We start from the raw sequence: 1,143,015 nt of genomic DNA, 5'->3' as shown, positions 1-1,143,015 counted from the left end.
AATAACCTTCCCTTAGTGACTATATGCAAATATCAGTAGCAAACAACAGCAGGGACTGTGTATTTTCTGTTTGTTGGATATCGAGTGAAGTGGGACACAAAAACTGGTTCACAAGGATGATGCAATATCCTGTATTGACTTGAAAATGAGCATCTTCAAACCAGAGTATGAAAAATTAATTTAGATAATAAAAGCAGATTAACAGCAGGAAAACTGGTCTGTGTTCCGGAGTTGGACTTGGAAAAAAGTGGTGGGTGGATGTTGGTTTGTTTTAAAATATATATATAGATAGATATATGCATATACACATATAAGCTACTCTAGCATTGGTCCATTGCAGTATTTAAGCATATTGTTAATTTAAACCAGGTGACTAGGTTTGGTCTGCTTAAAGCTAAACGTGTTCAGGTGCTCAGATGAAATAGCTGCTATGAAGAGACCTTTAGAAATCTGTGCTTCCGGATACTGTTCTTTAGAACAGTAGATAAAGTGGCTGATTTAGAAAAATACCCGACACTCTCAAGAGAAAAAGGAGAGGTGAGCTTTCAGGCATATGAGTCTTGGAGAAAATCTTCAAGGTTATGCTTTAAATATTCTCAAGCTTTCTGGCTGTATCAGCTGGTTTAATGAAAGCTATTAGTCTTCTGTATCTCCCTTTCTAAGGTGAGGGAAACATTGCAAGTGAACCTTTGCTGACTAGCTAAGGCAGACTATCTTGGGATGCTTTGTGGATCATGACCCAAATTCAGTACTCTGTTTGATCTATTCTAGGGCTGTATGATTTCTCATCTGTAGATATAAGGAAATTAAATGAGGCCATGTGTAGTAAAGAATGAAGCGGGTAAGTTGAAAATGACAGGAGCCTGAATGAGATAAATTCTCCCAGACTGGTATAAATGTATTGCTATATGAAATGCACGGTGCTTAATATATGATTATGAGAAGTGACTCTGGGGCCTCAGCACCTGGCTATCTTCCAAATCCTGCAAGGGGATTTGCTAATGCCCTACTTTATCCCGGATGAGCTCCACTGAAATCAAGTGACATGGCACTTACACGTGTAAGAGTTTGTGAGGTCGTGCTCTAAAGGCTGCATGACCTTATGCCTTGTCATATGAAAGCAGGCCGAGTTTGGAGGGGGACAGAAACGGAAAGGCAGGGAGAAAACTGCAGACTCTAGAGAAGCTCAGGCTGCAGTTCAACTCAGCACTTGAATTTCTTCCCTGAGTAAGAATCTGCTGTGGCACAGGCTGAATGTTATGGTTGTGTTTAAAGATATGGCTCTGCTGAAGTTGGCGTATGTGTCATGACGTTATCTCTAACTGCATTCATTAGTAATGGTACTTGGGAACCGAGGCGCGCTCCTCAGGGTGGAGAGGTGACGGCAACACACTCCGTGCGTGCAAAACGGGAGACGCTGGGGAGAAGGTGAAGCACAAAGGGCAATGTGAGGATCAGTGGCCATCAAAAAAGGTGTGTGTGGAAAAAGAAGAATAGAGTTAGAAACAATAGGAATAAAGGAAGAAGGCCCTAGAGGAGATGATAAAGAAGGTGGAAAAGAACACTGGAAAAAATGGTACCTCTGGTACCGCGGTTCTGTAATCCATTTTCTCTGCTTTGTTTAGAAGGAAATTGCTTATTTATGTGTACAAGTATAAAAAAAAGTGTTTTATACAGTTCATCTCTCCCTCACCTTGCAGACTGGACAACTTTCCAGCAACTTCTGTGGAAAGCTCCTAAAAACTGAAAAATACCTCATTCATAGGAGGAGTATACCTCATTCAAAGGGGGAGTAGCATCTAGAAAATACACAGGTATGAAATAACCCTTAGGAACACTGAAAGTAAAATTATGAAGTAGATTTTATAAGGGAAAACCATTCAACTGTCCACAAATAATGACAGTAGTGAATTGCTTTCAGGTAAGAATAATGCCAAAATAAGTGATATTGCAATGAGAATCAAGCCAGTGAGCTACAGAACAATCAGTGAATGATCTATTTGGAAATAGTTTACAAATCTAAACATTTTAAGTTTTCTGAGAAAAAGGATGTTTTTCATTAATATAAGAAAATATTGAGGAATGTGGTGAACCTGAAATATGAGTGAATGTCTTGCTTCCCATCTGTTCACAATTTAAGTTGAATTGAGCATGTGTGTGAAGCAGACAGAGTGTATTTGTCTTTGGTCTCATGAATAACTTAATTGTTTCTTTCTTTCTTTGTCTAAAAAGGATCAATTGCCAATAGATCGTTACTGCTCTATGCCTTACAGTGTACAAGGTGTACAGGGTAGAGGGAAATACACATTTAGGTGTGGAAGCATAGTTTTATTTGATTTGTTCTGGTGAGGACTGTGTGTAGGGACTGAAACTATCTTTTTATGTGAGAAGGGTTTTATGATGTTCATGTTTTGCCTGATAATCCACTGAATTCACTTGACAGACTTCTGAGTAAGTAAAAAATTGCAAGAATGTGTTAAAGAAACACTGCAGTATCTTAAATGGGAAACATTACTGTAGAGCTGCTGAAGAGCTTTTAGCGGACTGGAACTCTGAAAACCCAACTGCCCTTAGTATCTGTGAGAAACTAGGCAAGTAAGTTTTTTTTCTGTTGTATGGAAACAGCATATTGAAGAAAGATACTTACATATGCAAGGTTACACCTTAGTTTCAGTCCCTTTCACCATCATCTTAATAGACACTTTGCACCATTTAGTATGTGTATGAAATTCAGTACTTTGTGAAACCCTCTAAATCCCTAACCCCTCCTTAAGGAAATCTGGTTTTAATTATTACCTTGATTGGTGATAATAAGGTACTTTTGAGTTGCAGGCTACATCTTTTATAACCTTCACATCTGATTGCAAGGTTCTTTCTTGGTGACAAAGCGAACACTTCATTATAAAATAGTGCCATTACTTTGTACAAGCAGATTTAGTTTTGCTTCAGTAATCAAGTACAGTAGGACATCATATTTCTGTAGGGCATTCATGAAATCAAGGGTTATACTCTGAAAAGCATTTGCTTGCAAATATCATATCTTTAAATGACTTTGCCCAAGGAGAAAAGGAATTCCAGGCTAGCAACAAAATAGGTAAATATTGTTAGCATTTTATCACAAGCTTCAAGAACTCCTCAAGGCATGAAGTTCAGGAAAAAAAAGAGAGAGATTATGAGGAGGATATTTATTATTACAAACTGCAAAGTCAACAGGGACTGCTAAATGTTCTTACAGTCATAATAGCCTATCTCATGTTAATTCTAGCCCAAAGCTCTGTGACTCTTTATGTGCAGAGATAATGGGGGGTAAAACTACTTTTAGTTTAGCAGCAGATTCCTCCCAACCATGGAAAATAAATTAGAGAGGTCTGCAAACTAAAAATGATTTGGGCTTTGCAGGAATTCCCAGCAATAATATACAAGACTTATTACCCTGGGTAGTTAGAAAGTCCCGTATGTTTATGGCTGATAGTAGTCATTTTGATTGAATATTGCATCAGTAACCTGTTTTCAAATAATTTGCCCTTAACCCAAATCTGTTGGTCCTAAACGGAAGACCTTTTTGGTAATGTTCTTACTGGTTTTACTTCCAATGTGTATCTTAGGTAAATTTTAGTGTATGTTGCCCAGGGAAAATGGTGCATTAATTGTAAAGTTATATTTAACGTAGCTGGAATTCACTACACATCAAGGTTTAAAACATCAAGACCTGTGTTAACTAGGTTCAGATTCGAGAATGTGTGTACATTTTTTTTTTCCCCAAGTAAAAGATACTACAAGTAGTTCTAAGGCAATGCATTACAAAGTAAGGAAATTCAGTTTAAGGTTATTACTGTTCATTATTTGTTTTACATTATTATCTAGAAACATGACTGCTTTGGGTTGGGAATGCTGTGAATGTGGAGGGGAAAAAACCCAACCGAAAAACAAAACACTCCATCCCCCAGAGAACATATTGTCCAAATGGAATAAGAAATAATATGTGGATGCCAACAGATTGGACAGTGCAAAGAAACCAGAAGTTTCCTTATGTAGCCTCGCTTACTGTCTGTGCATAGATGTCAAGGTAAAGAGAAGTTAAGTGCTTGAGAAAAGACCTTTGTGTCAGTTTGTGAAGCAGTCTTTCTAACAGCTATAAGCAGGTAAGGAGATGGTTGTCAGAAGCAAAAGTAATCAGAGGTTGCTGTAAAGCTAGAGTTAATGAGAACTGAAGGAGGGAGTCAGTGTGGACTGTGAATGCGTGGTGGTACAGAGATCGGGGAAGGCCTTGAAGAGAGATGCATTCTGTGTGGCAAATAACCAAAGGAACCACTTGGGAGAAGGCAATGAAAATGGCAATGTGATCGAAGCAATGATCTAAGAAGATGGTCTTTTGCAAAACATTTTGAAGGAGCGGGGTTGGATTCATCAGAGATGTGAAGAAAGATGTTGCACTCTTGCGCTGCCAGAATGAGTATCTGGACTAAAGCTTCAGCTTTGTGCCTCGCTAGGAAAGGCTGGTCTAGCAGAGCTGCTCTGCAGGAGGGAGTGGTAAGATTTTTATACAGCTAAGGCAGTGTGGATCTGGAGATGATGCTCAGCTGACCACCCTCAATAATGGAGATTGAGGTGGTGGTGATCATATTGATTAGGAAAGGGAGAAGGCTGGAAGCACGGCGCAGGTGAAAGATTGGAAACATTGCCCTGCAGAGCTGAATATTTGTAAGCTAATGTAGACCAAGAGTGACGTTTCATTTGGATTCTTCAAAAAGAAGCCTGGAGTAGAGGTGTAGAGCTATAAGCTATTCTAATAAGTGGGGTAGTGGAGGTTTTGTACTAATGAAAGAGACTGTTCAGAAACAGAATAGAGAAAAAGGAAACCAAGGACTGGGCCTTATGAAAATAGAAGTGTGCATCCTTAATATATGTGATAAGTTGGGGTTTTTTTCAGCATTTTTGTAATCATTTTTATGGAAGGGATTCTTTTTAAACTTCGATAAAGTGGAAATATTTAGTTCAGTATTCTTTTCTAAATAATGTGAATGATGTTTTTCATCTCTTAAGAAGGTAAGATTTTTGTTTAGTTTATGATGATTTTACAATACCTTAAAACATTTATTATTTAGTCTTTTGATAGCCGTGAGAAGCAAACATTTATTTAGTTGAGTGGTAATGCTGTTCTTGCATTCATATGAAGACAATGTAACTTTATTATTTTTAGAAAACTTATTGTTTCTTTTAAGTATAAAAGGAATAGAGAAGTATGTCTTAATACTGGAAATGTCAAATCAATGATTTCTTATCTTGGTCTTTTTATTAATGATTTATATTTTCACTGGGGTTCAGAATGCTTGTCACTTACACTGTCCTTTGAGAATAGCTATAGCTACCTAATGGTCCAATCCAACAAAAAATATGTTCAGTCCCTGTATTGCAAAAGTGTATATAAAACTCAAAGTCACTAGAATCTGCTCCCAAAGCATATACTGCCAGAAAGCCAGATATATTTTATATTGCATTGGACCCTAAAGCGTTATAAAAAATAGCATATCTCTTTTTTTCATAGCTTTATGACCAGCAAGACAGCAGCAAGCAGTTTATTGCAGACTCTGTTTATGCCTTGCAAGAGTGCAGCGTAGTAGACCCTTGTGCATGCTTTGTTTTCAGCACCAACTCTGGAAGCAATTTTGAATCTCATTTGATTTTAGTTGAGTCTATGTTCTCTTTGTTGTCTGTGTGTGAATCAGTATTGAAAAATTTAGATCAATGTTGTTTTCACTGTTTAAAAAGGCATTCCATTTATTTTAGATTGGTTCAAACTGTATTTTTACATCATGCTTAACATTCTTAACCCTTTAATGCCATCATAACTTTATACAGTTAGGGTAAAACATGTACCGTTTCTAGGGATGGGGTGTGGGGGGAAGCTCAGCCACATGTAAATGAGGATTCAATTCTATAAAGCCAGGAAAGACATTTGGTCACATTAATTTCAATGAGATTTCATATGGATAAGCCCTTTATAAGTTAATTGGGATGTTTCATTGGTAAATGAGGTAGCCAGGATCCGCACGCGAGTGTCTGTAGCCGCCTGGGAGACTCAGCTGTCGCTGTTGAGCAGCCTCTCCTTTGGTCCTCTAACACCAAGTCCCCTGAGCTGAGCTTTTGGATCTAATTAGATCCCTGTTCAGGGGACTTGTCTGGCTTAACCTTTACATTGTATCTGAAAAAACGTGTCTCTCTGGCAGCTCTTTTTTTCTTAATTTGTTATCAAGTTGTTGAAGTGACTAAGGAAGCAACCGTTTGCTTGTAAAATAGTATCACTGTGTTAACTTATTCCTTGATTCTGGTATGTCTGTAATAGCCAAAAACGTGTATGTGACACTTATGGATCCTGGTCCAAGGTTTGAGGGAGAGCGTGAACCACAGTGGTTTTGATGTTCCGGTTCAGCAAAGTTCTTCTGAACCTGCATATGAGCAAGCTTGATCCTCAGGACTTGCTCCAGTTCTGCAAATGAATCAGAGATACGGTTATCCTGCTGGGAAGAAAGACTTGATCCCTGCCTCTGTGTTTGCTGTTTTGTGTAGTGTGCACCAAACTCTAGTATGTCAAAAACTTCCTCTGTGGAGTAGAGGGGAAAGAAACTCAGCTGCATTCTTCTCCCTGCTGCCCAGGAGAGCTGAGTCCCTCCAGGTAGGAGGGGGTCCCTTGAACTGGGGGAGCTACAGCTGGCTGGGAAGTCAGGGAAGAGCAACTCTGTGAGATGTGCCTTTTTGGCAATAGTGGTTTCTGGTTGTAGCTGCTTCTGGGAATTACAGATATTTTGCTTTTAGGAGTAGTCCCTGTACAACAGGTATTTTACATGATGGGTGACAGAGTTCTGAAATGGGCTCTTTTATTCAGAGTTCTGCTGACTACATGACTCAATCAATGGGGTATTTTGTTAAGTGCCTGATCAGAACAACTGAAATTTGTAGTGTTAGCCAAATCCACCAATTTGCATTTTAACTCTCACTGCAGTATCAATTACAGTTGGTTCTTGTGCTCGTTGTTCCCATTTGTGTTCACAGAATGCCTGAATAAAGGGAAGAGAAAGAGGATTATCATGTGCTTTCCTTTTGTACAGAAATAGATGATACAAACACACCAATTTTGTTTCACTTATAAATAGCTTCTGGAAATAGTGGTCTGTGAGGGAATAGGGCTGATTGACTCATTCGTTGTGAATAATTTAGCTTGAAAAATTAGCATTTTTGTACGTGTATTATCCATGGAGAAATGAATTTACATTCATCTATTTGTTATTCATAATCTCCCCATTTAATAGTTTATGAATTGCAGTCTAAATTTTTTTGAGACATGCTTAATTCACTGCTTTGGTACATGTGAAGTGTGACAGTCCTTCGAGTCATCTTGATAGTTTCTGGGTCCTCATTGGAGGACTGAAACTTTCAGCTGGAGAACAATTACAGCCATCCATGATCATCTGTGGTCACCTGAGAAGATGGCTCTCCTCTATGAAGAGGACTCATGTGCCAGCATTTTTTTAGGCAATGGATGTGGTCAAGCTGGGCAGCTATTGAGACTTGTGGTGGTTGTGAAATCTGTTTCACAGTGATTTTTAATTCAAATTTGTGCAAATTTGTAATCTGGCTTTTTCTTCTCAGAGCAAATTCCCCTTTCTTTTGTGAGAAGGCAGTGTAGTACAGAGTCAGTGTGCGACTGGGAAGTGTGATACCCATAGCTACAGCTCCCAAGCATGAAGCAGTGCGTATAGAGATGACAGAGAGCTGCTGAGTAAGGTAGTGCAATGTGTACATTAGCATGGTAGCCTACCTATTTAAAATACATATATATGTATATATCAGGCCTCTAGTTCAGGCATTTCTTGGATATCTACTGAACTGTTTTGTGTGTGTATGTGTACTTACGTATGTGTATGTCTATTGTACGTATACATACATGATTTATACTTGCCTCATTTTCACTCTTTATTCACTTCTGCTTTGTGTGCAAGAGGCCTTGCACAGGCCTGTTTCTCATCATCAAATAGGAATAACAATAATTTTCCACTTCTCAGGATTGTTGTATTTTATTAGACCATGTTCTTGAGGCACTGTGAGCATGCTGACCATTTGTATAGAAAACCCAATAGTGCTGGATTGCCAGGGTGCACTAATGAGTACCAGGAGGAATTAATGTTATAATCACACAAGCAAATATACAAAGTCACTGAGCGTTAGTTTTATGCATGGTTACAATCGATGTCAAAACTATAGGATGTGGTATAATCAAATAATTTATTAGGCACAGCTGGTTAACTGCTTACAGCAACACAACCTGTAGCTTAATTGCTCCTTCTTACTGCACTGGTTTTATGCATGGTCTTTCTGGCCCCAATACCCAAAGCAGAAAACCCTGCCTTGGGCTTCTTGAGAGTTGTGCAACAAACAGTGGGTCATAACTCATCTATGTCAAATTAATGTTGTTGTCATGGGACGTGGATGGCATAATGGAGGGAGAATAAGGGCATTAAGGAGAGTTAGTCCTTCAATAGGACTTCCCTTCTGATTTCATTAATATGCTAAACAGAAACATATCTTCTTTTTTTTTTTTTTTCCTTAGAAGTAATGATAATGTCTTTAAATAATTACTGTGAAGAAGAAATATGAACCTCCTTGGTTTTAAGTATTAATAATTTTGTTTTCATTCAAAATGGAATTGTTTAACACATTTAGGAATACAAGGGAAGCTGCCATATATCATCAACCCTAAAATGTCTTCTCCTCTGAGGTAGTTTTTGAGTGGTTCAACTATTTTACTCTATAAAGCAAAAAGTTAAATGCCCTGCCCTCATGCATGTTCTAGAATGGTAGTTCACTATTTTATTTTCAGTATATATAGCCAGGTAGGTGGACGGTACTGATTCTTAGTTACTTGCATGTTTGGGGGTCAGTTTGAAGAAAACCGAGAAGGTTTTTGTGAGTCATTAATTGTAAATAAAAGAATATGAGAAAGAGTGCTTCATTTAATAATTTAAGTCCTTTACATGAACTGCTGGATTTTCAAAACAATTGCCTTCATTGAGGGGCGTGAGTCAGCTGGGCGGACAGGTGGTGTTCAGTCACACAAGTCTTGCCTGTGTTCAACTTTTTCATTTACTGTATCAACACAAATAGCTGTTAGATCCTATGGTGTAGTGGTACATATTTACTTATTCCTGTTTTAAAGAGGAAACGGGCACTTTTTGCTGCTTTAATTATGTCCATTACATCAGTTTAACCATCACTGTTAAATACTTCAGATTTTATTAATATCTCTGGTGCTAGATACTGTTGAAAATGTATTTGCATATCTTCATGCTTTCTATCTTCGTGTTTAGAAACAGCGATTTCTTAAATACATAAATACACGGGTATAGAAATAAAGCTTATGAAGTTAGTGTATCAGGTAAAACTCTACTTTCCATTGTTGTTTTGTTTTTTATTTATGCAGTGCTCAGTCCAATTAATCCATAATAATTCAATGAGATTGCAGAGGTCCTACTGCTTTGCAAATAAAGAAATGTACAAATTGGCATGGGAATTTCTTCTGCTACTGAATCTTGGCGTTGGGCAAGAGCAGTTCTCCACCTTTTTTTGCCTGTACTGTATTCCCTACCCCTCCCTGTATGTCTTTTGTAGGCATCTTAACTATATGGAAGTTCACCATCTGTGTAGACCATTTAGCTGAACGTGTGTCGTTCAGCTAGCACCTGTGTCATGGCAGGTGTTCCAGTGTAATTTTTAAGTCACATCAGTTATCACTATCTTCTTGTCTCTGTAGATCTGGAGGTGGGAAGCTATGAACTCTACTGTATCTCAGCACTTGTGCAAAAAAACTCCGAAATTCCATGTCATACCTACTGCTCTGACAGAGGTCTCTACCTTGGCAGAACTTGGATGTCTCCTTGAACTTCTGATGGATTCCTAGTTTTCACAAATGCGTTTGAAGGGAAGGAAAAAACAAGTTGAAAATTCGGTTTTCCACTTGTAGTTTTGGCCATCAGGTTTTACTTAAACTGTTGAATATGGCTAATGTACTTTGTCTTTTGTTTCTCTCTGCTGATTTCTTCCAGGATAGAGTAACCAGAGTCACTTCTTTTATTCCTGTTAGTTTTGTTTGGTTGGTTTAATCAAGGGTAATGGGAAGCTGGAAAAAAATCTTTCTGTTCACTCTCATGGTGAGCTGTCACAGGAGTGATTTTGTGGAAAAACCCTAAATATTCTTATGTAACAAATTCCAATTTGTTCTACAGAGCCCTCAACAAACTTAAGGCCTGTTTCTAGCAGGTCCTTGCAAAGTCAGAAGAATAAGCTCTGCAGTGGGCTTAAACTGGTTTTGCAGGTATTCAGCACTTCCATGGTAAAATTGTTAGTGACTTCCAAACAAAAGATGGTTGCAATGGACTGCTATAGGGTGGTGATGCACACAAAAGGCTGTATGCATATTATTTATCTGTATATTTTCTGCAGCTGACTGAATGGCAAGATCCAACAGGAATACTGTTCCTTCATAGCATTCTTCTTTAACCTTGAACCTCTCTCAGTTGGAGACTCAGTTTCCCAGTTTTTCTACTGGGAAAATCTACAGATTTCAAGGAAATCAAACCATATGTTTCTCAAAACACTTGGCCATTGTTCCCATTTTCTAAAAAGGTAGATTGTTTATAAAGCGCTAAACTCAGGGAGCCACCAATGCAGTTCAACAAACTTGCGCTAAAAACCACCTGAAAGGGGAATCAAGCCTACCCACTGTATGCTGGGAAGGAGAGACAAGACTAACAAATACTATAACCAGTCCTGAACAACAATCTCTGTGCTTAACGACATTTAAAGCCAGATTACAGAAACCACAGAGAAGTAAACAAGAGCTAAAGGGAGCAATCTGCTGCGGAGGGAGGATGGGGCCACATGATTCTTCCCCTCCCTGGCATGAATGAGTGTAGGAACAGTGCGATATATTCAGTGTGCTAACATTTGCATTACAAATGCTTGTGCTGGGTTTAGAAAAGAGCTAACAGATTGCCATTGCCCAGAGCACTGGCATTACAATGATTGCTCCAATATAACATGGCTGTTAAACTTTTCTTAACCCTTGTGCTACCTTCACCCAGCTTGAAAGAGTTATTTGCCTAGAGTTAGCCTTCCTAGACAAATGCATGCTTTAATGCCCACAGAGATCTAGGCAAAACAGTTATCTGTTTTAATCACTAGCATCTGAGATACTGCATATTTCAAGATGTATGGATTTTCTAAAATGCTGGGGTAATAGATGATGCACAGCTCGTTCCTCAGAGCACTGCTGAGATTGTACCCTTGGCTGGTGGAGAGATGAAATATTATGCAAGGCTTTTCACACATTCTGTTTTTCTTGTATTCTCTACAGTTTTCTGAAAGCTGTAGGCAAAAAAATTAATGCCCCTTTGTCATTTATGCCGTTGTCACAATTATGCTGTTCAGTTTAATTTCAGTCGATTGGTGGAGGTTGGAATAGAATCTTGTCCTCTGGTTACTTGGTGGATCCTCTAGAAATGAGTACATCTGGAAAATTGTGTTTGTTTTGTGAATATTTTCTTTAAAAAAAACCCTATAAATGAAAAAAACCCTAAATTTAATATATTTTGAAGTTCCACAACTAACTGAAAAACAGTGAATCCCACAAATTTATGAACTTGGCTCTTTGGATCTAAGTTTTCATATCAAAGCTATCAGTGCCTCTAAAAGGGTGTTAACATTGCAGTAGGAATAATGGGAACTCTTGCAGAAAAAAAGCTGGAGGATTCTTGGCATTCTGCTAGATAAAGTCACAAAACCTATTTGTATGACATTTGAGTTTTATTGTATCCTTGTCTGCTTATTCTTACTTGCTCATGGTGATCTATTTTTATGCAGTCAATGCTTCAAAGCTTTTTACTGGGTAATTCTTAGTGTTTTCCATCCCTAAAGAAGAAGAGATCTGTGCAGACATCTATTGGCCCCAGGCGTGGTTGTAAAAGTTATTAATCACCTCAGCAAAGCATAGCTGACAAATGCTAAAATGTTCCTGTTCATATTAGTGCAAAAAGCAAGTATCTGAAGGAATACTCTTACTGAAGTAAAACGAGACTGAGCTGTTTTCTACTTTGTAGGAGTATATTACATGTAACTAAATCAGCTTATGAGTAGCCAAATGAATTTCTATTAAGCGTTAGTGAATCCATTTCTATCAGTAATGGACTGCATCAATGGGAAAAGCTAGTGATCTTAATTACAGCCTGCAAACCTAAAAAAAGTATTTAAACCTTGCTGTTTAAAAACAGCTCCTCAGAGTCTCGCATTGAACAAACCAAATAGTATTAATACACTTGCATTCAAATTAAATTCCACTATTTTTTGCCTTTAACAAGGTCAAATCACACCTCTCTTTCAGGAAACAGCCTCAACAATCTCATCTGTGCCAGGACAATGTGCTAGCATTTTAATTTTTAACAGAACTTCAGTTTGCTTAAAACAAATAAAAATTGCTAATAAATAAATATCATGTGCTCTTAGAAACTCCATCTCACAATTGTCCCTGGATTATTAGTCATATTGCAGAAATATCGGTGTTTAGATGAATATATCATCTTCTGATTCAAGATCTCTTAGGAGGTGGAAGACCATTTCTTTCAGTACTACTTCAGTGTCATGGGATGGTTTTCCTGGTGGTTCCTACTCAAGAATATGTAGGAAGTTCACAACATTTCAGCTTTCTTGTTCCTTTGCTTTTTGTCTTCTGGTCAGGAAGATGTAAGAACATCTTCAGATTTTTGCCTCACCTCAGGCATTAACTTGCCTCCAGAAAAGTTTTAATATGAAGTTTTAAAACAAACAAAAAAACCCCCCAAACCAACCCCCAACACCTTTTTTGCGATACTTATTCAATAACATAAAACAAACATTTCATATCTGAGCAAATATTAGTCTTTAAACTTAAATAGTTCTAAATTTAACCAGTTAATGAGCGTTTTGTATTGTGATGTCATCTCATCACAATTTATTTACATCTCATCTATTTACAATGATCCAATTACCAAAAGACCCTTTCTCACTAACATACAAAGTGTCCTTGATGTTGCTATAAGTTACAGTGATTGTTATATGACAGCCTGCAACTAGATGTAAATTTTCTTAATTATCTGAAAGAAGAGTGTATCACTTTAACATTTAGCAAACAACAAAAATGTGTACTTTGAAGTAGAGACATAAAATAGCCAATATTATCTGGAAAGTATTGCCCTTTTATATAGCATCTGTATGGCATTTGAGGAATAAGAATTTATGAAAATTTGCAAACTAAAACTATTTCAATGCAAATATATGAATCTGAAATGAAGTTTCTCTTTTCTATAAAGAAAGGCACGAGGTCCAGTTTTACGACTGGGTAACTCATCCAAAATAATTTCTTATTTTATTCAGATATCCTGTACAGAGTATATCATCACATTATGGAAGCTGAATGTGTTAAAAAAAAGGCAAAACAACAAAACCAAACAAAACCCCAAACCCACAGGTATTCCAGGCAATTTTTTTCAGGATAAAAATTATCATCTCTGATAGGCTGATGTCTTGTATAGAAGGGTATCGTTAACTTCTTTGAGAAGATAGTATTTTGTGGGGGCTGGTTTTTGGCTTTTGGTGTTACAGTCTACCATTATTAATTAATTTATGACTTGCAGTTAAAATCTTCCATGAATATTCTATGTAGAGCACAGAAGTGTCAGATGTGCATATGCTTCAAAACGCTGCATGAAAGAGGATCTAATGGCATGGTCAAAAAAATAGCATCATAAAGCTGCATGTAAGAATCTGTACAAATATCCTAAGAAATAATTAATGGGATTTTGTGGTTGAGGGATGGTCATTTTATCATTGTTTTTTTTATTTTTTTTTTCCCATCTGTTAGAGAAACGAGCCATTTCTGCAATTATCTTGACTATTTCATTAACCTAAAAAACCCTATCATTCTGAATTTTAGGGATGGGTTTTGGCTGAAAGAAAAGGGCAGATTTGTGATTATCTAAATTGTGAAGAGACATAATATTTTATTAGCAGTCTTGGCAGCAGTGCTCATGTATGCATGCTGTAGCACAATCTATGGTATTTGTTACAGTAAAATCTAATTAAATTTTAAACTAAGCTGATGGCATTCAAACTGCCATTGGAGAGCAAGGATTGCATTCTATGGGTCTCTTTTTATATACATGTGCATTTGCTGTTTTGTGCATTTGGTGTTAGTCTGCAGTTGTTTTGTGAGCTGTTGGCAGAAAGCAAATACATAGCCTGTTATTTGCCACAGTTTTGTGTGGCCGATGATAACTTCTGTGGTCCTTGGTAATTTCTCTGGCCAGTCATTTTCAGTTACCAAACACTGGAGACCTCTTTTGGTCTGCAATTTTACTCAGCACTAGTGTAATGAAGATTTAGATAGACGAAATAGGGTTTATGCGAGTTTATTAGATAACAGCTAATTCCAAATAGTTAACTACTCAATTGTGTTTGCTTTTCTAGTTCGCTGAGGATGGCAGTAGTAAATCCTGTGTGTGGGGGTGTTGGTTTGGTTTGTTCATGTTTTTTTTTTAATCTGAAGAATGACAAGTTAGTCCAATGTTTTACTGTACAGCGTGTCAGCCTAGCATCTAAATGTGCTCTTCTTGTTGTGCACCAAAGGCTTGAGACAGGATTACAGAAGCTGAATAAAGAGCAGTATGTGCCACGTCTTGCTTTTACTGATGAATGCAGCTTGGGCTAACTGTCAGTAAGGCTTAGAGAAAACTATCATTTAAGTCAGGACTGTGCTACGTACCTAGTAAGCCACTTGCTTTTCTGAAAATTAGCAGTTTTCCTAAGCGAGTTTCTACATTGCCATTTTACTGGTTTCAACTCCTACTGTTTGAGCTGGATGCAAGTTACTGGTTTCCTTCCCTGTTTTGTATAATATGTTTTGGAAAACATACCAGTAATGGTGGAAAGTCTGTTTCTTTGTGATGTTTATTCCTTCTCTTTGGTATTTAGCCAGAGAAGACTAATCCAAATGTATCAGCTGGTGAATTCCAAATAGTAAGTGAAGGCAAACCAGCTGGCAAAAGCAGTGAATCTATAAAAGATCGATTGCTTGATCATTTTATGTAGGCATACAGCAGACTTTTTTTTTTTTTGTAATTCAAACCATTATTATTTTTTTTTATTCTGTGAAGGAAAAAGATGCCTCTTAAAATTTCCAGGATTCTTAGTCAATACAAAATACTGTGATAATGTCCGTAACATCATCTGACTCTCATATCCCTGGTTTCAGTATATGCAGACATGCAAGAAAAGGTAGTGTTTTTGTAGTTGTGACAAAGTGTCCTATAGACACTGGAAAAGTGAACACTGAACAAAGATTTGAAACACTTTTACACCACAGATCTAAGACAAAATTTGTAAAGGAATAGTGAAATAATACAGCCATCTCTTACTACTGATTTTTTTTGAGTGCTGTGGTGGTTTGCCTGCACCTCGGGGAAGTTTTCACACTGCAAAATTCTTAAAGTGCTTTTATTCAGAGGGAGGTTGTGTTTGAGTTTTAGTGTTTTCCTGTGCAATCGAAGAAAAAAAGTTTGTTCTGTAATAATTAGTAGATACAGTAGAGTGAGTGGGAGCACACATGGAATCTAATTGGGTTTTAATGAAATTATGGTGTAGCCTGAAATTTCTTTCCGATGGAAACTTCTTATCAAATACAGTGAAGCTCTCTTCTGGTGTCCCTCAGGAGCACCTCCATCTCTCTGGAAGTATATAAGATTTTTGCATCTGTTAAGGTGATTGGCAGCATTTTCAATACATTTGCCAATTAACTCTGCAAACACTGGAAAACTCAATTGCCTAAAGCTCCTTCCTGCCCCCCACCCCCTAGTTATGCTACTCCTTATTTAAATAAGTTAAAAAAAGGAAAAATGTTTAGTAACAGAGCAGGTCTGTTATGGCAAATGTAAAAGGTCAGGTCCTTATGGAGAGCAAGCTGAATCTGGGGAAAATATGCAAATACTTTTACAGTCATTTATGTCCTCTGACAAAAAGCTGTTATGGAGTGTAACATGCTGCTGTATTCTCTTGCACTGTCTGGAATAAACACTTGGTCACAATAGAGTACACTGACAGTTTCATGTACAAGAGGTCATGTATGTATGGAGTAAATAATCCTGAGATACAACAGTACTATCAGTTCTCAACTTAAAATATATGCAGTGAAGAGAAAGTTTTGTAGAGTGATTTCCTTCCCTTCTCCCTGCAAGGACTTCATTATATATAAAGTGTGCTAATAGTCACCAAAACATTATTGTTCTGAAGCAAAAATCTGGTTTTTTGTTAGTGGACATGAAATTCATCATCTGCTAATGTCTTTACCTCCCTCTACTCTCTCCCCATCTCCCCCTTGTTCAATGGCTAAGCTCCAAAATTAGCTGTGAATGGGAAAAGAAAGCAGAGACCAAAGGTAAATCTGAATATGTAAATATATTTCAAAAGTCATGTCCTTGGTATTAAATCTTTCAAAGAACCTCACTCTGTCTTCGTATCATGCTGTTACCCAGCATCCTGTCTAAGCCTATTACTGGCTTGCCATTACTATTGCTGCCAGCATATTTATTAGCTATTCAATCTTTTAATTCCTATGTGAGGATCCATAGCGAAATGATGTTTGCCTCTAAGTGTGTACGTGCGTGTGGGTTGCATGCCCATGCAAAACAAGTTTTGTTTCTGTTCCTCCTTGTGTTCTTTCTGTACTTCTATCCCTGCATCTTCACAAATGGCACCATGGTGCCTACTACTCAACCATGCTCTCGTGCCGAGTCTTGTCACTGGGCGAACAGATGTGCTGTTTGGAGAAAAGTTTCTTCCTTCTGAAGCTTTGGCAGCTATTCTAGGAAGGCTTCCTCCCTGAGAAATTATTTGCTCCATCCTAGATGCCCTGTTGTCTGGTGGACACTGACAGTCTGGAAGTCCTTGTCAGGAGACTACCGTGTCCTCATTTGGCAGGAAGCTGTGGGCCTGAGCGATGCACTGAGTCCTGGGGAGGTGGGGAAAACAGCAGCGTGTGCAGACCTTAAAGGCAGAAGGGCACACTCAATGCTGTCTACTGTGAGCTGGTGCCGGAGCTGGAGCATCATCAAATGCAATTTCAGGAATCTGTTTCTATATTTGAAAGACTGGTCCTGTGGAATATTGTGAGCCACCAGTCCCAGTGGTCAGTAGCTAACCAGTTTGTGGTGGGCAAGTGTATTGTGGGAGAAGTCTGATCGAAATCTCTGAAGATGTCCACAAGTGCACTGTGTTCAGATAGTGTGTTGGGGAAGTGCTGCTTAGACTTTCACTCCTCATGGTTTCCTGAGTTGTGTAGGATTTTCTGAAATTGTCCACAGTTCTGTTCTATAGCCAGCTCAGGGTACCTATGGTGATGTAAGCATCAAGGGCTGCCATGTGAGATTGTCCTGCAGGCCCTGGTATACCAATAAGGCAAGGTCATGGGTATCTCAGGAATATAAAATTCTCTAATGGCTGTGTTTTAGAACTGAAAAGGGCTTCCTGCATCTTTATTTCAAGTAGGGACAGGGTCACTTGCATCATTTGGGTGCTTGGAAAGCTGTTGGAGATATTACATAACTCCTGGCCCACTGGATTAATGAGTCTGTGCATGGACAGTGACTTATGCTCTTATGGCCAATTAAATGGGCTTTCTTGTGCGTCATTCTGAAATGCGATCAGATTGTGGTTGCCTGTCTCTGAGATGTGATGTCTATGACGATGTGCCAACAGCCTATATGGATGGCTGGATGTGAATGTTCCTTTACTGGCCAAGCTCTTCACACCCTTCTCCCATGCAAAGATTAAAAGCATCTATTTGGAAAGTGAATGTGCCCTGCCAGCCTCATGACAGCTCATTCCATTACCCAAAATCCAAACTACTTCATTACAAAGAAAACACCTGCTTGGTAGGGATCAAAGGCCAAAAATGTGATTGGGAGAAACTGGTCAGCAAAACTGTTCAAAGGAAAAGAAAACTTTATTTCCTGCAAGAGCCACCATGATTTATAACGTGTGGAAATGAACAGAGATGGGGCACAGGAGGTAATAGGATGTGTGAAGAGAGAGACAGGAAAATGGTGTGTGAAGCAAACAGCCAAAACACAAACATTTCCATATGTGCTACCATCAGAGGCCAACTGTAATGACCCAGGTGCCATCTGACGTTTTACAAGCATAGGAAGTATTTTGGGATGTCACACGAGCTCTCAGTAGTTTGAGAGCAGTCTGTTGCATCATGCAAGCTGGGAACAGGCTGGAGGACTTCATAGTTGTGTGGACTGCTCATTAGTTCAGATTTTTTTTGCCCCATTAGCCACTGGAGTGTGTTAGGTGTGCACCTGGAGCACATCACCACCAGCAATCTAGCTCTTGTGCACCATTCAACTGCCTGAACCTGTGTGCAGTTAGCAGGGAAGATTGGAGGATTTGCTTCAAGTGCCCTTCTGCTCTGCACTGAAACAGTAACGAAGCCCCACTCTGAAAAGCTGTCTTCCAGTATGTACTGTACATGGTATGTCAACCGAAACCGATCCGCTGTTAAAAGTCTCTCGAGGTCAGCTGTGCGTGTTTGGGCAGAACTTCCCTTCCCCAGCTCTGTGTTGGGGTGTTGGGGCACACGCTGCTGTGAACAGAGTAAAGGGTGGTTGGATACTAAGACCTTTGGGGCGGTTAACCCTGCCGGTGTTACATTACGTGTAACAGATAGTACTTTGGACCACAAACCTCCATTAAATTATGTCCATTTTAAATTGACCAACAGATGGCACCATCAGTCTCCTTTTCTCTTGTGGTTTAGCAACAAATCTTAAGCGAACTATTGTCCGGATCTCTCTGCTGCTGAATTCAGTAATTTCTTTCTAATTAATATTTCATTTAAATTCCTAATGTCTTATAATAGCACTTAAAATCTGTGCATGCCTACACGTGCAATGACACAAATTATAAGGATACATATTCATAAATTTAACCTATAATGTTCCTGCTAGTGTATTAAACGACTCTTGATTTTCAAGGGGTTTATAATTCAGTCCTGAATTTGAATAATTTAAGTACAAAAGGCAGCACATATGATCCTCTTACTTTAACAGAGGCATACAACAGTGGAGAGCTAAGAAGCAGTTTCAAAATTGATGGAACAAGCTAAATCGCAGAGAAAGTATACTGGACCAATTTCTGGAAACTCGACCTTTCTATTTTCCCAAATTTATAATAAGTTTTGATTGTATTCTGTAACTTTAAGATGTATCTTCAGGATCCATAGAAAAAACATCATAAACTGATAACAGCGATGACATAGCAGCTATGTTCTTTTATATTATCTGAATTGCTAATGAGATTTTTAGAGTGAGACATTACTGAGAAAACATCAGGCATGAGACCTGCCTGGACACAGAGAAAAGAAAAATAAAGTCACAAGGAAAGAAAGCAACATAGTGTCTAAAGGATAACCATTATATAGTTTTGAAGGGATAAACGCTGTGCGATGTAGAATCTAGTTTTGATTTGCTACTGTGGAAGAGAGACACTGCTGAGGCTACACTGTGTGTGCTACCACCCTCACCCTAAAGAAGGGGGGTTTTTTCTTATGTTTCAATGGATTTTCTTGTATTTCAGCTTGTGCCAATTGTCCCTTATCCTTTCACCAGGCACCACTGAGAAGTGTCTGCCTCCATCATCTCAGTTCTGCCCCCCTCTCCCCTTTATTTATACACATTGATAAGATCCCCCTTAAGCCTTCTCCGGGCTGAGCAGTCCTAGCTCTCTCAGCCTTTCCTCATATGAGAGATGCTCCAGTCCCTAAGTCATCTTCCTGGCCCTTTGCTGGACTTGCTGCAGTGTGTGGGGAGCCCAGAGCTGGACACAGTGCTCCTGATGTGCTCTTGCCAGGGCTGAGTGGAAGCATCACCTCCCTGGTGCTCACAGATAGCGTGCCACCCTTCTTTCACGGTAGTGCCAGCTCCCTTGACAAGATGATGTCACTTTAGGAAGGTATAAAGTTGGTTTTGAGCTTTAGTATTTATTATTTTATCCTGAAATGTGGTAAGAGGCCAGCCATGGTGTAAAGATGTTTATCATTTGGACAGCCCTATGCAAGCTTTTGCACCATTTACCTCCTTGGATGATCAGTATGTAATTTTTGCAAAGCATCTCTAAAACACTGCTACTCTGAATTGCTTGGTTTCACCAGCTGTTGACTGATTTTGCACAAATATATGTGACTAAAAATGTGAGTAAGGTTTGGAACCAGGTTTTACTTTCTAATAAGAGAATAGCAGTATTACTGCAGATTCATTGTGATGACTGAGTACAAATATATGCTTGACTTGCAGAGCACCAAGGCAAACTCTGCTGTGAGAGTGCAAGAAGGCAGATGCAGGATATAGAAGGAAATTTAAAGTGAGCTTTCATTATACGCAAGGCTTTCCCCCCACCCCCCCACCCCCCAATGTATTTTTATCACCACGAGTATTTCAGTTACATTTTAATCAGGCTGTATGATTATAGGTGCTTGTCAACAGAGGACATCTACCTGGGTAATTAGAATGATAGTGTAAGGGATAATTATAGAATATAGTAAGTAGCTAAAAATGAGTCTGTTGCGGTGCAGTTAAATCCTGCATAGCTGCTCTGCTTCCCTTGTCCCACCTCACTGGGTGCTTAAATCACTGGCTTGCTGTCCACTCACATTACATCACTTTAAACTGGATTAGTGAACTGTTTAATATGAATACATGGTAAGATGGAAATCCAGCAGGGATGTGAATGGGTGGAAAGCAACCAACACACCATCCAAAGCCTCCCCTGTATCATAATACAGTATGTTTCATGACAGACAGCAATCCTTCTTCAGCAGATGCTAAATAAAAGCATTGTTCCACAATAAATCCTGTTTAGCTGTCCCCAAGGCCCGTGTCAGCACTCTACTTAAGCACACCATCAAATCCAGTCAGGTTTCATGAAGTACTTAAGCTGTAGTCAGCCTGGGTTATGTGCAGGGAAAGGTTGCAAAACACAACGTGTTAATAAATATCTACTTTATTAAACTAGGGTTTCTTAGCCCTTTTCCATCAATGCTTTGCTTAGGTAGGGTTTAATTTATAAGTATAGGTCTTTTTTCTCTTTTTGATTGGCTTCAAGCTGCTGGAAATTGGTAGTAATATGTGAACATATAGTTCTTCATTTTAGGTCTGATTTCAAAGACACAATGGCAGTTAATGGAATTTTTCCTTAAAGTCGACAGGGAGCAGCATCAGGCCTTTACATTCTTAAAAGTTTTCCAGAAAGCCTTGGATTTCCTTCAGTGCATACATCTTTTTATTTCGCAGTCCCAGAGAACACCTATAAAGAAGTCCAAAAGGAGTGAATGTGAATCCAAATTTTTATGCTGAATTCTTAATTAAATTCTTAATATGCTGAGTTTCTTAATTATGCTATTAATGGAATAAAATCCTGTGTGTTAGAGTGAAAGCTTCAGAAAAAGAAACGCCATTTCTAAATTCTAAAGAAAAGCCCAGTCCTATGCAGCTTCCAGCATAGTTTGTAGATTTTTGAGGTGTCCTTGCTTTTTATGTCATAGCTCTTTTCTTTAACCTGACTTTTTGAAAAGGGAAGAAACCAGCGGTTCTCATATGCACTCCTTTATTATTTGAGAATATGGTAGAAGAAGAAAAGGAGCAGCTATTTGTTTTCCTGTAAATCTAAAGGAAAGTTTCTGAGTTAAGGACTTGCTACTGCTGCCTTCCTGGGGTTACAAAGCCTTCTGTTTCGCTTTGCTGGGCCTTGCATGAGCTTCATCTTCTGTTGATTTATGGTGAGTAGGGATAATTCTATAAGATACAAAGTACTGTGTCTTAATTTGTGTGCTGGAACCTCACTGTAAATTTGTTGTCCAAGATGTTTCCCTTTCATAATTAAATTGCAGTAGCTAGTTTTATTGCTGTTCCCAGAGATAAATCTTGGATCTGAGAGCTTTCACGCTCTATATCTCTCTTGCTCACCTTTTTATTACAGGTAAGGGATTATTTTTTATGATCTTCCTGACAGCCTTGACAGAAACTTAACTTATACTGGTCTGTGCCTTCTAATTTATTCATTGACTGGAGAAACCATGTATTAATAAGCTTTTTACATATTGCCCCATACTGTTATGTTCTCTTCAGCTTATGTGCAAATACCTTCCAATTTCCTATAGAATTTTTACCCTCATTGGTTTCTGTTCTTTAGGACATCTATCACGCTGTCCTCAGGCAGCGTGCATAACTGCTAGCACTATTAAAGGCATTAGTGTAACCTCTTATATAGTAACAAAACCAAAAATTCTGGAAAGCAGAAGATCAAGCTTGGTGTTTAGTTATAGCAGCAAACCCAGAAACCCCCTTGTGGAATTACTGTCTAGTACATATGGGGTTTTCTTGGAAGGCAGAGAAAACAACAATAAACTCATAATTGCTATTTGGTATAGGGCTTTTCTAGAGAAGAGCTTGAATGACTGAAACATTTGTGAAAATGCAACGGATAGCCTTCTCTGTAAAAATAAAATGAAGCTCCAGTACAAGAATTAAAACAGGAAACTAAAGCAATACACAAGAATTACAAACAGCATAAAATGTAATTGCAGCATTTAACATTTGTGCTGTAGTGCCATAAACATCAGCCAGTAGTGCCTTCAGCGGAGATTAAACTGCCTCGCTGCACCAACGGGATGGGCACGTGTAGTAATCATTCCAGTTGCTTCTTGTGCACAGATGTCCCAAGATGTCTCTTGGCAAAGAGGATGCTCTTCACTATCTTGGAGTGTTTCTTCTCCCTTCTTGGGATTTGTCAGAATTTTGCCCAGGATTTATGTTAACTGGGGAGCCAAGATGTTGCCACAGCAATTTCAGTTTTTTACTTGATAGCTTTGTGATATATAAGCACCATTCATCGAAGTGCTGCTAAAAATTTTAAGAGGTGTGTTAGTAAAAGATAAACATGTGATGAAATGCGCTGTCTTTCTGCTTTTACAGGAAAAAAAAAAGGAAATGAATTCTGATTTCTCTACACACACCTTACATTATGTATACAAAGGTCAGAGTGAAACCTGGATTGCACTTTGAATCCTGCAACTGTCAGCATTAGATTATCTTAATGTTCAAGTGTATTCCTCTTAGGCAGTCTTTGGGTTGCATTGTATTTCTGAATACATATATATGAATACCTTTCTAAATTTTTCTGTTTTTTAAAAGTTCATCTGTGTGTAGTCTGGTGGATAAAATACTGGCAAGAACAGAGTTGGTTCAAATGCTGTTGGAAATGTAGCAATGTTTTTCAGTTTACGTTCAGCAAAGAGTGATTGATGGGTACTAATAGAGGTGGTTTGTTAAGCATGCACAAACTTTATTATGAATTTACCTGCATATCTCAAACATGACCTTTGATGCCTGAAAAATTAGTTTGGTCATCTCTTGACAGAAGTTGCTAGCATTGCTGAAGTTTAGGAAAGCTGTAGGATATGCTAAATTCCAAGACCATCTTGCTCAGCCTAAAGGCATTGTATTTATTATGTATGTTTTATCATCTTTTAGCAAAAAGAAAGTGCTATGTTTACATTATGTTGTGAAAGAAAGGGAGAAGAGGCTGTATATCTTTTTAATGGGAATATTTTTTATCACATCTTGTGATGGGGAAAAAAATATTGTTTCAAGAAGGAAACAAAACGCCTAGATTTCAGCAGTAAGGGTTCTTAACATTATATGGATTAGACAGCTTTGCAGCTGGGGGTCCCTGCCAGGCAAGATCTTTTTACCAACTGGCTGCCTACAATAGGGACTGAGCATTTAGCAATATATAGGGTCTGCAAGGAGATTTTTCAATCTTTTGAACTGGCAATAGCCATTTTCCTTTCCCTATTCCAAACACTTGGATTCAAGGTAATTAATATACTGGCTTTATGAAGTGTAACTTTAAGAAGAAAGTGTTAACAGCTTAGAGAACTCATATAGAAGAGATATTTTCAAGGATGTTTGAGTTACTTTGACAGAAGCCTTAATTTCATATACAAATGCAGGTGTTTTGGAAAAAGTTTCAATGATCAATTTTCTCTAATAAGTGATATAAACACAATATCCAATGCTGTCCAGCTTTTGGGATATATTGCCTTTGTAATCAGTTCAGCCTGCCACTTGTGATTTCATTGAGATGCTGTTAAAACTTCGATGGTGTTACCTTGTACTCACTCTTTCATTGTGGAAGCATTTATAAAACCAAATATTTTTTTTTTAAAAAAAACAACCACTATAAAAGTTCTTTTCAGCTTTGATGACAACTTGCATAAGTTTTCTGATTTGGATGTTTTCCCAAAAGGTTCAACTACTGGAATCAATAAATCATACTGAGAACATTGGCTTTCGTTAAAATTAAATACCATAAGAAAGTCTGCAGTCTGCCTTTGCAGAGGAATTCTTTAAATACTGAACTGATTGTAGGCCATTCATTCAAAAGTGAAAAGCCAAACCTAAATAATCACAAATTTCCTGACATTGAAACTTGTCTGAGAGTTTTGGAAGCTAGGTTGCTGTTTTTCCTAGATTTTTCAAAACAGTGAGATTTGGAACAATTAAACGACATCTGCTGAAAATAAAAACGTGTTATTATTACAGTGAGCAAGAAAAGAACTGCTCCAGCTAGTTAAGAAACACTGTTGACCAAAGAATTAATTAATTTCATGTCTTCTACGCAATTCCATGACTTTGCTTTCAGTCTTAATGAATGTATGTTTTTCCTTTATCTGTCAGGCAATTGATAGTATTCCAAATGTAGGCTTTTTGTGTGCTCAGTATGGCTGACTACAGTCTCACAGCATATGGTCGGGGTGGGAAGGCACCTCTGGAGATCATCTAGTCCAACCCCCTGCCAAAGCAAGTTCACCCAGAGCAGGCTGCACAGTCACAGCCTGGCGGGTTTTGAATGTCCCCAGAGAAGGAGACCCCACAGCCTCCCTGGGCAGCCTGTGCCAGGGTCTGTCACCCTCCGGGTAAAGATGTTCTTCCTCATGTTCAGATGGAGCTTCCTGGGCTGCAGTCTGTGCCCGTTGCCCCTCGGCCTGTCACTGGGCACCACTGAAAAGAGCCTGGCCCCAGCCTCCTGACACTCGCCCCCGAGATGTTTGTGGCCATTGGTAAGATCCCCCTCAGCCTTCTCTGCCCCAGGCTGAACAGCCCCAGCTCCCCCAGCCTTTCCTCATAAGGGAGACGGGCCAGTCCCCTCATCACCTCGGTAGCCCCCGCTGGCCCCTCTCCAGCAGCTCCCCGTCTCTCTCGACCTGGGGAGCCCAGAACCAGACACCGCACTCAACCCCCAGCCCGTGCTGGTGCCTGGGGCTGCTCCTCCCCAGGGGCAGGACCCTGCGCTGGCCTGGGCTGAACTCCATGAGGTTCCTCTCCGCCCGACGCCCCGGCCTGCCCAGGTCTCCCTGAATGGCAGCGCAGCCTCTGGGGTATCGGCCGCTCCTCCCAGCCTGTCCCACCAGCAAAGGTGCTGAGGGTGCCCTCTGCCCCTCCACCCAGGTCGCTGGTGAGTAAGTGGAACAGGACTGGAGCCAGCACTGGCCCTGGGGAACCCCGCGAGCTACAGGCCTCCAGCTGGGCTCTGCGCCGCCGGTCACAGCCCCCTCAGCTCTGCCGTTCAGCCCGTTCTCAGCCCACCTCACTGTCCCCTCAGCCCACCCGCACTGCCTGGGCTGGCCTCTGGGGATGTCATGGGAGACGCTGTGAAGGGCCTTGCTGAGGCCAAGGCAGACAGCACCCACCGCTCGCCCCTCATCTACCCAGCCAGTCGCTCCATCACACAAGGCTATCGGGTTGGTCAGGCAGGGTTTGCCCTTGGTGAACCCATGCTTACCGCTCCTGATCACCTTCCTTTCTTCCACGTGCTTTGAGATGACTTCCAGGATGAGCTGTTCCCTCAGCTTTCCAGGGGTGGGACGTGAGGCTGACAGGCCTGTAGTTACATGGGTCCTCCTTCTTGCCCTTTGTGCCCCTTAAAACCTTTCAAAAATCAGATCTTGCTCCTGCCCTCTTTCCTGAGGGAAATCAATCACTTTGTCATAGTAATATGACTTGAGAAGCTAAAGGAATCTATTACTCTTTAAAAGATAGTTTATTTTCTTTGCATTTCTTAGTGCTAGAAACTTCCTTTTCAGACAGCACGAAACCCAAATTTCCTATGGTAGCTTCTAATTTAAACAGCTAAGTAATAACAAGTAATTTTAATCTTGTTAGATTTATTTAAAAAGTCATGCCAGCTAGCAGTGATGTGCAGTTTCAGTCTGTAGTCAGATTTCCCCATTGTCCTGGGACAGCAGAATAAACTTTTATATCTTTTTTGCACGTAACATTTTTAGCCTGATGCAACCTCAGCAATCCAAATGTTTGTATGCACCTTCATGCCTGAGGCTTCCACACCATGTTGTCAGTCTGCTGGACGTTAACAGATTTTGACAAAAGGTCAGAGGTTTCAGACATATTTACAGTTTCAGGCTTAGCTTAACCTCAAGAAAATAGTGGTCCGTCCCTGGGAAGAACAGCCCATGCATTGCTGCTTCCTCCCTTATTTTTCTCTAGCAGTCTTGTGGCTGTGTGGTCACCAAAGCCATTTGCTAATCTGGGTCAAAACGAATCATTTCAAGGTCAGGCCAACACACAGGTGGATAAGCAAGCTGACTGTGTGGCCACAGGTTTGCTGTCGCTAGCCAAATGGCGATAGCAAGCAAGCAAGGTTGTGGGGGGTGGCAGGGAGGCGGACAGAGGGTTTGGGATTACCTAGCTCCTTAGCAGCCGCTTTTTAGATTGAGCCACAAATCTTTAGAGACTCAGGCCTCTTTGGTTCTGATTTACACATGGATCTACTTGTTTTTCAGAGCTTTATGCACTGTAGTAGGAGCAAAGATTAAGAGAAGGCTGGGGAAGCATCTCCAAGTGCAAACTTGTCCCTAGTGGACTGTAATAAAGAGATTCATTTTTATTGTTCTTTCTTCCATTATCTTCACATCCTCACATGGGGACAGCTCAGTGAGGCTCTGTGGCAAAGCAGTAAATTGTGGTGAACTGGTGGCCTGTTGTGTTTCGAGGAGGAAGCACAGGGTGGAGGAGGGATGAGGAAGGGAAAGATATGCCTCTGTCTTGTCCGAAATTTCCTTTAAGCATGCTGTAGGCAGACTAGAATAGAAACATTTCCTTATTGCTTAGTATTTAACTACGACCATGGAAGCAGCCTAATTAATTAAACAGGTTAACAGATTAAGTCAGACTAACAGTTGATGATTTAAGCTTTTAGCTTGCTTTTCCACAAGACTGTCAGAACACTTGTGGAAATGGAGCATTCTCTGTAGTCTTGCAGATTTTAGAGACTTCAGGTTCGATTCTAATAAATCATTCAGCAAAACAATAGCAGCAGAGCAGCAGCAGGATAGCCTTACAAGATGCCCTTCACTGATAACAAAGCATAAGTAGTTCTCAGGTGCCTTATATAGGGACATTTTCAGTTATTTAAATTTCCTTGTCCTATAAAGTGATTCAGATCTGCAACCTGCATAGGGATGAATGTGTACTTCCAGTGACTGAGTACTCCTGTGAAGGGAGACTTAAGGGTGTTCTAAAGAAAAAAAAAAAAGTTTCCTATTACACAATTGTTCCTTATGTTTAAGCACCCAGAATCCACCTCAGAGCATTACCAGATGCTTCTCAGGATAATAACAAGTCCAAACTGATCCATTGTGGAAACCTCCAGGCTAGAAGAACGTATCTCTTCAGAGGTGGGTTGGTATTTTTAATTGTGCTTTATATTCCTTCATTCCCCACCCCCCACCCCTCCTTTTTTTTAAAGCAAAACAAAACAAATAATCACAATAATTGAAGTGTTAGCATTCGTGGAGGTCACTGGAAGAATCCTGCTGAGTCACTCGTATCTGTGGCATTTTGAATTTCATGGTTTTATACTTCTTGTGGGAAATTTAGATGTATTTACATGAAGGTCCCCAAGCACATAGCTAGTAGCCTTGCCCATGATACCTTTGTTGTTTTGCTTTTTTTAACTACATCTGAGCCTGCTGGGAACAGCTGCCTAAAGGTACAGGGCATCTCCTGCGAAGACAAAGATTATTTCAATTCTATTTATTAGTTGTAGTTGAAGATGAGCTTGATAAATTCAGCTTTAGCAAGCAGACTTCTTTGCTTATACACAACTGATAAGTATCCACACTAAACTGCCCCAATGAAACCAAATATTTCTATATATGCGGACATTGATTGCTGTTAACAAGTGCCACATACAGCTCCTGTTTCTTGTAATCTTGGTCACAAATCACCTGTACTCTCTTGTTCCCACGGTGCTTAACACTGTTTCAGAACTTTCCTAGGGAGTTTATTGTGCTCATGGATATTTGTGTATAACTTTGAAATCTATTTATGGCTATGTGATGCTCTTAAAGTATTTGGAATTAGTATCTGCTGTTTCTTAAATAGTGACTAACTCCAAAGACATGTTTACTGTTACACATCTAAATGTTGCAAAGCAAATGAGAAGTTTACGTGTGTTGCCTAAAAGACAAATACGAGAATTTCAAAAATTCTTTCCTACTACTGTGAGTAGTAGAAACAGTTCTGTGATTTCAGACCCCAGCACTTCAGAAAACTAAGAGATCCCTGTCTTCTAAAATTCATGTGCCTTGATTTAATGAATAAGTAGAATACATGCACAAATCAGTGAAGACCCCTGTGCTGAGAGAACAAGCAAGGTGGTGAAATCATGTCTGTATAAGACTTGCACATTTGGTAAAAGTTAGGGGCTGCATCCAGTAATTTATTGAGACTCTTCTTCCATACCTAACATCTGAAAACAACAGGTTGAGTTGGGTCCTTGTGTAAAATGTGGAACTGTGCACATGCGAAGTTACAGAGGGCCTTTTTGTTGGGTCTAGACATGCGCTTATGCATTTTTGCTGGATTTTGGGTTTGGTTTGTGGAAGTTCAGAAGTAACTGATTTTGTCTTCAATAAGCTGTGTGAGGAGACACAGAATGAAGTCTAAAAGAAGAACATGACAAATGTCTCTAGAAGTTAAATAATTATTCTTCGTAATTGTGAATATATGCCGAAAGTGCTCTTCCACTGCTTCCAAGGCTTATCTGTTACTATTGTGAAAAGACATTTTACAGGGCACCTGTTACAGTAAATGTTGCCATTTGACTTTGGATAACCTTGTTGTCTGAAAGGACAGGCTGTGCTAGGAGGCAGGATTGGTTTGCCAAAGCTTAAAAAACTGGGGTCTCTCGCCTTCTCAACGTACTCTGAGTTGCTCCCAGCAGGGATTAGAAAATTAAGACTGTCACCATCGTGAACTTCTTATCTGTGCCCTTGTTACAGAGGCAGGAGGTTTTCTGGTAAAATGGGATGTACATGAAGGATTTGCAGGCTGTGAATCAGAAGTTGGTGTTATGATGGTCCACTGAAGGTTATAAACTATGAAACCAATCAAATAAAAAGGAAGAAGATATGATAATGGAAGTGACTGGATCACTGTCTTGAATTCAGAATATGTTATTCAGAGGCTGATTTAAAAATTTAACTCTTCCTCTAAGGCTGTTCATCCAAAATTAGGATTAGAAATTGCCTTTTTGTTTTGTTTTGGTTTTGATCAAACTTACTGCTTGCATCATGTTTCATGTTCCTGTACTTTTTCCAGTACAAAAGAGACAGAGCTACTGGAAAAAGTCCAGCAAAAGACCACTAAAATGATTAAGAGACTGGAGCATCTCTCGTGTGAGGAGAGGCTGAGGGAGCTGGGGCCTGGAGAAGAGAAGGCATGGGGGGGATCTCATCCAGGTTTTATACACTGATATTTATCATCTGAAGGGAGGCTGCAAAAAAGGTGGAGTCAAGCTCTTTCCAGTGGTGACCAGTGACAGAAAAGATGCAATGGGCACAAACTGAAACACAGGAGATTCCTTTTGAACATCAGGTCATGTTTATTTACAGTAAGGTGACAGAGCACTGGCACAGATTGCCCGGAGAGGTTGTGCTGTCTCCATTCTTGGGGGTATTCAAAAGCTGCCTGGGTGGGGTTCTGGGAAACTGAGTCTAGGTGGCCCTGCTTGAGCAGGGGGCTTGGACCAGATGAACTCCAGAGGGCCCTTCCGACCTCAACCATTCTGTGATGCTTCTGTAACTGTATTTTTATGCCCTAGTTACGCTGTGAATTAAACTTAATCCCGCAGAAATTCACATTTCAGCAGGGGCAGTTATGCAATTCCTTTGACTTCCTGCACAGTAACAAGCACGCTGATAACAAAACCTTTTATTTTTGTGGCATCTCTTGGACATATGTGGCATAACCTTGAAGATACTAATAAGCTACATAATAACAGCTTTTGGGACAGATCTCTGAAACTTGGTCACCTAGATTTAAGTACTTGATTGAAAATGCAACAAGTAATAGGACAATTGATAGTTCTAAAATGGGCCTGAAAATGATTGCTGAGTACAGCAAAACTATGCCTGCAATTACCTGTGCATGTAAAACTGTGTATCAGAAAATATCCGTGCTGAAAGTCAGACCTTTTAAAAAAAAAAAATACCGTGACTTGGAAGGCTGTTACACTAGAAATGAGCGGTCCTTAATGCAGTGTTGTATGGGGAAGAGGAAGTATAACTCACTCTGTCAAGTATTCTAATTTGCAGGTTTCTCTTTTATTATAATTTAGGCATAGGAGTAATAAATGGAAGGATAGCATTCCATGAAGCAAATAAGATGGAAGAAGGAATATATATCACTTTTACCTCTTCTGTAACTTCTTGATTTATTTGCGTGTCATCTTTTTTGAGTCATTGTTAGTGTTGATTGCTCCTGGCCCAGAGCTGTTAAAATAAAAAAGATAATATTGTTCCCATAGGTGCTATTACTATTTCTTTATCACAGATATCACCGAAGAATTCCACTTCTTCCCCCCCATCCCATAAATCATGGTGAAGTTACAGGGATTTTGGAGAGAAGGGAGAAGAGACAGAGGAGGGGAAGTTGGCCAATGACTTAAAAATTAGGCATTTAGTACATCTGTAAAAGACTGTCCTGTTTACATGTTTTAGGTATAATTGAAGGAACTATGGTCACTTGCAAAGAATGTTAGATTCTGGCTTCAGTTTGGGGTTGAGGATTCATTTCCCAGTCACACTTATTTGCCCTTTTTCTGGAATGCTGTATTGAGTGAAGGGTCAGGGGCTCTGTAATAAGATTTGTTGCTTCTATTGAGAAGTATAAACTGTAAATCCTCCAAGTAACAACGGTAAAGAATATATTTTCTGCAATGACTCTATACTTGCATTTGTGCTATTTTGGCATCAGGTAAAAAGCAATATAGTCAGTAAAACTGGTTTTCATCTAAAATAAGTGAGAATCCTCTGGTCAGGTTTCATTGGCTTTTGGATTTGGCAAACTGTGTATGTGCAAATTCATAATGTGTTTAGTGCTTTGGTTTTTTGGGGTTTTATATTTATATAACCTGAAAAATGTAACTTGATAGGGTATTCCATTGCTTTATGCTTTATAGCTTTTTGGGAGTAAAATGTTACCTTAATTTTGTTTAAGAATTTTGTATACATCCAGTTTGCTCAGAGATAATTGAGAGGAAAAGATGTGAGGGAATGATTGGGAGAGGAAGCATAAAGAAAGATAAAATTTTCAGATGGAGTGTGAGAAGGCAGGGCAGGGATCATCTTCGAGTGCCTAAGATTTTTCATAAAGAAATCTGGGGCATCAAGGCTGATATTGAGTTATCTAAACATGCAGTGTATACAAGGATTTCACTATGTATTATGGAAACATAATCTTAATAGAAACAAAAGGTGAAAAACTTCAGGATCATTGTTTGTACTTAGTATCTTTGATCTACTGACATCATTCACTAAGTCCACTCTTTTTTCGCTAACATCTTAACACACTGCAAGTCACATCATTACTTCCAGTTTGCAGCCTTAGGTTTATCGTGATGACAACTGTCTCAAACTAATCAGGTATTGCACATACTAAAAACAGTGGGCTGTATTGGTAGTTACTCTCTCCCAGATGAACAGACAGAATAACAAGCTGATAGCTACCTACTTCTCTTAAGTGAGTAAGTTGAAAGAATTATATGCAAAATATGTTTATTGCCCTCTGCTGCTGCTGAAACGTTTACCTTGTTACTCAGCATATCAAGCTGGCAACCATATGGATGCCATTCAGCCATTTTTGCTTCTCAGCAGAGTGTTGAACCGGGCCCACACAACCAAATGTCCACGCGTTGTGCAATCCAGTGTGAGTCAATAAAGACTACAATTTTCTCAAGTGGCATCAGGCACCTGTGTCTTTGCTTTAGTCATCTTCCTATCAAAAAAACCCAACAAACAAACAACCATTATGCACATCAAATTGAGTTCTGTCCACTAGGCTGCAAAGTTGCATAGCTGTCTGCTTTACTGACGTTGCTTTGCAGCTGTAACATATGAGCAATATTAGATCAGATGGATTTTTTTAAAAAAATGCAAGTATAGCAGTTTGCGGTAACTTTGGTCAGGTTGCGACAGAAAGGGGGAAAAAACATGTGATAGCTGTCTACTGGTGTGGAGACGCTGTTATTAAAATAGTAATACTACAGAAAAAAACATGGCTCAGATGAGCTAATAAGCTATTTCCAAGCAGCAATAAAAACTTACACTTATATTACACTAACTGTTAGTTTACCATTACACTTCGTAATAGTCACAGCTGCTAACTTGCAGAATCTTCCTAGAACAGTTTCCCAAGTGTGTCATATCATTGGCTTAGTTAGGTAGAAACTCCCAGGAAGCCAGCAGGTTGCCAGTGACAGCTGTCTGGGGCACAGGGACCTCTACAGTGTCCCTTTTGCTTCAATTCCATGGTCGTTCGTCATTTGTCATTCCTAACGGCTGGTTAGAGTGTTAGACCGTGGTGGATAAAGGGAAAGGAGTCTTTACTAAAAATTAAATATAATTTTGGATTTCCTTATTAGATTGAAATTTTCTGACAAGGTCCAATGCAAACAGAGATACCAAGCCCAGTTTGGTTGGTAAACCTGAAGCCCATAGTTGGTCTAAACCCTGTTTGGCCATCAGCTGGCCTCTCTAATGACAATAAGAATATTTTAAGCCATTCGAAATGATCACAGTTTTGTTTAGCTGCCTACACTTTGCCATGGTTACGTGAAGAAGTAACTTCATGACACATGGTTGGCATTTCTTACATTTGTTTGTTCAAGCTCCAGGAGGGTATCAGTGATATACATCTGAGAGAGGAGGCTTGAGTTTACATCCCTCTAGCCCCCAGGCTGTTAATTTTAACAAGATGACTAAACTTGCCAGAGTTTCCACAGTCAGAGCGTTTGGGGCATGCCAGGGTGGGGGTGGTACAAGGGGGGACACAGTACAAAACAGCAGATGAGGGTGGTTGCATTGCCATGGGAACTGGGCCACCTGTGGGGATGGGAGCAGATCTGGTGAGCTGGGGAGGGGGCACAGAAGAGACATGTTATTATGTAGCTGTATTTATTTTTAAAATTGTTTGTGGCATGGAAATGTCACTGATGCAGGCTCTAACTCAGAGAGGCCTAGCAGTGACCTTGCTTTAGTGTACAGCTCTGCACTTGCTGGGATTATCCTCACAAAGTTCCTGGCTGAAATGCTTTCCTCGAATACATCAGTATATTAAAATTGGCGATATATGTTCCTATAACTGACAGATGTTTGATCCATCAGGCATTTCATTGTGTGGCTCCTGCCTGAAAAAGCAAGCAAATGGTTTTGGTTCTCGTAAAAATTAAGATCACATAGAAAGCTCACCATCTTTGGCACCCCCAGACATTGCTTGTGTCATCTGTGTAGCTCCAAAACCAAAATGCCCTTCTGTCCATCTTTCTTAGGACCCTCTCAGTTTCTTGAACATTGAGATCTGGGATAGATAACTTATAAATATGACATCTTCACAGTGCAGTATCAGTTGTGACTCAATCAACAATGCTTTCATTGCAATAAAACCTGCAAAGATTAAACTTCAGTGATTATGTCACCAATATTATTTATGATTCTAATCCAAAATCAGGAAGACTAAAATCAAAGAATAGCTCTTAACTAGCCTTGCATTTGTGCTGATTTAGTCAGTTTTCTAAATGGAAGTTGATTTCTTCTCTTTGGCAGCCATTAAAGATGTCGATTGTAACGGAGTACAAAGCTCATATTTATTATGGAAATATGCTATGGGAAATATTATGAATATTTATTTAAGAGATTATGTAATACAGTAAATGCATTTGGACATTTTTGTTTCCACTTTATTTTATTAGACAATGGTGAACCACAGAATCACCAAAAAGAACATGTAACATTTAAAAGGTATGAATTTACTTAGTTTCCACGCGGTTGGATCTTGATGGACAGCCAGTTGCCCATGGGCCAGCAGTGTGCCTGCATGGCCAGGAAGGCCAACGGGACCCTGGGGGGCATGAGGAGGAGCATGGCCAGCAGGTCGAGGGAGGTGATCCTCCCCCTCTGCTCTGCCCTGGTGGGGCCGCATCTGGAGCGCTGGGTCCAGCTCTGGGCTCCCCAGGTCGAGAGAGACGGGGAGCTGCTGGAGAGGGGCCAGCGGGGGCTACCGAGGTGATGAGGGGACTGGCCCGTCTCCCTTATGAGGAAAGGCTGGGGGAGCTGGGGCTGTTCAGCCTGGGGCAGAGAAGGCTGAGGGGGATCTTACCAATGGCCACAAACATCTCGGGGGCGAGTGTCAGGAGGCTGAGGCCAGGCTCTTTTCAGTGGTGCCCAGTGACAGGACAAGGGGCAACGGGCACAGACTGCAGCCCAGGAAGCTCCGTCTGAACATGAGGAAGAACGTCTTTACCCTGAGGGTGACAGACCCTGGCACAGGCTGCCCGGGGAGGCTGTGGGGTCTCCTTCTCTGGGGACATTCAAAACTCACCGGGATGTGACTCTGTGCAACCTGCTCCAGGTGCCCCTGCTTCGGCAGGGGGTTGGACTAGATGATCTCCAGAGGTGCCTTCCCACCCCGACCAGTCTGTGATGCTGTGATGCAAAATAAGATTCAAGTAAAATGTACAAAAACATTTAAAAAAATATCAAATCAATAGAACTTTAAAACTGTTCTTGAATTGCAACTTCTTTTCTATGCTTCAAAGCCAAAGGAAACATTACGTATGATCAGTAAACACACATGTTGTGGTTATCATATTTTTTAGAATTACAAGATCTTACTGCAGTTCTTAGAGTAAAAAAGAGAAGTAAGTTCTGCTGAACTAATTTACCAATTAGTTCATAATGTTGCGTGAGCTAGGTATTGAAATAATTTCATTGAATGAATATTCTTTACACCTGCAAGGGGAGTTAATGCTGCCAAAAACTGAAATATCACTTCAATAAACTTTCAGTCTACTTCATGACTTCTTCCATTGATCCTGTGGTTTGGCCTACTTTAAAATTTCAGTACAAACACGAACTGCTTAAGACATTAAATGTTATATGACTTTTTGAGAATTTTAATCTTTTGTAGTAAACTTAGAGCTTAATGTGCATTGTCTTGCTTTAAATTTAGTTTTAAATAGACTTGTGTTATAAGACATATAAAAAACCATAGCATTTTTCAAAACGAATTTATACACCTTTTGGAATGATGATTTATCTGTTTTTTTCATTTTATGATGTCCACAGATTTCAAACAGCACTAGACTGGGCCCTGTGTATTCTCTAAAACAGACTTCTCAGTGAATATTGTATTAATTCTATCTATTACAATACAAAGAAAGTCCTTGCTAATAGAAAGAAATTATTTTCAGGTTTTCAGTGGGGCTAATAAAACCACACTATTGCTTTCCAAGTTACATGAAGGAAATTTTCAGCCAATGACACAACTCAAAGCTAAGGACCTATGTCAAAGTTACCTGATTTTACTTGGCATTTGTTTAACAGGTATGTGTATTGCTGAAGGCCATTTAGTCTGACAAGAAATATAAAATAAACCAGTAATAAATCAAAATAGGCAATAGGATACAGTTCTCTTTCCTTTTTTGATTCTCTGGCAAGGCAAGGAGTGTTTTGTAGACTACTGAAATTTAGAGGGCTGGAGACATATGGAAAAATATTTTTTCATTAGGAAAACTCTGTAAGTTTAAGCATCTCAATGTATTATGGAATTTGTTCTTAATTACATATGTTTTATGGTACTAACAAGTAGTATGTACAGTCTGTTGCGTATATTCAGCATTAATTGTTCCTTTTCAAGTGAACTTTTTTTTCCCCCTTCCTTAGTTCTATAATACAGTAAAACATCTGGCACAAGGATATATATGTCTGTTGCATACGCCTTTTATAATATAGTGCACTTCCTTACTATAGACTGACATTTACAATGAAATACTGGTCAGTTAGTATACTTCCATTTATAAACCCTGAAGGTTATTGTTAGCTGCACTGGATTATGGACACTTTAGATCAAGGAAAATGAATTTTTTTTTCTAAAACAGATTTTTTTTATTTGTTTACTGATTACATTTTGTTTCTCTGCTTTTCTTTAGGAAAATAAGTCAGTTTATTAAATGACTGGAAAAACTACGTAGATGTTGACATTGTTTCAGAAGAGATGGGTCAATGCTGGATAACCCCTTCCAACCCTCTTCTGAAATAGCAAAGTTTTTGTTACCAGCAGACCATTTGGTGACCAATTCATAGAAGACAAAGCAGGAAAGTCCTCTGCTGCTTTGCACTTAATTGCACTCCCAGTTTTAAATAGGATGTAGTCCACCAGATAACAAAAAACTGACAGGCTTTGATAATAGTAAATGGCTTTTGGTACAGCGGAATGCATCTACAGAAGCTTCAGCGAAGTTTTGTCTTTTAGATCAGCAGAGAAGTTAACCTATGATTTATAGCAATTCTAATTTTTAAAAGTGTCAGTACTTCCATTTATAAATTTAGTTGTAAAAATAATTTGGTAGACTGAAATCATGTGAAAAATATTTTTCACGTGCTTTTTACTGCCTTGGATTTTTATAAGTAATCCCTCTTTACCAGGGTGGCTGTGTGGCTGAGCACAGGATAATTTACTGGTTTCACAGGGTTTTTTTTCGAAAAACGTAACTTCCATATCAAATTAAAAAAGATGAAGGAAAATGTATGCCATAGTTTTCACAGCTGCTTAAACATCACCAGAATTTTTAATCTGCTAATGAGATATGAAATATTTTAAAATGACAGAGGAAGGATTAATACTGGTGGAATAGTTTAAAGAGAGGTAAGAAGTTTTGTAATGTGTAAAGTCTTCCTAATCTCTAAGCAGAGCAAAACCACAACTTGATTTAAAATGCAAGACTAAAGATAATTCTTTAAAATGTATTGATGAAATAAATCTCTGTGGGAGCTTTGACTCATTTGTGTGTGCATTTTAATGGTATTCATTATTTTTTTGTGCCAAAAAAAAAAAAGGAGAATGCACAGTAGTGTAATATACCATTTGAATGTTGGAAGAAATAGAAAAATGTAGTTGTTTTTAGGTGAGTGTAGAATAATAGACTCTAGAAATGCTACTTGACAATATTGTGTAGATTTTTATATGGTGGTTTGTTTCATTCTTTTGACACTTACGCTTCACTAAGCAGATCATATGTTTTTACCTCAACTATGTTATCTATTTTCATGTAAATTAATTCACGTAGTCATCTAAATAATATTAAAAGTAAGTAATTTTGGTTTACAACTGCTAGTGAATAGTGGAAAAAAAACCCCACCCAGGATAACATTTTCCTTCTAGATAGCCAGTTCTGTTAATACATTTTCATCATATCTTTCCATTTGTTTTTAATTACTAAATACATTTTCCTGAAAATTACGATCTTTTGTGGGTTCAGGGTTCCTCTGCTCCTGCTGCTTATTTTTTTCCATGCAGACATACTTCACTGCTTCTGGCAACCAGATTATCTTTAAAGCAGCACATGGTAACGTTGCGAACTGTGAACACTGACTTCAAGTGAGAAACAAGCAAGCTTTTGAGCAACACCAACCTGGATCAAATCTTGAGGTGGTGTAAACTAACACAGTTCTGACTTGAGCCAGGCTTTCAGTTTTCCACTACCTGAGGATCTTATCTGTATATATATATCCTCATGTAAATGTCTTCAGTAACCATCAAGAGAGGTGAAAACTGAAATTATGTAGTGGCAGAACCTCTGTAAATAATAAAATTCCAAGCCTGCCATACAGCATTCCTTTGGCTTTTGTGGTTGACTTTGTACATATACTATAAATATAATGAGCATATGAGATGGGTTTCAATGAGACCAATATCTGTATTGCATGAATTAACAGTAGCTGTATCGGGGTGGATGAAGTTTTGATCTAAATGGGAATGCTGCTCAGCTGCACAGTTTTGACCACATCATATGTGAGGGGAAAGTGCATTTTGCTCAACAGTGCTAGTAAAGCTGGAAGGGAGAATTCAAGCATCTTCATTCATCTGTAAGTAATATTTTCCACATAACTTTATTCATCGTGTATCTTCTGTTTCAGACTTTAAGATGGCAATGTTGCAGACCAAGCTTTCTACCCAAACTGAAAAAAAAAAAAAAAAAAAAGCAGCAAAGGATAGTCTCCCCAAAAGTCTTTCTAAGGTATTCCTTCCTTAGAAATTGTGCTAATGTAGACGTAATTTTTCGGCCCAAAATGTTATGCAGCATTAGGCAATATTAGGCAGCTGTCTTCACTAGGTCACTTCAGCTACTGTGGCACAGACTTTGTCCCTGTCTTCCAAGCTCTTCTGGCACAGCTGTTTGTGGGACAATCTGTGAACTAGATTGGGGTGCTGTCTGCATTAAAATATTGCAAAAGGTGTGATTTGAAAGTCACCTCTCCAGATATTACCAGTGCCACAGACTGACCATGCTTCAACAGATATGGGAATCTCTCATAGCAAAATAGTCCTAGAAAGGATAATTCAGGTGAGACCAGTCACATCAAGCTGTTTTATTCTTTATCAGCATCTAATGCAGTTGTGTTACAAGCTGGCTAGATAGCTGGGAATGTTAGAAAGCCTGTATGCTAATTGCCTTTAAAAATAAGTGCATCAGAGCCACTGGGGCATTTCTGGTGTGTTTCTAGATTATTCATATAAATTATGAGGTTATCAAATGTGAATGTGAAATTGTCAGGCATATGCTCAGATATCATCTTCCTAAGCTGTGCAATTACTCAGGATGTCATCTCAGTCTTCAAGCAACCAGAAACTTCTGTTTCTGCATAAAACATCATCAAGGTATTAGAAAGCCTTTGGCAATAGAACACAATTAAAATACCTCAAGCAGTGAAATCCATTAATATAAAAGAGGCTAAGTTCAAGAGGAATAGTTAGGGCATGCCTACTTGACAGTGACAGCAGCACAGAGCCCTTGCAGATTAAATCACCCTGCTGAGAAGCTGGCGTCTCTGCATTGTAATGGCTGCAATACAGTGCCCGAGCTGCTATGCTGAAAGCTGATGTGGACATCTCTGCGCTACCCTCCAATGGCTACAGGCAGCAATGGTCCTTCTTCTGTGAGTGGAAATCGTACCAAGACAGGAATAGTGCAACACAATCCAGGTGTTTATGGTACCAGCTTCAAACTCCGCTGTATTAGTTTGAGTGTCCTGTTCTACTGCCGACTCCCTCTGGTACCGTGGCTGAGTCCTTACAGCACACCTGTATGGACACATACAGTTTGAGCAGCTTGGATGCAAGCCACCTCTGTTTGGGAAGTCAATGAAGCTCTGGTTATTATGGGGCCAAACCTGCTCTAATATGTTCTACAGGACCAATAAAATGAAGGAAATATTCCCCCAACTCACAATTAACTGTATCCTTTGAGATCAAGAATTCTCTGTCAACATGCTGAGTTATAAAAACAAATTATACAGGCTGCTTCTTAGCATTCATTCATTACTTTTACAGCAGACCTATAGAGATAATGAAGTTTTCATCTTTTCAGCATGAAAAGGATGAGATACACTGCACTGTAGTGGAACAGCTTTAGTTGTAGATGCTTTGCTAAGCTATCTGAGATTATTTTTGAAAACAATAGTTAAACATTCAGAATGCTATCCAGGCACTTGAAATTTGCATACAAAAATTATGTGCTGGAAACTTCCACCTCACTGTTACTGCATTTATACTAACGAGAGTTTACATAAAGAAAACATCTGCATTTTCTAATCATAGAAACTTTAATAAACACCAGCTTCAGACCACGACTTTCTCTGTATCCAGAGAAGCACAGAATACACAACTGCAAGACATTTCCGCATGCTGCCTTTCTGATGTGTATGAGACCTGACCCCAAACAAGTATCTCTGTGCAGATACACGTGGGGTCTGTATACCCTTTGTTCTTGAACTCTGCTGAAATGGCCAGCTGGGAGGATTTCTGGAATGGCACTATCCCATCATTGGAAAGGGAACAATTTATTTCATGGAAACGTGTAAAGAGCTTACAGATTAAAATCACTTTCAGTTGTTACTTGCATGGCCTGGCCTTGAAAAGATCATAAATTTTCATTTCTTTCTATATCATAACTGTTTTTTCTCGTCTCTCAATTAACGTACTGCAACCTTAAAAAAATGGTGGACCAGATCTTTCACTGCCATCCTGCCTCATGAGGCTGTGCTTTTCAAGAGGGCAACATCTCTTCCCATCCCAACAGCTATGAAAGAGTAGAGCTACCAATGGTGCTGTTCGGGTGTACCTTTTACAGTTTTGTCCAGACAAACCAGAGCTATATATCCCTTTCTAGTGAAATCGTATCTTCTACCTTAGCATCTTGCCTTTCATTTTTCTGCCAGAGGGTCTATTTGCTGCAGGCAATCAATTTATTGTTGAAAATGATCAATTTAGCAATAATAATTATCCATAAAGCTTCCCCATGTTGGCCTCTGTCATTAACTGAAAAATATGTTTTTATACATAAAAGTTAAGAATCTGTGTACCAGATACTTTGATGAAATCTGCATATAGTATGTGCTATACTTCAGTTTCATAAGTTTTTTTGATTTGATCAAGTACCTAATCAGAGCCTCTGGTATGATTTATTAGCTAGTTAATATTCATAACTATAGTTTCTTTCAAGTACTTACAAACTTTCCCATTAATACCTGTACAACTATCACAATAGATATTATACACCAGAAGACACTTGCCCCCTGTAACGTAGCCTGGCGTTCTGCAGGTCTCCGTGCTCTCATGGAGCTCTGAGAGCTGCCTCTTCCATCACGATTCCTGGTGCCTGTATCACCGATCATACTCTGCAAACTGCTTTTCAGTGGTCAACACACAGGTTTTAGCACTCTGAAATTTGTCAATTAATTCCCACCCATCCATTTTCATTACAGCTAAACAGAAGCTTTTAATTTGCAAACTATGAAGGCTGACTTGCTAAACAAGCAGTGTTATAAATAAATGCTTGGTACAATGTGAAAATGATTTGAACGGCTCAAAACTTCTTTCATTATTTATGTGTGATCTATGCATGAAATGGCATCTTTAGCTTCAGTTGAAGCAGGTTTGTGTTTGCTCAGAGGCTCTCACTCTTTGTCCTGAAATAAACCTCAGGAAAATTTCAGCTTTCAGCATGTTTCTAGAAATCTGCATTTGTCACGCTTCTGCAGCTTCTTTATGCTGTACCTTTTCTTTATGCTGTACCACTTCTTTATAGAGCCATTTTACAGAGCCATTTTCTTGCAGGTTTCCCTTTCAAATCTGGAGACCAGACTACCTGCAGGAATGGAATTCCTTTCTTCCCAAACTGAGCAGTGGCAGGAGTAAAGAGAAGGGGGGGTGGAGGGGTGAGAAATCTGCTAGTTAATCTCTGTGCATTATGACTTCATTAGTAAACATTCTGGTTTTGGATTGGCTGAAATCTGTTGCTTTGGTTGGAATTTGTTTTAACTGTAGAAAAAACAATTACCATGATTCTTGGATTGGTGAAAGTGAATAGGAAACTACACATGGTTTAAAGTGTGTCACCTTAATTTTATGCTTGGATAATTTCAATTTGGTAAGAAGACTGATGCTTAGCAAGTATGGACAGTGAACAGAGTGTGAGTGTTTTGTCATTACATCCGTGAATCTATAGGGAGGGTGACAGTGAGCCCTGAATCACAGTTAGCTGGACAGTAACTGGTTGGAAACATGCTGATGGCCAAACAGCTAATGCATGGCGGGGCAGCATTAAACATGTTATCGCTAGAGAGCATGAAACACATACAGGACTTCTGCTCTAGGAGCCCTCAGGCTGGAGGAATGTTTGGGGAAAACAACCCCTTCCCAGCTTCTTTTGCGGTGCTCTTCACGCAGGCAGGGAGCAGGCTAGCAGCAGGACTGCTGCACATATGAAGCAAGTCGTTGCTTCAGTTGTAAGTCGGGCATATTCCAATAGACCCATGGAGGTATTACGTGCACTGTGTATATCCACGATAAATCAGGATTTGCTATGTCTGTGTGGTAGGCGTGGATGTATTTAATGAAAGAAGCCACTTAAGGCCCTAAGTGGCCCTGTGTTTGCAAAAGCCAGTCCATAGAGGGCTGTATGTGAGATGTATTGGTTACTTTATACTTCTTCCCATATAAAAAGGCAGCTGTGGTGTTGCGTTCCCAAAGGACAGCTGAGTTCTTATGGATTGGAAAAATCAGCTGTGAAACGACTAAGAAAAATGTAGTTGAATTTCCCAAAGCCAAAAATAGAAGCATGCTTATATAGTAAAGATAGACTGAGTCCAGCACTTGTTTCTGCTAGCCGTAACTAGCAGCAGAGTTGCATTTTGATGTGGAATTCTGTTGTCTGACTTCAGCATCCCGTTGTGGGGAACCATTGTTTTCTTTAAAGGAATGTTTTTTTTTCAATTAGGTTATCATTGATTAGGTAATGATTAGCTGTATCAAAATGCAGCTTGCTATATGGCAAGGTAGACTCTTGCACTTTCCTCCTCACAAAACAAGCAACCTATGTTACTGGGTAAATAAGGCGCATGCACACCACAGTGGGGCAAGATTCCTGCATTAATCTTGAATCTGCAATTGATATTCTGGCTGACTTTTTTACAAGCTTCTTCGCATTTCTTGGATTCTGTAAAACTGAGAGTGGTAACATGATAGACTTTGATCTTGAGGATTTAAATGCTGTTTTTCCCCCCAAATCCTTTGATATCGTCTTTGTTTTCATGCCGTAGATGTATTAGCTAATTTCTTTAAAACCACAGCCAGCTGACTGGTTATATTGCTGTCAATGTTAGTCACTTGCTTGACTTTTGACATGACTTATTACTCTTATAACTGTTCTCCTATTATGTGCCACTTTGCCTGAATTCCTTTTCTGAAATTGCCATTAGTGCTTAGGTAATAAAAGCACAGCAACCCGTATGTACTTCACATCACCCAAGAATCTAGCTGTCAGGGTTATTATTCTTCTTAGTAGCTTTTCTACAGGTAAAAACAGCAACATCTTAGAGGCTTTTATCAATGATTAGCCTGTTGTAGAACATATTTCATATACTGAGAAATGTGCTGTATACCATTTTGGAATGGTATGGTGGTTTCATAACATCCCATCAGCATGTAAATGCTGCAGTAAGAAGCACCTGATGATGACTTTGCTCTAACTTTGTGCTGGCCTAACTCCAGTGCTTCAAGTGGACAGAAGTGAAATCAGCCAGGTCAAGTAGAGTTGCACAGATAAGCTGGGGGGCTAAGCAGAAACTTTTGGACTTGGAAGCTATAAACATTCTTAATTTTGCAAGTAAATGTTAATTCGTCTTTCTCAGCTTGCCCATAAGTGTATTGCACCAGGGAAGTAATGAGTAGAGTGGTACCAAATATCATTCATAGTGGGTCTCTGATACTTTCATGATGTCACTGTTCCTCATGTAGGTTTTCCCAAATTAGCTTTAAACTAGCTGCTTGGGTCACTGTAAGAAAACAGCTGCAACTGCACAGAATATAGTGCAGCTGCCAGAGAGGTTTAGTACCTCTCCAGCCCATCACTCTGTGCTGAGATCCATGTTGCTGTAGCTACTCAACTGTCAGCACCCGACCTACTTAAATTAAAATCAGTATGAGCAGAGTTACTCAAGCTGCAGTCAACCCTTTTTGTTCAGGGTAGATGAAGTCTCAGGTCCAAGTGGCTGTCATTGCCGTGCAAAGCACAATATTATCCATATGCTCGTACATTTCTATGCAATTATTTGCATAATTTCTTGTCTATATTACCACTAGTGTAAGTCTTAGTTAATGAGATGATTATATGTTGGCAGCTGTTTACAGGTATTAATTTTTTAGAAATATAAAAGTTTGCTTCCCTAAACAAAGAAAGTTTTTTATTGTGTAAAGTTCAGTTAGCTCCGATATAATAAGTTTTTAGATACTGTTTCTTCTTTGTGGTGGCTATGTGTTTGTATTATCTGATATGGGTGCCTATTTTACACCTTGTGGAGTCTTACAGCTGATCAAAATTACAGTATACAGATCATTCTCAGAAAGCTAGAGTCAAAAAGATGCATCTGTAACTATTTCCCCTGGAAGTGTTTTGCACACCCATCTTTAGATCTTTTTTTCCTCTTTTTCTACAGTCGCAAATCTTTGCTGGCCCATATCAGGGAACTGTTGTACTGTATTTGTGCTGTGCTGTACTTCAGCTGCTGTTTCTGCGCTGGATGTCCTGATGATGACTTCCATCATTATCCTTAATTGGAAGCGCTGCCAGTTTAATCAGTTTCCTGCTGGCTTGTGTTGGCCTACCAATCTACCCTCCTCCTTGTAGCTCCAGTGCTCATGACTCTGTCCTCAACAGAACAAACAAATGCTGCACCCGTAAGGGTTTTGAACTGTTGGAGAAACTCTCCCCTCTCTGCTGTTACGACCAGTAACAGATCCTTGACCGAACCAGCACAGCGGTACCCACAGCGTGACATCTGCGGCTGAGATTGCTGGCTCGCTTCCATGTTAATTTCTTTGATCACGTTCACTTTACTCAGCATTTGAGGCATATTACAGAAAGTAGCAATAGCTTATGTAGCCAAGTCCCCTTCTTGTAATTGTGATAAGAATTTAAGAAATTGCCTGCTGGCTTGGACTAGCTGTGTGTTGTTATGGTGGGCTGACCGTGGCTGGACAGCAGGCGCCCACCAAAGCGGCTCTGTCACTGCCCTCCTCAGCTGGGCAGGGGACGGAGTATGTGAAAGGCTCGTGGGCTGAGAAAAGGCAGAGAGAGCACCCACCAAATACCCTCATGGGCAGCAGAGACTTGACTTGGGGAAATTAATTTATTACCATTCAGATCAGAGTATGATAATGAGAAATAACACCAAAACTTAAACCCCCTCCCCCCGCCCGTCCCTTCTCCCCGGCTCAGCTCCACTCCCGGTGTCTCTACCTCCTGCCCCCCCAGCAGCGCCGGGCCGGGCCGGGGCCGGGGTCAGTCCCTCACAGCTGTCCCTGCCGCCCCTGCCCCCCATGGGGAGGCTCCTCGCCCCCTGCCCCTGCCCCAGCCCGGGGCCCTGCCAGGGCGCAGCCCCCCAGGCCCAGCCGGCCCCAGGGGGGTCCCCGCGGGGTCCCCAGCCCGGGCTCCTCTCCCCGCGGGGCCACGGGCCCTGCCAGGAGCTGCCCCAGCGCCGCTGCCCGCGGGTCACAGCCCCCTGCGGGCACCCCCTGCCCCGGGGGGGTCCTGCCCGGGCTGCGGGGGGAGCTGCTCCCCCGGGGGCTCCATGGGCTGGGGGCACGGCCCGCCTGGCCGGGGGCTTCTCCAGGGGCTGCCGGGGGGTCTCTGCTGCGGCGCCTGGAGCCCCCCGGCCTCCTCCTGCCCCGGCCTGGGGGGCTGCGGGGCTGGGGCGTTCATGTACTCCCACTCCTCTCTCTGGCTGCAGTTTTGTTGTGCAGGTGTTTCCCCCCTTCTTAAATACGCCGTCCCAGAGGCTCTGCTGCTGTTGCTGATGGGCTCAGCCTTGCCCAGCGGTGGGTCTGTCTTGGATCCAGCTGGCGTTGGCTCCATCAGACATGGGGGCAGCTTCTGGCATCTTCTCACAGAAGCCGCCCCTGTAGCCCCCCACTACCAAAACCTTGCTACGCAAGCCCAACACCGTTATGGCTGGGGCTGGGGCAATCACAGCAGCTTTTGGGGAAGAACATATGAGCCTGTCCACATCCTGCAGTTCATTCCCTTCCTGCTGTCTCAGAGTCAAAATTTTTGGATTGGAGATATCAAGGGAACATTACTGTTTGTTCCTCTTAGCATCCACTTACAGACCTGTTGTCCACAAATGTGTGCGGCTGCTTCTTGAATCTGTTGATACTCTGCTTCCACAAACTCCCATGTTTGGGAGTCTGGAAGGGAAAAATTCAGCTTAAAATACTGTGGTTACACAAAGATAAGGAAGATTTTTGAGTGTTTTATGAAAGGTAATTTCTACCATAAATATAATCTGTCAAGACTTTGACTTTTTACTGCAGCAGATAGCTGCATAAACTATGAAATCAGCAAAGCAGAGCGATACTTTTATCTATGTCAGAAGACACTGAAACACAAGAAAGGCAGTGGTGGGTGAGATAAAGGTATGGCCAGTTGTGGGTTTCATCCAGTCTCTTCTTTCCCACACTGGCCTTGATGCTTAAGGTAGATCAAAAGCAGAGGGAATACCTATAATACTACTTTCCCAGCACTTTTCCCAAGCTTCCAGGGATTTGCAGCTCAAAGACATCCTGATCCAAAAGTGGTTTTAGGTTTAATAGCAGCTTGCTGGATGTTTCTTTCATGAAATTTCCTAGTTGCTTTTTAAAACCCTACAGCCTGGGCATCCAAAAAACTTTGTGAGAGTCTGTTCCCTGCATAGGAATTCTGGGGCTCTAGTATCTGCCTTGAGTTTTTCTGAGCACTCTGTGTGTGTGTGTGTGTGTGTGTAATTGTATAGATAAACTCCTGATTATTTTGAATAGCAAATTCAAAGTGTGTTTACAAGCTGTGAACAGAAAGAGGGAATGATTTGATTTATTAATTTGAACTTTTTCATAATGCTATTTACATGACATGCATGGACCTACTGCCTGATTCCTGACTATAATAATAATGAAAGAGAAACAGATGAAAGTATGGTGTATGGTTGCAAGTATGTATGCAAGTTATATCAATTATACAGCTACAAGCATACATAGTTTTACATATATGTAGCATGGAATCAACAGTCCTTTTTACAGATACAGCAGCCTGTTTGTGTGGATCCAAAGGTGGAGTAGCAGATTCAGCTTCTGAAAACAACAGTCTTAATTCTGCTAGACCCTTGAGAATACACTGTTGGAAATGAGGGTTTCTACCTGCTGCAGCCCATGGTGGTGCTTATGCAAGAAAGCCAGGCTTGAGCCTTCAGCCCCAGTGCTGAACTGGAGCCTGTCAACAAAGCTGGGATGATGGAGGCATGTGGGGAAGGTTTGTAAACAGCTGAAGTGGAGCCTTCTGGGTTTAATGTGTTCCATAACCAGTTCAAACAGGGCAGCGACTGAAAACCCCAGATGTCAGTTACACAACAGCTCCTTTAGAAAAGCAGCTTTAAGTTTTCAGTGGGCTTTGTAACAAAGAGCATGCACGAAATGTTCACCCACAGATAGTGAAGTGTTTGCTTCGCTAGCAGTACTCACCCACCATCAGCTCTCAGCTCATCTTTTCATAGGGGGAGAGATTCTTCCTCATCCCTAATGCATGTTTTAACATTACCCTTATGTTATTGTGCGTGGGTTGTGTATAGCAGACTTAATGCAGCAATTTGTAGACCTGCATCAATTTAGTGCCTTTTTTGTTTTTAAAGAAATGCTATATTGAGTGCAAAGTTTGAGGCTTTTTTTCCACCTGGGCTAAGGTTGAGGCCTTTGAATGAAAGGAATGCTTATTTTGAAACTAACAGAAGTTTGGTATTTTCTATTCATACCTGTAGCTTTGTATGCCAGCAGTGTTCAATTGGATCTGATCTATTTCAGCCACCAACCATGGGATGTGATAAACTCCATCCTATAAGCACCCATTTCTGCCCTTTTTTGAAGGGATTCAGGACTGTGAGCTCAAACATCAACTCTTGTACTGAAGCTGTTTAGAGAATCTCACACCAGCTAACCTGGTTTTAAATTTTCAGCATTTCTAAAATTTTCCTAGGAAGTTCTGCAAATTTAGTGTTTCTGGTGGACTGCGAGGTCAGGATAATTCAACACAGATCTGGTATTTTGCAGGGTGTTCTTTTCTACCATGTTATGGGGATAGAACAGCACTGCTACTTTTTTTACTGTCTTGCAATGACTGATTTTAAACCCCCCAGTCTTTTTAAGTAGAAGGTTGTTTTGATCCTGAGGAATGATTTAAAAGGACCAATATTGATCTGTATGTTCTTAGTTTAGTTAAGACTAGTCCTTTGGCTTTGTTAAGAATTTAAAAAACAATGAACTCTCATTAACATGGACTCACATAGTCTCTGTCATCCATGTTGTTAACTAGCTGTACTGTAATGCACCCTGCTCAAACAAGATAAAAAGGCGGCTGTAGCTCTGCCATCCTTTGAAATCCAAGCTGCCACCTCCTCAAATCTCACAGTGCTGGGCCTGCTTAAAAGTGGAGTACTCCTGGTTCTGGATGCTGTAGGGCAAAGATCTTCACCCAGTAGTGATTGGAAGGCTCCATGTGCCTTTGCTGCATCATACATCATCTCATTACCATGCACAAGACCTTTCAGATTTGACGCTTCCCATCTGCTTAGACCACTTTCAGACTGCCTGGAAGATTTTGGCACAGTCAGGACTCAGCTGAGCACTGCCTGACCTCTTTCGCTTTGTATTCCTCATTGTTTTTTCCCTCTCCCTCTTTGATTCTTTATGTCATTTATCATCACTACACTGATCTATACCTATGTGTGCTAATGACTTTACCTCAGTGTTTTTATGTGACTTTTAGTAAAAAGACTAAAAAAGTAGTAAAAAGTAAAAAAATTAGCCAGTGTGTTATATCTCTCCTTGTCACAGCTCAGTATTTCCCTTACCTTACCTCTGCCTCACTAAAATAAATACTAATTCTACCCTCTAAAAACCTATCCAGCAGTAAAAACCTTCTGCTGAGATCTGTCTGTAATTGCTGACTGTTCTCCACTGGAGCACTATAAGAGGATTTTAATAAGTTTTTTTTCCTATCAAGTCCTATCAGTAAGGCTTGACGCAATATTTTTATTAATGAAGTGTCTGACTGTTTCATGGACTGTTTGTTTTTCATATTGTACTCATTGAGCAGTGGAATATTTTAAAAAATGAGGGGACACATCAGATGCTGATTTGAATTTATTGTAAATCAGCAATTGGTAGTCATATCATCTTACCTTATTCTGGCAGAGAACATGAAAAATGTAATAGGAATACAAATTCTGTTTCCATAAGTGTGATGAAACACTTAAATACATGACAATTTCCTAGGTGACTTTTTCACCTTGTGTATTTGATCAGTTGTACCACGCATTGCTTTCTCTTAAACGCCCCAGATCCATGGAAGTAAGAACAGAAGAATCAAACAGCTGTCCGTAGCTGGCCGTAAACCTGGATGTGACCGAACATAGGAAAAATAATTGGCTGGGTACTTTTTCTGCAGTGTTCAAGCAAGTAAGGTGCCCACAGTAATTCCTTCAGAGGCTTTCTGCATGCAGGGTCTTGAACCGCTTTGTTGATGTGTGTTGGTGTGAGGCTACTGTGTCTGGCTCTTCTCACAGATTACTGGGTCCTACTCCATGCCCATACATCAGAAGAAGACATATACTGGAGTGAAACCTACCCTGCAGACTTCATGGCACAAAGTCAGAACGAGCCTCTGTAGCCCATTTAAGCTTCACATTTTTAATATATGGAAGGGCTTCCATGTATTACAGGGTCAAAATCTTCTTCTACTGCATTATCAACACAGTCCTACCCATTGAACTGCATATGTCACTCATCTGGGGACTGAATTTGGGCTTGAATTGAATTTGTCAGTCATCTGGGGGTGATGCAGAGGTTGGGAACAATTAGTTGCAGGGCATGTGATGCTCTTCCACATGTAAATTGTCTCAATATGTTGTGTACTTAGAACAAAATCGACATTTCGTACTAGCAGAGATGAAAAGGCATTTATCAGTATTTAGCACAGCTCAAAATTTGAGCCTGGGTGAGGGGTATGTAAGCTATCCTGGCTACTACCAGGCAAACCACAAACCCTTTATCTATTTTCAACAAACCTTCAGTTATTCCATCATCTCTGTTTCCTACTTCAAATTGGAGCTAATATACCGTAGGTGCTAATTTAAAAGCAAGCTCATTTTTCTTCATAATAAGACCAGCCTTGTTTCGGTATACAGTTCTCTTCAGTGCCCTTGGTGCAGGAGTGTGAAATGTTTTTTTAAACAGATAGATTTAGCTCAGCACTGTAGTATACTGAGGGCTGCTGCTTTAGCCAGGTGGCCAGGACCCTCTTCTCTGGAGAGTTATGACAGCAGATGATGCTGGTAAAAGCCCAGAAGGATCAAGAAACACAAAGGATTGCTCATTCTGCTCCCTCCCATATTATGCCTTTTTCCTTGGACTCTTTTGATGGGGGAAAGGCTGTAGTTAGGAAGGAATAGGCTAATTTATCACTTTTTTTTTCAACATATTCTGTTGGCAAGGTTCAAAAGGTCACTGCTTGAAAACCAACAAGATATTCTTGCTCTAACTGAGCGGGCAGAAGTCCTTTGCTGAAGTGAAGATGCTTGTAGGGTCTAATTCACTTTCATTCTTAGACAGTGAGTGCTTCTTCATGCTGGGGCAATGCAAATGTTGCTGCCTGTTTTGAGCACACAGTCGTTCTACTGAGTGTATCCCCTTCCATTTCCCTTTCAAATGGAAGGGCCTTACACCAGGGCAGGTGAACTGAGTTTGTTACTATTACTTAGCTTTCTGTTGACTACATGATTTATCATGACCTTTCCTTCGTAGTATTTCTCTTCTGAGAGAGCAGTTCAGTATAATTCCAGGAGTGAAAGGATTGCAGTAAGGAGCATGTAGAGCTGAAGGATATTTTGAAGGTGCTATCTTTTCCAAGAGCTCCTAAAGGTAGTGAAAAATTACTTGACTTTGACTCCAAATAATGTAATTCTTTTCCTTTTAAATAATTTTCTAATAAGCTACAGTATCTTTCCATTAGAATGAAGCAGTCCTATTTTGTGACCTGTGTTTTATTTTGAAGGTTCAGCTCTCATCTGTATTATGAGAAATACATGAACATAACATCATCTACCTATCAGCATGTAGATTTTTTTTCCATAATTCCCGTAAAATAAAAATAGAAGTAAGGTACAAGATATGACAGAATTAACGTAGTACATAACTCTGGAGGCATCGTTATCTGACAGAACAAGTCCTAATGAAATCATCATTCAAAGGAAACCTTGCTTCAAGTTGCAGAATGAATGTGAAAATGACAGATTAAAACACTTAAAAGAAAAGTAGATAAATAGACAGAAGGCATGAATGAATAAAATTCAGCTAACCTGGGTAGTTTGCATTTCATTTTGTGTCTGTAAATCCATGTTATAGATGCCTAGCAAAGAACTGGTGTTTTCCTATGGCTTTCCATCAGTAAGTCATCATTGTGGATTTCTCTGCTGATTGATATCATATCACTGACTATCTTGTGGCAACTACTCCCCAGCAATTTAGCACATCCATATTACTCACTTTTAATCAGATAAGATATTTTCTTCAGCACCTGCTGTCATCCTCAGTAGGCTTTCTTTAAACTTACATGAATTTTACTAAGAACTGATTTAAGCCCAGTGTGGTAATAAATGTACCCCCATTAAAAAAAAACAAGCAAACCAACAACAAAGTAATTTTATTGGAATGTAGAATAAAACTTAGAGTTTTGATACTTTGAGGGACTGTTTTATGATCACATTTGATGGGTTTTATCAGGAAGTTAAACCTACTTCACTTGAAGTGGCTTTATCTACCCATGGGCATGAAGGCAAAGCCTCATTCTTGTATTCTGGCTGCTCCTGCAATTCAGGCCATCCCATCGAGACTGAAATCAGACAGTGTTCCATAGTTGTTCAGAGAGGACTACTTTACGAGCTTCCTTTTCTGTGATGCTTGTGGTTCCTGTGCTCCCAGAAAAGTGCAGGTTTCACTTAGGAGACTGCTGGTGTGGTGCCTGAGGAGTCAGCGTCAATTGCTCCACAGCTCTACTGAACTCCATGGGTTAGGGTCACCATCTGAATTTCTTCTCCCATGATGAGGAACTTCCTCTCACCAAGCACAGGAAGGCATCATTCGGTATGACTCTGGACTACAGTCAGGAGCAGAATTTTTATTTCCCTTGAGGAACAATGGTCGTATAACCCAGTTAAAATAGTCCAGGTTTATTCATGGCTAGCCTGAGTTATGACAGATTTTCTTTGAAGAACAATACAAAACTGCTGATGCAATTAAAATTAAAATATTATTCAGTGGTAAGGCTATAGGAAGAACAAGGATATATAAAAGCAATTTAATTTCATGGGTTTTGGAAGCATTGCCCTTCATCTATTTAAGATCTATTTTTATTAAAATTTTGCAGCCTGGAGGTTAATTCATTTTTTAATGTATGTTTGTCTTTCAGAAGCTTATTGATTTAAGCAGTGGTTTGTATGGCAGTTGTCTAGAAATACTAATCTACATGCACCATATCTGTATTTCCTCTGCAAGCAACACAAACGGCTTTTTATCAAAGCTTCTTTCACTTGGTCGCTTTTTTTGAAAACTATGCTAAATGCAGATGGGTCCACTAATGAGTTATTCCCTGATCCTTAGGATAATGAAGTTTGTCTGTATAGGTCTGTGCCCTGTCTCCTTTACCCTTCCCACTAGGATCTTTCCTGTTGCCTCCCAGGTCATCCCTGAGATTGCTGGCTCCTCCGCTGTGCTCTCACTTCCCTCTCGTCCCCCAAACCCAACAGGTCTCCCTACCGGCCTTACCTTCCTTCTCTGGCTTGCTGGCTGAACCAGAGGCAGAAATACCCACAGGCTGGCCGGCTGGCTAGCACCAGACTGCCTTCCTAGAAACAATAACTTCTGGAGTAAGTAGTGCTCTGTAGTGTTAATTAACAGGGTATTAATGTAATTCATACACAGTGGCGGCTCATACTGCAAGGCAGATCTTTGATTGACAAAATCTTGTGTGCTCTGGCTAAACCAAGCACTTTGCCAATTTAAACCAGAACCTAATCCTGAAAGTGGAAGTGGTAGTCATGTAAGAAACTGGGTGATCTCATAAACTGAATTTATCCCCTGTTTGATCCTGCAGTTTTCTACAGGTTATGATACTAATTCATTCTTACTTCAAGCCCGCTCTGCATTTCCATGCAGCTGTTGCAAAATGCCTCTTTCAGAGGTTCAGTGTGTTCCAGAACTTCTTGGAGAAATCCATTGATGAGTTTAGTTCTGTTTTTGAAGCCAGGTGGCATTCAGATCAAGAAGAAGCTAGGTTTATTTTGCAGGGTATTCAAAATGGGCTTTTATAACTCAAGTCTCAGTTTAAAAACATGTATGGTGTCAAGCAAAGCCATGTGTTTACATGTGTTTACCAAAATGCCTGAATGTATAATGCAAAATATGAGCCTAAAACAGTAAGAAAGGAAATTTGTTTCTGTTTTGCCAAAACTTGTTATTCCTGTCGCAAACTACACAATAGTTGCTGGGTTTGCGTATCTATTCTTTGAGTCACGTGATTACTGTTTTTTACATTCCTTACCTTTCATCTAAAATGCAAACCAAATTTTGTTCTTAGAATTGCTGAGAAAACACAAGAGTGTTTTCCAAACAATCCAAACCAACTAAAACCCAAGGCATGGTAAAACCAGAACAAACCCAAAAGCTCACAAGCTCAAAGTCTTAACAAGAAATCCAGATGGGCTCATTCTTACAGTAATTTCTTTTTTGTTTTGATTGTAAGTTATGACTTTAGGGGTACACTGATTTGTGAGTTTTGATTGCAATAGTCCAAAAATAGCACCTTATTGTAATTGGGCTATTAAAACAGGGAAAAAAATCAACAGTTTTTACCTCTGACCTTCCGGAAACAGTCACAGTCGATACTTGTGTTTGCTAAGACAACGGCAGTGTGGGCATGGACGTATGAGATCATCAGTGGAGATGATTCTATTCAGCTATCGCTACTCAAGTCCCTGTTAAGTGTTAACCAGAAAAGAGAGCGCATAATAAAAAATAGCGGCTGGGGCTATGAGAGTGAGCCCCGGAGCCCGGAGCAGACCCAAACCTTTCAACTTCTGGAAAATGACATCCATCTAGTGGGCACAGGGCGATATTGCAGCAGCAAACCCCAACGCCTTCATAAAAGGGATGTTAGCATTGTCCACATGTGTAAAAGCGGTTTATTTTATTTTTTTTTTTTTAAGGAAATAGGTTTATTTGCAAATTCTTGGAGCCTGCGAGAGAGTTTCTCTGATGGGCTGCTTTCCTCAATAAGCCTATCGTTCTTGACAGAGATATAGGCTCCCTTTTTTTTTTTTTTTTCAGATTCTTGCCTACATCCTGATTAAGTTGCTGGTGTTTTCTTCAAGTTCAAAATCTGGACTTTGTCTCGTTCCCTGCTGATCAATTTATCACCAGAGAGCAAGTGGAAATTTTGGAGAAGAATGATGGATCACTGTCTGAGAGATCTAAACGGCATGAATGAATTAAAGGTGCTGTTCTGCAATCCCTCTCCATTTGCTTCAGCAGACATGATGCCAGGAAGACTCCTGAAAGACTTAAATGAATCCTCCTACTGGTGTGCACTAGATCTTGCTGCCTAGGAGATGTACAGCTGGCATATGTAACAGCACAGTGTACCCGAACTGTGTTCAAAACCAGGAACCCTGTGAAACGGAAAGGTAAAATCTTGAATTAGCATGATTAACAAACAGGTTTTCCTATCAATTACATTTATATGAATATTTGGGAGTATCCCAAGTCCCTCATCATTTTGACTGCCATAATCCATGAAAATAATCAAGGAAGAAATCACAGAACCCTTTTAAAAATGTCATGTGATTTTGAGACCATCTAATCAAAATTGTCCAAAAGTAAAGTGTTTTGCAGCGCTAGACCAAAGTGCTGGCCTGCCAGAAATGGGAATCCTGCTGCTCTCCACACCTTCCCCTCATGTCAACATGGAAGGGTAGCACTCTTGCTGCCTATATGCTGCAGTCACCTACTCCCCCGGAGCCTCTTTTTACCCGTGCTGCCTGAGTGAAGTGAGCAACTGAGAGATGCGTGGTGGCTCTGAATCCCAGCCAACACAGTGATCATTTACTTCAGTTGTTTAACAGAAGGGCCGTAACCGCAGTGTAACTGGAAAGTGGTTGCAAGTCTTGCTTTGATGGGCTCTGAGCTCCCGGTGTCCTGCTGTGTGCTTTTTTTCCCCCCTTCAAATATCCCTATCAGGCTAATTAATTACCCAGTGAGCTGTGCTGTCCCTAATGCTTTGCAGAATGAGTAGGGCAGCATTCCTGACCATTAACTTCTCTTAAAAATTGATGTTTGCAATTTGACAAGACATTTGCTTCTTGTGATGTGTTTTGCACGCTTGTTACAGCAAAGAAGCTCGGCTGAAATGGAATACCTCTGGTGGGAAGCTCCAGGGTTACAACTCAGCAATTCTGTATGAAACACACTTAAGAATTCTCAACAAATTTTAATTCTAACAGCCTTTTAAGACTGCTCTAAACAGAGAAGGTCAATAAAACCCTACTCAAGTTGTCATTTGGGCAATTCAAAACCATAATAAATGGTTTGACAATTGGGAAGTGATGGTTTGATGTGTGTTGGTACTTAACTATGGCTAACAATGGTTCACTTTCTGATTTAACTCACTTAAAATTCGCTGTATGCACTCACCTTTCTTTTTGAGAGGGAAAATCGTGAATGAATATAACAATTTCATTCCCTTGCACATCAAAAATGTTAGTTATGCTGTCAATACTAGTATTTGTAGCACCCAATTCTATTCCTTGCATATAGCAATACAAAACACTATTATACTATCTAAGGACCTTCCAGCTGTGCACGGTAATGTTTACATCCTCTTCAGAGAGGTACTGGTGTGAAGGGAAAGAGTCGGTTCCGTTACTAAAATGGCTATAGTTGCTGCTGTGTATGTTTTGCAGAAAGCAATCCCTTATATCTGATGGAAACAGTGCTGAGGTTTGCAAGGACTCTGGGGGAGGCTGTCCCCTTTTTGTCTGCAGAAAGGTCTGTCATCTGTAGACATTTTTGTCGCCTTCACTCTAGAAGCTCTGCCCTCACCCTGGAGAGGCAGAAACCTCATGCCAAACAGGCTTTGTTTCCAACTAGTTCCCAGTATGGAGCATCAGGCAGCCTTTCAGTATGGAGCCATCTCCAGGCACTGACCATGACAACAAGTGGGACATAGATCAAAACTACTCCCGCACCTTAAGACCTATTTTGATACTGGTTTGCTACATAGATGCTATTCAGAATAAGGTGAATATTTCTGCCAAGGTTAAATATTCTGAGGAAAGAGCAATTACCTTTATAAATATTGCAATATGCCTAAGGGACATTTTTTTCTTACACAGCATTAATTTTAAAAGTAATCAAATCTCCTAGGAGTCCCATGTCACATGAAGTCATTTAAAGTGTCAGAAGGTGAACAGAAAAGTTAACACTACCTTTTCATCTTTGCCATTTTCTCCATTATGCCCAAACTTCAGAAAACACAATAATGCAGGTAAGAGATCTGGCAGTCTGATGTCTGTCCATCCTGAGGCACAATGGAGGGAATTAAGAATAGAGCAGCTGTCTGATTTCTGAACCATCTTGTTTTTACAGGCTCTTACATAAGCCTTTTTTCTTCTGACTTTCTGTTTACCAAGTCAAGGGTCTATCTCATTGTTCCATTAGTGGAACTTGAATTCACAGCAAACTAATGAAATATGGCAATAAGTCTTATTAGATGTTGTATGTGGAACATAGCTCAGTCCCAAATGCTCTCCTGAGAGTGCCCCATCCCTCTCAAGCAGATATCAATGAGAGCAAGACTATATGCGGAAAAAGAGAACAAACAAACTTTCTCAAAATGGTGATATCTAAATTGCATGGCACAAATGCCATTCTTTGGGAAAGCGAGGTTTTTCAAATGGTCTATATATAAAACCACTGATGGGATGTGTGAGTAGAGGGGACAAAGTGCTCCCACTCTCATTCCTGTCTCCCCCTCCATGTTCCTGACAGGACTCTAAGTGGGGAAAGGCTACAGAGGCTTTCAGATGCTACAGCAGATGAGCTTCAAATGTTAGTCTGACCTGGGTCCCACAGAACTTAAAGGACCAATCTTCACACTTTGGCCTGAAGGGAGACAGTGCAGGGCTCTAAAAAGCATGTTTCTTGCCTTGCTATGGGCGAGGTACCCAGCTCATTCATCCTTCATAATTTGCAGATCTGAATGTTTTGGAGAGCATTGGGACTGACTCTCTGCTGTATTGCTTCCTGTCATGTAACTGCTGGATGCCTAACATGCCCTTAAGCAGTCCTTAAGTTTGCTCACCAGATTATCATTTATAATTAGGATGACCTTATTTAGAACCCCGTTCAAGAGATATAGGCAGGCTTTCAGATGCTTCTGTCCACCAGACATTTATCGTTCATCGTGGCTGAAACCTCTCAGGTTTCCCCCAGCTCTCGAGAGGCTCAGCACTGGGCCGGCACGAGCTTCCTCGGCACTGTCAGGAATGAAGTGTTTCTTGGCACGTGCAGAAGCTGAATGCTAGGCACCTGGAGAACTTTAAAACTGAAATAGGTACCTACTTAGGTTTAAGAGCCTTCAGAGCTGGGCAACAGCTGAGCAGAGGTTTTTAGTGTCACTGTTTGTAATTGCAGCTAAATTCTGCCTAGCTGCCTGCTTAGATACCTAAATACCTTTTTGGGATCTGGCCCTAAGGATATTTTTTTTTTTAGCCTTCTTATACATTAAATAATAAAGAGCAGGCAATTAAGAAGCCTTGCTTAACTGGGTTAGCCTATTGAAGGGAGCTACAAATCAGCCTCATTTCCTCCTCCTGAGAATCGTTAGATCATTTGTTACAAGGGCGAAGGGAGCCTCTGCAGCATTTTGTGGTAGGAGTGTGTAGGGCTGCTCTATGGAGTGCTCTGTTCGGTTGTTTACAAACCATGTGTGCTAGATTGAGCATCCCAGTTGGATGTTTAGTTTGAAAAGCGATATGTCAGTTGCTGTTTAATTAGGACTCTACAGCCCACCTTTCTCAGATGCTGCTGCTTATTACAAGTGTTCCCTGATTGGGAATATGCAGATGCTGTTAGTGGAAGAAATAGTCGCCTTTAGACGAAGTGAAAGGGCTTTGCCACCTCTGACTTGGAGTTATGGCAGCAGACCTGGACCCCAGGGCTTAGGTGTGGAAGGACAGAGGAGACAAACGTGCTTCTATTCTCCTTTCAAGGAAAACGCTGTCAGCGAGGGGTGTTGCTGTGCTCTCTGGCCCCAGAGAGGAAATGTTTCTCCATCGCTGCCTGTGTATCCTGCTCATGTTGTTTCTTGGGGTTTCTCTGCAAGAGTTTCAAGAACAGGTGAGCAACTTCTCTTTGCTGCTCGCTTGCTTGTTGGGATTGGGATGCGAGTGCAATAGCAATCAAAAATGTAGCTGTTTAATACTTCAGAGAGAGGCCTGCAAAGAAGAAGCTGCTTGCAGTGAAAGGGCATGGCTTCTTCTCCAGTGGTGCAGCCTTCTCTTATTTGGAAGGCAATTAGTACTTCACAAAATTAAAGGCTTTGAGACTACGTTTCTGCAAAGAGACCCCCCAGTATGCTTAACTGAAATTATAGATGCCTCTGAAATAAACTCTAGTGTACCATTCAAACGCTCTGGTTTAGTCTTAATGTTGTTAACTCCTTTCTATCTTTCTAATTTATTGCTGCAAGCTTAAAAAAAAAAACCAAACAAACAAGAAAATCTCAACCCCTCATCAAAACTAATGGTTTTCATGGGAACTATGGTGCTGATACACTTCGAAAAGTAATTTTTTTTTTATTCATAGCAAGCTATAGTAGCTATGCTGCTGTTGTTAGCCTGTGGGGCTTGTTTGACAGAAATGTACCTAGCCAGAGGTGACAATTTTCTGTCTCACTTTGAAATATGAAAGATGAGTTTAGAAGAAAGCATTTATTTTTTTTTTTTCAGAAAAGCTAACATGAATGAAATACAACACTGAGCACTGTTGTGTTGGACCCACCTCCTCCAAAAAACTGAAATGCATTATACATTGTATGTACTTTTAAAGCAGAAGCACAGTATTTCTTTTAGATACTAAGGATAATGCACGGGTGTGTATATGGGTAACAACTGTTTACTGGGTGAGAAAATTCTGTTATGGGAGAAAAAGATGGAGCTTAATCTTCAGCTCTCTTATCCCTGACTTTGGGAATATTACCTCTGTTCAGTAGTTTGCTTTAGTTTTGGTGCAAGCAAAAGCTATTCTACTGAATTTCTGCCATCCTCTGGCTTTCTGGGAAGTGAAGAATCATCACTGTGAGCAGTATACTTTAAGTTGCTTTTTCCAGACTTTCCAGGATGCTTGTTCTGCTCATTTAAAGACCTCCTTTTTCATTAAGGCAATCGCATCCAATAGCACAGAGATGCCCATGGAGAGCGGAATAACCATGTCAATGAATTTTGCTCCCTGGAGAAGACTAAACAAGCTGCATGACTTAAGTCCATGTCTGAATGGCAAAATTTCTGGCCATCATCTTGAGCTGATTAAGCCCACAACCTCTGTATCTCCAGCTCTAAAAGAAATAGCAGTGATTGCTCACACTGTCATTGTGGAAATTAGTACATGTATATATAAATATTTTATGCATTTTACTATACAAATATTAATCCACTAAGAACTAACGACTTGCTTTCCCACTCATACAGAGTATTCTGCTTTTGTGTTGGGGAAGGAATGATGCCATAGACAACTGGGAAGAGCTGGCTAAGTGTTATTGATAGCTGCATTTTTATTTTATTTTATTTTTTTTACCAAGAGACTGATGATAATCTGGAAATTTTTTTTCTAGCCATTTCCTTTACCACAGGTTCTTTTGATAAGCGAATAACAGCTAATGAAAAGCCTATGATAATGATATCACAAGAGCAATAGGAAAAGAAACTTGGAAATGCTGACAGACTTTACTGTTGTGATAATCTAGTATAGGAGAAAGTTACATTGTTACTCTAATATACATTCTTGGCAAAAGGAGTAAAAAAAACCCCAAGCAATTGTTAGATTAATAACTTTTCACTGCCATTTAACATATATATTTAGAGTTGGGAAATGGTGTATAGTGTTAAAAATATGGCAGTTTTTCTCGTAGTTAATGCTTTCTGTCATTTAAGTCAAAGAAAGGACTTGCATTGCCCCGTTTCTGCAAGCAAGAGTCTTCATCAAACGCTCCTATAGTCACTAATCACACCTAATAAAACATAAGGAGTGTTAATTAGCTAAATTAATAGAGAAATCACTTCTGACAAGCAGAGTGAAAGGAGGAATTAAAGTGAGTGCAGTTCAACTGCATGCAGTACTGCAATTCCTTTGTTTCACAAGAAGATAGCTGACATTCCCTTCCTGGGAAACATGGATTTGCCATGTTTGGTGACAAAACTGTATGACTGTGATAGAAGTCTGAGGGTGAAGCAGGAGAGTAAAATTATTCCTGTTTTTCTGCAGATTGCAACATCTAAATTGCAAGACTCGGGGCAGGGGGAGGCAAACATTAGCTATGCCGGCAGGGATGGCTGTAGAAAATCTAGACATCGTTTGGCTGTGGAGAAGTCAGATTGCAAGATTGCGGTGGTGTTTTTTTTTTTAAACTAAGAATTAATCCAAGATAAAACTGATCATTATTTTACTGAGTTAGACCTAGCTCACACTGGTGCCTCTGTCCTATTAACCTTACAGATGTACATGTCTGCACTGACACAAGGGAAAGCGAAGGTAAGCAAAGAGATTATTTTGTCTTTAATAGCAGTTATGGCTTAAGTGTCATCAGAAGTCTGAGCCCTACCTTAGGATTTGTTACACTGGATCAAACCCTTGGCAGTTAGCTGATGCAAACATAGTCTGCTACAAACTCACTTTGCTGGTTCAGATTTGATCTAAATGAACTGCTGGGGTAATGTTTTGCTACGGGCTTCATGCCAGACCAGGCATTGTCAGCTTTGCCCCCAGCTGCATAAAACTGGCAGATGCTGTATATCATGTTCTGGCTAATTCATCAAAAAAGGTGTTCGTATGCGTGCCGTCCAGCAGTTACAGGTGGCATATCAGACTGGAAGACCACTGTCATGTTCTGTGAGCAGCTATGCTGATGACAACAAGACTGATTTCAGAGCGAAGTGTCAGTCAGTGCTCACGAACCAGTCACTGGTCCCCAGTCTGCAGAACAACAATTCCATATTGTCCCAGGTTTTCCAGTTGCCAGGAGCTGCTGGGCTTCATCCTGAATCGCTCCATGCTCACTGCTTTGGCTGCAGCCCCAGTGATTCACAGGGGGACCAGGGAGTGAGTCTGTGCTCAAACTGTGGCCAGTTAGGGACCAAGGAAACCTTTGGGGTAACTGGGAACAGCATTGAAGATACCCTGTGTTGGGCCAGCTGCTGCTTCTCTACCAACTAGAAGTTTGAAAGAGCACCCCAATGCACTTTTTTTTTCCATGAGGGGGATGATGGAGAAGAAAGGCATCCTCCAACATCTGAATGTTTCAATTGGTTTTCTGCTGCTTCTTTACAGTTACTCCCCAGCTGCTTTGCACTTCCCTCTCAGATGCAACAGGGCCCCAAAATTCAACTGCTGAGATGGAAACATGTTTAATAATATGTTATGAAAAAGACATGGTGAAAAATTCCAATATAGATGGAGGATTTTAGTGCCAGACTGTGCCCTTGGATTCCAACGCATATCTTCCATTAAAGCTATTAAAAATGTTTGCGTTTCAAGGAAGAATTTAGATTTTTGACAACATTCCCTCTTTTTCTCTGGGAGCCAAACATTTTCTGTGGTAACAGAAAACATTATAACAAGAATAAATATAATGCATTTAGGCATTAAAATGAATAACAGTCCTTGATCTATTTGCTGAAGATTATAGGCATGAGATGTGAAAGCTGTTAGTGGCTTGAAGAAAGGTCCTTGCTGCAATCGGCACTACGGCTTTGCTTGTATTACAAAATATGAAGGAGATGACTAGAGAGGAATCCAGATCCTTGCATCATATGGAGAAGTTGCTGAGCATCTCGTGATCTTAACTTTGGCCACTGTTTTGCTGTATTTCATCGCATTTTCATCGAGATCCTAAAATCTAAGGGTAACATACTTGCCACAGGTGAGCTGCTGCCTCCTCTTTCAGAGGGGTCAAAACCTCCGTGGCGAGTGTGTAATTGCTGTGTGTATAAGGGAAACGTTGAGCCTGTTTCCTTTACCCCCAAGGTGCTGTATGAATGAAAACGGCATTGTAAAAGGGAATGCTGCTTTCCTTCCCAAACACCCAACCCTTCAATTTCTGTATTGTTTCAAATTAGAGCAATTTAAGTCTGTATAGAGAGAAACTCTTATCTTGTCCTCAGGAAAGGAAATAGCTCTCATCTTTTTCCCCCTCCTCAGATGTTTGGGGTGGTCTGTGAATGTTTCCGTTCCTTTTCTTCAGGAATGAAGGAAGGCTGCCTGTCTCTGTCTTGTGCATCTTCCCTGAGGAGTGGGGAGAGCCTGAGCTCAATGCAGGAGTTGGAGCTCTCTGTTGCCTGCTGCGTTTCTGGAACTTGCACTGTACCAGCTGGAAGCGTAGATCATGGTGGTGATGGCACTGCAGCTTTACAAGAACGCGCTTAGCAGCCCTTCGGTCCCCAGGTCAAGCTGAACTCCCTAGTGAGGCTACCCAGCATCATGTAAGTTAGCGAGAAATCTTTAGACATTTGTGTGGCAAATTCCACCAGAAACCTAATTTGCTTTAAAGGGTGTTCGTCATCTCCACAAAAATGCTGTTTCATTAAAACTGACTACTTAAAAATTTATTTTTTTTGTCCATCTCATCAGAGAATTCCCAAGGCAGTTGTGAGCAAACGTTATTTTTACCCTTCCTATTCCTTTATATATAAGGCATAGATAACGCCTGGTGTTTATTTCCTTGGGATGCCGTGCATATCTTCAGATTTGGTCTCCTTGTTTAGGAAAAACTAATGTGTTGCATTTTTGGCTGTTGAGCAGACCGTAACAGCAAAGCCAAGGGGCTTTGCCTGTAAATATTAGCCACAGCTAGCTAGGGTGTGGTTTCCAATGATTTAAATACTTATAGAATGCCATCAGAGAGTGAAACAAGGAGGCAGGGGGAGGGAGGGGATGGGTAAAGGAGAGGACTTGTTTGTTTTAATCTCTGTGGAACTGTTAACTGTACAGAGTTGTCTCCCCAAAGAAATATTTGGAAGCAGTTGCATAGTGGTGAGAAGGGAGGGGGAGGACCCTGACTTCTTGTTGTTATTGTTCAAAAGGTTTGGAAGGCTTGCAACTGTTTTCCAGCATTTATTCAGACCTCTACGTAAATTTTCTGATCTGTGGAAGTGGCAAGCACCCCAAACTCCATCAGGAAAAGTTCATCTCAAAACAAACAAATGAATTCTTGAAGAGCCTGTGCAGGCAGTTTCCACCCCGTTGTTACCTCTCTCCTCCAGAACACACAAGTCACGTTCCCTTGATGTTATAACCCACAAAACTGCTGTACCAAGTCACGTTTGGCTGTGGTGCTCACCTAGTGCTCTCTCAGGGTTTTCTGGTCTTATTTCCTACGGTTGCCCTTAGCATCGCTGAAGCTAAGCTCGTCTAAGAATCAGTGTAGCCTGATGGATTTAAGAAGCTAGAATACACAGCAAAGATGAATGAACTTTAATTAAAATGCAGCCCGTTGGTTCTTTTCCTCATTAAAGAAACAGACTGTCACAGAAAGCTGGGGTGTTTCTCTTCTGTAAAGACCTCGTACCAGTCATACCTTAGCCTGTTCCCCTCCTTTCCTTTTGTCAGTGTGAGGCATCTGCCTTAGCAAGCTGTGCTCTTCATTCCGGAGTGATGAAAGAGGACAACAATAAATTACAGTGCCTTTTAAGAAATCTCCAAATCTTATCAGATCTCATATTTCATCCTGGCTGTTTTCTATGCCATTCTTTTACTCTAATTGCCACTGAAAATTTACAGTTTGCTGCTGTCCTTGTGCACCTAGTACTTGAAGCTACTGCTGTGAAATGGTATGGAGGCAGAAAGCAGAGATTCTCTCTCCTCCTTTTCTTTTTCTTTTTTTTTTTTTTTTTAATTCCTGTTCCTTGTGAAATCCCCAAATTCACATTTTCCCATGCTTCTGGGAAGAGTGACACTTTATGTACTCTGAGGTATCGTTACGCTGCTAAAAATGGAAACTTGATGCTGCTTCTTGTGGGGTGGAGGGGAAAGAATTGAGAAAGGTGGCAGTTTTACCCCAACTGTCTTATGATGCTTGAATGCTGGGAATAGAAAGCAATATAACAAATGTCTGAAAACCCAGCCACTTACCACTTTTTTATATAAATTCCAGATTACGGGCCAAACTCACTGTTGACATAAGCAGATGCAAATCTAGTGAAGTCACTGCAGTTACTTCTGCTTATGCCAGAGGTGAATTTGTCCTTATTTTTGGAACGTGCTGGGTTTGTGCTACAACATTGGCACACTGTATCGCGTCAGAATGCTTCTGAGCGATGGCTGCCTGCCGCTGGCAGCCTGACATGATGCATCACGTCAAACATCTGCCTGATAATGATCCTGTTCTGCTTTTTGACATGAGGTATCATGCCACTGTATCATGCCCAAAGGCACCTCTTGGGAATCGTGGCAGGACGTGTTAATAAGGAATGTGTGCTAAATGAGTACCGGCGCGTTTTGGCACCCTGTGGAAAACAGTGGTATCTATGTTAGCGCATCTATGCATCTCCTGCAAGTGCCTCACGTACTTGAGTGTAAAATGATTGCTAATGTACTCCCACCTCAGTGTATTGTATTAGCGTAGTAGATGATAAATCATTTTCTACTTTGATCTGGTTCTGCTTTAAGGCCCGATAGTGGATTTTCTCCTAAAATCCATCAATATTGAAAGAACTTGTTCCTATTTGTGATTTTACAGACTTGTTTTGTTACTGTTATTAAGTATAGGAGGGTGTTGTGTTGCCCTTGTGTTTTATTCCTTTTTAATAAACTACCATCAGGCTGCATCGCCGTTGCATCTGAAAGCATTTTACCTCTGACAGAACGGTGCTAAACAACATCTCCCCTGAAACAGGAAACATGTTTCACAATCCTCTGCAGCGAGCAGCACTGCTTCCCTGAGAGGATCTGCGCGGGTGGATAGCAGCCAGTTGTCCAAATGTGAGGAGGCCGGGTGCCAGCAGACGGGGCGGCCAGAGGAATGCCTGAAGGCAGCCCAGCCGTACGCTAGCGGTAAAAACCTCCAGGTCAGGATCAGGCGCGTGTCCAGGAACAGCGAACTTCAGAAGGTGGTGCTTGTTATTGCCGACCGACGGCCTCTGGCTCCCGCGGACGTCGCTGTCGGGATAACGTTCCTGCCTTAGGCTTCTTGTTGCAGTAGGAAATGAGGGGAAAGAGATTTCTGAAATTAATAGGGCCCAGATCGAGCAGAGATTTGTAGATAGCAATCAGCACTCGGATTTTCTGTTTCCCTGAAGAAACTGTTCAGAAGCCCATACGTTTGGTTTAGCAAAGTGTGTGCTGTATGTGTGCAGTGCCCCCGTGGAAACTTCTGAGTGGCTGCGGAGGTTAACACTTCAGGCTGAATGCATTTAGGTAGATACATAAAATGCAACAGGAACAAATTACCAGAGTGCTATTAAAAAAGTATATAGCTGCCTTAAAATCTGTATACCCAAAACTTTTTTTTTTAAAAAATCAAAACCAAAAACCCTAACCAAAACAAACAACAACAAAAAAACCAACCAAAAACGTGCCTGCAGGAAATTGGATCTTTTTTCAAAGTATTGCAGTTGAATGTTTTGGAGAAATGCTTTCTATAAACAGGGAATCCTACTGGGGTCAGACAGAGCTATTTTAACCTTATGTATTCATCTAACTGTTCTGGCCAAGGAGATGCCTGTGTGTGTATATATACAGAGAAAGAGAGAGGATAAATTTAGAGTTTTTGATTGAAGGCTTCAATTTTTGGCCACTATTAAATGTCGATAACCTTCAAATTTTGTGAAAAAGAAAGTTGAAAAAATTCATTTTAGGCCAAGCAAAAGCAAACAAGAGCAAACGAATGTAGGAATCCCCAGGCTGGTGAGCTGGGGTGATGCTGACGAGCCATATATCCAGTCCTTTTCCATGTGTGGAATGGTATTGAAAGCCTGCGGGTCCGGGGCTGCAGCAGGGCAGCTCGCTGGCAAAAATGCGCACCCAGAGCTAGGCCACAAGCGTGTTTGAGTGGGACTGGAGCCATTACAACCAGACCCTGGTTTTCCATGTGCTTTTCAAATAGAGCAGTGCACTTAATTGATTTGGGGGTGTGTGTATATATATTTTTTATTATTATTATTTTTTCTTCAGCATTGTGGATTGAATGTGGGGAGGGAAGCAAACCTTCCCAGCCTGTCTGGTGGAGAATGCATCCAACCTGCCAGCTCCTGTGGGACCAGCGGGTTTCTCCTCCCTCTCAGATGAATTCCCAGGGTGAGTCCCCGCCGCTGCAGGTGACACTGGCGGCCTCACTGCTGGAGCCTGGCCGCGCTCCCCGCCGACCGACCCCCGCCCCCCGGCAGCGAGCGGGGGGGACTCGCACCAAAAGCGAATAAATACATAAACGCGTCGGGGGGGGGGAGGCTGCCCGGGAGCGCAGCGCAGCGCCGGGCGGGCTGGGGGCAGGTGCTGCGCGGCCGCGGAGCCGCCGGGCGGGGAGGTGGGGGGGGGGCGGGCGGGGCGCGGTCCCGGTCCCCGCCCCCCCCCCCGGCCCCGCTGCTGCCGCCGCCGCCGGGGCGCCCCGCGCTGCCGCCGCCGCGCTATAAGTGCGGGCGCGGGGCGCGGCGGCCGCTGAAGATGCGCTGGCAGCCGGTGCTGCGCGGCGCCCCGCCGCGGCCGCCCTGCGCGGAGGAGGAGGAGGAGAAGGAAGAAGAAGAAGAAGGAGAAGAAGAAGCAGCAGCAGCAGGGGGAGGCGGCGGTGGCGGCGCGGGGCGGCCGCGGCCATGAGCTGCTCGGACGTGGCCATGCAGCAGCCCGCCCCGGCGGCGTGCGGGGCGCCCCGCTATCTGGCCGGCGCTGCGGCCGCGCCCGCGGCGGGATGCCCGCAGGTGAGCCGCGGGGAGGGAAGGGGTGCGCGGGGGACCGCGCAAGGCGGGGCGGTGGGGCGGGCTGGGAGGTGAGGGCGCTTTTGGGGGACACCCCCCCCCCCCCCCTCCCTTAGCGGGCTGCACGGCGCATCGCTGGCCAGCGCACCGCCCCGGCCAGCCAGCGATGCGCCGTGCAGCCCCCGGCCTGATTTGGAAATGCGGGGAGCTGCTGAGGGTGCCCCAGGCCAGCGGAGCCTGGTAAGACCTTATTTTTTTAAAAAAGAAATATATTTCCCCCCCAAACGCATGTACTTGTGGGGTGGATCTTGGCTTGCTGGGCTGGAGAGGGGACGGGGGAGAAAGTTCTTTCTTGCTTTCTTCCCCCCTTCCCTCTGCGCCGTCGCTCCGTACTTGACCGAGCTCCCCCGCTTTGTCGCCCGCCGGTGCGGTGCGCTCCGCGGGCGCGCACAGGGGCGCAACCTCCGCCCGCCGGCGGGGGGGGACCCCCGCTGCTCCCCACGGACGGGTGGCGCACCGCACCGCGCACCCCGGCTCTCCTGCAAGATCGGCTCCGGCGAGTATCCAGCTGAATTTGGTGATCAGATGTTTGTTGGTTGTGGTTGTGTTTTTTTTTTTAAAAAAAAAAAAAAGTGAATCAGGAAATTCTTATCAGGCTGACAGCATTTTTAGACTATGCAGTGCGTGGGTGAAGTGGGACTAATATTGACTTGGCCCTAATGTAGTCATCTGAGAATACATTTTTTGGTTGTTGCTGCATTCCATAAGGTTTTATCATTATTATCCATGAAGATTGTTTTCTCCGTACATGGGAAGTGACCCCTAATATCAGCTTGCCTGGGAGACACGAATATGGGCTAAAACATTAAAATTCCTGTCGCGTGTTACTGTGACTTTTCTTTATTGTTGAGAGAGGGAGCCCGCTGCAGAAACGATACCCCAGCGAACTTGTCCAGGTTGCTCACGTTGTTCAGCGTAAATGCGAGCTCTGGAAAACTTGTGGGTTTCGTCTGTCGCAGCATGCCTTCGTTATTACTCCTTCTCTAATCTAGGTCACAGCTTGCAGAACCTTCCATCTATTCAGTAATTTTAGCTACAAACTTTTGTGTTTGAATATCTGGAGCTCCAGTTGTTAGCCTGCGTGACTTGGAGGGAAAGTCAATAAATAATCCCAAATATCTTGACTCTTTGACTAAGAGACCTAGAAGTAGAAAACTGTACTTGAAACTTCAGTGAACTTTTTGGCATTTAACTTGGTAGGTGATCAGCTGTATTTGTCTTCCAGATCTGGAGTGTAGAACACATCCTATGTGAAAAATCTATTAAACGCGTTAGCAGCTGTGTCACGCTCAAGTGCAATTGCTTTTTATTTTTAAACAGAATCATGAAGTTTCTCCATCAGCTGAAAGCAGCACCGTATATGAAATGTCCCAGAGGCACCCTAACGAGCGCCAAAGTTTCTTGAAATTTTATTTTAAATAAACTGAGTTCTTGTGGGCTGTGCTGCTTGAGAAAAGTGGAGGTAGATAGCAAGGCAGGGAACATAGGTAGCTCTGTTGAGCCAATACAGCTTGTGAGTTGTGGCCAGCACCGTATATCCCCTGTCCACCAAAAAACATTCTAAACCTTGCTGTATCCAACATGTTACTGACAATTTCTTTCAGTTCATCCTGCTTGCACCAGTTCTCCTGAAATATAATGGAGCTGGCAGGTCTTTGCAAACTAGTGAAATGTCAGACTGAAAAACGGAGCTGTTGTTGCCGAACTAAGAACGTTGCACCCTCTAGTTCCAACAGCTGCGAACTTCAGAGCAGTGCATGTATTTTCTCTGAATCCAATGTTTTTTAAATAACAATAAAAAAGTAAACAGAATTAACTCCTCATGCATCTGTAGTGGTAGTGGAAAGATTTATTTTTTTTGCGTAAAGCATGACATTGGGCAAGTGTCTGTTTCTTTAGAATTATCCTGTCAAGGGACATTTAATCGTCTGGTGCAGAAGGTAAGAAAGAAGGGTGAAGAAACTGTTGCCAGGTTTTTGTTTCTTCTTACACATGCGTTCAACATGTAAAATGCTCCTGCGCTCTTTGTGAGGATCATGACCGTTTTAAAGTATGTTCTTCTTTGCCAGAATTAAAAACTGTGGTTTAAAAATAACAGCGAGGGAAGATGAATTAGTGGGATATCTTAAAACTAAAGCTCTGTATTGGATCTGATGAAGTGGAGCTCACCCTTAAAATATCCAAGGACTCCATGGAAGCTTTTTTCAGTATCAGTGTGCTACGCTGTTGTCTTTTCGGTACCCAGTTTGTTTTCTGAGAGAGAAAGCTCCTCTGTGCTGTGCTCCTGTTGGCTTTCCTTCTCTCCTCAGTACGAGGAGATGAAGGTCTGTGACTCTTGCTAAAGCTTGTGCATCTTTGTAGGTATTTTTAATAAATCTGCAACAACTGTGTTGTTGTTATGCCGGTTTTTGGTATCAGTTTTGTCCCTTTTAAAGAGCAGAGCAAGCTCCTTAGCTGTGGAGCTGCCGTTGCAGATGTATAGGCTCAAATTCTGGGCCATGGTGTCTATCTGGAGAGCTAACCTCATCGTGTTTCTATAGGTTACGTACTGCATACGTGGGTCAGGAGAAGCATCTCCAGCACACAGCTGATATTATGCCACTGCAGTGAAAGGGTTGAATGGTCTTCTCCGTATTTATTTTATTTTTTTAAATAACAGGTCTCGGATTGCTTTTAAATGGTGGACTAGCATGCACCTGGGTTTTGCAGGAGTGACACTTATTAATATTAATTAATATATTTTTTTATAGGGGCTGGTCCATCATGCCTTTTTAAGTTACCCCGCTCTAAAGTTACTCCTACATTTCTGTATCTGTAGTTTTCAGCGCAGGACTGATTTTTGCCTTGCACAGAAATGCAGGATTTCTGGAAGCTTAGCTTTCACCAATCCTTAGCCAAGAAAGGACTTGCTGGCAAATTAATTTCGGTGGGATTTTTTTTAAAAGCACTTAATGGACTGAAGCCTGAATTCCTATTGAATGTTAATGGGAGTGGAGGCTTAGCACCTTAGATCTTTGAGATTGCTGCAGTCTAGGGTGTTTGCTGGAGGGCAGTGAGCGGAGTATGTATATACACATGCTCGTACAATGCCAGAAGGCGCTGATGAAAATGGGGTGTGGCCCTAATTCTACAGATAAATCGGGGTTTCCATATTCCTTTGCCAAAAGACATAGCGAGCGTGTGCCGGTGTTGCAACACAAATGTGTTGCTGTGCGTGGTGAGGAGCCGTGCCGGCGTGAGGGCAGAGCACTGCAGAATGGTGAAACTCAGCCGCTTTGCATCGTACGCTTTCCTGAGGGGCTTTGCAGGAGTTTGGCTTTCCCGTGGGCTGGGTGAGAGGAATGGGTGTAACGGAGCTGCTCATTTGAAGAGACTCTGGAAACACCTAATTGCTGAAGAATCCCACTGTATTCCTGGCGTGCACGGAACACTGTGATGGCTTGCCGTGCCCTGGCAGCCTAGGTATAGCAAGCGGCAGAGCTGAGGTTAAGGTAGGATTCACCCTGGCTCACTAACAGCTGAGCTTAAGACCTTTGAGATGGGAAGTTACAGTAAATGGTAGTTTTGGAATTTCTTCATGGTATGTAGAGGTAGAGAGCTAAGCCAACACCATCCTTGCTAAATCAAGTCTTGCATGAAGAGTTGTGATGTGCTCAAGGCAGACTTTCTGCTGGCAGTGCTGTAGACAGACTTTTTCCAGATAAGGGCTTGTCTTCATTAGAAAATTAGGTCACTAACTCAACTCTTCCTTCCAGACTAACAACATTGCAGACAAGGGCAAGTCATGTTTAACGTTGTGTCAGCTGGCTGTAGCTAAACCCTAATTCACGTGCTGTAACTTAGTTTTTCAGTACAATTCTGTGTATCACATGCTCACAACTTTGAGGACGAGTTTATTATCCTGCTTTTACTGTGTGGCAGTCCACGTAGCTAACGCAGCAGAAGAGAGCTTCGCATTCACTTTCTGTAGTTCAGATGCTTTCCCAAGACTTCTTCTGAAGCCTGACGTTTGCCTTACTGCCGACTTTGCTGGAAGCTGAATCAGACCTACGTAACTCGCCTTTAAAGGCTACTCTCAGAATTACAGGATGCAAAACCTAGATTAAGTCTTGCCTTGTGTGGGGGGCTTTTGTTGGTTTGTTTTGTTTAATCCCATGAGATGCTGCTGATTTAAAAAAATTGGCTTGCTTTACTTTGTCGTTCTGACTGGGACAAAACTCTTTATTTGATCATCATCTGCATAAAAATAGAGCTTTGGACTTGAATGGTACACCTCTGTTTAGATGTACAGCAAAAGAAGTAGAAATTCATTCTTTTTCCACTGCTTCCCTCCATCGGCAGCGCATAGCAGGAGCCCCAGGCTCTGCTGCTGCAAATCCAGTGGCTTACCTGAAAGCGAGCGTGTGGCTTTGCTCTTGCCTTGCTCATTTGCGAGGGGAGCAGTGAGCATTTCATGCTTTCAGGCCATGCCGTCAATACTGCTTTCAGGCCCAGCGTTCGGTGCCCTGATTGCTTGAAATTGTCTCCTTCCTTGAATACGTTCTGTGTTATCAGTGGGAGCCTGCTTGGCAGACAGCTCCACAAATGGAGGACTGTCCGTGATTTGCCTCGAGTTTGTTGCTGAAATTCCTTCGCAGAAGCTTATGTCAAATGACAGCCTTTTTCTCAGGATAGGGTCATATAGCGTTTCCTCAGCGTAGTTATTCTTTCTTTTTTGTTCCTGTTCTTTCCCTCATAATGGAAAATCTGTAACAGGTGGCCACAGGCACACCACACTTTCATGCTTGGGAGCATAAAGGACCATGTGCTGTGTAATGGCATGTGTGGAGATGGGGAGCTGTAGGAATAGGCAACCAGCTTATATGAAAAATCAGAGCTGGCCTGAATTTTCTATTCAAACTTGGTGAAACTGAAACTTTTTCTGTTCTCAGCTCTGCTTGGTTGTTTTTCTGTTTTGCTGCCTACTAGCTGGTTTCAGCTGGAAGTGAATTTTTTTCAATTTGTGAAGAGGAATGTTCTGACATTTTTACCAGACACCCTGGGTGAGATCCGGGACCCTTGAAGTCAGTTGGACTTTTGCCATTGGCTTTAATGTGGCCAGAATTTCACTGCATGGGAACCGTTTTGCTTGGTTCTGGATAGGCTATGTAAGAAAATAACAGGAATCTTTGAGAGGGGGGGTTGTGTGAGATTTTGGACCACATGCTTTCTTGGTCTAGAAGTGGTCAGATTTTCTCCAGAGGACAGGATGATGCTTAGCCAGCGTAAACCTTCTCTTTAATATTCCCGTATTAGTGGTGATTTGCTATTGACCTTTAGTTTCCTTTTGTTAGACAGCTTGTGGTTAAGAGTTTAAATTCTCTTTGCAAGACCCTGTTTGTGAATATATGAAATAACAAAAGTAGCGTTGGTTTAAGCCGAATTCAACCCATGGTGTGCAGCACTATTTACTCAGAGGTTGTACCGTTCATCCTTCAGCCGTGAACTGAAGTCTGTTCTCTTAAGCTGGCATCAGGTGCTATAGACGCTGAATTTCCCTATTTCCCAGTACACTAAGCTGACTATTAATTCTGTATTCTGGGTCTTGGCCAAAATGAGCTTTTGGGTGTTTGTTTTGTTTTCTGGAGGCTGCTTAATGTCAGTCTCTAGTTTGTAAGGAAGGGAGAGGTGGATTTCATGAATATATTAAAGTATTGGTGATCTGAACATAGGCACGAAATCACACTGTGTTTGGTCAGGAAATACTCTTCATAAGATCTTACAGGTGCTTTGGCTACTTCAATATATGCCAGAACTATTCTTATGAAAAACAAAGTGAAACTGGGCTAGCCCAGGTTATTTATCAGAGACCTAACCAGGGTTTTTCTGGGAGGTGGGGGGTGGGAGTAGGTTGTTCAAGCCACCCCCCCCACACCCCCACCCCTTACGGTGGGACAAATTCATTTAGACCTTGATCTTTCATTTAGCACTTGATGATCTCGTGTACTTTTCCACTCACGCAAGTGCAGTCAGAAATGCTATGAAAAGTAAGGTCAGAACAAGTAACACGGAATTTGGGTGCAGACAGGGTGTTTAAGGCAGTGGAGGGGGAGAAAAACGTCAAAGGATGTATACAGTGGAAGGGATGTATATACATTGCATACAGGGAAAACTTACTGAGTCACTCTGTCTTGCTGTAGTCTCTTATTTAAAGAGTTCTGTAATTACAGGCTGATAATTTCACCCTGAAATACAAGTTTATTAGAACTGTGTCTGATCACAGGCTTGAAGCTGGTTTTGTTGGTTTTTTTAAAAGAGATAATTTAGAACTGTCATCCTTTGCAAAAAACTGTCCTCAAAACACATCTTTTCACTATAAATAACTTCAGTCCATACGCGAGGCCTTGTATGTATCCATCAGTACTGTCATGTTTTTTTACATTAAAAAAAAATAATCAGATTTGGGGTTCTCAAAAGCAGCAGTTGCTCAGAGTATCTTGTAATGACTACCCATGGACTGGAGGAGAGGGAAGAGAGTTGAAATGGAAAATGAATTAGATTCTTAGGCTGTGGAAGGGGGGACATTCCTGCACTGAGAAGCGACTCTGGAGATAAGTTTTAATTTCCTGAGCTCCCAATCTTTGTATAGGAACATTGAAAGACTTCCTTCCTGATAACAAAGTCAAGCCAGGGGCTGTATTAAACGGTGTGTTTCTGTATATAATTGCATGCTTGTATATCTGTTTGCATATTTGCAGTAGAAATGCAAGTAGTGTACCTGTGATCGAAGTCAACTTTTAAAGTGTTGCATGTGTTCAAGCGCGTACACTGCGCCTGAGATGTGGTAGATCAATGTATATTTAGACTTCTGTAAAGGATCTCTTTCATACTTTGTCTCTACTTAAAAGAACAAAATCCAACCAAAAGCAAAAATGAAAAAAACCCTCACCCTCCTCAGGCACTGGTCTTGCATTTTTAAGAGGGACTGGGTTATGGTGTACCTTTAAGAATGAGCGAGGCACTAAGGTAGATGTGTCACAGATTTCTAATGCATGTCTTCTGTATATGCAGTGTTGTTACAACCATTTCTGTCTTGAGGTCTCATCGTTCTGTGAAGTTCACTGTGAGTGCTATCTTAGTAAGCATTTCGGAAGAGCTGTAAGGCGACTTTTTGTTTGCTGCTTTGGTCATAGAAGGCAAAAGGCATTTACCAAAAAAGTATAGGTCAGCCAGAATTCTGTGTTTGTGAAAATGTGTTTCAGAGCCTCAGACTATGTTTCTTCAGACTAAAATTTTGGCAATTTTAGTTTCTATTAAACTGTGTTAATTTGCTGTTTCCGTCTTTGGTTCTTTGCTTTTTTCTTTAAAATGAATCTCACAGTTTTTCTTTATATTTTATAGGATCTTGGGATAAACCCGTAAGTAAATAAGTAAGACTGTGCTAAGCAAAGCCATGCTTTGTGAAGCACAGGTTCACCTGAATTCCAGACTATTGTCTGGATATCCCAGATTGTAAAATAAAATTACTTACATCCCTCATTGCAGTTCATGCAACAGCATCGGAATTAAAGGTGTTACTGAGCTGTTTTATGTTTATCAACCTACTGCAATATTGCTTAGTTGCTATGAGCATTTAGTATTATAGGTTTTAATTCCACTTGCCAATAGTTATTTTTTACGGGTTGTATTTATTAAATAATCATAATTAAGTTTTAGCCCCAGAGTATCATTTTTGTGTTACAATGAGAGAATTTGTATCGGCTTATACAATTTTAGAAAGCACTAGATGGAAATACATTGATGATATACAAGATCTGAAAAAGACTTCAAATTATTTCTAAATTGGACAAGTGTATTTAGTGGATAAATGGAACGTTATAGACTGTGTAGTTGTTTAACTTTTTCTATAGAACAACTTTGGAGAAAGGGAAAAAAGCCATAAACCTAAAGAGAATCTGATGGCGCTAAAGTGTTGCTAAGCCAACCGTAAAAGATAAGTCAAACTTCAGTAATAAGTTGTGTAAGATAAGTAATTCTATAGAAAAGCTATGAAATACTTCGACATATGTGCTGTAGTTGTTTCAGGGTTCCTGAAGCTGCTTATGCATAAAGTCAGCTGTGGAAGTGGCTAGTGAGCTAAAAACAAGGATTCCTGCAGCTTGACTGTTGCGGGGAGATTTTTTTTTTCTGTGAAAACAGTTGTAAAGTGGAACATCTGAAAAATATGTTCCATGCAAAATGGATCTTCACACACATTTATTTTGACATTCAGGTTTGATTTGAGAGAGAGAGAGATGATTTTGAAATAGCCATTCACAGATGGCTTGTGCGGGTTTTATTTTTTTATATGCTTCTCTGTTTTTGGTTTGGGGTGGATTTTTTTGCATATGTTTGCAGACTTGTCAATTCCCCTCTTCCCCCAGATCACATGTTTACTTTTTTATGACTTGAATTTTTGTCCTTTTTTTCCAGAAGCTCTTGTTTAGAAAATCTAAAGAAAAAGGAAAAGGGGAAAAAAATAAAAGAAAACCACCCCAAAACAACAACAAAACACCCCAAACCAACCAAACAAAAAAAACCCCTCAACACCCCCCACTCCACCCCTAACTGCAGTCGCCACCCTAAGGTGTAGCTTCCTATGATACAAGTTTTCTTGGCAGGGAATGAGAATGTATGGATTTTGCGAATGTTGATAATACAGTGGAAAATTTTTCAGGAAGCACCAGATTCTCCCATCTTTACGCCTTCAGCAGCAAGTGGATATGTGGGGTGGGGAGGGCTGTGTGCTCTCGGTGGGGGGAGTGCAGCTGGCAAAGCCTGGTGCACGTACAGCTACACGGGTGAAATGCAGGCGTTGCATATCTGGCCACCTTTCCACAGGGCTGGACTCGACCCCTGTAGGCTTTACTAGCGGGAGTATCCTTTCCAGTTGGGAGTCAGGAGTGAATTGTTAGAGCTTGTCTGTTTTCTTTTGAAGGTATTGAATGGAAGCTGTTGCCGGTAAATTGTGATTGTGAAACGTGGCAGAGAAGCAGGTCCATCTGTATGTGAGGAATAAAAACTCTGTGGGGGGCTGGTAATCTCTTCTTTGTGAAATGGCGGTGCAGAATATCCCTGGGTTCTAGCTATCGTTACGAAATGAATATTTAATGTATTCAGTTATTTTTCTTTAAGGAAACCAGATGTTGAGCTTGCACCGAATGCCATCAGTGATACATCTCTTGTTTGTTTTGTTTTTAATCCCAGAAGAAGTTAGCTGTATACAACAAGATGCAGGAGTCTCTGGAAGTGACCCTTCCCAGCAAGCAAGAGGAGGATGAGAAAGACCAGCCTGCTGAGATGGAGTACCTTAACTCTCGCTGCGTCCTTTTCACTTACTTCCAGGGAGACATTGGTTCGGTAGTGGATGAACACTTCTCAAGAGCTTTGAGCCAAGCCAGTAGCTTCAATCCAGAAACTGCCCTTACCAAGAGCAAGGCAGGGCTAAGTCCTCTGTGGAGAGGTAAGAGGAGCAGTAACTCGCCTTCTGTGGTGTGGCTTACTCTGTCCGTGTCACGGTAACGCACATTGCATTGCAGCTGAAATTTTCCTCCTCTGTGGAGGTGGAAAAATCCCCCTCAAATTTGAAAGAACCGAGGAGCTTCTTGGGGTTGAGCGAGCTGAAGTGTTAAAGGGGGAGAAAGGTCCCAAAGGCATGGAAGAAGCAGGCGTCTCCCTCTCTTGCCATAGCCCGCGGCCCTGCCAAGGTCTGGAAGGAACGGGGCAGAGCTCACATGGCTTCGCAAACGCCTGCTGCAAGGTTGGAGGCTTATTTTTAAGCTCCAAGTGTGAAACTTGGCCTGTGAGGCAAGAGCAAAGCTGTTTGGGATGCTGGCCTTGGACGTGAGGAGACCCATGCAGCCTTCTCGAGTGACTCTGCCAGGTGATTAAGATTCATCTAAGGCTGCTTTCCAGGTGGGGAGGAGCCAGCACAGGCTGGAAGAGGCTGGGGTGCAAGCCCTGGTCCACGTGGCTGCAGCCGCATGGCGTGGCGCGTTGCAGCCCGCCCATGGGCAGAGCTCACGGGGGAGAAGCGGCTGGTTACTGGCTTCCCACGTGTGAAATGGGGATGGTGTTACTCTGCTTCCGAGCAGAGAGTAGAAACGTGGTAGGTACTGCGAGGCATTTGCGTACTGCCGTAACGCTTGTGTCTTCTTACACATCTAACCAACGTAATGAAGAGCAGATCTTGGCAGACGTGCTAGGCAGACCTTACAGATAAAATTTCAGAATCGGTGACGAGAAAGCCTGCTGGTAGGATGCTATTTCCATTTTGTTGAATGTGGCAGTCCGGGTCATTCTTCAGATCCACAGCTGCATTGTTTCTTTGTGTGGACTGGCAAAGGGACAGAAACTAAGTGTCATGAGCAGTGACATTGCATCGGGTTGAGTGAGAGGGATACCGCGGGGATCCTTGTAGGGTCGGATCCTTGGGGGGTGGGGTGGGGGGTGGGGGTGGTGTCATAGTCAGCGATGCTGCGGTGAGAGTGTGTTGATGAAAGCCACAGATAAGAGACAGGCAGGATTTTTGGAAACTACTGTGAAGCGAAAAATAGCACAGAAGGACTTGCTTTCCAGAAGGATGATGACAAATCCGAGGAAGTTTAAGCAAAGGTCAGCACAAGTGGCTAGGGAGCTAGAGGAATTTATGGCTTGAGCCGGGACCATTAATGTTAATAGGAAATTTTCCGTTGACTCGACTGAGAGCAGGATTGAACCTATGCTTACTAAAAAGGAGACTGGGGCATTTATAAACGGTCCAGACAGGCTATAAATGTTTCAGAGATGGGATCAAGGCGGTCCCCAGAGACCTCATGCCTACAGCGAGCGCTCCTCACCGAGCCCAGAGACGTACCGTGGGTGGGGTGGGGTGTCTCCTCTTTGGCCTCCGACATTCCCTGCCGCTTGTCCCCTGGCTCCCCACAGGATTGCACAGCCCTCCCCAGGGGCTCTGCTGGGGACACGGTGGCCTGGCGTAAGGGTTGTTCAGCCATGCTGCCTCCTGACCCGCCGTGGCCCGTACCCTCGGCAGGGAACGGAGGTCTGCATGTCCCGAACATCTTCTGGGAATAAAGTAAGGGGATATGCCCTCTGCCGTCACTGCACCTGCTGAAGCAGTGTGAAAACCCTTGGGGAGGCTGCTGGGCAGGGCCGCTTGGTTCTGCACTGTGGATGCTGAGAAAGCTGAAGGTGTTTGCTTCTCCAGAGAGGAGAAGCTGACGAGAGTTTTATCAGGCCCAAACGAGTTTCTGAAACGTGCCTGCTTGGAAAAAGTGGGGAAGGGACGATGCTAACACCTTGGTCTTCTGGTTCATGTACAGTGGTCAAAGATGCTCGGTTACAGCAAATGGATATGAATTTATATCCCATTACCTAAAGAAGTTAAAATAGCATGAGCTTGAAGATCTTTTGTAAATAACCTTCATGGGCAGTTGGAATTTATGTCAATAAATTACTCAAAGATAAATTAAAAAAAATAAAAAAAAAGTTGTTGCGTTTGCAGTAGCTGTTTTGCAAGATACAGATTTAAACGGAAAGTGTGTGGGCAGGACTGGCTACTCAGCTCACTGTTATTTCTCCTTTACCTGAAAGGAGGGGTTAGTAATGGTTTTGGCTTTTTTTGTTGTTGTTGTAGGGGTTTTTAGTGTGCTGATGGAAGAGCAAACTGTAATTTCATCATTAAGGTGATATTGTGGGGTTTTTTTGTTTTGAAGGGGGATTTTGTTTACAGAAAATAATAGAAATACAGAAAATAGAACCTGTTGTCCTGAGAAGAGCAAGTTTTTGTCTTTTCTGTGTTGAAATAAAATTAACTTTGAAACTGACTTTTTATAAAATACAGCTCCCTGCAACGTGTTGCAGTAACACGGACTTTGAATATTGAATTGTAGGTGTAGCTACTCGAAATCTTTACCTGAAATCTCTTGCAAGGGCTAATGAAACTAATGATATCTTGAAACTGATGTTACCTTAACAGTATTTTTATCAGCATGTGTTTCCTAGCTGAAAGTGTTGGGGCTTTTTCTTTCCTAGATTTTGCGGTTTTTCTTTCTTTTTTTTTTCCTTTTCTTTTTCCTCCTGCCTTAACTGAGAAGTAATGTTGCACTACAGAAAATTCCATACATTGTCTTCTTTACAGCATGCGGGCTTTGGCATGGTTTCAGTGCGTGTTGGCCAGCCACCATGAACATTCGCATTAGTCACCACTTCGTGGTATTTGAGATGCTGCCATTTCCCTGCCTCCCTGCACTTAGAATAGGAAATCGTGGTAACTGTAGTGTCTTTCTTGGCAGACAATTTTTGTTAAATTCCTCCTTCCCCCCTCCTGAAAGCTGGTGGAAGCTACTCAGGTTTTTTTATTGGTTTTTTTTTTTACTTAAGCACAGTGCTGAAATGGCTGTTTCTCCGTTGCCGTCTCCCACGGAGGCCAGGTGTCTGACATGATGCCGTCTGTAAAGATAATTGGTTGTGCTTGCTGTTTGAAAGGTGGGAAGGAGAGGAGACCCTTCAAACACCGTGGAAATATGTGGTGGTCGAGGGCTGTGGTTCAACATGGGGATGGTTCTTGTTGGGATTGCTGCATACTTGGTAGCATCCTCTGTGAGCATTCAGGGTGGATGAACTTTTCTTGCATGTTCACATAACTTGGATAGACCCTGTCCCTCCAGTGACATGACTTGACCTTGACCGGTGAGGCTGGCCTCTGCAGTTACTCCGTAGTGTCTCATTGGCAGTTTCTGGCGGTGGTAATGGCTTTGGGGAATGTGCACAGGTTTGAAAAACAGAGGTGACCAAACAACATGCTCTCTGTGGCCTAGACCTTCTGCATGATAGGCAAAGCCAAGCTGTTCTGCAGTCTGGGACGAATTCATATTGGCACATCCAGTGGTTTGAAGTGCTCTCTCCTTGTATAAAAGTTGTCCTGCAGATGCTTTGTGGTTTTCTGTGCTTTTTTGAAGTGACATGGTTTGGATTTAGGGCTTTGCCATGCAGATAACAGCCGGATAGGTTCCAAAGACTCCCGATTACAGAGGTTCATTTTCCAGAATACTGGCAGTGCACTGTCAAGCTGTGCTCCTCTGTTAAGCAACGAAGAAAACAACAGGCTGCACACGAAGCAGGTTGGTTTTGCTTTTTTTTGCCAGCCCCGCAGCCAACACTGTAAGACATGTGCGCTCTCCATCTTGGCCTAATCCTTTTGAACAAGGAACAATACTAATTTTGGAGGGGTGCTCAGGCTTCTGTAATATGCTTGAAGCTCTGTCCAGTCTTCTAGCATGAATTGCAATAGAAATATGTTGCTAAAAAAGCGCAGCCTTTTGATGAAGATAGGCGTATTGGAGTACAGTTTGCTAGATAAGCTTGCAGCCTCTGAAGCAGTTCTCTATGTTTCTCCGTAGTGTGTTTGTGAAGTTTATTTCCAATATCAGAATTTAATCAGGCTCAATAAACTGCCTAAACCAAATCTAATTGAGGCAAGGAAAAATTTCTGTGATTTTAATGGATTTTAAAACAGATACATGAGTGTGCTTGTGATGCAGTCAGAAAATTCTTTTACAGTTCTTGTTTCCAAAATATTTTTGTGTAAACAAAGTTCAGAGGCAGGACCGTTTGAAGAATCAGTTCATTCTCAATGGTGTCTTCACCCAAGTCTTATTCCAGCTGCTTATTCAACAAAGTAAAACAAAAGGTCATTTAGAAAAAAATAAAAATGGTAAATGTTATATGAGGAAGAGAGGATTCCTTGCCTCATCAAATATTAAACTTCCCTGGCTTTATTTCTCTGTAGGCTATTATTATGACTGTTCTTTAATCAGAGGTGAAGTCCTGTATTTTTGTGTTTCCATCTTTGACAAAAAAAACCAACCCTTTTTGAGCTGAGACATACTGCATGAAGCAGTACTTTCAAACATGAGCTGGCAAGAGGATTGGGAGAATGGAGGTGCTAGTACTTCCCTACACATCAAGAACACTTAACTGCTCCTTCAAAAGAGGAATTTTTAGAATGTGATTTTGTAATGTAGAGGTAGAATCCATTATAATGTAAGTTGAGCCCTAGCTGTAAGGAGCAGCGAGTCTTTTACTTGGACAAAAACCTCTTTCAGTTATGTAGAAATTTCTGCTTGTCTGATCCTCCTGGGTACAGGGCAACATGATATATTTTATAAGTGATTAACATAAGATGCATTAGATACGACCTTTATCCCATCAAAGCATGCAGTTGGTTTGAGAAGATCTGGTATTCTTCCTTTAGCAAAATGTCTCCTGTTCTGCATTGTGATCTGCTTCTCTGTCCTCAGAAGCATTGACAGCCACAACAGCTGCCTTCCCAAATGGTGCGGTCTGCTCTGGTCAGGAGTTAGCTTCTCCTCATGATTCCTGTACCAAGGTCCTGAGAGACCTGTGACGACTCAGCCTGAAGAAGTCTTCTTGGGGAGGATCTTACCAATATGTGTAAATACCTGATGGGAGGGAATGAAGATGTGGGAGCCAGGCTCTCCTCAGCAATGCTTGCTGACAGGAGAGGCAACAGGCATGAATTAGAAGAGAGGAAATTCTGCCCGAACACAAGAAAACGCTTTTCTTTCTTTTAATCTAAATTGTTGAGGGTTGCTAAACGCTGGAACAGGTTGCCCAGAGAGGTTGTGGGGATTGGATCTCAGCCAAAATCTACTGGTCCTGGACAACCTGCTCCAGCTGATCCCGCTTGAGCACAAGGGTTGGACTAGATGATCTCAAGAGGTTCCCTCCTACCTCAGCTGCTCTGTCAGTCTGTAATTGCTGAGGAAGCTTGAGTTCAGTGTTACAAATTTCAGAGAGTAGAAAACCATTATGGTTTTTTTGTCATTACATTTGTTGTTCAGCTTCAGTCATACTTCGTTTCTCTCCTCTCTACAGAAAGCTCAACAATTTCAAGCCAAAGGAGCAGTTTCCCAGCTTCGTTTTGGACCAGCTCTTACCAGCCTCCCCCTCCACCATGCTTAAGTGGAGTACACCCCGATTTCCCCGTTACTGCACCAGGCACCTTCCCAACACCAGATCCCAGCAGCTGGCCAGGACACGGCCTTCATCAGACTGCCCCACCTCCTCCCCCTGCTGCATCTGAATCCTGGCATTATCCTTTAGCATCTCAGGTGAGCCCTTCGTATGCACACATGCATGACGTGTACATGCATCGCCATCACCCTCATCCACACATGCACCATCACCATCCCAGCTCACACCGTGACCCCCGGTATGGGTCCCTGCTGATGCCTTCAGTCCGCGCAGCCAGGATTCCTGCTCCCCAGTGTGACGTGACAAAGACGGATCCCGCTGCTGTCACCAGCGCTACCTCAGCATGGGCTGGAGCCTTTCATGGAACGGTGGACATTGTACCAAGTTTTGGGTTTGACACAGGTAAGGTGGTTCGATTTTGTCTGTGACTTGTTTTAGCAGGAAGGATTTGAGCAAAGAAGTGGACTCCCCACAGCTGAAGCAGGGCTTGTTCTCAGAGCCTTCTACAAATACATTTCCAGGTGGGAATCTCTCCTAAAATTGCTGTCAGGGCAGATGAGCTGTGAAACATCCAGCTCTCGCTGCCTTTTGCTGAGAGACCTTTGTCTGCCTTGGTCCCATTCAAGCCAAATGAGTTGTGACATGATAGATTTTTTTTTGGTTTAAATCTTGTGGGAAATGGCTAATTAAACTTCCATGTGGAAGCTTCCAGCTTGTCCAGCTAGTTCATGCGTGCATTCACCAAAATACAGCTCCAATGAGGACTGAACTAATAACTTGTCAGTGCATGAGGATCGCATCCTACTCATCTAAATTGGAACAGATCGGCATTTCCTTCCTGTGCAGTATCCAGGTGTCACAGAGAGAGCAGAGATGCCGGTTGAGCTGTGCTCGCCATCAAACCAAACTTCTTTCTGTAGGGTATAGGCAAAGGGCTGTGAATTAGATCCATTTTGCTGCAGGGTCTGTAGGCGTAGGACAGCTTCCACGAACTACATCTGCATCTGCGAGCTTTGCCTGGCAAGCTCCCATCTCAGTGTTAGGAGCAGTCAAGCAGCCCTCGCTGCTCGTAGTTGCTTGCAATCAGGTGATGATGGGTGACAAACAGTTTCCAGCGCATCCGTCCTGGAGCTCATATGCACTATTGAGTCTGCTTGGTATTTATCTCGCCAGCAGCGATCCTTGCAGATTAGTACTTCTGAAACACGTTATGTTATTTATTAAGGAAATACTAGGTTTGCATCTCTGTTCCCTTTTCTTTAAAGTATCTGTCTCTCTTCTTGATAGCTCTAGCTAACTGATTCAATGTGCGAGAAGCACTTCCTTGCTTTGATTAGTGTGCAGGGGAACAAAGAATTGGTAAAGAAAAAAACATGCTATTTCTTAAATATGAAATACTATGAACCTAATGCAAATCTCTCTCTCCCCTTGATAGCAGCTGGGAACCAATAATCTCTTCTAAATACCGTGCCACTTGCTGCCTCAAGAAATTAAGAGAAAGCATGATAGGAGTCTTAGCACTGGACAGTTTTGTATCTATTAATAACATTTCCAGCCATGCCAGTGATACAAGAGGAATTGCATTTTATGCTTTTGGGTATAAAATGACAATCTGACAAGACTGGGATCTCAAGTTTTGCCCTTCTGACAGATTCCATAATGAGCTGCCTTCTCTGAAGGGTGAGCGAAGTGTCGCTGCCCCTGGTAGAGGTGACGAGCCCCCTGGTGTGGCAGTAGCCCCAGCAGTCCAGCTCCGGAGCTCTGCTATTTGACTTACCTTTGGGGACGGAGCCGAGAGCTGTGTAAGGGGTGCTAGTCAGGAGAAACTTCTACCCGGCTTAGGTATAACTTCAGCCTAGACCATGAGCTGTTTCAGTACTGAGCAAGTTGGGTTTGCTTATTGCAATTTTGTTGGTAGTAGTACATCTAATAAACCAGGTGCTTTTTTCCTGTAACACCGCAGTACCTCAGAAAGGACTATGGGTCCTAGCGCTGCCGTAGAGGACTAATACAGCCTTTGCTTGGTGCTGCCTGCTCCTTGTGACGATCCCTGTGGAAGGGGACAGTTGGATGCTAATTTTGTCAGGATCCTGCTTTGGCAGCGCTCAAAAATGGCTGGCAGGTATTGCAGTTTGTATACTCGGCAGGGGAGGCAGTGGAAAAGGCTTGAACTGTTAATTTCTGGCCCGTGCCTGATGTGTGGGTTTTAGTCCTTGAGTTCCAGTGGTGGAATGGAAAGAGGGGGCAGAAGCAGAGGACCTCGGCAGACCGATGTCTCACTTGTTTGCGGCTATTCAAAACAGCCATGCACTGAAACGCAACAGCAAAAACTTATCAGGCAGCCCCAGTTTGGCACATAAAGCTTTGGAAGCAAGGGAGCAAGCAACGGAACACAGCAGGTAGTGGTGGCCTGTGACATTACAATTATTTGCTTTCTTACCCTGCACGCTCATCTCTCCCGTGCTTTCCAAGCAGAGGCTTGCTGGGAAGGGCAGGCAGGCTCTGAGCTCCCTTTGCAGGATTGCCCACAGCTTGTACATTTGAGACAAATGCTTTGGTGACAGGCATTCCAAGCGTGATCAGGGTGAAAAGAGGGAGCTTAATTGCCCCAGTGTTTTGCATGCACATCAAATGGTATCATCCCAGGGAAGGTGTGTTGTGCTGGTGGGGAGAGGAGGGAGCTGCTGAAGCACCGCACTGAGTTGCATCCAGCCCTCACCAGCACAGATGAAGCTTTTCTTGCTGCACATCCACTCCAGGGGAGGATTATACTGGATAAGTCTTCACATCACACGGAATTTCATTACATTAATGTGAGGCAGCAATCTCAACAGAGAGGCTAAAAACTGAAGGGCCTGGAGAAGTGTACTGGCTTTCTGCAGCACAGAAGTCGTTTCTGCAGAGTAGGATAAAGCCATAGTGGCAAGAAGAGACTTTGATTCTGGAAGTCTTTGCTCATATGTCCCTGGAGAATAAGACGTCAACCTGTGGAGCTGTCAATATATCAGATTCCATGAGCTTCAGATGATTTGTGTAAAAAAAAAAAAAAAACCAACAAAAAAACCAAAAAAACCAAGCTCATTTGGTGTATATACCTAGACGCTGCTTTTCAGAGCCCTTCCGATATGAAAATGATTCCCCCCCTGCTTACTATGGGTCACATTTCTTGTGCTGCTGTCGCATGCGATTATAGAAACATTTGCAAAATTCCTCACGCTGTCTTATATGGAATGATAGTGTTGGGATCAGGGTAGGCTGGCTGTAATTTTACCCTCTTCCAGCTACATTGTTGCATCTCTGCCATACTAAGCCAAATATTCGATCTCATGAATGGATGGTGCTGAATCACTTCAAAGATGAAGAGGGGGTTCCCCTGGCATGCATGGTATAATTTGGGAATTTATGTTTGAGAACAGATTGTGTGGGACATCATCATATCGCCATTCATAGAGCTAAGTATTGATCTGTCTTGCACATCTGTTTGAACTTACATGGTCCTGCTTTAGGGGATGAATAGGGATTTAGCTACCTGATTCCCATTAAATGTGGCTCAATCCTCATGTAGTGTGTTGCAAATTAACCCTTTTAGAAGCTTCTTTATTGGTACAGGTGGGATTAAGGAAAATGCTGGTCTGCATCAAAATCTATTAAAACCTGTGATGTTTGTGGCTGCTGTTATGCAAGTGTCTTTCCAAAGCTGAAGTGCCCAAGCTCTGATGCTCAGTCTAAAAGTATGTTTTATATCGGGTATTGATACAAACACATCGATAGAAGTGCAGCATGTTTGTGCTTTAGGCCACGATTCCCTGCCCCGCTGATGTCAAGCAAAGCAAGGTCAGCCTCCAACAGCGCTGGCTGCAGTTCACAGCCCTTGTACAGGGAGAATGGCTGCAGCTGTAATCCCACGGCGCTGGGGCTGAACCCTCGTGTTTACATTAAGGGTATGCAGGCTGAGTTGAGCACTTAAGACCACGGGCAAGGGGAGGCGAATTGCTCTCTTGCAGCAGAGCTGATGGTTCCAGCCATCAGTGTTACCCTCAGGAGCAGGGCAGGAGGCTGCCCTGCATACCGGGCACTTCAGGTGGTCAGTCAGATCCAGCTGTGCTGGCAGCTGCCAGGCCTTTGGGCAGCCCCGTGGGGAGGAGAGCAGAGCAATTTACTGTGCTGCTGCAGAGCCCCGGAGGATATCCTGTCCTGCTGTTGGACAGATGTGCTGGAGGAGGCTTCCTGTAGCCCCAGCACGCTGAAAGCAGAGCAGGATTTTGGCATATCTGGAGGCTGTAAGTCTGCCTTAAAATTGAGGTGTACACCCTTTATCATGCAAAGTTATGCACGTTGATGTGCATAACTTTAATTTTTGGTGAATTAATTGACATCCGCTAGTCCTGGCCAAGTATGGAAAGTCCGCTTTTGGAATTGCCTGTATGTCAGTGTGTCACGTTCAATACGGAATTGGGCTGGTCAGTCTGCTGCCTGCTGTAGAGTTACCGCTGTTCACACGCACCACAAGCTTGTCACAGCTCTTAACATTTGTTTAGATGTTCCCACAGACCATGGGTTCTGCTTGCATGGCACTTAGCTGTAACGTTGGTATCCCAGCGGCAGGGAGCTGTGCTGGGGTGGCAATACTGACTCATGCAGGGTGTCCGTGCGAAAAGGAAAATGTTCTCGCAGCAGGCTGCAAGTGGAAGCTCTCCGTTAGTGGCAGGGTTGCACTTGGATGATGTATGAGGACTGCAGACAGCCTTGCCATGAAGGAGATGGGAATATAATGAGGAAAAGGCATGAGCAGTGTTCCACATTCAGTTCTGTAACTAAGGCAACTTTGGTTTTTTGGATTGTTTTCTCTGGCTGTTCGTAAGAGTTATTGGCTATACCTTAAACCTTTGTACAGTTACTTCTTTTTGTTGCAAAGACACCTAACTAGGAAGGTGCGTGTTCAGCTGGTTATTCCCCTTCTACCAGTTGCTGCTATCAGGGGGACACCCTCGTAAAGAGGGGCGGTGTGCGTGTGGTTTTTTAAAGCTGCTAGGAGCCATGTAACCTGTTTTCTTCTCAGGGGCTTCCATTGCCTCTGGTGGCCTTTAGTGCTCCACTGGTGAACTTAAATGACTTCCTTACACTCTGAAAGGTTTCTGCTGCCTGACTCTCTCTTGTTGTCATCGTTGTTGTCATCTTTATTTAAAAAAAGTTGTAAACAGCAGGGGAAGAATAACACAAAATTGTCATCACTAACTTTGAGGGAGCTTTGAAGGAAACTAACAGCAGTTTATGCTGACTCTGCCTGGGAACGATGCTGCCAGGAAAACAAGTAATTCTTAAGCAGGAAGAAGACGTCTTCAGTGACCAGAGAGCCCCTGAACATGTTTTTGTAGGCATGTTTTAGTTGAGGGATATCCCAGTTTTTCCAGTCTAAAGAAGTAGGTGCAAGTGCATGTGGAATGGAGCAGAAAGCCACTGAACAGGTTCTGGCATGCTCTGCCTGTGTGCTTTCCTTGTCTGTGTCACTGCTGGACCCACAACCGTTTGGATGCTGCTTAGGAATCCTCACATGGATAGAGCCATGCGCTGTCATCTTTTGTATGACTGTTAAATGCTTTGAAGCTCAACTCTGAAATTATGTTGATCATCATTAACTATTTAGCTGTTTATACTCTTATAACACAGAGGTAGTGGTCAGATGTGAACTGTCATGGCTATTAGGCTTTCTAAAAACATACGGGTCTTCCTTTGCGTTTCACTATATCATCAGATACGGAAACGAGAAATCCATGCTTAGCGCATGGGTCCGTCACTTTTCACAGGTTAAAGATCAAATCAACGTGGAGCTCCAATGGTTACAACATCATTGAAGTCTAGAGTTGCACCTACTTACGTTAGTGGTGAGATTGCCCCTAAATTCCTGGCAGATCAGGTAGTTGATGCATTGGTCTTGGTACTCTATGTAGCAGGGCACTACACAGTATGACACAGAGTGGAGCGTTGCTGTCTATATAGCAATGTGATTTATAGTGGGAAGTGCACCTTCATCTCACGAAATGTGATTTACTTGGCTCAAAACATCAAGGGGCAGGTTTTAAACTGATGAGTCCAAAGTGCTTTACTGCCTCTGAAAATATGTGCCTGCACCTCTCTCCTTTTTACTTTTCCTATAAATGAGCAAGAATGTATCTTCTTTGGGAAGTTTCATCCGCGCCTCCCCCTCAATTGTCTGGATTTTAGGTATACGCCCTGCTGGGTGTAAATCTAGCGAAGATTGAATCCCTCTGGGGCAGAGAAATCCCAGATTACAACACAGGTTCCAAGTCAATAATGCTAAAGCCACAACATAGCACCACATTTATTAGATAGTCCTCACTTTTTATAAAGGAAAATGTTAGAGGAACTCATAACAAATGCAAGCTGAAAATCATTAATTTTTCCCATGTGGAAGCACTAGCCGTTCTTGGCTAAAAATCTGACACTCTGTAGGTGAAATTATTTGGGTTTTTTACATGCTGCAGGAATATTTTCCCTCTCTCTTCTGTAAAGTGAAATGCCACAGAAACTGTGAGATCCTGAAGTGTCACAGGCCTTTTCTAAAAGAGGTAGGGTCTTTGGCTGACCCCTTGTCAGGAAAAATTATTCTCTTGCATACTGGATCATCTCTGCAGACCTGCAGGATTTTACCACATTATGCCATGCTCCAAATGAGGTCGAACCAAGGAAGTGCACCCAGGATTTTATCAGTGTTCCTGAACTGCTTGAGCCAGTGTAAAACTTAAGTATGGTTTAAGCTTATCCCACATATACGCAACAATAGGGAACAATAGCAATGTCACTAACAAGTCCACTAGGCTGGTAAGTTGTGAGGGGTTTTTGTTTGGTTTTTTGTATGTTTGGTTGGTTGGTTGGTTTTTTTAGATCAAAATGTGTTTATTCTTACTTCAGTTGCTTGGGGAGGGGGAGGAAAAAGCTGTATCAAATTTTAATTTTGTTTTGTTTTCTGAAATGTAGGTCTACAGCATCAGGACAAGAGCAAGGAAACTTCTTGGTTCTGAAGTTCAGATAAATTAAGACCAGCTAGAGCTGGAGTCAGAGCAGCTGGGCGGGCGATAGAACAGTCGTTGACTCCTCCTGCATGGGGCAAAGGACACACATGAAGATGAAGAGCCAACCACTCTGGTTCTGCTATTGAGCCTTTTGTTTGTAAGGCCGTTTATAGGTCCCACAGTGTTGGAAAAAAACCAAAAACCTAACTTTTCTTTCTCTCCTCATCTGAGCCTGCTGCAGCTGGGCAACCTAACTCCTTTCTGCTCCTTTAACAGTGTTTTGTTTTGTTCAGCTTGATATTTTTATGAACAGTCTCAATTGTCAGGAAAAAGACTCTCCCTTGACTACAGTGCGCCTCCTTTCAGGAATACAGTATTTTGTAGCTCTTTGTGCATCTATTTTTGTAGAAATACAGAAAGTTTGGGTAAGGATTGATGGGCTATTTTAGGATGACATATTTTTTTAAAAAAAATGTAAAATTGTTAAGTTCTGTTTAAAGAACTTGCTCTCAGAGAAGCACTGGCAAAAAAAATGTATAAAATGCTATTTTTAGATGTCTGTGATGTGTTTTGTGCATTTTGGGTTTTTTGTTTGTTACCTCAAATGTCTATCTTTCCTTTCTTTTTAAAGAGCTAAACCTTCCTTGTTTCCACATTACTAGATTTTGATGTTTTTGTCCTTTTGTTCTAGCTTAAGCAGTATAATTCGCACCTAAAGTGTCAGCCAAATATTTTTCCTGGTGTTAGATTGTAGTAAGAGTGTTTTTATTTTCTTGCTTCTAAAGGTGGCTTCAGGCTATGCTGCTTGTCAGAATCTTGCAAACACCTTTAGCATGGAGCAAAGCTTGGGGTTACAGGAACTGCATTTCCAACCCATCCATCCTTTCAAAATGGACCAAATACTCTCATGGATTTAAATAAAACATGATTTTGGGCCTCATCTGGCGTACATTGAAGCTGTTGAACACAGTTCCCCTATGGGTTATCTTTCAGGCCCTCATAGTGGTCATAAATATCAGTATAATCTTATTTTAACTCACGGGGCAGGATTTTCACCTAAGCCATTTCAAGGGTGGTAAATTAGAACACTGATATTCAGGAAAGAAATGTCAGTTTTATAAAAAGATGTGTGACTTGTGGAAACAAAATGTTTTCAACTGGCCTGATCTGTCTGCTGAGCATCTCATGGAAAGCACTGAAATTTTCAACTCCTCTTGACTTCAAACTCTGTTTATCTGACCTAAGATTTGCTATGGGCCTTACGAGACCGCAGCTGCAGCTTTTGAGTTTTGTAAGAAGTTGCACGTGCTCCGCGTGCACAGATTCAGGCTTGGCTGCTGTCTGGATAAGCATCTGAACTTGGAAACGACGTGGCCACATCTAGCCACAGCGCTCTGCAAGGTGCTTGGGGAACCCCATTTCTGGCCTGGCCCTTGGATCTGATTTGCATGATAAGGACGTTAGCTGAAGCCAAGGTGAGCCCGGTCCTGTGCTGATAAAAGGGCTGCAAGGTTGCCCTTGACAGCCCCAGCCCTGCGACGGGCTGGAGCTGGGTCAGCCTCTGTGTCCAGCCCTTAGCGATGCCAGCCGGTGTCACCATGTGTCTGCTCAGGTGGGACTGAGCGCAGGATCAGGGCCGGGGGTGCCAGATCCTTGCTATTGCTTAGAAATGTTGCCTTTCTGCTCCGTGCACCCAGGGTCCCTCTGTAGTATTTCCTAAGGCCCTTATAACCTGTTATATTTCAGTCACCGCTGTTTTCAGACACCCCCGTCTGAAAGACGAACCAGGTAAATGCAAACCAAGACATAAACACATGGCTGAGATAAGAAACAGTTTAATTTTCAGGCAACGAGCGTTGTAAATGTAGGTTTGTCAGGTGGAGACCACATGGGTCCGCGTGTGAAAGGGGAGGAGGAGTGCTGGGATGTGCATGCTGCTCCGAGATCCAGGCCTCCCTCCCTGCGCTGCTGCTTCTTTCCAGGCTTTTTGAACTTGATCCTATGAGGTGTTGAGCGTTCTCCCTTGACACGTGAGAAGGCTTGACACGCTGGCACTGGAGGCATTAGGATTATGTCACCATTTGGCAAGACCCTTGAGTGTGTACCTTGCTGATCTGAAGTTTGAGACAGCGTGTAAGTGCCGAGTGGACTATGCTTAAATATTACTTTGAAATAGTAGGGTTGTAGTTTCTGTGTTGGGATGCTGAATTAAATGTAGGGGTTTTTTTTCCCCTCATCTTTATAGTCCATCGGCATTTCTTTCTCTTAATAAATTTTACTCTCATGACAGTTCTACATGTTATTGCCGCTTTGGTGGAGCGAGCTCCTCAATTTGTCAACGAATTCGTATTGCAGTGGGAAAAGTGTACGGGAGGGAATGTAGTAACGGCTACCATGGTTCGCTTTCTTATCAGGACAGTATAGCTCAGGAGATATCTCAAAAGAAAGAGGTCTGACTTGGACATTCTGACAGCGTTAGAAATACTGGGAGGAAAAAAAATACAAGGTTATTTTATATATATATATATTTTAACTTTTTTCTGGCCTTGGCAAAGCTGGAAGGCTAAGCGGCAGTGTATTCTCTTTGAACTTCAGAGCTGGGGAGTTTGGGGGTGGGGTGGGGGGGCAAAAGAAAATGCAGCATTTATTTTTGGGGTGTAGTGTGTTTGATGCCCTGAAATAGTATAAAGTCTAGCAAAAACAGTCAGCTCATTGCCTTCCTCTTTGCAAGTTCAGATGATGAGAGACCTCCTGCCGTTCCCTATAGATGTCAAAGCAGAATGGGACAGGGAAAAACAGGCCCACAGTTTGCACTGGAATCCCTTTCTGGATTGTTTTATGGAGTTGATGGGTGGTGGGGAGGATTATGTGGTGAAACTAGTGCCTCTTCCACCTCTAGGACTACTATCACGTGCCCATTTTCTTTCCACTGCTGAAGCCGTGAGTGTGCCGAAGGAACTTCTGTCGCTCTGCAGGCTCTGGGAGACAAGTGGCAATAAAAACCTGCTATCATCTGTATCTGTATCCATCCACGCACTGGTCAATTGACTTTGGAAGTCAAATAAATTCATTTTTTTTCCTCAGGCACTAACCGTCCCTCGCACTAACAATTAAATTGAAAGTAAAAGTGCCAGTGCATAGCGTTACCCCTACTTCTGTGTTCTGCAATTTCAAGGATGGGAAAGACAAATTCCTTCCTTGTGGCAAACTTTAAAGTTAAATTCAGCAGATTTACTTCTCTCTCTCTCTCTCTTTCTCTCATACACGCACACTTACACACGCACAAACGTGCTTATGAGAAGCAGATGCTGTGATGGTTTTATTCTTGAAAGAGGAGGGGAGCGCTTGCTCGCAGCGTTGCAGTTACGGAGAATGGATGGCAGTGAGAAAGAAACGGAGATGTTAAGACTGCTCATGTTTCTGCAAATAGGAAAAAAAAAAGGCCATTAAAATCAGGTCGCAGACAAGTTATGCATCTTAACACATTACTAAAGGAGTTGTTTCATTCTTTTTATGTGTGATGAGGTCTGATGCTGTCCCAAGAACGTGGATGATTCATCTTGCGAGGACTTATGAAACATGATGTACTCTGTCACTGTTTCTGGGAGAACATAGGGGAAATCATTGTTTTATTTCAAGAAAATCTACATACTAAACTCCTTAAAGTTGTCCAGGCTTTTATTTTATTCCTATTAACGTTGAGAAATCTGCTGTTATTTTTTGTTTGTTCCTTTTAAGACTGGGAAGGTTCAAGCTGCTCACCAGTTTTTGAAAAGCATATACCAGTTTGTTTCAACTGGACGTTTCCATCCCCAAAAGATGATGGAACAGTGCAGCTACTGACCGCCCAGCAGGTTTGAGTTCTGGAGAGCTGAAGGAGCTATACTTGGCTGCAGTAAAATTGCACTTTGTTCCGATTCCTCCCCTCAGCAGACACACAAAATCAGTTATCAGTTTATCTGATACCTTTTTCCTAGTGTGAAGATATTCAGTGAGTGGCAGTTTTCTCTCTGTTGTCTACTTCTGCCTCAGGACTCGCTTTCGAGAATGAATCTCTGGTCACAGCTTTCAGAGAAAGCAGAGGTTGCGGGGGGAGGCGGGGGGGGGGGGGGGGAAATGTGTCACGTTTCCCTCCCCCTGCACTAGGATTGCCTTGCCTGTACCCAGTCTTTCTACTTCCAGGCAGTCTTTCTCCTCCCAGAATTCCTTATGTGTGCGTATATATCTACATACATATACATATATATACACACACTCACTGTAGCTATACCTGTTTCCCTCCATGCCACCCTCAAGCTTCAAATGCACATCTTTTGGAAATGAAAGACATCACTAAATCTCATCTGAGACTGAGAAAATGTAGGCATTTTATTGTGTTCTCTGTTAACTCAGGAGTGAATGGAATTTTCCTATACTTGTAAAAAACCAAACCCAAATAACAGTAACAAAAACTCAGAAAAAAACCCCCCTTTTCTGACATGCCTGATTTGTTGTATCTGTAAAGGTGACCATGGAGTCAGCAGAATTATATAGAGGTGCAATATATTGCCTTTTAGCAGACAAGCATATCTTTTTGAATATGGTTCTTTTAAATAACTTCAGGTACAAGCTTTTTCTCTGTATCAATGGACCAGCAACATATATTTCTTATAAACAATTTAGAAATATATATATTTTTAAAATCGACTTCTTGGCTTTAGCATATCAACCTTTGAGCTTTTAAAGGGTATTTGGATGATAAATATTGATTGTGTGCGGATCTTTTAAAAAAAAAAAAAGTTGATGCATGTTGTTTGGAACTGAAATCTCACGTAAAGCAGGAATGTATGCAGAACTAAATACTTCTTTTACGTATTAGCCCTATGGGCAGGATCTGATAGCTGTGATGCAGGAAGATGTCCCTTTAAAGACTAATGGACTCTTGGCTGAGCAAGGTCAAAATGCAGTCCTTGTGACAGGAGAGCAGGAGCAGGTGTCTTGCAGGGGTTGAGGGGTTGAGCTGGTAGAGCTGTGATCCTCTCCAGCGTTGTATGTAGGCGTTTGGGCAGCCACTGCTCAACATACTAAAATCAGACTGTATTGGCAGGTTTCTACACTTGTGGGGTGAACCGTTTGCTAAGGGGAATTAGAATGTCCTTGGAAACCTGTGTTTTAGCTGCCCTTGGTCTGCACAGTGCCCAGTAACTCTTTCCCTGTTCTTGCTCGGCAGTCTCCATGACACCATGGTGGCACCTATGAAAGCGGAGCTGGGGATCCATGTGAAGTGCAGAATGTTCTTAGCTCCCAATAAAGATACTTGAGGAATGGGGGTGATTAAAACATCACAGTTAACTCATGCATCTGCTCAAAGGCTCAAGCCTTCAAGATGGATCAGCTGTGCATCATTGACGGTGGCCATTTGCATACAGGAGCCCAAATACTGCTTCCTCCCCGGACCCCCCCCGGTGTCTTTGGAAATCTTTGATGGCATTGAGGTTGTTGGGACCAGCCTCAAATGCCTGAGTTGCAGTCCGGTGTTGGCTGGCACAGCATGGGGGCCTGGGATCTGGTCCCACATTGGTGGACATCAGCTGGAATCGGCATTGATTCCAGTGAGCTTGGGCTCAGGTAGCTAGTACCTATAGGCAACCGATATTTATAGCAGTTGAGGTTTACAGTAATTAGTAAAATATCTGCAGAACTACGCTGCACTTTCCCTGCTAGCTGTTTGTAGCTGTTGTTTAAAACCATCAGTCAAATCAGGGTCCCTCTCCTCTTCCCACCTGTTTTCCAACCCCGCTTCCCTCAAAACTCCATTGAACTTTTTTTGCCCCTCTCATCAAAACTGGTGGTGGGGCTGTGTATAAAGAAAAATGTCACTGTTTTAATTACTGAATAAATAATTTAATGTGAATTTTATTGTTATATTTTTTATGTAGCATTTTCGGTTTGGTCTGTATTTCTCAACAATTACCTAATGCTTTCTTTTCTTCTTATGCAACTGAAGAACTCATAAATCTCTTTGTAAATTACAGCATCCTGAGTTTCTTTTCCTTTTTTTTTTTTTCCCCCATGAGATTGAGTTTTTAGAGCCAAGGGTTTGTCTTCTCTTGTAAAACAAGTGTTATAAACTCTTTCTCTACTAAAATTGGATGGAGTGAAAGTCTAGCATCAAAGGAGTTTCAGGCAGGGTTCTCATGATGGCACTAGGTTTCCATTTCAGTTACTGTCAATTGTTTCTGCTACAATTGTCGTCGTTTTTTTTTTTTTTTTAATACCCCTTAAATAATTTTTTAAGCTGCATCAACACTAGAGGCTATTTTACACTCAGACCTAGTAGAATCACAACATGATACTTCTTAGCGTAAGACCCTTTTACGTTTTACTATTTTCTGGCAGTTTGGACAGTCATCAAGTAGAGACTTTCCATGCAAGGTATTTATCTCAAATCTACTTTTTTTTGGCAAAGCTCCGTGATTCCCTCTAAGGAGGTAACTTTGCCCTTGCTGAAATTATTTTAAAACTGTTTAATTAAGAAATGTTTGCATGTCTACGTTCTGGCTCAAGGGCTGAAGGTTTGGTGTTTTGGTAACAGATTCATCATTAACTGTTCCAACAGAGGGGAAAAAAAAAAAGCCCTCCAACTTTGGCCAAGCACTCAGCTGTTGAAAAATTGCCACTTGCACGCAATCAGCAGGGAGCTGTTAAGAGTTTAGTTGCAAAATCCTCTGAAGATCCTGACCATATGGGATGTGCTGTTTCAGAGCATCAGGAGATGAGCAGGATTTTCCCCATACGTCCTGCTCCAGACGCGGTTTCTAGGACTAGGCAGCAAGCAGGGTGCTTTTTCTGTGTGCAAAATCACCGTGTCCTTCCTTCTTAGGCCATGAGGAAGAGATGGAGAGAGCTGCCAGCCAGAAACTCGGGGAGAGGAAGGCCAGAAAAGGAGGAGACTAGGTTCAAAATCTTCCTATAGGAGAGTGGGGTTAGGAGCTACCAGGAGAGACATGGTCTCCATGGGCAGTGGGGATGAAGATGGGATACAGACCACTGAAAAATAAGGAAATAATGCCTAATGATGGCTTGGCTAATACATGAAAGAGGTAGAGTGGGATGTGACAGCCATCAAAAAATACCAGAATAATGTGAGGACTTAGAAATTTGGTATAGACTAAAATGTAGAGGAAAACGTGGGATAAATATTGCAGGAAATTTCTTTCTCTGAAGTGAGCTGTGTACACTGTGATTTAGTCTGTGAGAAAAGATGTGGGAGCCCTGTTGCTTTAAGACAATCACAATTGTCCTCAGCAAAGCCAACGTACTTTAGGAAGCAAGAGTGCATTAAGCTGGGGGATGAGCTAGCTGAAGTGCTTTTTCTTCGCCCCATAACTTCTGCTCTCACAAGAGTAGGGCTCCAGCTGCCTTGCCCCACACCTGAGGTTCTAGGTGCTATCGGGAGTTATTTCTACACACTCTCATCGCATCAAGAAACGACAGCAGGGGAAGCAATGTTCAAGAGCAAGCATTATTTTGGGACTGTTAATGTAAATCGGCATCACTCAGTTGGCTTTAGTGACCTTAACACCCATGGAGAATCTCATCGGTTACATCCAGATAAACCTCGTTTCGAGTGTTATCAGCTGGAAACCAGGTCGCAGGCTGGTACCTGGGGGAGGTGCTTCCCTCAGAGCCAGGATCCAGCCGAGTGACCTCAGCGGTGCTCAGCCCACCTGGCATAGGGGAAACACCACGGAAAATGCGAGAAGCAGGGATGGCATCCTCTGTGCTGGTGGAGGAGGTGAGCGTGGCCAGGTGCCAGCTGCTGGGGCTGGCTGGCCCTGGTGGGATAGGGGTGCTGTCAGCCCTCCATGGAGATTCCAGGTGCAGTGGGGCTGGCCATCCCAGCAGGACCTCGGACTCCGAGGGGTTATGCTGCCTGCGTGACGTGGGAGGCCGGGTGGGGACCAAGACATCTGGTGAGAATTCCTCACGGCTGAGCTGTGCATTGGGCTGGGATGCCGATTAATTTAGCTGATTTCTTTTTTGGGGTTGTTGGGAGGAGGAGGGGGGGCTGGATGCCACAGCCTTCCAGTAATTGTCTCTCCTTCAGAATATCACTTTTGCTTTCTTTGAAGACAAGTACTTAACACAACCAAACCAAACAACAAACCAGTACCAAGAACTGCACCGATGTCTTTTCCTTGACAGTAACTGTACATCTGCAATGGTTTATCACTGTGGGAAAATGAGTGGGTAATAAAGTTTTGATGTTGGCCATTGCATGTACAGAGGTATCAGAGGCTTTGAAAATGATTTGTTATGTGAATGCCCATAGTAGTACTGAGGTTCAAAGGGAGGTGGTTTGTTTTTCGTGCCCATTTAGTTACGGATAACACCAGCTCTAATTTCCTCCTCCCACCAGCAAGCAGAGAGTCCTACATTGGAAGCCAAATATAGCAACAAAGCTTTCTAGCTCTGGCCAAAACCAAAAAAATCTGTTCCCTTTTAAGAATAACACTCTCTTCTGATGGAGATGGATAAAGAGAAAATTCAACTTTAAGGAAGCCAGTTTCTCAGTGGGAAACTCCCTAGTCTCTCTCAAATGTTCAGCGTAAAAGGTATGAGCCTACTTTTTGGCATCTGCGTAGAAGCCAGGGGGGAGAATTCTGCAGAGTCCCATCAGTAAAGCACTTTTGGGGTGGCAGTCTGGATAAATCTTCCCTACTTGCTGGTGTGTTTTTTCTGCTCTGCTTTGTCTGTCTCTTGAGCAACACAGCCAATGCTGAATGGGAACTCTGTGAGTTGCACAACTACCCCTGCTTTTTCTTCACCCTTTTCTTTCTGGTTTGCTTTTGTGAAGTTAATTACTTCACTCTGAGGGACAGACCCCAGCTCCACCTGAGGAGTAAGATCAACGAGACAACACGAAGCAGCAGCATCACCCCGTGCTCCCTGCCTCCTTGGCTTTCTCATGAGGGTAGCGTGTGGGAAACCATTCCTGTGCTCTTTCCCATGGCCAGACTTTCCAGTTGTGCGGTGCCCACAAAGGATGACCAGGGGCAGTGGGGCTGCCCAGTTCCCTGCCTGGCTGGATGGGCTGGAAGAGAAAGGATGTCAATGCCAAATATTAATGGTGAAAATGCTTCCTCGGGTGATCACTTGACTTTTTTTGAATGAGAGTTAATGCCTGTTGAGGATGAGCATGTACGTAGGTGTCACTACCTGTTTTTAAGCTAGAATGTGCTTTTAGAAGGAGGTGCGGGAACATCACCCCACCCACCCCCCTTTCTGATCTTCAGCAGTTTCTTTAACTTCTCTGCACCATCTGAGGAAGGCTATTCAGCCTTTCCTTCGAAGGATTTATTCCCATTCCATCCCACCCCCACCACCCACCCATAAGCAACTGGCATCTGTGACATGTGAGCAAAAAAATCCCTTTCTCTAATGCACCAGCTGTCCTTGTTTTAGAAGTGTTGCCTCGTTCATTTTCAGACTCTTTGGCCGAAGGCCTTTGCTGTAAGGTGAATACTTTGGTATTATGGAGTTAGTTCTTCCTCCTTTGGAAATTTGAGGGGTTTTTTTTGTTGACTTCAGTAGAAGTAGCCTTGGACCCCGATGCATTTTAAAACTGATGCAGGGAAGTGTCACACAGTGAATATATTTGCACTGGATCTGTTCTGCCAGACATGTTGCTGATGGAGTTTTAAATAAACACAGAGATGTTTGGAAATATTTTGTGTATGTAAATATGTAAAATATGCAAAACAAAGCTAACAGCTGTGGCGTGTACTTGTTGCTCACGTGAGGAGGCTTTGTGTAATGTGTTTTTCCATCATCCTCTCTTTTTTTAAGCATCTGTGTCTGTTCCAAGATAATCACTTCTCTGTGATTCCCACTGGAAAAAGAGGGAGGAGGCTGGATGGGCCTGTGTGATGCCCTAAAGTCTGCTTGAACTTCTGTGAAGAAGCTCCTACTGAATGGCAAGACCTGCTTTCCACAGAGCACAGAAGCACGTGCCCTGAGGGCAGGACACAGCAATCGCTTTTCGTTAGAGGTGGGATGGTGCCTGGGTCCAGTTGAACTTGGCCTTTCAAGAACGGTAGCGCAAGGCACAACACGTAGCACACAGGGTTCGTGGCCATCCGCGGGTGCTTCGTAACTAGCCTGACAAAAGCATTAGTCACCAGCGTATGAGTCTTAATTTCCTGAACTGAATCTGTTGCTTAGGAAAGGGCAACAGTTTTGTAGCCTCAAGTCCTTTATTTAGCCAGGGAGAGCTGAAGCCTACATACACGTGTAATCTTACTGGAGGCTTTGGGAGCATTGCAGTAAGAAGAGAAAGTCCCCCAAACTCAGTCCGTAGCACTACTAGACTCTTCACGTTACGTTTTTTAAAAAATGAACAGTGCTGCTTTTTAGGCAACCTTTCAGAGAGAGCAATGTCTTCTATGCACATAAGTCTCCACACCAGTTCTGAATTCTACAGGATATGTTGTGTGACTTGGCCACCTGTTGTTTTTAACAGTTTTTTTCCACCCTTATCCTTGGTCTTGTTTTCCAGTTCTCCTGCTTTAAGGGCAGTTTTCCAAACTCCTGGCTTTCTGGCACTGTGGATGTCCAGTGACATGGCACAAGCGACTCTGTGTCACACATAGCATCTGTGTGCATGGTGAGTTTGACCTGTCCATAAGCCATGACGCCTGGACATGTGGATGGATGTCAGAAGGTGCCACACAAATGCAAGCTCCATTTGTTTGTTTGGTGGTTTCAGTCACAGCAAATGGAAATGCTTGGCAGGAACAACAGCCCCGGGTGAAGGGCAAAGTGGAAGTGCAGCATTGTTCAGCAGGATCCCAGGAGATGTTCTGGCTCCCTCAGAAAAAGCCCCATTTACTTTGGCAAAGGAAATAGATTAAGTGTGTCCTACAGAGATTTGCTGCTGCTTACTCTCCTTGCTCCCAGTTAGTCTAGCTGGACTTTTTACCTTGCTGTCAATGACATGGAAATAATTTCTGTGTAAATAGGTTTGAGGGGATCTTTATGAGATCTAGTACTGTTAGGAACATCATCCTCACCTTACTTGCATCCTGATGCAAAAAAACAACGCTATGGGACAGGACACAAACGTTGTATAGCATTTTATAATGACTTAATGCTATATTCTCCTAGTTCAAAGAGTGACAGGTTCCTCAACTCTTGTTTCCTCAGTTCTTGCCCTGCATGACATCTTCCAGTGATTGCATGTATTCTACCACCAGTTTCCCCTTGCAGTGACTGGAAATTGCTACAAGCCTTGACCATGCAGTAAAGTCTTTGAGGCCACTGTTAAAAGCCCATGTCCTGAAAAAATTCTACTGTTTTGTGGTTCGTATATGGCCTGGTTGATTTTCTGTTGCTTTCTGTGATGGAGAAATAGTTGCTTTTTGTATGAAAGTAGATACCAAAAGACTAGAATGCCCTACTTGTGCAGCAGGGCCCAGGCTTGTGCCAGCCAGCACAAGAAACAGCTCAAGAATGCGACACTGAACTTCTCGCTTTCCCCTTCACTGCAATATCTGCCTGTTGTCCTGAAGAGACCACCACAATAGACGGCATTTCATTCTGCACCCCCAGATCACCAGGCAGAAGGTAATTTCTTCTAGTTGCTTTGTGTTTATGATATTTGCAGCATGTGCTGGTCTCATCAAACGTGAGGACAGCAAGCACTTGAAAGCAGCTGGCTAGGTGGTCTACCTGCCATACCTTGGTGTTCTTTATGAACAAACTCATCATACAGGCTTAGAGGAACATTGAAACCAAGTAGGATCCTCAAGCTTCAGATTTTTCAAAAAACCCTTCAGAAATATTTTTGACTGTATTTCAGTGAATCTTAAGGAAAGTTCTCCTTAGTAAAGGAGAAAAAGTAGCTGTCATCCATGGTAGACATTGCTGATTGGTTTTCATGTGGCTGGCTGCTAATTTGAAGAGGTCTGAGAGGAAGTACAGAGGATGCAGTTCAGCTGGTAAATGCACAGTTTAATTCATCATTGCCAGGATTCTTCTGCAAATCTCAAATCTGTTATTTTCTTCATATGAAATCAACAATCATTATAATTTCATCTCAGCTGGAATATTATTTTTCACTTTTTTTTTTTTTTTTCATTTTGATGGGTCAGATTTAAACCATCTGCAGGCAGATGGAAAGGAAAAGTAGAATTATTGTTTTCACCAAAAAATTTTGCAGCTGTCGGGGTGTGTTTGACACAAGCCTGATGGCTGAAAACAAAGACAGGACACATTGTCCCAGCTGGATATCAGAGAGCATAAGAACTCTTCATGGCCAGCTCTTACTTGGAGAACTTGGGGCTAAATGAGGTAAACAAGATCATTACTTTGCCATACTCCAGGTCTATTCAGAGGGAATTCTTCACTGAATTACGTACTGCTCTTGTTGGGCCTCAGTGAGACCCTGTCGGTTTCGGCACGAGGCGGGTGACTCTCTCAGTGATCGTCACCATATATCACACACACCACTGCTTTGTGACTGACGTACCACGTGGCAGAGGCTGCAGCCATCGCTTCCAGTACCTGTCATGACATATTGCTTTTATAATTCAGTTTAATTTATGGCCCTGTGATTAACAACTGCAGCCAATGCAAAAGGGCTTAAAGCAGAGCTTTCTAGGACGGACACCAGGAGCTATGACTCAAACCCTCCCAGCGTGGACCAGGAGATTACTTCACCACTTTGTATCCAAACACTAGTGGCTCCTTAGCGATACCAGTATTACTTCTTTTCAAAGCAGGCCTTTCCACAGGAGCTCGGGCTGTGTGGAAGCCAGATCCACCACTGGGACCTCATGCACCTTGCTGGTGGTGTTTTTGTTGTTCGTGTTTGTAAGACTAACACTTCCTTTTCCTTGCACCAAGCTAGGAATTGTCAAAAAGCACAAATTAATTCCCAAACTGGACTAAAACTCCAAATCTTCGTGCCAACTTGTAGGTGTCTTTCCATGTAGAAGTGTGATTCTTCACTGGCGGTGTGAAGTTTATAAAAGCAAGGCCTTCCTGACATAATTTTTTTCCATTTAATTGCAGACTTTTGCTGTGGTTTTGTGTGTTGATTTGTTGTTTTTTGTTGGTTTGGTTTTTTTTTAAACATTCAGTATTAACATCAGCAACAAGACAGGTAACAATAAAGTTTTTGTCCTTTCATCATGAGTTTTGAGAGGGATACACTATGAAGTCATTGGGAGGTGTATTTTTCTGCTCTGAAGTGACAACCATGTATCATTTCCATGTACCAGGGCTGACACTGTCATGTTGGTATTTATTCACGTTGTGTTTTTTCCCCCAAATAATTTGCCTGTATACGTCTGTAGACAGAATGTGCCTGAGCTAAGATAAAACTAAGTGAATAAGACATTCATGAACTGTGAGCTATTATCTATCATTAAGTCATCTGAACACTTGCAGTGCACAAGTTTTGAGCTGCACTCTTGTTATTCTGTGGTTACTGAACATGTTGTACAGCAGCTCAAACTGAAAGCAATTTTGGAAATAGTTCATCAGATAGCTTGTCTTCTGAAATAGCTCAGAAGACACAGCTTCGCAGCCTATCTTGGATGAAGGTAAAATGGGACAGTACTGTGCAGCTGTAATTTGGCTGTAATTCGGCTAGTGTGGGAGGAAGGGAAAGCCCTGAGGATGTTTCTTTTCTTTTTTCTTTTTTCTTTTTTTTTTTTTTTTTGGGGGGTGGGGGAAGGCATCCTACTTTCAACAAGAAAACCAGGACATTGGAGATCTATTGGCAATATCAACACAGGGAGCCCAGAAAAGGTAGATCACAGACTAGAGGTTAAATCCTATACATGTCACTCTCAGTAACCCTATGAGTGTACTCCTGTTGGAAAGGATAACAAGATTTACCTTTCAGTGCATCAGAACTGACTTTCACAAAGGGAATATTTTCTCCTACCTCTGTGCTTGCTATATAGTGCTTGGACATGTACTATTTGCAGCCTTAGCAGGAGCACATAAGGCACCGCGTTCCAGGCTATGTACTTTTGTACTTTGCATACCTGCACAAAGTGGGTGTGAAATGTTCCCCCTCAGCACTGGTTATGCTCATTCGCACCCACTTAACACTGATGTCAAGGAGCCCAGAAGTGGCCAAACAGCAGAAACCCATCCCCAGCATCCTGCTGTCTCTGCCTCAACAAGACTCCTCAGGACAAGCCCTGCCTTCTCTGTGGGTCGGATCTCCACCACCTCCCACAGTGAGCAATGTGGGAGCAAGGCAAAGGAGCCGCATCCAGCCAGCCCACCTCTGCTCCCCTGGCAGCCATGCTGCTGCTGGAGATCTGCTTTCTACATTGCTTGCTTTGAAGGTCTGGAAGAAGAAGCCAATATTCACTTGTACATTTATTCCTTTGCTGCCCATTGCTGTCTTTGGAAATGGAAAAGAGAGGATACAAAATGCTCTCAATTTGCTGAGGCTGTCCTGGTCTCCCAGAGCCGTTCGTTTTCATGTGGTTTGCTGCTGTCTGTAGGTTTAAGAGATGAATTCTCATATGGCAGATTCAGTTGCAAGTGCCTCACTGTGATCTCTGAGCAGGTGCATCTGTAGCAAACCCTGTCCCTCCTTGAGGGAAGGAGGATAACAGGCTCAAATAACAAGAGAACTTCCATAAAACTAAGAAAGAAAGTGGCTTAAGTGATGCTAACTTACTGAGCTCTGAACTGATCTGTGGGACATTTTAAGGCAGGGGTCCTCAAACTTTTTAAACAGGGGTCTGGCATGTGGATGAAGTGGCAGGGAGTCATCTGCAGCTGCTTGGTTCACCACCCCCCCCCCAGCCCCCAGCCCCCAGCGGGGGGTGGGGGGGTTCTGTAAATACTGGGGGCCGGATTGAGGACCCTGGGGGGCCATATCTGGCCCGCGGGCCGTAGTTTGAGGACCCCTGTTTTAAGGAGAGACCATCCATAAGCAGTTAGTAGAGAAAGCACTGTGGGATACAGATGCAACTTGTAGCTGCTAGGATCAGTGCTCAGCCTCTGGGGAAAAAGCCACAGCCCCTGCCAGCACAGATGGAGAGCTGTGCAGTTCTGCCAGCGGTGCAGCTCTGCTCCTTAGCCGTACGTTTACCTCCATACTGCTGCCCTAGCCGTGGGGTCTAAAAATTTAAATGCGAACACAAAACCAGTTTTTCAGATTATGTTTTTGCTCCTCTACCTTCAAGCTGCCCTGCTAAGGGGAAGCCTTCTGTGGCAGTTCTCCAAGAAGTTCAGCAAAACAGTTCCTCCACTTGGTTCTTTCTGTTCTGTTATGGAAGTATTTCAATAACAAGGTGCTATGCAAAAGCAGAGCCTCCCTTGAGTCTGGCTTTTTTGTGCACATCAGAGCCCTATAGCAGGTATTGCCTTTCTCAGGACACAGCTGAATATGGTCTGACTTAGCAGCAGTGACACAGCCTCTGGAGGGGGGAAACACTGATTAGAAAACACAGTATAATGGGTGCTGCTCTGTTTCTGTAGGTGTTGGTTTGCTAAAAGGGCATCAGGAAAGGAGACATCACTTCCAGGATGGGGACAAACATTATACTTTGCGATCAGCATGTTCCAATAGAAAGCAAAGTAGCTTGATTAACTAATTAAAGGTCAGGGTAATGGCATGGAAATTCACAGCTGAGCTGACCATGCTGCTGACCAAGCTGAAGGAAGAGATAAGAGCTTTTGTTGTATTTCATCAGACCATCACTAACAAAGGTGAAAACTCAGGTAGGCCATCATCTGTTTTTCAGCAGTAAAAGTGCCTTCTCTGTTTTTTGTAGGGACTGATTGGGAGCACTAAAATCAGCTAAGCAAATGATACCAGTCAGAGTGGATCTTAGATTTTCTGTGGTTCTGTTCCTGAAGTCAAGGTAGTTGCTTGGTTTCATCAATAACTATCCTACAACTGTTCACTTAGTAAAACTTAGTTCGTTGAGATTCTTAAGTAGGAGGAAGCTTAGAGACGTATCATGATACTATTATTGGTGTGTTTCCTGTGTTTTAAAGTATGGTTATTACTTATGTATTTAGTTTCTTCGCTGAAAGAATCATGCAGTCTTCTGCATTTGAAGTTACACCCCACACACACCTTCCCCTTTTTATTTTTTTTTCCCTCTAGGGGATTTTTAGAGAGGTGCCCTGGTTTCAGCTGGGATAGACTTAATTTTCTTCTTAGTAGCTGGCGCTAGCCACACAAGAGGCTTGCGTTTGAACTGAACCTTTTAAGGTGTCTTTTATTGTGCTGGATGCACAATAATAGGTGTGCTTCTGGGAATGGGTGGGACAGCACAAAATCTTCCGATGTCCAAGTCCCCGAGTAAAATTGTAGCCCAGCTGAAGGTAGATGGTGTTTTGACATTGACTTTGATAAGGTCTCTTTCTTTATCTGCTTTCTCAAACTGCTTGTATCTAATTATGAGAAGCATGAGCATTCTCCCCACCTGTTCAGAAAGAAACCCACACACAACTTAAGACTTTCAGATTGTTACAAGGGTAAATATTTTTCTCTAAGGAGAGCAGGTACCAGTTGCTTGGTTGTGGTTTTAGGCTGTTCATATAGACATTGTGCAGGCAGAAGGAGGTCTAAATATGTCAGTGGATAATATTATTAATATTGGTTCTTACTTTGTAATTTTACATTAGAGGTTCTAGTATGATCAGAGGCTTATTCTGTGTTAACTCTTGCATGTAAATACAATTCTTTACGTTGGAAAAATTGCCTTCTGTCTGTAAACCTAGCTGAGAGGAGCTTGAAGGACAGGGAGGTCCCCCTGCTGTCAGGAGGCAGGTGAATGCGGACAGGGATAGTATTGTGGAATCGCACGTTATAGTACCCTGAGAAGCAAACAGCTTGTTGACAAACATTGATGGCTAACATTAATTATGAAGGCAGGAGACTTAAACAAAGCAAGCAGATTGAAATACTGAGAAAGGATTATACGGAATTTACCTCTGTCAATTTTTGTGTGGATGGTTGTAATTGTAACCACTAGGTATGGCCGGTGCAACAGCTTGGCTGTTGCCATTTAGAAGCAATTATTAATAACACTGTTTAATTGCAAGCTGATTTCCTCTCGCTTGAAGCTTCTGTGATTTAAATGAGAAATGACCCCATTATTCCTTTATTTAATTGATACTAACTGAGACTAATTAACATACAAAAGTTAAATCAGCTTTAATTACAAAACCATTACTGGCACGTCTCTAATTAATGTTGGAGGCAGTAGCATTTTCAGTGGCACTGAACTGTTAATTTGAAAAGTAGCTGTATGAACCGTACTGAAAGCAAATGGCTTTGGACCAAGTATACCAACAGAGGTTTTGTTTTCATATTTTTAAGACAGAGATTCAAACCCTTAAAGACCTTGTACAGGCTCTCATATTTAGAAACTACTTTGAAGACACTTGTATATGCACTTAGCTTTTGTGGTGCACTATTACAGCAGGCTGCTTTTCTGTCCTTAACAGAGAAGTTAAGATTGAGCTAATTTTCCCTGGTTATACAAATGATGTCTCATTCACAGCAGGGTAGATTTCTCCAGCTGTTTATGGACAGGATATGAACAGCTGATCTCATCTAAAGAAGTCAAGCTGGGAAACAAGGGGAGAAAAAAAGCTGTTGAGCAGGAGGTGAAATGGGTAATGATGTAACAGTATGAAACTGGCCATTCAAGAGCGCTGTGTACTTTACCTGTACCTGCTTTTACGGTAATGTTTGGTTTACTTTTTGTTTTCAGTTTTGTTAACATACTCATGTTACTGCTGAAGAATAAATCTGTGCTATTATAATGACCTAATATACCAATAGAGGCACACAGTGTGGTCTCAGATGTAAGTTAAAAAGGAAAGTTTTTACACTGGTTAAAAATCTAGTGCATGTGCGGGAAGGGGAATGAAACAGGAACAAGAATGGAAGTTGTATAGCTTTAGAAGCAAGTAAAGAGCTTACAATATGGGAGAGCTTCTCTAAGCTAGACCTGTAGCACCAGGAAAGGTTATGTCCATAAGCAGTCTGTCCACAGCTGTCCGCCAAAAACCTCCCAGGTCTGCTGTTGGGGGAAGGCTCCCAGCAGAGGCAGGGCTGAGGACAAAGGCTAAAGCTGAGCCTGATGTTGTCATCGGTACCATCATTTTGGAGCTGTGGATCACAGACACCATCTCCTTCTGCTAGCGTTCAATGAGATGTCAGCCTTTCCTGGTGATGGTTTCACTGAATGCATTCCAGCCCTCCCTAAACTGTCATTTCTGTTAGCAGCATTGTTCATCACTACTGAGTATTTCTGTATAAAACTTTTTTTTTTTTGTGCTAGAAAGATCACATTTGAATCTTTTTTGAATGGCTGCAGCACTGTTAGAGAAAACTAGCAAACCAGAATTGCTCTCTGACAATTCTTCTTTGTGTGTGTGTATGTAGGCTAAATCTCTATGAAATAAATAGAAAACATAATTTAACTAGTTGCATGGAAATATCTGATGCATAAGTTCATCTCTAGGAGGTGTGGTGGAAAGATGCAGTCCTACATAGGTGTATGAAAAGAGGAAAAAGTAAGTTTTGCATATTTTTCTCTTTTTGTCCCTTGTATTTTGTCCAAGAGGTTACTCTCTAACATGAATAAGGGTTGGATATGAAGCTTATAAAAGGTGGATTGTCATTAAAAGGTGTATTGCTCTAGATATTTATTAGTAACTAAGAACAGGTAAACTGATGTGCACAGCTTGGTGGGTATGCTGGGCTGAGGCGCACAGCGCATCTCTGGTGACAGCCAGGCAGGCAGTGGCAAGCGGCAACCTGTTTAACTGCAGGATCTGAGTGGCCACGGGGTTCCACCCTGGACTTCCCAGTGGCTTTGTATCACAGACTGGTCGGGGTGGGAAGGCACCTCTGGAGATCATCTAGTCCAACCCCCTGCCAAAGCAGGGTCACCCAGAGCAGGCTGCACAGTCACATCCCGGTGAGTTTTGAATGTCCCCAGAGAAGGAGACCCCACAGCCTCCCTGGGCAGCCTGTGCCAGGGTCTGTCACCCTCCGGGTAAAGACGTTCTTCCTCATGTTCAGACGGAGCTTCCTGGGCTGCAGTCTGTGCCCGTTGCCCCTCGGCCTGTCGCTGGGCACCACTGAAAAGAGCCTGGCCCCAGCCTCCTGGCACTCGCCCCCGAGATGTTTGTGGCCATTGGTAAGATCCCCCTCAGCCTTCTCTGCCCCAGGCTGAACAGCCCCAGCTCCCCCAGCCTTTCCTCATAAGGGAGACGGGCCAGTCCCCTCATCACCTCGGTAGCCCCCGCTGGCCCCTCTCCAGCAGCTCCCCGTCTCTCTCGACCTGGGGAGCCCAGAACCAGACACCGCACTCAACCCCCAGCCCGTGCTGGTGCCTGGGGCTGCTCCTCCCCAGGGGCAGGACCCTGCGCTGGCCTGGGCTGAACTCCATGAGGTTCCTCTCCGCCCGACGCCCCGGCCTGCCCAGGTCTCCCTGAATGGCAGCGCAGCCTCTGGGGTATCGGCCGCTCCTCCCAGCCTGTCCCACCAGCAAAGGTGCTGAGGGTGCCCTCTGCCCCTCCACCCAGGTCGCTGGTGAGTAAGTGGAACAGGACTGGAGCCAGCACTGGCCCTGGGGAACCCCGCGAGCTACAGGCCTCCAGCTGGGCTCTGCGCCGCCGGTCACAGCCCCCTCAGCTCTGCCGTTCAGCCCGTTCTCAGCCCACCTCACTGTCCCCTCAGCCCACCCACACTGCCTGGGCTGGCCTCTGGGGATGTCATGGGAGACGCTGTGAAGGGCCTTGCTGAGGCCAAGGCAGACAGCACCCACCGCTCGCCCCTCATCTACCCAGCCAGTCGCTCCATCACACAAGGCTATCGGGTTGGTCAGGCAGGGTTTCCCCTTGGTAAATCCATGTTGACTACTACTGATCATCATCTTTTCTTCCACATGCTTAGAGTTATTTTGAAGCCACTCTCCGTCATCTTTGAAAGGTCATGGAGGACAGGAGAGGTGGCTGAGGACTGGAGGAAAGCCACTTTTACTCTCCAGTCTTCAAAATGGCAGGAAGTAGGACCCAGAAAACTACAGGCTGGTCACCCTCACCTCACGTTGTTGGCTCCTCCACCACCTGCATCTAAAAGTTATCTTCAATGCTCTGCAGGAACCTCCTGGACTGTGAGCACCCAGCTGTGTTGTCTTTCCAGCAGGCATCAGGGGGGTTGAGCTCCCCCATGAGAACCAGGGTCTGTGACTGTGAAGCTACCCCCAGCTGTCTGTAGAAGACCTCATTGACCTCCTCTTCCTGATCAGGTGGCCTGTAGCAAACACCCGCAGCCGTGTCACCCATGTGGGCCTGTCCCTTAATCTTTACCCATAAGCTCTTGACTTGTTCTTCATCCACCCCTGGGGAGAGCTCAACACGTTCCAGTTGCTCCCTCACATAAAGAGCAGCTCCCCCACCCTCCTTGCTGGCCTGTCTTTCCTAAGAAGTCACAGCCATCCATGACAGCATTCCAGTCGTGCGAGCTCCCACCGTGTCTCTAACTGCAAAGAGATCACGGCCCTGCAATGGCATGCAGATCTGTAATTCTTCCTGTTTGCTCCCCATGCTGCGTGTGTGGGCGTACAGGTGTTTTGGTGAGGTATGTTTGCCTTGTAGCTGTTGAGGGCTTACCTTTTTTTGTTTATACTCCATCACTTTTAAATTGAAATTGTTTATGTATTCTGAATATCAACTTCAGCAGCCAGGCCAGTGCAGCTGCCTTTGCAATCACTGCATTAATAAGACCAAGATATCTTTTGGTAAAGACAAGGGGGTTGTACTTGTGCCCTGCAAACTGCATCACGTCAATCACTGTTGCAGTGCTGCATGAGTGCAGAAAACAAGCTGAAGAGTATGGAAGAACACAATGTTAGTTTCTGAGAGCAATTTTAGTTAATTCCAGTGAAATCGTTAATGGAAAAAATGCAATAATTAATTAACTACATTCACAAACCAAGCTTGCAAAAGAAGATAGTCTTATTAACACTGAAAACTGGCAAGAATGTTATGGTGTAGGAACACCTCTGGATAAGCTTTAAGATTCTTGAAAAGTCTACTGAATTCCTGTTGCAAAATTGGAAATAATAGGAAATGCCTATTCAAACAATTTCCTCTAAATGCCTTTTTACTAGGGTGTTAAGAAAATATTCATAATCATTAAAAATTAATATCATATCAATCAAAATTATATCATATACCTTTTTAAAATTTCTGTCACTGCTCTCAGTAAATGCTTTCCATCGCTATAGTTACAGAAATAAATACAGGAATTTGGGTGACCAAAGGAATGCCACGAAGAGAAATGGAGCAACTGAACATGTTTCTGCTAATAACTGACAGGCTAACTGATAGTACAACTCTTGGAACTTTTACTGTATATTATAGATTGTAGCCAGTATTAAAGATGAGATTCTCATCTCTTGAATATGTTCTTTCTTTTAAAAACATGTATTGAAAGACAACAACTTTGTATACCTTTAAAAGGACATTACTTTCAGTTTTCATTGCAAGGCATTCAAAGATATGTGGTTGTTATCATATTTAGATAAAATGGAGAAGGAAATTCCTTGGAAAGTGAGAGCACTAAAGAATCAGTGGGTAGAAAACATTAATAGAAAAATCTCACTGAAAATGAGTTCAGTTACTCCTGTAAGCTGTACTCTTTGAGAAGTATTTGAGTATAAACTGTAAGTGCATTCTTATTTTTTCAATTTCACATTTTTTCACTGTCATCTCAACTTGGGGGAAGTGTAGCGCTAATATAAGTACTTTTATTTAGGCACAAGTCATTTGCTGAATCTGGATCTTTGCTCTTAACTAAGGTAGGGTTAAGCTAACTGAGCAACCAGCCACCCACCCAACTAAAAAAAGGAACCTCCCCTATCAACACTCGTCTTTGTAAATGCTAAAATTAAAAGGAGTCCTTTGAATACAGAGCCAAAATGACTTGTATGCCATGTGTGAACATGAATAAATGGCTCTTGCTTGAACCATCTCCCTTTGAAATGACAGACTTGTAATACCAAGCACAGCCCTTCTTCCAGCTGAGGCTCTGATTGTGCAGCTGTCATTGAGCAGAGCTTCTGGGTACAAACAACCTCAAGGCAGGGATTTAAAAACAATAATAAGAAAAAAAGTCTGTGCAAACTTGGTTTTCTTTGACTTTGAACTGAATTACCTAGGCAAGTCTTATCTGTGGAAAAACATTCTGTGCAATTTCAAACCAGAATATTGAGTTCCCAAATATCGTGGAATAGATTCAGACGAGCACCAGAAATGAGATCTGAGAACACTTGAAAAGCTTTATTTACCCTCACCTAAATGAGATTTGAATTCACATACTATTATGCTTGTACAGTGGAAACGTAGTTCTATTTTAAAATGTGAACAAGAGTGGTGGAAAAAACAAGATATGGATGTTACAGTGCAGTGGCAAAAGAAATGTGGCAGAGGCAAAAAGCTCATTTATTTTCATTACAGAGAAAACAGTTTAGGCCAAATCCAATTGCACTGGAGTGAAGGAAAAGATCCCCATTAACCTCTGTGCAGCTGGATTAAGCCTTCAACTTGTATAACTGACTTCCTTAGTGGATCATATTTTGCATCTCATCCTGTATGTTGTTAAGCTTTTTCAGCTGCATGCTGCTTTAAATAACATTAGTAGTGCTCAGCATTCTGCCTATTTTTTTTTTTTTTTTCTTATGGATGGGAGATGTCCCTGAGTCTGAGAGAAAAGAAAACCATCACTAGTGGCTAGTGCTTGGACAAGTGCATTGAAAAGCTGTCCTCTGAATGCTGTGGGAATTAAATCCTTTTGTGCAAGTGTATGTACAGCCACTAACTTAAACCCTTCAGGTTGATCACAAACTTCTGGAAATCAGAATATCTTCATTCATCATCAGGAGTTCATGTTAAGATTTATGGCAGGTTTTGCATATTTATAGAAACCAAGTGATAGAACCGGAAGAAACAGAAGTGCTGACTGACAAAAAGATTAATTTTGTTTATATCATGCATGTGACCTAAAGAAAGTTTCTTTAAAGTAGGCTAGATTTCTTGTTGAGGGGGGAAAAAAAAAAAAAAAAGTACTTTTGGACAAAAATAGGTCTATATCCTATTGCTGAGCAATCATTAGGTTTTACAAGTTCCTTCCTTTTTCCAGGTTCTAATTGGTGGCCTGTTGGGAATCCTCAGTGCAGAGCTGTCAAAGCAACCCTCTTTTTTACTTTTTTGTCACATTCCAATATAATTAGACAGATGATTATAGTAACAAACACAGTACCAGCTGTTTCGAGCTTAATACTATTTAAGTATTACCATGCCTTTATTTTAAAGTTACTGAAACATATGGGAACCATAAGCCATTTCTCTCTCTCCTTGCTCCACTAAGCTAGACTTCTGTATTCAGATGCTAAGCCTGTGCTTGAAGAGAGGGGGGAAAAAAAATAATGTTCCTGAAATACCCTGTAATAACTCCAACTCATCTGTCTCATTCGTGCAACTCCAATTCCCCTTTCTACTCCATCTCTTTACTGACATTATTTCTCTGGGCACACAAGAGTGACAATAATACAGAAACAGGCTGGTGCAGCTTTAGCAGCCTAAGACCCAATTAATGGCAATAAAAAGAGTAATAACAGTAATAAAGGGTCTTGGAATGCTCTTTTCCTTGAAAACTCCTTGAGGCAGCAGATGTATCCTTTCTATATGGGGCTGTGTCACTGCTTGGGTGGCTACTGAAACTCATTTCTCTCCCAGGATTCAAATTTTCTACAGTGGAAACTGCCGCCTGTTTTCAGATAGATACTTCTTTTTCTCACTTCTCACGTATGTTTTAAAAGGAAAGCTTATATAATATAAAAGACCAAAAAAGACAAGAAAGGAAAAATACAGCAGTAAGTAATTTAAAGATATCAAAAAATTACAGCCAAACTCACCCTGTGCAATATTACTCAGAAATCTGCCAAGCTGTTCCAGGGATTAAACTAACCACAGAGCTTGCATTCTGAGTTATACGGCGTTATCTTGCTGCCAAAGTACTTTAAGACTTTGGCATCCTTTGCTTTCATGTAACCGGGAACCAGGTCCTCTAGCTTTATCCCCTCCACTCCGAGCTCTGTTCAGTGAAATCCCTGGGCTTTGCATTCTGTCTTTATGATGGGTGGGAGCAATGTGCAGTGGGAAGCTTGAAGGAAGAGTGAAGCCAGGGATAACAGCGGACTTGGTATTGCAGTACCTAATCAGGTTCCTGTGCCGTGCCTGTCGCTGGGGCATCTCTGTGTCTCACAATACTGTAACAAAGGGGTGTACTTTGTGCCTGCCAGATACGAGTCCTGCTATTCCCATCATCTGTAGCAGCGCGTTTTCTGTTGCATGGAAAGACTGTGGGTCTTGGTCATTTTTTTTTCTTTTTAAATTCCATGTATGTTCACATATGTGCATTTACAAGCCAGCAAAACATCTCTGCGCTTAGAACTGAATGTCCAGGGTAGTCAGTGAGGGTTTTGTGGTGTAGGGAAAGCTGCTCCCTCCCCATCCCGGCTGGCAGCGCGGGGCTGCCCACGCTGAGAACGCGCAGCAGGTGCAGTTGCTCCGTGTCAGCCGGGTGTCCCGCTGGGGGGGCTCTGAAACAGCTTATGGTTGTGCTTGAACTGGAGATTAAAATCTCATTGAATGAGCTCTGTGTTTGGGTTTCTTTTAAAGGATTGTGAGGCTATGGCCAGCCTCCTTTTAAATATGGAATGAAAATAAGCATGAAACCTGCTGCTACCCTAGCCAGCCGCAGAAAGTAGCACCCGCTTATTCTCGGAGGTACCTGAGTTCAGATTGTATGATAGGGATCGCTTCCTGTAAGTTCTAATTAAGGATAATTGTATCACCAAATGCGTTGTAAATATTAGTAACAAAGCTGAAAGGAAAGAGAAATTTAAGATAGCAGAAAAATATTCTGGTTATTTTTGGGGATGAACGAATAAAACATTGTTGTGTGTGTCAATGTTTTCAACAGAGTATTATGAATGAGTACTGGGCTACATAAAAGATGAAGTGCTTTTCTCTTTTTATTTTTTTTTTTTTCTTTTCTTTTCTTCCTTTTTCCCCCCTCTCCTCACCTCCTTACTACTTCAGGTTTTGAAAATGAATCCTTTCCAACAAGCTGATCTTTTTTTGATGTTGGGTCAGTGGACAACTGAGCTATTTCACACTTGGAAAGCCAAATTTTGTCTGCTATTGCACATGTTAAAGCCTAAATTTGGGCCTCAGATGTTTCAACAGAGACAAGGTTACTGCAGGCACAGGGTGTAGAAATTTACACTGGAGCTCGTGTAGGTATGCTAGGGAGATAATACTTTCCAGGATAGGAAATCATCTCACCTTCAGTGAACAATGTTGGAGAAATAAATCAGCTTAAAAAAACCCCAAACAAACCAAACCAACAAAATTAGAGAAAAGAACATGTGGTTTAATTGTTCGAGGGAAAGCTGAAGCAAACTTTAAAGTCATCATCTTCCTTTTGCCAGGCCAACCAAGCCTCTGGCACACATCAGAGGAACTTAGAGAGTACTTGAGTTAGTGTTGTGGGTCACCACTGTCCCTATGGCACTCCTTTGCTCTGGCCTGACCCTTCTTCGTCCCCGGAGGAGGGTGATGCAATGATCTTAGTGCCATTTCAGGATGAAAAGTCCGACTCTTGCTCCACTAGGACAGAAGTGAGGGAAGACAGGGGGCTGACTGTGGCCAGAGCCAGGGCAGTACAGATTCTCCCAATACACTGGACATGTGAGCCCTGTGAGATTAAGATAGTTCTCTGAAAATAAATATGTATTTTATATATGTATATATGTGATTAGATATTAGTTGTGAACTGAATGCCTTTAACTTGTAGTTTGGCCCAAAGCAGTCTCTTTAATGGTGGTATTGCAGCGAGACTGTATAGACAAACACAGCTGTCACTTTGTGCCTAGCAGTTGCTCATGCACAGCCTTCAGCAAGCAAAAGCATTCTCTCGAGATGCTGGGAAGGATGCCGAGGTGACCCTTGTTCTCTCTCTGCATAAACTCAGACTCCCAGAAGACCACGTTCAGCAATGGATGAATAGATGGACCTCAGTGTAAAACTTTATCTGAATAATGGTGCCTTTGCCAGCTCAGTGTTTCTCATTTGTAAAAATTTTTTAGTATTTTTTTTGCTGAATCTTCCCTGCTAGGAGTAAGATCATGTCCTACTGGGATGATTAAAACCAGTTGGCTGACTCTGAAATGAGCACACTATATAGTACAGCACAAGACATGAGATGCTCTGAGAAAGCTTTTTCTCATCTATCTGCTCTACCATTGTACCAATTAAAAAGCAAGCAAACACAAAAAGAAATGCAGCTGCCCCTTCACATTCAGGTTTATCTTGAGAAAGCTGTATTGAATATTAAAGCACTTGAGTTGTTTTGACATCAGCCTTAAAGCTGAACTGTGGTTATTTTGGTTTGGTTTCTTTTAATTATGCTAGAGTATATACTGTGCATAGGGTTTTGTTATTGAAGATTAAAAATCTAAAGCAAAATGTAGATTGCTGAGAGAGGATTTTTTTTTACTCCAAGTGGGCTAGAAGGATGATGGTACCAGGAAGTACAAAATTTGATATTCAAGACTTTATTTACTTTCTTAAAGAAAAAAACATATCCTTATTCTGAGGATATGCAAATATGGTACCACACAAGTCCATGAAGGACAGTAATTGGAGTGTGTAATATCTGCCTATTAAACATAAGCAGACTGTGTACGTTCTCCCTAGTGCTTCCTTCTTAGAGCTGTATTCTGGCACCTTTTGGTGTGAAGTGGCATGAAAATCATAACCAGCTATTCAACACTATGAATGCAAGGAGGTGAGATGCCAGAACAGAAGCGTAAGGCCATATGATTTGTGGAACTACTTTAATTAAGCTGTCCAATGACTCCTTGTGAAGAAGTTTACAAAATAGGACCTGTTCATATGAGAGTGATAAAGCAAGCGGCTTGTGGCATACCTGACCCTCAGGGGAAAAATTATTTTCAGCTTGGTGCATGATACAAAAGTTATTTATACTGACTGAGCACTTAGCTGCATTTAGATTATTTTATGGAAGATACCTGGAAACTTAATGGTATCCAGGCCATTTTTGTAACAATGTTGTTATTTACCCATCTGAATTGCTTAGCATTTCTCTTACTGGAAGATAGCTGCTTTTATGTCTGGGTGATAAACCAAACAGATTGAGTTTAGATCATAAAGATGCACCTAAGGTGCCAAAACGTTCCTGTCCGGAGGCTGATCACAGGGAAGCCAGGGCACGAAGGACCCAACACGCAGGCTGGCGTCACTGGGGCTGAGTGGAAGGCACAGGTAGTTTTTGGCCTTCATTGAGCTCTGTGCTGTTTAAATATTTGTACCAGAAATAATCTGCTGAGGTTCAGTACTAACGCAACCTGCAGCTGCACTCATTTGGTGGTGGGTAACAGTTGGTTTGAGAGTAAAACTTGAACTTTTATTTTAACTTTTCTGACCACAGCACATTCCAAGCATTCAGAGGTGGTGTTTTCTTGTCTCCCTCTTTCTAAATGCTGTGAAAATGCTGTTATGATCTTGATGATAAAATCTAGTATGAGGCCATTGTCAGACTTCTGAAGAGAGGCAGCAATGTAACTCTTCCATTTCAAAGGTATTTGAATTTTCTGTGGATTAGCTTTGGTCCCACAACTGTCTATTTAAGAGACCAGCATGGTTCCTTCTCTGTGCTTCTTAGCATGAGACTGGCTCATAACACAATATATTTTAACCATGAGAGGAAAGAAAAAGACCACTTCTGCTAAGCCGCAAGCATTTTGTACAGAGATATGTTTTGATTCGGTTTCCTTCATCCACCCCAGACTATAATTTGTGTTGCTGCAAGCTCTGTACAGCTATGCACAACGTGTATAATCTTGGCTAGTTATTTCAAAACAATCTTTAAAGTTTATAGAAGGCGACTTTGAATTTTAGTGGGGGAGAGAGAAGGAGACAATGACTTTACTTGAAAATAATCGCGGTACACGCTCAGTTAATGTTTCTGTTCAAAGTATTAGGTGTGGCTAAGTTCAGCTCTAAAGGCGGGGGGGGGGGGGGGGGGATGTGTGTGGAGCATTGCTACTTCACTTTTGCACAGACTGGTTGAGGTTGGAAGGGACCTCTGGAGGTCATCTTGTCTAAGTCCCCTGCTCAGACAGTGTCACCATGACCTGGTTGCCCAGGACTATGTCCAGATAGCTTTTGAATATCCCCAAATGGGAGACTCTAAAACCTTTCTGGGCAACTTGTGCCAGTGCTCAGCCATATTCACAGTAAAAAAGCGTTTCCTCATTCACATCCATTTTGGCTTGTAATTATTCCATGAGGCATCAGTAAAAGTTTTGATTGACTTTAGTGACATCTATTAGGTGAACAGTAGGAGGGAGGCAGCCAAACTCAAGCAGCTGAAAGCAGCTGAGGGTGAGTGCTCCCCATAAGTGAACTGCTTACCCTTTTCCTAGGGCTGCTGCATGGGCTGGGAGCCAGCAGTGACCTCCTCCACGAGCAATCCTGGCTCCCTGCTTTTTCCCACCCATCTTCCTCTCCTGTTACCAGGAAACAATGCTGACATTTCTGCACGTGGATATGGTTGTCCACCTTGCCTAATCATCATGCATAGCCAGTGGTTATTACAAACTTCCAAAGCTTCCTTTTAGTTTGAAAACAAATTTGACATAAATCATGTGATGTGAGAGAAATGGTGTGTGGGTTTGACTGCCTTGGCAGGTAGAGAACAGAGGTAATGAGGGTCTCTCCTCCTTGTACCCAGTGCGTTCATTTCTCTCTGCGTGGAAAGAAGGTGGTGGGGAGAGAGAAGTGATTTATACTCTAGTTTCACAGGTATAAGTAGTTAGATGGAGAGCTTAAAGCTTATTAAAAGATGTCCACTGTTGCAAAGCAAGGGGAGCACCTGTAACAGTGGGCCACTTCACGTTTATACCTGCTTTAAGTCTCCGTGCAATTAAAACAAATGAAATGCTCTTGGTGTCAGAATGGGCTGGAGGTGTCAAGTAGCTGGGAATCAAGCTTTGATCCGAAGTCTGCTGGCCAAGGATTTTTTTTGTTGGTTGCTTTTGTGTTTTAAATTGTGTCCTTCTGTTATGCACTCAAACACTTCCTTGCTTTTAGGGAATCTGCCTGAGATGCCCATTGTAAAGCCTGCAGTGCATATTCAGAAGCAGCATCAGCAGTTCAAGTCTATGCGAAATATTTTGGCTACTTGTCATTTTTTTTTTTTTTTCTCATGTATTTAATGGCTTTCTTAATGTCCTGGCTTTCTGGATTAGCAGAGAGACCTAGCAAATGGAAGCCAAAGAGCTCTGTGTGCATGCTCATGGGTGATAGGCACAAATTAGAAGGGCTGTGGGAAAGAAGCCCCCTGACGAACAGCTGTTGTGCCATGTGCATGCCTGCGTTGGGAAGGGGGAAGGCAGGTGGTTTCTGATCAATAATATTATACAGGTCAGAACCGTCTTGTGGATGCAATTATGGATTATGTCCCTTTCACATAATATGGATTTATGCCTCTATCCCCATAGGAGGATTAGACTGCAGTGAATTATACTTGCATAGCTACAGTATGGTTCAAATTATGTGAGTAGACCAGACTTATTTCCAGTTTTTAGTGAAACAATAGGGACAGATCCAAAGACTGTCAAAATTAATGGCAGGATTCCTGTGGGCTGCTTTCCATTTATTCAAGAGCCACCTAAGAGGGCACTTTACCCTCTAGAAAGAATTTAAAATATAATTTTCTATGACTCATGGGCTTATTTTCCCTCCCAGGCTAGTGGAGAGGACCCCTATTATTGCTTTTGGGAGGTGGCTCAGAGTCCAGTATTGGATGTGAATTATTTGAGAACATAATTAGGAAATATATCACTTCAGCGTTTTTTATTGTAAACATACATCACTGTAATACACCATTGCTATGAAATAAATATCTGATATCCAGGATCTATGGAACGATCCCATTTGTTTTAAGAACAGAAAGAAGGTAAGTTTTCTTCAAGATCGCAAAATATGCCCCTTGCTGCTGAAAGCATGCTCTGCGCTAAATTCTGGAGTCGGCGGGTCTAAGCCACATATGTGTTGGCAAGAGTGTGCCTGACTGTTGGCTGTAGAGCACATGGAGATGGCAGCAATTCTGTGAGACTGATTAACAAAGACAGACACAACTTCTGTCTCTCCTTGAGGAGTAAACCCTTCCTTTTTCCTGCCAGTCTTGTACATTTTTTGAAAGGCACTTGTGGAGCTCACCTACATACAGTGTTTCAGGTCACTTGTGTGCGCCTTTGGAAACATCCTTCCTTGTTGTGTCCCAGTAGAAACAAGTACCTGATACTGTTGCTGGTGCACTGTTTTCCTTCCATAATCTGGTTTTCTGTTTCAAACCCTTCCAGTGCAAAAGAAACCATTGCCCCAGCTGGAAATCAATAACACTTTGCATAGGCATGAAGGCTTACTTATTTGAAAATCTCTGTACTCTCATGAGTTAGAAGCTGAAACTACTTATTGCCTGATCCAAGACACAGACTACTTGAACCTGGGTGTTTGTAGCAGTTTTACTTGACCTAGTGTTTCCTCCTTAGTCATCTGCCACCTTTGATTTTTCTGCTTTTTGCTCATTTCAGTGCTAGCTACTGATGTAGCTAGTATTTTTGAGCGGTGAGTCCCACGAACGTGGTTCTGCCTTACGCCAGCACAGCTGGTGGCTCACCTTCCCCTAGAAAATAGTCATTTGTCAAAATAAAAGCATTTAGTGGAGATGAGTTTGAGGCGTTGTTGTTTTTATAGCATTTTTTTTTAACTCTGTTTGCCAAAAATACATTTTCACAGTTTCTTCTTTCCTTCTACCTTTTATAAATCTGTATATACTTGAAAAAAATAGTCACAATTCAGGCAAAAGTGGACCTTGTTTTGTCTAACCAGGTATTTAAGTTGAGGCCAGAGGAATTATTTTTAGAATTTCCTTTTATGATAAATCAGATTTCTTTCAGTCTAAACCCACACAAATGGCCAATGTCAAAATGGTTGAATTGACACTTACGCCAACTTCTAGACGCTTTTCTCTGAAAGTCATTTGTCTGGTGCCATGGTGATCTAACTTTAAATGAGGCAACAGTCTAGCTGAGATTATTCAGAGCCCAATGTTTGAGGTAAACGGTACCCTCTGCATGCAGGTGTTACCATGACAATAGTTGACTTCCGCAGCTTTGACAAGGAGCACTCCAAAGATGCACTCCTGTCCAGCCTGGAGCAGGGCTATGTTTAGGGATGGCCATGGTCCTGGAAAGGTAATATTTCAGGCCATCCTACAAAAGCTGCTGTACCACTTTCTGATCTCCTCCATCCTCCTTTTGGGGAAGGCTGTGCTGCAAAACGGCAGCGTCAATGGAGCTCAAGACCCAGCTACAAACCCCATGTGGTGTCCTGTGGTAAAACGACGATCAGGACACAGTTCCCTGCTGTGCAACAGCAGAATACAGCGAAAAATGGATCTGCCCTGCCCTAGGCTGTACCCCAATGGGCTGTGGCCATGGCTCCTGTGTGATGTCTGAGTACCATCATTTCTGGCTTGACCCTGGGCCTGCCTCCATTACTCCCTCTGTGTTTTACATCACACGGCTCTACTGGAGGAGTAGGATGAAGCTCAAAAATGAGGAAAGGAGGCAAATTTATCCCTGCTTTAAACTGACTCCAGACATAGCCCCCTGGGGAAGGGCATACATGGTGGCAGTGGCCTTTGGCCATGAAAAGGATTTAAATGTAACCACGCTTTTGCCCATGCACTTTAAAATCACATTTGAAATGAGGTTTATCACTGACAGCATAAACAACTCACAGGCCCTCGTGGTGCCCTGTGTATCAGAAGTAAGCTCTGCAGTCTCTGTCCTCCTCCTCCCCTCCTTGCTGTGCAAACACTGGAGGATCACAGGGAACAGAAACAAGAACTAAATGTCCAAAATGATTCCTCCTTTGAGGGGTCACGTATTGAGGTACCACACTGAGATTTTTTTGGAGCAGGAGGAGTTCATCCGCACCCTACCGGGAAGCCGCTATGCTACTTGCTCTGTGGCAGACTTCGTGTTTGCCCAGAAACCTCACAGACAGACCCTTCTGCTGTCCCACTGCTTCCAGAGAGCAGTATGAAAAAAACACAGAAGGAAATACCCTCTCTGAAGTGACAGCTCGGAAATGAGCTGTACACCGCACCTCAGAATAGTATTTGGTTATAGCAGGAGTGGTTTATTTCTGTATCAGTCAGTCCCTCACTTGATCTATGTATATGCCTTCTCATTAGCTCAGCTTTTACAGGAAAAAGTAGTGCATAATTCCTTGTGTCCAATTAATTTTGGATATAATTTTCATACTGATTTTACCAATTTATAGTTAAGTTTTTTTGAAGTGTAGGCTTGGAGCTTCCTCATTGCTTTTTGTTGTTGTTTCCTTAGCGATCATATTTATTAAAGAGGTCCATTGGGAATGGGCTATTTATCTTTCAAATTTACAAACTCTTGGGATCACAAGGAAACTCTTTCCTGGAAGCATCCAAAGTACCTGGTTAACGTGTACTCTTATTTTCCTGAAGCCTGTGCTTTAGGGTGGGAGAAAAACCTGTGTTAAGACCATATATTATTATTTCACACACATTATACAAGTATATGTGCACCTTTACTGCATAAACATTATTTGCATTGTCTGGTGAGTCTGGCTTTCTGTAGCAGTTCCTTTGTGCTCTTCAATCTCAGAAAGTGAGTGTGCATCAAGTTAAGCACTGGAGTCTTCAGTTCCTTCCCCCACTTGTTACGGGCTTTAACTTCCTCAGAGTAACTACTTGGTGTTTAACAAAAAAATGAAATCCAACCTGACAGCCAAGCACCTGAAGTTGTTAAAAATCCTGTTCTGTGCAGTGTCTTGTCTTTAATCGTGGTAGCATCTGAGTGCTGTTCACAGCTAGAAGTGAATCGGGAGACTTCTGTAGTCAGTATAAAGTCAACAAGATCAATCAAGTTTTGTTACAATCTCTTTTCATAGAAAGGTTACTGAGATAGTTATTTACCTGGTTGGTTGGTTTTTTTTTAAGACCTGAGTGTGCATCTGTGCAGAACACTGGAAATTGAGTGCCTTTGGGTGGTTGTCAGTCTGGGTTCAGCTGATGCTGGGTTGCGTGGGTTTTGGCCTGAACCTGAGAAAGGTGAAGCACTTATATTCAGGAGGTATCGGTGCCGAATAGAGCTGATGATAGCAAATGAGAACACAGTGCAGGACTTAAATGCACAGTTAAACTCAAGCCTAACCTTGAAGGTTGTTTATGAAGGACAGACTTAAACCTCAGGAGGAGCAACTTGAGAGAATCTCGAGTTTTGCATCTTTTGTCGAGATTGCCTATTTCTGATTCATATTAATTCCAGATCTGTAATCATGTATGGAAAGGACAAGAGCTGGTGTAATTGGAGTCAGATCATTGGCAGTGAGGAGCTGGTGGAGTCTTTGACCTGCCATGGTCTATTACAGGCAGCACTGCCTGCAAGTCATTGAGGAATGCAGGTCTTGAACTTGTGGTCTCTCCTTGAGGATCTCTTTGGTGCATGCCCTTAACCATTGGAGACAGCTCTGTGGCAACTGCCTCCCAGAAATGATATTTTCTTTTGCTTGCAAATGTAACTCTTCTTGCGTGGGTTTAATTCTGGCCAACAGTTTCTGTGCCATGTGATGAGCTCAACCTGGCACCCGTGGGCAATGGTGATTAAACTCTGACCCAAGTTACTGAAGAATTCCAGTAATATCCTTGAATCACCATTCAACCTCTTCTCCAGTTTCCCCCCAGAGAGCAGTAAAATAGTTGAGGAAACCAAGAAGAGCTTGAGGTTTCATTCCATTGCTCTTTTGTGAAGCTGAACCAGAGTAAGGTGGGCATGCAGCCAACTGTGTCCTCCTCCTGCCAAGGGAGCAACATTGTCTATGCAATACTAAGCCATCCTCAGTGGTACAGGTGTAGTGGAGCGTAGGGATGCCAGAGTAGCCCAAAACTGCCACTTGGTTTAAACATTTTGGTGGCAGTCACTATCATTGCCCTTGGCAATTTGTTCCAGTGATTAATTACTGTTGGCTGCCCAAATTCTAGTCTAAATTTAGCTGATAACCCTACTGCTGCAGAGGTGAAGCTGGTTTCTGCCACCTTCCCTCATGTTGTCTTATGCTTTGTAACACCTAGGAGCTCAGGATGAGAAAATTCACAAAGAAAAAAAAAAAAAAAAAAAAAAGCCTGGCTGTATGTTCACAGTAATCTATGCAAGACATCTGGCTTCTGGTCTTCTATGTATCCCGGAAAAGTGAAGAAGATACTTGCTTTCATTAAAATGAAAAACATGTTTATTAATTACTGCAGTTTAAAGCAAGTCATTAACTTTCCCTGGGATCACAGAGGACTAACAGCTTTCCCTGGACTGGTTTGATGGTAATTATGAAAGTTGTATCCAGAGAGCAGAAAGCAAAAGGCAGGAAGCGGTTCTGCTCCTGGATGCTGACTTTATATACTCTTATTCTTGGGTGACATTGCTTTTTATTCAGGGATGTGTGAGATATTCATAAAGTACAGTAAATTATTCATATTACAATGATAATGAATCCCCTGTACATTTTGAGATTTTTAGGCTGAAGCACCTGGTACAACTCGCAAATGCTTAATAGAAACAATTTGTTTTACTAGCAGCCAGTCCTTGGTAGGTTCATCAAAGAATAACTTCTTTTTTCTTCTCTGATTCACTGTAACCACACAGGCAGAAAGATGGTTTGAAGTTCTGACAGTGCCATCTTGAAAAAATCACTGATCCTTCCCTACTCCATAAGGAAAGACCACAGGGGTATTAGTGACATACCACATGGACCAAACCCTGCTTTGACTAGATCTAAAGTTTCATGCATTTTGGCAAAGCAGACATCTGTCTGAATGAACTGCAGAAATTATCTGTGTTATCTGCTCCACTGGATAAGCGAAAAAGACTTTTGCAATGACTTTTCCTTTTTTGAGTCGTTTAAGAGAACTAAGGTAAATACTAGTTGGGGGATATTTATTAATATTGGAAAGAGTGTCCTTAACATCTTCAGGATATAGTATACGCTTGCACTTTGGTAACAGGTTCTTTCTCATCTGTGTAGAATAAGCATTGACTAAAACATGTGATTCTGAGTTTTGAGGCTAGTCTCATTATACCAGTTCAACAAAACGAAAAGTCTGCCTGGCGATCATTCATATTATACCAGACCACAAATCTATCAAATTAATATAGGATGCATAAGGTCATGTGAAATTTAAGGGGTTTTAGAAAAAAAGGAACTTCAGAAAGAAAGGAATACTTTATGGAATTATAAGTAAAGAACTTACTATCACTTTAATATTTTATGAAAATAACATCAAGATTTACAGCAGATGAAAAGTTAAATATTGGTGGTTTTTTTTTTTATAAAATGCCTGCAGATATATATAAAGAAAATGGAGAAATTAATGTTTGAAGTTTTTTAGTCAATGAATGCATGTTTAGGATTAATGTGGGATGGTGGTGTGGTTTAACCTCGGCCAGCGACTAAGCCCCACGCAGCCGCTGGCTCACTCCCCCCACAGTGGGATGGGGGAGAGGATCGGAAGAGTACAAGTGAGAAAACCCCTGGGCTGAGATAAAGGCAGTTTAATAGGGAAGGCGAAAGCTGCACATGCGAGCAAAGCAAAGCAAAGGACTCATTCCCCACTTCCCATGGGCAGGCAGGTGTCCAGCCACCCCCAGGAGAGCAGGGATCCAGCACGCGTAATGGTTACTTGGGAAAACAAATGCCATAATGTCCTATTTTCTCCTCCCTTCCTTCTTCTTCCCCCGGCTTATATACTCAGCATGATGCCCCTTCGTATGGAATACCCCTTTGGCCAGTTGGGGTCAGCTGTCCTGGCTGTGTCCCCTCCCAATTCCCTGTGCCCCCCCCAGCCCTCTCCCTGGCAGGGCCTGAGAAACCAAAAAGTCCTTGATTTAGTATAAACATCACCCAGCAACAACTAAAACCACCAGTGGCCAGTCAACATTGTTCTCACATCAGAACCAAAACACAGCCCTGCACCAGCTACTGAGAAGAAAATTAACTCTGTCCCAGCTGCAACCAGGACAGATGGGTGTGTGTGTGTGTATACATACATACATACATATATATATTTAAAAATTATTATCCTGAAAGGCATTTTTGAATCACAATGATATATTGACAACTGATTTTCTGACTTCAGGATTAGTTTTGATTGCATCATTGCCATGAGTTACAGAAGCCAGAAGTTGTGGAAACTTCTCTGAAAGAAAGCTAAAGATGTGCAAAGAATTAATAGTTTTATAATGCCACAAAATTACATATACAGGAAGCATAGAGTTAGAACAATAGTGTAGTATATAGTATTACTATATATAAGGACCTTCTTACAAGAATCTAATTCACCGTGATTTGATATATTGCTTCTTGACAAATAGAAAATCTGTAATTTTTATTCACCCAGACTTTAAGCACACTATTCTTTAATTAGTTTACTTTTAATAGATTTAACCTTTAGACTGTTTTGAGGTAAACTTAAACATTCATGCACCTAAGTTACTCTCTCAGATCAGAAGAACCCTTAAAATACCATATATATTCAGTCAGTTGAAGCATTTTAAGAAATACATATTAGGTACCCTCACAACATTTGAGAGGGTTTTTCTTTTTTCTTCAACCAGTAGGCCCACATCGTGTGGCAATATTGTTCTTGAACAACTTCTTCAGTACTTGCAAGAGTTTTGCTGAGCACAGGGGTTCCCTGATAACAGCTCTTATCTGCTTGCCAGCCCTGGAGGCTAGTAGCAAAACTCCCTGTAATCCAGTGCAGCAAATGGGTGCTGTGGATTGGAAAGGCTCTCGGAATAAAAAGGATGGATTTATTCTTGGTTTTGCCACACAACGCAAATGTCCTGCAGACTCCAGCAGTTATTCTCTTATTCATAATCTACAGGGACTTTATTTTTCATTCTTGCTTTATACTTATGGCCTCTACGATCACCTACTTAAAAAGTACAGTAGGTTCAGCGACACTTCTGGTTAAAATGATTCAAAACAGAAGGCAAGTAGGAAAATAAGAATTTGAAGTGGCTTCATTTGTGCCTATAAGGATCTGGGACTCGTATACATGGACGCTTGTGCGACTCAGAATAGGTCATTCCATGTTAACAGATGTGTTAAAATAACAATCTTGAAGATGTTTATTTAAGAATCAAAGTTAGTTCATTATTGTGGGTTTACTTTAGTAAGTAAGTAGGCCTTTAAGTAAGCCAGCCGGCTTATTTTGACTGAAGTATCCAACTTTCCCCTCTCCTGAGAGAACAGAGGGTAATCACGCCGCAGCAATGCCAAGCAAGGTCACCAATACACTTTCAGAAGGACTTTGCTATTTAGAATATTTTGGAATATGGGCTGAGCCAATGTTTATTTTCTACTTTAAAAGTGCCTGTCCTCAAACACCAGATACTCACACAGATGATTATAAATACAGGAAAAATATAAATAATGACAAAGCCTTTCAGATTAAGCCAGATTCTGAAACATAAGTAACTAGGAAGAAGACAAATGCCTTCCAGCAGTTGTATGATTTGCCTTGTTTCCACACGGTGCTCTCCTTACTGAGAATTTCAGCAGATAATGTTGGTTTATATGGTTCCTTGAAAGTTAACAGATTTTGGTGTGGGCCTGAGACGGCTGCGGAGGGGATGAGTAGTGGGTGACCCTGAATGGAAACATCACTTGAACCAGTCCCACCTCTGCAACAGGGACCTGATACCATCAGTAATCCTGCTGGTTTGAACTGTAGCAGTAACTCCAAGACAAATTCGCAGGCTACTCAGTTTCAGACTGCACAGCTCATGGAAAGCAAAACTGGCAAATTGCATGTTTGGAGTATGCTTTGGTCCCCTAGAATTTCTGCATGTGGCAACCCTGCTTTCCTGTGTGTTTAAAGGAGAAGAGTCCTCCAGATGTGACTTGAAGCATCTGTACTGGAAGGTTACCTCTTGCTCTTGTTGTAGAGGAGAGCTGATGCTCAGGGAACAAGGTTAGAAGATGCAACAGCCATCGGTATGAAGCACCAACCTCAGTGTGAACTACTTGATGTAAGCCATATGAAATATATCCCTCAGCACTGACTTTTTCTCCCAGTTTCTGTAGAGATGAATGATCTGGCTTCTCATTTTAACTACAACTTTTCTGGAGAGGAAGGAACACAAATGAAAATGCACAATAACTTTGTTAGATATATTTTTTACTTTGTAAGAGATATGCCCTGTCCTTGAGACAAATTCAAGAGATCACAGTGATGGTAAGCCAATTCTGGCAATGTTTGTTTTCCGTAATTCTGAAGTTGCACCAAAAGGCTGACTTTGTGTGTCTTTCTTTTCACAAAATAATGTCACCAATGAAGTCTGGCTCCGCTGAAGTCAATGGCATTGCCCGCAATGGAGTGGGCAAACTCTACTGGTATCAGAGCAACAGGTTTTGCCCAAACTGCAACCGAGGGGATTTTCTTACAGTGAACTGGAGGACAAAAATAAACATTGCTCTTGTGTGTCTTAGACCTCAAGCAAACAATAATAAAACCTATTTGAGTGAAGCTGGGTAAGCTGTGACAGAACAGTGAAAGCCCTCTCAGCTGTAGAAGGACTGAAATCAAAGTCTCTTACTCACTTCCTCAGCAGTTTCCTTGCTATGTATTAACGCACATATTGTTGCTATTCAGCAATAATGCAAAAATATCCTTTATGATCGTCAGGTGAATGAAATGGAGTTGTGCATCATAGTTAGTCTTTTGATTCCGCGTTTCTTGTTCCTTCTTAGTGTCCTCTGCCTTTCTGAACCAGGTAAGTCATGAAGAGTTTTTATCACTGCGCTTGGAGTGGGCATCATTTTGGACAGTGGTGAGTGCATAATCTAAGTCATGTCATACCATTGCCAGTAAGGCAATCTTAGTCTTTTGTGTGACTTGTGACAATCAAAAGGGTTTATTAAGCTCAGAGGTTTAGGATATAATGTTTTTGGATTATTTTTCTATTTCTCTAAAATCTGGTGTTTGTTTACCGCAAGTCTACTGGAGTTGCAGACATGAAAGCATACATGCTCCTGGCTTTTCTTACTATGCTGACAAAGTTGAGAAGCTTTATTAAAAATGGTGAGTTTCTGATGTGTGATCCTGGTCTTGGAATACAAGAATCAGACATGCAGAAAATGGATTAACAGGCTGAAGTCAGGTAAAAAACTAGCACAAAATTGAATTTCTTTTTTTATAAACTAAAGTTACAACTAAAACAAACTTGGGACAAGATGTGCACTTGGTTTTTGCCAAAATTTCTCCAAAAGACAAACCGGACAGTTTGACTTGTGAAATCTGGAGGGAAGTCAAGGCTCTGCAACCTTATTACATAGTACTACAATTTTTTCATGCTACCATTACCTATAGAAATGTGGCTTGTTCGTGCTTGCAAAGTTGGCAGAAGAGGTTGTCTATTTTTATACTTATGTAATATTGACCTAGATGTAAGCATCTTAACCTAACTTTTTCTGTTTTTCTGGTTCATTCTGTGCATGAATATGGGACTGTATCTTGAGGTGGAGGAAGGAGATCAAAACAGGGGAAGGGAAAGGGTGTTTTTAACTACATCAGGAAGAAGAGTTGGGGGGGGGGGACGCTCACTCCCCTGGGACAGGGTTAGAAATATTTTTCTTTGCCAGCCATTGAGATCATTTGTCTATTGTGAGCTTGTATCTGCTTGGAGGCATGCACCTTGCTCTGTTTCCATAAGGTCCAGGGAAAAAATAAAAACTAATTGCATACTTAATTTTCACTATTCCTGACACAGTATTCCTCTGTTCTCTGAAATTAATTTTTTTTCATTTGGGGCAAAGCATGAGTTCAGCATTCAGAAGTAGGTACCTGCCAAATCTGAAGCCTTAAAAAAAAGAGAGAGATGAGGAGAGAAGGGGAGTTGATTTATTCCAGCTCAATAAAGAATTTGACTGTATGTAACAGCTGGACAACCTATTATTTTTTACATGTGGACAGCCTCAGAAGTGTCCAGAAATAATAATACAGCTTGGGCATTCAATGAGTATGAGAAATTTTTACTCAAACAGTTAAGGAGGGAGGGGAAGCTACAAGTATTTTTAAATGAGGTTTCACATAAAAAGACTGTCACAAATAGCTACTGCATGGCAGCAGTCATAAACTAATGCTAGGGGGCAGTGATTATGAACATCACAGTAACCTCTGACAGGTGCCAAACGAAATCTCTAAATCAACATCTGCCTTCAGAGGTTGCATAGTCCCAAAAGGAATATTCACTCTTCTGCTCTTATCTCCTGCTCCATCCTCTTCTACCTGCCAACAGCTGTGAATGCTGGCAAGCTGCCTAGAAGGCTCTGTGTAGTCTAAATTAAAGAGGCATGTTAATTTGGGAAGACTTCTTCAAACCTCTAGTAGGTGGTGGATATGCCATGATTCTGCCCCATTCACACTCTTCTTTTGAAGAGATCCTCTTTCAAAACATACATATATTGAGACACATCTGATGGGCCACGGTTGACTTCTTGATTCCCCAGGTTAACTCTTTATTCTCTGATCAGATGTCGGCAATATGGCATCAACGATTGTACCCACACACTGATTTTATTGTATCTACTTTTCTGGTGCACGATTGTATTGACAATATTGGTATGAAGTAGTTTTACAAAGGCAGGGATAGGTGCTCCCATTTTGGGGAATATGTCTGGAGCCAAAAAAGGTGCAGCCAAGATAGGAATGACAGTCCTCAATGGGCAAGTCCTCTGGGCACAATTTAAAGCTGCCTTGACACTATTCTAACCTGTAGTATGGGAAGGTAAAATGTCTTCCAGCTGCCTGCTGGATCTGGAAGCAAGACACATCAGCAACCTTCCCCTGTGAGGCCCTGCAGAAACTATGTGCAGTAGCAGAGAGAGAGATGCTGAATTTTAAAGGAACAAAATCTGGGAATTTTTAGAAAAGTTTCAGAAATTAATCGCTTTGGGTTTTGAGGTTCAGAAGAAAGCAAGAGATGGAAATTCTATGGAAAAAAGGAAAAGGGATTGTGTGAGTTTAGCTTTCCAAAATTTCAGTCTGCCAGGGAGGTCTATGCAGGATTGCAGACCCAAGGGAACAACAAACCCAGTTGGCTTAAACTGGCTTTCCTGCCAGCTCACTACAACAAGTGGGAACTCCGAGGTTTGTAATCTCCTTTTAAGTTTTCTCTGGACTTAAGTTGCTTAGAGTTTGTTTGCTTGTTCCCTTCCCCCCACCTCCCTGCCATTTAATAGTAAAACCAAGGATAAAATGTTAAGTCTCTCCCCTCTCATTAAAAAAACCCAAAACAAGTACAGAACGGAGCAGGGAGAAATAACCCCAGTGACCATTAGCCAAAACTCACAAGTAGTATGTGCATATCTGAAATAGTTGGTGCACTCGCATAGGAAATCGCTGGATATTTTACACCTCTTGCAGCGGTTTAGTAACTGGCTGTGGAAGCTCATTCCCCACTTGAGAAAGCCATGAATTATACAGTTTTTACATCTGTTGAGCATGTTGTGCTTCTCAATCATCCAACTATACTGAGCCTTAAGTTTTCAGCCTTCACAATGAGATCACTGTTTTCAAGCACGTTCTAGTGGCATTTTGTCAAGCCATGTGTGTTTTCAGGATGGGGGCAGGGAGGGAGGAACAAAAGTATGCTGCCGTTACACAGGATTACAATCTACTTTTCAGCCTACATAAAACTGCAACTGACCCATCAACAAGAAATGTTCTTTGTTTACTACTTCTTCTTCCCCTTGAAAAGATCTGACTGTTGTTAGGAAGAAGAGCGTAAAAGGGAGGAATGTATGTTTTTCACTGTGGATTTCAATACCTGATAATCTAAAAAGAAAAAAAAATCCCAAAAACCCCAACCCCCACCTCCCCCAAACCCACAAAAAAAAGTAACGGAACCAAAAAAACCTGAAAACAACAAAACAACACCGCAAAACTTCAGTCATCCTTAATCTTCCTCTTAATGTATTTATTTCACTGTGTGAAGATTCATTTTTGCTTCAGCTGAACAGTGTTTTGAGCTAAACTCTGCTATTGAGCAAGGACTTGACCATGTGAACCCTATCAGAAAGATTAAGGGAGATAGAGTATTTTAATTTTGCTTAGGCACAGGCCTGAGGATATTGCATACACTAATTAGCAGATTTTAAATCAAAGTACTCCTGGTTCATAATAGCAGGAGGTAGATTCCATAGGGCTAAGAACAAACAACTTGGGAAGGGGCGAAGAGGGAAAAGCTTTGTAGAAATTATCCATGGATAATCTGTTGCAGTGGCAGTAGAGAAATTAATATGTTTATCTTGAGTCACCCAGGGCTCATTGAGATCCCTCCAGTCTGAACAATTCACAGGCAGATAAGTCTTTGCCCTGGTTTGGTCATTGCTGTGTAGAGGTTGTTGTTGTTTGGTTGGTTTTTTTTTCCTGGAGATAGCCATTCATCTCTTAAGTTACAGTCCACCATGGTAATACTTCCACTGGCCAAAATTCAGATGCAGAGAATACAAAAGCCATAGATGCAATGAATATTGACTACTCGATGCATAGGGGCAGCTTCAGGTTTTATGCATCTTTTTTGCTAGCTTTTTGGTTTTGGACTAAAATCCACTTTTATAGTTCACGTTATTTGAAAAAGAAGAATGAGCATTCCCAACTAAATAGATAACAAGCATGGCACTGATGGAAAGATACTGAAAATTATAGACCCGTGTAAAATAAGATGATCTAGCAGTTGGATCAAAAATACTTCTGTATTCTTGGTGAGAAGCAAAGCATGCAGAGAAAGCCCCTCTAAAGGCAATACTTTTCTAAAGCACTTAGACTCTCAGTGCTTAATTCAGGTAGTCTAAGTGACTGTAATTCATATGTTTTCCCAGCCCTGTGAGTGCGTAGGGCCAGCTGGGCCCAGCTGGGCTGTGGGTGTACAAGGAGGGAAAAGCTACACCACTCCCTCCTGTGTCCTGGGACAGATGTCAGACCTGGCTGCGGCACATGCTTTCCCCGCTGCCCAGAGCCATGAAGAGGAACGGGCAGGGAAGAAAGCGGGTCAAGCAGGAGCCAAGGACATTGCTGTGCAGCTCCTACTTGCCTGCCGAGCCACAATGCCAGCTTCTCGCTGGTCCCTGAGCATGCCCGAAGCCCCCTCCTGAAGTACCCAGATGGGCTGGGTTGGCATGCCCAGGGAAGCATCTTGGTTCAGGGACTAATCCTGACGGGGAGATCTGGCTTAAGTTTGACTGAGCAGAGTTCATGCCCACTAGCTAATCCTGAACAATTTCAGCAGTTTTCTCCATTAAGCTCAGGATAAGCCACATTGTGTGGACTGGAGAAACGGAACCAGCATCTCTTAGCCCCCATCTATTAATACACTTCTTTTCTAATTTTATCTGTCTATTTATTTATTTATTTTTCTTCCTCACTAGCATATTCTGGCTAAGCTCGGAAACATATCAGTGAAATTTTTAGGAGGATCAAAGACAAGTCCTTACCTTGCTCTGGGGCGTGATTATAGCACTTCTGGCGGTAATCAACACTGCACAGCTGACAGCCCCCTTCAGCAGGCTGGACGCCAGGTTTTGGCACAACTGGTAGCCCCTAGTAGGGGCTCTGGGCTCTAACGTGGCCCCCATGTGGGATTGGCTCTAACAAAGAGCAGAGCACCCCAATACACATAGGGTGCTAGTAACCATGTTGTTGATCCGTGGCTACCTAAACCTACCTCTGCCTACAGAGTGCGAGAGCCCACGGCAGTGGTTTCCACAGGTGCCCTGGAGAGTGGTGACTTGTTACTACCCAGTAATGTGACGGTAGAAACAAGAGCCAGGGTGTAGGAAAAATCCCTCTTTGGGCACAATACGATTGTGGTTAAAGTTCATAAAAATGCTTGCCTACCTGCAGCTAAATGCAAGCTGCATGTTGTTTGTATTCTAATTAAATAAGCAAATCCCTTTCCATATAGAATGAAACAGGCCTGAAGTCTCTCCTGGTTCCAACTGCTACAGCTAAGTGTCTTCATACTGTATTTAAGTTTTGGCTACATAAGCTCGCTATGGGATTCTGATTAAACTTTAACATCTGTGGTGCCTCTTCCTTTTCTGTTTAGATGGTAACATTCAGTGTTTCCAGTATATGTATGGACAATACCCTGATCCTGGTATGATTTCTTTATCCTATCACAAAACATACCATGTACCCAGTTTTTCCAGAATGCAGAAATACCATTGAAAATAGGGGAAAAAATAGTCTGTGACTGGTATTCTACTTGGCACGTAACAATTGAATGTGAAATGGCGTGTAAAAATCAAAGGCGGTTGGAAAAAAATATCTGAAAGGGGATGAAGCTCATCAAAAAAATTGTTCACTGTAAATAACTAAACTACACTGTAACTTTATGGTACTTAGGTTGCATTCTGCCACAACAGGAGTTAAGAAAAGGGATAATGGCTTGAGGTGGGGAGGGAGCCTACAGGCTAATATTAGCTGCACTGTTTTGTTTCAGGACACTGTCACAAAGAGGATGAGAAGCTAAAGCATCTTTGGTATTACCACTTGCATGTTAAATGGGATTCCCTCCTTGAAGATATTTTTTGCGTTGTCAGAGGAAGGAAGCAGCAGCTGTGAAGTTGGGCTCCTCTCATGCCGACCGCAGAGCCTGCCCCACCCCCCTGGAAATCTATGCCAGATGCAGGAAAGTATGAGCAAGGTTTTCAAAGTGGACGCTCAGCATATGGGAGGGAATATTTTAGCAACTAGAAAGCCTTGGGTAATTTCAACAGCTCTCCGTACTTGAAGCAGGTCTTTAAGAAAATCCACTCTGAGGCTCTCGGTGGTGTGAAACGGAGAGCTGTATGTCTTCCTCCTGTCTACGTGGAAACTGAGTTTAAAACCAGCCTGCTGAAAGCCTCTTTTTGTATGTTGTCTGCATGCTTACTGGGAAGCAGTGGTAGTAAATGCTGGTTTGGAGGAACAGTAAGCTGAGGTGATGAGGTATCTGTGAGAAAGCAAAGGGCTTTGACCAACCTCTGAGACAGCTGGGCTTTTTCTAGCTCTCTGCCTCCAGAAGGTACCCTGCCTCCTCAGCCCAAAGCCATAGCTACTGGAACTGGGGTTGATTAGAAAACGGTAAGCATTTTCCATGTAACAGAAAAAATCCAGAAATGTTTTGTTTAAAAATATTAACAGGAAGGTTCAACTCTAAAACAGCTGAGCACCCAGAAGTCCAGCTTTATTTTCCAGTTTTTTTGAAATGTTTTGATAAAATCTTGGCTTTTAGAAACAGATGAAATATTTCGGGCTCGCTTAGCTATATACAAAAAAGAAAAACACGTCTCAAAAAGTATCCATTTCAGGAGAGGCCTTTTCCTTCTTTTGTTGAAAAATGTTTTGATTGAAAAAATGTGACCATCCACATTATTGTCCTAAGTATAGAAAGTCAATACAGGACATCTCAGCTCTGCCATGAGCACTCCTAATAAACAGGCTTGCTCTGTCCCTCACTTCACAGCAAAACCATCAATTGAACATGCCTTTTGGTAGACCACGCAGCCAGAAGTAGATACAAGCTCAAGAGAAAGAAATGAAACGGGTGTGTAAGTAGCAGAAGCATGAAGGCAGACACTGGGACAAGGTTCAGTCTGCTGAGGAAGAAGATTATTCTTCAGCTAGGAAGTAAATTACAGGTAGAAAGGAGAGAGAGAAAACAAGGTCACATGCTTGAAGGAAAATGTGTGCTTGCTGGTTGCTGGGGTTCAGTAATAGACTTATGTTCTTTGGTCCTCCACCACAGCCATCTTTTTACTGCTCTAATTTCTTGACTCACTAACCGATAAACAATTTTAATGACATGGTACTAGGGCTGTTTTCTGAAGAGCTTTTCATATTTTCTATCTTCCAGTGTTGTAGAAAATTGCAGTTATTTAGGCACAGCTGCTGCCTACTCCAAGCATGCTTATGGTGTCAAGGTAGGCTGTATGCTTGAATCTGAAGGTTGGGTCACAGAGCCTCTGCCATCGGTAATACACTTGTTTTTCTCTTGTACAATGTGCACCTTATTCTTCTTCATGAACCGTGGATTGAAGCTACACCCTTATTTCAATTTACGTCAGCATTGGATGTAAGTGGAAATATTATATGTCATTGTTAAGTGGGGACAGTTATTCTTATACTTGTGTTGTCTGTCTACCATGGATATACTTAACATCTGAGCTGCACACAATATAGCAAATTATATTAGGAATAACTTTGGGGGTTCCAGCTGGAAGCAATAAATCTTTTTCTATAAGTTATACCCGGGAGTTCCTGGGCACTCAGGATCAGAATGGTGCTGCAGCTCTCTGATTGCAGAACGGGTATTGGTAGGAAAACTCTACTTTGCCTTTCATATTTACCAAGGACAAGGATTGCCTTTTTGAAAACTACCCCAGCTCAACTGTGTGTCAGAAACTCTTGCTCAAATAGTTCCCAACAGAGTTCAAATGCAGTGCTCAGTAAACGTTAGGTTTGGTGATGTAGTCTGCTGACTGAGAATTACACTTCCAACAGTCATTTAAACGCTAGGTAAACAGAGATAGTCTTTTAGTCTAATACAAAGACACCCAGATCATTATTATAATGATAGAAAATGATGTGCAGTCTGGGAAAAAATGTTATGATATAGGATATATGTTTAAATGCGTTAGCATTCAAACTGGTCTGTTAAGTCATATCCTTCCCTCTGTTGCTATAGGTAATTTCTAATTTGGGTTGTACTTAGTACAACACTTTTCAGCACCTTCTGGGATGTGGATCATTCTTGGTCTTCATTTGGGACAACATCGTGATGTCAGGTTGTCGAAGAACTTAACAATAGTACTCGTAACTAATCTGTAAACAAAGTATTCCTTAAAGGCTGAACTTTAAGGACATCACATGACAGATTCTGCTTTTAGCAATGTTTGCTTTGAGTTGACCCTGTTCTTTTTAAGTCTTGTTTCTTCCATATCTTTTGAAAGCTTTTGCCAAAGCAACTTTGTTGCCATAGAGTCATAAATGTGATAGAATACTGAATTAAAGGGAACAATGCAACTTTTTTTTCTGAGGAATTTTCAGCCTGCAAGGTCTAGACAGAGGAAGTAGACCTAGCAGATCTCTTTTGGATAGTGAAAATAGTACAGTAGCATAACAGTACAGTTTGTCATGTCTTAACAATATATTTCTCTGGGTCTTGTTTACTTGATCCTCAGATTTGGAGGACAAGACACTAATGGCATTACAATTTAAGCTAGGTGAGGTTTAGAAATAGAGTGTATTTTGAGCAATGACATCTAAATATAGATTATGCTATTTAAAAAGAAAAAAACCACACCACAAAACAGAGAAAGAGCTGTTTCTCTTTATTTTTAGTTCTTTGAGTTTTCTCTCTCTGCCCCCCCCCCCCCCCCCCCCTTAGTAGTTTTAAGTTCAAAAACTTAATACCTTTTGCAGAAAAAAATCCACAGTATTACAATAGCAAAAACACCATGTACTTTATAATGGAACACCTATTCAGGATATCAGTGGGTTAGATGAGCCTTCATAAAAGCATAACAAAAAAAAGAGAGAACTGTGCGTATCATTTATAGGAACACCTCCCAGATAAATTACAAATAAGGGCAGCTCTGATACTGCATTCCATTTCAGTCACTTCTACCAAATATATAGGAAAGGATGTTGAGCATGCTCATGATCTGGATTAAATCAGGAAGGTCATCTAAAGACAGATTTAGATCTAAGGAGAACTAGGACTTAGTAAATTCACTTTAATCTGGCCTGTGATACAGTAACAGCTTTATAAAGAAAGTCATTTGAGAGACTTCTGAATGCTGCTGCTCAGAAAATAAAGGCCTTTGGGCTTTCTTTTTCCTGCTGAGTGGAGTGCCCCCTTCTTTTTATCAGATGGTTGTAAAAAAAAAAATAAATTGTGTTGCAACCTGAAATATGTAGGAGTGGACTATTTCCATTAAAACTATTCATGGAAAAGCTACCATTTCCATATTCTTCCTCCATTCTTTTCTGCCTTCTAAAGGAAAACAAAATCCCACTAACACAATGTGATTAAAGTAATTCTGCAGGAAGAAAAAAAAAAACCAATAACTGCATGATATGTGACCTTGCATTGCTTTTAATATGAGATTGCACTGAGTCATGGCAGGGATGGAGGAAATGGTCAGTTCAGCAGATTTTACCCTTGATTTGGCCTGTAGTGTTGTTTGCCATGAAGTGAAAGAGCTGGAAGTTCTTGTGTGTGGTACTACAAAACTGAGAACAACATATTGAAGAGAAACCAAATCAGAACCAAAACTCAAACCCCCAAATAAACCAAAAGGGTTCTTTTAGTTATCAGTGGGAAGAAAGTTGAACATCAGGATATGGTTTGGGTTTTTACCCAATTTATGTATAACTTGTCCTCTCTGCACTTCCCTCTAAGTCTCTCTTCCCAGGATACTTGGAAGAATCAGGCCATGTAGAAGGCAGACCACTTCGCACTGTGCATACAGAGTTACCCCTGTGTGCAACTTCTTTGTGAGTTACAAAATAAACCCTCAGATCGTGAGCTGACCTCTCTGCAATCCCTTCATGGCACTGGAATCGTCCGGATGGAGCTGGGCAGGGACCAAGATCTTGGTATCAACTAGTTCCTCTTACTTCAAAATACTTCCAGCATTCCTATTTCTACATCTGTTTTAATGCCCCAGGTATAATTTCTGGGTGACGTCCAGTGCTCAGGTCTTTTGCTGTGAGAACTCCTCTTCAGTGCATGAGCTTTAGTACGACACAGGCATGAACTGAAGAACAGCTATGTTCTTCATAGAGGCCTTTCCCTAATAAGAGCCTTCCCTTAACACTCAGAATACACTTTCTAACTGGCCTCTGTAATTATTCTCTAAGAACAAATAGATTGCCTTATAAAATTGCCAAAATCATGGATATCATGAGGTTTTGTCACATACAATAACATTAAATCAGTCATGCAAGTAAAACTGAAGTTCTGCATCCAGATTTGTAGAAAGTTTGGAGCACAAACTGGATCAAGCTTGCTTACTTGGATTTAGGTTTTCTGTTCTTCCTATTCTTTTGGACTCACACATGTTCTCACGTATGCCATGTGAGTATGGTAAAGCAGAGCCAAAAATTAAAGTGGTATTATTGTACCATTTTTTTCTACCAAAATTAAAGCTGTTCAGTCATATACTTGCTTACACAAGATGTTACTGCTTTTAGTTTAGGCCCCTATTGTAGTAACACCTTAACTCTAATTCATCCTTGAGGGTATTGAAACTAAGGCTTGCCTACAGACGTGGTCTCAGTCAACAAAAAGTTACAGGGTTCGTTTAGGAATTAGGTGATGCAAATCTATATCCTCTGTCATTCAAAGCATGTGACAAGTTGCTCACTGTTCTCCTTCCTCAAGCAGCGGTGAATCTATGAACAGTAATAATAGTAAGTGTTCATTCTGCCTTCAGTTATATTTCCAACTTTGTCTGCAAGCAAACTCATCTACACTTACATTTCAGATGTGTCAGTCTGCGTTTTCCCTGCCTATAAGCTGTAGGCATCTGTACAGCTAAATGCTAACATTTTGTTGTTAGAAATGGAACATTGTCAATCTGCTGGCGTCCTCTGCTTTCACATTTAGCTTGTAATCACACTGATAGCTTTCCTGAGAAAGACCTCTCCAGTGAGAACAAGGGAACATCAATACTTCACAGAGTACTCACACATCCTCTCTGTTCAAGTCCTAAGAGATAATTACCAGGAAGAGCATCAAGTACTGGTAAGTAGTGACATTAAACCAAGCTGGTAGATCTACCCATTACTCAAAACCCTCTGAGGCTACCAGAGGATTTCCATGGGCTTCATCAGGCTCTAGATCATGCCTAAGTAGGCTTTGGTCTCAAAAAAGATTAATACCAATAAAAACTGTACTGTACCACCCAGCTATTCTTCAGCTAGCTATAGCAATATCCTTGTCAGATGAGCGTTGGTGGGCAAGGGGAGGGGCATTATAGCTCTCAGCTTCTGGGCCCAGTTGAAAGTCATAGTAGGAGAATTTTCTGAAGTCTACTGAAAAGATGTGCTGCTTAACACCATTGTTGACTCACTGTAACTAATATGTTTCAGTTAGGCACCAAAGAGGCTGCTGTTTGCTCCCAGTGTATTCATCTGTCAATAATATTTCCACAGCAGCAGCTGCATCAAGCTGATTTTGTTTTCATGGCAAAGGTGTATTGAAAAGGAGAAGAAAAGAACCCACCAAAAACCAGTCCTACCTTTGCTAAGGTTGGATTTGCTGAGGGGTGAAACACGATAATCAACAACAACAGCAAACACCGGGTGGGGGGAAGCATGACGCATATCCTGAGAGGAATAATAAAATATGCCCAGCTTATATGGTTAATCTTCTCTGTAGGCTTGCTCTGCAAATTTAAGGAAGATTAAATTTCAGATATGCTGTTTCTTGTTTTTTCTGGCAACAATAAACTTCAATTTGGGGGAGGTGGGGGAGGGACAGGCTGAGTGGGGAGAGAGAGCCACAGTAAAGTGTCTGCTGTCCATGTAGTTTTGCCAGACTGCTGTCTCAATTGAGAGCTGTGATCGAGATTTATTGGGCTTAAAATATGAAACAGAACTTTCATGTTGGAATTCTAAATATCTTCTTAAGCAGTAGTGAGTACCACCAAATGCTTAAAGGCAACACACCAGAGTTCAAACCCACACAATAGTTTCTTCTCTCTTGTGAACCAGCAGATTATAGGAAACTTGTTCCATCTTCTTATTTTTGAATTGGGGCAACAGTATGCTGGATGTTATCATCATCATCTGAAAATCACTTTGTTTTTTTATATTAGATTTTGGCTCAGATGGTCAAGATTGCTAGGATTTGAACATATGCATTGAATGGGCAGGTTTATCACTTAATATAGAAAATGCTTGAATGTGTGCAAGATGTTTGCATCTTGGTAGCACATTTTATTAAGCTCTTAGTTATGTAGTGGCAGGAGGAACAGCTTGGAAAAGATCTAGACTATTTGTTTCATGCCATTTTGCCAGCCTCCTGTTCCTCTGTTATGCCAACAACTGTGTTCTACAGGAATAATAAAGCTGTCTGCTGGAGAAATAAAACCAGAGCCAGAGTTTCTCTGTGGACCTCAGGGGTTAGAGAGCAAAAAGCAAAACCTGCATCCTTGCACTGCTTTTCCACCGTTGTGTTTTTAAAGTACATTTGGAAGAACTCATCTTCAACTTATTTAGGAGATGCAGCAATGTGAATATATTAGGACTGTTAGGCTGTACAGTACTGTTTATGCTGAAATCTGACAAGGCTGTAAGTCTGGTAGCAGTTACATTGAATTTTTTGTATCAAATCTGTAGATTTGATTATTGCAGATTTTAATTATTGAATGGACTTGCAATCAGTAATTTGAACCTGGATGATTGTTTTTCAGTGGGTTACATGAAATGTGTTTTCAGTACAGTTCTATCAACAATATGTGGACCAAGTGACCTATTGAATGCCCATTGCACATGTGCTCAAGGACTTTGTTTTCACCAGCACTAGGTAAGTGAGAAAACATAGGAGAGCAAGTACTACAAGCCATAGGAAAAAGAAGGAATATAAATTTCCATATTTTTCTTCCCTTCACAAAGAATGTCACTCACAAAGAATGAAAGAGATTGAGATGAGTAGAAAAGTCCCTTTCTCTGCTGACTGGTACGTACATAACAACATCTGATACACAAAATTAATCACCTGAGTTCACTGAAAAATCTTTGAAGATTCTGTATTTCAGATACACTTATAAGAATTTTACATCCCTCTTAATTGCCAGGTACACACTTTTCAGTTCTTCTGTCTAGGGAACTAGATTGTGTCTCTTTGATTAGTCCATGTTAGCATCCCATAGGAGACTAGCATGGATGCAGAATCGCAGTGGCTTTGTCACATGTAATTCTGTAGTGAGCTCCTGAAGCGAATGATGTTGATATGTCTCCTTGGGTTGAAAAAGATAGCAGGAAAATATTGGAGGTGTTACCCAGACCATTTCCAGCTTGAGCTTTGAGGATGCATGTGACCCAAGGACAATTCGGAAGCATTGTGCTCTTCTTATGCATTAGAATTTTGCACCAAGAATTTGCTCTGCCTGTGGAAAAATGGTGAGCTGAATTTAGATTTGCTTAAAATGGCTTGAGATGTTTTTAGCTGAGGGATGATGATACTTCTGAAGCTGACTAAAATCCTGTGAAGGATCGTTCACTCTGAAGATCACTTACCACCACTGCTCCAGAGCCCAGATTTGTTAACATTCCAGGCATGCTGCAGAGCTCATAATCTACACAGTCTTTTGACTTGGAGTGGGTTGAAGAGTGATGAAGATTGAATTGGTTCATTATAATTGTTGTTTATTTTAAGCAGTTATACATCTCTTCTAGTTTGGATAGTCTTCATTGGGCAGGTCATTTATGTTTCGCATTGTGAGCTTTATTCCTTTTCTTTTTTTTTGTGGTTGTTGGGCCAGATTTAGAGGAAAAAAACAACCGTTGCCCTTATTAATTGGACAAAATATTCTCCTTGCAGCACGTACTTCAGTTTTGTCGTAACTAGTATTTGAAGTCATATGATAAAATTATCAGGTTTCTCCAAAATGAGCATATGGTTTTCTTTATATCCTATTTTATATGCTGTTTCTCTCAGGCTACAAAAAACACTGTTTAATAGTTAGCAAATTTGATGTGAGTAAAGAGACCATGAAAGTCCAAAGACCCTAATGATTCTTCTGTGAATGCTATAAGAATGGAGAAATATGAGTTTTCCATGCATAATAAGTGCTGTAGATGTGCTGCATTATTCATGCACCGTCACTGGAGGAATGCTTAAGGTTTTCTGCAAAGTAAATAATAAGTAAATTGCAAGGAAAAGAAAAAAATATGAAAAAAGCTCCATGTGTGTTCGATTTCCTCTCAAATTTTATATGCACAACAGAATAGCTGGTGGTCCAATTATTGGTCCAAAATCTTAGGTCTGGAATAACGAACATACTTTGGAATCATTGCATTCCCCTATGCAATGACCCTGATCCACTTTTCATTTCTTATTTAATGTATGCTTCATGGCACTATAGCTCCACAGTGGTCTGACATTTGCATTGGCAGCAGTAGGATTCCTGGATATAGGAAGAATGACAATAGCCAGTGTGGGAAGGAATGGGTGACAGTCAAGACACTAAACAGATGTAAAATATATTGTCATTCTTCTTAACAGCTGTCAATCACAGGCTGTTACTAAACAAGACACCCCTGAGGGTGAGAGCTAGCTACTCTGTTGTTTTGCTATCTTCACAGAAGCTTCCCAGCAGGAAGCATGGTGGGACAGCTTACCTGGGAAACCCAGGCTTCTGCAACCTATATCTTTCAGACAAGTCTAAAACCAAACAAGCATGGAGAGTGGGAGCTCCTTTTCCTCGGAAGGCCACTTGGCACGGATGGCCTCGCTGAAGAACTAGACACAATGGAATTAGCATCCAATTTGTATCAATTCCCATTAGGGTTAGATCAACCCATGTTATCCTATTAGCTTGCAGCAGTTAGAGAAACACACAGATGTGTCTGTGTTCTGAAGACCAAGACAAAGCCTTGTTATGCTTTTTTTTCTCCCTTTTCCCTCCAATGGGATTACAATGGCCCCTGTTGTCTGTCTTTGTCTCGGTACTCCTTGATTGACAATACCCTGGGAGATGTCACTGTCCTTGCTCCATGCATTGTAATAGCCTAGCGTACCAAGGGTGCTTTAGGACCTCGTCCCCTCTTTTTTTCAGGTGTTGTAAACGTCTGTCACTGCACCACAATGACGACCTCTTGTTGAGCTTACATGTCTGACGCTCTATCAGTCAGTGTCTGAGGGAGATGCAAGAGAAAACTTTAGGTAGTGACATGAATAGAGGGCAAAGAAATCGGGCAACTTTATTATGGACTATCATCAGAAAGTAGCATGTGTGGAATGTCAATTTAATAATAGAATTGACAGCTTTTCTCTGGTTTCCGCAATGCCACAAGTGTTTCTTTGACAGTTTAAAAAATAGGCCCTTTGTAGCAGTCAGTGAGTGGCACTACATACATTTGTGAATGCCCTGCATAACTGAGATTCCCCCAAATGCCACTGTCCTAAGACCAGTCCCAAGAATCTTTCTGCATTGACTAAGGGTAGTGGTGTATGGAGACCTGGTGAACCTAGGCAGTGTAAAATATAGTGTACAGTAGGTGGGAGGTTGCAGGATAATTAAAAGGTGCTCAGTTATCATTCCGTCAGGAGAGAGTTTCTAAATCAAAGACGATGATTGTGTCATGATACAAGTTGCTACGTAACTGGCCATAGATTTTCAGATTTCCAATGAAAACTATTTTTCCATTTTTCATTCAAGAAACTTTCACAGAAAACTTCCACTTGCTCACCATTGAAAAAATACTAGCATTTAGTGAAAATCTAGAGTCCATACCTTTTCCATTTTTCAACTAAAACATGACAGAAATAAAAAAGAAGAAATTTACATTATTTTTGTTTAACTTATTTTTATCTGAGGAAGAAATTATAACTAGTTTCTCAGGGTTTGTGATCACACGTATAGCTATTTTAGAAAGCAAGGCACATAGTCTGGGGAATAGTATTGCTTCTCTACTAGCTGCAAACTCAAGAATAAATTAGAGATCTCTCTTTTTTAATGTGTCCTTTTCAATGTTGAATTTGACATGAATTATCTTAGCAGAGGGCAAGACATACTTCATAATCTGTTTGCAATTCTAAAACCATAAATGTCAATTATTTTTTTTTTTATTACAACTCTAAAATGACAAATAGATACCACACCCTTGTTTAGGTGTCAACAGAGTAATTTTTCTTCCTTTTGAGGAACAGAATCATTCTAGTAGGGAAAAGATGACTGAACAGAATGGAAAATAGAATAAAATTAAAACTGTATTGCCTGTATTTTGGAAAGTGGGGTTTATTCCTTTTTCAAACAATCATATGCTAAATCATTATTTTTAAACATTGGACTTTTCTACCAAGGCTAAAAATAAAAAAAATAAAAACCACACCTAACCCCAAGGATTTCCAAATGGAAGCAGGAAAACCACAACCATTGAGTACATATATATATGGAGAGAAAGCTGCGCTACTGGAGCAGACAATCTAGTCTAAAGGGCACAGAAACAATGGTGATGACAAAAGCTTACAGTGCACTATAAGCAGACATCTACATAGATGATGCCTCATAGCATAATTTACCTTTCTCCATAGGCACGGGCTTTTTAATTTATTTTGGATTATAAATTTGGACAGCTTATTTGCCTGGAAATCTAAGGAAAGAACCATCCAACTAGTTTTTCCTAATTTTCCTGTAATCGTTCTCTAATACATGCTGACAAATACAGAGTGAGCGTGTAACTAGAGGAAAAAGAAAAAACACATTTCCTTTCCATTTGTTGCTTGGAGTATAATTGGTTCTATTTCATAGATGCAATTGACAGTCACTGGTTTAAATCGAAACAAACCGAAGGAAAATGCACTGAGGTTGAGATCTCTTATACCTCCATATGACAAAGCTTAGCAAGCAATTTTTGTTTATTCCCTTTGATGTGTTCAGAAAAAGCAATAATTGAGTCTCAAAACATTTCTGTTTTTAATGAAAATTCATTTGTTGGCAGGATCTGCAAGATAGCATTAAGTTTTCCTCCTGTGGCTATTTCATGAGGAAAACAACTACTTGTCTCTGCTATGAGATAGTCCCATTTCTCAAATGCCAGACAGACATACTCTAAGTCAGACTATTTGGTAACTTTTTAAATTTTGAACTGGGTAGCATTTTAAGAATTTCTTCACTCTTTTGGAAGGAAGGAATCCTTCATGGCCTCTGTGGTGTCACAGGTTGCTAATAGGTACCGGCTCTCTTCCTTCGTGTATCAAGGTTTCATGCGTTACAACAGAGAAGTCATTCATTACCTGGTTCTCAGAAGCTAACATGAATGTTCTTCTTTCTCTGATTCATTATAGTTTAGAATTAGAACATTAGTACACTTGTCAAATGTAAACTACATCATTTGTTTCCCTTTTAAACATTCAGTATCTTTGAAGTGAAAGCTTAAGTCAGACAAGCTTAGCTCAGAAAAAAGGCATAGCATTACAGTGCTGTCACTACTAGGAGCTGAACCATGGCCAGTTTAGACAGTATTATATCATTGGAATTAAACTGGTTTCCTGTGCCCTTGAGAGAAAGTCTTTAAAAAAGAGAGAGAAGAAGAAAACAATATTCTTCTTGTTTGACTTTTCAAATTTATGGCCCTGTGCTGTCCCCCTGTCACTTACACTATGCAAAGAAGTATGTTTCTTTGTTTGGGCATACAGAGCTTCTAACTGGGTGTTGTCTCTAGTGCAGTCTTTATGGGCTACATTACAGGAGGTAGTTGTGTCATGTCCAACGAGAAACGCAGCCCCACAGTAGCTACAGGAGAGGTTCTGTTGCTGGGGGAAACAAACCCCCTCAGGACAAATTTTTGTTCTTCAAAGTCTGCAGTCAGAGTGGAGGAACACAGTATTAGATCCTTCAGAGCTGTGCCCCAGAAGCAAAAAGATACACCACCAGGAACCGACAGACCTTGACAGGCTTTTTGCTGGGCCATAAAAGTCAGTACGGTGTGTTTGTAAGTCCAGCCTGCACGTACTGCAATCTACTCTGGCCGAAGAGTTAAGATCAAAATTCCCTGGACTCTCTGGATGGATACAAATGCTCCCCAAATGCCTTTTATGTTTGTTTTCGGTTGGTTTTTCTTGTTTGTTTGTTTGTTTGTTTTGTTTTAACTGAGTCTAAAAAGACGGAGAAAGCATGAATTATCTTTTGGATCTGATCACACTTGGGTGGCTGACAGTACAAAGCAAAACAGATAGCCCAGCCCTTACACATGCCTCTGTGGTCACAAGCAGAAATGGTTCAATGAACAACTGAGAACCCATCTCTGAAAGTTTCAGTCTGCTTCCTGTGTGTAAACAGAAGAAAAAGAAGACTTTATCAGAAATATTTGCTCATATCTAACTTGGAGACAAGGTTTCAGTCAGCTTGACCTCACAGTTAAATAAGACTGGTGGTCTCAACCTGACACCTAATTAGTATTTCCCCACCTTGCCATTATACTCTCCGCAGTTTGGCATGATCTGCAATTTCTCCTCAGGAGACCCCAAGTTGTGCAACATTGAGGCTAACATGGGTTGGGAGAGGAACCTCAGCTGAGCTCCAAAGGGAAGTTTACAGAGACTGTCCACGATTAGTCACCATCATCAGTCCCATAGTTTCACCATTAAACTGAAAAATAACTAATGAAAGCCCAGAAACTGCAGCATCGCTTCAGTGACACAGTGCAGTATACAACATTGGTGCTGCCTTGTGGAGGCTGAACTCCAAATGAACTGTGAAAAGTTTCTAGGGTGTAGCTGTCCCCCACTGCCCATTTGCTCTGTGATTAGAAGGTTGCTGGATTCCTAACAACGTTCAATTGGTAATGGTAGTACAACAAGCGTAGTAGAGACTACGCATTTGCAAAGCTCTCTGTAAGTGCCAGTAAAGGCACTACGGGGTAAAGTGCAGAACATCCCAATTCACCAAATTAATTTTGCACATTTTATCTATGGGGACAAAGCAAGTTTTTTTCAGACTAAAAATAGTTTTAATGTCCTTATTCTTTTGGTTTTGGGTGTGGGGTTTTTTTCTTTTCTTTTCTTTTAACATTATCAGTGTACTTTAAACTCTCCAGGGTACAATCAGAGCTTTTGCTGAAGAGTAAAAATTCTTTCAAGTTGTTTAAAAGTGGTATGTGGCCAAAATGTTAGCAGTTGTTACTTCATGACATAAATTTCATATAATTGAAAGAAAGGAAAAAATTTGAATCTCTTTCAAATAGAGAAAGTTTTGTAATCTAACACTTAGTACATGTATAGTACATACTTTAGGCACAGGGTGAGCTGATGATGATTTAAAGAAATTTGAAAATAGGAGAAAGATTTGCCTGAACCAGCACAGTAAGCAAAACAGTCCACAAAAGGATGGCAATTCTAGGCGCTGACTAGTAGAAGAGGGACTGTTCCTGACACATCCAGTCTTAGTTCTTGCTTCCTAACAACAAGACCTAGGAATCACTGCTGCTGGCTGGAGTCAAACAGTCATCGATTTATCTTAGAGAGGAAAAAGCTTTTGGCCTTCTCTTTTACCCTCGAGGAAACTTCTACCGTCTAATTCTACATGCCCTTTGCCATGAGGAAAGCCATGTTCAATTCCTCCTTTATATTTCTAGGCCAACCAGTTCTTCCTAACCTCGCAAAATATACCCTTCCTCTGCAGATTCTGCCATTACATCTGTGACATCCTCATCCTCCTCTCCCATATACTGCATATTCTACTCTCTTGCAAAAATATAGAATCACAGAATCATTTAGATTGGAAAAGACATTTAAGGTCATTGAGTCCAACCCTTAACCCAGCACTGCCAAGTCCACCACTAAACCATGTCCCTAAATGCCACATCTACATGTCTTTTAAATACCTTCAGGGATGGTGACTCAACCACTTCTTAGGGCAGCCTCTACGAATGTTTGATAACCCTCTCAGTGAAGAAATTTTTCCTAACATCCAATGTAAATGTCCTTTGGTGCAACTAAGAGGCTGTTTCCTCTCATCATAACACTTGTTACTTGGGAAGAGACTGACATACACCTTGCTACAATCTCTTTTCAGGTAGTTGTAGAGAGCGATAAGGTCCCCCCTGAGCCTGCTCCTCTCCAGGCTGAGCACCCCCAGCTCCCTCAGCCGCTCCTCATCAGCCTTGTGCTCCAGACCCCTCCCCAGCTCCGTTGCCCGTCTCTGGACACGCTCCAGCGCCTCAACGTGCCTCCTGCAGTGAGGGGCCCAAAGCTGAACACAGGATCCCAGGTGCGGCCTCACCAGTGCCCAGCACAGGGGGACGGTCCCTGCCCTGGTCCTGCTGGCCACACTGTTTCTGATACCAGCCAGGATGCTGTCGGCCGCCTGGGCCACCTGGGCACATGCTGGCTCCTGCCCAGCCAGCTATTGACAACCACCCTCAGGTCCTTTTCTGCCAGGGAAAGATCAGTTCTAACAATATAGATCAGGTCTGACAATTTCTAGCAGATGTGATCTAGAGAGGCCTTATTTAAGGTCCAGCATGCCTACTAGGTCATTAAACCCTGTAGGCCTGACTTGTCACACAAGGTCTGTGAGAGAGGAGCTGGCTCGTTTCCTCACACTGGCTTGGCTAAGAGGGATCAGCTCTTGCAGAGAGGCTTCTCAAGCTTACAAACTCACCGGTCCTGTACTTGCACTCAATTCCTCTATACATTTCAAATCCCGCAGGTTAGAGTGTTTGAGCATTTGCAGATACAGGGTCCTGTTGGCAGTAGTAATCACCATGTGCAGGGCTCCTACTCTCATCAAAATCACTGCTCAGCCTGGCACTGACACTGGGGCTCCCACTGGCATGTATTGGGTTATTTCTGTCTGGTTTTCCATAGTCTTTGCAGAGCTCTCACATATTTTTACCCCTCTGCAATGGATACCCCGGGTACTCAAGCACACTGGGGGCACTACCAGCTGCACTGGAGGGGAGGATCTCCTTCGATATGAAGAAGGGCAGGCTTTGGTGCAGCCCTTGCCACAGACATGCTGCAGAGCCGTGTGCCTCCTCCCTAGAGCCCTCCTGCACCAGGAGCAGCTGGTGAGCAGATCACGGATGAGAGCAATCAGCATAACATATGAGGTTACAGAGCAGGAGAGTGTCTGCTTTGCTGCACCACAAATGCTAAATGCCAGGATGACTTTTGTGGGGAGGAGGGAGGATACACTTAAGGTGGTGCTAGGTGAGGAGGTCTCCAGCACAACACATGCAATTTGGCACAGACTTTCCTTGCACCAAATTCTTCAGTCAAGGGGTGGTTATCATCTCTCAAAATCAAACCCTGAGCCAGTGCTATATGTGCAAACTTCTTTGTTACAAATGCTAGTTCTTCTGGATCTTCCTAGCAAAACTACATGGAGACAGAACACCAGCTCTATCACAATAAGGTATTTAACCAAAGAGATGAGTTTCCATTTTAAGACACTTGCATACAAACTCTCCCTCTGTAGAATAAGACATATCACTGCAGTAAACAGATTTGCCCACTGCTTATGTAAGGCCCTTGTATTTGTAATGAGTGCCTTGTAACCCTTGGTGTGTTTATCCTCATAACATCCCCATGAAGTCATGAGTGCTGTCAGATTTATATCGACAGGGGGTGATATGAGACGTGGAGAGTCAAAATGGGGTTCCAGAGTTGGTCATTTAGTAGCTTGCTGATGATGAAAGATCATCTCTCCACTTCTCTTGGGCTAGCAGTAGCATTTATCTCACACCCTGATGAGTGTGGGTGGTTCTGCTCTCTAAACTGATGGAAACCTGCTCTTCTTGCTTGCTGATTAATTTTCTGCCAATGTAGAGGCTTCAAAAAATAGCAGATATGGGTGCAAGAGGAGTGGCATCTTTAAGCAAAACATTTGCACAAAGTGGGGTATTTCTGTTACAAAATGAGGTTTTTATTTAATAAGAGATAATTATTTTCTGAAGCTGACTTTAGTAACTATACAGCCACTTGTTGAAAAGCAAAAAGAAAGCATGTATGTTGTACAACACTTTAAGTGCCTTAATTCATATTACAGCACGGCACCAGTGGCTGAATAGGCTGGATTTTAGACTGAATTCAAGTCTTCAAGGGTGAGTATGGCACCGTACCTATGGGATCATCCTTCCTCCCTCTCCTAAGCTTTTGTTCTGTTTTGTTGTCCTGAAATCCATAAAAGGAGACTACAGGAAGAGAGAATTTTCTCGACTTGATTATAGTGCCATTAAATACACTCACAAACATGCTCCATTTCTTCTACAGTAATGACTCATCAAGCATTACAGTAGAAAATATTTCTGTATCACATAGGGCTGCTATGGAGAACAAGAAAGAATGTGATTGTGCAATTGAAGTCTGTGTATTAAAGCACTTAAGATGGAGAGCTAAGCTAAAATTACGTATAAAACATTAATTTATCCATTTCCTAACTGTAATTCTTTGGCCATCCAAGCAGATGGTTGCATTAACACAGGGTGGGTGGGTTTTTCTCATGTAAAATAGCAAGTTGCAAGTTCTTCCTAATAATTTAATTATTACTGTACCCGTAACCAGATATAATTTCATTCATTAACTTCGGTCCTGGCTTTCCCTAGGGTATGATTATTACTAAGTAGATCCCATTTTACTTTAAACAAATGTTCTGTACATTAAAAAAAAAAAAAAGACATTTGCAAATAATAAAAGTTATGGGCTTGAGTCAAGTTTAAAGCTACTTATCCAAAGCTTCACATTTGGGTGAAACAGCCGTATTTTGGGAAGGAGGGAGTCTGGTTTGAGGCCAGCTGTTTGGAAATAAACACCCTCAGATGTTGTCTTTATTAACTAATAATCAGATATTTCTGCTAGAAGAGAGGCTTCTTTCTTACTAAAAGAAAAATGTTGTCTGAAGTAGAATTCTTCTTAGCAATATTGCCATTTGTTAAAAAGCAGAACAAAAATATTTAAGTGATTTTAAATGAATCTCACGTTTACTTACAGAAAAACTTCAGCTCAACCATCTGCAGGAAAAGGCCATTATAATTCAAGTTTCTATAAACATGCTGTGATGACAGGACTTTTAATACTGCACCTGAAGGAAAAAGATAGTGTACAAATGTAATGCACCTGCTGGCTTGGGTGTTTATATGATCAGCTAAGCAGGAGCTCTTAATACTTCCCAGCAGATCTCTGCCAGTGGGTCTGCTATAAATCCCTCCACAGCCAGACAAGTTGGCCTTTATTTTTTCATATTGCTCTGGGCATCTCACATGACATTCCCAAATAAGGAATTGTACTACAAGCTTGCTCTGATTGCTAGTAATGACTTAACTGCAGAGGAATTATAACAGTATGAATAACAGTGGTTTGCACTGTGAATGCCTAAGCTACTCCAAAAATGCCAGAGCAACCAATATAATGTGCTTCTCGCTCATAACTTTGAAATGGCAGAGAAAGTCAGGGCACTTTACAACTGCTGCTAATCTGTAAACACTGATTGTTCATTCAACAGCAGGAAGCAAAAACAAATGGAAAGCAAATAATAGTATTAGCTGTTTCTGGGTATTGTGGAAGCAAAATTATGCAAAGCATCAAATTAAAAATATAGGAGGGGAAATAAGATTCCCTCTTGTTTAAAAGGGGTAATTTGAATGAATATTTTGTCAGCGAAAAATTCCTCTGTGTGTGCATGTCTTATTATACAGCATTAGATTTCTGACTCCTAGCTAGAAGTGAACCAACACTATTTGTACAAGAATTAGTCTGCAGGCTCCCTGGGGACAGAGTCTTCTTAATTGTCTTGCCTTACAGCTTGTTTAAACTGGCCTGTAAGTTTGGGCTATAGTTATAAACTGTTGGTAGAGAGAGCAGATACAGAACATCTATCTAACAGGTATCTAATAAAACATACCAATGAAAAGACTATAGGTTTGAAATATTTCAAAAGGCAACAATCAGATTAAAACAAAATTAATGCATAGGTATCTTCAGCAAGTTTATTGGATTACATATTGCACAGGGTGGCACTTACAAACGGACACTGACTCTTAGTGCCTGTTAATGGAAAAAGCTGCAAATTGCTAATGTATATACAGCGGACATGTGAGGAGGGGAAAGTAAGACCAAAAAGAAAGCTGCAAATCAAGAACAGGGAAGTAAGGAAAGCGTGGGCTTAAGCTTAGCAATTTGCAACCAATTTCAGCCACTCTCCAGGCATGATTTAAGCAAATTCTTTGGAAGTTTTTCACCTTGCAATTGCTACTGTGCTACTAATGAGTAAAGCAGTTTTCCTAGGTGTGGCTGGTGCTGCCTGGCAGCACGGGGGGAATGAGAGGCCAGTGCCTAGAAAGCCTGAGGACTGAGGGGAGAGAGTGGGATTGTTAGAAACAGTCTGTAGGAGTCTAAGGGAGTTCAGAGCTCGTTGCAGCAGTACTTGCTCTGAGCGCCCTGCTGAGTGGGAATTGCAATGGGCTTTGCCAGGCTCTGCTTCAAAAACAGACCCTTGAAGGATGAACTTGACCTTTTTGGCAGGGCACCCTGTGCAGGAACCTCCAGGGTGCTGCAGACGTTTCCCTGCAGCATAGTGCAGGGGTGCATCACTCAACCGAGCAACCTGGTGTTCTTGGGTGGGCAGCACCAGGCCTGAGAAGCAAGAATTCTGTAGCTGCGAGGTTAATGTACCCACAGGAAAGCTTCAGTGCTGCTATTTCTGTGGGTAGCTTGTGATGTTGCGGCACCCTGAATAGCCCTGATGGTGCCTACTGTGCCACCACGGAGCACGCTTTAGGGCAGACCCTTGCTACAGACAGCTTTGGTATTTGGAGCTACAGTGAGAGACCAAAAGCATTCCTCCTTCCATGCTATAAAAACCTGCATTCCTTCCTTTGGGCAAAGCAGGCTGGATTTCTCCTTGTCTGAATTCTCTGACTTAGTTGTGCAATTTGCCAAAAAGTCTGCCTCCCTGGAAAAGAGCAGTTACCACTAATTGTTTTGCCTGAGAATCACTCCTTTGAGTTGTCAACCAAAGCTGCCTTCTGGCAGCTGCCCAGGTTGCCATAGTTCTAGACAAAATGAAAATGTTATTCAGCAAGACATCTGCATCAAAGAGAGAAGCGATGGAAATATCAGTCAGCAAAACTTGTGATGTTCTGCCTAGGAGGAGCTGTGTCTCAGTACTTTGCACCATTGCAAGAATGGTGCTTGCAAAGAAGATGAAACTATGAGAGCTGGCCGTGGATTCATAATTCCATATAAGGAAGAATTCCATTTTTCAGATTTCATTTTCCTCAAGATAAAACATGCCTTGGGCTAGAATCACTGTTTTCTCATCTGCTTGGCTACCTGAGTAGTAACATAAGGAAAGAAAGATTAATGCTTCATAAGTTACACATTAGCCTTCAAAAATTATTTCTTTTGAATTCTCATCAAATCCAGTAAAACAAAGTTTACTGTTATGAGGAAAAAAACCCCCAAAGCTTGCAAATCTGGGACACCATCTTCTCCAGGGTGACAATGTGCCCCAGTGCTCAATACTCATTTGGACTGGAACAGTAGGAGAATACGCTGAGAGCCAGATGTACTGGCTTATCTTTGGATAGGAAAGGACTCGCATCCTTCAGGGCTGTTCGAGTCAACAGAAACGTGCACTCTTACTCTGCCTTTTTGGTTTGAGAAGAGATGGCCTTTTTCTGCTGTCCCTGTGTTTTTGAGGCAATAGTGAGGCACTGCTCACAAGGGACTTGTGACTGAAGAAGGGAAAGTCGAGAGATAGAATTTAGGAAATGGTATAACTGCAAAAAAAATAAAAAGGGGCTCGAATGAGAGTTCTGCATGGAGAGAAAGCTCTGTTAGTGTCGTCGGTGAGGACTCAGTCTATGGTAAACGGAGACGATATTGCAAATCTTTCTGTGTAACCTCCAGACCTGCACCATGAGAAAAATCTAGCTCACTGGTGACAGCTTGGTGTCTCACAAGTACAAAGAGAGATCCTGTTTTATGTATGTGTGGCTTTTCTAATGTGTATTTTTACATATATATCTAGATAAAAAGGTAAATCTTGATTTTACTGCGGGACCCCTTTAAACTGACTTTTTCCTATTTAGGTGTATCAGGCCCTATTTAATTGGAGATTGGTTTTGATAGCTGAGTTCAAATATAGTATGAAAATATCTCTTTGCCTGTGATACAGTGTACATACCAATAAATCAGCAACCTTTGTGTAAGAATTTAATAAGAGAGTTCTCTAATATATGGACACTCCAGATGTATGAGCTTGGACCTTGACTTCAGCAATTGCTGCTGCCTGGGGTGTAGGATTTTTAAAAATTCCCAATAAATTGCTAGGAATTTTTTGAAAGGTTTGCCATGGTATTGTATGGTATTTAGTAATTTGATAATTTTTCCTATAAGTAAAAAAGAAATGACTGAAAAAAATGGCTGAAACAATGGAAATATTATCAACATTAAAAAGTCATTGAGAAAGGAGAAGACGAGGTTGAACTTAAATTAAAAAAACCCATTATTTTTAATCACAAAGGGAGATCAGATGATGTTCCTGTTTTCCACTACGGTGATCCAGTTTCTAATGGCTCACATGCAAAGCATTTTCCCAAGTATTTTACTCCTAGAAAAAATACGGTGATGCAGTGTAGGTTAATTCTTGGTACAGAGCTGGTCATAACTGTAAGAGAGAAGGATGGGCTGGGCTCATCTCTGACTCATATCCACCCTTCTACAGCTCATATGTGGTCACATTTCTGAGTCTTCTGCAAGGCAGGCTTGGTGGTTGTAGTCACCTGCTCAACACTTTGGATTAAGGAATTCTAGACACCTATGATAGAGTCACAAACAGAGGTTAATTCTGAGGGGCATGGGAAAGAGAAGTGAGAGTTCTTGAAGTCATCAAGGAAAGGAAAGCAGTTTTTGCACTTACTGAGAGAGGTGGTTGTGTCTTACTGTGTAGCAGAGCACATCCCTGGTATGTCCCGGGGCAGGGATGTTCCTTAAGTGGCAGCACTGGCTAACTCTAGTAAAATCCTGGCCATGGTTCCAGGCTTCCTGCTGACTTGGCTGGACCTGAGTTTGAGGTGAGCTCAGATAACTCAGGGTCTCAGCCAGGTGAGTTGTGAATATCTTCAGTGTTGGAAGTCCTTCCGTATCTTTGGGCAACCAGTTCCTGTGTTTAATCAGCCTTGTTGGCCACTGTCAGTGTCAAGGTCTGTATTTGCAGAACACAAAGAAAACATGAAGATGGGTGTGTGAGCAGGTGAGTGTTGTTTGTACATTTGCTTTTAAAAAAAAAAACAACAGGTCTGGTACTTATTATTTTGATAGCTTCTTGATTCTTAGATCTTAGTCATGCCATCTCCCAAATATGAAGTAATTAAAAATTGACCTTGTGCCTCACAGATACATTTCACTACAGCTTCAACCCTGGGCTGGACTCTGTTCTTCTAGGGCCTATCATTTGAATCATGTGGAGATATCTCAGAATTTTTGACTAGAGGGCAGACTGTATAATGAATATCATGATGTGTAGTTGAATGCTTGCATTAATAGGTAAGCCTTCTAAATACAGTTCCTAGGGCCTGAGACAGCTCCACTGTGACTTTGCAGGCTATGAAGATAAAGTGATATAAATACTTTTGATCGTATCCAGTTATATAGAAAACTCAATTTTAAAAAGATATAATTGTACTATCCTGCCAGGGGTTTTTTGTGCATCACTCTCACTAATGTGATAAACATTTTTATATATCTCTGGAATTTTACTGATTGTTTTCTTTTAACAATAGCAATTGTGTGGAGTGCAGTCACAGATAATTTGCATTTGAGTTTTTCAGTGTGCATTCTTCAGAATCCCAGGACAATAGTGGGATGCAAAGTCTTGTTAGACTATTGGCTTTATTATCCAGCCCATGATTCACAGGAAAATGTTGTAACGACCTCTTGCACCAGCAACTAATTCTTTTTAAAAGATGAAAGTTATTTCTTCTCCTGGCACAGATATCAGAATCTGCCTTCAAAGAATGATATGGCATTAATAGTACAAGCTGCCCAACACTTCTAAAGGAGTAAAACCAGCAAGACTGTTTTTTTTCAAGTGTATACACAAGCCAGCTGTATTTTTTTTTATCCTGTGCTTCAGAGGCAGAACAGTTTCCTCCTGCTACTCAGACACAGCACATGTTAGCAATAAGTGAATCATATTTAAGATGGAGAAGAGAAGAAAAACAACTCTGACCAGAAGATTGACCCAACTCCCAAATCAAAATTAACCTACAAAACTTGGATTCATTCAGACAACTTTTCACAACTATGCTGGCTGCAAAAAAGTGCACAGGTTCTTGTTCTAATCTGGAGTCTGTACCTTAAGTGACCACCTAGATAAAGAGGTCCAGGTTTTGCTGCCATGAGTATTTGAGTCATTTATCTCTTTTCTGAACTATACTACTGTAATTTCTTGTGCTGGCTGCTTTTGAAAAATACCTGCTCCAAAATATTGCTCTCCTTATGTTTTGACCTTTTTCAAATTTCTGCTCAAAATGAATTGATCTACTAAAACTCATTGGGTGATGTTGTCCCTTAGCTTAAAGGAGTTTTCTACTTCACTGGGATAGAGAGCAACTACTTCATGTTACCAGGCCTAGTGAAACACTCTCTTTACAGATTTTCTGATTACAACGTTAGTAGTCTGAATGGTCTACAGCTGTGTTTTGTCTTCCATGAATTTGCTCATGGTTCAGGTGTTTTGTATCTCCAGTGAAGAGCTTACTAGTGTGTACTTTCCTATTTCTGTGGAAAAATGTAGCCTGCTATCGGTGATACATCAGTGGTGGATTCACCATTCTGTAGGGCACTGTGTCTTCCCTCTTCTTGATCTATTTTGATTCATGAACATGGATTTGTAGGAAATATTTATATCAAATAGTAACTGAATGATCTTTTGTTTCATATGCTATTTCATTTCACTTATGTCACTCCTCAATTTTCTCCAGACCTTTTTGCATGATGTTTCAATCCCTTTCAAGTTGCCAATGAATAACCGTTTCATCCATACCACTTATTCAGTATATTGTTGCATTTTTGAACCATCACCTTTAAATAAATACTTAGTACCCAAGCTTGTGGAGTTTCACTCAGGACTTTCCTCCACATCAATAGTCTCCCTGTCTGCAAATGCTGTTCTCATTTTTCCCTTAGCCAGTTCTTAACCTGCGTTACAAATTTCTTCTTTTACTAAGTGGTAGGTGAAATATATTCATTACACATTTTGTGCGTTAGATGACATCAAATGGGCTAAGTGTATTCTAGGTTAAAGCAATTCCTTTGGTGGTAAAACTTCTATCTTAATAAAAAGAAGTTGTTTATCTAAGATATCATTAGTGAAAGCATGTTGCATTTTCTCCCATTTTCTTGTTTATGTCTGTTTCTAATTACCTCCTACAAAACTTATTCATAGCTCTTTTACTGAATGCAGATTAATGGGTATCTCTTCTCTCCTTTTTATGGTCAAGTATCGTAGGTCCTTGCTAATCTGCAGCTACCTCAATTTGACATCTTTTAAAGTAAAAAAGAAAACCAAACCAAACCAAAACCAAACACAAAACCGAATCAACAACACAAAACAAACCTCAAACCCTTCTTACAGAACCTGTGATTTCGAGTATGAAATCTGCCAATGTTTTAGAAAAGAACCAACTCTTCTGATTTGAATGTATTGTGTGTACATTTTTGGCAGTGTGCTTTTATATTACATGTAGTGACTCCTCGTCTTGCTAGCTACTTCTCCGTTCTGCATTCAAAATAAGTTTCCTGAAAACAGAGCCAGAATATTAATCTAGCCTTAGAATTTGAACGGATTAATTTTTAAATTAATTGAATTAATAATAAATTGAAATTACTCCTTCTGGTACGTGATTAACTTCTATTCTTTTACATCCCCCCAATGTATGCCTACTGAGCCATATGTTATTTCCATTAATTTGCTTCATAAGTTCTGACTCCACTTTTAGCGATGTTTGTGTTATTCTCATGCTTGATGACCAATAACATGAAGCTTTCTCTAGTGATTAGTCCCTTTGTCAATCTCTGTGACTATACCCTTGTTTCTTCTATCTTGATCTTTTCCTCTTTTTGGAGGTAAGTATGTTTGGTCCTGTGTTATGTTCATACAAGAATGTGACAACATCACTGATCCCCTACCTCAGGGTGTACTTGGTTAAACTTTAATTCAGATATTTGAGTTTTCAGTCCAGGTGAATTCCCTGACTCTCTAGATTTGCCATTTTGAAATCATAAACTTGATTTGCAGGTCTCTTATGTTATAATCTTGTGGTAACTCTATTCAGGGCCATTTTTATGATCAGCTTTTCTCTAAGGCCCATGCTACGTTTCAAAATTGTGTCTAAACCAGTATTACCCTAACCTAAAACATTTTTGCCTTAGAAAGTTACCTTCAGGCACTAACTATTAAGCTTAAGTGCTTTGAGCATTTTATTACTTGTGTTTGCTTTCCATTCTATATAGAGGAAGCTAATGTCTTCTAATAACAGAATTTAAATTATTGTCTCTGAAGTTCATCTCTAATTGTGGAGGATGTTTGCAACAGACCCTTACATATATTGCAGTAGATGTCTAACACATTTCTGACCTAGCATAAAGGATCCATACTTTCCTGATTCTGTGTTCCCAGAATGCCTCACTGTGGCAAAATCACATTGCTAAAACCATTCTGTATCTGAAGACTTAATTAGCTGCTCATATGTGGAGAAGTAAGGAAAAGTGACAATCTCCATAAATCATGTATTATGTAATCATCAAAACTGTTCTTTATGATATCTCCGTTATTTTTTCTAAGTGTGATACTTAAAATTATGTATTCCAATACAAGCTCAGAGTAAAATGGAAGGGTTACTGTATGAGACTACCAGGCTTCCTGTTTACACAGCCCAGGGTTTGTTTGTTTTGTTTTGGGGGTTGTTTTGTTAGGTAATCTGCTCTAATCCCAGGTCATCTTCAGCAAAATTGCTTCCTGACCAGTTTCCCATCCTGTTTTCTGCATTTGCTTATCCTTGCCCATAAGCAAACCCCTGTGCTTTTCACTTGAAGGGATTTTTACACTGTATCTTCAAGCTTTTTCTGCCCTACCCCCCCCACCCCCAACTGCTTCCTACTGTGACTTGTATCTTCTTGCATTTGAAGCCCTTGCTAGGGTGGTCCAGCTGTCCCACCTTATTCAGGTCTTTCTAGAAAACTTGTAGTGGTACCAAATCTGACACAGTTTCCTGCACTACTCTCCCCCTTTTCCCTTTCATTTAGAAAAGAAATCACCAATAACTCCTTGAAGTGATTTTATTTTTTTTAATATACAATTCTGAACATGCCACATAGCCCTTTCTAATAAGAATGTGACTCAGAACACCACCAGGTCTTACTAAAATGAAGATACAATGTTTACTTCTCTCTTAGTCCCAAGGCTAGTTACCCTGTCTGACAGGGAAATTAAATGGGGTTGATACGGTTTGTTCCATATGGATCCAAGAAGCAACTGCAGAGAGGTTGCTAATGAACAGAGGAGCCAGGAGAACTTCAGATGAGGCCATCTGTCCTCTGCTGAACACAGGTTAATTTATAGCCTCTCTGCTGTGGTGGAGTACTAAAATTGCATGCTTTTGAAGTTAATGGCAAAGCAAAACAGTTTACCCTTTGGTACTGAATTCTGATGCAAGTGAAGGAAATCTTAAAAAGACAACATTTTCATGCTGTTTTTGAAAAATAAGTTACTATTTCCTGACCTTTCTTCTCTTTGGAACTGAATTTAGCCTACTAGTGTCCTTAGGAGACCAAAGCAGTATAGTATGAGGCTGAGCTCTCACCTTCCTAAGGATCCTCAGTAAATCCTTGAAAGGGAAAAACTCAGGGTCCCTACATATACAGAATTGATGGGTTTGCCTTTGGTTAGGATCGGAGGCCTGCCACCGTAAGCAGTCAGTAAACGGCAAACACATCTTTGTGCATTGCTCCGTAACTGCGAATCTGGCATAACAGTACTCATCAAAATAGTGCTAATGAGAGAATTAAATCCATGTGATCAGAAACAAAGTATGAATGATGTAACAAAATGCTGGTGAGCATCTGATGATCTGAAGACGGGGGTTGGCTAGGGAAGGAAACAGTTGCATCTTGTGCTCTGGGCGTGAGACTTGCCACCATGTCTGGCTTCTCTACTTCTGCTTTCTTTGTTCCTGCACAAGCTCAGCGCTGAGTTTTCTCTCTGGCTGTGGAACATTCACAGAGCTGAGGAATAGGGAAGATGCCTGGGCACTCTGCTTGGGTTAGAATTGTGCCTTCTGCCTTCATGACCTTGTCAATGTGTGCATGTATGATGGCCCTGACCCAGCAGGTCTTTTCTCCTGGTCCCAGTATGTATTGTCAGTATTGAATGAGATGAAGTCTGATTTCAGGGCTGTTGTGCTCGCTGCTGCCTTGATGTTGTTAAAGTTGCATTTTGCATACCGGCTTTCTGTTGTTTTATGGAGAAAACTGACTTTCTTCTGTTACTTATATTAGTATGGTCTTTAACATCGCATGCCATCTTATAGCCATTCTGCAATGACAGATACAAGTCTGAGAAAATGCAGTGCAGACTAACTCCCCATTGCACTTAGAACTGTCAATTAACTTGGGTGAAGGTTCCTAATTACTAAGACACACTCACTTAAGAGGTTTCCTATGAGCAGAGCACACATGAATCTGCAGCAGAGCTCAGTCACAGGCTGCCTGTGGTGTGGTTTGATCCGGTATCTTAGAAGCTTGATACTTGCTAAGGTTGTTTGCTTCCTAAACTGTTCACTGCATGTTGGGGGTAGCTATTTTCTGTGCTGCATATAACAAAAGAGAACTTGTTTATTTCATGCCTCTTCTCCAGATGTAACTTACGTACTGTGGTAGTTGTGCTTCTAGAAACAAAAAAAGAAAATCTGATCATTTAAACATCAGAATAAGTAATGGTATTAGACACTCTCACCCCAGGCTATCCATTTGCGTGAATTACCAACTTCTGAAAAACATTTTCCTGATTTTTTTCTCAAGGCTTGTATTTTGGCTGAATTGGAATAATTTCTCTAAATGTATTTTGTGTGCTGCTGAAGCAAAATTAAGTGATTTCCATTTAATAATTGCTACAAACCCAGAAAACTTCGATTAATTTTAATTAATGGCTGGTGCTTAACCAATATGTGATTCCTGAAAGACTGATCCTTTTTCCTCTTCACAGTAGTTATGAAAGAAGGGGAAAATGTACTGAGTGACAAATAGAGTTTGAAATAATTAGAAGAGGATGAACAAAGCTCCAATTCTAGGAAATATGGGCAGAGGCTGATTTTTTCATTACTCATTCTTTTTATTTTTAACTCAAATTAGGGACCGACTTTTTCTGTACAAAATCTAGTATTGTGGCCTGGGCTCTCTTGTTGTTGCAATATGGATAAATTTGAAAGTACTAATGAGATTTCTCAGTAAAAATACTTGGTGTTCCAGTTACAAAGTGTGAACATCAGCGATGGATGGTTTTTCAGTTGGGTCACAGCTTTTTAATTTTTTTTCTTTCTTTTTTTTGCCACTGGATTCCTTTAAATTGTTGCCTTTCAGATAAACTGAGTATTGCAAAACCACATTCTATAAAATGAAGCTGTAATGAAGTTGGAATAAAAATGAAATTGGACTCTAGATACTAATTACAATGTTGGAATGCTGTTGCTGATCAGATTTCCTTTTAAAAAGTGTGTTTTTAACTGCACGTATTACACAGGCACAGACATTAGATCCGAAAAACAATTATTCAGAAGAGGCTTTTCTATTTTTTAGTAATCCATGCGTGATCCAGACTTTGTCACCTTAGTTATGGTGACTTGTGCTCCCCAGCTCATGATGGGTTTGCTAATTAGTGGAAGCAGTGGCTGCCCCTGCATTACTTTGTCACGAAGGGGCCGGGGAAGCTCTCCTGAACTTCTCCTGCCACCTCGTGGACAATTACAGATGGCCTTTCCCACTCGACAGTCCTAAAACCTGAGGCGCTCACACCGTTATCAGCCACTGACTTGTGAAATTGCCTTAGCCTCCCTGCTAGCAACTTTTCAACATACACTAATAAGTAGAATGCCATCAATTACGTTTCTTCCACCGGAAGTTTCTCTCAAACCCCGGATTTAAATACCAAAAAGTTAAATGAAATGGTTTTACTCCTGTGAAAGTAAAATCCCTCAGCACAAAGCTTTCAAGTCCTAAATAGCAAATAACCTAGCTGAAATAGTGCTACCTTTCACTGATACCAGAGTATAACATAGATCTTGAATAGCCTCTGTAATAAAAATCTTAAATATGTGGATGGTTAGGTTTTGAAATGTCATGGGACATCCTTGTCCTAACATTACAACTGGTTTTAATGTCTAGTTTTTATGCTAAATTGCCCTAAAGTAAAGAGAAAATGCTGTGGCGGGGTAAATGATGGTGTGGCTTTAATGGCAGTCATTACAGACCTAGCCTCTGTGGCACTCACGTGCACTTGGATACGGAGATGCTTTCTGTTCTAAACCTGACCACCAAGTTTGAATGCTGGTTCCTAAAGTACCATTCAAGAAGAATGTTTTTAGTACTCTGCCAGTGGTAAAAAAGCAACTTAATTTCCCTCCTAAGCATCCTGAGTGGCTAGAAACGCTTCTGTTGACATTATTTATACTGACCTCATCAGAGATGCTCTATGTTCTGAAGTCACAACAGTAAATAAATGAGCGCTATACCACATACCTTCTGAATGCAGTCATCTTATTGTTGTTTGGAATCTACCGTAATGAATTTGTCTCCCTGGATTACTGTATATTTTATATCTTAAAATTTAAAATTACTTAGCATGATGGTTTAGTTTGATAGAATTTTTTGGTGTGTGTTTCCAGTGCTATTATGCTTCAGAAAGACAAGGTATTGGTTCATACCTGCCAAAGGGTTTTCATATTTGCCAGTATGCTGTCATGTCATTAAAAAATTGTACTTTCTAATACTTGCCTTCCTCCAGCTAGTGAAATGAAACCAGTGGCTTTCTTACAAACTTCTAGAATATTTCCGTGGCACAGATATTCCTCATTTTCATTGGTTATGGTATTGCCTTTTGTGAAAGACTCAAATAACAGGAAACTTTGAATTGGGAACACTCAAAGGAACCAATATAATTATGTTTAATCTCCTGTATAACTCTGGCCATAACATCTTGTAATTCCTTCATCGAGCCTGCAATTTGTATTTGAACAGTACTCTGTCTCTCAGAGAAAAATAGCCAGGCATGAGTGCGTACCTCCCTTCAGTCCTATGTCCCAGTGATTGACTAGCTTTTCTTCAGACTTACTGATGGAGCAGTTACCTCACTTTTAGTCCAAAGTATCTACTGCTGATGTGGAAATGGAGTGGTAGAAATGGAGGTACATAGAAATGGTAGATTTACCTCCTAAAATTGCTGCTCTTTGAAGAATTCAGTACTATGTCAACTCGGATTAAACTTGGTAAACTGTTCAATGCTAAAGAAAAGTTAGAAATTATGTGATATTGCCAAAGTGAAATGTTAAAGCTCTTCTTCTCAAAGATTTTTAAAGAGCTCGAATAAACCTGTGTCTGGTTTTGGAATAACCTAAAATTTTAATTTCTCTTTCTGTAAGCAGAGGAGGGAAATAACCTGGTTTTCATCTATTCCTCTTTAGGGATGTAACTTCACATTTTTCCAGTTTCTGTAGCATGTAACAGTTGTACACGTGGAACAACAGTCACCTGTATGATCAGCCAACTGGGAGGTATTTTGCAGTTTCAGAAACAGTACTTTAGTTAACATTCCACTTCTTATGCCTCAATGGATTGGTTAACAAGCTTTGGTGTCAAGGACTTTCAAGAAAGAGAGAGTTTGGCCCATACTTTTATAGCTCACGTAATGCAAATACACTTGGTGAAACACATGTGAGGAGTAGAAACTACACTCTTTATAAAGCACTTCTAAAAGAAAAACAATTTGGAAACACAAAACGGAAGTATCGAGTCTGTTTCTGTCATTAGGAGACAGAGATGGGTAGTGTGGCCCCCCCAAAAAAGGCATAGAAAAACTACTAGCTGTCACAATATCAGAAAGAGGTCTGACTGAGCTGAAAACCAATCTCAGATCTTGATTTCTAGCCTCATGGTTCAGCATCAGAATCTTCCTATGTGCCATGGGAAAGACCAAATACAGCATTATAATACATACCTTGCCATAGCATTCTTTAACAAGCTTTTCTTCTTCTTAAGGTTAGCATTTAGGTGAGCCAAGCCTTGACAGAGACAAGAGAAAAGGTAATTTTCTGGCTTTGATAGGGCTTTTAGCTCCCAAGTACACTGTTGAGAAACCTTCAATACTGTTATTTAAAATTTGAATTGTAGATTCAAAACATATCATTCTCTCTACACGAATACACTGAGGTTAAGAGTTTTAATATCATTGTAAGGGATTAATACCGCTGAGGACTTAACGGTATGTTGGAGGCAAGGATGTTCTTAGGAGTCCTTGTCAGACTGTGGAGTTACAGGGCCAGAAGTGCACCTGAGGAGCTGAGAGATACCTTGAATTGTTTGCAGTTTTTTTTAAAGATGCTTCTCAAACCTCACCCCCCTTCTGTAAGATACAATAATAGTATTTCTGTAAGAAATGGTATTACATTGTGCAGAAGAGTTCTTTTTATGTTCTGTTTATGTTAAGTCTTTTGTAGCAGTAATGCAGAAATAAATAGACCACGTATTTGAAACATGCTAGGTTACTGGACATTTTTGAGTGTTAAAACTTGGGGCAAGAAGGAAATAAACTAAAGAATTCTCAGTTTGAGGGTAGTTAATATTTTTATCTAGGGAAAGTTGCTTTTCTCTTTGGTAAAAAATATATATATATAATTTTTTTTTCGCTGGCTTCCTGCCAATCTGCAGAGACACGATGTGAAAATGGCACACAGCACCATTGTGCCTGGCTCTTCCTCTGAGTCCATAGTCCAAATATATGCAAACTTTATGCTTAAAACTTAAGTTACTGAGCTGCATTTAAGAAATCTGGATTTGAAAACTGATTCTAATTTCCACTGGGCCGGCATTCTTACTCACTTCCATCTTCCAGAATTTAAGTTTTCTCACCGCAGATGAAATGTATTGCTTTGGATGTTTACATCCCAAAAGCCTACAGGTGCAGGGCTCGAGTGTCGTGAGAGAGCACATGCACTCTTTTAGCACGTGGCGTACTGCCATAGTGTTTGTGGCATTATTCTGACACTACATAAAATTTGTATTAGTCTGTAAAGAGGGAAAGAGAGAAAATATTATGTGTAGTCAAGTGTCTAAAATATTTTAGTCAACAGGTTTAGAAGCTTTGTCTCCTAGCAAGAGCCACTTGAAATTAATGCTATGAGAAGTGAGATTTGCAGCTCTTCATTGATATTGAAAGCATAGAAAACAAGACCTATTTCTTTTCCCTTCACACATCAGAGTGTTTTTTAAAAGCAGTTAATGTTCAAATGAAACAGCATTCCAGATTAGGGTTTAGCTTGTGAATACTAGGTTGCTATCTACAGTTGCTTAAAGCAATTAAAAAAAATTACTGCAGTTTTCCATTTAAATATATAACTAGTATTGTCTACATCATCTTCTTCCTTGTGTTTTGCAAATATATTAGTAATGTTCTGTGTGTGTCACTGGGAAGGATATACATGAAAATCTTTCCATAGTTCATTAAACAGTATATTTGCATGTTTCCTGTGCTAATATGATATGTTGTATTGGTTACCAAAGTGTATAGCTTTGTTTAGAAGAATTTCAGAAGAGTTTGTGTATGGGTTAGTGCTGTCAGTCAATTACAGGGTTGGGTTTTTTTGCTAATACAGCTAAACCACCGCAATGTCAAAGGGATACTTAATTATACCAGTCTGGAAATGCCTATTATATCATTGCTGTTATTGCTTTCCTGTAGGGGACAAAGAGTATTGATAGAAAGATGCATTCATATCAGGATAACAACATTATATGTTCTGTATTGCTTTAGTGTAGTTAATTTTATTTGAGTATAAGCTCTAAGATATCTTGGCTGCCAAACCCCACTGCGTACAGGTGAAATAGCCGAATCTCTTACATTCCTTAGCATACCTTTTGCCCCAAGAGCATTAGAAGAGTAGTTACAATGAAGCTGAACGTTTTCATCACAAAGAGTATCAATGGATGGGAAAGAGAAAAAGCATCTCAGCTGAAAGGAGAGAAGAGTACAAGCTCAAACCACGCTACACCTTCCCTCCCTCCGCATTAGCGAGTGTGCAAGATCCTGTTGAGGAGATGGCTTGGGAAGAGGCCATAATGCTTTAGAAATTTTTTAGGAGTATATGTACAGGTGCACGAAACCACCCCATTCAAAAGACTCCTCTGATATATATAGAAGGAAGAGACTCATGGAAGCCAAAATTATTTTAGTTTATTTCTATTGTTCTTAAACATACAGGCTATATTCTACTGCTTCTTTTCCGTAAGTCATCCAGATCAGGTGCTGCCAAATGTAGTTTATCTGGGCACCACCAAAGCAGTTGGGTATCTTCCACAGCCCTGAGGCTGGCTTAGTCACAGCCTGCATCCGGGAGCGTGAGACAAGGCTTTTTCCCACTTTTTCCTCTTTTTCCTCCCCTGCCATTGGGTTTGTCCCCCTGCCCTCCCCAGCTGTGACAAAGTGACGGCCCTCCTCCTGGCAGAAGACTGGTAAAGGTAGCTTCCACGCCTAGCTATAAACATAATGCCTCCAGGGAACGTTTCTGAGGGAAATAAAAGGGAGCAATGTTGAATGAGAGGCAGTAAAAAGTGTTAGATTTGACTTTGAAATGCTGGCCTAGCATGGTGCGTGCTGAAACGCTGCGATGCAGGTTCTGCACCCGTGGGGCTGCCGCGCTCCCTGAGGGCCGCGAGCCATGGGTGGAGGAGGGGAGACCTGGTGCGTGGTTCCACCAGGCCGCAACCATGAAAGCCAAAGCACGTTCACAGGACTGGGGGGACACTGCAAGAAGAGGTTCACTGCTTTCAAGATGGTGCCCTGGGCCCTGCCCCAGCCCAGGGGCTGCCCTCCAGGCCCAGCCTGGGGCCTGTGGTAGTGCTGGGGGATGGCTGGGCTGTGACTGATCCTGGTGACCAGCCCTGGCCCAGCCTGGCTCACCGCTGTGCCCTCTGCCTGTGCTCTGGCGGTCATTTGGCCAATTCTTTTTGTGTAATAACTTATATTTTATTTAAAAGTGTGTTTTCCCTAGGGTCAGTAAGCATAAAAAAGAGTGGGGCTTGATTTGCTGTGGATGGTGGAAGAGCAAACCCCAATTTTGTTTGCTTTTCATCATTTGCTTAAATGTGTCTTTTTCCTAGTGTACTGACTATGAATTTAAAGTGTAATATGCCTGTCTTCCTTCCTCCCCATCCCCCCCCCCCCCCCCCCCAATTAAGGACAAAAGCAGTTTCTCTCCATTATTCTTAACAATAAGATCTGTAATAGAAATTATCAAGTTGTTGAGCAAACGGCCTCCAGCTTCATTTATTCTTTTATCCCCACCTGAGCCTGAGCAATACAAATATCCTGCCTTTTCAGTACAGTTTAATGAAAAATAATCTTGGTGTATTATGGATAGAGCCAAGAAATAAAACTTACAGAAGCAGAAGAGGGAGGGAAGGATAGATAAATGCGGAGAACCAGGAAAGCGAGAAAAGAGCCAGAGGACGAGAGCCACTTAGATTCAGCTCCCATATTTCTCCCTGATGGCCAGATAAAGCAACACAGCGGGCCGCAGCGGAGGGGCAGCAGCACCATGCCCCCTTAGCAGTTGCAGCTTAAATAGCCGAATGCTTTTGCACAGACCTTGTGTTTCATTTTTTGGCTATGGGGTGATCCAGCTGCTGCTTCCTTTTCCATCACTGACTCCACAGGCCATGATAGCAGGGAAGCCTTCCCCTTCTCTGAGCATTTCCAAATCCTGGCTCTACCACTCCCTTTCAGCCTCTTCATCTGAAGCACAGTTGTTATCCTCAGTGTTGCCACCTCCTTTTGCAGCAGGTTGACTTTATGCCTACATTTTTTAAATCCCCTTTAAGTACATGGCTCTCTTTCTGGGGTGTTGTTTGCATAGTGACCGGCAGAGCAAGAGGTCGGAATGCTTTGACCTTTTAAGCATGCACTTAGTTAGGGATCCCCGATTTGAATGGGTTGTAGCACAGATGCCTTGATTGCCAATGAGAATGTTCTTGGAATCATCCTTTCTGTCTAGTGAACTTATAAGTTGGTACATGCAGCATGGAGTTTTATTTTATTCATGTTTATGCCTCACAGAATCAAATGAGAGAGACAGATTTGCTAATGAAAAGAGAGGCTGTACATTAAGCTGTTGCCAGAATGATGCAGTTAGTCTCTTATCTCAGCAGAATTTGATGAATCCCAGTTTTCATTAGCAATCTTGAGTGAGGATGGATTATTGCACATTTCCTGTAAGCAGCTTAATTTTATTGTTATATGATATTCCTTACTTAGCATAAAACATGAATAACTGAATGGCATTAAAAAAGCTGAGAACTCTCCTCAGTAGCTGTGGGGGAGTATTTTCGATCCTAACATGACAAAGATGCCATATATATGAAATCATGTGTAAATGTTCAGATTTTTTTTCCATAAAGCAAACTTTCTTTAAACCACTAGCTTCCAGAGCCACTATAGTTCATTAAGGGAGAAAAATCCTAAAGGCACAGTGATTTCAGAGGCAGACAATGCATGACTTCTCTACTACTATAATGAGCCATTTACAAAAAGCAAATCATCAACAGCTTGCTGTTCTGCAGCAGAAGGAGGCATAACATAACCTTTGTGGTATTGATTTGCTGTTCTGGATCAGCCTAGAAGGCAAAATAATTCCTGTTAAAGCTGTTAAAAGTATCTGTCCTTGTCTTTAAAAGTCGATCTAAGATTACCGATGTCCCAGAAGTTTTCTAACTTGTAGCTACACATTAAACAAATAACTTACTTTGTGTGGTGTAATATTTAGCTAAAGAGAAACATCTGTAAATAATTTCATCCGTTGAAATAGTTTTAGATGTGACCAAATAATTTGGGATGAGTAATGACTAATTTTGGCTCTTATTTTTCTGCTTGTGGAATGCAAATGGCCAGATCACAGCTGAATTTAATTTTATTAACAGCATCTGATGAAGTTCATGAATTATTTTAACTGCCATTAGTTTGCTATTTTCTAAGGACAGTACAGGGGAAGGGTTACCTTGTGCGTTATCTGTACATAGCCCCTACTTGTTGCTATCAGAAACTGCACTCTGAGTAGATGGATCTTCAATATGACCTGTTATGACTGTTCTTCTGTTTTTCTGTGGCTGTAAACACTGCATTATACAGTGGTTAAATAAACACGCCATCATTTCTGATTCAAATACGCATGCATAAGACTTTACAGTTTTGTCGGCAGGAATTCTGCATGGGACATTGAAAGCTGCATTTAGTGAGTTCTAGTAGTAAAATTAAATGTAGAACTTTTTCTTGCTTTAAATTTCCTTTCTTTTAATAGCCAGGTCCATAGATCTGGTATACCCAGCAAAGAATTACAGGTCTTAAGGAGGCTTTAACTATAGGGTACCACTTCCTCTTCTATTTCTAAACGTTCTGGTCAAAAAAATTTAAAAAAAAGCTGTTTGGATGGATGTGGCAGTTTAAGCTTGTCTCAGAATGGTAATCCTCATGCCAAGTGAGCTGGATCTGTGGATTTTCCAACTCAAAGAAAATCCATTTTCAGATGAGATAAATTTTCTCACTCCTCTTTGCAGGGAGTGTCTGCAAAGCTATTAAATAAGGTGTCCAATAACAACTTGTCATCAGGGGAAAAGATGAATAAGAAATATGTTTGTGTTTAAAATATCTCAGTTCTTGGAAGAGCAGAATATGGAGATTCCACCTTTTAATGAGCAATCCCTTATACCCATGTTGATTTTACTGATGTTAATAAAGTTCTGCTTGGCATAAAAAAATCCATTTGCACATATCTCTTTCCAAGGAATCTGTTTTAGAGCTGATTATTTCTGTAGAAAAGGGAGAAGGAGGGAAAAAGAGTTATTGGTGGCTTTTGGACCAGGCCTGTTGTTCAGATAGTATCAAATTCACAAAGTCTAATTTGAACAGATGTTGTCTGGCTAAGGGTGTGAAGAAATTCTGTCAATTACTCCTTCTTCCATGACTCTCTTTTCTTTCTTTCTTTCTTTTTTCCTTTTTTTTTTTTTTTTTTTTTGTCAGACAAGTCCTCCAAGGGCCATATATTAACACATTACTCCAATTACTCTCACAGTCCCATTACTGGGGCATGTGGAGTAAGTCATTCTGCCATATGCAACTGTACAGATGAACATGTAATGAAATTCCTGGATTGTAATTCACAACTGAAGAAGGTTAAAAGACATTGGATAGAAGTGTCCTTGGAGGCTATATATTGCAAGCGGTGTGTCAAAGTAACTATCACAATCTGTACTCTTTTGCTGGCATATGCAATCTCTTATTGTCTCAAATTAACACTGAATTAAAGGCTGTCATTGTAGTAGCAATAAACAACAAGAACAACCAAATTATAGTCTGCCTTTTTAACAATACCTTTTTTTTTCCTTTTTTTTTTTTTTTTTGTGCCAATGAAGGGGAGATAGTGTGCATCTATTGCACTCACCTTGGTCTGTGACTCGTGTATCTGAGAATGCAATTTAGATAGTCAAAAGATGAAAAAAAAAATGCCTGAGTTCCACTCCTAGTTTTGGCTCTGGCCCCAGACCTGTCACATTGGCCCAGATCCACTAGTCAGTGTGAGAGTAATTGTGCTGAGCATTGCTACACTTAAATTTTAGGCAGATGCTTCCAGGAGTACAATTCACAAACCTCAGCTGGCTGCTGAAATTACCTGCGCAGTGCATGGGGGCAGGTACGTGCCCCAAAAGCTAACTGAGGGACACACTTCAGGCAGCCCATGGGCAATGCGGGAGAGTCCAGCCATGTGGTTTGTGACTGCAGGAAACATGGCCCTTGTGCAATATCTGTTTATGGATTTATTTTCATTAAACTCCCAAGATACGTTGCCTATACAGCATCTCAGGCAGGTGACCGGTGGGTGCCAGTGCTGGGGAATCCTGAGTTTGGTTTCTAATGCCAAGGAAGTTACTGTCTTCTGCTGCACGATGTATATGAAGTTACCTCCAGGCAGAGATCAGAGCTGTTGCTCAGGGAAGTGCCTTTACCATTTGGCTAGCATGTATGGTGGTGTGGCTATCCACTTGGTAAATATTTCAGCTCTTCCAAGCACCAGCACTTCAGGAGGACTTGTGGTTAAACCCTTCTCCAGGGAGGCAGCTGGCACAGCTGTGAACATGCCTGGGGCTGAGGATGACTGAGAACTTAATGCTGCAAGAGGTGAGGCCTCCAGTGCTTCTGAATGTTTCTTTCTAACAGGGAGATGCCTGCAGCTGTTGTGTTGTGTTTTAGGTGCCCTCAGCAAGTTGTAGGCCAAGAGGAGTAGATTTGCAGAGCAAAACAATTAGTGCAGAGAAGCTGGCAGTTGCACCATTTGAGGGGTTTTCCTCTGGACTAGTGCCAGTCTGGGCCGGTGTGCAGAGAGCTCGTTAGCAGCTGGAGAGCATCAGATGTACACCTCATCCTCATCTTTTGGGACAGGTTTACCTGAAAGCCACTGCATGTGTGTATGTGCGTGCGTGTGTTGTGACCAGTCCACAACGTGAACTAAAGTACTGTAAGTGGGGATCATTTCAAAAGTAATTCCTGGTCTGGGCTGAAACATGTTGTTGACACAGCTAGAAGCAAAGTGTTGCCCATCAGTATTCCCTGGGCAGGAGATAAGATAGATGCATGGTGCATGAAGATGCTTATAGTATCCCGGGTCCCTGAGCATTTAAACTACATATCTGGATTTCATACTGGAATTTCTTGGCATAAGTGACATTTTCAGTGCTTCTCTGGGATGTAGTCCTTACCTTCTTCATGGTTTGCTTCACTTGTTTATAAAGTGTAAATACAATGGTAATCTCCTCTCCAGGATCCCAGGAGCTCTCTGAGAGGGATATCTAGATAATATAGAGGAACATTTTTTTATTTGCCCAGTCTCCCCCCTCAGAGAAATACTAGGATTAGGGGAGTTATGTTTTTCTTAAAGTTCAATACAGGAGATGAGCATCCTTCCAGCAAGAAAAGCTGAACCACTGGTGTAACCAAACAGTTTTCAGCTGTGCAGTTTCTGTTGTGGCAGATTTCCAGTAAGTGATGACATTGGGTTGGCATGGTACTACTGGCTCTGGCCTTTTCCCAGACCTGAATGCATGCTGGGAATCCTGTTTCTTTGCTGAGAACTCAAAAATTAGGAGAGCATATCCTGCTTCACTCCAACAGCTCAAGAAAGGATGAAGGAACACTGCCAATATTTCTTCCATCACAGATTCCCTCTTCTGCATTGCACACCAAAGGTTTAGATCTAATTCCTACACAGCTAAAATGTAAACATCTTGAATCAGCAATTCAGGAAGGTAGGAGACCAGGAACTCTTTTCTTGTTACTGCAGAGGGCACTGAAGGCAAACGCCCTGTGCTGTACTATCTGTAAATGTAGTAGGAGGAACCCCTCTGCCTCCTTGTCCCCAGCTGTCCGGCAGCACGTTCCCCCTGCACTTACCTACATGAGAGGGACTTAAACTCTGTGACTATCAAGCCAAACTTTTCACCTCCACAGTCCAAAGCTTCCTGCACCATGCCCCGTCTGCCTGCCTCACCTTCATCTGCAGTACCTGCTCTTTACCAGCCCTGTGCTCCCTTGCTCCTGATCCAGTGTCTGGATTAGGAAGTGGATGGTCAATATTGGCTAGCTTACTTTAGCTTACTGTTGGAAAAACCTGGGGCACAAGGAACTCAGCTATCGACAAATATAGGTGGTACAGTATCTATTTATCTGGAGATACTGACCCCATGGCACAAGTACCAAGGAACTGACTGGGTGGAAGCATGCAAGCTGAGCTGGGAAGGGAAGTGCTTGAAGACAAACGCCTCCCATAACAGCAGCAGCTGTTGTTTAAGTAAGCACCTCCAAACAGTCAGGATTAGGACCCGTCACTATTACCTCCTATCACCCTGAAATCATGTATGCACCAGTCTGTCCATTGCATATTAAACAAACAGAGCTAGGGTAGAATTGTAGGACACCTCTAAAGCAGTGAATTAAAATAAACGCAAGAGTTGATGAAAATTCAAAGGACGTATTTCATAAATTCTTCAAAGTTTGAGTTATCACTTCTTTAAAGTAGACCCAGTCCTCCTTTATAATTTAAGCAACTGCTTAATTTAAGTGGGCCCTGCTTAATTTCCCCTCATCTGCCCTAACTCAGGATCCAGGAAGTAATTGCACCACTCATATGAGGAAGATGCAACTGCAGATACTTTATCCTATGAACACAAGTGCAGGTACCTCCTCCCCTCATGTTCATTTTGGCTCTGATATGGTAAAAAACTTGGCACAAGGACTGCGTTTCAATGGGGTGGATGTCAATATCTTTCTCAGAAGCTGACATGTGCACTGTTCTGTGGATTATTGCTCATGAGCTGCTGCAAAACTCAGTCTGCACTCTGAGCAAATAATTCCTTTTATTTGGCAGACTTTAAAAAATAGAGAGAGAAAGGGAAATAGAGGCCATCAGACTGTTCCCAAACAAGAACATCCAGAATGGTAACGAAAAATGTTGCTGCTGTGTTGCACAACCATTAGAATCCTTTACCATCAAAGGTCAAAAGCATTAACCACATGTTGGCAACATTTATAAATAGACTCTCTATGGAGCTTTACCTAAAGTGGAATGGATAAAACACTTTGGCTCAGGAAGACCAATCAGAACCAGCAGGATCTTTTAATTTAATAGCTGCATTAGAAAAGATGTATGAATGTTGGTACACACAGACATAGAACAGTAGACAGTTTCACTGCTTATGGAGTCCGAAATAGAATACAATTTCAGCTTGACTGACAGAAGGCCACAGTACAGCTGGCCCTGGTGTGGCGATGTAGGAGAAGGAAAGTTTTCTCTAGGCTCTGTAGAGCCGTGTGACAAGTAACGCACCCCTTGCGGTCGTTAATGTGTGGAGGCACGCTTTTTGTATCTGCAGGGTTAGTAGTTAGTTATGTTAGTAGTTAGGTTAGTAAGATCCTAGTATCTAAGACTAGGAGCTTAGACTCCCTGCACAAAATGGCAGCCATCGCTGGAGTCCAAACCACATTCTCCCAAGAGCTTAGGATGCAGGTATTTCTAATAAACCATTCATAATGTTTACAACAGCATACTGGTTAAAAATGTTTGCCAAATATTCAGAAACTAGGAAATGCTAGAATTAATTTGTTCCACTTTGTCCCTGCTTAGCATGCATTAATTATATGACTATATGCAATCTTTTTCACAAGCATATAAAATGGTCTGGGTTTGAACTGGCTGTTGCCTGGTGGGAAAAGGCTAACAAGTAAAAAGCTGGTCACTGGGATTAATTGCTTTCAAATCCAGATAGTGCAAGTCTCTCTTGACTGTCCAGACTAATTTGTTGTAATGGGAGCAGAGATGTCTTCTATTTCAGGAAACTAGATGCTGGCGGCTCTTTATTCAGAGCAGGCAGGAGGTGAATGGCTCTGTTCTGTGCTAGAAGGATCATCTGCTGGTTTACTGGGTTGTCAGGTGGAAGGCAAAGATCAGCTTTGTCTCTATAAAAGCATCACAACATTGGTTTCAGTTTCTTTATTTAGCAAGGAAAAGTAATATGACTTTATGCTCCTAAAAGTTTCTATTCTCAGTTCTCTTCCTCAAGGGTTTTGGTGAGAAGTCCTGTGATGAAGATGCATGGTCATTCCTGGTTCTGCATTCTCCCCATGACTATTAAATGCTGAGATTGTAGGAGGAAGCTGCTTAGAGAGTCGTGCTTGGAGGCACTGGAGTTTTTTGACAGTGTGGAGCATGGGAATTATGCCTGAAATACAAAGGTAAACTTGTAACAATTAAAATACTTGGAGTCAGATACTTTTAAAAGACAAGAAACTGGTTCAGAAATCATTGTTCCTCTACTTTTTCAGGTTTGGGGGAAGCTATGGGTTCCTCTTTTCAGCTTTTTTGCTAGCCAGAAGGCAAATTCCTGAGTAAGGCATGGCTGAGATCCTGTGCATGTTGAAATTAAGTGTCCTAGTACTTGACATTTTGAAATTTTCAGATTTTTTGTAACATGGGTCAGGTCAGTAAGAAGGATCAAAAATTAAGAGATGATTCTGGAATGCAGACATTGACTTGATGCCAGTATTTGATTTGCCTTAATTTGGTTAAACATTCCTCTTGTAGATAGGCAATTACAAAGAGAATTTAAAAATAATCCTAATCATGTCAGAAGCATAGTGATTACCTTTTGATTAGTGGAGAGGAAGCACAGTGGGTTATCAGGTGTGATACCTTTCAAGCTTATTCATGAAGCAGGTGTCTTCTATCCTATTTGTACACACGCCAGCATCTCCCCTTAGGGACTCTGATTTATACATAGCCATCAGCTGTCTCTCTGCTGTCTTCTCCTTTTCCATCCTTTTCTGTCTCCCTCTACACCCCAAGGACGTTAGTCCTCATAAGACTTTGTAGACCGCCAGTTATGTTTCACACCTTCTAGGCTGTGTGTGGCATTGGAAGCTCTGGTTGTGTCTGACTGCGTATTCATGGCAAGTCTACCTGCTGGCAGTGCACTCTCTTAGTTTTACCTCTTTCACTGAGTTCGCCCTAGCGCTCCATAACCTTGTAAATGAAACAAAGGCAAGAATAAATGCTTGAAGAAACAAGAGTTACGGGTAAATAAATACAAACGGTTTTAAGCACCAATGTGATACCTTAAATCATCTCAACAGAATCTCATATGCAGTACAGACTTTCAGATGTTAAGTAGCCTTGAAAGCTGATGATGAGTTTGTAAAAATGTCCCTGAAACTTCAAAATCTACTTCAGCTCAGGATAGCTTTATTGTATTTCTTCTTCTACTTTGTATCGTATTTCATCTGTCACCTTGATGGATACTAATTTTGCTATTCAGAATGTTTTCTGTTTTTTCACTGTCCTCCCTTTCCAGTCACCTTTCCTTCATACTCTCATTAATTTCTCTGAACTCCTTCCTGCCCAGGTGTCCTAATACATTTTTTTGGTGTTATTAAAAGTACCTCAGCTTTATAGTATTTTGCTTTTCTCATGTTAAGGAGGGTAAGTTCCCTTTTTCCTGCACTTCCTCCCTCCTTTGAAGGTTCCCTGGTCACTGGAGTGGTGCCATGTTCTTGTAGCCAAATCACATTCGTTTGTTCATCTGTTTTGATGCAACTGCAGAATTAAAATAGACAGGACACAACTGATCGTCCCTATTTATTTTTTCAGCCATAGGTTATAAACAGACTTTAAATGCAGATAATAGAGTACAGCCTAAAGCCAGTGTTTATAAGTATGTAAGCCATTTTAAGAAGGATAATCAGTTCTGAGAATTTCTGTTTTAATTACTTTTTAGCCTAAGCTTTCAAAACAGCTAATTATTTTGGCTGCTAGACATGACAAACCTAAGAGGACTGGTATTTTCTAGAAAAAGTGAAGCACCTCTATTCTGAAAATGAGGCTTGTTTACGTGTTTCTTAAGGCAGGTGTTTCAAGAACTGAACTGGGATTTGGACCACCAGTCCCTTTTAAAAATACAGACCCCACCACAGCATCCCGCAGTTGTTCAAATTTTAAAGTGACTCACTAAGAGTTACTTGGTTCCTTACATAGCCAAGACAGGCGACAAAATATTCAACCTAAATTGATGAGCCCAAACTTGTCTCCTAAACAACTGAGAGAATGAATTAGGGAGTGACATAATCTTCTAAATTACCTCTATTATGATATAATAATGCAACATGCCAGAAGGAGCATGAAACTCTCCTAAAGGCTCTTAATTTAAATTTGTTTTGAATTGGAAAAACACACACAAACCCAACATACTCGATTTAACTCATTTAAACAATGTCAGCATTTAATTAGAATATGAGGATAAAGTGATGGAATGTTACAATCCAGATTTCCATGAAATTTTATTAATCTAGGGGCAAGAACTTATAGCACTCAGTACATAAAATAAGATACTAAATTTAAAATATAACCCCATGCATATTAGCATAATTAAAATGCCAAATTTTAAAGTGCAATTATCAAGTAATAGGAATGTCATGAATCTGTAATGCTAGAATTTCCTTAAAGCACATTAAGGACATGCAACACTCAGCAGATTCCTAACTAGTACTTAATTACCCTTACCACTTATTGCTGCAGAGATGTAGAGTACAGAAAAGATACACATTTGCCTAACCAAAAGAAGCATTAAGAGATTTTCTTTTGTAGTTTTAGTACAGGTAGCCTTTTAAAATCTATTGTATACCTTGCTCAGTGAGAAACTAATGAAATAATATGTAAATCTAAATTTTAGAACTATTAATTTGAATACTTTGGTTAGCATCAATTGTACCTTATTGCATGAATCTCATTATACAAAGCTCAGTGGTATAAGGGTTTCAGAGTTCTCCTTAAAAGCTCCTTTGTCTTTGTAGTCACCAACCTGTTGCCTTTCAAAAGAAAGACTTACCTTTAATACTTTTGATGGCATCTCCTTTTAAATCAATTTTTCAGTTCTTAAGAAGACAGTTCAGGTTTTCAGAAGGGTTAGTCCCTTTAATGTAACTGTTGTAGGGCTTTGAGTTTATTTAGATGCTGACTCCCTTTCTCTTATGTAAAGCTTTTAAAAGTAGTTGTATGTTTAAGTCTTGTGTTTGTGTTTTTTTTTCTCTGACTTACTGTGAAAACAGTAAGAAATCTGATGCTTTGCTTGTATAGTCTTTAAGATTAGCAACAGCTACCTAAGCTTACCACAGATTAAGCAGTCTCTCTGGTCTGAGATGCTTTCCATTGTCAAATATTTATTTCATACAGAGTGACCATGCAACACTACTCTGGAAGTGGGGAGAAGGAAAAAAAATAAAAATTCCCTAGCAACTGCATTGCAAGTATTTCATGCAGTGGCTTCCCCTTTGGTCTGTCTGCTTGGACAGTTTATAGGCTACCTGTGGATAGCTCGCTTGAGTGTGCCTGGTGTTGTTACCTGACCAGAAAAGTTGGGTTGTATGGGTCTCATACACTGCACAAAGATCATCCTGCTCGAATTCAGGTGTGAGCTTTCAGGGTCACCTGGTGATGGTACCTGAGTCTTGTCTTGAGGGAAGCCTTTTAGCAACCACTGAAGACATAACATGGTTTCATGTTCTCTTGTTCTCAATTTGGATGTCTTCATATCTGTGTTGTTTATTAGGGAAACAAGGCCAATCTTGACATGATTAGGGAAGATTATGAAGCCCTTGTTCCAGGAAGATTAAAGAGAAATAAAAAATGTTAGGAAGGAAAGAAAAAAAGAAAGAGGAAAGTAAAAAAAAGAAAGAAAGAAAAGAAAAAAGTAAAACAAGGAAAGAAAGAAAGGAAGAAAGAAAAGAAAAAAGAAAAGAAGAAAAGAATCTTTGCAAAGGAACAACACACCAGAAACAGCAACAGAGGAATATTGCTGAGGGGAGATATTTTTCTTTTTTTTTAAAAAAAAGGATAATAGCATCTGGGGAATGGGGTGTACCACAAAATATGACTCCCTCTGAACACTTCTTAAACTAGCTGTGTGTCTTTTCTGTACTGTTCTCCTCTTCGAATAGAGAGAGGCGAGGGTAGGAGGCTGAGTTATTTCCTTCGGCACAAGCCCAGAGACTCTCTGAGTTGTGTTGGTCTCACCTTCTGGAGCACACTCTGTGCTCTTGGAGAAGGCATGAGGCATTACTTTCAAGAGACATGGGGCTTATATCTTGGTGCTGAATTTTTTTCCTTTATCACAAATCCTGTGGAGAAGAAGTACTGAAATGCTTATGCAGGTCCAAAAAGTAGTGACAGTATTAATGGCTCAGAGCCTGCAACAAGCATGCTATTTCAGTGCAGGCACCCAGAACCAGCACAGTGAATGAACATGGTAGAAAAAAATTCTCCAAAGAGCAGTCGGTCAGGAGTTCATTTCATTTTCCTCTACGTTCACTGGACTGATAAGCACAATTAACAGCTGCTTCACTGGAAAGAGTTTTCACGAAGTTATTTTCCTCATCTCAGACTTGGACTCATTGGCTAATTATTTTTACATGCCGACTTTCACATCATCGACCATTTTTCCCAACCTTCACAGTAGTGAAAAAGGAATTATAGTAAAGTCAAGTCATTGATTTTTACTCTTTCCTTGCTATACACCTTCTTTTCCTATAAGTGCAGTAATTTCTTCTGCCATGCTGAGATGTGTAATACATCTTTCTTAGGACAATGTATGTATCTGATCAAATACATCAGCAAAGTAAGCCAGATGACACATCTACTGCTGTTCAGAAAATAGATTCCGCATTGAATTAACTACTAGAAAAGCAAATCTCTGTTATTTCAGAGTGGTAAGATTGCCCTTAATACTCATTCCTATTGGTATGGGATGGAAAAAGCATTGAAGTGGAAGTCAGAAATCTATCAAGTGGCTTTTTGACCTTGAATAACATGGATTATTCCTCCTTGTGCTTCTTGACTGTGTGCCTACTTCTGTACCATATGAACTCTGTGCAGGAGAAACCATTCCTGTGCTTGTTTGTACAACCTCTGTTTTTCTTGACATCTCCAGATAACTTAAAATAGGTCTTATTTAAAAACAAAGCAGTGGAGCAGCGCGGTTCCTACCTACCTGTTTCTTTCCAAATTCCACAGGAGTAAATAGTTTCACCTAATAGCAAGTGCAGTCTTGCAGTTTGGATTAAAATGATGTGCAGTTCCAGTTGTTGTATCACGTGGCCTCAGGAGATATTTCCTTGGAAACTAGTGCTCTAAACCTTCTAAAGTAAGTGATGCTTCAGTTCAGCCAATGGACTGGAAGTCAACAAATATGAATGTGAATTAGTCTATCAAAATAGGCTAACCAAATGTGGTGATATCAAGGTGGGTAAACAACTGGCATATGGATAAAAAATAATGGAGTAATATCGATGTGCTGGGCATTCAATCCAATATTGACCAGAGCAATGAAAGCTTAAGCTATTCTGTCCATCGTCTCTTCCTCATATCCAGGAAACAACAGTGCTTCTGGAGAGTGTCAGGGGATAGTGAGCTCTTACATCAGAAATAAACCACCACCAGGGATAACATCCTCCTCTTCAACCATGTCCTTATTGCACTGAATAGCTGAAAGTGACCCATGTGTAACCGTAATCATAACCATCTCCATTGGCTTCAACAAAATCCTGGCCAGTGCTAGGCTACGAGACCTGAAGTTTTGCAGTCCTGCTCTCACTTTCCCCACCAACACCTTTCTTTCCTCGCCACCCCCCTCCCCGTTTTGCAGTGTATTGCGTATTTCTTCCCTTCTCTTCTTCTTGTTTTGCTTTTGTTCAAGAGTTGGGCTTTGCTGGCTAGGATTGCTTTGTAGCATGTCAGAGAGCCTGTGATCACAAAGGCTGCTCAAGCAAGGTTTTAAATAGCCTGACTTGTAGAGGTTTGTCAGATTGAAACACAGCACTTAAGACCTTGTGCTGGGGACCTGCCGCACTCTGATAGTAAGTGAGAGACAACTTCAGAAAGAGAAGCTGCATTTTTTTAATTTCCATAGTTCTTTTTTGTTTTCTGCCCTTTCCAATCTTGCTTTGTCTTTGAGGAAAGAGGATCAAGCTACAACAGAAACAGCAGTAGCAACAATAATTTCATCTCACTTCAGCATCTGTTTTTCTTTGCCATCAAAAGGACTGTTATTTCCCTTGTTAGCACCCTCTGATAGATTTGCCAAACAGCACGCTTTGTATGTCAAAACTCTGGTGGCAAAAGAGAAGAAGAATAACAAAGGCTGGAAAAAAAGAGAAATTTTTATTCAATTCTGTAACTTTTCCTTCTTTTGTTTTTTTTGCTATGCCCTTGTAATAATCAGTTGTGAAAATTATTATTCTATTATTGTTTTCCATGTGATTAAGGAGGCTATGGTCTTTGCCCTTGGAACCTCAGATCAATGCAAGAATTTAATTTTGTCCAAAACCAAGATGACACAAACACCTTTGACACCCTTGGCCTATTGCTATAGCTAAACACAGCAAAGCAGGGGTTAGATGCAGGTCTCATAAAAAAGTTTCTTCAGCGCAGCACTAGACAAATGGTAGAAAATAAGCTTTAAAATTAAAACCTCTGCATGTAATAGGGTTGTATCTTTGCGACAGAAACATGGCCCACTTCCCATCAGCAGGATTGTCATTACCAATAATATAAAAGTAGGAGTTTAAGAAGGGATAGGCAATTTTGGGGCCTGTTTAAATCATGCAGAGAATTTCATAATTTTTAGACTCCATCTCATGGTGTGGGTCTAGATCCATCAGGGCTTCTAAATGCATTTGAAAAGAGAAACCTGTTGAGATTAAAATGTCATCTTCTGGGTCTGTGGGAAAGAAATAAAAGGGATAATGTGGGCTTTATAAGCACTGCAAGTTTTATAATGAACCAAGATTAGCTCAGTTTTGATGTTTGTGAGTAAACCAGTGTCTTTTGCTAAAAGACAAGGCGAATTGACCCAAAAGTATTATTCATTGTGTGCTTGAGGTGTCCTGGTGCAGTGGAACCCACCTGGCTACGGCCTTTAGGGGTAACAGCCTCTGCCTTTGAGGTGCAGCTCCCCAGGGACCGGGTGCTTAGCCTAGGGCTGTCTTACCAAATGGAGGAGGCAGTTTTCTTCAGAAGCTGAAAGGGTTTGTTTTCTTCTGGACCTTTCAGCCCATTTCAGAGTGATGGTGAGCTCATCCTTCCATGAAGGCTCTTTATGGAAATTTTATATAGCAAGTTTAATTTGCATGTAAGAAGTAATTTGCACAGAAGAGTAAATGAATGTTTCTAGCATTCCTTGTTCTGAGCAGTAGGGTTGAATACAGAGCTGAGCAGAATTTGTTGCGTGTCTTTGCAGTACATGTTTGAAAATGTCACTGTCACTGGTGATTAGGGTAAGAGGTGATAAAAGTTTATGCCTTCCTCAGAGATAAAGGATTCCCTTGGGATTGGGGGGAATAAGTGAACCATCAATATATCTTGAAGATATGAATTCATGACGGATGCTAGCCACATTAGGGAAAATACAAATCTAGTGTAATGTGGGACAGCACGGTATCCCTGAAATAATTTAAGAACCAAATATATCATAGCAATGTTGTAGGCCTCTTTCTGAATGAAAATGATATAAAACAGTAACAAGCGGGTGTGTGAAGCTGTTTTCGCCTCATCTGCAATGTTTCCAGTTGCATATATTGGCAACAGTTTTAGTACCCATATTTTGAAAAGGCTGTTTGGAAGCCAGAGGGAATATGGAAAAAGCCAACAAAATAATTTGAAGGCTAGAGAAAAATGTCTTTGTTTAGTTTCCCAAGAAAAGCCAGCTGCATAGGGATGTGATTACAGTACCTGGAAGCCAAATGAGATCAAATGCCTGGAAGTGGGATCTAGGGAATGTCCAGGTAGAAATACACCATCGCAAGCAGCGTAACAGAGTCCATCCATCCTGGTTAAATGGATGGTTTTGGGGTGATGTGGATTCAAAACATCTCTTAATGGAAAAAACCCAGAGGGTGTGAGCATATAAGCTAGAAAACAACATAACTGAAGATCAACGTCATTAGGCATCATGCAAATCAAAGTGTTGAACAGACACGGTCCAGAGGTACAATTACCTATTAGCATCAGTCCACCACCCTCCAAACTCTCTCTCTCTCTCTTTTTTTTTTTTTTTTTCCTCTTTTAACTAACCAGATTTATTGAAGAAGTATGTAACTTTCTGATGGCAATCAGGGTTTCTAAATGGGGTCAGCATACAAGCTTAAAGTTACAATTTTTTAAGTGATGATAACAACCTTTCAGACACCTGACTATCCAAATTTTTGAAAGAACATAATTCCGAGTGTGAAGAAAAAAGCATTTTTTTACCCTTTTAATGTTGGGGGCTTTTTTATGTTTACGTCAATGCTGGAAATTATTATGACTATTGAGTGACATCTAGTGGATATGATGCTGAATATCAACATCTCAGAGTTATTTTTTAAAGTGAAATTAAAATACTATACATTATAGCAACATGTAGGTAACAAGCCAGGAAGATAGAATCTATCTCTTCAAGAAAACTGGAACTTTTGCGTATTTAAGTGTGTCAGGTTTCTCTTTTTTAGATCCCTCTAATTCTCATGTAAAAAAAATAAATACTGCTTGCTGCACATTTTGGATCATCTATTGTACTTTCATATAATCTACATACGTATGTATTATACATAGTCAGAATGTTAAGATAAATAATTTAATCTATTGTATCAATTCTGCAGATAAGATAAATGAAATCTAGATTAGACAGATATGGTCAGTAAAGAGTACACTAAAAGTAGAGAACAGGGTGCAATAAGGTCAGTGTTTTTACACTGATTTTTGTACTTGAGAGGGTTTTTGTGTTAATAAATTACATTTTAGAGACATATGCTGGTTTGGTGTATCTGTCATTTTGAGGATTGGCATGCTGTACTTCATCTGTACATCTGTACCCACTCTCTGATCTTTCTTTTTTCTTCTTCTTTTTCCTTTTTTCTTCCCCCCTCCCCCCAAGTCCACTAAGATGCTGGTTGCACAGACTACAGATATTCCAAGACATGTCCCTACTGGAGATGCCTCTCCATATCCTCCACCCTCCCATCTTTATCTGCAATCTCGCTCTCTCTTGGTGCAGTTAGAAGGGGAAGCTGAAGCTGCAGCAGTTGCTGCTCCTGCTCACGCCAGAGCCAGAATGGCTTGGTCTTGTGGCAGGTGGTTTGCAAAGCTGCAGCCATCTGGTAGCAAAATTTCAAATAACTGTTCACAAGCCACTGCGCATTCCTACCAATGAGCATGTCAGAGTGCAGCACTGCTTCATCCATAATGGTCTATTAAGACTGGGAAATCAATACCAGATACTCGTAAGAGGTAGAGGAGAGGACCGAAGGCTGCAAGGAAGGACTTAAAGGTTATTCAGATTTTAACTCTCTTCTCCCCCTTCTCCTCCACCCTCGTCCCCAGCTGGAATGCAGTGACAATTTATATTTAAAAGGGATTTTATTTGATTTATTTTGTCTTTCCATAAAATCTGCACTGTATGTGCATGCAGATATACCTCTTCATAATAATTGCTTGTCTTTCTGTGACATCTTGTACTTGCCCGTAGGCTGGGGCTAAGCTTTTATTTTAGAAGAAATGACGATTTGTAGATGCAAGACTGCTTTCTCTTTCATTGTATGCTATGTTCAGGTTCACTAAATAAATGAACTAGATAGCCTATTCTTTGTGAAAGTTATGTATTACAGATTAAGTCATTCCATCAGTGCCAAATTTACTTTCGTAACATAGGATCAACGTTGAAATAATAGCAATAATAACAATACTAAATAAATAAAATCCTGTTTCGGTGGATCTTGATTGTAAGTCAAAGTTTTCTTTCCACACACATTTTCAGGGAGCTGCTTCCTCGTTGAGAGATAAATTAGTGACATACTCTGTTTTATTCAAAATATGTACCAAAATCATATTCCAGTGCTGCCAGCTCTGAAAATTTTATCTTCTGTTTTGTGATGCCTTGTGTTTGGATTCATCCTACTTTACTTGTAGAGATAACATTTTCTCAGACTTTTTTTTTTTTTTTTTTTAAGAGGAAATTTGTAACTGTTTTAAAGGAAAGCTTGAAAAATGCGTGAGCCTCCTGATAGTCATAAATGAGAAAGCAAGCAAGCAGGACCCAAACTTCTGCTCTAGCCTGAGGAGAGCTGGGCAGACAGCGTATGACTCAGGAGTTAGGAGATGCTTTGCCTGACACCACTGAGACCCAAGGCTGCAGGAGGAGCCACCTGTGCCCCAGAAAAACAGGTTGAATGTTTCTTGCTGGTGCTGGACATCAGAGGGCTTTGCAGGAGCAGAAGAGTTCCCATCCAGTGCTTGCTGTTTCTGTAGCTGAAATACTCCTGCAGCCTTTTGGTGAAATAAATCTGGGAGAATTAATTTATCCTTTTGACCCTGCTATGCGATATGTCCCTCTCAAATTACTGAACATTGAACATTACGGGCAGTTTTTCCTTTTTTTTTTTTTTTTTGCATCCTAGCCCTCAAGTCTGATCTGAAAACTGACACCTATCTGGAGACATTCTGGAGACATTTCTGCAGATGTGCTTGGAGTTTGCTGAGCCCTTCGGGGGAGGTAGAAGGTAGTACTCTGCCTTGCAGAGCTGGGGCCAGATATGACCTACAGGACTGTTGCCTCGTGGGTGTCAAACCAGTGCTGCTGCTCCTGATTTCACATCACTGCTCAGCTGCAAGCAGAGCTAGTGCGTACAAATGGCATGGCCTCTGCACGAACAGTAGGACTTTACTGGGGAATAATAAAAAATGCTAATAAAAATGTTGCTGCCACGAGCCAGGGCAGCTGGATACTAACAGCTTCCTTTGAGTTCTCACAGCCCGAGAGCATGGAACTTGATATAAGATATAAAGTGCAGCTGAAAGGCAAGGTACACTGGTTAGGGCTTGGAGCCATGTTTATGTAGCTCGTGGACTGGAGCTGATTCACACCTGGAGAACTTGCAGCATTGTTTAGAACTGCTACTAGTCTGAAGATGTATCTTTTTGGCTCTGGTCAACTGTATGATGCAAAATTAACAGTATTCAGTTCCCAGGAACAACCCAGAGGAAAAAAATGAGCCTCCAAACCTGAATGAGCTTTGCTGGAGGGTTGGGAATTTTATTTTAAGAGCCAATCTGGGCACTGACTGTATTTTTTTATACAACTTTGTTTATGAAATTGGACTGGCCTGGACCACAAAGTACAGGAGCCACTCCTGAGGTTGTGCACTTTTCCTCCTGCTACACTAAAGTGTGGGCATGCTGTGGGCCTCAGAAAGGAAAGGTGAGAGAAGTCCTGTTTCATGGCAGTTTTTAGAAAGGGATTTTTTTTAAATCAGTTTTCTGAGTGTGAAGTTGTTAACTTTGCAGGTAATTGAAGTTTAAATGGTTTGGGCATTTGTATTTATTTATTTATTTTAGGGATCAATATCTCATCTACTTCAAATACTGTTACACTCATACTTACCAAAAAAGTTTCCACTCCAAATCTACTTTTTCTCTGCATGTACATAAAGAATTTCTACTTTCAGCTATCTAGCTATTGATGGTTCAGAGTAAAAATATATAAAAAAGGATTTATTTTTTTTTAACTGCTACTAACCTGCATTACCTGTGGTTTTAAGTGTTGTCTCAGACAGTATACGTGAAACGTTAGTTGGATACTCAATCACAGGGTGTAAATTTATGAAGGTAAAAGACTTTCAATGTCACAAGTTCTTGTATTCAGAATGGTAAATAAATGACATCTTTCTTTTCTTGTTAAGCATAGTTTAGCTAAAAAAAAACCCAGATGAGCTATAAAATAATTTACCCCTTTTGTGTTTTTTGTTTGTTTTTGTCAGGAAAAACTCTGATACTGCAGATTAACCCTTGCAGGAGAATTCCCTTTGCTGTGCCAGATCCTGCTATCATTAAAACTAGACTGTTTTTCTGTCAAGCTGTTGGTCATCCCTTTCTGATTTCAGCAAACCTACCTTTTGCTGAAAATGTCTTGTTAAAAGCCACTTTGCTAAAGCTCAGAAACACCACGACGTTGCTTTGCAATGCATTGCTAAGCTTTACTTTGCAGATATCCAGCTACACGCAAAAAGCATCCCATTGAGAAAAATGTTGCACACCAAAAATGCAACTGAGGTAGATGGTGCAATGCTGTGATTGTGTTGCAGTGCCACTTTCTTCATTAACATCATTTTGACCCACACCCTTGATTCTAAAAAGTCACCTGGAGGATGGGCCGTTCTTGAGAACTAGAAAACCTGAGTAATTGTTTGGAGGGGGTCACAGGGGATCAAACTCCTCCTCTCTTTCCTCCTTAGTGACCGTGGAAGTCTCCTGTTGTACAGGATGGAGAGTTCCTGCAAACGTTTGATACCAAAAGCCAAGTGAAAGCCACACTATTCACCAGCACAAGGGAATAATAAGAATCGTAAATATAATTTTCCTTGTGAAGGTCAGAAATATTTTTGTTATTAGATACTAAAAGGTATCTTCTAGAGCATATATATATATATATGTTTTATGGTGCATTTTGTCTGTCAGTGGTTGTCAGAGTGAAACCTTCCCCTTTAGCTATGTTTTACAATATAATGATCATTTTTATTTAGTGAAAGTAGGAGTGAAACAAGACAGGCCTATAAGACCTGAAAATGAGACAGAGATAGCAGTTAGCAGTGCTTATTAATTTGCACAAAAAACTTGGCAGCAAGCTTCTTTCTTTCATTTCAATATACTTTGTAAGGTCAGCACTCAAATACCCAAAACACAAAGCTGGATTTTTTGTTTATTCATTGTAAAGGACCCTTGCTGTCTCTCAGGGTTATACTAGAAATACAATTCAGGCAGGCTCAGACCCTCAGCTTTCACAATTATTAATAAAACCAGTGCTGAATTCTTTAAAATGTATACCATAAAGAAAAGAAGAGTAAAGGTGTTTCCAGCTGAGCTGTATACAAGTGTCATGGTCCTGAGCATCACAGTCCTGTGCACGTGAATTATCCCAGTGACTTCACTGGGATTTGCTTGTACGGGCAGAGCTGCTCACAAAGAAAGAACATTTGCACTTCTGGAGCCATAGCTATTTCTTCCCTGCAGAGAGAAATAGAAAAAGGTTGGTAACCTTAGCTGTGGCTGTACAATGTGCCAAAAGCAAAAATGTGTTATTCACAGACTGATCAATAATAATAAATCATAACAAGAAAATCAATTGTTTCTTTGAATCAGGATGAAGAACAGCTAGAATTACTTGCAAAAATGCCACAAGCAGGCAAGAAATGCCAACAGCATAAGCAGATGAACAAATTAACATCAACTACTATAATGCCCTTCCCATTTTCTGATGGGCAGCAAATAAAAATACAGAAACAACACGGCGACTAGTTTTTCTGTGTCAAGTCTCCCCAACGTTTAAATTAGGTTCATAAATTAAATTAGACATGTTATTCTATACTAGTTGCTGTTAAAATCGAATACTGTTTACTACTCCTATCAATATATTACCCAATTCCATTTGTGGCTTCACCAGTGGTCATTAGTTTGCCTTTGGCATACCCTGTGGGATTTTTACACAAAAGCTATTTAAAACATGTACCTTTCCCTATAAAGTCCAACTATGAAACTAGTGATTTGAAAGCATAACCTGCCAGAATTGCTTTTAAGAATAGTGTCCTGAAAATTTACAAGCTGTCAAGGTCAAATTACAGAGTTACAATCAATGAATATAAGACTAGATGAGACGTTATTGTGTGGTGGGAGAATACTCGTACATCTAAATCCTATCAGTCTATAGTGTTCTGGTATTCACTACAGCTCTCTGTGGCTCTGCTTTGTCTGAATGGCAGTTGGTTCCCACTGTGATCTCCAGAAGACTCTGTAAGAATTTATGGCAGTAGTACAAGATGATCGTGTGAAAAATCCCTGGGCAAACCTCTGGCTGCTGTCACAGCTTCCTCCTCCATACGCTTGCAATTTTCAGGATGATTGGAAAGGTTTTATTATTTATTTATAATCAGGATTTTAACAAACAACATAAATAAGCATTTTGCTTGCCTGGTTGTGTTTACCTTTCCTTGCTTTCCCCTTCCCTTCCCTTTCCCTTTCCTTTTATCTTCTTTCCTCTTTCTCTCTTTTTCCCCCTTTTCCCTCTTTCCCTTTATTCTTTTCCTGTGTCCCTTTCCCTTTTCCTTTTTTCCTTTTCCCTTTGCTTTTTTTTTTTTTTTTTTTTAACTTTGGGGCGGGGGGGGTTGTGTGTGTGTTTTTTGTTTTTGCTTTTACCACAGCAAAGGGCAAATCAGCTTTTGGGGGAGAAGTTGTAGGGTGTTTGGCTCTTGTGGCAATGATCATCATGGAAGCTCAGGGAATGTTTACCATAAGAACTCATGCTGTAATTGATGATGGTTGTTGAGCTATTGGCAAAGGCAATCTTTATCTTCAGCATTCATTATTCAGTGAAGTTAAACATGTTTTAACAAGGTCAAGCAAAAGGCTTTGTCTGAGATTAGAACATGAGCAAGGCATATTAAAGAGAACAGAGTCTACCTTAGCAAACCCACACCTATACCACAAGCACTTTCTTAGTCCAGGCAAAACGTGTAGTTTTAAACAAGCAGCATTTAATTTCATTTTATTTTATTTTAGCCTTCTTTTTTAAGGTTCTTGTAACGTCTACATCAGCATTGTTTCTAGAGTGCAATAAGTCACTGCACATCTGTTGCTGTGATTTTTTTCTTTCAATATTTCCCCACGGAACATAAACCCATGGTATTTATTCAAGTTCTTCTTTTGGAAAGGACTTGGGTTTATCATGTGTTTATTTTAAAACATATATGTGATTGTGTATTTACGTGAGAGAAGGCAGGGTCAAAGAAAATTGTGGCTTGCTTAAGTAGCACTAGATGGTGCTGTGAAGAAAAGTATCTGAGCTAGCTCTCAGCAGTCTAAACTTGGATACTGAAATTTGGATAGTCACATTCGTTAGCTGTATAAAGCAGGTATATGTTGCTGTTTAGGATTGCGTTAGATTACTTTCTTTCGGCTTAGAAAGTGGTGAGAAGCATCATCTGACCAGTACCCAGGAGAGGTCAGGTCTCCAAGCCAAATGTCAGAAAAATGTAGGTGTCATGTATGACCTTTACCTCAGAGTCACAGATGGCCACTGAAGCATGTGCTCAGACAAGAACCAAAAGGTAGGACAGGATTTTAAAATCTATTGAAAATCACCGTAGAGAGTGAAACAAAGGTCTTATGGATCTGTTGCAGCCAAAGAGATGCAGAGCACCCTTTTGAACTAAGGCATCAAGGTTTTTCTAGCCTGTTACAGATGCTATGAAAGCAGTACCTACAATTGCTGCTAAGACAGAGCTTCACATCAGCAGGAAAAATACTCCTCTACCCGTTATTTATCCTCTTTCTCAAAAAAAGATGATAATCTGCTCAGATGAGATGAAGAACTTATCCAGCCTCCAGGCTTTGCCTCCTTTTGGGATTTTTCCTTTGTTCCTGCTCTCGGCATGGAGCACAAGCAGAGGAAAAGGTCTGAAATCTCAACTGCGGTTTGTACGCCTACCTTGGCTGATCTGCCCCTGCAAGGCAGCGGTGCTGAGTGCGTGCCTTCCAGACTGGAGCAGCGTGGCAAAGCGCTCTAACTTACAGCTTCAAGCCATCTGTCTTGAAAATGGTCCAGTGCAGTGCTCACGATAAGATGGCCAGACACCCCGTTCGGCCACTTTGTGACTAGTTGAGTCCTGAGTTGACACCAATCAAACAGTTTTCCCCCAGGACAAAGGCAGGGCCAGCCTCACAAAGTACCTATGCTCAATCCCTCTGTAACCCTGCTAGACATTTCCAGTAGTGCTGTTATCTTCCTCGTTGCCTTCGATTCATTCGGAGCAAGCTCCTTCTACACTTCTCCCTACCTGCTTGGGTCTACTGCTTGAGTCTGGATCTATGAAAAATGGATTCATGCCATTTTATTTTATGTTGGTGTTATTCCTAAACTTCAAGAGGCATAATTTATTTTGCCATCTTTATGGTGTTCCCACTTACTCTTAAAACACTTCTAAACACAGAAGATATACAGAAAGACACTTAAATGACTGGTGAGTGGCGTTTTTAAGTTAAAAGAATAGTACTTTAATACTTCACACGCAGTGATCTCTTTGTAAAGTTTTCATAATGTCAGAGAAGTTCATAGAGTAAATTAGTTTGACTTCACTCAGAGTGCTAACATTTATAAGTCTACAGTGCTGCCTTTCTGAATATATTTACTGCTGCAGACAGGAAAGAGGGGATCAAAGGGCTCTAATACTTATTTCTGCCATCATTTCTCATCTTCAGCACAGTTTGAGTTTTGTATACATAGCAGTTTCCTGCTCCAGAGATGTCAGAAATTATCTGGAGCCTGTTTACAGGACATTATAATAGGATATGGACAAACTGCAAAAAAGTAGGTACCGCATATATTAAATATTAATGGCCCACGTAAGTCACGAATCCAGATTCACTCGCAGATTTATTGTATGCTGTATTTTGCAGTGTGGGCGTGGGAATAAAACTGGAATCTATCTTTTCTGAGTGCCTTTCTCCCCCACATACAGTTTTAGCTTTGACTGTAATAAAAGGAGAGAAATAAACAGTGCAATATTAGCAGTCAGAAGCATCAGAACACATGAGGAAAATGTTTAATTGTAAAAGATCACCAAAGTAACAGCAACAGTAATTTCTGGTTCTGCATGGCTTGATGCCTTGAGATGTTAAATGCCCAGACCTTGGGAAGAGTTTTGAGTGCTTAGCATATCACACCCATGAAATGCCAAACCAGCCAACAACGTGCCCTTTTTCCCCTCAGCAAGAAGAGCAGCAAGAAGAGAATCTATTGTTAATTTGTCAGCAGCATTGCCCACTCTAGGATACTACTACTTGAGAAGCTCCACCAGACTGTGTCATACCAGTCTCGGGAGAACTTCATGGTTTTGAGAAAAAAGTTGGTGTGATCCCTAGAAGTTCAAAACGCCCCAAAAACAAATAAAGAGAACCAACAATTTCTCAACCATTGTTTCTTGGCATGGACTTCATAGTTTTTGAGTATTTGGGGATACGAAGACTATATCCTGCCCTTACTGTCCAAGGAATTTTCTACGTGATTGAATGAGCCATGCTACAGCAATTTGAAGAATCAAAGCTGCTATATTTCTTAGGTCAATGGGGAGCGGAGTGAAGAACTTACACACACACACACACACCCTTGATGTCTGGTTTTGGGCAATATTAAGTACATCTGTAGTTAAACAATGAAGAAACAAATGGTGTGATATATATTACGTGAATTTAGAATTGTTGGGTATCATTGCAACCGTTGGGCTTGACATTTTCTGTAGGGCAAAGCAAAAATCTCCGCACTTGCTTCTTGGAGCCCAGCACAGCATTCCTTCTGAAAGTTACCTGAGCATGACTTAAGTACTTCCAGTGTTTGCAGAGAAAGGACAAGTCTATTAGTACAATTATTACTGGATCCTATTAATGATATTAGAAACCTAATGATGGGAGTGAGGTCTCCTGAGGTGGCTGACCTCTGGGCTGTTCCTTTGACCTCCAGATAGCACTGCCTAACCTGTTTTTTAAAAACTTCTATTGCTGGAGGCTCCAGAGCCTCCCTAGGAAGGCTGCACCTAGGACACAGTTGGGCCCTGGGGACCACATTAAGGCCAGGGCTACAAAGCAAGCCTTCCAATTCTTTTTTAAAACATGAGAAGACAGTTTCAGCTGGTGAACTGTGGGAAGTTTTAGACTGCTGCTTTTTCTACAGATGTCCATTTCTCTATTTTACAGCCTTGCCACTGTTGAAATTCCAGGGTGCACCAAATTGTCTGGTTGGCCATAATTTGAGAAAGATTTCTTTTGAGGAAGTCATTCACTGGCTGTGGACTTCTATGGGAATCAGAACTTCTCCATCATCTACCGTGCGGGCTTTGCTGTTCCTTCAAAGCCAGGGAAAGGGTGTTCTAAAGTGCTTTTAAAGCTCTTCTTCTTTTGTAAGAGTTATGAAATGGAAGCGGTATAATCACTTACCCACTTAACAGCTAAAATTTCACTACTCCTGATAGGTGTTAGATAAATGTTATATGCTTTCTTCTGATCTTCTCCTACCCTTATAGTTCTGAACTGCCAGTTTCATGCCTTCCGTCAAAAAAGGCCATTTAGAAAGCAAATGAACATACAACTGATTCTTGTTAAAGAATGTTTCAGAAAGTCACTGTGCATATATTTGGGGAGGTGGGAATTTCATTTTCAAACACAGCTCCCTAGCCAGCTAACTGCACAATCTGGCATTGTCAGAGAGCAAAAAGAGATTTTAGGGGCTGTCTCACACGACGGCTACATTTCTTTAGTCACAGAAGTATTGACAAATCAACAAAACCATGGCATTTACAAGCGTCCTACCACCTTCTGTAGTGCTGTCACTGTTAGCATAGAAGGCAGAAGTGAACTTGTTAATCCTCATAAAATTGGAAGGAAATGGCTTTGTAGCAGAAATTTGCAACATGTGAGGAAATAAGCAGACATAATTTTTAAACTATAGCACAGTGGGGTTTTGTTCCTTCCTCTTTTCAATTATTCTTTTTATTGTCTGAGTTAAATTTTAACAAGTAAATTAGTAGAGCATTGTGATATTTCACTCATTACTGAATTATGATACATTTGTTATTATTGTTATTACTATTATTATTCTATTCCTTTATCTTCATGACCACACAACACAGTTTCTGAAAAATAAGTGAACGTCGTCACTGCACCACCAGCAAAATGTATACACAGAAGTGTGACTAACATTCAAACATATTCACCTCTGTTCCACACAACACTTTAATATAATTTGCTTTTCTAATTTTATTTCCGTCCACCGATAATTTAGAATTGCTTTCTACTTAGATCATTAAACTTATTCTGAATTATGCAACTGGTGTCTGAGGTCACCTGCATTCTCTTTTTACGGTTTCACTGACTTTTCTTACATCAATATACTTCCAAGGAAGGAATGTAAAATATTTAGTTGTAAACTCACTTGGCATCTTATAGGAAAGGCAAGTAAGTAAAAAAAAGTGCACACCACATACAAAAGTCACCAAGAGTATTGCTGTAGCTGGATACTGATATAGAGGACAGGCTGAAACCACTAAAATGCAAACGTAGTATAAGAATTGGAATTTAGTTTTGAAAAAGTGCTTTTCAGTCTTCTGGTATCAGAAAATAGTTACCAAGCAACACTGTAGATATTGGTAATGCAGGCGGATCTATTCAAATACAAAACATTACAAACCATTGTCATTATCGGGCTAGCTACGTTATTGCTGGATTCATAATATTTGGTATCTGGACATATTCATATTCTACTCCTTCAGCAAAATTCTGCTTTTCCTGAAGAAGCTGCCCTTAATATTACTTCTGTCAGATTAAGCTTGCAAGGATATGCCACCATCTGCTGTAGTTCCACCTGTATTTTCTGAGCTGATATAGTAATGGATGCCAACCACTGAAGGGCAAATAGATGGTGAGTACATACACAAAATGTGTGAGAAGCAGCAAAGGGATAGCTTTTTCCAAAGAACACTTCTGTAACGATCAGGGTGGGATTCCAACAGAGCCTTTGTGCTGAAGTGTTCAGTTGTTCTTCAGGAAAATAGCAAATAAATGGGTTAGATCCATAATTCTCTCATTACCTAGAATCAGTCTATTTTAGAAGAATTTTAGAAGCAGAGTAGAGACACTAAGAGCATGCCTGGCAAGCTGGCTGCAGCACGGAAAAGGCTTGTGTCACAGAGCCAGAGACTGTTGTTCTCTTGCCTTGCAGATTGGGCCAAACTGGTGGGAAAAAATCATAGTCCTTCAAGCTGACTTCAAGAAGTTTCTAGAGCTCCTAAAAGCAGACAGCTGAAGTAATGCTCATCTCCAAACCCTAGAAAGTAGCCCTCCTCTCTGTTCAAGCCAAAGGTGTGTGCAAACGGAACCCCACTGGCCAGAACAACGGGCTTTCCTTTCAACACCATATTGAGCTGAAGCTGTAGGTGACGCTCACACACACACACTGCAGGCAGGTAGTGACGGTTGCTCCAGCACAACCCAAATCTTTAAGGTAAGTCTGGCCCAAAGAAAGGGCACGGGAGGTCCCTTTCAGGGAGGTTTGGTTCTTGTAGAGGAGTGAAGGCAGTGGGTTGATTGACATTGATAACATGCAGCTGTGGCCTTGCCACGAAGGCAGTGGGTTGATTGGCATGGATGATGTGCAGCTGTAGCTCGTTCCTGCCAAGTGCTTAAACAGCCCTGAGGAGGGTGGGAGAAGAGGCTGGATGAAGGAGGAGCCCAGAGAAGGAAGAACCCAGATGTAGGAGAGACAAGGAGTGGGGTGGTCTGGCCTCAGGAGGATGGAAAAACAGCATGGACAGTAGAATCTGCCCAACGGTAAAGCCTCGTTGCAGCTTGCTGGTTTTACATGTGCTGTGACAGATTCTGATAGCAATGGAATGAGTGTATGTTTTGCAATTCCTTGTGAAATAGTAAAAAGGGAGACTTTGCCTGTCCTTGAGAAAGGGCACAATTATCTACAACTTATCTGGTGTCCTCATCAAGTTCTCCTGGATGAAACAGACAGTGAGACCCTGCATCTTTTGTTTGACTGCTTGGGCCCAATGGGGAAATGGTCCTGAGACCTGTAAGAGAAGTAAGATAGAAATGGTAAGGATTCAGGGAAGAACTATTAAAAATGACAGCTCTTTTGGCAGGTCTGACTTAACTCCATAATACCCAATCCTCTTGACCTGTGCGTTGCACAAGTTGCTCTAAAGACTCCCTAAGCTACCCTCTGTGCTTCAAAGGAGGATCTTCTGTGCTGTGCTTTTTGCTGTATGAAACTGCGCTAGGAGAACATTTACTTGTGGTGTTTGGGGCAACCCATTTCTAGCTGGCATCTGACTCTATAACACAGTCAGTAGCTGGAGCAAGTTAAAAAAGCTTGAGCTTGGGCTGAATCAGCAAGTTGTAACTCATCTTCTGTGAACAGTTCTGGGGCTGGTAGTCGTGAAAGGCTGAGCAAGGCAGGAGGGGGGTCTGATTTTGCTCCTACCAGTCTCCTGGTTCAACCAGAACAAATAAAGCAGCCAGGGCTGCTCTGTTCACCTCAGTAGTGCAAAAAGCAGAAAACCGCCACAGGCAGGAGGGAAGTGATATTTGCCTTCTAGCTCCTCTCTCCTGTGCGGGCAAAGGAAGCTGGGGAAGCCAGCAACCTCTCTGTTCCTCTTTTACATTTGGGCTGAAGGAGGTGCATCCATTTCAACAGGCAGCTTTGAGAATGACTTTTGCAATGATAGCTACACCTTAATGCAAATGCTTGTGAGGGCCACAGTTTAGATCCTCCAGGGATGGATGCTGTGGGCAATTAAAAGGTTCCGATAAACATAAAGGTAATCTTTTATATCAGCCATCTCTCTTCATAGGCAGCGGTAAGAGTATCCCTCTTACAGGATGATAAACATACTAAGCTGATGATTACAATTTTTAAAGGCAAACCCTGTCACAGAAAGCCATGCTGCTGATCTTATCTTGTAAAGATGCTACATGCTGTGTCTGAACTTCTGTCTATGCCTATCTTATAATGTAGAGAGAAAATTATTTGTTACAGTATTTGTACCCAATTTAATTTAAGATGAAAAATCAGTGAGTAGGAGGAAAGTGTGTGGGGGGGGGGGGGGCAAGACCTGCTCCATTTACAGCTCTTAGAAATAGCATAAGAAGCCAGAAACTCATACAAAACTGAACTTGCCATCATCCACACGCAATGCATTTCCAAACAGAGGATATCTACAGTACTTCCCAATTATGTTCAGTTCACTGCAGCAGGTGACCCCAATTTCTTTGAAAAATCTTTATAACAGTTCTTTTTCAGAAAACCTGCATGGGGTCCTGAGAATAAAAGCCAAGGCCACAGACTGTTGCTTACTTGGGCTTCCTTCAAATAAAAGTGTGTGTATTACATGACCAGGGAGAGAGCTCGAGGACAAAGATGTGACACCTGTACATGGGCATTTAAAGCCAGTGGCAAGACGAGTTGAAGATTATCAAAATGAAATTTCATGACACCTGTTGTATTCACCACCTGGAAGGCCTATGCCCTGCCTCTACTTCTTTCTCTTATTGCTCCCATACACCGTGTGGCTACTGTGGTTTGGCCCTGCTCTTGGCAACCTTGCGGGGCTGATGCTGCCGGGGCCCTGGTGGTGATGGGTGATGATGCCCTGACAGCTGCTGCACACACAGGTACGTTGGGGCTCAGCAGCCCTGGTGCAGCAGGGAGGCCTGTGCTCGCCTCATGGCTCTTCTTCCAAGTGCTTTAGCTCCCGTCTGGCACGTCCATGCTGCCGTGGGCTGCTCCCTCAGAGTATGCCTCCAAAGGAGCTCTACGGTGAGGTCCCTAAGGGGGATGGAGCTGCAGTGGCATGGGAAGGGGCTCATAGGTATGGCTACTACTTGTCTAAGCACTTTTCTAGCTGTATATCTGTGCCCTTGTTAAAAGAACGGGCTCGCTTTAGTTTCATGGGTGTTTTCAGAGCAATGAGATAGAGAACATGACTGTGTTTACTTAATATTTATTTCAGAGGTGTTGGCAGGCGAAGGGCGCAAATGAAATTTGCTGATGGCACCATAAGGAGGCACCGGTGTAAAGAGCAACAGGCTGTCATGGGGGGAGAACTGGATGACCTCAGGGGAAAAAAGTAATAGAAGTGGAATTAAATTATATAGTACAGGGTGTAAATGGGCTTGGGCTTGGGGACTATTATCACTTTTTTGCTTTATACTGGGAGCTCATTAGCTAGGGATGACTGACACAGAGAAGGATCTGGGTGTATTGGCCATGGGACAACTGAGAACCACCAGTGCTGTGAAAAGGCAATGGCAATCCAAAAATGCCTGACAGGATATTTTCAGTAGAGATGAGGGAGAGTTCATGCCATTTTACAAGGTACTGCTGAGACCTCATCTGCAATACTATCTCCAGTTTTAATCAGCCATATCGAAGAAAGATGGATTCAAATGGGAGCAGTTTGCAATGAAAGGCTAGGAGGTGTCTGAAAATGGAGGGAAAAAAAGGTTGAAAACCATCACGCTGGAGGAAAATGTCAAACTGAGTTGGAATTTGTCTTATTCATTACTTTAGCTCTTTTTTTTGGTATTGCTTTACCACTGGACATTTAAATGCTAGATAAACAAAATACAATTTGTTTTACAACGGAGAATGTCTCCTCTATCAATTTGCAATAAAAAAATGTGTGTAGCTTTGTGCTAAAATGGCCAATTTAAATTGGATTCAAAAGTTATAGTTCAGCCATCAGCTTGAAGTTTGTTGCAACATGGGCCTGAATATCTAAAATAATTTCCAGGGGTCCATAAATCACTTCATGGAATTTGGAAGTGTGTACAGGAATGGCTCCCAAGCCAGCTGAAGTTAATGAAAATGAAAAAAAAATAAAAATAAAAAGGAGAATTTATGTGTTTTCATAGCAGCATTAATTCATTGTTATACCTACTAGAACATATAATATTCTTATGCAACCATGATTGTACTTCATCATCCTTGTTATGCCACCACACACTTTCTGGCTAATTTATCCTCTTTTCACTGCTTTTCACACAGATGCCATCTGCATGGCATGGCAGGCTCGTGCTCTGTGACCTGAAGCTGGAACAGGACATCTTGGTCATAAACCAAAACCAAGCAGGAGCCAAACCCCCACAGCTGCCGCCTCTCTCTCCCTTTGCCCTGGGTCTCTCTGGAGGCCTGGAGCCGAGGGGTGGTGGGATGGGGGCTCAGCAGTGCCCGAATCTCTCCCCAGCTGCCCTGTGGTCGGTGTGGGACCAGCAGCTTGTGATGGTGCCATCATCCATCTTGGGCTGATGGGGCTCAGCTCCTGCAGAGCCTGTCTGGAGACAGGTCTTGGTGGGTGACTCGCAGCTCTGGCCCTGTTCTCTCAGGGGCTGGAGGGAGTTGAATCATTGCTGTGAACTGAGTGCTATTTCCTGAAATTTCTGCCCATTTTCCATGGACTGGTTGAGGAGGGGAAGTCTCTGAGGATGGTCTCACAAGTTTTCTTCTCCATAGCTTTTCATGGGAAGAGTGACTTTGACTTTTTGCACAGTGACCCTGTTCCTCATTCTGAAAACTGATGCACTCCCTCAATTTTGGGACTGGACCGTCTGTTTACAAGAAGAAAGGTAACAGATGTCAAACTGTGTCTTTTCTTGGAAGCTGCTTGTCTTTCCCAGCTTCATGTCCACCCTCCCTCCTCATGAGCCTTCAGGATGAGTCAGGGTTCCTGTGAGATGCATCAAAGTTACCTGCTTTTTTCACCGGCTGCCAAAATACTCTGTGTTTAAAGGAATTCCAGGGAATTTTGATGTAAAGCTGGAATGACTGAAAGGCCTGAAATACTGTTTTATTAAATAAACCATGGGTGAGCAAACATTTTCTTAAAGGCAGGGCAGGGAGCAGGCTGCAGCCCGTGTGAGTAGCCCTGTGTCCTGCTCTCCTCTGCCCTTCTCCTGAGGGATCCTCACATCTCCTCCCTTCTCACATCACCTGTTGCACATCTGCTGCTTGACTAAAATCTGGGAATTCCAGTTGTGTGGTAAGTGAGAATATGGTCGTGTTAAAGGAGCACCTGTATGCTTTAGAGCACGTAACAGTGAGTTCCTTCCCTGTGTTGTCACTTGTCCAGATCCCTTACATCCAGTAATTTTGGGTATTTGGGGTGTCAGAGTACCTGCATTTGGACCAGCTAGCAGTCCTATAATAGTCCTAAAATAGAGGATGGGAATGGTTAGACAACCTTCCCATACCTTCATACTGGGTGCAAGCCATGTCTCAGTCCAAAGCTTGGACTCCACTGGCCAAACTCAACAGCACTGCTGTTTAAGACAGAAAGAAGTTTTGAGGCATTAGCTAGGTGATGCAGGGAAATATTTGCGTTGAGCATCACTCTGCACAGCCTAGAAACCACCTGCTGCAACATTTTGTAAAATATGTTTTGAGCCTGAAATGCCAAATGGTATACAGATGCTAATCAGCTAAAACCATCAATATCTGTTTTCTGAGCATGGATCAGAGAACAGTATCTTGGATACAGCACAAACCGACAGACAATATTATTGTCAAGCAGAGAAACTATCAGGTCATACTTTAATTCTTCTCAGCTGTCCAGGGAGTTTATTTAATCTCCAGCGCAAAGGGAGGATTCACAGATATATCTAGCTGAGGCAGAATGGATGTTGTAAAGGCATATTTAATGGCATGTTGTTAAGATTTTATCATACCCACATGTGAGCTTGGAAATGTGGAAGGTGCAACCGTTCTTTTGCCATAGGAAGGAAGATACTTCTTTTAACATAGTTTCTGATCTGCAATACATAATCTTTACTGCAGATAGCATCCAGAAGATTACAGGTTTTATCTATTTCTTGGTCAATTTGAACTCTTATTTTATAGCCTGTGAAAATGCCTGTATGTACTTTTGTGCATGTCAGCTGAGAGGTTTTCTAATGTGCAGGAGTACTCTATTGTTTTTGCGCCATTGCTTCAGGAGCATCAGGAACTTTCTGTACTAGAATATGAGCCTAGAATAGTTCTAGTCTGAAGCACCACTGAATAAACCAGCCTCAGATCATCTTCTGATATATGCCTTTCCCTCTCAGAGGTGTTCAGAGTTGATTTTGCATTGTGAACGGTTCAGCTGTCTTCTCCACCTTTGTGAAGTTCAGACATTATCCTGGAGACGAGCTGTGATATTTTGCAAGGTTCAGCCTCAAACCGCAAAACTTGTCTATTGGCATAAAGAAAAGTGAAGGTTCTTTTGAAGGATAGCACTGACTACTGAAATGCCAGTTACTTTTTACTATCAAGTTTTATAAAAATCCCCTGCAGGCACGCCACCCGTTCCTTGTCCTTAAGAATTCGCTCTCAGCATTAAAAAACGATGCCCTTTTTGTGCAGATCTGTTGCTCTGTACAGAAAGAGGGTTGTCTGGTGCAATTTCAAACTGCTTGGAAGTAGGCTTTTTACTGTTGCTGTTCAGTGTTATCCTGGTCTGTGGCTGAAGTTCATGGGCATCGCTGTACTAAAACTAAGGTAATAACAAATGTAAAAATACCCTTTGAAAACCCGCTTCTGCAGTGTTGTGTGCTGGCTCGACTGCTTCCACATCCTCAAATATCTTCCAGTCCTGCCGTGATGCTAAAAGAGGGTTGTTGGTTTTCTTTTTAGCTACAAGCTGTTTACATTTTTTTCTCTTATATCAGGCAGAGATATCTACCACCTCCTTCACAGTGAAAATAGTGATAATTTGGCAGGAACAAAAGAAGTACCAGGGTGTCTCTAGTTGGACGAAATGATGCATCAGTCGTGCAAGTTGCCACCAGTTTAATTCAGCTATGAGATGTGAGTGAAACTTGATGTTCAAACATGTTATAGATCTTCCATGGTTTCCCTTCTGCTTAAATGCCAATCATATTCTACTAGAGCTGGACAAATCCAGTGTGCCTTTGCTGTACTGTTTATTGCTCTTCTCATATGTCATCAACTCTTTTGAGACTGAGACTTTCAGTTTTGAACATTCCTGTTCTACTGATCCACTTCTGTCTTGCAAAAAACCCCCAACCCACCAAACCTCTGATGACAGCCAACCAAAATAAAACCCACTGATGACATTGGTGCATTGCCCATCATTTTCCTTTTGGATAAGCTACACAATGTAGGTATACGCTCTCCTCTGAATGAATGTGATGTATTAGTGCTTGATCTTTCCATCATCTCTGCCTAAGAAACTTCCAGCAAGTAAAAACCCTTGTGCAGTTGAATGGCACAGCTCATGTTTGTAGGATTAAGACCTTGAAGTTCATGGGTAACTTTCATTGACAGTGATTGCACTTTATTTATCTAAAACCTGTGGGCAACTGTGGGCAAAGGAAAAACAGCAGTACATTGAAAAAAAATGAATATTGGGTAAGTTTCTGATTAAAGTTACAGTTAATACACTATGAAACAATAAAACCCGCATAGAACCTGAACAGTTACTTTAAATTCAAATGGTTTCATTTGACCATGAAATATATCATTAAAACACTGGTGCTGGCTTTGTGACCATATGTGACCATAACACTTCTCACAGAAAAGGAAGTTTCCATCTAACTTTAAAAGACAAATGGGACGTTTGAGGCTTTTAAGAGAATTTGGCGGAACCAGAAAGCCAGTGTTACTGTCATTGCTTGGTTAATTATTTCAGGTACTGCTAAATGATACATTTTGAGTGAACCTTTTATTTTCTTAGGGGCTTTCCCTTAGAAATCTGCAAGTTCGCACACTCACACAAGAATTTTAACGTACAGCCCTTCAGATGTCAGCCTGATTGGGGCTTCTCGCTCCACCACCATCCAAACTATGGCAAGTGTTGCAAAAATCACAGTTCTAAAGGTGGTAAGTTAACATTTTTTTCTTTCAAAAATTCTGAAGGGCAAGCCTTGCTATGTATTTGTTTGTTCAGCTTGTCTAGGTTTGCATGTTTGTTTAAGCCTTTATTATGGCATTAAAGGTAGGACAGGCAAGCTGCTGTCGCTGCTCCTCACCCACATCAGCACAATGCCATTACAAACATTTCCTTATTATATTAACATCTCCTTCTAAGTCACTTGCATCAAGTCACATTTATAGCAGCACTTAACTCAGTAGCACAGTTACCACTTACTGCTAGTTAACCTTATAGGTGGCTAGCCAAAATTTCAACTACTAAACCCAGATGGATTGAAGAAACACGTTAGCCCATCTCATACTCTGTTGTCTAAATATCACAGTTTCTTCTTGGATAAAACAGAAGGGAAAAAAACACCAAAAAACAACCAACCCATATTCACCATGATTTTATCTATATGTCAAGTCTTCATCACAGGCATAAATTGCTTTGCTTGTATCTCTGACAAGTCACAAATCTCAAGGATCTGTATGTTAATCAGGTGAAAATTAAGTACCTGCAGACAGCTGCCTTGTGGGGAAGCCAAGTCCAACAAAAGCCATGCATATCTGAGGAGTAACTGCAGACTATCAGAGCAGCTTTAAAGCTGGTTGGGACAACAGTGTCTTTGGTTCCACATTTGTTGAGATATCTGCTGTGTAGAGAAAAATATAAGACCAGAACTGACAGTGCTATCATGCTGGCTTGTTTCTGAAAAGCACAGAGAATATTGCTAACAGTTCTGTTGCATAATACTGCAAATGTTGTCCCTTGCTTTTCTGTAATCACTTTTGCCTTTAAACATATGATTTAGCTATGAATTATCACCTTAGCCACGAGTACTCCCTTCATAAACTCACTGAAAAGCAAATTAACCTTTTCTCTCTAGAATGAACTTTCCTATTAATATGAAAATCAATTCAGTCCTTTCTGTTTTGGTTACCCCAGCCTGTTTGCACTTCCCAAGCCGAACAGTCACTGTTTACTTAGTCACTTAAGCAGAATTAATTTTAAGAGCCAATTAAAAAGCCCCCACCCAATAATATAGTAAGTGATGTTCTGGAAAGCTTTTAATTACTTCATCTGTGATTTCTAATTGCAAAACAAAATGTCTAATTATTGCCCTGATTCTTCCATCCTGACCTTGGACCAGATCCACAGGTGGTGAACACCAGTGCAGTTTAACAGCGGTCCATGTCACCTACACACTTTCCCATTGGCTGCAGACCTAACCCTTACATATTCCTGGGCATATCTTTAAGATAATTTTTCTAATTGATGCCTTTATCAGGATCAAACTCCCCTTTTAAGGTTGCAAACATTATTTAGTACCTGTTCAAGTGGCATGCATAAAATCTTCCTCTCCAAAACATGCGGATTTTTTATGATCCAAGGAAAAATTCATCCAAAGAACAGAAGTCCACCAAGATCAAAGGAACAAAGTCTGTGTGCAGTGAAGAAAGAGCTTTAATAGAATCCAAGTGTTGTGTGGGTATGGGCATACCGGGTAATGGGAAAGGTTATACAGGATTTTCCTTTGTTCCCACTTTCCTGCAGTCATAGCAGGTGCTAAGGAGTATTTTCTTCTCTGCTTGTCAGGCTTTCTGTCCCTATACAAAGAATTCATAACCCTGCTTTACACTATGATCTCTCTAACCAACAGGCAAATATGGTTAGTAAAAAGCACTTCTTTCTTTGCTCTCACCCTTTTTTCTAGACTAAGTGATATAGCTTTTGTTCTCCTACCCCCACTGCAATCAATGAATTCCTCTTTTGCAAGGAGGAATGCAGAGCAAGATGCAGCTATATCCAGTCTCACTAAGGAATGGGTCCCAAAAAAATTAAAATTCACATAGACTTCTGAAAGCAGCAAAATAATTAAATCTGCAGTAAAACACTGACTTATGTGGCACCTTAGCAAAATGTCAAATTTCATGGTCACACAGCATCAATTCTGTCCCCAGGTTCTCAGGAGTGTTGTTTTAGGCTCTTTGATGACTTAAAGAAGATTGAAGGCATATGTTTTTAGGACATTTTCAGATACATATAAAAGAAAAAAAGAAGGCGGCTGAGATACTGTGGCAAAGGCTGAAGGTTCCTGCAGTGAGAAACGCTTAGGAGAGCTCTGTCACACAACTCCTGCCTGCCTGCAGGCTCAGGGACAAGATCCAAAGCCACATCCAAAGCTACCACTGAAACCCTGGAACACCCCCACTGATTGGCATTCTAATTTTGGAGATGCCCAAACACCACATGCAACTTTCTTATGTCCCTGGAGGTATATGAAGAATTGCTCCATTTCTCAGAGGCTCATAGCAAAGCTCATGTCAGCTGGGACGAGGAAACAAAACCTTCCTCCAAATGGGGGCTGATCTGTAGGGGTTGTGGAGGATGTCTAAAGGATACAGAGGCAACAGATGTTTTCTTTTAAAATGTGGTCAAAGGAGGAGGGCCCACTTTTCACACAACAGCTTTGTTATCTGGGCAGTCAACCAACAGACAAGAAAACGAGAGTTGCTCCCTGGACTGTTTCAGTGTTTTATACACTTTGGAACAAGACAGCATTGGATAAACATCCTTGGAAGTGAGGGACCTTCTCTTTCTTTTCTGTCCCAGTGCATCTTGGGTTCATTTCTGCAGCACATTTGCTTTCTCTCTCTGACTCAGTAGATATTTAACTATTTCTCATAAATGGAAACATAAGATCTCTCCCATATCCCTGAAAATAATTTCCATATTGCAAACCCTGCAAAATCTCACACGCCACAAAAAAGGGAATTGTGAGAGCTCTCCCAGTTCCCAGGGGCAATTGTACCCCACAGTGTACGCGTGAGCTCACACTGGCTGCCAGTAAAGCTCCTCCTTCCAGGGACATACAGCATTTGTAAGGAGGGTCACGTATACGTGTAGGTCTGGACCAATTTACTCGGTGGTTGGGAAAAGGAGAGGGAACCCGGGTACAGAATGGAAAGTTGACAAACAGGTAGGGGGAGGGAAAAGGTAAGGATGTGCCTTCCTCCCATCTCTAATGCTTGTACACCTGCATGCTGCTGAATTTCAGACACAAATGCTACTAAAAAAAGTCCTTTTTATTATAGTTGTCTCCTGAAAAAAACAGCTCATCAATTCACTCCTTTAAAAGAAAACATTACCCTTTTGCTAAAATGTATGTTTATGAAGGGAACTCATAGCTCTTTCCAGACGTATAATTTTAGTATCTGTAAACATATTGCTGCCCCTTTATCTTCTTGTTCTACCACTTGTCATGTGCCCCAGGCCAATGTTGCTCTAACAGCCATATTGAGTGGTACAAGCTGAGCATGAGCTTTGATGTATTTTTATGTCTGTTCACTTGCTAAACGTGTACCCAGTTTTTTTCTAATGGCGTTAAACTGAACTCCATAGATTAAGCAGTTAGTATAGGTCAATGCCAGTCCTCCGGGGACGGGTCAGACTCTGCCCACTGTTCCTGGTACCTGCAGGGTTAAGCCGTGCTATTTGTCTCCTTGTTTGAATTCCGTGGTGGCATCAGGTACTTCCCAGCATTTTCAAATACCAGCAATAGCTTTGCAAAACTCAGCTCTCTCTAAATCTCCTTTTGAATATGCTGCTGCTGCTGCTTAATTTCTAACTTTTTTTGTGCTGATTCAGACCTACGTTATTAAGGAATGCCTACACATCACCTTTGCCCTCATAAATAGAAAGACCTCCTTAAAGCTTTCAAAGTACTTAGCTGCCCTGCATAGTGTGGTGAAGAGGGTGAAATGGAATCTATTATGAAATGTCATACCCAGTCCAAATTGGATGAGCAATTAGTGAACTAATAATAAGGTTGCAACACTGTTTCTTCAGAAACCTTTAATTTTGACATCAATAGGCATCATACATATCGCAGTGTGAAATAACTTTATAGCTTTGGTTGGTCTTGTGATAGCAATGCTTAGAAAACAAAATAAAGGCATTTATGGCACCGTTAATGGAACAATTAAAGCTGCAGAGGAAAATGCACAGAAGTCAGGATAAGAAATGTAACATTAGCTAATTTACTTTGTACTTTTTATATTGTCTCCTATGGGAGAGTGTTGAAACCTAGGTATGGTTACACAAGTCCTGAACAACTACAAGCTTGACACCAGTCGTATTAATCTCCTTAGGCTGCCTCTGTAGTCAGCAAAGAGGCAGAAGCCCTCTTTTGCCGCTCCGAATTGCCCTGTCTCACTAGGTAGAAGTCAGCTTTTGTGAATTAACCCTTCTGCCTCCCTGCATATTAGTGTACTAGCTAGGTTAAAGTTATCACAACTAATTCTCACTGTTTCAGTCCCTTCTATTTGCACGTGGGAAATGAAAAGCCTTGTTTTGCATGAGCATGAGCTCTTGCATATAACTTCCTAGGTTATACTTTTTGAAAGAAAAAGAAAAGGGACATTGTCCAAGTTTAATGGTGGTGTAGCTTTACAGACCTCAGTACAGGATCCATCATTAAAATTAAGCATGTGCTTAATTGGTTTTCTGAATATGGATGGATTTAAGCACATGCTTAAATGCCTTGCTCACTTGAGGCCCTAATGGACCATGCAAGCTTAAAAGTTCACATCTCATTGAGATAAATGGAGTGGATAATCATGAATTTATCAGAACAGAAGCTGCTGCTCGCTGTATACGTAGACAGCACCTTGTATATTGTCCCCTCTCTCCAGCTGGGATACCTAGATCTTACTGAAATGAAACAGCAGCAGCAGAATACGAACTGCTATTTCTCACTCAGATGAGTTCTGCATGAGTATCTGGTAGTGTGATGTCAGTGCATTTGCCACAGAGGAAAGAAATATTTCTCTATGAAATCTTATAATTTACCAAATTAGTAGGAATTAGGTGGAAGCAAAACCTCCAAGAAAACAGAAGGGATATTTTACAACCAAAGACTCTACCAGTTACTTTGTGGCTGTACACTTTCTTGGATAAAAATTCTAGACAGACTTTTTTCTTTCAAAGAGACAACTACTGTCTTACAAGACTTGTACTAAAAGACTGCAAAAATGTCATACTTGTGGTAGCAACAGCAATGTCCTGAAGATATTTCAACTGTAAACTGGGTTTGTGGTAATACTAGCATTTTCAGCATTAGTCCTTTGTATTCTGACCCGAACATTAAGTGGTATAAATCTCCACCTCCATTCCTATTCATGGTCCTGTTTTTGCAACTATCTCCATGCTTGTGCTACGTGCTGATGGTAGCAACAACTGGAAAATTAGAAGAAAGCTCCCAGTATGGATACCAGAGTGGACATAGCATCGATGCAGGTGGTTGAGGAGCACTACATTGCCTTCTTTTCCCTCATCCTGTTACGTTCTCTGTGTGACAGGGGCAGACTTGTAGTGTGGGGCTGCTGATGCAGAGGGGCCCATTCCAGCTGTTCTAGCCCCAGCTGTTATACACTGCAACAGCTCTGCTGCACCTCCCAGGTTGATACATGGGCAATCAGGGGGAAACTGTGGTCTTGCACTGGGAATGCAGTGGCAAGAACATTGAAGACAGAAACTTATAAAGACCCTTGTAAGTTTCTATCTTCAATGTTCTTGCCACAGCATTCTTAATCTTAAGGGTCTTAACACACACCCTCACCCACATCCCCCCATCTTATGTTTATTTATTCTCATTTATCTAGCAAAATTTTTTCAGCTGGACAAGAGTTGTCACAATGGCTAGCACTGAACACTGCCCAGGGAGCCACTAACTCGTCAGCAAGCTGTTCCATGAGCCGCAGCCCAGCGGAGACTGGTGAGACGCCGGCTTGTGTCTGGGTTGTCTATAGGGTTTTGCTGTATTTTATAATGATTGAACTCACGTTTCCCTCAGTAAGAAACCAGTATTTTCTGAGCTGACTTACCCTTTTTTTGAATTAGACAGCTGTTGGAAATGGTGTGAAAACTTTTTGGAAGGAAAGGGAAACAGATCAAAACAAAATATCAGTGTATGTACCATGATCTGAAATGGCAGTCCTTAGGAAATAAGACTGAGATTTCATTAAAACCAATTGTGGTGGACATGTGCTGGATTACCCAGTGATAGGGTCTGGACATGTGATGATTTTTAAAATAAAGCATACAGAACAGTCCCAACAGTTGCCTTTGCTTATAAAAGGCTCTGCGCCTACCAGCGTTTTCTTTTTATCTGTATGTTACAATTTCTAGGTTTGTTTTGAGCCATGTGGGTGACAGAATCAAAAATGCTGGAGCCTAAATGAGCATGAAGCACTGTCCGGGCAGCTGACAGCCAGAAAATTTGACACCTTGTCCTTTATGATGAATTTCACTAACCTATACATATTACATAATATAACTATTTTCTTATCACTTTCATAGAAACATTTTACCGAAGATCACCAAAGAAAGTAAGGTACTTAAAAGAACTACAGAATTACTTGGGGGGTGAAATTCATATTTTATGGTAAAAGCCTAAAGAAAATAAATCTGTTTCATGTCTCTAAGAGATATGAAAAGATATTATACAAGCACTTACTGTGATTATGTTGATCTGCAATACAGTATCGCCACAGCTAGTAACATGCCATAAGCTTTGCTCTGAGTTTGCAAGGTGTCAGGACAGGACTTGCTCTGTCTGAACTTTCCTTGACCTGCCTGCAGCCTTGTTTTTACTTGTTTAGTTATGACAGCGATTTCTCTAACTCTTGAGGACTTTATGGCTGATCTGCCTTATGTTTGTGTTTGTGTGGTGCCACCATGGCTTTACCAGCATTTTTACAAATACAGGCCAGGTAGCGATGACAGGGTGCATGTGGAGGGGTACAGGCTTGGGATGATAAGATATAGGGCACAGGCTTGAGACTGAAGACCCAATAACTAGAGAAATGCAGGCCTAGAGCTGGACAAAACTGGTTTTTAGGATAAGAAAGTGAGCAAAGAAATAGTATCCAACATATGTAAATCCACCATAAAAAATCTGTAACGTGGAGATGGAATAAAGGCTAGGTATAAAAACATGGTAGCATACATATAAAAATGACATCAAATGACTCCAAGACAGAAAAAAGAGGAAAATATCAGTGTGAAGATTATATTCCCCCTGGCAAAGAACTTCAGATGCTGACAGCTTGCTGCTAACACCACCAACACCAGAGTGAAACCCCTGACCTTAGGACTACACCAGAAAGGTGAGAATAACATCAGAAACAGAGGTAGACATTCAGTGCGTGTGTATATGTTACTATTATTGTTACCAAGTATTTTCTGCATTAGATATATTCTTTCTCTTTTCGTAATAATTATATCCGAATTAGTAATGATTCTTGGATTAGAGAGTTAGGATTTCAGTTGTACTAATGATAAATTTTGACTTTATGTATATGGTATGTTTCCTCTTTGCCTGTAAATAAGATTTTTAACTACCTAAAGGAAGACATTTTGGAAACGTACACCACTTTTACACTAGTAGAAAATAGTATAGTAAGAGCCAGTGGTCAGAAATTAATGTGGATGAAACAATATTTGTTATACGCTGCCAGCAATAATAAATACATATCAAAATAAAAAGCAAACTGTGCAAAACAGGAAGATGGTCTTATTAGGGAAATGTTAATCAGGAATGCACATTTCACCATGGGCGTTTGTTTTGGCTTTGTCTTTTCGCCAGTGGCAAGCTTTAGGCAAGAGGGAAATAATGTACTACTGCAGCTCATGGAAATAGTCTGCCCTCCCTTCTACACTTGCCGGGGTGCTGCTGTTGCACTGGCTGTTAGCGCTGACAGTCTCCTTGTTTATGCTCCCACAAGCTCTTCAAAAGAAGCGGCACTTGTTTAGGCTCATGGAGGTTTTCCATTAGGAGACCAGAGAGGGAGATCATCTACATGCTTCTTCACTCTCACTTGAGTTTAGAAAAAAATGTTGTGTGCAACATTCACTGAAAGACCTTGGCTTTTCAGGGGTTGTGAAAGCTGTACATAAAATTAATTTTTACTGCCAAAATGGATCTTATTATTTGGAGTGTTTTAGGCTACATTTGTAGAAAGGAGCACGTAACTGTTCTTTGGAGAGCTACGGTGAGGCTTTATAAGAACATGGAATGGAAGCAAAGAGGTCACATTAATTTATGCTTTCATAATATCTAGACTGTAAGGAAATATATTTTAAATAAGAATTGACATAGGAGACCTCCATGATAACAGCTTATATTGAAGGAAATCATTCTTACACAATATATTTCTCAAGGCTCATAAAAGATAGCAATAACAAACAACATTATGCAGTATCTGGGAAATTCTATTTACTTAAAATGCTTTCTGCTTTTATTATTATTCAGGCTCATTCCTTCAGTGGAAGTTCTGATTGCAGCTTGAGCAATGTGTGTGATCTCATTACAACAGGGCTGTATTAGAAAATCTGATCCTGATAGTTCCAACAATGGCACCTTTCTCTTATTATCTGTCACTTGGTTACAACAAGAGCCGTGCAAATTTCCTGCCGTCAAATTCTGGCAGGTGGCTGGAAACCAATCTAATACGCTGTACATATCCCATATATACCCTGTTGCACTGGGGAAAAAAGCACGTCCAATATCCTGGCTGTGGCTGGCTCGGAGCAGAGGCTGCCGCGCAGGCGGTGTTGGGTAGCGGACAGGTTTATGCTTTGCTGGGGAGCGTACACAAGAGCCATCGTGTAGTAGACTGTAATACAGATACACATCAGCATGAATCTTTTGGCCGTACACCCTCGAGTAAGTCACAGGCAGCTTTCAGGGTGGCCATTGATTGATTTCTAGCAACCAATTCCTTATTTCCTCATCGTCACTTTTCATGTGCAAGGCCAGCTATATATTGCCTTTGAAAGGTCCTAGAGGCTAGGTGGTGTCACTTTGCTCCAAGGGATCACAAATACTCAAGATATATGCTCCCCAGATTTTGGTGCCACGATGAAAGAGGGAAGGAGGAAGATCTACCTCTCTTTGTCTGTGTGCACCTCTCCTATGGTGTTTCAACATTATTCCTTAACTATCTGCTACTTTTGTAGGGTTTGTCAGTACTGACAGCTACAGGTGGTGGTGTAGGGTTGCCTGCTCACAAGCCCTGCACCAGAAGGGCCATGAAAGAGAAAGCGAATCCTTTCTGTCAACCTGGAATTAATGGTTTTGTAGCCTTTAAAATTAAGATTTATTAGGGGGAAAAAAAAATCCCCAAATCTCACACACATTAAAACAAGATAACCATCTAAGCAGGGAAAATTCAGAACCTACAAAGTGAGAAATAGAACATATGGAAAGCTGGAAAACCAATATCCATCTCGAGAAAGATGGGTCCTTTTCTCCAGGCTTTCATTCAGATTTAGCAGCTTTCAGTGTTTCTGTGGTTGAGAGAAAGTGTCCTCTCCCTTGACTGCAATTTGGGGTCTTTAAGAAGGTCACTTGCTGTCATTTCTGAGGCTTAGTGTCGGTCTGCCCTGCACCGCAGGTAGCCCCTTTCTCTCTTTGGAAGTCCTCTAGTCTCCACTCCAGGCTTTTCCCTGATTTGCTATTCTCCCACCACTTGTCCCACCCTGCTCTCCAGAAGGATCGGCAATCTAGCTTGCTTGGATGCTCTTCTGGAAGGTGTGATTTCCCTTCCTTCCATTCTTTCTAGGGTGCTCCCCTTCAAACCACAGTACAGTCACAAAGACCAGTCTTCCTCTCTGCTGCCCCTCTTCACAGCATTCCTGTAATGATATTGCATTATATAAATAGAATATGCCATCATGTAAATATCTGCTCAGGAGCTACAATCGCATTAACCAGCCTGGCCGGCTCTACAACCTGTTTGTCGCAAGGGCAGCACAGCTCCTGGCTGGCAGGAGTGCGCTGCCGGCTCCCCTGCTGCTTTCTTGCCTTTTTCTGAGACCGTAACATGGGGGCTTTCTGTTCCTCAGTCATGGATAGGACTTGGTGGAAGCCTCATGCTGGCCGTTTTGAAGAAATTGGCAGACAACCTGGTAGTTAGAGCTGCTGAAACTGAAAATTTCCATTTTGAGAATGTTTCATTTTGTTTCTGAAAGAATAAAGGTATCAGAGCAAAGCTGCTAAAGAAAAGCAAGTGCCTTCCCTTGTTCATGAATGCACATCTTGATGAAGTCCTCTGACTAGTTAGCTGTTAAAAACATTTAACTTTATGAATTAATAAAACCATTAATGTTGTATGAGATGTTTTCTGGAAGGTCTTTCATGTCGCTGATTGCCATCTTTCTTAGTGGAATAAATCCTTCTGTTTGGGGTTGTTTCAGTCTTCACAGCTGACAGCTCAAAGTAGCTCATTTATTCAGGCAGTAAAACAGATTTAATGAACCATGGGAAACACATGATTCTTCAGAAGTGACCATAATGACAGTGGTTCATAGATAATAACAGGCTATTTACCTGTGCCTGAATTGCTTCAAATTTATTTCCTTCAGACAATTTCCTAACCTTGGCTACAGTAACACTATGGTAGAGCTATAGGTCCACAAGCAATTTGTTAATTAAAATTAATGTTGCATATTGAGCTGTTGCATTAAGCACATAGGTCTTCTCAAACAAAGCATAATTAGCTAACCAAACAAATCTTTGAGTCTGACCAGCTTAAGAGATGAAGAATTTCTCTTTTCTGCTGCCTGCAACCCTCCTGGTGGTTGTATGCACTTATAATAGGCATAGCCTTAGGTTTATTGATTTTCCTCTGTAAAGTCTAAAGCCTGTTTCTGTTGACGTCTACGTTATTGGACTGATGTGCTTACCAAAGGGAGTAAGAAACTCTTTTACATTCTTATGTGAGCTAATCAGATTTACATATGATCTGGTCAAGTATGACGGATTAGATGGATGGGTGATTACTGGAGCCGGAATCAACACGAGAGTTTTTCCTGCCTGCCAAATGCTTCCTGTGTAGGGTTTACTGAACTCTGGGAGTGAAGAGGAATAGGGAGGGATTCAGTCTCACCTGTAAAATACTGGGAAACAAACACGATTCAGCAGAGGCAGATGTTCCAAATAGGTTTTCTGTGAGATTTAGACACTTGAATCCAAGAACGCAACTCATGAAACCCTTGCTTAACCTCCCAGCACCCAAAAGGCTAAGGATACTTGGAATTTCAACAGAAAATTCCCTGGTGTAGCCTATCTTGCACCTGATCCTGCTCAGAAGTGACAAAAAGCAGCATCACTTTCCTGATATCTCCTCCTTCCTTATGGAAGGACCAGGGCTTCTCCTTCTTGCTTTGGGGACTGTTTTGTAATTTCCTTTAATGCGCACAAATTCAAAACATCTGTCCTCACTGGACTACAGGACTGTGCTTCATCTTCTGTCCCTCCTTTTTGGCCTCAAAATCATATGCCTTTGTAAAAAAATAGAGAGAAATTGCCCACCCTCAGGTGGTAGATTTAGGTACCTAAATCTGTGGGGCCACTTGAGTGCTAAAAGCCTCTGATCATCTAAGAGCTGGAGGAGCCCAGTGTGGTTGTCTTTCATTGGGCAGGCAGGATTTGCTTTAATTGCTGTTTTAGAAGTAATTATGCACTTCAGCTTGGATTTACTTTATGTTAATACTTTTATGTAGCATAATTCCCAAACTACATACTATAGCTTTCACAGACAAGCTCACATTTGAAAATAAACTCCAGGATCTACATGATGGAGTATGAAGTTTAAATATTTTTAAGAGACAATTTTGTCATTTGTCTAAAGAAAAAAGAAGGGAGAGAAAAGAACTGCAGTGACAATTTCCAATGAGCCAAGTAATCCTGATACCTTTTTTCACATGCATCCCATATCTCTGAAAGGATATGTGCTGCATCTTCTGTAAGTGGAGAGTTTTGAGATGTGCAACATTTCCTGTGTAACAACATATCAGTTTTGGGTTGTGATGAGAAAAAATTGCTTTCAAATATCATGGGTTCAAAAGTGCAGCTGAAATTTTAAAGTATTAGTTTCACATTCTGCTTAAGAAAAACTGTGAAAAGAGAAGCAGAGAAGAGACTGAGGATAAAATTCCAATAAAAATAAGATATCTATATCTAGCCAGACAGTTGGTATTATATATATCTATATAATACCGTGTGCATGACGAATATGGTAACAGAGCATTAAGGCTGCGTGGTTAGGCAGTCAAAAGTTTGGAAACAGCCTAGTTAAGGTTGCTCACTGTGCTGCTCTGCTCCTTCGCATTGTGAACGCATTACGCCTTTTTTTTAAGTGCACTACTTCTCTGCATACTCTTTCTCGGGTAGAATAAATATTTATTCTATATAACCTCAGGAAACTTGAAATGTTGTTTATTCCTCTAAGCATTTGCGGATTTTCATTATCATAGTGGCACAGACAGTAACACAGATGCTCAAGCTGGTTTTTAGCCTTTTGTACCATTCGGATGGCGCAGAAGGGCCATAAACCAGACACCACCAGCCCACCTCTCCGCCCTCCTCCCGTATTTCCTTCTGCTGTGTCTGCTGTGGATGCTTTTCTCCTGCCTCCCTCCTTCTGCCATTTTTGTGTGGTGAAGTAAAATGAAACACAGCAGTACAGCTTTTCAAATGAGGAAGAAGAGCTGGCAAGACCCCTCCTCCATCATCACTCCTATGCATAACAAAAGGTGCAAGGCAGCATCTCCTGCAAGTCTTCATGTGATGTGACCTTGTTTGTCCCTCAGCCAGGATGAAGACCCTCCAAGCCTAGGGGATCTAGGTCTAATGTTTATTTTATGCCAGTCACAGTCATGTTTTGCCTCTCTCACCTGCCTCCCACAGACACACGGTGTCCTTAAGTGCTCTGCTTGGAAGGACTACTGAGCCTGCAGGGAGCAACCTTTTCCCACCTGACTTCTGGGGTGGCCTTCTCAGCTCAGTGTTGTCAGTCAACAGAAAAGCTCCCCAACTACACCGTAGCTGAGAGTCAGCTCACTTACAGACTCAAGTGCCTGAAAAATAAGCAAGCTGTAACTGTTACTCTCTGGAGTTTTTTCTTGACATAGAAAAGGCTCTCTAAATATGATTCCTTTAATTTTTGTGCTGGTCACTTGCATGGCTTATAACCTATCATTCCCGAAACAGTGCACAGCATTGCAAATCCTGCACCCACCGAGAAGGAGACCAGCCTATTGCTTCTTTATTGCTTCTTTTTTTTTTTTTTTTTTTTTTTTTTAATATGTTATTAAAACTACAGCATCTACTCCAATCCCTTTGACACTCATCCAAACCCACTGATACTGATGGTCTCACAACAGAGTTGTCCTGATGCAGACCTGGACAATGACTTATAATGACAACCTAACTCTGAGGGTCCAAATAATTGCTGGAGCATCTTATGGAGAGAGGAAAATACTTGTAATAAATTTAAAGATAACCAGTACATCCATGTTTTACATTGTCAGACAGTCTAGGGGGCAAAATCACAACTGCATGCATATCCCTTCCCTTCCCAGTTATGGAGCAGGCAAATACCCTGTTCTGGATGTGGTTAGTAACTTTACTATCTTCAGGTGATTATCAGCACTCACCTGATAGAGAGCACTGCCCTTATTTCTGAAACTGCAGAACATGGATGCTCTTTTATTCATTTTTTGTGTTAAATCTGCAAGGTTATCTTACATCACCTTCATCATCAGTTTAAGCTAAGCTGGAAGCCTTGGCACTGGGGCAGGTGAGGAGTAGACACCAGCAGCTTTCTACCACGGCTTCTGTACGTGCGTAACCCCCAGTGGAGAAGCAGGGACAAAGGGGGAGGGGTGCACACGCTTGCCCAGAAAAGGCATTTATATGCCATTACTGTGTCTGATGAAAGCTTCTTGTTCCCATATTTGCTTTCTCAGAGCCAGGTCTTCAGCATTGGCGTGATTCTTACATGTTCTCTGTAATGGGCGTGCAGGGGATTCAAACTTGCTTTACTGCATGGCTGGCTAAGAGACTAAGATAAAAGGGGCAAAATATAGACTGCCAGTATGAAGTGGAAGCAACACAGAAATTTTTCTCATATGGTATCTTTTCAGCTTCTATTTCATTTAGGAGGAGAGCATCAAATTCTTATCTGGAGCGATGGTTTTAAAGCTTAAGGAATGCAACATATTTCTGTAATGCAACTCCATGATAATATTCTTCTTATATTAACCTGAGCTGAACTTAAAAGATTTCTATTCTAAAGTTGCATTAGGACAAAGAAGAAAACATGGTGTGTTAAAAAATCAGAGCAAGATCAGCAGGCTGTACGAGAAAAAGAAAAAAAAGATTTAACTGGGAAGGTCAGCAACTCTTTAGCAATTTTATTATAAATAACTCAATTATATTGCATAATTCCCATGATTGCCAGACACCTCATTGATTACTCACAATGGTACTGCATTAGAATGCTGATAATGAGATGTTTATTTTAAAAACTATTCTCTATGTAGATGTACTAGTTTGCAGAAGCACTAGGTTAAGGATACTTCAGTTAAGTGACTCCTGAATGAATTTAACATAATAAGGAGGACAGATGGGCTTTCAACTCTGTAGCAACAGTAAAGAAAACAAGACAACACTGGAACATATATCCTTTCACGCTGCTCTTTTTGCAAATACAATGTATTACCTTTCAGCAGCATTAGCTGTTTCTGCTTAGCATGGTTCTATCATATAAAGAACTCAGAATTTGAATCAATAAAGGCTAGACACTTCTGACACTTATGTTAAGCAGCAGCTTACCCTGGGAAGAGCAATTTTCCTTGTTTCTTTGACACATACTGTAATAAATGGAATTGCACTGGAAACAAGGTAATGGGTACCTTCAGTAACGGTTGCAGATTCTGGCCTAAAATTAGTAATGAAAATAATGGGGTTTGATTTTTACCAGATCTTCCATGAGAAATTAGATTCTTCCTACCTGTCCCTGTTTCTCATGTCCACTTTGTAGGCAAATCTTGGTTCTCTTTACTGCCCCCACAATGCCTTTTCGATGAGCACATTTCAATATGTGAGCTATTACCCGGTGTAGAAAGCTCTCCTGAGAATCCAGCTGCAACTCCATTTCTGTGCTCAAAGCCATTATCACTCTGTCTGGATCCAAAGGCATTCATACAAACAATCAAGGAACGACTAAAGAAACAGTTGCAGCAATTGGAATTTAAAAATCCATTTCAAATACAGAAGTACTGTAATCTGTGCAAAATTATTGGATTTCATAGGACTACTAAACTATTTTGACAATTTAGTCCTTAAAAATCTGTACCAATAACTATATTGCAAAACACAGAGGCATCAGCACAGCATGATGCAAGTCTCTGATCTCAAGTTAATCTTTAAAAATAAAATGACCTAGAAAGAATTTATTTTGGTTTTTATGTAGCTGAGGGTTTTGTGTTATACTCTGCAGACAAGAAAGGCCTGGAGAGGATTTCATTTGCTCCTTCTCCTTGCCATTTCTGTTGAGCTGTCACTTACACTCATTAATCTTACAGCAGACTCTGCCCAGCATCTTCTCGTGTAAGCAACACTTCCCTGTTGGGAAGCCTGAGCAGAATGCTTGGTGTAGCTTCCAACATTTGGGCCAATACATCATATGTGACGTATGAAAATTTTTCTAGACAGCATTCAGAGGTGTAGCTGCAGCCATGCTCTCCCACCAAGGCTTTGCAAAAGCCTTTTGGAGAAAGCGCCCGTTCTCCCATTAACCTTGCTTAGTCTCTGCCAGGGTTTGAGGAAAGCCAAGAGTATCCCTCCCCAAAACTTCAAGTTCTTTCGGCATCAGTGCTGCTCCATGGACCCTCTGTTTTCTGTATTTGATTCAGCAGTGTATGGATGGACCCAAAGGGGGCCCTCAAAGGATGGGCCCATGAGCCCCCATCAGTATTAAGCAGTCTCAGTCATCACAGCCGCCCCTAGACAACACAACAACCCCACCTGCTCTGCAGAGATCTGCTTATAATCCAGATGTAATATTCTTCCCAGCAGCAAAATGAAACAAATTCATTGACATATATAAAAGGAAAAAGTTTGGCAGGGCCATAGAAAGGTCTTCTTGAAGTAAAATGCGTGCACATTGTTGGAGTTTAACCCCCGCCGGCAACCAAGCCCCACGCAGCCGCTGGCTCACTCCCCCCACAGTGGGATGGGGGAGAGGATCGGAAGAGTACAAGTGAGAAAACCCCTGGGCTGAGATAAAGGCAGTTTAATAGGGAAGGCGAAAGCTGCACATGCGAGCAAAGCAAAGCAAAGGACTCATTCCCCACTTCCCATGGGCAGGCAGGTGTCCAGCCACCCCCAGGAGAGCAGGGATCCAGCACGAGTAATGGTTACTTGGGAAGGCAAATGCCGTAATGTCCTATTTTCTCCTCCCTTCCTTCTTCTTCCCCGAGCTTATATACTCAGCATGATGCCCCTTCGTATGGAATACCCCTTTGGCCAGTTGGAGTCAGCTGTCCCGGCTGTGTCCCCTCCCAATTCCCTGTGCCCCCCCAGCCCTCTCCCTGGCAGGGCCCGAGAACCTGAGAAGTCCTTGACTCAGTATGAACATCACCCAGCACCAACCAACCCCATCCGTGTGCCATCAGCATTGCTCTCACATCACACCCAAAACACAGCCCTGCACCGGCTACTGAGAAGAGTTAACTCTGTCCCAGCTGAAACCAGGATACACATATACATGTATACAAGTATGTGTATAGATATGGATGTATAGAGGAAGGAATTAGAGAAGGTGCTGCTTCTATATATTCTCATGTCTGAAAAATAAAGGAACTGTCACACATATGCCTGCCCTTTTAATAGAAAAAGGCTTATAAGGGCTCTCTCCTGATTATTACAATTTGTCATGCTTTCACATAAAAAAAAAATTACACTGAACATAACAAAAATATTTTAGAGGATGCTCAGTTTACTTTGAACCCAGTTATCCATCATGCTTTGCAAATACAAGATATAATAGAGGGCAATTTTTTCATCTTTTCTCCAGAACGGAAAAAGAAGTATCAAACCAAAGTTTACGGTAGTTCATCTTATTACACAAAGGAATTAAACCGTACAAGGAACAATTCAGGTTCATGATATCTGTTTTAATATCCATGATCAAGGCTAGATTTTCAGTCACAGTTTTTTGCTTTGAATTTTAAACTCTAAGAGGTTCCCTGGAGATTCTGTTGACATGCCCTGTAGAATAAAAAATGTATATATAACACTGTTTCATTAATTTTAAGTAAAAATAATTGTCTGCATTTAAAATATTACCTCCTCTTATTATGTTAGATAAAAGCATTAACTCTAATTTCTGTATAATTCTTTTTTATCTCATCTGTTTTTTTACTTTCTAAGATTTAGAATCTTGTGGGAAGACTGGAACTCTTCTCTGATTTAATCCTATGCACAGATTTGTCTTTGACCATACTCAGATTTCTTTCTTGTTTTCCAGAGGACATTGTAATGATAATTTTTAGGCAAAGTCACTATCTGGAAAATAACGCCAGTTTTCAGTTCAAGTCTAAAGGGCAAGGTATCACAATACCTGCTCGTGTCATTTATTAAAAGATCAATTCTTTTAAAAAGGGGGTGAGACCAAACAAAATAACAACAGCAGAAGATCCATATATAAACCAGTGAAGAGAGAGTATTTAAAGAAAACTCATCATTCTTTCGCTTAATCCAACACTTTTACATTTGGTGCCCTAGCCCTTTTACCATGTTTCTACAGAAATGTAAGCTGATTATGTATCTCCACCTTCACTTAACTATTGGAGCTGTAGATCCCTTAACAGTGAAATGAGGACCACAACCCTTCTCTGCTTCTGCTTCACCAACCAGTCCAATTTTGAATTACTAAGGTACAGAAAAAGACTTTCTACCTTTATGCCCAGCGTAAGCCTCATCTTTTTAACCTGTAAGCATTTCTTACCCAAAGTTCCTCTTCACCTGAATAAAGCAGTTGCTTGCTCGAATGTTTTCCTCAGCCCTTCTTTTCCCCTGCCCTCTGTTTTGCGGTCTCTGCAGCCAGTATTTAAACAAACACTTTAACACAGAAAATTTGTCCTCCATGGGCACAAACATCTAAAACACAAAGGTGAATGAAATCTCTACTCGCTTCCCATCCTGCTTTCAGAATACCACAGTAAGTATGAGACGTGGATGAGTGTCTGCAAGGGAGGGTTGGAAGGGGAAGCAAAACCGCAAAGTTAAATGGCTCTTGCAAAGCAGGAAAAGATGCTGTTTGGTGTTCACAAAACATCAGAAAGCTAAATGCCAATTTGCCCTTGAAGAAAGGAATGCAAAGGAAAAAAGACACTGAAGGAATTCAGGAGGTGGTGTTCAAGTTTTCTTTTAAGTTTCAAGTTTGCCTGAAACAGAGACAGAGTTTGACTCTCAGTGCTGCTGACATTGCACAAAGCAAACCCACCAGTGAGGTTTAGATGAAACCTGGGTAAACAGCAGCAGATTTCATGCTGTTCTAATACAGACCCCTGTGAAAGCACAACTGTTCTGAAAAAATATGTAATATACTTCAAGTGTGTGGGCCTACAAACCTCAAGAGGCACCACTGCAATGGTTCTAGCTGAATGACTTCTAATTTGACACTGAAGAGGCAACCTACCAAGTAATAACTATGAAAACTGCACAGGGACAATAATTCAGCTTACCGGAGCTGCGTTTTAAGCACAAAGAGTTCTGCTAGATGTTAGTGCTAACCTTAACACAAAGCTTACCTTGCTATCAGGTGATTGCTCTGTTTTCTAATGTGTGTGATCCCAACAAAAATACAAACCGGAGAACGTGTTGTAAACACTGACATGTTTGACATGCCACATTGCATATGCTAAAAGAAAGAAATAGAAGTGTTCGTAGCAGAAGAACTACATGAAAAAAAGGAAATAATTCTCCCTCTGAGACAGTGGGTAAACACCCGCAATTTACTGGACAGGGCAGGTAAAGTGTCTCTAGGTCCTCATCTTAGCCGAGGATCATTACTGGAGCCCTGTTGCGTTACAGACATACACCTTCCTTCCCATATAGCACTATTGTATTTAAAGAAGCAGCAGCTGACCAGCACAGCAGCTCCGTGGTAAGTGCAAGTGCCATGTCCACTTTCCAGAGGCACAACAAAGTTCAGCAGCACCAATACAGGCCTGATCAGGAATTAAAAATAAATGAGTTTTGGCCTGGCACTAGTTCATTCTGGAATGAATAAATCTAAAAGCAAACATTAAGGAGGAGAATAGTCATTTATTGATGCTGTTCCGCGCTACTATGCATAAGACACATACTTAATTCCCAGGTCCTTGCTCTGCAGAGACCACAAGCACTTAAATCAGAATGTCTTGTCACTTCAGTAATGACATCTCCCGGGATCTCCAGTGTAGGGCAGATGGGCTACAAAGTCTGAGAAAGTGATTGATTCTGTCTTTCTTGATTCCCTAAAATAAAATAACAAAAACCTGCTGCAACACAGTGTTATTAAAATTCTTAAATATATGTTCATATGTTTATAGAGTTGTATTAATTAGCTAGACCTCTCTGGTTTTGAAATCCTATAAAAAAAGTGTGACACGGGGGTGGCAAATTCAGCTGCCGAAAATCTTTTGCATGCTTTGTGTAAAGCGCCAGGCATGGAGTACGGAACCACACCGCAGAGACGCAGCAAAAACCGTAGATACCTCGCTACCTAATCAGTTTACTAATCCAGTCATCAGTCAGGACTACTAGGAGCTGTACATTTTTATTCTGCGGTGCTTCAGAATCTGGGTCAGCCAAAAATCCGCCCGCAGCGCGTGTGGGAGCCCGGCGCGTGCCCGGCGGAGTGAAGCATTGCCAGCGCCGGCCGCTCCGAGGAGCCAGAAGGCAGCAAACTGCTGCCTAAAAAAATAAAAGTCCAACAGGCAGCGATGTCCATTTTGTGTATAACACCATCTCTTTGAGCATCACGAAGCATCAGAAATGCTTAACACCTTCTGGTAGTCAAGCAAGATTGTGTTCATCGCATCTCAGTAGTAAAATGTCTGACCTATGCTGAATGCAGGTAGGAAATTGTTACGGCGGTCAGAGAAGGTTTAAAAAATCTTGTGAAACATTAGCAAGCTCTTTGCAGGCTGTAGCGTGAGCACCTGTTACGGGAGTGCCATGCAGGTGGGGGACTGTGGGACACCAGCACCCGTACCCAGCTGGAGCCCAGGACCCCAGCCTCGCTGCATCCTTGGCATTAATTAGTTATTAATTAATCGGAAAAGCAGTGGGGTGTGCTGCTGCCTCCAGAGCTGAGGGCTGAGGAGGAGGCAAGAAAGGAGGCAAAGGATAGCAGATGGAGCAAGCGTTTCGAACAGGAGGTGATTCGTGGGGTCCCAGCCCTGCCACCTCCCTGTGCACCAGGCACAGGGGCCACCCCTCCCCCGGTGCTGCAGGGCCCTGGGTCAGGCGGCTGGGCCATTCAGCCCGAAGACAAAAGCATATACCTATGTATACACAAGAAACACGCACTGTCTGTGACTCTAAGAAGCACAGGCGGCGAAGCCTGCCCTCTCCTCGAGGAGAGGAGGAGGATGGGGAAGGGAGAAGGCGCAGCTGTGGCATTGCCCCGGGAGCTTGTGCAGCCCCTTCAGTGACTCCTGTGTCAAGATCCACGTAATGGTTGTGGGTTTCCTGGAAACAGCCTTTTGTCTGAGGAAGTTTGTTCCAGGTCATATTGAAGACTTTGCAGTTTCCCCAGATCTCTGAGATATTTAGCTGTGGCAGGGCTCTACCGCATGCCCGGTCCTCTCAGACACGTTACATCTCTGCTGTGGCTGTGGTCCAGGCATGCGCTGAGATGCTCAGGCGTTCTGTAGCTGTGCCATGTAGCTCTGCTCAGCAAGGCTGATGCTTCCAGGATGTGTTTGACGGATCTGCTGAGAATGAGCTCAGTGTATGAGACATCCCCGAAACATTATCTTTACTGCTTGTGCACAGAACAAGTGTTTGGCGCGTATGTACGTACTTCTGCCTGGGAAATCCCTTGCAGATATACATGTGTGGAAAGGAAAAAGTAAGCAGTGTAGCAGATGTAGCAGGGAAAAGAAGGCTTTGAAGGCAATTTGCCCCGGAGGAATGACTCATGTGCAGTGACTTCTTCATGTTTTCACATATACTGTGCTTAAAAACATAAACTGGGGCATTAAGTGCAAGACACTCTCCCACAGACACCTGCATATCTTTAGCACTGCATATTTCCTATTATAAATAACAGTAACACCTTGCTTTTGTGGCAGAATTGTGAGTAAAATCTCTTCTAAAATCAGCCAACACTGTGAAGACAGCTTCAGCCCCCTGCAATCAATACTTTATGGATAAATTGATGCATGCACTCTGAAGAAAATGAAACGAAATGTACCATGTCAGTTTACATAATCCAAGAGCCAATAGCCTTCATTTTCTGAGCCACCGAAACAAAGATATGAAATAAGAAGATTCAGAGGCTGGGGTTTAATCTCTATATACTTTGCATATTTTTTACAAAAAAAAGGTCTCAAAATCTTTTTAAAAGGGGACGAAACAACTGAGAGTATCAGCATTCAAGGCATAGGCTGAAAAACTGGTGTAGTTTGGGAAAAATGCTGCATAAACAAATACCCTTCTTCCTGCATTATGCTGGCTGCCTGACATAGGCAAAAGCTTTCAGTGTCTGTCATCTGCATTTATCTCAGGACTTCAGTTTTCAACCTTATTTATGTTCCTGTAGCACTCAAAAAGTTTACAAGGGGAATACTCCTGGGACTGTGGACATCCAGAGCCAAGCCCATGCTTTAAGAGCGTGGTCTCACAGTACCCTGCTCTCCTTGCCTTCGTGGCTTTGTGGCTATTAGATTCACGTGCATGTGCAACTGCAAAAGGTTGTTTCGAATCCCTTCTTTAGGCACCATGACTTTCACATGCAGGTGATGGCTTCCGTGCATCCTGTCAGCCTCAGGTACTGATTATTCATCCAAACATGCACGTGGGCACTGTTTTGTGTATGGCTGGATGTGCAGAAAATTGATGGCTAGGGTGCAAAATAGTGGTTTGTATTAAAGATGGAAACATTCCCTGCTTGTGTCCTTCCTCTTATTGTTTGAAACAGGTTCCCTGTAAGGGTCAGTTTCTTCCTATAGAATGGTTTTAGACAGTTATTCTGCTAATATGACTTATCAGGTGTAATTTATGCAGGAGAGACACTTGGCAATTACATGAAAACTAAAAAATACATATTTCCTACTATTTTTAACAAATATTGTGGCAATTGACATATAAATTAAAAAATGTTAAAAAATGGAAACACAACCTCATGTCTGGCATGTTGGCAGCTAGGTGCCCAAATACCCTTACAAGACTAGAACCCTATAGTGTTACAGCTTGTCCTACCTCTCCAAGTCACCCTTTCTTTATTTTCAGGTGGAAAAAACCCAGGACAGCTGAGGACTTTGACAAAGGAAGAAGAAATAGGTTGCCCTTTAGGTAGGCACTCATCCTTGTACTAGAATATTTACATATATACCTCTATGTTTGCAGATTTTTGCATTTACTTTTAACATTCCTGCACGGCTCTGTCAATTGACACGATTTACCAGATGAAATAAAAAGTTAAAAAGGTAAGGGTAAGTCAAACACTACAAAATCCCTCAGCTTGGACACTGATACAACCGATATGTGTTATTTGAATCTAGTACTTCTCGGGCAATATTTGTGTTCCATTTAATCGGGTAAGGTCTCAAGAGTAGCGGTTGCTGTCTAGTCCCTTTCTAACCCCAGGCATCAGCCAGGTTACTTTAAGTCCCCTAGGTTTTCCACAATGTGCTCTTAGAAACCACTTCATGGTGAGTACCCAAGACATTTAAGAGATGGACCTCACTATCTAGGGGACCTTGCGGTAAGGGCGGTGGCCCTGCCAGGAAAGCCGGGAAGGTCCACCTTTCTGATCAGTTGAACCAAGGGCTGAGGAAGAAGAAAGTGTTTGAGAGCAAATGGAGATGTCAAAACTGACAAGGAAATGTCCAAACAAAGCCATCCGCAGCAATCAATGCAGTACCAATTATTTAAGAAGAGAATCTGTTGCTAGGTGCTGGCCAGGAAGATAATACATGCGCTGTCTTCCCTGTTTTCATCTCCCCTGTCAGCTTGCCCCACTAAGTTATTTCTGTACTACTTTGTCTCCTCCCTTTAGTCTTCATTCTTGCGTTTTTCATCACAGTGCCTCCCTAGAGCCTTTTCCTCATCCTGGCTACTAATCTGTGGGATGATAAACCCAGGAGAGGAGATGAAGCTTTTTCATGCTGTTGCAGTCAGCCACTTTTTTTTTTTTTTTTTTTTTTGTTCTTGCTGTGTCTGTTCTCTCATTCTTACTGATCTCTGAAACGCAGAGGGCAGAGGACAGCAAAGCAGCAGAGAAAGAGGGGAGAAGTATAAGTGAAGTTATTGCCCAATGCAGAAGAAGGCTCAAGTTGCAACACCTTTAGATGGAAAAACTATCAGAAGTAAGGTTTTAGAAGAAGAAATGTCTTCCCTGCTGACAGCACCGTGAGGGATAGCTTCAGGGCAGAATTTCAAAAACAGAGGTTGTCTTGACCTCTCTCCAAACTTGCATGATGCTCAGCATGATAAAGCAGGGGGGAAAATATTATGCTGGGTCAGACACAAAGACGCATCGCATTGCAGCAGAGATGCAATAGCCCCCCTGATTTTTCTGCTGCACTGGATGGTAAGAACTGGGATAGTGCGTTCACTATGACCACAAGAAAGATTTGAAAACAGAGAGTTCGGAAGAGAGCAACAAAATAATTAAGGGGCTGGAGGGATTTACCTATGAGGAAGATTAAAAGAACTAAATAAACATGTATAGTTTGGCTAAGCGATAACTAAGGAGAGGCATGCTAACCATCTACAAATATTTGACTGACATACACACTAGGGAGGGAAAGGAATTACTTAGCATGAAACAAGCAGGTATATCAGGAGTAATGGGATGAAATTAAGAAATGGAAAATTGAGGCAGAATTTAAGGCAAATCCTCCTGACAATGAATTCTAATAGTCTGTGGAAAACATACCAGTATATGTGCAATGGGGAACAGCCCTGCATTGATAAGAAGGGGGACTTAAATGACTTGCTGGGCCTTTCCAATCTCAAATATTTATGATTCTATAATTAAGTATTATTAGATTTAATGACATGTGCCATTTTTTTTTCCCAGCAAATTCTGACTGTTGCCTCAGGTCAGAAGTATGCAATTATTTCCTAACTAAAGGTCTTATATTTTAGCTCATGAATTCTCCTAAAATTAACTAGGTAGGTCTCTCTCTCTCTTTTTTTTTTTTTAACTTAAATTGAATTTCTGTGAATGCATTTTCTCTTATTTTCAAATAACACCTGCCTGCTCCTAGTAGCAACTCATAAATCCCTTTTTATGCAAGGCAAGCATGCATACTTAAGACTGCACAGCTCCATGCCCGAACCCGGCCAGCCTCAGGTTGAACACCTGCTGTGTTCTAGAGAACTGATGTTCCAAAGCCCAGATGAGCACAGAGGCTCTTCTTACTCTGAGGACGAACTGCATGCAACAAAAAAAAAAAAAAAAAAAAAAAAAAAAAAATCACATGGTATTGCCAGCTAAGAGCTGCTTACGGAGCTTTAAACCTAGATTGTGTCCATGTGAAGAGCTTCACGTCACCGCTTGACCCTGTGCCACAGCACCGTTCGTTACATGCAAACAGGTGTTTAGGTGGGAGTTGCCCCAGCTCCCAGCTGGTGGATAGCAGGTTTCCTCTATTCTATGTTGGCAAACTCCTTCATTTTGGTGCATATGCCTGCTTATGCCAATATATACTCCGAAATGTCTCCTGATATGGGTACGGGTCTAGGAGGTGATGGAGGGATTGCACTCAGCTGTGAGCAGGCATTTGGGGCACGCAAGTGCTCTGTTCTGACCTGTCTCACATTGCATGTGCTGCCTTAGTAGTTGTAGAAAACAGTGTTGTCGGTTTTGCTGATATTCTACCATTGGATATGTTACATGTACAGACCCCCAAGAGAGTTTTTACAGCCTGATTCTCTGTGAATCATTATATAAAGATAACTTTTTTCCAGGTAACAGCGCTGTTCACTTCCCACTGTGGAAGGGCACTGGTGATGCTTAATGTTTTTGTGATACTTTCTTTTGGTTTCCCCATGTACTGCAGCTGTAGGCTGACTAATTTACCAACACTACATCAACAATTTGCAAAATTCATATTCATTCTCCACCACTTGCTTATAGCTCCTTTTTATTATATGTGCTGGACTTCAGCCTCACCCAAGGCAGAATATCACCTGGAATTAGGAAGCAGTGACAGAAATGCCTACAAACATGCAGGTACAGCACAGCCAGTGTGGGCTTCATCATGAGGGATGAAATTTCTCTCTCTCCAGCCCCGACACGTAGTCCCCTCTTCATTACCTGCCACAGGAGTGCCTCTGATCCGCAAGCGCTTGCCTGCCTGCGTGTCCCAGAGCTGGTCTGCTGCAGAGATCAGAGGATGTAAGGGGCTGAGTATTTCTTTCTAGTGTGAGTAAATCCCCGGCGAAGGATCCGGGGTGCTAGAATTACAGTATCTGAACACTAATTACTAGAAATGTATTTGCCAAATCTTTTCACTTTTAAGATAACGCTGTAGCCATCAAACCGAAGTAGGATAATTAAATAAAGGGCTCTCCCCTCTCCCTCCCCCCATAACTCTGCAGCCCTGCCTGTCGTTTCTCAGCCCTGAACTGCTGAGATGCGGGTGGCTGATACAAAGCTCAATTTGCTGTATGCATTTTGCAGGAGGTATGGCTTCGGCTTCAGTACAGCTTCCTCACAAGGAAAGAGCCACAGGGAGCCCTGGCTGCGCACGTGGGTAGTTCAGCACTGGACTGTGTCCAGCCAGAAGTAGGTGAAAAAGCTGTAGGCGAAGGAAGGGAAGAAAGAATTAAAAGATGTGCCCTCTTTCCAGAAGCAAGAACAGGCACAATCTTGCTCTTTTTCTTTTTTTTTTTTTTTTATTTTTGAAACAAAAGTATTGCAGAGCTGGTGTTGGCAGAATGCTAAAAGTTCTGAAGGATCTAGACATTTGGGGTGCAAGAACTAGATCACTGTTTGTCAGAACTTGTCTGTCTTTCTAATACTCTGTCCAAGGCAGTAAGCAATGCCATGCTAACGTGCTACTGACAGCTCTTCATTAAGGAGCATCAAGCCTTGGCCATGGCTTTAGTACACAGTCCTCTGTCTGCCTCCACAGCTTCTGTTAAAACAGCTTCTGGCACCCTTTATACATTGCCGTTTTGGTCTTAAACCCATGAGAAGACAAATTGTCCTTTCACTTCTAGCCACCAAATACAAAGTCCTTCTTCAGATGTGGACTTTTAAGGAACCTACAGTTTTCCATTCTGGAAAGTCTTTTAGAGTGCGTATTGCAGTGAAGACCAGTTTAACCTAGGTATTACTGAATAAGGGGGAGAAAAGATCTTACATTTTAAATTAAAAATAAAAAGCCAAGACTCATGTCTTCTGAAAATGCATTGTTCAGCGGTTTATAGAGAATCCACCTTAGTTTTGTGTGTGGTTTTGCCTTCGATAACTGGGTATTACTTTACTTCCCTAACAGCCTTCACTGTAACAAAATGCCTTCCACTAGGTAGTCCACATTTTTACCTTAATTTTAGGCCATAGTTGCTTCTTGCACATGTCCAGCCCCTGGGAAAACAAAACAAAACAAAATGCCCAAACCACATATTTTTATAGCATCCTGCTTTTCACTCACAGAAAATAAAGAGAGAAAAAAATAAAAGATTCCTTGTTGTATTTTCTGTAGGCTATTTGCTTAACTTTTTCACAAGTTAGATTTTCCTGAACTTTTCTGTGGTGACTGTTGCTAGTTGTCTCTTCAGTTTATTGATTATTTCCATAGCCCTCAGCATAGACACTGTTTGGGAAAAAATACTAATATAAAATGAAAAGGCTTCTTTCGCAAGCTTCTGAACTGTAAGTCAGGCACTCTGCATAGTTACCATACAGAGCTAGAAGTAATTTATATATTTCTTTTCACACAGAATTTCTGTTGAGCAGGAAACAAAATACATACTTCTGGAGATGCACAAAACAAAATAGCAGTTTACTCATGCATAGGAAGCAAATTACTCTTGGGTAGAATAAGAACGTTACAGTCCAGAATTGATGTGGTTTCCATCTAATCTTAAAGAATAATGTCAAGTCTTTCCCTACTGCATTTTTTTTTTTTTTTTTTAAATGAAAATGAGAAATAACTTTACACCACTGAGGTACTCTTGGATTCAGGACATTTCCAAACTCTAGGACTCCTAGCAGAGCTCCTGGCTTACTTCTGTGAAGGTAATTTCACTGTGACAGCTGTGAGATAGCATCTATAAATTGTTCTGCAAAATGTAACTTTCCATTAGGAGCCAGGGTGACTATTCTCTAGCAATCAGAACTCTTTGATATACATTTATTTTTGTCTTCTTCACTTAGACAAGACTCTGCCACAGTGTTTGGAACATCTGCTGGGGTAGATCTAGCTATATTTCTTGTAGCTACTGGAAATCCATATAGTGACATTTGCTAGCAGTGATAACAGTGGTCAGACAAGCAACACCATTTTTTAAAGCACCCTGTTTACTATATCCCATCTCACAGTGAAGATCTTGTCTCCTTACCACTCAGGCATAGCTGGGAAGAGGCTGGTGAAGGACAAGGGGACACGCTGCAATTACACTGAGAGCTGCGCCTTTGGGATGCTCCCGTGGATGTCAGAGCAATTCCTATCCACCGTGACTTTCTGATCTCTTCGACCTAACGGTGCTGGCAAGCTGAAATTTCAGCTTGCTTCCTCGACAGTAATCCCTCTCCTATGAGACACCAAAGGAGCTGCCTTTATCGTCTTCATTGGGTTCCTCTCAGTAAGCAGCTCACCTTGGCTGGGGGAAGTTCTGGGCCAGATATTTGCAACAACTTCAGATCCACACGGCACCACTTGGGCAACGCAAGAGTGAAACTGCTATTTACTACTTGTAATGAAATCCTCATTTGACATGAATGGATGTGCTTTTGTCATAACCAGCTTAACTCTTCTCCTTCTGCAAGAAAGGAGGCATCTCATTTCATCGAGCCAGCAGTTTGGTGTTTTGCATGACTTGTTAATCTTCAGGTTTGCCGTGGCAGCAGTACACTATTTAAAAATCACATATAGTCGTGAGGTTTTAAACACCATAATTTCTAGTCTTCCTCTGCTGTTGCTATGTGCAAAGCGGTTGATTTTCATTCCAGGGACGGTATACAGAGCAGCCCGCTAGTTAACACAGGAAGCGGCCATCTGACAAAGTCTGGGAAAGGACTCGGGCTTTCTGTTCTAATAATCACAAATGTCACTAACAGGACAGGAGGAGAGACTCAAACACAAATAAATTAATTAGCAAGGACATTATTTATATACTGGGAATTCCTAGTGTATGTGGTGTCTGCTCTAATAACCCATGGACAAATCACCTCCCCTTGCTATAACACCTTAGGGAGAGGGCCAGTAGAGAAAGACAATTGTAAGTTCCCATCTAAAGGGAACAGGATAAGAAGCAGCTTGAAAATCCACAGGGAAAGGCTATGGAGAAAGAGCAGAGTGATCCATATGCCCCTCACAACAGCTCCCCTTGCTCCTGGCTAGACGTGTTACAGTGATCTGCAGTTAATATCAACCGGATGGTGGCACGCGGGGATTTGAGCAGTCCAAGCTTGCTTTTCCTGATGCAGTGAAACACAGGGGAATGTGGAGTTTTTAGGAGAAAAGACAGCCTTCCGCAAAGGCTAAGTGAGACTAAGGATCTCTTCCTTGTTTATGTGTATCCTTTCTGAAAGCAATCTAGCTTTCATGCACCATGCGAAAATGAATGAAAATAAATCTATGGTGAGGACCCATTCCCCTTTATGACCTAGTGTATTTGGATCAGATTCTTAGCTAAGGAGAACAAAGCCAGTGTTGTCAGGGGAGCCCAAATTCTTATTTCTGGCCCTTAGTGACTGACCCTTTGTACTGGGCAGTTTAGTTGGCTGCTTTATAAAAGAAGAATGAGAAGGGTAAACTCTGATTTCCTTGCTATAAGTCTATACATCGTGGAGCAGAAGATTCTGACCTTTAGCCCTTGCTTAAGAAAAATACAAAAATAAGGTATCCATTTGACTTTTACAGCATCCTTACCTATGAACCATGTGTTCCTGCTGTATTGCTGAGTTACTCCAGTGTTCAGTACTATTCAGAACTATTCAGAATAGCATGTGAGTGTTTTTTAGGAGGCTAAATTCATCTGCTCTTTTGTAAAGAAATAAAAATGCTTTTTTTATGCACATTTTTGTTTTCTGTAATTGGCCACTGAACATCTAGGAGCTGGGTATTTAGTTGCATAATGTGATGTCACATTTGTTGCTGCAATAGTGATAGCCCAAGATGGTATGAAAAGCTTTGATATTTAAGATAGAAAAGGATGATGGTATTGAAATCCACAGTACTTTAAAACACCTGAAGTTTAAAAAAGGAAAGAAACAAAGAAAAACTTTTCATATCATTTTTTAAAGACCAACATGACTATAATTTATGGTACATGGTAATTACATCTCTGTTTGAGATGTTCACTGTTTTCTCCCATTGTAATTTCATGTACTGGATAATGAGTACCCTCTGCACAGAAACAACTGTAATGGCTGTGGGGCAGGAGAATGCTTACTTGATCGCTCTACAATAAAACATTGTCTCACTTTTTCTCAGTGCACGACTCAAACACAGGTGTGCAGAGAAGTAAAAATGAAAGGTCAGCATATTAAGTTAAAAAACAGGAAGATACTTTGTTGAACAGTCCAGCAGAGCAAAGCAAAGTCATACTGTATAAAATTGATATGAACATGAACATCAGTTCATGAACTGATATGAACATGAGCATGAAATTGGTGTTTTCAAACAATCCCCTGCAGATGACCCTTGGAACATGTCCATTGACTCCGTATGGAGGTAAAAGTCTGCCTCTTTTAGTTTCTGAAGGATCAGACACAACATTTGAAATAACAAATCCATGTAGAGTTTTGCCTGAAATACAGATTTTTAAAAATGGTCTGATGATTCGCTGCAAGAATATCACAGTTATATCCCAATTCCTTTTCGGTTCTATGAGAGCAGAGTATGATGTGCTAGGAAACAAACGTTCAGTTTGCTGTCCAATATAAATCAATTGATGCAGGATTATATCATGGAAAATGTAAACTGTGCAGGGAATACCTAGCTATTAAGTCAGCGCGGGCCTTTTTAAAGCATTTGGTAAACTATCCTTGGTATGAGGCTTTCAATATATCTCACCAAAGTTTGGACTTAAAGCTGTTATATATGTTTTTTGAAGCCATTGTAAGTTTTAGTTTGCAATAAGTTTGCTAATGAATCAGGAATTTACATTTATTACTGTACCACTACATAGCTGGGTTACAGAATTCATATAAATGTATCCAGTGTAAACATGGTAAATATTGCCAACACTAGGTAAAAATTTGATGCTTCAACAGGGCATGAGCTTACTATGATAGAACGATGGATGCCAAGATATGCTTGGGGGGGGGGGGAAATGTTTCCATAGCTTTTGTGTGATAAAGTTTGCATTTACAGATCTTCAAAAAGATCTGAATGGATGCTTCAATCCTTTAACAAAGATTCCTTTCACTTAGATTGTTACAGTGCTATCCTGTATTTTAAACAGGGACAAATGCTTTTCCTTGTGGAGATGATCTGTCTGCTGAAAAATGGAGGAGAAAATAGAAGGGAGGGGATTCCTAAACAACATTATTGGTAGGTAAAAAACTACCCTTACAGTCAGTTTTCCAAAGGTAAATACACAGCTCCAGGCACAGCGAGGCAGCAGCCCAGAACAGTAACTACAGCTGATCTCAGCCAAACCTGAAAAATAATTTCCTGCATAGAGCCAAGAGGAAATAAAAATCCCCCAACTCATACCAGCCCAAAAAGGGAATAATGCAGTCTCATAGGCTGTAGAATCCAAATAATAATATTTAAATACAACGCTATCATCCTATTTCTAGGAAAGCACAGTTTCTGTAATTCATTCCAACTACAAACTTTAATTCTCAATACAAAGATAAAACCTAAAGAGGAAAAGCAAATCTTACAGAATCCTCCCAGAATTAATACTGGATTTCTCCAAGTTCAAATTACAATAATACCATCATCAAGAGGGTCCTCAATTAACCTCATCTGGGTTTCCAAGCAGAATATTTTAATGGTTGTGAAGCATGCAAATAGAAACTTCAATTAAAGGCTGACTTCATCCATCCGGCAGCCTGCGAGAATAATGTGAAAAATTATGTAACCAGCACAGTACTTCAGTAAACACCCACAGATGATGGAGAGGAGACTGACAAAATTGAGGATCAGCATCCTAATTCCTTTCTCAGGTAGAGCCTAGAAAGATTAAGAACTTGTTTACACAGAGGAGCAGGGGCTCCCTGCACATTCGCTCGGCGCTCGGTTTCTGCACGTTCGGATGACCTGCATCCACACAGCGCAAATCTTACCGCACGTTAGCTGCTGAGATAAAATTTATTCTGTGCTCCTTCTGAAACCGCAGAAGATTTGGAGTGCATTTACTGCGAGTGTGCTCATATGTATCGGCTGCTGGTGGAGCACAGGTTCTCCCGGAGGGCTTCCAAGCCCCCCCTGCCTGGGCCAGCCCTGCCTGCCCCTCCTGCCCTTGCTTCCCTCCATCAGGTGCTGCTGCCTGGTTAGATGCTGGCAAGCAGCTGTGGCCAGCCCTTTGCTGGAGGCAAACGCAGCCCCGAGGTTGCAGGTTGCACTGGTGATGCACCCTGATTCATATAACCATGCCCTGGTGTAAGGGCATCGCCTGCTGAGTGTGGGACAGGCAGCCTGCAAGAGGAAAGGTGACGATGGGGGCTGCTGGGTGATGAAATGTGGCACCAAGGATGCCTCTGCGAGTGACTGGTTTGCTGATGGGTCAGTGCTGGGGTTTTCTGCTCTTCTGGACTGAAGTGAATGAATCTTTTTACACTGCTGGTGTAAACCTTTTCAGAACTTTGCACAGGCAGCTTGTTATTACCAAGGAAGTGATCTGGGCTCGTGATTATCAATTTCCTTGCCTTTCCTGGTTTTACCTTTTCTTTTGCTTCCATTAGATGCTACCAATATTATATATTTTGATACACCTCCAGGACCTGTTTTTTCCACGTATCTGCTGGAGACTTGTAGCTGTTTGAATTTTTCATCTTTCCTCATGTGCTGAATGCTGTGACTATGGCAGAGAAAAAGCTCCTTCGACCCACTGCTTGTTGAGTACATTTAAAATTCCCTGCTCCCAATCTGACTGTCAAACAGGTATTTGTATGTATTTGCACAAGACCCATTTTATTTCCAGCATGCTGATAACCCTTTCCCCTAGATGTTCAGAAGGGTAACTGTCACAGCACTCTCCAAACTACAAAGCTGCAACAAGGTCTTTTACCATCTCATACTAACATACTCATCATGCCAGTCCCTCTGCTGCCTTCTCCTTGTCTCTCCTCAGCCAGGGCATGTATTCACTCTCTCTTCTCTCTGCTTCTTCCTCCTCTCTCTTTCTCGGCTGCCCAACCCCTTAACAGAACCAGCCACAGCTGCACCTTGTCTACATCAGCCAACCCACCGCCCCTGAAGCCAGCCCACAGCTGTATGTTATCAATGATAATTAACCTGCCTTTATTCCTCTACAGGTAACGATTTTCCCTGTTGAACCCCAGAAATACTGGTTTAAAAAAAAGATGTCATGAGAAGGTAGTAGTTCACTGCATCTCAGCGATCCATTCTTAACCGTTCCCCATTTCCCTTCTGCCATCTGCCATATATTTTTTTCTTCCACTCTTCTTTGGCTTCTCCTGGCAGCAAAGCTCCTCTTCCCATAGCACTCTCAGAATGGTGACTGCTGGCTCCTGCCTTTGGATGCAAAAAAACCAAACAACCCCCCCAAAAAAAAACCCATATAAACACTGTCTCTCTCTCCCCCCCCCCCCCCCCAAAAAAAAGACTATTAATAGAATTGTACTTACTGTGCATAGTGCAAACTAAGAGTAGTGTTAACTACTATATCCTAATTAACAGGGTACAGTAATGCTCTCATTTTATTCACTGGGGTTTGAAGTTCCAGCTTTCATGGTACATAATGAAGCGCGTTTCAAAGTGCTGTATCATAGAGCCCTATAGCGTATTTTATAGTTGTTTTCTCCCCCAATTACAGAATTTCTGTAGCAGAAACATATTTTTGAGGCTTTTTCCCAGGATAAAACTTAGCAGTGCAGCTGTAAATCAGCTCTGTATAAGAAATGCATAGACTTAGTGTGCAGTGAGGCAGGAGGCTGTGGACGTCGTTAACCCCTGATGTTCTGGAGAGTTGTTTCAAAACACTGTTGCTGCCTCTGTGTACTTTGTGCCTGTCCTGAAGAGATGGGATGGGGAATTTACGGCATGGCAAATCCAAGGTGGGAAGCAGCAGGAAAAGAATTCATGGCAACACGAAGCTGAAGGGCTGCACGCTTTTCTTTCTTTTTGTGAACGAACAATGTCAAACCGTCCCACCCTTATGGCCCTTGCTGTTTCTTTCCTACCTTCAACTTGGCTGGTTTTCTGCAGAAATGAAGTTTATACAAGCAAGCTTTCTGTGCGCCTGTATGCCTGCCTTTCCTCCTTCCCTTGCAATAACTTGAACTGACAGGAGCGTTTCAGCTACGTTTGACCAAGAACATCAGGTTTTAAATACACGGTGCTCCAAGAAACTTTGGGAAAATGCAGGCTGGGTGGAAGACAGAAGTGCGCTAAAGGCCAGGGAGGGCTGGCACAGCCCACAGCCTGGCTGGGCAGGCTCCTCTTGCCTAGCTCCAAACTGTTGGTGGCATGTGCTGCTGCTTGCGTACCGTATGTGTGCAGAGGAGATGGCTGACTGCAGTCAGGAATACTGGGGGAACAGAGGGAAAGTTAGAATACAGTGTGTGAGTATGGACGGATATAGCTGTGATGTGCTATGTGCGGGAGGGGTAATTGTAGGAGGAGATACGGGGTTATTGCACATGCGGGGGCTGCAAGGGAAAGGGATGTAGGGCACAAATCTGTGGGAAACTTGGCTTCATTTCCACCCATGGATATGAAACAACATGTTGGTTGCAACATGTATAATTTTGCAGTTTCTTCAAGAAGTGTTTAAATAGTTATATCTTCTTTCTTGTATTTTGCAAAAATCAAGATTTGCTTTGTTCATCTGAGATATGTTTTTTTATGAAGCTTATAATACTAGCTACATAAAAGAAAAGTACATTTCTCATACTTAAGATTATTTCATGGTTCAATGGACTAAGTTTAAAATAAAATGGGATAACAGTAGGAATATAACCACACCATGTACACAATGAAAGCAGTGTTTCCCCACTTTAAAAGGTTTTTGTTCAATACCACTGCAATTCACAGCATAGTCTGTGAGCTCCCTAAGAAATAATGTACTAAATGTTCTTGAAATACACAAGAAAATGTTGCATACAAAAAAAGGGGGAAAATTATATAGCCCCTAAACTCTGAATTTTAAACCATCACTGTTTACCTTCCATATAGAACACAAAAGCCCTCTCTGATAAAGTGTCCAGGGCAAATGTGATTTTGGGGAGGGAGTTTCTCTTCATTTGGCCGCTCTCTTAGCTGCACAAATTGTCGCATGCCATTATGTGAGAGGAGTAGGTACTGCCCAGCAGCTGGTAGCCTACTTACAGTGCAATGTCATCTGCCCTCCGTTCCCAAAACCTTCTATCATCTTCCAGTAGCTTAAGTGATAGTCAAACTGCTCTTTCTTGTAATTTTTATTATTTAGAAAAAGGCAGGAGAGAGTTAGCGGAGTCTCCTAGGATAAATGTTCTGTCATCTCTATTAATGTGATCAAGGTGGCGGGAACAGTGTTATCTGTTTCACTAAAGAAAATAGGTATGGCTTACCAGCGAGCAGTGCATCTTGTGCTTTTGCTAATCATGCTACAGTGATATTGATAAAGTTGCCATAATAATGTATAAGGCCAAAAGCGTTACAGAAACCGGTCTGACTCAGAGCAGTGAATTGCAGAGCTGAGCCCCACAGACAGCAAGAGGTTGAATACATCCCACCTCCCAACCTGATACATGCTGGTAAAGACCAGCAATGCAACACTGAGCGCTTTTTATTCAAAGCAGTTTGCAAAGGTTCCAGCCTGTCAAAAGTGGCCAGATCTAGGAATGGGTATGTGTGAAATTGGTCCCAGAATTGCAGTTGCAGAGAGGCAAGGTCCACAGCACACCAAAAGAAAAAAAAAAAAAAAAAATCACAATGCTTATTGCCTACACACACAAAAAATAGAGCAGAGTGGGTAGGGAAGAGGAAGCAAGCTCACTGGGAGAGATATAGTGCGGTACTGAATAAGCAACTGCTAAAGGGGTCATGCTTTTGTGCAAACCAAACAGGTCACATAGGCAGGTCTGGGAGAAGCTATTTCTGCTGATGTTCAAAGCCAGCTGTCCCTTTCAGAGCATCATTCTCTTGCTCTTCCTTACAGCCATTTGTAGAGTGACTCTTCTCCCCATATTCTGTACTTGCAAATGTTTGTTGTTTGATATCATCACCTACTCACTAGAAATAATGATAAATAGAACACAGAGATTAAAAAAAAAAAAAAAAGTCAGACTCTTAAGCCTGCCAATGTAAATTAGTTTAAGAAAAAATGTTCAGGATAAGCTAAAAGCAAATTAGATGAAAGCCAAGCTCTGCCCAAGAGATTGCCTCTACATGCTAGAGAAAGGAGAGCCAATTCGCCTCCTCAAATGAGAAATCAGACCTTATGCAGTGGCCAATACCACAAAATTTCTTTTTGCTGTCTGCTTGTTAGGAAGATCCTCACCACATCCCACCAGGCACAGATATAATCAGAGAAGTTTTAATCTCTTCTCATAAGCCAGTCCCTTCAGCAAACACTAGCATTGCAGTTCCTTGAATTCCCTTCCAGCTGCTCTGCAGCATTATGGTAAGAGGTTGTCCAGCCCCGAGCGCTGCCTTCCGAGGGCCAGCTCCCTTCTGCGCCAGAGGCACCCAAGGGTATTGGGTAGGAAACATTAAGCACCTTGTGGGATCAACCAAGATTTTACATCTCACTATTTCCAAACAGAATGGGATTATTGTTCCTTCCTGAATAAGGGTATGATGGTTCTTCATCCTCAGACTGAAAAACGAAAAAGAAAATACAATATTAAAATGGCTCTTTTGCTGTGATACTGCATTGCAGATTCATATCTAGTTTTCTGCCAATATTATCCACTCAGTCTCTTTCAACATTGCTGTTTTCCAAATTTTTCCTCCCACTGAATCTGTATGTTTGATTAATGTTTTCCCAGATGTCTGAACTTGGGGGAAAAAAAGCATTTTCAGTCTCATTTTGTTAAGTGCTAGGAATCTCTTTGATGATCCATAACTAATTTTACTGTACTTGTCACAAAGCAGATGTGTGGCAACAGTCCCCTAAGCAGGCTGCATTCAATCATTGCAAACTCCAGAGTTCTCTCTCCTCTCTTCACCCCCTAACAGCCTCCGTTTTTGTGTTTATTTTTCATCAGTAATTAACCTTCACAGTTTATCATATTCTCTTCCGCTGGTCACAATTGACACATGAGTTACACAGTTGGTCCAACCACATTTTATCCCTCTCTTTTTAGTTTCATCCCTTTGTAGAATATCCGCTTAGGATGCAGTTTCAGGAATACAGCAAGTCTTCATTTGTCTCAATCACTTAGTGCATTAACTCTCCTTATTTCTAATTTACCTGAAAGATTTTTGCATTCAAAGAATGGGGAGTCTTTGAACATTAAAGAGAGGAACTATTAAAATTAAAGACTGTAAATAATTCCGACTTAAATGAGGTGTACTCTGTTATCTCTAACTCAGCATCCATAATTTGCAATAGCTTTAAAGCTCACCTTTGTTTCAGCACTCTCTTTGGGAAAGGTAGAAATCGCCTCGGAATTGTCCCTCATTTCTGATAAACTTCAGCTATTACAAAAACAGAGAGATGACTGATGCTATTGAATCTGACAACGGGAGGAATTCATGGAACTATCTAAAAAGAAACAACCCCTTTGTGACTGTACAGAAAGCACAACTATTTAGAATCACAGAGTAGCTGAAGCTGGAAGGCATCTCTGGAAGTGGTGTAGTCCAACCCTTCTGTTTCAAAGCAGTGTAACCTACAGCGGGTTGCTCAGGGCCATGCCCAGTCGGGGTCTGAATAGCTCAGGGACTTTACAGCCTCTCTGGGCAACCTGTGCCAGTGTTTAATCACCTTCACAGTAAAAACAGATTTCCCATTTTTTCCTTTTGTTTAGAAAGAATTTTTTATATTTCATTTCTGCCCATTTACTACTTTTGAAAGTCACATCTCATTACACTTACAAAACAGGTTCCTTGGCAAGGTATTTTCTGCAGAAAAAATAAATCAGCTACAAATGTGCATCTATTTTTCTGCAGAAGTTGTCAAAGTGCAATTGTAATATCAACCTAGATATTTGTGCTACTAGATATATGGAAGTCTTTATGAAACAAAAGTAATGTCTTATTCACTGTAATGCATATGACAAATATGCTGGCACTATACAAAAGTAAAGATTTTTTTCCCAGTGGATGTTGGAATAGAAGTCATAGAATAATTCTTGTTATAATAATATCAGTAGGTATGAAGACAGAAATTATAATTCTGTTCTTGTCCCCTCTTTAAAACTATAGGAGAATTAGCTTGTTTGGTTTTTACTATTAGCTTCTGTTTTGGTGTATGTGAGAGGTGTGCACGTGCATGTGTGTGGGTGCATGCGCATTAGGTCTCTGAAGAAAACATGAAATGCAAACTTAGATGTATTTTGTGTTTGAATCTCAAAACTGGATGTTGGATAATCCATTAGGAGTCTTTGGTATAGAGTTTCAGCAGAAGCACCGTGGTGACTATCAAAAATATTATCTGCATGACTCTTGAGCAATTTTAAAATCAAAAATTCATAAACTTCAGTGCTATAATAGCCATTTCTTCTGGTTCCCTCCTCAGAAAGTCATTAGTGCCCAGCTTGCTACTTACATAACTTGTATTCAAACTGATTTATGTAGGGGGGGTATCTCCTTCCTTTAAGGGAGACGGAACACAGAACACTGACCATCTGTCTGATGAAGTGAATTAAACCTGAATTTTTGTCAAGGATCATTCTGCTGAACTTCTGCCGGTGGGTTGCACTGGGCAGATCTTATGCAACAAATGCCCACAGATCCTCCCTGGTCAGTACCAAGTAACGTTTTTCTGTTTCAAGTCCACATGAGCTAATAACTCACTGGCCTCCCTGGGACCGAATACTAATTATATTCACTTTTATTGTCTACAAAATTTTCCTTACTATGGAAACTTGTAAAGCTATGTCTAACTTGGGGAGCACTGCAGTGTTCCAGCCCTTGGATGTGACTAGCCGTAGCCCCCTGTCTGGGTAGCCCAACAGCCTCATCCTCTACACAACAATACTTTGTAGGAAGGGAGCAAAGGAGTACGGACTGTGCTCCTCCATCTGGATAACAGGGCAGGAGCTGGACTTCGAAATATACTATCATGTATACATGTTACTCAGCCCAGACATGGCAAATAGCTGGAGATGAGCAACTGGTATAATGGGCGATTAAATTTTGGCAAATAAAGTTGGTGCTCTGAAAGGGACCCAGGTATCATCTTCAGTTTTGAGGCTTGTCAGGTGCAGGGTGCAATTTCTCTTCCTAACAGGAAAGGCAAGCCCAGGAAGAGGCAAGGGGCTGGCTAGAAGATGCCACCTTTTGCTAGAGAGAGGCTTGAGTTTTAGGTTTCTCAAACCACAAATCAGTTCCTTGACTCGGCTGTTCGTAGCCATGTTTATCCTTATTTCTGCCCTGGTTAATACCCTTTAACCTCCTGAGAGAAAATGGAATTCTTCATGGTATTTCAGAAACTATGGTCCAAACAGTGCAAAACAACTGTTTCCTGCACAGTTATGCTCTGAACCTTTTTGACAAAAAGCTTGAGGCCATGATACAAAAGGAAAGCATTACCACTTTTTGCTGGTTTTGTTTTGTTTTGTTTTGTTTTGTCTTGTTTTGGTTTTTTTTAAACATTGGGTTTGACAGTGGGTGGAAAGTGGTGGCTTAGACATTGTCACAATGTTGAAACTCATAAAGCTGGATGGGTGTTCTGCTGAGTGCTGTGGGAGAAGGGAATGGCATGAGGGAGGGAAAAGGAGAGAACAAGGTGCCATTTCTTGGATTAGAGCTTTTGTAAGCTTCCAGGAGAGAGGAAATTCAGATGTTTAGCTGGCAGCAGTTGGTGGTGAGGAAAGAGCCCTGGCTCAGTTCCCTGTCAGGCGCAGGGAGCAGTTTCCCTCCATCTGTTAGGAGCTTCTGATTAGATGAGGTAGGTTAAATCTTTTTTCCCCTCTGCTCCCCCTTCCCAACGGTTGTAAAATCACTTATTTGTGTTGCTGGGAGCGAAGAGAAGAGAAATGAAACCACAAAGCCAGTGCAGGGCTTTTTATGCTCTTTGCAGGCCGCAGAGGCTGGAAGGAGATGATTAGAGTGATTGAAGATTGATGGAAGTGATAAGATGGGTGAAAGGGTACTGAAGGGAGCAAGGAATGATGCATTTACTTAATAGGATATCTTACATTTCTCTGTCAGGCTGCCTTGTTTGCGATCTGTTTAATACTTGCTCTTACCTTATAAAGAATAACCGTGGCTTATTGTACGTTTTCTAAAATTGTTTTCAGAAAGGACAAATTCATATCTGCAAGAGTGTGAATTGGTACAGGGAAGGAGGAGTTACTGGTTTGTCTCAAGGCCATGCCGAAGTAAAATCAACTGCACCATGTTATAGTGATGTTTTCCACCTATAAGCACTTCTTAGCTGACTGCCATAGTGATTAAACTGAGATTGTACAGGATTGGAAATAGACGTCAGTACAAGCTCTTCAGGCAGCAACTCACCGACATCAAGCTCTGGCAGGTTTTAGGGCAACAAAACAGACATCATTGCAAAAATAATAATAATAAAAAAGTAATAAAAAAAACCAAAACAGAAATAGGCCCTAGGAAAAGTCTTCCAGCAAACCCCAAATACATATAGGCACACATACCAAATCTGAAAGAAAAAAAAAATAAAAAGAATATTAATTTATTAATTCTGGAAGAGAGGAGGAAACTTTCTTCTTCTTGTAGCCTCCTCTCTCTCTTCAGTCTTCAGTTTCTGTGACTAATCTCCTTGGATTCCTTAGCTCTCCTGCTGTGATATTGATCCAGCTCCTCTTAGGGCATTTAATTGCATAACACACCAATGTAACAGGCTGCTCTCTTTGTGTAGCAGCCCCCTGTTAATTCTCAATAGCTGGCTAGCCTGGCACAACCTAGTACAAAAAAGCAGCCACAAGCATTCCACAGCCTAGGGCAGCATCATTTCGCTGGTTGTTGCCTAACTGCTTCCCTCTGCTTTGCCAGCCCAGCAGTTCGTGTTGCTGGGTCTGCCTGCTTTACCCAGGCGTTATCGCAGGAGTGGAAATGGCAGCAGTCTCTTTTCAGTAAGAGGGAAAATGAATTTTGTGAAGTGGTTTTTACATCAACTACTAAAGCAGCAGCTTTCCCTTCAGGGGTTGACCAGAGGATTAGGCTGAGATTATACAAGGCCCAGTTAAAGGTGGTTGCTTTTGCTAAATTCAGATTTGGAAGGTTATTACAGAAAGTCACAAGTTTGCTTAACCAGAAATCAAAAGGCACGTATTTTTTTCCCTGTCTTGATGAGTGGAAAGAGGCACTTCTGCAAAGCCAGACACTGTTTTCATACAATCAGAGAATCACAGAATGGTTTGGGTTGGAAGGGACCTTAAAGAACATCTCATTTCCAGCCCCCTGCCAGGGCCAGGGACACCTTCCACCAGACCAGGTTGCTCCAAGCCCCATCCAACCTGACCTTGAACCCTTCCAGGGATGGGGCAGCCACAGCTGCTCTGGGCAACCTGTGCCAGTGCCTTGCCAACCTCACACTAAAGAAATTCTTCCTAATATCTAATCTAAATCTATCTTCTTTCAGTTTAAAATGGTTACCCTTCATGCTATCACTACACTCCCTGATAAAACATCCCTCCCCATCTTTTCTCTAGGTCCCTTTTAAGTACTGGAAGGCCACTGTAAAGTCTCATAAGGTTTTCATAGTTAAACACACTTCTCCCCCCAGGACTGGAAGAGCAAGATGGCCAAAAAAGCTCCCATGAATCATTTTTCAAACATGCTCATTTATAACCCAAACTAGCTAATTTACATCTCAATTTACATATATCCCACAGTACTTTATTCCATTGATTAGACACCAGTGCATTTCCATTTCCATCACTTCCACATTAACAGCAGCGGTAGGTCACAGTGACCTTACAAACATCTTGTCACAGCCTTTTGTGTCAAAACAGCCCAACCTCAGAAAAGCACCATCAAAACATCCCCATCATCCAATGTCAAAACAGCTTCATCACAGAGTCTAAGTACATTCAGATCCAACAAATTAACATATCAAGGCTTTATTGCTTTAATATCCAAGTAAAAAACAAAAACCTAATACCTTCCCTGTGAAAAGAAAATTGTTCTTACTCCCATTTCCCATTGCTAATTAACAACGTTCCTATCTACTAGGGTGTCTCAGGAGTGATTTTTTTTTTTTTTCTGACAGTGTCACTACAGTGACCGACATTTTAATTTAGTCAAAGTTGCAAAAGTGGCTGGAAGATGCTTCTGGGGACTTCGCTTCAGTGACGGTCAAGTCAGTAAAATTTCTAGCTAGATACAAGACTATTCCAGAAAGTGAACAGCACAACTGAAAAAAAATGTAAACAAAACCAATAAAAGGTTTTGGACCATCCCCCATTGCATTTTAATGATCTCGTCGTTCGATTTTCAGGCCAAACCTAGCTTAGTGCTTGTCTTCACTGCAAGTGACTAAATGAATGGGGAAGGGAAAAGCACACACTACACTTTCTTTTTTAATTTTTCTTATTTTTTTTCCCAGTTTAAAGGAAGTAAGGGAAATAATCCCCAAAGATGAAATCTAACTGTTTATAAATCACAGTCTCAGTGGTTCCCTTGCCCTCCTGCCCATCTGCATACCAGGCATGAAAAGAACCCAACTCATACACATAATTGCACAGTTTCACACCACTGCAACTGAATCCACATGAATCCCACAATCTGAACTGTAATGCCTCTCATTTCTGCCTTGTGAATGGGGTGTTTGTAAGGGAGGTTTTCAGGGACAGACCCCATCACCAGGCAGCCTACTTGATTGTAAGTGTATGGACATCCAAAGGCAGTCAGGACAGCAATCCTTGAATAAGGACATAAGCAATAAACCATCACCTGAAACCACAAAAATCTAGTAAACTATTCTGGAACATCAGCACTGCAAATATTCACGTTCAGGTAACACTCACAATTTCAGGCAATGACTTTCTTAATAGGTAAATATTAAATTATTAAATAATAACTTTCAAATATAGAATACATAAATATAGATCAGCTTGTTACTTTATTTCCTTTTCTTTTTTTTCCAGGATATTAGCTAACAACCAAAGCAATTAAATTTACAAGCAAGAAGAAGGTCATAGGCAGCCTGCTTTTAACTGACCTTGTAGTAATGACATTGTGTCACACCTGTTTGTACTAGGGCAGGATCCCTTTCATTTTGCTCTGTTTCCCACGAGTCATTTCTGTGGCAGCACAGGGTGATACCATGAATTCAGATTGATTGTATCAAGGTGGAACAAATCAGAAGCAGCAGTTGCAAATTTGTAGAAACAGACCTGACTAGTTCATTACTGTTATCCCCAGGAAAAGCAAGTGGGGACATGACCACATACCTTGATCCTGTATAAACGCTTTCTACTTAATTTTTCAGATTCAGTTCACTCTGAAACTCATTCTTTTAAAATTCCTTATTTTTTTCTAAAAGACATATAGCGGCTTCCATGTAAGCTCTCTTCTTAAAATGGTGTCTTAATATAGAGGATATTCCTTCTATTTTAAATGAAGTCTATTACAGAATTAATTAACTTCTTAAGTATGACTGATGTTAAGAGATAGAAAAACAATTCACTTTGCTATAATTGTAGCCTTTAGTTTATACTTAGCTATGCTTTAATGGGTTGTTACATTTACTCGTACTTTTCTTTCATTTTCTAAAAAATAAAATACTGTTTTCCGTTCTGCAGTCTGAGAACTAATCTCAAGATTTCAATGACCATCTTTGCAGTAGTGAAGTCTCTTAATGTTAGAGCTTCTTATTTTCATCTGCTTCTCCAAGTTCTTCACTGAAAACAAGATGAACAAAACCAGTTTAAAGTCAAGGGGGGAAGTACTTTAGATCCCTCTGGTAGAAACCGCTGCTGCCTGAGAGCTGGAAAGAGGAGCTGTTCTCATATGCTGATTAGGGGATTTAGATGAAGTTATACACACACGAAACAAAAATGCATGGAGAGAGAAGAGCACCGTGGGGCTACAATTATAGAAGGGAATAGAAAAAAAAAAAAAAAAAAGAAAAATTAAAAAAAAGGGGGTAAGGTAACGAGTCAGAAGAGAGACATATTATGAAGGAATAAAAAGACCTCATGAAATGGACAGTGGGGCAAATTTGTTCCTACATGTATTTGATTCCACCTGATTTCTGCTATCCAAAGCAAAAGGATGGCTGAGGGACCTGAGCAGGCTTGACATGAAGGACAAGAGGAGGGGCTGCTGCTGCTGTAGGGCTCCATCTGTAGAGGGACTCCCAGTGAAGGCAGCTGAAATGGTGGTTGATGGAGAAATGGTAAAAAGCTGCTGATCCTGTGGGATGTCCCAGAGGAGTACTGAGAGAAAGGCTGCTTCAACTGGACAAAAGCTTAATTATTAACAGGGCCAAGGGAGCAAGAACATTAGGGATGGCAGAGGAAGAAACTTGCTTAAAATTTACTCGAGCACCTAATTTCTTGGAACATTTACAGTAGGAGTGCCAGTTCTCCTCTATGGCTGCAGCCCTCGGGCAGAAGGTTTCAGCACTGTAGGAGTCATTCTGAAATAGCCTGGAGGCACCTGTAGAAACTCCAGCCTGACTCCTGAGATAGCCTGGAGGCACCCGTAGAAACTCCAGCCTCACCTGATGTGCCAGAGTGGAGAACCAGCCCTTGACATAAGAAACCTCCTTGGCAGCAAGGAGCCTGGCTAGTTGAAGAGACTTTTCCAACATTCTTGTAATTTGTGGTACAGATGACTTCTACCAGAATTTATTGCAAGTGGTTGGGGGGATCTATATGCAGGGCACCTGCGTGTCACCCGGTGCTTGTATTAACGCTGGCACAAAACACCTTAAGATTCACTTTGCAACCAGAGACCAGCTGCCTCTGGAGCCCAGTAATCATTATGGCCAAGAAAGTGGGAAATGACTCTCAGAATAAATGAGCTTTCAAGATCCAGTTTAGGTATGTCACTGCAAATTACAATTGCTTCTTGATTTGATTATTAAACTGATAACTGAACAACTTAGTGTCATCTTTCTGACTAGTTCCTCTGGATTGCCAATGAAGTGAAGCAGCAGCCAAAACCTTCTCAGTAATATAATCCTGTACCAAAGACTCCTCTGTCACGGGAAATAATTCCAGGTTTTTTTGGAAAAAAACCCCATGGGCAGTGTTTCAGATGATCAGCCTTATGGTAGGAAAATACAGTCCTCTTGCTTAAAGGTGTGGGGGGTCACACTTTATGTAGCTGTTTGCTACTGCTGCTAGTGAAACTCAGTTTGAAGCAGCAGGGGTATGATGTTATTTCCACACAGCAGTCCCAAGCAGAGGGAACCATGCCCCTGCATGCCACTCTGACAGCCAGCCACGCTGCCACCTCTTCACGGGGCCAGGTTATCCCTCAACGCTGGCAGTGACAGTGAGGCACAGGGATAAACGGCTCGGACTGAAGTAACAAGAAGCAAAGAACTCCACAAAAAACTTAAATACAAAATATGTTTCAGTAACATTCAGCCATCATAGCTTTTGCAGGCAATTTCTCCTTTTTAGTTCGACATTTTAGCTCAACCTGCTGAAGTCTTCAGAGGCTGCACTGACAAGCAAAAAGTCTAATTACCATGTTTAGTTTGCTCTTTTTAGCATGCTCTGCAGGCCTTGTCATCATTTCACTGAGAAAAGAAGTCTTTTTTTTTTTTTTTCCTTTTAGCAAATTTTTCACCAGTATTCTTATTAAAGTAGTACTGCAGCAGAGATTCCTTTGATTGTTTGGTTGTGTTAAAATTGCCATTAATCCTGTTCTCCTTTGAAACTTCTTCCTATGGGTTCACTTTTATACATCTGGTGAAGAACTTTATTTGCTCTTTGGTTTGTTTACTATCACAAACAGGAAAACATACATAAATCAAAATCTTTGTCCCTCCGGCTTCGCTTGTCTTTATGCTGTATCAAAAATTTCAATAAAACTTGTTAAGTAATAATCCTATAAAGACATGAAAGCAGAATGTGGCACACCGACAAATTGCTGGGGGTTGGATATACAAATAATCTCTCTGAAAAAGAGATGAATTCTCATTATAGTTAATTTCTTCCTTCTTTATTTATTTTTCCAACTTGAAGTTTAAATAGTTTTTATTTACAGAATCATATACTCGTGGAGCAAAATCTCTCAAACCACAGTAAAGATGAATAAAATCTGTGAGGAATATAAAAGCATCAGTTGTACTAACACACCCTTGGTTTTAATCTGATTTCAGTAATGATTTCTTCTTGTTACAAAAAACGTATCTTGGCAAACTCTGACACTTGCACTGGCAGCAGACAAAGATCATCACAAGACAGATGCCTTACTATAAAACATCACTTAATTGTATATTATTGCAGGTTGCACATCAGTGGGGTACAGAACTGCAGTATGCAAAAATATTGCTCATGGAGAAAGGTATGCTAAAGAGTATTGTGAAGGGAGGGAAGAAAAAAAATAATCCTAAACTTTTAAAGATATGGAGTGAGAGAGGTGGGAAATAAGAAGCATTGAAATAACTTTGCATTTTCTTCTGTGAAATCAAAAGACCAAAAGTCTAATCATGTTGTCAGGCATTAACCAGCCTAGTGCAACAAGGGAAAAGCTGAGATGAGAATGGAAATTGCAAATGTGGCACAATGTCTTATAATTTCATGGGTCCTTTCAATCCACCCAGCCTTCACCTGACTCTGTTCTTTCCAGACTCTACTTTTTTTGGGTGTTTTGTGTGTGTATGTGTGGCTTTTTCTCATCCTGAGCCTGTTTGCCTGAAATGCAACATCACTTTTCTGCTCCTGTTGCCTCCTCCATCCACTGCGTGTTCCCTGGCTGTACGGTCCCCAATTAATTCAGTTTCAACATTCTTGCCGTGCTGTGGCGGTGACAGCAAATGACCCTCAAATCGCAGGGCAGATATGGCAATAGTGACTCTACTTTTGCCATTTGGGATAAGAGTAACAAACCTTGCAGAGTTGCTACAGCTAAAATAGACTGTTTTCTGTAATATTAAACCCACACACGGTTGATCACCTCGTTTCTCTGTGCCTCCATGGCCGAAGTTTAAGAACCAGTGCAATTGCATTAAACCCTATACTGGAAATTATGGGACCAATTGCTTCTTTTCAGTTGAGCCATGCCTTTGATCAAAACACTTACATTTGCCTCATTGTAAAAGCTGATTACAGGCCACCACATCTCTTGCTTCACTGCCATGCTATACACTTTGTGAAAAGGGCTGCGATATCCAACCAAAAACCAGAAGTTTTGCATGAAAATATGTTGCAATGAATACATAAACAAGTCAAACGCAACGAGAAGCTTCTAATGGAAGTCAAAGCACTGAGTAAGCAGCATCCATAGCCAAAAAGTTCTTGCAAAGTTTCACTCAGACATTCACAATGAGTTTTCACTGCTTCGTGTGTGCTTCTTTTTTCTTCTTAATAACAGGCAGGCGATGTCTTGTTTGTTTGTTTGTTTGTTTTTAAACTAGTGGGGATGCCTGCAGGTAAGAGAAGTCCCAGTTCGTCTCTGCACTGTTTGGCACAGTTATTTATTGATATGCTGATACGGATGTTTGCGCTTGGGGCACTTGATTGGTCATCCAGTTGTCACCATCAGCACAGTATGAATAAGAACTGTCAAATTCTCAGAACGACTCATGCACATGTGTATTTATTTTTAAATGGCTGAAATCTTATTTGAAAACACTCAGCTTCAAAGATTCACTTACCATTCAATGGTTGCATTCATGTGAGCACAGTTTTAAGCAAAAGAGCTCATTCCTTATTTTGATGTAGGATCAGTCCTGCCGTTTCCTCTAAACCTTATCCCTTGTCATGTAGTAAAGCTGACAGGATGACAAAAAAGACTTTAGTGCTAACAAATTTTGTCTGTTCCCCCTTTTGAATTCCCAGAAAACATCTGGCAAGTGTCAGTGGTATTTATTGAAATGTGGAAGGAACCAAGCACATATAGGACATTTAAAAATAACAAGCACTTAGAAAAAAAAAAAAAAAAAAAAGAACAGAAAAACCACAAAACCCCAAAAGTAGTATTTACAGCACTGTTAAAGGACAGGGATTCAGTTGCAGTGACCCTGTGCTGTTTGCAAACACTTTTACTCCATGAGCTATACAAGACATAGCCTCAAAGGGAGCAGGAAATCATATTTTTGTAAACCATTTCACTCTCTGCCTTTGAGAAATGGAAAATTAAACGTTAAAGAAGCCAAGAAAGAAAAGCAATATGGAGAATGCTTCCCAGATCTTGTCCTTTTCTCCCTTCCCCTTCTGCTAGCTTGGACCCAGGAGAAGTAGCACTTGTGCACGGTGTGCTGCTGTGGCTGCAGCCCTGGCTTCGGCTGCGGTGATCCCACCTGCTCAGCCAGAAAGCAGCCCCCAGCAGCACCGGGGGTCCTTTGAAAAGCTCTTTCCCTTGGAAAGGAGACAAAAAAGTCAGGAGGCAAAGCAGCGTGGTCTGCCATAGAGAGCAGTGCAGACTCGCTGAGCCGAATGCCTGATCCTTGCTCTCAGGAGACTGGAGCTCAGAGGATGGTTGTGGAAAATTTAACGGTGTTTTACACGGTCCACCTAGACCAAGATAGTGAAATGGGAAAGTCGTAATACTCATCACATCAATTGTGTATTACATCTGCTGGATAGCTGTAAGCTCAGTGAAATGCAGTGCATCCGTCTAAAGCCGTGATGGCAAGTGTCCCCTGTATTTATTCACCAAGTAAAACAGGGAAAAAAGCTTCAAAATGTGACTGATAAAGTTCAAGGAGAAATTTCCTTCCCAGCACAAAGTATGGTGATGGTGACATATATGAAAAGAATTAATCCCCATTTCACTTCATCACTCATCACTGGAAACTGGTGGGTGACTTTGGGAGCATTCGCTTTACTCCATTGTAGGTTGTTTCTAGCTGTGCAGGCAGAGAGTACCAAGGCAGATGGTTTTAACAGAAGTACAGCATCGTTTGTAGTATCACCTGAGATCCTAGGTGCTGCTTTCAAACAGGAAGGTTGATGTTGGGAGCTAACGGATCCAAGCAACTGCCCTCTATACGGGAATGGGGGATATCCCAGCTGCTGGCTTGCTGTGTCTGGCTGGTGGAGCAGTTTCTCAGGCTCCATTTTTCTACACTCAGCACTATTTGAAAATAGAATAGAAAAACTGGCTTCTCCAAAGTTAGCAGAAGTTTTGCTGTTGACTTCAAGAGGGCCAAGATTTTCCTAAATATAATTTAGTTTCGTGTTTTGTGGGTTTTTGTGATATCTTTTTTTCTTTTGACTGAAGTGTTAGTATTGCTTTCAACACGGCACCTTAAGGTTGATGCCTGCACCCCATAAGATTAAATGGGCCTCTGCACCGCACAGAGTGTAACTTCTCTTTGCTTGCCATATCTGCTAGCCACTTCTGCTCTTTCTCATGTAGAGTAATCAGGGGAGTAAGTCCTGCTGTAGCAAGTTATTTTGCCCAGAATACAAATGCATTCAACATGGCAGGATCTTACGGGAGAGGGAACATGTTTTACTGGGCACACTGCCATGGGTGAAAAGTGACCAGCTTTTGAAGCATGCAAGCTCTTCTTGAAGCAGACACTTCTCACGTTCTTAGACTAACATCACAGGTGTGTATGAAATCATACCATGTAAGACCACGCTCAGGAAGGAGATGTTCCTATTAAAAAGTAACAAAATCAAATCAATGTAGATCTGTTGGAAGAACAGAGTGCAAAATAAGCTTAAGATTGTGCAATAGCTTTGCAGCCAAAGAAGTTTGACACTTCGGTCTGGGAGCTGAAATTTGGTGATCAACTGAGAGTGGCAACAGATGAGGGAGATTAACCATTAAATTATTGCTTTGTGGGAGGAGCAGCCTGCAAATCAAAGACTTCAAGTCATTGGAAAAGAACTTTCTTTTACGAACAGTCAGAGAATGAGACAGAGGTGAGCTGCTACTGGCCCTAGTTAGCTCCAATCCCCCAAGAAAATTGCCCAGAGTCCTAAGGACTGAGAGGCACTTGGCAGCAGCAATCAATATGATGCAGTGGTTCTTTGATTGCTAGACAAAAGTTCACCGATTAAACTTTAATGTGGAATCTCAGAGCAAATGTTTTAGAAATTTTGATCGCGTTAAAAAGGATTAACTAGAAATACTGTGTTACATTTAAAAAGCACATGGATATAGAAGTGGGCTGGAATGCTAAGTCAATTTTATTAAAACTGCACTTACAGGGAACTCATTTACTTGCAAAGACTTTTGTGGGGGGACTGTTTTAAGAGCCACAATTTAATTACTAAGCCACAATATGAGTTAAGTGTTCACTTTACTATATTACTCATATTGGATGCAGAACATGAATCCATTTGGCATCAGTATCAATTCCTGGAAAGGCTCAGATTCCCAAATGCATTCAAATTTGTTTAGTGGACAATTTATTACATTACCTATGCTAAACATTAATACTGTATTTGTACATTTCTGTCTAGGAAAGGATGTCTTTCATTCCTTGTACTTCACTGGAGTCTCAATTATTTTAATGTACATTCTTAACTTTTAATAAATCAAAAAGAATTGTCTACAACCAATAAACCCAGAACAAAGTAATTTAACTTGGCAGATTCATCACCTATACTGCACATTTCAGTTCCGTTTACTTCACATTTGTTTCCCTGGAACTCTCCCTAAGAAGAATGAAAATTTCAAGGAAGCAATAAAGAAATAATCTTATCAATAGTAAAAATTAAAATTTCCATCTGTAACGCTGTGCATGTCATAGATGCATTATAATCCCCAATAGTATGATTTGATTATATTATAAAGTATTTATAATTAAAGTTTTTCCTCTTTTTTACTATGCTAACACGCTGCTGGTATCTGTTCTCTTCATGACAAGGCATATATAATGAGATAAACGATGGCAGTGGTAACTGATAATGATTCCAGTACAAAATCAAACACGATTCCCTGCAAACTCAGGCTGAAGTCCACAACTGGACCTGTGCAAGTGCTTTTGCTGGCAGTTGATAGGAACTTCTTAGAATATACATAACCAAGGGCAGAGTTTAGCCCTGGTATCAGTAGCCGTGTTGTTTTCACTATCTAGAACCTAATTACAAGCCCGGCTTTTATTTTCAGCCAATCTTAAAGCTGCACAACACTTCGCATTTTAGTATTTTGTTCTCATACTCATCTACTTTAAAGCTTCCAGGCTTTTGTCACTTAATGTGAAATTTTCCAAGCTGCTTGTCTCTCTTTTGGACTAATTTTTGAGGCATGTCAGGGTCTTTGGGATCAGATTAATGATTTTAGCTGTTTCTAGGGGCAGGATAAGGTTTTCTTACCATTACATTGAGAATCTCTAACGTTCACTTGCTCTGCAGAAAACATTTAGCAAAGTGGCAGTAGCAGCAGATGGTATGGAGTGGGACAAGGGAGTCACCCTCATGTCACAGACATTTCCATGCTGTTCCCATAGAAAAGACTTATAACCAGGCAAGTTTTAATATCTGGCAAAACTTAATTTTATATGCTCAAGGAGCATTTTTTAAGGGGATACAAGGAACAGAGGTGGGCAAGGAAAAGAAGACAGCAATAGGGTTAGAAAGCCCAAAAAACCTTCAGAGGGGACAGCAGCTGAAGAGAGTGGAAGAGTCTAGCAGCATGCTACCCTGACATAACAAAATACACAGAAGCTTATTGGGGCAATCTAATAATTTCTGTTAAATTCTTAATTTCCTTTATTAGATTAGGTATATATATGTAATATTTAATATATAAATATATAATTAATAGCTTCCCTTAAAATCTCCTTCACAGATAATGAGAAAGAGGAAACCAGAAGGACAAGTCCTGAGAGGATCTGCTGGGTAAACTCTCTGATGGAGGGAGGCATGAGTGAGATCACGTTTTATGGTCAAAACCATTTTGTCCTTGACTGATAAACTAAGTGATGCGGAAGTTCTCAGCATGGCAAAAGTAATGATGCTAAACATTGCACAACATCTTATAAAAAAGCAATCTGACTGGTCTGAGTGGAAGGGAGTGTGTGCCTGACGACTGGCCTTGGCACACTCGATGAATCCTTATGCCTCCTGAAGCATGAGCCCATCTTTACTGATGCACAGAGGGGCTGCGAGCTCCTGAAAAGGAGCTGGGGGCCAGCTCAGATGTCTCTTTCCGGGCTGTGACCTTCCATCCAGTGAGCTCTCATCAGGAGCCCACACATCTTACCTGGGTTGAACACTCTCAGGAAGCGATCACTGATACAGGGGTCACTCACTCTGGCCCCTTGTGTCAAAAATATTGGAAACTAAAAAGGTTTTCCCAGTTTCCACAAGCAATGCAAGCTCTTGGTCATATGTTACCGAAAGTCATGGTGCAGGGACCTACCATGGCTGCCTGATAACGTGCTGTACAGCAGTGGAGTGTAGAGGAGTGAAGGCAGTGGGTTAACATTGATAATATGCTGCTGTGGCCTTGCTGAGAAGGCAGTGGGTTGATTGATGGGGATGATGTGCAACTGTAGCTCGTTCCTGCAAAGTGGTTAAATACCCCTGAGGAGTATGGGAAGAGAGGCTGGATGGATGAGGAGCAGTGTTGTCTGGCCTCTGGAGGAAAGAGAAACAGCACAGACAGTAGAATCTGAGTCTCAGTAAAAGCCTTGTTGAAGCTTGCTAGCTTGCTTGTGCTGCAACATAGCTTGCTTGTGCTGCAACAATTGGTGCCCCGTGTGAGGAAAACTGTTCTGGACCCCAACTACAACAGTGGCAAACTAACTATTGCCTGGGAAAATGGAACAACTCCTGCCAACATCTCATCAGCTTCTCTCTAAGCTGTCTGTGGCACTGGAAACCAAGCCTCTGAAAGACAGGCAGCAATGGAATGCTTTTTCTACTTTTTTTTTTCTCACTACTTCAGAAGACACCCTAGGATGCTCTCATGTGCCCAGACACCTGTGTCTCCCGGAGAAAGCTTGCTGAAGACACAGATGTAGCTACATGAGATCCAACGGCAGGGATGCTTGAAATCAGGTCCAAGGTTCTCCTGTAACTCTCCTTCTTGAAGGAAGAACTGTTAGTTCTGTTGGCAAGAGTACCTGGTGCACATTCATTATTGTATAGTCTTGAATTATATGATAACATTTGTTTTCCATCAGTTGTTGATGTGAGGGGTTTTGGGTTATGTAAATTACTAAGGTCAAGATAAAACTGGATATGTGACTAAAAATAATTTCTCTGTTGTCCCTTGAACTTGAGGTTTTCCATTGTTAATTTTTGCTGTTTCTTTTCTCTGTTTTGTTAATATCTCCAAAAGCCAGTTCCCTGTGAATTCTTTGAAAATGTACTTCTTTGAAGTTATTGGAGTGGGACTTGCCATTAGCAATATTACAGTTACAGGCCTTACAATAATTTCCAATATTATGGTTGTCACACTGACTCAAGTAGACTGAAAAGGCTCTGAAAGAGCCTAATTGGCTATCAAAAGGAGTTTAAACTATGCTTTAAAAGAATTATTTGTCATTTTATTTGTAGAACATAGCCATAAAACCCTACAATAAAAAAAGACAAACATTAAAATGGCATCATTTAATTGTGATATATGTCTAAAACATAGCTCTCTGCAATTCTTTAAATACACAAGAGGTCTGTGTCCCCATAGACTAGGATGGTCTACAATGAACTAAGGCAGTTTTTAAGATCATTGCACTAAATTTCTACCTTACTTTGAGCCCCAAACATGTCTCAGTGTCATAACTTTGATAACATATATCCATGATTTGACTGTCATTTTTTGATAAAATGTTAGTGCTGTATTGTCATTACTGCTCTGTGGCAAGCAATTACACATTGAAAGAAAGACTGAAATGGCATTATCAGGAGCCGCTATCTCAGAATCTGTTTCAAATTTGTATACAAAGCCATTTTGATACCCTGCTCTGACTGATGTGGTAACATTTTACAGTACAATTTCATCTACAGATGTTGCCAAAGGACAATATTCCACTACATTGACTAATGCATTTCTCTGGAAACAACCTCATTTTAGTGGGACTTGATGCTGCATAAGATGCTATTCAGCATGAATAAAGGTGTCAAAATATGGCCCGGAGTTATTTTCCATGTAACCTAAACCTCAGTAAAGCAATGAGATACCCAGATTAATGGCTAATGCCTGGGATGACATTCCTAATCTTAACCCATGCTGTCTGACCGAGGTTAATAATAACATGTGCACAGTATGTCATCAGCCTCTGAAATACAGTCACAATAGTATGAAATTTCAGAATAAATATCTGCCTTCATTCTCTTTTATTCCCCTTGTGGATTTAAGTCAGTTCCTTAAAATATTGTTTAATATGATTTTAGAGCTTTAATAACTATCTATTGACCAAGAGAGGACAAATGTCAGTCCTCTCCCCAGATTGTTCTCTGTGGCATGAGTTCGTTTGTGAATTTTTTTTTCTTTTTAATCCTACATTAAGAAACATATTCTCAATTATCTTTGAAGTCATCAAACAGCTTTTCCCAGTTAATGGGCGGTCTTTTATAATGCCTAACAACAACACGTTCTGTAAAGCATTTTGGGAAGCCTTGAATAAAAGCATTACGTCAAGCTGAATTCTATTTTTATGCTGTCTGGTATCATTTTGCACACTAGCTGAATCGCTAATAACAGCGCAGTCTCACTCACTTATGCAGAACCTGAAAAAAGTTACATAATAAATGATAATTATGTTATTATGTAACTTTGAATGCTATTTGGACATCAAATAAGACTGTGGTTTACTGATTCCATAAGGTACTCCAACACTATGAACTTTCACTTACAGCAGATTTATGAATATTTTAATGAAAAAGAGAATGAAATTAGTGATAATTCCTTTGGTAATTCCAAGTCTTTCACCATTGTCTCTATTGAAAATTTTCCATGCTTGCACCATTACTTAATACAACACAAGGAAGTCTGATAGAAATGATGGTCATCTCCATAGTTCAGAAATCTGGACTTAGTATATTTCCAGTACATGTGTACAAATAAAAGGCCAGAGCAACCTAGTGCTAAATTTTGTGTTAATAAATCCAGATTAGGTCCAAAATTTTCTCCTAAGTGGAGAGACACAACAAGATTTCCAGTTAAGAGTGAGCTTCATAACAACTCAAACAGCACAAATGTTCCCCAAAGAAATGCAAATTTGAAATGATGTCTTTGACTCAGGGCTATAATCTATATACGTCTGGGGTATATGTCCAGGAAATGTATTCCTGCATTTAGCACAAGCTGAGTTTTTGAGGACCATAACAGGACTTTAGGAGAGTAGGACAAGAAGGGGGCATATCGACGTTATCCTACAGTTACACCAAGATAAATTACCTGAGATTAGAAGTACAATTCTTGACCTTCCTTAGCCAGAAGTAGTTTAAATCCATAGCTTTGACCTTCCTGTCTGATGTCCTAAGCATATGGCCATCCACTAGATTCAGGAAGAGAAACACTTCATTGCCACCATACTGAAAAAAACCCCCAAAAACTAATAATCCAGGATTCAGAAGACCAAACAGATAATAGAGGGAGATGAACAAAATTGTAATTCCAATCATTAATGAGAATGCTCATCTGGTAGGAAAGTAATATAGGTTTGAACCTTCTGATACTTAAGAAGGCAAGTCTTCCATTTCCCAGAGGGGAGCCCATGTTATTAACTTGTTCAAAAATTCGAGAATGGCATCATCCTCTCCAGCTGCAGTTTTGATGGAAGTGCCCATCACTGCTGTGACTGCAAAGGCAATACACTGAGTTTGCCCGCCAGAACAGACTTCTCAAAGCATAGAAAATGGTCTTAAGGTATGAAATTGTTGCCATTAGCTCAGACATGATGGCTGTGCTACTAGGCATATACATTAGCAGAACTTGAACAGCTTAGAAAGTAAAAGTTTAGGTGCCAAGGGGATCTCACAGACCAAAACAGACATTTGGGGATTTATGGTTCAGGCTGTAGCTTGCAAGTGTCATTCTTACATTGTAGATGAGGGTGTCCAGCTGGGTACATGTCACACAGCTAAATATATTTTAAAAAATTGTGAAGAACTTAAGAGAGAAAAAAGTAAAATTAATTCAGCTTTGAAGAAACAGACATTGACACGTTTTCTTCTGCCATAACTTTATCACAGGGGCGTAGATCCTGAAAATACACTGAGATGTTTCCTTTACAGTGGCTTCAACTCTGGGACAGTTGCACTCAAGAACCAAAAAGTCATCCTCCTTTAAATGTGTCAAAATATGCACAGCAATGAACCAAGGTGTATCTTAATAAACACTTGGTTTTTATATAAGTGCATGTATGCACTTTACTATTCTTATACATACATTGTACGTGTACTGACACACAGTTAAAACCAAAATACAGTAAGCAAATCTGTATATCTAGTAAACAGATGTGTTGGCAGTAGTATTGCAAACCTCACAGATAAATAAATGTCCTCCATAATTACAACATATAAGCAAGTCCATAAAAAGGAGTTTAATTCCTGCTAAGCTATCTTTGAAATGAGATGTGAGTGTAATTTGCTGAATGCTTTTGATGTTGACAACAAACAATTGAAATCGCTCTTCAATTGAACATTGCAGTAGAAAAGAAACAAATCTCTTACGTTGCAGATTTCAGCTGCATCAGATATGATCTATAAAGCCTGAGGTATATTGACAACTTAATACCCTTAATTTGGTGGGAAAGTAACTGAAGGCAGTCCTCATTGACTTTTGCTGTAGCACATTAGTCACAGTAGTCACAGAAGGGAATATTTTGGATATCTGGGATCAAGCCTGATGACTAGTCCAACTACCTGGGATTACTGGTTTGTCAGGGTATATTTCAAGGTTTTGGCTTCTTTTTGTTTTGGATTTTTGATGTTCTTTTCAATTGACTGACTGATTGACAGGCTATTTCATACACTTGAGATACAGAATGAGCTTTTGATGTGCAGAACATGATCATGAAGCTCTAAGGTCTTGTTTTAAAAGTAATTATTTTGCTTTTCCTTGAATGGCACTCTGTGAGGGATTATGGAAGAAAATCATTATAAGGTTGCACATCAGCCAGGATAATTTTGCCCCTTCTCTTTGATTTAGATATACACTGCCAAACAAATCAAAGGTAACACTTGGGAATTGTGTTGCTGTGATGGATCTCTGAAGAGGAAGAGAGAAAAATTAAATTTAAAAAAATAAAAGGAGTGAGAAACACAAGGAGCCAGAAGAAGTTTCAGCCAGTGTTTGCTCTGCTGTCAGTCAAATGAAAGAGAAGGGACAATCTGATCTATTGCAAGCTCATAGTCAAGGACGAAGAAATAGAAGTTCTCCCTGACAGAAACAAACACACACACATTAATTTTGATTCACTCAATTGTTTGGCTGTTATTGTTCTTTTATCAGCAACAGCTTTCTCCCTGTTCTGGTGATTTGCCAATGCACCAGCATAGCCTCTTGATCACACGTAATGCACACATTCCCCGACAACAAACTGTGTCCTGAAATTGATAAAGCTAAGAAATGAGAAGGAAATAAGGATGTTTTCCATTCATTTCAGAGCTATTAAAGGATATAATCTCTTAGTGCCTCAAAAGACCCAACTACTGAACTTTGACTACGACTACCACTAATTAGAGGTCTGCAATGCTTGATATGCCTTCAGAGAAAAAACTTTTCCACACACCACCTTATTACAACTGTGATGCTAGCTCACTGCAACAGCTGCCAGCACAGGCAATTTGGGAGTACATGTGGAATGAGAGGGGAAAAGGCGCTGTAAATGCAGTCAAAGGAATGGGATGCATCAAAGCCAAGCACACTGATTTATGAGAGGGTGAGTTTATGGCAGAGTTTCTGAAACTTCCATAGCTGGAAATGTTAGAAGTAGGTAAGACACCTTGTTTTAGGAGTCACCTCTGATAATTACATGACATTTTCCCCTTGTGTAAAGTTCTCTACAGTGGCAGGACAAGCATTACTTCAAGCTGTGCTCTTGGAATTACCTGACTTAATTGCATAACGCTATTTATACTTGTGACTGTACACAGCCTACTTTGTACAAGCTTCATCACAAAATGTTTGATCTGTCCCAGTATGTGGGATAGACACACGTACAAGTTATTACAATAGAGTGCAGATCGAAAGCAAGATACCAAAATAAACTTTACAAGATCAAAAAATTGTCATCCAATTGCCCTCCAAAACCAATGCAAAACTAGAAGCGATGCTAAAAAAAGATATCTCAAACTTTACTTTGCCCTAGTAGAGCTGTAATGTTCTAGCATGCTCAGATTGATGGTGGAAGCATCTGAAATTCATTTTTAACAGGCTGCCTTATGGAAATCTGTATTTAAGTGAGAGAACTCATTAAAAAGTGTAGCAGAGAAAAGTGTTGAATTACTCTATGAACTTTTATTCATGACTATCTGGCCTTAGAAAATTATTTGACACTGTGTATGGATGTCAAATACTGGCAGACTGAACTCTATTGCATATAACTATCGCTCCCAGCTTGCAGCTATGACAGGCTTACACTTGAATACTTTCCTAAATATACATATAACTTAAGCATACCCTTATATGTGTAGACCCTGCATGTCAAAGTAACACGATGACACCTCTACAAAAGTGCATGTAAACTTTAATTGAGTACATTCTTTTCTGCATTTGAACATGTATCTCCTAAAAAGCAGAATATATGCTTTGAAGTTGAAAGTGGTGTTCTCCATGTGTCCAGTGATAGAATACATAAAATGCTAGCATTTTGTGTATGTGTGGAAGAAAGGAACCTAAGCTGATTTTTAGGTAAGATTATTAGAGCTGTCCTAATGAAATCCCAGATTTGTATTCAGTACAACAGTCCCTGGTAACTGCATAGTGCAAGTGCCTTTTTTTAAACCTATGAACCAAACGTGAGTATTAGATTCATCTCTCCTGACTGAAGCAAGATTAAAACTGATTGCACTGGTGTGGCCTGTTGAACTTTGAGGATTTTTTCATCTAATAATATTCATCTAATTTCCCTGAACAAGAATATATGCTCAAAATAATGTGTCTGCAAATCAAACCTTACCTGTAAGTGCTTTCCTTAACCTGGGAATTTCACTCCTTTAAGTGAGACCAGGGATCCATAGGATCCCTGTACATGCACCTGCAGGATTCTGTCCCTGTAAAACCTAGAAAGTAGAGAAGGATAAGCCCACCAGAGCTTATGAGACCTTCTGCACAGCTGCCTTCTTGTTCCTGCTCACTAGGGAAGTCTCCCACCACCTGTATGTAGTCCCTGACCAGTGGTGGGAACTCCTGCTGTTGTACCTCCTTGGAGATATGCATGAAGTGATGTTCTTACTAGTGTCATTATCACCCTAGAGCTGGATGCCTACTTAAATTTGACCAAACTTTATTTTCATGGACACAGAAATTTTATTTCTCCTTTTAAACTTAAAGTGAAATAAAATTTTAAAAGTTTCCCTTAACAAATATCAACTTGCAACAGTTTCCCATACATTCATTTTTTTTAGTTTAGAACAAGAAGAAATTAGGAACTTAGATGAATGTGCATTTTTGTCAGAAGAAAAAAAAAGTAAAACAACATTTTCTTCGATCTAGTCTCTGTTCCTTGTCTCCTGAGAAGCACTATATAGCAAAAGCACAAATCCACATCCTTCTTACATTATAATGATTTACAAAACTGAAATAAGGCTCTTAGGAGGCTTCTAGGAATTTGTCTGGGATTTTCAAAGGTGTTTTTTTTTTAATGGTTGGTGTTTTATTTACATTTTTGAAAAGTCGGGGGGGGGGGGGGGGGGGAATGCAACTCAAGGATTTTTCCTGCATCTAAAACATGGAGCTTTTTGGTACATGTGGACTTAACGTTCTATTTGTTCCAACTATATGTTAGTAATGTACAACCTGGGAATAACGTTTATTTATACATATGTAGTCTTATCTCTTAGAATATGTCTTTGTGTGAATGATCAGTCTTATTTTTTAAATCTAACTTGCATGAAATAAAAAAGGGCATAAGCTAACGATAAATAGAGATTCAATTCACATAAAGACTTCCTTTAAAAAAGCAGACATCTGGGAGCATTTTATTTACCTAACATCCCTATATGGCTTCACCAACAAAAGAAAACATATTTTTCTAAAGATATCGACATTGATTTTAATTATATGAGATCACCATAAACCAGCACATTTTCAATAGAAACTGACATTCCAATATTCCACAACCTATTGATTCTAAATTGCTGTTTGAGCAGTTATAAAGAGAAAAGAAAATGCAACAGAGGCATGCAATACAGTCTGCTCTACGGAACCAGGTAAATCACAGTTTGCAAAATCATTTTCCCCTCTAACAGAGTCAAAAAATGGTTATTATGCTTTAAGGTTGCTGCTCTTTATCTAATTTATTCTTCCATTCCTTAACTGCCTAAGCAGTTTTTTCAAACGTAGCACAGACCATCATAAGTTGCATCTATTTTCTGTATGAGGGAAATTGTCTTGATTTCCATAACAAAATATTAACACTTTGTGCTATTGTGATAATAATACTGCAACAATCAGATCTCCACCAGCATTTCCATCTCTGCCTTTGTGCCCCATAAACTGAGATTTCATCAGCACCACGCTAATCCAGTAAACGAGGGCTGAAAAACTGGTCAAACAGTATTTTACATATTGAAAATGCTATTCATATGCTAATAACTCCTCTGTGTAGAAGGACCTCTTCTCGCATCAATATTTTAGATCAGAAAGATCTGACAATTGATCTTGTAGAACGTGGCTACTGCTCCCCTAGCCATGAATTTGTTCAGATAGAAAGTTCAGGTGTCTTTCTCAGTATTGCAAAGAGGTCAGTACTGAAAGGAGTTAGTGGGCTAGCAAAGTATATTCCTAGTTTTAGTATTGCATTAAAGCTTGAGCTTTTTGTTGGGAGCTGTATCGCCTAAAATGGCCATCTCTGTCTGTCTGCCCACCCAGCCCTTTCCTTTGTACGCTGCCTGCCAACCAGACTTTTTCCCTCTTCTACTTTTATTTCTTTCTACTAAAACTTCCAGCCTCCAAAACTTCAGTACCTTCTTAGGAACATCAAGTCACTCGGCAGGCTAATTGCTTTTCTGCTAGAAGAAGTTATCAAGTGAATACACTATTTTCTATAGTAATTACAGAATGACCCTGGGGCAGAATGTGTACAATAAACCTCAGTAAGAAGGCAGATCCCTGCTATTGTAAATGGATAAAACGCCTCCAATGTCAATGGGGTCATATCTCTTTCTATGGGCAGATAATTTGGCTGGTATTAGTAGGCTGTTTGCAGATACTTCCCTTGTCTTTTTAGGAAGTATTCCTATATGAACTCCACCTGTCATTGCAGGAAGGCAATTACACCTTTCCTACCTCCAAGGTTACAATGACCAATACTCTCTTAGAACTAACAGTAGCAAATTTATTTCAAATCGTTCTCTCCTTTTCCAACACATGGATCAGTCTGCTCACTTTCATTCTGAGAATATTTCAAACTGATGCTCGATAAAATCCCCAGATGGCAGAGCATTTAGCTTTCCTCCCTCAGTCAATAACAAATGCATGCTCCTTTTATTGTCTCTATTAAAAAGCTCAGGTGCAATTACATTACAGAAAATTTTGTTCTCTTTTTTCACATATCCATTTAAAGATGAAATTTCTCTGTGCCCATTGCTACTAGGACAAGGAAGGATTTTAATGCTACGGGGGATGTATCAGTTTGCCAGTTGTTGAGACTTGACTGCTTGTGCCAGTGTGAAGCAGTAGCCATTACTGGTCATGTGAGGTCATGAACACAGAAGGATAAAAAAAAAAAAGCAACCAAGCACCAACCTGTTACCCTAATACAGTCCATAATTTATATATTACATAGTGATCAAAAAGTAACTGTTGCAAATTTTTTGAGATTACAACAGCCTTAAGAGCTTCTAAACATACCCTTCTGCTTTCTTTCCATTCTCCTTCTACAGTCAAACTGCAAATAACAATATTTTTTTTTTTTTTGAGGAAGAGGCTAGGGGAAAAGAATTTAAACAATTGTCCATCAGCTCAGGGCAGGACACATATCTGAAGACAAAGCAGGAATGTGTTTTTATCAAACAAGGTTTCAATTCTTTCCTACCTATTGCCTAGTATGTAGCATGCCTTGTTTAAAGACGTTTGTTTAATCATTTAGTTCATAGCTGCATTTTTTTCCTGCAGTTAATTTGTCTACAGGGAAAAAAATGCTGCGTTTTATGAAGGCTGCCATTAACTCTGTCAGTGCCCTGAGAGACAACAGCAACTGCAAATAATAAACTGAAGTCAGAGTTCTTAAGCTGATTATGGCAAGGGGCTTAATCCATAAACCCAGCTTCACAGCATGGGATGAAGGCTGAAGGGCTACAAAGGTGATGGCTGGTGGTCAGATGCCTGCTGAGATGCCTTGAAAGAAGCGCTGCAGGCTGTCAAAGGTAGAGTTAACCCTGAAAGTGCAAAAAGCTTTTCTTCTCTGAACTGGTCCTATTTTAAAAAATCCTAGGCAAAACATCACCTGGCCAGATAAATGATGATAGAGCTGGGTCTCAAAGTCTGTGTTATAGTAAATAATCAAATTAACCTACATGTATCTGTCTAGTGTATCTCCAGAGAAATGGGGAGCGTTCAAAAATCCCATAAGCAGAAACAGAGGAAGATCTGTTGTGTGAGCTTCTAGACAATCAAATCAACTCTTTGAAGAAATAGTAACCAATGTCCATAAAGGGAATCTGTGTTGACTGAGATATGTGACCTGGAGACACTATCACATATTTTTGTCAAGCATTTTTACAAAGATTTTAACACTGTCAAGGTACGTCCTGGTGTTCACCTTCAGAACCTTGACATATTTTGATGCTTTTTAAATTTTTTTTAAAGTAATAAAGGTACAAAATACTTCCAAGGAAGACTGATGGCAATACACTAAGGTTAAACCAAGAGGAAAACGAATCTTGGCTACAAGTATTAAAAGAAATATTGAAACTAAACCTGCACACATATGTTCAAAGCCACGTTCTTCCAAATTCTTGATTCAATAGTATAACTTCCACTGTTTAAATAAAAGTTTAAAGAAAATGAAATATTACTCCAGGGTGCTTCTTACTCCATCTCAATACTGGGAAAAAAATTGCAGTTGGTTCCAGATATCAATATTAATATTGGTAGCCAGTGTTTCTGAATACATTCGTTGCAGTCAGTGGTCTACATTTCTGCTTCCCTAACAACAGTCCAACAAAAACTCCCCATCAGATTCATTCCTTTATGTTCAAACAGCTTTTTTCTGTCCTTAAGTCACATGATGCTTGATTTTATCTGCATTATGTGATCCAATTGGAAAAATAACTTCAAGTATACCATGTCTTTATTTTAGTTTTGAATCTGGATTTTTGGTTTTAAGTGACAAAATTACTGTGTGCTTTATTGTGTTTTGTCTTGTTATTTTAAAGGTTTTCATGTCATTTCAGATACTGCAATAGCCATTTCCCTCAAAGAAAGATGGCATTTACTTGGAAAGGATTAAGTCACTGTCAGCTGCCTGGAAGACAACTACAAATCTGCCATGACTCTGACCAGACCTGTTTGTTTATTTGTTTACACTTCAATTTCTGTCAGTAGTTCTTGATAAATTTGCAGTGAAAACACTACCATGGTCACCAGAAAGGAAAGGGTGTTGATGAACACACCTAGCATTAGTGAATGCCAACAGCAGGCATGGCCACAACTTGGGGAAGAAAAAAAAATTAAAAACAAACAAACAAACAAACAAAATTGGCAGGTTACCCAGAGAGTTAAATCCATATAGGAAGAAAATTAGGACTAGAAGCCCTTGAGATCTCCGGAAGAATGACTGATTTCTTCCCTTGAAAAGATAAGTACATTCACCTCGAGGTCCCAGCTGCCAGTAGGTGTGAAGTTAAAACTTGGGGAATTATTTGGTTGCCAACAGAAAAGTTTAAGGCAGAAGAATGAAACCTGAAGAGGTGCTCACCAGGCATCCTGGCAAACCATCTTTAGGAAGTGTCTTTCCATCACTTCTACATTTCCAGAAGAGTAGTGTTTATAACATCTCAATCAAATTCATCTATTCAGCATATACTTAGGTTCATTGGTTGTAATACTGAGATCACCTGTCAATCTCCAAGTACTTCACAGCCCTGACTAGTCTGCAACCACAGTATGGTTTGAAAGACAGCAGAGTACTCACTATCTTCATTTTGATTTGTTAAGTGAATTAACTGATAAAGAATAACCCTTTTCTCTATGGTATAAATATATGACTATTAAAACATATGTTGAAGCAAGGAAACATTTCAGTCTTGCTAATAATCTTTGAAGTTTTCAAGCAGGCTAAGCAGCAGTTTTCTCAGATATTTCACCCCATAGTGTGTATCTGAATTTCTAAGCAGATTTTTTTTCCCTCCCAGGGCACTGAAGTTTCATTTTAAACAGCAATAAGTCCTTTAATCTTCATTAAAAAAATTTTAAAAAATCTAAATTGTTGCTTGCTGTTTACATTAGACCTTTTAAAAGGTCTTCTATTTTATTCAAGACAATTTTTACTCTGACCCTCTATCTGAAAAAATCAGATTGATACAAAACGCTGCATATTTCCAAAATGGTATTATGCCTCATAAGTTACCCTTTCCCACCAAAACAGCTGTGTTGAGAGAACTGAAATTACAGGAACCTTGCACTTACAGAAAAAAAAAAAAACAAAAACCAAACCATCAAAAGTGAAAATTAAATTGAGACATTATGGTTACCAGTATGTATATATCATCCCATTATAAATGACTTTTTGTCTGAACATCTGCATTTAAATTCAGAAGTTCCTAGCAGAAATCACCTTGGGCATCAACTGCTTTTAGACTTGTGGGTTTTAAAAGTGGCTGAGAGCAGATACTCTGGGGGATGGGTGTAAATTTCAGTTCAGTATAGTGTGGCATTTCTGAACCTGGAAATAAATGCTTTTGAAAATTTTATCTATATGTTTTTGTTTCCATGCTTTTGTGTCCATGCTTTTTTGTTAGATTCTTGTTTCATAGATTTCTTTCTCCTCATTTATATTTTTTCCTTTTATATATGCTTCCTGTTTTGTGTGGTTAGATTCAGTTTTCAGTAGAGGCTTTAGGAAGAGCTCCTTTAAATATCAGAAAAAACAGAATGTGGCCTTTGACAGTTCTTATGTGTATGTAAGATGATGCCTCAGAACAAGCACATAAAGTAATTAACATTGCCTCATTATTGATTAGCTTAAATGCTTCTCAGAGTGGACTCCTGACATAACAAAAACTTGTAAAGAATCTAATCTGTATTCTAGGGGTTTCCCAAGATGTCTAGAAGCAATTTCTACTTTTCCCCCCTATACCAAGAAAGAATTTCGAGCCAGTGTTCAGAGGGTCCTGAGTGTTCAGAGTATGAGGCATTACAGCCAGCATCACTTTAGAAACATTATGCATGCAGTGAAAATGCAGCTTAGAGACAGAATGCACACTTTGAGCAATGATAGCTGAGAGATTTTTTTCAGATAGCATATTATTTGTGATGTCTCATTAAACTGACAACTTCTTAGAGAAGAGAGAACAATTTGGATTAATACATTATGTGTTTATATATATTGCCATTTGGTTACTGTAAGTTTTAATGAACAAAAATTAGAAGCATGGGCTATTTGTGGGTATAACCAAAAGTGAATATCCAGAGAAATGACTATGCAGTGAATTGATTAAATTAATGAGACATTGTGTGCATGTGTGTGCCAGAAAGAAAACATATGTTACTAGTAATAGGAAATTTTTTGGTACACTAGTAATTAAATATTTTCATAGACTTCCAAGTGTCTTATGTATAGATTCTCTTTGAAATTTCGTTAACTTGTGCCTGTACTAGAGACTGATCAACTGCTAAGGATGCGGACTGAAGTAGTATAGCTCCACGATGACAGCAGAAGCATCTGCTCTAAAAAATTCAGATTTGCAGTGATTTAATTCATTGCTTCTGACTAGTGAAGTGGTAGGTGTGTCTACTTTACAAAATTCATCTCATTGCAGATTTCAAGTTAGTCATGAATGTGTGGTACATTACCAAAACCAGAATATGCACAGAAGAGGACTTACTGCTTTGTCTGAAGAGCTATGTCACAATTATTTTTTTTTTCCTCTTCAAGAACCCAAGTTGCATCTGTGACCAGCACAAAGCTGAGATATTTGAACACATCTTTCAAAACATTATAACTTAATTTATTTCTTCTTGATTTCCCTGTAGGCTGGATCCACAAACTTCAGAACAATGTCATACTGTTGTGCTAATGTCTTATCTGATATATGTTTATGCCCTCCTTTCTTTATTTACTTATTCTGAGCGTTTCCCATCTGTAATAAACTTTTGTGCAATGCAATAAATTCCTGAGAAAAATAGGAAGGTTAATTGTTACTTTAACTGCAGAAAAATAGGAAGGTTAATTGTTACTTTAACTGCAATGTTAACTGTTTTCATAGTACATCTGCCTCTCAGAATTAAGATTACATAGTTTTTATCTAGAAAACAAACAGTAGTTTGTTTATATTATAGGCTAGAGGAGGAAGTTTATATCTGAACAGGATGGATTCACTGATTCTGTCAGAGTACTGGGAAGAAATAAGCTTTTTTTACTTATTTAAGTGGTTTATTTAAAGCAACTTCAGTTATCCAGAAATGAAAGTTTACGAAATGGCCCAGAGGGGACAAGGGGATCACAAAATGATGATGCTTCCAAAAACCTGCATGGAAGTTGTCTTTTAGTCTCAGATGGCTGAGGTTTAGGCAGACATGAGCACACATTCATAATCAAGCTCAACTGTGTTATCCTTACATCCCTATACTCTCCTAACATGGAAATATTTTAAAATGTCTCATGAAAAGTCTAATATCCATTTGAGGGGGAAAAAGTTCATTGGTGGTTTTTCCTTTGTCAGTCGTGCTGGTTTTACCAGTGCTCTTTTTTACAAGACTGATTCCTCAGGAAAACATTGCAACTCACAGCTGAGTGGGCCCCACACATGAGGAATCCCCACAATTCGTATGGGAGGTCACAGAAATTTTTGAATAAGATCTTTCCCTTTTTCAAAGTACTGTTCTCTCCATCTGACCACTATTAAACTGTTTTCACTCTGGTCTTTCCTTGTCTCCTCAGTTCTTTTCTTTTCCACCTTTCCACCTCACTTTTCCGTGTTACGGCTCTGCTTTCTGCACTTCCCTCCCCGCATTCTTTCTTTGCTGCTCCCTCTTCCCATTTATTCCAAACCAAGGCAGGTGCTAAGTAACCCCACAGAAGTACATTTCTCACCCTCCCTGAGTAGTCTATTAGCGGTTTCTACCAATACCTTATTTCTGTGCGGAACTTTCCCTGAGTCACCCGTTCCACTGAGTTTCCTGCATCTACACACTCAAGTGAACTTACTGAAAAAAAATTTTGAAGCATTTGCTGGATAAGAACATACAACCAGCTCTAGCATTTTGTAGAAATACTCAGCATGTATTCTACTCATCTCTTAAATATCAGGAGAGCCCCTCACAACAGGGTTTGTTGGACTGCAGCGATGCACGGACCCATCTCTGCCCCTCTCTTGACTAAGAAAAATGACAAGGACGGGCTGAGCTCTGATCTGTGATCGACCTTGTTGGAGTGAAGCTGATAGTGAATCAAACATCCCCTGGGCAAAATTTGTGAAGGCTAATTTGGAAAATTGAACATTATTTATTAAAAATATGAAAAATACTGAAAATTATTGAAGTTACCTGGTATCTCTCCGTTCTATGCACTTCTGGCACATAGTATTCTAGCAGAAAAGTAAAATAGAGAGGAATATGTTTTGCCCTTGAGAGTAATAGTATGATTACAACAAGGCAGTTTCAGATCTATTGAATATTTTAAACCATTCACTTTAATGTGTGTTTCATTAATTTTGGGGTGGGAATGAGAAGAAGTCTCCTTCATGTTGTTTTTCATACTGTTCCACTTCATTATTAAGCAATGATGCCAAGCTGTTCACCAGGATTGCTGCTAGCAGGCTTGAACAGCTTCTGCCAAGTGTGATTAATGCAGATCAAACAGAGTTTATTCAGTGGAATAGATTGGCAGATAACATTTATCATCTCTTAAGAAAGCTGGGATTTCCAGCCTGATGTCAGGCTCATGATAAACTTAAGAGGCTGAAGGATGCTTGACCAGGTAGTTTGCATATCCTTTAGATGAAAGTTGCATCCATTTTTATTAGATTTGAAACCCGAAGACAATCTCATTGACATGCAAAGCCTCTTCCAGTGGTTAACTTTGTTTTTAAAAGGACAAGTCATATGGAGACTCTTTTCAGGTGTAATTTTTTTTCCTAAGTGTCAGAACTATGTGTTAGCCAATGTATCACTTGCTAGTACAGAGTAGCCTGTTTATTGGCCAAAAGAGCATCCTCAGGATATGTGCAGGGTGGGGGAATAAGGCAGCCTGGATTTATTTCCTGGATTTGCTTTGTTATCTTGGGCAATCGGGTCCTACCGGTTTTTACTCTTTCTGTCTGCTTGACAGTATAAACTTTTCAGAGGCCCAGGCTCAGAGGACAGCTGAAATACAAACCAGCAACTTGCCGTCCTAGGTGAACATCTTTTTAAATAACGAGAAGATTTTAATGAGGAAACCGAAAGATGTTTAGTCTCTACCTTTCTCAAAAGTCATTATGTTCAGGTCAGTTTCCCGGGTGCTGAGCAACACAAAACCTGTGTTGAGAAACTCATCAAGTTTCTAAGATCTATTGCTTGGCCTTGAACCTTTAACACAAACCTCTGCACAAAGATCTTCTTAGAATAATAGTTTTCCACTTCCTCCTCTTTCCTCAGCCAGGCACAGCCCTAATAGCAGTCAGCAGAATAAAAAATCTCCAATACATAAAAACAACTTGCTAACTGTAGTCAGCTAATCTCTGAGACACCCTGTGTTGTCTCACCTACTCTGAGGTAGCAAAAAGCTCATTAGTACCAGATGAATCATGTCTCCAGGTTCAGCCGGCTCATCCCGGGGTGGTTATTGCCCATCTAAAGCTGTCTTGGGCAGAAGGACCTTTGCTTCCCTCCCATTTTGGCAGCTCACTGATGTAACCCGTTCTGCCAGAGCACGTGTTTCCCTGCAATGACAAAAGTCCTTTTTGATATCCCTGTGACCGGCGACCTCTGCCTCTCACTGCTGATTTCCATAGACTTACTCTCTCAAAAGTGTCACAGTTCCCAAGGCTCCGAATGACAAAATTTGTTTGGTTTGTCGTTTTACAGAAAGGATACTTCAGAAATACAAAAATAATAGTTTAGAACAAGCACGGTTTCTTTTCTATATAGGAAAAGTAAACAGAAAGAAGCCTATTATCTCACTGTATAGGTGTTATTAGCTGTTGCAGGTATTTTTGGAATAGTAGTTTCCTCAGCATGGCTAGGCCTATGGCTTAGGTTTTCCATTCCTAAATGAATTCCTTTTAAAGGTGCCCTTTTATCTGCTTGTTTATTTTCTGAAGCATTCTGAACATCTCGGTACATAATAAGAAACACTTATCTGCTATTGATAACTCACTTTCATACTGATAATATGCAGATAACAGCTTTAGAAATACGGTCTCTCAGATACCTCGTGCTAGTCCTCATTGCTTTCTTTGGAGTCTCACCCTCAGCAGCAGCTTTGGCAAAGAGGCATCGTTTTATCTGAGACCAAACAATAATTTTAAAAGAAAATAACAACAAAACCCAACAGCCTAACACATATAATCTAACACTGGAATTTCTGCCATGGCTTATCTGGCAGATGTTCTGAAGCATGCGCCTCTATCAGAGCTCTGGTTTCAATTCTGTTCGCGAATAATCTTTTCTGCTCGTGGTGGTGGTTGGATGCCAGAACCGTCTGGGCAATGGCAGTACATTCCACTCAGTTTCAGCCTTCGGTAGCCCAATATATTTTTGAAGGAATAGCGATTTAGAGTTATGACCGGAGTGGTAATATGGCTGTATCCTATCTACCCTTGGGGTTGTTTGCAGACAGCTTAGTCCTGTGCTTAGCGCTGGAGAACCTCGGCTCTGAGGCCTCCTTAACATCTTCCCCTGTGCCATACTGGAGGATTTGTAATCCCTGTCCTTTCCCTGGCTGTGTACAGCAGCAACGTGGGGTTTCTGGCTCAGGCAGCACTAGCTGCACCAGCTCCAGTGCAGAGTTCCACATTCTGTTTTACTTCCTCGGATATCCTCCAGAGCCAGGAGGTGTGAAGCTGCTCTGCTTCAGGAGCTCAGAAGAGACTAACGCCAGCCAAGTGCAATACAACCCCTATTTCTGCTTCTCTCTTGCAAGGACCTGTAAAGCTTCCAGATTAAATTTTCTCCTCTTCAGCTCCCTGCAGAGTCACTCTGAGAACTGCTGCAACCCACCCCTCCCCTGGCGAATGTCGGCTGTTCCCCTGTATCACAGTCAGCTGCAATAAAGCACCTCTAGCATCTTCCAATGTACATTTCCAGATACAACTGGAATCAAAGCAGTTCAAGGCTTTCCAGCAGGACAGGCAGAGTCACTCCTGGCACGCAAGGAGTCAGGGGCATGAGCCACATCAAGTGGTCCCTGTTTTTGGTAAGGACAGCTCAGAAGCAATCATGAGGCTTGGACGGTGAGGTAGAACTTTTGTCCCTATCATCTCCAGAAGTGAGAGCATGCCTGTGCCCCAGTCACCACCCACACCCTGCCCACCACCCCACTGCAGCAGCTATGCTGGGAGCTACTGGAGCCCCCCCATCCTCCAAGGTGGCAGCTGAGACCACAGCCAACCATGTGCCCCTTCCCTGCACACACATACACACCCCTAGGGACCTGCCTGGTTTGCCTGTGACAACTAAGCCAAAGAATGAGTCCCTGAGGTTCATCACTAAGCCTGCCTTTAGCGAGGAACGGCTGCACCCCCTCCTAATGATAAACCAGCACTGAAACACAATTCAAATGTTCATAATCTCCTCTATCGGGTTCTCATACCATTAATGCTACCAGTGCTGTGACCTTTTAGCAAGATATCAGGTACTAGCAGCAGGCTCAGAATTGCAAACTTTAATTAAAAACTGTATTTTAAAATAAAACTCAGATGCACTGATAAGCGATTTTCACCATGTGAAATTTCAGAGTGCTTTACTGAGAAAAAAAAATAATCATTGCAAGCTTCCTATTAATTCCTGGTCTAGCTGGGTTTCAAGGACAATTTTAATAAAAATGAGAAGAGCTTATATAATAAACCCTTTGCAGTTGTTATGACCACCTGTACTACCTCCCACCCTGATCCACCACATGACACAGCACAGCTAATTTTCCCACTTCCTAGCAAGGAAATTGAGCTGCTAAAAGTTTAGACTATGGGGCTTACATACACATATTTTAGACTTTATTATTTTTCTGTACGTATAATATTTTCTGTATTTCTGGAGCTGGCAGAGGTTTTATCTAAACAGCTTTAAGAGCTCTTTCTTTGTGCAGAACAGTATAAAAGTTCAGTATAATCATTGAAGTTTCTGAATGGGTGTGAAAGCAAGAAACAACAAGAGGAAAATAAAACTGGGTTCCTAGCTGAAGTGCAAAACACTGACTGTACAGAAAAGGTCTCAAAGGAGACAATCTTAATGGATTACTGTTAATAAACATTACAGTTTATTAAACAGTTTATAAAACAAACAACAGGATGGCACTCATCTGAACTGAAACACAAACAGGGAAATTATGACTCCTGAGGCTTACCACAGATAAATTGCTTCCTGCTCTCTCCTCAGCCCTAGGTCTAAGTTTTATGAAAACACTAATTGCTCCCCACTGTTCTTAACCACCAATGACTCAGTGAAAAAGAAAGAAAAAAAAAATCAAACAAGCATACACCAGCTTGATTGCGTCCCCGTGGATCAGCCTTTTTGAGTTGTGTCCATCTCCTTTTAATTTCATGGGGAAAACCCCTTAATCTTAGCCATCACCAAACACCAGATGACTGCTCCTTTTCCATAAAGGAAGACCAGGACAATTCATTTAGGGGAGAAACCTGGCAAGCTGAAAAATGGAAGGTGGGGAAGGAGATTATAATTAATGCATACGGGTAGTTTACATGCTGTCTCCTCTCCATGGTGAGAATGTAGCAAGCTGTCTAATTGGAGCCTGGGTTTTGGCTCCTCTTAAATTCCTCAGAAAACATTGCACTTCACAATCTGCATAGTTAGATTTTGTAGGTTTTGGCCACAGGAGAAGCCTAAAAATACTGGGATGAAGAAGGCAAGCTGTTTCAGGCATAACATTCTGGAGCAATGCAAAGAGGTCACAACTGGTGAGGATCTGCTTGAAATTGCATTAGACACAGATGAAGTGTCCGGTCATCCTTCTGCCCAAACTCATAAATATATTAGCACAGACAACCGTCACAGTCACATCCTATTTTTATACCCAGCAACTGCCCTCTTCACTGGTCTCTGACAATTCTGATCGATTGTTGCTGCCCTTCAAAAGAATTTTTTATTTCACATGCTACCTTGGGTGTTGCCCGTGGATTTGTGTCTAAGAAGGTGGGGTGGCACTCTGGCAGGAGAGTGGATGGAGATCTTTCTTTCATTTGCTCAGAACCTGTGTGAGACCTACAAGTGAAAGCCTGGTTACCTAAATATTTGCAGTTCGATTCAGGTTTGAAAATATGGTTTGGGGAAAAAAAAAAAAAAAGAAGAACCAACCTTAAAATTTAATTCCTTATATGCAAAAACTAATGTTAAACCAGCAAAAAAGGCCACTCAATTTCCAAAACAAAGTAGATGCCTATACAGTAAATTATGCAGCAAATTGCAAGATTTTGGAGGCAGATCTTAGAGGTGAAAGACTGGAAGCCCTTAAAGTTTCATAGCTGACATTCAGGGGAGTGAATTGATTAAGTGAGAACAACACAGTCACCTGGCAGAGAAATGGAATGACTAGTCCGGAGTGTTAATGTGAGTTGTCTCGCTGTGGGCATCAGTGCCAGCTTCATGACTCTGTGCCTAGGTGCTCCTGTGACCTATAGCAAATGAATAGAAGAATTTAAGCAAAATATAGACTAGAAGAAACCTGCATCTTTTAGAAAAATGCAGTTACGTATATGACATTTCAGTTTCAACCTGGTATTTTAGCAAAGTGATGCGAGTGACTGCTTTTGAGTGAAGTTAGAAAGTGTAATGACTAATGAGGTTTAAGGAAAGACCACTCAAAGAAAATGATGCACACAGAAGGGCAAAGCTACAGCTTCAAACACTTATATGGAAGTATCCACTCTCTGAAACTGTTTACAGAAGTCACAACCTTTATTAACTGCATTCCTTTCCTCCTAAAAGACAGAATTCAACTATAAATTATCTGGAAAGGCCAGAATCTCCACATTAATTTACTCAGGCTTTCATCCTTCTGCACAGCAGTGTATTTTTTAATACTGCTCAAAAGATATCAAGTACCTTCTTTCCAGCCTATGCACCAGCTCTAAATGGGATTTGACATTACGAGGTCAGCTTTGCTTTGCCTCATAGATGACTAACAAATTTGCAGAGACACAGGTTCACTGTTCTCATATGGATCACTGCTCAACAGACCACCCGTTTTTGATGGCAAACATTTAACTTTCAGCCATTAAGCAGAAGAGGAAATTCAGGTTGTAGTAAATTACCTGGCACCTAAACAATGTTAAAGTTGCCCATCAGGAGTGCCTTTAGACAGTGGAACAGCACATCAGTTTTAAATTGCAAAATTCGGTCAGTGGAGTGATAGAGTTCAGATCTGAAACGTTTTACTGAGCTATTGAAAGGCCTGCACAGTGAAATGTCTTTGCAGTGAACAAGAGTAGAATGGAAATTCACTTCTATAGTCAGAATAATATTGCAACCCCCATGTTCTCTCCCCCTGCCTCCTACAAAAGCAAACAAAAAACCTGAAATGCACTGTAAAGTATAAAAGTAGTTACAACTGATTTGTCTACAAAGTCATCATATGAAACTGATTTCACTGTGCTTTAAACTGTGGGCATCCTGAACAGAGCATATCTTTACCATGATGATACTACACTGTATTTATTATTCCTATCTGTTATTAATTACTCTTTTCTCCTTCATAATCATGTCACCTATATGGCTGTTCACATCAGCTTCCCAGTAGGAGCGGTTTCCACTTTGAATAAGACTGGAAACCTGTATAAAGGAAAGGAACACAAAGAAGAAATATATAAAGAAGGAATCCAGATAGTGGTACTGTTTGGGACAGGGATGTAGAGATGAGATCATTTAACACTTACGCACTTCAAAAAAAACACCAACCTCCATTGAAAACTTTTTTAGAATATTTGGCAAATTTCATTTACCTGTTGCTTTTTACTACATCATGGGTGAGGCAGTACAAAATGTGTGTATCTCATGAAAAGTTGGTGCGGAGAAGGTTAAAGGTGTTGGTGAGCTTCCAGAGCAGATGGGAGGTGTGGGTTTGTTACTGAACTGTCTGGAAATGCAGTTTCGGGCATGATGTAGGCAGCTCTCAAACAGACCATTCACGAGTTTGTGGCCAACTCCTGGTGTTTTCCTCCTCAGCCTTACCCCTGCTTTGTATTTCTCTGCTCCACACTTTCTTGGCTCTCAACAGAAATCTCTTGTATTCGCCTCCATGTCTAACCTGTATTAGTTTCTTGAATAATCACATCCTTCTGCTGAGGATCATAAAAGGAAGAGACCTGAATGGAGAAGAATCTGAGCTTTTTAAAAAATAAATGTCAAGGTGAAAAAAGATTTTGTATTGCCTGCAGCAATAATGAGAGTAAATTATGCTTTTCTGTTTCCTAAAGCATGTGTTCAGAGTGTGTGCCTTGAAAGGAGGATGGCTAAACACAGGGAGGCTGTCTTTGGAGGAAACCTGTGAGATGCAAAGGAGAAGAGAGACTAATGGAGAAGGGGACAAATAAATTTAAGGAAAAAGAACACCAGGAATGATGTGGAAAGAACCTCAAGGAACTGGAAGGAGAGCATCAGCAGGAAGGGAAAAGAGATTAAGGAAATCTATGCAATTTATTATTTATACAGTTTATTTGGTGAGCCCATCTAAGCTCTCTTTTAAATAATTCCACTTTGTTCACAGTGATAGCTGGAAATTCACCAGTTTCACTGCACAATATTTGGCATAATAAAGTTCATTACAGAGTTGTTTATAAAGATATCAGAGGTGTTGGTTGTAAACGTATCAGAGACCTATGCATTTTTACTACTCAAGTAAATTGCATAATTTAGAAGTATTGCATTCAGCCATCAGTGAACGGATGAACAAATACCAGGCAGAAGACTCTGCCAACTTGGAAGTCTTGCCAACTTGGGTGAACTCCACATACATGACCACTGCTGCTTGCTAAGACTGTTACTTCTCCAGAATGCAGGAAGACATTGCCACTTGGAACTCAGTGAAGAAACTGGCTCAGCTTCACAAGTCTAAAAGCCAAGGGAAATGAGTACCATGAATACCATGTCTCGCTCTCCTAATTCTGTAAGGACGAGATAATTTATATACCACCTGATTGTTTTCTGCAAGGATTGTGGCAATCAATCCACTAACACTTTAGATATCCAGTATAAATGTTTATCTTTCCCGAGGTCACTTACAATAAAATTGCATTAAAAAAGAAATCTTAAAAAAAAACCCTGATGAGCAAAAACTACACTTGTAATAAAAATTCCAAATATTAAAATTCAGCACTGTATAACATTTTTTGAAATGAGCCAAAATAATTCCAAGAATTTTAAAAAAGTGCAGCTACTACTCGCCGTGGTCATTTGACCTATCATCTTGGAGTGTGAAACATTTCCCAGCTGAATGCCATAACGATGTTCTCAAAAGGATGTACTTTCCAGGAGGAGTTCTGGCTCCTCGCTGTTGTTTGTGTGGGAATGATTGCCACAGACAGTTCTGCTCTTTTCTTGTAACCACTGTGGCAGCCAATGCTGCTGAATTAGTGCTCTTGCTTTTATGAAAAGAAAAATACTGTTTCAACATTTCTTCAGGATGGAGGACACAATTTCAAATGTATGAGGTAGAAAATTGGCAGTTTAAACTTTGACCCCCAACTAACACTGAGTTAGAAGGAGAATATACACCCTAAAGAACACAGAATTTCATTGATATACATGCAGTCATTATTATTTTACTTCATTTTTGTTAAATTAAAAGAAGATTAAGTCATCTTTATTAACATTCTGTGCATTCGGGAACAAACCAATCTACCTTGAATGAGGCATTTCAAAGACTTTAGAATTATTATTACAATAATGGCTAAGTACAATGTAATCATAACATGGATCAAATCAATGATCTCTCTGTTTTTCTTTTCTATATACCAAATATTTTAAGTAAAGGCATATTTTTTTTTCCTCTCTTGAAGCATGAAGCCAAAAAGTTTTCATATATATTTCTTTTACTATAAGTAGAAAACAACAACATGCTATCTCAATGGAGAACTGCCTATTTCTTTTTATACTTGCTTCTACATCAATATCTCTCTGTTTATTCATCCTGTGGCAATGAAAGCCAAGGTCAGTTTAGCACTATGATAAAAAAACTAAACAAAACCACACCAAAAAAACAACCCTGTATAAATTTAGGATCTTGTACTTTACTGTGTGTGACACTTGTTTACTCCCCAATTAACCTGTTTTTTTCCACACCCATTTTTTAACACGTACCATGAAAACTACACTGTTTGAGGTGAATAGTCAGTATGAATTCAGAGCATTAAATACTTTTTTCTGTGTTACCGGTTCTGTTTTGCTTTCCATACTCCTGAAGCCTTGTCACTGACTGAGCTGTTCAAAACAGCACTGAGCCTTTTTTTCTCAGTAGCTACAGGGGCACAAGAAGGCTTTAAAAAGTTCTTGACAATATTAAGATGTTCAGCAGAAAAAAGCAGCTTGGCAAGATCTCTAGGAGTTCTTCCTCAACCGTTTCACCCTTGTCAAAGTCAAATCTTCAGATTCCTAGTTTTCAATGTCTTCTTATTTTTTTAAGTCTTCAGATTATACTTCTGCCTTCACAATCATGTCATGTTAGATAATTAAACCATTCTCTTAAAAAATACTCCAGCAAGGAATGGGAAAGCACCCAGTCTCATTACTTTGAGGTTTCTCTCCCTACTCTGCAAAGAGAATTTTCATTTGTTCTGTGCAGAGAGTGAGCAATGAAGTTCTGTGCTGTTTTCTTAAGTGATATCAGCGATGAAGAAGAATGATGGTAGCAGATGTGGCAGAGTGATATTCTTCCTATGCTGTTTTCCAGTAAACCTTACAATGGTTGCATAAATTAAAGTCATTTGACAGTGTGTTGTGTGGGGCCTGGATAGCTGAGAGCCTGGGTACTGGATCAGCTTTCATCCAGGGTTGTAATTCTAAACCCAGCCTACTGGAAAATGTTGCCCTAGTAGTAGATAAAGCACGGTTGATATAGGCATAAAAAAAAAAAAAAAAAAAAGAAGCAATTCCTGTATACATAAAATGATGAGGGGGAAAAAAAAGGCATCTAATAGTCAACCAACACCCAGGGTGAGTTAAAGAAATAGTATATTCTCAATATAACCTTGAGGGAATCTTATTTTTGGCACAGGCCAGGATGTCTCACCTAAGAACCCATCCCATTTAAAAAGTGTTGCCAATTAGGCTCAGAAGAAATAAGTGCTAAACTCACCTTTGGTGACCTTCATATTTACATTTTAAGATGAAAACTTGTGTCAAATAAGAAACTCATTATCTTCCTTTTTTTTTTTAAACTTTATTTCTCAGTGACAGCATTTCAACAAAATCCATTTTGACCAAAATTTTCCACAAATTGAAGATATTTCAGCAAAATATCAAACACCAAAATATTTTGGTGACAAGTGGCAAGGCATCAGTTTGCAAAAGCCAAGGCACAAGCAACTTTTTGAATAACAATGGTAAAACACAGATCTCTCCATGGCCCCAGAAAAAATGCCCCTACTCCAATTTCTTTGTGAGATTTCTGGTTTAAGCCAGTTCTTCATTTATTTCATCAGAGTTGCAGCGGTTTTTGTACAGTGCTAACTTTTACACATAACATGAAGCCATATGTCAACTGCTACAGCAGCCCAGTGGGAAATGCAACTTTTAAGAAACCTTCATTATAATACATGCATTTTCCATGGATTTAGAGTCGACTGACTAATATAAAGCACTGGAGAATGTAATTTACTGCATAGGTCTTTAGAGGTCAAAACTGACAACATTATTAATTGAACTACCAAAGAACCCAACTGTATAAGCAATATAAACATCACCAAGCACTAAGTAAGGAAGAAGAAGGTTTACAGCCAATATATTTCATCATGTGCCATCTTGATAGGACAGGTGATGCTTCCAGAAAAGCCTGCCAGGCTGTCACCTGTGTTTATAACACTCTTGGTTTCTTCACATATGCATTTTAGCATGGTGCATGGAAGTTTTGCTGTTCAGCTTTAGAGAAACTCATCTACTACACAGTGGTGCTGTCTCATCTGAGTTAAAGCCATATGGTGTTTTCTTACAGATAATAAGTTGTACTGTCAGGAAGGTAATCGTATGTAGAGTGGCGATATACATCCATTTTGTGAAGTCTTTTAAAACTTACTTGGATATCAATTTAAACCCACTGGGTTAAAACATCTGTGAGAAATTACAGTTGTAATTGACTGTCTTGGATAACGTGCTGTTGTCATGAAATCCTAATGCTACTTTCCAGTAGAGCATCACTTCCCAAAGAGAAGCAGAATGTTGACATGAAGGATGTGACAAAACTGTCAATGTTAAAAAAAACACATCCAGAAAATAATATTTTTTAAATTCCTCAAGTAGAAATGTGGTAAGTTAAACCTAGGTAATAGCAATATACTCAGAGAATATGTACAAAAGTAACATTTGACACGAATATCTAGTATTTAAACAGCATGCATTTTTGTCCTTTTGAAAAATGTCCGTGCTCAGAGCTACAGAGTAGTTTTATTTGTACCTAACGTTAATCCAATCAAAAATGTCAGGAAAAAATATAGCCTGCCTCCCACTCTTTAAACCAGGGACCTATACCTCACTGCGAAGTGAGCTGTAGTTTTAAATCCAATTCATAGAATAATGCATCTCCAAGTTTGAAATTTTTTAAGCTTCTGAATAAGTGTTTGAATAAATTACTCCTTAAACTGATTAAGTCCCTTGCCTAAGAAACATACATGCAGCTATTTTTATGTCAACTACTGTGCATGTTTGTATACCAACATATTTGCCTACCTTGAAATGTAATAGTGTAAAAATAACCTTTAAGAAACACTTAGATGAAATGTCCTATTTCAACCTGTAACAAAATAAATACTTTTCTACAATGTCTCACAGGTTTGTAAGAAAACTAGGCCAGGTATCGTATCTTTCCTTGGCTGCAGAAGGAGATGCCTAAAGAATGTGAAATGATACCGGTAAATGGTCTCCATAACCTTCCCAGGTTGTCAGATCTGAGGTTGCACAAGACTAACAGCTCTTTTGTAAAGTATCTCTCTTAGCAACACTCCTCCAGCCCAAAGGCTCAGAACACCAACTTTTAAGGGAAAAGTGATAAAGGTTCACTGACATTGGTAAGATGCATTTTGATCCAGAAGCAAGTCACAGAACTCATTAGTAGGCAGAATTATAAAGATAATGGTGGAGGACAAACTACAGTTTGGTCATGTGGAAGATTAAAGCATTTCAGTTCATTTTACTTTATTACAGGGTTCATGGTAATTTGCAGTCATCGTCTGCAGATTTCTTCCAAATGCTGTTTCTCTGAAAAAAAAAAAAATATATATAAAAAAAAACCCAAAGGGAGGTACAAAGAGCCACAGAATTTATTTTAGTTCTCTAAGTCTAAAGCAGGACTGACCACTCGATGACTCATGCACCACGAGGGATGCTGTACACTCTCAACTGTGACAGAACTCATACCTCAAAGAGAGAAAGAATTATAAACTAGTGTGGCACTCCCCGAAAACAAACCTGTAAAGCAACAACATTCAAGTAGCAAATAACCAAAGTGAACAATTTGCAGTCAGGAAGACACCCAGTGATGAAAAGTTCTGCATGTAGTCACAGCAGCGCAAATTCTTAACAGCTGCCTGCGGGTCTGGCATTGCACGGTACAAGCTTTGCCTCATCTGTGACTGATGATGCTTCAGAAAAAGAAAATGATAAAGGGCCAAAAGCCCTCAGAGAACGCAGCCAGTGTCTCACCTGCCTCGTTTTATGAAATAACTTCAAAAGTTACTCCAGATTTTCTTATAAGTGGGTATATTGTTATCAGGAACAGGCAGACCAAAACATCATGCAAAAAAAGGAAAACTGGATGATGACACAGCAAGGAGAAGAATTAATAATTATATGGGAAAGAGACATCTTATTTACGGACTGATTTTCAGCCTGTTTGGCTTGTAAGAATACACCCACATGTTCAATACAGTGTAGCATTTTACAGAAACCACAAAGAAATTATTCCACAGTATCCTGGCAAATGTTTTATGTGACCGTTTCTCATACTAGGAAGAACAACAACAACCCAGTCAAACATTCATTTGAAGCTCATTCATTCTGTACACACACACACACAGAGACATGTATTTATCTATCTATGCACTTTAACACACAAATTTACATGGATGTAGATATGTAATGGCATAGGATAAATGTACACAGACATACCTATAGATATAATATATAATAAAATCAAATATAATCTATGATGATGACATGAAATAACCCCAATTCCAATTTACAGGAAGCAGTAAAGAAGTGAAAGAATCAGCCAGCACTGATGTGCATAGCAGTGACCCAGAAAAAGCAGATACCATTTGATGGGATTGTAGTTTCATGTAATATAATGATGAAAAAGATTTGAAGAGGTCCCCAATGATATATCAACCCAAATTACTTTTTAAAAAGCTGTATATAAATAATTTTCACTTGCTAGACATGAGACTTGTGATTCTGTCACTATACAGCTGAGTGGTTTTGCTCGGTGTACTCCTGGAAACTTTGCTATAATTGAAGAACCGCCTTTGTTCACCTTCTTCTACCAGCACTGCACAAAGTTTATTCGAAGAGTCGAAAAAATGTCCTAGAAGTGTTACAGCTATTGGAAATGGTAGGCTTGATTAGACATGGCATGCTCAAATGGGTACATACTTTGACTGGTGAGGAGAATGGTTATGCTGTCTTGCTAGAACATGCAACAAGGAAGGTTTGTGCTGTCGGTGTAAATTTTTCAGATACTGTAACGCTATTCACCTAAAAACTCCACCTAAGTCAAGGACTTGACATCATTTGTTCATGGTAAAAATTCTGCTCTTTGCTGCACCAACGAGGTATCTGCTCATTAAATCAACAAAGCACTCATAACTTGTTCAATGAAGAAGCAAGAGACAATATTCTGTTGAAGTGCTTACTGGCTGCCAAACGGTAAAGCCTTTCAGAGCGTTGGAAACTGTCAGGCTAAAGTTTGTAAGAGGTGTGTGATGACTTGTTCATTAAGACCGCAACCCATTCAAAGACAAGACAAGGACTGGTTAAGTGATCTAGCTTTTCTTACAAACTCTTATTTAATCTCAACAGCTTCACACAGTTACTGCAGTTTAGATGTCACCAGAAACACTTACGAAAATCCTGTACTCCATCGTTTTGTACTGCAAAGTACTTACTTGAAGAATCCCTGAATACTTCTTACTTTCCTTTCTGTCTAATTTGGTAATTTATCTTCCATGGTGTTACTATGTCTTTGGAAAAATCATTGCTTTTCTTTCCATCACTGCACTGGATTTTTGGACAAAATTACTTTCATAGTTTGGTCTTTTCTTCACAGTATTAAAGAAAAGGAAAACCCTCAAATCACTGCATCTTTCCTTCCCTAAGGTAAGGGATGCTCAGACTTTGTAAAACAAAAAAGAGGGAAGACAATGAGAGTATTTTGGAAGGAATTCCAGACCTGTGTCATGGATTACTTCTCACCAATACACAGAAGTTAGGCTGTGTGATTCTGACATGAAACAAGATTGCTGAAAGATGAGGTTATCCAAACTCCTATCCAGGCTCCAAATGACTTTGAGCGTCTTACACAAAACACCTCTAGGATAACATTTCATTTCAGACCAGCAGTTAAATTTTGGTTGTCCCTATTCACCGTGCCTTGATCTGCATCACAAACCAGTCTCGGAGCCCACAAACTGTTTCCTTTCAGATGGAGCAAAACCAAAGGATGCACTTGATGAGCACTTGATGAACTGGGTGTTCAGCCCCTGGGAACAGCCTAGAGCCAGTCCAAAGGAAAACGCAGGAATGCCTACAGCGTCTGAAGGATCCTCAGCACCACCTGCTTTTCTGCCCTGAGCCTCTCCATTGTCTAGCATATCCTGCTATGATATACACAACTTTAGGAAGGCCAGTAATTTTCCTCTGTGCCTAAATATATCTGGAGAGAAATACAACCAGCTCACAGCTGTATCTTGAATACAATCCAGACTATAACTACAAGTAAGTTAGACTGCACTGGTTAGAATGGTTCAGCAACACCAAGGAAAAGATGAAATTAAAGATTTAATGTTGAAATAATATTTAATTCTGAAATAGTTGGTGGATTAAATAAGGGCAGCACAATAGAAATCAGTGGAGTTAAAGTTGACTGTGCCATCTGTGAACCTGGCGCGGATTCGCAGTGCTATTTGATGTTGGAAATAAAATTGCAATGTGCTAATTACTTCCTTCTTAGGATCCCTCTAAATTCACAGAATATAGCAACAATATGCTTAAGCACTTACTTAGTCCTTAGGTACTCTTAAGATAAACTGTTTTCAGTTAGCTCTGGCCCCTTATGTGTGTAAAATAATGGTCAACCCTGACAACCACACTACATTTAAAACTCCTGCCAAGCAGCATGTATTTTAACAATGTACAAAATTTCTTAATGTGACCTACTTCAGATTATTACTATTATCCAGAACCTTTTCAGAAGACCTAATAAAACCATTTAATCATTAAAGTTTGGGATTATCAAACTACTTCTTAATTTTTCCAGTGGATATTTTAATTTGTAAAATTTGTAATTTTAACTTGTAATCATGTAAGTTATAGAAAACAGCATATTTTTTTTGCCAAAAAGTTCCAAGACTGTTCGCTGTAGAGTTTAAAAAGAATAATATCCTGCTTCTTATTGTTGATAAATTGATAGTACAAAAGTATACTACAATTCTCATGACAATGCTTTCAAGGCCACTGAAAAATAATTAGTGCTACTTCAGCGTTCATGGAATTCCAGGCTCCTGAAGTTACATTAGTTGCTTGCATTGGAAAATGAAGAGCTTTGTGCAACCAAAGGGTCTCACATTATCTTGTGAACCCATCTAGCTCTTTCCTCCTTTCCTCATGGATTTCAAGCCAGAATGCTCACAGTCTTTTCCATATTCGGTCTCCAATCCTTTAAAGTGCCTGTGATGTTTCAAATGCATAGTTGCCATTCCATGGGGCCTGATTGCCCTGCCAGCCTGAAGGGCCAGGGTAAACACATTTCCAATTTCAAAGCTGTTTGTTTTGGTAATTCTAGATAGACAGGTTCTGAAATGGGTATGCACTCATTTTTGTGTTTACCAAAAGGCTGTTTCAGATCAGAATTATTCCCATAGCTCCCAGCTTGCTGGAGTCCACATGTGTTGCATAATGTCTAACAAAGAACCAGAATGAGAGACTCCAAATAGTTACTAAAAAAAAAAAAAAAAAAAAGCATCCCAAACTCAACATCTTTAAAACACCATAGGCTTCATTCCACTTAAGAAACAACTCCTCTATATCATCGTTTATTGAGGGGGAGGGGAAAGTGTTGTCCCAAAGGTAATTTTAACAAGAAAATTGAGAGGAAAATCAGCTTTTAAACTATGTAGAATGGTGATATCTTTGACTCTAATTATGTTCTACATGAAGAGAACCCTCAAACTGAAGGACATTTGAGAAACACAGTGGTTTCACATTACTGTGCTAAACTAAACTGCAATCGAGAAGATGCTTTGGATTAAATACTTCGGTTCCAAATTTGCAGTGCCTTGTTACAAGTTCTCTAAGGCTATTAACATCATTATCTTACCTGTATGAGCAGTGCCTAGCAGACTCAGATGAGATCAAATCTCTGTCATTGTAGGAATGTTACAAGTGGTCCTGGACTCACATTCACATAAATACCAATGAAATATAATGAATGCAAAAAAAATGGAAAATGGTAAATAATTGGAAACCCAGTTGCTCTGAGTCAAATAGGGCACGTCTATCCTGCCGTGCATTGGTCTAAGAGGGGACTTGGGCATACTGTACGCCCCCATACCCCACACACCCCACTGTCAGGAAGACCATGAGGCTAATTCAATGCTTGCCCATCTTCAACAACACAACGGCACACCATGGCTGTGCAGAGCAACTCAGTAGGAGATTTATTGAGTCTCCCAGCTGGTGGCAAACTTGCAGAGTTCACACCATTAGCATTCCAGTGGGTTTTACTTTGAGATAACTAATATAGCCCTGTGGGCAGAGTTCTTGATAACATGCTGGAGGTCTCCTTCCTGCTTAATTTCATGTCAGGGGAATCCAGTTTTGCTCTGAGGCTGCTTCATGGTACAAACCCAAGCTCAATCACATGAGAAAGTGAGGATAACTGATTCAAAAGCACTCTCCTGACCCAGACTGCAGTACTAACATACACACATACATTGTGTTGTGCCACTCCTTACTGGCTCTGTCGGTCAACCCCATGGCACTACAGGATGAGGAGAGGACACAGCCCACCCGTACTGCAAGAGGTGGCAGGCTTTGGGCAACCAATCAAGGTTCCCCATCACCAAGCTCTCGGATGCCAACAGGGTCTGCAGCTTAAAATGGGCTTGGATCCAAACACTGTGGATTTGAGTGTGCTCTGGGTCCACCATCTATTTCTGGGAGAACAGCCAAAATGAATAAACCCAGATCTCCTCTCAGCCCAATGGCTTACCATCCAGCACACATTTTTTCCCTCGGTCAATATATACTCCACAGAAATGGTTGCCATAGCTCAATAACTTTACTGTAATAAAGGAGTGCATTCACTTTCCTTCCAACATTTCTGTGTTGTCATAAGTTCATGTAAGTGGCTGTATTTTAGAGCTAGCAATATGAAATCTTCAGTGGGACCACTGTCTTTATAAAAGTTGTTATACAATAGAAGGAAATTTCATTCTCCAGGTAATTCATGTGTGACTTACAATTTCTATTTTCTCTTGGTAATTTTTTCTCTCATCAGGAAAATATGTTTCATGGGTATATCATGTATCGTATTTTAAATAACAAATATTAGTGCATGATATCCAATACCACATTCATTATATTAAATAAGACTAGGGAATCTAAAGCTATAGAAAAAAAAATAAGTGTCATATATGTCTACTTCATAAAAAGAAAGTTTATTAAGCACATAAATATTTTAAAATAAGTGCTATTTTTCAGTTTTGGGAAATGCTGGTTTCTTAAGGTAGTTCTTTAAAAGGAAGAGCATTGCTCCTAAATATATTAATAGCCAACAATCTGAAATATTGCTAAGTGTTCCAGAGGAAACTTAACATTATTTTTCAAATACTACAAATACTTCTATTTGTATGAGTGTTTATATATATGTGTACATGCATATTTATGTATACACATACATACATACATACCTGAAGTTACTTATTATGCATATACTGAATGTTACATATATGCATAAATGTGCAACACTGGGGCCAAAATGACAAACTGTTATTCAAATATTTTGTTTCAAAATGCATTATTTTAGGCTGTATTCTCTCTGCTGATTTGAGAAAGTCATGTCATCTTTAATTCATATGGGCCAAAGCAGCAGGAGATAAATGCTTTTTACTTTACTGAAAACTTTGTGACTTTTGTCATTTCTGCCCTAACTTTGACAACACTTAAGAAGCACTTATAATAATATTTGAAACATTTCATAAATTCACAAATATGACAACTCCTCAGACATGTGAAAAGCAATCAGGGAAAACAGAATGGAAATTAGAATATTTACCTGCTTTAACCCAAGCAAGTTCAGCGAGCAGTCAGGGATGGCAAAATGGCACATGCTGGGGTTCATCAACCTTGTGTTGCAGAGTAGGGTGGGGAGATGGTTTCTAGAACATAGCAATGGTTAGAGTAGTGAAAACCAGAAAACTAGAAAAAAAGTGTTTATGCATAAAGATACTATGTCACAGTGCATAAAATTGCCAAAACAATTTCTAATTTGCTCTTCAAAAATATAAATGGAACTCTTTCAAATTTGTAATAATAAGTATGCATTCAGACAAATGTTAATGAATTTTAAAAATGCATAACAGTTTAAAATGACTAATGAGAATACCTGGTCTTGTTTCCATCTGACCTCAGCACAACTCTGTTTAGATGGAAACAGCACCATTTGGTATGCAGAAATCAAGGGCACATATAAGAGCACACACATTAGCATGATGTACATGACTGCATACAATGTTGTCTAAAAATATTCACTTTTCTGAGGGTATCCAGTTCAGCCAGTACATACCTTTGCCATCATTGAGCTCTCCAACGGTGATGAACACATAGTACAAAACTTGAGGCTGCTGCACTCCATAATCCTAACACACTGTCTCATCTGAAATATTTTATCTAGTTTAGATAATCTCAGTAAATTTGTCTACAATAGTTATATTATCTCCATTACTGGAACACCTGTGCCCCTTACTGTCTTTTAGTGTGGGCATCCATTAAGAAGTCATTTTATCTTGCAGTTTATAGGCTGTGAACCTCAGCAGCGCTGCACACTTAGTGAGCTGCTCTGAAAGTCATCTCCTACCGAAAGAGGAAAGGCAGAGCACAACTTCCAAAAGCATCTGACGGGTACCAAAGTTCTGTATGAAGCTGAAAAAAGTGAATTTGCTTCCTTTTGAATGAAAGTCACAAGATCAGCCCAGACATCCATAAAACCAAAGTTTCCAACCCCATGCTGCAGTTCTCAACCTTTAGAGTGTTTACTACCTACTACCATCCTCCCTTGCTCAGGGTGAGGTGTGCGGCGTGTTAGAAAAAATGGGTACCTATGTACGGGTTTCCACCAACCTCAGCTTCCTGAAGGAGTCACCTAAGTAATCCAAGACGCAGAGTTACCCTTCTCCAAGATGTGCAGGTGCCTTACGATGAGCTGCAGAGAGGTACCCCTCTTTGATCTCCATTTGGGATTAAGACTCTCTCCACCATCTTGGGATTTAGGTGTCTAGGTCTGCTGTGGTGTCTAGGTCTAGCTGCTAGTCTAGCTACTACCGAGGATAGTAGCTGTGGTAATGGCTGCCCTGTACTTAATGACTGTGTGGTTAACTGCCAAAGTCCATCACACAGGCTTTCAGAGTCTTCTGCATACTTAACCCCTTGCATGGGCAAAGTCAGGCTTTTGGCATGCCCAAATACCTTTCCTTTTAAGCCAAACTACCTAGGTTTTCTTCAGAGAAATTATTTTTCCAGCCGACAGAACGTGAGGATTTTGACCATCTGAGCAGGAAGTCTGGATGCCCCAATGTGCCAGACAAATGCCACTGTAGATTCAGGATCAGCTTACAGCAAATGCGCTCCGAGTTCAGCATGTCTTGGATGCGCTGGATACCGCACAGATTAAATCTGACACATTCTGGGATTGCTGGGCTCAGCAGATGCACAGCCTGGTAGGTCTGCAGACATTTTAAAGTTTATAGGCAGAAATAGGGAGAATGTCATTTAAGATTATGTGAACTCGTATTCTTGATCTTCTGGGGAAGGTGTTCTAGCCATGAGTGACAGGTGTTCAGGGGTGATCAGAGGCTCTCACTTTCAATGCTGGAAATAGTTTGGTTCGTGTTAGATAATGAAGTCATAACTGTATAAGAAAGAGGAAGGGGGGAACCTGGAGGGGATGTTACTTTTTAGCATGGTAGTAAGGGAAAATAAAAAGGGTACAGTATGTCTGCCATGACCTGCCATCTTTTCTGTAAGAAAGCGTCGAGTAGTTTTGCTTTGACATGAAGTGGCCACATGGATGAGACAGGGGGGAAAATCTTTCTTTGTGGGTTGCAACACAGCTGATCAGAGCTAAGTCCTTCTCAGGATTAGATACCACAAGGCACACTCACAGCCAGATCTAATTTGAGCAGTTTTACACGTAATAGTATAGATCTCCAATGAGCTAAGCAATGTGTTTTGAGGAGCTGCCTAGGCATCTTGCTCTTACAAAACCAAATGTGAACATGGGATGCACACATCGTGGTGACTCTAGCCACTCACCTGAAAGCACAGATTTCTACATCTGGGACAGACCACTGAGCTTGACTGTCTTGAATATCACAGTGGCTTTTAACCAACAAAACTGAATTATGGACTGCCTTTATCTTTGTAGAAAGAGAAATAGAACCCCAGCAATAAGCAAGGACCATTCAGGTTATGTGTAAGAGAAATATAATATATAATATAATAAAATGACATAATTTATGTCAAGTGGCTGCTGTCTTATTAAATTACATATTAACGGAATTGGATAACTGTCTGGATTCCCTGCAGATATACTTTGAGCATTTAAAATCAAAATAAATTTGAATTAGGTACTTATTATAATCTTAGTCTCTGATCCATGCAAATGGTGAAGCACCTGCTCCAATGCATATTTATTTTACCATAAACATAAGTATTTGTCTAAATATGATACTAAATTAAGATATTTTCTTAGAATGAGGCACTGGCTTCCCAGGGACACTGAAGCTGGCCTTCCAACTGTATTTGCTTGTACATCACTTTTAGATCTTTTCAGTTGAATTCTATATTGAAAACAAATTACTGTTTAAGGAATATTAAAGACACCAACGGAAAAAAGGCAAGTCAAAGAGAAACAGGTTAGGCGAATTACCCTTCCAGTTTTCCACTGTCATGTGAAAGTTGAGATGCATACAGCTGCCCACCACACTCTGTGTGTGTAGCAAAACCAGAGCCTCCCAAGTCCTAAATCCAAGGAGGAAAATTATAATAAGGATAAAGGGTCTTTTTAGTCCCTTTTATCTGTCACACTGCTTCTCTGTGAACTGACCATAAATTTCTGCCACCATAAAAACAGTTTGGGGAGTAGGTTCCAGAGCATATTTCAGCCACCTGATGAGACATCTCTGTAATTGGAACAGGTAAGTAGTTGTCAGCAAGGGGATTTAACACGTCACGCCTTATTCTTTTGGCTTAGAGCTGTTAGCTGAGAACTCCAAGTTCTGTGCCATTGCCCATTTAAAACATTTCTGTGAAACTCATTTTACATATGAATCACTAAATGCTGGATTTGAATTGGACTCTTCCCCCACCTTCTTTTGTAGAAGAGAAGGCTCAAAACTTCTCAGCTACAAATTCGGTTTTGTCCTTCCTTTGATCCTTCAAGCAAATTCAACCGAGCAGCATAAGCGACAGACCAGATTTGAGAGTGGCCCGCCGGTATGCGCGCCGCATGGTACTGGGGGTGGCTGAAGGGTCGGGAGGGGCACAGGGAGCTGCAAGCTGGTATTTGTGTGGCAGCAGGAAGGTAGCAAGGTTCTGAGGCTCTCCATGTGGCAGAAAGGACTACAGGGGGATGAGACAGAGTTGCACTGTTACTGGGTAAATGGAAGGAATTTGGGGTCCACAGGAGAGGTAGAGCTGGGGTTCTTCGTGGAGGAAAGGGAGCAGAGTAGGAAAGGGATAGAGGGTCATTGGTGGAATAACCAGGTAAGTGAGGGGAGAAGAAAGCCCAGCTTGGGAATTTCACCTTCATTTTCTGCTGCTCTTCCTTCTGTTCTTTTGCACTTCTTTGCCCATGACACAAACAGACCTACCCCAGTCCCTTGCTTACTGCTTCTGTCGCCCCTGGGCCAGGGAGGATGTGCAGAGCAGAGGCCCCAGGGTAATAAAGCAATAGCTGTCCTCATGCCTCATGCATGACGATGCCACCAGAGACTGGGACTGTAGGAGTACATCCATGCTGACCTACATGTCCTCCAACAGAGGCCAAACAGCCTTTCCCTGCTGCAGCCTGCCTCCCTAAACTGGTGCCTATGTTTCCTATGCTGTTTGCTGGCTCTGCTCCCAGGCATAAGCTCCAGCTTCCACAAATAGATCCACTGCAATCAGTGTGACTACTCATGTGAGTAATGGCTCACAGCTGGATGCAAACCGAGTCATGAGCTCCCTACATTTTTAGTTTTTGAATTTTGGTATTCTTCTTGTGCCATTTTTTTTCCCTGAGAAATTGGATAAGTAAATTGCTTTTCCTAAGCTCCTCTATGTTTAGGATCGCAATGATCAACGCAGTAAGACAAATAAAAAGGAATCTTATTAAGTGAAGTTATCCCAATGCTGCTGCAACTCGTAGCATTTTTTCTTGTTCTATCAAGCTCTTTTGCTGATATGGTCTTAAAGAGCACTGAATGACTCCCCTGTGATTTCAAAGCATCCACAATTCTACCAAATCCAATTGAGGTATTCAGAGTTTATCAGTTCAGATGTCTTTTGTGAGATGACACTGAATTAATTTTTCACCAGCTATCCTGTTGATGGTAGTATGTGGATTTGGATATGCAGTATTAGCCCGTAATGAGAGTGCCCTTGTCAAAATTGACAAGAAGAAATTGATGATATATTATTAGATTCTTTTATTGGATAAAACTTTGAAGAAAAGGCAAAAAAAATTTACAGAAGTCTCTGGAGAAAAGAAGATTTTTCATTGAGGAGCTGATTTTTAAACGCTCGTGACTACAGTAGGACACACTTTCAAAAAATGTTCAGTGTCCAGCAATTACGTCTGCAAAAATGTCTGGATTTTTGGAGAATTCAAGCAGCATGCCACTGGCTACTTTACTGATGCCTTAAAATGCTTCGGGTTTTCTTGGAAGCTTAACTGTAAACAGGCAATACTATTTTCTGAAAATCCTTGCACTTCCTAGCAAATGCCACAAATGGTCCTTCCTCAGAAGGATGTTGCAAAGAACTTCCTCACCAATCCTTAAAAGAGCTAATATCTAAATTAAATCTATTTTAGCTGAAACCTAGCTGAAAGTGTATTAAAAAAATCTTATTCTTTACTGAATTTCTTCTTAAATCCTTTATACAGACATATTGCTTTGTGATTTACTTCTATGCAACTACCTCTCCGTCATCCTTTCCCTGTAGCTACCCCTGTACAGCCTCCTTTCCCTAACAGCTACCTCTGTCTCTGGGTTTTAGAGCTGATCATTCCTCATTATTCCTACTGCTAAACCTATTCTTTCCTTTGCAACGACTAGAATTCCTCCTCCCAATTTCTCTGCTCCTCTCCCTGCCTCCAGCACAAGTTCATCTGCCTTTCTTGCTGCAGCTACAGCAAGGTCATACTCTTTTTTTTTTTTTTTTTTTTTTCCCATGCTCTCCTTCTCACCCCACTCAGTTCATATACTCTGCCCTCACATCTCTATAAAACTCTTCCTCTGACCAGAACTGACCTTTTCTTTCCTTATAGTCTCTTTCTACACTTGAAGTTCAGTGAAGGCAAATCTCTCCCCAAAAGAAGATGAGATAAGAAAGCCAAAAGGGTTGCACAGGTAGTCCCACTCCAATTTTCAACATTATTGAGCATTTTTGCTAGTGTTTCCTACTTCAGTGATTCCCTAATTCTGCTCAAAATCTGTTTGCAACATCAGAACCTCTTATCTATAAAATCTTTAACACTGAAGCCTACAAGAAGAATTTCACGTGAAATTTTGTTTAAGCCAATAAAACTACAAAACCTGAGAAGCGTAGACACATTTTGTTCAGCTGTATTATCTTGCCCTAGATGTCTAAGCAAATGGGCTTTCTGGCAAAACATTTATAAGATGGTGACTTTAAGGCTAATAAGGCAGAAAGACGACCATTTGAAAGTCACATGCCTATCTGAAAAGGAAACAACTTCGAAGAGAATTATGCCCATCTGGCTGGAGGCAAAGTCATACCATGTGTTTTAAATCCACGTTTACCACACATAGCAGTCTTGCAACATAACAAATAGGTAAGGGTAGGTGCATTGGCAAGATAATATCTTCCTTCTTTCAGAGTTTGTCTGCATATATCAGGACTGTACTTCTGACAAAGTGATAAGGAAGTACAAGCTGCAAAGACCTGCCCACTGCCTCAGATGAAAATAACTTCATTTACCACTGTTGGGAGCACCTCAAAAAAACACACTGAGAATATTAACACACACATGCAAACATCAATTGTACTTGTAAACTTCAGTCATTTTCTCTAAGCTGTTGGGTTTTTCTTCATTTTATTCAGACACGGCAAATAGATGTGTCAGCTTTTTGTTGGTTCAGTAACAGAGAAAAATCTCTAGAATCCGATTATCCCAATTCGTATATAGTTTGCAGTTATTTAAAAATAAGTAGTTCAGAGATTTAGCTTTGCTTCAGAAACCAAAGTAATCTTATTGTCCCCCAATAAGTATGGCATGAGTCACTCCACTGCAATAGTCTCCGCATTCCAGTCTTAATTGTCTCCAAATTAAGAAAAGCGTTAGATGCATCTTACTGTGAGAAAATGAGTATTTCTGATCCCTGCTGCTAAATAACATAGCAGAGAATTCCTCTGAACATACACCAGATCAGTTTGCTAATATGAAAACTGTCCCTTGAATGCATTATTCAATCATTTTTCATTTCAGCAATTATTTATAATTTGTTAAACCCGTGGACTAATTTCACAAACAAAAAGTGAATGTTACTTCTTTATCAAGAGGGGTCCCTGTGAGCTCCCAGCCTTTCTTAGCTCTTGACAGAAACTTGATTGCAATAACGAAGCATTACAGCTACAGCTCTGTTAAAAAACACTGGGTTTGGTTTTGAACTAAGTTGTGACAATTGCCTCCCATTTGAATCTATTTGACGTTAGCCTTGCAACGATCTTTTTACTCTGTGATTATTTATTACACATTATTACCTGAGTGCTCAGAGGTTCCCGTCATTGCAGAGGACTCATCCTGCTGAGAGCGATACACAAATGGATGGGCAAACAGCCTTTGCTTCCAAGCATTTGTGGGCAAGGGGCTAGAACATGCCATGCGTGGTGACGAGAGGAGCTTCACCACCCACCTACCCAGCACCCAAGGGGGACATCAAGGGTGATGGCACAACCCTGCCAGTGGCACGTGCTCTGGTTTTGAGCCAGAAGAGTGCAGAGACGCAAGTGTTTACACTGAGTACCAAAGCAGCCCATTTACTAGCAGCTACAACTCACCTCACTGGGAGCTGGATCTTAACCTCCACATGTGCCAGATCAGACTGGGATGCATAAAGGTTTTCACTTGTTTTAATGGTTGCAGGAGGGAGACCTAGATCTTTATACAAATACTTCCCCCTTCAAAGAACCCTATTTTTGACAGGTTTTAAGGCAAATTCATGGTTGCCCTACATTAATGCATTTTCCACCCCAGTAAATCAAGGTAGTTTAGGAAACATCTTATTAAATACATAATATTTTATGGTTTTGAATATCTAAGAAACCTTGACAAACAAACTTGAGCTGTATATGATTTCTTGGGGTTTTTAGCTTATTCTGGGTTATCTAACCTACAAAACATTTCAGAAAGAATATTTTTGTGTAAAACCTGCCAACAAAAATCAATGCATAAGTGGTATAAAAATAATTTTGACTACTGCCTGTATTATCTCTAATACATGAAATTTAACCAGCAGAGCTGGAATTCAATGAAAAAATACATATTAAAAATTAAAAATAGCAAGTGCAGAAAATTCTATTGAATCAGGATTCTCCTACCACCTGGGAAAGCATGTGGAAAATGCTTTATTGCACAGGAGAGTCCAGATGATATTGACCAAGCCCCTCTTGACTTTCTCTAAAACATTTGTTGCATTAAAAACAACCCTTAGGAGCAGTGATTTATTTCTGAATTCCCTGGGTGTCCAGAGAGACACAAAGGTCCTAAATCTGCTGACTAAGACAAATTGCAGGTTGGAATGTATTTAACAAATGATAATGCAAAATGCAGGAAAATATACAGAGAAACAGCAGATAGCAGTGGAATGGAGTACATGACCTGCCTGAGAAGTTACTACACACAGCCAAAGAGCAGATATAACTGCAGACAAATTCCTTCATCTTTCAATCCCTACAGAAATAAACCACTATTAAGGGAACACATATTTCTCCCTGTGAGTGAATCCTTCAACTGCTTAGCAAAGATGATGGGGAAATTGCCATTGCAGTAGAAGTAATGAACTTTTTTTTTTTTTAAGTAGAGGAAAGGTTAGGAGAAAGGAATGTGCTGAAATTCTTTTAACGATTCAAGAAAACCCAAGCAGGCAATAAAAAAATATAAGCAAATGATTATTAATAGATACACCTCCTGCTACTTATGGCTGCCTGCTGCACAGTGCCTTGTTTCACACTTTGAAGCATCTGGCATTGGCCAGAATTTGAGTTAGGACACGAGACTCAATGGACCAGTGGTCTAATAGGGCATGGCAATTCCTGCAGTCTTGTTTTGTAGACAGGTGCAGTCAACCCTGGGTTTGGGTTGTTTGTTTTTTTAAATCCCATCCCCTGTTTCTCTCTGCACACAATGACTGAAGAAGCATCTCATCAAGCTGTCACTGCAAGACTCTGGCAGACCAGGTCTTACCTTGAGCCAGGGCTCAGCAGCTGAATAGCAAGTACAGAGCTACAAGAGCAGTTCATGGAGCAATGCTGGCAAGAGAAAAGAGAACCTGTCACCGTCCTGCACTCACCTGCCTTCAATCTTCCGACTTCCCCTGCTTCCAGGCACTCAAGAGAGGAGTGAGATCCACCTAAGCATTTCTCTGTCCACTTAGGAAAGCAGCTAAGCAAAGACCTTGGAGCTAAAATCAGAGAACTCCAAGCTGAAAATTGACATAGAGAATTAAGAAGGGATATTGGAAGGGGATCTTGTCATGCTTATAAATGAATCATCTTCTACTGAGACTCCTTCACATGCTTATTATCGCATTGTTTGTACAGCACTACCACTGTGTGGTGCACAAACACTAGACATGGAAATCATTCCACGGAGGATTTAAGGAATTGTTCTGGAATGCAGAGCTCAATTCAGCTCCACAGAATCCATGGTAAAGGTAGGGATAACACTATTTAAAAAAAAAAAAATAATAAAAAAAAGGCTGAAGAAGAAAAAAAGACATGAATATAATTTTACCTCCAGGTGAGAACTCACTTCACGAGCTGGTCTGAAAGGAAAAGGGAGAACACAACTAATTCCATCATAAGCAGATTTTTTAGAGACAGGTTATGGTATCCCTCTCTGTTACCAGAACACTCCTAATTCTGCGTATGACTTAAACCCTTATTCCCTGTGCCAACAGGGTTTTACCACTTTCCTTCTTCAGAAAGCCAGCCGTAGCACTCCTCCCAAGTTCTGGATTTATTTAGACTACAGGCCAGTGGGGCAATCAACTGTTGACCTGATGCTGTGAATTTTTCTTCATAGAAGCAAGGATTCCAGTTTTTCTCCTGGATGAGTTCTCATGAAATAGGACTTTCATCTTTGAGATCTCCTAATCCAAGTCTTGGCTGAACTGGGGAACAAGTACAGAAGTCAGTGGAAGCAGGACTGAGACACGACAGGTTCATATACTCTTGCTTGCCTGGAAAATCGGGCCTAAGTCATGAAACTTCAAGCAAAATAAGTATTCCGAAATAGAATTTTTTATCCAAATACAAATTTATCAGTTTCTTCATTCATTATTCTATTTTTATAACTTTAACAAAATATATAATCTGTTTTCTCACCTGGGGAAAGCCTACTTCTGAAATTGCAGATGAGGCGGGGCTTCCAGAGAGCTCATCAAGAAAAAAAAACAGTAAATAAACAAGAACCCCACCCTCTCTAACTAGCTGGATATTGTCACTGACTCATAGGAATGTTTTCCAATAGCCCTCCTCTTTTATCTTTCACCAGCTCATGTACTGTTTTATTGTGCTAAAAGAACAATTAATTTTAGCTAATTAAAGTTCAGCAAGGTCCCCGTTTAGACGTCTCTATCGTCAGATGGGAAGAGTCACTCCCACCACATGAAACGTATTTGCAAAGCTACCCACCCACCCACCCACCCAGGACACCACTATCCGCCAGCCGGGCAGCCTGCTGCAAAAACGTGCGTCACAACTCCTTACGCATTCTGTGCCGTGATGACCACCACAGGAACTCTCCTGGTACCCATCTCAGGACAACACTACCCCTGTGATATATAAGTATACAGAAACATGAAAAGGCAAACTTTATATATGCCTTGGTTCTGGCATGCAGCTGCGTTTAGCAGAGCGTTTAGTTATTTAGTCATGCTTATCTTTAAGCACTAAATGTTTTGTGGTATAGACCCCTCACATTACTCTGCTTGAGCTAGGTGTCATATCAGCAGTCACACCTTGGAAGTCAGAAGGGTATCCTGCCAGTGACATTAAGCTTTGCTTTTCAGGAGCTCGACTAACAGAAATGCCTACCAACTCTTGGTTGTGCAATGCGCAGCGATGACTCTGTAGCCCACCCGCAGCCTCCAAACAGATTTGTCAGGGTGCCTGACAAATACAGCAGACACAAACTGAGGTGTGTATGGGGAAAGTGAGGAAACTTGCAAGGATGCAGGGTCTGCTCTCAATCTACAGTAATTTTTTTCCAGAGCTGCCACTTGATGAGTCCTTTTTTTTTTTTTTTTCTGGGGGGGGTGTGTGTGTGTGTGTTAAAAATCCTGTATTTCAAATCATGTCTTGATTTTGGAAGAGGCAGAGAACCGGTCACTCATTGTTACTAGGGACAACCACAGAAGCACTATATGTTCAGATGTAATCTACAGAAAAGCAGCTGACCTGCTAAAGATGTGATACCTGAAAGTAACAAGTCAAAAAAAAAAGCAACTGCAACACTCCAGAAAATTCTGAGTAACGAGAAAAATGAGAGATCTGCAGTGAGATTACTCCTGATTATATATATTTTTTTAATTGAGCTGTACAACCAACCAGATTTCTTCGTTACCCATATCTTGTTTACAGATGAGTCATCTTTGTGCTGCTGCTGGTCTCAGCAACTTCCTTCCCTGTCTGTGACATTTCTTTCATCCTTGCCAATATCTGCTATAAGGTCTGACCAGTCCCAACAACTGATCAAATAACAGATTGTGAAAAATAATCTACAGCCAAAAGAAGATGCTAAAAACTTTTCCTGGTTTACTTTTTCCTCCTCTTTTCTTCAAGCATGTTAACTCAGCACCTACACCAAGGCTTCTTGTGCTTTATGCAAAAGACCAGATCCTAGCTACCTTTAGCAACACGCTAAAGAAATGCTCATTATTTATTGGATATGACATAGCATTTCCTACATTCCTGCTTCATTCTTTGATCTCTCCTGACAATTTATTTTAAAGGATTTTGCTCCTAAAGGGTTATAATTGGTACATGTTTTCCTTTCAAAAAAGATTTTTTTTTAAAAAAGAAAATAAATACCTGAAGCATCATTTATGTTCTTTCTACTTTTAAAAAGTTCAGCCAAGTTCACGTTTACCAGGCAGTTAAGAAATATTTATATTTGTTTTGTTTCTTTTTAACAGGGAAGTACTATGTCTTGCGACACCTTTATTATAACAGCCTCCTGTGAACTGCTCCTTTCAGTTCTTTGATCGTGAGCCAGCCATGGGCCTCAGTGTGTCACCTTGGTGTCACTACAAGTTGTGATTGCAGGGCGGGCTGGCGTTCTTTTGCTCTTAAGCACATTTAGTAACTTCTCCTCACTGAAAAAAAATATTTAAAAGCCTTGCCATCAGTTGGGTGGGTATTTAGATCTAAATCTCTGCCGAGATCAGCCAAATTTACTTCTGGAAGAAACTTACAGAAGCTTTATTAGTCAACGGTACTGCATTTTTAATTGTGCCTGTGAACTCTGGGTGCTCACACTAGCAGTCCTGTGTCATTACTGCCAGCTGATAAGCGTGGCAGTCAGTGCCCCATGGCCAGCATCTCTGTGCTCCCCATCTCTTGGGTGGCTCTATGTGCCAGGCTGCACAGAGATGCAGCTGCAGTGTACAATGAGATGGCGGCTGAATGTCAGATGCTTAACTAATTTTCTTCTATCCTACGAGGTTTTCTGAATATCCTAAAATACCCTTTTGAAAACATCCTAGCATTCCTTCCTACTTTTAGTCTTTCTTCCACCTGCATGGACACTGAACAGATCTGCAGCATTCTGATGTCTAATGCATATACATCCTAGGCAATTCTGCATATGCACAAATTCAACAAGTATAACTAAAAGAGCATTTGAAGAGATCAGGAAGAGGACATAGGGTTTACTGAACTGAACGAGCAAATAATGCTGGCTAGTGGAGGCATCTATCAGTTACACAAGGAAGAATGATACTTCAGGGACTAAGAAACAAACACTAACTGAGAGGACTACTCTTTCATGAAAATCTGGACCTACTGGGAATGGCTGCCGAACTTCTGGCCAGGAAGTGTTCAATCTAGACCACAACTCAACAGCTCAGAAGCAGAAAACAAGTTAACTTTGGCACTGGAAAAAGGAATGGTGAACATCATCAGGTTACAAGTCTAGCCTGTGCCAGGCAGATGTCAGTCACTGGGGAATCAGTTTCAGGTCAGAAGATACACAGAGAAAAGGGCTGTCAATCAAGTATGCAAAGCCACTACTTGCATTTTTCTGTACACAGTCAGAAAGAAATAGCTTCCTGAAGAGCAGTGTAGTCAGAGATAGGACCTATATCCTAATGAGATATTTTTCCTATGACCACATAAACAGGAAAGCTGTTCATTTTCTTCAGCTATATAAGCACCTGTCTCAAGTGGGAGCATTTCACTGAATATCTGTGCTGGCTGGTCAAAGGCAGTGTGCGGCATAACATTTACATTGTTAGGAACGTGTATCATGTTCAGAAGATGCAAGCAGGGACCTTTTTTCTTGACTAAGCCCTCCACATTTCTAGAATTACAATATCAGGGTAATTCTATCCTTTGCTTCCCTGATTTTTGGTGCCATAAGAGAGACATCTGACCAGTACTACAAAGATTCAACTAACCATTAAGAATATGCACAGTTTAAATTTAATATACTTTTCATTTCCTGAAAGAATTTGAAAATTTATCATGAATCAGCTTGATATTAACAAAGTTAATGTTTCCATTATTATTGCTATGTACAATGTACCGAACCACCTTTGTAAACTAAGGTGACTATTAGCAGCAGAGGTTAAAGGCACATTAAAACTATAAAATGTGCTTGCTAACTTTCAACATCCAGATACAAAGGCAGTTATGAAAATCTACCAAGACTCTGCTCGGATCAGAGAGGTCCTGCAAGATCTTAACAGTATGCCTGAGTACTGAATTGCCTGCCTTTTTTGCTGTGTGTTGGCAAGAATATTGCAATTAAGTGCCATATGAAGAAATTATAGAAACTTTTTGGAGAGAAGAGTACTGTTTGGTCATCTGTGTTCTAATGAATTTCATAATAAAGACATGCATTTCATTGAATGCAAGCATCAGAGAAGGAAGCACTGTAAACACTTCACAACAAACAAGAAAAGAGCAATACATTCTGCAGATGCTCGTTCATAACATCATTGGGGAGAACACAGTGCTTGTATAGCATGATTTAGGGATATAGGGAATGTCACAGGTCTTCCTGATTTATCACTGGCATCCATTTGAAATAGAGAAGGATGCTGGCCATGTGTCTGTCATAGTAGGGGTAGTAGATGGTCTCAAAAAATGGTGAGAGAATGTGTTTTGCTGATTCTAGTTCATAATAACCTATGGTACTACTGTCCAGTGCTTAAGAGTTAGTGTTCTGGTACCTTGCCATCCTTACCTCTCAGGCCTGCAAAACACTTTTTCATAAGCAACTCCTAGGCGGTACAGGACCTCTGACTCTTGGTGAGTCTTCCAGTAAAATAGGGAGGTTTACCCCACTGCCAGCCAAATCTACCAGAGGAAACACAAATTTTTAGATAGCTGTGGAAAGAAGAAAAGTCAATCCTAAATTTCCTGAAGTCTTTTCTAAGAAACTATTTGAAGAATAGAGAATGCGTTTCAAGGAACGTACCTCGGGAGCCCTGTCACATCACAGTGAGCCCACAGGAAGGCCAAATCTGCAGAGAAAAAGCAACCTTCTCAAGGGGTCCCAGGGTATCAGGGTGCAGCGCAAGAGTGGATGCCACTAAATTTCTCCAGATGCTGGTTATGGCTAACACGCTGCTCTGGAGGTTGCAAAGGGCTTGGGGAAGGCAGAAGCTACAAGCCGCTAATGGCATGAGGGCCTTCGTGCTGCTCAGTTATTTGCATGAAGGCCCACAAGAGCTAAGGGAAGGGTACAGCAAGGTATTCGGTCAGGATGGAAGAAATAAAACCTTTATGCCTAGAGACCTCAGGAAAAGGTTTTTGAGCTGTTCCTGGAAAATGCTGTTGTTTAACATGAAGCAGAAAAAGGCCATCTCTGCGCAGAGCAACACAGCTGCCTCACAAGGGAAGCTGGGTTGTCCTTGGTGCACAGCACTGTGAGATGAAAGAAAGCAGAAGTCACAGATCAAGCCCATTCCTATTGTAATTGCTCCTTTACCCTTGTACGATGCACGTCTGAGACACTTGGAAACTGGCAAAATTGGATTTTTGAGTGTGACTACAGCCTTCCATGATTTTTACATTTCCAGTGTGCTAGAGTTCTGTAAGAATTTATTCTTAAAAGCTCGGACCTTGGGCTGAATCACCACTGCTGTTTGTGAAGCGTGTCTTGATGCAGTCAGTTCTATTTTAGTTACACACCTGGTCTTGTAGATCTTTCTTTGCTGCCACGATGTGCATTTTCTGATGTTGCTTTATGACAGCTGAAATTCTACCACTGATACCAAGGCCCTAATATTCTCTTGGTTTATTGCTAGGTCTTTAAATAAAGAAGTTATTTTCAAAATGTGTTCTTATGTCTTTTGGCCATGAAATGAACGTTATTTTTTGAAAAGTATTTCCAATCTCTTTTGATTGGAAAGAATAATCATATGTATTATCTCTACCTTGACATCCTTCTTTACTGGGCTTTTTCTGGCTTCCCTATGTCTGATCCTGCTAAATTTCAGAGTACTACAAATACCTAACAGAGCCTGGATTGTATCCCATGTACCCCTTCTTCCTGGCCTCTGGTGGAGCTAGCTTTTTGTGGCACATTATTGTATTTACAGCTACATCCCAGTCAAAGCATGCTCCTCCTTTTGCATGTGCAAATATAGGTACAGTTGTATGTAACTTGCTCTACATACACAGACACCCTTGTTCACCTCTTCCTTCATATAAATGTATATATACTTTGGTAGGAGGGGACCAGTGGGGGAGTTAGCAGATGCTGTCCTGGTGTCCCCTACCTTTGGTAGCCTGCCAGGGATCTTTAACTTGCTGCTACATCTCATGTCTTTTTTGGCTCTTGACTAATGTCTCTGCAATGCCATTGACCTGAATACCCCTGTTTTCATTTCTGTCCCATGGAAACATTTGCTCAGCCCTTAAACCATGCAGGGAGTAGGGTTTTATTCAGGTTTCAGAAAGGCAGTAGGATTAAACTGCTTGAATGGGTGCATGTAAGCACTGACAACTTTTTGTAGAATAGAGGAGGGAATAGGAATTAGTTCTTGGATCATAATGCTTTCAGTGCAGGCGACTATAGACCTCACTACCATAAGAAAAGTATTTGATATTGGGCACCAACTGTGCATTCAAAATAGAAAAGGCAGCAGGCCTTCTCTTGATGAGTTTAAGCATTCAGGGCTACATTCTGTCTCCTTTTGTGCTCACCCTGATTAGCCTTTTACTCCCTTTATATTCCTGCTGTAACTGGGAGGGCAGAATGTGTGTTATACAGCAGTGACATGGATGGCGGAATGCACTCTGCAATAAGCCACAAAAAATATAAAACCCAGAAAAGAAAAGAAAATTACTAGTATGGCAGTGAAGAAAACTGACACTGCATAATCAAATGGCAGGATATAGGTAAAAAACCAAAACAACAACCCCCCCCCACGACACACACAACAAAAATCCCCAATGAGATTAGGTTATTATATTTATCACTTACTTGAACTCCATGCTGCACCTCCCTGGTATATGATTTATTTCTTAGGATCTGTGGCAAAAAGATTGGATAAATAATGTGGATTTTATCATTAAATGATAGAGTCCTGAATACTTCTTTCCTGGCTGCCGTGGTACAAACGGTTTCCAAAGCTCCTCTCCTCCACTCTTCCCAGTGCATTTTCAAAGCTAAATGTTTGTTTTAAGCATGCAGAGCTACATTGTCTGGCTCCTACACTAAGGGCTTTAATGTGCTTTAGCTTTTATGAGGAAAGAATTCTCCAGAATTACTTAAGCTGAAAAGCCACTTGCCTGAGCCTTCCCCAAATCTGTTATGATGTCATTAGATCCAAACGGATGGGCGTGACAAGAATGTGAATATTCAGGTTATGGGGTGAGTTCAAATAGTTTTTAAAGCTCACTCCAAAGTTGTAAGAGCAATCCTATTTAAAAGTGCGTGGAAAACTAGGTTACTCTTACAGTGACTAAAGCGATGAAATAATGCTATCTTTTTAAGCAGCACAGGGGCTGGATGCTAGCATGGCATCCCAAGGAATGGTAAATTCTTAATGTGAAGAATTGGATAACACAAGATTTCCAAAGGTTGGGGGCAGTGATATGAAAGATTGAAAAGCCTTAAAGGACACGGCTGCAAAGCCAGCTACTGCGTATCCTTGAGATGTTCATACAAGGACTCTGTGATGTACAATGCCAAAGGAAGAGAGATCTGTGGAGTCTGTTGAGACAAGGTACCTCTGTCAACGTTAATAAGAAGTGGGGTTATCTCACTGCTATGTTTGGGTCAGAAAAACACTGAAGTTTCTCAGAAGACACATGGCTAAAGAGATAATGAAGTAACTGAAGAGCTACCACTTTTCCCATAATCTTTCCCCAGTATGGGAAGATTAATGATAGAATGATAAATGGCCTCTTCATCTTAAGAAAGTGAGGGATTCTTTTCTTCTTTTTCCTTTCTCTGTTTTTCTTGCTTAGAATTCAGACACTATTTTAGGAGACCATATGTCTTTCTTGATTTCAGTGAGAATGCCATTTTTATGGATATGTTCAGTGTCCAGGAACTCTAAAGTACCATACTCTAAAAATCTAAGAAAGAACAAGGAAGTCATCCCAAAACCTGTGCGGCTATAGGGGTGAACTAAAATTTGCTCAGGACTGAGAACTCCGGTTGGGTCAGACCTGTTTAACTCACATCTCCATAAAATTAACATGTTGGTGTCTCTGCATGTTTTATTTTTGTTTCTACCCATCCTTACTCAGCCTGATTGTGATTTTTGTTTTCCTCTGAGCCATGGTGATAGCAGCCTGGGACACAGAACAGCAGTAGATTGCCACACTGGTGGTTGGATTTCCTCACAAAAGGAAGGCACTAGTGAAGGGACCTTGCAAGCGAGCATGCCTGTTACAGCAAAACAACCCCTTTCTGTAGCCATAGTCCAAGTTGTCTTACCTATCATCCTAGCCAAAACCCACGACAAATAGAAAAAGTATATCCCCTGCTCCATCTTCCAGCTCCCCTCCTGGCCCTTCTTTTTCATCTCTCTTCTGTACAGTTAGCCAAATATTCAGAAACGTTTTGTTGCATCAGTCAGATCCAGGTTTTTTTCTAGGTTTTTTTCCCCTCCTTTGTCCCTGAAGGATAGAATTTTTCTATATTCTTTTGACAGTGTAACCTGAGGTTTTGAGTTCACCTCCTGACTTACATATTTTCTTTAATATGAGCCAAGACACAGATGATGTTATTTGAATGGGATCTTAATTAAAGATGAAATTTCACTGGTCATCTCTCTCTGCCCCCTGAAAGTGACCTCATCCTGCAAAGCCCAACGGCACTCTATAAGACTTTTGCACTTTAGGGGACGTACAAAGCAGAACAATGGTGTAATTATACCTGTAAGTGTCAATATACTCCTTGCTAGTGTATTTGCCTAGCACACTGATAGTTACACAGCAATGACGATGTGCATTTCACCATGCAGTGGCAGCCAAAGGAGGTATAGAAAGTTTCTGGACCATTTACAAGCACGTATCATTGTACATTGACTACTTTTTTCGGTAGAGTAAGAGCTGTCAGAGACCCTCCTGAGTGTTTTCAATCTCCTAAAGCTTCAAAAGAAGCACTTTAATTTCTTGTCTTTTAAAACAGAAAAATACAAAGAAAGTTTGCATGTAAACCTTTGGTGTATGCAATATAGCAATATTATTTCCTTAGCAGAGTATCTTTTTCTTCTTCCTCCATAAATAATATGTCCTTTATTCTTGTTTTCCAGGTCAGTTTGACCTAGCAGGTTGTTCCTTGTCACACTTTCCTTCCTGTCACCTTGCCAGTACCTCTTTTCTACACGTCAGCAGAACTATATCTGGAACATTTATACACCTGGGAAAGACAAGATTAACTATCCCAGCTTCTTACTTGCCTACCAGTGACACTACACCACTTTTTGCCTGATAATCCAAACAATTCCTAATCCTTATTTACACAGTCAAGAAATTCCCGAACTCTTCCCTTTCCCAAAGCCTTCCTTATATTCATGCATCTTCCAGTAAATTGTATTTATCCTACTACAGTTGTAGCCCACTACAGACTGTGGGGTTTACCCCATCAGAAGGAAGGAGAGATCCATTTTTCCTTTCTTCCTTCCTTCCTTCCTTCCATAAATTTTTGTGGTTCTAAAAAATATCATATGCTCCTCTCCATCTTCTTTTTCTGTTTGTTTTTGTTTTGTTTTGTTTTGTTTTATTTTATTTTTTTATTTTTATTTTTTTGGCTATGCAATTCCAGTTTGTTCTCTGATCTCAGGTGATGGTTTCTAGGTATCTAATACTTCTTGTAACTTCCTTTTAAAGTGCCTCCATCTGATTCAGATCTTTCTTTAAGTGAGGGCCCCAAATTCAGTATAGCCCTTTAGCCTTGAGGCCCTTGAATCTTTATCAAAGTCGAGCGGAATGGAACTATTACCTCAGGTACCTTGCTGTCTCCCAGTATGGCATTTGGATTCACCACAGCAGTATGACATTTTTAACTCATGACTCATATGTATTAGCTTGTGGTTCAGTACAACCCCTGACCCTTTTCTGTATAACAGCTTCCTAGCCAGCTGCTCCTCATTCTTTATTTATGCAGTTGACTCAGCTTGCCCACGTGAAGTACCATGCACTTCCCGCTCTTCCATTTCAGCTCATCTTCCCCAGGTTGCCAGGATCATTTTGAATTCTGCTCTTGTTGCCCAGCGCATCTCGCTTCCTTCCTCTTAACTTGTTAACGCCTTGAGGGTACTGATCATTAATGAACAATGAGCAGTACAAGGCAGTTCCATATATCACTCTGTTTTGATAGGGAAACTGATAATTACCTTCTGTATAGAAGTTGCAGTTTTGCATACACATTGCCACAGATCTTTGCAGATCGTGCTTTCTTTACTTTTGAGAACGTCAGGAATGACAGGGTCAGAAGACTTCCCAAACTCAAACCACAAGGGATTCAGTGCTTCTTCTCTGGTATGCTGTAGAACAGAAGTAGGTTGGTTTGACACAGTTGTTCCCAGAAAAATTCCATTCTGGAACTATTTGTCTCTACATTAACTTCCAAGTGCTTAGAATGGTTGGAGGAACTTTTGTATAACATCTTTCTAAAACTGTTGATTATACAATACAGCCATACTTCACTGGCTCCTTCAGTTTTTAAAGAGAGGCATCGTAGTATCCCCCATGATAACCACCATCTCTGACACCCCCCCCCCCCCCCCCCCAACCTCACTTCCTACTACTGGATTAAGATCTGGGATACTCAATGTGTATTTATTAAGAGAGAGATTATTGACAACATTGAGTTGAATTATTTAGGGGAAAAAAATAAACAAGTCACTGACTTGTCAGTACTATCAGGAATTAGTGGGGAAAAAAATTCTATCCATGTTCCTTGATGATTTATAATATTTTTGAATAAAGAAGCTCAATTTCAGCTGTAGAAATCATCCCCATTTTTCTAAATTTGTCCCAAATGCATTATTATTTTCCCTGAAAAAAAGGTATTTTTTCAGAAAATCTGCCTTAGGGAAAGAAAAAGAAGTAGCTGCTTTTACTCCAGACTGCATAGTCCTGCTTTTCTGCTTTTACTCCAGACTGCATAGTCCTGCTTTTACTCTAGACTGCATAGTCTCAGCACACATATAACTTAATTCATCATGGATCCACAGTACATTCCAAGCCTATCAAGACAACTTTGTTCATAATATGATTTTCAGTGTTTGTGAGAATAGGTTATTGGTTAAGCAGATGGGGGAAAAGGGGAATGAAGACAGCCTTTGAAGTTATGAGATCATAGAAAATTTATTCTGATGTTCAAATCAAGGGACTTGAACGCTGGTGATAAAAAAAAAAGAAAGGATTTCGCAATTTCTCATGTCTAGCTAAATTTGTATCTGCTCAGGGCATTGCCCTTATACTGCAGCTGAAAAACCTGTAAGACATCCAAGGTTACTCCGCAGCAGGGCAACTTCCCTGGCTTCTAATAAATTCAAACCAAGAGGCCCGCTAAGATACTGAGACTAAAGCTGAAATAGTCTTCTGTCTGGCAGGTTAAGGAAAAGCCAATGATCCCACCCAAAGGGATGCATTTTGCTGAATAGGCACTCAGGAGTCACTCTGCTAAAATATGTCAAAAGTGATGTCAAAGCAAATATTCTTATTTATGCCTGCAATTATGATTTCTGCTCAGTATAAAACACCAGATACAATAGAAGAAAAGTGAACTTTCAAAGGCAGGGTGTTCAGAAACTGCAGCACCAAACGGTAACTAAAAGGTTCAAGTCAGTTATCAAATAGCTACAAAGAAATTAGTTAATTCTTTTGGTTTGACTCAGCCAGGTGGGATAATGATTTATGATGGGCTGTTACAGCTCCTTGCACCTAAAAGCCTTTGCAAAGGTCAGCCCTGAGCTCTGTGTCCTGGCAGAGGCAAAGTGCTCAGAGCAAGGGACAGGGGACATCACCACCTGCTCCCAAGACACTTTGCTTTCAGCTCTTCCCTTGGCTAGCAGCCCACGAGAAACAACAGCTCCCTCCCCCTAAAAGAGGTCTTTTCTCCCTCAAAAGCTGCAGTGGCAGACAAATTGCCTTCCCTTTCACTCCAAGGATTTCCCTTCCTCCCCCTGGCACAAGGGACATAATTCATATCATTCTGCATCTGCAGAACTGCTCATTAAAACTTGTGGACCCCTGTCCCTATGATTATCCTGCTTTCCTGAAATTGAGGGCACACTTAGAGGAAAAAAAAGACTGCTCATAGCTTTCCCAGGTACTAAATACATACGTAAATAGACAGACAAGGCTCCCTCAGTTTCCTTAGGGAATTTCCACACAGACTAAACAGGTATAAAACTGCTTGCTTGCTCACAATTAGAAGCAAAATACCCCTCTTTTGTCACAAGTTCAGCATGCTAAAGCCTGTCGTCATGACTGAAATGGAGATATTAAAAAATGGCTATAGTTTTGAAAGTGCGGGTATGTGTCAATAAATTTGCGTGCCAATAGCGACAAGTAAGGGGCTCTATAAGAGCTATAGAAGTTTAGTGATCAAATATCGCTACAGGTATTTAAATAACTAAATGTGGAGATAGATCTCTCCCTTTTATCAGTTCAACAGTTTTGATGTCAACTGTTTCACCCCACGTAAAGAAGTCAGACTTGCATACTTACTTAGCCTCACACATCACATATCCCCATCAACAGCATCATGGATGGATACATAGCCTGGGCATGTATCCTGTACAAAACCCACAGAGAAAATTCCTGCTACTGTCAAAGGGAGTTACACTTCTGTCAAGCTAGTGGAGGGTTGGGTTTGTTTTTGGGTTTTTTTTTTTTTTTAATAGACAAAGAACTCTCACTTCTAACCACAGCTTCACGAGGCCACGCTAATGGTAAAACAACAATAATAATAATGATAAAATTCAGCAACGCATAAAAACTTGTAGAACAGTAATCGTGATGCTTTTGCCATTTTTATGAGGCACTAATCTAGTTGCCTCATAAGGAAACAGATTATGGTCTCATAAAACAGCACAATGGAGCTACGGTATAATGACTTTAGTAGGTACAGCAGCAGCTTTACTACAGCTCCTTTCTCAACAAATTGTATGATGTAGGATGATAAGTATAAATATAAAATCAATCCAAATTTTATTTGATTGTGATTTCCACCTTATCAGGACAGAAAGAGATCACAGGAGAGCATGAAGTACCAAAGACAAATGCAAAAACCCAACCTATAATAAAAGACAAGCTAATGCTTTCAGCTGCCTAACTGTAAAAATGTTTCAACAGATGCCCAGAACAATAAAGGTATTTACACAATTCATACAAAGTAACAGCTTTAAAAGCAAGTCATCAGCTATACAATGGGAAAGAGTAAAAAGGCAGAATTAAGTAAATGGAAGCACCCCTTCAGAAGCTGTCATTTATATCACATCAGTTTGTTTCGTTTCTCTGTACGTGGAATATTAAAAATATACCTTTTAAATGACTGTATCACACAAATTTTGCTTGATTGTATATTTTTTCCTGCTTTTTGACACTGCAAAGGAATAATTATACATTATTCATACAAAATGACTACTAACAGAGTAAGACTCAGTATCCCAATTATTTACAGTACAAAGACTGATAAACAATATACAGTGGCTGTATGTATTTACCAAGGGCCTGATCCAGTGTTCAAAAAGGCAACTGGATGCCTTTTTGCATCAGCTACCAATATAATCTCATAGTATCGCCTCTATTTTTTTTGTGTGTGTGATTTTGAATTTAAAGATCAGACAAGGATGTAGCAGTGTGAAATCCAGGTCTGCAATTGCAGTGCCTCAGTTCTAAACACCACTGCACTTCTAAATAAAACCTGAATCTCTCTGATCATGCATGATAGGACTGTGAAAATTGAAGTTACTCCCAAATTTTTTAAACTTCTCATTGGACTTACAGTTCTATTTCAGAGCCATTAAAAAGCAGTTTGGAGGAATTGTAACAGAATAGTTATTACTGTGCAGTGCTTCAATAGCATTGCAATTTTTGACAGAGCCTTATGATGTACAATTCACAAGTATACGAATATCCTTGCAAAATCAGCCCTACCATTCAAAGGCTGCTTTGAGTCTTGGATTCTCCTGCAGCTTCCAAAACCCATTTCCCTTAAACATCTCCCATGGCTGTACGGCAGGCTGATCAGGTATACTGCTCCATCCCTCCACACTGCTAAATCACTGTTTGTGTTCTACAATTAAAACCTTTAGGTGCCAAGAGAACAAATGCCACTACCTGCTCCAAAGAGTCTAGAAATTGAAACCTAAGTTTTGCAAATGGCTAGCATCCCTTGTCCATACACAGCCCTGCCCTCTAAAAATGGCCTCTTCAAGTGGCCAGAAGCACTGCAATATGGCAGTTCAGGTAGATTTTAGCCAGGTTTTTATTTACTCAGCCTCGCAAAGATAGTCACCTGCTACAGGAATTTACCTCAAAGGTTTTTGTTTGATTTTTTTTTTTTTTTTTTTTTATCCAGCTGCCTCTGTTGCTGCAGGTTAGAGCCAAAGTGATCATAAAAATGATAGGTGACAGCTAGGAGGGGACCTGTCAGATATTTTGAGGGTCTTATACTGAGCAGAGTAACGTCAAATAACGTTGTCCCTGGTGAGACTGGGAAAAATAAGGCTCCTTAATTGCAGCTGGGCTTGCTAACAGCTGTACATGCAGAAGACCTGATGGAACAGGACAAAATGTGTCAGCAACGTGAGGACCAAACATATGGGATGTTAAAATGCATGTAGCCAGCAGAATCAGAAATGTGAATAATTAAATCTGTCTGTTAGCAAATAGAAATGCAGTTAAATATATATATGTCAGAAATGACTAAAAGAATACCTAAAGATCTTTGAGGTTTACCTGATGGATTGTCTATGCTCCTCATCCCTTCCTTACAGTTTCCTTCCCTTTTAGATAATCAGAAGTAAGGATATGTGGCCTGAACAGCATGTTATTGCTGTGGCTTGCAATAACCAGGCAGCTGTCTAGCAGCAGGATAAACTGACACAGAAGCAAAGTTATCTTACTTTTATGTAAACTCCATCTTTGACCTGCATGCAGCTGGCAGTGCATATTTTACTGTGTTCACTGGGTTTTCATTACACCCCTTGTCATTTGCTGAAAGGTATTTTAACTTCATTTAAATCTCCTTGTGCCTCAGAAATGTCAATAAATGTCATTGTTATCATCAGTTTTGTCCTGGGTTGGCTTTTCTGAGTTTTCTGTCTTTAGATTTGATTAAAATTGGGAAATAAATAGCAAATAACATATTGATTGCAGACTGGGAAAGGTTGCAGATAATTTATTATCTGGTGAGCATGATACCAAGGTTTTTTCTACCAGAATCTTCAGACTAACAAAATCCATTCTGATGGGAAAGCAGAGTTTATAACTATTCTTTAGTGGAAAGTAGTTTTGCAAGTCTTTGTTTGGTCATCTATAGACCATAAATCAAGTTAAGATCAATGGTAGTTACCCCATACTGTTAGTTTAGCAGACCTTAAAAAAGAAGCTATTAGAGATTATTAAATCTGAAATCAAAATGCTTTGCTTACAGGGGGAAAAACTAATAATCAACGGGCATTGTCTGTGAACACTAATCTAAACCATAACTCATTGTATTAGCAGTAATTTCATTATATTGCTTTATCCAGCCTTACAGAAGAGTGCATATTTGGAGCTCTATGTCGTAAACTGACATTTTTTCATTCTCCAATAGCCAAGAGAATGAAAAATTAACCCACCGGCATAAGCTTCTGCACTTTTCATCATAGCAATGAGCCCTCAAGAATCTTCCTGCCTTCGACTCTTTCCATGTCTGGGAAAATCTGAGCATAAAAGTGGTGATGATTTAGAGGAAACAAAATGAGACAAAACCAGATAAGACATCAGGCAGGTTCTTCAGTCTTTCCTTTTTACCTCTCAATGAGTACCTGATCTAATGCCCATTTAGTCTAAAGAAGCTCCTTTACAGAGGAGGTGGAGTTACTGAGTGCCTTCTCTGCTTCAGTCTTTACTGCCAAGGCCAGCCCTCAGGAATCCCAGACTCTGGAGGCAAGAAAGGAGGCCTGGAGAAAGGAAGACTTTCCCCTCGTTGAGGAGGATCAGGTTAGAGATCATTTAGATAAAGCTGACAGCTGCAAATCCATGGGCTCCAATGGGATCCACCCCCAAGTGCTGAGGGAGCTAGCAGATATTTCCAAGCCACACTTCATCATCTTGAAAGGTCATGAAGGACAGGAGAGGTGCCTGAGGACTGGAGAAAAGCCAAGGAAACCCAGGAAACTACAGGCCAGTCAGCCTCACATACCATCCCTGGAAAGCTGAGGGAACAGCTCATCCTGGAAGTCATCTCAAAGCACGTGGAAGAAAGGAAGGTGATCGAGAGCCGTAAGCATGGGTTCACCAAGGGGAAAACCCTGCCTGACCAACCCGATAGCCTTGTGTGATGGAGCGACTGGCTGGGTAGATGAGGGGCGAGCGGTGGGTGCTGTCTGCCTCGGCCTCAGCAAGGCCCTTCACAGCGTCTCCCATGACATCCCCAGAGGCCAGCCCAGGCAGTGCGGGTGGGCTGAGGGGACAGTGAGGTGGGCTGAGAACGGGCTGAACGGCAGAGCTGAGGGGGCTGTGACCGGCGGCGCAGAGCCCAGCTGGAGGCCTGTAGCTCGCGGGGTTCCCCAGGGCCAGTGCTGGCTCCAGTCCTGTTCCACTTACTCACCAGCGACCTGGGTGGAGGGGCAGAGGGCACCCTCAGCACCTTTGCTGGTGGGACAGGCTGGGAGGAGCGGCTGATACCCCAGAGGCTGCGCTGCCATTCAGGGAGACCTGGGCAGGCCGGGGCGTCGGGCGGAGAGGAACCTCATGGAGTTCAGCCCAGGCCAGCGCAGGGTCCTGCCCCTGGGGAGGAGCAGCCCCAGGCACCAGCACGGGCTGGGGGTTGAGTGCGGTGTCTGGTTCTGGGCTCCCCAGGTCGAGAGAGACGGGGAGCTGCTGGAGAGGGGCCAGCGGGGGCTACCGAGGTGATGAGGGGACTGGCCCGTCTCCCTTATGAGGAAAGGCTGGGGGAGCTGGGGCTGTTCAGCCCGGGGCAGAGAAGGCTGAGGGGGATCTTACCAATGGCCACAAACATCTCGGGGGCGAGTGTCAGGAGGCTGGGGCCAGGCTCTTTTCAGTGGTGCCCAGCGACAGGCCGAGGGGCAACGGGCACAGACTGCAGCCCAGGAAGCTCCATCTGAACATGAGGAAAGATGCCTTTACCCGGAGGGTGACAGACCCTGGCACAGGCTGCCCAGGGAGGCTGTGGGGTCTCCGTCTCTGGGGACATTCAAAACTCACTGGGATGTGACTCTGTGCAGCCTGCTGTAGGAGAAGAACCTGCTTTTGCGAGGGCTTGGACTAGATGATCTCCAGAGGTCCCTTCCCACCCTGACCATTCTGTGAATCTGTGATTTCTATTGTAATTACAGTTAGAGTCTTTGCTGTCACGAGAGTCCCTTCCCTCAAGTTAACCTTATGCCTTTTGCTACTAATGGCAGCGAGAACCAACTTCTGTGACAATCCTGCTCTGATGGCTGCAGGGCCAACATCTTCAGCACACAGTATCAGGCAGGAGGCTTGCCTTCCACTTGTGGCAGCTCAGAAAAATGCCTAATTTGCAAGTGGAGACTCCAGGTATTACTGCAACCCAAATAGTAATCAGAAAACATCTTAATGTGTCTGGTGGGCTGAAGAATTACCATTATCTTCTGATATCCCCTGAAATATCAGCAATGCTGCTGTTTATTATGAGTGCAGGATAGCTCAGGTAAGCAACTGTTCTACCATGCAATAGTAAATCACAGAATGCTAGCAAACCCAAGAGGAAAATTACCAGTAACAGAGCTGTAGATGCAAGCTGGACCCCAACCACAAGCTCTCACCCCACTTTTGCCCCCCCAGAATCACAGTGACTGTTCTGTGGCTCAAATGAACTTACAGACTGGATGCTAATGTGTGTCATTGATGCTAACCCCTAGTAGTACAGAAGAAATCTATGTCACTTTTCCAGAAAAAGCTGAGATACCCCATTTCCAGTATCTATGAGTACCTGGCAGTCTTTCATCTGCTCATTCTCACTTCACTGAAGGGAAGGAACAGTCACAATCCATATCTTCAGAAATAACATTTTGCATCATATGGGATTATTTCCTGAACAGGTTGAAAGAGGTTTTCTGATTACTATAGCATCAAATTCAAGACAGCCTGAATTATTCAGTTTTCCAGAGTGGATGGACCTGGCTTGCTGCATGGTAAGTCCAGAGTATCAGCAATACATATGCAAACAACATACTAAAAGGCACCAGTTTAGGCATGTTACTCCCTACAAAGCACACATATAGCATCTGTTGCTGCTGCATTGCTATTTGTAGAAGGTAGCAATAATACATATTGTTCATTCCATTTAAGAGACATAGATGAACAATACTTAGCAACACTGATATACCCATGTAATAACAGCTAATATGCAGTACTTGTCCCTAGCTTCTGATCAGGTATTGCATGCATCTCCACAGTCAGGAAGACTGCCACTCTAAAGTGGCACCATCAGTCAAACAATGCATTAACAAATTATTGGTAATTATACAACGTAAGCCAATGTATTGGAATGGCTGAATTCAGTATCTCTGGAGCATTTAGGACAAAACTATTATGTGGTAATATATGAAAGGATTAAACTTAATATTATCTTCCTGTCATTTATAAAGAATAAACTTGTTTTCATCTACAAACTTTGCATGCAGTTCAAGAACAGCGTTACCATCTATTATAGGAAAGGACTCTTGCAGAAAAGGACTAGCCAGAAGAACTGTCTCAATGGTAAGAAATGAATTGTCTAGAGATGAAGTGCCTTTATGCAAGATATTGAGCTACATGAAATTTGTTCTGAGTTTTATTCATTTGTAATATAAGGGGGTCATGGTGTATTTACTAAGAGACCAGGTGGTTGTATTGCTTTTGAGCTACTACTTTTTTGCCCATGAAAAAACAGAGGTATAGAGCATGTAGGAAAAATACCCAGATTTGAAGGTGAGCAAAATGGCAAACGGAACACAAAATCATCCCCGTGCTTCCATTTCAAGCTGAACCCTGGCATTAGCCTGTGAACCTCAGTTCCGAACCTCATTGCCTCTGTATCCAGATGCCTTCTTCCACCAGCAGGCTGCTAATGGCATTGCTGTTAAAGAAGAAACAGACTCTTACCTCAGCTGTGGTCCCTTTGGGGCAGATTCTATAAACATAAATGAAAGATAAACATTACTGAAGTTATTCTGTTTCTTTCCCCAAATTATTCAAACAGTGCCAATGACCCAAGCAACAAAAGACTACTCATTGTCAGTTGCAATCAACAGGGAAAGATAGACTCTAGAGTGTTATTTAGCATAGGAACATATCTCATATTTAATCTTCCAACATTTCTAACCAAGCTAAAAAGGGATTTTAAAAAATATCTAAGAGATTCCAGCAACACAAATTCCACTGAAACTAATGAGACTTTTGCTTCAAGTTGCTTTTCACTCTCCTTGTTAAGTCTAAGGCATTCTTTTCACCAGACTGGTACCCAGATTACAAATATCTGCAGCATTTCCCAAGGTACAATTAGATTTAGTAGCTTCCTTCACTGCCCAAATATTAACACAATTCTAGCAACTTGGGAAGATTAAGTCCAGATGCACCAGCTTCATGCCCTGACCACTACACTGCCCTCAAGCATTCATACATGGGGAAAGAATAATTCACGTCTATGAGAATGAAACCTCACTGGTGTGGGTAATATATTTGGCTCATAACAAATACAGAGAGTGATGAGTAGAACTTCATTTCCATGGAGTTCACACATATCTTGAACTGCTAGAAATTAGTGTAAGACATCTGACTGAAAAGGTAATCACAGGAAAATCCTGGAATCAGGTTTTTTTTCAGATGAATATTTTTCTTCTGTGTTTCCACTGCAGATTCCCATTCTTTCCATCCTTGTGTTTCAGGTAATGACAAACCTTTTCACCTTAAAAAAAAATCAATGAGATGTTTTAAATGGTATGTGGGGGAGGGGGATGCACGTATATAACTTTTTTTCTAATTTCCCAGGGCACCCACTTAGTAATGATTCCATGACACCCTATCTATGCACTGGCCAGCATCTGTATTTTAAACCGCAACATTGCACCACTTCAAACCTAGAATAGATTTGCTCCCTACACTCCTGGCTCTCCACTAATGCCTGCTGCTGACACAGAGGCAATGCCCAAACAACCAATGGAGCAAAGTGTTGATGGACCCCAGAGATGCTTCTCTGCCCCTGTGTGATAGGAGGGCAAAAGGAGAAGAAACAGAGTCCATTAAAAACTTGAGGGGGATGTCAAGGGATTAAATATTGTTCTGAGTTTCAGTATGAGATGTAGAATGAGTCACAGCTCCAGCTGATCCACTGGGAAGAGAGAAGCAGGCTGCAGAGATAGATAAGGAGGAAGAGGCTGCAGGGGGAAGGTGAGCAAATGATGTTGCAGAGAAAGAGGAAGCCTGGGTCAGCGCAAACCTTTAGGTACAAACCCTGTTGAGAAGAAATGTGTAGTTGTGTTGTCTCACACACACTCTCCTGTGGCCCTTGAAGGGTGTAATTTACACTTTTGCAGTCTCCCCTGTGCCCAGCATCAGGGAAGACTGACCAGGGATGCACAGGCTCCTTGCCCTGTTCCTCTTGGCTTTCCCTTTGCCCATTGCAGGTGGAAATACCCAGGGCATGGAGTGGCAGCACCTGCCCTGTATGCAAAAGCAGAGTCAGCAGGGAAGGAGAGCTGTACCACTCATCTCTCTGCTTTAATGAGTAACACAAAGTCACAATTTACTTCCTTGTGACTGTCTAGAGCTTGTTCATGTCAGAGAAGGGATCTGGAAAGTCGTCGTCAGGCAAACTGTCTTCTAAGGTCGAGATGTGGCAGTGTGCTTTCCTTACATGCTTTTTTACAGTTAAACATCTGTTTCTTAACCCATCTCTGCCTTCTCCAGACCCCTGTATCTTTTAATTGTTCATTTCACTAAATCACCTTCTTTTTTAGGTAAGTTGTAGTTCAGAAAACCCTTTTGCAACTCTGAGTATTGCAAAGTTTGCTGAAATGAATCCAACTCATTAATCAAGCAGAAAAAAATGCATCATATCTGCACTGTCTTAGTGAATGTCACAGAGAGTATAACAAAAGAAATGTTTAATTACACTGTCACTAAGGCTTATTCAGAACCCCACCATCCTACTCATCCCACTACGATGGCAATAATCAAGCTAATCAGGAAGTTGGTGTTTATAAATCAATTAATACATCAATTAATGCACTGCTTAATGTGCTGCCTAGAGCAACTATTATTGGCAGTACATGTCAGTTAATTGTTTCCTTCCTACCCTACTGGCTCTGTGGGAACATGTTGGCAGAAGGCATCTCTTATGTTCGTTTTGCCGGTAACGAGAAACAAGCTGGACTCTGGCATTCGTGGGTGGTGGGATGCACTAATCAGTATGCCTCCCTGTTTCACTGCCAGAAGAAAAAAACTTGCTCCCTGACACCCTACCATAAGTAGAGGGTGAAACACATTACTTTGCTACCTCAGGTAGGTAGCGAAGGTCGTTGCATTTCAGACTGCACCACCCCCAGCCCCTCCTGCCCGAGCAGCAGCGTCAAGGCCTGCTGAGGGACCGCATAAGTTACCATACCAGCCTAACAATTGATGCTGTAGGATGTATCTGACATATCAGTAGGGACCCTACACCTTTCAAAACCTGTTAAATGAGTCTTCTGTGAAGTAGCTGCGAATAATTGCAACCTGTTTTCTCTCAACACAGCATCACAGCACAAATCAGAAATTAGCCTCAGAGGTGTAGTCACAGAAGTCACAGAAGAGGTTAATGTCACAGCAAGGTAAAGGACCTTATGGACTCCTGTCCATCAGTCTCCTATTTTAGCCTTGCTGCTTTTCCTGAGCTTCACTTCCTTTAAATGTTGGTACCTAAACCACAGACTTACCCATCAAAAGCAAGCTTGATTGCTACTGAAAATTCACAAGACACCTTGTAAAAGTCTACCACTGGTGTAAGACGTTGTCTTTCCTTTTCTCCTCTGATGCCAGGTACAACAATGACATGCACAAGTTTTGCACAATAAAATTTTCACACCACCACACACTTGATTCTTCAGCATTAGTTAGTGCAGCTGCCAGTACCTATGAAGTACAGCCTTGCATTACAATGGCACATGGGGAGAATTATCCACGCAGGTTACAGCAGAGGGTTTGCGAGGGTCAAGGTTAGGATTTGGTTCCATCTTGGGCTTGAACCAGAATATTGTGAAAAAAGACTTTTTTTTTCTTGGGGGGGGATTTTTGCTTAAGTTTGGCTTTGTGATGTTTGCTTGGGTTTTTGGGTTATTTTTTTTTTTTAATCTGTGCAGAGAAAAGAAACACCACTATATAAAAACAGATACATTCGGTTCCAATCTCCACGTTGCTTTCATCTTTCCTTCTTCTGCCTTCTCTTCCTGAAGTTTGAAGACACCATCTTAAGTTTCATTACTGCAAAAAAAAGGATAAATAAGATTTTTTCTGCTGTGAGAGGTTACTATAGACTAGCAATCAAGTTCTAATTCTACTTAGCTACATAATTGTTCTAGTTAAATTATATTACATTGAGCATATGACATATCAATTTATGGGCTTTCTATACAATTAGAGTGTAATAAATCAAAGTAATTTTCTGCTATATTACATGCAGACACTTATGTGAGGGTTCATTATCTTCAACTTGCCACAAAAAAAAAAAAAAAGTTTTGTACCTTCGCACATGTGAAAAATACATAATAGTATATGGAAATAATTTGCCTGATTTTAAATTCTGGGATACCTGAGGTTTCACACACATCTTGCAAGAACCTGTGTCTTTATAAATGTCTCTTCAATAAAAACCAGCAAGCCAGAGACAAACAAGAGTAGCAACAAGATATTAATGCTGAGCATCCTCCACACAAAACCAAGAAAACCTCAAAATGAGCAAAACCAGATAGTGAAGTAAACCCAGTCAGCCCAGAGAGTCCTCAGACGTGGAAAAACTGACTCCAGCCATCATAAGATAAGTCATTAACTCTGAATATCATCTTTATCAAGTAAGGCACTGAAGAAGAGAACCACATACCACAATGTACTAGAAAACACAAATGGGAAGGAAGACGTTCTGGAGCTGTGAAATTGGTGGTGAATGTGGAATGGATGATACTTTCAAAGGCACTCTGTATTGACTGAGCACTGCTTCAAATGAATGGAAAGGAGCTCTCAGCAGCCGAGGGAGCTGAGCTAGTTCAGTGCTCAATACCTTTGAAAAGCTCTCTCTGTAGCATGCAAACCCCAGCAGTTTTCAAACTTGCAAAATACTGAATGATTACATGCACTCCCACTATCCAAAGTCCTGACTTTTCAGTACCGGTAGAGTTTGCAGCAGCACTCGTGTTTTTAATGAGAGCTACCTGCCAAAGAACCCTTCTTGTCTCAAGTTAGCTGCATAAATACAAAACTATTTGAAACCCATACAGCCTGTGCAATCTCAGCACTGGAAAGAGGGACAACAGTTCTATTCCCCAAGTATGCCATGCCCCAAGCCAAAATGAAAGCATACAGTCATGGTTTGAAGCACAATGGTTGGCTTCAGATTGCAATATGTGAAAATAGCTGTCAAGTCCCAACACCTACTCCCTGTTGGGGAAAACACCTTCTCCAGGATTATTTTTTTTCCAGCTGCAAAAACACAAGGTTGCTTTTAATCTTACAGGAAACTGTTTCACAGGAATGGACTGTTTTGTGTCATGTAGTTTACTCTGTTGTTTTCAAGGGATTTAAACCAAAAGAATCACCACCTTTCAGAAATACACCAGAGCATTAAACCACATCAAAACCACCCCCCTGCAGAAATTAAGGCACAGCTATCCACAGATGTTCTTCTTACAGGTAGAGGTGTAAAGTCTCAGGACTGATACTACCTGCTGTGCCCTGCCAATAATTCTGCTGAAACCTATACAAAGAGGAAATTTTACATCTGACTGACAAGGTCCAGAAAGAATTCATTGCTCTTAAGGCCACAATTCAAAAAGGAAACACAATCAGCTGGAGCGTGATAGCATACATAACCAGAAATACTCTGTCCTCTGTGAACTTTTCATTAATGGACTTCATGGAAAAGAGTTTCCCGCGTCTGGAGATGCAGCTGATATTCAAATACACTGAAGAAATATTGGAGGAGATACAGGGTATGATTCATTGATTGACTCTAAATCCAGGACATTGAGGGCACGTTTTGGGACAGGCATGTGGAATAGTGCTAGCTAGGCAATGCTGAAGAAGGAGCTAACAGAGGAGAAAAGGAATTTCCCATACACAATATTTAAAGATGAGAAGCTGGAAGAGGACAGGGAAGAAAAAGGCAAAGAGAAATAAAACTGATTCCAGCAAATGGAGAAAGAGACAACAGTAACCAAGGTTAAGGAAAGAAAAGAATGAAAGTAAACAAAGATTTGCCATACTTAGTGTGACTACAGGCACCTGTTAGTAAGCTTGTCATCCGTAGAAATGAAGGAAACAGCAGCATACATTTTGTCACTCTGGGGTTAAAATTGACACATAATGCAAGCATAAAGAATTATTCAAACAGGTTGTGGTCTTAAAAACACCAGTGAATGCTCATAATTTTATAAATAACAAAGTAGTAAGAGATGGGATATGCAGTAAAAAAGCAGCCTGATTTATATGCTCCACTGAGAAATCCTCTCAGTGCTGAGGACAAGAAAAGAAAGCACCAGACTGAAAATGGATGTGCCAGTTCTATACAGAAAAGATTTTCAGAGTCATGGACCATTACAGTGCCTCCTGTGAGGAGAAACTGAAGTTACACTTTCTTATCAAGCAGAAAAGGTACCAGTCTCCTGGCTGAACTAATAAATTACTTCTGAATAGCTCCAAATCTATCACATCACTCTTACCAAGCAGCTCCAAATTCATCACAAGTTGCTACTGAAATGTGAAACGGTGAGAGAAGTTTCTGGTAGAGCCCAGAATACAGTAAAAAAAAGAATGCCAGGCTGCACTTTTCATAAACAAGAACCAGTTGACATGTCTCCATAGATGACTACTCAGAGATGAGATCGTCAAAAAATCCTTCTTCTGCTAAAATGGATCAAGACAATTATGCAGTGTTGCCTGTTGAAGAGACCGTAACTTTGCAGAGGGAAAAATAAAACCAACCCCCCAAACAAAGCAAAACACAAGAAACGCAACAAAAGTAGCATGCTTCAACACTATCCAGAAAGCCCACGGGGAGCTAAACTCACTTTTATAAATACAGACTGTTCAGTCCTTAATGCTTTAAGCTTGTAAAGTGTTATATAAACACTAAGAATAGGTGACTGGTGGCTCTCCCTATGACACTACTGTCTCCATCAGTGTGCAGTTATGCCTAAACATTCATTACACAAAATAAGGTGGTTTTTTCTCCTACTCTCTCCTCTTGCACAGGTAATTATCTAGACATCCGCTTCAAGGGGATCATCACCATCTCTTATGAAACATCCATTTAGTGTGTTTAAGTCACTAAACACTCACAATTATTGCCACTGGGAAAAAGACCTATTTTTGTTGCTTTCATTCTTAATACTTTTATTTCTCTAAGTGTTACTTCATATGGAGAAAGATACAAATGGGAACTTCCTCTGTACTTTTGATTATCCGCTGTTGTAACAAGGGCTCTAGGGATGCTAATTAAAAGCCTTTGTAATGCCTTCTGTCCCTGACCAGAGGTAATAACCTAACAGAATAAACATTATCTTCTGCGTCTCAGAACTGGAAAAGCTGTGCTCATACAACTTTCACTCTTTCTCATTTGTTTAACACTATTTCTGTTCCCTAAGAAGTGAGTTATTGAAAGATTAAGGCCAATGACGATCACATGTCTATTTTGTGAAGTTGAGGAAAAACCTGCAAAGGATTCTTGAACTGCCTTTGACATCTTAATGCAACCTTTACTGTTAAGCTTCCTAGCTGATTTCCTATGCAATAGATGTAAGATTTTTATGCAATTCCTAACTTGTTTCCTACAACACATGAATGACAGCGTATCTTAAGTGCTGTCTGCAAAGCGTAAGCCACAAAGTGTTTTTCAAGTAATCATGCAATCTAAAGTGGATTGCTTACCATGACTGAGTAATGTATTCTAGAGATATGAGTCCTTTTGTATATTTAACATTGTGATTTTCTCTTTGATCTCAGCTATCACATTTAAAAGTATCCTAATCTTGGAGTTTTACAGCTCATCTTTAAAGTTTATCAAGCAAAGCTTTCGTGGAACATACACATACACTTGGATATACCACATATTCTTATTTCTTCCTTTTGGTAATCATCAGCCTTTTCCTCTCCTTCATGACATTTTCTATCAACTGCCACATCTCTTAACCGTGCTTCAGATAGCCCATTTTAACAACAGCGACTTTCTTCCTAAACTATTGTGAATTTTGAAGCTTCTTTAAGGTAATTTGTAAACAGCAATGGAAAAAAGCATCCCCAACAGTATCATACATATTGTAATATTTTTTTTAAGGTATATGCCACTACAGAACACAAGACATTTGCAACAGTTTCCAAATGAAATCAGCTCTGACAAAAGCAGATTAATTGCTTTTAACGAACAAGGAGCATGTCAAAAACACTGCAAATCCAGGGTAGCAGAATCCACACTTCAAACTTTCCTCTGTGCTTCTTTTTTTTAATGATAATGAGTTGATTGACATACTCCCCAGAGGGGCAGACTTCTGAACACATATTATATCACTAGCAGCTGAGCAGATTCTTTCACTAACTACTTGAAATTGCTGGAACATGTAGGGTATTCCTTTGCTAGTGCTGAAAGTAATGAATACCTGGTTTTGCACAGCTTCAACCACATGGGGGAATCACATTTTACTGTCTTCAATTTTCAGCTGGTAATCTCACACATGAGCTTATTTAATACCCTCCTGATTTGTACCAGAACACCCACTAGTATCTCCTCAAGCTCACATTTTGGAATTCTTGCACTTGAGGACTTCACAGATAGGGGGTAAATTGTGAGGATTTGACTTCTAAAGATTTATTAGAAGTACTTTTACCCCCTAAAGGTGTGTGTCTCTGCCCATGCAATATTATAGACCTAGACTTACAGGACCTACCATAAATCTGAATTTTCTGGGCTTCTTCATGGGAACAGATCTTGCATATGGAATCCAATACACAGCTTCCTGCAAAAAATGAACATCTTTTCCTCCCCCGCCCCCCCCCCCCCCCCATGTGTGTGGATGTGTGTGAGCATGTCTTTCTGTCCAAAGAAACACACCCCCCTCATAATATCTAGCTTTTTATGAAGTTTTCCTTGCTGTTACCAATGAGCTGCTAATCCAGGCTTGGTACCTTTCAGTAACAAACGCATCATTTCATAACACGGATGGATCACTGAAGCTGTAGGCGTGGCTTTGTCAGAAAGAACGGCACGGGCTCAAGGATCCTGATGACACTTTCAACTCCTGTCAAATCACCTTCAAAGAAGTCATGAGGTCTTATCCATTTCTTCAGACCTGTTTTGACAATAATGTGGCACTAATAGCTGATTGTTGCTCTAACTATCTACATAACATGTCATAACTTTGTTGGAACATCTGTTATTAATTTACATTGGGAAACAGCCAGCAGGAGCTGTTTTTTTTTTCTAGCACAGTATTTGCTGTGTGGATGCTTTGGAAAAATGATGCAAACACTGTTCACCTGGTGCACATTTAGGCCCTTTTCAGTGACTGAACTGAGAATGTGTAAAGCATCTAATATGAGAGGGCAGCTCTGCTGCTTTAATTGCAGTCAATATGTTAACCACATTATCTGTGGTAGCAGATGGGTTCTGACAATACTTTTCCAAGTCTTATTGAAACGCAGCACTAGTGAACACATGAGCGAAGTCGTGATCGTTCAGCTATCAGAGCCATCTGACTTGTTCAACTATCTCTTTTGCAACACAAAGTCATGATCTGATGTTAGCTGTTTCTGAAATATTTTGTTATTGTCACTCAAGACACTGCAGCCCCAGAGGTTATAGAAGATATATCCAAAGATTCTGATGTACTTTGGCCTTTGATTTCCACACAGGTTTATAAACACATTTCCAAATCGTTCGTCCTGGGAATGTAACACTTGGACTGAATTTTGTATATAAGCATTCAAATGCTTTCTTTCAACCACTGAACAGAGAAGCAAACACAATGAAGGGTTTGTCTTCTTTGTTATCAACACCACTCCACAGTTCAGGCCCAGGTTCTGGTACCTTGCTTTGTCCAAACCGTATATAAAGTCAATTCAATTCTAGGTTCTTTCCTGAAGTGAACCAACCAGTCTCCACCAAACCAAAACTGAGTTGTTCCAAATATTTTACTGCAGGGACAGTTGCCTATATTGCATTGTAAATAACACTGTTCTGGTTTGGTTCTCCTCACCAAGTGTCGTCCTCCAAGTGTCGTACCACAGAATCTTCTGCATCCTAAAATCTTTTTAAAGGAAAATAAATTTTCCCTCTGTGTTCCAAAGCATGCAATGCAGACACTTGGCTCTCATGCTAGAAAAATACTACTACTTTTATAGGTTTTTGTAATATTATTTCAGACATTTTGAATGAGGCAAGAAACCACACATATACAAATAAGCTTGTTTAGGGGGCAATGGTGGGGCCCAGGTGAGGTCTGGAACAAGTGTTAAGCAGTGCTGAAACACCCTGAGATAGCGCAGATGCAAGCCATTCTGCACCATTTTGTCTAGAACCAGAATTATTTTCTTGGATGGTGGACTGTAGCAGTGCCAATATAACCAAACACAGCAGTAGCTTCTGTTAATGTGGCCACATGATGATTTCAGTTTACCTCACACCAGCATTAGAAGAGCTGCCTATGTGGATTCGCTCTATCTTTTTACTTTGGGATTCACTAGCTGTCTCCAAATCTGCCTTCCAGAGCAATTCCACATTGTATTCTTCAGAGGCATCATTACTGTATTGCTGGCTTTTGAACTCATGTTGCCATAGCAAACACTGCATATTGTCTCGTTATTATTTGTGCTTTGAATGCTTCTGTATGCAATTATTTCAGAACTAAGGTATTTGCATTCTTGAGACTGAAATGATGTTGTGGATCTTGGAATTACGATCTCAGCACGTTTCAGCTAAATCAGTGTTTGCATTTGACCACTGCCGGGTTATAAATGGCTGGCTGAGATGCTCCTGGTGGCAAGATACTTGAGGGTCATTATGGTGGGAACTGGGGCCTCCCAGACTACTTTTGACAAAGAACATGGCAGCAGTTCTTGTCACCTGTGACAGACAGCAGGAAACCTTGGGATGCTGAAGTTCTCAGCTAGTAGAAAAAACCCATACAACAAAGGTATCCAGTTCAGCATGCACACAAGTCAACCCTCCTTAACTCAGCAAGAGTCAATGAATTTAACAGGAGGTTTAGTACCTAATCAAGTGCATTATCGTGTGCTGAATAAACTGTGAACAGTGAAAAGTTTCTCTGAAGCTAGTAAAGCTACACATATTTTAATAGCAGCAAACAAAGGAAAAAAGGGTTTCATGCTTTAGGATTTCCTAACTTTGTAACTCCGTAAAATTGCTTTTCACTTGTGCTGACTAGGAAAGGACCACATTACCTTGCACAGAGCCTCGGGTTCTGCCAATTCTTCGTAACAAAAACCACAGAAATGTATAAACGTCACGCATTTTCATCATCAGTGTGTTTCCCTCACTTCCCCCAAATAGCTCTACTAGGCATTTCTCCAGCTACTCACTCAATATGCAGTGTACAATGTACCACAGGACAAGTAGAGTGGTCTTATATAAATGAGAACAAAATCCTCACCCGTGCCTGGTGCGTGTTAACTGTGGCGTATTGAGGAGGAACACAACTGGGATCCAGCTTAGGTGTTACGTTCCAGGGTCAGGCAATATCTTGAAGATACACACAAGATTAGGACACAACATCTTTTTTCCAGTTCAGTATTTTTGAAGGTGTCGTGTCATCTACATCAGCTGTATGTAAATGCAACCAATAAATTCACCAAAGAAGTTAAAACAAAAATGTGTCAGCCTGTGCTTATGCCATGCATCACTAAAATCCTTTAGATGATCCTCATTTTTTTTTATTTTATTTCCAACTTCTTACTGTGGTGATTTTTCTACATGCATAGAGTACAAAACCTGTTTTTCATCACTGGCTGTGGCACCTTAAATTTGTATCTAACGTTGTTCAACTGATGATCCTAGCTATTTCTGGAGAGAAATTTGTTAACACAGCTTTGCAAGTGACCCATAAGAATTTGTGTGTCTATTAGGAGGTGACATGATCAAACAAAATTGCGTTGACAGCTACATACAAGTACCTTTCTTTGCCTGAGAACGGATATATAAATGCCTGGGAGAGGTCCTTAGTTTCACATTTATTAAAATTATCTAAATTCTTGTGGAACTCTTGCAGGGAAAAAGAAAAAAGCTGCTACTCACAATCACTTATCTGATTTCTGTGTAAGCTGAGAGTTTGATTTATTTTCTTATTGTATATAGTTTCTTTTTAATATTACAATTTTTTTTTTAAAAAAAAAAAAAGGTAGCCTTGCACTGGAAACACAGTAGCTGAGGATTTTTAAAGTACTGGAAAGGCTTTGATAGCACTGTAGTTACCTGAGTAGCCACAGAAAAATGGCCAAATTGAAGGATGGTAGCTAACAGGATTAATCAAAAGACGGACAAAATAAATTACTCGTTGGCACTGATTATTTGTTTGCAAAAGAGAAAACAAGTATATGGGGAGAAAATATAATTTTAACAGAAGGTTAGCTGAGTGCACTGCAGCAAGGAATTTGAGCGTAATGCAAAATTGCATATTGTTTCACTTGGCTTCCACATGCTTTCCTGCCATGCTAATGAGGAAAATGTCTTTGAAAGATCAACAGAGAAATATGAGTTTGTACCAGAGAATTAGATTTTGGATGCAAGGTCATAAAATTTAGGTCACACAGTCCAGTGCACAGAGCAGTGCTGATAAATTCTGACTGAGGTGGTAATCAGTTAGGATGAAAGGAAAATAAAGAATTAAGGAAAACAACACTTTTCACATGGCTGTAGTGCACTAAACTGCTTCTATACTCAGATGCATTATAAATAGTTTAAAAGAAAAGGCAGCCTGCAGTGTGATAGCCATTTAGCCAAATGCTCTGAAAGCTGAAGGGCAATGTTCAGACCCTTTCTGTTTTAATAAATATCACTGGTATGAGACCTAGGAAAAAGAGTATAACCAGGTAAGACCTATATATGCTTCAAACAAAGAGCTCAGATATAAACTAAGCCACCATATTACAGACTGCAGAGTTTTCAGAATTTAAAGTCTGCTATTTACCAATATCATGCCGGAGTCAAAATAAGACTACTAATGCCCAGAAAATGCATATGAATTAAAGTCCTTCGTGGAATCTAGTACAATCCATGTCCTGCTAATGTTGTCCTTTCTTGTACAAGTCTCCCTCTGTCTCACGGTCTTACAGCCTGGGTCCTACAAGCTTAAAAACAGTTTGAAATAGGAGGTATGACACAGCATTAGCTAAAGCTGTTGAAATTCTTTTCTGCAGGTAAGGCTTTTATCTAATAACAGAGCCTCAAACAAAACAAATACTAAAACTATGTCATTTTCAGAATTAAATAATCAAATATTCAAACCATCCTAGTCTTTTAAGGCAATTCTTGTTTAAAAATCCTTAAAACTGCTTGTTTCATCTTAAGGAAAAAATGTATGTATGAAGTGACTTTTTTTTTTTTTTTTTTTTTTTTTTAAGTCACATCGTGTAAGAAATTGCTGTATGCTCACCACTGGCCTGCTGGCATTGCAGACAAGCAGCGAGGCTGTGCTGAAGGCAGAGGAGCAGCACGTCTGCTAAATCCTGATGTGATGTGATATGAAAACTCAGCATTAAGATAAGACTTAGGAAGATAAATAACAAATGCTCTCAATCTGACTACAGGAGCTTGCTTATTTTAGGGCTGGGTAATGCATTGCCTCAGTTTCCCTCCTTGCCAAAAGTTGAGTTGACAGGCTGTATTAACTGTTTCTTCAAACTTCCTTTTTCCTTACAAAGACTAATTAATTTTTACTTACGCTTTTAAGCTTGGATGTGATTACTTATTATTTCCAGGGTCTACATTGTTTATACAAAATAGTAGCTTCTTTCAGAGTCAAAACCATTCGGCATATATTCCTATTTTTACCATCATCCAAGTCTCCCCCAGGGTTCAATAGCTCTTGTAGTCTTTATCAATTCCTCATAATGCCTTTGGGAACTCTTCTCAAAAACCTATAGCAAATGTGTCACTCAGAAAAAATTATGTGTAGGGGGTTTTTTTTGCCTGTATTTCACTGTGACCCTTCCAATTTTCATATGAGGATGGAATCTCCTATCTATGAATACTCTAGAGTCTCTTATTGTACCAATGACTGAGATATGATAAAAGTTTGTCTTATGTACCTATATGCAACACCATGAAACAGATCCCGTTCCTCTAGACATCCACACATTCCAGCCTCACTTTCTTTCACAAAACTCTAGTTTGGACCAGGCTGGCTGGTCTCCAACTCCCAGTATTCCTAAAATGGACAAGCTGGTTTGTAGCGACAATTTGGTAAACGTGCGGCAGATCAAGCTGCCAAAACCCCAGCACTAAAAGAAGTTTTGTCACTGTCCCCATGCAAAGACACCATGAAGTGAGTTAGAGTTTATGCATTGCCAGAGCACAGTAACAGGGCAAGGGAGGGCAGAAGTTTAAAGGTGTGTTGTAAGAGGCAGCCAGCACCGGCCAAAGCCACCAAAGCCGCTGCTGCCGCGCTCTGCCTCGCTTGCTGCTCGGGGAGTCGTTTTGACAGAAACAGTGCTGTGACTCATGGCAGAGGGTCCTATTTATCATAACTATGTGTAGGAGACTGAGGACCCAGTTTGAATAAAAAGTCTGATTTGCATGCTTAATGTACGATAGTTTATATTTTAAGTTATTAATGAGTATGCTGATCTGAGGAGAGAAATTTACTAAATATTTAATGTTAAACAAGCTTTGGTTAAACAAACTGGAACAGAAGAAATTTCTGAAGTTGCAACCGCAGCATTTTTAAGCCACCAGTTTATCAATATTCAAATATATGTAGGAGATGTTCAGGAATCTAAAACCACATAATGGTCTTACATTTCTATAACACCTTTAATTCAAAAGGATATCAAAGCGTTTCACAAACTGCAGGCAAGGATCATTTCACCCATTATTAAAATGCAGACATGGTTGCAATGAGTTTTGGAAGTGCTTTAGCAACACAGAGGATCACTGCACAACAATATAGGAAAAAAAAAAAAAAGACTACAGCAGCTTCAAAGCTGGTATCAATAGGGATTTAATCCTCAAGGTTTATGAACTCATACCAGCATGTCTGCATCTTTAGGTCTCCATGCAATTAAAGAAAATACAATCCATAATAAATTGAACCTATTGAAAGCAACCAATCAAATAGGCAAAACACTGTGGTTAGCCTATGACTATGTTTTGAAAAGCAGTATGAGACCAAGTTCAACATTTCCTTGTTGAATTACAGATTTTTCTCTCAGCTGAGAGACAGCATCTTGGTAACAGACATATTCTGTGGTTCTGGTCATGGTGTAAAGTCAATAATAAACCCCCAAAACAATGGTGTTTATCAAGTCATCAACAGTACTTGGATTTTCCTTGCTGGTCTCCCACCCATTTTCTCACCCCCCCAAAAAAGCTTCTTTAAATTATGAGTCCTGATGGAAAAACGTCCCTAGGATATTGATGCATAAACACTGTCATTGCTCAGTGGCACCCCTGGCCCTGAAGTGTTTGAGTACAGTCCTTACAGTCAGCTGGAAAACGAGGGACAGAAAGGGCAAAGTAGGGATGAATATTCACAAACAGAAACAGTTTTGCTGAATTCCATTGGATTTGGTTCAGTATCTAGTCTGGTTTGGCCTTTTGCTGTTTGAGGGAATTTTTGATCTTCATGGAATGGCACTACAGCTCTGTCTTTAAGGGTATATGGATTCCTGTCTAAACCCACACAAACAAACCAACAGCAACGGTGAAGTAAACGCACCCTCTGCTTCGATCCTGGCCTCAGGGAAGGCTGACGGGAAACTAAGTGGAAGGCAGTCCTTCATAATGCACCCCCAATTCAGTTTTGATTTTAGTCACCCTATTTTTACCTCGTTCAAAAGAGATTCATGCAGAGCTGTCCCCGCTTCTTAGCACTGCAATGTGATCAGCTTATACATTTCACTTAATGATGCTCAAATTGAAAAATTCCAGTGCAGTCCCTCGAGCACGGCGCACACTCTCAGACACATTTTTTTAAGGGACACCCACCCTCAGTAGGTCATAACGTCAGGTTAACATTTTCTTAATATCTTTTCCTATCATCCTGGATCTTTTACTCTGTGGTGCACCCTGTGCTGCCTCCCCCAAGGAAGTCAAAGTCCCTGCCCCTGTCTCAGCCCAGCTGCCCAGAGTGTGGCCTTTGCAGTACTCCCAGAGAAAATAGATGGTGAAAATTCAGCCTCTTCAGGCTGCATTTCCCATTCAAATGCTCTAACCACAACACTTCTGCATAAAAGGGCAGCCCTAGAAGAAATCTGTCAATATGCACACAGACAGAGCCTGGTTCTCAGCTCCTGTCAGTAAGATGCAGAGAACAGGGATGTTCCACGCTGCTGAGATTTGATGAAGGTAACTGCAGTAGACAAGAGGAATTGCTCAGACACCACAGTAATGGGAGGATCATATAGGTATATTAGAGAAATACAGGGTTGTCCTTTCTTTCCGACTGTCCGTCTTCCTATGGCAACTGGAAATGCTCAGGAAGTGTAACCCATGAGAAAGACAGAGAAAGTGGCCAGCCAAGCTGGATGTAGGCAGCCCCATCCTGCCCTCAGGTTTAAAATTTTATAATAAATTGGCAATCTGGCCAGTCAACCGAAGAACTGATGAGTCAGTACTGTCTCTTAAACATGCCCTCATACAAAGCCAGAGTGAAATATCCTGATCCAGTTTACATCTCAGAAAAGTTAGATAAGAATGAATCACCCTCTTACTCAGCCCTGCTGGGAAAGAAAACAAAAAGTGTTTACCAAACTGCTAAAATGGAAAATTCCTTCCCAGCTACAAATGTGACAATTATTTTGGTCTTTACGCAAGAAATGGGGGGCCATCTCTAAGTAGGTATTCCATGCCTTGTTGCCAGGTGGCAAAGGCCAGGTCCTTCCATATGCGAAGCTTTCTCAAGTGTGTGGGTGCAGGCACACGCACATTTCCAGGTGGTAGAACGGCATTTTTTGAGAACAAAAGAACCCCCAAATGAGACAATTAATTTAAACAGTTCATTTAGACAGCTACTACTGGAATTTCACTGGAGGACCTCTTTTTCATGAAATGAAGGTTTCTGATGCTGATAGACATTGGCCAGGCTGTTTGAATGTAGAATTTTTACATCTTTTACTTAGCTGAGTTGTTTATGAGAACTATTTTATACCAGTCATCTTCATTAATTCTGTATACTAAAATTAAAAACTATTAAGTAAAACAAACAGAACTGAAAAGATCAACATATTTCCAACTGCTACCTCAGTGGACTGCTTTTGGCTGTAGTGTTGAAAATCACAAGCTCACATAACTGACAGATCACAAACAAGTCCTCCTAGTTGAAAGTCTGCAGCTTCAACTTCAAAAAGTGCTTACTGATGTTTGGGCTTGATCTTTAAGCAACATTTCTTCAGCATGTCAGTGATACGGTACAATTAGTTCCTCATCAAAAAGAAATACAGCATCTCAGAATTCAAATTTTATTATTGCAAGGGTTTGATTTAACATCCTGCATACCTAAGCACTGTCAGGCAGCTGGGATGGAATACACTGCATCAAGATCTATCCTTTTTATTAAAAACATATTATACCTTAAGGGAAGTATGTTTTTCTATAGGGATTGCTCCACAATTTAATTACAGCAGACTATCCTCTCATTTTATGAGATTCATCGGAGCTCGGGAACCACAGTATGATTTATATCAGCATACCCGGCCCTGTCAGAACAGAATGGGTAGCTGCGCTCTGTTCAGAAAAATAGGATGGTTGGCAAAAATTCTTTGGACAAACTGTAGAAATGACAGTACACTGTTGCCTCCACTAGGTAACATACATCATCCCACTAACAAACTATTACCCACTAGAAACATCTCAGAAACATGTGCTGGCTGAGGGAATATAGCACCTCACTATATCTTTTTTTTCCTATACAAGTCAGGCAACGGTACTAAATTTCCAGGGTGTTTTTGTTCTTTTTTTGGTTTGTTGTTGCTGTTGGGTGGGTTTTTCTGAGACCATATTTTACAGAAACACTGCAGAAACCCTCCGGAGAACAAATCGTCCTTTTAACATCTTTAATACATTTCTTGTTTTAAAATTTCTTTAAGCACATGTAAGTAGTTGTATAACACGTTAATCTCATTCTCACACAAATACACATAAAAGGGATTTAAATATTGTTGAATAAACCAGCCCATTTGAGGAAGTATCATACTGTTGCTGTCCTCAGCTAAGGACAGAAAGTAGAGTAGTTAATCTGAGTAGGACAGCAAAAACTGGATCCAAGTCTGTCGTTGCAGAAAACATGCTTCTACTCAGCATGGCATCCCCATCTCATGAGAGGGAACTATGTACTTGTGGAAGTCACAAGCTCATACATAGAGTGGGAAAAAGGGGCTGGCTGAGAGTAGTAAGAAAGATTTCATTAGTGACATGCTATTTCCAAACACTTGCTAGCTAAAAAGTAGCCACTCTTCTTTTACTGCTGGGCAACACTCATTAAAACAGCTAAATATTCCAGAAATATAAGCCGAGGGAGCTCGATCAAGACTGCCAATCTTAGCACTTTGGTTGTCTCATGGAGGTCTGTTAGTCCTGGGTTTTTTTGTTTGCTTGGTTTGCTTTTTATTCCTCCAAGTAGTCCTTGGTGCCAGAATTATCAGAATGTATTAATATATCAACTACCTTGATTTTTCTTTCAAATGAATTTCCAGCCTACACGTTTTTGAGAGCAAGAATAAAAAAAATTACCATCATGCAAACTAGCAACACAGAAATAAAAAGCAAAGGTAACAGAAAAACAAACCTTGATGTATCATTTTTAAGAACTCTCTCATGTGTTCTAAGGTATTCTCAAGATTTTTTAAAACTTGGGGCATGTAAGAGCGTTCATTTATTATCTGCCTTAATGCCAGCTATTTTTAATGTCAAGCCTTCGTGTGGTAATCACGTGCCAAGAAAGAATCACACAACCTTCTTTAATACTCTCTAGCACATCACAACTGCCTTCCCAGCAAGAACACACAAAGAAATGCTCTCCGTTGCCCTTGCCTTCCTCAGCGGGGTGGCAGGCTTGCAGGACTGCCTTTACATGTCTTCCTTCTCCATACTGGACATCTCAGACAGCATTTTAAAGATGAACCAAAAGCAAGAAGAGTGAATGCTAGCTCTTCTGAAGCTGGCTTTCTGAAACAAGAAAGGATGTAATAGGCTGCTGTGCAGCATAGCCGCTGGATAAGTGCAGAAAAGCTGTTAGAGAAAGGTGGTGGGCTGGGGGGAAACCCCACTTATCCAGCCCCCCACGACCGCACAGAATGCATGAGGGGCATAAAGGGTCCTTTGGAAATGGGACACTGTGTGGATGGAAGAATTCCTGCTCTTTATCAAGCAGGGAGGTTGTGACTGTCCTGACTTGCACAATTTATCAGGCTAACGTTCCTTTCACCTGTATATACTTCTAAAAAGGTCCAGGGGCAATCTGGCAAACTTTTAAAGTGATCCCAAAGAGAAGGAATAATTCTTGTGAGAAGCTCCCACGACTTCCATTCCTGCAGCAATGGCATCGCTTCTCTATATTTGTCCATGGGGGCTATCTGATCTGGAATCTGTTCTCTAAGCAATTAAACTGACAGAGGGAAAAATGATGGGGAAATTGCACACACACACACACAAAAAAAAGGAAAGCTTGTATCTGAGCAGCTGTTTTGGCATCATAGGTGTTGAGCTACAGGCTACTATCAGTGAGGCCGGTGACATGGGATTTCTTTGGGCAAAGACTATGAAATGATTTATAATTTAGTCGAACTTGCATTATTAAAAAGGGACTCTGTCTCTTTTGAAAGGTATTTGCGTCTGTCAGTTATTCTCTTGATTTTACAAGGTACTGGCCTAGTTGGAGACCAAGTTATTAAAAAATAATCTTTTTTGTTGTTGTAGTTATTGAACTGATGCGATCAAAAGGACTCCATGATTTATAGCATGTGTCTCTAGGGAAGCTTTAGTCCATTTTTTTTTGGTGTGTCTCCTTTTGATGTACATTTAAATTTGCCACTCAGTGAGACATTCCATTTCTCTCTCTCCCTGTGTGAATGCAGATGTGGGGGGTACTCTATCATTCACCCTCTCTCAATTTAAGATGGGTTTAGGCTGTGGTATATCTTTCTTTCCTGTTTGGAAGTTTCTAAAATCATTCTCACAATCAGCACTTTGGTGACAATACTTCAACCTGGAAATACTTCCCAACCCTCCGCGCTCCCCCCCCCCCGCCCCCGCCCATGGCTGGTGACACAATCTTCTGTGTTTTCTGAAGCTTTGAAAGCAATATTTGCATGCTCAGGGCAGTTATTCTGCCTTGTTTCCTTTTGTCACTAACTGTGAAAAGGTCACACTGTGCATGGTGCATACATAGCTGTGTTTGCACTGACTGCTGCAAGGTCTGCAACTGGAACCAGTGCAACTCTAGCAGCACAGCACAGTTAACAGAACGATTCCTATGAAGAGGAAGGGTCTATTAGTCAGCATGCCTATCATAGCTGCTTGGGTTTTGGGAGCCCAGATTAATATCTTTGCATACTAGCATGCCATATAATAGTTTCTTAAAGCTAGCTCAGGACATGCAATGCAAGGCTGTCGAGCTGCCCAAGGAACCTCAAAACTTAATGAACGTACATACACCATATGTCCTCAGCCTACAGGCTAGACATGGAAGGGAATCAACCATTTGCAACCAAACATCCGTCTGCACTTGAGAGCACAGCAGGATTTTAAAAGTTAGATCAGGACCTAAAACGCCTGTAGCTTTGACTCTTGCAGACCTCCGTTTTGTTCAACACATTAAATGCCACTAGTTAATTTTTATTTAAAAAAAGGAAAAAAAAAAAAAACAGAAAAAAAAAAACCCAACCCCAAAAACGTTTTAAACCATTCCAGGACTACTGCATTTTAAGGAGGGGAGAAACTTCTGCAGAAACTGAGAGAGAACTGTTGTATCGCACAGAGATGGTCAGGTAAGAGTTAGAAGCCTCCTGAGCTCCTCTGGACACAGTGGAGCAGGCTGCCCAGAGAACTGCTGATTAACAGCATTTTGCTCCACAAGAGGCAGCCCCTCCTTGTTCCCAGACTCTGATGAGCTCCCATACCTGGGAGGCGGCTGCCTTTCCTAATGGAAGCTGGCATGCACTCCCGTGCAAGGCTGTGGTTCTCATTACATGGGTTACCATACCCTCTCCCCTTTCCCCAGACTGGAAGCACTGCTGGCTGACCACATACTTGGCAATCAAATGGGAAAACAAAAGAAAAGGTTCCAGAGGGAAATTAGTCACAAAGCTTCTAGTTTCATGCTCAATTCACAATCCTTTCACACAGTACTGGAAACACTGGTCTCCTCCCAGTGCCTTGCAAAGGAAGATACGTGAGGACCACCAAGAGTTAAAAGGAGATTCCCCATGTTTCTAGCAACCCAAATAAACAAATGTATGCCATAAGCAGTGACTATTTTTAGAAAGTCAAAGATGAAACTCAGCATTCAGCTTGTTTTTGTGCTACCATCCTACCAGCGGACATTACGTTAGATTTTGGAGTCAATAACCAGTGACCAACGGGCTGACTGGTAACTTTATGCACTGTATTAAACACACAGTGATATCTCATTAACTACTTCCCAAACCATGTACGTTGTTTTTCCACTGTGTTTTACATTTTAGAAGATCCTTGGAACTAATCAGTGCAACAGCAGGCATACAACAAAGCCTGCTATGCATGTGGTCAAACACAGCTATTTTGTAACGGACTAGGTACCTCAATATGTGTCTGTGTGCAGATGGAATATTCAGTCAGTGTAGAGAAGTATTTAGTTCTAGGCAGCCGCTCCTCTGACCCAGTCTCTGTCACTTTGAATGAATCAAATAATTTCTTGTACTGACATCTCTCTCCCTTGATGATAAGTGGAGTCTAGAAAACTAGCACAGATCTAGATATTGTAGAAATCTGAAATTAGACGACATGAAACCTTAATCTTCCCCAGCTTCCTACATAGTCAGTGGAGAAACTCATACATCTTAAAAGAATCTCTAAGTTAGGCTCCCATGCTGCCAAACACAGCTAAATATTTCTGTGGGAGGGAATAATTTAGGCCAGAGAGAAAAAAAAGTGAAAAAAGTCTTTTTGGAAGGAAAACAGAAAGAAGTATTACAGAAAGAAATACTGTAAAAATAACAGGGCACTGTGCCAAACCTTAGGCAGATCCTCAGGAAAAGTTTTTAAAAGAAGTCTCATGCCTTTGAGATAGTCCCATATCTCTGTAAGTGCTGCTGACTTAAAGGCAAGCCTCAGAGATTAACATGAAAATAAATCTCAGCAGTTCTTGCCACATCAACAATTAACCTTGTACATTACTAGGTTCAGACTTTCAAGGTCAGTTATCTTGACTGGAAACAAATAATTAATCTCCAATATTTGTTTTTTAATCTATTTTACAGTATAGGGAAATGCAGTAATACTGTGTGAAGTAGGGACTAAACCCTGTATCTCTTTTCAGTCATGGAATGCCTAACCAACAGGCTGTACAGAGATGCTCCTGTCGTTCTTTTTTTAATCTCTGGCCCAACAGATCGTACAATCTTTTCTGAAAACTGGAACAGCTTCACCATGAAGAGTGTAGCATGGTTTCTTTCCAGAGCATCCCATAATTGACTCTCCTCTATGAGATGGGAAATACAGAATTGAAGGTATTCAGGCTGAAAAGGAATTGAAAATCTTCCACATCTGGTGCAAAAGCTTGGAAAGTGGTTTCTCAGCTTTCTGTGCTTGGCTGCAGCAAGCATCACTACCCTTACCAGTGCTCACTCCCAGCTCTGTGTAGATCTTCAAAAAGGACCAAGAGAAGGACTTTTTTTCCTCTGTCCTCTCCTTCCTACCTCACTGCTTTGCAATTCCTGCCAGGATAACCCCTCTCCCTCCCTTTACACCTCAGACAGGGGCCTCAAGCTCCTGCTACCTCCTGCAGCTCAAGCTGGTGCCATCCTCCTGGGAGGGATGCCAAACCCAAACCAAAGCAGCCACCGAGCGAGGTGCCGGTGCAGCCCACCGCAGCAGCCAGCAGCCCACCAGCAAACCAAGGCGAGCGGCCACGCAGCTGCAGCTGCTCCCAGTGGCAGCCTTCTCCCCATAGCATGGGTGAGGAACGGCATGATGTGCCTGGGAGACAAGACCCTTTCTGAGTCGTGAGGGAAGTTTCTGCACCCAGGTAGGTGCTTCCACGGTCCCTAACGCAGCACAGAGAAAAAGAAACTACTTAATAACATCTACAATTTAGGAAAGACAGGAAATATTAAAGTAACAGGTGGGAGGCTGAGAAAGAAAACCTGACAAAACCTGAGTTTTGGCTTCATTGCTGAGAACCAGCCCTCTTACCCACAAAGTAAAATGGGCCCTGAGAGCTCTTCTGTTTGCAGGTTTAGGTAAGCACAAGGAGAGCGAGGGGCAGAGGGTGGGAATGTGAATGCTGCTGTCTTCCCTGCTGTGCTTTCTTCCACCCCATTCATACTTGAGGGAACACTTCCATTAACACACATCTATAGGAGTTACTGGAGGAAGCAAGCCAGACTGTTCCTCAGCAGGAACCGTCTTCAACAAAGGGACATCATTTCCTTGCAAAACTTTCGCTTCAGGGTTATTTTAATCTGAAGCGTAACAGAATATAGGAGCTGTTTTGGTTAAAAAAGGCCTCAGTGGACTAGAAACATGACAAAGAACCTGAGAAAGATTTTTGCCTCCTCACTTCCCCTAAAAACTAAGTCGTTTTTTGCACCTCAACATCCATTTTAGATACCGATGTTTATGTCTGAGCTATTAATAGCTGATAGGTTTGGGCTGGGACCAAAACCTGTATTCCTTCTCCTTGCCTAAGGTAACCAAGAATTGCTCTTCAATTTCAATCACTCCACAGCAACACCTTCAACAAGCTGATATCAAGATATAATTAATTTAAATTAATGAAATATTAATTTAAGAAAACCTAAAAGAGTGTATTAAGTATTCTTAGAAAATTCAGTAAGTTGTGCAGAGACAATCTGGAAGAAAGGCTGCTCGGATAATAAAAAATATGTGGTATATCTAAAGCACATTGTTTATGTTATCTGTCATTGTAGGGCTTGCAAAAATGAATCTGAGCCTGATCTGTGATCTCCTGTATGTTAGCACTGCTCCAATGACCTCCCTAAAGCATATGAGTGTGAACAGGATAAACATCAAGTCTCCTTTCCCAAATAATTCTTAAGTTTCACTTTACCCTGAATTACAACATCTACTCAATATTGTATAAATATATTTCCTCACCTTGACATTCAGAAAAGCAAACAGATATCACGTCAGCACCCACCCCAAACCATTATAATTCATTGTTTTGGTTGAACAGTCTGATTTCTCTGCCTTCACCCACTGTACGAGCATGGCTGAGTGCCAGCTGAACCACAACGATGCCCAAGACCCGGAGAGATTATGCGGGTAAAGCACGTACTGCAGCTGTGATGATATACAGGAAGGGGATGGATCATGCTGAGAGTCACTTCTGCCACACAGTAATTCAGTGGAATAAACAAATATCCTTTATCTTAAGCTCTGTATCTGTATGCCCAGTGCTTTCACAGAGACTGGGGGGACGGGGATTTGTGTTGTGTTAGTGGTGAAGTGGTGAGTGTTGTTTTTTTTTTCTTTTGGTGGTATGAGATGGTGTCTTTGGAAAAAAAAAAAAAAAAAAAAAAAAAGAGAGAGCTAAATCAGTTAATTTAAAAGGCCTGTCTGCATAATTCCGGGAAACGTTGTCTGCAACAAAGAAACAAATTGTACATTATCAGCACAAACCTGCAAAGCTATTTCATACAATCACTATATCTTCTAAAACTTCAAAACTTTCTGATTTCCATTGCCTGTTCTCTACCATTACCTTCAGCAACGCATTCTTACTCTGCTCTGAGCAGGCAGCTACTGCTGTACATCTGTAAGAAGCAATAGGAAGAGTGTGAACCCTATGGAACACGCACAATGCACCACAGCTAATAAATGAAAGCAAGGGGGTTCCGAGCACAACAGCTACAGCCTACGAAGGGGCTGATACGTTGCTTATCAGAATCCCAGGCAACCTTTCTACCGACTACAAGTGGCTGCCGGCGCTCCGGAGCCAGCAGGCAAGAAGGCAGCTATCTGCACAGCAACTACCACATCGGGAATCAGTGCAAGATACATTCACTAGCGTTTAGGCTGAAGAAAAGACCATAACTGGAAAAGATTTTCACACTATGACATTCATAAAAAAGTGAGACTACTTTCAGAATTAGCGCTCACTGCATTTGAATGAAATAAGACATTCTTCTGAAGAAAGCTGTGATGTTATAAGAATTATGTATTGATGAAGTGTCTAGTGCTGAGAAAAGGAAACTGCCTAATTTAACTAAAGTTAGCGATTATTTTGAGGAGAAACGAATGCAAAACAAAGAACTGAAAATACAACAAGACAAATATTTTTGAAACATAGAATAAATAAAAATTTATCTGGAAAAAAATTCAGTATTGGATGAACTGTGAGGTTCTGGAAAAAAGACATATCTGAATCTCTGTTTCCACTAAGGTTTGAAGAATATCTCATATGTGATCACCACCAATGCACTGGATTGAAGCGGCATCTCAGTAGCCACATACTTCTAAATCACAAACACAGAGAATATTTGAACTAATAATAAGTAGAGGAACTTTTGGGGACAGAACTCATGTCTGTGTTGTATCTACATTTTGAATGTCTCTGTACACCCAACTTTGAAGGCTGAAGTAACACGCTAGACAGGGATACAAGGTTCCTACATTACAATAAGAACTTAAATGGCTACAATTTTACAACGGTATTAATCACATCTATCCATGACATGGACAAGGGCATAAGCATATTCAAATCTGCAGAGCACAGGAGGGTTAATGGGTAGCAACCAGATGCAGCAGATCATTAAAGAGTGAAATGAAGCCCTTGGTTAAATAATAGTGGTCCATCACTATATATTTTAAGTCAGCCAAAAATTCAGGGTAATACCTGGAGATCTGGATCGCAGGATATATATTAGACATTGGGGGGGACAGCCTTGAAAACAGTGAGTCGGGTGAAGGTGAGGTCAGAGATTGCCTGTTGATGAACTGTGAGCAAAGTATCACTGTTAAAAGGCCTAATGAAGACTTTGGAGACAGGAGATGACTGGTCCCAGCATGGGTGAGACAGCTATTGGAATTTATGCACCTAGTTCCAGTGCATACTTCATGGCAGACGTAGGAATGCTAGAAATACCAAAACGAAGATGGGTGGGATGTGTGACTATCTTTCACATTAACTGGCTGATTTATTTTCAAAAATAATAAGCTCTTAGAACTTCTGTGAGAACAAGAAAGTAAGGAAAGGGATCCTACTGAAGCTCCTGCTGAAAGACTGCAGCATGGGTTCAAACCACAGCAAGCTCCCAAGAATCCATATCACAGGACCACCTTTTTTGGCAAATTGGTGAAATGCTAAAGCCAAGGGATATGCAGGTGGTCAGAGCAGATGATACAATGGAGTCTTGACTACTAGTGCAGACCCTGAAGAAGACAGTTCTAGTAAAGCTGAATAAACCATTTGCTATCCAAACCTGTCCTCTGCTAAATTAACTTATTGAAAAGTTACGAATTCCTACTCATACCTCAAGGATTTTCTACAGAGTTCAATGTCTGACACATCTGACAGAGATAAAAATGTGTTGGATTTATAGGCTACCTTGAACTGCATTTTAAGATAAAATAAAAGCTTTTCTTGTTCCCATTCAGCCAGAAAGTAACTGCTGCAAACAGTGGTTCTCCACTGCCTTTGTTATTTTATCACGAACAAAACATTGCTCTCCCAGTAACAATAATAATGGTAGCAAAAGTGATAATAATTATAGTCCAATAAGATTTAGTTCTCAGAATGATAGTCAAACTTTTTACTAATTGCAAAGATAATTTTTTTTTACTCCTCACTATTATCTATAACAACATAACATTGTTTAAAGCTTTTTCCTTAGCGATTTGCTCTCTCATATTGAATGCACACAATGGTTAGTTAACAAGGCTGCTGCTCATTAGTGCTGAACTATTGGCAATGATCACTAGACCATTTGTATTTTTACTAAAATAAATAATTAGCAACTGTGCAAAAGATATTGGATGTAGAGGAAAATGGAACAAAGAAGGATCAATATATTAAATCTTTGAGAAGCTCATAGGCTGATGAATGACCTCAGTGGTAGAACACCATTAATTGCCTTATATTATTAACTTAGATTGGGGTTTACTTGTTAGTGGAGAGAAGACCACACGAAATCATGGACGAGCACTGTTCAGCATTAGGCACGTCATTATTCTGAAAGTGCTTATTTTTGTGGTAAATATGTATGCCAAGTTTTCTGAGATTACAGTAGTGTGTTTGAATCACTGTTTTTAAGATTAGCAAAACTTGTTTCTTGGGTTCATTTTCAAGCCAAATATCTGAAGCAAGTCGAAAACAGTGCTGATCACCAGCACTGCTAAGCCCCAATCTGTGTTTTTTAGATCTCCTAGGTTGAAGTCCTTTTTCTAGACATGCAGAAATGTGGTGTCTTTTCTGCAGTTGAAGTTTAGACACTCTAACCTTTTATCCTTCTCTTTACAACTGATAAGGAACACAGTGTTCTTTAATCATATTCTAATCACCACGACGATTTCCATCCCCATCTCAGTTAAAGGAGGCTTAGAAGATTATGACTCAATGATTGCATGTATAATCTCCAGATGAAAAGGAACGGCAACATTTTTGGGATAAGCCAACCTTGTGCAATGGTTCTTTGCCATTTTAAAGGGGAAGGAGGAGAGCAGGTAAATAATCTGATATACAGAAGTAAAGAGGGCGAATTAAGTTAAAGTCCTCTTAAAGCAGCGCAACAAAACAGCTTAAAAAAAATAAATTAAAAAAAGAAAAGAAAGTCAAAGCACCTATGAAGCAGCTTTCAGTCCATTATCCAATGGAAAACCAGTATTTGAAAGCAAGTGAATTCATCCTTGGTTGGATTTAGGTTTCGTAAAATAAGATTCTAGTATTTTATGCGCAGCAGTAGTCACTGAATCATATACCAGGTACACTAAACCTAGTCAGATTTTAGGCAGGAAAGGTCAAAACAAGACAAGCAGGTGTTTTGACCCTATGTGAAAGGAGCACCTTCTAACTCTAATCTGTCTCTGAAGGTTAAAAAAAAAAAAAAAAAAAAAAAAAGAGAAAGAGAGAAAATGTGAGATGACATATAAATAGACAAGGTTTTCACGAAGTCATCCTCCAGGAGAGACCACTGAGGTTCCTTGGCCATGACCCTCCTGTCCTTATCAACAGTCTGCCTGAAGGTGACATGAGAACTTTCCCTCCCACCCCTCTTCCTCTGCCATGTCTCCAAAAATTTAGATTAGTATGAACGTGAAATTTGCCCTTTTTTTTTTTTTTTTTTTTTTCCGAAGAAATCAGCAAGCAGCTTCCTTTGAAGCTTATGAAGAGACTGGGCAGGAGACCTCTTTTGAGCACTGCGCCAAGACTGCCCGGGAAGCCTCAGAACTTGGTTTTCATAGCTGTGGGTCATCCCAAAAGCATGTGCATTCTGCCAGCCATGGGAGCAAGAGCCCCAGGCCGTGTTTCGGCAGAGTACCCCTTCCCCCCAAAGGAGTGCCGACTGCCAAGCTGCAGCGCCAGCAGAGAGCCGCCTCTAGAACTGTAGTGCTCTCTCTGTCAGCTGCCAATTCTCTGAATTCCTCATTATCCACGCATGAAATCCAATGGGTGCCTAACGCCAGCTTAAACTACAAATCAACACATTACTAGCAACAGGGTAAGTAGGTGTCTTGAATGTACACAAACATGGCATTATAGGCAGGCATCTGTTCACGCTAGCGTGCTGTTCTACTTTTGCAGTTACGTCTGTTACTTACAAAGAAAGTTAGAAATCCAGAGAAAATTATTTCACCAAGTAGAAATCGACAGCCTGCCTGCTGCTGCCCGTGCAGAAGCACCACCAGTTGCACTATTGTTTTCCAGACAGAAGCACCTTTCCCTAGTACTTTAATTAATTCTTATACTTCATATTCTTCAGGAGCTTTTGGAGTGCTGTGTTCACTGGAATAAATGTGATATGACCTCATTCTTTAGCATAACCTTGCAAGAGGACTTTCCATTGAAATGGGACTTGTTCTTGCTCCTGTACATAAAGTTCCAATGCACGTTACTCCCCTGAGTCTCTCTCCAAGCTGCATTTCAGCTCTTATCTCTTGAATAGCAGAAGAGTGGGGTAGAATTACTCCCGATGAAATATTTATATTTTTTCTGATTTTTCTATCATTTACAGATGCTCCCATTAATTATATGTCTTAAAAATACATGCCCCTAAGATTAACCTGCAGAAATGTAGTTTATGCACATACACAACGCTTTGCTTTACCGATAAAATAAAATAAAATCAATAAAGTGCTGTATCTTGTGCCGTGTTAGCACTTAACTAATGGACACTTCACTGACTAACTGTCTGGAGAGTGATTTTGCTCGTCTCTGCTTCTCTTGCTTCCCTCTATGTTTTACCTCATTTAAATTTTGCCTCTCTTTCTAAGCAGATTAAATTTAATCCGCTTCTATTATTTGTGCCAGTGTGTGCACGAAGAGAGGCCCATGAACTGTTTTGCTCTGGTATCCCCAGTTTTATCCCTTTTTTTTTTTTTTTTTTTTTTAACTGACAACTCTGGGCTACTTCTTAGGTTTCAAATAACAACATTGCAAATGGAGAAACCCAGGAACAATCTTTGCAGAGATACTTAAGAGAGCAGAAAATTCATGACCTTGTGACCTTAGCCAACAAATACCTATGCTTCTTGGGTCTTTTTCAATGCTAATTTCCAAGTTTGATACTAATGCTGCTTAGCTTTTCTTGTGAGAGTAGGAAAAAGATGCCCTGGTAGGAATTAGTTATGAGGCAGTTAAGGTTAATTGAAGCCTCTACAGCTCCATTTACAACGCTTATAATGCGGTAGCCACTACACACACACAAAAAAAAAAAAAAACCCCAAAAAAAACAGGGACAAAAATGGAGCATCATGCCACTGGTTTATTCCACAGCTGAGCTGTGTAGATAATCTTCAGCCTTTTTCCATGTTGCGCTGTGAGCGTGATGGCCACTGACAACCTCCAACATGGGAATCTAACTTAGTGCATGACAAAAAATAAGATAAATTAAGATAAATATATCTAGTTTTCAAGGTGAGATTTTCTCTGTGCTTAACAGCACAGACGTGTGAGTGCCTGCCTTTACCCAACAGCCAAGGTTTTTATTTGAGTGCTCACTAATCAACATATCCAAAATGAGTAATTGAGGAAAATGTCTAGTCAGTAAAAGTTTAGGAAGTCACTTCTCACTGAGTAAATTTCCTATTCACAGGCTTGTAAAGTATCTTTCTTCTATTCTGTTTAAGGGAACAAGCCAAGTAAATGAACAAACTAAGCAAATCTCAGGCTGTGGTTGTGGAAGCATCTGTATCTGGATTGAAGAAAACGTCTGGATTTCAGATTTAGCCTTTCAGATTAGGTAGGGCTCATGAGCTTGGTTCGGGGTCAGTCTGAACAACTAGCTCCTCTTTGATGAGCTTTTCTGAGAGACGGCTGTAGGCAAGGTGGGGTGGGTGCTGTTGCTACATCCACTCTTATCCCTTCCCTCATTAGCAATGTTGCTTTCAAGACCCTTGGCCCATTTCTCTCTCTCTTTTCCCAGAAGGGATAGGACAACCTTCCTAGTTCACTCTCTCCTAACCAACCCCCTACTCCAAAAGCCTTTCCAGACCCTTTGTTCACACAACCTCATCTCACCTCTGGACTCTAGGATTCCTTCTTATCGCCTTTCCTGGTCCCTCTCCTGGAATCAAAATCATAAAACAGAATTTCACATGTGCTTCTCGGAGATCTTGAATAATTTCTGTAACTGACAACATAATGTGGTATTCCACTTTACAATAGCTCCCCAAAACCATGGGAAAGACTGCCCACGGTATAACCTCAATAAACATTGCATAACTTAGAAAAGAAAGATTGTATGGAGCTGTTAGAGGTGTTCAGTAATTTTTCAGTCTATGACAAGACAGGAATTTAACCTTGACAGTACTTAACCTTTTTTTTTTTTTTTAAATATTTTCTTTTTTAATGTGCAATGAAATGGATAACCAACAGAGAAAAAACCTGCATCTTCACTATACTGATTTTTTACAGAATCTGCACAATGTTCAGGTTTCCATACGTTAGCTCCTGTGGGGGATCCCATCTGGAATCCCTCATGTTTATAGCAATCATAGAAGTCTCTGTGGGTCTCCCTTTCTCAACAATTTCCATATCCCTTTTCATTTAAAACTTGTTTATATACAGATTCAAATTAACAAGGAATCAGCTGATTAGAATTCTAGATACTTTTCGCTAGCTCTACTACAAATGGATTAATTTGAAAAAATACAGGAACAGCCGTTATAGGCTACTCTATATATCTGATTAAATGATTAACTGTGTGTTCAGAATTTATCCACAGATTACTGGAACAGTCATGGCAACTGGATATCAAAAAACCTGAATATCCCAAATATCGAAAGCTAATGGCAAAGTAAATACACAGAGTTTTCTGAAAAACACATAAACACGCCTAAGAAACACCTCTAAAACAGCAAGAAGCCACCTGAACCTTTAAACAATAGGGTTTGGGGTATTCTAAGCTGTCCTTCAAATAGACTAAGCCCTACTAATGAAAACACACACACAAATCAAACTGACAGACTCAATATAAACATGCAACAAAACCTAATAATAAATCCTTCCAACAGGGACAAGAAACCAACAAAAAATCTGTATGACGAATAAATGATAAGGCTACAAAAAGTATACCCAGAGAAGATGAAAATATGGCAGAGAAGCCATATTCATTTTTTTACACCACTGCTCACTATGGAAAGTACAATAGACTCCCATGTTGTAATCCTTTTGCCTGGGAGACCTGTCCGAGGATCCATATGAAAATGAAATTATTGTTGAAAAAGTCATGACACAAATGGACAAAATGAATGGTAGGAGTTCATCGGGACCAGATGGTGTCCACCCAGGAGTTTCAAGGGAGCTTGGGGGTGAAGCAGACAAACAGTGGGTTATAAATTCCTGCCTAAAACTGTGCTTGTACCTAGGAGATAAAAAAAATGGTGTCATTAAAAAATAAAATAAAATGAAGGCAGGAAAAAGATGCCAAAGGAGCAAGATGGACAACTGGTACCTGCACGGGGCCAGTTAGTAAAAGCCTTAATAAAAGAGAGGAAGAATAGAAACCTGGACAAACATGAAAAAGCCAACATGTCTTTTCAAAAAGGAAGCAATACTTTAAAAACCTGTGGGTCCTCAGTGTTGGATTTCAACATAAATCTTGATACAGATCATATGTAACCTATTTACTCTTCCAAGAAGTTTTCCACAAATGCTTTCACCAAAAACTTTTGGAGAACTAGACGGCCATATGCAAAAGAAAAAATCCTGGCAAGATAATTGGCTTAAGGATGGGATAAAGAAGATGTAATACGATGGGATCTCAAGCAGTGAAAGCAAACCATCAGTGGAGTTTCACTGGGACCCCTGCTGTTCTATATGGTCATAAATATAACCTCCCAAAGGGGGTGAGTGGCGAGCTGATGAAGTTTGCTGATGATACTGAGTTATTAAAGCAGGAAGGACGAGACTCATGAAAAATTGCAGAAAGATCTTATGAGACTAAAAGGCTGAGCAATAAAATGTCAGATCCTGTTCAATACAGGTGAAAGTACAGTTAGTCAGAGAAAAGAAAAATAATCTCAACTCCGCGTTTAAAGAGATGGCTGCTGAACTGGGTGTTACAGCTTCAGAGCGTGATCTTTTGATTATGATCGACAATTCCATGAAAATGGCTGCTCAGTGCTCGATAGCAGTCAAAAAAGACAAATCACATCTCAGAAACTATTTCAAAAGGAAGAGAGAATAAAATGGAGAACTTCATTATGCCATTGTATAAATCTATGGTACACCCATATCTTGAATGTTGTGTATTCCTTAGTCTCAGAACAGATAATGTGAAATACGTGCAGAAAAAAATCAGGAGCAAATCAAAGGTGTAGGACAGCTTTTGTACAGGGCACAACTATGCTAACAATCTGTGGCATGGAAATGAGGTGATTGAGGGAGGATATGAGAAAACTTTACAAAATCCTGACTAGTATGAAAAGAGTGGATAGAGATGAACTGTTTAATTTCTTCTCTACAGTATTGGAACCAGGGGGCATCAAATTAAGATAGCCGGAGCCAGGCTCCACATGCAAAAAAGGAACTGCTTGTCTGTGCAGTACCTGGGATCCTCATGATGCTGTGAGATGCAAAATCTGGATTCAAGGGGAGACAGAACATAGAAGAGAAATCCACTGATGACTACTAAACAGAAGGAGATCAAACTCAGCCTACAGAGTTCCCTGACTGAAGCAGCTCTAACTGAATACAGTTGGAGACCAGAAAAAATACCAAAGGGAAGCATCCTACATCCTTACTCTGCTTTTACTTTTTGCTAAACATTCACTTATAGACTGCTACAGAGTCAGAATACAGCATTAGATGAATCTTTAGTCTGATCCACTGTGACTGTATGTGCTTATAGCTTCAGGATATAAGACAAGTGTCACCTGCATCATATTAATCCTTGTGGATTAAAATATAACAACTGAAGAATGCAAAGTTGTTCGCAACTTCCTCTCATACTCTTGTTCCTGGGCTCTGCCCCATATCCAGTGCTCAACTAGAAGGAGCACTGGGCACATCTGCTGTGGTTGCTAATCTGCTGTCTTTCTGTCGCATATAGCCCAGAAACCTTAATGACAGATCTTTTCAGTTTTGACTGGCAGCAGGAGAAATATATGCATAATCTGTTATTTTTGCACGGAGTATGACACAACATTTCGCTTTGGTTTTGTTACATAACGCTATGGCCATTTGCTATACTGCAAAGAAAGAAAATGCTAGAGATTATGGGGGAACTAGTTTTCAAAACCAGTTGGACAAATAAAATATTTATATTGAATAGATTTTACATCGCAGAGCCTGAAATTTGGCAACAGACATTACAAATCATGAGCAATATAGAGGATACAGAATTTAATTAACAAAGCTAAAGATGGAAAAGAAAACACACTGATATATGTAATATGGCTCTCAGCTTCAATATTCAGCAATAAAATAACAAGCCAGTGCTTCTAAACCAATCTAAAATGAGTAAAAAACAGAAGCAACATAGTTGGAAGGTTATATTTCAAAATGTAATTAGTGTCAGAATATTTCAGAACCACTGAAAGCAAATAAGTCACCAAGTTCAATACAAAGGGAAGCACACATGACAAAGAAGTAATTTAGAGAAGGAAACATACCTAATTATTTTTATTATTTAAATCTAATCATCATCAGATTAATTTAGGGGAAATGAAATGAAGGTAAAACACTACATCTTCATATTGCCAAATAATTGGTGTCAAAAAAAATTTAATTTACTGGAAACAATCCCTTCTGTGCAATTAAAGAGAAAAAAAACCACCCTATTCTCTATGTTAAATAGCAGCTTTCACTGTAAAATATAGCTCTCCAAAGATTAGCCACGGTTTAAATGAATGGTCACAGAACAGCATTTCCTATGTTCTATCTTCATGAAATTAAAGGCGACATAAAAAAGGCCTATTTGAGTATATTCAATAAGAATAGTGGACTTTAATTTATTTATTACTGTATGTTAAGATATCTTTTGGACAACGCTAGTATTTTGTTGTGTAAAATACTGAGATGCGCTTTCAAAAAACAGATGTTCCAGCACAACTGCCAGGTGGATGCTTACTTTAAATCAGAATCCAGATATTTCCAAAATGTTCCCACAAAGCCACAACTCTGAACATAGCCAAGATGCCATTTACATGACTGAGCAAGAAGTACCGCCTCCCTTTGGCTGTGACATACAAAGCCGCCACACCACCGAGCTTACGCAGACATCTGAGCATGATGAGAAAACACTGGCAATAGCCCACGTGGCAATTTTCAGTGCTCCCAGACCAACCTCCTCTACAGAAACTTCACAGACACTTCAAAAAACCTTTCAGGGATAGTGATGTTACTGGCAGTTTTCTCTTAACTGCTACAGGTTGAATACTCTGAAATAGAGATGGGCAAACATTCGGATACGTGGCTAGAAATCTGTCTGATGGTAGAAAGAGAGACCGAGTGACCTCTGTTATTTCCAGTTAGCCAGGAAATGTGCCATCCTTGCACTGCCTTTCAGCTACTTTGCTACAACCAATAACTGCAGACAGATGTTAATGCGTAGGAGTGAAAATAATAATATAAGCTTTGTGTTGTTTAGCCCCTACCAAATTTAGGCTCAGTATGAGGTCTGTGCACAGTCAGACCAGTTGTTATTTTATCCAAACTAGCTCATCCATCCCTCATCAAGATGCTAGCAACCAGCTGTGTTGATCCTCTTGTATTCAGCGCACAGCCTTTCTGTGCTCCACAGAAAAAAAGATCTCACTTTAGACTATGCTCAGTCAAGAGTGTTTTCCCATCAGGAATCCACAGGTGCAAGCTCTCTGGCTTTGGCTTTGCTCCGCATGAAAGCTAATTGCATACTCCTTGGATGACCATTTAGACCTGTGCCTCTTAACCTCTGCACTGCTGAGAATAAGCACCATGTTCAGCACTACGGCACAGAAATGGAGCAAGCTCACCTAATTACCCTGCCACAAGTCCTCCTATAATGACATCTTCCCATGCACTGCTCCCTCCTTGGGGCTCCACCTGTGGTCTTCCTACATCCCCAGGGTATAGGAGGTACCTTTTGCCAGTCCAAAGGAGTCATTGCACACTCCTCTCTTCAGCCCTCTCTCTTTCTAAACCCTTGGGTGGCTTTTTTGGCACAATAGAGTACTTGTTCCTGTGCCAAGGCTTCAGTCAAGTTATCTAAAGGAAAGGCATTAGCAGCTGGGAAGAAGAGGAAGATACAACACCAGTAAGACTACACAGCCAGCGATGTGATTGTGTGAAGGGGTTCAGCCAAATGGGGCTTGGAACCTAGAGCAGAAACATGGAGTGTGGCAGGGCTGGGTGACAGCTACGCACCACGGCATGTGCCATGGTCCTGGTGATCTGTCATGCAGATGAAGACCTGAGCAGAGCACAGTGTGCCAACTGCTTGGTCCAGATAGGGTATTTCTCTATTGTAAACCAGGATTCAAGAGCTCAATGCACACAGACCCACAATGATGAAAAAACCCTCCCCTTCAGCCTTGATTTAGGCTTAGCTGAGGAGCCTGGCTTTAGTGGGCTACCTGGTTACACCTAGCAGTAGAAGTCCATCATAGATTCCTGGTCCCTTGGGTGGAGATATCAGGTCTTACTTTGTTGTTGCATGCAGGGAGTCCTCTACAGAAAAGGAAAATACATAGACTTTACATTGGAAGAGGCTGCCCAGGGAGGTGGTAGAATCACCATCCCTGGAAGCGTTGAAAAAAACTCATGAATGTGATGCTTAGGGACATGGTTTGGTGGTGGGCTTGGCAAGGCTGGGTTAACAGTTGTACTTGATCTTAAAGGGCTTTTCCAACCTAAATAAATCTATGATTCTATGATTAAACTACCACTAACAGGACTCTTCTCTGGTTCGTGTCAGCAGGTCTGACAGTGTAAAATGTACTGTGCCCTCGTCATCCTTTCAATTACAAAAACAGAGGAAAAGCTTCACTACCAGGCCTTTGCAGGGAGCCATGACACAAAAATTAAAATTTCTGCTTTGTATACTTACACTGTTGTTAAATTCACTAAAATAAGTGTACTCTTTCTTAGCACCTATTAAGAAAATTTGACTGACTGACAAGATGGTAACCCACAAGACGGAAATGAGGGAGCTGGCTCTGAGCATACGTATGACAAACATCTATAATACCGGCAAGATTGCCAAACAACAGTGGACTCAGTTCATCACAGTCTCCTTTTTGGGGTTTTGTTAGCTTGTTTTAATATTAAAAGCCAGCACAGATAGCCTTGCACAGGGGATTCACTGATGAAAGGGCTTCTCACAAATGTCACAGCGTGGTGGGCTCTTTATGAAACCCTTTGATAGCCCCAGCAAAAGGATGTATTGTATTAGTACAGTGAGGGTGGAGAGAATGGAAAACCAGGCAACCACAAAGCTGTCTCAGGGCTACAGACCCTAGAAAAGCAAAAGGCTCTTGTGTGGTTTGGTTTTGTTTGTTGGTTTTGGGTTTTTTTCCTGCAGCAGAGCGTGGAGTGGCCCTACATTTGTGTTTAATTTACCTGAGTTTCATTTAGATGTCACAAGCATCCACTGCCCTTGAAAAAGGGCCACGTCACACGCAGAACTGACAGCTTCCATGGGGGTGTCTGAAGCGTATCTTGGAGCTTGGGCTCCTCCAGCAATTACACTGTGATAAGAACTCATATCTTGTAAACTTCAGCCCCGAGTAGCTGAGCATAGTCCATTTGTGACAGTGTTTGTTTTCCCCACTGTGATCTTTTAGACAGTGTCATACTCTATTTACTCACATTCTGTAGCTGCTGGAAGACTTAATTTTAATTGATATTTTACTGTTCTAAGGTAATTCTACACCATTATTCAAATAATATACACGCACGTGGTTTTCTTGTAAATATATAATCAGATACATCTGTTATGTTATTGACTCCTCTGAAATTAAGTTTTAGGTATTTTTAACGGTAAGAATACCACTGATGTATTAATGGACAGAAAGGCATAGTACAGCCTCCATCCATCTGAAATAAACCATTATTTATTCCTTAAAACCATTATTCCCCCAAACTGCTGTTTAATTAATCACTCGGTGCCTGTGCTCTGGGGATACTTTTATTTCCTTTATTTTATTGACTAAGCTCTGATCTCTCAGTCAGTTTAGTGTAATACCAGTAGGTGGAGTAATGGTAAAGCAAATATCTGCTTCAGGTATTTATATTTATAACCAGCCATTTTTAATAGGTTTTGCCGAGATTTGAATAAACCAGTTGGACATATGTCAGAAATGTGTATACATATAAATATATATTACTTACATGTACACACTTAAAAACATACAGATTAAAAGGACATACTTAATACTTCAGTGATGAAGCACTTTCTCTTAAATCTGACATTCTATGCAGTTTCCTTCAATTTCTCTATATTGGGTAAAACATATTTTGCAAATTGTGCTTGAAGCCTGAAACCCTACGTCCCCATCTACTTCAAAAGGACTGATCAGCACTTGACGGGAGTAAGGACTTGCTGCAAGTTCCAGTTTGGTATTGAGGTCAGTTGAGATTTGAGAGACAGCTCTGGTTAATAGTGTCGTGCCCTTGCCAACCTGCAGTTGTGTAGCGTGCCCAAAGCCCTCAGTACGCTGGATAGGAGCAGCATTAGCAAGACCTTTGTCCTGTGTCAGGGTGGAGGATGGTTGTCGTGGATGAATGCACTCACATAAAGAAAAAGTTTCTACGAATGCAGCTGCTGTTCTTCCTCCTCTCCCTTGCACAAAATCCTCCTAGCTACTCACGTGGACTTCAGATAAACACTAGCAACTTCCGAGTGTTCAGGTAGGCAACAAAGCGGAGCCTTTACACATGAGTAAGAGCCCAACGCCACTGCAGCAGCTTAGTCTCCTAAAGCAGCAATTTTAAGCTCAAATTTAAGTCGCTCCCATATGTGCTAACAAAATATAGAAACTTTAGAAAATGAAACGGATACGCACTGAAAGGAATCTCATTTGGACTGCAGCCGCTAGTCTTTGTTCAGGCAGTATTCCTACCAAAGTCAGCTGCAGGTTATTTTTCTCTTTCTGATAAAACAAGAAGCACAAGCTCCTCGGTCACTGTAAGGAGAAAAAACCATCAGTTAGTATTAATGTATTTATTGTGTCACTGCATTCAGGTAAGAAGCACAACACACTTCCGTACAGTTATCTCAGACTGATATCTGAACCATGACAAAGACAATGCATTCCCTAATATTAGTGTTAATTTTATAAGATGGCTGAAACTGAGCTCTGATTGAGTGCAAAAATTAAAAACTTGGTCAGGTTATCACCATCATTCTTCAGCTATGAGATCTGCAGGAAAAAGCATATGTGCAGCAGCTTCGGTTTGCTCCTGGTTTTTAAAAATATTAAATTGCAAATACCAACACAAAAGGAGAAAAAAAGAGGACGAGATTTCCTCTGTAAAATTAATATAGGTCTAAAGAACTGTAAATATCAGTCTCATTATATGTACTACCGAGTATAGGTAAGGTTATTTCCCCTATCACCGTTTGTTCTATGCAGCTATGTGGAGATTATTAATATTAAAGAAACTCATTCTTCCCACCAAATCCACAAGTTCAAGAAAATATTTTAAAATACTGAATCTGCCTGCACTACCTTCTTTAGGATTGTTCAAGCTCGTAATAATTTTACTATGATTTTGTTTGTAAATTACTTCTGATTCATTTGGGATTTTTTTATTCTTTTTGTATGCAGTATTCAGTAAACCAAAAATATCTGTACTCTTTCCCCTGCCAATACAAGCATTGCAGTGCGATCATCTTCTACCTCCCTATTTTCCTCCAGAAGAAAGGGGGGGATGCACAGAATAACAGATATTTCAAACTAACCACCTATTTTCTGTCAGACAAAATATAGTCATATCCCTGAAAACAAACATAACCTCAACTTCTACCAGAGAAAGCAAGCAAGCAAAAGATGAAGATAAAATATAACACAATCATTCAATAAAAAGAGCTGTAAGATTAAGGGAGTCGTGAATTAGCGTGATCTCAAGAGATCGCGCTCATGATAACTGACATGTTTTGACACGTATGGAAAGGGTAAATGAGTTTTAAAGCTGAGGAAGAAAGGAACGTTTTACAGAGCTGTTGCCTAATTAGCGCTATGTTCTTGGAGCTGCTGTGCACCCCCGGCAGCCCCCCCAGCCTCGCTGGCAAGGGGAGCCGCAGCTGGGGTGGACCAAGCAGCCTCCAGCACCAGCCCTGACTGGCAACTGGGGGAGCAGAAGATGAGGGCGCCAACAAAATCCGAGGCAGCACAAGCAGGTGCGAGGCTGCGAGCTGGGGCCACAGCAGAGGTGGACGTGTCGCGCGTAGTCACCGTGCCCTTTTCTCCAAAGGTAACCCCCGTTCACCCCCTGCACTCCTCACTGCTAGGATGTCACTGGTTCATTTCTTCTTGCTTTGATGAAGTAAAAAGTATGGCTGTCTGGGGAAAAAAAAAAAAAATAACCATGCACCTTTTTTAGCAGCCGAGTGCATGAAATTCAGTTCACATCCAAGCCTCTGGAAAAAGGGCGTGTGTGTGGGAGCAAGCTCGTATCTCACACACTGGCACTCGTTCTTCTGCCGCCTCGCATCTCATACATCTGGCAGAGGGGGACCCGCTACCTGAATTTCAGACTTGTCTTTTCCAAAGGAGACAAAAATGGCTTTCTTCTTCTTTAGTCCTTGTTTCTACCTTAATTGAGATGAAAATTGTTTTCTGCAGGGGCTTTTATTCCCATCTCAGGAGGATTTAGACTGAATAGGAATTCCCCCAATTTTCAAAATGATTTCTTACTGTTACTCAAATGTCATGGGTCAAAAGCCCGAGAAACAGAGATAATATTTTGGCTAAATCAGATCCTCTGGCCTGATTTTCTAATTAGTCAACATACTAATGTACTTGTCCCTTTTAATATGCTTTTCTTCCCCCCCCCCCCCCCCCCCCTTTTTAAATTAGCACAGTTTAGATTTTTGCAGATTGTTTGGGGGAAGGGCGTTGACCCTTTACTGCAGTTTTCTTTCTGCTCACAAAGAAGCTTGCCCAAGGGAAAAAAAAAAAAAATAATCCTGTAACATTTATGACAAGGGCCTCTCCACTGATGACAAAAAAGATGAACCAGGTCAGTTTTGCACTCATCCTTAATCTGACTACACAGTTTTCAGATTAGGTGCTAGCTTGTCATTCACAGTTATCCACAGTATAAGGTTGGGAAGTCTGACATGAGGGGTTAGGGGATGATTTAGTGTATGAATTTGCCCTTTTGATATGTTTCTTGACGTTTCTGAGTCTAGAGAGCCCCTTTGCATAAATCTTAGCTGATGCTGCCTCAAAAAGTAAGTTTACAATATAGTGCTTTCTGCTGGTGTTATTTTGTAAAACTGCATCCCATTTCAGTGACTGCTAGGTGCTGTGTCTCTGGGTTATGGTTTGCAGCATTTTATACATTATTCTCTGGGCTCGGAGCCACCGAGAAGACAGACTTGGGAAAGCAAAAGCAGAACGGGAAGTGGGTCTTAGTCAGATTCGCTGTGAGGCAGAAATCAAGGGCAAGTCTGGAAGCTCTTGACAGAAAATGAGACAAGAGAAATAAAGTGGTGGCAGAGGGGCATGAATAAAAAGCAGACCACTTCTGAGATCTTGAATATACTGCAGGTGAAATCCAATATTTAGCTGAAATGTTTTGCTTCCTTAAAAGAACTGTAAAAAAAACTACCACAGAGATCTGCATGCAAATCTTAGACTTATAGATTAATTCAGGTTGGAAGTGACCTTGGGAGGTCATCTACTCCAACCTTCTGCTCAAAGCACGATCAGAGCAGAATCCGTTCCAACTATGCATTTGTGAACAGGCATGTAATGAATACTATATCCTCAACCAAGTGTCCAGGACTAAGAAAAAAAAAATAATAAATTGGGTATCACCTCCTAAAATAGCTTGACATTTGAAAGGTAAAGAACGTATCCAGCAGTAACTAACATAGGTATCCATTACACTAGCACTTCAAAGCACAGCTTTCACATGTTAGCAGCAGCCTTATTACAGCTTTACCTTATCTGCATTAGCACTAAATCTCAAGTAACATGCAGAAAAATGAACTACGGTAACGCTTCAGTGGTAGAAGGATCAGAGGAAACCTAAAGAAAGATGCGAGTAAAACGTCTTTAGAGTCTCCCTAAATTTTCTATATAGAACTGCAAAACACACTATAGCAAGAAATAAGATCCCCACAGAGTTCATGTAAATGAGGTACTAGAGGATTTGTTCATTATTAAACTTGTATTGTGTTTACCTGTGTAGTGCAAGATTGAGGAAGACTTAATTGCATACTATGTCCTTGCCCTCTGACCTTCCTGTTAATTACATTTTGCCACAGTAAGATTTAGATGCACCATTTTCTCTTATTTCCCTAGGACTGAGACAGTTATTAATTCCTAATAAGCTTGCTTTTTCCATCTGCAGAAGGCTATATTTTCTTTTCGTTGCATGCACAGTACTCCCAGAAGCTTTTAATTTGCATATATTGAAGATCACTTCACACATTTAACACTTCCAAAGTAAACTTGCTTAGAGCCACCATGTGGCTGTGCTCTGAGGTTTAATCTCCTCCTGATCTGTAATCATAACACCCACAGAAATTAGCAAATTGAGGAGGAGAGGTGTATATATACACACATATATATGTATATATCTCCTCACACATACATTGTGTGAGTGTGCACGGGGAGCATGGCTGCCTGGTAGCTTTGCTGAGGTTCATTTTTTGAAGTGTTAAATGTAAAGACTGAACTTCAACATACCACCTACTCTCTTTTCTATGGAGCTGTTATTGCCATGTCATATGGCTTAGTTTCCAACAAAGACGACGTTCTTTTCTGAATCAATGAAGATTTTTTTTTTTAATCTTTGAGAATGTTCTTTTTATTTCAGATGGGATATTAATTGAAATTATATTCTACTCCCATCCTCACCTACTAGCTTAATAGTCATCACATTGCACAAATTATTTTTAATACCTTGAAAAATTCATTAAGTGAACAAAAGATCCTGACACAAGTCATAAGATTTTTTTTTCCTCAAATGTGAAGTTAATAAAAAAGGACTCTAGGATATTAAGGTCTACTTTTTAGGCCACCTGTCTTCCCATTCTAAAGAAGCGCTTTTCTGCTTATTTTCAGCAAATTTAGACACTAAGCTCTGACCAAAGATAATCATTAAACCAGGGGATTTTTACATGCATGAACCTTCCAGCAAAAAAGGAGATTTTCACAATGAGACTTGTTTTCTTTGTTAAGAGACTGTGCACAGAAGGCAGCAGTTAAGCCTCTTCTCAGATTTCAAGCAGGGTAAAAACTGCCATTTATAAGAGGACTTGTGTCCACCGAAAAGTCTCTGCCACACAGGCAAATAAGGCTGGATGGAGAGGAAAAAGGAAGTATAGTCTACGTGGTGCCAGTGAAAGCATCGTGCCCTGTCGGAGCATGTAGAAGTGCTGGAAAGGCTAGAAATAAGTTGATGTCACAAGTGCAGCTCAATTTCTCTAGACTGTCAAGCATGAAGAAAGTATCTTGTCATCCTCAAAGTTCATGGCAGTTCTCCAGTCCTGGGGTATTCAGGTGGGGTTTTGTCCATATGAGCACCATCTCCTCACCCCAATGAACTGGAATTACAATCAGGCTCCCCTGTTGATGAGAAAAAACTTGCTGACTTTATTTTCAACTTCTGTCACTGTCCAACTCCAATGAGATTTGGAATGTGAAGGGATCAGTCCAGTGAAAGCCTGCAATAACGTGGATCTGGGGGGAGGGACAATTTCTATTTTGTGGTTATTGGGAACAAAGCAACAGAGTAATGGACAGATCCATTTATTCTCCCACAAACACATTTTGTCGAAGTCTTTCCCAACACGGAAAGCCATTTTAACATAGTTTTCCACTTCCTGGTCAGTGGCACTTCTCACACTGAAGAGGGTTTGGACTCAGAGGTGGACCATCACACTGTGCAGGTTCACACAGCCAGCAGGAGGTCATCTGCTACCCGGGATTATTTTGTCCTACAGGAAACAGCTGGAGCGATCCGCCTGTGCTCTGACACAGCGTAACCATGCAGCCTTGGAGAAGCCTTTGTAAAAAAATAGCTAAGCCAAGAGAAAGACAGGATAAGCCTCCCCTGGGTCCTCCATGCACATGATGCCCCTTGGCTCTGGGGCTGCATTTTCACTTGGCTCCAGTACCCCACTGAAGGATCACCATCTCCCTGGCCAGACACCAGCACCTGGGGGTGACCTGGCTGCAACGGACTCTGTCACCATCCCCTGCCCAGCACAGTTTGCCTTGCTGAGGACCACGGGACAGGGCTGAGGGAGGGAGGCCACTACCCCACCCCACCCCACCCCTCAGGCACCCTCAGCAGTGCGTCCAGCACCGTCACAGCTCTGTGCACTACTCAAACCCACCTTAGCTCAAAGCCATTTGTGAAGTTACCGACATCGGAAATTTAGTCCAGGTCAATATTTGACAGACTCGCAACAGCAAAAGAAAAAAATTACCTCTTATGCAAAAAACCTGTTTCCCTTTACAGTTACATCTGGTTTTGCCACAGTGTAAATACCTAAACCTGCATATACCTATTTACAAGCATACTTAGCTGAAATTTTCAAAGACTATTACATCGATCAGAAATCAACAGCAATCTCCACAGATAGACATAAATAAGTTATTATGTCATTATTCTTCTAATTACTTTTCATGCTAATTTTCTCAAGTTGTTTTAGATTCATCCAGTCTACTTGACTGGTATGTAAAATTATCCTTTCGACAAAGTCATGGGCAACTGCAATAGAAACTGCTCATCCTTCCCCCAAAAAAATGCTCTCAGTACATGCTTGACTTGAAGTCTAGAAGGATTGAACATATGTTTAAGTGCTGTTTTATGTGAACTGGCACCCTTGGTAGCTCTCAAAGTTTCACAGGCGTGCACTTGTCTGGCTGTGTAGAGCAGAAGCAGTGGGAAGGCTAAATAAACCAAGAACGTCTGAAACTTCTTTTCCTTTTTGTTGCATTTAACAACGACAAGAAAAAACTTCACTTATATGTAACCAAGCCTTTCATAAACAATCACTAGCTGGCTGATCCTTACACTGCCATGAAAATCCTTTTACAGATCATTTTATTGAAGGACCATCTGTATTCAAGGTCTTTGTCCAACTTTGCTAAACACCTTGTCTTGCCATAAATGATTGATTAACCAAAACTGTTAGTAGCACAGTAACATCCCAGACATGCACTAGAGTTAAGGCAACAAATAATGCATTGCTAGACCCCGTAGAAGAGTTAACAGCTGTTTCCAAGAGGCAGCAAAATAGGAAGTGTTGGCAGTGAAAACTTTTTAGATGTATAGGAAGAAGTGATGTAAAATATAGTGACTTCCCCAGGGATTCTACAGAGCTTACTGAGTGAAGTAATGTACTCCAATAAAGAATGATGCTTTTCTTCATTGACAACTGTCTTCCAGAAGTTTTCAAAGCATGTGTAGCTTTCCATTTAAATTTATGGTTCGACAATAAATTAAAAAAATAAATAAATCATTCTGCAAGGCTTTTTAAAACATATGATGAATGAACAGGGATTTTAAGCCCTACTTGACTGTTATATGTATATTTCACATCATAGAGGAGCATCTAGCAACCTCATGTGATAAGATCTTGAAAAAATAATTAAATTCCTGGCCTTTCTACTATTACTTCCAATTACTGTCTAATGTAGTAATGTAATTCTGATATGTGAATAAGGAATTCACTGTTGTTTTCCACTAAAACAAATTTCTGCATAGTTTTTCAAACCAGATATGCACAAAGTAGTTTGTCTCATTTAGCCTGCAGTCCATGATAACCTCTGAAAGTTTAGACTGAATAAATTTTCAATAATCTGAGACATTTCATCATGGAAAATCAAGCTGAAGCTTCCAGTTCAAATAGGCAAGTGAATACCACAAAGTTTGGTATTTGGTACAGCAGCATACCCATTAATGAACATATGAACACACCACAACCATTATCATCTAAGCCCTCCAGGTTTTGTGGTTTGGTTTGGGATGGTTCTTTTGTTGGTTTTTTTTTTTTGTTTGTTTGTTTGTGTTTTTAAATTCTTTCATGGGTGGCATCATAAACTTTGCAGCTGGAGGCCTCAGCACTAGGTTAATAATTGCATAATGTAACCAAAATTGTCTCTAGCTTTGGCATTTACTGCACACATTCTTAAATCCAAATAGGGTTGTTAAAGATTAAAAGCAAAACAAATGGTCTTTTAAAGCCAGATAAGCTAAATTATTACAAATTATACATGTCTCAGTTCAAAATCATTAATGGCTCTCAGAGTAAGAGATTAAAAGACAAAAATAACCTAATTAGAAAGGATTTACAGTGGGGAGTTAAATTATTTGTGCTCAGAGCAGGGCAGGATTGGATCTGAAGCATTAGACACAATGCATTGGCAGGGATGATGATGATCAGGAATGTTAACTAGTACAGCTCTGCCATAAACCAGACACACCTGTGCAAAGAATTGTTGCAGACAACTTGGATAAAATATCTGAAGACTTAGCCCACTTTGCATTCCCTAAACAAAAGGAATGGTTAATTATGAGCTTTCAGATATTGCTTTCACTATACCTGTAGTATGTTAAGCAGTGAATTTCAATAGCAATTTTAAAATAAAGCATGTAAATTTATAAGCAACCCTTACGTTACATTTGTCAAGGGAATACTGAATGAAAGGTAGATACGCTACTGGGTTTGGATGATTTCTTAGCCATCAGCAGGGAAGCTGCAAAATAATTTTAACTGAACTGAGCACTCAAGGGTAAATTCGGCTTTCAGTTACCCATGTGTAATGCCAGTGATTTGCATTCGAGAAACTGTAGGTAGAATTTGGCCTCAAGGAAGTAGCTTGTGTTAGTGCCATAACCTTTGTTTTACAGGGAGTACAACATCTGGCCCAGAGGACAAATATACCTCTTGTAAACCAGGTAAGCAAATGGGCACAAACCTGCTCAAGACATCACTAGCATAAATCAGAAATAATTTCGCTTCCACTTAAAAGGAAACTAACACTGTAGGAAACAGAAATCCTCACATTTGTTCTGATTCTGGTCTTACAGAGGGTCTTTGGATTGCACTTCTTGGATGGGTGACCCAGGTCTGTCTTCTTCATTTAAATTAATTTGTAATTTACCTATTAGATGCTGATGGTTGGAATCTAAATAAATTATTGCTAGATTTCTTTACAGATTAAATTCTCCAGTAACCTGCTTCACCTACACATAACAACAGCAATACTGCTCCATGCTAACAATCATCAATAACTCTGCCTTGGTTAGAAATCTGAGCGGTGCCAGAACCTGTTGCCTTCCTGATCTTTTTCAGCTCTCTTGACGAAGGACAAAAAATTGTATGTATTTCCAGCATGGTGTACCTGCATACTTGTTTGGAAAGTGTACCTTCTGAGCGGAGGACCTTGGTCCTAGTAGAGCTTACACCGCAGTATGGTACCTTGTGCTCCCATAAGCACCAGCATTCTTCATGCTTCCTCCACCTTCATTTCAGCAAAAGGGAAAACATTTTATATGCACCAGGGCTATGCACAGGGTACTGTATAACATTCAGCTGTGGATTTCAATTAAGTTTCATATTTAAAAAGAACTTGTCTTGCACACTAGACTGCTATAGTCAACCACAAAACAAACTTGTGCTTGATTAGGATAGGATTTCCATATGACTATCATCAGTCAGTAATGTCCTTGCCTAAACGTTATTTAAACGTGACACTGTCAAATAGAAAAATCTTGGGGAGTAGGTAATCATATCCTTAAGAATAACATAGTAAATTAAGAATGCCAAAAATGCGTTTACAAATACATTTCAAAATTCTATTTTAGTGCAAGATTGCTTACATTTCTGGTAACGTCTATACTTTCACCCTTATTATTCTGTTCTTCATTTTCATAGGTTCCGTGGGTCACTTGCAGCCCATCTTATGGCCACCCCATAACACTGGTAAAAAAAGACTTAAGAGTAAGGCTGAAGAAGCTCAGTGTACTCTTTGCCCCTGCCTATAGCCAACTGGCAGAATAACTTGCTGGTCAGAGGACAGCCAAGCCGCATTAAATCTATTGTGTATTTTTATTGCTAGTTCTAGCCAGAAGGCACTGTATGAAGATGACAACCGTTGCCTTATCTAAGTGAAGCTCCATTAGGAATGAATAACAGAAATATTCCTGGGGGCACACTTTCCCTTGCTTAGCTTGCTGCCCAAAATTCCAACTCAAAATTTAGCTGATATCACTGTGTTTATGACTGTTAGCTACACGTGAAACGCTTATCTAATTATGTTAGCACTTCCTCCTTATTTCCTCCGGTTAAATCACCTGAAAAAGTTTTAAAAAAAAAAAAAAAAAAATCACTTGCTAATGATTCTCTAGTTTTTCTCTAACACTGTCAATCTGTGCAAGCATATGATTCAACTGTCACAGGATTTTATGTAACCTTAAATGCCGCTGTGCATATTTGTCTTCTTTCCCAACTCCTACCTGATTTACAGGTAAGGCTTTAGGTACTAACACAAGGAATGAGTTCGTTACCCGTTGTAAATACAGGCAGAAGTGTAAATGTTCTAAAGAGGTGTTAATGTGCAGACAAGTTTGAAAACAGTGAAAATAGATCTACAGATATTACCTTTTTTGTTTTAGAAAATCTTTGGGCAACAAAATATGAACATTCTATTTAAACAGAGCTGAGCAGCCATAATATAGAAAAAAAAAAATATCAGAAACTTTGATCTTATTAGCATCTCTGGACTCCCTACTGCATTACAAAAAAATAACAATATTTCTGTCCTTCTACTGCCGTGCTGGAAAAATAACAACTGGGTATTTTCAGGTTACTCTAAAAAAGACCCCAAACAGACTCTATCACAATACCTTTAATACTTGCATCAATATGTTCATGAATGACTGAACTTAGGGTAAACAGAAATGAAGTCTGCATTTCAAATTCAAAAGCAAAACTCACAAAACAAATATTTTCATAAAGTTTCAGCCTTAGAGGCTAAGTGGATGCATATTCTCCTGCTAAGTTTCATTCCCAAGCCAAGGGCATATCTTGCTTTCAAACTTAAAGTACAAACAAAATGTGTTTTAATGAATTCAAATCATAACCATCCAGTCCCTGAGAACTGAGGAAGCATCAGTTTGTCTTGTTTAGTCAATTCCAAAGCCATAATATTCCCATTTGAAGGAGTTGCATCATCTGCAAAGAGACCATCTAGTCCCCATCTAGTTCATCATTCAACAACATCAACATCTTTCTGTTTTCACTAAGTTGCACGTTTCCTCACATATGCCATGTAATACACTTCTGTGAAAGAAAAATCTACCATCAAGAATCCTGTCCTACTGAAATGGTCATCTGCCTGCCTTCCACTAACAAATTATCTTTGTACTTACAGAGAAATACAATTTAGTAGGTTTTCCTCATTTGTAACTAATGCAATCCCACATTCTTCACCACCAAGACTGTGGAAAACACGGTTTCAGCTGGCAAGGGAGCTCCAGCTTGTCAGCTGGCTGGTTCGGTCAGCACACAGCACTGATCCCTGGGCAGTCAAGAAGTGTAAATTTGGCTAAAAAAGTTTCTTCACGTATGAGGCAGCAAAAGCATGGAGCCACCTTTGCAAAGCACGGTGAGCTAATCACGTACTGCTCAGCTCCTGCCTTGAAAGTCCAGCCTGGAGGGCATCGCTGCTGGGGGGCAGCCTGGGCACCTGCTGTCTATAGTGACATGAGGGGACACACTTCACCTCAGAAGCTTCAGAAGGCACGTTGGCTCAGACTGAGCTCTGGAAGGCTGTAGGTATTGGGGATGGCTAACTTACAGCTAGTGGGGGCACCTTTGACTTGCAGCCCACACACATGGTGCCTGCAGAGCAGAAGTTCTCTGAAGATGACTGTGTTTTTCAGGATGGCTGTTATTTTTCCATTCTGGTCATTGATACTTAAATGATAATTAAGCATGAGACAAATCACTTCAAGACCAAAAAAGAAAGCTGTATATCACTTTTATCCAATACAATAAATACAATTAAAAGGAACTATTGCTGTCTCTCTTAGTTTTCCCTCATATATATCAGCTGTCATTCCTTGAGCTTTAAAGTGCTTGAATAATAAACCTGCACAGAATTGAATTACTTCAGTAGCGAGTTGATTAGTTCCCACATCCAATAAAATGTCTGTGGTATCTCATATATTTGGCATTTAATGTTGTAATTAATAAGTCTTGATCATGTGCCTCTTACAGCCACAGGTCAGTGACAACAGTGACATTCCCTTTCTCAGCAGGAAATTGAGCCTCCAAGACATTTTCCTAAGACACTTTCAATTATGATAAATTGTCAGATTTGCTTCAGTCATTTTGAAAACTACTTCAAGTATATCTTCCCAGGTAAAAGCAGTACAAAGATATAAAGCAGATTATTATTTTTTTTTCCTTTGTGCAAATCACATTTTGGGGAGTATTTCAGATTTTTTAGGGTCATTATAGATTCCCAAGTGAAAGGCGTGCTTTGAAATGAACTGATCTCAAGTACATATCTTTCCAACTTAATCTAGCATTTCCAATAGAGGGCCAGATACCAAATTGCTTTAAATCTGCATAGCTCCATTGATTTCAATGGGTACATGTTCAATTTATTCCACATAGGGATTTGTCCCTTTAATTTAAACTGCTTAAGAAGCAATGTTGCAAAGGAATTTGTACTCCTTTTCTTTTTAATGATGTATGCAGGAGATTATTCCTTTTTTTAACCTTAGTTTATTACATATCATGATTCTTTTAACTCCGGTTTTTCATAGTCACATTGATAGTATGCAGGGCTGAGGATGAAAACACTGGTGGACATAAAAGTGTGGCACAGATAGAGGCATTTTTATGAGTTTATCACCTAAAACATAAGATCTAGTCTAGACAAAAGGTTGGGGAAAAACAGGAAAGCAAAATGTAGCAATGGCATGAAACCAACATTACTATAGCTACACCTTTGGCACCCGCAGTAAAGGTACACTGATTTTTCTTATTTGTGAGGTTACAAAGATCACCTTGTTTACTTAAATGTAATTTTAAAATAATCATCTTGCATATCAAAAATTCTAAATAGTGAAGGTAAACTAAGGCTATTAATTTCTAATTCTGGTAAGAGTGACAGGTTGCAATAAAAATGGGGAGAAAACTTTGCACCTAACTCCTCTGATGCAAGGTGCCAAGGGGAGAAGCAGAGGGAGAGGTGGAAATAGAGCATCCTTAATGTTTGCTTCCCTTGCCTGGAATTTTGTTCAGTTACACTCTCTGATCAACAAATGTTTCCTCTGAATTGAAGACAACTGGTTGATGACTCCCTAACTATCAACCTGTCTGCACATGCTCAACATTTACAGTCCTACCTTGCTGTTCATGTATGTAATCTGCCAGACTTGGCACTCACACACCATGGCTTAGGCTGTAAGATATTATTCATTTTAAGTAGCAGCATAGTTTGGGTCCTTTTTATTTCTGTCCTAATTTTTCTTTTAGTCTTCAAGAGTGACTTTATCAAGGTTTCCTTTCTTTACAACCACAAGAGCTAGAAACTTATTTCAGATAAAGCTGAAATTTTTATACAGTCATGTGCCTGCAAGAGCTGGGATGTTAAGAGAAAAATGAACATGAAATATCATGACACTTGCCATTACTGCAATAAAATCATAGAGTCATTTTGGTTGGAAAAGACCTTTGAGATTATCAAGTCCAACCGTTAACCCAGCACTGCCAAGTCCATTGCTAAACCATGTCCCTAAGCACCACATCCAAGTGTTTTTTTAAACACCTCCAGGGATGGCGACTTCACCACCTTCCTGGACAGCCTGTCTCAATAATTGAGCACCCTTTTCCATGAAGAAATCTTTCCTAATAGCCAATCTAAAACTACCCTGCTGCAACCTGAGGCTGTTTCCTCTTGTTCTGTTGCTTGTTACCTGGGAGAAGAGACCTACCTACCCCTGTCCACAGTAAGAACTTAATAAGACAGTATGAATAAGATACTCTTATTTTCCCCAAAAGTAAGAATCCCCCAAGATTCAGGAAACAGGTTATTGGTCTTCTAAGTTTTACAGGCTAAAACCTTATGATAGAGAGCTCAGTGCTTTGCCCAAAACCATAGAGTCAATTAAAAAAAAATTAAAATACTCGAAACTAAAAGTCTTCAGGTTTATCACCTGCTGACTGGGAGTGAAAAAGCTGTCTCTAGCTCTAAGCGTCTTGCTTTAGACATGGAGTTGATAACCCCCAACGAAATAATATGTTACTTGGTTTAGCAGGCAAGAGTAGGCGCTGAAGATACCAAGCATTGAGAAATGGCAAGTGAGGAAATCCAAGACTTTGTAGCAGAGACCGAGTTACTGCAATCCTGCACAGTTTTGAGGCACCTTCACTCACCTCTTCTTTCTTGTGTCAACATCACGCAGCAGGCTGCGGTGTGAAGACCTTTCAGTTAGCACCTGCTGATGCCAGTAGTCCTACATGGCACAAGCCAAGGCTGGGCGTACCAGTTCTGCTGCAACTGATTATTGTGCCTCAGGCACTGTGCCTAAGTGAAAAAAAAACATTCTGCTCCTGGACACTAGATGGGAGAGACAGTACCCACCTCTTCTGACCTGGGAGTTAGCTTGTGCAGAGCCAGTTCTGACAGTACAGTATGTCCTTGGTCTCGTATCTCAGAGGACACTAACATTTAACACACAAGCATGTGTACTGCAGCCAGGGTTCGTGGATTTCTGAGCAGAAAGTAAAAACCTATTTTAGGCCGAAGAGCATCACCACAGTTTCCTTATGTACTTAGTACGTACAAAACAGACATAAGTTCTTGTATATTTTGCTGGTCTCAGAACCTTCTCTACATTTTAAAATACTACACAGTGAAGTTTGTTTTGACATTGGTCTCTAGTGAAAAAATTTACTGGTTATGAGTGTCTAAGACCTCTCACCTCCTCCAGATTCTGCAGTATATTTACCATTGCTCCAGAGAGGTAGTGATCGCACTTTATAAATGTGAATCATAATTCATTTAGCAAATTTTAAATAAATAAATAAACCACTGAAACACTTTAAAAAGAATGATATTTGTATTACATATTACTAAGAAATATTCATAAAACTTGTAGGGGACCAAAACAAACATCTCCTTGGAAACAACCACTGAAAAACACAGACACCAACATTAAACAGTTCCAAAGACATTAAAACAACAAGAATATTTAGAAGGACAATTGCTCAAATGATTAAAAAGGAAATGAGATAAATATCATAGAGTGGATATAGACAGAGCATAAGGAGATAAAAAGCAAGTAAGGGAATGAAAACAATAGCACAGAAATAATTCACTGTAATAGCAGAAAAACACGAAGAAGCAGCAGCAGTGAAATCTCCTTTTCCACCCTGATTCTTGTACGTAAACCACCTGACTGTAATGCTAAGATCCCACAATTCAGATCAGGAATTAAAGAAATTCCTATCCTTTGATCTTCTAATTTATATGATTCTTATTAAATTCATATGATAATCGGAGTTGTTTAATATCTCATTTCTAATACACAGAACCTGGTAAATAATTTTTAATGTAGCTAATTTGGTTTTTAAAAGAAAAAACAAACAAACAAACAACCCACCCACAAATTAAATGGTTTCTTGAAAATGAGGAAAGCAGAGACCATATACAGGCTTCTCCTCTACCTAAACCAGAGATCTGGCTGTTGCATCCAGACAAGATCCTTAACTTAGAACTCATCGGATTTAAAAGAAATGTGGAAAGGAGCTACTTAAAAATGTGAGCAATAATAATCCTCACTAGCTGTGTGCAAGGACTGTCCTTTTTTATCTAAAAAGCCATTCCTAGTGTCAGTCAGACACATTGACTTCTCACAACAAACTTTGCCTTCACAAAGTCATTTCGCACCCGTTTCACCCACACCAGAGATACCTTCATCACATCAATCTTCACTCACTGCTTTGTCATAAAACCCCTGACTCACCCCTATTCATCTCACTTGTCTGACTCACTGACTAGCAGGGACTGGGAATCTTACTGTGACAAGCATATTTGATGGAAATCAAAGTGCCTTGCCTAACCCAGATGCTTTATACAGGAAAATCTCTATTATGCCAATGTTTTATGTTTTCTTTTTCAGGATGGAAGGAAGGAAGATTTACTTCGGAGACCACCTGATCTGAAACAGAACAGTGCCGTCTTTTTAAACCAATCTGTGCCTCTTCATTTTGGGCTGGATCTACCACTACTGTTTTCCAGAGCTGCTACAGAAGCAATAGTTTGCTCCTTCCAGAGCTCACCTTTTCCCTGTGGACACCTTTGTCGAACCACAGCTACGTTTACACACCACAGCATCCCCTCCATTTAAGCAGATAAACACACCATCTGAGTCACAAGACCACAGTGCCTGCTGGAGGATATATTTTGAGCCCAAATTTGAGACAAAGGAGACAAAGAGCTGTATTTCAGTTTTCATAAGGTGCTAGTCTCACTCAGGTGGACACAGTGTAACACCCAGCCTAACAAGTTCTGGAAGTTCAAGGTTTTTAGAATTTTCCATTCTAAGAAATATTTTATTTTCCTCCCAATCCAGGGAAAAATTAAATGTTGAAATTGCAGATTTTCAAGCTGTTTCACACCACTTCAAGTTGCCATCCAGCTTTCATGCTCCTACTGCCATTCACAATGTTCCTTAGCACACCCACCCATTTCTGTCCCTTCTGCCCCCTCCCCCAAATCCATCCATTCACTTCCCCCACCCACCTTCTCTCTCTTGCCAGCCAGGCTTCGTGGGGGCCGGAGCCACCACGGTCAGCAACTGCGGCTGCCCCTGAGCCTGAGTTAGGGCTCCGAGTCAAAATCAGAGTTAGAAATCTTGGTCCCAGCCTGCTGGGAACGAAGGGAAAGCTGTTCCCCCCCCCAGATGTGGGAAGACAACTAGAACAAAGAAGCCGGAGCACGAGGCAACCTATTAGAGGTACCGGCGCCACAGGGAAGCAGATGTCCTATGGGCCGAACCTCAGCTGGTTGTAGCACGAAGAGAAACCAGCACAAAGAAGAGGCAGGAAGGATGAAGTAATTGCTGATCTTTACAAGCCCTATGTAAAATACCATTCATAATGGTGATGACAGTCACTTTCTGCACACAGGCACAAAGGGCTTTTTCTTCCATGGCACTCTGACAGTTTAGGCAGGAAGAGAGGGGTGGCTAGTGGAAGTAAATTGTCAGCGATCTGTCACCGAAGAGCAGATTGCTTTTCCCCTCCTGAATTTTCCCTCCTGAGTTAAGATTAGTCTCTATTGAAACCTGGGGTTCTGTTCATCACCAGCCAGCACCCACAGAGATGAAATTTCTTTATCACATCTCTCTAAATAACTAGTTGAAGCTCAAATCATTCTGACCTTAGGAAGAGGAGGAACGGTTCTTGCCAAATAATAAAGAACAAAGCATGCTGTAAAATAAAGTTCCATAACGAAAAATCATTAAACCTATTTTTCTACATGCAGGCTGCTGTAGTACAAATTAAACCCAATGCAATCACAAGAGAATTAAGGCCAATAAAATTATCGTAAATAAATTACTAGTCTTAAAACTACTTCGATTAGTCTATATTTAGCCATGTGTACAATAACAAAAATTAATCTGAGAAGAAAAGATTCAGTTACACATGAAACACTGGAGAGTATCAGGAGTTTCTGAAAGCAAAGGAAAGTCTCCTTTGTTTTATTTGACTTTGTTTTGATAATCACTTTGCTGTTTACCCAGGTATAATGTCATCTTCTTTCCAGAATACTAAGATCCATGCGGAAAACAGAAATGTCTGCTAATTATTTCCTTCTAAGAGCAAACAAGAGGATGAAATATCTTGTATAATTGAATTTGAAAAATGCCGAGAAAGTTTGTTCTCTTTACAGCCAAAGTTAAAGCAAATTATTTAGGTGAGGGCTGAAAGAGGGAGCGGGGGGAGAGGAACCCAAGTTTCCAGTTAATTTCCAGGTGCACACACATTTTGTCTTTAGTTGTCAAAAGGCAGCCTTTCCACAACAGGCTACAAGAAATAGATGAAAAAAAGCAAAGCCTCTGTCACAGGGGCTCTGCCTTTGTTCTGTATTTGTGCAATGCCCAGAACACTGAAGCTCTGGCTTCTAAGTCAGATATAAATAAACATGGAAGGAAGTAAAAGAATAACGTGGAAAAATCAAATAGGTGGGTAACTTGAAAGATGAAATAAAACTATTTATGCTGTTTAACCCTTACTTGTCTAGCTCTTTATGCTGCCTTAGAAAAAAGCCATTTTATTACAAGTCAGCAATATTTGCAATAGCCTTCTTTACAGCACTTCAAAGATAACACCAATGGAACATTAAACACATATGTATTTCTATAGCAATCACACTCCATAACGTAATAGCTCAGTTTTTTCCCCATGGAGCATGGCCCACTTTCACACAGCGGAACCCATGAGAGCCCCAAGTTATATAGGTCAGTGTATTGAACTGCGGTAAGTATTGACAAGCAATCTTGTCGTTTGTTCTCGCTGGGTAGCGCGTAGAAGTCTTTGATAACAATTTATAGCCTCCAGAAACTCCACGTCTACTTGATCTCTAGGACAAGAATGAAAGCAGGGTGCCAGCCCACCCGGAGGAGAGGTCTGTGCTGGTCACTGACCAGATGCTGCTCCCCAGCTCATTGACCTCTACAAATACCCTGCCTGACTGGCTGGACTCTGCAGAGGTGAATCAGGCCCTTTTACGCGGCACAACTGGGATACACTTTTCCTCCAAAAGTTGCTGTTCTTATCCATTTCAATACAGCAACAACCACCAAAAGAATGTTGGCAATTTTCCTGAATTGGAAGACACCGATGTCTACAATAGCATTCTCTTGAAAATGATCCACCATCCATGGAAACAAGAGTTAACGAGTTTGCCTAGCTGGCTTCTTTGCAGAGGTATTTGCATGATACATAACAACATGTGTTAATTAGGTACCACGCTTAGGTATGGATCTGTGCAACCAACCAACCACAATGTATTGTAACAAAGGAGGGAAAAAGATGTTACAAATAAACTAACTAAATTTACATTCACCAGGGCATATTATGAGCTAATACATAAGAGAACAGAGAAGCAAATACTGTCCATCCACAGCAGAGTTTGTCCGACATAGTATGATCAAGGGATAGACATAAAATATATTGTATTTTTTGGATTAGCACTTTTCAATATGAGATAGTAGAAAGAATTAATGGGATAGCCATGGTCATCTGAATGTTTTGCATCACAATATCTTAAGCAAAAGTTTCAGATTTTGCTGTGCTTTAGCTGCTCTGCAAAAAAAAAAGTTAACATGAAAAAATAGACAAGAGAATGAAAGGTGGCTGCATTCAGAGAGGTGTAGAGATGTTTTTGTGAAAGTATGACAGGAAAACTTCACCAAGTAATTGTACCAGTATTGCTAAGACAGGACAGAGCTACGGGGTACAAACATTGATATAGTGGTTTTACAATATGATGTCCCCTGACTGAGAAATGCATTCATGACAACATGCAGGAAAGGTGGAACGAAGAGACAGTAATATCCCTGATTTCGCCAGATAACAGGAAATCTACAGAAAGGAAAGGTTAAAATGTCACAATGGCATTTTTTTCTGCAGAGGAACCTGGCAGAGGAACTTTTGCTGTTGGTGCAACTGCTGATGTGATCTGGAAAAACTGACATGAGGTTCCAATGGAGTTATTCCCAAATCATCCATGTGCAAAGAAAGCATCTGTGTTCTGTTTTCACCAGACCAGAGTGCTAGTAAGCTAGGCGCCAAAGAAAGGAAAAGCTGTAGCATCATCATGTTGCACTGAAGACAACAAGGCTATTTCAGAAGACAGCAAGCCTGATATTAGTTCATATTATAATCAAAACAAATCAAGCATGGACAATTTGGATCACCTAACCAGGCTTTATACACGCAAGAGGAAAATTTGGTGGTAGCCAGTGGTAATATGATTCTGATGTGCTGTGCTGAATGGCTACATTTGTCATTTAGTATTCAGAGTTCCCAGGCTCAAATTCTGCAATGTCCTGTGATTGCTGATTGTTTCTGTAGAAGTAGTCAACAACTTAGCTAAATAAAAAGATGATAATCCAGGAGCTTTTCAAGCTGCAGCTTGTATTCGATTTCAAGCATTTGGGATGGAAATACCAACCTGCTTGCAGCTGTTGCACTTGTTGAACAACAGAGATGAACGAAGAATTAACACTGTCACTTGTAACTGCACAGCAACAGCAGAAAAGTGAAGATGTCACAGTTCAGCATGCACAGTTACATAAATACAGCCACAAAATCTATTATATATATGCATATATAAAAAGACAGATACAAAATGTAGGTGTCTGCACTGATCCCAGATTAAAGCAAAGAGAATAAGACAATTATTTTGGCCCTATGGCTAAAGGGGAGCATAACAAATGACAATAAAATAATCTATACCAGAAAAAGAAATAGAACTAAGGAAAGAAATGAAGGTAGACACATTAGAGATGAGAGAAGGTGATTAAATCAAAAACCTACACACATATTTTAGCTTAGCAAATTCAATGAATGTCTTTGGGTTTTCTGTATTTACCAAGGCAACGCTGCTGAACATCTGAGATGAAAAGACTTCTAATTTGAGCATGGGAAGTACATTACAGGACTAAACAGTCTGACGGAAACAACAGAGGAAGCCAACAAAAATTCACCAAAATGCACACGGAGTCCTGGTAGGAGCTGCTAAATGGAGCTGGAAGCTTGATCTGATGGCTGCTGCACAAAGGCCTTAATCCACATTTATTGATGCAAGTCTTAAATTCTGAGTGGTGGAGGCTCAGATCATTTGTCTGGCTCTTTTGAAATTCACAGTGCCAGACTGTGGGCCTCTAATCAGTCAGGGAATGGCACTTTTCCCACTGAATCACTAAGCCAACAACCCGTCATCGTGTTGGGGACAGGGAGGGGCCGGTGCTGATGGAAGGCTTGTATGTTTGGATTAAGAAGCCCAGCAATTTCCCCTTAAAATAGATGCATTGGCCCAAATGCTCTGGCTAAGTGCAAGTACCATTGCATTCTGCCTACCTCGATTTTCCCCATGGTCTTAATTGAAAGCTATATCGCTTACTGCCCGTCCTAAAATTTTGACTAATTCTGCCCTGCCTTGCCGGACAGCTGCTGTGTTATGGCCCAGAGGTAAGTGATGAAGTGATCCCTCTGTACCCCACAGTAGCTCTTTCACTGGGGTACAGAATGTCTTACTTAATGCTTGTAAAGCACTTGGAGATCCTTAAATGAAAGGCATAACAGCACAAAATGCCATTATCATTAGCTATAAGGGCCACTGCAGAGCAATGGAAAATATTCCTTTTCCCTGCCCATCTGGGGTTTTGCACACTGCCTAAGCAGTGCTCCCATCCCCTGCCAGCTCAGAGAGCAAGAGATCAAATCTGTGCCTCTGGCATAATAGTGCAGAGTGCTAATTACAGAACTACCATAAAACATCTGCTGTAATGCATAACTATAATTCCTTGGCATGCACAAATACAGCACCTAGATGCTCAGAGCATAGTACTGTAAGCAAATCCTAGGAACCAGAGTGTAAGCAGCCCTCAGGTGGATCTCATCCCAATGAAAGGAGGCAGAAGAGCATGGAAAGGCACCAGCCCCTTGTGTGCTCCCTTCCTGCAAAGGAATTGCAGCTACAGGCTCTGCGCTCAGAGAAATGCAGGAGCAAAGCCATCAAAGCTGCCATCTATCTGCTCCCAGGGCAAGGTCGACCACCGAAACAGGAAGAATGGCTGTAAGCAACAGCATACAGGTAGGCACCTTCCTTTCACAGGCCAGGGTGGCCCAGAAATAATTGTTCACCAGATGCTGTGAAGCCTCGCCCCACCATGGGAGGCTTCAGAGAGGTTATGTCTGAGAATTAGTCATCCCCATGACACCTCTCCAAGGCTTCCCATGGCCAGGCACAGCTTTCTGGTACTTCCTCGCTGTCACTGCAGAGTCGTGTATAAATTGGATGTCTTTGCCCGAAGAAAATGCTGGCATACACAAACAGGACATTAATAATTTAAATAAAGCTTCTTTTCACAGTCATTTGGAAAGTGCTACTTCTCATTTATGCTTTGAGTCAGCAGCTACTGACTGCAGGAACCAAGAGTACTCATACACCAAATATTATGCTTTACTGTTCTTAGGACTGGAGGAATCGTAGACACTGTCCTTTCAACATGGTGCTCTGTCTTAAAGGGCTTGGGGCAGCCTCTCTAAAAACTCATTCAATATATCAGGCTTATAAACTGGATGATAAACACCATCAGGATGGAGTTTCAAGGAAAGTCATCAAATGTTCCCTCATTCCTAGCTGATGTGCATGGACATCACGGCTAGTGACACGGAAGGTGCCTGCACTCTGCACCAGGGTCACAGGGAGAAATTATCTGCTGGAAACCTTTTGTTAGTGTGAAGGTTCTTTATGCCATAGCCCTGATGTGTCAGAAAAGATGTGCTTCAGTGCCTGCAGGTAATACATATCCTAGCCTATTACATCTCTCATTTCATCAAAGAGGAAACACTTGTAGTAATCTTGGTATAATTTTAAAATATTACCACATTTTCAGCATTAAAGTAAAACTATAATAGGTACCACACCCAGACCTTGCTTTGCAAGAAAGTAAGGGACAAATGAAGCCATTAACTCCACAATAACAATTTATGTGCTAATGTAACTAGCCCTGAAGACAATCAGGCCAACATGTAAAACCAGAAAAGCACCACAGAATGGCTTTGCAGCAGTTCTGTGAGCAAGTCCTATGGAAATGCAAAAGTGCATTGAGCTGTTCTGCTAATATCTTTACAGTAAAACTGGAAATGTAGACATTTCATTTATTCATGCACAATGGTACTAGAGGAAACGTCTAAGAAAGACTTTTCAGCCTGAAATGGATAAATGGAGATGAAACACTGCTTTTGATGCAAGGCTAATCAGAGAAACCAGAGGCTTTTGTGCTGAGTTGCTTGGATTTGTTTTGTCTGCATAGAAGCACCTTTAGAAATGTCAATATAAAAATAAGAAGCTTTCACTATGCCAAAATTCTATATCAAACAAGACTGGCACATATTATTCTAATCTCTGTGCTGGCTGTATCGTATTCATCTGAAAACTCTAACTACAGAAATTCTACCTAAAAAATGTGAGGAGCATACTAGACATGTGAACAGACCCTTACCTGCATTACACCATCAGTGTGTCTAGAGGGGAGACACTGTGGGGAAGACAGGAAAACTTCAGTAATAAGTTGAAACTATATTTATAACTCAATGAATAAACTAAAAATGAGCTTTCTGTTGTTGCTACAGTATTTATTATTTTCATTCATGTCCCTGATAGCATTTATTAAGTGAAAATAAATTTATGTTCCCTTTCTTTTTGTATGCTGCAAAATAATATTCTTAAATAGGAGACATTCATCAAAAAAGAAATAAATGTGGTTCTTCAACACATTTCTACTGTCCAAATCAGAAGTGTCTAGGAGAAATTAGGAACTATCTTGGTAACACAAGAAAGCTGTAACAGTAATGAAGGGAAGTCAGGAGCAAGCACAGAGAGAAAATAGTAAAATATAAATGCATTTTTCTGCTTTCCTGAGAGAGAATTACTGGTGCTTCCTGAACACTTCTCAGTTTGTTCTGTTGACACAAAGGTCCTTCCCTTTCATCTTTTAATATTAGATTTTGGGAGATTCAATTGACCACAGTGCTCCATTGCCTAGATCAGTCAGCAACCTAGAATGAAAGAAGTCAAGAGAAAAAAATATTTTAAAAGCTGTTGCTTCCATAAAAGACAGAGATAAAGAGATTTATTGCTTCTGTCCTCACCACTGACTCGATTCTATCGAAGACTGGATATGACGGTACATGTGTATACATGAGAAAAGCAAGCAAGAAAAAAGATCTTATCTTAGATAAGCATACGTAGAAAATGTATTTGGAAATTGTCAGTTGGGACTGTATAGATTCACAGGTATCACTGTATATCTTATTATTTTTTAAATTAATCAGTGAAATCCAGTAAGTTTTTCCAAATGAAAGAATATACAGAAAAGAAATAAGCACAGCATGTAAGATGGCTGCGTTAGAATGCAAAAAAAAAAAAAAAAAAAAAAGGAAATCATTATTTAAATCATCTCGTAGGATCTCTGCTTGGTAATGTGATGTCAAACCGTTAAGGCCACGGACCATGCTTTGCTTGAGGTCTTTGGTATTCTTCCAGACACAAGGTATTTATCAAAGCCTGCAGAAACTGCATATGCGGCTTGACACTGAACCCTGTGAGCTGCTGAGTATTAAGGGAGATCAGTACATTTCTTAAAGTTACTTTTGTGAATTTTTTATTTTCTTTACAGAATACAGAGAAAACAACTAAAATAGCATGTGTTCTAAATACAACTTTATCCGGCAAGGGAAAATGGGTAAATGGAGAGTAATTTAGGACAGGAAAAAATGGCAGGATTAACTCTTCTTAGAAAAGGAAGGATTGAGAAGAATAAAATAAAAATAGTGAATCTCATGAATGAAGCTAATGTATTCAGAGAACTGGTAGACCATAGCTTTGTAGGGAAGAGATAAGCCTAAAGATTCTGGGGAGCTAAAAATTCCTTAAATTATAACAAGGGGGCAACAGCAACCTAACCCAGTGTAAAGGAGGGACAGAAAATTTAATTAGACCCCTGTTGGAAAAATCACAAGTCAGTTGACATTGCCTTCATTTTAGAGGAAGCCACACAAGATTACTAAGGATGGGAATAAAGAGTAGCACCAGTACGCAGGGGCAATATGAAACATAGTTTACTGGTGAAGAATATAAAAAATAACAAATCACCCTAGAAGTACACAAACATGAGGCCAAAAATTAAATAAAAAGTTGACCTCCTCTTCAGAGAGAGAGGATACCCACAAAGTTGAAGTACTGCATGCCACCTTTGTTGTCAGTCTTCACGAGAAAAATGATGCACAACTGATGTCAGCAGCAAAAGGCTAGGGCAAGGAATAAACGACTCAGAGACTTACAATTTGTTTTCAGACTCCATGAGCCTGATAAATTCTCCAAAATGAAGTTTTAAACATCTGAAAGTTCTTTCACACTGATGGCTGGTTGTGAGAACCTCTGGGACATGGGTAAAACTCCAGAAAATGGGAAGAGATCAAATATAGCATGTATTTCTGACACAGAAAAGAGTTGTAGAAATTATACATCAGTCGCCTTGACCTAGTACCTAAAAAGCTATCAGCACAATCAAATAACGTTTAAGAACTAGCAAGGAAACAAGGACATCATTAATTGTGAAAAGTTTTATCAAATCTATCCAGTGTCTATTTATGGTGGGATAATGGATCTTCTGACCTTAACCCTTGAGTGATAGGGAGACCAGCAAACATCATGCACTGACTCTGCTGCTTATGAGGAAGTCATGGGCGGCAATGCAGGGAACTGAAGTCTCGAATAATACCACATATAACTTTTCCTGGGCTGTCTTCTGAGTACCTATTAGGTGTTCACTCTCAAAAATCCAAACATGCATCAGGTTTAGTCCAATGGGTACCATTTTAATTTAATACTTCCATTAGTGGTTTGGGTGATGGAACAGAACTGATCTATTTGTTAAATACAAAGGTGACACCAGCATGTGAGAGGCAGCAAGCACAATACAAGAGACTGTGAGGTAAAATCACCTTAAAATTGTCTTGCATAGTGGAGGACCTCTTTTTTTTTTTTTTTTTAAATGGCATTCCACATAGCCAGCTAGTTAGGAAAAATAAAAAAAATATGGTTGCACAAATATAGACTGAAAAGCAAGCTGGTAAAACCAGACAAATACATGGTATTACAGTGGATCACAGAAAGAATGTCAATCAACAGTGTAATTCTCTGGCAAAAAAAAAAAAGGTGGACATTGAGGCAGGATTATAGACAACAGCACAAACTGTACTGCTTCTGTGTTTTTCAGCTTTCGTCCATTTTTTTGTAGTAATGGGTTCAGCTTTGGGTATTGCCCACAAAAAACATGTGCATTGCTTGCAAAGATTCCGGAAGATCTGAGATCTAAGATACACACCCTACAAGAAAAGGCTGAACAAATTGGGGTTGCTAACTTAAACAGTCTTCAAGTACATTAAAGGCTTTTGCAGAGACAGAGAAAGACTAATTTATCCTCCATGTCCACAAAGGAAAGAACAAGAAATAACGGGCTGAAACTGCAGCCAGGGAAATCCACTTTCCATCACCAGAATTTTTTAAGAACAGGCAAGATGAGCATTTTTCTGGAAATACAGACAAAGTTTGTCTCATCATTTTCTGCAGTGCCTTCCCTCAGGGCATCCTGAAATCCCTTTAAACCCTATAATCTATGATTTGAAGTCAGTTCCCTGCCCATTCAAAATATTTACTAAGCCACTATATTTCCTTTTGCTACCCTGAAAAAATGTGGTGGAAATATTTTTGAGAAGGTTATACTTTTTTATAACTAATCAGTATGATTGCCAGATATGAATAAGACACTAATTGCTACAAGCATGACTTAGGTCTATGGTCTGTTCATGATGAAGCTTTCTATTTCTACTGTGACTTTTTCCATCTGACAAAAAAACCACCCCAAACTTCAAAAAAAAAAAAGGAAAGAAAAGAAAAGGAATAAAAAAAACCCAAATAAGCAGTATTTTTCAAACATTGACCTTATTGGTGTCTGAACATTTTTTTTGCTCTTTACAAAGGTGAAAATATTGGGCCTTTCAACCTTTTGTAATCAAATATCTATTCTCTGTTGCAGAAAATGGTTTATAATCAACAGAATTTATACTTTTTTCTTATTATTTAACTAAATCCTCCTGTGTTCCATCCTGTTGTAGTCACCCCACAGTCCTGAGTATTTCATGTGGTCACAGAAGCATTGTCCAAACGGAAGCATATTTTTTTCCTATCATTTAGGTTGAAGCAATAGCTAACTGTTCACTTTTATTTGTTTATTTATTTTTAGGTTTCTGCATATCAATAACTTAAGACCAGTCCACCCTGAGCACACCACTAGTAGCTATCTAGAGATCTGGTAAACAAAACAAAATCAAATTTACAAGGAATGGAGAAAAAAGCCACACGCCATGCCAAATAGTTCGCTATATCACTTGCCACATGTCCTTGTTGGAAATTTTGCATTCATGGCTTCTAAATATTAATACTGTTTTTTATTACTAGCATACTGGTCTGTACCATTTTGTTCCCTTTCCCCTGGAGGTTGTCTCAATACACACTGGTAACATCTAAATGGGGTTTTATCCAAAATATTTCTCATAGAAAGAAGAAAAACTAAGGAGTTCTAAGAAGAACAGAGTTAGCTCTATGTTCAAGAGTGAGTGTCTTTCATACAAGAACAGATACTGTATACACATGCTTTAAATAATTATTGGATTGAAATGTTCTGGACAAACTTCTCACATGCAATTCTTTCTCAGAAGGTGAAGAGAATATATATAATCAGTCATATCAGCACAAAACTTCATGCAATTCCCTTCTGCCCTAAAATGTTCTGTTATAACAAGATGACCTCTTTACCACAGTTCACCTATGAGTACACACCATTCTTAAAAACATATCATATTTATGTACGTGCAAAACTTTATATAGTTCTGAAAATCTCCAAAACCACTTGAACAGCAAAAAGTTCTGTTTAATCGTAACAAAATATTTTGCTCAACCCAAAAGAAATGTACTATGATGGAACTGTCAGTTATTAAAAAGCTTTGGTTTAAAGCTGGAGCACGTGCTAAAGTACTGAAAGGAAAACTAAATGCACTCTTCAGATTCACAGCTACAAATGTAGTAGATGGCAGATTCGGCAAACCTACCGGTGTCAAGCAGCTCTCAGGCAAGTGTAACAGCTGCCTTGAGCTACATAAGATGACTCCGGGATGGTGCTCATTTGCAAAACTTCTTACCCTGCCCATCACTGAGATACAGGTACTTGGGGAAGAGGTCCTGAAAATGGTGCACTTCCACACTAAGAAGGGTTTCCACTCCTAGTCCTTAGCTGAGCAGCTCTTCAGCTTGCCATTCCAGCCAAGGCTAAAGAACCATCAGGATTCGGAGGTTGCACCTCCTGCCTATCAACTCCCGCAGTGGTACTGCACTGAGGATGTCTCCATGAGAAAGTCAACTTGGCTTTTTTGATGTTACCGAGCCTCATTGCACCTCGTGGCACATGAATGTTGCTGGAATGCAAAGACATGACAAAATCAGCAGGACAGCAAAGATGCTGACAACTGGACTGGGATGAGATAATGTGAAAATTTGTGAAACCAAGTGAGTGAGATGTGGTGGAACAACACTGGCAAATGCTGACAGAAGAATATATTTGCTGAAAGGATATGCTTACTGAAACAGTGAGTGACAGGATTGCCAAGGAGAATGAGATAGCTGGGTCACTGACCAAACAACAGGAAAGTTTCATGGATATAAGATTATGCATGACTAATGCTGAGACGGGAATGGAATTTGCTCGAGAGGAACAGCGTTAAACTAACAGGAAATTAGGGAAGACAGCAATGGCACACACCTGTTCCAGTTGCAGGCTCAGTAAAATATAAACCAGCAATTTATTACTTGTTTATATAAAAGATGAAGCCAAATAATAACCCAGAGGTACTCAGATTAAAATCAATTTGCAATGAGTTCCTAGTCTCAAGAAGCTGCAGACAAGAAGAAAGAGATGAAGATTAATCTGTCTGCTTTAAGAACGTAAAAGTATTAAACAGAAAAGGGAGATCAAGAAATATCAGACTGCAACTGAAATAGCCTACATCCATCTTTAGTATAAATGACTATTAGCTCCGACAGTGTCAGCATACACTGGCTATGGTGCGCCACCGAGTCTCACTGCCCTGTAAAGAGTCCATCAGTTGGGCTCTTCTGTTGGAGGCTTGATGTGAGGAAGAAGCAGAAGTTCTGGTTTAGCTGCAAAAATTAGGCATATAGATATATATAGAACAAGATATAGAGACAGCAAGTATGTAAAGAACCTATACTTGCTTTGAGACAGAGAAAACATATGAAATGCTTTGAGCCGGGGACCTAGAGGTGGTTTGCTTCATTAACCCTTCAATGACGGAAATGGTGGGTGATAGGAGGAAAAACGTAAGTTAAAACAGCTCAAGGAAAGATGACGAGAAATCAGAATGAAGATGAAATATGACGGAAGGTTTTAGAGGAAGGAAAAATCTTGGGAAGGAGAAGATGCAAATAGGAACTGACAGTGAGGAACTGCTTGGGATCGTAAATGAGCTCAGTGGAAAGCAGTGTGGCACTCGCTGGGCTGGAACCACTGAATTAAGGCATTACGCCCCCAGAACTCAGCATCGCAGCATCCTCCCCCAGCTCTAGATTTATTATATTGTACAGCTCCCTGCCTTTCTTAGCCTGTCCTTGTAAAAGGATTGAAGTCGATGCTGAATGGAAAATTAACCAACCCCTCTCTCGTTGTCTTTTTGTTTCTCATTAAATTAGCGAGAAAATGTAAATGTTATTTTCTCCTTCTCCGCCTCTCTCTTCACCAATTGTTGACATGTCAGGAGCTAACAGAGAGAAGATTTAATTCAGAGCTTTGTGCTCTTTCTTCAGAAGCCAGCAGCCTTCACAGGTGCTGGTGGGAACTATTCAAACGGCATCACTTTTACTTTCCACTAGTGTTGTGATCCACATCCAAAAACCACAAAGGATTTAAAATGAAAGGCAATGGGGTGCTTATGAAAGCATTTCTTTCCAGGGTTTAGTAGTATTCTATGCTAAGTTCATACAAGGGCAAACCTTTCCTAGGATAATTTTGTAAAACTCCAACATGGAATCTCTGGAAACACACAGAAAATTCACAAGGCTACAGATGGAGTTTTTTCCACATTATTGAAGAAAAACCTTGGTGAGCCCGTCTGTTTTTTCAAGGTAGTGGGAAGAAGGCAGGGAGTTTGGCTTACTCAGCCTTCAGTAGGTTTCTTTGTTTCAGATTTTTGTTACTGAGTGTTATTCTAAAAATACTGAGACTGCTCAAATACAGAAAGCAGTAGGATTTTAGTTCCAGATATTGAACAGAAAAGATGCAAGGGCAATGAATTTTGTGGAAGACAAAGACTGTGCTCAGCTTTCCTTCATCTTGTTTCTTTCTGCATTTTATCAGGTCTTTTCTCACAGAAATAAAACGTATGGACTCCACCCGTATGGCTCCTCTGTTTTAGTATATTATTGGGCCAGGAAAAAAATAAATGGCGTGAGACAGGACATTTCATTCAGCTGGCTACCTCCATTTTCACAGAGGTAAGATCATACATTTAGGCATATAATTTCAGAGCATTCTTACATCCATTTATTGTTTTAAGGAATCTAGGATTTATTCCAAGTCATTACACTCAGCCTCAGGACTGAGGTTTGTATGATTCCCTGACTCTTCCTTCTCCTTCCCCCAAAGGATCACACGCTACAAGATGTTTTAAAACAGAGGTAAAAACCTCATCTTGTCCAAAGCAAAATTCAACTCTTACAAAAAAAAAATGCCAGATTTGATTTATTAGTGTGCAGTCTGAGACAACCACAGGGCACAGATTTCTACAGCAGCCTGGCTTTTAGCAGATAGGGAACTTGGCTCTGCTGTTGTCTCTTTTTTGCTGTGCAGAGTGCTTGAAGTAGTGCCGTACAGGCTATGGCAAATTACGCTTTTTGTTTCACGGCTTTTCAGAATTCAGCAGGAGCTTTGGTTCCCACCAATGCCTGCAAACACAGCAGATCCAGAGCCACTGCGCCCCTGCAGTGGTCCCAGCCCCACCAGGGCAAAGCATGCTGCCTTGTGATGAAGCTCATGGTCCCAAGGGAGATGCCTGACACACTGCCTTTGTGTCCCAACTCATCACTGACTGCAAAACACTTTCCTTGGCAAGACACTACCAAGAAAACCCTGTTTTTTGTTAAAACTCTGAATGTGCATTATCTGGCATAGGGATGTGGTTCTTTGCTCTGTCAGGGTGCTGAAAAATACCACCTGGAAGAGGCTAAATCCTCCTGATCCAGCTCTCCAGCAGGGAGTTTCCCAAGGAAAGGGAGCTGGGAACGTCTAGGTGCTGCTCTGGTCTTGGCACCCTCCATAGGTATGGTTCCTATCCTTGCCTAGAAACCATGTGGTCTATTCCTCTCTTCTATATTTTCCTTAAATTTATAAAATTCCCTCTAGTTCATCCCCAGAGCTCTGGAAGTTCTGCCCCTCTGATGAACCACAGATTGACATTCTGGTACCATGAAAGTCAACAGCAAGACTCTTTGGTGGCTAATTAGAATCAGCATTTAACTTTAACATTCAGTAGAGAGCAACTCTGATTTTCAGGGGTGAGGACAGCAGGGCACACAAAATCCCATGCTACAGATACTTAACATTATCTACTTATTGTACAGTTTGGCAACAAGGAAAACCTAACTCCCAGTTCCTTCTGTTTGCATTCCCTTCAGGTTTATTTAATATTTTGGTGTTTTGGGGGTTTGTGGGGGGTTTTTTTGTTTGTTTGTTTATTTCCAGACTGCAACACTTTTTAAGCAATCCTAAGAGCTCTTGAAGAGTGATGCTCTTTATCTTTCCACAGAATTAGTATAGCACAGGTTGCCTTCCTGTGCAGCTGGAGGCAGCCACTTACAAGTGAAAGAGTGGCTCATTCTCCTCAGCCAGTCAGTTCTCAGCCAAGAATCTAACAAAGGCAAATAATTCTTGTATTTATTTGAAATGTTATTGCTCACATTGAATCACATATTCACATCGCTGTATAGGACCAATTGAAGACAAACCCTACCCTAGGGAAGTTAAAAATGACGCTTTCACAGTTCTCCTCCTCCCCCCCCAAGAACTGCACACTAGTTATTACAGAAAAATACATTAAGAGCTAAATATTACAAGTGGGAATCAGGTTGGGGAGCAATGCTCTTTCCTCTGCCCACACGTGCTTTTTCCACTTCAGGGCCCAGAACACTTACTGTCGCAATCCGAATCTCTGACCCTGTGTCTTGAAACGGATTGCATTAGGTTTCATGATTCCCCGTGGACAAATAAAGGTGAAGTCTACACCAAGCGACAGATAAATCCAATTAAACTTTTATTGACTACCCAAAAGGAATGACTAAGTGCAATCTTAACTATTTTGTAGCATGAAGCTATACTACACAAGCAAAGTGGAAGTTTCTATGCCATATATTATCAGCGAGTTAGAGCAGGTTAAAGAGAAAAGGAAAAAAAAGAAAGGAAGAGAAGCAGAAATGACAGGAAAAAGAGATAACACTACCCTTGGATTCTGTGGTGGGTGGGTCAGTCCTCTGGTGATGGGTGCACACTTGGCTCCTTGGAGTGGCACCTTTTGTAATCTAGTCCCTGCCTCCTGATTGCACCAGCTACATCCCTCAGGGGACACTTATGCTTTTATATATATATATATATATATACACATACACACACACATACTTATGTAACTCCTGATGTTCTGTGCAGGCACCATTGTGGGGGGTGGCTGCAAAGGGTCTTTTGGGGTCTTTGTGAGCCCCTTCCTCAAATAAACTCTGTGTGGTCACTGGCCATATAGGTGTGTTGTCATGCCGGACCCGTCAGAGCACAGAACTGCGCACACGCCGGCAAGCCCTCCACATCCCATGTTAACCAACTTCTTGTCATTGCTCCTTGCAACAATCTTTGGGACATCAATGCATGTTATTTCTTTCAGCCCCTTACACCATCTTCTGCCACTTCCCAGTTCTGCAGGTTTGCAAAAAGTTTAAGGCATACCTCATATGTCACATACTGTGTCCATGACACTTACTCCTATCTTGGGCTGGCCGTGAAGAGAAAAAAAGGGATATAGGAGGGAAACAGTGCTCGCGGGATGGACTGAGCCACTCTCGCTTCCCACCTAAGCTACCGAAGGGATGCTATGCTCAAGAGTTGGGAGGGAGGTGCAGAGAGAGCCCTTTGCCAGCAAGTGTCTGGTCCCTCTCTGCTCCCCCTCTCCCTCCACCTCTGAGTACACATACACTCATCACAGGAGCTGGTGCCTGCAGACACCCACATTACCTCATCATTTAGTGGGAACAGGGGTAGGAAATCTGCAAGGAGCAAAAGGGAAATTCTAAGAAAAAGAAAAGGTGAAGAAGAAATTGAGGGCAGGGGAAGGACAGTAAGTGGAAAGAGCATCAAGACTTTCAAGATAAACCCAGCAGGATGGAGTGTAAGAATAAGGCTCTTTAAGACAAAGGGTGAGATTTGGAAGAAGAAAATGAGACAAGGCGTACCAACAGATCATAAAAATGTTTCAGAGAGTTGAAGGCCTTTCCTCACTCTGCCTTCCGTCCTCTCCCCCCCTCACCCTTTCTTTTTTTGTTGTTTTTGTTTAAGAAGTTATTACAGGAGGAAAGAGACAACATTTGGGAGACTGAGTAGGAACAAACTAAAGTCCATCACATAAAAAAAGGAAAATAACTAGGAAGGGCCAAAACATGTCTTTCTTAAAGATGGTACTGAAAAATAAACTTGTGGACTGCACCAGTGGTCCAAGGCTCTTTTTACCTACTGACTGTGTATAACACATCCTACTTACTATTTAAAAGCATTCCAGCCAAAATCACTCCACTGATGCAAAGTGGTTTATGTGATAGTAGATGTTATCTGCACTAAGGTCCAACAACACTTTAACAGTAGCTAGCCAGCTGCAGTGATGCAATGGATAGGAATTTACGTGGTTGAAGCAGTGACTTGAAAATGTTGGAAGTACTATGATGGCCATCTTTATGCTTCTTTTCCTACAGGCTAAGCAGTTGCATATAGTTGCAGAAGGGGATTTTCTCTCTAATGGGGGCTGGGGGTGAAGAAAAGAAAGCAATGAACATAAAATCAGTAAGAAAAAAATAATCTGCTCTGCATTTTCAGCTCTTCTTGGGTTTGGATAAAGAGATAATAAAGTACAGTAAATAATTTCTGTATTTAAGAACATCTTTTAGTCAGATTCAGTTCTGTCTCAGGTCGTACAGTTACATAAGGGAAATCATCCTCGAGCTACCTGGCTTATCAGCATTTTTAAGAAGAGAAAAGGCTAGCTGCTGACTGTCCCCTTTGCTTTCCCCCTCCAACTCACTGATGGAAGCAGCTGAGCAAAGAAGAGTTGGAAAGAACTTTGCAATGTACTACAACAGGTTAGCAGGAAATTCTTGTCCCCTCCAAATAAGAAGGATGCGCAGTGATTCAGAGAACTGTCTAGATCACAGTGATTCCTGGACCTTCTTAGTCATACAGTGTTTGGGGTTACACCTAAAATGTAACCCTTGTTTGCTGAACATTTAGATCAATCCCATTGATACTTTCTTGAACCGAGATAGGTAGATATGCTCTTTGAGTTCTTGCATCAGGCTACTATATATAAAGAAACCCTATATATCTCAACAGGCAATGAATTTGAGATCCTTATTGAGATGCTAGAAGCAACTGTAGAGATTATTAGGTGGGCATGTACCTTTGCCTTATGTTGAAAATTTTAAGCAATTTTTTATGCTCATTTGCACAATAAGTGAAAACAAATATGAAATGCGGTAATGAGTCTCGTCTCTCTGCTAAAAGACATATTCACCCTCTTTTCCTTATTTATTCAATTTGTGATTAAGAATTCCGTCTCACATTTGTTTGTTTGTTTGTTGGTTTGTTTTTTTTTTTCCCCCTGGATGAAATTTACTACCAGTTGTATTAACAGAACATTCAGTCTTACCTGTTACCTGGTGGTATTAGGTTTTAAAAATATAATTATGGAGCTTTGGAGAGTAAACTGAGAATTTTCCTTTTAAAAACAAAAAGAAAAGAAAAATCCTGCAAATCAACAATCTACTGCAATTAGAAGTTTTAACTAGAACCAAGGTAATGAGTCTTCACAACTAGTTTGATGACTTTTTCCCAATATTTTTAATATGCAGTGCAATAGCTTGCTAACACTGCATGATACTTTTAATATGAAAATGTATATTGAGATGACAGATAAAAGTGTTACATGACGTTTGCCCTTGGATTAAAGGTTCCTTATTTGTTTGCAATGACATGAGAAATGATAATGGCTACTGAAAAACTGATATTGTTTGTCATGTCACAGGTCCATTGAGATTTTCCTCTTTTCTGTGACTTCTAATACAAAGGAGACATAAAATTGCATTAAATCAAACCTTAGAGGCTTAAAATCAAATAGTTGACATAATTCTTGATAAGTCTTTAGGTGTGGGCAGAGCAAAACATAACAAGCAACAGTTTGGATCTTGTATTCAGCTTACAAACAACTTCAAGGTACAGTCCCACATAGAGTATATTAACATTTAACCTTTAAGTAATAAAGGCTTGAAGGCTTATTATTCAAAATCAGCTTGGAGAGCAAACACGGCAGTTGTCATCTTGCAAGGCAAAACTGGAAAAATTGGTACACTTAGGATTCAGGATCTCCCATTCTTAACCAGTAAAAATATATGCTTAAATTTCCATTCACCTTTCCACGCTGGGAGAGAGCACTCCAACCACATTAATGCTGACAGGAAAGATGAAAGGCTCGTAGTGTCTCACCTGGAAGACATATACACTGCAAAAGTACTGGAGTCTGGTCTTTTCTTTTGGGTAGGAATATGACAATTCAAAAGGAAACATTAGACCACTGAATATGAAGCCAAAAGGACTGAATTCATCTAAACAAAAGGGTTTATTGATGTACCTGGAAGACCCTGTGAACATCGTATCCAGTAACGCAGAGAAATGTGAGACCAGAAGTTCTTAACCCAAATTTGGAACATTGCAAACACCGCCTTAATGGCAAGTCATTCTGACTTTCTGTCTTTTTCACTTCTTGTTGCTCACTCTTTCCTTTTCTAAACATCCATGAGACACAGGGCAGACACACAGACATGAAGGTCAGTGTGCTTTTTCTCAGTTCAGGAATTGTCTCCCCTGGTTGCAAGCTTCAGGAGCTGCCCAAAGTGCTACCACGGTCCACACAGACTAACATTTTCCTAATTAATAATCCCAGACCCTCATTTAGACATTGTTTGCTTCATTATACTAGTTTAACTAAGACAACAATTTGCATGCTTTCATTTCATGCCTGCTCCTGAATGCTCCTACAGTGTAGACAGTTAGCAAGAAAGATGTATTCTGCTGTAACACCTTGAGAGAGGATTTTGGGAGAGAGCGAAGAGTGAACCTTGCTCACAGCTGCTTTTGTGGTGTCCCAGGAAGATAAGAATACAAAGTATGAAGAGCTACCAGAAGAACATTCTTCTAACTCATCTGTTGCAAGATGTGTACTAACAGTTACATGCACTCAGTGGAAGAAAAAAACAAAACCAAAAAACTCACCTACAAGGTAGCCACAAATCTAAAGGAATTAGGAATTAGCTTTGCAGTTATGGAACAAAACTAAAATGTTTTGCTAACAGAACATTCATTCTCTACCAGATCTTTCCATGCATTTACAGGGGCTGGAAAATTAAAATAATTCACAAGATCCAATCTTTGTCCAGGCAAAACCTTCTTGGTGATATTCTACAGACACACACACACAAAAAAAAGGAAGTATGACAGTGGACAACAGTTTGTCATCTTATTAGCATTGAGGCCTGGACCTCATAACATTTTTTTAAAATCTATTGGTGTGCAGCACTCTGTGAGGAAAGACACCATTTCCCTATTGCCATTCCATGCTCAGAATAACAAGCAAAATCTAACCATACAGCCAAGGTAATGATAGCAAGGAGTTGCCCATCAACCTCTAGGAACAGATGTTAGGGTAAAAGCAGAAAAACATTTTTGTTTTTTGCACAGCCATGGCATATAATCTTTAAAAAGAATCTATATGTCACAGTTGGATGGAGTTGGCATGAGACCCCCATCACCGGCATTTTGCTTGAAATCAGTAACACAATGCCCGTGCCGAAAGACCAACCAAGACCAACCAAGTTTCTACTAGCGATTTATAAGGAAAAAAAAAAAACCACCAACAACAAACCACCAAAAAACCCCAACACACACACAAAAACCCCAACACACACACAAAGAAAGAAAGAAAGATAAACTGACTATAACGAAAAAAGGAAACATCAAAATAAAATTATTTGGCTTTTAACACTGTAAAGATCAATAATCAGACTATCATCGCTGAAGTAGGAAAAAACCCCAAACAAACCCTAACCAAAACAAACAAAAAACCCCACCAAACAAAAATCCAGGGGAAAGCATGTAACAGCACCTAACAGGGTTATTTGTATTGTTTCCTGCAAATCTTGTAATGCGGTCAGGCACAGAACTCCACAAGCAAAATCCCATATATTTTAGACATACTGGAGATGGTCTGAATTTTGTGTAACACGAGCATACACACAGTAATCTGAAAAGACTCTACACAACTAGAAAAATCGTTAAGTAAAAGCCAATCTGGAAATCAATTATAGCTAAAACAATATGTACTGCAGGAAAAACAGCAACATTGTACCTGGTAACATGGTAACAATTGTACCTGGATGAAAACCCTAGGAACAGGATTTCCTTAACCCATAATTCCACAATAATAAACTTGTCAAAATATGTTTTTCCATATTCTATGTTGTATTATACACTATAACGAAAAACCCCAAACACAACTCCAAATATCCAAGACAAGGTAGAAGAAGTCCTCTGTTATTTCAAATTCATTCTTAATTAAACAGACATTTTGGAGGTTCACTGTTTTTGTAATTACAATTGAGGTGGGTACTCCCAGCTTGTGTAAAAACATCTGTGCAATTACGTGTGTTCTTAGTATTCCCAAAGTTACATTCTTGGGGTTTAAAAGGTATGAAATTAAAGTCATACAGCCTGGAAAGATGAAAAAAGCCACAAAACCCCCAAACAAATACAACACAGACACACCACACACACACACACCCCCCAAATGCTTCATTTTGTTATTGCCTAAGTTGCGTGGGAATTATAGCACAGTTATATTCATTTGCATCTCTTAAAAATAACATTGCACGAGTTACCTCTGATTTCTTAAACAGAATGAAGAAATAAGGGGGAAAATGCCGACAAGAGGATTATGAGCATCTATTTATCAGCCTGACCTGAGATAATATCACTTTCATTTGCTCTCCTTGTTGAGAGTTGTTGGGAAGAGCCCTAGTTTGTGCCCAAGTGTCAATGACCCCTAACAGCTGTTTCAGTAACTGAGAACAGCAAGAGCACATTAACAAAGCAACCCAGTCATCTTCCCTACTGGGGATACTGATGAATGCTGATACAAAACTACTTTAGTCCCACTTCACCTGAGCAGCACAGAACAACAATACTCTACGGACTGATCTCACTCTTCTATTTCCTGAGCTCCTAATATCATTGCTATATTTTTCTGTGTTTTCCAAAAAGCAGGGATCTAACACCAGCTAAAAAAAAAAAGGGGGGGGGGGGGGGGGGGGGGGGGGGGAGAAGGGTGCATCAGTAACAGTGGGGAAAGAAAATTAAAGTATTACTCATCCAGACTCATGAAGGTCAGGAGGACACTTGAGGAGAAAAATCTTACTGATTGCTTGCTTGCTGTGGGGGTTTAAGTTGTGTGTGTTTCATACAAGGCACAAAAATTTCCCTGCCTAATCAATAAAGCAGACACAAGTAATGGAACAGAATTCCTTTGCTCAAATATTGCCAATCTTTGTCAGAAAGGATCTCGATAGGCTCGCTTTCAGGTTCAGTTTGCTAGGACCCTTCTGCCACCCCCAGCTATTTGCTGACTTCTTGACAATATTGGGGCTGTTGCACCGACTGCTCCACTGCACCCAAGGGCTGGCTCTGCTGCTGGTATTTGGCCTTCTGTGACAGCAGGATCCTCTTTGAAGGGTGAAGAGCTGCTGGGGACTGGCAGGATACCCCTGCCAAAGTGGGGCAGGCACACCCTGGATGATTGGGAAATCCTGACGGGGTCCAGAGGTGAAAGCATGCAGGGGGAAAGTGGCAGCAGGGAGAGGCTATGAAAGAGAGATCACTCATGTGCAAGGTTGGATTCAGGATGGACAAAGCTTGGCTGGAGCTGAAACAGCTGAGAGTTGAGCAGGGCAACAAAGAGGGAGACTACAGGTACCTTGGTAGCAAAATCGAGATGTAGGAAAATAGGAGCTTGCTGCTGAATGGGGAGTTGGCCTATATAAGAAAAAAATGGAAGAGGGCAGGGCACTTAATGCCTTCTTTGCATCAGTCTTTATTGAGGAGGTCTGCTGTGAGTCTGTGTCAGCAGGGGTAAAGAGGAACTACCAGACAGAGGAGAATCAAATCATGGGATGCTTGAGTAAACCAAGCGCATACCCATCCACAGAATAGGATAAAGCATACCAAAGCATGCTGGCATGATCACCATGAGGCCACTCTCCACCATCTTCAAAAGGCTGTACTGACTTGCATGGTCCCAAATGACTAGAAGGTGGCAAATGTTACCGCTATCTTAAAAAAACAAACAAACAACAACAAAAAAAAAACCTAAAAAAAAAAATCAGAACAGCAGGACTAGGATCCAGGGAACTATGAGCTACAAATGTACCCTTAAGTCAGTGGGAAATTTTTTTATTTGGCAAGTCCTTATGAAAGACACTTCTACGCATGTGAAGGACAGGAAGGTGATTGGGAACAGTCAGCACAGATTTACAAAATTGCACTTGAGCAGCATGATTACCTACTAGGATGAAACAACTGGCTCTGTGAACCATGAGACAGCAGAGAATGACATTTCAGTTTCTAAAGACTGTGTCACCTGGCAGCTAAGTTACAATGACTGGGACTGAAGGGGTCGTCTACGAGGTGGCTAGACTGGCTGGATTTTTAGGGTCAACAGTTTGAAGCCAGTCATAACTTTTGGGGTTTTTTAATATCTTAGGGTCTGATAGTGGAGCTGATAGTGTTAAATATCATCACCCGTGAGCTGGATGGCGGGGGCTCACCCCTCAAGGCAGTTTGTGGATGGCACCAGGTAACAGCAAAGGGCTGCCACCCTGACACAGCAGATAAAGGACCAGCAGGAAAACTCAGGAGGTTCAAGGAGGACAAAAGGAAACTTCCGCACCTGAGACAAGATAACCCCAAGCAACAGTACAGGCTGGGGACCGATAGGCTAGAAAGTGGCTTTGCAGTGGAGGCGACTTACATCATTTACAGCACAGCAAGTGCCTCTTCCATCTACTATCAATAAAGCAGGCCTACTTCATACACCAGCTTCAACTTTTCATTCAATTTCCCAGCCTAAAAATAAGTTGCAGTAATCTGATAAAGTGTCAGAAGGAAAATGAATATCAGAAAGCAAATCTGTCATAATACAGAATAGAAGCAACTAGAGAAATATATTTCCTAGGTTTTCTTCCTCTCAAATTCTGAAGCTGATCATCTGAACCAGTCAGAATGGGGGACAAACACCCACCCACCCCCACCCCCCCCGCCCAATACCAAACACGCACAACCCAAAAAACAACAATAAAAAAAAAATAATCTGATGACCCATGGCAACCACAGAGCTAGTGAACAAGAGGTGAATGAAAAATGTTTCAGGTTCGAAATGGTAGACATGCCAGATACTTATTTGAAAATAGGATTTTATCCTACTTTGTTCTGTTGACATCATCACTTTTATAACATCATTTCTCTTAGACAGTATATATCTGTCTTTTAGCTTTCACCTGAGAATGTTTAATCAACTTTAATATTTAAAGAAAAGAGACTGGGCTGACCAGTTTACAGTTCATAAGCTCTACTAGATTTCAGTAGACATTTTATACCCATATTGCACTGAATTTTGCATGTCAGACAGATTGAGTTCATGTTTTGTAAGTTTTCCAAAAAGCAGAACTAGCAACAAAGTGCCCAGCTTCCCGTTCAGTACATTTTTAGTAGATTTGAATTTTCAAATACAGTACATAAACAAAGGTAAAAAACCACAGATGTATTCAGCCAGAATTATTTTCACAAAACAGCAATTTATACATAGTTTCCACTGGAGGGAGGAGGGTGGGCACAGAATAAGAGAAAAGAATTACAGTCTTTCCTTATTTTGGAAAAGAGTACAGTATAAGACTTCTTAGAATTCAGCTCTACAAGATTTGAGGATATCTATGCTTGTCTTCTTGAAATGCATCTTAACAGGAAGAGAGAACAGATAAAGAGACTTGACTTGGAAGTGCTGGGAAACCACGAACAAAACAAGTGGACAAAATGCAAATCATAGGTTCTCTATTCCTGCAATTAAAAATATTAAGTGTTCCCTACAGCAAGTACCTGTGCTTTTCAATTGTTTACAAGCTAGTGATTTGAATCTTGGACACTATCTATGTTTGAATGAGTTTGTCTGCCCAGATGAAGCAGCAGAGCTCCAATAGAGCAAGAGCCAAATGAGTTTAGCACCACCAGGGACTTTGTCTCATGGTTTGACAATCAGGAAAAGATGGGGTTTCTCCTAGTTATCTTTGGAGGCTTGACCGTGCCATCCTTACAAGTACTTTTTCAGACTTGTTTGGTAACGTCACTTGCTCAAGTAGAAGCCACACAGTACAGAAGCCCACTGACATCCGTGGCCATGCACCTTGGGCATCACAGGTGCCAGCAGGGATCTCTTCTGCCTCCCTGACAGTGGCCAGCAGGCCAGGGAGCCAGGTTTGCCCATGGGCTTTGCAGGTGCCAGCAGAGGAGAGTGCAGAGGCAAGGGCTGCCAGCTTCCGTCAGGCGCGACTGACCAGCCATCCCCTTCCCTGCCTCCCCACTCTGTGGGCAGTGGCCATGTGGCATTTCACGCCCCATGGGGCATGGCAGAGGCACACTGTGGCACAGTGGTGCAGCTACAAGAGGAAGAGGTGGGAGAAGAGGGGAAGAGTAAGTTGCTTTTGCCCAGGACAGCCTCTCTACTCACCTGAGCCTGAAGCAATCCCCTGAGAACCTGGCATTCCCATTCCCACCTCTCCTCTCATGCATGGAGACTGCTCGCTTCCTGCCAGCACCTGGGGACCACCTGGGGACATGCCAGGGTGTTCTGCTTTGAGTCCTGAGTCTCCGCACGCCAACTGCCCGGCCCAGCACAGCAAGGGCAGCCATCCCCCAGGAGCATCAGCCCAGGCGCTGCCTGCTGCAGCTTCAGCTGCTGGGGCTCGAGAGGCAGCCATCTGGCCGCAGGCTGATCTTTACTGGAGCATCAGCTGTGGGATTTGGATATTTCCCCTGGGTAAATCCAGCAGGTTTCTTCCCCTTATCATAGGGGGCCTGTAGCTTCTCAGTCAGGTGCTCATATTTAACTTACCAGAGGAAAATTCTGTGGTTTTCCTTTTAGGAACAACTTATATCAAGCTGAAACTTTTAAATGCAACTCCCCACACACATTAGTCATTCTAAAGCAGGCACAGGTCTTAGAAACTTTCAGTATGACTCCTAAAGTCAGAAGTTATATGCAGGTGAAGGCAGGCTTTTCTAGCACAAAGCCATCCATCCAGTTGATGGGCAGCACTACTCTCCTCAGAAGTCCCATTCCTTTCAGTCTACTTATATTTCATTTCATATGTATTGGGCCAAGTCACATTATTTTAAGCTTCAATTACTCATGTCAATTCTTATTCACGTAGTCAAACAATCCTTTTAACAAAAGGAAGGCTTACAGTCCAGGACACACACTGAATATTTAATAATCAGGATCAACCCAAGCAAAAGCATGAAAACAGTTAAGGAAGCACTGCAGTCTCCTCACTATGCGTTCAGAACAGGAGTTAATAGAAAAGCAGCTAGAAATGCTCCCTGAGCACTGCAGTTATGAGCAAGCGCATAAGGCAGCAGAATGCCAATGCCATCAGGCAGCTGCTGCTGCAGAAGCTCCACCTGTGAAACACACCGCTCCGATCACAGGAGGTCAAGCTTTCACTAGGCGGCCGTTGTCTTTGGTCAGTGTATCTCCTAGTCCTCTGAGACTCAACTGCCGAGACCCAGGTCTACACTGCCCAGGTCATGTTTACGGTATGGTACGGCATCTTGGCCACTCTTGCCTCAGGCATGTTTAGCTCCGTTTCCTTTCTTGTCTAAGGAATCAGACCGAATGCTCTCTCAGTAATAGGACTTTTGAGAGCTTGCTTTCAAACAACTAATAAAATTCAACACAAGTCTTGCAGATTTGTTTCTTTGGTACAGTATTCCCACTTCAACTCCTGCCAAAGCTTCCCTTCCCAAGGCATGCAAAAGTTTCTTCCAAACTATCTTCCTCCCGTATATTAATACAGCATCACTCCCAGGTCTGTATTTGCAGCAGGCTTTTTTTCCCACTGACCACAAGGTAATTGTATACAGATTTCCAGCCAAGCACTGTTACTAACTTAATTTTTGTTTTCTCCACTTGGGGAGTTCAGATTCACAGAGGTTATGCCATGCCTACCACATTATAATACACGCAGTACACTACAATTATTCTGCTAAAAACTAAGCAATATTAGCATATATAATCAGCAAACCCTCACATTACCATGCAGTAGAATAAGTAAACTGTGTAATCTGAGAATTATTTTTTTTGGTCTGGTTCTTTTACCCCCTAGGTGTTACAATTAATTACACCACTTTTTTTTTTGTTTGTTTTGCAAATACTATTATAGTTAATGATGATTAGTGTAGATAATTTTGTTAGGTTCCCATTTTCTAGCTTAGGGGTATCACTTTCATTCTAAACCGTTGATTGTTTCTTATCTAACTTTGAAAATGAGATTAGATACATTTAAAATTATGTTTCTTATATTGTCTAACTATGTAGATTTATATGGTAATTTAAAATCTGATAAGCCATGAGTGGCATAAGACTGTAATAAAGCAATCACAGCAGTTGACACTTTGGAGAGAATTGAATTGAGTCTTGCTTCAAAAGAGTGTGACAAAAAATATGTACCACTACATGCTGGGGACCAAAGTGCTGGGGGAAACATTTAGGGCCAGAGAATCATTACTTAACTTACATGCAGTGCCCTCATTTTCTCTGCATGACTGGACAGGTGCATCTATTATGTGTTATTTCAGGAGGAAGAATAAAGGAAATTAATGGTCAAATACCAGAAGCTGCCTAGAATAAGATTGACTCGCTTAGGATTTCTGTGATGGGACTTGGATTACAGGCTTCTCCTAATGCAGTTCTCTTTATGTGCTTTTGCACGGGCATGGATGGGAGAATAATAAGGTAGGAGTGAACCCAATCCAGTGGATGCAGTTTCTTCTAGAAGAAATTCAAATTCTCCTCACAGGTGGGGCAAAGTAAAAGAAACACTTTTGCCTTCAGATTTTAAGGCAGCTTCTAAACCAAAATTGGAAATTTAATTACACATAAGAACTCTGCACAGAAATGCCCTTTTCAGCATATACAAAAGGGAACCAAGAAGTGAAATGGGTGTTTTTAGGGCAGGGTGATGCCCCTGTTAGGTGGCACGTGATTTTACAGGATGAGAAGCTGCACGCTAATTTTCTTCTTAAAAGAAGTCACCTTAGTATATGTTCTTAGATGTTAACTCAGGGCTGTCATGCTGCAGCAGAAAGGTGGTAGGACAGAGGGGGCTAAAAGTAGTGGCCTGAGGAGAAAAGTCCATTTGAACTATAGCTCTTGCACAATGGAAGCACAATCTTGAAGCCTCCAAAGACTATAGCGGGGGCTGCTTTAAATACACCTGGGCAGTCCGATGATGCCAGGCCATCACCACCCCCAGATACGCCACTCAGACACCTTCATCTCCCAGTGAAGGGCACAGAACCCTCTCCAGTCTGAGGGCTTCAGAGAAAGCTAGCTCTGATTACAAGCCCTCTTCATGAATTAGCCTATGGCACAGCCAAAGCACATCATTAGGAGGGCAGACTGGTGACTGGAGAAGACGACTGCAGTCACAATGTACAGCCTTCCTGGAATACATATTAGGGGGACTTCGAAAATCTGCATTATGATAGCAGAGGGAAAGAAGGGCTGTGCCTTACATAAATTATTCAGGTTTTAGCAAGACAAAAAAGAAACACAGATACATGTCAAGCCAATGCACATTTAAGAGCAGCTGAGTCTCCATCTGAAAAACAGAGCTGTGATCTACTTGTTTTAGTTATGCAATCCATATTTTATGACCGAATTGTGATCAAACACTGTTACAACCATTGTTCTTGCAGATTTTATATCTGAATGGTAGACACTGCTGTATCATCAGACAGCTGAGTCGCAACACAAGACACATCCCTTTCCTAGCTGCGCAGCGTAATTAGCTCTTTGAAATAAAGAGGATACATGCCCTGTGTGAAAGGTGGGGGAGATCTTTTGCTCTAGAACAGGATCATCCTGAGTCAGCAAGTAGAGCTCCCACTGGAACCAAGAATAAGATTTGACTTCTGTTTTAGAAGATAATTTTATGGCATTTCCCACTCTCCTTTTCTCTCCTAAAGTCCCATGTACAAATGGAATAATTTGGAACAGGGCCTGGAAAGTGTTGCTGAACTATGGAGTTCACGTGTTCTCCATTTGCTTTAACAGAAACAAAAATTAATCAAGCATCAAGGGATAAATTAATATTTAAAAAAAGATCAACAAAAAGAACTGTCTTTTCTATGTCTAAAAGCATTTAAATGCTTCTGTGCTGCTACCATTAGTTAACTAGAGTTCTGAGGTCTTAATGCCTCTTCTCAAAAGCAAGCACTAACACAATATTTTATCAGAGCAAACACTAACTCTTAACAGCTCAGATCTGCCAGTGAGACTGGTTGGCAAATCATCTTATTCTTGAATTCTCCTGAACACTGTGTCCTCTTAGGCTGGGCTGTTAGCACAACTGTGCTTCTGCTCCCCTAAGCAACCTCCTTGCCTTATTCTCCTTTCTTCCTTTGGCCACCTCTTGCTCTGCCTCCTACATGATCCGTCTCTCTCCAGGCAGCCCTGCTGCTCATTGGGGTGAAACTGCCTCACGCCCTCCCTCCAGAAACCATCCTGGTGACACAAAGCACTGCAGCCAGCCAAGAGCTAGCACCAGGCACACGCCTTCCACCCTAACTTCTTCCCCAAATACAAAGTAAAGAGCAAGCAAGTAAAAACTATCCTCCTTCATAGTCTCAAATCGGTTGTGAGCAAACAAAAGATAAAAGACTTCTAGCAGAAAACCCAGAATTAAGAAGTAAATGTTACCCAGAAAGGGATAAGCCTCAACTCTTAAATCACTTAATGCCTTCCCTGAAGTCACAGATCTACTGTGGACCAGAGAAGTCAAATCTAGTCTGCTCCGAGGGATGAAGGCAAGGAGGGGCACTACAGGCAGGACTCAACTACCTATCGTGCCCTTTCATCTTTAGCAATCCTTGTTTCTCATCTGTCACATCTCTGCTATGGACTGCAGTGCCTTTAATACCAGAGATTCATGCAGGATATTTTGGTGTCAAACCCACAGTGATGAAGAGCTCTAACCATTTGTGGGAAATCTTTTCCTATCCCCCCCTCCCCGCCATCAAACTCTTAGCAGTATCAGTTAAACAAAGCTGCATAAATCCAACATAAATCAGCTAGTTTGCTGTAATTCAGGCTTGGAACTCTTTAACTTTATTGTGCTTTCATACTGCCCTTAGCCAAGCAGCAAGTAGTATCTGCTAATAAAATGGCTTTTTTTGTGAGGTGCTTGTAGAATATCTCTGCATAACCAAGAGCAAAAACAGTTGCATCCCTTCTTTTGGCAAACAATCAGCTAGGCAAGATACTTAGACTAACCAAGCAACGTATACTAATACCACATGCTCAAGAGTATTCATAATCATGCAAATATCTTTGGCCCATTGACTGAGTTTCCGCAAGTGAACAATTAGTTTCTCCTCTATAAATTTTAATAAGCATAGGGCAAACCATCTATGCTGTAGCTGTTAGCTTTCTCCTCATCTCATTATTACAGAAAAATCCATTTGGCATTTGTCAGCTTTCTCTGTGTATCTTCAGAAGAAAATTGTTCTCAGTATTCAGCAGCTTCCTTTTTTAATACATTGTCATAAACAAAAGCATGTATTCATTGCTCCTCAGATTTCTCCGTAGGACTTGAGAAGAGAAAGTTTTGCTTGGCAGTTGTCATACTTCAGGATATTTTTCATAAGCAAATCACTCACCATTCATCAGCTTTATGTGGATCTCCTAAAAAAAGGAAGTGTTTGCTCCACTTTTCATCGACACACAGATGCAAGCTCATTATAGGTCTAAGGATGAGCAACTCTAGATGCATGAACTCATAACCAATTAGCTTTACAGGGAGATCTTCTTACTTTGAAAAAAAACGATTTGTGTGAGTAGCTGGGGAAAACTTCGCTGTGGTTATTAGTTAGAGTGGGTAATTAAGACTATTAATCTTACCAACATTTTTCTGCTAATTCACAGCAATTTACTTGGGAATAAATAACTATGATCTTTTGGACAATTCTTCCAGCCTTGAACAAGTTCATTTTCAGAAGAACAGTTAAGCATGGAAAGTACATTCTTTATAGCCAGTACAAACCACAAGTAGCAGAGGGAAACAAGCACCTCAACAGAAGTCAACTGAAGTAATTTAAACTGCACCTGCGGCAGGTCAGAAGGAACTTCTTCAGTGCCCTCACCTGCACACTTGTCCACTCATCTGATCCTAGGACAGACAAAAATGATGGGTAAAGAGGCATAAAGAGGAATTCCCAAACTTTGTTGGGGTGGGAAGGAATCTGATGCATAAATGCACTATACTACACCTTTAGGTCTGTAACTACTGCACTGGTATGAGGTTCCTGGTTACATGACACTGCCTGCCACAGAGCCCTGCTGTCAGTTTTTACAAGAGGCCCACCACTGATTTGCTGCATACATCCAAAGGACTATTGCAACACCAAAAGCAAAATTATTTTTGCTATCCGCATTTAACCAAAACTGTGCATCTGATTTTTGATGTTTTTCATAGAAGCCTTGTACCTCCTTAATGCTTAGCACCTTTCAGAGGCACACAAAGCACTATCTGTCACAGACAGCTGTTTCCTTCATACACCTTCCCAAGGGAGCCCTGAATGGGGATTTTATTAGCTACTCAAAAGGCAATAGGCCAGGTGTGGAAAGAATAAGACAGCAGACACTCACTAATTTAGAGAAACAAACAAACAAAAATTTCTGTGATAATGCAGACCTCTGAATAGAAGTTTATTGCTTCTACTGTACAAGCAGGGGGGGTGGCACAGAGAGACATGTAGCTATGGCTCTGTCATTCACTAAAAAAGGACCAGGAAATGAGTTTAGGCACTGGACCCTGACCACCCAGACTGGCTGTTTCCTGGCTGTTTTGACTCTTTCAACTATACCTTTCCATCACAGTACCCAAGTCCATCTAGAGATACAGCTCACTACAGAGGTGGTATAGTTGAGACTTCACAGGATCTGGATCCTTTTCTCTACACAGTTATTTATTTCTAACCCGAAAGGTTCCTGACAAAGGAAATCCACTCTTCTAGGCTGCTGCTAAATCTTTGATGCGATATGAGATGTTTCAAACTGAGAAAACCGCACAATCTATTTAATAATAAAGCAGTCTTGGGGACCCAGAGGAATCCCGGGTTCAAGGACCACATGAGTACAGAGTTGGTTAATCTGCTCATGCAGTCTGGACATGAACTGGTGGATGTCATACAGCCTTGGGGTGAGGGACTAGTTCCTCTTATTCAGAGCTGTAGATGTGGCATGTATGCTCATATGCCATCAGGGTGTATGGTGATTACTCACCTGTAGATACGCTCAGTGCTTTACGGACACATATTAAGCCTGAACTCCATTTCTAAGGGTTTACACTTTGAAAAGCATTTGAAGTTTGGAAATAGAATCCAAACAGCCCTGAGGCTATTTAATTTTCCTTCCAAGGTGCTGTGAATTTATACTTAGACCCCTTCTTAAAAGACCATTTTTGACCCAATGGCCCATGATGGCTTCTTCAAAGCAAGCTACAGTCTATCAGTCAACTTCTGTTCAGTTCACAGATCATTGATACAATGGAATTTAACAGCTGCTCTGGAGCTATTATAGTCTTTCATGTCAATCTGGTTGTCAAGGGTGTACAACAAATGTCAAAAATCTTCAAGAATAATTTTAATTGATATTTACTGACCATACACAAGAAGTAAGCCTTTATGCCCTAGCTTTTTCTCCAAAGGGTAAAGCCAAAATACCTTACAACCTGGGAATTAGAGCTGCCAGAACAAATTGGTCAACACAGTAAACATCAGATATATTCTTAAGCTGTAGGAGCTTAACAGCACATTTACTCAATAAATCCCTGCTCTTCATTTCACTCCTATAAAATGAAACTAGCTAAACTTCAAGAAGAAGTTAAAAAGGGAATACTTTTTATTAAGACTTCATGTCTGTTTTACTATAGGTCTGTTTTTTGCAGTCAGAACCTAAAACACTATCCTCAAAATGTCATGGATGTATGAAGACTCAAAAACTAAAAAATGTTGGGTTATGTAGAGGAACAATCTTTATAGGCAGAAAAAAATAGTTTCTGAGATCAGATATATCTGTCATTCAAAGCATGAAATATAAATACCTCTCCCAGTAACTACTTTATGGGTGTAAAACCCTTACGAGGCAAATGAAAATAAAGAAGTTGTGCTTGAAGATCTCAAATTGCAGACCTGAAATTCAGCCCTCAAATCACCTAAACTTGCAAACCCCTATATTGCATCAAAATCATACTTTTTAAACTGCCCAAACTATAATTTTGCACATGAATTAAAATATGGACAAAGCAACAACTCCTTTGGAGAATGCCCCTTGCCAAGCAGCTGAGCAAGCTCCTCAGCTCCAAAGTAAGCAGCCACAGTTCCATACATCCTGACTGCCTCTGCAGACAGAAAACTGTCTCTCCATTCTCTTCCATGGTTTTGCAGGTCCACCTTGCCACTACCCGGGGCAAAGGCAGATCACCCAGGATTCACCTGCTACTGGTGCAGAGAAAACCAAGCACTGCAGGTGCTGGGCAGATTGGAGTGAGGGTGTTTCTGAAAAAGCTGAGGGAGTGATGTAGTCCCAAGAAAGTGTCCAAACTAACAACTGAACATCAGCCTGAAGACACTTCACACAAAGACACATATAAAGAGAGGAAAAATAAAGTCTGCAAACTCCTGCTCAACATCAAGAGGTCAGTGGTGGTTAAGGAGCAGAGAAGGGCTGGAACATGAAAACATGAGACAACAGGCATCTTCCTCTTTTGGAATGGACCATACTCAGTTTTCTCCATGTTGGTAAGAAGCATTAAGGGGAAAAAGCCCAACAAGTAATCTCCATTTTCTCTACTAAAGCAAAAAAAAAAAAAAAAAAAAAAAAGGAGGGGGTGGCAGGAGAGGAGGAAGAGGGAGAGATGCATTAGACTAGCCACTAAAACATTCACAAAATAAATGCTTCTGCACCTTCCTTTCAAAAAACAAAACCAAAAAAAATCCTGCTGCTTCCCTAAAAAGTGTCCAAATCACTAGGCTTTTGGCCAGGAGTTTGCTGAATCTGCAATACCTGTTGGCAAATACTGTGAGGCAAGGGGCAAAAACCACAACTAAATAGTACTCTGGCCGGTAATGCTCTTAAGGGATGAGTTTACATGCATGTGCATGCATGGGTAAGCCCATTTGTACTCTGTATTGGAGGGAGAGGAAGACAGTGGGTAATCTGTGTGTTTCAATATTTTCTCAAAAGTTCAATATGATATATAATACATATTAAATAGCAAACAGCTTCTGACCAGGAACCTAGGTCTTTCTACTTCCAGGAAGCACTCTCCCATAGAATGACAGGGCTTTTTGATCCTGTTCCAATGGATTTTGGAGATCTGTGGGAAGGAATTCAAAAGGAAGAGTTGCTACTAAAGCAGCACTCAGGTAAAGGGTAGGCATCCATTTTTATTTCCTCAGACAGAGAATGACAATACATACTAAGTTACTAGATAGTAGGGAGTGATATCATCCACCTCCTCCCCACCTCTTCCAGTTAATGCCTGTTAAAAGTGAGAGCGGTCTCAGTCAAGAGCTGTAAACTCAACACTTTAGGAAGTGGGACTTGGTGGTTTCCATACAAATCATTACACCTGCTCCCTCAGGGGTGTATGTGGCACAGAAGGGCTGGGAGATAAGGGCTGATCACATCTTCCAAGGTTTTTATTTGCTAGTAAAAGGCAGCCCCATGTCCAGCATGCCAATTTTAAGTGGCTTTAAGATGCATAGCTGGCTCTGGGCACGCTACTTGGAAGAAGGCAATCTTGCCCATTCACCTGTCTGGGCACCCACCGCAGGGCTCTACACTATAAATTCAGAGCTGAAGAGAGCAACTTACACTTAATTTTCAGGTATATCAGTTATGTCTTCGATTTAGCCTTCAGTGTGGCAGGTTGACCCTGGCTGGACACCAGGTGCCCATCGAAGCCACTTTATCGCTCCCCCTCCGCAGCTGGGCAGGGGGGAGGGAAAATAGCCAAAGGCTGATGGGTGAAGATAAGGCCAGGGAGAGCGCTCGGCAGTTACCATCGCGGGCAGCACAGACCCGACTGGGGTAAAGTTAATTTATTAAGCCAGGATAGGGTAATGAGACAAAAAAGACCAAATCTTAAAACCACCCTTCCTTCTTCCTGGGCTTAATTTAATTCCTGATTCCTCTTCCTCCTCCTCCCCTGGAACGGCGCAGGGGCTGGGGTCAGTCCCTCACAGCTGTCCCTGCCGCCCCTGCCCCCCATGGGGAGGCTCCTCGCCCCCTGCCCCTGCCCCAGCCCGGGGCCCTGCCAGGGCGCAGCCCCCCAGGCCCAGCCGGCCCCAGGGGGGGTCCCCGCGGGGTCCCCAGCCCGGGCTCCTCTCCCCGCGGGGCCACGGGCCCTGCCAGGAGCTGCCCCAGCGCCGCTGCCCGCGGGTCACAGCCCCCTGCGGGCACCCCCTGCCCCGGGGGGGTCCTGCCCGGGCTGCGGGGGGGAGCTGCTCCCCCGGGGGCTCCATGGGCTGGGGGCACAGCCCGCCTGGCCGGGGGCTTCTCCAGGGGCTGCCGGGGGGTCTCTGCTGCGGCGCCTGGAGCCCCCCGGCCTCCTCCTGCCCCGGCCTGGGGGGCTGCGGGGCTGGGGCTCTCGCACGGCCTCAGGCCTCTCTGGCTGCTCTCGCTCCGGGTTTTGGGGTCCCCCCCCCTTAAACACCCCCCGAGGCGCTGCCCCCCGCGGCTGCCGGGCTCGGCCTCGGCCAGCGGCGGGTCCGTCTGAGAGCCCATGGGCACCATCGGACATGGGGGCAGCTGCTGGTGTCTTCTCACAGAAGCCACCCCTGTAGCCTCCTGCTACCAAAACCTTGCCATGCAAATCCAACACATTCAGTTTCTTCATGAAGAAAACAGAAGTATTGGAAATCCAAGTAATTGCTAAGAGAAAGTACCCCTTGCAGAGAAAATTAAGATTAATTAGGTAGCTAGGCCAATTTATTAGGAGGAAACTGCAAGCTCTGTCAGCATTGCCAAGAGGAGAACTTCGTCTCAGAAGAATGAGATGAATTTGAAGGAAAAGAAGAGAAAGGGAAACGTTTTCAGATTAGAAAGACCATATCCAGGAAGTCATTATGTACTCTTGACACAAAAAGAGTAACTGATAAATCAGATCTAAAATAAATTCTTAAAGCCAATGTTTTTGTAGTTCCAAGTTCTGAGTGAACTATCACTCACATTCAGGGAAAACCTGAGACAAAGTATCTAAACAGCTGTTTAGTACTAAGAAAGGATGTCAACCCACTTCAAAGTTACTTCAAATAAAATATGAGCTATTAAAAAATTAATTATGTAGGTTTCTATAAAAAGTTTCCAAAGTGTTTGTTCAAGTAGTTAGATTGCTATAGATTATTATAAGATGTTGATTAATGCTCTCCTTCCTAAGGTCAGAAGAATGGGAAGTTCTACACAAACTTTTTTTCTTTGCTATGCTGTTACATCTCTCTATCTAGGAGGCAAGAGAACACGTGTGCTTAAAAGCTTTTGACTGTTCTTCAAGCTTGTTCCTGCATAGAGAAGTTTCACCCATACCTAAACTATCTAGGCTCAAAAATAGAGATTCTTCTGAAACATAGAAATGAATGGAAGTTGACTGATCTTTTCAGTAGCAAACCACAATAAGGAACAACAGTTGAAAACCGAGTTAAAACTGTATTCACATGGCAGTGCACAGGTGGATTGAAGCACTGACTATCACCTAACTATCGGAGTAATCAGTAAGACATGTTAACAGAAATCACTCTAAGCAAGCTACAAAACATCCATTGCTTTCAATTCTATGAAATGTGGGTCTTCTAAAGAAGCCGGGCTCCCACTTTTTGGCGATAAACATTTGTCTCACTGAAAAATTAACCGGATGCTCTTGTCACATGTTTGCATCCCATTTTCCCTTAAAGGGGCGACCAGCTGGGAGGAATCCAGGGCTTGAGTGCCAGCCCTTTGTTCCACATTAGCCACTACACTCGGCAGGCAGGAAACAGCCCGGATTAAGTTATTTGTATTCCTTAGAGGTTTGCTACTGCCTGGGCTCACTCTGCAGTCCTCTAACCCCAATCAGGAACAGCTGAACAACTGAAAATAGTTCTGGCTGTTGTATGCCATTAAGATATAATGATTGCCTTATAAGCACAGAACAGCAGCACACATTTAACTTGAGCAGAAAAGCTTTGGCCTCACTTTTCATTACAGCAGTCTACCTGAAAAAGCCAGGTGGGTTTAGAGAGAGCGAGCTCTGTTGCACAGACAGAAATCCTCAATAGGACACCAAATCCTAAACTCTCATAGTTTCACGTGTCTCTGTTGCTCCTTTTTAACTCGCTCTTTACTTTCAGAGATGACAGAAAACATTTCATTAGGGTTTCATAGCACGAATCAATGCCCAAGTGTATAAAACCTGGGCTGAGGGAGGCAAGGCAGCAGCAAGAATAAGTTTCTTCCTGAACAAACAGGAGAGGTCTAGGCATCACGTACTACAAAAATACAGTGAGGCAGGGTCCATGCAGCCACCTAGGACTGACTGCAGCTTGTAAAGCTGCCTTCCCAGAACCTCACCCTTCTCTTATAAGGATTCCCTGTCCAATTTAACCAGGTTGGAAATATTTCTAGCTCACTTCTGATACTTCTGTTTTCTTTATCCTTGTGGGTAACACAGCTGAGGATCATTGTAAACACAAGTAAGTGCAACGGAGGAAGAGACTTTTAAAGTAAAGAATCAAGGGAACTGCTCAGTGCTCTAATATAAGAATGTAATAAAAATATAGTTTTCTCTCTATCTTGTTATTGAATTTACAAGCCCACCCTAAGAGAATGGAAGTTTAATAAGTAAAACAAGTAAATATGGTAATTCAATGAAGTGGATGAGTAAGAATGTGCCACTTTTATGCAGTCCTGTGTTTAACTATTTTGAAAACACAGATCTAAAATTATTTCCAGAATTCATCTACTTTTTCTTTTATTCCTTTCCTCTTTAAACAGAGAAAATATTGAACAAATATTATTTAAACTCCAAATACATTCAGGGCAATAGCTAATTCTGTAACCAATTAAAGGAAACTCTGGGGCAGAGTAGGTTTTAGAAACCACTAACCATGAAAAATACCTTGTTAGGTTTCCCTGCAACACTTTTCAAAAGAATTTTCACGTATGTCATTAGGCTCATTATTTCTTAAACACTGCAGATATTAGCATCAGTATAATACCACTGCTCATACATCTTCCTTTTTTCTGTCTATTCCTTCTCTAAACTTGCTATACTCTTCAAAGCAAAGTTCTCATACTTAAAAAAATCCTTCTCTCTTGTCAGCAAAGCACTCTCGTTCTCTTCCTTCAAATGCCTCCATATAACCTACATTTCACCAAGATTGACAGTAGTGCTCTAAATACTGTCAGTATCACACCTTATCTTACAATTTTACTCTTATCGTGTGTATCATATTCCTCCAAAATCAGATTCTAAATTGCTTGGAGCTTAAAGTTGCGCCTCTACTTTTCCTTATCTTGAATCATTCAAAGGACCAAGCACTTCCCACCTCAACTAGTTAATTTGTAGGAGCTATGGGACCACTTTAGGGCAGCTAGCAGAACAGCTGAGGTTACTCTACCCATGAACTAAGAGTCAGCTGAGCACATAATAATCCAGCTCCATGTTTTCCACTCCAATGGGCTACATCACTGGCATAGGACTGGTTACATGGTATTTGGAAAGTAGATCAGGGGTCAGCTTGTTTGTTTTCAGAAAGCTATCTTGTGAATCTGCTTTAATTTACTGCTGTTTTTGTAAGATAACTTTAAAAAAATCCAGTGACTTTTAATTATGAATCTTACATATACGATAATGTCCTTCAAATTATACAATAAACTGAAAAGTAAAAATGATAATTGTAAAGCCCCAACAGCAAAGGATCTAAGCATGGCAAGTGAACTGAGGCTGTGGAAAGTGAGATGCTCCGTGATAAATGGGGGGGGGTACATATTAACTTTATAACAGCAGAGTATGGCAAAAACTACACATTCAATGCTAAATATAAAATGGATGTGTTCAGATAAAAAAAGACAAAATTCAATCTTGATGATTAATGCAATAAAAATGTTAAGCTTTTTAATAAATAAATACCTTTCTTTGGTGCTAATTAAATGAAGTTAATGGAATGTCTCCCTGTCAAAATATGAAACCCAGCTCACCCCAGGAGTCCTGACTATCTTGAAACATACATCTTTCTCTACTGCTTTTGAAGTATCAGTATATACCAGTAAGCTTTCTAATTGACAATTATTTTAAATATAGAAAGTCTTCATAAACATAAAATGAGCCAATTTAAAACCTTGATGGTCTTTGTACTGAAGCGTTGAATGAGATAAAAAGGGTATCTGAAATACGGAAAGCATAGGCTTTTAGAGGAGATACCTCTAAGAAACTATTCAAAACATTTTTCCATAGTTATTTTCTATTTCAGGGACAGAAAAGCCATTTTACACTGGCTTATTGTTTCCACAAGCCAGGGTACCCCAAGGACCTTGGTCTGCTTTTGTAGCAAAATACCCACATTCAGCTGAGGCACAGTAGCACACAAAAGCAGCTTTTAAACACACTGCAGTGCTCTCGCCATTACAACATGGAGACATTCAGGGTTGTTGTAAGTGGCAACAGCCACATGGCTCCAAATATATCCTGGTGGAAGAACCACAGAGCTCTGTGGTGCATGAGTGAAGCTCCTTTTCCTTTGCCCTGCTCTTAACTAGGTGCCTCCCACCTTGGGGATTTGCAGGGAAGGGGGACTGGAGCCCTCACATCAGTGCTGCTGAGAGCTGGTGCCTCCCCCCGGGAGGACCCCAGGCCAGAGAGCTATGAGCATTGCACGACACTGAGGTCGCGTAGGTAAAATGGGACGCATGATCTGGCTTATACTTCTCATAACTTGGAAATCAGAAGAAAGAATTCATTGTTTGGCATCAAAGGAAAAATACACACTGAAGTACAAATGAAAAACTAAAAGGTCATAATTTCTTTCACTTAAAAGACACAACAGAGGCAATTAAAAAATAGAGACATATAATTGGGGCATGCTGTTGGAGAGTAGCTGGAATGCTATGCACAGCAGCAAGGAGTGCTGCCTCAAAGCAACTGGGCAGCACAAAGCACCAGCAGCTCATTGCCAGACAAGCAGAACATACACCCCCCAATTTCCAGCTCTGTGTTCAGCTCATACCCTGCTCACAGGGGAAGAGATTTAAAGCCTCAGCCCTCGAGAGCTGCAAGCTCTGAATCCCAAATCTACCCACAGCCACATTCTAACAAAGATTATCTGCCCTGTTGTGGCTAAGCATGCACCAGTATACCTTGAGTGCGAAAATACTGGGATATCTTGGAAGCTGGCTCAAAAATACAAGCTTGTTATCATTTTCCTACAGAACCCAACAGCTGTAAAGGATGCTTTAAGTAGTGTCTAAAACATGGATCGATATTTGAAGCTCGGTATGCCCTTGGGATTAGCTTGCTTTCCTGCACTCATCTGCCCTTTTTAATTATGTACTCCAAGCAAAGCTTCATTTCTACAACATGGAGGGTTCAGCTCCTTGCTGTATTGGGGAGTTATGAATCTGCAAAGCAATTTTAATAGAAATACTGTAGCATAGCATTGAGGTAAGAAAAAAGCTAATCAAACACTATATCTGAGATTAAAAGTTACTGATCCTAAAAGAGAAAGCGAGTCAAGAAAGTTACAGTTAACATTCTCTTTGATCTGTGTATGACTTCACCATTTAATTTGCTTAAGTTGAAAAAGGTGGACAAGGAAGAGAAGGTTTTATGAGGAATGGTTTCACAGCAATCCAACTTCGTTTGAGACTTCTGATAAAGCATTAACTTATACTATAAATCTGTCTCTTTCAGATACTTCCCTCCTTCCCCCCCCCCCCCCCCGAGTTTAACACAAAGTGAAAAAAGATATTTTATATTCATATAGCCCTTGAAGTGTCTAGATCATCATGTTGTACAGGAGATGAGTCTCACTAGAAGTGAGAACCTTTTAAATAAGATTACTAATTAAAACCTTACAACCGCAAAATTTACATTTAAAATTAGCTCTGTATTTATGACTTTTGAAACAAACAGCTAATGAATGCGAGATGAACTGATACGGAACAACAGTAACATGGACTCGACAAGACATACTGCAAACATTGTGTAATGGATCTGCATAGTACATAATGCTGTCCAGAGGATTTTCAATGACGTACCAAGGAAAAGAACAGACAGTAGCTTCACAAATAGCCTACACGTCAGAAAGATGTGGATATCTGTCTATGAAGGCACTGGGGTGACCCCATTTTATTGCTTGCACCCAAGCCTGTGCCACATAGCTTCAGGACTGGTAGAGGGATTAGAGAATGAGACCAAGGTCCTTCCAGCTTCTCCAGCACAGCACTCCTACCCACAGACCCTGGCAACAATTACCTGTCTCACTGCTTTGCCGCTCGCCCTGAGCACACAATGAGGTTGTTTTTCTGCCCTAGAGACTGAAAAGTCACCACGGGCAGAGTGCTTGTGCTTTCTTCCGAGCAGTTTCCTTCAATGTGTCTGACTTGTTCCTCAAGGCGGGTGGGATAGATGAGGTGTCATACAGGACCTGGCCACCACGCAGCTGTGGGGCAGTCCACTGACACTGTCCCAGCACCACGTACTAACCACCCCCAGTAGATTGCAGAAGCAATAACTAACTCTGCCGCTGGGGTGCTTTGCTCTGCTTTACCATACATCCTTACAGAGGAAATCACTAACCCGATCTCAACTGTTTCTTCGAATATCATTTCTACAGCCTAATGCCAGCACAAATGTTACTATGAACATTAGGGAGGTATAATTTGATTCCCAAAGCTCCTTGATCCATTTTCCTCCTTCAGCCTTCCAGATAAAGAGTGCATCATGAGGTGTATTGTATGCAGTTTTTTCACAGGAGCCAGTAAAAGCTGATCCCATGGTCACATTAAAGGTCCCAGGGTACCTCTTGTTAGAGGAGAATAAGGGGTTTTTTTTGTGCTTTCTTCAACCAAGCACTCTCCTCCCAGGGCAATGTACTAAGTACCTGCCTGCTGTCTTCCATCTAGCAGAGGGAGCGGAATGCTTTTTTGTAATGAAGGCCACTACATACATCTAAGCTATTAATTCAAAGACAAACAGGCAGTTCTTTGATGGAAAGATGTGAGTCTGTAAGGTAGAAATGGGTTAATAAATGTGAAAATGAATCTTCTAAGGATAATGTGCCAGTGTCAAGTAGCAAAACAGCTGAAGCACAGTTCTGACATCTCCTCAGGACACACAATATTCTCATAAAATCTGGGCAGGGGAGAGACATTTGATGTCTGGCCCTACCATTTATATTTTTAGAAGGCTACACAACAATACTCTGACACCCCCTGAGGTATCTAATGGTTCAACAGTCCTGTACAGCTAGGTTCTGCCTTCTTTCTAAGGCACACAAATCCATAAACCTTCACTGACCTGTAGTGTCGGTATGTTCCTGCCTGCAGCCCTTTTTTTTCCGCTGTGTTAGAAAGTCTGATGAGGCCGCTTATTGAATTTCTTCCTTTCAACATCAAAGATACTAGCCATGCTTTCCAATTATTTAATAGATTCTGCTACAGTGGAGATCACCGATTCATTTTCACTAGAGATATCCAGTCATTGTAAAGAGCAATTATATATAATAACAGCCTAGCAGTTCTCAAACGTTCTTTTATCAAACACACAGTCCAGTGGTTACAGAGATGGGCAATGATCTGATATTGATAATAAAACTTAATGTCTTTGGTGTTAGTTTTACCAAAATATCAGTGGCTTTGCTCTGCAGACCCCGACACTCAAAATGCAGCGGAACCATGCGAACTGCCTTTTGCTTTAACTGTTATATTTATTTCACAGTCATTCTTTTTAGGCCTCACAGAAAGGTGCCTCTGATTCGGGGTTTTTTTGCTGCTTGGCAGTGCTGTCTGGAGGAATGACACAGGAGACAGGAGATGCTGACTTCTGAAGCCAGTTCTGTCACCGGGCAGCCACAAGCAAGAGGTTTTGTCTCAGTCTTCCCATCTGTAAAACTTTCCCACTTAACTGAGCACAGGGGCTGAAGATCAATTTGTTAATGGCTGTGCATTAGCGCTGCGCACAGCCCTTTGAACATATAATATATCCTAAAAATACTAACCCTTTTTGCCCTTATTCACAGATTACTTTCCAGATCTGCAGATTAAAGTATTCTTTTTTCTAAAACTTTGCCTGAAATAAAACCTCAGCGACAGCTACTTACTTTGAGCCCTGTTTCTCAATGGCTCTGAGGTGGCAAGTCCTCTACGTCAGGTAAAAACTTTTCCTAACCCTTCCTTTTACAGCTGTGATAAAACTAGAAGCAAAATTAGAATGGCAAGGTTCACAGGGCTTGCTTGACCTTGAAGTGCAAGTTGTGAAGAGTGAAATGAGAGCACTCACCTTCTCCAGACTGGTTTTGAATCCAACCAGCTGCAGCGATGAAGATAATCAGTCTTGAGCAGGTTTTATATCCCCATCGATAGAAGGCAGCGGTATGTGTGTACACGTTTCCTGCTCTAGAAAGCTATTATGTCCCACAGGTAGTTTTCATGCATTTCAAATAATCCTTATTTTAGTTAGACAACACGGCCCTCTATCTTTTATACCCTGTCCTTTCTCATCAGTGTGGTGGCACTAGATACGTTTCCCTTGGCATATTCTCTTTTTCAGCCTTAAAAATCAGATCCAGGCAGACTACAGCCATTTGTCTGCTGCGCAGGAGAAGAGCATGGTTTTGGCCGAAAAGAAATTGCGACCATCGCAGATCCTGCCCACCACACGCACATAGGCGAATCCTAGGGGCCACACACCACAAGGATGGTGCTTGTGCATGAAAAGTTTACATAGGGCATGTCAGCTGCCTAAAGCGTGTACCGTTCATTCCCTGAATCTGGGAACTGCTGGACATGTCTCCAGGATTTCCCAGACAGAAGCTTTAAGGAGACAAGCCAAATGGAAGGTGCCAAGTACACATATTGCCAGGGAATGAAGAGCAAGAGCCCTCCTGGGAAGAATGGGTGGGTGCATTTATTGTGCCACATTAGTTTAAATCTTGCACTTAGACCAGAACCCCACTCAGCCTGTGTGCCAATTAACCTGGCTTTAGCCTGAAGCAGGATGTAGTGGGTTTACACAACAAAGTTTTAGTAGCAGGGGGACTACAGGGGCAGCTTCTGTGAGAAGATCCCAGCAGCTGCCCCCATGTCTGATGGAGCCAGTGCCAGCTGGATCCAAAACAGACCCACCGCTGGGCAAGGCCAAGCCCTTCAGCAACGGTGATAGCACCTCTGGGATAGCATATTAAGGGGTGTGTGTGTGTGTGGGTGGGTGGGTGTGGGGGTGTGTAACATGCACCATCAGAAGAGAGGTGTGAGACTATGTGAGCACCCCAGCCCCGCAGCCCCCCAGGCCGGGGCAGGAGGAGGCCGGGGGGCTCCAGGCGCCGCAGCAGAGACCCCCCGGCAGCCCCTGGAGAAGCCCCCGGCCAGGCGGGCTGTGCCCCCAGCCCATGGAGCCCCCGGGGGAGCAGCTCCCCCCCGCAGCCCGGGCAGGACCCCCCCGGGGCAGGGGGTGCCCGCAGGGGGCTGTGACCCGCGGGCAGCGGCGCTGGGGCAGCTCCTGGCAGGGCCCGTGGCCCCGCGGGGAGAGGAGCCCGGGCTGGGGACCCCGCGGGGACCCCCCTGGGGCCGGCTGGGCCTGGGGGGCTGCGCCCTGGCAGGGCCCCGGGCTGGGGCAGGGGCAGGGGGCGAGGAGCCTCCCCATGGGGGGCAGGGGCGGCAGGGACAGCTGTGAGGGACTGACCCCAGCCCCTGCGCCGTTCCAGGGGAGGAGGAAGAGGAATCAGGAATTAAATTAAGCCCAGGAAGAAGGAAGGGTGGTTTTAAGATTTGGTCTTTTTTGTCTCATTACCCTATCCTGGCTTAATAAATTAACTTTACCCCAGTCGGGTCTGTGCTGCCCGCGATGGTAACTGCCGAGCGCTCTCCCTGGCCTTATCTTCACCCATCAGCCTTTGGCTATTTTCCCTCCCCCCTGCCCAGCTGCGGAGGGCAGTGACAGAACATCTTTGGTGGGCACCTGGTGTCCAGCCAAGGTCAGCCCACCACACAGGTCCAATCTTTCACGAAGCCAGGTAACCTGGGCACAGTGCGGGGCCTGACTCGCACCATTCTACCTCTAATGTTGGCAAGGCTATGAAGGGGATTCAAGAACATGATATGACTCTACAAACTTTGTAGAAAATTCAGTCCCACAGACAAAAGAAACTATAGGTATGACCCCCAGACACCGGTCCCCATGAGGGGGCACTAAACCGGGCCATGGCCAGGAGTTCAGGGACTCTGCCCCACTTCCAGATGAAACACTCCTAGCTGCCATTTCAGCTCCATCACCCCTGGTTTCGGCAAAGTAACTGGCCTAGTTTACCTATTACTATTGACTGCTTCAGCTCTGCCTTTTAACTGGAATTCATATCCTGCAAAAGCTAGAGCCTGCAGCTAGCAGATACAGCAAGTTATTCAGTATTAACCAGCATAATCTGTGTTGGTTTTCATGGTGCCCGTTTCCCACTCCTCCCCAGTCATGCACAAGCTCTCTCTGTGGGCACGGTGGTGGGCACGTGGAGCAGCCACGGCAGCTGCGAAGGCAGCTGGGGCTGGGAAGGAATTTTGCTTGTCCACATGGTCTCTCTACTTCATATTCTAACTCCACAACCATTTATTTTTTTTCCCACGCCAGGCAGCTGTAAGGCTTTGTTAATACACCACCTGAAATCTATTTTCATCTAGCATTCAAAACATGACTGTAAATGGTTTACTGTTGTCATACTTTTAGATTACTTTAGAGGAGCACTGCCTTTCTCCTCTTCATTTTTCCTGGCAATACACACTGCTTCTCTTCCCTGTAAGGTGGAAGATGTATAGACTGCTAGTTGTCAGCGCTTGCAAGTAGCCATTTAAAAGCAGATATTTTTTGTCAGCATTTTTATTTGTGAAGCTTCTATGACAGATTTGGAAATTGAAGCCCTTGATTTATCTTCAGGCTGAAAACTAGACAGAAGCAAGGACACTGTGAGCCTTAGGAATGAAATTACAAACATGTCATTACCTCCTTTAATCTGCTCTTGTTTCTGTGAAATTGTTCCAGACAACCCCAAAAATCCATGCACTTTTACAACAAAAAGAATCCTCTTTTCAAGCTATTTTCTACCCATATTATTTGAGGCCACTCACTGTTCACTAATGTAAAAACAAAGTCTAGTAAATACACTACTAGATATATTTACTACTAGTATATACTAGTAGTATATTTACTACTAGTAAATATACTACTTTTTAACATGTGTAAAGAGCTAAGACAGCAGACCCAGCCAACATACAAAACAGTCATGCCTAAAATCTCCCCCACAGCCACTTTTTTTTTTTTTTGTTAAATCTTATTTAGCTCACAGGAGAAAACAGTTTGATAACAAGTCATGCTAGCACTCAGCTCAGGCCACATTTGGCATAACATAACATCACATCTGGCACAGTGAAACCATGACTGACAGACTCTGATCAAGATTCACGTGATGGGAGTAGCAGGGGTTATTGCAAAGCAGAAGTGAGAGGCATCAGAGGAGCTATCGTGAGAAAACAGCAAAAGCCCAACTCCCCTTCACCTGCTCAAGCATTGCTATTAGCTCTTATTTTTACACTGCATTATAATCCTACACAGATTTTAGAAGAATGACTACACGTATTAGTTTGTGTAGTTACCCATGTGACAACATCCATGGATGACTGAAAAGGATCTACTGTGACGACAAAGGCTTGAATGGGGGTGCAAATGGTTGTATAAAGTATAGCTTCTTTCTTGAACCAGTCCCTAAGTTGATGTTGGCACTAGTGGTAACTCCTAAGCAAGCTGTGCCAAGTGGAAAATTGCAGCTGCCTGAGCTGGACATATAAAACTCCCTTCTTGGCAGGCTGGTGTATTTCCCACGTGAGAAGCACCCTGGTCACCCTTAAGCTATTCACACCGGTCGACCAATGCCAAGAAAATGGATGGCCTTGTGCTTTGTACATTTTGCTGAGGTGGAGAACCACTAACAGATCTCATTTTGTCTCAAAAATCAGGCAGAAAACAGTACCAACAGTGCCTTCACACCTTACATCGGTCTAAGTGTGTAAAGAAGCCACATGCTTTGGAGATCTCATTTCACTTCAGAATTGAGGGAAGGTCAGTCCTCTTGGGGTAATTCACGCTCACATCTTCCAGCACCTGTGCAGCTACCACACAGCTAAAACAAAAAGCAATGCTGGGGAGGAGGAGGAATGTGTTCTTCCCCTCCTTTGCCAGGTGATCTGACTTTGCAGAAGAATGGGTTAGGTCCCTAGCTGTTAACCTCATGAGTTATTCCCATCATCATTGACCCAGTAAAGTCATAATTTTACTCTTTCAGGAGTGGCCAGTGGTGACTAACAAACCCCGAAGCAAATGTGGGTGTCTCTGCAGCTATATCACTTTACAGAAGAGCACTCGTGCCAGAACTGAGAATGCTGACACTGGGGACCATACAACCCCATTACCCTTCCTGGTAAATCTGCTGTTTGACCTGATTTCTGGAAGAGGTTCAGGTAAAAGGTTGCAGTACTGAGCCCAAATGAATAGCTGATTTATTACACTCTCAGCTAATCTGGCAAAGCTCCAGAGGAGGGTAGAAGTTCAGACACATCCCCCTTTTGTAAGCATCTCCTGCTGTCTAATACTCTGCATCAATTTTAAATGCATCTTTTCAGTGGGCTAAGGCTGAGGATCCACGTCCTAGGCCCCCAGATCCACCCACATAGATTTGATGCAGAGCTCTGGACTCTGTTCTAACAGGTAGACACCAGAGGTTAGATACCAAAACACATAACTTTCATCTTTAAACCCCTTTACCAGTTTACCTCTGTGTTCAGATTCCTCTCTGTGACATGAAACCACTACCCACCCTTTATCACAGGCCTCTTGTGAAAATAAAAGCAGTAATCGCCAAAAAAATATGGATGCTGTGCTGAATGCAGGTTTTATATACTCACTGCCATGCTGCTCAGCTGCCGTTGTCTGTCTTTAGATGTGCTATCACAGAGAGCTGGAAGTGGGGCAAAAGCCCATTAGTCAAGAAGGCAGACAATAAAAAGAAACTGGGGAAAAAAAAAAAAAAGGGGGAAAAAAAAAAAAGAAGGAAAAAACCCACAAACCCAAACCCTAAAAATCCAGTAATGATGTCAAAGCAAAACAAAGAGGAGAGAGGTCAGGTTTTTCATGTAGAAAGCTGTAGCAAACGGCATTTGAGGAGGAGTGGGCTGCAGGCAGAGGTAAGAAATAAGCAACTGCTACTCCTCCCTTTTCCCTCCTCTCCCATACCTATGAAAGAGTCAGTGGAAAGGCCAACAGCTGAGGCCACTGATAGCCAGGTGCCAGGTAACACCATGGCAAAGGCTTTGCCTTTGCCTCCTGGTCACAGAAATCAATCAGCCAATTGAGCAAGAGATGGGCAAAGCCTGTGTGGAGGGGAGAGAGAACTGGATGCTGCCAGAGAAGAGAAATGGTGCCCAAGCTGTGAATTAACCCCCATTTAAAAATATCATTGTTATCAGTAGGTCAAGCTTCTTTTGGGAATTCAAATCTTTGATGGAATAATCAGAGAAAAAAAATCATTAATCATCAAAGACTAAGACAAGCCACATTGTCCTTAGCCAATGGGGCCTCTTAATGATGTTTTCTGTTACTAGATACTTGGGCTGCTTGTTGCCTTCCCATATAAGATCTGTCTTTACAATAAATGTATAAATTTCTTTCGTAACTTGACCATATGAATGCAGAATTCTGGTTATAAATTGCTGTTTTCATCTTTCACTTATGGCATAAATACTTTATATTGCACAATATGCATAGTTTTGCATATTAACTATGCAGTGGCATTTTACATTGGGCACGCAATTTACCATATATATGGTATTTCATATTATTTGGGAAGAGGTAAATTTAAAACATGTTGCTACATTATCTCCATTTTGGAGGAGATCTTTTCAGATAAATACATCAGACTAATTTCAGCGCTTAGTGCTGAAATTAAATCTTTATCTGCTTTAGTGAGTGGGTTACGAGTGCAGCAGAAACATTCTCATGTCAGTGAGATGAGAATCAAGTCTGCAGTATGGAAAGATTACTTAATCTGAGATACTTTTTTTTTTCCTAGAACTTGTGATTGACAGACTACCTTATTACTCTTCCTTTTTTTCTTAACTTTAAGAATATCTAATGAAATTAATCATAGCCTGGAGGAGACAGTTTGAAACCTGCTAAGAATTACATATGTCAGTGCAAGCTTTACAACTCACTTGGACTAATTTGCTACTGGCAAATATATCACTGTCATACATTTCTGTAAAGTTTGCATTTGCAATCTTTTGAACTAACCATACAAGCTGAAGCACTAATGTCTAAGAGTCTGGTAGAAGTGTTGATGCAAGGTTTCTAACTCAGTGGTAGCTCCAGTAAAATGTACTGTTATACTGCCACGTCTTCTAGTAATACTTATTGTTTAGTCCATATTAGAGACACAGACAAAGTAGGAAAACATAATCTGACTACTTCTAAATACAGCTAGGAAAAGCTAAAGTGAAAAAAATGAACTGGTCTGTACAGGAACTCATAACTGTGTGCAATCAGGTTGTACAGTAGTATCAGGCAATATCTTTATATCATTAATATTAATTAAGTCACACATTAACTTATCTTTCTTGGGTGGACAAAGAAGGTTGCGTTAGCCAGACTATCCAAACCTTTTATAAAAGCAGCAAAAGTTAGAGGAAAGTCTCCAGTAGCTTTTGCCACTTCAATACCTGTCACTACTGTCAGTTCCCTGTAAGTTACTGATTTCTATTTGAAACGGATACCAGGAACAATACCTTAGTCTCAAAACTCCTGCACGAAAGCAAAACCTTAATTACAACCTCCTGTTCTCAAGAGTCAACATATTGACACATCTGACTGTCACACAGCCCATCTATTGCCAAAGATGTTTTGCTTTACATTGCTGAAGACGGCAGTGGGCATTACAGCAGGAGACAAGCTGCCCTGTGGTGGGGACACTTCCAGTGTCAGGATTCAGAGGTACCTGCTTATTCCCAGACTAGGTACTGCAGTTCCCGCTCTGTCAGATATCTGAATTGGGATTATTAGCAAATTCAGTAGATCCTGCTGAATTCAGTTGCTTTCTACATCAGTGGTTGTCACAGACATTTGCTTCCTGATACGATCTAACGCGAGTGCAAATCTAATGGGATTTTTAATAGGTGTTAGGCCAACATATTAGTAAGAGGCAAAGGCTAATTTTTAATATGACAATCTTCAAAGTACTTTTAAAAAGTGCCTTAAGGATTACCTCCATTTCATAGGTGGAAAACATGTAATGGATACCAGACTTGCTCAAAACCCAACAAAACCTAGGTATCCTGACACTGATTTTGTTCCTGTCAGTTAAAGGGCTTTGGGGAAGAAAACACCTCCTAAAATAAGTCTTTCCCCCCACAACACATTGACAACAAAACGTATTTGCACACATAGGCAGAGAGTCAGAGACAGAAGGATTTTTCAGACGCCTAGGGTTTTGAATAAATATATTTAGAGATATCAGTATACATATCTCAAATACATTTTGAGATCAGATCAGATATAGATCTGCCATACTGCTATGGGATTTCTGGTTAACAAGAGGCACGGCACATTAGTAAATCAGGCAATCCTTGGCCTCATTCATCACAGCTCAAGTCCCATCCGAGATGCTGTTTTGCAATATGTGTTTTGCCTGTGTGAATACACTTTCTAATTCATTACAGTAGGAAGCGATAAGAAACCCAGGTACTTCCAGATTGTATTTGTGTTTTAAAAACAAACAAACAAACAAGCAAACAAAAAAACACAGCAAAACTTTGCATACCATTTAAACCCTTCTTTCTTACCAGTTTTCTTGTTTTTTTTGAATATCAGATCTTTCCTAAAGAATGTTACCTGGTAAAAGTAAATTTAGAAAAGAATAGGGAACATCAGAAAGCTAAGGGATGACGTCAAGACTTTTTTAATGCTTTTATTAGTATTTTTTACCAGTTCATGGGAAAGTGACAGACCCCTGGTGGGAGAAGATATGCAAAAGGGACCTTTCACACAGGAGTCTTGCAGAGGCACTTTCAGTTTGAAGCCCGGTTCTCCACTAGGGAAATGCTGCTGTGACCCTGTACCAGCCAGATGAAGCTGTTAGATTGGTCCCATCATACAAGATTTAGCTGGTTCTTGGTGCCAGCTCTGCACCAGCAAAAGAGGGAGTTTTTCACAGCAAACTGAGCTTTAGAGTGGCTGTTGGGCCAGCAAGGAGCAAAGGGATCTGTGTTAGTCACACTGTACTGGGCTCTGCGTTCTTTAGAAATCAGTCATTTGCATTTCTTGGAACTTAGCGTAGCTACTGAAAGCAGCTGTGCCCAGTGAATTTTACGAGGACATTTAATTCCCAGACCTTTCCCTGCAGGCCCACAATTCACTCACATAACAACTTCTTCTTAGTAATATCTGCTTACGGTTTTCCTCTGTCATATTTGCCAAATGTTCCTGTAGCCTATCACAAAAAAGCCCCTGCTTTCCCATGACTTCCAATAAATATATAGGCTTTCAGATAAAACAAACAAACAAATACGCAGCCCCTCTATTATTTTCAGGTTTGTTTGTTTTGTTTTTTTTTTCCTGGTCCAGCTGTAATTGTGTATTTTCTAACCTGAAACACAGACAATTCACTACCAGCACATGACTGTGCCAAACACGCACCCTTTCCAATATCCTCCCACTCCCAATTTCTATGCGTTAGCTTAGAAACAAGCTCTATAGCTGTCTCTGCTTCTTGGAAGAGGTCAGTGCATTAATATGCTACTGAGTTTTTCAAGGCTACACGAGGTGTGGGGCAGAGTGAGCAGGAGTGTAACACTTCATGCTTTCTTTTTTTTTTTTTTTTTTTTTGGACATCTCTGATGCTGCCTAATAAGAACTTTGACAAAAGAGGTCATTCACGGGGGGAAAAAAAGACAAGGAAAAAGAAAAAGAAAAACCTGAACTAAACCTTTCTTCATTCCTTGCCCCAGGATGACACTACATCCAGCCCTCTGCAAAAGCAATAATTGGGTTCTATGCTTACTTGCATCCAGATGAATCAGGAGTAATTTCACAAAGTCTAGAGAGTGAGGCTGATTTTAAACTGAGATAGCTTTGGTATAATTCAGTCTTATTTCTGTGGTTCTTTGGTTCAGCTTGTTTCATACATATGTGATGTCTGCAAAATCGTTGCTGGTTATTAGAAAAAACTAAGTCAGACCATAAATTAGCTCAGTTAGGGCAGCAAGGGCTTTCCTTTATCCTCATATATAATGATCCCAGTTTCTGCAGAACACTTCATTTCCATTTGCAAGAGAACTTCATGATGTGCACAATGAACTCGGTGGCTCATGAAACTCTGACAATGGTCTTCACTCCTTTCTTTTGGTTAATTATAACAAATTTCATTGCCTTGTTATAAAGGGGATTATTTCTGGGAAGGAAATTCCTGCCTGAGGTATATAAGAAGGTGAGAGATTTCCAAGTTTTTTTCCCTTGAGCATATTAATAGTGCACCAAGGTTTAGCCTCTTTCAGTATGAATGTAACAGAGGGGGTTTAGAGTTCCTTTTAGCTATAAAGGAGTGAAAATGCCTCTGCCATTGTCAGAGAGTCACTGTTTGTCTTTCTTTTTGGCAAGCGCCCGAGTAAGTGGGTGGCAGCTGGGACAAAGGCTATGACTGCACTTGCCGTTTTTGTGTGATAGCTGAAGCAGAGCGTTGGCCTGAAGCAACTGCTGCTGAGTTCCTTATGTCTCCAGTATGGTTAGGAAGGGGAGTTATGCAGTTGTAAATATTTATATCAAATATGCTCATTCCAATTGAGGCTGGTAGCATACTTTTTACCCCAAAAGAATAAGGAATGCATTAGACAGTGTTATCATTTCCCATTAGTTATGGGGAGGGCCTCTCTTGTGGCTACAGGAACCTCAAGCAATTGCCTTCTGCTTTGTTGTCTGCTACATATTTTATGCTGAAGGTGTTGCTTGTAGGCAACCTGCTTTCTCCTGGAACTCCTGAGTTCAGTGTGTGTTTTTAGCAGTACCCTTTGATCAGTTCGAAGGCCGCCTGTGAGTGACAGTGGAAGTCCTTTCTGTCGGGAACCTGATGTGATGCCGCCTCAGTCCCAGCTCTGGGGACTTTAAGGCATATCAGCAGCACTGAGTGATGCTGTCAGTCTGCCGTCATCTTCTTTCAGGGGCCTTTTACTGTCTCTGTCTTTGCTTTGAATTTTCTTTCATTCCCTCTGTGAGCCCTCAACAGTTTCTGTCTTCTTATCCAAATCTTTAGCTTTGTCCCACTTCTTTAATTGTGAAACTCACATTCAGATTTTAATTGTGAGACTCGTGGTGCGGGGCAAGGTATTGCAGCATTTCCTCCTGCCAACACTTTTCTTTTTCACTTTTATTGTTTTTCTTGTTCTCCACCCCAACCAGCTTATATAATTCTCTTCCCTCTATTCCCAGTTCCTTACAAGAGCAGTTGTTTGTTATCTTTGTGTATTAAAGGGAAATACCATATTGTCTGGTTTTGCCCTACAGCAAGGCAGGATGACCATGATTCGTTTCCTGAATGAAAACATAGATTCAAAGCCCCAGGGGCACTGAAACAAGCCATGCTATTTCCCTCCCACTCTGAAAGAAATAAAGAATGATGTTGGCGGAGAAAAGTATGTGATTTGGTGGTCAAATAATGCTCTGGAGCTCCTGCTGACATGCACACTTTGCCAAGCTGCAGCAGAGCCAAAAAGCAGTGACACAACAAACAGCTTCCTTCCCATCCTGGGTGCAGCGATCTGCAACTTCAGGGACTGACATTGAATCTTTCCTACTTTGGTGACTACAGCCTAATACTCAACCATGTACTGAGTACAGTGGGAAAATTCAAAATGTTTCCCCTACTCCTCTTTTTATATATTAGGACCTTCTTTAGAAAGCCTGAATATGCTTTCTGGTAAAAAAAAACTTTCAACCAAAGTTGCTGATCAATGAGTAAACCTAGAGCTAGTTTACCTGTTCCACACAGACCATCACTGACAGTTGTGCAGTTATAAAAAAAAACAACAACCAACCACATGAAAAAGAGAAAGCCGTGTCCTGAGAGGCTATGGTAGTTGTAAAATCATCAGCTTGGTGTAGCAGAGCAAGTAGAAGATATCTAGTGGGGTAAGAACGCATAGGAAAATACACAAAGTGTGCTTATGTGTGTGTATGTTTCTGTGCATTTGTGCCTGCGTGTTTATGAGTTCATACAACCTGAAAAAAAGAAAACCCTAAATTATAGCCCACCGCTATATTCATACAGAACCAGAAGACCCTGCATTCATGTTTCAGTATCCTGTGACATTAAATGTGAACAGACTTATTACAGTCCCTAAACCACCCATCAGAGGAGAAGCTTATGATGTGTAAATGAGACTCTCTGTAATGACCTAGTAACCATCTTCCCTTCTACTCTGTGAAAATATGTAGCTCTCAAAAAGGTTTTTGTGTGCTGCACAAGGGTTGCTATACAAGGGGAAGGTACTGAGTTCAGCTTTTCTGGCACGAGGCACCCAAGGAGTAGTTATGGGAAACCTTACCTCCATCTTTCAGCTATCCAGTCCCATGAGATTAATCCTCTCCTACCATCAGCTGCAGGTTCCCCATGCAGACAGGAGGCTGGCTGGTCAGGTGCTCTGCAGTCATCTGCTAACTGCATGAAGAGGGCACCACTATGAATTGCATCCAGCAAATAACGTTTAGGGGTCAGTTTGCCTCTGGGTGATGCCAAAAACAAGCTCCAAACTGACACAGCAGCACTGCTACCCTACCAGCAAGGGTACTGCTACCCTTCTCTACTGCAACAGCCATGGCCATTGGTTTTTACCACCTTTAGGCAATAAATGAATTTGAAGGTGGTGGCAACAATTTATTTATGTCACCTCCCTGGCGGGCTGTAGCCGTGCAATATAGCTGACTGTGAAGAACATCCTCACGCGCCCTCAAAGGCGTGCAAAACTTGGATGCATCTTCCTAGTAACAACCAAGCTCAGCCTGCTCTCTGCAGCCTACATTGGCTTCTTACAGTTTTTGGAATTTAGTCCAAGGTTTTGAACTTTATTTTAAAGGCCAGATTTGAGCATAGCTGAAAGGCTTCCTAGAGCTCATAAATGTGGACCATCATCAATAAGTTTATTCCCCCATCACACTGAAGTTTGTACAGGGAGAATTTTCTAAAACTGCAACGCTGAATTCCACAGGAAGAAGGGACCATCACAAACTGCATTCGTTTCTTCTCTGAGTAGAAAGTGCATTTTCAATCTAAACTTTTTACATAAACATAGGGGAAATAAGAAAATAGGTAAATAAATGACAACACTTCATTGCAGACACACTCTTCCATGGGGAGTGGATGAGAAAATAAATATGGCAGCTCTTAGTCGTGTTGCTTACTGCTGTTATGGAAGGTGATCTCATACTGCATTAGTAAGTACAATATAATGATGTACATTTAACTGGATCTCATCATGGTATATGCACTTTTGTCTCTGAGGTTAGGATGTTAGGATTAGATGCTCCAGAAAGAATCAAAACGCACTTGGAAAACTTACAGAATTGTACAAAATATTTTCTTTGTCCTGAGACAGTGTTACAGATCTGCTAATAAGTTAGAATTAATTGACTTTATTTGATTTTATAAAATCATTTGGAATAAGAGATATATTTTAATGAAACATGTAGTTGCACAGCAAAAGCTGCTATGAAATCCTTTGTACAGCTCTGTACCGAGGCCAGAAGAATGGGCTAGAATCATTGTTTAAAACTTAGGTAACAAATTTGGGATTTTACAGATTTCTTTGTATTTGACTAGTCTTCTGTATGTAGAAAGCGTATTGAAATGTCCGAATATAGAATTAATGGGAACTGGGGAGAGTTGACTGGAACAACTTGTAGTTACCTGCCAAGAAACCGTGAACTTTAGTAAAAGGTAATTCCGGCAGGGGGGAGATCGCGACCACTGACTCATATACCACCTACCCAAATCGTACCCCAGACCCATTTCTGAACATATCTAACCTTTACTGCGCAGAACCGAATATGGGAGGAGAGTATGTTAATGAATTTCAGGAATTATTATGATTATGTGCAAATACTTAATGAATATGCATGGATAAGTTCTATATATGGTGTATGATTTTGAAACTTGGTGGGTGTTGATCGTGAGAGGACTCGCTCACGCACCCGGCCGTCAATAAAGAAGTGTCTGCTTATCTGCATCACATTGGTGTCGATAAGTTCTTCATTCCGAGATTTCGGTGACAACAGGGTTGGCTAATACTCTGATACCAGACTAAAAAAAGCCCTTGCAAAAGGTCTGTTTCCCATTTCAGTTACTTGACTTTCTATCTAATTTCATCTGTCAAAGTCCAAATTCTATTTTTTTTGCTTCTTCTTTTTACTTTCTTTGTATCTTATAAATTTCCAGCTCTCCAGAAGTTAAATAAACTCAAAGCCCTTAAAATGGAAAGCGCTGTCTGTTTGCCAGGTGTTGGCATCAGTGTTCTGGAGAACGTTTCTCGCTGTTCAGTAGCTCTGTGATTCTGCGGACTGGACCAGTTCCTTCTTTCACCCCTTTCAGGTGAAGCTCTAGAAGTGAATACAGACTGAGAAGAAGAGTAACAGGCTCCCTTTTGGTCCTACACCTACAGAAGGACAAACCTGCCTGCCATGCTTCTGGTATGCGCACAGCTTTGCCTCCTCTCTCCACTCCCTCCCCCTTCCATCCAGCCAGCTGGCATAACTCAGAGGATGTACTCCCCCACAATCCACCAAGCAGGGATGGTTACCATCCTTACCAGCTGACATTAGTGCTAATTTCCTGTAAGTTGCCACAGAATAAAGAAGAGGCCTCTTTCTAAAAAACCTTTCCGGCTTGCTTAAAAACACTCTCTGTCTTCTTTTCTTCCTGCATGCAGCTTGCAGAATCAATAAGGCCCTAGCCTCTCAGCCTTGAGCAGCAGAGAAGCTATTGCTACGAACTCAGCGGGAGCAAGAGCTACGGCAAGTAAGCAGCCCAGAGCTAATCAAAAGTGCCCTCCCATGGCTCAGTATGTTGCCAAGTGCTTGAAGCAGAACCAGAAGGCAATGTACTATGACTTTTCCGTCAAGCGAGGAGTCATCTTCATTATCCCCACTTGATTATCTCTGAATATCACTAATTGCACTTACCTTTACCTTACACTTACCAACGGAGCTTGGCCAAGTGTTGCTCTATAACAGTACTTTTGAAAAAGTGTGTGTATCTCCATAGAGGTGCCTGATGGCTATTAAAAGGGGTAAGTAGACTCTCTTTCACATCGGTGTATAATGAGAGTCTGGTACAGTGACCGTATTCAACAAAATTATTCTCAGTATTCAATGACATTTCAAGCAGCCTTTACGGTTTAAAAGAAGTCGTGTTTGTTTCCCCTTAGAGTATTCATATTGGGAAAAAGAAAACCAAACAGAAAAAAACAATCAAACCTAACCAAACCAAACCAATTCTATTTAAATACCCAGACAAAAAGGGACTTTTGTCTTTATTGCTACAGAGGGTGGGGAGAAGGGCAGGTATTTTGTTGGCTGTTGATGAAAGAGATCGCTTACTGGCATTTATAGATTTAGGACTCTTTTCTTTAAAAGGAATCATGTGAGGGACATACCAGGTTAGGGTGATCACTGTAAGAATCTACTATCGGCCATGGAAAGGCACAGAGCAAAGTGCGGTGATCTTTGGGGGAACTTTTGGCTGATGAAGGCAAACAGGACAGTACTCGAAGACTGATACAGCTTAAATGCAGAAAACTATAAATCCAATAGCGAATTGTATAATTTTCTGGACTGTGTTGTTTTTCTTGGGTACACTGTAGATTTCCAGCAGGCTTTGCCCGAAACCATGGGCATAGGACTTTTGAGGCTCACGTAGAAATCTGCATTGTTGCTGTATTTAAAATATATGTTACTGGACATTAAACGCTGCTTAAGGGGACATATTTTGGTTTAGTGAAAAGAAGTAAGATAAGAACAAATCTGCTGAATCTAACAGGGTTGTACATTCATCAAATGTATGCTCGGTTAAGACAATAGGAAAGCTCTGCCATCAGAGATGCGCAACTGCACTGGGATATCCTCTGCATGGAGGTACCAAACCCTATTTGTGTCTCTCTCTGTGATCGGGACTTGTTTCTTTTTCATAAACATGGACCCTTTAAGAATTTCCTCTTCCCTGTGACATTTGCCTCTCTCCCATTGAGACCAGTGGCCTTCTTGCCCTTTATAACATCAATTCAGGCATGGTAAGTGGTGCAGAAAACCTTGCATGAATTCTCTAGCTCCTTCAAGAGGGCTAAGCCACCATGTAAGTCCCAAAGGCTTAAATGCTTTCTCAGCACTCGACCTCTCCATAAGGATGAATTTCTCCTACAGTGAGGACAGCATCCAAAAGTTGTTACTTTGTCAGTCAGAAGAAAATATAAAGCAATACACAGTAAATGGTACATAAACATCAAATAAAATAAAATAATTTATAATTATCAGTAAAATACCAGTGTCTTACAGATTATTTTCTTGGATATCTGTTAAAAATCTCAGAATCAATATTTAGCGAAGTAAATGCTTATAACAATTCCACTAGAAACAGCAAAATCTGTTCAGTGAACAGTCTGTGTATACAGCCACTGGTCTAAATCAACTCCACTGCCAAGCGGGCAAGCACCAGGAAATATATTAAATGAATAGACAATTCAGAAATGTCCAACAGATAACTAAAATTGAAATTTTATTTTTTTCAATAATATTCATCAGACAATTTTCTGACAAGACTTCTCTGAAAGATGAAGTGCAAATGGGAACCCTGTAAGAATGTTTAAAGAATTGTACATGACATTTTTTAAGCGCCACTAAGTACACATTGAATACTTTGTAAGTATATAGGCATAGCAACATGCAAGTGTCATGTACCTAACATTACAATATGCATTTTGTCTGCTTAAAGTTATTAATGAGGAAATTAAATGAAGTAAATGTGTCTCATCTTCAGTGCAATATGTTTAATTCCCATGAATTTTGTTTACAGGTTAGTGGTTGTATTTCTGAACCATTCGCATATATCCTTCCCAAGGCCATAAAGTGCCAGTGTACAAGCAGAGTACACTGGAGCTCCTAGGAGAATACACTTACACTGACCATGAATAGATGAAGTTGTTATAGACCCTTCACTAATTACGCCTTATTACTTATTCTAGGAAACTTCCTGCTGAACTGAAGGTTTTTTGTAGTTATAAAATATCTAGGCTAAAAGTAAAGGATGCACAAGGATTGCTTTATAATTCTGTTGGAAAAGAGCTAAATAGCAACTCAAACATGTGCATTAAGGACTTGAGCCTTGTTCTTTTGAAATCAATAGGCGTATTGTACTCAACTTTTATGGAAGCAGGACATATATGAATCCAGTAATCTATGAGTTCACTCTCTTGGCTCACTGTTTAGGCAGAAGCAGATGATCGTAGGTCATATTTGCATATTTCTATGGAAGCTATATAGGGGTATAAGCAAATCTGCTTTCACTGAAAAAGGACATGTGCAACTGCATATTTACTAACATTAATCAATATGCATAGAACGGAGAGAAGGAGGAAGTGATAAAGAATTCAGTCCAGCAATTAAAGATTTTCCTCCTCTTCATAATCAACGTGAACAGTTGATGATCATCACTATTATTTTCTTTAGAAGTTATTACATTAAAACCCCTCCTTCTGAACCTATTATGAAAACCCTTCAATGATTTCATTGTAGAATAAGACTAAGAAAATGAATATGTTTAGAAGAAAATAGCATCAGTGATTTTCAGCACTATGCATAAGGGCAGGGTAAGGCTGTCTGTAGTTTGTGCTGAAATGTGAGATCAGAGCTCACACAAGAAACACTGCTGGCATGTGCTAAAGTGCTAAAGTGCTGACCCCAACAGGCTTGGCTTTGCACCTGAAATCTTAAAAAAAAAAAAAGGAAAAAAAAAAAAAAAGAAATGAAAATCCTTGAACTTTTCTTTAACAGGAACACAGACTGCTCCTTTTAGAGGACTTTTTTTCTCCCCTACCTCCTTTCCAATTAAGATTGCTGCTTTAGCCCAGCAGAGAATAAATGACTTTAGACACAGAACATGGAGGGCAGATCTCTAGTAAACACAGAAGCCATGAAGAATATATATATATATAGGGTTTTTTTGCCATCTACTGAGAGGCTCTGGAAGCCCCTAGTACTGTAGAGTCATCATGTTGGCTCCACATCTTCTTCCATCTGGTTCTGAGTACATTAAACGTTGCTGCAGAAAATTACCATGGCTTGCCAACAAGATGGTTCCTAGATGCTGGAAGAATTCCCTTAAGGGCTGCTGGAAGCGCACAAAGCTTGGAGCATCCTCAGGATGTGGAGTGATGCAGAAGTGTGCTGTTAAACCATGTTTGTACCCTTATTTCCTCCTGAGTTAAAACAAGTGCGGAGTGCTGGGTTAGATTCATCGATAGCAAGCAGGAACTGCTAGCTTTTGTTAACTCCAAGTAGACAGCTCCCATTTGCTTTAGAGTTATGAAGTCCACTGTGAAAAACCATGTAGGAAGTCCTACTCTCGATTAAGAGTTTCTACTCTGCTGACATCAAAGGCTGCTCTATCCATTTAATATTCTTTTATTGTTTGCAGTAGTCTTTCCCTGTCCCACATGCATTGACTGTTTTTAATGTAAACATGCTCTGGCAATATTATGTTTAAATAAGTAAGAGACATCAGAATATCTCAACAGTATTGGTATTGCATATTTAATTCAAAAGCTTGCATGTGCTTATAAAAGTTTCTCTCCAAACCTGCATGTCTTACTGGAAAGGTTTGTGTTTCAGTTGGATAGCACATCGTTATCTAGTGCTGACTAAATATTGATGTGTTATAGCAGTTTATTTTTAAGCCGTTTGGGATGAATCCCCAGCCAGTGTAAATTGGCCCACATTTAAGGCAATAGAGTGAAGCTGATTTATACCAGCTGAGGCTGTGTCCTTATGCCTTGTTAAAAGCTTAAACTATTCCTAAATTAGTAAAGAACAGGGCAAGAATTATGAACGCAGGCAATTTTTTTTTTCTATATTTAACAGAAAAAAACCCCAGTGACCTCAAGACTAGACCAAAGATTCAGTAATATTTAAAATGTATACAAACATCTCATAGCTAGTATTTAGACTAAGAGGTAGATGTCATATTCTAGGAACAGTACAGTGTGGAATGATGCTAATGGCAGTTGCTAAATACATCCTGTTACACAGGAACAAAGGAGGGTCATAGCAATGGCAACCACAAGAAGGTTTATGCTATTCTTTTCTTCTTTTGCTATTCTGTGTTATCTATCTTTTGGTGCATTCCTTCTGGAAGGGTGGGATGGAAAAGTGGCGAGAAGTAAAAAGATCAGTAATACAAAACTTCACGTTTACAAAATGTTAGCTTTATCATTAAAAGCATCCTTTGTACTTTGATGGAAGCATTTTGTACTTACAATTTAAGATTACCTGGCATTACTGAGCAAGTAGTGGAAATTCCAGGTGAGGTGATTCAGCAAAATAGGGGTCAGAAGAATGCAGCGCTCTCTCTCTCTCTCTCTTTCTCTGTTGTTCATGCTAAAAATACCGGGGCATATGGCAGCATATTTCAGCATCTTAACATACTAGGCTCCCTTGAGGACAGAAAAAAAGAGGAAACTTGTGCTGTTGAGCCAGAAATAGATTACAGAACAGTGTTGCCAGACATACAGAGTGCTGGCAGCAAAGCCATTAGTGGAGTCAGTGTCTTACTTTGCCTAAAGGTGTTTCAGTGGTATGTAATGGGCCTCAAAGAAATGGAAAGCAAAGCTAGTGAGAATGAGGAGTGGTATAAGCGTTTTTATAAATTAGTTGTCACTGCAAGTAGAGGAATTACACATATTGCATTAGGATATCCACTGCTTGTATATGTACCTTCCAGCTTTTCCTTGTGACTGTTAGGGATCATCCCCCTGCTTGAAATAATCAAAATGCATATTATAATTACACGGTTTTCCAATATCCATACACAGCAAGTACAAGATACTTACATGTAAGTACACTGTATTTACCTATATTTTTGCATAGTTTTTAGTGTGTACTTTGTGCCACTTAATAAAAAGCATTACTCGTTATTTTTGTTGTTGTTTGTTTTTCTCTGTTAGACAGCTTATTCAATTGAAGTTGAAGTAGCTGGATTTTTGGTATGTTCATCACAGATTAACCAGTTCCTAGGAGTGTAGAGATTAGACACTTGGAGGAGTCTGGGTAAGCGGTGTGGGAAGCTGCAGTGTGAACATGAAGTTTTCAATCACCTCCTTAATTAAGAAATGCAATATTAGATTTACGGTGCTAATTTAATAAACTTACCTTTAATTTTAATGGAATTGTAAAGGTAAGAACTCCATTTTCCTTTTGGTAACACTTTACAATAAGTGGCACTAAATTACACTATAACTGCTATGTTACAGGGAATTACATGTAACTACACTGTAACTGTTGAAATAGCTACTGTACATGTGCGTACATGGTAACTTCAGTGCTGTTACAATCATGAATTACATAATTACAGATGATTCTGTCCTTTCTTTTCATTGAAATAGTTATATATATATTATACTGTAATGAAAATACACAAGATGTTAACTTTCATGTCTTTTTTAGAAAAGTTGGTTTTCTTCATGTACTCCTTTACAGAGGGAGTCTCAGTGCAAGACGAACCATCCTTAAATAATGTGGAAACTTTTTAGAGTGTTTTAGCTTAAGTTCTGAGCCTCAAGTTAAACATCAGGTTCCTTACACTGTTTCTTGGTTTGTCAGATGACACTAAAAGAGTGGGATGATGTACCCCTTGTCTTCTGATGCACCGCTTTCTTGTTCAAATCATGAGAATGTCCGTGAAGCATTAAAAAAAACCCCAAAACCTACATCAGAAAGTTTAAAAATAATCAGCAATCGACACTGTAAACAGTACACTGGCAGAAACTAGGTACCTGGCCTTGAGAAAACTACTCTGCAAGTGCATGTGGGAGAGAATGTCACAGACATTTTAGTGAGGGCGGTTCCCATTCAGAGCCTCGATTTTACACACCTGCTGGATACCTCACACCATAATAAAAGCGGTATTTCAGAATGGGATCTTGGACAAAGAGAACGGAGGACTGGCTTTTAGCCTACTGAATGTCATTAGTGCTGAGCCATGGCTCTGCCTACAAAAAAAGAGGGATACCTTTTTACACCTAGTGTAGTAATTTAAACCCGTGAAGAGCAGACAGGCCTGCAAAGTGCTACCCAGGTAGAACGCTAGGTGTGGGGTTTTTCACACCTGCTTTGCACAGATGCAAGGGACATCACCAGGTGCAAGGTAACGGAAGATCAACTGCATTAAAAACAAGCACATGTGAGAAGTTTTAATTGAAAACCAATGAAATAACCTGTTTTAAGTGTACAAGTTGTATCTCTTGCAAAGTTTAAGTGCTGTTTCTACGCCACTGGAGAAAATGGTTTGAAATGGTTACCCCAAGGGCAATCCTGCTTTTGAAGGTCCTACCTGACCTTGGTTGGGTAATGGTTCAAGTAACAACCCTACAGTTCAAGCAAGCTGGAGTTCAGAAGAGTGAAAAAGGCATAAACACCCTGTTGGTGGAGAATTCCACTTGAGCAAGTAAGGCCCTCATCCAGGGAAGCACTTACTTTTAAGCATATGAATAGCGCCTTACAGTCCAATGGAAATCCTCTGAAGCCTGAAGCTGAGCATATGCTGAGTTGAACTGGGCCCCAGGTCTTGAAATAAAACCTTGTCATATGCCATACTCTACTGTAGCTAATGTAACTTGCTGTTGTGACAAGAACCCATATTTTTGGTATTAAACTGAATGACTTCCTTTGCCAGCCTTTTTTTACATGTGTATGTTTTGAAAGACATGAATATCTTGTAAACCTATACTAGTTTTCAATGTGTCTAGTAGCACCTACCTGGTTCTCTCAAACTACCATATTATATTAACATATTATTGCATTTTTCCACAGATGGGTATGGAGTGAACTGTAAAAACAAGCATGCAATCACATCAATGCAGACTTATTTCTTTAAAATGTCATACTGTATATGATTTATTATGTTAACACTCAACCACATCATATTATTTATGTCTGTATATTTTGAAAAAAAGTGCTGCTTTGATTGATGTCACCCTTTTTTCTTAGAAATTAACAAGATAAATGTCTCAAGAAAAACAATTAAAATACTCTAATATTGTCCTTAAAAGGATTATACTCTTCTGATAAATAATCTGACACAGCACCTTTATCTTCCATTTTACCATACTACATGATGTCATATTCCAAACTCTCCCTTCCCCACACAAAAATAAAATCCCAGGAGAAAGTCCTTTACAGCAGACCATCATGCTTTTAGGCTTCACAAGTACAGCAACCAGAGAGAAATACTCTTTTGCCAAAGGTGCAGAAGGTAGGAGCAAGAGAAGCTCCAACTAGACTAACTTGCATTCCCCATTGCAGAATTGTTTCCAAGAGCTGTTATGGCAACCTTTTTATTTCATTGGAAGAGGAAATAAGCCGAAGGGCTTACAGTGTTTTGTTGTCATATTTAAGAGCATGTGATTTTTCAGCTGTCAATTACACAAAAATTTTAGAAATAATCCAGAGACTTTCACTGTGGAGCTAAAAGCATGGCAGGAATTCTCTATCATTCACGGTGACATAAGTTTGTACCTCACAAAATGCATAGACAGGAATTTAATATAAAGAATTAGTCCATTTACTGTATACACAAAACATATATCTTTTGTTTTAACACTTCTATTTTTTTCTTTTTTTTTTTCTTTTTTCTTTTTTTTGGCAAACCAACATAGAGAAGCAGCTCTGGAACTGCCAAATTAAAATTTGATAATTTTAGCAACTCAATAGTACTTTTTAAGGATAGTAATCAAATGTGGTTGTAATTTAAAACCTGAGGCTGTGCACTGGTTGTTAGCTTAAAACTACCTTTCCATATAACATTGTGCTTCCATTGTATAACAAAGAAAAAATTAACAAGAACTAGAAAAGTTTGCTGCTGAACAGTGCTAGGACATACAGACAAAAAATACTAATACATGTTATCTACTCAGAATACTGATTTGAGTCATATCTAAAGGGATATAATGGACATTAGAAAATGCTTACTTGTGACTGACTTAGCTACTGCCAAAAAAGTTAAATATGTATCAAATAATGTTTAATTGAATTTATTATATGCACTATATACAGATACTAAAATGCCTTGCAGTTGTGCCCCATGAACACTTCAAATTTGAGTAGGCAGGTGAGTTCATGTGAAGCAAATAAATTATAAAAACAGAAATTACTCAGAAAGTTCTCTAATCTTTGCGATCCCAAAAAGCAATAAAAGGGCAGGACAAATTTATTTCAAATGAAGCACTATTATCTAACTTTGCAGAATCTGTATAGCTATTCAGCATGTTTTTACCATTGAAACATGGCACTGTTGTCAAGGTACCATTTAAAACATAACAAATCAAAGCAAAACAAAACAAAAAATTCAGTGGACTGAATTCAGTTTTCTTCCACCGAATCCAAGCATACAGGAAACTCTACTAAAAAGGTTTCAAATTGTGTTTCCTAGGGCATATGTTTCAAAACCAAGTTACTTTTTGAATTATAGATAGACATGTATAAAACATTCTTTGTAAACCTCTAATCTTAGACAACATTTTATGTAAGTAAATTAGGTCCTTACCTAATAGTATTTGTTATGAATATTGTTCTATGACACACTAGAAGGGACATGATAAAATAAAACTGAAAAAGAAAGCTGCGTAACATTTAAAAATGTAGAAAACTTGGATTAAGATGATGATTAACATTGTTAAGGCTGTATATTCAAGCACTGTATGTTAAGAGAGCAGTGGATATGAATTTTAGGCAATAAGAAATGTCCTGCTTTAAGCATGATACTGTAATTATAGAATGATGATGTCAACAGCTGATTGTTGGCATAAACTGGCTACTTATAGCAGGTATGCAAGTTAATAAAGATAGCAGAAGATGGCAGAAATGAATTCTGAGAAATGATAGCCAGTTTTCTCCAGCAGTCAGCCTGATAAGGAAAACTCCAAGATTCTAGCTCTGCATCTAAATGAAATACTCTTTTTTCTCCTCTGCATTGACTTGGCTGCCTTCTGCATTGATAATGGCTGTGTCGGCATCAGGTGCATCTTCAGCTCCTTTTGCTTCATTTGTTAAATATGTTCCTATAGGAATCAGTACAACAGAAAAAAAAAAAAAAAAAAGGAAAGATTAGGGATTTTTAACTTTACAGTGCATTACAGGAAGTACATTTCTAACAATGCTCCAATTGCTTGCTGAATAGACAAATATTTTTACACAGTTTCAGTATATATCATAAAGGTATGCTCAACTTTCTAATTTGCCTAAAAAATATTTATAGTATTAATACTGATAATGCACATACACAAATTCAAGTATATCCACAATAAATTAAGGAAATCTTCTAATAAAAACCTGCTTTATCTAACTGTAGTAATATGCAATATATTTTGCAATTATAAAATAAGTGATAAAATCTTGGTTATTTCATGGAACAGCTACCCACGGAAAATAAACCAACTCTGAACACTTAGATATTCATAAACAGCTGGGTTTTTTTTAAATGGCCACTGATTATTTTGGTATTTCTATTTTTTCTTGATCATATCTATATTTTAATTTTACAGAACTGTATCATAGTCACTTCCAAGAATTAAAAAATTGAGATAGTTTTATTAACTGAACCCACTCACATGATACTATCACAGATATTTTTATGCTAAGGAGAGGAACAAAAAGAATTGTGTGCAACAGTCAATTTTCCCATTGGGAAAAGCATTATTTATGTTGCCAAAAGATGTCTAACTGTTCATTCAGGAAAGTAAAACAAAAAGGACATACTTTCACTGGCTCACAAAAAAAATAAAATTGTTTCCCCCCACACACAGTACAATCAAATAAAAAATATGTTTTTATCAGCTTATGTGTGCTAGCCATATGATTATTGTATCTAAAATGAGATTTAATGAGTTGATACCAACACTAACTTGCTCTTCAGGTTTTTCTGGTGTGTTGGGTTTTTTTGGTTTTTTTTAGCGGTTCAGGTAGGGAATCAATCAAGTTTTAACAATAGGTAGGTCTACAAGCCATTTGGAGGTCAAATCTCAATAAATTATTTTGGATTTAACTAGGTCAAAATAGGATCATAAAGAAGCTTAGTTAGAAGTCAGTGTCACTCCATCCCTGTTATCTCTAATGGCAGGGGGGACTGAAAATGGAGTAAATTCTTAAGGTGAAATCTCTGCATAAATTAAAGCTTGGCCTAGGAAAGAACCCCTTATTCCAGTGGAATCATTGGTAAAAGAGTCACTCATCTGAAAATTCACCACTGGCTTCTAATATCACCGCTTATATACATACTTAAAGGATCAGCACAATTTATTAAAATGAAAAATCTTGTTCACTTAATATAGATACATATGCTGGTGAATTGATATACTAGTTAAAACTATGAGATTATGTAATGAAGTGTCTACAGCTACGTGCCAAAACCAAGGGGCAATCTTACCTCTTAGTCTCTAAATCCCTGACTTTTGAGATGACCTTGGGCACGTGGCTAGACATCCTTTGCCTTAGCCAGTCCACTGGAAAAGTGGGTAAAATTCACAGGGACTTCACTTGCAACTAGACTGGGAACCCAGCTTTCTTGGCCAAACCATTTAGCAGGTGGGGGAAGGTGAAAGGGCAACAGCACTCCCAGATGAAATTATGCCTCACTTCCAAAAGTTACTGAACTTCCACTTAATCTGTCCTACCTTTATGTCTTGCCAGGTATCGACCAAGGAGAATTATAGAACATAGTGTTACAAAGACAACTACAGCCACTATTCCTCCTATAAGAGCGTGGTCAGGTCCAGTCTGTCCAGCCAAAGCATTTGGATCTAGAGGGAGAAACAAAAAGCAAAAGTCGTCCTACACAGACAAAAATTGACAGGAAAACTCACAATACCAAGTTTTATACCAATCATCCTGAAAATAGGGCATTTCCCTCTTTAATATTCAGCATGGTTATTCCCACTTTTACTACCAGTATCTTATCAACAACATAGTGCTGCTTGTATTCCCAGATTGTTAAAGCCCTGAGGACATCAGGGTTATGAAAAATATTACCTTATTCTTCTTTGGCAGAGGTTATTAAATGGGAAAGGTTTCTGGTTTTGTCCTCATCATTTTACAATTGAAAACCTAGCCATAGCTATTTATAGAAAGAAAAACAAGGAACTGAGAATTGGGGATCAGATAGCATCAGCAGAATAGTGTCTGCATAATACATAATTTATAGAATTGATTCTCAGTGGGTAACCCTTATATATTCTCTTCCTCTCGTTCCTGTCCTATTGCACCAGAAATAAAAAGGCAGATAAAGTGCAGCCATGCCAAGTTCCTCTGCACACGGCTGAGTCTGCATGAATTTGGTCAGATAAAGGTATCAGGCAACCTGAAAGAACATCATTCAGTCTCAAGCATCAGTTTGTGAATTCACTATGAATACTCAATTAACACCCAACGTTAGCAGGCTGTAATAGACATAATAATGTATCAGCAGGTTCATTTTACTAACTGCAGAGCGCTAGGAGTACTGCTGGATTTGAAGCTTTCTGTGCTGGTCATTTGCCTGTTCTGTTGCCTGGTACTTCACAAAAGTTGCAAAGAGGCAATCATGGGAAATGGCACTGCTTAGGGGTGAGTAATTCTTTGGAGCTTTTGAACAATGAACCAGCAACCTGTGACTGTTGACTCACCTGAAATATGCAAAAGAAGGTAAAAATTCAATCTAAGGATCATGGTAAGATTTCTATTTTAATGAAAAAGCCTCTGCTATGAAGTAATAGTAATTCTCTGAAGATGCTATTAGCATGTACTGTATGTTGCAGTCAGTCTACTCTCACTGCTTCAAGGGCATTTCCCTTGTAGGAGCTGTTTATATTCTACAAATAGTTTGCAAACAACTTCTTTGCTTTGCTAAAGGGAAAGGCAGGAAAAATATTTATACAGAAAAGAGGGCAAGTCTGTAAAGATGATAGAAGGACCTCTGATAATGCCAAGGAGGTGTGATTCCATGATACCATAATTACATTCTGCTGACCAGGATCATCATATAAGAGTAAGATGTATAGATATATCTACACATATACAAGTGTACAAAACTATAATGTTATATAGATGAAATAAAAGAATTGTGTTTTCCCCTCCTTTTGTAAACTGTCAGGCATACAGAAACTACACTTTTAGGTTTGTTGGAGCACAGAGTGGCACGACCACTGTTGCAGTTCTGCTCTTAACAGTCACTGAAGCCATCAGGCATGGCTTTGTCACTTATTGCTGGCTTTCTGAGCTCCCTGTCTTTTTATTCTGGCTGCTAAGAGGGAAGCTGGCCACAGCACTTCTGTGAACATGATGGCAAATACTAGGTATGGGCCTCAAAAAAGCTAGAAACACCTTATAAAGTGAGCTGTGCCTGACCCTCCTCCGTCTCCATGAACCTCCTGGCATGATGCTACTGCTGGTGGCACTACGTCGAGCACACAGAATCAGTCCAAGGGGACATTGTCTCTATTTTGGTGATTTGAAATGACCCCAAGGAGTTCTGTGCACCAGCAGCCTCACAGAGAAAAGCCAGATTGCTGAAGTCTTGCCTCCCCAAAAGCAAGAGCTTGGAGCATGCAGCCACCCCTTCCCACACTTGCAGAGGCTCCGTTTTCCAATGGGAGTAGGAAGGAGGTGACTGCTTGCTTGAGAAAATGTAAGGTGACAGCTTGCTGCAGGATTGTCAGCCTGCTTGAGCCATCTAGCAAATTCCTCCCTTTGTAGTGCCTGTAGCAATGTTGCTGTGAACCTCCTGCCTGCAGCAAAAGGCAGCACCCATCTGGGCACTAAGGAGCACCAATGTCCCCAGGAGCTGCATGTGACCTGCAGGAGATGCTCTTCCCCAACACCGGGCCAGGCGCAGCATGACCGTGTTTTCCCACTAAAAGCTAACTCCTCCTGCAGGTATTTTAAGGGATAATATACTTCCTGATGCAGAGTATAATCCAAAGAGGGGTTTGCACAGTGCTTTATTTAGAGGCATTTTTTGAAAAGCTGATTGCAGCGTACAGCCTCAACTCAATACCCAGATTTACAACGTATCTCCTCTATGAGCTTTAATAAACATCATAGATAAAAAGTCCTCATAATACACTGAGATGAGTATGCATCTGTGTTTTCATCCCTAGGTGATTTCCTCCATGTCTACTCACTCCCCCTCTGACATACCTGATGTGACTACATGAAGTGACCTAAAGCCAGCAGAAATAAAAGGTTCCCACCTATTAGTGTGGATTAATGAGATTCTACTGCTGCTATAGGTTGAAAACTTTTACTTTTAAAATTAATTTAGGTATTCATTGGAATGCAAAGGTAGTATTCCATTTCTGATGTAATCTCTTAACCTTGGTATCAAAACCAGATTATGTTCATTAGTATTGCTAGACCAGTTTGTCCAGGAAAAAAACTTGAGCGTGACCTATTACCATTATATTACCAGTGAAGAATTGATTAATTAAAAAGAAAAAAGGAAAGGAAGGAGAGGAAGGAAGAGATGGAAAAGAAGGGAGTAAAGAAAGATCCTCAAAAGTGGACAAACATTTTCTTGAGAAACAAGCATTCTTTCATCTCAGAATGAAAATCTGTACAACATAAACAATATTCTGAACAGGAAGTGCACCTCATAGAAATACTCTCCTCATATAAAAATAATGTTAGCATTAAATATAAATATGCTCTACATTATGCATACAGAGTAATGCACTATACTTTTGCCTTTCATGAAATGACCTAAGCCCCATGAGTGAATTATAGATCTGGGGCTATCTATCATCAAATAAATAATTACTATGTCAAAATGTGCCTGAACAGTATTTGAAAGATAGAAATACAGGGGTTTGGAATTTTGTATTTTAGCTATTTATACAGTGAACTTGTATAATTATCCAAGCGTTCTGGGCATTTGTATTAGAAACTCTCATTAAAGTACCTGAAAGTGCTAAGTGTGTATTTGGGCACTGACCACTCCACAGTTTGCTTTCCAAAAAACAGAACAGTATTCAGATTATTTGTTGAATCCTATTATAAGCTTCATGGGCTTTACCAGGTAAGAACTACCCTGTCACACACATAACTCCAGCAAATGAAATCTTAGGTATGCAACTGTGCAATAAATACTTATAATCCAGCTGTTTCCATTAAAAAAAAAAATAGATTACTCTGTTCCTGTTTTAAATGTAGACTGTTTTTTTTACTGCATGAGCACAGCTACAGTAGTCATGGCCTGAAACAGTGAAATTAAATTTTTGTAATCAGACTAGAACTTCTTCAAAGATCAGGGGTTTTCTTCTCTTTATTTCATTCTTTGATGAGACTAAGGAAATCTTATAGCAAGATAATGACACAAAAGCTCATGATTCTCTTTTGTTTGTTTTTGTCCCCAATTTAGGAAGCCTCTTCGAAATACTGATTGCTGATGCCGTGAAGCTGCACCCATTTTGAACTTCTGGGTTTTGCCCATTACTGTTTGTTCAGAAACTTGCAGAATTAACACACTTAAAATGATAAGAAGAAAAAAATGTATCAAACAGTAAGAAATGAAACACAACAGATAAATCTTAGATGCGTTTAGTAAATAGGTATGTGGTTTTTATGACCTGCTGACAAAGTCTCAGCGTAGAATATTTTTATATGAATTCACCCGTTAGTTAAGCAGAGAAATTCTGGAACAGTTTTTCATGCTTTTGCATAAAGTATATGTTAATTATTCATCTAATTTCATTTTCTTGTGCATAAGTTTCCTCCTTATTTATGCATAGTTGACTTGACTGAGCAGGCTGCAGGAAAGGGTCAGATAACCCTTCCTTGAGCAAAGGGAACAAACACATTTCTGAATGCTGAAATGGCATATTTTTGGGAATATATGCTCAAGTAGCTCCCTCTGTTGCAGAACGTCGCTAACATGTATTTTTGGCTCAGATTATGAAGTTTTAAAAAAATCACTCTGAGCGTGAGAGGTACCCAGGTTTGAGGCATGCAAAATAACAATTTGTTTTGACCATTTCTGATAAAAGAAAAATAGGAAATAAAGTTCTTAATTTGTTGTAGAGCTTAAATAGCATTCACAAAATGAAGATGTATTATGCAGATGCATTATTCATAAAGTACTGTTCCTTAAGGCTGGGAAAAAACCAGGGATGTCCCACTTCTCAGAGAAGTGCACAAAACACCAGCCTACAGTCACTTTTACTGATTTAATGAATAATCAATCGCTGAGGCAAAGTAGAACCGCTCCAGTAAGGGAGCCTGGGGCATGGCTCCATGTTGTAATTTATGTGGAAGAAAAACCTCTTCCAGTGACTCATGCTTCTTTCCCCATATTCAGAGACCACAGGTGATAACTGTCCAACTTGCCAATACTTTGTAGATTTGCAAAAGCAATTGTTTGAAGGGCCTGGTTCAAAATCAGATTGGTAAAGCAATGAGCATTTCAGGGTGGGGAAACCCAAAAAGCACAAAAATTAAATAAATTGCTCTGCCATATTTGAAGGGTTGTTGAACTGTTGCAGATGAGGGCAGAGTGAAAATGTGTGGTGGGCTCCCACCCCACTCTCCCAGACAGAGTGAGTATCTCTGGAGAAAATCTAGCAAGGAACGAAAGGAACCACAAATCATGAGGCATCTAAACCTGTACGACTTTTCAGTGCCCCAGCCAGAGGAGACCAAACAACTATGGGAAGCAAGTAGTTCTGGATTTTGTTAAGTCCACCAGTGAATGTAAGTTAAATTAGAAATGTTACCCATTGAAATTTCTCAGCATTTCAAATTAATTTCCTAAGGAGGGATAGCTTGTGTGATCATGATTTCTCACTCTGTCCAAATTACTCACGGATTCATTACCACAAACTTCAAGAGACAGTATATACCTCAAGATTATTGTTTTCCTATAACTGGCCTGAGAGGACAAGTTGCTGCAAGAACTCAGACCTTATTAGATATCAGAAAACCTGTAGGAAGGATTCGTTTAGAAAAACCCTAGCAGAGACATGAGCTTCAGTCAAAATCTGTGCCCAAGAATCAAGTTTTCATTAGAGGTTTCTCGTCATTGCAAGTACTTTGCTGTCCAATATGGCACAGATCTTGCTGGAAGCTTTTCATGTGGTTAGGTGGCATTTATAACATCCGAGCCCTTCCAACCTCACCTTCTTCCCCTTTCCCCCATACTCACTCTTCCTGCTTCTCCTTGTCTCATAACGGGTCAGCGCACACTGCAGTATTTGCACAACTCCGTTAAAAAGGCAGTCAGCCATGAGGCACTATCTCATCGGAAATCAGAAAAGATTTCTCTCTACAGCTTATGGAACGAACTTGGTTTTAAAAATGTATTTAGGCTAATATAATTTGTCAGATTAATCATAGGGTCCATATCTTTTTTTTAACTGTTCCACAAATGTAACATTTGGAAAAAAATTAAAACCTAAAAAAAAATAATAAAAAAATACACCAACCAACCACCAAGCAAAAACCTCAATCATTTGTCTAGCAGCAGTAGGAAAAAAGAGTAAAATAAGAATTACTCACAATATGGATAGGAGGTAGGACTGAAGTGATAGCTGACAAGGTATTTGCTTTAGGAAAAGTGGCAGTAGTGCTGTCTGTGATAAATGCTGGGAAGTAGAATTTATCCATTTTAGCATCTTAATTTGGCCACCCCTGAGTTCAATTTCCCTTGCCTGGCCTGGAGTGCTGAAACAGGTACTTTTAATCTGCCTTTGTAATATACTGCTAACCACTAAAATACACGTATGTGAAACTTGTGAAAGTATTGTTAAGGGGGAAAAGAAAGTTTCTGCACCTTCATTTAAATTGCAAAGAGTAGCTGCCCAAAGGGGCTGGTTGTGACATTCATTGAAAATGTGTTTTATTATTAACCAATTCTGATCTTAAAATATGTGACAAGCTTCTTTTTCCTTCAGTGCCTGAAGCAAAGAAGAACAAAACAGTGTACTAATATACAGCATATATAAACTGCTATTTTAATAGTAGAACATCATCAACCATAGAGAAGACAGGCAGAAAGTTTACTTGTAAACCTTCAAAAGAATTGATAGCCTTTTCTTCCCGTGTTACTGCAGTAGCGCATTTGGCCCATTTTGCCTCTAAGTGTTTTTTTTTCACAGTGCTTACTGAATTATATATACATTCCCATTAAGAAGAGCTGACATCCCAGAAGGATAGAAGTCCCACACTAATGTTTCAGCAGCTGAACCTGCAGCTCCTTTTGAAGAGTTCATGTTGTTCTCGTGAATCTAAGACTTCTTTCAGTGGAGAGAAAAACCCAAATGTCTTTTGATGTGTATTTGTATGTAGGTGGCCCTTGTCAAAGGTAAATAAAAGCATTACCCATACTTATTTATTTTGTAAATGCATTTTTTGCAATGCTAATAAGAGAGCTGTATACCTACAATGTTAAGATGAATAGTATAACTATTTTTCAGGGCCCTTAGAGCCTTGTTCCAGATTTTGTGCCTTGTGTCACTGACACAGGTTTTTTTAATGGTGGTTTTTTTCTTTTCTTTCACCCTACCCCCACCTCCCCATAATACTGCTTTAAAAGCTCCAGTTTCCTAAGGGAACAGTTCCTCTAATTAGAGCACATAAAAGACTTTCCTTATTGACAACATTATGTTTTTGTCTGTCAATAAAATCATTAATCGCTTCAGACTTTGTCTTAAGAAAAAAAGAACTAAAATCTGCTAATTTTTGGCTTCTTCCTGTTCCCTGTAGAGGATAATTTGTTCAGGGTTTGGAGAAATACTTGCAGCCTGTCCAGCTATAACTTCTGACTGCTGTAGGGATTGAGACAACCGGCACACATGACTGTAGAATTTCCCTTTAAGTTTCTCCCTGAATGAGTTGACCGTGGGCTGCAGCAACTGGCAGGTGATGCCTTCACTCTGATTCCAGCATTTTAGGGTTTGTCTTGTGAAGTTCCAGAATGCTCAGTGCTTTCATTGCAGAAAATAAAAGAAAGCAGATTGAAGTTTGGAAAGTTCAGCCTATTAGATACTCAAAATATTATTAATAATAATAATAAAAAACCAAACAACCCAACATCAAAAAACAAAAACCCATCCCTACCTAGGAAATCCAGAAATCAAGATGCATGACCTCCTACTTTGTGAGAAAAAACACATTTCCTATTTGTCATCTTTCTTCTGACGATTTTCCATCCATAAATATAAGAGGATCCCTGCTCCTCTTGGTTTTCTTCATCAAAAAAAGGACAGACCAGCTGGAGTAGGTGTGTGTGTGTGCACACAACTCCTTTTCCTGTCATCAGAAGTTAATTATCTATATAAATAATGAACCATTCTCTAATTAACACAGAGACTGGAGAAGCCAATGTACTCTTCTGCTCTCTTCCTTGTAGTACCTCATAGTTGTGGCTTTTGGTCACTTCCTACAGATTTTGGTTCGCTAGAGGGAATATGAACATGATGTGGAAGGGAGCAGCACGGGCTCAGCACTTTTCTGGGCACGGGCATCTATTGCTGCCTGCCACCACGGGGGCTGGGGCCAGGCACCCAGGTGGTCTCTGGCAGCCTTATCTGTCACATACCACAAGAAAGCAACACATCACCACAAGTACGTATCATGGACTATGGAGAGAGTGCTAGGAGAGTAATGGCTCAAAGCACATAAGAAAGTTATTCTGCTAACCTTAAGGAAGTCCCAATAGCTTAACTCTACTAGAAAGTAGTATAAATGATTCCACTGTGATTTTTTTGCCACTTTGTTTTTATGCTATCTATTACACAAACTCCCTCACAGATTGCTTCTCAGACCTGATCAGTACCACTGCAGAGCTCAAACAATAAATACTGCCTCAAGTGAGCAGTGCAAGAAAGACATGCCTTCAGCTGAGAAATGATACGAAACAAACAGAGGTTCAGTGAAATGGAGAAGAGAGAGCCAAAGCTGTTCCCAGTGGTGGAAGCTAAGGAGGAGAAGGCTTTCTCACCAGTAAAGCAGAGCCACAGACATAAAATGTCAGCTGAGAACATGAATGGTTGTATAAGGATCAGAGAGGCATGAACAGATTCACAGTCACACAAGATACATTGCACTGGGTATGTTCACGAGAGTTTTAAACCCGAGAAGGGCAGCTTTGATTTAATTGAAGAACAGCTCTAATTAAAACTTACTCTGTGATGGAAGAAAACATATTGTTCAAATGAATTCTTTACGCTTGTCATACTAATTTTTTCTTACCAAATCAGATTAGAATAATTGTAAGCCTATTATGACATCAAAACACCCCAGTAAACCAGCCACTTACAGCCAGAATCTGACACCTTATTCACGCTGAATTGCAATTTAATCTGTCGTGGGACTACTCAGTATGAGTAATTGTAACAGAATTTCCACTTTGGCAGTTAATAGCATATTTTATCTGTCAATATATCTCTAGAAGATTAGCCAGGCATACTTGCGGTTAGGGTAACTGATCCAAAAGAGGCTGTTGACTGACCCAGCTCATCTCAGAAACAAAGATGTGAGAGACATTAGCAGAGACAGTCTGTTGTAATGCACAGAGTAATAGAAAAGTAAATTATTAATAGGAAGTTGAGCACTCCTGTTAATATGTAAGGCATCTTTTATAGCTGTTTTAATTTGGGCGTAAAATCTTGTGTAAATTCTTTGGGACAATGGCATTATCCATCAGTGAAGTTTCTGTCCAAGCAATAAAACCCCTTCAATTTGTTTGAATTTTTGCCCATAGTGTAATTGAATGCTATCCATTCTTTTTGCCAACTCTGTACTAATGGAAACAACAATATTTTCCCCATTTAATAATGACATGCTTGATGGAATTCAATATCTTAACCAAATTCTCCTCTGGGAACATTAAGACTTTGTTGTTTTCAGATGCATTAAAGTTAAATACCATCCAGCTATTAGTAAGAGACTGTTTGCTTTTAATGCCATTGATTGGTAATGGATTTGCTAAGAATAAGGTTGGTCTTTGCTTTCCTAAAGGCTTTTTGTATTCACAAAAAAATAAAGCTACACAGGTTTTGGTTTATGGGCCTATTTTTTTTTATCTCAACAGCATGCATTTATTTCCAACAGGACTCATGAACTCTATTGTCAGCACCGCTAGCTGCAATATATCTGGATTCTACCAAGTGGGTCAACTCCAAACCAGTTTGCAACTGACAGATTAATTTCCTACCTTCTCTTGAGACAGCAATGAGAACTGAAAAAATCAGAGGTCCACTGTAATTACTATGTATATTTCAGATTAAATAAATGTGATAAAAGGTTCCATCTGGCTGTTGATCAAACGTGCAGTGGCAGGCTGATTTTCAGTGACATATTATAATATGTCTCTTGTAACAGTCCCTAATGCCATCCTGTAAATTACTTACATTTGGGATTACTTGACTACGGCAGACAGAAATATTACTCACTGTTTAAGTGCTGCCTACTGGGAGTATGGGAGATGTGGTCTAATCTTAAAGTTGTTAAGCAAGGCATTAAGAAATAATGGGGCCATGTTTATTTAACTAAATGCCAATTGTGCTCACGCTATTTGAAGATGGCAAACCCAATTTAATAGTAGTTTGAGCCTGTTTCTGATGCTGGAAAGCTGTAAGAAGTCTAATGTTGGGGAAACAAGTATAAGTAAGCCATATGCTGGCGCAGTTATTGAGAGGAACTTTAAAAATCAGAAAAGTCCTGCAAAATATGTCAATAGTTTGAAACTATACTCTAACTGCTGAAAAATGAAGGCCTCTCTTGGAACAGAAATTCAGAGATTCAGGACCTTTCATTTAAGAAAAATTTAAACAGCTACCCAAAAAAGAAACAATAGAAATTTCAAGGGAAAAATAGAAAATGATGCTGCCATTTCTCCGTTTACTTTACAGCTCCCCTTGCAGTGGTGGTTGTGACATGTGGAGAGTCAAAATCTGCTACATTACTGAAGGTCTTTTAAAAACTTATAGTAAGAAAGAAAGGCTGGGGGAAAACGTGCGGGATATGCACAGAGCAACTAATTGTGGTGAGAAGGGCTGTTCTTTCTTATGATTTATAGCTTTTTGATGTTTACAACTCACAGAGCAACAAAAAAATTAATTCAACATTGAAAATACTAGTGCTTATTTTTTTAAAAAAAACATACTGATCTCCTTCCCAAGCCAAACCATGGATATTTCTGGTTTACTGTGCCACATATGTACTTGCTGTCGAGCACTCATTTTGCCAGGACACTGTTTAAAACAAGGTACTGCCCAGCAAGGAGAACCTTAGCCCTTTAATTATTGCTGTAAAGCTTAGCAGAAATCCCTTGTAGCAACAGGACTCTTCAGATTTTAATAGGACAGCATCTCTGTATCTCAGTGGTTAAAACTGGTTTCCTTCTAGTCATTGGTCTGGAAAAAGTTCTTGGAAGCATTCATGACCCTGGGAAACATCTCATGGCATTTTTTTTTTCTGTACAGATCTTCTGCTCATCTCATAATTGATCACTCCAACAAGTAACTTTCCAATATTTTCCCTATTCAATTCTTATTCTGTTTTAACTGCATGAGCTTTTCCATATAATCCCTTCACCCTAAATTGTCTCATTAGCCTACATCACTTGGCATCCACTCCTACTTAACTGAAGTGGTTCATTAAATGACACTTCCTCCTAAAAGGCCTCTAAAAACTTACTCATCTCTTTAGGAAACACAAAACGTGAAAGTAAAAACAACATTCCAAACAAAGCTGGAATTAACACAACTCTTCCAAATGCCACTGCTGAGCAACCTTTCTTATCTTTCTTCCCTTCCTTTCTAATAAGTCTGTTCCCTTTACATTTTAGCCATCTAAGGGACATGATGCTTCTCTCTGAAGTATTTTGTGTGCTTAAACTGATTAAAAATAAAGATGCACTCCAAAAATTCAGTTCTGATGATTATGACATTCCATTCAGTGCAGAGGCTTTTGTTGGTCAGCAAAATTTTGGTTATGACTAACTATGACCAACTCACTAACTGCTCTAATAGTATCATTCCCAAGATGAAGTTAGTGGACACTACATTCAGCTGAAAAGCAGAGATCATTTCTGAAAAGTTGAGCATATGAAGCCAAATGTGGATATTTCAAGCTTTCTGGTGTTAAAGCCCTTAATTCAGTAAAACAAGTAAGTACACAACAAATGGGACTTAAAACAAGACTAAGCGCTTTTGTTGAGTTCAAACTGGAGTGTTAGATCTCAGCTTTAGTTTAGAAGACACTGGCTACCAAAGGAGACAGAGATAAACTAAAGAAGAGGCTAGGATTCCTTTAGCTGTAAGAAGCAGTGTTCTTAGCCTTTCTTGCCCTCTGCAAATCTTTAGCAAGCTGCTCCTCCTCCTGCGGAGGTGAGATTCATGAATTCAGAGCCCACTGTGACAGTTTCTCTCTGACACCAGCATGTCTGGGTCTGGTGCCAGCAGCAGCGGTGAGCCTGCGGCGCTGGGCAGTGCATAATCAAAGAGTCCCCCTCGCTGGTAGCAGCCTCTCTTCAAAGCGCTGCTCTTGTCACTTGGACCAAGGAGGCAGCATGTGGCCTGTTCCTGCGAAATCTAGTTCAGTGCTTAAGGTGGAAGGGTTTTTTTACACTTTGCAGTCCAACATTACCATAAAAACGTATGTTTGCTCTGCCTAGTGATGACTTAGTCTGCTCAATCAACACATAAGGCCTGGATTTGGTGAGGTGTCCCTCCAGAACACCATGCTAGTGAAACCCCTTGAGAGAAAGGTTAGTTTTTTCCAAGGATAATCATGGAAAATCAGGTTTAAATGCTTGCCATGCAACAAATACCTGGGGGTGTGCTTTGGCAAAGTGTTTTCTTTATCTGTGCCTCAGTTCCCCTATAATAAACTGAGGCCCACAAACAATGTATGATCTTGACTCATAGAATGACTTACAAAACAATGAATGACTTTGAGATACCGTGGTAGTAGGAGTAAGGCAGGTACTTTGCCTGTCCCCTTACAACGTTCTATATAACAGTATTGGAAAACGTTTTAAACGGACTCACAAAAGTGAGTTTAATTTTTATTCAGCTTTTGTTGGATATTTTTTTTGTTCTTTGAATAAAAGGAAACCAAACATATATTATTATGTGTTTGCATAATGAAGAAATTAATAGTTGGATACCTTTATTTCCAAGAGATGAGACTGAACAAGATAGCCTTACACAGCCACATTACTGAAAGCCGTTAACACCAGGTAATTGGTGAAAATAAGAATAACCAGAAATATGGGAATGAGCCAGAAATAGGATGAATCTACTTCGATGAATCTACTTCCAGATTATAGGAACAGAGAAGTATTAGGAATGTTGTTAAATGTTGAACATTGTTAAACAGGTCGACATCAACCCTTGGGTTCATAAAAACCCTTGAATTTAACAGGAAAAGTTGTTCCATTTTAATAATTTAATCATTGGAGATGTATGTCAGCTGACACAGGAAGGCAGCAGAGAATTTATGTTTAAAAAATGAACAGCTATAGTTTCCTGGCTTCAGTTTACTTTTTCATCCCAGTAATGTCTACTTTCTCACAAGTACTAATAATTTATGAATTACAATTAAACTTAGAAAATTACAGTTAGAACTTCTTCATATTTTGTTACACTAACTTCCTAAAATCTCAGGGGAGCATTTAAAGGTTAGTTCCTTTATCTGTATGTTAATCAAATGCAATAACACAGTTTTGAACTGTGAAATTACATGAAGCACACAAACGCGCATTTAGCTGTCAAGGTTTCGGTGAATAGTATTACAAGGTAATCTTACCATTTTTGTGACAACTGAGCAACAAAAGCAATCACAACAATCACAATAGACCCATAAAATGTTTCTGTTTTAATATAATATGTGTACAGGTACAGTGATTTCTCTTAATAACTTTAGTAACTGTTCAAGCACAAGAACATGTTAGATATTTCAAGGGCATTTGTGCTTTTCATTGCTGCCATAGGGTATAAGCAGTTAAATCTTCGTGGTGCTATAAACTAGTATTGTTCCAAAAGTTACCATGGCTTTGCAAATATAAGCCATAATATAATATATTTCACATGTTAAGCATGACGATCCTGGTGAATGATAGACAAAAATAAAATAAACCAGCAAATTCACAGCCTGCATACGTCAGCTAGTTAGTGGCTGCCTGCACTGATAAGACAGTAAGGGTCAACAAGGTGGTTGGGGGCTGGAGCTTATAATGTATGAGGAGATGCTGAGAGAATTACATTTTTTCAGTCTTAAGTAGAGAGAGCTAAGGGAGGAAACATTGCTATTTTCAGCTACTACATGGGAAGGAGAAGAGATGATTGAGCCAGGGTCTTATTAGAGGTGTGCAGAGATGACCGAAAATGGACAGAAGCTGGAAAATTGTAAATTCAGACTACATGTTAATAAATTCTTTTTCACCACAAGTATGGTCAAACACTGGAACAACCTATCCAGAGATACTGTGGGTTGTCCATCCTTGGACAAATGTAAAACTCACCTGAGTGAGGCCCTGAGCAACCTGATGTACAGTGACCCTGCCCTAAGCTGGCCTTGGACCAGATGATCTCCAGAGGTCCCTTACTGCTTATACTATTCTACAATTGTAGGAAATGGGTCACAAGCTGACAAAACAAAAAATGCATGGAAAAAAATAAAGAGGTTTTCCAGATTTCTGCACCTTAAAATGAACAGAATTAATAATTAATTGCAATCCAGTAGATGGATGCTAAGATTCTACAATTGCTTTAAGATGTACTGTTCTTTCTATGTTGTCTTATTGCTGCCATCACTATTATATATATATACTGTTAAAAATTCACCAGGCTCTTCAATTACTTTTCTCTACCTTCTAGTAATGGACACACTTGAATCAAGGAGCAGGAGTTCACATAAAGCCTTAGAAATTATACCACAGAAAGCAGCTGCACATTGGCAGAGGAAAACTCTGTGTGATAAAAAGGGCCTTGTCTCGCTCTAATAATTTATTTTTTCTTGAAATACTTTTTTTCTTTATCTCAAAAACAGGGTCACAGCAGCCATTCTGAAAAAATAATAATTTTGTACTAGATTATTTCAGATAATGTTTTACAAAGCATTATACATAACATGAATGTCAAAGGTCAGCAAATTGTTCCAATGGACTTTCCATCAAATTATGTTTACAATTACTGAGAGGTTAGACTTGCAAAGAAATGAGCTGACATTTCAGCATTCTGTGACAATTGCAGTATTTTCAGTCTGAGGATTTCAGTTTTATGGCCAGCTTGAGAAAACTAGTGTAATTCTGTTTTTCTCAGGTACAGCTAGGTTTATTTATAGCAAGGTCAACTCATTTGAAATCTCTTGTATCTCTTTACTCACTAGAGAAATTGTGCAAGTAAAAATCCGGATGGTGGTGTTTCTCTGTAATAGCACCAAGTAAGAACCAGAAACCACAGAAATTGCTTCTCTGCCTGTCAGACTTGATATTCAATGCACAAAACATTCGTAGATAAAAATACACTGCAGCTTATCTCCATGTAATAACAGTGAGCACGCATCTTTCTAAGTACACTGTTGGCCCCAAACACGGTAGGGGCCCTGATGGGACTACCACACGGAAGCCCTCATCTAACAGTCTGACAACTAAATATATGGTCCAAATCTTCTCCACAAACCTGGGGAGATAAAATCCTGCTGCAAAAAGTCTGATCTGAAATTACCCTCTGCCCCCAAGTTCTGCGTGAAAACATTCTGGAGTGCCTCAGCCATCTCTCTTTTCCTCCTGCTGTCCCCAGTCCTTTCCTCTTTGGTAATTTGACTTCAAGGAGAGGAAAAATTCTCAGAAAACCTGCTAATGATATAGTAGCCCAACTATATTTAGGAGTGTGCTTCCACACAGTTTTCTGGGTCTCCTGCCTTCCACAGGTCTAGCACTGTTCTTTGTTACTTTTTCATGAAAGATGCTCATACGGCTTCAGCAAAACAGTAATTTAAAATTACTTCCCCAGTGTCACAAACGTCTACACAAATATTGTTATTGCCTTGCTATTGTGTTGTTATTACTTCCTGCTATTGCTTTGGAAATTAAGAAGTTCTCCTTGTCCCAAAAGTAGGTTCCACAAGACCAAGACCTCTTGCATTTTCTTCTATTCAATGTTCCTGTGTACTCAGGATGACAACCAAATGCACATTATAATACATTTAATACATCTTAGGTCAGATTTGAGCAACAAAGTTGTGAAGTGTGTTTACAAAGGGTGGTTTGAACCATTCAGCAGACAGGGAGACAAATGTGTCCCTGACAAATGCATCCTTGGATAACTAATATGCTGTACGGTGCATGCCTAGAGGCAGCATTGTTTTGGCTGAGTTGATCATCTGTGTGACCTCCTGCCCCATGAAGTTGTTTTAAATTCACAAAGTGGGTGTCTCTAGCCCCGAGTTGCCTGAGGGCCCAATTGCTTCCTTTTACCTCAGGAATGTTAAATACACACTTGAAAACACTGAATTAAATCCAAATTGCACTGGCCACAGACAATTTTATTCAAAATGCAACATGAAGAGGAGCAGAATCATTATGTTTCACTAGCCCTGTGGAAATTAACAGTGAATATTAGAATAAATACATTTCTGGCATGCATGAATGAGAATGAACCCCCCTGAAAATCGTAAGGTAATCACTACAACAAAACCACACGCCACAGCCATGATAAGCCCCTTTGCACGATGAGACAGAAACGAAGTCAAGCACCCAGAAGCCGATAGTCATGTTATCGGAGAGGTAAGGTTTTGTGACCTTAATTTAAGAAAACACCACTTTTGAATGGAACTGGATTGGAGTATAGGTAGAGTGAACACCTGAACTATTGTATCCAAAGAACTGCTTGAAATGCCTAAGCCTGCACGGACCTCCTCCCCTACCGATGCCTGCCTAACATCATGCACCGACTGTCAGACTGCCTCTTCTTTGGCCTGGTTCTCTGTTAACTAGGTGTCCCTAGAAAGGCAAATTCCTTCTGGGCAAATAACTCAGAAGATGGATGCAGTGACACATCTCTTGTCTCATCTCCCTTTCATGCACGAGCAAGTGTATGCTGACCAGCAACGGAACGGTTTGGCCTTGGGCGTGATCAAAAGGTTCCCAGCATTCCTAACAAGACATGAACTACCTTCAGCTGCACAGCTCCTCAACATCACCTATGGATGAACTGGAACACTGTCTTTGAATACAGCATATATGAAGGACATGGTGCCACTAACATGTTCTGTTACTTTCTGTAATGATCAGTTCGATTCCTGACTGTATGTTTAATCAGTTAAATTAATTTCTCTTTCTCTCTCCACCTTGCATCTCTTCAGAGGTGTGTACTGCTGACACAGCAGCTGTGATTTTAAAGCACGTTTACATTCAGTTGATAGGGTACATGACTCATTAATGTTCATGAATATTCACTTTAAACAATTCCATTTTAACATGGTATGACAGGAATTTTTAGTTCAGTCAATAATTTTCTAAACTGTTAATATTTTTATGGGACCATAGAAGAAAACAGTGTATGTGAAATCTTCTTGGAAAGTTTTCTTCCAAGCACTGCTTTTTTTTACAGAATTTATTTTCTAGTTATTAAAAGAAAATCTGTAGAGGTTAAGAAGCAGAGTTAAATGTATATTACATCGTCTAGCATTGCTTAAATGTGTTCTTTGAAACATCTGGGTTTCAAGCTTTATTTACCTGTCTGGTGGTAAACAAATTACTGCAAGATTTTCCTTTCCAGAAGAGATGTTTGTCATTTCACAGAACAGATGCAGAGAAAAAAAGTTGACTCGCCTTTTCCTGAAATATGCTGGAAACAAAACTTGCCCAAACAAAACAAATGCTTTGGTTTTCCATTATGTCCATGGAGAACTACACCAGCCAACACTTTAAAAAAATACTATCTTGCTGAGCTCCCCACCAGAGGCTTAACCATGAACAGTTTAACATTGTATATGCTTCATGCTTGTTTTATTTCAGTATCTAAGGATGTAGCCTTTCTCCCATCTGACTCAATGCACATTTCAGCTTTAAAATATTTTTAACAACTTAAAAATACTACTAAGTGTGGTTGGCTGATGGAGATGTTTCTCAGCCAATAAAGACTACTACACTTATTTGTGTGTAGTATGGTCAAAGTTGTGTTTCTTCTTAATATCAAGAATACAAAAAACATTCTGAAAAACACTGTACAGGTATTTATCTCATGCATATACTCATGTTGTGGCCTGCAATGTATTAACACTCAGAATCACCAAGAAGACTTCTTGAACCAGATTTATAATCTTTAATGGAAGTGCCCCAGCTGGCAACTAAGTACCATGCAGCTGCTTGCATAGTCTCCCCTGTGCCCTCAGAGTGATGGGGAGGAGATACCGGAAAAAGATAAAATTTGAGGGTTGAGATGAGGACTATTTAATTGAAATAAAATTTTAAAAAATATTCATAACAACAAATGTAATGAAAAGGAGGGAGAAAGGGAGCGGAATAAAATCCAAAGGGAAGGAGGGAGAAAAACCTAAGTGATGCACAATACAATTGCTCACCACCTGCTGACCAATGCCCAGCCAGTCCCTGAGCAGTGATTGGCATGCCCTGGCCATCTCCCCCCAGTTTATGTACTGAGCATGACGTCCCATGGTATGGAATATCCCTTTGTCCAGTTTGGGTCACCTGGCCTGGCTGTGTCCCCTCCCAGTTTCTTGTGCCCCTCCAGCCCTCTCCCTGGCAGGGCCTGAGAACCTGAGAAGTCCTTGACTTAGTATAAAGATTACCCAGCAACAACTAAAAATATCCGTATGTTATCAACATTATTCCCACACCAAATCCAAAACGTAGCACTGCATCAGCTACTAAGAAGAAAATTAACTGTATCCCAGTTGAAACCAGGACAAGCATTATCTCAGAGCAGAGATAAACTCAAGGAAGTATGCGCAGCCAAGTGGGAAAGAACAACCCTTGTGCAGGTACATTGTCAGCTGCCAAGCCCAAGCAGCAGAATTTCAGGAAGCATAATATATATAATTTCAAATTGTATATTTTAAAATAATGATAATAATAATAATAAAAAATCTTTTTTACGGAGTGGTGATTTTTTAGAGACCAGACAAGCTTTATAATCAGGTATTACAGAAATCCTTGTTTAAATTGCTGACATGTGAAGGAAAATATTTTAAAAAATAATAATTGTTTAGTCCAAAGACTCACGTAGAGAAACAAATACTGAGGGGAGCACTAGAGAAAGTCTCTCCTTTTAACTCTCAGTTCTCAGACTCTGACTTTAAATTATTCCACCTCTTCATATGCCAACAGCAATATGGATAGGATTATTTGAGGAGTAAAATACCACACAGTGTAAGAACTTCAGTGTATTGGCCTTTAAAGAAGCAACAATGTGTATGGGATCCATGACACATCGAAAGTACCAGTTGGTTAAAGAGAACAAAATGAGTTTTGTGAAACACTCCAATACAACACTTTGAAATGTCTCATATGTGCCTTTTGAGGAAACATAAAAAATGGTGGCTGTGATTGCTTTTCATAGCTGACAACAGCATTTTGATAACAGATCTTCCTTTTTGAGGTAGAACCTGTGTGAAACAAGCAGCTGTGCATCAAAACCAAAATATTCTTCCAAAGAGCTACAAGAAAGACCTAAGACATAAAAGGACCGGTAGTTATAGCAGAACAAACATAATGAGCTCTGAGTGTAATTGATGGTGAGTTGAACTGTTCTTTCAAATCAAAAAATCAAACTTCATTTTCAACATATTTAGGGAGAGTTATTCTAGTGCTAACATTTTAATAGTGGTTTTACACTTAAATCGTACAGGAACCTTTTATTCCCAGAACGCCCTGAAAACTAGATGACTCATTTCAATAGGTTACGCCTCGTGAAACAGTTTAAACAAACTTGAAAATCAATTACAACGAAAGAGATGTTGTGCTGGTTGTGGAAATTTTGGGAAAAGCAAAGCCATGCTCTTCTTTACAGCATTATATGCTTATTAACATCACTGATAGAAGAAATGCAATATTTTAAGAGATTTCAAATAAACAGGAGAGACTGGAGTGACAGGAAGGGAGAAAAGAATCTATCCTGTGAACACAAAGCTCTTTCCTTCTATTTTTCCCATTTCATTCACTTATGTTCATAAATAATGTTGAATCATAGAGATGCAGGCATGCTCTCTGATTTGTGGTACTTCCTACATGACAGAATGCTATGAAATTCAGCAGAAGGAGTTCTAAAACTGTGGATGAAACCAACTAGGACCAGGAAAAAATACTGGCTACATTTGTTCTCTCTGTGTGGTAGGGATGGGGAAAAGAATGGCATATTTGCAGAGGTTCCTTGAAAGAATAATGAATTAAAATGATCATGCCCTTCTTTTAGCTATTGCTGTTATTGCTAGTAGCAGGAGTATGAGTACTATTTTATTTACATATACAGTTCTCTCTATCATTCAGGGAAATTAGAATAATTGTTATAGACTGGTCTTCTGTTTGCCTCCTCCAAATGCTCTCTTGACACACCATTTTAAAGAAACTATGAGGCATTCTTTGAATAGTAAAAGGAATTAAGATACATCTTTCCCTGGATTGCACTATTGCCCATTTCTATTCTTACGGCATTGAAAAACAGAAGCATACCAACAGAGAAATGACATGCATGCTTGTATATCCCCGCTTATCTTTGATTTTCTACATGAACACCACCAAAGCAGAAACCGAGATTTAGGAAATGCTCCTGTTTCCTTGGTGTGCACGGGAGTGCTGGGTCCCTTCCCCAGGCTTTGAGAGCTGCTGCCTCCTAGCAGGGAACCAGCTCTGAACCTTGCCCCATTCATCAGTCACAACAGTTAAAACCTCAATGGCACAACTGAGCTCGTGGGTTCTGCTTCATGTTTTGCATGTGTTCCTAAGTATTTAATGCTATCAAAAAGGGGATGCAGAGACATGAAATTATATCCTCTTTGAGGAGAATAAGGATGGGAATGGCTACAGCAGTGAAACTCAGTCCCTATTCAGTCAGCAAGAAACACCAACTAGCAAAACCAGACTTCAAGCCAGAATACTAGCCAATGCTATTCACTGTTGTATGATTAGCAAAAACCAGATGGGCAAACAATAGACATTTTAGGATGTTTTTCCTTTTTTTCTATTTCTTTCCCAATTAGTTGGTTGCTTTGCTGTCACTAAATTCCTTTTGTTTTCAAAGAATCTCATTTTCTGTCCATTGAAGCAAAACTGAAGAAAAGAATTGAGAAAATGATGGGGCAACAATACAGGTAAAATCCTTGTAAATCCTACTCCAAACTACTTAATATTCTGAATCCCTTCTTCAGGGAGCTGAAAACCCTGTTGGCATAGTCTGAGTTGCCCTGATGTCTGAGCAGTAAGAGTTTACTGTAGATCTTGAAGCTTGACTTGTTAAAAAAAAGGAAAGAAAGCGAGAAATTAAGATTCCTCTGTTACACTGGGGTTTCCTACAACACAAGCCTCCCTGATAAACAAATATAAACAAACAGAAATTAGAAGCATTAGAAGTAGTCACAAACTGCTGAAGGTCTCCATTTAATTAGTATTCAAACTACTAGCAAACCATCTAGCTCATTTTGATTCATTATGAAACATTACTGGTGAAACAGAAAAATAACATAATTCCTAATGATTAAGACTGCCATTATGTATATTTGTATAGGCATCAGATTCTTTTCAAGTTGCTGGGACCAAGCCAGGATTCCAGTTTTTGCCTGAAGCAGGCAAGAGACTCTGTTGAAATGAAACTTCAACATTCATATTGCAAACAAAAGTATGCCTTGAGAGTGTATGCTCAGCTCAATTGCCTGAATATACTCACAGAAGCAGAGTCTTCCCTGCATCATCTAGAGGAATTGAAGTGCTGTTACATGTTTGCTATATATTCTTTAACATTCTTCAAGCATCGTACATATTACTCCAGTTATAGGACTGTAGTAAGCTGTGGTATTGCTTTTTTTGTTCTTTAGCAAAATATATAATTAGGACATACTTAATGGATTTGCCATGAGTCAACTCTATACCTTCTTCACCCACCTATCCTAACTCCCCCAAACAATCCAACCCTGAATATTTCCTCACGTATTCAATGTAACATGCACAATATCTCATACATGGAGTTACTAGGTTAGACTCACAGGGCTTGAGCGCTGTTATTCGACAGCCGTCACTGATGTGTAGTAGCAGGAAGCCTGCTCAGGGTATGTAAAACCAGATCATTTGGATGAAAATGTCTACACAGATCGTTAACTTCTACCTGTTGACACCTCTCTAGTTGTTTCCAGTTATTCTTCTCTCCCTCATAAATGGGTGAGTATTGCCAAAGGAGAGGAAAATCCAGATGCTTTAAAATTTTCAGAGCTAAAAGTCACTGTTTCTGATTTATAACTGGATGTGCATCAACCGTGCTTTCACCTGCCTATGTGTCAGAGGGAAGAGGATAGATTGACCAAGTTATGTATCCTCTTAGCAGCTAGAGTTTCCCATCCAGCACTTCAGTAAAAGCAGAAATTGAAAAGGGCATGCTAGTTAAGTGGCAAGAACCGCAGCAGCTTCACTGCTGGTCTACAGCAGGGGCACAGCTTGAGACCTAGACAGCAGCATGCCTCTCCTCGCTGTCTGTGGAAAGAACCAGAACACAGCTTCAGTTGGGTGCCAATTTCCAGTGCTTACTCTTTCAAGACAATAAGCTGTAAGAGCTCTGTTGATGCATCTCAGGTGTGAACACCATCACCTTTGCTGCATGATCTTCCTAGGAGTGCTCATGAACATGAAAACCAGCCTGAATTTTATGCATATCACCAGAAGAAAAAAGGCCAATGAAAAGTTTCTAATTACATAGCTCTTTTCTCAAAGGAAAAAAAAGCCAAAAAACCAAAACTAAACACAAAATCCCATCATATTCAATTATTTTCTTTAACCCACTGTATAAGATCCCTATTTTTATGGCTTCATTCATGGATTTCGTAACTTCTGAATATAGAGACGTGGGGATTTTTGGCGGAAAAGATAATGCATATGCATAAATTATTCACAATGTAATTCATGCTCATATAAATCTACCCTCATTGGTACTACACTGAAATTTAGATTTGTGTAATGGTCACCAACTTATTGAGATTTCATAAGAACTGTACCAAATGTTTTATCTATATTTGCTGTGGTAAATTAACTCTGATATGGATAGCAGCATATTTACATGGTTTGTACATCAGTAAGCTTTTAACAGGATATTATACTGCTAGAAGATTTAGTTTAACTACATTGGATTAAGGTAGAGGTTTATTGCAGTTGTGATTTAGCCATCTTGCAATTTTTGGTATTTTTATCTGTGGTTATTAAATTAACATACTCAAATTTACTTTTCTTACCATTGCAACACAAATAGCCTTGTAGTCTACAGTTATCTTAGCCAATAGTCTAACAGTTATAAAGACCCATTTTGATTTAATTCTATTATGTTTAATAATAATTAAAGCTATGACTTGAGGTTGGTGCAGTTTTATTCATTTAAATGATGAGCAGTATAAGATTTATAATTCTTTTCCTGTGAAAAAAAGATCTCGGAACATAGGAATGGCTGTACTAGATTGGAAAACACCACCATCTAGTCTTAAATTTGTTTACAACCATATGAAAAATGGAATACCTAAAGTTCCCCTTGTTCACTCCCCATTTTCTGACTCCAGAGTCTAGAAACTTTCTGCATCGGTGACTGTATTCACATAATTCACTTTTTTTTGGTGTAATTCCTAATTTAATTCAACTGCTACCACCTCTCTCTCCAGCTATCTCTTTTCCAAGCTGGACAGTGCTAGTCTGTTCAATCTCTCTTAGCTCAGACACCATTTTCAAACACCAACCATCCTTCTCATATATTTTCCTCATTTCTGTATCTTTTTGATTCCAGATAACCAGAAATTCATGCAGAATTTCCAATGCAGAGATGTAGTATTAAGCATGTAAGACATACCATAAGGTGCACTATTTAAGGTGCATAAACCATAGTTTTATGCAATGACACACAATTATTTCTGTTTGAGTTTCTACTCCTCTCCTGCTGGTGCTACCATTTTAGCTCCCTTTCTGTATCGTCACAGAATCCTGACTTGTTTTCAAAGAACTCGTTGCAATGATCTGGCATCGCTTCACGGAGTATTATCAGCAGCTCGTGCAGACCTCACATTCGCTGTTCAGATGTGTACAGTTGAATCGGTTTTCTAGAACCAATGCATCACTTGCATTCATCACTTCTAATATTTTCATTAGATTGCTTCTGCAACTGTGCATTGTGGTTCCACAAACTGTCTCAGTTACATGTCACATGCCCATAATGGTCACGTCTTTTTGCTTAGCAGCCTTTCCCTGCTCAGAGCAATCCAGCTCTTCCTCCTCCTCTCTCTGCTTGGCAGTCACCCTTTCCCTCCCCAGCAAAAAGCAAGAGCGCTGTGGGGTCAAACGACTGTGTCAATGACACAGTAGGGCCCTATGACTTGTTTCATGATAGTGAAATAATTAATACCACTTCAGATAACAAATGAAAGACTTTTGTACTATTCACAGTCTTGAAATATCTCAAGTTATTTTATATGTGGCTTGTGAAAATAGCACTACTGGGCAGGAGGGGTAGGGTGGGATTATTCCCTTATTATGTGAAGGAAAAATATGCATAATCACTTGTAGACTACTATAAATACTCCGACACTGAAAAATATAAAACTCTCACAATTTTATCATAAAAGAGATTTCAAAGGGTTTGTGAATTGCAAAGTAATCATGTAGTTTTGCTAAATACTCTCACTATGTAAAAGGTCTGTGAAATGGGAATGGGGACTTTACAGCATATGAGTGTATAGTTTTAATTTATTTTAAATTTCTGTCATAAAAATATAGTTATACTATTGCTGTCTAGCAGCAGTAATATTTAGCATTATCTACTATGGTACTACAGATGTTCAGATATACATTTTGAAAAGAAGTAAAAATGTGAAGTCCTGTTACTTTTTCTTTCTTTGAAGCAGGTTCTGTGGACACTTCAGACAGAAACTGGGTCTTATCTTAATATTCACACCTTATCAAAGTTGTGAAGTGTTACACAAAATAAGCAAATAGAGTAAATGCTTGGTAAGTGCATAACAATATAAATGCTTTAACTTTATCATGAAAATTATTTATCTATAATAACAGACTGAGCAGCAAGAAAAAAGAACAAACCAAGAACTTCTTTTTGTTCTACTTGTCTCAGTATGCAATGAATAAGTGGAGAAAAAAAATCAAATTAATGGAATATTTGGGCATGATTATGTCACAGTGCCTGTTACACAACCTTCCACATAAATTTTCTTAAATAAAGCTCAAAGAATGGGGTTTGGGCCTAATGTTAAAAATGGTCCTAATCTCACAAAGACATGCATTTCACTTAAAAAAAAGATACAGCTTCCCTCTCCATCATTTATCAACAGCCCTGGCTAACTGGGGAGGTCCCAGCAGACCAGAGGTTAGCCAGTGTGACGCCCACCTACAAGAAGGGCAGGAAGGAGGAACTGGGGAACTACAGGCCTGTCAGCCTGACCTCGGTGCCAGGGAAGGTTATGGAGCAGATGATCCTGAGTGCCATCATGCAGCACATGCAGGACAACCAGGGGATCAGGCCCAGACAGCATGGGGTATGAAAGGCAGGTCCTGCTTGATGAACTTGATCTTCTTCTACAAGATGGTCCACCTAGTGGATAAGGGAAAGGCTGTGGATGTTGTCTACCTGGATCTTAGTAAAGCTTCTGACACTGTTGCTCACAGCATTCTCCTGGAGAACCTGGCTGCCCTTAGCTTGGACAGCTGTGCTCCACGCTGGGTTAAAAGCTGGCTGGGGCAGCTGAGCCCAAAGAGTGGTGGAGAATGGAGTTACATCCAGCTGGCGGCCGGTCACAAGTGGTGTCCCCAGGGCTCAGCGCTGGGGCCAGTCAAATATCTTTATTGATGATCTGGACAAGGGGATGGAATGCACCCTCAGTGAGTTTGCAGACAACACCAAGTTTGGCAGTGGAGTGCTGATCTCCTTGATGGCAGGAGGCTCTGCAGAGGGATCTGGACAGGCTGGACCGATGGGCCAAGGCCAATTGGATGAGGTTGAACAAGGCTCAGTGCCGGGTCCCGCACTTGGGTCACAACCACCCCACCAGCGCTGCAGGCTGGGGCAGAGCGGCTGGGAAGCTGCCTGGTGGGAAAGGGCCTGGGGGTGCTGGCTGGCGGCCGGCTGGGCAGGAGCCAGCATGTGCCCAGGTGGCCCAGGCGGCCGACAGCATCCTGGCTGGTATCAGAAACAGTGTGGCCAGCAGGACCAGGGCAGGGACCGTCCCCTGTGCTGGGCACTGGTGAGGCCGCACCTGGGATCCTGTGTTCAGCTTTGGGCCCCTCACTGCAGGAGGCACGTTGAGGCGCTGGAGCGTGTCCAGAGACGGGCAACGGAGCTGGGGAGGGGTCTGGAGCACAAGGCTGATGAGGAGCGGCTGAGGGAGCTGGGGGTGCTCAGCCTGGAGAGGAGCAGGCTCAGGGGGGACCTTATCGCTCTCTGCAGCTGCCTGACAGGGGCTGTAGGCGGGGGGGGTCGGTCTCTTCTCCCAGGTAACAAGGGACAGGACAAGAGGAAACAGCCTCAGGTTATGCCTGGGGAGTTCAGACTGGATATTGGGAAACATTCCTTCAGCGAAAGGGTGGTGAAGCACCGGAACAGCTGCCCAGGGAAGTGGTGGAATCACCATCCCTGGAGGTCTCTAAAAAACACGTAGATGCGGTGTTAGGGACATGTTTTAGCAGTTAACTTGGCAGTGCTGGGTTAGTGGTCAGACTTGATGATCTCAAATGTCTTTTCCAACCCAAATGATTCTGTGATACTATGGTTCTATGATTCCCTGATTCCCATTGGATTGCCCATAACACACAAAGTGTGCAGGTAAGCTTTTCCAGGATTGGGCTGGTATCTACGGCCTGATTAATGACATTTGATAAGATGTCAAGATGTCAAGAAGGTAAAAAAATCACAGATCATAGGAAAGCACTTTGATAAGTGCTGATGTTAACAACATACTGCGTGATTATGTAGTTGCAAACTAATTCAATTAACGTGTATGTTTAATGTTACATAAAACTGATGAAAAATTCTTAAGATTTCAGTCCAGGCCTTGACAAAAAGATGACATTATAAAGTTTAGACTGAGTAACACACTGCTAGATTGCAGGCCCCATTCTTTCTAATACTTTTGCCCTACTATGTATGTAAGTAGTGCTTCCAATGCAGTACAGCTCTGCTGCTGATACATCATTTTAGTTTTGATTGCTGAAAGAGTAGCACTGGGATGCAGTCAGAATTAGTTCACTTTCCTGCAACTGTTAGTGGTCATCATGTATTTTATGGCATTTATTGCCACAATGTTAAAAAAATATTTTTTTCAGTGCTGCATTTCTATGGTTTTATCTGTATTGTTATTTCACTAAGATACAGGCAATGCAAAGACAGTAATTAATGCTAATGAAATAGCAGAGGGTAAAACAGATTTTAAAATATAAGATGTTGAGGGAAAGAATAAATTTACTGACAATGGTCAATTAATTAAAACTAAATAAAGAACAGGCTTTTTTGACAGAAAATTTGTCCACTTTCACGATAATCATGTCGAAAAATCCCAACAGACTTAGTGCATTCACTAAGAAATAAAACATCCACAGTTTTTTTTGACCAAGATCTGAAGTTAGAAGTTAGGTTTTAGTTGATGTTCATGACTAATAAAGCTGATTTTTGGAACTTTCAGCTGACTAAGACTAACTCTGAGGACATTTGACTGCCATTTTCATTCCTTCCCTTTCCAGAAGACTTCCTTGTAGCATACTGTTAATATTGCAGTATGGCTAAAATAGCTGTACTTTTCCCACATTAGTCTTTTGAACATAGTATAAATGATCATCTTCTAACCTTTACAAAGAGAATTAAAATAGCTCTTTGAAGCATTAAATAGCCATGTATTGAAGGAATCCAGCAACATATGGGGAAACCTACAATGGTAACACTTATAATGTTTGTTTGTCTTCTTTTTTAATTATATTACATTCTTAAATAGCTCAGATCCCTTGATTATAATTTATTGGAAGTAAAGATGACCTGAATTGTCATGTGTGATATTAAATGTAAAACTTAGATCTTTTCAGGAACCTATCTCAAGTAGAGGTTTGTGATTTCTAGTGCAACATCAGGTATCTGCTGTGACCACCATGATATAAATCTTAAGGATGAATAGAATAGAATAGAATAGAATAGAATAGAATAGAATAGAATAGAATAGAATAGGAGTAGAACAGACAGAACAGAACGTAATAGTCAAGGTGGAAGGGACCTACAAGGATCATCTAGTCCAACTGCCTGACTGCTTCAGGGCTGCCAAATAGTTAAAGCATTCTATTAAAAGCATTGTTCAAATCCTCTTAAACAGAGACAGAGATGGGCTATCAACCACCTCACTCTTCAGGAAGCTTGTTGCAGTGTTTGATCACCCTTTCAGCAAAGAAATGTTTTCTAACATTCAAAGCTGTTCTGGATCACCTTTGAACCATTCCCATGAGTCCTATCACTGGATCCCAGGGAGGAGACGTCCCTACCTCCTTGTCCACTTCCCCTCCTCAGGAAGCTGTGTCAGGAAAGCAATTGCTTCAGGAAGCAAGGAGATCATCCTTCAGCCCCCCTTTCTCCAAACCAGACAAACACAGAGTCCTTAGCCACTGATGATGAATTAATTCCAAATCTAAGACACTGACTGAATAGAACTGTTTAAATATAGGCATATCCAAAATACTTCCTCAGGTAAGCTATTTCCTTTTAAAAATCAGGTAATCAATAATAAAAGGGATATAAATAAAAGGCATGTGATAATAACAAAAAGTGTGATAGAGAAATACAAGGCTGAAATGGACAATACAGAACTTGGAGAGGTTACTATGCACAGAAAATTTTAATGAATATGAAGCCACTCATTTTCTTTCATTTCTCCATCTCTGTTTCTCCTATCGCCTTTCTCAACCATTTGTTTGGCCAATGACAGACCCATTCAATTTTAGACACTTGTGATTTAAACATTCATTTAAATTTTACTCCAGGTTCTCCCCTGAAGTTTGTGAAACCATGGAGAATTAGCAGCAGCATTCTGTAGCCATCAAGTCAAGAGAGAGAACAGTCTGAGATATGTCCATTCCTACAAACCCCTAATCAGATGATCCCCAAGGGAATGAAGACAGTGTTGTATATGATCCCTGTTTAAAGCACATGCTAGCTGTTAAGCATGTTTAATTTTCATTTGCATTGAGATAAAAAAAAAATTATTCAGGCTTGCATGTGAATACAGAACTAAGCTCAAATGCTGGCATGCATCCACCATAGATTCAGAGAATTCTTCACAAAATGTTTTAATACATTAAGATTTTTAAAGTTGTTCAGACTGACTAGAAACTGGGACAGTATGAACAGGGTTAGTAGACTGTAACGCAAGACATCTCAGATATATTTTCATCAGTAATAAGAATTAAAGAAAAACCAACATACTGAAATTATTTGAGCAGCATTAACATCCAAAGAATCTGATCATTGTGTTGTCTTCAGAACACAGCTTAACAGTTCATCACTTTTTTAATAAAAGACTCACTAGAAAATGTATTTTAGACAGACCCATGTGTTGTTCTTATTATGATCATTATTTATTCAGTTATTATATACAAGTGCATGCAAGTATTGCCTATAAAAACAGAAGAAAAAGTTTCCTGCCTTTGAACTTTTCTGATGTTCTGAAATTCTCCATCACACCGCAAATATACCAAGAGCAAGATGTTTCGCACTGCATACAACCCATTTTCTTTATTATTGTGCTGAAGGCAACCATAGACTAATGTGAATTTCTCTCGTGTGTGAATTAGTCCCCTGAATGTTTATTTGGTTGAGAGGAATTTAAAATTATGTAAAATTCCTACAGTTCACTCGTATTTTATAATAAATATAGAGAAGCAAATTCTGCACGGGAAATAGAAACCAAAATCTTTGAATGTCATAGTAGGAATTTGCAGTAACTTCTCCCACAAAAATGATTTGGTAAGAATTAGTGGATACTACTCAAAAGCACCATGAAATAAAAAAGTGGACATTTCAATCACAGAAAAACAATTAGCACACTCCCCAACGGTCATGCTACAATACAGGGACTTATGATAATAATAACAACAAAAAAGTCCCATAGGGACTGGGATTCTATAAAACCACTCAAATTACTTGGCACAAGGTCTTGTGGTGGAGAAGAGCCAACCTGATTGTAATAAAAGACTGATTTCTTCTTAGCATTACTAACTCCAGAAATACTGGGAATAGATGCTTCTGAGATGAACTGGAAGGACAGGGCTCTGGAATTAAGCATCCTTTAAAAACTTAAATAACCCAGGGCTGCTATTGTTTTTTAAAACACACAGCTTATCTACGGGGTGGGGGGTGGGGGGGTGGGGGGGTGGGGAACAAAACCAGACAGACATTCTGACATGGATAGCCATGTACAATAGCAACCCAGCACTCACACTAACAAAACTGCATTGAAGGGGATAAACAAGTTCAGGATTGATGGCAGTAATTGTGCCAGAGCATCATAATGTGTGCCCAAGAATCCAATTCAGACCAGGAACAGAGCGGATTCCTGCACTGGAGACAGTAATTGAGTCAAACTTAAACCGAAACACTAAAAATGTTTGTTAGGTCTGTATTCAAAACTACATTAAAAAAAAATAAAAAGGGAAAGGCTTTACATATTAACCTTCTATGATATTCCCATTTTCTAATGAATTAATATAGTCATTAAAGCTAGCTTCTGTCAAGTATGTCCAGGCACCTAGTCCAAAGTTAATGCTAAAAATGGATGGGGCACTCTGGATTCCTTAAAATGAAAGTTGTCTCTTCCCTGCAGGGTGCTGAATGTACTTCATGACCTGATGTGTGTACAGTAGAGACTTGTTAGCCATGAGAAAAGATGTATATAAAATAAATAAATGGCCTCCTCAAACTGACAATCTTAGGGGTTTGTCAGACTTGGGGATTTTTTCTTTTTTTTTTTTTTTGACTACCCATAACATATTCCCATAAAGATTTATATTGTGGCCTTTGTTGCCCAGGATCCTTGTCTCTTACCCTTTATGCTGTAAAAGGAAATTGTATATTAACGTAAATTGCTACTACTGATACTTCTTCCCCTTGACTGATGGTTTTCTATTACAGGCTTGCAAGAATTCAGGCTGGAAGGAAACCCAAGCATCTTGACTGAAAAGGATTTGATACATTCTTTTCAAATTCATGCTATCTAAATCACAGCAGGATGACTTGTAATCAAAGTTTTTCAAAAAGAACATAAATTTTGGGAAAAGGAAAAGGCCATTCAGCCCATTGCAAGTCATCTTGGTTAACACAGTTCCTCCAGAATACTATCTCCCTTCTTCTTTAATGACCCCAATGCCTCCAATTCCAAACTTGGCTCAGTAGGCTATTGAAAAATTGTATTTCTCTTTGAGAGAAAAGTACTTCCTTGTGTTGGTTCTGAATTTCATTTTTTCAGTCACTTCCATTTGTGCTTTCCTGTTCATTCTTTTATACTCAGCCAAACAGTGAGTCAAGTGTTACTGAATACGGTTTTCCACCCTGTATTTCTCAGAGTAGATGAGTTTGTAATTCTCTCGCTTTCTCAATTTTTACAACGAAAAAACTGAACTGGGCTGTGATTAGGTACAGCCATTTACGACACTGTACACTTCAAACGAGACTTCTCTTCTGCTTCTTTCCTCTAAGGTGTCTTTAAAGTTAATCTTTTAAAACATTGGTTTTTGGGGTTTTTTTGCCTTTTTTCACTTCAGCTTTGTTGACTCGGCTTTTCTGCACCCAATGTGATGGCCACACCGCAGGAAAATATTAGCCTTTAAAGATTTTTGATTTAAAGAAATAGAACTACAGCAGCGCTTTCTTTGTATTTCTAGTCTTAGCTGCAACATGGAAACACATTTTAACCCCACTGTCAGAAGCAGAGTGACGTCGAGACACGCACCACCACCACAGCAGGCCAGGCACCTTTAGCGTTCCGGCAGGCACACGATGTGTGCACACAAGCCAGCCTCTCCCAGTACCACAGCACCCAGTTTTCTCCATGGCTCAGTCTCTGAAGTCAACACAGAACAGACTCCCCGAATCACTAATGCGGCAAAAAAAGGGGATGGCTAGGCAATTGATTTCAATCCTTCAGAAAATGCTAAAATATTACTTTAAGAATACCCTTTTTTGTATTCACTGCCTGAATAACCTCACATGCAAAAATTAATAGGTCAGATTAAATCATGTCCAAAGTCACTCTTTGTAGATTTTGCTTTTATTTTATTGTTCTGGGGAATGCTGTAGCTTCGAGTTTTACCAAGGTCATCTTTCATCGAAAAAACTTAATATAATTAGTATCAATTCTGTATTTTGTGAGGCTTACACTGGAAGTTATTAACTGTGTTTCAAGTGGAGTGTCAGAGAAACCAAGGGCAGAGAGAGTAATCTTTTCAGCTTCAAAGGCACAGTTGATGACTTTAGTTCACTGGTTAGTGAGAAAGACGTGCATTTTTTATTAAAGGTGTTAGCAATAAATTTGAAACTATAAGCATTTTTTCCTCTCATTTTCTTTCCTTTCCTCACTTGTAGACCTTGTTGGAATCATTTCAGTCTTTTTTTAACACCCCACATGGCACTGGAATAGTTGCTTTAGTTGTCCTTGTGATTAACTGTAACGATACTTAGTTGTATACTTTTGCTTTTAGCAATGAAGCCTTTCATCAGTATCCTGACAGCAAAAAACTTAACAAAAACTGCCTTATGCAGTACTGTGAGAAAAAAAGATCTTGGACTTTGCTGGTACTATCTTTAAATGCCATAAATACCTCCCTAAATAAAATAGAACTACATTAGCCTTGTGATTTGATATAAATACAGCAACAATGAAACATATTTAACAGGAACTATGTGCCTAATATTTCTCCTTGTTATAAGAAATGCATTTCCCTTAAAACTCACCATTGAAGATCTGCTTGACAACATCTTTAAAATAAATAATTCAACCAAAAGTCTTAATAAGATCCTTAAGACCATATATTCAATTATTTCAAATACAGTCCAACAATACATTTGGAAGCATATTTACCATCTTCTTTACAATAAATGTTCACTTTTGAGAAGAAAATATGTACAGAATGAGAAGCCTTTTTACTGGAGAAAGGTTTAACAAGAACCAATGTATAGCTTAACCACAGAGAAATTTAACTGAAAAGCAAGGCTCAAGTCTATAACAAAGTGGATAGTTAATTGTCAAGGAGAAACACCAAAGGAAGTTGTGGATTTTCCATTTCCTTAGTTATTTCCTTCCTAAATTAAGTCTACTTCTGTTCCAGTGAATGCTCTTTAATAAAAAGGTTTCTGTTCTTCACTATAAATCTATGACAGTGGAATCTATCCAAGAATTTAGGCTAACTGACCCAATGGGTCCCTCTGGACTTAGCAGATCACAGATTTTATCTATGAATAACATACTAAACTACATAGACTCCCACTGACAGTTAATGAGCTTATGTATATGTAAGGTATTACATAGAAGAAAGGATATTACAGCCTATATAGTTCTATAGAGGAAATTCTTCACATATGTGCAGGCAACAGACTGCACTAAACAGCGACACACTAAAAATAGTCTGTCTCTCTTTGGACTGGAAAATCCACATTCATCTAAACCTCAAAACTACCTGTCAGCTAGATGGGATAAACTCACGTAAACAATTTGCAAGCCAAACCACTAGTAGAACTGTAAATACTTGATCCCCAAAGTGTCTTGAAATCAGCTGAATTCTGGCTTTCAAAGCAGCAGGTATGAATAGTTAATTTTTTTGAATTATTATTTTGAAAGTCACAAGATTATTAAGCATGACTGGAGTATTCATTTAGTATGAAGACAGTATAAAAATATAGGTTTCATGTCTTGTTCACATCTGCATGTTGAAAACGACTATATATTAATAAAATGTAGGAAACGTTATGCCTGAGGTCAGACGAAAATGGTCAGCAGGGTTACAGGCTTCGGCACATACTGACTTTGGTGTTACATGTGACATAGAGGTGGTGATACTGATGACTTCAGTCCTTCCCACGCACTGTTTTGAAAGGCCTGTGCTTCCTTGCTAGTTACGTGTGGAGGCTGGGCAGAAGGAGTACTAAGACCCTACAATCTGTAGCACCTGAGGGGAAATCTCAGGATAAATTCAGAGCAAAGGACTTTCTTTGCAAGCAGTAAGCACGCTTCCAGCAGAAGGGACTCTTAAGCTGGAAAATCTCTTGTACTGCTAGCTTACAATAGAGACTGTTAGACTGCATAATTCATACGCAGTAGAAACCCTACCGCCCCCCCCCAGTGTGATTAGAGCTCAGGTTTAGGAATGTTTGAAATCCTGACGCATTGCTGAAGCCTCTCCGGAGCTCAGCTATATAATGGAATCTTTATCAGACCATCACCCATTTGTGATACTTATCTGTACAGCGTTGCATTTTGGGTTAAGTGATAATCCATCAAGGCTGGAAATCATTGTGTACTTTTTAAGTTGCATACTTCATTACTGCAAGCTGACAGCTGGATGGATTTGTTAGCACTAGAAATATTTGTTCCAGACACAAAAAGCAGGTTCCTAATATATGATATTATGATATTTCCATTCCTTTCATGTATTCAGCATGCCTGTGTTGTAATCTATGTCTCGTTTATGATGTTCATTTACATGGCAAACTGTTCAGAGTATGAAATCTATCTTTATTTGTTCCAGAATGCAACAGCCTCATTTCACGAATAATATGACCAAATAACACACAATAATGACGACAGTCTTCATCTTGCATCATAACAGCTGTTAAGTGGAGAAAATGACAATTTTCTAAACTGCATATTTCTTTCCTTTAGCTTGTAAAAGATAAAAATTGAAAAGCCCAAAAGTGTGTATCATGGCAATCGAGGTAAGTAGCATGATGTGGGTCATGTTGCCAGAATTTTTGTGGCTAGACTGCTTCAGTGCTACGCCTGCTGACTTGACGATTACTCTTGGATTGACATTACAACTATGAAGATCCTTTTAACAGTATTTGAGAACTGGGGATTCCACACAGAAATGTTCAGTTTTCAGTTTTGTCTGCTCACAATATACATATCAGGATATTTCCAATTTTTTAGCATGTAGTGATAAACGGTTTCATATTTAGTTTCACACTGCATGAAAAAGTACTTCCTTTCATAACCACAATCCAATGCTATTTACTACCCTGTTGTCCTATTTCCTCTGAGCCACAGGTAGATACCTTCTGTGGATGCAACAATATCCAAAATTCCTAGCTTTAATTTAAAAAAAAAATAACCATAGACTATTTTCACACTATGTACAACCTCTTGCTTGCAGCTAGCATTTTCTGGCCTATGATCATCACGCATGTGAGCATATACTTTTTGTCATGATTCTAATTCTCTGTGAACATAGTTAGAAATCTGTAGGATTCTAGACAGTAAAGTAAGAAATTACTTGAGTCTGGATTTTTGGTGTGTTTGTGGTTGTTTTTTGGGGTTTTTTTTTGGTTGGTTGGTTGGTTTGTTTTTGTTTGGGTTTTTTTTTTTGTTTGGTTGCTATGGGGAGATACCTTATACCATGAGGTTAAGGCATAACAGAAACACCTGAGGACTCCTAATTTAAAATTTTTTGTATCTATCAAATCTGTGTACATTATCCACTGCATTAATATTCTCAAAAGCCATTTTCATGATATTATAAGAAGGCTTTTCCTGGTTGTGTATCTATCAGACCTAAAAAACAAAGGGTTTTTTGAGTTAGAACAGATGCTACGGTCTCCTATCGATCTTAATTTTGTGAGCTTTGAGAATTTGCAGCATTAATTGTACCACCAAGCCCGACTAGTGGAATGAAACCCTAATTAAATGTTGCTTAGGGAAAGGAATAAATACTCTGTTTCCCCTCAAATAGACACCACGGACTCCTAAGTCTCTTGAAAATACACTTGTAGATCTTCTGTTCAACACATAAGGAGCCAGAGACGGCACAAATGCATGAGGATTGGGCAGGTACACGTTAGAAGAATAATTTCTCAAGAAAAAGCTGGCAAAACAGACTTTAACATCAAAGGGTTTGGGTGTTTTTAATCTGTTTTAATGCTATTGGTTTTCTCTCTTTCCAGAAACTCTAGAAATTAGCAGGAGTGATGCATCTTAAACAGCAAGTGAAACCAAATTAGCTGTATATACTGAAGGAGTCAGAAGAAACACTGAGGAATCTACAAGAAAACAGACAGAACTTATAAAATTCACCTTCCTTGTTCATGTTGGGCAAAAGTATTCTGGATTCCCCTGTGCATGGCGTCGTTCTTGTGCATCCTGAAGGTATCACAGGAGAAGAGAGGAGCACAGAACTGCCTAATACTTTTGGTTTTTAAACTCTGGGTTCTAATTTCCTTATATTTCCATAAACATCATATTTTAATCACACTGCAACAGGTATATTTTGATATAAAAAAATCAACTGTTTGATCCTAAAACAGTAACTTTCAAATCTTGCCATCTTACTGTCTGCTCTCTGGGTACTTTGGCTCTCTGGTTTGAGTTTGTCCTTCTGCTTGCACAGACACCTAGGATTTGGCCCAAGGAGCCACCTGCCTGCCGATGAGCCGAGGCCATACATCAACACAGCTGCGGAGTTTTTCTTCCAATGTCAGAGCCCTCGGGAGCTGAGAGCACAAGGAAAAGAAGGCAGACAATGCTAGACTCCTGCATCGACCCTCTGCACCTGTTAGCTAGTAGAGGACCTTGGGAAACTGGGCACCATTTCTCTTCCTGGTCATCTCTATTTAGCCCATACAAGTGCCAAGGAATGGAAGGCCACTTTCTATTCCTGGCTTCTCAGCTGGCTGCACATGTTGGCTAGGGAAGGTTTCCCAGCTATTGCTCAGCTGTAGCTTGTGGATGTTTCACCTGGGTAACAGATAGCTTTGACCAGACAGCCCTGGAGGTTTCAAGACTAACAAAAAGAAGCTTGTAAAATAGGTTTGGGATTTTGTCATGGTCTAACTTAGGTTTAACATGATTTATTAGCACACCTTCTAAACAGCCAGGAAACAAGCAGAATGAAAAGCAAAGGTAATGAAAGAAGTAATTGTAAAATCAAGACATCGCAGTTCTTGCAAGATGGGTGCTAAAGGCTTACTTGAATGTCAGGTGGGAAAAAAATAATTTAAAGAACTGTTGGTTTGAACCTCAAATTATTTGGTCTCCTGGGAAATCTAGAAGTTGGATAAACCAGTAGGAGATCATTATAAGAGAAGGGAAGATAAGAAAGAAGAAATAAAACCCCAAAAGTTGTAATTTTCTTACATGGATTGAGTAAAACCAGACACAAATTAGATTTTGTGTTACTTTTACAGCTAAGGAGTAGTATATAAAACAACTAGCTTTTAGCATGCTGCCATACAAAATTGATTATAACATTAGACAATGGTCATTTTTTTATTAGCAGGGTTGAATGCAAGTAAGCATACGCAACTATATTTAAAATACGTCTACCCTCATCTTCCTTGTCCCCCACATATTCTGCACCTTTTCCTTGCTTTATTGATTCTTTCTCTGTCAATATCTCAAAGTTCCAAGTTATATCAATCAGATTATGTGTAAGAAAAATGAAATAACAAGAACTGGTAATGCTTAACATTTTTTTTTATATGAAAAAACCTGAGGACTGCAAGTACTATCCAAGTTGTTTCTGCATTTAAACTGCCTATAATGAAACAGGTATTCTATTTTTTTCTCCACACACCCCCCTGATCCAGATAAAAATGGGAGAAAAAGAAAGTAACATAGTATTTTAGCTAAGATGGTTGAAATTTATGCTATTAAATAGAAATACACTTAAATTACATTGGCAATAGTTGTCAAAATAATCAGATCCTCAAACACTTCCTTAACCCACTGTAAACTGTTCTTCTAAATTTAGCTTCACAGATCTACTTTAAGAAACCTTTCTTTTATACCAGAGCCAAAAACAATAAAAGAAAACTAGACTATAATAAAGCAGGGATTTCATTCATTCATATATAAATGTGTACATTGGCTTTTTGGTCACCGTGACTATTAAATAAACTCTTGAACTTCAAAGTGCAGCTGCTTGGGAGCAGCACCATGTCTCTGCTATATGCAATGACTTTTGGAGATGTTTTTAGGCGTTGCTATATAAAGCTTTGAATATTCTGGCACAGACATTAGACAAGTGAGTCAGCTGAGACTGAATCAACCTGATAGGTGCAATCAAATGGAATGGATCTATCCTTTGAATTTGGGATGTTCTTGCAATGTTATTTTTTTACCTATCTGGGTAATGGTTGTGAGATTTCAATCTTCAATAGTAAGTCAAAGATTCCAAGTTTTATAACCGCTTTGACTTTTTGTCATGACAAGAAAAGGATTTAAATTTAAAAAAATCACAGTGTGTGTGTGTGTGTAATTAACATAATGCCAGCCTGTGGGAGGGTTTTATGTATATTTGTGTGCTCAAGCCTTTCTCCTCTGTGAATCCAGGAACACAGAGCTGTTCTCACTCGAGGTGGATTCTCCTAGACTGTTAATCACACTCCCTTTCCACCTACACAACTATGAAGGATTGGCACAGAACCATCTAAATTAATTTCATGCTAACAAAAATTTTCTCCAAGGGAGGCATCCCTTGTTTCACTACTGGGGGCAAATCGACAATCCTCTTGTGCCTCTTCCCAGTCACAAAAGGGAACACGAGCATGGATCCATGCATAGTTTTCACAAATAACATCACATAAACCTGATAGAAAGGAAACTACTCATACAGAGCATAACTATCCTTTCTGTAGTCCTCTAGAATTGTTTCTTCTCATACATTTTATTCTCATTTTTTTGTACATTACTCATCATGCTTATTAAGCTTTAAGATACCCTTGACAAACATATAATGGGCAATACTCTTCACTGGCATCAAATTGTGTTTAGAATTTTTGAGTTAGTAGGTAATGTACCAGTAAAAGAATAATTAATTCTTAAAGGACTGAGCACAAAAGCAAGCATACATTTGAGAAAGTGAAAAGTTTGACTAAACAATATGTTTACGAATTATCATGCTGTCATCCAACTGGATCAGTAGCTTTTTTTCATGTTGTTTACTAAATGCCACGCAAATTAAGATAGAGATGGGTCCCAGTTCCAGAATTAACTGATGATGGTTTGGAGATATTTTTTTTCCTATTAATTCAGGCTTTTGGTATGGTAATGATGAGGTACGATGATCATAGTGTAAAATGCCTTAGATTTACAGACTGTCTGGGCTCTCTATATCTTGTGTCACATTCCTGTAAATACATCTCCTGTGACTGGATGTTGAGTAACATATCCTCAAGGTGGACTACATAAAAGTCACGGAGAATAGAGGAATGTCTTGTAAAATGTACCTGAGGTGATTCATAAATATCAAGTAATAATTTTAGAATAGAATTAGTGAAATACATCCAGCAAGACTATTATATCAGGTATTTGAAATCTAGTTAAAAAATATTATTAATTAGTATGGACCTCCTGATGATCTGGGACGAACTTCTGTTTATTTAAGGCATGATCAAACAAGATCTGATAAAGAAAGAAAGAGAGAAATGTTGCTTTCAACTAAAAAAAAAGTTTTGAAGGTTGAAAATACATGAATAGCTTCTCAACTTTATGTTCTTATATACTCCTTCATGTCAAAAATCTTGTCAGTATAAGAAGCCAAAGTGTCGAAGGAAGATATGTTTATATGGTACTTTTTGCTCAGCCAGAAACAGATACTACTGAAAATCTGATCCTCTCCAAAATGGTTGTTATACCATTTGTATCTCTGGTGTGTAGGTGCTCTGACAGTCTAGAGAAGGTTCAGTCTAGCATTTCAGGATGGCAGAAATCTGCCTTCACAGCATTCACTGTAAGTTTGTGAACATTATTTGTTTATGGATCCAAGAAACATAGAGGAGGAAGCGACCTAAGGAGAGCATATTGTCCATTTCCCTCTGCCATGGCAATCAAGCATTCTTAAAGAAATTAAGGCTGAAGAAAGTTGTAGAACTTCAATAGCTACATTGTGTCACTGTCTCCCGTACACTTAGAAAGTTTCCCCACTAAATGCCTTTGCTACTAATTTCCCATTGAACTTGGAAAATAACTCTTCATCAGTCATACTGATTTTTCTTTTTTGTGAAAGCAAAAGCAAACCAACTGGTGCATTCAGCTTCCACGTAGTGCATGTATTTAGACTTCCTGTCTTTGTTCTTTGATCTGTCTCTGTGGTCATCTTTCAGGGTGACATCCCTATTAGAAACAGCACTCCAGTTGTCATACATTGCAAGATAAAACACCAATTACTTCAGCCTTGTCTTAATCATTCATGAATAGGATCACTACATTTCTTTATTTCTGTATTTCACCTGATGGATTTCTAAACCATTTTGTTTTGATAAGTTTCTCACACCTTGCTAGTTACAGTTACTTTTGCATCTGGTTGTTTCTGATTTTATGCCTGGTTTCCTGTTCTTCAGCATTGGTATACTCTATGACCTATGCCTACAGTAATCTCGTTTTCACATTTTTGTGATTTTTGATTTCTTAAATTGTTAGATAGGCACTTCCATTAGTCTATTACAAGTGTCCTATTTTCCCTCTTCATGGGATAGACTGCCACTTTCCTTCAAATACCACCTTTTCAAGAAATAGTCTTTCTACACTCCTTTGTCTCTTAGATTTTCTGCCCGAGACCATATCTACCAGTTCCTCAAGGTTGAAATAGTCTTATCTTCTCATCCATTTTGCTGCATTCAATTATTTTTCTGGGAAAAGCAAGTGCTTGTATTTTAGTGATTGTCCTGTTTTCAGCTGTGATAAGAGTTAACTTTCTTCTTAGTAGTTAGTACAGTGCTGTGTTTTGTCTCTTATGTAAGAACAATGTTGACTGGACACTGGTGGTTTTAGCTGTTGCTGGGTGATGTTTATACTAAACCAAGGACTTTTTGGTTTCTTGGGACCTGCCAGAGAGAGGGCGGGGGGGGGGGGGGGGGGGGCACGGGGAATTGGGAGGGGACACAGACAGGACAGGTGACCCGAACTGGCCAAAGTGATATTCCATACCATATGATGTCATGCTGAGTATATAAGCTGGGAGAAGAAGAAAGTGGGGGTGACATCCGACATGGTGTTTGTCTTCCCAAGTAACTGTTAGGCATGCTAGCACCCTGCTTTCCTGGAGATGGCTGGACACCTGCCTACCCATGGGAAGTGGTGAATGAATCCCTTGTTCTGCTTTGCTTGCATTCACAGCTTTTGCTTTACCTATTAAATTGTTCTTATCTCAACCCTTGAGTTTTACATTCCTTTCCAATTTTCCTCCCCATCTCTCTGGGTGAGGGGAAGTGAGCAAGCGGCTGTGTGGTGGTGCCAGCCGAAGTTAAACCACGACAGTGATTGATCACCTTCACCCAGATTTCCTTCTTTTGCTTTCTCTTAAAGCAGTCTCTATTACTGTAGCATGAAATTACGTGCATTCTCATGCATATTAGAGCTGAAGCTTAGAAGAGGGTTCTGCTTCTCCAGATCTTTCTCTTGATGCCAGGCACACAAACGGTGAAAACAAACACTTCAGAGTAAAGGAAAATGAGGTCCTAAACCACACTTAAAGAGTTAGCACAATGCCTTAATAACATTGGTACACTAAATGTACAATCACAACAGTGACATACTTTAGTCATGACCACACAACAAAAAGAAAAGAATTCATTCAGGACAGCAAACACCAACATGGCACACCAAGCACTTTTTCCTTTCAGGATCTGATCCGTCAGAAAGCTGGGAAGCTTCTGCTGCTTGACCCCCAAAAGATTCTTTTATAAATACATGTTCATTCCTGTCATTCTGTCCCTTTTCAGGAAATTCCTCTTGCAAATACTCAGACCTGTGAGCACTGTTTTCATGGTCTATCCTTTTTTTCAGGATGGAAAGGACTACTCTAACACTCTTTCCCTTTTTCACTAGAACAACAATATTTTTCTCACACTATAAGTAATATTAAAGCTTAAAAATGTAATCTCAGATGTGATGACAGCTTATTACACAAAGGCCACAATATTAAAATACCAGTGCCCTATGGCAGAAGTCGGGTGATCTGATACTATCACAATCTTTATACAATGGACTTGCTTTTAGGTCAGCTTATTCATGCAAGTTAGGCAGGTTACTACAACTGACTCATTCATAACAATGCTTCCAGGAAGAGAAGACTTCATAGCTCTGTCTTAACTTTCATGGAATAATTATATCTCATCATGTGAATACTTGCAGTGTGGTAAGTGAATATTATTTCCCGTCTCCTTGCACAATGAAAGCCTTCAACAACCACATAGGAACCTTCTGCTATTTCACTCACTATGAGAGATTACTAACTACTCAGAAGATGATAATCTGCAAAACTTTACACACACATCTTTGCTATTGAACAGTTATCTGATCAGTCACTGAATACAACAGTAAAATTAAGCCTTATACTTTGCCCATAACAAAGCAAAGGATTACGAGAAACGTTTCAAAAGCTGTAAACAGACAAAAACCCAACAGGATGAGGGGCGGGGAGGGGAGAGAGAAAATTCAGCTCATTTACTCTAGTCCTGGTAAGATAAAGACACCCCTAAGACAGGAATACCTTAAAATATAAAAGACTAACAAGGTGATGTAATGCAGTGCCTCTGTTACCAAGCAAGGTTGCATCAACAGTAATTCCAATGCTGAGACGCCTATCTTGTTTTAAACATTAGCACCCAAAATAACCAGTTTTAAAAGGTCATGTTTATTTAAAAATAGCATGCTTGCATTTTACATTAAAGTTAATTTACTAACCTTAAAAAAAATAAATGCAAATGTATACAAATAATTTAAGCAACCTGTCAAAGTTCACATAACACTGCTGGAGCAATGAAAATATCCAAGGTCATACGAAATCTTTCTTAACGTGTACCATCCTGTGGTTTGTTCTATTAAAAATATATATTGAAGTGTTTGAACCCTTGCTTTAGCAATTTCTATCCTTCTTAAAAATCAAACCTGTCATTTCCTATTTAGAATGTGTTTTCCAGGCCATAACAAAGAAGCATACTGTACCTCTGGTGCTGATGGCTGTTGCCGATGTGGTTGTGCTGGTTGTTAAGGCTACAGTGGTTGTGACTGTTGCAGTGGTAAGGGAGGGGATGACAGTAGTGGGAAGCAAAGTGTTGAAAACATCTGGTGAGTGGAAAAAAAAATATAAAATAAAATCATATCGTGCAAACAAAGGAGAATCATAATAGTGGTTTAATTTGTAAACACAAGTATGTAAAAAATGACTAAATTAAAACATGATTAACATAAATTATTACTGGTACAACAGAGTACCTTTAAATTCTTGACATTATATCACTCTCAATTTTTATAGTCAATCTTCGAGCATACAGAATTTAAAACACAGTTAAAATGACCAAGTTTCCACAGATCTGGAGAGTGACTGTTTAAGTGACAAGAATCTATTTCTTCACTGAGCCATTTTAAATGTCTCATATACTAGAAACCATATACGGATGAAACATGCTGTGTCAGAGTGGGAGATGAAAAAACAACACCATCATGCTAAAATAAACACACACATGTTAACGAGAAATGGCTGTATGTTAAAACACCCACTTTCAGACAGACTCAATGGAAGGAGAAAGGGGAGAAAATGCTACTAACTATAAGAGCTGCTTTTTCCGGATTGCTTTTCTTCTTCCCACACATTTGTTTAAGACACAGTTGTCTGCTAAGATCCAGAGCAGAATATATTTCAAAATCTTTACCCTAATTAGCAGGCACAGTCATCTTTCAACCTTACTACTTAAAATGTATTATTAATACATATATCAGTATTTCTCTAAAACAGCTTAGAACTAAAAATCAGAATTGTTAATAATATTATGACCTGTGTCACAATGATAATATATATTATTGTATACTAATGTTTACTAGTCAGAAAAAATGCATAGCCCTGATGATAGCATCCTACAAAACCCTTCAGCTTTTGATCAAGTGCAGGTATGTCAGGCTTAGGTGTGCCTCTGCTTCGTTGCAGAGGAACCAACAATGCCTGTTGCAAAATGCTCCAGCACAGAGTAGAACATAACCAGATGCACAGATAGAAAATACTTTGATTATACTGCCAAAAACAATAAAGACCAGTATCTTTTTGCTTATAAGGTGAATGCAGGTTTTAAAGAGCAAAGAAAAAAAAGCCCTCAAGAGAACTAGAGAAAAGCATTTCCGCAAGGACATAAAAAGCATCTGACATTTTTTCAGATTATTTATACTGCAGGTTTGAAAGGAAAGGACTAGTTGCTCAGCAGTTGATGGTGAGTAACCCATTCCATACTGATTTCAGTGAAAATATTTCTGAAGGGTGCTATTCAATGCAATAAAAGACTAAAAATCTGACCCACAATCTGTCTTCCCTTTGCTGTGGAAAGAAATGCAATTGGTCTCGGTACCATCAATTCTGACTGAAATCAATGGAAGCTGAAGTAGCTCACAGTTTTACAGTACTGGGCCCTACAGAATACATTTCAGACAAAGGGTCCTTGAGTTCAGCATTGCATAATTGCTCTCTTAAGACTTCAAATTAGCATGCTTACCTTATTTTCATACTAGATGACAGATTATTTTGTCACTTTAAAGGTCTCCTTGCCAGTTGACATCTATGAGTCACCTACAATTTTCTGTATTCCTCTGGTTTTGATAAACATCATCACTACTCTCCTGGAATCTACACCTGTGGGATTTTCCACTTTTGAAGCCCTCAGAAAATGGCGTGAGATCCCTCTTTCATCTGTTGCACACTGCTATTAAATACATTTCTCAGTAAAAATATTCCCAAACCAGAAAAATTATAACAGGCTTTTAAAAAAACCCTACAGTGTAGCCACTCTAATCAGCAGGAAAAATGGTAACAACCTGGAGTGTGAGTACAACAATAATTAAACAGAACTGAGTATAACAAGCATTAGAAATAAATTAACATGTTAAAAAGATACATGTCACATGTACTGATCTATGGAATTGCTTCCCAAAAAGGGAAACTCCTTCCCTGATAAGTATCTGCCTAAAATGAAATCAAACAGAAAAACCCCACCTGCTTCATAAGGAGAGCAAAGCCTTGTTTATTAGAAAAGCTTTACAAATCAGTCTTGTAGGTAAAACCCAATTAGTGTGATTTATGGTTCCATTAATTATCTTTCTTAAATATACCATTTACTTAAGACCATGCAATAGCAAGGTAACTGCAACTGGCAAATACAGTAATAGTTTTATGACAGTGCTTTCTATTCTGCTAACAAACTGCCTGCCTATTTTACCACTTAACAGCTTAAATGAGTCACCGTCGAATTTAGAAGTTCATTGCTTTCTGGTTTCTCTTCATGGAAGTATTTCCAACATGATTTCTTATTTTAAAAGAAAAGCTACCTAGGAAACAGACTAATTAACAGAAACTAGGATATATCAGTGGTTTAATACAGATGTGATAGATTCATCTTTTCTGATTAGATCAAGAATAATGAAAACTTGTGCAGAAATTAGTTTCCTGATCAAAGTCACAAACTCTGATGCCAAACATCAAAGTGGCAGCTTGTCAAAAGCCTCAAAGGAAAACATATGTTCTCAAAATAAACGTAAATACAAGCAATAACATTGTCTTTGTTTCTTTCTTAGCAGAGTAAGGTGAAATTCACCATGCAAATGACTGCAGTTGGTCTGCTTTGCTCACCGCATTACAATTACTTGCTCTCAAAGACTACAGTGCAAGTAGGCAAAGCAGGAATCAGCAGCCTGAAGAACCCTGCACTGCCCAAGCATGAAATCGAAGTCTGTTCTGGGCTATAGAAATGCCTGGTTCATACCTGCTCAGGTTCAAGACTCTGCCCAGCAGAATCACATCTTCAACGACATCAGGGTGCAACAGGAATGTATGTGTAAAGTAACGGCATAGCTCCCACCTCTCCAGACAACACATTTTGGGGCTCTTGGACCATATCCCATCCTTAACCCCTATTTTGGACAGCCCAAATCCAGGCATAGATTAGCATTCTGAAAAACACCCAAACCCCTCATTTGAAAGTTTTAGATGTACGGGACCCCCCAGTCCTACTGAGCCTGATAGAAAGGCTCCTTACCAGTTCTTCCAAGAAGATTTATAGATGCTCGCAAAAACTTTACTTGTCTTTGCCTTGAAAATGTTTTTGTGTAAGAAAATGCAAAATATGCACTTCAGAAAAAAAGAGAAGTACTGTTCAGTGCCCCTCATTATCCCATCAAGCACTGTGGGCATAGGAGGTAAGCAGGTTTGGTAGTTTCCAAAATCAGACAGACTACAGGTATAAACTGATACTCAGCAGCCCAAGCGTCTGTTCAAGGCATATGAATCACTGTGCTTTGAAGAGGGTGTGCTTTTTCATTTGCATGCATGACAGAAAACGGAATTACAATTCGACCTGTTTCTAGTCCTGTAGGTTTTTTTGGTCATCGTTTTCACCGCAGGGCACAGCTATCTCGAGGCACACTTGATGTTACCCACAGCCCCCTCTTGGCTGCTGCTCAGAAACACACTATCAACGGGACCATGTAGATTTGTCCTTCTGAGCTCTCTGTCATGAAGGAACTTAACAGAACAGATCTGCAGACTTCTACCCCAAAAACCTGTGGCGGAGTGAAATTTAATTCCATTTTCTGGCCTTGCAATTTCTGGAGATAGTTGTACCGAACATCTAACTGAAAAAGAGGTTTTGAATATGGCTCTCATGCCACTAAATACCGAGGATCATTATGACCGAGAGACCTTGTAAAGTGGAACTTTTTAATTCGAGTAACCATACCCAAATCAATGCACCAGATCACTATTTCAATAATACTAAGGTATTAATCCTTAGCCTCCTGTGAAGCAGAAAATAGCTATATTTTGCAGATGGGGAACCAAAGAAATAGAAAAGCCATGCTCAGAGATCTAGAAGTCAAGCAATTGTCACCACTAATTTTGAGACCTCACTCAAAATCATCAAAAATGGATGTTTGCTGACAGACAGATATGCAGTCAAAAATTCAATACTGTATTTAAGTTGGCATTCATTTCATCACCTTGCTACCTCTGAAATACAAACAATTCACAGAGAATTAATTGTTTCCATGAAAGTTGCTGGAAATGGAAAAGGGGTTAGACTTCATGCTAAGAGGAGTTACTGACTCCAGTTCCAACTCTTTTTCACGTATGTTCCCACAGGTTATACATGTAAGACCTGAATTGGATTTTCAATGAAAGAGATGGGTTCCTAACCCCTCCCTAGTGGCACAGCAGGGGGTTGGGCTGAGCCACAAATGTTCAGCCAAGAACTTTCAGTGAGGACCAGAGGTAATGTCAGAGCTCAGTGGATGCAAAGAAAACTACGGGGAAGGTTCTAGAAAGGTGTTCTTGATGGCCACTACTGTCTGTTAGCAAGCCATTAAGCTACATGAGCACTGTCAAGATGAAGGCAGACAGAAGGTAATTTGATGGCTAATTGCGAGCGGACAGTGGAAAAAGGAGGAGCATGTAATGCTTGGCTTGGTCTGGAGGCTGCTCTGTAGCTGAGGCACAGATGTGGTCTGTTTACGAGTGGCAGAAGAGTGTTGTACAAGATCATCTCAGAACACTGTCAGGCCTTGTCTGATCAAAATTTCCTGTTCACCTCTCCTTCTTTCTTGAATTGACGCCACGTTCTTCTACTAAGGCAGAAGACATTCATCCATTTAAGTGCAGGGAGCTTGGACAATTTACTCTCACTGTCGATTTGGCCCTAAGCATTTTTATTTTCCATTTCCAAAGAAATGAGAAATGGTCCTGTTTGGTTTAGCAGGCTTATATGAAAGATAGACCTGACCTATTGAAAATATTTGACTTGTTTGGTAAAAACACGACGATATTCTGAAATGACTGAGCACAACTCAGACAACAATAGCTGCAGTTGATAAAAATGTAAAGGCTTTTGTTTCAAGCTTGACAAAGGCTGACAGAAAAATTAAAGGACAAAGTGATAATGATGGATGGCCCTTGCTGTATTTTGACTGAGAATGAAAGAAATTTTAAGTGGTAAACTGAACTGAGTGATGACCTACCTGGGAAACAATCTCACTACTCTGTGCAAAATTTAATCAGTCTGTGGTATGTAGTACTAAATAATTTAGCAAGGTTTTAAATTCAAAGGGAGCTGCATTTAGCCTTGCTCTGAGAAAACGTGATTGAACAAAAGGATCATTCAGCTTGAATATCATGTGCCAATAGCTCCTTAGCACTTAGACTGAATGATCACGAAGGCTCACGGACATGAGGTCAAGGGGTTCTTTTTACTAATTGATTCGGATTTATGAAACTCTGAAATGGCAATTATGTGCTTGACATTTTTGCTAGCAAATCAGATGTCATTGAAAAATATCCAAACCCTTTTAACAAAAGCTCCATGTAGATCTAGATCCCTAGTTAAAACCATTAAGAGACGTCTGGTGGATGTGTTCACATTGCATGACATACAGCTAAAATGGCTAGGCAGCTTAGAAAAGCAATTCACATAGACCCATGATTCTAAGACATTTCATGGGCCTGTAGATGATATTAAATGCTGGAAGATGTGAGACTGCTTATTAAAGTTTGATTAAACATAGTTTGGTTGAACAGCCAGGACAGAGGGAAAAAACTCCAAGTGTTAAGAGATGCTAGGATTTTGATCTCATTGCTCTTTTTTCCTAAGTTAGGAAATGGGAAGAACAATAGCTCTCTCTTCCTATAGAAGGTTTCATAGGTTGGTGGATTTCTGTGGGGGTTTTTTCCTATTTCAAAAGCAATAGGTTTCAGTAGCAAATGAAGGAGGACGAAGTATTACAAAAATACAGCAAAAAAGGCAATGTCTCCTGTTTTCAAAGAGCCAATCAAAAAATTGGTATCTACACATCGCTGGTCCAAATTTTATCCTTAAAAAGTTAAGACTATAACATGAAAGGACAAAGGCCATTTCAGTATTAGTACTTAGTAGTGGCAGCATGGTGTCACCCCAAATCCCTTAAAAGTATGAGGACCTGGTAGCACACCACAGCACATTTTACAAGACATGCTCTTAACACAATTGTTTATGACAAAATAAAAGAATGTGATGAATACGAAAAAACAAGGTATAGTAACAAATTATTTCTGATTATGCCATCTCATACATTGAAAATTGACAAAAAAAGTTAACTACCCTTAATTGTCCTGAAACAACTTCTCTATTGAATATCTTATTTATTTATTGAGAGCAACAGTAGGACTTACAAAGACTATGAGTGTGTGAAAGGCTGATTTTACACCAGTAAACCCAGGTTTCCACCAGGACAGGTGTGCGAGCTGTCAGAAAACAAGGAGCTGTGGCTTTCAGGCAGGTGACAAGAAGCATCGGGAAGGCAGTGCTGTGGGGTCCTGAGGCAGGCGGCTGGGGAGGGGTATTTAGATAAAACCCACCTCTACCACCTTCCATGGGGACTCTTACGGGCAGAGCATGCTGAGTGGAGGAAGCTTCCACTCTTCCCTTTGAACCTCTCCCGTTGCACAGAACAGAATTTGGGAGTAGTAGGCACTGGGTCTATGTGCTTTATAATGCTCATGAGTACTTGCTAGAATTCAAAAAGTAGCAGGAAGCACACAAAAAAAGGCATTTTTCTTTTTTTTTTTTCTTTTTTTTCTGGCTAGAAAAATATGACCTTTCTCCACAGCACAGATGTTGCCAGAAATATGGCTTTAACACCTCTGTTGCACACACATTTTGGTGGAGTTGCACACACAGGGACCACAGGAAACATGAATCAAGCATTTCACAGAAAAACATCTAACATGAGCATTTAAGTATTGCACTAGTGGCTGATAACATTCAAAATGTAGGGTTTGAACTTTGAAGCCCTCAGTGTGTATTTTAGGGATCACGCTGCTCCCCACCCCACCCCACTGAATTTGTGATAAGCAAAAGCACTCTCCAGCTGCAGCTCCCTCGAAACAGAAAGAGAAGTTTGCATTGAAGGCCTTGAGATGCTGTGAGCACACTCCCATTTCACTGTCCATCAGACTCATTATCTGTCACCAGTCTAGCCGTTTGAAAAGCTCACCATTCTTGCACTCAGTGAAGCAGAAGGATAACAGGTAACATAATGTAGTATCTCACAATACATTTACCTATTGCTGTTCAGTTTGGGGGGGGCAGATTATATGAATTGCAAGATTTCTACAGCAGAAAACAAATAGGTTGTAATGCATTATTTCTTAAATTCTAACTGTGCTAAAACCAAGTGATAAACAGAGAACATAAAAGGATAAATTTGATAAGATAGTAGCTTGACCTGGTGATTAGATACTGCAGATTATCTTAGTACAAGAAAAATCTAAATTTGCAAGTAGGCAAATTCTTTAATATTGTGGAATCTGTTTTAAAGTGCTCGAGGTTTTACTTTATTAATGGTTATTAGCAGATGTACTTTTAAGGACAAATCAAAACAAGTATTCAACAGAAAGATTAATCTTTCATGCTCTGGAGTTATATGAATACAATACATACTTCAGATCACTCCAGAAGTACTCTGTAAGACCCATTTTTTCCTAGAGTTACCATAAGTTTTGCTAGTAGTTAAATAAAAGTAATTTCCCATTTAATAGCAGTAATATTAATAAAGCCTATTGTTTTAAGGGAGTCATTCTATCTTCTATAAAAGCCCATCTTTCTAATTAAAGTAGTTACAAATACTGCACTGAGCAAGTCACTGAAGCTTATGCAACTTGCCTGAAAGGAATTAAGTAAAATTTGCAGAGCATGCAGTAGGCTACGGAAAAGAATTTTGCGATTCAACATTTTAAATAAAAGGTAGAGTTTTAGAGCATTGAGACTGCAGCCTCAAATGAAGAAGTTTTACTTATAAAAAGGCATCTATACAAGCCTCGATTTTGTTCACAATTCTACATTCACACACACATATGCAGTAAGGAATGGATGTCTGCCTTGTGGTTTTGTAAGATCATGATTTAGACAGTACAGATCAAGTGTTAGGGAAAAGGAGGTAGCATTATTCCCATTTCATAGCTGGGGAAATGAACACAGAAGAATTAAGTAGAATGTCTTATATTTTACAGACTTCTGAGCCTGACAGGGGAGTTCAGAACAGCTCTCCCAAGTCCCATTTTAATCCTCTATTTAAAAACCCAAAACAATTAGAAACACGAAAGAAAACAAACCCGCTTAAAATTTTATTTAAAAAAGCAGTTGCCCTTATACCTGCAGTGTCAATTTCACTGCATTCAAGACAAAATGTTACTAGAAAAGGCACCAAACATCTTGTATGTATAAAGCCAGCACAATTTGCCCCAGAAGTGCAGCATTCTATCACTATTAATACGGTGTGCTAGGCCCATTGCCACTGCTTAAAAATCACATTAAGGCTGTGATGTTCATTTTTATTCTTTTTAAGTAAACAGACAAGCCATATTTCCTTGTTTCTCCAAGCCATAAAATAGGAGTATTCAAAATTAAATGAAATAAAGTACCGGCAGCTGGCCCTTGAAAACCTATATGGAAAAGCTAATGTACAATACAAATTCAGATACTAGCAGCCTTGAACAAAGATGACAGCTTTCTCAGAATGACACTTGACTCTTTCTGTGCAAAACATTTTAAGAAGCTCAGCCAGAACTCCACTAGGAAGAAGAAAGAGGCCAAGGAGAATTTTCTAAAATTTCCCTATTAAGGAGACAAGTATTGAAACTAAATGGAGGTAAACAGATTGCTGATGTCTATTTTATTATGGTTGCTACTTTCATTGCTCTGAGAAATTCAGCAAAAACCACTGAAATTGCTTAAACAACTCAAAACTCACTGCAATTATTTTAAGGTTAGTAAAAAGAGATAACAGGGAATGTTATTTATTTTAAATTACGTTATTTCAAAATAAAATCAAAGGGGTCCAAACACTAATCTGAAATGCTTTATCATAGTGGGATAGCTGTATCCCAATGAAAATCATCTTGCACAAGGTAATGGCATCTTTGCAACCTAGAGCATAGTTTATTGCACTTCTTTGCACTGCCTTTGGCTTAATTCAGACAATCTCATCACCATAGTACATCGCCTGAGAAAACAAGGCCCTATCTTTCTAGCTGTTGATCTTTTCTGCTCTGTCTTTTTTTGCTTAAAAGACTTCTATACATGTAGTTGAATTCCCTCCCTGACTTTTTGGCTTTGCATAACATAATGCTATGAATGGTGGGACACGTAATATAGTCAATACTTATTTTTATTAATATTATCCAACTTCCTTTCAGGTAGGCAGACATTTGGTTCCTTTAACTACTAAGCCATTAAATAGGACATTTCACCAATGGAATATCACAGTATTTGTTGCAAAGAATGCTTGGTCATACCTGCTAATTTATTTTAAACAAAATTATATACAAAGCCGTGCAAAAAGATTTCAGTTCCTGCTTGTGAATGATGAAAGCCATCCAGAGCTCTCCTCAATCAAGCAGCAAACTAGCACTTCAACATGTCACCCTCCTTCAACTCCTCCCTGCCTCCTACCAATCAAGGATTAGGAAACCTGCAGGAAATACAAAACACAGAAACCACAGAACGAAAACAAAATCCACTAGTGCAATGACCCACAGAAATATATGAAAAATAAAACACTTCACCAACTCCTACAGTTTTACCCTGCCAAACTTTTTTTTTTTCTGTCCTTCCTCTGCTCCTTTGGTTTGTTTCATTCTTCACTTGCCATGAGGATTAATATGGGTAGTTTCAGCTGAAAGGTATACCCTCCGTAGGCATGAGGTTACCAAGCAAATGCGATTTTTTAATTCAAGGGCATATCTGGGGAGTAAACACACTGTGTGGATACCAGTGAAGGAAAAGTAAAAAGTAAAGGAAATCTGTGTCAGAGTATAAAGTAGATAAAGGAAAAAAGAAATTACAACGCTAATCCTTCTGTCTTCAGGCCTTCTAACAAAAGTAATCCTGACTGAAAACTGTTTGGACTACTCACAAATGACACATCACCTTACACAATAACATGAACTCCATCAGCTGCAGCAGATATCTGGAGACCTGTTCACAGGCACCTGCTGGGTAAATTTCATCGAAAGGGGTTTGATGCTAGTGAAAGACCCACGGCCTTGTGAAAGAAGTCAGGCTGCTGTGGGAGATCCCCATATGGCACTGGCCGTTCCAGCCGACTTTATCAACTTCTGCAAATCTATATTAACACCTGCTAGCAATGGTTTCTGTGGGTTTTTGGTTTTTTTTTCTCCCTGCAACTTGAGGATGATTTTGAGATATACCCTTACTGTCCTCCTGGCTAGCTTTTGCTGTCTTGTCTCCATTCCATGGGAATCACACAGATTCACAGTAAGGCACAGCAGGACGGAGGAAGATCCATTGCAAAAAAGCCTATGGTATGATTTAGCAATAAAAAAAGTGATTTTAATTACAAAGCAAAGAGAATTTTGTTATATTGGGTCAAGAATTCAAGCAGTAAGAGCTAGAAAAAATAGTTTGCGACTGCAGCCTAGGTGGAGGAGGTGCTACAGACACTTTGAGTCCCACAATAAATTCAGACTGAACCTATACTGTGAAGAAAGATGTTATGATGATTTTAAATTTTTTTTTAGGAAAATTTCAAATTTTTGTCAGTTTGGTTTGGTTTTCAGTTGGAAGAATACTGAAAACAAGGGGGGGAACCTTATTTGCTGTACATAAAATACTGTAAGAAATGTTTTATTGAGTATGTTTTCCTTTATACAATATAGAAATGCAGGCTAAGAAAATCTCCAGAAAAAGTTCACACATCATTAATCATTAAAATTACAAATAGTAAAAATAGAATAATCAGAACTAATAATTATTAACATCAAATTATGGATATTAGAAATATTAATGGTTTGAGATGAGCAAATTTCTAAGTGTCTATTCACTAAGTCTCTCTGCTCATCTTCACATGTGATCAGAGACTTAAGATATGAACTTCTCAAAGCCCTCTAAGAGGCATAATTTTTACAGAAGCTTTACCTACCCTCCCCAGACTTGGGATTCTGTTTGTAATCTCCCCAAAGCAATTATATTTATCTTCATTTGCTCAGAACCAATGATTTTTGCCACCTTCTCAAGGTTTGTAGTCTCAGTTTGAACAAAACATGGTACTGATGTATCACCAGGCTAGCATCACCAGTTGACATTTGCAGCAGTATCACTGTATAGTGTACCATTTTCCTTTCTTGAATTGAGTGTAAAACTGAACAACCTAGTCTCAAAAGAAAGATAAGTTATAGAAGCACCATATGAGAAAGACAGAGAGAGGACACCCTTATCTGCATTCCACGTAGCACCTAATGGTGCAGGAGAGATTTCGATTTAGAAAATTACTAAGCCACTAATAATTTCTTTATGGTTGGAGTTTTGTGAATAATAAATGATCTAGATGGAAACAGAAGACCATTAGCAACTGTTAGACTATAACTTTGTCATCAGTCTCAAGTGACATTATTCTGTTAACAGTTATATTTTTTTCAAGAAGATTGCATATGATGTTCATAGACATGGTAATTTAACATTATGAGTGCTCAAACAAAAAAGCTCAATTTAAGTAAAGTTCAAGAATGTTAGAGGTATAAACAACAGCAAAGCTTGAAGCCCAGAAAAATTAGAGAGCAAGCTGTGCTACTACAGCAAATCAGTGATAATAAACTCAACAGCACTATTTTTGAAATACACATCGCTTAAGACCAGTTAAAACAGTTTCTTAAGACCAGTTTCTTTTCAAAAAAGCAACAGCAACATATCTAGTATATCTAGTTCAAGAAGTACTTTATTGTAGATGCTATACCCATATACAAGCACCCAAAATTTTAACTTTCTGTAATTATTACATATGGAGGAAAAACTTCGTAATTCAAAACCAACATGCAATCTTTTTCTTTTCAGAGATCGCATAGGGAATCCAAATTAAGAACCATCACTTTAGCCAACTATATATGTACATATAAAATTAAATATTTTCAAGTACTGTGTGTTATAAAATACATTATCCAAAACTACAGATTTTTAGAAGTACAACTTCTATTCAAATAAGAATGAGCTATACATGTTAGAATATGTTGTTATAGGTTGGACCTGGAGAGAGATTTGCTGCATCAACCAGGAGAAAAAAAAAGAAAGTAAACCCAGGACAAATTTAGATTTAATTTAACTGAAATAGTCTGAATTCAATAATGTCAATGAGTACCCCAGTATGGGGAAAAAAAATAAAATCTTCCATATGTTATCTAAGAAAATAAATTTATTTTAATATTTTATTTCATCAAAACCAGCATTTTAATGTAAAAATGCAGAAGTGTCAAACAGATTCCCCAAAAGTGTTACTGTGGTTTGGAATGTTATTTTCTTGACCTTTCCACAATGATTTTGCGCTTATCTGAAAAAAAATTTTGTATGTTATTTTTCTAAAGTCACCTTAAATGAAGAAATATCAGTTCACACAGCTCAAGTATAAACCCCACTATTCAAGTATTTATCAACAAAAAGCAATTTCAAAGTAGCTGCCTTGCGAGTGTTCAGGGATAATAGCTGGACAATTCATCCATAAAATTAAGCCAACAATTCCACCATAAGTTTCTTGACAGACTTCTCATACCTGAAAATGTCAACTAAACATTATTCTTCTTTAGTCCAATAATAAAAGCTATACAATGATTTCTTAATTCATCTGATTGTTCAGCATTCATCTACATTGTGCTCTAAAGTCTGGGCCACCTCTTTTAGCACAACCAAGAGTTCTCTGGAGAAGTTAACTTTAATGTTATGGTAATGATTTAATACCTTAATGTCACCTTAGAACAGCGATGTATATACTAAATCAAAATATTTCAACATAATTTAAAGGGCTATGCTTTGCAGAATAACATGCGAATGAAATTCTCTGTGTATTTGTAATGCTACCTCTAACATAGGGTTATAATGAGTTACTTTCTTAGGTCTGCCATAGTGAAACTTCACTTCTCCAGAACTCAGCTTTTGCAAGAAAACCATCCAGCTGCTGTGGATTTCAAAAGATGTGAAGATGAAAAATGAAAAAGATCTCTTTCTTGATAAGTGACTAGACCTCTGTTTGCTTGGTTTTGTTTGTGTGTGTATGCGTGTGTGCTGTGAATGTGTGTATGCATGCATGCGTAGCAGGGAAAGGGAAGAGAGAAAAAGAAAGAAAAAAAAGATGGTTTGGGGGAAGGAAGGCTTTTGAGAAGGAGAAATTATTCAAGCGCATTCTTTTATTTATTTATTTTTCAGCTGAAAGCTCAGGCTCCTCTGTCCGTGAGTTGTCTTTTGTACTTTTTAATGTTAATTTTACTCTTTATAAGATGGCAATAGGAGAGACTTTTCACCTCTGTTTTAAGGACTCAAATCTGAGATATTCTCTTTCTTTTAATTCAAACACGGAAAAAAATCTCAAAACCAAAAAGCATAGGTATTCACATGTATAGAATTTCAAATGAAGTCCTAAGCAGTCTTCTGGGCCTCATATACTTGATATGTCTTGATTGCTGTAATGGTAAGATTATTCGTTTACTAAAAACACCCTCTATTTAGCTATACATGTTCTTATTGTTCCATTACACTATGGGTCTGCTCAATTCTCTTTTCGCAAAGCCCAAGCTTTATTCACTCAAAATGTAGGATTTTCCCATAGGCAAAAAAGTCTTTTCTCTGAAATGTGTCTGTAAATGAGACATTTCAACTCGGGAACTATAAAGGAGAAAACTTCAGAAATTGTCCTGCTACCATAATGTCCAGGGTCTTAACGCCAAAACAGAGGGCAACTAGACTACTGATGAGTGTGCTGTTTCACATGGATGCTGGTTCCTTTCCTTCCCACCTCCCTCCCACCCCTCCAGTGAATACTTTTTATGTGGGTTTTTTTTTATATACTTTTATGAGGATAAAATGTCAAAAAACAGTGCACAAGATTTATCAGAGGCTTATAATGAAAATATTTGCAAGCCATGAGATCTATTGCCTATCAGGTAAGCTCAGCTTTGAAAGAAAACAGAAAAAAATATCACCTTCTCAGTTTTATTTCAAATTTCTTTTCTACTTAGTTTTTACTTTCATTGAGTGAAAGATGTGCGCAAGTGAGTTACAGAAATAAAGGAAAGAGAGAAGGCGCCTATGAGAACATCACAATAATGCAACACAATAAAAGCGTGATAGTGGGCGAACAAACAGACAAAGATAAAGGAATCTAGAACAGATAGAGATAATGGAGTTTATTTCATTTCAGACATGTTTTGGATACCACAGACTTTCTACTAATTTGAAAAGAAACTTGTATGGAAGTAAAAGTACAGTGCTAGAATTATGGGTGGCCAGAGAAGGTGAATCTCTGTAAATGTATTTGGAGGCTGGAGGTAATAAACTGTCTGTTGCAAATTCGGCATAGTGCTGTTCCAGGTATGGAGAAGACTCTATCACAGAGATTTACTGCTAGACCAAAAAGGAAGAAAAAGGTGAAAAAGAGACCATGAAAGAAGAAGAGTGGATACAGGGGATGGGAACCCAGGAAATAAAGAGTCCAAGATCGTAATTAGTGAGAAATTGAGAGCGAGGCGGAAATACTTCAGAATCTGTTCAAGGGAAGCAGCATGAAAATAAAAAAGTTACTTTAACTGCATACTTATAGCACAAACAGCAAAAGAGGTCAAATAAATTGGAAAGTTGGGAAGTGAAGAGATCAAGCAGCAGGCTTAAACAAACAAAAGAGAATACTTTTCCCTCAAAGCACATAATTCAATTCAGAAACTTGTTGCCACAGGTTATTGTGAAAACTAAGATGATAAATGTTTTGAAATGGGACTGGACAAGCAGGTGGAAGATAAATACATAATAGTCCAAATAAAGGTGCAGTGGGACCTTTGGTCTTACTCATTGTAGGAGACCTTCTGCTTGAAAGTACATTTCAAAATATTAACGAGGATGTGACTCGGTCTTTCAATTGCCTTTATTTGCAAAAAGTAGCTTGACGAAGAAAGAAATACAAAATACTTGAAAGGCTGAAGTCAAGGGAATATGCTATGCCACTTTTTATTCTCCAGAGATACTGAATTTCTGACTTAATCACCTTCGACTGTATGTGTAATTGTGACAGTAAGAACTGCCTTGACCATCCACAGCTGCTGATTCATGTTAATTTCTATATTACTTTGACATATAACTGAAAAATGACACATTATAGCCATTAATATTTCAATTAATGGAATGTGTGTCTTTAGATCAGGATATTTCACCAAGGTACTGTATTTTAAATAGGTCTGCAAATTATCAAATGCTGCTGTTTCCATTAAGAAGATTTCCCAATGATGTGGACTTCTGTCACCCACTCAGTTTGATGTTGAACTAAGTCTTCGGCACTGACATCCAGAGGTTATGAACTAGTGCTATATACATAACAGCTGTGTCTTCGTTTTGATTATGATGGACCACCTCCTTTCTCTACTCTGGCTAAATCAATGCAGTTATTACCTAAGCTTTACAAGTAGAATCTATGGTTTTGGGTTGAGCATCATGAGTTTGACAGTTAGTTCTGTTTACTGATGATTAACGACTAGTATTTGGACAAAGGTAAACAAAAATTCTTAATAAATTGGACGAGAGTGAAAATTGCCTGGGGCTTATTACCAAAGAAAGAGTGTAATATATCTAGCCAAAATATGCACTTCTAAAGCACTAAGCTTGCCAATTAGAATACAGAAATGACAACAGCTACAGGCATTAAAGCTTGTGCCTTTGTTACTGCATGAGACAGATGTTTGAGCAAAGTACATGTCTTGCCTTTGTACTGCTGCCTATATACTCTGACTTTGTGCCCACCTTCCTGCTTCATGAAGTATTTTCTTGACATTTATTATTAATAATAAAAGTTAAGAAAAATTAAAGTAGCAGCTGTATTGATTCAGCAAAGCAGCATGAGCATATTTAATAGCCCATGCCTTTTACTTGATTCAAATATATTCAATTCCTCTGAAGTGTGATTTCTTTAATTATACTGCAAATCTAAAAGACTTTTTATGTTATCAGATACTAATTATATTAGACAGATTGCCATTCATCTACCTATAGCAATATTTATTTCCACTGCCATCACTTAACATCAAAACAGTATTCCCTCATCATCATTTACAGTGGAAAAATACTACTTTTCTGTACAATTTTGTGTCTAGGTTTGTCCAGTTACAGGCATGAGACACTCTTTGCTTGGTTTGTAAAATCAGTATTTATAAATATTTTGCTTAATCTCTAATTATGACAAACTATACCTTCCATTTTTAGGCAAGCTTCTCTGTGCTAAAGCTGCTTAAATCTCCTCTGAGTTAGGAAGATAACCAGAAACAGAGAATTAGTAGGCTGAGTCCTGCTGAGAGGGAGATTTCATAGGGGAAAAAAGGAATAGAAGCCAGATGAAACTTTTACAGACTTAATAAAGAGAAAGACAGATCTGTTGTAGTAATAGTGAAAAAAGGAAAAAACGCAGAGGAAATCACGGTATGGATAAGAAAAGCAAAGCTGTGAATCAGGTTACACGTCCCTGCCTCTGCAGAGGATACCTTCCACTGATGTCCTCTGTGCCTTCCCACACAAGCTTGCCTGGAAAAACCACATCAGCCATTCTCACTCTTTAAACCTAGGCATGTCATTATCATTCTTTCTCTCAATCACTGCAACTCCTCTGGGCTCGAGAGTTACCTAGAAAAACAGTTGTTTAACAGCTGTGGAGCTGGACTTCCAGAGGCCCCATTAAGGCTGTGGCTACTAGCACTCAGGGCACTTACACCTCACTCCTTACACAGCTGGTACGTCACTTTTCCTAGACGTTACTTCCTTGACCTGCAATTTAGAAGAATCTCTTGTGCAGAGATTCTCTCCTCATGCAGATTCCTCCCCTCTCCTCTCCCACATCTTTGCTAACGTACTTCCCCTTATGTTAAATCTGGCAGGTGCTTGTATTAGAGACCTAACATTCAAAGTAAGAAGGCATACTTATATGATAAATCAGCTCTAACAAAGGGGTAGGACAAAAGAATTACATCAATACATTAGGCACAGGGGAAGGCATGAGAAATCAAAGGATGCTCCCAGATATATTTAGGAAGATATAGAAAAAAAAAAAATACATCTTCTATTAAATGGAAGAACACATCTCAGAAAATGATAAAAAGTAGGTTTGCTAGCCCCCAGAGAAAGAGAGAGGGTAAGAGAGAGAATATTGTATAATTTGGGGAGGATTTTGTTTCACTAGAGACATTCACGAATGTAATGAGCTAAAGAAGGGGTAAGACTGCTTAAATTGATCTATACAGCTGATTGTGCTACATTTGATAAAATAATTGTGTCAGTGCCTTCTGTACTTAAACTTAACGACTCTGAAAGGCAGTAAGCTGTTAAGCACTAAACGTCATCACATACTCTGTCACAGTACTCTGATTCAGAAAGCTTGGAAGCACCTGACATTTACTTTCTCTAGTTCTAACACTGGAATTGCAGATACGCAATTAAGAAAACTCTGGTACTCATAACAGAAAAGGTCAGCAATGTGCAAGCTAAACCTGATAACATGCCTAATGTGCTGCCAAACATAACAGAATGCCTTCCTGATAATGAATGATTTTACAGACTGCCAGGAAGTTGTTGCAAGATAATCAGATCAACAGGGGGCATGCCACTATGCGAGAGACACATAGGAGATTGTGAAATATTCTTTGATAGAGGTATATTGCAAAGTCACTACTGATGGAAAAATCTACCATTATAAACAGCTATGTTTTCAGAAATAATCACAGAAATAATTTGGGCAGAAAACACAAACAGAAGTTTCAACATTTGGTAAGCACAGAAGCCATTACCTCATCAAAGGCAGTGCCCTTTGTGCCTGCTGCCAGCAACCAATACAGCACCACCTCCAGGATGTAAAAGACATTTTTTTTTTTTTTCTTGTAGCAATCGATGTAAGTAGAGGTTAAAGGATTTAGTTTTTCTGTTTGTCTTCAATACAGAAATACTCACGTAGCAGTACAGGATCTGTATTCCTCATGCAAAGACCTCCTCCTTACTTGTGCCACTAATCCTACATAAACTAATAGTGAACTTTAAGAAAGACAAAAAGTAATCTAAGGGGTTCTTTTGATAAATGACATTCCATCCACAGTGCCAATAAACAGCTCATTACTGAAAGCTGAAAGTAGCACTTATTAGAAGTTTTCTGCCAAATACCTAAAGGCAGATTAAACCTTTAGTGAAAAATGGTTTTGAGACCTTACAAACATCAAATAAACATGTTTTTTGTTATGCCTGAATTCATCATAAGCAAATAAAATCTATATAGTTTGCATGTCTATTTACAAACTACAATTTTTATTAGATTGTTTCAGTTTCTTTTGTCATAGTTCCAAGAAGTTGCATTTTTTTAAAAATCTAGAGGGAAAAAAAGTACCATCATAAACTATAGTGGTGCTTTCACCTCTACATTCACTTAGGTTAAAATTCAAATTACAGAACTCATAATCTTCCAGGAATTACCACATACATATCTGTGATAAGAGGGCATTATGTTTTGAGATTGCTAGATCCATATTGCAAAGCCATGTTAAAGACAAATGCTAACCTTGCATTATAGTTTCTCCTATATTTCATGATCAGTGTAAAAGCCAGCTATACTTTCCATGTGACGTATATTGTTGCCTAATTAATTAAGGAAAACAAATCAACTGAAATTTAATGTGAACCCTCCTATTTTTTTATTTTATTAGAAGTATCATGAAATTAGGACATGACATAGTTTTGATCATTGACTGTCATAATAGGCCGGATGATTATCAGCTAACCTTTACAAGCTGAAGTTTCTCAGTAGCAGGCTGTAACTTGTGTAAGAAAAGTATCTGATGTCCTATCTTTGGTGGCCTATAAAAACCTAAACAAAAAAACTCAAGCACCCATCTCTCTGGTATTTCCATATTTTTCTTCATATATCCTTTTGCAACCAGCTTTATCTGAACAGTGTGTGCCTGAGGCAAGTATTTATAAAACAGTTCTGACATAGTGAAGAAGATTTTTACACATGCTTACATTGCAAAAATTTTCCAACATAAGTGACTATATTTTGCTTAAACTGTATGAAGAGAGGCATGCCAATAAAAGGAAGTAAACACACTCCCCACAGCTAGATGATAGCATCAATAAAAGTGCAATTAGAGTTCCAGCTTTTTCATCCTATTTTTTTGGTAATGATCAAAAGCAACTGATTGTGTTGTCTTGAAATGCTACGTATGCATAAAATGCATCAAAAAACTATTGAGAACACACTCACCATGTACTATCAGGACATATTCTGTGCTGTTTCGGCCAATAGGATTTTTTGCTTCACATCGGTATGTCCCATTGTCTGTTTTGTTTAGGAAACTGATGCTTAGGACCCTGCCGTTGACAACCATTCTCTCTGGATCTGGTAGCTCTCCACCGTCCTTTGTCCATAGTACTGGTTCTGGCCTGTTGGATCCAGAGCAATGCATTTAATCAGATACATGAAACACGTATATACAACATAATACATCAGAAACAGTAGCATCAGAAACTTACAAATAGTAACCTGCCATCAAAGAATATTACATGATTGTTTGAGTTACTGAATACAATGAACTGTCACTATTACAAACTCACTGTCCCAGATGGGAACTACTAAAGAAAGTGAAAAAAAAACAAGCAGGGAAAAGAAGAGAAACAGAAAAGGAAGCAGAACAATACTGGAACAGGCCAAGATCTTTCCTAAATTAAAAAAAAAAAAAAAAAAAAGTTCTCGCGAGGTTTCAGAACCCACAGTTCAACAAGATGCTTGGCAAGCTAAGTGAAAACAGCTTTCCATTGGTGTGATGAGCAATATGGTCCTGTGTGGCTGACAGGCATCAGAAATCATGCAAGCAGGCTGAGGTATATGTAAGTGGTTTGTAAATGGATTCTAAAATTATTTAGGCCATTCACATTCACAAGTGCGCTTGCATGCACTGAGTGTTTTTCCTCAACCAGGCATATCAGTCTCAAAGTAGCACATCTTACACACAATCTAAATTTATTTCTGTTGCGGCACTGTGTCACAGCCCATCCCTTTTTCCACCCTTTCTGCATCCTTCCCTCAAATAATTGCTTGTTACACATGTTATCACAAACAATGAAAGATGTAACTTAAAATCCTGGATATCCTACTTTTGTGAAACCTTTCCTCTTGTGCCCCATTAACTCACATCAAACAGGCCAAAGGCAAAGCACTGACAGTGATAACCCCCTAGGCAAGTTAAGGGCACTGCAGGGAAGGGAACCGACAGCCTTGTTCACAAACACTTTCCCACTGGCAAGTGATACCTCTTTCCTAAAGACTCCAGAAACTCCACACTTCATGAGATTTGGCTAACACACACCAGCATGTATTTTTTACTGGTATGTGGTCTTTACTTACACATAACAAGATCTATTTTCAAGTTTATGTGAGAGCAATCACCAAAAAGACTGGTCCGTGACTGGGAATGAAAAGTTGGCTACCTGAATCCTGACTCTCTCACAAGCAGAGCATCTCAGGCCCTTAGATACCAGTCACTTAAGCAAGATATATACAGCCTGGGGATCCACTGTACATTACTTGTATCTGGTAGCTTTGTGCACCACAGTCCAACTATCAATCCATTTCTTTTGGGTACACTACTTAAGTCATTTCAGTCAGAAGCAATTCTGGATTTGCACACTTATTTGGCAGGAGAATGTTACATTATATTTTCCAATTGAAGTCTGCAGTAGTATGGCTAGGTAATAAAACAAAATATAAAATGCTGTTCTAACATCAGTAGATGCCAAATTACTTGCTAGCTTTACTCAAGAAATATTTAATTTCATTAATTTAAGCAGCTTTTAAAGCCTATTAAATATAGTAAGTGTTAAGAGTAAGAATTAAATCTAAATACCTAAGGAGAGACATTTTGTCAAACTGTGGCCTCCTGCAGACAAATAGTCCTAATGACTGCAATGACATGATTTTAAGTTAGGCAAGACATGTAAACAAAGCGATTTTTTCTGAAATGTACTTAATGCCACTTAATTTATATTAATTTTGTAAGTAAAAAATCTGTAACATTTTTTTCTTCAAAGATAGTAGAGATTTATACATATTTTAGTAATATTTGGATGACAACTTGTTAAATTGTTGTTGAAGTTGTTAGCTAGACTGGCTATTCTCCAAAATGATGACTTTTTCAGAAAAAACATATACTGAGGGAATAAAGATTCACATAATTTTAAACCAAGGATTAAGAACTGTTGGTGTAATAGGCCTTACTTTACCATACCATAAATATATCTTCATACTCTTCCTGAGTGGACTTTAAAGAACTGGTATCTAAAAAACCATGCCAGACAATATACATGCTTCGTTTCTGCTTAATGTGAACAGGGAATCTAGATGTCCGTGCTGTTGCAGAAACATTGCCCTACAGAGTTCACAAGATTAAGGTGTGATTTGCTTTGATATGTTAAGGTGGATTTGTTCAATTTTCTAGGAAACTCCTCATTGTTTTCCATTTATCAGTTTATTGTGAATCTGTAATCCCAGGAGTGGAAACTCTGAAACACTTCTGCTACAATGTGCACCATTATCTTCATAAATGGCATGTTAAAGCAACTTCTGTGCAGTGGTAATTTATGGAACTTACATTTTAAATTGAAATTAGATGGCATATCCTAGGGGAAAACCCATAGGATAACAAGTAAGTATGAAATGGAGCCTTAGATATAAATTATTCAGGGACCTTTGTCACATTGTAATATACTAACTCTAGTCTTATACAGAGTGCTTAGTTGTGGCTGCAAAATGATGCTGCCACAAAATTCATGGCTTAGAGAGAGGCAGATCTACATTCTCTGGGTGTCAGGGAAGCTGCTAATTAACAGTTAACGTTAAGATATCCTGTACTGGCTTAGTGGCAGCAGCAGGGCAATTCCTGGGCAGCTGACCCACAGTCAACACACCACGGTGGCTGGCCATAGCTCTGACTCCATCTCACTGTTCTCAGGGGGGGACGGTGCCTAAAGAAGAAATTCTGTCAGAGCCACCAAATTAAATTTTGCCTGCACTGCTGAGAAGCTTTGAGATGCTCTGGTCTAAACAATTCGTTAGTTAGGCAGAAGTGAGCTAAGAACATGAGACATGCTCATGCGCCCAGGCCCGCATGCTGCTGTGGTCAGTGGCAAGGGAAGTGGCTGTTTAAGGAAAGCAAGTGAGTGTGGCCATTTCCCGCAGTCTGTTCCCCCTGTTCTCTGCCAGCATCCACAATCATTCTAACAGGGATGTTGGAGGGCATCTCTTGTTCTCTTTTGTATCTCCTTAGCATTCCGACATCTTGCTTATGAATGTCTCTAATATCTTTTTGAACCTGCTTATACTGTCTGTCAACCCAGGCTCCTGTAGCAATGAATTCTGGAAGTTCCCTACCCACTGTGCAAAAAGATATTTACTTTTATCTGTCTTACACTGACCTCCTAGCAGTGGCAATGAATATTGCAGGATATGTTAAGTAATGGTTCTGCATATTATAACCTTGTTGTAAGTTACGATAGCCTTGTACTGCATAGGCCTCTCTCCCTCTCTTTGTCTGTTTGATTTTGATACCTTCTGAGATCATTGGCAGGGGAAGAGAAAACTCATGAGAAAAAAGGGCAAAGGACTCATAAATTTAGAGCATATTGGCTATTCCTTGATAATTCCTTTAGTACCTTCATTGTCCAAAGCACAAATGCAGCTGAAGCATTGATGGGGAAGCTTCTTTCTGTGACACAAGGCACAAAGACGTGTGAATTCCCCACTGTTGATCCTATTGAAATGTGTTCATGGTTGCACACCAGACAGTGGTTCTGGCTCTTACCCAACATGTTGAAAGGGTTCTGGATTAACTGGGGCATATTTAGGTTTGATATTCTAAAACACCTGGCAAATATGTACACTCCTTATATTGCACACTTTTCTCCATTGCAAACATCTTTAATATTGCAGAATTTCAGCTTTTCATCACATACTAAGGAGTTGCCTTAATGCTATCTATTACTGTGCGGACTGGAACAAACAGGGTGTCCCTGTGTCTTGCATTTGGGCTTACTTCAAGTTGAAGTGTGAAGAAGACACCAGTTTAATGCCCATTTTTCTCAGACAATCCTGAAAACATCTTTTTTTTGGAGCACAATCGCTATAAAGTCAAGATTAGCACTGTGGCCACTAATGCAATTGCACATTACTGCCTTCACACATTTCATGGCACAAACAAGCTCACTGACCTGCTCTGTCTTAACAAGAGCATGCAGCCTGCTGGTACCAATGCAGTCACCCAAAGAACAAGTCTGTCCTGCCTTTTTTCCCCATCTTGGATGAGAGGTGCTTTTCTATAGCCGAGGTTTAATCCCTCCCATGCAGATGCAGTTAAGTGGAAATGAGCTGTGCTACCACTGAGACCCTTCACTGGGTTGAGAGAGGTAGCAGAGCTGAAGCACCAAGATGCTGTTTTCTTCCCCAAAACACAGCTCTGCTTCTGGCTTACCTATTCTAATTTGCTCCCAGTGTGACACCTTTTAAAACAAAAACAAACAAATTAAGCATGCTGTACTGAAGAAATTCTTTCAAAGACACAGCTCAACTGTGACAGCCCATGCTGTTTCTTTGGCTAATATGCATTGCTTTAACTGATTTGGTTTTGCACTCAGCTGCCCACAGCAGCACTATCAGGGCTGCGTTAAACTGAAAGAAGACAGAGGTACTAATCACAAGCATACTAAATATCCTTAATTATGACCAATGAGATCTCTTCCAGCCCCCCAAAATACATTTGAACTCTATGCTGTCTCTGATGAACTTCTAAATGGGCTTAGACTTTGGTACAATGTATGCTTAATCCTAGTAGAAAGGCCCAGAAGCTTTCAGTAACTGACTTGCAGAAAGGAACTGTTTTGATATAAATAAAAGATTTTGTTAACTGTCTTCATGTTAGCCACAAAACTTGACATAAAAAGCAACAGAATTTGGTAGCTTTTTTCCCATTCCAACTGAAATGGGACTGCAACGAGGATATAAAAAAACTGTTATCATGTTCTAGGATGATACATGTTTTATGTTACAGGAGTTTTCTTGCAAGGAAGTTAACACGAAATTTGTAAGTAAAGCAAAATTATTTTCTAATCTTGAGGCTAAGAAACCTTTCCTTCCAAAATAAGTCAGAGAGAAAGCTCAGGGCGAACTGGAATGTGTTGGGAAAAAAAAAAAAAAATTCAAAACTACAGCTAGTTTTGATTAGAAAAGAACTCTTAGGCACAGACTTACCTTTTCAACAAGTAACATGGAAGTCAACAGTTAATATTTAAGTTCACATTAATCTTTTTTATATTCTAGGCATTTAAAGTTACACAGTAGTATTTTAAAACAGATGTTAATTTTACATCCCTTTCTCCATCCTGAACCAAAGGACTATGATGTGTCAGTGCTTTCATATAATCCTCTCTTCTAGTGATATCTTTATATCTAAACATTATATTTATCTTAATTTACCCTTAATTTAAAAATGATAGATCTACCGTATCACCTCTTCCTTCTGAACAAAGTGAATTTGAGCAATGCAATCCATTCTCCCTTGAAAGTTCTTGGCCCTATTCATTTTTGTTGCCCTTCTCTGATTTTTGTGTACAGAAAGTTCACGTACAAAGTGTTCTTCACTGAGACCGTAGTAAACAACACTCAGATAACTTACTGGCCCATAATATTAACACAGGATAACCTTTTGATTTCCCTAAGATCACACTCAAAACGCTCCCAAAACAGCAATAAAACCAAACCCTACAGTTCTGGCTTTTTACATACTCAGTCTCACTGAGGATATTATCACCCATCTGGGTATCTAAGCATCCTCTCAAAATTTTGTAGCCAATGTGTGTTGAGGTCTGCAGTGGGTCTGCACACAAGTTAGTTGACTTCAAAGACTCGCAGATCGAGGCGGACTGAAAAAACACTACGTCTGCATGGCTGGGTTTGGCCTTTATTGTATATACAAATTATTTATATATCTTGGACAGTACATGTGTCAGACCCTGATTGGTTTTTGTGTCCTTCTTCTTGCTTGCTATTTGCTGTTGCTGTAGGTGCCCGTACGCTGCAGTTCTAAGTTCAGGTTCTTCACATCCTGTTTACATACCTGACAATTTGTGGCTGTCTTAAAGGTACACGACTAAGTCTTTGAAGTCAACTAACTTGTCTGCAGACCCGCTGCAGACCCCAACAAATGTGGATAAATATAAGAAAGATGGAATAAGGATTTGTGGAACACTAACAAGACAAGTAAATTAATTATTCTGAGTATGGCCCACTTGAATAATGTCTTTTACTTCTCCAAACAGGGACACTTGTATTCTCTGAAGTCCATAATAACATAATCTAGCAGCTATGCTCAAATGAGTAATGGAAAAGGTATCACCACATCTATCAGAATATTTTTTGCTGAAATCCTGCTGCAATGTTAAAAGTCATCTAAGGGAATGATTGCTTCATTAATTTGAAACTTATAGTTTCTCTGTATTGAGAATCTGAGTTTTTAGCTCTGACAGTTAATCATCCAGTTGAAAGTTTGAATCCTGAGGGAACCTCTTGTTTATATAAAGTCTCAGTCTGATGAGTCATGTTGGGATGAGCTGGTTTGGGAGCATTTCATTTATCAAAAACATCAATATCCTCAGTCACTAGCCTTTCATAAAAGCCTTGGATAGATGGTTTTTATTTTATGAGATAAGAACTTTGTGATTTTGTAGTTCTGCAAAGCTTGAGTAACCTTCACAGAGTGTTTTTCTCCCCAGAAGAATTAGTAAAGAACATCGTAAGTACCTCTTATGAAGTTCTCTTTTTTTTAAGAAGGAAGCTTTGAACATCTGAATTGAGTATTATAGTTGTCTCTACTTTTCTCTTTTAAGCATCTCAGCAGACATAATGTAGCCGAAGAATATTTATGATGCTCTATACCATTGTTTTTAAAGAATTAAGAATTAAATTACCAACCTATGTTAAAAAGGACGTGGCAACAAAATAGGGATTTCTACCTTTTATATCACAAAAATCTGACAGGAATTCACAGCTATAAAGACAACAAGAACAAGAACTGTTGAAGGCAGTTGCAGTGAATTATGCCTTTTAAAAAGTTCCTTCAATGATAAAGAGGTGACAGGAATCTCAAATGCTGTTGCAGTATTCATCATTAACAGAAAAAAAGAGAACACCAAAAAAAGGGGGGGTGGGGTGGGGGGGTGTGGAAGAAAGGAGAAAAGGGAAGAAAACGAACCAAATTAAAACCTCCCAAAACCTCTTCATTCCTTACCTTCTGTCCTGGATACAGATAAAGCCTTTCTTTTGTCCATCACGAATGCACTTGGGTGACAAGGCCTCCCTGCCTGTAGCTTGCTCTGGATAAATGAGGCAGCCCTCTCACCTTCCAATTTGCTCACTGCATTGCAGTTGCTAACCATGTTGATATGATAGACTAAATTTGCAGCCAAAAGTCCTTATCCCTCATCAGTCTGTGACAGCAACTGATTAAAGTGACTCAAGAAGAGTCTTTTCAAAGCAAAGTTATTTATTCTTTTAACGAAAGATATAAAGCATAGATTGCTAAGATGTAAAAAAGTAATTTTTCATATTCATATTTCTCCCTATCTACATGCTAATCTTTCCTTGCAACCAATTTTAAGGTTCCTTTCAGGTCAGTTAATACCTACCTTTCTTTGCCTGTAAGAACCTGACTGTTCTCTTGCTGCCATAATTCTCCTTCCTTCTGTATCTCCCTCTCATCAGGCTGATAACCCATTTCCTTTTATCCTTTAGTATCTTTAGAGTCTAGGATGCCATTTGATGTAAGGCTTTCAGCCCTTAACACAGCTGTGTAATGCTGCTGGTCTCTGTCTGGATAGCTTTTTCCTAATTCATTACCAACTGATCAATGTTAACTTCTTTGAAACTACTTACTGCTAGTCTTTCCCTTTGCCTTTTGTGCATTTCTTGTTCCCCCCGGAGCCAAAATGTTTCCTTTATGTTAGCAATTTTCAAGAAGTCAGTATCAAACAAATATCCTGAAAAGTGCATAATCCATATCTATCTATCTATGTATCTATCTATGTATATGAAGTTTCTTTCTCAATTCCAGTATTATTCACAATGTTCCTGAAGAAGTATAAAAAACCTGCTGTGAATAATATTTTGGAGATTGGCTTTCTCATAGTCATGAGACAGATCAACAAGAGAACTTATATGAAATGAGAACATAACTTATCAGTGAATTGCATCAGAAATATCCCTTGTATTCTATTATTGTAAGCAGCAGGGAGGCTAGAGATGGACAAAAAGTTTGTCTCAAAAAACCCCTACCAACTTTGTAAGGGAGGTGCTATAAGATGTAGTCCAGAATTTCATTTAAATAAACTCAAAATCCATTGCCACATGAAGGCAGATGTGGGGGAGCCTCCTATGCTTGTTCACAAAGCACCATCCTCCCTAAGGTAAGTTTAATGCAGGAGGAAAAAGAGGGCACCAAACTGGTGTGCTTACTGCTGTGGGTGATCCACTGTCTTCCTGTGACCCACATTATAAGTGAAAAAATAGTGTAAAGAATTATAATTCATTATCAGGAATCACTGTGTATATGTTGGCCAAGCAGTGTTTTGCCAGGGTCAGTTTGGTTGTGCTAGCACTGCCAGTCCTTTAGCTTTGAAGGAAACACAAAATCAGAGAGCTGACAAATGTGCAATATGGCTGACGGGTCATTGTCAGAAAAAGCTTTGTTGTGATATTGAGCATTGCATCAAAACTGAGGTCAGCTCAGCAGATTTTCTCAATAGTGGAATACATAGAAAGCCATCACTGCAGTATGGGATAACAGTTACTTACTTAAGTGATTTCTTGTGCCCCCAATAGCAGAGCATGCAAACAGCCAACTCGGAGTAAGTGCAGCGAGACATGATATCAAACTGTGCACAGTCGGTTGCTAACACCATTTATCACCCCAAGTACCTCTAATTATTCAGAGTCAGGAAAACACTTACCTAAAAATGCATCTTATTAAAAACTGTTCTTGTTATAAAGTTTTCTAAGAAACTATTATAAATCATTAAGGTTACATGTTTTATTTTGCTAGTTTCAGCAGTGCTGCTCCTAATACTATTCATTTTTTTAAGGCTTTTATCTGAATATCTTATCTATTCTACTCTTCTCTATCAGAAGGAATCTCCTTTATTTTTCAAGAATTATTACTCACATTGTAGTGAAATTACCATTGCATGCCATAAAAATAACATGCTAACCTCTTGCAAATTTCATCTGTCTTTAAAGAATGCAGACAAACTGTTTTGCCTTACATTTTTCAGTAAGTTCTGAAGGAGACCTCTCCTAAAAGTTCCTCTATGTGGTCATAATAGACTAGAGAAAAAAAAAGTCCTTCTAAACAAGGCTGGCATCTTGCTCTGGAAGAGAAATATAATCTATTTTGTATTTCTAACTTTATTAATCCTTTCCCCTACACTTGGCTTCCCTTCTTTCCCATTAGAAGCTCCTCGGTATGAGGTTAGTCTTGACTACTACATGAGCCAGAAAGAAGGCAGTTCTTTCCCTTAGAGCCCCCTGTTACTACAGCCAACACCATTAGCAGAGGTACCAGCAAATCCTGACCTACCCTTCCATTGCAACAGACAGCTAAATTTTGTTTTAATAATGGAAGGTTTGCAGAGACACTCAGAAAGTCAGCTTTTCTAACTGATATTAATAACTTCAAATTCATATATCAATTTATTTGCTGAATTCTACCCTATAAATTGAAAAGCTTATTTTTAGTTTCCTGATTAACATGAGAAACCCTATTATCTTCAATTTAGATAAGAACTAGAAACCTTTTTGCAAAGTTCATAGCCTCTACAAATCACATGGATCTCCTGTAGAGTGAACAAATTCAGATTTTATGTCTTAAAGAGCTTGATTACTCTTAAATGAAAATTAACTATAAACTCCTGAACTATTGACAAAAGGTCCTAGCTGTGTGCCAGCGTGTAAAGATAGATCAGAACTGACAGGCATCTGCTGCTGCTTAAGGCTTACAGTTCATGCTGACTGTTTAAATTATCCAGCTTGTATTTTTAAAGTAATCTTTCTATTTTTTCTATCTTTTAGCAATAATAATTTCTGCAAAACATTTTTCTTTGAATATGCCATATTGAGAAACTGTTCCTAAAGGTATTGCACCACACAGTATGCTTTATTTCCCAAGTCTAGAACTTCCATGCCACAGCAGCTCAGATTATACATTAAAATGTGAAAATGCATTAAAATCCTAGCCATCCAAATCTGGTATACATTCTGGAGTGGAGCCCTTTCTGATTCATATGAACAAGGACATTATGTCCATTGATCAATGAATTACTCTGTCCACATCTGAATCAAGAATTAACCCAGCACTACCATAATGACTTCAGAGTACTGAAATGAGTAAACAGTGTGACTATATAAAAATTCTTAAGAAAGGAATATAACTTTCACTCAACGTACTTTTTGTTAGTATTTAACAACAGACTACATCCAGAATATTTTCTGCTCTTAAAGTGTAAGACTCAGAATTATATTCAAACCCACTCTGAGGATCAGTATCACTAAGAACAAAAGTCCTTTGGTTTACATGATAGTTGCCTGCTTCAGCTACCATTTTCATAGTCATGCAAAGATGTAATACTTTATATTATTCCAGTGCATAAACCATATTTTCTAATAGCAAGTTCTAAAGAAGGCAAATCTACGAAATATTCTAAATATCCAATCTTTTCTACTTAGTGTAGCTTCAGACATCTGTTTCATGATAAGCTGTAGAAAAATATTTTTAACTCTCATGGAAGTGCAAAATGTATTTCAGTTTTTATAGCTGTTTTAAGAATGGTTAATTGCTTACTGATTGCCAGTCTTATTTTGGTGCAATGAAATCTCTGAATTATTTCAGACTCCAAGTTTGTGCTTTAAAACAAGAAAATAAATCCAAATAATATTCTTCTAAGGTAATCTAGCTTTACTATTTAATATACATATACAATACTTCTATTTTTATTCTGTTGATGAACAATACTCTCATGTTCAAGTTTCGTCATAAGACCTCAGAAATCCTTTATTTCTTCATCCCAATTTTACTTTTAAACTAATTTATGGTGGTATTGAATATTTCCTCAAGCATACATCTGGTTCAGTTCCAAACCTGACACCATCTCTATGGGAATTCTTTTGAGTTTCATTCAAAACTATTTGCACGGTCTTCTTTTGTGTTTTGGGTTTAGTTTTTGGGTTTTTTTGGTGTTTGGGTTTTTTTTTTTTTTGTTGTTGGGGTTTTTTTTGAGATCTGAACTCTTCAGTTGAATTGTGAAATTTCCTACAGTCCTTAAGTGTTTTATTGTTGTTATTATTATTGGTATCCAACCAATTTGCTAATTTCTCTAATGGAACTTATTCATCAGATTAAGTGGTAGAACTTGTGGCTAATTTTCTTCAAGATATTCAAATCTTATTGTCCTCACTAATGGATTTTTTTTCTTCTATTTTCCTCCTTTGCTATTTAAAACTGACTGCTATTTTCCTTGTGCTTACTAGGCCCTGCCAATATTTTGATATAGCCGTACTTGTAGGCTGAGCTCATAAATTCAAAACTGCATTATTTTTAAATAGTTAGACTAATATCATAGAAACACATGCAGTTTACATGAGTTGTGCATACAATGTATATACCATGTATCTAAACATTTTTTAGGAGAAGGCTGCCAGTTTTCATTCTACAGCAGCTTTCATTCACACACTGATGCAACACAACCAGTAGGGTTTTTAGGCCAGTCTTAAAAAGAAAGAAAATGAAGGGAGGGAAAAAAAGGTGTTACAGATCCGTGTCTCTTGCACAGGAGCTGTGCACTCCATCTTGCGTATACATGAATGTTCACAGTGAAAAAAGAAGAGAAGAATCTTGTGCTTATACCCTCCACCTTCTTGATACAAATGAAAATTCAAAACATTTTATGCTTTCTAAGGGGCTGTTGATTCACTTCACTCTTTTTCTTGGGCATCTGCCTCTTCTACTTCCTCTGCCAGAAACTGGGATTGCTGCAGATGTGATAATTTTAATGGGTGTTCATAGCAGAGAACAGTAAGTGCCTTCAGTCTTTATAGGGCTCATTCTCTAACCTCACCTGGTTTTCCATTTTGTTCAAACCTCTCCCACATTTGTCAGATGCTCCATCTACTTTCAAACTTTTGGTGTCTCATCTCACAGATTGGACATTTCTACTTCTATATACTTTCTCAAGTCTTCAGACATTCCTGCACCAGGCAGGCAATTACTCCTATAAATGGCAAAATTTGCTGAACTACTACTTTATTTTTGCCTTCCATCAGTTATAAATGTAGAAAAAAATATGGAGGATGGTGAAAGAGGCTTCCATATTTCACAACTTTCGAGGACAGACCATCATGTAGGAGCAAACAGTGAACTGAATAACACAGGCACACTGATGCATACCATAAACAAAAAATTTAGACTTCTCTTAAAGACACCATTAGAAGGTCAGGGAACAGGCACTGACCTCGTTTTCTTTGAATTTATTATAAAAGTGACCTGGATATTTTCATGCATCTTTTGTACTTCAAATCAAAATACCTAGTATTTTAGAACTTTTTTAGTAGCCAGCTATTTGCAACACTTCTTTTTTATATGTATTTTAAAGTCTGAGGCTCCAAACATCTTAAATTCAGAGAAAACACTATAACCTCTACAGCTTATGAACAGCGTTCAAGAAACGTGCACTTTAAAATCTTCTGTCTATAGAAAACAATGGTATGTATGGCTATACCATTCACTTTGTGTTGCCAGTTTATTTATTAATGTATATTTCTTTTAATTTTTAACCAGGGAAAAAAAAAAAAAAAAGGTCCTCCACAGAAGCGCAACATCTCTTTCAGAAAGATTCCTGAGGCTAAAAAGGAAGAAGGAGAGGTGTACATCAGTACAGCAGCAGGAAAGAAAAAAAAAAAAACCATTAAAAAATCTTATCTCATAAATCTGTCTTACTTTCTGGGGAATGGAGGCCTTGCAGAAGTGACTGCCACCACCACCAGCTCACTGACACTAGCTCAAGGACATGGTACCAGGTAATATTTTGCAGAGAATATCCAAGGGTCAGCCCAGACTTGACCACAGATTATATAAAGTGTTTTCCAATTTCTGTAAAGTAGAAAAGATGCTGCTTTTGTATCAGAAATCTTGTATTGAAGGCCTGATACAGACAGATTGCACAACAAGCTGTTCAGGTGGATGCACAATGTATTATCTGCCATCCAGTCATTTAACAGCTCTCACAGGCAATGGATAAGATATCTTTAACAACATATCAATAATTAAGGGTAAGTGACAGCCTTGCTTTTAGGAGATTGTGCAAGAAAGTGAAGGGGGAGAGACCTCCTCCGTAAGGTGCATCTCCCTTACTGCGGCAGGCAGAGGGGGATGGCAGACTCGGTGAAGTTCCTGCTTCATCTAGAGAATGAAAAGTCAGCGTAGCCCGAGCTTCATGCTGGTAGCCAGGTAACCTCACACAGGAAAAGCAGTGAAGTCCACTCAGGGCGCCAGTGATATTATTCCAGCCCAGGGAATGGGTAAAAGATTAAGCAGAGCAACAGTGATGCCCTGAGAGCTCCTTTTAAATTCCAGAGCTGGAAGTACTCTGGATCAGTACTGGAGCACATTGGTAATATAAGCCCTTCCCCTGTTCTGCCTGGGATCAGTGCCATATATTGATGTGCAAATTAGAAAGACAAATCCCTTTCCTTTCAGTTTTATAAGCTAAGACCTACACTCACAGATGATATCGGGGGTGGGTGGGGGTGGGGTGGGGAGCAGAAAGGAAAGGAGAAACTATATACAGATAAGAGAATATAAAGTATAATTGTCACACCTTGCTTAAATATTTTATTGCTGTTCCTAGGGGCTTTTTCCTTTCTGTCAGAATACAGCTGAGATGATAAATGGCATCCAAGAATTTCATTCACATGAAAAATCGTTGATTAAACATAGAAATCTTAATGGCCTGGTTTCACTATAATTCTAGTTCTATAGGTTTCTAATTATGTAGTCTGTGTTCAAACAGCTAAATCTTCGAGTTTCTTATGCTGCTGTTTACACCTTGTTGATTCCTTCTTAACCTTTAAGAGCTATTGAGAAATTAGTAGATTATTCTTTTTCATCAGCTGTAAGTAAAGCATGACTATAAGAACAAAGGACGATAGAAACTGCAGTGGATTAAATGGACAATATTTAAAAAAAATGTATTTCAAAGACATGCAAATGTCAGCAGTATTAAGATAATATGGTGCTCAAGTGGATGCATCAGAATGGCTGCTGAAAATTACTGGGATTAGCCAGGAACTATGCTCCTAATGTTAATGAAGTACTGCTGGGGATAGAAAAGCAGCAGCAAAGCATAATGATAGGATGTGCACACCTTAGTTACTATGCATTTCACAGAACAGAGGAAAATAACATCTTCTTAACTGGCATGTCTTCACATCCATTTATAACATTGTGTTTCTTCATACAAGTTTACGAGTGTACTGCATCCCCAGCCAGGGCAACAAGAGCTGGGGAAAATATCGATTTATCAGAAATAACAGAAAAGCAGAAGAGCTTCACCACCACTTATTTTAAATTTTTTACATTTTCATATTACAGGAGTAAAAAATATACAATTTCTGAAACTAGCTTGGCTTACATAGGCTATGCTGAAATGCCACATAAAGATAATGGTGGAGACTGCAAGAAAGAGGGAACAGGAGGGAACTACTGCCACACCGCATTTTCAGTTCCCTTTTATTTTTTTTTCCTTAATCAACACTACATCTGTTGGTGATATCCCCACTGCCAGCTGAGACCCGAAGGGTATATCAAGTTATTAATGAGCAAAGATTATTATAATCTTTTTTTTTTTTTTTTTCCCCCCTCTCATTTGATGAGTCAGGATTTTAGACTGTTTAGATATTTCAGGCTGAGACACCGATGGATACTCACATGCCTAACTGGTACTGTTTTCAGTAAGAGCTGTGTCCCAACACTCACAAGAAACTCTGTTATCACAACAAGCTGAGAAATCCCATCTATGAAACACCAGCTGCGTTTTTTGAGCTAAGGTCAAATGCTTGCTGGCACAAGAATCAAAGAGGAAAATGAAAAGTAGCTAATTCACTTTGCTTTTTCCATGAAGTAAACAGTCAAAAGTCTCATTCACAGTTACTTGCTTGTCCAAATATTACTTGTTTAAAATTATTCGCTGTCAATGTAAGGCACAGCCAAGGAGAAGCCTCATTAAACTAAAATTCCTTCATGCACTTGAGGTGCAGAGGCAACACCCAGAGAGCTGATGAAAGTACCAGTGCTGCAACTTGAATGACAAGCAAGGACTGTGCAAAGTCTTCAGTACCAGCCCTCATTAACCAAGGTATGCACTTCTTGACTTCCACTGCATGTAAGAACATCATGAAGTTTGGAAGAATAGCCTGTTTTCATCAGATAAGATATCTTTAATAACTAGCCATAACAATGACATTTCTAAGATCTTTAGTTGAATCATGACTCTTCTCAACAGGTAACCAAATGTTTGTTGATATTTATAAGGGTTATAGGAGCACCAAGGAATGGAAATACACCATAAAATCTTTGTACCTCAGTTACATTTTTTCGCCAGTGTCAAAGAAGGCTGATGTGAAGCACAGTGTATCAGATCATAATAAATAAGCTTCATGCTTTCATTTCATAATATAATGAAATCTTAATAACAATATATTGGGAATTTATGATTATTTATATTTCAGAGCTAAGTCCTACACTGGTCTGTGTCAATTTCTTTTACATCTAAAAATAACTTATGAAACAGTAATACAATAAAGGGAAAAAAAGAGACAAACATTATTTACTTATAGGAGTTTGCTTTTCTTCTCCCAAATGTATCATTATCTCCAGACAGAGGGGAGTGCTTTAGTTCACACAAACTTCTCTCACACAGAAAATTATTCATTAATACCTCCATGGTAATAATTTTAGCCCTGTAAAGGAGATATCCTGAAGCTCTCAATGGGATCCAGCTCCATCAACATCTAGTCCTAGCAAGCCACAACAGTCTACGTTCAACACTTAACAGCACAGAAACAGCTGTACTGGATCACACTAAACGTTCAGCTAGCCCAGTGCCTTATCTCCACCAGCAGGGATAAGCAGATGTCTAGGGAACAGGCCAAGCACAGATGTTGCCTCCCCAAGCACTCCTGCGACTATCTACAACTATCTCAGGCACTTCTGACAGCAAGAACATTTTTAAAATATTCTGTAGACCTTAAGGATTTTCCTTTCCCTGAATTTACGCAGTTTTCCCTTGAATTACCATGAATTTTTACCATCTGCCATATCCATTGACAACAAATTCCCAAAGTTTACCAGTCATTGTATGAAAAATGACGTCCTTGCTTTGTACCAAAACTGATTCTTAGCAGCTTAATTTACACTTAAACTTTTCTATTTGAAGAGATAATGCACCAACAATCCCTAACAACCATCTCTTTGCCATTTACAGTCCACTTAAAGTTTTAGAAACACCTGTAATATTTCCCCTCTATATCAAATAGGCCACCACAAGGCATATTTTCTGTATGTTTCAAGGAACTCTAAGACATTTCTAAGATAGGATTTTCCCCCTGGATTCCCCCCCAAAAGTTAGTTTTTAATCAGATATCTGCTAATTCTAGTTCTTTTTAAAATTTTAAGTATTTGTGAAGCTCAGACGTCAGTTCTACAGACTTGCATACTCTGGGATCTCTCTGAAGCCCTGATGTTCCAAGTTAGCAAGGTGGTTTTAAGCACTACGTTTCCTGTCACTCTTCTTAATTCATCAATCTCATCCTTGAATTCCCTTTGAATGACGGGGTGAAACCATCTGGCCCTGCTGGCTTGTCACTGCTTGTTTTGCCCGTTTGTCCCACAACCTCCTCCACAGTCCATTTAAGAAAATCTTGCTCGTGAGCACCTCAGAAAAAAAGAGAATCATACTGTAATATACCCAGTTTCTTCCACAGTAAACATAGCTGTAACAAATTCATCTGGCTTCCTCTTATACCTTGATCCTCAGTTGATTCTAGAAATGTACTTGCACACTTCCCAATATATTTCAAGAAAGATTAACCATTACTGTCAATTCCTGTTGCTAGTTGCTCCTCAAAAAAAAGTTGGGTTTTTTTCCCTTTTACTTTTTCTGGTGGTTTGGCTTACTGTGTTTTCATATTTAATCTGCCAAAATCTAAGGATCTTCTCTTTTCTTTGGAAAACAACTTCAGATTGTTCAAGTATGGCTTCACTGTTTTTATTACTTTGCTGTCTTCTGTTTAGCCTCACCAATTTCTCCTTCTCAAGTGTTTCTGCTAGGTTATATGTATTGACCCTGTAGTTCTAAACTCTTTATTTTTCTAACATAGTCCTCAGGCTGCCTGGAAAGATTTAATTCTCTTAGCTGCCCCTTTTAGCTTCTTCTTAACAAGATTCTTCGGTTTTATGTAGTTCCCCTTTTTGATGTTGATTACCATATAATTGTCTAGACTTCTGTTTTTTGCCTCTAGGTGCAAACTGCAAGTAAATACATTTTAAAGAACAAGTTGAATGCAGACGGTGCTGAGAGCTCCCTCAGACTGTCACTCCCCAGGACAAGCTGACTCCATGTGGAGCATTCTAGAAATTGTATGTGTGAGGTAAGAAGATAGGCTAGGGTTGTTTGAGACCCATGGAAAGTAAAAAAAATAACCCCCAAACCAAAAAATCACAATTAAATAGCAATAATAAGGAGAAACACTGATCTGTCTCCCACGTACCTGCCTGCTACGGCCCTGCCAGGAGCCACGCTCTCGGTGCCTGTCAGCGGGCCCAGCCCTGTGGCGCCTGGATGTCCCGCTCCTGCTGCTGGGACATCACAGCCCACCCCGCCACTGCTTCTTACTCCTTCACACAATCTTTATAATTTCTTCTTAAAAGTGCCCAGTGCAGTATTTCTAAGTAGTAATAAAAGATCGTTGACAGCAACAAAACACGTGCGTGTGTACGGAAACCTGCAACGTCTTTTAAGAAGCAGGTCCACGCCATAACGTTCACTACAGAAACCTCGTGCCCACGCTGCCTGTGCAGCCGCCCTCAGCCAGGACCTTGCTGCCCGTCCCCGCGCTCACCCAGGTGCTGCACAGGGCCCGGGTGCGGAGGGTCTGTCAGGGGCCGGGGGCAGCCCCTGTGGGGAGCGGCCGGGGCTGCCCCGTGCCAGGCACAGCCGGTTCCAGCCGGCTCCAACGGCCCCAGCGCAGGGCACGGCTGGGCCCCGCAGCCGCCATGGCCGTGGGGAAACCTGCGTGAGGGAGGGGAAACGGGTCAGGGACAGCCCGGCCAGCCCGAGGGGGGTGTGTGGGGGTGATCCAGGAGACCGAGCAGGGGTGCCCCTGCAGCCCCGGGAGAAGGGGCCACGCTGGAGCAGTGTGAGGAGGGAGTGTCAGGGAGGAGCTGCTAGGGATGGACCACAGCCCCCATTCCCTGTCCCCAGGAGTGGGAGATAGAGCAGCTGGGAATGAAGGAGGAAAGGTGAGCCAGGGAGGAAGGTGTGGGGTGGGGGGAAGGTGTTTTCCATTGTTGTCTTTGTTTCTCTACCACCCAACTCTGTTTTAACCGGCAAGAAATTACATCAATTTTCCCCAAGCCAAGTCTGTTTTGCCCGTGACAGTAACTGGTGAGCGTCTCCCTGCCCTTATCTCAAACCACATCCTGTTGCGGAGGGTGCATGTAAGAGCGGCTGGGTGGGCATCTGGCAGCCAGCCATGGGCCACCCAGCACAGATGGACATGTGGCAGCTCCCCTGCAGCATGGAAGAAGATGCACAGGCAACAGTTACAGGGTCCTTTACTAAACAGTAGCCATTGTTTTCTGTGTTCCAATGTATAAACACCGAATACTCTCATCTTGTTTGTATTATTTTGATAATGAATAACCTGTGCTGCTACTCTATTGTAACAGATTGTTCCTTCAAGCCTCTGCTGTGTAATGCACAGAAGCAGGTATGCATTCAGCTCAGTGCACACATCTGTGATGAAATTTTTTATTCAGGCCCCACCAGCTAAAATCCAGCATACTCACCACTGTCAACCAGTTAGATCGTTCCCTGACTGGGTTATCCATGATTAAGAGCCCTGAGAGGTTGCTCAACCCCTTAGCTTCTTATAGCAGGTTCTTACATGAGGGAGAAGCCTGGGAACCAGCTATGGCAGCTTTTTGGCAGTTCTTATCTCCTTGAAGTTCTGCATCCTACCAGCCTGCCTCTTTTGCTCTCCTGTGCAAGACTATAAATCACAGACTCAGTCTTTCCTCAGGTCTTAACAAGTTTGGGAAACAGTTTGCAGTGGTTTTTTATTTTGCTTAAATACTAAGCCTTGAATGTGGAAATTTCATTTCAACTAGACAAACTTTAGTCTGAGAAATCTCTGAGATTTTCCTTGCAATAGAAAGACAAAGACTATCTAAAATGAACATCTAAATTGTAATTTACACTAATAATACATGGTGTTGATTTTTTTATTCTCTTACCTGTTTCCTGCCATGCCTGTCCGAACCACAATCCCACTTACCTTGTCATCTTCATTTGTTCCAGGGCTATGCCCACACACCAAAGAGCAGTGTTAAGTTTACATTTTCACACCTAAAAAGGTTGGTTGGATATTTTTCCTGCCTTTGTTTTCCAGCCCTTAGCAGGTGACATAATTGGCCGGATTAGTGCCACAAAATTCTTTGTGTGGAGAGATATCCACTTCCTTCCATCCATACGAATATCATATGTTTTGTAAATATGCCACCCGCTTGGCATATTTGTCAAAATATATGTCAGAATAGTACTCTCTCAGAGCAACCAAGAAAATCTGTATCAAGTGATTTCTCCCAGCAATAACTCTAGGGAAAGTAAAGAGCTTCTTCCAGAAAACAATGAAAAAAAGACCAATATGCATGCAACACTGGGAAATTCAGTGTCTCCCATTGCAGCGGAAAACTTCCACCTTTCAAAATACTTCTCCTGCGTTGTCCTGTAGCAAAGAGAACTCCTGCCAATAGGGACTATGAGTCTCAGTTTTGTGAGGAAAGGAAAATTGCCAACACATTTTACAGAAAATTTGTAAGCGAGCACTGGATTTACTGAATAGGTATATACTGCAAATGCAGCATGAGTACTAGTGCAGTATTAGGTAGGAACGTGGCAGGGACAGGCTTCAATGCTCAGTTAAAAAAAACCTTTGCAACTCACTTGTGGCTTTGCCTTTCACATATGACAGCCATTCCAAAAGTATGCCAACAGACCTCGCTGTATTGTTATCCTCCCATACTCACCCCATTTATATCCCCTTTTTAAGTTTGCACAGAGTCTGAGAATTTTTAATTTTGGAAGGATGATCAAGCAGGTTACATTTGAGTCTGTAGATTAAACCCTTTCTTCTCATGTTCATTTTCTGCACTTCATTTGCACATTAATCGTATATGAGCCTCAGCTTTGCAATGACTGGTGAACAGGCCAATACCTACACCTCCATAGTGATTCTGTGATTTCAAAAAATCTCTGATCTGAGATCTGCACACCAAGAGCTTGAGATCACAGTAAACGTACAGAATTATGTATAATAAATCAAGTCACAGAAACCTGTTTTGAGCACCTTAAAAATGGGAAAAAAATAGGTAATTGTATTTTAAGAAAAATCATATCTAATAGTCCCAGTAATCTAGGGAAGTGTGAAAAGGCATTTTTTAATTGAAAATAATGAACTGAAAAAGTTAAAATAACTGGTGAAAGGAACCAAGCAAACTATTCTCAATAGGGAAAAAACTACCAATTCCAAAATCAGTGTCCAACTTCATAAAGAGAGGTTATGTCCTCAGAAAAGGAGATGTTTTTTGAATGAAAGGACACCAAATACAAAGAAGAAAATAAATAAAAAAGAAATAATTACAAAGTCCTAATTTGGCTTTAAAGTGCCTTCCTTATGTTGTTTTTTAAATGCACACTTCTTTTCCTTTAGAAGGATGGTGTTTTACCCTGCTAGGTTACAGCATGTACATGTTTTCAGGGTACTATGTTGCTATAAATGTGGGATAAAAATGTGGATATGCAATGAGCTGGTGTTCTCCATGGCACTGCGTGTTCCAGATCACATCTGCTATACAGGGAATAAATGTTGTTTCTGTAATTGTGTAACAGAGCAGATACCATAAGGATGATTTGCACTGAAGGAGTTACACTAGCATGTCTTCTTGTGTTCTACTGCAAATGGTTGATTCAAGACTGCTGTAATTTTACCTGCACGTGTAGCTAATCTCTTACGTATAGAAACAAGCATTTAAGAGACTGGGCATCATATCCTTTCCCAATTATTTTTTTTTCTTATGTTTTAACTTCCAGTTCAGTACTCAATTAGAATTACCCATGCTGTATCTCAGTTTATCTATTACTCTATTCCATGGGCCTTTCTTCATTTTAGAATGTGTTCCCACCTAAAAGCAAGGAAAAGAATTCTTTTGAAAGGCAAACACATGCAAAATGGATTTAATGAGCACTAAAAATGCTGCATTTAGTTGTTTTTCACACTGTACTTTCTGCACCATTTTATGTGTAAACACTGCAGAAAAGGGACACTTAAAGAAGAGGAAAAGCAATTATTGAATTGAGCCTATTAGGCAATGTGATCATTTTACAGAACACTAAAGGGGAAGTTCTTAAGCACCGTGGGAGGCTTTATTGTAAAGTGTAATTTTCAGACAGGCATTAATGCTCCCATCTGTTTCTTTTTGTGTCACACTTTTTATAACACCAATTTCCTTACTCTCTGCAAAATACTGAAGAGAGGCGGAGAGGGGGGAGCATAGAAGGTCCCAGCTGCAAAAAGAAGATACAACCCTCTCAGACAGCTAGGCTGTTTAACACAAACTGAAATTTCATCTATTGAATATACATGCTGTATCTCAGCAAAAATTTTACCTGCTTCTTATGTTATCTACTACATCACACCATGACTCTACTGTGGAGGTGTAATGTCAATGAGATACTGGTGTAGGAAGTTACAAGCTGAATATTTACTTAATCCTTTAAAATAATTGGGGGTTTGAAAAGACAAACTACCTATCCGGAAAGTTTCACTAGGCAGATTTTTTCTACAATTCATATGATATTCTTTGCAAGGTTTTAGAACATTTTACTGCAAATGAGCACACATTCAACACAGAATATAACAGATGCCTATTAAATCAAGGCAGGAGATATCATTAGTATGAACTCCTTCAAAATTACAATAATTTAAAAATTGGTCAACTATCCAAAGTAATTATAGCAACAATGGCAAAGTACTGGCAAACGGTGCCAAGTTTGGCTTCAACAGAGATTTGGGCTGGCATCAGTGACTATTAACTAGAATTTTTTTAAAAAATTAACTGGGCATAAGAATCGGATACTGAAAAGGCTCTCTGTTATTAACAGTTATGTATATTCCGATCTGCCACATTTCTGTCACGTGCTATGTGATCAGTCTGTGTTGCACATGATAAACTTTCTCTTTACCTTCCAGGCTGAAAGAGCTTGAAATGTAGTGTTTCATATTGGCAAAGCTTTCTTTATATATACACTGCTGCCTATGTGGGTGGAGAATCTGGATTCTTAACCTACAAATCTGGTTGATGATAAGACCTTTCTATGTGGTTGACAATAACCATGGGATACAGAGTGATTAACATTAGCTGACATGGATTATATGCCATCAGATCAAGTGAACAGTAGGTTGGTTTTGAGTTAACAATCACCTACTCAAAAATAATCAGTTCCTCTTGGAGAAATGGAGGTTCACAATTCTCCAGACAGAAAAGAATATTGACAGACCCTAAATGGGATAAAGATAAAGAGATGAAAAAGCGTTGTTTAAAAAAAAGGAAGAAACTTTTCAAGGAATTAGAACAAGGCAGGAGAGACAGACAGGACAGAGATACATACTGTATTTGTAGGAGACAGGCTCTATCTAATTGCCGAACAAGCCGAATTCAAAGAAAGACAACTTGGAATAGACAGAGAGCAAGGCAAAAGACAGGAATAGGAGAGCCTGAGCTATCCTGAGACCTGTTCCCCTGTGACAAGGAACACAGGGCTGAGAACTGTGAGGAGGGGTCCTTACCTTTGTACAAGTCTACACACACAGATACAATACTTTGTCCTGTACATGTAAGCATTTGTTCAAGAATTTATTTACAGAATCTTGCCCAAAGCTGTGTGACATGTGTCCCTGGAAACTTAACTGTAAACTCAGAGTGCTCAGAAAGCATGAATCTGATAAAAAAGATACTTCATTTACTGACAGGTATCGGAGGTCAATGGGATCAAGGTGAAGGATGCGAGGGAGACTGCCAGTTTGTTAAATGCATAGCACTTACGACAAAATTCAAACCCATCTACCTTTCTGCTAAGAAAAAGGTTGTCCAGATCTAAACATAAAACAGTGGAACTCCAGTATCTAACTTCCTTTCTTTTTTTCTTTTCACCTACTTGATTTCAGTTTTAGGTGGTCCTTTCCAGAGAAACTTGGAAATAGACTCTTACAATACAGGTTTTCTTATGAACAAATATGTATGAAGCTTAAGGGAGAAATACTTTGGTATCACATTCATGTTTTGCTAGAGTAATATTTCATCCTGGATATGGACAAATTCACCCAATTTTCCAAATCATTAATATTTATTGATACTGCCTGAGCATCCAGCTTGGTCTGTGGATTCATTCTGCAAGGTGATTTATAAACACAGAAACATGCATGCTTTTCCAGATTCATTATGATAATTCATACAGGCGGAGTTGATACTAGCATTCCTTTCTAGGCTGCTAGGTATTCATGGCACAATCCAGATAGTATTCTGCAGTGAATAAAATTTATGCAGAAAATGAGATAATTTCTTACAGAACTTCCATGTCACCTGCTAGAAAAGCTGGGAAGTGTATCATGTCAAAGTAGGAAAGAAAGAATTGTACATGGACAAAAAGCTGGCCATTAGACTAATGATTCAGAATCTAAACCTGCCATTATGATGTAGTTTCAAAGCATTATTGGCACACTACTTACATCAAAATGGTAACAGCTGAATGTCAAGTGGGTTTCCACAATTTTCTCTGCTAGTTCTGATTTCACTCTCCAGCACAGATTTGTAGACATGCTAAGAACTCACTGTTGCAATTCAAACCAATGATGAGCTATCTTCTGAGTGTGATGCTATGTCACATCAAATACTCTTGGGAAAATGGGGACTGTGTTCAATATTAGACCTAAAATGTACGTGATCTATTTGTCAATTTTGATCTTAGAATTCTTTTTCTGCTTCAGTTCCCAGCTGTAAATTTGAGGCAATCGAATACCCTAATTGTCCTCAGGTGTGATAAAAATAAACATTTAAATATTTGCCAAGCCCTGAGATACTAGGGGGAAGAAAAATATGAACACCTGTGAAGAAATTATTTTAATTCTGTATTCTGAGGGCATGAATCAAATAAGACCTGAGTCAGACAGATCATTCATAGCTACCATTCATAATTACTATTCCACTGAAGGAGTCAGCAATCCTCTTGAAAAGCTATATCCTTCCCACAATGCCACAGTTTTCAGGGAGCAAAGTATTATGATATTTCTCACCGTATAGTGAAAATCAGGCAATCCAAATGTGTCCCTTTAGCGTTTCTCAAAATACCTTTCTTAGGTTCAGAGGCCTTTCCACTTTGAATTGGTTTGAACTAAGGTAACTGTTCAGAGGAAGGAAGAGATTTTCTACTCTTTTCTTTATAATACATTTTAGCCTTGAGCTTGTGACAAAACGATTCATGGAATAAATGTTTCTATCATTTTCTCACTACCAAACATGTGAAAACTCTTAAGAAATGACACAGGATGTGTAGATAAAGAAGACAGTGTATGCTGTTTACCTTGACTTTAGCAAGCTTTTGGTCACTGTCTCCAGTGGTATTCTTTGTATCTAGGCTGGTGTGTTACGGTTCGTCTGGATGTGTGTACTACTCAACAGGTGAAAAACGGGCTGGACCATTGATTGGGTTGAAGGGACACTGCCTGATGAGTGGTCACAAGCAGACTTCTTCAAGAGCCTGTCCTGGGTCGTGTCCTGTTTTACTGTTTAATATCAAAGAGCAGGTTGAGGTGGTAGAATTTCTTCTCATTAAGTTGGTTGTTTACACCAAATCTCTACTGTACTGAGTATACCTGGAGGGAAGGCCACTATTCAGGGAGGCCTCCACAGGCTGGGGGAATGGGCCAACAGCTCCCTTATGTGAGGCAGGGGAATTCAGCAAGGATGGATGCAAAATCCAGCATCTAAGCTGAGAAGGACCTGGTGATCCTGCCTGACAGTAGGCTAAACATGAGCCAGTATGAGGGCCGGCTCCGCTGCTTTCAGGTGACTGAACTTTAGCTAACTCTCTTCACTAAGTTTTCTCTTATCACCTGGAGCCCTGTGAGGTCCTTCTCAAATGAAACAGTCACTCGCTGGGGTCGCCGACAGAGTGATGTTGTATATATCTCTGTTATCATTAGTATTTATTTCCATCAGCATTTGCAAAATGTTTGTCTCAACGGAGTCTTCTTTAAATAGATACTAGAAAGGACAGAACTTTCTGTGGTGATACCATACATGTAGTTTACAACAGCTTTATTGTGCAAGCTTTATTATTTGGTGTGCCCTCATTTCTGAAAGGGATCAATCAATTTTTCTGATATTAAAATGTGTATTTGGCTATACTTTATATTACTGGGTACATACAACATTAGTGTTTATTATTAATTGTGCTTTTCTCTACAGCTTTTTCATGACCTTAAGAATAAAGTTATTCTAATGAAGGATGCATACATGAGTGTTCTCCTGAAAAAAACACCCTTCCTATTTATTTCAAACAAGGCCAAATATTCACTTTACATTAGGCAACCAACTATACTATGATTCCCCTGAGCTGTATGGAAATGGAAAGATTTCTCTACAGCACACAGGAGACAGCCAACTCTCCCTGTTTCCTGTGCCCTAATTATTCCATTACATTTTTACATCCTTTCTGCTGAAATGACACTGACTTAAAAAAACCCCACATATTTCATGCATGCTTTGGTAAAAGCGCTGGCTAAGAATATTAAAAAATGAATCTTTCTTTCATTATGGGGCAGTTTTTGAGTTCACTTTTGGAGCACTTTTGAGTCATGAGACTGTACTGTTAAGCCAACACAGTGTATAGAAGCTACAACTTGCAATATGAAAACACTGACTTTTAAAATCTTTTGTAAGCACAGATGACTGTAAATTATCATTTTGTTCTTTGCTTTTTATTTTTTACAGCTGTCTATTTTAAAATATTCAAAATACTGTCAGGCAATATGACTTCAGAAAAATATAGACTTTGCATGTGATTTCATAAAAAGAATGTCTATGATTTCTGAAGCTCAATTAGATTTCCTTATTTGGAAAATAAACAAAGCCTAGGCAAAACTATATTATGCTAAATAAGAAAGAAATTAAAAAGAGCCACTGACACCTTACAGACATGTTGGGCAAGTTCATTAACCAAAATGTTTTAGCCTGACAACTGTCCAAGGATCTAGCCAAAAATATTGAAAAAGACAAAATAGCTCTAAGGATTGTAAAGACAAGATATTAGGTTCAATTTAGTTTGAAACTATACAACAGTATCTCCAAAAGAGGAATGCTATTGAATAGTGATGTCAGCAACAGGGTGTCCTGACCTAAGTTATGCAGAGAAATGGCTAAATACTTCTTAAACTACAATTTAAAAAAAGAAACCTGGAACACCAATATTATTAAAATTGCCAGTGTGAACAAGGCAGAGACTGAGTCTTGCATAAGAAAAGACTCTGCCACAAACACACGTAGTAGAATTTTTCCAAATGAAAAGACAGGGTAAGTGTGTTCTAGCTTTAGCCTCATTCTGTTTTCCCTTTTGGGGAAAAAATTACTCTGCAGCAACTATTAAGTATCATGAATGTCACCACAGCCACAACCTGGCTTCATTCTTTCTCCATTTTCATCTCAAATGTCATTTTGAAACTTGTGAAAATTGCTCTGGGATACAAGAGAAATGTACCTATAAGGAAGTGTTCATTTACTGGTATGATTCACGGTTGCCTATAGGAAACTGGAGAGACTGTTGTAACTGTGACATGAAGTTGTCAGTGTATAGAAATTAACCCATGTTGTGTAAATGGCTATGAAGGACCATGGCTGTCTCTGAGCTCTCCATGAAGTCCACAGTTCATCACTTATCTTGTGACACTGACGCATTTGGGCTCTGTGGACCTCTCCGATTTCTCTCCCTCTACAAGCCAGAAGGTAATCATAATGTAGGTTGGGAGCATGACATTACTGTTTCTCATGCTAAGCAACTGCAAACTGCTCCCAGGAGGATGCCTATTTATTACTGGCTCTGCGCCGTGAAAGACTGACCTAATGAAGCAATACAGAGCAGCTGATGTTGGCAGTTCTTGTGGCATGGACAATTAGAGGTGAATTTATTGGCAAAATATTTGTGTCCCAAAGGCTACCACATACAGGTGCCCTGCCTTGATAATTCACTGGTGTGGAGTTTTTATTTGGCTGCCCTTTCAAAACAATATGTAAGGTTTGCATTTGAATCCATCAAGGATGCAACTGAGTTTTGTTTAAAAAAACAAACTGGTAAACACCTCAGTTGAAGCTCCATTTTAATTGATTTAACTAGTGTCTCCTAAGGGTGACATATAATGTATATCTACAATATTATGTGTACCAAACAGATTATATTGTGTATGTCAAGCAAAAACATACCACTATTATTGGGCTTTTTACTGTCTTCAGAAATGACTAAAAAACACAGGGCTCTCAAGCAAAATCTAAGATCTGAGAGGATTAATTGTCTCTTTTTTTAACAGAGTCTAATGCCTTTGGCATGTGATCAAATTGATTGCCCATTTTCAATGAAGAGTATGAAAATGTGGTTATATGATGTAGACAAAGAGCAAGATATATCTCATAGAAACTAAACACAGAATTTCATATAGATGTCTATATTTAGATATCTGTATTTGCTATCCCAAAATATAAATGTAGATATCTGACTGAATTAACTGTATAAACTCCATGTAGATAGCAGAGAGAAAGTAACAGAGGTATGATCCAGTCTGGCTTTCTTCTGTAATTGTCTAATGTAGAGCAGACCAGTCATGTCATAACAGTGCCCATATCTCTCCACTCAATGCAAAGGGAAGCCCAAGGGAGAAGCTCAGATCTAAATATCTACTGTGCAGATATTTAAAGGCAGTTGAAATGACTCCCATACACTCAGAAAATGAAAAGCACCATGCCTCCTTGTGTAATACTCAGAGGCAGGTGAAACCATTGGAGGACTAGAACCCCTCTTTGGTATTATACATCCACATACCGATTACATCCATCTGTCAAACCCTCCAGCTGTCTCACAAAACTAAAAAGAACAAAAAGAAGAAATCAACCCATAACCTCCAGATTTTCTTGTTATCTAATGACTCCAAATGTGAAGGACCGAACAGCACCCCCTCCCCAACAAACAGCAGGTAATTAAGAATATAAAACTACATAATGACTGCTTTACTTCTAATCTGTATCCCTACAGTGAATGTTAGATGAATAATGAAAATCAAGCACCTGGGGCTAGAATGCCTGTAGTCTTTATTTGCCAAAGACAGCACTTGGCATGTTGCTGTCACCTGGTAAGTCATGAGGAAAACACTGCAATAGGGAAAATCCTAAATACCACCTAGCCAACAGTGCATTCAGGGCAATCAGGGCTGACCTCTTTCCTAAAATTAAGCACTTGCACATCCTCTGCTGAATTTGAAAATAATGGGGAAACAGACTCTGTACCTCCTGATACCTAGGGGGATGCTCAAAGGCTATTAAGTAAATGGGTAATTGCTTCTTTTTCAAGTATATTATAAAAGCAAGAGATAGCTTGCAACTAATTTTTGTGAGTTACATACAGAGGTATCTATCTCAGAAACCCCTATTACTTCAGCTGTGCATAGGTACACAGAAGCCCAATTGCATTGGGCACATTTAAGACTAATTGGATGGACCCCCAGTGTTCTGGTCTCAAGCAGGGTAAAAGCATGATCTAGATGTGAGTTGCTCAGCCCAGTCAAGATTTGGATGGAGGAGTTGCTTTAAAATGATACAGGCATATAACACACAAAAAAGAAAAGTACTTATGGAGTTTAGATGATGCCAGAGTAAATTCAGAAGGGCTTTTCAAAATAGAAACTTTGGACTTCAATGCCTGACTTGACCTAAATCTGACTTCAGGTTCCTACATTAAGCAATTCCATGAAGTCACTAAAGGTACACCAGGGAGAAATTCAGTCCTAAGTGACGTGATTTCTGGCATGTAATTTGCACCTTTTCTAGAACGAAAATATTATTGCACTATCATTTTCCAGACTGTTCTAAAGCTGTGTATCAAAACTCCATATAGCATTATATATTAATATTTTGAGCAGAAGGTCAATAGTTAAACAACTTGATTCTTATTAACTTAATATTAAGCAATTGGATTTTTTATGTATCTTTATGGGTAAATATATAGCACCTCATATGAGAAGATGCTGTTTTAAAGAGTGAAGTCTATTTAGATAGTAGATTCTGTGCAAGAGTTAATCTCTCCAGATCTGCCTTTAAAAAATATTGCTATCAGAGATGTTAATTTCCCAGTAAAATGATTTATATTCTTAAAGCAGGCTACATATTTTCAAATTCTGGTAGAAACAGGCAGCCAACTTGCACATATCATTAAACTTCAAATTCCCCTGTAAATGACAGCCAAAGCATCCAGAAAGTTCAATATATTTTCCCTGAGGCTAGTTGATGTAGGAAGATTTTCATGAGACATTTTCTCTTCTATCATCAGTTCAATGATGTAAACAGTGACTGATTAAGCCTGCACTCCTTTCAGGTTGATAAACCTGACTGGAAAAAAAAAAAAAATCTCACAGCTGGAATCCTTCCTGAAAACTAAAATAGATAACAAAGTAAAAGACCAATCCTCTACAGACACTTAATGAAGACAGGCTTCAAGGGGTTTTCTATACCAGAGATTACTTTACACCCTAGGACGAAACAAAACCAGTAGTTTTCTGCAGCTGAAGACTGCAATCACAGCAGAATAAGGAAAATGCAAAAACATATTACTTGTTAAATCACTTACACAGGTTTTCCTTTGGATTCACAAGTCAAAATTATAGATTGTCCTTCTTCAGGCCATGAATTGGAAGAAATGATTTTAACTAAAGGTGTATCTAGAAAGAAAAAAAATAGACATCTTGTTGATATACACAAAAAAGATTTATTATCTAAGAGTACATTCTTCTCCATTTACAAAAGACTATACCATAGATTTAATTTACACCTGGAGATGCTTTTATATGGAGCCTTGTGCAATTTTCATTGTCTACAGCATGGCAATAAAAATGACCCATGGAACTAAACCAGTAACTTTTATATCCCAAGGAAACACAGATAGAAAGCATGTGTATACTCAGAGGAAATAACTTTTTTCTTTCTGTATTCAATGCAAATACTCCATATTACTATTCCAAAATCTGATACCTAACAATAAAATAAAAAATATTGAGAATGCATAAGCAGTACTGTGTGCAATTGTTTCTTTATCTATTTATAGGTTGATATGATGGAATGCTGCTATTAGAGGAATGAATGCAATAATATACATTTGAATAAGAACACTTTTATTGTTGCAGAAGCTTGAAACCCATAATAAGAAAGCTACAATGGGCTTTCAGATAAAATACCTTGTTACAAGCATTTCACAGGTTATTATTTCCAAAATGCAATAATGCTCCCCCTATAAAAGAACATTCTCTTTTTTTAAAACAAAATTTACAAAAAGAATGTTTTAAATATCTGCAAAAAGCACTATATAAAAGTCTGCAATCTGCCCTAAAAATGTAAAAGTATTATTACTACATATTGGAATTAACTTTATAGTTTTAATTGCAAAAAAGATATACAATGTAGCTACTGTGAATTCATGCAAAATAAACATTTGCAGTAGATATTTAACTTTTAAAAATTTTTTCCAGCTGGCTTGCAAGGATACATTCTCATAATCAAAGTATTTTACATGAGTAAAATCTCCTCTTACAAGGAAAAAAAAGACCATAAAGAAAGAAACATCTTTTTCCTTAGGAAACATATTTTTCCTTAGGAAAAGGAAGAAAGAGTTCATAGTCACAGTGAGGAAAATTTTCAGACTCAATAGGAAAATACCAATTTTTGTTTCCTCCTCAGTTTCCTAACACAAAACACGCATCTTCACCTATGGCACAAGAAATCCTTTAACCTGCAAATCTAGGGTATCTAAGTTTTGTCTCATCCAATCATTAGCAGTGAGGTAGCAGTGACAACACAGATATCCTATTATCAAGCAAATGTGAAAGTACGTGACAATATGACCCTACACAATCAAATGGAAAAAATTATATACTGTAACAATATAATTTCTTACTGAGACGCTAATAGTCCTGTTGAACGCTAAATGACATATGAAAAACTGAAAAAGTCAGAAGTGTTTTTCTAAGGTTGATTTTTATTTTTTTGGCATATCATAATGTATCAACATGGCACAAGACAAGAAAAGGGGAAGGCTTAGTGCAGGCTTGTCATAATTCCACTGAAAGCATTGTCAGCATCATTTAGCTTTCAGTACAGCTGCGCTAACTGTACACCAGCAGCAAATCTGTTCCACAAGTTCCTATTTCTAAGGACCCTGCAAACTATTATGCAGGTGCCTAATCCTTTGGAGGTCGTGCTGGTGTTTCCTTCATTTTTAGCACATGCTTAAGGCACTGACCTCAAGTGCCTTAATAAATCAGGTCATCGAGTACTTCTGTGATTTCAGTGGTGCTATTGAAGATTAATAAATTACTCTCTTGACTATACATTAAACCAGAGGAAAAAATTAGTGTCAGTTAGGAATACATGAAGAATTTAACTGAGGGAGGGAGACAACTAATGCAATGAGATCAAGAGGTTTCCAGAGAAATACGAAAAAGAGCTAAACTTTGATGGAGGTAATCATGATAGCCACAGGTTAAGAAAGAAATTAAAGGCTCACGTAGCTAGCACTACTGGTTTATATATTTCAGAAATTATCAGCATTTTATGCATTACTGTAAATGACCCATGTAAAAGAGGGGGCCTTCAGACAATTAAGCTTTGATTTGCATGGATCAATGCAATGCTGTTTCCCTCGGCTTGAAGTGCCCAATCTACTTATTTAATGCCCCAGACAGCTCTCTGTTCTCCGTGCACTTCTAAACAGAGCTTAATAACACAGAATAAGAAAGGTCTTATATTTATGTTTCACTCTTTAATGCACAATAAAGTAGTGTAGGAAAAATACTCCCTTGTGGTTTTCCTTACTAATTGACTTGTACAGTAACTGCTTGTTTCTTTAGAATAGGAAACATAGGGTTTAATTCAATATATAGTTTTTAGGGAAGCTTACAATTGACATTTTTTGTATTTTATTAATAGTCCCTTTTCAAAAACTAGTTGATATTCTATTTTGGGTGCTTCATTCTCAGTGTTATTGTTTCCACTTCATTTTTGTGCTGTACTTGATTCCTCTCTAGAATTAAAGTGTACACTTAGAAGGTGAAAACTTTTAAGAGAAACTTGCCCTCCCATTTAACGTTCACATCAGTATTTAAAATGAGATGAAATCTTTAGAATAATTGCATCAAAACGAACCTAAATATGTTATTTTAAGAAAGATAATAAACCCCTGCTGCCTGATATTTTTCCAGAACACAAAAAGCTATTACAAAATACTACCTTCTGCTACGACTGTTCATTTTTGAAGAATTTGACAAGTATATATGTACTCTATCAATACTGTGAGCTTTCACCTGTCACACTCAGAAGTATTACTCATAACAACTAGAACATCACCTGATCTCCAGCAAACACCACCACTGCTAGGAAACAAAGTCTAAAGAAAGAAAAACATATAAAGAACAGTAATACAGTAAGAGGGGTTGATTTATTATCAGATATGCTCATCAGCTTGTTATAAGTAAAGTAGGTATGTCTAAAAAATCTCTACTTTTACAACCAAAACAAACAAAAGGAGTAGGATCCAGGGGTGTATTGTGAGTCAGATCTTCTGTTGGTCCTCCTCTAAAGACAGTAGAAGTATAGCAATTTACATCAGTTAAACTTACGGTACTATAACAATTTGCATCTTTTTAAGGATTTGGCCCAGTAATTTCATGGTAATAAAATACTGTAGAACAGTATTTCAAGCAGAATTCTTATGAATGACAGACTTGTCACTAAAATTTCTTTACAATACCCACAAATATACCCTTATCCTGAGCTCTAAGGACATTATGGAGAAGATACATATTTCAAAAAGAATAGGCATGTGTTAAGTCCAATCAAAACCAAAAAGAAACCCCTCCCACCTACGCAGTGGTTTCTGTGAGTGTAGGTATTAGAGCAAGCCTTCACAGTAAAACACACTGGTTTCAGTACCCAGTGACTTATTTGTTTACATGCATCTCCAACAGTGTGAGAGCTCTTTGGCCCTCTAGTAATGAGGTTCTTACGAGCTGCAACTGACAGCACCAGCCTGAACTGAGATTCAAACATGTCTTTAGACACATAGCAAGACATCTTCTACACCTCCTATGCCAGGAATCTACTTTTTTTTTTGCTGGAAATAATAGCTTAACAGCACTTACAGACAAAAACTATGGCATGGGGTTTTTTCATATATCCTTTCCTGTTTCAGCAGACCAAAGGAAAAAGCTCCACTGAGTGACTTTATTTCATCCATCTTTCTAGGCTTTTTGTACCTCTCGTTGCACATGACCAGAGAAGCCATTTCAAAGCTTTGGGAAAATGTATCTATTTTTGATCAGGCAATATCATCTTTATTGAGCAACATACGAAAATCAGTGAATACATGTGGAAAATTGATTTCAGTTTACACTGGTAATTAATGTTATCTGATATAAGAAGAAATTCAACACTTCAGCACATGGGCTTTTTTGTTGTACTCTTAGTAATAACTAATGACCATCTTAATACCTGCGGAACTGCTTTACTGATTGATTTAATCTCTTTGAAGCCATTTCAAAATAACTATGGTTCTTAGTCACCAGACCTTTGCTGTTAATCAGATATTCAATGCTAAAAGGGTTGGGTTTTGTGGGTTTTGGTTTTGCTTTTGTTTTTTTCCAAAATGCACTTGCTGTTTTTATATTGCTTGAAGAAAGAAAGATTTCATTATTTGGTGTATTTTATCACCAAGCCCTTATAAGGTTATATATATATATATATATATATATATATATATAAATAATATGCAGGATTAAATGTCTTCATATAAATTTCTTCACATAAATTACCTATGTAAATTAATCACATGGAAGTTCCTGAAAGATTGCCATATGATGTTACGTTAAACTATATGTGTAAACCCTTGACAACCACAGTGTGAAAGCGGAAAATGAATTCATAAAAGTAAACAAGTTTTCTTAAGATCACAAATCAGGTCACCAAGAGAATCAGAAAATTAATTTCTACTAGCTTCTTCTTAGAGTCAAGATAGTAAAAAAGTAATTTGGCCTCTCTTCCCCATGTAACTTCAGAAGTCCTCAGTCCCCTCAGTCCTTTGCAAGCTGGATTACCAGAGCTTCTGCTGACACCTTTTTGTGGAACTCCCAGCTACTGGCTGAGTAACTAAATGACCCCTATGCATCCTGGGGCATTAACCAGCCAAAAGTGTGTGGGAATAACCAGAATTCAGAAGAAAAAACATTTCATAAGACAAAAGGGTAACATTAAGAGGAAGATATGATAGCATCGTGTTATCTTATCAAATAACCTCTCCCTAATGTACTCATCTTCAGTTAATGCAATTACAATGCTAGAAACAGAAAATAAGACCACCTCTTTCCTTGGGAAGATGTTACGGTAGATGGAGTATATAAATTATGTTGAGACTTTTAAAAATTATTGAAAGTAGTAGACTAGTCAGGAGTAGAAATATTAGTGACCTCATAGCCATTAGAATTCACACAGTGCTGGAAGTGTAATTCAAAGATCACAGAATCACAGAATGATCAGGGTTGGAAGGGACCTCTGGAGATCAGCATCACCTGCTAAAGCTGCTAAAGCAGAGCCAGAGCCTGGCAGAGCAGGCTGCACAGGATCACGTCTAGGCTGGTTTTGAATGTCTCCAGAGGAGACCCCACAGCCTCCCTGGGCAGCCTGTGCCAGGGTCTGTCACCCTCCGGGTAAAGACGTTCTTCCTCATGTTCAGATGGAGCTTCCTGGGCTGCAGTTTGTGCCCGTCGCCCCTTGTCCTGTCACTGGGCACCACTGAAAAGAGCCTGGCCCCAGCCTCCTGACACTCGCCCCTGAGATGTTTGTGGACATTGATAAGATCCCCCCTCAGCCTTCTCTGCCCCAGGGTTTTTAAAGGTGTTTGTTGCATGAAGTCTGCAACTTCTACTTCTCAAAGTAAAATGGCATAACAGAAGATGTGGGTTCTAAAAAATTTCAGCGACAATCTCCTGTAGTATTATCCATTCATGGTCTTGCTTGCTACACAGTGATTTTGTAAAATGTTTGGATCTTCTCTTTTTACCTGGCTACCATGTCTTTTTCATGATCAAAGCAGTCCAATAATAAATATAAAAGAAATTATTTGATGTTTAAGGAAGAGTCAGTATATAAAGTACTATTAGTCTCAACTTATAGTTTTGGGAAGGTTGATTCACATCATTCTAAGGACATGGGTGACACTGTCAAGAAGAAATCACATTTCTCTTGGCTTCCACTGCTGTCCCTTCATCAGAGAATGCATTTTTTCTAGTCTGTAGGATATTAAAAGACCTGGCACAGAAAAAAATGTCCCATTTGGTGACAGTAACATATAAGGTTCAAGATATATAAAGTGTATAGAGAAAGATTCATCTCTTGAGTTGTTGTAGTTTATGAGTCTTTGGGGTTCAAAAAAAAAAAAAAAAGGTAAGGTTCTTTCCTCTCTGCATGGCACACGTCAGTGTGATATATACTGTCTAAACCTCTCTTTCTTAAAACATGAGGGATTCTGTGCTTCTTTTATTTTTCACCATGTCCCATTTAGTCTTCCAAGTTCAAACTAGTACCAAAAAACCTAGTGAAAATGGTAGAAATAAAGGGAGGTACAGCTGTTCAAACACGTTTGTTGTGAACAAAAATGTATACCTCTATACAATATAGTTTTACAACAAACATCATTAAATCCCCCTAATCATACCCTCCCATCTGATTAGTTTCCATGGAACCAAATTGTCAGGTGCCTATTTCAAAATCAGGGCAAACAGATCCTGTCTCTAATCACATTATAAATAATTGAAAACAGCTCATTAACATAATTTGACCCTAGGCCTCCACTGGAATACTTTGATTCTGATGTGTTTTTTCTCTGAAGGTGATTCTCTCTCTGTAGTTCATGTTATGAACATCTCTTCACCCTCAAAAAGAAGCTGAGTTTGTTGTAATGAAGTCTGTGATCCTTGAGGGACTTATTGTTTGAGTGTAAATTATGTTAACAGTAATAGGAAAGACACTAGTACAGGGAGGGACAAATACATCACTTGCTGGGTTTGTCAGAGGAAGCAAGTGCTACATCAGGATGTGCTACAAGTGTCATTCACAGCCCTTCTAAAAACACTGATACTGCCTTCTTATTTAATCTTTTAGAATGGTGACTAGATGGTTTTAATTACCTTTTATGACTAGAAGTTTTTGTCTATACACGATTTAAAAAGCCTTAAAAGTAGTGCTAGTAAAAAAAAAGCTTTGTTTAACAATGCAATTCTGCATTGGATGCCATAACATTAAATATGTCATTGGATCCATTCAGGGAGAGAGCTACGACTGTGTGACAGAGCAACTCTTCACACTGTGATCAGTGAGCTTACCATGAATGCCAGCTTTCACCTTCACAAACCCTAAGCAACACAAAGAACACGTCTTACTAACTACTCACCAGTTCGGAAAACACTCCCTCAAGCTCCAGGCAGCCCACAGAACAAAATCCATAGGCCCTAGCTATGGTATAGCATCCATGTCATGGCTGCCAGCTCATTTGGCAAAGGCACTGGAATGAGGCGCCTCTCCTTCTGTATGGGAAATTCAGTTGGGATTTCTAGGAATAACAGGAGGATTCTCATATACTCAGCAAGCAGGTTGTGCCTTGTTGCAAGATATGAAAATCTGCTGTGGTTGGCTGGTGAGGCTCCCCGCACTCTTCTCTTGACATAACCTGCTGAGTTATTTCTAACTAGAGTCCCAAGAGCAATGGACCATGATACTACTATCCTGCTCAGATGAACTGGTAGGTTTCTCTCACTGAGAGTTACTGTTTCATGCTGTCTGCATAGCCAGTGATTGCCACTACCCAGGAAAACTCACACATTTTCTTTTGTTACCAAAAGGGATAGACCATGTATTAGCCCCCCACCTTCCTACCGTTGCCCACTGACTGTTCCCAGATCACTGTAAGTTCTGATATAATCGTTTCACTGTGTGCAGCAGCATCTCCCGCCTGGATCTACAATACTCAGGTTTACTCTGTCACTTCTAATTAATTTATTTACCCTGTTTAGTTTTTTGCACGCTAACCACCGCTACCTTTTGTACCAGAGTCCAAATCACTATGAATGATTCATTAGAACACACTTTTCTTCTTACAGGTTTAGCTAAATTATGAGCTAGCAGCAGCATGTTTTTACTTCATAGTTTTATTTTATGACCGCAAACCTTCTGAATATTGAAAAGCTTCCATAAATTTCTCTGATATTTTATTGTGGCAGTGAACAACAACAGTTCTGGTGCTATCATTTTAAAAAATGTTATAAAAATCTAACAGTCCAATAATAAAAGATTATTGCTACCTGGTAATAAATGACTGCCAGATGATAAGATTTTTAAAGCATTTCCTGAGAGACTAATTCATTTATTCTCTACCTGTTTTTGCCTGTTTTTTGAAAAGGCATGTTTGCAAAATCTATTTATGTCACAGTCTTCTACATTTTTCATCGTGCTTTTTCTCTTTTATTTCCTTGGAAGCTTTCCATCATTTCCAGATGCCAAGATAAAATAAGCAGATAACTCCAAAAATGATGGTGTATCTACTTCCCAGATTAATTAGCACTGGAGTAAGCACAGGACAGTTTAAGGTATCTTTTTTATCCCCCAGAAACCATGAGAAGATCATAATTTTAATATATAGATTACAAAAAAATTATGACAAAGCAATATATGGATTACAAAACTCCTTGAAAATTCTGTATTCCTACACAATTTTATTACTATTTCTAAAAAGCCTACGGGATTAAGCCTAGAACAAAAAGACTTTCAAAGTAAATTCCAAGGACAAACCACTCTAGTATGTTCAAAAATAAACAACAAATTGGATATCCCAAATGAGATCTGAAAGAAGAGAGAGGAGTACTCTAATCAGCTCTGTGAAAGTGCTCACCATTTTTAATAGCTTTTACACTTCCCAGCTGCCTGCATCCTACAGCTGTGAATCAGCATTCCCCAGAACTGGGCTCCCTTTGTAAATGACAAGTAGCACGGCTTCTGCCTGTGCCCTATTGCTTTGACTAAGCACTTGCAAAGCAAGTCTGCATTGGTAAACGTCATCAAATTACCCTGGGACATACAGCCAGTTTGATGCTCTGCTTCAGAATATAACAAATGACTCATTGCTTAAACAGATGAAAGAAAAACTCAGTATTACGTATCTGACAAGCTATTTTATTAGTAGTGTTTGTGGGTGAGACAATCTAGATCAAATGATTGTGTCAGGGCAATGGTATTTCATTTCAATAAATGTGTTCGACGATACTGTAAAATTAAGCTTTATAATATTTTCTAAATACTTAGCTTTGAGAAAAGTGAAAACTTGGTAACATATCCACATGGATATTCCTTTATCTTCTTTTCACACTCCTTCAAAAACTACTTTACAGTCAAGCAAGACCAGAAGCAGCATATGGTCCCTTTGTAATCTGAGATTCTTTGATGACTATTATGTCATCCTTTATCTCTTCTCTTTTAATTTATTTAAAACAATCTTTGTTGGAGAAAAAAGTAATAACAATTTGTACCAGGAGACTGTAAAAACACCCTCCTGGATGCAAAACAACAAGCCAAATGGCAATGTGGGGGAAAAGAAAGCTCGATGAATGAAATTTTCCACCCTGACACTCATAATTCAAATGCCTGAATCGAAGCACCAACTTTGCAGAAAACCATTTAGGTTACTAATTCTGTGAACACTGATTACCTGGTACTTCGTTAAAAATATTCCTAGCACCTGTTTCAACATCTCACCTGTCAGTCATACCAGGCCGCTCCAACATGATTGTTAAACTGTGAGCGTAGCACTGGATATATTGGTAGACCCTGCCAGATTAAGTGGTAGACGGAGCGGCACTGTCACCACAGCTCTTGATGTGTGCCCCTTCATGGAGATAGTTAGCACCAGTTACAGCTACTGCCCCTTACAGGGTTTTGCAGAATGGGTCACTGGTTTCTTAGTTATCCCTTAAGTCACATACACACATGAAGGATATGATTGAAAATACATTTTCTTTGGCAACTCTGTTCTGTTTCCTTCAGTGAATGCAAGTGATGAACCTTAGGTTTACAACTGTTACCTTGTTTAATTATTTCTGTCATGCCACTTCTTCAGACTAAACAATCTGTTTGGTTTAATGTCTATTGCCTTACACCATGCACTCTCCAACTGATCTATCTCATTTTTGCCATGTCACCTAAGAGGAGTAAGGAAGAAAAGCAAAAGAAAAAAAAGCCTTCTGCCTAAATCACGTATGTTATCAAGAAATACCTAACTCTGAGTCAGAACATGACCTTTCACTGTAACTTTGTCTTCCGCATCCTCAGTTTCTTTTGCTTAAGGCCTTCAGTCTTCTGTTGTGTCTGATTTAAATTATCTTGAATATGGGTTGAGAATTGCAGCACATCCAAAACTGCTGAAAGAGTAAATGAAGAGCTCTGGATGCTCAGCATACCCAAATACCCCTTCAAGCCTTTCTCTGACATTTGTATCAGATACTGGACACTATAAAACTTTATATAAAAATAACTGAGCAGTAGTATCAGGGCATGAAAATTTGATTTCTTCCTTATAAATATATACCACACACTCATGAAGGGCAAACTTCTATTCCTTGGGAGGTCCTGCTAACAATCTCTGTATGTGGTTTTCTCCAAACCGTCTCACCTGCTTCCTAGTCATCAGTTCTGGCAATAAGCAGCCTCCCAAACTGTTCTATAGGGAGGGTCTGGAAGAGCTCTGCCCTCCTGTCGTTAGGCTGACTAGCTGAAGGTGACCAGAGCTGTAACTTGGGGGGTGAGCTATACAGATTCTATAATCATCACTCTCCTTCCAAGATGATTCCATTTGAAATAACACCAAGCCTAGGCTAGGCAAAACAGGAAAAGGTATTTTAAGCATATTTTCAAAGACAGCATGGATCTTATTGGATCTTAGTCATGTACCTGAAATTTTCTTGCTCTGGTTGGGGACCTCACCTGGAACTGCTCAGACAATGGACCTTCATTCAGCTACTCAGTCTTTATTGTCCTCTTAGTGCTACCCAATATAAAGTTGTTATAACACATATATTTTAAAAAAATGCTTTCTGTTTTTTCTGTAAATTCAACCTTTCACTACATATCTCTAATACGGATAATCTAACATATTCACATTATATCCATGTAGGCATTCATCTTATCAAATACAATGCAGAGAAGTGATGTTTTAAATCCCTTTGATAGTAGCTGACTGTTATTTACATGTTACTTAGGAGCTTCAAAAATCAGTCAGCCAGTCTGGGGGATACTGCTTTTGGGGTCTCTGTGATAGATTATTATTTCTGGAACCTACCTCCTTATGTAGAGAAAAGTTTATCATTTCAGGAAATCAGCTGCATTGCCTTTTTTACACCTTTATGCTAATTTTCTGTCTTTTCAGGTAGATGAACTAACTTGTTCTCTTTCTTATGTCCACCTAAGGATATCCTCCAGCGTCTTGGCTCACTCACTGTGGGGGATTCCTATTGATGACAATGGCACGTGGCCAGTTATGAACCGAATCAACTATGCGACCTCAAAATCCTACAGTGAGCTCTGCAAGGTTCTGTGCCCAGCCTCCCCTTTGGAGAGAAAACAGTTGCTAGCCTGCCAGTGCTCATTAATTTGGAAACATCACCACACTGACCAAAGCTAGCATGTCCACATGGCCAAGCGCTCCGTGGTTCAAACATGCATTTGGAACAGGTTCAGGGATGATCTCACTGTGCTCCATTTCCCAGCGTAGCCATGCCCTCTGTCTTTACAGGCCTTTTATCCTTGGGTTGTCTCTTCCCTATGTCTAAAGGCTTACACAGCTGGAATGGAATTATGCATATACATTTACTTGCTGAACATCCTACCTTTAATATTATTAAACATTCCCTCCCAAACTTCTTTTAAAACCTTCCTGAGCCCTCAAACACACAACAAGCAAACGAAACAACCTGCCCACACTGTATTTTAGTTTCAATGCAGAATAGACAAGTCACTCTGTGGATTTTCCTACAAAGGATTTTAGCAAGAAATAAATTATATTAGATTATATTTCAGTTGTAAGCTATATTTGAACAGAAGCCACCAGATGGGAAAGGTCAGGATTGTGCATTAACCCTTTGAACTAGATACCCCCTTTGAAAGCTGAAAGTTTGGCAGTAAATGGTCCTACAAGTTTTTGAATTATTTTGCATTTAAATTATGGATTTCTTATTTTCATCCATCATTAACCTAATTGATCTCATTTAAACATGCAAATTGTGGCACTGAACTTTCATGTTCACAGATATCATTCTTTACTGTTTACAGTAACTATCCTTTGTGTTTCATTTGTTCCAAGCATTCACTAATATGAAAAGCCTAAACTAGATAATTTTACTTACTAACATGATGTTTACATAATTATTGAGCTAAATAATTAAATAGAAGAGCTTCTTACTTACTTTTCATTCAATGTGAAGAGGTGAACATGTGCTGAAGCTGTATCTTTCAATTTGCATTCTTATTATTACTATTTTTAACTACATCTTACACCAGTAAATATGGAAATATCCCTATTTTAAGGGATACAGAATGGAAAGCTGGTCACTGAAGTATTGAAATAACATTGAGATATATTTATTGTCCACATTAACATTCACACCATGATTGACGAATAAAAAAACCCAAACAGTTCAGGTAAAACACCAGAACAGTATCTCCACATAGGTGAATCTTGGGTGGAAACCTCAATGTGTATGAAGGGTAAACTTATCTCACAGCATAACTGGAATATCTTGAAACTTTCTCATTTTCAAGGTCACTGCAGTCCAGCAGAACATCTTCATTGGAAGAGAAAACCAGGAACACATTCAGATGACCTCTGAAGTATGGGAGCATCAGTCACAAGAGACGGTGACTCTTTCAGACTCAGGTACCCATTTAAGAAAACATCTAGCTTTTCCTCATGAGCTTTTAAGGGATTCAAACAGCTGGCAGATTTTCACTGAAGTGAAGGAAATTCCTGTTTTCTTAGGCTTACAAAGATTGCCTATGGTCAGAGAGGAAGGTTTTGTGAGAGACCAAGGATTGCCTGCCCATCGCACAGAAAACACAGCCCTCTTGCTTTTTAAGCAGGAACAAAAAGTGGCTTTAATCAGTAAGACAATCTAAATTGTTAGATGAAGGTCGGATAGAGAAACCCACCTGAAAAGCTGAGATCTAAGAACTCGAGGCCAGGCCTTCTGTTCTGTAGGAACAACGTTGCCATAGCCATGCCCAGGTGATCAAGATGCTGGGTGGTATCTTACACTAACCAGCTACTACCCTCCATTAACTCAGGATGGGAAATATACTTCATTGCTAAGGATAAAGGACACATGTCAAAAACATCCCTGCGATAGACCAGTGCTGGAGCAAAACCTAGCACGCTGCTGTCTGAAGCAAAGACGTTCTTACAGCACCCACAGTCCTGACAAATCAGTCAAAATTAAAAAAAAAAAAATAAAAATGTTCTGGGTTTCCTTCTTGTGCCCTACTATTCATACCCAGCTTTAACAGGTATGCTTAGCAGAAGAGATAAGAGTCTGATAATGACTTTGTGACTTCCAAAAGGTTGGGTCTAGGTAGCTGTACAATACCGACAGCAGACTGTTTCCACAAAAAAAAGAACACATAGCCTAGATGTGTCTCATTCCCAGAGCTGAGTCTAAGAACTCAGAAGAATAAAGCATTAAAGCCAACAAAAACATTAAGAGTGCATCAGTTTGGAACAAAACAATTCTGTCTCCTCAAAGGGAAATTTTCTTTGCCATTTGTTATGAAGAGTATGCAGTAGGATGGACCATGCCAGAGAATATGCCACTGCATCTGTGCCATCATGTGACTCTTGAAAGAAGGCTTAAGCCTGAGATACTGGCCACCTTCCACAAGTTCTAGAGGTCTCTGAGGTATCACAGTTCCAAAACACTCGAATTACTCTAAGATAAAATGCTTATAGCAAAAGAGCAATTTGTGCTAATTTGGAAAATAGAACTGCAAAGCCCTGGATGTGCAAATCTCAAGTGAGTTCTTTGTTTTATGGCCTTAGAGAACTATCCCCTTGGAAATCCAAATCTTTTAACTGTATCAGAAGTTACATAAGAGTTGTGTGCTTAGGCTTGCCGACTACAGGTATAGTCAGATCAACATTTTCCCTCATGGCAAAGCCAAAGCAAGTTTTGGTTCTTATGGAAATCCCAGCTATTTTCACTCCTGACTCAACATACAGTCTATCTGTATTAACTTGAGTTGGCTCAGTATTTTGGGGCCCTGATAAAAAAAAAAATAAAATGAAAAATTGGAAGGCTGTGACACCTCATTTTCCTAGTTAGTAAAGCATCTCCTGACCCTGGGACGTATCACTTGCCAGACTGTTCATGCAAAGATTGAGGCAGTGTGTAATTATGCCAAATATTCCCAGATTTTACTTTAGCGCGTGTGTTTTAGGGTGTCACACAGCGTAATCAAGAGATGGTCAAAAGCAAATGAGAATGATCAATAATGCTGTTGACTGGTCAGAAATGAAAGATCAGGATCACTGAAGGAGACATCTTTGAACTCTCTATTTTCTTCACTTTTGAAAAACATGTTGTCTGCCTAGACAGCACAAGCTGCTTCTGAAACAGAGAAATGTGCCTTTGTTCCTAAAGCATGGGTACCAGTTAACTCCTGGGGAGTTCTGGGAGACATAACTCATGCAAAAATAAAGAAAGAAACAAATAAATAAATAAATTAATTAATCCTGACACTAAGGGAAAAAGGACAGAACTCATGCCAAAGTGCCAGAGTAAAAGAAATTTTTTTAAGCACAAAGTTGGCGCAAATAAGTACAGCAAGTAAAAAGAAAGCAGCACACTAAACCAAAATTAAAATCTTAAGTATTAGTTGAACAGCTTCAAGAAAACAAGTGGTCTGCCTCAGCCACACAGCTGAAAGAAGATGAATGTGTGACACATATTTTACCCACTTACAGTACAGAAGGACCATATGTAGGCAACAGGGAAAACTGTCCCTCCAGCCTCATTTTTTATCATAGCTAAGAGGTGTCCAAGTTTGTGTGCTTTTGCATGGGCATGCATCTGCCTCTTCCGAGCTACAAAAAGACAGCAAGTCTGCGGTTGAGACAGTCATCCTGAACAGCCACCTAACATATTTAAAATGTCACTAATTAATGAGAATTAAACATTAAGATTTAAGGAAGACACAGGGTTTTTTTTTCTGTAAATGCTATTCTCATATGCAACTGTAAGTCTTTTCTTCATAGACTAAGGGTCTAACAGTCAACCATGCACGACCCTTTTCTTGCCTTTATAATGTCTTGCTTCATGTAGTATTATATGAATGTATATTGTAAGAAATAATACATATAATATCTTTTATTTTCACATATTCACACACAAGTATATAGATATTAAGTTTCATATGTTTTCATATTATTTTTGTTCAGAACATGTAACTGTAGAAACTGTGTTCCAACAAAAACTTGAAACCAGCCAAGTAAAAATAATGGGCTAAATTCTCTTGGTGAGCATAAGCTAGTGCACCTCTTTGATAAAATTACTCTGCTTTACACCAGCAGAAATTCTAAACCCATCCCATTGTCAGAGCAACCTCCATTTGTTAATATATCAGAAATCACAGCAGTACGCTGTTGTTAGACACACATGCACACACATACACACCATTTTCTACATGGCTGCACAAGTGCATTGCTGATTTGCTTATCTGCAGTCTGCCGCATTTGAAGCATTTTGTTTACTTAATTCAAAATCAATAAGCTTATTTCCCGGACAATAATTCCGACATTCTCTTGGAATAGCTGCTTAATTTTAAAGTCAAGTTCAGACCTTCATTGCAAAAGAATCTAATAACCCACAAATGAAGAAACAGCCTGTTTGCACAAACACTGTTGGAACAGCCTGTAGAAGCAAGGTAGCTGATGGCTACAGAATGGTCAGACTGACAATCTGCACATCTATGTCTGCCAATATAGAATTTAATAAAAATTGCCTCTCCAGGCACTTCTTTATATAACACATATTTAGCTTATTAGTGCTGTCATTTGGGAGCGTGGTCAGCTTTTGAGCAAAATCTCACTGAATCCATTAACACGGATCACATCACAGCTGCCATTTTAGAATCGCGATGATTAGGCTTGAAGTTCAAATGATTTGATTTCACTTTAAAGCTTCAAAAGCAGCCTCTGGGGCAGCCTTATACAATTAATTTTTACTGAGGTCTGCTGGGTAATTTACTGTAGTCAGAGAATCTTCACTAAGGTAAGGTAATTGCCACTGGGTGATTTTACGGCACTCTGTTCAGTAGGAAGCAATGTGTTGGCTGGCTTCTGCTCAGGTAAGACCTGGAGGAAAGTGAAGATGCTGCTTCTGTGCAACAGCACGTGTCTGAGACATGGAGGAGGAATGAGCAGAATGCCCTCACTTCCCAGATGTGGACCACAAGTTCTACTTGCCCTCAAAATGTCTTTTCAGGAGTATGCGTGAGGACTCGCAGTATACATCCTCACAAATACCGTACTGAGAAGCTTTCAAAATTGAAGTACTGCACCTGTGATTCTTTAATACAGGAACAAAGAATGCATTCTTAGTTTAGTCTGAATGCAGAAGTAAACAATGAAATGAAATATCCCTTTGAGATTTGTATTTATCATTTACAAGAAGCACTTCCTAATAATCAGTGGCAGCTAGGCTGACGAGCAAACTTCAGAGCAAAGCCACGGGGGATACAAGTCTATTTTAGGTTTCCTGTTGACAGTAAGGGTCAGGGGAAAAATAAACTCGGCAAGCAGTGTCATGCAACCACAAAACCTCTGCTGGCCAAGCAGAAACTAAATTATGGCTAAACCTTTCAGCACACCAGAAAGACCTGGGCAATTGGGCTGCACTGCAGTACACAGAGCATGACATACAGATGAGCAGGATTAAGCACAAGTGAGACGTAAAATAAATTAGTGATAAATAAAACTCAAAAGGCTGGAGGAGCTAATTATCCCACAGTCTGGAGTGGGGTACAGTATGCTTACCCCAAAAGCATCCCTATTAGTTTAATATTTGAAGCCTGCCAAATTAATCTGGAAAGCCCTGTGAAAACAAGGGCTGATCAAAAAAAAAAAAAAAAAAAGGCAGCAGAAGGACTCAGACATTATTATTGTTACATACACATATACATTTTAAAAGAAAATTAAAACTTTCTTATCTTTAAAGTTTAGTCCTCACCTTCACTTCATGTAATGTAGTACTACCGGAGAAAGCTGATTTGATTGCTCTGTCACACTAATAAAAGGTAAGATTTGTGTAAGGGGAAGACGGAACATAGTATATTCCATATTGATATCACTGCTGATGGCATTACTGGCTTTCATTTTGTTAAGTTTACTTCCTGTTAAAGAATAAAAGCAGCTGTGTGGACTCATAAGCACCTCTACCTACATCACTCCGTGGACTCATTACAAATATCTGTTTCACATAGTCTCATCGTGTAGGACAGAATTAATTTTATTCTGTCTTTCACTACGCATAAATAAAAACTTGTCATGCCAACCATTACGTTGCTTTCCTTTTTCTTTACCTCTCATCCACTGGATGCAAAAACAATCTTGTAATTCCTACTGTTCTGTTGTTTTCCTTTTCCTAGCCTGTTTTTGGGTTTGGGTTTGGTTTTTTTTTTTTGGTTTTGTTTTGATGAAGCCACAAATGTTTTGTTCATTGTCAGGGGCTACTTGCTTAAAAGAAAGATGACTTTTTTACTTTCAAGCATGATTATACAGGACAGAAATGGCTAGACAATGTATTATTGCCTTTTGTTTCCAACCTGTGATGATACACTGATAATTTGTAAGGAGCATCCATGTACCACAGATAAAACTTTTCAGATTATAGGAAGGAGTTTAAAAACCAAGTGCAGTTCTAGTGGGTGATGCCCCTTCATTGTGCATCTGTTCTCTGCCAAACTGATGCTCATCTGTGCTGTTCTGTTTGACCGTTTTAAGGTACTTTATCATTCTCCTATAGCTTCTGCTCATCTGAAATACCCCTGGGACATTCAGAACAAGCACCCTATGGAGCAATGCCATGCTACCTGGTTGTGATTTCGGAGCCTATACAGGACTTCAGATTAACAAATTCTCCTGACTTTTCTCATGGGTTCCCATAATTCATCTATTTTGTTAGCACTATATTTGAAGGGCTGTCAGGTGGCATTGAGGATATATTGGGTCAGCTCACACCGGGTCCTGTGAGCATCCCTCTCATTAATACAAATAGGATGTCTCTTACATGTTTGGAGTCTTATAGATTGATGGGAAAAAAGTTAGCACTTTCCAGTAATACCCACAATGATGGTGCACAGTACCAGGAGAAAAAAATCAGGAGGTCCAGTTCCAGTGCAGTGTACTCCATTCAGTCTTAGCTATTGTTCTAGTAAATCAGCCTTCTCCTCTTTTTTCCTTAAAGGCTTTCTACCGAACCACATCATTAGTTCCCTGAATCTCCCCTTTTTATAAAGTTTCCTTTAGAAACTTCTCCGGTATAAGACCTTTGAGTATGTTGACTGAGTTGAGTATATTGAGTATGTATGTAGGTGGTAAGGAAAAGGACAATAATTGCCAGTTCTTAGTCTTCTTCTCACGAATAAAAAAATACTGCTTTCTCCATGGTTTTAAAAGGTATTTCCACGCTCTCTTCTAAACTTGAGCTTCTTTTGGCACATTTCTCACTTATCTTTCCATATATAATGGCTCTATACTAGTGCTGGAGAGTATTAAACTGATTGGTAGAAAATGAGCAAGCAGGAATGATAGAGAATAATTAATTACTTGTGCACTGTGGCTTTTGGTAAGCTGGCAGTCTGAGGGGGAAGTAACATAAAGGACATTAGTAATTGTAAACACCCAATGAAGTTTGTCCTTGTTAGAGAAATTCAGTGAACGCACAGATGAGAGAAAGGTCATGTTCAAAACGAAGCAACAGGCATAGAGGAAGAGACACCCCACTGCTATTTAGCAAGGTAGTATCTTGCTACCTAGGGTGCAAATCAGAAGGAAACAACAAATGTTAAAGAAGCTTTATATACGAGAGCCACAAAAAAGCTTGTTTGCCTTATGATCTTTCGATGGTGGCACAAAGAAGATTCCTGCCTTTACCTTGAATCACATCACATTTCAGCCACTGTGACTTAGTTTAAACCTTGTATAGCTGTCATGTTTCTGTATCTACTGTTTCATTCAATGTGGTTCATCTCCTGTAGTGCCACCACCTTGAGCAGGGTAGCGGAAGAAGAGCAAGCAATTTGGAAGTGAAGGCATAGGCCAGCTCAGTGGCCGATGGCTGTGGGATTTCGAGTTCAAGGAAATGAAGCTGTTAAGGGTTCATGTCTCTAGTACAGATGCCATTTGAACATATTAGGGGAGGCAGGTGTTTATAGCCATTTGGTAAAGAAAGGCTTTGATGCCCCTCAGTAAAATGATGGGTAGAATGTTTCAGAAAACAGTTATTTTCAGTAGATTATTACTTGTGGATGCTAATCCACATCCTCTTCATTTGCAGACTTTTTTGCAGATGGAATTTTTAGCAATGCTGTCAGCTTCTATGCATGGAGTGCTTTTGCCATTACTGCATTTTGCATGTGCTGAGTCTCAGATGCTCAGATAGAAATATCCCTGTTTAGAAACACATTTTATATGCCAGCAGTCCTTGACATGGTATCTCAGGAGCTAGTTGCAGCAACTGGAAGCTTGTCTGCTTTATGGACAAACTTGTCTGCTTTGTAACAGGTTGATTACCCCTACCCTAGGAACAGATTCATGAAAGGTCTCTCCCCTTCACCTGGTCTGACAATATTTCGCAGATGCCTGGTTTTGTCCGCTGGCAATCAAAAGTGCAGGTGTTCTGCAGAAATCCAAATAGCTGTCCCCTTAAGAATGGTGGGTGTAATGCAAGTGATTATGAAAATGTCATCTGATGGTGAAAAAGTGTTCACCTGAGTGTCCCACAGTTTATAAGTGAAAAAAAAAACCCTGACTCAAAGGACAACATGACTTCAGAGTGTAACGTACAGATACACAGGCAGGTTCATTCAGCTTTGGAATGATGCACTGTGGAAAACATCGTTTCCAGAAATCCTGTTTGAAGAAAATAAACCAGTATATAGAAATACTGGATTATCTAGAATAATATCCTGTATAGACAAGGCCTAAAAATAAATTCTAAAGGGCTTTTTCTCCTGGACTTGTGTTATTAATAGCATTACACAGAGATTCATTAGCAATATTCAAAGTTACTGAGGCAGGCTACTGTGAACTTTGTTTCTTCATACCCTTGTTTCAGGTTTCTAGATACTTTCAAGGAAAATTGTGAGCTACTATGATTTTGATTTTTAAGAAATCTTTCACATTGCTAGAATGACAAAGATAAAACACAAATGCATTTCCTCTCTACCATTTCTCAAAGCAAATCAGCAACTCAGATTCAGTGTTTTCACTGGTAAAGCTCTCATTAAACTTTTTAGACTTCTGTAAAAAATAAACCCCAAAAAACCAAAACCCATCAACCAACCAAATACAAACCAGAGAAGCTGGCTAATAGAAAAACATTACCCATCCATACCATACCAGAGATTTTTCTAATTTTCCCATGATAAAAACTCTGAAACAAAACACCACTATAAAAAGAAGCATATATAACGTGTATTACTTACAGTGTATTTCTAGAACCTGCATTGCTATCTGAGGTGTAGAGTTTAGCGACTCATGATCTACTCTGCAACTTACAACTGCACCATCATCATTTCGATCTGCTAGGAAATCCAGTGTGCTGCTGACTGTGAATGTTTTACGATTTGCATCTTCTTCTTTTAAAAATTTAACATCTGAAAGAAAGAAGAAACAAACAATTTTCTCCAATATTTTTAGGAAAATTAGTCCAGCATTAGACAGCTAAATTATCTATCACACTGTTGAAAAGACACCTCTTTCATATCTGTATTGATCTCTTTAAAACAAAAGTAATTAGACTGTAGTTGTTCCTCAATTTGCTCCAATTGTCAGAGCAGGAGACATATATTGAAAAATAAAATTTTAAAATTGGTTACATGACGCTGCACTCAAGTGGAATTTTCTTTCATCATTATCTCTCATATGTTTAGGGCCAAATTTGATATAAACTTTCTCTGTAGTTTAGTAAAAAAAAAGTGTCCTCCTCCCACCCTCACTTCCCTTATGTATATAGTGTCATTAAGTATTACATTTTCCAAGTCCATGCTTATGATCTTTCATAGTAATGCAATATATGGATATTACTGAAGTCATGTGAACTAAGAGTTGTATGCATGTAGTCACATCAATCCTGTGCTTACTTTGTTCATTGATTATTTTTTTGTTTGTCCAGAATTATGGTAATTTATGATTAAACTAAACCAAAGTTTATCAAAGCTATCAATGGTTGTGAACTGTAAATAGAGCACATCATAGTATTCACTGGAATCTACAGACAAGTCCCAAGAAGACTGGAAATAAAATCACTTCAGAGACCTTCCACTCACTGCTTTATATCATGCTAAATTTGCCCTCTGCTTTTGTGCAGATTCAGTCTGCAGATTAATAAGTATTCAACTCATCTCAAGGTTCAAATTCAGAAAGTTCTGTTGTAGGACATATCTGTCAGATCAAAGCTGAAGATCCCAAAGACTGAACATTTATTTTAAAAAGTTTTAATGCATTAACTGCAATGAGGTCTTCTTACACATCATTTAGAACAGTTTTACTTGGTTCCCAACTACTTATAATGCTTATTGATTTTAATTTATTTCAGCAAAATAGTTAGCTCATTATATTGATTTGTTACAATGAAAGCCTTTGAAGACATCTATAAATACATAAACACATATACTAAATTACACTGAGATTGCATATGTCCTCTGTGTCCTAAAAAATGAAGTGAGAAGTTTCAGTTTTAAAAATTATACTAACTCCCATTAGAGAAGATGACCTAAATAAAATTTACATGAAATATAAGTTTCAGAAAGCAAGTCTTAAACGGCTTAAGCTACATCACCTTAAATTTAAAATACCTCTGAATTCAGAAAGGTACTCTTTTTTTGTTGTCTCCAGATAGACCAAGACACTACAAAGACACACATTTTCCCCTAAGAAATAATTATTTCTTGCATACAAGCATTTTCCTGCCTGTTGTTTGCTAGGCTTTAAGAGATTTCCATTTCTGACTATTAATATTTAGGGATCAGTAGGTGAGAGAAATATTGACCACGGCTAAAGTGCAGTTATTATAATCAAACAACCAATGTCTTCACTCATATTTAAAGCAAACACATGAGATTTTTTTCCCAGAGTTAGGTTTCCAAATTTAATAATAAGCACCTATATAGATAGCCTTCTGCTTATAAGAAATGTACACATTCCTTTGTTTACTGATTTCAGTAGGAGGACAGACAGCTCCCGAAAACGTCAACTTTAATTTCAGTGAGAGGTTGTGGATGCTTAATCCCTTAGAAAAACAAAAGCAGTTAATTTCCTAAACGGATGTTTAGAAGTCTTCCTCTAGACATCTATTGTTTGAAAGAGTTCAACTCTTGGAGTTAATTACCTCTGTGAAAAGGATGTGATACTATTCTATAAACTGTTGACATCCCCAGCAGAAATACTTAGCTTGTCCACTTTATCAGCTTTATCTTCTTAAAAGTTTCTTCATAGCAAAGTGAAGGTGTAATGGTAATGTATGCTAACGGAATGTAAGCCCACCTGGTTGTAAGAGCAGTGCAGATCAGGTACTGGGTGTGTTAACAGATGCTAGCGTTCCAAATATTCACCCAGGTGTTTTACAGAGCTTTTAAATATGTCCACTGTTGTCCATTACTTAATTTATTTTCTTGCTACTCCTCTCTCTCCTAAATACCCACTGATTTTTTTTTTTTAAATGATACGTTACAGAGGCACTTTGTCTGGAAATCACTATAATGAAACAGGTTGGGGGATGACTAGATAGCAAGTAGCTTTGTAGAGTAGGAACTGAGGTCTTGAGGACAAGTTGAATATTAGTCAACAGTTTGCCCTTACAGGGTTGTAAGCTAAAAAAGGGCTGCCCTGCGTTAATAATAGCATGGCCAGCAAGTCAAGACAAGTGATTCTTCTCTATTCAGTACTTGCGTGGCTGCATCTAGAGTACCAGGTCCACTTCTGGGCTTTTGGGTACAAGAAAGATATTGATAAACCCGAGTAGGTTCAGCCAAGAGCCATACAGATGGTCAGTGGTGGGAGCATAAAACATACGAGGACAGCTTGAGATAGATGAGTTTGTTCAACCTGAGGAAGACTAAAACCAGATCAAACTGCTGCCTTCAAGTACTTAACGTGTGGTCATAGAGAAGAAAAAGCCAGAGTCCTGTCAGAGGCGTACAGCAAAAGTTGAGGTACAATGAACACCAGTTACACTAAGGAAAATTTCTGATTATGTATCATGAAGTATCTACATATAAAGAAAATTCTCCACAATCAGGGCTTTGAAATGCTTGAAACATCTAGCCCAGACAGACTATGGAATCCCTGTCCATGGAGATTTTTCAAAATTGGATTGGAGAAGACCTTAGCAACCTGACTTAAACTTTGAACCGAGGTTGGGCCAGATGTCAACTATGGGCCCACTTCTATCAGTCGGTCAGATAAATGCACATACAGATATGCTTGTACTAACTAATAAAAGTTTATATCTCACAAGTATAGATGTTTGATAGTGAAAATAATAAATAGAAATGATAGAATGCCTAGCATTCATTGTTCATTGTCATCTATTTTTAAAAGCACACACTTTTAATTATATATATTTTTTATATATATATAAACACTGTAAGACCATTCTGCTGTTGCAAGGCAAATATAATTTCTGTTTACATTTTAAATCAAGTTCTGACATGAAATGACCTTCTTATCTAAACAAATTTAATCTTCAGTTTAGAGGTTTATCAAGACAAAATGTTTTGTGCCTCTGAGTTCTTTGTGTATGCTAAAATATACATAAACTAATTCAAAATGACTTAATCTATTGCAACAAAACAAACATATTATCTTATCTACTTTTGAAGCCCAGTTTTGTTAGGGGAAAAAATAAAATACAGTAAAAATATTCCTGAGACCTAAAAACATACTTTTTACATAGTATTGTTGACATAGTAGGTAAAAAAAAATATTGAAAAAATAGGGGGTTTTTTTTCAGAAAAATTATGTATTTAGCTTCTCCGGTATTTCTGCTTTTAATAATCTTCTGGAAATGCCACCAGAATGCTAAAGTACAGATCTCTTATTTAATTTGGTGCATCTATGTGAGAGACAGAACACTAAAGCAAAAGGTATGATACCCAGTGCTTCCCATTCAGTCCCTCTCATTACTAACACTTGCTCTATCAAACAGTATTCCTTTACCAGATGATGATTCCTTTTTTGAGTAATAGCAATGGAGCTACAATTTTAGAATGGCTTTTCCCCCTTTGGTGCAACTCTGAACTCAATGCATCATTTATTCTTTCGCACCATGTATAATACACTGTAACACAATTGGATTTACTGGTGCTAGACAGACGAACTCCTAACCTTTAATGTCAGCTGCATTAGCATATAATTTCATATCTATTTTCTCAGATTTATCATTTCACCTTTTACAGTGCACAAAGCTAATGTAACTTCTGCTGATGCCACTGCAAACTGGTTAGGTTATTTTATTTCTAACCTTTCTGAAATGGCAATGTGCTCTTCAGAAGACCTAGAAAACGAAACTGAAATGAATGTGCTCAGTGCCTCCCTCTCATTTCTGTTTGGTTGTTGTTTCTTTTCCCCTTTATCTTTTTCACACATCATCTTTGTTCCTTCCCCATCTCCTTTATTTTAAAAAAATAATCCCTTGAGGAACTGTTGAGAAGAGCAAATTAGTTAAAGGGTCAAATCACCAAATTGCTTGCTGGCTTCAATTACATGTCAGCTGAAAGAAAGGCAAAGTTATTCCACCAGATTTTAAAATATAATTTTAAAAATAACATCTTTTCAGATGTGTTGCCTTGCTGTTAGACCAACTGCATCAGTGGTTCTCTTAAAGTATTGACATTGCTTAGAGTAATTTTCAATATTTACATGTCTTGAATACATATATTCATCCTCTCATCTTTTCTGGATGACAGAATCTGTGCTGTGCTATGTGTGTTAGCTGTGCTGCTAAATTCTTCTTTTTTAATTACATTTGATGAGGCACTGCTTTTCTTCCAGCAATTTCCTCAAATTTTCCAGTGGCTGAAAAGAATGGTTCTGTTTCCTCATTTTCTACCCTTGCTACAAGTGCTCAAACACATTTCAAATGACTACAGCCTAAAATTCCTGTCTCCTTCAACACTACCCTGATTTTCATCAGAAATCTAAAGACACTTCTAGAAGGGACTGGGTTCCTTGAACAGTCAACTGCAATCTCCTTTATTTACCAATTTTATATCAGAGCTCTGGTTATGTACATTGAACTGTGGTAGAGAACAGCAAAGGAAGATTAATGGATTCTGTAATTAACACTGTGATTTTGTTTGAGGCAGTTTATTGAGCTAACAACATCCACAATGTCAGACAAATATGAGACAAAGCAGATAAAAGTTGTGTTTGGGTTTTTTTGAAAAGCTACACAGAAAAGGTGGATTTTGAATGATTTATTGATTTAGTCTTATAGCAGAATGAACAGAGGTGACATGAGTAAATACTACCACCTTATGCTTTTTATTCATCTACTGTATAATGGGCATCTCAGTTGGCTGTGGAAGATGTGACTAAACCTTCCATTATAGAAAGCTTTCTCCACTCATTCACCAAAAAGGATTTTAAACTATCCCAGTATTTATGAGCATATGGACTAGAAAACTAAGTTTTAAGTAAAATACATGCAAAGTGAAACAGAAGACAGAAAAGAACCAAACAGCTTTTATATGCAACTCCTTCCTATCTCACTGCATCCTCAAAGGCAAATCCTTGTTTTGAGCTTCAATTTTAGTCACCTGATGACTTTTCAGTTACAGCAGTGTCCAGCTCCCCCAGGTCCCTGTGAAGTTCTCCTCAGCCACTTTAAAATCTATTTTCTCCCTGCTCCTCACTGCAGACTGTCAGCATCCGCGCCACAGCTGCAGGTTCCCAGTTTCCAAGCTGAGGTTCCCCTCAATTGTTACATCGCGACTCTTCCTCACTGGTGCTGGCTTTGTGGCTCCCCTATGGGAAATACAATCTCCTATCTCCTCCAGACGGTTCTGCCACAAATGGTCACTTTGAGCAGTGTAACATAAAACTGGCTATGACCAGATCAGACATACATCATATTAGAAAGGCAAAAAGACATGACAAGGTAAAATATCTGGTGTGAGTGGTATGGCTCTGATAACAATAATCCATAAACTGTTTCTCTATGGAGCATCACAGTTGAGTTTATCATGCTGAACAGAGTTCAGATCAATTCAAAACATCAGGTTTTACCATCTGAAGAAAAAGTAAAAAGAAGGTTATATGACCACTCCAGTACTGTACAATCAATTCCTTATCTCTGTACTATATCACTGATTCATGTAACGATCAAATATGAGAAACACTACAAACACTATTTATATATAAAATTGAATTCTAAATGATGTGTAGTTTTGACAACTGGATCAAATTACATAAAAGTCCTTTTAAATACCTTTAACTTCTTTGTCGTTCTTGAACCATCTAATATCAGCTGCTGGTTTACTACCAGATGTCTTGCAAGTTAGCTGCATCCTCTCTCCCTCCATAACTGGTGAGGTAAATCCAGTAATTTGTGGCTTCTCCGGAACACCTAACAAGCAAAACAAGCAAAATGTCTCTGATAGTGTCAGCTGCTGCCATGAATATACAACCAACTTAAAGTTCACTTCTTCATACGCTCTAAATTCTGGAAACACAATAATTAGTTCTTTGCCTTGTGAGTGAACCCTGTTTCCTATTGCAAATAAACTGTCAGTCTGAAGTGTAGCTGGTTCTAAAGAATTAAAGAAAACAAATTATCTAATTTTCTAAGGGAAACACTGTATTTTTAAAACTATCTTATCTGCATTTATTCGGCGTGCAGGTCTAGTCTGACTTGCTATTATAGGGTTTAAACCGGTCTTCACAGCAAGCAGGATGACAAAGTGTATTAGAAGTACAGGGGTGAAAATAAAATGTAACTGGCAACAAAAACCTGAACTGATCTAAGTTCAGAGCACATGTTTAGAGCATGAATTATGAAGATTTTAATACCAAATCCAGGGAAGAGGTCAGACTAAAATAAATATAGGAGTTACTTTATCTTCAGAGAACACATAATCAAAAGACCAATAGGTATAATCACAATTCCATTCGCTACGGAGAATTCTTCAGCTAAATCCAAGTTATTTTGAGGAGGTCATATGATCATGACATACTATACATGTAATATTAAATTTGGAAATAGTTGTTTTTCAATGAACCATGGAAAATTAAAAAAAAATAGAGAAGATAATTGGGAAAAATATGATCACTACTTGTATAAATCCATTGGACTACTGAAAACACAAGAATAACTTATTTTAAAGTGATCCTGACAACCATAATTTTAAATTCTCTGCAAATGTCATTGTTGTAACTTGCATCTGCAGCACTTTGATGTGTTCATATTTGTGGCTAGAAAAAGAGACCAGCCACAGTAATTGACCCTGTGCCCTGTATTTCACAATTTGGTTTGTTTACATCTCTTTTCCAAAATGAGAGATTATGTACATGAAACCCAAGCAGCAGTCCCTAGAACATAGTATATTTCTGTAATAAATATACTCCTCTCTTTCAGGACACAAAATGATGTCTACTATAATACCTTGACACTTAAATATTCTAATCCATAAAGAAGCAGTCGATAAAGAGGTTATTAGTACATAAAAAGATAGTTTAATTGATTGAAAGATGTACTACATTTCAATGGGAAATAACCTCTTCTCAGATAGAAAGTGGTCAAAGAGTTTACAATGTTAATTTGAAATTGAAAGTTACAAAAAAAAAAAAAAAAAAAAAAAGACAAAAAAAAGACAGGCATCTTAAAGCTTGCAGCTTGCTTTCTGGGAAGGTTAGTAGCTGATGTTGGGAAAATTTCATGAAATGCTTCCCCAAAATGAAGGTAGAACTAAAAGAACTGTGAAAGATCAAGCTACTTTGGTTAATTAATATTGTCTAGATCTTTTTTTATCTTTGTAACACCTTTCTATGTCTTTCTGCCATTTAAAAGGTTGAACTGGTCTACTCATCTATTGTTTAGATCATGAGATGCCTCCCTACAGTAAAGACCAAAGGTAGGCAGTTGTTATTGCAGAATATTCTGCTTTGAGTGGGTGTTTTTTGTCCTTAATGGCAAACTCGTGAGGATTTTTGTAAAATAGTCTCACAGGGACTAAAAGGGAGACATATTTCATATCCTATGCACAAAACCAATTCCCTGGCTGGATTAATGTGAATATTACTGGCACAGAGAACATCTTACATTAGTCCTATTAAATTCATCTGTCTGCCTGTCTACGTATAAAAATAAAACAAAACGAAAGAAAGAATCAAGTTCAGGGACAGAAAAAGGAGAAAAGAATAAAAATCAATCTGTAAAATCATATAACCTCTTAGGTACGCAGGTGTGTTTCAATGAACTATAGCAATTTCAGCTGATTGGGCTACTGACATTCATAGAATCATATAAAGCTTCGAGCAGAAACTTTATTTCCTGGGCATCTCTCGAAATCTATTGCTTTTCTATGTGTATCTATAACCTTTGGGGAAAACAGCAGAGCATTTAGAGGATAAAGCATAGAAGCAGCAGCAAACCCAGTGAAGATACGCACTTTATAGAGAAAAAACGAAGCAGAATGAGCCAAGAAAATGCACAGCTAAGGAAAACCAATAAAGCTCTAAAGCCCGTTTTGATTTCATGCTCTCTGATTTTCTCCCCTTTGCCCTATACAATACATTGTTAGGAGATGAACACATGCACCTTCTTCGCACTTCTGGTGCTTGGGATGTAGAGGTTATGTCCATTTTATGGAGCACTCATACGGTGGTATTTGTGTGTGCTCCCTAATTCATTTCCTGCCACAGTGCAAATAGTAAGAGGGATGTTATTTTTCAGCACAGCAGTATGAAACAATAAACTTCAGGGAAACAAGATCAGACATTTACATTTATCTTCTGCCAAGCTTTAGAAAACTTTGTTCTTATCATAATTTTCCAAAGCCTGAGAAGTTTAACACTTGCTTCTTTATGCTCAGCTCTTTATACTTACCGAGAACAGTAAGAAAAGCCTTGGAAGTCTTGACAGGCATAGTAAATAAAGAGCAGGTGTACTGCCCTTCATCCGACAGAGACACATCACTGACACTGATACTCAGTTCATGCCATGAGGCTCGGACCAACTCAATTCTGTTGTCCCTCAGAGCTGAAAAACAAAAAATCGTGTTATAAGGTAGGAAACAGGACGTTAACAAAGCATGGTATATTGTACAAGAGACTCTGTGAGTAGCCTAGTGAAATCACACCCTAGAATACAGGGGTATGGACACAGTTGTCTTTATGCATAGTAGTTTGCTTTCTCTGTGGAGTAAAGAACAAGACTCCAGCAAGTTTTTGAATAGCTTACTGCCTTGTATATCAATCTAGAAACTAAGGAACTTTAGTTACCTTTGACCTTCCCCTAAAAATACTAACACTGACTTTGATTTCTGCCCCCTAGCAGCTTTGTACAGCGTCTAAAATAACTCCTTCCTAAATCCATTTTTTCTTTCATGTATTTATCAATGTGGGTGAATATTGAGAATCCCTTTTTTTCTAGTAACAAACCTTTTGCAAGTAAGAAGTCTAGCACTGCATAGCTTGCCTATAGATTTTTCTTACATCCGCTACTACTCATATTGAATGGGAACATCAGATTTCTGGAATGCTGTAAGGGTATTTCTTATCATGAATATGTTGAAAGTTCTACTTCTGCATGCATATACGATACATCTAAAGAGTTCAGGTAATTGAGTATAGTGGCTTTACTTTACTCATCTTCTATCAGAATATCCTTCCTAGCAAGATTTTCTTTGCATGAAACCACTGAGGGAAGAGGAATAGGTAGATGTACTTAAATTCAAAATGTCACTTTAGCTAATGTTTTAAACTTTTAAATATTTTAAAGGTTATATTTAGAGTAACCCACATTTTCTTCTGAAAAACAGTCAAAACATTTCCAAACATTAAATTTCTCTGTATTAAAGCTGTTTCAGGAATCTACATATATTAATCAAGTCTTTCCACAGCACAGAAATACTAGCATCATAAGTAAGTAAATGACATAATTCTCCTAAGCGAACGATAAAAAACCCCCTCTGTAACTCAGAAAGTTTTGCTGTATACCTCTAGATTCAAATCTTTAACATGACAATATTTGAATCGTCAGTAAGTCTATTTTTACAGTAAGCCTCTGAAAGCCAAAACTAAAATATAAAATATTATAATTACTGGGAGAGCTATGCTTTGATTTGTGAGAATAACCAAGGTGTTCAAGTCCCTAATGATGCTCTCACTCGCTGCTTTCTGAAGTCCCTAAAGGCTCATAGATTTGTTTCTCCTCACATTTATATCTGCCAACGATAAAAGCAAAGCTTTACCATGGTTCTTTTGCTACTATATCTACATGTTTCTGCCCCATTGCAAGGCTCTCCAAGTGTTGCCAATGCAGGAAGATTTACACTGAAATAAGTAGCTACAATGAAGATTCAGCAAAAACGTCACTTGAACTTGCTGCCTTCTAAAGCTACTGTTCAGGTTTCTTTACAGTGAACTCAAGCTGAATTTGCTGGTTATTTTAGGGTAGGACAGCTAAAGCTTGACTTATTCTCTGCAGGGTCAGACAACTGAAAGGTGACAGCTTAAGCAGTCCTAACACACAAGCATGCCACAAACTGCTCCAAGGCACATCGAAGTGACTGTGATTGTGTGTAATGGACACATTCCAAACATAACCGAGACATCTGCTGGCCACCAACAGCAAGAAATAAATAATTATGTAGTATATAATATAAAATGCACATGATGATGGAAAATAGGTGCAACGGCAATGCAAAGAAGCAAGCAAAACAAAAGCCACCAAATGAAAAGCCATGTATATACCAATATGCCGACAAAACAGCCCAGAAAAACAAGCTCAAGAAAACAAAAAACACATAGAAGCAAGCTTCTACCAACCCAGAATAGCAGGCAAAGCTGATGACTGTGGCTTTACTAGCCAAAAGTCCTCACAACAGTGAAGCTGTTGCTATCTTTGAGGAAGTAGTAGATGGGGACTCAGAATTCATTTCTCAGCTTTTCAATTCTAGTCAGATGCAAACTGAGCAGACATAAGAATGGTAGTTTATTTCACATTACTGACCTTTCAAAAAAAATATTTTCAAAATGACCCAGTGCTTCTAAATGGTTTGATTACTACCACACCCATACATACAATTTAGAGAACAGCATAGGAATTACAAAAAAAACTCAGCAACCCATAATTTGAAAGTGGTGACTTTTGCCTCCTCTTAATCAGAAATTATTTTAAAAGTAATGCAGTATATCATCCTACAGCGTATTTTACTTTCTTATAATTTTCAATTGCTACTGTCTCATGATAAAAATTTATGTAGCAGTTGAAATATTTTCCTATAGATGGGACAATGTGCAGATTTTCATGCACTAAACAGAACTGCAGTTAACTCCACTAGAACACAAATTTTCCATTTAGATCCTACTTGTAGAAAAAAAAAACAATTGAAATACAAACCACCTGCATCAGCTACATTCCTATTGCTCCCCTCCCTCATTTCCTCCCCTCCACACCATTTTTAACCTTTGTACAAAATAGAAACCTCAGTTCAATCAGTTTTCTGGAAAACTGGTAAAAACAACCACTGACCAAGGCCTAGGATCAGATGTTCCATGTTTCAGCCTGGAGTGAATTTTTGTTGGAAGAACAGAAAGAAATAGTAATGAAAATACCAACACTGAGCCTTTGAAAAAAAAAGTGCTGCAAAGAGCACCAACATATACTCCTTTGCAGGAAAGCTGTTTGTCAGAAGCATTTCTATAAGTGCTAAGTCTAAATGCAATTAATTATCTGTGCCATCAATTTCAAACCTGAGTTCCAAATCAATTCAAACTGTAAGATTTCCTGTCTAATGCAGGTTTGAGAGCAAACCAGTGAGAAAACTCTGCTATTGCATAGACAAGGCTAGCGCTTACATGGAATCTTTTTAGAATCTTACTTTCAAAATTTATTCCTACATCTACGACTATATCAGTATCTATATCTATTTAGAAATACACCATTTCCTCTTGCGAAATTGATGGCTGTGATGGATGCCAGAACTGGTTTGTTTCTGTTTTCTGCGTCAGGTATACTTTGCTAAAAGGGTAAAGTTAGATCAGAACAAAGGTGGCTAACTGTCTAGTTCTGGCTCCCGCACCTTGGGGCAGGGGTCCTTCTGGGAGAGGATGGCTGCTCCTTCCTTGGACAGCAAATGAACAGTTGACAGCATTGGAGAAGCCAGGAGTACTTCTAGCCAGCTGGCAATCTCCAGGCATGGAGACTGAGTGGAGCAGGGGTCTTGCGTGTGGCAGAAGGTAAACCCTTGCCAAGCCTGGTTGCTGGAGCAAAGAAGCCCGTGGAGCCTGAACAGAAGCCAGCTACTGAAAGGTCTCAACTGGCAAGCAAAAGCTTGAAGGAGAAGACATACTCCTCAAGGAGCTAGTGGATGGGAAGGAGATTTATTTACAATACTCTCTATTCAATCTCTTTCATAAGACCTACGTTCTACTTGTTTAAAGAGTGATCTCATCTAGTTTATTATTCTCTATTTAACGGACATGAGCTTCAAAAGCTTTCTGTAAGCTTTTTGACCGCTCTTTCTTTGTAGTGAGAATTGCCCCAAAAACAGGAAATTTCACCACAAGGTTCAAGCCTACTCGAGGCTCTGCTATAATAGTTTAAATAAAGAACCATAAAGTGAAATGCAGAACATTCTCTCTTACTTAAGTAACAGCAAAAAACAAACAGTAGAACATGTATGGGGGCATTCTGCAAGAATCTGGGGGAACATTCTGCAAGAATTTGGAGTTTGGTACACACTAAACAGACTTTCTATATACTGAAATGTCCGTGGGTTGCTCAATACAAACAGTAGTAAATATTTCTGGCTCCCCGCAGAAGCTAACAGGAGACACCAAGCTTCTTTTTAATGTGTCTGATACTAAAATACAGCTTCTATATTGTACTCAGGTGACAGTATTTATTCCTCCACTTTTTAAGAAGGTTGTACTTATCGCTGCATTTGTATTCCATGGGTAGTTTCTGAAAACTATTTATTAGTTGCACTGCGGCAACGACTAGACAGCCCAGGTAGAGCACAGAAAAGAAAGCTTTGTCCTTAAAGACTCAGCCAGCTCCATGCTCAATGGACTTGCATGGTTTCCTAGCCTCACTCCTAACTCTCCCTGCTCTTTCAGAACCTTCTCTGGAAGTTCTTTTTTTTTTCTTTTTTTTTTAATCCCCATTTCACTTTCTTAGAAGCCCAATACACCTTTTTGGCCTCTTCCTGACCTACATTCCCGAATCATTACCTTATCAATAGCTTGAAATGCCAGAATTTTTGCATGTTACAGAGATGCCAGAAAACGGCTAAAGAAGCAGAATATATATTTGACTTCTGGGAAATACACCTATGCCAAAAGAGTAATAAAGTATACCACCACTGATGTCTCCTTCCTGGATTCTTACATTGTAAGCGCTTATAAAAAAATAAAATGCAACAAAAAATATAATTGCATAATAAATTCCAATATGCCCTAAGTACATTATTTCAGTTTTCTGTAATTCCCAGGCACATATGATGTAATTAGTTTGCAAAGTATGAAATAATTATGCATAAAATACTTGTTCCTAAGCAGACACACTTCATTTATTTTACCTGTCATTCTCTTTTTCTGCGGAAAAGATTTCCTTTCAGAATGTTTTCTGAGACAGAAACAAGTAACCTTGATAATTTGCATAGTTTAGGTTATTATGAGTAAATTTTAGTATTAATGCAGTGTTTCAGCTGCATTAATTAGCAATTGTTGAGACTGACAACCACTGCAACAAACTGGTGGTCTGGTTCACAAGCACAAAAACCTGTACTTTACTTTTTGCAAAAAATAACACAACCATCATATGTAGTCATGTAGTGAAATCTTGCAATAGGAATTATATCAAAGAGAGAAAAGAAACTTAAAAACACAGTGTCATGGAAAAAAAATTAAAATCCACGTTTCATCCTGGGCATAAAAGGCAGTTGGATTTGTTAGATGTAGTAGCCAGAGGGCAGCATCTTTAATCTAATTTCTTTAAAAAGACTATATCTTAATAGTATTTTGAGTTTTATATTTGAAGAATGAGGAAGAAATAAACAACAAAACCCCCAAATCCTCCAGAGTAATTTGCAGATGTTTTGACAATACTAACTTGACATATGCTGCCACCCTGGGATTCACTCAAGAAAATTTTCTTCCTCATGTTAGAGCTGTTCCCTCTGTCTTGGGAATAATGTAACCAATAGCTGGAACCAGAAGAATTTCTGATGCTCTACAGGTTGTGCTAAAGTCCCAGAAATTTAATACTTAAGAAACTGAAAAAATCCCTCTGATCTCCAGGTTGTAACTTTCTGAATGCAGTACCGTCATCAAATGTGAATTAGTTTTCAATGAATGTATATTGTGTTTCCAGATATACTTGAATATACTTGAGAAGGCCTTTTGCTTTGTCCCTAATTAATTCAATACACCAAGATGCCCACAGGGATGATCTACAGCACTCGCTTATAGTTGTACATCAAAATCTGTCAGGCTACAGACGACCACCACAGCAAGAAAAAAAGAGACAGAAGGGTAGCAAATGGAAAAAAACCCCAAACTACTATTTTCTTCTGTGTTTAGTCTTCTAAGCCTTCATACTTCTTATCAAAACATTTAATTGTCCTTTAAAAAAATCATGTCCACATTGGTTTGTTACTGTACTACCAGTTTGCCCATTTCCAACTGATATGCAGTTAGTACACTGATGCCTAACCTATCTAGTAGCTACTTGCATGGTATCTGAACTCCAAATATTTTCAAACTTTTTAATTATTTGTATGTGGAAAGAAAATCCTTTTCCTTCCTCTTTCTTTCTAGTCATGCAATTTGATTATTTTCATACAAGGAGGCATACAAGGCTAGGCAGAAGTGTGGATATTTAGTAATCACGTTTTCTATTCCTGTTTTATGTGTGTGGTGAGGCCACGTCTGCCTCACCCCATTTCCACTCACTGGAAATGTAGTCCATAGCATTGCAGCTGTGAAACTACTACCTTTGCTCTTATAACTACCTGGTCGTGATTCCAACGGAGTCCAAAGGTCAGAAAGATAGATGAACTCCTAATCAGTCTAGAGCCATGATAGATTTCAGTACTGGGACAGAAACATTGAAATTGAATCTACTTGCACAGGTAATGCTAATGTAGACAGAAAAGCTCGTGGAAATACATTAGGAGTTTCTATGCAACCTATTAGATTGGCTGATGCATGTACCGTTGGAGTCCTTTAAAGGTGACATCATTTGTAAGTAAAATTAGCGGAAGTAACAAAACCTGAAGGTCACAATACTGGGGACAGATCTTTGGCTAATTGGGTGTGGAACAGTAATCTGGCCAATTTGCAGATACATAATGATTTTTTTTCCCCCATTAGGAAGGTGATTAGTAACATAGATGAGTTCAAAGAGACATTCCAAACAGCATCTTTCACAGTTTTGTGTCACTCAGATGCTGTGGATACTTCAACTCCACTGAATTTCCCAACCCATTCATGTACTTAATAAATCCAGGTCATCACTGAGGATGATAAGTAACGTGTTTGAAATGGAAGAATGACATAACAATCCTTAGAGATTAGTTTTACTTTAATTCCAGTGCATTTCTACTTCTCTTTGAACCCTTCTAAAGTACTTGGTAATCAAAAGGAAGAAACAATGGGGGCAACAGGAATATACTTCTTCTATCTCTAATCATCTGGTCAGCTTCTACTTTATGCTCTGGTTTGCAATATAATAAGCAAAGACTAGACGGCTTTAGCTGAGAAATACTGCTGAAATATTTGATTAGCTTAGAGAACAACATTCAGCAGCAAGCTGCTTTCTCCTTTTTATCTTTTTCAGATTTTTTGCACATTGGATAATGCATATGTCAAGGAGTACAGCAAACTCCCTTCATTAGAAGAGGTTCTGACTGTCTCACTAACAGAGGCATCTTCTCTGTGCTCACCTTGAAAAGGCCAGAGCACTGGGGATCCAGAACCTGTCCCTACACCGTTAGCTATTACTTATCAGAGTGGGCTGTATTTAAAGAACAATCTTAGATGCTTTACGAAGAAGATCCAAACTGCAAGGTAATTTCTTCAGTGAAACAATTCACCGTTTCCTGCAGTCTGGATGGAATGAAAACAGTTTAAGGTGACTTACAATGACTTACAATCTTGAACACATCTGCCAAGTGAGGTTTCACCAACTGTTGCCAACTGACAAAAGAAGGCCAGGACGATTATATGCCCTTCATGAATGGAATAAATATGGTAAAACTTTCCTGCATACCAGATTTTCTGCACTGAGCTATATTTTCTTCCACAATAATTTTCTGTATTGCCTTCAGTTTGTCTCTTTTTCAGAGCATTCAAGAAACATGGCAATATGTAAAAAAAGAACTTGCCTTCTAGAGTATTTATAATGCCTGCTTCTGGCATTAGAGAGGCACTGCACTTATGTTCTGCTTGCTTTTGAGAATCATAAGGATGACATTTATTCTCTGAAGGATGAGGGCTGCCTCACTTTCACATAAGAAATTTAAGTTTCAAATCTTTCCAAAACATACAGGTTTTGACCTACGAAGATGCTTTATTGTTTTATTGCATTGGGATAACGTTTAACTGTACCTCCAAAACTAAAGCAAGAACCACATTAGTCGGGATGAAATGTCATCTTACAAGGTCTGCTCATCTGGTTCCTTCTGCAATGGGGAATTACAGGATTTCCTATTATACTAATGCAACTGGACATGTGCCACAGCATGGTACCCTAGAAAAATCTTTAAAAATCATACTTCTCAAATGTGCAGCTGCAAAAATTAAAATTGCAAAATGATCTGGCAAGGTTAGAAATGGACAGAATTAAAATAAATGAGATTCAATAGATAAAAGTAATTGGTAATCTTATATACCGAGTTGGAGACTGGTATTTTGAAAGCAGTAATGCAGGACAGAAGCTCTGAGGATTAAAGAGGAAATTCTTTAACTATTATGTTCAAACGCAAAACCACTCTAAAAAGATGAATCCTGTTCTGGGTTGTACTAATCCTGGCAATTATGGTAAAAGGAAAAAATAATGCTACAATATTCCAAAACTGCATACATCATACTGTGTCATATAATGTAAATTACAGGTAGAAAGAGGCTCTCAGTTGGGAAGGTAATTTCTGAAGGTCTACCAATGAAATACTACTGCATAAGTAATACTACAAAAATGCAAATAATACAATAGAGAGCTGTAATAACAGTCCACACCTGCCTAAGAAAATACTAATACAAATTAATTTTTTTCTATAATTTTGAGGGTAATACTGAAAAAACAGTAAGTTTCAGGCTAAATGATAGTTTTTCGTAAGTGAGAAATGTAAGATAAAGACCTTATTGAAGTAGAAGGGATAGATAAATACTAATCCTCTTGCAAACTAAAACAAAGGTACGCAGATTTCTAAGTTTGCTCTTCTGTGAAGACCAGACCAGGTAATTTCTGCTCATGCTACTGATATTGATACTAATAATTGTGTTAACAGTACTTGAATGATTGCTGACCAAGGCAGATTTAAGCTTGTATAGGTATTAAAAAATGTCTAGCCAAACAGCACAGAGCTCTACCAAAACATTGTACATATTTTAAAGAACATCAGTTACAGTGTACTCACTTTTTTTCTTTAGGAGACTGCTCTTTACAGTCATTGCTGGTGACCTTCATGCACTGGCTTTAGTCACCTTTGGGTGCAAGGAATCCTAAAGGTAGGGAACATGGAACAACTCCACCAAATTTTACACTCAGCACTACTGGAAATTCAGTTTCTCCTCAAATCTGCCCATGTGCAATATGCTTTTCATACATGTCTGCAGCTGACCATGTCTTAAGGAAGCTGTAGAACTGAATTATACCTATATTCCTCTAACCTTGTAGATGGTGACATTACAGCTCTGCTCATTCATTAGCTAAACAATGATCCCATCATACTGAAAATGCTTTTAGTGGCACAAATAAGTAACACTCACAGCAGAGTCATGTTTACGGTACTGCTTCTTATTTCTTGGAAAGTCACAGCCTTCTAATTTCTAAAGAGTGCAGTCCTGTTCAAATGTGTTATCTCAGCAGGGTTTGGAAAGACTTTCTCACTTATTAAAGAACAAAGAGAGATTGCTTTCTAAGTGAGAACAGGTATAATATGTGTCTGTTCTTTCTGCACTTCTTGATCATTCATGTAGATACATGAATTAACATCATTCTTCCTGTAGCAGATGGCTACATTGGCCAGACATGCAGTAGGAATACTCATATGTCCTAACTACATTATGAAGTCAGACTCCCTGAACTCCTGCTGCAGTTAGTGGAGCAAGATAGCTTCCTCCAGAGGCCAATTAAGAACAGGTCACTGCCCTGAAAATATTCAGAACCTGAACAAAACAGCAAAGAAATCATCAACGATTGATAAGTCTATCTGCAATCAATCTACCAATTGATTCCAGTACCAACGTAGAGTCAACCACTAATGTATACGTCAATACTGAAGATATTAGTGGTGCTAGTGATGACTCGCAGATCTCATTATCTAGGGAATTGAAATACGGAACAAAGTATCAGGAGACATCTGAGACGAGTGCAATTCCAGGGAGGATTCTCAGAAAGCTCTTTGGTGGTTTCAACATCTTTTCTGACAGAGCCCTTTAAATTTTTATGATGTCTCCCATATAGCCTAACAGCACACAATCTGCCTCTGAACTACAAGTACATAGATGCTTCCTCTTTTGTGGGATTTGTCTTAGTTTTCCAGATGCAGGTGCGCTGTGAAAGAAACTATTAGTGAGAAATGGTGATCAAAACAGATAATTAAGGGATTGGAGCATCTCTCATACAAGGAGAGGCTGAGAAATTTGGGAATTTTAGCATGAAGAAGCAGCAAATCATGAACTTAATCCAAATTCAAAAGAAAAATTTGGCAGCAGAACTTTCTAGATCTCTAATTTTCTGAGGAACCTGGTCTAACTGGACATAGTTGGAGAATAAGGTTGGACTAGGTGACCTCTAGAGGTCCTTTCCAATGTGAAACATTCTGTGATTTTTTTATTCTAGATGTTTTGGGGGTAAAGAATCTACATGTCTACATTTGTGAAAATACACTTTTTGTGCAGCTATATTCCAAGAAGGTGGTGGCTTCAGAAGTGCAGCCATACAATATTTGGAGTCCAGAGTGGTGGCCAGACATATTCATCAAGCACTACCGAATACTGTTTGGAAAAATAAAACAAATATTTGACATACAATGGCATAAATGGCATACTAAGTACTAACAGCTGCACTGAACAAAAACTCTACCATGAATTAACAGTTACTGACAGTAACAGAAGTGTAGAATCATGCTACCATTGGTAGCATTTGTCCCCAATATCTGACACTTTTGGGGCCATTCACATACACCAGATATATTTGAGTATACTAGAAGAAACCTGTCCACGCTTAACATATATGTATAGACAAAAAACAGCTGACTGCATACTGGCTTTTTCATTCAAATATTTATTGAAGGCATTTTCTTTTTTAAGAGTTGGGGAAAAATATTCCTCTGGTTGGTTGTTTCTGCAGTTGAAATTATAGCAGTAGATACAGGATTGAAGACATTAATTTGAAAAGCAAATACACAGAGTAACTACCATTTACAGCTTCATAGCTAGAGAATGCTACTTACCCTTCACACTTGCAACGGATGATTAATTATATTGGTTCTCATACTGCACTTTTCTTAACTGGTATAGTCTGAAGGTTCACTAAGAAACCACCATAACTAACCTGTCTTCAGTTTGTTACTTTTGACAGATAGATTTGTGTGCCATACAAAAGGTAGCATTGAATATTTAAAAAATGCAAGAAGTTGTTTCAATGTTGACTGATTTTTGTGGCTATTTTTAATAGACGGTAAATCACTTGAGTATTGGAGATACAGTCTAAGAAGAATTTCTGTATTTACTGTGTACTACTGAATCATACATAATGGATAAGGAGTAACTTCCAATTCTGCTTCACAAGCTGTCTGAGACATGGCATAAGCAAAGGTATTTGGCCTTCAGGACAGTGACTGTTACCGTACTCTTTCTCGGGCTTGTCGACAAAGTGCCCGTCAAAGGACATTAATTGCACATTTGGATGATAATATGTTCACAGCATCAGATGTAATAAAGAGTGCTGCAGTAACAATCTGCAACACTGGATACATGAATGTTTTTGATATCTAAGTTATAATAGCCCATTTTTTAATTATACTGTGTCCTTGATTCCTCCTTCTCTCTCTTCTCTTCACTTCAGAGCTGATCATTTAACTCCTTTTTACCTAGCATTCATCTTCTTTTCCCTATTCTCCAGGCACAAAACTTAAGACCTCTATTTTAAAAAGTTTTTAGAAAAATAAACCTGTTGTCTATACACATGAATCTCCTTTCCCATCTTACACAAGTCCTGGTAGACTCAACAGTTCTGGAAAAATTCCAGATATCAAATATACTTCCTCTGGTATACAATGATATTTTAACACTACCACTTTTGACAAAAGCAGCGCTTTTTCTTCTGATTTCCGTTTTGCTTGCAAACTGTTTGCCAAGTTTGATGCTTTCCTCAGATCCTCCTCTTGCCCTTCTTTAATCAGTGTTTCCAAATTCTTCAACCAAAACTTACTAAATTAAATTGTATATTTAATTTCTTTCCCCCGTAACAGCCTTTAGTATACTCAATGTATGTTCACCTCCCAACTGACAGTATTTGTCCTGCCTCAGTGATCCCATCTTTCCTGATTTTTCATTCCTCTTACTCTTCATCTTCCTTCCTTCTTTTTCTTTGAAATCTTTCCTGACTGCACATATATGTGGGTGTCAGAAAACCTTGGAATAAGCTGTCTTTGACTTAATTTGTTCCTCCATCTAGTCTCTTCTTATCTCCATCAGTCTTTAATTGATAGAAAAACTTGTTGACATCCCTCCTAGTAACAATGCTCCCATTTTCTGTAGTAAGCAATTTTGTTTGATACATAATTTCTCTATAAGAATGAGGCCACCCAGAAGAAATTAGAAAATAAGAATGGGCTAAACCAACTGCATATGAAATACACATCTGGAATACTCATTAGTAACTCTTTAAATGGGAAGAGTACATAAAAATAATTCATTTATTTGTATTTAAAAATGTAAACCCCAAGGTACACTTTATCTTTTCTGTAACAGAAGTGCAAAAATGTAACAACTGAATTTAAATTACTTTACATTTATCAGCATCCTGAGCCATATAAGGAAGAATGTGGCCAGCAGGTCTAAGGAGATGATCCTTCCCCTCTGCTGAGCACTGGTGAGGCCACATCTGAACTCTTTTGGCCAGTTCTGGGCTCACCCAGTACAACAGAGACAGGGACATATTGGAACGAGTACAACAAAGGACCACAAAAGCGATTAAGGGACTGGAACATCTATCATATAAGGAGAAGCTGAGAGCGCTGGGACCGTTCACCCACGATGAGGTGAGATGAGGAGGCTTAGGATGTCGTCAATGTTGATAAATACCTGATGAGGGGAGTTGAGAAGATGGAGCGAGGCACTTCTCAGTAGTGTGTACTGACAGGCCAAAAGAGAATGGACACAAATTCAAATGCAGGAAATTTAACTTAAGCATAGAAAAAACTATTTTACTCTAAGGGTGGTTAGACACCTGCACAGGCTGCCCAGAGAGATTATAGAGTCTCCATCCCTGGAGATATTCAAAACCTGACTGGACACCATCTTCTGGGACAACCTGCTCTGGCTGACCCAGCAAGAGCAGGGCGGTTGGACCACATGGTCTCCAGGGGTCCCTTCTAACCTCAGCTAGCCTATGATTCTCTTGATTCATACAGGCAAAAGCTGTATCATAATACCTAAAAATAACCAACCCAAAAACAAACAAACAAAAAACCTCCAACATTTTCAAGCATTCCTCTTTTCCTTTTTGGCTTTTAAATTGCTTTCTTATAATGAACAACTGATATCCTGAATAGCACTCTGCTGAACTGTACTGAAGACAACTGCTTGAGGACTATCCATCCATAGAGACAAGTCTTTACCTGGTATTGCTAAAATGCTGACAGAGTAATGTGATGCCCTCTGGAAATGAGTGCTGTTCTGAGCAGGGCCTCCCATTAACATGTCTTTTTGCAGCACAACAAATCTAAACCCCTTTGATTGCATCACTGAAAATGTGTCCAGTTAGAACAACAGAAAGGGAGAAGCTGGAGAGACGGAAGCCTGCCAGACTTCGGTGGTGAGTATGCACGGATGAGCGCTCTCATGCTCCAGGATCACGCTCTAGGTGGTTGTGATCTGTTCTCAGCTGCGTTAGCTACTTAGAGGATATCACAAGCTTCAGCTCCCCAAGAAAACTTTTGCATCAACACTGAATTACAGCATCATGGTCAGTAATAACAACAACAGAGTTATTTGGAAGCTCTGGCAGCTTACACCTTCAGGGTTACTGAAAAGCCCAATAAATTACCTCTGTACCTAGGGTTAATTTCCTCATTGAGAATGGATGTTACTGCTAGCTAGGAATTTAAAATGCTTCCTCCTCAGAACAGCAATCCCATGATGTTACCAGGATTCATCTGGAGGCAAAAAAATCTAGTTAATAAAATCCCTAGTAGACAAAAAAATTAATTCTATAATCCGGTTATTAAAGGTGCAGTTATGAAGTGTCTGTAAATGCTGACTTATTGAATATGCTTTGGAACCCTGTAGGCTTGATAGCCAAGAATCGTACTGGATTACTTTATTTCCAAGAGGTCCATTCTAAGAGCAGGGGGGGAAATAATCAAATCATACAGCACTTAATAACCCTCAATTAAAAATCTGCATTTTTTAAAAAAAACACAATTATTTTGTAGAAAAATGCTCAGAGTTGATACTTTCTCTCAGCTTTCCTAAATTTGAAACTGTCTTTGAAGATTTAATGTTCTCTAGTTGAATCCTGGAAAGTATCACCAAACACTGATAGATTAAAACAGAATAAAAGACCCCCTCCCACCCACACACCTCCCCCCAAAAAAGGGGGAAAAAAAGCCCAGCAATCAAACAGTTGGAGCACAGAAAACGACAATCCTATCAATTTAAGAGGACCGGCAGATTTCACTTTAGAGCCAGGAGAAGAAGGGTAATCAGCACTACATGGATTAACGCTAATGCAAAGGCACTGCGAAGTTCTGTAAGAGAGCACAGGGAAGCTCCTAGTGTAAAATTTAGATCATGAGCTTTACACCAATAATTAGCATAGTCTGTGACCAGGTTGATCTCCAGGGGATGAAGACAAAATGAAATTCTCATATGCAAATTCTTCCCACAGCCATAAAACATTAAGTGGATTAAAGCCAAAAAGAGGCAACCCCCCCCCCTTTGTCTTCCTCAAGAGAACTTCAGAGGATAAAGTTCCTCGGAGATTGCTTAAATTCAGAAAAAGGGGAAGGGGGGTAAAAGACTGTGGAACTACTGAAGGATCTGGCCTTGGCGTGTCTGTCTAGATCCAAGACAGCTACAGATGAGCCTAGATGAAACATTACTGACTGTGACAGACAAAGCAGGATGGGAATGATGATTGTATTGCTCTGCAATGTGAACTGCGGTAGTCAAAGTAACGTCCTGAATTATTCTATGAATGTAGGCGCTGATCATCCATTTTAAAATTAAAGATATATTGTTCCCTGTGAAAATGAAATCAAAGACTCTGCTCTGATCTCCCCCATTATGGAACAAATCAGATAATGTAAATCAAGTATCATCTCGTAAGGTGATCTCTACTGGAATAAATTTGGCAGCTGAGACAGACATGTCAAAAAGCCACTACAACAATACCCAGGAAACTCACTGGCACTCTGCACTGTTATTTGGTCTCTGATATTTCTGTCAAGTTATTGAGGAACAGTGCCTAGCTCTACTTGGGGGTGAACTTACCACATAAAACTATAGCAAACATCAGAAACATGAATTCCTGTGCCTAAGGAAAATCTTTGGGCACTGCTGAAACCCTTCAATCATGCAACGACAGGTACCTAGCTGAGTTGTTGAGCTCAAGTCTCGGATGCGCAAATACCTAACGGCAACTGCCTGAATTCTCCTGGGTCACTTACCTGTGTGGAGGATGGGGGGTAGATCCTGGGTCTGCATCAGGGCAATTCACAAAGAAGGTGCTCCTCCACTTGTTTTACCCATGAACTCACCCGCTAGACATCATCAGAGTAACTTGCTAGATCTCCTCTTGCAGGCAAACTGTGGTTCTCCAAAACCTGCCTATTCATTGTCACCCCCAAACTTCTGGTTAGAATGCCTCCTCAGAAGGGGCAGACCCAGAATTTCCAACTCACTTGCCCATCTGCATGCCATTGCTACTGGACTTTGGGGCATTTGCCATTAAAAGCCTCCTTTGAAACTGTCCTACTTTGTATGAATACGTACTATACACATATAAATACACATTAATTGAAGCAAAGACTTGAACATTATGCCCCCATGTCTCCCACCTGTTAGCTCATCTTTTTTTTTTTTTTTTTTTTTTTTTTCTTCCCTGCTGTGAATTTTTGCAGTGGAATAGATTCAGTAAGTGAAGATGTGGGCAAAGCCTATTAAGAAAGTACAGTGGCTAGACAGGGCATTCTCTGAGAAGGTTGGGAGATCACGGGTCTTATTTCTGGTTTCTATTAGAGACTGTGGCAATTGAAAACCTTGTCCCTCCCTTATGCATCCCGCTATCAGTGATTGCTGTAACCACCTGGCTACTGGCTATGCCAAGCAGCCTCGTCTGTTTTTCCATTTGTGTCTGTTTCAGTGTGAGGAAGATCTGACCCAGTTTAAATGACATCTTTTAGAGAGAGTAGAGAATCCCAAGAAGCACTAAATACCTTCCTTTAGGCTGAAGTTGCTTGTCCAGGCTTTATTCCCCCTGATTAGGTTTTTCCTAATGTTTTGGTTACAAAACTTCTGCTTCAGCTTGTTGTCTTTGGAGAACCCCACTCTTAATTTGTCTTGATCTCTCGGTACATTTCTCAGAGAGTTTGAATATGTAATTTGAGGCAGATATTTACTATAGGTAGAAGTGCTTTTTGTGGAACCAATCTATTGTTTCCTTAATGAGGAAGAACTGGTTTTCATTAAATGGTCACGTGTGATAAAGTCACTAACAAAAGCCAAGTGTTGACTCTTCAACCTCTCACCACACCTACTTGACTGTTTTCAAAAGCCGAACACCAGGTAAGATTCTCTTTTCTGTCATCATATAACGAATGATATAAGTAAACTTAGGTACTGGGCATGAGTTATCAACATACAGTGCCAAAGTCTATACAGATTCCACAAGAGAGGCATACATAATGAACTTACCTTAACAAAACTTTTTTAAACATCTCAGTTCTTGCTACTTGTAATATTAATACTACTGATATTTGAATGTGTGAGGTATGAAGAGTTCTGTATAGACCAGAACTGACTGAGTGAGGAAGATGTTTATTTTTCTAATTTCTCTTTTGGTGTGCAGGGAAAAAGGGTGACATTTCCATGGTTGAAGTTAAAGACATCTCTCATCTGAAAAATGGATTCTGTTAACATCAACAATGTACAATCTATACAGGGTATGTGTATCAACTTAGAGGAAAAAATGAGGAAAACAATCGTTAAGACAAACAGCAGACTAAACTAAACCTGACAGACTTGAGTGATGACATAATACCCTCCTACTCTGTGATGGTGACACAAAAATGCCAAAGGACACAAAGCTGTCAGTCTTGTTGTTTATCTTCTATCTAAGACTAATAAAGGGAGGTTGGTGATTGACAGAACAGACATGGGCACAGTCCTACGCATACAGTTTGCACGCTGTTTGAAAAATGTATTGATGGTTTTAGGGGTAGCTTGTTATTGCTTTTTTCTGCATTACCTTTGTGATCTTTCACAAACTTTTGATAAAACTTTTTAAAAGCTATCATTGCTTTTTTAAATTCATGATTAGTAGTTATAATTCCTAATATTGCAGTACCCTCATAACTCATTAACAGTTATCACCTTCTGAACAAGTGTCCAATTTAGTTGAAAGCAAACCTAAGTTTTGCATAACCCCTTAGGTACTATCATGGTGAATAATGGAATATTATCAAACATATCTATTTTTAGCTATCTCAGAAAACAGCCTAAATGCATCCTGCTACATCAGCTCCCAGCTACTAAAAGTGGAAAATGACACAGGTCTCTGTAGAACACAACACTGAAGCAGCACCATTTAATTTTAGCACATAAATCTTGTAAGGCAGGTAAAACTACAAAGAGAGAGAACAAGGAACAGTTTACATAGTGAAGAGTTGCTGAAAACAAGTGACTTATTTGGTTATTGCCTCAATCATTCTGTAGGAAACAACCGGTAGAAAATACTCTGAAATGAACCAAGTATCTTTCAGAGTCCTGGAGAGTAATTCAATGAAGAAGTCTGTGTTACTGAAAACACAGGAGACAGCATTTTCAAAATCTTCCCCTAAGTAAATGTGTCTGTGTGAGGATGCAATGCCAGTAAAATTCAAATTATTCTGCTTTATTAGTCAAGACTGTCATACAATTGAAGAAGGAACCCTATAGAGCCACACTGTCTTGCAATTCATTCCTTTCACTGGAGGGGTTACACAGGCCTCTGCTAGCAAGGTACATCTTTAAGACTTCCAAGAGATATCTTCTTTTCTAAAAGCAAATATACACAATAATAAGAAGGGCATTTGGATCCTGATTGACGCTTCCCCTCATACAGAAACTAACACTGAGAGGCACAATACTGAGGAGCAATATGTTTCCCACTGAGACTGGCCTGCTCCCCTGCAAAGTGCTGAACGTACTCCTGAGAAACATGCCATCTGCTTCTGCTTTGGATCCCAGTTTGTTGTTTGACCTTGTCTGGAGGCACTTTAGCTCACTGAGCCTATGATTTCTAACCCCACAAAGCAACAGTGACTTTTCCTTCCATCTAACACGCACTGTAAAGTGTTACTAGGAGAAAGGCAAGGTGCAGGAGAAAGGTGGAGATCTCGTTCCAGAGTGGACTGGAAAATATTCCTTTATTGACACAGAAATGCAAATTAGCTGTGTTTTATCAGCTCTGTTAATCTCCCAGTTACTGAGTGCTGGGGCACCAGCAGCAAGGACAGGAAGAGTCTTTGGCTGGAACAGCTGAACTGAACAAGCATACCCCTATGCTTTTAAGCCCCCTCACGATATGTCCACGTGTTTGCTGCTGCGGCATTTGAGACGGAAGTTTCAGTTCTGATCTCCTCCCTGACACCAAACCAGTGCATCCTCCTCTCCCTTATTTCAGTGATTTCGACTGATGACAAATACATTTTTTAAGTTTCAACAAATAATTTATCTTTAAGGTCGTGCTTTGGCAGTATATTTAACACCAACCAACGTATGTGAAGGATAATTGGAAAACTCCCCTTCCTTTCAGTTAGATATGTTTTAATGAGACGTGTCAGTGTGCACCACAGTGTTACAGGCACATTATTCCAGCTCTTGAAGTTATTTTTTTTTGGCATCACATCTCGGTACCTGAATCCCCCCCCCCCAGCTCAGAAATGCACGCCCTATCATGTCTTACCCTTTCACTAACGTATAAAACCTGTTTAGCCAGTGGCCTCAGCAGCAGGTAAGTGTTCCTCCACCCCCTTGCCCTGCACTCCATTCACATTTCTGGTAATAACAGAGTATTTTATTGCTTTTTCAGCTGCAGGAATCTGCCAGTGTTTCAGCCATCTTGCCTTCCTTGGGGCAGGATAAGAGGAAAATATATGAATGAAATGCATGAGAGGAATAGAGTGGGATTTTATTTGCAGAAGTGCGCATGAGCTCAACTGCTTCTTCTTGTTGCAGTACCGCTGTTAGCCTTCTTAAAGAGATCTGTGCCTCTTACACGCACATCCCTAGAAATTTTATATAGAAATCATTGCATTTTAATATGAGTATCTGCCCTTATTTTGTCTGCATTTTTTGTTCGGAAATTAGGGACTTGTTGCTATTGTTAATTTTATAATAAAAATAATCTGATGACAAATTTCATCTGATATATTTAAAGCAGCAACATGATACATTGACTGTCACTTAAATATACAGCCACAATACCATGTCATTACTCCTCTCTCCATGCCACACTCCACAGTGAAACCCAGCAACAATTAAATGAAAGCATTTAAACAAATTCGTCGTTTCAAGGGCAGCCTAAAAATATTAAAAGATAGCCTGAAAGCACTGTGTTCTTTACACCCTGATGTCAGCCTCCTGTCAAAGTAGCTTTATTCTGATTATAAAAGAATGTGATCTTGACTGAAATAGCAATGAAGGGAAGCACTCAGTCAGAACTGCTCAGATGCAATTCCTGCTCTAACACATCCCTTGTTGTAAACAGATTCTCAGATGACATTGGATCAGTTATGTTTCTCCCTCAAAATCTTAAGTGCTTTGCTAAAGCAACATCCCAAAGAACTTTATGATAGTAAATGGAAATCACACGCAGCTACATGCAACAACCTGAAATAAACAGTGGTACTGGGAAGAGAATAGCTCTTAATGGGACTACAAAGATGGACATTCTGCTGGCAGAGGCCGAGCCAGAGCCCATCAATGACAGTGGTAGTGCCTCTGGGATAATGTATTTAAGGGGAGAAAAAACAGGGCAACAGCAGCAGCCAGAGAGGCCTGAGAGCTTGCGAGAGCCACAGCCCCCCAGGCCGGGGCAGGAGGAGGCCGGGGGGCTCCAGGCGCCGCAGCAGAGACCCCCCGGCAGCCCCTGGAGAAGCCCCCGGCCAGGCGGGCCGTGCCCCCAGCCCATGGAGCCCCCGGGGGAGCAGCTCCCCCCCGCAGCCCGGGCAGGACCCCCCCGGGGCAGGGGGTGCCCGCAGGGGGCTGTGACCCGCGGGCAGCGGCGCTGGGGCAGCTCCTGGCAGGGCCCGTGGCCCCGCGGGGAGAGGAGCCCGGGCTGGGGACCCCGCGGGGACCCCCCTGGGGCCGGCTGGGCCTGGGGGGCTGCGCCCTGGCAGGGCCCCGGGCTGGGGCAGGGGCAGGGGGCGAGGAGCCTCCCCATGGGGGGCAGGGGCGGCAGGGACAGCTGTGAGGGACTGACCCCGGCCCCGGCCCGGCCCGGCGCTGCTGGGGGGGCAGGAGGTAGAGACACCGGGAGTGGAGCTGAGCCCGGGAGCAGGGACGGGCTGGGGGAAGGGGGTTTAAGTTTTGGTGTTATTTCTCATTACCCTACTCTGATTTGATTGTTAATAAATTAAACTAATTTTCCCAAGTCAGGCCTGTGTTGCCCATGACGGTAACTGCCCAGTGCTCTGCCTGCCCTTATCTTGCCCCAGAGGCCTTTCCTTACATCCCCTCCCCCCCGCCCAGCTGAGGAGGGCAGTGACAGAGCAGCTCTGGTGGGCACCTGCTGTCCAGCCAGCATCAGCCCACCACACATCCTAGCTTTTAAATAAAAAAGAAAAATATCAACACCAGACTCAAAGTAGAAGAAAAATTCAAAGTAGAAAAATCAAAGTAGAAAAAAAAGAAAAAAGATTTGCACAGTGGTGTTGAACTTTAGCAACCCAGCTGTACCCCGTGGAGCAGCCGTCCTGTGCTCCCAGCCACAGTAGAAACATCTTGTATATGCACAGTCCCAGAGAAGTGTTTACTTCTTAGTCTGGGCATACTTGGCATGTGAAATCCCCTATATGATGAAAGAGTGGTGACTCTGAAGGGACATCACCTGAGCAGCAGTTTACTACTGTAACTTCCTTTGTTATCTGGCCAAAGCATGTACCATGTCACGATCTCCTATGGATATGCATGGAAGTGACACTCACTGCAAATGTGCAATGTCACTGAACATAGTTGAATGCCATTGTATAAGGCTGGACTAAGAAGAAAGCTAGGCTAAGCTGTATCCAGAAAGTAAGTGGGAACAGGATATAATACACAATGAACATGTGCTTCTATGTGCAAATGTACTTCTTGTTAGTCACTGCTCGAATTATGACCTTTTGGATAGTCTCAAAGTAAAGCACCACAAAGTGTGCATTATAATAAGGAACAAAAGGTGATTCTGCAGTGGACGATGTAGTACCACGGTAAGAATATCAGACCTAGCGTGCAGCTAACAGCATAGTGCAGAGGCATCTGAGACCAGACCAGCTGCATGAGCTGGGCTCAGCAGCAGTAAGGTAAGCACAGTGATATGGCTATACCACTCTGGGGAACCATGCTGGCGTTTCTGCACAGTACTTTGGTTGGCTGCATGTCTCAGTCAGTATCTCTGCCTGCTGATTGAGCCATAGATATTTTTCAAGACATCTTGATAGGTTTTTGTTTCCCTAACATAGCAATGCTGAAATTGACTGTGGGAAATTTCCAAGTTTTTCCTGTCTACTGAGTTGAACCTGATTTTACTGGCACATTGATTGCTGAAAAAAACACCCCACAAAACAGAGAATTGTTTTATTCTTGTAATTAATAAGGTGTAACCTTCATGTTAAGGAAACCTTTTATCCTTCAGATACTGCACTATGCCGTTACAAAGTGGATAATAATAATTTGTCCAGCAGGACTAGCAAGAGTGCATCAGAATTCACAGTAACGATTTACAGGGCCATTGATTGCTTAAATATTTGATCAGTCTGTATCATTCATCTATTGCAATATTTATTCTACATTTAAGTAGTTTTCCTATGCTCATTATCTCTGGAAATCATATTGGGAGTTGTAGTCCTTTGAACAAGTTCTTATAGTACAGAATAAAAAATGGGTCTTAAGTCTATAAACAGAAAGATAAACCAGAAATTATTCTCTATTTTTTATTGCAAGGTGATGTTTTTGTTAATCAGACTACCAGAATCAATGCACCATAAAAGATTGTTTGGCACAGACAATATATAACACAGATAAACTTAATTACTTTTCAAAGGGCAAAGAAAACTGTTCTGGGAAATAGCAAACAGGTTTCTTACTGACCTGACCTGAGCAGACAGAGCTGATAGCTGCTATACCATAGCTCAGACACGGTTGTATTTTACAAAACTTCAGCCAGGCATAGGCAAGTTACCTGCTGTAGGAATTCTAGAATTAAGTGTTTTCACAGATGTCTTTTTACTCTGTGCTATTAGATCTGGTGGAATATTAGGATCAGTGAGAGCCCTCTATAACTGACACTAGAGATTTACAGTGAAACACTTCTTTAGTCAAGACAGCATCCATCACTATTATTCATACTGAGAGGCATCTTAATTGGCAAGAAGCCCTGCTGCAATCAATTATGAGGCAATTCCTGCCTGTGGTAGCCTTTGGTCCAAGTGCGTCACAGTCTGACTCAAAGGGATGCCTCCACTCCCTTCCTTCTCCTAACAGGAGAACGTGGTATTTCAGCAAAGACATTCTCAAGGACTCATAGTGGGTACCTGGTTATATCAGCACCAGGGCAGGTAGTTTTGTGCATGATTTTCTTATCCTAAGGCATAGAGGCTCACAGAGAAGCAGACATGGGCCATGTAACCGGTTACTTGGAAATGATAGTTATGAGAACCCATGTAGCTCTTCATCTAACTGCCCAGACTGTGTTCTCTTTTGAGCCAAGAGGAAGTGAAAAACATACTGACAAGACTGTATATTTTTTACTGAGATTAGGATAAGGGCACAATATTAATGAATTGTAATCAGATTAACTGATAGACAAAGAGAATTTGCAAGATCTACCTAGTTTGTATCCAAGATGGAGACCTATGTGATGCAGATTTGCAGTGCCACTGAAGAAGACAGCGCATGCTTAGGAGAGAAAACTGATAGTAAACATGACATTATCTTCCAAACTGTAAGGCACGGTAGACAGACAATCTCTCAGATCAGTATATAAATACATAAAAACCTCTCAAGTACTTGCAGGCATACTTGAAACAACTTGTTTTCTTCAAGTTAATATCATGACTTCCATAGTTCACATTAAGTATTATTATCACTGATTTTACAAAAAAAAATATTCTCCAAAACACATCTCAGAGGTATACTAGACTATACTACTTTCATGAAATAGGAAGTTAGTGACATAAAATCCTTCATCAATTATCTTAGTGTAGTCCTGTTCTGTTACAATCCAATTTATGCTGCTCAAAATCTTCGGAGCTACTTTCTCCTTGAATGATGTCTCTGCTTCTTTTACTTCGCTCTTTGTGGCTTACACAGCATTTCAGATTTAATAAATCAAGCCCTAAAAAAATTATGATTATTTCTGTTTCAAGATTTCTTCCCACGTACTCTTCCCCTATCTTCATTCTCCCTTCCTTTCTTACGTCACTGTACTTCACAAATGTACTTTGTTTTTTAGAGTTTTACTAGTCTTTATTTTTTTAATGCTGTCTCTTTATTATATGCTACTGCTTTTATTTCTTTTGTTTTCCCTTTATCCTCTTTCACGTCTCAGTACTGTTATAGTGTGCTGAAGTACACCGTAGGAGACAAGCTACCATGCATCCTAAAGAGGACGTATGAATGTAGAGGGGGAAGGAATCAGCCTGAATCTCGGTTCAGTTCCCTTTTTTCTTTTTCCTTTTTTTTTCTTTATTAACAAGGTAATTACTCAGTTGTGCTGCCAGTATCTAATTATATTGAATATTATTTTGTTAGACTTTTCTCTTTACTAATTACAATGTGTGTAAGGTCTTTTGTACGGTTGTACCCAACACCATGATGGCTGTGGCTTACACACTTTCATAAATAAATTGTAAACTGCCATTTGAACACAATAGAGTGACAGGCATATTAAGAGATAAGATAACATGAACGGGACTAAATAGTAAATTATTCCATATGATTTCTGAGATAATCACATTAAGTATTAAAAAACATTTGAAGAATGCATAAACTGTCATATCTCAGCTCCCCTGTCTCTTTCTCCTCATACTTTCACATGCCGTTTTTCTCTTTATTTCCATACTTATATTGAAAATATAAATTAATGGAAATACTCTTTAACAACCAATCAACCAGTCAGAATTTAAAGTGCATGCTTTCAGGTGTTAATCCAATTTCTTCTTGCATGCCATAGGAAGGTTATGGAGCAATGGATTCAGAGCCATGCTGCCTGCACGAGACGCAGACATAGTGATGGCACAGTAATGGCCAGTCTCCTGCTCCATGTAAGACAGGGTAACTGGTAGGCCTGCACTAATGATGAATTTCCTCTTTAAGAAGCTTTAGTTATCATTACTTAAAACCCTCCTGTTTCCTAAAACCACTTAATTTTCAGAATTTGCAAAAGTCAACAATTACTTATTTGGCAACTAGAACAGGGGTAAACCATTGTGTGGCAGGTATTTCAACGAAACTTTTCAATGCTCCTGTTTTTCTCCCTCCTGTTTTTCTCCTGCCCTTCCATCCCCCTCCAAACATATTTATGTTCTAAGCTGTCCACTTCATAAACATACAAAATTTGTACACCTGGAACTGACCTCAGGTAGACATGAAAAGAAGGCTGAGTGGCAAATAATTCAGTTATGTCTGGCTGTGATTTCATATTTATATATAAAGTAGCAGGGGTTTTGTTCTGTTTTATTTAATAACACCATCTCAGAGGTACAATTCTACAATACGTATTTAGTCTAGCAAATAAAGAAAAAACCTGATTTATTAATGCATTTACATAACCATTTGTTTTATTTTTTTGAATACTTGTTCTCAATTATTACCTGTTTTTGTAATGGTAATTACTTTGTTAATGCTATGTATCTATAGTTCCGTTACAGTGCAAAATAACTGTGGGAAGTAAACTCCCAGTTCTCTCTTAACATTTTTTCCAGTCTTTTTTAAGTTACTCTCAAAATATTATGAGAATTGACAAGTTTCCCATTTCTGATTATACTTATTCTAGTAATCTAATTAGTTCTTCCTGTTCTGTGATTGTTATGCAATTATATTATGTCACAAAAACTGCACGTTCTGTTAAATTGTTTCTTCATGAAGTTTTAGCATATTAAAAACAAGACAAAAAGCATTCTCTGTAACAAAGCCATAAATAACCCCTGGCATTTATATTTTTTTATTATTATTTATAAAACTCTTATTAAAACTCCAGCCTTTCAATTTAGTGGAACACATTGAGTATATGAAAATAAAATCTTGCATCATAACACACTATCTTTGAAATGTTCTGTGCCAATCATATTAGATTGTTCTCATTGACTCAATCAGGCATAATTTAATCAGAAATAAATTAACTTCCTCTATTAGAGTAAAAATAAACTCTTGATTCATATTCATTCCCTTAAAATATTTGCTTGTATCCGCAATCGTGTAAGGATTAAGGGGCTCAGCAGGCCCTATGGTGAAGTGATGCATTTGCAGCTGATTCCTTGGTCTATGTTCCAAAGTCTGCAACACACGAGACATTACGTGTGATGATGGGTGTCTTGGCTAATGACACTGAGACTGTATGAAATGAGCAGCCGATAATCTCTCTTGCTGTAACTATATCTGTAGCTATATGCCAGTTCTTTGTTTTAGCTAACCATAGCTAAAATGAGGACCATTTTCTTAGATGCACTACACCTGTAGCCTAAGTAAGAATAGTTGTTTTCCTAAAAAAAATAAATACAAGTGAGCTTGACCACAGAATAGCCTCTGCACAGAAACAGCAGATGACCCTTTGTGGGCAACTTTCAAAATTGAATTGAATAAAATACTTGGAAATGATATCCCAAAAATAACCATCTTGAACCAGGAAGGACGTAACCTTCAGTGAAGAAAGAGATTCATTATCAATATCAAAATGTTAAATTTGTGTGGGCAAAGTCTTCAGTCTCTCCAAGCCTGTCTGGTGATGGTGTAAGTTTTTGCCTTTGCCTAGCCTCATCTTATGCCACAGTTTGCCTAAGATCATCAAAGAGAATAATTCAGTATAGCTGTTTTTTTCCTTGTGCCTAAAACTCTTAAAGTAAGGCATCACCAGACTAACGGTATAATCCATGAGAATAAGGTGGGGTTGAGAATCAATACTTTAGTCATTGTCTGAGACGAAACATGTAGCTACCTCAGGTGATACAGAATATGGACAGAGCAATCTGCATCGGACTCCAGGATGGGCGATTACAAGCATCTATTAAACAAATGCAGGAATGAGGGACAGCCTCAGACGGGACTGAAGAAAACACTGGAAATGCAGAATACTGAATGAACTGCTGTCCTCTAAAATCCTTTTGTGAAGAAACAGCCTTGATTCATTCTGTGTCAGCAAAAACTGTCAAATGAATGACACACTGGGGCATTGAGCATTCATGCTTCACATTGCCAAATGAAAGAAGAAGATGAAAAGGTCCATCTTGATACATTCCACTCTTTCCCTAATGGTTTATGTAATGATAAGTATTATGTATCAAGCAGATGGGAGAATTGAAAAAGAGATGACATTTGATGCATATGTTAGCATCTCCTCATTCTCTTACATGAAGTGCTCCACAAGGTGGGAAGAGAAAGAATTAATTCTTTTTGTTTTCCCTAAATACCATTTCTGTGTGAGAAATCCCCGTTTATAGAAGTACTCTAAATGAACAGCTTATTTACTGGGGAAGACCATGATGGTTGGGATCAAGGTCACAGTCACTTTCACAGCTTCCCTTTAGCAAGTAATTTGGATGTTTGGTCCTTTTCTCAAAACCTTTTCTCAGCGATGGCCCAAGGCCCAGGTTGCATAACACACCACTGATGCAAAACCTTTGGGAGACTTGCTACTGTTGCCTCCCACGAGCTGTATAACCACACTGTTTTACTGCACTGAGAATTACCAAGTACGGGCATGTGACTTTTCTTTATTTATAAATGCCCTGGCTCCTATTTTTCCTATTAACAGCCTGACAAGGAAAAAAAAAATTAGTATTTGCACTCATCATTTTCTCCTTAGCCTTTATGAAAATGAGAGTAACTACTGCAGATAGGCTTCTAAAATAAATAAAAGGCATGTGCTCTTTTATACTGCTTTGTTTAGCACAGATTAGGAGAGGTTACCAGCTAAACTGTTTCTCAATTACAATTCCAGTTGGCTACCATTTAATGGTTTATTTCTCTGAGGCAATAAGAAGGCAATTTTACACAAATACTTTCTACCTCAGGTGTTCTCTCATACAGAGCCCCATTCTCATTCAACATACCCATCAATCAATATATCTGTATTTCCCTACGGAAGGTTAGTGAGAAGCGAGGGCAGTGATGTTTTACATGCATGGCATTTGGTAAATCCTTAATATCTTGCTTAGTTTAACTACTGCTGCCAAGTGCCTTACACATCCTTCGGAACAGGGCCCGGAAGCATAGCTCCTGTCTTTGTAGCTCCAGGCAGGCAGAACTGAGGCAACCGCTGTGTCCAAGGAGGAGGACCCGGATAATATCACAAGGATTGCCCATGCTCACTGAATGGAGGGGGCTAGCAGACTTCTGTTCTTGAAAATTACAGCCAAAGACATTGTGAAGAAAAAAGTGAAGAAAAAATATAAAAGGATGGGTTTTTACTTATTCTTGTGCAGGATAGAGTTCGCCAAATTTTCTTACTGATGCCAGCTATTCTAAAATTATGCTTCAAATATTTCAGACATACATTTTAGAAGGGGTTTAAAAAGGCACAACTATTGTGCTGATTTAGAATAAATTAGCAGTTGGTTTACTTGGAAAATCCTAATCCAGAGTACTGCAACACATACTATGCTGTCTCATACCTCAAGGGAAGTATATATTGCCAAAACTGCACATAACTGTTCAGGGATCTCCTTGGCTGTTCGCTGATCTCCAGGCATGAGATAAGATGTAGTTTTGAGCCACACAGTTCCGGCTGATACAGTGTCTCTTCCCACACAAGGCTGGGATAGGCAGAAATGCTTAAAATGGAAACGGCTCAGTGCAGAACAGACAAAAATGAAGGGAAAATGTTTTCCATGCCTGGCTTTTAATTCTGCAGTTGTTCTTGCCTTTGACCAAAACTGCTGACTTCCTGAACGTGCTGCAGCAGCCCTTCTTTGCACAGGACATGGTGCCACCTAAATTGGGCTCTTCATACTGGCAATGCTCATTTACTTGTTACTTTTCACTCTTCTGTTAATCAGCATTGTGGCAACTCTAAAAGTAGAGAAAAGGGTTAAGATATTTGCAGAGCTGTCTTTGAAAAGGAGGTAGAGGAGCTCTTTTTTGCACTTTAATGCTGGATGCTTTGAGTGCTTCTTAAGAAGGTAGAATACCTGAATCTGCATATAGTCCAACTGGATTTTTTTTTTCTATAAAACTGTAACTGTACCTAAGTTTTGGATACCCAGATAGAAGAAGCACACTTAATTTCTGTACAAAGGATAAATGAGGGTGCAGACTACTAAAATAAGGGGGGACAAATAGAAAATATTCCTATTTTATCTGTATTTAGAAGGAAACATTTCCATTAATACAATGGCTGCTACTTTTTAAAGTCATAATGAGTCATGCAGTTATTGATGCATAACATAAAAATTTTTAAAGTCCTTATAAAAACTAAAGTTATTGTTCCTGAGTGTTTCCAGGGCCAGTATTTTCAGTTGAGGTACATCAGTGCCATTCATATAATGGAAAGAACGGAGTTTTGGGAAAGCCTATGGAATAGCCTTTAATTTTGATCTCAGTCAGCTGGGAAGCAGATGTTTTGAGAACTACTTAATGGCAGAGGATAAGGTCTAACCCAGTTGTGACAGTATTTCTAGGCACATCATTGCAAACAGTTACTCATGTGGATGATACCTTGTTATCACTGTAAGAGCATGAAAATGGGCACATAAACTTGAAATATTGCAGTTCTAGAAAAACCCTAAGATGATAACTGAGTCACAAGATCCTTCACAGCCCCAGGGCAATAGTCTTATGTCACTGTAGCATAGATTTGCCTGCTTCTAGTGCATATGAATCTTGAAAGTGACAACAGTCACCACATTTATGACAAAATGACTTAATAAAAGTGGAACAAACTATAAACAACATTCAGTAAAGCTACAAATTGAAATTTGACGAGTAAACTTCTCAAATATCCTTTGTGAGTTGTATTACTTTCTTTTATCTACTTTAGTAACACATCTTAAGAAAATGGATATCAGAAGAAAAGAAAATGGTCCATTTAATTATGGAGCTTTTATTCACTTTAAAATATTAATGAATGTAAAAATATTATTCTGTTTATATGACTTATTGGAAAATTACAACAGTGACTCATTCAGCAGAGAAGAAAAGCCTTATTATCTCAAAGCTGTTGGTACAAAATGTGAATGAGTGTTCTGTAAGGGGAAACATAAGAGGCAAAGATGAAGGTTTTTTTGGAAAAAAAAAAAGAAAAAAAAAAGAAGTAAGTAGTTCAGAGGGAAAAGTCCATTAACTTAAGAACATTCTGTCCCTATTTGAGCTGACAATAAAGGGAAATTAAGAATTCAAGAACTGTAATTGAAAATGAGACAGTTTTTTATAAACAAAGTTCTCAGGACCCGGGTATAAACATGTAATCCTATTGAGTTTGGTGGATACAGCTTCTCTTGCAAATACCTGATGAGCTTCTCCGAAGAATTATTTTAAAATTAGAAATTAACCATATTTTTTTGAGGTACCTGCAGGGTCACTTAGGAGTGGTCCTTTTCTATAAATGTCAACTCTTGATTTTGTAAAATGCATTAAAAATAGTGACATTATTTAAGTTACTAAAATGAATACATCATACAATGAATGAATAAATAGTATATATTATATATATATATATAAACACACAAAATATTAAAGATAATATCTAATATTACCTGTATGGTTCACTTAATAACTAGTGTTATCAATCATAGGTACTTCAAAATGGCAATGAAACATAAAGCAACAAATGTTTTCACATTCAGATAACTGTTTTCCACAGCAGAAGAGGAAAAGATTGAGATAAAATCGTTTCTGAGCTCAGGAAAAGATTGGAACTGAGTCCTTAAGCAACACTCTGAATTCCCAATTCCAATCAAATTCCAAATTTGCAACAGTTCATCATCTATCAGTCTAGGACATGTGAAAGAGCAAACTGTTGTGTGATACCCTTTCATTTTTGTGAATGGTTGATAGAATGAGTACTGGCAGAAAGAACATCAGTAAAGAAAACAAATTCTGAATACTGCTAGTATGCATCAGAGTAGACTGCAAATATGACAATAATCTGGATATTTAAAATGTAGCTCAAGGCATAAACCTACATGAAATTGTCATTATCACGTATTTAAAAGTATTCAAATGTTACTGTCAGTCAATTTAAGAATATTGTAAAATTGAGTTAAAAAGACAGGTAAGCCTCTCCAAACCACTTAGGAAGGAAACTTCCTGTGATTAACACTTCTACAGACAGAAGCCCTTGTTACTTGCAGCTTTTACTTGTGGAGTTTAACAAGGTCACAATCTACTTATAGTAGCAGCTGCTAGGACATTTATCCTGTTAACAGTTTCTGGTTTAATTATCATTGTTATCAGAGGTAGTACTTTTCATTACGGCAGCACATAACATACAATAAGAAAAACCCACATCCAAAAACAAATACTGGAAAGGACCCATAGATCAGAATGATGTAAGTAGGTTTATCAGAAGTTTAGTACACTTTTTTTTTTTTTTTTTAAATAGTAGTAAATGTTGGGGATTATTTTATGCATACTGCAGTCTAGCACCTCTGACCAGCCCATGTTACTCTTCAAGCCAAAACCAGGACCACAATGCTATTTAAAGACTTGATTCATTTGAAATACCACCAGTAGAAGAGATTCCTCTGGGTCCTGCAGACACTCAGTAGAAGGACCAAATACTGAAGCTGTTGAAGAAGAGAACTTGTTAAAAAAGCCTGCTCTACATTACATTTTCAGTGAGAACTGGCATCCTTTTCAATGACAGATACTGATAGTATCCACACTAATGTAGCAAACTTAACTAAGCATGAATGCTGCCCCTTCCTGCTTCTGGATGCCTGATGTATCCAAATCTTCTCATTTCCTTTATCTTATCCAAAGTTCTTATAAAATTCAAATCTGAAAAATTTCTTACCAGATGAAAAAAGGGCTTTGTCGATAAAAGAAAGGAATGCACAACACATGTTTGAGTTTACTGAACTGTCATCTGCTATGGACTAACTTCTAGGGATCCCACGAATGAATCCCATAAGCAGCAGCTGAAAACACCAGCTGTTTGTTTCAGCACTGAACCCCAACATCTTGGAAATCATGGTTTAATCAATTCCTGACCATAGACATAGCTACATTAAACCATATCGGACTCATCCGTGAAACACTATGAAGTACAAGCACTTACCCACTTCCTTTATAATCTGCATCCCCGAGCACACAGGTAACAGTTAACATGTACTAGTTTAGAAATATACTGTTGTGGTTTAACCCTGGCCGGCAACCCAGCCCCACGCAGCCGCTCGCTCACTCCCCCTCACCCAGAGGGATGGGAAAGAGAATCGGAAAGGGATGTAAAACTTGAGGGCTGAAATAAGAAATATTTAATAGGTAAAGCAAAAGCCACACACACAAGCAAAGCAAAGCAAGGGATTCATTCCCCACCCCCCATGGGCAGGCAGGTGTCCAGGATGTGTAATAGTTACTCAGGAAGACAAACACCATAATGCTGAATGCCCCTCCTTCCTTCTTCCCCCAGCTTATATACTCAGCATGACACCCCTTGGTATGGAATATCCCTTTGGCCAGTTTGGGTCACCTGTCCTGGCTGTGTCCCCTCCCAATTCCCCGTGCCCCCCCAGCCCTCTCCCTGGCAGGGCCTGAGAACCTGAGAAGTCCTTGACTCAGTATGAACATCACCCAGCACCAACCAACCCCACCCGTGTGCCATCAGCATTGCTCTCACACCACACCCAAAACACAGCCCTGCTCCAGCTACTGAGAAGAAAACTAACTATCCCAGCTGAAACCAGGACAAATATCAACAGAACTTTAAAATTTCTTTTTATTTGTTTGGGTTCTTTTTTCCTTTTAACAAGGAGCAGCACTGCAGCACTGCTGTGTGGTGAAAGTTTTAAGAACTACAAGGTGATCACACATTGCAGTCTTGAAAATCTAAACTGCAGGATCTGGCCTGAGGCTGGCAATTGCTCCTACCACAGTTTTGGCTGAATGAGCCATCATTTGACCCTAAAGCACCTGTCCAGCCTAAACATGTCAAAGAACGGTTGACAACAGCTATTTCAGCAGTATTTGCAGAGACAAGAAAACATCAAGAATCAATAGTGAAAGTAATAAAAGAGGCTAAACTTTCCATTGCAAATAAAATCCAAGAAAACTTTTCTGATCCTGTTTGTACAACAAATGTGTGTAAAGCCAAGGCTTCATAAGTGCAGAAGGAAAAATAAACTCTGCACATTATGACTGGCCAAAGTAAAAAAAAAAAAAAAAAAAAAAAAAGGATGCCACTATAACCCCCACAGCCTTCAGGAAAATAAGCACATTTTTGTCTGTGTAAATACTTTTGCCCCTGTATTTACAGTTTCTTTGAGTATTTATCTGAAGTCACCACCCATCTCAAAAGCATGCTGGAAAAAAACTAGAAAACCAACTACTAAAACCACTTTCAAAAGCCCATTTGAACGTTACTCACTCTGTCCTTGCCTTTTATCATTAGTTAATGATTAATTGTTGGAATTGAGTGCTCAATGAAAGCTTCATACAAAAGCCTTTAGTGTTGGCCAAACAATATGAAAATTTTAGAGTTAAAAATCTAGAATTCATAAAACTAGGGTTTTAAGTTACGGTTTTGTATTTCAGGGATCACATTTTAAGTGTTTGTGACAAACTTTATTTTATTTAGTTTTATCTGACCTGTGTTTTAATTGCACTGGATACTGAGGAAACAACAAAAAGTCTCCTCACAATATTTTAAAGAAATGCTTAGATTGCTATATATTTTACTGTATCAACTGTAGTTCTACATTACTTCTCAGACAAGATAGCAGTTTGATTCCTTCTAAATCTAATTTTTTGCTGGATTCTACAGTAGTAATCAATTAACAGGAGTGGAATGAAAAGACATGTCAAACAGGGCTAACTATGTCCAAGCTTATCCACCTACTGCTGCTGCAACTGGAAAAGGAGCCACAGTTGCACGGAGGCTGAAGAGAATGGTCCTCTGACATTGTCACGCTACGCTTCAGGTGCTATATACTTTCTTTCTTTATACTTGTACTCACTGCAATTACTAACTCCTATGACACATATCTATATCTTAATCTGAAGGCAGGCCTGAGCTTGCACTGCAAACCAGATTTATTGAACCGTCAAAACAACCGGCCCCAAGCACAAAGCTTTGGGCGAATCCTGGAGAGGGAAGGAAGCAGCAGTTTGCTGTCACTACGTCCCTTAGCACAGGGAGGCATATGACTGTGAGAGGGTAGGCAGCAGGCTTTGGGTTTGCCTTAGATTTTAGGAACACTCCCACATCATAATGAGTGGGGTACACTAATAAGGATGCCGACTGAGGAGTGGGTGGGTGCACCAGAATCTAGAGATACCCCAGTACTGGCTACCAAATACAGGGAACACACCAGATTTCAACTGCCTCCTGCCATACTGCACTGAGCTGCTTTGACGTAACTTGAAGATCCAGACAAATACTTGTACTCTTGAACCAACCATTCATAAACCCCTAAATATATTTTCCCAAAGTAGAACACTAGATTGAAGAATTTTGTATCAGCATGTACATCTTTCAAGTAATACAAATAAAACTCCCTAGTTCACTGCCTTTCCACTTTTTACCCTGTTTGTTGGTGGTTTTCTGTTGTTGTTGTATGGTTGGGTTTTTTTGGAAAACACCACAAATAATCTCCCAATACAAAATATACACCTTCAGCATTCAAGTACTACTTGATTTGTTTCCAACAAGCAGCAGTTAATCCAATAACGACTTTCCTTGCATATGACCTGCAAATTTCTTATTGCCTTGGGAAAATATTTTCTTACAGTTAAATCTACAGCGCCTTTGGAAAAGGGAACACTGGTCCAATATGTCTATAATTATGACAAATATCTGATATGCAAACAACTGTGACCTTTAACATACATTGCAAACTCACAGGAAGCATTGCAATTAATAACTCTATCAAACTGCTGCATTAAAATTACCACTAATTATTTACTCAGTTTCATTAACAATATAGAATTTGTGCAACACACAGCCAAAACGCCTCTGAGAAAAAGACAGCATGCTGAGTCTGGTCATGGCGCCAATAAGCCCATTTAATACAGAGGAAAAAAGTAGAAAGTAAGTGAAAAGTGCCATGACTGAGCCTGGAAAGCTTACTGATGGAAAGTGACCATATTTCAAAAAGGCTGTGATAGAGGAACTGTTATTAAACAATAGCTGTGTGGCATCAGGACACATTAGGAGCTAGCAACATGAAATTAGAATTCTGAGAAGGAACTTCAAATCCTGAGTACATCGAGTTCTTTCTTGTTTGCTTCTTTTTCTTTCTTTTTCTCCTTACTCTATTATTCATAGATTTATTGTCAATTTTTTCCTACAGCTACTTGTCAGCTAAGTCTGGAAGAACTTACACCGCTATCAAGCACCGTGGAGGTCACTCCCACACATCTGATTACCTCCTTGATTCATAGGAGTGTTGCTACACATACACTGAAAGCTACCATGAACAATACATTCATTTCTAAGACAGATGTCTGTTATAAAGTACTCTTGGACTCTGGAAGCTACGAGAAGCTAAGTAAATTTTTTGGTTATAGTATGATTTCCAGCATAGTGGTTCTACACGTTAAATATTGGGTCTTAGGAAAAGGTAGGTATTGTTCAGAATAAGCCAGCAATTTGAAACATTGGCAATAATTTTATATGTGGTGTTGCTAAGGGAAAGGCTATGATGGAAACTCATAAATTCACAAGGAAAAAACTTACTTGTAAAGTCTCATATGTGGAATAAAGAATGTATCTTTTCTGACTCTAGCTAGAAACTCTGAAAGAACCTTGATAGGGAAACAAACCAATATTATTAAATTTGCTACAGGTTATTCAATATACTACACACTTTCAACTTGAATAAAGCAAAGCAGCCTCAAAGCCCACTGCTAGGAAAATAACAATTACTACTTGCTCCAGTTGTTATACAAATACCTAAAAACACATCTTTAAGTTAGAGTCACTACACACTAACAAAGGGAATGACACCCTGCCCTCCACGGTGTAAGAAGTAAAGAAGAGACAAAAGAATGAAAATTTAGACCCTCCAAGCCACAGGCAGCATATAAAAGCTGAGAAAGTTTGATGGCCGTATTTCCCAAAGGTCTTACTTGCTAAAACAGAAACCACATCTGAAGACTGTCTCCCTAGATGTCCAAAGAGGTCAGGGCTCCCAAATATCCATCCAACCCCCACCCTCATGCTGAAAACACATACAAGCTTGTGAAAAGCCCTGAAGGTTCATTCTCTCTAGACCACAATTTTATGAGGACAGATACAAGAGCACTTGTTACTGGAAACAGACAATATAGTTTTTCTTAAAGAAATGATCAAAGCCCTTACAAGCTTTTACCTGATGGTCAAGGATCTTATCTGAGAAATTAAAAACATACATTTGGAGTCTTTTTAAATTGAAGATGGCATTGAATATTAAGTCATTAGGGTATGATTTTTTTAAAATGCTGATTTCATGTTTGAACAAGGGAAATGCTACAGAAATATGGCTAAGCATTACAATTACCTCCATTACAAGAAAAAATGGGTGAAACATGAACATCTTGCAAGGATCATATTTATTTATGAGAGAGACTGGCTACTCAGAAAACTTAAACTTTGCCTTGGATACTGGTAGGACTTAGCTGCTTTAGCTGAGGTAGCTCAGGACATGAGCAGAAGTAGAAATTTACCCATCTTGTAAGCTTTCCAGTAAAAAAAGGCACGCCCCTATCCAATTCTAGACATCTAAAATTCACTGAATGCTATTTTATGGTCTTGCTTAAATCTTTCTTAAACATTTGATTTGCTTAGGTGTCTCTCCAGTACCATGGTGTTTTTGAAAACGATACTCTATTTTATTTACCAAAGGTTACATAAGAAGCTTTTGACTGAAAGAGTCGTGAATCCTAACCCAGTGCCTTAAGCATAAAATTATTTTTCTGTAATTACCACCCCCGGAGCCAGTTTCTACCCCATGATCTTACTGAGAAGTCATTCTGCTACTGAAAGCTAAAGTATTTGAAGGTGAATTAAAACAATCTCTTTTTCTTTCCTGTAGTGTTCTTTTAGATGTTCTTCTGAGTTCCTTTGAAGCCATCTATGTTCCTTTTTCATCCCTCAGTTCTTTTCCCACATATGGCTTCTGCCTCCTTTGTCTCTTTGAAATCTCCACCTTCTTCTACAGAGAGAAGCAGAGCACTGAAATTTCATCTCTTGATGTTATTCAAGGACCTTTCTGACACTCACTCAAAACCTTCGGTCCTACAGAAACCTTCAGTGAAACCATGAAAAAGTGAAGGGAGTAACAAGGAACACAGAGACTTCCAGATGATGCCAGAAGTGAGATTAAAATTACATATTTCCATTAAAACTACATCTTAACAATGGGTTAAACAGAGTTTGGAAAGAACCAAACTTCACCTATGAAGTATTGAGGCAGGAAAGCTAGAAAATGCCAAGGGTCTACTTCCAAGTCTATGCATCTGAACTTAAAGTTACTTTAGTTCCAGACTGTTTGGGTGGGAATCGGTCGTTCTCATGGAGTATCCTATCACTTCCCACAAGACATGGCCTTCCAAAAGCACCTATTATACTTAAAAAATAATGGCGTGGGCATACCACTTTTACAAGCTAGCTAAGCAGTTCACTTGCACATTACCCTACCAAGGAAACAGACTTCAATTTTGTTCTGAGTTGCTTAGAAGAAATATTTGTTGCATTTAAAGTCTGCAGCAATTCTTTTTATACCAAAATTGAAGAATTCTGCTTCTGATGTACTGTAAAAAATGCACTGGAAATTGCACCATTGCAAAGCCCATTGGTGACCTTTCTATCATGCACCACATTCACTAGTGTACCCTGGTGAGGCAGGAGCACTCTCCCAGTTCTGGAGAGAGACAAGCTCGATGATCAGAGGTTCTATAACCTCTTTTAATCATCAACATCAGAATCGGTGACTCAGAGGTAAATTCAGAGGAAGACACCGTGGGGGTTTCTTTATAAAAGAACGAGCAAAATAGAGTAAGCAAAGCACAAAACTAATTAAACCTGATGCAACAAAAACTAAAGCAGTTTTGATGCAATTTATTAAGGAGAAAAAGCTGTGAAATTAACAGCAATCAAAACCTAATTAAAGTTGATGCAATAGGAGCAGCCAAAGAATGCCTGATAACATTTATTGAACCAAAGAAACATGGCTGTCAAGTTAAAAGAAATCAACCAAACTCTGTTTTTGAATAGTAACACAAAGATAATTATTCTCTGGGTGACACTTACAGAATAAGATTCAAGTCATTACCTCAAAAGACAAAAGGACTGACATGCTGTGTTAAACTGCCTGTGAATAAAAGGGTCTTAATACAGAAACTTTATAAGTAATTCCTAGGTCTTGCATGTAAACAAATATGACTCATCAATCAAAAACAATGCAGTATTATTGTTGTATCAGTTACTTCTATAAACTAATACTTGACATTTAGGAGACCATCTTGCCTAACAGGGTGCTTACAAGCCAGACTTCTGGTGTTTTCATCTTAGCTTTGAAACTCATTGCCTTAGCGCCTTGGGCAAGTAATTAACATCTAGGAGTCCATTTGTTTTAGGATTAGGATGCAAAACTCAATTCCTGATGTCAAGTAACATTTAAATTATGGCCAACTGCCAGAAATTCTTCTCTTATGGAAAGTCTTGGTGCTAAATCTTGAAGTGGGGGTGTCTGTAGTGAGTGTAAGGTGCTTGTATTTCCTGTATGTTGTTGTACATCTTTTATATCATGGTGTCAGACTTAGAAAAATAATTCAAAACCAGATGTTTACAAAGGGTAGAATGAAAATGAACATAAAAGTACTATTTGTCAAACAATTCTAAAATATGTTAAAAGCTTACTGTTTAACTAAAACTCGATCTTGTAACTCCTGTAGGAAGGGTCACAGTCATGGCCCCAGTTAAGTGAATCTCATCCAAATACTCAACTTCCAGCACCTTTATTCTGGAATCATGGTTTAGAAACAATGAGGGGAATTCTTCCCAGTAAATCTTCAACAGTATCATTATCCTACTAAGTCACCATCCACAGGCACTGAACAAATAAGTATATGTTGTAAAACATGATAGCATAGCTAAATGTAGCACAGATATCCAGCGAACTATCAGATTTGTTTTGTTATTTTAATCTTGCAAAGACAATCTCCTCAGCTGAGAAGTAAAGTTTTCCATAATTCATTTTAATACTTTTAAGTTCCACTTCCTATTCTTTTAAAAAAACCCTACCCGTCTCTGGTGTACAGTACATCAAGAAATGACTGCTGAAGCCCATTAGTCAATTCCAAAGGGCTGCAATCTGGTATTACCGACATGCCTAAGGAAGATTTCCATGTCACATTACTCCACTTTTTCATAAACCTGGCATTGTTTTTAAGCATAAAATAGTGAGTTAATCTGTTTAATGGTGTTGACTTTCTTCTTTACTGCATTCTTACCCCCAAGGAATTTTGAGCAGTGGGAGAGATCCTCATTACTCACAATTTTCAGCTTTTTTTTTTTTTTTTTAATAAAAAAGCTCACCCTTACATGGTCAAAATTTTACTTGCAGAGACAGTTTATGTCATTAATATGGGTATTTAATGGATCATTTTCTCCTAGTCTGTTCTGAACAAAAGTTTCCTTCATTTTATCTTTTTTATAGTGAGTCAAGATTTTAAACTGCTCCTTACCTTGGGAATAAAAACTGGCATGCAGAGAGCGCTTGCTTGTGTTCACTTCAGCTGAGCTCCAGCAAAGAGAGCATCTTTACGTTTGCGTATCACAGGCTTCTGCAGCCTGGTGCAGCACTTCAGTACACCTAGAATCACGGGGCCAAATTAAACTCTTACGTAAGCAAGTTAATGTTACTGAAATGGACAGGGTTGTATCTGCTACACCAGGTCATGATTTGGCCTGTTACCAACAAAATCTGTCTATTAGGCAGTTGTTAGTATGTATTTATCCTTAGGATTGGGTCTGGAGTTCAACCTGTTGTAACGTTATTTCCTGAACACAGAGAAGGTTTTCAAAGTACTCGCTATCCATGGCTTTTTCAGTTAGTTGTTCAGCAAAATGCTACTGAAACCTAAACTCCCAAGAAGTTATACCCATCCTGTTTATACCACAGTACTTCATTTGCTTTGCTCAGTTTACAAAAATTCTCAGCTTCCTTCTCCACCCTTCCCTGCTGGGTAAGAAACGAATGGGACTTACACACACACACACCCCCCCCCATCTGCATGAGCTCTGCATGAGTTGACTGCCTTGATCTTCTGTCTCAGCTGCCTGGTCGATCTCTGCCTCTTTGAGTGGAGAAGAACAAAATTCTACCTGCCTTTCCCGCAGTAGCAGAATAAATTTAGATCAGTTTTCGTTTTCTGCTCCTAATGCACATGAATTTATACATATTTGATACTCACATTTTGTTTCGAACAGGTTGGAACTGCACAACAGATTCAAATATTAATGAGGGAGCATTTGGAAGGAAAGAATGTGAGTTTATCAATGGTGCAATCATAGATGCTACCATACACTAGAAATACTGGCTAAAAATTATCTTTCTTCCAACAGTTCGGATTAAATACACACACTCACAAAATTCCAGAACAAACCTGAAAAAACCTACACTGACAGTACACACCCTGCAGGAACATGACTTGAAAATACCTGCTCATTTCAAACCACCACAGAAGGGAAAACCTTTGAAGATTCTACGATCATCTTGTTGCCAGTACCACATAAATTACACCAATTCAATTTCTATTACCCTCTATTCTAGGCCTATTAAATCTTTACTAATAGGTCTCCTTCATGTCATGCCCATATAGTGAGATGCAAGGCCCTTTTTATCATAAGTTAAACAGTGGTAATGGGGGGATGGTGGTGTGACATACTGCTCTCAGACAAGGAGAGTAATTTCCACATTTTAAAATAATAAATTAATCCTTAGCACCTCTACTACATCTTGAAGGACAATTCTGATCTACTGTGCCTTGATCAGTTTGACATAAAAAAATATCTGTTTGTTGTTGGTAGTTAGAAGAAGAAATAGGAACTTGCTACAAAACAGGACTGCCTGAGTATCTTTCTTCAAAATTGTTACAAAGCACATAAAATGAATAAGGAAATTTTCTTATCACTGCCATTTGCCCTTTTCCTTTGCTAGTCTCTCCCATGTTTGAAAACATAAACATAGACGCAGGCTATTTGAGTGCCTTAGGAGAAAGGGGAAGATTCTGTCACAATCTGAAACAGGTAATCTATATTAATAGGGGAGTGATTTTTTTTCAGCAAAATGGGTTTATTACTGACTGGTGTGAAAACCATCCTCTTGGGAAGCTGCAATACGCTGATAGATTGTATACAGACCCCTTAACTTACTACATTACAAATTGACAACATCATTGCCAGCACATTTTGTTAAACACAGATGAACTGCACCTCTTAAATTCTTCAGCAGTAAGGCTGACATTTTTTGGACAGTAAATCCTCTCATTTTTGAAAAAGAAATGATAGACGCTTTAGGACACATCGATCTGGAGGATGAGTCTAAGCTCATCCAGGCTTAAAAATCTGGGAAATAGCACAAGCTGACCTGAGTTGCATTAGCTTTTCTGAATTCCTCTATAGGCTCTCAAAAGAAGCGGTTCAAACATAACATGATAGGAAAGCGTTTATGACTGTCGTCGGGAGCCTTGGCATTGTGTGTTGATGTGGCACTGCATCATCTTGTGGTGATGAACTCTGTCTCGAGAAACGGAGACAGAGCAGAAAGAAATATGTTTGGAATTAACTTTTCTTACATCACTTCAACCGGAATACAGTCAGACAGAGAATAATGTGAGTAATGAAGCAAGGACATAGTTTGCAAAACTGGGTAAAATATTTCTTTCTGCTTAGCACACTTTCGCTTATAAATGGGTAAAAGTACGTACCTCAGCGGTAACCTCAATACTCAAACCAAGCTGGATGCTGAAAGTTTAACATTAAAAAAGTGAGCTATTTTACACAAAGCACAACATATTTTATGCTACAGTTTTAATTTCCTCAGGAGTTAAGAGTAGAAGAGTTCAGCGAAAGTGCAGGGCATCCAAACAATGATACATCGTGGTTTCTTACCCTCCTATTTAGAGCACAGTTGTGACCAAGGTCTTCATTTTTAATGAGAAAGGAAATAAAGTGTTAAAGGACTTGTAAACTGTACCTTTCTTTGTCCCTACTGGTGATGCTTTCTTTCTTGAAATAAACAGAAAAAAAAAACCTTTACGATGCCCCAGTGAAGAAGCAGCAGCCATCTTTTCTGTTTCTGTTTCTACCAGGAATGAACCCCATCAGAAAATGACACAAAAGGAATCGGAAATGACCCAGCTATACTACTGTCAAGCATTTTCACAACACGAAGTAATGCTATTTAGCAACACGTTCCTTCGTCATTCTTTCCCTTCACTGCCTACATCCAGGCATTGGCAGGTGGGACCAAGCCCCCAGTGGATCTGTGATGGAGCAGGGGATGGAGCTCACAGCTCTCAAGTCCAGCGGCTTGATCCTCCCTCTGGGAGAACAGGACGTTGCTCTGATAGTAAGGAACCGCTGGCAAGGAAGAATCATTCTGAAAAACAGGTTGTTCTGGTGGCATTTTACTTCTTGGTGCCAAGGTTCATGCCTTGCTCCTATTTCCCAAGGGATTGAAAATTAGAGTTTTAGGTCAAGTCTGACAGATACGAACCTGATTCTTCAAGTGGACCTTTCCACTCTCTGACATAACACACTGTGTGAAGTAAGGTGATAAAACCAAATCCTATATTAAATTTAGTTTTCAATTTGAAGCCAGACACAAAAAAATGAACGATGTTTCATCAGTAAACTGTGCAGATGGGCTGTTGTGTTCTAAACAAAACTAGTAAAAAACGAGCATTGGCAAAAGCATATTAGTCGCTGAAAATTACACTAAATAGTGCTATGTCAATAATTATTACATATACGTCAATAATAGCAATGCCTCATTTTTTACTTTCTATTTTAAAATGAAAATTAATTGTGGTGATCGGATGGAAATGCAGTATTTTCATTTTAGCACAATTTTCCATTTTATACATATATATGAGAAGGTGAACCAAAATAAACATTTAAATTTTTAACAAAGGTTTTTGCTTATGCCAGGCAATTTCTCCTGCTCAGATCAAGTTCAGTACTTGTTGCATTTTGAAAAGAAGAATATTAAATTTGTGATATTTCCTTCACAATAGCAAGTCCAGATCTCACTCCAGGTAAGTTCTGAAGCAGAATAGCTTTAAAAAAGAAGTAAGTGTCTTATTAATGCTCAACAGCTTCAGTAAAGAAGCTTGCAGATCCTGAATACACAACTATGCTTGAAAGACAAGCAAAGGCAAGATGTCTCGATGACTAAGGATGCCTGTTACAGATGGTGAGGGTACAGTAGTCTGGTACTTTTTTCCAAATATTTTCTGTTCTTCACTGTGAAGGATGTTCCCTTTTCACAGCCTTTTACAGAGGGTAATTCAGGGTGAAAGATCAGGCACGTGCCATTCACATGAAGCCTTGATATTTAGTTTGTAACGTAAATCATACTATGACTGCTGAGGAGCAAATTTACCTGCAAAACACATAGGAAGGATCCTTAGCAGCTACAAGGAACTGGAACTCCATGAAGTTTGTCAAATGCTCTACTAAGAACTAGTGAATAGAGACTGACACAGGCATTCTAACGAGAACGCCACAGTCAGGGGGCTGAGCACCATCTAAGAGGAACATTAAGCTGCATGATTTCAAGGCTCCTACTTGCCTCAGCTCTAAAGTGATCCTTCCAGTTGGGTGCAAGAACAACTCCAGTATGAAACTGGACACTGCAACAAACAAAGAAGGAATAAGATCTCCCTTCCGTGTCTCCCCCCAGCCCCACACTAACAGATGCTCATCTGCAGGAAGACAGCCATATGAAAAAATGGACCAGGCAGCATCAAAGTCCTGTGCACTGCAAGAAGGGAAATGAGAAGCAATTTTTTTAACATTAATAAGGGCATACTGAAGCCTTCAACAGTTCTGAAAAAATGCCCATTCACAAGCCTGGCTTATCGGCACAGGGAGAAATTTCCGTATGTGTGAGGCAGTTGCTAAGAAAGCTCTGACTAATGCAGATACAAGTCTGACTTTTTAAGTTGACATTTCTGCTTTTCCAGTGGATCAGAACTGTCAGGAGAGTTGTGCAGGCAGACCAGAGGATTGCAGAGGAGAGTTATTCTGTAGCAGTCTAAGAGTTGTGGCGTAAGTGCTTTGATGGAATTAGCAATGGTGGTTTAAGAAACAGCCTCAGACACTATTCCCAGCACTGGCAATTACCATTCTCATTACAGAATCAGAACAAAGGAACAGAATCAGAAGGAAACCAGCTGCAAATTTTCCTATATGGGCAAAGAGCAAATTCCCTTCTGCTGCTGCTTTCACAATGCCTTTAAGTAACATCTGGCAGCGGGCAGGACAGACAACTGGAGACAGGAGCATTTAAAGTGTTGCTACTAGACTTGCCAAGAGCTCAGCTGTCAGAGTCCTTTAGACTTTCCTCATGCCTCTTCTGGTTTTCTCACAAGATGTGACTATGACAAACACTTATCCTTCAAAAATTGAAAAAGATAAAAAAAAGTCTTCTGGTAAGCACATCAGCAGAACATACTGTGCATCTGTAGAGCACCAAAATAGGGATTAAATTAAATTTTGCTAGGTAGTTGGAGAAAAAGGCCTTTAAAGATAGCACTTGGCATGGGTTAATCGCCTCTTTCATTAAGGAAAGGAATACATACTGAGAACATCTTTCTGCCATCTGATTAAGCAATGAGCCAATACAATTGTAAATCTTCCAGAAATTCCCCATGGTTCAACTCAACAGAGGCAACTCTTTACTTCTCAGACCCTATCTCTCATTTTCAGATAATCATTGCATTAATTGTGTACAAAAACTTTCTATCATGCTGCTAAAAGAAATGGAATGTGACTGTTCTGTGATACTCCTTAGCAATCTTTGACAATTAAGAGATTGAATTATTCATATATATTTCTAATATAATAACAATTTTGAAGTATGCTCACCACTCAATTGCTCAAAAAGTAAGTAAAGCGAAAACTATTTGATTCTACTATAAACAGTTCAACTCTTCATTTACAAATGTTTTAGTGGCTGATACAACTTATTCTGTCTGTAACTGAGATGAAAAGGATTTAAGGGTACTATATCCCCAAAATCATACGCTATGAATTGCTTGGCAAGTCATTAGAATTTTTTTCTTCCTTTGAATAAGGCAGATTTTGAATTGTATCTGCACTTATTTGTATTATTTACAAGTATTGTAAGTACTAGTTCTGTGTAATACTTACCCGCACTACAAGAAGTTTCATGCAAGTCGAGTCGGTTTCGGTATATGCATTTAATATGGTTCAATTCAGACAGTTTTTTTTCTCTCTCTGTGTTAGGCAGCACGACCATAGTATTGAAATAGATATTATGGGATTTGCACTGAGATACTTGATAATTTCATTCAAGATGGGAAAAATACAGATGACATTATTTCTAGGCTGAAAAATTGACTACGAAGTCTGAAGAATATCAGAAGGGAAAATATGACGTGTATGAAATGAAAAGGAATGCACATGTGCTAAGATTGTACGCTGCAATGCACATTTTGTCAAACAAGCTTTTGTTCAGTGGCATAAACTGACCCACAACCAGATAATCTGTATGGGAAGAATGATCTAGTAAGATAGAATTGTATTTTTCCTCTAAATATCATTTTAGATAACAAGATATTCTGTTTAAGTTGGTTTTGCTTCCATTAAACATACATTTGAGCAGTCAGTGTACTTGCTTGGTTTTATGCTCTTAGGCTGCTACTGGACAATAAAGCTACAGATAGAAATAAAATAATAATGGCTTGTGACAGGTTATGTTTAAAATGTTTGATCACACTGATCAATGGGCCTTTGCTTCAAAAGCTAAGCTGAGGTTCAAGGAAGGAAAAGATAATAGTTGTTCCAGCAGTTTGTCCATATCTCACCAAACTGGAAGGCATTTGGGATGCAGCCCAAGTATTAATACAGCTGCCACATAAAAAAAAAATGCTTTTTTGTTTCTCAGGCTCCATGATAGAAAAAATACTTCTGTTAGAGCCTATACACTTAACTTAAGTCTTGGTTTTATTTTAAAATTCAGAAGCTTTATTTTACTTCTGAGACTTGTAATAATTTTATATTCTTTCAGCAGCATTCTGAAAACTTCTTAGTATTTGACAAAAATAATTATCCATCAATTACTGTAGATTAGCTGTTACAGGTGTGGTTTTTAAATTTATTTATTTTTGACATCTCTTAACACTTCTTGAACTCTGTGTGCTGCTGGTTTGTTGGGTTTTTTCCTCATTTACACAATTGCCCTTTGGTTTTTGTGTTTCCTCAAGCTTCTTTTACCCAGAGTACATACCTCTGAAAGTAATCTCATTCAGGTTGATTCAGTTCTCATTTCTGTTCAATTTAAAGTTATTTTCTTTGGCTCACAGCAGACCATCACACAGACTCTCACTGAGTTATTGAGGATTTTCACCCCCTATCAAGCAGCTCATCAGCAATTACTGATCCTGCACACAGATCCTTAAAGATCCAGGACATGATGATTTGTTACACTTTCTGTGCTGAAACAATCATGAAGGGAAGTTCCTTAAACAAGTTTCTACCAGGAAGGGAGTGGGGAGATTAGCATTTCTAATAATGGTAGATCCTTCACTTCCACTGCAGAAACTGAAAATAGTCATATCTTTATGTCCAGACAATAGGAATGTGTACATTTACTGCCTTTATTTAAATCTTTGGATATCTTAAAATCCTCAGCTTCTCTGACCTTAATACTGTGATTCTCCTATAAACTAATAATCTAGCTTTGGCATTGGCTCATAACATCTGATGTTAGATGTGGTAAAATTTGTCTTTAATTTGTTTCCCACTGCCAATGGAAATTTAAACAAGGTATTCTATTTTTCATCATATAGCGGGATTTATATTCACATGATAAGGTGTGACTGTAATATGCGGGAAGTATTAAAAATTTCAGTTAGATTTGGTACTCATCTTTTACAGATTTGTTTCAGGAGATATATTATACACACTTTTAATAATTTCTTTGGGGTTAGGGTTTTTTTGTGATTTTTTTTTTTTTATTAGCAGCTCTCAAGTCTAAACAAAATTAAGATTTTTCATTTCATTCCTTTGTATCACCTACTGCCAGTCAACAAGGGCTTATTTTTTTAGAGTGACTAAAAGAAAAATGGTATTCTGCTTCACTATTGTCTTTAAGAACTCCAGTCTTTCACCGTTAAGTCTTCCTGTGGCATACAGAGTGGCTGAAAATGAGCCTTTAGTATTACAGTCTCCATTTTTAGGTTAAAGGAAAGCAAATCCATGCTGCCAGTGAAAAAAGACCCAAGCTGTCTTCACCCTTGCTAAGTGTGAAAATGGAAGTGTAGGAAAGCATGCTGCAGAGACATTCACACTCAGCGTATGCCCGTTAGCTCTAACTCAGAGGGAATTTATCTCCCCTAGCCAATAAACTCTTAAGCCCTACTAGTACAACATTGCGGGGACTTGCCATCTTGGATCGCAGCTAGGTTTGGGACTTCTCTACCACATTTGACTGAGCGATGTGGAAATGCTCACACAATTTGGCAAGGCATCTTCTTCTCGGAGAAGCTGTAATTTCAGAAGGCAGAGAGCTGAATTCCACAGGCAGAACTATATTATCAAACCGGCTTCTGGGCTGGGTTTGGAATCCAGTTGTCTCAGGTCTAGTTAAAGGAGACTGGGAATTCTGTGTTATGCTGATAGAAGAGGGTTTGCCTGTTCCTCTACGATCTTCCTACATAGTAGTCACTGTCCTTCAGTCATACCCTTTGGAGTTGTTTTCCATCCACTTGGGTAAATGTCTAAAAATATATTCTTGAATCACTCTTCTGGACTACATTTCTCCTTGACCTGCTGTGTTTCTATTCCTCCGGCATCTACTGACTGATAGCTAATCTCCACATTAACCCTTCTAAAAGCAGCTGGAATGGCAGTGACTGTACCACCTGCTGTGAGTCTAGGGCTGCTGTCATTATATTGTATTCAATTTCATTTTCTGTTTCCAAGTCAGCTTTTGATTGATTATTTCCAGTATCACTAGACAGTGTGTTGCAGAACCTTAGATTTTTTATGTGTTAAGCTATATCCATGTTTATAATCCATGATAAAAAGGCTTTTCTTTTCAGCTGACCTAATTTTCTTGAAGAAACCTTGTGGAAGCTGGACAGACCTGCCAGCAAAATCTTAGCTAGCTTATGTGCTAGCTCAAATGTCTCTTCATGGCACTGTGCCATACTGATATTCTCATTTTTTCAGGGGTTTCTGGTTTGCCCTTCTAAGAGTTTTGTCATCCAGGTGCATAGTCACGGCTGTACTTGTGATGTGGATTTTTTTCTTATATCTGTACGCAATATATCACATCTTTCTGTCCCGGGAATACCCGAATGTTCTGTGATTGTCTTTACCTTTTCATTATAAATATTTTTCTACTTTTATCCTAAAGCGTTATCTATTTCTTTATGATCTGATATGCCATTTCTAAATATTTGCACTTCGACTTTTTCGAATGCTGCTGTTTTCCTTTTAGAAGCATATTTTTCACCAGCCCTGCAAATATCAGCTATTCTTTGCAAAGTCAGTTCTTTACATTCTCCAAAGTTAAGTTTGCTTGGATTCAACAATCACTTATATAACAAAACATTCAGGTTCTGCTCTGTCTGGTAATTCTCTTACCCCTATGACTACTGTACTGAATACACTGTGATATAACAATCAGCACTCTTGCTTGTCACCTAGTTTCTTCTAAAAAATAACCTTCACTTTCCCTCAGGAACACTGTTCACCATGTTCCTGATTAAAAACGAAATGTCTTTTTCTGCCTACTTTCATGTTCCTTACAATGTACAATGCTGAGCTCTACTCCTCCTGGATCTACTGCTTATCATCGTGAGCGTATTCTCCCACTTGCCCTTCTCTGCACTCAAATTGTTCCTCGCAATCATTTACTCTAAGCGTTGTCTGAAAGAAAACAACAGGTTCAGAATTTAATGTACTAAGTTCATTTTCTTCAGAAACCCCAGGAACTTTTGCTTATTCACACAAACAACTAGCACAGAGAGGCCAGGTATATGAAATTCCTCTTTCCACCTATTTTTTTGATACATGCCTCCACCCTCACCCGGAATTTCTCACTCCTGAGAAGACTCTTTTCCATTTAAAACAAAAATAGCCACCAATCTTGGCAGTGTCATCACAACTGCTGCTTCACTTTATCATACCCCAATGTATCAGCTTCATTTTCTGTTTAGCTGGAGTGCTGGCAAACTTAATTTCTGCACGTACCCACACTTCTGCACACTATAATGTAAACTCCTACACTTTCTAACCATCTCTACAACATGCTCATTTACTCTCTTAATACTGCTATGAAATGAAAAAATAAATGCTGTAAGTGGGAGTACTTCTACTAATTTATTGCAATGAAATAATATTCTAATGCATTGTAATAGGTTTTTAAAAGTAATTTTCATATTCATACAGACAATAACTGTCAAGATATTAACAGACTCCTGTTCTCTTTTATCATGTCATCTTTTGTTAGATGCATGAACACAAGTATTCTGGCTTTCAAAAGCAGCAACCTTATTTTTGAAACCTTAGCTGTTAAGGATCCAGTGAGGTACCCCTTGATCTTGAAAGCTCTAAGACAGCTTCTTTTTTTCCTCTGAGTCCTAAGGAACTACTCTCCAGAATCATTTTTAAGCTCATTTCCTGCCCATGGCTGAGAAGAAAGGTGTACTGGGTCTGGCTGGGATGGAATTAATGTTTTTCATAGCCACCCATGAGGTGCTGTGTTTTGGATTCATGATGCAAACAGCGCAGCTCATGCACCAGCACACTGGGTGCTGATGAGCAGCGCTTGCACAGTGTCAGGCTCTTCTCTGCTTCTCATTGTGCACCCCTAGCAAGTGGGCTGGGGGTGGCCAAGAGGCTGGGAGGAAACACATTTAGGACAGCTGACCCCAGCTGACCAAAGGATATTCCATACCATATGGTGCTGTACTCCACAATAAAACTTGGGAGTTGTTCTCCCCAAGCGGGGATTGCTCAGAGACCGTCTGGGCATCCATCTGCTGGTGGGAGGGCGTGAGTGATTGCTTTTCCATCACTTTTTTTTTTTTTTCTTTTCTTTTTCTTTCTATTTCATTTACTTATTGAACTGTCTTAACCTCGAACCATGAGTTTTCCTTGGCTTTACCCTTCTGATTCTCCCCTCCACCTCACAGCAGGGGAGTGAGTGAGTGTAAGAACCCATTAGTAAGGAACACAATTGCAGCTGAAAGACTTAACCCAGGATACCAATCCCTCTATGTTATACCATGAGCCTCAAGGAAAGGTAAGAGCTGGCCAGACAGCTACTGATAGTCATGTGGCACAACTGTGAAATCAACATATCTGACATAACAAATTAAACTTAACTACAATTTTGGAAAAATAATTCTGAAAGATCTTCATGGAATGCTTTTCATGGAAAGCTCTCTGTGAAAACCAGATTTCTGCTTCCTACAATTTCTTCATTAAATGCTAGAAACCTCACAAATGTTAAAAGGCATTTACAAGCTTTTGCTATAAACATCAGGGAGGGGGAAAAATAAAAAAATAAATAAATAAAAAAAAAGAAAATCCTGTCCCTTTGTATACCTTCCTGCCAGCTCTTCTAACTGTAAAGTCAATTTTTGATATTTTTCTGTGTAGCTTTCTTGCATTTTTACTATTGCTCTTCATGCTACATTATAGGTTTACTACAAGGTATTATGTCAATGAAAGGGTCTATTAAACTCTAAGTAACAGTGATTCTCTAATTTATATGTGTAGCCTAGGATGGCTTTAAGCTTGGTCATCATCTACTGTCTGATACCATCTTCACTCAATTATGTAACAGGAAACAGAGCGTGTGAAGGTGGAGACATAAGTCCATTCATCATTGCTACTTGATTTCTCATTACTTAAATGCTAACACTCTCAGTCCTCCCAACAATGCAGCCTGTCTACCCCCCTGTCTGCATAACTAATCTAAAGCATGTATTTTCTACTTTCCTTTCTATTGCAAAAAAAGAGAAACATTATTTTCTTTGCTTCTTGACTTTTATACGAACCTACTCCTTCTGTCTGAGGATTGTTTGTATACATGTATACCTACATCTTAAATTCAGCCGCTTACTAGACTCATTAAATGTCCTACAGGAAGGAATTTCACCATTTCCCCTCAGTCAGAAATATTCTCAAATTATTTTTGTAGCTCACAAGTGCCTCTGCTTGTTTATGTAGGTTAGAATCTGAGGCTGATTCACCACAGAATGCTGTAAGCTGGGTTGATACTTAAATTCAATATTCAGAGTCTGGCTTCCACAAAAGAAGTCAAAGGGTTAATACAGCTAACTAGGAAGCAGTTGTATGTCTCCAGCATCAGAGACAGGATTTTATTTCCTGAAGATGCCAGCCTTTTGTATGGCAATTCTATCACCATTTAGTTTTGACAGTGTTGCAGTAAAATTAAAGATCTCTGCACTAACGAATCCTCCTAAACTGACATACGTGACACTGTAATTAAAATCCCATACCTTGTGCGCTGGGAATCTCAGTCTCCCTCTACATATCTTTATATGGAGAAAGAAAATGGTTAGGAGTTGTTTTCATGGAGTTAGTTTTCATGGAGGTGGTACAGCTTGATATGCCAAAAGTCATGACGTTTTGATTTGAGACAAAATCAAAATAAATAATAAAAAAAATCCTGTCTCTAAATTTACCCTCAAGTTCTAATGTAATAGGGCCACCCCCGAGAGGGAGCAAACGCAGCACCTTATGGCAGCTGCCTTACCCAAACATGTTTCCACAAGCTCACCTGAGGCACTGTGCCTATCGGGGATGCTCTTGGGAGCTTTGCAAGTGCAGTGCCCTCTCATCACCCCAGCCTAGTGCACCAGTATCTCTGAAAGCTTTCAAGATGATAGGGAGTTACATAAATGCCAAGTAGTCTTACATGTAAAAAATCAAAGGTCATCTAAAGAAATACATTCTGCTGCTGAGGGATGAATAATCCTGAGGTCGGAATACAATTTCTAATTTTTCAGTAAGACATGGAAGTGCTACTAGATGAAAGCATAAGGGACATGTACCCGTCTATGATGAGGATCAGGCATATGTCTCGTCAAAATGTGGTGTGTCAGTTTGTGGCAAACTTACCATCATCAAAGTCAACACAGCACTTGTTTTACTATCAACAGACCTGCAATCTTCCCTGTTCAGGTGAAGAGCAGGTATTTTAACACTTGCACTTGCCTGACTGATCCAAACTGTTAGGTATTTATAAACCAGGTACCGTTTCTCTCCTTTTTATACTCTGATGGCATATCTTTTTTTATTGATGAGATTAAACACCTTTGACATCAACAGCCATTGTTCAGTTGTACATGTCTCCTTTATAACTCAATATCCCGCCCCACATGTATCTATATTCCCTTCCAAAAGGGAATACGAGGACGGCTGCTACAACAAGCTAAATGAAGGTTCTTTTCAGTCTTTTCTTTATCAACCATCTCTGTGTTTCCATGTTACAGCCTTTTTGTTATACATCTGCATTCATGTTTATGACTCTCTGTGTTTATTGCCCACTTAAAATCCTTAAGAAGTTCCACCAGTGAAGATAAAATAAAATAACCTATATTAATTTAAAAATCATATCTGCCAGTTCTACATTGTTACACATTGTGCTTCTTCCAAAAGCAGCTATACAATTATAGGTACTTGGGTGCATAAAGTGATACGGAGGTTTCTATGGCAATTATTCATTTTAATTGAAAATTGTGTAAGGAAAAACTCGTTTCGTGTGCAGCATACAATTTGCATTTGTTTCCAAAGATTCTGAACTTGCTCAGGGTAAGCTGTGAATTCATATTTTCTAGGAAAACACAATCTCTAAAATTCTGTCTGGGGGGTGGAAAACCAAGGGGGGTCTTCATAAGGTTGTCAAGTGTATTGAAATTTAAGATCATTTATCCATTTATGCAACTAAACTATCTATTTTTGACTGTCAGGTAAAAATTTTGTGCTTTAAATGAAAGAGGAACAGTTAAAAATCAAATTGAAACACAACGTCCTTGAAATTACAAGGTAGAGGAACCAGAAAAAAAGAGGTACCAGAACTGAGACACAGCATGCTGAAGAAGCCAGGTCATCAACGAGACCAAATCCACAAGATCAAACATTTGTATTTTCACATACTTTAGCTACTGTGTGTTAAAATAATAATGAAGGCAAAGTTAGTTCCAGCTTTAATATATTTTGGAGTGTCAAAACAAGAATTGGAAGGAAGCAACTGTTTTACCTTGCTTAGCTAACAAAATAAAGCTATAACTTATTTTCCTATAGGAAAATAGGACTTCTTTCCTCTGCCATTCCCAGAATGAGTTAAACATTTTAGGCCTTAAAAGAAAAAAAAAACAAATCAGCTACTTCAAGTGACGAGGACCTGGAAACAACCTCTGAACTGTGGTTTCATATTCACTAAATTTATAGCATTGCCTTTTCTAAAAAAAAAAAAACAACACCCAACCCTCTACTCCTTTTCTATCTATATCACTGTAAGACTGTACAGGCTGGGTGCCAAAAATGTCTCAAGTTAAAAATAGTCCTTGTCATCTTCATAAGTATCAAATAAATATTAAAGTGATGGAAGGGTGAGGGAGGAAGTATACTTTACCAGCCACAGTATGTGAGGAGAAACAGAAGAATAATTTTAACAATGCAGCTTTAGCATTAGTGTACTTGGCTCATTGCATTTCCATACTTCTTTAGAATTTCTAAAACAGAAAGAGTATGACTCCTAACTTCAAAGTCAGTGACTGCATCACAGGTCAGAAGAAAGCAAAATGACGCGAATGCTTTTCATAGTATGTCATTGTCCTGGTTGCAGCTGGGACAGAGTTAATTTTCTTCTCAGTAGCTGTGTTTTGGCTCTGATGTGAGAACAATGTTGACTGGACACTGACGGTTTTAGTTGCTGCTGGATGATGTTTATACTAAATCAAGGACTTTTCAGTTCCTTGGCCCTGCCAGCCAGAGGGCTGGAGTGGCACGGGGAACCGGCAGGGGATGCAACCAGGACAGGTGACCCCAACTGGCCAAAGATGTATTCCCTACCATATGACATGCTCAGTATATGAACTGGGGGAAGAAGAAGGAGGAAGGGGGGGACATTTGGCATTATGGCGTTTGTCTTCCCGAGTAACCATGACACGTGCTGGAGCCCTGCTCTCCTGGGGATGGCTGGACACCTGCCTGTGGATGGAAAGTGGTGAATGAATCCCTTGTTCTGCTTTGCTTGCTGTGTGGCTTTTGCTTTTCCTATTAAATTGTTCTTATCTCAACCCTTGAGTTTTACATCCCTTTCCGATTCCCCTCCCCATCTCTCTGGGTGAGGGGGAGTGAGCGAGTGGCTGCGTGGGGCTGGGTTGTCAGCCGGGGTTGAACCGTGACAGTCACCCATTTTGGATAAAACGGAGACTAATAACAACCCCCTTGCTGAAAGGCATGGCGCTGGGGAGTAGACGTTCCCTCCATGTGCGAAGCGACTCTTTTTTTTGTGGCACACGCCAAGTTCTGTTTTGGACAGAAAATGTTTTTGCAAGACAGGGGAATGAATTTGCTTGAGAAAGAAGTGTGGACGCGAAAGGGGTCCCACCAAGGACAATCTAGCAGCAGAGGGCTTTCCACTGCACAGACAATTTGCTCTATTTTAGGCACCTGACAGCTGTCATCTCCCTCATCTGCTGCTGCAGTTTGGACCCTGTTTTGATATGTACCTGCCTTCCCTCATTTTACTAGCTGACTCTCATAATTATTAAAATATAGAGCAATCAATAGAATGATTTCCTGATTTTTTTAATGCTTCCAGACATAGAAGAAACATACTGTCATTCCTATATGTGTCGTTCATGTAAGTACATATATAGACGATAACTTACTGAATGGAAGGTAAAGTTAAAGGCATGCAAATTTGATTTAGCTGTAAATGTGATAACCACAGGTATCCACAGTTACTCAGCTCTGATGGCTATAAAGGCAGCGCTCCTCTTCTAATGTTCCGTTTCCTACACAGAACTTAAGCCTACACGACTGTGTACCCTACACCTGCTCAACAGTTTTCATGAATTTTCAGGGTTTGAGAAACACAGCTATTAAATAGCAATTTTCATGGTGTTGAAGGGAGAAGATCTGAAGGTTGGTTTTGGCTAACATTAAGAGACAGGTTTGAAAAGACTCTGGCTGAGGCACAGCTCTCAATAAATCAAATGTAATGGCTGGATCTAGTAGAAAGCTGCTTTTATAGCCAAATTGCATGCCTGGCTGAGAGAAGTGGGAAAGGGGTACAAAAAAAAAAAAAAAAAAAAAAGACAAAAAGTGGAAATGTGGAAGCCTTTACAGTTGTGCTTGCCATCATTTACTGAGAATACCACCAAGATATCAGGGCCATAAATATCTCTCTCCATTTTGGCTCAATAATGCAAGCATCAAAAACATGTAAAGGACATCTTTCTTACTTACAAGAACACACAGATATGCGCACAGAAAAAAATGCCAATGAAGGCTGTAACTTCATTTCCAGAAAAGGCAGAACGTTTTCCCTATTGCACTTGGATGCACTGTTTACTCCCTTCAGTATACTCGAGCCTGGAATTGTCATGCTGAATGCAAAGCTTCGCCAATGTAAGAAAGACTAAATATCTCCGATTGAAAGAATTTTTCTTGACCACATCAAGAAATTTTCCTGTCTAATAGATGCACAGTAACCCCTCTGTAAAATGAATCATCCAGTATTCCATGAGGTCTTGGGACAAGCTGTAAGTTCAATAAAGAGTGCGGGCCTTTAAATTTACACACTTCATCTCCTCACATTTCCTGCGGGGAATACAAATGGCTTCTAAGTACTTACTATGCTGCATGCCATTCAAATTATGTTGCTTCAATTCATTACATTAAAAAGTAATACAAACTTCAATTATTCGTTGCAAAAGTACAGATTTAGCTAAAGTACACAGAAAATTCAATTCACACCAAAATGGCTACAAAGTTCAAATTAGTCTATTTGCAGTCCTCCCATGTCCTTGTCAGCATCCCTTAAAATGTCACTTATTTTATAAAAGATATAGATTTTTGTGAGTATTGATGTGCTCTATCAACAGACAAGTCCTCTCTGCCTTTAGTTTCGCAGATATTATTTACCTTTCCCAAATCACTAATGACTACAGCTAAAATAAATGGGCCCATATGAGTAAAGGTTACAGGACTAGACTTCCAGCTCAAAAGTTTGTACCTTTATAAATCTCTCCTCTTGAATTCTACATTCAAAAGGTACTTATGACTTCAAAGAAATTGCAAATCAAATGATTACACGCTACAGGAAATTAGATAAAAGAAAAAGGAACCACTTCAACACCATCAAGAGATTCTGTTCAGCTATTATATTAATAGTAAAAAAAACATATTTTGATTGCAGCTTCTGCAGGTATAAAATGATAGGTTTTAGACTCTACTTTTATTGAAGTGCATAGATCCACAAAGCATTTTCAGTCTGACAAGGCATTTTAAAATCTTGTAATCATTCAGCAAAGCATATGGACAGCACTTCTTTAATTTTACGCAGAGGAATAACTGCACTTGTTAAAATATGAGTATTGTAGAGTATGTAGCACCTTTCGGAATAAATTCAAGCAGTAGAATTCAGTCTAAAATACTGTTAAACTTCTGTACCCCTATCAACACCAAAGCTTTTGCATTTTTAAAGCCAAGTGATGATTTTGTTCCTCATAACTTTAGTTTTAATTTCTTTATGGAATCTAATGCAAACTTTATGTTAACGTTATATTATGTAAAATGTAATGCTTTTTCATTTCAGATTAAGATAAATGGCTTAGAAAGTATATCCTACTGCAGTGATAATGCCCTTCTTTTTGTAAGGAGTGGACATTTTCCTTTCTTTTTTCCCCACTAATTGAACTAAAATTATAAAATCTGTGCATGGTATAATTGGAAAAAAATTGGGGCACTAAACCCAAGCATTTTTATTAGCTGTTAAGAACACCTACCACAGCAACTGCATATTACACTAGCAACTTGAAGCAAATAGTGGGATTATATACATACATATATAAAAAATATAAATATATATATGTATACACACACACATAAAAGCAAGTCACAAGGTTTATGCACTACTTCTTCCCTTGCCTGCCTCTTCACCAACCATAAATGCTCTTCTGAGATATGTCTTCCAATTTAGCTTGCAGTAAGAATTTAACATATTATTCTTTTCCTTTAACAAAAAAATAAAATTTCATACGCAAAAAAGTACTCCAGTGACCCTCCTCCAAAATATTATCTAATAATTATAGCTGAAAACATATATTCCCAGCAGATATGTTCACATTAAGATATGAAAGGGAAATGATTTTCAACCTTTCTTTCTTAGAAGAAGTGATGCAGAACCATGAGTTCGGGAGAGGATTTACCTTTCTTGTCATCGAAGTACAGCGTCTGTTGAGCTGGATTTGACCACTGGAGGGAGGTGTTATCATTTTGATCGACCCTGCAGGTCAAATTTGCCGTTCCCCCTTCAACAACCGTGACGTTTTGTGTGAGTGGAAACTGCCCTTGGCTGCCTGGGGAGGGAGGGGAGGGATGGGGAAGGGAAGAGAGTAAGAGAGGAAAAAAAAAAAAAAAAAAAAAGCATTTAAGTTGAAGAACTGAATGTATCGCAGCAAGTTCCCACAGATGACAGAGCCTGAATTAAGTGTGATCTCTGGCCAAAGAAAGGTAGTACAATATATTAAAAAAAAGATTTTTTCCCCTTTTCCCCCGCCTCGCCCATAAGTTATAGTAATTGGTTCCAAAGAAATGCCTTGCAGTTTTATCTCCTTACACATACATACCCATACATCCAGGCTATACCACCGCACAGGGCTCACATGCTACACACCTACACAGATGTCTCAGTACAGATAATATAGTTAAACGGCTGTTGAAAACATCACTGGAAGCGTAACATAAAAAATCCACATTGGATTTTTAAAAAAGAGCAGGCCAGCCTTGACTCCTTGTTTCTTTTTACGCTTTTTTAAAGAGCTCTCAGGCACGCTGTTTTTCTTGCCAGGTTTGGAAAGTTGTTGGAGAGCAAATGTAGTGTGAATCTAATACTCGATGCATCCTCTGCGAAGGGAATATTACCTGATCTCAGATGAAAATGCAAGTGATGATGTAGTAGGTCTCTTTCATATCTGTAATTTTATCCCAGAGCATTATGAATCACATTAAATGCTTGCTGAAAGTCACTGGGAAGATTTCCAAATACATCTACACAATACAGGAGCAGTATCGCCCAGGTTCTTGAATCAGAAGCATTTCCAATGGCACAGACTAAAGCATTTATGTCTTATGAGAACGGCAACCCTCTCATCAAAAAGCATAACACATTCTGATAAATGGTATTGCAGCAGGGGAGCACAGTAAAAACATGGAAGTAATTCTTTAACATGGGTGAGGGAAGAAAAGTTCTTCAATAATGACCAAGATACATCATTATCTGGAAGATACATTAATTTATTCAAGGATACAATGCAAAAGAAAGACAATCCAATACTCTAAATCAAATATATGCTTCTTTCTTCTGCTCCTTTTATACAGGTTCTATTAATAGAAGAAGCAGTCAAGGGCAGGTAGAGCTGCTAGCATAAGAAGTAAAATGCCAAGATTGACACTCAAGTGAGATGTGCCAGAAGTGAAAAATCTCCCTACGGTCCTATGGGAGTGAAGAAGCTCATAGACTTTTCATTAGTACATCAAGAAAATTATATATACAATAGCCAGTAATTATACCAATATGGAATCACAAATCTGGCATAGAACCTTCACAGTAACACCCTATTTCAGTGGCTCTCTTCAGAGTTGCTCCCTGCTAAGTTAAAACAAGGCATGCCTTCTATACGGAAGCCATGATGATATAGAAGTCTATTACCTAGTACAGGTTTTCAGATGACCAGGGTAAAGCATTAGTAAATAGAAGATTAACAACTGAACTTCTATTTGACCTGCTGATATTTTCAAAAATGCAATTCTAGCCAGGTTTTGATAGCTGTCCATTCTCCTACGTAAAATAATTTTGATGGCCTTAGGCCCGGTATATAAGCATCTACATCACTGAAACTGTTAGCGTTAAGGTAGTCTAATACTCTCCACTGTCTTGGTTAAAAATAAACTAATGAATAAAGGATTTCCATCAAAATGCAAATCTGAATAACTAGTATAATTTTTGTATAAATATCAACTTCCCACAGATGTCTAAAGATCAAAATTTACTATGTACTGATATTTACTATAAAAGAGTATTTACTATCAACAGGATAACAGATATAGTAAATAAAAAATAAGGAATATTGAAAACACCATGGCTAATTTAAATGCTGCAAACAATAAATGCCAAAATTCTCATGACATCCTCTGTATCTGACACTTCATTAATCAAACCCTGCTTCTTGAAAACCACACGTTGCGAAATACTTGATGAGTGAAAAATCATAAACAAGGGTAGAAAAAAAAAGAAAACAGAAAAGATTTGTCATTTCCTTCCATTTCTCCTCCTTCAATTCTAATGTGTCAAGGAACCTCAAGATATTGCATAAATTGCTTATTGCTTAAATTAGAATTTTAAAAATCCAGAAAAATGCACACAGCCTGTTATTACTTCCACTAAATTACAGGCATCTTAGCAAAGAAATAACCTTCTAAAGTATGAGTTGTGGATAAAAGGCTATGTGGGCTACAATATTTTTTGCATACAAGAAACATAAAACAGAACCTAGTGCCAAAGAGTAGCACAGTGAAATCTGTCATTTATATTAAAGACTAGGAATAGAAGATCATTTAATAAAGAACTGCTGTAATTATTTAGGACCCTATTAACATGATGTGGCAGATCTCCCCAGATTTAACCTCTAATATCTTTTGGATATTATAGTTCTTATCAGGAAGGTGTCAGTGCATATGCAGCCTATCATTTGCTAATGATTGCCAAGTCACAGACTTGTTTGACCAGAAGAGTGGTTAGGAGTTAAACTTTTCTGATCAACCTTTGAATTCTGATCAATCATTAAATGGAAACTGTGGATGCCACGAACTGAAGGAAGTCAGAGGAACTTTCTTTTCTATGGCCTCTCCACTGTGTTCTGATGTTTTGAAAGGAAAAATTAATCTAGCATATAAAAGTGAAACCAAAGCATTCATCCTGTTTCTTAGCAATGCAGATGCTGTGTGGATCTGGAGAACCTCATAGGAAGCTTGGAGTGGAGAAAGAGGTGGAGAGAAAACAAGCCATTAAATCTGGAAACTAGTCAAAGGGGACAGAATGGAGCCTGTGCAGAACAGAGAAAAACAGACAAAGCAAGATCAAAAGAATGGATACTGCTTACCTCTTAATGAAGACCAAAATTATTAGTAACTGACGGGAAAACTACAACAAAGAAACATTTATGAGATCTACTTTATTGTTTGTACCGGTATCTAACTTGTGTTACTGAAATAGGAACTTGGGGGCTGGAAGGACCAGAGAAGGTTGTAAAAGCCTCTACCAGATCGATAAACATTAGGAAAACATTAACATTGTGCCATTTAATACAGCATTATAAGTGTCACACAAGTGGTTTTGTGCCACTAAAGATCAAAACTGGTTCTTGGGGAGACTGACACTATTTTGTGGGAGATGCCTCACTTCTGTTACATGGGTCGGTAGCACGTGCCCAGGAAGCATGCCAGCAGAGATGCCATCCAAGGCAAGTGCTCAGTGGGATGAAGAACCCAGGCCACTGGTGACACAGACAAGGCGTCCTCAGCCACTTCTAGGTACCACGGTTGAGCTGCAGGGGTAGCATGTTCCTGCTGCAGCATGGTGACCCATGGCTGGAGGCCACTGACTGAAATCCCATCATTCCCCAAAGGACTCACTTTGGAAAATCTTTACACCTAGGATAAATTATTACCATTGTAAAAAAACCCATTTGTCCTCCCAACATTGAGTACGCAGATTCTGATCCATGTGAATATTCCCATTAAATCGAGAATACTTGGTGAGGAGCCTTCAAGAATAGGGCAAGCCTAAAGGCCCTGCCAGGTTGAGGCCAGTATGTTAAAAGAAACACAGTTTCCATCATCATTTCAACAACTGGACACTACCATTGTAGTTCTCTAGTATGGATAGTTCTTAATATAGTTATTAAACTCCCATTTCTTACTTCTTCTTTAACTCTGTGACCAGAGATTGAACAAGATGACATCCTCTAACAAAACTATTCTCCCTTGACTGAAGAAGTCTAGTAATGGAAAACAGTGGCATCTTCAGTAACTTACTCCGGAGAGCAACGGTCATCATTGTTTAAACAAGAAAACAGGATTTTAGTCTTAGTCTGAATTTGTCTCAGTGTCCACTGGTCCTTATTATATCTTTTTCCCTCACTGGAAAGCCATCTATTATCAATTTTTTTTTTCTTTTGTAGACACTTAGAGACTGTGTTCATATTGCCCATTAACCTTCTCTTTGATAATCTAAATAACTTGAGCTCCTAAGTCTTTCTGTAGAAATCGTGTTTTTCTAATCCTTTAATTAGCCTGTGGCTCTTCTCTGTGCCCTCTTCAATTTGTCATCTTTCTTCTGAAACGTGGAGTCTAGACCTGGAAACCCTACTGCAGCAGCCACAGAAGGAAAAAAATACAAAGGTGACACCACTTCCCTACCAGCACTTCATGTTCTTGTTTGCATATTCTTGTTTGCACACCTAAATGAGTCCTCTTGGTCACAGGGTCAGATGGGGGCTCAGGTTTGACTGATGGATGTTCCATGATGTCAATGTTTTTTTCTCAGATACTGCTCCAAAATCAACCCCCTGTTCCAGATCTCCTCCTGTAGCTGTTAGGTGTATGTCCGTGTTTCACTGCATTGTAACATACATTCCTCCAAGTGCAGTGATCTTCATTATTTTGTATATCCACAGTCTGTGGCACCTGCAAACACCGCTGACAAAAACTATGTTACCCAGGGTGTTTCTAAAAACCAACTCTGAAAACCATCTAAACAGTACAGTACCAACCACTTTTCCCTATGCAGACAAAATGCACAGAACATGACTGTACAGGGGTGAGTTCTTATTTATCATTACGCTTTCACCCTATTTTTCCCAACAGTTCTAATCTGCTTAATTCTTGTGAGGTTGGTTTTGAATGATGATTATTACCCAAGATGTCATACTATTTCAAGTCAAAGGCTTTGCAGCCATCAGAAAGATTTTGAAGATTCTGGTTACCTTTCTCCCAGACATAACTGTATTTTAAGAAGCCATGAAAATATTGATTTATAATCAATTATGAGTATATTTTTTAAAAAAATTCCAAAGCAATTAATTCTCAATGAAGCTTTGTTTTAAAATAGAGCACGATAAAAGTTTCTGTTAAGACAGAAAATACAGCTACAAACTAATATCCATACTTCCTTTAACGTTGGTGATGGTAATCAGACATAATTCCATGAAACTAAGTGAAATCTTTTGCAAATATTTGAAGAACATTCCTAAGTCTACCACGGACTTCTCACATGACCTCAGGCAATCCATTTAATCTATGCTTTGCTAACCAATTTATGCAAAAGTAATAATGATGCTTATTCAACTTGTAGAAAGATTTGGATTAAAAATTGTATTAAAAGTTGAGCCTTTTTCAGTTTTTATATACGTTTCCACTGTTTCTCACCTGATTTCAGCCCAAACTGCTGCTGATATAGCACAGAGGAAGCTATTTATGGAGAACAGGGGCTCAAAACAGTGATAAAATGCATTTTTTCATTTGAATATATGCATGAAAATTTTTATTTCATTGCATATATTGTTCAAATCACATGTATCTTCTGGTCTAATCATATATGCTGCAAAACAACATCTATACTCATCTTTACCCTACAAATGATTGGACATAATTTCTGTTCTTCCCATCTAAACATAGCTCCCTTCTAATCATGTTAACTTAAAAATATATATAAATGTCTGTATTTGTGGAAAAAAAATTATATTGCATGTGCAAATTTTGGACACCACCAAGAAGTATAATCAAAACAAGAGCAGATTTCCAAGAACTTTAAGACGACTTTCAGATTTTAGGAGTGAATCCAAGTCTACCTAAAATTTTTTAATTTCTCAATTGGACTCACCAATATCAAAATTCTTGCGCTGTTCTTAATTTATCTTGTTTAAACCCCAAATTATGATGGCAGTAACAAAATGCACACACAGCAATAGCAAACAATACCAGTAAAACTCCTACATGGTCACTACATGTGAGCAGAAAGGAATAAATAACACAGTATATGACTTAATATTGATTATATGTTAAATTTCAACATCCAGTGGAAGCCCTTTAAGTACTTCTTGCACTACTCATCAGTGCACTAAGCTTTTTCCAGGGACATCACCTGGAAACTCTGCACTGTGCTAGCTGAACAAACCAAGATGTATTATCCTCTGACTGGATGGCCCCTCCATTCGCAGAGCAACTCGGCAGCCCTTCTCTTCCTTGAACACAACCAGTCAGGGCACTACATGCCACTCCAGAAACCTTAGCAGGGAGTTATGCAATAGCACTAGTAATTTCATATTTCAGTTTGGAGGTATGGAAAAGATGCCCAAAATCGGTACTTGTACTAAGGGCAGATACTGATACTTGCTTTAGGAGATTCACCAGGAGAACAACTAGCATATGGGGTTACATGATGATGATGGAATAACTGGGCTCGCAATGGCCTTGAAAATATGCACTCATATGCATTCCAGGCTTTTGCTGCCTGTCAGCTTTTCAGAGAATGCAGAAAAACACATGAGGCTGATCAATGCCAGGAATACGGGAATTATCCCTTTTTAGATGAAGAAACAGAAGGTGGGTGTGTAAGCTGGGGGGGGTGGGTAAGAAGGTAAGATGGGGCAGGGGAGAGGGGGTGAAAGTTGTACCTTTCACATTGAGTTTTAATTTGGATCAGAAAATTCCCCCCCCCCCCCCAAATGCTATTTATTAAGTATTAAAGGGCCATTTGATTTTTATAAACATCTAGAAAATGTAACACACATAAAAAATACGTACTCTTCTGAACACAGCTTTTTAGGTAAGTTCAGTGCAATTTACATCTTACTTTACTATTAACTGGGGTGATTGACAGGTATGACTGAGATCATCAATGTGACTCAGAAGATCACCATTCTACAGCCAGGGCTACCCATCCAGCTTCCTTGATTTCTTCAGAACAGCTGGTTGGCAATGGCACGTCTACCCTCCCCCAGCAGGTCAGGTCAATCAGACACATATATATCCACTACAGTATATACAGTTCTGTTCCATGATCAAACCTTGAGGAAAGTCAAACGCTTTTCTGTCTGTCTAGGAGTATACTACTAAAGAAAAAATGGGGAAAAAAACCCCAAAACAAAACCAAAGAACAACTGATGGTCCACATTACAATTCCCTTGTACCTGAAAAAGAAGTATGTTTCATTGGAAAACTCTGCAAGGTTATACAGAGATGAATTACAATAAGCGACGAAGCTATTGCAAAAAGAAGGCAGCAGCTAGGTATCACTGTCACCATGCTGTATCCCAGTCCCTCTGCTCATTTTAGGAAGCTGTGTTAGCAGAATTATTTCAACTGTTTTGACTAGATGGAGCTATAGTTAAGTACATTCAATCAGGTTGGTTTTGCGATGCTTTGTGGAGGACCAATACTGCTTTCCAGTACAATTGACAGGCTTATATCTCATTAGCCACAAGCTGTTTTCAGTCAGGAAAGGCTTTTTTTTTATTATTTTTTTCCCCACCCAGAAATCATGGCTCAACTGCTTTTACAGATTTTAAAACTGATTTTTACCTCAGTATGTGACAAGACTACAGAAAATAATCACCTTCATTTGGTCCAGTTTGGAAACATTCATCTTGTGAGTTCATCTTATGTTTATCTGTTTATGATTGGGTTTGGGGTTTTGTTATACTTTTTGCAATTAAAATGAAAGCTGTTTAATGAGTTCAACACTTCCATTTGATGCTTAGGTTGTATATTCTAATCAATTTACCAGGCTAATTATAAATGATACTTGGTGGCTGTAAGCACTTGAGAAAACATAATCCTCTGCTTCCGTCTCCGCAAAGGTCTGTTTTGGTAGGGAACAGTTATGTTATAAATTAAGTGTTTCCCAGTATCGTTGCAGCAAGCTCTGCCTACTCATGTCAGCATGTATCAGAAGGCTATAAAAATAAATGGGTGTGGAAGGAGAGGAGGGACTAGGCAAGAGATGCCAGCAGTGAGTGCGCGATTTTTTGGCCCAATCAGCTCTACCGTCTCCTGCAAGCCTGGCTGCCCAGCATCCCTAGGAGGTAAATAAAGTTTATCAGCATATGCGAGGGAAAGAATAAAGCCTACAGTTCTATTCATTCTCACACAGAACGCCTATAGCAGAAATTCTTTCTTTTCAATCTTGCATAGATAGGCAAAGCCTTTTCTTTGATACCTTTATAGCATGATGTCAGCCAAAACCAGAGCCCATAAAAAATGCAAAACTATATGAGAGGAAATAAAGAAAATAAGTCTTGAGCAAATAATTTTTCAAAGTGGTCAGATATTTTAATATTGACTTCAATAGAACCAGGCCCTAAAAGAAAAAAAAAAAAAAAAACCACCACACCAAACAACAGACTAAATATTTGGGTGGGGAGGCAAGCAACTTACTACTTCAAATAGCAGCTTGCATCTGTAGGGAGAATACATCAATTTTTGCCTTTTTTTTTAGCACAGGAACTAAATCATTAGAAACAAAAGCCATTATAATGAAACGTCTATATATACTGAATCATTTTCCTGACTTTCTCTCTTAATTTATATATGAAATAATGCAAACATCTCTCCAAGGGGATGAAATGTTATTAGATTGTCTTTATCTAATTTAAAGAAAAATGATATCTGAACTGCATTTCAGCAAGCATAAACTGAAGTCTGCATTATGGTGCAACTAATTTTTCTTCTAACTTTTCAATAGGAATGAATCCCCTTCTCTATTTTTTCAGCATGAATACCATATAGAAGGGTAGCGTCCTGGAAATTTTGGACAAAACTACAGTTGTTGTTGGCCTGATTATTTCATTTCTAAGAACAGTCCTAGAGAACGTGGTAAAATATTGACTACAGATTAAAGAAGATAGTTTAACTCGATACATAACTACCTGCTTTGCTTTACTCTAAAAGAAAAGATGACAATGTAGCCTGCATACTATATTCATACAACAGTTTTAAAGAAAAAAGAAATTTGCCTGAGCATAATTTAATACACAGAGAGTCTTTAACTGGCTCAGTTGGCTTTTCCTAACTTGCTGTCTTAAATGGCAATAATTTAGTCTCATATCTGGGTCGCATATATCTTTTAGATTTTAACCCCAGAGACAACATCCTGAAATTGTTTGCTCACTGAAGAAACATTGTTTAAAAAAGAAACAAACCCAAGAAAAAAATAATTCTGTGCTCTAGTTACTATTACATGCTCCAGTAACAAAACCACTTGCAGAGAAAATTGGAGTTAATAAGAACACTGCAGAAACTTACGCCAGAATGACAGTTTTAGGAGGGAGAGAGAAGAAACAACTCAGAAACCAACTGCTACCCTCAAACTGTGCAATCAAGGTCGTGGGGCTTTTTTAAATGTTTAAGCAATTACTAGCATAATGCAAAGGACAAGAGCATGCCGGTACAGCCACTGATTTCAGACTATAGAATTTATGTTAGACAGCAATAATAGAGAAGTAGGAAGCCTTTGTTGCTTTCTTCACTCCCTGTGTTTCAGGTGTGTGTTTCTATAACAGCAGTGAAGTCAAGATATAATTGTTTCAGACCATATTTCAGTGAAAGAGATTGCAGATATAAATTTGAGAAAATTACATATTGAAGTACAATTATTCCATAAAGATAAACAGGAAAAAGTGTGAGAGAAACAATGGAATAAAAAGTATGTAGAAAAAGTCCTGTTTCCTAGGAACCTTGCATAAATGACTATTTTTTATACTTTTCAGACTGTCATCATGGTATTATTTGCTTGTGAATGGAGAAGAGCACCCAGTGATTTTATTTATTTATTTAGAAAGGGGGGAAAGGCATTCCCCTCCACCACTCTGAATTCCTGAATTAAGTTAAAAACCCAGAAATAATTGAAGTGAACTTCATCTTACCACAGCTGTGGTAACAGAATGCTGAACTTTCTGCTTATCCTATGAGGAAATTTGGTTTAGAGCTCTGTGTCACTTTCCACTTTAAAATCCTGTGCTCAATTCTTTGTGCCTCAACAAACTTTAAAGTCCTTTTTCTCTAAATGCAGGAAGGTACCCAATTCTAACATGAAGGATAAGGAATTGGACACTTTCATTTCTTTGTGGATCTGGGCCTCCTTGTCACCACGTTTTGTTTCCTAATCTGTACAATGAGAGTACTGGCGTATTCTTACTTCACATCAGTGCTCCAGGAATAAAATTCAGAAAAAAAATTACACAGAAGCCAGATGATAGGGTAATTGAAGAAATATATAAAAAGCTGTGGTGGAGACAAATACACGTATGCACACATGGAATCTATCTCTGGCTACAAAGTTAGAACGTACCATGTACTTTCTTCTCCTCCAAACCGAAGCATTTAATCAAATTAACCAGGTACTTCTTGAAGAAAACACAACAACAACAACAACAAGTACACAACAGTCAGTCTGGAACCTCCATGGGTTTAAGTCAGTATCAGGCACTATCAGCTTCCCATCAGTTATGTACTTGGCCATTTGTGCTACTAAAAATACTTTCTGCTACATTTCTTACTTGCCTGTTGAATCTTCTCCTCTGAGTAACAAATGAAAAAAAGTTCTGGATATGCTCTTTTCAAAGAAAATTAAGATCTGGAAACAGATGACTTATCAGCCTTCTAAGGACTTATCAACAACCACACTACATAAGGTTCTTGGAGGTGTACAAGCAAGCAGTATAGTTCCAGGGCTTTGACTCTGACTTTGCATGAACATGTTCTTCTCTTTAGAGACAGGTTTAGAGACAGGTGACTTAGTGACAGAACTGAAGATAGGGCTCAAAGTTTTCCAGAAAGAATAATATTTAGGGCGTTTAAGGACAAAGTGAAATTCACATTTGGAAATGTGAAGCGTGTCAACATAAGGTAAGAACATAAGTGAACAATAAAGTTTCTAGAGTGAGTAATGAAACTAACATAGATAAGAAATGAAACTTAGAAAATATATTTCCAATAGAAATATACATGACACTCAACCAGTCTCAACAAAAAAGTGACTTTTGCAGAGAATAGAGGAAAGCTCCTATCTTGCCCCGTGTAGACCTTCCCTCAAAAAACATCATACAGGTAAACCAGCAGCCAGTCAGCCTATACTGCTGGTGTTTGCTATGTCAGGGTTTCAGGTTTTTGTTCAGCATCAAGAGTGTTTAATACAATCAGTTCTCCAGACTGCTGCCTTAACAGTCTGATTTGGAGACCTCAACAACTGATCACCACACAATCTGGAGGCAGCACTCTGCTTGAACATTACTTTGTGTCTTCTGATTAATTGCTGACCTACAATAAATAATCAGTTAAAAGTATAAAATACTCTGCTTTGGATATTCCTCTCTTTCACTGTGGAAAATCTCCATAGAATAAGAGTCAGACAAAGGGAATAATCAGCACTTTCAAGTAAACAATCTGACTCTACTTAAGCACACACAAATGTAAACAGTTTACCCATATGACTACAAAAGGGTGAGAAGAACTTAACATTGCTGGTCTTTCTAAGATACCTGTAACAGAGCAAGGGTTGTCCCCTCCCAGTATCTCATCAGTAAGCCAGCAATTCTGTAGTATGTGTGTTAAAAATGTTTTGACACCAGTATCATCCTGATGTGCAACAGGAAAATAAGAAAACTATCTGAGCCTCAACACCATGTAAAGACTTACATCTACATTGTTGATTTAAAAGTAAGGCATGCAGCTACACATGTTATAGATTGTCCATTCTTTATATATCTCATCAAAAAACTACCATGCACATGTTTCGCAATGATAAAATATAATTTAAAATACACTGTCGGTGTAATTGGCATACAACACATTAATATAAATGATCTATTAGTAAGTACTTATAACTGTTCTAAAACGGAATCAATGAAATGCAATCTAAAGCACACAATTTTCACACATTTTCTGTTCTGTCTCTATGTGATAACTCACTGAAAGCCCCAGGTATTTGGCACTGTGATGGCATGACCTAGCCACTTACCCTGCACTTCAACAAGTGCAAAAAAACCCCCAACCAACCACCACCAACAAAAACATAAATCAAAAAAGAACACAAGTGTTTTGATGCACTCCAGCCTGGCACAGCACGGTTCCACTTTGGAGAAACGGTCACAAGGCCTGAATGACTATTTTGTGTGAGAGATTTTCTTTCTAGTTCTCTACACCCAAAATATCCAGAAAATGCTGATAAGCGTCCAAAGGCTTACATGTTTATCTAAATGTAATGCAAACTGCACCTGCTCTTTAAAGTGCACATTATATAAGTTCTTTTTACTTAAACAAACACAAAGCCAAGAATTACTTAATATGAAACTAATGTGGGTGTGTAGATATATATTTTAATACTCTTAACAGCAACTCTTTCAGCACCTAGACAGGAAACACTGGGAAAAGTGCCCTGAAGCAATGCCCACAGGTTACAGCAGCCCACTGATCATCTTCCAAGCACGCTCCACCCAGAAAGAGTTTCACAGGAAAATAAGGGGGACAGGGAAGAATATTAAATTATCAGCCACAGTTCTGCAACAATTATAAATGGGGGAATCTAATTTTTCTCAAATAAGAAATTACTAGAAAGATTACATGGACATGTGGCTTAAAGAATTCCCTGAAAGTTGCTAATTAGAGGCTCACACAAGCACTTTTATCTTTCTATTCATTTGAAAGGTTGGTAATCAAGAGAAGCAGATGTCTCTCTCCTCTAGCAACAGGAACAGCTGAAATGCAAACAGTTTAAAAATTATAAAACTACAGTCATTTTGAGAGACGTTCACAAGAAGACAAAGTTACTCTCCCAATCCTAGGTTAGAGGTATCAGCCTAGAACAAGGGTTCTGAAAAATGCTGCACAGGTACTTAAACTCTTTAGGATTAGTGTGACGATTCAGCCATCTAAGGTAATGCAGGCTTTGGGGTTGCTTTTTTTTGTTTGTTTGTTTGTTTGAAGGGGTTTTGCGGGGTTGGTTTTTTGGAGTTATTTTTTTGATTTTTTTTTTTTTTTTTTTTATATAGGAAGGGGAGACTGCTAGGTTGCCGCATTGTTTTTTCTAAGTTGTTCTTCCAGAATGTACTAGTCTGGATCCACTGAGAACTGCAAATATTCATATACAGAGCTTTAATATGGAGCACATCACAAATAACAGCTAATGTACCAAAGCAGTAAACGAGTCTTTTCCACAGACTTCCTAAATCTGATCCACAGGTTTTCAGTGTAATCCTATACGCTTCATTTTTTTCTGTGAACTGAGAATTTTTGTAAGCTGTTTAGTGTTAACAACTGTCACTAACTGGTCAAACTCTGCACTGGACATTTGCAACCATTGCTGGATTCTGCATGTTAAACTCATGTTTCTTGTGTTTCCTTACAACTTGGTAGTGTCCAGCATTGTCTTAGTGAGCATCTCCCCACGGGTTGCATGTATTACCCCTTCAGTCAAGTCAGAAACTCAACTGATCTCTCAACTGATCTGCTTGCAGAACCTGTGCTGATCTCACAGATACTTCAGTAGCCTAATCATGGCCTTTCCTACAACTCCACCCTAATTAAATCTTGGCTTGAAATAGGCTGCAAATATATGAAAGTATATGACCTTAATATTGGGAGAAGGTATTTTGGAAAATAGTACATTTCTTGCAAAAAACTAATGTTTAAGGAAGACTGAACTTAATAGGAATTCAGAAATGATTGAGAAGATAATTTTGGCTAGAGGAAAAGTAGAGATGGACTGAAAAAATTAGAGATATTAGTTTTCTCTAAGTATTAACAACAAGCCATTTGTATTCAGAAAAAATCAAAGCACCTTGGTTTTCATTTTCCCAAACTAAACATTCTACTGAAAGAGAATCACATAACCAAGAAAAAATACAATTAAATCAGTAAATTGGATTAATTTTTCCCCCTCATTTTGCCACAAACTCTTTCATTTCCTTGCTCCCATCTCTGAAACATTTGAAATCTATTTGAAAGAAAACCACTCTGCCAGGCTTTCCAGCCATTGAGTCATTACAAAAGAAAGTATTATTGCATCTCTCCAGAAACAGAGTTTTCTTTCTTCACCCTTAAAATAAGACAATGGAGTTTGAAGTCCAACGTGCAGGTAACCCATCTGGCAAGGACATTCTTTCTGTCTGTTTATGTTCTCTGTTCAATCACTCTTCCCATCTGAGCAGAACACAAGGCTTAATATCCTTCTACTTTTAGCTTTGTCTCATCACCTTCTGAAATCACATCCAAAACAGATGATGAAAGACAGAAGAGACAGCTATGCAAACAAGACAGCTTCAAGTAGTGCTGTTCTTTGAACATCTGTAACCCCAAGGAGGGTTCAGGAATCCCCAGTATGCACCATCACTGAACTGTTTACCCTTATTTACAAGTAACCCTGGCAAAAGCTCGCTTACTACTTTAAACTTCTGTGTCTCAAACAGAGGCTTGATTTTTTCACCATACCAAACAGCTGAACAAAAGTGAAAATGAAAACTGTTTTACGTTTGTCTAAGCAAGTGCCCACACAACAGCTTTTAAATGCATATCTTGTAAATGTTTAAAAATATGTACAGAAACAAGAGGTGTGGGGGGGGAGGGGAACACAAAGAACAGCAATATAGTCATCAATAAACCCCCACTTTTTTTTCTGTTAATTTTACTTCTTTTTGATTTGGATAGTATATTTTAATTAGAATAGAACAGTATATCTAAACATGGGTCTTACTGCCTCTAGTTTGGAAACAAGTCTGAATGAGTATCACCTGTCATTGCTCCAGTACATCAGATAAATCCTTGCTACCTGTACTTTCTTCACTTTCACTGTTCAGTTTGCTTCAGATGGTATGTAATCCTCCAAGGTGAATGAAGAAAAAGCAAAGGTAGAAAAATCAGAGTTTCATCAGAGACACTACATGTGGTGTTACCTTTATCTGTAATTACCAGTGGTGTTCAGTGAAATACTCTAGCTGTAAATCTCCTGATTAAAAGTATCCTAGTGGTAAAAGGGAATCAGTGTCAAGCAGTTAGATACATGAGTTCTGCCAATGTAACACAATATGGACCAATTAAACAGACTTCCAAATAAAATCACTTTGATAACAAATATATTCACTGTAAAAACTGTTGTGAAGGGGTGTGCGTGTGTGTGTGTGTGTTACAAGGCAGTACTGTCTAAAAGTTGGAAAAGCTGTGCCTGCAGATGGTTTTGATCTGAACAGGCACTCCCTTAATGACTTTGTGTTGATCAATACATAGACACATCCCAACCAACTGGGAACGTTCCCTGAAGAAAGCAGTTCTGATTCTCACAGACCAAAAGCTTGAATGATTAATAAAAAGGTTTTCCTCTTGTGATCATCTGTATATTCACAAAGTTTTTGTTACTGGTCATTTCACCCACCATGTCAATATTTACCTTCTTTGATGTTTGACTCTTTTTCTAGTACAGAGGAGCTCTCTGAAACACAGCTCTGTTTAAACTGATAAAAGTTTCAATATGAAAGAACAGTTTTAAAATGGACTTAGTTCTTGATATTTTTTTTTTTACTCTCTTTCAGTTTACACAATAAAATACCAGGAATTCAGTCCAGAGCACGATCGCTGTATACAGTTCAAATAGCCCTTTATGAGCATAAGTGGCACCAAACTACAAAGAACAAAATTATGTAGCCCAGCCTACACTTGTAGGTGCCTGAAACCAGGCTTAAACTAAAGAAATGAAAGGCAGTTTACACCAAACAAGTATGTATATTCTCTTCTGTCCTCCACCCTCACTGCTTCAACACTTGCTCTTCTTCTCTGCTGTGTGTCCCGACAAAGAACGGCCAGTTCCCTTCCAACAACCACCTTCACAGGATCTGTATTTCAGAGAGATGGAGGAGGCTTCCTCTGGTACAAGCTAGAAGCCTAGAGTAAAGGGAATATTTTCTCAGGTGACTGCTCTTTGTTAAATTTCATTTGGGAATCTAGGTGCTCCTATTAGCAGGTATTAGAAGACTAGGATGGCATCCTGCTATCCCTTCATGTACCTGTTCCCTAATGAGTCTTGCACTGCCGATCTGTTGTAGTTGTGGCTCTAATTCTGTGCAATTTAGATATCCATTTATATAAAACCACGTAAGACTTTGGTGTACTTTGAAATACAACCACTTACTCTAACCGACTTTCTTTTTCGCTCCCTACGGTCTATGAAATATCTATTGCTATGGCAGGGCTGATCCGCAGCAGATCTCCCCGCTGACTTGGGCCAGCCAGCTGCTCGTGAATCTAGCAGATGTTTCAGCTGTCTAGGCCAATGGAAACCTTATGGAACCTTTTTTCCTTCAGTCTCTCCCACGAGCAAATGTTAGTACAGCAGATATCTGGATGTGTGCCACGTAGCAATAGAGACAGGAAAAAGCTGCTGTGGCTTCGCTAAGCCTGGTGCTTGTCGTGGTTTAACCCCGGCCGGCCACCAAGCCCCACGCAGCCACTGGCTCGCTCCTCCCCGGCAGGATGGGGGAGAGGATCAGAGGAGTACAAGTGAGAAAACCCCTGGGCTGAGATAAAGGCAGTTTAATAGGGAAAGTAAAACTGTGCATGTGAGCAAAGCAAAGCAAAGGATCCATTCCCCACTTGTCCAGCTACCCCCAGGAGAGCAGTGCTCCAGCATGTGTAACGGCTACTTGGGAAGACAAAACGCCACCACTCCAAACATCCCCCCCTTTCTTCTTCTTCTCCCCCTAGCTTTATATGCTGTGCATGATGCCATATGGTATGGAATAGCCCTTTGGTCAGCTGGGGTCAGCTGTCCCCGCTGTGTCCCCTCCCAAACTCTTGTGCACCCCCAGCCCACGCGCTGGTGGCGTTGAGTGAGAAGCAGAAAAGCCCTTGGTGCTGTGTGAACCCTGCTCAGCAGCAACAAAACCATCTCCATATTACCAAGACTGTTCTCAGCACAAATCCAAAACATAGCCCCATACTAATGACTGTGAAGAAAATTAACTCTATCCCAGCCATACACAGTGCTGTATACTAATTGTGGGTTTTTCCAGTCCTCTCTGAAAGGGTTATTTACAAATGCCACACTCTCCATATATAGCCAAACATTAAATCTGTTTTTTTTAAACATATCCCTAGACACTACCCTGTTGTGCTATTGAATCTTAGATTAATACACAGATATTAATTAAAAAGACAGATTCATGTGTTAGACTTCTTTTTCCCTGCCAAGACAAATTTAGAAGCACTTAAATGCAAGCTGCACGTAGCATCATGTCCCTAACAGATTGTACGGACTGTGTCAAGGAAACCGTTAAGGGGATTTAGGTACAAGACAATTTAAATTTTAAAATTTTTATTTATAATAGATTAATTAAAAGGAAATTATATGCCTGGATTCTCCAGCCGCCCTCAAAAATAGCTGTACAGAAAATAATTTTTTTATCACTTGACCTCACTTTCACAGTAGATGGAAGGAACAGTCTCTTCTTCAAAGGCTCCAAGTTTTTATTCTAGCCTGTTTCTTTTTTGATTGTGACCTTTGGGTCCCTTTCATCTGTGAGAATGTAACATGGGGTGTGTCATTTCCAGTGGTCTAGGAATAAAAAGCTTCAACTCAAATATCATATTTTTCTGAAATTCTTGTCCTTACTGTTCTTAAGGGTAATGAGTTGGAATGACACAAGGAATCAGCAGAAAAACATTTTTCAAATTTCTTCCCTTTATGCACTCATGAAGTGTATGTTTTAGATCGAGGCAGTTGTTCATCCTGTCTCAGGAGCCAGTTAAATTCTGACTCCTCAGAAAGCACAAAAAGGGACAGGACAGGTAGACCCATGTGAAGCCAAGGGCAGAACTAGGAACTCAGCACTGACTGCTGAATTTCTGCAAAAGCAGTAAAATGTTACCATTAGCTTCAATGTCACCTGAAATCTTTGCCTCTTTTTTAACTAAAAAAGCCTACTGTATATCCAACAGGCCAACAGGATAACTCTATTCATCAATTATTAATTGATCATCAATTACTTAATTAATTTGCATATTTCTTAGAAAGTAATTCCAAATCCTGACAACAATGGGGATGTCAATGCAATAATTCAAACGTTCTGTCTTTCTTAAAATCACATTTTGGTATGTCCTCTTACACAAAGAATACCTTACGGATCTAGAATGAGATTCACAGTTTGATTTTTTTGCCTTTGATTGCAGTTAATTTATCAGCTCCATATAAACACTCTCATATTTTTACAGCTAAGCTCTACTTAAAAAATCATTAATTTCAATTAAAAAAAAAGGTCAACCTAAGGAGATACAATGACTGTGTAATTGCTTTAGTATAGAAAAGTTTTAGTGAATTTTATAACATGTTGAACACAAGGGCTCTCTGCAATAACATTTTTTTTTTAAATCCACTGAAATGTAAGAAATCAGCAAGTATATTGATATGTGCATTAAAGTAATTTTCTAGATCAGTGAATCCATGTCAGTAATGGTTGACTACATTTCCTACTTGGCTGCAAGAATATTTTAGTTGAAGCCTTTTATTTTATAATTTACTGAATTATTCTAAAGGTTATTTGGTACCTAACAAAATGTTGACTTGAATGAGTTTCTTCTAGAAAAGAGAGAACAACACTTATTCTGCATATGGTTGAGAAAATGTTTGCTTCCATCAAATATTGTAGGATGGCCAAAAAATCTGATATCGCTCACATTAACATTATCTTAATTCTTGTGTTGTACATAATAAATTGATACAAATATGCTTTTTTTAAAATTATTAAATCATAGCATTATTTTCTCATGACCAAAAGGCAGGATAACATACATCTCTTCTAAGCCCACAAGGAAAATGGCTGTGGAGTGACCATATATCAGGAAAAAAAAGTGTAGTGCAGTTGAAAGTTTGCTTGCTGAATGGCAAGCATCTTTGGAATCTTGCTAGCATGGGCGTCAGTAGCTCAGATGACATATCCACACATGGTTGTTACCTGAATCTGTGCCATACTCACATGCCAATACAAAAATGAAACTAAGGTGTATTGCAATGAGAGTGAGGAAGAAAAAAAAATGATTCAGCAAGTGAGGATAAACAGCCCCTCTTTGTGGCTCATGGAGTAAGAAGCAGCAATATTCATGGAAGGAACATATGGGGCAACCACAGGTGTGCTGTTTCCTTAATCACCCTAAAGGATAAAACATTTGAAAAACTAACAAAAATGCTGTTATGCAATTAAAAAATGCAAAGAAAAGAAGAATTTCTCAGTTGCATCTATTACTGTATCGCTGTCGGGTTAGCAGCCTGGCAATCTGTGAGCCCCACAATCACATGCAACATTTATGTGATTCTTCTTGCAGTCTGTTCTGCTGAGTGTTTGCTAATTACATTAGTATTGAGTGTTGATGGGTTTTAGTCACAACAGCGGGCAAACAGAGCAGACATGAATTAAAATGCCTTAAAATATGCTACAAATTCATTTTTGAAAATGTAGGGGCATGCCCACACTCTGGAAGAAGAAAAATCTCCCACTTAGTAAAGAATTTATTACATGGCAGAGGAGAGTATCTGATAAAATAATAAAAGAAAAAAACAACACCCTGATTTATCAGCTTCATTATAGAGATATTATTAATTTTTTTTAATCTCAACAGTTACAACAACTAGTCTAAACATGCCAATATATTTCCCCATCAGGGAAATACAAATGCCAAAGACCACATTTGCATATGAGGGAAGGGCAGGAGAGGAGAAGAGGAGACACAAGGACTAACATCTGCTGCACAGATTGAGACAACTAGCCACTTTCTGGACAGCACAGTGCATTTCTCAGGTGAAGAAATAAAAGAGCAATACACTGAAATAATCTGTTTCAGGGTGGAGTAATGCAAGTTAAATGAGAGGTTGTGAACTTCTGATTGTTAAAGTAAGTTTTTTAAAATACATTGCATACATTTAGGTCTTCAGAATGAGTATAACAATTTGAGCAACTGACCACCACACTATGTTCTATATCTGAGTAAAATAAATCAATTTTTTCTATCTGGTCTTTAAAAAACAATCAAACATACAAACAAAAAAAAAAAAACCCAAACCCAAACAACAAAACAACCTAAATAGTGGAAAATGCAATATGAAAATATCCAAATCTTGTTGCCTGCTCGCATTCAACCATGTTTTTTCTTTCTGTTTGCACAAAGCACCTCTTTCTGGGCAATCAGAACCCCTGCCTGACAGACTATGTATGAGGGGAAGGTAAAAGAACTGATCTCCCTCAAACAAGTGCATTTGTTTTGAGTATCGAGACTTCTGCATTCTCAGAACTGTGCACTTGTTTATGTACGGTGACAAAGCAAACAAGCAAGCACTTCGAACATATTGTGTTTTATTAACATGGTTGCTGCAAATTTTATACCCACACGTATCTGCGTGTTTGCTGCATTGACCCCTCTGCAGCTGTTACAGAGTGGTTAGCTTTGTTCTGAAGTAGCTAGCTAAGAATAGAAAGATTCAAAAATCATTTCATTTGGGAAGGGAAGCTGATGATGTAGCGGGGATTTTCTGTGATGAACTCATACCAGTTTAAAAAGAGCGCACGAAGTTCTGTGTCTCTGAGCACAGAGCACGTGAAACAACACAAAAAGGTGACTTTGCCCATGATTCAAATCCTTTCTCAGTCAATACTCAGCCTTAAGTAATCTGTTGCACTTAGATTTTTTCTTTCCTTTTTTTTTTTTTTTCCCCCAGTCTGTAGGTCAGTGTTCAGTGCTTTTGCTTCAAAACAGGCTGTGGGAATTAGCTAACTGCTACAGTACCAAGGCAAGGTCTCATATATGCTGTTTCTCCATTTATGATCTACAGCAAGCACAGCTACCTCCACACCATACCCTAATTTGCAGTATAACTGTCAGTTTTACTGATCTTCTTGAGCTTCCTTCAAAGAACCACAAACACAAAATCGTATCAACTAAATGATTCAGGTAAACTAAATTTTATCACCAGAGTGTATCTACCATGTCTGTCATTTGGGCCAGGCAGTTCTAGGGTAGAGATCACTGTCCTTTTCAACATTGTTATATCACTCTTTTTAAACTATCTTCAATTCAATAGTTATGTATCCCCATTTCAAGAAGATACAGCAAAATCCATAACAATATCTTTATAAACTCTTAGTAAAAGGGAGCTATTCTATAGGCTTGTACCTTTTGACATTACAAGTGCTATTTTACTCACTCTTGGATGTTGCTCCTTCTGCTCGGTGCTGAGAACAGTAAGAATGACAGTAAGGAAGACATCTTCTAGTACCACGCATTGTATAAAAAACCAGAGTGAGTTCTCCTGAGCACCATGGAACTACAGTCTATTACATGCACTTATAAATCTTTCTTATAGCATTTGTTGGACTTTCCATTCTTCAGTTCTCCCAGAATAATATCCACTGATGAAAACAGATTTATCAACCCAGTAATGCCTATATGAGACAAAATTCAGGAGAAATGTAGCCCGTTGTAAAATCATTGACTTCTAAAAAAAAACAGGGGCATTAAAGACCATTTGATCTTCTCCATTAATTTGATCTGTAATTAAATCATGTGTAATTTAGATATTCTTCCATTTACAGGTTATACTTTGTGCCATCAAAAGCAGTTGCCTTGAAGCTTATTGTCAAGTACGCTTCTCACGTACGGCAGACTGGGATCAGTAAGTCTACCTTACCCTTTCACTGGCAGAACACTCTAGAAGGTCTCTGCTGCTTTTCTCTAGATGCTTATTTCCCTTGCCAAGTCCTGCTCCCTTCGCCCGGTGTATTGCTGTACCGCTTCAGCTGTCAGGCTGGCCAGACCTTGAATTAAATCTATGACATGATTCGGTTTCCACAGTCCCAGACTGGCTGGCGAACAGCTGAATCAGTGCAACCCAGGTTGTGAGAAGTGGGTAGAACTTCTCTGACATCAACTCTTAAGAGGGAAAACTGGTCTCAAATCACATTCCTGTGATTTCCTGTGTGCAAGAAAAACTTATATGCAGATACACACAGCAAATATGTGCTGAATATGCAATAGGATTATAAAAGGTGACTCAAAACATAGCTGGAGAGTTCTCTTACTTAATATTACACTAAACTCACTTACAGAAACAAATTGCAATAGCATTTCACAAAGGAAGCTTACATCTTTAAAAGAGCAAGAATAATTGGTTGGCTTTTACTTAAACATAACTCTGTCCCATGTTTTGAGCAGAACAAAACAAGGTGACTGTTATGGATTCCAAACAAGCTGCTGTTACAGTGTCTGTTCCACTGAAAGAGTCTAATGTTATTTACGCTGCTTCTGGGCAATTATTTTGAAAAAATAAATTCACTGTAGCTAGCGGATCTCATTCCCTATGCATGGAAACTTTCTTTTCTATGAGTATATACAGGTCCTCAGAAGATGACCTCTGTAAAAACAGCTCTTAATGGCTTTGCTTTGGGGCAGCAGGGAAAAAAACCCACCAAAATCCAAAACAAAACCAGACCCTGCTAATGTTTTCAGCAAGAACTGCCTATATACAGCTGTTGTAGACATGCACTGGCCCATAAAGAGAACTTTTTAATTAATCTAATCTTTACAACAGGCAGAACAACTCCATCCAAATATACCATCAAGAAAAATTTGTTTAAAATAAATGAACCTGCTCCAAGAGAGGATGAAAATAAGAAGAGAAAGCAAACAACTGAAATTATGATTTGTGATTTGCATAAATATTTCTATTTTTTATATGCAATGCCATATGGAAAAAAAAATATAATCCAGTGATTCCAAGAGCTGGAGCTTCAATACAAGAGAAATAAACCACAACAAACAACATGAGACTTGTCACAGGACAGCAGGACATAACAACTCTCTTCTTCATATACAAATGAAAATGTGAAAGAATCAATCAGTACTCTGATTCTTTTGTTCCAAAAGCCACACCAAATCCAGTAAGCTGCTGCTACGACAGCAGAAAAAGCACAAAAGCTCTATGCTGTTCTATGTTTGAGAACTGGTACAAGGATACAGAAAACTCACTTGCTGTTGACTGCTCTAATTACTGTTGTTACAGACACCGTTGCTTCGGACTTCATATACAGAAGGACAACATCCCAGGGAAGAAAGAAGAAGGAAAAAAAATCAACAAAACGAGCAACCCCTCTCACCCCTCAAAGCAATATCACATTTGTTTGTATACAGGAGTTCTGTTCCAAAAGACTGGAACAAAATGTACAGCAAACCCAGCGCTCGCAGAAAGCCCTCCGGGCCTGTGCAGGGTGGCCACTCGATTCAGGTACAGCCAACGCATGGCTTCTGGGAAACGCTTCGTATGCTGCCTGTGAACAGCCCTGCACACACATACTCTGCACGAACAGCAGGTCTGTTTGGGTCTCTCCCTGCCTCTGAGGTGAGATGTGTGGCCTGGCCTTCAAGAAACGTTGATCTGCATGGACTTAAGTGAAGCTTAAGCAGAGGTTTGTGGGGTTAGGTTATTTTTTTTTTGCTGCCAAAAAAACCCCAACAAACAACAGTAGGAAGAATTGTCCAGTATGAGTAAATGCCAATACACTTATTGCAAAAGGTAGATTAAATCAAATTTTTGCTCTCAAATGACAGAAATCATATTCATCTCATTAAAGGTATCATAACACCTCAAGAGCTGTGGTGAAACAGTTCCAATGAGATGCTAAGAGACTTCCCCTCCCCTCTGTACTACAAACAACACTTGCTAGCTCTAGCAGCCAGGAAAGTTAGCCAGGAAAGTAAACTTTTTATTTGTTCTCGCTCATATGCTTACAGATAACAGCACCAAAAATATTAAAATACCAAATGGAGGTAAAAAGTAAAAGATAATTTTTCTAGCACTCATACAGATGCCCAGTGTGGCTGTGCTATTACAGATGAGATAGAAAAGCTGTATCTATCCTCTAAGCAAGCACACTCCTAATAAGCCAGAAAAACCTTTGCTTCTGTGTGATCACCCATGGATTAATGACTGCAGAAGACATGTCAAAGAGCTGGCAAAAGAGCTAGTCCTACCTCATTCTTTATGTTGCATTCATGGTGTATATGTAGGTTTCCATTACTATCATTAACAAATCTCCAGGAAACCACATTATGTAACCCCCCCCCCCCACCCACCCCACCCCCATTTAGAATATTAAAGTGTAAAAGCAGAAACAAAGGAGGGAATAAAATGATTTGATGCCTTGCAGACGACACTACAGAAATTGAATCTAATGCAGCGAGAGTCAAAAGGCTGGTATAGCGCGCAGAAAAAAGGAGTAACTGAATTTGAGTTCAGGCAGAGAGAATATTGAAATCATTGCTTTGGGCAGACTACCTGCAGATGGCTGAAACACTGGGAAGCTGGAGAGAAAAAGATTATGACAAGATGTCTGAACAGCAACGAGCAATTTTTAATTGGTCTTTAATATGCCTAACTTGACATGTATAAAAGAAACCTAGTTTCCAAAGGGCAGATTGTAGTATTTTCTGAAAAACTGAAAACCACTAGCAATTTCCAAAAGTTCTTGCTGAAATAGCTTGGTGTGAACAAGGCTTTTAAAAACAAAGAATGATAACAGGTTGAATTATAATGATAACTGGAAATAAATAAAGAAAAAGAAACAGTACAGAGAAAATTGGATGAACGGGGAGAAAGGTGAAAGAACAAACTCTGTCAGAAAGTGCCGGTATGTCAGCACTGAAACATTTCACAGAAATGCATCAATTCTGACGACATTCTGTTTAGAAAAAAATACACTTCACAGTCTTTGAAACACCAGAGAGGAAAACATTGTGAATTGTATTTTAGAAATGCATTTTAGATTGTGGGGTATTTTTTAATACTGCCTCTTATATTTGATAATGTTTAAATGCACATATTGTATAATGAATGCTAAACAAGCTAAAAGAAAACATTTAAGTTTTAGCAGACTGAAATATTTTTAAGCTTATCTTTTTTTTTTTCCCCCTTTTTTACCATGAAACCTTACTGAATTTGAAAGATTAAATGTATTTTTGTCTATTATGGATTATTTTAATTTGGAGCTTTCCCACAGAACAAACCCAGGACATTTCAATGAGTCCTAACGTTCATTTATATTTGTACATGGTCTCTAGCTGCATCACAGCGCTAAAAGAAGGATTCACAGAACACAAAGTCTATCTACATTTTCTTCCTACAGGTCACAAGAAATAACAGTAAATTCTTTAAGCAGAGGTACAGAACAGACTATACAAAGGTTTCTAAACCAATTTTCATTCTACTTAAAGTTGGGTGTGGAGGGAATTGGCTAATAAAAAGTCTTACACACAAAATCCATTATAGGAAGGCTCATTTCCCCAAAAGTGGGTCAGAATCAATTTCAACCTTGTTAACAGGATGTGGAAATGAAGGCTGTTGAAACAAGCAATGCAGGAAAGATTTTAAAGTCTTTGTTTTGTACGCAACCTCTAAGTTTAACAAACAAATTTTAAGGGATCAAAGATAGCCTATTATGAAGCATAAAACTACCTCTGCTGAAAACCATAAATTATGTATGGAGTAGGCATATTTACTAGTGCTGCTAGTAATGCAGAACATCTCTGAATGAGCACTGACTGCAGAATGCCTCATGTTCTTTTATGATGAATTATGCAGAAAGTTCCAACACCACAACTATGTTAAGTTGCCAGAGTTCATGTACATGAGGGTTTGTGAGTCGTACAATAAGCAGGAGACAAAAATATCACCTTTTCCCTTTTGCTCAGGTCCAAAGTTTTGTGAAAAGTAATTGCCACTAACACAAAAATGGATATATTGGAATATGTCAGATAAAATGATTGTCTTCTCCACCTCCCTTCCATTTCTTCTTTTTCTTTCTTCCCCTCCACACCTCCCCCCCCGCCATCCTCTCTCCCCCCCCCTCCCTCTCCCCCCCCTTGCCTTCCTCAAGTGATGTAACTGCATAAATCTTTGAAGTACTGATTGGAGTGATACAGCGAATTCCATAAACAGAAATAGCACTTGAGAATATAACAGCCAGCAGGTATGTCAATTGAGGTACCTCCATCATGAAGAGTTAATTTTCAAAAAAAGCATTTGCTTCTTCCAAAACAAGGACGATTTCAGAACAGGTTCATTTATATTCAAGACTCAGAAGAATCTAAAGCACTAGTGAAGTGTGGGGAATGTCTGTATGGCCCGATGAGGAGCACTACGCATCACCTCTTCCCCTCTCTAAGCCAGAAACATCCAGAAGCCATATGATACGCTCCTATTGATATCCCTAGCTTGCCTTGATGCATAGCTATGCCCTAGTTGTACTATTTCTGATTTGAGACCTAAGTCAGTTATTTCTTTCTGGTAGCCTTACCGGATTCCACAAGTTGGTGGGTGTGCAGGGATTTTTAGTAGACAGAATTGAAACCAAAGCAGAAATGCAAGTTTTCCCATCCAAATCTGGAGCACATAAGGAGACAGCAGTCTGCTGTGGAGAAATATGTGAGGGACAAAGAAGCAGTTGTCTGCCTTGTTGCAGGAGACTTGGAGCAAAAGATTAGCCTAAAACTCCCACCCATACAGTCATGGAGAGCTTGCTTGGTTACCTGACACGTGTGTGGCTAGGCCGCATGTGACTGTGAGTAGCTTATCGTTTCCTAAAAGAGAATGATAAAAATCTGTAGGCAAGGTATCAGATACAGGTAAAAAAACAGTGAAATACACTTCATATGCAACTCATCTTGACACAGCACGGCAAGAAAATAAAAAATGCTACCAAACAATGCATTTTTTCCCCAAATCCTTAAAGCAGTTCTGTTTCCAACTTTCAACAACATGAAAGTACTTTTTAGTCCTTGTACTATTTTCAGAATTCAAAGTATTTTTTATTTATTTGGACCTATACATAAGTAAAAACATATAATTTCCTTCCTCTCCCTTTTCACAGTGAACAGTGGCTTAGCACACTGCATTTTTTTCAGACTTCTCATTTAAAGCAGGTGGTTTAATTTTCAGATCTTCAGGGAAAAATATCCATATTGGGCTGAAACTTTATCTGTCTCATTTCAGCACAGAGGATTCATTTTTTTTTTCCTCTTTAAGAAAGTTATAAACCTCATCTTGAAGTCTTTGAAGATGAAATGTATTTTCCCTATGCTCCTAACTTCAGCAATGGCCTAGAGATTTAGCAGGAAACTAGGTCATTAGAGTCCCCGATACTTTCTTTGACATACCTAAATGACATCTTTTCTAGAATCCAAATGTCGTTTTTGCCCTTTATTCTTAGGAAAATAGATGTCAATCCCCACTAGAAAACACTGCAATCATTACCTTCTGATAGAAAATTTAAATCAATGGGAAATAAGTTTGAGGTGCTGCTTCTGTACAGCTGCTCTTTTAGATCACTTTTCTAGGCTTCCTGAGCTGCCCAAGCCTCTCTCAGCTGGGCAGTCTCTTCTTCTGATTAAGAATAAATCTAGAGGTATGCAAGGCAGCACCTGCTCATTTTGGAGGCCAGCACATGGAGTTCGGGATCAGAAGAATTCTGCTTCATTTCACACTGGTTTAGAGAAAAAGCAGACCTAGCATTCTAGCGAACTTTCATGCTACCATCTGACTTCACATTGTAATGCATTCAACAGCAATACAAAGCATAATGAATACATTACCATCCTGTAGATAAGTGAATAGCAATGGGTGAAACACAAAGCTCAACAGCTTTTAGGTTTAAATGGCTTATTCCAATCATAAGTGACACAATTTGAGAAAGCCTTGTCTAGCCTTTCATTGGCATCCTCCTGACACCAGCCCAGATCTCTCGCTCCTCCAGCATAGTGTTCCTCTTCTAAAAAACACCAGCTCTTCCCCACACGTTTTAAGCACGGCTTTAAATTTTACAGACTGAATGGCGTTTTGTGTTTTTCTATTATGCTCCCCCAGGATACACAATTTATGTCTAATAGAAGCTCAGATCACACACTCAAGGGAACAAAGCTGAGAGAAACAGGGAAACAATGTGTTGTAAGATAATTTGCCATGAACAGCCCAGCAAGTACCATTACAGAGACCTCTATAGCTGCAAGGCCTTAATACCTGAATGACAAAAGTGATAGACCAACACTGAAAATGGAGAAAAGAAACCACCCTAGGGGCTGGTGGGAGACCAGGGGATGGCCCACCAGTAAAAAGTCTGAAACTCAAATCAGTATAGAGGCTGTAAGATCTGAGCACTAGAAATATGGTTTTGTTTAATCAATATGTAAAATCTGTGTTAAGCATTTAATTCAAAATCCTCCCCTGCTTATTTCAGGGGTATCTCAAGTTTCTTCCTCCCATCACCCTTGACACAGGCCCTGAGTATATAAAACTGTTGTTGTTTTGTCTTGATTTCTGTAACAAGTTGCAGCCCCCAGCCCTAGAAAACTGAAACGCTGGCACACAGGCTTTGACCAGAATCTACAGAAGGGGCTCAGACAACCTCCTCTCTACTCCCATCAGCACAGGACAGGGTACTTATGAACAAGTGGACAAGACTCACACAGTCGTGTGCACTTGTCTTCTGTACAACTAGGTTCCTGCTAATGAAAAGTCCTTAAATTTGCTTCCCGTTTTAAGTTCTCCCTTAATGTTATCTATTCTATGTCCCAGGACTAAGCTACTAACCTTATAGAAACTGATACCTTCACCTCAACCCAAGAAGCTCAAGAAATGAAGCCAGTAGCTTCCCAAAGAAATATGCTTTGAGATTAGCCCACCAGATGCAAAGATCACACTGGAATTTTCAATTACCCTTTTCAAGCACGGTACTGTGAAAGTGTTCAAGTACTCTGCTTTGCTAAAACCAAAACCTTTTTCCAGCTTTGATTGCAGCAAGCCCAGCTCTTATCTCACCTCTCAAGGAGAATGTAAAATAAGATTTAAGAGAAAAGCACTCCAAAGCAGCACGAAGCTCTTTGGTCAAGGAGATGTGGGGCTTCAGTACTCCCTTGGCCAAGCAGTTCAAGGGTTTCAGCTGGCCAGCTTGTGAGCATCCCATTATCACATCTGTGGGGTTTCAAACACTGGAACTTTAATGGGGTGGAAAGACTTTGGGAAATCTGTGTACTTAGAGCTTTTATTTTTTACTCTGAACTTTACACATGGAGCTATCTTCCCAAAATAACAGGTTTATTCTATCAGTGTGTAGGATATCTTTCCATATGTTGTACCTGATTCAAATATATTAATATGGGGCAAGAAGCATTATCAAGATCAATGTAGGGCCTCACTCTGCTTGGTCAACTTGGTTTTGTTGTGAATGTCTCCTCCAATAAATCTTATTATTTAAATAATATTATAATAATAATAAAATGTATCCTTATTTAAATCTTTCTGCATTTTACCTTCTACTCTAATTGCAATATAGTGGTGATCAGCTGGAAAAGAGAAATGTATGTGGAGTTTTGACTCTGGCACACCTAAGACCTAGCTACTCATGTGCCCAGTTCCATAGTGAATTCCATATTATTTTGTTATCCAGGATCTTTTAAAATATCTTTAAGTAAAACTGTAAGTATTTGTGAAATAATCTTTCTTCAGACCTAGTGACCGAATAGACATTTACCTTCCCATGCTAAGTTGTAAACAAAAGGTAAAATAGCACTTAGGGCATCTATATAGTTTTTTTTTTCCCAATACACATCATCTGATACACATTCACCTTTCTCCTTAATAACTTTAATGTTAAATTGATGCCCACACATATTAAACAAAACAAACTAATTACATTAAAGAAACAGTAATAAAAATCCTCTCAGATCAGGTGACAGGCTGAAATCTGAAGGTATTTTTTCCCCCCTCTTTTTATGTTCTTCTCAGATACCCATGCATTCCTGAAATTTTACCTGTGGTCTTTTTCATCGAGAAGCGCAGACTCTTAGTGGAAACATTCTTCAAGATAATCTGGCTGCCTCTACCTTTATAGTTATAGTGATTTATTTTTTTTATCACTTGTATTTTCCTACTTTTTCCCCTTGCCATATTTTCAATTCGAATACAGAAACAAAAGAGAGAAATGAGATTCAAGCACACAGATATGTCAACAGAGAATAAACATTTTTAAATGTTTAAGAATACACAGTTTTGTAAGTATAGGGCAAATTTGACTCTTCTCAAGATAGCAAGGAGACTTAAAAATAATTTTAAAAAAAATACAACAGATTTTACATGTGCCATGGAAAACTGGAAGACTCAGAATCTGTTTTCCTAGGAATAAAAATAAGAAATTAGAAAAGAAACATCAAACTATGGAAATTCTAAGACATTAAAAGAAAATCCGGTACATGGTTAGCTATTATGTTGGACTAGAAGCCTCCAACTGTGACAAAAAGTAGTACAATAAAACTAGGAAAAAAACTGGAGAGATATTGCTGAAAATTCATTTAGCATAAGAGAGAGCACTGAAGAGATGAAAGTGACAAAAAAGCGTAGAGTTTAGAGGCATGTTTTGAGTGCTTAATTCAAGCGCCGACTTCGCAGGAAGAGCACGCTGTGGTACCTTACAGCCAGGCTATAAAGCTGCTGCTAGGTGATGGGGATTGCAATTGTCACTAACAATACCAATTTTGACAAGAAACTGCAATAAGATGTAATTTTATGAGGCATGAGTGTTTGTTGCAACAAATAGATGCCACAGCCTTGGGCTAACAAGGGAAAATGTTTGAGGGTCACTGGAGGGAGGAAAAGACTTTGATGAATTCTGTTAGTGCTGTCTGGTCGAGTACTGAGATACACCCAGCGTATGAGCTGACTTCCTTTAGTGAGCTAAGAATAATAAAAAAAAAAACACAAAGCAAAAAAAAAAAATAACCCACCTTAAACTAACTTAGGAATAAACTCTTTGAGAAGCACATCTTCTGAGCGTGAGGCTTCTTTATACCAGATACCGAGCAAGTTCAGATAATTTTGTGTGAATTCTGATGCCAGTTTGAAGGCACTCAAACTACTTTTTGAGCCTCTGTCGTTAATACAACACTGTTACTACCCTAATTATTATGAGGCGTTTGAAACTCCTTCTGTATTGGCCAGTTGGTCTGACTTTATTTAAAAAAAACCCAATCAATCCCCTCAGGCTTCCCAGCCCCCCTGAGTCTTTTTTTCATGCAGATAAATTTACCAGCATTTTCTGAAGCACTGGAAGCAATGTGCAAGAAAACCTATGACCCAAAGGCACTGACAGATGCACTGGTACAAAAGCTGGCTCGGAATCAAGGAAGGCATTTATTTCTTAGATATGGTATGATAACTAAGATATTTCAGATGTTTACGCTGACTTTACCCCCAGCTTTACGTATACGGGTAAACTCTCTGACTTCAGGAGAACTACAGGCTTAACTTTAAGCACATAAGTAAATGCTTATAGGATCAAGTTTCAAATATACAATCCATACAAGTCTGATGCTTCACTTCTCTACCTAAGAAAGCTGTAAAACCTTCTTCAAATGAAATTTTCTGCACAATGTAGACAACTACAGCGCATTACAGAAAGAATTAGCTTTGCTCTAGCTGAAGAAGTTTGAAGCTGAGAATGGGAATGTATACATATATCTGAAATAAACAATGACACTCCTATCAAATGCAGTCTGTCATGGTTTAAAATTGAACTCTTTTCATATGGAACTTGGTTTATGTTGCTGTAATGTAAATAATACTTATAACAGAGATAAACAACTTTTCCAATTTATAACACTTTCTACTGAGTAATAACAAAGTATTTGAAAAGTTATTTGATTTCCCTCTTGAAAGTATTAAACAAGATATAGCTCTCCTAAGTTTACCAAATACAGATCTTCCTTGGAACCCACAGCTGTTGCACCCAGAACCTGTTGTCCATCTCTACACCTTGCCTCCTGGGTTGTGTGGCTTCATGTAAAGGCTCAGAGCAAGGACCCTCTTTGGGACGTCACTGCCCGTGCACCACATGGGGCATCCCTGGCTATGCCAGGCATCAGGGCTGTGAGGCAGAAGAAAGTCTATCATGCTGTGCTACAGACAGGACTCGAAAAGCCCTCCCTAGAAGGTATTTGCCCAATGCCACTGTGGGCCACTTCCTTCCCACCGTGTCTCTTAATACTCTGCTCCCTGCTCCAGTTATGTGGCTTTGCCTTTTGTCAGCATTGCGTAAAATGAGAGGAGGCACAAGGGTGCACAGATCACTGCAGTCATGCAGGGTGCTAGGAAGTCACCTATAGCTCAAACCGCTGTTTGGACACCCATTCATTCACAAAACAAATTTCTGTTGAGGAATCTACATAAATCAAGGGATATATAAAAAATAATTTTAAAATAACTAAATTAAAAAAAATCATGGCCGCTACTATTGTTAACACATTAACATGACAAATATATCAAAAGATTTGGAGTTCTTACAGTGAAGACTGGCAAAATATGATCCTTTCTTGGAAAGATTAATCTGTTTAATTCCCATTTCACATGAGAGTTTAAATGCTATTCATGAGGAAAGGAAAGCACAGGCAATTCAAAAATGCATGTGCTTACAGAGAAGCAACTCATAATGATGACCCATACATTTCTGGTCAACAAAATAGCTTGTAAAATCTGGAAAATTATATCAAAAGCACTCATGTGCTCTTGCTTTTGTTTATTTAGGGACGGTATTCTTGCCTTACTTCAAAAGGATCCAGTGGCAATCCCTATATACTCAACAGGCTGTTTTCTCATTTTTTCTATGCTTACCCTTTGAGCGCTTTTATATTTACATATTGTTAGTAATCAACATGGTGTTAAGTATAACAATCACGATGAAAGAGAAAGAGGAAAAAAATCCTCCAAACCCAAAATCAAACCAAAAAGATATGCAAAGATTAAGAAATCTAGGTCATAGCTCTTCCTGTTCTTTGTAAAGGAAATACAGGGGAGAAGCAAGGAATATAACAAAGACAACTAACAGCAGTAAATGCCTCAAGGACTAGACAAATTAAAATTAAATTTTGAATGCTTTCACTGGAAACATAACTCTTCCTCAAAGGACAGACCTCCTCAAAACAGTTTTCTATTATTTAGGCTGAACTGCTCAACAGGAAGCATCTCAGACTAAGACATGAAGAGAGAAGATCGGGAGATTTTGTGTAAATCACCAAATGTTGGTTTAGTAGATAGAAGGAGGGCAGTAAGGACACCACAATAAATTTGGATTTATCACTGTAGCAGCCATATGAGAAATATACAGATGAGAAAAACAGCCCTAAATCTGGATTTACAGAGCATTCACATGCAAGAGGCGTGCTGGTGAAAAGTGGTGTCTCATTCAATTAGTGAACAGATAAGAAACAAGTAAAGTATTTACGCGTTAATGCAAGGAAAACAGAAGCAAAATGCAGGAACTGTAGATGAGTGCCTTCTGTTAGAGAATGAAGAGAAGATGGAATAGAAACCATGTTTAGAGTACCACAAGAGCACGATTTTTTCTTGAAAGATAAAGAAAGGTGAAGTTAGCCATGTCCTAATAGGAACTGCATGAAAAAAAGAGATGGAGAAAAATTTTTGTTTGGCCTAAACTCATTTTGAAGAAGCTGGCAGATGGGATTTTATTGGGAAATATTCTAGTTCCATAACATAAGATAATGGGGAGGGGAGGGGAGAGAGAAATGAAAAGAAAAGAAAAGAAATAGAGAAGAGAAGGGAGAAGGGAAGTGAGAAGGGAAGGGAGAAAGGAGAAGGGAGAAGGGAGAGGAGAGAAGGGAGAAGGGAGAAGAGGAGAAATATATAATCATTTTAAAGGCCATCACTGATGCACTAATGAACTAGATAGTGTGACTAATAAGCATACAGGTAACAAATTATGGAATAGGATTTACGACATATGTTGCAGGTTGGAAGACTATGGAAGATACACAAAAGACATTTGTGGAATTGTATGCAAAAAGGTGCAAAAAATAGGAAATGTCCAATAAAGTCCTTTAACATATATAGTTTGGCAAAGTACAATACTGCTGGATACGTAGCACAAGAATTACTATACGTACTTTGTGTACAGAAAAAGTAACAAGCCAACTACAAAGCGAATGAAAAATGGCCAGTAGAAAATTACAATAGTAAGAAAGATGCAAAAAACCACCTATCAGGAAATCATTTTTTATGGAGTATAGCTGTAATTTAGACTAGATTAGACATAATTTGTATTTGTAAAATTCCTCTGCTTGCTGGTTTTATCACCACTAAACAGCACTACGCTTGCTAAATATCAGTTGTCTTGACTATAAAAACCTAGCTAATAAAACCACCATCAAGTCATCAGGAAGGGTAAGTGAATTTGTTCCCTGGAAATGACCAGAAAGAGGTGAAAGAAGGGATAAGAAATTCTGTTGTAGTCAACTGAGACCAGGAAATTAATACAAAGTGAACAAACATAGATCAGTCAAGTCTAATCCGACTGCTGGCAAGCAACAGAAATTTAGTAGCTTAATCTTTACTTAAATGTGTTAGAATGAAATCCCGTAAACACAGCATGTAAATTAGGCAGAAGACACCAGCATAGGAAATGTGGGAAACATGAAGAACTTGCTTATGGGAGATGGTGTCTAGGCTGGAGTTGAAAGCAAGGAGAGATCTGAGAGAAGTCACTGGTGCTTGGGCTTTTTTCAAGGAGCCTTCTTCACTCTTTCTTTTTTATATTAATAATAATTTTCTGAACAGACAGCATGAGCAAGTTAATGACCACATCTTTATAAAGATATCATTCATACAGAAGAGGGCTGGTACGTCTCTCAGAAATTGCTGGACAACCTTTAGGACTGCAGTAATAGAAATGAGAAAAAAAGACTTGTACTAGGAGATTAATAATTGAAGCTTCAACTATATACTAGACTCGTCAGCTGAAAAAAAGTGAGCAGGAAGAAAAAACAGTTTTTAATTTATCACTGGATGACCATGGGTGACCAATATGAAGCAGCTTCAAAGAAAGCAGTCATAAGACAAGCCAGTTGAAGTAGTCCTGGTAGCAGTAGGAAGGCTTGATAGAAAAGACAGGGTGAACCCCAGGTGGAACACTGCAGACCATTTTGCTCACTTCATTCCACAGCAGCCAGTTCACACTGCGGCACGCTGGAGAAGTATAATATAGCCCAGGCCCTCTTTGAAAGAGGAAAGACTGAAAAATATCTGGCTGTTTACCAAAACAAAGACTAAGAGAAGACATGAACTAAAGATATTTTTGACATAAGAAAAAGTAATGTGAATAAGCTGATTCTAGAATTAGAAGAAGACAGCAGACACTTCCAAAGGAAGGGTTCTAGCTGAAGAGGAAAACAAACCAAAACCAAACTAAAAGAAAAAAACCTTTCAAAACCCACCCAGCCAACTGGAACCCCCAGCTTTTCAGAAGAATGACTGTACGGAGGAGGTAGTATGTGATGTCTATAAAGAGAAACTGGACTTGATGATCAAGGATATCTTTTATAGCTGCCAACATTCCTGAATACCATGCACAATTTGCTTTTAAAAAGCAGCCAAAGGGCTAGAATACTGTACCTCAAAAAGTCAATCGATTTCACGTCCTTTGGAAAACATGTAACATTCTATAGGTAACACTGACAAGTTTACAGCTGAAATCCCTAATGCGACATCTTATTTTAAGGAATTGTCATGAAAAATAATGCTTCGCTTTTCACAGAAGCACTAAAGAATGTAAGATTTATTTTGAAAAAGCTAAAGTTATTAAAATAGTTGACACTAACCTACACAAATGACTGAATATATTTTGAAAGATATTTAGATCAAATCAAGATAGTAGCTGAATAGAGGAGAAGGAACGATAGAAGATTACAAAACAGCCTCCTGTCTTAGTGGGACATGCCAGAAGGGTTTTAAACAAATAAAATTAAAAAAAATGCAAAGCATGAGGGAAGGACCAGGAGAACATGCTATATTGGTTGGCAGGCAAAGTGGGTACCACAGTATAGCACATCACCTTGCAAACACTGAATCGGCAGGGGCAGAAGCTGTCTGAAAGTAAACAGAAGGGAAATGCAGGCAGAGTACATTTTGAGTGCATTTCCCTGATGCTGGAACTTGCTTCCTAGCTGGTGTCCCAGAAACCAGAAATCAGAAATTTGTAACCTTTCAACAGTGTTACAAAGACCTATTTTTTCTCCTGAGCTTCTGGAGAAAGAAAAAGCCAAAAATCAGAGGAATATTATCATGTCTGCTCTGGAGAAGCATTTATTTTACTAGTCTGCCTCCTGGGGAATACTTATTGTTGGAATCGGATGGGCAGTCCATTATGATACTCATTGCAAAAAATTAAATTCTGTAAGAGAAGGCCAACCATGAGAGGAAAGCCTATTCATCCTATTAATTGCTGTACATAAAATTATCTGAAAAGAATGGAGAATTATTAGCTCATTAGTTTTATACACTTGTAAATTCCTAAAATGTAAATGGACATCAATGCAGGGATTGATAGTTTCCCTTCATTTTTGAGCTGCTACTTGGGAAGCATTAGCTGACACACTTTACACTTCCAGAAAGCAGTGACAAATAAATACAGTAAGTACTATTCCCCAAAACAAATGGAAACAAATAATTCTGAAGGAAACTAAGAAATGAAACAAAGGGATCGCAGATGACAGACACCTTGAATCTACTAAGTATGGCATGAAAAGGAAAAAATTCTACCTTGAGAAACTTATGATTATGTACAATTGTTTCAAATCCAAGGACAATAAATCCTTTAAGTACTTCTCCTGATGCACCACATGCAACATGTATTATGCATGTATACAGAAATAACAATAATTATTAGAAAAAAAACATGAATAGAAAAGCCATCCATCATAAATGAAAAATGGTTGCAGTACATTCAGCAACAGTAAACAAATGAAACCTGAGCCTGTGGGAGATCAGCTGGATGTATTGTATCATGCACAGGTACTGATATAAATCAGGAGTCTATAGTCTTATCTTCGCTTACACATTCTTAACCAGTACAGTCAGGAAAGCCAGAATCTGGCAAACTGACAGGGATTTCTAATAGCAGCTGTAAGACACGTGGGGACCCACAAAGACCAGGTAGAGCCTCTGGTGCTGGCCACTGCAAAGGCCCACAGCATTTTTAGCCATTGCACACGATTCTTCTCCATTGCCCTCTTTCCAGTGTTTCCCTCCTTTCTGAAAGCTTCACTTAATTTTATTTTGAACTCCTTAATTCTCTTGCTAATTTCCCTTTAAAGGATTTTTGTCAAGTTACAGCATTTTAAAGAATTTTCCTCATATTTTATAAACACCAGAATAAACATAGAAGGTTGTCAGGTTGGTATAATGACTTTTTGTTTGTTATTAGCTCCTTGGAGAGCCCATGAACAGAATGCTGACATAACAAATAAAAGAGCAAACATTTTCAGTGGTTTTTTCTTTATTATTAAATCTTTTACCAGGTTCAGAGATATTGTATATAAGTGTTCACCACAAAAAACCCCAAACAAACAAAAATATAACAACAACCACCCCAACAAAACAACAATATTTATTTATTATAATTACAGCTTCAATAAATCAGCTTCTGGACCTGATTTCATAGAATCATGCTCCTAAAAAGGAAAATCTACGATTTTTCACTTTCCTGGGATACTACTACTGACACAGCTACAGCAATCTGTGAAGAACAGGAACACCCTTATTCATCTGTTTAGCCTCCTGAGAGCCAGCAACAGTTTCCAAAACATAAAAGAAATAGGTTCCTACTGAAATTTGCATTTATTTGCAATGGGACAAAATAGAGCTTTGGTTCTTTCACTTGAGCTAAGAAGCTAAATAAAGGCAATATGATGTTGCAAGCTAGGTATTGTAAGAGATGAAATTCACTTTATCAGCTTAATGGAAAAGGTGTTGGGTATTCTGCAATCAGGTGAGTAGTAAGTCAAGATCTTAACTCAGAACCAACAACCTAAGGTACATAGTAAGTGAACACTGTGTACCTCCCCCCTTCTCTAATGATCCACCAGCTGTGGTGATCAATAGATGCACATGAATAATCCCATCATTGTTTCTAATCAGACCAGATTTTTTTAGGTCGTTGTGTATGAACAGCACAGGGACAAAAATCCCTACATACTCTGCTCAAGTGTCTTCCACTACCTTTGCCTTAAATCCAGTCCATAATGTAATTAAAATGTGAGGAAAACCTTGAAGTTATTAGCCCTTGAAAGAATCACACAGTTATGCACAGCATAATTACAAAGAACTTCTAGTGATCCTCTATAGAACAATGGTAGCACACACGGCAAAGTCTTAACTTCCTTTCTTCTGTCCCTACGCCCAATCCAAGAAACCAAGCAAGTATTAATATAAAGCACAAAACGTTAGCAGCGATAGTGAATCCTCAGCCATTTAAACACCACGCGTTTCACTGACCACTGACGACTAAAGTAAAACAAATTCTCTGAAGATCTGAACTCACACAGAGTTTTAAGAAGCAAATCTTGAGAAATGAGCTACTGTGAAGAATCAGTGTAAATCCTATGTTTTTTTCAAAGGAGCATTTGAGAAAAGAAAAGAAAAAAAAACCAACCAATTTTTTTTTATTATTTATTTAAAAGCACTCTCTCAATTTCCTTTGGCTATAAAAGCATAATGGAACAAAGCCAAGCCTGAAAGAAAAGCCTATGCTTTTAAAAGTGTCTATAACTATCAATAGAGAAGTAAAAATCGGTGATCATGGGTTTGCTGTAACCCATACACCAACAGCATGTTTTGTCCCATCTTTAGGTATTGCCATCAAAGCCCTTTTCTCTATCAGAATTTTGTCTCAATACAAGTTGAGGAATTTAAGTATTTGGGACAAAATGAAGCTGACAACCTACTTGAGAGCAGCAGCTCCATCCAGCTGGCAGGTATTAGGAAATCATGCCCAGCAATTCCATAACACGTATAAAACAGGTTGAACACATCTTGGGTACTCACTATATCCTTTTGATTGTGCCTAAATTAAAAGTCTAGACTCTGAAGCGAAGAGTTTTGTATGGCTGAAATATGAAAATTCACTTCAGTGGGCGAGCACACAGCAATATATGTCTGTCTCATGGGTTCACAATACTTTCATATTCGAAATGCAACCCACTGCCTATGAAAATTCTTTGCAGATAGCCATAAGGGCTCAATGCTCAATACCATGACCAGATTTACAACAGTATATCCATTCAGACAGCAAATAAAGCAACTAAATTTCCAGCAGAGTTCTATTCAAGTATGGCAAGCTCTCCTAATACGCTGCTTTTGACAGTCTGGTCTCAAATACTTAACAACCAAACGAGGGCAGACAAATTGAAAAAAAGCAATCAGAATCTGTATTAACCATTGCAGAGGGAAAAGTCGCCTCTCTGAAAGTTGGGGAATAAGAACTGACAAAACGCTTTAGTCGATGATAACCGGGTCCACTTCTAAAGGGAGCATCCTCCCTAGAGTCCCTCTCCCATAACCATGTTGCACTTCACAAGAATGACAACAAACGTTATTTTACTCCATTCCAAACTCTTCTATACTGGTTATTAAACTATTTAGTCAATACATGACTGACATGTTGGCTCCATGTAGAAGCCTCTCAAATGAAAAGGGCACGTCAACAGCAATAGCCTGCCCCTACCAATCTCTTCTCACTGGGGCTTTGTACTTTCCTTTGCTATTTCTGTGCTGCTAGAGCTACTTTATGTCATGGTGATCAACAATTTTAATGAGCATGTTACATTACTGAGACTATTAATGGTTGCTTTGTTTACATCTATTCTGGAAAACATACCAAAATAAAATGCATTCAAAGAGCAGAGAGGACACATCGGCTTGTGTAACTGCTGTTTGCAGTGCTGCTAACATAGTCCCTCAATCTAAGAAAGGAAAAGCCAATTCATGTTTTCTCAGTCTCCTTAGTAGGTAGCACAAGTTAGGACCTTGAATGGCAGAAGGATGCTGGCTGGAACGACAACAGCGAGCATTTGGACTGTCACCGCACATTATGTGGAAATCTCAGCTGTCTCAGTATTGGAAAGATCTTACAGATACCAGGGCCAAGTATCTCCCAAACATCACTGCAAAGGGTAAAGAGCAGTCAACAACTTTGTGAAGAACTATTATCATCATTATAATTACAGCTTTCTCCCTCCAAGGATCAATTAGAGTTTGTAAGGGAAAAAAAAACCAACAGCCCACCAATATAATCTGTGAATCTTCTAAATAGACCCTCAGCACTCAGGGAACTACTTCTCCAAATTGCTTTTGACAACTGGCATATATATTATACTGAAGTAGATATATATTTATTTTTTTTTAAGTCTAATGTAATTGTATGTTTTATGCTATCTCACGGAAAACTGGAACTGAAATAATCTATGATCTTGATCGAACATGGACTTCTGCATTTAGAAGGATTTAAAAAACAAAAACAAACAACCAAACCCAACAAAACTAAATAAAATACCCAACAATTTTTTTACATTTAGAGACTAACCATTACATTGAAAATTCCACATTCTATTCACCAAATTAAAAGAAGAACTGGAGGAACACTGTAACAATTGCCTACCTAAATAAATTTCCCAAATACCTGCTCCTGTGTAAGTGTTAGCAATGTTTCATGTATGCCTTCACAGTCCTTCTGCACTCTTAATATGGGAATTTTCAAACTTATGGTTTTCTTTTTCTGTGCATTGTTGTCACAGACAAGCATCAAATCTTGTTCTTCATCACCACTTCCATCCCCATCAGAAACACCGAATATGAGAAAACTCTGGCCTTGAGTGCCATGAGAAACCACTGAGGAAAACCATGGCAGATGTAGGAATGATATCCAGACCTTTCAAAGTCACAGGTTTAGGCACTGGACATAATTTAATTAGCACAGAAAAGCACTGCATCTCAGAAGTTATGTACTGGAAGCAGTGACTTAACTACAGGGGAGGAAATACCAAACAGACAGTAAAGGAATGGTTATTAAGGCTTCACTAGCTCTGTTATTCCCCTCCAAAAGTACAATGATTTATAAATACCAAAGGTGCTTTTACTGCCTTACAATGACATATGAAAATTAGAGGGAAAAACTATACTTTGAATAAAAATATCAGCAGAATATTTTACAAAGAAGATCACCTTTTTTTTCAATAGCACTAGAAAATATCTGAAAAATTTCAATCAAGCTTCAGATCATGCTATGGTACTACAAGAGCCTTAGCAAGTTTTTTGTAATGACCTTGTATTAAAGGTGGAATCTGACAGGTTTTCATTTCCACATGTCTCAGTGGTGAAAGCTTGTAACCATAAGTAAATGTTCTTTCAAACTACTGTGAGTTATGGAGTTTCCCATGGCTTTGTATTGGATTCACACTTTCAACATCTGTATACTTCCACGAGTTTGTATTTTTTTCCACAACGTGTGTCATATTTATGTAAATTTTGCCATGAGTTATGTATCCCTCAATAAAAAAATAATAATAAAAATAAACAAACACAAAAAAACGCCCAAACAAAACAAAACAAAACAGAGCACCTCTGTTACAGTAGAGCTAATGCCTGACTGGTGTTAATAGCTGAAGAGCTCACAACTTTGTGAAGATAATGCAAAGACGACAAATAGCAGTATTTGGTCTCCTTTGTGTACATTTATTTCATCGTGTTCCTAACATGGGCAGCTGCTCTGTTACTTCTTGATTTCAGGAAAATATGGGATAGATAATACCTCAAAGGAGATATCTGCTTGGCTAGTTACATGTACGAAAGAGTCAAAAACATAGGTCTTCCACACAGGGAATACTGAGCAACACAATTTATCCTGGTTTGTCTGATTTTTCAGGCAAAGCAACGCGATGAATCAAACCTATTATTTACCAAGATGACAAACACTTATGTAGGGCAATGAAATAAACTTTATCATATGCTGTAAGAAAATCAAAGAGACAGTTGGGTAGAACATGACCATTGATGAAGATGCAGTGAATTCTTGATAAACAAATTGATTCCTCAGTAAAAGATAACATGAGTCATTGCACAACTATCCAGGCAGTAACAGTATATTTGTACAGCATTCTTCACACAATCCCTCCTGACTTAAACTTCAAATAAGCTGATACCAATTTTGTTGACATAATGAGAACAAACAAAATAAATCAAGTGAATGAAGTCCAGAGTGATCTTTGCCTCTTGGATGAGATGCATTTAGACGGTGTATCAACTGCTATGATGATTTATATTAGAGATCCAGTTGTATGCTTTAAGTAGTGTTGTTAAAGTTTAAATTTAATCTTCTGTTTCTGAAGGAAAATCAGTCTCCTCTTTTAAAAGCAAAGCATAAAAAACATACCTCTGTATTTGTAGAAGACATGACTAAAAGAAAAAAAAGCACTTTTCCATGGAACGCAAAAATAATGACGATTTCTTTAGGACACATGGGATACAAGTCAAGAAAAGAGGCATCTCAAAAATCTCCTGGATATCCAACGGGCTATAGAAAATCAACCTATCAATATCAAACTTGTGAGGCAAGTGAATTAGTGTTAAAGGCATTTACAGTACTTAAAAGTGTAGCATTATCAGAAAAAAGTTTGATGGTAACCCCTATCAATAGGACATCCCCTAGAACCCACAGAACTACAGCTTTTACAACAGTTTTGGAGAGAGAGCAAAGCGCTGTGTATGTATAGACTGAGTGGACGGTACAGTAGCACTTTGTTATAAAAAACAGTGGGATCATGATATGAATGTTATTTCTCCCTGAGGAAATTAAAAATAGAATTTCATACACAGCTAAAATGGGGGAAAGAAGCATGGCAAAAATAGCTACCAATCCACCACATTTTTATGGAGATTGGATAGCACAAATCCTGCAATGTTAAGGCAGTTACATCTTCCCCTCTGCAAAGTATCTTCTTGGGACTTGGGACTCTTGGGAATTTCGCCATTTGTGATCTGTGGGCCTCAGGAGTCTTAGGAACAAGAAGGAATGTTGTACTTCCCAACAGGCAGTTAATAAAAGTTTTTTTTCTGGGGAACTTCCTTTCTCTTCCTGAAACAGCTGTTGGCCTTTTAATTTTTTTTTTAATAGGATATTATCATATTCTTCCACACAATTCCCAATACCAAAAAAAAAGACAACCCACAAAAAATCACCACCACCACCACCAGCCCCCTCATCCCCAACTATCATAAATTCCAATTTCAATTTTGAAGTCAAGTGCCTAACTTCATGAGGTTAGTGGGGCAGTTCTGGAAATAACTTTTTTAATACCAGCTGACACAGACTGTATCAGAAAAGTGAAAATGTGGACCACGGAACTCCATTTCTCCACTAATTAGATTTGAATGAAGACACTTGGCCTCTCTCTTTCACCTGCTGACTAAGAATTGACACATCATTAGCAGCTATGACAGGACCACTGAGCCTGGAAACTGGTGTTAACTGCTGCCAGAAGGTAATCTGCAACAGTATTGTCACCAAAAACTCACAACAGCCCTTCTTAACCTTCTTAAGAGGTCAGAAGGTCTTCAAACCGGTGCTTTGATAGAGGAAATGCTCATTTATACAGCTCAAGTTGAACAAATCTCATCTGGTGTATTTAGGAACAGTCCTTAAAACATTCATATACCGAAACCACTCTAGTCAGTCTGAGATTTTCAGGTGACATCTTTGGTTTTTGCTTCACCATATTCAGCACTACGAATGACCATTTTTCTGTTTAATTTTTTACCCCTTACTCCTCCAAATTCTTCTGAACTAGATTTCTTGAAAATGTCGCAAGTATTATGTTCAGAACATGACTGTTCTGTGGCAGCATCTGTGGCAACCCAAGGTAGTCCAAAGCAAGAGCCTTCCTTCTATGTAAAATCCAAGTATTTGCTCTTTTAGGACACCACCAAAAATTTTCATGTACTTTCTTCTAGGCAACAGAAAGTATTAAAAAGAAATCAGAAAACCATGGTAAAATAAAGCCACGATAGCGCAAATTTAACCTGGAACTGTGGAATCTCTGACCCTTAGATACTTCAATTCGACTGGAAGGCTCTGGGCAACGAGATCTGAGTGGGTCTTACATGGTGGCTAGGTCCAGATGACCTGCAGACCAAGTGACCTTCCAAACTAAACTGATTCTAAGTGCCACAAAGTAAGGGTCAGCTAGAGAGTTCAACAGTTGCTTTACACCACTTAATATAAACACCCTCCAACAGCCTGAGAAAATGCTTAAGGGAACAGTGCTGAATGCAATGTTTGAGAACAAGGCCTCTGATATTCTGCTTATAGACGACAACGGAGACCAGCAGCAGTTTTCTCACTCTAACAAAGCACAAACAAAATTTCAAGACAGGTGGTCCGGTCCAACAGTGTATCACCCAATAACATGACCCTCAGACCCCAGGAAAGGCATTAGCATCAACTTCACCTCACTGCAAATGACAGCACAAACACCAAACGTTCAGAAAGGAAACTTGAAGATACATAAATAGGAGCACAGATTTAAAAGTCCTGGATTTCAGGGAGATAAATCCCCAAAAAGAAACTTCTGCAGCAAAGCGTTCTCTTGGTTGTGAGTTGCTGTTTCCAGTGTTGTGTTAGACAACTGCTTGCCAGCTGTTCTTCAAAAGGAGGAACAGATCCTTCTTTACTGCTCGGACAGAGCAATGTGAAAAGCAGTAAGATGTCAGCTACTTTATGTCTTCTACCACAGGGGGTTACAAGATGGGTCCTATGCTTTTGGTAAAAGAGAACCGTTGCAGGACTGAATTCCTTGTAGATATCGGGTACGTCTGTCACAGGGCTGTTCAGCACCAAAGGAAAAGCTGATGACTTCCTGAAGTCACTGTGCAACTCAGCAAGAGAGCTCCAAAGATAATGTATAGCTACAGATTATGAGATTTCCTCTTATCACGGTGCCAAACCCTGTTTACTATATATAGTTTCAGCTGTTTATTCAATATGAATGTGCACTTCTGAATTAAGAGTGTGCTCACAGATGAGTGGGGCCCATGAGTAATTCTGACTCATAATTCCTGTGCCTCCAGGGCAGTTTCTGTGTGAATGGCAATATATGAGTACATCAAGTAATTGCTGAATACTGATGAGATTATGCTTATTTGTGCTTAAAGTTTGTTTCCGTGGATGGTTTTTTGTTTGTTGTTGTTTGGTTTTTTTTTTAGATTTATTATGAAAGTCTTAAACTCCTGACCACTGTTACACAGCACCACAGAGGAGTATATGGCAGTAGAGAAAAGAGTAAAGCAAACTTCATAGCATGCACAGACGAATATGTGAATTCATCATCTACTCCCCTCACTCAGGACATCCAATGCATGCAGTTTCTGAGAAAAAGAATTTACAAAAAGCCATGCAAGGGTTTAAAAAAACAAAACGCCACAACTTGAGCAGTATTTTAGTTATTGAATTAATTATTCTAACACATAAACACCATCAGTTGTCTGTGTTTTCTTTGATCACTATTATTGTTCCACATCTTCAAGCTAGACAATGTATATAATTGAACCTCAGGAACACTGTGAATACTGGAGTTCTTAATGTCCACACTGCATGTACCCAAGCATAAACATTTGCCTTAAAATCCTATGTTTAATTATCAAACGACTTTATCTACCGGAAATGATAGATGAATTTAGTAAAATAAAACTTTTCATGATTTTATATGAAAATATATGTTCACATATATATGCACACATATGTATATATAAACATGTATGCATACATTTATACGTATATGCAAGAAAAAATACACCCTTCAGGTTACATTTGCTACATCACTGCTTCATTGAAATTCAGGAACTGTTTTAAGGCACAACTGACCTTACATGATTAGTTCTGAAAGGTTTACTTCTTTGCCACACTGATTTGTGACAATCACCTTGCTGCTCTGAAGTCATAAATCTCTGCAGACATTATAGGATGCCTCTCTCTATATTGGCATGCTATCAGAAACAGTGATGATCATTTTATACTACTGCAAAAAGATGGGGAACGCTTAGGAGACACTTCTGTTCATTGTTCTCTGTTCAGATATTTATGACTATATCTAGAGATAAAAAAATATAAATTGCATTTACATATTTATGAGCACTTTGATGCAATATCTTCATTTCGATCAAAATGCCATCAATAACCCTACGTTACTATAATGCAAGTCAGAAATCTAACTACAATACATTTGGTTTTATCTTTTTTCTAAGAACTTCCTAAATTAAAACTAGTAACAAAATAGAGTATGAGTAGCGATGACTGATAAACAATGAAAATAGTCTGCACTTAGGGGCAACTACAAAATGGTAAAAACCTAATCTCTTATACCATGAGACCTAAAAATATCTTTCTTCATTTTGAGAAGCAGAAAAAAACCTTGTGAGAAAATATGTGGGCTGCAGAACCATGCAATGCAAATTGAAGAGTGCAGGCAGAAACTCACCTCTAGCTTTGTTCTTTGTAGCAGCCACTGGCAGCAAGGAAAAGATTGCACAAGAAGAAGAGAACAAAGATAGATTAGACAGAAGATTGAGCAAGTTAAGAATACAGAGAAACTTTATCACTATTGATTCAAAGCTAACAAACACCGTTTCTAGGATTATTTGACCTATTTATTTGAGAAACTGCAGTACTAGGAGATAGTCAGATCTATGATTCTGTCAGATGATGTGTGTTGAGAATTTAGAAAATATATCACAAAACACACTCAGAAAGCATGGCGAGAAGTGCAGAAAAATCATGGACCATTACTCACAAGTAAGTGAGAACATATGCACACAGATTTGTGAATTCTGAAACTTACAGCACAATTTGCCTTGCTTCATTCTGAAGTATATTCTGAAGTACCTAAACCTTACGTCATTCCCTTGCTCCTATCTCTTAAACCACCATTCACCTGTGAAGCTCATGCAAACAAACATCAGTTAAGCTGTTACCATTATTAATAACCTATGTTATACGGTTGTTGTTTTCCTTCACTGAAGTCTGTATCTTCGGATTGTTTGTGCATTGTAACGGAGCACGCAAGGCAGAAGGAGCAGACAATACTTTAACAAGCAGTGATCAGTGTTCAGACTCAGAGAAAAAGGGACAGACACTACAGCCTTCTTGCATCTCCCGAAGCAACCGTTTAATGCTGTGAGTTCTAAAGGGATAACACGGTCACAAAAACGATAGCTTAAAATGTTCTGCTATCATCTGCCCTACTGCCAGATCAACAGAATCATTACTTTCTGTTTTCTGAGGCTTATAGATAATGTTGCTGAAATATAATATTAATCAGAACCTGAAGAGAAAATGGAATCACTGTTGTACTGTACACTGTTATATACACTGTTAGCTGTAAATTACACAGAAGATAATACCCACAAGTCTTTAAACTCTCAAGAGCACTCTGAACAGGCATTCATTTAAGATCATTTTCATAAAAAAGGTACCTCAGAAAAAAACCCCATAATTCTTCTTCTGCTGGCCCTTCTAAGGCAGAGCTACATGAACAATTCAAAGGCAGCTAGAATTGTGACCAAAAGACAGAAGAAAAAAAAAAAAAAAAAAAAAGGAGAAAGACCAAAATCCCTTTCTGCTTTCCCTGCTTCTGTTGTTCACACCGAAAGGTTCTATGTCAGTTTTTGTTGGTTTTGTTTTTTTCACCTTACCTAGTCAGATGCCTCACCAATCGATCGCTACTTAGACAAGTAAAAAAAGCATGGCAGTGAAGGCCAAGTTGCCATACATGAAGAAATTGTTGAAATAATAAAACTTCTAACTGTATGAATGCATTAAAAAATGTCAATTCTCTAGATTTTTTTCCTTGATTTTTTTTGTGTTTTTTTTTTAAATTATTATTATTATTTTTTATTATTCCTTCACTGATTCCTTCTCTATTTCCAGATGTACTATTCTGCATTGTCATCATTCTCCTGGCAGTGGAAACTAAGCAAAAAAGAAAAGCAGTCCCGTGATGAATGAAATCAGCTGTACTCCATGGAAGAGCTCTGCTTTGGTGGAGGTACAACAAATCATGATGCTTCTGCAGAGCTCTTTAAATATGGGTGTTCAACAACACATATTCACCCACAAAACAGCCAGTAAATCTTACATGCAATAAAAATTGCTCCTGTAGTAAACAAAATTAATGGTGCCATTCTAATTTTGTAATAAGTGAACAGTTTCTCCTTCATGCAAATATAAGTTGATAATGAATGCGTTGAGTTCATCAGCCTGTTCATTTTCTTATGCTTCCCCTTCTTTTTCAGTCCTGAGAATTACATCTACATGAATGCATTGTCACTTTGAGCCAGAATAAACATAAGAAAGGTCTGGAGGAAACACACCCTCCCCCAGTGATTAAAAAGCAACAGGGGACTTTATAATCACATTATTCATTCAGAATAATATATATATGTGTGTGTGTATATGAAAATTAAATATGTACTTTTAATTGTTCAGAATATAAACACACAGATATATGCATATGTGAATTATATAATCTTTGTGTATGGAGATATATATATGTGTATATATATATATGTATATATATATAACACACACACATGTATAGTAAAAGAATCCAACCGTTCTATGATTAGACAGCTTTATTTTGAAGCATGAGCACTAGGTAGAGAATGATTACCTATCATGTATCAGTAAATAAAGAAAAGATATAAATGAGGTTGTACATTATAATTGGAAGTAGGACAGGTTACTAAGCTTGTTAGTCCAATTATAACTCTCTGCAAATCCACTAATAGAGGACTAGATGACAGTAACCTTCTTAAAAATGTCATGTTTGATACTTGTAAGTTTTTCCATTGACAGCACAGTCCAATTACAAGTCAATTCGTAAAGTTCAAACTGCACAACAGCCAAATTAGCTGAAAATGGTCTTTCAAGATATAATTCTGCCTACAGAAGGGAACTAGCTGGAGCTGTTTCCATCAATGACCCATCTTTTTGATACCTAGCATGAGGGAAAATTCCTTTTCATTGTCATCATTGAGGCCAGTGTTTCTTTTCTCAAAGGTGAAATAATTTTTCTCTTCCCTCTCTAGTCTCCTTGTCACTCTGTTGTAAAGAGAAGACAATTTTCAACCTATATCCAATATGTTTGAGATTTTTTATCCACTTCTTCTTCTTCTTAATAAATGAAAAGTCATAGGAGGAGACAAGTATAGATAAATGTTTCAAATCAGCATCATCAAGACTGAAATTTAGCAGAGGAAGGCTGATCTCTTGGTTAGAGCACCAGATATGGGATAACTTCGCTTTTTATGCCACAGAAGTCAGTTACAAAAGAATTGTGGGTTTCAACAAACAACATTACAAAGGATCTACATTTGCTTTACGTGCTCAGCAAGTCAACTGATTTCTCTGCATTTCACATAACATGTTCTCTTTTTCCCCACCTAGACTCCTTGCTTGCTGCCTGAAGAGACAAGCTCTTCAAAAAGCTCTTCTCGAAGCAGTATACTTGTAGGATACTAATTTGAAACGTCTGTAACACAATTAGAATGGATTTGGTCTGGCCAGTAATTATTTATGGGTACAATGTAACATGAAAAGGAGAATTTACTGTATTTGGCTGGCACTTACTTTACTTGGCTAAATTAACAAGCCAGTTGGGAAACTGGTAAAAAGGAAAGACAATGACTACTGGTATTTCCCCATGTTCAAGGATTTCTTTAAAAACAGAGAACACATTTACAAGGGCATTTTTCTTTCGTTACTCTGCCTTGCCTTTCTTAGGAAATTGATTTTGGATAAGGAGGCATACTACAGAAAAGTGTGAACAGTGACCTTTGCTGGAATTTAAGGAAGATTTCAAAGACCAGAGAGTAAAGACAAAGAGCGAAGAAACACCATATTCTCAAAAGTCAGGCTGAAAAGTATGACAGAGCCACTAGATTTCTAGGTAAGATTGAGAAACAAACAACAACAAAAAATATCAACAACTCTCTTCTAGTAATCCTTAGTTCTATCAAGATTAAAAAACATTTTATTTTTCTGAAGGCTCTTCTGGTCACAGCATATGAAAAAAAAAAAAAAAAGTTGGCTAGTAAGGAAAGGTCTGGGAGTGAGGGGATCACAGAGCAGCAAAAAGTCACGGTCAGAAATCTCGGGAGAGTCCACCCCGAGGGATCAGGAAAGGGGAGGAAAATTGTGCCAAGTCCTGAATCGTGGCAGTTAATTTTCACAGAACTTACGTTTCTAGGGCATTTTAACACCAGAAAAGCATTTCAGCTGTAGCTGTTTTGCTGAAACAATGTTTTTAAAAAAATCATTGCCTGAATGTAAAAAGCTGGATTCAAATTTCAAAAGCTCTAATACACCCTTTCTCTCAAATATCAATAATACATTGTGCTTTATTTTTCTGTGATATATCTTTCTGACTTCTTGCTTTTTATATGCCAACAATTGTTAAATTACATTCTTTGATAAATGGTGGCTCCAACTTGTTCAATATTTTCTCCACCACTCAGCTGTCTCTATGCTGTTCAATTTTGCGGACATTTTTAGACAGATTTGATATAGCATTTATTTTATTTTTCTCGTATATGTGATTTATTATTCGATTTGGGGTTTTGTCTTTTGTCTTTGGAAAAAAACATGTCCTTCCAATTACTTCAATAGCTCAATAAAGATAAAAAAGGGGGAAAAGTATTTCCCCCAGATGTCCAGCTTACCTAACCTTTTACTTCACAAAATAAGGAGAAAGAAAAAGAATAAAAGTGAAAGGTTTAAGGTCAGTGTTTTGTTCTCATTTCACCTATTACAGGTACTAAGAACACAGCTAGAGGAAAAACCAGCAAAATATCTAAATGTTATAATGACTAAATAGCTCTTTTCAAGAAAAGAAACAAGATGAAAGTCACAATTATGAAGTACATTGCATTGATTTTCTCCTGAATACAGAAACCTACAGTTCCAGGAAATCCAGAGGTCCTCTCATCTTCAGTAATACATTAAGATATCAACAATGCATATGATGGACATATTTATTCATCTGTACTTTTACTCCAGTCTTAAAAACTTTAGCAATCAAGCAATACTAAAAATTATCAGAGAAGAAACATACATTAAAAAAAACCCAAACAAACCTCCCTCCCCAACACTCCCAACATATAATGCAGATTGCCAATTCTCAAAAGAAATGGAGTTATTTTTACACTACCTAAATTTGGATTATTTTTTTTTTTAATTTGATGATGATGATAACTACAGCTTTTTTTTTTTTTTTTTTTTTTTCCCTTTTTTTCCCTTTGGATAAACCGATGTATTATCACTGGTCATTTAGGTCACCTAAATGCCAGCTCTGATTCTCTAACTGGAATTAGAGAAAGCTCCTCTGTGTGACAGAAGGCTTAGCAGGATCATGTTCTCCACAGTATAATGCAAATTATTAGGCTCTCACACGCAGAGACCCATTCAAAGCAAAGGTCCCAGTATGTACCGTAACACAGCATGCTCTACCACCGCCTTTTCAACAACAGCATTTTCCAAAAGCCACTGAAGAAGAAAGAAACCACCGCCGTCACCTGAAATTCTTGGTGGGACTTTGAGACTCCTGCATTCAGGAAGATATTGCTGCCTAGTCGTGGAGAGGCCAAAAGATGACAGAGAAACATGGGACCCTGGGAGGTTCTTTTAGATTAGGATACCATTAAAAAAACCCTAATTACACCTTCATAGCTAAATTTGTTTACTTCTGATTTTTTGACCTCTCGTTTGATTGCCTTTATTGATATGCCTTTGCATTTTGTAGTGAATATTCTTCTTTGCCCCTAAGTTCTGCACACTCTTCTCATGGAGATTTCTACAGTACTAGTTAGTAGCATTTGCAGATATAATTAGAATGCATATATTCCTAGATAAGTCTTCATCTCTTTATTTGTATAACCACTAAAGGTCTGTGCAGTCATGCATATGGAATTATATGGAGTTAAAACATGCAAACTTCTATTATTTATTATACATTTGCATCATTCTATCTATGACATAAGTTCCTAAGATGACATCAGGTAACTTCCCTCAGAAAGAGACACATTTCACTTACTAACATAATCGTTCAATCTTTGAAAAAACAAGAAGCTTTTTCATTCGTTTAATACATTTTTCCCTCAGGGTTTAGGATAAAAAATACAAGTGAAGTGGTATGCAAAATAATATGTGATTCTGCAATGACAAAGATTTGATTCATTTCTTTTATTGCAACTATAACATTAATGGGTATAAATATGGTATGTATTTAATATGTGCTGTATACTAGGGATTACGTATATGGTTATTTGTAATAATTTTTCCTTTTGGAACATACAATGAACTGTTGAAGAAACAACTGAAAAGGGGACAAAAATGCAAATACAGAAGGCTTGTGAATAGTCCAGCTACTGCATCCTCTGGGTTTGAAGCAGCATGAGTTATGTTTGGACTTCTTTTAACAGATTGCTTAACATATTGTGAAAACCTTTGGTGACAGGGATTCCAAAAGCTGTCCAGGTAATCTGTTTTAGTGCATAGTTTTCCTCTCAATGGCAAATTGATTTCCTGACATATAACCTAACCATAATATGTAAGAAACTAGCCCAATTACTTAACCCTTCTCATACCTTTCATGAGTATAAATAACAACAGAACACATACCCCTTCAACGTAACCCTTTGCAAATTTGAAGACTTAAGATCTGCGTGCCTAAACAATCATGTTCTTCCACTTTCTTAACATACGCTTTTCAACTTCCTTTTTACTGTCTTTCCTTTTATTTTTTTTTGCCCCATGAATTTTTTACAATTCATTTACATTGTTTTAAAATCAGGCAAGATATCCAGCTGAAGTGGCACTAGGGCAAAGTGGAATAAATACTTATGATGCCTTCCACCTAGCTCTTTGGCTGTGCACTGCAAAAGAGCAATTGCCTCTAAGAGAACAGCATCACATTGTGTTCCGCAATGATCCCTTAGTCCTCCTTTCCATATTGTTGTACACCTGCCTATTGACTATTTCACTTTCACATATTTATTTTATAATTTCTAAATATCAGGCTTCACTCCTGTCTTTAGAAGATTCTGCTGCTTTCAAGTTTCTTCCCCATCTTGAAAAATAACCCAGTCGTCTAATTCCATGAATAAATACTAACTTGGCTCTTAATCTATGAAATACAAACCTATTTCAGATATACATACTGTACCACAGTATTTTTACATATTTGCTACTCTATTGAATATAACAATTCCTGACAGCAGTAGCAGATGTTCAAATGCAAGATTAACAAAGACGTAAAGGAATTCGACTGTGTTCAGTGTTTTTACATTCAGCCCATAATTAGCAAAAAAAACCAAAAAGCAACTTGTTGCTAAACAAAACCAAACTAATCCATTGTACCTCATGTCCCTCCTACACAAACACTGTAAAACCTGTAAGCAAGACAAACATACTACATAAACTAATATGCTGATTGAAATGACAAACCAGTACTATATACTACTGCATCTAGCAAATATACAAACTGACCATACATCCTGGGCAATAATAGTGGGCTCTTCCGTTACTAAATGATAAACAAAAAATCAAAACAGCAGCTGCTGTATGTTTTTTACTGTGCTCTGTGAGAAAAAAAGTAACATTTACAGAAGTTGTTTTTAAAGCAGACTTTTCTGTATACGCAGAAACTCTAGAAACTCTATTAAATTCTGTTTTACAGAAAATGTAAATGAAAGAAAATGTGGTGAAAGAGCACAGACTTCAGTGTTTTGGTTTTCCCCCAGCAATATCGCTCTACAATTCAATGTCAGGTAATGACAGAATATTTTCTGGTGTTCAGAATCTTTTCTTTCTAACCCAACAGAATACAGATTTGCAAAATAGTAATTACTGAACCCAGATAATGAGAAGCAATTCATATACTGGAATGGAAAAGCTGAAATGACTGTAAGCATCTTTCAAACTTCCTAATATGCTGCTAAAAACATTAAATATTTTAAAACTGTGACTAGATTATCACATGCAATGACTTTTATTATGCCATACTAATCACAAGGTATTGAAGAACATACAGCTTCATTCTATTTTTGAAAAGTAGACTATAAATATAGTAATTTTGTTCTCGATACTCATTATAACTGGCATGATGGAGATCAGCAGAAGCATTTTATAATCTAAACATCACTAGAGTTCAGGATTCCAGCTGTAGCTGATTCAAATTAGCAGCTGGAAACAGATAACAGTATTATTTGTGTATAGCGAAACTAGAAGATGAGTATAGTCATGCCCTAAAGGCTCCTTTTAAAGACATCCAGACAACATGATTTGCCTGTCCCAAAATGCCAACTTTATGCATGTTATACTAGAGCTGGACACATCAAGCAACACAAGTTGCAAGTAAGCAATTTCATAATTTGCTGGGATTCCATAAACATCACACAAATTTAATTTGCAAATAAATAATACAGTTTGCAAACAGGAGTAAATGCAATTTTTATATTTATTTATCAAGGTAATAGAATGTTTTAAAAAGGGTGTATAAAAGCAACTCCAAAGTAGTGGAATGATGAACTCCACGAGTCTGTAAGTGTGGTTCTGTCAGGCAGAGATACAAGTACTCAGTTCTGCCCTCAAGATCTCTTTTAACAGGTATTTCAAAACTTAAACCAAATATTTGAAAATCTTTGACATTCAATCAGCAACTCAGACAACCTATCAAAATTGTTTGTCATGCAAAATGCCCATACACACAATTGCCCAGCTTCCCTGTTTATGTCAGGTCTCCAGAACGAGTAGAAAGGAAAATGTCCTGCTTGGATACACTTAGCAAACTGCTTAGGCACAGCTTGGCTGTCATCACATACCTGACTGGGCACAATCAGCTGTAAGCAGTGAGCTTACATTTCTTCTCACATCTGCAGATCAGTGCATGTAAAACACCTGAAACTGTGCCTCGTCCATGTTGCTAAACCCAAGAGCAACCTGTGACATTCAGGTCTCATGGTAGGTTTTGGGGTTTTGTTTGTTTGTTAATATAGATGCTCTCCTACATTATTACAAACACATTTTCTGAGTCTATGATGCTTATATACATTAATTACCATTCACACTCCACAGATCTCATAACCCACAAAGCTTTATGTGTTCTCCTTTTTGAAAATAAGCCCTATACAACCACGATGAAATCAGAAACATTATAATCAAAACCAAGGACCTAGGTAGGCAGGCAAACAGCTAGAGTTCTCCTTATGTTACTTCTACATTCAACTAATTAATCTACTGCAAACCCTAAGAATGTTTTGAGAAGGCAACTGGCTTTCATCGCACGGTTACTCCTCCTTCCCTTCCCCCCTTCCCTTTTTTTTTTTTTTTTTTTTATTTACTAAATATCATAGCCCATGGGATGTCTGCATAAAGTATACACCTGTATAAAAAGTATTACATCACTTCAAAAACAGACCTCCTGTATGAAATGATTTCTGAATAAGGTTAAGGTGCGTATTAAAGGCCACTGGGACAGCAATTGAAGCATGTGGAAACAAGCACATAACTTAAAGGACAGAGAATGAAAACCTTGAACAGAAAAGTAAGATTCCCACACACCACCAAAAAAATTTAATAAATTATCAATTTAGGCTTTTTTGAGATATCAGAAGGCAGACTTGGGTACCTGGCAAGACTGGTGAAACAATACCATAATAAGGGAAGTGCAGAGCTCAATCAACAGGATTTTCATAAATTTACATGGATGTCAGTAAATATGTGCTAAATCTAAACTCTTTTCCAGTTGGAGAATGGGAATTTCAGATAGTGACTTTTCAGTGATGATTTTATTCAGCCATTAAAAATTCTGCACATAATTTTCTTCACCACCACTTAAAATCACTGCAGGTGACACGTCAAGAAATACACTGGAAAGTTTAACCCTTGTCTTGACCTGACACATTATAGCCATTCCTCCTGAGACCTGGAGAGTAAGTTTCAATATTCTAGAACATGGCTCCTTTGGAAGCAGTGAGCCTTACCTTACAGAATAATTTAGAGACATTAAAATACCTTCCAAATTGAGGAACTGTATGCATTACTCCTGAAAATAGCTATTTATATGTGATGATAATTTGATGAAAATTCTATTAATTAAAAATGCATAATATTATACATATTAAAATTTGCCTTAATTTCTGAAGAGTAATGAAACCAATTTGCTCAGCAATTTTTCATTTATCAAAGCAAATTAAAAACTTTAACCTTATCTATACAGTAATCAAAATCTAAAAATGTAATTTATGTCTTTATGAGTAAAGTGGTGAAGGTGTAATAGCAAATCAATCATGGCGGTTTTTTAAGACCCCTAGAGAACAAAATAAAACTTATGCTAAAGTAGTACTAACCACACTCAAACAAGTTGGTTTCAAACACATACTTCATTATTGCTTCTTCAAAACAAGGCAGACAGACACATTGCTTTCCATATGAATTATTCATTGCATCTGCACCCAGTTTGGATGATGTGGAACTGAGGGTGAATATTTCAACATGATCATATTGCTGTTAGTGAAGTAATATCAAAAAAAGAACTCCTGCTTTTTTTTTTTTAATGTGATTTACTGCCATTTTTCTACATTTTTCTGACAGTTCAAGAAACATGAGTAAAATGTAAGTAAACAATTAAGACTGCATACTATATCTAAAGTTCAAGTATTTGACCAAGAATTTATCATCTGCTATTCATAATCATATTAAAACATAAGGCTAAGTACTATCTTGTTCTTTACATCTAACTTCACAAAAAAGGACTCTGCTTCAGTGTCAGAAATAGAAAAGACTCACTGCCACTCAATTTTGTCAGCTAATATAAAATTTGATGCTTACTATTGCTGTTAGGGTGAAAGGTTGCCTTGGCAATACTTATTGAGCAAGACATATTTTTGTAGCTTGGATGAGACATTTAAATGACAGATTATTTTTACAGAGGTGCACTGTCCAAAGATAAATTTCATCCTTACTATAGATATTTTTGACCTCACACCACGTTTCATTGCATGTTTGAAATTTTACCTATCTGCATTAAATTCACAATTGACTAGTCATATTAAAAACCATTTCATTTCCTGTATGTAGTTCTAATCTCCCTGTCTGGTTTTAAATGTATACATGTGTTGCATATACAAACGAATGCAGTAAAATTTGTCAGCCATTCTACATCTTCCCCATAGTTACAAGAAACATAGCTGAAAATTCACAAACTCAAACAACTCACAATTCCAGACTTAAGAACTTACATGCACCCCTCACCCCTTTTTGTATAAAGAAATATATGCTGATCATGCTCTATTAGAATGAGACTGCAGAAACGAATATGCAGAACCTACAAGCATATGCCTGAATATTCAGAATTTGAAAACTCATAAGACAGCCATTAGGCTTTTCAGGCAGAAAAAGTAATATTAAATTCAAAATCTTAAAAAACTTAAAGAAATTAAAAAAATAGTTTTGAAGAAGCCATAATTGTTCAAATATGTTCAAATATGATACTCTTAATTGCAACTTGAGTTGCAATTTTGTTTGATCTGAGCATTAAAAACATTGCTATTCCTCCTTTAATTATAATGCCATTCTACTGAAATTGTTTGTAGGCAAGATTCATTTAAGAGTTGATCTACATTTACAGCAGCTGTCAGTAGTCCTGGCTCTCCATATCACTCTCAGGTTACTATATGCAATAATACGTCTAAAATGTTGGTATTAAAAAAGCTGGAAGCAGTGTCTGTAAGGGAATATGTAATCTGGAAGCTTTTTGCAGCAAGAAAAAACAAAGTGATTTTTAACACTGGGGACTAAGCTCATGGGCTGAAAAGCTCTGCTTAGGTGGTCAGCAATTAATGTCAGAAAATTACATTTCTATTTAAACTCCCTTCAGCTTGCATTTCATCTGCATTAGATTCAAAAGGGGTGGCTCACAATTTGCCAGTTCAAGAACATCCACAGGCTGCTGACATGAGCTGTTGACATGGTTGTCACAGCTTTGTTCTGTATCGGAGCCTTTCATTACACACCCTTCTCTCCTGGTCTTTAGTGTACGTGTTGGCATTGGTTCCAAAATAGACCAGATGCATTTCATCAACTGCTCAGTTCTGTCTATGAGTCATCAAAATAAGGACTTATTAGAGAACATCTTCATCAGGGTGTGTGTACGCAGTCACAGTATAGTCAGCATATGCACCTGGCAAGCAGACTCACTAATGACGGCACATGGTCCACTGCAGAGAAAGCACCAAATGAGTGAGGCTAGAAAGGACCGAAGTGAGAAAAACAACATCCTGCAAGTTCTTCTGCTTTGGTAGAATGAAAATTAAAAGAGTGAAGCATCACAGCTTGTAGACAGCACAGGATCTTTAAAAACTGAGTCTAGGAGATGTAGCAAGTTAATAAATTGAGATGAATTAAAAAATAATAGAAGACAAAAGAAAAAGATCTTCAGAGTCAAGAAGAAAAACTAAAAACCAGGGAAATAAAAAAGATGAAATGAGAGAAAAGAGGGGGGAAAAAAAGAACAAAACAAAAAAAGCCAAGATTAAGTGGAAAGAAGGGAAGACAATTAAATTCTAAGATCCAGATCACAAAACTCAGAGAAACAAATGTATATGAAACATACTACTACAGAAATCTCAAAATTTTGAAGTCCAGTCATCTGTATTTTCAGCATTTCAAGATTGAGAAAGTATTTCTAAAGCAGTAAGAGATACAGTATACACGAAGAATGACTTAACCTCTACAGTAACTGTAAATTAATACTTAACATAGTAACACAACAGGAAAGTTTTCAACTTACTAAAAATTGCTTGTTTACTATCATTACAATGGTCTCCGCCTGTGCGCGTTCCAACACTGCCACAAAGTTGTTACATTACTCACTTTATATAAACAAACTCCCTTCTTACACGTAAGGAATAAGCAAATAAGCGTGCTTCTTGCACTTCTCAGTTCTCATGTTTCTTTTTCCCTTCACATCAGTGAAAACACTCCCAGAACTTAAAAGAATATGAATGTATAACTATTTATATATAAATTTAAGATATATATTTGTACATCTAAGATAACCATATTCTGTTACAGAAACTTACTAATTATGGTAATTATAAAATATGTAACATCACTATACAATAGATAACATCCATTATTATATTCTATGAAAAAATCTCCTATGAAAGCAATTTATGTGTGAGATATTGGTATGAATGATATACTATATAACTTATAAAAGTGTGTGTGTCCACACACACATTACTGCCTGTAAAGTGTAATGCATTTTGGTACATATGAACGATGAATGAAATCCAATTAGAGTAACATGTACAGTCAATTGAAAAATGAAAGATGAAAACACTTTCGTGGAATCCTTTTGAGAAATTTTAGAATAATATTTTTTTAGGAAATTAAAGGAACCAAGTATAGTCTGAGTGACTTTTTAAAGGAAATGTTGAAATTCTTGGAGTAATCCTCTTAATTACGACTTCTGAAGTAAAATATTATTAGGACTTCTATGATGAAAAATGTGTTACAGTAAAGAAATGCTTTGTGAACCCAGTACATTTCTGAACGGTACAACAACTGCATATTGAGTCTTTATAGTATTTTGATTCATAGTGTGAGTTTGAAAACATCCTGAAGATGTTTCATATGAAGAACATATCCCAGACAAATAACTACCCATGGTATCCCTCATTAATGCAAACCGAAATCCTCCCAGGGAGAAGAGAAGGAAAAAAAAAAAAAAAGGAAAAAGACCAAAAGACCAAACACTAAAGAAGCCTGCAAGACAGATGAAGAAGTTACTATTGGGTATTTCTAACTCATTCCTTGACACCTCTGCCAACATGCATCTTCTAGACAACATTATTACACAATTACAACAAACTAAACAAGCACACAAACCCCCTTTACAGCAGAATAGTGTTTATATACAGCGTTTAGCTTGAATCATTGCTGGAAATAGAGGAAATGTTTTGAAATGTCACCTTTTTGTAGTAAAAACATTGTACAATAAAGTATTCTCAGTGAAAGAATGCAAAAAGGAAGCTGATGTTGCTATTTTTGTTTTGCCAGCGCAGCACAGCCAAAAGAGATTTGTAGTTCAGTGACGGAGCAGCAGAGCAAACTCCAGCTGTGAACATGTGCTCTGTGAGATTCAACCAGGACCCTAGCAGCTAACTGGGTAGCTCACCAAATTATACCAACATGTTCTTGCCTTGCCCACCTCTTGGAGCATGCCAAGGCAGATGGTAACAACAGAGGCATCCCCGTTCTTATCCTAGGAAACCAAACAAACATTTCAGGGCCACTCCTGAGGAGTTTGTACATGCACCTCTTTCATATTCAGTACAACTCTTGCAGTTTAGAAGTTTGCACATGCAGTCAGTCACAGCATAAATAGAAATTGGCAACACAACTATGACTACTCCTCCTTAAAAACCTCATAAGCCTTCTCTTCAAAGAGATTTATGAATAATGGGAACTAAATAATTCATGGCACTGCAGATGCCAGTCCAAATAGCCTCTTCCTTTTTAAGGTTTCAGTTTGTAGATGTGTGATCAAAAGCCTTCATCAGTCATGATAGTGGCATTTGTACTCAGTCCAAACAAACCGTATTTGCATCTGAATGTTTTTCATTGAAATGAGAGATATAATATGCAAGCCAAGTTCCAACTAAAAGGCGTTTTACGCTATTTAAATTCAGTCAAATTAAAGGCTGAATGCAACCTAAAAGGTCTACTCTCAGAACAGTAATTTGACACATCATAAATAAGACACATTTTTTGTTAAGAGTACCTCAGCACTTGTCTGAAAATTTTACACAGCATCCTAACAGTGCTGCCTCTTGAGGAATAACACAGAAAATTCCTACATATAAAGTCATGAAGCAAAGAGAAGCTTAATACACTGCCTCCAGTGCAGATTTCACTTGTACGCAGTAACATGACAGCAAGCACGTAAAAGTAGTTGCTCTGCGAAGGCAATGTTAACCCGGAAGAACTTGCTACTACATCTTTGAGCAAATACCTGCACGTCTTGTATATCAAATTATCTCCCTATATAATTAACCCTGTTTATTAGTAAAGTGAAGATCAGTCTTTGCCATGTCCATTGTCCAGCTTTACTACTATAGTTAGAAGTACCACAAGCCGTCCCTCGAAAAATAACAAAGGCAAAAAAACCAGTCCATAAAGGTCTCAATTATTAAATGTGGAAGAAGTCTCAGATATTTCACCTTGGGAAGAAAAAAAGCAGCAGGACAAATTAAAATTCTTGTTTATGCCAAGGGGAAATAAACACTACTCTCATGAATTGGGGTTAACACTAAGATTAAAAAGTCTATTAAGTGCTTAAATTACCTCTTCTTATGAACCTAAGTGTGGATAAAAAAGATAATTCTTTTTAATTATTATGGGGGTTACTGCTGTTAAACTCTTACTGTTTCCCCCTCTTTTTTTTTTTTTTTTTTTTTTTTTAGGAAGTCTTCCTACTGTGTTTAGCAATGACATGAGCTGGTGAAAGAAGGAAATCAGATATTATGTAAGACCCTATAATGATGCATGTCACAGGTCAGTCTTTTCATCTGAAGTACATCTGGGCTGCTGTTCCTTTGGGTTTGTCTGGTTCTAGTTGTTTGGCTTATTTAAAACAACAATATATCAGCTTGCTTACAGAACCCCCTGATATTGTTATCTAGAATGTATTATATTGAGGTCTTAATTTTAAAGTCCTTAATTTAGTAATTAGTATATGCACCACATACGAGATACACTGTGATGATCCTATTGATGTTTATATTCAATAATATACAACCTATTTAAATATTTAGAGAATGTTTGATTTTAAGGTATCGCTGATTTTGATATGGAAAGAGTTTACATGAATAAAGGGTAATAAAAGGAGGAGGAATGTACGCTAGAAAGCAGGGCTACTCCACAGCACGAAGGTACAGACTTCTCAGGAAAACAATAGGGAATGGCTTGTGGCAGACTAGCACAACACAGCACCAACACTGTGAATGTTAATGAGTAAAGCCAAGGAATAACGCTGGAACATCATATATTGGAAGATGACACTGATGAGGGCAGATGTAGAAAAATGATTATCAACTTCAGACCCCTAGAGCAGCACGAATGAAATGACATCCTTGTGTTCTGGGAAATAAAACAGGCAACTTGGATAGAAATAAAGACAGCCTTTAATTATCTAAAAGTAAATTGGGAGCAGCCCATGATAATTCAGAAGTGGCATTATTATAGAACACAATGCAGAGTTAATTCAGAAATCAGTTTGTTCAAAAACATCAACAGCTGGGTTTAATAATAGGCACAATGAATCAGAAATGAAGAAAAGCTTGAGACAGAAGATTATTGAGCAATTCCAATCATATTATTAGATTTACAACTAAACAATAGCAAAGGACCTGTATGTTAGAATTATTTAAAGGAAAACAATAATTTGGATTGATGAGCTGCAAGAGTGTCAAAAATGAACATTTTTACAGTGCTGTTTTGACTAGTTGTGTTTCAGAGATGTTTGGTTATGCTTTCACCATGGCAAAGGTGACTTTCCCATTCCTTCATTATTTTTTAAATACAATAAATGCTGTCTTGACACCAGACCAAAGTATCATTAAAATGAAAAAAAAAAAAAAAAGCTTTAATGTTAAAAAAGGTTTTAATTACACCATGCTACATTCTGATACTTGTATTCATATTCAGTAAGGTCTCTTTCTGCAAGCTCTCTTACTGTTTCTATAATTCCCATGGTGTATGATTTTTAAATTCCATTACATCTGGGAAAGCACAGGAAGAACACAATCAGACTATCAGATGATTAAAGCCAGTACCACTGGAAAGCAAAAATAGTGTCTGGTTGCAAGTTTAGTTAGAATGATTGGATATTTTATTAACAGATTTGTAAAATTGTACTTTGTACAACACATGGTCAAATTTTACATTTAAAAAGTAAATACGCAAAGAAAATACTGTAGTGCCATGTCTTGTTCTGCAGACAACAGAAATGAACACTGCTAAGTTTTTTGGGGTTTTTGGTTTGGTGTTTTAAGGGAGGAAAACAAGGCTGTGCTGTCTGGGCAAATCTCAGTAACCTGAATATGATTAATATTTTGATTGACTTTAGTAGACTATGAATAAGCAATAATTATACCATTAGATTACTGAAAGAAAATAATAGTGATTGAGGAAAAATAAACGGAAAAAAGGGAATAGGCCTAGGATGATCTGTATAATCTGATATCAACCTTGGCTAGATGGAATTGCATTTTGCAGCATCCTCTAATGCAGCAATTACCAGTAGTCACATGTATATATTATTATATATACTTATCAGGCAAGATTAATGATTGTTGCACAATGTAAATCATTGACAAAATAAACTAACCAAAAAAATTTATCAGTGAGAGTATGCACAACGAATATAAACTTTCTTCAAAGACTTGCTAACTCATATAATAAGATCCAGCAATCAGTATGCAACCAATACTGTCATAGCAAACAGCTAGCTCATGAAGTTCATCTAGTAACAAAGAAAAAAAAAAGAAAAAGAAAAAGTATCGTAAGAACAGAGCAAGGAACTGTAAAATGCTCTGGCTCTTTGTGGGTATTATGCATGGTTCACCTGTTGTTCACATCTATATGTTGAGGATCAATACAACTAAAAGGAAATTTCCAGTAAGGTGATCACTGGCTGTCAATGCCATGATTTTACTCCCTAAACTGCCACATGCAATTTCATACTTTCACCCTAAAATTCAGTGGTGTATTGAGAAGCAGCATGTAACTTTATCAAGAATTACGTTTTTAAAAGCTGCATAGTTCATTCAAGTATAGAAAATCATTTGTTATTCTAGATCTCTGAAAGCAGTAAAGCAACTGCCACTGAGGAGTACGGGGTCATTTATAAATATACAATTATATGCAAGACAGACAGATGAAGGTCTTCTTCAAGCTTAATGTCAGAGCCAGTGCAGAGTCATCAAAAGTCCATGAAAAACTATAGTAACAATAATCCTAGGTAATTTAAAAACATGCAGTTCAGAGTACTGGAGAAAACATTAAGGACATAAAAGTGTAATAGTAATTAAGAGAATTAAATACCAGAAGACAGTCATCTTGACATGCTACATTATTTAACATTAGGCCTTTTTATACAGGAACTATAAAATTTTAGAAAGACATATAGATTTATTTAGACCATAATTACATTTTGAATGAAGTGACCATAAATCTAGAGTGAATGTTCCTGTACTCTCATGCTCATTCCTCAACCACTTGTGGTGCCCAGACCATCACCCCCCTTTTATGCCAGGATCAATACATTTTCAACTGCATGAAGAGTCAGATGAAGGGACTGATGCAGCTGAAACTAATTTCTTTGCATTGCTGTGTTTTGGATTCAGTTGTGGTTTGGACTTAAATTTATCTTTGTGGATCTAATTACAAACTACATTCCTTCACTATATATAACTATAACTGTTTTATATGTCACTGTCATAAAAAGCAATATTGCCCTTCCCTTCCATCTTTAATGTGCAAATATTATATAACATGCATTATAATTAATGTCAGGAACGTCAAACAGCTATCAGATATAATCTACACCTTGCCTCACAAATAAGAAATGAATACTAACGTAAGAAAACCAAATAAAACCACCATACAACTTGAAAATTTTGGCATCTGTGAACAGGAGATATTTAACAAAGCTAATTTGTAATTAGTTTGCTAAATTTGACTGAAGTTCAAAGTTGTAGCTTTAGAGGAACGTACTTCTGACAGATCATAAATTTACTATCAGTAATAGAGCTACTGAAGACAGAACATAAGATTACTAACACTTCTTATAATGTTATTCTAACATATATTTAAATTTTGACTGAAGTGGTCCAAAAGAAGGTAAGGGATTGTGGGGTATGGGAGGAGGAAGCCCACATTTTATATTAAATCAGCCAATCAATTTATCAGTTGGGAAATAGTGTAATAAAATAATGAAAGGTATAGTAAAATTTATCCAATTTCTTTTGAACTTTATTCCCTGAATATGAAAAATCTGCTTCTATGAAATTATACTAAACTTTCAACTGCAAAAAGGAGCCACTTTTCTAAGGCAGGGTTTAATTAATTTATGAAATTACTGCTGTGAAAGTTCACTGAGACAAGTATTAAAGCTGCTTTTTAAAAGGGCTGGATAATTTTCTGATAATAAACAACAGTGGCAGCTTTGTAAGCAAAGACAGTGATGTAAGAGTAATTAAATCTATTGCTTCAAGGTATAAGTAGAATCCCTCTGCCCAAAGTACAGCATGAATATTATTAATAACATTTTCTTCATACCATAAAAGTAAACTCCTAGGTGAATTATGTTACCTGTCCCGCCTCTTAACCTGTTTGTCGCTGCCAAGGGCAGCATATGAGACTAGAGAAATCCCTGGGTTGACTTGGTCTGGCAGTCCCTACTTTTCTATGTGAGGTGCTACAATGCTATCAGAAAGGGAAAAGCAGAACTAAACCTCCCTCTTCAAATACCCTTCATCTAGTCAAACTCTAGAAGACTACACCTTCGTTAGTATTATCCACGTAATGCTAAATCATTTGCCATAAATAAAAGTGAGCATGACAAATTACTCAATAAAAGGAAATACAGACTAAACAAATTTTACATTTTCCAACTATCTTCTTGAAATTCCTATACTGTTGCTTCTTTTTCAATAGTGTAACTGAGAAGAGAGCGGAGAAAGCACATTATGCAAAAAAGGGGTTGGAAAACATGGAAAAGGTACATTGCATACTTATGAAATACTTATTTTTAATTGCTAAAAAGAATTACAATTTTTTAAAATTTATTTGGACACTGGCAATGTAACATATGCACATTACTTCCTGCTTTAATACTTAAATACCTTCTTCTGTGACCAAACACTTCAATAAGCTAAAACATTAGAAAATGTGAATAAAAGCTATTGATCCAGCAAAATTAATAAAAGTGAGGAAAAGCGGAAGGAAGCGCATATATGTGGAAAGCCATAAAAACATGACACAAAATTTGACTGTCTTTGCCTTATCCAGATATTTAGCAGAAAACTTACAGCTTTAAGACAACACCTTTCAGAATACTTCACAGTAAGTCTATTACGAATACTGAGGAAGCCCACAAAAGTTAAGTTTATTAGTGTGCACCTATTAAATGATTGAAAGAGGACTTCGACATTTTATTAAACATATGTGATGTCAAATAGATTTGCAACCTGATCACTTTTTGGCACCTATTGTCATATATATACAACAAGAAATAAAATAGTAAATATAATTAACAACTATTTGGTAGGAGCAGTCCAGCAATGTTGCTTGAAACCAGTAAGGCATGTAAAAATAGTGTCCCACAAACAGAAAACACCTCTACGAAAGGAAATGGTGAGTCAAATAACATTAAGCCAATAAAGCAGGCAAGCTACAGGAACCTGCCATATTTCCTGATGAATGTTTTTTGTACTTTGTAATACAGTAACTGGGAGGACAGTTTGTGAAGAACTGCAGCCAAAAGACGGCTGACCCGCACCTGGAGTCCAGGCGGCCGCACTATTGATCCCTGCAGCACCGCCGCTGGTAAGGCACTCATCATTAAGGAATCAAAGCTGAAAATCCCTCACTGCTGAGGTGTCCCTGGAACTTGTCAGCGAGGCTGCTGAGAATGGGCACGCTGGTTCTGCCACTTCTTTCCTTCCAATTACTGCAAAGAGCGGTCAGGAGAAGCTAAGCCATGCTGCCTGCTGCCCCTGCTCCTTTTCAGAGCAAGGGCACGCGCTTCCTCAACCTCTTACACTCCTCGGCTCTCGCGAACAAGCGACAGCAGCAACACGGACTACAAACAGGTTGCAGAACCCCTATAACAAGAATCTGAGTAAATGCATTTTGAGTTAGATTCAATATTCTCCCATGCCCCCAGGCTTTCAGGAGTTGCCATCTGCCGCAGCATCAGTATAATGTGCCTTTCTGAGTTCCTTCGTCTGCAGTTTCTGTACTCTATGAACAGAAGTTGTATCTATATTCAGAGTTCACAGAGTAAAAATAAAATAACCAGCTTTTTTCCTGTGACAATTTTCATCTCAGTGACATAAACGAGACAGAAGTAGAAAACTAAATTGAGAGCTTTGAGAGCTTTTCTAGTTTCCTACATTTTTCACTCATGAATTAAAACCAGTTATCTGCAAAAAGAAAGAAAAAAAAATAGAAGCTCCACCTCCCTTTTACTGTTAACAGCTTTGTTTTATTAATGGTAGGCTTAGTTAAAATATATTAATAGTCATCCTATCCATTTAGGTTTAAGAGAGATCTTCAGAATTGCTAACAGAGCCATGATTTTAGAAGACAGTTTTCAACAGATACCCAGGTTCAGAACCGTGTTCACTCCATTTACCTTGACAGTAATTCATGAGCTTGGTCAAAGCCTTTTCTGTTATAACAGATGGTCATTTCATTCTAGGAATTATATATATTTTTATGCAAAAAGAAAACACACAGACATTTATTTTTATTGTCTAGATTTACTGTATCTCTAACAACAGCTTTGCAAGTGAACATGTTTTGACCAGGGTTTAGACCAGACGACCTCCAGAGGTCTATCCCAACCTAAACTATTCTATGGCTGATTAAGTTCTTGCTATAATGCAATATAATTCATAGATAGAGGTAAAATATTTTATGAAATCAGTTGGAAGGCACGGAAACAGTAACATACATTTACCATTAAAAAAAAAAAAAAAAAAGACTAAGAAACAAAAGTGGATTAGTAAAGTGGGTGTAGCTCACAGTTTCTCTCTTGCCGTCCCAATGGCTGAGAGGACTGTAAAAAAAATTACCCATGTGCAGTCAGCACAGTATGGTAGCACATCCAGGCTGCTTTGTGGCTCAGCAGAAAACACTGGCATCCATCCATCTTCACCTCAGCTTTACAATCCCTGCTAAAATCTGAGCTTTATTTCTCTCTTGCAATAAATGTGATGGCAGACGTGCCAGCTTCAAGCCTGGCACCCTAGCACACAGGGCTAAGAAGTTGCTCGCTGGCTAAGGGCATTACAGATATCACTGCTGGGAGCTGTAGCCTGGTTTCCTTTAATAAACTGTACATAGACGCTATCATGGAATCCTTTGAAGAGTGAGAAGCTAGTCACCCCAGGCAATCATCACCTCAGAAAAGTCATTATCACAATCTGCTCTTGCAGCAGATGGAGAACTTTAGCCATGAGGGTACTCAAAAACTGGGACATGGTGCCAGAGAAACTGAGGAATCTCAGATTCTTGGAGAAGCTCAACAGTTGTTCAATTAAGGCCCATAGTAACCCCATCTAACCTTAACATTATGATTGCTTTGCTCATGGGGCTGATCATGTGACCTCCAGAGGACTTTTCCAGCCTACAGTTACTCCATCATTAGCTCCATAATGTATCACTAATATTACCCAAAATAATCTCATCTCCGAGTTTGCACTGCTGAACTTCAGCTTTATCTTGGTTATTTTATAAGAAATGATACACTTGGTACATTGAAGAACTAAAAGGACTTTTGATCACAGTAGAAAAAGAATGCTGTATCTCCTCATACAATTACAGTTCTAGTATTTACTAATTGCCCTGATTCTTAAATCACCTAGAGAAAAAAACGTTAAAGCCATCCCTGATGTATATAAGGAATTAAATGTATTATTCTTGATGGAGTTAAGATTTGAATTGGCATGGAACTTCAAGGGGGTCTGGGTAAAATAGGATTTTTTCCCTCTAGTTGTAAATTAAGGATTTCTATAAGAAACCTTTACTACTGCATTACAAACTGGTTATTAGACAGATGATATAAAGTAGGAGATTGAGTAGATTAGAAAGTGATAAGAACAGCATAAGCTCATAAAGATGTAAATAGGTTCTCTACAGTTAGAATCTTAAAATTACTTAATAATTTTACATGATATTGTAAACTAGTTTATGCTAAGGGTGACTAACAGGTACCAAACAAACACTAAACCATCTGAAACCTAGTAGTTTGGTAATCCTAAACCCCAAGAAACTGTAACTGTGCCCACACCACCAAAGTTTTCCTCAGAGTACCGAAGTATGGAAGGTGTTAAGAAGCCACTTTGGTAATGGAAGAGTCGGCTAGAAAGGTGGTCAAACTTAGCCAGGCCGTTTGACTATGGTCAAACTTGGCCAGGGAAGTTCTGTAGCATACAGACGCCTGAAGCAGTTACAGACCATGATATAGTAAATATCAAAGAAAACACCAAAACAGTTTACCTACCACTCCTGCTTTAACAGTAAAAACTCTATCACACTTTCACCACAGATAGTACTCTCTGCTGTTTCAAATGCTGGCTTAATCCAGTCACGCTATTTCAGATACACACCGAGACCAGCCTTCTCATTCCAGAGCAAGAGTAGCTGCAAAAATTCAGAGCACAACATTGCTTAACAGTGTTTTTTAGCCATTTGGAGGATTTTATTATATACATCATCAGATGCTTCTGTAAAATATATGATAGTGAGTACTCAATTACTATATTTTTTGGTGCTGCTGTCAATGCATTTACTAAAATTCATCAATGCACTTGATTTCCATAGTCACTTTCAAGGTGTATGGCATACAACATGTCACAAATTCTTTCCCTTATGCTCCAGTTCTGTCTAAAAATACACCCTCCTGCCACAGTAGCAATTAATGTTCTCTCTCTCTCTAATAAATAACATCCAAGTTCCTGTCCTTCAGGGCTGCAAACTGTACATTGCATCATGTCACATGTTATATTACAGCTGCTAAGACTGCGTTTGTCTTTCCATGCAATAGCAACTAAAAAAAAAGTTACCGTTTTAAAGGAATTTATAACAGTGAGTACTACCAGATCAATATTTTACATTTGAGTTTATTAAATTTCTACTAAAGATCCTATTAATCAAAAAATTTACACACTTATTCTTCCCATTTTTAGTCTGTGAAGACATGCATGGCGTTATACGAGTAAGTCAGAAAATCAAAGAAAAATATCCCTGCAAATGGTTATGGGTGGCAGTTTAACACTGGCATTGATTAAGCACCTCAAATACATTGGAACTTGACAGAAAAGTCTCCTGACCTTAGAAATCAATGCCAGATGAATCTGCTTAGATTTTTCTTCACGTACTGGGGAACTGCACTGTTGGGTGCAAAGAACTGCTCTCAGCCCTGCCATGGGGAGGGAACACTACCATGTGCATTACGAAGCAGCTGGGTGGCCGGCACTGAGCGCACCCATAGGTGCCTGCATGGTTCTGCTTTGTGCTTCTCCTGCTTCTCACGCGGCTCCATGCAGCCCAGCTCTGGCTGCTGTGGAGCAAGGTGCTGGGTTTGAGCCCTTTTAGGTCAGCTGTATGGAAAGATGGGCAAGGGGAGTGTCGTCTAATTATGCTACTCAAACTTAGTCACCTCACCGAGATGTCTGGAAAAAAAAAAAAAAAAAGAAAAAAAACCCAGGTGTCTTAATGAATGGAAAAGCAGAGGGAGCTCAGAGCATTTAGGTGATGCTTCCTCTCCAATTTGCCCTTTAGAGGAACTTGCCTCTCCCTCCATTTATTGTGGATTCTCTTAAAACTGGTGCATATGGGTAGATGACCTGGATATTTCCCTGCACATACTTTTGGTGTTGAATTAAATATATATGTATTTTAAAGGCTCTGAAGGCTCTACCATTTGATAACAATTTATAAGAAAATAGAACTTAGAAAAAAGTCTGTTCAGTATCAGTACTGCTCCCAAAAATCTGATGGCACAAAACATGCATGCACACAGCTTAAGGGGCTAGTTAAAACAGGCTGCAACTTTTAAATTATCTCTAGATCAACCCCATGAGCAAAGCAATCACAATTTTAAGGTTAGATGGGATTACTATAAAGCAACAAATGGCTGGACTGTACATTGACATTTGAATGGTCACTTCCATAAGCAGCACAGCAGAGGGCAAGAGTCTAGTGTGGTTACAGACCTTACTGCATCGAGCATTATACAAACACTGGAAGACACGTTCCTTAATACAAACACTGGAAGACACGTTCCTTACCCTGAGAACTGTTAAGCTGGTGGACAAGAGAACCAAGTCAGCGAGAAAGTTGCGTAGGCTCTTAGCACGTGTTACGTGGCTTTACAATAAAGGAGTGGAATACATGCCTGGGCCAGTAGCAAAGGCATTTTGGAGAAAAGGAGGAGAGGATAATAGCAGAAGAATGTTACAAAGCAAAGCTGAAGAACAAAGGCAGATGGAAGAAGAACAAAAGGAAGGATAAAACAAGCAGGATAAATTAGGCTGACACTATTCTGGTAAAAGAATTATCATTTTTTAAGAAAAAAAAGACTCAACAGTATTCAGGTTCAATAGTGACAAAACAAAGGAAGAGAAAAAACCCTCCACAAAATCCTTGACTCAGGTGGGGGGGGGGGGGGGGGGGGGGCGGAAATATCTAGAAGCTCCCTTAATGCTGTAGCTATCCCTCCGCCTATGGTTATGAAAAATGTGAAACTGACTCAAGAGAGACTTAGTGTGTTGTGGTTTTTGTTGGGTTTTTTGGTTGATTTGTTTTTTTTATTTTTTTATTATTCTGGGGAGGACAAGGCTGAGGAGGGTAGAAAACAGGGGTCAGAATAACATGAAATAAATCTTCACACAGCTTTTACTTAGCTTCATAACACTGACTTCAACTCTGATAAGAGGAAGCGAGGACAGTATCAAAGCATGAAAACACCAATCACCTGTTACAATATGACCTTTTCTATGTGTTATTGCAGTGGTTCGGACATACTGTACAAATTAACTTACAGAACAGGGGTCATGATATTCTTGAAATTTCTGGGAAATTGTGTAAAAATAATGAATACAAGTCTAAGTGATGGTGATTTCCATATTTTCTAAATCAAGTTTTCAGCTGACCAGTGTGCTACAGTTTAAAACAACTATAGGTAGCACGCATTTGGTTAGTTAGGCTGCCACTGCAGAAATATCAAAAGCAACAGACACTACTTCAGGTCTCATACTAATCTGCCATTCCTTTATTGACATTCTAAGGCAGCTTTTCATGCTTTATTTTCTCCCACCCCCCTTCTTCCTGAAAGAGGAATGTTGAGTAGAAACTGAGGAAACTTCAGGAGACAAGTGTACATTCTACCTCTGTATATGTTCTGTCTTATATAAGAAATTGTGTCCTGTAGGAGTGATTTAATCAGCTATTATTTTAAAAATAATATTATATTAGCTAGGAAATAATATAATAAAGCTAAGCAATAAACACCGTAAGTAAGTAGCACGCTACCAGGAGAGACTAGCAAGAACAACGTCTGGATTGACTGAGGAAGAGGCAAATGACTGACCACCATCACCTCTCCGGGAGAGGAAAGGAGAGAGGCCAGCACAGACTTCCACTGGACACACAACCGCATCACCGCATCCCAGGTGTGCTCACCAGCAGGAAAAAACAAGTCTGGAAGAAAAGTCTCTTTTTCTGCTTATTTAAAAATATTCTGTTTAAGAAATGTAGAAGTGTTTTGTTTCAATAAATTGCATTATAGATTTAATATTTTTTCTTAATCTGCAACTCATTTTATACCTCCACATAATGATTTAATTTTTAGGTTTTTTTAAGAAACGGTACGTGATTGCGTGTTACAAATAGAACTTTTCAGTTGCTCAAAATTCTAGTTTTGGAGAAAGTGAGAATGGTTTTCACCCCATGAAAGTTGCTTTTTCTACTATGATTTTTATTCTTATTTTAGCAAAAACCCTGTTTTCAGAAAGGGTTTAAACCCCGGGGAGGCGGGAACGTTTTGTCCCAGTTCAGCTAAAACTTACGGGATTTTTCTGAGATAAACCTTCACAGTTGTTTTGCTGTACTAAAAAATGTTTACATCACTGGGAAACTTTATGGAATATCCAAATAATTACTGGAAAACATGCCAACAGAGTATTAGCGAATATTACAGAGTCAAAATTAATAGTGCTGACAAGAGCACTATTTGCTATACTGGCATTGCAACTTGGGCTCAGTGGCACTCATGCAGCCTCCTGTCAGGTTATGAGGCAGAGGGAGCAAGTAGCACCTTCCTGCAAAGGTCTACCAATTGCACCCTTGGATTAGACAAAAGTCGCTAGTTTTAGGATTAGGAGTTGCTAAATATAAGCATGCCTCCTTTTTCTTGGCTGTCCTTTCCTTTACTGCACACCTAGCCCAGACGTTAAGAATATAGCCATGCATGAGTGAACCTTAAGACTTCCAAGTACCACATAATGTAATAGAAAAAAACCCAACTAACCAACCAACGGCACTCGTTCTATAAATACACAGCACCTTATATAGATTTTTAATTTAAACATTTGTTCTAAAAAAAAAAAAGGAAGCTAACAAAGCCAGGACTATCAAACAGCTCTCCTTCTCCTTCAGCTGCTTTGTAAGGGTTTGTCAGTTTGTTATTATATACTCACTCCTCTTTAGACTCTTACTTGTATTATTTAATTTTTCTGCTAGCCTGTAGATAGCAAATATGTTGTTCAGCTTGTCTGTATATGTCCAACAGATATCCAGAGGGGAAAAAATGGTTAGAACAGGAGGCAAAGGGATATTCCTTTACTCATGCCCCAGAAAAATCTGATTCACAAAAAGCTGAAGCCAGCTATACCTCTTACAGTGGCAGCAAGTTAAAGAATGCTTTCTATTTACAAACATTATCTGTAACATGGAGGTACAGACATTGCATGATGGAACTCTCATCGTATAGCCTTTAAAATAAGGTGTTGCACTTTGAAAAACATAATTTGATGATACTGATATTTTAATCATCCATACAGAGAAAAAAGAATAGATGCACAGGAAAAAAAACCAAAAAACACCAGTCTGTGAAACTAAAAATAACAACACCAACACCCCCATCTATCCCAATATTTCTCATTTAATTGAAGAGCATCCTCTTCAATGACTGTTTTGCAATGCATAGAAGATGGAGACATTTGAAATCTCTTCTTTATATAGAAGAGCAGATTACCACACTTATGAAATCCATCGAACCACCCATGACTAGATCTCCAACGTATTCATTAAATATCACTATAACTTCACAGGTAGAAGCTTCTCTCACTTCACCTACAGCACTTAGCTGGCAAAGAATAAATCAAAATCTCACATAAATATGCTTGCGGTGACATTCAGTTTTCTGCTCTTCTATTAGTTTACTTCCCAGATTAATCAGCATTTGTAATGCACATCTGACATGTGAATGAACACAACATATTATAATAACACCGACCATGATTAATACTTCCTCCTGTGTACTTGCTATTAATGCAATTATTTATTAACTATATACTTCTATGAGAAACATTTTTTCATATATGAACAGCTCCAAATTATTCCAGTATGCAGTGGCAATTATTTAATACCTGCACTTAGACAACTCATTTTTATAAGCTACTACTCAATACAAGGTGCAAAAGAAGACAAGCTGAATTTGTTAACTACACTGCTAATTTGTGAACTATAATAACAAAGATATTAGTTAACAATAAAAGAATATTCAAAGCTGTTTCTAAACTGAGGAAAACAGTACATATTCACACACACTCTCCCTGACAAATATCTACAAAACAACTGACAAGTATAAGCAACCAGTACAAATTAAGGGCCACTCACAAAGGAACTAACAGGTTATCTACCCAGAAAAAGGAACTTATCATAGGACTAGTAATCTTCAGATGCTGAAGGTTTTGAGTTTCAAGTAAATCTTGCTTCCTTAAAACTGTATCACCTAGAGTACATCTTCACCACTCTTGAGAGAGAAAACAAGTATATATTTATATTCCAATAAATATGGGAAATTTATTATTCTCAGAATGACTACAGACAGCAATATTTATGAAACCAGCTTTTGTGCTGGAGAGAATATCAAGGGCTTTTCATGGGGGTAAAAAAAAAAAAAGCTTTAATTGAGTAGCTATCATCACAATAAGTACCAAATTCCATCATTTCATTATATATCATTTTCTGAAAGAGCACAGAGTTCCAATTTCAGCAGAAAAATGTAGAAACATGTTATAAAAGAGGCACATTATATAGAAGCAAGGTGAAGAAAGAAAGAAAAAACACTGGCGTGCAAGAACCATCAACATTAAAACAGTAGCAGGGTTATTAGCAAAACGTAGTGTCATTCAGAGAGGCTGTAGCCCACTGCCAGGTGGAGGCCAAGAGAAGCAGCTTCCAAAGATAACAGCATGGAAACATTCCAGAAGGGAAGCGGCTGCAGGACTGTCTTCTATGTGACAGACAGATGAGCTCGCACAGCTTTAGCTGTGAGCTGAAGAAACAGTACCTTAAACAGTGCTGACGCCACCTCATCGCATGCATGAAGCCAAGAGAGAAGAGGAGGAGGAGCCAGAGCTACCATACAAAATCTAACTAACACCGAGCAAAACAGTTTGCAGTCTGTGCTGAGAAAGCACTGGCAGAAGGAGCTGAACACCACTGAAGCTAAGCCCAGAAAGAAGACACTGAAAGCAGCCTGTGCTCAAGGTATCGGACTTAACAGCTGACATAGGAGATACAGTCAGCAGCAATTCCCTGAAGAGGAGAACAAAATTTTCTGCTGTGGCATGGGACCCAGTTGTCCCACTGTGCCACAACAATAAAGCAAAGACCAAAGGACTGGCTGAGAACAAAGAATCACAGACAACTTGAGGCTGGTAAGGATCCACCAAAGTTAAAACCACTTTAAGATACTATCTAAAGCTCTCCATTTATGTGTTTGTACACTAGCTAGTAGGGCACAATATACAAAGTACTCGGGGCTGTGTCCTTAACAGAGGAAGTCCTTGAGAAGAGACAGAAAATATTAAAGGCTTATCCTCCTCAGAAAGCAAGCTGATCAAGGAAAAGAAAATTCTTTGCTGAAACTGTCACAACCTATCATGTCATACAGATGATCTGACAAGTCACATTTATATAAAAAGATGTGAACAGTTTAGCCCCTTTGTTAGAGTATTTCAAAGACAAATTTGGAGGTTTTTTGGTTTTGTTTTTTTTTTTCTCCTCTCTTGCTATATTATGGTCAGCCCTACTGATACTGAATTCCAGAGCTGTCTTGCTGCACAGAATGGCTGGAGAGTTGGATCGAAAAGACACATTAGACTTTATGGCTCTCACACTAATTCTTGCCAGATGTGCTCAGTGGAGAGCATCACAGACAGCAAAATGGGGCGCAAGAGACTATGCACCAAGTTCACATCAATCATTCTCTGCCCAGTTCTTCAGTCTAGCTCATGTCTACTGAAGTCCATGCCCAGCTGCACTGGGCGTTTCCACCAGTAGGGAGTTTGTGGGTGTCCAGTGATGATTCCACCATGCAAAATAGGGGAAACACCTGTTACCCAGATTTAAGCAGCTGTCTGGATTCTTACAGGACATTTTGGCCTTATTTCAATACCTCCTAAGACAGAATGATTTTATAGAAGTTTTTTCCATTCATTTACTCCTTTGTTCCAAACTGATTATCAGTGTTGTAAGTATGAAAAATAGTTGCTCTGCATCACTGAAAATAGGACATGAGAATTTAGACAGAAAATTTTATGGGTCTTGTGAAAGGCTGAATATTAATCAATATAATGATGACATTTATTCAAACAAATGACCATAATGCAAGGCAAATGCATTAGCCACCCTAATGAGTAAGATGAAAGACACCACCAAATGACCAAGTCAATGCTTTGTTCTTAAATATGGTTGCAGGATCGACTGTTCTCAAAGGGAAAGGGAAATGGACAGATTTTCCAGATTCTGACACTATGAACAGCTTTTACACCCAGTGTCTGAAGAATGGATGTGTGTGGTGGGTTGACCCCAACCAGCACCTAAGCCCCCATCCAGTTGCTTGCTCACTCTTCCCCAGCATGATGGGGGAGACAAAAGGAAGGGCCAAATCAGGGAAAAAACGTGAGTTGAGATAGTTTAATAAAAACAAAGAAATAAACCAGACCAAAAAAAGTCCAAATGATTCAAACACAAATGAAAAAAATCCAAACCAGAAACAAACCCAACTGGTGCAAGGGGCAATCACTGACCACCTCCCACCAGCAGACCAATGCCCAGGCACTCTCTGAGCAATGGATACCTTGGAAAAACTTCCACCACCCCCTCCCCATTTTGTTGTTGAGCATGACATATGGTATGGGATATCTCCTTGGTCAGTTAAGGTCAGCTGTTGATGGAGGGGCAGAGTGAGAAACAGAGGCAGCCTTGATGCCGTGCAAGCCCTGATCAGCAGCAGCCCCCACACCGGTGCGTTACCAACATCGTTTTGGTCACAAATCACAAAAGACACAGCGCTGCACAGGCTGCTACGAAGACAATTACCTCCATCCCAACCAGACCCAGCACAAGGTGTTAAAGACCCTATCTATATTCAAAATACAATTATTTTGTCGGCAAAAAAAAGTGAAATTAACTATGAACACCTAAAACTGATAAAATATCAGAGCCTTAGCAGTCAGGCACCAGTGAAACTTCTCAAATAAGAAAATGACAGCACGGAAATTAACAGCTTGGAAGGAGATTTCACTGGGTAAAATTTACTAAGGCAAACAGGCTATTGGAGGAGGGTATCTCTCTCTTGCAGATCAGATAGTTCCACCCCCACCATTCTGAAAGCAGAAATCACTGTGTGTATTTTCTGGAATGTTTACTACAGTAAAATTAGGGGGAACCCCAAACTTATTCTACTGGGAACGAGGTGAAAGGAAACAGTTCACAAATTGAAAATTACAAATCAAATTACTTATTGACTTCGTTCTTACCCATATAATGCAAAGAGACAGAAGATGAGAATATAATAGAGACTTAAGGTAGCCATAGTTAACTACTACACAAGTTAGTGACTACGGTATGAATCCCATACTAGTAAGAAATATGAGGTGGTGATAGCATAATTGCATAATATGTCCCTTCACATTTGAATTTAAAATATTATGTCCATGAAGTCAGAGATTAAAGATACAAGAGTCCAAGATCACTTTGTCAGTTGTCACCACGGGTGCACTTAAGTTAAAAGCCATCTGATCAATGGAAAGAGAGATGGTAACAGCCTGCTCCATGAGGACTGTTGGGCTCAGAATATGAATTATACTGTTTGCTTTGCCACTCGGTGATACCAGAAAACCAGTAAGAAGAGCTTTTTCCAATGGCAGTATCTACACTCTACGTGCAACACACCATAATACAGAAACTTCTCTTCCCCTTAAGGGCAATGACTCCTTCCAGGTATATGAAATCAGTTCTAATCTTAATAAATTCTAATCAATCTCATACTTAGGCTGCCTATTTCTTTATTCAAGATGTCACATAGTTTTGCTTCTGATTGCAGCTTCTTACTCAAGTCTTCCTAGCATCTTATGCTAAGAGGTTCCACTATTCTCTTCTACCTTTTCTTTGACACTATTTGTGCCTACACCAGTACGCCTGTCCCTTGGCACCATCTAGCTACACAGCCCTTAAAATTTCTCCTGAAACCCAACCTTTTAAGACCTACCAAAGGATTATATAATGCCTCTTTCAGCAGCCTATACCTTTCATCCTTCTGGCCATAAACTTTTGTTGCTATTGATTTTTTTAGTACCAGGTCAGACAAAGACAGACAGACTTTTCTCCACTTGTACTTCTGGTACAGCAACAACAGCAGCAAGCCAGCACTTGTGACAGCCTGCATAGAATTTCACTGTGTATAAAATATATTACAGGTTTATAGTTAATCAAAAGGTGATATTAAATGGCTTCTGGCAAGGGTTCATTACATACAGTATATAATTGATTATTTTTTCTCCTGAAGGAGACTCTAGAATCAAAGCAGATTTTAATAATACTATAAAATCTTTGACAACTATTTGCACAGGATAAGCACAGGATTTAACAGAGATTGTAATATTACAGTATGCTATGAGTTATTTTAATTTTTACTTAGTAAACTGACTACTGATGTAAGAGCTCAAGTCATTTGATAGTTCATTCTGTAACACATTTCTGAGAACATAATTATCATCATGACCTAAATAAGTTTGAATTCTAACAATTTTTTTCTAAAAATATTTCTACAAGGCAAATATTACAAAAAAAGAAAAAAATATTTTTGAGGGAAAAAAAGAAAAAAATATTTTTGAGGGGAAAAAAAAAAAGAATACTGTTAACCACTGATATTCTCAGAATCCTAGTCAAGGAAATTCAAATTATAATTTGCACTGGCACTGTCATCTATGGTAGATTCCAGGAAACCCCATTACATTTCAAGAAATAAAATCCCTCTCCACCATAGCCCCAACTTGATATGGTTCTTTCTTTTAATACTGCATTACTTCATGCTCTAACAGACTTTTGCTAATAACTCTAAGAAGTCCTGATACAAAATCATCAGATGGACTTGTTAGAGCATCTACAGAAAAGTTTGCTTTTTCTCTCCGACATCAAAATCAACAAGCATAGATTTTTCTGAGTAAGCCTGACATTCTCGCTCAGACATCCAAAACAAACTTTTCAATAAAAAGTACACTGATTGAAGATACCCTCAGGAAAGAAATATTTATGAGTGACAGGAAGCCGACTGCTGAAAACATATATTGCTCTGTATCTCTCATCTATATACAAACACCTCAGAAGCTAGAGAGAAGCTTGGGTATTAATTTTCTGTTTTTCTCTGAAAACTAACTTCTCATAGCAAGCCTAAAATAACAAGTAGCGTATCTTTTTTCTACTTGCTCTGTGGTAGTTCTGTCAGGCTTCGGCTGAGGGGGACACACTATCACCATTTGCTACTTGCCCAACCAAAGGGCATTTTTTGCATCCCTCGGTGGCCCTGTTGTTCTGATATCCAACAAATGCATCTCAGAAGCATTATGTTTATAATAAAATTCTTTGAAATGCATATTCAGAACTAAACCGAGTAAACATTTTTATTATCTGAAATTTCCGTAGCCAGGCAGAACTCTGACCAACTGAAACAGGAATATTTAGCTGTAATACTTTCAGAGTAAAATACATTTTAATGAACCCTTAGAACATGAATCACAGCTCCTTTCTTTGTTTTCCTCCTCAAAGTTGGAGAAAATAATTTTCGTTGAGCGGATCCATTTTGCCCAGCGATAGAGGAAAATGAAATTTTGGGTAGAGGAATGGGGCAAATATTCAGTCTCTCTCTTCAGTGCAGTGAGACAGCAAATCACTGCAGTTCCAGCAGTGGCTGGGGTCTCCATCCCCTACCAACGGGAACAGCACTGCCATGCTCAGGCTTGGAACCACTGGTGTTCACCAGTGGTCCGTGTGCAGAGATTGCTCTCCCTCTGTTATGTGAATGAAATTGGAAAAGGCATTTAAATTAATGTTCTGAGATATCTTAATCACACTGTGCTTATAAATTAAAAAAAATAGGGTTTTCACTGGTAGAAGAAAAAACTCAGAAATGTCCAGGTCCAGTAAGAAAAAAACCAGACATCATCAGAAAATTATGACTTAATCCAAGACAGCATTAGATTATGTAGTAATTTTCATGCTCATGACTCAAATTTAATTTGTGACTGGAGGAACAAATTACAAAACAAAACAAAACAAAACAAAAAACAACTATAAACCCCGGAAACTTGGTGACCTGACAATATGATGATGATGACCCTAAACTGCTGAAAGAGTTGGAAAGTAAAAGACGATGTTTGAGAAAGGGCAAGGTTCTTATCTTAATAAGGACAGTGCCTCAGAAACAAGTTTTGACTGTTTTATAGCAATATCTGAAAACTCACCAACATTTGCTATTAATGTATGAAGCCAAACAATTACTTTAACACCAGCAAAGCTGCCCCAGCAGCTCTGATGCAAAATTGCCTGCTGTCAAAAATCTCAAGAAAAGAACCGTTAGGCAGCTATCTTAAATGAAAAAGCATTCACAGTTCTAAAAGCAGTTTTGGAAGAACTGGGCTTATATAATGCTAGTAGTATTGGGGTGGTGGGAAATCTTTATCATAATCAAATTTGATAAAACCATCCCTGTTACCTTTTCTGACAAGTGTTTTGGACACATTAATAGAAGTTATTCAATTATGTATATATAAAAATTCAGTCACTGTCACACCTCAGAGTACTTCATGCTGACAGAAAAGAACTACGGACATTTTACATTTATTCATTATTTCAGCTTTGTCATCTAAAATTCTCACTTTTTAATATCTGAGGTATTCTAGGTGACAATGCTGAAACATTCACATTTATGAGGAAAGTCTTAGACCTGAAAAGTTATTTTTCTATAGTCTTTGTCTTTTGAACATAATAGACTTTTTACACATCTATATATACGTGTGTATACATACATACATAGATATATATGTTGCTGTAATGTAAAGGTTAGCAGTTACTAGATCTTAAGAGCTTTCAGAATAGTGAGTGATGAATTCATAGCTGGACCCTCATGGAATATTTTGTAAAAAAAGTTCTAGAAGTCATTATTATTAAGGGGTTTTATCTGAACAAAGTCCATTAAAAAGTTAAGGGGAAAACAACAGATAAAAAATTATTTTTTATTTTTAATTTCCTCATTTTAAAATGAAAATATATTATATATTATACAGAATTCTGCATAAATTGAAAAAGCTTTGTGAAATTTAATTTTGAAAGGTTATTTAAAACACTTTTACAGGAAAACAAACAAATTTCTTATTAGTCATAGCCATGTTATTTATAGACATCTTTTTATTACATAAGCAAGATTCTTTACAACAGTTAAAAGGGCTGTGTATAAAATATGCTGTTAATAAAAATAATTATGGAAATTTATTGGAGGACTATAACTATAAATTCAGAATAATCCTTTTTGATTCCTGAAAGAAAAACAAAAGAAAAAACCCCAACAACATACACCACCCACCCCCCCCCCCCCCCCCCCCCCTTTTCCCCTTATTCTACAGAAAATCTAATTACTTTCTTGACAGGACCATCATTCCTTAGACATTTATCTAGTTCTTACTTTGAAGAATGCAGGAGGCCACTGAAGAGCTTTAATTTCTGCCTCTGGAAAAGGATAATTTGTATCTGCAGACTTCACCGAAAAAAACTCTTGGGTAACTATTCTGTCTCTCTCCTCTCCAACTTCTGTTTGTCCTTTCAAACTTGTTGAAGAACAAATTCTAGATGTTCTTAATTGCTCTGAATTAACCAACTACTACCCTTTCTGATTTTAATTCCAGATGTGCCTTTTTGCTCCAAGTTTTTGAATTCTAGCTAATCTACATTCCAGGGTTTTTTTAACCTTATGCCCCCCTCCTTGTTTACTAATGGCTTCAGTTCTTTCAGTGTTGTGATTTTTCTTTCAGTGACCTTTAAGCAGAGCCCCTTCACTTCACACCAGCTCTCTGCAAGATTCCTCAAGACCACTGTACTTGATGTAGGTCTCATTAACTGCATAAACCCATCCACAATGTCAACATATGATCACATAATATCTCTAAGCTGCTGCCTCACCAACCTACCTCTGTATTCTAGTTCTTTTCTACTATGTCCAAATTAAAATATCATTAGCCTCTTCCTCTGGTCTTTTCTTATAGATGTCTTGCATGTATCTCTAATATGTCTCAACTGAAGCTCTTCATTCTACATCCCCCTCTTCACCCCCCACCCACCCCAGATTTTTTTAATCTCTTTAATGACTACTACCTATAGTAATAACCACCTGCAGCTCAGCTTTCTACACTTGAATTCAATCACTATACTGATTACACCCTCTGCTAAGTACTTTACCTTGTTGGTCCACAGATGCCTTTTGCATTGCATCTCTAAAATATAGCTCTTTTCATCTTTTCATACAGAAAACAAAGAGCGTCTGCATGGCAGCATTCTTAGGTTTGGCCTAGATAAGTGCAGTTTTGCACTGCTCAAATCCATTCCAAAGGTAGCTACCACCAAAGAAAGGTTTATCAGCACAGATAAGCACCCTGCAGTACCCCACTAGCAATGGCTGTTGCAATATACATCCTCTGCATCATCACTGCTGCACAACCTAGAAATGTTTCCACCCTTTTCATTCCGAACTCCAGTACAGCTATGTAAAGCCCCACGTGAGCTCATCTGTATCCATCAGTGCTTTTCTAAAGCCGTTTGAATAATTTTCTTTATTGCATAAACATAACCTTTCGTTATTTCCACAGCCGTTTTGTCCTACCCCAATTCTCTGCCTCAGCGTTAAGATACCCATTCCTGAAGCTCAACCCAGGCTGCAGGCCTCCAAAGCACATTTACTGGAGATGACAAATTCTACAAACGGGCAAACCTAAAGTGTTAGTCTTCTTGAAACAGCCCCTTCAAATTCACCTTCTTCCTGCTGTCAGAATCACAACAAAGGCTGTTACAGCACTGAAACTACAGCCCACTGAGCCAGCCGGGATCGTGACACCATCTTACAGCATTCTGTTTCCATGTTTCATTCTGGTTTTTTGCTTTCTAGTTAGCTTTTCTATTCTTGCAAGACATGGACCTTCTTTTACCTCTGCGTTTATAGATCAAGTAGTACAGCGCAGCCTTATCACTTATTCAGTGAATGAATAAAAAATACTAATGTAAATGAATTTGATTAAAAACCTTACTGAGATGTTGCCTTTTTAAATTCAGTAAAAGATACAGCTAATCTGGAAAACAGCAGAGCATGACTTATATTCCAGGACCACATGTTTCCAAAGAAAAGCTTTATCAAAATCCTAAATACATCTGTACCAGAAAGAGCTGGGGAGGGCAGGAAAGGGCATTATGTGAGGAGGATTTTTTAAATCAACAGTTTTCTGTAGCAAAATGTTTCTTAAATATTTTCATTGAAAAGCTGTGTCTAGCTGACAATGTACTCAACCGTTAATATTTATACTCAAATGAGAACTTTTTATCACAAGAAAAATAAAGTTCTTTAAAATATGTTTTATATTCTGCTCTTTTGATTATTACACATTCAGCATCCATAAACTAGTAGTTTATTCATGAAGAGGAATAGTAATAAATTTATCAGTATGCTTATACTTGACTTAAAGCAAAGCAGACAAATTGTGCAAGAACACAAATGTCTCTTAAGGCCTCAGATTCTGAAATCATTGGATTTCATATTGGATACAATATTGTGTATTTCTGGTAACTTTGCTGCTTCATCAAGTACTGCTCATTAAGAGACAAGCCTATGTCTAATATCAGTGATAAAGACATTATTTAAAATGCAGTAACTTAAAAGAAACAAAAATAATGCAGATTCTTAAAACATTAAAGGACAAATAGTTTCATTAGCCATTGTGAAAATACTCCTTGAAAATACATTAAGCCACAGCTTCCAGTTGGCAATGCTACCCTTTTATACGACTATATATAGAAACATAAAAACATGTCTATCTTTAGCCAAACTACTTCTCAAGTCACAGCCATTTCAAACAGCAAACATACAAAGACCTTGCAGCACGTTTACCCTTTCTGTTTGTCCTAACTCTGCAGCCTAGTGTGTCCTATACCAAATAGGACATGGCTTTGCTTTCAAAAGGTACCCTTACTGATGCTTTTCACTTTTCTGTGGATTTGCTGCTAGAATTTATAACTAGCACTTCAAGCCTTTTTTCCCCCCTCGTCCACACTGGTTTAACTTCTTTATGATGGCAGATAATTGTTTTGGCCTTAGGCAAGGAATGTGCTTTCTGCTTAGGAAGATGGCTGCGCAGCATCTTTATAAAGGAGCCAAATGAGGAAAAATGAGATAGTTGCCGAACATTACATTTCTTTATCTTATCAATTTTTGAAGAAAGACTTTTTTCTATAGTATGGTAAGAATACTAATAAGAGGTCAAAATATAACGCTAAGCTCTTGGTATTAATGGTGATGAGTCATGATGAACCATAATTCAAAACAAACATTAATGAATACAATAGAAAGACTATGATTGAACTGACAAACTACAGAAAACAAGCATTTCTATTAAAAGAATAAAAGAAAACATAGATTAATCCAAGTACTTGAAAAACTGAGGGAAGTCTCCTCTCCTATAGAATCTATATTGGAATGACTATAATCTGAGATGTTACATCAAGAAAGAAGTTTATAACACATGTAATATGCACCTATACTTAAATGGTACTATTAATTAACAAGGACAACAAACAAGTTGAATCTTAAAGTTCTGTATCTGAACGTGTATCTGAAATGAACAGTATCCGAAATGGTAGGATCAATGATTTTTCAGCAGAAGCAAAGACGTATCGGATCATTTCCCACTTACATGTAACTAAGAGACCAGAAGCAGATGCTTAAAACCTTCTTTCACAAACGAGTCTGAAAGGGAATTTTTGGAAGGCTGAGAGGTAGAGGTGGGAGGGCTCTGTACATGTCCCAGAACTGTATACATCTTTACTTTTCTTCCTGCTTCACTTTTAAGTATGATATCAGTAATTATCGGATAAGTAGGATTTTTTTTCCTGTTTAACCCACAATGAGGAAGGGAAAGTGCTGCTCACAAAGCTAACGTAGAAATACAAACTCTCTAAAAGACCTAGAGCACTAGAAAAGAATCAAAGACACTCCTTTTCATCACCTTAAGCAGTTCTATCATCACAGCTATCAATCTTTTTCCTATTTGCTCTAAAAGTCTGCACCTCCCACAGAGAGCAAATATCATTACAGGAATACGTCGGGGAAATCCCTCCGCCAATACCAAATGTTTTCATTCTGTAGTGGAAGCGCCAGAACCTAAACTTTACAATGTTATGTTACAACACATGCAGCCTTTAAATTTCCTCTATTTAGATTATTTTGATGTTCCTTTTTTTTTTGTTCCATCCACTCAATACTTCCAGCCATTAAAGTTATTAAAGAAATAAAATTATCAGTTTGAATTCACTCATAATCACAGAACTACCATAGATTTTCAAATTTATTTCCCAGTTTGTAAAAAAGTACTTATAAATACTGATGCTTAGGAAAATGTTAGTTAAACATTTGTATTATTGTCAAATGTTTTAAAAAGAGATGAGGCTATTCTTAAATCTCCTAAGTGCTAAAAAGCCTGCCTGCCCTTTGGCTAGTATGTTTTCTATGTTTTTTAAAAAGAAGATTTTAAATAAAAAAGACGGAGGCTTGATTTTACAGAGAATAAAACCTAAACCGGTTAATGTTACCACGAGCTCTTCTTCCAGCATCCTTTCTGAACCTTTTCCTGTAGAGGCAAACTCAGAAATAACACGATGGCAGCTGCTGAGGAAGAAAACATGAACTATCCTTTAGAGATTTCTGCTGGCAGCTGACTGCTTTATCTATTTCCCACTAGTGTTAAGAGTACAATTTGGCACCAAAAAACCCCAAAATTCTAAAACGTGGCTTTTCTGACTTCTCATACTTTATATTCAGTTTGGAAAATAGGATTTGTTTCCAAGAGAATTTGGGTTACAAGTTTCAGACCAATATTTAAACAAGTGTCTCTGTCTTAGCTCTTGAGAAAGAGTCAAAGACGCACAGAATTCGTACAGTTCAAAATTCAGGTATCTTCTCAATCACATACATCAGAACTATAATATGCCTAGAGTATTTTAATTAAGAAGAATTTACACAGTTTCCACTAACTCCTGAATGACTACATGGTAGCTCTAGTATTTAATAAAGGTATGCAATGAAATCCAAGTGGCTGACATATAAACCTCCAGAGACAGTACTAACCTGAGGCTGGAAGGCATCTTCTCTTCTGCTGTGGTTGAATGACCTTTTACTTGACCTACAAGCATGAATATCACTAAAGAATAGCAATGAGAAGTGCAAGTAGCCAACTCCCTACTACAGAGGTTCCCTGGACAGTAGCTGGTATAAAAGGTAATATTAAAAACAAAATTTAAGCTTTCCTTTCTGGATATCTGCATTTCCTTTTCCTAAAAATGGACAGATTTATGCTCTTCTGCCTTATCACCACCCCCCCCCCCCCCCCGCTTCAGGCTTTCTCTTTTGAAGTTAGGCTTTTCTAAAACTACCGCTCAGAGAAACAAAATATTGACATGGCTGCCTGATTGCCGTGGAATTACTCCACAGAGGAGAATTCTGAATTAACATGCAACATCATTTTAGCTTTAACATTTCGTGGTTCAGTCACTAGACCTTGCAGTTTACTGCGCCTGTGAACTGCATTTGCTTCTGCCAGAAAATAACCTTCTATTTAAGGCACTTGTGGTTGGGGAAAAATTATCCTCAAACAGATTTCATTAATTCAGGCAAGAGAAAGTTAATATCCCATGACACAACTGATTTGTTTGTAGGGGTGTTAAATGCATCATTTCCCTAATAAACTAAGCCACTAGAGGAATGTGTAGAAGTTGGTGTTCCTCGCTTCAACTGATAAAAAAGCAGCAGTGTCTGCCAGGTGAACTCTGAGGAAAAGTACTGTATAGATCACACACTGATAAGCATTCATTTCTAAGAGAAGTAAATGGATTTATATACTTATCTCGATAATAGAAAGAAAACTTTCTGTTTGAACTCTTTTGAGTGCTCTCTCTTTTCTGGGATCCAGAAGCATCCCAAATACATATTCACTGATTTACTATAATGTAATAGTGCATTTATTGTGCCCTCAAACGAAAAAGCCTATTCTACCAGTGCATTACCTGCATTACAGTTTGAGCATCCAGACACAGAACTCTCAGACCCTGCATTTCCTTGCTTGTATCACTTCAGAAATAACGGCTTTCAATGTGTTGTATGTAGTTCCCACTTATCATCTATTCAGTACTAAAAAGAAAACAAAAGCAGCTATCTGAATAGCACTGATATATGACACGAAGAAATCAGCTTTGAAAAAGGAGAGTCTTCTGGAACGGATATAACTGATGACATTTTCAGAAAAGAATACACATTTATTTGCATACGTGCAACAAGAGACATGCCCTCTCACTTTCACATAGCCCATAATAAAACAGATTAGGGTCTGATTCCACAAAGCCTTCCATTTAAGAAATACATCCCAGCTCTCATGCCATAGATCAACTGACTTCTGAACTATCCTTACTGTTTGAGGGGTCTGAAAGTCTGCAAAGATTTCAAAGGTTCCTGATCTCCTCTTATTTGTATCTTAAATTAGTTGAGAGCTGGCTCCGTTAACCTGGTATGGAAGCCCAAACATACTTGACGGAAACAAAACAAAAAAAGAACAAAAAACCCTAAACCTCCCAGGCTATATACTTCCACGTTGCTTTCCAAAACGACTGTCCTTAGTCCTTTTAATTCAAACAGCATGTTCTCATGATGGGAAGATCACAGTACTTCAGAAAGCTGAATAAATACAAGACGAAAGCTAAATATTTTTGACATGTATAGATATATTTGAAACATATCATTAAGCAAGACAATTGCCTAATAGATCACCATAAATTTTAACCCTGTCACTCAGAAAAATCTCTGCATACATCAGCAGGGGAAATATCATACTGTTTTCATCTGTCTTTTCTAGGGAAATATGGATGCAAAACCAACCTGTTGTCCTACACTTCTGCAGTCTCTTTTGTTCTCTACTGAGTAAAGAAGCAAACAAGACCCCTAGATTTTACCGAACAATAGTTGAAAACAAATCTAGTTGCTTCATCAACTCAAACACATTTTAAAAAAGTATGTTTCACTGCAAATGCCTATGAGGAACAAAATTTTGTGCCCTTACATGTTCTTACATCTCCTCTCAGAGGAGTAAAGGATTTTGGTCTCAAAGAAACTGGAGACATCATTTGTAGCAAAGAATTTTGTATTAGGTAACATTGGACTTGGAAACTGTTAGGAAGCAGAGACCAGAATGGGAATATTACTTTGAAGTCAAGGGACATTTATCCATATGATTATTAAATTTCACAGTTCTGCGCCAACGTGCATGATAAAAATCTGTAAACTTTTAGGGAGCTGGACTGGAATTGCTTACAAGTGCAACAACAGTAAGCCAGATACATAAAACACCAAGTAAAAAAATCAGAAACACCCCCACCCATTGCAGTTTAGCTGGTGCTTCACAGATGCTTCACATTGAATTTTAGCATTACTTGTGCGATGGTCAGGGTCAGCAATTTACTTCAACCATCACCAGAAATACCACTGGTGGCAGCATCAGACGTCCAACTTTAACTGCAAACAAGGAAGGCTTTCCTCAAGTGTGTCAAAATGTTCCTCAGCGTGCCTGTCTCACCCCAGAACTGAGACCCCCACAGTGATGGTATTATGTGCAGATGTGCAGGAATTCTGCAGCTGCTCAGGTGTCAGCTAGCACCCCTCACTGTTCCTGCGCAGAGGGGCATTTTAATATAATTCCGCTCAAATGTTGGGAAGATCTTTGCATCATACTGGTATTTCAGCCAAAATGCATAAGGTATTGTACAGCTGCTTCCACTGCTGAGATTGTTTGGTCAGGGAAGTACCAGAAACCTGGCTGCTCAGTGAGTTGCTTTTGGCCATTTAAAGCACTCCTGTTACAATGCCCTAATCATTCAGTCTCTCCAAAGGCTCTCAGCTTGCAGCAAGGTCCATAAAATAGTGATCAACAAGGAAGAATACAGCTATGCTTTTCATTAGGACCTTAAGCCACACAATGATATGGCAGGAGTGACCTCACCCAGGCCCAGTTTACACCGCTTAGGAGAACTCAAGACTATCAGCACAGAGCTGCCTCATGTCCTGTGGGACAAGGATCTCAATGAACATTCTCTTGTGAATTAAAGAAGACATGACAGGAAAACATTCTGCAGCAATATCCAAAGAGCCAGTTCACTTGATCTGTGGTGCAGCCAGGACAACCATAGATGCAGCATTAATTCCTAATGAACCCCTTTGATGAAGATGATGTCTATGTTCAGGTCAGTTATGGAAAGTTTTTTTTATATAAAAAAAAAAATCATAATACAGCGGGGAGAGGTGGAGCAAATGAAAGGAGGACAGCATGTAGGAAAGCTAAATCCAGGCTCATGAGGGGTAAGATATAGGAGGTGTCAGCATAATGGAGAATACGGTCATATGAGTTGCTGTTTCAATCCTCAAACTTGGCAAACCATGAACTTTTTCCAAAATGTAAAAATGTCATTAGATTTAAAAGAACCAGAAATTTTTACTTGTCATACTGCAAAGTAGTTAACTGAACCAAGTGATTTTGGTGTCTCATGATTGCAGGGACTGGACAGACGCTTGCGTCCACATGTTGAAATGCATTTTCTGTTAAAAGTATATATTTATACGTACTTTATAAAGATTAGCTGTGATCTTGCAGCTAGTCTTACTTTAGCTGTATTTGTCCTCCTTTCACCTAGATGACAATCAAAAGAACAAATTTCTCAACAGTACTGCAAACCAACATATATTTTGAAAGGGGTGAATTATTTAGCTTGAGTCATAACATAGTTGCCCATGAACAGTGTTTGACCGAATGGTATGATCCTCTGGGCAGCAATCCAAAATTTAATACTGCTGTGTTAACAAAGCCATAAATATTTTTCTGACGGTGTCAGGTTTAACATTCAGCATTGCTATAATTTCTGCCTTAATCTAGGAACAGTTTAAAGGATTTGTAGTCTCTAAGTATTTCATCTGTTGTAATTACAATTGTTTTAATGTGCTATGTCTTTTTCTGCGATACAGTAGGGTTCTTCTTCTCCAGAAAAAAAAAAAAAAAAAGAAAAAAGAAAAAAAAAAAAGAAAAAAGAAAACAACCCACCACAAAAAACTCTAATATACTTTAAAGTGCAAATCAAAGCTGCTACATAAATGAAGTAAATATTAATTACAACACCCAACTGCTAAACCAGAAAAGGAAAATCAAAACTTTCAAAAACATGTTCAGCACCATGATTATTTCAATAACCAGGGTTTATGTGACAGATTACTAAACTTCTACAACCTGTATGCTGTGTAAAAATAATGGCAATTAAACAGGAAGAAACACATCAGAACAATAAGCTTAATTGAAAGTGAGGAGATGGAAAAACCTAATTAACTTTACAAACTAGTTTTGCCTTTGTCAATTATCTTAATTGTACTAGTGAGTACAGGTTACAATCTTCACTAAAATTTGAATCACAAGAACATGTCTGAAATTGGTGAAAGAAAACCAACTTCTGAATACTTAATTATGGCAACACATAGCATGAAGCAGCATCACATACGTTGAAAAATAATGCTTCTGAGGTTAAAACCTTTTATACTTTACATGGGTACTCAACTGGGGTATCTATTGGAAAAGTGAGATATCAGTAATAATGAGTATTTTAATGCAATACTTATAAATAAGAGTTTGGAATTCCCCAAGCATTGGGTTGTTTACCTGAAAGTAATGTATTTCACAAATAATTCCCACTGAAACAACAGAACAGCCATGGGAAAGGTACAAGGGATTTGCCACGGCACTACTGTAGCAGTAGCTGCCTGCCTGAGGGTCAGTCAGAACAAACCAGACCTTTTTGCACATAAAATGTCATGGCTGCAGCTACAGCTACCGCTGCTGGTGGTAACGGTTAATTTGCTGAAGGGGGACTCAGTTTAGACTGTGAAGTGTATACTGAAAACATACTATAATCCAAAAACATTGGAGGCTCTGGAAAAGAAACCTGGAATTGCCTATCCACGTAACCTCTGCCCCTGTTTCAGAGGGTTGGCAGATGTAACATAGGGATGGGACATAAGAACTGCAGCCCAATATTGAGGAAAAAGATCTCAAATCACAAAGCAGTAGTTTTTCTCCCAAGTTTAGCTCCTGACAGTACCTACAGGTTTTGTTTCCTAACACTAACCATAGAAGAGAGGCAGGTTTGTGGACAGCCCTATCCTCCAGGCCTGTGACAGATTGCCTCCTTTAAGCCAACAGATAAAAGCAACCAAGCTCTTTCCCCTCTGCCATGTTGCAGGACGTTGACCCTGGCCAGCTGCCAAACACGCACGCTGCCACTTGGTCACTCCCCTCTTCTGCGGGATGGGGAGAAAACATAAGGCAGGCAAGAAGACTCGTGGACTGAGATGACAGTTTAATAGGGAAAGCAAAGGCTGCATGTGCAAGAAAAGCAAAATTCACTGCTTCCCACCGGCAGGCAGATGCCTAGGCAGGGCCTCAGTACACATTAAGGGCTGCTTGGGCAAACAAACACCATGACCCTGAATGTCCTCCTTTCCCTGAGCCGTAACGGCTGAGCACCATATGGTATGGGATATCCCCTTGGTCAGTTAGGGTCAGCTGTCCTGGCTATGTCCCCTCCCAACCTCTTGCCCACCCCCAGCCTACCAGCCTCTGCAGGGCTAGAAAGGAGAAGGCTCTGAGTCTCTGCAAGCATGCTCAGCACCAGCCAAACACCAAGGTTATCCACACAGCTTTAGCCTCAAATGCAAAGCTCAGCACCATACAGGCTTCTGTGAGGAAAGTGAACTCTGTCCCAGCCAGACTTGGTACAAATTTAATGGAAAATGCAGTCACGACTCTCAAAACCCCAAATTATGTACAAAAGTAACCTCAACAATCATTTCTGAAGACTTTTGTGCTACAAACACCCAAGCCAAGCAACTGAGGTACCTGGAGAAAAAATATTTCAATCTCTTAATACCTTTTAGACCTTTATCACAGCCTGAAAACCTGCTGTCTGAAAAAAAAAAAAAAAAAAAAAAAAAAAAAAAAAAGATTCTAAAGCCTTTCTGACAATTTCCTCACCTCACCCCAAACAGCTGGCACTAGTAAACCAAAAAGAATTTACAAAATAATTCTATCAACAAGATTGAGTACAAGCACACCATGTGTGTGAACCACCTGAAAAACTGTAAGCAGTTGGAAACACAACCAGATGAAAATATAAAAATCATAACCAAAACAAAACACTCTAAATATCAAACATAATTTAAAAAAATGATTTTTTAGTCACTATTTCCTAATCTTCTCTGTTAAAGGAATATATTTCATTTTTTGACAAATGCATACTTTCATCAAATGTTGCCTGCCCCACTGCAACACTTCTGGGTCTAAATATCAAACTTCACCCTCCTTAAGTGAAAACTCTGTTCTCTCTAACTGAAATCAATCCACACCAACACAGTTACAACAGATAAATTACCTTTACATAGAAAAAAAATGTATAATTTTGTCCTCCTTATTCCTGTAAGAACATCAGCTGAAAATGATAAAGTCTGATTTTCCCCTAAGTATATGAGTTATATCAGCTTGAAGTTCCAGCTATCAGGCACCTGAATGAAGCATCGGACAGGACATCAGAGATCAGCTTAAGCCCTCCCATATCGCAGAACACATCGGCTAATCCCATTCATGGAGCTATCAGGCATCATTGCTTGTTAAGGATTCCTGCCACTGCTGTTCCACTTGAGATCAGCCTCCTTCGATAGCACAAATTAGTTGCAGGTGAGCAGTGAAAATAATTGCGCTTCAGTATGTGGCACTGCTGCACTAGAGGAGACATCCTGTGATGTCATGACAGTTCCTGCAAACTGATGGTAGGACCACGCTTCGGTCCCACGAGAGGAAAGGCTTCCCGATCAGTAGGGGTAGGAAAAGGAGACAGGGATCTAACAGCAGGTGGAACCCACAGAAGGAAAGAAATCGAGGAAGATAAGCACGGTGCAGTTCTTGAGAGCTTAAGAAAAAGTAAATAAAGCTTTTGATAAAAAATATACAACAGTTCATTTAATAGTCTATCCAAGTTTGAAAGCCCAAGAGTAATGTTTAAGGCTACTGACGTCCCCTAGAGAAAGGAAAAATTTTATGGATTAAATACTTTATCTGAAAGAGAAATAGATCAGCTGCCATAGCACAACCTTTCAGCCTCAGGCAGAAATACTCAATATATTAAATTGCTATATAAACAACCCATGTCTGAGAGTAAAGTGCCCTAAAAACTAAAGGGGGAAAAAATTCTCCATTGAAAAGAGCATCCATTTTTTTATGAAGTTTGCGGGAATATACTCTGAAATGTCAACTATGAGAGGGATCCATTTGGCTTTCATATATACAAACGCAATGATGATTCCATTTTCTTTAATTCGTGTTTCATACTTAGCATTTAAGAGCAGAACCGGACTCCCTAAATATCAGTATTTCTGCAATACTTTATACTGTAATTTTACTAGGCTTATATCTCTAGTCTTCTGTTTAATTAAACTGTACTTTTTATTTTTAAGATACTGGCATAGCAGTTCCAAAAAAATGAAGCATGTCACACTCTGTTCTGAATTTGTTTCAAACCTCTTCCTTTTCTAATAAAGCTACCTCCAAAAAGTGCAGCTTTTAAGGTACTTCAATGGGATTACAGCTGGCCTGCTAATTCTGCCATTAAATTAATTCAGAGAAGCTCTCCACTGCAGTTACTTCTGTAACAAATAAGACTCAAGTATAAAAGATGCATTAAAACGTGTCCTGGCCACAATGTAAATGCAGAGAGAATTACAGCCATCTAATCTCAAGGAGAAGACAGACAAGGAAGACTGTAGCAAACTGCATACTGGAAATACATATATATTTATTTTTGGCCCCATGCACATAAAAGTCTAACATTTTGCATTTATTTTATGTAGCTAGAGGGACATCTTATTAGACCACTTTAGATTCCAGCTATATATTTTTTTTTTTCCTCAGGAGCTCAAAGTTCAATAAGATGAAAGAACATAATAAATTACACCTGTTCCACAGAAATAAAAACATTATTTCAGGAATTAAGCAAAGGCAAATGCCATACAGCTGGTAGGTGGCAGACATGGAAACTGAACTCCAGAACTGCCAAGATCACTCTCCTCTTTCAAATTTGCCTGTACCTTTACAGCATATGCATGAATTAGATAACTTTATTGCAGAAACACGTATGTAACCTTCACATTTTACTAATTGTGTAATGATACTGCAGCATTTTGTGAAGGAAGAGGAGTACTGGTTCAGGTTGCCTGGGCCACATGTATCACAAACAAGTCTCACAACAGCTACTCACAGCACATTTACTTCAAAGATAAAAAGGGGTGAAGTCTTTGCTTATCCATCATCACTTTCACTGAAGTAACAGTGCCAGGGTATTGAAGTAACTAAGTAGCGCAAGCACGGATTCTCTTCCCTTGCTCCCCTAATACAGAACATTAGGCTATATGTAGAGAAGAGACATTTCCCCTCCCCCATCATTTAAACTGCATAAACTGTAATTTTAGTAAATCAAGCAAAGAGCTAATCAAGTTTTGATTTGCTAATTACTTCTCAATTTGATTAGAGCTGGCAGCTAATCATCTCTGGAAATGTAAAGTCAATCTTTCACTCACATTTGCAAATCAGGACTAGTGTACAGAAACTGGGATATTGTGCATAGGGGTTTTTTTGTTTGTTTTGGTTAGTTTTTTGTTTGTGGTTTTTTTTTTTTTTCCCCATATTTCAGTGCTTTTAACAATAATCCTGATTTTTATTATTGTGGCAGTGCTCTCAATAAAAACTCTGTAGAATTCTATGTGGTCCTGAGAATGAACATCGATAGGAGCTGTGGTATTACTACCATTAAAGCTCAAGGGGTATCTATGCTACATTAAAAAAATACAACGCAATGTAAGAGTATAGTTTATGTAGGAAACAAAAGGTATCTGGAAAGGATGAGCACACCAACACAGAATTTCAACAACCAACATTTTTTGAATAATTTTAGAATAAATTTCTAGAAGTAGCACTACACCACATGCAGAAGATAATAGTAATATAAAAAAAAAAAAATTACCTTACATAGAATAAAAAAGTTCAGCACGAATCAAGAAATTAGACTGTGTGGTTTCATTTATTTCTGAAAGCAACAGTGAAATGGGAAAGACAATGGGGTTCTGCTCTATTTTGTTTCTGTGAAGAGTCATTGACATGGAGTATCCTACCTATAGTTTTCCTCATCTGAGTTGATGAAAGTTGCCTCCTTTCTTTCTGGTTTCACAGTTCCAGACCTGCAGATCTGCACCACGATGGAGACCCACTCATGCATCGCCCGAGCTGTGGGGAAACTGAGCAAGTAGGCAGCAGTGTGAGACGACACTCCTCCAGCTCAGATGACCAGGGAGGGGACGTGCCAACAGCCATTTACGCCTAATTTACTAAAAAACAGTCTTGTCTACCTCTGTACAGAAGACACTGGGACAAAAAAATAGACTCGGAAAGAACTGAAGTACGGTCCTAAATAAAGTATGGATTAAGTTAAAAAAAATAAAAACTTGAAATGGGTCGATTTTTTTGAGAAAACACATGTCAATAACAAAAATGCACTTGGAGCCTGTTAAAAACATTTTAAAAGGAGTTTTTCCTACAAAACACCTGGCTTTTTTTTTTTTTTTTTTTTACCATTAGTTTTCATTTAACATTTTAAAACATCTTGTATTGGTATTATAGACCTTTGAAAGATAAGCTTTTAAGAAAATATTTACTATGAATCAAAAAATATAATTAAAATATTTCTTCAAGAGTTCATTTAATGAAAAAAATCAAATGGTGAGATTTTGTTCCAAACTTGAATGAATTTTGTACATCCTCCATGAAATAAATTATCTAGCCAGATGTATCTAGCCATCAAAAACAGGCCGTAGTAAAAAAGGCTGTAAAAAGTGTCTCTACTGTCTATAATCCTTTTGTGTATAATAATTTCCTCAAAGTTGCTGATTTAATTGAATTACTATTAACTCTTTTTCCCCAGAAAAGGCTGCCATCTCTCTATTCTGCTTTCTAGCTGAACGTTGGAACAATAGAAGAGGAAGAGGCTTGGCCGAGGAAAGTGAATACTAAAGACACTGTTTGACAGTGTCACCAATTCATTGATGTGGCAGGCTTCAATTTTTGAGTACTAACGTTGCTTTACAGTCTTTCGTTACAAAAATGACCGATTGCTCATAACTGATATTACTGTCAAAGGTTTTACAATTCATAATCGGTATATAAATTTTAGAAAAAAAATAAAATACAGATTTAAAACTATAGCTTCATCAATATAGTATTTATATAAGTTTGACTAATGATCAAAATGTAAAAGGTTAGGAACTCTCTGTTCTTTTTAACAATTGCCATGAAATCATAGCAAGCACATCTCTACTTGCTGGTTCTTCACCTTCCCCCTGTAAAATACTTATGCATAAGACATATTCTTAATTATCTTTAACTGAATTCGGAACAAGAAACTAATAAAGGTAACTATGAAACCTTCTAAAACACGAAATGCAGACTTTGTGACATTTGATATATCCCATATTATACTCCACAGCAAAACACCAGCTATCTCCCCGCTGAACAGTGCAACCACCCTTTAAGCTCATTTCAAATACAAATGAAATGAATTAGATGATAAATATATTCCCTCTGATATAATGTTCTAGGTGTTGCCCATTAAAAATAAACACCATATTTTTACTTTTTGCACTCCATAACCTGGTAAGAGTTTCCCATCTCCAATTCAGAACACAAAAACGAGAAGCTTTCCAAAACAACCTCAAAAACACAAAATAAAAGGACTGCGGAACCAATACCATAACTCCACAGAATTTTTTATTTTCCTGTTATTGCAGGCACAATCTAAACTCGGCTAGTTGTGATTTTGGCAGTTATTTCAAAAACTGGAAAGCACAGTTAGAAAATAACTTAGCTATTTTAATGGAAACCACAGGACAGAGCACTACTAATTTTTGCCAGTAATGGTCTTCACAAAATGTTGTGCCTATAAACTCATTTGTTATGATTCTGTCGATGAAACGTCCTACATTCAACCTAACTCCCAGGTCTCAACCAACTACAAATAAATGCCATTTCTCATTTAATTTATGTTTAAAGCATAACTAAAAACTTAATGTTTACTGAAGTAAAACTTCAGTATGAAATGGATTATGCAGAGAAAGGCACACGTTCAGAGTTTGCAAAGACTTTGAAACATACAGTTGAGATGATATCTATCTAAACAGCTATTTTTCAAACATCAAGAACTTTAAAGGTTGTTTCTGTAAGAAATTAAAACACTACCACTCTCTTCCTTCAAAAAGCGAAACAACTCGGCAATTCAGTTTGGGTAGTAAGTGATCGAGTGCCAAACACTCAGCAAAAATCTTTTGAAGACCAACGGTTCAGATCAGTCCATCTATTTGATCTCTGCAACTTTATTCGTCTTTACAAAAATGAAAGAGTTATGAAATCCAAAGACTTACAAACGCATACACACAAAACCAACCAAACAAAACCCCCAAAACAAACCACAACAAAACTGGTGACAAACCAGCAAACTGGTAATTTATATTGTTTAAGCTTTTTTTCTTGTAGAAAGGCAATACACAACAGGAAGACACTGGTTGTGTTTCTTGGGGAAACTAATTTTCCTAGCAAATTCCATTTATTTTTTGAGGAATACAGTTCTCTCTGTCTGTTCTAGCCATTGCTCTAATAACTGCCTCTGCTAGTTCACGTAACAAATCACTGGAATGATTCATATATGTAATTTAATAAAAAAATCGTAACTTAAATGAACTAAGGAACCAGGATGTTGACAAGTTTACTTTGTGAAGAACAATGAAAGTATGCTAAGGCAAGATACAAACTTCAGACCCTTTATCATGAATCATACATCAGATTTTATAGGAAAATTAGAAGTAATGAAGCCTGTTATCATTCCCTTTCCTTCAAATGAATACTCCATTTGTTAGCAATGAAATTGTAGTGAATAAAAGTTTGCTAGGGATTTAATTTTTATGCATCTGTGGTCATAAAATTCATGGTGGAATGGCTGTTAATCTTCCTATGCATATCTTTTGATACATTTTTGATAGATCTGCTGATGGCAATTTCTGGTGGTTCTGAGGTCATTTTCACTTTTTTTAAAAAAATATTTTTAACCTTCATTGCAATCTGTACTTTTTCATGTTAATCTCCCATTGATAGCTTGCATATTCTTTGAGGCAAAGTGATTTTTTTCAATTTTGCAAATAGATATTCTTGTTTCCCAATGATCTTTTATCAAAGCCACAGCTAGGTGAAAACCAATTTAGCGGTCAGACTTAAACAAAAAAACGGAAGGCTTTTATTTCAAGCCATATATTGGTAATATATAGCCAAGGCAAGTACAGAACATACAAGACACTGATATGAAACCTTTAAATTTAATCCGGAATATTTAATTTTGGCCACATAGAAGAAAAGCCATGGCAAGGAGTTACAAAAATAATTAGGAAGACATAAAGAACTATTTTATCCAACAGCAATCAAATTTATAATGATCAAGGTGTCAGATTACAGTAAGATTTGAATAGAGCTAAAGTAACACTAATACTTTTGCTAGGGATTTTTTAATTATTCTTCTTCTTCTCCCCGCCCCCCCCCCCCCAGCAATTTTAACAAGAAGTCACTGGTTCAGTCTAGCAGGAAATTATGAAGAATATTTTAAATACTATTACTTCAACTGAAGCAATTGTCTTCCAACAAGAATTCATCCTGATCTTGTTTACTTGTTATATAGTGTGTCAGAACATGATGCTGTGATACTGAAAGCAAGCTGAGGATCTCCTTAAACAGATCTTCACCTCCTTTACAAATTCATTTGTTCATCACACTTGTTAACATACTAAAGTAATCCAGTTCCTAGTAGCTGTATAAATTGCATGCTCATATTCATGTTAATCTTTCAAGTATCTAGCAAGACGCCTCGTGTCAAAACAATTTGATCATATAATTAACTCCTGATGAAAGATATTACTGGAAAACACCACAAATATTTTAACTTGAGGAAAATACCATGTCTTTATTTTCCATTTAAGAAACACACAAAGGTAAGTATAACCATACTACAGTAAAATAACTCCTAATTAACACGTGACAAGATATTTTGAGTTGAAACCTGCTGTATTTATGCCTCTGTATGCAAAATATGTAAACAGTCACTGACAGAAACATCACTAGAATGAAAAGTTTTCCCTATTCTGTGGTGAGTGACACTGTACTAGAAGTTATTACAGTTTCTGCTTCATTGATTTATATCTACAAGAGTGTAAAAGTTTTCAAAGAAGATAGACAGATCACCCAAGTTCCGCATCCTTGAAAACATGACAGCTAAGGCACACTCCTAAGAGAACAGAGATTCAGAATTTTTAATAGCTTTAGGAAAGTGAAGCCTGAAATTTTGTTTTTGATGGTGCTGTCCATTTAAGAAAACATACCTTTCAATTCTCATCAAAATTCTCCTAGTCATAACTCTGAAAATGTTGTCTACTTTTAAGAAAAGACACAAATACCCAACAGTTGTAAGCACAGACTTCTTGTAGAATTAAAAAGTACAGTACCTATGCCTTGGTCGGTTTTACCACGTCTTACCTGTTCCTCTTATGTTTCCATATATGTTGCTTGAATTGTAGAAAATTATAGAAATTACAGAAAACAGGGAACCTAGTTTGGGGTGATCAGTCACTCCAAGAAAGAAAAGTAAGGCTTACTTGAGCAGGAAGTAGTTCTTGGACTGCAGAAAGAGGTATAAGAAACATTGTTTTCCGAACATGGACATGTATACTGATCACCTTAAATACAGGATGCATCACTGAATGGTCTAGGGTCTAATCATGGCTATCTCAGATCCTGTGACTATTTTCCTTCCCAAGCACAGATACACTTTATTTTTCATCAATTCACTTCCACAATGATTAATTCTTTAAAGAAAGGCTGGAATTTGGTTTCCTTTCCTTAAGAGAACCCAGAGGAGAAGTTAGTAGTACCTAATAATATGTTTTTCTCTTCCCCATTCTGATTCAGTAAGGATCCAAGAATAGGTTGAAATGGGATATTAGAAAGCCTGCAGGCAGAAATATAATGAATGGTTGTTTCTTCTACATTATCAACTAAAACAGAAAACAAAACACTAAGTGTTGTTCTAGTCCTTCACTTAGGATCAAAATTTTCTTCTCTTAAGCTGATCTTTCTTAAGAAACAGAGGTAGGCAACGATCGTAACACATCCCAGTAACTGATTTGTTAAAATTGCTCATGCTAAATTAATTGAATCTATTTAGAACATATATTTCAATTGCTGCCTCCACTGAGATGTGCTGGGTATAATTTTGAACATGTCCTAACTGTCCCCCTCCCTTTATCTCCTCCCAGTCTGTCAACCCACAGAAATGAATCTTAGCTGAACAACATATACATGATAGAAACAATACCTTGCTGTTTCTCATGCGCTAGAATTGATGGGAACCAGCTCACAATCAAAAGGAAGCAAGTATGTCAGGACTAAAGGACTTCTGAACTATGGAGTGTTCCTCAGGACCCCTGCCTCCCTCAGAGACCCCCTGGCTGAACCCTGCCCTCTCCCATCCCCCGTCATGTTTTTCCTTCCTCCTAGATATTTGAAGTATTGAAGGAACAGAAACTATAGGGCAGGAGGAAGAGCCTGGAAAAACATCTTGGGTGCAGTAGAGATGGAAATTTTAGACTAGTAGGAAGTATAATAATTGTAGGTCTTGAAGGTGCACTGACAGAAGCAATGTGTACATAGTTGGTTGGTGGCAGTGGGCATAAGCTAGGCTGGTACTTTTTGTGGTCAATTTTTTAGGTACTTTTTGATGCCCTTTCTTCTTTGCTTGCATTCAGGAGGAGTACACAGGTCTGGAAGACTAAGTGTCTTAAAATTATATTAATGTGCATACAATGCATGCAAACTATAAAGCACAGCATTTCTGACAGTATGTTTTGTGGCAAGAGAAAACTACTGGGATAAGTAAATAGGGATTTTTCAAGCATGTTTCAAATCAGCCAAGAGTACAAGAAGTAACGTGGCAAAAGAATAGTGGAGACTTTAGATTCTGAAAAAAGCAAAGATTTATGAGTCAATATGTATGATATTTACATTTACTGATGCAGAAGGATGATGTCTAAACAGTGACTATATAATTTTTTAATAACTGACATGTATATGTCCCATAGAGACAGAATATGTATTGTATGTATTTTTTCAGGTTGCAAACTATTCTTAGTTAGGCATCTATGTCTTTCATTATGGTATCACCAAATAACATGAAGTACATCCCAGTAGGAGGCTGAAAACTAATCTTGCTGATTCAAATCTGTACTTTTCCCAGCTGAAGTGTTCATAGAAAGGCCTTAAAAATGGACAAAAATAAAAAGTAGCTGTGGGAACAAAGATGCAAACTGGAATCTTGCTTGAACATAAGTAAGTTTCTGTCACAATCTATACTGGAAAGCCTACAGAAGACTATACTTTCCATAGAATGCAATTCAATTGCCTTTATAAAACTTACCATAAATACCAGAACTGAAGAGCACAGTGCTGTCAAAAGAACCCCATATTTTTTTTTCCCTTATCAGCAACTGAAAAAAACCTGGCACATTCAACTACTGGTTTAAAAAGGGAATGGTTTCCACTGAATGATGCAAATACCACATTTTAAAAATCTGATTTTTTTTTTACTTAGAAGGTGACAGGGCACTGGAACAGGCTGCCCAGGGAACTTGCAGAATCTTTTTCTCTGTATATGTTCAAAAGCCACCTGGACACAATGCTGTACAACCTGCTTTAGCAAAGGTTCGGTCTAGATGATCTCCAGAGGTCCCTCCCCACCTTGTCCATTCTGTGATTCTGTGAACTAGAACAACATAGTTCTTTCATGCACTTTCAGTGCAAACATCAATAAACCACACAGTCATCCTGTATTTTTTTCCCCCTTCTTTAAAAATATTACCATTAACTTTTTTTCCTCACGCGCATACCCCCCCACCCCCTTAATGAAGAAGGAAACATCTTTTAGAGCAGAGTGTGGAGCATCAGGTGAGTGTCTGTCACTCAGACGCCAGCAGTGACTGTCATTCAGGAACAAAGCATGTGATGGGACCTCAGTAAAACTAGTCTCATTTATCAGGAATGTTTTAAAGGAGAGATAAGATAGTTTCTCAGACCACCATTCAATACTTTTTTTTTTTTTTTTTTAAACTTTACACTTGTCTTTCTCTAGCTGCTGCAAGTTATGTAATCTAGAACTACCTGGTGGCTTGATAGTCCATTATGAACAATATCATAGCAGCCTAAAGTCACAGCGTCTTTTTTTCTTCCAAATGTCTCAGAAAACAGTACATGTCTCAGGACATTTTGTTCCTCTACATCAACATAGTTTCATGTATAGCACTGGTGTTCATACATTTTCAATAAATTAACAGAAAAAGCTGCTATAACTTTGAGGCTATATAAGAAAATTATACCATTTTAAAATTATGCTCATCCCCAAATAGCCAGGCCATAATGAAAGTGCTATGATATGGCTATGAAAAAAGCATCAGGAAGGCAATTAAAGCTGGATGCACAGCATTTACTAAAAGACAAGAAGCAGAGTAAGCTGCAATGTTAATCAAAGTTAAGTTTCTCTCCCATGTATCTGAAAATTCCAAAGGCAGTCATAAATCTACAGCTGTTAACAAATAAAGGTTTGTTAATGTATCTCTGATTCCTTTAGCAACAAAAAGTGTACTAGAGTTATAAGCTGCAAGGTTTTGGTTTTTTTGTTTTTTGTTTTTTTTTTTTACTATCATCATTCCTTTAGGTAGCACTTCAACAAAAAAGCAGTGAGTCAGTCGCTGAACCACAAAAAACAAATATCAGGTTTGCTACCCATGCTACGTCTACATTATTCCTGAGGTTGTATAAATTGTTAAAATCATGACAGAGAAACGATGTACTGAGAAAACCTGAAATATATTATCACGAGAGGCTGATTTTTTTGTGCTGAAAATTTGTCTAGAGCATGAAAAAAAGTTTAAAAACAATACTGGTTGGTTCATTATAACAATAACAGTACTTTTTAAAGTTCTCTTCGCAGTTCTTATCCAACAGAATTGTAAAATTTTGAAAAAATACTGACATGTTTATTGTGTCATATATAGAAGTAGCATCTGTTACTTCACAAGTATGATAAGAAAGAAATCTAGCATGCAGCAATAGTTCAGAAAATGAAACACAATCACCCTTCATGGGTGACATATTTGATGTATTCCACTGAGATTCATTTCCTTTGATGGTAAGCTAGACTGTTTAGTTCAATATTTTGAGTACCAAGTATTGTAGGCAACACCTGGGAAGACCTAGTAAAAGAGCTGCCAAGGAGACAGTAGAACTTTGAGTGCATTACACAAATTAAACACTGTGTTTATAGTAATTTGCATTGGGTGAGTTGTTACTTTGAATTCATCTGATCTTTTCTACTCTTTCTGACTTTTTCTTCCTAATAGCCGGCATGTTACAGGCATATAATTTCTGAGAGAAAGTTTCTGGAAGAATTTTTTTTCATTGAGTTTTTGAATCTTTGTTTTTCTTATAGAAATCCAAGGTCAATATTATCAAAGCAAATATATGGAAATTGAGTCTTGAAAAGACCATCAGTTTTGTCCCCTCCATTCACAGAGAAAGAAAACCAAATATAGTCAGCTTGAAATTTTCATTTTTCATTCAACAAAACCGTATTATAAATTACACATGACAGCTGAACACCCTAAAGAATCTCTCTGGGTGCATGGCAGCTGAGTTACATATTAGCCAAATATGACAGAATTAAGTGTCACTTTATATTACTTTCAATAAAACTGATGAATAGATTAAATTAAAAAAAATGCAAAATCTCTGTGAAGTTTTCATTTAAACTGACCAGAGGAGAAATGGAATACTGAGGATATCAGTCTACTCATTTTTCAATACCGTTGCTTCTAAATACTGCAAAGCATTTGAAAGTGCGTCGAAAATATAAGCTGTAATTTATTTTCCACAAGATGCATGCATGTTAATTCTATAAGAACACACTCTATGGAGTTAAAAATATGTTACCTTGTTACAGTGTCCCCTAAACAACAAATCTGTGTAATGAAAGGAAAGGAAAAATATAGCCTGATGATCACCATGGATCTTGATTTAATCAAAGAGCCTGGGGCCAAGAAAATCCTCAGTGAACAGGTGGACATTTGCAGGGTTACCTGAAGTTCATAAAAAACCATGTAGTGTAACAGAAGGAATGCAGAGGACAGCATAAAGGAAATTTTGGGGAACATTTTAGCAAAACTGTGGTGTGTTGACATTGGCTGGATGCCAGGCACCTACCAAACTGCTCTACTGCTCCCCTCCTCAGCAGAACTGGGGTCGGTGGGAGAAATTAAGGTGGAAAAAAGAACTTGTGGGTCTACATAAAGGCAGTTTAATGAAGTAATAGTATAAGCTGTGCATGCAGAAGTGAAGGAAAACAGATGTTATTCCCTACTTCCAAACAGCAGGTGATGTTCGGCCACTTCCCTGGGAGGAGGGATTCATTAGGTATAGTGGTTGCTCTGGAAGGGAAACATTGTAAATAACAAATGCCCCCCTTCGTTGTCGCTTCTCCTAGCTTTTCTATCTGAGCAGACATCACATGGTATAGAATGTCCCATTAGCCACTTTGCGTCAGCTGTCCTGGCTATGTCCCCTCCCGAGATCTAGCCCACCCCCAGCCTACTGTCGAGAGGCGGGGATGCTGGACAGACAGCCCTGGTGCTGTGCCAGTGGTGCCCAGCAGCGGCCCAAACACTGGTGTGTTACCAGCACCTTTCTAGCCACAAACACAAAAAGCACAGCACTATGAGCGCTGCTACAGGGCTCAGCCAGACCCAATACCGAAACGTAGTCCAAAAAGCTGTGAAATTTGGAGTTAAAAGTACCTAGACTGATGCAGCACTATGTATTTTACAGAATGTCATAATACGTTTTACTAAAATACGAAGCAGCATACAGAATATTCTAATTGCCCTATAGTGAAAGAAAAAGGCATAATTTGTTTTGTACTAATTTTTGTCATTGTATATTTCTTACCTTTCAACAACTTTTCCAGCAAAAATTCTTAGAGATTAACAGGCCTTCCTAAAATATTTGGAAACTTGTGTTAGCAATTATCTAGGGATAACATAAATAAAATGAAAAATCCTAGTAGAATCAGTGAAAGTTCTAAAAGCGATATGCTTCTGAAGTTCTTTGTGCGTTTTTGTGTCCTAGAAACACGTAAGCTGGTGTGAACACAAAATGTTTTAGTGGGAAAAAATGATATAACAGTAACAATAAGACTGCAAAGTGTGAAATACCTGCTTCTTATGGCATATAAGCCATTGGACTTCAGTAACAACTTCTTTCGTTTCTATTCCTACAGCATAAAAAGTTCTTGGGAATATAACATCAGAGGGAGAGAAGAAGTCTTTCCAGAAAAGAGAATCTAACTGATGTAGGTAAAAACTGACACGCCAAATTTTACTTGCAACCGAGCTGTTGCCTACAACCAGTGCAAACTGTTAAGGCTAGTATGTTCCATCCATGAAGTACTATACATTTTCTACACTATCCAAGCATTTCCTATCCTGCAATGAGAAAGACTGGACAACATGTCTTACTATATACTGCTTTTAAAAGCTTAAGAGAGTGCTCTGCCCTCTTAAACATAGCTAAAGGGAGTCAGAGGTGAAATACTGCTTTGGGTCTCTCGGAAGGACAGCAGCAAACACTCATTTACCTTGTCCATTGCTTCAGGGGTTACACACATCAGCCTAACACCTGCACCATAGTCACCAGTATCATCAGAACCATTAAAGTGGTTACCTCATCTTTATCCATCACTGGAAAAAAACTGTGTTCCCAGGAGAGTTTTCATACTGAACCAAGAGGTTTTAGATTTAGACAAAGGTACTGAGAAATCCTAAATCACCTCTTAAGTACCTCTCAGATCATGTCTACTCAAATCACAGAGGTTTCAGTAAGAAATGACAGCTAAATAGATGGTGTACAAAGAAATGTCTTCCCAAGATAAGAATCTGTACTCCTTAATGTGATATCTCCAATGATAGATAAGCAAGAATGTAATCAAATTGTTATATATATATACATATATATATATATACACATATATACACACAAGCAGAAATGTAAACATCAGTAACAGTCTGTAATATGTGAGTGCTAGAAAACCAGTCACAAAATGGGAAGATCGAACAGAGACCCAGAACGAGCTTGAACTAGCTTTGTTACTTACATAGACCTGGTAAGGTGACTAGACAGAAGCTATTTTACACCGTTTAGATATGCAACATAATTTGTGTTGGCAGAATTGAGAGTAAGCTACGAAAAGCAGGCCGTTAGAGATACAGTCACCAAAAGTTCTTTTCAATTTTCTTCAAATAACTTCTAGATAGTATTGGTCTACTTTCCACTTGGCTGGCAACCTAGTCTTAAAAAAAAGCTGAGGAATTTTAGTCAAAGAAGGTTCTTGTATTTTAGAAGAAATAGACAGAGGTGGCAAAAGGTATCAACCAGTCTAGTATTTGGCACAGAAGAAATCACTCCTGAGATCAGCCTTTCTCTTGTGACAGACCTTGCTGCAGACTATAACCTACAATAACTATAGAATCTCATATAGAAGGTATTTATGTTTTTCCCTGTCTAAACGTGAAAAACATTTAATGCATAGTCATTGTGAAATTGCATTAAACTTATTATCAACATGCCTCTTAACATGTAAAGAGCCAGCACATTGCTAGTAAAATTTCAGCCTCTGGTGGAAAACAGATGTGTTCAATTTATTGGCAGGAAAGATTTTATGAAGAGGTACAAAGATAGGAAAGAGTCGAGAAAAAAACTCCTTTTTGACTTTGAGGTCATAAATGGTGTGTAAATTTAAGACTGTGTAACTGTAACTGTACATATGCTTATTTAGTACTCTGAACCCGAAAGTATAAAAGGGAACAACTAATTTTGATTAAAAAAAGACTCTCGATATAAGCTAGACATTGACAATAAATCCAATTATTCTGACAAGCTTTAGTAATTCAAAATTGGACCTAACAGAAATTTGATGAGTGCAGTTTAAGCATCATAGCTGAAAGAATACATAGAGGGCACAGTACCTGTAAACTGTAAGGACAATTTTAAGATATCACACCAAATGATAATGCAATGATTTTCTTTGATGCAATCTAAGTACTAATCATCCATTACAAGCAATGTACTGTTGGGTACAGTATATTTATAATGTTGTGAACAACATAAACACCAAGGTAGATTGTGGGCAATCATATTCAGACTTTGGGTTCTGGATAGGACAATTTTGCTGTACTATCTCTTGACTAGAAATGCACCACTGATTTCGGTGTTGCTCCTGTTGTATTGGAAACTTCAGTGATTAATCTGATATGGAATTGAATCCAAAAGATGTGTAAGCAACAGGCTCATAGTAACAAAGAAGACATGTTTAAGGAAGAAGCTAGAACCAGAAATTCTACTATAACAAATTTTACGCAAAATTGTGACATGTATATAGAAAAATAACACCACCACCACCACCAGCCAAAAATATGTTCAGATATACTAATTTATGGACATAAGTAAAACTAAAGAAACAAGAACGCTGGGATGATTACATACTGCTGTATATGGATGAAACTCTTCTGTTTGTCTGCAATATATATATCAAAAAAAAAAAGAAAAAAAAGAAAAAAGAAAGAAAGAAAGAAAAAGAATGTGGGGTTTTTTTTATTAGAGTAAGTATGTATTCATTTTTCAGGAAGTGAGAAAGGGTCCTTCAAAAATAGAAATTACGCAAAGACCAAAAATGCATATGTGGCAAGGTAAAGGGCCCAAAATATATCAAAGTTGCTGTATTAAAAACATAGTTAGCCTGGAAAGCATAGGCTCAGGCACAGCTAAGCTGTGGTGCAGAGCACTGTAAAACATGATTTTGGGTATGTTGTCTAGAGGCAGTGGTGCCATGGAGGCAAATGACTTGTACTTCCTTAAATACGGCCATCATTCATAGCCTGAAATACTAGAAGCTGAGATGTTTCTGCAGAAATTATTTGTAATAATAAAATAAATAAATAAAATAAAATAAAAAAACCATAAATGTCAACATTTGTAAAATTTCCCCACAATCGGCTACAAAATAATATTCTTGTCACAAAAAGAGTGCAAAGCTAGGACTTCCATTGTCTGATAAAATCTCCTCTTCCAAAAAGAGAACGAAAGAGCAATTTCAGGCCACTACCACCAAGATCAATTAAATAAGACAACTAAAATAAATAAAATTGGTGAATGTTACTTTACAGTTTCCAGGCTAGAAAAAATAGGTACATGTCCATGGTACACACAGAGTACACTTTTTAATCGGGTAGTTGAAGTTTGGAACTAAGCATACTGAAAAATAAACTAGCCTTTATTTCCAACAGGAAATTTGAATAGGCTGACACTTGACCCAGTCAAGGCAGAATTACTGAAGTGATTTGGATTTTCAGAGTAGGGGAACAAGGATTAAATCAGCTTTGAACTTTCTTTATTCATGGCTTGCTGGCTGTCTAATATCAAAAAGCAGCAAAATATGTACAAAACCCTTTAATTTTGATAGCTTTTGACCAACACAGAGAAGACTTCTTTTTATGTAAAGTATGTGTTCTTCAAATAATACCACATAACATTATCAAATATAAAAGTAGACCCATATAGGAAGAAGCTTTCAGAAGTTCACATAGGTCAAAATGCATTACTTACAGCACAACGTTAAAGGGAAACCTGTTTTTTGTGTCTGAATCCAATGCTTGAATTCTAGACTGATCATAGGTTCCCAATATATGAAAGTCTGTGAGAATAGTTGGTCAATACTTTTCCCTGTCCTCCGATAGAGGACATGAAGAGATGGACTCGGTTTTCAGGGAAAGATTCACATTGACTACCAGGAAGGCATGAAAAAGAAATTCCCCCTAGAAAAGAACTAAAGCAATGGAAGAGATGATCTCAACCCGCTGAACAATCTGTTACCGAATGTTCTTCAAACCCACTATACAGGTTCTGTATAAGAGAACTCTGCTAAAAGCATAGCTAAGTAAACACTTAAGCCTCCTTCAACCCTTTACTTTTTTGATTCACAAAGAGTTTCAATGTTTGGAAAAAACCTCAAGTAACACCAACAGACTTACACCTAAATACCAATAATTTTTGTTATAAGAAAAATGAATGCTCATTAGCTTTCTACCTCTCTCTCTCTCTCTCTCTGTATATACATCTATCTCAGGAATAAAAGATGCATTAAACTAACTGCGTAAAATGCAGCTGGAGAATACACAAAACAGTCATTGTGCGGGTTTTACATATTTTGCAGCTTCATTTTTTTTCCAAACTGATTTATCCACAGTGCATCTACATTAAGATTCCTTTTGTGTTTCTATTGCTCCATAGTGTATTTATTTCTCACCTTGTTGTTTACAGCATATGAGAAAGGCAAGGCAGGTGTTGCACGTAAGGCTGACACTCCGACAGCCATAAGCTGCTCTCTGGTCAGCAGCTGTTTTCATATGTGCACGAGGTAAAGTATTCCGATTAGAAAAGGTTTCCAGAGAGATTCAGAAGTAAATTAAAGAAGCTACCCAGCTGGTGATTTTAACAAATAGGTTAAAAATAATGAGAAAGAATAATCAGACACAGAATCTCATTGGAGGTATTTTCTGATTTTCTTAAGCAAATAAAGTATGCATTTTTAAAGCAAAATAACAGGCTAGTGTCCAGAATGAACTTAAAAAGTAATTTACTGCTTCTGTGATCTAAAACAGAACACATCATAATGCTTTTATTATGGGGTATACAGGGCTGGGGGTAGGGGAACATAACAAAACTCCAAATTTTTCTCAAATGGATGCAGATGAGGTTTCTAGAATACAAAGTATGTTCTACCAATAAATTGATATGAAATAAAAATTGTCAGAAATCTAATTAAAACAAGTCAAATGTGTAAAAATGAAAAGAAATACAAAACGTGCCCAAGCAATTCTTCACCAAATCGAACGGCAAAAAAAACAAACAATCCAAAAAAACCCCGAATAAACAAAACTGACTAGCATTCGCTATTATTTCCTGTGTAATAAAAGCATGACTTAATTTTTCATCTTGAGAATTCCTGTTGCAGTTAAATTGTGCCCTAACACACGGCACCTTATTAAGGAAAATAGTGCTGGGTCTCTAGTGGACAAGTCAAACGTGGGCCAGCAGCGCGTCCTTGCAGCAAAGGACGTTAGGCAATGCTCGGACTGGATTAGTAACAGTGCAGCCTGTTGGTTTATGGAAGCGAGACTGCTTTCCTCTCTTCAGCCTCTGAGGCCACATCTGGATATTGTTTCAGGCTCCCAGTACAGGAAAGATATTGTCACATGCGAGTGGAACCACTGGCGGTCCACAAAGTTGGTCAGGTGGCTGAAGAAGACAACATACAAGGAGATGCTGAGAGGGCTGGGGTGTTTGGGCTGTTCAGTCTGGAAAAGCAACGATCAGAGGACGCAGAGAAGATGGAGCTTGAACTCTGCTCAGGGGTGTGCAGATAGGACAAGAGGCAACGGACAAGTGGAAATGTGGGAAATTCCCTTTATATATTAGGAAAAAAAAAGGGGTTAGGGCTTTTTGTTTGCTTAAACCATGAGGGTGGTTAAATACTGTAACAGGTTACCCAAAGAGGTTGTGGGATCTCTGTCCTTGGAGATGTTAAAGAATCGACAGAACATGACCCTCAGCAACCTGACCTAATTAGACACATTTGGAGGAGGTGCTTGGACTAGATGACCTATGGTGGTTCCTTCCAACTTACATTATGACTCTACTGTGCTGCTAAGGAAATATCCAAACACAATTTTCCAGCATGCTCCAATTCATTGAGGACTTAAATATGTTTTCTTTGGTCAGCAAAACTAATTATCTTCCTACAGATTTGTGTTTCGTACTAAATCTCTTCCCTCCATCATAAAAATTCCCATATCCCTTGCATCAAACACCCACTGGACAAGAGGAACAACACATACCATGGTTAGACAGGAGCTGATTTTCTAGCTGGTATATCTATACTGACCAGAGAGCTAGCTGCTTTAAAACAGAATACAATTATTTTTTTTATTTCCACTCCCCCCACCCCAACCCCACCCTAGACAGTTACTACAATTATCTTGCCACTGCTGCTTTCATGGAATTCTGTCCACTGAATATCTTGAAGACCTCTAACCTTTTGAGAAATGCTCTTGAAGTTATCGGTTCATAAAATCCAAGTGATGGTGAAAAGACAGACAGTGCACGTAGCCTCTTAGGAAACCACGTTCAGAATTGCTGCTCGCTAATACACAAGGCAAGCAGCTTGAACTATCGCTCCACTTACTCCTTGTACTTTCTGACATCTAGTATTGACTTTGATTTAGAAGTGACCATTGTGTTTCCATACAAGAAAGAGTAAGATGTCCAAGGGTAAGGTATTTCCTTACTCTTTCTTTTGCTCCTGTCAAAGGCCAGGAATAAATCCTTAGCCAACAAGATTGGTCTGGCAAAACCAAGTTAGATGAAGAAACATAAAGAGAGTATTACCAAATTGCTTTAAAAACAAACACCCATTCAAACCAGATTGTGTTAATTCACCAAGTTTAAGCAAATCATTTTTCCACAGTGCAGGCAGTGATAGTCTCCAGGATTACCGTAGAACTAAACGATTCTAAGTGAGGCAGCCGATTGCAGATCAAAATGTATAGGTATGGAGGAAATTCTGTTTTCTTTAGCATATTCATGCTACTTCATACTTCTGGTTATATTTTTCTATTTTACATGTGTACATGGTACAGTTACATGGCATTCACTGGCTGGTCAGCAGTTTACTTCAGCATTTTGAAACTGCATAAAACCATTTTTATTAGGAATTGATCTCCATCAGGAAAGAGGGATACTTTCTGAGAGAAACATAAAATATCCTTTTTGCTTTTAATGCTTGTCTTACATTCCTACTGCTTCCTCTACCGTTGGTACATTACTCCAAATTACCAATTTGAAGAAGGTAATTTATTAGGCAAATATTTGCATAAGTCCCCCACACTTCACAAGATGCTCATTTAAATTTGAGACTGCCATTTTAGACTGAGAACTGTTCATTGAGCTGGAGATTGAATCTTTCCAGACTTCTCCACTGGTCATAGAAAAGCTTTGCTTTGCTTTCCTCAGAAGAGGCAAAGAGACAGACATCGTTCATCTGGCAGCTGGTTTCCCTGTTGGTAGTATACCGTACAGACAGTTTATCATCAGGAATAATAAAAATATTTAACTTTCATATTATAAATAAAATTGCCACTTCAGGACAAGCACTCTCCGGAATGCTTTTATTTAACAAAAAGCCATAATACGAACGAAGGTAAGCACGGAAGAAAATCAAAACTAATGCAAAAGCACCAAGAGTATGTGCACCAGGAGAATCCATTAGACTTGAGCAACTGAGAATTTCCAAAAAGAAACATGAAAGAAACTGGAGAAAATGAACTAGAGAAATCCTTTATTTATTACTATTTATTTATTTATTATGGGATGTGTGTGTGTATGTATGTGTGTGTGAAAACCCAGATTTAATTTTTTTCTCCTTACAAGCTTCCCTTCCCATTTTTTTGGTAAGGAAATTGAGGAGTAATCCAGGTTAAAAAATAATATTGGCTAAATTTCTGATATAGTAGCAATTTGTCAAAAAAGATCACTTGTCCAGTAACAGTTTTCACCTGCAACAGTTTTGTTTGGTTTTGATTAATCAAGTTGTGAACCTAACAATAAACTAACTCTGAACTCTGTATATGGCATTTGGTTACAGACAGCATTACTGTAGCAGAAAAAAAGAGAATTAAATCTTAAAATTCAAAACCATTTTCTGGTTTTAAAATGTATTTGGAATTATATGAATATTTGCTGGCTACTTTTGTTTTTTTTTTAATTTAATTAAAAATATAATAATAAATTTTAAAATGCTCTAGAAATGAAATTATTATCGAAAAGCGGGTAACTATTTACTGGAGGATGAAAATGCATCGATGTGTCAAAATTAAATCTTTGAAAACTGCATATTTTTGTTTTGATGTAGACCAGCATACTAATATAGGTTATTGCACCTGTTTTATCCCCCCAGTATGAGCTATTCTAATAACTTGACAGCTTAATTTCCTTTATCTTGTTGAAAAGCAACTGTGTTACGGGTTATTTGCTGAGCTTGTACTTCAGAGCATGCTCAAAATTTGTATACAGGGCCCTTATTTCTCTTGCCAGATTGCTTTTTAGTATCAAATGTACTTTTAATGCTGGTTTTATGTTTTTCAAATGTTGTAAAAGCCTGGAGAATCATCAGGGTCTTCTAATATGTTCTTATTAAAATTCTTTGGAATTGTTTTGCTGTTGAAATACATTCTGCAAGTGATCCATCAATAGAGATCTGTCCAAAACAAGAAAATCTTACATTTTTTGTTTAATTTTAATTTGAACAAAACATAACTTGGGTAGTGGCTCTGGCATAGCACAGACTGAACAGAACACTAATTCTGCCGTTGTGGACGTACTGGCTTTTTAGTTTCCTTCTCATTCTGCTGCCCTCTCGAATACTCTGTCAACAAAATTAATAAGTAATTAATGTCAAGGTAGGGTAGCCTGGTGAGAGTGATCCAGAGCAGAGAAGAATCAAATGATACTATCCTTATGAGAGCCTACATCACAAAACACAAATTCATCTACTGGAACAATTGCCTAAATTATGCTTATTTTGAAGTTAATGGAATGGTACAATATACTATTCAGTGCTAAGCTCTTGCAAATGCAGTGAGACTTTACTAAATGTTTGTTTCCAGTTCTAATTGCTTGCAATTTGTTTCTCTTTTCTCTCTCTCTCTCTCTCCTTTTTTGCTTTTTATGGAGACCTATTTGAATTGGTTTTTACATCTTTCGTTATATTATCATTATTACATTTGTATGCAGAACTCTACATATTATAAATGCATGTAACATAGACAAGAATACTTACACATTTTTCTATTCAGGCTACAGAAGCGTTTTGTTCAACATATCCAGCCAGTCTCTCCTGCCCTCAAGTGTAAGTAGGCAGACAGAAAAATAACTTAAGGCTTTTCCTGTGTTCATTATATGGAAGAGTCAGGTCACATCTCAACAAATTATTAGAAACTAGTTTTAATAAATAGCAGTTAAAGAGAAAAAAAACCCACACAGATTATTTCTTTTTAACTATTACTTAAGAAATGGATCGAACAGTAAATATCTGATCATACAGGTTATTTCTGTTCCTAGTTATTATAATTTTACTAATTTAGAACATAGGGTCTCTAAAAGCAACGTTCACATTAGAACTGTACCACATAAAAAACAGTATCAAGAAACCTTCTAAACAGAAATTGAAATAATTTTTAACTTTGTAATTCAGCTCTTGCTAAGCAATTTGTTGTAATCTTTGTAATCCATGATGTTAAAATACACATTTACATCATTTGAAAACAGCACATACTGTCTCCTTTGCTTCTGCTGTATGCAGGGGGATATCTAAGGTCTGCAGTGATGATCTGACCATATAAATTGTCACATCTGTGCTCCTCTTACTAATGCATTCCCATTACAGAACTCATTTTTAGGATTCTGAAATGAGCCTTAAGAACTTATTGAAAGTAAAAACTCAAAAAGAAAGTAGTCTAGACCCAGATTTTTTTGCTTATATTTTATCTTGGTACTCTGAAAAAAAAAAAAAACAACAAACTTTGCTTAGTTTTTTTTATTTTGGAAAAAGGAAATGCATGCTTAAACAACGCAACCACACTCCCTAATATAACATTATTGAAAGTAATAAATAGCTAGTTTTAATTTTTAGAAAATAGAAGTGTTCTTGGATACACGATTGAAGAACAAAGGTGGTAGCAAACCTCTGCCTCTCAAGATGCAATGTCTTCCTGTCCCTATGACTGAATATGTGTCATTCTTCTCTACTACTCTCAAGCTTCTACAGCTACGGCTTCCCGCCTTTCTATGTTTTTCATGCTGAAGTTTAAGGAGTAGAGGTAAGAGGCAAGAGGCAAAGATGAGATGAAAAAGGGATTCTGTGAGAGGAGGAGGGAAAGGGAAACATTTTGGGTTGAAATATATTCTTGGCTGTAGCATTCGGAACAAGCTTTTTTACTATTATTCCTCTGGTTATCTACATACCATTTTTCCTTCTTTTTGGTGTTCTACTCCAATATGGACAAACGGTGTCCCCCCTAGAACTCGACTCTCAAGGGAAGACAGACAAAGAGCATCCAGGCCCACAGTTTAACATAGTAAGATGCATCTCGCAGTAGAGATAACATTGGGAACAACTCTCTGAAGAGAAAGAGTGCATTTGTTTTGTTGGGACTTGCTTGTTTTGGGTTTGGTTGGTTTTGGTTGGTTTTTTTTGTTTGTTTGTTCGTTTGTTTTTTGTTTTGTTTTGTTTTGTGGGTTTTTTTTTTCCCATCTAAGCATTGAAATTTGAAGTTTCTCAAACTTATATACATACACAATTAATATACACACACGATATATATATACCTATAGCCACCATTTCTAATACTGAAAAGATCAATAACTACTAATGAAGAAAATGGAAGTGATAGCTCTTCAGATCTTCAGAGCAGTGACTTAAAGTTTTCAATAAGAATACAAAGGAGTAATATGATCACATGTTTTAACATTTATTTAAAAGAAGAAAGGAGCAGGCATAACGTTATTTGAAACAGACACTTTTACGTGGCTATACCTCTGTTTAATATAATTTCCATCGGGTAAATTTTCCACATGCTGCACTAGCAGCAGTAACAGCTAGTTGGAAGCAACTCAGCATCAAGCTACTGATAGGTTGCTGCTAACAAGATGCCCAATACATGAAGTTTCTCATGTATGTTGCTAGATTTTCTCGTAATAAAGATATGCTTCTCCTGAAATCTAAAACAAGTATTAGTCAGTATGGAGTCAAAATACTGTATTTTAAAATTATTTTTCCAGAGGCATTATAGATTATGTAAAACTGTGTCTTCCACCACCTCTGCTGCAGTTCTCATTTTCTCCCTCATGAGCTGCCCAATATCTGGCAGCTCATGCCAATCCTCTGCCCTGCAGCTCAGAAAGCTGCTCTAGTTCAAAAACATAGAGAGGGCCCAACACAGTGGCTCTGGGGGAAAAAAAGGAAGGTAAATGGCGGTGCATCAGACACAGTCGTCAGTTTTTTGTATGACTTTTTTTCCCTAACCTCCATTATTCGAATAAAACATCATCATCAATTGGGCATATGAGTCTAAAAGAACATGTAGCAGAGATTTGCTGTGAGACCAGTGGAAAGGGCCAGGAAGTTAATCCAACACAAATACCAGCTCATCAAATAACATGCTGTGGGTTCTTGCTTCCTTTGTTTCACAGAATGTATCAAGTGAAGCAAAAAAAATTAAAATAACTTTTATTTTGCCATTTCAGTTCTCATCTAAAATCTCTCTCCCCCTCTCCAAACTGTTCTTACTTCAGATGCAGCTTTAATTACAGTGCAACCATTGGCACTTCTTCCATAATCACAGTACTGCTGCAGTGGTATAAACAGCCCAAATGTCAGAAGGCTTGAGAAGATTTTGGTCAACACCTGCCAAAGAACATTAGAAGCTGCAGTGGAAATTGTGCAAAACCATATTGCCTATTTGACATCCCATCTAGGTAGCTTCCAATACACTGAGCAACATGGATTTTAAAAGAAATATATATATATATATATATGAGTTAGTATACAAATTATCTCTTTAATAATACAATACTGACTGCCAGCTTTTGTGATCTGTCTGATAGAATTGATTGATCGAATGCTGAAAAAGATAATGTATACTTTTAAGCATCAGTAAAATAAATCAGGCAATCCTTTTCTCATCAGCAACCTGTTACCTTCAGCTTTTACAACAGGAACACATGCTTCCATGAATCAGAATAGAAACCAACTAATTCAGTATGACACAAGAGTTTTTGTATAAACCAAATTCATTTTCCAAAACACTCAAGATTCACTTCCTCTAATTACTGAGAGTTCTTTTCATACCTTTAGAACTAACATATCAGCTGAAGACATTTATGTCTTACATGTAAGTGAAGGCTTCGGAATATTAGTTACACTGACACCTGAAATGAATGCTGCTTCTAACAAGACACCTGCATTTACATTTCATCTGCTCTCTAAACTTTACTTCATCAGATAGGAGCTGAAACTGACTGTACTTAGGAGATGTGAATTTATTTACCACTCAGGCTTCCTACTGATATGTTCATCTAAATTTAAACTAACTTCAGTATGGATAAGCAGGACTCATTAGTATTTTTAAAACTTCTTTGTCTAGCTTTGCTGTAGAAGACTTCTCAAACCACCCAAAAAAATCACAGTTGAGGCAAACAAATAAAGATTAGAAAAAGAAAAAAAGATTAAAAAAGAAAAGCACAAACTTAGCTAATGCTAAAGGACTTCCACTGAAGAAAAAGATATTATTAACTTTCCTGGATTTACATTTAGGGTTTTAAAAATACTACAGCAAAAGGTGGTTTTTCCTAGTAAACGATCCCCAGCCTCTCTCATTTCTGCCTGTGTATCCTCTTAACGTATTAAAAAGACATGGAAATTTTACATGAATTTGACTTCTGACTTTCACAGTAATGGCATGGAAACAGCAGCAATAGTCACAGCATTGCTCCCTGATAGCAAATATGAAATATTTGCAGATCTTGGAAGTTACTCCTTGTAAACATGTGCAATGGCCACACTAGATAGCTAGCAGCCTTCCCCTTGAAGGCTGAGAGACTGACTATCATGATCTTATCTTGATTGAGAGACTTCCAGATTGAGGGTGAGCCAGATCTCTGGCAGTTTCTGCACACTCTTTAACTGGAATAAACCCCTTTCCCTTGCCAGCAGGCACTGTGCTACACTTCTTGCAGCTGTCTTATCTATTCCAGATTATAAGAAGCCTTTTCATGAGTTAGGCAGGGTAGCAATTTGGAAGCTTTCTCAAAAGCTTGAACTTGTAGACCCTCTAAACACGGCTTAATGTTTATAAATGACACGTCTGAGTAACTCAAAGCCTCTGGAAGAAGCTTTCCGATCTTTTTGTTAGAGAGACAGTTGCTTTTTGGTGTCTGGCTACAGGAAAGTGAGCAATTGACTTCACAATCTGGAATGCTTATGAAAGGGGTTTGTAGCACAGGACAAAAGCCTCAAATATATGATTTTCTTTTAAATATGAACTCCCAATATTTTTTTTGTCACCGTTGCTTAGTTATTACCTTCAATAATACTTTAAAATAGTAGACACAACACTTCATATTAAAGCTGTCACTGAATTCAGCGTTGTACTCTGCGAACCACTGATCTTTGGGCATCTAACTTTGGATTTTTTATTTATTTATTTATTTTAAAATTAATTATTTAAAAACAGGTTTTATTTGCACATTATCAACAAGAAAAAAAAATGGTAAAGCAGGGCCAAGCCTCGTTTCTGTGAGCAAATTATTACAGCTGCTGGTATTTTCCTTTGATAAAAACTAAAATGCCCTTTTCCAAGTTCAAATCAACCTTTTAGTACACAGGTCATTGGAATTGTAGACTGGTATGAATCAATCAGCATAGTAACATCCATGCAGTGTGGTGCTGAGGTAACAAAGTCTATTTGTCTTGTTTTCGATCGACATCATGTCACTTAGGACTTTTTGGACAGGAGATAAACAAATACCTACCTTTACAGTGCCCATATAAACTCATGAGCCACCACATCAAATGCCATCAATCTGCCACATGTCCCAGTAAGGAACCTATTCACTAACATTCTGGTCCTCTGGCTTTAAAAAAAATGAATAAAAAACTCAACAAACCTAGAACTCTTCTATTTTGCTTATTATACCATATTTTTAATTAGTATTTTATAATATCTGTGTTAGGAAAAATGCAATGATGAGTGATGATATTAATGAAAACTGAGCTCAGCAAGAAAAAATCATTAGTATTACATAACATATTATAAAGGCTTAGCCTTCATTTGCCAACTTTCAGTCAGCAGTGCGCATTAGAATTTTCTGGTAGTTTTGACTAGGTATCGAGAGTACGTAATTTGAAAAAGTCCCAGATAAAATAGTTTGTTCACTGCTAAAGTATTTCTTATATTTTTCAGTATGAGAGAGTATGATTTCCAGGACTCCTGTGCTCCAACCTATGTACATGAAACATTGAGTATCTTCTACCAAACTGTACTATTACTAATATTTCATAGTTTCTAACTGTTAGTGCTAGAGGCTTCGTCTATACCACATCATGCATATTTTGCTCAAATGTCTGTCATTTCTAATGCTGAATCTGCTCTTGCAAATCATCTTCCCCTTTTTCCCACCTTTGTGTGTACTGGGTACTAAATCATCTTTTTAAAAGCAATTTAGGAAATTAATTGTCACTGTTTGGTTATTTGAGAGGTATCTCTTTATTTAAGCCCTTCCTGACAGATGGTGCCTAAGCTGAACTAAACCAGTTCAGTGGCTGACCAGTTATAGTCTACACAGGAATTAAGTAATTAGAAAAACAAACAAAAGACCCTGTGGTGAGCTAGTCACAGCAATGACACAGGCTTCTGTGGTTTGCCCAGGAACAATGAGGAAGAAACAAAGGGAACAGTTTACTTTGATCATGGAAGTTCCCCTGTGTCATTTTGTGCGTTTTCTGTTTGAGTAATGGAACTGGTTCCAGCAGAATTTTGTAAACTTCATCTGTCCTTTCTTGCCTGGACAGACAGGCCTGCAGCTTACGGCCATCAATGGCACTGAAATTCTGTTTATGGCATCCTGTTTTCCATGATGCTTTCTTTACCAAAGCCATTGTTGAAAAAGAGCAAGTCTATAAAACCCAAAATTGGTGTATCATAGTCTCACTTCTTTTCCTTCTCCTTCTGTAAACTATTTGATCTAAATTTAGTATTTGGATTTGACATAGTCACTTTCAATCCAATTATTAGAGAGCAATTACAAAGTGTAGTTTACTGTTTTCTACAAAAGAAGGATAATACTTTAAAGAGGGTTTATTACACAGTGCCTAGGGTTACCTCTGAGGAGAGGACATCGAAGGCAGAAGGTAGACAGAGATTATAGAAAGAATGAGATAGCTGTGGATTGGTCTAAATGGCTACATCAGGGCTGCACTTCTGAAAGATTTACAAAAGATATACTCACCACAACAAAAGGGTCCTGTAATTGTATTCGCCAGCATTTAGCAATTTTAACTCACAATAGGATACTGTCAAAGAAAGTGGTCATATCCAATATATCGCAAGAGATATTAAAAATAAAAATCCCTTGTTTGTGTGTTTGCATGCATACATGGATGCTTGTTAGGTTTGAGGTATTTTCAATAGAGAAAGGGAGAAAGGCACGTCATAAGCTTATAACATGCCTTCAAAATTCTACTACTTACCAAAGGGCATGACCCATTTCTCTGTATCTATTTTACTTATCTTCAGTACTCCAGGTGTCTTATCAATTGCTTTAGGCTTTCTATATCACCTGGTATACTATTCCTGGTATATTTTTTTGAAAATAAGGTTTAGATGATTTCCTCTTCTTTTTTGTAAGCTAAACCCAGAACTGCCACAGTAGTTGATGAAAATTTTTTGAATAACTAAAAATGTTCATGGAAGTAAATCTACTGACTATTTAAATGAAATGAGAAAATTAATTTTAAAGATGTTTTAAAAATACAAAATTATCTCTAGCAGATTTACTGTACCAACTATCAGAAGCTTTATAAAAATGATCTAACTCTGCTTGTAGGTTTGGAGCAAGAACTGAAAGAGGAAAATAGAAGGTTAAGTTCATTAACACAGTAACATTTTTTCTGCATTTGTTTGGCTTTTCTTGAACTGCTTCTGAATGGAAAGGTTTAAAGGTAATCCTGAGTAATTCTGCTACTTATTTACTTGAAGAACAAGCAAAATATTGCCCGTAGTAGTATGACTGTCCTGTTATACATATAACTATCTCCACATAAAATTACTGAGATTATTTCTAGATACTGCATCATTCATTCTTGCCTCAGAATCAGTCTGCGCTGCAGTGTAACAAGCCACCCTAGCCCAGATTCACTTAATTAACTCCAGTGCCAATAGCCATCTCCTTTAAGCAGCACAGACTTCAGCACTGGATGAATTCAGCCCTCTTCTTGCCAGTGCAAGTCAGCCCAGTCTGAACGTTTTCTGCTATAGCTACATGAATATTTGTACTCAAATAGCTTAAGACTACAGGATGACCATACTTTAAATATCTTATGGGCACCCTTTTATTTGGTGCCCATACACATTTCTGACCTCAGCTTTCAATGAAGCTACTTCACAGCATTAGATGACTAATTAACTGCATTCAGATAAACTTCAAATCCCAAAATATTCAAGTTAGGAAATTTCAAAAAGCAACTAAAGCACTTGTATGCTTATTACATGTTTCATGGCTCACCTAACCAAGTTGCAAAGTGGACTGAGACTGATGTTTGCAGACTAATGTATTCAGTAAGGCTTATACAATATTTGTATTACTCCATCTGAACAGACAACCTTCCCCTGCTACACTGTGTGTTTTTGTGCTGAAACATTAAGAGCAGTTAGGAAGTATTTCTACTTTTGTATGAATAGTTATTGTACTTATTTAAGAACAATAACCAGTACAATTTTTAAACAGCCTGCAAAATAAATGAATTATAGAAATTGGTGAATTACGAAGTACAAAGCAAAAAGTTAACTGTCAGCTTTAGGATCTCTAAATATACAGTAAGGTAGACTGGGAAATTATTGTCAATATTGAGGCTATATTAGATAGGTAAAGGAATTCAGTTTCATGAGTTCTGAAGCTTTAGCTTGCTAGAGTTTTTAAATATTAAAGTTTCTTTACACTTTAGCATGGTTTAACAGGTTTTTAAATTACTTGAGTAGTATAAAAACCCTGAAAGAACAAAAATAAAGCTACAGTGCTCCCACAAGCCCTTTATGAAACTCAGAGAGGGAGTGCATTGTTTTTAAAACAAGGAATTCTTTGGTCCCAGTCTGACTTCAACCTCAGCTTTCTGTAGCATGCTTCACTCACCATACATGCAGAATGCACTTTAATTTCATCCTTGGGTTGTACACACATATTCTTGGTATTTTTAGTAGCACTTTAAAAGTATAAAATCTATTCCCTATGCCCTCATCAATTTGAAATTACCATTTTAAGGCTGATTAAATAAGGATTAGTGCCAATGTTCCACTTATTAGTCTGTGTCTTCAGCTGGAACTGATGATGTAATATTTGTCAATAACTAGTTCACAGCCTTAAACTCCACAAAAAGAAACCTCTGCAAGACAGTCCATCTGTCAGAAGATTTTGTAGCTGGTTCTCATGTAGAAGAAAACCATCTATTATAGGATGATACAAGATGAAAGTGGCATGTATCACAGCTGTTTGATTACTACCAGGAAGATGACTTGCATCCCCCTTACAGCCCTGTATCAGAATCCAACATTGATGGATTGAATTTCCCTTGCTTTAGCATGATGATGGATTACCTCAGCAGTATGTGTAAGAAAGGTAAAGTCTGGTCCAAAATTAGCATCAGGACTAAAACATTCTGGACTAAGTTGTGATTTCTGGCAGATCTGAATAGTCAGGAAAACATCTTGAAGACCTTTCAAAAGTCTAAAGGATGAGATTTTGTAGCAGGTTCTCATGAAGAAGAAAACCATCTATTATAGGATGATACAAGCTTAAAGTGGCATGTATCACAGCTGTTTGATTACTACCAGGAAGACTACATTCTGGGAATTCTCCAAAGAGATGCAGACCCTAACTACACACCCACCTGGAAGACACGGATCAGGCAGCCGGTTCAGAAGTTGAGTGAGTTTGTCCAGCAGGTCTGAATTCAAACACGCTCTACTGTCCAGAAACCCCATTTCAATCACTTGATAGAAACAGTATGTTCCAACTAACAAAACGTCATAGTATGAACTGAGATCTAAGTTACCCTGTTGGTCTGCTAAGTGAAAAACAAAAGTATCAAATCCAAGTTGTTAATTCAGTGTCACAACAGACTAAAAGAGGAACAACCAAGAAAACCTCTGATGATTTAAATCTTGGACTGAAACAACCTGTTTCACCAAAAAACTTGGCAATTATTATTACTTCACATATAATTACCACTACTACAGTATGTTCCTTAAACTTAAACTCCATTGTGCCTGCAGCACAATTTGAAGCATTTTGAGGTTCCTGGTGCGATGGGCCTACATGAGCTGTAGCAATACAGAAAACTTTGCCTGGACTCTGTTCACATAGCACTTGCACGTCACTGAGCACAACTAGTAAATTTAAAAACTTCTCTACATTATATTACATGATACTTCCTGTTGTAATTTTTCATAATATTTTGAAGGACTTATCAAGATAACTACATTATGAGGTAAGGTTCAAAGAGCAGGGAACATAAATTAAAATGATTTTAAATACCCAGATTTTATTGAAATCCCCAGCTGTACTCAGTTAAACAAATTTACCTTTCTGTCTAGAGCAGATGTATGCCTATGTTTTAATAAAAGCCTAAATTGAAAACCTTTATTTGTAATTGCTTTTAAATTTTAAGTTTCAGTTCATACAAAGCCACTGAAATGATAGGGTTGAAAAGTGTCCTATGGACAGTTTAACTTGGTGGGTGCTGGAACAGAGAGGATTGTTTTATATTAGCTGAGTTCCAGCTTCAGGTTATACTTTACTAGCATTAACATCCGAATTAATTAACAGACTTCTCTATATATAGGTGTGTGAATATGGAACTAGAGGAATTTTAGTAACAAATTCATGAACCCTTTGACTGAGGAACAATTTCATATGCAAGAGGCACTTAAGCAATTTTTAAAAGTGCAGAAGTAACATGACTTCAATAGTCATTGGGTCCCAATCTTCACCGAATCCTGAACAACCATGCTAAGGCACTAACACTATGTTGGAAATATATTTTTCACAGCTAGGGCAAGACAGCAGCAGGAGTCTCCTACAGCCAGGAGTCATCTCCATGTCTAAAAGGTAACACATTACTATGATCTGCAGGCCAGGTAACACTATGTATGAAGGAGAAATCCTAAAAGCATTATAATCCTCCTATTAATTGGTTTAATACAGATAAACATATATTGTAGAGATGGCATGGCAAAGGAAAGAAGCGTGCAATCCAGCTCACCTAATTTTAGGTGTCTTGCTCAGACAGCTAAAGACCCCCCTTTATATAGAGTCCATGGAGAAAACCCAGCATTTCTCTTTCATCCATCTGGCTGATTTTAGGCCCCTACTCAATATTGGGATGTTTGTTTCTTTCCATTGAATATGAAGGGATGGATAGTCTAGACAACTATATTAGCTGGCATACACATGACCTACAGGAGGAAGTAAGAAGTAGTACTGACAAGCGACTTGCTTTCATCCATATTACATATGCTTAAATACAACACTACTTAACTAGGCAGCACTTGACTACATACATGGTGTTTTTGATTTAACATCTAACTATATTGGTGGGACAAAAACTAAAATATGGTGGAATTTGGCACATTTAATCTAGAAATCGTTTTTTTTAACAGAAGTGTCATTGGTGAACATTTATAAAAAGGCACAATAATATAAACATTTCCTCCATCTCTTCTGCAACACCACGTAGTCTTACCACACGGTCTGCAAATTGCAGCATTCCTCAAGTTCTAAACCAATTACTGACTTAAGCACAGTATAAGACCTTTTCTGATCCAGATGCCTCTAAAAAAAATGGGTGCTACAACCTGCATGGAATATGAATACTCAGTTCTGAAGAGGGGAAACGCACTTGCTAATTGGTAGGTGTTTACTTAAACTCATGTCTTCGTTTGTATCTAATCTCAGATTCAGAAGAGCTACCAAATAAAAAGGGTAGTTGCCTATATCCAGTATGCTGCTAAATGCCTTTTCAGCATTTTTAAAAGTCTGAATAGAAGAGCTAATACTTACAAATCGTCTACTATCTTGCATACTCCTGTGATAGGTTATAATAGTCCTGGGCTGCTGAAGTCTCCCAAAATGCATCCAGGTATGAAAACCTGTTCTGAAAAAGCTTTAACATAACTAAGCAGCCTATGTCCCATTAAGTAGAAGGAAGAATAACGTAAGAAGTAAAAAAAAATAATGGACATTTGAACTGTTCCAATACATGATAAAAGAAAAAGGGTAATGAGGACGTTACTACTGAGAAGTGACATAAATGAGTCCAAGAAAGTACTTTACCATCTATTAGGGTTTTCAAATCCAAACAGAACTTAAACTCAGTAATCATAACAAGTAGCTTTGTAAATACCAGACCTAATCAAGCCTGCTTTTCTAAGCATTATGTTCTAGAACTCCAAATAACCAGACAGTATTTTTTTTTTATGCTCAGATCAGACATTTTGCACTGCTTCTCTTCCTCTGTAACAGTAGAGGTAACAGCTTCACAAATGATAGAAAAGCAAATTTCAACAAGTCAGCTGACTTGCATTTTCACTTTTTTTCCTCTTTGACTTAAGTGTCACAAGTCTTCTGGTAAAACCAACTCAGTCTGGGTACCAGGTCCAACTCTCCAATGCCGGCCTGCCACTGTGCACGTTTTTCAGGATTGTGCTGTGGAGGCATGCTTACTCCAGCTGTTTGGTGGACAGACAGGTGAAGATCAACAGATTTGCGACAGCAGCAAGAATCAGACAAAATTGTCTTTCTAGGTTCTTCTTTCCCTCCCTCTCATTTCCCTTCCTTTGGCTTAGTCAGCCATCTGGGCAAGACACACTAGACCGGCTAGATGGCACAGAGCTCTTCATGGTAGAATACCAGGTAGCTCACACCATGCTCCCTCTCCTGCCCCAGTCAGGAATCAGCTGGTTTAATTTACAGTAAAAGCAAGGTGGTTAAAGAGCAGATGCTTGTGCAAATAACATGAAGCACCTGACAAACCATAACGTTGGGGTTCTTTTTAATGTTTCCTTAGTTACAATTCTGATATGAGACGGAAAGCCAACCCTGACAAATCTGCATGTATTTCATCAAACAGGCAACAAATATCAAATCTCAGGTTTTTTTCAGCACCAGAATAAAACTTAATCAACACAGTATTTAGGATAATTTTCCTAGAGAAAATTTGATATTTGAAAGGGCTCATCTTGCAGTGATATTTGTCTTATACATCGTGGAAAACAGTGACTATGCTAACATATGCTTACTGCTGAAATCAAAATGTTCTGGGCATGTTTAATGGGGCAGCCCATATTAATTTTCCAGTAACAATGTCTTAGTTAATTTGGCTACATTCATACCAGTGATAATTCTAACAAAGGAAAAGTTCACAGACACTCTCCCTGAAATTGGAAGAAGCCACAAGTGTTAAGCACTACAACAGGATTTTTCAACATGCATAGCCAGCAAAAGTTAACAGTTATTAAAGGATGGTGAATGTGAACTTAAAGTGTATCTCAATAGGCATCTGATATATTAGAGGTTGAAATCTTGATTTCATCCCATAAGGATATTTTTGAAAAAGAAAAACAGAATAATTTGCTTTAAAATACATCTCGCTTACATACATTTGTACTTTAATTTCCAGAAAAGATAAAAACAAACCTTGGAACCTTATCTACACTTTCCTCACTTCTATTTGACCATTTTATTTCCGTATCTTCTTACCCTCAGAAACTAAACCAGATGCTTTCAGAATCCATCAATGCTTCATGCTTCAATAACCTTTCCAGTATTCTTCCATACATTTATTACTTTGTGTAAAAATGTTTCACTCAACTCTATTTTTCTCAACCTTTCCTAATCTGTTTTGATTCCCCCCCCTTTTCTTTTTTCTTCCTGCAAGAATAGAGTTCATTTAACATTAGCCATCCTCCCCTAAATATATAGTTTGCTAAAATCACTTTAAAATATATTAATCTTTTTCAGTCAAAATAAGCCTCTTAATCTTTCTTCATAAAGTAAATCTTTGAAGCCTGGTATTATTTTTATTTCTTCTCTTTGTCCACTGAAGAGAAATGATCTAAGAATCAGTACTGAAAATTTAGCCCGGGATTCGGTCTGAATATTTCTTCCAAAAGTAAGAACGCTATCTTTTGAATGTGGATAATGCTCAAGAGCATGACACACATACACCCCCACACACCCAGTCACAGTGCTATGTTCTTTATATTGATTTTGCACTGTACCAGGCAGACAGAGAGAGAAAAAAACATTGCCATTTTCTTCAAAACTGCTATAGCCCATTACCTCTCATTTAACTATGTCATAGGTATGAAAAAATTAATAAAGGATATTCAGTAAAATTGTCCCTGTATCACCCTGCCAAAAAATACTATTTTATTCTTACGGGTACCTTCATTTTCAGCACTCCTTTCAGCTTTATTTCATCTTCAAGGAAGTTTCTGTAACCCAAGTATCTTCTAAAAAAATTAAAGATTACTATTTGAAAAGTCATAATGCAATTCGGTTAATCTAGAAGCAGCTCTAACATGACACATTTCCCCTGAAGCTTTAATTTGATGACATCGAATCAGAAGTTCCAGTTGAGAAACAGTTAACAGCAAAGGAGCTGTGTTTATATGCATGTTAGTACAACAGGTCTTTGATCGTGATCAAGCCCGTGGGCACTACCACTATATAAATATTAAATTGCATCCACAAAATCACATAAACAGGCAGTTGCTAAGCAAAGTATTCAAAAAGAAGAAATGCCAGACTCAAGGCAGCCTGTAAAATCCAGGGTTTTTATATTATGATACAATTCCCAATTAAACAGTAAAATATTACCTTTCACTACCAGGACTCCTGCATATTGCAGTAAATTGATTTCTGCCATATTCCACTGATGTATTTAAGGACTTCACAAACACCAAAAATCTATTTTCAAATTCCCTTTATGGAATTACAGATTATTCTTGAATCTGTGTTACAGTCCTGTTCAAAGTCTTGGTGTCTGGCAGCCAGGTGGAGCAACTGTAGGGAAATTCACTTTAATGCAACACTCTCAAGCTAGACCTAGTCAGTACTGAAAGCCTCCTTCATGAGCCACGGCCGTCACAACTAGAAATCCTCCAAGTCAGTGCTTATAAGACACCTGCATGATTAACTGTTTCTATATGTTGATTATCTCATTTTGCCTTCATTCATTCTCTATCTCATTATTTAATTGCAATGTCATGGATGATTTGGTCTTGTTTTAAATCAAATACCAGAAAACAAAATAATTTCAAGCACAGAGCATTCAAAAAAAAGTCTTACTGCAGAGCTTTCTTGAAGTTATATACTGGATGGTGAAAAAGTACTGTATCGGTCACAACAGATATTAACAGATTCATACAAATTCAAAGCAACTCAGTTTCCAAGGATTTTGAAATGTTTTAAAGTTGTACTCAATTCACCCTTCAAGGGCCACCTATAGACACAATATACCACCCTTTTAACCAAAGTTAAAAGTTGAAAGAAGCATAAACACACACCACTAGTTCCACCACACCATATATTGTAATCAATATCACTTTAGCACTTAACTGTGCTTCAGTCATATTTCCATTTGCAATGTAGCTGTTGCTACATTGACAAAACACCAATACCAAACAAACAGGCAGTACCACCTACTGCTGTACTTCAGTTTGTTTGAGAATTTTTCTTTTTTTTTAGTATTAATTTCTAAAACAGGTTGTAACACGTGAAAGTGGTGTTACATTATGTTAACTAAACTGCTTTTATTTTCACTTTTGCTTTTATCTCCAAAGAAAAATGTACATATATGGGTACATTGCAAGAAATCAATTACTGTTGGGAACTAGCCAACAATTCTAAACTGAATGGAGGTAAATTCCATAAAGGGGATTAGATAAATGGATTTTGGGGTATTGATAGCACTTTCCCATCTGCTAATAGAGTTATGGATTCACACATTTTAAATAAATGAAAATAAATAAACAAAATAGCGTTGCTTTTCAATGCATAATGAACTTACTGAAAAATACTTTTATCTTCCATTAGCTTAGATCTTCTCCATAATGCCTCCGGTTTTTAAACAGAATCAGAAGAATTTCAGTTGTGCGACTGAAGGTGTTATTGCTCCCAGCTATCTTGCAGAAAACTTGGAGGGACATGACTCTATCAACTGAGGAGGCATCAGAAGTGGATGTGAATCTGCTTCCCAAAGCCCCATTCTTAAGGTACATTACTCTGTATTAGGCAGTATGCTCCCCTGCAGCAGTAACCCCCAGGAAACAGGTAGCTGCTAGCAGTGGATGGTGGCATTTCACATCATCACTGCTAAAGCCATCAGAATAGACAAGTTAGGATCTTCAGTCATGGTATCAACAATGACACTGAGCTATGTTAACTTCCTGTCATCAAAGAAAGCAGGGTCAGGACCTAGTGACCCTGTGCTAGACATGGAGAGTCTGGGGTCTATGCTTGGGTCAGACGATAACCTCCAACACAGCTACAGACAGGGAGCCTTACTTGATATTTGTTTTCTTCTCTGTCCCTCAGTCTTTCTAGTTTAGATGGGTTCAAAAATAGAACAGTTATTGTTGTCAAAAACATTTGATGAAAATGTTTAGTTAAGAAAAATGAACCACGGTTAAATTGGGCAAAACTAGTAGAGTTTATGTGGTGGGGAGTTGCTCAAGGAGGCCAGAAATCGCTTCATGCCAGTCGCAGCCAGCTCCAGCACTGGCAGAAACACGCCAATGTGTCCAGCAGTGCTGGCCACAGCACCCCAGCACTCACATGTGCGAATGACAGTGGCTGCCACGGTGGCAGGAGACACATGGAAAGAGGGTTTAGAGAAAAACAAAACAAAACAAAAACATGAGTAGACATTCTGAAAGAAACTCCAGGAGACACACAGAGGGAAAACAACTTCAGTTAATGGTGATGCTTGGGGATATCTAACAGGTTCCCAGGGTACACAAGAGAACGAGAGACTCCAGAAGAGAGAAAGCGAAGGTAGATACCCAGGGGACCCTGGAGTCCTGCGTTCAGTCTGAGCACATTGTCACAGAAATCCTTATATTGACACATCCAGCTTCTCTCTCAGACCACCACCTCTCCTGCAAGGCACAGAAATCCTTTAACTTGTAAAAGTGAGCATGTGTGATTAAAGTGTTCAGGCATCATTTTCCAGAATTATTAATTGTGGTCTTAAACCACAACAGCAGCATACACCTCAAAATACATGGAAGTTCATCTTTTAGTATTGGTCAGATTATTTCTAGAGACATAGGTTTTCACTGCCATCCTCAACACAAAATGAGGAGATGTAACTGCTCCCATTTGAATTAGTTACTCTGTCTTGAAAAACACCTTTACCTGTATGGTAAATGCAGGGTTTCCATACTGAAAAGGCCTTTGCTCTGACACAATGATCATTCTGATGTCTTATGGGCTTGGGGTTTAATTCAGATACAAACATCTGGCAAGTTTCAGTTTTCTCATGACAGATCCTGCTGGTGCTGTCATGCAGCTAACATGGGTGTATTCCCTCTAGATTTCAAGTTGTCTCTGGAGATCAGTGTGCTTGTATGCTTCACTGTTTAATATTATTACCTAGTGAGACTGACTATGTAGACTGAGTTTGTAGAACCAAAATGTGAATGTAATCCCTACCTGAAGCATGAACTCCCTATATACTGTATTCATTCAAAGAAAAAAGTTCTAAATTTTTCCCCCAGAAATTCTTGTATTTGAAGACCTAATTGGAAGAAACAGCATCCTTCCTAAATACTTATGGGTGACACACTAAAGAAGATTGATTTTAAACATTGCTCGGGGTTATCTCCTTTCAAACAGGAGCCAGGCCCAATGCTGTTGTGGCAGTGACTGAGTCCTAGAATCAGAGGAAAGTTTCCCATCACATCGAGGCCTGAAGGAAATAAGGAAACATTTGAGAGTCCCTGAAGAATATCCCTTACAGAAGCTGATCCCTGTATCTTATTTCTCGGAACAAACCTGCCTGAGCCCAGCTTCTGTCCCTGGGATAGGGAAATTGGGAGCAGACTCTTCTCTGTTATCACACATTCTCTGCTTCCTATGGACCACAAGTCTTGCTGTAGCACAAACTGGATACAGAATATAGGAAGTGCCAAAGAAGCCAAAATTCTCCCCTTCCTCAATTCCTGACTATGCAGACTGACACAGAGCGCAGGGGCACTGGTTTGTCTTTATCTACTTACGCTGCCTTTGAGGTATATTCCTTTTTGGGGAGGTGGTGGTGACAACAGAGGGGACAAAACAAAACAAAAAAGCAAAACCAAACAAAAAACTTGGACAAATTAAACAAGTCAAAACCCACAGCACGCATTCCCCACAATGAAGTATGTTGAGTATTTTAAGTTAAGAGGGAGAGAAAGAGGGAAGAGAGAATGGCAAGTCAAGACTGAAAAAGAAAAATGGTAGGAAGAGTATGTAAATACAAACTATTAAAAGTTCAGAAATGCAACGGGAAGGACAAAACTTAGATTTTAGCTGACAGCAGGATTGGTTCCCCAACTCCATTAGGGCTGTGAAAGTAAACCCCCTAGAACATCTGAAATAGGTCCAGCCAACCGCCAAGACAGTTTTCTGGCAGTTGAAAAAGCAGCAGATGGAGAAAGGGCAACATCTTTCAAAACTCAGGATAAGCCTCTAAAGTCAAGAAGAGTTCATAGCTGACTTGGGCAAGGCCAGGCTTACATCCTTTGTTCTGAGCTTCCTCTGCTAACTGCTCACTAAAAACAGAAAAAAGATCACTGCAAATCTTATAGAAGTGTTTTTTATCTAGATAAAGTGAGAAAATACCCTAGCAAGCAAGCTACTTCATTCAGGCATAATTTCCCAGAACATACCTGATGCATAAAATCTTGCTTAGATATTTACCTGTTTACAAGAAGTTGCTCATTATTAGAATGCATAATTTCATTAGAATAAAATTTCGTATATACCTGCCTCTGGGTGGGTCCTATGCAACTATCTCAGTTCAGATGAGCAGCACTTTCTTACAATAAATCTGATCATTCCCAGGTATAATGCTTCAGTTAACATCTTGCATCAGTCTTGAAAGGCACAAATAGATTTGTTGACGGTATAACTAAGCTAGATGTACTCCAAGAACACCTCTAAGGCTCTCCAACCTCTGGCAGGTGCTCCAGCCCACAAGACAAATGCTAACACCAAACCAAACTTTCAAAAAGGCACACAACATGGGCGTTGCATCCTCAGCACCAGCTGTTCCAATCTAGAGCTCTCTTCCTCTAATGACACAGTACCTTCTAATGCAGAGATGGCCTTTGATTTCAAAGCAATAACATGCATATATTTTTAGTGTGGTCCCTCCTACTTGGTGCTAGAGAAAAACTTTCCAATTTCCACCTCCTCATTTAAAACACGTTCCCTGTACAGCAGAGCTATTAATGTACGTGGTACTGGAAAAACAGAGACATCGACTTTGTGATCACCAAAGGAAGACCCATTTCACCAAATTAAACCAGAACATTATCCAGAAGGAACTTGCTCACAAAACTATTTCACCTTTGATTATATTAAAAAGACTGGGTTTAAATTTATATTCGGGCACTTTTCTCATAATACATTCCAGAGAATTTAATTGCTAAATGTGATGTAGGACAAGGTGTTTAAAGGCTGTACCACCAGCATGAAAAACATGAATACAAAACAAGATTATTTAAATCCATTTGGATGCAGGTTTAGGAAATTGTGGAATATCTTACATTCTGACATCACCTCCAATTGCAGCTAAGTGACTGTTTTTACCTATTTATGCCAGTTACAACTTCAGAAAATTTTCCCCTTTTCCTCCAGAAAGATCCATTCATTACCAGCTGTTTCCCAGTAACAACATTCCTGCTCCTGAACTAATTCCTATTTAAAAAATGTTCCAACTTCTGTTGGTTGTCTGGCATCCAAAACTGACATTCTGTACTTGAGATGAGCATGAATCATTTTGTGCACATCATTATGCTAAAACCATTTTGCTGAAATTTTTAATTTTCTGAACCAGATATACTACTAAGACACATTCCATTAGTAAGTTACTAAGAAAGTCAACCTACCTGACCTGGACAGCAGTGAAAGTGATCAAACATTAATTTCTCAAGCTCACTGAGAAAACAAAGGGAGTGAATAACTGTCAAGAAAAAGCCCCACCACCACACTATAAGACTTAATGCATTGTTTGTATAAAAGAATATGAAAAAGTAAATCTGAATCTCTTGTCCTTATGCTTTGCAGCCAGTATTTGTTACATTCTCATGTATAATTTCATTAGAAAAACTACCAGATTTTTCACTGATGATCTGGATACTTCCATTTGTATTATTTTATAAACAAACCAGTGTCATTCTTCTATTATTTGCTTTGCATGCATATAAACCAGGAATGAAATAAAATTTAGTAAAAAAGTTCTCACAAGAAAGTTCTCCAGAGACCCACTGTCATCTTCTCTCCTGTCTTACCATGTATAAACCTCAAAACAAAGATATGCTTTATAATAGTCTGAGGTCAAAACAAATTTGCAGTTAGATGGACAAATACAGAAGAGATGTGGCAGACTTGACAATCATGCCTTCATTAAAAAAGCACCTGCATTTTGCTCTTTCATATGATACATGAAGAGGTGGTTACTTTCAGCTTATCATCTGACCTTTGTTGCTATAGTGTCAAGCAAAGAAAGCATTTCAGCCAGCAAGGAACCATTTAAAATTCCACTGGTTTCAGACAACACCTTGAAAACGCAGCCAGAAATTACATGCACTGTCTTCCAGTCATGGAGCTTATCTGATCTGTTTGGGAAGCATGCTTAAATAATGAATGACATTTTCATACTTACCATGAAAAAAAGAAAATCTAGATGTTGAGCAGGTTTAGGTAATTCTTGCAGAGAGTCTGTGAGTTTTCCATATACAAGAAAGTATTAACTCTACTCTAAATTGGTTTCTTTTCCTAGATCTGCCTTACTGATGCCAACATATAACCCCTCATCTCTAGAAATATTATCCATCAACTGCTTCAGTTTACAAACAGCCTAAATACTACCCCTTAGGAATGCCTGTAGCAATTGGGCAGAAGGATGCAGCACACTAATAGCCATTTGGTGTGTACATTGTTTGGCCACTGTAAATGTGGAAAACCATTGGAAAAAAACCAAAAACCACAAACAAACTTTACAGGAAATTCTAGCAGTAACAGTATTTCATCTTCCTGTAAGGTCACATTATACATTTGCTAAATCACACATGACTAAGAAAAAATAGCACTCTCCATCCAGATTGCTTAGTAAAGCATGAGTGAGAAAAAAAATATTAAAAAAATCTCTAGATCAACTCACAACTTTGAAGAGCCTTTTGAATAATGAATACACAGACTAATCAAAATGGAAACAACTCCACAAGATGTCAAAAAATAGTTTATATACAGTCTGCAGTAAAGAGCATCTTGCTAAGCAATTTTTATTTCCCTCGTACTTCATATTCCCATTAGACTGCCAGTTAGACATCCTGGCAGATGAACAGCCATGGGTGTACACAGAATTCTGTTATTTTCCCCAGACACCCCCCCAGCTGAATGTGTTACTTTAGTAAAACACGTTTACTTTTACTAGTATGCAGTGGTATAACTGACAACCAACTGACAAGTAAGCAGCTTGTGAAGACAAAGATGCTTGCTTCAATGAACTGTGTTTCGAGGTATTTTGTGTGTGTCAAACCATGGATCTGGAGACAGAAGAAGGTAGGTACATTGCTGCTGCTTCTTTTTCCAGTAACTTCTGTCCACACAAAATCTGGCAGTATTTGAGTATTGTATTTCAGAAGAGAGTTAATATTTTTTAATGCAGACTATTGCGGCATTTTCTCTTGAATTTGAAGAGCTTTATGACTGTTAAAATAAGCATCTTGACTAAATTCCTTTGAATTCATTTATCCTTTCTCACAGGAAGAGGTTGTAAGAATCACAGGACTTCTAACAAGTCACCCAGAAGGTACACCAAAGGACATGTGTTCAGGCTCTCAAAGGACACTCCTTCCAGTTCCTGAAACACACCCGGCACTACAGAAGCAGGGAAAACACACCACTTGTCCTGTATATAAAGGCATTATTCTTCATATTTTCAGTACCTTAATATCTAGCAGTTACGGCCCTATTATTTCAATGTCTGAAATGCAGATAAAGTGTGAAGGATAGAAGACTTTTGCTAGAAGTGTTCTTTTTATTTTGTAGTTGAAGTTCTGCTGTCAAAGACAGAAATCACCATTTGTGTTTAGTAACGATGGCAACTATATTGTCACAGCTTAAAACACACCCAGAATAGCATGGCATACTCTCAGACTGTTCACTACAGAATTCTTCCCCCGAGATCTTTAATAGTCACCACTCACTTGTGTCATTTTCAGAAGCCTTAGGAAAAAATAATTAAAAAAAAATAAATAATCAGACTTCTCCATCTGCACTATGCACATTTTATAAGTGATTCCAAATTGATTAGAGTGCCCTCAGCCTCTCTCTGTTTACAAGGAGTACCATAATAGTAAACTAAGGATGGAGAAAAGCAGACTTTGAAAAGGAATGATGAAAGGGGATTCAACTTGGAAAATCCTGTGAACCAGTAATGAAGACAGCCACCTGATGGCTAACACAGAGAAACTAAAGTCTCTTCTCTCCCAGATTTAGAGGCAGAGTTTGGCATAAAAATTTTCATGCTTCAGGAAAATATGAGTAACAGCACCCTGATGCAAGCCTTTGCATGTTGCCAGAGAGCAAAAATAAGTATTTAGACCAGTGAGTAGGACCCTGCTGGGGAACAGGCACTTGACCTCTAGCTGCACCTACATTGTGTCTCCATTTTGTCAGCTGACACAGAAAAGCTGGAGACGAACCACATTTCATCTTTCCCTCCACCGTCCCTTTCAGGAGTGCTGTTCCTTCCTCTTTTAAGCAAAACGGAACTAGTTTGAGCATAAGATAAGTGTTGGTTGATGGTTTTCAGAAGGGAGATATTTTGGATAAACTAATTACTTCTCCAAGGACATCAAGAAAGGGAAGCAGCAGGAGGTCCTAACCCTTCTTTGTACTAGGGTGTGTCAGGTACTGATCCCAGAACTGCCGTGTGCCAGGACTGCCTGGGGACAGCAAGAGAAGAGAGACACCATTAGCCTTTGCTGCAATGCACAGAAAACTCACTTATGCTGCCTAACATCACTAGTGTTGCAATAACATTTTGGCATCAATGTGAAAAATAATCCACTACAGTAATGCATTCTGAAAATACAGATCTGTATAAAAAATATACAAATGCATATTCAAGTGACATGTTCTGAAGTCACGGTGCCTGAAACTCCAGCCCTTCTTTGACATGTTTCTATGTAATGTTTGATCTGTTAAGATCTGTTTTTTTTTTTTCAAAACAAATTTTCAATTATGTTTATAAATATAAGCTGTTTAATGCAAAACCAACCACATGGTACATATTTCGTACAAAACACCAAATGTGTAAAGACATATTACAAAATACTTCCTGCTGCAAATCATGAGTACAGAAGAAAAAAATAAGCCATATCCTGTATTTTGATATTTCAGGTGAAAAAAAAAGGAAAAAAAAAGCCCCAAATCATAATACAATCCTAATGTGTGAAACAGAACAGTAACAAGGACAAACATCTGTGCCAAGTTTGTAGGTCAGTTCAGAGCAGCATTAAGCTAAGAAATAAATGCAGACATGAGAGTTTAACTAGAGCTCACCCCCAGGTTTTATGTGTTTCATGGCATGGGCAATTTATTTTTAGAGTGTTAATTCTCTGGAGAGAGAAAAAGACCAAACCAGAAGAGACCACCACTTACTCCAGCCATGAAGGACATTAACCTTAAGAGTTCCTGACCAGACTACAGCTTGTGGGGCTAAGTTTCCTTGAAATCTGAAGCTTGTTCTGTTTAAGAACTGATAGCAGAACAGTTCCACATGAAGGAAAGCTGAATAGATTTGTTAGTGCTGCTTGGCTGGTTTGGGTGTTTGTTTGGTCCCCATCCCCATCCGTCGTCCGTCCCCCCCCCCCCGCTTTTATATTTAATAACTATATTCCTATAGTGCACAGAAAATCATAGCAGGATAAATCTGTTGTCCAAAAAAACCATTTTTTGATAGTTTGGCAGTGCTATAGTTATGCACAAATATAAGCATTCAGGTAGAGTTGGTGGATTTATTATTTCTTCTCCTGGTACCATGATTTCTTTCAGCATAAAAAGACTGATTTTATTAAAAGAGGACTTCATTGTCATTCACATAACAAGCTACGCAGAATTAACAAACTCTGCTAAATCAAAAATTAAATTAATCAAAAGGGCAAAGGAATATATAGTATACAAGGTCTAATCCTACATCAGCAGCAACTGCACCTCCAGTGTCAGAGAACGCCAATCCAGAAAACAGAAGCTACGTGTTAAACCATTTACTAAAAGTACAGTGATTATTGCAGAGGTATTCAGTACTAATAGTGTCAGACAGCAATTTGTCTTCTTCACCAGTGACATTGTCGGAAACGGAAAGACAGTTTTAATTAATAAAACAGAATCTCTGGGGAGCTTGTGGAACAAATTAAAAAGATGCTTTAAAAAAAAAAAAACAACAAAAAACACCAAAAAAACCCCTCAACACATAAATGTTTCAGCACCTATTTGGCCCTACTTCCTTATGTAGCTGGCTTGGATAATTCTGCTCTTAGAGGTTTCTTTCATGCACGGTGTTTGGTCTTTTACTGGAGCCAGCAGCCATGTGATGCATGTGCCAGCTGTAAGATTCAGAGAACATAAAAACTGGAATCCTTCCTCCCCTGCTCCCCAACATTGTAAGTCTGTTGATCCTTATCGCTGGTCAAAACCAGTGATACTCAATCAAAAGTCACAGGCCAAGCAAGTCTTCTGTGATACTTCTGGATTTTTTGCTACTGTGTCTTTGTTCATGTCTTTGCAGATATGAACTCAAATTATTGTGGATAAGAATTAATCCCTTTTAGAAAGGCATGAATTTTTTGTCTTCTCTGTCACTTGAACAGTGGCAGAGCAGAATACAGCTCAAAATTTCTTTCTTCTATGGGTTATAGAGTTTTAGCTACTAAGTATTCGTCTATTACAGAGGTTGCCTGCTACTCCTGTTGAATCCTATGTTCCCCCACCAAACTGAAGTCAAATTTACAGACCTGTGATCTCCTAAAACCGGTTTAGCATAGCCTTAGGATATTGGAGGATCAAGCCATTAGAATTTATTACCACATCATCACAAGACAACACAAGAAAGCAAATTCAACTTTGTTAAGGCACACATACACAAAACCCATGAGACAGTAATGAGCTGTAACTCAGCCTCACTGTCCCTGAGGCTCATTTTGTACTGTGGGGAAATAGTCGTCCATCTATTTGGAATTCATTGAAAGATTAGGGCCAAAACACTCCACAGCCAAGACAAGGATGTTAATTCTATCCAGCTTTTATATATGACACAGACAGCAATCGTTTCTTTGGCCTTTACAAACAGGTCTGGCTGGAAAATGAAGAAAAATGATCTGGATGAAAAATGAAGAAAATTAGTTTCTGGCAACCATCTTACACTCATGAGATCTAGTTTACTTTGATAAAATTAAATTTTAAAGATCACCTCTTTCCAAAATGATGTTGTTCCTATGAAGGCAACGGACCTAGTGGGATGTCCTTGAAAGGACAAGACATATGGATAGGGGTAAAGATACATCTGTACGCTACATGAGACATTGTAAACATCTTTCAGTTTAATTATATATTTTACTGCAGATACTAAAACCAAAGATACTATGCAGAATATTAAGCCTACTGAATGAGAAGAACAATTCTATTTTAACCAATCATATGTTTTACATACTTTGTTTTGCTTTCTCCAGAAATGCTTGTAAAAACCATATTCCCCAGAAAGCTAACACCCACATATATATACATATAGCAGCTTTATCAGAGACTATATATCCTACCTGCCTAAAATTCTGACTGAACTAATTTTATTGATCTTGTACAATGAAATCTGGTGAGGTGAGACTTTAACTTCTGCCCTTCTACAATGTTTGGGCAGCAGACGAAAACGCAGAAGTAAGGAACAGTGTGCAGTGAATTACAAGAGACTACATTGCTGGTGAGAAAGCTAGATAGAGGTGATCCATCTTCCTCCCTTCCACATAGTCTACAGAAGTTTGCTGACTCCAAGCCCACGAGTACTGCACACATCCTAAACCTTTCAATAACTCAGTATGTAGCTCACAGGAAGGCCTTACTGAGGTTACTCATTAACTTGGTGTGTTCTACCCAGTCCTTTTAAAGAGTTCAGTCTGCCGCGTAAATGTACTTCTAACACAGCAATCTCAACAGGCTCCGCTCCACAAGCTGTGACAACTGCTCATTTCTATTCAAACGCTGCTTTGGCCAGATCGTGCAGCTGTTGGAAAACTCAACATAAAACAGATACCTAGATGTTGGAGCAGCAATAGAAATTCAGATTTTCACCACTTTGGTTGCACAGTTTAAGTGGTGACCATTACAATTTATTTTCTTATCTCCCCACTGTCCCAATGACCCTTGAGCTTAGAGAAGTCATTTAAGTGGCCCCAGTCCGATAACTACCTGTAACATCTGTAAGGCTTGAATCTTGGATGTTTTATCTCACCAACTATTAGGACATCGTAAGAAAAAGAGATACAAAGATCTCCTGTTTTTCAGAAAAGCAAGCAAGCAGCCAAACCCTCAAATCATTGGCAGCAATAACGTAAGAGTTCATTGTCAGGAGAGCATTCCACGCTAAGAATCTCAGGTGGAGAAAGGTATAACCAATAATGCAAAACCACATCCCTAGCGCTGTGTACAGAAATTTCCTGCCTATTGATTTTACTGTTCCAAGGGCTGAAGGGTGGGAGACATTAAACCATCGGGACATTCACAGTCCTGGCTTTCCCTTATCTGACCTTTCCTCTTCTTTTTTTAATTATCATTATTTTTAATGCTTGGATGGAGTATTAGTAATACTGTACTCTGATGCAAAAGGAAAAACTGTGGGAAAGATTACAAACTTCTCTCCAATGACTTTTTGCATTATGCTCTTGTTGCTTTACAGCCTGGAAAGGTACTGTAAATTAATTTGACGAAATCTCTGTTGCATAATGTGGAGAGAAAAGAAAAAAATATTTTGAAACCAATCAATCAATTAATAAATAAATAAAAGACACTTACCTATGCAGTGCAATTTTGTTTCCCCTTACCCCCCAAGACTGAAATGATACACAGAGTCAGGAGGATATTATAAAGCTACATGAGTATAAGAGAGCTAGTAGTATCAACCAAATAGTCTGTATTTCTTGAATAGTGATCAAATGTATTCATGAGTAAAAGCCTTGCTTCACTGAAGTAAGTAAGATCTTATAAACTAGGTCAAAATCTATCCACATTGACACACAGCAGCAATTTTCTAAGGCTGGATATGTCAATGCCTATCTTGATTTGTAAAACTTCAGGCAACCTTCTATGCATAAAGAGGTATCAAGGTCACTGCATGAACTGCAGAGTTCTCAGGAATCGAGTGACACAAGTAATACATTCCAGCAAAAGAATTTAAAAAGTTAAGCTAATAAATTTCAGTTACGTGAATTTGCCATTTTGACTTGTGCATATGGACAATATGATACGTATATTGTTACCAGAGTATAAAACAATATGTCTTCATTAATGTTGGACCCTTAATGCTTGAGGGGAAGTACATCTATAATAATCTGTTTATACTTATGTGTTTGTAAGGATGAACATACAAACAGGAAGTGAAAAGGGAAATTGCATCACTGTACTCCTGCTTACAGCCTAACGGGCTTGTCTCATCTCCCAGATTCTTCACTATTATTTTTCAGTACTCTCTGTTTTGCTGTATGCTTTCAATATTCTTCCTCTGCTGTTGCCTCACCTTCCTACCACCTGTCCTTCTTGTACAATAGAACGTCAGGTTATAAGAGTGTTTGTTCAGCTTCCACTTCATGTTACATCTTTGAGTGCTCAATAATTAAAAATGTTTTCTTTCTAGAAAATATGTCAAATAGGTTATAAGCAAAAAACCAGTGTGAACACCCTCCCAAACAATAACGTAGGCGGGATTCATCAGTATAAGCTTCCAGTACAAACATACACGGTAGAAGCAGAGTGTGCCTAATTTGTCCTTACTCACTAATCACCTGGAAAGAGTATAGGGTGGAGCAAGGAGAAAAAACATCAAAATGCTAAAGTCATTTACTGGCTGACATACTTTGATAAGTATATGTCCATTGCATTATTACAGAGAAAGGTCAGGAAGAATAAGAAGTGCACAAGCTGAAAAAAAAAATCAAATTCCATTACTTCAGGCAGTATATAATAATTATGGACATTTCAATAAAGCAAAGAAAGTGGAAGCTAAAGATTTTTTTCTTTGTGGAGAAAGAAACCCCACACATTCTTCTGTAGAACTGTAATTCCAGTTTAGGCTGCTTATGCATTCATAAACTGAGAATTTTCATACAAAGTGGAATTTTAATTGCTTTAGTATTTCCTGTGTTTAAAGGTATTCCAGTACATTTAAACAGAAATTTCATAAATAAAGAATTATATGCATTAACTGAATTTATTGGATATAATTGAAAGATAATTTGATTGCTATAATTATTATTTTTTTTAACATTTCCATGATAGCCAATTTAGCATTGAATTCTCTCTGAAAGAACTTTCTGATTTAAATAGTGCACATTTTGATAATTTTAAAACAAGTACTCATTAAGGTAATTTATCTAAGATTTTAATAAAATAAAAAGGACTATATCACTTTGATTTATGTTCATAGTGTTAATTGCCAATTGCATTCTGGCCATACCTGTAATGCAAGATTCATATCTATATTCAATAGCAAGCATATCCTGTAAAGCTGCCCACTCATTTCAGGCTTCTGTTCTGCTTCTGTCCCTGATGTTGCAGCTTGAACAGTAAAAATAAATGAAACACAACACATAAATTAAAAAAAACAACAACAAAGAAACACATAAGAATAGACAAAGGCACTATATGTTGCATTTGTAAACTGATGTGTATTTAATATTGACTTTATTAAAAAATAATGTTCTGACAGTAAACCATGCCATATCTCCTGCAAAGTCTTTCAAAAAATGAGCAAAATCAAAGTAGAAATACTGTGCATATAGTATCATGGTGATCCTAAACCCTCATGATTCATGTAGGGTAATGCTGGACAAGACCTTATACATAATGATGACATTATGTATACGAAGCTTGATTCTTCGATTCTTCCTCCTGATCTGGTGACCACCACTTTGAAGTCTTAAAAGTTCCTTTTGGTTACAAACAGCATTGAACAGTTTCACAGCCAGCAAACAACCCTTCATTTATGGATGTAGGTGGGAAAGCAGCAAATGACACAGTGGGTAATGTAATCCTAAATTCAGTGCCAGAACTAACAACTTCAGTTTAAAAAAAAACAACACCCACATGCCCACCCCCCAGAAAACCCAAACAAAAAAACCCACCCCTTAACACATACACATGGAGCATATTCAGAAAGAACTCCTAATGCCATTTAAGCACGTGTGAGCTTTGCTACTTAGAATTGCACAGGTTTACCGTCTTCCACATAATGGTTTTATTTGGTAACTTTCCTTGTCAATCAACAGAGGCTTATTTTATGCTGTGCTTCAGCTAAATTAAGAGTTGGAGAAATGTATTCCACTCTCGTACTACTTAAAACTGTAAGCAAAGCCAGTGGAAAGAAAAATTAATTTCTCCAGGAGTTAGTTGTTCAGCAGCTGAATGGCCTATAGCTGAAATGATAGCTGTCAATTTACATGCCTGTGTTGTTGGACATAGTACCAGTTTCTTTAAAGTGATGAAACTGATTGTAACCAATTTTCAGCTCCTATCACTCATATCTGGAGCTGCACTAGTATGCTCCTGGGCACCGGAGTGTAGCAAATACCTTGAAATAGTCAGAAAGCAAAAATATTTACTGAACTTATATGAAGAATTGGTCAAGCCATTGGTAATATTTCCATGAGATTAGGCCTTCATTTTTTATTAAAAAAAAAAAAACAACCAACTTTTAGGAGTTTATTAAAACAAACAATTATTTTTATTAACATTTAACACTATAAAATTGTAGTTGCTGCCTAATAAAAAATAAATGCTAAGATCTGTTTTAATATGCCTGCTAATTCGTCAGCATAGCAAGCAGGTAAAATGTTTGTGAATTTGTTCTGGGTTTGTTTTGTGTTTTTTTCTCTCCCCCACCATGCAAGCCAACTGAGGTCTGATTTACTTAAATACTCTGCTGTCTGTTGTGACTATCAAAATCTTGAAGTGCACTTCCAAAACATATTCAATTTCTGCATGTTCCCCCCCCCCCTTTTTTTTTTCTTTATACAGTTAAAGGTTACAGAAGCTGAAAAATACATCAAGAGAAACAAAAATAATTGACTTACTTATTCACTCAATATCTTGCTGAGAAAAATGCCCTAAAAGAATTACCTATCAGATTACTTTTTGTAAGTGCACAGAGTTCTGATCAGGTCTGTATCCGTATTGTGCTAACAGTTGTACAAACACCTGTTTATACCCTGAATAGACTAAAATCTGTTGTAACAGCAATACACACCAAGTGGTCGTAAACAAGCACAGGGAATGCAGAAGACAGGTAAGTAAGCTAGTAGAAGGAAGGACAAGCAGTAACTACATATGCTTGCATAGATGATACAGTCACATTTCTTATAATCCGTTATGATTAGAGGATACTAATATGCATCACCCACCCCTGCATGGAGGTAGCAGTTATCCTGTGGTTAGTTTTGCTTATGATTGCCACACACATAAGTATGGAAGACAGAGAAAAGGAAGGGATGTACAGTTGTGATATGTTTGCATGTGAAATTATACCATGGGGAAAAAAAAATATGTCTAGAATGATGGGGGGGGAAGGGGGGTTACCAAGTCAGAAGAAAATGCTCTAAAAAGTGGTGTTAGCACTACTGCGTGTCTGATGAGATGTGTAAGTGGGTGAACAGGCCAGAAAACTCTGGAGCCAGAGGCTACAGAAATGAGGCAAAAGGACTCAATAAAAAATATAGATGCCAAGCAGGGATGCAAAGATTGCTCCTGGGAACCAGAAAATGAGGTAGCATGTAAGGCTGAAGCAGGGGCTTGAGCATGAAGGCCAAAATTTTTTCAGGCTGTGGAGAAACCCCTGTTTAAGCAAAACTTTCAGCTGTGCTGGCAAACTGTTGCTCACCAAGACCACACCCTTTTAGACTTGGTTTCCGATCTCCTTGAAGAGTTCTGGGATAGTGTAAGCCAGTGGCTGGCAGGTATCTTGATTCAGAGTAATGCATGTGTCCCCCATATAAGCAATATCATGGCCATTACCCAGAGCTCTTTGCACAACGTGAATTATTTTTTTAAAAAATCACTTAAAAGTAACTGTGAACTACAAGAAAAAAGGCGTAACAACATACTAACCCCATCATTAAAGATTATGCCTAATGACAAAAATCAACAAAGATATAGTTGGCACCTCCAGCAGTGACTCTGCCCAGTAGCAGTACATCCTGAGGAGCTCTTAGAGCTCTGTCTTTGCAGAAAGGGAGCACACAAAAAAAAGGTACTCCAGCTACCCAAAGCGATTGCTTTTAATGACCTACCCCACTTAGCATGAGAGAACAGACTCTGCAAGCCCTTGTACCTCTGTAATGGGGAACAGAAATACCACATGTTAACATAAGTAATTTCCACTTGGCTCCGACTCCCCGCTCAAACTTAAGAGATTGGTAATCAAGTATATTCAAGCACGTACTACAGGATTAGTACACACTTGATTTTGAAAAGGTGCTTTCCTTTCTTTACAGATACCTTAAACCAGCAATTTTAATTAACATTGCATAATTTCACAAACAAAAGACTGTAAGTGATTTGCCAAGGTTGATATAAACTTTTCAACAGTTAGAGCACTTCAAGATTTATAACCCTTAGCTTGTCACAAACTTTGCATCAAATCCAAACTCCTGAGAGTCACTTCAAAAGACAATACAGCTGTTCCTGCCCTTCTTCTCACTTTTTCCACACAGACACAGGCTTTGGCAGCACTGGCAGCCATGCCTATCTGCACATGCTGTGAATGACAGCTAGAAAGGGAGGAAAAAAGTTTATCGTCTAGAAAATTAGGTGTTTTTGGATGGGTTAGTATTTTCATTTACAAAAGATCATTTGATAGTTTACACATATCATCTGTAGAAGGGTGTTAATTAGACTAACTTTGTGGCTAAGATGAACACACAAGATCCCTGCACACATCTCTAAATATACACCAAAATTCTTAACTTGACATCTATTGCTCCTCCTCTCTTTATTTTTGTTATAAGTAACAATCACAAGTAATATGCAGCACATGCAACTGACAAGTCAACTCCTACAGTGTATAATTTATTCCTATAATAATAATTGTCTAAATCATAATTGCCAGCACTGAAACATACAGTAATGATGCCTTGTTACCTAATCAGTATACTGGAGGAATTTTTTCTGCTCTCCTGGTGACAGTGAAAAACAATGCATTTAACACACTCTTTATTAATAAAGAGTAGTTCATTCTTTTAATTTTTCTGTGTTTAATACAGTACAAACATCAATACTGTGCACGTATAACAAACACACAAGTAACTCAAAGTACATTGAAAACACAGGTTTGGATAATTATTCTTTAACAAGTTTATTGATTGCAGTAGATAGCTTCAGCTAATTACCAGAAGAAGAAGGCCCATGGCAGAACAGAAGAAAGGATAAAAAAAAAAAAAAAAAAAAAAAAAAAAAGTGCCTTAAAATTCTGCTTTCAGTGTTGCTGCATAAAAGTTTAATAGTATAAATTGCTTCAACCCACATGCATTGGTATGTCTCAGCTTAAGGAAAAAGAAATGCTTCTATCCAAGCCTTACTTTTTGCAGTCATTTCTAAAATGAAATGGAAACTTACTTCATTAATCTTGCAACAGGTGCAAAGATTGAAACCCAGCTACTACAGGCATCAGCCCCTGTGAAAATACTGTAACACTGCAGAAGAAAGATTCTTTCTTGTTCTTTGGGGAATGCTGGCCTACTTCTCAAATGTTTTGTGCAGACATTTCATTTTTTTGCTAAACCAAGGGGTCCACACTGTTTCTATTCAAACAAATAATGGATAATTTTAAGTAGGTTATTTGCAATAATATAGCACTCATTTATACAGCTATGAGTGGGACTAACATTTGGACACAGGCAGGCAAAAAAGGAAGGGAGATCTATACCCACTTTTCTTAATGTTGAAAGTAGAGACAAAATTATATGGTGATCCAGGCCTCTATGAAGAGGGAATAAGGACTAAGAAATGAAGAATAAAACTTTGAAGACAGCATAAACATGGACTAAGAAATATAGTGGAGAATCTTAAGGTCTGCATTTTCCTCTTATTGATGGACAGATATCTAGGCCCCCTTGGAACAGATGGCTGCATCTCAATTTTTCATCCCTGTGAACCAGGAGTTGTCAGTCTCTGATACCAACAAGTAGCAAGCAGATAGAGAGGAGAGTACTGAAGTCCAAGAAAGAAGTAGTCTAAGGGCAATCAATAGAGACCTCAGGGCCTTGGGGTGACTGGTAGGGGATTAGGAGCTCAGGCAGTGTTTTTGTTTATCCTGCCAGTTGCAGGAAGCGATGGTGCGAGTAATCGGAAGATCGCACAGAACAATACCTGGCTCCAGGCCTGGTGTCACAGGCTGTTTGGGTTTTTTTGATCATGGGACAGTTTACACCGCACCAGGCCTGCTGGCAACAGATGGGGTTCAGCTGTCTCAAAGGGGAAAAAGGATTCTAGGTCAGGAGTTAGCAGGGCTCATTGATAGAGCTTTAAACTAAATTTGAACAGGGAAGAGGAAAAAAAACCAGGCTTGCTAGAGATGAGCCTGGAGACATCATGCCAGTGCTGGAGGCGAGATGGATAGAACAACTGAAATCCATCTACACCAATGCCCAAAGGATGGGCAACAAAGAGGAGCAGCTGGAAGCCATTGTGCAGCATGAAAACTATGACATAGTCACCATCACGGAAACATGGTGAGATAACTTGCATGACTGGAGTGCTGCAATGGATGGCTACAAACTTTCGAAAAGGGACAGGCAAGGAAGAAGAGCCGGTGGGGTAGCTCTGTATGTTAGGGAATTTTGACTGTCTAAAGCTTAATGCTGGTAACAAGAAGGTCAAAAGCTTATGAGTAAGGATCATGGGGAGGGCCAACAAGGCAGATATCCTGGTGGGAGTCTATAATAGACCACCCAAGCAGGATGAAGAGGCAGATGAAATATTCTACAAGCAACTGGAAGAAGTCTCATGATCGCTAGTCCTCATTGAGGACTTCATTTTACCATGTCTGCTGGAAATAAAACACAGTGGAAACAGTCTAGGAGGTTCCTGGAGTGTGTGGAAGATGGCTTCCTGACACAGCTGGTCAGTGAGCCAGCCAGGAGAGATGGACCTGCTGGACCTGCTGTTTACAAACTGGGAAAGACTGGTGGGTGGTGTGGTGGTCAGAGGATGTCTTGGACATAGTGGCCATGGATAGAGTTTTCAATTCTTGGAGAAGTAAGGAGGGCAGCCAGCAAAAGCGCTATCTTGGACTTACAGAGGGCAGGCTTTGGCCTTTCTAGGAGATTGGTTAACAAACTCCCTTGGGAGATAGTTCTGAAGGGCAAATGAGTCCAGGAAAGGATGGACATATTTCAAGAAGGAAATTTTAAAAGCTCAGAAACAGGCTATCCCCATGTGCCAAAAGGCAAACAACAGGGAAGGAGACGGGCCTAGCTGAACAGAGAGCTTTGGCTGGAACTAAGGGAAAAAAAGTGAATTTACCACCTTTGGAAGAAGAGACAGGCAACTCTGGAGGACTATAAGGATGTTGTTAGGTTACACAGGGAGAAAACTGGAAAAGTAAAAGCCCAGATAGAACTTAAACTGGCTGTTGTATTAAAAGATAACAAAAAAATGTTTTTACAAATACATTAGAAACAAAAGGAGGGCCAATGAGAATCTGCATGTTTTATTGGATGCAGGGGGGGAACACTGCCACAAAGGACAAGGTAAAGGCTGAAGGTACTTAATGCCTTCTTTGCCTCAGTCTTTCAACAGTCACACCAGTTAACCTCAGGGTACTCAGGCCTCTGAGATGGAAGACAGGGACAAGGAGGAGCAGAATGAAGTCCCCACAGTCCAGGAGGAAACAGTCAGTGACCCGCTGCACCACTTGGATACGCACAAGTCTATGGGGCCAGATGGGACCCACGGAAGGGTACTAAGAGAGCTGGCAGAGGAACTTGCCAAGACACTCTCCATCATTTATCAACAGTTCTGACTAACTGGGGATGTCTCAGAAGACTGGAGGTTAGCCAATGTGACACCCATCTACAAGTAGGGCAGGAGCTACAGGCTTGTCTCAGCACTGGGGAAGATTATGGAGCAGATCACCCAGAGTGCCATCAAGCGGTGCATGCAGGACAACCAGGGGATCAGGACCAGCCAGCATGGGTTTATGAAAGGCAAATCTGTTTGAAAAACCTGATCTTCTATGACAAGGAGACCCATCTAGTGGATGAGGGAAAGGCTGTGGATCTTGTCTACCCTGACCTTAGTAAACTCTTTGACACTGTATCTTGAATCGTCCTCCTGGAGAAACTGCCTACTCATAGCTTGTACAGGTATAGTCTATGATGGGTGAAAAGCTGTCTGAATGGCCAAGCCCAAAGAGTGGTAGTAAACAGAGTTACATCCAGCTGGCGGCTGGTCACAAGTGGTGTCCCCAGGGCTCAGTGCTGGGGCCAGTCCTGTTTATCAATGATCCGGACAAGGGAATCAAGTGCACCCTCAGTCAGTTTGCAGATGACACTTAGTTGGAGGGGAGTGTTGATCTTCTTGAGGGCAGGAAAGCTCTGCAGAGGGATCTGGACATGCTGGAACAATGAGCTGAAGCCAAATGTACAGGATTCTACAAAGCTCAGTGCTGGGTCCTGCAGTTGGGTCACAACCACCCCACAGAGCGTTACGGGCTTGGGGCAGAGTAGCTAGAAAGCTGCCTGGCCAAAAAAGACCCGGTTGTGCATGTTGACAGTCAGCTGAATATGAGCCATCAGTGTGCCCAGGTGGCCAAGGCCAATAGCATCCTGGCCTGCATCCAAAACAGTGTGGCCAGCAAGACAAGGGAAGAGAGAGGCCCCCTTCCTCACCACTGGAGGGACCACACCTTGAATAACATGTTCAGTTTGGGGCCCTTCACTAAAAGAAAGCCACTGAGGTGCTGCAGCATGTCATAAGAAGGGTAATTAAGGTGGGGAAAGGTTTAGAGAACAAGGCTTATGAGAAGCAGCGGAGGGAACTGGGGTTGTTTAATCTGGAGAGGAGCAGGCTCAGGGGAGACCTTATTGATCTCTACAACTGCCTGAAGGAGGCTGTACAGAGGTGGGGGTTGGTCTCTTCTCCCAGGTAACAAGCAACAGGACAGAGGGAAAAGGCCTCAAGTTGTACTAGGAGAGGTATAGATTGGACATTAGGGAAAAAATAAAATGTCAAGCATTGGAACAAGCTACTGAGGGAGGGCCGTGGAATCACCATCTCTGGAGGTGTTTAAAAAATGTGTAGGTGTGGTACTTAGGGACATGGTTTAGTGATGGATTTGGCAGCCCTGCATTAATGGTTGGCCTTGACGATCTCAAAGATATTTTCCAACCTAAATGATTCTATGATTTTATGACTGCAAAAATAGCATAGCTTCCAGTGGCTTTTCATGTAGACTGAGGTCTAAGGATTGCCCAGAACAAAGGGCATTTCTTTTTTTGTGTTGAGAAAGTCTTGATAGTTTTAATTTCCATTATCTGTTTTATATTTTTTCAATGCATCCAGATTTTGGCCATCCACAATATTCTAGAGCAACAACTTGTATCAGCTTCACATTGAATAATCTGAAAAAGTACTCCCTTTGGTTTTTCCTAATTTACAAATTTGCTTAATTACCTACAAATCTCCATTCAGCACCTATATATCTGTACTGTAAAACTTATTTCTAACACTATTACCTCTTTTTTTAGTACTCATGATTTTAGTAATCCTCTATTTTTGCAGTCCCCTATGTTTAATTCCTTCCTCAGTCATCTTTCATTTCCAGCCTACTTCACAGAAAAGATACTTACCAAGTACTTTTTTCCCATTCTACAGCTTCCTTACCCATATGCACATAATCCATCTAAATCTATAATTTCACTTATCTATCATTAAACCTCCAGAACATTCAGATTAGTTGCAAGAAATCCCTGAAGATGACTACCGGCTCAGCCCTTGGCCCAACATACACAAAGCATCTGTGAAAAGAAGCTAATGAACCTCTCATGAGGGGGAATACACCATTTTATACTGATCATATACAAGTAACTAAGCCTAAGGGCATAGTCCTCCCAGGTGTTTTATATCACGTTGTGCTTCGCCAAGCTGCTGTATTTCCCCTCGCCCGCTGTACTGGAATGCCTCACAGAGAAGTTGCTGATTTGCTTACAGATACTTTCTATTAACTTCAAGAGGCACATGAATTAAAATTGTAATGACCTATTGCCACTGTCTTTCTATTTCCTACCCACGTTGAGTTTTATTGAAATACATGTCCTGAAAAGGATATCACTGGACAACTAAATCTCTAACAGTGAAAGCTGTTATAGGGATTCTGTCTGGGTGTATTTGCCAAGTATGGCAGAGAATTTCCAGAGGGAGGTTTTGGCCTGTTTTGGGGAGCAAGGGGCAAGGCTCTAGGCCAGCTGAGAGTCAGCTTGAGGCAACTGAAACCACTACCTCAAAGCGCTTTCTGAAGGCTACCTTGAATATCGATTATTTCTTTCAGGCTTTCAGAGAGGGATGACCTTTTTAAGGTATCACTACCATGATTTAGCTGGTAATCTGTTAATTTAAAGTAAAGCAAAAGTAAACCTACCCCCAAAATATTTAGAACACAACAGACATATTTCTGTTTTTTCTTCCCATCTAGTGCTTTCAGAATAGGATGGGAACAACCCTAATACAACCCAGAATTCCAAATATAGAAAAACAACTCCAAAAAATTCAAACAGAGAGAAGGAAAAAATATAATCATGCGATTTAACGATGAAATCATATAAACAGTAGTAATGAATGGCAACACTGGCTTCCATTCACTAAGCTGCTGTGCAGCTCTGCAACCCAGTAAAGTTGATGCCACTGCTAGCAACAGATCAAATGCTTTGCACTAACTCTACAAGGCCTCAAGACAGGGACTTGTCAGCTTCTGTCTAGACTTGCTGTAGGCTTGCATAGAGCATTATTTTAGCAGAGTAAGCTGTAACAGCAACTGTCTAATTAACAGGTAACTGCTACCTGACCTAATTTGGCATGGCCTAGTACAATGGTGTGTGGAAACCCTACTGTTACTAGAATTTTGATGTATTTTTATAACTAATGGAAACTATTAGTGAGTTGTTATTCTGCATATAGCAAGCTCTCTATGAATCTAGCGTAAAAATGCTAGATCGCAGGCATGAAATGATAGCAGAAGCCTTCAAATTACAGATGGAAGACCCAGGACTGATGAAAAATGTTTGGTAGTCAATTACTGGTCACTAAAGGATATAATCTTGGGAGCTGGATCATAAGAGAAAAAAGAACAAGCATCCAGCATTTGTAAAACATACCATCTAGGATGTAATGTGGGACTGTAAATGAGTGGAAGAGCAAGGTGTCCAGCACATTACAACAAGGTATTAAATCACCCGCAAAGGAACCCTATAGTGAGGGGGAAAGAAAGCATTTACAATATACTTGTCCCAGTAAAGGAGTTAAGATGCTGATGACTCATTTCAACCCACTCTTACATTGATTCCTGCTTGAGCACGACTGAAGATGTTGAGGTCCCAGAAAGAAACTGCAAGGTAAGTATAACATCAGAGCAAGCAGGAATATACTAGGAAGTGTATGTAACAATTATTTAATGTATCATTATTGAGACTTTCTATGTAATATCATTCTTCAACTTTATTTGTATGTAATAGAGCTCAATAATAATAATAATAATAACTATTTGATGAGACTGCTAAGTTTTCAGTTAGACTAACAATAAACTTGCTTTACACATAAGGTGTGGGGTTTTGGTCCATATAAACTGCAAAGACTGTAATGCTAAATTCTTTAAAACAGATTGGTAGAGATAACCTTGATTTAGAAGCAACAACTGCTAGCAACTTTAACAGTATCTCCCATCCTTCCAAAAGGATTGTCTATTTTCCCTTTCTTCTCTACCTTTTTAATAATTTAAAGTGTCTTACAAGTATATTAAACAAATCAGAACAGTAGGAGTTGTGACCCCCTCTCCCAACCACTAAACGCTTCATTGGTCTGTACAAAGCTTTCTGCTATTAATTTTCTTTGGGCATTAGTCTCTTTGGGATGCATTTGTCTTGAAGCTGAGCCATCAGCTAAAGCAGTTTCATTTTAGCTAGAGCATCTCATATGGAACCAAATATCAGAACACTCAATGCTTCAATCCCAATGAAAAACAATGGAAAAAAAAAATATCATTATAGACAAGGGATACATTCAATTGTCAGGATAGCTGTCGGCTACCACACATCTATACTATGACTAAGCTATGCAATATTCTTATTTTAATAGCATTATAGAGATGTTCTGATAAACACTGCATGTATCTAACAATCATTTAACAAATTCAAAACTAGACACAAAAGTATATTTTTATTTTTTAGCCTTGTTTATACACATTTTGCTGCTGTTATTCTGAACTTAGTCACATCTTGAGTAAGTGCAGTGAGAGATTTATGAGAACAATGCAAAATATAACTCGCTTCTGCTCATTGGGTACCCACTGTAGGGATAAACTGAAGCCATCTGTTTGTTACTATTCCCACCATCATGAGACCACATACATACTTTATTGTTTCCTATGTACAAAAGCACAAAATTATCAGACATACTGCAGCAACAGTTTGTGCTTAGTGGAAGATCAGGCAAGCAGGCACAGAAAATCTCTATTAGAACAGGGCATGTCTGAGACCAGCACTGGAGCAAAATAAGCACTGTTGTGTAGTCTACGCCCTACCTGGCATGTGCAATGAAAAGGCCCCTCATTTTTCATCAGTGTCTTAATCTTCGCAAGTGTAATTACAGCATTCCTCAGAAATGGTAAATACAAATTATACACTGTTCTGCAAGACAAAGATAAGCTGGTTTTTTATGTTTCAACAAAAATGAATGTATGATTGGAATAAAAAGATATTTACCCCAGCTTAAATATTAGCATTATATAACAACTTTTAAAATACCTGCACTGAAATTGAATGTTTGTCAGCTCAGCATCCTCAACAATCATCTTACAAAACAATAGTGGAGACAAAAAAAAATGCTTTCCTCTTTGTTACAATACTCTTGCAAGGCTATGAAAGATCAGCCAGAAATCATTTCTACCATTTGGTTTTCCTTATAGTGTATCCTTTGGACACAGAAAATTATTTAAACTGCACCTGTGTGATATAATTTCCCATCCCACAACCAATATCTTGATAAAGTTTTCACTGCGATTTGGAAGTGTGTATTAAAGACAAATAACCAATAGCAATCTATTTACTAGATCAATTATTTTAATAATTCACCTCATATGTTCTTGGTTAATTACTGACTTCTATACTGCTGTGTAATTGAAACAATAAAGAAAAAAAATAATAAAAACCAGAGCGTCTGAAATTGCTGTGCTAGAAATTGTAAGCCTTTGTACTCCAGACAGAGCAGTCTTTTGCTTTACGGTTGTTTGGTAACAGCATGAGTTCACTATTTCAGACCCAGCTAGCAAGTGAGGAACTTCTGAATTTGAAACTCAGGAGTGTCACGCTTCCTTCCAGGTTTATTTAAATGGAGATTTGCCACAGTTTACAGTTTATAAACTAAATCCCAAGAAGTCCTACCTAATCCTCATTTTTTTCTCCTATAGCTAGCAAAACAAGTTTAAGTCGTGGTAATATGGTTACAATCTACTTGTATATACTGTTTATCACAACAAATAGCATTTATAACAATGCATGGAGCAAGAAAAATATATTTTGCTGTAGTTTTAAATGTTTATTCTTCCTGAAACAGGAAGTAATTTACTCTGCCTTGCAAAACATTTAATCCTTTTTACCATTCAGATCCAACAGGATTTAAGGATGTACAGCATCTCATGGGGCAGGACCTGAGAGCATTCCAGGAAAAACCCTATCTTAACCAGCTTTACAGCCACAGCAGGGCTCCACTTCTGGAATTATTTTATCTGTTATTTTTAGAACTAGTAATTACTCATTTTATCATACTTATTTCTAAAAACTGGCAAAGAAAACTGATAAGTGTATGAAATAGTCTAAGAAACATTAAGAGAGGGATATGATTGCTTCCTCTTAGTTTCTCATAGTGTAACACAGTAGGATTGCTTTGTACAAAGGACATAATTTCTTCACATCCCCTAGTTCAAACTGCCAGAGCTACATATACTTTATTTGGCCTTGATATACTTATTCCTTCTTACTATGCACATTAAAGGCTTTGCAAGTTTTTGGGTTTTTTTTGTTTGGTTGGTTGGGTTTTTTGGATGTAGCTACATTGGCAAGGGAAATGGGACTTTTTAAAATAACACCATCCAATTAAAAAAAAATAAAATCAATCTATCTGTAGGTTTGCTGTATTTGATAGGAACCACCTACTGTGCACCTCCTGTTTAAAACCTTTGGTACAGATGTTAGTTATCTCTCTCTGTTGTGTGTAGTTTTACACAATATTATTTTTGAATTTAGTACTTACTTTTGTATTCAGTTTTCTAAACCATAGCATTGAGTACGTTTAATTTGTCTTTATTTTCGTTCTACTAAGAAACAGGTGCTTAGTAGACACAGGCTGTTGCACAAGGAGGGGAAAGGAGGACAGTCAAATTAGTTTTAGCTCCCTTGTTGAACTGAACAACAGAAAAAAAGAACCAAGCTAAAATATGGAGAAAAATCAAAGTAAAAATCCTAGTGTAACCTCAGTAAATCAGCAGGTGCTTAATTGCTTAAAAAAAATTAGAAGGTGACAGGTTTACACTAGACTTTCCCAGCATGGCACAGAAGTTTGAAGAACACCTTGATCAAATCTCGTGTTGGGAAGGCCAGCCTTAAAAGGGAGTGTTACAGTCTGAGCAGATGCAACAGGAATACACAATCCCTACTCTTTCAAAACGTAGTTTGCTGTAGCAGATGCACACTGCTGCATCTCCATCCCAAAAAGATTATCACGTAACAGCCTGACTAGCCTGAGGCCTGGACCTTGCACCGTATCTGCTACTGGGAAGGCAGTTTGAGAGGGGTGCGTGATCGAGGAGAGTAGAAGAGATCGATCTGTCCACAACAGGATTGTGCTCTACTGTTTGTCTTAGAACACTGTACTGTGCTTGGACTAATTTATAAGAGTTAGGAATAAATATCTAGAACTAACACATTTCCAGCCATTCATTCATCAATTCCTAAACAGTTCATATGAAAAGAACTCAAGACACACTGTTCACTGTACTTGAGTTATTGCAGATTTTGAAGTAGAAATCTGCTTCTTTTGAGAAAAATCTGTTTGAGTAAGAAGACTTTTCATTCCACCTTCCTGGTGTACTTGCTCATCACATTAAAATTACTATATTTTACATAGAAAGCCAAAAACAAAGCATAAAAGATATTTACATAATACCTTACCTAACAAGCTCCTTTTGAGAAATGAGAATATTAAAATTTAAAAAGTACAGTCACAGCAAGTGGTAGGCGAGCAACAAAGATAAATCAAATCCTATTTCTTGCCATGCTGTGAAAAGACGGCTGGCTTTTAATCATCATGATGTGCCATATGTAAATTCCATCAAAGAAGAAGTTTGGTAAATGTTATATTTCATAACCACAGGGAAGGAAGCTATTTATAAACATCAATTAAATGATATAATATAGTCTAAAACCATTAATAAAAACCCCCTATTAATCTAGGTAGACATTACTCTCTTATGGAATAATTTTTGAAATATACTTTTCATATGCATATTTAACTAAGGAAATATTATATTTCTTTCTACTCAAGGTCATTCTAACCTGTGTTATAGGTTCTTTGATACAAGTAAGCAAATTGCTCCCCAAACCAATAGTGCACAAAGCACTCATAAACTGAGAATCCCTTTCTCAAAAAAAGCAAAGATTGTTTCAGTCAGCACCTGTGTTTTATATGTGGTCAGAAATCTATATATGTTCATATGAAGTTTAAATGCTAATTCATGTTGTGCTTTGTCAGTCTCAGGAAACATTTGGAGATCAAAATGTCTTAAATCAGAGGTAAGTAGTGACGCCTAACACCATAAGAAATCTATTAGCAAGCCTCCGATGAAGTAAAGAAACAATAACAATTACAATACTGTTATAGTAGAATTGAATATCGCTTGCATTAGAAGACAGCAAGCTAATTTGAAAACATTAAAAATCATTGTATTTCACAGAATTCTTAGGAAGGCTGCAATCATCTATGTCATAGTAAGTAAAGCTTTGGCATAAAAAAAGTTTATCTGCCCAGACTCAAGCGAGACAAGATCTTTAAGCCCTAAATACAGGACTAACACTTCTTTCACAGAAAAGAAGCTCAGATCAACAGATTTCAAACATTCTGCAGCAAAGTATGAGGTATGGCTAAAGACAGCTGGGAGAAGCCTTCTTGTAGTAATGGAACTGACAGGATGCCCCAGGGAACACAGGAGGATAGCGTACTTTATATCTAATGAAGGTATGAAGGAAGGAATGCATTTCAGAAACAAAATTTCTAAAAGCCTACAGCAAAGCATACCCTTACAAAAATCCTAAAACAAACAGCTACCCACCCCACCCTCCAAAAATCCCCAAATGAAATTTCAAAATATTCTGTATTTCATTTATATTTTGGTTCTGCCTATACAGAAAATCAAATCTAGTTTACAGTCTCACCAGAAAATTTAGAGAACTCTGTATTTGTTTTCCATGACACATTTAAAACCAAAGGTTTTATTCTAATGAGTTTTGTGAAGGGAGAAAAAATATCTCCTTATTTTCAGCATACTCATCAATGTCTGTGTGCTTAAACTGAGACCTGTCACATTTGCCTTATGATTAGGAGAAATTTAATGCTTCACCTCTTCTTAATGTTTGGTTTTTTGTTATAACTGGTGTGTAGATTGAATGGCAGGTGACATTTCATAAGATTTAAATAAGGTAAGAAAATAATCAAATTAATATATTCCTTTTCAAAGTATAATGAGTAATTTGCATTTGAGTCTGTAAATATAAAATGAACTCACTTAACAGCACATAATGAACTGCATTTCTTACATTTTTTCTAATATATGGATATATATATATACACACAAACCCATAACAGAGACAGCTTTTAAAACCTTGAAGCCCTGGCTAATTTACATAGCAGTTTGGATTGAGGAAGTGATAATGCCTACCCCCTCTATGGATCACAGCATGTAAGGCTCCGCACTGCAACATTCCATAGGGGACCGACGGAGTTACTTATATACCAGCTGCAAAAGCAGCCTCTCATCTGTCCTTCTAGAAAATACACTTACAATGTCAAAACTATATTGCAAGGGTAAGCTCCAGGTCTGATTCTGTAAAAGGAGTTAAGCAGATCCTTATTCACACATGGAATGCCACAAAAATCATTGAAAACCTGGTGAAGGGAACGGGATCTTATCCCTTAGACTCTCTGCAGAACTGTAGCCTTACTGAAATGTAAGGCAACCATGACACAGAGCTCCACATAGAAAAGTGAGATGGCAAATTAAAACATCTACCAGGACTGATAAGAACTGACAAAACGCTTTGCAGGCTGCATTAAAAAAAAAACACAGGAAAGTAGTACTTAATATTAAACAGTAGGTAATTCAAGGCTATGGGTTAATTTCTATTTAACAATGTTGCCAGTGTATGCAAAAATACAGTGAAACAAAATAAGCTGATTTGTTTAGTTAATAATTGAAAATATATTCGCCCACTATTGATTTACAGTCAACGGGACTCACCTGCTCTAATTTGTAACTTCTGCCTCTGTCTATAGAAGAAAGGACAGTCTTTTATTTATGAACTGAAGAGATCTAGGACTTATTAAAGATGCAACATAAAGATGGAAAATAGGAATGCTAGCATATGGTATGAATTCACATAAACACAGCAATTTCAGCCAGCTGGAGCTGAGGTATAATGCTAACTGCACAGGTTTGGCTTTGCACAAAAGAATCAAGAATTATTGGTATTTTAGTTCACATAGGTGCACAATTTATAAAAATTCAAAATTTAAGCCACAGAAAGGAAAAGAAAATGAGTAAGGAGCTATCAAGTACTACCGAAAGGCATCAATGTAAATGTAAACAAAACTTGCACGCTTTAGGCAGAGGAATAGTAGGCGTTACGTACAACTGCAGGCTACCTGCAGGAAAACCTGGACTATCACCATTACTTGTAGATCTGACAAAACAAACAAAAAAAAATCGTTATTTTCTGCACTTTATATGGTAGCAATTGCATACACAACTCCTTGTGCATACACTCTATAATAACAGGCTGCTTAAACCCAAGACCTGAGTCTATACTACAGTTCACCCTACTAATCCCCCACTTGAAACAGTAGCAAAGCTCGCTTCCCTCCTGGTGGCAGAAGGAGTTTTAGCCTGTAGCTCCCATTTCTAAGTATACCAGGGACACCACTGGTTTAGCACTATGAAGACTCACCAAACTCACAGTATGAATATATTCTCCTTAAGGATAAGTATTTGACATCCTGTGTCAAACAAGGCAGAGGACTGGCAAACACCAAGTGACTCCTTACTCCATTCTAAAATTTACCTGATGATACTGCACCATTACATAGACACACGGGTCAGTGCAGGAAGAAAAGACTTCAAACCCCTTATGTCAGCCTGCCATTCTTTTAGATTTGTTCAAAATTTGCTGAGATATGCTAGGGAATGCATTTGGAAGTGTAATTTGGAAATGCTTCCCAATGTAACCACTAGTGCAAACAGATCCTCTCTCAAGAATGGTTACAGGAAATGGGACCAAAATCAGTCTCCCACACAGACCTGCTTTGTAAGGGTAATTTATGGGTGTATATCTAAGCATAAATATATGTACGCATACACACACATATGTATGAGATCATTCAACAGTTAAAATAATCTTTGAAAATAGTAACTGAGGGTACTAGCGTTGAGGAATTTGCTTATCCATTTGAGCCAGCCTGCCAGTTACTGCTTGAGCTCTTACAGACGGTTTCTGCTTGGAGAGGAAGCTAAGGAAGTCTTCACTGGTACAGAAACCATTCCTATTTACAGAGAACTTATTAAAAAGTATTTCCTGATTTCAACAGGAATCTTAGACTTGGTCTTGACAAAGCATGCACCTATTAGGAAATATCAATTTATACAGTTATTTTAACCTGGTTACAGTAATATCAGAGTGTTTCTGAGACACTTTGCAGGCTTCTTTTGCTAGGCCTTTTCTATTTCTTTTGAAAAAATTATATTCCTCTGTTAACATCTCCCTCTACATTTCCATACAACCTCACTATTATCTCCAAGTTGCATTTTCTACAGTGCCTATTATTTCAGCTCTCTCTTCTACAGTGAAGCTCAATTTCATTTCAGGTTTCTTTTCAGCAAGGGATGACTGGCTCTATCTTCAAGGAGGTATGAGGAATGTTTATTCTTTGCCTGTGTCTTTACTACTTCCATGCAGTTCCTACAGAACTCACAACTTTTCATGCTGCTTGCTCTCAGAGAGTTGTCCTTGAAGACTTCAAATTCCTCTCATTTTTAAGGATTGCTATTCCACACACTTGTCTCTGAAAGCCGAAATATTTCCTATTGTTATTTTAATTCCTACAAGAGATATACAGCAACTCAAGTATATCTCTATTAATCGCATGGGAAAAGACATTTGGTGCAAAGAAGTGAGAATAAACAGTAAGGACTGGGAGAAAAATAGTTACATGTCAGCACAGTGGGGATAGAAGCTACAACTCTATTAAACTCTTAATAGAAGTATTTAAATCAAAATACCCTTTTGAGTGAAATTCTGTACTAATTTATGTTGCCTTAGACATCCCTTGCCTCCTTTCTCTCATCCTACCAAGGAACCCTGGGAAACATTTCAACCTCCTGCAGTGTAGTCAGCAATCCATCCCATGACTGATTGACCCGTATCAGCACTGAAGCAGACCCTGTGGGTCAGTAGCGTACAGCAAGGGGAATGATGAGGCACTGAATCTGCGCTTGATAGGCGGACAAGAAAAAAGATAACAGACAGGATAAGGTGGATAATAGGCTCAACTTCTGTCACTTCCTCTTGTGAAGATTCTCAAATCAAAATATTGTTAAGCATTCTTTTCCATTAATTAAATGGGAGCTGAGGGGATATATAACCTGTCAAGGTCTGAAGAGCTCAACCTCCAACACTTTCTTCAACAGAAAAGTCTCACAGAGAAAATGAAGTAAACATTTTTCTTAAACAAAATCACGATTTCTTCCTCACCTCCTTCCTCACAATAACAGACATGCACACAGGGGGTGTTCAGAAGTACTACCTCTCCTGGATACTTAAAAAAGTACTTTAGACCTACAGTGAAAAACAAAGAGCCCTCAAGAAAAAACAGCATTTATTTCCATTAGAGGACTTTTCACTACAGTACTCACTTTGTTTTACTTAAGAGACGCTAAATCTACTATTATCAAGTCACATCATTTTCCCAGAGAAGAAAGTTGCTGCTTAAACTACATGCATCTATGTTTCTTTGATTGTTCACGTTCAGTTTACTTTTATCATTAACATCTGGTGCCAGCCTTAACACAGAAATAAATGCCTTAATGGATGACAGTTGAATGTTATTATAAAAGCAAAGCATTCAGTTGTATGAAAAAGGAGTTTTCGAATTGCCATGCACACTTCAGAGCAGGACAGAGTACCCAGCTTGTTATAAAATGCCACTTTTTCAGGTTACAGGTCAGTATTTGTCAAAGGCCAGGCAGGGTCTGACCAATAAAACACAGATGAGCGAATGTTTCTGCAATTTTCCATGTGTCCATGGGCACTTCATAACTGAAGAAAGAAAGTGGAAGTAACACCAGAAAAGTATAAAACTTTTTTTTTTTTATTTTATTTTTATTTGTAAACCACAAGAGTTCTACTGCCAAAGCTAGGGCTTGCAATGCATTACATGCTCTTAATGTGAGTAACTGATTTCTTCAGTATTTCCAGAAATGGAAAGGTGTTTCTAAGGTCACAGATAGAAAGCAACAACAACAAACAAGTCAGGAAACCAGAATGACAAGACAGTTGACCTCTGTTAAAGCCAAACAAAGGTATTTACTAAAAACCCTCACATTATCAGCCACCTGTTGAAGTCTTCACTAATTTGAATAATGAAAAAATTACTCCAGTCAAATGTCTGATCAAAGTAAAGCTTGTTTCTATAAATAATTGTATTCAGGATACATCAGATTTTCTATTATTTTCAAGAGGAACAATTAATTAAGGTAATATATTACTTTCACTCCATTTTTATTTCAGGCTTTATTATTGCGGGGGGGTGGGGGGTGGGGGGGAATGCTTTTCTAAAGGCACTTAGCCACCAGGTAATTTATGGCAAATCCCAGTAACTTAGGATCTGTAAGTTAATTTCTTCAGTTTTACGTATCTGCAAACAAGAATGACCTAAATCCTGTACAATTTCTCTGAAATTACAGCCCAGTTTTCATCTTCGTATATGTTTATCTTGTAGGTATCCATTCCTTTAAAAAATCTTGAATTATAGGTAATAATCTGAAGTGAGAAACACTGCAAGATGCAGACAGCTTCCCTGTGAACACTGCAGTTTTACAGATTCATAGCACATAAGCATCTCACTGTTATTGAATAAAATACAGTAAAGGAGCATCAGAAGAATTCTGTGTATAATTCATTCTCAGGTCAATTAAGGAGCTGTATGTCTGCCTACTGATCAGTGACTTGAAGTTCGTAATACATAACTTCATCTTAAATGCAAAGTTCAAAACATCAGCAATACTGAGTGTATAGTAAGACAAGCAATGCATCCATTCTTTATGCAGATCACTGGAAAACAAGTTGCTTCATTAGAATGGCTTGGCCATACCTGGCACTGCCACTCATTCTCTAGCTTCACTAAAGCTGAGCCAATTAACACTAAATGGGATCTGGGCCTTCCACACTGCTTACGCTACGCACATTAGGCAGAAGCAATAACATTCAAAAAACCTACCAGGATTTTTTCCAGAAATATAAAAGTGTATAAATTGGACACAAAATAGTTTTATGATACTATATTTAATTAAGAGGCCTCACAAAGTTAAAAAAATTGTCATCTAACTAAATTTGCTACTTAAACAATGACTTTTTCCTCTCAAAAGCTTTTTAAATGAAAAGGATTAACATTCTAAGCATCACCTAATGGGACAACACCCAGTTATGTAATATAAGTGTGTATGACACATATGACACACTTACATACAAAAACATGTGTATGACAGAACAAATTATCATGTCGTCATGTGAATATAGCTATTTAAAAGGAACATTATTATTTCAACAGATTTGAGTACTAAGGCCTCCTACTGTTCCCAAAGGCTCACTCCCTCTTTAAAGACAGCTGTAGATTTGGCAAATCCTCCAGGTTTCGGCAGAGGTTAATTTTCTACACCAAGGAAGCTAAGGAGGAAAAAAAAGAGAAGCAATAGCAAGTCTGGGGTCTCTGAGGAAAGGCAGAGAGTGTCTATGCCATGGGAAGATGAACACTCATGGGAGACTTGAGTTCTCAGAGACAGTAACTAAGAAATCAGTTAGGCACACAGGGAAGTGCTGCTGCAGAGTGGATCCAGTATCGTTTTTAGTTTGCGATGGGAAATTATGTGATTTTTGATGATAGAAGAGCAAGGTACAGTGTGATGGGTGACTAGTAGGCTGTGTGGGTGATCCCAAGTAGACTCCCCTGCATCCACGTGTTTAAACTGACCACCAATGAACAAAATCCAGAGGACAGGAGATGCCACATAAAGAGGATTGGTAATGCTAATGGTTAACAGAACATGTTGTTTTGCAGTATTCTGCATTTCAAATAAAGTCACATATTATAGTGAAATGTCCTTCCATAATCAGAACGCACTAAAAGACAACCTGTAATTCTTTGCCTTCTTTAAGTTTGGTTATATTTCATTGCTGAATCTTCCTACAGTTAAGTGTGAAAGCCAAAGCTCTTTGCCAAAGAGAATATTACATCTAAATCTATTTAGATGCATATTCTGTCTAAATAGAGCACCTCGGGTACTGTGATGTACCTTCTTTGCACAGACTACTTGGATTCCATATGTGCTTGTGCCAACATGCTTAGAAGTAAGACAATGAAAAGGTGTGGGGCAAATAAAAGACTTTACACGTGGGCACAAATGTGGATCTAATACATCATTCAGGAGAAAACAAACCATTTGCTTTGTGGCTTTTTTTTTTTTTTTTTAATGATCTATGAAATCAGTTTTTTAGAAGTGTTACAAATAACTATCCAGATAAGGTCAGGTAATGATAAAGGAAGGATCTCTGATTACAGGGTTATATACTAACCCTCTTCCAAATTTTTCTGAGTATCACAGAATATGCAATCATGTTTACTGTGAACACCTTTTAGCCTCTGAAAGTTTGCATAAATATAAAAAAGTTTACTTCGTTTCTGCCTGTTACTACTAAGTTAAATCACTGAAAAAATCAAATGACAGAGGATATATTTAAGGATGTAATAGGCAAGCATTTCATGGACTCTAGGAAAAACAGTGAGGGCTACAGAAGTAAAAAGAAAACCATGTATTTTTTTTAAACCTGTCTGTAAAACAGGAAATAATAATTAAGGTTGTAGACGTAAACCTGCTTTGCAAATAGAAACAAAGAATACTTAATGAAAAAAAGGTGAATAGAGGGTGGGATTATTTTGCCTTTTTTTGCACTATAATGTGTAACATTTGCAATTAGTTCCAATGTGTTTTTTTGCTTTTAAGGAATAGTTGCCAACTTCAAATTCCACCTCCTTGGTATTTCGTGTTATGCTCAGAATGAACTCTTTTTAAAAGGATTCTTTCCAAAGAGACATTAACACCATTTTGAAGAGGAGTTTTCAGCTGTGAGTATTCCTGTGACTGTTCAAGCAGGAGGACGAAGGGGAAGAAGAAGGGAAAAAAATAATACTGAATCCTTTTGACTACTACTATGGTAATAAGGCAGTCAATTAACTCACCTGATTTTCTTCTAAGAGTACAAGGATTACTAGTAGGTTTTCCTGGAGCCTGATATATTTCTGCTCAATAACTAAAATATTTAGGCAACTATTTAACAAAAATAGCAAAAAAAATTCTGGAACTAAAACTCTGGGTATGTAGACTTACATACTTAAGTATAACATTAAAAAAGTTATGTGTTGGGGTTCTCATAACATGTAATTCACTTGTTAGTTTACAGAGGTCTCTTAAAGAGCTTAAATCACTTATTTGTTTGCAACTCATTGTATTCCTCAACTCATCGTCCACATAAACATCAGTAATTATCAAGTGTACTTGGACAATAGTGCTAAAATATTTTTTGTTTTCATAGACACTTTTTTTATTATTTCACATAGCACTGCAAATCCAAAATAATTATGGGAATTTCACTGAACTTGGCATTCTCTAAATTACAATATCAATACTTACTGCTACCAAAAGTAACCCATTAAGGACTTATGAAATAATAGAACACATTCCTTTGAAGGAAATGATCTTAACCATGTACTTACATTTAGGCATGAATTTAAGCCTCATAGTTAAAAATCAAACCCATTCATTAAGTCCTCCTGCACTGCAAGTTTCATAAGAAGGCATGGTAAATATTTGGTGGCAACATGAAGAAGCCCAAGACCATGATGGGTTAGCATTACTGGAATACAGAACAACTCAAAACAAGAAATAACAAAATATCACTTTAACTGAAAAATCTTATTTTAACCTTCAGACACTCAGGAAATATTTTTTTTGGATTCTTACTGAAGTTCTAACATCTGTACTTCTGCGCAGCGCTAGGCATTCGGCATTGACTTAGTAACAGGTCAGAAGGGGACAATAAACATCAGTGCCTACAAAAGCCTTTTTGGTTTCTAATAAATCTGGAAGTGGATAAAACATAACTAGACTTTTTCTTCCGCTATGTGGTGGGTTGATCTTGGCAGGAGACCAGGCGCCCACCAAGCTGCTCTATTGCTCTCCTCCTCAGCAGAACAGGGGTGTGAAAAAATAAGATGGAAAGAAACCCTTGTGGGTCAAGGTGAAGGCAGCTTAATGAAGCAACAGCAAAAGTAATCGACTTGGAAGTGAAGGAAAACAAAAGATGTTGTTCTCAACGTCCCATCAGCAGGTGATGTTCGGCCACTTCCCTGGGAGGAGGGATTCATTAGGTATAGTGGTTGCTCTGGAAGGGAAACATTGTAAATAACAAATGCCCCCCTTCATTGTCCCTTCTCCTAGCTTTTCTATCTGAGCAGACATCACATGGTATAGAATATCCCATTAGCCACTTTGGGTCAGCTGTCCTGGCTATGTCCCCTCCCGAGATCTAGCCCACCCCCAGCCTACTGGGGAGGGGAGGTGGGGGGAGTGCTGGACAGACAGCCCTGGTGCTGTGCGAGCACTGCTCAGCAGTAGCCCAAACACTGGTGTGTTACCAGCACCTTTGTAGCTACCAACACAAAAAGCACAGCACTATGAGCGCTGCTACAGGGCTCAGCCAGGCCCAATACACACTATTGCAAAAGTACTTTGGCAAAAGAACATAAAGCATCCCATTAAAAACCCAACCAACCAAACAAACAAAAACCACAACAAATAACTCTCATTACTATTGTATAGGGAACTTGGATATCATGATTTTTAGAATGGAATAAATATCCATGGGAACAAGTTGTACTACTCAGTCACACAGAGGGAGTCAACATGGTTGAATTTATGGGAACACTATACAGTTAAATGAATGTGTGGTGTTTATGTGATTATGCCTTCTCAAACGATCTTTAACTGCAACAAAATGTGCAGGCAGAGACTTGAATATGGGCTAGCAACCACCATCACATGTACCCACATTACATATTTGGCTTTAACAATTTCATCTGACATCTGAGCCTTCATTACTAGTGTCACCTATGCAGGACAGTATTAACAACCACCTGCTTTTCAACGTAGGAGAGCTGGAACACCCTATAGTATTGTTTTCTACACTGAATTTGGTCAAAACAAGTGTGAAAAACCCCCAAACAATAACGTATCTTTTATGACTGGGTGACACCAATGGAATTATTGAACAGTCATTATCAAGAGGAACAGAGAGAACAATGATGAAAAGTTGAATGACTCAGATGAGGAAAAGTTAGTTGACTGTTCCACCAGAACTTGCTTCTTGGTTTGAAACACAATGATCTGGAAAGATTATATTTCCATTTGTTTTTTAATGCATTAAAAGCAGCTTAATTTTTAAGGTTTCTTGTTAAATAATCAAGTAAAACATTAATTTGTGTTTGATTGATACAGAAGCAGTTTTGATTTAGCTTTCTAGCTTTATTTTTCTAAAACTGTATGATTTGCAAAGTATGTTTTCTCTTTAATAATTTTCACAACAGTAGAGTAATTTTGCTAGATTTCTACTGAATGATTTGATCACTTTAGAAAAAAGCTTTGCTTCAGCTTGCTATTAATTTGTGTGTACATGCACTAAGATTTTATAGTCTGCCATTATAAACTAAAATACGAGATAATAATGTGTCCCCTGTCAAGGACATGGCACTGCTTTTGGAGAAATTTGAAGGAGTATTTTGAGTTACATTCCAGCAATCTCAGCAGTAGGTAAATCATTTCACATTGCTGCCCATCACAACATATAAAGCCACAGCATAAGTACTATACAACATATGAATTCTGTGAAAAAAATTAAAATTTCCCTTTTATATTCTAATGATATTATTTACATCAGAACTGCAGAAGATCCTGTGCTGCATAAGGCAAGGAGTAAATATTTATAAAAAATGACATAATAATTACTATGTATATTTTTGAAGGATATAAATTTTGGGTTTTTTCTCATTTTAAATGACTTTATAGAAAATTTGTAACTTTGCTTTTCTCTTACTATTTGTTCAACTACTGTAGGAAAGTTAAATTTGGAGTTTGATTTAAGAAATATGCACATAAACTATTACACAAGAATGTTAAATTTTGAAAAATAAAGAGCAAAATTATTGTTTGGAAAAAACCCACCATTTATCACATAATGGAACAAAATTCCACAAACCTTATTTGATTGCACATGCATATTTAAGGCATGTGCATGCTTTAACAACTTAGTTTGAGAGCAGTGCTTCTCTGCAACTTCCTCTTCATTCATGGCATTAGACGGTTTATAGGTTTACAGCAGAGGTGGGGAGGAGGAGGGATGGCTGGCCATGAAGGGGGATGGACGACGAAACAGTATGCTTTTAACCTGATAAATCTACTTATAGTCCTACATTTCATTTAATCCCTGCCCTGGCAAGAAAGCTCATAGACTGCAGGCATTTAATTTTACTGGTGAAGTCAAGTCTTCTGTTCAATTACTTTTTCCTAGGCTAGGGATGCAGAGGGATTATCCATTATCCCTACCCATTTTTATCACAAAGAGACCATACCTCCATTCACAATAGGTACAGAGACAAAAATCCAGTTTGCCCTCTTGTAACCTCACATGTAAAAAGGCTGCATATACCATTGTAGTGTACGTGAAAACTATTTGAAAACCCAAAAACCTCTGCATTTAATTTAATAATTTACAACTCACACTTGTTACAATTTAAAAATGTCTGGAAATTGCCTTCGAAATTATGGCTAATGGATTATAATAACCATTATCAGGAATTATCAATAGTAATTCTGGTTAAGCAATATATAGCTTTATTAACACTATACTGCAATAACATGCTTATGCTTAGCTATTTCTGGAAACTGCTATGCAAGCTCTAATAATTTTAGCAGACCCAAAGAAACATATCTCTTAAGTACTTTGGTAACATCTTCCAATATAGATGTGCTGGTTTTGGCTTGGATAGAGTTAATTTTCTTCACAGTAGCTAGTAAGGGGCTACATTTTGGATTTGTTCTGGAAACAGCATTGATAATACAGGGGCGTTTTCATTACTGCTGAGCAGTACTTACAGAGTCAAGGCCTTTTCTGCTTCTCACCCCACCCCACCAGTGGGTAGCCTGGGGGTGCACAAGAAGCTGGGACGGAACAGAGTCAGGGCAGCTGACCCCAATTGACCGAAGGGATGTTCCACACCCCATGAAATGATGCTCAGCAATAAAACTAGGGGAAAGATTGGTGGGGGAGTCACTGGTTGCGAACTGGCTGGGGATCACTTGGTTGGTGGTGAACAACTGTTTGCATTTGCATCACTTGTCTCTTTTGGGTTTTATTTCTTGATTTTTGTCATTTTTGTTTTTAATTTTTTTTTTTTTTACAATTATTAAAAAAAAATTATCTCAAGTCATGAGTTTTCTCACTTTTACCCTTCCAAATCTCTACCCCCATCCTCCTGTGGGAGGATTGAGCGAGTGGCTCTATGGGCCTTTAGTTGCTGGCTAGAGTTAAACAATGGCAATAGGAATGGCCTTTTTTTAATGTTTTTTTAAATGACCATTATTTAATCAAAAAAGCTATACCTTACTACTTTCAATGCATAGGTACTTGATAGAGAAGCAGAGTTAATATGTGTCAAAGAAAAACCCACGTGAAGCCTGGTCTGAGCTCTCCACAGTCAAAAAAATTATAGATTTTTCTACATCTCCACAGAACACTAAGACAGATAAAATTCTCCAAAGGGGTATTGCAAACATAGTGACTTGAGACTTCTGGGTGAAGACAGAGACAGGAAAAGGAACTATTATATTGACTTAGGTAACTTCCTATGTTCTCCTTGGGTAAAACAAACATACAGAGTTATTAAAGCCAAACATTCTTTCAGTTATTTAAAAAAATAAACAGAAAAGTAACTTTAGACTGCACACTGGTTAAATAGCTGGGAATATGCAAGCAAGTATCTACAGCTACCCAAACTTTTTTGTCCGTGTTTGTATGAAAAATTTTAACAGCATTCAGCATATGCTGTCATTATGAGATTCTCTTGATTGCTGTAGCTTTGTAAAAGAAACCGTGATTTGCACACAAGTAATAGCAAGCCACTCCTTGAAAGAAGGAAATGGTACTTAAAAGAGGACTGCTTAATATGAAGAAATATGGAATGCCTGCTGTGTAAACATATTTAAGAGCATTGCATTGTACAATATTCTGGTTTGAATATTCTTGTTAGAAAAGGAGTATTTTTTACTAAAATATCCTTTGCCTACAGGAATGCTTGATGGTATCACCGTTATTTTTAATACTATCATGCACTTACATAAAGCAAGAAACAATGATTGCCTTTAAACGATCTCTATCTAGACCACTTGCCAGCATGCTATGCATGCAAAAATGTTACAGATTTCATTGCTGGACATTTTTCTCATTAAAACTCTTCATATGGTGTGACAGGTAAAAACACACTGACAAACTTTGGTTGTTTTGTCTAGTTCTGTTAAGATGCGTGTCCATGCAGTTTTATTAGTTCTGTTTCTTTAATTCACCTGGCACAGAAAAGGATTGGCTACTGGAGGCAGGGAGAGATGGAAGGGAGAGAAGGGAAGGGGGGCGGGGGGGGAATAAAAAAGGAAAAAGAAAAACCACAAATTACCCTACAGTCAGAATAATTCTGTATGCCAATTTGTGGAATAAATTTAGAAACTGTTCCAACTGCCATACTTATTAAACTTAATGGTGTTCTGCACAATTTTCAGGTATCAATTATACCAGAGATACACAATCCATGGTTTCAAAACCTGCACTGCAACTTTACTATTATTCATCTGCTACAGGTAAGATGCTCCAAGATTAAAACATATAGCATATTACATTTAAAGTAAGAGCATCTGCTGGAAGTACATCGCAGAACAACAGATGTTGCTTTATCAAATAACTATCAATCTTATGCTGATCTAATGGCACTGACAAGGCATTCAAAATGCAGCTGGACAATGAAAGACACACCCATTCCAACAGTATTCATTAAAGAACCCTGGGTGATTTCTACTTTAAGTAAATAATCTTGAAATCTCTGGACACCTCACCATACCCTACCTTAAAAAAAACAACATTTAGATTCATCACAGCATTCTGTCTAGCAGTAAAGGATTTATGCTGTTTACTAGACTTTGTGTATCTGTAGGATTTTATATTTTCCAGTATCCAACAGATACTGGGAACAAAAAAAAAATCTCAGTTGCTGAACTGAGAATACAACATTATCAAGGATAAACCAGCACTACCATTTTTTTTTTTAATGTTGTATTTCAAAGATAAGATAAATCAATGAAAGAAAGACTTCTATAAATGTTCTGATTGTTTTCAAGATACTAAACACTATTCACGCTTGAAAACTACCATATCAAGGACTACATTATTAGTGAGGGGAAAAATTGTATCAATTTTAATTAATTTTTCCAGAAAATCTTAAAAAACTGTAGGTGACAGACATTCTAGTAATGCATCTTGCCTGAAACTACTGCTGACTGCTTAGCCACAAGGAACCCATTGTAATTTACTTCAATAACCAGACTGATAAATGATGTTCAATTGTCTATTCACAATACAAGACTTAGAGGAGTCATATCCATAAACCTTGACCAACAGCAAGGATGTAAAAGCAAAGCATTTTTTTAAGTTGTTCCTACTCAATATTAATTTATAATAAAAGAAAAAAAGCAAGCTGGATAGAGATCTGTTTTATCTCTGAAAAAAAGCTGAGAAACACAAGATTCTTGAAATTTCTTAAGTGCTTTTGGTTTTGAGACTTAGTAGATTATAAATTGTGGCAATATAAATATTTTGAATGCTTGAGCACACTAGTCTACACAGCATTGCAAGCTGTGCCAATCCCACTCTTTAGGAAACTCTTGGCTTACATATACTATCCACAAGGAGAAGTGAGTATGGTGTAGCCCTCTGGCATACTGGTATTTCAGAATCTTTCTACCTTCATCTTTACTATTGTGAACTACCCATGGAACTCAATACTTTTTTATTATTTGCATCAAAATATATTTTCCCCTTTTTTCTTTGTTTCTTAAATCACTTCACAAAGTGACCATATTGTCTTTGTTTTACTTTGCAAACATATTGACATAAAAATACATCCAGTATGGAAACAACTAATTATATAGTTTTCACAGAAGAAAAGTAGAACATAACTTAATGACACTGTAGAATAGAACATAACTTCTTCTATTAGATTTTCAAATTTACAAAGGATGACTACCTGTCCTTTGGAAATAAAATCTGTTAATGAATCAGACAATTATTTTTTAAAAATGATAGAGAATCTTATGTATATATACATGCATACATAATTATATTCCTATTATAGGCTTCAGATATCTGAATTCTGTTACCTTGATGTAGTCTGAGTATAATGAGAAACCTGATATTCTCTTACCTAGAATACAAAAAAAAATATAAAAAAATTAATTCATAGTATTGCTGAAATCATGCATTTTGCAAATTCAAGAAGAACGAATGACACAAAACTAACAAGTTAGGTAGACTAGTTGTAGAATGGTCTTTAGCATCATTAGCACACAAAAGATTTGACAGCATCTTCTACCACAGCCTTGTCATTTCCTCTCCTTGAATGACTATAAAACGAATCTTTTCAGTCAAGTATGGTCAAAAGCCAAATTTTGCAACAAAAATCCCAGAGTCACGTCCATGCATGTATAGGTATGATGCAAGTGTATGAATGCACATGCATATTCAATTTTTCTTGGAAACCATAAACTCAATGGCAAGTTTAGTACTCCTCACTCTACACAGCTGTGTGGTGGTTGTTTGGGGTTTTTGTTTTGTTTTGGGGTGGGGTGTGGTTTATTGGGTTTTTTTTTTGTTTTTTTGTTTGTTTGTTTTGTTTGTTTATTTTTTCTTTTTTTGTCTAATGATACTACACAAATGCTTTGCTTTGGTGTCATTTTCTCATCCACTTTTTTCCCAATAGTCTGCCAACAATGACAAATGTACCATGAGATTTTGTCAGCAGTATAAAGCGTCTTGAGGCTCAAAGAATTTCTGTTTAGTATATCATCTTCTCTTTATAAAGTGTATAAGCTAGGAAATACTGATGTTTGCAAGCAATCAGCTCTTTAAACGGTACACATTCTCTTAAGCAAAGTAACTTTAATGATACCAGCAACAGAGCAATTACAAGTTACTTGAACTGCCTGAGCTATGGAATATATGGATTTGGGACAATTCAAACTTTGCTCCTACAAGCTGTTCAAAACTTGTGTGGATTACTGGGGTGTAAACCAAGATAACAGAATTGTTCACTTTTCACCAGAGTTCACCTTATGAGAAAAATAAAACAAATTAATCCTTTAGTTCAGAGCTGTAGGCATAAGCCACCAGTGCTCACTGTGCTAGAATCTAAATCTTAGGGTGAGAAGGGAGGACTGGAAAATATCAACAGATTATAAAGTGCCATCATATTTATGATTTTGCAACAGCTTGTATAAAATCCTACCAAGGGTTTAACTTCTCATGAGTAAAACAGCAAGAATTAGTACATAAACAACCAGCTCAGTATGCCTTCAAGGCACAAATGCTTATAGATAATTTGAAGTACACCACTGCAATCTCGCTTCCTTCAGATCTGTTTTGGTTGGTTAGGAAAGCTACCTCTACAGTTTTCTTTCAATTCACATTGTCATTACCCCTCCATTTAAATTAACTTCACTGATGCTATGAAATCCTGTCTACCTATGACTGCCCTGCTGCTGGTAATTTTCATTTATGTTCACCTCTTTCCTTCACCATGATGTAGCATCTCTATCTACTTAAAGGTAATGTTTATGTTAACTAACATAACTTACAGTATGTTTTAACAAGCTATAACTTATTGCAGGAGGTACCTAATGCTGACCAACCACTTAGTCTGAAGACTTTTAATACTTTCCTGTCCAACAGCATATGACAGAAGTGACCTTACCTACGCTGAGAAATTATTACTACCTCTTACTCCAACATGCACTGTCATGGTTTAAGACCACGTTGAAAGTGTGGGGACTAAATAGACTCAGACATGAAAACATTTTAATCACAAATACATGTGCGGTTTTATAAATTATATGACCTCTATGCCCTACTGAAGACACAGCAGAGTCTGGGCAAAAGGTAGGTGGGTCAGCATAAAGGCTCTGGCTATGCTTGCTTTGTGCAGTCCAGGAGTAGGACTGCCAGGTCGCCTGGAAGCCTCCTTCCATTTCTCTTGGTTTGAAAATTTAGGGTTCTCCCTCATGTACACCAGGAGTATCTCATATAACCCTGAAATCTCTCCCTCATGCGTCTCCAAGAGCATCTTCCAGAGTGTCTACTTGGTATGACTCACTAGGAGCCTCTCCACACGTCTCCTGCCACTAGTGGCTGCCATGTTTTCCTCAGCATGTCTGAGCAGGTGCACTACAGACTCCACGACTGGTTGAAGTTCTGCCAGGTGATGGAGTGTGCACTCCAGTTTCACAGCCAGCTGGGACTGGCACAGGGCAGTTCACCCTCTCCCCCTGCATGGCCACCAAATTCAAGTTCCCTGTCACGCACTCTATCATTTAAATCCAGTACATTGCACTCCTTGCCTCTATGAAATATGTATTTTAAGAACTCTTTGAAAGTATATGCTTAAAAATATCTACTTTCAACATCATCACAATATTAATATACATTCATTAAATTCTGCCTTTGTCCCTGAGGCCAAATAACAGCAAATAATGATGTTCAATGTGTATATATGCTCAGACTACATGGGTTAACATCATAACAGGCTGAACATTTAGCTATTGCAAACTCCCCCCCTTGCTCCTGACCACCAGATTAGGTATCATTGCTGACACGAGCAGCACATGTTGGCAATTCCCTCACCTGACAAACTAACACAGGTTTTTGTTGCTGCCCAGATGGATTTCTCCCATTTCCATCTGTATTCTTCTACATCACCCTGGCTTTCCCCACACATCATCTTCCACAATCCGTTACTGTTTGTTTGGTTTTTTTCCCGTTTGCGCTGCAGCACCATCCATCTAACCCGGCTGCGGCCACCACCACACCAACCTTCCAAATGACCCTGTTCCCGTTTGCCATCAGCACGCCCTTCTCAGATCGTACCCTCACGGCATGGGGGGTGTGTGTGTAGGCAGGGGTGGGCTGGCACATGTCTACGTGTGTAAGATGCCTCAGCAGGCCTTAGCACCCTTACCTCCCTCACTCATGGCCCCTCAAAGGGATCCACCTGCCTTCCTCCTCCTGTTCTTCTTCAGTAACTGTGTAGGGCTCCTCACCCCTGGAGAGGGAACACCCTGGGAGAAGGGAGGTCCGAGGTTCCCAGAGCCTTGACACTGAGTTGGGAGGAATTTTGTTGGTTCCCAGGTAGTACTTCTCTTCCTCCAGTTTCTGCACTCTTTCCGCCAGAACCCTGCTCTGAAGGGCACAACTCCACATTCAGACCTCCCATCCGGGCTCCAAGGAGTACTTTCGCATACCCTTTATTTCTGAGTCGACCACTTTGCTGTGTCTCCTTCACCACCCCCTCCCCAACATCCGTGCTTTGGGGCTCACCCTCACATTTGGGGCCAAACGGGCCCTGGCCTCGGCGACTGGCTCAGACTCACACTAGGAACCACCAAGGCCTGGGGCAACAGCCTTCCTGCGCGCACCCCCACAGCAGCTCCGAGCCGGGGGCCTAACGCCCGCCCGCCATCACAGGGCAGAGCAGCGGGGTGGCTTGGCCTCCCCCCGCCCTGTTACCCTGAGGCCCTGCCACGCACACTGGCCTGGGAAAGGGCTCCTCAATCAATTAGCCCATGTTCCAACTTGATATGAAGCGATGAGGAGATTTTCTTTAGAAAAGCACCAATCCAACAAAAAGAGGCGAGGGTCCACTGCTCTCATTATTGGATCTGAACATTGGATTTCAAAGCAAAGGATTCAGTGAGGCAGTAGTGGCGGTTTCAGATCGGGGGAGGCTGGCCAAGAGCACCCAGTCCACCAGGCACCCCAGCGCTTCAGTGGTCCTTGCCCAGAATTGCCAATGTACCCAGCAAGTGCACGCTGGAGACAGTTTCTTCCAGTGACAGCAGCTGTGTTTTCTCCTTATTTAACCGTGTTATCTCCTTATTTCTTTCTCCCCACAAAAGCTGCAGTTTCTTCATGCTCTGTTTAGGTGGGCATGCACTGACCCAAAACTGCTTGGTGACATTTCCCACTCTAAACTTCAATCACTTATAAAACATTTTCTTTTTTAACTGGAACGTTTAGACAGACCTGAGTTAGTTTCTGGTAATAGCAATGCTTGAAATGGCACAACTGAGAGAGTGGGAACTCTCAGTGGGGAAAGTAAACTAGCTTTGCTGGCAGAGGAAACCAACCTTTCCTTAACCTGCTTCTGTTTATCCATTAAGGTGATCTAATAGATTTTCTCCATGAACAGCTGTGGGACAGGGGACAGGAAAGCTAACTTTTCTTCTCTCCTGCTATTGAAACCGGTAAAATAGAGCTTTCCTTAAAACCACCTTTCCTGCTCCCTCTGTCGAGCTCATAATTTGTTCGTAAACAGTAAAGGACTATAAGTATTAGGTCCCAGCATAAGTAGACACTAGGCTAGGAAAACTATTTTTGTAGATTTTCCTTCCTAATTGTTACTAGGAGGTCAGGGATGAGTTGATGGGCTGGGGCTGGGGTGGGATGGAGAAAAAAGGAAACTTTCCGAATGGTAAATGGTTTCTAGTGTTTGTTTCTATGTTTTTATTGTATAGGAAAGCTGTTTGGCCTCACCTATATAACATCCAATAAGAGTTTTATTACACTGGAATAATTATAGAACATTCTGACAAGAATATAAACTACTAGGGGTTTTTTTTAAGAAACAAAGCATTTAGATTTTAAAATGTCATTTTATTTAGAGGTTGCTAAATACTTTGAATAAGGATGTAAAAGTGCCACAATGTGAAAATAAGATAAAAAAAATCAAACTTTTATTTTTTCTTCTTCTTTCATGACTGAAATAAATTTAGCAAAATTACAATGAATGTGTGAAATGGTCATTGCTGGAATACACAGATGTAATTTTCTGTCATCATACTTGGGCACACTGCACTACTAAAATACTCTTTAGGTTCATTATGTCAAATCCGCTAATGCTCATAATGATCAAGAAGCAAAGGTTTCTTAGCTCCTTCCAGACAAACTTTCCTACATGTGCAAAAATCCTGGCATTGTAGATCTTTTCAAACCACTTAACTTTATTATTGGTTAATCTACAGGATACAACAAAAATGGCTGTTTGTATCCTATGAATTCCTTATAGAATATAATTACCAGAAATGACCATGTTCCACCAAGTTTCTCAGCACACCAGCACCCTTGCAACAGCATCAAAACCTCCACGGCAATTTTAACACTAGGCTGTCTGAATCACAGCTGCCCCTGCCAGAGTCTCTGGATGCTGCTATCAGAGACCTCACCTTGCAGGGAACATCAAAGGGAACTTCCATGCTGGACTCCCATTGGGGCAAGTCACCCAAAAGCCCTGCTATTATATGTGCTGCCACAGTCCTACAGATCTCCCCTATTGGGTGCTCATACCATCTGTCTAAGACATAAAATACAAGAGCTCCAGAGAATTACTTTTTGTTGCATCCTTCTACCCTTCCTATCAAACTGCAGAATCAAAAATATATTTGCCTTAGGATTTATGTGCATTATTCTCTTTTTATTAATGACTATCACAACTGCAGCCATCAGTACTGTCTCTTTCATGTTACGTGAGAGAAATTTTAAATTCGTGTTTGCAACAGAGAAAGAGATTCTAAGAGTGTTTATGGGGATATATTACTTAGATCTGAAATAACAAAACACCTGCAGTTTTTAGTAGCCAGGACACATTTTATAGAAAGGGGGGGAAAAAGAAAAGAAAAGGGGAAAAAAAAAGCATAAGATAGAGTATTATATCCTGTGTTTTCAGCTGGGAAACTGAGCAGCAGATGTTGGTGAGCAACAAGCAATTTAGATGTAATAATTACTAAGGAAAGTGCTTTAGTGTGGGGACAGCAAAATGGCACTGACATGCTCTGATTTGACACAGTCAAAGGGAGCAAAGAAAACAAGACGGAGGAAAAAATCTGTGTAACAGACTGAAGAAACAGGAAAAAGCATGAGGAAAGGACACCACTGCAGATTTCTATGAAGGTTCAGAGTTTATTTCAATATGATTTAAAGAGATCAGAGCTTTACAACTGAGATGTAAAATAGAAGTTAATGTTTTATGATCTACCATCCAGGAATAAACTGAGTTCAATAAATATCCAACCAGTTAGCAATCAACCACAGTGCTTATGGCATAGCTTAGTATAAATTAGCAGTCTTGAATAAACAGATACATTGTTCTTACAACCCAGTTGGGAAAATCTGTTATAAAATACTCCACAGTAATGAAAGAAAGCATCATTTTCAGTTGTGATCACTACTGATGAGTCAAACTACTATAAACCACAAGCTACTAAATTACCTTCCATTCAGACAGACACCTTATTTAAGATCTTAAAATTGATGGGTTTGTAGACTGAATGTTAGCAACGTCCTTCTTAATTTCTTACTACAGATTAATCCCTTGACCTCAAACCCCAAAGTCAAAAGAATAAATATTTACATCTTCACCACAGTTGTGCATAGAAACCTGACTTGCTCACAGTTCTCAGGCAAAACAGGCCTGCTTGAATCATATGAATCCTACTTGAGCTTGACTTTGGGTTGACTTTGAAGTTTATGAGCTGAAAAGCAGCTAAATTAAGCAGAACAAAACAAGCAAATGACAGCTAAAGAAGCATTAGACCCAAGTCTATCCATTCAATTAATTTGCAGTGTTACCCACTCTTCTGTTTAACTGCTTTGTTAAAATTTAGACAGAAATAGCATATGACTGAATCTATGCTGTGCACAATAGTAAGTTAAATATCTGAAATAAAGACAAAATAGATAAATCTGTGCAAGATGACACAGTAAAAACAAACAAAAAAATACCCACACAAACTCTTACTGTTTTAGTTTACTTTTCAATGTAAGCATTTGCTTTATACTGGCAATCTAGAATTTTCTGATTTCATAAGGAAAGAAACTAAACTAAGAGTTACAAAGAACCAGTAAAATATTCAAGAACTGTAGTAACAAGTGAATTTATAAATTAAAGAAGCCTTCAAGGATAACAAGGCAGGTGAGACTCATAGGATACTGCCAATTCTTTTGTCTAGTTATAATATCCGTTAGAATTCATCACCTCAAATAACACGTGAGTCAAATTAAGATATGAAATCAGTCCCAAACAGGATAAAGTGCTGTGCCTGTCAGGTCCAGCTGCTTCATCCTCGATTATTTCAAACAACCCCCACTTGCTTTCTCAACCTTTCAATCCCATTTTTCACTTTAAACATTGATTGAGATGTACAGTGATTGAAAAAGAACATTAATCAAAGAGTAGTATAGACACTACAGAACCCTTTTATTTTCAGACACAATTAGTTAATTAACATGAATATGTAAGTTATCAGTAGAGATTATACCTAATTTAACTGCATCTAACAGGAGAATGTGAGAACCCATTTCTCACTTTACAAAACAAGCTATAGTAAAAGCAAAAAAACAGTAAGATGAAATGTGTTCGGTAAATGTAAAGAAAATTATCATTAAGTGTTTAGGATTATGTTTATATAGAAGAGTTCAGAAGAATCCCAATCAGTCTAGAGTCCCGTAAAGCAAATATACTTTGTGGGGTTCCCCCACCCCACCCCACCCCCCTGGCCCCAAATGATTGAGCACAATGTCTATATAGAGTAATTGTAAATTTACATAGGGCAGTAGGAACTTACTGTCTACTTCTGGAGGGTGAATCTCCTCCATGTATCTGCCTTGCATCTCCCTATGGTGAGGACAAAACCGAACAAAAAACCAGCTCTTTTTTGTGCATCTGCTTTAGTAAACAGGTTCTACTTAAGTCCCCACAGAGTTCTTTATTGTTGTGTACAAAACCTTCCAGTAATCAAGCTAACTTAGTAAAAACTATCGCTTATAACTGTAAAAATATAGCTGAAGTATGTTGCTGCCTCTAGAACAACTTAGCAGACCTGGCTGCCTGTTAAGTTGATGTGACTATGTACACTGCACTTTGAACACAAAAACTAATGAGCTTGAGCTAAAGAACTTCCTACAAACCTAGCCAGGTGCTAATTTTTTCATAGGCATTCTATTTGTTCCAGGTCTGGACAGATTATAGGGACAATAAACTCTGTCTTTTGATCCAAATAGAATCCCACTCCTGTTACCTAAGTCATAGAAACACTAGAACAAATCAAAGAAAACAATGCGGAAAATTGTGTTGCATCAGCAACGTTAATCCCAAAATAGCTGACCACACATCACGTTAACTGTATTTATTTTAATTTGATCAAGGCGATTGAAGTATGCTGAGCACTTCATGAATGTAGCATTACAAAGAACATGCAATAACAAACTCCTATTTTCCACAATTTAAATTTAAGCACTGACAAAAATAATTCTTCTTTAGAAAATGATTTTTTGACAGGTTTTGAAAGCTGGGATGCAGATGTACTTATCTGTCCTCTAAAGCCAAGATAAACAACAGTACAAGCTTTTTTGCATGCGTGGTTGATTTTCAAATCATGCCTTGAAAGGAACTAATAATTATATACAACTAGAAACATAGAAGAATGTCTTTAATTCACACTACTGACTGGAAAACCATTGCAAATGACTAAATCAGAAGAATAGTAAAAATATATATAAAAAACCCCAAACCCTAACAGCTTTGATATATGCACCACAAAATGATTGTTTCTACTTATAGTTTGACTTCAGCTTAATTTCTCTTACTTAGAACAATACAGCATTAGTGTACTAATCAACTGTATCAACTAATCAATGCCAGTCTTGTAAGAAGTAGTACTAGAAATCATACCTAGATCTACTTTGCTTATTATTTAAACCAAACCAAACCAGCCAAAAAACCAAAACAATAAAACAAACAAACAAACAAAGCTGAGAATACTTTAAAACCATGTCAAGTTTTGTTTTGTTTTTTAAAATGTGGTATCAAACCAAAACATCCAATTTGTCCAAAACCACTGAGATTTTTCTCCATCCCAATCTCAAGGATTTTGTGTCCTGACAAACAGGGTTGTAGCCCTGTTTCTCAAAGCCAGAATGGTCAGAGGTAGACTCTTAACGGCAATTTGGGGTAAAAATGGAATTTATATGTTTACAGATATCACTAAGCAAAAGCCTATTTGTTAACTCTAAGTTCTGGAGTGGGATTTCCATTATTTTCATGCTTAATTTGTAAGGTGGGCAGATCAGATAATTACAGGTTAGGATAGCTCAGATATACTGGCTAAATAATCATATATTAGGTCCTATGCCATTAATCAATTTTGAAATAATATAAGAATTGAATAGTGATAATTATTGTGTCTCACTTCTAGCATTATACAAAACTGATACCAGTTGCATTGATAAACAGTAGCTAAAAAGTCTGAATTTTATTCTACATTGCACATTATAAGTTTATTATTAATTGTAAACATGAAGGGGGAGAAGTGGGATAAAAAGAGGAAATAGGTGTGTACTAGATATAGGCCTTAAGTGAGATGCTGTATCAAGGAAAAACAAACAAACAAAACCCAAAAAACAACCCAGATAGAGAAGCTGTAGTGTGCTGACCATAGGTGGCTGCCAGCCGCCCACCCAGCTGCTCTTTCTCCCCTTCCTCAACAGGACACGGACAGAAAAACACAAGTAAGCTAAATTTTTGTTTCCACGGGCAAAACAGGCTTGAATCTAGGAAAATCAATTTAACTTTTTCCAGTTAAAACGGAACTGGGTGGTAGATAAATAAAAGCAAAACCAACCGACAACTGGAACACATCCACTTCTTCATCCCCAACTCCTGCCTCTGCTGCACCTGAGCATGGAGCAAGGGTGCGGAACCCTGACTGGGTACCTCCATGGCAGCTGCTCCCTGCCGCTCCTCCCTGCTCACCCTGCCCCCCTGTCTCTCCCGCGGCTGCAGGGGCACCCCTGCTCGGTCTCCTGGGTCACCCCCACCCCCTCCCCTCGGGCTGGCCGGGCTGTCCCTGACCCGTTTCCCCTCCCTCACGCAGGTTTCCCCACGGCCATGGCGGCTGCGGGGCCCAGCCGTGCCCTGCACTGGGGCCGTTGGAGCCGGCTGGAACCGGCTGTGCCCGGCACGGGGCAGCCCCGGCCGCTCCCCACAGGGGCTGCCCCCGGCCCCTGACAGACCCTCCGCACCCGGGCCCCGTACACAGCCACAAACTGGCATTGTAACCAGAACTGTCGAGACTGCAAAAAATCATTCTGAAAGCTGGACAACAAAGTCAGTTGTAATTTGTCCACGGGCAAATGTGGCCCATCTCAATTTCTCTGTCAGTCTCTGTGCTGAAGGTAGGTACTCAAATGTCAGTGCTGTGACTGCTCCTGTAGTATGGAAAAAAGCTAGATCTTATTATTTATAAAGCATTTTGCTTTCAATTGACTTCTTCATTTTAACTGAGTTGATTATAAAAGTACTCGTATGTGAAATTTCTATCAATAATATTAAACAGATAAAGGAAAAAGTCATACTACGGGGGACATGAGAAGTGTTTTCTTATTGACATACACAATAATTGATTAGGTTTCTCAGCTTCTGTTGCTAGAAATTCTGATGTATTCCACTTAGGATTACTAGTTAGCTTTCATTTCCTTTAAACTTTTGCCTCTGGATAAGCTCAACTATTCCCAAGAAGAAACACTGATCAAGTACATTTGTCATGCGAACAACTATAATAAGGTAATTCATCATAGTCTGTCAGAGTCTTATTCCAGGAAGGCTGCTGCATTTTTATCCTTACTTAAAAATCTGCTGTCACTCCTGCTGAAAATTTTGGTAGACACTTTGGACATGTTTAAAAGGCCTTCCAAACTGATAGTGGCACATAATTAAGTTATCAGCTATCAAAGCCTTTTTTCACTCTCTGCAATGTTTATGACACCATGAACCTTTCTGGCTGGTTTAATGTGACCTGTTCAGAATGCATGATTCCTTCTTCCTTGCCTTTTCCTTTCTTAATGGTAGCCAGTGACCAATGTAATTCACTACCACAAATAAAGCTCCTCAGAAGAGTCTAATTGAGCAATTTGGTTTTCTTTCAAGGTCTGAACTCTACCACAACCCACAAACCATTCTTCAGCACCACAGAGGCAAGATAGTTACTGGAAGGCAAAGCAAGCTAGATTTTAGGTTTTCAAACATCAGAAGAATAAACTAACAATGCTGGCTCAGAGCTGTGTGTGGGTGAAGGTGGGAGTCATTACTCAGGCTATCAGTAATGCTTGATTTTTTTTTGGTATATTCTCCAGTCAAAGCTGAACACTTCTTTTTTGTGCAAGCCTGCAACTTCACCACATGTTGGGTGCAAAATTTCATGTACCTTTCCTCTATTTCCTCTTACAATACTCTGTGGATATAAATATTCTCTTAAAAACCAAAAAATGCTTTTTGTTCAGAAATAAATAGGGCATGCAGTTTTAGCACTGGTGAACAATCTCACAAATGGAAATGCACTGATGGAAAAAATACTGCGACACAAGCAGGTTGTATTTCCATCTTCTAGAATAGCATTAACAACAGCAAGGAGAAAATGAACTCAGTCTTGCACATCTGTTGCCTCACGTACCAACACAAACGAAGCATAGTTTTAATCCTTGCACCTTGTCCATCAGCACCTTTTCTCTGTGGATTTTCAATATAGCAATTCAAGCCTAATGACAAAGTGATCTTAAAAAGCTAGAATCAATTTCCACTTCAGTCACAGCTGTCAAAAATGCATGGAGAGAAGTTAGATCTGATAAGCAAAATTAAAAGTAACATCAGTTAAATCTACCAATAGAAGCATACAGTAGATTGCTAGCAATACGATGCAGTCTGTGTGTAACTGGTTTACTTACAGCATTTCATTTATGAAAGACAAAGCACAATGCCACAAGATTTATTCTGAAGCAAGGCTTCATCAAGTGTGAAAGATGGGGATTCAGCATCAGAAGATAAATGAGCACTGTTCCTAATACTGTGTGAAAAGGGAAGGAGCCCTGATAGCTCTAGGTGAAGGAAGGACCATCCTTTATGCTCACTTGACTTCTATTAATCGGTCTGGTGTAGGTCTTCGATGAAAATGACATATATTACAACTAAGAAGTCTAGCCATGCAAGAAGCCAAGTTAGTAATATTTCAGTGTGCAAAATACCCCGCCTTCCCAGCATTTTTTGTATTTGTATCATATGGAAGAGATAAAAATAATAAATAAATAAATAAATAAATAGATAGATAAATAAATAAATAAATAAATAAATAAATAAATAAGACAGAAACTCACTCAAAGACTCTCATGCGTTTGGAATTTACAGCTTTATAACCATGTCACTTTGATTTACAGTTTCTAAAGATTGGTCAATGAGAAGATTTGAGGAACGGGTGATTAAGGGGTTAAAGTAAACATTATTTTTATGTATTTAAGAAGTATTATGCTTACTCCTTGTTCCAAGGGTTTTTTGTTATTTTGTTTTGTTGTGGGTTTTTTTGTTTTTGTTATTTACAGAAATCACACAGGCCATCATTTCTAGTTGTGGCTAAAAAGTTACAGAAATCAGATTTACATTAAGATCCTGAAGCAATTACTCATTGAAGAATGCAGCTCACACTACTGATACTAATTTGAAATCAATATAATTAAACCAGCCAGCACTTAAACAGTTTGAGGGACAGACTTTTTACCTCAGAGTATCAGCAAAACTTACCTTTTTTTGCCCATGTACTTTACTTTGTTCAGTTTCCTTTCCATGAATAAATGCTAAAAAGTGAGAAGAACTAATAAGCCTATTGGTTAGAATTTACCTGGCTGAGGAGAACCCAGCTGAGACAGAGCTGCGCCATCAGCTAGTATCACTAGGTACTCTCCACAATTATCTTCACCACCCCTCTTCCTTTGCTCACACAGCAAGCATGGAAAAGACAGCTGCTTATGCCTGACGTATACGTTGTACAGATTACTTAAGAACAGTACTGTGACTGTCTGACTGTCCAACTCTCATGCTGTTTTCCTTCTCCACTGCCTACCTTCTCCCACCAAAAGCTCCACATTGCTTGCCCATTCTGTGGAACCAGGCTTGAAGCAAACAGATCTGTCCGACAAGTTCTAAAAGCCTTGGCTGTAAATTGCAGACCATCTGGTTTCAGCTCTTCCCCGTCCCATGACCAAATGCAGTGGCATACGTATACAGAGGTATAAATGAAAGCAGCCCCAGACTTGAGTAGTAATGGCTTAGCCCAGTATATCCATCCAAAAATGGAAAGCCTCTCATTTTCAATTCAAAGTTTTTTTGTTTGGTTAGTTTTTATTAATCTTGTTGCGCTTACCAGTCACAACTAGCCTAGATTACAGGCAGTGCTAGGAAACCGAATCAGTAATTTTGGGCAAAAATTTCAAAAGACTCAAAGAAGAGCTGCGTTTTCATATTCCACTTGAAGACAGTATCTTATTCTAATTTCTTCATATTCTGAAAATAAAATCTAGTGCCTGCTATGCTGTAAATATTTAGTTTTAGGAAAAATCTTATTACTCACATGAAATTACTGTTATGCAAATTTGCCAAGACTCTAACGAAGGAAAAACTACTGGAGTACATGTAATGAGTAAGGATTGCAAAGATTCCTAATTTATGTTTTCAACTAACATTAATTTTTGGTAGTAAAGCCCATATCAATGTTACAGCACAGCCAAGCATAGTGCTTACTGCCAAGGGACCATGACAACAAATTTCAGGACACTGGATTTTAAACTGGAGGCACTTCTATCTCAAAACAATCATTCTATCCAGGGAGTTATAAAGACAGCCTAAACAATATGAGGCTATAAAATGTTTGACCTCTTTCCCACAAACCGATAAATCAGGGTGCCAAAGCAGCACAACACTATCAAACTGGTGAAACTACGAGACTGATGAGAAGGACCCCGAATACAACTGGGAAGCATTTCATTTCATATTTCCAGGGGGAATTCTCAATACCAGATAGATTGAATCCCCACTCAACATTTCTCTGTGTGTGGCCATCATTAGTTTTAATTATTTCTGACATTTTGTCTATCATACTAGATCCTTGGAGAAAAGTAATGAGTCTCCTCATGTGAAAGGTGAAAAGAACGAAGATCATATTAAGATGCCAGAAATAATTAAAACACATGATATTACTAACTATAAATGCCATAAAGGATCCCATTAAACCACTCGCAACTACCAGTGTGACTACTGAAATCTCTTCATTAGCTTTAAAAGCCAAGTAGCAGCATCTTAATTCTGGAATTTCAATTTCATTAGTCGATTGTGTATGCTTGGTCCAGATTTAACGTCAACTATTGTCAACTGTCTGATAACAATGAGTATGTCAGTAACAGACAATTAATGAGGGCTACTTACCTGAGGAGCTGACCCAGTCATTTCCTAACTGTTTCTTTTTGAGTGGTTGGGAAAGTAGTTTGTTAAAGTTATCTTTAACCTTTTCCTGAAGGTCACGTTTGTACTGTAATAAAACTTAGCTTTTTGGAAAGAATATACCAATCAGTTCAAATCAAAGGCCTTGGAAAGTACAAATTACATGTTCTCTCTTCCCAGCTTACTGGGAGGAACACTATGTGGTACTCTCCAGGAAAATTAAGCAAAGGAGTCTAATACTCTGTATTTTCTTATCTTAATAGAATTTTACAACACCAATGAATGCTTCAGAAATACTACTAAGGAGAAAAGCTAATTGCCAGAAGATTATAAATTATATTTCCATATTCAGCAAAATAAGTAGAAAATAATTTATTATTATATTCAAAACTATAAAGCAATGGGTAGAGGCAGAAGACTACAACAATAATTTTAAATACTTGTACTCTGAAGAAACAAATTGTTTTATGAAATATTAACATATCAATAAATTTCATAAAAAACCACTGATACATTGAAATAGTCTATTTTCTCCCTATTTAAACACATAGTGCATTTACTAAACAATGTTGTGGATATACCCACCCACCTATATATATGAAACTGTATAAAATAAAGCAAATATCTACTCAAATTTCTACTGTATGAGCTAAATTCTCTACCTTCCATTGGCAATGTTCATAGAACACCTCTTTTCTAATGAATTAATAAAGGTGCATAAGCACACACCTCAATGTAACCCTTTGAGCAGTTCTACTGACTTCAGCAAATCAAATTGATTGCATCAGCCTTAACTGATGAGTCTGACTACTTCAGTCTTGTCCCAGACATGATAAAAGATGGACAAGAAATAAAATATTATAGCAAATATCACAGTATTTCTAGACAACAGAAACCTCAGAACCCATAGAGGCCTGAGCTCGTTCTCCATGCTCTTTTACCATCTTTTACCATTCATAAGTTTCTTATACAATACTCCTGTGGATCTTTGTGTCAGAAGAATATATTAAACACATTAAATTGTTAAATTTCTCATGGGGCCACCAGTTATACCAGACATTATACAGTGGTGATTATATTGCCCATTTGTTATTGCCAGACTTTGTGTTAAAATCAAGTATTATTTGACATACGGTTTCATGAGTGTTTGTTAAAATGAATTAAAGTAACAGACACTAGAATACAGGCAGTAACACAATGGTGACTTCATGTGCTAATTGTGACTGTAGTTCTTTGACTGGTACCTAGCACTGCAGTATACACATTTTAAATTATATTTCAGCTGTCAGACATCAAAGGCTACTTGTTATCAAATTTAGATGAGCAATTCAAGTGATATAAACAAACATGAAACAGTACTCCAAGATATTTTAAATCTTCTTATCTATTTTAACTTGTCAGCAGACACTTGACCAAAATGTTTAGAAGTAAAATAATCACTTAGCCAATAATGGAAGCAGCATGTAGCAATCTGTAGAGTCCATAACTATGGAAATAAAAAAATAATAATAAAAAAATACTTATTTGGAGAAATTATTCTGAAAATTCCCAGGTAGAGGACCAGGAAATCAGTGCATGGTAATTTTACTGTCAAACAGGAAATCCACTAAAGGTTCAGGTCTGTATAAATATTTTTGACCATGGGAAAACCCAGACCATATATGTTTTTGTCAGCCAACCTCAGCAGAAGAAACAATCTCAGTAATATGTGCCCATAAGCACATATATCTGAAATTTATACTAAAAGTCATCTGTTTTCTTCCAGTAGTCTTCAGAAGCAACTAAAAAGCCACATGTAAAAAATATAAAAATAAACTGAAAGCAGGAAGGAAACAACCCATTGAATTTATCTTGTATTTTACTATCATGTCTCTTAATTCTTACAGTGCTCATCAGATATCGTTACAGTAGTCAGATTTGTTACACTAGTCAGATTTGTTACAGTCAGTCATATGCCATGATTTTACTAAATTTCCCATTCCAGACGTTTAGTGAAACTAAATACAAATCCTTATGGACTTCACACAGACATGAACCCACCTTCTGGTTTAGCAAGCACAGTTCTTTGTTGCACTAGTATCATATTTACACAGCTCTTAAATCTAACCGTGAAGGAAGAAGGAACAGCCATTTCAAGACTAACAGGTATTGCTGTTGTTGAATAAGATATTGGTGGCATGGGATATTTATTACAACTTCTCTTATCACATACATGTGCAAAACAATTACTATTCTTATCATCTGCAGTTAATGAAATTAACATTTACCACCATAAAAGCTAGCATGTAACTTTGAACTGGCTTTAAATAATTCCTTAAAAAAAGTACTTTTTTTTTTTTTTTTTTACTGTTTCCAACACTTGAGAACTCCATTTACCTATTAAGCTGCCCTTGCTGTGACTTCTAAAACATTCAAAAAAATAAATAATCATCTTTCTTTCATATATCAGTATATACGTATGAAGACAAAAGCATTAGGTCTTTCCATCTTTGAAGTTACCATTAAGATGGGCAATCTTCAGAAGAAAGCAAGAATAAAAAGAAGAGCATGCAGTAATTATTACAAAGTATATCACTTTAAGACATGTAATGGTAGTTAACCACAACAGAAAGAAACCCTGCAACATAGTTTATTAAGTATGAATGAACATGCTAAGTGATTCCATAAGAAAAAAATATTAAATATCTCCTTTCTCTAGACTTTCTTCTTATAGAACATTCAGAAGTAGTATTCTTATTGAACTGTATTTCAAGATCAGAGGGATCTTTATTCTCCTAATTGCAAATTGAGATAAAGATATTACCAGAAATTACACGCTCCTCTGTAAAGATACCGTACTCCAGAAGTTATTTTATCCAATGGTAAAAAGTTACTTTATGTTCTGTGCTCCCAACATGGGAGAGTAACGAATAGAAGAGTAACAGTGGTTCCTGAAAACAAATACTCTTATTAAAGACCTAGTTATACTGAAAATGGATTAGTGGTCAGTGGGAAAGGTGTGTCATTACTGACTCTTCGTACCAACTGTCAAGACGTAATCTAGCCGTTTTGAAGAAATAACATATAGTTGCTGCTGCAGTTATTGGAAAAGGGACTGACACTGTGTTCTGATGCTTCAATTATCCTTCTATATGCACCACATACCACAAGGGTCTCACTTTGCTTACTAAACTGAGCATTGCTGTCCTTTCATAGCACAGAAATAAGATCACCATCTGTTTCTTTGCAAATACCTTATCGGAAGACATTGTCGTAAAAGCAAAATAAGTTCTGAGAATAAAACAGGAAAAATGTAATTAGAAGTTGTCACAATAAAAATAAATAGAAGATGAAGATGGATGATGGTGGGTGGTATGGCAGACTGTCTGGAAACATATGGCTTGATCTAAGACCCACTGAAGTTAGGAGAGGTTTCTGGTTTCCTGAAGAGCCTTCAGTTACAGACATGGACCTAAGTCACTAAGTCTGCAGAAACTGTAATCTTGTTACCAGTGCTTATGGTTTGGGTTTTTTTGATTTTTCCTTATGGGTATGGAACTTCATTATTTAAATATTGTGACATTTCCAAATACATTGTATGTTACCATAAACTCCAATTTATAGCAAAACAAACAGCTTCAAGCTGTGCTGGATGTGGCAAATGGAAGCTGAAGGTGTCTGAGGAGTAAATGGACGCCAGCTTGTTAGCTGAGGTAAGGGGCTGAGGCAATCAACATTGAGAACTTGCATAATGAGGAGCTGGATTTCAGGGAAGGCTGAGAGGTGCAGAAGGCAGATGAGAAAAAGGGGCAGAAGCAAAGTTAATTTGTGTTTTTGACAGGGTCCAGACATATCGAGGTAACACAGGAGCTTATGATAAGAATCTGGGTTTGTGGAGGCACTGAAGGAGGATAACTAGAGCTGTTGAGTAATTAGGCAGTAGCCAGACACCTTAGAAAGATGTGGAGCTTGTTCGGACAGCAGATAATAAGGACTCATGGACAACCACCAGTACCAGATCGCCACACTGTAGGGCAAGAACATTTTCAGAGCTCTTTTAAGAAGAGAGAAAAAACAGAATGCTAACATTAGACTAATTATTATACTAACAACTATTTGTAGTGTGATTGCTGAAATGCTGGGGTAATGTTCTCCAATTATCTCTTCAAAAGGTGTTGCTGCTTCTGCTTCTTATTGCCCCCATACCACCACTTTGTATCAGTATGAGCACTCACGTGGCTGCACACATAATACCAGAGAACTTAGTCAGCTGAAAAGCAACATTTACATTCAGTTCACAATCTTGTCATGTAAATACTCACTGCAACTCAAGGGAAGTCCTTATGCAGGGCTATAGGTGCCTGAGGCAGCAACCACTTTCCATGGGGCAAGCATATAGTAAACAAGTGGGTGTGTAATAACTTAAAGAAGAGCCAACACAATCTGAAGGCATCAAGCCTCCTCTGCTATCCAATAAATCTAGCATAGACTATACCTTCCTCAGGATTGAAAGACAAGTGACCACAGATATTCACTAATTGCCATTTCGACTCAATATTATTTGCAACACAGGCTTGTAAAAAATTGTCTACTAACTAGAAAGTTACCATTATGAGATTCCTTCTCATGGTTGTAGTTTAAGGATCTATCTACAATGACCTCTACAGAAAGCTCTCTGCTTTTTTTTTTGTATCTGCCTGGGTGTAATTCGTGGACCAAAAGTAAATGATAACTCCCATGGAGAAGAAGCAGCAGGTTTAGTAGCGCAAATTACATTTCCCCCTTAAATACTGTTCTTTTAAATACACTGCCATCATAAATATTTGGTGAAAACTTGTGTGATCTTACATGTCAGGCAACCTTCAGTATAAAAGGTGTGAGCAATTATCAGATACATGAGCCTGTTTTACTACTGCACCATTAACATTTTATCTTCTACACAGTTCTAGTCATAAGACCTTTGAAGATGTCATTATGAACTGTAGGAAAACCCAAAGCAAAACAACCTCTTTCTTTGGCTCTTGCCCAGCTAAGTCACTGCAACCCAGAAGCTTAAAGTCCAAGCTTATCAGTTTTTCACCACAGCTGAGATACGTTTTTTTCCCCTTGCTTCACTTTTCAGTTGTGAACGCTACCATATGTGCAGTGTACAAACTGTATCAATAATAGGAGACAAAATAACGCCGGCACCATCATTTAGAATTCCACTCTTCCGTTCCTGTGTATTTTCAATGAAATAATTCATTGCTGGTAACATAGTACAAGCACTCCAAAGCAGCCTTAAGCAAAAGGGAGAAAACCTTCAGTTTGCTTACAAAATAAATTAGGCCTTACTTCATATATTTGTATTCTCCTTGACTTCACCTAAAAATATACTTCAGGTCTAAGCTGATGATCTCTTTAAGAGAAATGTATGTTATCTTTACCATGCGACCATTAACCACTCAGTCAACAGTGACCGGAACCCTCTTGAACTTTAGCTGTACACTGTGTCAACTGTAACACAAGTTCACATAATGAAAGTGCCCTCTTGTTCTAAAAGAGCATATAGTGCTCAAAAGTCATATATAAATTTAGACACTTCACTGTCCTTGCCACTTGTCACTGTCACTGAAAAGCATCACTGCATTTGGCAACAATACTCCAGTGAATTACATCATCGTGTTTACATTTATAATTGACAAAAAAGTGAGGTAGGGCAATACAAAATACAGAGGCTAAAGCTAAATTCCTAAATCCTTATGCTGTCAACTTCTTATCAACAGGCTGACCACCTGCAGTTCTAGTTTGTTAAAATGAAACCTGATTGGCACCTCATATTCTCCTCCCCAGCCCCAACCTGAACAAATTACCAGGTCTCTAGTTACAATGCCTAATTTCAGCTACTTAAATTTTCAAGTGCTGACCAAAGCACTTTTAACATTATGAAGAGGCAGTGTGCATTATTAAATTAGTATCATGACACAGTCCTTCTCAGAATGAAGGATGTAGGAGAATTAGTGGCTACGTAATTAGAGCATGAAAGGAAGATCAAGAGAGAGGTCCCAGAATAGCAAGTTTATACAGTGCTGCAGGAAATTATTCATCCTGCTCTGGAAACAGTCTGGCCGCATTAACATGCCACTGTGCTATGCCAATAAACCTTTTGAGGCTAGACTGCCCTGAGTGTAACTGGATAATAAGTGACTCTGTTTGGGTTGGGAATCAACAAGCCTTATATCTTGCATTTCTGAACACTCTGTTCCAGAGCTGAAACAAGCAGCTTAATTCTGCTTCTGCCTGACATTAGTTCTAGTAAAGCTTTTCTGTGATCAAATCTGGTTGCATTGCTATGCCTATATCCCTGACAGGATCCATTTATTGCTAAGCTTCCTCAGTGTGAAAAGAGATCAGATGCAGTCTCTGACTTCAGGTTTTCTAGAAAAGCATACAGGAAAAAATTACCTTGGGAAAGGATTCCACGAAGATTAGTTTTTACTTTCTCACTGTATCAGAGTAAAAAAACCCCAAACAAACCAATAGTTTTTCTGGACTCTGTGTATTTGCTTACAAACCCCAGATACCTGAGCACCAAAAACCAGAGCTGCACGTTTGTAGTTTACGTTTTCTGAGCCCCAATTAAAGCAAAAGAGAGCAATTTTCACAAATTGTTATCTCTATTGCATTTAACATAGCCCTAATATGCAGATGCGGTCAAATCATATCACATTTATAAATGTGTCCTTGGTATCGCTCATTACTCTTGATTGCAGTGTAATATTTGGTTGAAATTGCTAGGCATGCTCACTCTCTTCCTGTTGTAAGATGCTGGGTTCTCTTCTAAGACAGGAGGCTCTCTTATCACCTGTAGCTGCGTCCAGCATTCTACCCTCCCCAAACTGTCAGTGTCCAGCCACTGTCAAGTAATCTGGCAATCAGTTTTGTCAAAATGCCCTTTGGCAAAATGCTAGATGATCCTTCAGCTGGTCACCAGCCTGTTTGGCAAAGCTGTTGTCTTGCTTGGCCAGCTTCTTTACTGTAGCCACTATATGCCCAGGTAGACCTATTCAGATGCAATGAACTTTTTTAATCTTTTCACTGGCCCTAACCAGTTATTGCCTATCATAAACAATGCCCAAGAAAATGGAGAATACCACTGGTAAAATGTTAACCCTTGGGGATCGGGTAAGAAGCAACAAACATATATGCATGCACATACAAAATACATAGGTAAACCAAGTTGTGGTATTTCATAGAAGTAATGCAAAAAATCTCTTTGTTTATGGGCTTTGGTTATACATAAGGATAAATATGACAAAAATCTGATACTGTTACTATGTTAAAAGAAACCCAGAAGGCTTTTTACGCCTTGGAATAAAGGAAGACATAAAACTTCTACATAAACTCTTGGGATACTATAAAAAAAGAGAGTTTTCAATTTCTGACCCTGAACACTCTCAGTAAGTATGCCCCAGTTGTGCAGCCTATAAATTTTCAAGGTTATTTAGAAAGTGGAGAACAAAAGAAGTGCTTCTCATAAGAAAACCTCCTTCGTAGCAACAACGGAGGAAGTCTTTCTTTTGGAATTCCTCCACACATTATTACCCATACAACTTTAAAAGTTAAATAGGCTAAGGCATTATATGTATCATATTTTAAAAATACATTTGTAATTCAGATTGATTAAAATCCAGTGTGCAATATTTTGGGATATAGCCATAACTTCTCCTGCAGTTTTGAAAGATGTTGCTAGATATGAGCTATGGAACCAATTAGAGCACCAGTTCAGACTGAGGAAAAATGACCGTACATAAATAAAGTACTTCTATCACGTAAAAGAAAAAGTAGGCATACCCATAAAGGCAAACTAGAACATCAACACAAAAATGAAACTGGATTTTCCAGGAAAAACGACAGCTAAATGAAATACCTGCTAACATATTGTGCAGAGGATTTTATGCTGAGCATTTCAATTATCCAACATAGGCACACCAGTAAGTAGTTTACAGATGATACACACTGCACAAAATACAACTGAGCAATCTAGTACTAGTATAAAATTGAAAATAAATATCTCTCTCAATTGCTTTCCCCCACTTTAGGGACACAATGACTCAATCCATTCAAATAATTTACCTATACAGACTCACTGCTTCTATGCAACCTTTCTGAATGAAAAAGGGAAAGTAGAAAAAAGGGGCAACAAGACTGAATCCAAATGGTTTTGTTGTTCCTCAAAATACGACAATATGGTGCTACAGTGAACACAAGAAACAAAAATCATAAATGGTCATCCAACACTATTCAGACTGATTTTTGTATGAATATCTGTTCTTAGTTCAGTTACCAGTTAGATCACTTCCCTCAGAGTTATGAAATGTTATGCTGCACCTTTTACTTTCATCAGTGGTAGCACTCCAGCATGCTACAAAGAAAGAAGAAGCATTGATGTTCTAATCTCTCCTTTTTATTTTATTTTTTTTTCCATTTCTAATCCTTCCTAGCTTCTTTTGAGGTACAACTTCCTTCCAGCTCACACAGAAGGCTAATGACATCAATAGATTGCTCAGGAGGGCACTTGTAATGAAATCTCTGCATAAGAATTCCAGTGCTTTTGAAATAATTCAGTATTTTTCAGGAGACAAAACCAGACTAGCTTTATCTTTCTCCTCCAATGCAACTGGGGGGACGGGACAGACACGACAACAACCAAAACACAACAACAACAAAGAAAAAACCAACACACACACACACACACACACACACCCGACAAACCACACACACACCCCTTTTTCTTGTGGCTTTCTGAAACATTACAAAGCAAAATCTCTTGCTTGTCTTTGTGTTGATCAATGAGAATGAAAAAGACTTGTACAAAGGTGGAAACAAGTCAAAATGCCCTTTCTGACTTGTTAATGAAATCCTTCTGATGTACAAAAGGCATTTATTCACCACCTTAATAGTCAGGCTGCAAGTAGATTTTATCTGGCTAGAGACTCATTTATTTGAATGAGAAACTAATCTCTTTTGTGGAATTCACAGAAAGGACTTGAATTTAAAAATAAATAAAAGGAATTGTTTACCTGCACATAGTTCATAATGGCTTTGGAAATGCTACCTATGGATATTGACTACTGATTCATGAAGCATTAGCCTGGTACTTAAAAGAGTTCACACTATTAAAATATAATGAATCTATGCTCTAGACAAGCACATAAAAAAAAATGGAGACAAAGTTAAAATTAGATCCCAAATGCACTCAGAAAATATTAACAAAACGTTATAGAAAATATTTTTAAAGGGCAGGTTTGACAGTGTATGGAAAGAGCTCCTGCATGAAGCTTTGCAAATTGCATTTAAAGGGACTGACCTGACATAAGGTTGGCAATGGATGCAACTGGAGCTTTAATTGAATAAGCTCGGACATCTGTCTCAACTGTCAATCCTGCTAACAATAAGATTGATAGATGCAAGCTAATTGCCAATTAGAGGGAGTTCTTTGAGATATAGGCTGTGAGTTTAGAAGCTGGATGAACTCACAGGGAGGAGGATGAAGTGAGTGTGCAGAAGAGAGTGCAAGATTTCTGCCTGCTTCCATACAGAGACCATGAGATCTTCTTAGACTGAATTCACAGAGTAAAGCACCACCAGCACAGTAATGAAGGTGTGAGAGAAAAACTGGATCTGTGTGACCAACTCTCTTTAAAAGAGTTTCAAGCAAATACCCAGTATGGTTTTACTTACACAGTCACTAACACCCCTTTCCTTTGGGAACACAAAGTATTTCAGCATTGCATATACGACTCTATTAGATGTCTGCCTTTCTTCCTCCCCAAATACAAAGATACTATCTAGTCCTCCTATCTTTTCCACATCCTTTTAACAGACTATTTATAATAAAAATCATTAGGATTCCTTTCGCTTCTAATATGTTTAAACTCTTTCTGGACTTGCCTTGCTGGCTGCTAGTCAACGATTGTCTTCTTTTCCCCTACCAGTTTTCTATCATTCCTAGTTTTGGATACAAAGCCTTTACAAACCATGTCCAGTTTCTTCCTAGTTTGGCAACTGATTTGTCATTTTCACTGGCCCAGAATACTAAAAAACTGGTCTCCCTCTCCCCTATCCCTTCTCCAGGTTGTGGAATTGCATCTTGGTAAACACAGAATGTGTGTTTTATACATTACAGTTATCAATACTTATTTTCTGTTTTAGCACTGCATCCCCAAGCCCTTTAGGATTCACATGTAATGGCACCATGGTATACCATAAAGACTCATCTATAATTATTTGTGGGACACAAGAGCAGGACAGTGAATTTATTTTTCTCTCTTCTCTCCAGCACTAAAAATTTGTTCTTCTCAAGGCGCATGCTGGTTTCTTTAAATACCACTTTTGTAAGTACATCTGCACAAGTAAGTACTTTGATTTGGATTCATGTGCTTGCAGAGCAAAACTGATAAAAAATGTCGTGGCTATTAGGGGCAAACATTTATTTCAGTACTTATTTACCTGTGTATTCTAGCCCTCATGCTGATGGGAAAATGCTTGTGGAGGCAATAGTTGAGGTTGTAACAACAGTTGCCAGGTTTCAGAAATAATAACTGGCAGCACAAAATGCCCAGTGTGCCACATACAGAACTCAGTGTTCTTTTTCCCAACAAACCATAAATGGTTTCTGGCGTGATGTAGTAGCCTGTTAGTAGACACTAACAGGTATGCCACAGTATACTTCCCCTATTAAGCTTTCAAATAATCTATTTCTAAATCGCCTGTTACTTGGAAACATATAGTCACATAAACCACACCTAGAATAAAAAGACAGGCTTTTCTGATGGCTAATGAGGATAATATTCCACTTTGAATATTGGAGTTATGCCTTTTCCAGTACCAAATATGCCTGGGCATTTCTATGTGGCCTAGTTTCACTGCTTCTGGTAGTTCACGCAAAAAAAATATTCTAATTCATTATGCAGTGCTTAAAGGGAAAACATCACTACGCAGGGATGGTGGTAGTGATGGTGGTGGAGCAGGCAGAGACAAAGAACTTAGGCTTGTAGTGTTATATCTCAGTGGACAGAGAAGTTTTCACCTACCTAAAAGTCCAAGGAAGTGACCTCCAGACACTTATGTCTGCACAAAATAAATGTAATTTCTGGCACACAAATATTTTGCAGTGAAAGTTGACTGTTACTATTTTGCTGGGAATGGAAATGGCAGAGATACCTGAAGTCTCAAGGGTTAAATAATTTCTATAACAATAATGACCAAGACATTAAATGTACATGAATATTTAATTTCAGCTGTACTTTGTTCCAGTTTAATTGTCAAAACCACTTTGCTAAGAATATGGAAATAAATTATCTATACTACTCATTTATGCAACATCTTCGCCTCCAGATTTAGGACAAGGAGTTAAATCCACAAGGAAGCTAATTTAGTGTCTTGTTCTGCCAGTTCATTTTACAATGCTGAAAGAAATAGGACTAAGTATAGTTGTGGCATCATCCATTCTCCTTCCACACCCTGTTTTTACCCTAATTTTCACAGCTTTCTCATTGTCTATTGAAAATAATTCCTCCACAGTCAGTTGGCTTTCTCAACAATGCTTTTCAGTTGATCCACAAAAATCTCTGCTGTCCGACTTCAGGCTTTCAAAATATGCTTGCATTCAAAGTGCAGAAATAACTCTGGTTATTTTTCTGAAGGGTTAAAATCTGATGTGTGGAGTGTAATTCCCTTTAAACATAACATTCTTTTAATGGCACTATTGAAAGTGCCCCTAAGTGTTCTCCAGAAGCTGTTAAGCCATTCAATGCATCCTGCAGTGTTAGAAACTCCTCGCACTCTGGCCCAATGACTGACTGCTCCATGTGGATCTTTTATCTAGACGAGCTATACAGCTATGTAAAACAGCAGTGAATGGCACATCACATTTGAAAAATATAAAATACAGTTTATTTTTATTCAGCTTTATTTTTCTGAAGAAAAATGGCACTTTTTCTGGTGGGTTTACTTTGTCAGGACATGTAGAGTTGAAAGATATATAATGATATTACTGAAATAACTGGAAGATTAAAACCAACTTAAAAAAGCTGGACAGGTAACAACTATTGGAAACAGAACTGAAAAAAGCAAACTCAAAGCTGTGTACTACAGCCATCAGTAAAGAAAAGAGCAGAGATTTAAGTGACAGGTGAGGTGTACGTACCCACAGAGCCAAGTAAAATGCATGCCTAATAGTTGTGACTTTAGGCAAAAAGTCTTAATTCTCAAGTTACAAATCCATTTTCCAATGTTACATGCTAGAGGCCATACAGCCAAAGAGTGTTTTCACATACATTCTTGTAACTTGGCAGTATAGCTGACTGCTATAATTAAATACCTTTTTATAGTATAAATGAAACTATTTGTATGTCACTGGGAGAATTTAAACTTTGCCAAAACCTAATTATTTAAGATACATTAATTATTTTAGAGTTTCAGATGCAATGTTCTAAAAGGTTCTTACGTTTTAAAACAAAATACTGCTGCAGATGAGAACAACAACATAGCTGAATCTTTTGCCTGAAAGATTTATTGTATACAAAGCGATGATATTGTTTATGAAGGATTGAATTTTAACAAGGTGAATCAGTCACAAAAAATGGTTTTTAATAGCTGGTTTAGAACGGCGATCAACTTTGGACTAGTGACATTAAGGTACAGCGTGTAACTTAAAAGGAAGATTAAAAGTTCAGCCTCTTGCACCCTTACCCCGCCACACATACCTCGTAAAGCAAAGGACATGTAGGGGAGATGCTCCCAGTTTCCTCCACTGGCATCACATTTACTTGTATTGGGTGGGGGTTGTGGAAGGAAAAGAGAGAGGGAAAAAAATTGACTGAAAAATTGGATGTTTGTTCTTTCCCCCCATGTTTGTTTTATCTAACAGGTAGTAAATGAGAGTTAAAAAGTTGTCAGAGTTAGGTACTTTTAAATGGAAGTGACATGCTGATGGCCAAACTAAAATCAAGATCACTCTGTCATATCCTTTAAAGGACTATTATAGGTGAACCCCTTTTGCATTTTAGCTAGAGCTTAAGGACTTGGAAGTTAAACCAAAATTTCCACTTGTTATGTAGATCTGTGCCTCTGTTGCTCAGGGAGAAGGGAAACGGGTCCTAGGGTCTGGATCCTGGTTGTCAATACTGTTATTCAACAACACCTAAATGCAAAATAAACATACACGTTCATTGAAGCAGGGCTGGGAATCAGGACTCCTGTCCTTCCAAAGGAGCCTAATTTGCAGCAGGTCACAAAAGCAAATGCTCGCTGTTCTCCCTCTCACCCTATAAAACTTGCTGCAGACTGGTCAGGATTCAGTAGCAAAGAGCATACAAGCCCGACCCCAGCCTTGCTTAGCTACCGAGCCTGCAGGTTCAGGTTAGGCCACACACTTGAATCTACACCCTGCTTGCAAATGCTCTTGTTCTATAATACGAAACGTAAAAATGTCCAAACATCCTCTGAAATGAGAGGTGGGATTCAAAAGCAATGAGGCTGAGGGGAAACAGAACTGCAGTCTCCCATTGAGCAGTACACATAAGAAAAAGCCTGTCCTTTTGTAGCAGTGTCTCAATATGACATTTTCCTCTTTCATATCCTTGTCCCCCTGCCCCTGAGGAACTCTCTTACCCTCTACTTTGTTATCCCCATACTGGGCTTACATCACCAACTGCTCAACAGCTGACTGCAGCAGCAACAGCATGAAACCCAAGCTAGCCCTCTAGAAAACCCGAGCCTGGGAGCTCTGTGGCTGCCCGCAAGCAAGTAAAACTGTCCCACACAGAAAAGGTTACTAACTCTTTTCCTGACTTGCAAGACAAGTCTACTCCTCCTGCTCCAGTGCTGTAGCAAGATATCTGAACCAAACAGGAGCCTTTGACCATGAACCGTAAGTCTTCAAGTTGACACTTGTGCCAGGAAGGAAGGAAAACACCAGCACCTTCTTCATCTTCCCTTTTTCCTATTCACCTCGCTTCTTTCTCATGTCCTTCTCTTCAACACACAGAAATTTCAGTGTTATCCACTGACTTGGAGGTGTATTTTACTGCTCAGCATGTTGCTTGCCTTGCATTTGACTCTATTGTTCAACCTCCCTGTTTAACTTTATGTGGCAAAGTACAGACACATTTAATCCCATAATTCTGTAATCTTAGATATGCACTTTAGCCTTGAAATCTGCTATATTCTGATTTAAGATACACCAACGCAGAATATGAGTATGTAAAAACTGAGACCAGTGTTGAAAATAATCTCATACCAGCCTGGTATCCTTCTCATCACCTGGTCCAGTGATTTCCCTTGTACATTATTCACAATCCTAAAGAAGAAATGCATTGTGCAGCAAGAACAGTAAAGTAAAAAGTGAGATCTGTGGCTACATAAAGAGGAAAAGCTGTTTCTATAAGACTAAGATGATTCACATTGTAAACCTGTCCTAATAACACATACTGTATTCTTGAAAACACAGAAACAATAGATATGAGTCATTCCTGTGCACACACAATATTTACAACTCCTTGTACAGTTCTAAATTTTAAAACACAATGTAAGTTTTTTCCAGGAATGAACAAGTAATGCTGACATCATGTGATATGTTCTCTGCAATAATGAGAACTCTCTACCACTGTCATAAGAAAGAAGCTACAATATAAATTGCCTAAGTTCCTATTATTTTTAAGCTATACCCCCTTGCAGTTCATAGCATTATATCACAAGAAAGCAGAAAGGAAAAATTTAAAAACAAAACAAAACAAATAAACCAGCCAAAGTCTCCCCAATCTAACTGACAAGGTAAAGTTTGCATGCAAAAGGAAAGGTTGTATTCGTTCATCCAACCATAAAGGCTCTTCCGACCTCTGCTGTTATCTAGACACTAAGAAATCTCCAAATGGTTTCCTCCAATAACAGCAGACAACTCATAGCAGTAAAAAATTCCTACTAAAAAAAAAAAAAAAAAGGCATAGACACTAAATAACTTATGCAGCCAAACTGATGGAAGAAGACAACCTCTAATCATGAACACTGATCCTGTGTATGCTGTGAATGATGATTCTCCAGCATACCACTAAGGTCTCCTGAAATAAATCTACAGTTCAATGCTCACAATTTCCAAATTTTTTTATAAATGTTTCTGACGAGGAGAAAAAAAATAAAGTAAGTTTGATCCAAGTGATGCTGGACATCTCTTTCATTAAATAAAAAAGTATGCTAGAACTATGGGGGATAAATGTTACTGCCACTAAAAGCACACAGGCACAAAGGACTCTTATTCTTCAATATTTTTTGTTACAACTGTATGTTCAACTCAAAACTTTATACAAAGATTAAGGGGGTTTTGTCTTTTTTCACAGAAACCCCCACCTTGCTTGAAAAGAAGGTATTTCTCACAATAGTGACTATGAACATGCAGGTATACAAACATGAAGAAAAAAAAATAGGAGGTGTTTTGAAAAATGGTGGCTTCCTCTTTCTCTTCACACACATTTATAGCAAGAACACCACTCTGCTCCTCAGCAGATGATCTCCACCACCTTCTGCCTCCACACAGTAAGGTTAGGAAGCCTTTCCTTCTCGTGTGGCTCCCAAGCACATTCCCTATAGTAGGAAGGATGAAGGTAATGAGCCCTTTATTGACCACTGGGCTGTCCTCAGCCAGTCTCTGTAACCCCAGACCTCCTTGTTCTGTTTATAGTTTGGTCTGTAGGTACTATACGTAATAATGTAGCATGTAACGAAAGCCTTGATTTTTACTTTTCCTTGCACAGTTTCCAGCTAGAATTAACACCATTTCAGTACCACCACTACACATAACTTCTCTCCAAAAATCATAAGCATGAAGCTCAGGGAAAAAGACAATTTTTTTTTTTTTTTTTTTTAATAACTAATGTTATAATCTAATCTGCTTCACTGTTTATGCATATACTTTCACATGCAACAATGATTGAGGCTGGGAAACAAAAAAGGTAATGCTACTGATTGCCAAGAACTGAAGTAATATGTTTCCAAAAGCAAAAAACCAAACCAGCAACAGTGGGATACAGCACATTACCAAGAGTAATGCTATGAAGAACAAAATCTAGCTTGACTGTATTTAAATGTAAGTAGCCAAATTCTCAGTAGTACATTTGGATTGAATGTCAAATAATTTCTCTGGAAATCAAAAATCTTCATCAACATGAAGCTGTTGAAGTTGTCTTTAATTTCAGTAGGCAATCTCAGTATAATTTCTTCTTGCCAGGTGACAAGAAGGAACTGCTAGCTACTCACTCGCAGACTAATTTTTATCAAGCACAGTATCCTTACAGTAAAGGCTAACAATTTTCTACATCAGCTGAGCAGAGGTTAGTTTTCATGCCCTTCTGAGTCCTACACACATTTCCTTCCCATGGTAGGTGGAGGAATTTCCAAACCTGAAAGTTATTTTGAGCAGCTTCCAGAGCCTCTCTTTGTGACACCTTCTTAAATGTGATTTCCTAATCACTATGCAGAAGATTTCACTGCCTAATTAAAGGACTGGTGCAGTGATGAAGATAAAGAATACAGAGCAGGGCTGCAAGCTAATCTACAAGCAAAACACAGGAGCTACTTGTCAAGAGTAAGGGCATATTTTATCGACAGCTGTGTCCAATAAGAATGAGTTATGCAGTGGAGGTTTAATATTAATGCATGTCAGTCGTTCCCATTACTTACTCGTTATACATACCTGGGGCATTTCCAATTCTCTCACTCTCCCTTCTTATTGTAATGTAATTAACATATTAACCCCTCTGAAAAGTCTTGTTTTTACATCATCGCAGACTTTTACAGACAGAGCTCAACAGAGCCACAGGTCACAGGAGTTACGTTTTTGGCCTGGGGTGGGTATGTAAGTCTTGGTGATGAGTGAATCCGCAGGCCAGATCACCGTTTGCACCTTTAAAATTTCATTTCCTATTATATGTCTGTTCCTATATATGTATATATGCTGAAGTATATATGTCTATTTATACCACTATTCCCCAAAAGGATATAAACAATCCGTTACAAGTCAATAATAATCTACACCAAAGACATTACTTAGTGTTTTGTAAAACTATTTTTCAAGAACGTGAGGTTACCGATTTTAACATTACCATTATGCTTCTTTGTAGAAACATGGTTCAGCTCCCTTGAGAGCTGAACAGCCCCGGTTCAGGTCAGCCATTTCTCCTGTGGGATCCCACCCGCTCAAAGCAGCACTGCCACCTCAGAACGACCGTTTATGTGCCACCCACATCACATCTGACATGGGAGCTCATAGCTGTCTTGTGAGGAAAGAGGCAATAACCATAGAAAATTAATCTCACGGCTGAAGCCAGCAGAGTTGATCCTACCTATACACTGTTATACAAAAATGTTAAACCAAATTCCTCTTCGTGGCTACTAATTTGTTGATCCTTATTTGGGGGCAATTAATTTTAGACATCTTGGACATAATCTGCAGACACAGAGCGTTCACAACAGTAACACGGACAAGGGCGATGCTGTTATCAGTGCATAAACCTCTCCACAACCATGCCCTAGGCATGGCAAACCAAAGGCCCAACCGATGCCTTTTAATTTTTGGGCTTACATTATCGTGCCTTAGTTTGCCGTATACAACTCAGGAATAATAGTAACATGGTTTGCAGTCACAGAGGTGCTTTAAAGCTGAATTTGTCAGTGGTTTAGAAATCATTAGTGCTTAGATAGATAAATGGGCATACATCTTACAATAACATTTTCTTGCAACAGGAAAGCTCAGGTCTACTTCTGCACAGTCTTCAAAGTGTTCATGCTCTCTCGCTCTTTCTGACACTTTCAAGTTTTCCAGTGGGAACAAAGCAGGCTGTCAGAACCCCAGCGCACCCCACGTCCTGGGGATTTGGCTAGCTGGGCGCTGGGCCAGCTCAGAGCATAGCTGGTGATCTGAAGATGGCTACTGTGAAAAATGTCAGAAGAAACCTCAGCCAGGGCTGCACACCCTTCCCTTGGGAGCTGCTTTTATGCTGAGCCTCTCACCCTGGATCCCTGTGTCACAGGGATCACACCTGGATCCCAGCTGCACTGTTGCTGTGCCACAGCCCTGCTGGTGCCTGGCCAGCCCGGCCTTGGCCCTCCTGGTCCATACAGCCACAGCAGATGATCAGGACCCTTGGCTGAATGTGGCCTACCATCACCAGACCTGCCTGGCTTGCCTCGCTGCCTGCCGCAGGACGGGGCTGTGCTCGCTGAAGGCACTGCCCTGCCTGCTGTGCTGCCCCCAGCCCTGGTTCCTCCCAATCCTGGCACCACAGGGCCTGCCTGCAAGCCTCACCCAGGCACGACTCACAGCCCACAACACCATGGCCACCAACAGCTCTGTTGCTGTCCCCCTCCCCATACCTAACCCACCCCAGGCTCCAAGTGACCCCGAGCCCAGTCCAGGTTTGGCAGTGGTCTCTGCTGGCAGCTGGCAGGAGGTGTTGGCAAGATCCCCACCTCAACATCACCTGGTTGGTAGTTACAAGATTATCCCCAAAACACTGTCCTTGTGGATATGAAAGCTCACCTGAAAAAAAGGTGAGAAGTAAACCCAGGTGTCCCATAGTTTCAGTATCTAACCAGGAGCCAACAGGTAAGAGGTACGTAAGAGGACATGGTTTTACCATCCCAACAGGAAAGACGCAAGAATTGCCCTCCTTCCCTGGAAAAATAAAGACTTAAGTAGTCACCTTGGATGTGTTTTCTGACAATGACCCAGGAGTGGGAGAAGGCACCTGGGTTCAGACCTGACGTGTACAAGCTTCCCTTGTATGTACAAGCATCCATGGTAAAGCAGCGCAGTGCTGCACTGCTTCCCAACTGCCGTGCTGGCACCAAAGCTCTATCGGACTATGGCAGAGTCATTTAGAATCCTGCTGAAACACCTTGACTGCAAGAATTCACATCGTCTAAGCACAGTCCAGGATCTCCTGCTCCCTACAGGAGCCTGTAACAGCAATACCCGGAGGTGTCTGTGCACTGATAAGGGAATTTAACTCAGGGCTGTGCAATCTAAGCCGAGGGCAAGACACCTACAAATTAGGCATTACAATGCTAAAGAGCCAAGTATGTCTGTCCCTTTGCGGATCTAGTTGTAAGATATAACAGATGAAATACCTGGTAAAAGCACATGAGGAAATCAATAATTCTGCCTGCGTTCATTGGGAGGACTGGACTGTGTGCTGTAAATATTACATGTAGTCACACACCGATGGGAATGGTGAAGTTGGAAGGAAATAGGGAATAGCAGCTCACTCAATACTCCACAGAAGTTAAAGGTTGTGGGGTAATACTAGTCTGTGAGCAGGTAATTAAAGACTATATTAGCGCACCTGCCTGAAAGGGACAATCAGTGTTGCATAGACAATCTTCATCCCAGCGTTTCCTAGGCTGCGAGTTCTTGCCTTGCAACCTTGAAGTAGCCTTGGCATATGTTAATTTTCATTCCTTTTAATGTCATATTATATAAACAATCCCTGTATTAAGATTGACTTCAGATATTTGTATTAAAAAAAAAGCGAAATATCCTCTTTGTTTGATTTGAAGGATACATTGTATCACCTTCCCCGCTCAAAGGACACACTCTAATTAAAGACTGAATTTTTTTCAGGATTTTAACTAAATCTGTCACTTAGCTTATGAATTAAAAATAATTAAAGATAGGGTCTCATAAGAATTGTACTTCTGCGCCTGCTCACTTCTGGCTGATTCTTTTCACTAACAAATTGCTAGTTTTCCATTGTTTGTGAGCTCTGCATAATTTGGATTTTCCTTGAAATAATTAAGGCACATGGGAAAATGATGTTGTATGTAAAAATAATTTTTCCCGAGTCAGAATTTTGTCTTTCTTGGAAAGAACAGTTATTCCACTCCTTTCCACAGATGAGGAAGGCAAATGCTTGTCTACAGGCAATTTTGTCAGGGACTAGGTCCCTACCAGAAAATGACGTCCTCTGCATTTATACTAACTAGTACCTCTAAAGATATAGAAAGCCTTTTGGAAAGACAGCTGCTGTTTATTAATACTTTGTATGGTGCATATGCTACTCATGAGCAGGAATGGCTGAAGTTCCCACTTCCCAGAACCAGCCTGCTCTGGAAGACAGCTGCCACTTCATGAAGAAGTTCCATTGCAGAGCTCAGTTATTCAAAGTTTTTCATGTCGCACACACACACAAAACGCAAGTTCTGAGTTTTACTCTGTACTTTAAATAACAAACTAGATTAATGCAATATCTGCCTTAGATACTTTCTTACCTTGTGACTAAAATCAATTGTTTCTGAATGTTTTGAGATAAATTTTAGCACATTTAACCCAGACAACCTGCTGTCCCACACACCTGCTATCAACAGGATAGCAAATTACCTTATTTCACCAGAGTGGACATTCTGATACACGTCACAAGCCTCAGCTCCTCTTGGCTGGTATTCTTTCCCTTCCAAACCTCAACTATTCCAAGTTTTTTATGGTTGAATCACTCATTAAATACTAGCATAAATTTAAAGAAATGATGGTAGGACAAGTAAAAAATATGTACGTTATCTATAGTCTCATCCCCACCCCAAGGAAAAAAAACCCAAAACAAAACAAAAAACAACTAACACAACTAAAACAAACACACACACCTAAAAAAACCCAAAGAAACCAGAAAGAAAGGTTTAATAATGAAGAATTTAAAAAGCTAGAAAACGTATTTTTTTAGAAACCAGTTTATTAACAATATTGCACTTTTGCACTAATAGAGACAAAATGCATATATCTTCACAGGGAAATTCAAATTTGCTTAGAAAAAAAAGGGGGGGAGCATACTGGCCCCACATTAATCACAACACTCAACCTGTGCATACAAAGTAAATTTTCTTTATTTATCTGTGTGTCTATGGCTGAAATTCAGCTGTGTGCTGTTGTGCAAAACAAAAAGAGTTAATGTCAGGAAAACATGTAGAAGTACAACATAAATGCAATCTCCACTTCTTCAGATATATTAATCTCAGAATTGCTTACTTTTAAAAAATATTTAAAGATTCATAACCACTTGTCGCTCCTTGTTTCCCCAGCTGACAGCAAAAATTAAATACCAATCATAATTCTTGCTCAATTTTAAAGATTAATGTGTCTGTCGTTGTGCAAAGTATGCCATTAGAAAAATGTGGAATTCTGAGTGTTTGAAAAAAATATAACACTATTCAAAAATGGAAATTATTCTTTGTCAAGTACTGCCTTAGTTTAGAAATGCAGTTGATAAAAAAGTCATCCTGTCTATATCTCCTTTCTTAACTCTCTCATAAGATGAGCTAATGGTATTTTATGGCAACTTGACTAAATTTTCCCTTTCCGCTGTTAAAACAAGGAAATGCAGTGGGGTTTAAAAAACCAAAAAAAACCCCAACACACAAAAACCCAAACAAAAAAAACCCAAAACCAAAACAAAAAAAAACCCCCCCACACAAAAAAAACCCCATAAAAAAACCAAAACCCAAACCCCAACAACTATTGCTTTCCTAAATCTTTATGGCCATTAGTTGATTTATTTTTAAAAAAACTAAATTTAGAAAGATTTTGCAGAATTTGTGCATATGCTTATGTATCTCCCTCCTTGTCTTAATATAATTACTTCCGACATCCTTAAAATTGCCATGCCAAAACAAGAACAAAACTTCCTGAGGCAAATGTATGATAGCTCAAAGCTCACTCTTCCCCCCGTCCCTCGACTGTCTGTCTTTATGAAATCTGAAGAAACATGATTACCTTGGAAACTTCTAGCCTTCTGTCAAATTTGATTGAAAACAGCCAATACCTTCAGATGTTTTCAGAGGGAGTCATACAAAGTCATAAACACTGAATGATCTACAACAACTCTTTAAAATACAAAACCAAAACAAAGACTAAAAATACCAAAACAACCAAGCAAACAAAACCAGTGTTACCTTAACAAATAAAGTGGAAACTCTCTTTTCTCTGAGCTCTGTTTCAGAAGTATGAATTTAAAAAATTCTCCGTACTCCCTCAGACAGGTTCATTTCAATTCAGTTTTAATGAGCACTATGAAAAGACTATGAACAAGATTCATTTTCATAAACCAGTATGAACTTTCAACTTTTCTTCATGATGTTCTATTACTTTTTACATAAGTAATGCTATTTTAGTATATGCTTAAAAAAACCCCCAAAAAACAACAACAAAAAAAAAAACCCAAACAAAAAACACAATTCTGGTTGCTTTTAAAACCAGATTACATTTAAGTAATTTTCAAATAATTTTTTTTTTGTAAATTCATAGTTCCTTATTTCCAAATCTAAAAAAAAATTAAAAATGGATTAACTCTTCCCAAGACTAACCTTTGTTCAAATCATAGTGTTCATAAATGACAGGAACATTCCAAAATCGGCAAAGATAAATCTCGTCTTTGAAATTACTGAAAGCCTTCATTAAGCCTTAATATATGCTGTCAGTTTTAAACTAAATAATAGATGAGATTTTAACATAATCAGAAGAAAGCTGCTGGTACCTGCCTCTCTTACTGTCACAGTTAAATTGACATGGTAATTTAAAAAAAATAACACCTTCTCTAAGTCAGTTAAAGACTGACAAGCACCCACCATTTAGAATTTTCTTCTTCATGCCGAAGTATGAATTCACTGGTACAAATGAGCAAAAATCTCTTTGGCTGGTCCACTGTGGGATTAAAACTTGGGTGGCTGGTTTAAATAACGAAGTGCATCTAAAAAGGGAACACAAACACCTTTCTCTTGGAAAAAAAAACCATTATTTTGTTAAGGTAATAATTTGCTAGTATGTTATTATTTGTTATTTTGCTATTCATGGCTGCAGGGGAAAATCTATCAATTTTTATGAAATGTGCATGTGAGGATTAGACTATATACTGTGCTTAAAACCTACACTTAATATTCCACATACTATGAGGATGAGGACTGCATAATGCAGACAACTAAACAGCCAGAAACTCAGGTGATCCTCTGTATCATCTGGTATCTGAAAGGCCGGACGTAGTTTATAAGGGAAACAAAATCCTGCTAATCTGTAGCCACTGCAGTCTCAGCATACCTGCTGGTTTCAGGTATGCTTCTCTCCTCCCCACACCCACATGCGATGAAGAATAAATCTGCTGCAGCTTCTTGACTGACGGACCGCTGTACATCACCATATGGACCCAGCCTCCTCAGAGTCCTCCGCACCGGACTGCCTGAGCATCGCCACCCACAGCACATCGTACGGGAACCCCTCACAGCCACACCGCCTAGTGCACGTCTCCACAGAGATTTCACCACCTCCACAAGTGAGCTCAGCAGCTGATATCACCATGTGCCTCTGGTCTTTCCTTCTTTCCTCTCTGACACCTATTTCAAATACTGCTGGCATTGACTGAATAAAAATTCAGTGGCTGGCAGCTTCTGCATCTGTTGGCCCAAAGTCCTCCTAAACTTCTCTTATGAACAGCTAAGAGCTTTTATCTAAAGTAGCATTGAAAAAGGCTGCCTGCATGCAAACTTAATGATGGTGAAATGAAATCAAGCTGTAAATAGTGGCAGAGAAGGTATGCCACCAATAAAAAGTTTCATTTAGAAAGTGTTGGATTTCTCTTCTGGAAGGTCACCAGGTGATGGTTTCAAAGTCTGTTTTAAGATAGTCATGTTTTGTGTCTATCAGCTGTCACTATGACAGACACATTTCACTATTTTAGCTGCAAAAGGGATTAAAATGGGATGTAATAATTTCAAGTACTTCAGAGCTCACAGCTCTAGTCCCTGGATCACTTGATAAGACTAGAGAAAATATTTGAACACTCAAGGAAGGCAACAGCACTACGGATAATAAACCAGCATGACTAATAGCCCTTTTCAGCCTCTAAGATTTATTTTCTGGTTTTGTAAGACAAACCAAGAAATTTACAACTGAAAATATCTGCAAAGATTCCCACCCTTCTGGGTTGAGTCAAGCCTCCCTGGTCTATGTCTTTGGAACCTGACCAGCCCTTGAAGCCTGGAAATTCTTCCAGGTCATGCAAATGCACCAGATATCTAGACATGAAGCTATATAAAAATACTTTAAATAAAAACAAACTATACAGTGTACCTATAAAATGAAATTTATTAGTCCATTCGCCTGAGAATTTATGGGTGATGACAAACCATAGCACAGACCCATTTATCTTTTTACCTTCCAAGGAAAATAAACAGTACTGACTAACTGAACAGGGAAAAGAGAGTTGTTATTCAAGCAGTGGGAATAAGGTGTGGATATTCTCTTATACCCAACTGCTCCATGAGCTTAAGAAGCTAAACTTACCATTAATAACAAAGATTCCTCCATGATTAGAGGGCCATGTCATTCCCTTATAGTAGGGGGGGGGGGGGGGGGGGGGCGGAAATAGAGTTACTAGACACTCAACTCTTCATTGACTTCATTGATTGGATAGATGGAAGCGAGTGCACTGGTGTGCATGTGTACGTCTGTGTGTTTGTATTTGTATGTATGCGTGCGCACGCACGTGTGTAACTACAGAATCCTCACATACTTTATTTGTAATAACTTTTTTTCTTAATTCCATATGTAAAGGTGAAATTGAGGCTGTTTTGCTTCTGTATGGCCTTCTTATACTGAAGACTTGATTATTGTTGTTGCTTCATGTCACATCTATCTGTGTGGCACGTACTACATATATCCAGCATGAATGTTTCATGAATATTGGGGAAGCAATTGCAACGTGAGATACAATGCATATTTCAGATGACACATGACTGATGTGTTTGAAGATCTGGGTTTATTATGTACTTGCAACATTCATCTACTACCAGAAAGCTGGTCTTTCCCCCTATTGCACTGACTACAGTCAAAGAAGGAAAACAAATGTGCATTTTGAATGTATCTGATCTTTTACTGAAACAATGAATTAATGTACTGTCATGTTTGTTTTCTACTGTCTTTCCCAATGACAGAGCACAGAGATAAAAACAACATCAAAACTCTTCTGTATTTTCTTCAAAATGTAAAAGTTTCCTTGTAAAAAATGTCTCATGCACGGCATCATTAATAGGTTTGGATTATTAAAATCTGGCTTAATGACACATTAGTTAAGTAGGACTTTACCATCAAAATCACTCTATTCTTTTATTTGATATCTGTAATTCTCTAAAGACTATCTCTCCTCTTCTATTATGTTACTTACTATCTCCACAGGATTAATAAGTCCAAATTTATAAGCAGTGACCTACATGTTAGACATCAGTTAAGACAAGAACCTGGGTATTTGTTGCCATCTCAATTCTACTGTAGGAATGGCCAATTCTGGAAGGGTAGTTTCCTTTGATTTCTCTCTTTCTTCATACCAAAACAAAAGATGTAGCAATGACATCTCCCAGCCATACACTCACAAACATGATTTTGAAGAGGCTTCATTTGATCCAACTGGGGGGAAAAAACCCAACCAAAACCCAACCAACTTTCTGGAAGCTCAAGAAATTTCACAGTTAAGAGTTTTCCTTCATTTTATTAAATGGGTTGTATAAAAACAAACAAACAAACAAACAAAAAACCCCAACCAAACTAACACAACATCTTTGTTGTAACAAACCAATACACCTCATTATTTCCTACAAATATTGCATATAACTAGAGGACTAATAATTCTTTGTCTTGCACAAACCAAGGCAGCCCTGCTGATGATTTCTTAGGTTGTTTAGAACACTTGAAAAGATAAAAATGTAGATCGGAACAGGCAGCCTGAACACTAACAGCACCGACCCACAAAGATTTCAAATATCTTTTTAAAAAAAAAGCTTCTCTTCTTTAGCTTATGAAAAATATGCCCCACTTGAGGCAAGTCCTGTAAACACTGCCACCTGGGTCTCCAGGGTAGGGTGAAGGTTGGGGGATCTGCACCGCGCACTGCTTGAGCTACGCGCCTTGCAGCTCCTCACCCACTTATACCAGTGAGAGCACGATGTCCCACTGCGTCCAGCCTGTATCTGGAGCCTACCAATCCTCACACTGGAATGCACATGGAATTGTATGGGAAGTTTGAACCGTCTCTGAGTCAATTTAACAAGCACACAAAGAAAACCGCCATCTCAAAATAGCTGTTGCTTTCAGGTAACAATTCCAGCAGGTAATGCAGCTGTTCTACAGTCCCTCCAAGTTTTCCCATTGCTCAGAGAAAATGTTACCACCTGGAGAGATGCTGACTGGTAAAACAATCTCTGGACCTTGATAACTTACGAAATGTTAAATGGAGAAATGCCAGCAGTAACTCAAAACCAAACACATTGCTCAGTCAATTGGCCGAATTGTGAAACTCCCTCATTACAGTTTCTCAATCCCACATTTCCCATTCTGTGTCACAATTGCGGGCATTTCAGCTTCTGTACCTCCATTTTCACTCCTTATTTAAAGGGTACACTTTGTAGGGCAGAAAACACTACTTTCCTCTTTCCTCCTTTCTTCCTTTTATAGATGTTGCAGTGAGAAAACCAAAAAGCATACAGTTTGCTTATAGTTCATTGTATTTATGTATTGTATTTTCAGTGTAGTAACCCTCTGAAATGAAACAATTCTGTCACAAGCAGGAATATTTCATGACCAGAGAAGTTCACACAAGCGCACACTATAAGTGCATCTCAGTTCATGTTATGCACAGATGTTGCTGAAAAAGCAAACCCACATACAGCATTCAGAGAAGTTTCTCGATCCTTCAAAAGTAGACCTAGCAAATGAATAGCATACATTGGTAAACAAAACCTGATTTCAGAAAAATTACATGATATTACTATTTGGCAGCAATTTTAGAAAAAAAACGGAAAGTAGGTGTTTCTTGGAACTGGTAAGCACTCCCCAACAAAACAGCTAATTGTAATTTTAAATGAGGCCACAGGTCTTAGTTAACTAAACACCTTCCTATGTGGCAGCTGCTTGTTGACTGGCTTTGGTGGACAGTTCATCACATCAAGGAGCCCATCACAATTATCGCCTTTGTTGGCGGTCTTGGCATAAGCCAACAACTGAACCGCCATCTATCCTGCCTCTGATGTGTAGCATGTTGATGACATTTGTTCATGCTGTACTTACTAGTTCAGTGGTTCAATAGTTGATTCTAATTCCCATGCTTTACTCTCCTGCAAACCTACATTCCCTTGAAAAGATATATTCTTATCTAATCTTGTCTGGCTCAATTAATCACTGCAGCTTTCGACAGCATCCCAGTCCTTGAAACTGAAAACAAGAGGTCAGCATCCACAAATTTTACTTCTTACCTCAGAAGTCAGATGTTTTTAGAAAAGACAGTGTGGAACGGCCAGCACAGCTAAATAAGAGATGTGAAGATAGTCTTCAAGAATAGACAACAATGAATCATCCGTAAGCAAAAGTGTCCTGACCACATAGACTGCATAGTGTTTTCGTAGAGATGCCGTAACACGCAATGCAAACACTCACAGATAAGGGAGGGAGGAGACGAAATTAAAAAAGCTGAAACCTTCCCCTTCCCGTTGTCTTAGTTCAAGAATGGAACAGAAAGAATACTGTGGGTCAGCGTAGGCGTACCAATCTGTGTAAGAGCTGGCTGATCCCTCTTCCCTGCTACTGTCAACATCACTTTTAGAACTTAAATTTTGCTTCCCTAAGTGTCAGCATTTAATCCATTACCTATACACAGTAAATACTGCATAATCATACATGTTATGTATACATATGCACATATATACTATAGAGTAGCATGTGAAGAATTGTGTTATTCCATGGTCCTGACCAACAGTCATTCATTTCAACTGAAATTCATCCTTACCTTTCACATCATCCTCCACTGAAATTGCCTACAGCAATATAATTTATGCGTAAATATAAGAATGCTAGGCCACTGTGTTCTGTTTTATAGGTGTTTCCCAGCCATCACTTTAAGGCATTTCTAATGTTCCCATCATCAGAACATCTCCAATAGTCTATGACTCTTTGAATGAAATTATGAAACATAAGAAAATACATCCTTCTGTGGTAGTTCTCAAAGTTCTCTTTCAGAAACTAGGAAGGGTTCTCAGAATATTAAAAAAAAAATAAAGGAAGTAGGAATCACATGTACTTATATACATGAATTAAAGACTAGTGCTATTGATCTCGAGCCTTCACACAAATGGTAAAAATGTGGATTCCCTCTCAGCTCTCCTGCTTCTCAAACAAGGATAACAGCATTTAGACACTCAGAAACAATGTGGTGAAACAACCCTTGTCACATGTGAATGCTTGAAATATGTAAAGTGTAATGTAAGTGGCTAGTATTACTCTAGTGAGAGTCTTGATTTTCCATACAGACAGCTCTGGGGTATACTTTTGCGGTAATGGTACACTTTAATTTACTATGATGGTTTTGGCTGTTGCTTTGTGAGTTATTTTATGTTGTTTCAAGATGCTGCATGATTAGAATACTTCAATGCATTTATAATCTTTAGATTTTTCTACATGTTAATTTGGTTAGTTACCACTCTTGGATTATTGATCATCCAAGATGGTCACAAATCAAGTGCCCTCAAAAAAACCAGCACTGCAAGAAAAAAGCAAAGACACAAACTAGGAAAGAATGAGACTATTGCCATTTCCTGATCTCAAATGTCCAACCACCAGCAACAAAAGGAAGTAAGACAGAAAAAAATAAAATCAGCCACGTTCAAATACAAATAAATTGTTTAAAATATCGTCTTGGGGAAAAAACCCAACAAAACCTAACTGAATTAGTAAAAAAAAAAAATAATTAATGAAATGGAAAATTACTAGAAGGATGAATTTATGTATTCAATGTGTGGGATCACAATTTAGTGGCAGTAGTTCTCTGACAAATAACAAAGCTCACCACTTATAAAGGGCAAAGAAGTATTTTTCAGGAGACAGAGAGCATGACTTGGATTCCCTGCTTGACCGCAATTAGGCTTTTCTTTATGTTCACTCGTTCCTCCCTCTAATCTTCCTGGGGTGCTGCCACAATCAGCCTTTTTCCCCTCTCCTCTTTTTCCTTCCATTCTCCAGGCAATTACTGCCTCTTTTTGCCTTTATCTTAGGCTTCTTTTAATACATCTCTTTTATCATACTCCCAGATTAAAAGGTGAACTGGTATTCTTGCTTACTGGGTGAAATTTTGTTGTACCCTTCCTGCCTACCACTAGTTGAGAGCATTTTAAAAAGACCTTAACTATCTTGACTGGCTCTTTGGCACTACTGTAATCAGAAAGAGATGAAGGACTTAGCAGATTTACCACTTCTATTTGCGAGTGGGGAACTCTCCTCACTAATTTATGTCCCTGCTGGACCCAGTCATGAATTTTCCACCAGACAGTTTCCCCACCGGACCGTGCAGGGCTGGCTGTCACAACTGGGCCGAGGCACATCAGTTGTCAAAATAAAATACAGTGCTGGGTCATTCCCGACAGCTTTCCTCTCTGGTCCTTTGCCATTATGTCTATCCAGCCTCTGAGGAATTTCATCTCCCAGACTCCCACAAATCCACCAGCTCAGCTGACAGCAATAGTGGAAGTCATCAGCTCCCAAGCTCTGAGCCTGGTACAGCAGCTGGCAGAGGTGAGCATCCCAGGTCCCCAGCAGCCTCACTGGGGCAACCAGAGCCGGGAAACACTGAATTTTTACAAAAGGATTTCCTCTCCTCGGTCATGCTTTCCCCTAACTTCCCAGATTCTAAACCAATGGATTAGTGTGGGGGGGCGTTTCTTCTTTTTCTTTAAGATAGAACCTTTAAATAAAACCAAGCTGAGTGACTCTTTGGTAGTACATCCATGACAAAAAACAGAAAAGCCCAGATGGAGTAGAAGAAAACTTTCTACAATGTGAAACTTTGTACGACACCTATTTACAGCTAGAAAGGAAGTAATATCTCCTTCCCTAATCCTCCCTGCCCTACTTGATCAATAGTCAAGTCTTAGGTGCCTGAAGTCCCTTTAGTTCCTCACATATTTTAGCAAATCTGCATGGCTGTCGCATCATTACTGGAGGTTAAAATAGCAGGGCGAGCAATACAGATAACAAAATAAATCTTGTTTGAGAAATCTCTGTATTCCTTTTGTCATGCAGAATCAACTTTATCAGTCATTAATTTTGTAACCTAAGCTACTTACTACACCTGTGGGCTTTCAAATAGAACCAGAGGAGTTAGGTGTGACCTTTAAATAGCTGGGAAAAAGCTACTTGAGAGACATTTTCACTGTTGTATGATTGAGCTGCAGAGAACTTTGTGGTAGAGCTCTATGCATATAGTAAAATGGGACCTCCTAGAAGGGCATTCACTGTCAAAGCCCCTTCACTCTGAAATTGGATTCCCCTTCAGCTTCCCAGCCTGGATTTACTGAATCTCTTGTAATGATATTGGGCTGCCTTCTCTACTAGAAAACTGAAGGAGTCCTTTGAACATTAAAATAGGTGATGATATTTTGAGCAGTTTAACAAACTATTGCTTTGTGGTTTGTACAGGCAGTTGAATCCATTTTAATGATTTTACGTAAAAACAACATTAAGCACAGTAACATTTAATGTTATTCTTTCAGACTCCATAAGCAGAAACTATTTATACTGAATTAGATTACAATTGTTGAAGGTGAAGAAAGCATTTCTTTGATTGGGAACATGGTGCAATTGAGAAACAAGCCTGAAGCTACATGTTTGAAAGGAACTGAAACAAGTCCTGTTCAAAGTTTGGATTCTGGGTCTAAGATGAGATGAAGTGAGTCATTAGGGAAACAGCAGCAAAAGTTCTTGAGATGACATAATCTACCAGGTGATGTGCGAACTAGCGAACTACTTTCTAAATGCCAAGACGTGTATTACTATCTGTCCCATAGGTCCCTAAAATCTGTATGTTAGGGAAAAAAAAAACCCAAAACTGTTTTAAGTAGCCAATTGCTTGCTGCTCATTACTTGTGAGTAAATTCTGAATCTCCCCAGCACTGAGACACAGACAGGAGCTAAATGTGTAAGCAGAAAGCAGTAACTCAAGCCAGGTGAACCCAGAAATGCTTATCCTTCTAGCCAAGCTACTGGGAGCTAAGCTACAACTGTCCCTCTAAAAAGTTAGTGTTATGTTCTTTCTCCCCACTTCTGGAAACAACCAGCACTTAATCTGTCAATCACTCTGACATCTCTCATCTTGGGATTGGACAGCATTTGATTTCTATAGGTTAGTTGCAAATTAACTACTTGGAAACACAAAACATAAATTGGGTTAAGGAGGGTCCTCAAATATTTGTCATTTTAAGCTTTACTACTCAAGCAATGATTTTAAGGACATGGTTTAGTGGTGGACTTCACAGATTTAGATTTATGGTTGGACATCATGATCTTAAAGGTATTTTCTAACCTAAACAGTTCTATTATTTTATTCTAAATTATTTTAGGTGCAGGTTTCAATTTGACAGCTGAAAAATTTCCTCTCTGGAAAGCTGAACAACGATACCTTCTAAAAGGCCATGATAAGTGGATACAGTGATGTAACTGCTCGCTATTTCACCACAATATCCAAACGATATTTTGTCGCCTTACAGAAGAATAAATTGAATAATAACCAAAATATTAAGCAAAACAACAAAATTATAACTCTAAAACTTTTGCATTCTTAAATCTGCTTCTTGCTTAAGAAAATTACACCTCTCAGATTCTACTCTAAAATTAAAAATACCATTAAAATAATCCACATAACTCTCCATGTTCTGCAAGTACCAGTAACTTCATTCTGTTAGCTAGCTACTTTAGCAATTCTCTGCCTGCTCTAAGAGATCCATAAAAAAATTTAACTGAGAGGCTCATGACTTCAGTTGAATTTAAAATTATTTGTCTTCCCCAAAATGATCAAATAAAATGCACATAGAAACTTATATGTCTTAAATTACTAGAAGTATTTCAAAGATCTTTTGACACTTCAATATCCAATACAAGTTTACTGTCAGAAAGGTCTACCATGAAATCTAATAAACCCTTATGGATTATTCTGCAAAAGATAAAGGAATGGGAAAATCATGGTAATTTCCCTACATATGGAAAAATCAGAAGGTCTTTCTTTCATAGTGTTTTCATTATAGAAGTACATTTAAAAAGAGAAATTATAGTATTCCTTCCATTCCTTTTGTTTTGCATTGTCTGGATGACAAGTAAAGTGTGGTTAAAAAAAAAATGCATTGCCTTTTTTATTCACTGTCACTAAAACTTCACCTAAACCAGCAATGATAATGCTTGCATCGCTTACAGCTGGATATTTTGTTGAAATGCAGTTACTGCTTGGCTGAAATTCAATTGTTTCTTATTTTACTGATATATTACTATTACCCAAAAAAAAAACCCCTTACAAATTATTCAGTCAGTCATAACACACTTTACTACACCGTTCTTTAGTGTTTCCTCAGTAGCTCCAATTCTGTTTCATAGAGAGCCAGACAGATAAAATTTGTAAGGAACAGTTAGGTCTTGAACCAAAACAAACTCTGAAGTCAGCTGTAAGAAGGTGACTACTTAATACTGTTTCATCTGCAAAGTCCAAAGACTTGAATTAAAAATTTTGACAGGATCAAACTGAGTTTTAAAAGTTCCATTTTTATTTTTTTTCATCCTGACCTGCCTTTCCAAAGTAAAGGCTAAGCCCATCCTAATATGTTCCAGTTGATACGAAATTAAACAAGAAAAATGAAAGTAAAGGCAGTGAGGGTCCAGATTCACAAAACTGGAGAAAGATGATTTACAGTATCTCCAGGGCTGAAGAAATTAAAGTTAGAGAAAGTTCTTGAACTTGCAGGTAAAATATCATATGCAAATACCACCTCCTGCTATTTTTTTTCTTTTTACCCCCTAAAGAAGAAATATTATTTTCACACATCTTAACATGCATCACACATCTCTCTCTCACTCTCAGAATGAGAAACCTCTGGGTTTACTACTTGCTCTGCACCATATTCCTCATTCCAAAAGTGCACACTGTGGGAATGACTCAGTGAGGAAGTTGTGTGGTTGCCCGTTTATAAAGGTCAAAGTTTGTGAAATCATGTGTTATTATATGATCTATGTTTATTGACAAACCATCTCTAGTTTCCCCTAATATAAGGACAAATAAAAGAACCACAGTTCCCAGATATTCAAGCTAGTTGTAGCTTGTTTTATCAATAGTTTCCGCAATCTTTGGGTCCCTCTATATAAAACTTCCTTGTAAACATCCCTGAAGGTACAACTACGCTGAACATAAAAGATGTCTAGAAATCACACTGAGGACTGAATCATCCCTCATCATCCACACTGCTTCTTACTTTTATCCCAGAGTCTCTTTTTGAGTGAACAAACTAGCTCTTCCCAAAGTAAAACCCCTCTCCATTTTCAGAGACTCTTTACTCCCAGGTCTGCTCTGCAGACCCAGCGTCGGTGACGTTACACACAGCTGCCCCCCATCACCCAACACAGCCCCTCAACACTATCCTGGCATCTTGTGCTTCCTCAGGCACACCCCAGCCACAGGACAGAGCGACACATACTTGCACATTCATACTACAAAATAAGTTGGTTGGTGAAAACAAGCCCGACATTTTATGCAGTTTGAACTTAAACCAAGAAAAAACCAGTTATATCTATGGACTCTGACACCATAAAGGCTGGGGAACCAGAGCAAAGTGACTTTTGATGTGGGCATGGCCAGCATGGTGCTGTACAGGGAACTCATATGAATCATTTTAAACACAGCTCTGATTGTACCATTAACCACAGGGCCTGGGGTTGCTCCTTGTCTTTTTTATGCTGCAGTCCAGACCTTCACTGGAGGGTTACCAAGAGCATAAACTATTTGAAGCTAAACCACTCTGTAAATAGTGGCTTACTCCCAAGTTTCAGGTCAAAAACTCCCAAGTTTCAGGTCAGGTTCTGACACGTCTGTTGACTCTTCATCGGCTGAGGGTTTTCCATGGACTATCCTTGCCTGGTGGGATCAGGCAACTGTATTATCCACTCAAATGACTTGACTCTAGTGGATTTTTTTTTTTTTCCCTAGTCCTCTTACCTAGTGCCCTTCCCATGTGCAAACTGAGGCAAAAGAGGGCTAGGTCACACAGTGGAAATGCAGCCAAGGAAGGTGAAAAGATTTCAGGTTTAATGAAACCAACGTTGTATGTTATTTGTCATCATGGAAGGCACCACACAGCATGTGCACATGCATACCCATAAGAACACCACATTAGTATGAAGCTGGGTCTAGCTATTTTTGAAGATAAATGGTTTGAAAAAGGCACTGACTTTTGCACCAATCAGTCACCCTTCCAGCACCGGCTAAAGCAATATGAAATGTTTTCCTGTGTCTAGTTTCAGATGGTCATAAAGTCACAGATTCATCTATGTTGGAAAAGCCCTTTAAGACCATCGAGTCCAACCGTTAACCCAGGACTGCCAAGTCCACCACTAAACCACGTCCATAAGCACTGTATCTACACATCTTCTAAATGTCATCTTGTCTTCCATGGAGAGGTAAGTGCTATTTCTGGAAGTGCTTACTCATATTTACTTATTTTTCATTTTAAAATTTAATATACCCCCAGCTAGCAATCTACCAACTGCTCTAATGAATTTTAGTTAAGTAGAAGTGTAACTTTTTTTCTTTTTTTTTTTTTCTTTTTTTTTTTTTTCCCCTCAGCTAGTATGATTATATGCATTTTGGAATACAGTTGAAAAAAAATCTTTTTCAGGATCTGTTTAGGTTGGAGAACAGAAGACTGTGAGGGGATCTTAGAAATGTTTACAAGTACATAAATATATACAAGTACCTTAAGGGCGAGTGTCAGGAGGCTGGGGCCAGGCTCTTTTCAGTGGTGCCCAGTGACAGGCCGAGGGGCAACGGGCACAGACTGCAGCCCAGGAAGCTCCGTCTGAACATGAGGAAGAACGTCTTTACCCTGAGGGTGACAAAGACCTGGCACAGGCTGCCCAGGGAGGCTGTGGGGTCTCCTCTGGAGACATTCAGAACCCACCTGGATGCAACTGTGCAATGTCCTTTTGGTGAACCTGCTTTAGCAGAGGTTGGACTAGGTGATCTCCAGAGATCCCTTCCCACCCTTACCACTCTGTGATTCTGTGATCTATTCTTTATATCATCACTTTTATATGATACCAACCATTTGTGACTGATTATTAGTCCTCACATTGGGTAACTAAAGCTAATATTGGAAATTCATGGAAAATGCCCATAAATTCATTAATGACATGTTATCTTAGCATTATCTTTCAGTAGAGACATGAGGGAAGGATAAACTTCAATAGATTTAATTTTAAACAGTTCTTAAGTTTGCTCTAATTGTTTAATGACAAAGAGATTTTAGAAGTAAAATGTGTGGAAATAAAGATGTCCTTAAAGATGGAAAACTCACAGAATTTCGAAGAAGAGTTCAGAGGTTGTCAATGTTGATAGCATTTAATGGAGCAGATACAAAGCAAAAGACAAAATCAATACCTAGGTGTTTTTACTTCATTACTTTGTAGTTGTCAAAGCTTTGAAGTTGTTAAATAATAACTTATAGACTAAGAATAGATGTCTATTTTGACATTTCCCTTATGCCATGTCAAGAATCTAGCTAATCACATTAAAAAAAAAAAAAACCCAAACAAAAAAAAAACCAAGCCACACCAAAAAACTACAAAACCCCCATATGATATGGAAAAGAAACTCAACCTCAGAACCACCCGATGTGAAATTTACCCTGCCTAAGCTGTCATATTGTCTTTATACAATGCCAAGGGGGAAAAAAACCAACAACAACAACAACAACAAAACAAAACCAGACCCAAACCAAAACACACACCACAAACCAACCCACAAACTTATACTTTGTAAACCTCTTTGGAGAAAAAGCTTTCTCCCCACATAACTAGCTTTGAAACAGACACTTCAGCATATATGTACAGAACAAAAGAGAATTACTTTGAAGGCTTAAACGGCTCTAACAATAGATAGAAGATCATTCTTATAAATTCTCTTTTGAAGTGCTTCTCGGCAGCACGTCTCACCCTATCCTGTGTTTGTAAACTAGCTCTTTAGACAGTTTATAATGTAGTCATCTTTTAAAATCTCATACAAACCCACAGTTCCTCCATGGGAACCTAGAGCATTCAAAACTACGGTAGAGAGACACTGTCCCCTCCCAGGCTAAGCCTACTCCCTTTGCACTGAACTTGGTACAAGCTGTGTCCCCAGCTCCTGCAGGACTGGCAGTGGCACAGGTAAAAGGCTAACCAGTTTTATTGCATGAGGAAGCTACTGCCTCCCGACCCGGGGGCTCCGTGCTGTGGAGCGGGGTAAGTCAACCCAAAGGTATCACAACTGCTGGGAGAATTGTGTAACGTGGGAAGTGAGGGCATAATAAATCAGTACGTAAAATAACTCCTTTGCTACCTCCAGGTGAGCAGCTCTACGGCTCTGATTCATGATGCTTGCCTGATTAAGTTGCAGCAGCTGAAGAGGCTACTGCCTGCACCACCCCTCCCCAGTTTGGCAGTTAAAATAAACAGTTAGTTTGCAGGACATAATTTCTTCAATAGCTGTAGCTAAATCCTGCAGAAACTGTGAATCAGCCGTCTCAGGCACCACAACTTGTCATCTCACATATTAAAATAAACTAAAATGTCCTTTGCTTTAAGTTAATAACAGCATGGCTCTGGTGTAGCAATGCCACCGGTTCATTGCCCCCACTCCCCAGACAGAAGCTTTCAGCAGAGGGACAGGAAGGATGGACACCTTTTCAGGATCCTTTTCAGCTGCCAATCAGGAACAGGCACAGCTCGTGACTCAGAGCTCTTACTCTGACCCAGAGGTACCTTGTCTAGTTTGGGTTAATCTACTTTGTAAATGTAGCATAGGTGTCTCACTTTAAATTCACACCCTAATTTACTCTGTATTCATCCTATTATGCAGAGATATATGAGAAAATCACATTAATTTTATATCACATTTTTAAAAAAATAGTATTTCAGTCTTGAAAATACTGTTCCTTTTAGAATTTTTATTAAATTATCATTTTATATAGGCATTCCACACAACTATCAGATAAAAGAATTACTATGATCAATAAGGTTCAACTCTGAACCATCCTGCAGAGCGAAACGAGGTTAAAACCAGCCCGCTTATTCCCTTGAAAAGGGAAGCAGGGATGGGAAAGCAAAGCAGCAAAACCTTCTTTCTGGCTTTCTATGTGCATTTAATACCGCTGGTAAAAATTTGTCACTGACAGCCATGTTATTCCTTCACATATTTCTGGAACGCTGAGAAGGACAGATTAGGCAGATTTATTTCATTTCAAGGTCACTTCTTCATTGTTCCGAACCTAAAGCAAAAGCTCAGGCTTCCAGAGTAGTGCTGTATTCTGATTATTTAGATATGTAAGGAATTGATTTTAATTTAGACAAAACAGGCAGATTTTAGGAAGATTAAAACCTTATCGGGAAATCAGTCTTGATACTGGACCTGATAAGTGTAACCTGTGGTTTGTGCTCTCAGTATCAGATCTCCATGACTAGTTAGGCTAGGATGGGACTTCTTTACAGGCACTCTGCAAAGCGTTTGTCAGAAGTGGCCACACCATTTTTTTCATACTCATGCTTATGCTTTCCACAGCTTGTCTGAGCTGGGATTTCCTAAAACCCTATTACAGGGTTCTGACAGAGGTATTTAAAGCAGAATTGGCATAATTGAAATTCAATGTGAGACTGATTTTGTATTTTGGATGCCTGAATTTCATTAGGACAAGTCATTTTTCCATGACAACACGTAACTAAAAAAAAAACCACTTCTAGACATTGCTGCATTGAATGTTGATTTTTTGCGTTGGGTTTTTTTTTCTGCTTTGAAAGTTTCAGTTTCCTTTTAGGAATTTTGTAGAAATAAAAACTGGCGACTCCAGAGAATATTTTGTCCTAAAGTAACATGTATGGATGAGATGACTTGCTGAGCAATAACTTGTTAACAACTTTCGGGTTTTAAACAAAAGTAGGAGGGGGCTTAGTTTGCATGCTGCTTGCTTTAAGAAGGTACTGTATAATCAAAACAAGATCTCCCACAGGAGAGATTCTTTAACAGCAAAGGAAGGAAAGAAGCATTACCTCAGACATCTGATATAGAGGTTATGACAAGAGGAAGAACAAAGGAACAATTCAATTCTGCTTATTCTTGATGTAGCTGTAGAAAGCGATACAAGGAATAGCAGGCAGATTAGAAACCACTGCTGCTGAAGCATCTACTTAAGCAAAAGGACAGACGTAGCTGGTATAGGAGATGACAGTTAGTTGCAAGGGATATCCTCATCCTATGCCACCCATTGTTAGATGAAGCTCAGAAATATCCGTTTCTCTGCTGGTACAGACAGGTCTCTATTCTGTTGCACAGTAAACAAATCTAATTTTTTCAGCTATGAAAGCTTTGATCATTGAAGCACTTTTGCAATTTCATGACTGTAGCTTCCAGAAAACACCCCAATACAAATGATAACATTTGCAATGATCTCCTGCTTCAGAGACAAGAACAGCCAATTCAGGGTCACGAATGGATAATTAAATTTCCATACTTTCTTATTTCATGCTTTATCATTAGGACCTTGTTGCCAGTTTCTGGTGCCAGTCAACAGAGAATATCAAGAGTATGTGATGATTCACTTGACCATTTAACTAACCCAGCTCCACTGTTGCCAATTAGAGTGCTGCATAAAGCTAGTTCTCAAGGGACTTACATGTTCAGGGAGTAAAGGAATATAATTACACCAAAACCGTTACACACGGGACTTGAAAAGTTCCACATTTTGGAAGTGCATGGAAAGAAGTGCCAGCAGAGCTGCTAATTTCTTATGGAAAGGAATCAACCTTGTGAGTACCTTGTTAGGCTGTCAAGCAAAAGTAAGGGAAGGATTTAAAGTCCTGAGGTGATCTATAAAATGCTTGTTCATTACAGTTATTAACTCAAATAAAATACAATTGAAACATTGTAAGCTATCTGATCTCCTGCTTTCATCATTGGCTAGTAGCCAGTTAATTACGGGGAATTAATTATGTATTAAATTATTGTTGCTGAATCCATTGGTAATTTGTGTTTAGTGCAAATTTCCGAGTTTTGTAGAAGCAGAGGAGCTAGACTTCATCTTACACCATTTGGAATGTAACTGTGTAACATAGTGTGGCTACATTACATGGAAAAACAGCAACTAAAGCAACTCTGGCGTAATTTCAGCGACAAACTTCAATCTGTGACAAAACTATGTTTTAACTTACCTGTTCTAGCCTAGCCTTTTATAATGCCACAAATAAAATTATTCATATGACTATTTAGAAAGAGGAATCTCTAATGATAGGTAATTTGCCATTGCAGACAAAATAACCCGAATAGGCCAGAGGCTGAACATTTTTTCAAGTAGCTGTGCCTGAGGACACTGAGCTGGAAACATTCTCCCACAACTCTCCCCCCAAAAAAGTTTTTATATATCACTTCAAAATGGAAAATATTTATAAATATGAGAGTTACTGGAAAGCTCAGTGGACACTGAAGGAGAAGGTAAGTTAGGTTTCAAGAGAATCGGCTAAACAATGCATAAAAAGGGTTCTGTCTGCTCAGATGGCCAAGACTACAGATCTTTTCCAGGCACTTAACTCTTGTTTTGAAATGTAAGCAAACTGAACCAAAATACAATTATGTGACATAACTCAGTTCTACAAACAAGCACAGTAATTTGATTCTGGAATATTTAAACATTTCATTTGTGACTACAAATACCTAAAGAAATTGTGTCATGTGAATATTTTTAGAACTTCCAGTGACAGCACCCAACTTTTCAACTGCTCTTTTTGAACCTGCTTTTGATACAGTACAGATTTTGTCATCACTGGTATTTGTTTCTTCCTCTTCTAACATTCTGAACTACGATTCCCTACTAGCCGCAGTGCAACCCTAGTTCTGCTCCTGTCTTGCAGTTCCTCTTGTGCCACATTGTTGAGCAACCCTTCCACTTTCCCCCTGCCTGCCTCTCACCAGGCTGCTGGGCCTGTCCCTGGTCCCCTTCCTTCTCCAGCCGTAACCTCCCCTCAGCTGCGATGGAGTTGGCTGCTACCTTCAGACAAACCGTTCCCAAATGTACCTAACCAGCTCCACACAATCTGATACCTCCAGCTGTCAAGCAGAAAATGTGTATTCAGTGATGGCTTAAAGTGTAACATTATTCTGCCTCTGAAGTAAAATAGAGAATACTAACAGTCTTTCTATTTTATTTTAATGTCGTGTCTGTGTTCAAAAGCCTCATTAAGCTGTGTTGCACTTTTCCTTTGAGCAGGATGCCTGTGCAATGCTTTTTCCTAAGGGTGCAACAAAAATACACATGAATCACCTTTATTTGTGAGATTATCTGCAGGAAGTTCTTTGTACACTCTAAGTTTAGATAATAATTCATATTTCATTTTGTCAGATCTGTATTCCACCTGACAAATAGACTAACACAAAAGTGCATTGTCTGTCTACATCATTTCATGGTCTTTTTTGTCATGCCTGTATAGCATTACAGACCCATGATCCATTTAGGACAAAAATGTTGGTGATGTATGAAGTGAAGACATCTCTAAATATTAAGAGAGTGCTCAATATGATGACAAGATTGAAGAGTGAAACAGAAGATAAGGTGAGTAGCTGACGACTCTAAGGAGACAGAGCTTGCTTTACTCGGTGCAGGTATACAGCCACTGTAGGATCAAAATAAAGCTACTTGGAAGAGAGAAGAATACGTCATGGGGAAAATAAACCAACACTTTAAATGATGCTTTTTTACCATGCCAGTACTATAAATATTATTACTATTATTAAGTGGGTGAATCCGATGTTCAGCATATTTGAGGAAATTTAAAGAAAGAGATTTAAACTCATTTGTCTTCAGTTTAAAACTAACTGCCCTTTTGTCACTTCTGCGTTAACTAGTCTCCTGCCCCCTCAAATATGGAACCAAAAGCTCATTTTACATTCTTACTACTGTGTTAATTATCTGTTGAAGTCTGTCTTTATGACCAGCAGGTGACAAAGTGCAATCACACTCATCCACAAGTATTAAGTGTCTTCCTTTCATTCTCAGTACACTAGATAAAACAACTTTCCGACAGTGGATGTTTACTTTAATTTTAAGGTAATTTTAATCTTTTATGATTCAGCTTTTTTATAGCCCCAGGTATCTTTTTAAAAGAAACCCTCCACCTCTAGCCACAGACTAATACTCTGCGAACTTTTCTGAAACTACAATTTCTGCACCAAAGCAATACAGTATGTTTATTTTCTGATTCATTGAAATAATTTTTACAAAAGAAAAAAATTGAACAGTAGCACCAGCGTGTCAAACTGTGATCATTTTTGACTCATAAAACCTACACCAAATTTCCCAAATTATCTAAAATAACATTATACATTATCCTATCTGCAACAGATATAATTTTAAAGCTTTTTTCCAAAATATACCAGGTTTCCTTTTGAAATAGAACCTTATTTCATTAATTAGGCTTCTCTGAAAGTCTGTATATTTTTGAAATTACTCATGGCTCTGTCTCTATGAGCTATCAAGTCAAAGTATGTTAAAGACTAGGGAGAATTTCCTTACTATCTCTAATGACAAAAAACTTTTATATGATGAAAAGAACAACAAAATGAGATATTTTATTGGCTAAGAAATTCTGTCATGTCCCTGTTTAGACCTCAGTCTGATTTAGAAGATGTGAAAGTCAAGCAGATTATGCTGGAGAAGACACAGACTAAAAATTAAATGATGGATTCAATATTCAGTTCTGTGTATTCCAATTACAGTATTTTCAAATGAAAAATGTGAATTCAAAGTTCAGGTTTATCACTGAGACTCTATGCGTTCATTACAAACCCAATTTCTCTACCCCTGCATCTTTGCCGCTGTATTATAAAATTTAAAGCTTTGATGATAAAACCAATACATATTAAGAAGACACTACTGTAACACTTTCATTTCTTTTTATTAATAACAAATATTGGTGGAGAATACAGGCAGTATGAATGAAACTAAACTCACATGTATTAAAACTGGAAAACAAGAATGCCTGACTACAGGAAGAAAGTATTTTTTGTAGGAAATATACAGCTGAAAAAATACTTCATTTTAGTAATTTAATCTGCGCCTCTGCTTCATGAATGAAAACTAGTGTCATGTAGCTAGATCACTAAAGAAAGCATGTAAAACTGCTAGTATCTTGACATCTTTCAATGAAGTAATGGGGAAATAATTTATTTCCATAACGGGGAAATGTGTTTGTTGAAACTGTGTAAATTTTAATGGACTAGGATTTTTATGTGACAGTTCTAAATGATACTATTTGATACACCTAGTCACCAGAACAGCATGGCCTGAATATCATAATACCTATAAATTGCATTTGTATTACTTAAAGGTGCACTAAAATAGAGGTGACAAAAAGTGACTCTCAACCTGCCACTTACCAATTGAATCTCATATTAAAATAAATAGCAATAAATACAAAGAGATAAGCTGCTTCTGTCTTCTCAAGTATAAAAGGCAAAACACGGAGTGTCCTTTCAAGCATTACTAGATTTCCCTGATGGGTCAGAGATTCATGTACCTCCTAAGCATGCAAGGGACTATGCAAACCCACCACACCGTCCTGTGGAGTCATCCTTAGAGCTGAGATGCACAGCAGATTCTAAATACCCAGCCTACTGTAAAACATAAACATAAAGAGAGAATGAGAGGGAATTATCAAGACAGAAAAAATATTAAAAATAAAAATAATGAGAACTAGAAAATGAGAGAAAGAAAGAGAGAAAGATGGACAAAGGAGGAAAATCAGGATGGAAGGAAAAAAGAACAAGGAAGAGGAAAGAGAAAGAGAACAAACAAGGGAAAGAAAGGAGAGAAAGAAAGATAAAGTAAGAAAAGAAAGGAAGAAGGAGACAAAGAAAGAAAGAGAAAAGCAGGAAAGAAAAATGAAGGGATAAAAGAAAGAAAAAGATGGGGAGAGAAAAAGACAATAGTGAGAATTGAAAAATAGCATATGTATCCACAAGAATTTAATGACTACATTAGAGCTAATGAAAGCTTGCCAAGATTGGCACAAAACTAATAATATTATCTTCTTCCCAATAGTGGTAGCCACTACAAGTTAAAGGTGACAAGAACTGGAAGCCTTCCCAGAATTTAATTTTCTCAGGAAAGCACTGAGTAGATATTTCTATTAAATTCCAAAACATTGTATAAGAAAAATATAATCCCAAGTTTAAATTGCACGTCTGCATAGAATGTGCAAGGTGATTTTTTATTTTTTTTTTTTTATTTTTTTATTGTTGTTAATACTGCAATACAGAAAAATAATAACAGCTTAAGCATCTGAGAAGAGACAGGTAAATCTAGCAAATCTGAGTCCAGCATTCTCTGTTTAACCTTCTAATACTTTTCCTATTTAGAGGTAAATTGTTTAAGCATGCACAGTGAGGGTAACATCTGACCAAAGGATGCAGATTCTTAATAGAAATGTGCCAAATGGCTTTTTAATAAATAAAATAGAAATCTCCTTATTATGTGATGCTACAAGAAAATAAATTACATTTTAAGTCATAACAAATCTTATCGTTTAATTGCAAGACATAATACTCTAGGACTCTGCTGAATTTATTTTACCAATTGGTTCAAATTTTAACAGGTTTAAACCACTGAAATGGTTAATGTTAACTAATTATAATTCCTCTATCTATTTATCTTTATATATTTGTCCCTGTAAGGTGCTTGTGAACTCTCAGTCAGTAACACCAAATGTGAATACACAGTATAAATACCAAGTAAAGCAAGTCACGCTTCCATTGGTAGCAATTAGGTCTGCTACGAGGCGGGTCAGTGCACCTTATCTGTGAGGTGACATGGGTGGCTTGCAGTGCTCTATTTATATGGAATCAATTATAAGTTATACGTTGTGATACAACAGAACTTAGAAGATTAAGTTCCTTAGTAATTTCCAAGTTCAAGACTATTTCTCAAAGAACAACCAAATGCCTGTGTTTGTATCAGAGGATAGGTGGGAGGAGGAATTTTTCTATGTTAAGACATAGATAGATAGCTACTAACCAATGTAAGATACTCAAGCAACCCCCCAAAAATAAGAATTTTATCATACATTAAAAATAAAAAAAGCCACAATGAAAAACCCAAAAGCCCAAAACTACTGCCCTAACAAGATTCTATGAAAAAAACATAAATGAAAACTCAATGTGCAGCCTTACAGTAGAAGTTAGTGGTTTCTGTTTTCCAAAACATATCTACTGTCTTTAACACACAAATTTACTTCCTCTTATCTCCAACAAAAATGGACTCTTTTTCAGTTAAATATATTTTCATTCACTCTCAAGAATTTTTAATTCATTGTACAATCCTAATACATAAAATAGTTGTATAAATAACCGTCTTAAATACAGTATAAAAGAGATACAAAGCCTGATGAAGTTGTGAGATTTTTTTTGGCCAACCACGATAATTATATTAGAATTTAGTATTTAGAGGTGTTATCTTTAGAAAAAAACACAAAGAAATTGCAAAGTAAGAAATTATTAATAAATACCTTAAGTCATTAGTTTTGAATTTTGCTAGTCCTCCTATCTAAGCATATCAAAACATTTCATAAATAATAATGAATTGACTCTAAACCCATCCTGTGAGCTAATTCTGTGTAATGACTACATAAACAAGTACTTTTGCTTTAATTTAGACCTTAAGGACTAGACCCTCAACAATATTTTTGAAGGATAAAATTACGTCACTTAAGAAGAGTAGTAGGTAGGGAGAGTAGACAGTGAAACAGAATTATATTATCATGTGACAAAACAAATGAAAAAAAAATAGGGAAAAAAACCCCAAACATATGGAAATTTATTATATGTTCAATATCACGCATATCTGCACTTATGTTCCATAAAAGATATCTATAAAGGAAAATTTGCTTTCTTTCTATAATCACACAACAGTTTACCAAGTTAAAGGCAAATAAACTTCTACTACTGAATTGAGAGAAATACTTTGGATTTTCCTGATTTCAAAAGTGTCTAAGTTTAAGCCATTAGATTAAAAGCAAGAGAGTATTTAAATATCTGCAGTTAATACAATGTATTAAAATATTTTCAACACAGGAAATACTAAATAAATGGCTTTTGGAAGCAAAAGGTAATATGATGATCACTAAATATTTTGGTTAAATAGATGTTGAGTGGTATGTATTAGTTGTCCAGAAAGAAAAGCCAAATACATCTGGAGGAAATGGGGAATTAACCTTTTCAGCATCAATACAGAAAAAAATCTTTGTGATTTTCCTACATATTATAACTACTGTAGCAGAATCATGCTGTGTACTGCAAGTTGGTCTGAATTTTTAATTGCAACATATTGATAAATAGGCGAGCCAATAAAACAGTTCGTAGTTTTTCATTTTTAAAGACCAATCTGTGCCAAAAAGCACTAAAAGAGAAGCTGGCAAATTTTGTAAAGAATGCATTAATCGTTTAACAGTGTTATATACACCACACAGACTGTAAAACGGTTTCAATGACCAAGTTTTGATAAAACTATCTATTCAATTCAAATACTGGTAAATTATACAGGAAAGCTAACAAGGAAAAAAATCAGTAATTAATAGAAGTAAGTCTTGAAAGTACATCAATGTTTTTAGAGTAATACATTTTCTATATCAAAATAATCCACAGTAAATGGACAGGCTACTTCATCAAAACAAGTATACAAATGTAAATGGATAACTTGATTTTGTTTTTTTGACATGGTAAGGAAATGCCTCCCTTAAATCTTGTTTAAAAATTTGATTTCAGGCCTCATAAATGGAAATGTTGGTTTGCAAATCCACTAGGGAAGCAGATGTTTTGAGGACTGTTCTGAACAAAACATTAACAATATGGTTTACTCTAAAAAAACAACAAATGTACAATATTAATTATATACTCTTTTCCCGATATAACACACACCCCTGCATTAAGGGGAATACTGCATGTTTCTAGTTGCCATGGTTACAGAAAAGATGCTATTTGATAGCACAAATGGTTCTTTATAGTTTTATGTTCTAGAAAGTCTAAGAATTATAGGATTTCTCTTTAAACATGTACCTTTTCTGGACTTTTTGCCTTACTTTTATGCTTTATTTTTGCAAAGTATGTGTTCATGAAGAGGGCTGTGTAAATAAAGTCATTAGCACAGGTACAGAGAGCACTCATTTAAAACAGTAAAAATCAGGTGTTTCAATATTTAAACTTAGAAGAGTTGATATGGAAATTATGTCTCCACCTCAGCATATACCAAAGCTAATGCTAAAACAAGGAAGAGAAAAAAAATATTCTTCCTCGCTCCATGACCCAAAGAATATAAATATAGCAAATAAATGGAAAATACTAATTTCTATATTACTGTCTTCCTAAAAAATAGATAAATCCAAATTTTTGTAATTTTAAAAGGTAAAATTAGCATAGAAATACAACCTTTAATATAAAGATATCGAAAGTTCCCATTGAAATTATTTCAATACTTAATAATCTTGCCGTTAACAATACAAAACCAGAAAAGATTGGAAAAGCTAGCGTAAATCACTTGGTGTTACACCAAAAATAGGCAAGAAAAAAAAGTGGCATTTACTGAAAAACTAAATAATGAAACCTCCTACAATATTTTATAAATTACCACCATTAAAGAAGATCCGGGACACTGGAAACATAGAATCTCTGCTACCAAGTACTATCAGGTATATATTCTGAGGACAGAAAAGAAACAGTCTAGCAATGAGAATGCCAATGTTTCTGTTTTGCTGTATACCAACACTGACTTCCCAAAATACTTTTCAGAGCAGTGAGTTGTTGGATAACATAGAGCTAGAAAAAAATATATTTCCTCATTCCTTGCATACTAAATCCATTCCTTAAAACCCACAAGGGCTAGCACAAGGCTTATTGCATATATGAAATATCCCCAAATATGCTTTGCAAAGTATCTCCCTACCTTAATAAAAAGAAAGAACTTAGAGGATCAAATAACATCCTTTGAGTGTGTGGCACTTGGTTTATCATCGGGGGTGGGGGAGAGGAGGAAATCACTTAAGAGTGAAATGATAAATCACTCTTAAGCAATATAAGTTGTTTTCAATGCTGACTTCTGCTGGGCAGAGAAAAGTTTTCAATTTAATTCTTTCTAATCGCTTGCCTTAGTTAATACTGTTTCCTGACCCTTTACCATCAAAAATTGGAAAAAACAAGGCATCTTGCTGCCAGTGAGTAAAACACACTGTGCACAGCAGAATACCAATTCAGCCTGCAAAGCTGGTTCCATTCCCATTTGTTGTCTTTTTCTTTTTCTGGTAAAGTACATCATTAATGAAGACTACAGAAAAGCACAGTAAATTGTTTTTCCTGTTAACCTCTTCAGCTGACTACTATGCACAGTAAGACAGACTGCAGCACTACTGGAATGCTGGAACCCAAATTACCCCACTTCCTTCAGGTCTGTTCACTTTAACAAAAAAATGTTGGGTTTTTTTATCAATACAGGTCATAATTCTGTCTAAATAATTGACAATGTAATCTACCTCATTACAGTTTACTGGGAGCCCATATAGGATTACAATTCAAAGGAAATGTACTCATTGAAGGCTTCCCACAGCTGTAACCTCTGATTAGTACTGTAACAATCTGAAGCCTAGGGTTAGGCTACAAAATTTGATTAATTTGCTTTGTTGAAGACACAATTTAAAATTCACTTTATTCAATCACTTATATTCACTTTTCCCTAATGGTTAAAACTACTGTTCATTAATTACCCAGGTAAAACTTACACATATTGCCTTAGCCTTGAAGGAGCTAATATAGCCTTCCCTTTGTTTAAAATATAGGATTGTGTTTAATTTTAAATTTACCTAATAAATCCATTTTCAAAATTCCTTAACTAGCAGCATAAATTTGAATTGCCTTCAAAAAATGGAAGTTCATTTAGTGTTATCATTCCTTGATACTTTTTTAAACAATCAAGAGCACTCCCAGGAGTATTTATCGGTTTTGAGTGGTTTTGGTGGTTTTTTTTTCCCTTAGATTGAAAAGTCGTTCTGGTTGATTTCTTCTTGAGCTGAATTCTTTCATGCTCCTCCATCAAGCGGTGGCTGTTAGTGGAGGACGCCAAAGCCTGAGCTGGGAACTGACCTGCATCAAATGTATCAGCTACTCCAAGACCTGTCAAGCCATCAATGAGCCCTCCCTTGTCATACCTGACAGAGCCACAGAACAAGGTTTCCTTCCGATCATTGTCACAGCCTTTCTGCAGGCTGAAGAGAGGAGATGGACTCAGCTGGCCTCCGCTGGTCTGAGATAGCCTCTTTTTGAAAACTTCATTTCTTTAGCTACGGGAGGATTTTCTTATGACAACCCCAGGGGTTGGGGGGGCGTGCATATATGTGAAGGTAAAGACAAAGGGTGGTGGTGTGAATGGGAGACACCAAATCTAAAAGTCAGATCATAGAACTATTACCAGGCTAACAATCTACCACCCTGTTCCAGGGAAAAAAAGCCCGTAATCCACAGGTGCTTTAGGAGACATTTCTTTCCACTCTTTGCCAGACAGGTAGAATAGATGGAACAGAAGCCTCTGCCTCTCTGCCCTCCACGCCAGTGAAACACAATATACTCTGTAAACTACAGTAAAGCTCAGGAAGATCTCCTTGAGTGTAATTCCTATAAAATCATCTCTATGGGGTTCTCCAAATAATCATTTCAACCACAGTTGTAACTCCATACTATGGGGACCTGACATACTGATGCAAACTGAAGCCAGAGGGAATTTGTTCAGTCCAGGGCTACACATCCTTGGCACTGGTGTTCCAAAAGCCAAAGTGATAGGGGGAGTACCAGTATGTATGCTGTTGATGATAAGGATATATTCCTTCAAAATAACGTAAGAATCAAGAGTAAAGGAACAGTTTATGAAAATAAGATACAAGGCTATGAAATGGCCCTGTTTATTAATCTAAAATCTACTAAGATCTGAAGACAGGCACCAGGCAGAACACTCTGTGCAAGTTTATTATTTCTCAAGAAAGCAGCATAACTAGGTTTTGTTAATATTACAACATTAAAATTGAAGGTATTTTAAAGAAACATGAAGAACTTTTTTCTGTACTCTGTAGAATGCATATTTCATATAATTTTTACAAAAGGACAGGGGACAAATTTTCCTAAGCCTTTACATACGTAAACAACACTGCATAGTCTTGCTAATTGTCCATTTAGACTAAGTTGACTGAAGATGCCAAGCAGGGATAGAATATTAATTTTTAAAATATAAATCATCAAGGGATGAATAGTCTCTGGCATTCCCTTGGGGTGTATATTCTTTGTTGGTTGTCTGTCACAGTAGCTTCCTGGGATTGGTGCTCAGAAAACCCACCGCTCTTCTATACTGCTCCAGACTTGCATATGAACTTTCTAAATGCATATTGAAGGTGTCAGAGCCAATAATTTATTCTCGCCATTTTCCCATTCTGCATGATGAATCTATTATGTTTTCCACTCAAATATTTTCCATTTCAATAAGCAGAACTGGCCATTTATCAAAGTACTTATTCTAAAGCAATTTGGAAAAATATTCCAGTACATAAAATAAAATAAAATCAACGCAAAGTAAAATAAAATACTTGCAAGAGAAACTTGCCCATTGAAATTCCTGCACCTGGTTATACCTTCAGAGGGAAACATTTTCCCAGAATCTCCCTGCTCAGGCAGGAAGGAGAGAAATACAGAACAACATTAATGGCTACACATAAGGCGATGTGAAAAAACTTTCTGCAGAAACATTACACTTGAAGTTTAAATAGAAAACAAAAATGCTTATTAGATGAATGGTAAATGGTGCAAAGCAGTAATTAAAGAATAAAAATTATAGCTTTCTATTATTTTTTTTCCTGTTCACTGTTATAATTATTCTCTATAGTTAGCTGGTTAATTAACTTCCTTTTTATTTGACTGCACATGATGAATGAAGAATCAACGACACTGTCAGAGGATATCAGGGCAAAGATAGTACCCAAAATAATGCACATACACGTTGTCTCTCACATGGAGACATACATTTGCACCTAGACACAGGAATGCATGCATTTCTTTACACCCAAGGAAGCAGAAGGAATCATTTAATATTACTTGGCTTATTTTTAAACAAATTACAAAACTCATAATGCAGCACATACTGTAGTATTGTTTCAAACTAGACTTAAGCCTTATTTCTCTCTTCCAAAAATAATAAAATACTAAGGAAGGACACACTAATTTCTTATTTAACGTGAAAACTTAAAATCACTAAAAGAAGAAATATCATCCTTCCAGTGGATGCCACTTCATCAATATTTTAATATAATATAAAGGAAAAAGTTGAAGGCTATTTTAATTTTACATGAGAAACAAAATGACAGTTGTAAGAAGAAAGAGAACGATGCCTCAGAAGAAAACATTTTAGGGAAATAAAAGCCCAAACTTTCATATGAATTATGCTTTCGGGAACTGAAAAAACAGATTTAGAGTAGTAATATACTACCAGTAATGGGGAGGTAATACATTACAAAGCTTTGAGGAAATAATAGCTGGATTGTAGTAGAACCCCTCGCATAGGAGACAGATATAATCGATATTTTAAATATGACTGCCTTCAAAACATTTGTCCAAACCCAATTACAGGTCATCAAAGCACTCTAATTCATGTACACCCTCTTGCAATAGGCTGATTTTCATATGTTAAAAAACTACTCTGACAGTCAGCTATCTACTTTTTGTTTATTGCTCTTGCTCAACTACAGCTAATTCAGATGATGTGTCACTTCTCATGTTAATACATACTTTTCACATGTCATATCTGCCAGGTACATTTATAATGCCATCTAGGAAACTGAAAATATTAGGTAATAGGAAAATACTATTTGGCTTATGTTTGACTTGAAAAACAATATTTTTCATGGTGTCAGTTAACGAGTGAACAACATCATTTAGTCAATATGAAAATTGACTGTGAAACTCAAACTTGTAAAGTGGATTATGACTGTTTGAAAAGCTGTATCTTCCTGGAGATATTCTTGAACTACTGTCTGACAGTGAAAGAGCACATCTTAGGACTGATCCCACTATCTGTGAATGACTAAGTCATCCCCGCTACAGGCAGCAATATTATCTGCTCATTCAATTTTTGGCATACTACTTGGTATGCCTTTCTGTCCTGATAGTACTGTTCTCCATTGTGTCTTCCTTTATCCAAATTGCTCAGTCTATAACACTTTTTATTGAGAAACGCAGACATCTAAACCTTCTTTAAATTAACTCTGTGACTACACAGAAGCGGATGTTAGAATGACATGTTAAAATCAGTACTCATGATATAAACACACAAACCATTTAATATTCTGAGACTTAAACTGTAGAGAATTAAATAAAGGCTCTCCCTCATTAGATGACTTACATCATTAAAAAGTTTAAAATGAAAATAATAAAGAAGGAGAAGGATGAAAAAAGAGAGCCAGGCCACTGTTGTTGAGCTATCCTGAGAGTGGTTCTGTTGCCCAAACATATTTTTCCATACTCAAACAGAGATGTCCTGTGCCCAAAGACAGGCGTCCTGTGCTGTGTGAGATACTCAGGGGTATCCTACCTGTTACACAACTGTTAATCCAGACAGCCTCAGGCTTCCCACACGTCTTGTGTCATGTCTGCTAACCCTATGCAGATCTCTTGGCTACATTAAGGCATCTTACATAGCATTAGATATCTCACTAAACAACTCAATGAAGTTTAAATAAATGATGCTAAAAGAAAGTCCTGCAACACACCCGACACACCTTTCTGGGGGACTATATAAACATTTCCCATCTACTCCTCTTTAAAATCACATTGCTTTCTATTTAAACATACTGCCTATACTTTTCTTCTTGAACTGTAAAGGTGAGTTTCTTCTTTGATTTTGACTCACAATAATATCCTTAATTGCCAATATGTTTTGCAGTGTGTGAAAACTTTTCCTAATTCAAATTAGGAATAATCTGTTGTCAAAGCATGCTTTTGGCTTGACCGAATTCTTTTTATATGCTATTTCTTACTTCCTAAATTGGTTGTCGGATGAGGATTTTTCTTTTTTCAAACAGTTGCCTTACAACAGACAACACTGGCTAGAAAATATTCATCTCAGGTTAAATTAATTCTAGTATCACATGCACAGATTCTTTAAAACAAACAAACAAACAAACCAACCACAACAACAACAACAAAAAAACCCCCAAACAAATAAAAAACCCCACAAACCCACCCAGAAGTGAAATGAAGCCTTGTTTGCCATACATAAACAGAGAACCAAAGGACGCTGCAAATCTAATAAATTTGTCAAAGTGCCAGATCTTATCCCAATCAGGAGAGGAGTAAAAGGGAATTGCTTGCCTCTTCAGTGAGGATTTATTTCTTACTTGACTTGGTCGAAATACAGACAGGGAAGAGAACAAGATCCTGAACTGATATACATGCTTACAGCTCCACCAAAGTCAAAAGAATAAACAGACTTCAAGGCACCTGAGGATTAGCCCTCAAGAGATCAAAACTTAAAAGAGATTTTTACCCCTCAAAACCACCCAAAACTTACTACCTTTAAAATCCACTCTACTGAAGTTCCTACTCACAAGACAGATGGTGTGAATGTAGTATTACATTAAGCACTGGTTTCAAAGAAGGACTTTTTTCTTGCAGCAAGCTGTTCTGTCCCCCAGTACTGAAACAGTTACACTGAGACAAACCAATTAATCAGAAAACTCCTTTTGCTTTGGGGGTGATACCTCTCCATTCATTACTCTGCCTCATAGAACTTTACAGCTGGTTTAGAAGACATGCAAATTCTCCAATAAGACTGTACTGTAAATATATTTTTAATCTTTGTGCAGGGCTACACAGACTAAATTACCAAATAAATTGTTGCTTGTATTGGGATAAAATAACTTACACCACATAAAATAATCTTTTCACAGGGAAATTTGCAAGAAGTCTGAGGATTAACAGCTGTATCATAAATTCCCAATGAAGACAGAAGTTCTACTTCTATGGCACATAAATCTGTTCATATTCACTACATTATTTCCAATGGGATATATCCATGAGTCTTGAAATGACTCTTAACCATTTTTAGTGTGGATGTTGTATAAGATTATAATAGAGTAAATTCTGAAACTATGTACAGGGGGGTTCGGTGTGTTTTATTTGTTCTTGTTTGGTTGGGTTTGGCTTTTTTTTTGGTTTTTTGTTACTTTTTTACTATTTCAGATATTTATTTTTATTATTATTGATATTTTCTTCTACTGTAGCTTCCTCTTGCCTGCTGTAATTCTTACATTTTCAGGGAAGCATACTCGCAGCTAATGATCTAAACTGAGACCAGGCTGACCAGTTCAGTGGTAGTGTAGGCAGAGGCAGGGTTTGGTGAAAAAAGCCAAAGACAAACTAATAAGCACAGCAGGAGAATGATTTCCTTAAGCCCGTATTTATTTATTTTTTTCACTTTTCCACATGATCTTGAGTTGCTGAGAGTCTAGTTGATTCCTGACCCAAATGCAGAGATCAATAATTTAAGTGATTAGATTGCTCCAGGGGAATGATTGGTTTCTTTCCCTACTGAAAGAACACCCAGGTTAGCAGATTGCTGGTCCACAGAGGACATAGCAATTCAGTTGTGGGGGCTGGAGAGGGAAAGCGTGTAGCCTATATGTACCTTTAAGATATTTTATTTGGACCTTCTCATTTCTGCCGTGCCTCAAAAAAAATCCAACAAACGGGTGCAGATTAAAATCAGGTGGTTTAACTCCTAATAATTTGCTGTTTTCCTGTTGAACATGGTTTGGGTTTAGTTTCTTGGTTTGTTCCAGTGGGGTTTTTGTTCTTTTTCCTCTTCTCATTTTCTTTTTATGGACTTCAAATTCTTCCATTTTTAAAATAACCTGTGTGTCTTTACTACATTATTTCCTAAAAATTGGATATGCTTTAGATGCACTCATATTTTGAGACCTGTGAAGCACAAGTACTGGCAAATGAAAAATTAAATTGTATAAGTTAAAGTTAACTATTCATATTTTGTTTGTTTAGAGAGGCTGGGAGTGGTAAATTGAACACATTGACTAGACAGCTGGTTGACCTAGAGCAGGTTGCAAAGAATCACGTTCAGATGGGTTTTGAGGAGGAGACCCCACAGCCTCCCTGGGCAGCCTGTGCCAGGGTCTGTCACCCTCCGGGTAAAGATGTTCTTCCTCATGTTCAGATGGAGCTTCCTGGGCTGCAGTCTGTGCCCGTTGCCCCTCGGCCTGTCGCTGGGCACCACTGAAAAGAGCCTGGCCCCAGCCTCCTGACACTCGCCCCCGAGATGTTTGTGGCCATTGGTAAGATCCCCCTCAGCCTTCTCTGCCCCAGGCTGAACAGCCCCAGCTCCCCCAGCCTTTCCTCATAAGGGAGACGGGCCAGTCCCCTCATCACCTCGGTAGCCCCCGCTGGCCCCTCTCCAGCAGCTCCCCGTCTCTCTCGACCTGGGGAGCCCAGAACCAGACACAGCACTCAACCCCCAGCCCGTGCTGGTGCCTGGGGCTGCTCCTCCCCAGGGGCAGGACCCTGCGCTGGCCTGGGCTGAACTCCATGAGGTTCCTCTCCGCCCGACGCCCCGGCCTGCCCAGGTCTCCCTGAATGGCAGCGCAGCCTCTGGGGTATCGGCCGCTCCTCCCAGCCTGTCCCACCAGCAAAGGTGCTGAGGGTGCCCTCTGCCCCTCCACCCAGGTCGCTGGTGAGTAAGTGGAACAGGACTGGAGCCAGCACTGGCCCTGGGGAACCCCGCGAGCTACAGGCCTCCAGCTGGGCTCTGCGCCGCCGGTCACAGCCCCCTCAGCTCTGCCGTTCAGCCCGTTCTCAGCCCACCTCACTGTCCCCTCAGCCCACCCACACTGCCTGGGCTGGCCTCAGAAATAAGAGTGATTTACATTTAGCACATTATTCTTTAGCAGCCTCATGTACCTTTGAAGAATTGATAAAATAAATTTTAGATATTTTTTCCCTCGAAATGAAAACTGAAACAAAGCTGAACATTTATGATCTATAAAAACACTCCTCTGAAATTCTAGTATCTGCAGATTAGAGAAATAGGTAAGTAGACAAATAAACAAAAAATCTCTGCAAGTCTTAAAGTTGCTTCACAAAAATTCTTAGCTTATCCACATTTAATGCAACAAGAACATAGTTCACATCCTGTTTACATGAAAGTGTAAACAAAAATGGCTCATAATACATAAATATATGCACATCTCTTGATTTACAAAGAAAACACTGTCTTCAGAAAATATGGGAGAGGAAAATAATTTCAGGATAGTTCCTTGACTTCTGTTTCAGGCTTTGCATTAGAAAGTGGGAAAGTAAGACTTTCTTGACACCTTTAGCTTTTTTTTTTTTTTTTGTATTTTTATTTTGTTTCAGAGACTGACATATAATACAGAAAACAGGAAAGGGGTACATATTGATTTTGAGGGCAAAAGACTGCTTTAATTTCATTGCAAGTACCCTATGTGAAAATACAGCATTAATAATAAATGCTTTCTAAAGGCTATAAGATGTTATCGACACAATGAAACTGTGAAGATGAATCCTAACTCTACAGCAGGGCAAAAGAAAAAAAAAAACCAAAACCAAACACCAAACCCCAAGCTTCTACAGAGACACGAAGCTAAGAAGGAGCAAACATTTGGAAGAGGGGAGACAAAGTAATGTTAGCATTTGATATTAAAATAAGCATCTGAATGCATAGATTTTTTTTTGTAACAGCATAAAGGCCAGATGATGTCAAAGCAGAAGAACTTACAAGGTTAAAAAAACCAGTGTCCAAAGAAGTTGGTATTATTCAGAAAATAAAACAAACTACTACTTGTTCCTTCTTAAAGACCCCAATTAAAATGAGCTAATAATTCCATCAGCTACAGTTTTCACATTGGTAAGAAAATAAAATTGCATTTTCTTCCTCAGAAATATTGCTCAATTTTTTTAATTCAAATTTCTGTAACGTTCTCTCTTATTCACAGAGATGAAACTATAGTAAGAAAAGCGTTGGGGAAAAAAAAATGGCTCTGGATTTCTTAAGATGTACAACAAATTACTAATCACTTCAGAGGAAGTGTGTTTTTCCAGTGGTTCCTCTTAAAGCCAATAAATAATATGTAAAGCAGTACTGAGAAACAGGACAAGGATGCAGATTAAGGAGAGTATGAATAAACTTACTAAATCGCTATGAAGTATCGAGCTAGTCTAGTGAGAAAAAGGGTACTGTACTAAACATGCAGTGCCACTTAAACAGGTAGTCCTTACCTTAAAATACGTTGTCTTTATCATAAGTTGTAACAAGGCTGAAATTATGCCTCCTAACACATTTTATTACAAAATGCATTTTTCAGCATGGATACATTTTCTAGGGTGAACTCTTCTTTGGCTTAGACAAACATCCACTCAAATCTGATTTACAACTCCCTGTACTGTTGGTGAAACACAGTTTCTTCACAAAGATCGCATCTCGAGGGAATGAGATTGATAGTTTCACAAAATATATAGTGACAAAAAGATTACAGTTTTTGATCTGAGCACAGTATAGGCATAGACGTCGGGGGGTATTACTTCAAAGACTGTGTACATTTTGAAATGAATTGGGTCCTCACAATGACATCTGGTGAGATACCAGGCTTAAAGCGTACAGTCACAATTTGTTCTGACATTGTTTCATTGCCATAGTCTGGTTCTTCATTTCATGTATTTAATAAAGAGCTGATAGTCATTTTATATCAGAGTTCAGCACTTCACTGAGAAAAATATGCTTTGGTGACCAAATAAGCAAAACATATGGAGGACAATCTTGCACAGCACAAACACAAAGACAAATCCAAAGCCATGGTGTTTCTCCATTTTTTTTCTCCTCAAACCTAATATAAAAAGTAATAGGGATCAAATAATGATTTTTTGTACCTGAAAAGGCCACCAGTTAATTTTATAGAGAGGAAATATATAACAATGAGTTTCACGGTTTCAGGATTAGCTCAGAAATCTGCAACTTTATTTCTGTGCCAAACCCTACCTCTCTTTTGACAGAACTGTCAAGGGAAGAGATGTAGTATGCTTCTTTTGGAGAGTTCAGCTGGAAATCAAGCAAATCAAACCAATCTACACTTAGTTCCTTTTTTTTTTTTTTTTTTTTTTTAAATGTAGAAAGTCCTTTTTTCCCCCCTGGTTTTCATCCTTAATGGCTAAAGAAGTAATTCTTTCTCTTCAATTATTCCTCATCAATCCTGGGCCAACATTTAATAATTCATTTATACTTCAGAGACATGCTGAGACTGCTAATTAGTTAAGAGATGGATTTTATGCATAATAACCTGATGTGTGTCTATGCCAGACAGATGTGTACAGAGTTATAATACTCACACCCTTAAAACTGTCATCTGCTCTAGCAGCTTCTGTTTAAATAGAATTAAATTTAAAAAGTGCAGAAGAAAATGAATAAAGCCTTTTCTTTTTCACAAGCTTTCCACTAAATTTGCTTCGGATTGCTTAGAAAGCCATTGATAGCAAATGGACATATTTAAAAGCATTTAAAAATTTTCAAAAGAAGGATTCATTCCAAATATATTATAAATGACATTTCTACTTAACACAGAACTAAAATGCAGTTATGTCAGATATACTCAAAATAGTTAATTTGAAATTCTTTATTCAGGAAAAAAAATGATGATGGCACTTTTTGAAGTTATTTCAAATAATAGATGATAATAGGTTATGATTTTCCTTTGGACTGGTGCAGTTTCCCTCCTGTAATTATTATACTCCTGAGTGGGCATCATCACACTGCATTGAAGAGTTAAATCACTTTGAGAGTGCACTTTTCAAATGTTCATAGCCTGCTTCATTCCATAACCAAATTCTATGGGGACTGAATGCTTCAAACACATTTTGTTCTCATGCATGCCTGTTTAGAAAGAAGAACCTCCTTCTAGCTTTCAATTAATTTTGTACTCCGATTTTCTTGTATTTTGTGTTTTAACATTAAGCCTTCTTCTGTCAAATATCCACACACCGTTTCAAGAGAAACATGCATTTTCATGTATAGCAGCTGTCTTAACTGCCAGAAAGATTAATCAGAACCAGTGCGATTGTCTCGCCTTTTAAAAATATTTTAGTTTTTCTGTAAGTATGTATATCATGATTATAATGCTTTTTGAATGAACACAGTTTTTCAAACAGTCTTTTCTCTTATCTTTGTTTTCTGCATTGATAGGCATAATCAATAATTCATCAATTTGTGAATACGTAAGTATGCCTCTGGTATTCTTTTCAATGTTTTATTTTTCTGACATAATTAAATGGGATTCCTATCACACTAACTAGCATATCTGAATGCTTTCCTGCTCTCAGTTTCAAAGCACCACCTGTGTAATGTAAGGGTCTCTTTGAATGAGCTGTTAGGAGTATAATTCCAAGAAAGACCAAACGAGATTACCAAATATAAGCAGAATATTAAAGCTATTTCCTTAACACTGGCATATCAGAAGAATTTTTGTCAGCTAAGTGGAAGTTCTGAACAGAAGCATGACAAATATTTTGCAGAAATAATCAAATCCCACAAATGAAGCATTACTTCAACTTCTTCTTGGTTTAGCACAGCATGAAGAACAACCAGCTCAAAACGTCCTCAGCTAAACTACTGTGGAAAGCAAAGACAGCAAAACCCATAAAGAGTGCAATTATTGCACAGAATTACACTTCTACCCTTGAAGAAAACAAAACCAAGTCCATAGATTAATTATTTCCAAAAGGCCGAGGCATGGCGTGTGCCAAGGCCAGCAGTGTGGCAGGAGTGCTGCCAGCCTAGCACACAGCGAACCTGATGGCAGCTCAGCCGCCCAGCTGCCTTCCAGTGTGACAGCGACCGCAAGGAGATCAATTTACAGGATTAGAAGCTTGCCATGACACAGCTGCCAGTGTGTACTCAAGACCACCAAGTAGGGTGCAAGGACCCTTGCACAGCAGAGGAGAAAGCTGAACATGAGGCATCCCAAATGGCAAATGGAGTCACAACTGCTGTCCCAGGGGAGGGTGGCACACTTCACACCGCCAGCGGCACTCAGAAGATTAATAATCCTGCCTTGCTCTGAAAATCCTCTCTTGTAACAGAACAAGCCTTCAACCCCATCAGCTAGACAGTCAAAGAAAATTGTGGTGGCAATCGTGCTAATTATCATGTTCTCTTTTTATATAAAGGAAGACATTTTCTCTGATCTCCTAAACGGGGGATATGCTATTGTCACGTGGAGTCATAGTGAGAGCAACAGGACTCCAGACAGGGAGAATTGTACACCTTCACGTGATCTTGTAGGACCTAGCTTTACACACTCACACAAACCTTGATGTTAAACTTTATTTAAACTTCCCTATGTTAAGAAATGTCACAGTGAAGGAGAATCTAAACACACAATTCAAATAAAATTTAACTGAATGTTTATATTAGTCTTATTTGAATGTGTGTTAATTCACATTGTTGCAGACAGTTGGGGACGCTGAAGTGTGTACTTATGGTTTAATAAGATTTTTCTCTTTCACATTTAGAAATACTTTGGAACAGGTTTTACCTCATTAATTTTTACCTCCAAGGGCCCCCTCACAAATGAAGGAAGTTCAAGAGTTTTGGTCTCATGTCTTCTGGAAAAGGTAAAGGTATAGAATAGTATTGTATGCAGTCAGTACTGCCAACAAAACCTTCCTGTAAACCCAGTCCCTGCAGACTAATGGAGACGGCTGGGTTTCATAGCATCCTGCCTAACAGTTCCACTATAATCAGAGAAGGATGCTGGTAACTTCTGGCCTCAGAGACTGATGAAGAGACACAGTGATGAAGCAAGAGGGGAAGCAACCACAGTATGATTCAAAACTGTAAATTAATTCTGATGTCCAGGGGTCTCAGTAGTTTTTGCATTAATCTTGCAAAGAAGTTCTGGGTGAGTTAGAAAGCATTCTGCAGTGGTTTTACAAATTTCTGACCACAAAACTGCATGGTCTTTCTGAAGTTCTGCAGGCCACACGAACTAGAGCTCAGGAGAAAATGAAGGATGGATAGCAATGCCTGATTCAATTCCTCTAAGAATTCTGCAGGGTTGTTTTGTATTGGGTTTTTTTTTTTTTTGTTTTTTGTTTTTCTTTTTAAAGAGACTATAGGCATAGAAAAAAGAAATCATGAAACACAGTCTACCCCTTTTGCAGGTTCAGTGCTGTTATGATCCACTTCTGGATGCATACCTAGCAATAACTGTTATTATTTTTAGAGGGCCTAGAAGTGCACTCGACAATCACGGCTTACACAATGAGACATGCTCTGAAAAATCTAATGTACTCTGCTAAGCTGTTGTCATGAAACAGAACTTCCCATTACTTCTTTCGACATTTGTTCCAACAGCAAATCTTGATGCTACAAGTTTTCTTCTTTGCCCCAGCACTAGATTATTGCTATTTGTTCTACCTGTTGAATTGCAGCTCTTAATGGATTCCTTTGAAATCACACAGTCAGTCAGAGGCAGCCCCTATCGCAAAAGAATTCCAAATATTTTAGCCCAGAATTTCAACTCTATCAAAGTTGACACACCTCTTCATAAAATCTAGACTTACATAAACCTTTATTTCTTGGTTTTAATCCTAAAGTTGTTACTTTGTAAACTGTTAACTTAGAAACAAGAGGATGAATACACATGTAATTAATGTAGAACAGAATTATTGCATCATTATAGAAAAAAAACCCCCACAAATGAGATATTGAAAATTGATACACATTTCTAAAATTGAATCCATGCATTAACAGGTAATTTACAAGACACTGCAATTGTATAAACATGACAACCTCTTTCTGACCTACAAAAAATCATACAACACAAGTAACCTAAAATAGCTGGTTCAACCAAGTAAGTTACTGAAATATTCTGTATTTTCTACACTTAAAGAGGATGTGATGGATTTTGTTTTGCTGAAAGCATCAACAAGAAAAAAAATGCAGTTAACATTCATGACATTAATTTCTGATATGCACTGTGAGGTGGCACTAGAACTGGAATTCAGTTGCCTAAACTGCAGGCATCTACTATCCTTTGATAAACCTATACCAGCCTGTGACAGGCCTCTCTTGCTTATGACAAACGACTGTAGGAAGCTCTCACCCTTCCAGAGAAGCAGCTACAGTCCTGGGGCTACTGTATTTAGAACTGCAGTAGACATGCGTTTAACCAACAAATAGCACCCTAAGAAATAGAACTAAGTTATAATAACTGTATACATATACTAAGTATAGCTCAATGTCATTACAGTCTCCTTCTCAAAATGGCATTTATAAATGATGTCTAGACACTTCCCACCTGTTTAAAAGAAAAAAAACCCCCACACACCAAAAAAACCCACCAAACACAACCTGTATTCCTCTTACTATTGTTGGTTTTTTTGACCGTGCTATATAACGTCAGGAAGCTATGTTTCTAAACATTTATTTTACCTTTATACTTCTACAAGAAATTTTAAAAGCATCCTCAGTGATACTAAGAACAGGATTTTAGGAAGCTATATTATATAGTAACATAATGGATATGGATATTGTATGTAATATCATTATGAATACTGAAACATAACTATTTTATAAATGTAGTCTCTGAGATAACTATGTGACTATAATGAGGCATAAAAACTTTCGGAGTAAATATGTTCTTTTGCTAGAGCTCATGGGGGTCTCACCATATGTCTATAATTCTTAAAATTAATACAATCTGCTCAGGAAGACACTGCCACCTCTTTCCAGAAAAGAACTGACAAGCACAATTTGAGAGAAAACACTATTTTCCTAAGATACATTACATTGAAAACTGTTTTCCGAGATTGAAAGCATAAGGATCAGAAAAGCTCAAAATACACAAACCCTTGTGAAGCAATTACAGAATCATTTGGAATGGAAAAGACCTTTGAGATCATCAGGTCTGACCATTAACCCAGCACTGCCAAGCCCACCACTAAACCATGTCCCTAAGCACCGCATCTACGTGTTTTTTAGACACCTCCAGGGATGGTGATTCCACCACTTCCCTGGGCAGCCTGTTCCGGTGCTTCGCCGCCCTTTCACTGAAGGAATGTTTCCCAATATCCAGTCTAAACCTCCCCGGCATAACCTGAGGCTGTTTCCTCTTGTTCTGTGACTTGTTACCTGGGAGAAGAGACCGACCCCCCCCGCCTACAGCCCCTGTCAGGCAGCTGCAGAGAGCGATAAGGTCCCCCCTGAGCCTGCTCCTCTCCAGGCTGAGCACCCCCAGCTCCCTCAGCCGCTCCTCATCAGCCTTGTGCTCCAGACCCCTCCCCAGCTCCGTTGCCCGTCTCTGGACACGCTCCAGCGCCTCAACGTGCCTCCTGCAGTGAGGGGCCCAAAGCTGAACACAGGATCCCAGGTGCGGCCTCACCAGTGCCCAGCACAGGGGGACGGTCCCTGCCCTGGTCCTGCTGGCCACACTGTTTCTGATACCAGCCAGGATGCTGTCGGCCGCCTGGGCCACCTGGGCACATGCTGGCTCCTGCCCAGCCGGCCGCCAGCCAGCACCCCCAGGCCCTTTCCCACCAGGCAGCTTCCCAGCCGCTCTGCCCCAGCCTGCAGCTCTGGTGGGGTGGTTGTGACCCAAGTGCGGGACCCGGCACTGAGCCTTGTTCAACCTCATACAACAACTTTCCAGAAAAAGAGAATTACCTTTCCCAGGGCATGTGTGTGGGTTTTGAGAAAAGAAAGAAGCTGACCTAGAAGAACATTAAAGAGAACATGTAAAAAGATAGGACTTCATGAGATGAGAGATGCATTACTTTTAGCTGTGTTACATACCGAAGTACCCCTGTAGCCCTGGATTTTATCCCTAGAGGCTTATGTAGAAGAAGGTAGTTAAACAAGGTGTTGGAGTTTATGCAGAGTGGTTTTGGTTTCCTTCTTTTTGGAGGGTTTATTTCTTAAGATATGTTTTCTCAAAAACATGTTTTCTTCCTACTACATGGTACTATATTTCAAGGATTTTTTTTTTTTTTTCAGTTAATGTATTCCTGCAGAGAGAACCACATGAGTCCTCAATCAAAATTAGATCCACTGATCATTTTCTGAATAGTACATAAGGACATATAGTCCAGGCACAGTTGGACAGGTAAAGGCAAACTGGGATTTTATTGTGAGAAATGGGTGGTTGGCACAGGTCTGAATTAGGAGGATTGCAGCATCTGGGGAAATAAAGGTTATGGACCAAAGGCAACCAAGTTACTATTGCTTCAGAAACTACCACCCATCATTGGAGTTCTCTAACTGACAGGCTACAAGATCTCATCTTGCCCCAGATATTTTTTTTTTTAATTCCACAGAAACTAAACTACAATCACTCTAGTGGACATTCAGTAATTTGCAAAATTGTGGAAATTCTCATTTGCTGAAGTAGCACTTCTCCCAGGAACAATGAGAGATGATAGCACTCTTAAATACAAGTATGATTTTGATTTAAATAACAGTTGTCAGCTTGGAGTTAATACCATATTTTGCTGACATCATCTTTGTCTAAAAACAATGAATAATATTATTAAACTAGATATTGTTTTTACAAAAATAATCAAACATCCTTCCTTTACACTTATCTTCATATGGTAAAGGCCTTTTCATTTCAAAGCTTGGTATGCTTAACAGGATTTTCTTTTAATTTTTATTTTTTAAAGCATTTTTAATGCTGAATATGGCAGAGTACATCATCTTTATTACTGAGCAAGCAAGCAAGCAAGCAATTCATTATTGCTCACAATGCAAAACTAGAATCATTATATGAAATCATTAAATAATGGAGAGTGGGAGCTAGTCCTTTTACTACACAATGCGTAGCCAAGCTCTGCAAGTCACTGCCATTGACAGCTCTGGATGATAAAACAACATACACAGATTTCATGAGAGAACGAACTTAAATTCACAGAACAAAAATCACTCCAAGACTATGGAGCAGAAAAAATATTTCCTCTAGCTCAGAAAGATCCTAAACTGCAGCACCTTAGGAATCTGAGAACACACACAGATGTGAATCTCGCTGTTTCTTCCCCTGGATCTTTTCTCTTTTCCTAAGTATCTTTTACATTTGGCTAGAAGTTTTACCAAAGCAAGTATATTTAGGATCCTGGCACATTTAGGAGTTTGGAGGGAATGTTTAGGAGCCTTTTTTGTTGGTAATATATCTTTGCATGGACTTATTTTCACTTAGGAGCATTTGACGTTTCTTCTCTTGAATAGAACAGTCTGAAATGTAAATCTCTGACAGTTATACTGAAAATCAGAATACTTAATTCTCTTTTGCTTTTAAATATTTTGGTTAGCTGCCAGACAAGCATTCCAGAAAATACACAGCAATAGGTACTACAGGTGCATAAATATTATTCATGGTCAGATAAACTGAATTTAGTTGACAAAAGACACACAGTGAAATGAAATACAATACAGACAACTAATTGATCACCATGAAAACCAGGATAGTGTTTAGGCTTTACATGAATGAACTGATCTTGGAGAATTATAGCTGTTGGTTTTAACCAATATAAATCACAATATTTATTAGCAGAGGGAAAAAAAAAAATCAGGTCTGCCCTTGTTTCAGCCTCCTTGCACCCCACAGTAAAAACCCACATTATGATGAGAGATGTATTCTGCTTCAAATATTAAATCACAACCAAATAAGTGTTGACAAGCAATAAAATATGGGCAAAGCCAATAAAAATTGGCACAAACAATGGGAAGAAAAAAATCTGTGTCTAATGTGATCATGATAAACTCTTCCCCTACCATTTAGTTAATAAACAACACTTACATTAATGTATTTTATATTTTTAGATCGCTTTTTTCTTTTGATCTTTCTTCATCTCATTTTGTTCTGTTTACCATTTTATTTCCACCAAGATTCCTCATATGTACTGAGATCTTTGACCTGTTTACTGTCTTCAAAATAATTGTTTCTGCCACATAGTACTATGTCCAGTGTATGCCAAAGTTTTCTCCTGTGGCAGTGACCAGTGTCCAAGAACTCTAATGCGCCACTAAAGCTGTAACAATTTATAATAACATATATTGAAAGACATTTCTGAGTGGGTTTAGATCTTCCTTGACTCATCAGAAAACATGTAGAACACCTTCCAAGATGTCATCTTATTAAGCAGATGGAAATCTGTGTCAATACATTTGGATGTACTAAGTTATCTATAGTCTTACAAAATGATGGAAGAGCGTACTACAATAATATCTTTGCACAGAAACACATAAGTGGCTAACAAAAATCCTACTGCTAAGAAAACCAAAACAAAACTCACATGTCCTCCAGAATTTATCCTGCATTCTTGTGTCATCATATTAAACAGATGGAAATCTGTGTCAATACATTTGGATGTTCTAAGTTATCTACAGAGTCTTAAAAAATGATGGAAGAGCATAGTACAATAATATCTTTGTACAGAAACGCACAACTGGCTAACAAAAACCTCACTGCTAAGAAAACCAAAACAAAACTCACATGTCCTCCAGAATTTACCCTGCATTCTTCGCTTTGTTAAATAGAAAACTGCCCAATATGAAATTTTTTCAAAGATGCCTAAGTTTTTGGTTTTGTTTTCACAGGCATTTAGTTGAGAAATTCAATCTGGAAGCGAGACCAATTTTTTTGCTCCTGAGGACAGTCAGGTAGTGAAGCATGTTGCCCAGAGAGATTTTCAGGTCTTGACTGGAGACAATCCTGAGCAACCCAGTCTGACTCAGCAGCTGACCCTGCTGGAGCAGGAAGTTGAAATGGAGATTTCTTGAGGTGCCCTCCAACCAATATTTCCTATAAATCTACAGTAAATTCATTACTGGTATAAAACATCAAAATAAGGTGTTGGTAAAGGCTTCTGAAGAACCGTGTGTTACTAAAGATTTGTAGCACTTTCCAAATACAAATTGAAGAGCCAGCATTGATTATTTCATTATAGCCACTCCCCAAACATTGTCATGCTTAAAAAATAGTTTTACTACGAAGTCTTCATCTTACACTCTGTTCTGCAGCCTCTAATCCTCAAGTGGTTCACTCGGTTCTGAAAAGTTTCTGCTTCTTAACCTGACAAAGGCAAATGCATGATATAACTAAATGAAATATGAGCATAGCCTGAGTTACTTGATTTAATTATTGCTACCAAAAAGCCTTCTTTGAATTGTAACACTTAGAAAATTAAAAAGTATTTAATTTTGAAGCAAATTTTTCATAAACCAAAAACACCATTGCAATTGATCACTGTTACTACTATCTGTGATTCAAACACATGGCAGGAACAAAACTCACAGAGCCAGTGTATTCTTTAATCAGAATCAGAATGTTGTCGACTGGTAGTTTTATAAAACTACTTTTTAATGAAAAATTTGGACAATGATAGGTTCAAAAAGAGACTGAGGGGAAAAAAATATTATTAAAATCCCCACTGAATAACTCTTTCTAATTGGCATTCTGCTCATCCTCTGTGCAAAGGAGAAAGTTTAAAATATTTTACAGAAAAGTAAAGTTCAGCACTCTTCCAAGAGTATCCTGGGGAGAATAGTCAGAAAAATGTGAGACACTGTTTCAACACTGAAGAACGCTTCCTCTTAAAAGAGAATACATCTTACCATAAATGGCAACAATTTGATAATTATTTTGTTCGTGCACATATACAATGTATTTTTAATTGAGACATTTTCCACTTCCATTTCTGTTTACAAATTGTGAAAAAATTATTAGCTTCTGAAAACTGATGAGTCTTTTCTTTCTTCCTCCTCAATTCCATAAAAAGTGCTTGAGTCAGCTCCACGAAAACATTAGCAAAAAAACCCCAACATGATAAAATTGACTAAAAAATGTTTCTTAAGACTCCAGTCCTAAAAATGGTTTGTATAAACATCTCCCTGCCTCTCTATTGACTACCATCTTTTGGCTTTTTATGTGGGAAACAATTTATATCAATACTAGCTTATTGGGACAGAATAGCTTTCCTATTTATTCCACAGCAGGTCAGTAACCTGGTTAAACCAATGAAGAAAGTGAGTGCAAGCTCTTCTACGTTAGATGGTGGCAGGGTTTCATGAAGACTCCCTTAATAAAGCAAAGGAAGAGCAGGCTGTAATTTGTAACTTCTCACACAGCACAAAATGCACTAAAAGCACCATATATCTTGATTCAAAAGAAAGACAGTAAGGTCTCTGGCAGGGCCTTAGACCTAGTTGAAAAAGGAAAAGAAATGACAGGTGTGCTCACAAAACAGACAGAAATGAATATAAAAGGAAAGATGACATGCATCCTACAATTTACTGTCAAAGCCTTTACCAGATCAAGAAAAGAGATCATTCCAAACAAAGCCACATTATCTACATCTTTGTTTCTTGATGAAGGAAGAGAGAAGACTGTTATGTAAGTAAAATTTAAGTATCACCTAAGAACATTTCTCTTCTGAGAGTTCCAGGGTTTTCTTATATGTATCATAGAGAAGTTTCTCTCTGAACCATTATTTATAATGCCAATTGTATCAAAAGTAGCTACATATATGTACAATCAAGAAGCTGCTGGATCAACTCCCTTCAATCTCCTTTCTCAGTTAAAATTTGGTTGTATTTGGGGTTTTTTTAAGATGGTCTCTACAAGTAAGTCATAAGCAAATACAGCCTGCTAAAAATCAATCAACACAAAGTAATTTTTGACCACACTTTTATCCGTGAAGTTCACCGCTACTTGCACTGAGCATGCACTAACAATCAAATGTTACTGATGGTAATGGATACTGAAAATTCATCTCAGTTTTTTCCTTGTATGCTTCAGTTCCAGGCACAACTAATGCTGACCTTAATGAAATCCTCTTAAGATTAAGTTAGAACTTACCTAGACTAATTGTTTTCTAAGAATCTCCCAGCTACTACATAAAGTCTATTAAGTTAGATTAGAGCAGAGGTAACTTATTTAAAAAAAGCTTATATAAATACAGAGCTTAAATCCATATTATAACACGGGAATATAAAAGTTTTATGAGTTCTAAATTAAAACCATATTACTAACTTTTTCTACAAAGCCTCCATTCATAAGTGAGCAAAGTTTGTAAGTCTTTTGTGTTTCATCAGTAGCAATTTATGTGGTATTTTATACCGCAGCAGTGAAAGAAAGACAGATTCTTGTGGATGTGAAATGAAACTCAGATTACAGAAGCGTTCTATTAAATAATTACCCTTATTAAGCCAGTTCACTGACAGTGACGGAATCAAGTGTTTCCAAGATACAAAAGAGAAAAGCTTTTTGAGACTTGAGAGTAATGGCCATTTTGATCTACCTGTGCTCTGGATGGTAGACTACCTGAAATATTTGATGCCTAAATGTAGTGTGAAAAATGGGTTCAAACCTTTTCTCTTCTGCTTAATGAAAAACAATTGTGAGAAATTCTAATAAAACCATACTATTTTTTCTCGCTGATAGGTATTTCATCTGTTCTTAGTATTGTCCTGAAAACCAGGTTTCTCCTCCCACTGGAGCACCCCAAGGTTACCATTCTTGCAAAAGACAGCCTAGGACTTCTGTGAGGTCTGTGATTTATTTCCAAAAGGACTGAAAGATCTGTTTATACCCAAATGATTTTATTTTTGGAAAACATAAAATAGCCATTACATTCTGGGTGAATATGATAATCTCATCCTGTTTGCAATGCTTAATAGAGAAAATGGACACATGACTTAGCCATTCAGGGAAATCTTTTTTCAAGGAATTGGTAAACAGAGATATTACTTACGCAGAAAATTTATTAGTTTTTTTTATCCTCAGTCACTTAAACCATTTTCTTAACTTGCAAACTCCAATCATTTATTTCCCAGTTATTAATGCTTAGTAAAAAGACCCAACATTCTTTTAATTTTTAGTCATTAGGAATCCTCAGTCCTCTTTATACCAACAAAACCCAAGAAATCATAATACCGTCCTTTTCATGCAAACTGAAAAAAGTGGCTCGGATGATCAAAGGCCTTCTATCACTTGGAAAGAAATTACTTCTGCTGTAGGTACTAGGTCCATGTCAGTAAATGTCTGCAAACAGGGGTACTCAGCAAAGTGTAACTGCAGCTTTCCCAGACTTCACATTCACCTACTGTCTAGAGGAAGATTCAGTGTAAAAATCTGAACTGTAGAGCAGCCTAGAACTAACTTGATGTAGTCATACTAGGTTTATTGGATAGCATAAAATAATACTGGAAAGGGATTAAAGTAAATGCAGAATATATCTTGGAAAAAATATTACTGGTAAAATCTCAGAAATGAAATGAAACAAAATGAAAATCAAATTGGAAATTTCTACAGGCAAAACTTACTGTTTACTTATTGTAAATAGCTCATAGTAAAACTTTATATTAGTAACATTTGTATATAATATATTTGCCTTGTATATAAAACAAGACAATTTTTTATTAATGACAAGATAAAATAGGCTTTTCTTTGATATTCTGCTCCTCCTGTATCAAAGGTAGATCACAGCAAAGGTTACTGCAAATTCTTTAAGACATACATTGCAATTTAGTCTCTCAGTTCAGATGAGCTTGGTATTACTCCTCTCCTAACAGAATGGCCATCTGATGATAACCACCTAGGTAGCATTCCAAACCTTGAAGATAACGCTTGTATTCTTTCTGATTGCATTTGTAGTGATAGATTGCAGACTATTACTGTAAGGGTACTCTTTATGTTTTATTTATATTTTATCAGTCTTTACACACTGTATCAACATATTTAAGACAACAAGTGTAATTGTCTTCTTGCTATCACAATCATGTATACCCGAACCTCTTCCTCAAAGAGAAAAAAATCCAGACAATGTCTTGGTGATGTATTTCAAAGGAGAAGCTTCCAGCTCACCTGTGACTGCAAGAGCAGCGCAGGATATGGCATTCTTGGAAGAAATGAGCCTCTGCAAATATATTATTGCCTCTTCTTAAAGCTAGTTTTACAAATACTGTAAATCTTGGAAGAAGGTGTAGATTCAAAGATGTCTGACAGCAAAAGGAAGAAAGCAGAGAACAGTGGTTTGTTTTTGTTTTTCTTCCACAAAAAAAACCCATAAGACTTATATTGTCTAAGTAGAGATTAGATTATGCTTTAACAGATGTCAAGCAGAAAGTCTAACATTGCTTCTGCAGCTGGTATTTGATGTAAGAAAACACATCAGTAATGGAAAATAACTCTGCCTTATTTCTACTGTATAAAAATCATCACAAACCAGACTTAAAATGTTAACTCTCAACCCTTTAAAACTGAAGCAGCGCTCTTGCATTCGTGAGAACAAGTAAATATAAAAAACATCTTTAATAATATATAATGAAAGCAAGTGTATTTGTGTGTGTGGTTTATCCTAATACTCTATTCTGCAATAAGAAAATGTAACACTCGGTCTTTAAAGTTTACTTTTCAACGAAATTCATATGAAAAAATATGAGAGATCACTCAAAGGAACAAATCTAACTAGAAAGGCACACAACTTTAAAACAAGTTAAGAAAAAGTCCTAAAGTTTTCCATTTTAAGAAACAAATTAAAGTTGTATTGTTTTTTTCCCCCAACACCTATTAGAAATATTGTCATAATGAAAACAGGCAAGAAACATTACAATTAATCTTCATGGTTACATAGGTGACACTTCATATACCACAAAATCCTCCACACTCATGCATCTCTTCTACTCCTTTCCCCTAACCCTCAAAGCAGCTACAGCCAGCTAGACACCAAAGTGTTACAGACAACTATGCATTATTAATGTGGTTAAATAATACATCTGTAATCGGCTTAAAATAATTAGGAAAAAGAACACAGAACAATTTCTGGAATATTATAATTACCAACCTATAAATACTTGTAAATCACCAATACTTTAAAAAGAGTTTCACCTAAAAAAATGGGATAACTATCATCAGAAAAAGGTGTTTTGTACAGAGGGGCACTGTATTCTCTGAGCTGATAGGAAAGGCCCATATCCTTTGTACCCACATTGCTGTTAAAATTCTGATGCCATTGACCCATTTCCTCTGCATACCATTACGTTCAGAAAGGTTTTGTACCCCTGACCCTTAGCTTTTGATAAGGAGCTCAGCTCATAACATTTCCTATGGCTAGTTTCAGATTTATCACCTTTTTTCTTTTGACACTACTTTAATGAAAATATCCAATAAAATCTCTTGCTTTTCCCAGCATATAATTAAGGCTCACAGGAAAGCTAGCAGTCTGAGCCTTCTTTGGACAGTAGTCATGAAAGACTACTACTTTTGGTTTTTTCTCTCAAAATAAATATGTTTTTAACAGTTAAAGGATTTGTAAGAGGTCTAAATTATCATATATACAAAGGTAAAATTATTTTTGTGATTGAGTGTTATTTTTTCATTACAAATTTTCCTTAAAAAATGAAATTGTATGAAACGCAGACAGTAACCTTACTTTACATTGAAATGGAGTTTCATTAGTAAAATAGAAAACAAACTAATTTCCAACTATTTCCATAAGTAGAATTGTACAATGCACGTTTGGCATGACACCAGTGTTTACCATCTGTTTTCCAGATACACACCTTTGCAAAGTTTCATATTGGACAAACTGAATGTTGAAACATTCTGTACAGACACTGAAATGGAGGAGATGCAAGGTACACAAACACATACGTATAGAAAGAGCTCTGAACATGAAGCTCCATAAGCCATATAATTTTACAAGAAATTTTGAGCCTTTTCAAAAGTGCGGTCCATTGCAACAAGTTGCTAAAATTCTTTTATTCTGACTTGAAGATGTTAGATGTAGAGTTCAAGATTCTAAACTCAAAACTTCCTAAAGAAACCTTAAAATTAATTAAATTGCAGCTAAAATAAAATATCAAGTGGAAAACTAGTTATAACAGTACTAATCTATACTTCAGTTGCCCAAATTCTGAAAATGTTAGCTTAATCAGAAGGAAAGTAAGTGGTGATAACTACTTTTTCCACGCATATCCATTGATAGCCTGCCCAGTCCTACAGTACCATCGTTTTAATTATCCTCAATCAACAAGATTAGTTTACCTGTGCACCTGTCTATGTGAAATGAATATAAATATTAAAATATCACCTATGCATTTAAATCACAAAGCTCATCAACTTCTGTTGGCAAGGTGAAAGATAAAAGCCACAGAAGGTCCTTCCCAGTCTCTGTCACTAATGATAAACGGCATTAACTGCTTCTGCAGACACTAATGCTGCTATCTTGGGAACACAGGCAGCCACCATGAGAACTTTACAGCTTCACTAATCATACTCTTGTTTGTCACAGAACACCAAATAAAATCTCAACAAGAAAAGGCAATAAATATTAACAGCTATGAACAAAGGAAGGTCACATTAATATGTAGATCTTTAAATACAAGATGCTTTCTTCATTAACTAAATAACTTGTTCATTATTATAGAGTGTCAAGGGGGCGTAAGGGAGAAAATACATTTAAAAAAAAAAAAACACACCCTGACTGAGAGTTTTAACGTATTATCTACTCAACATTTAATATTTACAGAATAGGGATTTTTGATTGAACTAAAAGTAGAACATGGTTTTAAAATGTTAATATCACCTATTTTATAACCCATGTATGTTGTTCAGATTTTGCTTTACCCAGAAACTGATGGATGAAGTTTGGGTTTGTTCTGCATTTTCCTCCTCTCCCCCATTTCCCTACACCTCCCTCAAAAAAAAAAAAAAAAAAAAAAAAATTAGATTATTTTTTTTAATTAGAAAGAGTGCTGTGGGCATATCTGGATATGTTCCTGTTTCTTTTTGATCACAGAGCCACAGTGATGTTTTCCATTGTTCTCACCTCAATAACTAGGTAAATTTAGCCTTATCATATACTGCCTAATACGTAAAAAAAAAAAAAAAAAAAAAGAAAAAAAGGCATTGGGTAGACTTCAGCTGCTACCAGTGCCCCAGTGTCTACGATAACATATGCTTCGGTCTTGCAGTTCATCTACATCAGTAATATTTTTATTATAGGAATGCTTGGTGAAGCACTTGCATGCCCAAAGCACTCTCCCTTGTATAATGCTATACTTAACACAAATACATTGTTTACACCCATTTAGTCTAAAGGCTTTACACCTGCATTTCTTCCCCTGAGTTGCCCTAAGCCCCTGCCTATACCTTGGCAAGCTGTTCCCATCTTCCCTTCACTCTACAGCAACCACAAGTCACTCTCTGTACCAAACCCTGGGCTACAACTCCTTGTGATGTCAAGGGCTCTCTTGGGAAGTCAGAAAAATAACACCAGATTCATGTGACCATAAGCTCCACCATTATTACTGCAGAAAAGTTGCCCAGGCTATTCCAGCTGCAGTTGTGAAGCGTACCTGCAAGGCCGTGTATGTAAAGCCTTTGGGGAGTGTAGGAAGAAAGCCCATAAAAAGCAACCAGAGAACATCACATCGCAGTCCTCCTTACGCAGGAACCTTCCCCTCCCTTCTGCTGTGGTACCAACCTTAGCCAAAACACCCCGTCACAACAGCCACAGCATCACTCAGCAGCACCACATTTATGCGATCTTTCTTGTACACAAGCACTGAAGATAAAATGAGATTATCAGAAGGTAGTGGCCTGTGAAGGGCACAACAGTTCTTCTGTCACGGCTCAACAACACCCTTAGATATATAACCCCAGATTCAAGTGCACGTAAGAAACTTAAACATTAACTGTATTCAAGACGTGGTTAAGATCAGAAATGGTATTTTTACTCATCACTCCAATAACGTACTAAAAAGCCAGAGTTCTTAAGACGCAAATACATTTAGGGATATAGTCAAATTGATATTCAATTGGGTGATTCTTTCATAAGTATTACTTCACTCAGAATAAATTAAAACAATGCTATTTTTATATATTGAACTGTAAACAAGTGATCTTCTTATACGTAAAGACTTAATTTGTTTTAAAAGAATACTTAAACTTTTGAATTACTTGTTACAGACTTATTATTGGCAAGTAGGGAACACAAGCCAATCTTGTTAGTGGTAGAAATTGTTCACATGTATAAAAGTAATCACTGAAAATCAAGCATGCCCAGTCCCACCACCGCTACAGATTGCTAGTGATACGCAAAATTTCAGGGATACGCACCTGAAAAGTTAAACAGTATTTTATGTGTGAATTAGAAATAACATTATAAACTTGCAACAGAAAGTCTTCAGAAGTGTTAAGAGAAGAAGTAGCTCAAATTTATTATTATGAGACCAGGCTCATCTACAAAATAAGCTAAAAACATGTTCAGTGCATGACTTTCACATTTATTTTACCTATCCCGGGTCTAAATTCTTTCAGGCTTGAGGTCGTACTATAAGCTTTAAAACACAAACAAATGAAATATCTACTTTTGTGTAAATTATTTTAATTAACTCAAGATTTGTTTTAATAAACTTAGCTGTAGTATAATGGAATGGGATGCAGGAATGAATAACATTCATTCAGTGGGCTTATTTAGATCTATCGTCAAGATTTCCACACTTCTTATATAAAAACTATGAGAATATTAATATATCAGTTTAATCCACACCAAAAAGTTAGTTTGACCTTATTTTAATAAAAATACAGTGTAAATATTTTGTTCTGCAGTAACCAAAAGACATCAGGAGTATCCACAAAAGTCAGAGCCATTTCTTCCAAGTAAATATGTATGAACAACTAGATGCAATTTATAAAGTCAAGTATCATTAGTAAATAGAAGGTGCTTAAGGATAAGCATGTGATCAGGACAAAAAAGTATTACGCTTTCTCAGCAGTTTCTGGCATCCTGCAGAAAAGTGTCATTCAAGGATTTCCTGTGCTGGAGTTCATATCTTTCGATCTAGTTGCCTTGAATGATTTTTTTATTTTTATTTTTATTCTCTAACCCCAGTTGTTGCTTTTTTAGCTTATGTAAAATTTTTGGCATCTACAATGTCCTGTGGCAAGTTGTTCCCCAGTACAGTGGTGTGTTGGCTTAAAGTTAGATTTCTTCTGGAGAGTTAAACTCTCAGTTCCTCTTCTATAGCCCACGCTCAGGGGAGAACCCACTGGAAAGCTGTGGGATATTCTTTAGGAGGAACATAAATTAGATATGCCAGTATCTCATGGCCATTCCCTCTTTCTTTTTTACTGGTTATAGAGCCTAAAGGGCTTATTCTTTCTGTAATACATTTATAATTTCTAAACTTGTACTCTCTAGACTGCAGGCATACTTCACAAACATATCACATACAGCATTCCCCCACCCAGTGATGGGTATTAATGGTGAAAGGTTCAAAAAAAGATAAAGCCATTCACACAGATACCCAGTTCTTTCCTGATATATTTTTAAAGCCAAATTTAAATAGAACATCCAGATCCAAAAAAGATATTTCAGACAAGACACTTTCAAACAAGACTGTTGTTTGACTTTCAAGCAAAAGACTTTTAGAACTCTTTCATCAAAAGATAAACAAACATGAGAGCTTATCAAACAGGTACAGGAGATATAACAGAAAAAGGAGGGGAAAAAACATACTTTTGACAAAACGGGAGATAAAAGTAGATAATACGAAGAAAACAGGGAACCAGATTAAAGTCACTGTCTTGAGAACTCGTTTCAATTCAGATCCATTCAGTAGAGACCTACTTCACACCAACATCATTCAGGCTTTAAGAGGAAATCACAAAAAGCTGTCATACCAAAACATGGTCATGTAATATTTGAATCCCCTAGCCTATTATTCTGTTCGGACCTAAGGCTTTCTGGGAAGCAACAGTGAAGCAATTTACTTTCACTAGTCCGACTATGAATGAAGGAAGAGTAGATCTCTGTTGTAGGAAAAAGGAGCAGAGGAAAGGACTGTGCACATGAAAGCCTCCTAAAATCAAAACTATGCCTGTTTTAAGCAAATAAAGATAGTTTTAAAATATAGGCTTAGAAAGAACTTGTCTCCCCAGGAAGGCAGCTATTAGAAGTCATAATAATGGGTGAGAATGAAAGGGGCAACTGGATGAACGGCATGCACCCCTGAGAATGGGAGGTGGATCGTTAGCAATGGCTTGTTTATGCAGGAGATCCAGGGCTCTTTCCTTGGTCAGTGAAGAGAAACCGGTTCCTCTAGGGTGTGAGCTAGAGAAATCAAGCACTTTCTCCAATTGTTCCTATAGGAAAACTCATTTCTCTTCCTTGAGGAATCTTAGAAGTTAGCAAAAATCAAAAACTCAAGGAAAGAAATTTGGAAAACTGAAGCCCAGAAATGCTATCTCTTCATGAGAAAATAAGAGTGTGACATCATTCTGTGGCATTAAAAGACAGGGTTGTTAGACAGTAATCCAAATGGATTATCCTAAGAGAGAAATACTTGAAAACCTTTTACCTATGCAATACAGTGAGGCCAAAAATTGCTCCTACATTCAACCTACATTGTTTTTTGCTCTAAAAGTCTAGAATGCTCACAGTGCAAACTCTTATCTGTATGGTCACAATGTATAAGTGGTTTCAGGTGAGCTCCTGCAAGAAGTTGTGTTAAGTACCATAAATAATATTATGGCTTCATATGAAAGGCTTGTCAGAGTTTTTGAAGAGTGATGGATCCGACTATGTCACTGATACGGATCCCCTGGGCATTATGATAGATATGGGCACTTATGTCACCACCCTTCCAAGGGACCATACCCTTCTTAATCATCTCAGGATGCAAGTACTCATTTATAGCCATTTCAAAGCTGTGTTTGTGACACAGTGTGTGGAAATGGCCAGTGTGACAAAGACCAGTTACTTTTAACAATTACAATATCTGTTTTTATCAACCTTGCAGAGAAATATATCAGCTGGTGTACTACTGATTGGGAAGACCACGTTAGGAGTAAGACAACAACAGATTCATAAAACTAGATAGTATCTTTCAGGACTGAGTTTTGGGTAATTTTTCTTCTGATCCCCTCCCAGGGAGATCACGTGTACTCTTCCTCAAAACGTATTTACTCTGTTCTAACCAAAAATTACTTCATAGAACATATAAGCAATCACCTATTTGAGAGCAGAAGCTATGACTATCTTTGAAATTATGTCACACCCTAGTGTTTCAGTTGCCAGTGACCTGGTTCAGCAACTACCTGACACAGGTACTATGATGACGTCAAGAACTATCAGAGGGATGCTGCCAGAACGTAATACAGCTAGGTGATGGAAGAAGGTGTCACAGCAGGAGGAAGAACAAACACAGACGTAGTCAGAGGCAATTTTTCTGTGTCTGGTCAGCAGGTACACTATCAATATGCCAAAAGCAAAGAAAATTTCCTGTGGGAATAAAGCAAGAATCTTCAAAAGCTCCCTCCAAGGTACCTTTGAAATCTGCAGCCAACAGACAACAGCAAAGACTTGGGAGGAAGTATATTAGGAATTTAACCTTGCAAAGTTTTCCTTATGTGTTTAATTTCAGATATAGTTCCAGTGGAGTAAACCATCTTATTCTTGTACTCTAAATTATTCATATGCATACACATGTGCAGGTTAAAGATCAGAACCTGAATCTGTAATTTCTGTTACAATGGGCCATAATTTTATCTGTTTTCAATTCAGCCTATTTCAGTTACTCCTAGATAAGTGAAGCAGTAACTTAGGAAATCACTAGTCTAGAGGATAAGAACTGTACTTGCATGTATTGCAATATAATAGAAAACAGTACTGTTCTGTTCTAGAACAGCACTGTCAATCCCTTGACACAAGCAGCTGAAACGGAGCAGTTTCTTTTCAAGAAAAGACTTTTGAAAATTATTGTACGAGGCTGCTTGAAAATTATTGTGCGAAGTTGCTTAAAAACTATATTGAAAAGTGACTCTTGATACAATAATCCACTCATACAGAGCAGTATGAATACTGAAGCAGTAAAAGCAGGATTTGGTTATGAAGCTGAGAGTGGTTTCCCTTTTCAGCTTTTAGTACTTAGCATTTTGTAGTGTCATTTCTATAACACACAAGTCCAATTTTCTCACATGCTAAAACTGACAATTATCTAGAAGGATAATACAATATAGGCCCCTTTTCATAAACAAGATGTGACTAATTCTATATTATTTCAGGCAGAATCCATGTATTAAGTAGATAATAACAGAGAATTTTGGTGCATTTTAAATTCATGTATTTAAAATACATGCATTAGACATCTCAGCCGCACTTCAATTTTCCTTCCTTAATATTTACAACAGCATACAAATACAGGGCCATTTCTTCCAAGTGAAAGGATCACTTGGAGGTCCCAGATATTTTTCCCCTCCAGTACTATCATAAGTGATAAATTACAACAAATTGCAAGCCTAACAAAACAACACTTTAAACTGTATTGTCATATTTATTATAAAATGCCTGGTTCATTGCATTTTGGCATTTTATACAACTGGTTCTGACAATGATTAACATGGTTTGGGCTTCTGCTGTTTCACCCAAGAGAAATAAAACACCAAAATCTCTGCAGGTGTGTAATGGGCCAGGGATTCACAATCTGTTCTGCAAAGTCAGACTTCAAAGACTTCAAAAACAAAAATCCTGAAGTTGGCATTGCCTCTGTAATCATTTAAACCTTTTTGCATATTTCAAGGAATTCTAGTTTCAATGTTTTAATCAACACTGTTATTCAACATTTTTTCTGTAACAATTCAACCAATTGCATGACAAAATCTCCATTAGCTTTGAGTTTTACAAACCTAATAATATAACAAGGAGTAGGTCTGAGACTAAGTAACAGAATCACCTCAATTATTAAGTACTTATTTGAACTTGAGAGGGGTTTTCACTTATCTGATGCATATGGGTGGTTAGAATTATACAGTAATTACAAAACAGCAATCAGACAGTTGCACCTGCAGTAAAGGAGCCTCAGGACAACATCCCTAATTGCTTCTCTGATTACCTGTCTGAAACTAATGCAGAACTTACCAAAGAAGAGTTACAGTTCAGGCTAAAATTTCAACTCCATTATTACTGAAAAAAATAATCAAAGATAAACCCCAAAATTATAAATATTTCTAAAAATGTTAATGGAAAACCTCTATCTTGTGTGTCATGGAAATGTTTAATTAAAACATACTTTGTTTCTCTTTTAAAGTGCATTTTCCGATATTCAATATACTTGCTTTTATAAACACTAAGATTTTTTTTGCTCCCTATCCAAGCAATATTTCTTTTGACATTTGGCATTTAGTTTGGAACATTGACTCAGTTGTTCCTCAAAAGCATAGTGTCTTAACTATGAGACTAAATATTTTTCTCTTAAAATAAAACTCTAGTACTCTAGATAGCAAATAAAAAGAATTCCTTTTCAGTTTCCCCTTAGTTAGAAACTATAAACCTTTTATCAATGTTCACTTATAAACCTGATAGTCACAGCTTAAAAATATTAATCAGAACAAAAGGAGTAATTCTAATACAGCACAAAAAAATGGACACTGTTTATACCACTTAGCTGAAGACTCAGTAAATATCATTGATGTAAACCAAAAATGAAATCATCCTCTTGATCATAACAACATTATCACAAAGTCAATATCATAATCGCAAAGATGATCAAAGGACCGGGAAGCCTGCCATATGAGGAAAGGCTGAGAGAAATGGGGTTGTTCAGCCTTCAGAAAAGAAGGCTTAAGGGAGACCGTAAGAGCGAAGGGTGGCTGCAAAGACGACCGAGACTTCCCACGTGGGAAAAGGGCAATGGGTACAAGTTACTCCTGGGGAGATTCCAATTGGACACAAGAGGTCAATTTTTCACAATGAGAACAATCAGCCATTGGAATAGTCTCCCAGGGAAGTGATGGATTCCCCAACACTGGACTCTAAGATTCAGCTGGTCAGGGTGCTGGGACATGCTTTTGCCAAGAAACGTTAGACTAGATGATCCCTGAGGTCCCTTCCAACATGGTATGCTATGATTCTGTGAGTAGTAGAAGGAATAAGCCAAACAAATCTACCATAATAAGGTTGTAAGAGTTAAGTAGCATACACCGTTAAGCATTGCTCTTACAAGATGATGGTTAACTTGCAAAAAGGTCTATTAGATGTCTATTTAATTCCATAGCTGTTCTTATCTAAAAGGAGTTAGGTTTGAGCCACGCAGAATAGCATCGTTTTGTGCACTATCCAGGATCCTGACTTGGCTGACTGCAACGGATTGCTGCTGTGTTAATGCCTCTACTTCTACCTTTCCTTCACATCAGCTTTTGTATAACACCTTTGAACTCGGGGAGCTGAAACAAGCAGATTGTCAGACATGAGCAGAAGCCAGAGTTCCTCAGTTTTGAGTCTTATAAATTACCTAGTTCAGCATGATCCGCGCCAGTTGTAATGGCTGAGGGGTATTTTTGATTTGTCTGGGGGGTTGATTTTGCTGTTGTTGTGCATAACCACCAAATGGGAGAAAAACAATAAACTGCATTGATGAAAACCTTATGCCTACGATCAGCTTTTTCCTCTCCGTTTGTACTTTATGACATAACTCTACAACTGTATGAGTATTAGAAAAATGTTATAATCCTTTCAGTAACATGACATGACTGAACTCGGACTCATTGGCTCTGTGTCAAGAATGAAATGTACCTTAAAGAAAGTGTTCTTATGTCTTTTAAAGATTTTTATTTTTTTTTCCCACATCAACTGGTAAAGGTATCAATAGCGTTAAGACTCAGGTACAATTAAAAGAAGTGTCTTCTGTTGATTAAAACAAAAAACAAAAGCAACACACTTTATTCTTTATTAACAACTCAATAATTTAAACTTTTGTTTTCATTTTGGAACTTTCATGGTCTCCATGAGTTACTGTCAGCCTGAGGGAAATTAAGAGATAGAAAAGTAAGAAAAGTAATTGTATTTGTTACTCTTGGAAACCCACACACTTCACATAAAACTGTTGCAATTACACTCCACACAAGGACTTCATTAATACCAACCAAATAATGCAGGTAACATACAATACTGCACATGGCTGAACCGAAAGAGCCTATATAAAGAGACTACTATATCTAAAAAGCACAGTAAAATCATGGTATAACAGGAAAAAAAAAAAGGTAAAAGTCATATTCTACAGAAAAAAAGGACATTTAAGAAGGGAAATCCACCTAGTAGGAGGATATAGGGAGAATTTTTCAGTCTTTTGCAAAGAAAAAGATTGCATACAAATGCCTTGACTGAAAAATTAAGAAACTCGATATGGAAACTTTAAAGTCCTGATACAAACTCCATCCATCCATTAAACAACAGCTGGGAAGATAATATGCATATGACTTTTGAAAAGTAGATTCTTCTGATCACTAACAATTCATAACACTCATAGGAATGTTCTAGCAGTCATTAGTCACCATTATTCTTCATTCTAAGGAGATATCACTTCAATGAACAATACATAGCCTTGACTGCATTGTTTGGCCTCCACTGTGCCTGAATTTGAAAGCCTAGAGGCACAACACACAAAACCAGAATGTGAAAAGCTAATGTGTGACATCAAAGAAGAGCAAACTAATGATTTAACTTAAACTACTGAGTAGATTCCCAGGTGATGTCTGCTTTCAGTATGTCCTGTATCTAAATATAATCAACCTGGAGAAGTAATTAATAGTTGGACAAAATACTTCAAAAGTGAATTATTCAAATCTGGACAGCTGAAAAATATGACCAGAATTCATTAGAATACTCAAGTATTCGAGACTTACATATCTGAGAATGCAAAACATAACAAAAAAGATGCTAATTTCCCCCCTGTTCAATAACACAAAAATATTATTAGCATCATTATCAGGTAAGCATGTTTGGTAAAATATTAATTTCCTTTTCTATTACACAGGAAAATATGAGACACGTAGGAGCTCAATTAGGTAAATATATATTGGCCGTTCATGGAAGTTTTGGTCTTGGTGGTTTGATTTGTTTTGTGGGTTTTTTTTTCTTTTTTTAACCAGCAGACATCCAGACAAAGATGATAATGTTGGAAGTTTTCTTCCACTACTCATATTCAACAATTACAAACTGAAAGGCAACCTTTATAGTTTGGTTGTGTGTGTGTTTTTCCAGAGTTGTACTCTCCTGCTTCTAGCTCTGTAATGTTATCAGTTTTTCTCTGACTTGTAATAAGCATAGCATAGACTAAGGACATTAAATTTGCAAATCAATTAAAATGTTGTAATAAAGTATTACCATGTCTCCTTGATATGAATGTTCAGTGATATTATTCCTATGATTATTAATTCCTTTGGCATACACCCAGAAGTATTTATACTGTATATAAATTAATAAATTATGCAGCTAGCACTTAGTTGAAGTCACTCTTCCCAATTTCTGTTAATTAATAATGTGGCTGTCATGTTAAACCAAAGGATTTGTGCAAAAACCTGAATCCTTCAGGCAAAAAAAATGTTAAACTATTAGCTATCAAACTTTAAAAATGCTAATCAATACTCTTAGCCTAAAGCCACTTTTGGCCTTACCTGGCATCAGTTTTCTCAAATAATTATTGCATTTTATCTCGAAGAATTTTTCTGTATAGCTTTGTTTTCAGAGAAAATGAGAAGCTGGAGAGAACAAAGAATTCTCTTAGCTGATTGTCTGGTATATATTAAATAATATATGTATGATGTTGGGTAATGCAGAATTAATACTGCAGATCCAAATGACTGTAAACTATCCAAAGGCTATAAACACTCTTCACTGATAATTAGTTATGTCCTTGAGAGTTTCATTTTGATGGATATCTATGGGATTTTCCATTGATAAAGCCTACTGAGAAAAGACAAGATTTGAATGTGCAGCTTCAGTAAACATTTTGATGCTTAACTAATTTAAACACTGTTCATGTTAAGTTTGGGAACGCAAAATAAATGTAGCTTTCCACTATGATATCTATTGTACTTTATTTTGACATGCGAGTGGCAAAATTCCATTTGCTACAAGTAACACAATTAATTCACAGCAAATAGAAATGTTAATCTTCAGTAGGAATATCAAACACAGTTGGCTAAATTATATCAACACTTGGACATTAGTAGGTATCCCCGTTTCCCTCCTATGCAAAGCTGATTCAAGACTTCTAAGATACACTTAAAAAAAAAAAAAAGATACAAAAAACCTCCAAACATTCCCCCATCAAAATGAAAAACAACCAAACAACCACAACTGAAAACGAAAACAACCAAAAAATTACCTTGGGGGAGGCAGGGTGTGTAGGTGTAGTTTGAAACAATGGTTCAAGTACTAAGTTGGATTTTATGAGGATAGTTGGTTAAAAAATGATTATTTTTTTTTTCATTTCAGTAAGTTTCCTCTGTATACCCTGTTGATTCTACGAAATGGCCATCCCTGTCTAAACCAAAGAGATTTCATTTTAGAAATAGCCTTTACATCAAAAATGTACATAGAAAACAAGATTTCAGATGAGTTCTCTTACAGACAGTATTACTGACATAGTTAGCTATATCATTGTCCTTCTGTTAAGAGTTCTCTCTTACCGCAGTTCATATGGTACTGGCTTTAGTACCCCACACAAAAATGCTTTCACAAAATCTGCAAACCACACAGGTACAGATGATGATGTTGACTACTAATGTATCAATCCCAGCAGAAGGCATACTACTTTTCCTTGGTATTTTGTTCCTCTGCTAGTTCTGAATTTTTAAATATCTAAACTGCAAGACAGATACTTGAAACTCTGAAGCAGGTACCCAGTTAATTATTCTGATTACATAAGGACGTAGAAAGTTGTTACCTCAAACAAGAGAACGTACAATGTGAAGCTGTTCCATATGGGAGCCCGAGCAAATGACTATTTCCCTAATAACTGTAATGCCCGATACGCTCTGCCCAGACACTTCCTGAGCATAGGAGAGAAACCGAGGGGTTAGCTGAATTGTGAATGTTCAGACAAAAAACAGCAGTGGTGGCTTTCACACATCCACATTTAGATTCTGTCCGTGACACCGTGTCAGCACAGCAGGTTTAATGAGAGTACGCAGCAAACTCCGAAGAGCTATCCTATATATCTCATCAGGAGGAGCTGACCTGAAGCCACTCTAGCCCTAACAAAACAATCTTCAATGTGACTCAACAAGCATTCAGGATTTTCTCAGTGATGTTGCTTAGCAAGTCAACAACAGACATTCTAATGTAGCTTGACCTGTAGGGTATGAAAGAGGAAAGGAATAAAGAAACAGAAAAGAAAATGGGTAGTAAAGAAGACAGAGGAAAAAATTCATCCAACGTGTTTCAGGAGTTCACCATTCGCAATTGCTTTGTGTTTATTTTTGTGATAAGCACACTTAAGGGATGGGAAAAACGGAGCTTAAACATGTTATTTCTAATCTATCTAAAACCATAAGAAAATGCATGAACTATTTCTTTGATGAACAAAACAGTGCCAATACTTTAATATTTGCAAAAGCCACGACTGTTCATCGTGATTCACCCTTTAGAAGATTAGAGGGAACCCATAAGATGGAAATATTATTTTGAAATTCTTCCCAGTACTTCTACCATGGTCTCATAGATGGGAAATGTTGGGATGGAACCTGATTAGGATTTATATTTCTTCTTCAAACTTTATCTTCGTGGAGTTTAGAGAGACTTCTCTATAGCCCTTACCTTGTACATGTTTTTCTAACACCTTTTATTTTTTCTGTCTCAGCAAAATCCTTGTGAACAGTATGCACTGGTCACTGACAGAATGAGCATCCATACAACACACAGTGGGTGTTCTAAAGAAAAAAAAATTCCGCCTCTGAATGATTCCGTGAAGTTCTGTCTACTGATGTTCAAAGATGTATTTCAGCATCACAGACTTCTTTTATTTATACATGTTTTTATATAGATATATATTCATAATTCTTTCAGAAAAATGTTGAGTACTTAAAATGTGTATTTATGCTCCAGTCCAGTTATGCTTCTTCTGTGTGTCAGCTGAAGTCTCATCTTTTTTCTCACACAATTTTTATACAGTCCTTATGCTTACAAAATAAAATATGAATAAATAGTAACACCTAAGAAGCAATGACATACCAAACTTGGGAAGTAGATTAAATGACATTGAGAATGTGTAAAAAATCCTTCACTTCATCTAAGATCTATATATTCATATTTGATTATATTCATCTAAGAATGTAGCCATGAACACACATCCTGATGATTCTTTCCTGCAAGTTTATTACTTTTGTAGGATACACTATTGATGTCACAGTTTAATTGTTCTGATATCACAGTTCACAGCTGTGAAAGATTAAAGGAATGAATTATATCTTTGTCACCCTTGTTTTTCCTACAGTGCAACAGTTTTGTGCATGGTTTTATCACATATACATTGCTAATATCAGAAAAAATTCAGTGAAGAACTACACAGGATTATGAATAAATTAAAGAGCCTCAACAATCTTCAAGAACAGTACAGGGAGGAATCCAGTCATAACTATGTTTGTCTCCTGAGACCAAGATAGTTCTGATGAGAATTACAAGCAAATCTGATGTTGTTCTTAATGAAGTGTTACTCTTTGCTTTGCTTAATATTTTTGATCAAGTAAAAAAAAAAAAAAAAAAAAAAAAAAGGATGGGGGTGGGGTGAGAATGGTAGATCTTTTTTAAAGTTAAATTTCCTTTTGAAACATTCTTAAATTTATGTTTTGGAAAACAACTGTTCAAAATACAAAATTAAGACTTTCATTTAGGATTAAATGACATTTTTTACTAAAGCAATTTCTTTCTATTTCTTTCACTTTTTTAAATTCTTATTTTTATTGTTTACTAAAACATCAACCTCACCTCTGGCCATTTCTTTTTTTTCCCATCACTGCTATAAAGTACTGAATGGGAAAGAGGCTCTTCATTTCAGATCCAAGTTTGTCAGAAATCAACAAAAATCTAAAATCTAGGGGGAAGAAAAGAAACTGAAAGAGGTTGAGACCTTGATAGTGAATTAAGGGTAGATAAAATACAAACTGCAGGATATGGTAACAGTAACCAAGGGGTTTGATTGTTTGTTTATTTCTTTTTTTCTTTTCTTTAACATTGTCTAATAGATTCTAGTGTAGTGACTTTATGCAAAATGCCCATGTACCGATTAGTAGAAAATACGTTGTAACACTGTCATAATTTTATTCATAGATTTGTGTCAGTAAGGCATCTGATTTCACATCTATACATACATATATGCATGTTTCAAAGCTAATCTTCTATAGATGCTCACTCACCCCCACTTTCCTTGAAGTCAAAGGCAAACCTTGGAATTTAATCAGTATTTCTAATGAATATAATATTTAGTTACTGCCATAAATAACACTGTGGAGACTGGTATCTGAGGAATACCTCTAACAATTATCTAGACTGAAATACGTAGAAATAAATCTAAGAATCTCCTTCCTTTTCTTGCACAAGAGACAAAGGGAAACCTGGTATTAAAACAAAAAACAAGACTTATAACGAGTGAATGTAGGTTAAGATGGTGAGGGACCTTTGAATAATGGAGCAACAGTTTTGGAACTCCACACACCCACACACCACAATCATGCCTACCCAAATGTTTGGCCTTGAACCAAGTAACAACATACGGATTTATACAGAAAGTGCAGCGATCGCTATTTTTAAACATAAATAAACTCTTCATTGTGGGATCCAGTAGCACTGAGTTTAGTTAATAAAGATATGATTTTGGTTTACATCTAACTTGAAGCACGAGCAAATCTCTGTAGAGAAATGCAGTTAACCCTGCTCATTCAGATGGGCATAAGTAGCTTGCTGTGCAAGGATAGTGACCTCTATGAATGCATGTGTGAACTTCCAGAAAAAAAAACACTTTTTGGGCAGATGGACAAGACTAACTTTATCATTGACTTTTACACCACTCTGCCAATTATAAACAAATGGTGGGGGCGGGGGTAGAGATAAGCTCATAAACAAAAACTCAAGACCGAAGTGTGGGTATTGCTACTAAATCAAGTAAAAATAGACTACTTCACTTAATTTTAAGGCATTGTTAATGAAAAGAAAGAGCATTTGGAAATGCCCTGAGCAGACACAGTATACTGGCATTCTTGCTGTCTGCACAGACAACAATTTACTCGCATGCGTTGAATTTACATCCTGATGATTTTTCAGGTATTTCAACTTTTCAGAATACCGCTACTCAACTTTTTGCCAAAGAAACTTGAAAAGAACAGGTCCACTCAATTCACATTTTTGTTGACTTCTGTTTAGGCCATTTTGGGGATATAACATATTTCGTAAGTATTAGTACATAGGAGTAGAGTAGCATAAAAGCATATAGTATATTTTTACTAGAATACTCTTAGTTATCTACTCTTATTTCTCAATCTCTGACCCAAAATCAAAATTACCACATATAAATGTGCTCAGTTCTCTGCAGATGAATTAATTTTCACCTAGGTCAAACAATTTTAGATATTACAAGAGCAAATTAAAATTTTATTTCTGGATTTTTCCTCTAAACTTTTGATTACAAGGACAAAAAGATTCAAATTGCTCAGCCTCAAATTCATTGTATGACACTAGTTTGTCTGAACTTTTTCAGTGATACTTGACATTTATCATATTAGCTAAGACCATTTGAGAAGGATTTAATAGAAAATTGTAAAATCTCTTGAATACCTATGAAGGACAGGGGACGTTTTGAAATTCTAAACAGATATAAAACCGTAACGGTCAATGCTGTAATTACTGACCTTTCTGAGAGCCTTAAAAAGAAGAATATTTAATATGTTGACATATAATCGTTTTTCCTTCTGTATTTACTACCTAAATAAGTACAGAAACAGTTCTCATGAGTCTAGATTGCCTTTGTCCAGAGGAAAAAATGTGGGGTTTATTATTATGTACAGTTTTAGTTATGGCTTTATATATGGTAGGTCAGACCAAGAATAATCTGTTACCTTTCTTCTCTTTTATAAAAGCAAACAAACACCCAAGGACTGAATGAAATAAAGCTGCTCTTTGGAGTCAAAAGTTTCTTACTCCTGCCTTCGATTCCACTATGGCTGCATTACTCATTCAATCTATTCCTTTTTTACTCTGTGCATAACCCACACCCTTACAGTTTAAGAAAACTCCTCGTATTCACGACCCCTCACACATACAGACATGGGGAGCAAAGCCCGTGAGAGCTGCTCAGGAGTGCAAATCAAGCATTTCATGCCCAAAGCTATTACACAGAAATGACTGTCTGGGGTTGCATCATCAGCATTACTGCTGTAGCATGAAGGAGAAAAACAAACCAAATATTAATGGGAGAGATGGAAGGACAGCAGTGAACACATAAAGACTTGTTAAATCATTGTTTCAGATTTTCCACTGCCTCCCTGTTTATGGGAGTTATGCAAATAAACCAAAGTATTGACATGCAGGTGTTTCATCTTGTATGTACTATCAATTTACCTATGAGATTTCAGGGGGGTTTCATACATGAGTGCGTCATGTAATTAAACTATTTGTTGCAATTAAATAGCATGAATATTGAAGGGTCTAGTCCTCTCTTTTTAACTTAAGAATAGAAATTTTAATCTATTTTAAAGGTAAAGATTTTGACCACCTTGCCCAACAGATTGCAAAATATAACACAGGTTTTCATTTTTAAAAAGTACAAGTCTCAACAAGCTACAGTAAGATATAACTGACATACAAAGCATAAAACTTTTCTTCTTTTAGTTTACATGTCAATGATTTCTTAAAAATATATTTAACAGATTTATAGCTTTAATACCTATATTAGACATGGAAGAGCTTCATAGTGGTACTGCCATCCCTTTTTATTTCAGATTTGACTAATATGTATTCCACAAAATCCACCAAAGAAAATGCACAGATCTTACGGAGAAACAAATTCAAAGCAGTGGTTTCAGCGAACACTTAGGATGTTCCTCCTGTTTTTTCCCCCCTCACATTAAGTTTGAAATTTTTGACACTATACTGTATTACAGGGTATTAGACTAAAGCAATGATTGGGTAGATTAGATTTTTACTGAAATATAGAATGAAAGAACTGTGGAAAATACGTGAAAAATTGAAATTACAGGCCTATATTAGCAGGTTCTTCTCAGAGGGTATTTCCATCTTTGTTATACAGCGAAGCATAATAATTTAGACCCTGCAGCTTACATTGGTGTAAACTGAAAGCCATCTCCAACGCACCTTGATAAAGAAGACATCCCCTAGAAAGCAACTCTAATTAAGCAAAGGACCACAAAACATAGATTCGTGCCCCTGCACCCCTCCAACTCCGCCCCAAGACTTTTGATACTGCTTCTGTTTCTTATCCTCCTTTCTCCTTCCCTGTCTTCTCCAGCAGCAGCCCCATGGTTCCTGAGCAGAGCTGAGCCCCCTTCCCTGCCCAGCTGGGACTTGGGCAGCTCAAAAGGATTGGGGGAGGGGGGGAGGTGCGGCAGGGGGGGAAAAGGTGGCAACATGCTCCCTGCAACCCACCCACCCTTGGTGCAGCCACAGAGCCTCCCCTGCAGGGGCATTTGGGCACATTCCTCCCCTTCATGCATTTGAAAAATTTCCCCCTCACAATCCCAATGTTTTAAGTTACCATGTTGCCTTCCTGCTCAGGAGGGCTTTTCAAATGGCCAATTCTCTGCAGGAACTATAGCAACTGAATTTTGTTGCATTTCGTATTTATCAAGCTAACTTGAAGAAAACATGTTAAAAAAAATCAGATATATAATATACTGCACAATAAATTAGGATGACACAGATACCATTTTCCGACTGCAAAGACAGAGCAGTCACAGTAGAAGTGTTGCAAAATACAGAATTGTTTTGGTATATATCAGTGCCCTTTTAGCATCGTGTGTGATTTTAATATGGGAAAATGAATCAGTACTTGACGGATGGATACTGCTTTCAGAAAGCTGATAAGATGGCAATGATACAGCCACTGAACCATGTCTCTACCATCTCATGATAATTTTCATTATAAAAGCAGGCTTGCTTTAACTTCATGAGGGGCATAACTGTTATTCTTTCTGGCAGAGTAAAAAGGAACTCTCATATTTTTTAAGCTCCACTTTATAATCAGCACACTTTAATTCATTATATTTATTCTTTTAGATTTCTGGTATTACACAGGGAACCTACTTCCACTCCAGAACGACCTCTTGTTAGTTCTACAAGGTGGCTACCAAAACTGCGCGTTGCCCTTCATCTCAGATTGCAAAGGAGAATCAGTCAGCAAGGCAGCGGCCAGTCCTCTGGTCAGCAGAGTCAGAGTGAAGATGCTGCCATGTTGGGCAGCAGATTGCAGATGGAAATTACGAACTACAAGGTAGTGCATATATATTATCAAGCAGGGTAAGTTTTGATTAATCTGCAATTTATGAAAACCTTCATGGTCCCAGGAGTATTCCCAGAAAGCCTTTGCTGGCTAGTAACTGGGGAGGTAAAATAACGCCTCCCTTGGTGCACTGTGCCTATGTCCTCACAATGCACACACTATAGGATGAAGAAAAGAAGCCCATGGGGTACCAATAAATACCTAACCCAAAATATTCACATAGCACTGGGCTAAAAGCTAAGTGACAAATTTGAAAAAAACTTCAGAGTAAGGACCTTCAGCAAAAGTTACATTGCACTGAAGGTGAACAGACAGGCAGCGCTATTATTAGGCATTTTGCAAGAAAACTCCCCCTACAAAGGTAGCACCTACTATTTGATTTTATCTAGTCTGCTTTCCTCGACACAATATTTAGTTCTAACCTTTGCTTGAGCTATTTATAAGGTATTCATAAAATTGGTGTTGTCATTTTAAAAGACATAGAAAAGAAATGGGAATGATTCTTAAATAGTATTTTTCTTATTTATTTTAATTAATTTCAAATGCAGTGAAATGTAAGATTTTGCTTCACAGAGTGCTTAGAGAGGAAAAATACCCTCCAACACAAGGAAGAATCACCATTATGCCAGATTAGATCAGTTGTCCACCAAATTACCCATGACAGTAACTAAAGCCTCACACAATATACCCTTTTCTGTTTCTAATCCATAAAAATGACCTTTATATCTCTACCATCACCTCAAGCCTGACCTTCATTATAAATGCATCTTCTTCTCCCTTTCCTCCCATATTTGCGAAATTTTTATTCTCCTGCTCTGCACTTTCATCCATAACTGCCCTGCTGACTCATTCTTGCATTCCTCTATCCCTTGACTGAAGTGCTTAGCATTTTCAGTATCTTTCCCTGGGATCAGATTATAGCATGTACAGAATACTGCTACTCCTTTCCTTACAACAACAGATTGAGCCCTAAACTATTCTCACTCGGATTCTCTTCACTAGTCTCATACTCATCACTTATTTCTCTTTTCATATATTTCCACCGTTGTCAATACACAAATGTCTCCCTCTGGATATATGCCATCTGGAACAGCCGTTTTGCATTGCTTTGCCTCATCAGCTCCAGCTTCTATTAAAATCTCCTTAAAACTAGAATTTTAAAATATATTTATATTTAATATGAACATTACACTGTAATTAAAGCAATAAACTTCTTTTGCTTCCTGTCCAAAAATTATGCACCGTTAATTTCCAAACCATGGCCAACTTCAAAGTGTTATGTGTTATGCCTAACATTTCTGAGTTAGTAAAATCGACCAACAATAAAACCTAAGGACAGAATTCAATTTGTAAATATTAAGCCTTACACGGTCTGTGCACACATATATACTTGTGTATATATAAACGTGAGAGTCAAAGAGAACAGCGTTCTCCCATCTCTTAGGGGGAACAGAAACAACCAACCAAACCAGCTTCATCCCTCTCAAATGTTTCATTTGTCTTAAACCTGCGAAGAATGCCGTACTAATGAATGCTGATAGCCTGTTTTTGCAGCAGGCAATCTATTGGTTCCAAGCGAGCGACTGGAACAATGTTTTATCTCTGAACGGGAGACAGCAGACGTCACTTGGACTACAGGAGCCAGCGTCGATGTTACAAACATCTTGACAAAGATTTACAGAACAGAGTCTAGTCAAAGTAACACTGAAAAATTTGGAAGATCCAAGGGGTTACATAAAAAGGACAGATTATGACATATTTTAAACATTATTAATGAACTGCATCCTTTAGGAAACTGGGTTTACTATGTATCTTCTAGCTTTAATGTGAACTGAATTTATACTTTGCAGAGTGAATTATTTAGATAACAATGTAGGTTAGGATAATTTCCCCCTCACCTGCATACTTCTCAGCGTATTTTCTATTGAATTGCAGTCTAAGTTTCATCTGTTTTTCCTAAATACTAAATGTATTCCTACTTAGCCATGTGCAAAGCACTCTGCTCTCATACATATCTAAATAAGTACATTGAAAGCAGTGTGCAGATATTTGCCTGCTTTGCTGGAGCAGAAAAAGAGAGTATGCTTTTTTCACAAACATTTTTGTCATTGTTGTGTAGCATCCTCAGTAATATCTGATAGATATTTTATCTTTACACAGTGTTCTGCTATTTCAGCTGTTGCAGATTTCTGAGGAGGAAGAGGTTTGAAAAGTAATGACTATCAGAAATGTAATTAATAATTTTAGTCATGTTATACATTAACGAAAATTACATTTTAATACATGCAATATTTTCTTCATAAATTAACGACATGGAAAATGTCTAATGAGATTTGTCTGACTAAGATTCTAATAAAAAAAAAAAAAACAACAAACTAAACAAAACACTGATGATGCACTGAAGTTATACCCAAATTCACTTTAGTATGTAAAATGTAATAAATAAATAAATAAAAGAATAAGAAAAAAAAAAGAGGTAGCCTGCTATATTAAAACGTTCAGAAGATGTAAATACCGACAGCTGATGGATAACAGTTATTGAGAACCCTCTCTGATTATCTTTTAATATAGTCAGCAAAACGGGGAGAGGGAATGGGCTAGGTTGGCTCAGCATCATAGGATAGTGCCCATCACACTCGATTATCCATGTGAAAGATTATTCTGTAGCAAGGCTTCATTTTCATCTTCTCCATAATTAACATCAGTCCAGGCTTGCAAACCACATGAAAAGCCCTTGAAATGTTGTGAGGAAAACTGAACATAGTAGCCTCACAAATTTCACTAATGGGTATGCACAACTTCATTTCTCATTTATTCTATGTGTGGTAACTTGCAGTATCAGGCGTTTCTATAGCTCAACCAATTAAAGCAGTTTTTCTAGGTTGTATCAGGACAGAAAATTGAGAAAAATTACAAAAAGAAGCCATACGCCACAGATTGCTTCAGTATGGCATGCTGTTGGATCCACTGTGTATTTATGCAACCCAACTGCCCACAGTGAACAGTAGTTTGGCTGGAAAAGATAAGTTTGTTTATAGATTGATCTACACACAAAGCACATCTCACCCTCACTGAAAGTCACATATACTTCTTGCACTGTATCACATCATTAGACACAAAAACATGTCTAGAGATAGATCACTCTACAAAAGTTTTCTTTTCAAAAATCACCCATAAATATCAAAGGTGAAACATTGATATAGCCTACCGGATTTCTGTGTTATGGAAAACCCAGACATTTTGTATAGCATGCAAATAATGCAGTACTATACGGTCCACAGAGTTCAGAGTAATGTTCCTGAAACAGGTTTATGACAAAAACTGTCTACTTAACAAAGTGGAATTTTGTATTTGTTTTTGTTTGTGTGTTCCTAATCAGGCATATGCAACAACATCTACATCTGACACTGCAGTTTAGCCTGGTGTCATAACATCCCATGTGCAAACAAACTTACCTCTAAGAAAACAACGTTGAGAGAAGCAGCTGGTAGTCAGTTAAATTCTAACATTATTGTTAGGCTGTTAAAGATTAGCAAGCCCCAGTAATTTCGGTGAATATCCCCTGAATCATGCCCATGTTTACCATTCATATCACTGTCAGTGCAAGCAGAAAAAGGACGACAGGATAATTTGAGCTCAGCTTCATGGTATAGATTGCACAGATGACTGTCTTTACTAAAGCAAAATCCAACATATGTATGTGATACAGCCCTTTGAAGCCAAAAGATTCTACTAGATCTACACTATAAATACCAGAAGTTTCTGCTAGTGTTTCTCCTCACCATATTGTCCCCAAAGCTCTAACCACTGATAAAGAAAAAAAGCCTCCAGTCTGGCCTAAGAGATTTCCGTGTCCCGATTTTATAATTATGCATTTCTTTTTCCTGTATGTTGTGTTCAGACATGGTATGAAACAGCATATGGGAACAGTCAGACAAGAGTGCCTGGTGGTGTCTATTTTTTTTAATTTACTAACATACACAAGCAATTGCAAACAAAAATAAGTTACTTTCAACCCATTAGGGCCTAGATGTACTTATTTACTTTCACCTGGTATTTTTCATTGCTTTTTAAAACTCTATTTTTTAATATTCAGTCTGTTTATTTCACAATATGAATGTACACAAGTTTTTGGTTGTTTGTTTTTTTTTTTTTTTCATTTATACTTACAGTAATGAACACCAAATAAACACAAATATCATCTCCAGAACTAAAGCACATAACGGGCTCATATCTTTTTTCTAAGGGATTGATAATGTTTCTTGACATTCTTATTCCAAAGGGATCCAATCCCTATACAGCCAGCAAATTTTATCTAAATAGAAAAAAAATAGTTGTGTCAGAGGACAGGAAGAGCAATTTCACAGTTCCATACTTTTAGTGATTTTTCTGATGAGTATGTCTTTTTTATTTGGAAATAGTAAACTTTTTTCTCTATGCCTTTGTTTTTAAAATATAAAATCATTCTCATGTATTTGGTTGTGGAAATTTAGAATTTGAAACTGATGTGTGTGGTATGAAAACCTCAATTTCTACAGTGCACTTCAAAAGTCATACCTGCACTTTTTCCCTGTGAACAGCAGTAGCTGGAAAAAAATAAACTTCTTTGGCAGAGATTTTAAGCAAGTCACTGCCTGCTTTGAACTCTACCAGTAGCCTCTGTCTTGATGGAATTGCCTTCACTAAACTCTTGTTTAGTGTTGTGCTACATGGTAAGTAATTAATTGGAAATAGGCAACTACTACTTCTTGATTACTCTGCTGTCCTTCCTCTGGACTGCAGGAGATGGAGAGCAACACAGCCAGGACCAAACGGCATTCCCCAGATGGACATGGGCAGTCAAGCCTACAACCAGAGCTCCCAGTGTTGTCTTCAGCCTGCCTTGCTCTATGTCCACAATTTCTAACCTTGTGTACGTGGGAAAACAGCCCATATTTCTGTGATTTGAGTCACTCTAAGATAGATATAGATATATAAATATATATTTAAAAAAAAACTGGTCAATTGTGTCAGTTTCACAAGAACTGGGTTACCCTTGAGAGCCCATGGAAAGGAACATTGAAATTATTTACCTCTTCTGGAGCGACTAGGGCTCATCCTCAGTACAAAAGGGAATTGCATCTAGCCAGGGTTAAGCATGAACTTTGATTCTACGTTACTTTCTCAGCTCAGTTACTAACAACTTAAATGAACTTACAAGTTTTTCTTCCGTCCTCCCCCTCCTAAACCAAACAAAATTCAAAAGTGCAAGTGACTTTAGTGGAGAAAGGCAGAAATGATGCAGCTCAATTCACCAGCCTTAACCCACATCACTTGAAATCTGATGAATACTGTGTGGTAGTTCAACAGGGAACATCTCTTATAATTGCTTGCTCATGAGCTTCCCATCAGCCAATAACTATCTGTCTTAATTGACAGTGCCTACTCCTCAAATAGCTAAACCTTCCTGTTTTGATAAATTAATTCCATTGATGAACCCTTTGTTAATGTCTTTGAGTAAATCCACAAATTACACATTAGTAGGATATGAAGACAAACAGAACTACACCCCAAAATAAAAATCCTAACTCTGCAAAGCACACAAAAGCTCGTTACTGTATATCTTTATTTAGAAGGTACGGATTTTGATAACATTAATTACCTTTTTCTTCAAGCTTTAATTCAGGGATAGTTTTTATTAAATTAGATTACGTTCCCTTGGGGTCTTTATGGCAAATATGCAGCTACAGAAACAAGAGATTCTAAATGGAGGTGATAGAGGCAATGAATACTTGTAATGAAGTCTGTATCAAAAAGGAAAATACTCAGCCTTCCATCCAAATTATAAACAGAAAAAAATGCACAACTCACAAGTCCGTCTGCTCTGAACAGTACCAGTCTTTGGCCACCCGCAAGAGTACAGGAATTGTCAGGAACTCCACAACTAAGTTTCAGTACCAAGACAACAATTTTTAAAGGGTTTCATTTAGAGTCTATTTTTTTACTGTCTCTGGAGCATCCCTCTAATCCCATTGCCTTTTCAGGAATAGGAGCTTTCAAGCGCTTCTTCCCTTCTCAGGAGAGAAGTCCAGCAACAAACTGCTGAGCCACCATAAGAAAAGCTGTTCAGAAACCCTAATCTAGAAAAAAAGAGGTAAGCCCTGGCTACAGCTAAGATTTTATAAAATACAGATTTAGAGACCAGTCTATTTCAAGATCTCCATGTGTTTAAAACCAAGTATTATTAAAACTAACAGAAGTTACCCACAGATTAATGACTGGCAAGGTTTTCTTACAGTTATGTCCAAGTCTCAGGCAGTAAAATTAATGCTACTAAATTTATTGCAAATATTTATAGCATGTGAGCTTTAAAGCTTGCTAATGTACCTTTGGTTTTTTGTTTGAACTGCTCTTAATAATAAGGTATTACAAACCAACTTTAGGCATATTTTTGGTGAGGATCTTTAAAGTACTGCCTTTACAGTAAGATTTTCAGTAGGTCTATGAAAAGTCCGTGAGAAAGACCCCCTCTGACCGATGCCTTATGATAAAATATTTTATGTGTTATCTCGTGTGTGAATTACATTTAACGTTTAAAATCAGAAAAAAGGTTGCCTTCTTGACCTTAATTGTTGCACAGTTTTAGCTATTAAATCATTCTGATATTTTCATTATGGAACTGTCTAATATTATCCCACCTAGCTATCCATGCAATGTGGTATTGTCTATAGTCTTTGTGCCTTGGGGAAGGATTTTTCATTTCGTATTGTTTGTTCAGACTTTAATGAGATTCTTAAAAGACCAATCCCTTGGATTGTAATAGAACCCCAATAACGGTAAGTGACTGGAAGAAAGTGTTTTGACAGGGCTAGTTTTGCAGAAAAAGAAATTTTTGTTAACAAAAGTAGACTAGATCATAAAAAGTAGAAGAAAAGAAGAGAATGAAGCAGCAACAGGCAGTCACACATTGTATTAAATGTATAACATGAGAAGATATTAAAAAAACAATCTGAAAAAAAATCACCAAAAATACTACTTGGATAGCAGTTGTATTTTAAAATATAACTGCTTTTTCCTCCTTCCTTTTGAAAGGGCGCTTTTCAAAAACATGGATAATAACGGCTAGAAGTAACTGAATCCACAAGCAAAAGGAAGGGAAATGGCTTGAAAATCTGCTAACTAGAATTGTACTGAAGTCTACAATAATAAAATGTAATTAAAAAAAAAAAAAAAAAGAGAACCTAAATTCTTGACTTTCTTTTTTTCCATCTTCTCTAAAATAGATTATCTCTCCAATAAGAATCCCGTGGCTATGTCTGGAAACAGAAAATACTTTGTATAGAATAAAACTGCATATCAACAAAGTAAATTAATGGCTTGGTTCCCCTCAATATACTTTTTAGCCATTATTTTTAGGAAAGCTTTTGAAAATTAAGTATCTTTTGAGGCAATACACATATAAAGCGTACCATAACAATTAGGTGAAAGTTTAGAGTAATTTACAGCATATATCTAATTCCATTAACTTTTATGCATTCTGTATCATAAAATATTTAATTAAAAAAATAATAATCCAAACCTGAAAAAGCAGGTCTCCCATGGATTCAGGAAGACTTGGTAAGAAGACAGAAACCACCAATATAATACTAAACTGCTGTGAACAGCTCCATGTTCAATCACTCAAGGAACCCCCAAACAAACAAAAAGCTTAAAGATAAGCAAATTACTTTCAAATGTAATGTTCCCTATGGCAAGAGGAAAACCATATCTGGAAGAGAAGTGAAAGAGAGGGTACAAACAGTTGTTTGTACTTAGTAAATAATAAGTCCCAGCTGATTTTCATAGTTTAAACTTAAATTCATTTCATACTTTAAACAGGAAGCCTTTTTAAAAAAAAAAGTTATAAGCATTTTTTCTTCTCCAACATGACTTGGTTTTACTAATATATTTTATTATTATGCCTTATGACAGGAAGAGATCAAATTATTTAAGGAATAGAAGACATCTGGTTTCCCCATCTCTTCATTATTGAAGAAAGCAATGTAACATTCTTCTTTGCTCTTCTCTCTACTGACATTCTCCTTCCAGTGAGACAGTTGGCCGGTTTACCAAAATGGCAAGCCAGAATAGTAATTTAACTCAGATCAGCTAAATTTTTAAAATACAGATTTACTGAATCAATTAAATTACTAAAATTTAACAGAAAGATCTGTGAATACTTTACTTCTTCCCCACTACAGATTTAGCAAATTCCACATAAATACACTTCCCTCCCCGCCCCCCCTCCCCCCAACCCAGTTTGGAGCAGACAGCTATGACAATATCTAGCTCACGCAGCAATTTTAAACCGCCTCCGACATGACTAAGCAATGTGCAGCCCACACAACTACAGAGAGGCCTGGAGAAATTATGAACTAATTGGTTAACTAGCCTGTTAATCAGTGCATGCTTGCTCCCAGCTCAACCTTCGCTGCCCTTTCAGTCAACCAGCAAGCTGCCAACAGGGAGAAAGGCACGAAAGAGTCAGAGATCGTTTAGCTTCACAGCCATGCTTTAAAAACATGATCAGCTCTGAAATACCCGCATAGAGTTTTATCTGGGTTGTAGATTAGAGTGCACCACAGATGTTGAGATATTAGACCTGGCAGTTTGCGGAGGCATCCTTGCTCCAGCAGGATGTTTTAGCAGAGCCACGCAACGATTGCCAAGCCAGGTCAGCGGTGCAGCTGCTTATGGCAATGCTTCGGGAGACTCCAGGGAGCTCCAGGTTCCTATTAGCCTCCGCTTAATCCCAAGCAAAACCTGCCCCTTCAAGGCGATGCACCTGAGCTAATAAGCTCCTTCTGGATCCAAAACACTGAGGAACAGGGGGCTGAGCCAAGGGGAGCCAGCCTGGGTCCCGTTGACATGGACCTGAGCCAGCACTAATAAGCTGGGCCCATATGATGGCTTTCATGCTGGGCTGTGCTGCACATCCCAACGGTATGGGTATTTTCAAGGTTTTTTCCATTATCCTCTGTTTTCTTGCTGACTGCCTGGCATGCCACTACATTAGCCTGGCCCTAAAACAGCAATTTGTGGAGGGGAAAAAATGGAAAGGTCTCCTCAACATATAATTTGGCTGCTCCTGGCATTAGAAAATAAGAATTTGGATAATAAAAATGGGTATTTTTTTTGCTGTGATTGAATCTTTTCGAATTTTAAGTTGTTTCTGTCTGTAGCACGTGTTTTAATACCATTTTGAAAATAAAATGTGTAATACTCCAATGCTTGAAAACTATGAATAACATTTTCATTACATGTTGTGCTTAAAGTAATGCCTATGATAAGCAAATTTATATGAAATATGCTCTGGTGAATTATAATGGTGCTCCAGGTAAAAATCTGTGAGGAAAGGCAGATTTTTATAAAAAATTAATGACAATCCTCCTATTTCTCCATGATCAAACACAATTAAAAACCTGCCATAACTTTTGGTTTGTTTTTTCTTGGGGAGGAAAGTGGTTTTCCTTCATTCGTACAAACCTTGAAGGTAATTACATAAGATAAGTCAACTCATCTTTTAAATCTTATAAGCATCTATCCCACCAATAAACTTTGTTGGTTTGTGGTAAAGTCGGTCTAATTAATGCCTGGAAACCCAAGTATTTTTAGAATACATTTCAGAACCAATATGTAACTTTTGTAAGTAATCTGTAACTGAGTCCAAATTTACACTTTTTCCCAACATGGAACTAAAGTGCGGCATGCTTCACTGCTCAACACTCATGTTTTCATCATGGGTGGTGCTTCGGTGACGAACGGTTGGTTATATTTCAAGAGGAGTCATGCAATCTAAAGACCCGCTAATCCCCTGCGGGGAAGAGGAGCATATGGACTCTAATGCAACATCCATACTGACGGAAGACCTTTTGAAACTTAGGAACACAAATCATCTAAAAATACAATAGAATGGAACTTCTAAGGGTTAACCCCCTCCCCTCCCTTGTATTTCCTTTCTATTCAATGTTGCATTAAAATTAATAAGATATGCAAAGAGAACAAATTGGTAATATCAGCCTATATGCTGCTGAAGAAAATATGGCTATTTATGTGCAGCAGATGAAATTTTGCTATTAAGGGTAAATAACACAGTTCTACAGAAGACAAGGTAAATAGGTGAGGAATGACAGAGCAAACATTGCAGCCTCCAGCCCTCCATTAGCCTTCCATTTCCCCTGGAATTATTATTTTGGAGATTTCAAGTGTTGTCATATACATACCAGGTATATAGCTTTCTTCTGGTCTGTATTACATGACTCTTTCATATTTCAGGTTTTTTTCCTGAAAATTAACTTTTTGTGAATATTCAAACTGTTATGAACTTGCTAGTCTCAATCCTTCAATCCACTATTTGCAAGGAAAAGTTGAAATCAAGCAATACACTTGTAAGCACTGCCTACTTGTCCTGGGAAGAAAAAAATCTGACTTTTCAGATTGTTGGATTATATATATCAACACCACTCAACATCAGTAGTTCATCTTTTATACAATTTATGCTGCACAGGTGGAATTGTCTGACATGCCTGCAAAGCAGGAATCACAGGCATGTTTCTTATGCCAAAGTTATGTCAACGATACAATTATAAGCACCTCCATTCCGTCTTGAACAGGCAATTTCCATCCACAGGACAAAGCTCACCCTAAAAGACAAGAAGCACCCCTAGGCGTTTGTATACAAACTCTCCTTTCTGCCACGTAATATTTTTGAGTAAAGTAAAAATTCAGAAAATCTTGAAACCACAGGAGACAACTACATGGACAGCATCACAGAATACACAGTACAATTGATACAAAAGGGATGTTATATCCCCTCGCTTGATAAACTCTGTGCTTGGAGTTTCTTTAGCCTGCACAGTCAAAATAATTTCAATTTCTAAAGTATCCTGTAACTCTTTTCTGCCACCTTTCCAATTTCTTATGGTTTTTTTGGGGTTGTGTGTTCCTTTTTGTTTTGTTTTAAGACCAGATACTAAAAATAGATATATTATGATAATGACTGTTTTAGCAAAGTTAAGTAAAAAATCACTATTCCCTTCCTAATTTCCATCTACCACCACTCAGCTTGTACATCATATAATTACAGCTGTGTCAGAGGATCACGTCGCGTAATCCAGCAGTAACCTACCAATCTGCATCATCAGATGAAACTCTACTGAACTCTAACGTGATAAGTAGCCCAGAAAGAAAGGGAAAGACTACTCGGATATCTGAGAAGTTTTTTTTTCCCTTTACTGTTATCTATACCCTTTATCGACCAGCAAAGGCAAAATGAGAGATGTGGCCTTTTGTTCTTTGTGTACTGTATAATTGCTATATTAATTGCTACATTTAAATGCCAAGACCGGGTCTTCCGGGTCTGTTCTTCTACCCTATCTCTTTAAGTTGCTTAACATTAGACTTGCACAAAAATGGCAATCATGCCTACATCGCCTCTCCTAACTCAGCTATTGCAAAAGGTTTACTCAGCTGAAGCCAAATTGCAAAGCGACATATGGCACCTCAGGGTCTGCCTAGACGTGTGACGTACCTGCTTACCTCATGTTCCTCCAGGACAGTAATAAAGGGTCAGACCTCAAATCTGAGCACCTGCAGACCACTGCAGCTTGTTAGGGATGGCTTCCCAGTGCTTGGGTCTCAGTTTTTCATCCTCGGGAGGTACATATATAGATTGTTTTGTTCAGATTCACTTCCTCCTTAGAGGCTGACCAAATTTCACATTATCCTGGGGTTTAAGCAACAGGAAAAACCTTCTAGGGAAATTACTGGTGACAAACCACATGGGCCACATGACCTATCAGTGATTTGATTTTCAGTACATCTTAATAAAATTGCAAGATTACTTTGCCTAGATAGACTAATCCTAAGACTTTAATCTTTGTGACCACCACAAATAACCTCAGTGTGTCAAGGTTTCCAACTTCCACAGCCTTTTCTTACAGTTTTAATTTTTCCTGGAGTTTACCCAGTTTTTTAGACACCTTTATCATCTGTGAATATATGTAATTCAGGCTAGTCAAGAAATACATTCATTAGGTCAGTTGCTTTCAAATACCCATTTCTGCCACAAATAAATGCATGATAAAGGTCTTGACTCATAGTTCACAAAATATTGCCTATGTGAAAGGCTCAGTCAGGCTTTCTTTTTGATGTTATACCTGTCTCTGACTATGGCAGAACCCCACTGAACTACGGGAAACAACCTACTGGTATGAAAGCCACTGAATATACACTTGGTTTTGAAGAAAAGAAAAAGATGAAAAATAAAATGTACCTTCACTTTCAGATTCACTAAAAGTGTGTATATATACAAAACATGAAAAAACTTTACATGACATATAAAACAATATTATGGTATAATTAGGAGACAAAACACCTGACTGAGGCTGCCTTTCAATTATGGCATATTATATGTGGGAGACTACTGACAATGTAATTCCCTGCAGGGAGGGATTTGTAAGAAATTCCCATTACAGCCCATTGTGTACTCTTGTTCACACAGAGAAGGATTTCATAGAGTCGACATAAAACTACACTTACCTTTGGTTGCCCCCAGGGTAAGTGCTAATTCAACATAAGCGACAGTTTATTTGTTTGTTTAGTTTGTCAGAAAGGTACGGGCATATTACGCTGTGAAATATAGAAGGAATTATGCTTCACTATTACACACAGCTGAAAGTCACAGCTATTTTAAGTAAAAACAAACAGAAAACACAAGCACAGAAGAAATAATGTGCAATAGAATGTGGAATTTTGTTAATGGTATTTTCTCATTTGCAATCCTTATCATGCCCATAGATTAAGATTTGTTCAAATGATCTCAGGGTTGAAGAGTAGCTGGCAAACATTTCCACCAGTTAGTGCAGAGACATCCTTTATGGAAGTGGAGTTTTCAAGGTTGCAATGGGGATTTCAAAGTCTCCAGGTGAGGCAGAGACACTAATCTTGTTACTTAAGAAAGTACACTATTCCTTCCTGCAGGGAGCCATATACATTAATGCAGTGCCCAAGGCTGTCACCGAATGAGGGTCCTCCACAACACCCACCCAAGGTTCCTTATGCTTCTGTAACTTGTTGTGAAGCTCACAGCAACACACTGTGGGTCTGACATTCTCCACAGTGGCTTCAAGCCCATCTCATAGGCAACACTAGAAGACCTTCAATGCTCGCAGGCAACCTAGATAGAGAGTCATTAACATCCCCCCACTTGGGGACATTAGATGAAAACATATATGAGCAACTGCCCCATCCCAGCTGGGCACGATGTTCCTTTGCATTCTAGCTGTCAACGATGCCTAAAGAGACTAAGGACAAGAGCAAGTCAGCAGCAGAACAAACAGTGCAAGGCCTCCTGACAGGAGCAGCCTGCAGAAACCCTCAGAGCTTGCAATGAAGACATAAATAGCAGTTTTAGTGCAGACTGTGAGAGGGAAGCTGCAGAACCAGCTCAGCAGACACTGTACACCTAGGCACAGACTTCTGTTCCGAGATGTTATTAATATGATAATTCACAGTACACAAAAGGATTTTTGATACATCAAACAAGGATAAGTGCACAACACTGAAATCATAAGTTAAATCCACTATCGCCTGGTGATGTATTTTCCTCTTGCCAGTCAAAGGACATTTGAATATGACCCAAATACAAAAAGCCCACAAAAATATCTCAGTATTTTCAGTTTGCATTAGTTCAATGCCTGGAAACCAGGCTACTCTGGCAATTTGACTGTTGACATTCAGGTGACAGAGGTGAGGGTAATACAAGAATCTGCAGAATATAGTGACAGAACTGGCACATAAAATAGGTTTAGCAAGAGGGAAATTGACCGATCAAGGGAACAGAGACACTTCCACAAGTCAATCAGCTAATAAAGTAGTTAGAGCTCAGAGTAAGTTTATGCTCCATCCATGTTGGAAATTAGCACACTGACCTTCTAACTGGGATCATCAATGCAAAAGTACAGTGTCACCAAGGTCAGCAACTACACACATGCACATCAGCTACACTATCATTCTTGTTTCCCAGCATAGGAAAAATTAAACTATACAGTACTGTAAAAGAGCTGTAGAACTGCAGGAGTTTAAAATTACAAAGATGTCAGTTGTGTCTAAAATCTAAAAGGATCAAACAATTATTGAATTCTGAATGTACAATAATAAAGTGGTGGTTTAAGTTTTTCCATATATATTTTAAAGAGGTTTGATATTAAAAATAATGAATAATTAACATAAATTGCAGCGTCAATAACTTTTCTGCATCTCGCATTTACCATAATAATTTCTGATGAGACCCAACAGTGAAAAGTAATAAATATAATCTCATTTTATTTTGCTGATCAACGGCAATCAGGTAATGTGCTATTATATGACATACAATCAATGTAACAGGAAATTTATATAGAGATGTTTACTGCTACTTACTGGGTACTTCTATTGATATTTTAAATGTATAATGAGAATAATGACTCATTTAACTTTCATTGTAAAAGCAGAAAGCTTCAGTGCTTGGGTTTAGACTTCCAGATGCAAAAGCTATAACTTTGTTCTGACAGAACTTCTAGGAAGAACAATTTCCCCACCCACTTTACAGCGCCTTGGAATTGCTCCAAAATACTACCCTTTAAAAAGTGTTTAAATTAAAAAAGCATAAAGAGAGATTTCAACAGTGTTAAGCAAAGGAATAAAATGTCAAGCACTGAATGAAAACCTATTCTTATACTGTCCATTCTGGAAGGATTTGAATAATATGTGTTTTTACATTACTTTTCATACCATGGACCTTATTCAGAAAGATATTTATGCATGTTTTTAATCTCATTAAAGGCTTACTCACTGATGAGCTCATTGTATTTCAAGATGTGCTTTGTTTCTCCTGCCATGATTCCTTTAGAGTTGTACTTTAGAGATAAAATATAAAAATTACAGCATAAGTAGTCTAATAGGATGCTCCATCTGTGACATTGACAGTATAAGGTGTTTCAGAAGACATAAGAAAGCCTCAAGAGGAAATTTCCTCCTAACTCCAGGCAGTTAGCAGATGTCATTCTTTCTCTTCAAAACAAAGCCAAATTATCTGATTTTTTCACTCTCTCTAATGTGTTCTTGGCTGTTTCGTTTTCCCTTCAAAACCATCCTTTCTGAATATTTCCATAAGCCTGATCAAGTTTAAATTCCATTAGTTCGAACGGCTGCCTGTAAAATGAAAAAAACCCACACACCCACAAACCCCAAAAGAATCCATAAGATCAGGATTTAATGACAGTAGAAGAGGAAAAAAAGAATCCACAATGTGTGTTCCTTCTGGGATGGAGAGGTCTTGGCCTCGCCATAGAACATAAATAGTTATCATAAATAAAAGAGGGGAAACACTGCAGAAATTCTGTAATTTACTGGATAGGCAGTACAGAAGTAGCAATTAGTAGACAGTAGCCACCTTAGTACTACTGAAAAGAAAAATCACATAAACAAATCTAGAACAAAGCTTAAAAAATGTATTCTCATTCATTCATCATATTTTAAGACATTTTTAAAAAACTGTTGCTTACAGAAATTCAGTATCTTCTGCACTCTTTCTCTCCTTAAATATAGGTGATTGAAATGCAAACTTTTTTTTTTTTTACCAGTGGACCACAGGTAAACAATAAAATGTTTTAAGGACTATCACAAATTCTTTATCAACCTTGGTATTAAACGCTCCAAATTTTACTGTTGAATATCATTCACTGGATGTACTGAGAAGCTCTCAGCAAAAATGTCCATGGCCAACAAACCATGGAATCATATTCCTTGTCTAATTTACTACCGCATACGTTTATATCTTTTATACTGGCTCTGAATTTGGCTCCCCATACCAAGTCCAGTCTCGCTAGATTTTTGGGAGACATTTAGGAATGCTCTTACCTATAGAATTACCAGTGCTATATACAAAAGGAGGTATGAGTTAAGGGGCCTCAGGAAGAACTATCAATCACATAGAAATTAGATAAGCCCTAGTGACAGGAAACACATGGTGTAAAAGAGCCACAGTGAAATCAGCCAGGGCACATAAAACATCTGCCTGTGGAAGTCTGATCTCTCCCAAGCCTTGCCTAGGAGCCTGCTCAAAGAATTTGAGCAAAGACAAGCAAGAGAAGTTATTCGTTTTCATTTGACCTACTTCATCTTCTAATTAGCATTTGGTAATTGGATGGAAAATGTCCAATTTCTTGCCCAGTAGATGCTCTTCAGGTATGATGACTGCTTTAGGTTAACACCTGGGAATATGGCAATCTGTACTAAAGTGATTTAGGAATACAACTCTCATTGTAATTAAGTGGACTCCAAGTACCTTGCAGCTAGGGATTTTTGATAATCCTAAATGTTACACCATATTGCAAACACAACACGAAAAAGCTACCACTCTAACTCCAAAGGAACAGCCAGTGAACAAAGGACCGAAATCTTGCTCTACCTTTCTGCTTTTCAGCAGTAGTAGGTTACCGAACCTGTAACATTCAGTAAAAGCTTTATAGAGGGGAAAAGAAAATACACAAAGAGAAAATAAATATACTCAAAATAAATTCTAAGTTAAGTATTCTTAAGAATAAGTTTTAATTTTGGGTAAAATAGGCAATAGCAGGAACATTCTGAAAAAAATACAAAGCAAGGATAGGAAAAATCTGCATAACCAATACCACAAAACACTGGCAAACAGTCAAGCTACACTTCTGCTTTTCTGTAAGGAACAACGTTGAAGCAACAACAATTTGCCAAAGTGTTAAATGAACTCAAACTGTCTGCTTTGCAGATCTCAATCTGAATGAGTATCCTGAGGCATGCTATCATGTCTGAAAAAGCTGTAGTTGAATAAAGTCTCATCTGACCCCTGAGAATCAGTTTAGCTGAGAAATAACAATACAAAGTATGTGCAGAAATCTATTTCGACACATTTTTCTGAAGGTAGAAGATACACTGTGTTGATCTCTTTTTCACCAAAAATGTCCCAATTCTTTGTCAGGATGAACATACTAAGACACCACAAGAACCTTTTCCCAGCAGTGCATCAGTCTCAACAAGAAACCAGTGACTAACAGCAGTGTGGAGGCTACCTCCCATTAATTCATGGATGCTACCATGAATTGAGGTAGGCAGCATTAACTGCTAAACATTTAATTATATTTTTACACTGAGAAAAAGTAGGAATGCTGTAAAGTCAAATAACGAGTGGACTATAATTTTGATAGCACCAGTCATGAAGTTTAAATTTCAGAGAAGCCTGATTTGACACTGGAAGGCTAACTACACCCTTCCACTTTCATAAAAGAATGTAAAGAAAGGTTTTTCTGGAGATAGAGAATCCTTTTCTACTGAATCTTACCCACTGCAAAGTTCTTACTGAGTCTGAGGATTTGAGGTCAATCCTCTAGTTTCCGAAAGTTAATCGAGTGATTAAAATTTGACTAGAAATCTCAAGGATAAAAGTTCTTCCAACTGAGCTTAACCTCAGCATGTGTGATGGAATTAAAATTTACTAAATCCTCACTTCCCTGAAAGTCTTGTGTTTGAAAGAAAACTGATGAGGCGTTGTTACCATCTGAACCTTACACCGTATATAATTAACATGACGACAGGTTAATCACATTCAATTGCTTCTCCAGTTTTCAGTGGCTGTTGTAAGATATTTGAGAAAATAAAATTTAATTTGGAACCTGCTCCTGCAAGGGCAAATGTAAATACTTAGCTCAGTTCCATTTTGTTCTATAAAGATTAATACATTTGTATTGATCTGCCCACGTACATCCACATGAAACCAAGGCCACTAATTACATCCTAAATGTGCCTGCAAATCTGAGTTTCAGTTACAGGTTCTGCCACAAATGTGAGATGCACTTTAAAACCCTTGCCTGAAAGATAGTGAATGAGCACAAAAACCACTACTGAGTTCCATTTCACATCAACCAATCAACATTTCTGAAAAATTAAATTTAAAAGAAAAAAAAATATTTTTAAGCTTCAGTAAATTCTTCCACAAAATCTTTCTTACATATCCCTCAGACATTTTTTTCTGTGCATTTTTCTCAAAGAAAAATTCTAGTACACTCGTAGCGCTCTTATTTCTGACTCAGTTATAATCACGCTATATGCAAAGAGAGTTTTAATGTTAGGTCTTCACATTGTGACCCATGATCATAGAACCATTTAGGTTGGAAAAGACCTTTAAAATCATGAAGTCCAACCATTAACCTAGGACTTCCAAGTCCACCACTAGCGGTGTATGGTTGAAAGCAGAGAGTGGGGAGAAGTGTTTCTGTCCGCAGCTCAGACCAAAAGTCAGGCTGATTAAAATGAGTCATGTCACATGCATAGTTAAAATTTTCACATAGGTGCAGGTTTTAGAAAACTTTTCAGATAACACAGATATTGAAAAATTCCAATAACCCTTTTGAGTTTGGGGGTGGGGTGGGAATGGGAACCCAAAACAAATACTCCAAAAATGTTTAAATGTCCCTTGTTCACAAATAAACATCTTGTAGACCTTGTTGAAGACACAATTCACTTGCAACTATAACAGCCATGTATGCCTGAGCCTGCACAAGCTGGAAGAAAAGTCCTGAGCAAAACCAAACAAGGCTTTTTTTTTTTTTTTTTTTTTTTTTTTTTTCTCCCTCTTTTTATCTCCAAACGCAAAGTGCTAGACCTTCTCTTTGGAGGTTTGCAGTTAGCTTTAGAAGTTAGATGAGCTGTTACTGTGCAAAGCTCATACTTGCTGTGTCCTTAATTGACGTAGCTGCTGAAGCTCCTGTGAGCAGCAGACGATGTCTGTATGCCTCGCTGCCAGCTCCAGTTCAGCTCACACGTGAGCCCGGTCAGAACCGTCAGGCCACAATGCAATGCCATCTTCAAGTGCATCTGAGAGGTTAGCCAAGTCTTGCTGCCAGCAAGGCTGCTTAGCTCAGGTTGTACACCGGTAATTTAGTCTAAAGCTATAATGCCTCCAACTCCAAAGCCGTTTTGCAGTGTGCAAGATTACTGTATTAAGATGCCCCACTGTTCAATCCCTGAGCCTCTTCGCATATTGCCTGGCTGTGGCATCTGCCTATTAATATTTGACAGGAAAGGAGTCCAAAAGCCAATCTGTTTTAGGCCTCCAAGACCAGTGGTGACATTATTTCTGATAATACACAAGAACTTCTGTTCCACATGTTCTTTAGAATCACTTGTAAAAGAGAACACAATGTATGCAAAACATGGTGCAGTTTTACTTAGTAGCACAAAGAAATACACACACCCCCCAAAAAAACCCCAATAAAACAAAAAAAAGAAGAAAAAAAAAAAAAAGAAAAAAAAGAAAAAATAAAACGAAGAACCCCGCACCCCTGAAAGAAGCAAAAAAGTTACTTTTGCATGGCTTTACTCACTCTTCTGGATAGTTTTCCTAGGAATCGATACATCTCCAGCTTCTAGCAGAGCTTCTACTTTTTCTTAGGATCCTTCAGTCTTAGCCTCAGAGCTTCCACTCCCTGCTTTTCTCTTCCTGACACTTTCCTACAGTTCCCTATGACTGTCAGGAGGCTTTCCTGCATTCCTGTGCCCTCCTTCTTGGTCCTGGCACCTTCATTCTTTGCTCCAATAAACAGGAGAGATGATGTGTGGAAGATCAGACTGGACACGGAAAGGTGTACCTGCACACATGTTCCCCTGAACAGCAGAATGCTTTGAGCAACGTCTGTTCCCCCTCTTTCCTACCCCCACAATTAATCATTCTTCCCCTCTTAGTTATGTTGCAAAAAATATTATGGAGGGTACAGAATTAACCAGATGAGGAAAAGGATCTGAGCTGGAATTTATACTGAAAAAAAACCGTCAGAAGGAGAGAACTTAACTGCTAAATGCAAGAGCTGCTTAATTGGATCATGGTGCAGAGGGGAAGACCTAGTTAACTGCTGTTTCCAAGTACTTTTGATAACATGCCAAAAAGTCACTGTAACTAGAAAATACAGGCTGCAAATGGTTACCAGAGCACTATGTCTACATGTTACTTTATGCATGCATGTCTTCTAATGGATCATTATTTTTGCCAAATGATTCATTAATGGTCTTAGAACAAAGATGTATGTGCGATTAGTTTGTGGTAACGAGACATTACTTAGGCTATCAGAAAACCACATCTTGAAGAACAACAGGTGGTTTAAATGCAGGTCCCCTGAAAGTACAAACACCAGATGACAGCAAAGGCTATTGAAAATCTTTGACAACTCTCTTAATGCTTCCCTGCCCCGACCCTAGGAAAAAACTATCTGTGGAACGCATAAAGAGCTGAATATGGTTATTCGTAGCTTCCAACAGACCTTGCTCTATACTGTAAAAGTGAAACTTTAGCCGCAGTACATGTAAGCTGTGAACAATGAATGTATACTAAATACGTGTGTAGGATATTTGTTTAAAATTGCTATAAAATTACAGATATCAGTAACACATGTAATATACATACATATAAAATAAAAATACATTCAAATTGCTAAAAGCATGGACAAACTTTTTGATTTAGAGTTAACATCTCAAGATAATTAAAATAGAAATAAAAGGGAATTGCCCATTTAAAATCATATCCTAATTTGAAAAAAAAATAATGGCAGATAAATTATTTGTTTGAATATCTGTATAAACTATTTGTTTGAAGAGTTATCAGTAATTACCCTTCCTGATTTCCTGTTTCAAATCCTGTTTTATCATATATTTCTTCCTGGCGTTTCTTGCCGAGTTGCTTCTGGCAATCATTATCTTACAGCTATCTCCTCAAAGTACTGCTCAGCTACTGAGGAATGTAAATGTTTTAATATTTAAGTGCTGAAGAAAGAGATCCGGCTTACTACCATCCTCAAAATAATGAGTAAAGCCAGTTTTCGGTTTTTCAGAAAAAACTGTGGAATTTTGGTCTCCTAGTCTTCTGCATCATGCTGTTCTGTCACTGTATTATGTGGACTCCAAAGAAGAGCAGTAGTAGTACAGGTAAGGTAAGTGCAGACATGGGCAGAAAGGTCAGCCAACCCTGTTATTGTCACCATTTTGGCAACCACTCATTTATTTTTTTTCACTATACATGGAAAAACTACCAAAGTTTAATGAATGTAATACAAGTTGAAATACAATAGCATTTCTGCAATACCAGTTTCAGAAAACACAGTAAGTTGTGTTTGCACCTGTCCTGGTTTCAGCTGGGATAGTTAGTTTTTTTCTCAGTAGCCGGAGCAGGGCTGTGTTTTGGGTGTGGTGTGAGAGCAATGCTGATGGCACACGGGTGGGGCTGGTTGGTGCTGGGTGATGTTCATACTGAGTCAAGGACTTCTCAGGTTCTCGGGCCCTGCCAGGGAGAGGGCTGGGGGGGCACGGGGAATTGGGAGGGGACACAGCCGGGACAGCTTGACCCCAACTGGCCGAAGGGGTATTCCATACCATGGGGTGTCATGCTGAGTATATAAGCCGGGGGAACAAGAAGGAAGCGGGGCCATTTGGCATTATGGCATTTGCCTTCCCAAGTAACCATTACTCGTGCTGCAGCCCTGCTCTCCTGGGGGTGGCTGGACACCTGCCTGCCCATGGGAAGTGGGGAATGAGTCCTTTGCTTTGCTTTGCTCGCATGTGCAGCTTTCGCCTTCCCTATTAAACTGCCTTTATCTCAGCCCAGGGGTTTTCTCACTTGTACTCTTCCGATCCTCTCCCCCATCCCACTGCGGGGGGAGTGAGCCAGTGGCTGCATGGGGCTTGGTTGCTGGCCTGGGCTATAACCAGACAGCACCTAAAAATAGTAAGCTAATTTTTATTATTTTGTGGCATTATTGACAACTGCACAGGAAAATGAATCAATACCTCAGCTATCTTCTTTTCCTTTAAGTGATGAAGCCCCATATCAAGTGTTTTGTATGATATAAAACAGGATTATTAGATTAAAAAAGCAATTCCTCTGTGCAGATTAAACTTCTAACATCTTTGCATTATAAAAAAAAACTCTATAAACTGGTATTTTTTACAATATTATGGATAATGTTTTCACAGAAGGCTGAAAGTTAAGCCAAGTAAAAGCTTTAGTCTAAATATGAAATGGCTTCAATGAAATACCATTGATAATGCAACATAAGAAAATATTGCAAGTCTTTATATGTATATTACTGAAAATTTTTGGTAATGTCCAATAATTTATCTAAAGAGTGCACAGAATAAAATTAGGACATAAAAAAAGTTGTAGACACCTATCCGCAGTTTTGAGGCAGAACACCTGTAGCAGTTTCTATTTATTAGCTTTAAAAGTTTGCACTAAAAATTAAATAAAGAACTTAATGAATGAACACATCTAGAACACCAGTAAAAAATGGCACACCACGCCTAAAATGCATTAAGTAAAACACTCATGAAACACAACACTGTAAGGCTACATCAGACAAACAGGGCAGCAAAGAGCAGATAGAACATTTCCAGCCAGCGGGCCACTGCACAGCTACCTGAGCGCCACACAAACAGGGGAACGTTGATCTTGAGTGATTTCAGTGGCATTCCCTTTTGTCTAAGCAATATATAAGCAATAATACCAAAAAAAAGGACAATTTAGATTTTGCTATTATGTAGTCCAAGCTCATGAGGACTGTAAAAAATGTCAGTGCTGGTGACGGGCAGAAAACATCCCATAGAGTTCTGCAGGGTATAAGAATGATACAGAGCATGAATTTCTAAACCACAGCACATGCACCACTACTGATCTATAAGCTTTTTAAAATGGTTCACTGGCTGGCACAAATGCTGTGGTTGCCTGCGGTCATATGTGGAGGTAGAGAAGGGGGTGCAGGGGGAGCTGCAAGGCTCTTCCTCTGTTCTTGTTACTGTTGTGGAATGACTTACATCACAAAGTTTAAAAATTTTAGCATTTATGACCGAAATTTTGATGCACAAAACATAGCTGATATATTGGAAAATGAGAAAACTGAAATATAAACACCATGGGGGGGGGTAGGGCGGGGGGAAGAAGAAAAAAGATAGCAGATGACCATAAAAGAAGCCAAGAATGCAAAAATAACACGTTCAAAGAAGAGACTATGAATGGTTCCCCAACACCCAATAAAGGCTGAGCACAGCAATATTGTCAGAATTATTCCAAGAATGTGAACAAATATTGTTAAATTGTTTATATACTTTTTGGTCATCATGTCAAGACTGATCTCTGTTTCGTGCTAGTTATTTACTGGAGTCGTGAGCCATAGGAAATAAAAGAGAGAAGAACATAAAAGACAGATAATGTTGCATAAAGAATGAACTTTCTTTTGTTATGTCTTTAGGTTACAAGAGAAACATAAGTAGAACTTCATATATATATATATTTTTTTAAGGAAGGTCAGCAAAATACAAAGGTAAATTATATTATTCTGATAACTACAGATTGAATGTTAATAGAAAGTAGAAAGATTTTTTTCTGTTTTTTCTAAAAACTTAAGTACTTTTAAAGTTCAACCTTTTATTTAACGCTGTAACAATGCATATATGACATGATACAAGATGAATTACTCTTAATTCATGATATGAGATTTCTTTCAATACAGGAAATTATGCCCATCCTTGAAGGTTGCAAAGTTTAACTAGTTTATATTTTATTTAGTACTTACGATCCTGACAGCAGGCTGCCTTAAGCCTCATTTCCACTTAATTCAGAAAAACATCATTCCTTATTCATATACTGTCTGATCAAAGGGTTACATTTAGCACAACACACATTTTAAAAAAAGCACATTTTGAGTAGATTTCTTACAGCTAAATGAGAAACTGAGCCCAGCTCCTGGAAAATGTATTAGTTCAGGTCATACTGTTTTTGCAATTTGTGCACAAAGTTGCCTTGCCAAATTCATAATATTAAAAACAGAAAAGAGAAAAGGTATGGTATGATATGGATGCATAATAGTATAAATGCAGGCATAAAGATCATTGAATAGAAAAAAATGAGATGAGTCTTCTTACTTTTCTTGAGTGATTCATGTTTTCATTATTTACATTATTTGCATGCTGATTTGGGCATAAAGGATTCCAGGCATTCACAAAATTGCGTCAGTGTTGATAGATCTTTGGGCCCAGCAGTCACAAGAACGTGCAGACTGAAATGCCAATTACTTTGCTGTGAGTATTATGGGCAGATTGTTTGTATTTAGACAAGTCCGCATATACCATGAGTCAAAACCTGTCAAGGTACATAACAAAGTTCTACTTTAACTACCAGTGCAGAATAAGGTCAAGTCAATCACATTCTATTTCTGGGATGTTTTAAATATCTGATACACCTCATACAGCCACTGACAAAGCAAATAAGTTGTCTGTACAGTTACATAAATAAGTATCCCTTAAATTAAAACATTTTCTTGACATCTGGTATGACAATCTACCTGGCCTTTGTTACGCTCTCAAGAGTTTTGCCATCAAGGTGCCCCAGCTCCCAGCAGTACCCGCGGTATATATAAGGCAGAATAAAATGTAAACGTTTCACAGTTAAAAAACAAATTCTGGATGGGCTTTTATTCATTTTGCTGTGCTGAAAATAAGATGATGCACTTTGTTCTACTCAAAGACACAACTGTATGGAAGCAAATAGGATATTTTAAGGGCCTGTGAACTGACAAAGTTTCTGGTCCAAAATGAATGTCATGGAGTTCAAGACAAGCACCATCCCAGCTTATGGTGTTCTGGTGCCAGCTTTATTTTATTTGTATTACAAGTTTGTTATGTTTGATAAACTGAGTGTGACCAGAAATGCTTCATTTGTTTTACTTCAGCTGCTTCAGAGGAGACAGGCAAAATAATGTTTAATAAGGTACTGAATGAGTTTTGTTTGCTTAATTTCTTAGTTCTGTTAAACACCTGTTTGGATAAAAACACCAGAAAATGGCAAAATTTTTTGTTTCGATTTCACATAAAAGTAACATGAATATAAATTGACAAACAATTCTTGTACCCATCTACATCTTGGATTTCATTGATGATAATCCCAATCATTTTCTCCCTTTTAGAATGTTTCCCGCTTTTCTGCTTAATAAACAAATGTATCTACCAACAGTCTGCTGTCCACTGGAGAACAAACATAATTTTCTTATTTATAAGCATAAAATCTTACGTAAAGCTGTACTTTCCTGCTAGAGATTTTTACTCTGGGAATTACTCTTATTTAATCACTGCTAAAGAGATCCTAGCACAACTTCAGCACCTTAACTTCCACTATCTTTCAAGTGAGAAGCTGGAAGGAGAAACAGCTTGGAGATAAATTATCATTTGGTTCTTAGGGCTGGTCTTACTGCCCTTTCAAAACAGATTTGTCTCCAGATCCCCGATAGTAAGGGCTAGAACAACTTGTCCTCTTCTTTAGTCTAAAGAATGAATCCTTATATCCAGATCCATATCATCCCTGAAGTAGTTTGCATGTTCACTGATTCTTTGACTGGTTCTGACTATCTCCTCTTTTTCCAATGTTCTATATATGTCACCATACCAATTCTGTTAGTTCAGAATGTTCATTTCACTCCTCCCCATCATTAACCATTCCTTTCTTTCACATTGTTCTAAAAGATATGTAAGACAACAAAAAATCCTAATATCAAAAAAGCTGGATGTTTTCCTCTGTGAAACAGAACATTCTTTAAACCCCAGTATGAGGTTTTATTATAGAGAAAAACAGGCTTTCTGAGCAACTGTGAGGGCACTGGTCTTCAATTTTTGAAATAACATTTATCTACAGAAGTAACAAATCAGCATTTCTGGCATTGCTTCTGTGCAAACCAAAGGTGTTCGGTGAGTTGGTTTTTTTTAGACTTCAGTCCTGGTACTAATCACGACCCTGGATCGTTAACTACTGCTTCAGCTTCCCTGGCCCGCAGCAGACGCGGCTCAGCAGCGCAGCAGAGCCAAGGAGCCTGGCTGGGCCGGGGTCAGTGCCCGAGTGTCCAGCAGGACTTACTGCAACCACTGGGAGCATCAAGCAACTCCTGCAAGATCCTCTCACTTCTTACCTTCCTCCATTATATGCCATACATCTTCTTGGATACATGCTTTCTCTAGTGGCATAAACTGGCGTTTGTGCTCCCATAAGTATTTTCTCTAGTCTTGAATCAAGTTTTTAGATTTACTTTTCCTTCCTACGTTTCCTTATCCTGTTGTTTTCACACGCTAATTGAAAACAGAATTAACTTTCTGGTTTACTTTCTCAGTAAGGCAAATGGAATTCATCACCTCCACCGCAAATTAATACGATACAGCTAGAAAAAAAATATTTAGATATATGCCTGGAAAACCTGTAACACACTTCATGTCACTAGTCTGTATATGAATAATTCAGATTCAATTACTCAGTAACAGAGTCACAATAAAAATTGGAAAAAAAATAATCAGTTCTCACTGTGAGGGAAGACAGACCCCTGTATTCAGCACCAAAATACAGCGTAGTAGGTAGATAAAGGAATAGAAGGTTTTAAGGATGTTGTGGTTTAACCCTGGCTGGCAACAAACCACCACACAACCAGATTCTAAGTAGAAAATTGACCCTATCCCAGCTGAAACCAGGACAAGGACAACAGGAGGACAGGCCAAAGACGTTGTTTTCTTTCATGGTTATGGGTTCCGGGCATTAAAGCTGAAGAAATTTTAATCAGTAGTTAAATGCACTGAATTTACCTACAGAGTAGCAATTCAATTTAACCCACACCGACAGGAAAAACAGACGACATATCTCCTAAAATAACTGTGACTATTTCTGCATCATAACTCAACAGTCCTGGCTAGCTGGGGAGGTTAGCCAGTGTGATGCCCACCTACAAGAAGGGCAGGAACTGGGGAACTACAGGCCTGTCAGCGTGACCTCGGTGCCAGGGAAGGTTATGGAGCAGATGATCCTGAGTGCCATCATGCAGCACATGCAGGACAACCAGGGGATCAGGCCCAGCCAGCATGGGGTTATGAAGGGCAGGTCCTGCTTGATGAACCTGATCTCCTTCTACAACAAGATGGCCCACCTAGTGGATAAGGGAAAGGCTGTGGATGCTGTCTGCCTGGACCTTAGTAAAGCTTTTGACACAGTGTCCCACAGTATTTCCCTGGAGAAACTGGATGCTCATGGCTTGGACAGCTGTGCTCTATGCTGGGTAAAAATCTGGCTGGGTGGCCAAGCCCAAAGAGTGGTGGTGAATGGAGTCACATCCAGCTGGCGGCCGGTCACAAGTGGTGTCCCCAGGGCTCGGTGCTGGGGCCAGTTCTGTATATCAATGATCTGGACAAGGAGGGGATCAAGTGCACCCTCAGTCAGTCTGCAGATGACACCAAGCTGGGGGGGAGTGCTGATCTCCTTGATGGCAGGAGGCTCTGCAGGGGGATCTGGACAGGCTGGACCGATGGGCCAAGGCCAATTGGATGAGGTTGAACAAGGCTCAGTGCCGGGTCCCGCACTTGGGTCACAACCACCCCACCAGCGCTGCAGGCTGGGGCAGAGCGGCTGGGAAGCTGCCTGGTGGGAAAGGGCCTGGGGGTGCTGGCTGGCGGCCGGCTGGGCAGGAGCCAGCATGTGCCCAGGTGGCCCAGGCGGCCGACAGCATCCTGGCTGGTATCAGAAACAGTGTGGCCAGCAGGACCAGGGCAGGGACCGTCCCCCTGTGCTGGGCACTGGTGAGGCCGCACCTGGGATCCTGTGTTCAGCTTTGGGCCCCTCACTGCAGGAGGCACGTTGAGGCGCTGGAGCGTGTCCAGAGACGGGCAACGGAGCTGGGGAGGGGTCTGGAGCACAAGGCTGATGAGGAGCGGCTGAGGGAGCTGGGGGTGCTCAGCCTGGAGAGGAGCAGGCTCAGGGGGGACCTTATCGCTCTCTGCAGCTGCCTGACAGGGGCTGTAGGCGGGGGGGGTCGGTCTCTTCTCCCAGGTAACAAGTCACAGAACAAGAGGAAACAGCCTCAGGTTATGCCGGGGAGGTTTAGACTGGATATTGGGAAACATTCCTTCAGCGAAAGGGCGGCGAAGCACCGGAACAGGCTGCCCAGGGAAGTTGTGGAATCACCATCCCTGGAGGTGTCTAAAAAACACGTAGATGTGGTGCTTAGGGACATGGTTTAGTGATGGGCTTGGCAGTGCTGGGTTAAGGGTTGGACTTGATGACCTCAAATATCTTTTTCAACCAAAACGATTCTATGAAAGCAAACAACAGTCAATTTCACAACTGACTGTATCTTTGCTAAGAGCAGGTAATACAAAAGGTGCACCAGATCCTTGGGAGAAGTTGAAGAGAGACCACAGCAGGGCAGGAGACCTCAAACAGACATCACTTTCATTAGAACTGCTAAAAAAAAAACCCACCACACAAAACAGCTTGGATCCAATCACCTACATTTCCCTCTTCACCAAGGCAGGTGTTTGTGTTTCTCCTTGAAGGGGGAAAGCTGATACACCAGTGACTAGCAAATAGGCAGTCAGTTTGGAGCAGAGTTGCTACATCCAGTAATTACTTTATGAATGGGCTCAAAGTCTTATGATTTTATTTGAAATTTGATTTGTGCAAGCTTAAACCATTTAAACATGAGATACTAAGGTGGAAAAAAGGTTCAGAACCTCTTTGAAGTCCAAAAAGAAACAGGTTAGTGCCTAATTTAATTTCTTAAGAGACAGATAAGACTTAGCAGAAGTACAGGAAAAAGGTAAGACAGTAACACATTTACATCTAAGTAATGATAAGCCTACCTGCTATCAAATGGCAGGTAGGGTAACTGTTACCACACAATGCTGAGAACTTAAACAAGCAAACCTGCATTTACCCCAAGGCAGTCATTAATCTGTTCGGAAAAACTTGCACTTTTATATTTTTTTTTTAACATATTGGGGTTATGTTATGAATCATAGGTAAATGCACTCAATTTACCTACAGAGTAGCGATTTGCTTTAACCCATACCCACAGCACATACCGGCTGACCTCCCCAGCTAGCCAGGGCTGTTGAGTTATGATGCAGAAATAGTCACAGAAAACACAACAAATATATATAAACTTTGCTTAATTCTGATAAAGGTTTGATTCTAACCACTTTGCCATAGGAAAGGAGAAGGTCATTCTAACCCCAACAGCAGTAAAATTTTAGGTAACAAGTTGAAATTCCTAATGGGACAGAAAAGAGTGCTGACACACAACTGGTTCCCCATTCCTCCTTTCCCCCCTGCCTCCCCCCCCCCCCCAAAAAAAAAAAAAAAAAAAAACCACAAACAAAAAAACCCCCCCAAAAACCAAAAAAACCCCCAAAAACCCCACAAACAACAAACATCTGCCCCTGACAGCAAGAAACAGTGTTTGCATGCTTGGACTGAAGTCCATCTAAATTCTCCTGATACAGTTTGACAAGGGAAATGTACAGATAACATTTCCATTGACGATTAAACTCCACAAGACAACATTTAAAAGTAGATTTATTTTTTAACTATGGATTATAATTCTGCATATTCCACTTCTCCAGTAGTGAGTTCTTCAGTGAAAACTTAGTATCCATGTGTTAGGAAATTTCCTTTCACATTTGAAATCACTTCTTTCCAAACTTTATTAACTTTGAGACTAGTGCAAAAGCTTTGAATAAAACGTTTAGTAATTGGATCTGAAAAAACATTTGTTAAATAGTGAAATCTCTATTAAAATGAAAGGAGAATTTCACTTTTAGGAAAGGAATACATGACACAAGTATTCTGTATGAAAATCCTAAAACATGATTAAAATTATTGAAATTATAGTAATTTTTTTAAAGCTAGAAGCATGCAGTCATGGGTGGCATGGAGCCTTACAGGGGTTTTGCTTTGAACATGTTAGTGAACTGCTTCTGAAAACGTAAAAGCAACTGTTCGAAGAAAACTAGGTTCATTGTAAATTGGTGATTGATTCTATAAAAGCTGCTGGACTAAACAGAAAACATTTGCAAATGAAAAAAAATAATTCTTGAATAAATACTTTAAAAAATTGAAAAGTCTGTGTGGCAACAAAACCAAATGCAAATAAAAGCAATGCTTGCACCATTGCCAAAATTATTCAAAATTATTCAGACTTTGCTTTCTAAGAGGTGATTTTGGTAGTGGTGATAAATTCAGCTGAAATGTGATGTATGCAAACTGGAATTAAATGAACTGGATTACCTGCAAATTGGAATACATCTTATTTGTTATATCCTTGCATGCAAAAGCAAAGATAACGTTTTAAAAGGCACAGACAACATTACAATTTATTACTGCAGCACAATCATGACCTGCTGTATAAAGCAATTACGCAGCTGCAAAAAATGCCTGCATAATTATCCTTTCTAGTTTAGGTTCCTTCGTAACTGCACTCCAGAACCTTAGCTTCACCAATCCCAAATTCTCAAGTCCATATATGCCAGAGACAATAACCTTCAAAGGGTTTGGTCAGGTTTACAGTAATACCTGTGGAGGGCTGCAGACAGGCTGACATAGCTACTCAGAGGTGTGAACTGATCCTATTTGTCAAAACAGGTGCTAATGAAAAGCAAACTTTGAACAATTTAAAAGTCAGTGTTAATTGTGTCACTGCTGAACTTTACTGGAGAAAAAAGGCACCAGTGAATATTCTTATTAAATGCAGCATCAAGGAGTGACATAGTGGATGGAGAGGGTAATATGATACTTCTCTCAAAGGCTGCTGGAGGTGAGCTGCTGGAATGAGCTATGAATAATTTCTGATGTAGGATTTAGAGTATTATCTGTCTTATTCCAAGGCATTTGCGAGAGGAACAGACTTAAATTTTAAGGAACTGCCTCTTAGCTGGGGCATGATAGGACCAAAGGAATCAATGAAACAAAATCCTGGAGAAAAAAAATGGTCTCCTCTTAATTCTTATTTACTGTACACTGCTTATAAAATTGTGTCTGTCCTGACGTGCGAGGGTCAGAGCCCAGCCATCATCCAAACAAGGTGCACACGCAGCATCAACAGGCTGGGCTTGCCCTGGTTCTCCACCAAGTTAAATCCTGTTGCTTTTCATTGTTTCAAGCCTAGGAGTATTTAACGCATCTTGCTCCCCTTTTGCTTTTCTCCTACTGTTTGCTCACCTCTGGGAGCAGCCACCTTTGACACAGCACAGCTCTCTCCTCCTGAACCCTGAGGAAAGGTGGGCCATGCCCACTTCCCCTTAGCCCCCATGGGGCAGCATCTAGGAGGTGGCAACCACAAACTACAGGCTGGAGACTATCGAAGAAAAATTCCAGCCCATCCCACATAAATCCAAGTGCCCAAGCAGCCTTGGATAGCACGAGCTTAATTCATAGTACCCAGATTCTTTCTAAAATGTAGCCTTCAGCTTTTCTCAGTGTGTTAATTGTTACTTCGAACTACTGCTGCTATACTTCAAGTTCCTAACTATTCCATAATAACATTCACCACCAGGTGTTCTCAACATTCAGAATATCCCACTCGTTTATATAAGGCACTGTTTTCTTCCTTCTAATACAGTGAGCACAAAATTACATAATTTCACAAAGTTTGGTTTAGATATTTTAAAAAGATTACATTTTTACATTTGAGAAAGCAATTTGTGCAGGAACTTCATCCTATAAACAATGTTCCTCGCTGAGATGACTCAGTGCCTTTCAAATAATGCTGATTATAGCCAATTAAACCATACATTATGAAGTGGTTTTATGCTACAAAGTTCTCTCAACCGTAAGAAATGACTAGGAAATGCTATCGAACAACAAAACCTATAAAGACATTTCAGAAGTAACAACATACCTTGCATACAATGGTAAGTCATAGAGGTTCCCTAAAAACAAAACCATTCTAGCACCTGCGTAACTGCACTACAAGTCTTTACATTACAGCAACAATTACATCAGTGTTATACTATTACCAATTTCAGCTAAAACTGTTTTTTAAAATATTTTTTCTGTTCCCTTTTTGAGAGTTAATTTTGTGTCATATTAAAAGGGAATAAAACACAACAACAACAACCACCAAAAAAAACTTCCACATATATAAAACTCAAAAAATGCAACCCACAAGTACAATGTCCCTGTCCCTTTGCAGGTCAAAGAGAAAACTGATTGTGTATTTTCTAGCAATAAGCTAGGTCATCCATATTCCTTTCTAGAGATGCTAGCCTTGTACTTCCTGTATTTCATTTTATCTGGCATGTTACCTGCAATGTCATCCTGGTTTTACCACCAGTTCTCCACACAATTAACCACTGATGTTTGTCTTACTTCTTTGTGAATCAAATGCAAAACCAGACAGGTTTATTAACATATCTCGTGCAACTCTGTACAGCATCACTGCCAGAATTTTACTGATGAGCATCTGAGCAATGTATCATATTAGTTTTAGCCTTTACACGTCAAAGTGAAACCTTTAAAGAAACTCTTCAGAAGATCTATCTTACTGCTGCAATTTGAAACTGAGGAGAATGTGCTCATCAACCAAGTTCAATAAATAGCTGATAGAACAAAGAGCAACTATAATGAATCAAAGAAATATCTACATTAATTGATCCTGCCAAGTGCCTTTTCATTAATAACAGGCCATACTTCTACAGTACATCAATAAGTATATGCAGTACACAGCCTTCAAGAAAGAGCAATCACTGCTCCTAACAAGCAGGTCACTCTAATGATTGTTTGTTTGCTTAAACATTTTGATAAACCACCCCACCACTGAAACAGGAATAATGTAACTTTATTTCACCAGCTTTCTCTTACCTACTTTATCTAACATTAGGCTGCACTGAGACCTCAGTCAGGAACAGTCTGTGGTGCGCTCTGGTGTGTGCTCCATGGTCATGGCCATCCACGAGGCTGGCTGACTCTCATGAAAACCACAACATGCAAAAGCGTGAGAAGAAAGGGGAGGACTGAAGTGTGCCTAGGTCGCAGCCCGACTTGGAAGTCAGAGCACATGCTTAAATGCAGTCAGGCGAGTGCTCCTGGGTGCCAGTGGCGCCTAGTCCTAGCTGCCTGGAGTTGAGTGGTGTGAATGTATTTGCTGCTTTTCTCACTGAGCTTTTGAAAGGATTAGATAGTTAATATTTTAAAACCTTTAAAAGATTAAAAAGTTGCAAAAAACTTGCAAAGTGACCTTGCCTTGCAAGTTCTAGTTGTTTACAAACCTCAGTTAACGAACTCAATTTGTTTATATTTACAGGTGTGACAAAGATATACCTCAGTCTTCAGAAATATAGATGCATATTATATTTGTCCCCTCAAATATTGTAAAACTATAAACTCCACTACACACATACAGAATACTTCAACAGAACTTCATTTTCTGATCAAAATCTAATTTAATGCCTAGCTTTTTATTTGTTTATGCCAGGACTATAGTGGAATAAATATGTCCAATAAACTGCGTAGCCCCACAGTTTGAAGTAAAAATGGAAAAGAAATATATGCAGATCTGCATTTATTTAATCACAAATAAAACCCAGTGTATTTTACTGCAGTCTGGAACTGTATAATGTTACCTTAATCATCAACAGAAGACAAAAATCTATTTAACAAATGTTTCGAAAAAGCACTCAAAATGTAGATTTGAATGTGCTGAGTAAAGCTGGAGCAAACCGCTAAGCAAATAAAACAACTGAACCTTTGTTATTGATAGAGAGCACTCAGACAGACCCAGGTTTCAGTAGCATACTAAACAGATTACTGGAACTGCAACCAACAAAACTCACAACTGGTGTGCATTTCATTTCCAGAATTTTATAGAAGATGCAAACTTCTATTATTTTTCAAAAAGGTGTAGCTCTTAAATGAGTTACCACAAAGGCTTTTCCCCCAGCATTTTCTTGTCTGGTTTCTGTTAGCTATTTCACAGAAATGTATGTATAATAAAAAGTCCTTACAATTAAATCCCAACACCCCAAAAACCTCAATTGATGCTACCTATATATATCCCACCAGAGGTGACAGACAGACTTTCAGCTCCTTCTCATTTAAGCAACAGTCCTACAATAGGAGATGCTGTCTTTTGAGGATGCATTTCATACATAACATTGCTACATAAACTGCTTAAAGATAAAATAATGATTACTGTTCAGCCAGATCACTTTTCCACTATAATTCACCTTTAGTTTCACAAGCAATTGCTGCACTAAATGTAGCCCGGGCTATCACTGCTGCTTCAAAATCAATGCAAATGCTTTTCCAACAATGTAAGCTGCTTGACTATGTCCAGAACAAGTACTGTGGGCCAGCTGGAATCAGGTATGTCAGAATAAACGGCTGGTGAAGAAGATCTTCTGTACACATTTCACACATTTCCACAACAAATCTTGCCTCAAACTGACAAAGTTGGAAAAACCACAATAAGCACTACTGGAGAAATGATGCTTTATTTTACAGATTCTTGTTGTTGCAACTCTAAACTTCAACTGGTTAGAAAGATTCTTTTGAACAGAAAGGAGAAAAGAAAAAAGTACTTTCTAAAATATTTAGGTGATAGATTCATATTATAAAGAGGTTGATTTAATCTAGTGAATAAAAAAGGTTTACAAATCCAGAAGGAGGAGGATCCAGAATCCTTGAAAAAGTAAGTGGTACTTCTGTGGAGTTCTGTGAATTTTCTGTTAAACAGACTTTCTGGAAAAAAACTGCTAACAAAACTAAGAGAATAGTGAGAAGCACCACTTCCACCAAGCAAATCATGTGGTCAATGTGTGTATTAGCAATTATCACAAAATACATCCAGAGAACAGAATATTCATTTTGCCACCCTGTCAGCAACAGACAAAAGATGATATTTTTGTATATTTACAAAAAGAATAAAAGAGCACAACTTTAATGACTCAGGTTTGTTGTAAGGCAGAACTGCCTTTAGACCTCTAGAAAAAGAAAACACTAATTATTATTTTTTTTATATATAGATATATATTAAGTTAGGATGGAAAAACCCCTACAGCCAGATGTAAAATTCATGGCTTGCACGTAGTTTTACACTCTTAACTGTAATAATCTGTTCTTCTTAAAAAGGAAGGCACTGCATTTGAAGCTAATAAACCTTTTCATTTTTTTACTTCTCATACAAACAGCTGGCAATAACATATTCCAGCAGAAAAGAGAGTAGAATTTTACTTAACTCAAAATTAAGGTTCCAAATGGAAGAAATTAGTAGTTAAACTATGAATGCAGTTACAATAATTTATGTTTTTATATAATACTTAAGCTTCCAAAACACTAGATTATTTTTTCCTAGTCTAAATGCAAATTTTAGACAGATGCAGCAAACAGGGAGAAAGATACATCTTTACACTAACACAGTTCAGGTAGGGGCAGATATTGTTTAAAATATTTTTTTAAATTTAATTATATTTTTTATATTTTTGTTCACCGCATATTGAGATTTCCAAAAGCAGTATATTAGATTTTGAAGTGATCAGAATAAAGTTTTAAGACAGCCAATCTATTTTTTTTTTTAAGAATTTAGTAGTAGGCATATCACATAATCGTGACAGCATTTATTATTTTGATGTAGAAACTGCTTATATTTCACTTACAGAAATACCAAATTTTTGAGATCTGAAGATGTTTATTTGCTGCTGTACGTGTACTAAAATGGTTTCACTCCCAGAGGTACACACTGCTACTGTATTTTCTATTATTTATTTGTGATTTGAATAATTTTTTTAAGATTCGGTCGGATATTAGCCATTGATACTTCAGGAATAATAATTCAGCATTAGCTTAAATGGTTGTATTTAATAGCTGCACCACTGAAGCGATGCTGCCTTTAGAACACCATGTTAGATCCAAAGAAATTAGAAAGAAGGAAGAAAACCCATAAAAAACTGATTTGTCATTTTATGGCTGTTCCCCACTGCAGCATTTACCAGGTGCCTGCTCTAATAAACTTTTACACTTCCAACTTAGCTGCAGAGAGCCTAACCCCTAGAGGCTTGCAGGCTGTGGGCTGCTTCCTTTTGCTGTCATCCCTCTTAGCTTATGCACATTCATTTTTTTGTTGATTATCGCTCCTACTTACAGCTTTTTTTCTACGTAACTGCTTCCAAATTTCTTTAAGTATGTTATCCATCTTGCAAAATCTCCTCACGAGATCTAATTGGACTGCTTTTCCTTGAAGCTGAAGCTCACTGTGGTATTTCTGCCAGTGTTTCTTATCTCTCTGTAAACCTTGTATCTGGGTTTTTGGGTGTGGGTTTTTTGTTTTGTTTTTTTTTTTTTTTGTTGGTTTTTTTTTTTTTTTTAAACTTTCAAGTATTCCATGCTAATTTTATTAGCATGTTGTTAACACTCTCTCCCAGATCATTAATAAAGATGTTAAAAATTACTGGTTCTAGCAGTGATCCCTGTGGTACCCTCAAGACACCCTTTGTTTGTAGTATTTCAGCCAGCTTTTAATCCACATGACAGTGCCCTTATCCAAGCCAATTTGAATTAATTTTGCAAGTAAGGCTTAGCAAGGCAACAGCCAACATTTTGCAAAAATACAGTTCTACTACACTGATTCCTCCCCCACTCCCCAAAATGTTGAAGGGTTTTTTTAATCAATTAAAATAGTAAACTTTATTTGCTGAATTCATTGACAACTGTATCCTATGTATTCGTTGTATCATAAACTTTAGATATTGTATAAAAAAAAAATTATACTACATCTGTTTTCTACTCTGTATTTTAGATTTCCTTCATAGTTTGTTGCTTTTCGAAATAGGCAACGTTGTAGTAGAGGCTGCCTTTTTATGTATTGATCTGATGACTAACAAGTGGTAAGAAATATAGCCTTGTGCTCTACACAAAGTAAAATTAAGTTTATCTATAACTGGATCCGTGGGTAGGATTTCAGTATGTGTTCTAAGTTGCAGGATACTATAGTTTTATGAAAACGTGGTTAAGACCAAATCTATTTCCAACATAATAAGATCCAACCTTTGCCACAAAAAGCCTGAAGGCACACATCAAATGTCTTATCAATTGTTGAGTAAATAGTAAATAAGGAATAAATATATGCATCTTCCTGTGTGACCTGTAGGCATACTTAAAGGCATTTTTAAGTTATTAAATTTCTTGCTTTCTATCAATAGGTTTTTTACAGGATTTTATATTCCTTATATGCTAATTATAAATGCTTTTCCTCAATTTTCCTCGTCAAAGAGTCCTACTTAAAATTGATTTCAGTATCCCAGGCAACTGATGTGTCTTATTTGATAATAGGCCTAGGATTTTGTGCGTGTCTTAACCCATAGCTGTAAAAACGAGTCTAAAGCTTTTTAGCTTACTTCACCTTATTGTCATGTTTACAAAATACTCCCCTTGATCTAAAAAATAGGGATGATAACAGTGTCATAATTCATAAACTTCAATAATAAGAATAAAAATTTTAATATTCTCATGTGCACTAAATTTCTTCCAAAATAAATCCCTAAACTTTCATGTCCTTCTACTATCACATGATGCGAAATCACTCTAAATTTTGATGAATGCAAATAGATGTCGTTCAATAGTTGCAAACTCTTGTTTCAATTCCACAAAGGGTTCTAAGAACACATAGAAGAATCAGATCTAAAAATTCCATTTCACAATGATGGGCTATATAGTTTTAATAACATTCACCTTCATGAAGTGAAGGACAAATGCTATCTTGATAACCGTAAGTATTCTAATGGAATGACAGACATCAAATACATCTCCTCCTTTTTATTAAAAGCAGCATGTCTTCCTCCTCCAGGATGAACTAGCCAGTGGGTTTTTCATTGCTGCATAGCACTGTGACAGTTAGAGAGACAGGAGCAGACCTGATACTGAAACGTGTAGTTCTCTGTTATTGGAGCCAACACATGTTATGGAGAAATAACTAAACCCTTCTTTATGAAGTGCTTCCTGTTAGCCATCAGCACACTCAGTAGCCCACTATGAAGAAATTATACTTTGTCTTGGGAAGTTTGTTGTGGAGGCTGGACGTTTCAAGCTTAACCCTTCCTTACTTTTTTAAGGTGCCTTTCCTAGGTACTTTTTTTGAAGAGGCACGAGCATTCTTAAAAAGGGATGAGACTCATTACAAATACCCTTTTTGTTCATCTCTACTAAAGTTCTTCTTAACTACTACCTGCTTAAGGCTCCTGTTCTTGGAAGTTTTCTGTTACCAAAAAAAAAAAAAAAAAAAAAGGCGGGGGGCAGGGAGGGAGGGAAATGCTTTTATAACTTCTGCTTATCTGTAAGCTTCTGCTGGACAAAGAGCACCACTGTACTGCTGGTGAACATCTGGCCTGCAGATCACTTCCCGTATTTCTGGGTAAAGCCAATGAAAAGAAACAGTTTAAATTATGGCAACCGTTCAAAGGCATATGCAACTGCAATTTTTTTATTCTTGTAATTAGCAATTTTACTTAGTGCTTTCATACCATCAGTTATATCCATTCACATTGGTATATACACTTTCCATTATGTACCCCTATCTAGAATATCTTTATTTCCGTGTTCTATAGCAATCTGATTTTATTCTTTCCTTCCTGCTCCCTCTACCCCCTCTTCCTGCTCCCATGCTTTCGGATAGCCTATTCCAAGCCTACATTGCAGGATAGTGCCAAGCCCTATTCAGTCCTCATGATCTGGGGCAAATACAGGCAGTTTAAATGGACAGATAAAATCAGGAAGGAATAGATGAAATCAGCAGCAGCAAACTAGTGGCGAGATGCCAAGGGAATAGCAAACTCCTGGTTTTGCTCTTTACAGATCTGCTGAGCCTGATGGCTGTGCTACACCTGAAAAAAGGAACTTGTGTGGGCTGAGAGGCGAGAAGAACAGGATATTCTGGATCTTGGAGCTGCTGCTTCTCCATGACTACAGCCACAGGCATCTTTCCCACCCACTGAAATGGAGGAAACAAGTAGCTGCCCCTTTTTTTCTTTTCCAGCATTTAATTCTGATGAATCAAACTCATATGCAGACATATCCTTCCCTCTAAAGAAATCAAGTAGTTCATAAAGTCCTTGATTTCACAAGTTCCTTCCACTCTTTCTCAGGTTATTCTGTATCGAAAGTATATTCTTGTACACTCTTAAAAGCAAATTTTACATGATAGAATGTGTTATCTGTTGTTCACACTCAATAAGCGTTTTTACATAGGTCTTATATTCAAATTTCAGGGATTTTTGTCGAGCAATTTATGTAGGTACAAGCTCCTTAAAGTGTCCTTTGGGGACATCTGTCTTCCCAATTTCATCATTTCAAGTGAATATAACACTAGTGTCCCCAGGTAAAAGTCATGATGCAATTCTATCAGACAGTTGCTGTACTTTGCCCAGTGTGGGTGTGAGAGCTAATTTTGTCCTTAGATTCAGAGGCTTCATTAACAGTCTTAACACATTCACTGCAGCTTTCTAAATCCTTTCAGGCTTTAACACTTAAGCTACTGTGGAAAAAAAAAGTTGATGTACAGAAAATGCTATTTTTCTAACCCAAATAAAAGAGATCTTTTAGACAATGCTAAAAGCCACATTACAGCAACACCATTCTAGTGAAATGAAATTAATGAGAAATTAATTACAGTTAATAAAGGCTGTAAAACACTGGTTTGGATAATTTATCCTGATACAAAATAAGTGAAACTCTGAATTGAGATTCATAAAGGAAGAGTGGAATCTGGTGTCAATTACATGCAGGCATATGAACATCAACATAACACATCACTTTGCTGTTATGAGTAATTATTCAGATAATATCTTCATGTGACAATATAGTGATCATTATATTCAGCAATTAAAATATGTGAAAAATATCTTTTCTTCTATCAAAGATGGGCATTTTTTCCAGCTTTAATACATTTCACACAGTGGGGCAAATGTTAGCTATTTAAAGAATAAAAAAAATAAAAAGGTCTAACCCCCTCAACAATATTTTCCCAATATATGTCACTTACAGGATGAGAGAAAAAGATGTTATTTCTTCATGTGGGTCATACAAAGCTTCCATACATGAGAATATTTTCATCAATTGATACATGTTGCACAGGAAATCATATCTATTCATTATATTTTTTTCTTAAAAGCTGTCTGTGGCAACAAATTATAATACAGATAACAAAACTCCTACATGCTGCTGTTTGGAAGCTATGGGAATTAAAATTCTGCATCTGAAATGTAGCTGGCTTCTATTTAATTTAAATTACTATGAAAAGTTATAGCTATCCTTACAACTTCTGTAAAAAAAGAGAAGCTTAACCGTTACCATGATAGTACTTGCTGATTAATTTCTATTTCTTCTTATACTCACTAAGCCTAACTCAAAGTCTGCATTTTTTTTGTTTGGTTGTTGTTTTTTTTTTTTTTGTTTTGACTTTTTGATTGAAGTAATGTAAGAAATCTTAAATTATGGATGAAATTTATTCCAGGTAGACTTGCTCCACAACATAACTTCCAACATTTGCAAATTCCTTTGCATAAACCCTTCCTTTCAGCAGCAGTATGGGATGGCTGGAATAAGAATAACTGATGGACATTTTGCTTTCTCCAAACAAGCATTAATCTGGAGGGGTATCCCCAACAGTGACTTCTGTTGTTTTCAGACTGATTCAGGAGGCCTTTTATAGAACAAAGGGACACAAACTGGCTGAAGAACTCAGGCCATTAACAGGACTACATTACACATGAAAAACTATTAAATTATTCCTTTTCATATTTGCATTACATATTAAAATTTTTCTAGAGGGTCCCACGTTACTCCTTGGGTACAACAGGATCCAAAAGCAATTTAACATAAAAGCTAATTTGTTTCAGAACCTAAATGCCCTTGCCTACAGTGAGTCATGTCCACTCATATGCTTGATTTGCCAATACACTGAGAAAGGACAAAATTGTCCCCTTGTGCAAACTACAAATATCCTGAGCAGAGGCAAATATTTAGAAGATAACATGAAGCAACAAAAACAAGGCACAAAGGCTGGTAAATTCAGATTCTTTTTTGTTAAAAAAGCAGAAATGTGCAGAGAGGAAGTAACAGATTCAATTTTCATGATCTTAAGAACTAAACCTGTCTTGAGTGAAACCTGCACAGAAGAAACAAAAATGCTTGATTTTCCTGCTAGTCTTAAGGATTTCGGATTCAGTAAATTTTCATTATCTATAATCCTCCAAGCTGTAGGAAGATCTACATTGACCTCTGCCCTGCAAATCTGGAAAAATACCTCCCTACTCCCTGAAAATCAGGTACCTGGAAGGACTACCTGTTATATGTGACCTGACAGTTCTGGGGATGTACCTGTAGTTCATGTGCACAGTATTTATTTCAGTGATGGCATATTTCAACTCAGGAAACAGGATCTCATTTTCTCTAAATCAGGTAAAATTGTCTAAATGTTGGTTTTGCCTGTGTCTCAGATTATGTTTTGTCTTATTTTCTTCTCCTCCTCACTAGATGGAGAGAAAGGTTAAAGCATGACTGAATTTGCTTTGGATGAAGGTTATTAGTTCCATATAATATGAACTTCGAGAAACTAATCTTTGCTTAAATAGATTACTATTTTTGAATGTATACAATATAAAATTGCTTGAATGGATCTTACACATTTTTTCTCCTCTTCACTGAAATTAAATATTGCCAAAATGACAGTAATTTGGGGGATAAACTTTAAAAGTATTAAAAACAAATAAACCATGCATTGTGTTTTGGTTTTCAGTATTTGTTAGTTTGTCAGTCTCTTAAAATACAGTATCAATTACAGAGTAAACATTTTATAAAAAGAATCTTCCCTTTCTGGGATGGATTTCTGTCCTCTAGGCTAGGGTAAACATGACTGTGAATGTAAAAATGCTTTTTTGACTATTTTCTGATGTGTATGTATGGAAAAGAAGAATTTACAAAAAGTTGATAGTTCTCATACTAACATAACAGAGAATCTGAACAACAAATACACTACCACTGCTGCAGAAGCTAAGAAATGTAATCCTCTGCTTTATATTAATGATGGGGGGGGGGGGGGGGGGGGGTGTTGAGTTTTGAGAAACAATTTCTAATGCTGCTTCTCGTGACATTCTAAAAACATTTTAAACCTTTCCCCATCTCAGCCAGTACCTGAAAAGAGGAAGGTTAAGTTATCGGTAAGAAGAGAAGAAACTATGACTAGTCTGTTTCTAAAGGGTGTTCTTGCTCTAAAACACTTTGTGGCAAAAGGATCATCTCAAGGCTATGAGCTATACTGCGTTTAGGTAGCCTCTTCTTTTATCAAGGGCTTAGTAAAACATGACAAGTGAATGGCCAAGTGACAGGTTTGCAATGACAGCTTCTGATTCTCCACAGCGTAGTGAAGGATGGTGGCCTACCAGTAGGTGCAGTGCAGTGGTGGGTAAACTAATCTGGTTTACTTCAGCTTGCAGAGAAAGACTAGGGAAAAGTAAATTCACAATACAGGCTTAAGCCCTGTTCCGCAATAGCAACAGAATTCAGTTACTGAAAAGACATTGATTTGTAGCCCCATTGTGTTTGAAATCAGAACACTGTCTAAATAAGTGGATGCAGAGGTATTTTTCTCCATCAAGAGCAGCTTTAGTCAGACATAGCGGATGGAGTCAGAGTACAGGAATGCAGAAGACCACAGTTTGTTGATATAAACTTGATTAACAGCCTTTGTGACCTCTGTCATTCAGAAATTACAAGTCTAACTCAGCCATACTGTTGGAACCTTAATATGTAGAAATGTGAAAACAACTGCAGGGCTCACAGTGATTTACCAAAAAACAGCATGACGAGGAAAAGACACTGATATAGCCCCACTTCAAACTGAAACAGATGTGAAGAAACCCATGAAAGGCAAAAGCGAAGATGAGGTAGATGCAGAAAAAGAACTTTTGGGGAGTATCAACCTTCTGGGGGAGAATCACAGGACTAAGTAGCATGGAGAGTTAACTGTTGCTTAAGGAACATAGCCGTATGTATTTTAAACACACTTACAAAGCCAAAGACAAAACTAAGGACTGTTTAAAAGAGGAAGAAATTAAAAAAAAATATCAGAATATAATCTTCTAAAAAAACCTTTTCAGTGAGGTGGTCCTAGTGTGAGACTGGTTCACATTTCCCATCTCAATTTTAGTAATATTGCCTCTGTTTGCCAGTGAGTTTGAGTGAAAAGGCTGCTGCCTCTTAAAATTTACAGAGTAAACGCACATTTAATTCCACAAAACTTACACTGACTTGGCATCAGTAAAGGTGGGTTCACACAGTCACCTGGATGGCTTGGCATGGACTTCGCCCACCTGCCAGCTGGTATGAGACTTCCCAGTCTTCTTGGTGTGGACATTCTTTATAAGCAGCTTCAATCAAGTTGGACAACATTCCAACCTTCCCCTTCCTCTTCTGGCAGAAGATAAAGCACATTTACCAGCTCTTCTCAGAAGTGTTGATTCTTTGCCAAAGCTTTAGCAATATTGAGAGCAAAAGCAATATTGCTTTCTATTAGAGGCTGCAAAAAGCCTTCTTCACTTTAAAGCTTTTCTAGCACAAGGGTAATGAGAACGGTTGCATTCTCATCGAACTCTCCAGATAAAAAGTGCAAAACACTCTGAAATGAAAATATTACAGGAGAAAACTCCACTTCATTGGATCACTGCATATGAAGACAGATGTTTCATTGAGTCATCTTTCAGAAGACTTATTTAACTCCCTCTTTGTTTGCAGTAACTAGTGTCAAGCACTTCCGTGAACAGTAATAATAATAATAATAAAAAATCATCAGTCAACATGTATGGTAACTAAACAGAACAATCTGTAAAGATTTATCTTCTTGAGATGTTGGTATGTCAAAACAAGAAGACTGTAGGAAATGTCTTACGAAGAAATCATGATATTGAGGATAAATGAAATTAAAATGACAAATTTAAAAGAATGAAGGTTCAACCAATACGGTTAGGATTTTTAAAGAGATATATCTATACTGCCTGTAAAGAAAATTCACAGGAAAACTAGCATCTAGGAGTAAGATTTTCCAAAAGCAAGTAAAGGTTTCAAAAGAAAACTGAAATAGAGTGCCAGAATCTGGTTTTTAAAAAAAGAAGAGAGAAATTCAACATCAGTAAGTGATCTAATACTGAAAAACAGATCAGAAATGTTAGCATTAAATGAGAAGCGTGGCCTAACCAGTAGAGCATCACACAGCTAGCATTGGGATCAGCTTTGCAGGCAGTAGCTCAGATAGGAAGCTGAATTCCTAAATCTCCCACATCCTTCCTTTATGGGTGAGAGAATCCATCACTGGCTATAGGGTCAGTTGACCGAAAACCACTCTTGTGTTCACTAGATACAGACCTGACAGAACTGCACCTCACTGTATCAAAGTGGTAAATAGAGTAGGACTCCCTACCATTAAGCTAAAGAGTCATCCTGATACTAGTCCTGAGGCAACACAGCAGACTATCCCTACGCTTGACTTCAAATCTGAGTCCTTGTCCCAAACTAATAAAGACCAAAATCAAACTATGTCAAAGTAATTTTAGTGCAACTGTGCTAATAGTTATTTAGAGGGGGATGAACAGCTAAAACCTCAGAATTGAGCCCAACAAGAGAATGAAAATAAATAAACCTCAAATAATATTAAGAGGGTTTACTATAATTAGCTACCTGAAAATTCAGTTTTCTATTGTAATTAACATCAGAAATAAGAGGCAATTCAATTTGATTAGTACAGCTCTATAACTACACAAGAATGATAGCATGTAAAAAGTAAATTGAAGAAAAAGAAACAAAAAGTCAATTTATCCTTCAAATACCCAACAGCTCCTGTCAGTGTAATTATTGCTAAACTCGTCGTATTCATTGCAAACTCAAGTTATCATCTGACATCCGAGCACCATTTTACGTAATTTCTTTAACCATTGCGACTATCAGCACATGACAATGACCCTTTCACATTCCCAGACTGATGTAGTCTTCAAATTGCTATTCACTCCCAAGATGTGTATCAAAAATAACTTTAATAAAAACCCACAAAACCAAAACAACATAAAAAAAAAAACCCAAACCCAAAAATCTTTCCATCTTTCCATGTTCATATACCTTTGATTTCTCTGTAGCTACCGTTTGCAGAGCAAAATAGTCAGATAAAATGAAATCTTGCTTATGGCAGTGACCGGACGAGCTAATGATGACTTAAAAGCCAGCCATAAAAATGTCATAGCTGGTAGCAGAGTATACAGTGGTTATCTGGAAATGATGTCTACTAGTGAACAGTTCTTGTTGTGAGGGATAAAAACTCTTGCCATATTCTCTCAGGCATGAAGACAGCCTGGTATTCAGACCCAGCCTACATTGGTCCTTAATCACACAGGAGTCTTTTCACCATTCTGAGCTTCAGTTTCTGGTATTTATAACGTCGTTTAATCCCCGTGCAGCACAGAATTTGAGTTGTTAAAATAAGTAACTAAATGTAAAACCTCTAGAAATTGTTTAATGTAAGTAGACATACCACAGTATTGCAGTGAGCAGTAGTTATAAAAGATACTAGTAGAAATCCAACAAGTTAGTCATGTTCCAGAACCAAGTACTCAGAACCTACATTATTAATCCCAGTCCCCGATATTTCACTAATGAAAATCTTGTACTTATACGATTAAGCATTTCAAACTACAGCAAACAAGCTAGAAAACTAGGAGGAACGAGGGCTGATACAGTGAGAACGGACAGTAACACAAACAGAAAAATGAATGGTCTCAGACCCTGGTCACTGTCACTGCTGTAACCCTGAGGCTATGTGTGAGCACTCATTCCCCGCTGCTAACTGGCTGTGCATTACAAACATTAATTACTTTCAGAAATCACCTCATAGAAGAAAGAGGTCTTAACACTGAGACCACTTTTTGCCACTTAAAACCAGGATTTTTTGTCAAATCTCTCATAACAGAAATTCAAGTTGCATGCTGGTAAGGATTTTTTTAAAAGATAGTTCTAGTAGTGCCTACAAAAAGAGCCAACTTCTTAAATAGTATTTACAAAAAAGCCTGAATAATCTATATCAGAGAAAGAGCAAAGGGGTGTTAGGTTTACACCTTAGGTTCACAGTCTAATAATTTTCCTGGTATCTTGGCTTGATCTGATTATATTTTATTTTATTTTTTTTGCACAATAAGAAAAAGCTTTTCAAAGTGTTACACATGACAATAAAAATATGCAACTATTCAGCCATTCCCAAGGAGACTTTCTAACTACAGGTTTTAGGTGAGCACAACGATCAAGCTACTATTTGGTGCATCATATTAAAGGAACTTCCATTCACCTCCTGCATATCTTCCCCCCTCCTCTGCATCCACCGAGATGCCAATTAAATCAGAAAGGGTGACTTCTTGGCCTGTGGCAGCCTATCCACAACACCTAACGTTGAATGCATGAAGGAACGTCAGAAAGCTGATGCATTGTCTTTATGACAACTACAATGCTGTATGACTTTTGAACACCACAGATCCTTCTGCAGATTACACTCATGAGAAGCTATTTTCAGATCTTTAAAGGTGAAAATACATGCTCTAAAACACACATTCAGAACTCAACTTGAAAGTCTGTCTACGAAAATGAGTAATCGCTAGATACATCACACCAACACAGGAGTACTAAGTGCATAAACAAGGACCCTAACAAACATAATGTGTGAATACTCAACTTCAAAACTGCTGAAGCAGCTACTGCACAAAGTATGGAATAAAAGTACCATCTATCAGTATAACTTTACTGCAGTAATGTCCTGATGCTAATGTGTTTTCACATTAATCAGGAGCCCACTAAAGACACATTTGTTGCAGTAGAAGTATTACATTGAAGGGTATTCTTTTCAATCTCATCTAATTTGGAAGCGTAAGTATATGGAATGTAGAGGAATCATATGTTCAAAAGAGAAACAAATGAATCTGAGCACCTCATTGCTGTTTTTTTATTTGACATATGCCTTTTCACACAAGGTTTTTCCTAGTTGTAGCTTTCTCTATCTCCATATCCTAATGACACAACTAAAATCAATCATAAGGCTCTCTGCTGCCATAAACAGAGACATGAATATGCCACAGCTTGAATTGCTGTTATAATACGCTTAGAGTAAATTATCTACTCAGGGATGACAGAAATCCTGCCAATTATACAAAATGATTTTGACCTCTTAGTTGTCATCAGACTATTATTAGAATCATTGACACCCTGGATTTCAGTATCTGAGATTCAGGAAGTTTAAGCATGCCTTCTGCACCTAGAATAGCTTGGTATACAAGTCTTCATAAATCCAAGTTGGTTCAAAAAATAAAGACCATACTGCAAACTGTGTGAACTTGGTAAAGGATACTTAACTTCCAACCATTAGCATTTTTATCATCTATAGTGTACCACTAAACTGTTAGCACTGTCAGGATCGGCTGTGCTTCTAGGTAGCATTTCCCTCTCAAAATACAACTTTTTCAATTTCTGAACATCCTCTTTGTGTTACTATTAAACCATTTTGCAATAGCAATATTTCTGAACAAAGCACTCTTATCACAGTGTAACCGACATTGGTGAGGGTTAGATGACCTTGGTGGTGCTGCAACATTTGTAATTCTCCAGCACAATCAATTCTCTCATGATAATGTCTTTTGTCAGAGAATATTGTAATGCAATGAGGACTTGGTTTTTTTCCTGTGAAAGAAAAGATCTGCTTTGACTGGTATACAGAAACATTCATACATGGGTCACTGACTGACAAGGGAATTGCAAATTAGTCAGAAATAAAAAATAATAGTAGACATTTATATAACACTACCTCAAACGTAATGACCTCCAGCCTCATTATAATAAGTATTATTTGTCAGAAAGATATTCCAGTGACCGTATCCTCCAACAGTTTTTATTTTTAAATGGTTCATGAAGACAATAGTAAATTTCAAATGTATGTATAAGCTAAGAGGTAGCCTAGCATATTACAGCAACTATACTAACCACTATCTGTAAATAAAAGTAAAGATAATGAGGGGAAAAAAAAGACATAAATTAACAGCATAAAATAAATTGAAAGTTTTGACCAGAAAACTCTTTTTTTTCCAAGTTTCACACATCATTAGGAAGAAGTGCTCCATGCACAAAATATGTATTACCTCATGTTTTCAAGCTTATCCTCAGTCACACACAGTCACAGCAATGGAACAACAAGCAAGCAGGGAATCAAAAACCACAGCGATGAAAAAAACACCAACACCACACACCCCCCACCCCAAACTTGGGATGTCTTGACAAATACATCTAGAGAACAGATGTCAAAATACTATACATTCAAAGAAGGCTGCAGCTACTGGTGTGCAAACATTTTATGCATTAAACTGTTATTCCATAGAATTTGGAAAAAATCCAGAAGTTAAAGTAATCAAGCTCTTACAAGGACCAGGTGAAGCACTCCTGCAAGTGTAAGCTATTTGCTTTGCTTTTACTGACAGGAGTGCCTACAAGCTTAAACTCCTCAAGACTTTTGGCAACCATGGAGAAGTTTAGAATCGTGGACTATGTTGGAAGCGACCTTCATAAGTCACCTGGTCCAAACCTGTGCTCATGGCAGGGGTGACTGTGTCATATTGGGAAGTTAGAGGGCTGCATTTTGAAATACACCGAACTGCAGTGTTCATCCCTACAAATGGCCATTTCAGCCACCAGAGTAGCAAGCAATGACATTAACAATGGAAATTCAAAGAAGAAATATTTCAACATAACCTAACATTTGACAAAGTTTAATCTAAAAATCTTCAAAGCAATAACATCTCTCACAAGGAGGGCATGAAACCTATCAACACTTAAGACATCCACATAGACACATCATAATAAACTTCACTGAAAAACGGTGATAAAAATGACTGATGACTCTACTGTGTAAACTAGAATTTGAGGAAAAAACAGCTTCATTTATTTATACAACTTCAGATTTAATGGTGCACTTTTTTTAAAAAAGCTATTTAAAATTTGTATTTATTTTCACAGAAATTATATTAACCCACTACTTATCTGAACAATAATCAATACACCTATTAAGTACATGGGTTCAAATTTTGTCTGCATCAAAACACAATAAAGTTAGCCATAAAAATTCATCAATATCAGGATGAAGACTTAAGATATTTTACCATCTTATTTCTGATCCTATTTCAAGGAGTAAATGCTAGATTTCTTTAAGAATAAGGTGATCCCAGGTAAAGTCAATCACCCTATTTTATGTGTGAAAGCTTTAAATCACAGATATTCAGACAGACAATTTGAAGTTTAGTATCTTGCTAATACTAACATCTGAAATAGAAGATTTTGTTTTCCAAAAACAAAAGCAAAATAAAAACAAAACAGATAAGTACAACTCCAATATTTGCTCTGAAATCTGATCGTCCAGAAAACACTATGTGACTAATAATTAAATATTGATTTGACTAATATGAATTAACTTCAATTTAACAAGAAAGACAAAACATTTTTAAGACTGTTGAGTGTTGCTATAGTTAGAAGACTAACATTTGACAATAATGACTAATGAGCAATGTATTTGCAGGATATTTTATATTTAACTGGCACTGCTTTTGGACAGTTAGTTCCTAAACCTTTAACATATATCACTGAAAATGATCTAGGGCCTTACACATAACGTGCTACAGTCAACAGCATAAATGCACAAATTATATAAGGAATAGTTCTAGGGTCATCTTCTATTTTCTGAAGACATATTTTAGTTGAGGTTAAAAAAAAATACTCTCTTCTATAACCTGTCAGCTATTTAGGCACTAGAAAACAAAAAGTGTATGCATGTATATATACTCAGACACATGTCTATGCACATGCAGAAAATAACTTTGTAAACAGTGCAAAGAGCAAATGACTCAAAATAATTTTGAAGTTGCTTTATTCTTTCCTTCTTTCTTCAAACACTGTATGAATAAACCTAATAAAGCCCTGTAGCTTAGATTTATTGGCTTGCTGTAAATAAATTTGAAATCTTTCACACTGTAATAAAAAAAGATGAGGGATTGTCATAAAGTCCTCATGTGAGATTTCATTCTAAGTAAAAGTCAAACACATGGGTTTATCAAATTAAATGGAAAACCTTGGAGAAGGCGGCAATGCATTCCAGAAGTCCGGCTTTTCTCCTAAGGATGCTGCCGAATGGTACAGACATACTACGTCTCCTGAAGCCCTGTATAACAGCATAAACTCAGATGAGAAAAGACAGGTATTGCCTGTCATCTCTCCAACCCTATACTATTGAGATCTTTGTAACCAAACTATCTGTGTAAAAGAAAAAATAGGTAGCAGCCAATTCCTAAAGCATAGCACGGGTAAAATAGCTAGCAACTAAACCTCAAATAGACTTCAAAATACTGCTGGGCTGTTCTAGATCTGTTCTTTCACCCCAACAGAAAGGGAACAACGGATACTTCCCTCCGGACTCCCTCCAGAGACCATGAAACAAGGGTGACTGGAACTGGAGGCTACATTACTTCAATCAACCCAGCAGAATGTGTTTATTTACAACTATAACTTTGAATGCTTAATTTCTACCATAATATGAGAGACAGATTTAACAAGTAATGCTTCTAGTTCCTTGATTGTATGTTATGTTTGGAACTAAAATCATACAATTTAAACTTGTTAGTCTTAATCTTAGATCCTACTTATTCCACAAAAAAATCTTCCCCCCCCCCCCCCCCATATAAATAAAGGGGGGGGGGGGGGGGGAGAACATCCTGCTATTGTCACAGTGGAGACAGAGACCTGATGACATTCAAGATTTACTTGACTAAGTCAATAAGACTAAATCAATTTTCCCTCATTATAATATGAAAATCAAGAAGAATTTAACTCAGTGATTGACTTTGTCATACATTTAGAGAAGCTGGAATCCACTCTGTTTGAAGACTTGTAACTCAGAGAAGTAACAACTTTTATCTTGAACTCTCAAAATATACCAAATTTCAGTATTTTCTAAAGTTAGTTTCTTGACTAAGTATTGCAAAAGCCTCTTCCTTGTTCTGCCACAAGCATTTACTTGTGTAGTGTCACAAACGTGTGTTGTGTAGTTAACAGGCTCCTGCTCCTCTTTCGTCCCCACTCTCTGCTCTGATCAAGGTCTAGATTCTTATTTTTTGTTCCTTGGTTTCTTGACATTTCTTTTAAAGCACCTGATTGCCAGGCTCCCAAACCTGACAAAACACTTATTTCTGTACAATTTATAACAAAATAACGCTCTTAAGTAGGAAGGATGCCACTCATATCTTCTTAAATACAGAGTTCAGTACACCACCAAAAACTTGCACTAGACATTATCAGAGTATTCTGCATCCATGTCAGGAGTTTTCACACGTATGCAAGTACCCTATTGCTAGAGCAACTCACTCACCCCTGTGTTTACATTTTGGATTATTTTACTCTCCTAGCACAAGGACAAAACACACAAAAATTAAGTTACTTTTAAAAATAAAAACCGATATGGTTTGATGCTTTTATAACAAATTACTGGCCCTCCGTCATTTACCCTAAGACCACAAACTAGCTGTGTCAGGAGAAATATTTCACCCTATTTCTTCTGAATTCTCTAACACCACATTCATAACTGAACAGTTATTCCAGTTTCTGAAACTTGTATTTTCCATGCATACTTTTAGATTCATCATATACTATCATCTTAGAGAAGATGAACATCTGTAATATCTTGTATTCCTGGCACCTTTTACTCAAAAAGCACTACCAAGAGTAAGACTCACCCACCATCTCATCCCAAACCAGTGGTATAGTGAACACTGCAAATATAAATACAACATGTAGTACCTAAACTATGCAGTTTTAAATCACCACGTAGGATTTTACCTGTATGACTTAGTGGCAGTCACATACTTAAAAACACAGTACGGTCTGACAAAAAATGGTAAGCAAGTTTATATAACAGATCAATAAACAACAAGCGTACATTTAAATACTATGGACTCTCCAGCTCAGTCAGCAAGGGAGCAAAAGTGACACTGATCGAAGAATTCTCAAGTGACCCATTAATGATATAATAAAAAGCAGCATCAAATTCAAATAGAGAAAAACCATACAATTCATTCAAGGAATGTAAAAATAAAAATGCCTTTGTTGTGCAAGTAGCAAAATGGGTTTCACTTGGGTGTCCTCCAACCCATGCAAAAAAAAAAAAAACCCAAAACCAAAAAACCCCAAAAAAACCCAAACTGCATCAAAATCAGCTGGTCAGACATATGAAAAAGATTAAGAAAATCTGGTAAAGACTTAAAAATGAACACCTAATACAGAAATACTCACAATTAAAAAATAACAAAACCCCCACCTTAAGTATCAGAGTAAAGAGCTTACACCACAGTAAAACAAACAAACAAACAAAAAGACAGCAAACATCTAGGCAAAGACAGATGCCCTCTTTTAATACACAAAGGTAATGATTAATGCAGCACACATTTAGACAAATTATATTGAATATTACTTTTATTGATGCATAATTTGTTTATAATATGCCACTTCATAATCAGAAGAGTGCTGCTGCTTTAGTGACTGAAATTTCTACAAATACAATTCTACTAGAAATGGGCTGCAAAAAATTTGGTTTACCTTTAAACTTACTTTTTATATCATTAATATACAGTTAATGCACCTCACCACTATGTCAGTCATGCATCAGCCTTGCTGTGAACCTATGCAAAAACCTGTTTTATTTTAATCCAGATATGAATGAGCTTGGTCATTTGCACTGTAGAAATCAAAAGACGATCCCACTTTCTTCTTTAACAGCCCCTATAGAGGAATAACATGCCTTAAGCTCCTGTGTTGGGTGAGCTATTCAGGCTTAGAAAAAACTTCTGAATATATTTATAGTAAAACAATTTAACCCAATTCTAATTATTACCTTCTCAAAAAGCTAATATTGAATGAATCTTGTATTCCACCATCCAAATCAGGCAATCCACTTTTGAGTCTCTCCCTAGCTTCCCAAACTTCATCGTTATCCTTGAAATGGAGTTTTTCATTGTCACATATGTTCTGCACATGGACTGTACTAGACTTGCTACTTGATCAACTTTCTTTCCATGCTTACGAATTTCTAAGATGTTTCATTTTCTTTCCCTATTTTGCCTTAAAAGAACTGCTCTATGTTTCTAGAAATATCTCTGCCCCCCTTCATCAATTAATTTCTCCTTTCGCACTCGCCCCCTCGGGTCAATCTCAGATCTCTTAGAAAAGTATTTCCTCTTGCCATTAGTACCTCTATCATGCACCTCTTATTTTGCCTATAAGCTGTTTGTGATGGGATGAAACAAATTCTGCCATCGCTTCAGTATCTTTCAAAACCACAGCATTAATACACTTATAAAAGAAATTTAATGGTTCTGTGTAAATGTGCTTTAATTAAATTGTCACTCTGCACTGAAGTGCAGGATGAAATATAACATTTACATGAATCACTTAGGTTAGAAGCATCAATAATTTAACAACATTGATAAACTGTAACTATATATACTTTTTCAGTGAATACTATAATGCAGAAAAGTATCTGAACGCATTATGGTTTTATCCTAAATAGTACAAAGAATCAACAAATACCTTCCTTGACCTAGCATGAATTTTAAGTAAACATGCAAACTGTGCTGAAATTGCTTTATTGGTTCAATTGCGGTATAGCACAAAAATATCAGGTTCCTACCCCATGGGATTATAAATGACTAAGTCTCATATTATGGGAGTATTTCATGACAAATGCACACTAATAAGAAATCCTGTTTCTGTGTACCAGTAAAAAGAAAAAAGGGGGGGGGGGGGGGGGGGGGGAAGGACAAAGAAGGAACATACAGAAGGGAAAGGTCTGGGAAAAGGAAGAAACAGGATTAAAAAAATGTTACTGGTTCCAAAAAAATACAAGGTTACACTAAGATTTAACTTCTCCAGGTCCCTTGGATAAATACCAAACTCTGTTCAGAGTTAAATGTTTGTTTCAAAAAACTTAATTTTTAGCACTACGTATTGATCCTTTTATTACACATACATAACTATGTTGCTAAACATCAACGTTAAATACTTTAAACTTTTGTAATGAGAAAAATACACCAAATATATCTAATGATAGCAGAAAGACATTAATCCATTTCTTAAACATGGAATGGTTAAAGACATTTGCTGAGTTCGCAGTAACTTCGGAGAATGAAAATTGTGGAAAAAACATACAAAGATAGCCATTGTGATAGCTATAACTCATATTTACAGTGGTGGGGTTTGGGTTTTTTTCTTTTCTAGAAGTATGCTCTGATTTCTAAGAGCTGGCACAAGTTTGGATTTTGAGTACTTACAGCTAGGTAATTTAACATTTGCGGTCCTCAGAGTACTCTAAAGCAAAATACAAGTGCATTATGAATTAATATATCTATTTTGTTGATGCTATTAAAATATTTACATTAATTTTGTTAGGCAAAATTATGGAAGCAAGGAACAGGCACACAATTGCATGGTTAGAATGTCACCGTCTTGTATGAACAGGGAGGGATATCACCATTAAGATCAAACCTAATCCAAAAGTGTCGAAAAAGAGGACTCTTCTCAGCTGAAATTATCCCAGCCTTTATTTCCCAAGAAGCTAGAGAGTATAGACCGCCCAGCGTACACCCCCATAGAGTCATTCACTCGTACTCTTTGGTTTACACTGGAAGAGAGAAAATTCCTTACTCCTCTTTCCACTGTCTTTCTCTCCAAAGAAGGACAGAAGGATTTGATAGCTGAACACTACATCGGACACCTGATGAGTCTCTTCCAGCTGTCCTTGCCAGAACTCCAAGATAGCTATATTTAAATACCAGTTCGAAGCTGGCAGACTTCTGCTATTACTTCTTTAACTATCACTGAGCAAGATAACAGAGATTAGGGGGAAAAAACCAATAAACTATTCTTTAATTGAAGTAGAACAAATAAATCTTCTTTCACAAGTAAAACTCAAAGCGAGAACCCCTCTACACAAAAAATAAACAAAACCCCCAAAATCATTTTATACCCACAAAATAAAGAGATTCATGGTGGATCCTAGAAATTGTTTTGATAGTTGACTCCTAGGTAAACAAAAAAGGAAACGACCGCACCACTACATACAGCATAAGGCGCAATTAAGGATTTATTGGCTTTTAATTGTTATTAATCATGCCACTTTCTTGGTCATAAATCACCAGCTACACACAATATGCTGTGCTTAATAGGTTTACACAAAACCATGTGAATTTACACATATATGCATGTATCTGTACACGCTTATTCATGAAAATAACTATTTTTCCCCTTACTATTCTTAATTAAAACTGAAAGAAAAACCACTATTAAAAGGTAATTTCCAATTTTATTTTAAAAATGTGGAAGCTATTCTTATAATTGCATAATTAGATGAAGAAATTAATATTTTCAGAACTAGATGGTTATTTTACCCCCACCCCTTCACTGTTTGTTTGCTGGGTTTTTTTAATGGAAAGACAGTCCTGATAATTATGAAACTGAGATTCATGGAATCACAGAATAGTCAGGGTGGGAAAGGACCTCTGGAGATCACCTAGTCCAACCCCTGCCAAAGCAGGGGCACCTAGAGCAGGTTGCACAGGATCGCATCCTGATGAGTTTTGAATGTCTCCAGAGAAGGAGACCCCACAGCCTCTCTGCGCAGCCTGTGCCAGGATTTGCCACCCTCAGGGTAAAAAAGTTTTTCCTCATGTTCAGATGGAGATCCAAGTGTTGCACTTTGTGCCCATTGCCCCTTGCCCTGTTCCTGGGCACCATTGAAAAGAGCCTGGCCCATCCTCTTTACACCCAGAAACACTCGCTTGACATTCCTGGACCAAAACCCTAACTTGATCCTCAGGGCAGCTACAGCTTGGGAAACTGCTGAAGTTTCCTCAGACAACTCCAAAATGCCTCGGCAGTGTCCCGGAATGCTGCATTCTCCTTGACCTCTTGCACAGACTGCTGAAACCAGTGCCAATTACTGACAGTTTTGTTGGTTTATTCTGCAGCGTAGACACCTGTAGACCATGAAATGGAGCAAGATTGCAATTGCCTTCACACAGGTCATCATGTAGCCATCAGCTGGTAACAACTGTCACTCATTACCCACTGAAAATTTTACCAGAATGACAGCACAGACATGAAAGTCACTGTTTTCCCTCCTTGTGAATCTCAAGTATCTATTCCTTCTTCAGAAGGCTGTTACCCAAACCCATTTTAAAAGACCATAAAATACACGCCTATACCATATTAAACAAATAAAAACACAAAGCAATTTCTCTATGACAATGAATGTTCACAACCCATTCGTTCCACTATAGCAAATGAAAAGATTATGTACATGTGCTGGGCAGGAAAAAATGGGTGGGAAGAGAAGGGAGAGTGTGATTTTTGTAGTGTTCTGGCAGCTTCATCAGTTTGGATGCAGGTGGAGGAATGACAGGCAAAAGCTCTAAGCCAGATGTCCCTCACAACTACATCCTGCTATCAGAATGTTTCTAGTTATTTTTAAAGGGCTGTATCTCAGCTATCTCTGCTGATACAAGGTCCAGAAAGGCCTAAGTAGAGCAGATTTTTAAGGTGATCAGTCTTTACGCAAACAGATACAAAAAGAACAGTTAAAGTCCTATGAAGAAAGTATTCTGCTAGTCTAATGTCCAAATAACAAGTATATGAACGATGCTGACAAGACATTCCCCCAAAAAGAGAAGTTCAACGCACACCAAGACATGGTGGCAAGAAGCACTTGTGATCTCCAAGTCACAAGTAGCACAACACTTGGCAGCACAATCCACAGAACAGAGCTGAACTTCAGTAATTTCCTCTTAACATCTCATCATTTATCAGGAAATTATCATCCCTGTTGTTTCCTACTAGCTAACTGGCAGCTGTCTGCAAACACTGAACTCACACAATCAGGGTTTGTTTTTTTTTTGATCTAGTGCCCCAGGAAAATCTGACAGGTAAGGACAGAGTCAGAGCAATTCAGCCTGCTGAAAGCGTTGTTTCCCATGCCGTGTCCCTGGCTTCCTCGGCAAGAGTGAAACATCAGGGCCAAGGATCAGATGTTCCAATAAAGGTAACAGTAGTCTAATAAAACTCTAATATATATAATAAAAAAATCTAATGAATTAAGATAGTCTAGTAGAAGAAGATAGTCTAATAATAATTAAAAAAAAAGATCTCGTACTTAAAAAAAATCATAATAAGCCAAGCAATCACAAAATAAAAAACAGATGAGATTGTTAGTGGAATTCACCTGCTAAGACAACAAATGTATTTTTCACCCAATCCCAGCTTTACAAACATATAAAAATTCAAAAATCGCAAAGAATGAAACAATTGTCAGAGAGATCTTCCCTCAAACCAAGGAAGACATGTTTTCACAGCGAGGAGCAGTGTTGGTATCAAGTATTAACCCCCTTTACAATAAATTTTAACAATAAATTCTGTAATTTCTAATAGCCCTTTGCTGACCTCTAAAAAACCCCTGACCACCACCTCAGCCAAAAATGAACTAGTACTCCCCTCCTCTGGGCAAAACCAAGCCAACTGGGCAATTTGTTAAGCCTGTCTTCCCCTTTCTGTAAGTTGTTTTGTTTTTTAATTCTTACCTATGCAAAGGATATTTCATGTAGTTTCCCAGTTCAGGTTTACTTTAAGACTGTGATACTTGTCCTGCTCACTACAAGTAACAGATACGTTGTATTCAGAGTCTACCACAACACATTAGAGCCGCTAACAAGACTTATTAAAATGATGAAAAAGCTATTACTACTACAAGAACAAGGTTAGTCTTACTTCTCCCCACTCTCCACCCTGTCCGGTAATTAGGTAATTTACAAGGAATCAAGGGAAAACTCTTTTGGAAAGGAGGTTCAATATTTGTTATGAATAGCTGCTCACATTTAAATACTTGAAAGTCACGATTTTTTATGGATTTTGCATAACCTTTGTCATTTTACTTCTTCACAATATGAAATCATTTCTTTATGCGGATGCCTTATCTGAACAATGTTACAGGGCTGCAAATTTGTGATTGCTCTTGAAAATAAGACAAACTTGTTATTTAACAAATCTAACCATTTAACAATACCACAAAAATGGATTAATGTACTGTTTTCATTTCACTTGTGTTCATTTATTTAATAAGAGCTTTTAATTTTAATATTCTCCAGGTTAATCTAGTGTTTAAAATTAACAAAATAAAATAGGGAGTAAGAATAAAGAATAAAAAGCTCTTTCTCCTAATGTTAGCAACTAAAGTAATTCTTGAATGGCTATTTAAAATGATGAGTTACCTCAGCTGTTGTTTGCACACTGAGAAATTCCAGTAAGTAGATTCTTTTATTTCAAGTTAATCGGAATCTGGCCTAATATATGAGCTACCATTACTATATTGCCACTTGTTTAACATTCATATCACATCTTCAATAAGTATTTTGTCTCATAGCCATAATTCATTACAATGCTAAAAAGGCTTCTGCTTCTCAGGGCTTGTTTTACACTTTCAGTAATTTCTTCTGAAGTAGATGTTAGATATGGTAAATAATTAGATTTAAACCTACTAATTTCTTTAATTCCACACACATTCATAAACATATACATAGATATGCTGGCATACAACAAAATGCTAATTAATTGAACTATGTATTATTTTTTTATATATAGATACACACACATAATGGTTATATCTATGCAATGATTTTAGAGATTGAAAAATTTAAACAAGCATGTAAGGATATACATAAATGCTATTCAAACAAATGAAACGTAATAGTAAGTTTGTACTTGGTGTGAATTGCAACCAGTCAGGTTAGGCACTGTGGTACAAAGCACTGTATTACCTTGCACTAAATTCCAGTATAGCTCCTGAGAACATACCAGTTGTGCATTCAGTATCTTTTTAACTATCATTCTAATAACTCTATTTCTTTGAAACCCTAAAGATACAGAAAGAAACAACTTTAAAAGAAAAAAAAAAAAATCTGGCTCTATTTAGATATAAATAACAAACTTCAATTGTTGTCTCCAGTTCTGAGCCAATGAAAAGAACATTGGGAAACAGTTTTTTACCATAATAAAGTACAACTCGCTTAGTAAAAATGACAGATTTAAATAGAAATTTTCTTCCTTCTTCCATTTGCATTTACAGGCTATATTATAAATACTGGTTGTTTGCTTTAGCCTGAATCTTATCAGAAACACAATTTTCAATTAAAATTAAGAGAGGGGACCCTAGAAGTCAAAACATGAAAACAAATGCTGCAAAGCTGAAGAACAAATATTAACAGTTATACAGAAAAGACCAGCATACAAATGAGACAAAGAGCCCAAATCTTTCTGATTTAAAGCCAGGATTAAAACCAACTGTACCTAAAATTAGGCAAATGGATACTCACTATTTCATCTTCAGATGAGCAGCAATAGTTTGAATAATGCTGTCAAATCAGATTGACCCAAATAATGTATGTCTTTCCATTAAGTAGTTGGCTAAAGCAGAGAAGACAGTCATGAAACTTCCTCTAACCGTAAACTTCTCCAGCGTACTCCAATGTCAGACTGAATCAAACAGCATATAAGTAGATCTACCAGAGTACATACTAACAAACTGAATTATGGAAAATTTTGATATCTTCTATATATTTTTTTAAAACTTTTTGACTATAAGAACAATGAGAGAAAAGGAAAAGAAAGATATTTTTTTAAAAAAAGGCTAAAATGGTTCCACTACAAGAAACTGTCAAGAATAAATTAGGAAATGTGATTTACTTCATGCATATTTCACTCTCACAGTAATATGACAGATGAAAATTTACCACGTGTGGATTTTTTTTCTTTTATGGTTTACAACCTTCTCAGTTTAAATCCAGTTTATGGTGTAAAACTACCTGCAACCTTGTCTCCTTTCTTCTGCCCTCCCCAGAGTAAGAAAAAAATGTAAAAATAAAAAAAATTAAAAAATAAAGGAAATTAAGCAGAGTTTTATGGGGGTTTTCTGTTGTTGCAGGTTTTGAGGTTTTGTTTTTCAGAATACTGAGATAGCTTTCTCTTTTATTTACACATCAACTCACATGTTCATTCTTCTACAGCAAAAATGTTCAAAACTGATGAATATCTGAAAACTGCAACTCAGAAATTCTAATTCTTTCTCAGCTACAGCAATCACCACTGCTTTTATTATAATGAACATTCCTGACCCCAGGCTAATAAAACCACTGTCAATTAATAGAAACTTAATATTTTGGAATTAATGGAAGCAGATGGAAAAATGCTCAACATCTGCATTATCAGTTTTACTTCAGTTTTTGGTGCAGGAACAGCAAATTCTGGTATATGTAACAGCACGAGCTCTTTCGATTGCTTTCTTAGACGTCATCTGCTTTTAATTGTTATGACAAGTGTCTGTGGTCCTACATTCTTGGACAAAGTCTTGCAAAATCCAATCTTCTGGACAGCTCTAAATTATAAATAATTAATACCACAGCATCATGAAAATTAAACATAAAATTCCCAGCAGGTAACCATAATGACACTACTTTAAAATTACAGTACGTTAAAACTTCAGAAGGTTGCATGATAAAATTCCTAAATGATTAATTTTATATACTAATCATTGCAGCGATGATTGCAGAGGCAAGGTACTAACAGGTACAGAATACGTAAATCTCTTCTGATTGATATAGCCAGGTGTGAAGAAAATTTAAGTGAATCCTGATTTATCCCAAAGAAAGAACAGTATGAACTACCACAACTGAAATGTAACCTCATTTTACTGCCTTTGTTTCCTTGCGGTAAGGTCAAACAAGAAATGTGGAGCCATATGGTTTTTTACAGGACCATTCATTCCACTGCAAAATACACATTTTACTTTTTATCAGAGCTACTGCCTGCAGTTTAGTCCTTTTTATATCACCACTGTAGTTATCAACTACAGATAATTTCCATGTTAAATATTTTTGTAATTTCTCTGCACCAAAGGATAAGCTTCATCCAACTACATTTTCCAAAGCGGATCTCCGTATCTGTTAAACTTTCTCTTTAGTATGTGTAAATTCTTATCTAACCCTAAAGCACGAAGGCAATCAATGCTGAAAAATGACTACAAATGGTTTCTTTATTCCACTCCTCACTGAATAGAAAGTTTCTATTATCTCCCTCAACATCTTCACTCTATCAATTTGACAGGGGCACGCAGTTCTACACTCCACTGCCTTCACTCTAGAACCGTATACAGCTTTTCTTTTTCTAATATAAAAGAAAAACGATAAATGATCAAGTCTAGTGAAAATGTCCTGTCTTCCTCATGTCATCTTCCTTTTCCTTTAATTGTTCTATACTTTATTAGAGTAAATATCCAGTGTCAGTCAAAACAATTATGCATAAAATACAAAAGCTTATTTAGGCAAGCAGAAAAAGAAATCATAATACCACAATAAATACTAATCTAGTTCAGTCAGTATGTACAGTACCTGTGACAAAATTTACACTACAACATCCTAGTGGTTTTTTTGACTGGATCATTGTACCTGCAAAATATTTGTCTTACAGAGAAGCATCACTTAAGATGCACTACTCAAAGGTAACTGGAACAAAATGGCAAACAAAAATGTTCATTCAACTAAATGTGATTCAATGCAGCTTCAGACAGTAAGACAACACACTGCTAATTGTAAAAGCAAAGCATACAAAACATCCAGGCCAGCACTCAATCTGACAACAGTATCAATAAAAAAAAAAAAAAAAATAAAAAAAAAAAAAAAGGTGAATTCCCTGCCTTCACCCAGGCGGTTCTGGCAGACCTGACCCTCCCCTGCAGTATGCTGTTTGGTCCTTCCTAAGACGATCTCCAATTTACCTAAAAGGGATCCTGTTTCTGCAGGGACCTGATACCACCAATGATGGTCTTTTTTCAGTCTTGTTTTCTTCTTACTGTCCCATTGCATCTCTGGCTTTCAGGCTTTAATGGAGACAAAGTTCACTGCAGAGTGATGACAAGCTGTGGTACTGTCCAGTTACATGTCCTGTCAATCTTTTTAAACCCACCACCATTTATATGTTTGCTCATTATGAGTTCCTTGAGCACTTAAGTTTCCCAAATCAAAGTTTGCACAACCTAAAAAATAATGCTTCTTTGCATTTTTTTTATTCATAATTGCTTATAAACTTGATTTGTACATCTTGATATTAAGAAATCTGGTTCTGGGGGAGCATAGGATGTGGCTCTAACCTCCCTTCAGCTCTCACTGGGCAGCAGAAAACGAAGGATGAAGCTGAGGGCTTCTCCAAACACTATGCTGACAAGTACACCTGGGAATATTTCCGACCACTCACCTCTCCACCACCACATCCCCTGCTCCTGTTCACCTCCTCTCCTTTCCCCTTTCCCACCTCAGGAGTTGCCAGTCCTATAAACACACAACAGCTTTAGTGTGACATGGCACCGTGGTAAAGACACTGCAACAACAGCCAGAGGCCAGCAGTGATGTGACACCGCGGTGTCCACCTCCAGCCTCTCGCTCCCCACCTCATTTTTGCAAATGAGAAGCTGCTGCAGTAATTTTTCCACAGTCCAACCTGGAGTAAAGGAACAAGGCCTAAGAGACTAGATGCTGCCAGACAGTAGCAATTTAGGCCCAGGATTAGCACTGCAGTTATCTCAACACTGCAATGACAATCAAAATTATTAGGTGATAATAAAACATACTTTCAGAATTACAGTACTACTGTGTTATTGCGACGTTGCCCAGAGCTTTCTTAAATGGTCAGTAAAACAGACCTCTTAGTATTAAATTATCCCACTTAAATGTGAAATAAATTTCTATCAACTTCTGCTATTTCATTATAAAAGCTAAATAAATGTAGCACAAGTCTCTTTCCCTTGCTCTGTGTTCTATCAAGCCCATTCTACAACTACTAGTTTTCAGACAGACGATACCATTTAGAAACTCAAATTTTCTACTAATCTGCAGATATTTTCTACAGAAATCGAACTGAAAGCTTGCCTGGTCATGTTGATAAACTAAGAGAACTTAGGCTTTCGGTATCATAAATCGTTTTTTTAATGAATAGAAGATTATTTTGGAACATTGATTATATAAATTTAAATAGTTAATGTGCTAATCAGCCAACAGATTCTGCAGAGCAACCACTTTCTCTTGTAGCTTCAGTTTGCCACTTTGTTTAACCCTAACTCAGCCTCCATAACGAGAAGTGAGAGCACAAAGAATCTCCAAAAATCACTATCCTGCGGCCCTATTTTATCTATGCTGCACACTCACTTTATCTACTTACTAGTACTGCCTAATACTCTAGGTATTCAACTCATATTAGTTACTTAAAGCACTCACAGAATAACTGCACTGGAAAACTCTGAAGAGATGCAAGAATAAACACAAGAAAATGAGACACATACTCAGTGTCAGGTATGTAGAATAAGGTATTTCTCATAATTTTATAAAAACCAGATGAAGTTTAAGTTCATTTTTGCTATCTTCTCAGTTTTAAATAAAAGCGTTCAGTACTTCTATGTATGTCTTATATTTGTCACATCAAACAGGACTTGCTTGGTAGAGTTACTTTATGAAAAACTAACAAGATCTAAATTTATTTTAATTAACTATATATAAACAGCTTCAAAATAAAGGTTGGACTCAAAGTAATTTTTTTTAGTAATAAAAGAGGTTTTACAATAAACATTTGTTTCTCCATTAGAATTCATTTAACAGGGACAGTACTCCTAGGGGTGGCTTTGTTTAATTATTCTGTTTTGTTTTCATCTTCGCCCTTTTTTTTGAAACACCGTCATCAAACACAGGTTATGATGAAAAGTTGTTTCAGTGCCCCAGTGTGCAGATCACATTCTCTTATTGAGCTCCCTGCCCTTTCCTACCTGTCCTTCCTCCCTCCCATCTTCAAATAAGTACAGCTTGATCTTTTCCTTGATCTTTCTGTAAAAAGCAATCTATAATATTGACCTCTAAGAAGCCGCAAGCAATTAGATTTCCCAAGGAGCTTGCAGAATGAAGCCAATATTAGATGATTCAGGAATTTCAAGTGTTCCAGGGACCATTCCACGTAAAACTTCTTCACATGGTACAGGTGCAGAAATGCATCAGCTAAGCAGGAGTCAGTCAGTGGTGCCAATCTCCGAGATACCTTCCCCTGCAACTCAGACCACTGCTCTCTGCGTTGCAACCTGTCAACCCATCCTGAAGGAACTCTTCATTCCTGCACTACCCCTCAGCCAAAATTACTACTGCTTATAAAAGCTTTGCATGTCTCTAATACCAGCCATCTCCTACAGACATACGGTGATTAAACTCTTCCATATTGATGAAAACACGGACTGCTAAAAAAGACCACCCACAGAGGTCTGAAAAGAAACAGAGAGAGCAGATAAAAAGTCCAGCATATTATCTGTGTAGAAAGATCACTTTCATTAATCAATAAAACCATTAATTATTCCTTAGAAAGAATGCTCTCAGCCACTTCATTAAGTTTACTTATACTTTTACAACCTCTTTGTTATGAAAAATTATTTACAATATAGTATGCCTTAGGAGCTTAAAACTACCATTCAGTAGCCATCAGAGATAAATACTTCTTGAAAAGTTTTTCACTAGAAAATTCATTTCCCTGCATACCCAGGTTTGCTATTCTTTAATAAATTACTCCAGAAGAATAATATTCATTTGGTTTGCTCTCCTATCTTGGGAGGGCAAAAATTAGTCTTGGGGTCTGACCGGTTTTCAGATGAATCCTTTTGTTGTGTCTCTGACATTTTATGAGGCACTTTTTCCAAATGATTTCACCTCCCAAATACTATAACAAAGCCTATTCAGGAAACAGAGTCAGCACACATAAGGCTGTCCTAATATCCCCTTTCTTTTGATAGACTGAACCATGAGCCACCGAGGTATAATGACCTTGATACTAAAGGACTCCCCAGGCATCTAGAATCTATAAATCAGAGGGATCTCCTGTCTTCGAAGTTAACTTTCTTTCAGACGATTAAGGAAAAAGTGGCAAAAAAATATTTTCAGCCATCAGCACACAAGTCCTCTTCGTGGGCACTCCAAATAATGCAACATCTTTTAGAATGTAATAGCACCGATTCATTCGCAACTAAATGTATTCTGAAGTTACCAAGAGATCTCTGTGATGTATTCCTATATAAAGTTTTAATTACAGGCGGAGTTGTCAAACTGAGTGCTTGTTTGTGTCTACATGTTGAAGGAAGAGGTCTGCAAGCAACTGCAGCAGTCACTGTTTGCTAAGCAAGCTCCCTGGGTGTAGTGCGTGGACATGATTTACAGAAGGAAGCCAGTTTGTAATTTTATTTTCAGCTTTTTAAGAAACTGAGAAGTCCATTCATGCAGTGCTCAGCAATTCTTTAATGCAATGGAGTGGAAGTACAACTGCTGAATTTTGCAATGTTTACATTACAAAAAAAAAAAATTAGATTTTTTTAATTATTTTTCAATATTTTCAATACAGCATTTGTGAAATAATCCAAGTTGCCTCTTTCTCCTTTATATATAAATAAATAAAAATACCCAACAGAACCCCAAATAAACAAACAAAAATAACCCACCCACCAAACAATAAAAGAGTTCTTTTGGTAGCTGCTAGTGTAAGTTTAGAACACCAAATTAGAAGTGAAAACGACAAGACGAAAAAAGCATTCCCCAAAAAATACGCTTAATATAAATCATTGTATGTTCCTACCATGTAGAAGTGTTCGAAAGGCATAAAACCACACCTGCAGGTCTTTCATCAGTGATGGAAAGGCTAAATTTGACAATTACATGTATTAAGAATATCAGTGTCCTTCACATTTCCAAATCTAGTGGAATTGCTAAGTAAAAAGGTACCAGAAAGTTATCTGTGATTTTCCAGTGAGAGTTGGTAGTTATTCTATTCAGAACAGAATACAGGAGCATGAAAATGTATAGGAAAAATGTATAAAAAAATTAATGATACTTGATTATACAAAGAATATTCAATGTCTTGCATCTAGTCAACTTTTATTATAAAAATATGCCAATAGAAAAATTACAAACAGCTGAAAAGTCTCTTGACACTACCAATTGGTCTATGTTGGTTTAGGGAATTTTTACTGAATGTCTAATCCAAAACAGATTACTGCAGCATAAGAGAATAACCTGCTTTAAGAGTTCACTGTGGCATGGAAAGCATCAGCCTTCTTTGATTATTTTTTTTATTATTATTATCTTAATTAAAAAAAAAAAAGTAAGGCAAGAAAAAGGTATCATTTCTCTCTGGGATGTCACATGAAATGAATGCATAGCAAGATCTTGTCTCGTCAAAGCTGGTAGAGAACATCACTTAAAGCCAGATATTTAGCACAGCTACTGTTAGCCTGCCCGCACTATTCAGTTTGGTATTACACAACATTCCCAACAATAATCAGAAACAGTAATGACAGACTGAATTATTCTATAGAAATAATTGAGTTTAAGAAGATAAAATAGTGATGGTACCTAAAACCAGCATACCAGCAGAAATTTGTGATCCAGGTGGGCAAAAAGTGTGCCCTAAATAGTGAATCAAGGGATGAAACAGTAGGCTGTTTTGCACACTGAATTTGGAATTTTATACTGGATGTAAACACAACAAAACTACTCAACACTGGCAAAGATAAAAAAAAGAACTAAAATTAGGAAGAAATACAACCCTTCTTGCCAATTAGGCCACCTTCTGGGATTTGAAGAACAATTGTTTTTTCTTTGGAACTTCTGTCCTAGTCCAGATCAAAGAAACCACAGAGAGGGATGCAGAGGTTTTCAAAGCAGTTGAAGCTTCTATCAATTTCTGCTGCTTTCTGAAAATGATCCGAGTTTGACACCAGCATTTTTGCTTTCTCTTGTATTATTATCCTTGATTTATCTCTTTTCTTCTAACACCCCCCCCCCATCTTTTCATTCCTTGACTACCTTGCTGAACAAGATTCTGATTTAGCTCGTCAAGACTTTCTGTTGCAACACTGTCGTGAGTCAATGAGCAAAAAAGCCTGGTAAAATCAACGACTACAGGCAGAGAGATGAATTCTGGCACAGCTAGCTGGAATGATTGAAAACTTATGGTACCAGATGCTCATTACTGACTCCGGTCATTTCAGCACAAAGTTATTTGGATTTGCTAGGAGCCATACTGTGATTTGAAGAACAACATTCAGACAACCTATTAATTCAGCTGCAAAGGTGGTAATCACTAGTAAGGTAGCAACTATTTTAAACAAACATTTACTGCTAGAGAAATAATTACTTTGTACCTTAAAACGGTTTGATCTTGGCAAGTGTATGCCTTGGCTTTTAGTGTGTAGGAAAATCCATGTGCTAAACTTTTGCTACTCTAGAACATCACCTGCAAACAGGTCAATGCATAAGTAACAGGTATATCTAAATTTATTTTTCTACTTCTCATGAATTTGCCTTATAGAAACAAAATTATTCCTCAGGAGCAGTAGTAATAAGAGGGTTTAAGTTACTTCGTCTAGGGGTTTTTTTCCACACAAAACACCTTCAAGCAAGACTTTTCTTGTAATTTAGAACAATCATAACCAGAAAATTATCACCTCTACATCTAAAAGTAAAGGAGAAACTTTTCAAATTACATTGTACTTGACTTGTCGAGTGTCCTAATATTGTTGTTGCATCTTAATTTTTAAATTAAAAAGAGTATAGTGACTGTTGCCATTGGACCAAGAGAGTTAAGATCACTTTTAACGTGATTATTTAGCATTAATATGGTTAGTACTGTAGCACTACTTAATCCATTAAATAAGTGCAATATTATACAGCTTTATTCTGTACTGTGAATTACTTCTGCCCTCAAAGACTGAGAGAATAGCTTACTATAGGATCAAAGTGTCAATTACTTTTTCCTACTGTCCAGTGAAGCTACAAAGCAGTCAAGAAAATAAATCTAACATGTATAGAAAGGGAGAAAGGAAAATTAAGATTTGAAGTGAGAACAATGAGGAATGAGTTGTAGAAAAAGAGTTGTTACAAAGCCTACAAGATGATGAAGTGGAAAGAAGCAAACCAGAAAGCTAGAAAAGAACATGTCAGAATTTGTAGACAGAAAAGACAGCAAAAGCAGAAAATATGTTCAGTCAAATATAATTATCTCATTACAGGTTCCTATTGATAGATTATGCGTCCTGGGTTAAGAAACTACAGCATGTGATAAGAAAGTATAATTGCATTATATAAATTTATAATACTGCATCAAGTGCAATCATATCCTTTTAAGGACAAAAAAAACCCAACACGCCTAACAAAGAGCAGTGAGATAGTCTATAACTAGCATAATTTATCTTACAAGGAAGGGTAACACTAATTCACTTTGAAATGTACCCCCTCCAATCAAGCAGAGTTGTAAGTACACAAAGTATAATCATACAAAGCGAACTAGATCTAGAGCCACTCACTTTGCTTTTTGCACCTGTCTTCCATAAAAACCTCAGAAGTTCCTGATGCTGGATCCAGTTCAGTAAATACACCTGACTGTATGTCAGAGCTTTTATTCAGCCAGACTGAGTTCAAAACAATTTGCCTGGATATATTCATAATCAGAGGGCAAAGTTTTTATTAATAAACCATACACAATATTATCAAAAATGGCACTGGTTTTCATTCTGTTTAACAGATCATACTACAGAGACCACACTCATGTCTAAAACCTGTTATTACTCCCCTGAAATAGCAGTAAGTGAAACTATCCCACTCACCCAGTTTGTTTAGTAGGGGAAAAAACCCACACACACAACAGTCAGTGAAACCACCTGACAAAAAAAAAAAAAACCAAACTAAAATCCAAACTAAAAACCCACCACACAACAACACAAAACCATAGCAAACCTGTATCAGAGAAAAACTCTGAACCTTAATCAGGTTTCTTACACATAAATAAGTGTAGGCCTCCCATTTCTTAATATGAAATAATTTCTTAATATTGGATAGTGATTTTCACTGTTTCTCCTTTCCTGGAAGCTATATAGACCTAAACAGCAACTTACATTAACACAAATATGTCATTGATTTGACAATAAATTAAAGATCATCTCATTAACTATGGTTTTACAGACATGCTCATGAGACAGACTTTAACTAGGTAATCAGGATAAAACACTAACTATCTAACTGTCTGTTAGAAGAGATGATGTAGAAGTCAGGGACTTGTATGATACTGACCCAACAAAATTAAGTTGCTTATGGTCTTTGACTCTTAGCTAAAGGCTGCAAGCCTGCAAAAATAAATCCAATGTAGGTAACTACAACTGTTTTGGAAAAGTCAAACATTTTTTAGTATAAAAATATTTTAAAGAACTGTTCTAATATTAATAAGCTAAGTGATACACAATACTGAACGTACTATACTTATAGTATAGTAGGATAGGAAGATGAATCTCCATATAAAATTTTATTAGTTGTCGAAACATAGGAGTGGAATCAATCATGAATTTTCCAGAAAAATCCACAAAACTCAGAAAAAAAAAAGCACCACTTATCAAAGTGTAGTAATTTTTACTGATGTTAACATTATTTTGGAAAACTTAACAGTTTGGGAAATATTTCTTCAATCCAAGCAGGATTTGGCCAATCTCTGGCCAAAAGCACTGAGAAACACTACACCACAGACATTAACAGCACATCACTTACGATCCTCATCTTGCATTTAGAACCCCCATGTTTTGGCTCCTCTTCTCTTTGACACAGAAGCAGCACTTGAATCTCAGGTCCCCATAGACACACAAGTTGCCCGCTACTACTGGCTGATTCATGGAAAGCCTCTGCTTCCCGTTGAAGCAACTGGCACTCCCTAAAACAGCGTTTGTCTCAATGTTTCCACACACAGTACAAATAAGGAAGCTACTAAATTATTTATCTGATCCATCTTTCAGATGTGGCCTCACACATTTTCAACTATTGATACTAAAAAAATAAAAATAAAAAGACTGACACAGAAATTCCTATACAGAAATAGCCAGAGTAAGTCCCTCATTCATTACAGAAGACAGTAATTTTGTGCTTCCTTCCTTAAAAAAAACCCAACCAAACAAAAATATCCTCCACCAATTAAACAACTCATTTAAAGTAAGGCATGGCAGGCAGTTGAGAAGGAAGAAATTGAGCTTCCCTAGATGAAAGCTATAACATAGCAGACCAGAAAGAGCCTGGAGTGAAGAACGTGGGGAGAAGCAATAGCTCACTCACAAAAGTCACCATCATTGAATGGGCACCTAACTACCGCAGTCCTGTAAATCAGGCAATTTTGTTTTGTACTTATCGCCACTGAAAAATTGTACAAGCATCACAGAAAAGAGCATCCAGGTAGCCAGAGACACCATCCAAACAGGCAACTTCATAAATTAGTAGGTTTTATTCTCTCATGATTCCTGCATAGTACAAGCTGGACTAGAGTTTATCTGCAAAAATTACAACTGACTTCAATTCAAGATACTCTGTGGCAGCTCCATTGCCCAACTGCCTCTCCTGAGCTAACCTAGGTACAAGGTTATATTTTGAAAGATGACTGTCTTCTGAAGTCAAAGACCCAAAGATTTTTTACTTATTTTATTCCTTTAACATCAAATCAAGAGTCTTTTATCAACACACTGGTTTACCTCCCACTGAATACCATCTCTATGAGCTTAATGTCCCCTCCCTGCCTTCTCCTTATTATCACCTTACTCCTGCACAGCACTAATTTGCAAGCTGAATGAAGGATAATATATTTTATTTATATTGGAAGTCACGTAGCATATTTTCTGTGCTATAAGTAAAAACAAAAACATAACAAGATGTTCAATTAAATTGCAGATCATAGACAAAGTACATCGTGCCCCTAGCAACAGCTTCCATTCACTGCACAGAAATATGCTGTAGACATGAAAAATCTTTGTGAAGTTTCCCTTAGTAATTACTCTGCTTAACGCAGGCTGTCATTACAGGGTAGCTTTGATATGGAAAAATATTTAGTATTGCATACCTATGCGCAAAGCTGCTAGCAATAAACATGAACTCTTTCAACAGAGCTATCCATAAACCACACACCATATATTTCCCTCTTTAAACTTGAACTCCGAATGCTCTTTGCCCCTGCCCGGCCAAGTTGGCCAACATGCTGCAGCTCATCCCATGCCACTGGCCAGAATCAAACTTCCAGGGTAGTGGAGGCCAAAGAGCTCCAGTGCAAGCCAGTTTGCATTCCCAGCCCCCCAGGTTTGAGAAGCTGCCTCCCTCCCCGTTTCACATGGCACAGCTCGCCACTTGGCTTAAGCTTCTCCCTTCACCCCTCCCCTGCACTTCGACCCTCTGCCCTGCCCAGCCCCGGTGCCCGCTCCTGTTCACAGCCCGTCCACTGATGCTCGTCCAGCCTTGCTCTCTCCCGTTCCTAATGCTGCCGTTACAGACCTCCCAGCTTTCCAGGCTTTTCCAGGCTGACAGCTGATGGCATGTGCATTTCTATTCGCCATTATCTCCACTTCAGAGCTGCAGCTTGACTAAATGATTCTACCTAATATTTTGTTCCCACTGATCTGCCTTAGCTGTTCTGCTCTCTGTTTTCCATTCCCCCCAGGGCTGCCCTCAAGTCACCTACTTAATAGCAGATAAAATGCACAGGAAACCCCACACAGAACTATTTTCATATACACATGCATAGGTAGTATGCCTTATTTAAACGCAGTCTCTGTGCCACTTAACTTGCCACTGTAAAGGTTCACTTGTTACCTTTCAGTGGAACGCTACAAAACCATGTGAAATTTGAGGTGTGTTAACCCACACTGTGAATTACCATTCATACAAGAATTTATCTAGCATATATAGAAAATTTCTACCATGTACAGAAAATTTATAAAAAAAAAACCACCAATAATTCAAAGAAGAAACCCACACTTGATACACAAACTAGCCATTGATAGAAACAACATTTGTGATTTTAAATATATTACACAGACTTCCTTTTGAGTATGTAGGTATTACCAAAAAAACATTTAAAGAAAACTACACAAGAAACACGTTTTGTTTAGGGATACTAAAGATATTGCCATAACTGCTGCCAAGAACTGTCCCCTACAAAGTGTATAAATAGACAAGCTTCAAATTGATCTTAGTTTCACAAGATTTGCAGATATTATTGAATAAATAATTTGATTTGTAATTGCTGAGATCTCAAAAATGCTCCACAAGTAGTACTTCCATATACAAGAAACTTAAACCTATCAAGTCTGAAGTGTTAGACTTCCTGTTTTATTGCTTCACTTTGAAGTACATTGCAGGCATTCTAAAGGATTTATTTGCCCTAGGAATAAAAGGGTAAAAACAGCCTTTTTTTTCTTTTTTCTTTTATCTTTTTAAATGATAAATGCATGTTTGTCGGGAGGGGTGTGTGTGGGGAACCCAACACAGACACACACACACACACACAAAAAAAAAAAAAAAAAACCCACAAAAAACAAACCACCACACAGACCCAAAAAAAGTTCCAAGAGGCAAAGAATAAATAATGTATTATCAAATCACTAGACTGTTTATTTCTTTAGGTTTTTCTGCCTGCAACTAGAATAAATGAAGGCAAAGTCATAGCGCTCCAAAGCCTACTAAATTTAAATTTCATCTCAAACTGGGGCAAATAATGAAGTATTCATTACCTACAGATAAGGGAAAACCCTTTACCAAGCTATATTTTAAACACACCTTTTTCATTAGACATGATCCTGACTGCTCGAATTCTTGAGGCACTTCAGAAATTATGTAGTTTGGCCGCACCTTGATTTTATAGCTGCAAGAGAGACAGCATGAATGCAATGCCTTTGGATGCTGATAACAAGTACAGTGCCTGCTTTTGTGTCAGCCAAATCTGAAACCTGTTCCTTAAAAGATTTGGGAAGATGCTCCAGTTATTCTTTAGATCCAGGCAGTTTATGGTTCAATTAACACCAAGAGACAATCTCAAAGGGCTGGGGCAGGAGGGAGAAGAGGAACAGTAGGATGGAAGGATGGACGTGCTCTGATTTCTTCTTAAAACTGATTAGATCTTCAGTTCTTTAACAATAAACTAATTAAGAGTTCATATCAAGTTTTATGTGAACCAAAAAAATACCAGCATGGCTACAAAAATGGAAATTACAATTATATATTTTTTTAAACAGTGCTATAAAAAGTCTCCAATATTTACAAAAACAAGTGTTTTCCATAACTGCTGTAATTAGTAACACAAACCCACTCAAAGAAAGATATGAAGAATCATGTTAGCAGGTAAACAAAGCTGATATAATTAATCAAGGTGTCATTCCTGTAGAAAGTTTTTAAGGTACTATAATTTTAAACTATAGCTCATCTTACGTACTGAATTCTGTATTTAGAAAACACACTGCATTCCACAAGATATTTAGTAGAGCTACTTAATTGGGTAGCCATGAAAATGACATCGGTATTTTGAAACTTAATTGTTCCCAATACTGTTTTTCTTAACATATCTACATTCAAATGTCACTTCCTTTTGCTCTACTTTTGAGTTTTATACAATGCAATTCAGATTATTTCTATAGAACATGCAAGAAGAGTAAAATCTATTCTACATTTAAGAGATATAAACCACTAATATGTTGGGACTCTTCATATACTGCCAGAGACTTCTCCAGCAGCTAATTAATGCTGCCATAAAAATGCCACATGTTTTGAAATACTGGTTTTATGTTAGAAAGTACTGATAGAGGAAGGAACTGGTTTTGTAGTCCATATTATCTTTCTTTTTCCTGGAATACCTTTTCCACATCTAAATTTCTAGACAGAATCCAACCTAGTATTTAATTATATGACCTCAATATTTCATCTTGTGAACCTGCTTTTAAGCTTATTTATATATAAAGCTATATGCAGCTGTGAATAGTTCACAACAACAGAACTGATACAGAGAACAAACAATAAAGTTCAGTTAACTTCTTTTGTTAGATTTACATGTCCAGGTAGTTGGAAATGAATATGAAATACCTCTGAAGCCTACAAACTACATTCACATTTTAATTACTTGGTTCAATCAGTAGTCTATACATTGTAGCTATTACTGCAAAGTAATAGGGCTTTGACAAACAATGGTAGAGCACCAAAATAAGGAAGCCGTAACAAAATGACCGCGAGGCATCCTCAGCCTCATTCAGTACATTTTTAATATAAATGTTCTGCCTTGAGGCTATGAATGCATGATTATTAAATCTTCCTTACTCATGTACTCTTCTTTGCACATGATGCGCATCATATTCAGCATTATTTATATGAATCTTTTTTAAGTTTTCAATGTTTAAAAAAAACACCTCAAAACTCTAAATTCCTAGAAGTATGCTATTTTCACATTGTATGAATATTACTGTACAAGTGTTATTGAATAAACCCATGCTTCTTACTTTTACCATATAAAGCACAAAAGCATTACTGGTAGAGCATATACCAGGCTTCCAAGAGAATCTAAGGAAACAATGTCTAAAGCGTATTTTAAACCCTTCCTTCCAAAAATACATAAACCAACCGGACATTTGACAAACAAAGCATCCATGTTCACACCACACTGTTACTTTCACAAGGAAGAATCACCAAGCTGACACTGCAGGGGTTAAACACTAATCTCACAAACTAAGTACTTTAACTTATACTTAAACATAGGAAAAACGGAAATGACAACTAAGGAACAGGAAGTATTCTACTACAAACAGATTTTCCTAACAACTTCTGCAAAACCAACATATCCTCAAAAGCATAATATTTATTAACAAAACAAAATTTGAAATACGTTTACTCATAGATGTACACACAAGAACAAAACTTTTCTAAATCTGTGAATTAATTTCCTAATTTGTACAACTGTGACTTTTAGTCTACTTTCATGTACTTGTTCCTTTAGAAAAAAAACATTTTCACATCTACCAACTTCTCACAAGTTTACAACTCTGCCCTAAATATATAATTTCAATTACAATGGGACTGAACAGTCAGAAAATTCTCTGAAATTAACACCTACCATCCAAGTTTCTCCATATAAAATACCTTTTCAAATCTGTTACAGGTTTTTACGTAGTCTTAATATAGTAGCCAATTATGACACTGATTAAATCACCACAGCAGAAGTTATTATCAATTATTCATTTTTGTTTATGCTCTCATTTAAAATAAAATAAAATTAAAAAAACCTAAATAATATGCAATATTTTTCTTACTTACCCACAGCATACTATACAAAAGCATTAAGCATACTTGACAACCAGGAATTCTCTTAACCTTCAGTTACTCACCTAGGAAAAAGAAGAAAATTCATAAGAACTCTTTCAAGGGGAAGAGGATGACAGTATTAAATTGCAATGTATGCAATAACTTCTATATTTATGAATTTTTTTAAAGAGAATTTTTTATCTTCAAATCCAAGTTAAAGGAAGGAGCTGAAAATATTTGTATAGCAAGACGAATCACAAAACAGCAGTTAAATGGAAGTTGCATTTGTGTAAAACCCAACCAGTTCATTCATCTGTAGCACTGATACAATACTGTTCTGCTACCACAAGAGGAGTCTCAAAATCTTCTAAAACCAAAATGGATGAAGATTGTGTGTTCAGAATACACTGCCTAAAGCAACATTTTAACAGAACATAGTTACAAAACTAATTAACTTTTGTGACTACCAAAATCACTTTCAAGGTTTCCTGTGAAGCCTGGTGGGAGATCCAAAGTTTTGCCTGATAAAACTAGACAACTTTTCTGAACTGATGTATTTATGTATTTTTACCTTCTCTCTTTAACAGAAAAGTGAACATACTATGCTTTAGGTGGTGCCAAATAAGTACCAACAGTGGTATGTTCTTCTAGAGGTTTAATGACTCCGGCATTTATTATTGAGCACTGTGAAAGGAAAGCAATGATGGATATCAGAATAAAAAGTTTATTCATCACTGCATATGCGTAAGCCATATTTGTTAAAAAAAAACAAAACAAAGTCTCAGATCTCAATTGCTTAAAATAAATAGGAAAAAAACCCAAGCAATAAAAGCAAAAGCAGCAGCATCTTATTTACCAAGGAAGTGAGTATTTTCCTGTATTACATTCAACAAAAACTGCATTAGCTTCAGGGAAGTCTATGCCTTTCCAGATTTGGCAGATTTTGCCAATGAATTAAAATACAAAGGATTTAATGAAATAGAACTTGCTAGAAGCCGAGCATAAATGGAAAAAAAACTACTTGCTAGTCTTCCAAATGAGTGAAGAAAGCTTCCAAGCAACATGGGGTTTCCATCGTAGCTTCAAAAAGGTGAAAGTGTCCATGTAAATAATGGGTTTGACATGTGATTTACTTCATCTTTTAATGTTGCTATAGAAAGTACTTTGAATTTCCCAGGTTCCTGAACGCTGCTAATAGCCATTATCATCTGTCAAGCTTTCTATGTATCTTTCATTACCCAGTCAATATGTACAGTCAAAACCATAAGCAATCTAAAATACAGTTCTTCAGAAATACAATTAACAAAACCCCAAAGCATCCCAGCTATCGTCTCAAGGGTGATACTACTGATGCACTGCTACATCTGAGTGCATGGAAGGCCACTGATGCATCTCGTAAAGCTCACTTCAGTACCCTGAGGGCTAAATCCAGACTGCTTAACTAACAGGGAGGTGCAAAGCCATCCAGATACCTAGGCACTTTGCATAATCCACAAGAACTGCAGTCACTTTAGTGGTGTGCCCAGAACTATTAAAAGCACTTCTGTTAAACCCCTGCCATTCTCTATTGTACAAATATAAAAACTCATGTTCTCTTACAGAGGTCCTTCAGCAAATACATTAAAACATTACAAAGTCTAGGAGGTTAGACCAGCTTATTGTGGATAATCTAATAATTTTTTTGTATCATAATACCTCTTAAATGTAATTTTATGCTCTTATATGTATCCAAGGTTTAGATGACGCAGTTTATTGTTTTTTTTTGCTAGAGTGAAATTGCTTATTTGAACAGGCTTTACACTTTTCGAAGAGAGTACATGACAGTGTTTTAACAACCTGAATAGTACATAACATTTTTTTTCAAAAAAGAATGTCAAGTATTTCTGCAGGATAATAGCCAATCTTTACTCTTATGAGGCTCAAGCTGGTATGTCCCATGTCCTAGGACTTAAGCACATGACTGCAAGTCTAGACTGAGATCAAGTCCTCCCTGTCTCACCATTTAAGAAAAGACTGCAGAAGAAACGTACAGCTGAAGGTCTGAAAGTCAAGTAAAAACAAAAAAACAACCAACCAAACAAAAAAACCCCACAAAAACCACAAACAAACAAACCAACCAACCCAAAAACTTATGGAAAGACAGACCTGAACATCTCACTTTAACAGGAAATCCATATGATGAAACCACATGCATACTGAGAAAGGATTAATTCATGCCAGTGGCTGGAGGCTGTGGAACTTTCCCCATGTATCTGACTACCAACTCTGCACGAATACGCCACCTATTTAATTTTTATAACTTGTTTAATATTATGTGTAAGAAGTCTGTTGATTGTGGTCGGTACCAGAATAATTGTGATCTCCGCCAGTTTCTAGTCCAAAGCTGTAATACTTTGAAACTAAGCTAGCAAGGATAAGACTTATCTAACTTTAGAAAAGGTAAAACTCGTAACAGCAGTATAAAATACTCTCTACTGAGACAAAGCTCTTTCTAAAGCAAACAATTGAAAATCAATACCTACAGCATTTAAAATATTTATTTACCATTATTGTGTAGTTTAATGAAAAACATCAAATTTCTACTATGAAACCAAACCATGAAGTGTATCTCTCTACATCCAGTTTCCGTAAGGGCAAATGACAAATGCAGACACCAGCAAAGGGAAAGCTTGTGATGTTCTAATATATACTATATTGCTTTTGTTGCTGCAATATTATTAAAGAGAGCTACTTTTTGTTACTGTTTTAAATAAGAATCAGTCTTAAAAACAGCTACTATACATAAGTATAATTTAGAGACCCACAAACCTGCAACTTCTTTCAGGAAGTACTTCAAATTAAAGCAGCATTGCAGTGAAAAATCTACACAACTGCATGTTCCAACGTTATGCTTTTGTGATTTCCCAGTGTCAGACTGCTAATGTGACAGCAAATTGTAGTCATTAGTCAAAAATAGTGAGTAGAATGGTTTACATACTTAAAGTGACCTTGAGACTGTCTTGAAAATTATTGATAGCCCAAACAATTGCTCTTTCAGGACTGTTCCTGACTAAATGAAACCTTACTTCAATTGAAAAACTGAACTAAAGGGCATAAGCAAATTTTTAATTCTTCATCAGGTTGCTACTTTCAAACGTATATGGGACTATATAGGAAATGTGAACATAACTAAGTGTAGCCAGTTAAAAACATACCTAATACTTAAAGACTATCAATCAAATTTCTGTGCTGCTGGCATACTGGCACAATAATTGCATTGGTATAGTACTGCATAGCCACAAATTAGCATTCCTGAGAAATAAGGAATTGTCTGCACCATTATTAATTGGAGTGCTCTATAAAAGCCTTGTAATTCCAAAGGCCCTGATCAGTTAACCCAGTACTGTGGGACTTTCATTTCTGATCAGGGCCTTTGGAATTACAAGGCTTTTATACAGTAATCCAATTAATAAAAACGGAAGCCCCACAGCATTGGGTAAACTTCAGTCATAGTAACCTAAGTTTTTATGTTGGTTGCGTGCCTTCATGTGATTTTTTTTTTTTTTCCTTTTTGGCAGGGGGCAAAAAACACCAATATTACTTTTTCCCTTCTTTGGCAAACTTAAAAATAGACAAATTTGCCAACAATAAAGTCTTTTTTTTGATAACACAAAAATGTGTTCATGACTTCTCTGAAAACTATCCAAAGAGCAGCAACAGTTACCACTAAAGCAAAGACTACTATTATGCATAAAGTTGTTCCATTTAAAAGCAGCAAACATACTGCTCTACCTTAATGCAGTACTACTAACATACGGGAAAGGCAAAAACGCTGAAAATGTACTCTATGTGTTCTAATGTTTCCTCTTTTCCTGCCCCTGTTCTTTTTACCTCAATCTGTTTTCCAGCTTTCCCATTCCCCCTCATATTCTCATCTCACTGTACACACCCCCTAGGTCCTGTTTCAGATACTCACCACCCTACTTTTTGAGTTATCCTCAGAGATTTCACACTGCTCTGGTATTTCCAGACTCCTCCTCTTGCTAACAATGAATTTTTGATTGCTTTGTACTTTTTTGGCTAACTAGCACTTGTCTGTGCATGTCTCATGTAAATTAAGTAAATGCTACGATTAGATTGTCTAATTTCACTAAAGGAAGATGTATGCACACTAAATGGCATGCTCCACTTGGGAATACATACCTAGGAAGTAAATAGCTTCATTCACAATTACAGTGGCATTCAACTGGATTTCTACAGTTAATCTTATTATTGCCGTCATGACAAATCCCACTTTCAAAGATACGCAATTAGCCTTCAAATGAAAGGACACATGAAGTAGCTTAAGCCAAATGACTATTTTCTTCAAAGAAAGTGAAAACTTGTTTTACAAAGGTCTCTTAGTAATTACTGAGCATTTCAAAGGAATAGAGGAGAGGTGTACACTTAAATCTAACACCTTTGATTTTTACACGACTACTTTTAACTAAAAGGAAATACATACACAGTATTAAAGACTAACATCTCAGGTTTTAATAGGGAAAAAAAAAAAATCACAATCTTAAAGGTTGGGATTTTCAGATTTTGTTGCTTCTAACCACCTTCTAGCTACAGTCTTACAATAATGCTCAATATCCAGGCTGGATAGGAGAAGGAATCTTATTATCAGTAAAACTACAGTAGAAAAGTGTAAGCTATGCAGCAAAACCAATACATAAACACGTCAATGCAAGGCATGTAGCTCTCCCTCTCTGCTGTAACTTAGGTCAAAACTAGACAGGTTTTTTGGTTTGGTTTTTTAAAGGTACCAATCTGTAAGCCTGAACACATAAAGCAAAGTGGCAGTTAAAGTAGTCATGAAAGCACTGGGGAACTTTTTGTAAACATCTGTTCAGCACAAAAGACAGAAAAATTACCTACTCAACAGATGAGGCAATCTATGTGGAAGTTTAGAGAGAAAATATTGTGTTCTATGAGGGCTTCAGTTGTAGAAAAACTAGAAATAAGGTTGGGGTGTACACCCAAAGCCAGAATTCAGCTGTCTACATATGAAAAGTCACATGACAATTACATATTAATAGCAGAGGTTAATTCCTGAAAACTTTCCAGTCAATTAAATATTAAAGAAATCATTTAACTACTTGAAGCGAGTTCTTCATAGGACTGCAAAGAAATTGTTAAGAGGTTTATTTCTTTTCTACTTTGTACCAGCTCTTCAAACTTCCAGTGCAATTAACCTTAATGAGAACTTTAACGATTTAAATAGAAACGAACATAATTTTGGTTATCCCAGATAACATATATCCTTCACAAAACACTGAAGAACCGTGATGATATTCTTCACACAACTTCCCACATCCCAATGCTCTTCTGAAATGAATGGTATCTCTTAGCATCTCATCTTGGGTCAGGCATAAAGTAACTTCATTTCATTTGCTTGTAATGCTAATTTTTACATTAACAAGTAGCAAGCATGCATGTTTTCTCATCAACTATTCAGTATTTTCTGTCAAACCTTAAACATTGGATATTTTTTTCCTGAGTAAACAACAGGTATTTGCCATTATAGATGTATTAACTCTTTCACTCATGGAAGAAACCTAGTAAAACACCAGTAAAGATATGTAAGGGAAGAACTGTCATATCTGATCTGATACTCAAAATTCATGAAATATAGCATCAGTTGAGATGATGGACCACTACTATGAAAACAGGAAACCACGTCAAGCAGGCCTGAGGTATGTATGTGTAAGATCAGGTACCAAAAGCCAGAGACTGTTGTGGGTCATGACAAGCTACCTTCACTCTGGTGACTATCTTAGAAAACAAGAAGCTAGTCACTCAGTAATGACATAGCAATAAATGTAAACTCATTATTTAGGTAAACACATTTTCTGGACAATTCAATTGTTTTTTACAAGGTGATAGGACAAATCAACACAACTATAGAAATTCTGTAACTTTAAAACAACTGAAATTTGGAAGTTTCGTATTTGAGCTACATGTAACTCACTTTCTAAACATAAAAAACCTCCCTCCAGCAATTACATAAAAGCAATCAGAATAATTTAGAAATATATTTTTGTGAATAGTTAGACCCTTATATTTTGCATAATCTTCTTCAGAGATACAAGGCCATTTTTATGCTTTTTCAAACACAATGTGCTTCTTTCATCTATGCACAATATGAATATGAGTACATTAGAAAGTAATTGCAATTATCAAAAGATCAGATGTATGATAAAATTAAAGTATTGGATCAAAGCTTTCACATTTTTGTAAAATACATTTGGAAACATACTGTACGATTTAAGAGTATAAAACAGCTCACGTATATTCAGACACAGCCAGATGAACACGCACATAACACTACACAGGCGCTCTTCAAAATATACTAGACCTGATACTTGGGAGTTTGTATTGGTATTCTAAGATCTTCATAGTCCTGAACAAACTTTCTCAGTCTAGTGACAATCATGGTAACATGAGCATCACATCAAAATGCATAGAGATTTGTGGGTTTCTGCTTTTTCAAAGTTGACAGCATTTAAATTCACAAAGATTAAAAAGGAACCCAGGTTTTCTCCCAAAGTTTAGTGTTTACCATATGAAATTCCAGATCAAGAAATGAAAATAAAACTCCCTACAATTTATGGATGTCAGTTCCTTAAGTATCATCTTAATGGGTCTGTTTTTTGACACATCTATAACTACAACAACATACCTCTTTAGCAGATCATGTGCTAACTGGAGGCCTGACACATGACAACTAAATAAGCTTATCTGAGCCAAGCCTTGCCTAGCCATTAACAAAACCCACAACCAATAAATACCTTGCAAATAGTATACCAGACCTTTATACTTACTGTCAGTCAAAACAAACTACTATCTTAAAATAATGAGATCCTGACATACCACATCATACTGTGATAATGAATTGATCTCTCTTCACTTAAAAGCTATTTTTTTGAAGTTTGTAAGTATTTATAAGGATTCCTTATTTATTTATAGCATAAGCCTAACACGTTATCTCTATCTTCTCAGTGCCAAAAGCCTAAAAGAAAGACATACTTCAATAAAAAATTCAGAAGAGGACTCTTTTACTATCATCTTCTGGAACAAGAGATAGAAAACATTTAGTAGTATGATAATCTTCCAGATACTAATAATCACAGATTGGTCTGGGTCAGAAGGGACCTCTGGAGATCATCTCATCCAACCCCCAGCCAAAGCAGGGGCACCTAGAACAGGCTGCACAGCATCGTATCCAGGCGGGTTTTGAATTTCTCCGTCTCCAGAAAAGGAGACCCCACAGCCTCCCTGGGCAGCCTGTGCCAGGGCTCCATCACCCTCAAAGAATTTTTTCCTTTTATACAGGTGGAACTTCCTGTGCTGGGGTTGGTGCCCCTTTCCCCATGTCCTGTTGCTGGGCACGACTGAAAAGAGCCTGGCCCCAGCCTCCTGACACTCGCCCCTGAGATGTTTGTGGCCATTGGTAAGATCCCCCTCAGCCTTCTCTGCCCCGGGCTGAACAGCCCCAGCTCCCCCAGCCTTTCCTCATAAGGGAGACGGGCCAGTCCCCTCATCACCTCGGTAGCCCCCGCTGGCCCCTCTCCAGCAGCTCCCCGTCTCTCTCGACCTGGGGAGCCCAGAACCAGACACCGCACTCAACCCCCAGCCCGTGCTGGTGCCTGGGGCTGCTCCTCCCCAGGGGCAGGACCCTGCGCTGGCCTGGGCTGAACTCCATGAGGTTCCTCTCCGCCCGACGCCCCGGCCTGCCCAGGTCTCCCTGAATGGCAGCGCAGCCTCCGGGGTATCAGCCGCTCCTCCCAGCCTGTCCCACCAGCAAAGGTGCTGAGGGTGCCCTCTGCCCCTCCACCCAGGTCGCTGGTGAGTAAGTGGAACAGGACTGGAGCCAGCACTGGCCCTGGGGAACCCCGCGAGCTACAGGCCTCCAGCTGGGCTCTGCGCCGCCGGTCACAGCCCCCTCAGCTCTGCCGTTCAGCCCGTTCTCAGCCCACCTCACTGTCCCCTCAGCCCACCCGCACTGCCTGGGCTGGCCTCTGGGGATGTCATGGGAGACGCTGTGAAGGGCCTTGCTGAGGCCAAGGCAGACAGCACCCACCGCTCGCCCCTCATCTACCCAGCCAGTCACTCCATCACACAAGGCTATCGGGTTGGTCAGGCAGGGTTTTCCCCTTGGTGAACCCATGCTTACCGCTCCTGATCACCTTCCTTTCTTCCACGTGCTTTGAGATGACCTCCAGGATGAGCTGTTCCATCACCTTTCCAGGGACGGACGTGAGGCTGACTGGCCTGCAGTTTCCTGGGTAGTCCTCCTCACCATTTTGAGGACAGGAGGAAAGCCACTGACTCTCCTGTCCTCCCTGACCTTTCAAAGATGATGAAAGGTGGCTTGGCAATAACATCTGTCAGCTCCCTCAGCACTTGGGGGTGCATCCTATCAGGGTCCAAGGGTTTGTGGCTGTCAGTTTTGCCTAAACGATCTCTAACCGGATCCTCCTCAACGAGGGGAAAGTCTTCCTTTCTCCAGGCTTCCTCTCTTGCCTCCAGAGTCTGGGATTCCTGAGGGCTGGCCTTGGCAGTAAAGACTGAAGCAGAGAAGGCACTCAGTAACTGCATCCTCTTTATTTTTCATCACCAGGGCACCCACCTCATTCAGCAGCGCTCCCACATTTTCCCTAATCATCCTTTTCCTACTGACGTACTTGAAGAAGCCCTTCTTGTTGTCCTTAATGCCCCTCAGCTTCTCATTTGCTGGACTTGTGTTGACCCCAGTAAAAACTGGCACACCTTGTAGACCATTCTATGCTGGGCCACCATTACTGCATATCATTAGGAGCAGAATCAGTTACAGTCACCACTGCTGCTCCAACACCAGTCTTTCCTGGCTCCAGGACAGCATGGACACTGGACCTGCAGAGCAGCATAACTTCATTTACCGTAAGACTTCTGAGGCTTCTCCTGACTTAGCTGTTGAACAGTGACCAACTTATCCTACTTATACAGGCCAACAAGGGAAAAACAAAGGGGGGTTTACATATTTAACGGGTTCTATACATATTTAGTGTTGACACATTCCTGTAAAAAAAAAAAAACAGGTTTCTATTTTTACCTATTGATATGCACAGTACTTCAAGCTACAGTGAGATGAGTGAGATCGATGAGATGCAATGAAGGGAAACAAAATAATTTAAAAAATATGGTTTACAAGCCAAAAGGGGCATTTCTTCATTCAGCTTTAGAACTAAACCACAAGAAAAATATCCACAGCATATGCAATAGTTGCCTAATTCATCCATATATTAATTTCAAAAAGGCAGCCTTTTAAAATCTTTCCTATTGCTTCTGTATTACACAATTTTAGAATATATCTTGAATTACATTGGGAAAAAATGAAAAGTGGAATTTGCTTCTCAACATACTAAACAGCTTTCCTTTCATGCAATGATATCCACTGATGCCTAGGAATGTTATTTTTAAGTAACACATGACATGCTTGTTGTTACAACTGCTCCTAACACCTGCTGAAATTTGCAGCTGAGGCCGTCTAACAATTTAAAAATAACTGAATCACTGCTTATTTTTAATTTCAAGTAATATAATCACCTATATTTAGTATTACAGATATTTAGACAAGCTGCCTGTCTCTGTTCCCAAACCCCTCTTTCTGTCATCTCAAACTTGACATTTTTCAATTCAAAATATGCAAATTTTTTACCTTGAATTACTTGTCATTAAAACTGTCAAAAACAATAATTATTTATGTATACCTGTTTATTATTAATCTTTCAAAGTCTTCACAGACATCACACTGTTACTGTTTGCTCCTGTCATTCTGCTGGCAACCCTGGTTTTCACTGCTGTTGGTTTGATGTCTTTTTACATACATCAGAACCATTTCCCTTGCTGACCACACATGCTAGCTGGTTTTCTAGTTATGAAATGTTTGAAAAACAAGGTCCACACCTATTAAAACATTTTAATGCAAGGCCACAATAATTATGAAAAACAAGTTATATTAATGTTCTGTATAGATAGGTAGCTTTGACAGAGGAAAGTTTTGATTTTTTTTTCCCCCAGTAATAGGGAACTTGTCCATAACTCAAATTTTGAGGTCCCCACTTTCAAATGGTTTCACATCTGAACATTTCAGCTATATAGAAAGTCTAGAAATATATAACTAAACTGGTCCACCTGAGAATCAAATAAGATTAAAAATAATAAAAACCGCAAGAAAACCAATCTAAAACCACCACTGACAACAATAAAAAAACCACAAACCCAACCAAAACAAAAAAACAAACCCCAAACCCTCTTGCCTTTCTATTCGGTTAATTTTTTACTGTCTGTACATTTGGCAAGCCACCTAGTAAAAAAAAGGCAGCTTTGTCTCCATGCCTTTCACTTCACCTTCCACTCCTTGTTATCCAAATAAAAGCACTGCTGTACCTTTCTGTTGTCCAACTTACTGACCTATCCAATGAACCCTCTGTATCTTCTTTCCCTTCTACACCACCCCTCCACGCTCCTGTTAAAATTTGGTTCCCAATCACAAGCCAGAATTTATATATATATATGTTATTTAAATGTTGCTCAACTGAAGATCTTAATGGGTGAAATGTAAATTTAAGTCAAACTGAATCCTCAGTAAGAACCACCACAGGTTGTACATTATGGTTGTCAGCAATAACTCTTGTATCTCCTGCAAGTTTAAAAAAAAAAAAAATTATAATGTATAAATTGCACTAGTGCAGACATATGCAAACTCATCAGGAACAGCAGAAAGATCTGCAAATAAAATCTCTCTTGATTCAAAAGACATGAATACTCCATTAAAAAGCATCAGCTGAAATACAAAACTCCATTAAAAAACACAAGCATAAAATAAGAATGTCCAGAAAAACAAACTAAAGCTACCACAGGAAGAAAAATGAAAAATCTACTCACAAAAGTGATTCTGTGTCACACTTGCTCCCCTTCACTGCCTATTGCAGGTGAAACTTCACCACTGAAACCCAGGAAATTTGGATTATTTTTATTTTGCTTCCTTTTCATCCTTTCCATGCAGATTTAAGTGGCATCTAAAATTTAGTATTTTCTTCTGTAACTTTCATTGTTTCAACCTTGTTTGACAGTACCACCATAATTACCTGTACTATGTCTTCTAGTTCCCGTAAGAACTATCCCTTTTCCTTCTTCCATGGCAGTTGCTGCCAGTATTTGGACCAAACAAACCTCTATTTTATTCACTTGTTTCTTCTCATGACAATCTGCTTCTCACAAAACTCAACCCAACCGACATGGTTTGTTTTATTTAATTTCTGCCACAGCACTTCCCCTTCAAAAATGGAACAATTTCCTTCAATTGCATCCATATGGCACAGTGTCTTTTCCAGATTTTTAATAAACTCTTAAGAGCCATTATTGTAGAGAAACCAGTTGATTAATAACAGCACAGTTTCAAGAGTCACGTGAGATCTTTTGCACACAGATTGCATTACCAAAGACTTGGCAGCCTCAGATGAAAGCCAATGAAAAGTATGAACCTGCTACTCTTGTTTCCTGCTTCTTTCCCAGATGCCTTTATCCATGGCTTGTTTATTCTTCTGATAACCTCCTTTGGGCACGAGAAGGTGTTGCAGGGTTGGGGCTGGTAGATTTTAGGCTAGAGACTTTTAGGTCAATTCAATGTTTTTCTGTTCTGCCCCCCTTTTCAGCAGCACACACACACACAGGGTAAGGGCGGGGGAAGGAGTCAAAGCTTTATCCTCATGACAAGTCTGACAAACGCTGTTCAAAAACCAGACCGCAAGATCCATGTGTCCAGATGGAAAGTCTTCTGTACTAAATCTGATCAGAGAAGGCTTATAAAAGCTTATATATTACAGATAAAATGTGACTTGACATAACCTTCAAGTTGCTGCCATGCCAAGGCAATCAAATAAGGGCTGAAGTCAGTTTTGCAGACTCAGTTTTGGAAGAGAAAAAACTCACTGTGAAAGGTATCAAAAAAGAACAAAACAGTAAGCAGATTTTCTAAGCCTAAGATCCTGGGGCATTTTCACATCAAACTGATTTAGTGGATGGCTAAAATATCCATGTGGAAAGGCTACTTGGCAGGACGGCTGCCTCACTAAATAGCAAAATACAGTCCACAAAATACAAAATGAGTTTTCAACAATTACTCTGGACAGAGTGCTGAGGCTTGAAGTACATTCAGTCAGTAGCTGAACTCACAACAGCCAAGCTACATGACCCTACAAGCATAAGAATAGCACAGCTGATCTCATATTCTTACGCTGCTGTTGGGTATTCAGATCTTTAAATTATGTGCCCATTAACTAACATACTCCCCAGTGAACTACTACTTCATTACATTTCCCAGTGAAGTAAATGTTTATTAGCTTTCTCTTCTATTTTAATGTTATTGCATAAGGTATGATGATTTGATAAATAGTCTTAAAAATTTCAGGCACATTGGGATTTCATTACAGTTAAAAATCTGTCCAAGATATTTCAAGAGGTCTATAAAGGCAGATGAAGTCTATTCAAGCAGTTTTGACGGTATTCTTGTTTAGAGGGTTTTTTTTGGTTGGATTTTGGGGGTGTTTTTTTTTATTACGGAACCTACAAAGGGACTAGAATTTGACCAGAACCATAGAAAGTGCCTAGACATTCTTTACTGAATTACCCCAAAACATCAAAACTCAGAGAAGTCAGGTTTTATTAGAATATCAACTAGGACTGTCAAGTTTTTACACAGAGAATATGCCACCAACTGCAGTATCAGTTTTAGTTGATTCAGAGACTTCCTGGGCTGTAACAAAACCTACCCCAGGGCCTTCCCGTCTCTGAGAAGCTTTTTCTTCCCACCCTTCAAAGGTCCGGCTACTTTTTTACCCTGTTTGCACTGACAGTCTGCAAGTGTCTGCAAGCACACTGCACACCAGATCCTTTCTGCTACTCTTCCCTCTTTCCCCTCTGGCCACCCACCCCGCATTTAGGAAGCGCCTCTTCATCTCCATGTTTGCTTGCTCTTCACAGGAAGGAAGCAACTCTTCCAGGCATTTTTACCTATTTTCTCCACTCTTAAAACAATATAAATTGCAATGTGAGAACAAATAAATGAAACTCATTCTCTGCCTTATAGGGCCAGTTCAGACTGGAAACTTGGTCCAATCTGAAACATGAACAGGACCTCCACGAACAATTATCACAAGACTTTCCTAGGTGGGGAAAAGAACAGAAATGTGAATCTAGGCCTTTGGGGTGAGTTTCTTAAAAAAAAAAAAAAAAAGAAAAAGAAAAAAAAAAAAAAGAAATGTTGAACACATTGGAACAGGCATCTCATTCCCCCAGTCACTATCAGTGGAAAGCTTCTAGAAGTCCTGGGTTTTATGAATACCTAGCCAACAAGGACAATATTGTGTATTCATAAAAGGAGGTTTCCCTTTTTTGTTCTATTTTAGTCTAAGTAAGGGCTAGAGACAAGGATATGTAAAGCACATGCCTGAAAGATCACACTAAGGACCTAACAAAGCACAGACCTGGAGTCATCACAAAAAGCACTCCGGACCCAAAAGGAACAAGCTGATGTGCAGCTGGCCAGCACATAACCCCTGTGGTGCTCTGACAAGAAACAAGTAGACACAGAGAAAGTCTAGACCTTTACAGCTCCTGTAATTTTGAAGTCCAAGTGAATAGCTCAAGCATATATATTCTATTAGTTTTTATATGTATTGCCTTACATGTGTGTTCTTCATTTAAATTATTATACTTTGATGCGACTGATCATCCAAAAATCAACATCTTTATCAAGGCAGAAGAATAACTTCAGCATCAGCAGCTAAATCAGGCCATCAGAACAACCATATCAGAAATTGGCCCAGGGTCCCACCTACGCATGAGAGAACAACATGATTCCATAAAGCAAGACCTCAACAATTAAGATCCACAAAGCATGACTTTCATAAACCAGAGCCAGTGGTGAAGTGCATTTCATCTCTGTGGCAGTTACAGGACACTGTTAGGAATACAATTAGGGTAACCATTTAAAAACAATCACTATCCAATTAGATTATTCAAATACCAATTGCAAGCCATTAATTACACAAAAGTCACATGCTGAGGAACAATCTAAGACATACAAAGAGATATCATATATAGATCTGCATCTTTCAATACAGTCTCCACACAAAAGTATACTACATACAAAGTATACTTTATTTTAGTACTATTTTTTCTATTAGCACACGTGATGACATCCACAATTCCCCTGTTTATGATCGCCTATGATATGAGGACCACTTTTGCATCTTCAGATGTCAGGATGTTACTTTTTGTATTAAAGAAAACCAGGTTAGCTAATTTTTAATTTGAGGCTTATAACGGTTACCTGTATTTCCCCAAAAATTATTTAGTGTTGCCCTCCTGAAAAAACTATCTTAAGAACTAAGAATCTGTCATTTCAAAAAACAGAGTCATCTTTAAAATTATTTTAAGACTGACAAGATATGTATGTATATATATAAAAAAATACATACAAAAATAATATAAAATCAAAAAAGGCAAGCTTCTACTCTTAAAAAGTCTATGCAGATTCCAAGGATACAGAGAATTTTTGTTGTTGTGTAATTGGAAAAGAAAGTAACCTTCTCAACACAGGAGAGATATCACTAAATCAGGGTGGAATCATGCTAGTGGAACAGCATGAAGTACTGCTGGAGTGAAAGTAATACTTGGTCTGTGCTAAATTTCATTGAAAATTCCAACAAATTTGAAAATCCGAATTGAAAATTCCCTGACACAGTACACACACACAAGATGTAAAGAATCAAGTGAAGTGTTCGGAGTTTCCAGAAAAGTAGCATTGGTGCCAACTTGCCATAATTCCAAACAACTCAACTATGAAGTGCAGCAATAATTTAACCACTACCTTTCCCATTCTCATTTCCTTCCATTACTTGAAAAGAGAAGTCTTAGAAGCAGTTGACACAGGGGAAGGGTCAGCTTTAGACTGAATTGATCTGAATCACTGAATACCAACAAATTAATTGAAGTGGACCTACAGGAATTCATTGCCTTTAATGGTCAAGCTATTTTAGGTTAAGTACAAAAACACAGATATAAAAAGTAATTTTCCCCCCCTGTTTTTAATTTTTTTTCTCCTTCATAGCTCTCTAAGCACTTAAGATATCCTGTAACTTCTAAAGCTAATATTCAAGCACCTTGTTTTCCTTCTATGACTGATGAAATCTGTGCATTAAGTATTTTGCACAGAGAATAGCTACCTAAATTAAAATACATACACATTCTGTTTCTTTTTATTCAATAGTAGTAGAGAAAAAAAAAACCAAAAGAAACCAAATTAAAGATATTCAGAAATTTACTTTCCTATTGATCTGGCGAATTCTATATTTCTACTTCTATCTTCCTATATATGTTTTCCTATTTTTCTTTAAATTGGACTTACGGTGGAACAGGTTTGTTCTACTCCTTCACAGAAGGGGTTTTGTGTGTTTAGATTCACACTTCTAAAAGCTCTGTACTGAGATGTTGCTACTATTTACAGAAAGGTAAAATTGCAGAGATAAGATGGCCTTAACAAGTTTCCTCTACAGTTTCAAATTTAAAGTAATTTTCCTCGTCCAAAAAGGTAAGCAGAGCTTTTATTTTCTTCAAAATATTCCAGATTTAGATCTCTAGTTTTGTCTACAGCTCCATATATTACTGAAATTACTTTTATTTACCATGTTAAAGACAGTGTGTAGGAATTATGACAGACCTCAGCTAATGTTGCACGCATTGTCTGTGGAACTGTGCTTTTTTATAGAAAATACTAACCACACTTAAAAGTTAAACTCTATGAATATCATTATCACAAAGACTTTAGCTATTTTGTATGCAGTCATTTAATATATTTCCGCTTTAGTAACTACAACACGTAAGAACAAGCTTCAGTAAACACATTTGTTTGCTTTCAAATTAGAAGTTTAACTACATTAACATACTGATTTGACAAAGATAATTCAAAGGATTATCGTGCCTAAAACTAAATTCATACTCGTTTAGAGTCCTGAAACATAAAAAAAAGTGAAGAATCTGTGAAGAATCATTTCATTTACAATGTATTATTGTTTTACACAGAAAGGAAGAAACATGCTACTGATGTATTGTAAACTTTAGATTCTTATGGGATACTTAATCCAAAAGTATATGCTGGCGTTACTAACAGCATAAAAGTAAAAAGATATAATAAGAAATTTTAACAAGCAAATTAACATCTGAAAGATTCCAATTTATATCTGACAATAGATTTCACTTCAAATCATGACATGCCATAAACCACTTTCTTTACGACAGTTAAGGAAAAAGCTTAACTGGACTTCTGTAACTTTTCCATTGTTTTTCTCCTAATTTAGATAAATAGTGCTATCTTAAGGACGATATTTTTAATAATTCTGTAATGAGTATGAAAAAAAGATCAAGAAAAAAGAGAATATGAATAAAATTCATATTAGTAAACAACCTCCTGAAATACTTTCAAATAATGGTTTTCCCTTGTATGGAGGATTGGGTGTGGGGTTTTTTGTTGTTGTTTTGCTGTGTTTTTTCTTGGTTGGTTGGTTTGGTTGTGTTGTTTTGGTGTTTTTTAAGAACTTAAAAATTACCTTATTTCAACTTTCTTATTGCTACTTCTTCTCTATTTAAACTGCTGAAAAAGAATCCCACTTTCTTTTTATAATAAACTACTGGGGGGGGGGGGGGGGGAAGTTGTTCGTGCTTTTTTGATTTACTAATAAAATAATTTAGATCCCTGTCAGGAGCGACAAATGCAATTTACACGGATCTTATCTAAAGAGACTGAAGAGATTTATCAACATATACAGCAGTAATTGGCATAGACATCACTTCATAAACAAATGCAAACTATACTTCTCCCAACAAATAAAAAGGTTTTTACTGTAGCTTATGCAGTTTGAATTCAAATACTCTTAAAACTTCTTATTAAGAGAAGAATTCTTCAAAGAAAATATAAACTAGTCAGATTTGTATTTGTTGACATTTCAAAAAACAACACTGATATACTGCAAAATAATTCAAATCCTTAAAAGGATTCTGTAGGATTTTCTCACATTTTTACCAACTATTCAAATTTATATTCTTCTGTCTGATAAACTAATGAGAAATCTGTGTCAGTCCAAAGAACTGAAGCTGAAAACTTCTAGTAAATTATTCATTTATACCAAGATCCATCATTAAAATATAAATTCCAAGGTTATTTCTCCCAATATCATTGTAAATGGTGATGACTGTAGTCAACACTCTTCCATTACATTAAAATCTAAACCATAAATTTTGAATTCAGTTTTATGGGAATGTTTCCTTGCTTACTTTTCTTTCCAGTTTATTTTAAAAGCAGTAGTGCTGATAGATTTTTGGAAGCACTTGACTTGTGATGTGTAATTTGATGGCTGGACTGAAATGGTTAGAGACACAAAATCCATTAATAGGATGGGTCAAATCATATTATGCCATTTGGTACTGAAGGTCAACAATAGCTCTACTACTACAAAATCATATAGTATGTAAAGGAGAATTCTTCCCATGTGCAGATTTTTTCAGTATCTGTTGTTAATACAGAATTATTTGTTCATTGTCACTGAAACACAATGCACTGGAAGTGATAATAGATTGTTTCCACTAACTAATCTTTTATCATATAACTTATCTTTTAATTGTAGTTTTACTTGAATTACTGTATAGATCTATAAAAGTTCTGCACTTGGATTCTTTTTGTCCCACCACTACGGCTTTCAAAGAGATCCACAAGACCTTGTAAGCGAAGGAAAATTCCTCCCCAATTTCTTTTTTTGGAAGATTTTGTAAACTCTTAACCTCTCTATAGAATACTAATTATACCCTCTGATTCTCCAAATTCCCAAAGTGTTATTTTAGTATATTCTTTATTACGTGTACCTGATATGCTAGAAGATTAACAGTGAACTCCAAGGAATCAAACAGGAAGCACACAGATATACACCACTACAAAGATGGCAGTCTAGCCGCACTGGGTTACAACGGCTGCTTTTGGACTAACTGTAGTAGTTCAATTAATATAATGGTAACATTACTAATAAAGCAAACCCATATATGTTTTGTCCCATATTTGCCTTAAGTGATAATTTTCCTTTTCCTTTGTAAAAGTTAAAAGCTAACCAGCTTCTGAGATGGGAAAAAGTATTTTAACAAAGGAATTATAAAAGATATTTTAAAAACTGTATCACAGTTCCTACCGGTAATGTTTACAGTAATAATGTTAAATAAATGTCAAAAGTTCCACAGTGTTTACTTTTAAAAATATGCTATTTTGTCTCCTTCCATGAAATAAAAAGAAATTCAATATAAAAATTCTCCTACATTATGGAAAACGTTTTTATTACATGATACTAACTACATTCCACGATTCTGGTAAAGTTTTGACTTAAATGAAGATTACAGTTTGGCTCCCAGAATCCCAACAACAGTGAAGCCATGAGTAAATGAGAATAACAGAAACTTCCCTAAAACAATAGCTCTGCAAATACTGGAAACATGGTTCTAGTGGATGTAGATACTTTCTTATCTGAGACAATAATTTGTTAGAAAAAGAATGACAGCGTACCACTAGTGAGACACAAGTCTGCGGGGCTGGATGGGATCCACCCAAGGGTACCAAGGGAGCTGGCAGAAGTAGTCACTATGACACTCTCCATCATTTATCAGCAGCCCTGGCTAAATGGGAGGTCCCAGCAGACTGGAGGTCAGCCAGCGTGACGCCCATCTACAAGGAACACCAGAAGGAGGATAAGGGGAACTACAGGTCTGTCAGCCTGACCTCGGTGCCAGGGAAGGTTATGGAGCAGATGATCCCGAGTACCATCACACAGCATGCGCAAGACAACCAGGGGATCAAGACCAGCCAGCATGGGGTTGTGAAAGGCAAATCCTGCTTGACAAACATGATCTCTTTCTACAACAAGATGACCCACCCAGGAGATGAGGAAAAGGCTGTGGATGTCGTCTACCTGGACCTTATTAAAGCCTTTGACACAGTCTAACACAGAATTCTCCTGGAGAAACTCATGGCTTTGATGGGCATACTCTACACTGGTTAAAAAAAATGTTTGGGCGGCCAGGCCCAAAGAACGGTGGTGAATGGACTTAAATCCAGTTGGTCTCTTCTCCCAGATAACAAGCAACAGGACAGGAGGAAACAGCCTCAAGTTGTGCCCGGTGAGGTTTAGACTGGATATTGGGAAAAATTTCTTCACTGAAAGGGTGGTCAAGTATTCAAACAGGCTGCCCAGGGAAGTGGCTGAATCAGCATCCCTGGAGATATGTAAAATACATGCAGATGTGTCACATAGACACATGGTTTAGTGGTGGAATTGGCCATGCTACATTAACAGTTGGACCCTATGCTCTTAAAATCTCTTTTCAAACCTGACTGATTCTATGATTACTTGTCTGGGTAAGGATGATTACTTGTCTGAGAGGAAGACTACAGAAGAGTGTCTTGTGAGCGTCAAAATATAGTCCAAGTTAGAGATTACTAAAGAATGGAAAGAAACATTATTCTTCCTCTTCCCCACACTCCCAAATGTCTCAGTTATGCATCTTTCTTATTAAACCCTGCACCGTTCCCCAAAGCCTCCTCCTACACAAGTGTCTATCCCTTGAAGCGTCTTCCTCACCTACTTCCCTTAGATCCTCAGATCTTCTAAACCTCTCTTCATACATCTCTCCAAATTGCCAAGCAACCCTCACACTCATATCACTGATGAATTCTATGAAACTCCACCCCTCTCTCTAAACAAAAAAAGACGCAGCACCCAGAACACCTAAACTGAAGGTCACTTCACCTCTTCAGTTGGTCTAGCAATAAAGTGAGACTTATTTTGAGACAGCATCCACAGCTGACCTGGGACACCATGTACAAAGACAGTTGATCTTCAGAGATGAGAACAGAAATACCCATGAGGAAAAGAGGTCAACTCCCTAGGTAAGAAATGCAGAACTTGGTAGCTCAGAAGTCTCCACTACCAAATGTATTTGCTGAGGGAGATGAGTTATATGAGGAACTGTTTCCACAACTACCCTGCCATGTTCTGCATTATGAACAGTGATGGCAAAGACTGCGAGAAGCCAAAAAAAGCCCGCTAAACCCTGCCTCCAGGATTCCTTTTTTATTCCATTCTTTAAATTAATTTTTCATAATGCATTAAATGTGTAGTTTTACCAAACCTGTTTATTCAGGTCCACTTGATTAACAGTCAAAGAGATACTGAGCTGTGCAGAATAGATAATTTTCAAAGTTTGGTTTCTGGGTTTTGTGGTTTGGTTTCTTTTGTGGATTTGGGGGTAGTGGTGTGGTTGTTCAGGTTTTATTCGTTTGTTTTAAGAAGGTGGTATAATCTGAATTATCTTAATTATCCAGGGCAAACTAAGGAATATGATATTTAATTATTAGGTTGTTTACTAGCAATTTAAATATACTGTTCCATTGGCATCTGTATATACCCATTAATCTCGGACATAAAACCAAGTTAATTATGATTTCAAAATACACTAATTGAAAATTTCGCATTAATTTACTGTTTAGCATTTTGGGGTTTTATTTTATTGAGAATTATAAAGAACTATATGTATACGCATATATAATGAAAACTACCTCAAGTTTACAGCTTTTTTGTGAACAATTTGGAATGTTCAACAGATAGATATTTTTGGAGTAGTGCTTCTTTTGAAAGCACACAGTGACATGATATTGACTGAATACTACAATTATGAACAAAATCCTATATACTGAACAAACGTTTTACAGTTTCCTATGTGAGTGACACTGCTATTTATGTACAATGGTCATTTTAATGAGTGATTCTGTCTTGGAAAATAAAAATGCGTTCATGGTTCAATAAATGAATCTGTTGATTAACCAGACCTGACAGATTTAAACCTCTAATGTTTTAATCCTCTGTCACTACCACTGATGCAATTTAAGCTAAATATTTAAATTTGAAAAAATAATTTTTGTTTACATCACCTGGATTATGGATTGATTACCTTTTGCAAATTGCATCACATAAAAGATTTACATAACACATTTAAAACCACGTATTCCAACTACTACTTTATATAATTCAACTGAATTTTATATTTTTATACAGAGGCACATTATACATTCTAATTATCAGCTAAAAAAAGACTAATCTATAAAAAGACTAATCTATCTTCAGAAATGTATAAACATTAAAAATACCTACATAGTCTTGTCAGTGATATGTGAGAATTTGCATGCATACCGAAACCACGTGCACATAAAATCCTTCATGCTGATAAATCTTTTTAAAAAAAATTCCCTACTTTCCAATTTTCAACTTAAAAGTCAGGAAAGAACAAGAAAATATTTGTCTGTAGTCTACCACATCGCATCTGCTATTAGTAGCAAGTATCCAAGCAATAGCATTTTTTATATTTTGGAAATACTAACTGAAGCTAAGCATTATAAATATAGATTTATTGTCCTATTAAAATATAGGCACTATCATAAGGACCGCAGATGAAACCTTCAGCCCAGTGAAACTGGGGAGAGCATTTACCACTTGAAAAAGACCTTGAAAATCAGTTAAATATTTAAATCCTTTAGTTTATTTCTTTCTCCATTCTAAAAAAAAGCTTAGCTATAAGGTTTATTTTACTCTTGTGAATTCTAATAAATTGCACAAGTTTCTTTCTATGATAAAGCAAGCTCATTTTTAAGTTTGTGTAGTAAAAAAGGGATGATATTTATTTATAGAGAGAAAATAGGATTTGGTACAGCTGCAAAATTCAAAAAGCCATACTGTTTCTAATTTCTTACATTATAGCATCCCAAGCTAACACCACATATGCTACCAACATTAAAATAAGCACCCCACCTACTTCTTTTTATTACTGTACTTCTAGCTAAAAAGCCTCAGAACGTTCCAGTATTTCATTAACCTCTCTCCTCATGTAACAGGGCAAATGTTATTTTGAGTTTCATATTCATATTTTAGGCTTCATAAAGATATTCAGATTAGGAAAATAAACAACAGCATAAAGAACATATAGACTGGCAGTCTTGCTCAGATTAAATTAATAATGCTGTTTACATTAGTGTCCATCAAATATTTTTTTTAACGCAGAAGCATTAAAAAAAGACATAAAGCTACCTGTATTTCAACTGGTGTTGATTAGAGTACTAACAGACTGATTTTTTTAATTGACAAAATCTGTATATTGATAGAAATCTTACTTTTGAATGAAGATCCTGAACTTTAAGATAAGGATCTCTGTTCTTCTGACTTTGCAATTATAATGTAGCTACATTTCACATCCTAGCAGACTTCTGGTCTGCTATCATGTCACATTTTCTAGGAGCTTGCATATTTTTTTTTCCAAAAAGGAGAGAGATTATTTATTCTAAGACAATGTTCCATTACATTTGAACATAATTATCTAGATCTGAACTAGAGCTTGTCTATCTAAAACCCAAATAACTTACACACATTAACAATTCTATTTAAATGTCAAATATTCTGATATTTTCCAATTGCCTCAGTATTTATAGCAAAATTCACACCAGATCTGGATCTAAAAAAACCCAACACAAACCAACCCAAAGTTTTCCTGTCTGACAGCAACCATTTATTCTGTCAGCTTTCAAAAACAAATGAGTCATGTTACCAAATATAAAACTCTGAGTGTTTCTTTTCAAACACACTGAGGTACCTTTCAGTTATCTTTACGTTACATCCTAAAATGAGCATGGAATAAGAAAATATTACTGAATTAATAAAGTAATAATAAAAATTGACTGTTCCTATACAAATGATTTCAAAAAACGTAAGAAAATACTAGAAAGTGAAACATCTGTTTCCTGATTTACAGATTTTTTTTGTTAATTCTTAACTATCCAGCAGATGCTCCACTTATTGACTTTTTTTTCATTCAAGATAAGCACAATATTTCCTCAATAGAAAAAAGGGTCTACGGGGGGGGGGGGGGGGGGGAGGGGGGCGATGGCACTACGTACTCTTAAGTGCTGCTCTATCTCAGAAAACGCTTCATATTATTAATTTACCTTTTGACTACAAAATAAGTAATAAGAAAGTAATCTACAATTTATTGATTACTAGCTAGTAATGGAAATGGGGTGTGGCTTGGTTTTTTTTATTATTTACAAGGATGCTCTAACCACTAATTTCCTGAATTTAGGAAGCACAAACTTTCATCGGATTTTTCTCCTTTCCTCTTTCCAACATGACACCCCTTCCCAAAGCAGCTCAAAGTTATCTTTTCTTGACTTCTTCATGCTTTTTAACATTTGTATTTGTTCTCAGTAAAAAAGCATATCAAGAAGGATTTTTGAGTTCCTTGAAAAGAAGCCATTCACTCAGCTATGAAACCATAAGAGTTCTGTTCAAGTAGGATAAGAACAGAGAAAGTTTTAGTACAAATTGAACAGCTATGCTACTACAGTCTTGGGAGAAGCCCGAAGACCCAACTTTTGACTTGGGAATTTAACAAGTTTTCCTTGGCTTTCTTGATTCTCCTACATATGAAATACAAGCACCACAGTTCTACAAAGACTGCAAATATATAATAATGGACAGATTTTTCTCTTGAATCGCTTCCAATCTATACTAAGTGGTCAAAGTATGGGTGAAGTGGGAATTTAGAGAAACAGTTATTCTTCTTAAATAGCTCATTTTCCTCTACAACACATGGCCAACTGAAAACCAATTTCCATGTTCTCAATCATGCCTCCACTGATGGCCAAAAACAAATAAACTGAATTTTTTTATGGCAGGGGGCTCTGTATTATCCCCACTTGCAATAACCTGCCATTTAAGCACTTTGAGTTACACATATGTAATTGGTATGAAAGGTCACTCAGATGTGTCTGCTAATTTTGTGTAATATCTTTCTGAGCTCCTGCTTTGGCAGCTGTAATATCGTGAATCCATGTAGTTCACAGTAATTATTTGATCTGTGAATTCAATTTCTTTTAATTTTAAGCTAGTTCCCTGAGACTTTCATATTATTACAACCAAGTTACTGTTTTGTGAAAAATACCTCTTTGCTCCTGTCTTCCATGTTCTCCACAGTTGCATAGTACCGTGGCATACCCTTCTCAGTTGTCTCTCTGTCACATCATAGCACACTACAGTATATTTAATTTCACCTCAAATGGAAACCTTTCCAAAATTATCGTCTTCATTTTCCTGCCATGCAACTTCCTTCTTTGTAACTTACAACTTTTCAAGATAGCGTGGCTTCCCAATTTCAACCTACATACTGATCTTTACTCTCTTGCTCTTGATTCCATTTAGTTTCTTAAAGTCAATAATCATGACTAAACACAAGGTTGACTTTTTCAGACAACTACCTATAACATCACCAGGAGGATTGTTTTTGTTCCCTCCCCCAGTACTACCAGTGGCTGAATTAGAGATCCTCATTACTACACGGGTGGACTACCAAGCTTATGTTTGACATCAATATTAATTTTTAAACTTGAATCTCAGGAAATCCTTAAGTAGAGGCCACATTCAGTTAACTAGACAGCACAGTTCATAGGTACAATGGTCAGCCTCTCACCATCTAAAAATCATACTTACATGAGACCTATTTGGTAGTTATTCTGAGTTACTGTATAATAAAGCAATTCCTAGAAAACCCCTGTCCAACATCGCAGGGTGTAGTGGGCTGGCCCTGGCTGGACACCAGGTGCCCACCAGAGCTGCTCTGTGACTCCCCTCCTCAGCTGGGCAGGGGGAGAAAAACGTGAAGACAGACTCATGGGTCAAGGGTGAAGAGAGATCACTCAGCACTTACAGCCATGGGCAACACAGACTCGACTGGGGAAAAGCAGTTTAATTCATTAACAATCAAATCGGAGTAGGGTAGGCTTTGTTTCTCATTACATCTTAAAAACGCCTTCCCCCCTCCCGGGCTCAGCTCCACTCCCGGTGTCTCTACCTCCTGCCCCCCCAGCAGCGCCGGGCCGGGCCGGGGCCGGGGTCAGTCCCTCACAGCTGCCCCTGCCGCCCCTGCCCCCCATGGGGAGGCTCCTCGCCCCCTGCCCCTGCCCCAGCCCGGGGCCCTGCCAGGGCGCAGCCCCCCAGGCCCAGCCGGCCCCAGGGGGGTCCCCGCGGGGTCCCCAGCCCGGGCTCCTCTCCCCGCGGGGCCACGGGCCCTGCCAGGAGCTGCCCCAGCGCCGCTGCCCGCGGGTCACAGCCCCCTGCGGGCACCCCCTGCCCCGGGGGGGTCCTGCCCGGGCTGCGGGGGGGAGCTGCTCCCCCGGGGGCTCCATGGGCTGGGGGCACGGCCCGCCTGGCCGGGGGCTTCTCCAGGGGCTGCCGGGGGGTCTCTGCTGCGGCGCCTGGAGCCCCCCGGCCTCCTCCTGCCCCGGCCTGGGGGGCTGCGGGGCTGGGGCGTTCATGTACTCCCAACTCCTCTCTCTCGCTGCTGTTGCTGCTAGCAGCAACTTTTCCCACCTTCTTAAATTCATTATATCCCGAGGGTGCGACACCATCACTGATGGGCTCAGCCATGGCCAGCAGCGTGGGCTCTCTTGCAGTCAGCTGGCATTGGCTCTAGCAGACATGGGAGAAGCTTCTAGCAGCTTTTCACAGAAGCCACCCACTACTGAAACCTCACCACACAAACCCAATATACAGGGCAGGGGAGGGAAGAAGTATCACACTTAGCTACTAGCAGTCTCTGTTGGACCTTTATAAAGCATGGCCTGAAGCTAAAGCAGCATGAAGATTGAACCACTTTCCCAAACGCGCAGGGTGAATTTGAATTATATTTATTTGTATGCATCATCTTCATATTTATTAAAGCTCTGCTTACATGCAATTGCACTGTACATTTTTAGCAGCTGAATTAGCAACTGGGTGCTCTAAAAATAGGCTTAAAGGGCTGCACGACTCAAAAAATAATGTATAAGGCAGGCGTACATTGTTTCTGCATTAGTAATAAAATTTTAAGATTCACCGAAGTGTGATAATCTTGTATGTTTCATAGTAATTTAAATTCAATGCTAAACTAAAATATAAAATACCAATGTTTCCATTTTTGTAAGTTCTCAGTGTCATGTCCATTTTTTTCATGATCCAGCCTTAAGGCTTTACTGTATACCCAAGGTCTCAACACTAGCAGTACTTACTTTATCTTGGAATGAAAGAGTTTTTTCCCCCTAGGCCTCAAAACTGTGACATTTGGAAAGAAACTCTCCGGTTAAAAAGATCAGAGCAGTTCTGCCTGTAATTGACCGCTTCCCTTGAAGATTACAATTCAAACACGCTTTGAAAAGAGATGCCCCTGAATTTGACACAGTAAGAGATACAGAAAAATCCCTTTCCAGGACCACAGAGTCCCGTTCATGGATCCCTGGCATGTACAGGTTACGTCCCACCCACACTGCCTAAATTCCACCCTGCTCAGTAACACAGTCAAAAACACATTTTCTATTTGAGTTAACTATCAGGGGACTATTTAACCGAGGAATGGACATAAGGAATCTTAGTTTTCTGTGTAGCCCTATGTTGTATGAAACCATCCCTGAAACCCAGGCTTAAATAAATTACTTTGTATTTTCAAGTTGCCTTCACAACTAATGATCCCTCTGGGAAATCTAAAGAAAGAGAATTAAAAGTACTTTTGAATGCCTCTTATGAAACCAATTCCTAGGAAATTAAAAGTCTCAAAACAAGAAAAATTTAATCTGAAACACATAAAGAAAACATTAATTATGAAGCAGCAAGGAAAATCATTCAAAATCAAAGATGATAAAAAACCACAGAAAGTCAATGTTCACATTAGTGTTGTAATGATACTGTTACAGAATGATTTAAAAAAAAAAAAAAAAAACAACCAAAAAAACCCACAGAAAATTAGTCCCCAAAAGTTGTTTCAAAGTGAACAAAGTGTTACACTAACATACAATAAATTTTGACAGTACCTGACACGGAGCAGCCAAAAGACCACATTTGACTTAAATAACAAACCCATGTCACACAAGAAAAGCTGAAGATTAAATAAATATTATGGCTCCGTTTCTGTAATGACATCCATGCCAGCAGATGCCCACTACAATTCTACTGATGTCAATTCTGCTACCCAATGGCTCATGACTGATAGAACGACAGAGACCAAATTTGGCATCCTCAATCCCTATCGCTCCTGTTACCTGAGCACAGAAGAAGATTATTCTAATACGATTTTAACTAGGTATGGCCATAACTATTTCAATACCTAGTGACACATTTCATTTGCAATACTAAGAGATTAATACGCCTCCTACGTGTCTGAAGTTCAGGCTTGGACACATTTTTAAGTGGAGCTTAAACGTTATCTGAATTAACAACCCAGTACAATTTCAGTATTGTAACTGCTGTCCTGGAAATATGGGATGTATCATGAAATTATTTTATTAGCTATGTAACTTCCTCTGATTTTGGAATATACACAGATTCAATATTGCACATTTTCTTCTGAGACAGTTGAGCTTTCATAGAAGCACAGTAATGAGGATTTCTCTATCTTACAAAAAGAACCTTTTCTCTTTATCACTTACACTTAGAAATCATGGGATATGGAAAAGCCATTAACTCAAAATGTGGAGAACATGAATACATCACAACTCCGTCCAGAGTTCAAATACATTGTTCACACCCAAGTTAAAAAAAAAAACAAAACAACAAAACACCTGCACACCAAAACCCCACTACACATCACAATTTCAATTTCTTGAAATTTTGGGGAAAACAAGCATTACATTTTATATATATTTTATTAAAAGTACAGCAAAGTATAAGTTAAGAAAGCTACAACACTAAAAATTATTATTAAAGAGACTGACAAAAAAAACCACTATGTACAACAGTTTATTGTTATGTTCCCATTATATTTGATGTACTGCACGCAGCAACAAGTACAAGTGCACTTAACTACTGTTCCTGTCTGGTGTGGATCTGGCTGTGTTCCTATTGTATATGTGAAAGTTTTTAAAAGATACTGAAAGGAAATAAAGTCAAATAAGATGTACTGTATTCTATGAACAAACCAGATACACAGGTTCTCAAACAAAGCCTATTTTGTGTCAGGAATCCTTTTATAAGTACAATTCTGTTAATAAATTCACACCATATTATCTGCAAATGGTTCAATTAAGTCATTGTCTTGAACACCACACACAGACAGACAGAATTGCACAGGTGCATTTTAGCTTACGTAAGGTACCAAATGGAAACAGCAATCATTAAAAAACCTACTGCTAATCCATCCCAGCAAGAATTCTGTCTTTTTCTGCAACTCCTCTGTTCCACTTTGATGGAAGGACTAACAACAGGTCAAAACTAATCCTCCAAAATTAGTACTAATTTTGCAGTCCTCTACAATCTGACAGTCAAGGAAACACAAAAAGGGGCTACTGTCCTTTATAATAACTATAAAAAGTGTGACTTCAGTAAAAACAGACTAGCCAAATAGTGTTTGAACAAAGTGTCATTGTACTGTAAGGAGACTCTAGTTTGGGGTTATGAAGAGCAGTCCTCCGCACTGGTTACTTTACTACACTAGTACTGCAGCTGTAACACAAGGTCATAAGGTCCCAAAATTTTTCAAGGATCTTTCCAGAAAGCCCCACATTATAAGGAGGAGGGAGGAAGTAATATCACCTCCCAACACAGGAACTTTAACAATGCCTACTACAAAATCCATAAGACCTGGTGTCACCCAACCCTATTATACAGGGTAGATAGGAGAGGGGGTTTAGAAGATCTCCTACCCAATGTGCAGCTGGTTTGGCTTGTTTTTAAAGGCCTCTGTCCCAAATGTTAGGATTTTTCTTTAAAACCCTGAGAAGGTTTAATATTCAAAATGAAAGAACATGTAGCCTCATTCTGAAAATCCTCCTGCATGTTATTATAGTCACACGAACTAGGGCCCATCGTCAACATTTTCCTAAGGATTCATAATTATTTAAGTAATGCTCTACTGGATCAGGCTTTACCTAACCCAGTACTGTCAGCAGAGTGGGACACTGAAGTTCATGTGCTTTCCCAAGATCTCTTTCCAGAGGTTGTTTCTCTGATCTTCAGCTGCTCAATTAAGGATACTAGATGATGTACTAGAAGGTACGTCCCTGCTTAATCCTTTTTGTATCCTTTTATATCCATTACTCACAAATTCATCTAATCCTTTTTTGAACATGCTGGCACCATCTCCCACAAACATCCTGTGGCAGCAACTTACAGAAGCTCACTACCCAGTGTAAAGAAATATTTTTCTTTCATACGTTTTATACAGCTCTGCTCGTTCCATCAGATGTCCCTAGCATTGGCATTGTTTGCCAATCAGTTCTGCAATTGCCTGACCACTTACATGAATTTGTAAGCTTCAATCATATCCCCTCACTCTCTCCTCTTCAGACTGAAATTCTGAGAGTTCCTCTGATCTCTCTTCATGGCCAGCTGCTCCACACCCCTAATAATATTGCAGTCTTCTCTCTCCGTCTTCTCCAATTTCTTGAAATTAAAATGACAGAACTGCACACTGTGCTCAAGATGATGTTGCAGTAATTTAATACAACCATAAAACAATGCCCTGTATATTCTTTAAAAACACGCCATCACCACTTTCAAAAATTTAACTTGACTACTGTTGTCACTGATTGTCATTGATAATTGGGGACAAGAGAATCAGAGTTCATATGAACCATATGATAGAAGATAAGGTTACTTTAGCCATATATATTTATTGCTGCCAAGTCTTAGTAGGTTGTATTGTTTGGGAGGAGGCAGAGTTATTTTAAAAAATTCATTAAAAAATCTAAAATAGAAATGGAACATAACTTCTCTACAGCATGTAAACTTGAGAAAATCCTATCACTCCAAATTATTTCAGTTCTACCCATGAGGCTCAAACCAAGATGTCACATGTTTTGTTAAAATTACAGAACATCTCCTGCACACTAAAATACTAAGAAATAACTTTTTTAGAATTTGTCATTTTCTGACATACAAAGATGATGCAGGTTTGTATTCACTGACATCTTTTTTCCATTTACTACAAGATCTGAAAAGATAAATCTCATGCTTTATGAAGTACGCAGTGTTTGAAGTAGTATATACAACTACTTTATAAATGAAGACTTACAGTAAAGTTCTAAAGGAAATGGCTTTCTTCATTTATTATAAGCCCTAAAAAGATAATTAAATAGCTTGTATTGAGATGCAGTCAACATTACCAAGCCACAACATGTAATAAAGCAGATAAGTCATTACACTGGTTGTGATTCAACACAATCTCTACTTATCAGACAAGCACCTACAGTAACATAACGGTTGGTTGGCTTAGTGTTTAGTCTTACTTCGTGGGTTTTTTTCCCCAATCACAACGTTGTACACAAATTGTTAAAGGCTCACAGAAATTCAGTCACATTGAAGATAATTCAGCTAAGACAATGAAACTGCAAGCAAAAAAAGCCTGATTGACCAACCAAACAAACAAAAAAAAAACACAACCAAAAAAACCCACAACAAAACTATCTAGAACTACTTCATCAAGGCTTTCTCTTACTTTGAAGAGGAAAAACATAATGAGGTAAGATTAGGGTATTTATTAATATGAAAAACAAATCATGAAAGTATAACAAGAAATAATTGTTCTCAATAGTGATATTGGATGTATCTATGCAAAAGTTTCTCTACAAGTTTCTTCCTGGAATGGTAGGTGGATGGTAGATAGTTTGTACAATTAAGTATTGTAATCCCATTTAAATAGTTGGAATTACTCACTGCTGTACACTGCAGAAATTATAATTTTTTTTTCACATTCTTATAGCTACCATAAAAAAAAAAGTTTCATTTCTGTGTTTGTCACAGTTGTAAAAGTACTCCTGGGCACCTATTTCACTGTATTCTTTAATTCTCCACAGACCTACATGGTCCATCACTACATCACTAGATTTTTCTTACATTTAGGCATCACAGTTCAAATACTGTATTTTGTCATCAACATCACTGGCAGGAAAGGGGGGTGGGGGTGGTGGTGATAAAAATAGAATATTCCTTACTTGCTTAAATGTGCCACTGAGCTATTTGGACTAATTCCTGAACACGTAGGGTGGTTGTGTTTTTTAAACACCACAACTGCATATAAATGTTTGGGTTCGTTCAGAAGAATTTGGAACACAGAGGGAATGTCAACATAACAGCTCATAGAATATTTTTCATGTGCAGGTTCTATATACATTTTAAGTATTACGCTCTTTCAGGTGATAAAAGACAGCAATCACCCTTTGACAGATGAAAAGCCGATAAAGATCAAGTGCCTTGCTCCAAGTGAAAGACAGAAAATTACTCTCATTCACAACATATGAAATCAGAGTGGTCTTACTAGATTAAAGCAAGTAATTTTAATGTATCTGGGCTAGCTATTAACTTCATTTATTTTAATTGTTGCCACTGAATTCACATACAAAATAGAACTGTACTGACTATAAAAGAGACTCAGTGAAAACTTTTACACAAACAGTTATTAAAGTAAAAATCCAAGATGAGTACTTGACCTTTCACTTCCAAGAATTTGGTAGTGTTTTCAAAAAGAGATACTAAAACAGTAGGTTATCCATACATAACTTCTAGTGACTTTCAATACAGAATGGGTACCCACTAGCATCTGTGGTAATGTGGCCCATGTTTATCAAAACTAGAAACTCCTGATTGTCACAGTTACAATATTAGAGCAAAACAGATTCATTCACCAGTACAAAAATGCAATTATAAGGCTCTTCATAATTTATTTTTTTTACAAGTACCATAAGTTCACCATGATTGATGAGAAAACTTTGTTTCCAGACCACATTTTGAAGAAATCAGAGAAAACAGGTTAGACCTAAACACTTGCCTGCAAAATTCATCAATACCCGAGATTTTTATTCTCTTGAAGCCTGAAGTTTAACGTATAACCTTAGTATATGTATAATCTCAGTAGACTAATTAGACTGCAATCAGTAAGTCCTTGTATCAGTATAATTATTGGATTGTGATGGAGAAGAACTGGTATTGTATGGAACAGATTTATGATCCAATTTGAAAGGAACATCTAGAATTAAAAAAAAAAACAAAAACCAACAAACAACTGATTAAATCTCATTGAAACCTAGCAGGTTTTGCCAAGAAAGCATTGCAAAAGGACTAAGATGACCAGGTCATGAAGTATTTAGAAAACAACATCTCTGCGGTCACAAAAGCAGCCCTCCAACTCAAATAAGAAGAAACTACACATGTGCAAATGAAGGAGGGACTAATGTAAATGAATTCTGCGAAATAATCAAACATGTATGGGATTTCAGAGAAATGTAATGCATATGTATGATTATATAATATATAAGGGACATGTACTCAAGGACAAGGTAAGCACATTAAAAGGAGATAACCCCCGCGCTCCCAGCACTGTAATAAAGAATGCCTGCTTTCTAAACCTCAAAACGAGACTTAGAAGTTTCATTTGATGATCTTTCGGTAACACTCTCCCAACATTAAAAATAAAAACCAAGGAATGCCACTCCACATCACTGCTGGCAATCAGTACACTTAAGCACAACTGAGAACACATCCTTGAACACTGCTATGAAGTTCACAGTTCTTCAATGAATTTGTAACTCATTTATATTAATATAAACATGTAGTTGAACTCTGAGCAAATTGAATAGACTGGTTTCTTTTAAGCTGTCTGCTACCTGCATGCTCTCTGCACCTCTCTTCCTGCCACAAATTCATAACTAGAACTACCTGAATAGTCCCAAAGCCTTTATAACCTGTCCACTTTCACAGAGATTTTACATCTTCTACAGAGCTATTCCACATATGACCCATGTGTAAAGCAGAAAAGATCAAGCTGAACAATCAAGCTGAATGAATTCAGCCTTCTCTGAATACACATCCTGTATTTCCACACAAAAAAGCCAAAAGTAGCTTCTCATATGAACTCTTCCACCATAACACACCTTCATTTCCCCTAACTTCCACATCCTTCTCCTCTCTGTTCTACTGCATGTAATCATACCCTGAGCTGCAGCAAAAGATGCCTGCCACAGTTAATTCAAAAATATATATGTGCTGATAGTTGAATCATGTATGTGATTAGTCAGCAGGCCAAATGCAACAGATAACTGTAACTTCTGTGGTGACACTAATGGGACTTCTTCCTTTCCTTCAAATTGATGGCAATTTGCAAGCTGGTCAAAAAATTGAGCAAAGTCAGGAGAGTGACTGACTCAAATGGCTGAATCGTATAAACGTCACTTCCAGAATCATTGGCAGATGAGACTAAGGGGAAAAAAATACGACACAAGTAAAACAAGTCTTAAAAGATTTATTGAAAGTTACAAAATATTTCACCTGGAAAACTACAGTCTGAGATTTACACCTTAAGGAAGCCTGAACATTACAAAAAAAAAAAAAAAAAACAACCACAAAACAACACACTAAAAATGTCTGTCTCATGGACAGCCAAAGTGTTATTCATCCATTTAAGCACTACTGCCTGTTTATTCAATCAATCTTTATGAGCTGCAACCCAACCATAGATACAAAAGATTCTCGGAATCATATATAGAATTATTACATTATGCTGTAATGCAGAAGTATGCAAGTACATACAAGTAAAATAAAACAAACCAACCAACCAAAAAAAAAAAAAATACACCAAACCCTAAACCCCACAACAGCAACTAAGCCAAGTCCAAAAATCCTACCTCCTCCATGTTTTGAGAAAACCTAATTCATAGCTACTTCTTATTAAAGCAGATGCTATTAGAACTCGTTTTAAAAAAATGATTAATTAAAAGCCTGTCATCTTATAAAAAGTTCCATTTCTAAAAGCCAGGACTCTATGCCCAGCAAAAACTCACAGATATAATTCAACACTAGATCAGCTTCTCATATGTAGTGTACAGCATTATGACCAACGGGTAGTTGAATTGATTTTCAATTCCAAGTGAAAAATCAAGTTAACCTCAACCTCCCGCAGACAAGTACATTCTAGTAGAGTATGAAAAAATATCTAAAAGTTTCTGTGGCTAACACAAAACCAAGTTGCTAATGTTAAAAAAAACAAACAAACACAAAAACCCCAACAACAAAACCCCACACCACTTAAGTCCACTCTTCCCTCCAAAGAGCCTCCAAAAATCACCTTTTCCAGGATGAGAGACAGAGTCCTTTCCTACCCCATGAGGATTTGGCTACAATATATTTGCCACCTTCAGACCGTAGCATTGTGATCTAGAGAAAGTGGAAACAGTGTGGTCACTTCTGACTTCTCGCAGCACAACGGCCTCCCTCCTTGATGAGTTACCTCAACAGAACAGCAACATGCTGGACTGACTGTCACAGAGTCATGTCATCATTATCATCGTCATCAAGGCCACAAAACAGGTCATACTCCAACTACAATTTGATTTCCCTTCTTGATCTTTCACTAGGACTCAGCAAGCATAAAAATTAGAAGGATGAAAGCCAAAACACACAAGATATTGAGCAGCACATGACACACTAACGTGATCATGGTAATAAAGTGTGCCTGCAGACCAAACACTATAAATGAAACATGATAAATGAAAAATAGTTACTTAAAAAATACAATGACAAAATTGTCCTTTTGATACAACTTATCCAAGGGAGTAAAAGATTTATAGTACATATTTTTTTCCTCATATATCCACTCATCTCTTAGGAAGACCAGCACAGACAGTGAATGGAAACTTCATTTACAGGTCCAATTTACTTAAGCAGCATGAAGATCACACTGGAAAACGGTAGGTATTTCTATGCAAAAGTAGATACACAGAATAAGTGCTCATCAATTTTATAATGGCTAGACAGAGTATGAAAATGCTTTGAAGGCCAGGCTATTCAAAATATTAATGTTCAGAAAATCCAAAAGTATTACTGGGCTTTCCAATACATTATTACTATTCCTGTTATTTACCTAAGGGTTTTACTTCTCTTGAGAAAATAAAAAAGTCAGACTGTGGCTGATCCACTTAACATTTCCCATGCTGGAAGGTTAAACCTCTGCTCATAGTCAATATTTCCACATTGGGGGGGGGGGTGGGGGGGTGGGGTGTGGAAATCAGCTAGGAAGACAACTCGGATTTATCAGTAAAATATCTCTGCAGAACTAGCTGAGTGTTTCAGAAAATGAATTTCTAAACCTAGAAGAATAAAGTCGTTGAAAAGATAGAGATTCATATGCCCTATTTTTCAGTGAAGCTACAACCAAGAAGCCTAACTTTAAAAGATAAAATAACTGCTATTAAAAAGCTTCTTAATTTTCCTGATACAATCTAAGTAAACTCAGGAATAGACACTGTCTCTTCTTATAAATTAAACAACTGATTGAAAATGTTCCTTATTATTTGATAGCAATCCAGCGTTAAGAGACTGTCCATGAATGAACGAGAGCTATACAAATGAATACTGCACTGAGTGTAAGTATTTAAAAGTAGTGTTCAGGGAAGCATTTAGTAACTACTGACTGAACAACACCTGCTCTGGTTCAGAGAGAGAAAACTGGTAAATTACTGAGAAAACATAGTAAAGCACAACTTTTTTTAATTTATTTATATACATACACACGTATGTATAGAAGACATATAGATATCTTAAAATATGTGTTCTTTTCCTGAAACAAGCACCATCTCGAGTAAAATCAGAGACAGTTTGTTGAAAAAGAACATCCACATTGTAATGTTGTCTAGCATCCTTCTTCTTAACATAGAAAATACTTCCCAGTACAAGACAGTATTTTTGACCTGAAATAGATATCTTTGAGATCAGTAGAAATACTGCACTGCTGTATTCTTGGTAAGAGTTTGGGGCTTTTTTTTTTTTTTTTTTTTTTTTTTTTAATTGGGCCAATGTATAAATTTGTTAATTACTTAAAATGAGTGGAAGTGAACGAAGAACTTAGATTGAACTTCAAAGAATATAAATACATTAGGATTAATTACCTAAATACTTCCCCCACGCCACACAAAATCAGATAGTACAAAGCCTAGAAATCCAGTCACAAGCTGAGAAACATACCAACCTACATTTAACACACACACACATATTCCCCCAAACAAACAAACAAACCTCCCAAACAAAACAAAACCAACCAAGCCAGAAAGCCACCAAAACCCTAATATGATTCAATTCCATATCAAATACTTTATGTTATTTTATGGCATGTTTGAATTTTGCCATATTTTACTGTGTTTTGATGCTTATTTAGGAGAGTTAACTACTTCATAAGTTTATAGTAATTACCCAGAACAACTTACACGTTCTCTCAAATTAGGGGGGGAAAAAGCCTCTATCTTAACCTATTTTCTCCTCTTTAGGTAAGACTAAGAGGCATATTGCTATACCAGTACTTCTTTATCAACATTCTCTGAAGGTATTATTTGTTGGGGTTTTTTACCCAAGAATACATAGAAAAGATACACTGAGACCAGTACTTGTGGGCACTTCCATCTTCATGCTTTTCTATTTGATTCCTCTTACATTGGCTATCTGAAATCACCACACACATTACTGATTACATATGAGTAGACGCCTTCTCCTTAAATTACAAGTTGCAATGACAGTCAACTTATAACCTAAAACTCAAGCACAAATGTTAATGAAACCTCACAGGAACAGACAGATAAACACAGCATTCAATTCAGAGTGTTACCCGATGGTTTATTTCACTTCAATGTAGTCTATTCATAATCTTGTTAAACAGTATCAACAGAAATGTCTATAAGAAAACAAGATCTATTCGAAAACTGTACTTAAAAAAATTTTTGACCTTCTATGAAAAAATCTGAAACAGTTTTCTTCACTGCTGACTAAGCATATCCTCTAGTACAAACAATTTTAGTTTGAAATAAGAGGCAGGACTTTTCTTGGTCTGGCCTGGATTTTGTAAGAGTCTACAGCAAGTATGCAAAAATTGCTTCTCCTATTTGCATATACACCTATTTCATTAGGTGTATAATCAGCGCAGTATAGTTTTTGTGCATTCCTCTGGGATTATACAAATTTGGAAAATCTGTTTTACTGCTTTTGTTGACAGTACAACTCTATGCAAAAGCAAGTACACAAACATAGAACTGATTGTTACTGTGTAATTTCTCCAGTTGGCTTTGCAGGAGATCTCCTTATATTAATCCCTTAAAAGCTGCTTAGAAAAAATAAACACCCCTCACCTCAAGTTGTTTTAGACAAATAAAAATACAAAGAATAACTCTGTGGACTTCTACACGAGCAGCCTGATTGTCAATAATTGATTCTTTTAGTGTTATAAGAACATTCTGGTTAAACATTGTAAGTCCGGTCCTTAAAAATGTGGAGCCGATTTCTACTGTGAGGCACACAAGAACCACGCACCTTTTGAAATCAGTACTGTGCTGCTCTGCAGCAACACAGAAATGCAGCAGAAACAGGATGCCATCTCAGCCTATCACTTTTACCACAACCTTCTAGCTAACCTTGTCAAATAATAGTTTCATCTTCCGCATTTTCATCTTCATGTGATATAGCCTGCAGGACTAAAAAATATTTTACAAAATGCATAAAATTTTTCATCAAGAATATTTTTATCAAAATTCTGTTTGTTCAGAAAAGTTTTAAAACATTTTCTATCTTGCTAAGTTTCAAAATGCTTCAACTAGGATTTTTCCATCTTGCTACAACTTTACTTTTCTATTCAATTTTTGCTATGTTTCAATCCATAACATTAGATTTTTCAAATCAAATAGGAACGATCCAACATGATTTAGGCAACAAGCCTTCAATAGCATCCTCATATTTTAATTTCAGATGTATTTCTATGGTAAGCGAAGCTTTTGTCCTAAATTGGAATGAAAATTAAATAACAAGATTTCCTATGGAATAGTAATAGTTTTCCAATTTGTTGTGCCAGAAAGAAACCAGGAAAAACAGTGAGTTCCTTTCACACCTTCCTAAATCTGCCTCACATTCATTCACTCCCGTCATCTGCGTGCCATTTTTTACTACATTCTCTAGGTTCTTTGAACCTCCCAGGAGCATCCAGATTTTAAAATCTGTTTTTTTGATCTGTGGCAACCTTTTTACATCTCTGTGGTTAAATACTCCATTATTATTTTTTGTTTTCTCCTTATTGATCGGGTACACAAGGAAAGAACTTTGCCATTGTACAAAGTTACATGAACTGAGTTTGGCTATAGCTGAAAGATTTCATGCTGAAGAACCCAAGAGAGTGAAATATCATCTGTTCCTTTATCTAAAAAACCCCAAACCATCACATGATATTATATAGATCACATTAAAGCTACGGCATGGAATTGGCACTGATGCTTACCAAATACATTTTAGTTACAGGTATAATTAGCAGAGAGAAACAAGTAATTGCCCTGCTTGTCCTCCAGAATACAAGATTAATTTACATTAAAAGGGTGCTAAACTCGCATACACACCACATGAACAACAAGCTACTTAGACGATAGATACTGAGGATTTTTCTCAGTTCCAGGACGAAATTGTTGTCCAGTTGTTACAGCTACATACAATAGCAGCTCTATTCAAAGTATGTGAAGGAGTAAATGTGGGCTCTAGGGAGTACAGTTAAATTCCTTAGCATGAAAACAGTAGCAGTGTTGACGTGCAGGGTAGCTGCTGAAGGTTAACAGAGCGCCACACCATCAATGTGCAGTACAGCCATAATTTACAGAAAAACCCTGCATGGTAAAGTTGAATCTTGGCTTTTTTCCCAGTTCCACCTGAAACGACCTTGTGCAAATCATCAGACAACCTAGGTGAATGATACATCCCAAGGCAGGAATCCCTGGTTTATAATAGGGATTGTTAACAGCAGTCTGTGGAAGATCCGGGACTACTAGGCATAACCTTTAGATACAAAGTTCACTGAATTTTCCAAAAGGCTAAATTGGACACTAGGAAGGGGGTTGGGTGTTCCCAAAAGCACGTGAATATGAGAATGTTTTTATGTCTTTGTGATAATTATTTTGAGAATGCTTATATGACTCTGGAGTCCAGACCTGTAGTACATGCTGAAGACAGCAACACTAGAACCACAGTAGACGTCAGTTCAGAAGGTGACCTAGCCAAAGCATTCACATGTAAGACTTAATCTTATATATAATCAGCAGTGTGCTTGTCTTCAATCACACTTACAATCCTTAATTCACTTTATGTACACTTATATTTAGCATAAGGCATGGCTGTAATTAGAAGTCCAGAAAGGACCATCAGATCTCTCAACTCCTGCGGACCACCACAGGGCATCGTTTCATATAAAGAGTGTTTATCAAGGCCAAAATGACAGAATGAACAGAAAATTACAGCACTTGGCAAATCACACCTCCATCACAGCCAGATCATGAGCAGAGCAAGGTACCATCACATACCTACCCCCTCTGTCTGAGAACCCAGTGACCACACAGCAGCCCGTATCTTCCCCCGTCCTCATTCTGTTTCCTTTCTTTTCTCCCACCCTTACTCCCAGGTTAAATTCACTTTTAACTGGCCAACAGCATTGCTTTTGCTGGTGCTGCATAACCTCCTACCCACCATTTTCATTTTCTTCCTGTGCAATGAACAGAGAACTTGACACTTAACACAGAAGTAGTTGACACTGCTTGAATTCACCCTGGGACTCCAGGCAAAACCATTGCCTTCCCAAGCCCAAACCGTTCACAGACCAGCGCAAGCTGCTCGTGAAACATGAGCGTGCTATGTGTTTGTAAGCTATTACTGAGTTTCACTCCCTCCTACCTCAGGATTCCTCTCATGTAAAAGTAGAAGCCTTGTGCATTGCAGCCGTGTTGCCAACTGCCATCAGAGCCACCGGTGGCCAGAAGGGCACGAGAGGACAGGTCACTCCAGCCAGCACACAGGCTCAGACATCTTGTACAACACTCCTGCTCAGGAAGCAGAAATAAAAGTCCACCTGTCACCCTAGTTCCTACAATCACAGTCTTGCCCCTATGTGCAGCTGCTTACAGACCCCACTTCACTGTCCCATCCCCCTTTTGAGGACATACGAGTTTAGTAACTTACCACCTGGCATTCAGACACGGAGCTTCGCTGAGGCTAAAGACTGTCATACTAACTCGATGTATGGTCTCCGGACCTCCTGCTTCCCGCTGCAGAGCCAGCCAGCAGCAAGGCAGGCGGTGGGCTGGTGAACACGTGGGGTCCAGCCTCACTCTACCCCTGCATCTCAGCACCCTGACCCTGCTCCAGGGCTGCGCTCTAAAGCCCTGGCTCTGTAAGTTACTGCATCTTGCAGGCTTGAGCTTTAAAAAACAAGCCTACTGCTGACACTTTACCAGAGAGAAAGCTGATTTACCTTCTTTCCACCTGAACATATCAGCTGTTCTTAATCCAACCAAAACAAGAGCCCAACAACACTACCTGCTATCAGCTCCATCTCAGCATATATTGTCTCTTTCCATCCTTTCTTTCCCTCTTTAAGGCACTGACAGCACGTAAATGCACAAGTGTGTTTCATTTTCTGCATGGAGCATTTCTCCCCTATTTCTTAGCTCGTCTCTAGGAATAAATAGGTATTTATACACATTAAACAAAGAAAAGCATATTGTAGCTAAAAGAGAAGCTTGTTGTTAGTACATACTTAGTTTGACACCAAGTCACTTAATCTCTCTCATCACATAATCCTGACCTGGAAAATATGAGTAACAGTGGGGAATGTTTTGACTACTGTTTATAAACAATTTGAGACTCTCAGGCTTGAAGAAAAATGAAACATGGCATTATTAATAAAAGAAAGAAATGTTGAAAGATGAGCATCATACTCAAAATTAAAACAGATCTGATATGAGAGAATAATAATGCTTGACTAATCTTGATTTTTCTGGACTGCAAGAAACACATTAAAAAAGGGCAAAGAGTAAGAGAAACAGCTGCGACACAACATTCCTTGTACACATACTTGTGTTTTTAGTCAATAATGTATTGGGGGGGGGGCACGTGGCAGCAATCTATTTGAGAACACTGCTTTTCAGACAGAAGAATTAAGTAATAAAGATTACAAGAAATTAAGGGAATTTACCTTGTCTTAGTGTTTGTTGCCCCAAATCCAAAAACCCTTTATCACTCCAAACTCTTCCAAAGGACGACTGTAAAAAAGCTGGTTTTGAAAAGGTTGGCTCAGGTTGTCAAACCGGATCTACCTACTGGCTGGAGCTCAAGGCAAGCTTAACTCTGGTTTATTATGAACGGAACACTTCATGCTGGCTCAATGAAATATTGCATAGGTAGGTAGGTAAATTACATTCACATTTGTACAACAGACACATCTTTACAAATATTACATTTTCTCTTTAAAACCATTTGATAATCTTTCAACAATGGAAGGGGCAACCTGTTTTTTCCCTAGAACTCTATTCCACTTGTAAGACACCATGGGATGAGATGGGGAAAAAAAAAAAAAATGAAATCAAGAGGCATATTTCCTTCCAGTCTATGAATATTTTACAACTCAGCTAAGAAACAACCTCTTCTTCTTTTATTATAAATTTAAACCCAGGGTTCATTAATCTGATATCATGAATTCGGTATATAAGTTCCATAAAATGCATGTTGAATGAGGGAACTATGCTGCTCATGTTTTCCAGTCCATTAGAACTAGCTTATCTTTTCAACTTCCTATTCGGAGAAAGGAAAACCTTCAAACCATTTATTAGGTCATTATCAAAACAATGCACAGCACAGGAAAGGTACAGGGATATGATCTCACAGTAAATGCACAGAACCAAGACTTGACACCAGCTCTGCTAAAGAACTGCTACGATCTCAGGCTTCCCTCATGTATTTTTACTTTAGCATCTAACCCCATAAAAAGAAAGGAACAACTTGCTAATATAACTACCTTGCACATGAACCAATTAATGCTCACCAGTTCTTCCCATGAACATAAAATAACAGAATTTAAGTAAGTAAATTTAAAATGTATTACCATGTTTGCATATATTCTCATTTCTTCACATGTTTATTCATACATTTGCTACAGTGCTTCTGGGGTCTTTTACAGCTTTTCCAAATCTGAGTACTAAAAGTCTAGAGTCCTCTTCAAGTATGAAATTGTCATAAACTGATAATACTTAAAAATTAAAAGCAATATACTAGTACCTTTTTATTTTAACAAAGCAATAGTTTTAAGTAATTAGTAATTTTAATCAGTATCTATAATACTCAAGTTAAAGAATTCACTAAATTACTCCATTATTCAAACAGACAAAAAATCAGAGAAAGTTATACTAAGTTCCTAAAAAATGTCAAGGCTACTAGTTTTTAAAAAATGAAAGGCTGGGACAGGGTTGGAGGAGGGACAGTCTAAGGAAATTACTTAAAAACTGTCTGGCCTACTTTTCATCAAGATACAAGACACAAAGTGTTGTTATTTCTTCTTGTTCATTGTAATTTCTAGTAGCTTTCTCACAGTGGCCGCAACAGACAATCTAGAGCTAACAGACTGCATACACAGGGTTGGAAAAATGCAACTGTAATATTTACTACATTTTATAGCAAAAAAAAAAAAAAGTGGGGGGAAAAAAAAAAAAGAATAAAACTACAAAAGCACCACTGAAAAAAAACCCAATGCTAAATTATTCTAAATGATTAATCTAAAATATTTCCTTAAGACTTGCCTTCCTTTAGAACAGATTTCATATTTCTTACTGCAGAGCTGTTGTTTTGCTACTCACTGAATCGAAGTTCCACACACAACATTTATGTGCCCTTTCAATTCCTTAAGTGCTTTGCATCAACTGTAGAAAGAAAAGTTACATTTGCAGATCTGGCTTGAAAACAAAACACCACCACCACAAAAATACTGGGGGGTGTGGGGTGAAATCAGGACATCTATTAGTTTTCTACCCGTTTTCATGAAACAGGAAAAAAAAGAGGTTTATTTGATTTTTTCAGTGTTCTAGTATCCAAATTTATGCAGTAAAAACCTCCAAATCTCATTAGCATAGAAAATTTCATGATGCAAATGACCAATTCTGTATTCACACTAAGTACCAGGTATATCTTAGTAGCTGCTATTATATATTTCATAGACGAATAATATTAAAATTTTTCTTCACCAGTCACTGAACTGAGGTAGGAATATTATTATATATTTTCACATTTGTGGGCATTTTACAATGTTAAGTACTCTCTGAATGAAGCAATATACACCCGTTTATTCATATTGACATTATGGTCAACTATTACCAACAGAAGTAGCAGATGATGTCTTCTTCCCATCAGTTTTTATTACACATTCTCATGGGATTATAAAATCCAATATTCACAAAAGTTTCTAAGCTGAAGACAAGGAATTTCCATTTTCCAGCCATAATCTCCATTTAAAGTTGTTCTTCACTACAGTTTTGCGCACCTCACTGTCAGCTACCTAAGAGGGTTCTTTTTCAGACATAATTAGATGGCCAGAAAACATATTCTGCCGGTTTCATACTGCATACATTGCAAGTAAATGAAAATCCTCTCTCCACCACCCCTGTGTCGTCATCATTTTTTTAAGTATCAACTTTAGACACTCCCTACATCTCACAGCAAACACAAACGTATCTTTACAACTTTCCTTGACTATCACATCCTTCCATAAGCAATACAACATCACAACACCCTTTTATCCTGCTTTCAGAGTACGTAACAATGTGATGCTTCTCAGATATATATTAATATGTTTAAGTAGTGTGTTATAATAAACTTCTTAGAATATGTTCACAATGAAAAGTAGTTTTATTTATACTTTGTTTTCCCTATATCTATTGAAGCAAATAACAGATTAAAAAGAGAATATAGCATACACAAAAACACTGGAACATGTAACTAACCATGCAAAAGCATGCACTGCTCAGGTTCATTCCACTTGTATGTATCAGAAAGACTACCTGCTGGGGAAATAATTACCCTTGCACTAAATTTCTCCTCATGAACTTCAGCTCATTACAGAAACCAGAACAAGTTTCTAAGCATACCTTCAAAAAAAAAAAAAAAACCCCAAACAAAAAACACCCACACACACAAATCCCCAAACCAAAGCAAAAGCAGAAACAAGGAAATCCAAACTAAAACCCGAACTAAATCAACCTCCCCCACCTTTTTCTTTTGCTTTTCCTGCACCTCCTGTCCAAACAAAGCCCTTTTCATAACCATACCTTGGATTTTAGTACAATGTGGAACATGTTTTGTAGAAGATTTTTTTGAGCTATCTAGAACAAGAAATTCCTAGGCTGTGATCTTACTGGCAATTCTAGCTTGATACATCATGAGCAACGGTCCAACTAACAACTGAAAACCTGAAATGTTTCTGCTAGTACTGAAACCCAGTGCATATGGCTAAGCAGGAAAACAGAGTTGAGATATTCAGCTTGGTTGTAGAAATTACTTCCCCATAACATTTATCTTTTATCTACACTGTCTGGAGACTACCTTACCAAGAAAGTATCATTAATAGTTACCACATCCAGGGGCAAAGGATTACAGAAGGATTCAAATTCTCTCTATGAAAAAAATGGTCATAGTTGCAGGAATCTGAAATTTTTAGATTACCTTAGACCAAGAAGAAATTTAAAGATTTCGCCTGGGCATAAAATTAATATATTCAAATGTAATGCCATTGAACAAAGCTTTAAGATTATTTTTCTGGGTTTTGGTTGTAACAATTAGTTTCCAAAATCCACAAAAATAAATTAACACTAATTAAAAACAGCTTGATAGATGATCCTAGAGACAGCCTAAGTTCTTCTTTGTCTAGTTAGAATTACTTATCTGTAACTAAATAACACCAGCCTGAGGTCTGTATGGCGTCACCTAGAAAGTCTATTGTTTTTCTACAGAAGACTGTTCTGCAAAACACAGAGAACATTTGTGGGAGGTTGATAACCAGGGAAGCTGCATACACTTGACTCATTTAATACTTCAGATGAGGCATAGCAGTAGATACAAGTGATTTAACAGAGCTTCAGGAAAGCAGCTTTACCCTAGGAAGATGGTAGTGAGGCAGTGCATCATTTTGTTGACCATTTCTAGCCCACCAGCTTTTAAGATACTTCTCCAAGACAAAAAGCAGACAGGCATTTAATTTTTATGCTTGGCTTGCTCCCAGTGCTCTAGGGAAATCTCATCGTAAACTCTATTGAGCTTTGTATTCACTTTTTTTTTTCCTCTCAAAGCACTTCATTTTACTTTCATTTTTAAAAACATTTCTTTCAGAAGAGCTGTCTGCTGAAACAGCACCTGTTTTGAAGCACAACAGCAGCTGACAACCCTACCAAAATATGGCCTGCATGGTTGGTACTTGCTTTGCCTTTCGCCACAACAAGCCTTGCAACTTTCTTAAAAGCCAGGCCACACCATGTTGTTTCCAATGGCATTAATGGACACAAAAATTCTGAGTAAGAGGTAAGATTATAAGAGTTATTCTGGAGCTAAAACCAGTAATTTAGGAAGGAGGCTGTGCATCAGACAAACACCCTTAATTTGAACAAGTTTTCCCTACAATATTTGAACTCCTTCATGTAAAACCAACCAGAAATTCAGGACAGACTACAGAAGCTACAGCAAGCATTTGGAGTAAGGAAATGAGATACCTAGGCTCAAAGCCTCCATTCCAAATACCCTGTAACACACATAACATAAAAATACATGAGTAATACTTGCAAAAGTACCAAAATGCCTAAGTCACTTCTGAACTTGAAATATTCTTTCTTAAGGGCATATTCACAGACACATGCTGCATCTCGTTATCACGCAAACCCCACCCAGGTTTCACAAGACAATCCTGGTCTGGAAATCACCTGACAGAAAGACCATGCCCCAGCTAATCACCTGCCTTTCCAGAACAGTAAATACAGCCCAATGTCATGCTGACCTGACGTGCACAGCTTTTCACTGGACTTATGCTCCATGTGCACAGTTGTAGTCTACAAGCAGTGATCTAGATTCATCCATGTTAATCTAAAAACAAGTCTGCATGAAACCCAACTAAACGGTTTGCAAAATAAACCTAGAATGGGAGTTACACAAAGGCAGCACTACCCAGCAGTTTAATGTTCTAACAGTCTCTTTTAAAGATCAAAAGACAGGTCAAAAGAAAAAAATACAGTAGCTGACTTCGCAAAAATGTCACAACTTTGCAGATGAACATGCTTTGTTGGCTAATAATACACACTGTAACACTTCAGGGAGAATTGCTACCTATGCAAAATCCTTGAAACTCAAGATTAGCCCAGGAGAAACCCAAACAATGCCAACAACAGCACGTGCACGAATCCGAAGGTCACATCGCATTGTTGACTAGGAAAAAGACGTATGCGAAAAGGGAGTCGGCAGAAAACAAGGAGTGCTGAATCTGTGTGTGCCAGAGACCTCTCAAGGAAATGAAACAGAAGAAATCAAATAAAAGAAATGCAGCTACAGCACGCGAGTCACCATGTTCCAGGGACCCTGCCAAAAAACATTAATATCTCACTGAAAACTCCAAATTCTAACTAATCATATTAACATAGTCATTAGATGCTGTCAATGGATAATTAAATGTATTTGCAGTTTTTGCAGCCTTTAGCACAAAGAATGGGCATTCATCCAGGTAACCAAATGATCACAGGGGAATGCATCAGCTTTTTCATAGAAATATCTTTCAGTGAAATTGTTTAATGTACCAACTACAGCAGTGCTTCTTTTTTGCCACTTGTGTACTTTGCCACAAGTACTTGAATCTTTTGCTATCTTCTACAACAATAAAAAGTTGTTTGCAGACATAACTTTTTTTAAAAAAGAAACCATCTAAAGGGGGGGGGACACACCCCACAAACCAGTGAATGCATTATTTCCCATGTTCACAGAATGATAGGGCAGTCCTTTAAACAAGTTTATCACACAACGCATAGTTGTCACAATTATTTCCTACAAATTCTTTATTTATAACCATGGTATTTCAACTATGAAGAGTATTAAAATGTTGTTGCTCCTTCTCTTTCTAATATACCACACGTTGCCTTTTCCTGCAAGAATACTAGAACTCTTTTTGATGTGCACTACAGAACATGGTCTCGTACGATGCTGTCGTCATGACGCAACTAAAATTTGATTAGCAAAATAATAGACCTTTCACTTAGATACACCAAGCTCAGCACAATTAGCAAGTTCTTCAAATCAACAACTTTAAAAACAGAATTTAAAAATGCATAGCTGGTTTAACAGGTATTGGACCCCATAAAAGGGTTCACAAAGAAGGAGGAGCAAGGCTATTAGCTTTCAGTCAAACCCACTCAAGTAATGAATCTCGAGAGGAAATCACCAAGATGTGTACGGGCACTACTGCCAATACAGAACAATCAGGCAGATTAAAGCTCTCATGAGGACAAGAATCTGCAAGAACACCACAAACGTACCTGAAGGGGCCAGGGAGCAACCTACTGCATCTTGGTATATTAGCTATACAATTTAAAAGCTAGCCCTGAAAGTACACATAGACTGTGTAACACAGTTACTTCAGGCATCACTAACATCCCAATCCAGAAGTTTGGGAGAAAGGCGAGGTATCACCCCCTCAAGGTACACTATAATAAAGTGGTAAAATATCCCTATTTCACGTGCCCTCTTACTTCACATATTAATGTAAAAGCTCTGGTGGGACTTCAGCTGTATTTTAACATGTATCTTTCTGTTCTTTAAAAATCTTTTGTTGCTGACTAACAGTAGCTGCTTTTACTGCGGCAATCAGAAGATAATCTTACTACAATGTTACGACTAGCATTTTGGCATAATCTAGAGCTCAATGGCTTGCGTAATTGCTCTAAGTTCTCAGAGAATTATACGTTTGAGGTACAGTGTATCAGTGTTTCTGTTTCACTGATCTGACCAAACAAAATTAGTCTGAAGCAATTAAGACCGTATAATAAACTTAAAACATTTTACATAGAGAGAAAGTCATCTACACACCAAGCCCTATGGAAATGTTTATATAGCTAATGGTACCTACAGTAGAAAGAGAAATGATAGGGAACTTGCAATGCAGAAGTTTTACCAAACTTGAGAGAAATGCTCTGATGCTCTGAAACAAGCCCTACCAGCATCCTTGCTCAAAAACTTTTCCTTTTTTGTCTTTGGCTGCAGAATGCCCCAGCTCATATTTTTATTCTGTCACATAAAAAGGGTAATACTCATTTCAACATGTGACAAGAAACAGTAAGCACTGGCAGGTTGTATACTGTTTTCAGTAACTTCACAATAGCAAGGGAATTATAAAAATAGACATTCTTTGACTATACCACGCTATTTTTCATCCTCAGAATAGTATCTTTAACGTAATATTCCTTTATCCCCAAAAATGGGGGAAAATGAAACTCCTGAGAAAGAAACAAGACTGCAAGAAATCTAAGAAAGTGCAATTATGTCTATCTCAATCAAAAGGGACTACCTGAACAACACCCACCCCTAATAACTAAATCAGCTTTATTCAAACAGAAGACATTATTAAAAGAGTAGTTCACTTGCAGTTTGTAGTGGAACTTAATGTGCACACTATATAAATACATATAATCAAAATTACTATCAAGTTCTATATTTCTGTCCTAAAGTAAATTTTGCCTGTAGTACTCTTGGACTTGTTTGCTTTCTGTTTTCAACTAAAACCACAGAAAACAAAATTTGTAATTCTTACTTCCTATCAGCTATAGCCTACCATTTGCTGTTTCATTTTTAAGTACTTTATATGGGTTTTTGTTACCCAGAAAACCTGTAATTAAGGATTTTTAGATTTCAGGAAAAAGACAGCTTGAAGAAAAAGTGACCATAAGCTGTATTAACACTCTGTAAGCAGTTCTAAGTGAAAAACAGTTAGTTAGGGACATTACATTTGCCACTTTTAGCCAACACAATAACATACCACAATTTAATAAATATACTGTAGATCAAGTGACAGAGGAAAATAACCAAGCCTGAGGCTTTTTTAGGCATTTCAGCAAGTTTTGCACAGTCCCTTCTGTTTTTAAAAGTAATCCATAATTCATGGCTCAAAGTCTTCATTCTCAAGCTATTAGACCGTAACAGTGTTAATTAAAGAAAAACAGAGTATTTCAGTTGGAAGGGACCTCACCTAGTCCAACTGCCTGACCATTTCAGGATGACCAAACATTAGAACATGTTAAGGACATTGTCCAAATGCCTCGAACCCTGACAGGCTTGGGGCATTGACCACCTCTGTAGGAAGCCTGTTCCAGCGTTTGGCCAACTGACGTCCAATTAAAGCAGTCAGATTCATACTGCAAGCCTGGAATACTTTAGCTTCTTTCCCTATAGAGAAAATGGTTAACTTATTATTTATCTAGTTATCCATTTCTCTAATTATGTCTACAGATAGAAGGATAAAATTTAAAGATAATAATAAGAAGTAGTAGGAAAATAATCACACATGTATGTAGGATCCTTTATCCAGTTCTCAAAAAAATTGAAATAAAGGACTCAGGATGAGTTTAGCAAATTAAATGAACTAAACCACAAAACCATATACATATGTACAATATACGTACCAGATGGACATTTATATCCTTTTTCTTCTTGAAAACTTGAAGTAATTTCCATTAGCTTTACTTCCACGGCATCACAGGTTATTTTGAAACTATTCTATTTTTATTGGAAGGCACTGCACTTGGGCCCCATTTCCACTGACCTTGTTTTGCCGAGTCAGACGTTGAAATTCATGTGCTACCAACAAGGAGCCCTCTGAACTTCATAATTTGAGGTCAGAATGATCAGCTCAGTCTAGAACAGTGCAAATAAAGTTTCTGTTCGGTAATATGGAGAGGTGAGATGCAGAGCTTAAAGCTCTAAATAGTAAAGTTAAACAGCACAGGAAACTGAGAAACTAAGTTAGATTTCTTGCTGGCTATTTCAGACCAGGTGAAACCAAAGATAAGTATACAGTGTGGAAGCAACTGGAAATCCTAATATTTTTTGGGCTGCATATCCTTGTTCTTGGTACTGACTCTCTTTCCACAGCCAAGGGACACGATGCTGTGTTTGCTCCAACATCAAAATAGGACCTTGGACCCTCCTTCCTCCTGCTGTCCTAGACCAGAGCAGCATGACAGCAGCCCTGTTCTCTCAGAACATGTGCATAGGGCATGGCCTGCAGAAAAACCCCAGGGCGAGAACTGGCTGAGGCACTGTACCAGAGCACTGCAACCTCAAGTTTAGATATGGATACCAAGAACTTCTAATGTAATCTATTTTGTATTATTTTGGACCAACTTCATTCTACCTTAGGAAATGGACTTTAACCGGTACAAACACTGCTACGCACTCATCCTTCAGAGCAACCCAAGTTTAAAAGAATAAAATAAATATTTAGGAAACGGTAACAACACAGTAGTTTTACATATGTGAAACCATAACTCAAGGTTGTAAAATAGGCTTTTTTAAAATGACAACTTTTTTATTAAAAAAAATATATTTAAAATAAAGATCCTTCATGCTACAACAGATTTTAGATACGTCTATTTTGTTACTTTTTTCAATGCTATGAATCTCAATCAGTCTTTTGTTTTCCTTTTACAGTTACCTTACGTTGGATAAAAAAGTGTGCACACCCCATGTCAATTCCATTCAAAGCTCTGTATTTGAAACTGGCATCTGAAGGTTTACAAAAAACTCACCCTAGCACTTCTATTACTAGATATTAGAAAATATATGTTAATACAATATAAAATATGAAAAATACACGCAGTTCATATATCCATATATGTTCAGTTTCTGCATCAGTTCTCTGGTAGCTGAACTTCAACTGATGCTTTTTTCCACACAGTTAGGGCATTCTTCTAATCGCTTGCCTTCTAATATATTCTCTGGCATCTAATGAGATGCACAATTAGGGCATTTGCTCCATCTAGATTGTCTGATTTGTACCAAGGTGTGAACTCACGCTGAAGCCATTCATTCAGCAGGGACACTGACTAAGCATCCCCTATATCCCTGAGACTTCTATCCCCTTATCCAATTTAGTTCTACTTGAAAAAACATTTCTTAGCACCTAGTTTATCAACAGGAAAACAGTGACAACTTACAAGGGGGTGTGTGGGGGGGTGGGTTTGGAAAAAGTCAGACCTTTGACACCTGTTGATGGATAAAGGGAACAACTCATAAAGGACAAGGCTAAGTAACCTTACAAAAACAAACCTTATGAAATCAAAGGATGTACTTAATTGAGTTTTAACTACCTGGCATATGATAGTCTTAATACAGAAAAATTCAGTATTATATTTGAAATATCCACTTTCCACAAACTGATGTATAATGTATATAGTATGTAATGGTATTTGGTTTTAGAGTCAGAACTGAAGTCTTTCAGCTGCCCGTGACATTGACTACATTTTTTTCCAAGTTTTTTCAGCCTTGCTTCACCCACATAGTTTGATGGCTTAAAGATACTAGTACTGAAAATAAGAGACTACTACTTCTTAATGCCACCCTGTGGTGACTTCCTCTGGAACACCTGCTACTACATGGCTGCTGTCGCTTACATGTAGATATGCCAAAAAGACATTACAGCATAGCAAGTTTTATCTAACACAGTTGAAAATTAATGATTTCTCTTTCAAAATTGCTCCATTTTTTTTTTTTCTTCACCTATATTGGCTCACTTCACTTGTGGGAAAAGAAATACTCAAACATTCCAATTTCACTGCCAGAAAGATGTGTTTTTCTTGGTAGATACCAGTTCATCTTTTCTGGTAACTTGATCTACCCTTAAATATTTTCTTACATGTCACTTTCCTCATACTCTTGCAATCAATTAAAACAAACAAAAAACCCCACAAAAAACCCAACAAACAAAACCCAAACCAAAACATAATGATATTACTTTAAAACCTATTCCTTAACATTTAAACCTGCCATTCTATTTCTCATGTCCCCTTCAATACTTGCAATTGAAACTTCCACAGAATCCTTTGTTTTGCTTAAAATGCCCTCAAATGCTTGTTACACAGCTGGACCTTCCTTACCTAATACTCCTCATATTTTGGAGGCCCCTTAAACATCTACTAATAATGTTACTTCTTCCTAGACAACATAGTTTTTATACTATTACTTCTTATTTCTTCATGCTCTCCAACTGTCTTTCAGCTATGAAGCGCCTTCATCAGCCTTGCCATTAGATAACACAAGCTTTCACAATCCTTAACTGCAAAATCTAAGATTCCTACTTGGCAAGGGCCCTTTCTTTCCTTTATAAAACTTTTTATTTTTTTCCACACCTGAAATCACTTCTTTAGTATGTTGTTAGATTTTCAGTCTAGTTCTTTGTCCCTATTGTACCAGAATTCCTCTCATTTTATCTACTCATAATTTTAAAAACCTGTCTTTAGCATTAGATTCCTCCTGCCTTCCTGTAGACAAAGGACTTAAAAAAAAAAAAATAATTCACCTGTCAAGGCTTACATAGCTATAAAATTTGAGGGCTTTACAGTTTCTGCAGGTGCTTTAGTGTCTTTGACTTTGAACAGAAATGATTTGTCAATGATACTCAAGCAGACTAATTTTGCAACTGAGCTTAGTATTTAGTTTCCTTTGTAAAGGAAAACTAACATTAATTCCCAAATATCATGAATAAATTTCAATAACCAGAAATCCTACGTTAAGGTGTTTTATTCAGTGAACTGCTGAAGAACGGAAACAGTAAAAAACCAAAAGAGAATACTACCCCAAAACCCTAGTTTCTTCATTATAAGCTAAACTATGAATCACGTAAGCATTAGATAAGGGACTATTAAATAACAAATTTTTCAATTATTGATACTATGGTTGTAAAAAAACCAGAGATCAGATTCAAGTGGATGTTAATGGTCTACGTACTAAGTTCTAAATAGAAATTGACCCCCTATCAGATATTTTCAGTAATTTATGGAAATACTCAAAGAATTTTAAGAGGGAAAGATGTTAAATGCTCCACCAGAGTACCAAGAGATGGCAAGAATTTGACCATAATTCGAATAAAAATGCAGAAAAGCACATACGAAACATTACATTGGATAGATGTTAGATGAGTGGGGAAAAAGGAAATTTCACACAAGTCACACTTTCATGTTTGCAGTGACTCAGATGCATACCACAGCATGAAGAAAAACCCCAATCAAACAAAAAAATAGCCAAACAGAAACGTCAGAGTAATCCTCCACATTTCATTACTCCTGACACAATATTAATTGATTGCGTTTTTCTTCAGGTTTATTGCTCTTAAGTGTCAAAGCAACTTTTGAATATTGCTAAAAGTTTCAAATAAAGAGCACCATGTTTTGCCACTGATTTTTTAGATGCATATACACTAATTTTGAACTTTATATGATGGTGTACAGGTAGATGAGAAGCTTACTGCTAGCATAAATGTAAAGTTATAGATGGAAAGTAAGAGGCATAAAAGCTCATACACCACTTTGAAATGAAGATGACCAAGACAGGGTTGTATACATATTTTTATAAGTCACACAGGGACTTAACTATCCTAGTAGAAGACTTTGCATTTTGTGTTGCTTTACAGGCACATCATTACAGAATTCTACAATAGCGTGGGTTATCGGGTATTTTCAATATATGGGGATACTGTTACTATGTCAGGTGGACTAGGCCATGTCCACCATATCTTACCAAAGCAAAACCTAGTCAAATAGCTGACAGTGTGCAGAAATCTGTGAAATATTAGGACTGGTTTGAATGAAACAAGTCACTGTCTCCGTTTATACGGAGACAGACCAAAGGCTGCTAGTTTTATGTCTGTATAAAAAAAAAAGCAGCAAGTCTTGAGCGGCACAAGTTAGGTACAATATTACAATGTGATTTTCATACAGGAAATCTTTTAAGAGGCTGTCTGAACAGCAGCCAAAGAAAGCTCTCACCCTAACCTGAGATGCCATACATAATGTCCTGTATCATGAAAACAAAACACATGGTTTCCCTTCAGATTACTACTTATATACTCTCACTACCTTGGTCAAGTCAACACGTGGACACATTTCATACAGTGACGACAGTGTTTTGCTCAAAAGGAGCTTTAACCTACATAACCAACAAGTTCAAGGATGTTTTCATTCAGACCCAGAAACTTAAAATGAAGATACCACTCGACAGCCAAGGATTATGTGCAGTTGTACTCAATCTTAGTTTCTGCATTCATGGCTGAGTTACTGTTGTTTGTCTACTACAGTCAGATTCTTCCAGGACTATGGAGAACTAGATCAAGTATTCATTCAGCAACTGACTAAATCAACTACACCAGCTTCAGAAGAATACAATCTGAATCCTGTAAAAGGAGTAGTGGCAAAAGGATGCTCCATACTGTTGAAAAGGTCTTTATACTTGTAAGCCAGCTACAGAACTGGGAAACCATCAAAGTAGCAAGGGTCTAACATCCTTTCTTCTTTTTTTGCAATGCTTCTTTTATATAAAGGATAATGAAGTACTAATTCATCATGATAAATAAATTGAAAAGCAACCTGATCTAACTGAAGACATCCCTGCTCATTGCAGGGGGATTAGACTGCTGATGTCTAAAGGTCCTTTCCAAACCAAAGCATTCTGTAATTCTAAGATAAAATAATGAGTATCAAAACAAAAAAGGAGAAAAATTCTACTGTGTCTATGATCAACTAGCTACTGAATAACATCATTTAAAATTGAGTGTAGAATAAAGGTTATGGCTGGAAACAATGACACTCTTGAGGTTACAGTTAGAGAAGAAAATTGTAGAACTAGGAGAAAAACTAAAAGGAAATATACTTTCACATATCTGATATTTTAAATTCTATTTAAATCACAAAGTCTTACATTAAAACAAAACACACACCTACACAAAGAGACCTAGAAGAGCTAACATCTTAAAACCAAGCATCCCTCCCACAAAGAAATAACACTAAAATAATGGGAAACAGCGCAATTGAAGAGGGCCAATGAAGAAAGACCAATGTTTTTAATAGGGCTTAAAGGAGAAAAAAAAAAAACAAACCAACAACCAACCACGCACCAAAAAACCAAGACCACTTGGCTTTAAATTTCTGCTCTTTTATATTCGCCATAATTACTGAAATTACTAAATGATGACTAAGGTAGTGCTTCATCATTGCAACAAAAACAGTCGCAGGAAGAGTTATCTAAATGTCACAGTCAAAATAATTTCAAGTGTAAAAATTAATCAGCAAGCCATTGCAAGTATCCATTCATCAGCAAGAAAGAATTTAACCACAGTAAACCTGGCATTCCATATTTATTTAGAGACTGAGTTTTCCCAATTTGAAACCCTTAGTCCATTTGATTTTCTCCTTCATAAGAAAGATTTTGTTTTTAGAAGTGATCTGTAACACATTGTTTTCACGATACCTTAATGAAAGTTACTCAATTATTAGTAGCAACTAACCTCTTATTTCTAATTTACTGATTTTTTTCTCCAAAAATATCATTAACAGCTAATGGTGTTAATAAAAACCAGTATGATAAAAAAATGCAGATTGATATAACAGGCTTTGTATCCATGTGACACGCTGCTATAGGTTATTTTTCTTGTAACAGAAAAATGAGCTGGAAAAATTACTTATCACAAAACAGTGCACTTCAAAACACATTCACATTTGCACACATTACAGTTGTATGAAAACCCTACTGCTTAAGACCCAAGAATTTGTCTTACACTGAACTCTTCTTTTCCCTTCACTTTAATACTGCCCAAGAATTTAAGCTAGAATGTTCTATTAAAGTTAGTAAGAAATATATATATATATACACACACACAGAGGATCTTGGAAAAGTTCTGGGAGAAAAATGAAAGTAGGAAAAAAAATGAAATTGAGTTGACAAACTCTAGTAACAGATAGCATAAACTAAAATACTCATTTAACTCAAAAGAATGAGGAGTGATCTGGCAACACTAAGCAAGGACTAAAGGTAGCCAGAAGCAGTGAAGTGGGCAGGGTAAGTATGAGATGCACCATAGACCTAGAAATGCCATTTAGCCCCCAAAATTAAGTCCAATTAAGGGCAGCTGAGAACCTCTTTGAGGGCTGTAGCAGCTCCAGAGATTATGATGCAGATGAAAAGTGGAAAGGGAAGTCTACACTGAATACTAGCTGCCACTAGACAGATCCTCTTTAAGGATCTGGTGTAATCTCAGTGTTTGACTTCACTGATTTGTGTATGAAATAATAACAGATTATTATAAAAGGAGAAAGGAATCATTCTTGGTGCTGCAAGGGGCTGAAAAATGACCCATATTTACTTGATAGAATTTTCAGAGGATTCATCAGTTTCTTATTAAAACCGTGGGTCTTAAAGATGTAGAAAACAGCCTCTAACTAGCAAGAATCCTCCCATCACTACAAACAGCAAATAAAGAAAGAGGTTACTAGTATTTGACCCTCAGATAACAAGCTTTAACGGAATCACGACACACCAGAAAAAATAAATATATATATATACATACACAAAATAATTGCTAACAACCATAGGAGAAACAAAACTCAAGAAAAACTGAACTACAAATACATCTATACCGGAGAATCATTCTGCCTCACAAAGGTAACTAAGGTCTGATGACACATGACCAAAAAGGGTCCAGTTGATATGTACAGCCATTCTGCCACAGGCCTTCAGTCCCTTAAAGTTTACTTCTCCAAAAAACTGTTTACCCTCCTCCCCTCATCTTGGTAAACTTGACAGCTTCTCAGTGACTTTTCGTCAACAATTCGTAGAATCACTTAGGTTGGGAAAGACCTTTTAACCTAGCACTAGCAAGTCCACCACTAAACTGTGCCCCTAATTATCATTTTCAGTTCCTACACATACTGTCTATGAAAGCAAAGATCCCCTAAAAGCATCTTGGGAAGTAATAAGCCGTACATTTAAATACCAGAATTAACACGAGCCATGTTTTGCACTTCCCCTTTACCTGCTCTCTTAGACAGAAGTGAGATGACCGCAAAATACCTTAGTTTCAAGCACTGTTTAGATGTTATACATACTTGTAAGCGCCAAAAGATAATCAGGTATTTTATTTCTCCCAATAATTTTGAAGAACAAAAGGTATTTTGATGGCTTACATCTTCACATGTCCCTGTTTAGTCTCCTGGTATCTCTCTAAATTGAATTAAAAAGTTATGAATAGCTCCAAATTCTATCGTTCTGCCTTAAGTCTCTTTGGATTAAGTTCATCAGATCTAACAGCCTTTAGCAAACTTGGCAGTTGAAGGCTTAGATACTGCTTACTCTTAGTACTGGGTTGATATTTTTGAACGCTTGTCAACTATCCTTTACTAAAAAGCTTCTATCTCTCCTCGATTTTATAGATTAGGCTGGTTGACCGCATCACTCAATTACTCTATTAAAACGTTTACTCAAAGCTGCCTCCAACTATAGACAACAGATGAACTGATGTTCTTCCCCTCTTAGGCTCATGATTAAACACAAAGCTAGCACTAAAATTTCAAAATAGATCAGACATATTTATCAAAGGATCACCAGGTTGCTGTGGCATGCATCTGCAGGTACTTCAGCTTTAAGGATATGAAAAACTTTTCCATTTTAGAGCAAGTAATAGATCAATATGCATGTGAGAAAAAATATCCACAAACCAAAAAACAACATGCAGTTAAAAATGTTCGTATAATCAGAATCTAAATTCAGTTTGCCTTTTATAGTTTTGTACAGCAACTGTATAAATGCCAGATTTGCATGCAACTACTACTGTTGCTGTATAAAAAGCAGCGAGTCACTTATGTTTTGAATATACGTATTTTCAAATTTATCTGCATACACAATGATAGTTTTATTTGTCAAATTTTAGGAGAATAACCATACATCTAATATCTCCATGATGCTTCCTTTGTTGTTGACATTCTACTGTCTCCACACATATACCACACAAAGAAATTACTAAAAAAACCATGATCTACTTTCTGGTACAGAAGACAACTTAAAATGGTGAGGATCATCTTTGATACAGACACTCTTTTTTGGCAACAGTAATACTGGATGATTTTTCCCCCCCCAAGTAATATTATCCAGACTATGCTCATTTGCCAGAAAACTATAAAGTGTTAACAAGTTCTCCATTGAAATAAAAATTAACTTTGTCAACTCTGTTATTGGTAAAATATTATTCCAGTTTAATAGATCTTTGTTAACATGGTAAGAGGTAGGTAGAACTGTATTAGAGTAATATAGCAGGATCTCTTTCAAGGGTTTTTTGTTTAACAGCTATTCTTGAGCTAGAAAGGAAAAATAGCTGAGTATATATCCATTTTCAATGAAAGCAAAGTTATCTGATAATAAATGACCCATTAGTTTGCTCATAATTCTGTCAGAGTTATTACAGTCTTTATGTTCTGAATGACTGTAATTTACTATAATTGGTTTGCAGGACAAGAGATAAATTTGACTTGCTCAATTGCAGATTCACTAAAATAATTTTGAACATTAAAATGATTTTAGAACATAACAGTCATGACAAAAATCTAACAAAAACAAAGAGTGTTAATAGATGAAATGTTACAGTTTGATTTTTAAAAGCAGATTGATTACTGGAAATTACCAGTCTGCCTCAAAGTTTAGTCCTAATGTTGTATAGATTTTGTCTTGTACATAAATCTTACCATAACCAATCTCCACACTGATGTTCGAAAGGAAAAGGTGGCTGAGAAAAGGTATACATCAGCGTTCTGAACATGCTGCATGGATATGAGGCCCTGCTGAACATTTAACCTTCTTCTGAAATACTTAAACACTAAAATACTAATACAAGAAATTGAGAAATTTCAAGTCTGCATAGAAACTTCTGAAAGCTATTTCTGTCTTGTTCGGCTACAACATTTATCCAAGTTTCTTACAGTTCAGAATTCTTTCAAACATTGAAATTGGAACAGAGTTATTTTTATTGTTTGTTTGTCCTAATGCAAAATATGCAACTGAAAGCAATAAATCTGTGCCACAGTCATTGGTAAAGAAGTGTTCCAAAAATCTTTGCCTTAAATTTAATCCTGCCACTTGAAGAAAAAAAAAAAAAAACAAACTAGTAACTACACTGATCTTTTAAAGTGCAAAATGTGATAACATCTTTGATGTCTTGACCTCCCTTCTGTTTGCTTGCTACTCAAAAAGATAAAGCAGCATAGTCTCAATGTTTATCTTTCTTTCAGAATCACAAAGCACTTCAGCTCCAATTTTTGTGCTCTAATTGCTCATAAGATAGCACAAATCAAACTGCTATCATGCATTTAAGTACAGTAGCCTTTCGTTCAGGTGGAATACCGACAGTTCTGGATGTGACTGGTTATTTTATGTTTTCTTCTGTGTAGCACTCTCAATGTATCCTGTTTTAGAAAAGAAGGCAAATTTACAAAGTGGCAAGCTCCATCTTGCACAGGCGGTACAGCAAAAAGGTTTCAGGTCAAAAATAATGGCATTTCTATGGATAGTTAGTCTGTTATCGTGATCAAGTCAAAACCTAAAGATCAAGTCTTATCACTGCATTAGGATTTGGTTTACAGTGGACAAAGTTTAGATTTGAATCCACAATATCATCTTCAATGGGATGTCTGGAAGGAAAAGGAAAGGCAAATTTATTTTTGTCATGGTTAATTTCAGCTGAAGCTAAAAGGTCTTTGTAAGACTTAAATTTCTTTTTCCCCTATTCAAACATCTAAAGCTGAACCAGCCAAAGATGCATCTTAAACAAGAGTTTGTTCTTCCAGAAGCTGAGTGCTTTCAAAATAACAAGAACAAGGTACCAAATTATTTCTGCAGAATTAACCAAATAGACCATGACCCTTTAGCTTGGAAAAGACATGACGGGTTGAGGGAGGCCATCACATCATTTTAAGTTTAACAAAGAACAAATAATAAACTTGCTTTCTCCCCATAAAGAGCTAGGGTGCATAAAATCAATACATCTTCAAATAAGAAGTCCTTTGACAGCTATAAGATGCAAAGCATTCTTTCTCTGGGAGAGCTCTACAGAAAAATTAAAATAAAAATCAGAGCCTAAATCCATGTCACTGAAGAAAGCGACACACATCCCCTTCTACCTCCCCAGGAACTGCATCAGAGACTGCTGCGTTAACAAGGATGCAGGTGTTCAAAAAATCCAGATGGAAATGCTTGTGCGGGCACAGGGCTGCTGATGCCCAGTGCCACCAACTTCACAGGCACCACAGGTAATCCGCATGTATGCGATGTTGTTAATTCCATCCAGAGCTTCCAGTTACCTGAACCTAACTGGGCTAACCGTACCAAAAAAAAAAAAAAAAAAAAAAAAGGGTAAATCACAAGAAATCCTTGAGAAGTTATTCCTATACAGCCAAATTTTTCATCAAAGGCACAGAAAGTCTGAGGACAGCCACATTTGCTGTGCATGTATTTGACAGAGCATGTAAATAAACTATTGTGGGGGCCGGGGGGATGGGGAAACCCTAAGCAAAACAAAAGCTTCTTCTCTACAATCCACTCAATTTAGCTAAACACCCATTACTCCATTTTCCCCAAACTTTTAATGAAGATCAGGTTCACACTAACTCTGTTAAAATTTGTTCATCATTACATAGCAGTATTAACACTTTGAAATAATGCAAGTGATTCAAAAGGTAATTTGAAAGGACAGAATTCATAAATGATAAAAAAAAAAATCTTAAAAAAGGTGAAAGGTTAGCTTTGATTTTCACCCTTCAAAATATCAGGTTAAGCGCTCTCTAGCTAATTGGAAGAAAACTGAATAGGAACTGGTTAACAACTCAGCTAAAAGGTCACCCTCAAGAATTCTAAAACCCTTACTAATTGAGCAATTACAGTTAGTGTAAAGATTTTAAAATTACATTCCTTTTTATTGCTTTTGTTATTAATCTGCTACTGCCCACCTGATAATAAAATCTTTTAGAAAAACTAAGATTTTTTTGGAAGGGAAATTCTAGGAAAACATGAGTGCAGTAAAGAGGAAAGAATTGAAGACAGTGATTGAAAACATGAGGCTGATTATTCTGATCATGTTCCAGCTCTGTTAAAAAGAGCTGAGAATATGATATAATGAAAATAATTTAAATGACAATTTGCAAGCAAAAAATCCCCAGTTTCTTTCTCCTGGGAGGGAGGAGGGGGGATTCCATTTACCTTTCCTGTTAATTATGTCAAAAGGGAAAAAGAATACAGTATCATCAAAAGGATGCACAATACTCTGCTAGCGTTCTTTTTAAAATAAAATCATATAACCGAGTCTGATTACCCATAGTCAAAATATCACTTTTTAAGCTCATATTTACAGAAAAAGCTCTTTAAAAGCTCACATTTACATTTGTTACATGTGACAGTGAAAAGAGGACACTATCATACTGGAAAAAACTTTAAAGTTCATACCATAAAAAATATGCACTAGTATTTTTGAATTCTCATCCTTACATATGTGTTCTAATGTGTCATTTATTGAAAAATAGCTGGATCTTTCTCCCAATTGGGCACTTATGTGTTTTTCCACCTCATTCATCAGTGTAGCAACACAGCAATCTGGAAACATTGATTTGTTTTTATAAAAAAAATCCATTAGGTAAAGGTATATGTTGTTATATCTTTCTTTAAAGATGAGGAATATAAAACATCACAGTTAATATTAAATATCCTCATCTGCTTTCCGTGGCCCATTAAGATTTCTATAACCTCATAACCACCAAGTATTCCCCCACACATACACTCCAGATAAGTTATTTTCCTGTTCATAGCAAACCGCTCTGGATTATTCACCTTCCCCAAATTATGAATTCTCAGCATATTTGCTGTTAAACTTGAGTGAAAAAGTGCTAGCATTTCTAACCATGTTTGGTGATTAAAAAACTTGCTAGACAAAATGTTTTTGTGAAAGTCAGTTTAAAGAAACCTAACAACCTGGTTAGTGACATGATACCTTTCCACACACTGATTTTTAAAAATAAACACATATATAAAAAGGAAAAAAAACAAACACAACCAATGACTGGTTTAAATACAATGCCACTTCACAAGCATGAGGTTTACTGTCCAACTCTTATTTTTCATTCCTTCTCACACTGGGTATCAGTCAAGTCACAGCTAGACTCAATTCAGGCAATATCAGATATGGACGATGAGGAAGGAGATTCCACCCTCATTTACTGTGGGCGTTATTTTATGTCAGGGAAACAAATGCCCTGTTGCTGGAAAGCCCCAGCATGACTGGATCCATGTTAAGGAACCTGGGCTCCAAATCTTCAGTGTTTTGGCTTCAGAGTTAGAGCCAAGGGATGGCGCTAGCTAGCTTTTTGGGTTCCTAAATGCAAAATTTGCCAGAAAAGCACAACTACTATAAAATGCCAAAAGGATTTTAAGGTATCTACTTTAATTACATAAATACAACTGCTTATATAATACAAATGCTGAGCAGTTTACACCTAAACCTGCTAACACTGACAAGACTAATCATTCTACCATATGCCTTTGTTTCATGCCATTCTCTGGTACTCATTTATTTCATCACATGAAACATTACACAGCCACAAAAAAGCCTCTATTATTAAATGAATTATCTAATGAAAAGGGCCTTAACCAGATGGTGATAAAAGTCTAAGATTTGGTTTCCATTTCCTTCCACTGGCTTTATATACAAAAGAAGCTCAAGAAGAGGGAAACAGACCAGCCTTAAACGATGTTGGATACAGTACTCCTCTGGGATTCCCTCTAAATTGATGGGAGGAGAAAGAAAAAAAGTAGCAATACAATTCTGGTTTTGAAATCCCTTAAGCCTTCTTCCTTTTTGAAATAGGATTTTTATTCTTCAGTGTCACACAAGTTTAAGACTGTGATCCGTGGCACAACACAGCAATGTCTGTAGCTATGAGTTCTAAGAATTTTTCTTCCCTCATATTTCCAGCAAACTAACTTCAGCCATCTTTCCTCCTCATTGTGCTGGTGTCTGAAAATCTACTCCAAGACATACAACAAAAGCGAGTAGGTATTGTAGTAGTTTTTACAAACAATGCTTTGGAGACATATACAAAAAGCTGGATTAAAGAACTTCAAAGTTAGAAGTTTCAAAGTTAGAAGTCATGAGAACAGTAATCTTTGGTCCTCTAGAATGCCTTACATTGGAAGGCCATCATTGCTCTTCTCCTTCATTTATCTGTCGCAGTCACTACGTGACTTTCAATTTCTGCACCAAGTCACAGCAGAAACCCTAGAGACAACAGCTTCATTAACTGTACAACTCTCATTCTCCAAATACCATCCACCCTATGCATTAAATTGAGTAAGAATCCAGCAAAAGACAGTGTGTGAACATGTAATTAAAGACAATTATAATACATACTCACAGGGAGAATGGGGGGCAAATTAAAATTGAAGAAGTAGCATGGATTCTGGCATTCCTAACTGATATAAGATTATAACCTACAACAGCTGTGTGAACCAGCAAGAGAGAAATGGAGCACACATTTTCTGTTAGTGGATTTCATGGCTACTTGCCAACATCTAATGAAGTCTGAGACTCGGGAATTCTGGATTGCCTTCCAGATTCTTCAAGCAGTTCAAGACCTCTTTTGCACCTGCCTCTCCTAATAAAGCTTATCACTCCCAATTAATCTTCTTGGTTTAATTCCTAGTGGTGGTTTGTTCCTTTCTATATTATATTCCCTATTTCCCACTTCAGCTGAGAATAGCAGCCCCATTCTTCACCCATATCCAGCCAACTTGTCCTGCTAAGCTACCCTAGTATCACCTAACTCAAATTCAAATATTAAAGCATGTGTTACACAGCCCCACTTCAGTCCAATTGCTTCCTCTGTTGAACATACAGCTCAAATATAGCTGGATTTCTTTACAGCCAACCAATATGGCATCTTGCATGAATCCTAATACTGTTTAAACATTCAGATCAAGTAAAGAGCCAGACCTAAAACCAAGAGGGTGCAGGAAAATAAAACACAATCTCCTCTCACGTTTATCTTTCACCATTTGTATCACACCTTACAAAACCAAAAAACAGGAGAGAAAGCCTTTTTTTTTTTTTTTTTTTTTAAATGTACCTGAAAGCACAATCTAAAAAAACGCCAGAATCTCAGTCCTGAGACTACGGTAAGTGTCCTTATTGACACACATGATTATAGGACTTCCACTACATTTAGCAGCAGCTGCTCCTTTCTGCATAAGATACTTCATTTACCTGTGTTAGTAAAGTTCATAAAACACAGACCAAGTTCCTACTATGATGCCTACTAAATGGGGGGAGAGGATCATACCTGAACAATGAATGCAGAGAAAGGAACAGCATGTCAGCCAGATGTTTCAGTGAAACTTCACAGAAGCTGAAGGAAAATGTAATGACTTGAAACGAGTCAAGACTTTTTTTCTAGGAGAAACTGGCAAAGGCTAGTACTTATCTGCAATTGATAGTAGTACCCTGAAGCAGCTTGCTTATGTTAATGGAGAGCTGCTCATACATCTGAAGAACAGTAAGGAAGAAAGTTTAGAAGTGCTAACAGGCAGCAGAAGTTGGCTTAGTGTAAAGGAGCAAGAGAAACTTTGACACTGAACAGGACAGCAAAAGGCTGGACAAGTTTATAGGTAGCAGTAAACCTAAATACACAAAACAGACCTAGAAAAGGGGGACAAACAAATTAACATGCTTTAACTGATGATATTAAGTGACTTTAAATAGTAAGTACAATGAGCAACTGAAGAATTGCAGATACTCTTAATGAGACTTTGTGACTTGCAATAAAACAGTATATGCAATTCAGTACAAGTCACGTGACACACATGGCAAAAATCCTAACCTCATTCTTACATTTATGAAGGCTAAGTTGACTATCACAATTCAGGAGTGAGCTCTGTTATAACACTAGATAAGGCTATAAAAATCAAGCTGTTACTCGGGGTGGAGGGGTTGGGGGGTGGGTTGTCCAAACCTAATGGAAATCTAGTATTAATCAGGGAAACAACAGAACAAAACAGAGGACATCAGACCACACCATAAATTCACTTTGTCTGCACCTTGAATACTGTGTTAGGTTCTGGTTGCCTCACCTAAAAGGATACAGGGGGAAAAACAGATGGGGGGGGGAAGGGGAATTCAAAGTGCAACAGCAATGACAAACTCATGCATCAGCCTACTCATGCATTTCAAAGCCATGACTACAAAGTCTACATAGTCATTCAGTGGTACAGAAAGAGCAGTTAAGTACCACTGTATGCTCTGATATGTGAGCTAGTAGTTATCAAAATGAATTAGTAGAAGACAGATTTAAACCAAAAGGAAGTGGTTTGCTTGCACTAGGCAATAAACCTCCTATACTCCTTGCCAAAAGCTAAGTGAAAGCTAAAAACGACACTGGAGACTGGACGTGTTCATACAATAACAATCCAATGAGGGTAAGTAATTATGTAAAACGTCACATCTGGCTCCAGAAGTTCACGAAATGAAGATATACAGAGATATCAGGGGTAGCACCGTAAATACTTGTGCTACTCTGTTTACTGCTTGGAGACAGGAGAATGGTATACGGTCCTCTAGCATGACTCAGTCCAGTCACGTGTTCTTACAAACGTGGCCTACAAAGTCTTCTATAGCTTTGTTGTTACGAATCCAAAGCTGGATCAAAAGTTGCATTATCAGCATCAACTCGTCTAAACTGAAATGTTGACTGAATTGTAACTTCAAACCCTAACTCCCCTAGAGTAGCTGGAAAACAAGCAAACAACAAAAAAAACCAAAAAAAACCCAACCCCCAACAATTTTGAACTTTTCTATTTAGCCAGTGTTTACAAATTATCAAGCATTAGCATTTTTGTGCACCAAATGGCTGCTTTGTTAAAGTCCTTGTTGACAAACAGAAAACTTCTCCTAATCAGAAAAAAAAAAAAAAAAAAGGATCTTTCAGTTCAAAAAGTTTTGTCTGACATACCCAAAAGGCAAAATATATTTCTATTTGAACAATAAGAAAAAGTGGTTTGGCAGTTTGCTTGCTTTCTCTTTTAGAACCTTTCTTTTTGAAAGGAGTACAGGACTACTCCAAAACACGTTGTTTGTTGAAAGGAAAACCCAATAAGCCCCAATTTCATTAAGTTTTCTACTTTTTTATACCCATCTGTATGGCCTGTGTGAAGTTATCACAGACAGAACCAAGGACATTAATCACACACAGGCAAGTGGAACCTTATGTCATATTATTTAATGTCAACTGACAACGTGCAAAAGTTCAGTTTCCTTACACAGTGAAGTGTAGGTCCAAAGACTTGTCATTCTGACTACTTCAGAAACACTGTGTAGGTTCTCTGGAAAAAATGGAAGGTGTAAGATCTGTATAACAAGATAAGATCTCTTAAGTCAAAATTTCATTTAACAATTCCTACTTTCCCATCTTCTAAATAAAGGCACCTTAGCTTAGAATCAGGAGAAAAAAGTAACACCAAATTTATTGCTTTGATGAATGCTGCACTATACAATCTACTTTTGACACATTCAAATGTCTTTATCATTATACTTACATACAGAAGACACTAAATACTTCCCTGTCAAGCAGTAATTCCTAAGTGGAAAATTCTTCTTCAATCTGTTGAAGTTATCTTTAAGAACATAATTCACAGAAAGATCTGTATTGGTAGATAGAAAATGTGGCAAATTAAAAAAATAAAAATCAAAGCTTCCTCCAGCCTCTGTGTTAACTATTCACTTTTCCTATATGCATACCTCCATCCTAATTGATTGAAATTGGCTGCAAACATAGACATTAGCAATATCATTGGATTCTTCTTCTCTGGGTCTGACAAAGTTCTGGAATGAGCTGCTGAAGGAGGACTGCAGGATGAACTGCATCTCTGCCCTCCATTTCCAGTCGTGTTGCCAGGTTACACAAAAATATAGGAAAAAAGAAGCTATCCTCTGTTAAAGGTTCCCACTATTACTCAGTATAACAGAAGAAGAAACTTACAGACACCTCAAAAACAAGTGGGAGAGCAGGCAATAATCAATTCTGTCAGTATTCACTATAGTCGCATGACATACTACTGATCTAATTTTTACTGCTGCACAGATGTACAGATTACACAGAGGACGTTATCTGTCCACTGATGAGTAAACAAAGTTTCTCTGTATTTCTCAACTATCCTGACTATTTCCAGTTGCTTTCTAACTATACTGCTACAGTGTAATAACTAACAAAACCTCTGAGTCCCTGAGCTTGAAGAAGTACAGCCAGTACCTAGAGCTGAAATACTGTTTGTTAGCTATCCTTCAGAATTCAGTACCCACACTGACTGCTGCTGTCAAATCCTAAGATTCAGAGCGGTTATAACACCAGCTGAACTGCTCTGCTTTGGTAGACACCTTTCATTATACATTCTTTCACAGGTGTAGATCTCAGCAAGTACTTCCTGTCCCACTGCTTCATGAAAATAACCTCTCATTCAGCCTAATACTGTCGTTAACAATATTCTTTTTGCAGGGAAGTTCATACCAAAGTCTTATTTCGAAAGCTTTTTATAGCTCTAAACTCCTGGCACTTCCTCTACTGTTCCACATCATTTCAGTTTGCATCACTGATCTTTTTGCATGTAAGAATTTGTTTCCAACAGCTGAAGTAGCAGCTTGGGCATTTGTACATTTTTCTCCTGAAACAGCCAACAATTCACCACATCTTGAACTCTATGTTCTTCCCAAACTCACACTCATGCTCCTATCTTGCTTGATCCTTTCACACCATTTTATTCTTCTTTCAAAATATTTTTGATAGATTACATAAATTTGTAACTTTCCTACTTTTCTTACTTATGCCCCTCCCCCTTCCTAATACTTATATTTAGTGCAGCACTAGTATTGAAACTGTATTTGTTCTTATTTTTAAACCATTGACCAAAAATATATTACTGTATTCTACATAAACGCTACATAATCACGATTAGTCGTATTCATGACAAATGTTCATACTATAAAATGCAGGTATGAGTCAAAGTCAAACTGTCCAGATACTGTTGCCTTAAAAAAAAACCTTAACAGAACCCCCAGCAAAGACCAAATGGGAATCAAACAAGTGTTCCTCTTCCTTTGTATTAGTGTAACAACATACACAAGAACTAGCAAGATGTATTATTTTTGAAAAGTTCCTTTATGTCTTCAAAAGCTAGAGGGAAATTCCGGTCCACCTGGGTCACCACTGACAGCAAGCACACGACTATACGCCTTTGAAAAGTCTGCCACAGTATTGGTACATCATTCTCCTATATTTGGAGGCACAGCAACATTCAGATCCACATTTAAGTTACTTAAGTCTTTCTTGAGATGTCTGTGCAGTATTCAGGAGACTGCAATAAATCCATCTTTAAATCATGTATCAATCAGTTTTCTGGCATGTATATTAATATTGTTACCTGTCAGGACAGAGAACTGTTTAAAGTTTTGGAACAGATGTCATGATTGGGAAAGCCTGTTTGAAGCTCTAATTTTTCTGTTGAAGACTTGACTTTATTCTTTTCTCTTACAAAATATGCTTTGCTAGAATAAAAGTATAATCTACTGTAAAATAAGCTATCTGAAAGTATACGTATCTTGAAATTGTATAGCAAATACAGTTGCAAGCATCTCAGTAACCCAGCTATTTCTGAATAATGCTGTACAACAGCTGTACACAGCTAAAACAACTCAAGAAGTCAATGACGCACAAAGAGGGCAGACATCCCTTTGCAGAGTCATAATGAAACCCACAACGTGACAACCTATTACAAAAAGCAGAGTCACTTGGTTAGTTGGAATAAAATTGTAAGGTCTATATAAAACCCCTCCCTCAGTCCCTGTGTCCTTGAAGGCAGATTCCCAATTCCAGCACGTCAGTTTGGGCAGTTCTCATCTGAGTCGCAGCTCCTGAAACCCTCTGGTGCAGCCGGCCCCTCAAGCTCAGAAGCAGCTCCCTCTTCGGGAGCTCTGCCTCCCCTCATCATCTGTGGCAAGCATAACACTGCACCATCAGTAACTTCCACAGCCATCAGCAGATTCATTACATGAAATCTGATTATTTTTTGCGTAACTGTCACAAGCTTAGGGCACAAACCCCAAAATATTTTAAATCTGTGTACCAAAACTCGTTTAAGAAAGAAACACGAGTACACATTCTTTGCTACAGGTTTCAAATATATGTTCTTTGGGTGGTTTAAACAGAACAAGAAATTCTTTGTCCTTTCTTACATCAAGATGTCTGTACGATTTACAGAACAGTACTTCTCCATCATACCACAATTTGGGGGAAGTTTAAGAGTTTATCAGAGGAATATCACTTTTACACAAGTGTACACGTATCAGTTTCGGTGAGCATAAACTTCTTTGTGGTAACATTTGCTGATGTGTTTCCCAAGCAAGCTAAACTGAAACACTGAGGTTTAAATCTCTTAAAATCATCCAAACTCAAAGATGGGCTCCTGTGAAGTAACACCTGCTTTAATAAAAATAATAAAATCACACAAGAAAATTAAGCTGAATTAGGTTTTGTGAGTGAAGAGTGTCTGAACCTCACTAGCCACCTAGTTTGTGTCTGAGCTTTTTACCTGCATCATTCTCCTACATCAAATATGGGTTTCCGCTGCACTCAGCTTCAGCTCTCAAATCGCTGCTATACGCAATAGCACAAGCTATCCTTTGTTACATTCATAAATTTACAATAGACCCTAAAATCACTCAGTCCCCTCTGCCTCACCCCACAAACACAGCATAAGAACACAAAAAAATCTCAAGATAAATGTCATTAAGAGAGCTGCAAGCTGAAGATGGCCATTCATTTACCACATGAAAACCAAATTCAGTGTTGCTTTTCTGATATGTGTAAGCTACTGGTTACATCGATACAGGTAAAGACTTAAAAGTTATTTTTACTGAGGCTTTTCCTGTATTAATTAGGTAGCTTGGAGTATTCCACTGTAAAAAAAAAACTAACATGACTAAAAATAAATTCTTGGCCCTGTATACTACGGTGGGCTCCCTTTTGCCCGTAACAAGAGGGAGTGAGCCAGAAGCAGGAAAATAAACCCTTTTCAATCTCAACATGATGCAGGTACGTTCAAAACCTTCATTTAGGATTCAACTTTCGGGGGAAAACAGTGCATATACATGCCAGCTACACAAAGGTGATAGTTAAGGATATCTGCTGTTCATTGCAAAGCTTGAAACAGGACACTCATGGAAAGGCTCTCACCCCAGCCTTCCTGCCGAAGACTGGAGTTAGAAATGTAGTTATGTAGCAAAAGTAAATTCCAGCCTACAAAGACAGGTGTACCTTATCATAATGTCAGTTCTTGATATGAAGTTTAGACAGAGATAACATTTTATAGATTTATAAACTATATCAGATTGTCAATCCTGTGTTCTCTAAACTAGAAAGTTGCAATCGTATAATAATTGCCTTTTTTTACCTTAAGCCTTAAGTCTATTTCAGGGTTGAAATAATTATTTTTTAAAAATATCCATTTGACTAAGTACTAGGACAATAACTGAAGAAAGCAAATTGGATTATCAGATACAATATGGCATCTAAGTTAGACCTGCATTCTTGCAACACAACCACATTTTTTAACTACTTTACATAAGAGCAGTATCAAAGAGTAAAAAAAAAGAAAAAAGGAAAACCCACCACCTCAAGTCAATTACAAAAGAAACTGTCATCTCATTGTTCATACTCTCTTGTAATGGTGTCTTTTAGACCTTTTTTTAAAAATACCCCAAAATTAAAAGCTCCTTCTGCTTAAAAACATTGTAGCCACTAAAAGGCACAAGAAATTAGATTGTCTTAACACTTGAATTTTATCACGTTTCAGATTGAACCATAAAAGACATTCACTGGTAAATTTAACATTCTCTTTCTTCAGAAGGCAAAATATTGTTCAAAAACTGTAAAATGATAAATGGGGCTAACCACGTTAAGCCAAATGTGTTTAACAACCCTTTGTATACATGACGTAGTAACATCTTAATGTGTATTTGATAGGAAATAAGTCAATATTCTGCACCATCTCAGTGTTCCACTTACTGCTCATTCCAACAAAACTTCAGCAAGAACCTCTCTCTGGTAAGTAAAAAAAAAAAAAATAGATCTAATGTTAAATAGATCTACACACTATTTACTATTTATACTTTTGGAATCCTTTAAATACTGTTAGCAAAACTGCAGATCAGCACTGAACACACAGCTCTTAGAGGGTTAACACTTCATAGCTCTAATAAGAATCACTAAAGTCATCAAGAGAAAAGAAAATCATGTTACTTCATTTTTCTTTAAAACAAATTTCTTAAGGAGCTACCTAGGGACCATAAACAGCATCATGAGTTGTGAAAGCCTGTAACCTGAATACATTCTTACTGCAGCTGATGCTCCACACTATTTAACATAAAACATGAGACACATTTGGGAGTACTTCCAAACAGCATGGTTACTTCTCAAACAGAAGCCTACCTGCTTTCATGGAGTTCAAAATTAACAAAGTTCCATCAGTTCAGTAACGATTCCAGATAACCCAGCAGAGTCTCAGCCCCAGATTTATTTATCAATCTATTCAATCTCAGATTTAGAAAAACCTGAGAAAGTCCAACAAGTACATCTCCTCAGTAATGCAAGCTAGTAGAAATAAATTCACTCCACACTTCAGTATGAAGGTCTGTCAGACTTAACCATCAAGACAAATGTCTCCATCATTACCCAGAACCAAGCCCAAAATACACAAAACACCCTTCAAAGCTCCTATGCAAATGTGGTAATAAACCACGGCAAACTTTTGCCACAAAACTACTTTTCTAGATCAAAATTTAATCAGAGTCAAGAGCAATGCTGCTAAGATTCCTGTTTATAGAAGTAGACAAACTCATAATGACTATCAGTCCCATATTAGCTTCCACTATAAATACATTTTTGAAGACCATTTCTTCAGGAACGATAATCTGTATCTTGCTGCACATTTATGCAAGGAACACCCCAAAACCTGAAAAATCCTCTAAAGTCTGCATTGCTCTCCAAGAGGAAGGCTTACAGAAGTGTGACAAATACATTCCTATTAACTACAGTCCTTATACTTAAACAAAAGATCAAACATACCTTTTAAGACAATTCAGTAATATTCTAGAAAAAAGTTATTTGAAAAAATTAAAAAAAATTCTATTTGTCTAAAGAACTCCTCTGACATGGACAGAGTTACACATTTACACAAGCACAAGGTTTGTTCCATTACCCAGAAAAATTGTTGCTGGCACAAAGGAAACCAAGTTTAGTATCAGTGAAATCAATGAACGAAGTGTAAGACATATGCATCTGGCTTTGCTCAAGGCTGGAAATAAGAATACATGGAAACCTTTTAGAAGTGCAGTTTACCAAAAGTCTGAACATTTTTGGTTTGCTTTGTTGTTGTTGTTTCCCCCGCCACCAGTAGTTACTCATAAGTTAACCTGTATTTTCTGTATCACTTAGTCATTTTTACAAAAGCTGATAAAAGTTGTATGCACGGTTAAAATATTTTCTGTACATTCCTTTTCCCCTAAGGTATTAACAATTCTGAGAACACAGTTCACATTAAATTGTAAAATATTAACTTGTATTACTTCCAGTTAAGTAGCTTTTAGACTCAGCCAAAAATAAATGCTTCTTTCTCAACTCCCTGTGAAAGTTATACAACTACTAGTTTACATTAACTGCATCAGCATAGTTGTGTAAGTTACCGGACAAAAATAGCAATGTGTCAAGTATCTGGAAATATATTAGCTCCATTATATCAAATGCTCTAGCCAAATTCATTTTCAAACACCCTGAAAATTACAACAAAAAGTAATACATTTAACATTCCCTAATGACTCAGTAAGCCTTAGAAAGTCAGCGTGCATGTCATCTCTCCAGAACTATTCACAAACAAGAGAGACCTTTCACACTAAGGAGCTTGTTTCAAATCCCAGCACTGACAATCTGCCAGAATTGAAAACAGCAGGACAAATAATAATTGGGTATCTGTTTGCATATTAATGACCAATATTCTATCTGCAAAAATGAAACCATGTTATTTCAATCCCAATGGTAGATAAAGATATACTATGTTTAAAGTCTGACAATTTTAGCAGCTGCAGAACACCGCAAACACTGCAGACACTATGGAGCATGCCAAAAGAGCGTTCTGACTGGCACTGCTGAAGATTATTTCGGAACCTCATAAAACATTCCTAGATAATGACATATATTTTCTTTCTGCAAATTCAAACTGCTGGTTCTCACCAATACACAGCTTTACCAGTGCCAAGTTACAGAACTCCTATGCGTGATCGCAGGAAACCTCTGCTTTCACCGTTCTAGTCAGAAGGAGTAAATAAAGAAAAGCAAACAGACACACAAACACACACACACACGTGTTCACCTTCCACAAACTAGGCCTTTAAGATTTGCATTTCCTCAGAGGGTGTCCCACATTTGCATAACATGCCAACATTTCAATAAAAAGAGTATTCTATGGAGCACAGACTATAGTTTTCTCTTAAGAGCCAGAAACTTAATCAGTAAGCACTAAAAACAAATAAGCATTGATTTTAAAAGAATCTAAACTTCATCTGTAAACAGGTATTCTTTCGTTAAAACTAGATGTACTAACACTATCAGATGCAGGCACATAGCACGGACTGTTACAGACTGTGGGGAGAGATGCCCCGTCTACAGCAAGTTTCACTCATGTTCCCAGAGATGAAAGAGGTATGTCTCCCAAGGAATCTCCTAATTAATACCAGACTAAAACCCAAAGTATATTAACCATCAGCAAAGCCTGCCCACACAGTACCTGCCGGCTCTTTGACCACAAGTAAACACGGCAAGAAAAAAATACAATGAAGTTACAGGCCTTCACATGGTATCCAAAGCACCTAATCCCCTTAATTTCTCTTCTATGGCACTGAGACTGTGAACGCTTTACTTAACACTACTAAATGGTATTTTTCCTTATTGTTTCTTTTTGCTACATGAATTGTTTCAGAGGAACCAGTGAATGGATATAACTAACAGCGTTTTCTCAGGATTTGTTTGAAACATTGGCAAATTCCTCTTTCATGGCTTTTTCTTCCCCCCCCCGCCCGACTAATAACCAAGAGAGCAAATAAACAAAATTGTTTCCTTTCTGACTAAAGAAACTACCTTTCTCATTAGGTTGCAACAGGTGCTCTTTCCAACCTGGAGTAACATTAAGTTTGAAAAAGGCATTTCACCTTTTCTCTATTATCTGTTGCTTCTACCATAAATGTATCTTGTTCTCCAACTATTTTAGCTTTGCTGACGTAAGGAAGTTCATTGCCACCTCTAACCCCCCATTTTTTGTAATGCAAAGTGGGTAAAGAACGCACAATATGGTCTACAGTGTTATTAGGCACACCAGAAAAGCCTGCATTTCACTAGACATGGTAAAAATTAATCTGTCAATAAGGGAAGTTGTTGAGGGTACAGAAACTAAAGCCTAGTTACTTCAGAACTCCTATCTATGCATAGCCAAAACATGCATCAAATTGTTTAGGCACAACCAATATACTATGCATAACTGACAGAATAATATTAATGAAAGTTAAAAAGTGCAAGTGCTGTAGGATCAATCTTTAAAAGAACATTACTTAGGTTAAGATCTACTGCATTCAGTTGTATTTTTCACATATTAACATAAGTAACAACTATAAAATAAGTATTTGAACGTATTTTCAGTGAAATAAAAGGATCCGACTATGATAAACTGGAATCGAATTATCTTCCTGTCCCTTGCAGCTTTCCCTTCCCTCACTACAAGGTAAGCTATCAGAAACCATGGTCACTAAAAATAGCAAAAACATATCAGGACTGATGCAGATGAGTAATAAAGTCCATTGATTCCTTTCACATGCTTATTAGCATTCCAAACAGAGCATAGGAATCCTCAGCATGAGCTGTTCTGTTTTTAAAATCCTTTAAAAGAAAGCAGTCAACATTTCAAGTCCTTCCAAATGCTCAGTTTAAAACCAAGTACGTCAAATATCTTAACAAATCTTTCAGCTCTGTACGAAAGTTCTTCTCAATGGTACATACAGTAAGCAGAACAAAGACAACAGTTAGGGGTGCAAAGGTTTTTTTGTTTGTTTCCTTCAAAGCAGTAATTATTTTCTGGTTTTGGTTTTGTTTTTTTTTTTCTTCTCTGCAAATCAAGCCTAAGATCTAAAAACTAAAGATTCAAAAGACTCATAATTTTCAATCAGGCCTTCTTACAAACATCTGCTTAGAAAAAAAAAAGGTTTCATTTATTTGACACCATTGAAGTTTTCAAAAGAAAATAGCAACATTTGCTTTGCAAGGTCAGTGGACTAAAGAGTTTGCTAACATCATTCTGAGTTTTGGAGAGCCAAAAAAAGAAATTTAGAAAACTGGCATAACTATGTGATCAGGGTCAGATTAAGACTCTTTGACCACTGAAATAAAATGCCTCATTCAACATAGTAAGGCAGGACATCAGTGTAGTTCCTTAAAACTAGGACATCTGAAAAGAATGCGTATTTTCAGTTCCATTATATCTGGGGAAAAACAAAGCAAATTCACCTTACAGCAAAAATGTATTTACAATCTATAGGAGCTTTGACTATTCTTTAAAAGCTATTTCTTTTCCAAAAGGCAAACTGATATAAGACAGAAATGGGTATTAATTGTGATATTTACATGATGATGCAGGTGATGCTCTTTAAGTGGATTTAGACAACTAACTCATTTCATGTTGGCCATTGGACAGATGGTCACAACTTTCAATCACATCCAGCCTCATGGCAGTTCAAACTCGTGACCAAGGAGTAAAAGGCTTTGTATACCATTAATAATCTCCATACCATCTGTTCTCTGTAAATATACTCTAGGAAAATTCCCAACATATTTTTTATGATAATTTTTATTTCAAATCTTCCCAGAAGCTTACTATTTACCCCATCAAGTTCTCCTCATTTGCCAAACATTGGTTTTCCTAATTTGCATTACTTCAGAACCCACACAAGTCATTTCTATATAACAATCTTTACCTGGCATAGCATCCTAGAACTAAATTGCCTTTTGCATGCCTTAGTTAAGAAGTATGTACTGCTCAAGAGTTTCTTCAGAATTTTTTTTTTTTTTTAACAAAAAGGCGCAGCAAAATATATATCTTACATTAGTGATGGAAGAAATATTTTGTCTTCACTTACCATAGTAATGGAATTCAAAAGATAAATATTTTTAATTAGAAAATTTTGCTGACCTCACAGGTAGGCTACACTTGAACGCACAAATTCCGAAAATGCTTTAGCAGTAAAGTAATAGAAATTAAACAACTGTGCTGAGCATTCTCAATAGCACACATGGATTTCAGCTTCCCAGTCATGATGCGCTGAGCTTGGCCAGCCACCAGCCACCACCCAGCTGCTCGCTCACTCCTCCTCACCAGTGAAAATCAAATGGAAAAGCTTGTGGGTCAAGATAAAGACAGGGAGATCCCTTACCAACACAGGCAAAATAGATTTTACCTGAGGAAATTTAATTTATTGCCAATTAAAATGGAATCGCATAGTGAGAAACAAAGACCTTCCCCCCACCACCGCACACCTTCCCTACTTTTTTCCTGGCTCCTTCCTCCCTGAGCGGCGTAGCCAGCAGTTGACGGTCAGTGTTCACCTCTTCTCTGCTGCTCCTTCCTCCTCACACTTTTCCCCTGCTCCAGTGTGGGCCCTTCCCAAGGGCTGCAGTCCTTTGGGGTAAATCTGTTCCAGCGTGGGCTCTCCAGGGACTGCAGGGTGGGTATTTGCTCTGGCACAGTCCTCTCCACACGCTGCCGGGGAACACCTGCTCTCACCACTGCAGGACAACCCCTGCTTGCCACCTTGATGACCTCCTCCATCCCCTCGGGCTGGCCGGGCTGTCCCTGACCCGTTTCCCCTCCCTCACGCAGGTTTCCCCACGGCCATGGCGGCTGCGGGGCCCAGCCGTGCCCTGCGCTGGGGCCGTTGGAGCCGGCTGGAACCGGCTGTGCCCGGCACGGGGCAGCCCCGGCCGCTCCCCACAGGGGCTGCCCCCGGCCCCTGACAGACCCTCCGCACCCACGCCCCGGACAGCAGTTAAAATTCACATGTCTGATGTCACCAGACTTCATTCTTTTTCCCCTTTGTCTATCAACAAGAATAAGGTTATACTGGAAGCACAATGTTAGTTGTTTCTTTTTCCTTCTTTTTATTTCTCCGCAAACCTCCACGGTAGTTACCAATCAGTAGCTTGTTGCACGATGAGGAAAAAAAAAATTTTGTGGCGATGCCACCGCTAAATCTGAAGCGGACAGATGAAGCGTGAGGTGCAAAACACCGTCCTACTGACAGGCCAGCTCCCCAGCTGACTCTAGGGCATAAGCAGGCAAAGCGATTGCGGGGTGGCTCTGACGTGCACAGGCTTGTTTGAACTAAATAGTCCAGTCACTGAGGTTTTAACTCCACGTAGCCTTTTTCCTTCTCCTGCTGGCAGTGATCTCAAGTCCCAATTAAACAGGCTGTCAGATCCATGGGCCATACTCCATGGATGCTGGCAGCAAAAGCTGAGGTAGAGCTTTTAGGAACATGCACTCAAGTACCACTCCTAGGTCTGGACAAGCATTCAAATCAGGCCGGATTCTCATTCCATGGTTGCCTTTTGCTCTTTTCGTTTCCTGTCATTCCTTGGGAAGTTAATTATCAACATGCCAGAATTGCTGAGAAACAACAAGCCACTTCAAGAACTGGCAGGGGAGAAAAAATAAAAACCAAAAAAAACCACAACCCAAAAAAAAACAACCAAAAAAAACCCCCAACTCCAAAACACCACAAAAACCCTCAAAACGATGCATCCAATACATAAAGGGTGAAAGTCTCGGCACCAGGAAATAACTGAGAGAAAGAACAAAGATTTCCTTGGGTTTTTATCAAAGAAAACAAATTACCTCTACTATGTCCAAAAGGAACTGTCCAGTAACAATCAACAGCATATGTAAAATGTATCTCTGAGGACTGAAATATACTTTCTTTGCCCCATGCCATCTGACTGAAAAGGCAAGGAAGCTACAGAGCAAGACCTTAAAACCACAGTGAATACCCTTGCTCCACAACGAACCTCGCCAATTCTATGTCAGAGTAAAACCCCTGCCATCCTTTGCCTTACCAACTTCTCAGACACCACTTTCATTCAGAGAGCCTGCACAGAACAATGAAGCCAATGCAATCTTGCTTGTATGGGAGAGTGCAGAAAAAAGGCATTGTCTAAAAAAGCAGTAATGGTAAAGCAGTATGAAGTAAAAGAACAACCCACCCCCAAACAGCACACCACATCACACACTGAATTTATTTAGTTCACCATAAAGAGAACTAGCTAAAAGAGTTTTCATTGAGTTTCAGAGTAAAACAACATGAAATATATCTGTATCACACAACGTCTTGCATATAAGGTCTCAGTTTTGCTTTTCAGAAAAGCTAATATATGAGATAGATAAGCCTCAACAATTTGTATGTAAAATCCAGACTTAATAATTTGTCACCATTTTTACTGCTTTTTTAGAATGGGCAATACAGCTTCTTGCAAAAACCTGTATTTAAATCACTTCCCATAATGTTTTAGGAACACCAGATGCCTTCCAACATGCTGAAAAATACAGAAAAAGACATGGTCATAATACAGAGCAGGGGCTAAAGTGCTGCTGCACAGCCAGATGACCCATTATACAGCTGTCTCACTAGGCAGAAGGAATGGACAAGAGAACCAACACTGCATCCACTTCCATATTGTCACCTGACCTTCCAAGCAGCAGCTATGGAAACAGTGAGCCTACTTGTGACCTTCCTTTATGTTACAGCTACAAGTATTCACACCTAGAGTTCCAACATAATGATTCCATTTTCTCCTAAGTAGCACGCACAGCATAGTCTCGCTGTAGATACACCTCTGGTTCAGAGTCTGTAACAACCTTCTACACAAAAATGGCTTTAGGTTTCTTTTTTCTGCATTCCCACCCACCCCAATTTCATTTTGTTTTTAAAGACTTTTCCCGCATTGTTATAGTCGCAGCAGATCTTTCTTGTTCTCGCCCTCATGGAACTCTCCTACACAGAGCCACAGAAGTTACGAACAGGCTAAGAAAAACAATACATCTTATTTCACTAAGTTTATTCAGACCTAGCAGCTCTACCAACACAATCCATTCCAGCAGTTTTATCAACCTACCATCGTTTGGAAAACAGCTGACCACAACTGAGCAAATGGCCACCTGTACTAGGGTTGCATGGCAAGGTTTGGGTAGCGGAGCTTACAGGGGTGGCTTCTGGAAGAAACTGCTAGCAGCTGCCCCCCGATCCAACAGAGCCAAATCCAGCTGGCTCCAAGACAGACCCACTAGTGGCCATGGCTGAGCCCAGAGATGGTGTAGCCCCTCACCCCAAAAAACCAGCGAGAGCAGCCAGAGAAGCCTGAGAGCATGCGAGAGCCCCAGCCCCGCAGCCCCCCAGGCCGGGGCAGGAGGAGGCCGGGGGGCTCCAGGCGCCGCAGCAGAGACCCCCCGGCAGCCCCTGGAGAAGCCCCCGGCCAGGCGGGCCGTGCCCCCAGCCCATGGAGCCCCCGGGGGAGCAGCTCCCCCCCGCAGCCCGGGCAGGACCCCCCCGGGGCAGGGGGTGCCCGCAGGGGGCTGTGACCCGCGGGCAGCGGCGCTGGGGCAGCTCCTGGCAGGGCCCGTGGCCCCGCGGGGAGAGGAGCCCGGGCTGGGGACCCCGCGGGGACCCCCCTGGGGCCGGCTGGGCCTGGGGGGCTGCGCCCTGGCAGGGCCCCGGGCTGGGGCAGGGGCAGGGGGCGAGGAGCCTCCCCATGGGGGGCAGGGGCGGCAGGGACAGCTGTGAGGGACTGACCCCGGCCCCGGCCCGGCCCGGCGCTGCTGGGGGGGCAGGAGGTAGAGACACCGGGAGTGGAGCTGAGCCCGGGAGGGGGGAAGGCGTTTTTAAGATGTAATGAGAAACAAAGCCTACCCTACTCCGATTTGATTGTTAATGAATTAAACTGCTTTTCCCCAGTCGAGTCTGTGTTGCCCATGGCTGTAAGTGCTGAGTGATCTCTCTTCACCCTTGACCCATGAGTCTGTCTTCACGTTTTTCTCCCCCTGCCCAGCTGAGGAGGGGAGTCACAGAGCAGCTCTGGTGGGCACCTGGTGTCCAGCCAGGGCCAGCCCACTACACCCTGCGATGTTGGACAGGGGTTTTCTAGGAATTGCTTTATTATACAATAACTTAGAATAACTACCAAATAGGTCTCATGTAAGTATGATTTTTAGATGGTGAGAGGGGACTGACCCCAGCCCCAGCACTGCTTGGGAAGGGGAGGTAGAGGAAATCAGGAGTGAAGTTGAGTCTGGGAAGAAGGGAGGGGTGCAGGGAAAGTATTTTAAAATTCAGTTTTTATTTCTCAGTATCCCTCTCTGATTTGATTGGCAATAAATTGAACTCATTTCCCCAAGTCAAGTCTGTAATCCCCATGTGGACAACTGCTGAGTGATCTCCCTGTCCTTATCTCCACCCACAAGCCTCTATTTTTTTTCCTCCTCCCTCCAGATGAGGTGGGAAGCCATAGGGCAGCTTTGATGGGCACCTGGTACCCAGCAGGGCCAACCCACCACACACGATGTTAGCATATGTGGTACATATTAGGTACATACCTAAAATTTGGAGAACAGAGTTTCACAAGCATGTCCACAAAGTAGGCAACACAGAACAACTTAACCAAAACTCTTATCTCCTGCTTAGTGCTTCCAAAACTGTTCAGTGGGGAGGGTTTTTTTTTGGGGGGTGAGGGAAGCCACAGGTCAAACAATACAGCACAAGGGCTACAGTTTATAATCATCTTCTTATATTCCTTCAGGACACCAACTACAAGTCCATTTGAAAGCAACCACCAGAAATCTCAGTTCCCATCTTCAAAAAGAATTTTCTGTCTCCAAATGTTTTGCAAACCACAAGTCCTATTTAAATTTCCAATCGAGATTGCAGCTGTGCTTAGTATTTTGCACACAAGTACAAATCTTCACATTAACTGCACTGGGGAAGGTTCCAGTTAGGAATACAAATGGTCAAAAAGCCAGAAACATGGGGAGCACTAGACTAGATCAACATTAAAGACGGATAGCTAGGAGCACAAGAACACCTCTGTGCCATACAAACAGTTGGCAGAACAAACAATACTGTAAGCCGGATTGTCAACAGTTTACTACAACCAGATTAGCGGCAAAACATAATACTCTCTGCCTGGGACAATATTACTTCCAGGACGATGGGTACATATGCGCATGGAAAAGTATCTTCACCAGCAAATCTTTAAGGGCAAATAAGACTCAAGGCTAAACAGGGAAATAAAAAGGTAGGGAGGCTGATGGCTTCAAGCACAGATAGCTAGAAAAAAAAAATACAATGGCAGGAGACTATCTGATAGACTTCTTAAAGTTGTAACACTTTCAGCAAAAGAAGAAGCAATAAACACAAATTCAATATTAAGGATGCCTGAACATAAACCTCATTTTCAATGCTGCCTGTATTAGCTGTCCTAGGCTTCTAAGCTATACATTTATTACAATTTCAAGTTAACTCTACTAGCAAGCTGCACTTTTGTTTTCCAAGTGGCTCTGAGAACATGAACCAGCAGCTACTGCTGTTCTCTTCAGTCTGATATGTAAGCTTACGTTTTCCAAGGACTCCATGATAGAAGTATCATATTAACAAAAAAAAAAAAGAGAGATAAAAGAAATCCCTGCAAAACAACAAACCCATAAAAAAAACCCCACACCTACAAAAGCAACAAAATCACCCCCATCCCCTAAGTTTACATATATTATCTATCTATTAGTATAATCTGAAAATGTTCAGACGTTCCAATTCCTTCCATTACTCAGTAAGATACAATACAAAATCCTAGCTGCTATCCTGTTTTAACACTGCTTTCAAGTAACTGAACAATTTTTTGGTTTGTATAAAGACTGCAAATTCCAGCTCCCCACTCCTGCTCTCAGTCCAAAACCAGCAAGTACTAACAACACTCCTGGACTGAAGAGTAAAAGGCAAAGTTTCTCTCGGGACAGCAATTTACAAGTGCAGAAGGAACACAGAGATTGAGTTAAGGAGGTAACACCCCATTATCAATGCACAGTGCAGCGTACGCAGCCCTGCTTCAGGGGAGATCATCACATCCTTGCATCTCCCTTGGCTCATTCTTCAGGCTAGGACTGCACCTGCTGCTGTGGTGTCATCATTGATGCATACTGACAAATCAGATGCCAAAAAAAGTAAATGCTCTGAAGAGATTTATAATCTGAACAAACTGATAGACCTGGACAGGAAATAACACCCTGATGTTCTATGGAAAAGATGCAAATTAACTACTAGTTACTAACATCTAGTCTTGGATGGCGCCTTAGTCTTAAGTCCCGTGGTCTTAAGGACTGGAATTACATAGCCTAACCCAAGTCACTGAATTTAAAATATGATTACTGACTAACATATAATGGATTTGTGACATCAGGGAGACCAAACTAGGTGATGAAGTGATTCCAGTCTGAATCTCTGTGCAGCTACACAGCTGGTTACCTAAATGGCATGATGGCTAAGGGAACATGGAACAGGCCAGTTCCACAGAGCAGTAGGCAAAACAGCTTGTAGCACGTCAAATGCCATGGTAGCAATACTCACTGGAATAAAAGGAAACTAAAGTTTTTCAGCAATTAAGCTTTTGTGATTCTCATTTGGTAAATGATAAAGCACATTGTAGTGGAAAACTAACTAATTGTGACTTCCTCCTGCTGCTTATTTGCCAGATCTTCTCCTGGAAACATCCCTTGCTCCTCCCTCTCTATCCACTAACTGTGGGAAGAGACAGAAGCAGCCTTTCCTCTTATACAGGTCGGATGGGCAATGTCTACACGCAGAGTCTGCCAAGATTCTCCTTATCTAGATAAGTACTACCACCAAGTGACTAAGGCTGTTGGCTTCTTTGGTGGGGTATTTTTTGTTAGAGACAAGGCTGCATAAAATCTGTTCAGTCACAGGGTGAGGGTGTAGAAAACAGAAGAGATGGTCATAATGTCCACTCAAAATCCATGGTTCTTTCAAGCATAGTTACCATGCTTGAAAGCAAGTTTTTCAAACAGAATTACAAGTAACATTTAAGTCTGATAATCTTTTTAATATTACATTAACATGTAATCTCAGGTTTTATTTTCTATACTCTACTTCCCAAGTCTTAACTAAAATGATACCTGTATTTCCATTTAAATTGGTCTATGCTTAATTCTGACCCGTCTGAGAAAGATTTTCCCAGACTTAGACAGTAGAAGTTGAAATACTGTCAGCAAGACCAAAGGCAAATAAACTACATTTAGAAGCACCTAAGTTTTCATTTTACATGACACAATGAATTTTAAGGCTTTAAAACATGATAAGATTATTTTTTTTAGAATAGCTACCTTAACACTGTTTCTTATTCTAAAAAGGGTACCCTTATTAATACTAAGGAACAACACACAAAATCTACCCTGTATTAGCAACAAAAATTATTTTACAACTCAAGGGACGCTATGAACTAAGCCATTATAAACTACACATAACATCGACTCCCAATTCTCTTCAGACTGTATAAAACTCATGATACCTACTGGACAGAAACCAGACACATCCCATTTCTCATCTTTATCTATGGCCTGGAAGAGGTTAGGAAGTGCATTCTCATCCGGTCTCATGGCAACACCAAGCTGAGGTGGTACCACTGGTGGGCTCAAGGACATGGCTGCCATTCAGAGAGACCTATAGATGCTAGAGGAACCGGTCAACAGGGACCTCAGGGAGTTCAGTAAGGGCAATTACCAAATCCTGCCCCTGGAACAGACTAACCCCCAGCATCCGTACAGGCTGGGGAGCAGCTCTACTGGAAAAGCCCTGGAGCTGTGGGAAAAGCTGAGCCAGCAGCCTGCCTTGGCAGCACAGATGGCCAGGAGTATCCTTGTCTGGATCAAGGTGGTAGATCAAGGGAAGCCACTACCCCCTTCAGCAGTTATTTAAAAATAACACAGAAAACTGTGTTTTGGTATAGGGGGACCAAAAACTACAAGATGTCAAGCAACTGGAGCAAGTTCAAAAGAGCATTTGACCAGTGAGGGAAGGCTGACAGACCAGGATTTGCTCTGCCTTGGGAACAGACAGCTTGGTGGGCAGGGTGGGGAGACCCAGCAGCCTCCCAATGCCTACAAGAGGTCATCAAGGAGATGGAGCCAGGGTCCTCAGTAACGGTGGCAGGACAAGAGACAAGGGGTATAAGATGAAACAACAGCTGTTCAGACTGGCGACAAGAAGAATCTTCCTCTCCGTGAGGGCAAGCTGGTAGCGGTGCAGTCTGCACAGCCTTTCTGTTCAATCTCAGCCCTTGGAAGACACTGCTAGATGAATTCCTGAGCAACCTGGTCTGACCTTTCAGCTGATCCTGCTTTGAGAGCAGTAGGATGGATTGGAAACCTCCCAAGGTCTTTGCCAACTGGAATTATCCTATCTCTACCCTGTGCTGGATTTTTAGAAATGGCAGGTATAAAAATCTTTTTCTCAACTGAACATCATCTATCCATTAACTTGCAGTTCAGTGTCATGCAATACCTGTCAAGGAAGACATTTTAAGTATGAGTAAATAATTTCCTATGTAGGTCTACTAAATAAATTGAAATAACTAACTGAAGGAGGTGACATTATCCGAGTTAGTCTCAATGAAGTGATAAAAATTACAGTATTTCTTCAAAATGGATCATGAACAAGATTTACTTGTCATCCTTTTATATTTTCTAAATTTTGATTATTTGATTTTTTTTAATCTAAGTATCTGCAAATAAATACAGCCAGCCCAACTTAAACTTCAGATTTCCCAAACCTTAAAAATCAATTAAAGTATTTTTTGTAATTAAATAGATTACAGTAGAAACATCTGCTTCAACTGGATGTTTTCCAAAATATTTACAATTCAAATTTGGCTGCATTGTTTAACAAAAAAAAAAAAAAGCTGAAATAAAATAGAAAAAAACACCAAACCAGTAATCAGAGGAGAACATGACCAAGTCTCTACTTACACCTGAACAAATAAAAAAACAATTTAATTGTAAGAAGTATTTGCTGTTGAAATAGCATCTTCAGCTGATGTCTGAAGTTCAAAACCTGTCAGCTGTCCTTTCCAGAGAAAAATTAAATATTTCTTCAAAATCTCCAAGAGCAGAAAGAAATAAAGGTGAAATGTTAGTCATTATTCCTGCTTCAAAAGTACTGAGATGGCAGATAACCCTCTTGCAGATAGATTCCTCTATCCCCAATACTTTGTAATTTCACACCAACTTAAACATTGGAAGATCTAAAGGAAGCAACCTCATCTCTCTGTATTCCCATTTTTTTTTTCTGCTGCTGTGCCACCTACACTCTTAATACTGGTATCTGGACTGTGAGAAGGATCCAAACACAAAATAACCGAGCAGAATTACTAGTTTTGATCTACAAGTTCCTAAACCACATGTCACCACATACACACTTTTTCTGGTCTCATTGTCAGAGCAGTAACCAAAAATTGTTTAGAAAAAAATTCATGCACTTCAATTAAAAAAATGAGTGTGTTTTTTTGAGTAAGTAAAAAAAAAGGCAGCTTTATAGTTAATAGTTTGCAAGATTTCATGTTATATTTGAAGTCAATATATATTTGGATGGCATTTGGCTTTCCAGTGAATATAAGAAAACAAGAAACAAACAAGTTTTTACACATTCAAAACTTAAAGCATATGTACAAAGTAGTCAGTTTTCTCACCCAACATTTGATGCTAAAATATTTCAGTCATCATGCTTATACAATCTAACAGATCTAAACCAAGTATTTTGAAATCGAAGACAATACTGAAAGAAGTGGCAATGACAGGTTTAAAGACCTCCAGAGAAATATTCAAGCCTAAGGGAAAAACTGTACAGGTAACCATGCAGTTAAACTCAACACAGAGACAAAATCTTCAAAGACAGTAACTTATACCACAACACTACACTGACAGCCAAGAAACAACGGCTAACATATATGAAATAATTTCATATAAGATGACTATTTTTTTTTTTATCAAAGCAAAGGCTGCCAGATTCTAAACTTAAGTATAAAAATCCCCTGAACACCGTACAAAATTCAAATACTCATCCAAATGAGGCGCTGGAACAACAAGAGACATATACAAGTCATAACTACGTGGTTACAGCATTAGTACATTTGAAGGTTGGAGAAAACCTTGATCTGTAGGTCTCACCACAGAGGTGAAGCTGTATTACTTCATGCCTCCATGCGTATTCTGATTTGTACAAGGTTTTACTACACAAGTACTGAAATACTAAAATTCCCTCTTTAATGGGTGGGTATGAGAAACACAGGAAAGTCATAAATGAATACATACATATGCAACTATATAAACAACATATATAGCTTCACTGAGCACTGACTGTACATAGGTTTTACTCATTAGCTGTAATAATGTCTAGTGTTGCTTTAAACCTAAAAAGTCTGTAAAGCAAAAAGTATTTAGCAATAAAATACAGTATTTTCACAATCCCTATCTCAATTATTAAAAAAAAAAAAAAAAGATTGCCTCGAGAGAGGATTTCTCTGCAGGTATGAGGAGGAAGAGGGTAGGTTATAGTAAAAAGGAGTTTTTAATACAATAAAAAGAGGGGGGTTGTGTCTTAGTGCATAATGTAAGAAGCCATTCTTTCATTTTCTACTGTAGCTTTCTAAATCTCCCATTGGCCTTTTCTCAGAACCTCAAAGTCTGGTCTAGTGAACGACTGGTAGCAACAGTAGTTTAACTTCAGTTCCTGCTGGCAACAGAATCCTGAATAATTGGTACAGATTAACTTCGAGCAGCAGAGACAGCAGCAATGCAAAGAGGAGCTCTGACAACTATCTGTAGAAGCAAAACACGCCTGCTGCTCTGAGTAACCCAGCCTAAAGCTGCACAGAGACACAGCTAGAAAGGGATTGGAACTTGGCATTCAAAAGCAGAACTAGTTCTGTGATAGACTTTTTTTTTTTTTCATGTAGAATCAGGCCTTCCTTAGCGTTGCTCTAAGTTTTAATGCTATTGCATATCTGCTTTAAAACTTTTTTCAGAATATATGCTTATATCAGTTTATGATTTATTAATTTCCTCTATTTCAGGCAAAACTGTGTCTCTTTCAGAAATTCTGTCATTTAAGTGAACTTTATTTTTATAGTTAATTTTTACGGCACTTTTGTGACACACTTCCAAAATTTGTCATTTTCAAAAAGATCAACGAGTTAAACTCAAAACTCAAGTTCTGATGGCATCTACCTTAAAAAAATGGTACTGCTCTGGGGTTGTACTAACCTAGATTGATTTACTACCTTTAAGAACAACATAAGGAGCTTGCTCAGTTTAAGAAAAAAGATTAAGTTATTTTTAGCTGACAATCCCACAAACTTAAACCTGGATATTCAGTTAGTAGTAGTACATATTCACGGTAAAAAGTTCTTACAGAGAAATTACTTTCCTGCTGCTGCCTGTGAAACCTCACTCTACAGTGAGCTTCTTCAAGCACAACTTCATAGGTAACAGACATAAAATAGACACAGCTTTTAGTCTGCAGAGAAAGCAGTATCACAGAAGCATCCAGGAAAGAATCCTGATAGCAAGATGGAGTAGCAGATTCTTCCTGAAATGAAATAGACCTAGATAGGCCTTTAATTCTACATTAATTCAATTACCAATATGATTGTGCACCTAAGCTGCTTAAAGCAGCACACTTGCATGTTTTAAGCAGCAACTGTTTTTGCACCTCTACACTCTCCCTAGGGTTTTCCAAGCACACACCAAAGTTATTTTTACTAACTGTGCACTGTCAACTTTTACAACAAATTTAGAAGAGTCAAGCCTATAATTTTCTAGGTAAACGTGAGCAAACTATGCTCTGACAGTGTGAGCTCTGCCCCTGAAGACAGGGGCAATGTTGAATCCAAAGCTGTAATTCTTGATCAAAGACACAATGCATCAGCTTAAACACACATTGCTTACAGCTGACTAAGAACACAGAACACCTGTCTCATGTCTGCCCATAATATATCATGTAATTATAATATACAACACAGTTATGTACCGAACTAAATAATTCAATTTGTATAGGGTTGCTTAAGAAAAATTACTAAACAGAAACTATCCATAAAAATACTAGTGCTGAGTTTTAAGCTACTGAAACCCTTGCCATTGTCTTTATAAAGAGAAAAACAGTCCTTACATTGCACTGCCAGAATGGGCCTAGGTAAGGCTGGAGGTGTTGTGTGGGCTGTACCACTGCCTCTGCTCACCTGGTCTCAGCCACTGACATTGTTGAACCTGTTACTCTCACTGCTCTGCTAACAAGACTCCATAAATCAACCACACATTCCTGCTTCTGCCTTTCCCACATCAGGTGGGCATGTCTCACCTACATCTAGAGCCTTTTCTGTAACTACTAATCTCTTCAGAGGTATGACGCAAAGCGTAAAAAGCTAAACCAAAAAGAAAAAAAAAAAACATCAATTTAAATCTAGACTGTAATTGTCTTCACCAAATTATCAAAGAGCCTTTTTGTTTATGTAACAACCAGAAGCTGCAAAGTTAAGACAATGAAAGAAAAACAAGAGACCACAATTAATAAACTCATTGAAAGCACTCCTTTTATACATTTTCAGTTAATTTCTGAAAAGAATAAGCTAATTTGTATAAATGCCGAAACTAACGTAAGATCCGCGTACAAGTCTTCCATAGTGAGAACTAAAAGCATACTAAGCTTCAGTATCTGCATTTACAGATGAGAAACTGAGGAAGGGAGACTAATCAGATCACAGGACACAGAACACTACGCCGCTAATGCTTATTTGCAGTACATACCACATCATTATCTCAAAAAAAAAAAAAACCCAAAAAAACAAGGGGGGGGACACCAAACAACACCTGCTATTCATTGTATCTTCCTTGACAACTAGAAGAAACAATCCTTAACACTGGCTCAGTTACTTTATATCTTAACCCTTATATCTATAAAATAGGCTAACCTTGCTGTCAGGGGGCAGCAGGAGGAGCGCTACACTGCACACAGGGAGCCACAGACAAACCCAGCATAAGCGGTGCCTCCTCAGCAGAGAGCAGGCCTGGAAGGTCCATGCAGGTCAAGCAGAACCACAAGGTGACAGTAACAAGTTCCACCAACAGGTCCCAGTGAGAAGACGACAAAGAAACAAAGCCAAGTTCAGTCCGGGAAATCCCACTGATAATTCAGGACCAGCCAGGAGCAAGGCTGAAGGCAGTCGCACCCAGAGCAGGATCAGGTGCCAGACCTGAGCTTAAATAGAGCTCCAGGGCTCATGGTCAGAGGGTTTGGGCTGAGGTCCCAGGTGATGCTGGGCAAGGCACTTAAGGCCTATTAGTACCCTCAGGGCCTTGACACTCAGCACACTCAACACAAACTAGAAGTGGGTTTTCATAAAAGTTGCTGCAATAGGTACTCTTCTGTCCCATGGGGTTTAACTCATTTTGGACTAAAGTGCCATTTAAATACCTGAATAAGCTTTAAGCAGCTGAACCACAAAGCTTAGCACTGAAAAACTGTTTTACATAGAGCTTTCATAGTCTTGCATTAACAGTATTCCTGGGGTTTTTTTTATGGCTGCTGTTCTCATTTTCAAGGAGCACTGCACAAAAACAAGGATAATTGTTCAAAAAAAGCTGAAAGGAAGCTCAAAAGAGTTCATCTTTGCAGACAGTATAGAGACAAAAAAAACCCTGAACAATATGAAACATCCAAAACAAATAAATATAATTTACCAAAGATGATTAGGAAACGCACAAAAAAAATGTTTGGCAGCAGGGTAAACTACAATAGCAGAAACAAGCTGTTCTCCAAAACAGCACATATGAGAAGAAAGAAGCACAGTAAAATTTGGAGGGTTAAAGGTTAGAACTCAGCAAGCTAGACTAAAGAACATTTGTGGAATAACTTATAAAAATTAATAGTAAATCCTTTTCCAAGCACGATGGGAGCAGGAAACATGCCAGAAAGTATGCAGCACCTTCTGAGGATGATTTATTAAGAGCATGTCCAAAAGAGAAGTCACTGGCTGTCATTAGGAAAGACCTGCTACTTCACCAGGGCCTCGGAGGGCTGGGCTCCAGTCTTCCCAGAGAAGGCTGGGAAACCAACACACCAAGTGAACGTAACAAATAAGCAGGACCAGATGGTTTCCACCCAAAAGCTCTAAATGAACACAAGGATAAAACAGCTGAAAAACTAAACTATAGTATGACATTAAAGGACAAAATATGCCTACATCCAATTTGAAACGTTTTTTAGAATATTCCGTGGAAACTTACAGCTCTGTATACTTGTTGCATTTATTAAACAAATTAGTAGAAACTGTAACTAAGGTTAGCAGGCTTCGGGATTAAACTTTTGACATTTTGCTTCAGAACACAGATGGGTTTTGTGAAGAGGACTGATACCTCACAAAGCTACTGGAGTCTTGTTAAGATGTCAGAAAGCCATGGACCAGGTCTACTTTGAAATGCAAAAGCTCTTCAACAATGACCCTTCCGAAGATGCTTAAGGAAACAAAGCTGCCACAAGGCGTAACGTCCAGCATGAGCAAAGACCTATGGCATGGGGCAGCAGCACATGGTCACAGTTCACAGCAGAGAGACGTCACAGATGGAACTCTGCAAGGGTGGGTACTGTTCAATTAAGTGCTCCAAGTATCAACTAAATGGTTCATTATTAATTTATCTCAAAGAGGAGATGAATGGGAAAGTAACAGAGTTTGTTGATAGTACTTAGCTATTGGAGAAAGACAAGGTGACTGAGTAAGACCAAACACCTAATTAAAAAGGAAACATCAACTGTAACGTAGAAATTATCTCAATACTAGTTTATTGGAGACTGGGATAATATTCCAGGGAAGTTTCACCACAGATCTTCACTTTGCTCTTCCTTTGGCATCTTTTTTTGACTACTGTTGTGGGCACAACCAGTCTTACATTCTGTGGAAAAAACACCTACAGATTATGACTAGGAATTCACATCAGCTGGAGCAGCATTATTTCCAAAGTGACTAATGATTCAGCTCAGCTAGAAACATGAATGCCATTTTAGCAAAAGATATATTTAAAAAAAAAATAATAAAAAAAAAAGAGACTCACATTGGGTGAGGTGGGCACCTAATTGCATTGAGACTGTGCTTTTGCAACACATGCAGAACTTTACATTACTCGCATCATTTGGCTATTTATCCAATTCATTCAGACTCAGTTTAAACTGTATATACTAGAAGAGAGGTCACACTAAAATAATAGGAGACAGCTGTTATAGCCAGTATATTTACAAAACTGTTTCTGCTATATGATTTTGTGACAGGTTCTACGCTGTGAAGATGACTGCTTCAGTATTATTTGAATTGCCTGCAATAACAACCACGTTCTGATCTCTGCATAGTCGGCACATCATGAACTTTCCCTGTTAAAGCAGGCGGTTTTCCTCCATTGGTCACTCAGATTAGGTGATTGCAGCACACATTTCACTGTGTTATACCTTAAGCCTGTTGGAACGGCCTAAAGCTACTGTATTAGCAACTGTAAGAATCATATTTAGCAAAGAACGTATGAATGTTCTGATCAGCACCAGGAATTGATACTGGATCCTCAAGGCTGCCTTGACCATATTTCTCAGTATTAAAAAAAAAAGACAAACCTTTAAGGCAGTTGGGATCTGCTCCTCCAACACAATATATATTCCTTGCCTTGCAGAATTTCACAGCCGGCATATTAAACTTGCATTTAAAATTACCTTCCTACCTAGGAAGTGGAAACAACAGTTATTTAATAAATTTATTTTTTTTTTAATGGTTCCATTGTTAAGGGAACTGCAGGTCCATATGTCTGCCTCTCACATTGGGCAAAATAGCAGGGACCATAACAGGGAGTAGTTAGTAAAATGTGTGGATAAATACAATTTATATTGGGAGAGTCAACATGGCTTTTTTTGAAGAGATACCTGGAAACATATAGCAGTTCTGTGAGAAACAACAAGTACATGGTTAGTGATGTTCCATCTAAGGAATTTACAAAGATTTCCAAAAGGCTTTCAAACAAAGCCAGAATAATTCACTATGGTTTCTGTGTTTGTTTTATTTTAGAAGGAAATCAGGCAACCACCTGAGATAACAAGAAAGGCATAATCCATAGATTGTAAATCCTTCCAATTCATTTCCAAACATGTAAAAAAGGTCAATCAGGAGCAGTCAACATGGATTTACAAAAAGCAAATCGTGCTCGACCAACCTAATTTCCCCCTGTGACAAAATGACTGTCTATGCAGATAAGGAAAGCATGGGGAATGCGATACACATTGACTTCTGGAAAGCTTTTGATCATCTCACACAGCATTCAGATTTGAAAGCAGAGGAAGCCTTCCAGTTGACAAGTAAAAAGAAAACCTCCTGAATTAAGTGACTCACAAGAGATTCCTCTTGCATTATGAATAAAGCACAGAGACATGGAAAGTATTCCGTACTGTTCGAACAATGCATTTATTACATTAGATATAATATACAAGCATTGTGAACTTTAAATATATACTATAAAGCAGCACAGCCGCTCAGTGGCAAAAAGCATACACATGGCAGAAAGAAAAGCAAATAAATAGATATTAACTTGGGCATTATAAGGCAGCTCCAGAACAGCAATCTAGTTCAGGAATTAGATGAACAGTCATTATTATCTCTCTCTCTCCTGTGTAAAATCCTTCTTTTCACTTATTAGCTGGATCTGCTTAGGAAAGCTACATGAAATGGAGGCAGTTCAGTGAACCCCAGTTTGGTGGGGGTTTTAATTTGTTTGAAGTGTTTCCCAGTTCTCTGGAGCTAGGCAAGAAAATGGCTAGTTGGTTCCATCTGACAATTTATGTGAACCAACGAAGCACCAGTAAGAATTGTCCCTAGCAAGCCAACTACATCAAATAGTAAGCGAACGGATTACCATCTTTAAAAAAAGGTTTAAAACAAAGGCTTATTTATTGAAATGAAGTGTTTTGATAGATCTGAAAGATGTTTTCTTTTGAGAATTGGTCTTGTGCAATTTTTATTTTACTCTGGAATGGAAAAAAATAAAATCAACACTTTTCCATAGGACAAAAAAAATAATAAAAAAAAATAATCAGAGAATCATAGAATGGTTTGGGCTGGAAGGGACCTTAAAGATCAGGACCTGCCATGAGCAGGGACACCTTCCACTAGACCAGGTTGCTCAAAGCTCCATCCAGCTTGACCTTGAACACTTCAGGGATGGGGTGTCCATGACTTCTCTGGGCAACCTGTGCCAGTGCCTCACCACCCTCGCAGTGCAGACCTTCTTCCTAATGTCTAATGTGAATCTACTTTCTTTTAGTTTAGAGCCATTACCCTCGCCCTGTCACCACCTGCTCTTGTAAAAGATCCCTCTCCAGCTTTATTTACACCCCCCTTAGGTACTGGAAGGCTGCTATAAGATCTCCTCAGAGCTTTCTATCCCCCAGGCTGAACAACCCCAACTCTCTCCGCCTGTCTTCACAGGAGAGGTGCTCCAGCCCTCTGATCATCTTTGCGGCCCTCCTCTGGACTCACTGCAACAGGTCCATGTCTTTCTTATGTTGGGGGCTCCAAAGCTGAACACAGTACTCCAGGTGGTTTGGCTAGGTCTCTAATCAGATTACCCAGCAATCTTCCATCTCCCACTTCACCACTGCCAAAAGGAAGTTAGCCAGGAATATACCAGTGTTCCCAGAGAAGAAGTAACCTGCACCACTTGCCCGGCAGTCCCTCTGGAGCTCCATTTCAAGGACTTTCATTGATCCCAACTGTTTAAACAAACTGGTGTAATGGTGTCTGATAGCCAATTCCCCCATGTCATCCTTCTCATAGTTGTTGTACTTTGGGTTTGTGTAAGTTAATTGTTTGCACACAATATTGGCCTTTTCTAGTATTAAGCACAGTTCCTACTTTCATAGCTAAATAGAGTTATTCTAGGCTGTGCCAAGAAGCTACAGTATGCTATTCAGTGAAATTAGAACAAACAAGAAAATTTGTCATCACATAAAATGCAGCACTAATTCATTTTTCATGACTGGAAAAATGTAATTATAGAGCATTTCTAATATAAAAGACTTTGCTGCATAAACTGAACACACATTTTGCAAGTTCCAACTAATTAAAAGAATACTTTAAAAAGTGAATGGTTTTAGAATATTGTGTGAATTAAGGATGTGAGAAAAGTGACAGAATATTCATTCATACTTATTTTTAATCTACTGAGATACAAAGGTATTTTTAATGTGGTTTCCAAATATATCAAGATCAAATGGAATTACATAAGTGACAACACAAATATAATACTAAAGCCATTTCAGTAAATTACTGAAAGTCACCAGTATGAGTACCTAACAAGGCTAGAGTTAAGATTCAGTTAATTTATCTTAATTGAAACATAAATATTTAATGTCAAGTAAATACTCTTTACTGAAAACGTAAGAAACAATAATGAAAACATCTTTGGAATCAGCCCTCCGAATTTAGTTCACTGACTGCTTCTTTTATCTAAATGCCTTGGCTAGAGAGGTTTGATTTTATTTTTTTTTGTAATCAGCCATCTAGAAGACTCAATATGGTAAGAAGAACCCAAAGATGGGAATTTCTTCCTCTCAAGTAAAGTTCATATGAACTCTTCTTTCTCCATCACTTAAGCAATTTCAGTTCAACATCTTTCCACTGTGCCCACAACCAGGGTGGACAGGTAACCTGTAAAGAAGGCAGGTATGGAACCAGAAAGAATTTCACAGAAAAAAGTCTCACTTGAAACTTTTGTTATTTTTAGGCTGCTAGTACCTATTAAAAAATACCTCTACAAGCAAATTTATCAAAACTATTATATTCAAAGGAGTTACTCATGCAGCAACATAAGCCTGGAACATTCACTTTGGTGGTCAGAAGAAAAGGACTGTACTCTTAGGGCAGACTATATAGAGAATTAATTTGTTTTTCAGAACACATCCCAGCTGTGAACTGGATTTTCAAATGCCATTAGAACTGCCAATATTATCATTCCTAATTTCTCTTGTTGTTTCTCTTATTGTACTAGTATTACATGAGGCTTGCATTGAACTGAGCCAAATCTTTATTCTAGCAGCGATGAGTAATCATACCACTTTACTTGGCAGGTATTAGCTTTTCCAAAAAAAACCAAAACAAAACAAAAAACCCACCAAAAAAAAAACCAACCTAAATCTGGAGACCACATAATTTTGAGAAATCTATGAAGGCAGGCCAAAAAAAACTTCAGAAATTATGAAGAACTTCTTAATGTCAAACAAAAGAAAATGTTAAAATTTGCAGAAGCCATCTTTAATAGTCAGATAAGCTATGTTACTTCAGAGCAATGATACTCAGCATTTACACTGCAGTTATCTAAGAGTGGAGTCCAAGTCCACACTGAGGCTTCCGTTTGCATACAATATTCACAGAAAAGAATAATTTAAGAGCAGAGAATGCAATTTGAAGATTCATGCAAGTTGGACAACTGAAAACTTAACTTCCTTCTTGGAGTTTTAAGCATCTAACTTATAGAACCTAACACTGTTCAGACAAACAGGTCTGAAATTTGCCATCACTGGAAACAGAACCGTAAAATGAGGAACTTTCTCGTTTTTCAGAAAACACAAGGAAAGCAGAAGGGAACAGGGTGTTTCTGATCCACCACCATTTAAGTAAGATGCACAGAATCCTAAAAGCACAGCGGTTTGAGTAATGAAAAAATGGTAAAGTACAGACTCACTACCCAGACAGAAGTTTTAATCCACTCTGTCTCACCAAAAGAATATTAAGCTTTTTTAGCAAGTGAATTTTGTTTTACTTCACATTCTTCCTATTAGAATTGTAATACTGCATAGCAAGCACTTTATAACTTACGGACTAGAGGGAATTCATAAAGCAGTATTCTCCAAGCCCTCTGGTTAGAGGGCTTATCTAATACGGGTGACATCTATTATCAACCAGTCCCTGAAGGCAGGTGGGAGTCTGCTCACTGATTTGGCATGAAAGAGATGCTGAGATATTCAAGTGGTGGTCCTTTTCTATGTATGATGAGAGATCTCCCAGAAGTTTATGATTTTCTTCATATCTAGACTGCTAGACAAATAAAGATCACCCTTCAGATACCGTACCTCCTACACCTGTGTCATCTGGGGAATCTGGGCATTAGTTTCCTGACCAGAAAGAGAAGACAGCAGGCTAAACCAAAAGTATACTCAATTTCCTGATGGTTTTTGTCTGTCAAGAAAGATATTTAGCCAACCCAGTCAAGAAATTCTGTATCATCATGTAGTGAGACATCAAAAGATGTTGGCTATAATCCCCCTCTTTACATGAACTTTTTGGAAAAATAGCAGTAAATAGGGTTTACAATAGGGACTTGGCATTCATACACTTTACAAAGAAAAAGACCAATTATGACAGTGCACTATTGGTCTCCAAGGGCAAAATGCAACTCTAACACAGAAAATATAGCAGAAAATGCACATTCCTTTTTTGCCTTATGAAGATCCCCAACGTTACACTTTTAGAACTCAGTTGCTCTCTGTGAAACTAGATAATCCACTACTGCAATCCAGTTTTTTTCTCCCTCATGCTGACTCAGCAATAAACCCAAAATATTGGAGGAGGGGAAAAGAACAAAATCTAGGGATACTTAAAGGCCACATTATTTTACAATCTACCAAGCTAAAGTACAAGGGAACTGTCCAGCTGGGTTTTTCTCCAACTACCACCGTTATCTGATCAGAGGCTTCTCACTTCATTCAGCTTCTAAAATACAGATTATTAGAAAAAGTGAAAAAGTGTATGGCCATTAACATTACTAAATAAGATGCCTTAACACTCAATGAAACAAAACTTTGGATTTGTTTTTGGGGTTTTTTTGTTTGTTTGTTTGTTTTTTTAAATGGAGATTAGGAATACAAACCATATGGTTACACAAAACTCCACTTCTTACATGTCTCCAAGAACAAGAAATATCTTTGTGATCCATGACAGAACATACACTTTTTGTAGCTACAGCATATGTTAGTTTCTTCCAGACAGTAATTTTAAAAATTTAATATAGATTATATTCCACTTCAGAAAGACAGATTAGTATCTCATTTTATACAGCTGTAATATGCTTCATTTTCAATATTGATTCTTAAATAGAACTAGTTATTTTCTAATGGAATTCTGGAAAATGCTAAATACCACCAAAATGTCTCAGAGATGATTAACCTTTTACAAAATCAGAAACTTCAGGGCACACAGGGAGGTTATCTTCCCCTGTCTGCAACTTAAGGACAGACTGCCATCATGTCAGCAATTCTGCAATGACTTGGGTGAATGGGCAGGGAACAGCCTTCCTGTGCCCAGATTTCCATTTCTCCTCTCTCTGGAACAGAGACTCTGAATGCACTTTGGAGCCCAGGCTCCAAGGAGAAAATCTGAGCGTGCCTCTGCCCGAGAGCACATGAAAGCTCTGAGCTGGAGCCTGGTCTACGAAGGCTTCCAGCTCCTGGCTGAAGAACTGGCAACTTTCTAGAGTGCACATAACTATCAGCAAACTGCCTTAAAAAATCTACAAGCTCTTGAGGGTATCACCTTTGTCATACCTGCCGCACAACTGCTGTTCATCAAAATACTGACCGCTATCACCAATGTGGAACAGGCAACAGCATGAAGTTCCTTCAGTAGCTACCCTGAAACTAGCACCCAAGGCCTCTGATGAGAAACACATTTTAATATCAATAATTCTTTTCACAGAAGAAAAATCCCGAGATCTTTGCCTTTTCTCCCCACCTCACAAGCTGAAGACAGGAAACTTGTTCACCCCTTCTCTGATGCACTCTCTGTACTAATTGTTAGACACCTTTTTGGACCAGGACACAGAAGCCTTTCTGGCCTGGGTGGAAACACGGACAGCATGTTATCCATAAAACCTGCCTGCATCCTAAATGACTCTCTGCCATGCTCTATCCAAAAGAGATTAATGAGACAGATTTCCTCTCTGTCTGCTGCTCTGTGTGTTTGTGTTCCATGCTGAAACCATGCAGAGCTTTAGGGCAGAATTAATAAAAATTGATTAAAATGAACTAGATCTCTATTTTTCTTCATTTCTGCCTGGAAAATATGTTGATATATTACATTACATTTCATTAGTAAAATGAACAATTTAGAATGTATTAAATATCCTGATTGCTATTATTTTCTTTCCGAATTCTTGTATTCTTAATCTAAGATGCAAATCAACACCCCCCAGCCCCCACCCCCCCGAGTTCTAAAAACAACTACACATTTTCTTAATACTCTTAGTACAGGGAAAAAACACCCAACAGGATAAGGGACTGGTAAGGAGTCTTCCATTGGGAAGACTCAAAAGATTTAACTTTCTTATTAAATGGCGTAAGCATTCAATCCATCAACTGAAGATGAAGCAATGAGTAAACACTACATAAAGATAAAAATCCAGAATGTTGGGAAAGTGGGGAGCAAGGCAAGGAAAACTATAGACATAGTCTAAGTTTGCAGAGCACAGAACTGCAGAGTTCAAGCTGAAGCGATGGCTTATCCTTTCCGCAGATTTGTGAGATCAGATTTAAATCTGCTTTACTGTTTTCCCCAAGGACTCCCAACACCCAGCAGCAGCCAGAAGGTGCAGCTGGGATTCTCTGTACATCTCCTGACCATAGAGATTCTCCAGAACTCCAGTCTTCTCAGGCCTTCTGACTTTGCAGCCTCTAAGACAGCTACACCACAGGAACAGGTATTTGCAACCATTCTTTTTCTAACAAGGTACTTTTTTCCCCAAAGTAATTTTAGATTTTATTTAGCAAAGATTATCAAGTGTCACACACATTCTCCCTATTTCCAGAAACACCTTTGTCAAGTTTGTCTTTTACAAACACATTCCTTATAGACCAAGATTGAAATTCAACAAATCAAGCTATAGTCTTAAAGCTGATCCATGTTATCAAGCACTTCAGTAACCAAGTATTACGCATGGGCTTGACTAATTTTATTTACTGTGATGTTTAGGTTTGTACTGTCAAAAAAAACCCATTTTGAATTATTCTCAGTAAAACAATACATATATACTATACTTCTTATTTTCAATAAACATCAGCACTAGTTTCATATTTAACATACCCGTATTACTTTACATGGAAAAACATCTGTCCTTTAATTCCCCAGCACACTTTCAAATAATTCCAGCTGTACGGCACTCCAATATCCTATTTTCTCCAAGCTTGATGTTAATCTCAAATCCAGGATGATGTTTGTTTGCTGTTTCAGGGCCCCCAGATGTAAACAAACTCCTTCCACAAAGGTATTCTTTTTCTATTTTACTTTAACAGTAGACACATCCAAATATTATAAGCATTCAAAATCTAAAACTAAAATAAATAAAAAAAACACAACCCAAAAATCCCACCAACAAAATTTAGCCCAACAACAGACCTATTCAGATATCCAATATACAAAACCTATTTGCTACAACATCAGACATATGCAGAAATAATAGCGTTATTTCCATTTACTTTCCAAAATGAACAGCTTTGGAGATGAAAACACACACTTGTCAGGATGATCTCCCCAGTGTGAATGCCAATTTTTGTGGAACATAACTCTGTATGCACTAAAGATTATAAAACAGTTTTTCAGGGTCAAGAAATATTTCAGGGCAAAAAGCTTCATTTACCTCATCTGAATAAACAATGTAGAACAGAAATCCATTAACACAGCAAGAAGATCCACATTACATCTGTTTTTAGTAGACTTTACTAATCTAGACTCCATTTCTGTAACGATATTTTCCATTTTATTGAAGAAATTAGACAACACCATGTTTAGATTTGTATTGCAACAGACAAGGTAAAAAAAAAAAAAAGTTGGTCAAACTGCAGAAGTAATACCGATGAAGTAAGAAAAACTACCAAGGAATTAAGTTGCTAGGATACTGAGTACTAATGTGAAATCAGATACAGCAATTAAAGTAAAACTATACTTTCAGGATGTAAGAACAAAACCATTTATTAGTCGGAGCTAAGTAATTAAATGGAATATTGAAAACAGAAGTAAATGAAAGAAAGCAGTTCAAAATACTACAGAGTCAATTTGGTATCACAAGCTTGAAAGGTCAATTGATCCACCATTACTAAGACACTATCAATCTGGCAGCAGCAAGTACAGATTAGAGCCTACATTTTCACTTATACCATCAAAACAGTGTTCTGTTTTGGGAAGCTGTAGTTTAAAAATTTTCTCAATGTTATTAAGAAGCTAGTAGTAGCACAGAATACTAAAAGCCAAGTGCCTAAAATACAAAAAAAATCCCACAAACAACAAAACCTGCTTGGCATCTACCTGCAAAATTACTGCAGGACTCCTTCAGTAGAGCTGCATGACGGTAATAATAAAATATTCCACCAGAAGACTTCTGTAATAGAGAGAATTAAATTTAGCCCCTGCTTCTTCATAGTTTTAAACCCCTTTTATTTTCTAAGCTAAACTCAGCTTAGATCTCTGAAACAATACTCAAATCTCCCTCCATCTTACTAGCATATATGAGTTCTCCAACTCCCCTGCTTTAACAGTAACACACTAACATTCATTCAGCAATTAATCTGGATACAGCTGTACGAGGTATAGAATGACTATGAGAACTCTGAGCACATTACCAAAGTATCAATACATGTACTACTATTTTACATAATACTTTTTATTTCCAGTCTTAATGAATCATTCTCAAAGTACACCTTAAGGCACGATTTCTGTTTTGTCTGGAAATAAAATGACTATTTTCAAAACGAGGAAGTCCTCAAAAGCAAAGTTTCTTTGTTTCACATTAGTTTTCCACTTTTCTTTTTCTCCGCTTGGATCTTGGTCTATACACTGGAAGTGAGAGATCTAACTGTTTGGGAAGTGGATTACAGAAACTGGTTTGTATATAAAAACTCAAGTAAGCCTCTGCACAGTGTCCCTTCTAGTCAGCTTTTATCTGCTTGAACAGCTCTGTGGAAAGAAATTCCTCAAAAGGGTGAAACTAAGTTACAAAAAACAAACAATATCAATGAAAGCAAGGGAAATATTGAAATATAGAATTTGCTTCAATGTCTAGATGAAACAAGCACAACAGCTTATAACAATGATTTTTCTAGACTAGTAGCATCAAGTTTGCCTCTGTACAAGTAAGCCAACTATTCTTGCCACATTTTCATTGAATCAAGATTTACAAATTCAGCCATGAAAATAAGAAATCAGTGCATCACCTCATATGCAACAAGAAATCCTTGATACATTTTTTTGAGGCACCTGTGATTTCCTTAGGTTACAGAAACGTTGATTTCTGCATCCCAGGCATCCTAGGTATGCATGTTCAACATTTTTATTAGCTTAGCTGAACTTACTTATCTGTATTTTCTGTCGTATTCTACCAACTGATAGCAAGTTTAAGCACATTTTAAGGGTGGGGAGACTCAGAAAATCTTGAAAGCTTCAACTGAAAACCCTAAATGCAAAAGCTGCATGTCCAAAAAGATCTTCTACAACCACAGCGGACCAATAACAAAGTTAGCATGTTCATTGTCAATATACTGAATATATAGGTAATACGTTGAAGAACTATTATAAGCAGTAACTTCAGAATAAACTTCCTACCTTGACTCTTTAATTTTTTTGAAAAACTTACTGACATACAGACACACCTTCTCACTCCACTTTCACTATCATTTGTACATTAACATCAAAAATGAAATTCCAGCTAAGAAATCTGGTTTCTCTCTTGCCTTACTTCATAAACACTGCACTTCAACATGACTGCATAAATTCAAAGTATATTCTGATACTCAAAATCTTCTATAGAATAAGTTCAATAACAAAAAATTACCTTTCCTTCTGTTAAAATGATCCTTTATGAAATCTATGGTCCATTGAAACAGTAAACTACCCACGCATAATAAAAGCTTATGAACTTGAAAAAAAAATAAAGGGCTTACTTTAAAGTAAGATGTGATGATAGAAATCACTTTCTATCAAAACTCATGATACATTAAAGCACTTAAAACACCTACATTATCACACCCCTCTTCAACCAAGTACGTGAAACTGTTAAGCCTTCCAAGGAAACCAAAAACCTTCAGGACCTCAGCCACTGCATATAAAACTCAGTCATTGGTCTGCATTTTCTACAGTTGTTTCACTTATGCAAAACCAAAACACATTCCTCAATTTACACAAACATACACCATAGACAAAACCATTAAGCCCATTGCCCTACAGACTAGAAAGTTAAAATATTCTGCTTGGAAAACTCAAGACATTTTCATAATGACAACCACAGATGAAAAGAGAAGACAAGGAAGGCGTCTGTCACGGTGAGGGGCAGCATACAGGTTACAGAGTGGGCAAATCCTGACTACTGTTTGACTACAAACATCTAGAGTTAAACTTTATTATCAAGTGCCAGCCCACAAAGACTAGAAAAAGGTATTCATACAACTCAGACTCTGGTGGTAGTTTATTCAAAACTGTTATTGTACACATGCTGATTCTAAGATTTTTCAGATACGTACAGTTTATCTTTTTACTTAGCTACAGATTTCATGACAGATACACAATACTTCCATAAAACAGACACAACCAGAAAACCAAGATCAATTCTTTTTTTGGAAAAGCAACATATAAATAATTGTATGTATATAAAAATATAATTTTTTTCTTTCACAAATCCCATTTTAAGGATTTTTTTCTGAAAAGAGAAGGCCAGCCTGAAAGTATAGAAAAGTTGTTACATTACTATTTTAAATGTAAACCAAGAAGCTACATCACTATCAGCAAACTAGGTAAACCTGATAATATATTTATTTTTAATGTAACTATTCACATGTTTAAAATCTTCCTTTCATCCAGACCTCCCATGTTCTAAACACAGATTGAGAACTGACAGGAACAACTGGGACCTTAAAGCTCCAATTTTTATGCTACTGAATTTGGGGAACTAAACCATTTTGTTACATACCACTGCCCAAAATTTAACCAGCACAGCACTCCCAAAGGCATGCCTTGCCAATAGTAGGGGCAAGCGATGGCTGCAGTCCGCACGCTTTACCTGCCCCTCTGTTGCAACCTCCCTTGAGGGACTGATGAAATCCAGTGGTCCTGGATAGCCAGGGGTAAGTGAAACACAGGGACCTCAGCAGCCTGGGGAGCTGGCCCTAGCCAGAGCGGGTAAGGCTGAGGATTCTGCAGACACATGACACATGCCACCTATTTTAATCCAGAAAAAAAAAAAAAAAAAGCCCCAAGTAAGTCCTCAAAAGAAAAGGTGGGGTTTTTTGGTTTGGTTTGGTTTTGTGTGTTTGAGAACCTTTTGTGAAATACAGTTTCAGGTAAACATGAGCGTCTGAGTAGGAACCTGGCTTTACAAGGGGATGCCCGCAGAAGGATCAGACAACAGCCAGATGTTTTAAGCGTTCACTGGAAACATCCCACTGTTCTGTGCAAATACTAAGGCAACTCAGAAAGTACTTTCTGTGTGCACACATCTAGAAAAACAAAGAGAAACATACAGATGAGAGTGTGTTGTGTCAGAATATTTTTCAATTTTACACCGTCCTTGAAACTGTATGCTAACTGCCCCTTTACAGTAAAACTATTAACATGATTCCCATGGGTTGAAAATGATAACATGAAAAGAATAAATAAAAACCCTATGACCAACACTAAGTCATCCAGATGCTCCGAAGTAGTAGTCGCATTGGAAAAAATGTCCTGACTTCAAATGTTAACATGTTTTACTGCATCAGTGAACTGACACCTATGAACAGAGTCTAAATAAAGTGGTCTACTTAGCACCAGAACAGACTAAGCATTTTAATTAATTAGCTTTGAAGCTCCTAAAAGCCACAGGCAATCTTACTGTCCCCCACCACATTACACAGCAAGCATACGCTGTATACAGTTGGGGGCAGGGGGGAATAATTTTTCTACTTCTAAACAGAGAAAGCTGACAAAACATACCAAATGCAAGTACAGGCAGGGCCAAACAAGTCACCAAAACAGCTCAGTCTTACATTGCAATTTTAAGTACTACAACAGAGTGGCTATAACACACCTGGAATTCCTACTCTCTTAACTTATAAGATGTTCCCTATGCATGATAATTTTATTAGTAGAGATCAGCAACAGCTCTGTGTTTCTATCACTTTTGTCTGTACCTTTTCATATGTAACCACAATATTCTCCCTGTATGATTGCATTTACCTTTAAGAATATGCAGCACCTTCTTGCATAAAACCACTCTGCTGTGGCACTTTTAATGTGCAAAGAAATATTGTTCTCAAAAAGCAACCTGAGAGTTTTCAAGCCAAGTAAACACTCTTCATCAAATTCAATGCTAACAGTAAAATTGGACTAATTCGTAAATTCTCCAGGCCCTGAAGTGCCATCCAGTAGCAGGCTAGCACGTGGCCTTGACAGCAGACAAAGCAGAAGGAGCATTGACACCTGTGGTGTCAAAACACCTTCTGCAAGACCCAGCACGAGGAAGAACAGGTGTTCTGGGGTTTGGAGTTCCAGTGAGCTGTAGCTAAATTTAAGCACAATAATCCATGCAATTCATTACATCAGTGAGCAACAGCAAAAATTGTTCAACTTTATAAAAGTTATGGACCTGCTGAATCCTAATGCCCTGAAACTGAGTAAAATATTTCCATTTATTTCTATACAGGATCTTTAAGATAGTAATTATCTGCACGTATGCATGCAAGTGGCTGACTCGGAGATTTTGACAACAGAACTTGCAAGTTACTTTTCACTGTTTAAGGTCCAGTACTCTGAAAGAACAAGCTCTCAGTAGAATCTGTTACCCTTTCTTCTTCTCAATCACAACTCACTAATTCCCTGCTCCCCAATATCCACTGTATTACAAACTACAACACTGTACACATCTACTCTTTGCACCCAACATCCTCCCTACCCAATAACACTCTGCTTGGAACTACCACTGAACCTGACAGGCAGCTCTTAGAGCCTAAGAGAACCTGCTAGCTTGTTGATGTTCATAGATGGGCCATAAATGTTGAGCTTGCTAAAAAAAGATATAAAACTGGCAATATAAGCCAGGAGGAAGGTGCATTTGCAAAAGGATCCAGTAAACTGCCTGCTATACCCTCCCAAATACCCCACTGTGGATGAGGGAAAAAACAGCCATTTTGGATGATCTGGCCAACGGGGGCAAAAAAGGTTTGCTTTGACATGTAGAAAAGTATGCCCATGTCTCCTACTGTTATATTTTTCACTTAAAAAGGAAGAGGGAGCAGGAAGCGTTAGCCTTTGGTTTTGGGGTGGGCTTTTTAAAAAACTTCTAGATTTGACAAATAACTTCAGGTCAACTCTAAGGATGGATAACAAAATTGAGTATCCTTAGTTCATGCAAAAGCCAGACATGAAGCCAAAAAAGAGAGCTAAACAGAAGGTTTTCCTGATCTTTACTGGATGACTACTACAAAATCAGTGTTTACCACACTGTTTAGAACTACTTAAGGTCTCAGAATATTTATACTTATATATATATATAAAACAATATTCATATTGTTTTCTTAAATGTTAAAGCCTTTCAAAATAATATCTGTATTTGATAAGTGTTGGTTCTTTTTTTAGTCACACATATTTGGCTCATTGTCTTAACCAGTTAAAGTATTTGTAACAATTACCAAAATTTAAGCATCATACTATCAAAGCTGAGTGCTAATACACCAAACCAGTCTAAATTCAACTATACTTCTAGTATGCTGCTTTTTTTTTTTTTTTTTTAGTATGTGTGGTACAGTCAAAGCAACACAAATTGAAATAAGGAAGTATAGACAAACATACTAAACTCTTTCAGCATTTATAATTACAAAATATTTTAGAAGTTAATGTGTATGTAGAACTAATTTGATGACATTATTAAACCTGCAAATGTTGGCAGCTGTAGAATTGTTTTATGTAGCGTAAGAGACAACATAAGATGTCTTAAAATTGGAGCAAGATAATCTCAGTGTCCCAGAACACCATTCAAGTGCAAAGGCATACACAGGTCAATAGCACTCCAGCTGTGTCCTGAACTCCAAGCTCATGGATTAAACTTCCAGCAGTGCCAGGGTCATCTCATTATGTTGCTACATCACTAGAAGGGACAAAGAATACATCATTTTATTGTATGTGTTCTTGCTTGAACCATTTTAATGTCGATGATTATAACAGTATAAAATACACAAACAAAATAGGATAAGTAGTTTTAAGCACGTTGTCTGATTGGCTTGTTCCACCTTCTCTGGCGAGGCCCATAGCTACTGCTTTACGCTCCTCATCCCTATTTCACAGACCCTCGTCTCTTCACCACACACTGCTGCAGCCTCTCTTCCCTCCTGCTCTGCTCCAGTCTCACTGCCATATCCTCTCCCTCACAGCTTCTGTTCCCCTCTCCCGCAGGCACCACAGTGTTTCCTCACCAGCCTGTCTTCCCTATGGATCTCCTGCAAACCTTCACCACTCCCCAGAGGCTGTTGTGCCACCTCCTCCCTACCTCCTGCTGCGGCTCTATCCCTATGGGCAACTGGAGAACCAAAGATACTCAGAGATGTCAGGAGCCGCTCCCCATTTCCCAGAGCTGCCAGGCACACAAAGGATGCCACAATAAAAGCCCTCACTGAGGCACGCAGCCAAATGCAGAAGCTGAGCAACACTGCACGCTCTACCTATCACCCCTACTGGAAGACACAGCAGCTGAAGATGCTGACTAACGCTGCCATCCAAGCGACGTGTAATTTTCAGAGTATTTAGAGCATATCTAACAGCATTAAGTTGCAGAAAAAAATGCATCCTGGCAAAGTCAGAAATGATGAAAGATTTGGTCATTTTCCCAAGCAAAAATGTTTAGAAACAGTGTAGGAGGGTAGTGATCTTTCTGGCAACTGACACTGCTAAAATAAACAATGATTCAGTTTTTTAATTTGTCATACCCAGTCTAATAATTTAAATAAGCTAAATAACTTTTACATATGCGACTGGATTAAGTAAGATTTTAACAGATGTCCTTTGTGGTAAACACAGCAAGAAACCACAATTTTGAACTTTATTTTAGTTATTACCTTCCAGTCTGCTCCAACAATAAAGTGAACTAATCTTTTAAAAATGGGCTGGTGGAAACAGATCAGTTACCTGATCCTATTGTTTTTATTTCCTTCAGTAACTATGATGGAAAGAAATCTTCTCTAACCATTGTCTTACCGCTTACTGAAAGAACATAATTTTAAATTGACTCGTAGATAAATGTGAATCTGCCCGAATACCATATAATGAGCAGATTTCATAAAGCAGCCATCCTGGTGACTGACTTGCCTTAAGCACTCTGTAGTTTCTGATGAAACTGTTCAAAAGATTTGCTCTAATCCGGTCTGCAAAGGGAGCACTTTGGAAGTTTGACTAAGCAAAGGAGAAACTGAAGATGGTTCCTGAACACCTTCTAGATTACATGCTCGTAAAATATTCTAGGAGAGTTTACACATACACACATACAGAGTATTAGCACATGTAATGCCCATGTACTTACACAATATATCTAAACTGTAGAAAGAATGTGAGTACTTGGAATGATTTAAGTCCACTACCTACTTTCTAAAAGTTATTCTTAAAGTACATTAAACTTTACAGTTCCAAACTTTTTAGGGGGAAAAGCATAAGTAAAAAACCCTTCAGCCTCAGTCACATTACATGAAACTGCCATGAGTAAAAAGATGCTGAGACATATTTTTCTTCTTACTAAGAAAAAAATAAAGATCAAGCATAATTGAATACACCTGACATTCCTAATTTTTAAAAAATTATACATATACACATGCACAATAATGCAATTTCTGTCATGAGAAGCTTTTATGAATTTAGAACATTTGTTTAGAAAACCAACTATAGATGGTCAATAATCTCTTTCAAAGCTATACGCACTAATAGTCAGTGAAGTCTTGATAAATGAATATAATATTAATATACTTTTTCCCAAGTGGAAAACTTTAGTTTAGTAAAATTATTAACATTTGATTAAGCAATAATTTCTTTATACTACTGTGAAGTAACTTTACATGCTATTCCAAAGTCATAAAAAATCCCTGCAAGTCTGAAAACCCCGTACTTAAAAATATTAGTCAAAGACAGTAATACATGTTTATAAGCAGCTGAATAGTAAAAATAAAATGCCATTTGTTTTTTCTTTTTAGTGATTTTAACATAGAAGAATTTTGGAAGTCCTGTAGGACATCATCCTTTTTAAGTACAATCTACTGACACCTTGGCGGTTTTGGTCTGTGGGCAGACACTAAGAAATTAATCCATTTCCAGAGTTTTCATTTCCACATATCCATTCAAGAACATAGAGTACCAGTATCGGGAATAAAGGACTGTGATTGAGATGGGATTTGTGATCTCTTGCCACAAAGTATCAACTAGTCATTACATTATCGTACCTACTGTTCTGTTAAGTAACTAAATCACAGAGTGCAGAATATAACCTCGGACTGAACAACTTGAAAGCATTTCAGATTAAACCAGAGGAAAACAAAATCAAGCCTGAAATAAAGCATTTTCACTTCAGAAGGACAAAATTAAGAATTAAAGCATCTGCACCAAGCCTACTGAAATGTGGAGATACTTATATTCAGCACTTTCACGTAAATCTGTCTGGAAGGAACACCTTGAAATGAAAAAAACCCAAAACCTATTGGAGAAGCTTCTGTCTTTACTGAATAAATAGCTACATGAAGAGACTACTCTGATCAATTTTCACCCAATCCTGCTGAAAACAAGGACACCTACCTACCAAAAAAAACCCAACACACCACAAAAAAACCCAAAAAAACTTATAAAACCCAAACAAGGTAAGACTAAATTCATGAAAAAGAACTATCAACAAGTAAAGTCTTGCAAAGAATATATAAAGAAGATTGAAGGAGAAATATTTCCATCTGTATAGTATTCTTTTTTTATGCAATGTGAATGGAATTTTGATTAGAAAGTAAAGCAGATTTCCATTTCAAAGCTGTAGAATATTTTGATAATTGCCATACTGAATACATTTTAAAAACTTTTTTTTTTCCTAAAAATACAAGGTAGGAACCAAATATTCTGATTGTCCCGAGACAGCAAATATTGCATATATCATATGGAAAATAAATTCTACCAGCTTCTGCTTATTTTTGGAGAGCCTCAGATTTATCTTTGGACAAATTTCATGTAACATTTTCATAAGCAACACTTACTACATAGGTAAGAATGTGCTAATTAAATTTACTGTTGATAAACTTAACTATTCAGTATAGGGAGAAAGCACAGCTTCACATCTAGAAAGAAAATCACCACTTTCAGCACTGGAGCAGTCTGAAATTAAAAACTGTAGCTGTTCATTCCTTTTGCATGCTATAACTAGTTTCCTGTTTTAAACTGACAGCTTAAAACTTGGAAGCAAAGCAAAAAAAAATTAAAAATCACAAGTGTGACCTCTAAACGTGACAGTGCCTGTAAATGACAAATGTAGTAATCCAGCAGCAGCGGACATTAAAAATAAGGAAGGATTAGTAACAAAAAAATCCTAATATTATCTATAAATTAATTCTTAGTTCATAAAAGGGACTATATTATGTGGCAGCTTAGAATAGCAGATTAGTGCTGATATATATTCTGAAAACTATTAGTATAGGCTCTGTTCATAAAGGGATATTCTACCTCTGGACTGAGGCTAGTCAAGCACACAGCATTTGGAATAGAAGTACGAGATACTTGTCACTATGTAAGAATTGACCTGAGGAAGTCACTCAAGTTGTTCTTCTGAAATCGGATGCAAGAAAAACCAATGACAGAAACAAGTAAATCATAATTATTAAAGAAATCACACACAGGAAAAAAAAAAGTGAGGAAATAAGATAGCATAAACTTTAACAATTTGAAAGAAAAAAATAATCAATTGGTAACCATATATTGATATTTAATGTTTTGCTCTAAAGAATATTTTGTTCTTTTATTACAGAAGGTATATGGAGCAGAAGCTGGTGCAAAACATGTAATTTCTTAATTCTAATGAAGAACTCTGTTATTTCTTAATTCTAATCAAGAAGTTTATGACTAAACTGTGTATTGAGGCTGAACTAGCTACACATAGATGGAAAAGAAACACAAAGATCCCTGCTGGAATCACTTATGCTAGTTTCCTATACCTTACAGCAGGCAGTCCCCTCTTCACGCCTCAGATCACAAGGTTCATTTACCTCCCTTCTGCCATATTACTGTACGTTACTTCTCTTCCTCTCCTTTCCACCCACCACTTCAGAATTCTTTGCATTTTCTTATTTCTTAACTCACTGTAACATCTTACCATCTGTATACAGCTACCCAGGAATGGGAACAAGCGGAGCATCAAGCAATGCTCATCTCTTTTACACCTTTGTCTATGATCGGGCCAAGAAACAAGAAGTGCAAAGAAGATATTTACATTTGCAGTACCCAATGCATATGCTATGCGTCCAATATTTCTTTTCTACTGTACTTCACTTGGGATTTTTCCAAGCTCAAACTTTATTTCCCTAGTCAATAAAATTGTGCCTGCCTCGACCTACATCATTTCCTGAAGGTTTTGAATTTTATGATGCTAATTGCACTGGCATAAGCAAAGATGCCACTCCACCAAACTACGAAACACTTACCACTCCTTTTTTTCCCCTGCCTCCTATTTTTTGGATAACTGCCCTCCTCAAATTTTCAGTTATATGCCACTGTTTGAAGTGATCAGCAGAGGGACAGACCTGCTTATTAAGTTTAGTCGTATTTTCTTGTTTGTCTGCCTGCTACCTCAGTATTTCTCCCACATCTCTCCTCAGCTGACAGAGCAGTACCATCAGAAACATCGACATGTTTTGCGTAGTTGAACATTGTTAGGAAGGTGAAAAAATTTGCAGTGAATGATCTTCTGCCATATTCTAAAGTTCCTAAAGTTCGAATCTGTGCAAGCACAGCCAGCAGCTTAGTTTCACATTAAGTGCTACCTCTCCAGATTTACCATTTCCTGGCTAAAAAGGCACACTGAAGACTTTGGTAAGCAGATCAACAGATCAAAAAACAAGCAAAGAAACCACCTCTCAAAGAGCCCACACACAACCCACAACCATTCCTTACACCTTACCTAACGCTACCCAGGAAGGTGGGGATATTTTTGCAGCTACGTTGACTAGTGCTGTCACAGGATGGGCTTTGGCTAGGTGGCCTCTGAGAAACTGCACCACACACACACAAAGCCGTTCTTCCAAAAAGCAAAAGCCATCAAGCATTATCTTGCCACAAAGCAAAAAGTCTCATGAGACAAGGCACTGTTCAAGCCAACTGAAGCAACATGATAAGGTGCAGGAAGTATTAATGTTCAACCTCAGAATTAGAGTAGCTGAACCAAAGTTACAGGAGTACAACTTTACCATTAACAGTTTTGTGATAGGGCATTGCTGGACCTCAGATGACAGACACACTTATAACTAGGACTGCGTACGAAAACTCCATTGCCAAATTTTCAACATATATGAAAACAGAAAATACGAACAAAAGAAGTTCTTCTCCCATAGGAAGATCTTCCAAGTGCTTCTAAGATATCATTATGAATTTAAGCCAGCTTCCATTTCAGTTGCTCTTCCACACACACACGTGGACTTTAAGTAACTGATCCAGCACATGCGGCTGCTTATTTTTGAAGTAAAGAAAATGCAGCTATGAAAACTTCCTGCTTTCCTTTTTAAGCATTTTTAGCAAAACACTATGAAAGAAAGTCCAAACTTAAAGCATCTTCTTTACAGACTTACTGTTCATGGTGAACAGTGGTTAAAGAAAGAAGAATAATGTGAGGTTTTTGTTTAGAAGAGACTAAGCAAAACTTGTTTTATGACGTTGCTTCTCATTGCAACGAACTCTTTAGAACTTTTTCCATGCATAAATTAAGAACATTTGAGCACAATTACATATATATTACAGATAACATGACAACGTCAGAGGAAAATGACTTCAAGCTTCTGAAAAAAGGAAATGTGAAACAAGTTCAGGAGACATTTGTTATCAGCATTCCTCCCATGAATCCAGCCTCCAAGAATTCTGTCAAGCTGTATCAAACCGGTTTTCCACTCCTTTTTTGCATTGCTTGCTTCTAGATTTTTCAGTTAACTATCAGTAATGAAGCACATTTCTTAACGGGTGCTTAAATGGGTATCTGTCATTTCTTAGAGAATCCTAGCTCTTTCCGAATTCTTTGAATCCTGTTTAAGAAGAATCTGATCTAGCAGGTTTCAGGGTCAAATCATGGTGAGCCAATGTCAGAACAGGGCATTCTTATTTTCATTTATAGGAGGAAAAAATGCCCTTCTCTCATAGGAATGAGAGAAGCGGTGTTCAAATGGGATACTTATGTCAAGCTCAACTAATAACAGTTTGTTGCTAACTGCTGAGACCAGTACTGTCTAGGACAAAGAAAATGATCCAGGTTTGGATTTAACTTGAAGCCTCTTCCTCAGGACTACACTGACTTCTTCTAGCCTTGCCAATCTTATCCTTTTCTCCAGATGCTTACTCCATGCCTATGAGCATACTCAGGTCTGTAGATTAGCAAGATTAGTCTTTAAAATATCAGTATTTAGCAAGGCACAATCAGAAGATCTGGCTTGGCAGTTCTCCTCGTTTGAGTCTAAGGAAGCTGATAAGAATGGCATGTCTGCCACTGCAAATTTAGTGGATGTACTTCAAATACATAATAAAATTCATACCATCATATTTTATTAGATGTATTACCTTTTCACCTTGCTAGCAAATAGCCTCATCTTTTACAGGAGAACTACTGCTTAACAAAGAAATGTCAGAGAAAGAAAGAAAACAATTATTAAACCAGACTCAGTGCAACACTAGAAGTATTCCAAGTGACCTCCTAGTGCTGTAAATTTTAGGTTGTTTGTGTGAGAAGAGGAGGCTGCATTAACAGTTATGTTTGTTTCCATTTCAAACTACTTTCTTTAGGGTTAATAATCTCAAATGCCTGCAAAACAAGTGAAATGTTTGTTTTATTAAACACTTGTTTCCATTTGTTCAGCTTACCTCGGCGTCTAAGAAATTCACAGCTTTAACATAACATATAAACTCCTGCAGCTACAAACAACAAATAATTTAACAGAAATTGACTAAAATGGTTGCATTTAAAGAATGGCAAGCAGACATCCACCTATTTCACGGAAATTAATTATGCCTCTTCAGTGAAAAGCATCTGTTTCACGCAAGTCGGACAAAGGCTGGAACGTAGTACAGCCTTTCACATCCAGCATTAGCCAGATGACCTACAATGACCTGGAACAACACCCTGACTGACTCTCTTCAACTAGCTGGTAACAGGTCTTCCATAATTCAGCTGTATTGACATCAACACTTCAAAACAAATAGTACATCTTTTTGAAGTGACTTCTTTACAGAGCACAAAAATAAACAGTTTCAGAAGTTTCCACTTTTCACTTCCAGACTGTAAGAGTCGGTCTAAAGAGAACAATATTGTCTCAACATTGCCAACAGAGACCTGGAGATGGAATGTGGTCCTCATGGACGCCAAGACACAGAGACCCTGGGAAAGAGAACTGCACGGTATGAGGAGTACTATGCCGCTCCCTGCAACCTGGGACTGAATAAGGCCGCATAACAGCTGTCCAGAAGATGGATCACAACTATGGTCATAACAACGAACTGGAAAACAATACAAGAACACACCTCCTGATCTGAAGCTACCCGCCACTGCAGCAAGATAACCTGGCTCGAGAGGGCGGAGACTGGCGGAAGTCCATGGACCAGAGGAGGAGCATGGTGTGTTGCTTGGCATAAAAAGATGCCTTCTTAGCAACTGAACTTTGGAGATCTTCCCCGCCAAGGATCATGACGATAGGAAGGACCGGCGGGACGCTGCCTGGACCTGGGACGATAGGGACGCCTTGGACCCGTGGTGGTAGCTATAATCCTCTTTCTTTTTACTTTACCTTTTATTCACTTTCTGTCTTTCTACCTATTGCACGCCACTTTACGGGCAAACAATAAAATTGTGCTGTTTGATTGAAGCATAACCCCTTGGCGTGGTCGCCTCGATTTTTGTGCTTCGAGATCATAGTTAACCAGCCACCGTGAGTCCACTGAGTGGACTGTGACACAGACCACTTCACATACTGCACTTAAGTTCTTTTTAGCTTTGCCCACTCTTTCTCATCAGAGGAGCACTCCTGCATGGACAATTAATCTACCAACTTTGAAAGCAGTGCAAATGAAATGATTAAATGATATGATGTTTGTTAAAACATGCATATTCAATAAATGCAGACTACACACCATATACTTTTACTTCGATAACAGAAAATCAACCCAACTCATTTCACATAGATTTCTACTGACCACAGTGGGTACTGTACTTTTGTAAATTCACCTGCATCTCACTCAAAACTCTTAATTTCAACATGTATTTTTTAGCATTCTGTTACATTACTTTATATCATGACTAATATCATATATAGAAACCAAGACTAATTTCTAGATCAGCATTAGTACAGTGACAGTATGATTTGAAATGAAAAAAATTCACTGAGAAGAAAGGGACACATACTAACAAAAAGTTAAATTTGTTTGCAACCATCAAGAGTAAAAAAAAAAGCGTATTGAAGATGAACTACGTGAGGCTGATTAACTTTGCCATAGCCCCACAATGTTTCTAGTTCCCAGACTTCTTTGGAGATCTCTACTTTCAGCCTCATAACATAGATATGCTATAAGCTGATGAACTTGTAACTGCTCAGATATACTTAATGTAAAATAAGACAGATTCAACACAAGACTTGGTGCAGAATAAAAAAAACCTCTGCTTTACTTCATACTTCGTCTCATGGTATTTTTTGATGAGTCACCATTTAGGCAACATTTTAGATGGCTAAAAGCTTTATATTGTGTAACTTCAGTGAACGTATTTCAGTACTTCCACAGTCTCAGATTATTTGGGGGGCGGGGGGGAAGAAGTTTTGATTTGCCAGCGTCCTCAGAAAATGTAACAGCATGCACAGGTGCAAAGTGCAAAATAGTAGTACTTATTTAACATAAAGATTCTGGGATGCAGGTGCTGACAAACGAGCATAAATAAAATGGTCCTGTTACACGCATGAGGTTTCTATACAGCAATTATTCAAGATACACAATTTATGCACTTGGCAAGCTGATAAAAATACCAACACTGTCGCATGACTGACTTTTTACATACTGTGACTGCATCTTTGACTTTTCAGAAACAGGTATACAGCATGCACATACCTACAATTCAAACTGAAATTGCAAAAAATTACAGACAACATACAAGTAATTGTTACACTAACAAAATCCTGGTTTTACCTGAGCATTGATAACAATGCTTGTGTGTCTCACAACAAAAATGAACAACTGCAAATAATAGCTCCACCACAGATGAAGAGATACAATCATCTTTTATTAAGTTTAGATAACTATTTTCATGGCAGAAGAGTTGGACTTCAGAATTTTATTAAGTGTTGCCAGTGAAGTTTTATACACACAAAAAATTCAGAAAAGGATGGGGAGGGTGGGGGGAGGCACTGGTAAAATATTATTTACCTGTCTGTCTGATCATTTATTTTCAGTTTTGCCATAGACAGAGATACACAAACACAAATCTGGGTCTATCCTATAACTTCCATTTAAATCCCCTATGTTTGCAATGTTATGCACAGATAGAGGTTTTCAAGAGGAATTAATCATGCCAAACACTATGAAACAAGTCTACAAAAAAATATTTTTATCATGAGCCTGTATAGCCTTAGAGCTCAAATGTAATTAGAGTCAATGACCCACCATTTAAAAAGTTAAACCTAAAGGTTCCAAGATCCCATTATCAAGGAAAAAAAAAGGGAAAGTACTCTGTTTGCTCTAAATATGAAATATTTCTTTTAAATTACATATTTGGAAGAAAGATTTCAGGGTTTTTTTCCCTTTAACAGCAAGTTTAAGTTCTCTATATACATCTGACTTAGTTTTAATCTGAACTCTGAAGCATGAGTTGTCTGAAGAATCAAACCAAAGTCATACTCTATACTGAAGTTATACTAAATATTTTTTTTTTAACATTATTTGACAGTAAACAGTTACTGTAACTGTGGCAACCGAAGAACTAAGTCTCATAGTTTAACCCAGCAGGTTGCTAAACGCCGTACAACCGCTCGCTTACTCCCCCACCATCCCAGTGGGATGTAGAAGTAGTACAATTTGTGGGTTGAGATAAAGACAATTTAGTAGGACAGAAAGGGAAGGGAAAATAATAATAATAATAATAATAATAATAATAAATAGAATATACAAAACAAGTGATGTACAATGCAATTGCTCACTACCCACCGACCGATGCCCACCCAGTTCCTGAGCAGCAGTCCCCAGCCAGCTTTCCCCCTCATTTATTGTCCTATGGTATGGAATATCCCTTTGGCCAGCTTGGGTCAGCTGTCTGGGCTCTGTCTCCTCCAGCTCCTTGTGCCGGTGGGGTGGTGCAAGAAGCAAAAAAGGTCTTTATTTGGTGTAAACACTACTTTGCAACAACTAAAACATCAGTGTGTTATCAACATTAAATCTAAATCCAAAACACTGCACTGTATCAGCTACTAGGAAGAAAATTAACTCCACCCCAGCTGAAATCAGGATACTATAAAAACAAAGTGAAACTCTGCAAAAATCAAAATTAAGTATCTAAGAACTTGAAGTGTGGTGCACCCATAGCAAAAGCACAGATACTGCTTCAAAAACCAAGGTAATTCTCCTTTTCACAACCTGTATCCCTTCCATAAGTGCAATGGAAGTTAAGTTGTTCTTGGTTGTTCTTTTCACTAAATCAGACAACGTTTAGTGTTTTCTCCATTATCCCTACCCAAATCCAAACAAGCCAAAAAAACGCCACCAAACAAAAAAAACACAACGCACCAATAAAAAAAGCCACATAAAACTTTACTTTTTTTTATGTCTGAGAAGAAAACCCTGGGTTGAACTTTCATGTAAGAGTGGCTTTCATATGTTTGGCCTGAGACAGATGATAATTTCATATTGATTCAGACTACTTGATCTTCAACTCATTCAATACACTGAAAATAAAATCTTATGATAAACCTAGACAATGCAGGAAAAAGAGATAAAATAAAAGATTAAAAGGAACTAAAAGCTGAAGTGGAATACAGAGCATAAGGGACCTTGGAAATCAAAGAACGTTTAAGAAAAATATTCTCACAAATAAAAAAGCAAAATATTTTAAAGATTCTTTGCATTGTGTTCTCTTTTTGAATTAGAAAAGTAACCTTATATATGGTGTTATCTTGCACTTCATGTATAAATTATTCATTGCAATGTAAGCCAAGGGAAAAAACCCTACAGTACTAACCTGAGTAATTTCAAATAGAAAAGTTACCTAAAACTCAGTACCTAGTTCAGATCTCTCCCCTTACTGGTAATCTGGTAATACCCAGGAAACAAGGGGGGGAAAAAAGTCCAAACAACAAACCATAAGCAAAACAACCTAAACCAGAGTTATTTTAATGTACTCAGAAGACAAATAAGAGTTTTACTGATGCTTTCAGAATCTTTGAGTTTCCCAGAATCTACACAGAACAGATGATAAAAATTCAGATTTATTTCTTATTTGCTATGTTTAGAAATAAAAATAAACCTCTCTTCCTCAGATCCTAGTACCAACTAACATCCATTATCTAAAAATTATTTTGGAAACGTTTTAGAAATCGTAAGACTCAGCGCAACTGGCTTAAATTACATTCTAAAATAGCAACCGTAACTTAGGAAAAACTCTCAGTAAAACACCCGTAGCTCTGACTAACACCTCACTCCTTCACATGTTTCATACTTAGGTGTTTAGAAAGGAGTGGACCAGTGCAGCAAGACTTCGAAGTGGTCTTCCATTTACTGATAGGCAGCCCAGACCCATCTAGAATACATTGAACTGTTGGTTTTATTTCTTTTCATTTTTTTCTGATTCAAAGCAAATAACTACTTTAAATCAAAATCTCTCTTTCCAGTCAAATGCTTCTTTAGGAAGACTCTTGCACAGAGGACCTGTTTCAGTGGTCTAGCACTTTCCTGAAAAAGAAGAAAATACTGAAAAAATGTAGTACTTCAAATATTCACAAATATGTGCTAATCCACAAGCCAAACTTTCAATTTCTAATATGCTTTCAAAAAATCTTCTGCTTGTAACCAATTAGTTAGCAACACAATCTCTTCATGCACCCCTTTTAAAAGAAGTAAATAGTCCGCTAACCCGTGCAAATTGAACCGCTGTCCCCGATACATAATTCTGGAACAAGCAAATGCTAAGCACTGAATTAACTATGGCAGCGAGGTTTTATTACTAGTTTTAATGGTGCACGCCAAAACGTTTGTACCAAGTCTATTAACACACACTATTCAAATGTGGCTTCTGCTTTAGTACAAATAATACTTGATTGTCTGGAATGAAAAGAGATTCTTAAAGTTATTTCTTTTTGAATTACAGTTGTTTTGGGTTTCCTTGCAGTTTCCAAAAATAAACCAAAACAACTTTTGGTACTTTTTAAACACTGGAATAACAATAACTACAGCTGTGACACTGAAATCTTACAAAAATCAACATAACCCTGCTTTTAACCCTGGTGGATATTAATTTGCAATCTTACGAGTATTATTTGTGTATTTTACAAAACCTCTAACCTTAAAAAGTACACGACAAACTTTCTGCTTCAGTTTCCTCTCTACATTGCAGCACTTTAGAAAGAACAGGGGAGAGAAACATCAAGGAAAAGTGTTTTCTCACTCTGCCATTTCTGATTATTAACAGCTACAGCTTCTTCTTTGAATAAGCAATTACCTACTTAGAGCAAACACATTCGTAAGTTTGCCTTAGCTAGAGCACATTTTCATCACTTTTTCAGGACAGAAGTACATTTTGCCCTTATTTCTTTATCTCCCATCTGTTTTTTCGACATTCCTGTTTAAGCAGTGATCAATGAGAGGTATTCTCTACCAAAGTGCTACATACAGAAGTTGGATTCTAATTAGACATTATTCTGCTGCAACATTGAACACTGATATGACAAATCTATCTAGATCCCAGGCAGTTCATTATAGTCCAGCTTCACTATTTTCCATTACAGCATTAATGGCATTGAGACAAGACAGTAATTAAACTTTGTATTTTTTTTTTTAATGGAAGAAAATTTGATAAATCTGTTTCCTTGTTTAATTAATTGTGGTTTACATACTGCTACTACACAGTTACAACAGATTTCTTCAAGTTACGACGGATTATCTCTGTGCTGTTAGCAAATTGGTTTCAAAATGTTTAAGAAACTAACAATGGAAAGGGAATTAAAGGTTCATGCATCTAATCATGCTAAACTGATCTAACCAAATAATCCTGAATACACAGCCAAGAAAAAGAGTCAAAAAAATTATTAGGATTCACTCTGAAGTCATTCAAACTGAGAATAAAAGGAAGTATAACACCATGCTGGATAAAACTAAACCATTTGTTGGATGCAAAAGCTATTCTACATAAAAATATAAAGTGTTGTATTGTGCACTTATTAGCTCTCAGACTTGCATTCTCAATGAGATCAGAAACAATAACTTCTTCAAACATTTAAGAGAGTTAAATTCATTCTTGAAAAGTAGTACCCTGGTGTTCTCAGTCCATACTTAAGAATTCAGCAAAGCTACAAAGATGAAAGAACAGCACCACCTAGTTCTCTATTTAAAAGTTTCCAAATATTATCATCCATTGATTTATTTTTGTAATCTATATTCACATATGTATGTGTATTCTGCAATGAAATCTGCCACATTTCCATAGGAAATAATACTAACAAGTTTGTCAGGTATTACAAGCATCTGATGTAGATACTTTACAAGTGTATTCAGGGTGGCAGGGGGAAGCTTGCATATGCAAGAATGCTAGGGATCTGCAACAATACAAACCCTGTTCTGAAGCACCACAAACACTGAATGGATTGCTCATCTGTCCCTATTATTTGTGGGACCATTTCTCCAATTTAACCAAAATACTGGTTTTGTATTGATTTCCCTGTACAGCAGTCTGACACTTTATAGTACATGCGTTCTAGATGCAAAAATACATTCATGGTACAAACATCACAAAAGCCTCAGCATGTTTGAAAATCTAATTATAGGTCATGCAAGTTGTTTCATATTTACTTTTCTACTCTGCAAATAGCAGAAACCTTTCAGAAATGGGGCAGATGTTTTAGCTGTTAGTCTGACTGGAAGTTTTCATGTTGATTTCCCTGCTAGAGAACACAATGTGTCTTTGAACAATCCAGAAGTTTACCACGACACAACAGCAGCAGCTAAGCAGCTACCTACTCCTACTGTGCCGACACCTTAACCAAGTTTTACTAGCACAGCTGTCTGTGCTTCACTTTGATAACCACATAGCTACACATGCAGAATAGTCAGTCCACTTTTGTAGACATACTAAATTTTTTCAAGATCATCATCCACAAGGGCCACTTAGGTGTTGGCGTGGCATAGCTCACTTGTTGCAAAGCTGACACAATAATATAAATAGATTATATAGAATCAAAATTTGAGACCTTTATCCTCACAGTCTTAAGGGTGGCGATCCCTTCATGCATTCACAGTAGGGCTATTGCTGTTTCCCCACATTAAGTCTTGAAGCAGCAAGCACAAGAAACAAACTTGTTTTCCTCCCAAGCATCCTAGGCAGACAAGGCCTGTGGGGAGACAAAGCCACATTTATCTGTGACCAGCTAGTCATCTATGTTGACATTTCTTTCTGAAGATATCTCCTTCCTGGAAGAAGTTTAAATGACAAGAGTTTTTAATGACCAATTAAAAGACATAAGCCTATGATATTAACAGATCATTAAACTGAATGTTTTGGGGTTTTTTCACTTGAAATGATAAAGACTACTGGATTCTGGTTTCCTGTTGAGACTCACAGCATATTTTAGTTTAGAACAGGCATAATCTAATGAACATTAAATGCATCTGCACTTTAGATGTCACAGTAAAAGAAGAATGTTCATGTTGAACATGTTCAAATGCCTTCTATTCAGATTTCCTGATACTCCATTTTGCATCAGATTAGAAAAAAAAAATCTTGGTTTTGTAGAACGTAAGTATCACCTGCTTTGCTAACCGACAAAAGCAAATCTATACAAAGTCTGATACATTTCATTTCCTCAAAATCCAAAGATGGTTTGGGAAATTCCACAATCGTTACTTTAAATGGCACATACCATCTAGTGATCCTTATTCAAAATATGTAAAAGCTTAGTCACTTAAAACAATCTTATATGCTAAGCTATTTTGACATTACATTAATCTCGCATGTTAAACGTATGTGACTATCCCATAAATAAAGTCTGTAAGCCATTGAGGTTTTTATCTACCATAAATAAAAACAAATGGCCCATATATTTTTATTGATTATGTGCCTTCCAACAACCTCCTAAATTCACCATTCAGAACACAGCAAAGCAATAATGATTTATATCAGTTTGCAAAACAAAGATGACTTAGGAAGCAGAAAACATTTTATTTTTAGTCTGAACCAATTCTACAACTCAAACTTATTCTGTGGGGAAAATACTGAAATTAGGTGAGCTCTGGACCATTCTTCAAGAAGTGAATGAGACTCAGTCTAAGAATGGCAGTACATTGCATTTCACATACCAAAAAGCAGCATTAGCCACCAGTTTGTAACCCAATGTTTGTAACTTAAATTTAGTGAGGAGAGAGATGCCAAGTACTTGACAAAAAAATTCCAAATAATCCAAGGAGTATGTTCTGAAGAAGCTGGGCAAATAGTCAAGGTGCTAGCCCATACTTAACTTATACACTATTCAGGTCCACATACACATCATACTGATCATAAGCAGCAGTCAAAATACAGCCTGCCACCGTAACGTGCTAGATTCAGGACTCCAGCCTTTAGAGAAAACACAGCCTATAAAGCTGATTCACTGCTAAGTTGGTTTTACACCAAAAGATGAGACACACTCTCTTTTAGTATGTAACAGCCTAGTTAATTGTCAGATGATATCCAGGTGTTGCTAATTTTGCTACAATTGGTTTTAATTTAAAATTGAAGGGATTCCCTTTTTACTGTACAAATACCATTCTTCATTAACCAAAATTATCATTGAACAAGATGGTTATATAGCTTCCTCCTCCGTATTAGTCCAAATCTCACCTATTTCTCATAGTATTACAATGCCACACTATACAAGCCTGGAGACATCAGTAAAGTTTTTAGAAAGCTGCAAGTGCAAGGGAAAAGCTAAAAAAATGGTAAAGTTAAGAGGAAACTGCAGTGTCATGCTTACTCTAACGAACAAGATATTTCATGTTACTGAAACTCATGAAAAATTGCAATATTAGTTTAACATTTCCTCCAAAGATACAGAAAAGACTTTCTCTTATTTTCACTACTATTATTCTAGATGTTAACAAAAGAATTCATGTCAAAGAAATACTACAGTAAATTCCACTATGTTAAACCATTTTATGACCTGTCACAGATTTCAGATACTGTTAATTATTGGTTAGTAATCAGTTTAGTAAGTAGTATATCTTGTCAATGCATTTATTTACCTATTTGCAAACAGCTGCAGTTTGACATTTTTGTATATTTGATGAGATTAAAAAAAAAAAAAAAAAATTCAGTTGATGGCCTGGAGTGTCAACAAGTGTTTTCAGATCTCAAAGTTTTACTTTCTCTTTATAAGCTGTACAAATCACTGTTCTTCAATTTACATCCACCAATTTTGTCACAATGATGCACCAACTAGCAAATCAAGATTTAAACTTCATGTATAAAAAAACCCACAAACATATTAACACTCAAGGAAGAAGAAAAAAAGCCTCTGAAAGGGATAAATATAAAATGAGCTTGACACTGGAACATATTTTGTACAATCTTTTAATTAAAAGAAAATTGATTGTTTCTGCTTCAACTAGTATGGCTTTTCCCCTCGTTAGGGACCAACCAGAACAGCCTTCCTGCCTTATAGCATAGCAGGAATAAAAGCAGGTCAAGTTACACTGTTAATCCAGCAGATGTAGGTCAGTTTGGGATAAATATCAGAACAAATGGAAAATACCGAAGTGCCTACTACAAGTGCCACTGTGAAGTAACTTGGCCTTATTCTCTTCAGAGCTGTCAGTCAGTCGCAGTTGTGGAGTTTCCACTGCTGAACTTTAAAAAGCCAGAGTTTTAAGGCTTAGATGGGTCAGTACAGCTGGCCTATTCTGCCCAAAGAAGTGGTAATAATGCAATGCATTATATATTGACAATATCTGGATACGCGTAACTGTATTCCCCTGCGTGGTCACAAATTATTTTTGTATTTAATAGCATACTCTGATTACTTAAGCTAAGATTTGGCAATTCAATTGCTAGGATTAGATTCATTGTTTGATATATACCACAGTATGAAAGAAGGTTATAATATAACCAAAATATTTTAACCTCTAACGTAAGGAAACAGTCTCCCTTGCACCATCCTTCCTATCCAACAAAGCAAAAGACAGGTAGTCAACAAACCGATTACAGAAAGATGATGACAGAGAGAATATTAAAGCTATGCAGACAACCGCTATACTGCATATACAACGACATGCACTGTTTTACAAATAACCTAAACCTTGCCCAATTTCATTCACAGAACAAATAATAAGCTGGAGAGTTCAATAACATATCTCTATGTGAACAAAGCTTACACAGAGAAACCTTCAGCTCTGAAGGAGCTTTAGGGATTCAAACTGACAAACAGACTATACACTAATTATTTTTCTGAAACCGAAGAGCAGCTGCCTATAGACAGTTAATAATCTTTAACAGCTATGTAAAGAAAAACAGAAGAATCCTAAATTGAGCATTATAAAATAGAAAAAAGTTACATTTATGAATTTAATAGTAATTTATATTAAAATGTATTTGCTGCTTTTTAAAATGTGAAAGCTATAAAAACATTCATACTCTCCAAAAGCCATATGAATAACCTAGAAAACAGTAAACACAACTCAGCTCATGGTTAGGAATGAATGGTCTTTCCCTCCAACATCCCAAACTTGTCAGACAGCAAAACCACTCCTGAATAAGGCTTACACAGATCCCAGTATCTCCATTTTGCAGATAAAAGGATGGGAAGGGTTGCAAGTATGATTTCATTTTTCACATTTACAAATGTTACGGAAAGGAGACAGAACGATAGGCAGACAGACATTGTTAAAGGAAGAAACAGTGAGTCTTCCAGGCCATCTACAACAAAATTACCTACCCACATTTTTCAGTAAATCCTTTTTGCCAAGTTCCCGATGTTAGAAAGTCCTACACACAAAACATCAGTATTAAGAGAGCACACTGGAACATGCAATAAACAGCCTCCAGTGTTAGCACTCTGTCTTGTCACTGGAATAAATGTTCTCTGCTTCTTCCTCTCCCCCCTTAAAATGCTATTATAATAGTGCCCTATGTATTGCCATTTAAAGCACACATCCTGAACTTATTGTGCATTAACATAAGAGAAAATGTAAAAAAATTGGATTTTTTCTTTAATCTACATTTATAAAATGAAGGGAAAAGTTCATGAAATAGGTCCACAGAAAAAACAAAATTAAAAAAAAACCAACAAACCACAAGCAAAACTCACAACATTGAAAACCATTGCAAAGACACCCACATTCATTTTTTAAATTACTCTATTTTCAAAATATTTTCACCATGTAGAAAGGTAAGTTGTTCAAGGGCAGATTTCTGAGAGAAATCATGATTTTACAATTTACTCCTTGCCACTGGTATTTGTTATTTGCCTTTCTTCCTTTCAAACACGCCTCAAAAACTCCTCGGGAAGAAGGGATATGTTCATTAAGAACATCCTTAATATTGATGCAATCCCAGAGGAGACACATCTAAGCTATGTCTAATAGTTTTACCATTCTACATGTTTTGGAATGTGCATTTTGAGAAGCAGGGCAGTGGCATTCTTTCCAGTGAAAACCTTCCATTGTTTTGAGAGTGCCTAGCAGAATTAGTCTGCCATTAGGTTCATGTTTTAAAACAGAACTGAAGTATTCCTTCTTTCTCTTGGAGAAGGCATTAAGAGGACAATGACAGCATCTTCTATTTTTACTTCTAAAATGTTAGACAAAGAGGGAATAATAGTTCTAACACAAGTCAACCACACTCTGGTTATATTGCTGTTCTCTTGGCAACATCCAAATGTCATTGTCCTTACCAAACATACAGTTGTTATCTGTTACTTAATCATCATTTGTGATGCAGAATCATAGAATGGTTTGGGTTGGAAGAGACCCTAAAGATCATCTAGTTCCGGCCCCGCTGCCACAGGCAGGGCCATCAGGCTGCTCAAAGTTCCATCCAATCTGGCATAAGTTAAAAAAGAAAAACCCACTCAAAATCCAATCTTTACACAGAACAATATTAAAAGACTAATTTTTTGGTGGGAACAATAAGGGTAATCACATTCAACACATTTTGTCAATAGTACGATCAGGCCAGAGTGATGGGAAAGCTCATTGGGTTTTTTTGTAGAATCCTTGGTTCCCACCAACAAAAAACTATAGCTTAAAAACATTTAAAGTACATTAAAATGAAATTGCAACCCGCAATTAAGTAAATTTAAAAGCAGGGGGAAATCTGCTGTTTCACTCCTCTAAAATAAACAAATAACTAACAATAGACAAGAAAAATATATTTGTTTCAATGGAGGTGCTTCCCTCGCTCAACATTTCTGTCGAGTTACTTCTTCAGTGAGAAACTTCAAAACTGTTTACTGTTGACGATAGAAGCTTCATAAATATTTTGAGTAAGAATGATAAACATTATGAAGATGAATGGTGAGTGTTTCCTATTGATGTATCCTCAGGGAAGTTGTGTAACATTGTCAAAGGGAATCTGGATTGTTTCTTTACTTCACGTTCTGAAACTGAACATGAACTGCTGTGACTATCAATAAATTAAGAAATCAAGGAAAAAAAAATCAGAAAATATGAACTATCCTGAGAACTAAACACCTTGTAAGTCTACCAAGCCTTGGTTAGATGACAGAAGTTGTATGAAGACAGCCACTATCAAGTAAATGATGTATTTTATGTTTCAACCTACGTATAAAACATTCCAAATAAAGATTATATCAAAATTATTATCCTCTGTTCTGTCATTGTCTATACCCTCACAGAACTTAAGAGAATTACATGGTCTTGACCTGCTATACACCATACCAGTGTAACAACACTTGGCTGTCCAGACAATCCCTACACATATAGCATTGGGTTGCCAAGATTTCGCTAACATAAATTGTACTGAAAATTCAAAACAGAATCTAGATACACAAGATATTGAGTAATGCATGACAACCTTGTCTTAAATGAGCTTAGATGATCTGAGCAATAGCCATTTGCATATTTTTTTTTAATTCTGTTTATAATAGAGCTGGGTTTATAAAAAAAAGTCTCACCTGTAAGCAATTATCTGTCTTCACTGATTTGTTGCATCAGTGATCACAGTTTCAGACAAATTAAAGTGTCCCTACGTTATTTTCATTAGACAGGTTGCAAGCATTTGAAGTGTCTGAAGAAACCATGTTGAGAAGATTTGCCTGGTGTTGGCAGAGAACTGAAAGTAGATCATTTGCTACCACATACAGCACTATCCAGTGCCTTCTCAGAAGCAGAGCACAGTAAGGCATTAGATGCCATTTGCATTATCACACAGCAGGGGGCTACAGCAGCTACAATTCCAGGATAATCTTAACCCTTATCTATATACTATGAATCCAACAAAACTATTTTTAATATTACAGTTTTTCACTGGATAACTCTTAACAATAAAGAACTTTTCAGGTTGCATAAAAACAGCTCAGATGATGTACTTGAGTTATTCTAAATATAAACTGCCCTCCCACCGCTAAATTTTGTCTAAGGGAGACTAAATTCCTGAATTGGAAAAAAAACAAAGTGAACCAAAAACGTGAGGCTGACTGTAAACATACGTAACAGTTTAACCCCCTTGGACATTGTTTAAGTACTCCAGAATCATTACAGTGCACAAGCCAGAGATCCTACTATTTTCACAGCAAACGCTGGAGAAGGCAGAGAAGACTAATATCATACCCGAACTCGGCTGACAAACCGCTTCTCAGCTCAACATGTTATTACTCCCTCTTCCACCTCCATCGCTCCCCTTTCACAGCAAGCAGTTGACACTGGGCTCTTTTACTTCTTGTCTGCCTCTCTTCTGAAGGGGCTGCTTGCTGTTAATGTTATTCCACACGCAAGCTGAGAAGCATTATTCTATGTCCTCTTCCTTCAGCTGATGCTTCATCAATACTCAGGACGGATTCCTTAAGCGAGACTTCACAGATCATGCCAGAAAGGCACACTTCCATACAGGACACACGTCAACTTGACTCTGTCACCTTGTCTTTAAACTTAACTAACTTCAGTTTCACTAACAGGAACCATCCGTAGTTACAATCCAGAAGTTCTTTGACTCCTCAGAACAAAGATCTTATTTATGTACACAGCTGACGAAAAACCCACATATCCCATTGCCCACAAACTGAAAATCAGAGAAACCTAACAAATCCATTGAGCCACTTCACAGCACAGATTGGGGAAGCAAAGCAAGCCAACAGGAAAAACTACTTTCAAATGCAGGTATATAGCTGCCAACAAGAAATGTGTCTAATATGGTAACTGCGTCTGCCAGTTGTGCCAAAATAAATGACAGAAACTGAGAAAACAACATTTATGAAGTAGCACTGTAAGGTGGACCAAATGAATTTGATATTCTGTCACATACAGTCACTAATTCAGCACAGTCTTCCCCTAGAAAATATTTACTCTTCTTCTTCTCCATCCGCCCTTACCTTAGGAGAAAAAGGCAGTGGAAATTATTTCCTCTCACTCCTGTCTGAGGGTTACAGGTTCTTTATGTCCCACTCCTTGGTTATATTTTTTTAATCAAATAGTGCCCAGCAAAGGTGCCTCCTGAAACAGCACGCTCCTGAAGTGTGGCATACAGAGTACCTAAGCGTTTTTGATTGTAGTTTTAATCAGGAGGTGAAGAAATAATTGTGTGAAAAACTGAGAAGAGGGAAATGTTTTATACACCTGGAGGGCAAGCTGGATAACATGTTAAGCATCGCTTCTCCCCATCCACAAGGACAGGCCCAATCTGGTTATTTTCACACAGTTACAGTCAGATTTGTATTACACCCCTTTTCTTGCAACATGGTTGGTTTTTGTTTGTTGGTTTTGGGTTTTTTTTTTTTTACCTGACGCAGTTGACAAGAGTTACATTTTGCCTGGCACGCTCCCTCAACTGCCGTGAAAGACATCCCTGTTTTTAATCACTGGTTTACTCTCCAAACTGCGATGCACTGAATGCAGCTGATTGCATCTCAGCAAAGATCCAATCCTCCTCCTCTAGCAGCAGCCCCGATTTTACTGGTGACAGAGTCAGTCCAGAAGATTCCCCCCACCACCACCCCCCACCCCCGCTCCTTTGCAGGGCAATGAATTGACAATTCACAGGGCAATGTAAAAGGCAGCGAGGAGCCAACCCCCAGGTGCAGCCCGCCACACATGCCCCAATAAATAATCCTGTATAGCACCAACACAGCAGCCCCTTGTGCGGTGACGTACAGGGCAACTCATAAACATTGGTAAAGAATACAAATAACCTGCCCGATTAAACTGTTCCCGGCAGTTGCCAGGCGCGCTCCCCCCGCCCCCGCCGCTCCCGCCTCAGGACCGGTGAGTTCCCGGGGAGGTAGAGCGGGGGCACCCGGGGGTGTCGGGCCGATGGCGGGACACACACACACACACACGGGACGAGGCTCGTGTGTTTCGGAAACCCGAGCGGCTGCCTCCGCTCCCGCTGCGGGCTGCCGGCCGCGGCTCCCTCCGGAGATCGCCCGACACATGACGCAGCCGAGGGAAACGCGAAATGTATTAAAGTTGATGCGAAATGGCACGACGGAGGCGAGAGAAGGGGGGAAAAAACGGCGGGGAGGGGGGGGTGGGGTGTGAGAAATAGATCTTACAAGGTCACTTAGTTTAATCGTCTCTTCGCTTCTCCCCCCCGCACGGCCATACCCCGCACACCGAGCGCCGGGAGAGGCGCCCCGCCGCCCCCCTCAGCCGCCCCGAGGAGAGGCCGCTCCCCCCCGCCCGCCTTCCCCGACCCTCGCGCCCGACCGTTACCTCCCCCGCGCCCCGCCCCGCCCGGGCCCCACAGGGCGGGAAGGGGGGGGCGGGAAGGGGGGGGCTGCGCCGCCATCCCGCCGCCGCTGAGGGGGCAAACTCTCGGCGGCAGCGCAGCGCCGCGGGCTCGGCTCGCCGTCCCCCCGGCAGCGAGAGCTCGGGGGGAAGCGCTCCGGCGGGCAGACGCGCCGGTCGCCGGCAGCCCAGCAGCGTGCGGCGGGCTTCCCGCCGCGGCGGCCGCTACGGTACGGACTTGGACGGATAAACGTTAATTAGGGGGAGCGGCGGCGGCGGTGCGGCGGGCGAGAGGGCGGCGGTGGGGAGGAGGGAGAGAGGAATACATCCAGTCTGGGAACTAGCTGCAGGATGAGCCGCCTGGAGCAGGATGGTGAAGGCATCCGCTCCTGAGCCCCCGGCTCATCCGATTACCCTACGTATATATTTTATACCTCACATACAGACACGCATTCGCGGCGGCGGCGAGGCACGGACCCCCCCGCCGGGGAGGCACGGCTGGAGCCCGCACGTTTTCCCCGGGATGTTGTTGCAGCGCTCACGCTGCTGCTGCGGCGGCACCCGCACTTTCCGGGGCACGTTTGCGGCGGGCGAGCGGGGAGGTGACGGGGAGTTGAAAGGGTGGCTGCAGGGGCTGGCGAGCGACTGGCGGCGGCGGGGACGGGAGGGTGGCGAGGGCCGGGGGTGGGGGGAGAAGCGCGGAGGGCGGACGAGGGCGGGAAGAGGCTGACGGGGGAAGGGCAGCAAGGGTTAACAGCCGTGCGGTGCTTTAGCGCTGGATAGCGCTACCCGAGCGGGAGGCTGGGGGCGCCCGGGGAGGAGAGGGCGGCGGGGAGGAGGGAGCCGGCAGAGAGGCGAGGGAGGGAGCGGGTCAGGAGCGGGCGGCGGGGATGGGGGGCGGAGGGGGCTGGGATGCCCCCGGCCGCGGCGGTGCTCCCCCCCCGGCGTCCCTGCCTCCCTCCCCGCGCGTGGGGCAGGGGTGGGGAGGAGGCGGTACCTTGTACGAGGATCCCGCAGAGGCTGTAGAAGCGCAGGAGTGCGCCGGGCTTCAGCCGCATCCTGGGGGCTCCCCTCGGGCTGGGTGGGCGCCAGGCACGCAGATCCGCAGCCTCCCGCCGCTCCGCTCTCCGGGCGCTTCCTTCCCCCCGCAGGAGCCGCCGCCGCCGCCGCCGCCTCCGCCGCAGTGTCTCCCTCGCTGTATCCAGTGGGGTGAGGAGGAGGAGGAGGAGGACCAGGGTCGCGGGGGTGGATTGAGGAGGGAGGAGGAGGAGGACGACGAGGAGGGGGGAGCGGCTCACTCCGCTGGCTCCGGCGCTGCTGGGCAGGTTCAGGTTCCCCCCGCGGAGCGGTGCCGGGTGCCCCCGCTGGCTCTCCTCGCCCCTGCCGGCGTGTCCGTCCGTTCGCCCGCCCACTCGCCTCTCCGGTCCCGTCCCGTCCCGTCCCGCTGGCAAGGGGGAAGGGGGGGGGGGGAGGGAGCGGGGGGCTGCGCTGGCGCCGCGGCGCGCGGGGAGGCTGCTCCGCTCCCAGCCGCTTGCCGGCTCGAGACACAAGGGCAATCTCCGCTTGCGAGGCTCCCCCAGCCTCGCCCCGCCCACGCCGCCCGCCCCGCCCCTTTCTGCCGGGATCCACGCCCCTCGCCCCGCCCCTGCCGCCACACCCCGGCCCTCCCTGTGCCGCGTGGGCACGCCCCTGCCACCGCCTTGGCCACACCCCCACCGGCTCGGCACCGCCTATCGGCTCCCGCACCGCCCCCTCAGGTGGGTGTGTGACTGGCACCAGCGGCTGTCCAATAGAAACTCCCCAGGTGCGGCCGGACCGCCAATGATGCGGCGGCAGAGGAGGCGCGAGACGCCAGGTTACAAAACAAACGGGCGTTTCTCCGAGTCTTCCGCCGCGAGCGAGGTGCCAGACCCTACCTCCCGCGCCGCTGAGTGGCAGCCGGCTTGGGCCAATCGCGAGGAGACTCGGCTCCGCGGCGCCGCTCCAGCCAATGGGCGGTGAGCGACTTGGGAGGGGCGGGGGCGGGCGGCGGGGCGCTGTCCAGAGCCGGTTCTGAATTGGCGGCCGGCGGCGAGGCGCGGGGCCGGGCGGCCGCGGCAGCGGGCACCTGAGGAGAGGCGGCGGCGCTCCGGGGCAGAGGGGCGCCAGCTGGCGGGGCGGGGGGCGGCCCTCCCGGCTGCCGCACCGGCGGCACGGGGCGGCGGGGAGCCCGGCCGCCGGTAGGCCGGTCGCGCCCCGCCCCGGGGGAGCAGCGGCAAGGTGTCCCTCGCCTCAGCGCCCCGGGCGCCGGCGCGGCCGTTGACGCCTGACAGCGCTGCGCGGGCGGGGCGGGAGAGCCCCGGCGCTGGGCGGCGCGGCGCTGGGCGGCCTCTCTGCGCAGCCATGCGCGGAGCCGCGCCGATCAGCCGCCTCCCGCGGCCGGCCGGGCGGCGGGGCGGGATGGAGGGAGCGCGGGCTGGCGGGACCGGCTTTAGCCGCCGCCCGGTGCCTCCCGTCCCGGCGGCACAGGCAGGAGCGGGGCCCGGAGCCCGCGGGCGGGCGGGGCCGCGCGGTGAGGCGAGGCGCACCGAACCGACGGCGCGGCCGCGGAACGGGGACGGCAGCGCGAATCCAGCGTCCCCGCCGCTGCCTCGGAGGCGCCAGTGACGTGCAGGGGCGGAGGGGGGGCCGGGGCCGGCGCCCGGGGTGCAATCCGCCCCCGGCCCGGCCCTGCGCTGCGCCGCGGGGAGGAGCGGGGGGGAAGCGCCTGCCAGCTGCGGGCAGAGACCGGGGCTGCGGGAAGGGCCCAGCCGCTTTGCTTCGGTCCTCGCCACGGAGGCGTAAAGCCCCTTCTCCCCTGCTTGCCCTCCCGTCTCCCTGAGAGCTGCAGATGTGGGTCTCCGGTATCCTCACAATTCAACATGTAGAGATGCCTTCGCCACAGCAGCAGTAAGACCAGCTCCTGTTGTGAGGAACACAGATAATGGCAATAAAGAACTTTCTGGGTTTTTTGCAGTATTGCCTGGACTCTGAATGGCTTGAGAAAGTTTGGAGGTTTTTAATTTGAAGGTTTTCTTTGGGAGTGTAAGTAACTCTTGGCTAGCAGTCCTAAATTGCTTGTGGCCTAACAGATAAGACATTGAATGTAAGAAAACCAAGATGGCAGGCTACTTCTTCGTGTTTCCATACTTGGTGTTTAGCACAGTATCGTCCACCTTTTGCCAAAACCTCTTAATGACAGCAGTGTACCATATGTTTAATTTGCTGAATCTGCCTATAAAAATCTATGGAGGGAATTGTGTTGCCTTATGTCAGAGAGCAGGATTCCTCTGCACCCAAATGCTTATAATCAGGTGTTCTTTCACTTCTGGTTCCAACCTTTTTCTATTAAGGTTTCCCCTCCAACACAATGCAGTGTATTTTGCACAGTACCTCTCTGAATTTCCACCTTGATGTCCCATTCTTTAACACCAAAGAGCTTTACTGAGTTAAACGACGAAATAGCCTTACCTATATGAGAGGGAAGCTCTTCAAAAGCTCATTTCTTTGAAGAGTGTGTTGTGTCAGATCATTAAGGCAGCGCTAACAGTTGTCAACTTCACCTTAAAGAGCTTGCACTAGAGTGGGAGCTGGGAAGTTATGTATTCTGTAGTCATATCTTCCACTTTGTTCATTAGCAAGTGATGATTATGTCTAGCAACAATTGAGACTGCATCAGGATTTATATTGAGTTCACCCTGTCTCCAAAAGATGTCCACAGTACAGAATCAAATTGCAGAAATACATTTTAAAGTTTTGTCATGTGTATGATTTCGAATCAGATGAACACCACGTACATCTCCATGCCTTTAGTAGGTTACTTGAACATGATCAAGGATGTTGCAGTGGAATGTCACCTAGGACAGAAAAGCATTTGAAGTCTGTCTCTGGTGGATGAGTACACAATTGCTTTACTTTTTTTTTTTTTTTCTTAATTGCTACTGAAAAAATACACAGTAGCCAAAGTTTTTACAATTGTTCTTAGGGTTAAGTGCACATAAAGCAGCAATGAATGGGGATTGATTCTCAAAATATTTTAGAGAGTACAAAAAAGAACTCGTCATCATTTTTAGGGCAGCATTAAGAATGTCAACAAATATAAATCAAATTATTTTTGATTGGGGAATGGAATAAAAAAATCTGATAAAATAAGTAATTTAAACCCTTCACTATAGCAGGACTATAATCCATCCTGAAGTGCTTTTGCATTAACTATGATAACTGGCAGTTCTGTACTTTTTTCAAAACATGCTTTTGATGGTAGTCTTGTTCCAGGAAGCATTACAGGAAAGCTACAAGTGCCTTCCCAGCTTAGCGACTGGAAACTGTGAAAAGAGGTCCCCTGGCAGGTGTAGGAATGAAGCACCCATTCTGTACATCATTCTGTACATCATGGGAGTTCCATGTCTTTGCCATGTTAGTACATTTGGAAGAGCTAGTCTGCATGTTTAGAACTAACACCAGCTGACATTTTCTTCCCAGAAACCCATAACGTGGACATTTCATCACACCTCATGTCAGAAGCATAACCAGAAATGCTGGTTCTTACCATTCTCTTCTGGCTCAATCAGTTCTGAAAGGAGCTAGCAACGTGTTGATAGGAAACTGGTTCACAGTGGTGGTGGTGGTGAGGGGGGTGGGGGTAGGGGGTGGCTAGCACTATTCCTCTTCCTTACACAGCAGAAGCCTTTACTGAACATTAGAATATTAAACCTGGGTTTCAAACCCCACCAACAAACCACTGCAATGGAGAGGAGTTCTTTATGCATAAAGAGATCTTTATGCTGTGTATGCTGACGTGACTTTTCTGTCTGTTTTTCAAAACAAGAAAAGAATCATCCCAAGCAGAAGGCCCTGGTTTATTTGACCAACTATGTATCTGAAAAATGTATGATTAAAATCATTAGAACTGCCAGATGTGATGTCATACTTCTTCTGATTAATTCAGCTATGTTAATTTGACAGCTTATGTAAATGTTGTATCACGTCTTATGACATCCAGCAGCAGCTTGCATCTAAACCTAACATAAATGGGACAGGACTTTGTAATTGGTCTGTGGAGCTGGAGCTCATGCACAGAATGGCCAGAAGCCTCATTACTTCCAGTCAAAAAGGGCAACAGGGACTCCTCGGGAAATACACTTCAGAACAGAGTAAAAAGTAATACCCTAAAACATCAACAGGAGATAATGCTGAAAACCAGATGCAGGCGGTAAACATTTTATCAGAACCAGAAGTAAGTTCTTCTGCATTATCCTGATATCCATCAAAGTGATACTTGCAAATACTCCTAATGCTAAACAAAACAAAATAATTTAATCTCCAAGCATGATTCAGAAAGATTCCACTAGTTTTCCCTCTGGCTGAATTGGTAAATAGCAAGTTGTCTGGCTTCCCCTACACTTTCAGCATAGGTCTCATATTGCATTCTCTTATCTCACAATTTTTTTCTTGTTTGTGTTCACTCAAAAACTGCCAAACCTTTCCTCTAGCAGAGCAGCCAGCTTTCTTAGTAGTTGCCTCTCAGTTATTTCCTACTTGTTCTTTTCTAGACGGCATAGATTTCACAGGTGTTGGTGAATAGTCAATGAAACTGCGTGCAGCCCCAATAGACAGATCACTAACCACTTCATCTCCTGGTTCCACTACATGCTCTATTAATTTGCTTGCGTACCTTTTTCCTCCAGATCAACAAGACTTTGAGCATCTCCCTGAAAAGCTCCTCTAGAAGGAGCTGTCTGTGTCGTATAGGGTCAGTCTACCTCTGGAGTTTGCCTTGAAGGACAAGCAAAATCTGAAGGGATAATCATGACCGTAGTGTTGCTTCTCGATAGCATCAGTGGTCAGTCATTAGGGAGGGAATATGATACCTGAGGAAGGCTTATTTATTTGACAAAACATTGTGGTTCTGTTGAATCCAGCAAACAGTGAGAGATGTAGAGAGAATTTAAGGAGGGAGAACCTTCCAGTATTACAAGCTGTGAAACATAGCTCTAGAAACACTTGTTCTGTGTTATGTTCTATGATATATATTTTTAAGTAAATTTTGTATAATCTAGAGGGTAGTGAAGAAGTAGTCAAAATATGATTGCAGAGTTCCAACAACAACAAGAAAGACCCACGGGAAATAAGGTATGGAGAAGGCAAGCTGGCAGTGACAGAAGTTAGAGACAGATTCTATCTCGAGCTGCAATACTGCTAAACACGATCACATTTAAAATAGTAATTTGGAAAGTGGGACTTACTTACATAGCTCAATACAACCCCCCCCCCTGCAGCTGCCACCTAGCCTTGAAGAAAAATCTGGTTGGGTAACAGCCATCACTGCAGTAGCATGCCCTTAATTCTTATATTTGCCCCCTCCTACCTGAAAGTGGCAGCACGGCTCCCCTAGGGTAGCGGGTCCCTCTCCAGAAGGCAACATGCACCATCACAGAAAGTGCAGTTAACCGGCCCAGCGCACCATTATGGGCCTATGTGGAAACCAGAGGATCAGATGTACCTTGACTGAAGTCTGTGTGTTGGCTTTTTACATTACCCCTTTACCATACTTCATCGGCTGGAACAGGAGAGTTGAGGTTTTGTTTGGTTTGGGTGAGAAATTCTGTGTGGTGGAGGTGAGTTGCTGATGGTTTAAATTATAGGGGTTCAGTTGAAGCCGATTCCTAAAAAAGAAATAAATATTGGGTAACGTTTACTGACTAGATGCCAGCAAAAATGCATTGGTTTGAACAAATACTGTAACTACTAATTTAGTTAAATCTATCCAACTGTGACAATATATTGGCATGAATAAAAATATATAGACATGAAACACATTGCATTTTTTTTGTTTGAAAAAAATTGGCTTCAGTAAAGAGCAATTGAAGTTTGAAAATATGCTCCCAAGAAGAAATGTGTTCATTTCCATAAAACATATTGGTGTGTAAATATACAGTATGTATCAGTTCCAGCGCAATATTATGAATTCAGTGAAATTTTGTTCTGTGTTAGTAAGATGAACCAAGTAAAAGGAACTGCATGTGGCAATTACTACATATAAAATATGTGTGGGATGAAGTCCCATTTATAAAGCAATTATAAATGTGAGATATTTCGCTGGCTTTTGGAAGAGAAAAATGTCTATAAAAAACCACTGTCAATGCAATGCCAATGCAAAGGGAACCAAGGTCAAACCAAACCGGTATCTCTCTTACTGAAAACTACCTAATGTATGTACACTTCGAGTTCGTGAAAATAGTTGCAGAAGAGAATTACCAATGATGAGTGGAAGCAGAATTATTTTATTCGTTACCAGACCTCTCAACCATATAATTTGTGGAATGAGGACACAGAAAAAATAGTGCTCATAATGTGATTCTCTATAGATTCTAGTTAGGTTCTCCTCTTCCTAAGTGTTTGATAATTAGCAAAAGTGTGTGCTTTCCTACATCTTCTAACCATCGACTAAGAAGCAACTACCTGAGGACATTTTAAAGTTATTTACCACAAACCACAAAATTATAGAGTTATATAACTTTACCATCTCTTGCACCTTTATTTACTTACAATTTATGTACATGTAATGTACATTACGGTTTGTTATATACATATTACTGCATAGAATTAATTAGAGACTAATTGTGTTTAAAATATGCTTGGACAAATATGTCTACGTATAGTTTAGGATGCATCCTAGCTAACATATTTGATATATATATATTTGTCCAATTCTCTAGTATTTTTTATTTCTTGTGCTTTGTAATATTTAATTGCTTAGTGTTTTATTACTTATTCACCAATTATATGATGTGTTAAAAAAACTCTCTCTTGCACCCAGATGAGGTAACACAGAAATGCTCAAAAACTCACGTTTTGAACTGAGTTTTTTGAAGAAGTTGTTCATTCTGTAGAACATAATGTCAACCATTTTACTTTCTTAAGAGCATCTTTACTGACACCAGTACATTTACAATTATTTTCTCACATGGTCTAGTAATTTAAAAGGAGGCTCTAAACATTTATGTTCAACATTCGGGTTTTTTCAGACTAAGGTTTTCACATTAGCACATCCTTAATTGAAAATGTTTTCAAATGCAAGTCAAATTATTTTAGCTGATCCAAAGCAAGACTCAACGATTTGAGCAAATGCATTGTTTTGCCCATACTTAAGACGCCAGAGATACTTGTTCTAGCACATCCATGCTTTACGAAAAGGTTTTAAGACTTGATAGGGCCTTTCTGCCAAGAGCATTTCTTTTGCTGTCTGTGAATATCAGCCCAATGCATAGGCCCCAGGGAAATAAAAAAAATGCATGACTGACTTAATGGATCATGGCATTTAATATTTCTATACATTCTGTCTCTACTCAACATTCTCCTAAGGAGTTAGATGATCTAGTGATGAAATACAGCTGTCCAGCCAGACTCAGTTACTCTTGCCCATTCTGGCAATGAGAATGAGAGTGCAATTTTGTCACATGGTGTAATGTTAGATACCATGATTAAGAGCAGAAAAAGTAGACTCTGCTTAGCTTGTGTCTAAACAGGTCTGATGCCACAATTGTCCTTACTGAAGATGTAATTGATTGTGTCATGGCATGCACACCAAAATTCTCTTTAACAAGAAAACATGGAATACAATAAATTGTGTACTCCAGTTTTTGCCCTGACATTTAGTCAGGATGCTGAGAGCATTAATGAGCCTTAATGGTCCTGACCAGCCTCACCTGGGGTCTCCACCCACACCCATGGGCCCAGAAGCTCTATTTAAATTGAGCTGTGGTAGAAGAGTGTAGCTCTTGGTTAGTGAGGTATGTGTTTGTGTAGTTATGGAATGCTTTGAATCTGATTTGAATCGATGGCTTGGTCTTAGCATGCCTAATCTTATGGACTTACCTAGCGATCACTGACCCTGACCTGCAGGTTGACTTTATGGTGTAATCTTTGACCTGTCTCATTACTTTGATAATGCCTTATGATCTAGAGTCTTGGTTTGGTTTTGTTATGGCATCTGGGTCTGCCCTTGCTTGAGTGCTATTGGATTGGGCTGTGGTTGGTGAGGCTTCTGTCCTGATGGGCTGGGCATCCCTGTGTTCCTGACTCCCTTTTTCTTAGGGAGCAGCCCCGTTCTGGTTTAGAGCCTAGCAGATGTGGTCTGAGAGAACACAGTACCTAAGAAGGGGGGGAAACAGATTCAGGTCCTTGGTTTCAGAGATTTGTGTTGTCTTTTAATCTACTGACACTAGGCAGACTCAAAATTATGTTACCTGGCCTAAAATAAAAGGAGGGAAAATATATTCAAACAAATGTTTTTGGGAAACTCATTCTAGAAGAAACACAGGTGTGATGGAAAGTCGGGGTAACAATCTGACTAATGCTTAATGGACATAAATGTCTGGGGTAGCACTGCGGTTGAAATCTGGGGGAAGAAAAGTTGTTGGTGTGGAAAAGCAAAGCAATGGAAATGTGTTGTGACCCCAGGAGGAAAGGAGTGTCTGATCATCCAGGCAAGGAGTTCAGGAGCAGGAAAAGATCATCTGGGAAATTAGAAGTTTAAGACTAAGCTGAAAATGAAGTAGAGCTTCAAAGAGGAGCCGAGATTCCTTGAGCACAGAAACTGGACCAAGGAGCCACAAGGTGGGGAGCATGAGACAAGACTAGAAAAGAGGTAACAAAGGGAATCTGTGTGGTGATGACGAAGAAAAGAAAGTCTGGTAATCAAAAATGACAAGAGCAGGAAAAAAGTCATAAAGCGTGGAAAAAGAAAGTCAAGGCTTAAGTAGTACAACTGTTGCAGCATGAGCTGAAAAACTGGAGGAATGGAAAGAAAGATAAAAGTAGCTACTGGTGGATGGGCCAGGACTATTACAGTAACAAAACATCAGGTTTTAAGACAAAAATAAGAAATGTCTGTACCCAAATTGTTTTACAGGAACTGAGACTCAATGTATCTCAATTTCATAATGCATCTTCTTTTAGCAAATGTCTGAGATTCATGATAAAGTATGTATGAGGTTACTCTCTCCTCTAGGGAATAGTAATTTGTTATACTACTCCTTAACTGATGAGCTCAAATGAAAATGTGTAAGGTGGATTTAAAGACTGTAAGCCTTCTGGTGGGTATCTGTATGGGTGTTGATGTGATGACATTCTTTTTCCTTCATTCCCTTTCATAAATCTTGGGGAAATACATGCATGTGCTGTATGTAAGGATCTTACAGTTACGAGGTGTTCATAATGAAGGAAAGGAACTTGTTGGTTATACAATCTTTATGTAACTTTTCTCTTTTTATATGGTGAACTACAGCTATGTGATAGCCCGCCCTTCTGTCGTTTTCCACACCTTGTCCACCTGTTGTCTTGTTCCACCCCTCCTCCACATAACAGACTCTTGGTCTCATTCAGCCCAAGGAGTATCTCTAGGGATGATTCATGGGTTTTAGGAAGAAGGACGACTTTAACAGACAGAATCTCTGATTCATTAGCTAAAAAAAAAAAAAAGGAAAATACATAATCAATATGGCAGAGGTCTGAAAGAAGAGGCAAAGACAGTCTTAGAGTAACTGAGTGATGCCTTTGAGAATTGGATTATGTTTCGCTATGCCATAGACTTGCTCTGTGATGTCAGGTAAGTCACTTATACCGAATATTTTTATAGTGGTAATAAATTGATACTGATGCTCATTTTCTCAGTTTCCAACTTCATACCAAAGAGTCATATCTGCAGAAATATGAAGTACTGCAGACATCCTAGAACCAGGGTGAACTGGACTAGGAACATGCAGAGCTGTGTAATAAAAATTGGCTTCTTGGAATTGGTGGTTACCTTTGATGTTAATTATAATTAAATACTTAATTATAATATATTTGCAGAATGAGGACAAATTAATGTTGCATAGACAATTCTGAATGCTGGCATTTCTTAACTCTTTGATTTTTCAATTTTAGTGATGTTAATATAGCTTCTTATATCTATTTGGTAATTTATTAGAATTCAGTTATTTGCTTTTATTTCTCTTTATATTAGCTTATTAGCTTTGATTTAGATGCTCTCTTGAAATATTTGCCTTGCTTTTTAACATCTATTGTATCTCAGAAGTGTAATCATCACAAACAAAGTCAGTGAAAGTTTCAGGACGTTTTTCTCCTGAGGAGTGTGAATCTCTTGTGTTAAGCCAATAAATCACAAATGAACACAGGCGTTATGATTACTAAGGTAAAGAATTACTTACATTGCTACTTGTTACTGGCCCAAAATATGGAAGAAAAATAGTGGAAGTATATTTGGAAAGAAACAAGACTGAAGGAATTATGCAAAATACAATAAGTCTCTGTTGAACTGTGCTTGTTTCAGACTAGGTGAGAGGTGTTTGTTACTGTACTTGTGACACTGTTTTGCAAGTAAAACTTCTAATTACTTTTAAGCAGAATATTGTGATCATATTGCAATATATGTGTATCACAGAAATCTATGAAATACAAATGTTCATAAGTTTGCTAAATTTATCTTTATGAAGTCTACCAGGGATCAAATTCTGGTTCTAGACCTGCAGTATAACAAGCCCTGTTAATATGTTATTTAATGAAAAGGCATAGAAGTGAACATAGCATATTTTTTAATGCTTCTCTTCTACATAACGATGCAGTAGCGTTTCATGATATCACTTGTCATTGTCATACATGAAAATCAAGTCAGACAGTTTGCTGCTAAGTGGAAAATATAATTAAGAATAAAAGAAAATATATGTTGCAGTATCTGTAGCCATTTGGAAGTGCATTATTTGTTTTTTCTGCTGAAAAATTATAATGCAGGAGATTTAATGAGTTAGCATCCATAATTCAAGTTCTTATTACAGTGAGATACAAGAGTTATAAAGGGAAATATTTGTGACAGAGTACAAGAAACTATAAAAACGATTTCAAGATGCTTGTACCTGTTAAAGCAAATCTAAGTTCTCTGATAATCACAAAATTGGTTTGTGGCAAGTACATTTGGTTGCCATCAATACTTCAGTTGTTAGATAATGGTACTAGCAGCACTTTAAAATAGTGACATAAAAAGCAAGATTTTTGCTTCTTATGAGTCTAAGTTATTTTCTGAGTTTTTTATTAATATCAGGACTGTGTTGTAGCCTATTGTCAGTAATTTTTTAAGTGACAGACGATAAGAGTAAAATGAGTTAGAGTGAAAATCAGCCCTTGCTAGAGGCTGTATATGGAAATAGTGTTAAATAGGGACACATACAAAATGTGATTTTTAAAACTGTTTTTCTGGGTTTCAGTTGTCTGCAATGTTTCATTTACAACAGAGATTCTTCTCTTCCTGAATTAATTGCATTAAGCTATGTCTCATTTTTTAAGATCAGAATGATTTTTATAGTACCAAACTATGGAAAATCACTAAATACAACTATACTGCATATGTACCCTTAGTTTTTCCTGTGAAAGTATAAAGACTGCAATTAACAAATTTTATCTGAGCAGCAGGCTATCCACTGGAGACTGGTTTCTTGCCTACAGCAGAACTCAATTTGATTTCCTTCTGTATTTATAGCTTTTGCATTTTACAGAGGGTGAAACAGGTTAATTAAATAATTACAATATATCACTTTAACAGTATACAATAACTATTCATTATATAAGAGGTAGGTTGAAGAGGAAAAATAAGAAACATTATTTATGTTCAGGTCATGCATTCTGTGTTGGCATCTGCTACATGAGGAAAATGAAAGGTAAGAATGGATACTTTTCTAATATTCATACTCCAAAGTATGTTTTGATATATGAACATGCTACAGCATATCAAAAATAATTATCATTATAGCATTCTGAAATACATGCCTATCTTTCCTTAAAAAAGAGATCTTGATTTTTATTTCAGATATTTAAAGAAGATTAAACTTTTGGAGTAGGGATTCTTTGTTTTTCTTAATTGTTTCCCGTACAACATTTCCGAAAGCAATGACCGATTGTAAATGTGCACCAAGCTTGCTAAGTGATACAGCAGAATCTGGGAAGATGCAATTCATTCTTTTTGTGCGTCCTATATACAAATGTACTCTGAGGTTGTTGGCTGCGTGCATATATGAGACAATTTGAAGTTTGCAGTGGCTGGAGTACGTGGTGTTACTGTCTGTTAATCATATAAAAGATTATGTACTTTCCTTATGTCTGGTCCAGGTGTAGTTGAGTGTACTCCAGTATTTCTAATGTTGTGGAATCAACTTCAAAAGTGATTTTCCTTTAGGAATAACCCTAATTTGTAATTGTGATGTCATTTGTGTGTGTACATTTGCAGAAGGAAGTGGATGGGGTATTACTCATGGAAAGTATTGGTACAAAGACAGAATTCCAGAGGGATTTTGTTACCAAAAATTTTTACGCAACTAGTTTGGATGCCAAGTGAATCATGCAGATGACTATTGCTGAGCATTTCAGACTTTTTGGTGTACAGTAGTTGTAGTTGGCAATTTGAACAGTGGACCTTTCCTCCACACCCAACAAGAGGTCAGTGAGTACAGCCGTTGTCTTCAATGTCCTTTACAGCTGACTATCGTAGTATAGTAGTAGATCAAGACCAAAATCTCAGTTTTATGACGACCCTGAAGTCACTGTAAGTGAAGGCACTAGGACAGTCTGGAACAACTGCTGAGCAACTATATTTTACTGTAGGTGCTAGCTCTAGTTTTCTTTCCAAACTTAAGCATGTTCCTGAATTTTCTGGCCTTCACTGCAGTGTATTTCCCAAAGTATAACATTTGATCTCAAGTTTTTAGGGAGGTTATCACATCCAGCAGTTTTACGTAGTTTAAGTACGCCATTTGTTAACCTTTTACACTAAGAACAGCACCAAAGCTAGAAAGGCAAATGACTTTCCAGGCTTTTTAACTTGATGTTATGAGAGCTATGCTCCCTGCAATGTTTTGGTCTGGGTTTCTTCAAGGATTTTAGGGAAATGTTTGCTATGTGGGGTTTTGCAGTTTATGCTGTTTAAGGAAAGGCTTTGACCTCTTTAACCTGTGGCTGCTGGACTGCACCACTCCTTTGAGAGGTTAGACAGTCTAATTTGATAAAAATATGCAAGATCCTTAGGACAATCATGTTGAATGGGTCCCTTATCAGAATACTGTCAAAACATTGCAAGTTTCAGTGAGTGTTTGACTAGTATTGTGCAACAATTGATTTACATCTAGCTAACACATTTCTCTGTACTATATAAACTAACATATAAAGTCAGCCTAGTTGAAATTCTGGTTGTTATCATTAGTCATTCACTGTCGATTACAGTCATGAGTAAGGCTGAAGATTTACAATTTTTGTTGCGTCATATGACATAGAAATCGGGTGTCTGATACTTTGAATTTTGCTAGTAAGTGTTTTGTTTGTCATGGTAGGCTGTATGTTTCACTTCCAAATATGACCATGAAATAGCTAATTCTCGGTATTCATTTTGTAGTGGTTTCATAGTCTCACAGTCTGTCTGTATGGATTGTTAGTATGGTGTAGCAAAGTTGGAATGTGTATTCTGTGCTTACAATCATTCACCACAAGGATGTTATAATTTTAAAACTAATTCTTTGAGATAAATTACCTGATTATATTACCTGAGGCCCATGCAAGTTCATGCTAGCTCATGGATGATGAAAAATGAGCATTAAAATAAAATTATTCCTTGAGTTTCTTGAAATTCAGATTTATTGATGTTTTGTGTCTTTAACAGTTTTTAGCATGTCATATGAGAGTGAGGTAATTCTTCCACAGGTTTTAAAGAAACAGAAAATATTGGCTTGGTTGATGACCCTCAGAACACCATTAATGTTGGGGTTTCCACCCTTTGAGTCATTGTAAATTTTTATTACCAAGCTGATGGTATCAACTGCATATTCATACTTTCAAGAGAAGATGAGGATGATGTCATACTCCTTTTCATTAAGACATGTCTTGCTGGCAGTACTTCTGTACTGTAAGGGAAACGAATAGCTAATTAAATGAACTACCTGCATAAATACTAAGAAAGTGCAGGATGTTTTCAAGTTTCAGAACATACGGTTTACATTAAAAATCTACATAGATTTGCAATGTAAAAAACACTTTCATAGAATGATGCTCAGCTGGACTTTAACAAATCATACCGATAATATGATATATCAACTTAGCTAACTAAGTTCATGAATTTAAGAGCCTTTTGATCAAAACCATTGATACCATTCCTGTGCTTAAAACTACGCAGGCACTTAGCTACTTAATCTAAATCCTGACTGTATGGAAACTTTAAGGTATGTTTACATTGGTGTGCTTGATTTTTGATCCTGTGTGCTGTTAGTGAGCCTCCAGATTGTCCACACTTACTATGCTTTGCATAGCATCATGGAGCACTCTTGGAAGTGTACAAGCTGGATTTTTTTCTACATGAAACTAAATCTTAATGCAAGCTTAAGCATGCAGTTTAAACGCTTCACCAGCTCATGGGTGTTTAATATACAAAACCAGATTACAGTTAGACTAAGGAACCCCTCCCCACCCATATGTTTATATTTTCAGAATTAACAGTTTTGTTCTGTGGAGCTATTCTTACTGTGTCTTGTTATTTGCCAACATATAAGTATCCTTACCTACAGGGGTTCCTTCAAATGAATTCAATTGTATCAGTTTCATGATTGAAGCATAATGGGGTTTTGGTGCTTTGTAGAAGTACAGGAAGCAACAACAACAAAAAAAGCATTAGATTTGCAAAGATTTTTGTGGACCTAGAATGAAATTTTCCTCCTTCACTGACAACTGAACTTTTCCTTCAGAAGGTTACTTATACTAAATGAAATTTCTTTCAAAAACTTGTGGTTTTTTATAGTTTTGGAATAGTTACAGAATTTTTCACAGATGATCAGACTTTGTAATTAGTTAAATTCCCCCTTATTTTCAGCACAGGAAAATCAAGAACTATCAAATCCTCAATTTTCCACATAGCAGTTTAAACTCATTTCAGTCTCAGTAGGAAAACAAGCATTTTGCTACTTCTCCCAGTGAAAGTAGCCCAAGCTTTTCACCTTTTCTCACTGTGCTGCTTGGGTCATTACTACCTGGAAAGACCTCCACTGTTGCCATGACGAAGCTGGGACTTGGGACCCTGTTTGGAGAAAACTATCACTTGACTGGAAGCAGAGCATCTTGGAAAGTAGATCGAAGCTCTGCAAACTGGCCAGGAGTGTTATGGCTAGTAAGAAGGAACACTAGTAACAACATAAGATAATTGTAGTAAATAAAATTTAAAGGAAACAAATAATAGACATATGAACATAATAGCTTAACGGGGGGGGGGAGGGATTTGAGGCCACCAATAATAATTTTTATAATAAGTCTTAAATGTTTATAAGAAAAGCACATGTTCTTTGATGCTGTCTTTCTCCTTAGCATCTTCCTGAAGACAATGGTATGACTTTGGTTGAATGTCGTGGGATGGAAGTTTTGATATTATGGCACTGAGCAGTTTAAACAAAATATTTTTCTTTAGTTTACCTTTGAATAAAGAAAAGCACTTTTTCAGTTATAGTGGGAATTTTGTGTTCCTTTGGTTTGGAATATCATTTATTTCCTGAAAACAGTATCAGATATCAGAGCAGTACTGGATCTGTCGCTCAGGTGGTGATTCTCTCTCTCATTTTATGCGTGCCTAGTCTCTCTCATTGCTGCAGAAATTATGGCAATCCTCACATCAGAGTTTAATACTGCCACTCCACTGACCTAGGATATTGGCAAGGACTTCTTCGGGTACATGGTCTCTTCCTGTTTCTAAATTCAGTTCTCTTTCTCGTATATATACTCAAGCTATCCCCACCCACTTAACTTGTAGCAGACCAGGTAACAAGACCAGAAGTTATTTGTGCTGTCGTCACATTTCAGGAAGAAGCTTCTATGATAATCCTAACAAGGAAAGATAAATGTATGTGTATAAGAAGCAAAATTATTAGAAGGTAATGGGGATATTGGTAATGACACAGTTCCACTTATAGCCAGGCTTTATTCAAAATACAATCCTTACCTGCCTAAAACCTCATTCACAAAAATAGACAGGCTCAGTAGTCCAGCTTATATAAGGATACGTATGATACAGCTTTTTTCCCCCAAATCTGGTGGGTCTTTTCTGTCAAATCCAAACAAGCTTAATTAAATTAACGGTATAAAAAAAAAAATCTACTTGGGTTGTAATTTTTACGTTAAGATAGTGATGCTTTTTACTGCAGAAAGTACAGATTTTTCTTGAAGAAAATCTAGCCTTTAAATGTATATACAGATATCTGTTTCTACTTTTCATATTTCTAAAAGCATAACTTTTGATATAAAAATGCTGACTTAGTGGTATGAAGTAAATTCTGTCTTGAATATATTGATGTGAGTCTACCATGTAACTTCTTCCGATACCATTTAAGATTGATAAACTTTCTTTTATATAAAAGTAATAACTTTTATTAGGAGATATTATAAATTGTGAATTTAGTATCAAATAATATTAATGAACATTTAGTGAATAGGAAACTATAAGTAGTCCACAACTGAGCAATTGAGTTGTCCTGTACTTCACTGGTGTTACTCTCAGTTTATGTAAGTGTATGCATGAGAAGAATTAGCCTAGAGTACACAACATTTTTTTGTGAAGAATATAATTGATACAGAAAAAATATTTATTTTCAATTGTTCAGTATTTGCTTTCTTAGGTATAAGGCATCTATTACCATTCATTATTTCAACATTGGACTGATCAATTCAGTCATTTGACTATTGTATTGATGGACTAGATATTTCTCTACATTGTTTTGAGAAGCACTTCCCTTTCTAAGTGATGTCTGTGTGACCTTTTGTTACGAAAGAGTGTTGTTAAAACATGTCCTGAATATGGCAGTTGTATAATACAACTGACATTTAGTATCTGTGCCACTTGAGAAAGGCTTAGCAATATATAGTCAGTGATGCACAGATGCATCATCTACCTTCCACATGACTTCATTGAAGTTCATGCTTAAACAATCAGAAATTTCTCTGAAATTGCTAAGCTTTCTTCTTTTGGTATGAATTTGTACATGATCAAGCTGTCATTTGGATTTACCAACTTCTCTCCCATCTGGTGATAGTTTTGAGTTTTTAATTACTCTTTCCTATGATACTGCTCTTTTATATTTGTTGAGAATTTCTCTGCTTTCTATTTGAGGAGCTCAGCATGCGGAGAGGATGTGTTGTGTTCAAATTCTGATACTGCAAACGCTGCATAGGCAGACCTCTAGTAGTCTAAAAATTCCATTTCAGGAAACTAATCTCTAGCATTCAATGATAAAAGTTGCTGTTGATTTTGATATAGAACCTATTATCCAAAAATTAAAATAATAAACTGTTTCAAATTATGCACTTAAAGAGGTATGCGGTGTTTGCAGCTTCAGGAGTCCTAGGAGTATGAAGTGGGCTTCTCACAATAAGCATTGCCTAAAAATCAGAGCCAGTGTCAAGCTGTGGCACATGTCAGAAAGAGGAATATCAAAAGAAAAAAACATCTGTGTTGCTACTACACTAGCTGATACTTGAAATTCAAGAAAGTTTTCGGGAATGCAGCTTAGCAACCTAAAATGTAAACTAACAGGAAAGGCCCATTTTATATTTCCTGACCAAAAAGGATGTGAAATCACAATCCACAGCTGGTTTTGCCAATCTGAAATTAACGGGAATTGTAGTCTGCCAGTAGTGATAGGTACAGCAGGAAGAATAATCATTAGCAGTCACAGAACTAATTGCTGTTAGGAAAGACTCAAAACTTCAAGTTATAATTGATATATGCACATGAAGGAAAAAAGAGAGAAAAGGTAAAATGGTACTTAATGTCAGTTAACGTACCAGACCTCTGCATGAAGATTACATAGTCAAGGATATTGTTGTGTAGCAATGTGAATAGCTTCGTATATGTAGGGGAATTTTATGGAAGATCAGAAAATTCATGGAAATCCAGTATTCCCATGCCATTTAGGTCCCTCAAGATAACTAGCTCAACTAATTTCACTGTTTCTCTCCTTGCTTTTTAATTTTTTGTTGTTTTTTTTCCTAAGACAGACGTAAATTCTCTTACCTATTAGAATGGAAAAAAAACTTTTGATTCTCTGCATTCCAGTGGTTTCTTTCACAAGTTCTTAGTTCTAGTGAAAGGGACAAGTGTTATACAAGGTATCTGGATACAGTTTTGCTATAATAATACTGCAGAGGGTTTTCTTCTATGTGATGCATCCATTTATGCAGTCCATAATTAAGTATGTTTTTACTTATTGAATGCTATTCTGAAAGGTTTAAAACTTTATACACTGCTTCCTGAGAACTTCTGCTTGTTCAGTGTTGTAGAACAGTATTCCTGTGGAGAGTGTATAATAGCTTGTCTCTTTCTTCCCCCCCTCCCTCTTTCTTCTTTTTGGCCCTGGGCTTGTTGTCTTACACTTCTCTACACTAAATTGCATAAGTCATTACTGCTAGTTTTTCCAGCACTTTCTGAATGATACTGTCTTTTTTCATGTTGATTGACCTTTCTTCAGTCTGTGTATTGGCATCATCACGTTCTAGCAACTTACCTCTCATATCAATTGAACAAAATAGGCTGTAAGGCTCTTGTGACACTCCTTTAGTAACCTCTTTCCAACTCCAACTGTTTTCCCAATATATATTAATTTAGCTGCTGTGTATCATTAACTATAAGATCTCTTGAAGCTAACAAAGTCAAAAGGCATGTTTTATATTGAAGAAAAGTATGCTCAAACTGCTGAAATCTTTCACTTTTTCTTTGCATGTCCATATGTACTATAGCCAGTGTCTCTCATCCACAGATAAGTTTCTTTTTCAGTATAGCTGCTTGTTTATATTCCATGCTTATTAATCTTACAATTAAACTTAACATCATAACAGTAAAACTAGAATCATAATAGTTCTCTTCCTAATGATTTAAAGCCTTGGAGAAATGCCGAGGATGCTTTACTGATGTCTTTGTGAAAGTCTATTGTCCTGGTGTTCTTTTCATATCTCCTCAGCATGGTGCAAGAAGTCCTGGATAGTACAGCTTTCAAAGTTACTAAATGAGTAAAAGATGTAGCATATGTTCAAACGTACATGTTTTAATGGTCCCATTAACTCCTGTGGCCTTTACATGAATTGGTCCACTGAAGTGGAGATATGCCCCTTTGCTGTTCCATGTGAGTGGATGCTCTGGTCCGTGTGGGATAATATGATGGATTAGGAGCCATGCAAGTTTATTTTTTAGCTGGAACTTGCTGAAATACCTGCTTTATTATTCAGCCTCTGAATATCAGAAAACAATATATGAGACTATAATATTTGCTGTTCAGTGTACAGAAACAATAGGTTTACAACTTCTGTCTACTTGTATTAAAACTTGCTATCTCTTCACAGAAAAGGAAAATGCTACAGGCCTGTGCTAGCTGTAGACTGTTTTATATATTGATGTGTTAAGCTCTTTACAGCCAATAACCCAATACGTAGGCTGTCCTATTTCAATGGAGGCTTTAGCTGGCTCCTGTGTGCCATCAGTGTTTGGACTGCTAGTACAGGGAATCTGACATAAATATTTACGGTAAGATCATAGTCTTAACTCCTTCAAACCGAGTTCTGTCATGCAGTGGATAGAAAAATTGGATACAATATTAAATTCTGGTTTAATGAATTCTTTTCCTACTTCCCCAACTAGTCATATGGAATAGTCAAGAGAAATGGAGGGAGGAATTTTAACATTTAGAACCATATCAAATCACAAAAATAAGATTGCTTCATCATTCAATCACTTTGCTTAAATTTGGGAATATAAATTGAAATGGGAAGATTAGGTGCTTCAACTTTTTGCAGACTAAATTTTGCACATGCATTACAGCAGCTCTTTAATTTCATACTACTTGTACTTTCATATGGGTTGTCTTAAACAGTATTTTTCATTCTGTAGGAAAAAAAAAACCAGCAGAAAAAGCTGATGAAAAGTAGGTATATAGGTTTATGTAGTATATTTTGTTTTCCACAGAAGTAAAGATGATTTGTAGTGCTGAATACCAAATTAGAACAATTTGTAAGGAATCTTTCTCATTTTCATTACATGACAGGAGATCACTTAAAGTGGGAAAACCAAATAATTCCAGTGTACGGATGTCCAGGGAGCAAGAAAACAAAGCCAGTCTAGGATTTGTTTTTTTCAAGACTGCACAGTCTATACCAGTTTACATCTGAAGACCATTCAGAAACTTGGTTTATAACAGAATATGGTTACATACATTCTGCATTTACTGATACGGAATTCCATTTCCCATTTTACTGTAGTGTTTTGTATGAGACTCTTCTGTAACTGTCAGGAATCTCTTCTAGCGCTGATTCTCCTTCTGATTAATTTTGCATCACCAAGGGCTTTGTCACATCATGATTCACCCATCCAGTCCTCTGTAAGCAAATCCGAATTGTGTTTTGTTTCAGTTGGTTCTGGAGTATCCCACTTTTCAATGCTTCTTTGTTTCTAATACAATATTATTTTTTCCTGGGTAGGTATTTTTTTCTGCCCTCCGCTTTTGTTTGTCTGATTTTTCATAGTATATTTGTATGTATTTCATATTGTAAACAGTATTTTTTTATTAAAAAAAAAAATTCCTAGGGCTATCTTTGATGCTATGCTTAATATTATGAAAGGTCTTCTGAGATATTGCAGGTTATATCAGTTAAATGACATACTCGTTTATCTCATGACACTTATTGATTTTACTACAGGCTACCCAGGGAAGTGGTTATAGCGCTAAGCCTGCCAGAGTTCAAGGAGCATCTGGATGATACTTCGTCGTATGTTTTGTTTTAGGTAGTTCTGCGAGGAGCAGGGACTTGAACTGGATGATCCTTATGGGTCCCTTCCAACTTGAGATGTTCTATTTTTCTCTGTTTCATTTGACAAAAGTTTCATATGTCAGGCAGCAAGAAGGTTTAATTTGGACCTCAGCAACACTATTCGGAAACTGAATATTTCAATTACCAGTATTTTGAAGGGGGACCTGTATGATCAAGATCAACATTTTTTTAAATGGGGAACTTCATATCAAGGTTTAATAAACTATTGTGGTTCTATACCTTGTTGTCCCTAGAAAAGCTTTCCCAGCGTGTTTCGGTAATGTAAGAAAAGAATTATCTGTGACTTATTTTCTTTGCTTCTCTAATAGTAGTTTTAAGTACATAATATACATTATGTAACCTCATATGATTACTACTGGAAAAACAAAATATACTCTGTGTTTTGAAAGTATAAGATGATATGACCTTAAAGAATGCTTTTATTTACATTAAGATATTGCAAATCACCTTGTGTTGAGAATAAATTCTTGCTAGAATGTCTTTCCACTCTTACTTATTTTTCTCTTCAGCTGTTTTGCATATTTATTAGCTTCTTATCAGAGATGCTTTGAATATAATTTTAAAATACAAAATAAATATTTTCCTGCTTTTTCTATCATGATAGATGTAAAGGAGCACATTTTCTGCATGGTGTACAGGGATTTAGGCATGCAATTTCCATTAATAATGAACCATGCAGAAAATTTACCCCTGAGAGGTACATGTATAGGCATCACAAACATTAATCATTCAAGTTGTCCAGCATTCCTGAACTACTTTCTTATCCAAAAGTTGTAAGATAGGTAAGATTCGAATTACCAATTGAAACAGTTGGAATTCATCTGATTAGTCTTACATAAAGATTTGTCTAACATAAAGAAATGTCATTGCACAAAGTCAGGAATGGCTATCTTCTCTGCCATGGAAATTAGTGGACGGAGGGACCCTACCACACCCCTTACACATGCAGCTTGTTCAGTACTAGTGTTTACTTTTAAAATTTCATACATATGCTTTTCAAGCAAGTATTAAGCCTATCATTTCTGCTGTCAGAAAACAGGTCTGGTGTTTTATCAGAGAGCCTATAAAACTTGGATCTGTCGCTTATTCTAGCAAATTCCTGAGAGAAGTAGTTTATGTATATAATATGTCACCAATTTCTATAACTAGGTATGAGTACAAAGGTGCTTGTTTCCTGTCCTTAGCTAACAAGCAATCCCTCTGCAGTTAGGCAACAATCCTGTAAATATTCATATATACACTTAACACTGTAAGAAGTGTTACTAACTTCAATAGGATGCACAGCAATAAAGTTGGGATTCCATATTAAAACTTGAAGGATTAGGGACTTTGGGTTTTAGTGGACGGGCAAGTTCTGTGTGAAAATCTGGTGGCCTTGCTGGAAAAAGCTATTTTCTTTTGGTGACTCACATTTGTAGGTGTCCCTTTACTGGGCTCAAATAGAAAGAAAATATAACCAGCTTTTTTTTTAAGTGAAAGTGTCTCAAAACAGTTTGAAGGCCTCATTCAAAAAAGAAATACGTATAATTTTTTTAAAATGTCTGGAAACTGTTTGAAGCAAAGCTCGTACCTACAGTTTCTGAAGAAGTAGCTAGGGCAACCTGAAATTAGTTTATGAAGCCATGTTCTTATTCCATATTAGTCTTGTTGACTTTCCATAGGTAAGAGGAAGAAGAATACAAATATCCTTTTCTTTGAATCTGTATTAAAAAGTGGGCTTTCATTGCATTTTATGTGGCCTTGAAGTAAACTTCAGTTTGGCAGTCATGAAAATGAAGACTTGAAAAAGCTCGCCATCAGTGTAAATAGATCTTCTTTAATTATAATAAGTGTGGAGTTTTATACTTTACAACCTGCCCTGGTGATGTAAATTTGATAACTTAGGAACTTTGGATTCTGTATTATACCTCATAGTTCGATTAGTTGGTATCTTGACAGAGAATGAGATTTCGGGTTCTTTGGAATGTTTCCCACAACTGGTAGAATTCAAGCAGAAACATGGGTATTTAAGAGTGGATTTTTTTTGCATCTATAACTTATTTGGTAAAAAAAAAACCACCTTCAAACTTTCATAGGTGAGAGGGTGCAACAATTTCCATGTGCCCTTCACTTTTAGGGGTATCCCTCAATTTAAAGCTACCACTTCTCTGCGCATCTTTTGTTCTCTAGCTTTTAGACTTTTATTTCAGAATAGAAAGAAGAAAAAATTATAAACACTATGCTGATTTTGAGTGCACCCCCTTCCTCTTACAATGTTGTTGCTTTCCCTCCAGCTTGGGTTGGTTTTGTTGGCCTAGCTGGACTGGGTTAGCAGAGAGGCACACAGTTGCTTGAAGAAGGTAACATCAGGCTTTCTGGGGAAGAACTCCCTCATGAAAAAAATCTTGATGAGTGGAATTGGTATCAAACAATTCAGAGTTGACCTTAACCAGTACTTCTTTTCTGGCTAATCACTTCCTTCATATCAGAAGAACAAGCATATATATAGAATAAGTAATGCCATGTAAGTTCTGAAATTCTGAGCTGGCCATCACTGCAGAGTCAAAGAATAACAGTGACCTCCTGGTAGCATCATTCTCAATTGCTCTGAGACATTTTTAGGAAAGATGACAAAATAGTATTGTTTCTCTGATAGCAAACTAGTGTGAATCCTATTTCAGTGAGTTACAGAATACTACACATGCTCCAGTGAGTCTCAGTGAACAGAAGGGAGAACTAAAAAAGACAGACGAATAACATTTAGCAGTTTAACTGCCTATAATCTTACCACAGTTTTAACAGATGGCTTTCATAGTGTTATTGTGCATTGCTGAAAAGCTGGCATATAACCTCAGCACAGTTAAATTCCGGTATTGCATTAAATACATGGTGTATTCACTATGTGGGAGCGTGTATATAAACATATTACCTGCCTGGAAGATACATCATATGAAAAGTTAGCATTGGCAATACTTCTGATAACATCATAACTGTCTCGATCTTAAATACTAGTGTATCTTGTTAAGACACTAGCAAGGTTCCTGCCATCCGTTCATACGACTGTTTTTGATTTCTTAACCATGCACCAGCCTTCATGCCCCGTGCCATTATATACCAAGAGATTTGTTTCAGAGAAAAATATCAAAAATTCTTGAAGAAACCCATCTTCCTACTAGTCATAATGCAGTTTGTATTTGTGCCTCCTGTAAAATGTGTAGTTCAAAATATAAATGCTTAAATAAGGGCCTATTGTCAACAGCATGTGTTTTGTGGTGTCTCAGTGGAGGAGAGTCCTGTACAACAGTTAGGGACTAGCAGGGGCAGTTATGGATGTGGTAGTGTAATCACAGAGGTTACAGGTTTTTAAAGCTTCCTAATAACTTGTGCTATGGTTTCAAAAAAGGGAACTAGAGCCAGTGGGTAAAGGCTGATCAAAAGGCAATAGCTACCTACCTGTCCTGTAAGCAGAAAGGAAGAGTATCCCTTCTGGAATACCGTATCTAGGACTGAGCAAATGAGACTGAGGAACGTTGCGGAGGACATTGACAACAGAAAACCCTATGTGATGGATATGGAGTTCAGAAAGACACACTGTATTCTTGTTACATTTTTTTTTTTAGTTAGTAATAAATATGCATTTTTCTACTTTTTAATTATATGTATATGTGTTTGACTCAGACAACGTAATTAGCTACACAGTTCTCCATGTATTTGTGTATGGATAAACTTAGGAAATGCATAGGGGACTTCCAGCCCCTCTCTGGTGGATATAAAAGCGGGAATCAAACTTCCAAAACCATGGCAGAAGAATCAAGAATAAGCCTGAAGGATTCCCTTTAATAAATTGTAGTGGAAATGTCCCCTAGACTTTTGAGGTCCAGGTTCTTCTTTCTTCCAGCTCTACAGCAAGCCAGTTCTGGCAACCCCTCCTACAAAGCTGGCAGCCATGTTAAGAGGCACAGTCACAGAATGTTACCTCTTCTGTAAACAGTTTTCTGTCAAACCAAAGCCACCCTTACATTATGCAGAGAAATCACAACTCTGCTTTCTTTTAAGGGTGTAACTGAGGTTGTCTTGGGAAGACAATAATGGTTTTCCATTGTTTCCTTTAAAACTGAAACTAGATTTCCAGCATTATATTGCGATTCAAAAATTGGAGACTGAACTGAAGAGATAAAAAATGTCATGGTCAGGGAAAGCTGGCAGAAAAATTAAAGTCAAAGAGGGATTATGTGGGAGTTCAAACACTGCAGAAACACCAAGAGAAAAACTGAAGGAGATCATGAGTACTGTTGCTGCTCACATTGCCTTCCATTCATCTGTTTTCCTTTCATATTTTCTTTTCAGAATTTCCCGCTTAGTTTCTGAAGCGCAGAAAACTGTGACCACTTTCCTAAATCCCATCTTAATGTTAATCCAGTGAATTTAGTTGGAAGTAGCACCCAATGAGCTGAAAAACAAATACAGCCCCAAAGCCAGTGCTAATGCCAGTGGGGCTGTATATGCAGAGAATTAATTGCATGAAGCTCAGCAAAAGATCAAGACTAAAATCATTAGGTTGGCTTGAAGAATCTGGAAACTGATTCTGCAGTGACCCTATTTGTATGAAGCCTACCTACCCTGTGAAATTACATATAGGCAGGTGTGGTGGGCTGACGCTGGCTGGACAGCAGGTGCCCACCAGAGCTGCTCTGTCACTGCCCTCCTCAGCTGGGCAGGGGGGAGGGATGTAAGGAAAGGCCTCTGGGGCAAGATAAGGGCAGGCGGAGCACTGGGCAGTTACCGTCATGGGCAACACAGGCCTGACTTGGGAAAATTAGTTTAATTTATTGCCAATCAAATCAGAGTAGGATAATGAGAAATAACACCAAAACTTAAACCCCCTCCCCCCGCCCGTCCCTTCTCCCCGGCTCAGCTCCACTCCCGGTGTCTCTACCTCCGGCCCCCCCAGCAGCGCCGGGCCGGGCCGGGGCCGGGGTCAGTCCCTCACAGCTGTCCCTGCCGCCCCTGCCCCCCATGGGGAGGCTCCTCGCCCCCTGCCCCTGCCCCAGCCCGGGGCCCTGCCAGGGCGCAGCCCCCCAGGCCCAGCCGGCCCCAGGGGGGTCCCCGCGGGGTCCCCAGCCCGGGCTCCTCTCCCCGCGGGGCCACGGGCCCTGCCAGGAGCTGCCCCAGCGCCGCTGCCCGCGGGTCACAGCCCCCTGCGGGCACCCCCTGCCCCGGGGGGGTCCTGCCCGGGCTGCGGGGGGGAGCTGCTCCCCCGGGGGCTCCATGGGCTGGGGGCACGGCCCGCCTGGCCGGGGGCTTCTCCAGGGGCTGCCGGGGGGTCTCTGCTGCGGCGCCTGGAGCCCCCCGGCCTCCTCCTGCCCCGGCCTGGGGGGCTGCGGGGCTGGGGCTCTCGCACGCTCTCAGGCCTCTCTGGCTGCTCTCGCTCTGGGTTTTGGGGTCCCCCCCCCCTTAAACCCCCCCCGAGGCGCTGCCCCCGCGGCTGCCGGGCTCGGCCTCGGCCAGCGGCGGGTCCGTCCCAGAGCCGCTGCCACGGGCCCTGTGGGACATGGGGGCAGCTGCTGGCAGCTTCTCACAGGGGCCGCCCCTGCAGCCCCGCACCAACACCTTGCCACCCAGACCCAGTACAGCAGGGAGTAAAGTTACCTGAAAACTAGACAATTTTCAGTTTTCTGGGCTACTCGAATTAAAAATATCATCTTTGTGAGAGAATTTGTAAGATCAGTGAAATCACCACAAAAGAAAGACCAGAAGATCCAACATCATTGGGGTTTTATGTGTTAAAATTCTTAAAATGTAAAGCTCACAACAGGTGAAAGCCTAAATCTAAAATAGTAAGGATTTTATATTTTTATTAGTTTTAAATTTTTATGTAGCTAGAAATGCCACTAAATAAAAAAAACCTTTAACTCACTGCATTGTATTTTGATCATGCAAAGGTGCTGTCTCTGTCAGAAAGGCTGGCAAGGATTCATAGGAGGAAAGAATTTAGGAATAAAGAGGAATAACATATTCATCTATAGTTAAAAATCATGTTTGATTTTTTTTTTTTGATAATTCAATTATCTCAAACATGAATTCTCACCTTTTGCCAGCTCAATATGTGGAAAAAAAAAAAAAAAGAAGCATAGCTCCAAATAGAGGATAATGAAAAGAAAGCATTCATTGTTCCAAACTGACTAGAAAACAGCAAAAATAAATCAGATAAGTCAAGCATTGTGGTAACTGTTTTACAGTATTGTGCTTCTTTACACCTGTTATTAATAGAATGACAATTCCTATTTATGGTGGGATAGCCAGGTAATTTGAATTAAAAATGAAGGATGCTTTTGCTAAAGGTCTTTGGTATATATGGCTGAGAAGTTGTTACTAATATAAGGAATAACTTATTTCTGGACTCAGAAAGCTAGTTGCTCATTCTCTGTTTTTCCTTCCTTCCACCCTTCCACCTTTCCTTCCTTCCACCCTTCCTTCCTTCCACCCTTCCTTCTTTCCACCCTTCCTTCCTTCCTTCCTTCCACGTTTTTCCTTTCATTTAGAGTTATTAAAAACTAGTAAATGAATCTTAACATCCACCCAGGTCTTTAGCTGCCATGGTCGCCGAAATCCCAAAACACACCGACATCCTGATCGTAGCAGAAGTGTCACAGTGGGGGACCTTTGCTCAAAGGTTTGAAATTGCTAACATACATTTTGGTGAACAAATATACCTGTGGTGACATTTGTAAGTAGAATCTATTCAACATGAAAAATATCCAACTAAGTTAATAGTATGGCTGACAGAACTTGAATAGTAGTTTTAAGCCTATGTATCTTTGATTTCATTAGGTTTAAATTTTGAAGGATTTGCCATTCTGCAACATATTATTTGAAGTTATAATTTTAGGTATGTCGTGGTTTAACCCCGGCTGGCAACCCAGCCCCATGCAGCTGCTTGCTCACTCTTCCTCACCCAGAGAGATGGGGAGGGGAATCGGAAAGGGATGTAAAACTCAAGGGTTGAGATAAGAACAATTTAATAGGTAAAGCAAAAGCCGCACACACAAACAAAGGAAAACAAGGGACTCATTCCCCACTTCCCACGGGCAGGCAGGTGTCCAGCCACCCCCAGGAGAGCAGGGATCCAGCACGTGTCATGGTTACTCGGGAAGACAAACGCCATAATGTCGGATGTCCCCCCATTCCTCCTTCTTGTCCCAGCTTATATACTCAGCATGACACCCCATGGTATGGAATATCCCTTTGGCCAGTTGGTGTCAGCCATCCTGGCTGTGTCCCCCCCAAGTTCCCCGTGCCCCCCCAGCCCTCTCCCTGGCAGGGCCCGAGAACCTGAGAAGTCCTTGACTCAGTATGAACATCACCCAGCACCAACCAACCCCACCCGTGTGCCATCAGCATTGCTCTCACACCACACCCAAAACACAGCCCTGCTCCGGCTACTGAGAACATTAACTCTGTACCAGCTGAAACCAGGACAAGGTATGAGATTAAGTGTTTATTTTTCTGTTGCATGTGTACCAGTTGTGCTTGCTCTAGGCACGCTATACAGTCTATTGGTAAGAGTCGTATGCATTCATAGAGTATTAACTTTGACTTTCAACACAATATACAGATAAAATAATCCTTCGCTCAGCTGCATGATCATCATATTCCAGAGAACCTGCTATATAGGCAAGAATAAAATACTAAGTATGATTTGTACTAGACCTACTATTAATCCATTTATTTTCTTTCACAGTCTTGAAAAATAGCCATGCCTCTGCAAACACTTGTCTTTCTTTTAACATTTTGTTTCTTTTGTATTTAGACTGTGTGTTGACTCTGCTGTTCAGTCTGGATAACAGCTGTTCTTGCTGGATTGGTTGTTTTGGTGTCATCCGTCTCTGTGCAAGAATTTGTTTGCTATCTGTTTTCCTCTGGAGGCAGGGTTTTACTCATGATACTCCAAGAAGTTGGTTTTTTTTTGTGGATACTTCCTCCTATCTGGAATTTTCATACAAGTGTGATTGTTCTGTCTCTACTAGTTCTACATGTGAAAAGGAAATAATGGAGAAGGTTAAATTGTCTTGATAAGTTTCTCTTTCATTGCAATTCATCACAAAGTACTAAGGCATGCCAACAACAAAGATTAGCAGTATCAAGACTTTATGACCAGGTATGGATTTGTATCCTTAGAATAAATTCAAACTTTGAGTGACTGACTGCAATACTGAAATTAAGAAGCACTCAAAGATGAGTAGATATAGTCTGTACACAGACTATTGCACAGTTTAACAAAAGTGCAGATTAAGATTTGACTGACAATTAAATCGGCTTTACTCTCTGTTCCAGCAGACAAGTGATAACTTAAACTTTCAAAAACTGAAACAGAAACTGGAGGTGTGAGCTACTGATTTAAGAAGTCATAATTACTGTATTAGGATACAAAAGGTTATAAGAGGTGGATAAAGTTACAAACTTTATTCAGAAATACATGGGCTATTCAGAAAGAAATACCATAAACTGAAAAGGAGATTTACTCACTCATTAGTGATTTGATCGTAAAAAAACCCTGAAAAGACCCCAAATATGTATTTTTAACTGAACTATAATCTCCATTTCAATATATAGCAAAAAAGTAAGAAACTAATCAGTAGCAGAGACAAATTCCCAAATATATTAAAAGAAATTACTTAAAATATTAATAGTTAAATGGAAAGAAAATATAACAATCCCTGAATTACTTCTGGGACTTACCACAGTAATATAGGACTCTAGATTGCTTCAAGAGATTATCTTATTCTTGTGTCTGATTATGTCTATTCAGTGACAAAAAAATAAGTGTATCAATCCTTGCCCTGTGTGGGGATTTTTCCAAGTTATGAACCTCTTCCGGTATTTCAAAATTTATTGTTAGAATATATTCCTCCTGATGTCCAATGTATGTCTTTGCTCTAAATGAAAATGATTTCTTGTTGATCTTCCCCAGTTTCCTGGAAAATGATAGATTATGAACATGAGTATGGTGCCATTCCAGTATTGGAAGGCAAGTCCTCCTCGAAATACTTTTTTCTGGACTGAACAACCACTATTTTTTCCTTCTTTATTCATAACCATGTATTTTTAAGCCAATCCTCAGTGACAGATCTGCTCAGTAGTGAAAGCATATGCTAATCTCTATAGCCTCTGAAATTATTTAAATCTATTGCATAACAGCTAATATTTCTTTTTGTAGTTACTAATACTGTGATATATGTTGGAAATTATTGTTTAATTGAATGGGATTTTACAAGCTAGAAAATCTTCTTTAAGGCTGACATATTCATCTATTTTCTTAAATCTGGGAAGAATAGAGGTTAGATTTAAAATATAGTAGAGATGAAAACTCTGAAAAGTAATTATATAACATCTGAATTCCAATTTTGTAATTTTCTGGACTTTTACAATATTTTAAGCTTCTAGAAATTAGAAAACAGAATTGTAATAGTCTTTTAAGCAGGAGGATCCTATTAAAAGTAACTAATTCTGGGATTTCTTTTATTTACCCCAAAGTACACCAGGTATTTTGAAGTCAATCACATAGCAGTGCATAGGTGAAAGTATTAATTCTGCATTCGGTGCTTACTTTTTGTACAACATGCAGGATAACAGTAACAATAAGTAAGGAGGGCGTGCATGGAGAGAGAATAAGGTTTACCAAAACACAGGATACAAAACATGCTTAAGTTCCAGGCATTTTCATTAATTGAATATTGATGCTATGGCAAATGTCAAGTCTTACAGTACAAATTCATGTCACTAGACATTTTTTGTCTCTCCCAAAGTGTTTGACAAACTGTGGGTATACTGGAAAATCTATTGGTTATTTTTCCTTTGATCTTGCTTCATGTCTTCTACCTTTTTCCTAAAATGTTTTTGAAGTGTGTGGTTCCCACTTGCTTTTTTGTGAGTGCAGATTCAGCTATATATTGCAAATCAACATTTTTTAGGCGGTGCTATGAATTTTTTGTTATATTGCTGACTTGTGAATTTATACTTTGGAATTTTGTCAGTTATGACATCCACACTGTGTAGTCCTTCCAGCACTTTGTGTGCTTTTTCTTTTGAAAAAAAAAAAAAAAAAAAGAAAATCCCTTTCTTCTGCAGATGAGGTTCAAAGGGCATTTACAAGAATCAGCAACTGCCAAATGACACGCTGCAGGTTGGCAGGCCGCTTCTCTAATCTGGCTTCATTTGCCAATGCATCACTTGTTCACCTTACACAGTGAATATAGTAACTTGAATGTCATATCACCCAGCCTTCAGAGGTGGCTGTAGTATTCCTACAATTAGTACATTATTAAGACATTTGGACATATAAAAATTCACTTTCTTTCCTGTGTTTTTCTTTGCTTTAGCTGTCACTGAGATGCTTGATTTGGACCCATTCAGCTTTCTGCTTTTCTGATTTGTACTTTGCATAGGAAATGTTGCTTCTTTGGTCCTTTTGGTCAGCAGGAGGTGGTGGAATGTAAGCTGGCTGCTGTTTATTCCACAGTGATCCCTAAGGTGCTCCGTGCCTTCATCACATTTGCAAATTTGTTTGGTATAGCACCTTAATAATTCTGTGCTTTCCTCAGAATAATTAAAATTGTGGTCAACTTCCATACCTTTTCGATACTCAGTGTTTTCCCTGCAGTGGCGGTGTTTGTGTTATGCATTTCTCCCCTGCATCCTGTGGCTGCTGTGCGTGCACAGCCGGCCTCGCCTGACCCCAGCCTACTGTGTCAGAGTTCTTGCCAAGCTCCATCTGTATAGCCTCAAAGGAAAGCTGCTGAATTGTGCACCTGTGCCTATTTTGAATATCTGAAGCTGTTTTCCTGCTCTGGCATATATGGCATAAACCAAATCCTTTCCCCGCCCCCTGCCCCTTTCTGGTTTGTTAGTTGTTTGGGTTTTTTTAATAATATAAATAATTCTGGAAATTGATCACTTTGTGCCTTTTTTGAGAAATGAGTCATACTCACCATACTGTACTGTATCATCAAATATACTGTTGAGAGCTATTTTGGTGATACGTTGGGTGATTTGTCCTGACAGAGCTGGTCAGTGAGCCAGCCAGGGGAGATGTCCTGCTGGGCCTGCTGTTTACAAACAGGGAAGGACTTGTGGGTTTGTGGTGGGCCAGTTGGCCCACCTACAAGAAGGGCAGGAAGAAGTATCTGGAAAACTACAGGCCTGTCAGCCTGACCTCGGTGCCAGGGAAGGTTATGGAGCAGATGATCCTAAGCGCCATCAAGCAGCACATGCAGGACGACCAGGGGATCAGGCCCAGCCAGCATGGGGTTATGAAGGGCAGGTCCTGCTTGATGAACCTGATCTCCTTCTACAACAAGATGGCCCACCTAGTGGATAAGGGAAAGGCTGTGGATGCTGTCTGCCTGGACCTTAGTAAAGCTTTTGACACAGTGTCCCACAGTATTTCCCTGGAGAAACTGGATGCTCATGGCTTGGACAGCTGTGCTCTATGCTGGGTAAAAATCTGGCTGGGTGGCCAAGCCCAAAGAGTGGTGGTGAATGGAGTCACATCCAGCTGGTGGCCGGTCACAAGTGGTGTCCCCAGGGCTCGGTGCTGGGGCCAGTTCTGTATATCAATGATCTGGACAAGGAGGGGATCAAGTGCACCCTCAGTCAGTCTGCAGATGACACCAAGCTGGGGGGGAGTGCTGATCTCCTTGATGGCAGGAGGCTCTGCAGGGGGATCTGGACAGGCTGGACCGATGGGCCAAGGCCAATTGGATGAGGTTGAACAAGGCTCAGTGCCGGGTCCCGCACTTGGGTCACAACCACCCCACCAGCGCTGCAGGCTGGGGCAGAGCGGCTGGGAAGCTGCCTGGTGGGAAAGGGCCTGGGGGTGCTGGCTGGCGGCCGGCTGGGCAGGAGCCAGCATGTGCCCAGGTGGCCCAGGCGGCCGACAGCATCCTGGCTGGTATCAGAAACAGTGTGGCCAGCAGGACCAGGGCAGGGACCGTCCCCCTGTGCTGGGCACTGGTGAGGCCGCACCTGGGATCCTGCGTTCAGCTTTGGGCCCCTCACTGCAGGAGGCACGTTGAGGCGCTGGAGCGTGTCCAGAGACGGGCAACGGAGCTGGGGAGGGGTCTGGAGCACAAGGCTGATGAGGAGCGGCTGAGGGAGCTGGGGGTGCTCAGCCTGGAGAGGAGCAGGCTCAGGGGGGACCTTATCGCTCTCTGCAGCTGCCTGACAGGGGCTGTAGGCAGGGGGGGTCGGTCTCTTCTCCCAGGTAACAAGTCACAGAACAAGAGGAAACAGCCTCAGGTTATGCCGGGGCGGTTTAAGTTGGATGTTGGAGAAATTTCTTCACTGAAAAGGTGGTCAAGCATTGGAAGAGGCTGCACAGGGAGGTGGTGAAATCTCTGTCCCTGCAGGTGTCTAAAAAATGCATAGAGGCGGTGCTTAGGGACATGGTTTAGTGGTGGACTTGGCAGTGCTGGGTTAAGGGCTGGACTTGATAATCTCAAAGGCTTTTTCCATCCTAAATGATTCTATGATTCTGTGTACTTTGAGGTTCAGATTTTACCTGTGCTAAGATTTGGTTGATTTAAGCGTCACCCCTCTCCTGCTCTTACCCACCTGCTGGTATAATTTTGTGCAATCTCAGCCCTGCCTGTCTTTCTGTCAGTGCCTCTGACATGTCCTTTCTACTCCACAGGTCTCCATAAGGATGTCAGTCTTCATAGTTTCCTGTGTATTGGGACTGAATTATATTTCTTGCCAAATAGTGTCTCCCTATGTTCTGTTGTTTCTGGAATGTTTGCTTGTATACTTTCTTATTTTCAGGTAGGAACTTGTTTTCTTTCAAATCTATAGAGATCCATTGATTAATCACTTGTTAATTATCTTTGATTAATCAATGATAATTAAGCAGGTCATAACATGCCTTTAAATATTAATCATTTGCATACATGAATATTTAGTCTTTTATTAATATCTAGAGTAGAGTAATTATCTGTGGTCTTTACTGTTAACTCATATAACTTGAACACTGTTTTTCTCTTAAACATTAATAATTTGAAATAATTTACTGTATCTTTTTAATTCATTGTGTCAATTTCTTTTTGAGCTGCAGCACTGATACTTCTACAGTGAAACCGTTTTCCTTTGTTTTCTTTTCTATTTTTCTTTTTTTTTCTTCCCTGTGCTGCTTAACAGCCTGGGACTGACTTTGCTACCCACAGCTCAACCCCAGCTGTCCAGTTTTCCAAGGCACTCCCCTTTTCCCCTTTTCAACTTTTAGGGAAAGCATGCTGAGAGAGAGATGTCTGGCTTTAGACACAATATAGTGTTAACATTTAGGCTATGAACTTTCACACAAGATACACCTTCCTTCTGTTTGCTGCCTTAGGGAGCACTTTTGCTATTGAGAATGTGTTGATTTTAATTCGCTCTTTCTTTACTAATTTATGTTCATACTTCGCATTAATAACAGTCCATACAGCACTATTTCTTTCTCTCTTCACTCCTATAGTTTTCTTTTCAGACCTTTTACCTACAGTGTATGCGTTGTTTTTTTCTTTTGAATCTTTTGACCTTCATATTATAATACTGGGCCTTGGTGTTTCAGAATCACTTCTTATATTTAAAATGGTAGCCTGGATACTATTGTACACCTTCTTGGAACTGCTGAAGCACACAGCTAGGTCTAGTGAGGATACACTGACATTTCTGCTTTAGGGAAAACATTTATTCTTCCAACACTTTGTCAAAATCTCTAGCTATCATGCTATAGATAGAACAATTTAATTTCTTCCTATGGCTTTTTTGTTTCTTGCTGCTCCTTGAAGCTTGTTCCCCTGTTGATGGAACTTCTGCAGCACCTTTTTTCTTTAACAGGTAACTTTCTTCTTTGCCCTTTCTGCTGGTATCAGAACCGGTTCCAAGATCCTCGCTTTGATCCTTTCCTTACTGAGACTCTAGGAGAAGTCAGTGCACAGGATTTGCAATGAATCCCTTCATATTTTTATTTTTGTCTGCTATGCTTGTGTGATTTATGTACAATGCTGTTCTCTTCCTACTCCTGCTGTCATCATCTGCCTTAATAACATGGTTATGACAATGGATGCTATTATTAGTCTCATATGCTTGCATAGTATGGAACTATCATCTCTGTAGAGGAAAGGGAACTGAATGAGTCAAACATATGGGTTACAGAGGAAAAGGTCTATGAGTCGCAATATTTTATTCTTCTGTCTTTAACTTCTTAGCACCCATGTACACAGTGTAAACTCTTACAGAATTTCTGTACTGCTCTACCTATTGATTTCTGTGATACGAAACTATTCCTTGAATTTGCATTATTATTGCATAAAAGATTCTTTCTGTTAAAAATCACACTCTAAATCTTAATCCATGTCAGTTACTGTTACCTAAGATAATGGCCCTAAATAATGAATCAGTTCTGCTGCGGCTGGCTTCTTATGTGGTTTCTAATTTTGACTGCTAAATTCCTTTAGAGTGAATTTCCTCGGATAAAGAACACATTTTAATTCTGACACTATATCAATATAATATATATATATTTCAAAAGTCATATATATATATATAATTTATATTGGGGGGTGTATGTGTATGTGTGTAGGAAAGTTCTCTTCCTGGGACTCAAAATTAGGAACATAGCATTTTATTACCATTAGCATAATTCCTGTCATAGTAGCTTTTCTCTTATGCCTGTTTGATTCTGCTTTAGTAAGATCCTATATCAAAATAAAGTAAGTGACAATGTCCATTAAGAAATATATTACCAGGAGTTTCTTTACCACTTTTTGGAGTTCTCTCTGATCTGATGCTAATGAAAATTTGTCCCGGTTGTCAATGTTAAGCCAGATACCTGAAAAGGCAATGAAACAAAAGTGAAAAAACTCAAACATTTTGCATGGCATTTGAGAAAAGAGAACATCTAGCAGATTAAATAGAGAATCAGAGATTTGCTTTTAAGACATTTCCAAGAGTCAGCATATTTAGATTGGAAAGAACACACAATCAATTTTATTTAGTTTGAAGATGTAATGGTTTGCTGCAAGTTTGGAAGACAGCGATAGGTGTGATACTGGTTCCCAAATGAGGAAACACACTTCATCTGTGAAGCACACTGGCATAACTGTGCGAGGTGATAGCCAGCAAACTGGGATACGGGAGCAGGACAAGCAGCTGGGAGGACACATGGTCATGACAGCAATCCAGAAAGAATGGAGGAGCTGAAGCTGGGGGCGTGGGGGTGGTGAAAACCACCGCAGTGAAAGCAAACAGTGGAAAAAAAAGTGGAGAACTACTGCTGGAAGAGAACAGCTCTGCTTCTTTGGGGAATATGCTCGAGGCAGAGAAAAGAACTATGGTGTAACATGTTACACAGTCCACATTTCTTGTGTTCTAGTAATGGGAGTAGCCATTCTTCCAGTAGATTTGTGCATATATTTTTTTTCTTTTCCATTTTTTGTTCATTCCCTTGATTAGACTGATTATTTATGTAATACAAAGGCAATTATGATCCATTCAGTTAGAACTGATTTACAGGTGATCTAAAATGACTACTCATAAGGCCTTATATTATTATTATTAGGAATATTTTTAATAATGAGCAAATTTCTCCATGTCTTAAGTCCAGCCTCCTCTCTTTTTCTGTGGTTTGTGTAATCTTGTGTTCAGTGGTTTTATTATCTTCTGGTACTCCTTTCATCTTTTACATACACTTGTTAAACTTTGTCTTAATGGGGGATACAAACTTTTTGATTCTTTATATGTACACTGTCAAAAGGATTTCTAAGAATAGCATAATATTTAAAATATGAACTTCCACTGCAGGGTTTGCCTGGTAACAACATCGACAGGTCTGCTTCAATTAAGAACCCTAATTTTCTTAGGGGTAGAACTGTAGGATCGTAGGGTGATTAAGCTTGGAAAGGGCCTCAGGAGGTCTCAAGTTCAATCCCCTGCTAAGAGGGCAGTTAGCTACAAGGTCAGACCAGGTTCCCCAGTGCTTTATCCAGTCATGTCTCAGAGCTCCAAGGATGGAGACTGCACAGCCCCTCCGAGCAACCTGCCCTACTGCCTGACTGGCCTCACGGGGTAAAAGCTTTTCCTTACATCCAGTCCAAACCTCTCGTATTTCATTTTATGTCTGTTGCTTTTTGTGCTTTCACTGTGCACCACAGAAGGGCCTGGATCCATCTTCTTGGTAGCTACTCCTAGGCGCTGGCAGGCTGCTGGTAGGCCAGCCTGAGTCTGTCTCCAGACAAGGTGAGGTAGCAAACCAGTTCCAGGATCCATCTAGCAGCAGGAGGTAGGAGTTGGAAGGGTTATCCAGGAGACAAACTTTCTACAATGTGGAAGTTCAGCCAGAAAATGGGACCAGAGGCAAAGGTGGAGGCAAAGATACATATGATGTAGCTCAGGCAAAGACTAAATGTCTAGATTTGAGCTGAAATGCAGCTTCCTGGGGCAGTGGGCAAAGGAGTGCGGTGGATAGAGACCCCAGGTGAAGCTGGTCAAGGCTGTTAAGGTTTATTAGTGCAACGGAGGCTCACAAATGTTCCCACATTTTCCTTGTTCAACATTCTACTATGAAAGTAGCAGCAGAAGATCTTGTAGCGCTTAATGTTCCTTGATAACTCTCAGCTGAGCTTTGGATTTCCTAACACCATCATTGGTAGTCTGTCCCTGTTTCTACGTATAACATAGTGACTTTTTTCATTGCAGCTCTGCCTTGATTTTTGTGCTTAGCTAAGATGGGTCTTCAGATATCCCTACTTGTTTTCTTAAGTGTTGGGATGGGCCATTCTTGTATTTGGAGGATGTTGTCTTTAAAGACCCACTAGTTTTTACGAGCTCCTCTGTTCTTCAGAGCTGTCTTCCATAGGATGCCACCTACTAGTTTTCTGAATAAGGTGGTAACAGCTGCAACTGTGTGGTTTCCTTGTTCTGCACTTTGTTTTCTACGTGATTTCGTATTTGGTTTTTTTTGTATTTGTTTGTTGTTTATAATTTTGTGTGTGTGTGTGTGCGTCTCTTAATTCTGAGTAAAAATGCATTAATTTTTTACCACAAAAGAAGAAATAAGGCTGAATTGATGGGTGGGAAGCACCATTAGTTAAGTACTTTCACCAGCAAACCACAGCTGTCTACGGTGCCTACATCTTACCAGCTTATTTTTAAGCCTTCTGAATTTGTTAATATGAAGTCCCATGTGTTACATATTTGTCTTATTTCCCTCTCAGTGCTTTCACACTGCAGTGAAAGCAAGTCCCTACTTTTCTCCAGGAACAACACACACTCCTCCATCCCACTTGTCTATGTATACTTTCTGGCATCAGAAATCTGCAGCTTAGAACCCACTTTTGTAATAATAAAACGATGTAACAGGACTAGAGAGTAAATATCATTTTCAGTCCAACGTCATTACCTTTTCCTGAAATCAACTTTGCCAATGTAACTAATGACTTGGCAAAATAAGGGAATTCCATGAGCCTGCACTTCATTATTATGTATTGAACAGATGTAAAAAGTTCATGGTGACTTAGTTTGCTATGGTTTATTTCTAAGTAGGTAGTTTTTTCTAAAACTCTGTAGCTGAACCTGAGAAACAACAGATTGTTCCTGGCCCTGCTGAATACCCACAGGAATGAAGAAGGCGAAAAGGGATCTGTTGCCACCTGTGTGCATGACACCACTTCAGGCAGTTCTTTATTTTTGTTCCCCTTTGATGTTATGGTTGGTTTGACACATAGGGAAGAGCTTGCTAAAATACCAGGGTGTGATAGTGTAAGCACACCATCTAAAGAGCACTGGGAACTCCTACAGAAATCAGGAAGGCTCAGTGTGTTTTCCCACAAGAAAATATCATTCCATACCCCCTCCAGTGCAGGCCAATGTCACAATCTGGCCCTTCTACTTTTAATTCTGAAGAAGTTACTTTCTGTCCCTCCTGAGATTTATGCCTTGCATACGTGTGCTCTGTGCACTGCTGGACTCAGATTTAGACTCTGTGGGTGATCTTCTGCCACCACAGGCCATTGTACATTTTGTAAAACACAGTGGAACTGATAAAAGGGAAAAAGGGCATCCAGGTGAATTGCCAGAAGCAGCCCTCAGGTTTCATGAGCCTCCTGAAAATAGGATAGGGATAAGAATATGCTTTCATCCCCTGATGCTAGTGTATCATAATGTGACTACCTGAGACTCCTAAGGTTCTACATTTTCAACATCAGTATCCTTTGCTTAAAGTTAGCTCTTAATTAGGCGAATATTGGGAAAGTCTATTAAATAAGAAACACCATCCTTGCCAAAATCCACAACTACATCCTTCCTTACCTAAACAGTGAACTGTTTGAACACAAATGGCTTTCATGTGGTATAAAAGACTCTGTAGTAGGGGAACATCTAAATACTTAGATAAATTTGTGTATATATAAAAATGTTTATTCACTATGTCGCTAAATAGATTTTTCAAGGCAAGAAAACTAGATAAAGTTCTATCCTAGATAGAATGCACAATGGAGAAAAGTTTGTTTCAAACTTAGCTCTGTAATTACACTGGCAAAAAAGCAAACTACTATTCAAAAACCAGACATTACAATAAATACAACAGGGAGAAAGTGCTATGTCATCTGGAGAATATTTTGAATGTTGATTCCTCAGGAAGATTTTTACGTGATACTTGTAAAATACTGTCAGATATAAAATTTTCTTAAAACTTTGCTTATCTTATTGAAAGATTATTTATCTGTTGTCCATTTACTCTTAAGTAATACTTTACTGGGATGGCTTCAATTCCATTTCTGCAAGTTGTTATGTAGATGGGAAATACCTGCTCAGGTAAGAAGTGCTTTCTGATTTAAATGGAAATAGCTTGCTTGAGTAAATGACTGCATGGTTAGACCAATTGTTCCTCCATTTTCTTAGACTTTTATTCTGTCTGCGAATCATCAAATGTGCGTCTGTTCACTTCTAGATTACTATGGAAAGAAAAAAAGTTTCATTTTCAAACCTGCTGACACAGATTTTGTCGGATAGGCCATTACCTGGTTCAGTGGGATTTCCAAATTTAAGAAAATTCAGTATCAAGACAAGTGCTGAGGATTGAGGTCTTTACTGAAAGAAAAAGAAAAACTTGTAACTCTAATAAAAGCTTAATTGGTGTGTGAATGGCTTGCTTTACTTAACCTGTGCACCTTGAATTTAAAATACTTTCTGGTTTCCTTCCTGTCCCCTTCTTAGTCTTTCTGGATTGTCTTAGGTGGTCAGACCTTGCTAGGGCTGCGTAAGTAGTGATGACAGCAGAAAACGCTTCAAAGATAACCCTGAAACACTTAAGAATATGTTGTTGATGTGAGCAGGAATAAAGGTGGCCTGCTTAGAAGGGGAACATTACTGGGAAAAAGAAAACACCTGCTGAAAAGTACTGTCAGAGGTAGGTGCACCAGCTTGGAAGTTGAAGCCCAGGAACTAGCCCTGTGAACCAGAAACATCCTTGAAAAGTGCAGCTGGCATCTTTGAAGTGCAGCTAGGGGACCTAGAAGCCAGAGACACCCTGATATACGTCCAACAGGTGCAAAAACAAGGAATGGAAACAGCAACTTATCTGAGAAGCTGGAAAAATAGAATTGCTCTGACAGAACAGAAAACATCATCACCTGTCGGCTGTTATGGGTGAAAAATCAAAATTCACAGCATCTATTGGCTGTTTAAATTAGTATGTCCTACACCCTCTTATCTTATAACAAGGATTTAATTTTTATTCCAAACTCTCTCCTGGGAACATCCCATGCTGCATGTACTTCTCCTTTTTCCTAAACAGGCTGAATCCTTTGCAGGGCCTCTCTATGACGGCTTGGACTCGGGTCTCCAAGGATGCCTGGCTGAATCCAAGCTCTGTGACGTGGATCACCTCTGAAGAGAGGCTTTGTCTGCTATCTTACCAGTCCTCGTTTGGACCCCCTTTTGGGATCAGTTCATTTTATTGTCCCGCCTCTGGGACATTTGGGTTCCCCTCTGAGGTCACTTTGTCCTCCCCTTTGGGATGGTTTGGTCCCTTCTGAAATCTAATTCACTTGATATCAATTTATCCTATATAGGTAATATTTATCTTGTATCTGTTATAGATATTTCTATATATCTTTATATGAATCTCCATATAAGTAACCTGTTATATCTGCTGTTACGTTGTTGATAAGTTGCTTCCCTAATGACAAGTTTATAGCAAACTGTAATGGTATACGCTTGATTACTGATATTATTGATCTTATACCTTGACATTATATTATTGGTGATAGTAATTTGTGTGTGTGTGTGTGAGAGAGAGATTATGTTTGCTTTACTAGTGGTGATTTTGTGTTATACTTGCTACTGGTGATTTGTGTGGTATTTGAGATAATCTGTAACAAAGTAGAGAAATGTAGAGGATAAAGTTTATGCACCCTTGTGTGTTATGGAAAATAATCAACTCACGGTGGTGATCTCTTCGACAGTTCTGTATACTGTTATGCATGATTGCTTGTTTATATGAATTTCATATGCAGATTGGACCTCATGATTTTTTTAAAACCAGACATATTGATCTATTTTAATGAATAACTTTTGTGAAAAATTCTTAAAAACCCAATTCCTTTATTTTCTCCATTAACAAGGTATTTCTTTTTGGTGCTTTTTAAATTATCTTAAAGAAAGTACAGTGGGGTTATTAACAGCATTGTGTACATTAAAGATAGGAAGGGCATTTCTAGATATAATTTTGTAGTGCTGGGAATGAAAAGCCAGCAGTGAAGCATCTAAGCAACACTGAGAGTTTTCAGAACTTGTGTTGCAAGGCTCTTGGGCAATTACATTTCCTTTTCCATTACACTTGAACTCTGTCACTTTTCACCGTAATATTTTCACATTAATGATTTCTTTGACTTATGAGAGGAAACCAGCACTAACTGTAAACCATATTTTGTGACTGTAATTTTCCTTTCTTTGAATTGTTCTAATCTCCACTTTGCTGTGAAGAACAATGAAATTGCCTGCAAGTCTCCATCAATATCCACGTTAATATTAATACTTATTTTTCAGCCTGGAACTGTAAGACTCACTGTGACTGTGACTTGCTTACTCCACTTAACTCTGATCTGCTCCACTTTGTCTTTTATATCTTTTTCTGGCTGCTGTGGACACACCTTCAGCTATGACCTTCTGTAATACTTTTCAATATTTTATTTTAGACAAATAACTGGGGAGCTACAAGCAATGACAACTATGACTCTTTGATTTGATGTAGAGAGTGTACATTACTAGATACTTCAAGACCATTTTCAAATAAGGATGAAATTTAGTACAAAGATATGT

At 38.9% G+C, this 1,143,015-nt stretch overlaps 2 protein-coding genes and 1 long non-coding RNA gene across 6 annotated transcripts; 1 reads left to right on the top strand and 2 right to left on the bottom strand.

Annotated features, from left to right (window-relative positions):
- Positions 1 to 54,704: 54,704 nt before the first annotated feature.
- On the bottom strand, positions 54,705 to 57,717 carry LOC130144802 (uncharacterized). Its single transcript, XR_008820246.1, has 2 exons — positions 57,527 to 57,717; positions 54,705 to 55,078 (listed from the first exon to the last, which is right to left on the bottom strand). It is a non-coding gene; the product is annotated as an uncharacterized LOC130144802 (long non-coding RNA).
- Positions 57,718 to 67,253: 9,536 nt separating this feature from the next.
- On the top strand, positions 67,254 to 95,656 carry VGLL3 (vestigial like family member 3). 2 transcript variants are annotated; one of them, XM_056329642.1, is made up of 4 exons: positions 67,254 to 67,585; positions 76,871 to 77,123; positions 82,559 to 83,059; positions 89,654 to 95,656. In XM_056329642.1, the coding sequence occupies exons 1-4, from the start codon at positions 67,481 to 67,483 to the stop codon at positions 89,695 to 89,697; spliced, it is 903 nt and encodes a 300-aa protein (XP_056185617.1). In that variant the 5' UTR covers positions 67,254 to 67,480; the 3' UTR covers positions 89,698 to 95,656. The 2 variants fall into 2 exon arrangements, with proteins under 2 accessions (XP_056185617.1, XP_056185616.1); XM_056329641.1 differs by having other exon boundaries at positions 76,868 to 77,123.
- A 334,664-nt stretch (positions 95,657 to 430,320) lies between these two features.
- On the bottom strand, positions 430,321 to 1,101,348 carry CADM2 (cell adhesion molecule 2). Of its 3 annotated transcripts, XM_056329400.1 has the most exons (11): positions 1,100,774 to 1,101,348; positions 663,806 to 663,832; positions 617,518 to 617,667; positions 560,456 to 560,608; positions 557,840 to 557,977; positions 551,835 to 552,005; positions 531,625 to 531,715; positions 501,521 to 501,699; positions 482,189 to 482,308; positions 439,501 to 439,626; positions 430,321 to 437,889 (listed from the first exon to the last, which is right to left on the bottom strand). In XM_056329400.1, exons 1-11 carry the CDS (start codon positions 1,100,832 to 1,100,834, stop codon positions 437,771 to 437,773), a joined length of 1,335 nt encoding a protein of 444 aa, XP_056185375.1. In that variant the 5' UTR covers positions 1,100,835 to 1,101,348; the 3' UTR covers positions 430,321 to 437,770. The 3 variants fall into 3 exon arrangements, with proteins under 3 accessions (XP_056185375.1, XP_056185377.1, XP_056185376.1); XM_056329402.1 differs by lacking the exon at positions 482,189 to 482,308; XM_056329401.1 differs by lacking the exon at positions 663,806 to 663,832.
- Positions 1,101,349 to 1,143,015: the final 41,667 nt, after the last annotated feature.

Source organism: Falco biarmicus, chromosome 2 (genome assembly GCF_023638135.1).
Source record: "Falco biarmicus isolate bFalBia1 chromosome 2, bFalBia1.pri, whole genome shotgun sequence".
NCBI lineage: Eukaryota > Metazoa > Chordata > Aves > Falconiformes > Falconidae > Falco > Falco biarmicus.
Note: the sequence above shows the minus strand (reverse complement) of the source record. Positions and strands in the feature narration are given on the sequence as shown.

Coding starts and splice junctions, on each gene's coding strand:
- VGLL3 (XM_056329641.1), top strand. CDS start 67,481: ATGAGCTGCTCGGACGTGGCCATGCAGCAGCCCGCCCCGGCGGCGTGC. Junction 67,586..76,867: donor CCGCGGCGGGATGCCCGCAG/GTGAGCCGCGGG, acceptor TTTTAATCCCAG/AAGAAGTTAGCTGTATACAA. Junction 83,060..89,653: donor AAGTTTTGGGTTTGACACAG/GTAAGGTGGTTC, acceptor TCTGAAATGTAG/GTCTACAGCATCAGGACAAG.
- CADM2 (XM_056329400.1), bottom strand. CDS start 1,100,834: ATGCGGCTGAAGCCCGGCGCACTCCTGCGCTTCTACAGCCTCTGCGGG. Junction 552,006..557,839: donor GAACGACAAAGAAGTTAAAG/GTATTTAAAAGG, acceptor TCTTTCTTTCAG/ATGTTAAATTTTTAAAAGAA. Junction 501,700..531,624: donor GAATCCAAAGGAAAACCTGT/GTAAGTGATTTA, acceptor TGGATCCAACAG/GCCAGAACCAGTACTATGGA.